This window comes from Leopardus geoffroyi, chromosome B3 (assembly GCF_018350155.1).
Source record: "Leopardus geoffroyi isolate Oge1 chromosome B3, O.geoffroyi_Oge1_pat1.0, whole genome shotgun sequence".
Classification (NCBI taxonomy): domain Eukaryota; kingdom Metazoa; phylum Chordata; class Mammalia; order Carnivora; family Felidae; genus Leopardus; species Leopardus geoffroyi.
Genome location: NC_059337.1, coordinates 33,835,994 through 34,972,954, shown reverse-complemented (window position 1 = coordinate 34,972,954; position 1,136,961 = coordinate 33,835,994). Strand labels below are relative to the sequence as shown.

The following is a 1,136,961-nucleotide window of genomic DNA, read 5'->3' as shown; positions in this document are numbered from 1 at the left end:
TAATGTTTATTCATTTTTTTTGAGAGAGAGAGAGAGAGACAGAGCATGAGCAGGGGAGGGACAGAGAAAGAGGGAGACACAGAATCTGAAGCAGGATCCAGGCTCCGAGCTGTCAGCCCAGGGCTCACCGCGGGGCCAGACTCACGAACCACAAGATCCTGACCTGAGCCGAAGTCAGATGCTCAACTGACTGAGCCACCCAGGCGCACCTCTTTCTAGTCTATGTTAATCTAGAACGATGCCTGCAACTTTTTATATGGTAGTTGTTGCTGCTTCACGGCACTGGCTTTTTGAAGGAAGGGATTGGCTTTTTGAAGTTAACCGAAAGGACTCAGGCTTTTGGAAACAAAACCCAGAGAATCAACTTCATACCTTCTGTGAGGCAAGAAGTGTAACTAACTCTTCCTGATTTGCTTGGGGCTGAGGGTTTTTTCTGACCATGGGACTTTTAGTGCCCAAACGAAGAAAGGCCCACAGAAACAATGTTGAGTTGGTCACATGAGAGGCCAGGAGGCGCAAAATCTGATATTTGCTTGAATGGTTGCAAGGCAACAATTTTACAGGGTAAAACTCTAAAAAATAATAATAATAATAACCCAATATGATGCAGCCACACTTGATCAATAAATGCTTTCATAGTGTTCTGTGCTTACCTTTTCGGAACGCTTGTCATATTTTTGACTCTGTTTCACATCTAAATTTTCCAATAGACAGTAAACTCCATGAAGGCAGGGACACATATGTCTTCCTCATGACTCTAATCCCGCTATATCACTGTAATCCCGCTACATATATATTTTTTAATTTTTTAATGTTTATTTATTTTTGAGACACAGAGAGAGAGAGACACACACAGAGTGCGAGTGGGAGAGGGGCAGAGAGCGAGAGGGAGACACAGAATCCCAAGCAGGCTCCAGGCTCTGAGCTGTTGGCACAGAGCCCGTCGCGGGGCTTGAACCACAAACTGTGAGATCATGACCTGAGCTGAAGACGGACGCTTAACCAACTGAGCCACCTGGGCACCTCCTTTTTTGTTTTTTGTTTTTTTAAATTTTTTAATGCTGGTACATATTAAGTACTTATTAAATATTTATTGAATGAAGGAATAATTGAATGGTGTCAAGGAATTTTAGAACTGAATGTACAAAACAAAATTCAACATGTATTTTCAGAATGCCCAGCTAAGAAATTTTTAAACAGTCAGAATGCGGTGCTGGTCGGTAATCTCCATCCCTTCATTACTGAGTGTTATTAGCTTATGTTGCCTGCATGCTTGTCTTAACTAGCATCCTATGTCACTGTTCTGGCCTTATAGGTGAGACTCTGGAAGTTTCAATAATCTTCAGGATCAAATTCATACTTTGGCTTCCAAGTTCTCAGAGACTTCGTGTGATGAGGGGAGAGAGTATCTGGAAATCTGGAAACATTTAACCCAGTACTAAGCAACCCTGGCCCATGTACCAGGGTCCTAAGGAAATCAATCACACTGTAAGAAATTTCAGTTAAATCAGGTGGAAATTAAAATAATAATTCTCCTCAGTCTTTATCCTGTTTTCTAAGTTTGAACCCCTCAGGGCCATTGCATGCCTGGTCTCTGAGAGGCCAAGAAGGAGGGGCTGGGGTTCAGAAGGCAGTTGAAATATATGTAATTCTGGACATGGCCTGAGCTTTAAGTCATGTCTGCCCTTGGGGAAGTCTGGACTGGGGATTTTGTGATGGACTTGAAGTAGCATTGGGTACCTGTTGGTAAAGAATTCAGTTGGGGGCGCCTGGGTGGCGCAGTCAGTTAAGCGTCCGACTTCAGCCAGGTCATGATCTCGCGGTCCGTGAGTTCGAGCCCCACGTCGGGCTCTGGGCTGATGGCTCAGAGCCTGGAGCCTGTTTCCGATTCTGTGTCTCCCTCTCTCTCTGCCCCTCCCCCGTTCATGCTCTGTCTCTCTCTGTCCCAAAAATAAATAAACGTTGAAAAAAAAATTAAAAAAAAAAAAAAAAAAAAAGAATTCAGTTGGAGGCTGATCAGGGCTGGAATCGTGAAGGCCCAGGGCCCGGGACTGGCAAGGTCCAGGCGGATAACTCCACATCTCGATGTAGGCTTTCTCATTACTTTCTCCCTCCCAACAGGAGGCTCTGGTTGTGACCCTGGCTAATTCATAAAGGGATGCCTTTTTGCAGACTCCTTAGTTCAGAAGCTCACCAGAGAAAAGAGGCGTCGGGGTCACCGTGAACGATCAAAGACTGATAGACAAGAGCGTTTAGAAAAGAAAAGAACTTCCTGACGGTGAAGGGATTTTGAACTTCGTGATGAAATTTCTGTTTCTGAGTTTCAACAGAATATTTTTTATGTGTTCCTCATACTAGGATGGGGACAGAGGTAGTGAAAAGACACCAAGCCCTCTAAGGAGATAAAGGGAATGACCATTTGTGAAACAACGGCTGTGTGCCACGGGCCTGACTCCGTTTAATCTTTGCAGCGGTCTCAATGAGGTCATGTTCAGAAACTGACGTTTAGCAAAATTAAGTGACTTGTGAAAGGTTACGTGCCTGCTATGTGGCAGAGCATGAAAATTACATGTGTGCTGACACCAGATCCACACTTTTCCTGCTCTACACCCTGCATTGTTCTAAGAGGTGCAATGGGGCTAAGGCCTGAACAGCCTCAGAAGTGGGGGCTTTATCAAGTCCAGGTGAAGAAGACGGCTGTTGCTGCCATGCTGTGTGCAGGCTTCTAAAAAGACTGAAAATCCCCAATTTTTTCTATCGTGCCTCCCAGCTGCCTTGAGATCCTGGCACGCGTTACTTTTTTTTTTTTTTAAGTTTATTTATTCATTTAGAGAGAGAAAGAAGGGGAGAGAGAATCCCAAGCAGGGTCTATGCTATCAGCGCAGAGCTCAGTGGGGAGCTCAAACTCGCGAACCATGAGATCATGACCTGAGCAGAAATCAAGAATCTGACGCTTCACCGACTAAGCCACCCAGGTGCCCGGGGATGCATTGCTTTGAGATGAATACTGGGGGTCATGCCTCCCAGGGCCACTCTAAATGAACTAGTTTCATTCAGAGGCAGTGGGGCGAGGTGCTCTGTACTCCTCTGTCACCTCTATTCTGATACATTCCAGATGTTCCAGCAGCTCCATTTCTCAGTATTAGCTGTGAACTTGAGAGCATTGTGTTATCCTTTCTCTTTGGCTTGATTGTCCTTGGCCCTTGGGGGAGGGGGGAGGGGTAACTAAGAGCCTGGAGGGTAGCCAGATTATTCCATTTTGCAATCTCCAGCCACAGCTGCTAAAGAAAACTTATATTGTGCTTTCGTTCAGTGGGGAAAACATGTTTTGTTTTGCGCTCTTGCGTAACCATGAAACATCTGGGGTAACTTAGCTTCAAACTTCCCTCCAGTGCCTCATTTAGGCTAAATGATACAGAAAAATGTTCACCTTGAAATGTAAGCTACAACACTGTAATAAGTCATTATGACGCGCATTTGGATCCATACCCAGGGAGTCACACAGGACTTATAACTCGGGACTCTCTAAACTAAAACTACCGCCTTTATCCTACGTTAAACAGTTTCTTATAAATGGTCAGGGCTCATAAACTAGCACTCAAAATGGGGAAGCACTTGGGAGGGCTTAGAAAGGATTCTCCAATGTTTTCAGCTGGTGGTTCTCAATCTTGAGTGGGCATGAGAGTCACCTATGAGACTCATTCAAACTCAAGTTGGTTCCACCCCCAGAGTTTCTGATTCAATAGGTCTAGGGCAGAGCTCAAGAATTTGCATTTCCATTAAGTTGCAGGTGATGCTGATGCTACTGGCCTGGGCACAATTTTTTTTTAATGTTTATTTATTTTTTAGAGAGAATGACAGATAGAGAGAGAGCAGGGGAAGGGCAGAGAGAGAGGGGGACACAGAATCTGAAGCAGGCTCTGGGCTCTGAGCTGTCAGCGCGGAGCCCGACACGGGGTTCAAACTCACAGACCAGGAGATCATGACCTGAGCTGAAGTCGGAGGCTCAGCCAACTGAGCCACCCAGGTGCCCCTGGGGACCATATTTTGAGAATTTCAGCTTTAAACTTTAGTCAGCCTAAGTGAGAAATTAAATAGAATACATGGCATTGGCAAAAACTGTACACAGTGGCAATGTCCAATTTCGTGCTTTGTTTTACTTTTCTAAATGGGTAAGAGCTGGTCCTAAAATGAGCTGACCACACAGTCATTGCTGGTGGGGGGGACATGTTGACACAAACTTTCCAGAAAATGAATTGGCAGTAAAAAAAAATATATTTAGGTGCATTGATCTAGTAGTCCCACTTCTAGGTATCTCTAAGAAATGATTCGAAATATGCACAAAGGTACAGAAATGTTTATTGCAGCTTTATATTAAATAGTGGAGACTTGAAAATCACATAAATATCTAATAGTTGATATATATATATATATATATATATATATATATATATATACACACACACACTAGTATTCATACAATGGAGTATTATGCAACCATCAAAGTGCTTGGAGAACATTCTTAATGATGAGAGAAAATGGTTATGATATACAACTAAACAGAAACCCCAAGGCACAAAGATGTATGTATAGTATATGAAGCATATTAATACATGTATATTGCTATAGCCAGCATATCATCTAAGGGAACACACTGAAATGTTAACAGGATGGCATTACATTTGTACTATGAATGTCAATCATTTCCTCCCTACCTGATCTTCTAAAATAATATAAATTGTATGTCCTACCCAAAGCCCCACCTTTTGGAATCCAAAAGGGGACTTTTTAGGCTCTCTTCCAGTGATAGGCGATTGGACCCTGCACAGACGCCCAACCCAAGGTGAACCTATCAGGGATTCCCTCACAAAACTGGAGTATTAAACCCAGAGAGTGTTTGATAGCTGTAGAATGGAAACATGTAGATTTAGGGCTGTGGCCATCTTGGGGGGTATGCCAGTAGAGGAGGCTGGCCAGCACAGATCTATAGATCTATTGGTTATTACCGTCTACAATACAGGTTCGGTAGGTAAGTAGCACATGCAGGGGTACACACACACACACACACACACACACACACACACACACACACACACATTCTCCTTAAAAACACAGTGGGGAAACATTGTAGATATTCAACTGGAATACTTTTGTCTCTGTTATGACTCCAATAACATCCCCCCCCCTTTTTTTTGCCTTGAGCTAATTAGAGACGGTTTCTCTTCTTTGCAATGGCATCTTAAATTAACAGGTGACTTTTGTTTGTTTATTCGTTCGTGTTTTTTTTTCTCTTAATCTCCCACACTGTGTTGTTGCGTTTCTTGATGGGAAAATATTAAAATGAAAGCACTGAGCTGCAGCTGAAAAATAATTATTTACTGGAAAGCTGCCTATTTGATTACTAGCCTCCACTGATAAACCTTCCTATTTTTGACACTCTGAACTTGAGAGGTCTTCTTTGGTTTCTTTCAGTTTGGCTCAAAATCCAGGGGACAGTTTATTTGAAGCTTGGAAATGTCCGTGCAAAATCTTTGTCCTCTACTGAGCTAAGCTCTGTCATTTCCCCCCAGCAACTCTGTGAGGAGTTCAACAGCAAAGACATGCCGAAAAGAGTCATGGTTTTCCCCATCGACTTGAAGATTGGAATGGGTGAGTCATCCTCAAATTGAGTTGGGAGGGATTGCTACACAACAGCCCACATTTTGTCACAAAACTTTTGCTGTAATATCATACTAGTTCAAGTGTGGTTTTTCAGTTTTAGAAATATGCGTGAATGCCATATTGGTTGGTTACCACTATTTTGTGACAGGTCAGATTCACGTGAAGTTGCATCAACCAACCCCAAAGGGTGATACAGTACAGGACAGGACTATTTGGAATAAGCCTGTTAGGTCATTGTTATCCTTCTCAGGATCATCACCTCACCACCTCTTCCACTGAGAACCGAATTCTAACTAGTGCATGGCTGGAATTAGTTTTAAGAATTTTTAGATATGCTGTATGATATTTAAGGGAAGGACTGACTCTGCCATGTTTGATGAATGAATGAGAAATCACTCATATTGTGCTAGAGCTGAATGGAAGGGATGAATGCTTAGAAGTAGCATCCCAAGGGGTCCAGTTTGGGGGATCTAGACTGTGGATTAGAAGCCTAGGATGATGTTGGGGATAAAATCATGATACAATGTAGGGGTTCCCAAAGTGCATGTTTTCTAAAAGGATGAGAAAACTGTCAAGAAGGAGAGAGTTATTGGCACTGTAATAACAGAGGAAGTTTGGGGCACCTGGGTGGTTCAGTCGATTGAGCGTCTGACTCTTGATATTGGCTCAAGTGGGGATATCACATGCATAAGATTGAGCCTCACATAGGGCTCTGTGCAGACTATGGAGCCTGCTTGGGATTATCTCTCTCCCTCTTTCCTTGCCTCTCCCTGGCTTGTGCTCACACACACATTCTCTTTCTCGGAATAAATAAATAAACTTAAAAAAGATAATAGTATAGGAAATTCAGGCAGAGAAGTTAAGTTCCATAGGCAGAATCTAAAAAAAGCTGTTACGGGGGCACCTGGGTGGCTCAGTTGGTTAAGCGCCAGACTTTGGCTCAGGTCACAATCTCACAGTTCCTGAGTTTGAGCCCTGCATCAGACTCTGTGCTGACAGCTCAGAGCCTGGAGGCTGATTCAGATTCTATGTCTCCCTCTGTCTCTGCCCCTCCCTCACTTGTGCCCTGTCTCTCTCTCTCTCTCAAAAATAAACATTAAAAAATTTTCATAAAAAGATAAAAATAAAATAAAATAAAAAAGCTGTTGTGTTCATGCATGAGGAGAGTGGTCTGGATCTGAAACCCGTGGAGTGGATCTCTGCCTACAGAGACAGGACCTTATTTTCCAAGACATTCCAATACCTGTGAAAGACACGACTTTTAATGATGCATTGCCAAGCAGAGAGCACCTAAGTCTAAACCTGCAGTTGACCCAATTGATTAACAGCCATACTCTGCTAATCCCTTATTTAGGTAAAATATCATGTATAATCAGAATGACTAATTAAACCTAGGATGACATACGATAGGATGAGGGGAGGGTCAAGATGAGGTGGGAACTAGAGAATACTGATTGCCATTTCTTTAAGAAGTCTTTGCCTATATCTATCTATCTATCTATCTATCTATCTATCTATCTATCTATCTATATTGGAGCATTTCCTATATACTATGCTACCCCACAATGTAATGACTTAAAAAGCAACCATTAATTTATCTCATGATTCGGTGGGTTGGTTGAGAAGGTCTTCTGTCTGAACAGGTATGGCTGATAACCTTGGGCTTGCTCATGTTTCTCCACTCGGCTGGCATGTCAGCGGTGGCTGGATAAATCTAGAATGGCCTCACTCGTATGTTTGGTATTTAGAAGGCTCTAGGAAGGGTCTGGCTGCTTTTCTTCTCTTCCTCTAGTGGGCTGGCTTGGGCTCATTTACGTGGGAGTTCCAGGGTTCCAACCACAGCTAGAGGACAACCCCAGTGCTCTAGCACTTTCAAAGCCCCAGCATGAATCACTTTTGTTAATGTCCCATTGGCCAAAGTGAGTCATATGGCCAAGTCAGATTCAAGGAGTGGACAAAGAGATTGCACCTCTTGACAGGTATGGAAGAATTTATGGCCATTTAGAAAAATCCACCCCAACGAGATACTAGAGTTGGTAAAAATAAATAAATAAATAAACCAGTAAGCCATTAGAACTGTAGAGAAGGGGCTAAAAGGTGACAGTGATTGACTATAGAAATTCTTCATTTCCTGGTAGTGTTAGCAAAACAGAACCTGAATGTCATTTAGTGCAGCCAAGGAATACTCTGTTTAGAGATGGCCCTGGGTTGTGTTATCTCAGGGCCCAACACACTTTTGAGGCTCTAAATAGAACTGTAAATACCATCTTGGAACAATCCTGGAAGTGTCCTAGATGTCTGGGATTCATCTGTTTTGAAACTAACCAGGCAGGGATAATGCCCTTGGAATATCTGAAACCCCCATCCCTCCTGGTCTAGGTAGGGGAAAGGACCCACCTTCTCTTTTCAAGGACAGGGATTAAGAACCAGAAGTGCACATTGTTGGTGGGTGAGGAGCAATGACAAGGTAGTCCTGGAGATGGGAAAAGGAAGGACGTGAATGGTAAACTTGCTCTCAGGGGGAAGCAATCAAAATTAATAATAATCTGGAGAATATGACCTGGAGGAAAGGTTAGGAAGCCTTTAAAGGGCAGGTGGAAGAAATGTGATAGTCTCTTGAAGCAGACTGAATGATTTTTAAGAATGATGAGCTAAGGGAGGTTTCAATCTCAATCCTGCCACTAGCCAGTTAGTTACGTGACCGTGCACAAACCACCTACTTTAGTGTTTTCATTGACAAAACTACCATTGACACAATCACCATTTGACTGGGTGATTTTTTCCGAAGGTCTTTCCAGCTCTAACATCTTCACAGAAACTAGTAAAGAAGAAAAAGAAGAAAAAGATTGATTGGCATTTTTACGTGAAGGGAATGGGGCTGTGTTAGAAGGAATCCCCTTCAGAGAGCATTGGAGCAGGTGTTAGGAAGATTTGCAATCTCTAGAACTTTCACAGGGCTCGAACTCATGAACTATGAGTTCATGACCTGAGCTGAAATCAAGAGCCAGATGCTTAACTGACTGAGCCACCCAGGTGCCCCATAGAACTTTAAAACCATGATAGATCCCCATCATTCATTCGATGAACGTTAACTGAACATTAACCACATGCCAGACAAAGCAGTCAGCTAACGATGGCAGCTTGCTCCTGCTCCTGTGGAACTTACAGGGTCATTTGGGTTTGATCAAATGATTCTAGAAAAAAATTAGGATTTGTAAGCACATCTAGCTTTATTATTCAGTCATTTCTGATGAAGAGTGGGATTGGATTTCTCAGAAATGGGGACACTGGATTGCTGAGACAATTGCAGGCAGGGATTACATCAGATGCCTTCTCTGATTCTTAGTTTCTTCATGTGCAAAATAAAAAGGGCATACTAGAGCATTCCTAAAGTCTCATTCAGCTCCAAAAATTTAATGTGGCCGCCCGGCAGTCCTTAAGTGCTTTAGCTCAGCAACCCCATCTAGTGTCATTGTGTGCACCTTAGTAGAAAACATCCATTAGTCATTCTAGCACTGAGGAAGGAAGGGCAGTGAAGAGACCAGACATAGCCGGAGACCGGCTTGAGACTCAAGATATCAGAGGAAGGGAGCGATGGTTATCATAATGAACACTGACATGATTTTTGCTATGTGTCAGCCAGTGTTCTCGGTGGCTACTACTCATGTAATTCTCATAACAAACCTGCGATAGAGGTGCTCCTAACACCCTTACTTTCCAGATAAGGAAACAGGGCATAAGAACATAACTTGCCTAGTAAGTGGCAGCACCAGAATTCAAGGCCAGGTAGTGAGTGAGCTCCAGAGGCCATTCTCTGCTCCACCATACTTTCCTGCCTCTAGCTAAGAGTCACAGAGCGCTTACCATGTGACAGGCACTGTTCTAAAAGTGCTGCATGGTGGACATCCTCTAATCCTCTCGACAGAAATCAGATGTAGATAATAAAATCCCCGTTTTTCAGATGAGAAGACATAACCCCAGGGAGATGATGTAATTTTTCTAAACTCATATAGTTGGTAAGTGGTGGGGCTTCGGTACCCAACCAGGGTGGAAACCAAAAGATGCATCCAGGCTGCTGCCACCTCCCTAGAATTTTTCTCCCATTTTCTCAAATGTCACGGCTTCATTTTTATTGGTACAAAAGGGGAGAGGCAAGCATCAAATGCCAGGCAGAGCTTGTGTGCCAATTATCTGAAGAGCCCATTCCTGAATATTCAGAAGGTTGTTAATTGCATTAATGGATAATGCAGGCTCACATGCATTTTCTTGGTCCCTCCTACTTATCATTTTGCAGCAAATTTGCCAGGTAAGTAATGAAGACATTAAGTGCCACAGGAGATTTATAAGCTGTCCTTTAGGAATCTTATATCACAGACTCAACAATCACTTTTACGTAAATACCTCCCCAGACTATATCTCCTAAACTCACCACTGTAATCGACTAAAGGACGCACCCACTTTCCAGTTCCATTATCCTCTCAAACTCAACTTTCATTACTTATTTAGCAAATATTTACAAGCACTCACTGTGTGCTAAGCACATACGCAAAACCCTTGGGCTCTCAGAACAATGCTTGGCACATGGGAATACTAATGTAAGTCCTTACTTTCAAGTTTTACAGAGCCTACTGGGGGAGATTGGTCAACAGTCACAATACAAGGAGATAAATGTTGTGATGGCTAAGCATGACACACTTTGGTGTATGCAGTGACATTTCATCCAGTCTTAAGACAGAGGTAAGTGTAGGATCAGGATCGGGGCACCTGGGTGGCTCAGTCAGTTAAGCGTCTGGCTCTTGATTTTGGCTCAGGTCATGATCTCATGGTCATGGGCCCGAGCCCTGTGTAGGGCTCTGTGCTGACAGTGTGGAGCCTGCTTGGGATTCCCTCTTTCTTCCTTTCTCTCCGCCCCTCCCGCACTCTCTCTAAATAAATAAATAAACTTAAAAAAAAAAAAAAAAAAAAAGACTGGAGAGTAGGGTCAGGGAGGGTTTCTCAGACAACTGACTCCCAAAATTGAAATCAGAACCTTTCTCCCCAGACTGACTGCTTCTTATTTCTACTAAGTGTTCTCCCATTTTAGCTGCCCCGGCTTGGAAACTCATTGTTTACTCCGTCCTTGTTCACAAATCCAGAGACTAACCTAATATTTGTGTCTAGGATGTCCAGTCAATTCTTCCTTCTCAGTATCACCTCCCTTCTGTGCCTTTCTCACTCTAGTTCAATCTTGGATCTTCTCAAGCCAGGACTACTGCAAAAGTCTGTTCTCTTAGCCCCAACAACTTCTCTCCTTGCTGATTCTTCCCACACCATACTCCAGATTCAGTCACCTAATGTACTTTTCGGCTCAAAAACCTGAAAATGTCATTCAGCACCCAAAGGATAAAGGCCGATCTCTTTTCTGGCAACATTCTGCCCCCTTTCTCCTCCCTCCATCGGAATCTTCCACAATTCCCTTGTAAAAGCCTCTGCCTTCAGTCTAAGGATGCCACCACCATCCCTTCAAGCCACCCACTCTGCTTCTTTCTGCATTTATGCCTGTGTTGACTTTTTCTTTGCTCAGTTTTTTAAAAAAAAAATTTTAGTGCTTATTTATTTTTGAGAGAGAGAGAGAGAGAGACAGGGGGCAGAGAGAGAGGGAGACACAGAATCCGAAGCAGGCTCCAGGCTCTGAGCTGTCAACACAGAGCCCAACTCAGGGCTTGAACTCAAGAGCCGTGAGATCATGACCTGAGCCAAGGTCAAATGCTTAACCGACTAAGCCATCCAGGCGCCCCTGCTCAGTTTTCTGTTTGTTTGTTTGTTTTTAATGTAGCATATCTATATCCTCTCTCTCCTGAAATGGCAATTCAAATTTTACCTCTTCTGTGAAGTCTACCTTAAAAAAACTACAGAATTGGGGCGCCTGGGTGGCGCAGTCGGTTAAGCGTCCGACTTCAGCCAGGTCACGATCTCGCAGTCCGTGAGTTCGAGCCCCGCGTCGGGCTCTGGGCTGATGGCTCAGAGCCTGGAGCCTGTTTCCGATTCTGTGTCTCCCTCTCTCTCTGCCCCTCCCCCGTTCATGCTCTGTCTCTCTCTGTCCCAAAAATAAATAAAAACGTTGAAAAAAAAATTAAAAAAAAAAAAAACAAAAAAAAACAAAAAAAAAAAAACTACAGAATTTATTGTTTGTACTAGTGATTTGGCAATTAGCGTGTATTGCTGTTTTCTTTAGTCAACTTTATAAAGGTATCATCTACACCACCACAGGGATGTGTACCAATGTAACTATCACATCAGGAAATAAAACACCCACATTAGGCCAAACATTTCCTTCTCTCCTTTGCAGGTCGTTTTCTACCTGCCCCAGTCCTAGGCAACTGCTGATTTTCTTTCTGTTACTACAGATTGATTCTCTCTCTCTCTCTCTAGAATTCTGTGCAAGTGGAAATATCAAGCATGTGCTCTTATTTGAATCTGGATTTTTTTCACTCGGCATAACGTTTTCCAGATTCATCCATGTTGTTACACACATGCTTGTTCTCTTTTATTGTTGGCAGAATTCCATTGTCTGGATATACTATAATTTGCTTATCCATTCACCTGTTCATGAACATTTGGGTTGTTTTCAGTTTTAGGCTCATAAACATCAGTGTAAAAGTCTTTGTGTAGACATGTATTTTAATTTCTCTTGGATAAATACTTAGGAGTTGAATTGCTTGGTTGAATGATACGGGTTGTTACCTTTATAAGGGTTTGCCAAACTGTTTTCTAAAGCGGTTTTAATATTTTACATTCTCATCAACCATGTCTCAGAGTGCCGGATACTTCCTCTCTATCCAACACTTGGGTTATTCTAAACCGTTTGTATTTCTATATTGTAAATTGTATTGATTTTTTAATTTCACTTTCATTGTTCATGGCTAATATGTAACAATACAGTTGGTTTTCATACATTACTAAACTCATTAATTCTATTAGCTTTTTTGTACATCCCATAGGCATTTCTATGTACATGATCTATATTTAAAAAGCTTTATATTTTCCTTTTATTAATTTTTTTTAATTTTCGAGAGAGAAAGCACATGCAAATGGGGGAGAGGAACAGAGGGAGAGAATCTTAAGCAGGCTTCAGGCTCAGTGTGGAGCCCCATGTGGGGCTGGATCCCACGACCCTGGGATCACGACCTAAGCTTAAATCAAGAGTTGGACGCTCAAACAACTGAGCCACTCTGGCACCCCTATATCTTCCTTTTCAACTTCTATGCATTTTATTATTTTTTTTCTTTTTGCCTATATTGCACTAATTAGGATCTTCACTACAATATTGGCTAGAAGTACTGACGAATGGATATCCTTGCCTCGTTCCTGATTCTTATTCCTGATAAAGCTTTCAGCCCTTGAACATTAACTATGGTATTACTGGTATATACATCATGGCTGCCATTTATCAGACTGAGAAAGTTCCCTTCTATTCCTAGTTTGCTGAGAATTTTTATCATAAATGGATCTTGATTTTCGTCAAATACTCTCTCCAAATCTAATGAGGTGTTCATGTGATTTTTCTCCTTTATTCTCTTAATGTGGTGACTGCATTGTTTGATTTTTTAGTGTGAAGCTAATCTTGCAGTGTTGAGCTAAACTATACTTGGACATGATGTATTATTGTTATATTGCAGGATATGTTTGCTAATAGTTTGTTAAGGATATTTGCACCTACATTCACATTGGGATATTGCTTTGTAATTTCTGATGTCTTTGCCCAGTTTTGGTAATAGGATAATGTCAAGCTCATGAGATGGAAAGTGTTCCTTAATCCTTCTCTTGAAAGAGTTTATGTAACATTTACACTTTTTTCTTATGTGTTTGATAGAACTTATAAGTGAAGTCATCTGGGCATAGAATTTTCTTTGCGAAAGGATTATAATTACAAATTCAATTTCTTTAATAGATATAGAGTGATTCAGGTTTTCTGTTTCTTCTTGTGTCAGTTTTGATAGCTTGTCTCTTTTCAGCTCTAGAATTTCCATTTGGTTCTTTTTTATAGTTTCCTTTTCTCTTCTTAGATTCTCTATCTCTTCATTTGGTATTACTGTATTTTTCTGTTTGAACACATTTAAAACAGCTCTTCTAAAGTTCTTCTCTGCTCAGTACAACTTGTGGTTATCATGGAGTTGGTTTCTATTATTTCCTATGTCTTGATTATGGATCACACTTTTCCAATTTCTCCATATGACTAGTAATTTTTAGTATTATGCTGGACATTTTAGACGATAAATTCTGTCATCTTATTCTAAAGCATGAAGGATTTTGCTCTAACAGCTAGTTAACTTGGCTGGACTCAGACTCCAAGCTGTTTCCCCTATGGTATAGCTAAGCTAAGGCTTCCAGCTGTTGCTTTCTACCAGGATCCCTGAGGTCTCCCCATACAACATATGTGTACTTCAGTGATTAGTCAAACATCTGGGTGGTTGATAAGCAGATTTGGTCCTCCTCCCCAGTGGCTTCTACTTTTCTTTGACTCGCCCCACCACTTTTCACCTCAGGCGTCCTTAATTTTCAACTTTGACTCCTCACGCCAGTAAGATGGTAACTTTCTGCTTGAGTTCTAGCTGCCCTTCACAGCATGGAACAGGGAGTGTACTCAGGTGGGAAGGCTCACAAAGGACATCTCGCCCACCGCAGTTCACCTCTTTTAAGGCTGATTTGCTATTTCTACCCACTTTTGATGCTCCCCAGGTCCTTCAAAGTTGTTTTCTATACATGTTATCCATGGGACAGTTAATCTGATACAAGCTTCCTTGCCACTAACAGAATAGGAACTGCCCTATTTGCTTCCATGGGGAAATGTGGGGAGATTTAAAAGAAAATGACACCATCACCACGATCATCTCTTCAGAATTCCCATTGAGAAATATTTTTGACAGAGCAAGCTTTATAGTCACACACTCTTGACGTGTCTCTCTTCTCTTGCCTAAAGTCTAATGACTTTACATGTGAATCCACTTATGTTTTTTAAATATAAGAGATAAATACTGGCAATGTGCCAGCCATAAAATACATTTAAAATAGAATTTAAGCCTAGAATAAACTAAAAATTCTTGACAGTGGCCTCAAATGCCTTATGTGGTCTGGTTCTGTATACCAGTCCAATCTCATCTCTTATCATTCTCTGCCTACTTCATTACCTCCAGCCACCCTAGCCTCCTTGTTGTTCCTCAAATACCAGAGCACCTGCCATTCCTATCATGTGGAATGCTCTGCCCTCCAATCATTAGATGGCTGCTTCTTCTGATCATCCAGGTCTCCGCTCAAATATTTTATCTTCAGAGAGACCTTTCCTGATTACTCTACCTAAAAGACCAAACTCTCTCCCCGACCCCAATTATGTTTTAACATCTTACTCTGCCTTGTTTTCTTTATAGCACTAATCATTATCTAAAATCATTCATTCATTCCCTTGTTTATTGCCTGGCTCGCCTCTAAAAGGTAAGCACCAAGAGGGCAGAATCTTTATCTTGTTCACCAATGTACCTTGGTATCTAGAAGTCATCTGGCACAGAGTATGTTTAATAAATACTTATTAAATAAACAAATGAAAAATGATATGGGACGTTTTGAGGTATATCTCATTATTTCCCATTAAACTCTTCTGGGAACAACAGAAATTTAGATAATTGAAAATGTACAAAAAGTAATCAGTATTATATAAACCAGAAGTTCCTTATATTTAATTTAAAATAAAGCCAGTATTTCATTTTACTTCAGGACAGTGAAACATTGTACATTATAAAATCATGTGAATCAACAAACCAAACATAAATTCTCAATTGGTGAGAGAAGAAAATTCTAACTGAATAGAAAGTGAGAAAGAAAGAAAGAAAGAAAGAGAAAGAACTGTTACAGCTCTCAAAGTTGTTTAACACGTAGAAATGAAGTATACTCATGGCATTGGAATTTGGGGATGAATGGGCATACAATATTCATTATAATTGAATTAAGGAGATTGGCTGTTTAAAAGCTCAAGGGACAATAGGTACTTTCTGATAGTATCAAGCTTCAGAAGATTTATGTGCTTAGTTTAAAACATAAAGGTCTCTTGGGGCTCCTGTGTGGCTCAGTTGGTTAAGTGTTCGACTTCAGCTCAGGTCATGATCTCGCAGTCTGTGAGTTCGGGCCCCGCATCGGGCTCTGTGCTGACAGCTCGGAGCCTGGAGCCTGGAGCCTGCTTTGGATTCTACATCTCCCTCTCTCTCTGCCCCTCCCCCGCTCATGCTCTGTGTCTTTCTCTCTTTCTCTCAAAAATAAACATTAAAAAAAAATTAACAAAACAAAACATAAAGGTCTCTTAAAACATAAAACAGTCATCTCAAAGTCAAGCCAAAGCAGCAATAATAATAATGATAATAATAATAATAATGGTAAATGTTTACACAACGATGTTCAGGCTCACAGCTTCTACTAATATTTTGTTTGATTATTCTTTTTTATTAAAATTACACTGTTCAAATTAAGTCACACATGAAATTGGCTTTGGAAGAAAATCGCTTTGGTATATCGTTTAAATCTTCTAGGATACAAAGCATGCAAGTTCTTCCAGTCATGCACAACAAGACATGTGAGGTATCAAATGGACATTTGTTTTTATTATTCTCACTAGAAGACTAGAGTTCTAATAAGTTTCTCAGAAACCGCTGTAACAAATTTCTTCATGGTACAAAACTGGCATGGACGTTGTCCTGATGGAGCAGCTAAGTTTCACGTGCTTACTTCCCAAATGTGGAATTCAATAGAGTGGTATCAACAGAGGAAAACCTAATTCCTGAAGTGGGGATAATGCTAGAAATGTGCTAATTTTTTTTTTTGCACGATGTTAATAATTTCAGTGTTAAATGAATCAAGCTTTGGTTGCTTGCAATAGGAACCAATGCAGATTTCATCAACAAGATAATCTAAGTATATGAAATTCTGTCTCTGTTTCAATTAATTCCCTTCGAATATTTTCTGCACGAGTCATAGCTTCACCAGAAATGCGCACGGGGACTGATCCCCAGATTGAAGAGTATTACAAATGGACAAACTAATAAATATACAACATAAAAAAATCATAATCAAGGGTAAATCTCCTGACTCTACCCCCAGGTCATTTAATAGTATCAGACTTGGCTGTGCTTACTAGTATCTTCAAATTTAGAATAGTGACATTCCAGCTTATAAATGTCAAATAAGTCCCATATGGGTGTTGCTTCTGCAGTAAGCTTAAATATTCAGTGCTTAATCTTGATCTGGAAATGTTGCTATTGTGGTTCTGTTTTATAATCCGATTTCCACGAAGGATTAAAAAGAAAAAAGAAAAAAAGGTGCAAGTGGGAGGTGGGGAGATTTGTGGACAGTATTATCTTCATTATCTTGGCAGGCGGGCACATTTTTGCCTTAGAGCTAAACAAATTTTGCTGATCCTCAACTATTTCAAAGCGAGAGAGCTATGGGAACAAAGAAGTAATGATGTGAGCAAAGATGTGAGAACCTACAACACGTCAAGTCACCTGATGTCACGTTTTTAACAGGATTCTTCTTTCACCTGCACAGCAACGCAAGACAAACCGCTCTGCTCACTCTCAAGGTCCCAGTCTGCATCTGTCTCTGAGTCACTGGAGTAAATGTCAAAGAGAGAGGCACTTCCAGACCGCAATTCATCTGTCTGAGTAGTGGCATTACACAGTTGTTTTCCAAACACTTTTACCTTGGCCTGAATACCTGAAGGGAACGAACACAATCGCCTATGAATGACACTTGGCTTGTCATGTATCTTTCATATACAAAAGATTAATTCAATTATAAATGAATTGAAGAGTCAAAACGTACCAACACTTCGGTGAGGGGGCCTTTTCAGAGAAATCTGCGTACTTTTATGCACTGGACCTTCTTCACAGTGAGTAGGTACTGAAGTGACACCAGGAGATAGATTATCAGCGCGGACCTGTGTTTGCGTAATTTCATTTTCACATGTAATCTAAAAATATGAATCAGAGGAGAACTATATCAAAGGTAAGCCTAAGTAGTATGGCTTTATCTTTCAAAAGTGAGAAGTAGTAAAAGACTATAAATAATAGTTTTCAAGGTCACATATTAGGAAGACTGGAATTTGAACCCAGGCAAGCTGGCTCCATAGTCCAAGTTCTTAAGAACTCTGCCATACTGTTCCTTACTATTTGTAATCACGAATTGCTAAGCATTCTGGTCAAACCGCAATCTATAAGCTAGTAAGCTATTTGCTTACAACTCATTATTTTTCCCCCTAAATGAGTTGCTGTAAGAGATAATACTACTAGCATTAAATTATTGGATAGTGTAGCAGTAGCATTACTCTAGAAAACCCAATCATCGGTCCTTTATACCTTGCAGAGAAATGCTTTAATCCAATAATATGATTGGCTTTAATGTTTTTATGCTTTCTTGAGAAAAAAAAATACAACATGAAATGGAAATTTTGACTCTTGGGGGAAGTGAGAGGTAGAAAGGAGGAGGATTTGGATACTTAGAAGGCAACATACGACTGAGTACCTAGAAATAATATGGAAGAGGCTAAGAAAGCATATCTGGAATGTGTAAGGGGGCCTGTGAGAAGAAAAAATAAGACGTGATAAAGAAACAAAAACAAAATTTGGAAAGTGGGTGATGGGCACTGAGGAGGGCACCTGTTGGGATGAACACTGGGTATTGTATGGAAACTAATTTGACAATAAATTATATATTAAAAAAAAATTAAAGTACTTTGCAATTTTATCTAGTGGCCTGGTAGTGACAAGTGCATTCAGACCACTGAAAAAATATTTTAGCTGGCATCTATGGTTACTGTAACACAGCAAGACATTAAAGATACTTTTGTGAAGAGTCCTTCTGTAACAGAAATAATTATATCTAATATTACTGAGGACTTAAATCAAAACGTAAGTCTTACCTTTATTTGTGTTTATAATTATGACTAATTTCCACTGGCTATATCTACTTCTAAGCCAAGCCAAAAGTCTACAATAAGTTCATTATTTCTTTACAGAACAGATTTATGCTTGATAAAAATGGCATTTTAGTTATTTACTCAGGCTTTAAAAAATAATTTCTGTTCCCATTAGAAGAATACATTTTATCACTGAGAAAAATTTGCATGCAGAGAATAAACTAAAATAAACTAAAAATTGGCCATAATCTCTTTATCCATAGCTAACAACTTATGGTTTGGAATTTTTTTGGTCTTTTGCTATTTATTTTTTTAAAAATTGGGATAATCTGTTTTATAACCTTTTATATATCCTTTAATACATCATTTTTCCCTATAATATAGCATGTTTCTATATTATTAAATAATCTACATAATTTTTGTGGCTGCATACAATCTATTGTACAGATATACTCTAATTTATTAAAATAATCTGTATTGGAAACCTTTGAACATAAATCTTTTGTGCACATATCTGATTACTTCTTCATATTAAAGGGTTAAGAAGCAGAATTTCCAAATATGTATTGATCAACTGGAACATGTGTCAAAAGAAAATATTTGAAGTGAGGCAGAGAGAGACAAAAGGATGGAAAATATAGAAAAGATCATAAGAGACAGCAGATAAAATGAAAAAGTATTGTATATGATATGAATTGTAGTCCCAGAGAAAAAGGGAAAATGGGACAGAAGCAATATTTGAACAAATAACATCTGAAAATTGACTAAAATGGACAGAAGACATTAAGACACAGTTTTACAAAAGTACTATTTGTATTAATCAAAATAAAAACAAAGGAAGCCACACCTATGCACATTACAGTAAAGCTGGAAAACAAAGAGAAAAACTTAGAAGCAGCTAGAGGAAAAAGATACATTCTCTTCAAAGGGGCAACCATACATAAGTGAGTAAGGATACAGAAAGATTGAAAGTCAAAGGATGTAGTAAGATATACTATGCCAAAACAACCTAAAGAAGGCCGATGTTGCTATATTAGCAGTATGTAACACGAAAACTGTTAGAATTAGAGACCAAATATGTAAATTCAAAATCACAGTGGAAGATTTTTAACATGTCTCTCCCAGTAATCAATGCAATAAATAGACAAAAATTCCAAAAGGACATAGAACATTTAAACATTAATAGACATATATGGAACATTGTACCCAACTGCAAAACGCACATTCATCTCAAGTGAATATGGAATATTTACAAAAGCTGACCTATATTTTGCCTAATACAAGTTTCAATAAATTTCGAAAGATTAAATTCATATGCTATGTGTTCTCTGGCCACACTGTAATTGACGTAGAAATCTGTAACAAAAACAGAACTACAACACGCCTGTGTGCTTGGAAATTTTAAAATATACTTCTAAATAACCCATGAAAAGATAAACTTAAAAGATAAATTTATAGTGAAAATAAAAAGATAGTTTAAACTAAATAATAATACTCTACATCAAAAACTTATGGGATTCAGTTAATGCCATGCTTACAAGGGAGTTTTGGGCCTTAGATGCATAAAAGGGTATAGGAAAATTGATTAGGCTTGGTTAATTTAGACTGGAATTAACATCATGCAAAAAAGTATTCCACAAAAGATTTCTAACATAGCCTCATTTCAGGAGTCAATTTTTCCTCCATTAATACCACTCTAGGGAATTCTACAATAGTGAAATAAGCATATGAAACTTATCCCCCATGTCCATTCAAATGAAAATTCTGAAAATCGATGATCCAATTTAACTTCTTAAGAAGTTAAAGGAAGAAGAGTGAATAAAAATTTAAGAAGTAGAAAAACCAAGAGTGAACTATAATGTAAACTATGGACTTTGGGGGATAATAATGTGTCAATGTTGGTGTATCAGTTCTAACAAATGTACCACTTTGGTGGAGGATGCTGATAACAGGAGAGGCTATGCATGGGTGGGTGCAGTGGGAAAATGGGAAATCTCTCTATATTCCCCTCAAGTTTGCTGTGTACCTAAAATTACTCTAAAAACAATCTTACAAAAATAATTTTTAAAATATTGGAGAAAAGTGTTTTAAAAAATTTAGGCAGCCAGGCAAAATTTGAAGTGTGGTAATTCAGTGTGTTGTCTTCAAATAAGCAAGTTAGCTATTCTTAAGATATTCTTTGTATGAAATATCACATCTGAATATGTAAGGATATCCTAGTGTAAGTGAAGTTTTCCACTTTCTAACAAGTTTATTTAATGGAAAAGCAGATATGAAAAGATCTATGTTAACCATTTAGCTCAGTAATGTACAAATCGAACCCATCAACTAAAAACTCAAAGTTGAAAAAAGTACATGGAAGGAAAAATGATAGAAAATAATGAAAAAGAAAAAAAAAATACCAGAGAAAAGATCAACAAGGCAAAGTTTATTCTTTGAAAAGACTAATAAAATTGATATACACTTGGCGAAGTAGATCAAAAATGAAATGAGAAAGCAAAAATTACATATCATAAAGAATTTCAAAAGATAAAAGATTATCATAAGCAATTTTGTGTCAATATATTTGAAAATTCAAATTAATGAATTTATAGGAAACACAATTTATCAAAAGAAGTATAGACAAAAAACTGAATAACCCTATAACTATTTTTAAAAATTGAACCCATCATTAAAAATCTTCCCACAAAGACAACTCCAGGATAGGTATCTTTATCATTGAACTATACCAAATATTAATACCAAATTTATTAATGGCTATATAATGCCCATTTATAGAAATATTTCCAGAAAATTATATAAGAAGAAATAACTCCAAATTGGTCAGCATAATCTTGACACCAAATCTGAGAAAGGAATTTCAGGAAAGAAAGACTATAGACCAGGTTTGCAAAAATCCTAAATATTAGCAAATCAAATGAAGCCATATGTAAAAAAAGAGTACTACACTTTGGCCAAATTGTGTTTACTTCAGCCATGAAAAGTTTGATTCTGTATTTCAAAACCAGGCAATATAACTCACCACATTAAAAGAATAATAGACAAAATATAGGATCATGAATAGATTCAGAAAATATATAAAGCACTTGATATGATTCCACATCGCTTATGATTAAATCTGTATCAAAAATTAAGAACAGAGAATATTTCTTTTTAGGATAAAGAACAGCTGCAAAAAAAACCTATAGCATAAATCGTATCAAATGGTAAGCCTAAAGGCTTTCCCTCAAAACAAGGATGAGAAAAGGATTCCTCATCACCTCTTTGGTTCCCAACACCATACTAAAGTGTCTAGTTAGTGTAGTAGGAATAGGAAATAGAAGCATGAACATCAAAAAGTATTTACCAACATGTTTTAGACATGAAGAAAATTCAAAAGTATTTACAAATTATTGGAATAAATAAGGTTACATAAGGTTTCTGGATACGAGGTCAACAGAAGTCAATTTATCTACATAAATATATAAAAAAATAAAAATTTAAATACTATTTATAATAGCAAAATCAAATAGGGATAAATCTAATAAAAGATGTGCAGAACTTTTACATAGAATGCCATAAAATATTTTTAAGAGAAATGTAAAAACCCAGATAGAGGGATGCACTATATTCATGGATTGGAAGAATCAGTGTTGCCAATACGTTCTTTCTCCTCACATTCATTTATAGATTCAATGTAGTCCCAATCAAATCCCAGTAGATAATTTGTGGAAGTTGACAAACCAATTCTAAGATATATATGGAACTTATGTCACCTATGGTTGGATAAAAAAACAAGAATGCAAAATTGTTAAGGAAAAACAATAATCTTAGCTCTTGAAGCAAAATATCAGTGCATAGTGCTCCTCAGGGCCCCCTTTCCCCTTGGAGATAGTCCCTAATCTTTTTTCAAACTCTCTACAGATAAGGAACATTCCATTGCATTTACCTGCATGTAGCACCAAACATCCAGAACAGTGTCTACAATAGCTCCTCGGTAAAAGTTGTAGAATGCCTGGAAATTGTCTGTCAGTTGGCCCCGGAATTGGGAAAATAGTGAGTGGTGGAAGGACTCAGAGGTGGCACAAGCAAACCGTCTTAGCAATGTTACTGGGGTTCTCGGTCCAGACCTGGCTACCAATGTATTGCTACCAACTCTAAACTCTTTTTAACATTATATACATTTAAAGTCACTACTATGAAAACACATAGTTTCCTAATAACTCGACAAGTGTATTAATGTAATATGGGTTGTTAGAAATTTTGGCTGGATATACTAATTGGAAAATAGTTTTGGTATCTTTTCTGGATTTCCTCCACATTAGCCTTTGTTATAGTATAAAATCTTTGTTTCACTAGCCTGACTTTTCTTCTCCCAATTTATATAAATATAAATATTTATATTTATCTATTTATAGATGTACCTGTATGTGCTTAGATAAAGGTTGGATAGGTAGTGATAGTGGATAAATAATTGAAGGGGCAGATGTCTTGACTGGTCTATAGCTTGGTGAGAAAGGAAACTGGCAGAGAACTGAACATTCTATTATACTACAAAAAAGTGTTCTTATGGTCACATAATCACTCCACAATTCCATATTTATTGAATTCCTAAAATCTGCAAATTAATGTTCTAGGTACTGCCAGTACAATAATGAACACGTCAGATAGGATCCCTGCTCTCATGGAGCTTACATTCTAATGTGAAGACAAATATTAAGCGAACTACACAATTGTTTTGTGACAGTTGTGATGAGTATTACTGAAGTATATGTGCTATTGAAGCATATGAAATATATGAAGAAAGTATATAATTAGGGGGTCAAAGAGAAGGATGTTTGAACTGATTTTTAAAGTAAAAAGACTTAATTGATGATGATGGGGAGTGGGAGCAGCATAATTGCAGGATATTACATGAAACAGCTGAGTGAGGCTTGTTGGTAGGAAGGAATATAGCATGTTCAAAAATGGAAAAGATCAGCATGACTGGTGTATACTGAACAAGGACAGTGGCCTTGGATAGGACTGGTATGGTAGACAGGGGCAAAAAGCACACAGGGACTTGCAGGCTGTGTTAATAATTTTGTTCTTTATCCTAGAAATGTCAGGATGCCTTAAACGGGTCTTAAGCACCCACTCCAATGTAGGAAGCAGGTTGGTATTGGAGAAAAAAGTTTTGCTCTGACAATTAGACCTAGAACAAATATTACAGGCCCACGAGGAAATTATTAACCTCCAGGACTGGCATCCTTGTGTATACATTGTGAGTTTGGACTAGATGAGCACTTAGTTTCCCTTCAGCTCTAAAATTCTAGGAATGCGTTTGAATATTCAAAGTCAAAACATCAGTTACAGATCAGTTAGTTGACTTGTCTTCCCATCTCTAGAAATTGAACACCTTTTAGATCCAGTTAACAGTCCTGATTTAATCTACCTAAGGGTGATAGGGCTGAAGTCTGATGATCTCAAAGAAGGCTGGGGAGTCTTAAGATGGGAAGAGGGGAAGAAGATCGTGACCAGAGGCAAGGTAAGTATAATCTACGCTTATGAGGATTACTGAAATAGCAGAAGAGGGCAAGGTGGAAAAACTGAGCTCACTTAGATGATTTAACTTAAAGGCAGCTAGTCAAGAAGAAAGAAGCGGGGTTTACCAGCAAGCCCCCTCCTCCTCAGTAGCCCCACATCCCCTCAACCTGCCCCCTCCCCATCATTCTGGCAGTCATAATGGACATCTCCTCCAGCTTATGTAATATGTTACGCAAAGACAGTTTCAAGCACCCCAATTCCTTGAGATCTGCCCCAATGAAACCCCTTCTATTTAAAAAAAAGCCTACGAGAGTGTGTGTTTGGGGGAGGAAGAGGTAGAAGGAACTATAGTTCCAAAGTGTTCATGTTCTATAGGACCTTGAGGTCACCAATACAGCACACTCCTAATTTTACAGATGGGAAAACAGATCCTAATGTTACAGATGGCAAAACAGAACGCGTCGAGGCGAGGTGACCTTCCCCAGGTGACACTAGTGGGAGAGCCGAGCCACAGTCCGGGGGTCCTCCCGCGACCCTCGGGGGACTCCTGGTGTCCCTTTACCTGTGAAGCCGCAGCCCTCTTCCTGGCCGGGAGGAGCGTACAGGAGGCTGGGCCCGGGGCGGCCTCCGCCTGCCTCACCGCCTGGGGCTCTCCTCTCTTTTCAGGGCCGCCCGCTTGCTCTCCCTCTTCTTCCCCCTGGGGTGCTGGGCCGGACAGCCGGTGCAGGGTGGGCACGGCGCCCGCCACGAGCCTCAGGCGCTGCGAGAAGCGCAGATTCTTCTGGATAACTGAAGACACGTCAAAACAGGCCGGAGCGAAGTGGTCCGAGCAGATGACAGAGCGGTCGTTGCCCCCGTACCAGTCGGCGCGGCGGCCCCGCACGAAGCGGTCCCACAGCAGCCGCACGGCCCGGTCCTTGGGGAAGCGGAACAGCGACTTCCCGGACTTGGTGGTGTTGCCGCAGTGGGCGGCCACGCAGCGGGCCGGCATGGTGGAGGCCTCCGCCTCGGCACGCCCGCGCCTTCCTAGCCGGGGCGACGCGGGCCCCCTTCGCCTGCCCGCGCGGCGAAGGGCCACCGGAAGTACCGAGCTCGGGCGCCACAGAAGAGTCCGCGGTGCCTGGAGGTCGGCCTCTGCCGGCTCGCGCCGGTCCTCCCCCGAGAGCAGGTGGCCACGGGCAGAGGGATCCAAATTTCGCGCGGGCCGAGCCGAGGTGGGCCGGAAAGAGGAACGGACCGGAAGTGGTGGTTGCCACGGCTACCGAGGTGGCCGGCCTCCTCCCCGCCTCCTCCTCTCCACACTCCCGCTCTGTTTGTAAGACGCCTGGAAAGTAGGACGAGGAAGTGGGGACGCAGTGGGCCCCCACGAACATCACCAGAGGTTCTACCGACCGGGTTGGCCAGTCGATTTAGGAGAGGACCAGACCGGAAATGGTCGTCTCCATGGTAACCCATGAGCGGGTTGCCTGGGAGATGACCCCTTTCGGTCTCTGAGTCTCCGCTGTAGCGTCGCTTCTAAGGCAGATCTAACAGATCCTGGACTGTCTCCTGCCATGATTCCCGGGAAATACCGCTCTGTTTCTGGCCGGGCTGCGAACAACGTAGGTTGGGTCTCCTACTTTCCCCTTCTTCCCATTCGTATCGTTCTTTCTGACGGGCGTCTTTGTCCTAGGAGATGGGCTGCGTTATTGGGATCAGGACCGCTGAATCTCCTCAAGCTATTGTCTGACCGAGGCTTGAGATTCGTGGACTGGACCAAGGCTCTTGGAGGGTATTTGATATAGAATGATGGGTATTAAAAGTCTTGTCCAGGTTCTTGGTTTCCCAGAAGGTGGAGCTGGTCTGCTGTGAAAGGCTACGATTCATTTTATAACCAGTCAACCCCCAGCCCTTTTTTTAATTAAGAAAGATTATTATTATTAATAGGCACTCCCACCTCCTTTACCTGTCCCACTGAGATATTTACTTAGACCTGACATGGCAAGTGTCAAAAACCTGAAGTGCTAAGGTAGAGGGTTAAATCGCCGCAGACATTTTGGAAAATAAATCGCAGTGAAACCTTTTAATTCTCAGTCCTGATTTTATTGTTTTCAGCAAATCCTCAGAACACGATCATTTAGCACAAACAAAAAACAAGCGTTCTATTTTATCCTAAGTTTTTGTTATGTCTTTATCTGTACTGGTTTGGGGAGGAATATGTGTGTGGGGGGGTATTTAAGTTAAGAGCATATTTGATGCTTTAATTTTTACATTGCAGGTGAACTGTGGGCTTCATCTGGTTATTCAGACATCATCGCTTCCTGAAAAAAGCAAAGTAAGATTTAAGCAGATTTGTACTTAAATTGAAGATGAATTATTTTATAATCTACACAAATAGCATGATTTAAAGAGCAGAACTAAAACTAATTTTTATTTTCTGCCCACATAAAGTCAAAAAGCCTCTTTTAAGAACTGGTTCTTATTTCACCAATTACAAGATGTGAGTTTTCCTTTCTTTTCTTTTAAATGTTTATTTATTTATTTTGAGAGAGAGAGAGAGAGAGAGAAAGAGCATGAACAAGGAGAAGCATAGAGAGAGGGGGAGAGAATCCCAAGCAGGCACCACACTCGGCACAGACCCCTAAGCAGGGCTCGATCTTACGACTGAGAGATCATAACCTGAGTGGAAATTAAGAGTCCATCACCTAACCAAATGAGCCACCCAGGAGCCCTGAGGATTTTTTTTTCTTTTCTTTTTACATTTAAAAATTTCTTTTTTTAAAAAAATTTTTTTTTCAACGTTTATTCATTTTTGGGACAGAGAGAGACAGAGCATGAACGGGGGAGGGGCAGAGAGAGAGGGAGACACAGAATCGGAAGCAGGCTCCAGGCTGTGAGCCATCAGCCCAGAGCCCGACGCGGGGCTCGAACTCACGGACCGCGAGATCGTGACCTGGCTGAAGTCGGACGCTTAACCGACTGCGCCACCCAGGCGCCCCTAAAAATTTCTTAAATTAGGATTCTTCTTAAAATTCATGGCACATCATAGTTTAATTGGGAAAGTTTTTTCTTTCTTAGTAGTGGGTAAAATGATGGTATGTCTTACTACCAAGGGCATCTTATAATGAATAAAATGTGATAATTTAGGGGGATACATCTCCACATACCATTTAAAATCAGGGGAGAAAATAATACATTAGCAGTGGAAATATATTAGGCTTCATGCTATTTAGAAGTTAAGATACGAACCTAAGATTCTTTTTCCCCCTAATTTGTGCACAGTATTTCTGGCGTTTCCATTACGTCTAGCTTTAGATTTGATACACCTGTTTTTCTTTCCCTCCTGTCTCACCTCAGCATTCAAACATATTTACCTACCTCCCACACTGTCTCAAGACATAAAACAATTTTTCCCCGTTTGACCAAGTTGGATACCTCCAACCATCACAATTCAGATTTTTCCTAAAAAATTGTTCAATAGATGTCACTGGGGGAACTGTAAAGTGAAGGACAGTTTACAAATAACAGCATGAGGAGGGTAGAGAGGGTCAATTGGAGGAGAGACAATATTAGTCAAGGAGGCAGTAGTTGATGACATTATTATATGAAAATAAACACTGGGAAAATCGATCATTTGATCATCTTAGATAAATAGCAGTTAGCTAGCTTAATTGAAAATATTCTTTATTATAATTGGACATAATGAATTCCCTCCAAAGTTTTACTAGTTGATTTCACTGGACAAATACTGTTCTATCATTAGAATGTACTTCTAGGAACTGTGTGCCTCATCCAAATTCTCTTCAAACCATTTGCTCCCTCTAGGGTAGACATATGTTCTGAGAAAATACCTTTAACTCATATAATTCATAAAGTTAGAATACAAATGCTATTATAATGTTTATAGTATGTATGAATCAGAAGCATCGTAGTTTTTAAGATATGTATTTAGGGTTTTTTCTGTGACTAATCATGAGAGGTTGTTTTGATTTTGTTTTTCTCAGTTCTGCCAAATAATTTAAAATCAATTTAGAGAAAAACCTTCTTAGAAGGTTTAGATATACAATTTTATTATAATTGAACATAAAAGAATTGTGATGATAAAAACATACTGATTTTTTTGCCAACAGAATTTAGTTTCTGTTGTATGTTTTTTGCTTTTGTTTTCTAGAAAATAATTCTTTTAATCATTGTAGTTTTGGTGAGGGTATGGAGGAATTGCAGGTGGTTTGGAACGTGTTTTCATTTGACCTCATGAAATCGACTCTGTGTGCGTGTGTGTGTGTGTGTGTGTGTGGTAAGAAACACATAACATAAAATTTACCATTGTAGCCATTTTAAGTATTTAATACCATTTTAAGTATTTAATACCATTTACCACTAAATGGTATTAAATACATCCACAAGGTTGTATATCCATCATCATTATGTAGTTCCAGAACTTTTTGTCACCCAGAAGGGAGTCCCCTGTACCCATTAAGCAATCACTCCCCATTCCTTCTTCCCACCCGCTTTGAAAGCCACAAATCTGTTTCCTGTCTCTGCAGATTTTCTTATTATTAGTACTTAATAGATGGAATCATATACGATGTACCATTTTGTGTCTGCCTTCTTTCACTTAACGTGTTTTCAGGGTTCATCTCTGCTGTAACGTGTATCAGTATTGTATGTAATTTTATAATTATCTTCAATCCTTACTGTGAAATTCTTCCCAAAATATGTGTTTTAGGTTGAATTCAAGCTAAATAAAGAAACACCATCATTCCCTGGTCGACTCTTACAACATGACCTTGAAAGAAACTACTCAAGTAGGCAAGGTAGAGATCAGCTATGGTTTATCTTCTTCGGGTAACATTGCTTAATAAGTTTAACTGCTTAAATCCAAATAGACTTGGATGAAAAATGAAATAGTTCATTAACCAATGGTTAATTAATCAAATTGGTTTTGTATTTACTTAGATACGAATGGGTTTTATATACACAGCATACTAGATTATTTCCAATACAGAGAAAGCAGTTATACTGTAGTTTGGGGTGAGCTATGTACAACATGATGGGAAAGAATCTTCCAAATACCGTATTAGAACTAGGAAAAATGGCTAATCAATGGGAGTAAGAGTATGGGAACACAGATTTTAGGAAATAAGGAGAGAGTGGAAAGAGTGACAAATCACGAGTAGAAAAGAAAATCTCTTTCTTTCCCTTACTAGTGCATATAATTATAGATATTTTATATCAAAGGCCTTAAACTTTAGTGTGTATCCCCCAAGATTTTGTTAGAAAGGCAGGTTCCTAATACTCCCCTTCCTTTCTTCCTCTTCCCCATTCTGATTTTGTGGGTCCTGGGTGGGATTTGGAAATGTGCATTTTAATGTCTTGAGTGATTCTGATGGATATGGCTTGTAGACCACGCTTTGAAAAACACTGCCTTATATGATCTGGTCATATTTCTGAAATGTATTTTTCAGTTCAAGGAGAAATTTCCTTTAGTACATTTGAGTTGTTAGTTGGTTGCTGACAACTGCGAGCCATCTGTAATGGGCTAGCTTGAAGCACTACAGAATCCTTGTATACGGAACCACCCCCACCTTCTAGGAGTTTGTATGAGAGTGTTGATCAGTATAGGCACGTCTAGACTGTTCATCTCATTACTATATGAGCATGTGGTCATTTTGAATATTTAATTAGTTTTCATTTTTTGTTTTGTGGCTTCAGGACCTTCTTGGGCCTGTCTCATCTGACATATGACTTTTCTCTTTCCTGTATCCTACAGTCTTGTCTTGGCCATGCTAGACATGGGATCAACCTAACTGCAGTCCCACACTGCAGGAAGCATCTGTCTTTCCCTCTTTTGTTCAGTTCAGTACATGTCCATTGAGTATGTACCATGTGTTCGACAATGTGTTAGGCACAGAGTTACAGACGTGAACCTGAAAATTCTCAAGTAGGATTTTCTATGTTTGCATGGTGAATTTCCTTCATATTTTTGCTAATAATATCTTCAATTTGTTTTCTATGTCAGGAGTCAAACTTACATACTTCTCCCGAGCTACTCTTGAGTTAGAAGAGTAAGTTGATATGCAGATTTCTGGATGACTGGCCAGATTAAATTTATTTAAGTGGTAAGGTGTTACTAGATATTAGTAATGGGAAAATAGTGTGGAACACTGAATTTTGTGAACCTACCAGAAGAATAAAGTTTTATACATAAATGATGACTCATAAGATACAAAATTCTCTAGGGAAAAATAAAACCTTTTTTTTTTTTCATTGAAGGATTTTATTCAAAATCATTCTCTGGAGCAGGCTACTCATTTGTACCCAGTTGTTTCTAAATGTGCCTCCTCCATAGTTCTAGGCAGTTTCATGCAAAGAAGGCTACATGGCGTGTAGCTGTTTTCTCGACTTTTGTACTCCCCATTCTACCTGCAAAGGCATAAAACTTTGGAGAAATTATAAGTAGCACTTTATCAGGAAAGTTTGGGAATCTTTATCGAATAAACTGCATCTTGATACCCAATCATTATAATTACTTTCACTCCATTTCTTATTTTTCTCTATTTTTTCAAAATTAATTAAACGTATATGGTAGCCTGCCAGCATAAATTAATCAATGATACTCTCAGTCTAAAGGAAAGAAGCTCAATTTTTTATTTGAGCCGTTAAGTCTAAAAACTTGGTATATAATTTCTTTTGGGCTTTTTGGAATAGTATTAAGAGTTGATACCTGTATCCTTGAGATTTTGTAAGAGCCATATATTCCGGGGATACAATAAAATCCCAGTTAGCCAGAGTTTAATTTGTTAGATCCCTTAAGTAAGAGTTCTAAAATATGTATAGAGAGAGGAAAAGGCAGTGCTTCAGTCTTAAGATCATAATAAATCAGTGGAAAATCTAGAATCAGAATCTCAAAGATAAGGCTGAGTGGACACACATATCTGACCATGTACTGTATCACTCATCTATGTGTTTTTTTCCATCCATCCACTTACCCATCCATTGATCTGTCTGTCTAGGGTGCAGTGCAGTAAAGATTCTCACTGAATATAGGCCTTTATTGAAAGAATGCTCAGCACTTTTATACCAAAATACAAGATTTTGATTTTCTTTTTTTTTTTTTTAACAGAAATAGTATATACTACCCTTGATCTTCGCCAAAAGGCCGAGAAGCGATCACAGAAATAGTATATACAAGACAGATTTCCAGTTAACTCTTAGTAAATTGGAAAATCAGTTAATTTACAGATTGCTTACCGAATTTAGATGTGGCCAAGAATATAAAGAATGTAAAATGAGGTCTGTGTCCCAAAGAGTTTATAAATTTAATTGGGAAAACAAGGGCTTCATATATGGTAAATTAAATAGTGACATATGAAATAATAACAGGAAATGTTTAATTAAAATGTTGCCACATAGTAATGTGGTTTATATGTAGGGTGAAACATCCCACAAAGATATATGGGTGTTTGATCCACAAATATATGTGCATTTATGTGGGTATTTATATAGCCACATAAATATGTGTTTGTTTCAGTCATAGTTCATTCTGGTTTCCAGTCATTCAGAGGATCTTGTTTGTGGGTTTTAAGGCCTTTCTCCTAATCATTCTCATTCTATGCTGTTTATTGTAAGATATGTATCTTATCTCTATGTATATCACACTGATCATGATAGTAAGCTCATCATGGGGATTAGGATTATGACTTCTGCATATAATAGGAGCTGAAAAGTGTGAGGATAAAACTCCTTTGTTCACTAAGCATGACTGAACTTACCCTTTGATTATTTCCTCTATACCTCAGGTCTTTTGAAGTTTAAATCTGCCTCTTAAACTGGGGATTGGTTTGAAACCTTAACAAAATAATTTTAAAAATCTAACTCTAATGCTAATAAGAAAGCATTTGTCCATTGTTTGGAGTTTTACCTTTGTAATCTTTAGCTGACCAGTTACACCTTAATCAGTTAATTCTGAGACTAATTTTTGTTTGTTTTGGTTTTTTTAACCATCTGAATTTTGATTTCCACATCAGTTTACTGAATCATGGTTGCTTTCCTATTCTGCTAGGAGCCGAATCCTATCCCAAGACCGGTTCATTGGCGAACATGATGTCAGTTCTGAATGCGTATACTCTAGAACCTCATTATTAGCTGTAGTGATGTTTTGTAGAAGTTAGAAAAGTGGAGTATTAGCACTGATTATTTTGTGCAAGAAGCTAGCTGTGTGATACTTCGGTTTATACCTTGTAGACCTATGGAAGCCAGCAGATACCATTGCTTTACAGCTTTTTAATACTATCTATATGGAACTTGACTTTAATTTGCCATCATATTATCTGATGGTCTCCCCAAAAGTATGCTAGCTTTCTAGATTTGGTTTTATGATTTTATCTTCTTGTCCTGTTTGAGCAGAATTCTGTGGTAACCATAGTTTCCTTTTTACTGCTTATTGCTCCCTCCAGCATCAATTGCTGCTTTCAGGAATGTTGTCTTTATAGGAGAAAATACAGTAGATTTCTTCTGGTGTTCAAACTGCCCCCTTTAGCCCATTACTCAAATCCTACCTCATCTCTGGAACTTCCCAGCATCTTTTCCTGACCATTCTACATTATTCTGGGTCTTTAGAATATATCCTAACATCCACCTCCCCCCAAACCCGTTTGTAGCCGTCTTCTTAAGTGAAAAATAATTGTCACATTTATGCGTGATTATATAAGAGATACCGTTTTTATTCTGCATTTTGTGTATAGTTTGTTAACTTCATATGTGTTTGGCCATTAGGTTGAAAGCTACTTGCTGGCAGTCAGGTTAATAGGACCGCAGCCTATTCACCCCATAGGAGTGTCATACCCTGTGGACCCTAACTACGATTGTACAACATTTATCCACATCCATTGGTCTCTGCAGTATTTTCAACTAATAGTAGCTGAACGTACACAGGAAAAGTGACGATGCCAGCTTTACATTTGCTCTCGCAGACTACTTTCTCTGTATTTCCAGTAGCAAAGTCATGTATTGTGTAGCTTTGTGACCAACTTTTTGATATTTTGAAGGAGATGGAAGAGTAATAAGCCCTTCGCCTCGTAATAAATCATCATGCATCTCGTCCACAACAAACGTGACAGATCTATGTGGGCTGGAAATGAAAACTACCATGAGCTCCTTATCAGCATTTGGAGATTCTTCCTTTCAGACACCTTCAAAGTCCAGAACCCGGCAGGGCTGTCATAGTGCTGGCCCAAACGTATCTGGTAATGAGGGACCGCCATGTCAGTTATAAGAGAGTTAAATTTTCGTACGAGGAGTCAGCCTTATAAAGGGGTAAAGATAACACTAGAGTTGTTCTGTACTCTCAGCCAATCTCTAGGGTGAGGGAAAAATGATTTGGTCTATACAGAACGTATATGCAGAATACATAGTTGAGGTTTGAGGAGGAAAGAAACAAACTCAAATGTGATCATTTTAAATGTGGAGAGCTATGGAAACTGTACTTTCCAGAAAAGATATTTGTAGGTGCCAAAGTTCTCCAAATATAAGATAACTTCAGTCTTGAGATTTTAAAGGTTTTTCTTAATCAAGTAATTTGTGTATCGTTTTCAATAGGTGATCATATTAATCTGGCGAGCTCATCAATGCCATCATTTCCCATTCTCCAACGTTCTTCTGAAGAGAAGATTCTTTACTCAGACAGGTTGACCCTAGAAAGGTGAGGACAATTTATTTTATTTTATTTTATTTATTTTTACCAGATAATACATAAGCCTGGTACAAGTTTGGAAAAGTACAAGTCTCTCTCCCTTCTCCTGTTCTCTAGCTCTTCAGTTCTCCCACGTATGTATAAAACTTACCACTTTTTTATTTATCCTTCCAGGGGTGTGGGGAGAGATTTTATAGCTATATAATGTAACAGAGCTTACCTATAACCTGAAAGAGTAGTATGGTAATTCTGGAGTATGACATTGATAAAAATGGATTTTAGGATGGAAACACTTTATCACATGGTCCTCATATGGGCCCTCAGGGCCCTATCCAGTTACCTCACTGGTCTCACCTCCTCCTAATCTCTCCTTCATTCACTCTGCCACATTTACACCTATCTCCTTGCTGCCCCTTGAATACACCAAGCATGCTTATACCTCAGGGCATTTGCACTTGATGTTCCTTCTGCCTGGAATGTGGTTCCCCCCCGTATCAGTAGGCTCACTCCCTCACCTCCTTCAGGTCTTCACTCAAATGTTATCATGCTGGGGACAACCTTCCCCGGCCACCCTGTCTAAAGCTACTATCCCTTCCACCCTGCTACTCCCCAGCCCCCTTCTCTGCTTTATTCTTCTTCTTAGTCCTTATCACTTTCTCACATTAAATATTTTACTTATCAAGTTTATTGTCCATCTCCTCTTACTGGAATATAAGCTCCACAAACACTGGGAGTTTTGTTCAGTTCTGTATCCCCAGCCCCTAGAACAGAGCCTGAGGAAAAATAGACTAAAAAACGTTGGAATGCGTGAATATATTTAGGATTTGATCCCTAGCTTTAAGTCTAGGAAGCCCTCTGCAATAGAATGGTGGATGAAGCACCCGTACCCTACCTTAGTGCTAGGAGCAGCCTAGAGGAGCCATCTCTGCCTCGCATACCTTTAGCTTAGCGGTGCATTTCCAAGAGCAAATTGGTAAGCAGACTTCTGACGCTGGCAGTGCCTGACAGTAAATTGTCATGGACCATTTGTGTGTCTGGTTGGGAGAAAGCTCTCTGGAGGGCTGTTGTATTGTAGGCAGAGCACCACTTGAGGGCACTAATTCTCGTGCCAGGTTGGCAGTATTGCTGGGTTTTGTGATCTAACGCCGTCTAATGTTTGTAACTCTTCCGATACCATTTTAACGTTTTGAGGGATCTTCTGGAAATTTTTATCTCCGTCTTTACAAGCCCAGCCAGGAATAGTACCTCAGCCCTGCAGTTGCGTGGGCCTTGATACTAACGGGAGCCGGTGTTTGTGAGGCCGAGAGATAACAGGTTAGGCACTTGTGTGGTAGCTTGTGGTGGTTCAGGCAGTTGTGAAGATGGTCCTTGTATCATGGGCATCTGGGGGGAAGAAGTCGGCTGGTCAGGTGGAGACTTGCTTACCAAGGAAAGGCAGGACCAAGGAGTTGATTCGGCTTCAAAGGCTGGGTGTGAAATGGCAGGATTGCAAAATGCCGTAAGCTCAAGCATAATTTGATCAGTACCAGGGTGTGACCAAGAAAGTGGGGCTAGCAGCAACAGCCTTAGGGATCATTATTTGAGAGCCAGGGGTAGTGGCCATGGTTTCCAAAGGCAGATCTTCCTCACTGCAGCTTCTGAGCCAGGAGACTGAGGGGTCAAGGGGAGAATGTAGCCCGAGAAGAAATGCTTGCAGAGCTAGGCTCTGGCTGTCCTGGGAGTTAGGGTACGCCAGGAGCACCACGAAGGCAGCCTTCCAGCACCAAGCAGGAAACACAGAGGCAAAAGGACAGTCCAGTAAACACCTGGTATGGGGCAGGAGGTGTAGCAACTGGGCGATTTTGTAGGCAGGATGACCCCCGCGGAGAGCACTGCCTTTTTATGTGTGTGTGTTTGCTTGGTTTGCGGGATGACAGGGACTTAGGGGGTTAAGGGGTGGACGCGTGAGCCTTGGATCTGGGATTTAGTCACTGGATTTGGAATCTGAGAAAGTGACTTTATTTTAAGCTACAATAGTTTATGTAAGAGGGAGGTCCGAGATTATTTATTTTCTTTTCTCAGTAAAGACTGACTCAGAACTTGGATGAACTAGAAGCTGGGGGTATTGGTAAGTTTAATTATGAGAAACAGACGAAGTCTGGAGCAGGAAGAAATGAGACAATATAAGTTTTTTTGCTAAGTGGATAAAGATATACATTTTAAACTAGAATATTTGTAATTTATTAATTTATAACTGATAAAACACGGAGCAAATTAGTATATTTGAATGCATGAAATGAATTCAAAATACTAAGCATACGTGAAAAGAATTCAACTATTATCTTTTATGTTATGTTATGTTATGTTTTCCTTTTCTTCTATTTTAAACTGATTTTTTCAGGGTCTGTATTTTTAAACATCATATCTTTTTTGTTTAATTCTTTTTATGTTTATTTGATTTTTGAGAGAGAGAGAGTGCGCGCGCTCACGCGTGTTGTACGTGTGTGGGGGAGGGGCAGAGACCAAGGGAGACACAGGATCCGAAATAGGCTCCAGGCTCTGAGCTGTCAGCACACAGCACATGCGGGGCTCGAACTCACAAACCGTGAGATCGTGTCCTGAGCCGAAGTCCCATGCTTACCCGACTGAGCCACTTACTTAGGGGCCCCTAAACATCATATCTTTGTTGGCCATTAGCATTCAGTCATTTCCTTGTGCTAATCACTCTGTGTTCTCTAAATGAGGTTGATTCTGATCACTTCCACAGTTTTACTCATGCTTGATTTATTTTCTTTAGAGATTCTATTGACTTGATTTTTACTGAAAGGAAATAGTTCTAATAAGTCTCCCCATTAGAGTTGTTCACATGCTGGTCGATAGAGCCACATTTTCCTTGAACACTGTTGAAAATCTCAGAGTAGAGTCCCTCCTATCTGCCATATGTTGCGCTAGTAGAATTCTTAAAGGGCCCTGCACATATTTACTTCACATGTAATATATGATAGCTTTTTGCATAATAGAGACTGAGTCTTTCAGATACAGCTAAAGGCATATATTAGTAAAGGTTTCATCGTATCCTTTAGCATTCTAAATGTTCTGCAAAGTCTAGAGTTAATGTTGAATGTGTAATCATATTTTTAAAATCTAAGTTGCTGAGGACTACTTTTCCATGCATGGATTTCAGGATGAAACTGTTTCCATCAGGTGAACTGTAGACGGCCGAATTTCTTCCTCTTCCCAAGATGTCATTCAGCTCTAGAGTCAGTGATTCTGTGAGACACCTGTATATATATGTGTTTTGTTTTTGTTTTTGTTTTTTTTCCTGATGACTTAGTTGCCTGGGAGGTCTTTGTATCAGTGGATTCACATCAAGGTCATTTCTCTGGTTATGTGACGTGGCTCTTTGAATCATCTCAACTTTCACCACAGAAGGCAATTACGTTGAGTGTTTTCTGATGTTAAGTCCATTTTATGTGAAATAATCGATATTGGAGATTTTTTTTAATATAATGAGAGCTTAGACTTAATTTTGATAAATGCCTTTGGCAAAGTACATTGTCTTTTAATAGAGATGATTTACAATAGTTCCTGGAGGCAAGAAGTGGTTGTGTTTACCTTTTTCTCCTCACAGCATGGGAGCACAAAGATACTATTAATAACATTCTTAAGAGGAGGCAGATTGTCACATTGAAGCCTTATTTACTTTCAAAAATGTTTTCTAGGCAAAAGCTGACTGTGTGTCCTATCATTGATGGAGAAGAACACCTTCGTTTGTTGAACTTTCAACACAATTTTATAACTCGGATCCAAAATATTTCTAATCTACAGAGGCTAATATTCTTGGATTTATATGATAACCAAATTGAAGAAATCAGTGGGCTTTCTACTCTGAGATCCCTCCGTGTCCTTCTGCTGGGAAAAAACAGGTAATCTTTGTAGAGCATGTTTGTTTATTTACTTAGGGCTAACGTTGAGTCTCCTGGTGTTGAGTCTCCTGGTGTTCAGATAACGTGTCAAAATTGAATAATACTTAAGAAACTAATAGGCTAAAATTTGGAAAGAGTATTTGCGTGGATTAAGATTCAGTCATAATTTGTCTTAGGAGATTCAGTCTAACAGCCAAACCAAATAATATTTATTGAATGCATATTTTATTATTTCCATTGCTTTCCAGTGCCATATCTTACATGGAAGTGAATAGCAAACTTTGGCCTTAACTTTATGTTTTCATGGGCTATATTATGTAAACATGAGTAGTCACTTCAGGCTTTTGTGTTTCACTTGTAATTCTCAGTGCTTGACTGAGGGTAGATATTTGATATTTCGTGCTTGTCAAATTACTGATTGATTCTTTTTTAGATGGTGTTTTCAGTATGTATTTAATATTATATCCTTTATAAACTTCCCCAGTTCCTTTAAACATTATTTTCTTTATTTTTTTGAGAGAGAGAGAGACAGAGCATGAGCTGGGGAGGAGCAGAGAGAGAGGCAGACACAGAATCCAAAGTAGACTCCAGGCTCCAAGCTGTCAGCAAGGAGCCTGACGCAGGGCTCGAACCCACAAACTGCGAGATCATGACCTGAGCCGAAGTCCGAAGCTCAACGACTGAGCCACCCAGGTGCCCCGCCCCAGTTCCTTTTATAAGGCTCTATTGTGTAGTGCAGTTACACAATTTCTGACTAATTTCCTTGAGATTTGTCCATGATTTTCTCTCCATTCTGTTTTACTAGATAGTTTTTGCAATGCCTACAAAGAAGGGCTGTTTAGTAAACCCCCAAATGATTTTTGTATTATCAAATAATGAATTTTAAACACAGCATTATATCCAAGCTTGGTTCCCCTCCCTTCTTCCTCCCCCCCCCCCCCCCCCCCCCCCCCCCACAGCATGGATCTTGAATTACCTCTTTATTCTCACTGGCTGGTGGTAATAGTAAGGTGCTTTTTCCAAGATCATGTCCCAGAATTCTAGGCTCTTGTTTCTTCTCTGTGGTTTCTGTCTCTGTCTCTGTCTCTCTCTTTTTTTAATATATATATATATTTTAAGTTTATTCACTTATTTTGTCAGAGAGAGAGGTGGGAGGGGCAGAGAGAATCCCAAGCAGGCTCTGCACCGTCAGCAGGGCCGGACGCACCACTCAGTCTCATGAACTGTGAGATCATGACCTGAGCCGAAACCCAACGTCAGATGCTTAACTGACTGAGCCACCCAGGTGCCCCTTTTCTCTGTGGTTTCTCGAAGGTGCCCACCAATGTAGTTTATCGCCTATACTTGGTTCAAGCGTCAAACTGAGCATTATGGTAGCTGGACGGAATTTGGGGAAATTATAGAAGCGTGGAGTATTAGAGCTTGAAGTGACCTCAGAGATCAACTTTCTCATTTCACAGATGAAGAAATGGAGATGTAAAGTGATTTTTGCAAGGTTGGATATGTAGAAACTGTACACAGTAAGAGTATGCCAGCGGAGTAGTTTACTGGGTAAAGTAAGAAGTCAACTTTTCACACATTTAAGGCCTTCTCTTCTACATGCTCCCTGTTCGCTCTCCCAGAGATTTCTTAACTACTTTCTGAGCCTTGGAGTTATTGATCTGTTTGTGTAGCTTCTATTTATTCTTTAGTAGCATTGCCTTTGGGCTCTTCCTTCAGTCCCGGGGTAAGGTGCTTCATAGTGACATTTTTAATCTCCTTTTGCTAGTTTTATTTATTTTTATTTTTAAAAAAATTTTTAATGTGCATTTATTTTTGAGAAAGGGAGAGTGTGTGTGAGCAGGGGAGGGGCAGAGAGAGAGGGAGACAATCCGAAGCCTGATGTGGGGCTTGAACCTGTGAACCACGAGATCAGGACCTGAGCCAAAGTCAGACGCTTAACTGAGTGAGCCACCCAAGTGCCCCTCCTTTGCTAGTTTTAAACATAAATTCTAAGAGCAGCTCCTGGGTCCCAATGTTTTAAATCCTCTCTCAATCTACTTTTTTTTTTTTTCCTGCTTCTACTTTGCAGCTTCTCTGGCTTCTCAGAAATAAACTTTTAAGTTTTTAAAAAATAATTTATGCCTTGGAGACACCAGTCCCATCTGGCCTTCTGACCTTTTCAGAGGTCACTTTGCTCTTCTAAGTCTAAGGGACCTAACGCCCTTTTCTAGATCCTTATCTTGGTCAATCAAGTAAAAGCAATCTAATGCACTCTCCTCTTTCTACTCCCATCTTTTTGTTTTGTTTGCGTTTGTTTTTGGTCCTGTTTTACTTTATTTTTCACATAGAGAAAATAGCTGTGAAACAGTTTTAGAGCTGCTAGGGTTCTCAAATAAAAAAGAAAGTCAGAAAGACAGCTTTTCACATTCTCCCAAAATGCATATTTCTGAAGTATCAGAACAACCCAAATCTTTCAGGTGTTCTCTGGCCAGCAGACTTTGTCACAGCAAGGGGCCTGTGAGCCTCGAAGATACAAATCTATCCTAAGGCAGTACAGGAACAAATCTGGCTGAGGGATGCTGGAGTGGGGATGAGCTTACCCTGGCTCCTCAGGTTTGTCTTGGGTGTATTGTTGTCCCCTCCTGGGCGAGAGTCCAGAAAGTTTTCTCCCTCTCACTTTGCAAAGCACTGCACCATGTTTTAGTTCAAGACAGTGGAACCAGGTGTTAAAATCCAGGGCAACCACATTCCTCTAAGTTCAAGCAACTGCGACAAAGATTTCTGCTGAAATGTACTGAGAGTCTGTATGTGAAATTTACATTGCTTCGGAAGAACCCCCTACTGCTCTGCTACTGAAGTTCTTGCCGTCTGACTCCTCTGCTTTCTATATTCCTATTTATCTTTGTGAGATTCTGGTGCCCTCAGATCACAGGCTAATGGGTAGAACTTCTATGCCCTTTTGTCTGATCACCCGGGACTGTAGATCTAAAACTCTCAGCCAGGCCCTGGGATTCCGTATTCCTTTCCTATTGATTCCTTGAAGGTCTCCACTTAAGGATTTGTCTTTGACTCCTAAAAAGCCTAGCCTTCATAGAGATTCTACAGTGTCGTCCTTACGCAGGCATCATAACGTAGCCTGCAGAGATGGGCTGTGATGTACCCCTCGTGGTCTGCAGCTGAGGTGATGGGTGGGGCTTGTCTTTTTCCAGTTTCAGTCCATTTAGTAGGAGAACTTCTTTAAAAAAATCTTTCAGGTCATATTGAGAATTGGCTAGAATTCTGCAAATTTCACGTATCGGTATCTAATCTGACCAGTGATCTCCTGGTCAACTGATGCCTTAATATGCCTCTGAATTCATTATGACTGTTTTTAGGTAATTTCAGGTACTGGGGGTAGGGAAAGAATCTATGACAAAGGCAGTTCTGAAGACAAGACAGCAAGATGTTTGGTTGGTCTTGGGTTTCACTGACAGCGACTTGCCTGCTTTTTTCCCTAATCACTGGGGCAGTCCAAATCGGAAGTGAGAGTCGCAAAGCCACCGTGTGTCAAAGCTTAAAGAAAGCTGGAAGTCACAACATATAGGAACTGCTTTACTCGACAGCTTAACGGTATGTGAGGCCCTGGTGGAATTCTATGGGAAGAATTTACTGTGCACGAAGCTTTCTGAGATTGAAGGACCTTAAAACTGCCCAGGGTTTCTGATAAATACAGAAACAGAACACATGGATCCTCCAAATCAGAGAACTTCAGGCTGAGACAGTCTCCATCCTTGTGTATCATTTTCAAAATGTTAAACATATAATTCCCAGACAAATAGTAGTTACAGGCCAATGTTTTAATTAACTCAATAATGAGGGAACTAGTAGGATGACAAAGCTGGCTCAAAAGGAGGATAAGAGAAACTGATGCATAGTCAATGAGAACTAAAAAGTACCAGAATATGATTAAGTTTTGAAACAGGCCCATGTCCTACAGAGCAGTGAAGTTATCACCCTATGGGTTATTTTTTCTAACAGACAAAATTAAATTACATTCCTACCTGGCAAAAATCATCTCATAGCTTAAATCCGTTTTCTGGGAGTTAGTACATAACTTTGCAGAGTTGGGGCTCTAATCAGTAGTAAATGGGTGATCCTTAGGTATGCTTGTTCCCAGTGCTCTGATATGACATTGAAGGGACATGAGGTCATTCCTTTGCCTTATTTCCACGTTTTGGTAATCTACACTGAGAAGCACTCCTACTCTACCTACCTGATCACAGTTTTATAAAATTGGTTTTTATGCTAGTGTTTTTCACTTGAATATATTTTATTATTTACATCTTTCCAGGTCATTAAACATTCTTTGAAAAAACATTTGTTTTGAAAATATATCTTTAAGAGCTGCATAATGTATAGTTATGTAGACAGATGTGTAATAGTTAATATTTTCCCTGTTAGACACTTATATTGTATCCTTTTTTTTTTTTGCTATGATAATGCTGTGATAAATATCCTTATCCATAAATCTTTGTCTGCCTCTCTGATTATATCCTTAGAATATGCTTTAGTATTTTCTAAGTAGGTGAGTTCATTCTCATGAAACTCATACGAGAGGAGAGTTGAGATTTGATGTGGAAGGTCTGAATTTTAAGATCACATTCTCAAGATGTGATCTCTAGACGAGCAGCATTAGCACCACCCAAGAACATGTCAGAAATGTGAATGTTTGGACCCTATCTCAGAAACTCTGGAGGTGGGGCCCAGCAATCTATATTTTAGCAAGCCTGGCAGATGAATCTGATACAGAAGTTTGAGAACCACTGTTTTAGGGAATATGGGCTTGGGGGTATAAAACCAGTTGAGTAAAAGACTTCTCTGAAGTTGGATTGCTGTTAGAGAGCATTGCCCTGGGGGCGCCTGGGTGGCTTAGTTGGTGAAGCATCCTACTCTTGATTTTGGCTCAGGTCGTGATCTCACAGTTTGGGAGTTCGAGCCGCTCTGTGCCACAGTACGGAGCCTGCTTGGAATTCTTTCGCTCTGCCCCTCCCTTTCTCGCATGTGTGCACACATGCCCTCCCCCCCCCCATATAAATAAATTTTTAAAACTTAAAAAAAAAAGAAAGCATCACTCTGTCCTAATCCATATTATCAGGGTATTGTAGTTTTCTCCAACTATTCTAAATATTTCAAGAGCAAAGCAGACAGAAGATTAATTTTGTTGAAAGTTTTGTCTGTTTTCCTATTTGATAGTGTCAGCATAAGCTTGAGAAACTCTTTTAAAATACTAAAGAAAAATAAGGATAGGAAGACCAAAAGATAAGACGGGGGTGTGGCATGTGTGTGTGATAAGGGAGAGAAGATGAACATAATCGCATTGTGATAGTGCACAGTAGTAGGTGCACTTATCATAGATAAGTTGGATTCAATTGGTTGTGGTGATATAATCCTGGATTTGGCAATGATGTAAGATGACTGAGGTCAAATGGAGATGGAAATTCATGAAGTTTAAATTTGCATTATGTTTACATGGGGACTCATGTGAAAACGTTGGGGTTCTGAGCAGATGGTCCAGAAGGAATTCTTGAGATGTCTTGGGTTCAAAAAGGTGGTTTTATTAAAGCACGGGGACGGGACTCGTGGGCAGAAAGAGCTGCACTGGGATTGTGAGGAGCATTTGATTATATACTTTGAAGTTGGGAGGGGGTTAGAGATAGCATAAGTCTGGAAGGAATTTTGGAAGCAAGATTTCCAGGACCTTGAGGGGACTACCTATTCTTTAGGAAAAGGTCATTTATTACTGTCTAAGAAAACCTGAGTCAGGAGACCCTTCATATGTATGTCAGGGGCCATGTGCTTGGAGGATGATTGCTAACATGTATGTTGGGGGATAGAGATAAGAGAAGTTTCCGAAGGAGTTTTTGTATGTTAAAGGAGACTTACAGGATGCCGGTGTTCGAGATAATGTTAAGCTAAGATTGCCTTTTGCCCTTAGCAAAGTATTAACATCGAGGCAGTTCTGTTCCTAGAGAACAGAATTTTTGCCTTTGTTCCCCACATCAGTGATCAGCATATATGAAATTTCAAGGGATGATCCAGGTTCTGGAAACATTTAGCAATGTAGAAATGGTTCTTTGAGGCAGTAGGTAATGACAACAGAAGTGAATAGTGATAGGCAGACTATGGTCAAGATGGATTGTATGAACTTCATTTCTACCCTTTCTTTGCCGCTGCTCCTTTCCCTCTACTGAATTATGGCAGCATGAGAAATTAGGGTCTGTAGTAGGGAAAAATAAAAGGCAAGTGGTTTTTGTTTTATTTTTTTAGAACTGTCTGTGGTGCGCTTGGGTGGCTTAGTCGGTTAAGCATCCAACTCTTGATTTTGGCTCAGGTCATGATCTTCTGCTTTGTGAGTTCAAGCCCTGCGTCCAGCTCTGCACCAACAGTGTGGAGCCTGCTTGATATTCTCTCTCTTTCTCTTTCTGTCCTCCCCTGTAGTGTGCACTCTCAGTCTCAAAAATAAATTAACATTTAGAAAAAAAAAAAAAAAAAGAACTGTCCTGTTGGAGGCAGTTGGACAGATAAGGTGGCCAGAAAAGATAGGCATGAGGGAGACAGTAGGTGGCCCTAATCATTAAGGAATATAAGAGGGGGCATTTTAGAGATAAAATGCTGCATTTTTTCCTTTATAGCAATGTTTTAGCTTTTCACAGAGGGCAAATCAAAAATTCCAAATATTCACTAACTGAGCAGATCCAAACTTACATGGCGTCTAATTTATCTCTGCAATAAACAATCCTATTATGGATACCCTTGTACATAAACCTCATCCATTTAGTTAGTATATGTTTATTTATTCATTAAACAAATATATATTGGGTTCCTACTCAGTGCCAGCCCCTGTTTGGAGCGTTGGGGATATAGTAGAGAATATGTCAAAGTTTCTGCCCTCTTGAAGCTCACATTTTGGTTTGAGGAAGGAGATCATAAGAAAGTAAACAAATAATATAATTTTAGGCAAGCATAAATGCAATGAAGTCAATTAAAGCAGGGGAAGGAGAGAATAATGGAGACAGGCAGGGGGAGTGAACCGTGCGAAGTTCTGGGGGAAGAACACTGAGGAAGAAGGAGCAGCAAGGGTAAATGCTCCAAGGCGTTTACAGAACGCAGAAATGAACTCGTCAGGTTAGAGAGAGCAAGAAAGCCCCTGTGGCCAGAGCAGAGAGCCTGAGCCATGGTAGGAGATAAGGCTGGAGGAAGCAGCCACAAGGGTTAGGGCCTTGAGGACTGAGGTACGGATTTTAGATCATATTCTGAAGTAAAAAGAGCTGCCTTGAGTAAGTGCATTGTCCTAAAGTTCTTAGAAGTAGAGTTGATTTTTCATAAAGGTACGACTTTTAAGCTGTCTTTGGGACTTTCCTCCAGTGGGACTGCATCTTAACATTATAATTAAATCAATGGGAAATATTTTTTTGTTTTATGTATACAATTACATATACTCTCTTACTATATACAGATTTATATAGATAGGTATATCCATCGCTGTTTCTATATCTGTCTACTTATCTGTAGAAAGAATAAATTTAAAATGAGTTGTGTGGGGCGCCTGGGTGGCTTAGTCTGTTGTCAGTGGACCTGATCTCGTGGTTCTTGAGTTTGAGCCCCGGGTGGGGCTCTGTGCTGACAGCTTGGAGCCTGGAGCCCTGTTTTGGTTTCTGTGTCCCCGACTGTCTGCCCCTCCCCCACTTATGCTTGATTTCTCTCTCTCTCTCTCAAATAAATAAATAAATAAATAAATAAATAAATAAATGTTAAAAAAATTTTTTTAATAAAAATAAGTTATGCTCTAGCATGTTTTGATTTATGATAAATGCATCCCTATTTCTACTCTGCTTATTTTGATTTTCAGAATCAAGAAAATCTCAAATCTGGAGAACCTTACAAGCTTAGATGTCTTGGACCTTCATGGAAATCAGGTATTGTAAAGCCCTTTCGTTTTTTTCTTTTCTGAAAAAAAGTCTAGGAAATTAGGTATTATAAAAATTTTAGCAATGATACTTGTGTTGAATTTTTCAAGACTACTGATTCACTGAAATTTCTAAGGTATTAAGCCTATTTACATAAGTTATGGTAATTCCATGGCAGTAAATGGCAGTTGAAACTTATAAAACATTCAGAATCCTTATATTTATGACAGTTTTTTTTCTCATTTATTTATTTATTTTTAAATTTTATTTTAGAGAGAGAGTAGGGGTAGAGGGGCAGAGGGAGAGAAAGAGAGAATCCAAAACAGACTTCTTGCTCAGTGTGGAGCCCAACATGGGGCCCAATCCCACCACCTTGGGATCATGATCTGAGCTGAAATCAAGAGGCGGATGCTCAACCGACTGAGCCACTCAGGCACCCCAGTCTTTTGTTATTTTTAAAATATATATTATACAACCCTAGCCCAACAACTAGAATATTACTAATGATCTTCTTCTACTTAGGTATTCCTCCTTTATTCTGAGGTCGCCACTCTTCAGGATTTCACATTTATCATTCCCTTGTAGATTTTTAAAGTTGGTTTTATCACGTATATGTGTGTCTAAATATTAACTTGTTTAGTAGTATTGTGTTGTAATTTAGGTATCATACTCTATATTGGCATCTAGTATTTGCTTTTTGCATACAACATTAGCTTACTGAGATTAATCTATTTTGATTTATGAAGCTATAGTTTACTCCTTTTTGCTGTTGTGAGTTCCATGGAATGATTACATGAAAACTATTTTCTCCGGTTTATTATTGGTAGACGTTTAGGTTTTTTCCTTTTGTTTGTTTGTTTGTTTGTTTCCTTTTAGGAATAGCACTTCTATGAACATTCTTGTACGTGTTTCTTCCATGTGCCATATGTAGTCTAGGGTATATATCTAGGAATGAAACTGACAGATCAGAGATTATCTAATGTCTAACTTCAAAAGATAATATCAAATTGTTTCCCAAAGTGGTTGTAGCAGTTTATACTCCCACCAGTAATGCATAATCAATCCTGTCACTTCACATTCTTTTCAACATTTGGAATTGTCATACTTTTTTTATGACTCAAGGATTTATTAAGTCATACATGCAAAACATACTGCTAATTGCATTAGCAAAAGGTCAGTGTGAAAACACCCCACAATTCTGTAACTGTCAATGTAGAAAATTTTGTTCTGGGGTTCGAAAGGTCCAACCTTGTATTCTTGCCAGTGGATAAGTTGTACAGAACTTCATTAGCACGAACACAGGCTTCCAGAACCTCACAGACCTACAGGAACATGGTTAGGCAGAGCAACAGGAAGCATGTGTACAAGGGGGTGAGGCAAAGAGGAGGCTCAACATTAGTCAAGGTACAGTGTTGGCCATTTGGCAAGATAGTGATGTTAAGAAAGTTCATAGTTTAGGATACCTAAAAATATCAAAAACTGTATAGCTGCAACACATGATTTTTACACCTAGTTACTACACAACAAAAGAAAGTGCTTATTGGCTTTGAATAAAGTAATAAGTAGACAGGAATGCACTTTTATTAATCTACAAAAAAAATTTCTAATGCATTATCAGAGAGATTTTATAACACAAGGAGGCTTTATTGCTCCTTAAAGGGTTCTGTAAGAAAAGCACTAAGCTAGCAACAATAGGAATGATGAGTTCAAAGATGAATTAAATGCCTGGTTTCAGGACGGATGGGAGGTCTAAGAGTAAGGAAAAGCTTAAAACACTTAGTAATAATACCAACCTTTCTTCATCATTTACTGCATTTGACAAAGATTAGTCTTTTAAAATTTTACCCGTGACACATTTACTCAGTTTAATTATGATGTGTACTGTGTAATGTAAATTAACCTCCATATTTTGTCAGAATAACTGTCTTCATTCTTTGATTGTGTCACGGGCTGCACACACCCCACACTGATGCGGCCACCACTAGAGCACACACTTCGCATCAGAGGGACACAGGAGTAAGAGGGCTGTTCAAAATCTCAGCTGAAGTGAATACACTAAGGTTTTTTGGGGGGTTTTTTGTTTTTTGTTTTTTGTTTTTTAATCTCACTATAAAATCAAAAAGATTGATCCAGGGCATGTGGGTGGCTCAGTCGGTTAAGCATCTGACTTCGGCTCAGGTCATGATCTCACGGTCTGTGGGTTCGGGGCGTGCTGACAGCTCAGAGCCTGGAACCTGCTTCAGATTCTGTGTCTCCCTCTCTCTCTGCCCCTCCACCACTCACACTCTGACTCTGTCTCTCTCTCAACAATACATAAACATTAAAAAAAAACAAAAACTCTGCCCAGGAAAAAGCTTCGTTAAAAAAAAAAAAAAAAGATTGATCCAAAGAGCTGAGTCATTACACTCATTCTATTAGGACGCACAGTACAGTGTTAGGGAATGGACATGGGCTGATAAATTACAGGTGGTCAGATGGCAACATTTCATGAAGGGGGATGCTGTGCTGCTTTCCTGGGAGAAACTCGTTGGGAAGTGCCTGCATTTCCCAACTTGAGACAAAGGTCTTTAACGGTGCAGTGCTTAGTGTTGTCAGCCCGACAGCATAATTTAGTTCACAAGGTATTTGGGCAACTCTTAATCTGAGCAAGAATAAGGGCTTTTGAAAAATGAGGCTTTAAGAAAGATTGCCATTTTAAGGCTATATTTTAATATCATGTCAAAGTTTGAAGGCTTATACTTTAAATGAATAAAACCTAAAAATTACCGATTGGTTCAAAATGGTTTAATGGAAAAAATCTGTAACAAAAACTTTGCATTGTGTGCAAAGGTTCCACCATTTTTGAGCAAAGTGGACAGTGGTTCCCAGGGGGATGGGGCAGGAGAGGGGTCCAGACATTTACAGCAGCAGGCATTTTCTTTTCCTCTTCTTGATGGGAGAGGGCAGAGAGCTGCTCAAATAACTTCATCAAACACTCTCTTGAGGTCTTGCTGCATGAAAACCAAGCACTCCAGGCATTTTCCAACATCAGTCTCCTTAGCCATGGCCAAACCCTGCTGGTAGGTGATGGGAGTCAGTTTCTTCTCCTTCAGTTTCTCAATGGTGTCTTTGTTGTCTCTGAGATCAAGTTTAGTCCCCACCAAAATGATGGGAGTGTTGGGGCAGTGATGTTGCACTTCAGGGTACCACTTTGCTCCAACATTTTCAGATGATGCAGGACTCACAAGAGAAAAGCAAATTAAGACTACATCTGTTTGTGGATAGGATAAGGGACGTAATCTGTCATAATCTTCTTGTCCAGCTGTATCCCATAAGCCCAGATTCCCCATCTTCCATCTACCATAACATTGGCAGAGTGGTTTTCAAAGACACTGGGGACAATAGTCCAGGAAATGCATTGGCCGTGTAACCCATCAGGAGGCAGGGTTTATGGGCAGCTCCGTCTCCCACCACCACATACTCTATGGCCTGCATCTGGGCTGCTTACTGGATTGGGGTGGCAGCAGGGTGTAGACGCAAGGAGCGGTGGGCTTGGGGCACAGGGAGTGGCAGAGCATGGGGTGTCGGGGCCGCTGTCCACACCACCTCACTCTCTGCTGGTGGGAAGCCAGAGCCCAGCAGCGGCCACCACTCAAAGCTCTGGACTTGTCCTACTTCTTATTTTTTGCCATTTGAGTTTGCATAAAGTGGTATCTCTTTGTGGTTTTGATTTCCATTTCCCTGATTACTCTATAATCTGGACTATTCTCTTCAGTTATTTTGTCTGCCTCTGCGTCTGTCTCCTTGAATTCCTCTATCTGGTTTGTTTTGTCTCCCCACTCCCCTTCTTCTCTCTCAGCGCATCTTGGCTGTTTTTTAGTCTTTTGCTTTTCCATTGAAATTTTTGTCTTTGAAATGTGGGTATTTATTTATAAACAGCTACATGAGCTACATACTCATGCAGAAGGTGAAGCGTCTCTTGAGGTGGTGACTGTACATTCTGGGATGATCCATGAGTCCCTGCCTGTTGATGAACAAGATCTGTCACTGCCACCTGCAGTTGGTCAAGTACAAACTTCAGCATGATCTCTCTAGGCTTTCTGTCAGCTGTTAGTCTCCATCGTTTTGGTGAAAAGCTAATGTAATGAATGAAAACCTTGACAGATCTAGATGGACCACATCTGCTAGGTTCCCAACTAACCCTGCCCCGTCTGTGTGTCTTCTGTGTGCGCACAGAGTGGGAAGAATGTTGGCCCGAGAACTGCCCAGCTCTACGGGCTGGTTAGCATCATTCTAGCGGGGGAGACGTTAGTTACCCAATTAGGTGGTGATGGAATGGGAAGAAGAATGAAGGGGTTTTGTCGGTAAAAGACTATCATATGCAAAGGCACTGAGACTAAAAACTACATGGTAAGTTATTTTTTACTGCTAGAGAGTTTAGCATGTGTTGAAGAATGGTGAGGAATGAGGCGATAGTGGCAGGTAAAGGCTGGACCACGGAGGGCTTTGTATGCTGCACTACAGAATTGCCCTTCCATCTTTCAGCCCCCTGTTTTTAAAACGATTCCTAACTAACTGAAACATTTTGTGGTAGCAATATTTTAAGGTTTATTTAAAAATGTATATGTGAGAATTAAACATATTTTTGTAGTTTTCACATTATAATACACCTTTAAGAATTCATTGGGCATTACCAAAGATCTGTGAGAGGACCTGATAAATGAATAACATATCGCTTGATCATATGTAATGTGTAGGAGTTATTTACCAACCATTATGCTGATGAAACATGCTCATTCCTTGTTAGCTGACCTGTGTGATGTCATATAATTTCAGCATCATGTTTGTAATATTCCATGTATTAAGAGTAAGCATTTGTAACATACAAATTATTTCTCAAAGCTCTATAACTATAAGAAGGAAGGTTTTTTTTTAAGTTTATTTGTTTTGAGAGAGAGAGGCAGAGGGGGCAGGGAGAGAGAGAGAGAGAGAGAGAATTCCCAGCAGGCTCTGCACTGTGCAGAGCCTGATGCAGGGCTTGAACTCACAAACTGTGAGATCATGATCTGAGCTGAAATCAAGAGTCAAACATTTAACCAACTGAACCACCCAAGTGCCCTAAGAAGGAAGTTTTAAATGAGAATCGAGTCTTATTTGAAAATATCCAAATGCAATAAGCAGAAATTTGGAATATTCCAAAGTGAAGACAGCCTTGGTTGACCTTAGGTTTCTAAAAAATCTGGAGATAGAATATTCAATGTGAAATGTCCAATTAAAAAAAAAATAGCATCAGGTAGTTAAAAAGCTAAAAGAAAATTAAGTAAATATTTTTTGTTTTTTGAATTTCCTTTTGTTAGAAATAAAAATAATACTTGGTATGCACTGTGAAATAAAACATAATTGGTTTATGGATGTGAAAATGTTCTGAGTAATGATAACAGTGTTCAAGAAATAGGTTTTGGGGATGGAATGTTTGGAGAAAAGTGAAAGTGGAGACAGAATGGTTGAGAGACCAATCTAATAGTCTTTGTGAAAAGGGATGGCAGTTTGATCTGAAGTAGTAGCAATAGTTATAAGGGGGCAGATTAATAGAAACATCAAGATTTAGCAATTGATTATATGTGAATGGTGAAGAATACAGAGGAATCTGGGAGGTTGACTCTTGATTTCTGACCTGGATTTTTTTTGGTCTTCAGAATTTGTCCTCTTGGTAAATGCTTGCTTTCACATGGACAGTAATATGCTTCAGGAAGAATCTGTTCTTTCAATTGTATCTCTTCCTTTAGGGACAGCTTGCCCTTTCTGTGATTGCTTGCCTGAAAACAGACATTGCCCTTTCAGCATTGCTGAATAGGAAGGTTGTCTTTATCCAGACAGAGCAGTCTGGGCTACTCTTATACACAAAGACGAGATGAGAATCTAGCCTTCCTAGATGTAACAGGAAGCCCTGGAGTCTGTCTGGAGGCCCTCTCTCTGATCAGTATGACCCACGACTGGGCTTTCCAACATTCCCATCATTTCTTCTTCTTGCTGTGAACTTTATTAACTAATCAAGAGGTCTGCTCTCTGCCTACACCATCTTTTGCCTGAAATTTCTGTCTTTACTCAAATGCTTGTGACTTTGTCCACGGCTGCACTGCATAACAGGCTCCATCAGAGATGTTGCACATGATTCTGTTGCACATGGCCTTATCTGATTGCAAACCAAAAAGCTGAACGGTATCCCCACTGATTTTTTTAAATCACAGCCTGATACCTATATTTTAGAATTAATAATGTTCCTTTTTAGAGTTACCAAAGAAAATAAAAGGTAACTCTGCACTGTAAGCATTCTAATTATAAGTCCCACCAGGACCAAGGAGTTAGAGAAAGGTGGTTTTCTAAAAGAAATGCCCCAGGATTATTAGCAAGAGGGGGAAGACATCTTTTGCATATCATATAACAGTTGTGCCCCTTCATTCTCTAGATCTTTCCTGAGCTCAGGAAAGTTTTATTTTATATATTTAAATATCACCTTTCCATTTGTGTTTGTTACTTTTATACTGTTTGTCTTCCATATCCCCATCTTACCTTTTATTCTTCGTATCTCCATTTCCCTTAGTATTTTAGAGAATTTCTCAAGCTTATGGTGACCTTACTGATTTTGTACAGCGTCTATTTTGCTTTTTACTGATTCCATACATTTCATTTTTTAAATTTAAGTTTATTTATTTATTTTGAGAGAGAGAGAATGTGTGAGCATGAGTATGGGAGGAGCAGAGAGAGAGGAAGAGAGAAGATCCCAAGCAGGCTCTGTGCTGACAGCACAGAGCCCAGTGAGGGGCTTGATCCCATGAACCATGAGATCATGACTTGAGCTGAAATCAAGAGTCAGACTCGCTTAACCATCTGAGCACCCAGGTACCCCAGATTACATACATTTCAAATTCTGTCATCTGTTTAGTTTTGAGATGCTTTTGTCCACATTTCATTGTACAGTTCTGTCATCTACAAATACTGATAACCTTGTTTCTTCTTTTACAATTTTCATTTACTTTCGTTTTATATTAGTTAGACCAAAAATCTTAGGACAAATTTTAAAACATACTCAGATGTCCCCTTTGTATATTACTGAATTTATAATAAACATAGTTAGGTTTTTCCCTTTTGAACCTAGATGGAATCTGGATGGTATTTCTTGAATGTAAGGGAAGGTCCAATAACAACATACAAACTGGATTTTAAATCTAAGAAGAAGTTCTTTTAGCCAACCTCTGCTTTGAAGTGTTAAATAAAAAATTGCAAATAATACTGGGAGGACAGTACACATGAGAAAATTAATCTCTAGTGACTGTGAATTTTTTTTTTTAATGTTTGGAAGAAAAGCATTATGCGTATGACTCATTGTTAACTTAAGTACATGACGGTAAAAAGTTTACGAAGTCCCCCTCAAGGACCCCCTCCTCTGTGTCCTACAGAAACATTGTGCCGTGCTTGCTATATTACACTAGTGGGGCTTCAAATCACATTGTGCTCTCACCACTTCATGAGTAAGCTTTCCCTTACCCTACCTTGCTGTGCTCAGAACTCCTCTGCCGCGGGCCAGTGCTCATGAGTATGTGCCTGTTCCACGACTCAAGTCCTCTTGTGCTAAACGCTTCACATCCATCATGGTGCACTCTGGCCAAACATTATCTGTCTCCTCTCTTAAGCACTTCCACCCTCACCCTCCACTGGGGATCCTAGTTCCTTGTATCTTTTCCATTTAGACTCTTGACAGGCTTTCAGGATCCTGCAGAATTGGTGGGAGGCACAAGGGGGGCGTGGTAGCATTCCTTCTCCCTGCCTTTTCTCTCAGAGGGCTGGCTTGCGTGGTCAAAACACTGTGAGCTCCTGCTGTGGGCTCAGAGTAATTTTTTATTTGGCAACTAGTATGTATACTTCACCTTTATCTGGACCCGGCCCAGTATTGGGCAACGAGAGATGCCCCCAAGGATGGACTTGTTGGTTATTTGATAAAACTTACTTTAAATATTTACTATGGCCAAATTATTTTTTTTTTAATTTTTTTTTTTCAACGTTTATTTATTTTTGGGACAGAGAGAGACAGAGCATGAACGGGGGAGGGGCAGAGAGAGAGGGAGACACAGAGTCGGAAACAGGCTCCAGGCTCTGAGCCATCAGCCCAGATCCTGACGCGGGGCTCGAACTCACGGACTGCGAGATCGTGACCTGGCTGAAGTCGGACGCTTAACCGACTGCGCCACCCAGGCGCCCCTACTATGGCCAAATTATAAAATATGTTCCTTTAGTTAAGTTTTGCAAGTTAAAAGACTTCTTATTATCCACAAGAGAGGAAATTGGAAGTAGATTTTTAAATGTCTTCATGTAAATGTGTCCCTGAATCCAGTGACTATATTTTATTTTTAGGGTTTTTATAACATGCATATCCATGATTTATGCCTGCTATTCATCATTTTCTCATTTTTTAACAGATTACCAGAATCGAAAATGTTAGTCATTTGTGTGATTTGAGAGTTTTAAATCTTGCTAGGAACCTTTTAAGTCACGTTGATAATCTTAATGGGCTGGATTCACTAACTGAACTTAACCTGCGACACAATCAGATCACTTTTGTGGTGAGTATTAACATGGAATCAATATATGATTTCTGGCTTTTCTTTTAAGGACTATGCTAAATGTTATGGCATTATGCAAAGTAAGAATCTACAGTAATTTCATTCTTTTCTGAATTTCATTGTGGATATAATTATTAAGCTCTATGTTTTGATTTGGAAGTGTTAAGGTGTTTTTCACTTTAAAAGATAAATGTAAAGATAATAGAAGTATTATCAATAAATGAATTAGCTAATTTAAATGGATACTGAATTCTTTCCTATTCTATCATGGGTATAGAATTAACAAGGAAGGAGGTTATTGGTGACTTAAAGTTGATAAATGGTTGTACCAGGAGGAAAAAGACACAGAGGGGAGAGGCTGTAGGCTGTGAAGATGTGCATAAATATCTCTTTTGCGGTGTTTAAAGAGGCAGCCTGGTGTAGTGGAAAAAGCATTGCGTAGGGCATCAGAGACCTCCTTCTGGTCACAGCATCATCTCTCATTAGTTGTGTGACTTTGGGTAAATCCTTAACTCTATAAGCATCAGTTTACTTTTCTCTAAAAGGAGGGCACTGGTCTAGATTCTTTCCAGGATCCTTTTGAGCTTGTTGAATCTGAAGAAAGACATAAAGGTGGTCAAGAACTGGCATGAGCAGGAGGAAACAAGTTAGCATTGTGGGGCAAAACTGCAGAAAGGCAACTCCAAGGGCACCTGGGTGGCTCAGTCGGTTAGGTGTCTGACTTCAGCTCCGGTCATAATATCATGGTTCATGAGTTCGAGCTCCGTGTCTGGCTCTGTGCTGACAGCTCAGAGCCTGGAGACTGCTTTGGATTCTGTGTCTCCTTCTCTCTCTACCCCTCACCTGCTTGTGCTCTGTCTCTCTCTCTCTCTCTTTCAAAAATAAATAAACGTTTTAAAAAATTAAAAAAAAAAACAAACAGAAAGGCGACTCTGGAGCTCTGCAGGTGAACTTTGTTAGATTTATAGCTTTACTTGAGTTCAGCAACGAAGTAACAGCCTGATGCTCAGGTATTTTGTACTTGTGCAAATGTGAGAAGCACTAGACATAGGGATTTTGGCTGTATGATGTGGCACAGGCCAAGAAGACTTCTAATGACTTATAGAAACATTTGTTTTTTTAGCAAGCTTCCTTTCTTTTACATGCAATAGAAAAATATTAGGTTCTCTCAGGATGTCATTCAAGCACTTTTAAAGGCACAATCTCTTAACTTTTTTGAGACATTGAGTTCCTTACTAAGTAATTAAGTGTAATGTAAATGGTACACTTGGAAAGGTTGGGGGACAGATGATGCCTTATCTCTAGGCCTCCTTGTACAGTACAGATTGGTTTCATTTTGAAGTTTTACCAGAAAATATGAGCTCAGTAATAGTCCAATCTTCTAGGAGATTGGGATAATTTCAAAACCTTTTCCAAGACATGGATTTATTCCAGATCCTCTAAATTCTGTCAGCCCCTCCCCAGATTGAATTTAAATATTGGAAATGGCTTGTTTATTTCAAAAGACATCCAGATTGAGTTAATCTGTTACATTGCTGAGTGTCTAGGAACTGCTCAGGCTGGACTTGATCTGTCCTCAGGACATTGGGTGTGGTAAGAATCCAAAAGGCTTTGGTAGAGTGGGGCACAGACATCTATTGACTTTTGCATATTCCTTTCTATGTTCTGTTTTTCATTTGGAAAGTACATAATGCATATCCAGGAAATGCTTACTGAATTTCCCAGTGAGTATTATGTCTGATCATTACTATTATGGCTTAGGCAGCAATGTCTATGGAAAAGGAAATTGTTTTCATTTATGAAAGTTAAAAAGATTTAATAAGTATTATGCTTATGGCATTATCTTGATAATAAGTAGCATGCATATTAATTTATAGGAAATTGTGAATATACATGTAAGGATAAGTAAGACACTGGGTCTAACTTTTGTTTGTTTCTTTTACAAAGCATCCTTTCCTAAAACAGCCAAGAGACTTTTTAAGTCTGAGGATTTTTTTTTTTTTCCAGTATCTTCGTTTATCTAGGGTCAGTTATCACCCTTATATTTTTGCTTTGTTTCTCTTTCATGGTTTTGATTTTCCTCGGTGGCTGGTAATCTTTAAATGAAGGACGTGTTCAGTAGTAGTAGCTGGGTCTCCTGCGGAGCTGAATAGGTCTTTTTAACTCTAAGATCTCTCCCTAGAATGATCACTGAATTTGTGTAAGTTGTCGAATCCCACACATTGGCAGGCTTCCCTTTAGAGTGAGTGGAAGGGAAAAGGGAGGCTCACTCTGTAATTGCCAAAATAAGAGAACGACTATTTGGGGGTATAGAAGGACTAGGACTTTACTATCTTTTGTGTCAAGTCAAATGCCATTCCTTCCCCCCCGCCCCCCGCCACTGGGTCTAATGTAGCAGTTATTAACCATCTCCCTGGATAAAACACCCACACTGTCCATCCGTCTTTGACAGATACTCTGTTTTGTTTAAAGAACAGACCCTGAGGCTCCAGCTGAGTGTTTCTCCAGCCAGCTGCTCTGTTCATTGCCTGTGTGTGTGTGTGCATGGCAGGGGTGGGCGTGGGCTGAGGGTGGGGTAGGTTTGTTGGTGCTCCCTGATAGATCCTATCTGCTTTCCAGCTTCCTGAAATTCATCAAAAATGTGGATCTCTTAATGAAGACTCTTTTGGCTTTATCATTTCCGTGGAGTTATTCGTTTTGTGTATTTTTGTTGCTTTGCCCATTGACTTTTGTAGGAGAGATGAAGCATGTCATTACCTATTTCACTATCTTGTCAGAAAACTTCTCCAATGTTTTTGATGTAGAAAAGTTTTTGTTTGTTGGTTTATTGTGGCTAAAGTTACTGATCTTTTTCTGGGAGATTTTATAAATTTCAAACCAAATGTCTTTTTTGTTTATATATCTTTGCCTTTTAAAAAATTGTGGGGCACCTGGGTGACTCAGTCGGTTAAGCGGCCGACTTCGGCTCAGGTCATGATCTCATGGTTTGTAGGTTTGAGCCCTGCATCAGGCTCTGTGCTGACAACTCAGAGCCTGGGGCCCGCTTCAGATTCTGTGTCCCCTCTCTTTTTGCCCCTCTCCTGCTCACGCTCTGTCTCTGTCTCTCAAAAAATGAATAAATGTTAAAAAAATTTTTTTTAATTATAAAATGATACAGACGTTCTGAAAAGAATGGGAAATAATATTACCAATATGTGTAGATCGACCAATCAACTTAATGAGTAAAAATCTTTTAAATATAGTTAAGGCCCAATGTGTAAACCTCCCCCATCCTATTTCCTCCCTCCTTTGCAGAGGTAACCACAGTTCTGTGTCTGGTGTTCATGGAACGAATTCTTTTCCACATATGTATGCACTTATCCCTAAATAATATCAAGTTGTTGTTTTGCATGCTTTTAAATGTTGTGTAAATGGCATCATCATACTATGCACATTTTTAAGTTGCTTTTATTTATTTATTTTTATTTAAAAAAATTTTTTTAATGTTTATTTTTGACAGAGAGAGGGAGAGAGTGAGCATGAGTGGGGGAGGGGCAGAGAGAGGGAGACACAGAATCCGAAGCAGGCCCCAGGCTGCGAGCTGTCAGCCCAGAGCCCGACACAGGGCTCGAACTCACGGACCATGAGATCATGACCTGAGCCAAAGTTGGACGCTCAACCGACTGAGCCACCCAGGCACCCCTAAATTGCTTTTATTAACATGCTTTGAGATCTGTGTTGTTCTCTGTAGCTCTAGGTCACTAGTTTTCATTGTTATATAGCATTCCATTGTAGGACTGTGATTAAAAATATTCATTCTTGGGGCACCAGGTGGCTCAGTTGATTAAGCATCTGACTTCCACTCAGGGCATGATATTGCGGTTCGTGAGTTCCAGCCCTGCGTCGGGACTAACAGCTCAGAGCCTGGAACCTGCTTCAGATTCTGTGTCTCCCTCTCTCTGCTCCTCCCCTACTGGTGCTCTCTGTCTTTCTCTCTCAAAGAATAAATAAACATTAAAAAAAATTTAAAAAACATTTATTCTTTTACTTATGGACAGTAGTATTGTTAAAAAGTGTCACAAATAACATTTTTGTACATGTCTTTTGGTGCATATGTGTAACAGTTTCTCTAGGACAGCGGCTTTCAGACCATAATCTAAGGTAATAAATAAAATTTACATTAAAACCCAGGTATTAAAAGCCCAGTTATTAAATATTTATGTGGGTACATCGTAAATAATGAAAGCAAGCATTTCATGAAGCTATACCCACCCTTGCCGTTATCCATTCTGGTATATCCTGTTCTGTTCTAGCCTATCAAAAATGTTGGTCTCAACCTATTGAATTGATTTCTTGACCAATGAAAAATTGGTTGCAACCTGCATTTATCATATGATGCTCAGTGATAGAGCTTGGGAGAGACATTGCTGGGTGCCAGGATCATGCTCACTATTTCATCTTATCAGATATCATCAAGTTTTCTCCAAAACGTGATACAAAAATTTGGGACAACCAAATTACAGTTCCATCAGCATTACCTGGGAGTTCCTTTAACTTCACATCTTTGTTGACACTTGATATTGTCAGGCCTTTTATTTTTGCCAGTCTTTTAACTATGAAATTATATTGTAGTGAGATTTTAATTTGAGTTCCCAGTGAGGTTGAATGCCTTTCATCTTTTTTCTTTTGTGATAATTGAGATCTCTTCTGTAAATGGTCTTATCCTTTGCCCATTGTAATGACAGAGTTATTTTCTCTTTTTCCTCTTGATCAGGAGTGTTTGTTTCTGCTGTATTTTGAGGAACAGAAGTGAAAACTATCAATAGTTTTTTTTTTTTACTGTTTCTGGGTTTTTTTGTTTGAAAAATCTTTCCTTAAAGACTGAGGATATAGGGGTGCCTGGGTGGCCCAGTCAGTTAAGCATCCAACTTCAGCTCAGGTCATGATCTCCTGAGGGGGGGGGGGTTCGAGCCCCGTGTCATGCTCTGTGCTGACAGCTCAGACTGGAGCCGGCTTTGGATTCTGTGTCTCCCTCTCTCTCTGCCTCTTCTCAGCTCGCATTCTGTCTCTCTCTGTCTCTCAAAAATGAATAAACATTAAAAAAAAATTAAAAAAAAGGCTGAGGACATAAAGATATTTTTCTGTATTAACAAAAGTTTTAAAGTTATTCGCATGTTTTATCTATTTGCAATTGATTTTTGCTTGTGGTGTAAAGTTAAAATTCGATTTTGTTTCTTCTTTTCTCATTTGGATTGCTAATTGTCCCAGCACCATTTATTGAAAAGTGGATTCTTTCTGTCCTTTTCTATCACCTTGGCAGTATTTCTTTCTAGCAAATTAAATATCCACATATGCATGGGTCTGTGCTGGCCTCTCTGTTCTGTTCCATAGATCTCTATGTTTCAGTATAACACTATCTTAATAACTGTAATAACCTCTGTTATGTCCTAAGAGCTCGTAGCATGAGGGCCCCAATCTTCCTTTTTCTTCCCTTTCCTTCCTTTCCCAGCTTTCCTTTCTTCCTCTAAAGAAAAATCATCTTCTTTTTTTTTCTGTTTCTATATACATTCTAGAAATAGCATATCAAGTTTCATGAATAACCCTACTGGTATGTTTGATTGGAATGTCTTTGAATTTGAAGACAATTGAGATTTTTTATGATATGGAACCTTTAATACCATAATATGAACATGGCATATTATTATGAAGGCATAATGTGAAAACAGCGTATCTCTCAATTCACATATGTCACATTTAATGATTTTTATTCTCCTCCATAAATAGCTCATTTGTTTTTTGTTAGATTTCTTCCCAGATATGTTATACCTTTTTTGCTATTGTAAATTTTTTTGATCAGAAATAGCTTTCTTACTGTTGTTAGTAGTGTATGGAACCACAGTTGATTTGGGTTCATTGATCATATATTTAGCAAGCTTTCTCTGACACTTAATAATTTTAATAATGTATCTGTAGGTTATCTTAGGTTTTATATTTAGACAATTATAATTTTTTGTGAACAATTATAGTTTTCCCTTAATCATTATGTTTTGTTTCTTCTTGTTTGAGCTAAACTGAACCTCTAGTTTGACTAAACCTCTAGTACAGTTGAATAAAGAAGCAAAAGTGGGCATCCTTGCCTTATTCCTGAGTTTAAGGGAAACATATCACTAGCTGTGTTTGCTAAATGCCATTTATTAATCTGAGAAAATTATCCTCTGTTTTTAGTTTGCTTAAGTTCATGTTATGAGTGTTTGTTGGATTTTATTAGATGATTTTTCTACAGCTCTTAGACTGGTTGTATGGATTCTTCTTTATTAATTTTGCAAATTGTTTTATAAGATTTTGTAATGGTAAGTCACTCTAGCACTTTTGGTCATATTATGTATTTTATAGGCTATATTTCGTATACATTCATGAATTTTGTTTGCCAATATTTTATTCACAATATTTATATCAATGTTAATACATGAGATTTGTCCAGGGGTGCCTGGGTGGCTCAGTCCGTTAAGCATCTGATTTCAGCTCAGGTCATGATCTCACGGTTTGTGAGTTCAAGCCCCGCATAGGGCTCTGTGCTGACAGCGAAGACCCTGCTTGGGATTCTCTCTCTCTCTCTCTCTCTCTCTCTCTCTCTCTCTCCCCCTCTCTCTGCCCCTCCCCTGCTTGCTCACATGTTCTCTCTCAAAAATAAATAAATAAACTTAAAAAAAAATAAGTGAGATTTTTCTGTAACTTATTTTTAATGTTCTTTTCTGATATCAAGGTTACATTAGCCTCATAAAATGAATTGAGGAGTGGTTCCTATTTTAATATTGTGTGATACCCTATTTATTTGGCATAAATCTCACTTTATATGAAATTAAAGATGATCTGCACCTTGAATAATTGGAAGAATTTATCTGTTAAATAGTTTGGGTAGTTTTAAACCATTGATTTAGTAATAATAGTATCAGTTTTGATATGTTGTAGTTTCCTTTCATCTGAATTTACTTTTTTTAGCTGCTCTCTCTGTAGTCATGGCCCCTTTGTCACTTCTCATAATGCTTATTCATACTTTCTTATTTCTTGATTAGTATTGCCTGAGATTTCTTTATGTTACTAGTAGTTTCAAAGAACTGCCTTTTGGCTTTGTTGAGCTTCTCTTACAGCTTTTAAAAAATACTGTTTATTGATTTTTGTTCTTAACTCTCTTATTTTCTTTTTCTTTCTAAAATTTTGTGTTGGATATCTGATACATTAGTTTTCATTCTTTTTTATTTTCTAATATGAGCACTAAAGGCTATAAATTTCCCTCTAAGAACCACTTCAGCTTCTTCCCACAAGTTTTGAAATTTGGTATTTTTATTCTAAATATTTTATAAGTCCCATTATGATTTCTTCCTTGATCCATATAAAATTTTTGATATGTTTGGATTATTCTTTTTTTAGTCATTCTTTTCTAATTTAATGGTATTATGACCAATGAATGTGGATTATATGTAATCGGTTCTGTGAAGTTTGTTGGGGTTTGCTTTATTGCCTACTAGGCAGTCAATATTTACAGTCAGTACGTGCTCTCCATATGTTTCCCTAGTATGTGGTCAGTCTTTGAAGCTGTTTCTAGGTGCACACAAGTTTAAAATTGATGTATCTTGTTGGGATGAGCACTGGATGTTATATGTAAGTGATGAATCACTAAATTCTGCTCCTGAAACTATTATTACACTATATGTTAACCCACTTGGATTTAAATAAAGTAAAAAAAAAAATTGATGTATCTTCCTGATAAATTGTTCCTTTTATCATTGTGTAGCAAGTATCTTTGTTACTAACTCCTTCATTGAGCAAGTGTTTTATGAGCATGGGCCGTATGTCAGGTACTGTTCTAAGTATGTAGTATAGCTAAGGAAGTTAATACTTTTTGCCTTAACATTCATTTAGTCTAATGTTAATGCCAACTTTCTTTTGGTGATTTTTTTCCTGGTGTATCTTTTTTATTCCTTAACCTTTAGAAAACTTTAATATTGGCACAATTTCAGAAAAGGATGCAATAGTAAAGAAGTCCTAGTACCCCAGTACCCAATTACCTAAATGGTTATGTTTAGTACATTTGCTTTGTCTTTTCTTTTGATTATTCTCCTTCTTCCCTTCTCTTTATGTCTACAAGTCTGTCTGTCTGTCTCTCTCTCTCTCTCTCTCTCTCTCTCTCTTTTTCTGAACCGTTTTAGAGTAAGTTGCAGGCATGATGCCCCTTTATATTAGCATACTTCAGTGTATATTTTCTAAAAACAAGAATTCTCTTATATAAACACATTACAATAATCAAAATCGGGAAATTAACATTGATGTGATGCTATTATGTAATCTGTAAATCCCATTCAAGTTTTCTTAATTATCTAATTAGTGCCCCTTTATAGTAAAAAAAAAAAAAAAGAAGCAAATTCCAAGATCATGCATTGCGTTCAGTAATTATGCCTCCCTAGTCTTCTTTAATCTCTTTGTATGTCATGACATTGACATTTTTGAAGAATATTAGCTTCTTATTTTGCAGAATGTCCGTCAATTTGGGTTTGTCTACTGATGTGTCCTCATGATTAGATTCAGTTTATGTACTTTTGGCAGGAATAGCAGCAGAAGTGATGCTAACTTCTTAGTGAGTCATATTACCTATTCTTTTACTTTCAACCGGGGGGTGTTTGTGTACTCATGCACCTTATTGTGGGCTGATGGAGTTTTCTCTGTTCTTTCCTATTCACTTTAATGGTTACTCTTAACATTTTAAAATATACACTTGACTTAAATTATGGAGTTAATATACATCCCTACCCTCTTCTTAAATAAGGACCCCAGAATCATTTAATTCAGGAAGCCTGTCCTGTTTCACATGGCTTTGCTTCCTAAACTTTTTTTTTTTTTATCTTTTTACTTCCAAAATTAGATATGTTAATTGTTGGTGTTTTCAGTCACTGCTTATTTGGATTCACCCACATGCGTGTCTGGGTTTACCACTCTTTCCAAAATATACAATTTAGAAAAATCTTTATGATGACTCTGGTGGTGGTAAGCTCTCTCAGTTTATGTTTGTCTGATAATGTGTTTATTTTGCTTTTATTCATGACAGATGGTTTGACTTGGTTGACAGTTATTTTTTTCCCCTAGATGTTTGAAGCTCGCTGTCTTTGAACTCTATTATTGCCATTAAACTGTCTACTATCTTTTTTTTTGTGTGCATGGTTTTCTTTTTCTTTCTCTGGTTGCTTTTAAGATTATGAGATTTCTTTTTGAAGTTCTTCAGACTCACCAAGATGTATATAGATGTGGAACCACCATTTTTCTTCAATTTTAGATAAACATTTTTTTCCATATTTCACCAACTCTGAAATCTGGATATGTTTTACAATGCATGGCATCTTAAAATCACTATTGGATAGGTTATAGTAATTTCATTGCTTAAATATACATGAACTTGCTTTTAACTTTATACTATGCTCATTTCAATTATTGGTGCTACATGTTTTGACTTTAATCACTGTTCAAAATGTATTTAAAAAGATTACACCCAAATGGCTCAGTGGGTTGGGCGTCCAACTCTTGATTTCGGCTCAGGTCATCATCCCAGGGTCGTGGGACTGAGTCCCACGTCGGGCTCCATGCTGAGTATGGAGCTTGCTTACGACTCTGTCTCCCTCTGCCACTCTTCTTACTTGTGCCTGCTCTCTCTCTCTCTCAAATTAAAAAAAAAAATGCTAAAAAGATTATACCAAGGGGGTGTGTGGGTGTCTCAGGTGGTTAAATGTCCAACTCTTGGTTTCTGCTCAGGTCATGATCTCATGGTTCATGGGTTCAAGCCCCATATTGGGCTCTGTGCTGGCAGAGTGAAGCCTGCTTGGTATTCTCTCTCTCCCTCTCTTTCTCTCTCTCTTCCCCTCCCCAGCTCATGCTTGCTTGCTCTCTCTCTCTCAAAATAAATAAATAAACTTAAAAAAAGATTACACCAAGACTTAGCATGAAATGAAACATTTCTGAATTCAAAAAGGCATGGAAAGCAAAGACACACATTTAATATTAGTGAAACATACTTTTCATTGGAGGAATGACCGTAATTCTACATTTTCTTGCTAATTAACAATCAAATACTTTCAAAGGAAGAAAACCATGTTTGGTAAAGCTGTGTTATATTTTGATACTGAGATAGATTCAGAGAGTTTGCTCATCACATGGCAAGCAATGTACTTGAAGGCAGGAGAAATTGAGCAAGCTCCTTGGAAGAGATGACAGCATTTGAAAGCAACAAGAAGCTGTGTGTATAATTCACACTGGTGTCTTAGACTATTTGGGCTGCTATCACAAAATACCACAGGCTGGGTAACTTATAAACAAGAGAAATTTATTTCTCACAGTTCTGGAGGCTGGGAAGTCCAAGATCAAAGTGCCAGCCTGGTTGCATTCTGGTGAGAGCCTTCTTTTTGGTCTACAGCTGGCGCCTTTTCACTGTGTCCTCACATGGTGGGGGAGGCTAGACCTCTTTTATAAGGCACTAATCCCATTCATAAGGGACCACTCTTATGACTTAAGCACCTCCCAAAGGTCCCACCTCCTAATACTATCACCTTTGTGGTTAGGATTTCAATTTGGGGGAGACACAAACATTCAGACCAGAGTACTGGTGTTCCTTTACCTTAACAATATAAAAATATACAGAATGTATGTCACTAGCTTGGAAGAACATTCTGTAGACAATAATCGAGCACACTTTTAGGATACTCAGCATCACCAATGTTCATGATGGCACAGAAGACAGTATTGTGTGAAAAGCATGGATATTATTGGTTAAATAGTGATTCAGAAGTTGGACTCTAAATGTGAAGACTATTCCTCCATACTTTATTGAGGTGTAATTTGGATACACAAATCTCAACTGTACAGTTCAATGTTTTTTTTTTATATAAATGTACTTTCATTTGACTACCACTCAGATCAAGATAGAAAACATTTCTTTTGCTCCAGAAAGTTCCCTTGTGCCCCTTCCCAGTCAGTCCCAGCTTTTCCCTGCCCTAGAAATTTTCTGACTTCTTTCCCCATAGATTTATTTTGCTTGTTTTTGAACTTTTTATGAAATATATATATATATACACACACACACATACATATATATGTATATATGTGTGTGTGTGTGTGTGTGTATATATATATATATATATATATATACTTTCTGTGTACTAACTTAATGTTTTGATATTCATCCATTTTGTTGTGTGTATCATTAGTTTTTTTTTTAAATTAGCTGAGAGTTGTATTCATTCTCTAATTATAATGCAAATTGTGGTTTCATTCTTCTCTTCATGGCCATCTTGATTATTTCCAATTTTTGGCCCTTACAAATAACACTGATAGGAATATTCTTATAGTCTTTTATTTATACATTTATTTTGGTGGACATGTACCCCATTTCTCTTACGGAGCCATAAGGTAGGTGGATGTCTAAATTTACTAGAAACTGCCAAACCATTTTATAAAGTGATTATACCATTTTACATTCCAACAGCAATAAATAAGAGCTCTAATTACCCCACATCCTATCCAACATTTGATGGTGATGGTCTTTATAAGTTTAGTGATTCTGTGATTATCAGTGGTTTTAATTTGCAGTTCCTTGATGACTAGTGATGTTGAGCATGTTTTCAAGTACTTTTAGGCCATTCTAACATATCTTTTTATGACATATCAGTTTATGTCTTTTGCCTATTAAAAAATTAGGTTGTTTATCCTTTTATCATTGAGGTGTAGTAGATCTATGTTCTAGCTTCAGGTCCTTTGGCATATGCATTGGGTGGCTTTTTTGCATGGTTTGCCTTTTTGCTTATTTAGTAATGTTTTTGATGTGTAGAGGCTTTACATTTTAGTGATGTACAGTTTACCAGTTTGTTTTATTTTATCATTGGTGCCTTTTTTTGCCCTGAACAAGAAGTCTTTGTCTATCCCGGTATCATGGATATGTTCTCCTCTGCCTTCTTCCAGAAAGTTTATTGTTTTACCTTTCACTTGGGGGTCTTGACACTTCTTTAATTACATTTTGTGTATGGTGTGAGGTCAGGGTCATGGTTAATTTTTCCGATATGGGGATATCTATTTGCTCTACACCCTTTACTCATTAATTGGTGTGTCCTTTTTGAAATTGAATTATAATCAAATGAGTCTTTTTGTGGACCTTCTCTTTTGTTCCATTTATTTTTATATTATTATGCCAGAACTACACTGTCTAACTCTATGCTAAATGGAGATATTTTGGAGTTCATTTATTTAATAGATTCATTTTGCTTAATTTTTATGTATGCATAAGAATGATATTTGGCTAAAAATATGGTTAAATAAATCTAAAAGAGCTCTTTCAGCAACAATGAAATAAAAATTCTAAGTGATATTTTGTTATTGGTTAATCATAAGTTTATTTCATCAGGTGTTACATAAAATAAACTTAAGATGATACCTTAGATTTGACCAAATATGGTAATTTTACTAGCATATCTAATATTTGTGTTTCTGAATCTGCAGATGCATATCTTTCATTAATTATGGGAACATACTGAGTCTTTATATTCTCAAATATTGACCCCTTCCATTTTCTCTCTTTCTACTTCTTAAACACCTGCTAGATATAGTGTGGACCTTCATGTTCTATCCTTTGTGTCATAAAATTTCTATCATTCCTGGGGCACCTGGGTGGCTCAGTCGGTTGAGGGTCCGACTTCAGCTCAGGTCATGATCTCGCAGTTCGTGAGTTCAAGCCCCACGTTGGGTTCTGTGCTGACAGCTTGAAGCCTGGAGTCTGCTTTGGATTCTGTGTCTCCCCCTCTCTCTGCTCCCCCGCCGCTCGCACTCTGTCTCCCTCTCTCTCAAAAAAAAACATTTTTTTAAAAATCTAAAAATAAATAAATAAATAAATAAATAAATAAATAAATAAATATTACTATCATTCCTTTTTCTCTCTGCTACATTTCTGCATTCTTTTTACTTTTTTAGTGCTATCTGCCAGTTACATAACTCTCTCCCCAGTCTTATCTAGTCTATTTTCAGCCCATCTACTGACCATAATGACCATAATTTTTTGTTTCTAGGAGTTCTACATGAATTTTTTCATAAATGTCCAGAGTACCTTATTAAACATGTTTTTTCATGTTTTGGTTTCTTTTATTTCTCTAATAATTTTAAACATAGATCTTTCCTAGTCTTTATCCAGTTACTATATTTTCTTAATTTTTGAGCAGTTCTACATTTGCTGCCTGAAGTTTCTGCTGACTCTTGCTCATGCTCATTTTTTTCCCATACGTTATTTGGGATAGAATGCTATAAGCCTGAGTTGAGTTTGTGTCTTTCCAGAGAGTGTTGCCAGGAGTGTTAAGGGCATGAATGCCAGAGATCATTTGTTATGAGGGGTCTTGTTAGATCATGTACGTGATAGAAATTTGAACTACAAATTCAAGTGAGGAAAGGCCTATGATAATGAAATTGAGGTCTTTTCTTTTCCCTCGTTGCTATTAACTCTAGCTCTCCTAGATTATAAATACTGGAAGTCTCCATAGTCAGAGTATCAGTAGCCTGCTTACTAGTCGGGTTTTTAGTCCCCCACCCCACCATCCCACCTCTTTCCCTATGGGAATTAAATCGTGTGCTGAAAAAAATCAGACTGGAAGAATAGCTTGCAGCTAGTTGAGAGAGAGAGAGAGAGAAAGAGAGTGTGTGTGTGTGTACGTCTGTGTATGACCATATAAAGGGTGGTAAAAAATATAAAAGGCAGATATATATATTAATGCCTTTGGGTAATAGAACCAGAAAATAGACTTTTTAAAATAGGCATTTAAATATACGATTGGACTTGCTGATATGATGGCTTACATATAATTTCTCATGGAATATGTGTCTGTGTCAAAAGGGATGGCTGTAGCTAGTAGTTAGTTTGGAATTAATAAATCTTTTTATAAAAGGGAGTACTTTTTGAACTTCTTCATTGCTTTGTTAATAAATCTCTTTTCAGTTCTCAAAATGAAAATAATTACCCCTATATATTTATTTTTATTTTTATTTATGACAGAATAGGTAACAAAATGAGGGTAGCTGTGATTTTTTTAGTCCTCTTTGTCCTACTTGGTGCATGCCAAAGCCTTCATCTCTTCACCTTTCCTCCTTATTCCTCTGCAGGAAACTGCTCTAAAAATAGCTCCAGTAATAGATGTTCTACACACAGTGAGATTGCTGAATCATTTAGTTCTTTCGTGAAGTTTAGGAATATGGAAAATAGTGTCTGAGCTGACTCGGACAAGCATCTTTCTCAAGTGGCAAGTCTCTATTCTTTTGAAAAATAAAAAAATTATAATCCTCTCAATAATCTGTAGTAATTTTGTTTGTCTAACTTTTAAAGGATTATACTTTTAAAATACAGAAAATTGCTTTGAATCTTACTTCAATTTTTTTTAATGTTTATTTATTCTTAGAGAGAGAGAGAGAGAGAGAGGGAGAGCACGAGCAGGGAAGGGGCAGAGAGAGGGAGACACAGAATCAGCAGTAGGCTCCAGGCTCTGAGCTGCCAGCACAGAGCCCAGTGCGGGGCTTGAACTCACTAACCGCAAGATCATGATCTGACCAGATGCTTAACCGACTGAGCCACTCAGACGCCCCAACTTTGAATCTTACTTCAAAAAATGTTTTGAATGTAATCTTAGAATTGTGTTTTGTTAAATATAGTAAATTTGAGACTGTGAGCAGACTAAACTACACATGAAATACAAATATTACCTTATATGTAAATATTTTATTTCATCTTCCTCTTCTCAGGTTGCTTCCTTGCAGTAGTTTCTCTGCCTGTGAAAATTTACCTTCAGAAAAGAACTGTTAGGAGGGTTTAACACTGTACAATTAAATAAATGTGCTGACTTTTCCTTCAAGTTACGAAGATTTGGCTTTCTTATATTAGCTTTAGCCCTCCACTTCTCCTTTCCCCATTATTCCAAAATAATTATATTTTTTTGGATAAGTAGATTGTCAAATGCTGGCCTCCCAAAATGCCATTGGAATAACCTGTTAGTAAAGAGAAGTTGAGGTTGTTACTTACCGGCAAGAAAAGCTCACTACCTTGACATAGTCTTAGTCACGTCTTCAAGGGCAAAGGCAGGATATTTATTTTTGAGATTTCTTGGGGGTCCGGTTTAAAGGTGCATCTGTCAGTGAAGGGGCTTGATTCATATTGATGGATTTATGATGTAATAGGTTGGGATTGTCCGGCAAAGAAAGATGAGATTTGCAAAGTGAACATTGGACCTTGGTTTTAAAGCACGAGATGCCACCCTTGGAGTTCTTTTTGCCTGCCTCCAATGGTGAATCCCCTTCCTGGATCTTAGGTGTTTCCATCTTTGTTTCCTCTCTCATATTAGAGGAGCCATCTTCCAGTAGCCGTCAACAAGTCTTTTTTGTTCGTTAGTCTTCTGTAAATAACTCACACACAGATAATTAATATGATAAATATGTTTTCTTTTTGTCTATGCCTTACAAAGTATATCTAAGAGTTGCTAGCAAAATTAAAAGCTATAATTTTTTTGTAGAAATGAAACCTGGAACAACAAAAATGATTGCGGGTAATCATTTTGCTTTTTAACGTTCTGGAAGGGCTATCAACTAAACTGGTTATAGGGATATGTAGCTAAATTCTGAGTTTTCGTTTTTCAATCTGTTGTGAATATTTTTTTATAGCGCTATCAGGTAATGACGGCTAATGACGGCTAAAATTTGATAAAGACTTCTCCTAAAATTTGGTTTCATAAATGACGATAAATACAAAACATTATAATTTAATCAAGTAAACTTTTAAAAACCTGTCTCATAAATTATAGCCTGATATCATTTGAATTTATGTTTTAATAGCAAAAACTTACATCTCGGAAGGTGTCTGCAGTCTCTGAAGGTGGTAGGCCAGAGCTAAAAGTGACAAGTGTATTTTTTTTTTTTAAGGCGCCTTGATTTAAAGGAGAGCCAGGCTGCTGCTTCTCACTTTCTCCTGGTTAGATGTCAACAAACAATGTTGGTGCCCATAAATATCTCGGGTAGATTTCAGGAAGAATTTGGGAGAAAAGATCCCCTGAGAGTACAGAGAGGGCTTTCAGTTTGGCTATGACTCCCTGCTTGTAGAGACCAGATAGGAAGAAAGCTACCACTTCTTTGGAAAGTAGGGCCCTGGAGTAAAATGAGACCAACCGCTAGTCCATCACTCCTCCACTTACCTTCCAGGCACTTCTGGGATTATCAGGAGAAGAAGCTGGTAGAGATGATTCCAGAAGTTGGCCAACATTTAGAGCTTACAACCCACTGTGGGGAATTTGGATGCCTTCCTGTTTTCTGCAGACTTATCTTTGGCCATGGTTGAAAAACTCTAAAAACCACCATTCACACCTATGGAACAGGCTTTTCAGGGGTGGGCCTGAGAATAGGAATGCCAAGTGAATGGTGCACATAGCCCATGGTCCGATGACTGGCAACTGTATTTGTTTTATACTGCTTAGGATCTGCAGAGTTGACAAAGTGTTGGAGAGGGGTGCACAAGGGAAACCCCATGGGAAAATGTCTTAAGCCAGATTCATTTCTCCTCTACCCTCTCAAAAACCAGGGAGATGTGGCTCTGTCACAATTCCATCACTTTTATATTTTCTTTATATGCAAACTTAAATAAATGAACCATTTTAGGAAAAGCTAGGTTTTGCTGTAATTTTAATTCCCTCGTCTTAATTCTTACTGGGGTCTTGGAAATGGTAGTTTTAAAAGGGAGGAGGGAAAGGAAGGAGGAAGAAAGGTAATGACCTATGGAAACAGTAAAACAAGTTTTGATTTGGGTTTAAATATTCGACACAGTAATATGTACAATGTATATACTTGTATTAGCATTATTCAGACTCCTATAACTAGAATTATTATAAATGATATTGCCCTTAAAAATTAATAGCATTTATTATACACCTGAAACTGATATAATGCTGTATGTTAATTATGCTTCAATAATAAGTCCCAGACACACAAAAAAAGAAGAAAGAAATGTGTCCCAACTTTTCATACTAACATATTAGTATTAACAGCAGATATTTTAGCTAGCTCATCATCCAGCAAATTAAAGTGAGTCTTTAAAAAAAACTTTTTAAATGAAAAAAGAGAGAGAGAGAGAGAGAGAGATACATTTTATAAGAGAAGTGTCAGTGTGTAGAATTTTAACGGAAGTCAAGATAACCAATCTTGTCCTGTCTCAGCCTCTAAGGGCAGTATGTAATCCTGGGTCACCTTTCCATCCCACCCCCACCCTCCCTCTGCAACAACCCCAACTGTTCACTTTTTCTCATGTGCCTAATGAGGTTGTAGCCTAGGTAATTACTAAGCTGCTTCTTAAGATTCTATTTCTTCAGCATATGTCAGATTTTCAAGAAGTTTGTGTCTTTCCATTTGATGAAATTAGATGGCTTTGTACTTATTTTGTGATTTTTAAAAAAATCATTTGAGCCAAAACATTTCACTATTTGGTAAGGATAAAACCACGTTTAAATAGCCATAGTTTGCTCTGGGGTGCTGTACCCAAACAGAACGGGGTAGATTTCCAATCGTAACGTCTGTTGTTTGCTTAGGTTGGAAATTGCCCTTCAGTGACACTCACTGTGATCTGCTTTTAGTTTTATGGGGAGATTGTCAGCATCTTGGTTCATTTGTAACTGGTCTATTTCCAAAGGATTGAGAATAGTGAGGGAAATGGCTTTGAAATTCTCGGTACTGTTGGGAAAGCTAACTGCATAAATTTAAAATTTGAAACATTTGAACAGCTTCCTTTTAAAAGTGATTTTTAACAAATGTTTGATCATACTATATTTGTGCTACAGTTGAAATGCTGAAGTAGCATTTTGGCTTCTTTCCCAAAAGCATGCTTAAAGAGGCTAGCGGCATCTCTCCCTGTTCTCACTGCTTTTTACCTTGCGAGTGGTGCAGCTTGCTCTGCGGATGTAGTGAAACCCTCCCATTTAATCTGCAGTGGGGAAGAATGGAGCTCGGTGTCCAGTGGAAATCAATGGTCTAGCAAGGTTGCAGTAAACAGCAATGACTACATATTTCAACAGCCGAGCCAGAAGACATTGATAATATTTTTTTTTTCTTCCAGCTGATAAATTTTTGCTTTCTGTTTCCTTCTAGAGAGATGTGGATAATTTGCCCAGCCTCCAGCGTCTGTTTCTCAGCTTCAACAATATATCTACGTAAGTGGAAACTCCCGATTTGTCATTTATTAATAACCTGATTGTGTGGGTTCTAGTGCTTTAAATGAGGATAATAAGTGCCTTGGAAAATTTTCTTGTCATGGAAGATTTTACATTTGAAAATGACAGGGCCATATGACAAAGTTCTTGGTGGAAAAACAAAGCTCTGGTGAGGATTAGAGACTCTAATGCTAGGATGATGACATTAGCATAGCCTGGTGCTTTTTATTTAATTATACTTTAGGGTTGCTCTTTCGTAAAATGTGTATGTGGAAATTTCAACATATATTTTGCTGTCCTTTGTTTGACACTTCCTGCACCGGTCAGTTGAATTAGAATTTCTTCCATAAATTGTCATCTACACTCCGTATAGCTACTAAGCAATTTGGATGTAATATTTCAGGCTGTGTCACTGAGCCTCTTGCTAATTAGGCCATAACTTCTAACTTGTTATCCCTACTTAGAACGAATGCTGCTAAGAGACTGTATATTAGAGTATACACATGCATACATTTTGTTTTCCAAAGATTTGAAGCATATCATCCTCACCTTGTGATGCTGTCTCATTCAGTGTCAATGTGGAAGATTTCAGAACTGGCGCTGAGATAGGCAGACTTTTTGATGCAAAAGGAAGGACCTCTACTCCTTCCCTAATCCTTTCCTCCTCCTCCTTCCCCCAGCCAGTCAGTTTGAACTATGCTTTATGACTGCCTCTCTGTTCTCTACTTTTACCTCGGGGCTACGCTTTGAACCATCTTTTATAAGAGGGTAAGAACTAAGTGTAAGAGTTTAGAGCACATCTCTTCCTGAGCTCAAGGTCTATGCTTCTGATTATTAAGAACCAGTGTAGGGACACCTGGCTGGCTCAGTCAGTAGAGCATTGACTTTCGATCTCAGGGTAGTGAATTTGAGCCTCATGTTGGGCATAGAGCTTACTTAAATAAATAAATAAAAATTTTTAAAAAGGACTTCAGTTTTTATGCGGTTTTGTTGGCATCTTTTTCCTCCCCTATCAGACCTAAGGGTTAACCCCATATCTCTGTACCATATCTCTAAAGGTTAGAGATTAAATCCAGATGGTTAACTTTGCACAGAGGCATTATTTCAAATACCCTTCCTCTGTCTCTCTTCTTCTCTTCTGTGGAAAAAATATTGAAGTTTTCTGACTTTTCATATTTTTTCCAGTTTGTGTTGAAAGTGTTCCCGTGGTCTTATTGGGGAGGTAGGGTTTCTTTTCAACAGCAGTGGAAGGGACACTTAATTTTCTTTGGGGAATTTCTACCTAAAGACCATTAGCAACTATTGTGAGAAGATAGTTTCTCATTCTTACCATATTCATTGTTTAAGGTGCTGGAAACCTTTAGATTCCCTCAGCTTATGGTGGAACTTATTACTTTTGCTTCTTGCCTTGATTATGGGGAGTAATTTAAAGAGAGATATAAATCTGGGTATATAGGGGCTCTGACGTTCCCAAGTCCCCAGGATACTTGAACTTCTGAACTCCTGACTATAGAGAGTTGTCTTGAATTACTTCTATTTAGGGAATTTTCTTCCCAATCTGGAAGAGTTTTACCCACTCAGCAAAATAAAGATATGACTAATGAGATTAATATCTTTCTTTTTAAAAATCATTTTTAGTTTTATTTCAGCCATGGTAGGTTTTTCCATGAGCTGGGGAAAACTATGCTACTTGATAATACACCTATTGGGTCAATATACTACTTTGTAAGTTGGACCTCTAATTTTCATATCCCCCAAATCAATTATCTTTTGTGCCTTAAGGAGAAAAATTCCAGAGAAAAATTTTCTCTGTCACATATACAATAAATCCCGCGGTCATTACCACATTGTTTTTAAGGAATATTTGCTTTGTAAGGGCAATTAAAGATAACCAATGCCATATTCTTCACTGTCCTTCTCCCTCTCTGTTAAGTTTCTTTAAAAAGCATGATTTCCCAAGAAATTGAGCTAGAGGTGAGTCAACGATTTCAGTGCTTTCATTTTCTTACTAATTGTTTTCTTACGTTTCCACATAGGCAAAGCCCTTAACCTTCCTTTAGTGCTTCCAGCTCGTCTGCTTTTGAGGCTCAGTACATTTTCTGCTCTGTTCCTGTTGACGCCTGTGGTCCAGGACATGGTATACAGAACAGATTTGATCTGCTGGGGGAAAAATCAGAGAGTGCAAGCCTTGAAATCACTTCTGTTAGCTTTACTCAAGATAAATATCTCAGATACCTGGGCCATCACATGATCTGTACTGATAACTATCGTTTCAGGGCCCCAGTGCCCTGTCGTAGGCCTGGCATAATAGAGTTGCCTGGTTTTAGACTTAGTAGCCCAGGAGTAGCAGAGGTCAGTAAGAGTAGAGACAGCGGTGAAAAGCTGAAAGTCAGTACCTTTTATGACTCCCTCCGGAAAACTCACAGATGATATTCAGTAAATGAAAGTATCCAATTGTATATCCATTTCAGGGAGACAAAAACATATTGATTGTTATGTGGTAGGGCTTCCTAGTTTTTGACCAAATTACTGGATTCATAGAGGTCCATTTGCATAAACTCTTAGGAACCTGGTGGAAATTCAGAAAGTCGCAAAATGTGATGGCATCCTATTGAATTCAGAGAATTCCAACATGGGACGAATAGGTACTTTAATGCTGTGTGTACAGAACCCTTTCTGTTATTTTTCTTCAGCTATTAGAAGTGCATCCAGTGCTACCAGTAGGCATGCAAGATATATTGAGAGGACAACTGACATGTATCCATGTCTCGGTAGCTGAATAATACCAGTGTTTTTGGTTAAAATATCCCTCAGGGCGCCTGGGTGGCTCAGTCAGTTGGGCGTCCGGCCTTGGCTAAGGTCATGATCTCACCATTCCTGAGTTTGAGCCCCATGTTGGGCTCTGTGCTGACAGCTCAGAGCCTGGAGCCTGCTTCAAATTCTGTGTCTCCCTCTCTGTCTCTGCCCCACCCTGGCTTATCCTCTGTCTGTCTCTCTCTCTCTCTCTCTCCCAAAAATAAATAAACATTGGGGCGCCTGGGTGGCGCAGTCGGTTAAGCGTCCGACTTCAGCCAGGTCACGATCTCGCGGTCCGTGAGTTCAAGCCCCGCGTCGGGCTCTGGGCTGATGGCTCAGAGCCTGGAGCCTGTTTTTCTGTGTCTCCCTCTCTCTCTGCCCCTCCCCCGTTCATGCTCTGTCTCTCTCTGTCCCAAAAATAAACGTTGAAAAAAAAAAAATTAAAAAAAAAAAAAAAAATAAACATTAAAATTTTTTTTCAAATATCCCTCAAAACTGAGGAAGACAGAGACCCAAATAGGTTATATAGAAAGTTAAACTTAGCTGTGCTGGGGCGCCTGGTTGGCGCAGTCGGTTAAGCGTCCGACTTCAGCCAGGTCACGATCTCGCGGTCCGTGAGTTCGAGCCCCGCGTCGGGCTCTGGGCTGATGGCTCAGAGCCTGGAGCCTGTTTCCGATTCTGTGTCTCCCTCTCTCTCTGCCCCTCCCCCGTTCATGCTCTGTCTCTCTCTGTCCCAAAAATAAATAAACGTTGAAAAAAAAAAAAAATTAAAAAAAAAAAAAAAAACTTAGCTGTGCTGATCTGTGGGGATATTCGAAAATGTAAAATCAGCCTGAGGATGGGAAGTGAAGAAAGCCTTCCCAGAGGCACGTGGTACCGGGACCCAGGCCTAAGTGAAAATAGGCCTTGGTAAAGTGAAGGGTACTTGGACATTCCAGGCAGAGGACACAAGCCGGGCAAAGTTGATCCAGAAGGCTTAGGGTGGGCGCACTAGGTCTGCCCTCTCTAGACCTGCCGTGTGATCCTTGCCTATTCTTTCTCCCTCCATGCCTGGGCCCTCCTCCAGCCCACGGAACCCTGGCGGGGCCTGCCGAAGTTGTTTATGATGATCACCCTGAGAGTCATATTCTGTGCTTGATCAAGGGGATCCGTTGTACCTAGTTCATTCTTCAGATATGTTCATTCCATCATTCACCTCTTCTTCTGAGGTGCTGTTTGTCTGGTTGATTTGTTTTTCTTGGCTCTCATGGTCTTAATTTCTAAGTACTCTGATTGTATTTTTCCTTTTCTAATGGCTTATTCTTATTTTATGGGTGAGAGAAAGTTTCCCTTGATTTCTAGAATTTACTTTATTCCCCTTGGAGTTAACCCTGTATTTGTTCTCCAAATAAAAATGCTTTCTTTCTTTTGTTTCTTCATTTCTATGCTTTTGTGATGGCAGTTCATGTTAACAAATGAGTCTGTGGACTTGTTTTGTCAGCAGTGGTTAAAAAAAAATGCATGCATGAAAATTATGAGTACGGGATCTCTTCCTGCAGAGGATGTAGGGTAGGGGGGAAGGAGGAGGTCTACCCAGTTGGACTTTCTTTCAGGATGTGCATAAGAAACTTGCCTTCTGGAAATGGGGGCTCCTTTTTCCTCTTGGCCGCCAGACTTTATCCAGAACACTGCCTTTCCTCTCTTGTCATGTTCAACCCGGGGACAGTTCACAAGTCAGCTACTCTTGAGAGTAAGATGCTGGAAAATTATTACCAAAGCCTTCAGTAATTACTGGACACCTGACCCACATCTGCTGCCAACACTTGCTGCCTCTGATCTAGGGAATATTCTGAGGTTCTGCCGGCAACACTTACAATGTAAATGATCCTGTTCATTTCAGGCTCTTTAGCAATTTGGGGTTTTACTGATTCCATCTGCTTTATATCTTCCAGAAATTCCTTAGTGTTCTGGTCTACTGATGGAACGCTTCCTGGTTTTCTAGTACTGCTATGGGTATTTTCATACTTTTATGTTCATTAATTTCAAAGAGATTTTGAGAGGGTGGAGGGAGGTAAGTGCATGTGCTCAGGCAGCCATTCTCCTGTCTTTTCTTTGAGTGATTTTTCCCAAATAGGCTACACATAAAAATATCCTTGGAAGCTTTAAAATGACCTAGTCACTGGTTCACTGCTGGAACCTACTGGGTAATCTTCTCCAGTAGAGTTGGAGTGGAGCCAGGGTTCTGTAAATTTTTAAGGTTCCTCAGAGTACTCTGATGTGCAACTCAATGCTAGATTTGGGAACCACTGAGTCGTGGCACCCCAAAATGAGAATACGTGCTAACTTGGGCATTACGCACAATTTTCCTTCATGAAGAAAAGCTTCATAAGCAAAAATATTTGTCGAGGATAAGTAAATATTTGTGACCCACAGGAAGCAGTTTATGATCTTTAGCCAAAAATTATAGTGTTCCATTAGTTTCATCTCTTCCACTGAGACAGTTACAGGGCTCTGCTCTTCATCACGAGGTCAAGTTGTAATCGATTCTTCTCTCCACTCTCTCTCTCTCCTTTCATTCTCCAATTTAGAAAGTTTTTACAAGCTTTAAAAAAAAAAGGAAGAAGGGTTTATGATTCTAGTGTCTTGATTGCTTAAAAGGGAATGGTTGCCATTGCTTCTAGAACTGAGGGGAATTCGGTATCATTGGGAAAGAAGTCGAACACTAGTGAGGATCAGATATCAGCTTCGGACTCTTGGACTCGTGTATTCTTTTTTTAAATTATGGTAAAATACACATAAATGTACCATCTTAATCGTTTTTAAGTATACGGTGAAGTAGTGTTACATTCACATTGTTGCACAGCCAACCTCCAGAACTCTCTTCATCTCGTAAAACTGAAACCGTGTACCCATTAAACAATAATTCTCCATTCCTCCCTCCTTCAGCCCCTGGCATCCACCATTCTACTTTCTGTCTCTGGGATGTGACTGCCCTAGGTACTTCATACGAGTGGACTCACACAGTATTTGTCTGTTTGTGTCTAGCTCTCCTCAGAGTTCATCCATGTTGTGGCATTTGTCAAAATTTCCTTCCTTTTAATTATTCTTGAGGGATTGTGGAACAGACTAGAAGAGAGAACTTGCAGAATGAACCACGCATGCCTACTTCTCCATGCTCGTTGCCTTCCCAAGTGCCCTAGACTCTTGTTCCTTTGAACTTCCTTAAACACAGCATGCCCCCGCTTGCCCACTTGGTCTTTGTATCTACCGTGGCTTCTGGCACCAACATTTGTCTACCCTCTCAGTGCCTGAATAACTCCTCATCATTGAGATTTGAGATTAAATGATACCAAGGGTTCTCAAACTTTAATATGCCTAAGAATTATCCGGAGAGCCGCTAAATTAATGCAGCTTTCTGGGATCCGTTTTCCATGGATTCTAATTCAATAGTTTTAGGTGGGGTTCAGGAATTTGTACCTTTAGCAAATGATGCAGCTGACTTAAAAATGCCATCAGTCTGTGTTTTTCCATCTTTGGGTCAAAACCCATAGAAGGATCCTAAAATCAATCTTGTGGTCGAGGCTGGGAAAATAAAAATGAAATAGAAAATATCAGAGTTTGCCACACATTTTCAGGACAAATACTGTTTCATGAAAAATGTCCAGGTTTGGAGCGCCTGGGTGGCGCAGTCGGTTAAGCGTCCGACTTCAGCCAGGTCACCATCTCACGGTCCGTGAGTTCGAGCCCCGCGTCGGGCTCTGGGCTGATGGCTCAGAGCCTGGAGCCTGTTTCCGATTCTGTGTCTCCCTCTCTCTCTGCCCCTCCCCCGTTCATGCTCTGTCTCTCTCTGTCCCAAAAATAAATAAACGTTGAAAAAAAAATTTTTTTTAAATAAAAAAAAAAAAAAAAAAATGTCCAGGTTTAATTATATATGGATGTGTCTGTGCATGAGTTTGTGTGTGTATATTATTTTACGAGAGATGTGGGGGGCAGGGTTACAATGTAAATATATTTCTCAGTATGGATTGGGCTTACAGAGTTTGAACAACACTATGGAGTCTTGCCACACGCTTTCATCATAGCTTCCTGTACTTCTATAATTATTGCAGTTCCATAGTTTATTGAATTTTAAATTGTTCTCCCTGCTAGACTATAAACCTGACAAAGGCAGAAGAATATAAAGTGCTCACTACAGTCTCTCCAGCATCTACTATGTGAATAATATTACTAGTGTATCAAAAATTTTTCAAGAAGAATTAATTCAGTCCCTCAAGTAGAGATATTCTTCCCTCTGGTTTAGCAACTTGTTTTGGTGGGTCTGCTTTCACATCATTGCTACGTCATTTGGACTGTTTGTTTACTGCCTGGACATGTGAGGTTTAAAGCTTAAGCAATCAAAATTCTCTTGGCCGTTGTTTCTGGCTTCTAGGTCAATCTATCAATTTGTCGGTAAAGATCTTGCGCAGAACTTCTAGAGAAAAATCTGTAGAAATTAAACCTTCCTGTTAGATGGGTTGTATCAAGGGTTAAGGTCATGGGTGTGGTTGGCCTCAGGATACAGGCAGGAAGGATTTGCAGTACCTCTAGGGCATTTAAAAACAATAATAAAATTGGGACACCTGGGTGCTCAGTTGGTTAAGCGTCCAACTCTTGATTTCAGCTCAGGTCATGATCTCATGGTTCCTGAGATCAAACCCCACGTCAGGCTCTGCACTGACAGCATGGAACCTGCTTGGGATTCTCTCTCTCTCTCTCTCTCTCTCTCTCTCTTTCTCTTTCTCTCTCTCTGCTCCTCCCCCACTTGTGCGCTCGCTCTCTCTCTCTCTCTCTCTCTCAAAATAAGTAAATAAACTTTAATAAATAAATAAAAATACAATAATAAGACTGACTAAAAATAATTTGCTTTTTATTATCACCACACACTGGAAATTCTAAACAATGTCAGGGATTCCCCCCTCCTGCCCGTGTGGGCCTCTCTTACCCACTTCCTTCCTTTCTTTTAGTAAGACAATGCTATTTGGGCTCCGCTTTCTCTTTACGATGTCACTGAACATTTTGAGCTAGGTTTCCATTTTCTTTTTTGAGGAAAGAAGACTATTACAAGTTCTCTAATGATCTCTTTTAGTAATTATAGTATGACCAGAGGTCACCAGACTGCAAGCTTTTGGGTGTGCCTTTTCCCTCATCGTGGTTCTCCAGAGTAGCCCCCAGGCTCTTTTCTAAATTTGTAAAAAATAGTTAATAATTTTACCATTGTCAGGAAATAACTCATTTTGCATTTTTTTTCAAGCTATATTTCAACATGGTAAGACACACCATATGAATTATATATCCAGTCAGAGAAACTCAGACTACCCGGCAGTTGTCTTTTTTCGTACTGGTTGATATTTTAAGGAGGAAATGGTTTTTTTACTGACCTTCAGAATGGATTGGTAGTTACGATGAACAGGTTGTTACATAAGGTGTTCCTACAGTGCAGGCTTCACTCTTGTACTTTCCAGAATTCCAGGTGTTGCTTATGTCATTTTGGCTCGATGGAAATTAAGTTTTCTGAGTTCTAGTATCCAGTGAACTGTTAGAATGGGTTCATTTTTTTTCCTTCATGGCAGATGACCGACGATAGGCAAATCTTACCAACTGAATTAACGCAAATCACCAGAATAAAACAGAAACCAACCACTGACAGATCCTTTCTGACTGCCTTCTAAGAAAAATGTTAAATTTAAGAAATGACTACATTCGTGCCAAGGAAATGCCACGATCAGTACCCGTTTAGCTCTGTCACCCCGCTTGGAGGTGTTTGCCTAATGGCTCCCATGTGATTCACCTTCAGGCAGACATTTAATTGCATTCTTCTAAATGTGATAGGCATGGGCGAAAGAGGGCCTACAAAAACAATTCTAAAACTAGGGGCTTTTTAATTAACGTATTTATTTTTTAATCCATTGCTGTTTTACTCCGCCAAGGTGAGCAGCCCGCCCCCCCCCGCCACCCAGGGTTTGCTGAGGGCCTTGTGCCTTAGCGTCTGATTGTCAAGCTTAGCTGCAGCATTTCAGTCCTTTCAGAAAGAAAACAGGTGAACAGAGTCCACAACTAATGACAGATTTGCAGATTTGTTCCATCACTTCAGAAAAACAGACTTAACGTAAGATAAATTTGTTTCGTCATGTTTAGAGTTGACCTAATTATTGGATCTAAATTCATTTAAAGCATGGAACTTCTACCAAAATTGTATAAAATCTTCTATGTATACCTTATTTCAGTGTTGCTTTATTACTGGTGACTTTTCCATTTAGATATCAAGAGTAGGGATCATTCTAAAATACTGTAGCGTATAAAAGTGTTTAAAATGGACCAACTTTATTTCCTTCATCATCTTTAGGACATTCGGTTTGTTAGATGACCACGCCATTTGTAATACCCTGCATTCTAACATGAAGTCTTGTGTGGGTTTTTCTACCCTAAGTGGAGGGTTGCACAGTTTAGTTCATCGATTTTCTCTGACTATTGTTTTATTTTTCTGTTACAGTCAAAATTACTTTTTCTTTATGTCAGTTTTAAGTATTTGTTGATCTCATGCCAGACAGATTGGTGACTTCAGGTAGATTATTAGCACCATGATACCATGTACTCTTGGCAAGTGGCCGGTGATTTGAACACACTGGAGAGCTTTTTCTCATTTAAGGGAATCAACCTACTGCCCTTCACCCATTGACATTGTAAGCGTATCCCCTCAATATTCTATAGATAAGTGAGCATCAGAAACCAATCTTTTTTTTATATATGCTTTATATACCTATATGGTGTATTTTGTACAGCTATAAATTCTATAATTATTTTGCTTCGAGCAGCATTTTAAAATGAACAGAGTATGTTTGCTTTGTATCTTCCCATTTATTAAATTGCATATAGATTTTACTGCCAAGAGAAAATTATTTCAGTGACCCGAATAGAGATTAAAGACTTCATTTAGATGTGGTGTCAGGGAGCCCCCAAAACCAGCTGGCCCTCCAGCGGGAGCAGGATCAGAGATTGTGCAGGACCCTGGAAAGGCGAATACGGGGGTCTTGCACCCTTACGACAAAGAGCAGTTTTCCACCTTACCCCCTCCAGGGCTTGCGGGTTGTTCCTTCCTTCTTGTGTCTCGCTTGAGGATTCTGTAACTATCGGAACATATTTTCTGAGGACTGTTTTTGCAAGCCTTGTGGTTTCTTGAAGAGCCAGAGTTCATAGGGCAAGGGTGGCAGATAGTAAGGAAGAAAGAAAAGGCGGCAAAGGTACAAGGCAGTAGGGCAACTGGGGACCCTCTTTATGTTTATGTTAATTATTCTTTTTGCATTTACCTTTGAAGGAGGGAAAGGCAGAAAAAAAATCAAGGAGATAGTTCTTTTTTTATTATTATCATACCTCATGTTATTCTGTTTATATCAGCATCTATAGTCACTTGAAACATTAATTCTGCGGTACAAAAATACACACAAATGTTGTCATGGGTTTTATTTATCAATTATGAAGGAACTTCACTGGAACTTTTTCCAGATACTCTTATCGTCATCGAGGTTTGATTTTCACTAGTGTAGAGGTAATATTTGTGTGCATATGTGTGTCAGTTATTCTCAGAGGAAGGATTGTTGAAATCAAATTAAAGTAAGGCCCCGGGAGCAAGCTGTTCATACACCTCAGCTCAGCCTGGGCTCACACATACACAGTTGAAAGGCTGATAGCTGCTTGGGGAAGTGGATTAGCATTTTGATTTTTATTTTTTTAAGATTTCATTTTAAGCAATCTCTACACCCAACGCGGGGCTTGAACTTGCAACCCCGAGATCAAGAGTCACATGCTCTTCCAGCCAGATGCTCCCTTGAATTAACATTTTTAAAAACATTGACCAAAGGCCCTTTGGGGGGGGGGGGCGGTTTGTTAATGTGATGGCTCTAAATGTTACGGGAAAAATTTTGGTGCCTATTACTAAGGGGAATTTTGAGTCTTAAAATTGCTTATGATTAAATATTATATTGGGTGGTGGTTCTAGGTTCAGAAACAAACAAGTCTAGTAAATCGAGACCAATATGTATTTTCTAATTTCCTTTTCCCGAATACAGTGAACATCAACATTTAAAACAAATATCAATGAACAGATATTGGAAAGAGTGAACACATTGGTCAGTTCATTTCAGGAAAAATAAACAAGCTCAAAATTAGTTATGCCAGAAACTCAAATGTATAGTTCTACCCGGAGGAACTTTCTGTTAATCCGTATCATCCAGTCTACTCCCAGACAAGGAGAATTGTTTCCTTTTCCTGATACCTCTCCAGCATCTCTCAGTACACTGTACTATCTGTTTGTATTTATGTCCAGTTAGGCCACATTTCACTTCTCATAGTAGTGGTCACATGATGCACATTGTAGGCACGTAATCATCATTGTTTTAATCAATGTGTAAATAAAACTGAAGTGTAAAGCTGGTGTTTTCCAATATTTCCCAGTATCCTTAGATAATCTTAATAGCCCTATTCAATATGCTATGTAGTGTCCTAGGATTCAGTTTGCAGCAACTTCATCATGGCTGTCCTGGGATATACTATCATTGCCAAAGTGCAAGTTCTTTCTATCAGATTTTCAAAGTATCATGTTATGTATCATCTATTTTTTTTTTCTGCCATCTATCTGTCTGGTACTTAATAAGATATGAATTCCAGGGGCACCTGGGTGGCTCAATAGGTTAAGTGTCCGACTCTTGATCTCAGCTTAGGTCTTGATTTCAGGGTCATGAGTTCAAGCCCTGCACTGGGCTGCGCGATGGGCATGGAAGCCTACTTAACAAACAAACAAAAAGATATGAATTCCCTTTATGTTAACAATACTATGTACCTATAGGTATATAGGAACCAATGATATAATCTAAGCCTGAAGTGGCAGGTGTACAGTTTATCTGAAAAGACTTCCTGGTATTTAAAATGAACAGTTTAGAAATGGGCTAAAAATGGCTTCTTTAGATTCTCTAAACTCCACTCCAGTATCATGTTATTCGTTCAGAAAACTCTATGCTCTGTCTTTATTTCTTTATCTTCCTATAGAAATGGTTTCAGAAACTATGGTTTAACAGATTCTAATCTTTACTGAAGAGACTGAGGAAAGAACTAATTAAACCAGAAACCTGTGACTGGTGAAAGATACGAATGAGCAGGTCAAACTGAAAAGGGAATGCTACAGATGTATGATTAAATTGTTGGGATACTTTTTCATATGCATGCATAATAAATATGTCTACATTTAGCCATTCTTGAGTCCGTGTCTGAGACTGCGAGATCATGTCATTTTCAAAAGAAAAATATTTTCCCTATTTGTGATGGAACAATATATATAATCTAAAAGCAATGATAAATTAGGAATACATTTATAGGGATTGTATATTTGTATGAAAGCTGCTGACTTCCGACGTTTGAAGGACTGATTGAGAATCGTGCTCTTTCTCTTCTGCTAAGTTTTGAATCAATTGAAAGATGTAGGAATCAGACAAATGGAGTACAAAATAGCAGAATATAGTTTAGATACACACCTACAGTCAGGCTTCCTAATACACCTGTCCTGAATTGGATACTTGACCCGCTCCGTCACTGGCAGAGGAATTGGAAAACAGAGAGCTACCTCTCTGGGAGGGCTGGTGCTGAAGAGAACACCCCTATCCTGGAGACTGGGTGGCCTGAAAGAAAAATAAGAGAACCTATGACTATTATGTGTGCATTTTTGGAAGTTTACTTTTTAGGAAGTGTGTGTGTGTGTGTGTGTGTGTGTGTGAATAGGTTATTGAATGGGTTGAATTAGTTGCTTTTTCTTTATTAGTGTTTAGTATTAAAGCTGACTTTTATGAAGGGCTGAAATGTAATTTGGTCAGGAAGGAAAATTATTGCCTGATCCTGAAAGTTAGTGGGTTTCTAATCAAGCCTTGGTTAAAACAGGAGGGTATTTAACTCTTTAAGAAACCTTGTTTAATCCAAAAACAGGAGTTAGGAGTTGGGATTCTCTGTAAATAAGGAGGATACTTCTGGATTCTTGCCTTGAAGGGAAGTGAATCAGTTAAGCTTGTTTGTTCTGGGCGCATAAAAAGATATCACAGTGACTTAAGATTCCTTAAAGGGTAGTTCAAACTGTCAACTAATCTGTGAGAGTTGTTTTTGGTAAAACTCCCTTCTTATGGCTTGAAAAGAAATTGACAATGTCACTTGTAGACCCCAGGTTAGAGACTATAGTTTTGGGGTTAGGTGTCTCCCAGAAAGCACTGAGCAAATCTGTAAGTACGATTAATAGTATTTTTTGCTAGTTCCTTTGATCTTGTCTTTGAGGCTTGCTTTTTTGTACTGAACAGGTATCGCCCTTATAATTCTTCACAGTGACTCACTTGGGGAATGATGAGAGTGATGCTGGTTTTTCATAGCTGCATAGGTTCAGGATCTAGGACTATCTTCAGGATATCCAGAGGATGATAGCTAGAAACTGATCCTTCTTCTGCTTTACCATTTCCTTAAAATATCTTCTCCACTTCTTTCATCTAGGAGTTTAAAATTGTTGCCCAGTGGGTGCTAAAGAACATTGATTATGCATTTCTAAATGTAAAACACCAAATAAGGCGTTTGGGGGAGTGACAGAAGACATGTATATGGCTTCTGTTTTCTGTGAGTGTGTATATGATGTAATGAAAGAATACACAAAGTATTGAATGATGGAAATCTAAAACAAACAAACCCTACATGTCATAGAAAAGCCAACAGGCCCAGAATCAGTTTGTCAGCTTTGCAGCTCTGGTAAAGGTCAATTATTCCCTGATAAGTCTGACAGGAAGTTTCTGAAGGGCCTTAATGTTCATCATTATGACTCTGGACCAGCAGCATCAGCATTACAGGGGAGCTTATTAGAAATCCAGACTCTCAAACCCTATCCTAGGCCTACTGGATCAGAATTGTCGTTTTTAATAGATCCCCAGGGAATTCGAATGTTCATTTCAGCCTAGGAAGCACTATTGCAGAGGATTCCGATGGCGCTTATTTAGGTCAGGTGCCCTGTCGGAACTAGTCATTCTGGCCAGGAGCATATAGGACACACTGAATGCTCAAGCCCGGGACATATGTTCCCTATCCCCTAGGACAATGGGGGTGGGATCAGTATGTGGATTGGGCTTACTACACAACAGAGGTGTTCTGTTGCTAGGGGAAGGGAAGCTGAGCAGGAAGATAATAATAATAGATATCCAATTAACTTATTTCCTCCTTAACGCCTGTGCTCACATAACGTTAGGGCTAGCCCCTTCACGTTGGGCTGTTTCAGCCCATTTTGTGTGTGTGTGCGCGTGCGTGCGCGTGTGTTCCCCTCCCAGCCTCACCTCACAATGCCATCTGTCTGCTTGACCTAGATAGCAGAGATTTTTTATTCTTCCACAGCATGGCTCTTCTGTCCCTTCTCAAATACGTATTAACACTTTAAGGATAAACACGCACATACCTGTGTCTCAGGCTGACTTCACGTCCTTGCACTCTGGGTAAGCATGTGTGCCTCCCTTACTGCCTTTCATTCTACCACTAGGGCATTAATCCTTGGAGTCCTGCCTTTTCAAGCTGTGAACTGTTACAATGCATTTGTATTTACTAGGGGGAGTCATACTTCTAGCCCTAAGGAATTAAACTCCTAAGTGACTACTCTTCAGAAAATTTTTACGTACGGGGGAAGAGAAGATTATAATCATTTACTGTTATTCATTTTGATGCTCAAATTTCCCCCGATTTGTTGAGCTGACTCCTGTTGTCTTTTGATATATCCTCTCATCGTTTTTTGAACTCTTCCTTACTTCTTGGCACAACAAGCCATTCCAGTCTCATCTTTTGCAGTCCTGGCTCTGGAATCAAGCCGGAGTTTTAATTCCTTTTTGTGGCAAATGGTATTTAGAAAGCAAGATTTGAATGCTAAGCATGTTCACGGTTGTTGGCATATCATTGCTTCTAGGCTTTCTCAATGGGCAGTATTAGGATATGTGTGCACATACGTGTGAGTGTATTATACATCTTTATCTGTCTGTCTGTGGATATTAAAAACTGTGGCTTCATACTGACACCCTCCATGAATTCAATCCTGAAACTTGCAATTACAGTCTGCTATCACTGGGCTTATTTTAGCCATCCACGATCACCCCCTTTCCGTTTTTATAATTCCTTTCTCTGACATTTGCTCCCATTATATATTTGAATATATGGAAAGTAGCTTCAGAATCGCTAAGCCATATTTCTGTGGGAGGAAAAAGACTACTAACCGGGGTTCAGTATTTACTGATACTGTTTTGCCTTTAACCTAAAGGTATATAATCAAAGAACTGTGTTCAAAAGTTGCTTGGGTTAGTTTTTCACCAGTTTTCAGGGTGATTATGTTATTCATTTGACCTACGAGAAAAATTTGTTTCTGTTTGTATTCCAGTGTTCTTGTCGTTGTTGTTATTTTCCACCCTCAACTTTGCTATAATTTGATATATTTATTTTTCAGTCCGTGTAACAATAACATGGTTCTGAAACTCAAAACTATGCAAAAAGGTATCACTCAGAGAGCCACTGCTTTTCCTTTCTTTCTACTCCATACCCAACCCTACTCCTTCCATTCTGTTTTCACCCACCCCTACAGAAAGTCAATTTTGTAAGTTTCTGGTTTTGTCTTTCTTGTGTTTCTTTTTGCACAAATCAGCAGATACATGAGTTACTAGAGATTAATTTGCACATTTTTTTTTTTTTTTTTACTATTTGTATGTTTTAATACTTGCATTAGAGCCCTGTTTGGAGCTAATCTAATTGTTTTTCAAATGTCTATTAAGTTGTGCCAGAGCGATTTATTAAAAGGCCCATCTTTGCCCCGGTGATTTTGGATGCTATCTTTACTATCATCAACTTGTCTAACCCCCAGTGAGATGTTGGTATTTTTTATTGGGATTGCATTATGTTTTTAAATTAACTTGAGGAAGTGATCTCTTATGTTAAATCATTCTATCAGGAACAAATGGTGTATTTCCATTTAAGTATACTTATTGTGTCTTTCAGGTGTGTTTGAAAGTTTTCCTCATATAGATTTTGCACATTTCTTGTTACACTTATTCCTAAGTATTTTCTCTTTTCTATTGATATTATATCATTATGCCTTCTAATGGGTCATTATTTGTGTATATGAGGCTATGAACACCGATTTCTGTGTTAATTTTATATCCTGCTACATTACTTAATTCTTTTATTGTTTGGGCTAGTTTTATCATTGATTCCCTAGGGCAGCATTGTGCAATAGAACCTTCTGAAGAGAGTGGAAATATTCTATAACTGCCCTCTTCAGTATTTTGGCCATTAGCCACATGTCACTATTTAAGTCTAAAATAACATTAAGTTAAATAAAAGCTAAATAAAATTAAATAAAGTTAATAAACTTAACTATTTAAATCCTCAGTCACACTGGCCACATTTTAAGTCTTCAGTGGCTACATGTGTCTAGAGGCTACCATATTGGTTCGACCAGCTTAGCTCTGTGGTTTTCCAGGTATACTCTAGGTCATCTGCAAATAAAAATAGTTTTACTCCTTTTCCAATTCTTACACCTCTAACTTATTTCATGTATTTAATCACATTGGCTCTTATCTTCAGTAAAGTATTGACTAGCAGTGGATTAGTGGGCACTTCTGCCTTATTCCTGATTTAGTGGAAATGCCTCAAATGTTTCCACATTAAGTAAAATAACTGGCTGTCACATATGTATTTTTATCTTTTGTTTAAGATCTTTTTATCACATTAAAAAAGTATCCATCAACTTCTATTTTCTTGAGTGTTTGCTTTCAAAAATAGGTGTTGAAATTTTTCACAGGCTTTTTTCAGTATCTATGGAGATATCCAGATGATTGTTTTCCAGAGATCAATTAATATCGTAGGTTTTATTAATAGATGTCCCAATATTGAACAAACTGCATTTCTAGAATAGATAGAATTTGGTCAGATTGTATAATTTTCTTCATGTGGTGTTGAATTTTGTTTCCCAATATCTTATTTAAAACTTTTGTGGGGTGCCTGGGTGGCTCAATCAGTTGAGGAACCAACTCTTGACTTCAACTTAGGTCATGATCTTGTGGTTTGTGGGGTTGAGCCTTGTGTCAGGCTCTGTGCTGGCAGTGTGGAGCCTGCTTGGGATTGTCTCTTTCTCCCTCTTTCCTCCACTCAAGTTCTCCCTCTCTCTCAAAATAAATAGATAAATATTTTTAAAATATAAACAAAACTTTTGCAACAATACCTGCAGGTGGCATTGATCTATTATTTTTTCTTGTTTAAAAGTACTGTTTTTACCAGATTTAAGAGTCAAGGTTATATTTGCTTCATAAAAAGAATCAGTAAGTTTTCCTTAGTTTTCAATGCTCTTGAACACTATGTGAGGCATTTGTGCTCTCTGGTCTTTGAAGTTTTGGTAGAATTTCCCCGTGAACCCACATGTGTGTGTTCATTCAGAGAACGGAGGTTGATATAATGTCTTTGATTCTTTGCAGGCAAAGTCTGTTTCAATACTTACCTCTTCTTTTGTGCTACATAAACAATACAAAATGAATAGGAGGGCGGTGGTGTTCCAATAAAACTTGATTTATGGACCTCTGTCTCTCTCTGTCTCAAAAATAAATAAACATTTTAAAAAATTAAAAAAAAATAAAAGGGACGCCTTGGTGGCTCCGTCGATTAAGCGTCTGACTTCGGCTCAGGTCATGATCTCACAGTTCGTGAGTTTGAGCCCCGCATCGGGCTCTGTGCTGACAGCTTGGAGCCTGGAGCCTGCTTCGGATTCTGTGTCTCCCTCTCTCTCTGCCCCTCCCTCACCCCTGCTCACCCTCTGTCTCTGTGTCTCTCTCAAAAATAAACATTAACAAAACAAAAACAAAAACAAACTTGATTTATGGACACGGAAATTTGGATTTCATATAATTTTTACATGTCATGTTATTTACATGTTATTCATCTTTTGAGGTTTTTACAATTATTTAAAACTATAGACTGTTACTAGTTTATGGGCTGTACAAAAACAGGTGCTAGACCATGTTTGGTCCATGTCCTATACTTTGCTCACCACCAGTCTGTCTTTCTTTCTTTTTCTTTCCTTCCTTCCTTCCTTCCTTCCTTCCTCTCTCTTTCTTTCTTTCTTTTATATATATTTATTTACTTTGAGAGAGGGTGTGTGAGAGAGGGGGGAGGGGCTGAGAGAGAGGGAGAGAAAGAGTCTTTTTTTTAATTTTTTTTTTTTTACGTTTATTTATTTTTGAGACAGAGAGAGACAGAGCATGAACGGGGGAGGGGCAGAGAGAGAGGGAGACACAGAATCGGAAACAGGCTCCAGACTGAGCTGTCAGCACAGAGCCCGACGCGGGGCTCGAACTCACGGACTGCGAGATCATGACCTGAGCCGAAGTCGGACGCCCAACTGACTGAGCCACCCAGGCACCCCGAGAAAGAGAGTCTTAAGCAGGCTCCGCACTGAGAGCAGAGCCCGACATGGGGTTCCATCTGACAACCGCGAGATCCCGACCTGAGCCTATACCAGGAGTCAGAGGCTCAACTGACTAAGCCACCCAGGTGCCCCGACCACTGGTCTTTCTGAAACCCTTTATTGTTGGCATCTCTCTTCTACACAGAAGATATATCTGGGCCTTGTTTTGATGGCCAAATTGAAAATCTTTTTCTTTTAATAAATGAGTGAAGCCCGTTTACATTTCTTCATGTGACTAAAGTCTTTCTGTCATATACTCTTCCATGTGTGTTATGTTTATACTTGTTATGTTCTTTACATGTTGTGTTTACTTTTTCAGATTTCTTTTGGTATTTGGGAAGTTTTATATTTTTGTTTTATTGGTTCCTTTTTGTTTGATATTATTTAATTGCCTTAGTCCCAGTTTTTTTTTCATTGACATATAATTGACATAGAACATCGTGCAAAGTGTTGATGTGACACACTTAGCTACTGCAAAATGATTGCCACCATAGCATTAGCTATAGCCTCTGTCACGTCCCATAATTATCATTTTGTTTTTGTGGTGAGAAGAATTAACATCTGGTCTCTTGGCACTTGTGTTAACTACTTTCACTCTGCTGTGCATTTGATCTCCAGTCGTCCCCTGTTTTCTTGCTTCCTCCTTTACCACCGTGCCATTTTTAATGGTATCCTTCAACTCTTACATATTGTCTACCCGATAATCATTAGCTTATTTTACTTTTCTCTTTCCTTCTCCAACCTTCTGTTTTTTTAGCTGCATTGCTTGTACTTCCCTGCACATAAAGCACACTCTATGTAATACATAGCATGTTGTTGTTCCACCTGGGTTCCTGCCTTTAGTTTAGTCCCAGAACGGCAATTAGTCATTGAGTGCTCGTCCCTAGTCCTTTCACTCGGGCTTCCTCGGTCACCTCTCAAGGGTGAAGGCCAGCCAGTGTAGTCCTCAGCAAGGGCACATGGGTACTGAATGGTCCCATACCTCTTGTGCTTCAGAGTTTTTCTGTACCTTGATATTTGGAAGATAGCTTGTCTGAGCATAGCATTCTTGATTCACTCATCCAGTCTTTGAGTTTTTCAAAAAAAAATACAGCTGCATTATTTCTTTGCATCCAGTGTGTAGGGTATCTGATGCCAGTCTGAACTTCACTTTTGATCTTTGTGCTTAGAGGTCATGAGGCTTTTTTTCTTCTATTTATTTATTATTATTTAACTTTTAAAGTCTAATAATTTGTGAGGATATGTCTTCAGGTGGATCATTCTGGTTCCGTTTTCCCAGCTACCTGTTGGGCCTTTTCAGTATGTACATTTTGGTCTTTTCTTATTTCCAGAAAGCTTTCTTGGGTTATAGTTTTAAGTATTGGTTCTGTTCAGTTGTTTTGTTTTTATATTTAGGATCTCAAATCACACACACTTGGTTTCTTCTTTGGTTTTCTTCTGTTTCAGCTGCTGTTGGCACACTTTATTTCTTTGCTTCATTTCATTCTCTTGGTTGTTTTTCTGTCTTTCTTCAGTGTTCCTTAGTAAACTTTTATTTGTATCTATTTTCCCTGGGGGACATTGTAATTTAATCTTTGTGTGATGATTTTGTCTTTTCCTTCCATTTCTTTCCTAAATTCAATCAACACTCTTGTCATTTCTGTTTATTGTCCAAATCTGCTTTTAATTTTTAATATTCTTATTCGAGGTGGGTTATCCTAGCTCCAAATGCTTACCTGAGGATATTGAATTCAGTGTGCAATGTTGTATTATAGTTTTCTCCATGTTTCTTTTTGGGGGGTGGATTTGATTTCTGTTCTTCAAATACTTTGTATATATTTAGTCTGGTTTTGCCTATTTGTTTTATGGGTTTGGGCAACTTATAAGAATCTTCGGTCAAGGGTGTCTTCTGTTAGTGCAGCAAAGTACAGTTGGGGCGTGTGTGTGTGTGTGTGTGTGTGTGTGTGTAAAAGGGATTGTATATCCTTTTTAATCTTTAATTTTTTGGTGCTCTTTTATCTTGCAAGGCTCTCAATCTCCCCTTTGCCCATTTTTGCTTTCACTATCCAGTCTCCAAAGAGCTCGTCTACTTTCCTTTCTATCTTCTCAAAAGCACTGACTTTTTGAAGACTGCCACCTCGGATCATGTGTTCCTTAAAGTCCCTTCCTTGTAGTACATGCTCAGATCAACTAGCACTCTTACAGTATTGTTGCACCTACTGTGGACCTTCTCTTTCTGCTAGTGATTTTAGATAAGTTTTAGACCCACTATCAGCTCCTCTTTTCTTTCTTCCACACAGTTTTTCATATCGCCATTCCATATTCCCTACTTACAGGTAATTTGATACTTGGGCCTTCTCTGTCTTTTAGTTATGTTATGGGCATTGGTTTTATGTAATTTGTTCTTCTTGGCAGTTCTGTATTGTTTTTGGAAGGTGAGTTGGGACTTTCAGTCCATCTCTTTATTTACCTCATATATATGCATATGTGTGTATCCACGTGTGTGTGTAGTAGGCGTATATACGTATTTCCCCTACCAGAATGCAATTTCCTTAAGAGTAGCAATTGCGTCGTACTCATCTTTCTGTCTTTAGCACTAATGTCAGTGCCGATCATGTAGTGTTCTTTCAACTTTCCTTTATCCTGTTAATGATTAAAACAAAGTTGCAAATAAACTCATCTGTCACTTACGATAGCAGCAGCTTGCATCCTTGACTACTCTTTTTTTTTAAATTTTTTTTTTCAACATTTATTTATTTTTGGGACAGAGAGAGACAGAGCACGAACGGGGGAGGGGCAGAGAGAGAGGGAGACACAGAATCGGAAACAGGCTCCAGGCTCTGAGCCATCAGCCCAGAGCCCGACGCGGGGCTCGAACTCACGGACCGCGAGATGGTGACCTGGCTGAAGTTGGACGCTTAACCGACTGCGCCACCCAGGCGCCCCCATCCTTGACTACTCTTGTTGTCGCTTGCTGCCATCGAAGAGGATGCCAGAGCAGGTGGGATAGGTAGTTTTGAAGATCAATATAACTTACGCCCCCACCGGTGGACACTTATGTTGTTTCCATTTAGTGCTGGTCATGAACATGCCAGAGAGAGAGAGGAAAAATATAGGTACTGTGCCTATAAATTTTAAACTGCATGGGCTCACTATATCCCTTCCCCCACCAGATGATTTTATTCTCTGTTTGCTACACAAATTCCTTCCAAACTCTACTTCAGAGCCTCTTTTGAAATAAGATTTAAACTATTCAGTATTCCTTTATATTTTCTCTCCATTATTATCCCTAATTATCATGCCAAGACCAAGATATAATTATTTATATCTGATAATAATTCTGTTTTTGCCAACAAAACCTTATAGCCCCCCAAATTCATTACCACAAACAGAATCTCTGCCAAGTTTACTTCTCATATATGTATTTGTTATAATTTCTCTCTATTTTAATATGGGAGATTCCTTCCACAGATGAGTAGAATTCAGCAGGTTAAGTAAATTAGGTTATTCCCCAAACATTGAAATATTACACATGTACTAAAATAATAACATAGGAATAATTAGTGACATGGAAAAGTATTGGTTAAATGTAAAGGAAGCAGCATACAAAGCTATTTTATGTAACACGATCTACATTATGTTAAAAAATATATAAACTAGTATATCTTTAGGAGAGATTTCACATGGTTTAATTTTGGTCGTACACTTTTCCAGATTTTCTTAATGATTATGTGTTTTATATTAAGAGAGAAAAAAAGGAAGGCAGAAAGGAACAGCTATGGAGCAGGTGGCTGATGTATTCTCATTCCATATTTAAGATTTTTGTTGCATACTTTGGGATGAGGTGAAGTTTTTTTTTAATTTTCAAATGTTTATTTATTTTTGAGAGAGAGAGAGAGAGCACGAGCCCGGGAGAGGCAGAGATGGAGAGGGAGACACAGAATCCAAAGCAGGCTCCAGGCTCTGAGCTGTCAGCACTGAGCCCGATGCAGGGCTCAAACTCACGAACCCGGAGATCAGGACCTGAGCCGAAGTTGGACACTCAACTGACTGAGCCACCCAGGCGCACCCTTCCCTTCACCTTTTTTTTTTAAAGAAACACTACTATTATTATTTCATTCCATGTTTGTTATAGCAAAGACAAAGAGTGCAGAAATGTGTAAGGCAAAAAGCAAATGTACCATGCTACAACCCCCAGTCTCAACTGCAGAAGTACCACTCTTAAGAGTTTGATGAAAACCCATAAGGAAGGATTCCACTAGATTTTTGTTCCTAGGCCAACACTACTGACACACGAATAATATTTTTACAGTATGGAATCATGCTATATAGATTTTTCCTCGGCTTGCTCTTTTAGGTAGCAATATACTATAGATATTTTTCCATGTTAGTACTTGTAGGCGGGGAGATAATGTAAAAAATTTCACAAGTATAGCATGTATACACTAGCAAGGATAGAATAGTGATTCAGAAATTTTAACCGATGTAGCATGGGCACTGTTGAGTCAGAATAGATGCTAAACTGGGTCTCAAGGCCCCTGCTGTGCCAAGGTTACTCTTTTTGCTGCCAAAACAACAGAGGTTCAGGACACTTCATAGTTGGGTCTGGGACACTTAGGCCTCTTGGGGGCAGTGGCCTTTACCAACTGGCATGGAATTATTTCAGAATTTTAACTAATACAGTTAGTTGTACCATGTAAATATCAGCCTTGTTTGTCTGTCTCATTCTTTTTAATGGCTACATTCAATTTCACTGTATGAATTAATTTTATTTTATGAGGCCCTTTTAGACCATTTGTCATTTGCAATGATGAAGTTGTTCCTTTGATGAAGTTTACATCAGTGGTCTCAAACCCGACTCTGCATTAGGATCACTTCTAGAACTATTAGAATAATATAACCATGACCTTACCCCTAGCAATTCTGATTTAGATATGGATGGGTTCTAGGGCTTTGTGTTTTTTAATGAACTCCACAAATGATTATGATGCCCAGTCAGTATTAGAAGCTACCGAAATATGGGGGCACCTGGGTGTCTCAGTTAAGCGTCCAACTCTTGGTTTGGGCTCACAGGTCATGATCTCACGGTTTGTGAGTTCAGGCCCCGCATTGGGCTCCTCATCGAGCCTGCTTGGGATTTTCCCTCTCCCTCTCTGTCTCTGCCTCTCCCCGCTCACTTGCTCTCTGTCACTGTCAAAATAAATAAACCTGAAAAAAAAAAAAGAAATGTAGAAGCTACCGAAATATGGAAGAATTAATATTTTAAAGTAGGACAAGATTGTACAATTTGTCCGTGTATACAATGTGTACAACATGTCGATATAACAAGTATTGGTGAAGATGTGAAGCTACTAGATAGAGCTCCCGTACCTGCCAGTAAGCGTGTAAATCAATAAATCATTTCGTAAAGCTCTGGAAGTGTCTATTAAGTCGAAAGTAATAGCAACCCTTATGACTCAGCAATGCCACTCCTAGGTATAAACTCCACAGAAATGCTTAACATGTTCACCTGAATGTTCTTAGTTGCACGATTTATAATAACCTCATATACAAACAAGCCAACTGTCCTCCAACAGTAGAATAAAGTGTGTTTAGTGGAATACTACCCAGCAATGAGAGTCATCAAACTACAGCTACAGGCAATATGAGGCATCTCAAAAAATATGTGAAGCATAAGAAGCCAGATTCAACTGAGTGCATATGAGTGAATTTCATTTACATAAAGTTAAAAAATAGGCAAACCTTATCTATAGTTAGAATCAGATGAGTGGTTACTTTAGAGAGGAGTAACGGCTATAAGGGGAAACAGGGGCAGGGGGCATCGGGGTGTGGGTTGTGGGGATGGAAGTCTTGTCTTTCTAGCTTGCTAGTATCTTTGGCTGGTTTAATAATTAAATTGACATAGCACAGATTAACAGGAGGAAAACAAATATAATTACATATGTTCGGGAGCCCCATAAAAATATGAGCCCCGAGGGCAAATCGAGCAGTTGGTCTGCCTCTGCCGTCAGGGCGAAGGAATGGGATAGGGGCGTGGGGCTTCAAAGGCAAGGAGGATTATTCACAGGACACTAAGAAGAACAGATATTTGGTAATTAGATGTCTGCCCTGCCGTATATATAGATCTTTCAGATAAAAAATTATCTCTGATAATAGCTCTCTTTCTGAGCCAGGCCCCCATCTAAGTTCTTTTAGGTAGTTAAAAGTTTTACCTTTTAGAAAGCTAAGAATTTTACCTTTAAGTAAGGTAAAAGTTTTTCTTGAGCCTCCGGGTCTTAATTGCCATCAGCTCAAAATAATCCATAGACCAAAGGGGCGTAGTTTGGAGTCCTGTATTTTTTCCCCATCAGTCCCACTTCTGAAACTTCCCCAAGAAGATTCACAGTCCAGAAGCTGAGTTGGTAGAGTGGTGCATTTCTTTGAGCTAGTCTCTTAGTCCCGAGGGTTGGTCAATTCAGTTAGACAGTTGTGTCTCCTTGTAGGACGTAGTAATTAATGCATGTGGGCTAGGTGTGTGCACTCAGGTATTTAATATGAGGCATTTCTATGGAAACAAAAGAAAAACAATAGTTAATGATTGGAGCAGATTATAATCACAGTTTCTGGGATTCTGAAAGGCAGCTAATCAAGAAGATACGTAGATGGTTGGCTCAAAGCATCTTTAGATAAGAGTAAGGGCAGGTGGTGGCAATCTGATCGGTTCTCCTGATTTGTACTTTAAATGTGCCCAGTGATCTTTCTAATTGGCCATATAGCAACAGGCATGGAGATTGTCCATACGTATACTGTTGGGGTGATTTCTCTAAAGTTTATATCACATGGTTCAGCTTTAGCTTACATGACTTCAGAAAAAGGGCAGTTTTAGTTCTCACTGATTCCATGAAAAGTTGGGAGATGCTAGTTCAGAGAGTTGCAACCAAATACTGGAGGAAACTAAAAATTCGGATTCTAGTCCATTTCACCAGTAGAAAACAAAATCTCAAAGACAATTAATGTATTAGAAACTGATATCCAGAAAGGGCTATTACTGACACATAATTTGTCTCTTTACAGTCATACCCGTTTTAGTCAGAGATAACCACAGTAAGACTAATTTGTTTGCAAATTAAGCCTAGTTTCAATAAACTTTGCCGGATTCTTTACATAAGTGCAGCCAGAATGATGGTTGATCATGTAGAATCTTTTAATCTGCTCTGTTGGAACTTTTCTTTTCTTTTCTTTTTTAATATTTATTTATTTTTGAGAGAGACAGAGAGAGAGAGAGAGAGAGAGAGAGAGAGAATGAGTGGGGAAGGGGCAGAGAGAGCCAGAGACACAGAATACAAAGCAGGCTCCAGGCTCTGAGCTGTCAGCGCAGAGCCTGACATGGGGCTTGGACCCGTGAACCCATGAACCCTGAGATCATGACCTGAGCCGAAGTTGGATGCTCAACCAACTGAGCCACCCAGGTGCCCCGTCTGTTGGAACTTTTCATAAGGAATCTCGGATTAGTCTTTTAAAAACCCTCATGAAGGAAACAAAGATGCCAACCCAAGGTCTCACCATCAGACGTTGCACGCAATACCTGTAGATCTGAATAGGGTTCCTCTCTTATTGAGGTCCCCCAAATATCCTGAGGTTTCTGAGCTTGCCAGGAAGTAGCATTCCTTCCTCACCTAGTGAGACTGCTGGGAACCCTGTAAGCAAGATATCGGGCCAGTTTTTCCAAGGGGTTTTATTGGCTCCATAAAGTCAACCTTAGTTCCTTAAAGCTGTCTGGCATATCTGATTCTATGCACATGCTCAAATACGACATTCCAGCCAAAGCCTTGGCAATATAATCAACGTTTCTGGTTGTGTCCTATTACAATGAGAATAGATTCTTATTGAATTTATGCAAATAGATGTATTGGCATGAAAATGAGAATACTAAATTCCCCAATTCTGGATGGATCAGGTAGGGAGAAAAAGTAATTGTTTCCTCTTTGTTCACAAATTGTTGTACCAGTTGTATACAAATTGTTGAACCATTTGTACCAAATTGTTGATAGCTTAAGAGAAAAGAGAAAAAGGTTTCCTTCAACCTGGTAAAACAAAACATAACAGAACCAACAATGTTCCAATGAAAGAAATCATAAAATTTATAATTGTTCTCATCATTTCATTCAGTCTTATGTTATTCTTTTTCTCCTTGAATCCAGTTTTTTCGTGAGTTCTGTAAATTCTTACCCAGTTCACTTTTATGAACTTAAAGTTATCAAAAGCCTATATATTTCAAAAGTCCTTTCTTTGAACCTCCTTGAAAATGAAGTACTTTTGAAGGAATATTTTTGCAGAGCATCAGAATAAAACAATAACTATCTGTAAATGACAAAAAACTATAAAATGCCCATTGTTAAAGATCTGATGAAATTCATTATAACAGTATTGATAAGGAAATATGTTTATTTTTGTGGCTCACAACATTTTGAGATAATAACTGGAATTATGATAATAACATAATCAATAGTGCTCATACTGAATCTTTACCAGAGTCACTGTATCCAAGGAGGTAGTTCTACTAATCTGCTAATTTAGAAAATTACACTACTTTAGCTTCCATCAGATCCTGTAGGCAGAAATCTGGCACACTGACATGATGATTCTTCCCTTATGCTGGATTTTGTCCAAGGTCCCAACATCTCTCAGCTACATTGCTTGCTGAAGCAAGCAATGTCCAGTCAGTAAAGACCCCTTCGTGGTCACCAACTGTAGGGGAGGAAAAATTTCCCTTCTACCATGCTAGGTTCTTTGGCTGGTTTAATAATTAAATTGACATAAGGCAGATTAACGGGAGAAAAACAAATTTAATTACTTGTGTACAGGAGCCCCATAAAAATGAGGCCTAAGGGCCAGTCAAGCAGTTGCTCTGTCTCTGCTGTCCTGGGCTAAGGAATGGGATAGGGCCGTGGGGCTTCAAAGGTAAGGAGGATGATTCATAGGATGATAAGAAAGCAGATATTTGGTAATTAGATGTTTGCCCTGCCATACTCTTTCAGATAAAAATTACCTCTGGTAAAGCTCTCTTTGTGGGCCAGCCCCCACTCCCACCCCACCCTGCCCCTGCCTATTTAAATTCTTTTAGGTAGTTAAGGAAAAGGTAAAAATTTTTGTTGAGTCTTCTGGGTCTTAATTGCCTTCAGCTCAACGTAATCCACATACCAAAGGTCATGTATTTTGGGGGTCACATGTTCTGCTCTCCATCAGGGTAATGTTTTCTTTCTTAACCTGGGGACTGTTTATATGGGTATGTTCAGGTTGTGCAGAATCATCACACTGTGCATTTATGATTTGTGGACTTTTTTGTATGTATATTAAAAGTGATAGAAAGTTCAAAAACCACTGGAAAATCATCAATAGAAAGAAGTTCCTCCAAATAACGGAATTATTTCATGGTAGAATAATAAACATAGTTCCATTAACTTTAAAAGAGGAATTTGGTCTGCAGTGGTATGCTTGAGCCAGCTTGTGTTGGCTCACTACACCAGTCTATGTGCATCTTTTCAGTTCAGCAACATCATCTTGGTAGTTTGAAATTGGCCATGCTGGGAATATTTACACCATAGGAATTGACAAGTACTTTATCAGTTTGTTGTTGTTTTCCCAGACTGCTGCTTACCTACATGGTGCTGAACTTAGATCTCTTTGCAATATTATTTGGCTTGCTTTATAGCCAGTGTAATTTTTAAACAATTAATATTAATGTCGAAAGTGGCTAAAATGAGCATGCTTTTTAGAATTGTTATCACACTTTGAGACTGCAAAGAATCCTTCTCTTTTTCTTCTGTAAATTTGAGGAGACTTAGGGGTGCCTGGGTGGCTCAGTCGGTTGAGTGTCTGACTTAGGCTGTGGTCATGGTCACACAGTTTGTGAGTTCGAGCCCCACGTTGGGGTCTGTGCTGTCGGTTCAGAGCCTGGAGCCTGCTTCGGGTTCTGTGTCTCCTTCTCTCTGCCCCTCCCCCACTCACGGTCTGTCTCTCTCTCTCAAAAAAATGAATAAACGTTAAAAATTTTTTTAAAAAATTTGAGGAGACTTATTTGTATCCACATGTCAATTCATAAGAGGAAATATATCATCAAGAACTTTGTCACCTTAAATTTGGTTTCAGTGTCATAAATTAGCATTATAAGAATATGACCATGACTTGAGATCTACTTTTGGTAATTAGAGTCATTGTGAATCTCCTGAGACTGAAGCTGTGTTGCTTTTGTCTTTTTACTGCTAGAAAATGAGTAAGCTAATAGAGAAAGCTAATAGAATTGTCACCTAGAATTCTGAGACACTCAGTTCTGTGCTCATGTCTTTTGTCAACCAGGTGCTTAGGGACATGATAGATACTGTCCTTGTTGAATTGTTGTCAGTGCCATTGTTGCAGCAAAAGATGTCTAAAGAGGCAGTTTAACATTTTTCTCTATTTTGTTTAATTCTTCATGTCTCTACCTCCTCCTCTTCACTTTCTTTCTGTTTCTATCATAGCCATAGTCTTCTATTTATTTCTCTCTGGTATCACTTCAGCTTCTCAAATATTAAAATCTTGTAAACACTGTGACGAGTGGGTTAAACTTTTTGAATAGTTTCCCCAAGGGAAATTTGGCGATCTTTTTCATGTATTTGAAAAAATTTTTTGTTTCAGCCATATTTTTGCTTTGTGACAAAAAAGAATGGGCTATTGTTAGAATGCGTCTTTAGAATCTGTAGAACCATCTTGTTTCCAGGAACCCCTACTATTGTTGTGCACTAAAAAGAATTTTAGTGACTAAGTAACTAACATTACTTAACAAGTAGCAACGTACATGATTGTTTGTTAAGGAGGACCAAAAGAAAGGAACAAGAAAGTAAAAGAAATGTAAATGAAGAGAAGAAATGTGTTCTAGTTTTGCTTAAGGTATGTTAAAACTAATTATTGGTTTCAGCTGTTGTTCACCTATTCTTTTTTAAATAAAGTTCCTCATCATCTTTTCAGTGTTTTAACAGTAATTGATGATCATTGTCTGGATCTATTATTTATTTAGTGATTACAAAATGGTGATATTCCATCATTCTTTGTCCTTTTAAGTTCTATTTCTTCTATAAGAAAAAGACTTTCATTAGCATTTTGATTACCCTGAAGAACAGTTTATGCAGGAAAGGGATGTAAATGCTTTATTTCCTTAATTTATATCCACTGCCTTTGACATTTTTAATTTTTAAAATATTTTTCTAGTCTGTAGAAGTTCTGTGTCTTTTCAGATCTTCTTGGAGTTTACTGGTATTTTCAAACCTGTTTTTATTTCTTGAAATATGTTTTTATATCCTATGTTTTGTAATTCAATTATGTGAAAAAGTCTTAGACAGTCAATGTCATCTGTGGTTTCTGCTGGCTGTCAGTCAGAGTGTTTTATTTCCTTTTGAACTGTGAACTATATATTTTGGGGGGGGGTACCTTATCTTTGGGAACTTTTTGAGATCTTGTATGAACGTAGGTTCCTCCATGGAGAAATTTCATTTGTTTCTGTCAGATGCCAATAGGTATAAGCAGCCTTAGACTTCTTCAAAATATCACTTCTCTTGAAATGTTTTAGACCACCCATTTAGTGTGGATTCAGGATGCAAATTGTGGTTTGTGGTTTCAAGTAATCAGGGAAGAATTCTCCTCCCCTATTAGCTCTGTGTTTTGAGATGGGCAATACATCTGGGGTAGTGGGTAGGAAAGCTTATGTCTAAATAACTCTATATTGAAAGTCTAGTTTTTGGGTCTCAGATATAGGACAGATCTCCAGTTAGACTCTCCAACTTGGGTAGCCTCTGGTATTTGTTTTCTGTCCCCCAGCTTTGAAGATCATATGAACCAAAGTTCAAGTTCATTGGGTCCAGTAAGTGCCCTCAGAGCTCTCTGGGTTCTCACCTTCACTTTTTTTTTTTTTTTAACCTGTGTATTTCTCATTTTTTTAGCAGGTCATGGATGCATTTGAGATTTTTAAAATATATTTTATTTAGCATTTTTAGCTGTTTTTGCAAGAGCCTCAGGCTACAAACTTCATTCTGTCCGATATACAAACACCTTCATTATGTGCTGTTTTAACTGTGCTTCATTCTTTAATACTTAATTATATGTTATCATATAGATTTTTCTAGCTATTTTATTTTTATCAGTTGTGTATATGTCAGTCCTTGTGAGAACACTTGATTATTCTAGTGTTCCATTTCATTTCAGCCTGCTAGATACATAGTAACTGTCCAGTAAAATTCTCACTGATCAATGTAAACTAAGTGAGCTTTTTATTAAGATTGTTTTCAGAGAATATGGTGCTTTAATGGTATGAAAGAGTATAAAACCCCCTTTTCTAAAGTACCTAACTTACTTTTGGGAGAAGTTTCTAATTGGAGAAATTTGACTGATACTTGGGGGTTGTTAGTTAAATATCTATGTGCTCTGCTTGTATATATGGGAATTTTATTTTTTCTCTGTATTTTATTAAGTAAGCCTAAAATGGACTGAAATATGTTCTTTTCCTTTTGAGATGTGAGTTTTGGTCGGTAGGATCACACTGTTCCTCCGTAGGTTCTTTAGCAGATAGGAAGCCGATGCGGCATCGGGAGAAGACCACTAGGGGAAGAACAAATACATGAGTAATCTGGAAAAAGATTAAAGTCAAATTATGAGTTAGGTGTCGGCCTTTGGACCCAAGCTTTTCCATCCTGGGGACTCCGAAGAGGCAAGCAACTGAGTGTTCTTAAAAAAAAGACTGTTCTTAAAAGGCAGTAGTACTTTACTATACTTACCCTTCTGTTTCCAGGTGGTTTTGTTTTTGTTTTATAACCTGACCTTGATTTTCTCTGGTTAGGTAGTATGTAACCCTTCATTAGCCTGGATTTGTACTTAATGAGACTTCTTTCATTTGATTAGAGAATGTCTTTAAAATCATATGTACCTTGTCAGTGCATTTCTAGGAATGTCTGGCATGTTTATTGGTCAAATGCCTGGCAGATGGAAATGAAATTTTGTGAGGAATCTTCTGGATCAAATATGGATTTATTTTTACCTTAATGAAACTATTCAAAGCATAAAGACTTTAGTCTGAGTATCAGTGCTAGCAGCTGACCTGGAAAGGGTTGCCAGGATAGTACCTGCTAAGGATTGCAATGATTTTCCCACTCCTGGTGCCTCTTGTTTGTGCTTGAATTACAGACACAGACCAGATGGGCATCAACAGATCTCCTAGATGTCTGAAGTGCTTCATAATGACTACATTCAGTGGACATAATATTTTCTTCTGTAGTCACTAATGTGCTTTGTATTTGAATTCAATGAAGACAGTGTGTAGTTTTGTGTTTAACACCACTAGTTACATTCCCCAAAGGAATACTTGGGCTAGGAACAGTTACAATCATTTTAGTTTGCAATTATACTTGCAATAAGAAATAAATCATAGACTCTACAGTCTAAGTTATAAATAGACATTAAATAACAATAGGGTGCCTGGGTGGCTCAGTTGGTTAAGTGTCTGACTCTTGATTTCAGCTCAGGTCATGATCTCACAGTTCGTAGGATAGAGCCCCATGTCGGGCTCTGCGTTGACAGTTTGGAGCCTGCTTGGGATTCTGTCTCTCTCTCCCTCTCTGTCTCTCTCTCCCTCTCTCTCTCTCTCTGTCTCTCTCTGTCTCTCTGTCTCTCTGTCTCTCTCTCAAAATAAGTAAATAAACAAACATTTAAAAAATAACAATAAAATCAGGATTTACTTGCAATAAAATGTTTTCCAGCTTCCCTCTGCTTCTGGACATATTATTTCCACTTTTCAGTGCATATACCTGGTTAGTGACAGATATCAGATCATAATGATTCCTGATAACATGATATCCTTTAAATAATTCTAAGACTAATGTAACAAAAAATTTTTATTAAGTTTTAGATCAAAGATAAGCCTCTGGAAATCATATCAATTCATCATAGTCTTTCACTCATTCACCAAAATTATTGCACACTCACTAGATGCTGGGGGCTATGTATGATAGGTTTTGGAATAGTGATCACGGTACATTTCTAGCCCTCAAGAACCTTATAGTTTAATTCTGTTTAGATATGCTGGGCCATTGAAGAAAAATACTCTTCAGCACAGAAGAGTTCTCTTGCCTGTACTGGCTCTGCCTCTGCTTTTCACATCACTGCATCTCTTAAAGGCCGAAGTTAGTATCCCATCCTGTGGTAGTTGGAGGAAAACTTAAAGAAAGCCTTTTTGAAATATGTCCTAAGGGCCATGGGTCACCAATATAACATACCGTTCCAGACAAGGGAGACCTGATAGATGAAAAGGTGATTTGTCAAATGACAAAATTTTTTACATTTTAAATGTCTTTGTAAATCAATTTATCGATATATAATTTACATGTAACAAAAAGCACGCATTGTAACTGTCGAGTCAATGAATTTTGACAAAGTGCACAGCCTTGTAACCACCACCCAATCATTATTAACCTAGAGAAAAAGCCGGCTGTTACTCTAGATTCCTCCCTTCCTCGCATCCAAGTAAGTACTAGTTTCTGTACGTGCTACATCCTAACTTCCATAGAACCTATCCTGTCCTCTTTACTCTCTTTTCGCTTCTGCCTTAGTGTTTGATATGTTAGAGGCTGGTTCCTTTCTTACCTCTATTTACTGCAATCTGTAACTAATTTTTTGCTCTTAATTCATTTCTTTCCTTTATACTTTCCATAACGTTACCAATTATGTTGATAGTTACTAGTTATTGTAATCCTGTTAGCACCCGCCTCCCTTGCTTAAACTCCCTTGATAGGTCTTCAGTCAGTTCACATTCTCAGATCTCAATTTCTGAGTAAGAGATTGTTTCTCAGCAACTGCCGTGATGGTGACATTATTTATCAATAGGAAGTATACATAGAGAAGTAAGTTTGTGGATTGAAGACGATGACTTTGTTCACTTAACAATGTAGAGAAACACAAATTTGCCTTGTGTTTCAGTTTTGAACTTATCAGAAGCATCTTTGATTTTAGCTTTATGTAAACAACTATGAGGGAAGGAGAGAAGCATTTTTCAAACATCCGTTAAACATCAGAAACTATTCTGAGATGTTTTATATTGATGGGGAAAAAACAATTTTGTTACTGCTAGGTGGGAAAAATTTGCAATGTTTGTTCAAGTTTATTTATACTAGTAGTGATTATTAAATTTAACGATCTCTCATTTTCATCTGCATATGCTAGCCTTTTAAAAAAAATGTCTTCCCAACTGATAGTGTTTAAATGCCAATACCCCCAAATGCCATACGTAGATTCAGTGCATTCCCTATCGGTATTCCAACCGCATGTTTTGCAGAGGTATAAAAACTGCTCCTAAAATATATAGAGCCACAAAAGACCCTGAAATAGCCATAGGAATACTGAGAAAGAATAACCAAGCATCACATTTCCTGATTTCCAAGCTGCAGTCATCAAAACAGTATGGTACTAGAATAAAAACAGACAAATACACCAATGGAATAGAATCGAGAGCTCAGAAATAAATCCAAGTATATCAGGTCAACCAATATGGACAAGGGAGCCAAGAATACTCAATGGAGAAAGGACAGTCTCTTTAATATTCACAGGTGAAAGAATGAAACTGGACTCCTGTCTTATACCACTCACAAAAAATAACCCAAAATGGATTAATGACTTAAATGTAAGATCAAAACCACGAAAGTCCTAGAAGAATACACAGAAATAAACCTTCAGGACCTGTGTTTTTATTATGATTTTAAAACAATATGATACCTAAAGCACAAGCAACAAAACAAAAAATAAGCAAGTACTGCATCAAAGGAAAATCTTCTGTACAGCCAAAGAAGCTATCAATGAAGTGAACAGACAACCTATGCAATGGGAAAAATATTTGCAAACCACGTCTCTCATAAGGGATTCATATCCCAAATGTATGAAGAACTCATACAACTCGATAGCAAAAAAACAAATAACCCAATTAAAAAATGGGCAAAAGACCTGAATAGACATTTCTTCAAAGGAGATATACAAAAGGCGAACGGGTACATGCAAAGATGTTCAACATCACTAGTTATTAGGGAAATGCAGATTAAAACCGTGGTTTTAATATAATGAGTTATCATTTCACACCTGTTAGAATGACCATCGTCAAAAAGAGAAGAGATAACAGATGCTGGTATGGATGTGGAGAAAAGGGAACCCTCGTGCGCTGTTGGTGGAATTGTAAATTCATACAACCACGATGAAAAACAGTAGGGAGAATTTTCACAAAGTTGAAAACAGAGCTACCATATGATCCAGCAATTCCACTTCCTGGAATAGGTCCAAAGGAAATGAAAACTAACTCGAGAAGGTATCCGCATCCCCCTGTTTATAGCAACATTGCTACAATAACGAAGCCATAGAAACAAGTTAAGTGCCCATCAGTGGATGAGTGGATAAAGAAGTTATGGTGTATATATATGAATGTTGTTCAGCCATAGGAAATGAGGGAATCCTATCATTCGTGACAACATGGATGGACCCTGAAGGCATTATATTTCACCCTAAGTGAAATAAGTCAGACAGAGAAAGATAGTTACTGTGTGATCTCACTGATATGTGGAATCTAAAAGCAAAACCAAAACCAAGCTCACAGAAAGAGATCAGACTTGTGGTTACCAGAGGTGGAGGATAGGGGTAGGGGTTAATTGGAGGAAGACGGTCAAAAGTCCAAACTGCCAATTACAAGATAAATTAGTACTCAGGACTAATATACAATATGATGACCACAGCTAACGCTGCTGTATGACATATAGGAAAGTTATTAAGAAAGTAAAAACTATGAGTTCTCATCACCGGGAGGAAATTTTTTTTTCTCTCTTTTGTTCTTTCTTTTCTTTGTATTGTATCTATATGAAAAAATGGAGTTAGCTGAAGCTATTACAGTCCTCATTTCACAATATGTATAAGTCAAACCACCATGCTGATGTATGTCAATCGTTACTCAATAAAACTGGGGGAAATTGTCTTCCTAAAATTATCTAAATATGTCTCAAAACCCATAGTGAGCATATGAGTTGTGAGATTTACCTATTAGATGGTAAAGATAATCTCTAAGGTAAAAAAATAGGAGAGGATCTTTTTACCTTGAATGGGAGGAAAACAGAAGAAATATTTAAATGTGGCAATAAAAAAAGGGAACTTTAGTCTTACCATATACCTTGCCTTGACCTTAATTGTCAACATATAGGTTATTTTCTATACCATAAATATTCTATATCCCCTAGCTTTTCTTACACAGGAAGAAGGGATATTCAATATAGTGCCTGAATAAAGGAAGTACTCTTAGGCCTAAATGTTTACATTTGTTATTTGAATAGTCATCAAATTTTGATGATTCTAACATAATGATTTTAACTAGTTATGATTCTAACATAAACGATTTTAATGATTTTAACTAGTCTTCTCTGGGGGTATCATTTAGAAAAGCGAGTATTCCCTTCTTTAAAAAATGGAAGTCCTCAAAAAATTAAAAATAGAACTACCATTGAGTAATTCCACTTCTGGGTATTTATCCAAAGAAAATGAAAACACTTACTTGAAAAGATATCTGCATGTTCATTGCAGCATTATTTATAGTAGCCAAGATACGGAAACAATATAAGTGTCCATGGACAAATGAATGGATAAAGAAAATGTGGGATGGATGGATGGATGGATGGGTGGGTGGATGGACGGACGGACAGACAGACAGACAGGGAGAGGTATATAATGGAATATTATTCAGCCATAAGATAGAATGAAATCTTGCCATTGGTGACAACATGGATAGACCTTGGGGTATAATGCTAAGTGAAATAAGTGAGACAAAGAAAGACAAATACCATATGATTTTACTTATATGTGGAATCTAAAGACAAAAACAAAAACCAACAATAAAAAAGCAAAACAGGTTCATAGATACAGAGAGCAGATTGGTGGTTGCCAGAAGCAGGGGGCTGGCAGTGAGCGAAATGGGAGAAAGGAGCCGAAAGGTACAAACTTTCAGTTCTAAAATAAATTAGTCATGGGAATGTAATGTATGGCATATTGGCTCTTACTAATAATACTGTGTTGCATATTTGAAAGTTGATAAGAGAGAAGATCTTAAAAGTTCTTACCACAAGAAAAAAATTCTGTAAAAAAGTTCTGTAACTGCGTGTGGAGATGGGCATTATACTAGATATATTGTGGTGGTCATTTCACAATTTACACAAATATTGAATCATCATGTTATATACCTGAAACTAACATTATGTATATCAATTATACCTCCATTTTTTAAAAGACCCAATCAAAATCCCAGCAAGCTGATATCAATGAATGTGTTCTAAGGTTTAAATGGAAAAGCTAAGACCTTGCATAGCAACACAATACTGAAGAACACAGCTGGAGGACTCATACTACCCTATTTCAAGACTTATATTAAGGTACAATAATCAAGACAGTGTGGTATTGGTGAAAGAGTAGACATATATCTATAAGTAGAAAAGAATAGACGGCCTAGAAATAGATGCACACAAATATAGTCAAGTAATCTTTGACAAACGAGCAAAGGCAATTCATTTGAGAAAGGGTAGTCTTTTCAATAGATGAGACTGGAAAAATAGGATATTTACATTTAAAAAAAGAATCTAGACGTAGACCTTATATGTTTTACAAAGTTTACTCGAAATGGATTGTAGACTTAAATATAATACGCAAAGCTATAGAACTTCTAGAAGAAAATTTAGGCAACCTTGGGTTTGGTGATGAATTTTTAACGTTTATTTATTTATTTATTTATTTATTTTTTTTAATTTTTTTTTTTCCGTTTATTATTTTATTTTTGGGACAGAGAGAGACAGAGCATGAACGGGGGAGGGGCTGAGAGAGAGGGAGACACAGAATCGGAAACAGGCTCCAGGCTCTGAGCCATCAGCCCAGAGCCTGACGCGGGGCTCGAACTCCCGGACCGCGAGATCGTGACCTGGCTGAAGTCGGACGCTCAACCGACTGCGCCACCCAGGCGCCCCAACGTTTATTTATTTTTGAGAGAGAGACAGAGAGACAGAGCTCAAGCAGGAGACAAGCAGAAGGAGAGGGAGACACAGAATCCGAAGCAGGCTCCAGGCTCTCAGCACTGAGTATGTTTCAAGTATGTTAGCAAGCTATCAGCACAGAACCTGATGCGGGGCTCGAACTCATGGACTGTGAGATCACGACCTCAGCCGAAGTGGGTCAGTTAACCGAATGATCCACCCAGGCGCCCTTGGTGATGAATTTTTAAATAGAATACGAAGACCATGACACATGAAAGAGAAAACTGATAAGCTGAACATCATTAAAATTAAGAACTTCTGCCCTGTGAAGACACTTTTAAGAAAAATGAGGGGCACCTCGGTGGCTCAGTCGGTTGAGCGTCCCACTTCATTTCAGGTCATGATCTCACGGTTTGTGGGTTCGAGCCCTGTGATGGGCTCTGTGCTGACAGCTCAGAGCCTGGAGCCTGCTTCGGATTCTGTGTCTCCTCCTCTCTCTGCCCCTCCCCGGCTCACGCTCTGTTTCTCTCTGTCTCTCAAAAACTAATAAATGTAAAAAAAATTTTTTTTAAAAAGAAAAATGAAAAGGCAAGTCACAGACTAGGAGATATATGTGCAAATCATATACCTGATAAGTTATTTGGGTATATTTGTATATATGTATATATTTATATATCCATGATATACAAAAATTCAAAACACAAGAAATAACAGGTGTTTGTGAGGATGTGGAGAAAGGGGAACCCTCCCGTACTGTTGGTGGGAATGCAGCTGGTGCAGCCACTCTGGAAAACAGTATGGAGGTTCCCCAAAGAGTTAAAAATAGAAGTACCTTATGATCCAGCGATCACACTACTTTGTATTTACCCCAAAAATATGAAAGCACTAATTCAAAGGGATACATGCACCCCGATATTTATAGCAGCGTTGTATACAATAGCCAAGATATGGAAGCAGCCCAAGTGTCCATCGACTGATGAATGGATAAAGAAGATGTGGTATACACACACACACACACACACACACACACACACACACACACACACACACAATGGGATATTATTCAGCCATAAAAAAGGAAATCTTGCCATTTGCAATGACATGGATGGAGCTAGAGAGTGCTATGCAAAGCGACATAAGTCAGAGACAAACACCCTATGATTTTACTCATATGTGGAATTTAAGTAACAAAGCAAACAAGCAAAGGGAAAAAAAGATGAGAGAGAGAGGCAAACCAAGAAACATACTCTTAACTATAGAGACCAAATCGATGATTACCAGAAGGGAGGTGAGTGGGGGAATGGGTAAAATAGGTGATGGGGATTAAGGACTGCGCTTGCCGTGATGAGCACAGGGTGATGTATGGAAGTGTTGAATCACTAAATTGTACACCTGAAACTAATATTACGCTGTATATTAACTAAATGGAATTTAAATAAAAACTTAAAAAAAAAGAAGATATAGAGATGGCAAATGCATATGAAAAAATGTCATCCTTTGACATTAGGAAATTGCATATTAAAACAATGAGACCTCTACACACCTATTGGAGTGACTATTATAAAAAAAAAAAAAACCTGACATCCCCTGACATATAGCAAATGCTGATGAGAATGCGGAGCTGGTGGGAATGCAAGATGTTACAGCCACTTTGGAAGACAGTTCGGCAGTTTCTCCTAAAGCTAAACTAGTGTCCCTATATAATGCAGCAATTGCACTCTTAAGTATTTACCCAAATGAGTTGAGAACTCGTGTTCACTCAAAAACCTGCAAATATTTATAGCAGTTTTATTTATAATCACGAAAATCTGGGAGCAACCAAACTGTGGTACATCCAGACAATGACATATTAGTGATAAAGAGAGAGAGAGCATGTGCTGTGAAGACACAAAAAGACACGGAAGAAGCTTTTTTTTTTTTTAATGTTTATTTTTTTGAGGGAGAGCGTGAGTCGGGGAGGGACAGAGAGAGGGGGGACAGAGGATCCAAAGTGGGCTCTGCGCTGACAGCAGGGGGCCCAGTGTGGGGCTTGAACTCACAAACTGTGAGATTATGACCTGAACTGAAGTCGGACGCTCAACTGACTGAGCCATCCGGGTGCCCCAAGACATGCAAGAACCTTAAATGCAAATGGCTTAGTGACAGAAGTCAGTGTGAAAAGGCTATATTCTGTATGGTTCCAACTATATAACATTTGGAAAAGGCAAAAACTGTAAAGACAATAAATAGATCAGTGCCAGAGATTCAGGGAAAGAGGAGGAGGGTTGAAGTAGGGGATTTTTTTTAGGATCATGGAACTATTTTGTATGATACTTATGCATTTGTCAAAACCCACAGAACTTTATAGCACAGAGTGAACCGTAATATATGCAAATGTAAAAATAATATTTAGGATGTTAGAGGATCCAGGGAAGGAAAGAATATAGACTATGACAAGAGAAGCTAACTGTATTTCAAATGTATGAACCAACACCCCTTGAAGGGGTGAGGGGGGGAGGTGTTGACCTAAGTAACTTTGGAATGAGTATGTAAGACTAAATGCTAAAGGAATTACACATCACAGTTATACTTTAGTTAACAAAGTTGTTTCCTGTGGGGGTTCAGGTTGAAAAATGCTGATACCACTATGCATATATTCTGGAATTAAACAATTAAATAAATGGATGAGATGGCGGGAGTCAGATTTCTCCTCGTTGGAGTAGGAATTTACAGATAAGTGAGGGAAAGAGGCTAGAATGATCCTTTTGATAATAGAATTGGGGTACACCAGTGTGAATTCATGTTTAGCTTAATATAGACATAAATGATTAAATATTATAGGTGTTTGTATACACACATGTTAATATTCACACATACATGTCCTTGCTCCGTTGGCAGAGGGCCTGAAAAAAATGACACCCCAGGAGCAAAAAGTATATCCAGCCACCAGATCTTTGGTTCCATAGCCTTCTCCAATAAAAGGAACCATGGCTCCTTCGAGAAATGGCTGATTCTAGGACTGGGGTCGAAAATACATAATACGAGTCTAGAGCATCTTTTAGTGCCAGAAAGCAAGGGATGAATTAATTAATTGTAAATAATTGTGAATTAAAATGTGCTATACTGCTACAAGATGTTAATAACAGAAAAATGGGTGCAGAGTATATGGGAACTCTATGCTATTTTTTCAAGTTTTCTGTAAACCTAAAACTATTCTACAGTAACGTATAGTAAATAAATGAAAGTACTGTTGGAAGGTCTCACAATAATCCAGCGGTTTCTGTCTCTCCCGCAGTTTTGAAAGTGTTTGCTGTCTTGCTGACTCTTCTTCTCTCTCAGACATCACTTTTGATGGCAATCCAATAGCTCAAGAGTCATGGTACAAACACACTATCCTTCAGAATATGATGCAGCTGCGCCAGCTAGATATGAAGAGAGTTACGGTGAGAACTCTTGTGAAGCGCTTGCCAAATTGTCTTCCTTACTGTGGATTGGGAGATTGGGGTGCATGTTCTTTGCTCGAAATGCTTCTTGGTTTTAATATACTATGTTATCATGACAATATAATTCATAATTATAAGTACAAATTTTTTTTTTTACCACCCGTCCCTTATTTCCAATTTCATCGAATAGCGCTGTTAAATGACAGAAATTCACCTGAGTACATTTGAAAGATCTAATTGACTTTATTAATCAATTCATGAATTGGGTAGCATCCTCTTTAGCAAGTAGAGAGGTGCTCCCAGTGATTACAGAAAAAGAAAGGTTTTTAAAGGTAGAGAGGGAGTGGAAAAAGGGAAATTATTAGCAAGTTGTTGTAGGCAAGGTCACCCCTCTGAAGGGAAGGGGAGGGGAGGGGAGGGAAGGGAAGGGAAGGGAAGGGAAGGGAAGGGAAGGGAAGGGAAGGGAAGGGAAGGGAAGGGATCCATCAGTAAACTTCCTAGTGCTGATGAGGAATTTCCCAGGTTGACTGGTTACAGGTTACATTTTGGGAGGGTCAAAACTACACTTAGGTTAGGTAGTAAGTCTTGGTTTACTCGCTTGGGGCCTTAACAAGTGACACTATTTTCAGTCTTCTTTCCCTCTTTCTTCTTCTTCTCCTCCTCCTCCTCCTCCTTCTCCTTCATTCCTAACCTTTTATTTAAATTAATCATCACAACTGGTTTCCATTCTGGCTTAATACCCAACTAATAGTTTAGTTTGGAATGGATGAGTAAAAACATCATTGGTCAGTTACATAATGTAATGTTTTAAGAACGTGAGTGCCAAAGCCAGACCGCTTGAGTCTGGATCCTCGCTTGACCATATTCTAGCCGAATGACCTTTGGAGATTTACTTAACCTTTCTATATCTCATTTTCCTCAAAGTAGAATGGGAGGTCATGATTATGTCATAGAGTTGTTGTCAAGATAAAATAAAGTACTAACCCTTAGAACAGTGTGAGGCTCATAGGAAGCATCACATCGAGCTGTTGTGTGTAATGCCATACCTCTCAGAGTCATTCTCTTTTATTCGTTCTATCTGCATGTTAGGTATTTTCTATACTTAGATGTTTTAATATGGCTCCTGATCTAAGTGAAATGCTATACATGCACCTTCTAGGCATACAGTGCACATTAGCATATCATAGGTTTCAAGAAGCTCTATCACAAACTTGCCTTAATTGGTTTCATTGCAGCCCATATTTATTCAAATATTTTCCTATCTCAGAAAACACCCATTAATGATCTCAGTTCAGTAACCCCAGAGCTAGAAAAATATCCTAAACCTCCACTTGTTTTCTGACTTCTAGACTCTGCTAATTTTAATGTGGATTTTGAGTGGTCAGCTATTCAAGTGCCAATTGACGCATTGTCTAGAATCCATTTTCACAATGTGCACATTTTACATTTCTGTCTCAGCAATATCATGGCCATCTAAGGTAGCCAGCAGATAGTTACAAGTGTTGATGAATTCGTGCATTCCAGGGGTCTTCTAGGGCTCTGCCTGTCTTTGTTCCAGCATGGAGATGAGGTTCTTTGTCCTTAGTTTCTTCAGATCTATCCTGCGAACACTGTTTCATACTTTTACCCTTATCTCCATGTGTTTCTTAATTGAGCATCTTTGGTACTTACAATTGCTCTTCCTGGTGAGATTGAGATGTTTGGGGTATGAAATGATGCTAACTCATTTGTATAAATTAGTACTTAATTATATATTATGTTTCTCATAGTGAATTTCTGTCAGTCTTGCCTACCCAACTAATGTATACAATCCTTAAGGACAGAAGCCATTCTTCTCCTTGCTCGATATATACAGATGGGCTATATACATGTTTATTTCCTTTCCTTCTCTATCTCACACAATGCTGAGAATGTAGTAGTATGCAATAAAGTCCTGACTGAGTGAAATTTATCTACTTTCATGCCTGAAATAAAGGAGAATAATGCTATATATAATCATTGTCTTTGTGCATTCCCGTGGGTTGTGTTTGCCTGGTGAGGAAATGAGAGAAAATCACCTGGGATGGGAGCAGGGCCAACTGTTCTGCTAAATACAGAGCAGCAATCCTTGTACATCTCCTCCTTCATGGTTTAATTTGAGAAATAAAAAAAAATTAATGTCTTACTAAAAGCTTTCTTTGAGGTATAATTGGCATAAAATTAATTGTACATATTAACTATACAGGTTGATAAATTTCAACATGTATATCACCTGTGAAATATCACCACAGCTAAGCTTATTAATAATTCACCACCCAGAAAAGTTTCCCAATGCCCCTTTGTTATCCCTCCTTTCCACCCCTCCCCACCCCACGGGAAAGGACCTGTGCTTTAATAAAATAATCTTTTTGCACCAAAGACATCTCAAGAAATCTTTCTTGGCCTTTGGCTCCAGACCCCACCACCATTCCAAAACCCCATCATAGTGAAGACAGGTTATAATGCAAAATGCCAAGCTAGAAAAGATAGGTTGATAGATATGTATATGTGCGCACACACACACACACACACACACACACACACACACACAGCACAATAATATTGGAGGATAAAGCACCCTTGTGTCTGCCAGAGACCCTTGTGTCTCCTTTCTTCCAAAGGAGAAGATACTTGATGTGGGCTTGGAGAGTGGTCAAGAAGAAGAGGATGTATCTGTGGAGAGTGTGCAGGGAGGGTGGAGGCATGCATAATGCAGAGACATGTGAGGGATTGAAAGCAGTTCAACATGGCTGAGCACTGAGTGTATGTGGAGGAGAGTAGCAGGAGCAAAGGGTGTCTCACAGGCAAGCGGTAGGCTATGAAGGGCATTTTATATCACAAGAAAGAGATTAGCTTCTTTTGTTTCTGGACATAACAGGAAGCTCTTGAAGAATTTAAAGTGGTTAAATTACAATTGCCTATTAAAAAGAGGGTCTGCCTTGGTAGCAGCCCAGGGGATGAATTGGGAAGGATAGGATGGGTGGGATGAGAAACAGGGAGATTAGTTACAGTGAGAGCTTCCGGGGGTCTGACCCAGAAGAATGGCATAAGATAATATGAGGTCAGGAGACATAATGTGAGTTGATGGCCTCAGGTCCTATTTTGCTTTTGTTATCTCTGTCAAGAAGAATGGCTTATAGTCTGTTAAGAGTAGAAATAAATATTAATAGGAAGAAAGTAAAGCCTTGGATAGGTGAATAGATAAGCTTGATCTAGAGCAAGCTATCTGGAAAGGATCTGATAGTAAATATTTCAGGCTTTGGGAGCTATATAGTCTCTGCTGAACACTACGAAACTCATTGTAGTGTGAAAGAAGGCATAGACATTACATAAATGAATGAGCATGCCTCTGTTCCAATAAAACTTTATCTACAAAAATAGGTGACAGGCTGGATTTGGTCTGTGGGCTGGAGTTTGTCAGTCCTTGATCTACAGAACTGAATAAATATAGTGAATAAATAATTACTAGAAAGAATCTTTCTTTCTTTGAAAGAAACAGTGTAGAATAGTAAAGCAGCTGCACGGTAGGATGAACTGATCTGTCTTTTTATCATAAAGGGAAAGAATATAAATTTCACAAATTGTGACAGTAAACTTGATGTTGAATACGAAGGAAATCTAAATTGGATTATTGGAGGAGTTGTCAGTACTAAAGGCATTGATCACTAGGAGGCAGCAGTGATTCGCTAAAAACAATTCATGCCAGACAAATTAATTTTCTATTTCAGATATTGTAAATCGGCTGTCTCCGAGAAGTGTTCCAGTGTTTTGCTATTTCAGCCAAGCTTTTGACAAAGTCTTTTATGGTATTGCTTTGAGTAAGTTGTATGACGACAGCACAGTCAAGTGAATTTGCTATTCCAGCGTCCCTACAACACAGGAAGCAGTGGATTAAGGCCAGCCTATAGAAGAATCTGTACTGGTGTGCCTTGAGGCTTTTTCCTCAGGCCCTTTCGATTCAATATATAAATATTTTTTAAATGTTTATGTATTTTTGAGAGGGAGAGAGAGACAGAATGTGAGCAGGGGAGCGGCGGAAAGAGAGGGAGACACAATTCAAAGCAGGCTCCAGGCTCTGAGCTGTCAGCACAGCGCTCAACACAGAGACTCGAACCCATGAGCCACGAGATCATGACCTGAGCTGAAGTTGGACACCCAACCCACTGAGTCGCCCAGGCACCCCTGATTCAATATTTTTGTTAATGACTAGATGAGAATATTGCTGTTTTTCTGAGAAAGTATATAATTGACAGGAACTAGAGAACTTGGAGATCCTGATATACTGGTCAATCGAATCACAATCCCAAAGTAGCTCAATAATCTAGAACAGGGTTTGGCAAACAACAGCCTGTGGGCCAAATCTATTCTGCAGACTATTTCTGAGCAGGTCTCGGGCTAAGAAATGGTTTATAGATTTTTTTTTAAAGCATTGCATTTTTAAAAAAATAAAAACCATGCACGATAGAGATCTCACGTGGCTCACGAAGCCTGAAATATTTACTATTTGGCTCTTTCCAGAAAAAATTTGCTGACCTCTAGTGTAGAAAAATAAGCATAATTTAGCAAGACAAAAATAGATAAATTGAAAATCCTGGACTTTACTCCATAACAACAAATAATCCCCAGCACAAATGCAGAGTTACGTGAGATGAGACTCAGCAAATTGAGTTGCTTGTGAGATGTGATCATTAGAAGTAAATATGGTTAAAAAAAAAAAAAAAAAAAAAATTAAAAAAAAAAAAAAGAAGTAAATATGGTTTAAAACAATATCATTTATAGAAACAATTCAGAAAAACGGAGACAGTAGTCCCCATTTTTTCTTTAATGATCAGATTTCACCTGAACTATTAGTTTTAGGGGGTGACAACGAACTAGAGTATGTCCAGAAAACCTGGCACAACTCATTGACAGAGGGGAGCCATAAGGAAGATATTACAGTGGTCTTCAAATATTTTCACAACTGTCCATAAAAAAAGAGAATAGACACATTTTGGGGGCCTAGAACAAGGACAATCGTATAGACAATTCTAGGAGGCAGAATTTTCTCCTTTTAATTTCTAAGGCAGTGTTTTTCTAACACAGGCACTATTCTCAGAATTCTGAAACAGACACGACTTCATAATTGCTAAAGTTTTCACTTCAGACCCACGTTTATTGGCTTCATATGACCTTGTTTACAGTTTGCTCTCCAAGAATTGGAACAGCTTTATCTGAGACAGAAGTGAATTTTCTGTTTTGGTAGCCATTACTGACGCTCGCCAATACGTTCTGATTCTCCTCCTCTTTTTGGCAGGTGGAAGCATTCCCCTTCAACTTAGGTGTGGTTGTGCAACTTGCTTTGGCCAATGAAGTGTGAGCAGAAGTAATGTATATAATTTTCAGGCAGAAGCATTTAAAAGCCGATGTATGATTTTCACTGCTTTTCTCCTGTGGTGGTCATTGTGGACGCATGTATTGAGTTGAAGATGCCATCAGATCACAGCACCCAGAAATACTTAGGCAGTACATGGAGGGCAGTTGTAGTGTTCTTTGAACCATCAAGAAGTAAGCTTTTGGGGGCGCCTGGGTGGCGCAGTCGGTTAAGCATCCGACTTCAGCCAGGTCACGATCTCGCGGTCCGTGCGTTCGAGCCCCGCGTCGGGCTCTGGGCTGATGGCTCAGAGCCTGGAGCCTGTTTCCGATTCTGTGTCTCCCTCTCTCTCTGCCCCTCCCCCATTCATGCTCTGTCTCTCTCTGTCCCAAAAATAAATAAACGTTAAAAAAAAAAAAAAAAAAGAAGTAAGCTTTTGTCTGGGCACCTGGGTGACTCAGCCAGTTAAGCTTCTGACTCTTGATTTCAGCTCAGGTCATGATCTCACAGTTTGTGAGCTCGAGCCCTGCGTGGGACTCTGTGCTGGCAGTGCAGAGCCTGCTTGAGATTCTCTCTCTCCCTTTCTCTCTTCCCCTCCCCTGCATGCTCTCTCTGTCTCAAAATAAATAAACTTAAAAAAAAAAAAAGAAGTAAGCTTTTGTCTTAAGCTCCTATAACTTTTGAAGTTGTTACGGCAGCATAACCTAGCCTATTCTGCCTCCCCTCCCCCCTAATATTTAAGAGCTAATATCCTTGGGCCAAGAGAAGTCAAGTGACCTGGCTTGCAGCCTTCACTCTGACATTAACTATGACCTAGAAAAATCAGTTTTCTCTGTTAAGAAAAAGGTTGTTTAAATGAAAAATATCTCTTGTAGACAAAAACTCTGATTTTAAAGTCTGTTTTAATATTTGTTGGAGTCAAGGAAGTGTAATGTCTTTTATAACTAACTATTCTAAAGTATATGGTTAAAAACCCACATTGCCACGTATTTTTCTAAATTCCACATAATAAATTACTGCCTATATTAGGACCACTGTTATTTATTGGAGCAAAACTTCTCATATAAAATATGCATTGTTTAGAGCCTTAATAGTCTGCTAACAGAGTATAATCTAAGTTATCAAACACCTATTAAATCACAGTACTTCTTAATTAATTTGAAGTCATTTCTATATTTTATCTTCATGACAGACTGAAGTAAGGAAAAAAGTATATATTTTTTGGTCCCAGATAGATCCTTTTCCTTTGCTATAGAAAGGATATGGCTTTGATCCCAGACATTGAACTATTATCATGAAGATGCCAGAATTTTACAGTTTTTTCCTTCTTACCAACAGATTTATAGCTTATCTTTACAATTAGAGGTTTATTTTGGTTTCCAAGTTTAGTTACTCTATAATTATTTGGGCTGAAATATAGTCATCAGATGTATAAATTCCTTAAAACACTCAATATTTGAGTTGATTTGGCATGTATCCAGTTTTCTTAGGTTTAGCCTTCCTTTTAAAGTCCTACTGCCTTTAATAGAAGCTCAAATTCTTTTTGAAAATCTGATGAAATCATCTGTTAAGTATGTGTAATACGTGATCCATACAGTTTCCAGTACTGTTTGAAATTGGCTCTTTGAATTACCAATCTGTTTCTAGTTCACATTTTATAGATGAATCAACAATTGAACATCAATATAGTTTGCTCTTTTAAAAAGTTTGTTCTGAAATAGGTTATACTTAATAGGTTCCAAATCAGTATTTACTCAACCAAAGAGTTTAATTGTTAATCCAGCTATTTGGGGAAGCTAGGAATCGAGCTTCTGAATTTCCTATTCACTATATTTCTCCTCATAACCACTATTCAGCCTTCAAACACCAAGAATAACTATTTTCCATATTGTAAAAGACTTCAAATTCACCAAAAGTCACATTCAATTTCCATTCCCTTTAAAACAATTAAACCATATAGCAGATTACTACTGAACTTTAATAGCTTTTATATCTTTCTAAAATCAGTAAAATACATTTAAATGTGTTCTTATTATAAAAAATACTACAAATTCCATTTCTCACAAGACATGGCTTCTGATCCTGATCCTGACTTTGTCACTAGCCATGTGACCTTGTATAAATTACTAACCTTCTCAGAATATTCAGTTCTTCATTTCTAAAATTAGAGTGTTCCAATGGATGCATTTCTGGTTTTCTTTTTAGCTCCGTGATAATTTTTCTTTGTGCATTTTTTATATACTTCTTTAGTCTAGGTCTTTTCTTTCTTTTCAGAAGTATTTATAATGGCTCACCCCCCCAGAATACATTTTCATGGCCTCTTTGACCTTCCTTACTTCTAACACAATATATGTACTGATCAGGATAGGCTAGATTATACTGTAGTAACAACTTCTCTGACCTCAGTGGATTAAAGCAACAAAGTTTATTTCATGCTCATACTGCCTGTATGCCCATAGTATGTGGTCTGGGAACTTTGCTCTGTGTTGTCCTCGTTCCAGCCAGCACCAAGGCCTTCAAAGTACCCACCATGTGGAGCTTTACAGATCCGATAGCAGAGGTGAGAGAGAGAACAGCTATGCCATTCACGATCTTTGAAATCTTCCTCCAGAAGTAAACACATGTTAATTTTGTTCATATGACATTGGTCAAAGGAGGTCACATAACCGCACCTAACTTTCAAGGGACAAGAATTGCTATCATATAGTATGGCCTGGACATGGAGAGACACAGGAATACTTGGTCAACAGCTCTTGTGACTATCTGTCATGTTTTAAATCACACACCGACTTCTGGTAGGGGTGGAAATCAATACTACATTTGTGGAGGGCAGTTTGTCAACATATCAAGAGCCCTAGAAAAAGGTGTCTTCCATTTGATTTAGTGGTCCTGGTTTTAGGAAATTATTGAACAGATCTATGAAGATGTAGATTTAATAATTAATTCTTCAAATATATGTTTATTGGCTATCCTGACTGTGTCAGGAGCTGACATGGTCCATACCTTCAAAGAGCTTTTGGGGTAGGACAGGAGAGAGAGAGTAGCAGAAATAATTAAAATGGAACTGGTTAAGTCCTATTGTGGGGGAAGATACGGTTCTATGAAGGTATATGGGAAAAATTTTTCTGACCTGTTTTCCAGTTGCCGATTCCCTTTAGCTGTGTACAATTTGCTCTTCAACTCCCTTCCACTGGATTTTTTCTATATGTTTTCATTTCTGAAAGAGTTCTTCAAATGTGCTAACTTACTTTTTGTAGTTTTTATCTCTGAAGATATTTTCAAGCTTGTCTTTTCAGAAGGAATTGTTTTCTCAAATTGTGACATCATCTTGAACACCTGCAAATCTTTTGATACTAAAATTTAAAGTTACATGGCTATAATTTGCAAAATGTGATAATCTTTAGGGGGAAAAAAACCATGACCCACATTGTGTATACATATAATATAGTGAATATTATAAGGTGACACAGAAATGACAAGATGTGATTTACCATGTTGGAATTGTGGCCGATTTTTAAAATTTTTTCTAAACCATAATGTTATTTTGTAGTTTTTAGAATTTAAGAAATTAGACTGGCCAAATCAACTTAAAGAAAGTAAAAGTAATGTATTAATGGAGAATAATTTTATTAATATTTAATATGGAGAGTTTTAAAAGGTTTCACACTCGTTTTATTATTTAAAAAGCTCTGATTTACATCCATAGATCAAATAAAAGTTGTGAGAAGTGTAATGCTTGTCATTTTTATCTTCATAGTAGAAAGATTTTAAGTCTTTCTATGTGAAACTGTAGTGCATGGCTCTTGAGAAAAAACTATGTAAACCTGCTCCCCCTTTCTTCTTGCTCTTTTCATTCTGTTTTCTTTCGTGTATTAGCTAGGCTCAACTCACATCAACAATTGGGAGTAGAGTTAAGAACATAGTTTTTTTTACAATTGGGAAGGAAGCAGAAAATGAGACATTTTTCTACGAGCAAGTCGTACGCTTCTCACAAAGAGAACCAGGCTTGCCGAACCCAAGAAATAAAGGTTAAGTACTTCATAACACTTGTCAACACTTTTTCTTTTAGGAAGAAGAAAGGCGTATGGCATCTGTTGTAGCCAAAAAAGAGGAAGAGAAGAAGCGGGAAAGTCATAAACAATCCTTGCTGAAGGTACTTTCTCGAACGAGTGCATGCATGTGTGTGCCCGCACGCTCACCTATGCCGAAACTAGCTAGCTAGTCAGCTGAAAGAGCAGTTTCCACATTTGGTAAAGTTTTCATTCCTATCAGTAGAATGTTTTTAACACTTACCCTGAAAACTTTTAGCAGTTACCTATAAATAAACCTGTGCTTCTGAATTGCAACATAATGTACAGTATAAAACGCATGCAAAAGCTAGACATTTTAAAAGGAAGAGATGGAAAATAGAGCACAAGCTACAGTTGTTTTCCACACCAGTGCATCACCCTGTGTGTCCCTGCCATGTGGGCTTCATTTCAGAAGCCAGTGTAATAGACCACTGTCTTTACTGAGCTATTTTAATGAGCTCTGATACATGGGTTTCTTTTGTGATAATTGCTTCTTACATTTAAAAACTTTCTCTACTAGCCTCTCTTCTGTAGAGGTGGTAAAGATTTTGAGAATTTAGGAATTAAAATTTGTTTTAAACTAGATTTAGATAATTTAGCATATCAGATAAATTTTCCTTAAGTAAAATGCTTCCTCTTAAAATATTTTACATTCGCATCACAGAAGTATGATGAATGAAGACAGCTTACAGTTTGCAGCCTGGATCATGCTCATCCTCTTCTAAAATTAAAGATATCACTCTGGTTATCATTACTCAGTCTTGTCTAATGCGGGTGCTTTTCTTTTTAAAAATGAAAATGCCGTTTAGAATTCAAAAAATGACTAGTAGGGATACAAAGTTGTACAAAATAAACTTAGGAAACAAGGGAACTTATTGGGGCAATGGAAATGTGGGTCTCGATAGGGGTATGGGTTACACAGGTGTATGCATTTGTCAAAAACGATCAAGGGGTATGCTTGAATCAATATGTCTTACTCTATGAAAACTACTCCGAAATTCACAAAAAAGAAAACCAACTTGGTCCCAACCCTCTTGGCTCAAGCCTACTACTTCAAAAGTATTTAGAACTCTTACCCATTGTGCTACAATTTTCTCACTTGCTGTTGTTTCTAACCTCCTGACACCTCCCCAACTTTTATGTTTCCCCTCATCCCATTAATTAGATGTACCTAAGCCCTCTCTTGACATCTCTGTCATACTGATTTTAGCCAATAGGATATTAGTCTTAACTATTTTGGAATATTTCTAAGGGTGGGCCAAAAAGACACTTTGGTTTATAGGAAATATAGTTGTAGGCAATATTTTTTCAATGTGTAGGAGCAAGATTTAGCATTGCCAGATGATACTATGGGTAAACTTTTGGAATAGTTCATTAACAAAAAGTAGCAGAGTTGATTCTTGAACAATATGAGTTTGAACCACACATGTGCACTTATTACATGTATTTTTTTCAATAAATACAATACGGTACTGTAAATGGATTTTCTATTCCTTATGATTTTCTTAATAACATTTTATTTTCTCTAACTTACTTTATTGTATGAATACAGTATATAACACATATAACATACAGAGTATCTGTTAATCAACTGTTTATGTTATCAGGAAGGTTTCCAGCCAATAGTAGGCTATTAGTAGTTACGTTTTTGAGGAGTCCAAAGTTCTATGCAGATTTTCAGCTCTCCTAACCCAACCCCTATGTTGCTCAAGGATCAACTATATTTCCTATTGTACAGCTGCTGCTTTCAGATACATAAGTGAAAGAATTAATAAATGAATAAAAATACATAAGTAAATAAATAAAGCTCTCGGACCAAAAGTACATTTTTGTTTGAGCACTGGAGCATGGCAAGGAAGAAAAACAAAGAAGCTCCATTGGCGATTTAGCTTTTAAAGGCACCATTGTACGTTGAGCCTTACAACTTACAAGTTGAGGCAACAAATTGCACTTGACTCCACCTTTGCACTAAAATGTTTTTCTTATATACCCAATTCAGATGCTTTCCACTGTTGGCATTTTTGGAAATGTGCCATTAAATATTTAGCCAATGTGGTTTTTACACGTTTGGGAAATTTTTATAAAAACTTAAAAAAAAAAAAGAATGCTTCGCTTGAAGTCACTAAATAGGACCCTTTAATTATGAGAGTTATTTAGCTTTAAAATTTTTTAATTAGAGGAAAAGCATGGGAAATCCAGAGATCTGGATTCTAGCCCTAGCTCAGATTTGAGATCACAGTACCAAAGACCCTCAGCATTTGCTGGCTGTTGTTTATGCGACAACCCCTATTGATCGTTAAAAGTGGGTGGGTGGTTATGAAGGGACCAGAAGAGTTCATTGACACGTATCTTCTGCCTCGTTGCTTTTCTATCTTTCTGTTTTCTTTGCAACCTTGGAAATAAATGGGAGTGATGGTTACAGGATATACTGGTGTGGAATTGCTTGGATTATGAAGAATAGACTCAAGTGACAAAAGCTGAAATTTGGAATCTTCTAAAATAATTGCCACCTTAACACGGACTTGGCAATGTATTGCTGTCTAGCTGTAGAGACATGTCTATAACTGATATGCCAAATGCATCCATGATCTTCGAGCAGAAGATTTTCCTTGGGGACCCCCTCTTCTGCCTTGCAGAATCTCTGGCCTTTCTCTTGCTTTTTCTCTTGCACCAGACACCCAGAGCCCTTATGTGGCCCCCTGGCCAGCCAGTGACCTCCACCTGACCCCAGACTGCACTCCTGTTTTAAAATATGTCTTCCTCTTCCTGGCCCCAGTACTCTTAGTCATCCATTCTTTTAGTCAACCTGGTGTTGATCTAATTTCAATAATCCAAATAAGGGAACTTTAACTTTGGGATAGGTATAGGAAAGTGTTTGTATTTTCAGGGTATCTTATAAATTTGTTAACATACTTAGTGGTATAAAGATATTGTGTGTCTCTTTTCTAAACATAGCTATATCTGCCTCATTAAGAATATTTCTTTCCACCAACTACCAGTCAGCCAGGAAACCAAATGCATGGAGCCAGCGTGACAGCCATCTGCCATTATTAACTCACTACCCCTGGCTCTTTCAAAGTAGCTTGATACTGAGTAAAAATGACACTACTTAGATTAAGAATTGGGTTGTATCAGTTATCCATGAATAACTGAAATAGAATTCCTTAGGGTAGGATGCCGTTAATATAGATTTGGAAAAAAAAATTTTTGACAGTAGAATAGCAGATTCCTACTTGCTTTAGACAAGGGGGATACACATAAAATGCCCCAAAGTCTCAGAAGTATACACATATTAAGCATAACCCATTTAACGATATAGACAAACTTGAAATGCCATGCAACAAAGAACCCATGCTAAAAACATTTTTAAACACAGAACTTCTAAAAAGTTTAGTTTTAATTAAGCTTTGTTATCAGTTTTCATTCCTACCCAGTGCCATTTTTCCATGCTAAAATTTTAGATCTCCAAATACAGGCAAAGAGATGGAACCAAAAATGTATTATTCTACATGTACATATTCCCTGAGGAAATGGGCAAAGAATTTTCCTAACAGCCCTCACCGACTCCAGAGGCAGCAGGTGAGAAGTCAGTATCGCACAGCTGACTGGATGAGCGTGCTCTCAGTAAAGAGGAAAGGGGAAGTGTCTACTTTTAGCACTCTGACCATATCGACATGCCATTTAAAAATGTTAACTTTTGATAATGGAGACTTTACCAGCGTAGTGATTATTTTCTTTATCAACTTAATACAAGCTGAGTAGAAACATTGCAACCTGGCACATTTTCCTTCCGGATCAGTAGCCTTAACAACAGCTGGGAGCTTTTAGAAATGCAAATTCTCAAGCCCCACCTCAAACACACTAAATCTGAAAGGCGTGAGAACCCGCAGTTGGTGGGTTAAGAAGTTCTCCAGGTGGTTTGAGGCACGCTAGGTAAAGTATGAAAACCACTCTACTAAGACATCCATTGCAGATACTGAATTACTTCTTTCCTATTCCTCTGGGATGGTACTGGTTACCTAGAAATATTTCAACCTAGTACAATTTCTTTTAGTGGTCTTTATGTACTTCTTCATTTTCAGACATTGTAATTCATGCTGTGAAGCTTGGAACATTGACCAATCCCCCTTCTTCTCCCCACCTCTCAACCAAGATTATTGCATCGTAGTAGTCTGAATTATTAGGTAGGAAAATTAAAATATTATTAGGTTTCTTCTCGCCACGTTGAAACACAGAGGCATATAAATTTCTGTCCAATCAAAATCTCAGATAACAAGTATAAAAACTTCTGTCAAATTAAACTTTCAGGTAGCTAATTTTCGTATCTCCAACGGGAGTAATTATTGTTTGTGAGTAATTTTTTCTCTTTAAGGATGACAGACCACGGTTGAGATGTTTGAATGCACAGGGTAAATAAGGCCGCCGTACTTTTAGGAGCCTATTTGCAGCTACGTATAAGGAGTAAGACTCCTTTAAAAAATGTGATAAGTAGTACAGACAACTTGCTTCAGGGATACTCGCCTGCTGCAAAAATTGCTTTATATAATTCTTGTCACAATAAACTTCTTCATAGGAGAAGAAAAGGTTAACAATTAACAACGTAGCTCGAAAGTGGGACTTGCAACAGCATCGAACACCCAACATTGCTACAAATCAAGATACAAAAGTTTCTGACTCTCCTTCTCAGGACCCCTCTCAGCTCCATGGAAGCGCCGTCGTCTCTGCATTTCCAGAGGAAACAGGGTATGAATGGTATTCTTTCCAGGTACTAGTGTCTTTGGGGAACTGAGTTTGGAGCAGAAATGGGGAACTATTTCACATATAACTATTTAAAAATAGTTATCTTAAGAAAGCCTACTAAGATTAGAAATTTAAATTTATTTATTTTTACATTTATTTATTTTTGAGAGAGAGAGAGAGAGAGACAGAACGTGAGCAGGGGAGGGGCAGAGAGAGAGGGGGACAGAATCCAAGGCAGGCTCCAGGTTCCGAGCTGTCAGCACAGAGCCCAACGCGGGGCTCGAACCCACGAACTGTGAGATCATGACCTGAGCCGAAGTCGGACGCTCAGCTGACTGAGCCACCCAGGCGCCCCTAGAAGCTTAAATTTAAAAGTGAAGGTAGAAATACTGAAAATATAAACTGACCCCTAATTAAAACACACACACACACACACACACACACACACACACACACACACACACACACTCTTCAGTACTTTCCTATTTTTCATGGGAAAGAAACCCCAGATTACTTAATGTAGCCTAGGAGGCCCTTTACCCACCTCACCTATTTCATCCCTCACCAATGGACACTAATTTGACGGTGCGTCAGGGCCTTTCAGATGGTTGCTTCCCATCTCAGAGCCTTGCTGCTACAAACAGCTGTGTTGTCCCCTGCCACTACTTCCCTGCCCTGCTTCCCTCCCCCTGCCCTGGCTAATGCCAGCCTGCCAGTTTTAAAGTTAAACCTCACCCGGAAAGCCTTCCCTAACTACCCCCTGGAGACTAGACTAGATCAGATACGCCTCTTATCTCTCTCAGTACTGTGCACTCCCCCCTTCTCAGCACTTACATAACCATGATTAAATAACTAGTGGGTAATTAGTTCTTTCCTGTCTTCCCTACTAGAGTATAACTTGAAGAGGAAAAGAATCCTGATTCCGATTGCTGATGGTCTTGACCCAGCAGCCAGCACAAGACCTTACTCCTAACTAATAGTATTAAGCAATTTTGGCATAAAATCTGAATAATTACTCCAGTTGTGTTCTATAATATCGATCTATCCCAGTGCCTTACAGCCTCTTTTTTTCTGTGACATAGGTGCCACATAATTACATATCCCCTGGTTTGTGAGCAAATCTGAGTACATTATGTAGATTTTACATATTTCTCTTCCTCTTAAGAAAGCATATTGGAATCAAGTAAATGTGAGGGATATAAAGCGTATTTATTTTTATAGTTTATTTATAATTTTAAAAATATATTATGTGTAACTTAAAAATAAAGCCTAAAAGTCAAAGATAGAATGCGTACCAATTTCATTTCATTTGATGAAGCTCTATTACCTAATGACCTTAACCAAATTACGAAGCACACTTCAAACTGAATGTGATGTAGCTTTTCTTTTGAGTTTTCAGGTCATATTCTATAAACTTTTTCATACACAAAGAATGCCATGAAGAAAATAATTTAAGAGGCATTAGACTAACATTTTGGAAGTTTTCCGGAGTTAAAGAGTGTGACATATATTTAGACAAATATACTTCAAAAATGTTAGTTATAGGATTAATTTATATTGATCCGTGTACTTACTTTAGCTCACGTGGGTATCATATCCACACGCAGAGCCTCTCAGCCCTTTCAGCTAGCAAAATAAAGCAATAAGAATAGCAATTTTAATCAAGTGACAATTTATAAAACAAATATATATCCTTCTTATATTGCCCTAGAGCTTTACGTAATATTCTTTTACTTGGTCAGAACTATAACATTTTATAAAGTTAAAACTTTAGATTTATGACATACACTACACAAGTCAGTTTATTTCTGATGGCTCTTTTTAAAAAAATTTTTCTTTCCTATCTTCCTTAAGATGGTTTCCTAGATCCAAGTTTATCCAAATAATCTTACACATTGTATTCGAAAATTTTAATAAGGTTTTAAAAGTCCTTTCTACATCAACTTTATTTTCATATGTAGTGTTAGGTGAGAGTCTAACCTGATTTTATTTCAGTTGGTTAATTGATCATAGCATTGCTTAATTAAGGTATTCTCTTTTTTAATGAGAATGCCATTTGCCTCTTACATTAAGTTCCTGTAAATATTTGGAAATATTTCTGAACTTCCTATTCCATTTCACTTATCTGTTTATCTGTGTTAATAATCAGAACTATTTTGATGATAGTAGTTTTTTAGTACATTTTAATATCTATGTAGGGGAAATCTTTCACTATTCAGAGTTTTAATTCTCCCATACTTGTTCTTCCATATGAACTTTAAAATCATTTAATCTACGACTAACATTGTATGTTGATTATACTTCAGTGAAAAATTATTCATCTAAACAGAAACGTTAAGAATCATATTCAAATGACATTTAAGGTATTAATTTCAGAGGTATTGACATTCTTTTTTTTTTTTTTTAATTTTTTTTTTCAACGTTTATTTATTTTTGGGACAGAGAGAGACAGAGCATGAATGGGGGAGGGGCAGAGAGAGAGGGAGACACAGAATCGGAAACAGGCTCCAGGCTCTGAGCCATCAGCCCAGAGCCCGACGCGGGGCTCGAACTCACGGACCGCGAGATCGTGACCTGGCTGAAGTCGGACGCCTAACCGACTGCGCCACCCAGGCGCCCCTGGTATTGACATTCTTAAGATAATAAATCATCACTTTAAAAATCACGGTATATCTATCTCCATTTTTCCAGGTCTTGTTTGGTATCCGGAGGGAGCTAATTAGGGAAGTGTTGAAAGATTGAAGGAAAATTCTGAAGAACTAAATGAGCTTAGAGACTATGAAATTGTAGCAACTATAGTCAGAATTGTTGAATGAGTATTCCAGGAGCACAGAGTAGGTAGGTATAACAGTAGAGAAGCTGTGTGTTTGATAAAGAATAAGGAGATAAAGGATCAAAGGTAAATAATAAAAAATTCAAGTATAATGATAAAAGGAAAAATGATGGGTCATATGGTCTGGGCTAGACTTTTAAAGAATTAAAAAATAGAAGGTTGCCTACAGATTAGGAGAAACTTTAGTATTTCTGAGACCAGAAGTCTAAATGAAGTTGAAGATGAGAAGCCTAGGAAGTAAGAGGGTTAATAGTGAGCTCAGATAGTGGGAGTTTATGGTCAGGGTTAAGATGTTGAAGTTGAAGATTTTAAAGGCAGGACATATCTAAGTAATGACAACATTCAGAGCAATTTGGAGGCCACTATCGTGGCCATGGGAGTGGGTCGTTGGAGAAGAGGAGAAGTGAAGGTCACCAGAGGGAGATCAGTTGAAGCTATTATTGAACATATTGCAGTTGATGGTAGAACTAGATATGGAACAAGGGGTCAATGCATTCAGCAGTGATCAGCCTTATCTCCTTCCAGTCTGAGTCATGCATCCTATGCTCTTGTTAAACCATTCACTGTTCACGTTTTATTGGTGTTGGCGTCTACAGCGAGTGCAGAAATGTCTTTGTTTATTAACTTGCTCTTTTACCTGGCAAAACTATCTCTGACAGGTGAATCCCAGACTGCTAATATGATTTTCCCAACGCTTTGAACTTTTTAGGCAGCTTATGGCCAAACGTTCTGTGATCCTCTAAAATCATTTAAAAGTATAGAGTCTTCACTTTTATGGCCTCAAAAACAAGCAATGAGTTCCAAGAGAAAGAGGAAGTATCTGTTAGTGAAAATTGTTATGCCTTATACTTACTGCCAAGAGTTTCAGAATTTTTATTAAAAGTTCCACAAAGTCAGAGAGACCTTTTAAGCAAGAAGTACAAAGGAAGAGTTTGGGAGAGATGGGAAAAGTGATGTATGGGTTCAGTGGAGAGGATGTGGAGAGCAGTAATGAATCATTGGAAAGGGATCCACGATTTCTGGCAAAAGATTTGTATTTTACCGATGTAAGTTCAAAGTGCCACGGAGACACCATTTTCTCGGTCTGATCCTTTTAAGAACTTAAACACTGTGAAGTCAAGGAGACACCGATGATATTTGAAGTCAGAAAAGTAAAACTCTGAACATAGTGAATTATTGGTGAAACTTTAACGTAAAATTACTTGTAACTTATACAATGGTTAATGATAATTTCTTCAATTCAGTTGGCAGTTGTGTGATTCATGTAAAATCTCTTGCATCTGAAAGATAGAAATATTTCTGAAAGCTGATTATACCTTGTATATGTATATACCAGAGGCTTTTTTTTAAGTTTGTTTATTTATTTTGAGAGAGAGACAGAGAAAGCACGCACAAGGTGGTGGGGGGTGGGGGACAGCAGAGAGAGAGGAGAGAGAGAATCCCAGCACACTGTCAGCACAGAGCCCAACATGGGGCTCAATCTCACAAACCCTGAGATCATGGCCTGAGCTGAAATTGAGTTGGACACTTAACCAACTGAGCCACCCAGACACCCCTACACCAGGAGCTCTTAACCAGAGTATCCAGATTAACTGTTTGAAATTGAAGTCTTTGTTTTATACTTGAGCTCTCCACACCATTTGACATAGTTGACACTCTTCATCTTGAAGGGCCCTTTGCATTCACTTTCCTGATAGCACATTCACCTGACTTTCCTTTTACCTATGTGGCTGCTGTTTTTGTTTGTGTTTTGTTTTAAATAATACCTTGCTAACTCCTTTTCTACCAAATCTCTAAATGTATATTATGCTTTCTCGATTTATAAAGTTTAGATAGACTTTTGTGGGGCGCCTGGGTGGCTCAGTTGATTAAGCATCTGGCTTTGGCTTAGGTTATGATCTCACGGTTCATAAGTTTGAGCCCCATATTGGGCTCTCTGCTGACAGCTCAGAGCCTGGAGCCTGCTTCTGATTCTGTTCTTTCCCTCTCTCTCTGCCCCTCCCCTGCTCTCTCTCTCTCTCTCTTTCTTTCAAACATAAACATTAAAAAAAATTTAGATAGACTTTTGGCCATAATAGACAAGGATTCAGCTCACTCACTTGTGGTAACAATTTAGGTTGCATTAATACCAGTATAGTTGCAATAATAGATAAAAATTTTGCTCCTATATGGCTTCACTCTGTGTATGTTCTTATTATCACAAATTTCATCTTTATATACTATGTGCACGTTAACATAGATTTATAATTATTATTTTATGCATTTGTCTATTAAATCATATAGAGGAAAAGAAGAGGTACCAGTTGAAAATACAGTTATACTGGCTTTTATATTTACCTATGTAATTACCTTTCCTGATATTCTTTATTTGGCTTTGAGTAACTACCTAGTGTCCTTTTATTTCAATCTAAGTGGCTACCTTAGCTTTTTTTTGTAGGGCAAGTGTACTAGCAGTAAGCACAGATTTTATCTGAGAATGTCATAATTTCTCTCTTCATTTCAAGTACAGTTTTTCTGGATATAGAATTCTTGGTTGAAAGCTTTTTCTTTCGGCACTTTAAATATGTCATCCCATTGCCTTCTGCCCTCCATGGCTTCTGATGGGAAACTGGCTGTTAATCTTATTGAGGGTCCCTGAGGATCCCTTGAACAGGACCAGTCACTTAGTCATTTCTCTCTTGCTATTTCTAGATTCTTCCTTTGTCTTTTTCTTTTAACAATTGGAGATGATTGTTTAGGGTCTTCTCATTCCCTGAAATGCACAAGAACTTAACCAAGTCCTCATTCCCCCAACTATCTTCTTCCCCAGCCTCTTTTTGTCTTAAGGTTTTGGCTGTATTTTTTTTGTCCCACGGGGCAACACCTAAAACATTTTTGCATTAAATGCTTTTGACAAATGCCACGCACGAAGCCACCTGTGCCCAGGGGAAACTCTGAGGCACGTGAAACAAAGGCAGGCTATTTAGCTGGGACCCACCAGACATGTCAAACGCATGACCACAGCTCTTTGAGAGTAAGCATGTGTTACTTTTTCTAGTACCAGCAACCTGCACAAAGAATATGGGCTGCTGTCTTCAAACCACCACTGAGCTAGGGAGTAGGGGATGTTAACAGTGTAAGTTAAAATGCACAGAACTCTCATACAGAAATTCGGCATGTTTCTTCTTCAGTATGCATTTCCCTGGTTGTTGTAATGTTTTTTTCTTTTAGATTCCAGAGTTCTGAAAGAGTTGATTCTGAAAGTTTTCGCTAGCATATTTGTTACTTTTGTGGAGGAATGCAGTTTTGGAGTTCCCTATTCTACCATTTTCTCTCATTTGGGAACCACAATTTTGCTATATACTATGAGCTGTGCTTTTACATTTTAATATTAAAATTATTTGCGTCTGTTCTATAACCACAACATTGTCAATTGGTAGCTTCTAAAGATTGAACACTAGTAGGGGCACCTGGGTGGCTCAGGTGGTTAAGCATCCAACTTTGACTCAGGTCATGATCTCACAGCTTGTGAGTTCAAACCCTGCATGGGGCTTTGTGCTGACAGCTCAGGTCCTGGAGCCTGCTTTGGATTCTGTCTCTCCCTCTCTCTCTCTGCCCATCCCCCCACTGTCTGTCTGTCTCTCTCTCTCCCCCTCCCTCAAAAATAAATAAACAATTAAAAATTTCAATAAAAAGGATTGAAAACTAGTAAGCAGTGTTTACATTTCTGCGATTATGTAACTATTTTTTACTTGAGCATTAAGTAGTGTACTGTAAATCTCATTTTCTGCTTCCTAAACCATTCAAGGAAAATAATCTTAGCATCAAATGCAAATCGTCCTCCGCTTCATCACACTTAAAAATGTGTTCAAAGCCATGCCGCACTTTAGTTTGCCTCACATTTGAGCCATGCCTTCTTACCTAGTTGTTTTTTTTTTTATTTTTTTTAACGTTTATTTATTTTTGAGACAGAGAGAGACAGAGCATGAACAGGGGAGGGTCAGAGAGAGAGGGAGATACAGAATCTGAAACGGGCTCCAGGCTCCGAGCGGTCAGCACAGAGCCCGACGCAGGGCTCGAAGTCACGGACCACGAGATCATGACCTGAGCCGAAGTCGGACGCTTAACTGACTGAGCCACCCAGGCGCCCCATACATAGTTTGTTTTTATCTGGAGTTTCTGATTTTCTATCTTTTATTTATTTATTTATTTGTTTGTTTATTTATTATTTATTATTTATTTATTCATTTATTTATTATTGTTTACTAAATGAAGAAATTTGTGCTGCCTTTACTACATTCAAATTTCTTTGAATTTCTCACTTATCTGGTGAGTAGAATTTATTCTTCTTGAAGCCTGCTATCTTCCGGACCTAATTCAGTCTTAATATTTCCTTTTGGGCCATTGTTTACAATTTATTATTTTACATCATATTACTAGTAGCCTTTTCTAGCCTTATGTGTCTTTCTAATATCCTCAAGTACTTCTGTCCTCTCAACCTGTAAATGGTAGAGTTACCCAGATTTTGGTCCTGGGCCTTCTTTTCACTCTTTGCTTCCCCCCAAGCAATCTCAGATATGTCTTTGCCTTTAAACAACATTTGTATTTTGGAAGATACCAACTTATGTACCTTTTCTTTTGTGGTTTACCCATTTGGATTGTGTTTAAGGAAAGATATCCTTTACTACACTGAGATTATATAAATATTCTCCCATTTTGTCTTCCTAAAGCTGAAAATTTGGCCCTTCGTATTTTAGTTTTTATTACACTTGGGATTGATTTTTTAAGTTTGAGACAGAGGCCCGATTTGTTTGTTTTTCCCATATGGGAATAGCCAATTGCCCAACTCCTATTTAATGAGAATTCTTTCCTTTTCCCACTCATCTGTGATGCCGCTCAGCCTGACTGTTTTATAGGCAGTGAGAGAAGTAGGTGGTAGGATCCCTTTACAGATCTTCAGTCTTACTTCTACACCCATCTTCTATCATATCTACTGTTCTTTCCTTTCCAGAGCCTTCTGAGCAGTTTGGCCTACATCTTTGTCCTTGTCTCCAGTTTGTATGTATTCGAAGCAATGACTTTTTTTGTTTTTCTTCGTCACTCAACATTCTTTACAGTTTCCAGAAGTTTTCCTGAAACTTCCTACAGCAGATTGTCCCTCCCCCTCCCCCCAACTATTGTACTTGTTGTGGGTTTACACCAGTTCAACTGCTTTAATGGGCTTTTAGAGGGAGATTTCAAACACATGTGTCCAGTCTTTGTGCTGGTTTATCTGAAAGTACACAGTAAAATGTTTTACATTTTAGAAGTTGTGTTACTATATTCTCTGTAAGTCTTTAAAAATATAATTTAATTTCATCTTTCTGGAATGATATAAGCCTGGCTCTTTCTGACGGTAGAAAGCTAGAGGGTCAGAGAGTCCCTTCCTTAGGGTTCCAATTTGTTTTTTAATGCTACATAAGTTTTTCCATTTTTAACAATCCCATTTATAGTCTTTAGTATTTCATAATGCCAGAAAAGTGGCTAATTCTTGTGTTAGAGTTTCTGTGACCTTTGGCTTATGGGTGTGTAACTAAATGCCTGGAAACAAGTATCCATGAAAAAATTACAGGCACATAAAGAGAAGAAATTCCGTAAAACTTTGGTATATCCCATTAATGATTTCACTGTTTCACTGTACTTGGGACAGCTCTATAGTAAAATGACATATTGCAGGTTTCTTTTCCGTGCCAGAAATGGGAAAGTACTTGGTGTAATGTTTTCTTTGCTTACATTGGATGCATACAGTGAAGCTGGTTTATTTTTGGTCATTTCCTGTCTATGAATACTGTGGTACTTTAGCCAACACTACCATAATAAAATATAATGCATAAAATGAATTTCTACACCTATGAATGTTGTAATAGAAATTCATAAAATACATTATTATAGGAATCAGCACCACTTTTTCATTGGGAAAAGAATCTTCCGAAATATTTTAAGTCTTTCTGTTCTAGCCTGTTATAGAAAGCCTAAAGATTTTTTTAAACAAACCAAAAAACTCCATAATCCTCTGAAATATTGCCCTTTTTTGCCCATTCAGGCATTTAAGAGTATATTCTTTATTTAGCCTGGCTTTTAGGGACTCATTGCTTTATTGCATTAAGTTAATTACACTCTCATTTCTTAGAGTCCTATACTAATCAAGAAGGCATACAATATGCCTTTTCTGACTCATAGAAAGATCAAGTTGATTAAATAAGCATTTATACATGTAATTAACCACGTGAGTGTGAAGGTCTTGAAGAGAATTCCTATTTGATGGCAGACTGCCTGCTGTTCTATAAATAATATTTGAAGGGGGAAATACACATGGAAATGTATTGGGCTTCATGGGAAAACAAATTTTAAAACATGGATCCTTCGCAGAAAAATGCCACACTTCTCAGAGTGCTAATTCAGACTAGACAGGGGTAGAACACTAGCCCACTTGATCCAGTCATCTACTCTAAAAATTTGAGTCACATTTACTCATTCTTCTCCTTATTGCCTGTAATCAGTCACTAAGTTCTACTTTTATTTTCTCTTAAACATCTGTTATATCTATGTTCTCTTCTTTTATTAATAATAATCACTATAATGTATTGAACTAAGCATTAGATAGGATTTAGAAGATTTCTAGTCTCTAACAACTTTGAAAAAATATGTATTGTAATCACCATTTACACATTAGGAACTGCAACTACAAAGAAACTATATAACCTGCCCCCCAAATCATCTGTTTGCCAATGGCAGACCTAGGATTTGAACTAAGGTCTGTCTGGCCTTCTTGCCAATTCCATTTCCAGGGCACCATGCCCTCCTTTTTGTTATGCCCTTATATGATCTAGTCAACACTATTGCACTGGTTTTCCTACTATTCTCCCTCCATTCAGCCTCTCTCTGCTACATCTTCCACAAGGTTGACCAACTTACTGGTCTGAGGTAGATCCTTGAGGATCGAGAAATGTCTTGCTCGTCTTTGTGGCACCAGCACCTAGCTCCATACGTGTCACATTGGAGGGGCTCAAAAATATGCATCGAATATGGTCCTATTACCTTTCTGTTTTGCTATTTTATTACTTTTTCTGCTCCTCAACCTCTGTTGATAAAATCTGACTTTTCAGATTCATCTTCAGCTATGACTCCAATATGTTTCAGTGTTGTAGCCTTATCAAAATTTCTTACCTGAATATGTTATATATAATTAGGCTTCTATGCCTTTCTTCATTTAGTTTTTCTTACCTGTGTGTGCTCCCTCCTTCTATTTCTGGTGAAATTCTACTATTCATCTTTCAAGGACCCGTTCAAATGTTACTTCTCCCTACTAGAATAATTCCTTCTTTTGTATTCTCATAGCATATCTTTTAAATACTCATTATATGAAAATAAGTACATTGTATTACAATTAATGTATATATTTGTCTTGTTCTTTACCCACCATTCATACTGGGAGCTCTTTAAAGACTAATAAGTCTTTTTTTTTTTCTTAGTCTTTTTAAAAAATTTATTTCTTTAAACTCAAGTTAGTTAACATACAGTGTAGTATCGGTTTCAGGAGTAGAACCCAGTGATTCATCACTGCCGTATAACACCCAGTGCTCATCCCCACAAGTGCCCTCCTTAATGCCCATCACCCATTGAGCCCATCCCCCACCAACCTCCCCTCCAGAAACACTCAGTTTGTTCTCTGTATTTAAGAGTCTCTTATGGTTTGTCTCCATCTCTGGTTTTTTTTCTAATTTTTTTAACATTTATTTTTTTTTTGAGAGATAGAGACAGAGCATGAGCAGGGGAGGGGCAGAGAGAGAGGGGGACACAGAATCTGAAGCAGACTCAGAGCTTTCAGCACAGAGCCCAATGCAGCCCTTGAGCTCACAAACTGTGAGATCATGACCTAAGCCAAAGTTGGATGCTTAACCGACTGACCCACCCAGGTGCCCCTTTCCCTCTCTGTTTTTATCTTATTTTTCCTTCCCTATGTTTGTTGTGTTTATTAAATTCCACATATTAGTGAAATCATGATTTTTGTCTTCTCTTTTTCTTCTTTCATTTTTTAAAATTTAAATCCAAGTTAGTTAACATATAGTGTAATATTGATTTCAGGAATAGAATTCGGTGATTCATTACTTACATATAACACACCGTGCTCATCCCAACAAGTACACTCCTTAATGTCCATCACCCATTTAACCCAGTACCCCACCCAGCACCCTACCAGCAACGCTCACTTTTTTCTCTGTACTTAAGAGTTTCTTATGGTTTGCTTCCCTGTTTTTATCTTATTTTTCTGTCCCTTCCCCTATGTTCATCTGTATTTCTTAAATTCCACATATGAGTGAAATCATATGATATTTGTCTTTCTCTGACTGACTTATTTTACTTAGCATAATACACTCTAGTTCCATCCATGTTGTTGCAAATGGCAAAATTTCATTCTTTTTGATTGCTGACTAATATTTCATTGTATATATGTATACATCTTCTTTTTCCATTAACCAGTCGATGGACATTTGGCTCTTTCCATGGTTTGCCTATTATTGATAACAATGCTATAAACATTGGGGTGCATTGTACCTTTCAAGTCAGCATTTTTGTATCCTTAGGATAAATACATAGTAGTATAATTGCTGGGTCATAGGGTAATTCTATTTTTAATTTTTTGATGAACCTCCATACTGTTTTCCAGAGTGGCTGCACCAGTTTGCATTTCCACCAACAGTGCAAAAGTGTTCCCCTTTCTCTGCATCCTCACCAACATCTGTTGTTTCCTGAGTTGTTCATTTTAGCCATTCTGACAGGTGTGAGGTGATACCTCACTGTAGTTTTGATTTGTATTTCTCTGATGATGAGTGATGTTGAGCATCGTTTCATGTGTCGGTTGGCCTTCTGGATGCCTTCTTTGGAAAAGTGTCTATTCATGTCTTCTGCTCATTTCTTCACTGGGTTATTTGCTTTTTGGGTGTTGAGTTTGATATGTTCTTCATAGATTTTGAATGCTAACCCTTTATCTGATATGTCTTTTGCAAATACCTTCTCCCGTTCTGTTGGTTGCTTTTTAGTTTTGTTGATTGTTTCCTTTGCTGTGCAGAAGCTTTCTATTTTGATGAGGTCCCAATAGTTCATTTTTTGCTTTTGTTTCTCTTGCCTCTGGAGACATGTCTAGTAAGAAGTTGCTGCAGCTGAGTTTAAAGAGGTTGCTGCCTGTTTTCTCCTGTATGATTTTGATAGTTTCCTGTCTCACATTTAGGTCTGTCATCCGTTTTGAATTTATTTTTATGTCTTGTGGAAGATGTGGTCCAGTTTCATTTTTCTGCATGTTGCTGTCCAGTTTTTCCAGCACCATTTGCTGAAGAGACTGTCTTTTTTTCCATTTGATATTCTTTCCTGCTTTGTCAAAGATTAGTTGGCCATACATTTGTGGGTCCATTTCTGGGTTCTCTGTTCTGTTGCATTGATTTTTGTGTCTGTTTTTGTGCTGGTACCATACTGTCTTGATGCTTACAGCTTTGTAATATAGCTTGAAGTCCGGATTTGTGATGCTTCCTGCTTTGGTTTTCTTTTTCAGCATTACTTTGGCTATTCATAGTCTTTTTCTGGTTCCATACAAGTTTTAGAATTGTTTGTTCTAGCTCTGTGATGAAGAATGCTGGTGTAATTTTGACAGGGGTTGCATTGAATGTGTAGATTGCTTTGGGCTGTATAGACATCTTAATAATATTTGTTCTTCTAATCCATAAGCATGGAATGTTTCTCCATTTGTTTGTGTCATCTTTAATTTCTTTCATAAGCTATCTATAATTTTCAGTGTACAGATCTTTTACCTCTTTGGTTAGGTTTATTCCTAGGTATCTTATGGTTTTTGGTTTAATTGTAAATGGGATCAATTCCTTGATTTCTCTTTCTGCTGCTTATTTATTGGTGTGTAGAAATGCAACTGATTTCTGTACATGGATTTTATATCCTGTGACTTTGCTGAATTCATGTATCAGCTCTAGCAGTTTTTTGGTGGAGTCTTTTGTGTTTTCCATGTAGAGTATCATGTCACTGGGATGAGTGAAAGTTTGCCTTCCTCCTTGCAAGTGTGGATGTCTTTTATTTCTTTTTATTGTCTGATTGCTGAGGCTAGGACTTCTAGTACTACGTTGAACCATGGTGGTGCGGGTGGATATCCCTGTGGTGCTCCTGACCTTAGGGGGAAAGCTCTTAGTTTTTCCCCTTGAGGATGATGTTAGCTGTGGGTCTTTCATATATGGTAAGGGCAAGTACATCTTAATTGATCTTTATATCCCCAGTGCCTATCATAATACCTGACACATAGTAAGCTTGGCAAATAAACCTATTTGTTTAATGAGAAGTTGAGGTTTAGAAATTAGAAATTATATTTCTAATTTTAGAAATTATATTTCATGTGTTTATTAAATTAATTCCAGAGTATGATTAGAGCAGTTCTATTTCTGGGACTAGAGGCCAATGAAAGTGAGGAAAGTTTTGATATATTCGACACATGTCCATGATCTCTATACTGACTGTTTTTATCAATACAGATGAGTTAGTTGCCTATGCCCAAATCCTTAGCACAGTGCCCTATATATAGTGGGCTTTCAGTAAATGTTTGGTGAATAAATGAATGAATGAACAAGTGAAATAATATGTATGTGTGTATGTATGTATGTAAGTATGACTAAAGATGTGGACATGCCTGCCAAGCATACAAGGAAAGCTGGAAGAACAATCCCCAATGTGTAAACATTTTTAGCAAATTTTCCAAGTCATTTTTTATGCACATCATTAAAAAAAAAAAAAAAAAAACCTATTCCCCAAAGAACAGATTCCTCTACTCTACATTGGCCAGAGTTTGAGGCTAAGTTCAAGCCTCATTCAGATAATAACTGAAGTGGGTTAGATATTCTATGACCTGTTTAACAGGTGCTACATTTTCTGTTGACAAGGATGAACCTTTATGTAGCACAGAAAAGTTGCCATTTGTTTTTTTTATAGAATGCCCACGTGAGACCTATATAAGTTGGAAATTACTTCTCCTTTCTTTTGTAACCATATTGCTGTTTTGCTGAGTCTACGCTTATTAGTTATTTCACTTATTTTCCCAACAGTTTGCTTGACAAATCTTTATACAAAATAAATAATTCCTTTCTGATGCAAGACTTATCTTGGAGCTTATGTTCTTTAACTTTTAATCATATGGAAAAGAAAAGAAAGTCAAAACACTTCCAAATATACAACAGAGAATAATACTGCTTTTCAAAGGATTTATTCATGTTTATGGTATATACGTCAGATTCCCCATCATTTTTACATTAAAATGAACTCAGTTTGCTGGGTATCGTGGCATCATGACATTAACTAACTAGTTTGCTGGGTTTTTTTTTTTTCTTGCCTTGCCCTTACTTCTTCAGTATTTGCCTTTGCCTCACCCAAGAAAACCTGCTAACCCTTACTCTGTATCTGCATCACTGATTCTGCCCCTTTGCTCAAATCACACCTTATAGTCAGAACATCCTTCATAAGATTCAATAGATAGTCATTAAAAATTTTTAATTGTCTCACTTCATTAATTCATGCAAGAGATATTTATTGACCACAACATGTGCTAGGAGCTGCGTTAGTTGATAGAGCTACTAATGTGACAAAGTTGGAGCCCTCAAGAATCACGGTGTTTGGTAAGAGAGACAGGCAAGTAAGCAGCTAATTGCCATGCAGTGGGGTAAGTGCTGTAACAGGGGTATGCACTCTTTACAGCAAGCCTTCTGTATTTTAGTGGCAGTGAAATACAACTCCTTTCCTTTCCTTATTCCAGAAATGATTGTATGCTTTACATAGCTCAGCCCAAAGCTATCACACAAAGCCCAACGTAAGGAGCTCTTAACGCCACCTGGTTTTTGTTCTGTTATCATCCCTTACCTTTATCGGATTTATCATCTAAGATTATTCACATACTACTGCTTATTGAATGTCTTACTGCTGTCATATAATAATCATTGTTTCAAGGACCAGAGTGGCAGAAATTAAGCCTCTTTGTATTTTCTTGCTTGTATCTTCACTTAGAATTGACTGATGTTATTACCCAGCTTGTTACTATAGACACAGATGTGTTAGAAGTTAACTGGTGCCTCTGAAAAAGTACACATAAGTCCAGTAAAATATAATAAGCCAACAAGGTTAATGGTTTGTTAGTCTTCCCCTCCCCTGTCAGCATTATCAAATGTGAAGATCTTAAATAATTCATTTATTCAATATACACGGTGCAACACCCACTGCCGGGCCCCAAAGATGAGAAAATTGTCTTTAGCTTCAAAGAGTTCACGGATCAAGAAGGCAAATTGTAAGCATATAATTATGACATAGTGTGAGTAATGATATATTGGAGGAGTATACAGAAGTTAATAGGAGCACAAAGGAAGACAAAGTACTAATATTAGCAGGGGCAAATAAATACTGCCTGAGAACAAAAATAGCAGAATGAAAACACATGGAACAAAAGCCAAGCGTTGTTTGACTTCTGAGATTGGGTAAAATAAATAGTTACGTCTCTATTCACAAATCCAAAAATTCGAATTGGATTGAGCTACTTCTTCTCTGGCTAACACTTGGGTACCTTTTACAGAAAATATGGCTCCTGCTTTGGAAATAGTAACAATTCTCATATTCAGTAGAGTACGTGAAGTGATTTTATGTGTATCATACATATGTGTGTGTATGTGTGTATATATATATATATATATATATATATATATATATATATATACACACACACAGAGATATTAAATAGTGGATTGTTTTTCATCATTTTTAATTTCAAAATGGGGAGGATATTGTCATTAATTTTACTGCTTATAATTTTAGTATACAATTACAAATTTTCAAACAACATTGAGGTATTCAAAAGTAGAAAGTCAAACTTACTCCTTAATCTAACTTCTGAGAGGTAAACTATTGTTAGCAGTAATTATGTGTCTTCCCAGGTGTTTTATAAATATATTTTTATATTATATGGTTCTTAATATAGAAAAAGTGTTCTGTAAAATGTGGGGGTTTTTTCCCAGCCGCACAGTGGGATAGTTTATAGATTAGGAAAACGTATTTGTTCTAACGTGAAAAGATATCCGTGATATACTAAATCAATTGTTTTAAAACTCCATAAGATGTCAGTTATCTTTAACTGATATAAATAATTTGGGTTTAAAGTGTTATTTTTTATTCACTTGTGCCTCTTTTTGAATTAAAATATATAACCAGAAGAATGCAAAACTTCTAGATATTCTTTTGAAAGTCTTTGGTGCCCTGGGTCTAATTATTGAAACAAGGAAAAATGAACATAAAATTTCCAAGTTCACATACCTTTTTCAACAGATTTTCATTGGCTCTTCTTTACTTTGCATGATAAGACTTTCATTTAAAATTGTGTGTTGCTGGGGCGCCTGGGTGGCTCAGTCGGTTAAGCGTCCGACTTCGGCTCAGGTCATGATCTCACGGTCCGTGAGTTCGAGCCCCGCGTCGGGCTCTGTGCTGACAGCTCAGAGCCTGGAGCCTGTTTCAGATTCTGTGTCTCCCTCTCTCTGACCCTCCCCCGTTCATGCTCTGTCTCTCTCTGTCTCAAAAATAAATAAACGTTAAAAAAAAATTAAAAAAAAAATAAAATTGTGTGTTGCACTTTCCAGGTCTCTGGACTCAGGACTTACCAGCGCTTTACAAGGTTTATCTGTCACAGACACACACCTTGTTGAAGTGGACGGGGACACACTTTCCCTCTATGGTTCAGGAGCCCTGGAGTCTCTAGATCGGAATTGGAGTGTTCAAACGGCAGGAATGGTGACAACCGTGTCCTTCACTTTCATAGAATTTGATGAAATCGTCCAAGTGCTTCCAAAATTGAAGATGAAGTTTCCTAATTCTCTGGTAAACATTCTCTTTTAGTAGTATATTTGAATTATCCCCGGTCATGACTTGTGTGTTCAGGCCAAAGGCCTGTCTTAACTTTTATGTATGCAGTTTCTATCTGGTGGGGAGACTAAGCTCTTGATTTTCTGGATCTGGGATTTAAATCAGTATTCATGAATGGCTTTGCAATTTTCTGTTAATATTGGAAATTGTCTGTCTATAAAATTATGCTTTATGGAGTATAAAGGACTAATACAGTTTTATTCAAACCATATATTTCTCCTTTATAAAGCATTCAGCAGGACCTCACCTAATCCTATATTATGTATTCATGTATTGTACCTAGTATCAATGGGACATGTACATTTATATATGATTATTACAGTAGTCCCCTTACAAACATTTAAAATAATTTTAGACTTTAGGCTCATGAGTGTCTTCACCATGGGGCTGCGGGAGGTGTGGAGGCTCATGTCCAGGTTTAATTCACCCAAAAGGGCTAATATCATACTGAAACTTTTGGGAGGACACAGCGAGAAGACCGCCTTTTGTGAACCAGGAAGAGGGACTTCATGAGACTGAATCTGCAGGTGCCTTGATCTTGGACCTCCAGCCTCTAGGGTTAGAATGTCTAGGCACACAGATGCAGTAGGAAAAGTACAATTGGAAAGAAAACGTCGTGCAGGAGCGATAATGCCAAACAGACCAAAGTTCCTAAATGCACTGAATCTTAATATGATATGGCAAATTTATCCACAGCTAAGGAATTGGGAACAAGATCCCAAAACTGTCCTGATCATTATTTCTAATGATTATAATGATTATTCCATTTATTGTAGTGGAAAGGCTTTCTGTGCTAGGGTGATATCAGAGTGATCTCAGAAGGTGGTAAGGCAAACCAGAAGATAGCTCAAGATTTCTTTAGAGAAAAATATATGCTGAACAATCCATTGGTTCTTGCCAGAAACCATATGTTGCACTTATTCGTGGCATCACAGGGGGTGGGGGAGTTGGTCTCTCAGTTCATGGGCAATTCCAAGCGGCTACTGAAAAGTCTCTCTTTGCGATGCCGGAAATAGCAATTTAATAGCGATTAACCAATTGCTGTTTGGACTATTCCCTGACGTGGGTGGAGGTTATTTCTTGCCATGACTTCAAGGAAAACTTGGTTACTTCCTTGCATTAACAGGATTCAGGCTGAAGGGAAGAGATACATACACCGCAGGAATTGCGACGCACTTTGTGGATTCTGAAAAGTTGGCATGTTAGATTTGTTAGCCCTAAAATCTCCTTCAAAAGAAAATATTGCAGATGTCTTAGAGGTTACCATACAAAGTCCAAGACTGATCAAGACAAGTCTTTTATACTTGAGGACCACATGGACAAAATAAACAGTTGGTTCTTGGCCAATAGTGTGGAACAGGTTATTGAAAATATACAGCAAGATAGTCCATCTTTTGCCTTAGAACAGTTGAAGGTAATTAATAAAATGTCTCCAGCATCCCTAAATATCACACTAAGGCAACTCCTGGAGGGGTCTTCAAAGACCTTGCAAGAAGTATTAACTCTGGAATATCAGTTGAGTCAAGCTTGTGCGGGAAGCCATGGCTTTCATGAAGGTGTTAGGGCAGTTTTACTAGATAAAGACCAGAGACCGAAGTGGAAACCAGCTGATCTAAAAGAAGTTACTGATGAAGATTTGAATAATCACTTAATCTCTGGGAAGTAACAATTTGAAATTTTAAGGTAACTAGATTTTTTTTAATGTTTATTTTTTTGAGAGAGAGGGTGAGTAGAGGAGGAGCAGGAAGAGATCAGGACAGAGGATCTGAAGCAGTCTCTGTGCTGACAGCAGAGAGCCCAATATGGGGCTTGAACCCATGAACCCTGAGATCATGACCCAAGCTCAAGTTGGACACTTAACTGACTGAGCCACCCAGGTGCCCCTTAAGGTGACTAGATTTTTAAGGGATTATTCTGGAGCAGGTGTTGGCAAACCTATGGCACATGGGCCACATCAGGCCTGCTGCCTGTTATTTATTTTTCCACAAGCTAAGAATGATTTCTGAATTTTTAAATGGTTGGGGGAAGAAATCAAAGACGAATATTTCATAACATGTGGAAACTACATGAAATTCAAATATTGTCCATAAAGAAAGCTTCATTGGAACATAGCTATACTCATTTCTTTACATATTGTCTATGGCTGCTTTGAGTAGTTGCAACAGAGACTGTAAGGCTTGCAAAGCCTAAAATATCTACTATGTAAGCCTTTTCAGAAAATTGTCAACACCTGCTTTATAAGATGGGAAAATCTGAAGTTCTTTAGAGATTATTGAGTTGAAATATCTAATTGAAATGGGAACCTTATCTTTTGGCTTTGGGTAGTAGTTCATGCATTGATTAAATAAACCTATGTATAGATTATTTTTTAAAAAATAATAATTTTAGTAGCTCATTAAAATTAGTTTGAGAAAGGGAATATGGTGGAGTAGGAAGATTCTAAGTTCACCTTGTCTCATGGATACAAGTAGACAACACCCACATCAGTGTAAATAACCCAGAAAACAACCTGAAGACTGGCAGAACAGATTATCCACAACTAAATGTAAAAAAGAGGCTACACTGAAGAGGGTTGGAAGGGCAGAGACAGGTTGGGAGATGAACAAACCTGTGGGACTGTCCATGGGAGAGGAGAGGAGCAGACCCCCATGCCAGGCACCCAGGCATGGAGGCCCCACACTAGGAGACGAATCCCTATAACATTTGGCTTTGAAAACCAGAAGGGCCTAACTCTGAGTTCTTACAATCAGTGGGCCTTAACACCTATAAATTTAAAAACCAGCAGGCATAGGGTACCTGGGTGGCTCAGTCGGTTAAGCGTCTGACTCCCGATTTTGGCTCAGGTCATGAACTCATTGTTAGTAGGATTGAGCCCCACATGGCGTAGAGCCTGCTTGGGATTTTCTCTCTCTCCCTCTCTCTCTGCCCCTCCCCTGCTTACACTCTCTGTCTCTCAAAATAAATGAACTTTAAAAACCAGTGGTTGTGGCTCTGGAAGAGCCAGAGGGCTAGAGGAAACAGAGTTCCCACCCTTAAAGAGACAGCACAACAAACAGTCCTACTGATATACAACATAGAAGCAGCAGTTCGAAAAATTCCCGGGATATACGGGGAAGATTTGTTTACTAGTGTCAGAACATGTGCTGGAGGGGCAGGGATCTTTTGGAGACCTTTCCAAGACTACAAGAGCAGGCAGGTGCCATTTCCCATCCCCCACCCCACAGCCTAGATACACAGACACCTGCAGGAACTAGTGTAACACCAGCACTCTCCACCTAGCTTGTGAGCAGTATGCCCCATCCCCACGTGCTTCTACAAACATGCCCCCTCCATCCTGGCCTGGGCAGGAGGTATCCTGGGTGGCTGCCTCTCCCCTCCTGTAGTGGATGGATGCAGACCTTGCTGGCACCATATGCCCTCCACCTGCAGTCTCCTATAGACCTGCCCCCTTCCGATACACCCTTGGCCAGAGCCCATCCAAAGTGGTACCTCAAGCCTGGCACTGTGCAAGCGGCCTCGAAAGGGGCCATCACCACTCCAAAGTGACTCCTGCCCTGGGGAGAGGGGAGGATAACCACACAGCAGTCTGACTGTGGCCCCAGCAATAGGCTGGGGTCAGATATCGAGTCTGACTGTAGGCCTTGACCACCAATGAAAGCTTCTCAGGGGACAACACAGAGAAAGTGCCCAGCAGTTCAGTGCTATTGCATCTCTGGCAAACACCTAGTCTGACTCAACTCAAGCCAAGGCGGCCCCCAGACTGGCCCGCTAACAACACAGGGACCAAATCCTGCCCACAACAAAGAGAGCCATTGCAGATGACTGGACTAAAGGCAAACACAGCTCAGCCACAACAGTAGATTGTACGAAGCACACATAGGAGACATCTCTGAAGCACCAGGTTCTGGTGAACAGGGGACATTCTTTTGCAGGGCACTATAGGACCTCTTCTTCGTAAGGCCACTACTTTCAAGAGCAGAAGATGTAACTGACTTTCCCAACACATGGGAAAAAGCACAGAGAGTTAGATAAAATGAAGAGACAGAGGAATACATCCCAAATAAAAGAACAGGACAAAATCACAAAAGAGCTAAATAAAGTCGAGATAAGTAATGCGCCTGATAGAGAATTTTAAGTAAAGATACTCACTGGACTTAAGAGTGGAGGACCTCAGTAAGACCCTCAACAAAGAAAGAAAAAACATTCAAAGAGAACCAATCAGAAGTACATAACTCAATAATTGAAATTAAAAATACACTAGATGGAATAAATAGTAGGCTAGAGGAAGCAGAAGAATGGATCAGTGACCTGGAGGACACAGTAATGGAAACCAAGCAAGAGAACAGGGGAGAGAAAAATAATAATAAAAAATGAAGACAGACTAAACAGACTAAGGGAACTCAGCTACACCATCAAGCATAACTTCCACACAATAGGGACCCCAGAAAAGGAAGAAAGAGAAAAGGGGGCAGAAGGAAACAAATCCAGATCCAGGAGGCACAAAGAGCCCACAATAAAATCAACCCAAGGAGGTCCACAGCAAGGCACATAGTAATTAAGATGGCAAAAAGTAGTGATAAATACACAATTTTAAAAGCAACAGAAAAGGAAACAGTTACACAGAAGGGAAATGAGCTGATTTTTCAGCATAAACTTTGCAGGTTAGAAGGGAGTGGCATTATATATTCAAAGTGCTAAAAGAAAAAAACATGCAACCAAGAATATTCTATCCAGCAAGGCTATCATTCATAATAGAAGGAGAGACAAAGAATTTCCCAGACAAACAAAAGTTAGAAGAATTCATCATCACTACACCAGCCCTACAAGAAATGTTAAAGGGGGTCTCTTTGAGTGGAATGGAAAGACTAAAAGCAGGAGTAAGGAAAGTAGAAAGCACAAAAGCAATAAAATTAAGTATATCTATAAAAATCAGTCAAAGGATTCACAAAAGGATGTAATGTATGACACAGTATTCCTAAAATGTGGAAAGGAGAGGAGTAAAAATTTAGTGTTTTTATAATAGGTTCACACTTAAGCAGCTGTCAACTTAAAAAGACTGCTATATGCATAAAATGTTACATATAAATCTAATGGTAACCGCAAATCAACAACCTGAAATAGATATGAAAAAATAAAGAGAAAGCCAAGTGTATCACTAAAGAAAGTTAGCAAACTGTGAGAGAAAAGAACAAGAGAAGAAAGGAACAGAGAACTACTAAAACAACCATAAAACATGCAACAAAATGGCAACAAGTACATACCTATCAATAATTACTTTGAATGTAAATGGACCACGTTCTAATCAAAAGACATAGGGTGATGGAATGGACAAAAAAGCAAGACCCATCTAAATGCTGCCTACAGGAGAGTCATTTTAGACCTAAAGACACATGCAGATTGAAAGTGAAGGGATGGAAATGCATGTGTCATGCAAATGGAAGTGAAAAGAAAGCTGGAGTAGCAATACTTATATAAAACAAAATAGACTTTAAAACAAAGACTGTAACAAGAGACAAAGAAGGATACTATATAATAATAAAGGGAACAAGAATACATAATAATTGCAAATATTTATGCACCCAACATGAAAGCACCCATATGCATAAAGCAGCTAAAAACAAATATAAAGGAAATAATTGATAGTAATCCAATAACATTAGGGGGCTTTAACACCCCACTTGCATCAGTGGATACATCAACCAAATAGAAAATCAACGAGGAAAAAGTGGCTTTGAAGGACACATTGGACCAGATGCGTCTAACAAATGTATTCAAAACATTCCATCCTAAACAGCAGAGTGCACATGCTTTTCAAGTGCACATGAAACATTCCCTGGAATAGGTCACATATTAGGCCACTTCAGCAAATTCAAAAAGACTGACATCATACCATGCATCTTTTCTTTTTTTTAAATTTTTTTAATGTTTATTTATTTTCAACAGAGAGAGAGAGAGACAGAGCATGAGCAGGGGAGGGACAAAGAGGGAGGGAGACACAGAATCCGAAGCAGGCTCCAGGCTCTGAGCTGTCAGCACAGAGCCTGACGCAGGGCTCGAACTCACAGTCTGCAAGATCATGACCTGAGCTGAAGTCGGACGCTCAACCAACTGAGCCACCCAGGCGCCCCATCCATGCATCTTTTCTATCACAACACTGTGAAACTAGAAATCAACCACAAGAAAAACTTAGGAAAGAACACAAGTACATGGAGATTAAATAACATGCTACTAAACAGTGAATGGGTCAGCCAAGAAATCAGAGCAGAAATGAAAAAATACATGGAAGTAAATGAAAATGAAAGCACCATGGTCCAAAATCCTTAGGATGCAGCAAAATCTATTCTAAGAGGGAAGTTTAGAGCAATAGAGCCTACCTCAAGAAGCAAGAAAAATCTCAAACAACCTAATCTTACACCTAAAGAAGCTAGAAAAAGAACAAACAAAACCCAAAACCAGTAGAAGGAAGGAAATAATAAAGAATAGAGCAGACATACATGAAATAGAAACAAAAAGCAATAGAACGGATCAATGAAACCAGGAGCTGGTTCTTTGAAAAGATCAACAAAATTAATAAACCTTTAACCAGATTCATGAGAGAGAGAGAGAGAGAGAGAGAGAGAGGATTCAAAATCAGAAATGAAAGAGAAGAACTAACTACTGATACCACAGAAATACAAAGGATTATAAGAGACTATTGTGAAAAATTATATGCCAACAAACTGGACAACATAGGAGAAATGTATAAATTCCTAGAAGCATATAAACTACCAAAACTGAATCAAGAAGAAATAGAAAGTTTGAACAGATTGATTACCAGCAATGACATCGAATCAGTAATCAAAACCTTCCAACAAACAAAAGTCCAGGACCAGACAGCTTCACAGGTGAATTCTACCAAACATTTAAAGAAGAGTGAATACCTATTCTTCTCAAACTATTCCAAAAAGTAGAAGAGAAAAGAAGGCTTCCAAGTTCATTCTATGAGGACAGCATTATCCTGATGCCAAAACCAGATAAAATCACTACAAAAAAAGAGTTACAGACCAATATCTCTGCTGAACATAGATGCAAAAACGCTCAACAGAATACTAGTAAATCACATCCAACAATACATTAAAAAAATCATTCACCACAATCAAGTGGGATTCATTCCCAGGATGCAAGAGTGGTTTAATATTTGCAAATCAATCAACATGATACATCACATCAACAAGAGAGAGGATAAAAATCATATGATCATTTCAATAGATGTAGATAAAACATTTGACAGAGTATAATATCCATTTATGATAAAAATCCTCTAACTCTCAGTGAGGTCTCAGGATACAAAATCAATATATAGAAATCCATTACATTTCCATACTCTAATAATGAAGTAGCAGAAAGAAATTAAGAAAACAGCCCTATTTACAGTGGCACCAAGAATAATAGAATACCTAGAAATAACCAAGGAGGTGAAAGACCTGTACTCTGAAAACTCATTCATGAAGGAAATTGAAGATGACACAAAGAAATGGAAAGATATTCTGTGCTAATGGATTGGAAGAACAAATATTGTTTAAATGTTCATACTATCCAAAGCAATCTACAGATTTAATGCGATCCCTATCAAAATACCACGAGCATTTTTCACCGATCTAGAACAGACAATCCTAAAATTTGTATGGAACCACAAAAAAACTCGAATAGCCAAAGCAGTCTTGAAAAAGAAGAACAAAACTAGAGGTATCACAATCCCAGATTTCAAGATATACTACCAAGCTGTAGTAATCAAAGCAGTATGGTACTGGCACAAAAATAGGTACATAGATCAGTGGAACAGAATAGAGAGTCCAGAAATAAGCCCACGATTGTATAGTCCATTAATCTTCAACAAAGAAGGCAAGAATATGCAATGGAAAAAAGACAGTCTTTTCAACAAATGTTGGGAAAACTAGACAGCTACACGCAAAAGAATGAAACTGGACCACTTTCTTACACCACACACAAAAATAAACTCAAAATGGATTAAGTACCTAAATGTGAGACCTGAAACCAAAAAAATCCTAGAACAGAACAAAGGTAGTAACTTCATTAACATCAGCCAAAGGAACGTCTTTCTAGATATGTCTTCTGAGGCAAGGGAAACAAAAGCAAAAAAAAATTATTGAGAATACTTAAAAAATAAAAAGCCTCTGCACAACAAAGGAAACAATCAATAAAACTAAAAGGCAATCTACCAAATGGAGTAGATATTTGCAAAGGACATATTCAATAAAGGGTCAGTATCCCAAATGTATAAAGAACTTCTACAACTCAACACCTAAAATAATCTAATTTAAAAATGGGCAGAAGACATGAACAGACATTTCTCCAAAGAAGACATACTGATGATGGTCAACAGACACATGAAAAGATGCTCAGCATCACTCATCATCAAGGAAATGCAAGTCAAAAACACAATGAGATATCACCTCACAGCTGTCAGAATGGTTAAAATAAAAAACACGAGAAACCGGGGCACCTGGGTGGCTCAGTCGGTTGGGCATCTGATTCTTGATTTTGGTTCAGGTCATGATCTCGGTTCATGAGATTCAGCCCCACATCAGGCTCTGTGCCGATAGCACAGAGCTGCTTGGGATTCTCTCTCTCCTTCTCTTTCTGCCCCTCCCCTGTTCATGTTCTCTACTTTCTCTCAAAATAAATAAATAAACATTGAAAAAAAAAAACACAAGAAACAAGTGTGGAGAGTATATGGAGGAAAAGGCACCCTTGTGCACTGTTGGGGGGCATGCAAACCGGTGTAGCCACTGTGGAAAACAGTATGGAGGTTCCTCCGAAAATTAAAAATATAAGTATGCTACTATCCAGTAATTGCACTACTAGGTATTTACACAAAGATTACAAAAACATGTTGGGACGCCTGGGTGGCTCAGTTGGTTGAGCGTCCGACTTCGGCTCGAGTCATGATCTCATGGCTCGTGAATTCAAGCCCCACATAAGGCTTGCTGCTGTCAGTGCAGAGCCTGATTTGGATCTTTTGTCCTCCTCTCTCTGCCCCTTCCCCACTTATGCTCTCTTTCTCTCAAAAATAAACATTTAAAAGAAAAAGAATACAGAAAAGATTAATCTGAAGAGACACATGCACCCCTATGTTTATTGCAGCATTATTTACAATAACAAAACTATGGAAGCAGCCCAAGTATCCATCCATAGATGAATGGGTAAAGAAGATGTTATGTGTATATCTACTATATATATAAATACATACATACATACGTACAATGGGATATTATTCAGCCATAAGAAGAATGAAATCTTGCCATTTGCAACAATACAAATGGCTCTAGAGGATACAATGAAATAAGTCAGAGAAGGACATACCATATGATTTCACTCATATGTGGAATTTCAGAAACAAAGGAAAAAAGAGACCAAGCCAAAAACAGACTCTTAACTATGGAGAACAAACTTACGGTTGCCAGGGGGGAGGTGGGTGTGGATGGGTAAAATAGGTGATGGGGATTAAGAGTACAATTATCATGATGAGCACTGAGTAATGTATAGAACTGTTGAATCACTGTATTGCACACCTGAAACTAATATAACACTGTATGTTAACTATACTGGAATTAAAATTAAAAATTAGTTTGAGAAATTAGCTTTTTCCAGTTTTTCCAACTAGCTTTTTGTCATACTATTGCATTATTTATTAGTGTCTATTTGCAGAAACTGTGAGTTCTTCCTTGAATTTTTGTTATTGTTATATTTTCCTCTGTTAGCCAAGTGATTTCCCTCACCTCTCCTTTTATAGTGACTTTTTCTTTTGCCACATCATCCTCCCTAAAGAATATAGATAGAAGTGGAGACTATATGTTTAAAAAAAAGCATCCAATTTCACAGAAAGAACATTTACATTAGCATTTCCATTTTAGTGATTTTGTTTTCCCATAGCCAATTGAACTAGCCTGCATAGTGATTAGCAAAATACAGGTAATAATGAATAGCTGGTTCTTTTCAGAAACATTGTGAGCCCTATATTTTTAAAGCTTTGCAAGTTTTATTTCTAATCTTTCCTTTGTAGACTTAATTCAGTGTAAAGCATGTAAAATCTTTGTAATGCCTAAAGGTCTGGATTATTGAATATTTATATAATTTTAAGAATCTTAGCTTGCTAGTATGTAGGGAATGTCCTTTGCAGATAGGAAATCACATAGAATTCAATACTGTGTGGATTAATGGATTCCATCAACAATGCATCAGATGGATTTAAATGATGTAAGTTTAGTAGATTCAGTTGATTGAATGCAATTGAAAACATTAGCTAAGCCCAAAGTTTGCAGATTACTTGGGGGAATGATCAGTGAAGCTTTAATGTTAACATTTTACGGTGGTTAAATTCAATGTTCAGCTTTTCTGTGTGTTTTATCTTTGTAGCACCTTAAATTCAAGGAAACAAATCTTGTAATGCTGCAGCAATTTAATGCACTAGCTCAACTCCGCCGCGTCGACCAGTTGACAATTGATCCTCAAGGAAATCCAGTTGTCAATTTTACACTCTGGAAATACTATGTACTGTTTAGGCTGAGCCATTTTAGTATGCAGAAAATAAACGGGACAGAGGTAAGCTAAACATAAGTCAACTGTAGAATTAATATTCCCTTTTAAGGAAAACAGTCATAAAAATGGGCAGGAATTTCAGTAACCACGATAGAACTTTTGAAAAATATTGTGGGTTTTTTTCCCCAAATCTTGACATTTACAATGTCAGAGAGCTAAAAATCTATCAAAAAAACTTCGAAAACACTAGACAGACTTTAAAAATAGCAACCAAATCATGGCGAATAGCAAATACTTTTACTGTTGTTTGAAAGTACTTGAGAAGTAAAATGTTGGTGGGATAACTTAAAAAAATGCTAAAAGAACACTTATGTCAAAGTGTTTTACAGGCTGCCTGGCATGTAAGAAGGATGGAGAAGTGGGGAAGTAATACCCAAATGTCAGCTGGTAAGGGTCATAGTAGAGGAAGGGAGGAGTAAAGGGATGAAAAGAAGAGAATATACACAGGGAAAGAAGAATGATTTTAAAAAGAAACAATGAGAAGGAGAAATAGGCAAGGAGGAAAGGTAAAAGGAGGGGAAGTAAACATGAGAGAAAAAGGAAATAAACCAAGCGTATGTAAATGTCTGGACTGCTTTTTAATAGTCTGTAACAGCTGCCTGTGGATAACTTGCACTGGATAACTCAGGCCTGGAATATTATTAGTGAAAAGCTATTTTTCAGATTGATTCTGCTAAGCTTGCCACAAGATTAATCTTCCTTTTACCCAAAGACCGTGTTCTCTAACAATTATTTTGGAAGAGAAGAGAGAAACTGGGGTTCTTCCTCTACTGAGGAATTCCTGAACTGAATATAAATAATCCTCCAAAGGAAGAAAGTCTCTCTATGCTGTTAGTATTATTATGATTATCTCTTAAAATTCCGGAGACCTCCTTACTGTTAAATGAGCGGTAATCAGGTTTGCCAGCATGGTGGTAACAGCAACTGTATTTCTCTGTAGCTTATGCACTACAAGTGCCTCTGGCCTAGTACTCCAGAAACCCAACATAGGGTTAAGAGACTGGAGATCTCTGGGCCAGTGCGCTAGAGTCAAGTGAGATTTTTGCATCAACCACAGGAGGCTCGTGACCACGGTATCAGCTATCTGTTGAAGATGTAGGACAAATCTGGAATCTTCAGAGGACTATTAATTTCTCCAGCTAGTTCTCACGAGATCTGGTTCAGTCTTGTGTACTCTTGTGTACTCCCTTGGTACTTGCCCAGAGAGGTCATGAGTCATTGATCAGACTTCATAACTAGTCCCAAAGTTTTCCAAATCTGGAAAACTTTATTTTATTTTAGTTATTTTAGCTATGGATGAGTAATTCTTCATTAATGGCCAAACTGTTGTCCCCATTTACCTAAATAGTGTATTTATCCAGACATAGACCACTACTAGAAGTGTATACTAAATATTATTGAACCTTGAACTAGGAAGGAATAGTACAATATAATTACATTAAAGAGAGAAGAGTTAGAAAGAGCCAGTATAACTTATTCTGATTTAAATTTCCTTAAATGTCAGCTCCAGGGATATTGGACCCTTTCTTAAAAGTCTAAAATAAAGCTACTTATCTCAACCTTGAAAATATGTAATAATATTATATATCTACTTTTCTTTATATATGAGAGAATAATATTACTTGAAGTAGAATTAAATTGAATTGTGAGTGAGCATCAAGAAGAAAAGATGGCGTAGTGGCCTACACTGGCCACTAGGTGACTATGTTAGACCAAACAACTGAGTCGTCCGCTAAAGGAAGGATTTGAGGGAACAGCCGCCTCATGAACTCCAAAGGTCTAGGGAAAGTGTCTGCATGGAGTCCTGGGTATAAGATGCTGGTGAACTATGGGTTTGTTTTTTTGGAAAACGCCTGTGAAGTGTATTACATATAGTATTAGTGAATGTTTTTATGTTCCAAAATTTCACTATACCAGGGTTTCTCAACCTCAACTCTGTTGACATTTGGGACCAGGTAGTCCTTTGTTGTGGGGGCTGTCCTGTGCATTGTAGGACACTTAACAGCATCCCTGGCTTCAACACACTAGATTCTGGTAGCATCCCTCTGACAGTTGTGATAACCAAAAATGTCTCCAGACATTGTCCAGTGTTCTCTAGGGGCCAAAATGGCCCCTGGCTGGGAATCACCAAATTTATATACACAAACTAATCGTATTTAAAATGCAAACAACCCTATTTTATAGTAAAGAAAATATGCCCAGATATTAATCCAAGTCCTAATTTTAGCTTTTAGTACTTCCTTGGTTAAGATAGGAATAAGCCCTCACAGAGAAAACCTGTGACAAATTATTCCTTGTGGAGAGAAAGGTAGACATAATTTTACAATGAACAGGAGTGTCTTTGATTGTCTAATGTTCCATCTCTCAAGAAGGGACAAAATTATTGTTACAGAAGCAAGGTATGAACAACACCTTCGCTTACCTTTGGCATATTATTAAAGTGAATCTATTCTGTTGACACTTGAGAAATTTCCCCCTAAATCACTCTACTCCAAGAAGCTAAAGGATTACTGAAAAAAAAATTCATGAAGAATTTGAGGTGCCTCAAGTCTAATTCTCACGGAACATTGCTTTAAGTCAGAGCTAACTCATCACCTCCATCATCCTCCATCACCATGAGCCGCACCTGTCATCTTCATTCCAGTTAAGCTCAGGGAAGAAAGATATGTCAATGAGAGCTCTCCTCTTACGGCCCCAGAGAAGGTACTTTCCTGGACTAAAAGAAAACACTCAAGTTAGACATCTCTTTGGAAATGTGTTAATTGTATCAAGCTCGATACAGTGTCATTTTGACCCATGTCCATTGTATCTCTTCAGGTGACGCAGAATGATATGATCATGGCTGAAAGGCTCTTTGGAATCCTAGCCCATGTAGCATCTTCCGAGTTACCCCAGTACCGTCTGATTTCAATTCTGGGTGATGCCAGGTGATCTTTAATTTCTATCATTTTAATAGAATTTCTGTTGCTGTAGAAAAAAGGAATAACTCTTAACTGCCACATGTGCATCCCACAAAGATTTATCCTAAATTTGTCTTGTGGCTAGCCCTCTTCAACGTCTTGGGGTACAAAGATGAAGAAGACAAGATTCTTGCTCTTGTGTGGCTTATAAGCTAATAGTTTAAAGATATGTGTAAGCACTTATAATGTAAATGTTTCAGATGTTATAAGAGAGGAGTGAAAGAGTATAGGAAAGACCAACTTTAGTTTAGAAGAACATAAGGGAAGGCTTCACAGAGGAGGTAAGGTTTTATCTAGCTCTTCAGGAATGCGTAGCTTTTCAGGTACAGGATACAGGGGAAAGAGATCTGCAAAGGCACGGGAATTGTAAAGAGTTCAGCATAATTGGAGTATGGGATAATTGTGAATAGTGACAGGAAATGAAGCTAGAAAGACTGTGGTCTGATTTTGAATCCATTCAAAACAAAAGTGAATATTTGTGCTTTGTAATTCAGCACAAGAATCATGTGATTAGATGTTTGTTCTAGAAAGGCTGCCATTTGAGCGGACAGAAATGGAAGGACTGGAGACCGATGAAGAGGCTAGTTATAGTTTAGGAGGGAGATTTTGAAGGCGTGAACTAAGACAATGAGAATGGAGAAGGGGATAATTTGAAAAATTCTTAGAAGAGGTATACCTGGCAGACCACACTGACAAAATGTGCATGAATGGAAGGAGAGAAGTGGGGGACGGTGTGTCCATCATGATTCAGTTATAGATAAGGGAATTTACTCTGGTTAGAATAAGCAGAAAACAATTGATATACAAGGAATTTGCTGTCTACAAAATCATTGGAAGAGGTAGGAGTCTCATGACTCCCAGAACGATACCACAGAACCAACCCACCAAGGAAACTGCCACCTCTGCTCAGGGAGTTAGCTAAGCAGGACACTGGCACCCTGGTTGCAGCCTCCAGAATCATACCACTTCAACTACATTGAGGATCAGGAAGTTCCCCACTCCTGTCCCCAGAACTTGGTTGCAGAGCCATGTTGCCCTTCTGTAATTTGTGCCAAAAAAAAAAAAAAAACGGGTATCTTGTGTGTTACCTCTACTTCCCCACATAGCTCAGTTCTCATTTCAGATCTTATCCAAGTGTGTCTGATTGGTAGAATCTAAATCCCGTAAAACACCTATAGAATCACTTGGGAAAAAAGTACTGAAGGAGGGACTGCCATAAAATGAACAGTGAATGCAAGAAATAGGAAGTATTGGGGGTGCCTGGGTGGCTCAGTCGGTTGTATGTCCGACTCGTGCTTTCGGCTCAGGTCATTATCTCACAGTCATGGGGTCAAGCCCCATGTCGGGCGTAGAGCCTGCTCGGGATTCTCTCTCTCTCTCTTCCTTTACCCCCGTCCCCCCACGCACATTCTCTCTCTCTCAAAAAATAAATTTATTTTTTTTATTTAAAAAAAAATTTTTTTATGTTTATTTCTGAGACAGAGAGAGGCACAGCATGAGTGGAGGAGGGGTAGAGAGAGAGGGAGACACAGAATCATAAGCAGGCTCCAGGCTCTGAGCTGTCAGCACAGAGCCCAACGTGGGGCTCGAACTCACAACCGTGAGATCATGATCTGAGCCGAAGTCAGTCTCTCAACCAACTGAGCCACCCAGGCGCCCCTCAAAAAATAAATTAAAAAAAAAAAATAGGAATCATTGAATTCAAGAAATGATGGTGTGGGAAGAAATAAGTAAAAATTAGAGCTGTCTAAAAATATTAATGTATAAGGAAAAAATTAATAACTGGAAGATAAAAATCCCAGAAATTCATAAAAGAAAGGAACTTAAACTTTGCTAAGGTTTTTTTCCCTTTGGGAGTAATAATAGGTACTAATTAACATCAGAAATTGATGGAAAAGTACATGTTTAACTGTGTGTATTAAAATTTTAAGGACTACTATTAGGAAGAAAGGCTAGGTGTATAGTTTATTAACCACTAAAAATAAAAAGGATTGGTCAACAAAAATGTGGAAGGGAAATAAAAATAAACATATCAGTTATAATAAATATGAATGAATGAAATTCTCCTATGAATAGATATTGGCTATCAAATTGAGTTAAAAATTGAGTTACATGTTGTATTTGAGAAATACCCCTAAAGAAAGCAATATATAAAGTTTGAAAATACAGGAATGAAAATATATAACAGGCAAATGCCAACAACAGTAACAAACAAATCTGGGAATATTAATATTAGTGATAATAAAATTGATGACACCAAAAGCTATAATCTACCAAAAAAGATGATAATTATGAAGCTTAATGTAACTAAGCTACTAAATATATCAACAAATACTAGTATACATTAACAAATTCAGTTATTGTGATAGATATTAATCTATTTGATCAGTAGACAAATAAGCCAAAATAAAAAAGAATATGGGGGATTTGAATAACACAGTTAATACACTTTGTCAACTAAATATATTTATAATTATATTCCCAGAATATTATTCCCAATTCTGAAAAAAATTTTATTCAAACACCTATGAAATGTTTGCAAAAATTGGATACATATTAAACTCAAAGATCTCCGTGTTTCCCAAAAAGCATACTCAAACAGATTACTTTCTGTAATCAGCATAAAATTAGAAAATAGTGAGCCAAAATTTACTCAGATGAAATTAAAAAAACAAAGAAACAGGAAAAGCAGTTACCCAGAAAACAAAATACAAGTTCCTTTAAACTTAAAAAAGATGTTTGACCTCAAAGTTACAGACATGAAAATTTTAAAACAGTGAGATACCTTTGTGGGGAAAGACTAAAAATTTGATCACATACAGCATATTGAAACAGAATTCTTATACACTGTCCATGGTATAAGTTGAGGCAACTCTTTTACATAGCAATTTAACAATACCTAACAAATTTTAAATTTACATGCCCTGTAACTTAGTAATTTCACTTAAAGGAATCTTCTTCAGATGGTGGTTTTTACATGAGCATAAATATATATGTGTAAGGATTTTCACTGCAGTGTAGCAAGAATAGGAAAACTCACTAAATTTCCACTAATAAAGGACTAATGACTTGCAACTCTAAAAATAATTAGAGGTTCTGATATGAAACAGTCTGTAAGATGTCTCAGAAAATAAAAATGCAAGTTATAGAACACTCACATAGTGTACTGCAATTTATGAGAAATGGGGCGTATGTTTCAAAGGTATCCGTATGTTATTTTTAAATGTTTGATTTTTTTAAAAATGACTGTCTCTGGGAGTTGAACTGAGGACACTAAGAGTTGCAAAGGGTGTAGAAGTTTACTTTTCACCGTATGTCTATAGATACTGCTTGAATTACCTTTTTGGGTTTTGTTCTTTTTATTCTTTTTATTATTATTATTATTATTATTATTATTATTATTGTATTCCTTCTTTAAAAAATAATTTTGAAAAGTACTTTCTTTGGGATAGAAGAATAAATTAAAACCAAAGTCATAAATTACATATAAATGAACTTGATAACAAGAGAACTCTGTCACAGCCTGTGGGATGTTGCTAAAACTGTACTGAGAGGAAATGATATATCTTTAATATACTTGTTAGGAAACAAGAAAAATTAGAAATTAATGAATGAGGCTTTCAACTCAAGAAAGCTAGAAAAACACCAAAGTAAAAAAAAAAAAAATGAAGGCAAGAAATTAATAAAGACAAAGCAACTTAAAAAAAAATAAGAAATTGAAAAAAGAATAATTGATTAGTAAAAGCAAAAATTGACTCTTTATAAAGACCATTTTCTAAGGAAAATCCAAGAACTCAACCATTAAATTTTTTATAACTGATCAGATTATATACTAAGGAAACCAGATACTGTATCAACATACAAAAATAATTGGTATTTTTTCATTAAAATAATAAATTATTGAAAATAGTATTATAAAAAGTATCCCATTTATAGAGGCAATAAAAACTATAAAACATCAGGAAATCTACCTGACACAAAATAACTATGAAATAAACAGTGAAATTAGGAATAAAAAAAAGTGTCTAAAAAATGGAGAGGTTTACATTGTTAATGAATTCTGAGGCTTAATAAAGATGTCAATTTATTTTAATGAAATCATATAGTTACTAACTTTCCAATCAACAATCCCAGTGTGATTTTCTCAGTAAACAAGGTGATTTTTGTATCTGTTTTTTTAATGTTTATTTGTTTATTTTGAGAGAGAGAGAGCCCATAAGCAGGGGAGCGGCAGAGAGAGAGAGAGAGAGAGGGAGAGAGAGAATCCCAAGCAGGCTCCACACTGTCAGTGAAAGCCTGACACGGGACTTAAACTCACCAACCATGAGATCATGCATAACCTCAGTGATAAAACACAAATGTACTAATTGTTCTGGTTAAAAGCCAAAGATCATCAGATTGAGTAAAAAATGAAGCTCAGTTATATGTTGTTAACAAGAGACACATCTGAAACATAAGGTTACATAAAGTTTGAAAGTAAAAAAGTAAGGAGTGCCTCCGTAGCTCAGTGGGTTAACCATCCTGCTCTTGATTTCTGCTCAGGTCATGATCTCAAAGTTCCTGAGTTTGAGCCCCACCACATAAGGCTCTTCCCTGACAGTGTGGAGTCTGCTTGGGATTCTCTGTTTCCCTCTCTCTCTGACCCTGCCCTGCTGGTGCATGTGCGTGCATGCGTGCTCCCTCTCTCTCAAAATAAATAAAATACACTTAAAAATAAATAAATTAATTAAGGAAACATTAAAAAAATAAAATAAAAAAGAGAAAAGATAAAAAACATCAATGGTAACCAAAATAAAAACAGAACAGCCATTGAGGACTAAATTGACTCAGGTGAAAAGCAATACTAAAAATAAAGAGAATCATTTCAAAATGATAATGCGTTCAATTCATTGCAAATGTTAAGATAAATTTACTAATTTAATATTTATGCACCTATTAGCATAGCCTTAAAAAACATGCAAACCAAAAATTGACACGACTGCAGCTCCACAATTACAGGGGGAAGTTTCAATATACTTTTGAGTAATTTTACAAGGATATAAAATACTTGAGCACCATGAATAACAAATTTGACTTAATGGACATTCAGAGAGCATTGCCCCAACAACTGTAGAACACATGTTGTTTTCAAGTATACATGGAATATTTGTAAAATTAACCAAATACTATCCGTAAGGAAATTATCAACAGATTCCAAAGGATTTACATAGACAATGTGTTCTGTTCACAATACAATTAAGCTTTAACTCAATTACTCAGTGTTAACCAGGAAATTCCCATATATCTGGAAATTAAGAAGTCCATTGCTAGGGGTCTGGGTGGCTCAGTCAGTTAGGTGTCTGACTTTGACTCAGGTCATGATCTCACCGTTCGTGAGTTCAAGCCCCGCGTCGGGCTCTCTGCTGTCAGTGCAGAGCCTGCTTCGGATCCTCTGTCTCCCTCTCTCTCTCAAAAATCAATAAACAAACAAAAAAAAAACCCACATTTCTAAATAACCCACAGGTGAAAGACAGTTTTATAATGGAAACTACCTTGAGCTGAAATATAACAAAAATACCACATTTCAAAACTTGTAGAATTGTTACAGTGATGCTAAATGAACATTTTAACCTTTGAAATGGCTATAAAAGGAAAGAATAAAGGCTGAAAATGAATGAGCTAAACATTTATCTAAACAAGTTAGGGGAATAAAAACAGTAAAATAATCCTAAAAGTTAAAAGAAATAATGATATTAATAACAGAATTAATGGAAAATTGATTATTTGAAAAGACTAAGTGATATGAAATATATATTTGCATTGATTTTGTAATTAAAAAATCAATAAATAAAATGTAGGTAAAGATATACATGTTACTCGCTTTCTTCTTTATAAAAGTGAGAATATGATACTACCCAAATATCAAAAAAAAGGGCCCGATTAGGTAAATTGATGAACATCACAACTGAATGTTATTCATTCATTAAATAGAAAATGCGTATTATATAGCATTGAGTGAAAACAAGCGCACAAAATTGGATGTTTAATAGGATCTTAACTTTTTATAAAATTTCATAGAAAAAGCCTGCAAAAAAATATATTGAATGTGAACAGTGTTATACATATATATAGATGTACGAGCTATAGATTTATGGGTAATTTTTATCTATTTCTTTATACTTTTCAAAATGTGTACTCCTTAAAATTTCTAAAATTGCTGTGTTACACTTAAAAAAATTTTTTTTACTGGAGACACAGTGTGAGCAAGGGAGTGGAGAGAGAGAGAGAGAGAGAGAGAGAGAGAGAGACGCAGAATCCGAAGCAGGCTCCGGGCTCTGAGCTGTCAGCACGGAGCCTGACACGGGGCTCAAACCCACAGTGCTGCGAGATCATGACCTGAGCCGAAGTCGGACACTTAACCGACTGAACCACCCAGGCGCCCCAACTGTCTTACACTTTTAAATTGGAAAAAGGAAGAAAAAATTTAAAAGATCTATTCCTCTTCTCCTCCCAATCTTTAGTTCAGTTTGCAATAAAGTAGATATATCACTTCAGTTTAGAGACACCTTAAGTCTGGCAGAAACCAGAAATCGCTTTCACCAGAGATGAGTTGCTGTTCTCTATCCAGGCTTATGGGTCTGCCAGTGATGCTATGAGCACTGTGTATGTTCTTCATAATCAAATGAGGTTTCCAGGTTCATTATTTCATATATTTCACTATGCTAACAGTTGGAAGTTTGGGGATTTTGTTTATTTTGTTTTGCCTAAACTTAAACCAATATCCCATGCCATTTTCTAGCTATGAGTAATACTACCAAGCTGCATAATGGAATTAGGAACTATTTGTGTCATTTGTAAGAGATTACTGTATGTTTTATGGAAGATAACGACTTAGAAACTTTAGCCTACTACATCTTCAGTTGCGTTGTTTTGTACTCTGTATTTAAATGTTGTACTGATTTCTTTAAGGTAGAGTTTCTTTAAGGTAGAAATGGTTGAGACATGTTTATGTTGCTGATTGGTAGTTATGAAACAAAAGAATTCGGGTTGAGTCGCTTAATAAGAAGAAAGATTGGGGTATTGAACTAAGTTCAAATAAATAACTCAAACTCATAAAACGAACATTCCTAAGAGCATATGCTTCCCTCTAAAGTCAACAAAAATAGACACATTTTAATAAATGTCACCAGTAACTAAATCTCTTTACTGTCTTTCTACAGAAAGAAGCAATTCCGGTATCTGCTAGAAACCAAAGGGAAAAAACCAGGTCTTGTCAATGAAGAAAATAACGATAGCAAAAGACTTGTAGGAGAAAACACAAACCGTGCTACACTAAATTATACCACAAGAGACTTTTATAACGAACGGCTAGAGGTAAAACTACCGTCAGTCTTTGGAATCTGGTTCCTGGATATGTCCCACATGGCTTGGGACTTGGCAGTTGTACATTTCTCCCTTTAATCAGTTAAGATAACATTTTTTGTTTGTTCTGGAAAGCTATATACAGCTGGAGACAGTAGGCACCAAGGTGTTTGGAGGAAGTAGAGCCCATAGTTCCAGTATCTTTATTTCAGCAGAAAAAAAATGTTCAAAAGAATCTGTATCAAAAACCTAGACCAAAGTGGACCAAAGGTTCTGATCTCTCGGAATTAAGAGAAGGGATAGATAGGCTCGCTGTGAGTACTTAACTAGCCCATGTCGGATTGGCAGAGGGCACGGCAGAACCTCCATTCCTGTTCTCTTTGCTTGCGTCCTTGGTGTTTTAATTCTCTTCTTTCATTCTCCTGCACCATTAACTCCTGTGCCCTTAATCGTGTAATATCATTTTAACCTATCTTGTTCCCACTGTAGCTACTTAGCCAGAAAAACTGGAACTATTTCTTTACTTCTTTGTGTTCGGAGGTTTATTGGAGGAATACCATGTCAGGGTGTTGCGGGAGCTACAAAGAAGACAAGTATTCAGTGCCTGTCTTGATGGAACTCCTAAGAAAGCTGACGGAACAAATCCTTTAAATAACCACAGAATGTGAAGATGCTGCAGGAGATTTTGAGGGGACTAAAGGGCACGAGAGCAAGACAGAGAGCAGGAAGCACTGATCGAGCATCTTTACGTGCAAGGCACATTTTATATATACATTTTATATATACATGGAAGGAAATGGCCTGGCAAGTGGTTTTCAGATGTTTTTTGAGAGCTATGAGACTTTTTATTCAAAACATATTGTAGCTGAAAACCCAGTATGTCAAAACAAAGCAAAAACAGCAGACCAGCTGTTGTTGTCGAGGGAAAGGACACTTCAGAGCTTCAATTGACTGGATCTTCTATTCTTTTCCTTTCCTTTCCCCTCATCTCAGTCCCCTCATGCCCAATCCTGAAGCATCTCTTTGGAACCCATAGGGCTCTAAGGGTTACAGCTTGAAAATACCTTGAAAACTCAATGTGACAATATTTTTATAGCATCCTAAAAGATGTTCGGATTCTGCTTTAAACTCTCCTGACACAAAAAAGATTACGGCTTCATGAGGTGGCTCTTTATCTCTGAGCGACTCCGTTGGTGAAGAAATTCTTACCCATGTGAAGCTGAAAGCTGCCACCTAATAACTTTTACTTCATGATCCTAGTACCACCTTATGTAGAAAAGAGATTGAGTCTCTTTCTCATGAAAACTCTTCAGATACTTGAATACCTTGAAGTCCTCCCTCCCTATAGTCATGCTTTCACTCACTCAAAAATCATGTCACACACTACTTGGGCTGTAGAAGTCACTGTCCTTATCCTCATGGATGTCACATTCTTTCTTTTTTTTATTTTTTAATGTTTATTTATTTTTGAGAGAAAGAGAGACAGAGTATGTTGGGGGGGAGGGGGGCAGAGAGAGGGAGACACAGAATCTGAGCAGGCCCCAGGCTCTGAGCTGTCAGCACAGAGCCTGACACGGGGCTCAAACTCACAAACCATGAGATCATGACCTGAGCCAAAGTCCGACGCTCAACCAACTGAGCCACCCAGGCGCCCCAGGGTGTCACATTCTAATGGAGGAAATAGACATCCACAGGGATGATTATAAATCAGTATATCAAGAGAATGGAGGAGGGTTATCTTATCCAGGTCAAGGGAGGCTTTCTAGAGAAGAAGCTTCCTGATCTCAGTCTTAAATGATAAAAATGTAGCTTTATGCAGAGGGAAAAGGGCAATTCTGAGAAATAGCACACTATGAATAAAAGGCATTAAAAGCGTAAAAAGACAAGGAGAGAGCCAGGAGCTACGAGCGGTTCACTCTTCAGAAGCACAGTGATTGAGGTAGATGGTGTTAAAAGAAGAGACTACAAAGGGTAGTGAGAGGACTGTGTGAAAGGACTGAATTTAATCTTTGCACAAAAGGGGCTTCCTGATGTGCCCAAGAGAGGAGAATGAAAGCCAAACTGGCAGGATTGTGAGTCCTTTTCTTGAAGGCACTTGGTTCCATGAGTCAAAAATTAACACTAATTTCAACAAAAGACATTTAGAAAAATGTTAAAGAGCTGCATGCAAAACAAGAACAATGTCATAGAGAGATCAACCAACTCTATAAAGAATAGACAATTCCAGTGATTTTTAAATTGTTCAAGAGTATTGAAAAAGAAGGAACACTTATGCTGCAGACAGCATAACATTCCATCTAGAACCTGCCAGGATTGCGCAGAAAAAGAAAAGCCACACCAGAAATCTAAAAACATTGATAATACAAAAATCCTTTTAAAAAGGAAGGGGAGTGTGCCTGGGTGGCTCAATCAGTTAAGCATCCAACTTTGGCTCAGGTCATGATCCCACGGCTCGTGAGTTCAAGCCCCTCATTGGGCTCTGTGCTGACAGCTCAGAGCCTGGAGCCTGCTTCGGATCTGTGTCTCCCTCTCTCTCTTCCCCTCCCCCGCTAGCGCTCTCTCTCTGTCTCTCTGTCTCTCTCTCTCTCTCTCAAAAATAAGTAAAAACATTAAAATTTTTTTTAAAAAAAGGAGGAGGAATATCAAGGGGACTACAGCAGAACATTAAATGAGTAACAAAACATACAGCCAAGTGTGGTTTATTCTAGGGATGCAAGGAAGATTAAATATTAGTAGATTGATAGATCTAAGGTGAAAAGTTAAGATTACTTCTGTAGACATTAAAAAGGCATTTCACACAATTGAACATCTATTCTTAATTTTTTTAATCAGCAAATAGGATAAATGGAAATGGATAGCAAACATCCTGCTTGATGGGAAAACTCTAGAAACATTAGCATTAATGGCAGGCAAAATTCTGAGTAAGATGGTCTCCGTGATTCCCATCCCCCTGGTATCCACACTCTGATATCATCCCTTCTCTTTAGTGCAGGTAAACATGTGATTTGCTTCTAACCAATGGAATGTGGCAAGGGTAAAGGGATTTTGCAGATATAATTAAGGTCTCTGATCAGTTGGAAAGGGAGATTATCCTGGGTAAGCCTGACCTAATCAGGCAGGTCCTTTAAAAGAGGACTCAGCCTTTCCATAAGAGATTCTACTGCTGGCCTTGAAGAAGTAAGCCACCATGCAAGAGGGTAACATGGCCAAAACTGCAAGAAGCTTCTAGGAGCTGAGAGCAGCCCCCTGCTGGCAGCCAGCAAGAAAGTGGGGCTTCAGTTCTACAACTGCAAGGCGCTGAATTCTGCCAACAATCACCAAGATTTAGAAGAGGACCCAAGCTTTAGAAAGGAACACAGCCTGGCCAACAGCTTGACTACAGCCTTGTGAAGTCCTGAGCAGAGCAGCCGGCTAAGCTGTGCATGGACTCCTCGTGCACAGAAACTGTGAGATGATAGATATGTGCTATTTTAAGCCACCAAATTTGATGTAATTTGCAATAGAACCCTAATGTACCGTTGAAGTCAGCTTCAAGACAAGGATGGCCAATATCACCATTATTATTTATCAGTACAGACAATGCAGAGGCAAGAGAAAGAAATTAGTGGTAACTTGAAAGGAAGGAAGAACCGAAAACATATAAGAGTAAAAGTGGGGAGAACTTACCTTAACAGATACCAAGTACTGTTGTAAAGCTGCAGTAATTATGGCAGTGTCAGAGTAGACGAATAGACCTGAGAATACAATCGAGATCCAGAAGTATCCCATGTATATGGAATACATATACCCCATGTATATGGGGATATAGATAGGAAGTATTATAGATTAGTACAGCTTAATAAATGCTAGTTAGGAAATTGAGTCTCAAATCAGAACTACATATTGAATCCCTGCTTTACACCATGCAACAAAAATTAACTCTAGATCAAATAAAAACCCAAGTATGAAAAGCAAAACTTTAAAGTTATTATTGAAAAAATAGGTGAAAATCTTTATGACCTTGATCGGGTGGGCTATGATTTTCTAACACCTGCAGGACACAAACAAGAAGAAAAAAAATGTCATAAACTTGGCAATCAAGGTCATTGTTGTAGGTTTCTAACAGGAGTGGTTTCAGTGGAGTCATATAATCAGAGTCTCAAAGTGGTTTAAAGAGTAAATAAACAACCAAGAATTAAAAACACGGAATGTTGACTCCTGTTTTGAGAAATGTCAAAGGGAGAAGAAATCTGAAGCCATATAATATTTTGTACAGAACACTTGGCCACTTGGAGACCTGGATTTGAGCCCCTGATTCTACCACTTACTACCTGAAAGACCTTGCCCTAGTCCCTTAATCACTCTCTTGACTCACAACCTAGCATGCTTTCACTTATAAAACCTTATATACCCTCCTTCTTACCTTTTGAAAAATATTTAAATCACTGCAGTACAGAGTGCTCAGTCTCTCTCTTCCATGGGTCCTGAGTTGTTGAGGGAATGAATTGTAGTGAGTGCCTCACAAGTCAGGGTAAGCAAACCCTTCCATTATACATATGACACGTGTAATTATACAGATGACGCGTCTAATTCTGTTGCCTGGTAGCTGTCCATCCTTTCCCCTAACTTGTTCTAAGAAAGATTTAAGACCAACATAGAATCAGACAGCTGAAAGGAACGGACGATTTCAGTCCTTTTCTTAGACAGATGAGGAAAACTGGAGACTCAGAGGAACTACTCGGGACTGCACGGTGAGTTGCTGCCGGAGCTGCCTCTAGAACTCAGACCTTCTGACTACTGACCTTGGACTCTTTCACAGTAAATCATGCTGCTTTCTGAAATCTTTCTGACCACCCCAGCATAAAGGGCTCTCTCTTCTCTGAACACCGACTATATTTGTTGTCTAAACAATCTCATTCAGCACTCACTTACGGTTTACTGTTTCTCAGTTAGTTTTTCCTATCGTGGGCCTGTCTCTCCAACCAGCCTGCAGGTCCTCCAAGGACTAGATTAGAGTTTTCTCTAAGTAAGTGTTAGTAGATGATACCTAATCCTGAGCAAGCCCCTCAACTTCTGTTGACCTCAGTTTCCCATTTATGGAATGGAGATATAGCTTATATCCTAGTACAAGTACCGTTAGAGCTAAAATGGCTCTACAGCAAATCCCACTCTTTGACCTACTTTGTTTCCAAACCATCTTCCTGACAACAAAATCGTAGTCCAGTGAAATAAACAACATTGTTTAGGGTTCATCTCATCAGGATTGAACTTGTATAATGCTTGCTTTATGAACCCCACAGGGATATTGTGGGAAAGAAAAAAATAAGTATATGAAAGCATTTGAGAATGGAAAAAGCATTATTCAAAGAGCAATAACTCCTTGACGGGTCAGGGCAAGAGAGGTATCTCTAATGTGCTTTTAACAGGATCATTCTGGACAGGCAGAGTGAGCCGCCCTGGCAGACCCCTGATGAGTATAGAGCACACTTCATGGAGATGCGAGTAATTGGCTTGGAGCAGAGAAGAAATGATGAAGTAAAACTGCCTTCAAACAGTTACTAAATTAAGGGTTATTATGGCAGATACAATTCTGTAGCAACATGTCTATAAAGAAGTAATGGAAAGGAGCTATAGCAAGAAATTTTAAAACCAAAAACTGCACTATGCCAATTATGAAAAGTTTAATTTGTATTTTGTATAAATTATTTAACAAAGTATGTCATATAAAAATTCTTTAAATTTTTGTTATCCCTACGTTACCATGGTAACTTTCCAGTCTTACTGCTAGAACTTTTCTTCCTTAAAAGACTCAAAATTGTGTTTTAAGAAACTTAGCAATGTGTAAAAGAGGCATTCACTAAATACGCTGTGGGCCTTCTCCTCGTGTAAATGTATTGCATGTTGTAAAATATTGCTCGTTTCGGCTAGTGATCGATCTCCAGTGATTCACACTTGTCTTTCTCCTTGGTAGTCCCTACGTAGCCCAGATTTACTGAGTGTTAAAAGGGAACAGCTCAATGCTGTTCTCATCAACAAGCTAACTTAGTGCAGGTGACTAAGTCCCAGACCATATTTCAGAGTTAGAGAAAGTTAGGTTCCTCGGAGAAGTAGCCAGCTGGAACCATTTGTTATTTATCGCCCATCACAATCTGTACATATTTTTACGAGAGGTCAACTCGTGACCAGTTGTTTTTAGCATATGAACTAAATCAGGTCAGTATGCTGACCCCCGAATGGTGAGTGATTATTTAGAGAACTCATACATGTCATAAGAACATTTCTAAAATATGTCTTTGTCAGGGAAAGTTGGCGACAATTGTGATTCATCATTAACTTATGTGAATTAATCAAGAATCTAAAACATCTTTGGTTGTTTTAAAAATTGTAAACATTTGGAAAAGGAAGAGAAATAGAACAAGGGAGGAAAAAGCACTTGTCATCTCACAACCCAAAGGCAATGTTAATGATACTGGAGTATATTTTCTTCCAAAAATTTTCCGTATACTTTTTCTGACGTTTTCTTGAAAATTTCGAACATACAGCAACGTTGAAAGCATTTTACAATGAACACCCCTACCCCCAACCTAGATTCTGTCGTTAACATTGTACTACAGTGCACGTGCTTGTCTCACACCTGTACATTTCCCCATCCTCTCTTTACCACCAATACACCTTATAGTGTTTCATTCATTTCAGAGTAAGTGCAGACATTAGCATGCTTCTTCCTAAATATTTCAGCATACATATCATTTAGAGTTCAGTATTTTACCTAGTTTCTTCTTCTGAGGTGAAACTTACACCCGACGATACACAAATCTTAGATGTACGCTTGCCAAGTTTTGACAAATACATACACGTGCATAACGCAACCTCTTAAACGTCAAAATTGAATTTTGTTTTTTCCATTTAACATTGTAATGTATTTTCCTTGTTATTACAAGCCCTTAAAAGTATAATTTTAATGACAATATCTGTTAATATACATTTTTTAATGTTTATTTATTTTTGAGAGAGAGGGAAAGAACAAGCAGGGGAGGGGACAGAGAGAGAAAGAGAGGGGGACACAGAATCGGAAGCAGGCTCCAGACTCTGAGCTGTCAGCATAGAGCCCGACGGGGGGCTCAAACTCACAAACCGCGAAGTCATGACCTGAGCTGAAGACAGACGCTTAACCGGCTGAGCTACCCAGGCACCCCTGTTGATACTTTAAATTTAACTCTTTAATTCATCTTGAAATTATTTTGGTATTTTTATGAGTTGGAGGTTTGAGTAGATTCTTTTCCAAGAAGCTAAGCCCATTGTCTCGTTGACATTTATTATTTCTTTTCTCTTTCACTGATGTGAATTGCTTTCCTATAATTCTGACTGTCTGATCTGTTCCATTAATTTTTCCATATGTATTGTGGCACTTTCCATCATAATGCCTCGATACTCCTCACAAGTATTAATAGCCAAAATAAATGTTGAATTCTTATATTGAAGAAAATGGGTTTGTTTCAGCCTCTGTTGTGAAATTGGGGCCCAGTGCCTGAGTAGCCTCGGGCCCAAAGCTTCTCTATGGTGTTTTGGACCCAGGTTTTTCATTTGCAGGCTTCCAGACCCAGAAGTTGAGTGGGAGCACTGTTTCTCTCAAGGCCAAGTTCTGGGTCCCTGGCTTGTATATATCTCCTCTTCCTGCTTGTACACGTTCTCCCAACTTTGTCCAAGTGGTCTAGGCTAATAAATCAGTGTAGTACCACTACACAATTTCTTAAAATACAGACTAAATTCAGCATATGGGTATTTCAAGTATGTATATGGATATTAACTAACCTCATACCAATTAAGATTGTCGGTATCAGTGCCATGATACATTTAGCACCACAAGCCATGAACCTCTGCATTCATCTGTCTTATGTGAACTAACCTGTCTTAACTGAGAAAGGAGAAAGTCTACCAACAGAGTAATCGTTGTTACCATCTGAGTGATTCCGATCAAAACCCACTTCCAACAGAGCTGTCCACCAGAGGTAGGAGTGGACTGGGAAGTAGAGAACTCCCTACTGCTGGCTTTACTCAAGCAGGGCTTTGTGTCAAGAGTGTCTAGGAAAGCACTCCTGCTCCGAAGGATGAGGCTCAGAACAGATCATTTCAAGTTAGTCTGGTTCAGCCCCTTGTTCCTTGGCTCTTGGGTTATGACTCCATGCACCATTTTTTTTTTTAACAGGAAATAAAGGAAAAAAAGAAATTCTGCAAGATGTATATGGAGGACCTTGTGAAGGAAGCCACGGACATCAACATGAAGAACGAGGCTCTGCAGAAGCTCTGGCCGCAGATGTTCATCGAGCTTGTTAGGGACGCAGTCATAGAAATCCGCAATAAAAACTCCTATATGAAGCTTTGCCTACAGCAGATAACTGACCAAAAATAGAAATGGCTTGTAGTTCCAGTTGATTTTAGCAGCTCTGTGTTTTTGAAGGTTGAAAATAAGTAGGTTAAACATGTTAAAACGACACTGTGCTGCAAACTACAAAGACTAGCATCAAAGCATTATTGCCTACTGTTCTCGTAGCTGAAGGTTAGGAAGGAAGGAAGGAGAGAGAGCGAGAGCGAAAGAGGATTAGCTTCCTGTGTAAGCTGACCAAGCCACCTTTGGGAACTAGGCAGTCTCTAGAGATAGCTGGGCCTTGAGTTGGCACTGCGTCTGCAGTTCTTGCTTCGACCGGTGCCCCTGCTCTAGCCCAGAGCACGCAGCGTGCTCGCTCCTGCTTCGGCATCGGTTGCTTCTACCTACCCGCAGCTGGTAGTTTCCAGTTATTTGCCTTTTTATTTTATGTCATGATTTCAAAGCCAAAAATATGTTCTTTTTTATGAGTGAAGAATAAACTTATTAATAAATTAGTAAAAAAAAAAAAATCATCTGTTTGCGTCCTTCCTCCAGTCAGAATTGTCATATTTATTTTATGTTCCTTTTGAGCTGAGTAGGAGCCCTTCTCTTCACTTATGTAGGAGGAGGCGCCATTTTTCCAGGGATGTGTCCTCAGAGCACCACCGGGACTCGTGGGCTCACTGTGGGCAGAAAATATGAAAATGAGTACAACGGGGGCAGGAAGAAAATGCTCTGTCTGAAGGAATCCCAAGCCAATGTAAAATGCAGTGACAAATCAGTAAGTCTGCTTCTCTGAAAGGTGTTTCTTTCTGTTGCTAGCCACTCTGGGGGCTCTTTTTTTCTGATAGGCCTGTGTACCTGTACCTCAGAAGTACTAGAAATTCATGGGTGAAAGGTTCTAATTTTTCTGATTCCATTTGAAGTTCCAACAGGTAACTAAGACGTAAGCAGGGGTTTGCCCAAGTTCATGCTGGTGAGGAGGGTGTTGTGAGCCCATTACCATAGCTGGAGATCATACAACTTCAGCAAAACAACCTTACCGGTCAATACATTGGAATTCTTCAGTTTGCTCAGATTTTGCCTGGCAGGACCACCAGGATGTGGGAAAACAGCGGAAGTCACAGGATGACAGAGATACAGATGTATTCCAGAGTACATACAGAAATGCTTGGAAGGAAGCTAGGTAAGTTGTTTGTGCAGTTCTGAGAAACACCCACCTCCTTAAGAGCTCACCCAAGAGGCAGTGGTCAAGGTTAGATGGTTAGCATAATGTTTCAGAACGTGACCTTGTGAGTCATGCTGTCCTGGGTTTGTATCTTGGTGCTCAAGCTACCAGTTTACTTGCCTATGATCTATCTGAACCACGCCTGCCTCATAATACTACCCAGCTTATAACAGTGTCGTGAGGAGCAAATGAGATGAAGCATTCAAGGCATGTATCATAATACCTGGCACACAGTGAACACCAGTAAATGAAGCTATTCTTCTAGAAACAGACTGAACCACAGAATTGGTGCTCCTGGACGGGAACAACTATTAGGGTTTCTTGATGCTCGTGCAGTCTCTCGAAATTAAAATCTGAACCATCTCTCATCTTGCTGGTAGGGTGATTTCTCTCGGGGGAGGGGGGGGGGATCTATCTTGTTTGATATGGAAATGAGATCCCACCTAGCGGGTGATGTTGAGAAGAGAAACAAAGATGTCTTGTTCACGGGCTTTTAGTAAATAGGGAAGGCCAGAGGTTGTGACACCTTGGGCGTGTGGGGAGCTTGCTCACTCGAAGTTTTGCAGGTGAATGGCCTGGCTGTTTAATAAGTCATCTGCCTGGCTTCCTGAATGCTGCCTCTTCTCCCCTGGCCCTTCCATCCCTGATGCTAAAGGCATCTGACCCTCATATTCACATGCATTCTTGGCCCTCCCCGGTTATTCTGGGAATTTAAGAACCTTGGGTCAGCACTCAGTGGCTTGGCAGCAAGCCTGCAGGCACAGGGGCTCTACCCAGACCTTCTGCTTCAGGCCTAGTCATAGGGTTTCTGTCTTGTTCCTGAAACCAAATCTTTTTATGGCCCAGCTTTAGTCGCTTGGTCTCTCATCCCGTTGTACCTGAGCTCTCTCTTGTCTGCCCCCACTATCCACACTGATTGATTTCTATTTCTTGAATCCTTATTTCGCCTGGTCCCAAACTCCCAATGGCTGTGTCCTCCCCTGTAATTCTTATCCCCTCCAGCTCAACACCCCCCCAATCCATTTTGCTTACTGGAGTTCCTAGGTATAGATAATCCCCAGATGAAAGGACAGGAGGACCCGAGTCTACTGGGTCTGGAATCCAGAGAGGGTCTTATGTTGTTAGTGGTGATCCCTGGAACGAGTTGTCCTCTCTACGTGGGGTTTTCCAGGGTCTGTAGGAAAGGAGGAAATGCACACCCCACAGTCTGAGGCTATCTAGGCTAGTGTGTGCCGAAGGGTTCCTTTTTTCCAAAAGCATTCTCAAGCGGAAACAACTTTGTGGTTGCCTCAGAAGCAAAAAATGGCTAGTATCCCCCCATTTGGAGAGATACTGTCCCCCATGTTCTGGCTCAGCACTTAAATGGTTAAATGTGCTGCTAGATGTGGGGATGGTTGGTAGGTGTACCGTTGGATCTGAGGCTAGTTAACCGTGCTACCGTCTGAGGATGGTGCTGGTATCAGCCTCCCCCTTCCTGAGCTTCCCTCCACTGAAGGCCTGGCAAGTGAGACCACAAAGCCTTACCCTGATCCTCATCTATTCCTGGCCAGGGCAGGGAATCCACCCACTGGGATTCAGATACTCCACTGACTAACAATAATCATAACAACAACTCAGATCGATTAAGATCTTGTGTTATTCTAAGCTCTTTACCTGCATTATCTCATTTAATCTCCCAACAGTCATATACATGTGATAATTATCCCATGAACATCTGAAAACTGAGGCACAGAGAGGTTGAAAACCTCACCTAAGGGTATTTCAGCCAACCAATAATAGATAGGACCCGCTTTCATAACCACTGGTCATTGTAAGGATCTGGCATCTGAACCAAATAAATGAAAGAATGAAAAGAAAGGAAGGAAAGGAAGAAAAGAAGGGAGGGAAGGAGGATGGGAGCCAGGGAGGACAAAAGAACAAAAATGAAAGGAGAACCTGACTAGTCAGCGAGGCAAAATGCAAAACAATACAGAAAGACTGCTTAGGAAAATATTAAGTTTAAATCTCAAAGAACAAAGGTTAGTTTTTGTAACCTGCTTTTCTGGGTCAGCTATAGATGCTGGGTGCTATTGCCAAGAAGTTCAGAGCCAAGTTTGAAATTCGATCACAGCAACTGTGGCTAACCAGTATGGGTGAAATATTTGTTATCTTTGATCCTGATTTTCTAGTTCTGTTTATGTTTTCCTAGCTCAATGTCTGTGTCTTTTGTTGCAAGCTACCTTAAATCCTTTGTGGAAAGAGAGTAAGGGTATATAAATGAGCTAAAGTATACTCAAAGCTCAAAAGAATACATGACTCCTAAATTCCTTGGGCAATGGGATAGTTTGCACTTTCTCTTCAGGAGACAATGAAACTATGTATCTATCCCTTACCCAGTCTCTGGAAGCTTGAGTTGGAAAGTTGACTTCTTCCCTTTCTTTGTCTTGAAATATTTCAACATATAGCCATGCATGTAGAGTAGTAGTATCTCAAATAAATACCCTGTATCCACCACCAATCGTAACATGTTAATATTTTTCCACACTTGCTTTAGATTTTAAAAATAAAGCTTCACAGGGCGCCTGGGTGGCTCAGTTGGTTAAGCGAACGACTCTGGCTCAGGTCATGATCTCACGGCTTGTGAGTTCCAGCCCCACATCGGGCTCTGTGCTGACAGCTCAGAGCCTGGAGCCTCTTCAGATTCTGTGTCTTTCTCTGTCTCTCTCTGCCCCTCCCTGCTCACACTCTGTCTCTGTCTCTCAAAAATAAATAAACATAAAAAAAATTTTTTTTTTAATAAAAATAAAAATAAAGCTTCACAAGTAAAGATAGAGCCTCTGTGTACTTCATTCCTTCCCCAGAGGTAACCACTATTCTGAATTGTATGCTCATTATTCATTCATGTTTCATAGCATTTGTATTTGTGCATTTATGCATAGGGAGTTTATTGAATTTTTTTTATTTTCAAATTTTATACAAATGATATCACGCAGTGTATATTTTTCTGTGCCTTCTTTTTCCCCCCATTCAGTTTTCTGTTTCTGAGTAACGGTACTCAGAAACATAAATGATGGGAGTAATCCTACTTTATTTTATCCTTTTTTTTTTACTGCTGTTTGCTATTCAGTTGTATGTCCCATATGGGGCTTATATATCCATTTTCCTATTGGTGAGTATTGACTGATTTCTAGTTTATAACTATTACATACAATGCCGTTTTGAATATACTTGAATATATATACTTTGAATATACTTTGAATATATGTGTGAGTTTAGGAAGTACACAGTTACTAGTGGAATTTCTGGGTCATATGCACACAGTCAACTATATTAAATATTGCCAAATTGCTCTCTGAAGTGACTTGTATCAGCTGGCATTCCCATAGCAGAGAATACAACTTCCAGCTCTTCCACATACAACAATGACAATTAGATTTTCATATTTGCAGTCTGATTATATTATGCAAAGGGTGTGTCTGCCCAGAAGAGACTGTTCTAGGGCTTTTTTAAAAGATGAATTTTCTATACAGTGGAATGCACTTAAGTGTATAATTTGATTAATTTTGAAAGTATGTTCAACATCTCGATTAAGATATAAGACATTTTAATTGTTTCAGGAAAATTCTTCCAATCAGTCCTTGCCTCTCCCCATGAACAACTATTTTTCTAATTTCTTTCACCATTGATTAATTTTGTTTGTTCTAGAACTTCTATACATGTAACAATAGAGTATGTACATTTTTTTGTGCCAGCCTGTTTTTACCCAACATAGTGTTTTTGAAAATCACCCATATAGTTTCACATGTTCGTAGTTGATGATTTTTTATAGCATAGTATGAAGATACTATGATGTGTTTATGCATTCTATTGGGTTGTCTCTAACTTAGGGCTGTTACAAAAAAAGACATTGTTACACGAGACTTTTTGTTCAGTGGACCTGAACAGTTTTAAAGTTAACTTTATAAGGAACTGCTATACATTTTTACAAAGTAGTTGTATTTTATACTCCCTCCAGCAATGCATAGAGAGTTCCAACTGGTCCACATGCTTGCTAACATTTGTTATTGTGAAGCTTTTTTGTTTTTTTAATTTTTAGATGTCTAGTGTGGCTTTTTAGCCACCTTTACTTATCTATTTAATTTTATTTTTCCTGATGTCTACTGATGTTGATCACATTTGTATGGGCTTTTTGGTCATTTATACATATTCTTTTGTGGAGTAAATGTTCAGGTCCGGTACCCATCTTTAAAATTTGAATTGTCTTTTTATTATTGAATTCTATGAATTATTTATATGTTCTAGACATACTACGTTTTTTATGAACTATGATAAAGTTCAATTCATCAACTCTTTTATGGCAAGTGCTTTTTAATGTTCTTTCTAAAATGGTTTGCTTGCCCCGAGTTTGCAAAGATATTCTCCTCTGCTTTTTTTCTAGAAGCTTTATAGTTTTAGTTATTCAGAAATGTGATCCTTCTTGAATTAATTTTTGGGAATGCTGTGAAGCAGTGGTCAAACTTCATTTTCTTTGGTGCAAAGATTGCCTTTATTCCATTGAATTGCCTTGACAATTATTTTTGAAAATCAACTGACCTAAATATATATGAGACTCTTCCTAAACTTACTATTCATTTCTATTTTCTATTTTTACATAAATACCACACTGTCATGATTACTGTGGCTCTGTAGTGAGTCTTGAAATCAGGTGATATAACTCCTTAAACTTTGTCCTTTTGCAGATTGTTTTAGGAGCACCTGGGTGGCTCAGTCATTTAAGCATCCAACTTTGGCTCAGGTCATGATCTCACAGTTCATGGCTTCCAGCCCCATGTTGGGCTCTGTGCTGACAGCTCAGAGTCTGGAGCCTGCTTCCGATTCTGTGTCTCCCTTTCTCTCTGCCCCATCCCTGCTCTCTCTCTCTCTCTCTCTCTCTGTCTCTGTCTCTCTCTCTCAAAAATAAGTAAACATTAAAAAAAAAATCTTAAAAAAACAAATTGTTTTAGCTAGTCTTGGTGGTTGCATTTCCATATAAATTTTAGAATTAGCTTGTCAATTTCTCTAAAGAAAGAGACTCGTGGGATTACTATTGGGATTGTATTGAATCAATAAATGAACTGTGGGAGATGGACATCTTCATACTGAATCTTATTCATATACAAGATATTTCTTTATTTATCATTTTTTTCAGCAAAATTGTTTAGGTTTCAGTTTAAATTTATTCTGAAATAAATTTATTCATAAGCGTTTCATTTTAAAAAATATTTTCAAGGTATTTTAAATTTTCATTTCTAATTATTTTGCTAACATATAGTAATACAATTTATTTTTATTTACAGTCGATCCTCATTATTTGTAGATTCTGTATTTGCAAATTTACCTCCTTGCTAAAGTTTATTTGTAACCCCAAAATCAATACTCACAGCATTTTCATGTTCATTCACAGACATGAGCAGAGTGATGAAAAATTTGAGCCATCCAACATGAGCACATGTTTCCAGCTAATGTCAAGGAAGGTAACATTCTCTTTTTGGTTGTCATAATGTAAACAAGTGTCCTTTTCATGGCATAGTTAGTGTCACCTTTGTTGCATTATTATTTTTTTTTGTTGTTGGTAACTTTGTTATTTAAAATGGCCCCACGGATCATGCTGAACTGCTTTCTCATGTTTCTAAGCACAAAAAGGTTGTGATGTACCTTACAGGGAAAATACATGTGTCAGATAAGCTTTGTTCAGGCATAAGTTATAATGCTGTTGGCCATGAGTTCAATGTTAATAAATCAACAATACACATTTTAAAAGATGTCTTCAAACAAGCAAAAAACCCCTAAATAAAATAAGGTTACATATTGATTGACAAAAATTTGCTAAGAGGCTCACAGGAATCTAACCCTCTATTTTCCTTAGGAGAAAATAACTAATTTGCTATTCCCAGCAACTTTGTAGAACATAACCACAGTGAACAATGAGAATATATTATATTGACTTCATATGTATGCTTTATTAATTCTGACAGTTTCTTTTGTGGATTCCTTAGGATTTTCCACATGAAAAAGCACTTAGTCTACAGATATGATGTTACAACTGCCTTTCCAGTCTTTATACCCTTTTTTCTTTTTCTTGCTTTATTGCACAGGCTAGTACTGTCAGTTCAATGTTTAATAGAAATGGTAAGAGTGTTTATCATTGTTCCTAATCTTACAGCAAAAGTGTTCAATATTTCACCATTATAAGGTTAGCTGTGGGTTTATATAGATTGCATTTGTTATACTGAGGAAATTCCCTTTTATTACTAGTTTCCTGAGAGTTTTTATCATGAATAAATATTGACTTCTGTATAATATTGTTCTGCATCAACTGGTTCTTTTCCTTATCATATGGCTCTTTTCCTTCATTCTATTCATGTTATTGATTACATTGATCAATTTCCTAATGTTAAACCTACCTTGCATTACTGGAATAATAGAATTATATCCTTTAACATACTAATAGATTTTATTTGCTAGTATTTGTTTAAAGGTATTTGTGTCTAGGTTTATTAAGGATATTGGTCTGTACTATTTTTTCTGTTGTATCTTTTTTCAGGTTTTGATATCAGGGCTAAGTTGGCCTAATAAAACAAGTGGGAAAGTATTCCCCTCTACTCTGTTTTCTGTGGGGGGAAATATATACCACCATTATAAGGTTAGCTGTGGGGGGGGGGGGCACAGAGAAGAACCATATTCTTTGAAATATATTCTAAAATTCCTTGTGATTTATTCTTTGACCCCAGAGGTTATTTAGAAGTGTGTTGTTTGGTTTCCAAGTATGTGGCCCCATTATGTGAGTAATAAACCTTTTCATGTTTTGTTAGTATGTGTGATATCATCAGTATCAACATTTGAACCAAAGTTTGACTGATAGTTCCATCTTATTTCTGAAAGGTGACTAACTATGCCATCTATACATATCAGCTTAGGTCAAAATTGTTAAGCATATTGTTCAAATCATCTATCTTCTTTTTTTTTTTTTTCCCCTGAGCTTGGTCTATCAATTATTGAAAGGCTCAAAGTCTCCCACTAAGATTGTAGATTTGTCCATTTATCTTTGCATTCTATTATTTTTGCTATATATACTTAAGGGCATGTTATTAGATGCATACAAATTAAAAACTGACACATCTTACTTGAGGTGATGTTTTTGACATTATGAGGTAACTCTCATCTTTAGAAATATTTTTTGCCTTAAAGTCCATTTTGTTCAATGTTAATGTAACTACACTAGCTCTCTTTTTATTAAAATTTGAATGAGATTTTAAAAGCTTTGTTTGTTTGTCTTGGGGGGTGGGGAGGAGCAGAAAGAAAGAGAGACAGAATCCCAAGCAGGCTTCGTGCTGTCACCACAGAGCCCAATGCAGGGCTCAATCGCATGACCACGAGATCATGACCTAAGCTGAAATCAAGAGTCAGACGCTTAATTGACTGGGCCACCAGGGGGCCCTGAATGAGATCTTTTATGCTTTAAATTTCAACCTTCCTATATCCATAAGTGTTAGGCGGTGTGTTTCTTTTAAATAGCCGATAATTTATATTTCTTTCCAATCCAACAATCTAGCCTTTTAAAAGGTAAGTATTGTTCATCTACATTTGCTGTAATTATAAAACTAGCTGAGTTTAAGTTAACCACCTCAATTTGTCCTTTTACTTGTTTCACCTATTCCATATTTTGTGATTTTTTTTTTCCTTTTTACTTGCTTCCTTTTGAATTACTGGGTATTTTTTAGCCATACGTTTTCCTTGTATGGATTTAGAAGTTATACATTCTGTTTCTATTTTTTTTAGTGATTTCCGAAGAACTTTCAACATATATAATATAAATATATTTGTATTTCTATAATGGACAACGAACTGAGAGCTAGGAGTAAAAGCATCACCAGTTCACTAATTATATATAGACTAATGTACACACCTCATATTCACACTTTTATTTTTTATCTATTCACGCCAAATTATTTTACATGATTCTATTTGCCCAGCATATTCATTTTCTTAGCCTGTATTTACACTGAAATCAGCTCCCTATTTAAGTTTATGTTATTTGCATTAATGTAACATGTTCATCATTACTCTTGACCTTCAATAAGCCATTTTTGCGATTTGAGGCTGAACACACCGTAATAGAAATGATAAGTATGCAAATTAAGGAAACTCATTCATTCAACAAGTATTTACTTAGTACTTATGAGTAAATGCCAGGCACTGTGCTGTGGCCAGGGAAGTAAAAGTAAGCAATATTAGATGCGGCCTCATCAAATTTGTGGTCAAGTGGACAAAACAATGTGAACGATGAGAAGCTACATTAGCCCAAAAGAATTATACTCTCATTCTCACCAGAAAACAACTGATTGGAACGTGGATAATCTTTAAGAACATAAAAATGGCAACATGTCTATACTTCTGTGAAAATAATTAATTTTATGTTCCAAATTTGTGGAATATAATATAAAAACAATGTTTAAAGTAGTTTGACCTCTCTGAAACTACCAAACTATCTGTAGGCCGCTCCTTCATACTTCTGGGGTCCACCAGAAGTCTAGAGACAATGGTTGGATATATAAACATATAGTTGTTGTTGTTGTTGTTGTTGTTGTTGTTGTTGTTGTTGTTAATATTCCCCTCTAGCAGTGTAGCAGAATTTTGGCTGGTAGGATTGATTTCACTTCCTTGCCCTGGGCATGTGCCTTGACTGACAAACTGGTTAACATACTTGCATGCTTCTTGCTACAATCGTTGAGTGCTGAATAAGACCTAAGCCAATCAATGTAAAGAATTTCTCTAACACCAGTAACGGGCTTAAGTAGGACCAATCAGAGAGAAGTGCAGTTTTTGTTTTGTTTTGTTTGTTTTGTTTTGAATCGTTGGGCATAAGAGAGCTTTCTCTCTTTAAAAAAATTTTTTTTTAATGTTTATTTATTTTTGAGAGAGACAGAGCTTGAGCAGGGGAGGGGCAGAGAGAGAGGGAGACTCAGATTCTGAAGAGGCTCCAGGCTCTGAGCTGTCAGCACAGAGCCCGACGCGGGGCTCCAACTCACGAACCGCGAGATCATGACCCAAGCCGAAGTTGAACGCTTAACCAACTGAGCCACCATGGTGCCCCAAGAGCTCTCTCTCTTGCTCTGAATACAAGATATGAAATGTGAAGCCTGGCGCTTCTGCAGCAATTTAATACCATGAAATAATCCAGCCACACCCAGAAGAGGAAAGCTGAGAAACTAAAGAGAAGTAGAAAAGGAGTCCTGTTCAAATCATCCTTGAAGGCTTCTCTATTAATGAAGGTTTTCTCTGTTGAATGGCATCTGGGGCCTGAGCGAGGAGGATGCAAAGGCTGGAATCTGGAATAATCTGAAGGCTTATTCATTCGTGTGTTTGGTGGTTGATGCCAGCTACTGACCAGGACATCTTCTGGGTGTTACCCAGACGCCCACATATGTCCTCTGCAAGTGGCTGGCTGGGCTTCCTCATAGCATGGGGGCTGGGTTCCAAGGGCAAGCATCTGAAGCTCTCTCATCTTTTCTGACCTTGCCTTAGCAGCAGCATGGCGTTACTTTCAGATCTGAGATCATATAGATTCAGCTCTGGACCAGTGGAATATCAAAGCCACATTGTCAGAGAAGCACGTAGAATGGGAAATAATGTTGCAGCCATTTTGAAAACTATCATTTGCCACACATACCATGCTATTTCTTGTCTCTAAGGCCTTGGGTGTTTTACAACATTTCTCTCTACCTTTTTCACTTGGCTAAACCATACTCAACCTCTGAGTGAGGTGTCCCTACAAACATGCGCACAGCACCCTGTATTTCTGCAAGAGTTTACTTCTCACTAACCTGCCTATGTCGTCCATCAGTCTGTGAGTTTCCTGACCGTGTCTTCCTTCGTGTCATCCTTGCTGTATCTCCGGTATATTTAACAAAATAGTTAGATGAGTAATAAAGCTTTATCTTGGGCTTTGTGTAGTGAACCAGTTTCATTTAAACTGGATCCTCACTTTAGTGACAGCCCTCCACCTCTGACTTTTAATATCCTTACATCCTGCAGTTTTGAGCACTTGGCTCTGACACCTCTACGCACCTCCCAGATGTAAAGTTTAGACTTTTATAAGCCGAACGGCAAAGAACATTCTGAGCTACCTCATGGTGGCTGTGCTCGGCAGCCAACTGTTCAGTCTTATAAGCATCACCATGTGTGCACAGCAGAGCGAGTGAAAACAGAAAAAAATATGTTAATTCTAATACTAGTGATAAGAAATGAAACCCCACAGCTACTACAACAGAGTCAAAGATGGAAACCATTAAGCATGATGCAAGCGCCATAAAGAACAAGAAAAGGACAACACGTAAAGAACGTATACAAAATGCTGGGAAAGTATATCATCAAAGATGGAATCTGAAAGGCAGGGTGTTACTATGGATTTTATAATTTTTTTAAGCATTCTGGGAATGAAGCCCCTCACACTATATAAATTCCCCTGTTGAATGTTTGCTTTTCTAGCAGACTTATAGGGACATATTCTGTACTAAACGAGTGGAATGCCTATCTTAAGTAAGATGTGAAGCTCGTAATTAGATTATAGCAACTCTGCAGGTTAAGTTTAACAGGTTATCCAGGCTGAGATCTGATGTTGAATATGGCGACAGCAGGATATGTGGCCTGGGGGAAGGCTCGAAGAGCTGATGTATCTGTGCCTAACAAGCAGGCAAGATACCTTCTAAAACATAAGGAAAGACCTACTGACATTACTCTGGGAAAAATTTCTCAGAGAATGGCATGGAGATGCCCATATCAGAATCCCATGTGGGAATCTTACAATTCGGATGCCTGCCCCCATCCCCTTTATTTGGACCAAATCCCTGTAGATGGTTCCCAGCGTTATTAATAGGCTCCCAGATGACTCTTCCTCATACCAGAATTTTGGACTAATGCTTTGGTAGATGCTGACATTGGAGCCACGAGTCCCTTGGCCTATGCCTGCAGTCCGGAAAGGAATCCACTTTAGCCCCTCACCCTGAGAAAGTCACGCTGATCAGACCCCAGGTGATATGAGCCCATATTAACGAGGAGAAATGGCTTACAACAAGAAAATAAGAAGAATCCAAGGAAAGTTTTTGTAATAGACTTTGCAAATGCTAACTTTATGCATTTTCAAATGTCCGAGGTCTCTGCCTTTCTCCCTAAGCTGACATCAGAATAGCAGTACCGGGTAGCCATTCTTCCAACAACATTCTTACTTGCAGCCCTGGTCACGTAGTCCGGCTGAATAGAAAACTGGACGAATGGAAGAGACAGGTGGCCAGGGGCAGAGCCTTGTAATGTAATAAGATTGTAATGCAGAGACTGAAGGCTTTGAGTATTCTTGAGAATAGTTAACACTTTGGCTTCTGCCCTGTCGAATGGACTGCTGGCCACAATGGAAATGGTGACAGGATGGGACTGACAGCCAGGGTGTGGGGCAAGTGAGACTGCTGACTTCCAGCTAATCCTAGCATTTAATGTATGGTTGCAGAGATTTTCGACACCACGGATTGTGGGAAGTTAGATCCAGTAGCTGAACTTACAAAGTTTACCTACTACTCTAAGATGGCCAAAAGATGGGGGCGCCTGGGTGGCTCAGTTGGATAAGTGCCTGACTTCGGCTCAGGTCATGAGTTCGAGCCCTGCATCAGGCTCTGTGCTGAGAGCTCAGAGCCTGGAGCCTGCTACAGATTCTGTGTCTTCCTCTTTCTTTGCCCCTCCCCACTCACTCTCTCTCTCTTTCTCTCTCTCTCTCTCTTTCTCAAAAATAAACATTAAAAATAAGAAATAAAATTAAAAGATGGTCAAAAGGTAGACGTGAAGATGCTGTAATAAACATGATGACTGGAGGACCAGTGCCGAAAAGAATCCAGCAAAACTGAGAATGGAAATGGAAAATGGCACTCATCCCATGGAGCTTAGTTCTTAATTTTGGTTCAACTAAAACCATTCCAATTCTGCTGGGGCTTTTTTTCTGTCAATGAATCTATGGCTTATATCTATGGTCTAAGTAAGCTTTTCTTTCTACCTTTCTGTCTCCTCCTGTCCATTTTCCCCCCTAACCGTCTCTATATCTCTCCCCACTTCTCACATCTTGCTGTAAATCCTTGCTCAAAATCGATTATTTTCTTCAGATCTGTCTTCTTTCCCTCCATTTTTATTCCCATTACTTTTTGTTCCAAATATTTCTGTGAACTCCCTGTTTTTCCCTGCCTCACCTCCTCAGTGTTCTCTCTCTTCCCACACTTCTCCTCACTAAAACACACCTCTTCTTCCCTCTCATTCCATTAATCTCTTTGTGTCTCTGTTTTGTTTGTTTCTGAATATCTCCAGCCACCTTCTTTCTATCTCAGCCTTTCTAGACCTCTGCGGCTATTTTTAAAAATCTCCGGGGGCGCCTGGGTGGCTCAGTTGGTTGAGTGTCTGACTCTTGGTTTTGGCTCAGGTCATGATCTCATGGTTTGTAGGATCAAGCCCTGCATCAGACTCTATGCTGCTTGGGATTCTCTCTCCCCCCATCCCCCTGCCTCTGTTCCTCCCCAGCTTGTGGTCTCTCTCTCTCTCTTTGGCAAAATAAATAAATATAAACTTTAAAAATTAAAAAACAAAATCTCTGTATTGATCTCAATCTCTGTGAAGTTACTCTCAGGAGTAATACGTGCCAAGGGAAAGGGAATATTCTGACAAGTAATGTCTAAAGCCCTATGGCAAAGAGAGTAGAGACAAGTTACATCCAGCTTATCACCTACTAGACTGTGAATTCCTCAAAGTAGGGACAGTGCTTGGACTGGATTAGGAGTACATATATTTAATGAACTGGTTGTTGTTATTGAGGAGAAAGTCTTCATATCAGGAGATACCATTTACTATCTTTAAATTTGAAAATCACTGGAAACCATGGTTTATTTTTAAAGTCACATTTTCCAGGGCCAATGGCTCAACAGCAGTGGTGGAGCTTTTGTTCGCCTTCCATACGCATCCTCCCATGGCCACTATCCTAATCCTATTGTCAAGGAAAAGAAAACAGGGCTTCCCAGAGGACAGATAGCTCCTTCTGTTGGGAAGGGGGAAAAAAATCAGAATGAGCTTGGAATATCCTGTTGTCATCAGAAAGCAAGAATCTTATATTAAAATATGTTTAGGGGCAACATCAAAAGGCCAAAGGACTCAAATTTAAGGGTTTCCATTGACCAAGTTGTAACAATTTAAGCACAAAATAATATTGTTATTATGGCCATTTGGAGCAAGCTGAGTCTATGAAAGACGATGAACTTCATCATTATTCTCAAAAGAGAAAAGTTAACATAATGAGTACAAAAATATTGTAACACAAAAAATGGATAACCAATTATGGATTTGTTTCTTGTTAATGGATTTTAACAGTCATTGTTTATATATGGATATTTTGTTTCTCCCACTAAATTACTGTTTTTTATAAAAATAAATATTTATTGGGAATGCAAGCTAGTGCAGCCACTCTGGAAAACAGTATGGAGGTTCCTCAAAAAACTAAAAATAGAACTACCCTATGACCCAGCAATTGTACTACTAGGCATTTATCCACGGGATACAGGTGTGCTGTTTTGAAGGGACACGTGCACCCCCATGTTTATAGCAGCACTATCAACAATAGCCAAACTATGGAAAGAGCCCAAATGTCCTTCGATGGATGAATGGATAAAGAAGATGTGGTATATATATACAATGGAGTATTACTCAGCAATCAAAAAGAATGAAATCTTGCCATTTGCAACTACGTGGATGGAACTGGAGGGTATTATGCTAAGTGAAATTAGTCAGTCAGAGAAAGACAAAAATCCTATGACTTCACTCATATGAGGACTTTAAGAGACAAAACAGATGAACATAAGGGAAGGGAAACAAAAATAATGTAAAAACAGGGAGGGGGACAAAACAGAAGAGACTCATAAATATGGAGAACAAACTGAGGGTTATTGGAGGGGTTGTGGGAAGGGGGATGGGCTAAATGGGTAAGGGGCATTAAGGAATCTACTTCTGAAATCATTGTTTCACTATATGCTGACTAATTTGGATGTGAATTTTAAAAAATAAAAAATTAAATTTAAATAAATAAATAAATATTTATGCACATAAGTACAAAAATAAGGAAAAAATAAAATTATGGAACTAAATAAACCAATAATCTAGGAAAAAACAGAAACTCTATCAAGAAGAGGGAGAACTGTTTGGTTGGCACTAGGATTAACTTATACTCATTTAGGTGGAAAGAAATTCTACCACTTAATCAGGATCAGTGATCACACGAAATTGCCAAGTAGGAGGAAGTTTCAACAGGGTCTTCCAACAAGATGAATTAGTCCAATGTCCCCAAATGGAGGAATATACTACCCAGACCCAATGCCCAATGCCTTATCTCACAGGAAATGAAACCACTAGATGGCCCTACTCATTTTCACAAAACACAAGTAAGGAATACATGATTTTTTTTTTTTAAAGTTTACGAACCAAGTCAATATATCATACCAGTAAGGCATTGGGTTTTGTAAATCTGGCAAAGTGAGATTTAAAAGTACATCATTTCCTGAAAGACACCATATTGTAAAATGAATGAATGAATGAATGAATGAATGAATAAAACCCAAGTGGAGGTGTGACTTTAAAAGTCATGTGGTGGTAACCCTGGATGCTAATGCAGGCTGATGATGAATCCTGTGCCCAGACCAAAACGGGATCAGCCAGTAACTCAGACCCTGTAGCCTTGGCTGGGCTGAGCAAGTGTACTTTTTCTTTCAGGTCTAGTAATATTACTCCACCCCTGGGAAGAAATAAAAATATATTACTGAAACCCTAGAAAGATATTAAAATAAGTATACTAATATCCCCTAGGAAGGTATAAAACAAGCACATAAATTATCAAAGAAATGAATAAGTCCATTGTTCTGAGGATTTAGAATACATTCAAGTGTAAGTGTAATAATAAGCTTTGTAGTCACTGCATTTGTGAAAGTTTTATGATATTCGAAGTGTTCAAAAAGTCAGCCATAGTAAATACGTAATTGCATTTTAAATGATTTAAGAGAATTTAATCAAATTTCCAGGATAATTTGTTTTTTTAATAGTTGTTTATTAGGTAGATGAGTTCAATAATTTGGACATTAAACAAAATACAAGTTCCAGGTCCTGACAGGAAAATTAAAAAACCTGGGCTGCGAGGTCCCTTCCCCCAAAATCATCCCGGAGGAAATTAGAGACAGTGATTAAAAACATTCGTTACACATTACCCAGGGAGCTTTAAAAACTATTGACAATCAGGGGTCCTCCTTGGACCGATTGATTTCAGAAACAGAATCTGGACACTGGTGTTTTTAAAATACTCTTTAGATCCAATTAATGTGCCCCTAGGGTTGGGAAATTGATAGAGGAGAAGTCAGAGTCTATGGCACTAGCATAAAGACATTGAGAAGGTCTTTAAAAAATAATAATAATAACTTGGAGAAGGTCTTGAGGAGACCAGAGACAGTTGTGAGCTGGCCGCAGAAACTTGTGGCAGTATGGGATGCGGACATAGTAGGGCAGTAGTAGGGAAAATTCTGCTGGCTCTTTTGTGGCTCTATCCCCTCCGTAGAATGGGAATTAGCGAGAGCAGTCCAGATGTCAGGTGTGCATGTGGGGGAAGGGGAAGTGTTGAAGACGTGGTGGGGGGGGGGGTGGAGAATATCAGGGCAGCTTCCCGACCCTGCCAGGTTGAGAATCTGGTGAGAACACATGTATAATGACTAGCTGCATTAAGGCATTTCTTCCTCATTCCCTTTCTCCCCATCCCCTCAATGACAGGGGATTGCAACCTAAGTTAATCTGCTTTTCCCCAAGAATTTAAGGAAGATTCTCTGAATGGAGGCAATGCCTGATGAAGGAACTGGGAATGGTGTTAGGTCTTCACGGTCTGTGATGTGTGGTGCTCTCATTCCCAGAGACCTTTCCAGGCCTCCTCTATGCTCAGGCTATGTTCTCTGATCACGGCACCATTATGTTAGAAACAAATTACAAAAGAATAATTGTTGGATGATGATTCTCCGTGGGTCTCTTATGTTTCTGTATGTCTTCTGAGTAGAGACATTGTCAGCTTTTGTTCTGGACTGTATTTTCAAGGATGTGCATATAAGCAAACAGCCTTGGCAAGGAAAGATTAGTATCTCCCTCTTTGGTACAGGGCAGGTTTGTCTGCTGTCTAGTAAAATGAAGATAATGTCTCATCGGGGGGCACAGATTGGGTGGGTTGACTTACACCCCCTTATAAAAGATGAGAGTTGCCTAATCTCAAGGCCCTTCACTTGTGCAGGTGCAGCATCCTCCTGGACCCACAGATACATCACTCTCGTGGGGCTTAGGAGGGAAGGTGAGCCAATAAGACAATGAAGTAACTAAGTCCTTTGTTTCTGATCTAGGAGGCTCATGTCTGCCAGCATTTTTGAAACTGTGACTAGCTTACAAGTAGGGTAAAACCCAGAAGTCTTCATAGCTCTAGCTAATAACTTTTACAAATCCCTGAAGTCTGCATATGAAATAGTGTACCACTAAACAAGCTTTAGATTAAAAAGGAACTCATGAGGGGCACCTGGGTGGCTCAGTCAGTTAAGTGTCTGACTTGGCCCAGGTCATGATCTCGAGGTCTGTGGGTTCAAGTGCTGCATCGGGCTCTGTGCTGACAGCTCAGAGCCTGGAGCCTGCTTTGGATTGTGTCTCCCCCTCTCTCTGCCCCTCCCCTGCTTGCTTGCTTGATCTCTCTCTGACTCTCTCTCTCTCTCTCTCTCTCTATCTCTCTCTCTCTCTCAAACAAGGGAGACCAGCAAAATTAAAAGCTGATTTAAAAAAGAAAGAAAGAAAGAAAGAAAGAAAGAAAGAAAGAAAGAAAATCAGAATAGTCTTCTGCAAAGACTGGTAAAAAAAAAAGAGAGGGTGAGCCTGGGTGGCTCAGTCAGTTAAGCATCCGACTTCAGCTCAGGTCATGATCTCACAGTTCGTGGGTTCGAGCCCCACGTCGGGCTCTGTGCTGACAGCTCAGAGCCTGGAGCCTGCTTCGGATTCTGTGTCTCCCTCTCTCTCTGCCCCTCCCCTGCTCACACTCTGTCTCTTTCTCTGTCAAAAATAAATAAACATTAAAAAAAATTAAAAAGAGAGATCATATAATGAAACAAAATGCAAAATGATAGAAAGGAAATAACTGCAGATGCATAAGAAATTTTATTTTTTAAAGTTTATTTATTTTGAGAGAGATATAGAGAGTAAGCAGGGAGAGGCAAAGAGAGAGGGAGACAGAATACCAAGTAGGCTCCATGCTGTCAGCGCTCTCTCTCTCAAAAATAAATAGTAAACATTAAAAAAAAAATCGCAATAGGGAAAAGTTCACAAATAACAGATGGAACAAAATAGAAACCAAACAGGGAAGCGGAAGCATGTCACTAATGGCATAAGGTGAGAATGATGGAAATACCAAATTTAAAGGCAGAAACTGTCAAATTGAATAATAAAACAACATCCCACTATTTGCTGCCTATAAGCAACCCACCTTAAATATAAAGACACAATAGATGAAAAAAGATACAAAATGATCCAACGAAGTAACTGATCGAAATAAAGCAAGAGTAGCTATACTAACAGGAGACCAAGTAGGTTTCAGAGCAAATCTTAGCAAGGGGCAAGTGGATTATTTCATAATTATGAAAGAGTCATTTCACCCAAGGACATAACAATTCTCAATGTTTTTGCACCAAGTAACAGGGGATCAAAACACATCAACTAAAAAAACTGATAGGCCTGAAAGGAGAAATTGGCAGTTATAATTACAGTCAGAGTTTTCCACATCCTCTCTTAACAATTGATAGAACATGTAGAACATCCATAAAGACACAGAAGACTTGAAAAACACAATAAACACTGTAAACCAAAGCATTTGTATATTTATAGAACACTCCCCGCAATAACATAATTCTTAACAAGTGCACAGGGAATATTCACAAAGACAATATTCTGAGATGTAAAACAAGCCTCAATAAATTGAAAGTAATTCAGCTCATTCAAAGTATGTTCTCTGCCTACAATGGAATTAAATCAGAAAACAATAAGAGAAAAATATCTGAAAAAAAATCCAAATATTTGGAAACTAACATACTTCTAAATAACCCACGGGTCAAGGAAGACATTAAATGTGAAATTAAAAAGTGTTTTGAATTAGGGGCCCCTGGGTGGCCCAGTTGGTTAAGTGTCCAACCTCAGCTCAGGTCATGATCTCATGGTTCGTGCATTCGGGCCCTGCGTTGAGTTCTGTGCTGACAGCCCAGAGCCTGGAGCCTGCTTTGGATTCTGTGTCTCCCTCTCTCTCTGCCTCTCCCTGCTCATGCTCTGTCTCTGTCTCTCTCAAAAATAAATAAACATTAAAAACAATTTTAAAAAAAGTATTTTGAACTAAATGAAAACACAACATATCAATACTGTAGGATTCTGGGAAAGTAGTACTGAGAGGGAATTTATTAGAAAGCTTTCACATTAATGACCTCAGTTTCCACCTTTAAAAAGTAGAACAAATTAAACCTCAAATCAAAGAGAAAACCGATGGGCCCAAACATTTGGTTTTTAGAAAGTTAATAAAATTGATGAATCTCGAGTCAGATTAAGAAAAAAAGAGAAGATACAATTCATTATTATCAAGAAGAAGGAAGTGACACAATCAGTTTCCACAAATATTAAAAGTACAATAAGGAAATACTACAGACAACTCTACACACATAAATCTGACAACATAAATGAAATGGACCAATTTCTTGAAAGGCACAAACTGCAAAAGCTCATCCAAGAAAAAAATTGATAAGCCATATAGCTCTATATCCATTAAAGAAACTGAATTTTTACTTAAAACCCTTTCCACCAAGAAAACTCTAGGCTCAGACGCCATCACTAGTGAATTCTATTAAATAAGAAAAAAAACCCACTAATTTTAAATAAATTCTTCCAGAAAATTGGAATGGGGAAAACACTTCCCAATTTATTCTTTAACATTACTCTGATACCAAAACCAAAGACATTACAAGAAAGAAAATTACAATCCAAAATCCCTCATGAACATAGATTTTAAAAATTCTTAACGGGGCGCCTGGGTGGCTTGGTCGGTTAGGCGTCTGACTTCAGCTCAGGTCATGATCTCACGGTCCATGAGTTCGAGCCCCGCGTCAGGCTCTGTGCTGACAGCTCAGAGCCTGGAGCCTGTTTCGGATTCTGTGTCTCCCTCTCTCTCTGCCCCTCCCCTGTTCATGCTCTGTCTCTCTCCATCTCAAAAATAAATAAACGTTAAAAAATAAAAATAAAAATAAATAAAAATAAAAATTCTTAACAATATTTTAACAAATCAAATCCAATACTACATAAAGAGATAATATATCATGACCAAGAAGATTTCATCCCAGGAAAGTAAGGTTGCTTCAACACTTGAAAAATTAATCAATGTAATTCACCATATTATGGACTAGAAAGGAAAAATCAGATGATTATCTGAGTAGATGCAGGAAAGTTACTTCGTGCCATCATCGCCTCCCCTGTGGTCCCCAGACAGGGGCAGGGGAACATCAGGGGAGAGGAACCCTAACAGACTCCAGAGTGACCACAAGAGTCATCCCTCCTCACAGATATCCAGATTGCTCCTGGGGTCTTGCTTCTGGGCTGGCTCCAGGGAGTGAACAGAGAGGCCTTCTCTCTGCCTCGTTATCAGCCCCTTCCAGACCTGCTCTGTGTGGTGACCCCACCTGCTTCCTAGTCCATCAGAGTTTTAGTCCCTAGTTTTGGCTAGTGGCTTCATCAACTGACATGACCAAATAAGGTTTCTGGTAGGGTAGGGTTTCTGGTAGCCAGGGTTTCTGGTAGCCAGGTGCTTCTCCCCCAGTCAGTGGAACGGACACCCCCCCTCCCCCCCACCACTGACATACTCCCCTACCCATTTGTTTGATAATGGCTAAGTGGTCATTCTAGGGCTTTACTAAGACAGATGAATACTGTTTACCATTCAACCCACCCCACTCTTTGGTCATCCTGGATGGATTACAAAAGTGGGTTTGTGGTTTAGTTTCTGTGTGCTCCAGGGCCAATACCTGCTTTCTTGCTTTTATGCTCAAATCCCCCGTAATTTTCACATGGGAATCTCCATACTTTACTATTTCCATGGCACGCACTCTCTAACCCAAGTTCATTGACAAGACTGGGGGAAGAGGGCCGCTGCTTTACATTATAAACCTTGGAAGCACTATTTGACTTTTAAAGCTGTATACATGTAACTCTTTTGTAAAATAAAATTAAATCTAAAACGAAAATGAAAAGACACAGTATGCTTGCTCCTCCCCTCACCCCCCCCCCCCATCCTGTGCCTAATGCAGGCATCACGAATCCATAATGGCGCTCCTTTCCACTGACCCCCCAGCCTCCCAACCCCTCAAGATACGGTACTCCAGGCCGGCACTACCAATCAACTAGAGTTGATCTGAAACCAGGTTTTCCATTCCTGATCTTTTTTCCATTGGCTGTGCAAACAGATTTCACTTTTACTTTCCTAGCTCTGATCTCTGTGCCTTTTCCAGAATGACTTCAAGCTCCAGCCCCCTGATGTCATCTGCCACAGCCTAAGGTGTATGCTGTTCCTAAACCAAGCCATGCCTCACTGCCATGGAACGTTCTCTGGCCACATTCTGTGGCCTCCCTGCTCAATAGGGAGGGAGATCGGACAGCTATAGAGTACAGGAGCAGGTTCATTTCAAGAGGTCCAGATAGCCATTACCCCTGAGAGAATTCCCCCTTTGGAAATAGTGAGTGCCGCTTACTGACAGGACACCTTATTGCTTCAAAGTTCTTCAGTCCTTTTTCATAGGTCACAGGGAGTTACCTCTAACCTTTCAATGCTTTCCTCCTGTGGGCATTCCAATGGTGGTTGGCTTACACCAGGTGGAGAGACCTTGCATTATATCCGGTGGATGTGGCCCAGGGAAGGTTACAGCTGGGAAAGCTGTTACCTTACTCTCCCTCCCATCAGGAAGAGCTCTGACATTCCCCCCCCCCCCCATTTCCCCTTGCAAATCTTCAGTCTCAGAAGCAGAGCAATCAATCATGTTGTCAACACAAATAGGCTTCATAAAATTCAAAGTTAAAGTCAGCACTGACAGTTTCTTCACCCATAAAACGAGGGGGTTAGACCAGATAATCTCTAAGGATCTTTCCAGTTCGCACGTCTAGTGACTTTATGGCTTCAGTCAACAATATAAAACAAAGCAAAAAGACTTCCTCTCAAACTTCGCACAGGTTCTGGAGAAAAAGAGAGTTGATCTGAAAGGTAAGAAGGCCAAATGAATTCTGAAATGGAGTGGGACAATGATAAGGTGCTTGTAAAATGTGTCACCGCCCATGTGCCTTCCAATTGGCTTTGGGTAATTTCCAGACAGTGGTATCTGACTGATAAGCATCTTTCTTCGCTAATGTAACCACAGCTTGTTGTGTTTGCCAAAGGTTGGAAGAAAACTGAGCCAACAGCTGGAGGCCAGAAGTTCCCCCATACCTGCCCTACACATCTAGACTCTGGGCTTTTACATTTTCTACTACATTCAAGGCAAGTAACTCTAATTTTTGCTTCTCTGTCCTCGGTGACTATGAAACGCCACATCTCCATGGCAACTTGGGATGCATTTACCTATACCAAACCTGCTAAAAATCCTTCTGGAACACGCTGTAGCAGCAGTGGCCTTTCAACTGGGGAGGATCAGAATGCATCTTGGGCCAGGGTGCTTGTTCCTGGAATGCAAACACTCCTTGAATCCAGAGATGCAAGAGATCTCTCGCGGAGGAAGGGGGCGACGGCTGTAACAACTTAAATGAAAAAGCTGTAGGCAGGGAAAACTTGCCTCAAGTCTGGCACAGAATTTAGGACCATTGCTTTGGGACCCAGTGGCACCGGGAAGAGAACGGCAGCCTCCGGGATGGGTGAGGCAGCTCAGCGAAAACAAGTGCGTGCACGGAGAAGGGGAGAGGACCTGGGGCAGGAGGCTGGCGGGGTGGTGCCATCCTGGGTCTGTTCCTAAGAAGTGTGTGACTCCAGCCTCTTCATGCCTCACACACCTCCAGTTGGGCCGGTAGCGTGTTGCATTTCTTCGGTTATTATTGAGTCGGCCACCGTTTCACTTACTCACTTGCTGATTCATTCAATAAGTGTTTATTCAGCACTTACCGCATGCCACGTGCCGTCTTAAGTACTGAGTTCACACAGATGAATAGGACATGGTTCCTGGCCAGCAGGACTCACAGCCCTGGTTGGGGAGGCAGATGACTCCACAGGCAGATGCCTGTCCACGTGGTCCATGCCGTGGCGAGCAGATGATGTGGTGGGAGCGTAGGAGAAGGGCAGCGAAGCCGCCTTGACAGGGGGCATAACGGGCTTTTCAAAGGAGGGCTGCCTGAAGGGTCCTGAAGGTGTCGTGTTATAGGTGACGGGTGAGGAGGAGGAGGAAAAGAGGTATAAGGCATTCTAGACTGGGGAGAAGGCAGCTTTCACAATGGCTCAGAGACCAGGAAGAGCCAGTGGGGCTTAGAGGTCAGTAAGGGGTCCAGAGGGCTCGGCTGATGAACTGACACCACATTTCGTGGTGGTGGGCTGGACCCCCATCCTCGCTCAAGTGTTTACTGAGAAGCCTTTCGGAAGAAACTGGCTTGCTTAGGCTGGCCTCATGGAATGATTTCACTTCGTTTGCTAGTATTTGAACTCTGTTCAGTTGGGTTTAATGAAATGGTGCCTCTTCAGAAGGGAAGTGTGGATTTTTGAATGAGAGCATAACCTGAGAAAAATAGTGTAGTCATAAACAAAGCGATTGCTCCGTGAAGAGACTGGAGGCAGGGACCCTCAAGAGAGTCCAGCAGCCCTTCGGGGCATTCAGAAGACACAAACACAGGAGAGAAGGGACACGGTGTTAACTGAGCACCTGCTTTGTATCAGGCGCCAGGAGAAGTGCTATTGACCAATCACCTCACTGCCCTCCCAACAACTTAACGGAAGTTGGTGTTTTTACACCCATTTCACAAAGAAGGAAGGAAAGGGTTGGCGTTTGTGAAAGCCATTTGTCTTGTATCACTCTGAGAGGTTTGTCATGGCTTTCTGACTTGAGCAGAGACTGAGTTAAGTCATCATAAATAAGACCCCTGTTGGGCAAAGAGCACAACTGAGTGTCTGTTTAGAGGTGAGCAGGTCGGGACCATGGGATAAGTAGTGGTGTCAGTACTTTAAAGCAGGGAACTCAGGAGTGGTTGTGGATGTTTAGCGTGGAACTTTAGCTCATTCATTCATTCAATTTATTCAGTAAAAGATTCTGCTAGAGGTGCAGCTGCAAAAGCAAACAAAAAGAGAAGATCTGTGCTCGCATGGAGCCTACTCGTAGTGGGGAGGTGCAGATAATAAATAAGATAAAGAATCCACTCTATGGAAGGGTAAAGGGTGATAAGCCCTGTGGAGAGAAGGGAAGAAGCATGGAGACATCCAGGTGGCTGCAGTTTTACGTGGAGTGACCAAGAAAGTGGCATTCGAGTGGAGTCCTGAAGAAATGGAAGGAGAAAACCTGGGGACCTCTGGGGAAAGGCAATTCTGGCAGAAGGGAGAGCAAGGCCAAGGGCGGGAGACAGGACTGCACCTGGTGAGTCAGAGAGCCAGCATGGAGCCCCTGCAGGTAGCTGGGAGGGAAAAGGCAACAGAGAAAGGGCTAGACCTCACAGGGCCTTGAAGGCCATCCCGAGTACATCTTTCCCTCCATGTGAGATCGGAAATCCTTGGAAGGTCCTGAGCGGAGATTGACCTCATCTGACTTCCGTTTCAACAATGTCTGCCTGGTTTCTGTGTCGGGGTCCATGGTCCAAAGGGGCAAGGGCAAAGCGGGGTGAGGAATCGGGCAGCCGGGGCAGTAATCCAGGTGACACCTGATGGTGGCCCGGAGCAGCGTGCAGCCGCGGAGGGGGTGAAAGCGGCCAGACCTCAGCATATTCGCAAAGTTGGGCCAACAGGATTTGCTGGCAGATTGGACATGGCGTGCGAGAGGCAGAGAAGGCGGATCCCGGGATTTGGGCCGGAGCCAGAAGTGACTCTCCCTGAGGGCGGAAAGCAAGGGCCTGGGGTAAGCTTGGGGCAGAGATGAGGAAGACGTGAAGGTAGGACGGCTCCACAGAGGCCGGGGAGAGAAGGACAACGTCGGATCCCACAGAAAGGGCCTGGGAGTGAACTTGGAGAGGAGGTCCTAGGATTTGCAAATGAATGGCCCTGAGATCACGGAAAAGGCGCGCAGCGTGCGGTGTGCATTTCCGCCCAGTCCCACAGGCCCCCTGCTTACGTGTGGGGTTCTTCGGGCCAGTTTCTTTTTTCTTTTTTTCCATTTTCCTTACCAGGTCTTTTCAGACCGGTGCTGGCTGGCCTGCGCCTGTCCACTTCTCCAATACTGGCTTTGAAGCCTATTTAATTTAATGCTCACTCCAGGGATCTCTTGGTAACGGGTGGGAGGGTACCCTGTCCCCCGTATGGTATTTTTATGTTCATTTTTATGGGGCACTTATTTTTCCTGCTAAAAATATCCTGTGCCTTTCTGGAGGTGGGGGGGGAGGTGGGCAGTGGAGTGGAAAAATTATTTCAGCATCTCACTTACCAATCTGCTCAGTGGACCCAGAGTCCTTACCTACTGTGGGTTTGAGCACTGGCTTTCCATGCCGGTTTCTGGATGTCCTCACTAACATGTTCCAGCCCAGGCCCTTCCTGTCTTAATGAAAGGAAAGCAGTGTAGCTCCACCCACTCATCTTAGAAACTCCCTCTGGATGGCCTGGTGAGTTTCCATTCCAGTAGATGGCATGAAACTAAGTTCATGGAGCACAGAGAGCCCGAACATCTGTTCCTGTGGGCCTAAATGATGTCATTTGTCCTGAGCAACCCCTTCCCGCCAGCCTCACACATAGACAGCCCAGATTCTAAATTTGGAAGGAAACAAAAACCAGAAGGGGAATTCCTGCCGGGGTCATGTTCTGTGTAGAGAGAGACACCCAAATCTGGCTTCCATAGTGGACTGATTGAGCCAGTAGACTTTAGAGGGTTAATCTCTTCTCACTGCTTCCCTAAATTCTGTCCTTTGACAAAGAAAAGAAAAATGAACTGGGCAAATGGGTCTGGGGATGAGGATTTCCTTGATCTAAGCACAATTGAGTCATTACCATTGCATACATTCAAGGTTGACTTCAGGGTAGTTGAGTTCATAGATCACAGGATATTTGAGAAACTGTCTAAAGAAAATTGCTCTGTGACCCAGCCTGAGCCAAGGTCGTAGCTTGCTTCAGAAAGGCGAAAATAAGTAAATAATATCACTGTAGAAGGATGTGGGAGTACAGACCGTTGCATAGGGAAAGGAGAAGGATGCGTGAAGGTGCTTTAATGTGACTCGGAAGAAAGGGCTCCTCTCTGAGCTTCACTGTATGCTGTCCCCAGGTGAGTCCCTGAAACAGTTCTCCAGGATGAAGATTGTGACCCCCTCCACGTCTGGGAACCAGGACTTGGGACCACCGTGCTGGGAAATTTTGGTTTGGAGAAGGGTGAGAAATGGATGATTTGTGACAATAGTTAGCACTCTAAAGCAGACGGGCTGCTTGGAAGCTTAACTCAGTAAGGGTTCCCCGCACATGGTAGTGGTAGAAGGAAGGGGTACCTGTCGATTGGGTATGGGGTGTGTTCTGTTTTGCCAGCCTAGAGCACTAGAATCTTGATGGCACGTGGGGTCCTCCCGGCAGAAAAATAAGTCCACATCAATATCTGGAGCAGTGCTTTATCTTAGGACTTTACGAAGACAGCAAAGGGTTCGTTGATGACATCTGAACCCATACTCTTGAATGTGAACTTTATATTGTTACTCTACGGAAGAGTTGAGTAACGTTGGCCCTTGGCTGGTGTGTGGGAACGTGGCCACTAACCAGGTATCTGAACTGACATAAAGCCTTCCCTAAATGTACCTACCTATTTATACAGTGGTGGTTTATGCTGAACACCTGGTTTCCTTCTGGGAGTCTGGAATTTTGGTACAGTTAAGTACCTATATGACCAGTCTCTAATAAAAACCTTAGACACTGAATTTCTAACGAGCTTTCCTGATAGGCAGTGCTTCTTATGCGATGCTAACTCATTGCTGAAGGAATTAAGTTTGTCCTATGTGACTCCACTGAGAGGACTTTTGAAAGCTTATACCTGGTTTCCTCCAGATTTCTCCCCATAACCTTTTCCCGTTGCTGATTTTACTCTGTTAGCCCTTTACTGTAATAAATCCCATGAGTGTGCTGTGAATGAGACCATATGCTGAGTCCTGTGAGTCCTTCCAGCAAATCACTGACCCTGGAGGTAGTCTTGAGGACTCTGACCCAACACTAAACCATACATGCTCCAGCGTCGGGTTCTAAAATCAATGACAAAGATTCCTCTGCACTAAGTAATTTAAAAAGTTCTCTAACCAGGTGGAGTTAAAGGGGGGTGTTGGTTCCAGTCTGGATAGTTTTATTGAGCCTAGTTTGGGTGACCCCAACTGTTCCTGTCCCATGTCCCATCTCATAGAGTAATTGCTTCCCTGTACTAGGACCTTCCCTCCTGTGTGCACATCATTCTCAATCTTTTTGTTTGTTTGTTTAATTTTACTTATTTTGAGAGAGAGAGAGAGAGCAGGAGAGGGGCAGGGAGAGAGGGAAAGAGAGAGAGAGAGAGAAAGAGAGAGAGAGAGAATCCCAAGCAGCTGACAACGTGGAGCCCGATGCGGGGCTCAAACCCACAAACCGTGAGATCTCAGTCTTGATTTTCTTATTCCGTAGCAGAGGCAGATCAGAGATGAGGAAAGAGTATTTGGGTCTGGCAGTGGTTAATTCTGGGAGCTCCATAGCTGTTTTCAGGTCAGCTCCATCAGTGGGAGGGTGACTGTGAGGGAATGGCCACAGGTGATGTTCAAGATGGACTCCCTCCTGGGAGCAAGGCCTGGATGTGCACTTCTCAGTGTACCTTTCTCACTGAGGTTTTTCTAGATTGCAAGCGGACCTACTTCCACTTGATTTCGACACATTCTTTCTTTAGATATGCTAATGTAATAGGTCACTTATTCAGAGTCTTGCTCTGGCCTGTGGGCTTCACCTGTGAAAGATGTCAGTGTCTGTCACTCACCTGATGTGTTGAATTGACTCTTGAAGAGCACCTTGATCCAAGTTTGAGGGCACTTGTCACTCGTGTCCATCCCCCTGGCTCAGCATGTATGCAGAATTGCTTTGATGCCTGGCGCCCTTTTGGGACCATCCCATAGAGAAAAACAAGTTTGCATGTGCTGTTCAGGGTCATAGAAAGCAACTTGCCATGTCCCCAGTTCTGGGCGAATACAGTCCCTCGGATGTGGAGGTTTTCCTGGGGCTACAGGTCTATTTCTCCAGCCTCACCCCCTTCTGCACTCGTAGCATATAGCCATGGAGATATGAGAAGGGGGCTTGGGCAGTACATAGGAGGTCATTCTTGGAAGTCTGGGAGATTTGATTATCTTGTGGACCTTTAATTCTGAGGGCTGGTTTTCTAAATTTCCTCTCTCTTATTAGCTCATCCTTGGGAGAAAATAGTCCATGGGTCTGATAGCCCTCATAGAAGGCCAAAAAGAAACGGAACTTCTGGGTGTGGAGGTAATGGGAATGAGGGAACAGAGTTTATAAGTGGCAACAGGACCCAAGGAAGTGGTGGGAAAAGGAAGGAGAGAGTGTCTATGGATGAGAGAGTTCTCAAGGGACCAGGAAATCCCAGGGCCTTCCCCCCCCGCCCCCCGATTAAAGTCTTATCATCCCAATGGATCAAGGAACCATGCATGATTGTTGACCCAGTGTGGACCTTCATAGGTTGCTATCAGTGAGTTGTTGTTAAGTGGCTTCAGATACAAAGTAAATGATCTGCTTCAGCGTGATGGATAAGCTGAGAGTAAAACTTTGGATTAAAGCATTACTCATCCTCCCAACATAATGAGTTTAGTAGGGAAGTCTCACAATTGCCACTGTGGGAAGTATTACATGGCCAGGGAAATATACCAGAACTCCAGACTTTCCCATATGGAAGCTGTTTCTCATTGTTAACTTCAAAAGTCTATCAGAGTCATTTGGGGTCTAGGCTTGGGGTTTCAGTGATAAGCTTTTAAGGGAATGTGATATGAAGAGGGTCTCCTTTTGTATCCGGGGGATCTGCTCTAAATCTCTAATGACTGTGAGCAGCAGGCCCCATCATGTCCACTAACACACATTGTCTAAGCACCTGGGTAGTTAGGGAAGCCAAAGAGTATTGACTAAGACCTGGCCTCTTTTTTTTCAGGGAGCTTGCAATCTAGCACGTTAGGATTGGTAAGTGGGACTAAAAAGATGCCATATTTTTTAATACAAATATCTTTATTATCATCAAATGTTCCAACCTGTGGTGATTTGATTACCAAAATGTTTTGCTCTGATATTTTAAAGTTTTTTATTTTAATTCCAGTGTAGGTAACATAGAGTGTTTTTTAGTTTCAGGTGTATAATATAGTGATTCAACAATTCTACACATTACTCAGTGCTGATCATGAGAAGTATACTTTTTAATCTCCAACGCTTATTTCACCCATCCCCCATCCACCTCCCCTCTGGTAACCATCAGTTTGTTCTCTACAGTGAAGAGTCTGTTTCTTGGTTTGTCCCTCTCTTTCCCGCCCCCCCACTTTGTTTATTTTGTTTCTTAAATTCCACGTATAAATGAAGTCATATGGTACTTGTCTTTCTCTGATTTATTTCACTTAGCAGTATAGTCTCTAGACCTATCCATGTTGCTGCAAATGGCAAGATTTTATTCTTTTTTAGGGGTGTATAACAGTCCATTGTATCTATATACCACATCTTCTTTACCCATTCATCTATGGTTGGACACTTAGGCTGCTTCCATATCTTGGCTGTTGTAAATACCACTGTCATAAACAGAGGGGTGCATGTATCCTTTCAAATTAATGTTTTTGTATTGTTTGGGTAAATATCCAGTAGCGCAATTGGATGGTATGGACTCTACCCTACTGGATGGTAGGGTAGTTCTATCTTTAACATTTAGAGGAGCCTCCATACTGTTTTCCACAGTGGCTGTACCAGTTTGCATTCCCACCAATACTGCACAAGGGTTTCTATTTCCCCACATCCTCACCAACACTTGATGTTTCTTGTGTTTTTGATTTTGGTCATTCTGACATGTGTCAGGTGATACCTCATTGTAGTTTTGATTTGATGGTGAGTGATATTGAGCATCTTTTCATGTGTCTGGTGGTCATCTGTATGTCTTCTTTGGAGAAATGTCTGTTCATGTCTTCTGCCCATTTTTTAATTGGATTGTCTGCTTTTTGGGTGTTGAGTTGTATAAGTTCTTTATATATTTTGGATACTAGCCAAAAAGATGCCATATATATATATATTTTAACAGAGGCCAAGTCAGTGAACCAATCCCAGTTCTTCACGGTAGAGGGTTCTGTCCTTCCTCATTTTCCATCTGTGGACAGATTTGCTCAGAAGACTGTGGAAGCTATATTAATTCCTCAGAATAATGGCTTTCTGCACCATTCGTAAGTATTTTTTAAGTAGGTCTTCAACAAATGAATTTCAATTTCTCATAATTCAAGTCAATCCAATATTTATTGAAGGCCTACAAGGATGGGAAAAAATGTGTTCTCTGACCTCATGTTCCCTGCTTTCACTGTCTTGGGATTGGCTGTGAACCCCAAATCGTTGCTTGGCAGGCAGCACGAAACCTCCAGCCCCTGCTGAGCCATTTAATAAGCTCTTAAGTTGAATTAGGGGGGATTTTCTAGAAAAAAGAAGCAGTTGCCCTAAGCATCCAGGAATATTTCATGCAGCTGTATTTCTAGCCTCTGCATTTCTTCCTGTTGCAAAGGATGACCTGTCCCTGCCTCTGTTCAGGACAACCTGCCACTTGTGCACAGGGTCTCCAAACGTTTATCCAGCCTAGTCCTTCCCCCTAAGCCAACTACCTTCCTACCATGTCCGCTTGGACACCTACTGGACTGGTCAAAGTTTGCGTGTTCAAAATAGAATTCTGGATTTCCCACAAGAACCCTTCCCCCCTCCCCTTGTACCTGTCTTCTCTAGTTTGACCTTCTTTCAGTCAAGGGTACCATCATTTTCCAGATGCTCAGGCTCCAAGCCTCTATGTTTTAACCGAGTTTTCTCTTTGCACTCCACTCCACATCTCAACCATCAATAAGTGTGGTTGGTTCCATCCGCAAAATACATGCCAGACTCAACCACAGCTCAACATTTTGACATATTCAGATCTTTACTATTGTCACCCATCTGAACCACCCCCATCTCTCTCTGGACCTGCTCCAGTAGCCTCATAGCTCATACCTCTGTGTCGTCTCCTGCTATCCCTCTCCCAGTCTCTTTTCTCCATGGCCAGCCAGGAGATATTTTATTTTTACTATTATTATTTTTTAATGTTTTTATTTATTTTTGAGAGACAGAGTGTGAGCAGGGGAGGGGCAGAGAGGGAGACACAGAATCCAAAGCAGGCTCCAGGCTCTGAGCTGTCAGTATAGAGCCCGACGCGGGGCTCGAACCCACGAACCGTGAGATCATGACCTGAGCCGACATCAAGCGCTTAGCCGACTGAGCCACCCAGGTGCCCCACCAGGAGATATTTTTTAAAAGTGCAAATCAAGTCATGTCAAACCCTGCTCAAAACTTAGAATGAAATCCAAATTCCTTATCACAGCTGCCTCTCCCTCTCACCTTCTCTAAGGCAGTAGAATACACATTTCATGGCAAGAGTTGAGTCTGTTTTGTTCACTGATACACCACTGAAATAGGATCTGACACAGGGGAGAAACTTAATAAATATTTGTTGAATGAGTGAGAAATTATAATGGCTAGAATTTATTGAGTTTTTACTATGTGCCAGATACTGTGATAAGGGCTTTCCATGCCTTATCTCATTTAACTCTCAAGCAACCCTATGAGAGGTTTACTATTATTTTACTCAGTTTCATAGGTGAGTAAACATCAGCGTAAAAAGATGAAGAAATTTGCCTGAGAAATTACATGAGCAGGGGATGAGAGCAGACCTTGCACCCAGCTCCACCTCACCGCAGGAGATTCTACTGCCCCTGATGAGGGCTGCTCTCCTATCAGTTAAAGTCCCAGTGAAACCATTTTGAGATCCCCTGCTTATGAATTCTGCGTGTGGCCGCCATAATGCTCCTGCCAGTCTAATGGGACTGGAAAGAGCCATCGTTGCCTAGGGAAGAGTTGTGAGGATATTCTCAGCCTCCAGTTCTCCTGCCCAGCCCCTGGAAGTGGATTCATATTTCAGTTGTGGGCGGCGGAGGGGAAGAGGAGGAGCACAAGTGGAACGGGACAGAAGCAGTTCACCCTGGAAGCTGAAATGTCTGATCTTCCAAGTGTAGGCTTTGATGAGGGGCAAACACCGCCAGTTTTCCTACTGTCTTCATCCTCCCGCTTTACTTTTCTCTTGCTGCCCTCCCTTCGTCCTCTTCTGGATGGTGGTGGTGCGGGGGTTCTCTTTAGGAGACGATCTTGGTCCTCCAATCACATCCCCTGGGTCTGCCTTAGAGGTCCTTCCCCACCTAAGAATGTTCCTGGATCTCTCCACCTAAGAGCAGTTTCCAGCCCAGGAGTGCACTTCCTCCTGGTGGGCAACAGGCCAGAGGTTCCAGTGAGTTAGCACTACAAGAATGACCCACTGCCCCTGAGGGACGGGAGTTGGTGGATGGAAACCTCTCCCCCACTGCTCTCGGCAGGAGGACTCTGCAGAGTGCTCCAGTTTCCCAGAGGGGCCCCAGCAGGGCTGAACGCCAGTGTCCACAGTGGTAATCTACTCATCAACACACCCTCCATCGGCTTTCCTTTTTTTCCAGTCCCTCCTCCCGACACCCCGTCCGGTGCTTCCCAAGATTATCTCTCAAGTAACATGTCCTGGAATCCTCATCTTGGGGCCTGCCTTTGGGGAAACCTCACCCAAGACAGTGTTTGACCCACCTAAGTTTGCTTTTCTCTTCTTCTATTATTCCAGTAAGTGGTCTTAAAATCATTTTGTCAATGGAGTTCGGTCCATACTTCGTAAAAAAAAAAAAAAAAAATAGATGCACTTCAAACATTTCCTTCTCCTAGGTGAATAGATGCACATAGTTCAGAGGTTCTTCACAGTTCGCCCCTTTCTCCCCACAGATGAGGTTTATGGATGGACCAGCCCGAGCCTTGACTCTGGACAAGCCACCCATCTCCGGGGCTGGAGTGTCAGCCTCTGTTGACCACGGATTCTAACCTATCTCCAAGGTTCTTCTGAAGCTCCCAAAGAGGGAAGGCACCCGGTTCTCTCAAGGGTAAGGTTGGAACAAAAGAGCCAGGAGTGGGATCCCGGGGCCAAGCAGAAATCTGGGCAGGCTCCTGATCCCAGAGTGGAGCACCTCTCCCCATCCAGCAGGTCCTTGCTGTGGGTCTGCAGCCGGGGAAGTCGATCTGTTTCATGCTCACTCTGAAACACGTGTCAGCTACCTGATTGTGGCTTCCTCGGGGTGGAGTGTATGCTCTGTCCGTTCATGTTGAGTTTTCCCCATGACTCCTTTTGCTATTCCACAATAAGGCCGATCTGCCATAGCAACGCCTACAGACAGTGGCACCATGCAGGGTGTTCCTTCTCAGCTGCACAATGTTTCCTTAAAGAAACACACACCTGGAAATGGAATTTCTGGAACGATTCCTGGATGCTTTCCAGAGGAACCCTGGCAACATGCGCAAATACCCTTTTATTTTCCAACATGGGAACACATATTTCCTATCTTTCTTTGGTGTGGAGGCTGCTCTCAGTAACCACTCAGGTGACACATTTCTGGGTGGCAGGGGTGGATGACGGCAGCGAGGCTAACGCAATACCTGTCAGTCTGTGTCATTTCCACCAGTACTAAGTGGGTTATTATTTTAATATCCCAGTGGAGATTATGAACTGGAACTCAAGAAAAAAAAGACGGAGATGAAAATTCTGGAGTTATCTTCAAAGAGACAGAATTTTAAATTACAAGAATGCATGCAATCTCTGTGGAAGAGAAGAGAGAGAAGGCGAGAGGAGACAGACAGGAGGAGACTGGGCCTTAGGCAGCTTGATCATATAATTGTTGCCCCAAATGGAACAAGTTTGAGAGAGAAAGGGGACACTATTAATAATGACATGGGGGGGGGGGGCGCCTGTGTGGCTCAGTCGGTTGGGCAGCCGACTTCGGCTCAGGTCATGATCTCGCGGTCTGTGAGTTCGAGCCCCGCGTCGGGCTCTGTGATGACAGCTCAGAGCCTGGAGCCTGTTTCGGATTCTGTGTCTCCCTCTCTCTGACCCTCCCCGGGTTCATGCTCTGTCTCTCCCTGTCTCAAAAATAAATAAAACGTTAATAAATAAATAAATAAATAAATAATGACATTGGGACCTCAGATGGAAAGCAGGATTGTCTTGGGCACACATATGGTCACCTAACAGTAGGGTCACCTCTGTTGAAGGGGTTGGGTGATGACTGCCGTTGGCACAGCCCTGACACGTGTTATATGACCGCAGGAAGTGGCGAGGAGGCAGTCGCTTGCCATAGCCCAGAACATGTGTCCTTTTGGTAGGGTCTTCAGAGGGGCTGTTGTAACTTTTGTAAATTGTCTTCTCTTGGCTAGCAAAGCCCCCCAGGCTTTTGCTTGTTTTCGCGTCCTTCCTTGGTGATGAGGAAGGTATGGTGAGGAAGGACACAGAGGTGCATGTGCTCTCCAAATGACTCAGGGCAAGTGGGGGAATGACGATTGGAAAATTGATAGAATTATCAAAAGACTACAGTCAGCTACATAAATTACTTAACCAAAGTTACAATTAAATGATAAAAATTAAAATTTTCTTCACATGATATTAAAACTAACCATTACCACATCCATATGATTCTCCTCTTCCCCCAATTTAATTACAATATACGTTTGTCCCTACTTTGTTTCCGACCCAGTCCCTCTATTCTATGCCTTCCTACCTCTGCTGGGGTCTTTTTTTTTTTTTTAATTTTTAACGTTTATTTATTTCTGAGAGAGAGAGAGACACAGAGCATGAACGGGGGAGGGTCAGAGAGAGGGAGACACAGAATCTGAAAACAGGCTCCAGGCTCTGAGCCGTCAGCACAGAGCCCGACGTGGGGCTCGAACTCACGGACTGAGAGATCATGACCTGAGCCGAAGTCGGCCGCTTAACCGACGGAGCCACCCAGGCGCCCCATCTTCTGGGGTCTTGATCCATATTTCCTTAAAAAATCATTTCTTGATCCTGACTCTCCATGTCGACCTGTATCTGGAAGAGTATAGACAGAGCACCTTCCGTTCCCCCCTCTCTGCCTTTTCTCCATAACCTGGATTTCTCCCCAACCTGTGAAATCTGGATTTCTACCATCCTCATTTTCTTTAGGTGTTTCAGGCCACACAGAAGAGTTCTAACTGATTTCATCCGGGGCAGTAGCTTCACAGTAGGCTCAGACTAGCTAAGCCATGTCTGAATGTCAGGTTTTTAAGGGGAAGTAGCTCTCATAGTAGCAAATGGATTCCAAGTTGGTTACAGTCGGGGTTTTTTTGTTTTGTGTTGTTTTTTTTTAAGTTTATTTATTTATTTTGAGAGAGAGGACGAACAGGAGAGAGAGAGAGAATCCCAAGAAGGCACCACGCTCTTAGCGCAGGGTCAAATGCAGGGCTTGAACTCGCAAACTGTGATATCATGACCTGAGCCAAAATCAAGAGTTAGATGCTTAACTGACTGAGACACCCAGCTGCCCCAACATCAGTTTTTAACTGGTTCTACCCATGTCAAAACCAACTTTCCTGGATCAGATTGGATAAGGCCCGTTCAAATGAATAGTTTAAAACGCTCCAACTTCGGACCAATCAAATTAAGAGCAGTTTATGCTGATTGAGACCAGATAAACCTGGTTCCCACTTGTCCTTACTGGGTCAGACCGACACGATCACAACGGTTCAGAAGGAGGAAACTGCATTCAGCCAGGTGACACTGCTTTGTGTTAGGAGAAAATAGTGTAAAAAGCTTCTTGGCAGGACGATGAATGATTCTCAACAAAGAGATTCTAACTAAATCAAACTGGTTTAAAGTCACATTTGTCAGAGTAGCCTAGTTCAAACTAGATCAAATCAGCTTTAATGTCAATAGTTTTGCGTTTGCTGATTAAAACCAGCTTTGGCCGGTTTAAACCTGATCAATCTGGCAGCATTGCCAGATGGCTTCAAAAATATATTAACTATTTATTGAGGGGGAAAAAAAGAGACAGATTATAGATGCCATTACCTATTGTATCTTACATTTTGCTTATATAGATCATTAAAGGGCATATTTTTTAAAAATCTAAAGCAAGCTCTTTACTGATTCAGTACAGTATTTATAATGTTCATTGACCTATAGCTTACCCCCAGCCTTAAAATGATTTCTTACAGGGGCCCCTGGATGGTTCAGTCAGTTAAGCATCTGATTTCGGCTCAGGTCATGATCTCACGGTATCGTGGGTTTGAGCCCCATGTCCAGCTCTGTGCTGACAGCCCAGCAGTTCCTGAGTTCCTGAGTTCGCTGTTGTCAGCACAGAGCCCGCTTCGCATTCTGTGTCTCCCTCTCTCTCTGCTCCTCCCCTGCTCATACTCTGTTTCTCTCTCTCAAAAGTAAATAAACATTTTTAAAAAGTGATTTCTTACACTGTTGAGTGTTCCAGGTTTTAATCACGTTGGGGCAGTTTCTTTGCAAAAACAAAACAGTTTTTTTTTTTCTGATTATATAGAGATGAGAGTCCATCAGTGGGAGTGAACCTATTGCCCCCACCCTGGTTTCGCTTTCCATTACTCCTGGTCACGTGTGGTCCGGAAGCACATGACTTTCCTCTAATGTAGGTCATAAGGTCAGTAGTAGCCTAAGGCTATGTCACAACCCCTACGTCATTCACGTCACTTCATCTCATCGTGGAGGCATTTTATTATCTCACATCATCATCATCATAAGAGTGAGTACAGTACAATAAGGTATTTTGAGAGAGAGAGAGACCACATTCACATAACTTTTATTATACTATATTATTATTACAGTGTTTCTATCTTATTATTAATTGTCATTAATCTCTTACTGTGCCTAATTTATAAGTTAATTATATCATATGCATGTATAGGAAAAAACAATATATTAGGGGTCAGCACTGTCTACCATTTCAAGGCATCCCCTGGGGGGCTTGAAACGTATCCCTTATGGGTAAGGGGAGGCTACTGTACATGACCATGACTGACCTTCTCACAATGTTGTTTTGAGGAAACCTCTTTTTTTCATTGGGACAACACTAAGATTTGAATTACTTTATCAAAAGCCAGAACCATAATAAGACACACTTTCTTTTTTTTTTTTTTTTTAATTTTTTTTTTTTAAACGTTTATTCATTTTTGGGACAGAGAGAGACAGAGCATGAACGGGGGAGGGGCAGAGAGAGAGGGAGACACAGAATCGGAAACAGGCTCCAGGCTCTGAGCCATCAGCCCAGAGCCTGACGCGGGGCTCGAACTCACGGACCGCGAGATCATGACCTGGCTGAAGTCGGACGCCCAACCGACTGCGCCACCCAGGCGCCCATAAGACACACTTTCAAAGAGAAAAGATGTCCCCAGTTCTTTGAGGGCTCTGTCCCAGGTGGTACTGCTTCTATGGAAAATATGTTGACTATATGAACTGCTGACCATCCTTCCAAATTCTGAATATAACTCTCTAATTAAACACCTTTATATATTTTTCCTCAAAGAATTTCTGAATTAAGTCTTATTTGATATAGGGATATTAGACACTTTTGCTTAGTTAACTTCCTGACTGATGGACAGTGTGAACATGAATGAATTCAAAACTATGTTGACCGCCTAGAAGTCACCTGAATTGATACATAAATCATACTTCTTTATCCAAATGGCAAACGAGTACAGAAGCAGAAAGAAAAGATGTGGAGAATGAATGAGAATACAAGTTGGACTGCAATGAACAGTAAAACTGAAGTGGAAAGATAATTTACGTGAACCACATTTGTTTTATTTTTTTAATATAATTTATTGTCAAATTGGCTTACATACAACACCCAGTGCTCATCCCAACAAATGCCCTCCTCAATGCCCATCACCCACTTTCCCCTCTCCCCCACCACCGCCCCCATCTACCCCCAGTTTGTTCTCTGTATTTAAGAGTCTCTTGTGGGGGCGCCTGGGTGGCGCAGTCGGTTAACGTCCGACTTCAGCCAGGTCACGATCTCGCGGTCCATGAGTTTGAGCCCCGCGTCGGGCTCTGGGCTGATGGCTCAGAGCCTGGAGCCTGTTTCCGATTCTGTGTCTCCCTCTCTGTCTTCCCCTCCCCCGTTCATGCTCTGTCTCTCTCTGTCCCAAAAATAAATAAACGTTGGGAAAAAAAAATTTTTTTTAAAAATTAAAAAAAGTCTCTTGTGGTTTGCCTCCCTCCCTCTCTGTTTGTAACTATTTTTTTCCCCTTCCCTTCCCCCATGGTCTTCTGTTAAGTTTCTCAAGATCCACACATGAGTGAAAACATATGATACCTGTCGTATTCGGACTGACTTCTTGCACTCAGCATAATACCTTCCAGTTCCATCCACGTTGTTGCAAATGGCATGATTTCATTCTTTCTCATTGCCAAGTAGTATTCCATTGTATATATAAACCACATCTTCTTTTCTCATTCATCTGTTGATGGACATTTAGGCTCTTTCCATAATTTGGCTATTGTTGAGAGTGCTGCTATAAACATTGGGGTACAAGTGCCCCTATGCATCAGTACTCCTGTATCCCTTGGGTAAATTCCTAGCAGTGCTATTGCTGGGTCGTAGGGTAGATCTATTTTTAATTTTTTGAGGAAACTCCACACTTTTTCCAGAGTGGCTGCACCAGTTTGTCTTCCTACCAACAGTGCAAGAGGGTTCCCATTTCTCCACATCCTCGCTAGCATCTGTAGTTTCCTGATATATTCATTTTAGCCACTCTGACTGGTGTGAGGTGGTATCTCAGTGTGGCTTTTATTTGTATTTGCCTGATGATGGGCCAACGTTCTTATGTCTGTTGGCCATCGAGATATGTTCTTTGGAAAAGTGTCTATTCATGTCTATGTGAACCACATTTAAAACACATACATTTCCAGGGTGCCTTGGTGGCTCAGTCGGCTGAGCGTCCAACTTTGGCTCGGGTTGTGATCTTGCAGTTCATGAGTCTGAGCCCCATATCAGGCTTGCTGCAGTCACCATGGAGCCCGCTTCAGATCCTCTGTCCCCCTCTCTCTCTGCACCTCCCCGACTTGCGTGCACTCTCTCTCTCTTTCTCAAAAAGAAATTAACATGTAAAAAAAAACACCACATACATTTCCCAGACAAAATGTTGGAATTTGGGTTTCAAAACTGGACACCTACAGGCCTGCAAACTAGGTCTGGTCAGATCAAACTTGTTTAAGCAATTCTGTGCAAGTGAAATTTGTTCTCAGTTGTTTAAACTGCTAGATTAAACTGGATTAAAATCAGAATTGCCTTTTCACTTCAGAGTCTGCACTGACCATGGCCCCACGATGTCCCCTAGGGAGCCGGCTGCTAAAGTAAGAGAACGCCTCTCCTTCTGTGCCCTACCACCCACCTCTTCTCTATTTCTCTGGCTTCCTTTGGGATGAATTGTTTGTGCATCAGGAGCTCCAACGTGTTCCGTGCGTACTTGGAAGGAATGTGTGTCCTGCTGTCGGGTGTTCTATAAATAGCAGTTGGTGCGTTGTTCAGTTCTACATTTTTGCTGATTTTCTCACTATCAATTACTGAGAGAGGAGTTTCGAAGTCTTCATTTCTAACTGTGGATTTGTCATTTTTTTATCGTTATGCAACGTCTCCTCTTTATTCCTGGTAATTTTTCATGTTCCAATGCCTATTTTAATATAAAAATAGCCATTATAGGTTTCTTTTGATTAGTGCTTGCATGGTTTATCTTTTTTCCTTACTTTTATTTTGAACACACCTGTATCAACATATCTAATGTGGGTTTCTTTTAGGCAATATATAGTGTGTCTTGTTTTTATTATTATTATTTTAATTCATTCTTTAAATCCTGGTCTTTTAACTGAGAGGCCTGTTGGACATACTCTAAAATGGCCCCAGTGATCCCTGTATCTTGAATTTATGTCTTTGCTTAATCCCCTCTGGTTAAGTGTGGAAAGGTCCTGTGAGTTGCTCCTAACCAATACGATGTGGCAAAGGCAATGGGATGTCACTTTTTTAGTTACATCACCTGAGGTTATAACTTCCATCTTGATGGACTCGTTCCCTTGCTGCCTTTGATGAAGGAAGTTGCCATTTTGGGGAGACTCACATGGCAAAGGACTGATGGCAGCTGCCAGTTAACGTCCAGCTGAAAACTGAGGCCCTCAGTCCAGCAGCCCAAAAGAAACTGAATCATCCTAATGACCATGTAAGTGAGCTTGGAAGTAGATCCCTTCCCAGTCAAACCTTCATATGAGAGGACATTCCTGGCCAACATCTTGGTTGAAGCTTCACGAGAGCCACTAAGGCAGAGGACCCAGCTAAGCCATGCGTGCCTTGACCCCTGACCCACAGAAACTATGAGATAATAAATATTTATTGAAGCTAAGTTTGTGGCAGTTTCACAGCAACAAATAACTGGTGTATGTGTTTGTACCATTTATATTTAATATAAGATAGGTTGGTAATTAGATCACCATTTTATTTGTTTGTTTCTTCTGTTTTTCATTTTCCCTTTCCTACCTTTTCTTGTATTACTTGAATATTTTTGTACTCTGTTTTAATTTTCTATTGAGAATTTTACTATAGCTCTTTGAAAGGAAACCTTTTTAGTAGTTGCTCTAGGAATACATACTTAACTTTTCACACCCTATCTGGAATTCTATTCTACAGTTTCAAGTGAGCTATAGAAACTTTATCACCGTGTAAGTGCCTTTGGCATCCCCTTTCGTGTTGTACACGTCATAGTATTACATCTACATACATTGACAATTCCATCAGACAGAGCTATAAGTTTTGCTTTAAACTGTCATATATATTTTTAAAACTTCAATCCTATTATATTTCCCAGATATCTTCCATTTTGGTTGTTCTGCCTTCATTACTGTTCTTACAAATTTTCCTCTGCTGTAATTTCCTTTTATGAAGAATTTCATTAGCACTTATTAGAGAATAGTTCTGGTGGCAATGAATTCTCTTCCTTTTCCTTTATATGAGAATGTCTTCATCTATCTTTATTCCTAACGGACATTTTCACTGGATACAGAATTCTGGGCTGACAGTTCTTTTCATTTACCACTTAAAAATTTTATTCTACTTCCTTCCTGTTTCCATGGTTTCTGATGAGAAATAAGCAGTCATGTGAACATTTGTTTCCCTGTATGAAATACATCATTTGTCTTTGATTGCTTTCAGGAATTTTTCTTTGTCTTTGTCTTTCATCAGTTTGATTATGACATCTGGGTTTCCTTGTATTTATCCTGTCTGGAGTTCAGTGAGTTTCTTCAAGCTGTATGGTTATGTCTCTTGTGAAATGTGGAAGTTTTTCTGCCATAATTTCTTCAGATATTTGTTCCCATTCAACACTCTTTTTTCTTTCCTTCTGGGAGTCTAATAGCACAAATATTAAATGTCTTGATATTGTTCCAGGGATCCCTCAGGCGCTGTTAGTTGTTGGGTTTTTTTCCCCCAATTTTTTCCTCTGTTATTTGGATTGGATACTTTTTAGTGATTTATCTTAAGTTTATTTCCATTCACAGACTTTATTTAAGTTACTGTACTATTCAGTTCTGAAATTTCCATTTGGTTTATCTTTTTATCTTCTCTTTAGCAGAGACTTTCTATTTTTCCATTTGTTTCAAGAGTGCTTGCTCTTACTTCTTGGAGCATGGCTATAATCACTGCCTTAAAAAATCTTCTCACAGTTGACATCTGTTGCTTGTTTCTTTCCTTGTCAGTTGTGACTTTCATGGGTCTTTATATGCTGAGTGATTTGGGTTTATATCCTGGACCTTTCAAACATTATGCTGTGAGACTCTGAGTCTGGCGTGAGTCATAAAAGGAACATTGATTTTTTTTTTTTAATCAGGCTATGGACCAGGTTATGGCTGTAAGCTCTGACCTGCCTCCATGGGCTATGGTTTCAATGTCAGTTCTATTTTCAAAGTGCATTGCCATTCCGATGAGTCCAGTGTGTGTGCAACCCAGTGGTCAGTCTTGGGCCTGGATCAGGGTCTATCCTATAGTTCAGTCCTCAAAATCTGTATGCTATGCTGTTCAGTGTCAGATCCACACATGTGCAGCTTGGAAGGAAGCCCAGGAGTTCATACATCAATTCGCGAGATTTCCTTCTTAATCCCTCCATTCTCCACATTCTCCCCCATGCTGTCTGGCTCCGTGGAGCCTCCACTCCAAGCCCTCCAGCCAGCAAGCTTGGGCTTTGGTTTCCTTGCTCTGCCACATGCTTCCTGTAACTTTCTGTATCGAAAGCCAAGTGGTGGGAAGAAAGATTGGAAGCACAAAAAGAATACTGCACATTATGATCACCGTTCCTCTGGTCAAATAGAACTATTCCACCCATTAGGTGCCTGCCCATTACCACTGCTGCCACAATATTGTCTGTGGGCACGGCTGGGAAAAAAAGAAATCAGACCCAGAGGATTTCCACACACCCCCCCCCCCCCAACTCTTAGGAGTCTCCTTTCTTGTTTCTTGAAGCAGAAAGAGAGGACTTCTCTTGGAGCTCTTTCTCTCGGCCTCTGGTGCACACCTCTGAGTTTCTGACTGCCTTGGAGTCCAGGTGGGGCAACACTGGAGGGAAAGAAAAATGTCAAGCTCACTGCTGGTTTAGTGGAACTTTGCATTCTGGTCTCTTTCCCTGACCTGCCTGCTACAGTCTATGTGGCAGAGCCCCCAGGTACCTACTCCATCTGTTCTCTCCAGGATTTATAGTTGTATTCAGTGTGTCTTCCCTTATTCTATGTTTTTCTGGAATTAGCATCTCCTTTTGCTTCTGAGATCACTGATCTCTTGCTGTGTGGAAAATGCTATCTTTATACGTGGCATTTATTGCAAAAAAAGAGTTGCATTTAAAAATTTTCGGTAATAGCTCTTTGTTATGGCCTAAAAGAGTTAGGCTGTCCACATTCTATTTTCTGAATCCACAATTAGAGGCATTTTTCCCGAAGACAAATTCTCAAAGGAACACATTCACATGAAGATTGAACCACAACCTCATTAGGCCTGCATAATACTTTCAGTGCTTTTCCTTGTTTGCATCCTCCCTTTTCACATTAATGGGGGAAAAAATGCTCTGAGAAGGCCATAAAAACTCTGAGATTTTGAGCTTGAGTGGCCGGGAGAAGGTGCCCTTCACCCAGACATGGAGTGTAGAGTGGGAAACAGGTTCGGGGGGAGGGGGGGCGGGGTGGGAGGGACGACGATATGTTCTGTGTTCTGTTCATCACACATTGACAGGAAGAACCTGCCAAAATATCTAGGCAACGGGAGCCTGGAGTTGAGGGGCAGAGGTCAGATTTAGGTGGTAGCAAGAATCACTCCCCAAGAAGTTATCATGGAAGATGCGAGGAAGAAAATGATGATGGGAGGGGAGACGATGCAGCGTGGCAAGAGAGGAGAGGCAGGGGCCATGTACAGAGATGTGCTTAAGCCTCCCACGGCCCAGGACTTGCCCCCCTGGTGCTGGCCTCATTTCTGTATCACTGCCCTGCAAAGCTCTCCCACCGCTGTGCCTTCCTACCCTTCCTGGGTTTCACTCCACCCCCCAGATCCTGGCGAATTCCCCCTCAGCGTCCCCCCTTTCAGGGCAGAGACTTGCCCTCTTTCTGGAGCTTATTCAAAGGCAGAGGTGGTATTTTGGTCACCATGGCAGATCCACTGAGGGAGATTTTCAGGATCTCCCTGATTCTGGCTGCTAGTGGAGACAGTCTGGGGTGAACTTGCACCTTTCTGTGGCTTGCCTGACCCGTACAAGAATTTCCCTGGGCCTCCTAATCGGCACACTTCCCTCTGTATGGTGAAGTAACAAGACTTTTCAAACACTTTAGCCTTGCCAAATTGTGTTTGGACACACTGCCATATTTTATTGGAACAACCACTGTATGAATCCCAGTATGCCAGGTTTTGCCGCAGTAATAAACCCAAATCTCAGTGGCTTAACACACCAAAAGATGCTACACGTGCTTACACAACACGGGGTGGTGGGTGCTGTGCTCTTCAGAGACCTCTGAGACCCAGGCTAACCAAGGCCACATCTTCGCCATTGTTTTCACAGTCACAGCGCCAGTGGGAAGGGGACATGATTTGTACACTGAGACTTAGAGCATCTGCTAGCTTTTCTCTTCTCTTTTCTTTCCTCTTCTCTTCTCTTCTCTTTTCTTCTCTTTTCTTTCCTCTTCTCTTTCTTCTCTCTCTCCCTTCCTCCCTCCCGCCTTCTTTCTTTCTTTTCTTTCTTTCTTTCTTTCTTTCTTTCTTTCTTTCTTTCTTTCTTAGAGAAGTCACATTCCATTGGCCACAGCAAGCCACATGGCCACATTTAACTTGAGGACAAGGAGACAGGGAAGTTAAATCCTCTCTTGCCCCTAAGGGCGAAATGGAGAATCTCGGTAATGACTACCCAAACCATACCCTCAAGAGTTGTCATCTCGACTTACAAACTGAAAAACCGACTCCATTAAGTCACCTTTCCAAAGTCACACAGGTAATAAGTCAGCAGAGCAAGGATCCAGGTGTATACTTGTTTAACTGTAAAACCCACGCACCTTCCACAAGTCGGATGTCTCCTCTTCAGGAAACCATTACACAGAAGATGGTTCTTATTAGCTTCAGGGGAATTTCAGATGCTGACAAGTAAAAAGTTTGACCCCCGATTAAAGTTAATCTTGTGAAAATGTGTTTCTTTTCTCTCTCTTCTTCAAACAACCTGTTTAAAAAAAAAAAAAAAGGAAAAAGAAAAAGGAAGAAGGGGGAAAAAAGAAGAAAAGAAAAACTAAAGGAAAAAAGAGGAATAAAAAAAAAATGAGCCCTTTGGGTGGACCTCTGACCCATACCACAATATCTAATTGCATGTCAGGGCGATTTGTTTTTTTTCTCACTGTGTGGTATTTTCCACTCCCGGAACTGGGTCAGAAGAAGTCTGAATCTTAATCTACACACTGATTCTTGCTTCTGTTTGTTCTCTGCTTGATCCTGTCCCCTTCACTCCTCCTGTGGAATGTTCCCATGACAATGGAAGAATGGCCATACAGCTAGCCAGACAGAAGGGACAGACCAAGTACTCAGCCCAACTTTTCTCAGACTTACAATTCTAAGTGGGAAGGTAGAGGGCATGAGAGTACTCGCAACCCATTTGCCCACTTGGGAGAAGTCAGCAGTGAGTGCATAGTCCCACTCTGCAGATGAGGAAACTGAGGCGCAGAGAGGTTAAGTGATTAAACCAGATTAAAACAACAAGCTGTGATTCTTTTTTTCTGAATCGTAGCTTAATTTCCTGTCCACTCCACACTGCAGCCTTGTATTTGCCCTTCAACTCCTGGGAAACGTGCCGGTAAGTATACCAGCTGACTAGGGGGAGCTCTGCCTTGTCTAAAGACTTCTGCCTTCACATGACTTGCTCTCTGGTGGTTACGAGAACAGGTGTGGCTCTTTGCCAGAGACATAAGAGGTGAGGCAGTGACCCCACTGCTCAGGCAGCTGGGCCCTGGAGGTAGGAGGTCCCCCAGTGCTTTAGAAGAAATGCTTCTCAGGTCTCAGAACACTTCCTGAACAAACCCCGAATCCACACAAGAGTTCTAGGAAGAGGCATAGGTAGTCGTAGAAACTTGGGCCTGTTCTGCTGGGCTGAGCCTCTGCACCAGCCCATGAAGGACACTTAGCCGCGTTCTTGTTTTGACTCCAAAGAAGGAAAGAAACACCACTTGATTCAACGTGCTTTGAGTAGGGCCTGAAATCCTCAGCCTCGGTGTGTATGAGATTTGGAACTCAAGATGATGTTCGTGGTTTTGATGGCTGTTTCCGAAAGCACGAGACCCCCAGTGTCTTCCATCCATGGACTTATGAGCGGTGGAAATGAAAGAAACCATTTCAAATGCAGCTTGAAATTTAAAAAAAAAAAAAAAAAAGTCACATACTTTTCTGTGTATGTCATCTTTTCCCAGATGGATCCGAAATGAGCCACATCATTTCCCTGGTGCAGAGTTTCTGAGAGAATCAGAGATCTGAGAGCTGGGAGGGGCTTCAAGTCTCGGGTGAGTCAGTTAGTCTCCTTTTCTTCCAACAGGTATAAATATGTTCTTCCCATTTTATAGACGAGGCCACTGCCATTCTGAGGTTGGTGATTCCTATCATGACATGGCCAGTGGGTGATGCTGGTGTAGAGGTTGGGGGGGGGGTTGGCTGATTGCTTTTACTGCATGGAACTGCTCCTTGTAGGCAGAAGATTCCTTTATCACACAGAGAGCAGCGAGACAGGAAACGTTAAAGGAAAAAAAAAAAAAAAAAAAAGGAAAAAGGAACGTAGGAGCCACGAACATCTTGGCAGCAAAGTCTGGCAAGATGTCACAACTGGCACCTAGCTGGGTCTCTGTATACTGAAGAGAGGCAAGATGAAAATAGGCAAGGTAAAGCAATGAACTTGGAGGCTGACCTTGTGGCCCGTGGTGCCCTGGGTTTATATACAAACCGTATCTGGCCAGCGTTCAGTGGCTATGCAGTATCTCCGAGACTTTATAAAAATGAATTAATTCAACAAGAAAGCCAGTTTGCTAAAGAGGGAAAATTGCCAGTGAGGTCAAGGTGATGGCAGTTTCAGGCACCGTGTAAGGTGATTAGCCTCAAACAGAGAAGCTGTTTCCTACACTGAGACCCCTAACCCCCAGGCCATCTTGGAGGCCTGCAGCACTGGTCACAAGGTCAGCATGGGCAATGGGCAAAGGACAAGACCGTATTAGGAGAGTCTCCCAGGAACAGGGGAAGGGAAACACAGGGCATTCCTTTAGAATGATGGATTTGTTTTATTTTGCATTTATTTTTTCATTACAAAAGAATTGTGGAATGATGTTTTTGCATTACCTTTTTTTTTTTTAATAACAAAGGAGATTTTTTTTCCCTCTCTCTTTGGATAAACACAGATCTGATGGTGTCAGCCGCTGCTTAAACCCCCTCAGAGGCTCATTTGAAAATAACCCAACTTACAAAAATGGTCATAAGCATCACCGACCTTTAACGGATTTGGACAGGACAGCTCTCCCAATCATTTACAAAATGATTTACTTCTATATTGGTATAGAAGTCACCTCCCTTCTTCTGATCTGGAATCCCTAGACCCTCCAATCCAGTATCTAGGACAGGAGGGGGCTCCAGGACCCCACTCCTTGTATGTGTTCTGATGGGACACCCCTGTTTTTGTGGTTGTCAAAAGATTGTTAACTATGCCTGCAGGGCTCGGCGCAGTCAGACCTCAGCCCATCCCCTCCACCTCCCTCTCTCTGTCTTAGGTTCTGCGTCCTGGCCACATTCCCCTTCCTTCTGCTCCGTGTGTGTGTCGCTTCTCTCGGGGGCTTTGCAAAGTGTGTTTCCTTCTGTCTAGAACAGCCTCTCCCACCCTGTCCTCTTTTTCCTTTGGCTAACTTTTCTCATCCTCCCTGTAATCCTTCACTGTGAGCTTCAATCAATATAGGTTGGCTGGATGAAGAAGAAGATGATCAACCAATCGTGTTTGAGAGGAAGCACTTGCAAGTGGACTTTCCCCAGAGATGACGATTGTCTTCATCTAGGTAATCGGCGCCGGAAGGAGAAAGGGAGCCTGTGAACCTGGAGGCCAAGATGCCCACTTTTCTTCTTGCTCGGCATTGCCACTCCCGGAGAGAAGCAGCTTCGATCTGGGTGATGCCTCTGAGCTGTGAGTATTATCACTTGCAAAGAGGGAAAAGAGAAATAATCTGAATACTTGGGATTCCAAAAGTTGTCTTGTACCAGGTAACACGAAGTTTCCTATCTCCTCTGACCAGACGTAGGATAAGAAGAAGAAAGAGCGAAGGGAGAGAGGGAACAAGAATTGGGCAATCTGAAACGGAGCCGGTCACCTCTGATGTTCGATAGGAGACCTTGATATGCCATTAGAAGCCATTTTGCCTCTGTCCTCCAAGCTTGTGGCCTCAGCCCTTCTCTTGCATAATTATAGATTATACATAGGTCAAGTAGGGGGCCAGCCCCAGGCAGGGGCATGGGAACTTGGGACTCAGTTTTCAGGCTGTCATCCCAGATCCCCTGGAGGAGGAAGAGAATGAAGTGAGTTAATGAGGCAAGCAGGGGAGGAAAGGCTCCTTAACACTCACCCAAGGCACTCAGAAACAGCTTAAAACATCGGACAGAGTTTCCGGCTCACAACAGGTTGTGTTGTGTTGTGTTGTGTTTTCATTTTATTGCTCTTACCTTACTTCCTTATTATTCGTTGGGCACAAGCTTGCCTTGACTTTACAGTCTACAAAGGTTTACAACCAAGAAAATAAAAGGAACAATTTTATAAGCATTGTAATGGATCCTGGTACCTCGCTGGAGCCTGAAATTAGGGGTTTGAAAATGTGTCTGTTTCCCTTCACCTCCAAATGTTAACAAAGTAGGGATAATACAGGGGTTTCCTTCCCTGCTGGGACACAACCCCCTGAAATGCCATTAGGGTGAAAACACTAGTGTTTGTCAAGAGCGTAGAGCAGTATTTTTTCAAAGCATAATTTTTGGAATTCTAGCCCCAAGAAATGTTCTGCTGGTAAAAGGATTCGTGGTCGGTGCTTATTAGCGAAGTACGGAAGCCGTGTTACTCATAAGTCTCCCCGACAAAGGTCTGGTTGTCCTGAGTTGCCTTCCTGCAATCTGTTCACACTCTGCTCTTACTCAAGTTCCACATGCTCTGAAATCCCAGGACGTTGCTCTCAGCAATTTGCCATTCTTCCTCAAGCATTTGGGGGTCTTTACCGTGGACCAGGCTCCAGCCTGGGGCCCCTTGGGAGGAATGGCCCACGCGAGATGTGGTTCTAGCAGGGGACAGATTTAGTGAGGTGGGGCAGTGGAGGTCTTCCGTAGGGTGGCCGGATCATTTAGGTCACCACCGGGACTCACAGAGTGAAGGGACACTGTTAACTGATAATTATGCCAGGACAACAGGTATAAAAGAGGACTGTCCTACAATAGGACGTACGGGCAGTAGTTACAGGGGAAAGGTTTCAGTTCAAAATGAAAAGGGGCTTTCTAACAGGGAGCCTCCACTAACAGTCTGAGCTATTTTATGAAGTAGTAGGCACTTTGTCACTGCAGATACGCAAGAGTGTAACTAACAATTCAGGCTCCAAGATGTTGTATATGGGAGACACTGACGCACCAGGAGACACTCAGGATAGGATGACCCCAGCTAATCTGGGGCCCCTGCTCTCCTTTGCCTTCTTTATTGGTGAGATTCAGTAGTTTATCTCATACACGAGGACCAAATCCTGCCAATCCGATTTACACATACATCCACACTTGGATACAAGTGAAATTACAGCAGGACTGAAAGCTGAAAAACTTGCTGTTTTAATGTAATTAATATTCACTGGTGCCTATGCATAATGTAAATACCTTTTTGTTTAAAATGAGATTGGAGGGGCGCCTGGGTGGCGCAGTCGGTTAAGCGTCCGACTTCAGCCAGGTCACGATCTCGCGGTCCGTGAGTTCGAGCCCCGCGTCGGGCTCTGGGCTGATGGCTCAGAGCCTGGAGCCTGTTTCCGATTCTGTGTCTCCCTCTCTCTCTGCCCCTCCCCCATTCATGCTCTGTCTCTCTCTGTCCCAAAAATAAATAAACGTTAAAATGAGATTGGAGGGGCGCCTGGGTGGCTCCGTCCGTTGAGCGTCTGACTTCGGCTCAGGTCATGATCTCACTGTTCGTGGGTTTAAGCCCCAAGTCGGGCTCTGTGCTGACAGCTCGGAGCCTGGAGCCTGTTTCAGATTCTGTGTCTCCCTTTCTGTCTCTGCCCCTCCCCTGCTCATGCTGTCTCTGTCTCTCTCTCTCAAAAATAAATAAACATTAAAATAAAATAAAATAAAATAAAATAAAATAAAATAAAACGAGACTGGATTTCACAGTATGGCATTGACATTCTTTCTTTTTTTTTTTTTAAGTTTATTTATTTATTTTGAGAGAGCACAAATGGGGGAGGAACAGAGAGAGATGAGGAGAGAGAGGATCCCAAGCAGGCTCTGACCTGAGCCAAAATCAAGAGTGGGACGCTTAACTGACTGAACCACCCAAGCACCCCTGGCCTTGACTTTAAATAATGAGAACATTCTGTGACAGGCCAGCAAAACACGGCCACCACGATTTGACCAAGTTTGAAGGGGATCGGAATCAGTTCTGAAGAACCAGCCTAGGTCAGCTGGGTCAAGCCTTCAGGCCTGTTCATACCTGCCTGAGAAACTCCCCTCAGCCTTGAAGACTCAGCTCAGGCAGAACCGGACAGACTACACTTGTGCTCCCCTCCCAGGAGTCTGTAGCTACTTCTGCATATCCCCCAGGTACACCACCTTCTAGAATAATTTCCCAGCTGTGTGATGCCTCTCTCACCTCACTCTGAGCTTCTTTGGGACTGGAACTTTCTTCATTTCACTTCCTGTAGTCCGTACATGTCTTTTAAATGGATCCACCCAGGGGCGCCTGGGTGGCGCAGTCAGTTAAGCATCTGACTTCAGCCAGGTCACGATCTCGTGGTCCGTGAGTTGGAGCCCCGCGTCAGGCTCTGGGCTGATGGCTCAGAGCCTGGAGCCTGTTTCCAATTCTGTGTCTCCCTCTCTCCCTGCCCCTCCCCCGTTCATGCTCTGTCTCTCTCTGTCCCAAAAATAAATAAACGTTGAAAAAAAAAATTAAAAAAAAAAAAAATAAAATAAATGGACCCACCCAATGTGAACAAGTTTTATTCGTTTTGCTTTCTTCTTAAAAGTTGTGGCAAAGGGGCTCTTGGGTGGCGCAGTCGGTTAAGCGTCTGACTCTTGGTTTCGGCTCAGGTCATGATCTCTTGGCTTCGTGGGTTTGAGCCCCACATTGGGCTCTGTGCTGGCAGCTCAGAGCCTGCTTGGGATTCTGTCTCTCTCTCTCTCTCTCTCTCTCTTTCTCTCTCTGTCTCCCCTCTGCCCCTCCCCAACTTATACTGTCTCTCTCAAAATAAATAGATAAACTTTAAAAAATGTGGCAAAATACGCATTACATAAAAATAACCATTCTAACCATTTTTAGGCATAAGTACATTTCAAGATGGTCTAACTTTTCTATCATTTTAAATGATTTAAACTGGTCAGAATTTACTAGAGCTGTTAGAGCTGCTTACTCTGGACCCATGGGACCTGTGACACCCAGAACTAATTTAATCCCACTCCCACCAGGTGCCTCCCATCAAAATCTGTATGATCAAGTGTGGAACTGTTTCCTCCCATTTGAACCCGTGCGGATCAGTCAGGACTGGCTCTGCCCAGGCTCCTGGCACTCAGAGTTGGTTTCCTTTCTTTGGCCTGATCTCTTGGGTTGCCACTTTCTTCTGGTGAATTTTTTTTTCCCCTGGGGCTCCCTGCCCTGTTGCTCTCCTTTCTCCTCCCACACACCGCACCCATCCCAGGGTGCTTGGGGCAGGGAGCTCGCTTCTGCCGTCACCGTCACTGTCCCACTGTTCACCTGCACTTTCAAAACAGCTCTTGCACACAGGCTTTGGAGGCGGGATAAACAAACAGGCCAACTGGTATTGAGGGAGACTACCTATAGCTGGGCAGCCTCTTCAGATGTTTGAGGTCATCCCACCCCCACCGGGGAAGAGGAGAGGAGGCGACATTTTCTCAGTCGCTACCTCATTAGCCATAAACATCTCAGTTTGACGTAAAGAATGTCGCACGGCGTTAGGAACCAAGAAACCGGGCTCTGGTACTTTTCCTGCCGTTCAGTAGCTGTCCTCAGGCCCTTCTTGGGACAATATTGCCCAATTACTAAAAAGAAGGGCTTGGATACACAGACCAAAGCTTGATGACGATGACGATGATGATGGTTTTGCCGCCAGCTTTTTCCTTCCCACACTAGCACCTTGAATGAGACCAGTAACAAGGCTGAATCACCCTGGCTGTCCGGACTGTGTTTCATCTCTCCCCTCAATGAGCACTGGAACTTTGGTTAGAGCCTGAAGGCTCTTGTCCTGTTCCTTTGCCTTCAGGAGCCCAGCGAGTCTTACCTGGCTAGTGAGCAGTGGGTGAGTGTGACTGTGCCCTTTGGAGGAGGGCACTCCTCCTTCCCTATCCTTAGAGTCATGTCTTCTGCTCTGGTTTACAGAGAAATTTTCCGTGCTGGCTCCCTGCTTCAGCCTCAGCCCCCTGCTGCTGCAGCTGGAATGGTTGTTCCAAACACAAGGATGCCCCTGTCCCTCCTGAACCCCAGTCCTTCAATGGTCCCACAAACCCCAGGAGAAGATGGAAGAGGGATTCCACCATTTGGCGCTGCTTTACCTCCTGGTTTCAGCCCTTTTCCTCTCCCTCAGCGGGTCCTGGCCGGCCCGGACCACACTCCATTCCACTCTCGCCACCCTCACGGGACGACGTCTGTTCTCCCCGTGCCCAGGGACCCAGGGCTCAGTCCCGCTCCGGTTTGTAAGGGCCCCCTCCGGGGTCACGGCGGGAGGTTGGTTGGGGGGGGGGGGGGACGTTCCTTCCCGAGGCGGCCGCCAGGGGGCGGCAGTAGCGGCTCCAGATGACAGCGGGAGGCCGCCGGTGGGGGAGGGAGGAGGGACCGAGGGAGCGCGGATCCCGGTTCTCCCGGTCGCAAACTTCGAGCCACAGCTTTCCGCGCGCGCCCGAGCCTCTGGCCGCCCGCGCAGCCCGACGCCGAACCGGGGCGCAGCGGGAGCCCGTGCAGGGCGGGCGCGGGGCGGAGGCGGCGGCCGTCCATGCGGCGGGCTCGGGGCTGCCCGGCGCCGGGAAGCACGCGGGGGCGAGGCGAGGCGGCCGCCGGCCGCTCCGGGACGCGGACCGCCAGGTGAGCAGAGCCGCCCGCGCCCCCTGCGCCCCGCCCGCGCGGCCCCGACCCGGCCCGGCCGCTGTCCTCCTCCCGGGCCCGCTCTGGACCTCGGGGCGACGGCGCGGGCGGCGGGCGCAGTGGGTGTGTCCGGGGAGCGGGGGGCTGCGCCCCCACCGGGCTTGGGGAGCCAGCGCGCGCTTGGTCCCAGCCGACGGCTGCGCCGCCTCTCCCTCCCTTCCCTTCTCTTCCCTTCCCGGGGGATCTGCTGTGTCCCGGCGCCAGCACGCACTCCTCCACTCTCCAACTCTGAAACTCTAGAGACAGCCAACCTGGGCCGTCCTGTAGTCGGGGCCCCGCGCTCCCCGGGTCGGGGCGGAGGGGGGCCGGCGAGTGCACACCCAGCCCGTGCGCCCCGACCCCTGCCTCGCCTTCCTTCTGCCCCGGGCCGGAGAGCTGATCCGGTCTCGGTCGGCGCGCATCGAGCCCCAGCCCGGGGCCTCGGCCACGCCGTTTTCTAGAAAGCCTCAAATCCTGGTGTGTGTCTGAGCTAAGCCGCTGCAGCCCCGCGCCAGCGAGAGCCGGAGTGGATGGGTTGTTTCCGCCAACTCCGGACACTTCCTCAAATGCAGCCCAAGTACCTGCAGCCCCTTGGCGCGTTTATAGGATTGGCTTTTGCAGAAGTAGCTCGTGGAGCTTTAGAGATCTGGAAGTTAGTATTTTTTTTTCTTTCTTCTAAATAACATCAGCCCTAACTTGGGAAGGGGATTTCAGGGCGTTCTCAGGCCCGCTTAGCATCTGGAAATTGCGGGTCTGGTGTTTGCTAAGCAGCCCACACCCAGGCCCCCCCCCCCCGCCCCCCCCGCCCCCTCCCACCGGCCTTCCCTACTGCCTGTTAAATGTGCATGTTTGTGTCTCTTCTGCCTCCTTTGTGACCGACCCCCACCCCATTCCGCTCAGTAAGTGAATCTGAAGCCTCGGACCTGGGTAGCTGAAGCGATTGTGGGATGCCTGTTGGAATTTGGAATAAGAGACATGCAAGTCTAAGGAATCATCTTGTCCAACCGTCCTGCACAGCTGAAGGCACCCAGGCACAGAATTATAATCTAAAGATTTTTCAAAGATCACACAGCTCTTAAAACCTGCATAACCTGCATATGTCTTTACTTCATTGATAAAGGGGTGATGAAGGGCTTTATGGGATCTTACTGGGTCTCGATATACAAAGATGCAAACATTTTCAGAACGTGATTGAAATACAGTACTACTCAATTCCTATAGATTTTTGTTGGCACCATAGTTGAATTCCTTTAGAAAACAAAATCCTAGCCCTGGAATTAATTCGAGGAAGCAGATGGGAGTCCTGGGACTTTCCTATAAAGCTCTGCAGGGTTGGAGCAGGGATTTCCCAGAGGTCCCAGCCTGGGAAATGAGTTTGGGTGATCAGAATCCTGGAGCCTCTACTGAACAAGCCACCTGGCTGGCCGTCTTGTGAGGAGGGCTGGTCAGATGAGCTCCCGTGATCACCTCCACGCCCAGACCGGAGCAGGCAGCAGGTCTTTCTTTCAGTAAGAAATCTAACTGGCTGCTAGGAAAAAATGAATAAAATAAGATACAGTCCAGGGTTTGTGAGTAAGATCAGGGTTGGATATTTTGGCTTGGAGGCTTTTTGGGGTTTTTGTTTGTTTGTTTTGTTGTGTTGCCTGGAAATCTGATTGTGATTGCATCCAATTATCCTAAAGAGTGGCTGGGCACTGCCCCATCCTTCTCGGTCCCCCACATTTCCCTCCATGGCACCACTTCCTCCCAGTTGGCAGGCAGCCTCAGGGTTTGAGAGCCCCATCCTGTCCCCCACGTTTAGAGCACATTCATTACCAAGTTCTGTCCACATTCTTTTGTGATATCACAGGGGTTCATTTTCCTGTCTCCGTTCCCTCTGCCCCCTCCATAAACCCTGTCCACATTACAGTAATCATCTCGCCTCTTGACTCCCAGCCATGAGTTACTTTTTTCATTTTAATCCATCTCCTTTCATGCTGACAGATTAATATTCCTAAAATTCTGATTTCGCCACATCATTCCTCTCAAGAAATCACAACGCGCCCCCCCCCCTTCCCTGCATTCACTTCTGTTTAATTCTTCTCCAGCTGATGTTTTTGGGCATCTGCTGTGTTCGAGGGACTATTACTATGTGCTGAGACTTAAACCAAGCACAGGACAATATCCTTGCCCTGGATTTGTTGACAGGCTAACAGATGATAAATGGCCACCCGGGGAGACAAAAAGATGTTTAAAAAAAAAAGTCACCGCGAAACTAATGCAAAACGTTGGTGATGTGCAACATATCAAGGAGACACAGATGAGGAAGAAGTTTTTTCTGCATGCGAGGAGCTATGAAAATTACAGCTGGGCTTTGAAGCCTGAGGAGGAGTTCAAGGAGATGGGAAAGCCGGAAGGAGAGGGGGCATGCCAGGCAGAGGGAAGAGCTCCAGCAAAGACCTAGCGATGTGAATGTGCTGGAATGGACGTGATAGACCAGCACAAGGCCAGGCTTCGTCTGGACAGTTAGGATTTGTCTTAATTCAAGTCCGCTGATCCAAGAGCAGCCCACCTCCTACCTGCCTGATGTACCCAGTGTCTTTATGGTGGTCTTGTATGCTCTCTAACTGCCGCTCAGAAATTCATACCTCCCGTCTGCTCCTCTAAATTCTGCTAGGTAAGTGTGCCTCAGCCCCTCCTGCACACACCCGGCTCTCTCCTCCCTGAACCCATCTGAAGTGCTCCCCTGCCTCCTTTTTTTTTTTTTTTTTTTAATATTTATTTATTTTTGAGAGAGTGCAAGCGGGGGAAGGGGCGGAGAGAGGGGGGGCAGAGGATCCGAAGCAGGCTCTGTGCTGCCAGGCTGACAGCAGCTAGCCGGATATGGGGCTTGAACTCAGGAGCCGAAGTTGGATGCTCAACCGACTGAGCCACCCAGGTGCCCCGCTCCCCTGCCGCCTTTGCACAGACCGTGTGTTCAGCCTGGACACGATCTAGCAGGCCAGCCGCCTGTCCCAGGCACCCTGAGGCTTCTCTTCCCTCTACCTTTCCGGGCTGCGTAGCACAGTGCCAGCCCGCGACCAGCACCGGGTGACTTGAAAATGCAACTGGGTTGGACGTTCCAGTCCCACTTTGCCTTCTTTGTCCTCTTGTCTCTACTTCTCCCACCTTTTATCTTTTTCTGTGCGTGCAGAACTGTGGTATTTATGTACGTAGGAGTGGATGCAAAGGTTTCTCGTGTCCGTATGGACTCTTCTCTGTGAAAATAACGGATTGGCAGTGTTAGGCCAGGAGCTACCGCCTACCACAGGCTGGCGCTGGGGAGGCAGAACGTCAGTGGGAAGCTCTGGGCGGCCTCTTGCCCTCTTTCGGTACCCCTCTCCCCTCCTCCTGCAGGACCCGTGGACTGACGCTGGGGGCATCATTTCTGGGCCTCTTTGCCCTCTCTTCTCTCTCCGGGGCCCTTCAGAACTGACTTCTCCGGTTTCCGGAGCCTCGCTGGCCCGATGCTCTCATGCTCAGGTCGCGGTTCGTGAGCACTGGGGTGTGCTACGCCTGGTGCCTTAATCCTCCCACCAACCTGCGAGGGAGAGAGCATAATCCGCATTTTACAAGGTAGAAAACTCCAGCTTACTTGCCTTAGGTCAACAACTCGGGTTTTGAACCTAAACCTTAGAACCCAGCACTCTAAGCCAGGTGCTCTTCCCACTATACCCCTGTTTCCTGAAAGGGCTGTGTTTGGAACATCTGAATCAGGATTAGGATCTGCTGGGAGGACGCTCAGATTCCAGAGTGGAGGCAGGGCCTGGAAGTTGGCATTTTTCAGACTGCCTCAGTGATTGCTCTACAGACTGGCTTCGAGGACCCCTGCCCTCGGCTGCCTTAACAATGAGGATCCAGGGACAGGTGGTGAGTTAATAATGTTAGCTGCTTTATCCCAGGTCGCATGGTCCTTTTTAACAGAAGCTCTGACCTTGACTCTAAGGAGGGAGTGCTGGTTTGTCATGGCCCAGGCCAGGCAGAGAGCCCTCTTTTGGTCAAAGGGGCCTTGAGTTCACTCCTGGAAGCGTGCTCCCCACCTCTCCCCGCAAAAGTGTGCAAGCCCAGCCCCCACGAGGCTCACTGTGAATTTATTTCTGGGCCTGAGCCAGTGCTGAGGGAGAAGGGCCAGGTGGGTTGGTTCCAGAGCCCCAAGTTTCCTAGGGTAGGAAGTGGGTTGGGACTCCCCAGATAGGGCTGACCCCGTGTCGTGCCAGCCACTCTCTCCCTCTCTTCTGAGTGGGGTCTGCTCACCAACAGATCCCTTTTCTTCTACAAGCCCTTATTTTGCACGCTTCTTCGGTCTCTGCCACGTGTGACAAAGAGATGGCCAAAGCCTGGGGGGCTGGTGGGGGGACCCGCCCTGGGTGCTCAGTGCCAGGGCACATCCTATTTGTCTTACCTTCTCTGTACCCGGTCAGGGCTTGGCAGGCACTGTGTGCTAGAAAAAAAAAATGTATATAAATAATATATATTACTTTATAATATATACAAATTATATATATATTCTATATACATATATATAAATATACACGTAGTATATATGTGTATATATAAAACTTCAGGCCCCCTCAAGTCCGGGGGTTTGTGTCTGAAGGGCCAAATATTGCAACCTTTTATTCCAATCCAGCGAATGAACCCCTTCCGCTGTGCAGTGATAATAATAATAATAATAATAATAATAATAATAGCAGTGAGTTATCCACTCAACATCCTTTCCCCTCTCCGCTCCCTCCTCGGGTTCCCATTAGAATCCTCAAGGAAGAACCTAAGATACAGACAGGGAGCAAGTGTCCTCCTCAATGGTTAGTTGTCCCAGCAGAGCGGCCTCTGCCTGCTCAACTCTTTTCACCTCATCTTTCCACGGAACGTGCCGCGCACGTCCCTCCAACGAGCCTGGCAGAAGCCGCTCACTCAAGCGGTGCCCCACAGTGCTCTCCCTGGGCCCCTCTCCTCCTGGGCGCGGTCCCGAGGACAGAGAGCGGGCTGACGCTGTGGTGTCTTGTCTAGTGACACCGGGCAGCCTGCGACCTGGGCTGGGCAGCGGGCAGGCCCGCCCCACCCGCCCAGCCAGCTGGCTGGCTGCCTGAGGGCTGGCCAGCAGTGAGGACCCAAGTAATGAGTGATTAATGGGCGCCCCATCTAATCTCCTGCCAGGGGAAATGAAGGGCCAGCCGTGGGCTGGGGCTCGTCGTGACCTGCTCCAGGTGGGCTTGGAATGCACCCAGCTCAGGATGGGGATTAAGGCTTGAAAGACAGAGGAAATGAGATGTTAACCCTTTAGGCCATGGCCCTCTGAGCCCCAGCGGGGAAATCGCTAGGGAATTATCTGCAGGCACCTGATGAAAGGGGAGCACGGCCTTTGATTTATGGCGGGGATGCAGCCGCAAGACTACCAGGGGGGTGGGGGGCGGGGTGACAAGCCACGCCTTTGACTTAACCATTTTTCTTGGAGGCTCAGTCAAGAGAGATTAATTTCTTGCGAACATGGATACGTGGACAGCTGGGAGGCCGCTCTACCTGATTCCTTCTTGGAAACCTTCCGATCGTATCAGCGAGTTACAAATTGGTAGTTGCCAGACAGACCTTTCTTCCTGAAACGCAGTGCCTCGGGTCACATGTCATTTCAGGGCCGAGAGGAGGGGGTGTGGCCCCGGCTGGACCACAGCTCTAGTGGTAGGATCCACCTTTTCCTGGGTCGGGCAGGAGCACAGTGGTGCTAAGGGTGAGCGCCCCCTGGAGCCGGCTCCCTGGGTTCAGGCCTTGGCCCCACTAAGCTGTGGGTTCCTGGATAGCTTCCTTTTGTGCTGTGGTTCTCCCGTCTGCGAAATGAGGGTGAGAATAATACAGACCCTGGGTGAGAGTCACGAGAGTGTGAAGTGAAGTGCTTACAGCAGCCTTAGACCTGTAGAAGTGCCATCGTTTTTTTCTCACTTCTCTGGCTAAACCCCGGAGACCAGACCTTCTCCGGGAAGGGCATAAGCAGCTACTCTGCAGGGTCTCTGAGAGTGTGTGAATTGCTTTGGCTGAATTGATGACGTACCCTCTGATTGATCTCCCTTGTTTGACCCTTGACCCTCACATGCCTTGAATTCTGATCCTCCTTTCCCCTCCCTTTGCTGTTGGCCCTCTGGCCTCCAGCTGCCCTTTGGATTACACTGCCCTGCCCCTTGCCCCCTGCCTCCATGCTCGGTAGCCGGATGTGGTGCGTCAGGGCAGTGACGCCTGCCTGGTCCGGTCATGGCACGGCCACTTCCGCACCAGCTCTGCCCACGGCCAGCCTTGCCATGACCTGACGGCTGAGGACGAAGAGGGCAGCTGCCTTGCGAGCAAAATTAGGAACAGCGGAGACAGTCTGATCTGGATGCCAGTCACAGCGCTGTCCCCTTTTCTGGTTGCTCTCAGCTCCCATTGCCTCATCCTTGATGGAGGCTAATAATAGTAACACTTATCTAATGGTTGAGAGAAGGTCAAACCCGACCGTGGACAGGAGGCCCTTTGGACTGTGGTGGGGAGTTTACTGCTGGTTACAAGGCGGCCTTAAGCCTGACAACTGGGTGTGCCCTGACATCTAGCCCCTCGAGCCCGTTTGTATCTTTGTGAGAACAGACAAGTGCCCAGGGCCTGCTTGACTTCACTGATGTTTTAGCGAAGGCCCAGGTTTCATTCTGCTTGAAGTTCCAGGGATCTTCCGGCCAGCTAAAGAGAAGGAGCTGCCATTTACAGAGCTCTGTATCAGGTCCTGGGATTTGCCTGCGTTGATTTATTTCATTCTCTCAACGATTCGTGTGAGCTAGACATTATTATTCCTATTCTACAGCCTGGAAAACCAAGGCACAGAGAGGTTAAGGAATTTGCACCTGCTCGCACAGCAAGTAGGTGTCAGAGTGATGTTTGAATTTCCAGTCATCTGGCTCCAAAGCGTCATGGGAACTCATGGGCTGGTTAGTGCCTCAATCTAATTGTAACCCACTGGAAAGTCTGATGGTAACCACTTAAAAGTCTAACTGTAACCCACTTAAAACCTTTTAAAAGTTGAGATGTCATTCACATACCATAAAATTCACCATTTTAAAGTATACAATTCAGTGGTTTTAGTGTATTCACGGAGTTGTGCAATCATCACCCATTATATAATTCCAGAATATTTTCATCGCCTGCAAAAACTCCATATCCTTTCGAAGTCACTCCCCGTCCTTCCTCCCCAGCAACCCCTGGAAACCTCTCATCTACTTTCTGTCTCCATGGATCCTGGACATTTCAGATAAATGGAATCCTACAATATGTGGTCTCCCGTGATTCGCTTCTTTCACTAAGATTAATGTTTTCATCCGTCTTGAAGCACAGATCGGTGCTTCGTTCCTTTTTATCACCACGTAACCCACTTTGAAAATAAAATAGAAGGCTCTTCTGCTTAGAAAAGGGGTGGAGCTGCCGTCCCAAAACAGATGCAGCGCAAAGAAAGGGGCCCTCAGTCTTTACTGTGGGCAGACGTGAGAGGATTCTAAAAGTAGGGGCAGGTGGAGTGAGCGCTCCTGCCGGGTGTGGAGGTGGAGGCAGAAGCAGGTGCGGGCCTGGCTGGGTTCCTGCGTCCGGGAGTAGCAGGGGTGCCCAGCCGCGCTCCTCCAGACACCCTGGTGTTCGTGCCAGCGGCGAGGTCTGTCAGGATCCGTCCTGCAGAGGTGGTGTGGGTGCAGTGGGCCGACCCCCCGAGAGACGGGCAGGGGGGTTGGAAGCGCTCTTTGCCATAGTCTGTCCAGTGTGGGTGCCGCATGGACATTGTAGTGGCTGCACAGTCTGCTGCGTCCCTTCTAACTTCAGGGGGACTGTGGTGGCAGGTGCTGCATGCTGGTGACAGCACCGCGGATTTGCTTAAGTTTCTAGATACAAGGCTTTTTTTTTTTCTGATTACAAAGGGAAGATACATTTATTGTAGAAAAGTTAGGAAATGTGGAAAAACACAGAAAAAAATAAAAATTATCCATAATTCCCCAGCCAGTGATGACCATTATTTTTAATGTGTGTCTTTGTAGTCTGTCTTTCTGCACACACACCACGCACACACCACACACACACACACACACACCACACACACACATACACACACACCACACACACACACACCACACACACACCACACACACACCACACACACACCCACACACACACACACACACCACACACACACACACACACACACATACACACACACACATACAGTTTTATAGAATTGGTATCTTGCTGAACATCTTGTTTTGTTTGCGACTTTTTTCTTTTAAATTTTTTTTTTCAACGTTTATTTATTTTTGGGACAGAGAGAGACAGAGCATGAACGGGGGAGGGGCAGAGAGAGAGGGAGACACAGAATCGGAAACAGGCTCCAGGCTCTGAGCCATCAGCCCAGAGCCCGACGCGGGGCTCGAACTCACGGACCGCGAGATCGTGACCTGGCTGAAGTCGGACGCTTAACCGACTGCGCCACCCAGGCGCCCCTGTTTGCGACTTTTTTCACTTAACAATAAACCATAAACATTTCCCCTAGGTACTGAATATTCAATATTCTTCCAAAACATGGTTATCTTAATGGTGGCAGAATATTTTTAAAAACATTAATGTTTGGGGGCGCCTGGGTGGTTCAGCTGGTTAAGCGTCTGACTCTTGATTTCGGCTCGGGTCATGATTTCAAGGTTTGTGAGATCGAGCCCCGTGTCGCGCTCCGGGCTAACAGCAAGGAGCCTGCTTGGGATTCTCTCTCTCCCTCTCTCTCTCTGCCTCTCTCCCCGACGTGTACGTTCATGCTGTCTCTTTTTCTCAAAATAAGTAAATAAATATTAAAAAATAATAGAAAAAATCCTTATTAAAAAACATTAATGTTTGCTTATTTGGGGACATGTTGGTTTCAGTTTTTCAATATTATTTATAAATAAAACTGCTCTTGTGCATTTTTTTTGTACTTTTGTTAAGGCATAGTGCTGTTTTGGGGACAAAAGATATAAATACTCCAGAGGTATTTGATACATATGGTCTGATTGGCCTCCCAGAAAGACTGTATAATTTATAATTCCACAAATGTGTTATCTTTTAACTTGACTTTTACTGTACATGTAACTTTACCAAAACATCCCTTCCCCCCTCCTCTTCCTCCCTCTCCTCTTCCCCTCCCCGCCTCACATCTGCATAGTATACTGTTTACAGCATTCTGTTTTCTGCTTGATATTTGCACATCTGTCTTTTTAACAGAGTATGATTTTGTGTAAACATTCCTCTTGACCTTGTCAGGCTTCCCATTTTTAGGCATAAATGACAGTTTCCATCATTTTAGTTAATGGTCTGGGTTTGTTCCTTGTTTTTCCCTAATCAAAAAATTAGGAGCGCCTGGGTGGCTCAGTCGGATTAAGCAGCAAAGTTTTGATTTTGGCTCAGGTCATGATCTCACAGTCCTGAGATCTAGCCCCATGTCGGGGCCCCATGGAGCCTGCTTGGGATTCTCTCTGTCCCTCTGCCCCTCTACCCTACTCACATTCTCTCTCTCTCTCTCAAAACAAACAAACATTTAAAAAAGATCTAGTACTACCAACATCAATCCCTGTTCAGTTTGCTGTTATTTCCGCCACCGCCCCCCCCCCCCCCCCCCCCCCCCGCTTGTGAAATGGACCAGGAATCACTGTAGATGCCACCGGAGTCAGGGGAGACGGTGTTCGTTCAGCCCTACAATGAAATGAAGGGCCTCCCACGTGCCTTACTGAGTGCAGGAACATCTGTCCATCTTAAAGATAAAGAAGATGGTGTTCCTGCCTTGGGGGGTACTGACAGCCTGGGGAGAGGGGTCGGGCGGAGAGAATGATGGGTGTGATAAGCATTGTGCAGTAGGAAGCCGGGGGCCTGGCCGAGGGGCATCAGACTCCGATTGGTGGGAATTCAGAGACTTGACGGTGCTCACACCTTAACGGGGAAACCGTGTAGACGGAAGGGAAGGAAATAGGAGGCTGTTGGGTTTAATGGCAGGGCTGCATTCTTGAAGACCTCACAGGATTCCCATCTCTCATAACGGACCCTCTTTGCTCCCACAGAACAGAATGTAAAGAGAGTGCCGGTGTGCTTGAGAAATTCTCAGAAAGTGTAGTTTTGCTTTAACGTCGCTTTTCGTGTGGTGGGTCGCGGTTATCTCTAACGTTGTGCTCAGTGGGTTTGCTCGTAAATTGCTCACTGAGTATCTCATGACAGTTTTTTGGCTCCCCCAATAGCCTTGCTGGTGGTGGTGGTGGTTAATCATCATCATCCTCGTGTGTTTTTAAACTGGCACCAACATTTGACACAGTGCCTAGATCAGGGGTCGGCAAACTCTTTTCCCTAAAGGGCCAGAGAGTTCATATTTCAGCCTTGCAGGCTAGATGGTGATTTGTCGCCGCAAATCACCTCTGCCTTTCCAGCATGAGGGCTGCAACAGACAATATATAAACAAGCGGGCAAGTCTGTGTTCTAGTAAAACCTTTTTTTATGGACACTGCAGTTTGAATTTCATATCATTTTTATGTTATAAAATAGAATCCTGGTAACTTTTTTCTTTTTTTTTCTTTTTTTCCTTTTTTTAAACGTTTTATTTATTTTTGACACAGGGAGAGACAGAGCATGAACAGGGGAGGGTCAGAGAGAGGGAGACACAGAATCTGAAACAGGCTCCAGGCTCTGAGCTGTCAGCACAGAGCCCGACGCCGGGCTCGAACTCACGGACCGCGAGATCATGACCTGAGCCGAAGTCGGATGCTAAACCAACTGAGCCACCCAGGCGCCCCTAATTTTTTTCTTTTTTAAAAATTTATTTAAAAATATGACAAAGCAGGCAGTGAGCAGGTTTGGCCTACTGGTCAGTTTGTTGACCCCTGGCCTAGGTGACTATAATATTTGAAAATTGTTTTAAATTATAAAAAGTGAATGTTAAAATATCCCAGTAGTTAACAAAATCACTCCTAGAAGTTTGAGTGTTCATAAGAGTGTAGAGCTTAATTCACAAGTTCTATCAAAAGACTGTGGGTGTTTACCATCTTGGGTGATACCAACGTAGCAATTAACTTCAACACAATTTGTAATTCTTTTTTTTTTTCTAATTTTTTAATGTTTATTTATTTTTGAGAGAGAGACAGAATGTGAGCAGGGGAGGAGCAGAGAAAGGGAGACACAGAATCCAAAGCAGCCTCCAGGCGCTGAGCTGTCAGCACAGAGCCCGATGTGGGGCTTGAACTCATGGACTGAGAGATCATGACCCGAGCCAAAGTCAGACGATTAACTGACTGAGCCACCCAGCCGCCCCTATAATTCTTGAAGTAGTTATTCTGAATTAAAAAATTTTAATCATACTCTTTCAAAATTTAGGCATCAAATGACTTTATTAATATTGTTATATCATTCTGTTTTATGATTCCAGTTGTGGACCATGAAATTGTTTATTATTGTATGGTGTTGTGGAGTCTAGCAATTCTGCCTGACTCTCAACAGCCTGATGACCTGTGGTAGGGGCTTTGGAACTTGATTTTGGCTGGAATTCTTACTGTAGAAGCCAGGGGAAGGCATGGAAGGAGCACCAAGGCGTATGTCTGGCACATGGTGAATGTGGAATAAACTTTTGTTCCCTCGCTTCCTTTTCTTTTCCTCCCCATCCAAACTTTCTGTGTGTTTGGTCAGCTCCAAAACATGCTGAGCCTCTTTGAAATTGTTACTTTGGTTCTTTCCACATGCAGTAAAGTCACTAACTTTTTTCAATGGAAACAAAAACAAAGGCTGTTAGAAAGCAGTTTCCCCTCCCGGGTCACCGGCTTTCCCTTGCAGAAGAATAAGCTGTGCTCTGCTGAGATCGCCGGCCGGGGCCAGACCAGAGGCCCCAGGTCCAAGGAAGGCACCTCCAGCTGGGTGCAGACCCAGCTCTCCAGCCAGGAGGGGGGGCGCCTGGCCTGCTGGCCGCTCCGAGCCGTGCAGCTCCTGGGTGTATCTTGGTTTCAAGGATTCCAGCGGTAGGAAAGCCAGGGTCCTCTCCAGATGGAAGACCACCAGCCCCGAAGGTGACCGTGATGCTGTAGCTCTTGGCTCGCGAGTGTGCTCTTGCTGTGTGTGTTGGACGGAAGGCCTGTCTTGAGTAGACGTGTGTTTGTGTTGTTTAGAGGATAATGGCGCATAACCACGTGTGCTTTCTGGCCTGGGGTCCGGCAGGATGTAAGAGGAGGCAGCCGCTATCCCTTGGCCAGGGAGACTTTTCATTATTACGTTGGCTGGGGGCTGGTGTTCCTCCTGTGCTTTAGGAGCTCTTTGGTTTATGCACAAGTGATCTTGGAGCCAAGGGCACGGGTGTTGAGTCCTGACTTTGCATGAACTTGCCATAGAACCTCCAGCAACACATTCTCCCACACTCTCTGGGGTTACGAATTCTTCGTTCCTAAGTGAATGGTGACAACCTAGACCATTTCTGGGGGCTCTTTTCTCAGTTGAGATATGTGGGGAGCCCGGACTTTCACTCCCACCCAGCATCAATAAGGCATCCTTCCCCCTCCCCGCTGGGGTGGTCAGAGGAGGCCTAGTGGAGAGTCCAGACTCTTACCACCGCCTGGCAGTAATGAGGCCATTCATCCCCTTTCCCTTCCTGCCAGTGGTGCAAATGGAGGCCAGATGAGGCACGGTAGTGAGGCATCCCTAACCTCCCCAGCCAGAGAAGTATCTATGGGACCTGCTGGAGAGCTCAGCAGTTATGATGCTCCCCCTTCCCTTCCAAAGTCAGTGGAGGCCAAGTGGCAAATTTGGGTTTCCCTCTCACCCCTGGCCATCATGAGGTGGGGTCCTCCTTCCCTTGCTGAAGCCATATCAAAGGCAGCCAGCAAAAATGGAAGGTTTAAGTAAGATCCAGAGCCTCATAACACGATGCCTAAAATATCCAGGATGTGATTGGACATTACTCATTGTATCAAGAACCAGGAAGATCTCCAGCTGAATGAAAAAAGACAGTCAGCTGATGCCAACACCGAGATGACGGAGATGTGAGATTTATCTGACAAAGCTTTTAAAACAGCCATCATAAAATGCTTCAGCGAGCAGTGCTGAACGTGCTTGAGACAAATGAGAAGAAAATAGAAAGTTTCAGAAAAGAAATAGAAGACCTAAAGAAGAACCAAATGAAAGTTTTCTTAAAAAAAAAAAAAATGTTTGTTTATTGAGAAGGGGGAAGGGGGCAGAGAGAGAAGGAGAGAGAGAATCTCAAGCAGGCTCTACACTGTCAGCTCAGAGCCTGACATGGGGCTCGAACTCACACACCATGAGATCATGACCTGAGCCCAAACCAAGAGTTGGATGCTTCACTGACAGAGCCGTCCGGGGTCCTCCAAATGAAAAGTCTTCAAATTTAAAAATATAACAATTGAAATAAAATCTCACGAGGATGGGCTGAACCACAGAACAGAGATGACAGAGGACAGAATCCGCAAACTTGAAGACGTAACAATAAAAATTACCTGATCTGAACAACAGAGAGAAAACAGACTGGGGAAGGGAAAAAAACAAGGTGAGATCATCAGGGATCTATAGGACTATAATAATGTCTTTGAAATCTTAAGACGGAAAAAAGAAGGTAGGACTGAAAAATGCTCAAGGAACTAGAACTTCCTGAGGTTAGGCTAAGGTACAAACCCACAGAATCAGGAAGCACTAGTGAATTCCCAACAGGATAAACCCAAAGAAGTCTGTACCACAGTACGTCATAGTCAAACCTCTGAAAATAATCGGCGAAAAGGAAAAATGAAGTAGGAGGAATTGGTCTGCCGGGTTTCGAGACCTCTATAGCTGTAGGAATCCAGTCCGTGTAGCGGGATAGGCACACAGGTCAGTGGCCCAGAATAGAGAACCCAGAAACACGCCCATCCGATTTTTGACAAAGGTACACAGGGACATGGGAGAAACGCCAACCGGAATGATTTCATTGATGAGCGAGGGGAGGCTGGTAGACGATGGAATGGAAAGGAAGTTTATCTGAGGGATAATACAAACGAAAATTTGAAGGTTGGCAAGAGGCCAGGCCTAGGCCACGCGGGAGGGGAAGTCACGGAAGCCCAGGTAAGCTTTGAGCTTTTATTCATGGGAAGGATGGTGGTATCACCACCCAAGTATGGGAAGGCTCGGTGGGAGGGGGACCTGGTGTGGAGCTGGCGGCTGGCTCCTTTTATTATTCATCTTGGGTGGGTCATCGGCAGGCAGAAACTGGAAATAGTCTGAATGAGAGGGGTAGGCCTTGAGATGTGGAGCCTTGGAGACCCGAGCATGAGATAATAATCAAAGAGGTCAGAGGGTAAGAGTCCTTACCCTGCGTGCGCAGCTCATTAGTGGGGCCTGGGTTACTGGTGATATTTTTCTAGTCCTGGTTTGGGTCACAGGGAGCGTCGACAAGGCGGACAGAAGTGACAGGAAGAGAACAGATTTGCCTGGCCATTGACGCTAGAGAAAAAGGGTGTGGTTAACAGTTTTATTCTGCTAAACCCAACTGCCTTGATTGCCCCCTTGACCTCTGGGTGACCTTTGACTCCAACGACTTGCTTCTCTTGGTTGCCTTGAATACATTTCCTAGTTCATGAGATGGCTGTCTGTTTCACATTATCATAATCTTTCAATCACAGCACCTGATTTCAGCTTTACCTAATACCGGCCCATCACAGAATTGTGTAAAGGAAGTCAGGCTAATTGCTAGGCTTCTGCCGCCTTCTGTAAGGATATATGGAGCCTTTTGGCACACGCTGCCCGGCAGCGATTGCTACAGATCATTGACTAGATTTCTATCACGTAAAAAAATAATGGCATAATTCAAATGTCAATGCAGAAGCCGTAAGAGCCAAGCAAAAAAGAGGCAAATCCTTTCCCCTGGTGCTCAGAAGCACCGAGGGCAGAGTGTGTGGCTGGCTGATTTATGGTGACTGAGGCATGCTGGGCCGGGACGTGTTCTGGACAGGCAAACGCATGCGGGGACTGAGGAAATAACCTGGACTCAAGGCCAAAGCCGCCGTGGAGGGAACGGGCGGAGCACAACCTCACGCACAGCAGCTTCCCCGGCTGGGGCCCATGCCGCAGCCTGCATGTTGTGCACCACGTAAATGTGAGTGCGAGCCTCTCTCCTGGAAATGTATGTTTGAGGTAGCGTGCGGGGGACCTGAGAGATGGTTTAACGTAGTGCAAAGACAAGCCATGACTCCAGTGGTCAAGTGGCTCGGGTTCAGATCATGCTGCTTACTTACTAGCTCTGGGACTGCAGACATATTGTTTCAGTGCTTACAGCCTCAATTTCCTTTTCTGTAAAATGGGGATATCAGTATCACTTACCTCCTAGGATTGTCTTAAGAACATATATAAACATGTATAATTTTTTTCTTAATTTGAGAGAGAGAGAGAGAGAGAGAGAGGAGGGGTGCAGGGGGACGGGGCAGGGGGAGGCAGAGAATCCCAAGCAGGCTCCATGCTCAGTGCGGAGTCTGATGCAGACCTTGATCCCACGACCCTGAGGTCATGACCTGAGCCGAAATCAAGAGTTGTACCCTTAACCAATTGAGCCACCCAGGCGCCCCACGTGTTTAATTTTATAGATCACTTTTTTCCTGAAAGAATACCACATTAGCTGTGTTCTTCCCGGTCCTGAAGTCTTACCTAGACCCATTTTGTAGATGAATGTGGTCTTGCCCTCTGTGGATCTTTTAGTGTTAGTGCATCTGGGACACTCTCCTTTGCCGATACACGTGTATGTGTGTGCACGTGTGCACACAGATGTACGCAGGTGCTTGCTGGAGTGGCAAGAGGCCATCCGCAGGTGGCAGGACCTGAGTTTGTATCAGAAGGAAAGGAGGTGGACCAGGAGGTTGGCTCAGCCTGAGCCAAAGCTGCCATTAGCCCCAGGGCCACCTGCTTTGACCAAGGGGGCTGGAGAATGTATTGGTCTTTGAAATGGGCTGGATCATCATCTTGGAGAGGACCTGGGCAGCAAATCTGTGGTTCCCACAGATTTGAGCTCCCTGCAGAGCCCCGCTGTGGGAGTTTGATCTTGTTTCCTTTGATTAATGGCAACCCAGGGATTACAAACTACTCTTGGCAGGGGGTGCTGGGGAGAGATGGAGTGCTCAGGGTGGGGAGGAAGGCTGTATCCGTGTGGTGTCTCGGTGTTTTTGATCCCTTGGTAGGGTGGCCTGCAGCCCATCACAGCTGCTTATTTGCATGTTGGAGGCTTTGGGGTGGGGGTGGGGGCAGAGAATGTCATCAATAGTGTTAATTTCAGAAAGTGTTAACATTTACTGTGGAAGCAAAGTGACTGTTTAAACGCTGGGCTGGGCAACAGTACCTTGGAAACATGGTATGATCATGCTTGGAGAGAGGCCCTCTGAGTGAGACTGAATGTAAATCCTTTCTGTCATCACAGAGCACCTACTGTGCCCCAGGCCCTGTTCTAGGCTTCAGGAACATAAAAAAAAAAGCAAGTCTTTGAGAAGAGTCTTTACTCTTCTGTAGTCTCACCTAAGGGGGCTGAAAGACAAATGCAAATCACATTGATACACTGTGACAATTGCTAGATGGGAGCTCTGCTGGAGACTTAACACAGAAGTAAAGACATTTAACCAGGTTTATCAAGTGCTGTAAATCAAATGACTAAGTAACATTTGGGGAAAGAAAGGGTCTTACTGCAGATGCGTTTCTGCCTTTGATCTGTAGTATGAGGCCATTTGAAGTTGAAAAACCGACTTTATACAGAAGCAGGAATAAATGGCCCATTTATTTCAAATATCTTGCCTTCCTGATATTTCTGACCTTGAACGTTTTCCTTAGTTACCTGGGAAACATTCTTTAGGACTGAAAACAAATATAAACCACATCAATGGTAATGACCATGAAAAATGATGCAATTTGTATCGAGATCCTTAACTAATCTGTGCCGAGTACCAATTTCTCCAGGTAAGAAAGGAGAGGTCGGTGTTTTCCTAATTGAGTAACCAAACCTGCTGTAATGTGTTTGCTTGGAAGTATCCAGGGAGTTTCAATGGCTCTTCAGACATTTTTTTTTCCTAGATCAGATTCTGTGGGTTTTCAGGTCACTCTGGGTAAGCCAGCCAGTTTACAGAATGGAGGTTCAGTGGGAAGAAATGAATATCGTGGCCGAGTTTGACGATGACAGAGGAAAAAGGACACGTTCTGCAAGGGGCTGGGAGACAGGATGGAGCACAGAGGGCTGGGAGGGAGATGCTCCTCTGGCTGGCTTCACCCAGTTGGAAGAGGCTGGAAATGTGACCTGGCCTGGGGCTCCTCAGGGCCCGGCCCTGAATACCCTGCTGCCTGGGGCAGGCAAGTAAGTGATGGTGGCCCCCGGAGGGTTTAGGAGGGTGGGCCTCTCTGCGGAGGCAGCACAGGCCTGCGGTGGGTCAGCGCCTCCATTCTGGTTCAAGGCCAGCCTGTAGCCACTTACTGAACATCAGCAATAGCAGAGAGCAGACATGGGCTCTGTCTTCTGAGAAGTGGAACTCATGTGCCTCTCTTCTGAAGACAGTGTCAAATGACGATTCAGTGCATAAAATCTGGGCTCGGGCTGCCTGGTTTTGAGTCCTGACTCCCCCACCTACTCACCGGGTGGCTTGGAAAAGTGACTTAACCTTTCTGTACCTCCATTTCCCCATGGCAAGTTGTCGTAAGGCTAAAAATGAGTTCATGTGTGTTAAGCATATCGAATGCCATCTGGCACATGGTAGCCACTGAGTAGTTGTTTGCTGGCATCCTTGGCCTCATGACTATTATGATCAGAAATGATAGAGTATGAAAACGGCTCATCCTGGCTGACTTTGCTCTAGGTGATGTTCATGGCACAATGAACAATCACGTCCTGACCTGTTTCACCTCCTAGCACATCCACGAGGCACCTTCAGTCCTTTAGGAAAGCATCCATCCATCCATCCATCCGTCCATTCACGTGTTTATTACTAAATGGCTAGCTAAGCATGATTCTCTGCAAGGTGAGAGGCAGTGAGTCTAACAGTGAAAAGAGGGCCAACTCTGGTGTTGGTGATCTGTGTTTGTCCCTGGCCTACCCTCTACCTGCCGTGTGGCCTCAGTTTTGCTGTGATGATTAACTATCATGTCCCATATCAGGTGCTTAGTGAAAGTCGGTTCCTGACTCTTCTTCTGCTTTACTGTTAATGGAAGACAGATGGGGGTTGGACACCGATGTTGGGAGCCTACAGCCTGGTACTTTTGTCCACAGACAATTTGCATGTCAGGTAGGGGGCGCCACAAAGGGTCAGCCACTGTTCTGGGGGAAGAAAGTTGGCGGAAATGGCGGTGGAGCAGAAGTGTTGGTGATGTTGGGGAAGACGGGATTGGGTGGAGCATAGGCCCAGCGTGGAGTCCCTTGTTCTGTCAGGACGTTCTGGGGGCGGCTTTCGCAAAGGAAGGGCAGCTTCTGTGACTTGCCCCCACCACACGTTCCTGGGTGCTGATTTGGGGTCTGGAACTGCCTCCTGAAATGTCTGGTCCTCATTCTTGTGGTGAGTCCCTTCCACCGCCCCAGGGAGTAGGGCTTTTGTTTGTCTGGCTGACCGCTTTACATCATGGGGGTTCCAGAGGGGGGAGAAGCCTAAGTGTGGGGGGAAGATGGGGAGGTGGAACTGGCTCCTGTCGTGGCGATGTGGCCTCAAGGTGGGCCTTTCTGAACCCACACATGGGAGGCTGAACAGATCCTTTTCTTCTGGGGACCACGGAACTCAGGTGGGTTTTTCCAGGAGTTCTGGTCAGGCCATGAGGAGAAGGGGCAGGAAACATGCTCAGAGGTGGGCCTGTTGGTAAAGGGCAGCAAAATAGTGCCCCTGTCCTCTTTGGGGTTGGGAGCCACCTTCCACCCCGAGTTAAATCTGTCATGGCTCCTCTTTCTGTCTCCGCCATACTGAGCCTTGGAACCCCCTGCCACTTCTTCCTGGTGCGTGGGGACTGTGACTCTAGCCTGACCCAAATCAGGTGACCGTTCAGCCTTCCTGAAGATCTTTGTGGAAAGGAGAGAGAGTCGGGCCCTGGGCTTCCCCCAGGGAGCCTATGTTCTAACAGCAACTACATCGTTGGATTTTTTGGTCGCTGTCAAGAAAAGTTATAAATCCACAGACGCAAACCTCAAAAAGTGGAATCAGCGCCACAGATAGCATGCTTACTCGGCTCCCCAGGCTCGGCACAGTGCCGCCAAATGAATTTTTGGGAAACCTCGCTTTCATCAGGTCTCTGCCTGCTCCCTACGATGGCTCTTTCCCAGCCATCTCATCGAAATTCGGTGCGGCTTCTCAGGGGCTTGGGCAATGTGGCTCTGCCTCGTCGTCATGATTTTACTCCCCCTGACCAGTTAGAACTTCCCCGTGCCTTCTGGTCTTCCGGTGCATTTAAAAAGGGCATTTAAACTGTTCTGTGAGCCACGGCGAGACATGGCTGCCCACACTGTGGGCGACGGATGCCAGAGTGTCTCCTTTCTCCTTCATTTTCTGTTTCACTTAAAAAAGTGCAGGTTATGACCCACAGAATTGTTTCCTGACAGACAGGGGTTGCGGCCCGCGGTTTGAAAAGCAGAACTGACATAACACAGTAGTGATCACGGAAGCACAGGTGAACACCAGGAAATGGCAGAGTCCCTCTGGAACAAGCTCCTCAACCGTATGATCGGATAAAAGTGATGAGTCAAATCTGATTAAGAAGTTGGTCAAAAAACACTCTGGACCAGTGGCCTCCGAAACTTTTTTTTGGATGGCACACTCCGTCGGTAAAAAATGTCTACACGTACAGGTCCCGCATACTGTTTGGTTATCATTTTTTAACTAATGTATGATGTGACCACGTAAGATGTACACCCAAAATATAAATTCTAAGAAGGTGAGGCAAAGAGGAAAAAAGCCCTATTTTAAAATGACAGGTAGGGCGCCTGGTGGCTCAGTCGGTTAAGCGACCGACTTCGGCTCAGGTCATGATCTCACGGTTCGTGAGTTCGAGCCCCGCGTCCTGCTCGCCAATCCCAGCGCAGAACCTGCTTCGGATCCTCTGTCTCCCTCTCTTTCTGCCTCTCCCCGGCTTGTGCTCTCCTTCTCTCTCTGTGTCAAAAAAAATTAAATAAACGTAAAAAAAAAAAAAAAAAAAAAGAGAGGCTAATCATGACGGCTTCGTTCTGTTATCAGCAAATAGCTGAAGGCAAGATATGCCCGGAGGATGGGGTCCATGGTTCTCAGCAGGGGCTGTCAATCTGTTTTCAAATTGTTTGGATATTTAAGATGTTTTTCTGGTTGGCTTCTTGTCAGTTGTGGAAACCACTGCTTTGCAGCAGACCTTCTTTCCTCAACATCGCCCTTCCTTTCCTTTCCTGAAAAAAACAGAAAAGCTCCCTGGTACCTGGTTTTGCTGCTTCCATCCACCAGAAATCCGAAGGGAGTCATGGGTGACTCTTCTCTTTCCCTCGTGCCACAGCCATTCATTTGCCGTATTCAGGGGATTTTTACCTCCCCACAGGGGGGCGGGTCTCCCCATGTTCTCCTCCCATTGCTGCATTGCTCCCACACTGCTTCCTTCTTCCTTCCGGTTCCTCCCACGCCTGTATACACGTGATTCCCATTTCCTGCGACGTCCACGCCTGGCTGTCGCCTGCTTCAAGCCCCAGCATAAAGGTCAGTTCCTCAGAGGGACCTTCTCAGACCACTGCCCGGTATACTTCCTGAGGCACCTCGGACTTTCTTTCATGGTGCTTGTAAGAATTGTATTTTATTTTCATCAATTTTTTTTAACGTTTGTTTATTTTTGAGGGTGGGGGGGACCGAGCATGAGCAGGGGAGGGGCAGAGAGAGAGGGAGACACAGAATCCCAAACAGGCTCCAGGCTCTGAGCTGTCAGCACGGAGCCCCACATGGGGCTTGAACTTGTGAACCGCGAGATCATGACCCTCAACCGACTGAGCCACCCAGGCGCCCCTATAACAATTTTATTTTTATACTTACGTTTCAGTTTGTTTAAAGTGTATAGTCCTCTACACCTAGACTCTAAGTTCCTTGAGGAGCGTGCCTACAGTGCCGTGTGCGTGCACGCATGTGTGTGTCTATCACCCAGTTCATGCCATCTTAATAAATATTTAATACTCCCAGCAACCCTACAGGTAGTTCCAAGCGGTATCCCCCCCCCCCCCCGACAGCCGAGGAAATTGAAAGACAGAAGTGTTAATGCCGAAAGTCACCTGCTTAATAAATGAGGCCCCTGGTCTCAGACCTAGGTCATTGAGGCTACAGCGTGTGCACTTTTTTCCGGCTACTCTAGATTGCTCATTTGTAACCCGTGTAGACTACGGGCTGACTGTAAGTCCCATCTTCCTTGCCGATGTCTGGCCAGCCCTCTACAGCGATTTTTCTCTTGATCTAGCTTGGTTTGTGCCCAGGGTCTCTGTATAACACTATTCACCTGTTGTTCTAGACAACGCTATCCTTTCCTCTGACAGCTCCACGTCCCTGAATCTTATCCACCTAAGCTAGATTGTAAAGGGAGACCACTGACTCATCCTTTTCTTGAGTCTCATGATAAGTAAATAATTATTGATTAGTTGATCATTATTAGGAGCTTGGCAGAGATTTCGTCCTACTCTCTGTCTTCACACAGACCCACTGCCCGGCCAAGAAGACAATGCCTTGGATTCAGAGGAGTTTTAACTGTTCCCATTTATGCTTGTTGGCCTTCTTCCTGGTGGATCTCAGTGTAACTTCTGGCCGAGACCCAAGAATTTCAGGGTCTTCAATGCCATGAGTAATTTCATGAGTTGCTGATGGCTAATTAGGGGTGATTACAGTTAAGAGGCTTTACTTTCTTAATAGCCCCCAGAAAGGGCTGGTGGTAACTTTTAAAATCTTGATTATTTTCCCCTGCAAGTGGAAGGCTCTGATTCACATCACTGTCTTTTCTTAAGTCCTTATAATTTATCTCACCATCCCCTCTTCCACCCCTTTTCTGGTAAGAAAGAAATCTGAAGGGGAAACCGATGATTTTGGAAAACTGGCTTTATTAGAGTGGACCCCTGGGCATGGCTTGAAACCTCGCTTCATCTGTTGCCTTTCCCTGAGAAGGAGGAACAGGAAGAGGGGAGACTGGGCCGTGGTTTTTCTTCCCAAGTTCCATTATATCCCAACCAAACCTCCCATCCCGGGCTTTCTGACGCTGTTTATAGTTTACCTTTGAAACTGTTGGTTCATCTGACAGTGTTAAGACATTCTGTGTAGTAAGGGCTTCCGAGGAGAGGTGTATTTGTAGGTGGGGGGTTCTACCCTCCTCTTTTTCCTGGGACGACACATTGCAGGTGTCGCTTGACCTCTTCCTGCACCAATGCCAGCAGAGCTACTTGGTGATGAGCGTCGCTCGGGTGCCAGGCACGGGCCAAGCCCGGTGCACATGTCCGCCACTTAATCCCCACCACCTGTGTCAATCCCTTAGGCAGTATTTTTTTAAACAGTTTCATTGAGATGTAATTCACATAGCATACACCTCACCGATTTAACATCTCCAATTAAATGATTTTTAATACATTCACGGGTTGGGCAGGCAGCCATCAGCACAGTGTAATTTGAGACCACTTTTGTCACCCCAGGAGGAAATCTTGCACCTCCCCTTATCCCCTCCCAACCTTTCTGACCCTGGCAGCCGCTAACGTATTTTTTGTCTCTATAGATTTGTTTACCCCCAACATTTCCTGTAAATGGAATCGTGCAATATGTAGTCTCCTGTGGCTGGCTTCTTTAACTCAGGGTAATGTTTTCAAGGTTCATGACGATGTAGCATGTATCAATACATCATTTCTTTTTATTATTAAGCAATATGTTTTTTCTTTTTTTTTTTAAAGTGTATTTATTTATTTTGAGAGCGAGAGAGAAAATGAGTAGGGGAGGGGCAGAGAAAGAGGGAAAGAGAGAATCCCCCATGCTGTCAGCACAGAGCCCAATGCGGGGCTCGATTCCACGAACTGTGAGATCACGACCTGAGCCTAAACTAAGAGTTGGACGCTTAACCGACTGAACCACCCAGGTGCCCCAAGATTTTTTTTTTTAATGTTTTAATGTTTATTTATCTTTGAGTGAGAGAGACAGAGTGCGAGTGGGAGAGGGGCAGAGAGAGAGAGAGGGAGACACAGACTCCAAAGCAGGCTCCAGGCTCCAAGCTGTCAGCACAGAGCCTGACACAGGGCTTGAACTCACAGACCTCGCGATCGTGACCTGAGCTCAAGTCGGACGCTTAACCGACTGAACCACCCAGGCGTCCCCTGTTAGGCGGTATTTTTACCCCTAAATGTACAGTTGGCGGAACCAAAACACACAGAGGCGAAGTGACTTTTCTGTGGTCATGTAGCCTTTAATAGATGGAGCTAGATTTCCAACGCAGGGTTGCCTAATGCCGACTCTGATATTAGCCAGTCTGAGATAATCATACTAATAGTAATTTATTGAACATCTTTTATGGATCAATGCCTGTGCTGAACGTCCCATAAATCTGTTACCTCATGTTTGTGTATACTCGGATTTCAATTGGGAAATGTAACCATAACTGGACAGTGGCGTTTTTATTTTAATGGCTTCCATTTGCTTGCTTCCGGTTTCATTGGCCCCCTTAGACTCCAGGATCTTCTTAAGCAAATGATGCTAAAAATAGTAATGTTGTTCCTTCCGTAGGAGTTGAACATCACTCCCATCTGCGGAAAACTGGTAACATCTCAGAGGAGCCCTTGCTTCTTCCGGGACGCCCAGCATCATGGTTTCTTATTTCATGCGGTCTCTCAGGTAAGTGGAGAACCTTTTCAAAAGACAACAGGAAAACAGGAAATTCGATATTTGCATTTCCTCTACAGTCTCTATAGTAACTAGCCTTGAGGGTCTGCACATCAGTGATATTGTTGATATACTATGTGCGTGTGTATAATAAGTCCGCTATTCACAAGAGCCCTCGAGGCCTAGGGAGTAGTGTGCTGTGGGAAGAGGTGCTCGGACTGAGATCCAAGTGACTTGGGTTCAACCCGGTGTTCTGCTAGTTCCTGGGAGACCTCTGGGGTTCAGATTCTTATTTTTAAATAAAGACGTTCCTGGATGCGTGGATATTTAGCCTGGCTGCCCAATGGAATTACCTGAAGAACTTAAGCCAATTTTGTCCTCTGGCTTGGACTTAATTGATCCAGTGTACTTAAAAAGGGACATCTCTGGTTCCTTCTGCTCAAAACATCTGTGACCTTCACCTGTGTGTTTTATTTGATCCCGATAGACCCTTTGAAAACTTCTTCGGTCCAAATGCTCTGTAAAAACACAATATGCAAAATGGTTAACGGTAGTGTTTTATTAAGCTAAATTTGTTTCCTAGGTTTGGATTTGTAATATTTACATATTATGAGATCAATGAGTCTGTGTTGATAAACACCAAAATTTGGAATCGGGATTTATGGATGATGGCTTGTACATCAGCCTTAGCATCTAGCTTATTTTGCTCTTGATTTAGCTGTGTAGCCTTAAGAAAATCTTGGGGCGCCTTGGGGCACCTGGGTGGCTCAGTCGGTTAAGTGTCTGACTTTAGCTCAGGTCATGATCGCGAGGTCTGTGAGTTCAAGCCCTGTGTCAGGCTCTGTGCTGACAGCTCAGACCTGGAGCCTACTTCAGATTCTGTGTCTCCCTCTCTCTCTGCCCCTCCCCTGCTCATGCTCTGTCTCTCTTTCTCTCTCTGAAAACTAAATAAACATTAAAAAAAATTAAGAAAATCTTGATCCACAAGGTAAGTAATTGCAGTTCCTGAAGGAAGTTCATCTTGCAATCTCAAGATGCTCTTTAAATAAGTAGATTCAGAATCTAGAAAGCGGGGAAGGAAGAATTTTTTATTTAAAAGTTGAATCACTAAGGATATCTTGTACTTTTTTTTTCTTTTGTAACTATACATTAGCCCTGAATGCTCAGAACTTACAATAAAAAGCAAAATGGCTTATACTATGTTATTATGGTGGTGCCACATGTGATTGCCCAACCAGGGCTAGAGCATTTGCTGGGCAGATGCTCTTAGGCCAATGCCTGGCATTTAATTGAGTGTAGTGTAGTGTGTGTGTGTGTGTGTGTGTGTGTGTGTGTGCGCGCATGCACGCCCTAGTCTGTAGTTGCTTGTATAATTTTACATGAACAGACATGTGCAGGCCTGAAGTCCAAAGACCCGTGCAGAGCTACAGCCTTCTTCATTAATGTCATTCACAAGTGTGTCACAGTCAGACCGAAGTCAGGAAAAGCTCCATTCTGAGGTCTCCGCAAAATCCAACTGTTAACAGGGCAGCCCAGATCTGCTCAGGGATAGTATTTGATAACTAACCTAAATTAGCAGGTTTGCATTTTTATTTATTTATTTATTTATTTATTTTTATTTTTTTTTTTCAACGTTTATTTATTTTTGAGACAGAGAGAGACACAGCATGAACGGGGGAGGGGCAGAGAGAGAGGGAAACACAGAATCGGAAGCAGGCTCCAGGCTCTGAGCCATCAGCCCAGAGCCCGACGCGGGGCTCGAACTCAAGGACCGCGAGATTGTGACCTGGCTGAAGTCGGACGCTTAACCGACTGCGCCACCCAGGCGCCCAGGTTTGCATTTTTAAACCATAGTTTAACAAATAGATTTAAAAGATATTTCAAGACATGAGCTATGCATTGTGTTTGTGAAAACTCCAAAATAATGCTGTACAACCACAGGGGAGTGAGAAGTGCACTTGGGCCACTGGGTCACTTCAGAACCACAGCATGTTTGAGCACCAGGACCCCAATGGGGGACAGAGAAGTGGAAGCCGCAGTTGCATATTGAACTGGATGGAAAAGGGCAGCAAAGGATGACCAAAGGTGGGTTCGCCATGTGGTACCCAAGTGGGAGCCTGGCCAGCAGCAGAAAGGCCTCTACAAGTCCTGAGGACCCTCAAAAATGTGGCCACCCAGGCTGCCCGAGGAAGGCCATTGCTTGGGAGAACTCCCCAAGTTTTTTCCTTGATGGGATTTTGGAATTTTCATTGATGCCTCTGTGAAAACAGTTGACCTCTCCTAATCTGATTGGTGGTTGGAAGCCATCTCCCTTCGAGGGGAGGCTCACCTCCAGGCTGGGTGTTATTTCAGAGAAATTGCCCATGGTTGGAAATGAGCAGGGTGGGAGTAGTTGAAAGCTAGATGTGGCCTTGCTACCCTTGGGATTGAACTCTGGAAGTCTTGACAGGTCTCCAGCATTAGGGTCCTTCTGAAGGGGTTGTTTATTTTATTTTTATTTTATTTTATTTTATTTTATTTATTTATTTATAAGGTTTTTTTTAATGTTTCTTTTATTCTCTAGAGAGAGAGACAGAGTGTGAGCAGGGTAGGGGCAGAAAGTGAGGGAGACAGAGTCTGAGGCAGGCTCCAGGCTCTGAGCTGTTAGTACAGAGCCCGATGTGGGGCTCCAACTCACGAACCGTGAGATCATGACCTGAGCTGAAGTCGAGAGCTTAACCCACTGAGGCACCCAGGCGCCCCTGAAGCGGCTGTTTAAACAGGCCTACTGAGCAGAACGTTTCTTCAAGAGTTCTGCTGAATGGAGTGGGGGGAGAAAATGTGGGCTCTGAGGATGGGTGATTCTTTGCAAGAGCTCAGCTGCAGATTCCATGAAGTCTCCTTCTTCATAAGCCAGGTTTTGCATTAAAACTCATAAACCGTTTTGCATTCTGTTTCAAGGGCCTTATAAATCTATTTTAATCTGAAAAAAACCTAGAATGACTTTTGTTTTAATGCTTTAGAAAATGTTCTGGGGAAAGGGCTATGTTTACTTTAAGAGCTAGAAGTCTTTGATAACATTAGTAGATCACACACACACACACACACACACACACACACATTTTAAGGTTTTTTAAAAAAAATATTTATAAAGGCAACCAAGTGCATAAAGATCAATTGGAAAAGCTGGAAGATTTCTCTACCTATAGGGCAACAGGTCCAGATTAGAAGTCAGCTGCCAAGAAAATCCCTGAGAGGAAAAAACATTGAAGGGGATTCACAATTCTGATACGCAGAGATTTAGTTTAAAAATCCCTCCCCAGTTTTTGCCAAGCCACACAGAAGCAGAAAGCCAGCTTCCCCCTCATTGAAAAAGACCAAAAAGCCTGGAGTATTAGCATAGCAAGAGTATCTCTGCCTTGCTCAATGTCTGCAGTAATAAAAAGAATCACTGTTAAACCCCACAGCAGAAAAACCACGAAAGTTTTAACTCTTGATGGAGCTGGTTAGCGAGTTGTCTTTGAACGTTGGACAAGCCTGGAGGCCACGCAACATTCAGGGCAAGGGAAAAATCCATTTGGACCAAAGGATTAGTCAAGGCTACATTAGGAAGTCTTTGTCCTGTTACAGGTTAACAGAGGAAAAGACACTAAGTGATACCAAAGTGTATATTTCTTAAAGTCTTGCTCCAAATGGTACACTTTTTTTTTTTTTAAATGACAGTTACAGCCTATGTGTTTGTTCAGTGATTGAGTGGAAGCAAACCTAGTTTTCTGCTAGAATTAGTATAACAGGTGGTGATGGCTACGTATCATGGCCAGCCAACAAAATCTATTTAGAGCCGGTCTGCATGGTCGGGGGCTCATTTTGAACCTCGTACTATGCCTCAGTATAGTTGACAGTGTTTATGTTTGAAAGGAAAACACAATGGTTGAAAATGCCAGACAAGTGGTTAAATTGGCAGAAAATAAAGCTGACTAGGTGATCCTTATTTTTGAAGAGTAGGGTTTGAAGAAATACAGACGTAATTAGATTACAGAGGTAGATGGTGATTTTTATAGGTCTTGTGAAGTGGAGTTCTGGATCATTTTAAGGGGTTTACAGGTTGGTGGCCCTAGGTCAAGTGTCTGGTTTTAGTCTTCTGAAACGTAAGGCTTTTCTTTGCCTTCATACACACTTCAGTACAGTAATATTACTGTAATGCCTGTCAGCTGCTTCACTCAGAAATACAGCCAGAAGGGACTGAGGAAATGAGAAAGAGAGAGGTGGCTGTTCTTGGGGCAACTGAAAAAGATCCCGAATACAGAAAGGAAAAAAGAAGCGTGTTGAGAAGATGTGTCTGTGTGTGTAAGAAAGAGAATGACCAAAATAGTGATATTTGAGATATGATCCATCAGTGAAAACGGAGACTCCCCTCAGGGGTGGAGGACTATGTGGTCATTGGGAAGGATCATGGGCTCAATCAGTGTCCCTGTGCCAGTGACTAAGAAATGCGGTGGAGGAGGAGAAAATAAGGGGAGGAAAAAGGGGGAAAGGTGGGGGAGGGGGAGGAGGAGGGTAGAGGAAGGAGGGAGGACAGAGAGGAGGAGGGGTCAGGTTTGGATTATTAGTATTAAACTTAATTGTGTTTGGGGCACCTGGGTGGCTCAGTTGGTTAAGCGTCCGACTTCGGCTCGGGTCATGATCTCACAGCTCGTGAGTTCGAGCCCAGCGTTGGGCTCTGTGCTGCCAGCTTGGAGCCTGGAGCCTGCTTGCGATTCTGTGTCTCCCTCTCTCTCTGCCCCCTACCCAACTCATGCTCGCTCTCTCTCTCTCAAAAATAAATAAACATTAAAAAATTTAAAAAAAAAACATCATGTTAATAGAGCAGGACAGACTTTGTGTAGCCCACATCTAAACCACTACCCAGTTAATACTTAATGAACATTTGTTGAATATTGAATGAATGAGTTGATAATGATCTTTTGGGTAAAAGAAAGAAAGTAGAAAGTTTTTCTTTCCTGATGAGGATTGTTAGTTAATTACAAAAGCAGGTTAAAGCAGCAAATCATACAAATGATACACACACACCTTTAACAGTTTATTTTTAACTTAAAACACATGTACATTCACTCACTATTTTTTGATACGGGGCCAAGGACTTTTCTTTGAGCATGAACCCCTGATTGTCCTTCTTGCACAAACCACACCCATAAACATTATCTAAGGTTTCCATTTGGGTTTCTTTAACGTGGAGTGAGAATTTAAAGACATTTGCAAAGCAATCTGAGTTCAGATGATTCTAGATTTTATTATTTTTGCCCCTAATCATTTACAGTTGTCTCATCCACACCTAATTTGCCAACAGTCTTTTTTTTTTTCTTGGCTACCTGCCTTTACTGAGTCTTTCCAAAGCATTCAGCTTCATTTTCGTAGAAACAACTAACAACGACTCCTTTTTGCGCTCTATGTCATGGGTTTGTGTACTATTCGGATATTTTCACGTGATTCCAAAGCAACGTGCACACACAGGTTTGGGAACACGGTTGACCCTGTATGAAGACAACTCCTCTGGTGGGAGCAGAACAGTACAAGTATGCCGGGGAAGAGCCTGCTGGAATCTTTTAGGGGAAGCCTGGTAGGAGAGCCATCTGAATGGTAGGCAGCGAGGCTAAGAGGAAATAAAATCGTTTTTTGGAGGACTGCCCTGGCAAACCCCTACCTATAAAATGATGGCAAGCATTCAGACAGTATTGATTTTTCTTTATGCCTGGCACAGCCCTGCACCTGGAGCATGTCCTCATCACTCAGTACTTGACTGTGGGATTTACTAGAACATTCTGTACCCAAAAGCATCCAGTGGAGTCAAGGTGTGATCACTGGGCTGCCAACTACCCATTCCTTATGGACCCAAGTGGATTTATAGGCTTCAGGTTAACATTGACCCCCACCCCTGCCGGGGACTGGAACCCGTAACTGCCAACTTGTGGAAATCTTCCTAATTTAGGATTGTCTTCCTTTTTCCTGTTCTTTTATTTTCCCAACAGAGAATTCTGAGATGCACTTAGAAAACACTTCATTGCTGGAGTGTTATGACAGGAGCTCTTTGCACCTCTTTTGTGAGCCATCATTCTTCCCTCCCTCTGGTTCTTCTCTCTCTCTCACTTCATTCCATCCTCCCAATTCTTTCATTCACTCGCTATTCATTGGTCCCGAGGTGGGACCAGAGCTCTGCTGATTGTCTACTAGCTGCAAAGATGCATCAGCAACCATTTCCTTGAGAAATCTGCCATTGAGGAGGGGAAGTTAGTTACCAAAGGATGATGGGTCTTAAAAAGCTGTGCCGTGACAGACACCTCACTTTGCCAGAGGCCCTGGTCCAGAGAACACAAATGGCCACAAGAGTTGAGAACCTGGAAATCAGCAATAAAAACCAATATGCATAGAATAGGTGTCTCTAAATCCATGCTCTAAATTGGAAACATTCACCCCACGAAAGGTAGGCAGGCCCTTGCGCCGAGCCTGTCGGTCTTACTTTGGGTTCAGCTTGGTTCTGAGGCCGAGGCCTACCTAAAGGAAGCCGAGTTGAGAGGGCACAGGCTTGTCCACGGCACAGCAAGCGATGCCTGATGGCTGGCAGGAGACAGCGAAGGGCAGGCTGGGGGTTCAGAGAATCCCAGGCGTCTGGGCCTTTCAACCTCCTCAGCTCCAAGGCCACCACCTTGTGCTCCACAGATGGCTTGATAATCATGCTGGCGATTCTGAGCCATCTAAAAAAGGTTACTTACGCTCAGTATACTCCGTATAAGAAATCAGGAAAATAAATAGAGTGCATTTTTGTAAGTTTGGGATTGAAATGGTCGGCTTCCATTATTTTAAACCTTAGAATGTTCTCTTGTGAGGCTGGATAAACCAGGTTTTATCACATGTACTTACTTTCTGATTATTTTTGCAAGCATGACAGAAAGTGAAACAGATGTGTGAAGCCACAGCCTCGTAAGAACGGGGAAGAAAATTGATGTGATGAAATGCAAATGCTTGCTTTAAAGGTGTGTTGTGTTAACGAGGCCCCAGAGCACGGTGGTTAAGGGTCCAGGCCAAGGGTCTGACTGCTGGCTTTGAAATCAGCCTTTGCCACTTAGGTGTGTGTGCCCTTCGATAAATGACTTCGCCTCTCTGTGCCTCAATTTCCTCACCTGCAGAGTGAATATAAGGAAAGTGTCTGGCGGGATGGTTGTGGAGATTCAATGAAATAATACTCGTAAGCCGTGAGATCATGGATAGCCATCAAGTCTTCATGGTCGAATGTCATTTGTCACCTGTCTCCCTCTCTTGTTGCCTTTACTCTTAACTGCTGTCAGAGAAAGGCAGAGGGTTGAGCTGGTGAAATGCATGCTTAGCAAAACTTTTTCAGCTCCAGAGAGCAGTAGGTAGAGATTTCACTTCAGTGCTAAGATTTTGGCTCTCTTTTGCTAAGGTCAGTATAATTTTATTCGTTTCCCAACTGCTCCCCAAATATCTCTTGGGTTGTATTAACTGAAGAAGAAAAGAAGTAAGGTGGGTTCCCCCCCGCCCCCTGTTTTCCTTGTTTGGTTACTTGATATGCTCAAGTGGTGTTGAGTTCATTGAGGTAATCCTAGGAACACAGTGGCTGTGACATGATCCATCCTCCCTGGAGTTGAGGATGGTTGATGTGGAGGGTGGGGAGCGGTTGGCCAAGGAAAATCCAGAAGCCCAGAGCAGAGCCCTGGTTCCATGATGTAAATCTTGTACTGCATTTCAATGAGTATTATTTTCTACAGGAGGAAATGAAATGATGGAGTGTTTAAAATCTACAACGACACTGGGTAGATGGCATTTTTTTTTCCCCCTGTGTGCTTTGGTGTGCAAGGTTGGGTTGTTTCTACTGCAAGGTGAATCAGAAAGTCTTGGTAGGAATGTGGCTTCCCCCGCCGCTCGGAGGGGAGTGTATGATTTGTTTGCCAAAGGCCCTGGTAGCCTTCAATCTGTCAAAACGTTGCAAGCGTGGAACAGTCTGCCAAAGCAAACTATCAAAGTGAAATAACACACGAGTTGCACACACACAGACATACACATGCTGTCCCATTCCCCAGACATTAATTTTGAACTGGGTCAGGAGGAACAAGGATTTGGGCTAGATCGTTGGTGTTTTGAAGCGGTGTGGGCACAGCTATGGACTACCAATTAGATAGGTATGTGTGAGCAGGGTGGGGTATCCTAAAACAGAGCCTACTGAGCATGGGTGGGAAACTTCCAGCCTTTGGCAGAGTTTCATCTGGCCTCTGGGGTAATATATTGCTCTGGCTGCTGTTATTACAGCCCAAAGAATAATTTCCCCTCTGGGGGAATTTATTCTATTCCATTCAGAGCAGAGCCCATTTAATAACTAAGATTTTATTCCAGAATGAATTTTATTGGGTACCCCTATGTATTTAACTTCACGAGGACCCAGCTCAATGAAGAAAAGAAGTATTTGAACATCTAAATATAATTTGAGTTGCATTTTTACACCAAGAGGCACTGGCAAACATTTTGCTGCCATACCTCGTGTCGATCCTAGGAGAGTAAATTTGGGGGGCATCATGCGGAAATTCAAAAGCACGGCTGATTTTTATAAAGCCTTCATAGAATAACTTCTAAAACCTTCCAAAGTGACTTTGGGCATTTTTGAATATGTTAATTCACACTATTTCCATCTATCTTGAGATTTCATAGGTTGTCAAGATGATGTGACATCATTCGTCAATTCACTAAATTAAGCTTTTTCTGTATAGAAGACACTCTGCTAGATGCCGGGGAATAAAGGAGTGACAAAATCAACTGCCTGATCTCACGGAGCTTCTGTTCTAGTGGGTGGAGAGGGAGATTTCAAGGAATGAAGATGCAGTCTGTGCGATAGTCAGTGCTGTGGAGAAAAATAAGGTTCTTCTGTACAGGCTGGGAGGGCGTTATGGAGAAGGGACAGCTTTGAGCAGACACCTGAAAGAGGGGAGGGAACGAGCTGTAGAAGTATCTGGGAGTAGAGTTGACCAGGCATCTTGGAATGACCCAGAATCTTCCCTCCTCTAAGTCGGGGAAGGGCAGCCTGGGATGAGTAGTTGTGCAGAAGGGCTCCCGACTGCATCGCAAATATGTGGCTTGGGCTGAGGTGTAACACATTTATGGAGCTGTTGTTTGTTTTTGGTTTTGTTTTTAACAAAACCACGCCCATCTGGTTTTCTTTTTTAAACGAGTAAACAGTGCCAGAACATGTTACTACGATTCAGGGTTGTAGGTGCGAGTTCATGACAGGCAGTGGCTCATTTGAGGTAGACAGGGCAGGTCATATTATTCCCATTTTCCCAATGAGGAAACAGGTATGGGGATGATTTGGCCAAGGTTGTGTAACTAAGGAGCGGGGACTCCCTCGTCGTGATGCGTGTGTTCCTTGGTTTGGAGGACAAACTGGATCCACTAAGGATGTAGCTAGAAAATACCTGTTCTCTTCCTTCCAGCATGTTCACACCCATTTTTTAGATGCCCCTGCCTTGTGGCTGGAGGACCTCTTGGGCAGTTTTCTAGTTGGGTGCAGGTTAATGAGCAGTGTCGTTTTCAAGTATCAAAAAGCCCAGAAAAGTTGTGTGTATGTGTGGGAGGGGATGGCTTCATTGGTCGAATGGCCGTTCTTTTAGAAGCTTTAGCTCTGGTTTTCCTTCAGTAGTTTTTGGTATGAATCTACGACATGAGTAACTTCACCACCTAGACCTGCACCACCAGCGCCCCGCGTGCCTGCTGAACAGCACAGATCCATGTACGTTGGCTAGTGCAGAAATAGAACATTTCCATCATTGTAGAAAATTCCGTTGGACAGCCCTGGCCTAGATCCTCAAGCATGTCGTAAACCAACTCTTTGATTCTCTTCGCGACTGATTTCATACCCTATTTTTCTGGATAGACACCCTGCTTGAAAAGATTTTGTATATAGATATGCTACGTTATAAAGGAAGTCTAGTCAGCTTGAAGAATTTCAGTCTCTCATTGATTGGTAATATCTTTCCTCCCGCAGAGTCTCTCCTCTCCGCGGACTGGGAGGGGCCTCAGACACCTGTAGCAGAAAGAGGGGGCGTGGCTGGTTTCTTCACACCGCACGCCCAGTTCTCTTCCCAGCCCCTCCCCCTGCCATTGTTAGCGGCTCCTGGGTGGAGCCAGGGAGAGGTAGGGGGCAAAGGTTTTCCATGGGCGCGGTGCCCTTGGTGATCTGGTGTTGCTGCCCTCAGGTCGGATCTCAGGGCTGGTCCTTTGGAGGACTTCCTCCTCACTTGGGGGTCGCCTGCTGCACATGCCCTTATGACCCTCCTCCTAGCTCCTGTACTCCACAGGTACCCGCCACACATCATGGCCTAACCCGGCTAGCAGCCTTCGATGAGGTCCTTTCTAGGCAACCTAAGCCCAGCCTTCCACCGTGCCTGTATACAGTTGATGGGAAAAAGCCCGCATCTTCTGGCCCTGCTTGCTGTAGAAATACGGGCTGTTCCCCTTCCAGCCCACTCTGTCCACTCTGCCCTCCTAGACACCCCAGCTAGGTTTTGGGGGAGAATCTGGCACCAGTCCTTATAACCTGAACTTGGGGTCTCAGATAAAGCTCTCTAAACGGTAGTCCTCCTTGTTTGGCTTGGGAGAGAGCCCCAGGTTTTCCTCTCCTACAGGAGGAGAGTAGGGGGCTGTGCTCAGCACTTCTGTGTAAATATTCGAAGAAATCCACGCAGGGCAAACTTGTCTCAGTCTTCAGTTTCTCCCTGTACAGGTGGAGGTGGTGAGGGGCTACAACGTGGAACAGGGGCGGGGCAGAGGGGACACTTCCTTTTCTGGTCCCGAACAGACGATGCAGCCCCTCTTTTTTGAAATGTGTGCGTACATATGTAATAAATGCTCTTGGCCCTCAGCTCTGGGGCCTTGGCTGCAACTCTGAGACAACAATGACAAGGATGTATCTGACACCTCGTTCCGTATCCCTTCGCCCGGCTTCCCGTCCCGTTGCTGTCTCTGGCCGGTCTGTCCACAGGTATTCTGGGTGGTCTGCTAGGGTCTGGCTGATTTCATACAAAGAGGGACTTAGGGTAGAATTGAAGATACTTAGAGACGGTGGGGAGCTTTCTCTTCTCTAACTCCACCAGCCCTAACCTCCACGTCCCGAGAGGTTCTTAATGTCCGCATCAGTGACTCCACACGGTGAGTTTCGCTCGGACCGGGGGCAGTGTTTCACATCTCACAGTTGTGTTGGAAGCCTCAAAAAGGTTGAGAACCACTGGGTCACTTAACTGTCCTCGGGGTTAAATCTTAAAAAAGGATTCAGAAGACAGCTAAGTAGGACAAGGGGCCTTTTTACAGGGATGCTCAAAGCAAGGCCATGGCTGATTTCAAGTCAAGGGACTTTGGGGATTTAAATGAACTGACAGTGCTTGTGTCTCCTGTGATTAACTCGCTGTGTGGGTGCTTTCACCTCTGTCGTCTTCTGTGATCCGTACAGAAGGTGAGAATGTGGGGAGTCAGAGACATCGGCTTGCCCGGAATCCCCCACGTGGGGATGGTGGGGCTGGGATTCCAGCCTCGATGTGTTTGAATCCAAAGCGTCATCTCTCCTAGCACACCATGCTGTCTCAGGGCCAGCTGGCTCCTGTTCATACCTTCCCTTTATTTGATGACAAGTCCTAATCAGGGCTGGTGACAGTCAGGCTTAACGCAGCTAATCCCGCCCATGGAGAACATATGTGACACGAAAGGGCCGAGGACGAGCAGAGGAAAGGCTCCCAGGGAAGCAGGGCGTGTTGGAGAGGGGCTTCCCTGGCCAGGCTCAGAGCCCCAGCCTGACCTTACCAGCTCCAGTGGGACCACGCACGCACTAGCACTTTCTCTGTGTCCGCCGCCCCATCTTCCACGGGAGGAGACTGAGGCTCAGGAGGTTACATATCCTGACCCAGAAACCCTGCTGGTAAGTGGTAGAGGGTTTGATCCCAGATCTGCCCCGTGCCTTGGCCGAGCCCACAGCCCCGTGCTGCCTCCCCTCCCACGAGGCTGCTGGCCCTGTGCACCTTCACTGGGTCACGTCCCCGGGGCCCGGCTTGGACTGTTCTCTCCCTTCCAGCGATGGGGCAGAGCTGCTGCCTTCAGCTGGATGCTGCTTCCTGGAACATACTCACAGCCCTGCCTGTTGCTGTTTTTCCTTCTCAGTGTCCTGGGTTCCCTCCTGCTGCTTGGATTCCAGCTGGTCTGCCCACAGCCCTCCACTGAACACAGAAAGGTAAGCCATGGCGGCTCAGAGGCTTTGCCTCTCTGCACAAGGGGCTGGGGTCACTCCGGTAACTGCCCTGAGTTTGGTTCTGTTTGGAGGTGAGTCACCGCTAAGCTCGAGAGGAAGCACCATTTATAGAATGTTCACCAGTTCTCCTGTCCCTCCTAAGCCTTGGAGCTTACAAATGAAGCTGGTGCCCAGAGTCGGCGTCTGATCTGAGAGCATCGCTGCTGTTGCTGGCTGTGTCCTTGAGAATGGGGCTGCGAGGGAGAGGGCAGGGAGGAGACTACCATCTAGGTGTGGTGGAACACCAGCATGGACCTTTTACCCCTTCGAGGGGCACCTGCAGGGGCGGTGTGCAGAGATGATGAGAGAGAGCTCCAGCTAAAGCTGTCGCTGTAGGTATGCGAGGGGACCCTAATTGGGAGCCGCGATCTTTGGGAGGGGGACACAGCCCCTGCCAGCCAGCAGCCAGGCAGGGAGGGAGCAGAGAAATAAGGATCTGGCCCTCTCTTTTCCTCCCCTTCTCCATTTCCAGCTGGGGACTCCCCTTAACTGAACCGCACAAAAAAGAAAAAAGCCCCTCGGTGCAGTCCTCAGAGGCCAGCCTCCTAGGCAACAGGGCTGGACGGAGAAGGGTGGACGGGGCATCTGGAGGGGGCAGAGAGTATCAAGCATGCTTCCCTTCAGGCTCTGTGTGTTTCACAGCAAATGGATTATTCACTGCTGCCTAAACAGGCCAAATGCTGCTCCTACAACAGATAAATGTTTCCTTAGAAACAGATGCACGACCCTGCGAAGGTGCTTAAAATCCCTTCCTGCTGCCTAGGAACTCCTCATGTCTACACGTCATGAAATGCAGACACTTCTGAGAGGAATGGTGGGTCAGGCATCTGTATCGAAGTGTGACTGACTTGGTTCGAACCTTTCCTGAGAGAGGGGTTTCATAGGGGAAGTCCAGGAGGGTGGGGAGCGGACAAGACGTATGTGCAAGGGTTTGCCTGGATGTGACCCTTCAGGCAGGATTCTTGATGTTCTTGTCTGAATAGTTTAACTTCCTTCAGGTCTGTGCATTATGTTCTGGCTTTGTTTTTCTGGGCCAGATATGATCCTGTATTGTACTGTATCCCCGACTAGGCTGTCGGCTCCATGAGACTTCCATCTTCCCGGCTCCTGGAATATAGCCTGGTGTGTTGTAGGTGCTCAATAAAATACTTGTCGGATGACTGATTGGTTGAATGAATGGTTGAAGGAACGAATAGAAAATCTGGCTGAGCTCTAAGCATCATTTTTTTAGAGTCACTTGGAGATTTAAACCTCCCTCACTCCACTGCATCATCCCCATTCATAATTGCAAGAAATCAGAAAGGACAACTACTATAGTTTAAATGTTCGCGTCCCCTTCAGATTCACATGTTGAAACCTAGTATCCAACATGATGGTATTTGCAGGTGGGGCCTTTGGCAGGTGCTTAGGTATGGGGAGGGAGAGCCCTGACGAATGGGGTTAGTGCCCTCATTAGAGTCAGGAGGGAGCTTGCTGCCTGCCACGTGAGGGTACAATAAGAAGTCTGCCACCCGGAACAAGACACCATGATCTTGGATTTCTAGCCTCCAGAAGTGTGACAAATATATTTCCATTGTTTATCAGCCACCCAGTCTATGGTACCTTCTTGTAGCAGCCTCGAACCGACTGAGACAAAAATGGGCACCGAGTAGCAGGGGTGCTGCTATGACAAATGGCTAAATTTGGTGAGGTGGCTTCGGAACTGGGTTGTGGGCAGAGACTGGAAGATGGGGGTGCATTCTAGAAGAGGCCATGAGTGGACTTTTAAGGGTGTTTCTGGTACGAGCTCAGAAAGGGAAGAGGAGGGCTGTAGGGAAAGCCTCACTCTACTCAGAGAACAATGATCCTGAACAGAAAGATGGTGGAATGTGGTTAGTGAAGGTTGGGGCCTCAGACGGAAGTGAGGAACATGTTACTGGAAACTGCAGGACAGGCTGTGCCGGTTATAAAGTGGCCAAACATAGGGGCGCCTGGGTGGCGCAGTCGGTTAAGCGTCCGACTTCAGCCAGGTCACGATCTCGCGGTCCGTGAGTTCGAGCCCCGCGTCGGGCTCTGGGCTGATGGCTCGGAGCCTGGAGCCTGTTTCCGATTCTGTGTCTCCCTCTCTCTCTCTCTGCCCCTCCCCCGTTCATGCTCTGTCTCTCTCTGTCCCAAAAAAAAATAAATAAAAACGTTGAAAAAAAAATAATAATAAAGTGGCCAAACACTTGAAAGAAATTGTGTTCGGGTTCTAGTGTTTTGTGGAAGGTAGAACTTGCAAGAGATGAAATTAGAGATTTAGCTGAAGCGATTTTGAAGCCAAGTGTTGAAGGAGTGGCCTGGTTTGTCTCTACTGCTTCTAGTAAAATGTGAAAAAAGAGAAACGGCTCAAAGATGGAATTGTTAATCGGAAAGGAAGCAGAGCACAGAACTTAAAGATTTGGAAAATTCTGAGCGTATCCGTATGCGTATTGAAGAGAATGAGAAAGCCCTCAGGAGAGAACACGTAGGGTGTGGCCAAGAGACGACTGATAGGGGGATTAGTCAGCCATCTCAAAGAAGCCAGGAACCATTTTCCAAGACAATGGAAGAATGCAAAGAAGGCTTTGCTTGTGCCTGACTCTCCCTGGACCACCTCACTTGCCAGCACTCTTTCCTTGGCTGCCCCAGGTGCTGTTCCAGCGGCCCGGTAAGGCGTGGGCTGTGCCTGGCAGAGCTTGGGGGCATGGCTGCCTCCATCTTGATTTCAAAAGACAAGGCCTCCCAGCAAAGCCATGGTCCCAGGTGCTAACCTTGGAGAGCCACAGTGAGGACAGGGCAGCCAGGAGCCATGGGGCCTCAACCTAGCCCAGCAAAGCTTGGGCAGGAGCACTGCCCCACTGAGTCTGGAGAGCAGAGTATCAAGGCAAAGAGGATTATTCTTGAGGCTTAAGGTCTAATGGAATTTGCCTCCTTGGGTTTTGGACTTGCTTAGGCCTTGTCCGTCTTTTCTCCTTTCTTCTTTCTCCCATCTGGAATGAGAATGCCTGTCCTGTGCCTGTCTCGCCGTTGTATTTCAGAAGCACATAACATGCTTGACTTCGCAGGTTCACAGTTGGAGAGCAGACTGCCTCAGGACAAATCATACCTGAGCCTCGCTCATATCTGATTTAGGTTGATATTTAGATAGGACTGGACCTAGACTTCAAAGTTGATGCTGGAACCAGTTACGAATTTGAGGGCTATTTGGACGATGCATACAAGATGTCTTGCATACAAGAAAGACATGAATTTTGGAGGACCAGGATGGAATACAATAGACTGAATGTGTCCCCCCTCCTCCCCCCCCAAATTCATACGTTGAAACTGAATCCCCAGTGTGATGGTATTTGGAGGTGGGGCCTTTGGGAGGTGATTCAGTCCTAAGACGATTAGTCCCTTATAAAAGAGATCCCAGAGAGATCTCTTGCCCCTTCTGCTAGGTGGAGACACAGTGAGAAACTTGCTGTCACGAACCAGGAAATGAGCTCTCCTACCTGCTGTCATGAACCAGGAAATGAGCTCTCCTAGACACCAAATCCTCCGGCCCCTTAATCTCAGACATCCTAGCCTCCAGGACTGTGACAACTAAATGTGCATTGTTCATAAGCCACTGAGTCTATGGTATTTTTGTTATAGCAGCTGGAATGGACTAAGACAACTGTCTTTTCATTATTAAGTTATATTATTTATTACTGTTTGGAACTGTCAGGGCTATTAATTCTAATAGTTGAATCAATTTTCTGGTGTTTTGTTGTTGTTGTTGCTAAAACAGACCATCATAACTGAAAATATTTTATGAATGGTCAATTTACTTTGCTGTTTCTCTCAATTTTTCAAGTTAGCCTGATGAGAGAGAGAGCAAGAGAGGGAGCACATGTGCACATTTGCCTGTGCGTACCTGAACAAAAGGTTCACAAATCAGTATTGCCTTCATTTTTCTTAAAGTACATGCTCTGGGAAATGAAAAAAAAAAAAAAGGTTTATGAGTTGCTTTGGAATGTTGCATTTTATTTATTTATTTTTATTTAAAAAATTTTTTTTAACGTTTTTATTTATTTTTGAGACAGAGAGAGACAGAGCATGAACAGGGGAGGGGCAGAGAGAGAGGGAGACACAGAATCAGAAGAAGGCTCCAGGCTCTGAGCCATCAGCCCAGAGCCCGACAACGGGGCTCGAACTCACGGACCGTGAGATCGTGACCTGAGCTGCAGTCGGACGCTTAACCGACTGAGCCACCCAGGCGCCCCTGGAATGTTGCATTTTAAAATTGAGTGAAAAGTATCCCATCTTGGCATATGGTACCGCCTCAAAATATTCTTAAGAACTTTGTAGTAGAAAGATTAAAAAAAAAACTTTTTTAGAATCATTTATAGATTACTTGGAGAACATACATTTTAGGACAGTTCTCAAATATAATTATATGCATTTTGGCTGCCAAGGTCATTGTCATCCACCCTAAAGAAAAGATTCAATGCTTTCTTGGGTGTTGAATTTCTTCTTGGTGTCTTATCAGAGCTTTGTGGGGCTGTGACTGTCATCCTGCCTGCTTATGTCCTAAAAATCCTGGCAGCAGTACTGGCAATGGTAGCGTCCGTTTATTTCTGCAGTGTGAGAAATAAGAAGGTACTTATTAAAACAGGGGTCAGATTTTTTTTTTTTTCCTATAAAGGACCAGTTGTGAATATGTTGGGCTTTCTGGGGTACAAAGTTACCGTCATAACTACTCAACTCTGCTTTTGCGGCACAAAGGCGGCCATAGACCATAGGTAACTGAATGTGCATAACTCTGTTCCAATAAAGCTTTATTTATAAAAACAGGTGGTTAGCTGGATTTGGGCCATGGTTCCCACTTTGCAGACCACCACTCTAAAGTCATGTAGAGAGGAGATAACTACGAGTATACGTGTTTTGGAATTTGAAGTTGGAAGTTGTCTCCTCCTGGAACTCGTAAGGAACACAAAAGATTTGAGAAAAAGTGTATTCTTTCATTAAAACGTAGGAATTATGATTGCTATCGAATTGCTTTCGTTGCTTAGATAAATCATAATTGAAGTCCTGCTGGCCCATTGTTTTGGGGCAAAATCCACTCCCAGTCTGTGGCAGAGAACGGCAGAAAGAATTAGAAAACCATTTATGGTAAACTCTTAAGGGACAGCATTACTAATCTGTGCATGTGGCAGTTTAGTATGTATGTGAAAACTACCCGCTTGAAGACATCTCTCTTCTTCATTACAATAGCAAGTCCAACCTTAGCATATGGAAGCATTTCTGCAGTGTAAGTTATTCTGCGGAAAAGACGTGATTTGTAAATGCTGTCAAGCAAACTATGCTTTTCTAAATGCGGCTCGGGTGACTGGATACATCTCTGTAAAAATTGTCCCACAATAGTGCGGGAAAAGCAGACACCGGGGCAGAGTGTAAGTAACCCTTTTCAGGTACTTTTTTTTTTTTTTTAAATGTTTATTTATTTTTGAGAGAGAGAAAGAGAGACAGAGCACGAGCAGGGGAGGGGCAGAGAGAAGAGGGAGATACAGAATACGAAACAGGCTCCAGGCTCTGAGCTGTCAGCACAGAGCCCAATGCCGGGCTCGAACTCGTGAACCATGAGATCGTGATCTGAGCCGAAGTCAGACGCTTAACTGACTGAGCCACCCAGGTGCCCCCAGGTATTTCTATCCAGCTGTCTTCCTCTTCCTCCTGCAGCAAGGACACTATCACAAAGGATTGCTCAACCTCTATTCTTGGTAATTGTTAATGACCCTTGGCAAATGATTATATTTTTAAAACTTTCTGTGGCTTCATTTGCAGATAAGGTAAGACCAAGAGCAGGGAAAAAAAAAAAAAAAAAAACTTGACCGAGATTTTAATCAAAATCATATGTTATTAATAAGGGAAACTGTGTAGATTGTAGAAAGCTTTTAAGTTAATGAAACTGTTTTACTGTCTTCCCAACAGACACTGACTGAGCAAGTTGCTTTTCTAAGTCGTAATATGTATAGTCAACATCATCTGTTTAGGAAAGAGCTGCGAAACATGTTTTTTCCTACAAACGAAAAAACATACGTATACCTAACTCACAACTGCTCAATGAGTTTTTTTTTTTAAGTTTACTTTTTAAATTAAAAGTATGCACGTGCATTATAAAGAATTTAGAAAACAATGAAAAACTAGAAGGAAATAAAAGCTCACCCCTTGGGCCCCCAGCTCTTCAACCTGTTATTTATAGAAGCTTTCAAACAAAAAGAACAGAGACACTGTAGAAAGAAGTAAGGGTGAAGTAAAATATTTGTTTTGCTAACTGATTAGCAAGTCACAATGTGAACAGCAGGGGACCTTGTGATGGGTTTAGGACCTACTATTAATGTAGTAAGATGTGCAGCCAATGCCTTCGAATTGCCTCTAGACAGTGTCATACGATTGGATGTTGAACAGAAAGCCGATAGAAGGGCAAAAAGAAGATGAGCTGTGTAACATTTCTCATACCGTTGCAGCTGTATTCAAGGAGAAGAAAGGAAAAAATCATAATGTTTTTAGAAGGAAACATGAAAATATCTACATTAGGGGCACCTGGGTGGCTCAGTGGGTTGAGTGTCTGACTTCGGCTCAGGTCATGATCTTGCCGTTCGTGGATTCAAGCCCCACGTCGGGCTCGGTGCTGATGGTGTGGAGTCTGCTTGGGATTCTGTCTCTCCTTATCTCTGACCCAACCCTGCTTGTGTTCTCTCTCTCTCTCTCTCAAAATAAATAAACTTAAAAAAATATATCCGTATGAGTTGCACTGGCAGTTTCTCAAACAAGACACCAAAAGAATTGAGCTACCCTGGAATCGATGACTTTTGTTTATGAAAATACACCATAAAAAAAAAAAAAAAAAAGAGCGAAAAGATATGCCCTAAACAGGTGAGCATATTGACCATAATATATTTGACAAAAGGGTCATGTTAAAAAAATCCTGTAGTGATCATTAAGAAAGTTAAGCAATCGGACTTTAAAATGGACTGAAGACTTGAATACATCATGTAAGAGGATATTGGGCTGGTCAATAAGCATACGAAAAGGTGATCAATCAAAGTCATTAGTCCTTAGGGAAATGCAAATTAAGATGGGATATCACCGGAATAGCTTTAATATGAGAAACGCTGAGAGTACCAAGTGCTCATGAAGAATGGGAGCTACTGGCACTTCCAGGTGATGCCGGTGGGAGTTTAAAACCATGGCCCCCTTTGGAAACTGTTTTGCACAATCTCTTAAAGCTAGCCATATACCTGTTCAAAAACCTGGCTGTTCTACTCCTAAGTATTTACCTAAGGGAAATGAGTGTCTGTATCTACCAAAACGTATGCATAAAAATGTTACAAGCAGTTAGTTTCATTTACAATAGCTCAAAATTTGAAATAATGCAAAAAGCCTTATGCATCCACAGAATGGATAGCTAAATATAGTATCTCCATACAAGGTAACACTAAATAACAATTAAAAAATAAACTTCTGGGGTGCCTGGGTGGCTCAGTCGGTTAAGTGTCCGACTTCAGCTCAGGTCACGATCTCGCGGTCCGTGAGTTCGAGCCCCGCGTCAGGCTCTGGGCTGATGGCTCAGAGCCTGGAGCCTGCTTCCGATTCTGTGTCCCCCCCTCTCTCTGCCCCTCCCCTGTTCATGCTCTGTCTCTCTCTGTCTCAAAAATAAATAAATGTAAAAAAAAAAATTAAAAAAAAAATAAACTTCTGATTCCAGCCAAGATGAAACCATAGGTGTTGGATTTACCCTCCCATCGAGAACGAGAGCAAAATGGCCAAGATAGAGCAATAGGGAAAGGAAAGTTTTCCCCTTTACCTTCTCCCTGAAATAACCAAAACAAAACAGAACCAGACAACATATATGAAGCAGTGGTTTCAGAACTGTGGATATTGGTCAGCATAAGACAATGATTTCTTGGAGATGGGAAACAAATGAGTTGAACCCTAAAATTTCCCCAGCTAACTGCCTCGATAGCATTTCCTACCCTTGGAGTGGAGAAAGGAACGGGGACCCGGACGGAACTTGTTGGACTCCTTGATTTGCGTACCTGGACTTGAGAGCCCAGTGGGGCCACGGTGGCAAGAGTCTGCAGGACAGAGTACCAGAGAGTGGAGCGATGGTGAGGGAAGACACAGAGACCCCAAGGGTTCTCCTCAGGGGTGCAACACAGGACCAATGAGCACACGCATGCGAGCCAATAGCCTGAGTCTGGAAAAGAACCATCTGAAACGATTGAAGGGAACAGTGTCCAGCCCTCATACAGCACCAGAGACAGTGACTCTTTTCAGCAGACAGATTTTATTAAAAAAAATTTTTTTTAACGTTTATTTATTTTTGAGGCAGAGAGAGACAGAGCATGAAAGGGGGAGAGTCAGAGAGAGGGAGACACAGAATCCGAAACAGGCTCCAGGCTCTGAGCTGTCAGCACAGAGCCCGACGCGGGGCTTGAACCCACGGACCGTGAGATCATGACCTGAGCCGAAGTCGGCCGCTTAACCGACTGAGCCACCCAGGCGCCGCCAGCAGCCAGATTTTAAAAACTCCCAGTCCAGGGGATGTTGGAGAGAACACTCAGGAAGCTCTTGCCTCGGTACTGGGGAAATAATTGACCCTAGACTCTGTGTTGCTCTGGACCTACCTGACAAATCGTAAAAGTACTCCTGGAAAGGATCAAACTGTTGCTGAGTAACTTAACTATTCTAGCACAAAGCTCACGAATATAGGAATATAAAAATATCTAGCACCCAAAAAGGCACAATTCGAGATGTCTGACATTTGGTCAAAGATTACCAGGCACACACACAAACAGAAGAACAGCACCGTTCTTCATAAAGAGAACAGTTGAAGCCAACTCAGAACTGATGCAGATTTTTGTGTTTGTAAAGAAGGATATTAAAAGTTATTAAGACAGTATTTCATAGACTCAAAACGTTAAGTAGAACCATGGAAGATATAAAAGCCCTTGTCAAACTTCTCAGGTTGAAAATGACGAAGTCTGAAGTGAAAAATATGCTGGATGCAATTAATGGCAGATTTGGCAGTGCAGAAGAAAAGATAAATGAGGGGCGCCTGGGTGGCGCAGTCGGTTAAGCGTCCGACTTCAGCCAGGTCACGATCTCGCGGTCTGTGAGTTCGAGCCCCGCATCAGGCTCTGGGCTGATGGCTCAGAGCCTGGAGCCTGTTTCCGATTCTGTGTCTCCCTCTCTCTCTGCCCCTCCCCCGTTCATGCTCTGTCTCTCTCTGTCCCAAAAATAAATAAACGTTGAAAAAAAAAAAAAAAAAAGAAAAGATAAATGAACTTGATGATGTAACACTAGAAACTTTCTGAAATAAAACATAGAATGAGAAAAGAATCTTAAAAATGAACAGAGCATTTGTGAGCTCTGGGACAGCTTCAGGTGGGCTTATCTATGTGCAATTAGAATACCAAAAGGAGAAGAGGTGGGAGGGGAGTGACAGAAAAGATATGAAAACTATGAACTCAGGAATATCAGTGAGCTCCAAGAACTAGAAGATGAAGAAAATTGAACCAAGTCACACCATAATCAAGTCGCTCAAAACTAGTAATGAAGAGAAAAAAATGCAGAAGCTCCTAAAATAAAAAGAGAGACAGGTTACACACACATAAACAAAGATCGGGATACAGCAGATTCCTTGTCTCCTGTCACTCATGTAAGGGAAACAACATCTTTATTTTTTTTAATTAAAAACGTTTTTTTAAACATTGTTTATTTTTCAGAGAGAGAGAGACAGTGCAAGCAGGGGAGGGGCAGAGAGAGAGGGAGACACAGAATCCGAAGCAGGCTCCAGGCTCTGAGCTGTCAGCACAGAACCTGACATAGGGCTCGAACCCACAAGCCATGAGATCATGACCTGAGTGGAAGTCGGATGCTTAACCGACTGAGCCACCCAGGCACCCAGGGAAACAACATCTTTAAAGCACTGAAAGAATAAAACTCAATTTAGAATTCTCTACCCAGGAAAAAAAAAATCTTTCAAAAATAAAGGTTAAATAAAGACATTTTGTCAAACATACCGATGCTGTACTAACAAATTGCACCACTAGAATTGTTACAGGAAGTTCTTTAGGCAGAACGAAAATGATATCAGATGGAAATATGGACCTCTACAAAGGAATGCAGTGCACCAGAAATGATAACTACGTGGGTAAATGTATAAGGCTTTAAAACATTTAAATCTCCCTTAAATATAGACTCTTTAAATAAAAAATAACATCTGGGGGATATGTATAAGCAAAATGTATAACAACACTAGTATAAATGCCAGAGGAGGCTAAATGGAAATATTATAAGGTTCTTATAACATATGTAAAATGGTATCATGTTACTTAAAGGTAGACTGATGTGTTAAAGATGTATACTGTAAACCCTAAAACAACCATTAAAGTGACACCAGTCAAAAAAAGGGAAATAATGTAATTTATTATTATTATTATTTTCAAATAATTCAAAAGAATACAGAAAAAGAGGAAAAAGAATCAAATAACAGATGAGACAACTAGAAAAAACAAATAGCAAGATGGTAGACTTAAATATGATTGTATTAATCACAAAAACACCTCAACTAAAAGGCAGAGATTGAAAGATTGGATTAAAAAAACAAGGCACACACCTGTATGCTGTCTACAAGAAATACACTTAAACATAAAGGCACAAATAGATTAAAAGGTGAAGAATGGAGAGAGATCATCTTAAAACCAGTCAAAAGAAAGCTGGAGGGACCCTGTCACCATCAGGTAAAGTAGATTTTGGAGCAAAGAATATTACTAGGGATAAAGAGGGTCATTTCATAACAAGAGGAGTCAATTTATCAAGGGACATAATAATCTTAAATATTTATGTACCTAAGAATAGTGCTTCAAATTACTGAAGCAAAATCTGATGTAACTGCAAGGAGAAACAGACAAATCCACAAGTATAGTCAGAGATTTCAGTGCTTCCTTCCTAATATTTGATAGCACATATGGACAGAAAAATCAGAAAGGGTATAGGAGACTTGGCCATGACTATCAACCAACTTGACCTAGTGGACATTTGTAGAACATTCCCTCAAACAAAATCATATATGCATTCTTTCCAGGGGCATGAAGAACACTTACCAATTGTTCTTGGTCATTTTTTGGGCCATCAAACAAGTTTCAATATAACAAGATTCAAGATGCAGACAGTTTGTTCTCTGATCACAATGGGATTTGATTAGAGATCAATAACAGGAAGGTATCTGGAAAATCCCCCCCAAATCTGGAAATAAAATAACACACTTCAAAGTGATCTTTGGGTCAGAGAATAAATGAAAGGAAAATTAGACAGTACTTTGACTTGAATGAAACTGAAAACACAAAATAACAAATTATGGAATGCTGCTCACACAGCACTTAGAAGGAAACTTGTGTAACTCAATACCTATAAAGATAAATAGACCTCAAATCAATGACCTCTGTTTCCACCATAACAACTAGGAAAAGAGCAATTAAACTCAAACCAAGAAGAAAGGAACTAATAAAGATCAAAGCAGTGAACTAAAAAATAGAAACAGAGAAACTATAGAGAAAACCATTTAAACCAGAAGCTGGTTCATTGAGATGATCAATAAAATGGATAAATCTTGAACCAGGGTGATCAGGGGGGAAAAAAAGAATGAAGACACAAATTACCGTTATCAGGAGACAGAGTGGTGTTATCACTATAGATTCTGTAGATACAGCAACAGGATGATAAGGAAATCTTATGAATACGTTTATTGCTATGAATTCAACAACTTAGATGAAAAAGACAAATTATTAGAAAGATGCAAACTACCATAGCTCACTCGAGACAAAGTTGGTTAACAAGATAGTTCTATATTAATTAAATAAATGGAATTTGTAGTTAAAAGCCTTCCTGCAAAAAACAAAAGCAAAAAGAAAACAAAAACTCCAGGTCCTGATGTCTTCATTGGTAAATTCTTACAAACATTTAAGGAAGAAATAATACTAATTTTATACAAACTCTTCCAGAAAATTGAAGAGGAAGAAAACTTCCTAAGTCATTGTGAGAGCAGCATTACATACCAAAGCCAAATAAAGCTACTCCAAGAAAACTATAGGTGATTATCCATCGTGAACATCAATACAAAAATTCTAAATATTAATTTTAGCAAATTGAAATCAGCATTATAGGAAATGGTACTACATCATGGATAAGGAACTGGGCTTTATTCCAGGAAAATAAGGTTGGTTTAACATTTAAAATGCATCAATGTACGATCAAAACTACTAACTTCTACTGTTCTAGGACACTCTTAAGAGAATGAAACGACAAACCACACACTGAGAGAAAATATTTACAGATCATATAATTGATAAATGGCTTTTCTGCAGTATATATAGGGTACTCCCAAAACTCAATAGTAAGGAAAAAACAACGTTCACCAAGGAAGATGGTTGGCAAGTAAGGTCATGAAAAGATGCTAATCATCTTTAGTCGTCGTTAGGGAAATATACAGAAACCGTAGTGAGATATGACCACACACCCAGTAGAGTGGCTAAAAATTAAAAAGACTGAGCATACCAAGTCCCGATGGGGATGTAGAGGACCGGGTTCCCTCATACACTGCTAGTGGGATATAAAAATGGCAAACTACTTTGGAAAGCCATTTGGCAGTTTCTTAAATAGTTACATGCGTACCTATCGTATGGTCCAATATTTACCCAAGAGGAAAGGAAATTTGCATCCAGAGACTTGTTCATGAATGTTCATAGCAGCTTTATTTGCCATTAATTGGAAACCATGCAAATGTCTATCAACAGGTGAGTGAATAAACAAATCTTAGTTCATCCATACTAAGAAATACTACTGCACAGTAGAAAGATATGCACTCTGGATACATGCCGGAACATGCGTATATCTCAGTATAAGTATGCTGAGTGAAAGAACCTATCCAAAAAAGTGGACATACTGTGTTATTCCATTTATGTAAACTTCGAGAAAATGTCAGCTAATCTGTAATGACAGAAAGTATATCAGTGTTTGTGGGGGATAAAGGGAAGGGGAGGGATGGAAAATAACCCAGGGGTACAAAGAAACTTTTGGGGTGATGGATATGCGCATTATCTTGGCGATGGTGATGGTTTCTTGGGTGAATGTGTACGAGTAATCTCATCAAGCTGTACCCTTCAAATATGTGCAATTAATCGTGTGTAAGTTATACCTCAATAAAGCTGTTAAACTGATACAGTCAACAGCTGAATTAACTTCACATGGGTTCATTCACTGAACTCACTGAATAAATTTTTCTTGTTGATCTGAAGATGCCGGACACAAAAGTACCTACCGTATGATTGCATTTATATTTATTCAAGAACAAAGTGAATTTGTGGTGAAAATTAAATCGGAAGAATGGATACAAACAGAGGCAGGGTGAGACTGACCAGTGAGGGGCACGAGGAATCCTTCTGGGATGTTGGAAATATTCTACATCTTGACCTAGGTGGTGGTTATTTAGGACTTCAAAGTAAAAAAAAAAAAAAGTCATATATTTATAATAAGCATACTTTATGCACTTTATGTGTGTTATACCTCAATACAAAAATAAAAGGAGGGAGAAAGGGAAGGAGACAAGTCAGTGTAGCAAACTGCACTGGTGATGGAAGTCTTTGGAGCAGCGTGGGATTATCCTTTGAGAGCAACCAGGAAACAAAGATGCTCTTCAAAGAACAGCATAGGGCACGCTCTCATTAGCGAGTGTCCTGCACAGAACCCTTCCAGAATTGCAAGCTGACTAAAGCAGGCACTGTGTTGTTTCCAGCTGGTATTCGTCAGGCCTCCTGTTTCCAATGGTCTAAGTATAACTGAGTGCTTCTGCAAAATTAAGAGTATTTCTACTTATGAGAAATGAAGAAATTAAAGTAAAAAGACCTTATTAAGGACTGGGAAGAATGTCAATGTTCACTAATTCATGCTGTGCCAAATCTTGTGGATTCAAGTCCAAGGGCAGAAAAATCAAATTTGCTTCTGTTACACATGGAGCTGCGAGTCTAAGACTTCGTGTTTGGAAAGCCCTTTGCAATGTAGCAGAAAGAGAAACAGCTTCAGGTTTTAGTGGGGGCACAGTGGGGGCCGTGCTGGCCTTTTAGCCTCTTCCTTGTGTAGGGCCAGGATTCCCCTTCAGATCTCTGATTTTTTTTTTTTTTTTTTTTGGAGTATGTTTATTACCTGCGGGTAGGTGGCATGGTGGAACATAGAATAAACAATTCTGCCTGGAACCTGGCTTTCGTATTGGCTAATGCTTGCTGACTTCCTTGACCATGACAGAGCGGCCTGCCTGGCCTTTGGGAACCTCTTTGCCCTTCTCCGTCCTTGGCTGACTTAACGCGAATTGGTTTTTCATCCTTCCAATCTTGGTGCTGGCCATCGTGGTATCACCCGTCCCTGCCTGGTGCCAGGAAGACTGGAAGGAAGTCCTAGCCATCCTCCTCCCCAGCATGGTAGCTCTGCCTTCGACTATTTTTGTGAAACTTTGCGTGCTTCAGATGCCTCCATCTCTAGATTTGAAAGGAATTGTTAGCTTGAGGGAAAATTCCAAATCAAGAAATGAAACACAAAAGACCAAGAAGAACTTGGGTTGCATATTCTGTTTGTAGAAGTTTGTGAAGATGTTGAGGGACCATCAGAGGAAGCAGACACTGGGGATAGATAATATAAGCTGGGGAAACTGAGGCAACCACCCCACATTTTTTTTCCACCCAACATTTAATTTTAATATTTATTTATTTATTTATTTATTTATTTATTTTTATTACGAAAAAAAAATTTTTTAACGTTTATTTATTTTTGAGACAGAGAGAGACAGAGCATGAACAGGGGAGGGGCAGAGAGAGGGAGACACAGAATCTGAAACAGGCTCCGGGCTCGGAGCTGTCAGCACAGAGCCCGACGCGGGGCTCGAACTCACGGACCGCGAGATCATGACCTGAGCCGAAGTTGGACGCTCAACCGACTGAGCCACCCAGGCGCCCCTCCACCCAACATTTTAAATGGCAAAAATGATATCCACTGAGTTTTGAGTGTTCCTTCCCTATGACACACCACCTTTTCTGATTTCTTTAAATAACTCTTTTGGTATTTAATTACCCCTAAGTTCAGGGGCAAAAACCCCTTGTTTTCTATATTGTGGATATTTCTTGTGTTCTAAGTATTTTTTTCTGCTTCATAGAAACACACACAGTCCAAGTTTATAAATTCTTTCCTTTAGAAATTTCTAGTTCCATTTGTACTAGTACTTAAAAACAAATGCCTTATAAATTTGTTATTATTGTCTGAAAAACTAATACCCATATCTCAAATGTGATCTTATCTAAACAAACAGTTATACAGAATAGATTTGTGTGTGTGTGTGTGTGTGTGTGTGTGTGTGTGTGTGTGTGTTTTGACCCTAACAGTGACACTTTGGGACTATAAATGGTTCTAAGAAAAATGAGTATTTTATGTACTTTGATTTTTTTTCCTGAAATTTCCATTCCCTCCTACACTTACACATACAAAATCCAAACCATAAAAAGGTGTTTTTAAAATAACTTCTAAATTCCCCACTATGTTATGTTTCCAGGCCAGATTACAGTTAAAACAAAGTTTTGACAGACAGAATAACTTATCACTTAGGCCACAAATCTTGGTCTTTGGAAAAGAAAACAAATCATAGTACAGATCTTCCTTGACTTACAATGGGGTTACGTTTTAATAAACCCATCCTAAGTCGAAAATGCATTTAATACACTTAACCTACCAAAAGTCGTAGCTTAGCCTAGCCCACCTTAAAGTGCTCAGAACACCGACTTTAGCCTACATTTGGGAGAAACCATCCAACACAAAGCCTATTTTATAAGAAAGTGTTGAATATCTCATGTAATTTATTGAATACTGTTCTGAAAGTGAAAAACAGAATGGTTGTCTGGGTGCAGAACGGTGGTAAAGTGTCTCAGCTGTTTATCCTTGTGATCTCGAGCTACCGCTGCCCCTGTGCACCATCATGAGAGAGAATTGTGCCACGTATCCCTAGCCCAGGAAGAGATCCAAAATCAAAATTCAAAATACAGTTTCTACCGAGTGGGTGTCTCTTTCACACCATCATAAAGTTGCTGAATGCAGATCTCTTTCACACCATCATAAAGTTGAAAAATTGTAGGTCAGGGATTATCTGTAAAGTCTTTAGGCCACTGTCCTCGTGTCTATGTTTAGCCCACCTTCTTCTTGGAATGATGATGATAACTACCTGATTCTTAATGATGGAGGAATTTGACAAGTGGAGCCTTCACATGCCCCCTGGCTTCCTTCCCCACCACAGGATGCTCACCCCTTGGTTCGTTTGGAGTAATTGAGAAGTCAGTATCCTTTTGTTCATAATTCTGTTCTCTTTGTATTGTTTATATATTCGGTCCATGTTTTTACTCATGGCCAAGTTCAGTTTTCCTCCTATTAACTCATCAAACACTTATCAAGTGCCTGCTATGTGAACTTGGACTCTGAAACCAGCCTGCCTAGTCGATATCCCTGCCTAGTTGATATCTGTTGCTTACTTAATCCTGGACCTTGGGCAGATCCAGTGCCTCGGTTTTGTCATCTGTAAAATGAGGATGATAATAGTACCTATCACATAGGTTGTTTCAGAGGATTTTATGACTCGTACATGAAGAGTTTAGGATGTTGTCTGAGCCATAATAAATACTACATGAGTGGTATTATCATTGTTTGCTGTTTTTATGACCAAGGGCTGCCTTGTGCTTCAGGCTGGGTACCTAAACATGCTTCTTCTCAAAGCATTTTCCTTCTAATGTCATGGCCACTATCTCTACCCAAGCCTGATTTATCTAGCGTAGAGTTTCTTAGCCTTGGCACTGTTGGTATTTGGGGTCTGACAATTCTTTGCTGTGGGACTGCCCTATGCACCGTTAGAAGTTGAGCAGCATCCCTGGTGTCTATTCACTAGACGCTGGAAAGATGCTCCTTCAGTTATGACAACCCACGATGTCTCCAGACATTGCCCAGTGTCACCTGGAGGACAAAATTGCCCACTGTTTAGACTGGAAAATTCTCCTGCAGAGGCAGCAATGTGGCTCCGCCCACTTTCTAAGGAAACCCCTGGTTAGCCTTCTCCCTAAGCTTGTTTTTGAAGATCGCTGCTCCCTCTTCCTTGTGCCTCTTAACCACATGTTGGGAACCTTCGGGACAACGTTACTGAGGCCTCCTTAGCAGGAGGGGCTCCTCTTTAAAATATCCTCCTTCTTTTCAGTCTCTTGGGCTTCTTTAGATAGAGAAGGGGGACACAGTCTTCTCAGCACTTCTGTTCAGGGCTGCCCTTGAAAACAAGCTCCCTGGCTCTTTGCAGCCAAAGGAATGTACTGCTTATCACTGTGCAGAACAAGCCGGGGTCGCTAGATCATACCGTGTGAGATGGGACGGCCGGGCCCTCGGACCGTGTTTTCCTATGTCCTTTGCAGAGTGGACACGGATGGTGCTGTGATAGGGTAATTACTGCACACAGGCTTTGCACTAAGCGCTTGATAGTGATTGGCCTGTAATTGTTCACACTGGCTTTCGAAGGCAGATATTTTTATTCCCATTTCTTAGGTGAGGAAATGTCAACTTTGAGGCCTCGTGCCAAGTAGCAGGGGCACAGATTCCACCCCCGGGCGGTGGATTCCAGAGTTCTCCAGCCCAGCAGCAATGCTTGTCCTCATATCAGCTCAGGCTGCACCGTCCCCTGGTCTCTGGAAAGCAGCAGGTCATTCCCGGAATGTCCCCTGTCTGAGCCCTAATTCCTAGATGCCATCCTGGTGACACACAGCTGTCCGTCAGTAGCCTCATGCTGACCTGAGCTGTGACTGGCATAGTGGGGCTTGGTTTTCACGGTGACGATGTCATACCCGAGACCTGCCCCGCCCCCAGCCCTATTTCTTTGCTTTCCCTGTGCTGCAAACCGCACTCTTTTCTTCCCTGTGTGTAGGCTGACTGTGGGTTTCTGCTGTGAGGTCTCTCTGGGCTGTAAACCAACCTTGTTAATTGGATTTGCACTTTTTAAAAAAAAAATGTTTATTTATATATTTTGAGAGAGAGAGAGAGAGAGCGAGCAGGGTTCGCACTTTTGAGTTGAGCCCTTAGGCCACAGAATTTACCTTGCTGGCACCAGGTGTCCCAACATCTAAATTTCCTTAATGCCAGTCTTTTGAAAGTCATTAACTCTAGGGGCGCCTGGGTGGCGCAGTCGGTTAAGCGTCCGACTTCAGCCAGGTCACGATCTCGCGGTCCGGGAGTTCGAGCCCCGCGTCAGGCTCTGGGCTGATGGCTCAGAGCCTGGAGCCTGTTTCCGATTCTGTGTCTCCCTCTCTCTCTGCCCCTACCCCGTTCATGCTCTGTCTCTCTCTGTCCCAAAAATAAATAAACATTGAAAAAAAAATTAAAAAAAAAAAAAAAAAAAAAAAAAAAAAAGAAAGTCATTAACTCTAAAGTGATCGCTTTTAATACATTTTCAGTTCTGTCTCAGACACAGGACTCCATATAAGCCGATGATCGCTTTTAATATATTTTCAGTTCTGTCTCAGACACAGGACTCCATATAAGCCGATGATCGCTTTTAATATATTTTCAGTTCTGTCTCAGACACAGGACTCCATATAAGCCGAAAATAAAGAACTTAACAATTTAAATGGCCGTCACTAGAATCTTACTTTATTGAATACTGTTCACACTGTGTTGGCCATTGGGAGGTATGGTGTCTTCCCCCCCCCCCGCCCATTACATTGATAGTTTATGCTAATAGGTTATGATTTGGGCCAGAAATCCATATATCACCTGATTTCTTTTTGGCCTTCCTTGCTTTCCACGCCCCCCCCCCCCCCCCCCACCGAGGCCACATGGATCTGCTTTAATTTTCCACTTTGTATTTAAACCCTTGGCTTTAAGACCATTGTCCTAACAGTTTTCGTAAAAAACATCAGCCTCTGTAGAAAGCACTCAGAGAAAGTGAAGGTCATAAAATGTCAAAGTACAAATGAGTAATGTAGAATCTTTGCCGGAGAGTATTTCTGAGTAACATAGAGAACATCCCGTTCTCTTTCTTTATTCCCCTCCGGCACCCTTCCCAGGAAAGACACGGCACATAGACGCGCAGATCGACAGGAGGGGGCTTACAAGTTCACTCTGGAATCGTTCACGATTCAGGCAGGTGCAGCAGGCTTACTGAGCGCTTGCCGTGTGCCAGGCACTGTACGAGGCCCTGGGGACGAGGTGGCCACACCCGGGCCCCTCCCTTGAGGAGCTCAGAGCCTAACGGAGGCAACAAGAATAACCGGTTGCAGCCGGGGAGATGCCATGATCAAATCTGCCCTTGAACTTGGGATCACAGAGCAGCATGACGTGCTGGTGGTGACAACTAACAGTTATTGAACACCTTCTACATGCTCGGCACCATGCTTTCCACACATTTATTTTTTAATCCTCGCAACTGTGGGAGATAGAGGTACTGACTAGTACCCCTGTTTTACAGATGAGGAAATTGAGGCTCCGAGAGAAGTTCCCTAAGCTTGAGTTTTACAAGCCAAGTAAGGGGCGCCTGGGTGGCTCAGTCGGTTAAGCGTCCGACTTCAGCTCAGGTCATGATCTCGTGGTCCATGAGTTCGAGCCCCGCGTCGGGCTCTGTGCTGACCGCTCAGAGCCTGGAGCCTGTTTCAGATTCTGTGTCTCCCTCTCTCTCTGACCCTCCCCCGTTCATGCTCTGTCTCTCTCTGTCTCAAAAATAAATAAATGTTAAAAAAAAAATTAAAAAAAAATACGAGCCAAGTAAGAATTATGTAGGAGGAAGAAGAAGAAGGCAGAGATTCTGGAATGGGGGAATAGGAAAGACAAAGACAGACAGATATGAGTGGTGAGATGATCTCTGTGTATCAAGGAGGCATTGGGAGCTGGGGTCACATCATCCGGTCCTGCCCGTGGCTACATGATTTTTAACTGTGTGACTGGTTTTCACTGAAAAGCAACCTGTGCCTCCCGACACCCCCGCTCTGGCTTTCTTCCACCCTCAAGTGAGGGGCCACTTCATATTATAATGAACCTGTGTGGCTGGGATGAACTAGTCAACCTTGAAGTGGCTGTTCATGTGACTTTGAGCTTGGGGAAAAGGACAGCTGGGCCTCTCTGGGAAAGTCACAGGGCTGGCAGGATCCCCAAGGGTACTGAGTTCTCAGTCTTCCAGGCTGGATTCCAAGTGGCCTTGGGCAGCTCACTTAACCTCTGTGACATTTGCTCCATCCCTGGGATACTCAAGTCTGTATCCCTAGAACCTACTGCAGAGACTGGTGTGTTATAATCCTTAAAATGGGGATACCAGTTTTTGAAAGGCATTTCAGGTGATTGATTATAGTTCAAATGGAAGCCTTTAAGCTGCTCAGTGAAAGGTGAGGAATAAATCATCTCACTTCTCAAGATTCCTTAATTAACTAGTCATCACTGATCTAAGTCCTTATATGTAGAGTTGGCAGAGGTTCGAGCTGTGCTAGGAAAGGCATCTTGGCCTCTGCGTCGTGCAATTTTAGCTCACAGCGGGTGGGTACAAATGAGAGCAAAGCAGAGGTGGAACTTTTTTCCATACCTGGGGCATGCCTAGTGGAAAAGCAGCCTTTTCAGCAGGGGAAGGCAGGTTGAGTGTGCAGCCGGACAGAAAAGCCCAGAGTCCCTGATTGTGCCTTGTCTGATGGCTTCTTTGCAGGAGCTGATCCCTGACACTGAGTTGGGGGGAGGGTGATGACCGCATTGAAGTATCTGCTAATAGGCAAGACCCTGCCTTCCTCCACACCCTCTCTCCTCCTCTAAAGACTTTCTGGAAAATAGAGCAAAAACAATGAGGCGACCCCAAGGGTTGATGAGAATTGCATTCCCCATGCAGCCCCGATTACCCCGTGCCTTTGTGCCTGTCGACTCCGTGAAGGGTATGGCTGTCAGGTGTCTCTCCTCCCTGTGCAGGGTAATCTGCACTGATTGACTTGTCCATTGTCCTTCCCCTGGAGCTAAAAACAAAACAGGAAAGGCTGCTTGGTGGGGATAGAGGGGAACTTGGTGGCCAAATGCTGTTGCTTTCCAGGCATTGGACACAGGCTCATTCTCTCTGAGAAACTTACATCCAAAGGCAGTGACTTTGAAAGGACCGTGGCTGGGAATTAGAGACAGATGCTTAGCTGGCCATGAGTAGATATTAAATTGTATTAAACTATGCAAACCGCATTTCTCATGCAAGGCCTGTTTCAACCTTACATCAGCCCTTGGGCTGCATTTGCATTTCTATAGAGAACGAAATAAAAGCAGCATGTCACTTACTCATTTCTATTCATAACTGTGAGCTGTTATTATTCTAGCTCTCGTCTCCCCTGCACAGCGCGGCCAGATTAATCTTCCTAAACCTCCATCAAGAGCTAGTTAGGTTCCCAGCATTTCACTGTATCAACTCATGTTTATAAGGCCCAGGCGCTGAGCAGAATATAAGGAGACATAAGATGGGGCTAATTTGAAGGTCACCAGACATCCTGCCTCGTCTGGGACAGTCCTTGTTTATGCCTCTTATCCTGATAAAATTATTACTAGTACCCCATTTCACTCGCAAATGTGATCCAGTTGTAATGATGAATTACACTCATGCCTGTCAAGTGCTCATAAGGTAGAAGGGATGGAAAGTATGAAGGGAAGTAATTCCAGAACAAGCTGGAGTCTGGAGGCAGAGGAGTGGAGCCGGTGGAGGAAGTAGGTTGCCACCCCAGGGCTGGGACTGACAGCGGAGGCGTATGCGGGTTAGGGTTCTGGGCTCTCGAGGACGAGAATGCCCCAGACAAAGACAGAAGGAGGCCTGGATGAAGGCGCGGAGGGGGGGGAGGGGGCTGGGGGGTGGGGGGGAGCCGCACGAGGAGAGGTGTGTGCACCGGGTTCTCAGGGGGCCACAGAGACACGGAAACGGAGGTTTCTTCCAAGGAGGGTGGGAGGGACAGATCTGGGGGGCTTGAAGGGCGGGCAGGGAATGCGAGCTTTGCCCTGGAGGCTGGAGGGAGACACGGGTACTGGCCTGAAGAGCCCCAGGTGAATAGGAGGATTAAGCTGTCCTGCCCCAGGACTGGTCACCCCACTACAAGTTGCAGGTGCGGGACTTGGGCCGCGGAGGCTGCGCCTCGACCACACTCTCCACCATCATGTCATTCTGCCTGCCTGTCTCCCATGTCCCGCATGATTAACTAGGGAAATTAACATTTCTGCACATGACAGGGTGAGGCAAATGGATGTTCTGGTGTCTTTGTTCCCTCTAAGCGGAAGCCTCCAGCCAAGAGCTGACATGAGCTCGCTGTTTTAACATTAGTTAAATTAGTGTAGCGTGATTTTTGACAGGCAAAAACCCCAAAGCATACATTTACAGGAGCAGGCTGTGCAGTTAGGACGGGTACGATCCTTCAGGGGCCATCAGAGAATGACTCACCGTGGGGTGTTTATCTGTGTTCCATGTGGGTAATCATTGTGCTAGTAATTTGGCTCAACTCTGGTCCGAGGTAGGGCTCCATGTGTGCCACAAAGCTATTCATTTGGTCCCACGTCTGCTTCTCTTTCCTTTCTTCATTCCTTTTTTCTTTCTTTCAACTAAAACCATTTACTGAGTGCCCCAAACATGGCCGGACTCTAAGCTTGCTGTTCTCATTTCTCTGTCACAACAACAACCCAACCCTAGGAGATCAGAGCGTGTCCATTCTACAGATGAAGAAAAGAAGCTTTGGAGGGGGTAAAGAGAGCTGCTCAAGGTGACCAGCCGTGTGTGTTGTTGAACCCACTCCCGGGATGATTATCGCCCAGCAGGTGTCGGTGAATAGTCTGATTATTTCCAGGGGTGCTGTTGAGGAAATTCAACATCAGACAGAAAGCAATGCCCAGTTAGTGGTGCCCAAGCCCAAATGTGATTCAGCGCCATTCAAGGAGCTTAAAAAAAATCTAGGTTCCTGGGCTCTACCCCCCAAAGCTTCTATTTTGGATCGCTGGTGAGCTTAGGGATCTCTCTCTATGTGAGTGTGTGTGTGTGTGTGTGTGTGTGTGTGTGTGTGTGTATGTGTGTCTTAAAAGCTCCCTAGAGTACTGGCTCTCAGACTATAGGCGTTTCAGCATCTCCTGGAGAACTTGTTATAACACAGATGCTGGGCCCCACCCTCAGAGTTTCTGATTCAGGAGATCTGCAGGGGTAGGGGGCCGGGGGGGGGGGGGAGGGTGCTGAAAATTTGCATTTCAGACGGTGCTGGCCCCCTGGTCTGGTCTAGGGGTCGCCCATGCTCATCCAGGCCAGGGGCTGCTGGATTGGGGGGCTCATGGTCTCTGACTGATGCCCAAATTGCCTGAGTCTATTTTGTGGAGGTGGTCCTAGGATTAGAGATACTGGACCCAGGATGCCTATGTAACCAGCCATTCCCTTTCCCCCAACCTGAGAAGGTCACTGTGCTCTGAGAGTTCATTATCCCTCTTGTCTCGGCAGCCTGCCAGTCCCAGCCAAACGGAGTTGCCTCACAAGCTGACCTGTTTTTTGTTTGCTAAAGCTAGACATCCTAAGTGGCATTCCCCAAATCAGTGCCTTAAAAAGTCTGTCTGTTTCTGGAACTTGTGCCCCATGTGTTCATTAGAAGCAACTTCTCGGGGAGTGGTTAGCTTTGGTTACACTTTAGAATCACCTAGGAAGTTAAAAAAAATAAACGAAACTATTGATGCTGGGCCCCCTCGCGGCCCAGTTGGGTCAGTGTGTCTGGAGGCTGGGCCTTGTGAGCATCGCAGGTGATTCTCAGGTGCGGTCAGGAGGCCTTGGCGCTGTGCAGGCACCTCGTTAACCAGATGTCACGTGAACCCCCCACGTCTGCCTGCAGATTCCCCTTGCAGAGCGCCCCATCTCTCCCTACCCCTTCCCGCACACCTCTTCATTTTTCTGCCAAACAAAACGGAAGGGAAAGCGGCCCAAGGCCCCCTGGCACTGCTGTTGTTTTGGAGGCTCCCTGATAAGAGGCCAAAATGGGTGGCGGCCGCTGTCCCAGAGCGGTCAGGGGTGTGTGTTTCTGGAGCAGCATCACAGGAACTGAACCCCAATCTGAGAGCCATTGCTTCTCCTCTGTTACCTTATCTTTTGTGAACTTGGGGATGCGTGGGGTCCCCCAGAGAGGAAGCGTTTCCACGTAAAGAGTCCCCAGCTCTTAGCCCTCTAGTTTTCTCTCTCCAGTCGTGCCAGGCTCCTATTGCCACTTTCACCAAGACACTCTCCCCCTCAGGGCCGCCCTCATCCTGCCCTCTTCTGAAGTCACCAGTGCCCTCCCAAAGCTCATTCTGTTTGTTCTCCCTGAATCACCCGATTCTGTTGGCCACCCTCTCCCCTCCCGGCTTCCTAACTTTTCTTCCTCCTCTTTGTCCCTTCTCTGTTTCCTTTACTAACTTCTTTGCCTTCTCTTGCCCCTTAAATGGGAGTGTGTCCCCAGGGCCGCCATCTTGGTCCCTTAGCACCTCCCTGCCCGCCTTGGGATTCCTTCCCCAGATTCAGGGCACTGGCCTGACATATGCTGAGGCCCATTCTCCCAACAGCATCCGTAAACAGAAATGTGTCCACCAAGCCAGCCCTGTCTCCCCTATTTTTATCCCAGGCAGCACTGTCTCTTCTGACTTCCCGGGCATGGGATCTCAGCTGTGTTGAGCTCCGTTTTCCACTCCGTAACCGCATCTGGTCCACACTGCCTTCCCGGTGCCTCTCGCCATGGCCGTTCTTGCCTTTGCCTCTGCTCCCTTGTGCTGGCTTATTGTGATAGCTTCCAGCCCCTACTTTCCAGCCTCACTCTCCTCCCGTCTGCACACGGCTCTCAGAGTCCTACGTCCAGTACACTCTTACTCCTCTCTCTGGCTGCAAACATCCACGGAGGGTTTGCTGTGTGCCAGGCCTAGTGCTGAGCACCCTACGTCTAGTATCCATTTCAACCTGACTGCAACCTTATGAATCAGTAAATACTTACTATCTGTCTTTTACCTGCGAGGAGACAGATTCAGAGATGCTTAGGAACCAGGCCAAGGTTCCTAACCGCTGACGAGCGTGGAACAGAATGCAAACTCACTCTGGGCCCCTGATCCCTCGCTCTTAACCTCTATACCCCGCTGCCTCTCCTTTTGCCCCCAGCCCTCAGCGGCTGCCCAGTGAGTGTAGACTAAAGACCAAGCTCTTTGGATCGGCCGTTGCCCACCTTTGTAGTCTTACCTTCTTTTTACTCCTGGGTCCCCAGGCCACTCACTCTTTCTCTTCTCTATGGTTTTGTCCAGCTCCTCCGTGACATTCAGTCCCCAGGGCAGCGCCACTCCCCGAGCTTAGCCTCCTTGACCTCTCCAGACCCTCTGAATTTCAGAAGCCTTTTTTGTGTGTGTGTACTTTCGTGTTTTATTTAATGCGAAACTGTTGTGGACCCCTTCTCGGGAATGTCAGTGTTGCTCTCCCGATGGGTTCTAAACCCTTGGGGGCAGGAGCTATGTCTCAGACCCGGTTCAGTCTCTGGCGGCTCCCAGCACGCTTCCTTGTGCGCAGCGCTGGTTCACATCCACGTTGGGTCATTTTGACATCTCTTGTCCCTTACCACGGCCTGTGCCGGGCCACGTGAGCAAGGCCGTGAGATGCCGCCCACCCTCCGGGAGCTGCTCCGCTAAGGTGCCCTGATCCCCCCACTGGCGCTCTGCACAGCCATAATCGCTTGTTAGATTAGTTTTCCATCCTTCGTGGGAATCATTTTTCTTCATACGTTTCTGTTTTTAAAGTTTGAAGAAAATGGAGACTTGGCTGTGCACCAAGGAGGTTTAGGAGAGAAATGAGCAGTGGGGCCTCCCCAGCCAAACCTGGCTGCAAACCGCAGGAATACAAATGGCTTGTAGCGGAACGGGTGGGACTCCTGGGGGACAGGCCGCCATTGCTGCTCTGGATCAGGGCCTGGGCTTGCATGGGGAGTCTGAGCATTAGCGCACCCCTCCGATGGGCTCCCTGCCCCGTATCTGAGGGTGAACTGAGCGTCCACAGTCAGGAAGGGCCACCTTTGCTTCAGACGGCCTCTCGCCGACTGGCACAAGCTGGGGACCCGGTTGGCAGCTTGGGACGTGCCTCGAACAGAGCTCTGTGAATTATGGTAACAAGCACTTAAACGGAATGAGATTAACCGTATTAACGCACAGAGCGTAGAGAGCTGACATCGTGAAGTAAACAAGTAGGCACAATTGGTACAATTCTAACCATCCCTAACTGCTAGCGTCTCTAGATCCTGTACCGCCGGGACTATGGTTCTAGGCCGGTGCCACGGAGTCTCCAGGTACCCGAAGGAAGAACTGCTGGGGTTGGTAAGAATGCTTAGGCACCGTGAAGGACATTTAAAGGACGTACGCAGTCTGTGTCCTGTTTCTCTCTTCCCTTTAGTAGATGATGAAAAGTGATGCCCACATCCCTTTCTCACAAGCTCGGGTTGCTTCTCATGCCACTGGCTAGAAGCTGCCTCCTTTGGCTCAGGCCCAGCCAGCTACTGGCAGTGGCAGCTGAGGGGCACAGCCCGCCCATGGCCTCTGCACTGAGAGCCATGTGGAAGGGAAGGGCCTGGAAATAGTCTGCAGTTTCCACGCTCTCGGCCTAGGGGATGAATCTTCCGCTGTTTCCACGCTCTGGGCTCTGGACACCGGTGGGAGTATAAGGGGACAGTTTCCCTGTGACCCCATCCTGGGTGGCCTATTGCCCTGCTGGGCCTGGTTTCTGTTTCACTTACTTTCTCACCGAAATCAAGGCCCGACCCTGAATGTAGGCCCCGATTGGAGAGGCCCCCACAAACCCATTGAGAACCTATCAGCCCAAGGTTGCACCTACTTTTTCGTACCCTTTAAGTGCCTCAAAAGACACGCATGTCTCTGCCTTCTGGACACCAGCAGTTCCTGGTCTCCCGTGACCTCCATTTCAGGGGGTTCACACTTAACACCGTTGGGTTATAAGACCCGCTGTGGCAGCTTCCCTGCAGAGGCATGGAAGCCACGGATAGCTGTCCCCTTGTGGTCTGTGACACCTGGAACCCCAATGGGAGGAGCTGCTCTGGGGAGAGGTGTAGGCCGCCAGGGGGACGGGAACAGGAACAAAACACAGCCTGGCATGCAGGAGCCCAGGATGGGGCTGGGGCTGTCCCCCCGCCATACCCAAATTGTGGATGTACTTTCCCTGCGCTGACAGGCGCTATTTTCTCCAATTAGTAAATATTTATTGACTACTTGTATGTGCAAAGTGGTTGCATTCATCCACTGTAGAAAGGCAATAATAATGTTCGTGAACGTACCTAACGGTACTCTCAGTCCACCCGCGATGCTAAGAAATGTTAAACTCTGTAGGTATGTATATGAAGACATAATTCTCTACTCCAGAAGATAAAAAGACACTTGAGTGTTTCTGAGTTCAGTGAGGGACAGCCTCCCTGCTGGGGTCCGGAGTGGTTTGTAGGGCAGAATCGGGAAGGTTCAGTAGATGGAGGCAGGTAGGGAGGACATTGATCTTGTTAACTGTGGTGTATGTGGGGTGAATGAGGATGGGGAGAGACTGGGGCAAGGAAGCCGGTGGTGGTTGTGGTGGTGGTGGTGATGATGATGATTTTTTACCAATTATTGAGCAGCCCTTAGGTGCTAGATATGGTACATATATGATTTCTGTCTTACTTGATCACCCTACTGAGTGAGTAACTTTAACCAGCAAAGAAACTCAGGCTTATCTGTGTGGAATGGCCCATCCAGAGTCATAGGGCTTATAAATGGCAGAACCAACATTTGAACTCAGCATAGCCTTCTTTCAAAGCCCAGGTTTGGCCTTTCTGTAGAGACCCAGGGGGGTTTCTATTATGAATTTGGGAATCGAATTAGAGGAGTTATAATCAAAGGCAGGGTCAGATGGGAGAGATGATTGGAAGAATCAATAAGGCTTGAGAACTGACCGGGTTTGCAGGGCAAAGGACACACAGAGGGAAAAGTAATGACTCCATTTTGTACTTGTGGAGGTCGGCAGAAAGGCATTACAAGCCATCAGCCACCAGAAGGAGGTGATCTTGAGGGGCTGAGGTAGAAGGTATTGAGATGAGTTTTGGAAAGGTGGCAATCAGAGAGTGACCGCCATGCCAGGTAGCCATTGTCAGTCATATCCTCTGACTCACATTCTAGACGAGCCATCGGTATGGATGAGCAAAAACAGGAAAAAGAAAGCATCTTCTGTTGAGGGAGATTCTGGAGGAGGTAGAATGCAGCATGGAAGTAGAAGCAGCTGTCAGGGAAGCAGGAAAAGGAAAAAAAATGGTGTCATGGTGTGCACGGCAGAAACCAGCAGGGGAGTTGGTTCCGGGTGAGTTGTTGCGACTTCTACGTGTCAGAGAAGTCAAGATGAATGCCCTTGCGTGAACTTGGGAGGGCTCACTTCAACCCGCTACACATTCACTGGGAAGCTTTCATATGCCCGGCCTTACATTTGGTGCAGGGGATAGAGAAAGGCAAGTCCCTGCTCTTGAAAGTCTCAGGAGACCTTCTCGACATGGACTTGAGGTGAAATGTGTGTTTCCCACCTGGCCCAAGATTGTTATTCTCTGAGCTTCTGTCTCCTTATATGTAGAATGGGCATACAAATCCCTGTCCCCAGGCAGGTATTGTTGCTGGGGGTTGTTCCGGGAATCAGAACTGATGCATGCACAACACTTACCCGGTACTTGGAGCCTAATGGTGCTTGCTCGGTTATGCTAAGAACCCATAATGACAAGAGAATGAAGGGCAGTTTCTGCGGGTCTTCCTGCCAGACTCGGGGAAGCCTGCCTTCCCTGGGAGTGGCATCCTTTCCTGTGTGGTCTGGGCTGTTTAGTCAATCATGCCTGATTTCTGCAGCCTCATGTGGCTTTTCAGTACTAAAAAGAATCTCCTATTTCTAGAACTTCCCGTCCTTTAATGTGTTTTTTTGGCCCGGATGTTCTGACACAGCTCTCTTTCATTTTTCTTCTCCCAGTTCAGACAGAGACCAGAGCCCCCTTCTGTTGGTTGTCACTTGCCACGCCATGGGGAAGACATGGCAGATGACAGGGTCCCTAGACGGCTCCGAATGTTAAGATAGCACAGATGAGCTGGAGGCACCGTGGGCTGTGAGGACCGGCTCCTTATCCTCTGGGGGACTGGGGGCCTCAGGGCTCTGGCTGTATCTGCCTGAAGGCCTTGCTGCATACCTGCTGCCTGTCTGTCCCCTTGCTAGGGACGGGGGGGTGGAGAGGTGGGTAGGGAATATGACCCTTTGGGTGTCAGGCACTCTTGGAGAGTTGATGCCACATGTAGGGCTCCCAGAGAAATCCACGCGTGACTTAGAAGCTGGAGGAAATGGTGGGGTGGGGGGGGGGGAAGACATCAAAGCAGGGACAGGAAAAACCACCAAAGTGTGTCCCGTGAGGCTGGCACAGGCCGTGCTGCCCAGACGCTGCCTCCTTCTCTGGCCCCTCTTGGCGGGCAGCTCTGCCCCACGCACTGGAAACCAGTCTCCCCTGGGTCTCTGTCCAGGACGCTGAGATTCTTACGTCAGGCCGGGAGGGCTTTCTGGGGTCACCTGGCCGTCCCCTGATATGGATGACCCAGTCATGGTAAGGGCCCTGCCTCAACCACCTGATGAGAGAGCGGCATTCCTTTGCATCCCAACTGACCAGCTCCAGTCTGGGTATCTCCCCAGTTTAACCTCAGGAGTGTTGAGTTTAGCCAACTGGCACAAGAAGTTCCCCTGTTAATAGATTCACTGGAAATCCTCTGATGTGTCATTGTATTCATGGCCTTGTTTGAAATTAGCCCGCATCAACATCCACCAGTCTCGCACGAAGAACCACCTGGCCTACACAGGCTCCTTGCCCGGGTGTCATGACCCATTAGAGGCAGGGCCAGGGGTGCGACTTGGGGTCCCCACAAGTGCACCCCCATGGTCCCGTTTGCTTTGGACTGTTTCTTTTTGGACCTTTGCTCCCTCTCGCTATGTGCCTCATCCCCTTCCTCCTCTCAGTTATAATGCGGACGGCTCTGGGGACTGGATCCGTTGGTGCTGCACGTGCCGGAAATGGGCCTCTGCAGAGAAAAAGGTTGGGATGGGAGGTGTCAAGGTGTCCCTGACTTCCTCCAAGTCAGGGTTTCTCAGCCTCAGGACCACTGGCATTTTGGGACAGATGACTGACCGGGGGGGGGGGGGGGGGAAGGGAGGGGGTGACCATGTTGTACCCTGTGGCTTGTTAGCAACACCCCTGGCATGTACCCCCCAGATACCAGTAGCATCCCCCACCCCGCAGTTGTGACACCCAGAAATGTCTCCAAGCATCTCACGTCCCCCGATGGGCAGAATTGCCTCCATTGAGAACTATTGTTCTAGAAGCAGCAGCAGCAGCAGCACATACAGGAGACACAGAGGCCTCTGGAACCTTCCTCAGGTTTCTCCTTCAGTTGGGAGTTTCAGGTGCAATACCTGTTAGGGGTGATGGAAGGCACTTCCTAGCATTCTCACCGCATCCCTGGGCCCAGCCTGCTTCTCTTTCGTTTCCGTGACTGTCCTTTCAGCCAGAAACCCCATCACTTTTCACATCATTCTGATGCTTGCTGAGTCCCTGTTGTCCCAGACAGGCTGGTCTGCAGCTCCCTGACCCTCCATGTCAGGCTGACTCAGGGGAGGGGAGGTGGAGAGAGCAGGAGAAATCCTGGGCTGGTGTCCTGGCTCTCACTGGCGGTGGGACCTAGAGCACCCGATGTATCGTGTCAGCACTCTGTCGTGGTGAGCTTGTCACATCGCCCAATGATGTTGTAGCCAGAGACCCTGAAATGCCTGGATCCTGCCTGTGGCATTCCCAAGGGAGAGAGACCCCGAGAACATAGCAGATGGGAGACAAAATACAATGTGTCTTGTTGTAATCTATCAGTTATGACCCAGCAAGTTCTTGTGCTAAACATCAGTGATCAAAGCCATTGTTCCAAAGGAAGAAAAGGATTAAGTTTCGAGAGTTTTATGCTTACAATAACAAAGTAGTTTCTCTCTGTAAGAATGTAATTAATACAGTGTTTTTAATGGCCACAAGGTCTATTTTGGTAATATTTTCAGGCCATTGTCATCATAATCCATCGCTGTAATCAAGAAAGTCCAAAACTGAAATAAGATGGCAGGGGTGGGGAGCACAAAATCAACCCTCAGCGCAGCTCCATTCATGACCATCACCAACAGAAGAAGAGCGAGGCGCCATGTTGGTGGCAAAGCCCCGAGCAGAGTGGTGCCATATGATGGGAGCTGCGGTCTCTCCGATGCCCCAGGCTGACTTCCCACAGGAATCTCACTTGGCCAATATCTGTGTGATGGTGGTTGTGCTCCCTTTGAATCGTTCCTGTTATACCCAGTTCATGGTATAAAGATTTACATTGTGAGTAAATTGCCAGAAAACCCTTTATCTGGATCAATGCCTAATGACTCCCAACGCAGAGTTCTGATGAAGCTCAAGTGTATGACACAGCTTGGCCTTGAGGCCCACCTGGTGCCTCTGACCTCTTTAAGCCCAGAGCAGTGACCGACATTCTCAAGTGGGTGCGCAGAAGATGGGGGACCCCGTGGGGTGGAGGGAACAGCCAGAAGTGTGGAGGGTTGCAAAGCGGCACCTCTGCTCACCGATAAATGTGGTCCAGTCGGCAGCTGGGATTCTAACCAGTTAGACTAGCAAACTCTCCTGTGGCTATAAAATGAGGACGATGCTGATACCACAGGCTCGGGGTGTGGATGAAATGGCCTCACGCGTGGACCAGGGTAGTGTTCTCACCGTTGCACACACTGGGTCTCAAGCCTCAAGCAGCCCTGAAATCCACACCCGTCTCTAGTTTCCCCAAACCAGTACTGCCCGCACGTGGCAGAATCTGCTTGCCCTCGCGGGGTTTCCAGCAGCGCCTTTGGTCTCCCATGTAATTGACTGTGAGCATTGGAAATAGTTGTGGTTTTTAATACAGTGATATTTCCTCTTCAGAGACTCCAGCCCCTAGTCCAGTTTCAACAACTGCTAGCTTGGTCCCAAGACGTGGTTCTTGTTTCTTCCTTGTCTAATGGAGAGAGTGTTTGCATTTGCACAGGGTTTTAATGGGCTGTAAGCTGTTGGCTCGGAGAGGGATTCTTGGTTCAGAGCCAGGGAGACTTCAAATGTTTGGGGAAGCCTATGAGTGCTGCAGAGAGGGGCTCCTTCTCTGCCGAACACATGACCGGCATCAGCCTGGGCAGGTGGTGTTCCCGTTCACCTGACAGGCAGGAGGAGCTCATTTAGAGGGACGAGCGCTGCTGGAGTGCTGTGTTTCCTGCCTGGGCAAAGGGCTCCAGACCAGGAAACCTTGTCTGTGAGTATCTGGGGCAGCAGTTTCACATCAAGCCAGCTACTGTAAAGAGAGGCCCTTTTTTAAAAATCATTCCAGAAACAGTGGGGGGAGCTCTCCATTCGGCTGCCAACTGGTGGTCTAGACCATAGAGTTCTCGAGATGGAAATCGTTTCCAGAGATTTGCTCTTTCAGGCAAGACCACACCCACGCCATCCCAGAAAGATGAATCTGTTCTATTTTGAACTGCTCTGGGGAGGAGACTTTACAACTGTCCTTGGAAACAGAGTCTATTTTTAATGACGTCTGTGCTTTGCCTTCTAGCTCAAACCTCTTTAGCGGAGGTCTGTTGATCTTTCTCGTTGCAAAGATCATTGTTGAGGGTGTCTCTCCTTCGATGACTTTCCTCTCTGCTTAAATCGTTTCAGCCCCAGCGCTTTTGGGGGGCAGCCAGTATAGTTCAGGCTTTCCACATGTCTCCCCCACAAGTATTCCACCAGCAGAAGAGTGTGAACATGTGCATGCATGCACACACACATAACACGCCCATGTGCACATGCAGCCTTTGGGGTAGCCCAAAGCGGCCTACCACAGTCTCACAATTTCCTTGAGGTCTGCTATTCCTGTAAACATTCATGGAAATACAGCATTCTGTCCCAAAATATAAGTGATTGTTTGATTTTTTATTTATTTATTTTTTTAATGTTTATTTTTGAGAGAGAGAGAGAGAGAGAGAGAGAGAGAATGAATGGGGGAGGGACAAAGAGAGAGGGAGACACAGAATCTGAAGCAAGCTCCAGGGTCTGAGCTGTCAGCACAGAGCCTGACGGGGGGCTCGAACTCCCAGACCGTGAGATCATGACCTGAACCGAAGTCGGATGCTTAAGTGACTGAGCCACCCAGGCGCTCCCTGATTGTTTTATTTTTAAAACAATGCTTTAAATTACTTAACATCAGGATAAAATTCACATATACATACCTCCCTTATAAAAAAAATCCTTGAGGAAATTAATAGCTTGGGAAGATGCCACATATTTTTTCTGGGGTGTCCCAGTGTCCTTGGTGCACTGCTAATAACCCCAGTTAGAGAAGCCTGTGTAGTGGCCATCTGGACTCCTGGAGCAGGTAGATGTGACTTTGAAATCTGCTTATATTACTTCCTAGCAGCTTAACTTTAGGCAGATTCTATCAGCTTCTCAGCTAAAACAGCAGGAAAGTATTTCCTCCCTGGCAGAGGTGCATTTATTCAACGACCACTGAGCATGCGGCTGGGGGTAGATGTGAAAAAAAGATCCACAAGACCCTCCCAGAAAGTGAGGCATTTCTATTCCAGGTGAGAGGAACAGACAATAAGCAAGTAAGCAAATAAGAACAATTCAGACTGTACTAACGGCTACGAGAAAATGCAATAAGGCAATGTGCTGGTGATGTGTATGTAGGTGCGAGCCCATATGAGCTCAACGCTAGATGCGGTGGCCAGGGAGGCCTTGTTAGGGAGGTGACGTTTGGATTAAGATTTGGTTGATAGGAGGAAGCCAGCTTTGCAGATTAGACAAAGTCAGTTAGTAAAGTGCCTGGCACGTGGTAGGGACTTCGTAGACAGTAATTGCCTCTCTTTCAGGAAGTCAAAGAAATACCGTTTAAACATGGGAGGTAGAGCTTATAAGTTGTTAGAAATGACTAACGTGCAGCCAGGGAATTTAAGTGGATTCTGGACAGGATACAGTCCAGGTTTGTTCGCACCCCATCCAGAGACACCTGCTCAGTGGCGCTCCTGCAGAAGCAGAGGGCTTTTCTTGTCGCCTTCATCCCTGGGGCCCTGATTATCAGCATCTTTTTCTTTGGTGGAGAAGCCTAAGTTTTCTTTTTCTTTTCCTTTTTTTTTTTTTTTTTTTCTTAAATGGTCGTTTATTTATTTCGAGTGAGAGAGATTGAGGGAGCACGCACGTGCCTGGGAATGGGAGAGGGGCAGAGAGAATCCTAAGCAGGCTCCTCACTGATGGAGGGCTTGAACTCACAAACCGTGAGATCGTGACCCGAGCCGAAATCCAGAGTCTGATGCTTAACCGGCTGAGCCACCCAGGTGCCCCAAGAAGCCTGTGTTCTGCTCCCCTGTTGCCGTCACCTGCTCCCATGGAGCATGTAAATAAGGTCTTCACCATCTTAATAAAATAGTATCAGGTTTGAGTTGTAACCTATTGAACATAGGTGAAGAACTCGTATAATTATTGTCTCCTTAAAGAGCCGTTATATTGGGCAAGACAGCTGTCTCCTAAAATGTACCAGCTTCTTTTCTGAAGTATTTTTCTTGTACATATATAAATTGTAACAACCAAACCCTAAACCAACAACTGTGTAGGAGTTTACGGTTTACAAGGCCCTTTGGTACCCAGGATTTGGGTCTTAAAATAGCATTCTTGAGAATTAAGCACCATGGGGCAGAGAGAAGAGTCTGAGGTTTGGAATCAGCCCAACGCTTACTGGGGTCAAATCCTGGCTCTGAGCCTCATCAGTTCATTTTCTTTAAAGTGAAAATGTTTTATAAGCTGAGGCCCCATGGCCTCCTGGAGTCTTGGATATGTTAGATTGTTAGTGTTATTATTATTATTATTATTATTTGTTTAGGATATTGATTTTGATGATAACCTAAAAATATTAACTTGTCTATTATAGATAATCTGAATGGCAATTCCTTAACCAAGTACCTCCATTTTGGTGAGAATCCATAAAAAAAATGGGGAAAATGATGGGGTGCCTGGGTGGCTCAGGCGGTTAAATGTCCGACTTCGGCTCAGGTCACGATCTCACGGTTTGTGGGTTCGAGCCCCGCGTCGGGCTCTGTGCTGACAGCTCGGAGCCTGGAGCCTGCTTCGGATCTTGTGTCTCTTTCTCTCTCTCTCTGCTCCCCCCCTGCCCACACTCCGTTTCTCTCCCTCTCAAAAATAAATAAACATTAAAAAAATTTTTTTTATAAATGGGGAAATTGAGATACCATATGGGGTCCCAGTCTTCAAAGACCCCTTCTCCCGTAGAGGTCAGAAAGATGTCCACCTTTTGTTGTCTTGCGTGGGTTCTGTCTCTTGTCACCCAACTCGTAGTAGCTTATTGGCAGCAAATGTGGTGGTACATCATAGTGACCCGTTTTCGTTAAGCAGCGTTTAAAATTGTTCAAAATGAAGTAAAATAAAATAAAATAAAATAAAATTGTTCAGGCTTCTAGCTTGGCACATCAACATCATGGATTGGTGGCTTAAAACAAGCTCACTTTTCAAAAGGAAAAATAACTCAAATTACGGTCCATTGTGCTCAAATTCTCATTAACCATCAATCACATTAAATTAATATTCTTTTTTTTTAATGTTTATTTAGTTTTGAGACACAGAGAGAGAGGGAGACAGCGTGAAGCAGGGAGGGGCAGAAAGAGAGGGGGACACAGAATCTGAAGCGGGCTCTAGGCTCCGAGCTGTCAGCACAGAGCCCTATGCAGGGCTCAAACTCACGGACCATGAGATCATGACCTAGGCTGAAGTCGGATGCATAACTGACTGAGCCAACCAGGCACCCCTTAAATTAATATTCTTGATTTGAATTTTTTTTTTTTGGTTGTAAGTTTTGTGGTTACTCCATTTGTAAATCAGCATACAAAATTTATACCTGGTTTTGTTTCACAACTTGGGGTGTAGGACACATAAAAACAGAAATTATAAGCGTGCCTCAAATGCCGTGGGTACTTACAGGACAGAGGCATTGTCCTTGCCTGGGGAGTTCAGGCAGTCTGCAGAGAGGGCGCAATCTTCAGTAGGCCTTGAAGAAGGAGCAGGAATTTCTCAGGTAAAGTAGGGTTAGGGTGAGGGAGGGCTTTTGAGGCCAGTGACATGGGTTGTAGGAGGCACAGAGTGGTGTAAAGGCTTGGTGTGGTTGAGTGAGAAGTTAAGAATAGGAGTGCCGGCAGGGGAGATTGTGGGGACCAAAAAGTAAAGGGCAGTGTCAGCCGGGCAGGCTGGCTGGATTGAGTCCTGGAAGCAGAAGGGAGTTCAGGGAGGTCAGTGAACATGGGACTTGGATGATGTGATTTTTTAAGAATGTAATTCTGGAAATAGTGTGAGAGGGGGTGTTGCATGGATAGAGACCAGCTAAGAGCAAATGGGAGTGAGGCTTTGGCCCAACTATGGGCTGTGAGGATAGACAAAAAGGGACAGAATCCAGAGATGGTTCTGTGGTAAAAGTGCCTGAATCGTGTGCCTGGTTGGAGGAAGGGAGTACTGGACGGGACCACATCTGGATGAACCGGAAGACGGAGTGGGTATTCAGGTCCCCGTTACATGACATATTGAGTACGGAAAGCCCATGCATCATCCTGGTAGATATGTCCAGTCGGTTACTGGGAATGTAAATCTGGAGCTTGGGAGTATCTTAATAAGGGGGATGTCAACGTGAAGATTATTGCTGATGCTACAGTTTATTTCTCTGTAAGAAGCTTTGGATAAGATTGGAAGGCCTATGATGGAACCTTAACACCTGAGGAGCAGAGAGAAGAGGGGAAGCCAACAGACAGAAGAAGAGCTATCTGGACAGAAGAGGATGAGACCGCTAAAAGTTTAGGAGGAAACCAGGACAGTATGGTGTCCTGGAGTCAAGGAGAGAGAAAGTATCAACAAGCAGGAGATAGGGGGTCAAATACTGAGTGCATGACTTTGAAGAGATGGGAGAACTGTCCTGTGGATTGCCAGCCTCTTGTCATTAAGGCACATGGAACATTTAGGCATCAGAGACCAGCCAAGTGGCTGAACAGCCAGGACGTGGGCTGCGAGACAGAGGAAGTGTTTGACATTTAACAAAGCAAATGGGTAGGAAACCAAGCAGTTGGTACATTTGTCATTCATTCATCCACCCATCTGATCCACCCGTCAGATATTTCCTGAGGGCCTGCCAGGTGACAGACTCTGTATGAGGCACTGTTAGCATAGATGGAACACAAAGAAGACATAATCCCTGCCTTGGGGAGCTCCAAGTGTTGTTGGGGAGATGGTTGTATACACAGATAATTCTAGTGCCAGGTGGTAAGTGCTACGGAGAGATGTGGTGATGGCCCTGGAGCATGAGAGAGAGAGACCATTGGACCTGGATGCTGGTCTTCAAAACTTGGACCTGGTTGGAGTTGAGTAGGAATTCACAGGCAGAGGAGAAGGGGAGAAGGGAGAGAACATTTGAGTCACAGCACAGCAGGATGCAGGCTGGAGGGGAGAAAGGGCACATCCTACGTTATGCATGGTGTGAATGTTGGGGGTCAGAGGGGGAGCAGTGGTAGAATTCAAGCCAGAAAGGACGGGTGAGCATAGGTGGTGAAAGGCTTGGAGTGCCATGGTAAAGAATAAGTTTGCACCTCATCTTTGGGAGAGTGAGAATTCAAGAGACGTCGGTAAGCAACAGAATGACACAGTAGGGCTAGATTTCAAGAAAATAGCCTTGATGGTCAAGGGAAAAACTGAGGCGGGCAATCTGGGTAGCGCCCCATCTCAGTCCATCTGCAGCATCGTTCACCAGCAAAATATTCATAGAACACCTACTGTGTGCTCCGCTCTGTGCTGGGTGCTGACATATCCCAGGAAAATGCTTTTGAATCGCCTGTCTTCGAGGAGCCTGCTGGCTGTCGACCCAGATGCAGATGGCCAAATCACCAGGCAGAATCTTCCGCTGGAAAGTTGCTGATCCCCAAGTCAACCTCGGGGCCCAGAAGCCGCCACTCTTTATCGTGTGCATTACTCATTATTTTGACTGCCCTGGTTGGCTGGGGTTGTAGATAGGCAATCGCTGTTGAGAGCATGAGGCCAAACGGACCAGCCACCAAACAAAACACACACACACGCAGGCACTGTGCACAGACATCTGCTTCTGTTTCCCGGGTAACTGCGCAGCAACACGGGGCAGACTTCGGTACCCGGCACATGCTCTGTGTTATTTTCTAGTTACAACTGAGGACAATTTCCATGTGGCTGGTGATGAAAGAGTCAGGTCAATTTCATAAGGGGGGATTGTTTCCGATTATGCAGATCACATCCAAATATTTACCTCATTCCATCATTTTGGCTGGGCCCTGCCTTTGAATATCGTGGAAATGCATCCAGGCCTCTCGTGCACTGCACTTAGGGAAGATATTCTGCGCTTATAGGCTGCCCTTGGCTGGCCGTGGGGAGCCCTGGGCACAACCTGTGAGATTGCCTCCCTGTGTCGTTGTCCTTGAAGCGAATCAGTACGTGGCAAGGAATGGAAGAACTCCTCCAGGAAAAATCAGAGCCTGTTAGCACTGGAAGGGGCCCCGGCCCTCATCAAGCTCAACGGGCTCATTTTACTGATATAGAAACTGAGGCCTAGAGCCGCAGGTGGACTTGCCCCAAGTCACAGAGTGAATAACAGCAGACTTGGGACCTGAACACAGGGGCCAGTCCTGGGTTTCCCACGAGTCTTCCCTTCCTCTCCTTTCATCTTTCCGTACTTGGCGTTGCTGCTATACTTCTGATGTTAAAAGCACGTTTCAAATGGAGTCTGCTTTGTAACACGTGAATCCTGTATTAGGCGGTTATCGTCTGTGAATATTTTCCTGTCTCATATGATAAAACTCCAGGCTGGCCTCAACCTGAATGGCTGGAGTGAAAGACGTAGGCCAAAGAGCAGGCAGTTTGAGGGTAATAAAGTAATGTGGCCAGAGCATTTTGGGATTAAGGAAGTAGCAGTGAGTGGTGGAGGTCCAATTCCTCGAGGGTGAGCTCAGGTGAGTGCTTCCTTGTTTGAGTCTCACCTAGGGGTGTTCAGTGGCCAGTGATTCTCCAACCAGAGGATGCATTCAAATCACTGGGGAAGTTTGTTTAAAATTCATATTCCTGGGCCCCACCCTAGAGGTCCTTATTCACTAAGTTTGGCATACGAGCCAGGAATCTGCACGTGTCACTAGATGCGAGTGAAGTTGGTTGTGTCGTAGGTACCTTGTGGGTCACACAGGGAGAAACGACACAGGCCAGGAGTCGGAGGGCAAGGGTATGTCCATGTTCTTCAGTGTTTGGGCCAGAATATGTACTCAACGTCACATATGTGGGTGAACATGGAAGAGTTTTGATGTGTCTGAGATTATTTACTTAAGGATTCACCACCTAGAAGGACACAGGATTGAGAGAGAGCCGTAGGACCAGGCAGACAGAGCTGGAATGGGCAGAGCAACCCAGCTCACGCCTGCTTAGCTTTTGGGTGACTGCATGTCAACGGGTCATGCTTTAGCATGGGCTTAGTATTTCTCTTTCCACATATCTCTGTCTCTCCCTTGGCCTCCGCTGACTCCTCCTTTGTTATGGCTTTGTGCAAGTGTAGCCTTTTAACTGTTCTGAAATGCATTTGTAGAACTCATTTAGATATAAATTACCCAGTGGGGGATTCTGATGCAATGGTCAAGGTGAGCCTGTTTTGCTCCGGTCTCCTCTATATGTAAGGTTCTCACTTTGGTCTCATAGCTGCTGGCATGGACGTTATGCTCAGAGGTAAGATGAGAGGACCTTTACAGTGTATTGTGTCAGAGTCAAGATAGGTGTTTGAGATGGAAGGTTGAATTTATGTCTCGGAGAAAACCATGGTGGTGGTCCTTCATTTAGATCTGGTATGAGTTTGGAGTTGTGTGTGTGTGTGTGTGTGTGTGTGTGTGTGTGTGTTTTATCAAAGTGCACCTCCCTCCCCGTGCTCCCACACAGGGTCTCAGGTAACAAATGTCCCAGCTGAGCTGCCAGCTGTATGTTCCTGCTCTCGTTTGCTCTCAGCTCTCCAAAACTTTGCTCTCTGGGCTCAAAATCCAAGGTGTATTTTCGTAATGTTTGCTTTAGGGTGTTGACTTGGTTATGTGGCTAAAAGCAAACCTACTTTTTCCAGTCTCTTCTAGAATGAGACTTTAGAATTTCAGACTTTGCATGTGACTCGTTTTCTATGAAGAACAGATGCTGGGTTTAATTTTGTAGAAAGAAAATTAGAAACCAGTGAAATCTTACATGATTTTACATTAGTACCGAAACCAAATACATTGAAAACATTTAGAGCTGTGTTCCTAGTTACAGATCTGCTGATGGCGATGAGAAATTCTCGGGCTTTCTCTGACAAGGACTACCACCGACTCTTGGTTTACTCCTCTGTGTCTCCCACCCTGCACAATCTGCTCGGAATCTTTCTTCATTGAATCAACTTTCATTTATTTGTTTGTTTGTTTATTTATTTATTTATTTATTTTTATTTTTTTAACATTTATTTATTATTGAGAGACAGAGAGAGACAGAGCATCAGCAGGGGAGGGGTCGAGAGACAGGAAGACACAACCGGAAGCAGGCTCCACGCTCTGAGCTATCAGCACGGAGCCCAACGTGGGCTTGACCTCACAAACCGCAAGATCATGACCTGAGCTGAAGTCGGACGCTTAACCGACGGAACCACCCAGGCTCCCCAATTTATTTGTATTTATTGAGCAAGCAATATTGTAAGCATCACTGAACTCTTTTTAAATTACAAGAAAACTTACCCTGGGTCCAGCTTCAGTAACATGTCATATGTTTTCATTTTTCCACGTCCCCTTCCAGGCTTTGTTTATTATATGCCTACAGAATCTTTACATCATTATAATCATGGTATAGTTGCAAGTTTCTATTTGGTACTTTTCACTTAATATTATATTCCAAGGCTGTTTCCATATCGCTCTGTATTGTTCATGATTATGGTGTTTCACTGAGTCTATCAAGCCCTAGTTTGTTTGGCCATCCTAAGGGGGATGTGTTCATCCCCCTTAAAAAAACTATGATGAAATACGACAGCCACTGCTGCTCGGATTATTGCTTACCCTATTCTTCTCTGAGCTCCCACGCCGTCCCTGTGAACCTCCTATTCCATCAGTGCATCCTGTTTTAGGGAGACTTTGGTTCTCTTGTTATGCAGACTGTGGTCAGCTGTTGTCTCCATGAATCCTGTAGCCCTGGACTCCCCTAACCCCGAGGCTTCTCGTCATCCCAGTTGCTGCTTTCTGGCCTCCAAATCCCGTGCCAAAGGCAGACCCAGTTAACTTCACATTATTTTGGTTACCACACTTTATATGATAATGTTTGTAACCATTTAGATATTATTTAGAGTTCTTCACTGCAAGCAACGGAAGCAGGTGGGCATTGAGGCATGCCAGAGAGCAAAAGAAATGGTCTCAGAGAATAAACAGTGGGGTCAGGAAGAAGGACTCGAAGCCATTTGTGGTCTCTTGGCCCCTTTACTGGCTATTCAGATTTCAGGGAGGGAGCGTCCAATTGGCCCACATTGCTTACCTTGGCTTCAGCTGGCAGGGCCCCTGAATACATTCCCACCACACTTCATTCAGTGTGGAAGGGTGATTTCCTAAAGGACCCAGGGAAAGGGGAATGACTGCCAGGCTGCCCTACACACACGTCTTACTGTTGATACACATTTACCCAAAAATCCCTGCCTAACATTAACTTCCGTACGACGGATCCCAAAATGTTGTTAGTTACAGCATCCAGCTCCAACCCCAGAGTCTTTGGGGGATTTCAATTCTCCCTCTGGTTCGGCAACCACCTCGTCTTTTGCATGGCTCAAGTTGAGTTCAATAGGAATGTAGCTTCCCTGACTCTCTCACTTCTCGGAATGCCTTCCCCTTTCTCTGCTCCCTGGCTCATGCCCCAGTCTGGACTATTTAGAGAGGCACCATAATATCAAATAGTTGCTTTTAAGTGAGAAAGGGGATATTAAAAGGTTTGGGAGATTTTATCCAAAATATACATTTCTCCCTTGACCCCTGCCTCACTCCAGGCAGGACACATCATTGTTTCTGGGGGAAGGGGCATAGCATGGCATGTGTAGTTCAAAAAGCTTCTCTTTTAATTCTGTTATCTTACCCCTACACCCACCCTGGAACCTCCAGTGGAATAGAGCAAGCACCAGTTTGGTTTGGGGATTAGGTATGCTTCTAACACAGTATAAAACTTTTGACTGCTAGGCCGCCTGGGTGGCTCAGTCGGTTGAGCGGCCAACTCTTGATTTCAGCTCACGTCATGATCTCATGGTTTGTGGGATCGAGCCCCGTGTTGGGCTCTATGCTGGCGGCACGGGGCCTGCTTGGGATTCTTTCCTCCTCTCTCGCTGCCTCTCCCTGGCTCTGTCTCTCAAAATAATTAAATAAACATTAAACATTTTCACAAATAAAATACAACTGTGATAGGTATTGCAAAGCTCCCTCCCAAAGAAGTTGCCCCTGTTTAGTGTCCCACCAGAAGTGAACGTTCTTACCCTATCATATCAATCTTGTCATCCTTTGTATTCTTTGCCAATCTAACAGGTACAAATTGGGATTCTCTTGTTTTATTCTGTTGCTGCATTTGTTTGATTGTATGTGATGTTAAACAGTTTTCATATATTGTATTTACTTCCCTGTTGTATTGGTCAGCCCGAGTTGCTGTAACAAAATACCATTGAGTAGGGGGCTTAAACACTAGGCATTTATGTCTCACAGTTCTGGAGGCTGGGAAATCCAAGATCAAGATTTGGTTGCCCATGAAGGCTCTCTGTCAGGCTTACAGACACTGGCTTGTCACTATGTCCTCACATGCTAGAGAGAGACAGAGAGAAAGAGAGATTCCTGGTCTTTCTTGCTCTTCTCATAAGGACATGAGCCCTATCATGGGGTCTCACCCACATGACATCATCTAAACCTCATTGACTCCCAAGGCCTCACCTCCAAATACCACCACGTTGAGGGTTAGGGCTTCAACATTTGAATTTTGAGGGGGACACATTCAGTCCCTGATGACTGTAAACCACACGCTTATGTCCTTTGTCCTTATTTTCGTTGGCTTGTTCATGTTTTCCTTACTGATTGGTTAGCCATCTTTGTAAGTGAGGAAAAGACAGCAGTTTAGGGTGTATTTTAGAAGCGCCTCAGGTTTTCTGCTTCAGTCTTAACATGTCATGTGTATCCTGGGGAAGGAGCAATGTGCTGGCAGATTACAAGCCTTTAAGTTTCGATTCCTTCCTTGTTCTGGTCTCTCATCATGGTTTAGTCTTTGGTTTTGATGCTTGTCCCTGACTAACAGAGGTCCTGTTAGTTAGTCGTGATTTTAGGAATACTGTGTCTCAGGATACTTGAAAGTTTTCCCGTCTTGTGTCACAGAAAACTCCTTGACTATGGGAAAACAAGGAGGGAGCAGGTCACTGGGAGGGTTGGGAAGAGTACATAGAGGATAGGAGTTTGGTGCTCTCAGGGGTGCTGTCACCTCCAAAGCCCCCTTCTCTTTATTTTTTCTTTGTTCTTTCTTCCTTTCTTTCTCTTTCTTTGTTTCCCCCCTCCCTTCCTTCCTTTTGTTTTTCTGCCTCTTTTTTCTTTGTTTCTGGCTGCATAGTATAAAAATCCAATTTTGGAGTATGTGGTCGGATTCCCACCATGGGGACTGAGATGGAATTTAAAGTCACTCACCATAATTCAACTATAAATTAGAGAATTCTTGTGAATAGAACAGGGTGGAATGTGGTTTCGTGTTTTCTTCCCCCAGGGACCCTGCCCAATTTGGCAATGGGAAGCTAAATTCAGGGTGGGATTAGTTCTAGGAAGTGGCTTTTTAGTATAGCTGCATGTCTAATCCCAATGTTAGTGACAGTGCCTTCCTTATCAACGTTAATAAGAACCCAGGAGGCCGTGGATAACTGAAGTCCCGCAATGTGTCAGACACATACTTCTGCCTTTGCTTATGTTTCCCAATTATCCTGCTAGAACTATCAAAGTGGATTTATTTCTACTCATTTTCCCCTTCTATTTTCCACCAAAAGCAGGCAGAAAGGCAACATGCTGCAGGGGTGTGGGGGGGGAAGAACCCTGGAACAGGAGTGAGCAGGCCTCAGTTTCAGTCCTGTCTGTGCCCCTTACCAGCCTGAGACTGGGCAAGCCATGTAGCCTCTAGAGGCCTCACTTGTTCCGTGTAGAGGGGACAAAATGACACCAACCTGTCAGGGTGGCTGAGGGGCCCTGTAAAGTGTAATGTGAAGCTAAGTGGTGCCTAGGCCGTAGAGCCTGTCCCTACCTGAGGGGTTTGCACAATGCCAGACCCAGAAAAGGTGCTCAGAAAATGCCTGTCCACTTTTCTTCCTTGTCCTGAAAGTACTAAACCCTGTATCCGTTTCCTTGGGCAGTTGTAACAAATCACCATAAACTTGATGGCTTGAAACAACAGAAATTTCTTGCTCACCATTCTGGAGGCCAGAAGCTCAAATTCAAGGTGTTTCCAGGGCCCCCACTTCTTCCAGTTACGGGGGGATAAATCCTTCCTGCTTCTTTCAGCTTGTGATGGCTCCCTGCATTTCCTGCTCACGGCTCTATCTCTCCAGTCTGCCTCGGTGGTCATGTGGCCTCCTTCCCTCTGCGTTTTCTCCTCTGTGTCGGGTGAGAACATTTGTCATAGGATTTAGGGCCTGCCTGGAAAATCCAGGATGTTCTCATCTCAATCAGTATTCTAGAATGAGCCTCTTGCCAAATAAGGTCATATTCCCAAGTTTTGCCGGGTTAGGGCACGGACGTGCCACCATTCAACCCGCTACACGCACTTCAGGGATTACGTTATGTATCAAGACTGTGGCCTGATTAAGCACATTTTTTCCCAGCCACCTGAGTGAATCCACGAGCAGTTTGATATTAAGAAATCAGGGCACATAAGAGAGGAGAAAGAACAAAAGCTTGTGTTTTTTCATTTTAGTTTGTATTTATAAACAGGCAAAAAGTCTTCTCTCCTGGGTCCCCAATTTAGCAACGATGAGTTGAATGTATTCACTATTCATGTACCCATTCACCCGCTGCTGCTCACGCACTGGCCGTGTGGAACTGTAGCCCTCCTGCCACAGAACCTTCTGTCTTGCCCTTGCTCTGACTCCGTCTCCCACTGGCTCTACCCCATGTTACCTCCAACCTCCTGCCTTGGCTCTCTGAACATGGCTCCCAAAGGCTGGCTGGGTGACATCCACCTCTGAGGCTTCACCCTCTGATTAGATGCTTATTTGCTCCCTGGGTTCCCTCCGCTCTGTGTCATCCTGCCATCGTTGCTCCCTGAACCTTCAGGAACGCAACTTAAGCTGCAGATGTCATCCACAGACCACTCTGCCCTGGAATGTAGTTGAAGGAAAACGGCCTCAATTAAACGAGCCCCAAGGCTTCCGGGTGACTGATTACCTGGGGACAAGGACTCTAACCAAGGGCTAAGCCCTCACTTTTTACAGTGCCAGCGACAGCAGTGACTAAGGTTTCCTCCTCAAGTCCTCACAGGCCCCCTCTGAGGTCATCTTAGCTCCACCTGTCATTTCCATGTGGTGTGAAGGAGCTCAGTCTTCTTGGATTTGTGCCACACAAAGGGGAGGATGGTCTCTGGACCTTCTCAGTGCTCAGAGGCACTGTGGGGACAGAGGAAGAACACAACCATGAAAAGTGTTTGAGCTTTGGGCCAAAAACTGCTTCCAAAACCAAGATCTAAAACACCACCAACAACACCACCAACACCAACAACAAGAAGCTGAGTTAATCATGGCTTTTTGCACTTGAGATGGAAGCATGAGGTTCCCTGAAAAACGCATGTTCTAAAGAAAGTCATAGTGTTGGTCAGTGTCCCACATTAGGACTGGGACTTGGAAATTGAACAGACTGAACTGCAAACCCTGCGGTGGCAACGTGACCCGGGCAGGTCCCATCTCTGAGCCTCAGTTGGGAAACCACACCTCTGAGAGGCCCGGAGATTACATGTGTTAACCTGGTATCGAGTGGGCACCTGAGTATTACAGCTATTACTGTGATTCCTTCTCTGAGGCCGCCTTTTTTTTTTTTTAATGTTTTATTTTCTTTTATGTTTATTTATTTTTGAGAGAGAGAGAGAGAGATTGAACATGAGCTGGGAGAGGCAGAGAGAGAGAGAGAGAGAGAGAAAGACACACAGAATCTGAAGCAGGCTCCAGGCTCCGAGCTGTCAGCACAGAGTCTGACGGGGCTGGAACCCACAAACCACAAGATCATGGCCTGAGCCGAAGGTGGACGCTTAGCTCACTGAGCCACCCAGGCGCCGTTTCCTAATTTTTTTTTAAATTGATTAATTTTTTTTTTTTTTTTTTGAGATAGAGAGATCGCAAGCTGGGAAGAGGGGCAGCTGGAGACGAGAGGCTCCTAAGCAGGCTCCACGACACAGGGCTGGATCCCGTGACCCTGGGATCATGACCTGAGCCGAACTCAAGAGTCAGATGCTCAACCCAACTGAGCCAATCAGGCACCCCCTCTGAGGCCTTCTGAATCCCTCTCCCCTCCCCACCCCACCCAGCCAGAGAAGCCAGTCCCCCCAGGAGCCTCCCCCAGTCTTGTGCTAGCTGCACAGCGCTCTTCTGCTGGGTCTAGGCCATTTGCGTGGAGCTGGGGTGCTTTCCTCCTGGTTCTCGGGGCCTAGCCCAGCATGGGCATATAGCTGGTGCTCAGAGCATGTCTGCACCATGAAGGAACACTGCGTACCCGCCCCGCCTGCCGCGTCCAGCATCGCTGTTCTCTGTGAAATGATGGGTTAAATGAACAGGAGTGTAGAATCACTCTCTAGGTTAGAACTTTGAAACTTTCCGACATTTCTGACTTCCGATTTACTATGGAAGCAGGAAAATCACCACTTTAGGCTTACCAACAAATATGTATTTAGTGCCAGGCTCCCTGCTACGCACATGGGAAGACCTGACTTAAATCTCCTTACATCCCTGTGAAGTAGAACACAGGCCCCCTTCCTAGTCACACTGCTAGAAGTGGTGGCAGAGATGTGACCCTAGGCGCCTGGCTCTAGGGCAGGGCCTCTAACTTGTGGTGTCCCCAGTGCCGGGACTGCACGGAGACTGGGTCACGCGGCCTCTCCAGCAGCTTAAGGGAAGTCCAGTCCCTCTGGCCTGAATCCCGAGGACCTAAGTTGGAGGTTAAGGGGGATTCTTGAGGGATAAGCCTCAGTAAGAGAGAGGGTGCCACGCTGAGCTCTCCAAGGTCGTGGCACCGGAAGCGAGGACCGAGTTATGTATGTGAGCCTTAGGCGCGTCTACCTTTGTGTGTCCCTTCCAACATTAAAAAAAGAAAAAAAAAAAAAAGTTGGAGTTATATTTTATGAGTGCATTGGTATAAGGCGAATATAACCTAGGCTGGATTATAGTCACCTCGTTCTTCTGATTTGAAAACCAGCCCTGTGCCTACTAGTGCCTAACGGATAAGGCTTTCTGGTTACCCAGAGCCTCTGGGGGGGGTGAAGCAGGAGCGAGTGTTCGGGCCCCCTAACCGGCCTCTTGTCTCCGCAGGTCCCGCAGCGGATGGCGGCGGCCCAGGGCGCCCCCGAAGACGGCGGCGGCGGCGGCGCCCAGGGCGTGTGGGGCGCCTGGGGGCCCTGGTCCGCCTGCTCGCGCAGCTGCAGCGGCGGCGTGATGGAGCAGACGCGGCCCTGCCTGCCCGGCTCGTCCCGCGCGCGCGGGGCCCTGCGGCCCGGGGCGCCCCCGCGCGCCTTCGCGGGCCACGTGGTGTCGGCCGTGCGCACGTCGGTGCCGCTGCACCGCAGCCGCGACCGCGGGGAGCCGCGCGCCCCCGCCGGCCCCGACGCCAGCCGCCAGGGCCCGGGGCCGAGGGGCAGCCGGCACCCGCAGGCGCGGGACCGCGACCCCACGGCGGAAAGAAGGTACGCGCGCGCCCGCCCCTGCCCCCGTTCCCGCCCCTCCCGCAGCCCCCACCCCTGCCCCTACCCCGACGTGCCGCGCGCTGCCCCGCGCCACCCATAGCATCGCGCGGTCAACGCGTCGCTTCTGCCGGCTGAGGAGGAATTCTTGGCTCCGCGTATTTCCTTTCATCTTTTGATTTATTTTGCAGCCTTCTAGAGCGTTGAGGCCACTCCCGCCCCACTCTGTGCTTCAGAATCGTCTTCAAAGGGAAGCTAATTCTGAGCAGGCCCTTAGGCATCAACCTTAGGGAGGCCCTGTGGAGGGGTGAGGCAAGGCGGGCAAGGCGGGGGAGGGGAGACCTCCGGTCCGGTGCAGGGGGGGAAAGGGAGATCCCTGGCCGCAGGCTGTGTGGGTGTGAGCAGAGGACACAAGACGAGGGGACTTCCAACCCGGGAGTCGATGAGGAAATTTCAAGCCCTTGGACAAAGTGAATGTCGGGTGTCATACGTGCTCCCAGACTGTTGACTTCAGGATTGTGTGCACTTTTTCTGGAAAGTTTCTGCACAGAATTTTGGGTGAGCACCCTGCTTTGAGGCTATCTCTGATGGAGGACCGAGACATTTTTTTTAGAGTCTTAATAAAATATGAATTCTAGAAGTTGCATGGCAGCATCGAAATAGTTGTATAGCTCCAAAACACCTCTCATGGTTCTTCATGCCCAGCATGAATATGCCAAATTAGGCGGTGCCCTTGGGCAAGGTAGGAATACAGCAGCTGAGAAGAGCTTGTCAGTGAATTAATCCACTGATACTTACAGATTACTCCGTGGTCATTCGAAAGTATTTGTTCAGTGCTTCTAGGTCCATGATAGATTCTTGGGAGTTTTTAAATACACAATAACAAACAAGCAAACATTTACAGGAGGAACAGGAAGTGTAAGATACGCTGTGTATGCTTCAGAAGTGTCTAAGTTAGTCATCAAGCCAAATTAGTGTCCATCTGGGGAAAGGCATGAGCTATCAGGGGGCGCTGCCCAGCCGCTCTTGTCACTGGGGGTTCAGACATCAGCACTGATAACCACCCTTGCCCACTGCGGCTAGATGCTTCCTGAGCGTCCTTCTCAGCCACATGTAGTAGCCTGTCACTGTCACTGCCGTGCAACCTGGAGGTGTGGAGGAGACGCAGCCCATCCGCCCTCCCCAGCCGCATGCTCTTGACATGGTCGGTAGGAGTTCAGAGAGGACCATTTCACAGGGAAGGTGCTTTAGCCGAATTCTGAAGGATAAACCACATTTGGCTAGATGGAAGGAAGAAGGGACGATCTGTGAGTTCTGAGGGCTGGCACGGCCTGTCAGTGGGAGAGGAAAGAGAGGTCAGCTGGGAGGATGCTTCCTCTCTTTTATCGACCACAACCCCGTCATAAGCGTAGCTCTCTATTCCCTTAACCTGAAATTCCCTAATTCCCTAATCTGGTGGCCAACGCCCTTTAGAATTCAGAACCTCTCAGATTTTCGAAAGGTAATTCAGGGCATATTTCGAAGATTAATGGCGTTCCTTCTGCGGTAGTGGGAGGCATCCCATGATCAACTGCATTATTATTTCTGCACGAAACATTTGAAAGTTCATGTTAAGGAGGATAAAAAAGATCGTAATAGTCCTACGTGCATTAAGGTCAGGTGTGCCGCCCGGTGAACTTTGACACCAACCCAGTTCTGAAACATAAAGAGAAAAGGAAAGACCAAAACTCCTGGTTTGAGAAGTGCAGACGTATAATAGCTAGAGTTCATTGAATGCCTGTTCTATACCGGGCACTGTTCTTGCCACTTTACATGGACAACTCTGTGAAATAGTGCTAATCCCATCCTCATGTCCGAGGTGAGGAAAAGGAGGCCCAGAGAAGCAGAGTAACTTGTCCAAAGCAGTGCAGCCAGTCTATAAAGACTTGGGATTCAAACCCAGGCAGTGGGGGCTCTAAGGACCTGATTAAAGAGCCTTTATACATGAAGAATCTGAGGCTCTAAGAGGTTAAAGGACTACCCAGGGCCCCAGAGCCGTGGAAAAGCTAAGATGTGAAGGTGCTGCTGGGTCCCGGATTCCTGGAGTACTCAGGGACTCCTCTTACAGCCTCTGTGGTTGGGAGCCCAGAAGAGCTGCCCAGGGAACAGGCTCCAGTTGGCCGCAGGCCCGCACTGCAGGCATTCTGGCCCATGCGTTTTGGCAGCAGGAAATTTTTTTCTCCCGACTTATTGACAAGGGGCCAGTTACTGTTTACTATGAAGTTCCTACGAGTTTTTATCATGCTTTTGTAATTTGACAGTTTCAGATGAAACAATCCAAATATTAGCCTGGGAGGCCTGCGCCACCGACAAACGTCACGCTCTTCCCAGCTGACGGAAATCACATTTGCTTATGTTTATCAGTCATTAGGAGCTTGCATGGTACATGTGACCCCAGAAGAAATGTCCGCGTGTTCTCTGGATGGCTGTCTTACCAGACTCTCTGTTTCAGGTTTGAGGTTTGAGGCAAAGGCTCTTAGGGCTTAGATGTTTCAGAAACTGTTAGGTTGTTATGCTAGGCAACTGAAAACTTAATTGGAGCCAGATAACACACAAAACAGAACTATTTGACCTTCCAACAAATATTTAAGTATTTACCATGTTGTGAGGCCCTGGGACAGACACAAAGGTGATTAAAAGCCAGGTTGGGGCTGAAGGCTCATACTGACAGGCTAGAGCAGCTGTTTGCAAAGTTACTTTTTTTTTTTTTTTTCTTTCAGCATAAGAATCCTGTCTGCAAAATCAGTGTTAGGCTGAGGCTCAGTTTGTCACACAGGGCATCCCAATGGGCCAGTGACTTTCAACCTTGGCTGACCGTGAGAATCTTGCAACCACCTTTCCGAAATCTCAACACCCTGATCACATCCCAAACCAACATCTGAATCTCTAGGGGTTGTGAGCACACATCGATATAATTGCTGTCCGGCCGAGGGTGGGAACCATTGGTTTGGAAGTACCTCTGTGGGACCTTAGAGTTCTATGGAAAAGAACTTGGGAATTGACTATCGTCTAGCAGAATTTTGCAGGCGGGTGAGCACATATCAGAACCAAATGCAGTGGGTGGGGAAGCTTGTTCAAAGGGGAGCTGCCCCGTCCTCACGATCTCCCCTCCCTAATGGCAATTCTGTTTCGTAGGTTTGGGGTATGACCCTAAGTAGCTTCAGATTAGGAGATTCTGATGTACCCCAGACTTTGAGAACCACTAATCTAGAAGCTTAGAAAAGACATGGATGTAAATGTCTTCCATACAAGGTACTGTGATAAAATAATACTAGTGAAGATGCTAGCTACCATTTTGGGCCATGGCTTATGTGCAGGCACCATATCGGATGCATTATGACATTTATAGTTTATACAACCCTATGAGGCAGATGGATATATATTCACATTTTACAGATGAGGAAACTGAGGCTCGGAGGAATGGAGTGATTTGCTCAAAATCACCTGCTTCAGAAGCAACAGAGCCAGAATTCTAAGTGGGTCTGTTGGAGTCTGGCACTCAAGTTCTTTTCACAGAAATAGGTATTTGTGAAATAGGTGGGTTTTTTCTCCATTCATATATGTTTTTATATCTTATTATTTTGTTAATGTTTCAAGATTTCGTTTCAATTCTAGTTTGTTAGCATGTAGTGTAATATTGGTTTCGGGAGTAGAATGTAGTGATTCATCAATTACATGTAACACCCAGTTTATTCTCTATGGTTAAGAGTCTCTTATGGTTTGCCTCCCTCTTTTTTTTCTTTCTCCTATGTTCATCTGTTTTGTTTCTTTCTCTCATTTTTTTTTTTTTTTTTTTTTTTGAGAGAGAGAGCGAGAGTGTGTGAGTGATGACATGAGCTGGGGAGGGGTGGAGGGAGAGAGAGAGAAAACCTCTGCACCCTGTGCAGAGCCTGTCTTGGGGCTTGATATCACAACCATGAGATCATGACCTGAGCTGAAATCAAGAGTCAAATGCTTAACTGACTGCCCCACCCAGGCGCCTCATCTCTTTTGTTTGTTAAATTCCACATATGAATGAAATCATATGATATATGTCTTTCTCTGACTGACTTATTTTACTTAGCATAATATACTTTATTTCCATCCACATCATTGCAAATGGTCAGATTTCATGCTTTTTGATGGCTGAGTAGTATTCCACTGTGTATATATGCCACATGTTCTTTATCCATTCATCAGTCGGTGGACATTTGGACTCTTTCCGTAGTTTGGCTATTGTTGATACTGCTGCTATAAACATTGGGGTGCATGTGCCCCTTTGAATCAGTATTTTTGTATCATTTGGGTAAACACCTAGTGGTGTCATTCCTGGGTCGTAGGATAGTTCTGTTTTTAACTTTTTGGGGAACCTCTATACTGTTGTCTAGAGTGGCTACACCAGTTTAAATTCTCACCAACAGTGTAAGAGGATTCCCTTTCTCCACTTCCTTAACCAACATCTGTTGTTTCCTGTGTTGTTCATTTTAGCCCTCTGACAGGTGTGAGTTGATATCTCATTGTAGGTTTGATTTATATTTCCCTGATGATGAGTGATGTTGAGCATCTTTTTATGTGCCTGTTGGCCAGCTGGATGTCTTCTTTGGAAAAGTGTCTATGCATGTCTTCTGTTCATTTCTTAACTGGATTATTTATTTTTTGGGTGTCGAGTTTAATGAGTTCTTTATAGATGCTGGATACTAACCCTTTATCAGACGTGTCATTTGCAGGTATCTTTTCCCATTCCATAGGCTGACTTTTAGTTTTGTTGATTGTTTCCTTTGCTGTGCAAAAGCTTTTAATCTGGGGGCGCCTGGGTGGCGCAGTCGGTTAAGCGTCCGACTTCAGCCAGGTCACGATCTCGCGGTCCGTGAGTTCGAGCCCCGCGTCGGGCTCTGGGCTGATGGCTCAGAGCCTGGAGCCTGTTTCCGATTCTGTGTCTCCCTCTCTCTCTGCCCCTCCCCCGTTCATGCTCTGTCTCTCTCTGTCCCAAAAATAAATAAACGTTGAAAAAAAAAAAAAAAAAAAAAGCTTTTAATCTGGATGAGGTCCCAATAGTTCGTTTTTTGCTTTTGTTTCCCTTGCCTCCAGAGATGTGCCTAGTAAGAAGTTGCAACAGCTGAGGTCAAAAAGGTTGCTGTCTATGTTTTCCTCTAGGATTTTGATGGCTTCAGGTCTCACATTGAGGCCTTTCCTCCATTTTGAATTTATTTTTGTGTATGGTGTAAGAGAGTAGTCCGTTCCCATTCTTCTGCATGTTGCTTATTCAGTTTTCCCAACACCATTTGTTGAAGAGACTGTCTTTTTTCCACTGGATATTCTTTCCTGATTTGTCGAAGATTAGTTGACCATATAGTTATAGTTCAATTTCTGGGTTTTCTATTCTGTTTTATTGATTTTTGTCTGCTTTTGTGCCAGTACCATACTGTCTTGATGACTACAGCTTTGTAATATAACTTGAAGTGTGGAATTGTGATGCCTCCAGCTTTGCTTTTCTTTTTCAAGATTGCTTTGGCTATTCAGGGTCTTTTGTGGTTCCATGCAAATTTTAGGACTGTTTGTTCTAGCTCTGTTAAAAATGCTGATGGTATTCTGATAGGGATTGCATAGAATGTGTAGATTGTTTTGGGTAATGTAGGCATTTTAACAATATTTGTTCTTCCTACCCAGGAGCATGGAATCTTTTTCCATTTTTTTTTTTTTTTTTTTGTGTCTTCTTCAGTTTCTGTCATAAGCTTTCTATAGTTTTCAGTGCATAGATTTTTCACCTCTTTGGGTAGGTTTATTCCTAGATATCTTACAGTTTTTGGTGCCTTTGTAAATGAGACCAATTACTTGATTTCTCTTTCTGCTGCTTCATTATTGGTGTATAGAAATGTAATAGATTTCTGTACGTTGATTTTGTATCCTGTGACTTTGCTGAATTCATGTATCAGCTCTAGCAATTTTTTGCTGGAGTCTTTTGGGTTTTCTACATTGAGTATCGTGTCATCTGCAAATACTGAAAGTTTGACTTCTTCCTCACCAATTCGGATGCCTTTTATTTCTTTTTGTTGTTTTATTGCTGAGGCTAGGGCTTCCAGTACTATGTTAAATAACAGTGGTGAGAGTGGACGACATCCCTGTCTTGTGTCTCACCACGGAGGAAAAGCTCTCCGTTTTTCCCCATTGAAGATGCTGTTAGCTGTGGATTTTTCATATATGGCCTTTATTATGTTGGGATATGTTCTCTCTGACCCTACTTTGTTGAGGAGGGCTTTTGTCATGAATAGATGCTGTGCTTTGTTAAATGCTTTTTCTGCATCTATTGAGAGGATCATATGGTTCTTATCCTTTCTTTTATTAATGCGGCATACCATATTGATTGATCTGCGATTATGGAACCACCCTTGTAGCCCAGGAATAAATGTTACTTGACCTTGGTGAATAATTCTTTCAATGTACTGTTGGATTCAATTTGCTTGTATCTTGGTGAGAATTTTTGGATCCACGTTCCTCAGGGATATTGGCCTGTAATTCTCCTTTTTAGTGCAATATTTGTCTGGTTTTGGAATCGAGGTAGTGCTGGCCTTATAGAATGAATCTGGAGGTTTTTCTTCCGCGAAATGGGTATTTTGAAATCGAAGCTGCTCCCTCTCACGGCAGGTGTGGTCAGAGAAGCTGCCTACAGGTTGGATGGTTTGAGTCATGTCTTGAAAAGTCGATGGGATATGGGAGTCACAGCTTAAAATGAAGTGTGTCTCAACTTTGCAGGGTTCAACTCTCCTCTTGCAATCAGGGGGATCTTCTCTGCAGCTAGTCCTAGGCACCAAGGGGAGTTCAAAACATTAGAAACCACAGCCCTGTCCTTGGGTGCCTGACACCGTGTGGTGGTGGATGGGGGGCAAACCCACAAGACACTACACGTGCTGGAAAGCCGTAGAGATAGGACTAGAGTTCAGAAGATGGGACGCCCTTCCGGGATGGAGCAGTCAGGGTGGACCACACAGAACAGGTAGGGTTTGAACCCGAGCTTGAAAAACAAATAAAAGGTACTTAGCTGAAATATATTTGGGAACCTCTTGAGTCTACTTGCTTGCATATCGCACCTTTGTCTCATTACAGCATACACATACAGACTGCAAATCACGCTCTAAAAAGCCTTGGAAACCACGGCAGTATTTATTGGAGGTTTCCTGAGGATCTGAGCTTAGGAAAGTTACTTAACTTTTCTGAAGCCCCAGGGCTTCATCTTTCAAACGAGAGGCTAATAATCCATAGCACAGGGGATTGTGGAGTGGTTAAATGAAATAATGGGGTCATATTTCCTGGCCTATAGTAGGTGCTCAAGAAAATGTAGTGCTACCTCCCTTTAGGGCTTTAAAGGCTGAGTGTTCATGTGTGAGAGTTCCAGATAGAAGTTTGGTTCTGCAGGAAGGCTCTGATGGTGAACTGGGGCCACACAGGAAAACAGGGACCCAGGCACTGAGGTCTAGTCCAGGAGGGCGGGCCTCTGGGCAGTGCAGCCTGGGTGCAGCCGGGATCCCGGGACCTGGGCACACCTCCTTCTGCCCTGTCTTGGTGCGACCTGTGGAAAAGCCCTCCACAAAGGGTGGCCTTCTCCTGGGATTCAGTCCGAGCACCGGCACCTTGTGGAGGAGGGGAATTGAGTCTGCAGGTCTTGGCCAACAGGTTCCATGATGGTACTCACCAAGTCTCCCCTCTCTCCATGCCCAAGTCTGTGTCCTGGTGATAGCTAAAGGGGGAGGGGTGGGGAGAGGAGGGTGCTAAGTGAGCCCAGCCATCAGTGCCACAGTGCCGCCGCTCGCCTGCGAAATTGAAGGCGCTCCTCAGTAGAAGCCGCCCCCCCCCTTGATTTCTGGAAATGGGCACCCACAGGCTGGAGGGAACTGGAAGGAGCCCTGTTACTGTAGGATTTTCCCTTTTATAACACATAAACCAACTGGTTTTCTTCTTATTCTCGACATGTCTGGTGATGATGAAACCCAGAGAGAGTCCCGCTGCCAGAGTTCAAGTGTATAACCTAGTAGAAACCTGTGGTGAATGTCTATTGGCCCGTTTAACTCAGCTTCCACAAAGACAGAATATGAGAATAGACCCCACTCCTCTTTGACGTCGAGTAACTTTCACTGCTCTGGTGGCCAAAGAGCCTGCTAACAAGGAGGCCTTCCCTCCCGGTGGTCTTCCACATGCTTGCCTACATTAGCCAGTTTTCCTGATCATTGCGCGTGTGGACCAGCTGGAATCTGGGGAATGGGATGTTTGATGGCTTTAATTGAGAGATTTTTCAAGATAGGGAGCGCTCCTCCCCTCCCCCAGTATGTGTTGCCAAGTTGAGAACTTCCAGCTCCTGGAGACAGTTGTGAGAGCCTGGGACGTTGGAAGTCACAACCTTGAAACTCATGGCCGCTGTTTCCATTGGGCATGTGGCACTCTGTGTGTCATAGCCCTTAGGTGTCAGAAAGGTTGGGGAGGGTGGGCTTCCCAGAACTTCTTCGGGGAAGTGGAGCTAGTTTCCCGTCAGCAGGTAGCCTGGCTGGACCGAGAGGCCTTTGCCCGGACTGCGCAGGCCCACATCTCAGGAGCAGCTTGTGGCCAGTACTCAGTTGCTGCTTTTTGTTTTTGTCGCATTGTTTCAGATGTTGGTCTTCAGTCTCAGTAGATATCTGACTGCAGTCTCCTCACCAGTCCTTCAGGTGCCAGGTGGGGGGTGAGGGGTGGGAGCTAGCACATCCGGAGAGGCTGCAGACTGCCTGATAGTGAAGAGATCAGCTCTGGAGTTGTCAGGTCTGGTCTCTGTGCCCAACCCTGCCCCTTCCTAGATGTGTGTCCTGCCACATTGCTTAGCTTTGCCCCCAAGGGGATGATCCCACCCCTGCTCCACTGGGCTGCCGCGAATTGGACGATTCATACAAAGTGCTTAGCATAGTGTGGGGTCACCTGCCAGCAGGCAGGTGACGTGGCAGAGTCACTTCCACATGCCAGGCACGCTGGCAGACATTTTCCATCACACCTTCGTCACAGGCTCGTGTGGTAGACCGGTATCGTTCCCGGTTAGCGATGACAGACTCGAGGGTCAGAGAGAACATGCGTCGATCAAGGTCACACAGGAGGAAAGCGAGAGAGTCAGGGTTTAAACCCATCTGTGCTGCGTCCTGCTCCTGTCACACTCGGACTGTTAGAAAGCCTGCTTCAAAATTAAAGGGCACACTCATTGTTTAAGCTAACGTTTACAAACGAATGTCTCTCTCAGATGAGGGACATTTGTCTCCGATATTCGCTTCAAAGATTTTAGCATAGTACGGGCTCCTGGGTGGCTCAGTCGGTTGAGCATCCGACGTTGGCTCAGGTTGTGATCTCACAGTTTGTGAGTTCGAGCCCCGCGTCAGGCTCTGTGCTGACAGCTCGGAGCCTGGAGCCTGCTTTGGATTCTGTGTCTCCCGCTCTCTCTGCCCCTCCCCTGCTCATGCTCTGTCTCTGTCTCTTTCAAAAATAAATAAATGTTAAAAAAACAGTCTACAAAGTTTTTAGCGTAGTAAATATACACACACACACACATGTATGTACATACACACGCACACACACACACACATATGTATACATGTATGCACACACACACTGTAAGTGTCTCCACCGTGAGCTCCAAAGTCTATGTGGGAAGCCCAGGGGAAACACCAACTGGGGACAGTCAGCAGCTGGCTAGGCAAAACCTTAACATAAAGTTATCTGCTTTTGTTTGTTTATTTATTTATTTATTTATTTATTTATTTAATGTTTTGTTTATTTTTGAGAGCACGAGCGGGAGCAGGGGAGGGACAGAGAGAGAGAGGGGGACAGAAGATCTGAAGCCGGCCCTGTGCTGATAGCAACGAGCCTGACGCAGGGCTCGAACTCCTGAATTGTGAGATCATGACCTGAGCCGAAGTCAGACGCTGAGCCACCCGGGGGGGCCCCAAGGTATTTGCTTTTAAAGGCTGCCTCTGGAAATTGCAGGGCTTCATTAGTAGAGATGACCTAGCAATTACCTTTTCGTGTTTTGCTTTCATTTTAATTGCATCAACGTTCTTTGTGTGTCGGCTGTGAAGCAGGCAGTGTGCTAGACACAAAAAGGACCGACAGGGGAGGACTCCGTGTTTACTGAGGAAGTAGCCCCCCGCTGACCACCATGATGGAGCTGCACCTGTCGGGGAGTAGAGGGTATGGGAGCACAGGGGGGCAGCTCATTCTTGGGGAATCAAGGGAACTTCGTGGGGAGAGGTACTTCCTTAAAGGAGGGGTTTGCATTTCTCGGGTGGGAAAGAGCTAGAGAGTACTTTATGGATGGGCTGTGGCAGGGGTTTGGTGACACAAGAGGAATGAGAAAGTCTCCTTGTTCTCCAGGGGCTCATGCTGGTGGGGGAAGGGAGAAAGACAAGCAAACAGCCATTTACAAGCCCAGGGCTCTCTTAAGGGGGATGCCCAGGGCATGGAGAGAAAGGAAAGGGAAAGAGAGAGAAGGGCCGGAGGGAGGGAGCCAGGGAAGGCTTCACAGAGGAAGTGATGACTGAGCTGAACTAGGAAGAAGGATTTTAACAGAGCTCAAGAACGAGAAGGGCGTTCCTCCAAAAAGCAAACTGTAGGGGCGGAGACCTGGAGGCTTGCGTGAGCTTGTCAGGTTCTGGAAGTCGTCAACAGTCTGATGGGGCTGGAGCACAGGCTGTGGATGAGGGAATGTCCACAGGCTCCTTTCCAGGGAGGGACTATCAATCAAGTAGTCCTAAAGGGATTGCACTAGAATTTCTTTGAGAAAGACAGTTCCTGTTCGTACAGATGACCAACACTTTTCCGTTTGAAAGCATGACGATACTTCCCGCGTATAGTCACTCTGAATCTCTCCTTAATGCCTTTGCCATTTTCAAATGGCCATGCCACCCCCTATCTCATGTACATGAATCCCTAGAAGCCAGGGTTACTGGTCGGGAGCTAAGGCTTGCTTCTCTAGTTTTGCGATAGTTGCATTCGCTTCCTATTGATGCGGTAACACTTAACCATAAAATCAGTGGTTTAAAACAGCACAGATTTATTCTCCAACAGAGTAAATCTTCGGAAGCTAAAAGTCTAATATCAAGGTATCAACAGGGCTGGGTTCCCTCTGAGGGCTTCAAGGGAGGATTTGTTTCCTTTCCTTTCTGGCTTCTAGAGTCTTCCTGCCTTCCTCGGCTGGTGGGCCTTTCTAGCCATCACTGTACCCTTCACCAGCTTCTGTAACTGGCATCCTCCTCTCCTGCTTGGAAAGACCCTTGTGATTACACCGCACACACTCAGGTAATCCAGGATTATCTCCTCATTGTGACATCCTTAATCACATCTGCAAAGTATCTTTGCCACATGAGGTAACATTCACAGGTTCTGGCAGCTAGGACGTGGGCATCTTGGGGGGTGGTGGGAGCATTATCCAGCCTACTGTAATGTACTTGCCTTTTGGGCATCTCAAAAATACCCTAGCGATAGGAGAGTTTCCATGCTAGCAGGACTGCTGGCCACTGCACCACATTGTGTCTGGTAATTTCCATGGGAGATTTAGCTATCCTGTTTCCCAGAAGAAAAAGAAGAGGAAAAACGAGGCTTTCCCCAACCCTCCCTTAAGTGTTTTTCTTTGGACATTCAGTATTAATCAAGGACAGTGACAGCCATAAAGTTGAAGGTAATAGTTGCCCGAGGCAGCTGGTGTTGAATGAAGAGCTCTGTTTTCCAAATCCAGAGTCCAGGGTCCAGTTCCCAATTCTTATGAATGCTTTCATCTTCGGGCCAGTCACCTCCTCAGCCTTACTTTGCGTGTCTGTGCCGTAAAGGGGCCCTATTCCATCCGTTAAGGTCTCTCGTTCAATATTGGCACATTACAGAGGTTCATCTAGGGTGATGGAAAGAGAAGAAGGCGGCTGGAAGACACAGTCCTCAACCATGTTCCCAAACACGCTCAGGAATGTGATGGTTTTTCTTCTCTCTAGATACACCAACATCGTTTCCCCCAATAGCAGGAGTTTTTCGTAAAAGTGCCATCCACATGTCTGACCTCCTCTTGGTGGTCTCCCCCTGGGGGTCGGCCCTTTTCTATTGAAAGCATTCACATTTCTTACCTCAGAGGGAGAAAGCCCCAGGCTGGGAGTCATTATATCCCACTTCCTGTCTGCTCCATCATCTGCTAACTGGATGACCTTCCGGAATCACTTAATCTAATCTATTAAATGTGGATAATTGTATGTCCCTTGTCTACCACCTAGGCCCATTGAGAGGGCCAAAGAGGTAACAGCTGTACAAGTACTTTGAAAAACGTAAGCTGTTTTCTAAAACAACATGGCTTGTTTTATTGTCATTGTCATTTTATTGTCGGGCATCTATTACCTAAAGTTTTATTATCGTCACTGTCCTTGATTAATACCGAATGTCCAAAGAAGAACACTTAAGGGAGGGGTGGGGAAAGCGTGGTTTTTCCTCTTGTGTTTTTCTGGGAAACAGTATAATCTTTGGGTTTTAGAGCCTTCTGTCTCTTTCTGTAATTTCTTGTATGTGTGTGCACATGTATGCATGTGTGTTTGTATGTATGTGTTTGTATGTGTGTGTGTGTGTGTGTGTGTGCGCGCGTGTGTTTGCTTGGAAGGTCCATTCATTTAGAAACAGGACAGACAGGATCAGGCCTAGATCACAGGCTTTACCTACCCTTTCCTGCCTTCCTGGGGAACTACCCCTGACTGTGGGTAGGAATCATTTGTTTTTTCAGCTCCTCCTTTTGTACTCACTTTCTTGGAGGTGATTTGCATTTCATCATTAATAACTCTGGAGCAATATGTTATTTCTGTCCTGAGGGCCCCTGGAGCCGAGCGGACCCCTTTGTGATGCTGGATGGGCAAACTTGCTATTAATTAAACTTCAGGAAGCCACATGCCATTCTCCTGACCCTCCATCGATACCTAGGGAGTCTTGTTACATACAGGGAGGCAGAAACCACAAGGCAGGGAGAAGGGAAATCTTTGGCCTTGTCTGCATTTCTCCTTGGAAAACCTCCCCCGTGATCTTGGGCAGTTAGCAGAGCAAAGCAGGTACATCTGTTTGAAATGCACACTCTGCATTTTTGGCATTTTTTTTTTCCTCCTGCAGGGAAATTTTGTTTCTTTACCTTCCGAAGCAGGATTTCCACTTAGTTCTTGAATTGTTTGACAAGAGGTTACCCGTTGATGCTAACCAGATAAATGGTGTTTTAATACGCTTTGGTTTCTAAATCAGAAACCTTGGCCCTTTTCAGTGAGAGAGCTTTGTAGCAGAGCTGGGCCCACTGGTATGTATGTTTCTGCCTGTAGGTTAGGAAAGATTGGAGCCAGATTTTAAGCTTGAGTTACTCTGATCTCAGACAAGGCTCCAAAGAGCCCTTGTTCATTTCTTGTGGCATTTCATTAAGTGTCAGAAGTATTTCATTAGTTATCAGAACAGAGATCACATTTGCCATAAGAATGCTGCATTGAACTTCCTCCAAGTCATTCATAACTCCAGGTTCCAGAAGAAAGATATGATGGGCTACGGAAAAAATCTGACTACAATATGTGTGTCCCAGAAAGGGGATCTCAACTTTGCATCTGGGACCCCTAGGGCTTCTCCTTGGATGCATGCCTGGTGGCAACTTGAGATGCCTTCGTGTGAGGACCGGATGGGGGACACATTCTGGATGCATGGGTTACTGTCGTCTCCTTCTCGGATCCTCCTTGCACATTGCTGATTCAGCTGTTGTGACGATAACCGTCTTACGGCACCTACTATGTGCCACGTCATTTACATGTGTGATTCGAGCCTCAGCCAGCCCCATTTTACACTTAAGGGTTCCAGGCTGAGGTAGAGAAGTCTCTGGCATCATGCTCCTGAAAGGGGCAGAGTGGGATCTGAATGCAGGCTTGCCTGACCTCCATGTCCCCAGTCTTTTCACTGCCACTCCAAGCCCATAATGTGTACCCAGGTGATTCACGTGTATGTGAGAGGGTCTAGGGCACAAGTACTGTCTGTGGCCTCTCTGTTGGTCCTCGTGGCGAAGCGCTAACAGCTCCTTACGGGCTTTTGGTTCCCCTCTGTTAGCAGTAACAAGAACAGTCACAAGCGATGTTTACTGAAGGTTCCCAGTGTGTCATAGGCTGAATAATGGCCCTCCCAAAGATACCAGGTCCTAATTCCTGGAGCCTGCAAATGCCAACTTCTTTGGAAAAAGGGACTTTGCGGGTGTGATTAAGTTAAGGATCTTGCGATGAGGAGCTCAGGCTGGATTGTACAGGAGGGCCCTAAATGCGACCCAGAGTGTCCTTCTCAGACATTGGCAGGGGGAGATTTGATGCCAGGAGAAGGTGATATGAAGACAGAGAGAGGTTTGAGGATTCTGTTCTGGGAGATTGGAGTGTTGGGGCCACCAGCCAAGGAATGCCCAGCCGCCAGAAGCTGGAAGAGGCGAGGAAACAGATTCCTTCTCCCCTAAAGCCTCCTGAGGGAGCACACAGCCCTGCCGACTTCCTATTGATACTGATTTCGGACTTGTGGCCTTCAGAAGTAGGAGAGACTGAATTTCCGTTGTTTTAAGCCACCAGGGTTGTGGTAGTTTGTTATGGGAGCCCTGGGAAAACATGGTATATAAGGAAGGGCCCTGATGCATAAAGTGTCCGTATGTTCCATTTTTTGAAAAGTTTTACTTATTTTTGAGAGAAAGAGAGACAGAGCACGAGCGGGAGAGAGGCAGACAGAGAGGGAGACACAGAATCTGAAACAGGCTCTAGGCTCTGAGCTGTCAGTACAGAGCCTGACATGGGGCTCGAACTCGTGAACTGCAAGATCATGACCTGAGCCGAAGTCGGAAGCTTAACTGACTGAGCCACCCAAGTGCCCCAACATAGTCCCTTTTTTATATGAGTAGAACTCTGTGCCTAGAGAGACGAAGGACGAGCTGTGGGTCCCAGAGCTAGTAGGCTGCAGAATAGTAGGGACTCCAAGGAGAGTCTGGCTCCTAGCCTGTTCTTCACCATTTTGTTATTCTCCCTTCCTGCCCTCACTCCTTTCTCACTCCAATGCCCCCTAGGTCAGGCCTGGGTCAAGATTAGGACCTTCCTTTTCCTCTTCATGGTTTGACTTTGGGACTTCGGGTGCACGATATTGTCTGTATTCCCTTGTCAGTCTTTTCCATACAGAAACATTTAGTCCCCCGTGGGCCACATGCACCCAGCAGCAGTGAGCTAAGATTTCCCTTTCCCTCAGTGATTGGAACGCAGGTCATTGTGGACTGGTGCTGAAAATGATTCCTTTCTGGATTTGGAGGGAAACAGTAATTTCTTCCCCCTGTTTTCCAGTAAATTCTCATTCCAAACAATCCATCCCTGTAATCCTTTGTGAATGGCGTTCGGTATTTATAAGCTGTGCTATATTGCAGCTGTGTGAACTCCATAAGAGCTTACCATTCATTCATTCAGTAATATTTGTTAATATTACAATAATATCCGTTCACGCAGACTTACAGCTCGGACAGGTTGTTTCATGTGTGGTAGACTCAGTTTCCTTGTGTGTACAATAACATAATGACCCACCGTGCCGTCTGCAGTGGTGGGTAAGTGGGATAACATACGTGAACCATTCGGCAGGTGTTCCGTAAATCATCGAGATCTGAATACTGAATTTATTTAAATACATGATGCTGAATATCTTGGGGGTTGGAGTAAGACTCCAGAGAAAATCCCTCTTTCTTCCAGTTAACTGAGAGTGACAGGCCTACAGCCAAACACTCGCCCTCATGCAAAGAAGAAAGTTACGCATCTTCACACGTGGTTATTGCGCTTGAAATGGTTCATATTTCCTTATCGTAAGAAAGGAAAAAAATGAAGTGGTATAAGGTACGTGGGTACATAGAAAGTGGTTGTTAACAGCACCGGAAAGGCGTCTAGGATAGGAGAGAAATGCCGTTGCTTCCTTCATGGGCCTTTCACGTTAAAGAGGGTCAAGAAATGCAAGTAGCATTATGATCACGATTGCTGTTATATTAATGAATTCAGCAGGACATAGAGCAAATCATTCTTCAGCCTGCTTCAACCTGCCAGGGGTCAGCCCCTGGGGCAGGGGGCACTGTTTGAGAGTCCCCACGGGAGAGGGGTTAGGAGCTCACATTTGCTTAGCACCTGCCAGGGGCCAGGCACCGTGCCCCTCAGGTAATCTCATTTGGTTTCCCCTAAACCCCTGTAGTCCTGGAGGACTGCTCCGGTTCGGATTACATCCCACACCAGCAACTGGTTGGACTCCCAAGAGGACTCCTCTCAGTTACGCTGGAGAAATGAATGCATTTACTGTTCTTTCACGCACAGCCGGCTCCGTACCACTCAGCCCACACTTGGCTCTCTGCCTTTGCAGTGGCCCTCACATGGCAAGGTCGGAGACTCTGTGTCTCTCACCTTCGGGAAGTGCGGCCACCGTGGTAACCACCGTTTTCGGGGTGCCACTGAGGGCCAAGCCCTTTGCTAGTCACTTCACCTTTCTTATTTCATTTAATCCACACGGCAGTCACGTGAGGTAGGCCCTCTTGTCCCCATTTTAGCGCTGGGGATGTGATGTGGAAGGACTTGCCTATGATTACACAGGGGGGCTGATCTGGCTTGTTGACGGGATACCTGGGCTTTCTACCATCCCATCTTACCACTTTTGTCGTAGTCAGTTTCTTACCCTCCTCACTCTTCACGGATGCCCTGCCTTACTGGGCAGGGCCATCATCTTGGCTCCAAGCTCTCTAGTGTTAACTTAGCCTTAGCTGGAAACGCCTTTCTGTTGGACCTCCACTAGTGCATTTTTCACTTTTATGTGAGTCCAAAAAGATTTCCCATCCTCTAGCCAGATTCTTCTCTCCACTGGGAGAACACACTGGCTATCAAGCCCCAGATGTCCTTGTGCGGTGAATACTCTGCTCACCTGTAAGGGGTGTCCTGGGGCCACTGGACACGGTTGCTTTCCGTTGGTCTGATACTGGTTGGCTTGAACACCCACTCAGTTGTCTTTATTCCACCCTCTCTGAGCCCACGCTGACTAAACAGCACCTGCGGATTGGTCCTGGAAACCCAAGATCACTCAGATGCACAGCAGCACCAGTGAGCACAATGATGACTTATTCTTAGGGACACTTGGCTGATTTTCAAACACGATACTCGAAACAAGACGGAGCAGCCTGGGGATGATATCTGAAGCAGAATCTAAGTCCTCTCCCGGGTTTGCTCCAGAAGGACTGGGTCTGTTCTGAAGGCTTCTCCTCGGTTTTATTTTTAGGGGTGTGTGTGGGGCAGCCCTATGGACCTCACCTCCTAGGAGGCCAGCAGATGGGTCACTGGGGACGGGGTCTTCTTGAGACTTGGCTTCCTGGTACAAAAAAGACCTTTCAAACTCAAAGCTGCTCTAAAACCACCTCTCTGCTTCCTTTACTGGGTTGCTTGCTTCTGGGGTCCTCGTAGTGTTCCTGAATCCATTTGGGAAAAGACCTCTTTCCTTTCTCTTGTTAGTGCAAGTGTACCTTCTCCTTCTTCTTCCCTCTGCCATCCCTCCCTCATTTATAAGCCTTCCAGATCCTTCTTCCCGGAAGACTCAGAGCAAAACTGTCCGCAGATTCTCATGCTGGTCTTTAAATGCAGGCCTTAAGGGCTTTCCGAAGAGCAGCAACAGATCCGGCCATACTGGCTAATGTACGTGATGGTGTGTGCCACACAGTAGGCAACCAAGAAAGCTTTTGTTTTCATCATCTTAATTTTTATTTCGTTAAGCGGTCAGAGTTTTGCCTCTTACCTCCTGCAGATCCCAGATAATGCATTGCCTGGAACAGCTCTGGCAGGAGTTTCAGTCTTCTGAACTTCCAAGAAGACATTTGCACTCAACCTAAACCACTTGCTCCCAGCCTCTTTGAACTTAGCACATGCTATCCTTTCTCCCTTTGGCAGGCTGCATTGCTCACAATGGAGCAGGGTGAGTTTCTGGACCCCGGGGCTCTTTTTCTAGTTTTAGGCAGCAGACTCCTTTCTGTCCAGCTTGCCTTGGATCACGTGGCTCCTTGGTGAACACACGGGTCTGCTCTCCAGCTGCTGTTCCCTTACATTTTCCCTCCCCTGGAATTTGGGCTCACGGGGCTTTCTAGGTGGTGGTCAGTGGTAATTGACTTTCAATTTCACCAGCCTCCTTTGCTCCCCACCAGATGTGTGGGGCTGTCTTGCTTTCTTGCTTAGAGGAACTCAGAACCTTTTCATCTCTACTAATTGACCCACAGAGCTAGGCTTTATTGGCCCATTGGTTAGAACGTGGAGCAGTTAAGCTGTGATCTCTCATGTGTGTTATCTCGACAGATGTTCCCAGAGTGCCTGGGGTCGGGGCTGCTGCTGATCTCGGGGATTATGCACACGGGGTCAGAAGGTGACACGCCTTGCCCTGGAGACCCAGAAGACTCGTGAGGGAGCCAGGCCCCTTACCTAAGGATGTTACTAAGATTCAGTGTTCCTGCTACCGCCGATGGGTGTGCGGGCTGCCCCCCCAAGAGGACTAACTGTGTGGGGTAGCTCAGGGGAAGCACACGAGGCACTGATATTCATGTTGAGCTTGGAAAGCTATACCGGTGCAGAAGTAGGAAGCGTAGAATTCCAGGTGGGGCCTTGGAGGCACAAGAGCTCTCGGTGTGTTTGGGAGGCACTAAGTGATCTGTTGTGCCTGGAAAATGGAGGGTTGGGGGCAGGAGGCGGACATGAAGATTGGAGTTGAATCTGGTAAGACTGAGACCAGATGATGAAGAACGCGACATAGGACCTACTGATTTTCCTTAAAACCTTCCAGATTTGAACTTTGTTTTCTAGGCCACGAGGGTTGTTATTTTTTTTTTTTTTTTAAGTTTACTACTTTATTTTGAGGGTGGGGGGAAAGAATGCGAGCAGGGGGAGGGGCAGAGAGAGACTCCCAAGCAGGCCCCGAGCTGTTGGCCCAGATCCCAGTGCAGGGCTCAATGAGGGGCTCAATCCTGAAATCAAGAGTTGGACGTCCAACTGACTGAGCCCCCAGGCACTCTGAGGGTTTTTTTTTTGTTTTGTTTTTTTGTTTTTTTGAAATAGAGGGTAATGGCCAGGGCTGTGTTAAGAAACATAAAAACAGTGGAGAGAGAAGTCAAAGTACATGAGCTTACTGATCCTGACTTGGGTACCTGATGGGTGGAAGTGGTGTTAGGCAGCCTGGGAATATGCACAGGGGTGTTTGTCATCACCGCAAGTACCACACTGGGCATCACTGTCATTGCTACTCCTTACATAGACTGTGTTGCCCAAGCACGTCCAGACTCTAAAGAAGCTCCCTACATGGACATCAGGCTGGCGATGGCCTTCGAGGATCTCAGATCTTCCTGGGAGTGTATGACCTGTCAGTTATTGACAGTGACATTTCAGAAGAACATTTGGTCCCCTGATGATTTCTGCCCCCTCAGTCTTTGAGGCTTAAGGCCTATTTATAAGTGTGTATTTTATATCCCGTCAAAATGTCTACATGTTTAAGTTCCTCACTTCCTTTCTCTTTGTAATGTTGTGTATTTAGCAGACATAGCCTCAGGGAGGGTTGTGAGGGGAGGTTTCTGTATTTGCTCCTAACGATCCTCCCACATCCATACACAGCCACACTTTTAAAAATGCAGTGGAAAAACAGTTTAGTGTCTTTCTTTTTTATATTGCTTTCATATATTGAAAGCCTGTGCAGAAGGCAGAAAAAAACATTTTTTTACCTTTTTATTTTAATGTCAATGTGGGTAGCACATAGTGTTAGTCTCAGGCGTACAACAGAGTGATTCAACACTTTCGCACATCACCCACTGCTCATCACAACAAGCACACGCCTTAATCCCATTCCCCCATTCCCCCACCCACTCACCTCTGGTAACCATCAGTGCTATACAAAGTAAGAGGAGTGTTTCTTGATTTGTACCTGTCTCTCTCTCCTTTTTTCCCTTTTCTTGTTTCTTAAATTCCATATATGAATGAAATCATATAGTATTTGTCTTTCTCTGACTTATTTTGCTTAGCATCGTACTCTGGCTTAATCCATGTTGTTGCAAATGGTAAGATTTCGTTCTTTTTATGGCTGAGTCGTATTCTATTGTGTGTATATATCACGTCTTCTTTACCCATTCATCAGTTGATGGACACTTGGGCTGCTTCCGTATCTTGGCTATTGTCAATAATGCTACAATAAACAAAGGGGTGCATGCATCCCTTTGAATTAGTGTTTGTTTATTCTGTGGGTAAATACCCAGCAGTGTGATTGCTGGACTGTAGGGTAGTTCTACTATGAACTTTTGGAGGAACCCGCATACAGTTTTCTGCAAGTGGCTGCACCAGTTTTCCGTCCCACCAACAGTACGCATGGGTTCTTTTTTCTCCACACCCTTGCCAACACCTGTTATTTTCCTGTGTTGTTGGTTTTAGCCATTCTGACAGGTGTGAGGTGGTATCTCATTGTAGCTTTGATTTGCATTTTCCTGATGGTGAAGGATGATGAACATCTTTTCATGTGTCTGTTGGCCATCTGGATGTCTTCTTTGGAGAAATGTCTGTTCATGCCTTCTGCCCATTTTGTGATTGGATTATTTGTTGTTTCGGGGTGTTGAGCTTTATAAGCTCTCTCTATATTTTGGATACTACAGAAAAAACATTGTTTATGGTAGTACAAAGGATAAGAAATGACAAATGAGTCCGCCTCAGCTCCTCCCCTTTGGGTCTGCCTCTCAGTGGAAATCATTCCCCAGGTTTCGTTTGTACCCTTCAGGAATGTATCCTGCATATACGCATTTTCATATACTTGATACATTTTTTTCTCTCTTCTTTTTCTTCTTATCACACAGACAGGAGCATGGATACCCTCGGTTTAGTGTCTTCTGTGTCTTGTTCTTTTTCACCTAACTGTGTTTTGGAGACCATTCTGTGTCAGTATATATGCATCTGCCTCCTTCTTTTAAACAGCCTCATAGTCCTCCAGTGTCTACGCACACCGTCATTTAGCTCCTCGTTCCCCCGCTTAAGGACGCCTGGGTTGTACTTCAAGCATGTAATTTATAAGTTACAACACAGATATGCAAAATGCCATTTATTTTTCTATAACCAGACGTGGTTCGTGAGCCCCTGTGTCTGCTGCTGTAGGACAGCTGCCAGTTTTCGGAGATTCGGATGCTCAGACACCGCATGTTTAACGTGATCGGTTCAGGGCTTAGGCTTAGTTCAGTCAGGATTCTCCCCATTCTTTGCATTCTACCCTTCTCCTGGGGCGTGGGGGGGATGTGGCTCCCAGATGAGGGGCTCCTGTGCAGTCTTGCTGAGGGGAGCAGGGCATCTGCTCTGTCTCACCAGCTGCCTTCCACCCTTTGCAGTAAGTGCTGCTAACGTCCCACAAAGGCTCCTCCGGGATGACCCCTGGGGTGAGCCCCTCTGCCATGACACCTCCCTCCCACGTCCTGCTCAGGTGCCCCACGAAGCTGGCAGGTCCCTCCCGTCTCAGGTTCCTACATGCATCTGGAGTTTCTATTGTACCCCACCCCAAAGCCGGAGCACTGTGGCCTAGTCTCTCGTTACTGCCTCTCATTTCCTTCCTCCTCTGCCTGCTAATCGAACTCTTAATTTCCTTTGGTTTGAGAAGATAATTCCAAGGTCATAGCACCTTCTTCACATTCTACAGTATAAACTGTAAGCCTGCTCTCCATGCCCCAGTCTTCGGCTCTTGACCAAGCTCAGCTTTTCAGATTCCCCCCTTATGGTGATCTTTGGGTTTTCTCTGGTGCTGTACTAAGCAAGGTCATTCCAGAAGCACTGTGTGGAAAAGAAGGGATTACTAAGAGGGTCTAATGCAATGGCTGGTTCCTGGAAGCATTGTCCTACCAGGGTGGTTTCTGGTGTCCTGCTGGCTCACCAGGGCTGACCGTGGACCCTTGAGCCCCTGGCTCTGTGTACTTCTATAAGCACTGAGGACATAATTCCTGGGCACCTGGGTGACTCAGTTGGTTGAGTGTCCGACTTTGGCTCAGGTCATGATCTCATGGTTTTTGAGTTCAAGCCCCACATCGGGCTCACTGCTCTCAGCACTGAGCCACTTCGGATCCTTTGTCCTGCTGTCTCTCTGCCTCTCCCCTACGCACACTCTCCAAAAATAAACAAAACATTTAAAAAAAAAAAAAGAAAAGATAATTCCTAGGTATGATTCCTACTGCCTAGCATCTTTTAAAATGTTTATAAAAACCTCTGAAAAGATGAATTTGGTCATACCGATGGATTTTAGAAAAACATTTCACTTGATAGTAATTGCAAATGACATTGCCCTCCCCTCTCCCCCAGCTTAAGCTTCCACCAAATGGAAATGCTTTGTCTCCTCAATGAAGGGAGAAAGGGAGGAAGAATGTGCGTATTTGGGGGTTTGGTTTGGAGGCAAACATCAGATGCAGCAGCCGACCCACCCTCCCTCCACCCCCCCCCCCCACCCCCCAATTTGTAACCAGGAGTCTGTGATACTTAGCTTTGTATTTCTTCAGGCCTGTCTTAGGTGTGGAGACAGGCCAGCTAAGTGTGCCCCAAAAACATTGGCTTGGTAAGAGTTTGGTTTTGATATATGATAGCAGCATAAAGTGCAAAGGTGGCATAAAGGAGTCCTTGAAATCATGTGGAGACTATTCGTTAGATATAGTAGGAATCAGTAGGATCTCAGGCTTTCTCAGAAGCATCTGGTGCAGGGACTTCCAACCACCCCTGATTCTGTCCACCATCTCCCGTAGTAAATAACCTCCCATCTCACCAGCCTCCCTCCCATCTTCCCTATGGAGAAATTGATTTCTGCTTACCTGGCCATTCAACTCAGGTACCTAGATGCAAAGAAAGGCCACTTCTCTCAATGCTGTGAAACCCATAGCCTCCAGGATCAAGCAGGGCAAGGAGACCTTCCTCTGGAGCGGGGGCAGTTGGCCTCATTGCGTGCTCCCTTCATGGAGGTCCAGCTTCCCCAGGGCGCACAGGCTCAGACTCCTGGGGTTCCTCACAGGCCAGTCCCAGGGGCTGCTGGTCTGCTGGATAAAGCGGCCCCTGTGTGGTTCATGTTAGCACAGCTGAGAGAGGCTGAGCCCCTCACAGGGACTTGTCTGAGCTCTAAGGCAAAACAAAAGGGGAATAAACATGGAGAGTATAAGAAATACAAACAGCCTGGCTTCTGGAGGGCAGACTCCTCTCTCTCTGCCCATCCCACTCTGTACTGAGCAAAAAAGTGAGAAGCCATCCTGTAGCCACAAGCAGCTGACCCACAGCCTTGCCTGGGTGGCTCTCCAGCTCTGACAGACATGCATGGCACACCCTTGACCCCGTAATTCTTCCCTCCTTCTGTGCATGAAGGCTGAGTCCCAGCCCCTGCTGAGTCCCCCTTGACATTCCGAGAACCTGTTCCTTCTCCAGGTATTTGATACCAGGAATGACCTCTCCCGGTGGATGAGACTTTTATTCTTACGTGGAGGGAAGTGGTCGTAGCCTCAGTGCCACCATAGTTTAACAGTCTTTTAATAAAATATAATATTTCATATAGAAGAAGTTAAACATGCGTTAATGGGAAGGGGGATTTTCCTTCCTTTGGCAATAGTGGTTTGAGTCACTCGTGCATTTGTTATTTCGGTTTTTCAACAGTTACTCAACATCTACCCTGTCATTGTGCCGGGTTCTAGAGATACAAGACACCTAAGAGGTATCCCTGCCCTGTGGGAGCCTACAGCCTGGAAAATTAAGGCAGACTAAACAAGTCAGCCTTGTAAAAGATGATTGTGCTGTGACACTTCCATGGGGTCCAGTGGAAGGACAAAAGAGAAGGACCTCGATTTTATGCAGCAAAGGGATGGGGTGGAATTTGAACCGGGGAAGGCATGACTCAGGAAGTGGTGCTTCAGCTGAGTCCTGAAGGGGGAAGAGGTAGTTAGTCCAGAACATGGTGGTGGGGACGGCGGCCTAGAGAGGAAGTGGCATGAGCGGAGCATGGGGAATCAACTGGGCTGGTCCACTGGGAACCTCCCCGGAGCGCGGTGGGGGTGGTCCATGCGGTGCCAGGGCCATGATGGGAGATGTAGCAGAGGCAGTGTTGTGCAGGCTGGGTGGCAAAGCCAAGGAGTGTGGACTTCAAACAGAGATGTGGGGAGACTGGAAGCGCCAGCCGGCTTCGGGGGATGGTGTGGTACTTGGGCGTGAGACAGAGCAGTGGTTTTCACTTTGTGGTCCTCAGACCACCAGCATCAGCGTTGCCTGGGGACGTGCTAGAAACGCAGATTCTCAGATCCGGCCCCCGATCTCCCCTGCCAGACTCTGCAGATCGGTCTGCCTGTTTCAGCAAGACTTCCTGGTGATTCCGATGCTGCCCAGGTTTGAGAATTGCTGAGCTGGAGACTATAGGAAGAACTAAGAGAACAGTGTTATAGGGCGAAAGATGATGAATTTGGGCTCGAATGTGTTGAGTTTGCAATGTCTTGTGGGAATGAGTAGGTGGAGCGTGATCCCAAGACCCACACCATCGGCATCACCTGGGAGATTGTTAGAAGTGCAGAATCAGAGACCCATCTAGAACTCCTGAATCAGAAGCGGTATTTTGACAAAATCCCCAGGCGATTCGTGTGCATGTCCCAGGTGAGAAGCAGACTCTAGTCTGGAGGTCAGTGGGGTATATATGGCTGATACTCAGGAGAGGGGTCTGGCCAGGCAGTAGAAATATGGGGTGGTGTCTGTGCTCAAATCATCACACTGGCCAGGACTAACGTCACAAAGCTGTACAACATCACACATAATGAGGCCCTGGATGACAGCCAGCCTGTTGTAAGGAAAACATTATTTGCAGCCGTTATCTCAAGAAACAACGGTTTCCCCAGACACCCACAGTAGGTCATTGGAAGAACCAGGACTGGAACCTGGTGTCAGAGCCCTTACGGTCAAGTTCTTGTCATTAAGCTGCCCTGTGTGGGAGGGAGGCTCCGCATTCACTTATGTTGTCAGGGCTTGAAAAGCCAACTAGCAGAGAAAACATTACCCATGATGCTCAGTAGAGGCTCATAGAATCCACTCCACACAGGTTTATCCACAGTTGTTGAAAGAGATGATAGAAAACAAAATGATAAAAACTGCTTTCAGGGGTGCCTGGGTGGCTCAGTTGGTTAAGTGTCTGACTTCAGCTCAGGTCACGATCTCGTCCATGAGTTCGAGCCCTGCATTGGGCTCTGTGCTGACAGCTCAGAGCCTGGAGCCTGTTTCGGATTCTGAGGCTCCCTCTCTCTCTGCCCCTCCCCTGCTCATGCTCTGTCTCTGTCTCTCTCTCTCTCTCAAAAAATGAATAAACGTTAAAAATACTTTTAAAAACCCTGCTTTCAGATTCAAAAAGTGCATTCCTATTGGTAACCTCAATTCGCTCTTTACGACATCACTGTAAGTAGATAAGACAGGAGTTATTCATGGTCTAAGTTTTTATAGTTAACATACCATAAAATTCATCATTTAAAGTGCGTAATTCAGTGGTTTTTATTATATTCACAGGGCTGTGCAACCATCACCACTGTCTAATTACGGAACATTTCCGTCACCCCGCAAGGAAACCCCATACCCTTTAGCTGTCACTCTCTATTGTTCCCTCCCCCAAGCCTCTGGCAACTGCTAATCTACTTTTTCTGTGGACTTGTCTCTTCCGGGCATTGCATATCAATGGAATCATAGAATATGTGCTCTCTTATGTGTGGCCTCTTTCACTTACAGTGTTTTCGAGGCTCATCTATGTTGTAGTATATCTCAGTACTTCATCCCTTTTATGGCTGAATAATAGCCCATTCCTTGGATATACTATGTTTTGCTCATCCATTCATCACTTGATGGACATTTGGGTTGTTTCTGTCTCCTCACTGTTATGAATAAAGCTGTTATGCACATTCATGTACAAGTTTTTGTGCGGACATATGTTTTCATTTCTCCTGGGCATATACCCAAGATTAGAATTGCTGGGTGATATGGTAACACTGCATTTAACTTTTTGGGAACTTCTAGATAGCTTTCCAAAGTGCACCATTTTACAGTCCCTTCGAGAATGTGTGAGGGTTTCAGTTTCTGTACATCCTCTCCAACATTTGTTGTTACTTGTCCTTTTTATTATAGCCCTCCTAGTAGGTGTATTTTATAGGTAAGAAAACGGAGGGTACATTGTTTGCCAGGGTTCTTAGAGCTAGTAAATGGTAAAGCTAGAACTTTTTTTAAAAAAGCAAATACTTACATGATGTATGTTCTGTGCTAGGCATTATTTAAGTCTTTTGCTCTTGCTGTTTATTCTTTATAGCAACCTGTAGGGAAGGTATTGTTATCATCTTTGTTTACAAATGCATACAGGGCAGGACTGGGCCTAGAGTGGGGCCCTTGGGCCCAACATTTAAGGAGATATCACTGTCATATTCCACCAGCACCTGGACGACCCTTAAAGGTTTCATCCTGTGCCTCCCTGGCCTCATTCTAGTTCCGGCCCTGTTTGAAGAGACTGAAGCATCAAAAGATTGAGTAGCTTCCCCAAAGTTGCATTAGTTATTAAATGGCAGAGCTGGGGTTCTAATTCAGGAAACCTGGCTTCAGAGTTCAAGTCATTAACCACCTAGGCCTTCGATGTCCAAGCTGGGCCTTTTCCATTTCTTTCTCAAACGTTGAGTTTCCAAAATTAGCCAGAGCTTTGACGAGTGAGGAATCCAAAGTAAAATCCCGCAGATGGGTTATGGGAAGACCAAACAGAACTAACTGACCTCAGCCTCCCAGGTACCTACCACATATTCTCCCGGAAGAGCTAACTGACCACACGATTTCCCTTGGCCACATCTGTGCTTATTATCCCAACTCTGCATAAATCTGCCTAGTTTTTGCAGGCCACCCTGCCAGTGGCCAGATGGACTCTGTCCTGGTGGGGAAGAGGCCATCCCGAACCATCAGGATGATTAGCTCTGGCCGCTGGAAGGAAAACACATGCTCTCTTAGCCCAGTGGGGGTGAGTCTGCCCCTGATTCCAGGGTCCCGAGTCAAGTATTCAGAAATCACATCTCTCATAATCACACCCTGACTGGCTGTTCATTCTCTTTAGCCCGTGTATCAGAGTTTGCTGGTCATTTTTTTTTTTTTAAACATCATCTTTCCAGTGGTGCTGCTGTTTGTGTGGGTTTGGGATGGCTCTGTGGTTTAGGCTGAGGCTCCCGTAAGGTGATGTGAATACAAAAATGTCCACCGGCACTTGTGTGCCTTACCTCCTCGGGGTGATAGGCGGCCTTTGGAAAGACGCTCACTCAAGTCATCATGTTCTCCCTCTGCAGCCTCTGTTCCCCAAGGTCAGGATCAAGTCGGTCCCTAGCGGGGAACCTGGCCCAGGCCAGCAGACTTTGGCTATATCCCCAAAGCAGAGGTTTTTAAAGAAAATTTATAGTCGTCATCCTCCATCAAAAATGATCACTTTTGTGGTCACGTTCTCACCCTTTTGTTTGGAATTTCAATTCCTGAAAGCTATGGGTCTCTGGACCAGCAGCCCCTGGGCGCTCATTGGAAATGCAGAGTCTCAGGCCTGGCCCCAGACCCGCTGAATCAGAATCTGCCTCCAACAAGATCCCTCGCTGATTCCAGTGCACCTCCACGTTTGAGAAGCACTGCTCCACGTGTCCTCATTTCTCTATTACCCTCAGCTGGGGTCTCCACCCAACGCTGGCTTTGAGGCTGGAATTTTTGGTAGGCTTTCTGATCTTAAAAAGAAAAGATGCACACACGTACAGAAATTCTTTCCCTCACCTTTACATGATGTCATTCATTTTACCTGGCCTGCCGCAAAAAAGAAAATGGCAAATTACATCCAAGCTATATATTTTTAAGACTAACTTCTTAATTGCATCTCTCAAAGCAGCACACTGGAATCCAGCGCCCCCCCCCCCCAATCATTAACAGAGTCCCAAGTGTTGCCAAGACTAATCGAGAAATGCCGAAAGGCAAAATAAACACTGTAGTACGGTTTAATTCAAAACCATATCAGCCAAGAATGAAGGTGCGATTAGTGATAAAGATGTTAATAATTAGTTGTGGTCTGTTAAATTTTATATTCAGTGGTTACATAGAGTGAAGAAAGAATTTCCTCATGAGGACAGAAATTAATGTTTCACTTTGATTGCTATTTTAATGTGCTTATTTTAATGGGGCCATCCTGCAGAAACCCTTGGGCACATTTCCAATTTTACAGAAATGTAGAATTAATTATTATGGAAGCATATAATTTGCGAGCTGGAATGACCTTCGTGGTTATTAGATCCAGCTCAGACATTTTAGAAGTAAGTAAGAGTTGGATGATTTCTTCAAGTCCTTCAATAGCGTATTGGAACCTTGCTCCCGAGCTCAGACCAGTGACAGCGAAACCCTTCTCACATCCCTGCAGACGGGAGCACTTCTCCTGGCCTCAGAATCCCCAAATCATCCTGTGTTGGTGCTCCTGGGGCCTTTACCTCACTTTGCATTATGTCCTGGTTGTTTGCCGTTGTGAGGTTGGGGGCTTGGGAAGCATATCTGATTCACTTCTGTATTCTTGACTGTTCCTGGCTCTGTATTTTGTAAACCATAGGTGCACAATAAATTTACATGCAGTGTGATATGCAGGAGCTACTTTATCCCGTTCACGAGAGCTGACTGGGTCTTCATAATGGCAGCTTGAAATCGGCCACGGTGGAAGTACTTACACCCTGGATGTAGACAGATGGCACAAATAAGGGCTTTTCCTCCCCCGGGAAGCCAGTTATTAAACACTTAGCAGCACACAACTGTTTACATGATTTTTCTCAGGTCTCGCAAGGCAACCGGTCTTGACGATCTAAAGATTATACCAACGTGGAGATGACCGTTTACCCACCGTTCAGCGTGGGTTGCCTCCAGAGTGATGGAGTAGCCAGTTATTCAACCTCTTCTAATTTCTTCAGGGATTAAGTTTGACCCAGTGCAAGTCAGGCCTCAGGACTGCACTGGAGTGTGGTTGCTTAGCTAAGCTCCACTTACCTGGAAAAGCTATTTGGGCATGAATGGTAATGGAAACCGGTCTGAAACATCAGGCACAGTTGAGTGAGAAAAAAATCCACAGATTATTTTCAGAGAAAACAAACGAACAGGAAGTTGCTGTGGCCGAAATTATAATTATACCCTTATACTTCTCAAAAATCCCTCAGTGGCTCCCTACAGCCTACCGACACACCCAAAGTCCCTGCTGTAAGTCACACACTGACCACAGCTTACCGTTCCAACCTCATTTTCAGCCACTCACATTGCCCACCTTTGTTGTACTTTCCAGCCTCTGTAAGAGCCCGTCTACAGAGAGAGCCAGCTTCTGTGACGCTCCCTTCTTCCCAAATGCCCTCCCTCTCCCACCATAGGCTCCATCCCCACCTGGTCCCCTCTATCATGGACCACAGCATCTGGGTTAACATGAAACTTCCTGTGACTCTGTTCCTCTCCTCTTGTGTGTCGTTCTTTAGGAGCAGGACCCGCGGTCCCATCGGCCCTGGCAAGTACGGCTATGGCAAGGCCCCGTACATCTTACCACTGCAGACGGACTCTGAACACTCGCCGCAGAGGCTTCGGAGGCAGAGGCCCTCGGCCCGGCATTCCAGGTCCCAGGGGGCATCTGGTCCTAGCCACGGCTACGGCCCGTCAGCCCACCGGGCTCCCCAGCACGGGCCTCTGTACCAGAGTGACAGTGGCCCTCGCTCTGGACTGCAGACCTCCGAGGCCTCCCTCTACCAGATGCCTTTGACCCACGACGGAGGCTTTCCGGCAGCTTCGAGTCTCTTCCATGGCCCGGAAATAAGCAGCGGCCGCGGCATGGGGGCCCACGGGGCAGCTCAGAGCTTCTCACAGCCTGCCCGGTCCACAGCCATTTCCTGCATTGGGGCCTATCGGCAGTACAAGCTATGCAACACTAACGTGAGTACGCACTGCCTCACACCGGGCCAGGAGACAGCTGCTGGTCCCCCTTCTGCTTGGCCAGCGAAAACACGGAAGACAGCACAGGCAGGGTCTTTTAGGCCATGTTAATGCCCCCCTTTATCTTCTCTCCCTTTTTCTCTCTGTGCATTCTCCATGGATACTTCTCGTTTTCACCAGGTTGTCACTGTAGTAACTTAGGAGTAACTTCTTAAATTGCTCACTGGCAATCACTGTTGCTACATATCAAACAACCTCCAGATTCTCAGTGATTTTACAAACGGGTGGCTAACTCAGGGCCAACGGTGGTGGTGCTGAAGAGTCGGGAGTCCGGGGAGCTTTGCCTCACATCAGTACCAATCCAGGAAGTCTCCTGCCGTCCCTGGTGGGAGCACTCTGGATATTGTATGCGGAGAAAGTCTGATCGTGAATAACTTGCTAAAGATTGCCTAGCTGATCTGTGGCAAAGCAACTTCTAAATGGAAACTCCCCGACAAGACTAAATGTGGTTTTTAAAAAAAATACCAGTTTAAAGACTGTATACAAAAGAGAAAGGGATAAGAGAACGTTTAAAGGTTAAATTTCTGAGCTGCTATATTTTTCATTAATAATTTAATCTACCTTAATATTCTGTTACTGGGTAACAGGACAGCTGTTATATATTAGCTTCAATTCTCTCATTAAAAATATATTTCCTGCTATAGAGTCCATAGAAATGACTTAATTTGTGATTTTAATAATTCCTCTGAATGCCTGGATTGCTTTCTAGCTTTTCTTCCACTGACAGACTTCAGGAATTATTAATTTTTGTAAAGCAGTCGTTTTTCTAAAGCCATTACTAATCAGTCGACCATTAAGTCTTAATTAAGCATCGTTGCTTGTCTTATAACAGCCCGGGTGCCATGGAAGATGAAAGGAAGGTCGTATTATCTATCTCACAGAATTAGGAGGATCAAATGAGGTGATATTGAGAAAGGGCTTTATAAATCGAACAGAAATATTTGTGTCCGTGATCGGACGTGGCCCCTGTTCTTGAATATCTTTGCTTTCCTTTTAAAGTGGAAATGAATTCATTTCTAAAGTAGAACACGTCCCATTGACTTGTATATTTCTTAAATTTGAAGACCACATAAACCAGAAAGAGACGGAAGCAGAGAGAGGACATTTGGCACGTATTTCTGTCACTTCGCCTACACTTTTCAAGCACGCGTGGTCTTGCTAGACCTTTCCTGCCGACGGCAGGGCTGCCTCTCTCCATGTAGACGTTGTGTCCTCTCTGGGTGCTGGGATGACTCCACTACTAAGGACATTGAACTGCGAGGAATCTTAGACAATTCTGGTGAATTTATGACGTGGGCCATCATTCTGGCAGTTGGCAAAGTAACATCTCAAACCCAGGACAGAGAGGTGAATGTCGACAGAGGACCATACAGCTTTAGTTCCCTTCTCTTGGCTGTAGCATGTCCCACAGTGTCCTCCCCAGTGCACCCCATTATCCTGAGACCCATCCCACTTACCCTGATTGAGTGATGTCATTCCTTAGAGGTCCCATTCCTGCCTATCTTCTTCTTTTTTTTAAATTTTTAAATCTTTGTTTTTGAGAGAGGGAGAGAGAGACAGAATGCAAGCAGGGCAGGGACAGAGAGAGAGGGAGACACAGAATCCGAAGCAGGCTCCAGGCTCTGAGCTGTCAGCACAGAGCCCCACGTGGGGCTTAAAACCCACAAACTGTGAGATCATGACCTAAACCAAAGTTGGATACTTAACCGACTGAGCCACTCAGGTGCCCCGTTTGTTTGTTTTTTTTTTTTTAATTTTTAAAAAATATTTATTTATTTTTGAGAGAGAGAGAGCCTGTCTTCTTTTTATAAGCCCATGGCTTCTTGGTACTTGGATCATCCCCCAAACATCATGAACACCTTAAAACTCTCTGTGTTAGGAGCCCCTAAGACCTTTACTAGGTTTGATGATTTGCTGGGAGGATTCACAGTTATGATTTTTTACAACAAAAGGATACGGAGCAAAATCAGCAAAGAGAAAGGCACACGGGGTAAAGTTTAGAGGAAACCAGGCACAGGCTTCCATTAGTCCACTCCCAGTGGAGTCACACAGGATGTGCTTAATTCCCCCAGGAGTGAGTTGTGACAACACACGTGAACTACTGTCTACCAGGGAAGCTCATTAGAGACTCTGTGCCCAAGGTTTTTATTGGGGGCTAGTCACATAGGCACCCTCTGCCTGCCACATATCAAAATTCCAGACTCCCATCAGGAAAGCTGGCGTTCAGCATAAACTATATCGCTTGTCCAAATAGCTTAGGCATAGTGAGTCTCTCTTATCACTTAGGGGGTGATGGAATCCCTTCTGAAATCCAAGCTCCCAGATGCCAGCCACGGACCAGTCTTATAAGCAGGCCTGTCTGAAGAGAACTGTCTCAGTCCTGCTGTGTTGAGTCTTAACCTGCACACTTCCCATGTGGGACCCCAGTGCTCTGGCACCTTCGCATGGATAACCTCACATGGATATTTACATATCTGCCCCAATGGGCAACACGAAAAGATAGCATGAATCTACAAATTGTGCAGATCTTCCTACTCAAAGAGGAAAGAGGTAAAGGGCAGTGTTGTGAAAAATCATACGAGTCTAATAGGGAATACAGGTTATTTTATGTCCTTCAAAGATTTAAAAAGGAATACGTGCATTTAGAGATCTCTCCCAGTTCGTACCTGGGAGAAGAAAGAGAAGGGAAAGTAGGCCAGGGTGGGTTGGAAACATCCCCTGATTTCAGAACATCATCCCATAAACTAAGTGCCCAGTATATCCCACCCAGGTTCTCAATGGAATGTCCTACTTTCTAAGACTACCCTCACAGTGGAGGTCTCAGTTGTGAGGTATATAGTAATGCATCTAAGGGGAGGTGTGAATTAGGGGAAGTGGTTTTGCACGCTTCCAGATCCCAGAACAGTGTCTCATCACTGATCACCATCCCCTCCGCCCTCAACAGCCTTGTGGTCCAGTGGTGAAGAAGCCCAGTGCAGCAGTGTATAAATCATTGCACTTGGTGCTGGAGCACTTCATGAGGGGGAAAAACTTTGGGAGCACAAAGGAGGAGGCCACTGGGTTGGGGAAGACTCCACTGAGGAGGAAAACACTGAGCTAGGCTTCTAAGGATGGCCAAAAAAGAGAAAAGGGCAGTCTGGGGCAAAAGAAACAGTTTGGACAGAGACGGGGAAGCAGGATTATGCCAGAATCTCAGGTGCCATGATGCTTTGCCAGGTTGTAGAGACCCTCCTTCCTTTCCCTCTCACATCCTCCTATCCGCTTCAAATAATCAATCTTTTTTTTTTAATCTTTATTTGTTTTTGAGAGAGAGGGAGAGAAAGAGCACACATGCATGTGAGCTGGGGAGGGGCAGAGAGCGAGGGAGACACAGAATCTGAAGCAGGCTCCAGGCTCCACACTGTCAGCACAGAGCCTGACGCGGGGCTGGAACCCATGAGCAGTGAGATCATGACCTGAGCCGAAGTCGGACGCTCAACTGACTGAGCCACCCAGGCGCCCCTGAATAATCAACAAATAATGGGGAATTTGTTCTTTAACATCTCGAAATACAGAAATTTCACATGGGTGTTGCTTGACTTTCATACACGAGACAGACGCTTGAAAAACTTTTAAAACAGTGCAGAGGGAGAAAGCAATTCTAATCCACTGGTTCAATTGGATGTTAGGCTGCAGGGCGGTCTAGGATAGCGGGCTCAAGGAGCCAGCCGTGCTAGATGTAAGCCTCAGTTTCCTTGGGCAAGGGCCTTTAACTCCCTGGGACCATCTATGAAGTAGGGGTGATAATAACACCAACTCCATAGTGTTGATCATGTACATAGGGAGCTGACACGTTGTTAGGAAATAAAGTGTTCTGACCTGGATGAGTGAACGCACTTGTGTGCCTCTCTGGAGGCTGGGAGTGGAGCACAGTCTCCCCATGTCAGTGTCCAAGTGCTTAGTCATGAAACTGGATGAAATGGTCAGACTTGCTCAGACTCCCCTTTTGTCCTCTGGATTAGCTGGGGTTCAGAGTTCTTTCCCTTCCCCAACAATAAAACACAATTGCTGAGGGCCCCAACAGGGCAACTGTGATGTAGATTCGGTATAATCACCCTAGGGTCAGGTGTGAAGTAATGAAGTAAAGAAGTAATGAAATGAAGTAATGAAGTAAAGAAGATTAAGTTCCTGCCAGTGAATGCTTTATTTACACCCTCGAATGTGTTTAATGTGAAGCCTTACCTTGGGATGTCATCTGGGAATATTAAGCATTCTAGTGTGTCTTTAGGACTGTTTGACTCTTACTAAGATTTCCTCTATGAAATAATGTAAAATCAATAGTCAATGCAGTACTAAGGATCTTGGAATGTAGGCTTTAAAGAAAAGGAAGAGTTTTTTTTCTTTTTTTTCTTGTTTACATTGTATACGAGGAAGTTGCAAGCCCCAGTGTAGATATAGAATCTTATGGTCTTTTATTTTTAATTTTTTAATTTTTTAATTGTATTATTTTTTAGAGAGAGAGAACACACGACAGGGAGAGAGAGAGAGAGAGAGAGAAGAGAGAGAGAGAGAATCTTTTTTTTTTAATTTTTTTTTTTTAACGTTTATTTATTTTTGAGACAGAGAGAGACAGAGCATGAACGGGGGAGGGTCAGAGAGAGGGAGACACGGAATCTGAAACAGGCTCCGGGCTCTGAGCTGTCAGCACAGAGCCCGATGCGGGGCTTGAACTCACAGACCGCGAGATCATGACCTGAGCCGAAGTCGGCCGCTTAACCGACTGAGCCACCCAGGCTCCCCGAGAGAGAGAATCTTAAGCAGGCTCCATGCTCAGCTCAGAGCCCAACACGGGGCTCGATCCCACAACCCTGAGATCATGACCTGAGCTGAAATGAACAGTTGGATGCTCAACTGACTAAACCACCCAGGCGCCCGGAGAATCTTATGGTCTTTTAGAGCAGGCTAGAGATGTCAATTTTAGACATCTACTGGTACGACACGCCAGATCACTCACTATCGTAGGTTCTTGTTGGCATCCAGAAACACAGCATTGATATCGACAGTGGGATCAGGTGTTCGGCTGTGGGTCAGGGACACTGGGATTGAAGTAAGCTCTGGCTCTAAATGGCTAAGAGTCCAGTGGGAGAGAGAGACTCCTAAATAGGTAATGACAAGTATAGAGCATAAACACCACTGCACATGCTGGGTCGACACTCTGAAATCCCTGGACAGTGGAAATGAGCCCGGCCTGGCCTTCTGGAGAAATGTAGGCCATCCAGGTGACGGGAGGATTTTCTGGGAGGAGGGAGTGACAGGGGTTCCCATAGGGGCTCAGGAGCCAGAAGGGCATCTCGGGAGACCTCTTGGTGGAGCCAGAAGCTTTTCCTGCGAGCGGTGGCTTCCCCTGCGAGTTTCTCCTGAGGAGTGAAGGGACAACATGGGGAGGTCTGGTTTATCCACAGCCCTGCGCTTTCTCGGCTATGGCTAAAAATAATGAGTGCTCAAGGAATCGAGTAAATAGGTTTCTTCTTCGTGGAAGTTCTTCGAAGGCCAAGGCTTGGAAGCAAATGACCTGGAGTCTTGGTAAGAGTAAAACAGGGGAAGGAGGGAACCAAGGGGCAGCCCCTCTGGTGCCTGAGGGATGCAGTTAAAATCCTTCCTACTAGCTGTTTTGGGGGTTCGTATTATTATTTGCTGATACATTAACAACCAAGGCACCTATGCCCTTTGTCTGGGAGGCCTGATGTCTCTCTCCCCACCTTCTCTTCAGGGCTCTGAATTCAGCGCTTTCTCCCCAGGGAACAATGACACTCTTGCTCCTTCCGGCGAAGGGAGGCTGTAGTGAGTCAGCTGGTGCAGGGGCAGTTTCGGGGTTATGATTTCAAAGTGCTTCGCTGCCAGAGGAGACGTGATCCTGACTTTAGACAGAGTGCACTTAACGTTATGGGGAAAAACCCCTGGGGCTAAAAGCAGCTTTTAGCAAACACGGATGTGATGAGTTCTGGTATCAGTGACTCCCCAGTAAATTTCCCTAGAGTGGGACTGACTTCAGACAATGGATTTCTCCATGTGGAGTTGTTTCTGTCTCGAAGTGAGTGAAAACAAAGGGAAGATGTTGGACAAATCTCAAACATAGCTAAGCTTTTAGAATGTCTTTAGGCCAATTCTAATTCTGCCCATTTCTAGTCTCCTATTGAAGGAAAGAGGAGTGGAAAAACAACCTCCTGACTGCACTTTTAAGGAGGAACTTAGCAAATGGGCCAGGTCAAGGATTTAGAACAATTCTGTGAGGTGTAAAACTTGCCAGAAACTGTGGGGCCAGTTCCATCTAACTGGGGGCTCAACATAAGTTTCTCTTATGAGTTTGTCACCAGCCTCCTTATCTGGGGGATATATGCTGGTGTCCGTGCTTTCTACATCATTCTCCTTTCCACCTTCTCCGACCACTTGGAATTTCCCATAGAAAGACCTCTTACTGAGGTGCCTGGGTGTCTCAGTCGGTTGAGCGTCCACCTTCGGCTCAGGTCATGATCTTACCGTTCATGAGTTCGAGCCCCGCGTCGGGCTCTGTGCTGACAGCTCAGAGCCTGGAGCCTGCTTCGGATTCTGTGTCTCCCTCTCTCTCTGCCTTGCACTCTCTCTCAAAAATAAATAAACATTAAAAAAAAGTCCTCTTACTGGCCTTTTCTTGATCCATCAGTGGCCTTTCATACATATATATGAAATATGTGAATATTAAATATATTTGTTAAATATGTAAATATTTAATATAAATATTTAAGTATATGTTTCATGTAAATATATTTGAAAGATATGAGTCACACATATATATTGAGTTGTTCACAATTGTCACTTTAATAATTATAGAAAGTAGTGCAGATACTAAGAAATAGCACAGTGGCAGAGAGAGCTATAACCTAGTCCCTCTCCCTAGATGTAATCATAATCAATTTTTTTTTTTTTTAATTTTTTTAACGTTTATTTATTTTTGAGACAGGGAGAGACAGAGCATGAACAGGGGAGGATCAGAGAGAGAGGGAGACACAGAATCTGAAACAGGCTCCAGGCTCTGAGCTGTCAGCACAGAGCCCGATGCGGGGCTCGAACTCACGGACTGTGAGATCATGACCTGAGCCGAAGTCGGACACTTAACTGACTGAGCCACCCAGGCGCCCCAATCATAATCAATTTTATTCCTCCTGCACCCCCCCGACCCTCCTCCCCGCACTGCCCCCCGCCACATACCATGCAGAGCCCAACACGAGGCTTGAACTCACAACCCTAAGATCAAGACCTGAGCTGAGATCAAGAGTCGGATGCTTAACTGACCAAGCCACCCAGGCACCCCTTGGGTTTTTCTTTATACCATGAAATGAGGTGTTTTGTTTTGTTCTGTTTTGCTTTTGTTTTTTTAGGTATTTTATCTTTTTATTTTTAAGTAAAGTCTTTGCCCAATGTGGGCCTTGAACTCACAACCCTGAGATCAAGACCTAAGCTGAGATGGAATTAGATGCTTAGCCGCCTGAGCCACCCAGGTACCCCGCAGTCAGTCATTTTGAATTTTTAGTTACTAGGGTCATTCTCTTCATAAGTCTAATAGTATACTGATACCTCTGCTTGTTGATACATCAACTTCAAATTTCCTTCATCAACTCCTCACTCCAAAAGAAGGAGAAATGACCCTCTTTCCCTCCCACTGTGCTGATACCTGCTATCCACATTTTAATTTTCAATTATATGTATATATATTTTAAATTTTTTTCAAATTTATTTATTTTGAGAGACAGGGAGCAGAGGGACAGAGAGAGACAGAGAAAGAATCTCAAGCAGGCTCCGAGCTATCAGCACAGAGCCCAACGCAGGGCTCAAACTCACGAACTGTGAGATCATGACCTGAGCCGAAACCAAGAGTCAGACACTTAACCAACCGACTGAGCCACCCAGGTGCCCCTCAGTTATATTTAAAAAAAAAAAAAAATTTTTTTTTAACATTTATTTATTTTTGAGAGAAAGAGACAGAACATGAACAGGAGAGGAGCAGAGAGAGAGGGAGACACAGAATCCAAAGCAGGCTCCAGGTTCCGAGCTGTCAGCACAGAGCCCAACGCGGGGCTGGAACCCATGAGCAGTGAAATCATGACCTGAGCCGACGTCGGATGCTTAACCGACTGAGCCACCCAAGTGCCCCGTATATTTTTAATTACATATAGTATATTCACAATTTTTGTTCTCTTGATTTATCAACATTAGGGAGGATCAGTTAACTCCTTGTTTTGCAAGATTAGAAATTTAATGTCCAGTTTGCTGAACTACATGTGTTAACTGATGTAGTTTTCTCTTCTTGGCCTGTGAAATCCCTAATTATGAGGGGTTCTTCTCTGTATCCTGCGAGGTCACAGCAATAATGACACATAGTACTAGGGCCACATTGAATATTTGCCTTTGAAGGAATTTCACCCGCTCTTCTAGCAGATAGCAGAGGGGAAGGAAGCCACTCTTATAAATGTGATCCTGCAAGTAGCAACTAGGGGGAGTAGAAGTTTTAAATGTTTAAAAAAAAAAAGTTTACATTTTGCCATATACTTTCTGATTAGTTAGAAAAAAAAGATGTTCTTGTTTTGATCTTTTTTTAAAAGTTTATTAAAAAATAAAAATGAAATAAAAGGATACTGAATTATTTTGAGAGAGAGAGAGAGCCAGTGCGTGAGCGAGCGAGCAGGGGAGGGTTAGAGAGAGAGGGGGAGAGAGAGAGAATCCCAAGCGGGCTCTGAGCCATCAGCACAGAGCCCGATTCGAGGCTCAGACTCATGAACCATAAGATCATGGCCTGAGCCGAAACCAAGAGTCAGATGCTTAACTGACTGAGCCACCCATGCACCCCTCCTTTAGATCTTCTTACAGGCAGAGAGATATATACATCTAAGGAGGGAGAAATAATAAGTACTACTGGGATAAGTCTAGATTTGTATGAACGTTTATCCAGAGCACTTAAAAATACGTGGTTTTCCTGGGTGAATAAATGGGCTTAGTCATACTAACATCCGTTGGCTCTTTGAAGGAGAGGGAAACACCTTTTTCTAGGAGAACATTATGAACTTGGATGGGGGAGAAAAGGTGTTTGCGAACTAAGAAAACCTCGGGATTTTGGGGGTTTTTTGTTGTTGTGTATTTTGTTTTAAATCCAAACCCTGACCCAACCCTTTTGGATAAACCAATTTACTGACTGTCTAGAGAGTGCTAGAAGTGGTAGCAGGTGGCAAAAGTTTTTGCGAGGTTGAATTTGTTCCAAGTGACTTGAGAAAGCAGATATGAAACACATTTGAAAAATGTGCTGGATAATTTGTAAGAAATTTTGATCCATGGTTGCATGGTTGTATTATTCTGTTATTCTACAGCTGGAAAACAAAGCCCCTTTTTACAGCTGTGGAAAAGAAAGGGGAGTGTTTGCTCAGAACACCTACCTGTCAGGCGCCTGAAGCTTCTGGAACTGTTGGAGTCTTTTTTTTTTTTTTTTTTTTTTTAGCGTTTGTTTATTTTTGAGAGAGAGACAGAGACAGAGACTGAGTGGGGGAGGGGCAGAGAGAGAGGGAGACAGAATCCAAAGCAGGCTTCAGGCTCCGAGCTGTCAGCACAGAGCCCGACACGAGGCTTGAATCCACAAAACGTGAGATCATGACCTGAAATGACTTCAGACACTTAATGGACTGAGCCACCCAGGCGCCTCATTGCTGGAGTCATCTTTGATGTCTACTTAGATTCCAGTTCAGCTAACATTTAGTGGGCATTATTATGAGCTAGAAGTTTTCATGTATTACTAAGTTAATCTTTGCAAAAATCCCTGCGGGGTGGGAGTGGTTCAGGGCTTGTTATTGAAATGCAGTAATTTAGGTTTAGAGAAGCAAAGTGCTTTGCCCAAGTCACATGCCCAAGGTCCCTTTCTCATGGCAGTGTAGGGACGCTTTCCAGATATCTTTCTTTCGATTTCTTCACTGGGGTGATGTTAAATACATCGCATGTTGTATGTTTGTACTGGTCTTTTGATTGAATCCAGAGCAATGCAAAGGATAAAAAAAAAAATGCATGTCTCACCCAGGAAGACTTCAAGGTCATGTCCCTTGGTGCCACCTTCATTGGGGATGATGCCCTTCAGTCCTTCAGTTGACTGAGGAGCTGAAAGTAATTATCAGAAGGTGAGTATGTGGTCACCAAGAGGCCCCTTGGACGGTGAAGTTAGGTGCAGGCAGTAGTCACCTCAGATTAACCAGGGTCACTAGCAACACAGCCCGAGTTTCCATAATCCTCTTTGTAACGCATAGCAACCCTAGGCAGTTGTCGAGATGGAACTTTGGACAGGGTCTGAACTGCTTTATAAGGATTTATTATATTAAAGCACATCTTTTTCCTTTTCCCATAAGAGACCAGTGGAAACATCTCTCCCCCTTTGGGATGGAGGGAAGTCATTTGAAGGGAGGTTATCTCCCGGAGGCATTCCATGGCAATAGAGCTCTGGTCTTTGCTAGCCCCATCCTGTGATCCTGATCTCTATCTACCCGGCTTTTCCCTTGTCCCACTTTTCCGGCCTGAAGATGACAAGAATCTCTGCCCATGGAAAGGATTAGTGGCTGCGGGAAATCTGCCCAAAGCCAACTTGCTGTGTAAAATAGAGACAATTACTGATAAGGTGAGGGTGACTCAGTCTGTGGCATCAGGAAGCAACCCACTTAAAATGTAACAAATGTAAAACGATCTGTAACCGGAAAGTTTTAACTTCAGGGAATCTGTTGAAATGAGAGGAGATCATATACCGATAAAAGTATGACAAGTACCAACAGATGTAACCCACAAGAGATGTGAAACAGAATTTCCCTGACCCTGCTTGGTTTTCATCCTCAATCTGCAACTGCCTGATCCTTACAGCTGAGGCCCCTTCCCCAGGCCTTAGAGGCTGGATCCGACCTTGGGATCCAGGACTTCTCAGGCAAGGAGTTAAGGCCCTCTTGTCTGAGGACCCATCACAAATTAACTTTGCTGCCCACCCAGTCTTGAGGGCCACCATAGCATGGTGGTTAATGGCATGGGTTCTGGATCCAAAGTGTTATTCAGATACTGAATTCACCACTTATCAGCCCTATGGCTTTGGACAGCTCACTTAACTTTTTGCTGCCTTAACTTTCTCATCTATAAAATGGGTATAATAGTTGTGAGGACTAAATGAGCTAATATACATAAACCATGCGGTGGAGTGCTTGATATTTAATAAGTGCTCAGTAAAAGTTAGCTATTCTTTTTTTTTTTTAATGTTTTATTTATTTATTTATTTATTTATTTATTTATTTATTTATTTTGAGAGAGAGGGAGAGAGAGTCCCAAGCAGGCTCCACACTGTCAGCACAGGGCCCGATGTGGGGCTCGAACCTATGAACTGCGAGATCATGACCAGAGCTGAAATCAAAAGGGCCGGACATTCAACCGACTGAGCCACCCAGGTGCCCCAAGGTTAGCTATTCTTAACATCACTGTGACCCCAGACTTCTGTTTTGATCGTCTTTACTATAATTTCATCTCAGTAACCCACATCCACAGCTGGACCCTGTGAGCCTTGGATTTCTCTGACTTGGTCCCTCTCCTACCCTCTAATTGGCAGCTCCCCTAGCATCATGTGAATGAGTCCCTGCTAGGGACACCCAGGGCCATGGCAGGGCACCTGGTCATCTCCTGCTGTATCTTCCCATGCTAGCCACGTGCTGGATACCATAGGCAGTTTGCTGGGCTCAGCTGCCTTTGGGCAACTGGAAGTGGATTTGCTGCTGCAGCACCTGACCCCCCTCCCCCCCCCCCCCCCACTGTGGGTCGGATGCCACATGAAGCCCCTTTGCCTCAGGAAGTAACTGGGCCGTGCTCAGATATAAGGAACTTGTTGGTGACCTGGGACAGGGCATCCTGAATGATCTATCTCCGGTGACTATTGGCTTGGTAGATGCAAATGGACATAGTAAGAGCTTTAGTGGGACATTAAAATCTACCATAAGATTATCAACTATAAGCACGTGCAAAGCTGGCAAAGGGCCAAGTGTTTGGAAGGATTCAGTAATTATACATTTTTATTACATAAACGTTACATATAGCAGAAAAATTAGTGCAATAAGCCAAAAGTTTTCTTTGTGAAAAGAAAAAAATCTATAACCCACCTTCCAGAGATAATGCTTTTAATCTTTCTCTGCACACACTGACACACACACACACAATCACTTAGCACTTTTTTCACTTAATGGGTTGTGGACTACTTTGCATGTCATGAAACACACATTTAGACCATCAAGTATTGAGCGATTCAGAATGATTCCACAGATGCATTGGTTCCTGGTGTAGCCTATTAGCATATTTTGCTGATGGAAGAGAAAGAGGTTAAGCAGACTGGCTAAGAGTTTGTGGTCTGTAGCTTCCAATTCTGGCAACTGCCACCAGGTTGAGTGGGGGAGGCTTCTGGCTAAAGCCTCATTGCAGAACAGCCTGGCTTTACATAGGTGTGGTTATTTGAGGAATGGGACATTGAGGCCACTTGTTCTGGTCTCCAGTGTCCTCATCAGAATTAAAGGGTTGGATTTGATTGTCTCCTGGCCTCAGTGTCCTCATCAGAATTAAAGGGTTGGATTTGATTGTCCCTGCTCTAACAATGTGATTGGGCATTAACTAACATGGAGTAAGATTGAGGCTTGGGTGTGGCTTTTCATTGCCACTGAGTTCTGGTACCGGGGTGGCTGAGCCAGATCTCCAAGCATATATTCCTGGCCCTTTCCCTACCCTCCCAGGAGGGCGAGGCCTGAGAACCTGTATTTTTAACAACCTGCCTAGCGATTCTTTCTTGTTGCAAGGATGTCAGCTTCTCCCAAGTCACCCAACTGATCACATCCCCGTCGAGCTCTAGTTCTGGCCAAAGGGTTGTCAGAAGCATCTTAACCCCAAATCCTTCAGGGAGACAGCTGGTGTTGCTGGACGCCTACCCGCTTCCTGGCTCGGGGGCCACCAGAGGCTTGCCTTCCAGAACCCATGGAGGCAGCCTTCCCCGGCCTGTCGGCTTCTCACTGATTGTCAGAGCTCAGCCCACCCTGTCTGTCCACCGGGCCCTTTTTTTCCCCACCGGTTTCTATCACGTTCTGCTTCACATGGCTTCTCGCTCCATGTGGTTTGGCTCAGGCTGCAGCAGGGTTATGACCACCCCGGGTGTTTGTACCAGCGGCCTCTCTCAACTGTCCTTTTTCAAGCAAGAGATGCTTTCCCTTCTGCCTGGTTTTATTCCTCCCTCTGTTCCCTCCTCCTCCAAAAGATCTGGCATTTCTGATACGTACAGTGGATTTCTTTAGAAATCCTTCAGGAGTTTGAGCTGCCTTATTGGCAATTTATTCCAGAAACTTCTTATATACAGGGCTTTTAATATGTAAGAGTCCAGATTCCTTTCCCTCTGATTATTAAAACATACACACTGACCCCACACACATTTAAATTAAAAAAAAATTTTTTTTAATGTTTATTTATATTTGAGACAATGTGAGAGACAGAGTGCAAGCGGCAGAGGGGCAGACAGAGGGAGACACAGAATCTGAAGTGGGCTCCAGGCTCTGAGCTGTCAGAGGGGCTCGACGCGGGGCTCGAACTCATGAACCGTGAGATCATGACCTGAGCCGAAGTTGGACGCTTAACTGACTGAGCCGCCTAGGCGCCCCCCCCCACCCCCCACACACATTTAAATAAGAATGTACTTAGGTTTTAAAAAAAGCTAGATCACACTTTATCCATGATTTGAATTAGAGACTCTGATCTTATTATTATATTTCACATTTGTTCATTTCATGTCACACTTTGTTCATATTTGTCATTTGTAAATAAGAAAGAAACTAGAGGGAGCTGGATATTTTCTTTGATTAGTATATCAGGATCACCTGATAATTTGATAAAATATAGATCCCTGGATAATTTGATAAAATATCTCACACCAGACTTACTTACCAGCCATCCTTGGGAGAGGGACCTGGGACTTTGCATTTCCCATGAGATCTCTGGGTGATTCTTTTGTGCGCTAAAGGCCGGGAGCTCTGGCATTAGATCGTGGAGCGCATTTAGACCAGAATGTAGACAAGATGGGAAGGACACTGAGATGCATCCGGATGGGCACCAGACCACGTAGCCTGAAATCCAGCCTCTGCCCTCACTGGCTGAGCGGTTCCTTTGTGCCTCAGTTTGCTCATCTGTGAAAAATCTGCAGAACTCTCCTATTGGCCTCATTGGTCACTATGAGGATTAAATGAATTAGTATGTGTAATATGTTTAAAACAGTATCTGCGCATGGTAAGGATTCTGTACATGCTTGTGTGAATATTATCCCACGAGTGGGAATGGCATGAACAAAGTCAAGCAGATGGAAATGAATGGCCTTTTTGGAGTAGGTGAGCAGACCAATTTGTCAGGAGCAGAAGGTTTCGGTTAGTGGTTTTCAAATTATGGTGCCAAAGCTTAACCTGGGGAGCTTGTTAAAATTTTAGTGTCCTTCCAAAGATTCTGATTTAGTAAACTTGGAATGAAGCCTTGAGATCTGCATTTAAAATTTTTAACGCAGGCGATCAGCACATTTTCAGAAACCCTGGTTTTGGTAGAGGACGGCTGGCATTTACAGTTGGAGAGGTCTCCTGGGGTGTGACTGGGGCCGTGAAGAGATACGGACACTAACCGCATGTTTAATATCTGCTTTATTAGGTGTGTCCAGAAAGCGGTAGAAGTATCCGGGAGGTTCAGTGTGCATCCTACAACAACAAGCCATTCATGGGCCGGTTTTATGAGTGGGAACCGTTTGCAGAAGGTAAGAATAGACACAGCCCCGGCCATAGGAATTATGTCTGTCTGTTCTCCAACACTGCTCCCTTCTGCTCAACGCTGGAAGAATTGGCGAGAGCCTCATCAGAGTGGCAGCAGGGGGCAAAGTGTGACCCCAGGACACGGGGGGAGCCCACAGGTAGTGTAGCTCAGGAGACTCGTGGACCATTATCACATGGATAAGAGATTGATAGAAACGAGCAGCATCTGAGTGGGACCGAACGGGGTTTGAAGAACTGGGGGGAGCAAGAGGTTCAAACCAACGTCGGAGGATTGAGCGGGGACAGTTTCCCTTTCCCTCGGCCCTGCTCCAGGGTTCATGTGGTGGCTTCAGAGGACGTGTAGGGTTGTATCAACCAGTTGTTCGGCTTTTATGTGCAGGGAGGGCCTCACGTGCAGTTTCCAAGGATGAAACGCCATAGGCAGGCATTGGCCTTGGTTCCGAGGTTCTTGCCGTTTCAAAATGGCAGAAGATCTGATTCTGATAGAACTTGCCAATACTGCTCTAGATCCCAGGGTCACTTTTCTTAGTTGAAACCGAGGTGATGTGACATGCCCTTAGGACTGAGAAGTATTACATTCTGGGATATTTCTTCTATCGCAGAGAAAGTGGACTCCTCAGAGGTGATGGGTTAAGCAAAACTTGTGAGGTTCGATACTGGCGGTCAAGTTGGCCAGAAGGGAGAGTCCAGCTGTCTTCAGTGTCTATTGCCAGCCCAAGACAGCGGCCGGGGCCCCTGGCGTTGGTCAAAACCCAGAGTACAGAGCACTGCTGCTCTGCCCAGGAGCTACGGAGAAATTGTCTTGAGAGAGGGTTTGATAGCTGTGCTGATTTCATTACAGAATCAGTGCCCGGGGAAGCCAGACTGTGGAAAGTCATGCTACGGTGGGGACCCTTGGGGAAGTGGGAGGGGTTATTGGGTACCGATATCTGCTCTGAAATTGGACGCAAAATTGTTTCTGTCTTTGTAGTTCTTCAGAGGGGAGTCTGTAGCTTCTCAAGGAGAATCTCTTGGATCCTCAAGGAGATTCCATGACCTCAAAATCGTCACGAACTAGCTTGACTAAAATATTGGGGTGGTCAGATCCAAACAGGAAGGAGACACAGATGAAACGTACAGCCAGCTGGATGCAAATGTGAGGGTGGCCAAGAGACTGGAGGGTAAACTAGGGAAGGAAGCCTGAAGTGAGGTTTTGCTGCTGTGAATCAGAGCTTGGCTGTGACCCTTTGCATTCTGAAAAGCATTTTGTTAAATGCAATTTGATATCCGGATTTGGATCCTGGGACAGAAAAAGGACAAGGGCCTTGGCGGAATACCTGGTGAAATATGCATAAAGTGTATAGTTAAGGTAATAGTATCATGCTGGTGGTAATAGTGAAAAAAATTTTTTTAATGTTTACTTTATTAATTTTGAGAGGGAGAGCACGAGTAGGGGAGGGACAGAGATAGAGCGGGGAGAGAGAGAGAGAATCCCAGGCAGGCTCTGCACTGTGGCTCCAACTCACAAACTGTGAGATCATGACCCGAGCTGAAACGAAGAGTTGGACACTTAACCAACTGAGCCACCCAGGAGCCACAGTTTCTTAGTTTTTATAAATGTACCATGGTTTTACAGGATGTTAACATTAGGGGAAGCTGGGTGCAGAGCATACAGGAACTCCCTATATGATCTTTGCAACTATTCTGTAAATCTAAAATGATTTCAAAATAAAAACTTACTTTAAAAGGCATTGTGGTCCCAGTTAGCTAGGTCTTACATGGATTCTGATGAAGATCAAGACTAAGACTTGCTTTATATGGGGGAGGAAGAGTGCGCTGGATTGAAAAGTATCAGAACGTGAGCTTATTTGGAGATAGGGTTACTGCAGATGTAAAGGGTTGAGGTCCTACTGGAGTAGGGTGGGCTCTTAATCGAGTATGACTGATGATCTTGTAAGAGAAGAAGAAAGGACACAGACATACAGGGAGAGTGCTAAGTGACAACGAAGGCAGAGATTGGAGTCACGTGCCCACAAACCCAAGTAACCCCACGGGTTGCCAGCGACCACCAGAAGTTAGACGGGACAATGAAGGATCCTGGGGTAGAGCCTTCAGAGACAGCATGGCCTGCCAACGCCTTGCTTTTGGACTTCAGCCTCCAGAACTGAATTTATGAGAGTTTATTTCTGTTGTTTTAAGCCATCATGTTTGTGGTATTTTATCATGCAGCCCTAGGAAACTACTAGAAAGGAAAGAAGTAGGTTCTGGACTGATTGAGATCTACCCACATGAGTAGATCAGAAAGTGAGGGTGGTCTGACCAGCAGCGGGAGATGCCCAGAGAAGCGAGGCACAGATCTACGGTGAGAGAGCACCTTACAGAGCTAGGTCTACCTGAGACAGTGGTTTTCAGCCTTTGCTGCTCATTAGAATCACTGAGGAGCCTTCCAGAAAGACCAAGGCCTGGGCCCCACTCCCAGAGATTGTGATTTAATTGGTCTAGAGTGCAGCCCGGGCATGGGGATTTTCTAAAGATCCCCAGTTATTCTAGTGGGTGGCTGGGGTCGAGAACCTCTAATCCGACAGGCAGGCATGATCTCAGAAGTGGTGGTGGCTCTTGCCTAAATTGAGGCAGAATCATGACTGTTTTTATACACCGTGAGATATATTCTTGCGTCAGAACATCTGTAGTTGTCCGTGAACATTTAGAGAAGGAGTAACCTGGTCTTTTGTCCGAGCCACACCCTTGCTTTATTGCTGGCTGTGGATACTAGCTGCTTTATTGTGATTAGCTGGGAGGAAAGAGAATTCCTCCAGCAGGGCTCTCTGCACTCCATTGTTTTGCCTGGAGCTGAAGCACGGTGCTGGCCCTTCTCTGAATAGTTTGGGATGGTCATCTGCCAGCACGGTTATCTAAGATCCCCTGACCCTGTCAGGCCCTCGATAGATTCAGGTCTAGTATCAAAAGCCCTGTGTGCTGCAAAGAACTTGAGTGCTAAGGTTTTCGCGTATTACAGGTATTCCCTGTGCGTGTCTGCTATTGTCTGGTTTATGTTTGATTCTATCTTTTCTGTTCTTTGGTTTGTCCCGATTTGTGCTAGACTCAAAGTGTGAGGCCTGTGAGTTTTGTTTTTTTTTTTTTTTTTTAAACACTTGCTTTAACATCTGTAGTCACAGAGAGAATAGTTTGATGGCATAATAATGAGCTTCTTAAACTCATCACTTAACTTCAACAGTTATCAGCTCATGGCCAATCTTTCTTATGTACACCCTACCCTCTCTTCCCCATCCCGAATATGGGGAACTCTTTGAATTCACATTACATAGCATTATTCCTCAGTAGATATATTGATTAGGGCTCTTAGTCGTAAGGGACAGAAACCCAGTGTTTAAACCAGAAAGATATTTTGTTGCTTGTGTTACTGGGAAGTCCGAGAGGTGGACTAGATTTCAGATATAAATGCATTCCAGCAATTCAGTAATACTAGGACCCTGCCTTTTTCTGTCTTTCTCCATTTCTTGGTTCGTTTACTTCTCCGGTGTATGAGCAGGCTTACAAGGCTTGGAGCTTGCAATCACAGTGGTAGAGACTCTCTCTCATCTAGTGTTATGGGGTGAATTGTGTCCCCATCCCCACCCCCGCAAGATATGCTGAAGCCCTATTCCTGGTACCTGTTTTCCTTATTTGGAAATTGGGACTTTGTAGATATAATGAAGCTGCAAGGGAGAGGTCATGCCGGAGTAGGGTGAGTCCTTATTCCAATATGATTGGTACCCTTATAAAAAGAAGAAACCATGTGAAGCCACAGGCACAGACACAGAGAGAAGACAGCCATGTGATGACTGAGGCAGAGATTAAAACAAGCCAAGGAACCAAGAAACATCAGGGATTTCCAGCAACTACCAGAAACCGGGGAGAGGCATGGAAAGATTCTTCCCCAGAGACGCTGGAGGGAGCACGGCCCTGCCTACACCTTGATTCCTGGACTCCAGAACCGTGAGGGAAAGATTAACTTGATGTTTTAAGCCATCCAGTTCGCCGTGATATGTTATGGAGGCCTAGGAAACAGACACACCTAGTGACTGTTTCAGTCTCATGAGTTTGGGGGCTGGGGGTCCTTGGGCTGGCTCAGGTCGTGTGATCAGCTCTCCGTGAGAGGCCCACATCACAGGAGGCACAGGCAGGGGAGTGGGGATCGGGACGCAGAAAAACAGACTCACTAAAAATCGTTACGGGCTTCTTGACTATAAGCTGTGAGATTTTAAATGAACCACTTCGAATCGTGGTGTTTCACAAAGTCAAGGAAAATGCCGAATGGCAGCAGAATTTAAAAAAATCAGCTGTCTTCTACAACGTGTTACCCTATCTAGAGGATTCAATGTTCTTTGAAAATATTTACTGACGTTACTGTGTCTCTGGTGCCCAGAGGAGGAGGAGCCCATGGTCCCCGAAATTGCATTTACTTTGGCTTTGCTTAAATATTTCTTTTTGCTGCTAAGATTGTTTTCTTGGTTTTGTCCTTCTTCCTCTTAAATGACTCCCAGGCTGACCTGTGGGAGGAAGATGCCGTTAATGCTTCTGCAGGGTGTTCAGACTTTGTGGCTGGATTTTGCATTGGGCTCTTGGTTTTGTTTGGATGTCTACTGCTGTTTGCCTGTACCTGCTTAGGGAAACAGCTGTACTCACTCAGTCCAATGCCACATAGCATAGTAAAAGCAGAGTACTCTCTGATAAACACATTAATTTCACCACACGGCTCCTCTTAGCCCTTTAATCACATTTCCTGGATATGGCGATCTGTCCTTAGATAACGCCTCTAGGAATTCTTCGCGTAGCCCTGGACCTAACATCGTAAAGACAATGGAGGCAGAGTTAGGGTGCCCATGTGTCCTTGTGTGCCCAGGACAGGAAGGATTTGTACCCGTCGCCCAGTCCCCTTTCACCCTCAGAACCATTTTGGACAATAAATGATGCTGTCAGCGCAGCTAGTGGGGGACACGTCAATAGGAAGACTCTTGTGTAGATGCTGACATTGGGGAATATGGCACCTGTTTTCATGCCTACGGCGCTGGGACTGGGCAGCACTAGGCTCTAGAGTTTTGCTGGGTCACCGCGGGCTACCCAACAGTAGGTATCAGTCTTAATCCACCAATCAGGGGACAGCTTTGTGTTTGGGTAGCTTAAGTGCACTCTGTGGCCCCGAGGGGTGAACTAAAACAGAGTGGAAATCTAAAGGCTGGAGGCGAGGCTGAGTTAGAAGTTGGAGGTTGCCAGCTGGCCGCATGAATGGGGCCGCTATATCTGTCAGTAGTGACTAGGTTATGTTTCAGTAACAAAGAACTGCCTAGTACTAATGACTTCGCCAACCAAAGTTTGTCTCTTGCTCATGCTCCATGTGTAATGTAGTGTGTGCTCTGTTCATCTGGGGAGCCAGGCTGGTAGAAGCTGCCCGTCTTCTTAGGTTCCCACTGAGGCGGAGAAAGGGAACAAGTGAATCACACACGGATTCTTAAAGCTTCTGCCAGAAGTGATCAGTGTTGTGTCTGCTCACATCTCGTTGGCCAAGGCACGTTGCATGTCACACTTAACTTCAAGGGCAGCAGGGAGATGCCATGCCATGTGTGCTCAAAAGAGGAGAAATGGAGTATCTGTGACCCACCCTGAGGACTAGCACAGGCAGAAAGCTCCGACAAAATTCCCCAGATGCCTTCCTTAGACATTCAGGTGACTTTGATTAGGCTGCTTGCAAGAACAGTAGATTTTGCTCCAGGGAATATTAAAGGTGCCACACAGCCTCTAATAGCCACAGGCCCCCCAGCCATTTAGATCAAGTTCTTTCCCTTGATTAAAGCTCTGAGGCACAGAGCTGGAACACTGATGCCCAGGTGCCCAGGTGTGCGGCTGGTTCCTCCACCAGTCCAGCAGTCTGCCCTGGCATGGACACCATGTTTGGGCATGGGGCAAGGGCTGCCAGATTAAAGCACCCACGGTGTTATCAAAACCCGTGGGACGTGAAGTTGGAAGGCTTGGGACCCGGTGCTTGGGATTGGGATGGATGTTCATGTTTGAACCAACCAGCTTCACTCCTAGGTTTCTGGAACGCTCACCCCTGCTGCCCACCCCTCCTGCACAGACCGTCTGTAGTCATGATCCTTTCTGAGCAGACAGGACGGGCCATGGGGAAACAAGGGGAGCGTTCCAGTAATACCCACACAAGATCCGTTCTCGGGCTGTCTTATACCTCAGAATACCTGGCAAGACTAGGCCCTGTATACTTGGAGTGTGAGCATATCATTGAGGACAGAGAAATCCCAAGGGTAACCTCTTTGTGAAAACAAAACAATGATTTGGGTTTGATACACGTTGACTTTGAGTAAATGGTAGCAAGATGCTGAGCAATTGAAATTTAAGGGAGATACCGTAGGGTTGTCAACCTATAGTTGAAGTCATTGGCCTTGATGTAACAGTTAAAGCCGCCACAATGGATAAGACTCTTCAAGAGAGTGTAGAATCATAAGGACAGAGACATCAAGAAGGCAGCTTTGCACTGCGTTCACATTAAAGAAACAGGGGAAAGAGGCTCAACTGGAAAGAGGCTCAACCATTGTGAAGAGAAGACGTCGTAATGCATGGTGTCATCTCTTGTACTAATGAAGTCTCTTGTGTTTTATAAAGCTCTCTTATTACATACACCACAGTGAGGATCAAATGAGATAGCAGAAATTGCTTGTCTTTATTGAACGCCTACTGCATACCAGGCACAGTTATAAGTGCTAGCTCATTTAACACTCACAACAACCCTGAGGGGTGGCTTCTGTTATCAGCCTCATTCTACAGAAGAAACAGAGGCATCGAGTGGTTAAGTGACCTTCCCGGGGCCACCCAGCTAGTGGGTGATAGAGCCAGGTTCAAACCTCAGAGTGTGACTACGGAATCACTACTGTCAATGTGTATGGAAGCCGAGAGAAGGATTTGTACAGTCGTGAGCATTTAAGACCAGTCCTTGGGTACTTGTTTGCACTCTGAAAATTAACGTAGTAGTTGAAGTTTAGCTTTTCTTAAAAAGCACGGGAGAGCGAGAGAAAGAGAGGGAGCAAGCAAGTGCCGGCCAACTAAGCTGAACACTGCAAGAGGTCCAAGAGAGAATGAGAACTGAGAAAATAACACCCCACAATGGGCTGTTGGCAACAGTACTGGGAATTTTTTTTAAAGTGCCATGAAGAAGGCCTATTGAGAGCGTTTGCTAGATTAAGGGGAGAGGGAAAGGTTGTGTAGAACAGAGAAATGAGGATGTCTGCAGATGGAAAGGAGGAAGTGTATGGAGAGGGAGTCAGGGGTTAAGAGAATGGCATCCATGAAACTACTCTGTCCTAAAAGAAAAATAGGTTTTTTTCTTTTCATCCTGAAGAAAGTATATTATTGCTTCTCTGCAAGGTATTGTAATAAGAAACATCCTTCACCATTTAATAGAAATTCATTTACTCAAGAGAAATGAAAGTAGTCACGTGTCCATAAAAAAGATTTAAGAATGTTCACGGCAGCTGTTTTCATAATAGCCCCAGAGCTGGAAACAGCCCAAATATCCATCAACAAGACACTGAATAAACAAACTATAGTACGTTCGTGCAGTGGAGTATTACTCAGCGGTAAAAAAAAGAACACCTTACTGATCTGTATAAAAACCTGGGTGAATCTCAGAAACATTATGTTGACCAAAATAAGCCAGATGCAAGAGTACATTCTGTCTGATTCCATTTACGTGATGTTCTAGAACAGGAAAAATTAGGCTCTGGTGATAGAAATCAGACCAGTGTTTGGCTGTGGGAATGGGGAAAGGTCAGCTGGAAAGGGACATAATGGAACTTTCTAGAGTGATGGCAATGTTCTGTATGACGTTTCACGTGGTTGTTACACAGGTGTGTACAGTTGTCAAAGCCCAGTGAACTGTACACTCATGGTTTGTGCATTTTATTATATAAAAATAATACTTAACAAAAGCCCATTATTCTCTTTCCCCTTTTCTGTTTCTGTCTGTCCAGTTCCTGAAGGTGACATTTAGAGGCAGTATAAATTTCACCATTGTAGAATTATTTTAAGACTTGCTAGTTCCTCTCTTTCTCATTTTATTTTACTTACTCTTTCTTACTGACCGTGAAGGAACAAAAGAATTTTAGGGAGAATGAACTCCTATGCATAGTGTCACTTTTAGAATCGTCTAGAATCACAGGGCTTTGTTGGGCCTAGAAATCCTCAGGTCCAGAAGCTGGACATCTGTATTAGTTGACATTCATTTTGCGCAAGCAATAGATACTGATTTTGGCTAAGTCACAACAAAAGGGTTTTATTGGAACGTATCCAGTAGGTCAGAGAGTCAACGGGAAGTGTGCAGAAACAGACTTGGTGAAGGACAGAAATTGAGGAAGCTCTGGAGGTCCAGGTGGACAGAACTGACAATCTTCCTTATATTCTACTGCTGTAATGGGTAAGATCCAACAGGCTTCTCTACCCAAGATTCAAAGCCCTGGAAACAAGTAAGAGCTCCATTAGCTCGGTGTAGGCCATACACCTACCCCTTGGCCTGAGGGGTGAGGGGTGGGTCCCCCAATTGACATTCCCACCAGGACTTTACACAGCGCTAGGTGTAGGCCATAAGTCTACCCCTTGGCCTGAGGGGTGAGGGGTGGGTCCCCCAATTGACATTCCCACCGAGACTTTACACAGCAGACAAGAATTAATTCCTAAAAAGGAAATTCAGATGCTGAACCAAAAGAATGGAGAGTGTATCTTGAATGGCCCCAACCAGTGTCCATAACAGAAACTCAAGACAAATCAGGCTGCCCACTTGGCTTGTCATTTCTCTCTCATTCTCGTCTCTCATTTCATCCAGAGGCACACAGCATTTCTTAATACCTTTGAGGGGTTATTGGGATTAGAATATAACATATGGGTATCCCTCTTTCATTCTTGTTGTTTATATTTCTGAAGATTGCTACTGATAGGCTTCCTTATATGTGTATGACCTGTAACTGTGTGGATCCTCTTTGCTTCGAGACATTCTGGTAGCATAATTCAAATTGACCAGGGAGCATTTACACAAGGGCATGGGAGAGAGGCTGGGGTTCTGTGGTGCTCTTTACCACCCCCACTGCATCCTGTGTCAGGGATGATGTCAGGGAGAAGTGAAGGGGAGTAATCACTGTGGTTCCCCTACCCCCAATTTGCATAGTCCAGGTCACTGGGCTAGCTCTCCTGCTCCCCTCTGGGCTTATGTATACGATGTGCCTCTGGAACGTGGCTAGTTCTTGAATCCACGCTGTGTTTCTCTCTGTCTGAAGAGTCAGGAGAATGTAGGAATGGGGCAAATAATAATCACACTTCTCTGTTCGTCTTTTCACTGGGAAATTTAAGATTTCGGAAAGGAAAGATTGTTTGAGGGAGAAAATTGTTCCTGCTTGTAGGATATTCCAGAAAGTGGAAATGATTCCTGTAAAAGCAGTTTCTTTCCTGGCACTTGAACCAATGTCATTTTAAGTAATTAGTAAAGAAAAGCCTCAGGGTAGATTGCAACATCTAGTAAGCAGATTCAAATTCACCTAAATATGAACAACTTTAAGGATTTGAAATGTAGTATACAGCTTAAACCCATTGCAAACTGTTAAATTATGAGACCCAGTCCTGTTATTTCTGTCTTCCAAGAAGCTCAGCTTTCTGCAAAGACTGCCTCCCTCCTCAAGTATGGCTGGTCTGGGTGGGCAAGGTCTAGGGTCACCGTGGTGTTCCTATTCTGCAGATGCAGGAACTGAGACTAAGGGATGGATGGTCTGCCCCAGGGCTCAGAATAAAATAGAAGTATCAGATTAAGCCAGGACTTACATAACCACAGCCTGCTGAGCTGAGAGCAGTCATTTGCCTCAGGGGCTACAGAAGAATTTCGCGCTCCACTCTATGTAACCAAGCTGGGACAGATTCGTTTCCTCTAAAAACAAACAAATGTGTTTTTGCATCAAGACTACCAAGACTTCTCCAGGAAACCCTCGGACTCTGTCTTCATCCCTTGTGCCCTCTGAGCAGAGAGGTCTCTTCTTGTAAATCAGCAGGGACGTGTCGTGAAGGAGCAGCTAGGGCATTTTGTTGCACCTTGCGCGGACATCAAGAAATTAGTCTTGGGCAGACATCAAGAGGTTTTTGGTGTTAGAGGGTTTAGAGCTAGAAGGTAATCCGTGAATATGCAAGTTTATATTTAAATTGCGAATTCAGCCCGTCCTTTACATATTTATAGAAGAAATTCTCTGCCATCTGCATAGCCCATCCCCCACAGCCATCAAACAGCAACCATACGTGTCAGTCTCTATTCCTTACAAATCTCATGGACCAGTGGGACTTGTTTACAAAGGATTAAAGGAAGAACTTGTTGTATATTATCTGTGGTTGCATGGGAAGAAGGTAGAGGGCCTACATCAGCACTTCCTCTTTTCTCTGCCTCCTCACACTTCTCACACTGCCCCAACCTGTTCTTCAAATGCCACTGTTGTTTACCCAGGAATGATATTTATGGCCTGGCTACCCTTTGGAACTCCATTGAATGAAATGTCCAATCTCCTCCTTCAAGATATTTGAAAGGAGCCGTCTTGTCACCTGGGACCTTGTTTTACCAGCCTGCTGAATACCTCCGTTTCCTTCCACCGATCCCCTACGTATTGGGGCATGCTGTTTGCTTCTCAGGGTGGCTGTCCTCTTTAGAACATAGTCCATGGGTCATACTAAGTGGTCTCCTAGCCTGTGCCAGCTCTGGCTGGGTGTAGCTGGAATGTGCTACTCAGGACTGAGGGGTGTCATCGGGATTGATGACTAATGTCTCACATAGGTACGGGGAGGGAGAAAACAGCCCAGCCCCTGTGCTGCCTTTTTGCTGGCTGCACAGTGTTCAGTGTTTCAGTCTGTCAAACTGTGGCTGCATAGGTGCCAATTCACCCTTTTAGTTGCTTGAAAGTTTGGGATGAGTCCCTATTCTTTACTGAACAGAGAGGAGATCCTTAAACGATTCAAAAAGTTTACCGAGCATTGCATAAGTGTTGCTGCAAATGCCTGGGTAAAGCTTCTGTAATCAAGGAAATGATGCAAATATATATGATGGACACACATCATTGTATGTTCTCCCTAAAATGTGTTTGCGTTTAACAAGTAAAAACGAAACAATAGGTAAGTGATTATGATTTTCCAAGGGAAGACTTGGGGATAGCTGAAATAGTGGGGGGCAAGACTGGTTTCCAGACTGATCCTTTAAATTAGGGATTCTTTCAGGGGTGCACTATATCGAGGTGGAGGAATTAAATCAAGAATAATTTCTGGGGACACCTGGGTGGCTCAGTCAGTTAAGCATCCGACTTCGGCTCAGGTCATGATCTCATGGTTTATAGGTTCGAGCCCTGTGTGGGGCTCTGTGCTGACAGCTCGGAGCCTGGAGCCTGCCTCTGATTCTGTGTCTCCGTCTCTCTCTGCTCCTCTCCCGCTGTGCTCTGTCTCTCACTCTCTCAAAAATAAAAATAAACATTAAAAAAAAAGAATAATTTCTAAAAATGGAATTGTCTGATATCGATATATTAAATAGGTTTCATTCTGCTTTTGGAACTGTATTTCCTGCCTGCATCTGAGGCTGTGTCTCCACCAGCAAAACAAAATTGAAATAGAGGCAATTATTTGTATCTGAATTATTCTGCTTCCAAACCCAGCTATCTCCAGCCTGAACCGTGGAAAGTACTTGTCATCACATCCTGAGTTCACGTGTGTCATTATCACACTTTTGTACTGCAAACCCAAGCTGTACTAACACCTAACTATTCGAGGTCCTTTCAACCCAAATGATTAGCAACTGAGTGTATGTCAGGATATATTTTTCTTTACGATTGCTAATGGTGATACACATTACCCTGAAATATAAGGCTTTTATTCGTTCACAACCATTTCCGTTTACGTGGGAGAAATTCTGGATTTTTACTTTGCCCTGCCTTTTCTGTTCTGTGACTGTCAGCTTCTCCACTCTTGCCCCTGGTAGTGTCCCGTGATCTTTGGGCAGCCCGCTGAAGAAGACGTGCCTTTCTGGCCATTTTGTGCTGGGACTAAGACGGTGTGGGTTCTGTAGCTCCCCCAGGACAAAGCAGACGTGGTCATTACTACCTTATTTTATCAGATTCCACCTGTTCAGCTCGCCCTGCCATGAGCAGTGCTTAGTTTTTCATCTGGATTTTTTCATTCTCATTTTGGGTTGTCAGATGGACCTTCCACCACCCACCAACAACCCCTGTGAAGAAGCTGTATATAACTTTGTTGACAAACTTGTATTTGGATATGTTTATTCTTTAAAAAAATTTTTTTTTAATGTTTACTTGGTTTTGAGAGACAGAGAGAGAGAGAGAGAGAGAGACAGAGCATGAGCAGGGGAGGACAGAGAGAGAAGGAGACACAGAATCCAAAGCAGGCTCCAGGCTCTGAGCTGTCAGCACAGAGCCTGACACGGGGCCTGAACCCATGAACTGTAAGATCATGATCTGAGCCGAAGTCGGACGCTTAACCAACTGAGCCACCCAGGCGCCCCAATGTTTACTTGTTTTTGAGAGAGAGAGAGAGAGCGTGAGCGGGGGAGGGACAGAGAGAGAAGGAGACACAGAATCCAAAGCAGGCTCCAGGCTCTGAGCTGTCAGCACAGAGCCTGACACGGGGCCCAAACCCATGAACTGTAAGATCATGATCTGAGCCAAAGTCGGACACTTAACTGACTGAGCCCACCCAGTGTTTGGGTATGTTTAAATGGTTCAGAAGTAGAACAAGGAAAGGCTCCCCAGGAATTCTAGTTTTGAACTAAAGATGGCTAAAAGCAAGTAGCAGTTTCGTAAATGTAAGTGAGTAATAACTGATTAGCGTCTTTGGAGCTGGTCAATGGAATTTCTAATTCAAGATTGCCACTTAGTAATTAATAACAGGAAAAGTTTAGGAAAACAAAGTTCTGCACTATACCGGGCTGATGTGTTTTTCTCTTAAACCTTGCTGCACAGATATGTCACTTGGAGGCAAGGACAGCAGTGAGCAGTCCCTGGTTGGGGAGGAAAGGACAGAGCAGGGCAGGAGAGCCGGCTCTGGCAGGGGTCAGAGACGCCAGCCCTGCCTTGAGTTGAGCAAAGCCAGAAGTCAACAACAGATAAGACAAGAGGCTGGCAGAACAATCATAGATTTCACATGGTTCCCGAATGAACTTTTGCTTTAAAATTTTATGGAGGGAGGCATGATTTATTTATTGGACCGAATCAAGTTTTGTCCAAGGGAGTGATTTGAAGTTTGGGTTAATCCCTGAAACAGGTTTCATCTAAAGTCATGCTCTAACCAAGGATGTTTTGTTTTGTTTTGTTTGAACTGAGCTGCCCATTAAAACTAGGTCAGATTTCAACAAGACATGGGGGCTTTTGGTTTGGGGTTAACTTGCAGTAACTGGGATGAGAGGTGTCTGCTGTGATCATTAGGCCTGCCTGTCCTAGGAGAGGGGAGAAAACGGAGGGGAGGGCTCTAGCATTCCAGTCCATACGTGTTACCTCTTGATGCCGAAAATTAGAAAGGGGAAGCATCTCAGAAGGCTCACAGCCCAGATTCCATTTGTACTTAAGGTTACACAAGTACTCATCGTGTAATAGCTTTGGCCCTTGTCCGGTGAGCATGTAGCTATGGGCGGCTTTGCATGCTTCATAGAGCCCCATCCATCAGTGGTGATGCCTTGTCCCACACACGGTTGCTGTGTTTGTTTAAGCCAGCTCTAGAGGTTGTATAAGGAGCTTTAGCAGCCCACTGTGAAACCCTTGGTGATAAATGTCACCTTTAAAAAGCCCTTCAGCATGTTTTAGGTTGCAGAGGAGTAAGACTCAATCCACTGACATCTATGATGGTTATCACTCTCCTTCCATGGCTGTTCTCCGCGGGGCGGGGGGAGTATGGAGGGGTGTCTGGCGTTTCAGCTCCCACCCTGGCCCCCTGCACCTCTGGGGCCTCTGCCTTTGGAATCAGCTAGTGTAGTGTCCTGCCTCATGGAGCCTGGTGAGGGCTGTGTAGGGGCGACCAAATGAAACTGTGCTGGACTGTGAAACAGGACTGGACGAGTGCATTCGAGTTCACGCAAAACGGTAGGGTGCACTTTTCCCCCTCAGAAAGAATTGCTGCAACATGTTGGCATTGATTTGTGCTGCGTTATACTCAGTTTTTGTTCTGTGTGAAGTTACTTCCTCCAATGGTGAGGATCCGGTGACATGATGTACACATAAAGCAGGTGTTTAAATGTTGCAAGATCAGCTACTGATAACGGAGTGCCTGTTACGTGCCTGGCATCCTCCAGGTGGAGTGTGGGAAAGTGAGTAGTATGAGGCATATGGAGATGTCTGGAAAGGCATTCCAGGCAGAGGGAATAGCATGAGCGAAGGTGCAAAGGCAGAGAATACAGACAGTGTCCAGGGAACGTCAGGGAATATATTTTGGCTGGAGCCAAGAGTGTATAATGGGGAAGAAGTGAAGGATAAGGTTGGGCTAGAAGTTTGGGGCCAGATTATGGAGGCCCTCAAATAGGAGGCTAAGGAAATTGGGCTTCATTTTATAGGCAGTGAGGAGCTATTGGGGTTTTTAAGCAGGGGAGTAACTTGATCAGAGTTGAGCTTCAGGAAAATTAATCTGGCAGCAAAATGCTGGAACGAGAAGGGGTATAAATAAATAAATAATTTGAAAATTTGGCAGTAGTGTTTTCAAATATGTTCTGAAATATATAAGCTATATAGTTTGAAATGATAATGTCTTTTTTTTTTTTTTTTTGCACAGCAGCCAATTTTTTTTCATTCTCTCGCTTTTGTTTCATTTTTGCATTTGTTCCTTCTTTCCCCCTCTCTCTGTCTCTCTCTTTCACTCAGGCTTTCCCTTTCTCCCATCTATGTTTCATGGTTAGTGGTGTTTCGCCGGAGGTGGGGGTGGGGGCGGGGTTCAAAACCAGCCAGAGATTGAGAGTCCCAGGACAGTGCTTCAAGAAGGTCCAGCTGCTAAGGCTCTCCAGTGTGCCAGCTGTGACTGGGCCCCATTCGGAAGGCAGAGAAATCATCCAGCATTGATTTTCACCAACCCCAACCACACAAAGTATAGGTATTTTGAATGAGTAGGCAAATTCCTATAATTCATGTGGCCAAGGTTTCTATAATCACATTTTCTGGACTCATCACCAAAAGGCTCAGCAGAGTTCTGTTAACTCTTGGGTTAGCAAGAACAGTGGAATTCCTATGGATTCTGTAGATACGGCCCCTGCCCCTGCTCATGCAAGCTTCATAAATGTGTGTGGATTACGGGTGTTCATGGATTTAACTTGCAGGTTTGTGGCTCTTTGTGAGTTCCCCTGAGGTTCCATGGCACAAAGCTTGACCGAGATGCAAATCCGAAAAGTCTATCTTGCCAGAGACATGCAGAGAGAAGGGTCATTTTGCTTTGCTGTGCTCTACTTATGTGTGCATTTGTAAGAGTGTTCATTAATCAGTTAGACATTTTTTTTGTTTGTTTCTGTGAAAAATGGCAACAGTGAGAGATGCACCTCAAGTGAAACGTGAAAGTGTGATTAATTCGTAGTGTGTAGCATAAGGCCAGGAACAGGAAATTCATACGACTCTCCATGGAAATGTGATTCGCAAGAAAGCTAGGAACCTCTATAAACATTTTTGTATTTGTGAATCTGGCAATTCGAGAAGGTTCCGGATGTATGCCTCAGGAATGTCAAGAGTCTGCTGTAAATCCAAATTCACAAAACAGATAAATTATTGAATGACTATTCAGATTGCCAAACGATTTTTCATTTTATTAAATACTTATTGTGCATTTACCGTAGAAAAGCCCTTTGGTGAATGTAGTTAGTATTTGATTTACAGAAATTCTGTGCATACGACTGTTTCTGGATACACATGTTATGTTAAGTGGAATCCCGTTTTCCTAGTGTTAGGAAACTTTAAGATAATCGTTTCTCCGCTTGAAAGATTAATTGGTACATACGAAAGGTATTTGTTCAGTAATTACCAATTTGTTTTTTACCACAAGGAATCTGTATTGATGGTTCTAATTTTCAAAGCTGTTTAATGACAAAGGTTCTTCCTTGTTATGCTCAGTCATCACCATATTCACTGTCTTTCGGCTCAGGCCCCTGTAGAATAGCCTTTAAACACTGACTTTGATGATGTTACCTGCTCTGGGACCAAAGGTCTGATTCTCCGTCAAGAAAATGGGGGTGAGAGGGGCGCCTGGGTGGCTCAGTCGGTTGGGCGTCTGACTTTGGCCCAGGTCATGATCTCACGGTTCGTGGGTTCGAGCCCCACATCGGGCTCTGTGCTGACAGCTCAGAGCCTGGAGCCTGCTTTGAATTCTGTGTTTTCCTCTCTCTCTGCCCCTTCCCTACTCACACTCTGTCTCTCTCTGTCTCTCAAAAATAAATAAACATTGAAAAAAAATGGGGATAAGAGTAGTATTCCCGCAAAGCTCTTTGGAGAAGATTAAGTGAAATAATTCATGCAGATTGCACATAGTAGGTAATCCCATGAATGTTAGCTGTCATATTATCGCTATTATTTTCCCAGCCCCAAAGATGAGATCCGTTAACTCAGGCGGAGCAGTTTTTTATTTCCAAACGAGTGTTTTTTATTCAATTTCTGTTCCATAGCTAAACTGTTGTACATTTCCCCAAACGAGGACATTTTTGGCATCTCAAACGACTGGTGTCAAGCAGTATCAGGAGACCCTGCCTTATCTGGTACTTGGATGTAAGTGTTTTAAAGGTTCACTGATTTATGATGTCCCTATGCAACTGTACCAAAGCCTAAGAAGGACGTAAAAGGGGGAAAAAGGAAAAGGAGAAGAAGAAGCGAGGAAGATGTGTTACCTTCATGTAAATGTTAGGTTGATCCTAGTGTTTGTCACTGTCGTATCTCCAGCAACAGCCCCTTGCTTGTGCACTGGTGCCTTGGCTCTGACGTATCAAATCTAGCTCTGCTCCCTGACTTTGAGGGTCCAGATAGTCTAACACCCACAACTAACCCACCCTTGCTTTCCTGCCATTCCTGCTCTAACCAGGTGATCACCACGAATTTGCTCACGTGTTGACTGTGTCTTAGGCTCTCCTTCACTTCACTTCCACTGACCCAAATTCCATCCAGTCTTCAGGACCCACCCACATCCGTGTAGGCTTCCCTGACTGCCTTAGTCCTTACTCAGTTTTTCCAGAGTCAGCTTGTGTTTCTTTTTCAGCCTGGGCCCCGTAACAGAATACTCCATTATAATTACTGGAAATCACAGCAATAATTTCAAAACACCCACATCAAAATCGCTAGCCCGCATTTTCGCTCGCATTTTTGCTTTGGTCTTCCTAATGACGCTATGACCTAATGACGCCATGGGATAGGCAGGTCAGGTGTTTTCAGCCCTACTGTACACGATCACTTGGCCAAGGCTTATACAGCCAGTGAGACATTTGAACTCACCATGTCTACCGGCCCTGTTTCCCAAACATGGTTTTTAAAAAAAAAATTTTTTTTAACGTTTATTTATTTTTGAGACAGAGAGAGACAGAGCATGAACGGGGGAGGGGCAGAGAGAGAGGGAGACACAGAATCGGAAACAGGCTCCAGGCTCTGAGCCATCAGCCCAGAGCCCGACGCGGGGCTCGAACTCACGGACCTCGAGATCGTGACCTGAGCTGAAATCGGACGCTTAACCGACTGCGCCACCCAGGCGCCCCTCCCAAACATGGTTTTACGGCACTTTGTTGTTCCTTGTATGTTAATATCATCTCCTTAACTAGTCTGTAAAACTCTTGATGTCAGGGGAAATGTCTTTTACTGCTGAACCTCTCAGTAGCTTTTGACCCTGTATCCAGCTTGCTAATGACCTGTTGCTTAACAACGGTAATGTTTGGCGAATGCTTACTGTGTGTCAGGCACCGTGTGAGCAGTATCTCACTTAGCTCTCAGAATGTCTCCATAATATAAGTGCCATTTTTAGGTTTAGGTTAATTTTAGGTTCAGAGAGGTTTAGCATCTTGCTAAGATCACACAGGGCCAGTAAATCGCTTTAATTCATCACAAAGATTACTGTGACCCTGGGAGGGTTCTTTAGGTATGTTTTATTTTTTCAAATTCAGACTTCTCTATAGCTTAAAATTCAGTATCAGCATTGACAGCGGGCTAAATTGCTGTGTTGTTGGGGAAGGGGGCAGTGTTAAAGATCTGCTCTGTTGAACATGCAGTACCCAGGAATGGTAAATGGAGACTTTGGGTAAAAGAGACCTTGGTTCCTGTCCTGTTCTGGTGGCTCAGTTGGTTGAGCGTCTGACTCTTGATTTTGGCTTAGGTCATGATCCCAGGGTCGTGGGATCGAGCCCTGCTTTAGGCTCTGTGCTCAGCATGGAGCCTGCTTAAAATGCTCTCTCTCTCTCTCTCTCTCTCTCTCTCCCCCTCCACCTCCCTCTCTCCCTCTCTCTCTCTCCCCTGCTCACAGCATACTCTTCCTCTCTCTCTCTCTCAAAGAAAAAGCAGCTTATTGATACTCAGCAGAATTTCGCATTTTAGTGGGGTTGAATTATGTCAGTGCCATCGTGTTCTACTGAAACTAGAGGTACAGTGCTTTTGATGCCTTTTCTCTCAAGAGTAGTTAATTCCAGAATGGATGAATGAGAGCCCTGGGTGTGTGGCCCCAAATAACACAAAGAAAGGCCAGACATGTATATCCGTTCTTCTAAATGCACGTGGGTTTTTCCATTATACACAATATTACATGCATGCTTGTCTTCATAGAAAATACTTTTCTATTGCTTACCATTGCGGTGAAAGTGAGATACTCTTGATTGGATATTTTAAAATTTATGTTGATAAAAGAGTGCGAATGATGTTTAATAATAAGTTCTGGGTTCCGACAGCTTCTCTCTCTTTCTTAGTGTTCTAATATTTTGAGAACACAAACTCATACCAATAAGAGTTGGAATACAGTCTGTGGGGTGGAGGAGTTGCCCAGAATGTTGCCAAAGAAGTGGTTTCATGTGACATTTTCAGGCTGCAAGTGATAGAAATTTCAGTAAGTGTTTCTTCTTGCTGAGAGACCAGATTGCTTCTATAACATGGTGGACCGAAAGCAGTTTTTAGTTCAGTAATGGAAAAAACTGGTGTTCTTTGTTTTGACCATTAATGTAAATAAACTGTCCCAAAGACACATCGTCTCTGGGATCCGTGCTCTTCATATAAATCAAACTTTTTTTTATTGGAGCAGTCAGCTCTGCCTTGCAGTGGTGATTTGAGAGACTTCGGCCGTAAAAAAAGAATTTTCCTAAATAAGTCAGCTTGTGAATATCCAAATAATGCAGGGCATCCAGGTCTTTAGCCTTTACTTTGAGACCAGTTATTCCTCCATTAAAAAAGCAGTGATTCAGTATTAAGTTTAAGAACACGAGCCCATGATCTGTTCTCCCCTCCCCCAATAGCTGGGATGCAGCTAGGTAGCAGAGCAAGTTTTTGGGTGCACTTTTTATAGCAGTGTGTCTAGAACAGTCATCTAGTCAGCCACTGTCTGCATTCCATCCTTTCCTTGTAAGGGTGAGTTGTTCTTTGTGGAAACCACAGCAGTCTGGGGCACGTCCACCAGCCCCCATCCAGGTTGCCGTTCTCAATGACAGCTATCCTCTCAACATTTTCCGAGATGTGAGCACCATCCTTACTGTGAGTGGGACGGTACAGAATGGAATGGGATGAAATCATCTTATCTTATTAAAAACGACTTCATCAGGGGCGCCTGGGTGGCTCAGTCAGTTAAGCATCTGACTTCGGCTCAGGTCACGATCTCGCGGTCCGTGAGTTCGAGCCCCACGTCAGGCTCTGTGCTGACAGCTCAGAGCCTGGAGCCTGTTTCAGATTCTGTGTCTCCCTCTCTTTCTGACCCTGCCCCGTTCATGCTGTCTCTCCCTGTCTCAAAAATAAATAAATGTTAAAAAAAATTAAAAAAAATAAAAACTACTTCATCAGACGCGCCTGGGTGGCTCAGTCGGTTGAGCGTCTGACTCCTGATTTCAGCTGGGGTTGTGATCCCAGGGTTTCGATCCCAGGGTCATGGGATCAAGCCCTGCATCAGGCTCTGTGCTGAATGTGGAGCCTGCTTAGGATTCTCTCCTCCCCCCACCCCCTGCCCTGCCTTTCTCCCCTGCTCGCACACACTCTCTCTCTCTCTCTCAAATTAAAAAAATAAAAGTAATAAATTTAAAAAGCCTACTTCATCAGATATTTCACCGCTAAGCATTTTGCACATTAACAAGCCTTTACAACGTTATTAACAGAACAAGCGAAGAGGCACAAATCGCTAAATGCACAAATCGTTCATGCCAAACCTCTCAACTGGCTGGAGAGTCCCTTCACTTCTGCTTCACTTGTGTCTGTTGAACAGTTTGAAATGTGTTGTTTGGTAATATGACTGATTTTTAATTTGGCTATCTCTTTTTGATCCAAACAAGAGAAGTTTATGTGTACATATCAGGGCTTCACCCATGGTCTCTTCACGGAGCTTCATTTCTCTTCTAAGGGGTTTCTGAAACTGACCCTGAAGAAAGCGTCAAGCAACTTAGTGCTTCATCTGTTGTGTCTTCCAGTGGATTGTTCCAAATCCCAGCTTCTCCATCAAATTGAAAAAAAATCCTAGTGATTTTTCTTCAAAAACTTGCACGGTTTTTTAAATAAATCATGGCAAGAAATTTTTTTCATGCAGCTGACACTCTAATTTTTTCCTTCCACAATAAAAAAAAGTCAGGTTTAGGCCCATTTGTATCTCTGCCATGGTAATAAACTTGCATTTGACATAGACATTGGATGCGTTTTTAAAATGTGACATATACATGCATCCTTTGCATTGTAGATGGATTGTTACCCGTTTGCCGGAAGTTGGGCTTGGGGTCATCGAAATTGTTAGTGTTGTTGTTGTTGTTGTTTTGCTATTGTTATTTCTTTTTGATTATGTAGTGAGAAAATTTCAAAACTTGTATTGATTTCAGATCATTTTGATCCGAAAACTCCCAGTTTTTAACAAATGATTGCCATTTCTAGGGCTCTGCGGACTCTCATTTGAGAAGCATGGCATTTGAGTTAAAGTCACAGTCACAAATAAATTAATACTAAAAATTGTGACTGCCTGGAAACTATACTGGAGAAAAGGAAATACACAGCCGTGTCAGATATCGTATTCACAAAAGGAAATGGAAGAAAACTCCAAATCTCACAGAATACTGTGTTAATATTTAATATTTAGAAAATAATAATAGCATCCAAGAAAAACGGAAAATAATGTGCTTATTATACCATAGTGTTTTTATATAAGCCTGTAGGTCTAGAATTTTACTCATTGCACTATCTGTAATAAGCATTATGGGATAATATTAATGTTCTTACATTCTTCTTTGATATGCATGAAGATATTTTTAAATTTAGATGTTTTATATCCAAAGCAGTTCCAGACAGTACCCGAAAAAACAATCAAACTTCATGTGGTGAAGAGAAGTAGGAATATGTCCCTGGGAAACAGATAGCTATAGACTATAAAAACAGCTTTGAGAGAGGCAAACATAACGTGTGGAAAATCGTCTTGCACGCTTTTGAAATGAGGACAAGCCTCCAGCCACATAGGAGGCAAGAACCACTGTGGGGTCAAATGCCAAGAGGATGAACTTGCATATTTCAGATGCTTCCTCTTTTGCCTTTGATGTTCTGAGATGCTGGAGTTGGGTCCAGCTCTTAGATTGATAAACTGTGTTAGGAGGTGTTGAGTTCAAGAAGGAATTTTTTTTTTTTTCAACGTTTTTATTTATTTTTGGGACAGAGAGAGACAGAGCATGAACGGGGGAGGGGCAGAGAGAGAGGGAGACACAGAATCGGAAACAGGCTCCAGGTTCTGAGCCATCAGCCCAGAGCCCGACGCGGGGCTCGAACTCACGGACCGCGAGATCGTGACCTGGCTGAAGTCGGACGCTTAACCGACTGCGCCACCCAGGCGCCCCATCAAGAAGGAATTTTTAACCCTTCTGTGTTTCAAGATGAATGACTTCCATGGCCAAGGGCTGATGCACGCCCTCCAATCAACTTGGGGAAACGTTTTGAGAAGAAATTGACTTGCTTTCACATTTGGGCAACTTCGTACAATATATGCAGCATGCCCTGTAAATACAGAGAGGTCGCCTACACAGTGCACGAGGTGATATTTCCTACCGCAGATGCCCTAGCTTTATGCCCAATGAGACATATAAAATGTTTAGGAAAAAACGAATCCTACATCCTGCATAATTGCTTGCTTGGTATTTACTAAATGCAGTGCTAGATTTCGATGATCCAAAGGAATCAGTTCATGGTAAACACCTCATGTGAAAGGAGATAAAGACAAATCGGAAACTTTTTTTTTTTTTTTATCTTGTTTTGATCCATTTTTGAAGAGGCATCCTGATAGCAAGGAGAGAATATCAGTTTGGAATTCATCCCTGTTTGATTTGGCAGATGTGAATAACTATTCTTTCTGAGGATCTACGAAGTAAAAACAGGAACTGAAAAGCACCTCAGAGATGATCTTATTAACCCCTCCATTGTACAGATGGGGAGACTCAAGTCCAGAGGTGTCTAATGACTAGCCAAGGTCAAAGGACAGGTGAGAGGGAAGGCGCAAGTCAAAAGAAATAGTTTCACTTCTCTTACCATCCCATCTCCTGGTGGTCAAGTCCAGCTAGAAGGGTTGCCTCCTGAGACACAAAGCAGGGCAAAGAAAGGCAGAGAATGGGTCTGGGAAGGCAAACAGAATGACCAGCATACCTATTACATCCTTAATGGAAAGAGCGCTTGTGAATGGTGAGTCAGCTCGTTCAGCAAATTTCAGTATCTAATTAATCACAACAATGCCCGCATACTTTTGAAATAGTGCCTTTGCGCCCGTGTGAAATGTGTTATGGACGCCGTCTGCTGACAGTTCCTGAATTCAGGCTCCCCTTACAGTAATACCAGGATCTCCTAGGGGGCTGCAGACGTCTGCATGGGGGATTCCTGCATAAAGGAACGAACATTTCAGTGGGCAAATCCCCAGCTGGCGTAGGCCTCTATTTGTTAGAGCTGCTTTTTGAAAACAAAATCCACTGTCTTTTAGGGAAATAGCTAAATATTACCAGAGTTTTTGAATTAGAATTTTGAGGGTGAGCCAGACACCGTGTGAGGCATCACTTGCGTGTACCTTGGGTCCTCTTGGCTACATCTAACTCTGAAGGTCTTCTGGGCTCAGTCACTGCCATAGCCGGCCTTCTGTGGACACAACCCAGCAGCTCCTAACCTCTCATCTGCCACCCTGGGGTTTCCCTGTCGACTCGGAGGAGGAGGAGGAGGAGACTCCAAGGAGCCCTTAGGCACTCATGCATGTGCCACGGGGGGATGTGGGAAGGTAGTGTACCTCCTGTGAACCTCTCCTGATGGGAGATGGGAATCTTCTTGAGATAGCAGTTCATGCTGCCTCTGGGAGTACGGTCCTGCGTGATCCCAGGGTGAGTTGCACTGGACAGCAAGCAGAGGTCAGCTTGGGAACACACCCCATCTCATTCTCTCACTCTCCTTCCCTGCCTCGTTCCCCATACCCCTTCATTCTGAGTGAAGTAGTCGTTCTGTTTCAGGAAACCTAGGCTAGAATAGACACCAAGGCCATACCTCTGTGGGTTCCCTTTTGAGGTCCAGTCTTCAAAGGAACTAATCAGACAACTGTTGCATGAGTGGGGAGGACACGAAGTGGACCCTTTAGTGACCTAATTACGGCAAGTAACTAGATGCCTACTTGACTCAGAAAACAGGTAAACAATGATCTATGTTAAGAACGAAGAACAGTGGAGTGTAGAGTTCTAAACCGCCTGACATTGCCTTAGCCCAACGGCTTCTCAGCCCTCGTTAGGGGCTCATCTTTGATCACAAGACACGTCTCTTGCTTCCTCCTGATGGGACAGATGACTGGGATTCACTCTGTTTTTCTGGCTGGAGGATCCCTCCCTGCCAGATAATCCAGAATGAGAGAATGGTGCCAGAGCGCTGGGGGAGCATCCACACGCTGAGCACGTCCTCACCCACCTTCACCCAGAGCAGCCTCAGATCCCCCAAAATATTTAATAGTTCTTTCTTTCCAGCCAGGGAGGGAGTAGGGACCAGGGCATTGGAAGAGCACTCTGGGTCAAACTGCCTCAGCCCCTTGTACCTGTCTCATTGGTGGTACTGGTGGTGCCCACTGCGCATGATGGTGTCCGGGCACGTGGTCTTCCGGATTCCCGGGAGCAGGTGCTTGTACACCACGTCCTCTGTTCCCATCTGAGCGGCTTCCGAGCCGGTTCTTCTGGAGGTTCTGTCAACTGCCCAGTACCCTTTAAATACATTTTCCGCTTAAACCAGCTAGGGCAGGCTCTGTGTTCGCAACAGCGCAATAGAATACTGTTAAAATCCAGGAAGGACGCTGCCACTGGAGGTTTTATTCTAAGACCCAGGCTTTCATTTGTATGTCCTTTAGATTTGCCCCCATTTGCCCCATAATGTCTCTTTGAGCCTGCCATGCCTATCAATTTACTGGGCCGCTTTTAAAAATGATCCTGTTTATAGTGACACCCAACACTTGCAAAAGCTCTTTGCTTCCAAGAGCTGAATTCCAAGAAAGCCGAATGCGTGGTAATTAGATTTATTTCGGGCTCTGATTACGAAGACGAGCAGAGATACATCATTCATTAGTGCCTCCTTTCAGGAACATTTACATTCTATAAATATCTATTTTAGTCATAACATACAGATCACTTACCTTTGTATTTTGTTTGTAACCCATAAAACACTTGACTGCATAAAAAAAGCTGTTGGCTGTAAGTAAGTAACCTTGTCATCACGTGTTAGAGGTGGCAGGAAGGTTTTTCTCTACTGCCAACTCCAATCAAGTTATTTTTCACATGTATAATCACATCTTAATTGATCTGTCTTGAAAACATGGTTTCCTTCCCCCCCCTCTTTAACTTTTATTTATGAACACATGCATATAATTTAAAACTCAAATAGTCCTAAAAGGCTTCTAATTAAAACCAGCATTCCCCCCCGCCCCCCCCAAATCCTAGCCACTCCTCAGAGGGCGCGCTCTTCAATTTCTTGAGCTGTTTCTTTTGGCATTTAACTCCATATTTCTAGGCAATGTGCGTTATCCAGTTTGGATATTCCTTCTTGACTTGTTATAAGGTAACTGGATTGAACAGTCTTATACCAGGCCCCCCTAGCTTCCTTTCCTTTCCCTAACCTGCTCCATGTCATTATAAGTGAACTTTTAAGTAGTCATTATTTACGTTACTATGACTATGGAAATGCTACTCACTATAGTTCTTTCTTCTGTTACCATATTACTTCCTAAATATTATATCTGTACTGGTGAGGATTCTCCTGAGAAATAGAACCAATAGGATGTATGTATATATGTGTGTGTGTGTGTGTGTGTGTGTTTATTATGAGGAATTGGCTTACACAGATATGGAGGCTGGCAACTCCCAAGATCTGTGGTTGGCAAACTGAAGACCTAGGAAAGTTGATGGCTCAAGACCCAAGAAGAACTGATAATTCTGTTTGGCTCCAAAGGTAGAAAAAAATTGGTGCCTCAGCTCAGGGCAGTCAGACTGGAGCGGTTCCATTTTACCACAGAAGTTAAAAAAAAAAGGGGGGGGGGGTCAGCCCTTTTGTTCTATTTAGGCCTTCAACTGATTAGATGTGGCCCACCCACAGTAGGGAAGGGAAGGCAGTCTGTTCTATTCAGTGTACTGATTCAAATGTTAATCTCATCCAGAAATACCTTCACAGATGCACCCAGGAATAGTGTTTGACCAAATATTTGGGCACCCCATGGCCCAAATGAGTTGACACGTAAAATTAACTATAGCAGGGTTTTTCTGACATCTATTTTTCCAAGTACTCATTTACATTTTGGTTCCTTTCAGAGCTCTTACCCCCCTTGGTCCTCCACCCTCCTGCTCCAGTATGGACTGGTTATGTTCTAGGCTGGGGGCATTGCTAGCATCATCTGTTGTGATAGCCCCTGTCTACCATGTCCCAAGTCTTCTGCTTTCTTGGTCTATTTTCTTGCCTGGCTGAAACACATCTTTAGCACCTTTCTAAGGAAGGGTGGCAAGGGTGATGTTTTTGGGTTTTGCCTATCTAAAAAAATGTGTTCATTCCACCCCACAGTTGGCTTATGATTAAATTAGTCTTAGAAATCAGTGTTGGAAATCATTTGTCTTGAGAATTCTCAAGGTATTTCATCACGTCTTCCAGCATTCTGCCTGAGGGAAGACCGGTGGCGTGGTGATTCTCCTTGCTTTGTGTTTGATGTGAGGTTTCCCTCCGGAAGCTTTTAGGTGTCTTCTCTTAATCTCTGGTGTTTCCATGCTTCACAACAGAATGCCCTGGAGAGGGCCGTTGTATGACCGTTTTGTCTTACACACGCCTTGTGATGGATCTTTCAACCTAGAAACTCATTCCTGGGTAGTTTCTTTTAAAATGTCTTTGACGCGTTTCTTTTCTTTCCTCTGTTCTTTATTTCTGGAGCTCCTTTTGGATAGTGTCTCAAATTTTCTCTCCTCTCCTGTTTTCCATTGTTGTGATTTTTAGGTCTACTTTCTGACCATCTTTTAGATTCTCGGTTACACTTGTTGATTTGCATGATCATGTGATTTCCAAGAGCTCTTTCCTGTTTTCTGATTATTTCTTTTTTTTTTTTTTTTTTTTTTAATTTTTTTTTTTTTCAACGTTTATTTATTTTTGGGACAGAGAGAGACAGAGCATGAACGGGTGAGGGGCAGAGAGAGAGGGAGACACAGAATCGGAAACAGGCTCCAGGCTCTGAGCCATCAGCCCAGAGCCTGACGCGGGGCACGAACTCACGGACCGCGAGATCGTGACCTGGCTGAAGTCGGACGCTTAACCGACTGCGCCACCCAGGCGCCCCTCTGATTATTTCTTTAACATAGTATACTGTTCTTGTTTCATGGACGCAATAACTTAATGCATTCACTCTCTAAGAAAATAATAGGATTTTTTTTGTTGTTTATTTTTGAGACAGAGAGAGAGAGAGAGAGAGAGAGAGAGTGAGGCAGAGAGAGAGGGAGACACAGAATCTGAAACAGGCTCCAGGCTCTGAGCTGTCAGCACAGAGCCTGAGCCTGACGTGGGGCTTGACTTCACGAACCACGAGAGTATGACCTGAGCCGAAGTCAGATGCTTAACCAACTGAGCCACCTAGGTACCCCAATAATAGGATTTTTAAAAGTTCTTTTTACCTTCCTTGCATTTCCTTCACCTCCAGGTTATTTTTCTGTTTGTTTTGACTGCTCCTTTCATGTCTCTGGCTTTCCTTGAATGTCTGTCCACTGGTAGTGAGTATTTGTATTTGACAGTGAGGTGCTAAAATCCAGGTTGAAATTATGTGCATGGGTAGGTTGGTTGGCTGATGAGCCTTCCTTGGGGAGAACAGATTTTGAGCTGGCCTTTGTTTTTGAAACCTCACACACAGATGTCAGCGTATGGATATCTTTCCTCTGAGGCTGTTCATTTTCTCCAGAGAAGAATCCTTCAGTCTTCTGCCTGGAGAGAGGGACGTGTGACTGTGTTATGGGAGCCCTTTGACCCTCACCGCTGTTCTCCACCGTACCTACTTGCTGTGTCTGTAGCCTCGCCTCAGTTTCTCCAGAGAAGAAGCATCTTGCCTATTTGGAGAGGAGGGTGGGGGCTGCAAAGTGGTCTGGCCACATACAGTATGCTCGATAAGTGTTTTCCTTCACGTACCTGGGCCCCGTCTTTCGTGATACTGTGCCTCCAAGGAGTGAGCTGTTGGGTCATCAGCCAGTTGGTGCTGGCCCCAGCAGTATCCTCCATAGCAGATGCTGAGTTTGCAACTTATCCTCTGTTACCCCTCTCTCACCCACCCCTCTCCAAGTTTGCTGAAACCTTTTCTTGCTGATGTCTCCTTCTGTGGCCTTTATCCTTTTGGTCTAAATTATTTGTAATTGCTTTACTAACATTCGAGTAGAGTTTGGGAAGGGAGAGGAAGTGAAGGCAGATGGGCACTCCTCTATGTTTATTTGGAAGTAAAAACCTAGGCTTTCAGGCCCCAGAAGTTCATGGGGAACACACTTCTCGTGTCTGCCGGTGGGGGCAGGGCTCCTCGGGGCATTCCGAGGCCACCACGAGTCCTGGGCAGGGTCACTTGCAGCTCATTTGCTAAATATTTGCCATTCCTGTTTTTGATGTTTGTCCTCCTATCCTTTGCTTTCCTTCATATTTTCCCTGCCTTCTTTCCCCCTGTTCTCATTTATCCTCTGCTGCTGCTTAAAATTACATTTTCAGCAAGTCTCTAACACCTCTGAGCTAAATGCTCTCAAGTGAAGCTTGCTTTCTGCCAGCCTAAGCCTGCTCTGCCGTCACGGGTGTGCGTGTCTGTGTCCCTTTGTCTTCTGGCCTGTCCCAGATGACCTTTTGCAAAGAATGCCTGTGAGTCACTGTCTAGTTCAGACACCAGGAACTAACTCCGCAATGACACAAACAGGTTCCTCCCAGAAGTCAGTTTTCCCTCAGAACTAATACAGCAAACATAGTGTGGCCTAAGCAAGCGGAGTTGGATGGATCCCTTCATCCCCTCACCTTCTGCCACGTTGACATTCTCGTCTGATCGCGCAGGCTGGGAGCTCAGGATCCACTTAGACAGGTCAGGAGATACCAGCGTTTACATTTTTCCTTCCAACAAAGCATCCTGGCCTAAATGTTCCCCGACCCTGACACAGGCCGCACGTCTCTCTGTGAGCGTCAAAGCTGACGGGCCCATCTTGGTAACTCGATATTCTTGCTCTGTAAAGCCTGTATCCACACCAGGGCCCTATGATTAGCCTATAATGTAAACGCCTGGCCCAAAACTTATGGCCTGAGTTTATCTGAGGCCCAAACAATTACCAAACATTCCTCCTAGATAGAATACAGATTTCTTTCCCTTGGCCAACATTTTCTGCTGAGCTATATTACAGGATGTTTTACATTCTCTTGGTCTTGTAATAACACCACGCCCAATCTAGTATCTGATGCAACGGTGGCCACTCGGAAAGTTGTTATTTTTTAGACACATATTGTTCTCAGTTTGGGGCTGTCGTATCTGTAAAGAAATACAATCCTGTCTCCCCTCTCCAGAGTTTTATGGCACCTGGGATCTTGGATCAAGCCGAGGCTGGGACCAAGATCAGAGAGCAGTGCCTGCGTCAGGGAACGTTGAAAGGGCCTGCGAGTGCCCCAAAGGCTGGAAGGGATGCTCTCATTGTGGCGTTTAGATAAGCAGATTAGGCTGGACATCTGTGGTTTCAGTTAGGCAGGAAGGAAATCATCTGGAATCATCTCTTGCCTGGATTACTCAATATCTTCCTTACCGGTGTCATGGTGATCCTGGGAATGTGGTATTAGCAACTGTTTATAAATGGATGAACAAGATGAGACCCAGGGAGGGGGAATGGCCTGCCCAGGGTCGCCATTAAGTTTGGGGGCAAGGATTGGAACTCAGGCCTCCTGACTCCCAAGCCACTGGTCCTTCCACGGCCTTCCAGCTGCTTCCTGAGCCCCTTTCCTGGATCGTTCAAACAAAACAAGCCGGCTTCCTACTATTCAGGGAGAAAAGGGTTTAGTGGGGACTGACTCACTGAGGTTGGCTGTCCACTTTGGTTCATTTTAGCAGGTCACCCCCCAGCCGTCCCATTTCCTTTCATAGAGACAGTGCTCAGAGGTCTTCTGGCTCTGTGTAAACTCATTTCGTGACCGTGGGTGAATCATTTCCCCTTCTGTGTTTTAGTTTCCTCCTTGTAAGAGAAGTGGAATGGAATTCAGCGGTTCCCAAATCTGCAGGTAATGAAACAGCGCTCTTGAGGCGTATTTTACATATAAAATTTACACGTTAAGGTCATACAGGTCAATGATTTTTTCATGAATTTACAACTCAAGCAGCTATCACCACGGATCAGTTTTAGAACATTTTTATCTCTCCAGTAACATCCCTCGTGCCCACATTAATCCCATTCTTACCCCCCCGCCCCAGCAACTAGTAATCTGTGTGCTTTCTGTCTTTAGAGACTTACCTGTTTTGGACATTTCATGTAAATAGAACCATAAATACACGGTCTCTTGCATCTGGCTTCTTTTACTTAATGTAAAGTCTTTGAGGCTCATTGGTGTTGCAGTGGATATCAACAGTTTGTCCCTTTTAATTGTTCATTTGTATTCCACTGTACGTTACATTTAATGTACCGGTTCACCAGTTCACGGATCCTTGACCCAGTTGAAGAACCTAGCCGACAGCAAACAGCGCTGCTGAGAACGTTCATGTACAAGTGTTTGTGGGAATGCGTGTTTTCATCTCTCTTGAGTTTATACCTAGAAGTGGATTTGCTGGGTCATGTGGTAATACTGTGTTTAACTTTTTAGGAAGCTGCCCACCTGTTTTCCAAAGGGACTGTTCCATTTTATGTTTCCACCACCAATGTAGAAGAGTTCCCTGGGGAGCTTTTAAAAGATTCTCATTTCTGGGCCTTACTCCCCAGAGGTTTGGAGCGGGGCCCAGGAATTTGTGTTTTATAAGCTTCCTAAGTGATTCAGGTGCGCATCTGGTCAGTGGATGGTGTTCAGACCCACTAAGACCAGGTAACCTCCGAAACCTCCCTGAGGCTAGTTGTCTCTATTAGTTTGTGCCTCTGGGGCAAGATGCATATTCCTGCCAAGTCTCTCTGGGTGTTTGTCTTTGGAGCAGGGAAGCAGTTATGCAGAGCAGGGTTGAGGGAGTTGGCCAAACAACACGCATAAATCTGTACAGCACCTGTCCTGCATTATCCTCGACACGGGCCAAGGCTTTGTGTCCATGGCTTTATAGACGTAAAATTTTATCACAGGTTTTTATGTGTTATCACACTGTAAAAGTGCCATAAAATCAAGGGTCCAATTTTCAGTGTGTCTGAAAGCGTCCTATTCCTTTAAGTCATTGATGCTGCCATTTTGGTAACTTGTCGTAAAGCCTTGACCCAACCTTGCCATTTATTAGCTGTGACTAGTTTCTTAATGGCTCGGAGCCTCTGTTTCCTTATCTGCAAAATGGGATTAATGATGTTGACATCGTGGGGTCTTTTGTGAGGTCACTGTGGGGTCTCCCTCTTTCTTCCCCTGTGCCCTTTTCCATCATTAAACATATTTTCATGTGCTTGTGGGCCATTTGTATATCTTCCATTATTTTTAAAATTTTTATTTTTTTTGTAACAAAAGCACATAACATGAGATCGACCCTCTTAAATTTTTCAGTGTGTGATATAGTATTAATTACAGAGACAGTGTGCTTATTCATCTTGCATAATTGAAACTTGATGTTCATCGATTAGCAACCCAGCATTTCTCCCTCTTCCAGGCCCTTGGAAACTTCCGTTCTACTGTCTGATTCTGAGTTGGCTACCTCAGATATCTCATATCAGCACAAGCATGCAGTATTTGTCCTTCTGCGACTGGCTTCTTTCACTTAGCATAATGTCCTCAAGGTTGGCTCATCCATGTTACCACACATTACAGAATTGCCTTCTTTTTCTAAGACTGAGTAATATTCCATTGTATTTATATACCATGTTTTCTTTATCCACTCATCCATCAGTGGGCATTTAGATCGTTTCTACATTTTGGCTATTGGTGAAGAGCGCCGCGAGAACTTGGAGGTGCTAGTATCTCTTCGAGATCCTGATTTCAGTTCTTTTGGATCCATACCCGGAAGCAGTATTGCTGGATCACATGGTAGTTCTATTTTTAATTTTTTAGCAGTCTCCATGTCGTTTTCTCTAGCAGCTATGCCATTTTGCGCTTCCATCAGTAGGGTGCAAGGCGATTTCTCCATACCTTTGCCTATACTTGTCTTTTTTTTTTTTTTTTGGAAAAACAGGTGTGAAGTGATATCTCACTGTGCTTTTGATTTGCATTTCCCTGATGGTTAGTGGTGTGGAGCATCTTCTCATGTACATGCTATTTGTGTGTCTTCTTTGGAAAAAATGTTTATTTGAATCTTCAGCTCCAATTTTTAATTGGGTTACTAGTTTTTTTGCTATTGAGTTGTGGGAGTTCCTTATATATTTTGGAAATTAACCTTATATCTGATATATGATTCACCAGTATTTTCATCCATTCTATATGTTGTCTTGTCACTCTGTTGTTTTCTTTGCTATGTAGAAGCTTTATTTCTGCTTTCATGTTGCCTGTGCTTTTGGGGTCATATGCATGAAGTCATTGCCAAGACCAATGTCATGTAGCTTTTCCCCCTATGTTTTCTTCTAGGGGTTTTATAGTTTCACTTCTTACACTTAAGTCTTTAATTCATTTTGAGTTGATTTTTGTGTATGGTGCAAGATAAGGGTCCAATTTCATTCTTCTGCATGTAAATATCCAGTTTTCCTAATACTGCGTATTGAAGAGGCTGCTCTTTCCCCATTCTGTATTCTTGGCACTCTTGCGGAGGACCAGATGACTTTATATATGTGGTTTAATTTTGGGGCTTTCTATTTTGTTCTATTAGTATATGTTATTGTCTTTATTCCAGTACATTACTGTTTTAATTATAGTAGTTTTGTAATATGTTTTGAAATTGGAAAAGGTGATGCCTCTAGCTTTGTTCTTTCTCAAAATTATTTTGGCTGTTTGGGGTCTCTTGTGGTTCCTTGTGAATTTTAGTACTTTTTTTTCTATTTCTATGAAAATGTAAAAATTTGGGATTTTGATAGTGATTTCATTGAATATGGAGATTTCTTAGAGTAGTGTGAACATCTAAACAATATTAAGTGCTCCGACCCAGAACACAGAATGTCTCTCCATTTGTTTGTGTCTTCCTTAATTTGCCTCGTCAGTATTTTGTAGTTTTCAATGTATGCATCTTTCACCTTTTTAGTTAAGTTTATTTCTAAGTTTTTGGGATGTTTTTTGGAACTCTTGCAAATGGGATTGTTTTCCACTTTCCTTTTCAGATAGTTCATGGAAATGCAACTGATTTTTATATATTAATTTTTTATCCTACAGCTCTACCAAATTTATTTGGTACTTATAATGGTATTTTGTGGAGTCTTTGTAAGATTGTGTTATTTGCAAACGGGGGCAGTTTTACTTCCTCCTTTCCAATTTGGATGCCTTTAATTTCTTTTTCTTGCCCACTTGCTCTGGCTAGGACTTCCAGTACTATTTTGAATAAAAGTAGCAAGTGAGCAGCCTTGCCTTATTCCTGATCTTAGAGAAATAGCTTTCAGTTTTTCAACATTGCATGTGATATTAGCTCTGGGTTTTCCACGTATAGCCTTTATTATGTTGGGGTAATTTCCTTCTATTCCTAGTTTGTTGAGATTTTTTTCCATGAAAGGGTGTTGAATTTTGTCAAACACCTTTTCTGCATTTATCAAGACATCATATGATTTTTTATCCTTCATTCTGCTAATGTGGTGAATCGCATTAACTGACTGTTTTATACTGAACCAGCTTTGTGTTACAAGGATAAATCCCAGTTGGTCATGGTGTATTGTCCTTTAAATATTGCTAGCATTTTGTTAGGGATTTTTACATTTGTATTCATCAGAGATATTGGCCTGTAATTTTCTATTCTTGTAGTATCTTTGTTTGGCTTTGGATATCAGGGTAATGCTGGCCTCATAAAATGAGTTTGGAAGTGTTCTCTGCTCTTTAGTTTTTTGGCAAGGATTTGAGAAGAGTTGGCATTAATTTTTTCTTAAATGTTTGGTAGCATTCACTGGTGACACCAGCTATCTGGTCCTGGACTTTTCTTAGTTGGGAGGTTTTTTATTCTCCTTTAATCTCCTCCTAGTTATAGGTCTGTTCAGACATTTTCTTTCTTCATGATTCAATCTTGATTTTTGTGTTTCTAGGAATTTATCCATTTCTTCTAGGTTATCCACTTTGTTAGCATATAATTGTTCACAAGAATCTTGTGATTCTTTTTATTTCTGTGGTATCAGTTGTCATGTCTCCTGTTTCATTTGATTTTATTTGAGTCTTCTCTTTTTTCCATTACTTTTAAAAATGAGGTGAAATTCACATAACTTGAAGTAAAGCAGTTTCCTCCACATTCTCACCACATATTTCCCCTTTTGAAACAAATTATAGCCATCTTAGTGTGTGTGAAATGGTATATCATTGTGGTTTTGATTCACATTTTCTGAATGACTAATGATATTGAGATTCTTTTCATGTGCTTTTTGGCCTTTTGTGTATCTTATCTTGAAGAAATGTTTCCTCAAGTCCTTTGCCCATTAAAAAAATGTTTTTGTTTTGTTTTTTTTTTTTTATTTTAGAGAGAGAGAGAGAGAGAGAGAGCAGGGGAGAGGGGCAGAGGAAGAGAGAGAATTTCAAGCAGGCTCCACACTCAGTGCAGAGCCAGGGGCTTGATCCGATGACCCTGGGACCATGACCTGAGCCAAAACCAAGACTTGGATGCTCGCTCAACCAACTGAGCCACCCAGGTGCCCCCCTCCCCGCTTTGCCCATTTTTTAATTGGATTTTTTGTCTTTTTGTTGCTGCGTTGTAAGAGTTCTTTCTATATTCTGAATATTAGACCTTTATTGAGTGAATCATTTGCAAATACCTTCTCTTCCCATCTTGAAGGTTGTCTTTCCACTATCTGGATAGTATCCTTTTGGTGCAGAGAAATTTATAATTTTGATGAAGTCCGGTTTATGTATTTTTTTTCTTTGTTGCTCATGATTTGGGGGTCATGTTGAAGAATCCATTGCTAAATCCAAGGACATAAAGATGGACCCTTGTGTTTTCTTTTAAGAATTTCAGTTTTAGCTCTTAAATTTTAGGTTTTTGATCCATTTTGAATAAATTTTTGTATATAGTGTGAGTTAGGGGTTCAGCTTTATTCTTTTGCATGTGGCTCTGCAGTTGTCCCAGCACCATTTGTTGAGACTATTCTCTTGGAATGGTCTCAGGACCCTTGTCCACAGTCAATTGACTGTGTATATACCGGTTCGTTTCTGGACTCTTAATTCTGTTCCGTTGATCTATATGTGCAGCCTTGTGATAATACCACATTGTCTTCCTTACTGTGGTTTCATAGCAAGTTTTAAAATTGGGAAGTTTGAGTCCTCCAGTTTTGTTCTTTTTCAAGATCCTCTTCCATTACGAACTGGCTATTCCAGTCTTCTGCAGTACCTACTTAAAAACACGCCCATTATTTTGCTGCCCAGCCAGGCTATCAGTTACGTGTACTGTCACATCAGCTACCCATGTCTGATCTCACTATTTTCTTTGCACCTGACAAGGCTTCATTTCTTCTCCTCTAGGATCCCCTAGATATTCCCTCCTTCAAAATGACAGACTCCACCTCTCTCCTCAATCTGGAGTTTTACACCTAATTTGTCTTTAAGCCTCTCGTCCAGTGCTGACTTTTTCATTTTGATCCCCTCCATGGTTGGGGAAGCAGAATCTTTGTCGTTGGGTCTCGAGGATGACGTTGGCTTCAGGCCTCAGTTGTCCCCTTGTGACCATCCAGCCTGGTTAGGGACCCTTATCTCAGGATCCCTCTCAGGGTGTCTGAGACCCTGTTCAGCATCTTCTACCTTCCTCACGTGCCCTGATATTGGGGCTCCTCCCACAGTCTGGGTACCTCTGCGTCAGATCTCAGTGAGCCTCTTGGTTTTTATTATAATCAGAATTGTCATTTTACTGTCATTGCTCTTGTACCTTCCCAGTTCACCCACGTACATATTGTCTCCCCAGAGAGATCAGGTGACCTTCCCAGTTAGGAAGAGTTGAAACCCAAGACAGAACACTTACGTCGTGATGTCAAGTCCAGTGACTCTGTCTTCTTTCTAGATGGCCGTGTTTTCTGTCTGTTGAGAAAAGCATGGACACTGAATTCAAACAAATGTAGGTTTGATGCTAGCTAAGGCTCTTGCTAACTGCACAAACTTGGGGATATTTCTTAAGCCCTGTGAGCCTCAGATTCTTCATCTATGAAGTGGGGAGAGCAGGGCTGACTTTGTGGGATTAACACTCAAATCAGATGAAATAAGGAATGAAAACTACCTAGCAGAATCCTCGACACAGCTGCTGGATATCTTTAAAAGCCTCCAACCTCCTCTCCAGTGATGCCCCCTATTGTGTGGACTTTCCGAATTCCCCGAGTACTGCATTCCTTCCCAGATGGCCTTCACCCTGGACACCGCCCACTTTGGTACCAGATGTCTTCATTGTCCCTTCCTTCTGCACCAGCCTGGCACTCTCAGACTCTGCTCTGGCCTTCTGGGAGTCTCTGATCTGAGCTGTCCTTCATCCTGCTGAGCTGGACAGTGGGGGATGAGAAACAAAGCAGAATGATAATGAAAAGAGTGGGAGTGGAGTTGGGTGACTTTTAATGGAACGGTTTTAAATGTTTTACCATAGTTTGAATTTATAAAACTTAGGTCGTATTACAGTTTTTAATTTCAAATGTTCGGTTTCTTGATAGGGGCAGGCTGAGGACTGTAGATGTTTTCATATTCTTCAAATATTTGTTCCATGCTATTTAGAGGAAAAGCTGTCCTGGGTGATGGGGGAGATCAGGAATGTCACTGGGGACAGCAGCTCCTTTGGTGTTCTGTCCATTTCACTTCTGGCCCCAAACTTGCAGGCCACACTGAGCAAAAGAAAAACAATATGCTTAACAGGAACCACCTACCCGAGGAAGCATTTTGGTGACCAGCTCCTGTCACTTAAGTGTACCTCTTACTGTTGTCATGACTACCACACGCGCCCCTCATCTGAAAAGTTTCAACCATTTACAGATCCTCTTTGAAAGAAGTTCTGGCAAATACTATTCTCTTTCTCTCCCTCTCTCCAGTCAGGTTTTCCTTATATTTTGGCATCTTTTCAACTTCCTGGCTAGCCTGCCCCTTAATCTGGCACTGGAAGAGATTCTGACCTTTTTAAAAAGCAAGTTTTAAAACGGGTTGTAGCTGAGGGCCCAGGGTGGGGGTACGGATTCTGTAAGAGAAAATTGCTGAGCGTATGTGCTCTCTCTACCCAGAAAGCCCTAAGCTAATGGATGTTAACTCTCACGCTCTCAGGGCATAAGAAATGGAATCTTCATGTAGGGACCTTTTAAATGAAATTTTTAAATGTTTTTATTTATTTTTGAGAGACACAGAGTGTGAGTGGGGGAGGGGCAGAGAGAGAGGGAGACACAGAATCCGAAACAGGTTCCAGGCTCTGAGCTGTCAGCAAAGAGCCCGACGTGGGGCTCGAACTCGTGAACTGCCAGATCATGACCCGAGCCAAAGTCGAACGCTTAACCGACTGAGCCATCCAGGTGCCCCTGTGTACCTTGTGATAGTTTTTTAAAAATCTCTTTGGAATATATTCTTACATTGGAGCAGTCTGGAACATACTGATAAATTCTCACCCCTAGTATAAATGAGGGTCAAGCTTTCCTATAAAGAAAATTTTTCTCTCTGTAGATGTGTTTCCCTCTAAATACCTAGCAAAATAGACCCTTTCTTAAATATTATTTTTATCTACTCTGTCCTTAAGGATATACCACTCATATGTGTTTTGTTTTTTTTTACCTTCAAAAACTACCCAGGTTAACAGAAGAACAGAAACAGCAACTTAAAAAATATATTTGTTTGTTTTATTTATTTTGATAGTGATAGAGAGAGAGAGAGAGAGAGAGAGAGAGCAGCGGGGGGCAGAGAGGGAGAGAGAGAATCCCAAGCAAGCTCCACACCATCAGTACGGAGCCAGACGTGGGGCTCAATCCTGCAAACTGTTATGACCTGAGCTGAAATCAAGAATTGGGTGCTTAAACAACTGAGCCACCCAGGCGCCCAGAAACAGCACCTTTAATAGGAATCAGAGGAGTATCTCTCCAGGACGAGGACCTTTTGTCTAAAAGAGGCTTTCAGAGCTGCACAGGGATGGCAGGGAGCTCGGGATGGTTTACTAATGCTGATTGTTAGAAATTGGCTGAGTTGTTACTTCTAGGCCAGATGCTATGTTCATACAAGTTTCTCATCACTTCTCCCAGTAAATCATTTAGTGCCTGCTCTAGGCAGCATTTGGCTTTTCATAGCCCTAACACTTGTCAGTCCCCCCAGATTTTCCAGGAAGATACTAGTATAAGACTAAGAAGTAACAGTAAAAATCTAGAGAGTATGATGTGTTCTTTTTTATTGTGTTTTCTGCTTTCAGTTTGTGTAATGTCTGGCAGTAGTGAGAATATATGAGAACTCCATTAAGTTCCAAATTAAGAAATCATAAGCCAGATAATAACATAAATGGATTGTGCTGGCAAGTTCTGAGAAAGCAACAAAGTGCCTTGATAAACATCTTCTTCCCAGAGAACCATCTCCCACCTTCTGAATCACAGCCAGGGGAATCTCTTTCTCTGAAAGTTGACCATGGTCCAAAACAGTATCTGTCTAATTGGATAACCCCTTTTAGGACACGAGTATTTCTAAAGGGAAAGGGAAAATCTGGACAGAGTTTGTTTTATTTAAAGTAAGCTGTGCCTTTGCTTCTCTGCTCCCGAGGTTGTTTTCCCTAAGTACCTAAAACTTTTTTTTCGTTAAGGTTTGGGGAGTTTTGTTGGTGGTGTTAAGTTTTAAAACAGAAACAAGGACTGAAGGTAAAAGAGAAAATATCAGCTCTGATTCCATCACTCAGAAATAACTGCCATTATTATTTGATTGTATGGATTATTTAATTTTTTTAACAAAAGCTGAGATCATATCATTTATAATGTTGCTTAGCCTGTATTGCTAGGCTAACAGAGAGAGACTAAGATCATGATTTTTAGTTGCTTCAAATACTCCATTTAATGATGGATCGTCATGTTTTATTAATCACCTACTGATGACCATCTAGGCTATTTGTGGATTATTGCTATTTTTAAAACAATGCTTCAACAAACATCTTTGAGCATATACTTACATGCATTGAGGATAATAATTTTTTTTTTATCTTCGCTGTTCTAAAAAAAAATGATATGTCTTAGATTCATTTTGTGCACCTTGCCAGGTTTTCTGGTCATTTATATTCTACTTTTATGAATTGTTTGTTAATGTTTTTTGATAATTACAACTCTTCTTTAGATTTCTATAAAATTTTTATTCACCCTCATTTATTGGGGTGGGAGGTGAAGCCAGGCTCTTTTTTTGGACCCCTTTACCTGGCTCTGAACTCTGGAACAGGAGTTTCTAAACATGCCAGAACACTGAAAATCAATTTCCTGGGGACCTTTACAAATTGCTGCAGCCTGGCCCCCACTCCCAGACATTGATTGGTTGGTGGAAGATGGGCCACCACTTAGTAATATCACTCATCATACGTGCTTCCATAGATATATGTTTTTTCCAGTTTGTTCCACTTATATTTTTTCTTGAGTTTACTCAGTGTCTGTCTGTCTTTTGTTCTGCCTTTCTAAAAATTTCATATCACATCCTAAGCCATTTTCCAAATTGCTTCATTATGTAATAGCCATCATTTGAGGCCTACACAATACCATTTGAGTTTATTGGCAATAACTTATTTAAAAAATATACATAAAGATATGTATTTATAAAATATTTTTTCACATTTATATTTTATGAGATATCTTTTTAAGTTAGTGTATCCTACTAATATGACTCCATTATAATTCCTTTGTAATATGTGTTGATGTCTAGAACAACTGATTACTCTTTATTACTCTGCCTTTTTCCAAGATTCTCCTTACTTTCTGGGCTATCCTTTTTCCAGATTAACCTTAGAGTGAGTCTTGTTCTTTCCTTTGAGAAGTAATTTAATATCTGTTTTTTTAAGTTTATTTATTTATTTTGAGAGAGAGAGAGAGAGAGGGAGGGAGAGAATCCCAAGCAGGCTCCCCACCATCAACATGGAGCCCAATGCAGGGCTTGATCTCATGAACTGTGAGATCATGACCCGAGCTGAAATCAAAGAGTTGGATGCTTAACTAACTGAACCACCCAGATGGCCCTAACATCCCCTTTATTAACACTTTTCTCGGGGCTACCTGGAGATCTCCTCCAGTAATTTGAGATTCAGTTTGCAACTCAGGGTTTCCAATTTGAATGTGTGCATCAATGTGGTTGAACTGCGTTCTGCGTGGACGCCTGCAAGCTAACTGTCCACTCCTGTAGCCAGTACACCTTGTCAAGAGGAGAGGAAACACCACTCAGTGTTTACGGTACACGACATTAGAAATATGGGGTGTCCGGGGCACCTGGGTGGCTCAGTCGGTTGAGCGTCCGCCTTTGACTCAGGTCATGATCTCGTGGTCTGTGAGTTCAAGCCCCCTGTTGGGCTCTGTGCTGACAGCTCAGAGCCTGGAGCCTGCTTCGGATTCTGTGTCTCCCTCTCTCTCTGCCCCTCCCCCGCTCAAGCTCTGTCTCTTTCTCCCTGTCAAAAATAAATAAACATTAAAAAAATATTTAAAGAAATATGGGGTGCCTTTTGATCCCTCCTTCAGCGGGGGCTCGTTGGATGTGACCTCTGCCGCCTGATACCCATACTGATCTGCCACAGCAAGGCCAGAATGCTTTGATTTTATGGTCAGGCAAGAACTAGAGGGTCTGTCTATTGGAGCAGCATTAGAACTAATTTATTTGGGGACATACTTCCGAAGACTGAGGTTCAAAGTGGTAGGTTCAAACCCAGAAAATCTTCCTGCGTACAAGACATGAGCTTTCAAGTATCATTGTCCGAGTCTCCCTTCCCTAGTAAGGTTTTCAATCCTTGTTTGATGGAATCCCACGGGCCTGAGGATACACGGACACAGAGGATACATAGACACACTCTACACCCAGTTGGAGAGAACACCAGAAGTGGTGGAAGGTGGAGGTAGGCAAGAACAGAGCTGAGACCCAAAGAGAGAAGTCAAACTCCGATGACCTCAAGAGGGATGGGCAATGAGTCACAAGAACCAAAAGGTCCAGAAACAGGCACTGAAGCCAGAATGCAGCTGGAAAGGCCATAGTCAGCGAGGTGAGAAGAGCAGGGCCAGCAGTCCTATCCAGAGGGGAGGCTCTGGGCTGCTGCTTGGTGCGCACCACCTGCCAAGGGCCTGCTAACATCTAAGATCCAATGGGAGGGCTTGGGGCTGCCCAGGGGAATGTGGTAAGGCAATAGGTAATGAAGATTCAGGGCTGTTGTCTCCAGACACTCTCCTACCTGTGTTGAGCCCAGTGGGCACATCCCTTCTTTGAGCCAGCCAATGTCTCCTTGGCTGAAGGAAAGTGACACTGAATGATGTCAGTCACTTACCTTCATCTGATCAAGATGGTACCCATTTCCCCCTTATTGGAACACCATGGCCCCCGATCTGCTATGCCTTCTGGCTCCTCATTCAGCCCCCCTTCCTCCACCACTCTGCATTGCACAGGGGGCTCAGGAGCCCACCCTTCCCTGCGAGGCCTTGGTTTGGCCCTAGAGATGGCAGTCTGCATTTGAAGAATATTACATGCAGCTCTAGGTCTGCTGACCCCTGACGTAAGGTCTGCATTTATGAGTTGTGTACCTCTTACAACACTTGCTGTTCTGGTTCCTGAACCCCCTCATCCAGGAGGAGACTCTGATCTGCCAGTTCTGGGAGAAACACCAGGATCTGTGTTTGGAAAGCCTCCCCAAGTGATTCTGGCAGTCAGCACATATGGGCGTCACTGGTTCTAGACACCTGTACATCCCCTGTCAGCCGGGACAGTGGCTGAGCTCCTGGCAAGGCCCACGTAGACTCAGATTAGAGAGCTAAAGGGCAGGAGGCAGGCAGTCAGCATGGGCTGTTTTTACAAATCTCTGGCAGACACTCTTGTCTGCTTTGGCTAAAGAGGGAATGGGGAGGCAGATGATAAATCGCCTCTAAAGTTGTCAGGAATAATATGATATGTGCTAGCTCATAACTGTGGTACTCATACAAGCCAGTTCTGTGGGTAAAGCAGTACAGTTTAGATGAGTTTCTACTTTCTTGTTTCTGTTTTTGTAGGAAGAACCAAGGCTGTGGGCCTGATGGGAATTTGTATTGGGTCTTGACTGTGTCGCCTCTTCCAGAACCCTCCCTTTCAGGTTTTTCCATGTCACCATTGATACTCCTTCCCTGGAGTCTTGCATTTAGTGCCATTCATCTGGGTGACACTGCCTCATCACTGGGTGCTGTGCTGGTACCTGGGAACCTCAGGGAGGATATTTTACTGGTGTTCTAGGTTGGTCCTAGCCTAACATTGTGACTCTGGTGTGCTGACTGCAGCGACATTTACCTAGAGAACACCACCAGGCAGATGTGGAAGGTCTTCTGTCACTCACTGGCTGTTAATACCTCTAGATCCCTCTTAGTTGCTTCTCATACTAGAAACTTTGGGCCGCTCCGTTTTGGTTCACAAAGACTGCTTTTCTTGGATCCAGAGCAGCCTCCTTTGGATCCCTTTGCCTGATTGGCTCTAGATGGGCTTTCAGGATCTGACAGTAAAGAGTGGAGAAGGGCATGCCTCTGGAGAAGAGTACTCCAGGGCTGCAGAGCAGAGCTGGCTCCATCTGCCTGTTCCATATTTTCCATCCATGGGTAGGATGCCTCCCACGGTGGCAGCTCATTCCAGAAACCACCCAGGAGAGGAACTTGCTCTAGAAGGCAGTCCAAAAGGACTGTCATGCAAAGGCCAGGACCTCTCATGCTCTGTGAAACATGAAAAATCCCGCCCCATCTGGCTGTGACTGTCTAGGCCACCCCTCCCACGCGAGGCATGAAGGGAGAGAGCCTTGCGCTTCTATGGAGGTTGGGTGGTGCCTTGGCAATTGTTACTCCAGACCCTGCATCCTCCTGGAGTTCAAGGAGAACATCACTATTCTGAAGTTGGCCGTAGTGAGAACGGTGTTTCTTTCCCAGTGTTCTATCTCCAGTGTGGTTATAATGTCTGCATATTTAAAAATGCGTTTGGCAGTAAATTTTTCAGACTTATCACTGAAATTTCAGCTCAAATTCTCTTTCTTCCTTTTTTTGTTTCTTGCTCAATTTGAGGATTATATCCGTATTTCCCCTTGGGAACATGGAAGAACATTACCTAAGAACCTTGAAATTATTTTCCAAGAACTCAGGTGCTATAATTTGGAAGTAACCAAAATGCATACTTGCCCCATCTCGGATAATTAATCTCCCTAACAGACTTGTGGATTTATGCAAAAAGAGCGGTGGAATATAAAAGATCATTAATCATCCTGGCATCATGATCTCATGTTGTTATGAAATAAATATGCCTACTAAATGGATCCAGATGCTATCAGATACATGTGTCCAATGAAGACTATTTTCTCTCCTTGGCTCGGGCAATAAACACACCAGGCTTTTTTGTAACACCTTTCTTCCATCCATCACCAGTGGTCCTACACATATTTTTTGAATCCCCGACCACTCTGTTGCTGGTGAAAGGTGGGTAAGTGTTTTCTGATAAGGATTCTGGGGAAAACCCCAAGGAGGTAGGAGACTTTTCCCCATGACCCAGAGCTGATGGATGATAGGGGAATGAAAATTACATGGCAAATCATCTACTAGCCTGGAACCAAGAAGCTTTTCCTTATTAATCTTCTTTCCCCAAACATCAAAGAATGAATTCCAACCCAAGACATTACCAGTCCTCAGAGGACACACTTGTGTATTTGCGGACCCCCTGCAATCTGCCATGTAAGGACCGAATGATAGAAAGATGAAGACATACGCAATTACCATCCAACACTGCATTCTTGATGTGGGTGAGCTGCCTTCCCAAGACCACCCCCAGGAGGTGGCTGCAGGACTGGATATCAGAGGGGCTCACTGTGAGAGAAGATGGAGCTCATTGTGAGCCAAGAGCAGTGGTTAACTGAGGTTACACCTATAGGTTCCAATCTTGTGACTTTCAAAGGTTTTCTATCTTTCTGACTCCGTTTTCTTTACTCGTGAACTTTGAGTTTCTGGGAGAACTAATGAGGTTGTTACTATAAACTGCCCAGCACCTAGGATGTAGCTACAATGTGGGAGCTCTAAAAGAGTCCCACCCATGCAGAATGAGGTTTTCCAGGAGAAGGATTGGAGGAAAAGCTGTTTAATGGCAGAGGGATGCTTACACGTGCCACTAGCCACAGGGCCTGCTCTGCTGAGAAAGGCCTCCCCTCGTGGCCGGCTCCAAATCTATCTTGGAGTCCCTGGTCCTCTGGGTCCTGGAGTTGGACAGTTTGCCACCACTGCCACAGTGGCCAACGTGCACACCTTCCTGTTAGCACTGGAGGACCTACGACATGGCCTACTTTGCCCCTCGAACAGAACTATAAGAGCTTGAGGGCTTAAAGATAAGGAGGGAGGTGGAGGGAATTATATACTTATTGTTGCCTTCTCTTATGGCCAGCCCCTTGCTAGATAATTCAAATACTTAGTCTCATTTTTATCCTCATAACAACCCTGAGGTGTGTGATGATCAGCACATCTGGGGAAACTGAGATCGCACTCGAGTTTATCTTCCTTAAAAGCCTGCACCCATTCCAATATACCTTCCTGCTTCTCAGGTACTTTTACTAAGACAATAAGGGAAGCAAAGCATCACACATGCAGAAAGGTTCACAGGACAAAGAGGTGTTTTTTTGGTTTTTTTTTTTTTTTGAAACAAACATGCTTGTGTTTTGCTGAGTATGGGTTGCCGTTTCCCTGAATGAACAGTATTTCTCAATGGAGTGCTTGATAGAGTGGATCCCTGAAATCCTGCCTGAAAGGGAACTCTGTGGTCAAATACAGTTGGGAGTGCTGTGTGTGATTTTCCTATCTTAACAATTCAGAGTGCAGATTAGCACATTAAAGCCTCTGAGAATGTCCCGCAGTTCAAAACAACAAAAAAGAGTTGTAATTGTTTAATCCAATGTCTTCCAACCATATTGTAGATCTCTGTATGGTCTGTGAAACACGTATTAATATCCTGTGGTGTCTCCTAATTGGAGATAAGAGTCTTGAAGTCAAGCATAAATTTCTTAGATTTCTAAGTTGGTGCTGTTTTCAAGTCTGGAAAGATATTTAGGCTCCCTGCCATAAATATGGCCTGGCCCCACGCTCTCTCCGGGCCTTGCTCTGTGGCCATCCCTCAGATCCTACTCTTGAGGAAACCATGTTTCTTCCAGGCTTTGGGATAACTTTGCCTCCTTTGTTTCTTGAGGATTCTCTGGAGTTGTGGTCTGGGAAAGTTGCTTTTCTTGACTGAAATCCCTTTTCCACTAGCCGGTCGTTAAGGCCGGCTGAGTAAATGCACTCAGGACCTCCAGTCATCCTAGTGGGGGTGAAGTGGTATCTCATTGTGGTTTCATTTTGCTTTTCCTTACTCACTAATGAGGTTGAATACCTTTCATTTGTATGTCTTTTTTGGAGAAGTATCTATTCAAATACTTGGCCTGTTTAAAAATTGTATTGTCTTTTTATTGTTAAGTTGTAAGAATTCTTAACATAGTCTAGATATCAGTTAAATGCTTTGCAAACATTTCCTCCTATTTTGTGGGTCGTCTTTTAGCTTTCTTTATGGTGTCCTTTGAAGCACAGAAGTTTTTTTTTTTTTTTCATTAAGTCCAATTTATACATTTTTTTTTTTCTTTTGCTATATGTGCATCTTGTGCCATATTTTAAAGTCCACTGCCTCAGGGTGCCTGGGTGACTCAGTCGGTTAAGCATCCAACTTCAACTTGGGTTATGATCTCACAGCTCATGAGTTCAAGCCCTGCATCAGGCTCTATGCTGACAGCTCAGAGCCTGGAGCCTGCTTTGGATTCTGTCTCCCTTTCTCTACCCCTCCCTCACTTGCATTCTCTCTCTCTCTCTCTTTCTCAAAAATAAACATTAAAAATAGAATAGAATAAAATAAAATAAAATAAAATAAAATAAAATAAAATAAAATAAAATCCACTGCCTAATCCATGGTCGTGAAAATTTATACCTATATTTGCCTCTAAGATTTTCTACTTTTAATTTTTATATTTATTATCTCTTTGATACATTTTGAGTTAATATTTGTAAATGGTGTGAGGAAGGGGTCAAACTTGATTCTTTTGCATGTGGATATCCAGTTGTCCCAGAACCATCTGTTGAAAAGACTATTATTCTCCCGTTGAATGATTTTGGCCCCTTTGTTGATAATCCGTTGATCATCGATATGTGGGTTTACTTCACCTTTTTATTTTTTCTCCTTTCTTCTTAACAAAAAGATATGATTGCCCCTGGATATGGATTAATGGATGGTATGCAGGCCCTGCTACACTAACAACATAGGCTACCCAGAACAGCCCCAATGCTGATCTCCTACTTTGCTCTCTGCCACATGTACACTCAAACAGACCTCCCAGCTATTGATGGCTCCCCACCTATGTAGCTTGTCTTCACCCTGAAAATATTTACTATTCATATAACTCTTAAAATACAACTGTTATCAGCTTTGAGGGAGAACTGTAGCTGATAGACCATAGAACGATTATCAGCCCAGTCACTAACTCTAGAATCACTGTCATTTAGGGCAGTGGTTTCCAAATAGTGGTCCTTGGAGCTCTGCGTCTTTTAATCCAAATAGTTCTGCTCTTAAATATTTATCTATCTATCTATCTATCTACCTAGCTTGATTTTATTTTAAGAACCCAACACAGACTTTATGACTCTCTTATGCCGTGGGATTGGGAGAGATTCTTTAGAAACCAGGTATCGCTAAGCTGAAAGGATGCTGGAACATTGTATGGCTGTCCTCCACCACAGCATGCCAACAACTGTCCCTCTCACGTTATGTCAGTTCAAGTTTAGTTCAGCGTTAAGAAGCAGAGACCCAAAGCAAAGTGGTCTAAACAAGATAGAAGTGGATTTCTTTCTTACTTAAAAATCCAGAGGAAGATAATCTGATTCTGGCATGACGGCCCTGCTTCATAAAGTCTCCCAAGATCCAGAACCTTCCACCTCATCACTCTTCCATCCCTAGAATTGGGTCCTAATTTTTAGATTCCAAGAGGCAATTGGAGTTCCAGGCATCACATTTTAAGTTCAGGCAGTAGGATATTGACAAAGAAAGGAGAGTAATGAGCAAAGGGCATAGACCTACCTTTTTTAATGTTGATCTCCAGGAAGTTGTCATATAACATTTCCACTTATACTCCATCGACCAGAAAGGCATCTTGTGGCCACACCTAGCTGCAAGGAAGGCCCAGAAATGTAGTCCTGCGAGGGGGCAACCATAAGCTCTTCTAAAAATTCTGTTATTATGGAAGATCATGGATTTTGGAAGACATCCAACATTCTCTGACACGCCCATAATTTGAATAACTCCTAGAATCCAGCCTCTTCCAAGAAATTGCTTGAACTGATGAGAAAAGTGCTGTGCTCTTACCCTTCTTAGTCGAATCCAGGGATTTCCTGATTTGCTTTCTAACTGGCCACTTGGCCTTGCCTTCCATCTCCACACATCCGCTTTCAAGACTTATAATGATGACCCGAGCATCATGTATTGAAGTCATGTTTCTCTTTTGTGCGTGTGTGTACTGTAATAAAATCTGTTTCCATCTCAGTAAATGGCATCACTGTCTACCCAGTTGCTCAAGCCAAACACTTAGAAGTCAACAGTTAGGAGTCAAGGCCAGCCTTCCTCTCGTTGTTCATGTTCAATCCATCCACAAGTCCTATGTTCTCCACCTCCCACGTACATCCTGCATCTGGCCTCTCCCACCTCTCTGCTTCCACCCTGGTGCACACCACCACCAGTTCTTGTCGGGGCTGCTGCAGACACCCTCCCAAGGGGCCTTCTTGCTTTCACCTTCACCAGCTCCTCCCCACAGTCTGTTCTCCACACAGCGTGGCTGGCAGTTATTGTTTGTGATGCCGCCCTGCCTCAGACCCTCCGTGGCCTTCTGTGAGCTTAGGAGAAAACCCAGAATTTTCTTTGTTTCTGTGACCTCTGTCCTGGGCAGAATTATACCCCCGCCCAGATCCATATATTGAAGCCCTCACCCCCAGTAGCTCAGAATGTTACTGTATTTGGAGACAGGTAGGTAATTAAGAAGAGACCTTTAGGGATGGGCCCTAATCCAGTCTGAGTGGTGTCCTGATAAGAGATTAGGACACACACAGGGAGACACAGGGATGAGTGTGCACAGAGAGGTAGCCATGTAAAGTGGCATCTACAGGGTGGCCATCTGCAAGCCAAGGAGAGAGGCCTCAGACGAAGTCAACCCTGCCGGTACCTTCAGCTTGGACTTCCGGGCTCCAGAACCGTGAAAAATAAATTTGTGTTGCTTAAGGCCCCCAGTCTGTGGCATTTGCTATGGCAGTCCCAGCACGCTAATACAACCTCCTGTGCCACACATGATCGATGCCTCTGGCCTCATACCACCTTCTCCCTCTTTCACTCCACTGCAGCCACACGGGTGTCTTTCTGCATTCTCCTGGCAGGACCTTTGCACTTGCTGGTCGTGCTCCTTGGAATGATCAGACCTCCAGATCTTCTTATGTTTCCCTCCTTGTCATTCAGGCCTCACTTCAAAGTCACCTCCTTTAAGAGGCCTTAGCTATCATACCCCACCACTCTGTCGCGTCACCCTGTTTATTTTCTTCAGAGCACTTGCAACCGTCTGAAATTTATTGAGTAGGCTTTCTTATTTGCAGGAACGAAAGCCCCATGAGAACAGGGTCTTCCTCTACCTTGCTCACTGCCATATCCCCACCAGCTAGAACAACACCTGACACATGAGGGGGCTCCATAAATATTCATTGGGATGAATGAGTAGGTGTATGATCAAATTAGTTTTAATATACAGATAATTTCAGAAGTTTTTAAGTATTGCTTTGAGGGGAGGATTAGTCCATCTTTTGTAATAGTTTCTTAGGAGAATCACGTCATTTTTGACTTTTCAACTTGTCATACTTACCCTTGCCCCCAAGCAGCTCCTGGCTGTGGTATACACACTTCCCTCCATCTCAGCAGATTAGTACTGATCCCAGCTCTCTGAGGCTTTGCTGTCATTACTAGTTTCATTTTTCTATATGACCCTCTTTTTAGCTGAATTCTCTCTACTAGAACAAAGACTCAGGTAGCGAGAACAAATATAGCACAGGTTTCTAACAGAAGCAAATGAAAGCTATCATTTGAATTGGGTCCATTGGGTGCACCTGGGTGGCTCAGTCAGTTAAGCGTCCAACTTTGGCTCAGGTCATGATCTCATGGCTCGTGAGTTCAAACCCTGCATAGGGCCCTGTGCTGACAGCTCAAAGCCTGGAGTCGGCTTCAGAGTCTTTGTCTCTGTCTGCCTCCCCCTCTGCACCCCACCATTGATTCTCTTTCTGTCTTTCTGTGTCTCTCTCAAAAAATAAACATTAACATTTTTTTTAATTTTTTAAAATGTTTATTCATTTATTGATAGCTGGAAACAGAGCATGAATGGGGGAGGGACAGAGAGAGAGAGGCAGACACAGAATCCAAAGCAGGCTCCAGGCTCTGGGCTGTCAGCATAGACCCCAACACAGGGCTTAAACCCACGAACTGTGATGTGAGATCGTGACCTGAGCTGAAGTCGGACCCTTAACTGACTAAGATACTCAGGTACTCTAACATTAAAAAATTTTTAATTAGCCCTAATGGAAATGTTGAATTACTATATTATACACCTGAAGTTAGTGTAACGCTGTATGTTAACAGGAATTAAAATTAAACATTAAAAAAAATAAATTCGCTCTAAGTGTCCTAATACAGATGACTAGGCATATAGAGGCTTTTACTAAGAGGTTCTTCTGTCTGCAGGGGTTTTGAATAAAAACTTGCTGAAAGTCCTATGCTTTTCCCATCTTCTTCAGAGAATATTGACCCTAAGAGTGTTTTCGGATGAGTTAGAAAGGCTCGTCTTAGTCATATGATCATAGCTCTTTTTAAAGGTTTGGTAACAGTCACGGTTTATTGGGAAAGAGATTCAATGTCTCCCTTTAGGTTGGGAGCAGGGGGCCTTGTTTATTGTTTGTTAGCGTGTTTGTTTTGAACAGGTGGATTTCGTTGTAGAGGTACTTGACTGGAAGTATAGTTGGGACATTAAAGAAGAACGATTGAGCAGAAATTGGAGATGTGAGAACCAAAAGTGGGATAGAGGCCAGGAATGGCAACAGGGATAAATTACTGTTAGCAGAATCAGGGGGTGTGTGGCTTCAGTCCTAGCCAAGAGCTTGTCTTGGAACCGGATTCCCATACAGGCTGAAGGTCAGACCTGAGAATTTTAGAAATGTACTGGAAGTATTTACCAATAAATGCCTACCTTTGTTAGTTGTGCTTTGTACCACCAAGGATGATTTCTGCCTCGTATGGAAAACTGTTGGTTTGTCCCCAGAGAGTTTTATCCCCATTTCCAGACCAGTGTCTGCTTAAAAATGGCCTATGAGTCTACATAAAAGGAATAACATGAAATCAACACGAAGGTTATATTTTCCTTGTTTGAATTCTGTTAACACTGCTTTAATCACAAGATCTTGGAAGAGTCCTTCAGTTTTAAAACGTATTTGATGACGTTTGTGAACATGGCTCTAGCTAAAGGAATCCAACCTCTGTACAAATGAGAGATACTGAAATATTGTGGGATCTGTTCAAAAGGACTTTCATTTTGAAATTTCACATCTAAGTTTCATTTCAAAGTTGGATATCTGTGTACTTTGCCAGCACCACATTTCTGTTCTTTGGGAAATTCAGGCCACTGCATCCTTGTGAAAAATGTTTAGAGCAGGAATCATGTGCTCTCCATCCATCATATTGTACACTTTCAAGATGGCGCCATATTTTAGGTGATCACCATATTGTAGCCCTTGTAATCCCTGAGTAAGTTTTCCAAGAAAGGATTGTATTGAACACAGTGATTAAATATTTACATGATTGGCTGATGTTTAGTTACATTAAAACTTACAGGGCATCTTGCAACAAATCTTCAGTTTGTTGTTTCAATGATAACTGTTTGAAGATTCTTTTCGGTAATAACCCCAGAATTTGTATTATGGCTTCTTAATAGGTTTTTAAGAGTAAAGGACCGGATGCATAGGAAGGAGAGATATTTCGAGAGCCTGCTGAAAATTTCTGGGCCGAATTGTCTTTTTTTTTTTTTTTTTTTTTTTTTTTATGATAGCAGGGCAAAGAATAAATAGAATTAAGACCATGAGAAAGCCTTTGTTTAACACACTGGCCAACAGAAATTACCTTTTGACTTCAGCAATAATGGGATCCTATGAAGCTGCTGAAGGAGAAACAAGATGTGCCCATTGATGCTTGTGCCACGTAACTGGCGGCAGCATCTCTTTGGTTTGCCTGGTCAGGCTTCTGCCAGGTGTGCAAACGTAACCTGCAAGTGTCACATGCTCTGCTGGGCTAAGTGACGGGGCTGTGTGATGGCCACACATACTCCCTTGTGAAACCAGCTTTCTCTGTGCGGACCATGTTCTTTTCTCCAGTTGCCTTAATTTCTTAGTAAGTGTGCTGAAATTGGACAATACAGCAAGGTCAGAAAAAAGTAGCGCTGTCAGAACAGGAGGGAGGGAGGCTGGGTAGCCATGCCGGCAGCGCCCCTAGAAAGAGGTTGCTGGTCCCAACCCAGCACTGCAGAGTCTGGTTCTCCTCTACAGAGGCGGACGTCAGACGTCAGTGGCTTGGATTACATGAACTCTAAAGGATTGAGAGTAGTACGTGCAACTACTTGGTGACCCAAAGACTCATGGTAGCTCATACCCACATTCTTCTACCTAGAGGAATGACGTGTAGGGAAAGCCAGTTATTATTCTGCTTGAAGAGCAAGTTGTCCTTGCATATGATGTAATGAACATGTGCTGTTTTGCTGGACAAGGATAACTGAAGTGTGAGTTGGCAACCAAGCCCTACCACTTACAGTGTGTAACTTTGCATAATCTTATTAAATTTGCAGAGTCTCGGTTCTTAAACAAAACAAACAAGCAAAAAAAAAAAAAAAAAACACCCCAAAAACCAAAAAACAGGAGAGCCAGAAACCAAAAAACAAACTCTTAACTATAGGCTACACACAGATGGTTACCAGAGGGGAGACACGTGGGGATGGGTGAAACAGATGAAGGGGATTAAGCGCACACTTATCTTGATGAGCACTGAGTTATGTGTAGAATTGTTCAATCACTATACTGTACCCCTGCAACAAATATAACACTGTGTGTCAACTGGAGTTAAAATAAAAACTTAGTAGAATAGAATAGAATAGAACAGAATAGAATGCAATAGAATGCAATAGAATGCAATAGAATGGAATACAATAGAATAACTTATCCACAGATCTGGACCTTTTCACTCTTACATTCTTATTACTTAAAGTAGAAAATTTTAAATGTAGAGCAAAGTACAGAAAATAATACAACATGATATACTCACCACTGATATGTAATGCATGCTGCCATTTTTTTTTTTTTATTTAATACAAATGTTTAAAGATACAGAAGTCGCCAAAAGCTGCTTCATCATTTCTTCTTCTTCCTTAACCACCTCAACAGAAACTACTGCACCGAAGGCAAGGAATATTTTTCTCTGCATGTTTTTGTGGCTTATGACTTGTGTACGCCCCTAAACAATGTATGTGGTATTTGTTCGATGTATTTTAAAAATATCATGTTGTACGCAACTCGAAGTTGAAATTTGCCTTTGTCAATGCATTCAAACCTCATTCACTCCTACTATATCATATTTGAGTGTGTAAGCACTTCACGGTTTGTTTATCTGTTCCCAGGCTGACGGGCCATATGTGCTATTTTCATTTCTTAGCCTCAGCACACCATGTGTCCTTCTATGTGTGAGTGAATTGAGCACACGCTAACTTTTGGTCAGTTATGTGTGTTGCATATAATTTCTTCTAAACCCCTTTTACATAGGGCCAGATAGTAAATACTTTAGGCATGGCAGCCCACAGAGTCTCCGGTGCAACTCTAACTCTGTCATTGTAGCATGAGAGCAGCCACAGGCAACACATAAGCAGATAAGCATGGCTGTATTCCCGTAAAACTTCATTCACACAAAACAGGCAGAGGGCCAGATTTGGGCCCATGGGATATAGCTGGCTGTCCCTTGTTCTAGATTATTGTTTGTCTTTTTGTTTGTGAAGGCTTTTGTCATGCTGAACTTTTATTTGAATATAATCAGTTTTCTTCCAATCTTTTCCTATTTGGTTGTGCTTTTGTGTCCAGTTCAAGATGTTCTTCCCTAGTGCTTGTATTAAATACTTTGTCCTGTTTATACCTGGAAAAGCTTTAAGGTTTTGCTTTTTACATTTCAGTTTTCAGTTGGCCTGGAATTATTTTTGTGTGATGTGAACTATGAATCCAGTTTGGTTTTTTTTTATGTTTATTCATTTTTGAGAGACAGAGTGCGAGCAGGGGAGGGGCAGAGAGACGGAGACACAGAATCCAGAATCTGAAGCAGGCTCCAGGCTCTGAGCTGTCAGCACAGAGCCCGACGCAGGGCTTGAACTCACGAACCGTGAGATCATGACACGAGCAGAAGTCAGACGCTCAACTGACTGAGCAACCCAGGCACCCCACTATGAATCCAGTTTTAATTTTCTTCTTGTAGGTCAGTTGTCCTAGCCACTTATTGAGTGGTCCATCTTCGTTCACTGATTGGTCACACTGATTCTGCCTATACCCATTTGGTTAGCTGTAACCCTTGTTAAATCCTGCAGAAATGACCCTAAGCTGCTACCTATTGGTTGCTGTTTACGTGAAGAATGAAGCTAAGTTTGAGACCTCTCGGTTGGTCAAAAATGTAAATGCTCCTGCGAGAAATACTTCTTTAGGATCCTTGCCAGAGAAACAAGGTATAATTAGTAACTTAATCTCATGACTGAATATTGGTCAGGGAAGGCTCACTGCTGTAATAAACAACTCCCAGATCTCAGTGGCTTACTCCAATCAGGATGTACTTCTCACTCACATTACAGACCAGTGTGAGTAGGTGGTGGGTAGGTGGAATTGCTGAGTTCCACAAAGTTATTTCCACAAAGTGATTCAAGGACTTTAGCTCCTTCTGCCTTATGGGTCCGCTATCACTTAACGCCTCACTTAACGCCTGTTTTGTGGGCCCTCTGCCATAGGGCTGTATATGATGGAAGAAAGAACGCACATGGGGTTTTGTGGGAGGTTCCATCTGTCATGTCTGGAGGTAGTGTACATGGCTTCTGCCTTGGCCATTCCATTGGCCAGCACTCAGTCAAGTCATGCGTCTGTACCTGACTACAAGAGATCCTGGGAAATGTAGTCCAGCTGTGTGGTTGAGAAGAAATGGGTTAGGTGAACAACAAGTAAATATAGGGTCCCCTTCATTCAGAGACAGATGTGATTCATCATAAGAGCAGGACCATATTTATTGTACTCCCCCATCTCCCTAGCAACTAAAACAGTGCCTGGCATATGGTAAGGGTTTAATGAAAATTAGGAAGGAAGGAAGGAAGGAAGAAGGGAAGGAAGGCAGGAAGGAAGGGAGGAAGGGAGGAAGGGAGGGAGGTAAGAAGGAAGGAAGAGAGGGAGGGAGGCTTGAAGGGGGAGGGAGGTGGGAAAGGAGGGAGGGAGGAAGGAAAGGAAGATTGACAAGAGTGAATGCATGAATAGGGAAGCCCAATGGGTTACTGACGTGATTGTTCCAGACTTTCGTGGAGTCTCTAGGTCAAACACAGGTCTACCTTTATGAGGGTGGGTGATACAGAAATGTGACTCCAGGGACCTGCATGTCATTTGGCTCTTTAAATGCTGTACACCCCAGTCTAAGCCCATTGCAGGTAGGAATGGGGACCCATCCTGCTTCTAGGCTTGGCTCCCAGTGGCCGAAGGACCGAATAGAACAGAACCTTCAGTTCCAGCCACCAGACAGAGTGGGGCTCCCTGGGCCTAGGCCATACTGGGCCCCCAGTGAGCAACAGGAGCTGGCTAGAAGCCTTATGTTCCCCGCCTCCCAGTGGAGTTCTAAGAAGACAGTGTAATGGATGATAGGGCCAAAATCTGAGGACTCTCAGATAAAACCTTTTTTCTGCCTGTTCTGGGAGAGCCCATGTTGGGAAAATACCCAGAGTATTGTATGTTGTAGTTATCAGTGGGACCTAATAAACCATTGCCGATCCTGACATCTATGTTTTCTTGCAACACAAAATGAGCCACGGGAACTGCCTTCCAAGGCCCGACCAAAAGTGTTGGCAGAACCCAAAGTTTTTAAAAGATTGGGTGGGATGTAAATGTTTGGACAGATTAGATTGCCTAAGTGTTTGCTTTGTATAAGAATAGTCTGAATAAACTGCCGAGGGGTAGTTTTCAGAGTTGGGTCTGGGTGTCCAAACTAGCTGCTCTGGGAAGTGACTAGCTCTCCATTCTCTTCCCCCCGAAGTAGATTTGTAACCCAGAGAATTAGGAGGAAGGAAAAAGGGTATTTGTTTTCTGTGAACTCATTTCTGTGTACATAGGATGGAATTTGGGGAGAAGATGGTAAAATGTACCCATTGGGAAATTTACTTTTCCTTAAAAATTCCTTAAAGTTTCCTTAATTTTTTTTTTAAAAATTTGGAAATTTACTTTTCCAGAGGAGAGGTTGCCTGTGGAGTAGTTGAAGACTGGGGATGGCCTGGCTTCAAGTCCTGGATCCACCGCTTAGCACTGACATTTGACAAATTGCTCGTCTTGGAGCTTGATTTTCCTCATCTCTACACATGGGAGAAACCATAGTGCCTATCCTCATGGGGTTATTATGGTATTAAATGAGATTAGGCCGCCCAAAGTGCTTGATTACCAAGATACCTGATATGTCCCAGGAATTTCCAGGGAATACTTCTACATTAATTCCAGAGTAAAACCACCCTTCCTTAAAGCATTTGAGGAAATAGAACATTGTTTCTTACTCAGTATTTTCCTTTGTCCTGGCCAGAGTGCTGGGTTGGTCTTGGTGCTCCATTAGAAATCACTTAGGATGGGGGCAACTGGGTGGTTCGGTCAGTTAAGGGTCCAGCTTCAGCTCAGGTCATGATCTTGTGGTTCATGAGTTCGAGTCCCTCTTCGGGCTCCGTGCTTAGAACTCGGAGCCTGGAGCCTGCTTCAGGTTCCATGTCTTCCCCTCTGTTTGCCCCTCCCCCACTCGTGCTCTGTCTCCTGTCTCTCTCTCTCTCTCTCTCTCTCTCTCTTTCTCAAAAATAAATAAACATTAAACAAAATTAAAAAATAGAAAAAAAGAAATCAGGTAGGATGGCCCCGAATACGAGTTTTGCTAGGCTATTCATGAAAACTTGTTTGCCAACAAATTGCAGACTTGACTGAACAAAGGTGAGTGCGTTTTTTATTACAGGACTTCTCAGAGCTCTTACTGTACCAAAGTGAGCTGTAGATTTTTAAGACAACGGTATAGTAAGTAGACTTTACCAAAAGGGTCACAGAGCCTTTTTTAAATTTAAATTTTTAAACGTTTTCACGGAGGTCTTTTGGCCCTGACATTCTTGAGAAAGTGCTTTGGGAAATGCTGACTCAGGGATTCATGTTTGCTGAGCTCAGATTTTACTGGGTCACCCCTAGATGAACTCTCGGTTTCCTGAAGTTGGCCTTTGAATGAATCGCCTTCCCGCACCAGGGTGAACTGTGTGAGGGTCATCCTGCTGTCGCTCATAATTGCCACATCACAGTCTAAGGGGATAATTCCGTAATGCCTCACGTTTGGTATAAGATTTGAGTTCATAAGACACTTTTGTATATTGGGAATGTACTAGAGACCATCAGGTAACCCAGACGAAAACAACCTCCAAATTACTTGCCGAATGTCTCTGTATTGCAGCCATTCGCCTTCTCCCGAGCTCTTTCCTGGCCTCTTTCCGGGGGGGGGAACCACCTTCCAGCAGAGGGGACTCTCCTCTGCATCCTCGATTACCCCCCCTTCCCAAAGGGCCACCCGACATTACTAAGATTTAAAATAGGTCAGCTCACATTTCTGGCCTTTTAACAGAATGCGTTCCACCTTGGATGGGTGAAGAGACAACACATAAAAGAGAAGACCTGAAGAGCCGGGAAACCTGTTCCTGGAATATTAGTAAACGTTTTGTTCCACCACATACCTTACACCAGCTTTTCAGAAAGTATGAGACTCACTGCTGGTGGTAACTCATCCTTGACTTCAGGTCAGACCAGGAACCTTATTACATGACCCTGAGTCACAGAGTCAGAAAGTTATGCTCTCCAGTTCTCTTTCAACCCCACACTACATCTTTTTTTTAACATCAAGAAACATGCCTCGGTTGAGTACTTAAACAATTCTCAAACTGGGCCAGCCTTCAGAGTACCTAGCTAGAATTTAGTAACCCTGCTGGTTTTCTCTCGTATTTATTTTTACCATGACCTCTTATTGATGGAAAGGGACATAGGCTTTCCACCTACCATGGTAAGATAAGATTTCTCTAGAAAATAAATTAAAAAAATTTTGAACCTCTAGAAGCCCATGCGATGGGAAGAATGGTGAAGATTGGAGCTGCTGTCCGTAACGGTTGCCATGTCACCTTCTGAACTTGGCCCCAAATACAGGATGCCTCATTTCACAGATGAGTAAACAGATTGGAGCTGCGAAGTGACTTTGACTCAGTTAGTTGGCCAGGGTGGCCAGAGCTGGGACCAAGGTATTCTGAACCTCCATGAATCCTCATTAAAACTTCTGTATTGGCCCTTTGTACTAAAACATAAGGTTAAAGTAGTCTCTTACTATGGTGTTTCCTCTCCTCACAGCATTTTGTAATCATATTCCAAGAACAGATTAGAACTCAATAAGGTATTAAAATATTAAAAGCAGATATGAATGTAGAAACACTGAAGTAAATGTAATTGCATTCTTAAAATGCTTTAACATCCAGATGATAATTTCTAAGTGAAAATATTTAACCAAAAAACAGCTGAAACAACTTAAGATCTGTTAAAACAACAAATGGGCTAATGTGAGCAAAGTTGAAAAGAATCTTAAAATATTATAGTCAATTTAATATGGGCAAAAAAAATTACTTTCATAAAACCCTGAAAAGCAGCTAAAACAAATAAAAGCCAGAGTCAACAATTGCAAATGTTAATAACAATCAAAGCCATCAAAGCCCATTAGAACAAAAGAGCAAATATAGAACTGAGTAAAATGATAACATAGATTTCATTTTTGGGTTTTAATATGGGTCAGATTAAGTTGAAATCAAGCGTGGACTTGATTAAAATGCACCCACTAATGGTTTTTAAAAATGGACGCCAGGTCAAACAGTGCTGTGGAATTCTGCCTGGACGGCATGCGTGACTTCTTAGAAACTTTGAGGGTTTGTGCCCCTAGTCTGCCCGATTTGTACCCACTGACTCATTTGTTGGCAGAGATGGTTTCCAGGAGGTCAAGAGACCGGGAGGCTAAGATTGTACGTGGGCTGACTGGACAAACTCAGTGCCTGCTGGAGAATACTTGGTCATCGGAACCATCCAGAAGAAAAGGGACAGGAAAAAGTGAGGAATTTAGTCCAAGGAACAGACCAGAATAACTTATTAGTGTTGATGAATCCTTGTGATTTCCTCTTAAATTTGCAACCCTGTCTGTTTCAGGTGGTATTGAGCAGTAGAATTCTATAATCACAAAGGTATTAGCTGTCTATCGATGCATAACAAATTATCCCAAAATTTAGTGGCTTAAAAACAACCATAAATATTTATTATCTTAAAAAAATTCTTTTTTTTATTTAAATTTTAGTTAGTTAACATACAGTACAATATTGGTTTTATGAGTAGAATTGAGTGTGATTCGTCACTTATAATACCCAGTGCTCATCACAAGTGCCCTCCTTAGTACCCATCACCCATCTAGCCCATCCCCCACCCACCTCCCTCCATCAACCCTTAGTTTGTTCTCTATCATTAAGAGTCTTCTATGGTTTGTTTCCCTGTCTCTCTCTTCCCTATCCCTTCCATATGTCCATCTGTTTTGTTTCTTACATTCCACATATGAGTGAAATCCTATGGTTTTTGTCTTTCTCTGATTGACTTATTTTGCTTAGCATAATATGTTCTAGGTCCATACATGTCATTGCAAATGGCAAGATTTCATTCTTTTTGATGGCTGAGTAGTATTCCATTGCGTATATTTATACACACACACATATATACCATACACACACACACACACACACACACACACACACACACACACCATATCTTCTTTATTCGTTCATCAATTGACGGACATTTGGGCTCTTTCCACAGTTTGGCTATTGTTGATAATGTTTCTATAAATACTGAGGTGCATGTACTCTTCTGAGTCTGTGTTTTTGTATCCTTTGGGCAAATACCTAATAGTGCAATTGCTGGAACGTAGGATAGTTCTATTTTTAGTTTAGTTTTCTGTGTGTGTGTGTGTGTGTGTTTTAAGTTTATTTTAAGAGAGAGAATGAGCAGGTAAGGGGCAGAGAGAGGGAGAGAGAGAATCCCAAGCGGGCTTAGCACTGTCAGCACAGAGCCCAATGCAGGGCTTGGTCTCACAATCCATGAGATCATGACCTGAGCCAAAATCAAGAGGCAGATGCTTAATCTACAGAGCCACCCAGGCGCCCTTATTTTCAGTTTTTTGAGGAACTTCCATACTGTTCTCCAGAGCGGCTGCACCAATTACATTCCCACCAACAGTGCAAGAGGGTTCCCCTTTCTCTGCATCCTCACCAACACCTGTTGTGTCCTGTGTTGTAAATTTTAGCCATTCTGACAGGTGTGAGGTGGTATCTCATCATGGTTTTGATTTGTATATTTACAGAATTTCTGTAGGTCAGGAATTTGTCAGTGGCTGGACTGGCTGGTTCTGGTCAGTGTCACTCACGTGGCGGCAGTCAAAGTTGGCTGGAGCTTCGGTCATCTGAGGCTTGACTGGGGCTGGGGGGTAAATGTCTGAAGTAGCTCACTCGCAGGGCTAGTAGTTAGGTGCTGGCTGTTGGCAGGAGGCCTCAGTTTGCCTTCATGGGGCTGCTGAGTATTTCCCTTATATGGTTGCTGGCTGTCCTTAAAGCAGGCGATCAAAGAGGCAACGTAGAAGGTGCAACCTCCATAGGGACCTAGTTTGGGAAGTCGTAAACTATTACCTTCGTCATTCTCTATTGGTCACACAGATGAGTCCTGATTTGGTGTGTGGAGAGACCGTGCAAGGGTGGAAACAGGAGAAAGCCCTGGTTATTGGGGGCCATTTGGGAGGCTGACCACCACAACAAAGAATTAAAGGTCATGAAGAGAGCAGAGAAAGCCTGTGTCTGCTCTCTCTAGCCCTGCAGTGGAGAGGAGGCCTACAAGATAGACAAATGGTAGCAGCTTAGGAAAGGAGAAAGAATCCGCTAAATCCCAGGGAGGCCAGTTGGAAAGAAGGTGGATCATTCAGACAGCCAACAAGGAACTCAGGGCCGGGGGGGCAGGGGGGGTTACTATAGCAGGAGAGTGGTGGCAAATGGGGCAGTTGGAAACGCCCCTTCTGTTCTCTCAGATCCCCCTGAAAACTGGCTGCAGAGCCTCAGGCTTGTTGGGGTACCAGGAAGGTCATTTCGTGCTGCAAGCTTTGGCCTTTGGAATGCCATAGGTGGTCCTTACAGTTAAGTTGAATGCGTGTCCCCAGGTGGCAAGAGAAAAGCTTGTTGGTAGGAAGAAAGATTAAGAATGAAGCAGCAAATATCAAGGGCCCATATGGCTCTGCCGTTCCCTCCGGTTTTGCACAAGATGAACAATAATCTGATTTCTGGAAAGCACACGGTGCCCCTTTTAGCCTAAGGAATATATTTTCGATGGGAACTTTAGAAAATGCACGTAAGTAAGAAGGTCACAGTAATCTGTAAGCCCAGTACTCAGAGAATGCCACCGAAAATTATAATTTCTGTTTTTCCCAGTGATAGTATGTACCTCCCCATCTGTGTGTGTGTGGATGTTGGCTTTGTATGTATGTGTTTTACCAAAATAGTGTCTTCCCACTTAAAACCGGCTTTTCTCATGTAGCACTCATATTCAGCATGATCCCTGTCACGGCATGATTCTGCTATAGAGGTGTTTCTCAACCTTCTTTTTGTTACCGCTCCCCTAAGGAGTCCTTTTAACACCAGCATGAAATTTTAATATCATAGGCACACTGTATATCTGTTTATATATTGTGGCCCTTTGGAAGGAATAAATAATTAATTGTAACATCTAAGGTGTTTTTTTTTTTTTTTTTTTTTACCTCCAAATAACAAATGTTTGCCTCCTTTGACACTGCATGTATTCTAGCAACATTGTATATAGCTTTATGGTGTTTCATTATCTGAGTGTATAATAATTTCTAGAACATCCCCCCCCCCCCCCACTGAAAATGTTTTACTTGTTATATACAAGATTGCAACAAACTCTTCACACATGTTCAGGTGTGGTTTGCTCTCATGCAGAGGAACCAGATTTTTATCAATAACCTCAGTGTGGTCGCCTCCTTTCCTTTTGATTTCAACATTGAGTTTTCTCTTCACGCTTCAGCGGTACCTGAGTACCTACCTGGTGCTGGCCAGCCCTGAGTCTGGCACTGGTAATAGATGACGGAGAAGTCAATTTTATCTGTCCAGCGCCCATGCCCACCGGAAGGAAGGAGGTAAATGTGAGGATGAAAAGGAGGCAGGGAACTTGGGTACCCAGAGAGGTCCTCAGAAGGGTCTAAGGGGCTCAAACGTGGGATATATCATAGCGCCAGTCCTCCTTGGAACTCAGGTCAGAGCACAAGATCACATGATTCATGAGTGCTGCAAACCTCAATTTCCACACCTGTAAAATGGGCTAGGAATAGTGACTGCACAGGGATTTTTTTTTTAAACCTTCTGCAGTTGGGGCTCAGCTGCTGAAATGCCAAGCCCAAATCAGAGGAAAGTCAGAGAAAATGCTAAATTAGAGCCCATTTGACTTCTGACTGTGGCATTAATTAAGCAAAAAACTCTCCAGAAACTCTGGATGGTTTGTCCAGGGGGACACTGTGGATTTATGATGACATCAAAGCCAGAAATAAATAAAGATTTTCACTGGGAATTCTTTTCCCTCTCACCCCTGAGTAATTCTAATGATATGCATGTAAAATACATTATGGCAAATCCTCTAACAGTTTCCGCCTCGGTAATAAATGTTGCATTCTGGTAGAGCAAGAACATCTGCTTAATAATTTCATGTAACTGCTCTGCAGAGCTGCCAGGGGTAGAATTTAGTCAGTTGGGTATAGCATGAAGCGGATGGCGTGGGAGGAGGAAGGACACAGTTTGAACCCATCTCCAGCCACCAATGTGACCTCGGGCAAGGGAGCTAACATTTCCAAGCCTCAGTTTCCTAATCCACAAAGTGGCGATAATGAGTGATATTCGTGTACCATGCAAGGTTGTTGCGAGAATTCAGTGAGTGAATGCATGTAAAGGGTCTAATGGTAACACCTGCTCCAGAGCCAGTATCTTGTCCAGAGCAAACACGCAAAAAATCGTGGGTGACGATGATAGTGGTTAGCGATGCCGATGGTGGTGGTGGTATTGATGGGGATGATGGAAAAGTAAAAGACTATATTGCTAATATGAATCAGGAGTGCCTCTTGCTATAGCTGAGATGCAGGGTCAGGGGAAGACTACAGCAGTTTCTTTTTGGACAGCACGAAACCCATTCAGCAACGGGAAAGCACAGAAACAGGAGAGGGGTGGGAGGCTGACGGACCGAGAGCAGCCCTCTGCCTCTGCCCTTCACCGGCTCTGCGATGTTCAGTCTCCGCGATCCTCAGTTGTCCCCCATGAAGCGGGAACTGGACCTTCCCCTCAGATTTCAGTGATGGTCAAAGGAGATAGTATGTGTGAAAGCAGCTGGTGGTGGGCAGGCCCCGTAAACGTTAGTTGTGTTCATGAAAGGGATACGCAGTTAACAACTTGAACACTCCTCTAGGCCACTCTTTTTATTCCATGTCCTCCCTCTAATTGTTCATGGTGGCCTTTCAGTCCCCCTGCGAAATGCATGCGTTCCCATGCTTGAGGAGGGGCTCACGGTGTCCTGCCACCCACCATTGTTTCCAGCAGCTCCTGCCCGTCCAGATCTTGGCCTTCTTCCACCAGATTCTGGTCACCTCTCTCAGGAAGCCCTCCCGGACTGACCCTGACCCACCTAGAGCTCACTTTCTTGGAACTTTCTGAATCACATAATTTATAAATCAGTTCACTAATGCTTTACTATGCTAAATATGTATATTTATTTTATACATGAATGTGTTTGTTTTATCTGCCTAATAAGTTAGAACTCTGTGAAGTCAAGAATTCTGTTATATTTATTTTTTGAATCTCCTCTGCTTTCTCTTACCCCAAATCCCAGCATCCCCCCGCCCCCCCCCACTATCCTTTATAGCGTAGTGCTGAACATATAATGGGTGTCAAATAAATAAAGCCATATTTGGATTTCTTTTTTATCAGTCCTCCTTTTTGTCTTGCTGCTTTTTCTTCACCTCCCTCCCCGTATCATGTGCCTTAAGATATACACAAATACAACCTTTCATGTTTATATATTTAGTGACCTGCTTGTGAAAATAAATGTGTTACAGTGTGGGGCCTGGGACACCTGATACCATTTGAGCCTCAGAATATATTCATAAATTCAGTCACGTCTGTGAGAGAATGGCAGTTTCTCAATTTAAACAATTTAAACGCATGTACTAAAGCCAATACAGTCTATAGTTACTCAAATGAAGAAAGGGACAACAAAGTAAAGCTGCGCTCTTAACTGCCTCGCTGACTGGCCATGCATCCTCCTTCCCCAACCCTGGTATGACCTGTCTCTAAAAACACGAAGAACTCCGGCTCCGGTGAGAGGCTCTCCTCCAGGGTCGCATTCGGCTGTGGAATCCACTGCAACCCCAGTGTTACTGGCAGACTGTGCAGTGTATTCTTGTACTCTCCTTGGTTAATTTATCTCTGTCCTATTTCTTTTTTTTTTTTTTTTTAATGTTTATTTTATCTATTGTGAGGCAGAGAGAGAGAGCAGAGGAGGGGCAGAGAGAGGGAGAGAGAGGATCCCAAGCAGGCTCTGGGCTGTCCGCGCGGACCCCGACGTGGGGCTCGAACTCACGAACCGTGAGATCGTGACCTGAGCTGAAATCAAGAGTCAGTCACTTAACCGACTGAGCCACCCAAGCGCCCCTCTTCTTTCGTTTCAGTGCAATCCTCAGTCATGCAGGCTAGCCATCTGTGTGAACGATTTGGGCATTTCAGGCTGCCTTTTATTTCAGCCCATGAAAACCCCCTTGATCTGATTCTCCTACGAGACCTCCCTGGCCGCATACCTTGGTGGGAAGAAGGGAAAAGGTTAATCTCGCTTTATTTTGCCTGTGGCTTTGTTCTCCCCTACCTGTCAATCATCAGTTCCGGCCTAAAGCTTATCTTTGTCATATTTACTCATTTGTTCGTTTATTCAGTTAGCCTGCCATTTAATAAATATTTATCACCTGTCGACTGCATGCCAGGTGCTATTCTGGGCTCTGGAGCTGGAACAGTGAATAAAAGTGATAATGCCCTTCTCCCCAGGAGCCAAATTCTAGCAGGGGAGAGAGAACAACATACCATGCTGGCTTTTTTCAGTTGGAACTTTTTTTAAACTCTGAACCTTGGAAAAAGTCCACTTTCCAGGGGCTTATTAAATATGCTGAACCAGACAGTTACCACTGCTTACTGGAGATCAGGGTTCAACAAGCCCTGAGCTTTTGATGTTCCGATTTATGAAATAAAAAATTATGGCCCTCTGCAGATGTCGCATCTGATTTGCTCACTGTGTTCCCTAGAGGCAATGTGGCGTCGTGGTAAAAAAGCAAGCTTTGGGGTTCCAGTCGCTTCTGCTCTCTGGGCCTCAGCTTCTTCGTCTGTAAAATGAGGGGGTTGGATAATATCTACGGCTCCCGCCAGCTCTGCGGTCTGATGACTCTAGCCCTGCAAGATGAGGATCCTTTTCCTGAAGAGCGGTGTGTCTTATTTTAGCTTGAGGCACAGCCAGGGCATCTGACAAATACCAAGGCTCCGTTATGATGTGTCACCATGAAAACGCTGGCTGCCCTTTGGACGTAACTGCTGCTGCTGTGGCCCAAAGTTAAATTTAGATAAAAATCAGTTAGGAGCTAAAAATAGTCCTAGTTTTCCTGACAGGTTGTATTCATCGTCATGGGAGGAAAAAGAAGGCTGCCTGGCGACAGGGAGTGGGCCAGACTGAGTGTGAGTTCAGGCCTCGGCTCGGCTAGAATCTCACTGACTTGAAAGGCCAGAGCCGCATCCCGGGAGATCTGAGGCTGACTGTGGGAGGCTTTGGCCTGAGAAAAGTTCAAGTTAGAGAGAAAGGTGGCCAGGCCTCTGGATGACCCACACGCCCGTAACGTCTAGAAGGTTCTTTCAGGGACTCCTGTTCAGAATGAAACCCAGAAACTTCCTTTGCTGTCTCCTTAACAACTTGCCTTAAAGGGATTCTTAAGCCAACAGGCCTACTTTAATTAGAGGGGAAAGGTGAAACAGCTGATGTCATCTCCTGTGACACGCCACGTTGGCAGGCAATATGGCGGACCTGAGGTAGAACTCCAGCCCTGCTCAGATTACGGGTGGCCCTGCCTTTCTGAGCCTCAGACTGTGACATTGGGGTAACGCCACTTCGCTGACGAGGGCTGTGGCAGTGATATCATGAGATGACTTGTACAAAGTGCTGAGTTTCGTACTGAGGACATTTTAAATGCCCCGTCGGTATTCAGCATCATTGCCAATAGTATTATGCCCTCTTGGGCCACGTGGGGAGTGACTGCAGCCTCAGGTAGGGGCACCCGCAAGAAGGACTTTCGGTGTACGGAGTCACTTCATCATGGTTTCAAGTGTGCCCCCCACTTACTAACTGTATGGCCTTTACTAAAACCCCTTTTTTCTCAGTCTTAGTTCTCTCGTCTCAGAAATGAGCATGACAGCAGTTTTTGTGAGGTCATTGGGAGAAGTAAAGGAGCTCGTGTAATTAACACATGGAGCGCGCACAGTGGGCGTTCAGTAAACACAGGGAACGGTTCGTTATTATGGTCAATAGACTAAGCACTAAAGTCAGACTGACTTGTTAAAGCCTGGGCCTGACCGGTGGTTAGTTGGGAGGCCTTGAGAGGACTGTTTACCATCGTGAACTTCAACCTGTTCTTCTGTAAAGTGGAAGTCATCATAGCATCGGCCACCTAGAGTCACTGTGAGGGTGAGAGGACATAATGCCTATAAATCGGTCGGCATGGGACCCGGTGCACAGCAAAGCCCCTCTCACTGTCAGCTCTTCCCTTCCTTCCTCCTCTGTTCTTCTGGGACCCAGTTGAAGAGAGCGCTGCTTGCCCTGCGTTCCTTCAGATCTAAAATACCGTTTTATAAACCCACTCTCTTTCTCTCACTTTCTCTCTCTGCCTCTGCTGCAGCTGTCACTGGGCCATGCTCTGTTGGCTGCCAAGAGTGAGAGAGAGGCTAGCTCAGCGAGTAACCTAAAATAAAACAGACATCAGTTGACGCATCAGAGGTCGGAATGGCCCAGTCCCTAACTAGCCTGCTTAGCAGGGGTCACTGTCGTCTGGCCCTGGCGAGTGGGGAGGAAGGCCGTGCTAATTTGCTCTCCCACCTGTGTGTGTCCTGGGGTGTCGTCGGAGACCTGAGCTTGACTCCCTGCACGCCTCTCAGTGGCCCTTGCCTGGCAAAGCTGTTTGTCTCCGTTGCCATCTCTCTGCTACAATCATTTAGACCGTGTTGATTGGTTTTCCTGAGGTGTTTGGGCGTCTCCCCCAGCCACCTAGGTGTTTGGCCTGTGACGGTGTTGGAGGGGCTGCTGCCCTTTGTCAGGCTGCTCCTGGCATTGGGGGAGCAGCCCTGAAATCTCCAGCCGGGGCAGGCCAAAAAAATTTGGATGCGGACACACGCACACTTGGTTTCATCTGAAGACAGTCAGGTCTCTGGCGGCCAGATCACTGGGAAGAAATGTGGCTTTGCATCTGAACTCTGCATTGGGGGAAACTTGGAGTTATCAGTCTCGGCTGGCTCCGACTCAGAGTGGATTAGCTTTTATGAAATGATTGTCTCCAAACACACTTACTAAATGCAAAAACCTGCTGTGGCTCTGCAGGCACCGTGGGGCGGGCTGAACCGCAGAGGCTCGCGCTAGCTGGGATGGCTCCGATGCGGTCTGGCTCCGGAGCACGGCGGGGCAGGAGGAGGAATCCCAGACTTGCATGCTGAAAACTTAGGCTTTGGGCTTGGCCCGCTGCTCTCAGCTGTGGGACCTGGGGAGGGGTGTTAGCTTCACAGATAACACCTTGGAGCCCATCCCCGGGGCTCTCTGTGAAGAGGCAGCCAGCATCTGTCGTTCAAAGTCACGAAGAGCTGATCCTGAATCATTGCTCTTTTCCCAGCCCCTGTGTGACACTGGGCTAATACTTGCCCCCTTGAACTTCAGCCTCCCCATCTGTAATACAGGGATAATAAGATTTTGTTTGTCAGGGTCTTGCAGGAAGCAGACACCAAGACAAGATTAAATGTGTAAGGAATTTATTAGGGGAAACGGGCAGGCGAGGAGAATGGTCAGACAGCAGTGCAGGTCTGTTCTTGATGGAAAGAGGAAAGGAGGGAAGGCAGGGGGGCAGGGTCCTGGGTTTCCAAGGAGTGTTCAGCAAGGCTGTATTGGGTGGGGAGCCCTGGAGTCAGAGTTGGCTGTCAGAGGCACCTGTGCCTCCCGGGAACAGTCTGGTCTCAGTACCCCCTCTGGGCTCAGCCATTGCCCCTGGGAAGCTCAGCAAAGTGCCAGTGCTTGCTTCAGTGATGGATTTCAGAGCCCAGCAGCTGGGGCCTTTAGTCTGTTATGCCTCCTGGAGCTGGAGGTCTGCACAGGACATTTATTCTCACGGGCACCAAGAATGCCTATGCTGCAGGTGGCCGTGAGGGTCCGAGATCAAAGATGTAGAGGACGTTAGGTCTTATTTTCAGGATGATGTATGCGTGTGCGTGGGTATGGAATGGATGGGAACTCTTGGCTGTAGGATGTAGCAGGAGGAACCCCAGGCTTGGAATCTGGAGGCCTGGACCCTGCTTAGGGTCCTTCAAATTACTCCTTAATTTAATCCTCCCTACCAACCCAGGGAAGTTGGGCACCCAAGGTCACACAGTTAGAACGCACCATGCCTGGGATTTGAAACCCAGTTCAAGTCCCGTGACGTTAACATTTTACGAGACCCAGTGGCCATCACAAGGTTAAGGTAGGGATCATTATCCCTGATGGCAGCTGGGCTTTTTGTCTGCCATCTCGTCAATACCTAGACCTTGCCTGGTACACAGGAGACTCCCACTAAATGCGGCAGTGATGAATCCATTGACTAAAGCTGTTAGCTTGGGGTGTAGTCTAGCTCTCCCAGATTCCATTTAATTAACTCCTCCCCCCTCGCCATTCGACCTCCCTAACAGTGGTGGTCCTATGGGGGAGCCTGGGATGCTAGTGTGAGAAGGACATCGTCCCTCTTGGCTGGCTGCAAGGTCATGGTGGAGGGAGCCACTGCGGATCATGCATCCTGCCTGAAGAAGCAGGATGGGATGCAAGCTTTAGCACATCTGCTCAAGAGCTTGAGCCTCCTTCCTCGGGGATCTCCAGGCTTCAAGGGCATCGGGAAGAGTGCACCTTGGCTGAGCTTTCAGGTATGCTTTCTGTGGGATGGGTCCCAGCCAGCCTAAAGTCCCCTTGTTACTGTCCTTGCAAGCTTTAGTGTGTCGTGGGAGTGGGAGATGGCCCACCAAGAATCCAAGCAGCTGCCTGTTTCTGCTTCCCATTACTGAAGTGCAGGCCTCTCAGGCTTGAGTTTCTCACCCTCCACTTGCTCTTATTAGGCTGAGCCTTCGCTTTGTCCTTGGCCACGAGCCTTGTCATTCTGGCATCTATAGTTCTGGACGGGAAAAGTGTGAGTTTGAGTGGCTGGCAACTGGTACCATGCAGAAGGGCAGTGGTATTAGGGGACATTCCCATGGCATCAGTGTGGGCATTTTTACTTTCCCAAGATTCAGCCAGACCCAGGGTGCTAGGTATTGTGGCTATCCTGGAGGACACTTATGACGTCTTTGGTTCAGACATTTCTCAGTGCTGTTTCCCTCTCTACAGAGGTAATGTTTGCATCAAACACCCGATTTTTAAGGCTGTGCCAAACAGACACCACCCGTTCTCTCTCGCAAGGTTTAATCGATGCTTGTTGAAAAAGCGTGGACTTTAGTTGACAAGATACCGCTACAGAACGTTGTGGCTTCTGCCTTCCTTCCCCTCCCACCCTCTGATCCTTTGTCCTCAGCTAACATTCCTCTGTTCTTTTAGGCCAAACGCATGGAACTCAGAGATGACTAAGACACAACCTCTGCCCTCAAGAAGCTCATAACCTCCCAGCCGCTGTTTTCCTTGTGGATTCAGTTGGCAAAGGCATTTACACAAAGACAGTTTTTTAAGATTTAGAATTCACATTATGGAAGACAGTAACATAAGCCATATCCAACAAACAGGAAGCCAGAGGACAATGTCCACAACCGGAATGGTCGTAAAGTAGGAACTCAACTCGCTCTTTTCTGCAAAATAGTCCAGAGCATGTTCACGTGCTCTGATCATTTTTCTTCATGACATATATATATATATATAAAACATGTGACAAACAAGGGGAAAATTCACTCCTTGCAAATGGGGAAACACAGCTAAAGGATGTCGCCAGAACCCTGGTTTTAAAACCAACACATGGTCTCCCTAGAACCCTTTCTCCAAGAGATAATCAACAGCAGCCTTTCTGAATTAACAGTTCAGAGAAGAGTTTGGGAATTAAGCATGAGAGTGTATGTGAAGCATTTTGGCACATTTCCTGGGCACTTACTAAGCACCCAGTAAAATTGGTAACTCTCATTTTTATTATTTTCATCATTCTTGTTATTTTCTCACTCCCCAGCTCTGGGGGCAGCTGGTGCAAGGCTGTTACCCAGGATCCATGGAGAATCCCCGAGGGCTGGGATTGGCATTGGCCAAGTCTATGGCCAAATGCTGGCCCATCGGGGCAAATGATTCAGCAGGCCAGGGTCTGACCCAGGCCTGGGAGAAGAAACACAATAGCTTCCTTCTCTCTCCAGTTCTCTGAAATTAAGCCCTTGGCATCATCTGGATCTGTGGCTAGATAGATTTGTGGTCCTCGGAGCTCTCAGAAACGTCGGCAGATATGGTAGATAGAGAAGGGAAAATGTATATTCTTCTTGGAAGCTGCGCTGTCCATCTGGGGCAAAGACAGAATATGTGACAGAGTCTGCTGCCTTTTGAAGCTGCACATTCAGAAAGAGAATGTGGCTGAGTGACAGACTGGAGCAGATGGGCCAGGGCTTCACTGGATTTCAGAAAGACCCTCCTTCTCGAGCAGAATTAATGGAGCTCAGGTCCTGGGAGGGTGAGAGCACTCTTGGCATGCAGCTGTCCTGTGACCGTTGCTACATTCATTTGTGAAACATGTTGGATCTGAGAAATGAGCCTTGGATCCTGGGTCATGTTAACATCAGAGTCATCTTTTATTAATTAAATGAGACAATACATGTGAGGTGCTTAGAGCGGTGCCTGGCACAGAGCTGACGTCCGGTGAATGCAGTCATCGGCACCAGTCTCTTCTTCTAATTGACGGTTTCTTGCTTAAATCAAGGTTGTTGGGTTCAGGTATGGTACTCCAATGAAACAGCATTTCCTACTCTGTTTAGGACTTGAATGAAGTGTCCCCTTCCTGGGACCCCAGGAGGGTTTTTGTATAATCCTCGTCCTTTAGCACCTAGACTCCCGGGATGGCAAGTAGATTTAATCTGGTGCTGTGGAGCCTGGCTGGACTCCTTTTTGCTAAGAATGCTGGGACTTTGGGCTCCGAGGAAAAGGATAGGCTACAGTAACTGATTAGTGATGTCTGTCACGGATGTGGGAAAGGAGTGGAAGGTGTGTATGCCATGCTTTTACTATCTCTCACTACACAAAGGAACTTGAAGGCCCAGCCTTGGTGAAAACGAACATGAGGCTCATTTCTGAAGATGTTGCCATTCTGGCAAGCAGCTGAGACCTGCACAGCTGTTTATCTTCCCGGTCATGTTTCTGGTTTCTGGCTGTTTGTCTTTTAACAAGAGGTCAGTGATCGAGGGCTTCTCCACATCTGCAGGGAGTTTCCTGCAGAATTAGGATGTGTAAAATAAACCCACGAAATCAAAGCCCTAAGCAGATGCTGGAGATTGTTTCCCACTTGAGGTCATCCTTCTTCTAGAAGGGCATGGGGGGGGGTTGGGTTGTAGACGAATGGTGTGCAAAGCCGAACAAAGTAGCTGGACTGTAACAAAGCGCAATCAATGAGAAGAAAAAAAATTCTCAAACTGGGGTGACATCACCTCGGTGGATGGCCTTTCAACTGTAAACCTTTAGGGCGGAGAAATAAAGCTGTGGCTGCCATATTTCTAACACGTGTGACACATGCATACTCTCCCCCACGAATGCACAAGCTTCTAGAACTTATGTAATCAGTTCAGTGATTTAGGGCAGTTGCCTTTCAACTCTTGATATAAAAATATAATGTACAACCTTAGTAGTGAGAGCCTAATGATACCTGGACAGAAGTGGTTATCTGATAAATGTATTAATACTTTTGTTAAATCTGAAGTTCCGTTTCTATTTGAACATAAAAGACAATTCAAACTAAAGTCACTGAAAAGTTACAATTTCCGATGAGCAATATTTATAGCAATGAATTTTATACTTTGTCCTTTTAACATTTAAGGGGAAAAGTAAAGCGGTCATTTGGGTGTGATTGTTTTTCTTCAAGTTGAAGACCAGGTTTAGGAACAATTGGTGTTACCACTGGCCATTAATTATATTCCACATTTAACCATGTCTCCACTTGTTCTGAGGTACTGCATAGGCAAAGAAACAATAGCTCTCATGGAATTAGACATTTTTAAAAGGCATATTACATTTCTGTAAGACATGCTTTCGAAACCGCAGCCTACAATTCATCTTTTCTGTTCCTGAAAACATCTTTCCAATTCATAACTTATTTCCTCTTGTTTGGTAATTCAGATACAGTTTCTGAAGCAACAGACACATCTGACCCCGATCTAATTTTTCTCTAGGAAGTTAGTGAAATTCCAGGAATGACACACAAGCCCATCAAAATGGGTGAGACTTTCATAATTTCATCAGGGGAAAAAGCTGTCTATTGAAGTCAGCCGAAGGTGGCTTCAGTCAAGTCTAAGCATATGTGCTGAGGAAACAGAGGGGACCCTGTCTGCCAGGGCGTTATTTGCATGGGCTTCATTTGCCTGGGGGGCCCAGCCCTTCCAGACCTAAGGACAGAGTGTGGGGGCCGCACATGTGTCTGTGAGGGCAGGGTGGCAGCCAAGGAGAGGAAGAAGGGCTATAATCACCACCCTGGGCCTGGGCCAGTCAGAGGACGTCTGTGGATATGGATGTGGCTTGACTGCACACTACAATGCTTCTCTAGCTGCATCCCTAAGAACTGCTAAAAGAAAAAAAAAAGTGAAATGGCTGTCCCCAGCCCAAGAGAGAACTGTTGGAGGCCTTGGTGGCTGCAGCAGCTAGGCTAGAGGTAGAATCACCACTGGCCCCAGCAGGGAGGCCCGGAGAACCAGCAGCTACAGCAGAGTCCAGTGAGACCTGCGGAGAGCCAGGCCGCGTGGCCCTTGGTGGACTGGCAGGGAGGAGCGGGCAGAGCCAGGTGCCTGGGAGGAAGCCTGCCCTATTTGTTCAGTGTGTGTTGCCCCAGGAGAAACACCACAAATACTTGCCTTGTGAGCTAAACCCTACAAGAATCAACTGGTTGATATGTAAAAAGTTGTCCTAACCGGGAGCTGGAGGAACTGGTCTGGCCTGATTAATAACTAAAAGGCTTCCCAGCCTGGGTTGGGGTGAGAGAGCCCTCTGACATTCTGCCCTGGCAGGGGCTCCACCCACAAGTCTTTATTCAGCCCAGGGAGGGCCACGGAAGCCTGGGCCCTCTGTGGTCTAGGCGCCAGCCAGGCTGGGAGATAAGGTCCTGCTTGACACGTGGAGGCCTTTGGGTGCCACAGATGAGCCCGTGAGAGGGCGGAGACACCCCAGAGGCATCCCTGGGAGACACGAAGGTTAGTAAAGTGATTCCTGAATGCGATGGCGTGTAGGCAGAATGACCCATTTGAGTCTGGGTCATGACTGAATTCTGATCTGGCCTCTCGTTGCACCGATTAACTGTGGTCAAGTGTCTGAGCCTTTCCCAACCTCCTTCCTCCCTGTGTAAATAAATTGGTGGTACTGATAACCTCCTTGAAGGACTCTGAGGATTAATACAACTATGTGTGTAAAACACCCTGTGGTACTGGCCAAGGCTGGTGCTCATATTTTCCTTGTGCTATCGTTAAACTCCCTCAACCCCCTCAAATCCTGATATCTTATTTCCCTAAGAATGGGGTTCAAGGTATGGTTTTTAATCTTGAAGAATCAGAAGTGTGAGCTTTGACTTCTCGAGTTTCCCTCATGAGCTGAGAGTGACCCGGAGCCAATCCTGCAATCCTGGCAGGCCCCGCGACAGGTGACTCCTTAGGTGATGGCTCAGCCTCCCTGCTCTGAGCCTCCCAGGCTCTCGATGGTAGCACGGGAGAATCTGAAAGCAGAGAGTCTCCTTACGTGTTGCCGTTTTGTTTGGAGCTGAGTCTGAACTGGCCTCAGAGATCAGGCTGCACGCTGTCCCAGTTTATACTCACGTGCCGAATCTAGAATCGGGCTGTGAGGTAATGCGGAGAGTATGTGAACTATTATAAATTAATATGCTGATGTGCTCCACAGCGAGGTTCCTTCGGCTCTGATTTCTCCTTTTATGGTGTCTTTGGAGAAAGGCAGGGAGGTCAGGAGGCAGCTCATGGAGGAGTTACAAAGGCATACGTGTTCAGCAGGGCAGATCCGGGCTTTAGTCTTTTGTTTGGGGGCAAGTTCTATTGTTTGAGTTTGGTTAATCTGTCACTGAAAACTGGGGTTATTAGAAGGCAAGGCTCTCATAAGCAGCCTCTCGAGGTACCAAACACTTGGTGGGAGGTAAGAGAAAGGGGGAAATGAGACAAAACAGAAAAAACCCTCCAGCTCAAGCCACCAGAGCGGGCCTGGCAAAGACCAAGGTCTCCAGTGCCATGAGGCCAGAGCTACAGCCAGAGTCTGGAATCCCAGGTTATCACACTTTACTGGGCTCTCAGTAAAAGGCCATCTGTCCTAGGGGCCTCTTTCCTTTGTTCCTCTAGGGAGAAGCCACAGGAGCCTGCATGGCCAGTGCATGGAGCGTGGGAGCTGAGCTCCTTGCAGGGCAGCCACACTAGGCCTTGCTCCAGCTGCTGTCCCTCTCTGTGTCTCACCTCTTCTCGGGCCATCCTGTCCAGCCCTCGTCCCACGTCTTCTGGTCAGCCTTGTTTCCAGCCCTCAGGTGTCGCGGCCCCTGTGTACCGTGTGGTCCTCCACACAGCACGTTCACATTCTTAGTATTTGGTCTCCATTAAACTTTTTCAATGTTCTGTGCCGTCTCTTTTTCTTTCTTTCTTTCTTTCTTTCTTTCTTTCTTTCTTTCTTTCTTTCTTTCTTTCTTTCTTTCTTTCTTTCTCTTTTTTTCTTTCTTTCTTTCTTTCTCTCTCTTTCTTTCTCTTTCTTTCTTTCTTTCTTTCTTTCTCTTTCTTTCTTTCTCTCGCTTTCTCTTTCTTTCTTTCTTTCTTTCTTTCTTTCTTTCTTCTTTCTTTCTTTCTTTCTCTTCTTTCCTCTGCCTACCCAAACTATCGCTTCTGTCTTGGCCTCCCATTGATGTATTTTTTTTTTTTAACTCAGAAAAACTTCCCTTCATCCTTCAAAACCAAGATTGGGCTTCATCCCTCTCTAGGAAATCTTCCTCGACCCTCTAGGGTATTTGGTTATTAGCCCCCAGTTACCTCTGTACTTTGCACACATGTCTTCTTAAACTGATGACAGCGCATTCTTTTATATATGTTTATATGCTTAGTCCCTATCTAGAAATGTAACCTCACCGAAAATGAAAGCCACATATTATTTGTTAGAGCAAGCATAGGGCATAGTGTTTAGGGGATGGATTGACTCTATTAAAATGCTACCATTTGCCAGCTTTGTGACGCAGGGGAAGTTCTTAACCTCCTGTGCCTCAATTTCCTAATTTGTAAAAGGGGAATAATAAAAGTACCCACCTCTTGGGGCAGTTGTGAGGATTAAATGGTAAAAAGGTGTAAAACACATCATTGCTCAATAGGTCTTAGTTTTTTTTCTTTTTTCAAAAAAAATTTTAATGTTTTTATTTATTTTTGAGAGAGACAGACAGAGCACAAGTGGTGGAGGGGTAGAGAGAGAGGGAGACACAGAATCTGAAGCAGACTCTAGGCTCCCAGCTGTCAACACAGAGCCTATTGCGGGGCTCGAGCTCACGGATAGCGAGATCATGACCTGAGCCGAAGTCGGATGCTTAACCAACTGAGCCACCCAGACGCCCCGATAGGTCTTAATTATTATGATGCCAATCTGAATTTTCAGGCTCCATGACAGCTTTGGAGCTTTGGAGCTTAGCACGGGATCAGTAGATCTGTGCTGATTTGCTTTGCATTGTGGGTCTCTTCCTGGGCTACGTGCTTGCTGAGGAAGGGCTTGGGGCCTGCCTGTGGCCTGTACACTTGGGCTCACCACCTTACAGGAGTGGGTCTTGTGTCCCCATTTCCTAGATGAGGAACTTGAGGCTCAGAGAGGTATGGTGACTTGTTGAAGATCACTTTGAAGTCCAAGATGTGGTCGTCCTGGAACTGAGTGGGGGCTTGAAGTAGAGAGTCTAGAATGCCATCCACTTTGTAGCTAAAGGGTCTGGCCTCTCAAACCAAATCCTCAAGAGAATGAGCTAGAGGAACCATGACATGGGCCCATTCCACAGCACTGGGAGTTTGCCAGGGTACCACCCTTTGGATGGCCCTTGGCCATGGCTGCCAGGCTTTCTTTTGTAGGGGAGGTGGTTGCTGTTTGGGCCTTAATGAGCCTCCATAGACTCTTCCATAAGCTTTCTGTGGGGGCTCACTTGTGAGAATGGGATGGGAGGCCCTAGCCAGGGCCCCAGAGTTCCTAAAGTGGGTGTGCAGATAATGCCTTCACCCAGCTTTCCATCTCTGCTGCTTCCCTCCCTTCCAGTCCCCTCCCCTTCCACTTTCCCTCATCTCCTTTCTCTTCTCCTTCTCCTTTCTTTCTATTTGCACTTACAGCCTTTTTTATATTTCTTTTAGAATAATGACTGTAATGCCTTAATTTTTTTCCTGCAAGTAACACGTGTCCAAAGTAAAGAATTCAAATAATCCAGATGAGAGCCAAGAAGAGAGTAAAAAATTACTCCAAATCCCACCACTGAGCTAATTCTTGTTAAAAGCAGGTGAACATAATTCCAGACATTTCTAATGCATGTGTTTCACGCACACACACACACACACACACACACACACACACACACACACAGAAGGATGGATGAGTGGGTTGATGGTTTGATGTCTAGGGGTAGAAACTGATATGTCAATTGATTGACTGACTGAAGTGATTTGTTTGTTTGTTTTATAAAAATGGGTCAGTAGATGTTCTTTAATAACATCTACTGAATTCCATTTTCTTTGTGAAGTTTCAACATAGCATAGCTGATGAGATTTTAAAGTATGCTCTGGGAAGCTAGAAGAGAGAGGCTGTTGGTGTTGTAGAGGCCATCGTGGAGGTGCAAAAGATCCATGGTGTACACAGAAAAGCAAATAAAAAAGCGGGGCACTGTCTCGTGTGCAAGGGTAAGGCCCTCACCCTACAGACCCTGCAGAGAGCCCCAAGTCTGAGGACACCAGGGAACAAGAAAGAGGAGACCGTGGAAGTGCAGTGTCCGCGCACGGGTCTGTCCTTCCTTTGCCCTCCCATTGACCTGGTATCTGCATCTCTAGATTTCTCACTGACCTGCCCACGTCTGTCTCCCTGTGCCTATGTGCTGGGTGTTCCCACAGGGATAGACCCTGCAGGGCTGCAAAATGGCCCCTGGGCACAGTATGGTCGAAGGGGCTTTGGCTGATTTCTACGTACCTGCCTTTTGTTCTCAAAACAGGAGTGCTATGCCAGGCAGCTGTGTGGTGGGCAGAAGAGCCAAGCCTTGGCCATGAGCAGAGCCCGAAGCAGCCCTGGCCACCCACCCAAAACACCAGCCAGATGTGCCTCTCCCCGTGCTGAATTCCTTTCTGGTGCCTTTGGTGTCAGACCCTCACAGAATGTGTTTGAGGTCCCAGTTTGTTTGAGGGCTCTCTACCTCTTCTCTTATTTTCCAGTTGTGCCTATAAAAAGGTCTGAAGAGAAGTAGTCGGAGCTTTCGTGCCTACTGGTCTGATGTTATGATAACTGGTAGGGAAAACGCTTTCCTCTCCGGACAAAGTCCACCCCTAAATTACCTGCCTTACCCGCCATATTAGTTTCCTAGGGTTGCTTAACAGATGGCCACAAATTTCATGGCTTAAACGTTAAAAGAACTGTAGTGTATTCTCTCACCATTTCAGAGATCTCTGAAATGGTGAGAGAATGTCTGAAATCAAGATGTCAGCAGGGTTGGTTCTGGAGGCTCAGGGAAGAATCATTCCGTGCCTCCCTCCCAGTTTCTGGTGGCTTTCTTTGGCTTGGGGACACATAACTATAATCTCTGTCTCTGTCTTCATATGGTGTTCTCCTCTGTGTATCTGTGTGACTCCGATCTCCATCTGCCTCTCTCTTAAAAGGACACGTGTCATTCGATTTAGGGTCACTCCTTTTTCCAGAAAAGATCACATTCGTAGGTTCCAGGGTTAAGACTTGGACATATTTTTGGAGAAGGGGGCAGCATTCAACCCTCTTTGCCCACCTTGTGGGAAGGGTTGGCAGCCTCCCGGAAACGTGTGAGCTGCCTCACAGGGCACACAGACAGGGTGCTAGCTGGGTATCTCCTTACATCCTTTATCCACTGTGTCCTTCATGACACCTAGCTTTTCTTTGGTTGTTTCTTGGCAGACATGATAGTTTAGGAAAAAATAGTAAATTGAGCGAAAGGTTCTCCGAGCTTAGGGTAGAGGCATTATTTCATAGTCAGAAAAAAGCTGTGGAAATGCCAGCTTGTGGCACGAGTGTTCAAGAGGATTTCCCGTGCTTGCATCCAAAGGGTCTGTTCCTACACATGAGATCTCCCCAACAAATTGACCTCGGCTTACCAGAATCTTCAGCGCTGTGGGAAGGGTTTCGAAGTTAGTGTGGTATCAGCATTGATCTCTCAGGTCCAGCCTTCAAGAGTGGCTGAGGTGAGAGATGCCCTTTTGGGGGTAAGGCAGGAAGTGAGCGAGGATTCTGAGTGTGTACACAGTTGTGAGGTAGAAATATGTGAAGAGGGTGCAGGTTACACACTAGGCGAAATATTCCGAGGAGAGAGCACGAGACTTAAAGTCCAAAAGAAAACCGCTTTCTTCACCTTTATCCTTGACTTTTTTGTAGTCTACACAGGGTCTGCGGCTGGCTATCATTATGTTGGTGATTTCTTGTTCTGGTAAGATACACTTTTGTTCTGTTTTAGTATGTAGTTGTGTGTGTGTGTGTGTGTGTGTGTGTGTGTGTGTAGGGTGAAGGGAGGGACTGATGTCGAATAAGGAGGAGTTGTACCCTAGGAACCTGCCAGTCAGAAGGGCATTTCAAGTGTCAGTCAGCAACTCTAGTCTTGAGCCACTGGAGGTGGGGGATGGGAAGCTGAAATAAAGGAAGGAGCCATTGGCTGGGGGGGACGGCAGCCTACAGTAGGAGAAAGCACTCAATTATTTGACCCCTTTTTAAAAAAATTTTTTTTAATGTTTATTATTGAGAGAGAGAGAGAGAGAGACAGAGCATGAGCAGGGGAGGGGCAGAGAAAGGGGGGACAGAATTTGAAGCAGGTTCCAGGCTCTGAGCTGTCAGCACAGAGCCCAACGCGGGGCTCGAACTCACAAACCGCGAGATCATGACCTGAGCCGAAGTTGGTTGCTCCAACCAACCAAGTGAGCCACTCAGGCACCCCTATTAGATCCCTTTCTGCAAACCGGAGAGCCAGTGCTGCCTAATGGCAGCATTTTCTTTTTAACTTCCAACAGTTTGGATTTGGTAGTAAATCACCCATAACAAGAAATCTGGAGGTAGACGGTTTGTGAGCTTGTTAATTTAGTAGCTCAACAATATCAGCCTCGCTTCTCTGAGTTTTTAGTGGCATTTCCCTGTGTGCGAGACGGTTGCCACAGCTGTGGACATCAGCCTTAGCATACACAGGTCCGTGTCAGGTGGAAGGGAAGAGATTCCCATGTATGGTTCTCTTTTTGCCAGAGAAGAACGTCTTTCTGAGATGTCTCTAAAGATTTCCCCTTATGGTGCAATGGCCCAAAATCGGTACATCCGACATTCAGGTTCTACCAATTGTCCTAAGAATTTTTTTTTATAGTAGAAGTATCTAATTCAGAATCACTTGGTATATTTAGTAGTGAATGTTTTTGGTCTTCTTTAATCCGGAACACTTTCCCAGACTTTTCTTGACTTTCATGACCTTGACATAATTTGAAGTGTGCAGGCCCTTTATTGTGTAGAATGGCCCTCAGTTTGGGTCCATCTGATGTTTCCTCATGATAGATTCAGGTTATGCTTTTTGGGTAGGAAAATCACAGAAGGATTGGTGTGTTCTTATTGTATCCTAACAGGTGGTGCCTGATGTCCATTTGTTCCCTTATTCAGTCCTTTACTTATATCAGTATGGACACATGGATCTCCCTTTTACTCAAGTGGGTTATGACCTGTTACTATCATTCCTTATTTTGGGGCTCAAATTGTCCCAGTTTGCATAGTGGTAGCCCTGTAAGCCTGGCTCCTGTTCTTTTTTGACATGTCTCCATCATTCTAGAAGTACTTCCTCGACTCTCTGGCACAAAAGATACTGTACATTTTGCACAAGCTTATATGGTACTTTTTTTGAGTCCCAACCCTGAAATCAGTCATTTCCCCAAGGAAACCCGGTTCATTTTAGTGGAGAATGGTATTTAGAAGCCAAGGTCTGGAAAATGGGTGTGCTTGTTGCTGTTGGGATGTTGCTGCTTCCAGGCCCTCACAGTAGACAGAACTAGGTAATATACACACATATTTCCATCTATATTCACTTTTGTATACATCTATCAATACTGAAAATTGTGCGTTCACACTCAAACTCAAGTTGCAGTCCAACAAAACAAGGTTCATTTTAAGTTCTTTCCATGTTTGTAACTCTCTTCTTTGATGATAAGAAATCCAGCTCCAGTTATCCTTATATATTTACTTATGGGCTCAGTCACCCTGAGTGTAATCAGTTTCCCATTGCCACCATTACCCAGCTCTGTGTAAATGTCCATTCAGAGCCAGATCACCCTCCCATGTGAATGCCACCTTCCTTCCACTAGGGCTCTGGCGCCTTACTCCAGGCCCCCACCAGATGGACATCTTGCTTGGCCCCCTAAGAGTTTGGCAAAGTATGGCAAAGAGTTTGACTTTATCATGACGTCCATTTTTTATATGTCTAAATCTACTCATTCAAACCTTTCTCATAATGTGACCTGTTCCTTTAGGGTCCTATCAATGACCCTTTCCTAAGTGGGGATCCTGCTGGTTCTCCTTGGGCCTGAGGCAGGCACAAGGGCTGGTTTCTCATCCATGGTGTTTATATATACCTGTGCTATTCAGTCTGGTAGCCAATAGTCACATGTAGCTCTTTCAGCTTGAATTAATGAAAATTAAATAAAATTTAAAATTCGGTTTCTCAGTTGTGCTAGCTACATTTTAAGGGTTCAACAGCCACATGTGACTGGTGGCTACCATGTCAGGCTGTGTAGGTATGCAACATTTCCATCATCACAGTTCTGTTAGTCTGGTATATACCGTGTAAACCCACTCTTTCTCTCTCCTAATTTGACGTTGATCCTTCCCTGATTGCCCCTCATCCTGACTTCAGCCGAAGTCACTCATTCAGATGATCAGCTGGACCATCCAAACACTTGACAGTCCTTTATGCTAACGAGGCTGTCTTCATACCCACATGGCAGTAACTTCACTTCACTAATCTCACCTGTTAGTACTGATTTACAACACCCATCGGTGCATCCTCACTGCCCCCGACCATCTAGGATACCTGGTCCGCAAATGCAACAGAATATCAACACCGAGAATGTCATCGACATTCTTGGACTCATCACTGTAGTAGTTATAAAATGAAGAGTCCTCAAACTCCTGCTTGTCTGAGCTTTTGAAAAGCTTGCTTTTTCAGGCATTCCTGGGCATCTTGATTCCAGGTTGTCTTTCCAGTTCCTCAGTACCTAACCCTTGGCACAGGGCTTTCTTCTCCAGGCTTTGTCAAACCTTAACATGCAGCAGAACTACAGACGTTCTGACTCAGTGGGTCTGGGGTGGGCCCGAGAGTCTGCATTTTGTTGAGCTCCAGCAGGTGCTGCTGTGACTGGTCTGAGGACCACATCCACAGGTCCTGGATGTCTGAGCTGCTGACTCTGAGAATGTCGACACTCTCCTCTCTTTTTCCTTTGCCTTCCCGCAGAACACCTGCGCACCAAATCTTGATGCTTCTGTCTTCCAACAGAGATGCTTTGAGAGTGTATGCTCCAATGACAGCCCTACTCCAGAAAGCAGCTCAGAGCTTAGCTCTTGCTTGTGTTCAGAGCTAGGCGGAACTATAGAAGATACAGTCTCTCTGTTGTGTAGTTACACCTAATCACAATGGCCTTTAAGTAAAATTTACACTTCCCACTATAACCTTTTGCTCCAGATTTGGTTCCAAAGGATGAAAACCTGTTACCACCAAGCCATTTAAAGGAATGTGCCATGTGTTCCAAAACTCCATTTTAACAAAGAGCCATATAAACGTTTTGAGTGGCCACAGCATCTTTGCAATGAGTGAGTGCCCAGTCTCCAGAGGTAAGGCCCTCCACAGGGGAGCAGAGCTCTAGTATGGATAGACAGGTCTTCATGTTTTAGCTATGAAAGTTACTTTCCTTTCCAGTCATATCTTGTATTGCAGTTTCTGTATCTACCCGTTCTGGATTTCAGACATAAATACTCTTTTTCTAGATCATCCTTTTTACCCGTGAGCTCACATCTATCCCGTCCCCCAGAGCTTTCTAGAATGGAGCGGTAGGGAAACCGGGACATGAGAGTCAGGCTGACCTGGGTTCAAATCCCAGGCCAGTGCTTCTTAGCAATAAGATCATAGACAAAATATTCAACTTCTCTGAACTTAGGTGTTCTAATTTAAAATGAGTCTACTCTGACATATGGGGATTAAATGCTCAGGACAGCAAAGCATCCGAAAATGTTTCCCTTTCTTAATTGGCTCTCTCTTTAGTATTAACTCCTCCCTTGCTCAGTTCTTTCCTTCTTCATTCAAATGTGCACATGTCTGCTATCTGGAAAACACTGGAGACTTGAACTTGCTCATTTCTCCAGATGCTGTTCCATCTCCCTGCCTCCCTCTGTTGACAGACTCCTTGAAGACATGGCCACTAACTGCTCTCAACACTTCCCTGCCTGCCAAGCACCTGCAGTGACCCCAAACCCACACCGTCCCCCCCCCCCCTCGCCCCAGCCCAGGTCCTTGGCCTTGTCAGTCCTGTATTTTCTCTGAGCTGCTCATCCCCCGGAGGAGGCATCTTTTCTTCACACAACGGCACTCTCGCAGGTGAAAGTGGGCCACAGCCAGCCCTGGTCAAAAACTGCTGCGAAAGAGAAGGATTGCTGAGAGATGAAGCACAGGATCAGCCTTTCACTTTGTTGTGCTTTCACGTGCTTTCGGAGAAACGGGACGAGGCTGTGTCTGTTTGGAATAGGACAGGGGTCCTTACTCTTAGAGGCGGCAGGGGCTTTGTACTTGAGGGGAGATTCGGTGCCCACCAATTCAGGGAACCTGCTAGGAAGGCAGCTGGTCTCAGGCAGGCATTTAGGTGGGAGAGGAAGACAGGGAGGGTATGGTCCATTTTACCAGGAGCAGAGCTTACAGTCCATTAATTTTAACATAATGCAAATCGGTTTATGGAAATGCTGACATGCTGTTATTTAAAAAGCATGAGCAGTTGGGGCGCCTGGGTGGCGCAGTCGGTTAAGCGTCCGACTTCAGCCAGGTCACGATCTCGCGGTTCGTGAGTTCGAGCCCCGCGTCAGGCTCTGGGCTGGTGGCTCAGAGCCTGGAGCCTGTTTCCAATTCTCTGTCTCCCTCTCTCTCTGCCCCTCCCCCATTCATGCTCTGTCTCTCTCTGTCCCAAAAATAAATAAACGTTGAAAAAAAAATTAAAAAAAAAAAAAAAAAAAAAAAAAAAGCATGAGCAGCATGATAATTAAATCTCTGTCAATATTTTATTCTAGCACATTTATGGTATACCTTGCCCAGCTGGTGTGATAGATTTCCAGTCTTATATAAACTGCAAAATCCCAAAAAGGTGGGGGGGGGGGAGTGAACCGCAATGCCAAAAACAAGGTGGGGCATATTAACTTAAGCTTCATTATTTTAAGCTGAACTTCATTTTGTCCCTGAGTTTGACCACATGCACTCACTAAAAATACCCTGGAGTTACGCTTTCCAGTATATAACAGAGGGGAGTTTGGTGCCTGTTTAATGTTTCCTTTTGGCACCTTTGCTTTGAAGCGTGCATTCTTGGTGGGGAGCCGAGCGTCCTAGAATTCAGACAGTCATTTGCGGCCGAGCAGAGCAGTGGAACAGAAATGCACCCTTTGCTGGGAATCTGGAGCCCTGAGTTCTGCTTTGGGGCTGGCTGACTGGTCAAGTGACCTTCCCTCTGGGTTTCTGTGACATAAGGAGCCAAGGTGCTATAACTTCTAGTATGAATGTTTTGTGACTTGAGTTTTTCTTTTCTTATCCCTTAAAATAAAAATTCCCCCACATAACCCTTTACACAACTCTAAAGTTGAATTTCTTCCGTTCCAAAAAAATTCCACCACTGAGAATGGCCAACAAGCTTGAGGTGTCTGTGGAAGAGGGGGAGGAGGGCAAGGAGGAGAGAAGGGCTGGTCCTGAGGCCTTGAAGGAAGGGCAAGTGTACAAAAGAACAGAGATGGGGACAAGGGTGGGCCACCCCCAGATTTGGGGGGTCTCCCCTTTATTCATTTATTTTTTTACATTTTTTTGTTTACTTATTTTTGAGAGAAAGAGCACAAGCGGAGGAGAGGCAGAGAGAGAGGGAGACACAGAATCTGAAGCAGGCTTTAGGTTCTGAGCTGTTAGCACAGAGCTCAATGTTGGGGCTCAAACTCAGGAACGGTGAGATCATGACCTGAGCCGAAGTTGGACGCTTACCCGACTGAGTTGCCCAGGCGCCCCGAGTCTCTCCTTTATAAGTGCATAGTTGCAGGCAGAGCATGTGGCTATACTTCCATCCTTTCTTTTGTATTAAGCCTGTTGGTAATTCATCTAAGAAATAACCACTGGGAGGATTGGTGGTTTTATTACCTTTAAGCTGATCTGATACGTGAGCCACTCACGTCCCTGTGTTCAAGGAGCATAATCAGACAAGCCTGTCAACAGGCTGCAGTTGGAACAGCTTTGCGTTGAGTACCGGCTGGGGTACCAATTACCTCTGTTTGGGAAGTGCTTCCCAAGGCCATCTGTGGTCCTGGGGTATCAGGTGAGTGGTTGGGGAACTGCTGGGGAGCAGTAGAAGTCTGTGTATACTCCACAGGAAAAGGGCCCCGCGTCACAGTGAAATGTTGCATGGTAAATCAATTGCAGGATGTGAGCCCTGCAAGAGGCTTTAGAGATCATCTAGCCCAAGTCTGTCTTTTGTGGAGGAAAGGCCCAAACTCAGCCAGTGAGGGACAGAGCCAATCCGCTCTTTGGTGCTGAACTGAACTGTCTGCGTTTCCCACTGTAACACACTATATATATGTCACTGTTACCAAAAATAATAATAAGAAGAAGAAGAATAATTAAAATCAAATCAAATCAAATCAAATCAAATCAAATCAAATCCCTTCTTTAGCGAAAGTAGACCTAAGTAAGACAGACATGTACAATCGGCCCTTAAACTACATTGCTTCTCTTGATTGATTTTACTCTCTAAATACTGTTTATTCCCTTAGTTTATGGATTTCATGAGATTTCCAACCTTACTGCTTCTCTCAGCCATCTGCTCTGTAGTTCTACCTCGTGTAAACTCTAAACAACCCTTTTATAATCTCAAAATAATACTTAAACGTTTCTCACACATGCTCTTGCTCTCATGATCTGTGCTGAGGCCGCAAGTTCTCGGCCACAGCTATTTGCAGGGTCTTAGCGGGATTCTCACCAGGGAGCGGAGAGGGCGTTTTCCTCGTTCCTCTCCCGGGCCGGTGATGGTTTTCTCCATGGCCAGACTATACTCAGCACAACATGGAAGCCAGTTTCCTTTCTAGTGTGTGTCCCCGATCCATCCATGCCTTTGCTTCTGTCTCTCTGCTCCCTTCCAGCGGCCCTACCAAGCCAGGAGTCAGCTGCTAAGTCATGGCAACTTGCCGACTCTGGTCTGCATTTGGGAAGCCTGCTACTTTCTGTCACTTGACTTTTCCACCCACGGTGTGCCGTCACTGATTCTTTCTGGAACTTCTTGATACATTTGTGCAGCTAACCAATAAAAGCCCCTGTTGAAGAATCATGACAGCCCTGTACTTCTCATACCTTCCCTCTTTAGCTTCCTGAGGGGGCCTATTAATTAAACAAACAAAGAACGATTACCATGTCCGTTTATTTTTGGTAGGTTGGTGATTTGAACAGAGTTGATACTTTACTGTCCTCTCTTTTTGTAGCATCCTTTCCCAACCAAGAACATGTTGAATGTTCATGTGGAAAGACTGACACTTCCAGGACCATCAGGCCTGGTGTTACTGTTTCTCTTACGTGCAGTCCTTAGCCGGGTTAAGCTTTGATGATGGGTCCACAAGGGAAACTTCTGGCAGAAGACACATGGTCTGAGTTTATCTGAAGCCCTCATGCTTGCCAGCCATTCTTTCTGAGGAGCAGACCTGTCTCTCCCTTGGCAATGACTTTGTATGGATATAAATTACAGGATGGTCCCATAACCGAGTAACAGGCATTACCGTTTCTGCTGGGGGCAGTAATGAACACGATTGAAAGGCATGGATCTTTTTTTTTTTTTTTTTTTTTAATTTTTTTTTTTTTCAACGTTTATTTATTTTTGGGACAGAGAAAGACAGAGCATGAACGGGGGAGGGGCAGAGAGAGAGGGAGACACAGAATCAGAAACAGGCTCCAGGCTCTGAGCCATCAGCCCAGAGCCTGACGCGGGGCTCGAACTCACGGACCGCGAGATCGTGACCTGGCTGAAGTCGGACGCTTAACCGACTGCGCCACCCAGGCGCCCCGAAAGGCATGGATCTTTTAAAATCAGGTAAATTGGAACATACTTGAACTCGACTAAAGCTTCTAGACTCGCTGGGACTTAGAAAAGAGCTTGAGAGGATTTGCTAGTGTGGTGGAGTTCGTGTCACAGAGTGCGTATGGACATCCTCTGTGGTCCTCTGTGGTGGTAGGGATGCAAGTGTTAGAGGCAGGGTCTGTCCTCCGGAGCTGACATACCAGAACAAAGAGATGAATAATTGTAGCACGGTATCATACGTGCTATGATGGAGGTTCAGCCACAGTGCTTTACAGGCTCCAGTGAAAGGAAAACGAATTCCAACCAGAGTTTGGGTATACATGGAGTAGCGGAAAGCTTAACATTTAAGCTGGATCTTGGTGCAATTTTCCATATGGATACTTTGGTGGAAGGGCATTGCAGGAAGAAGGAATGGCATGGGGGAAGGCCCAGAAGTCTGAGAGCTCTGGGAAGTACTCCTTAGTCTGTGTGGCTTGTCTAGAAGTTGAGTCGGTAGGGGGATCAGGACAGGAGGCTACGAAAGTGGGCTGAGGCCAGCTTTCCAGGGACCTTTACGCCATAACTCACATTCCTTCAACACCACCTCAGCCACCAGACACTTGCTAAGCACTCTCTACTTGGTACTTCATTTAGCGATCACGGCACCTCCACCAGATCCTTCTGATATCAACGGACACGCGACACGTGAAGCAGACCCGGTGTTTCTCTATTTTCATCCAGGGATTGTCACACCTAGAAGAGCAGTGGGGCCTGAAGGAAATAAGATCTTCGTGTCACACAGCTCGTTTGATTGGTTTAGGTTCTAGTGACATTTGTTTGTAACAAATCGGCCATGGTGATAAAAATCAGGTGTCCGGTTTTTTATCAGAAAGCACTTAATCTGATCACAAAATAATCCCTGATGTGCTGCAGTTTCCATTCACTTACTGGAGGCAAGTCAGAGCAGATGAGAAAGACAGTTTTATTTAGTGGTGTTTTTAAAAGTACTTCAGAGGTGTTTTCTGTGTCTTTACAAGATTGGTTCTTAAATTTGAGGTCCCCTCTGGGGCGCCTGGGTGGCTCAGTCGGTTAAGCATCAGACTTCGGCTCAGGTCACGATCATGTGGTTTGTGAGTTTAAGCCCCACGTTGGACTCTGTGTTGACAGCTCAGAGCCTGGAGCTTGCTTCGGATTCTGTGTCTCATTCTCTCTCTCTGCCTCTCTCTCTCTCTCTCTCTCTCTCTCAAAAATAATAAACATTAAAAAAATAATAAAAAAAATTGAGGTCCCTTACCCAAAGGGAGTCATCAATGAGCTTCAAGGGGATCCAGGACAGTCTTTAAATTGTATACAAATGTTTTCTGTACTAACACATTAATGTGTCAGCTCTATGGAGAAAGTCCATGCTATTATGCAATTTCAGAAAAGGTCTGTTGGTCCCCAAAATAATAGGAGCCTCTGATTAGTAGGTTATCTATGAAATATAATGTTCCAACTAGTTCTTCAATGCCTGGATGATAAAATCTCAGCTTTTTGGTGCAGGAGCCATGCAGTTGAGAACCAGTCGGGGCTGGATTCAAATCCTGCCTCTGCCATTTGCTTCTCATGTGACCTCGGCCTGTGCGAAATATGGGAGCAGACGATGAGATCCACACACGTGTAATAGAGAAAGCAGGCAAGATTGCCAAATGATTGAGGAGGGAAGATGCTAAGGATGGAACCCTGGGGGAGTATCTGCATCCAAGGGGCCATTGAGGAGAGGGGACTGACAAAGGGGACTGAGGAAAGGCCAGGAACCCGGGAGGGAAACCAGGAGGGAGTCCAGGAGCTCAGAGTGGTTTACACTAACCCAGTTGGATAAGAGATAAGGACTCAGAAAGCACCTTTGACTTTTCATTTCGATCTCAGATCCGACTCCTCCAAATTGTGCTCAGGAAGTAGTTGATGAACTAAAGAATTCAACATAATGGTGAATTCAGCATAAACCTACTGAATGCCCTCTGTTAATTCAACATAAACCTACTGAATGCCACTTGTGTACCTGGCAAAGCCATCAGTGCTACAGAGCTTGGTCCATGAGATCTCACCTTTAGAAACTTGAGGCTCCAGTGTGATTTCCACCCCTGCATTTGCTAATGATCATCGGGTGAACCCACCAGACAATATGTAGGTCCACCGCGTGGCCTTGAGTGGGCCACATGATCTCTCCAGGCCTGAGGCTTGGGAACTAGATTATCTTTAAAGTTTCCCCATCTAAAATAAATCGTACAGCACTGCCCAGTCAAATTGGCGGAGGGGGTACTGGTCAATAAATGCCTTTCACATATAAACCTCTGGTTGTGTTTCCAGCCCATCATCTTGTAGGATGTCCTTCTATAAACTTCACATTCCTCCAGTTCTTCCTTGTGTTTTCTGTGCCTGTTGGGTGCCTGTCCCTGTGCTTGGTGGATGGATAAACGCATGGCATCTAAGAGTTGTTTTCCTCCCAGGGAATCCTCTTGTTTCAACACAAAAGTACTACAGATATTTTGTAAAGCAAAAATAACATTTGCTAAATGCCGGCCACGAGCTGGGCCCTGTGCTAGATTCTCTCATTATACATGACCTTGTTTGGGGTAAGAGTCCTCTTTATGGAGATTTCCATGCACTGCAGGCCAAATCATGTTTCAAATAAAGGTATTCCTGGAACAAAACCACAAGCCATAAAAAACTGATATAACTTGCTTAATGCATAAGGTTGAATGTTAATCCTGGCTACCTCACACCCAACTCACCAAGGAGCTCTTCTTTATTTGAAACTGGCCTCCAAACCTGATGACTTCCCAGGCAAGACATGCTTTCCTCCAGCTAGTTTGAAATTTGCCTCTTTCCTGTGTGTGTGTGTGTGTGTGTGTGTGTGTGTGTGTGTGTATGTGCATACTCAAAATAGAAGCTCTAAATGAATGTCTGTCGGCTTATCGCCCTCTCAGCCCAGAGATATGTTTCTTGTTTTTGTGGCGAGTGCGGACCTATAGCCCCAAGGATCATGGGATTATGTCATGTTCAGTGGTGCCTTGGAAGAGGGAAGGATCACGAGGTGCTGGCTCAGCCCCTGCTCAGCTGGGAATGTGCTCTTGGGCGGCCAGGCCTGGACCTCGGATGCCAGGGCCCAAGAAGGATGCTCTTGCTTGACTGAGTTTCCATCAGCAGGACCCAGGGTCAAGGCATGAAGAAGTATTTTCTTCATGTGCCAAAAATGAAGTCTCAGCATAAGGCTTTCTGGGGAAAGTCTTCTAATTTAGTTTCTTCTGTCTAGTTCTACTTAATGTCCTCTTCCAGTGAGGCTGATGACTCCCCCGCAGATAGTTGCTTCTGGGGCCCAAACACGTTCCAGGAGCACCCAGACCAAAGTGGCCGTGCAGTCACTCCCTGTTTGGTCCCCTGTTCCAGCTGTTTCCTCCACACCTACTACAGTCCAACGTGTGTGTGTGTGTGTGTGTGTGTGTGTGTGTGTGTGTGTGGAGGGACACCATAGGACATTACTTGATGAGAGTGGAGACTCATCAACCTCATTCCCTCCTGTGTTCCCAGAGCCTGGGAAAAATACTTGGTACATAGTAGGTGCTTAATGACCATGTGTTGAGCAGCCAGCTGAGGGGCTGGCTCATTCAGTTAAGCATCTGACTCTTGATTTCAGCTCCGGTTATGATCTCACGGTTCAGGAGATTGAGCCTCACTTCGGGCTCTGCGCTGACAGGTGGAGTCTGCTTAGGATTCCCTCTCTCCCCTCTCTTTCTACTCCACCCCAGTGTGCTTGCTCTCTCTCTCTCTCTCTCTCTCTGTCTCCCTCAGAATAAATAGATAAACATTAAAAAAAAAAAAAGAAAATGTGTTGAATGGATGAACAAGAAAGTGGAGGGAAGGAAAGAAAGGGAAGGAGAGGGAAGGAGGGAGGGAGGAGGTTTCAGCAGGGACAGTAAGTCTTCTTGTATTAAGCAATCTGAAGTAGAGGAGACCCTAGTGGTCCAAGCTCTGGGGTGCCCTGCTTGGGGCCTCTGGGGTGTCCTGGGGTGTCCCAGGACATTAACAGTGCTATACGGTCAAAGACACCAAGGAACCGCATGCAGGAGGGCAATCGGGCCAGCCTAGGGGAGCTCCGGAGGGTTGGGGCTGCCCAGCTCAGCCTGCGCTCTCTCCTCCTCACAAGTAGTATCCTCATGCCTTTGGGGTGAGAAGAGCGTTGCCATGTCAGGACTCCCAGTGCCAAGTCGGGTGCACAGGACGTGGTAGTTGCTCCGTTCGTGTCCTGCCGCATCTGGGCCGAGGACCATTACTTCCCGGCATGCCCCTGCTCATTGTTGCGTAGCAGGTGGAGAGAAACAAAGGAACGTCCCCTCCTCCTGCCTGCCTGCCTCCCACCCCAGCTGGCTCACTGTTCACAGCCCCTCAGTTTGGGGGCTGCTGCCTGTGGGACAGGCAGTGTGCCGCGGGACATCTGTGCCTCGGTGATGAAGGTGTTGCTGACCCTGCTACGGCTCAGCCCGGGAGGCGTTCGTTTCCTTGGCTACAGCTCCCCGCCCCGGGCGGGAACTGACACACGCCTCGGTGTGTGTTTCAGCAAGTCTGTCCGGGGGGGAGGGGGGGGGACGCCCTATAGCCCCACTTCTCCGAGAGGGCGTGGGCTGCACAGCCAAGAGCGGCGGGGGCCGCTGCCAGGTCTTGAGAAAGTATTTGAGGCATCGAGGCCACGCAGGGCCCCACGCCCTTGCTCCCTCTCTCCTCCTGGCTCTTGGGTCCGCAGTTTAATACGGGCGGGGGCCGGATTGACTGCCTTGCAGAATCTAGCCACCGGAGTCCTTTCTGGCAGAGGACGGGGAGTGCACATCAGGATCACATTCCAGATGCAGGGACAGAGATTTGGGAAGGATAAAGCAAAGAGAGTGAGAAAATTAAATGTGGCGAGAAATGGATTTTCCCTTTCTGCCGTCTGAAAACAATTGAGTTCTGTTATTCTGTAAAATAATCTGTTGTGAGGTTTTTCCTGTTCCCCATCACACTACCAATTGCCTTACTGATTTGAAGAGGTGGGGGGAGAAAGGCATTCATTTTGGCCCCGTGCTGTGATTCCTACCAAATACCTCAAACTTGGGCCAGGCTCTAAAGGTGGCTCCGCTGTCTGTCAAGACTGGGAAGGAGAACCTTGAGGCCTCCCCGGAGGAGGGGTGGCTAACTCCTCCCACTCTTCCAGACAAGTGCCTCACAGCATGGCCTCCCCCCCCCCCCCCCCGGGCCTCCCTTCTCTGGGTTTCGAAGGGCTTAGTCACATTTGGCCACAGACCTCAGAGGTGTCGGTCTCGCCTCGCCATGTCTTGTCCATTTCCCTCCCTCTCCCACTCAGCTGTTTCTTGAATTCTGCTCCTGGCCTCTCTTGGCGGTGGTTTAATGGGGAGTTCCCACGACAGGGTTGCCCTTACAGTGAGATCTCTCGATTATCACTCCAGGGAATATCTAGTAACTGTTAAGAACTGTACTTTAATGGTGGAGTGCGGTAAGATGGGGCTTTGGGCAACTGTCCAACAGAAATCCCATCGGATAGGTGTCCGTGTGGAGGCAGCTTCACAGGGCGACAGACACGAACAAGCATAGGGCTTTCAGGAGCTTCAGCTCTGGAACCAGACGGCATAGATATACACCCCGGCTTAGCCACCGATCAGGGGGATGGCCTTGGCAAAAACGCCACTTCCTGTGCCTCACTTTCCCCATCCGCGAAACGGATGGGGAAACAGTATTTACCTCTCTGGCTGCTGTGCGGATTAAATAAAATGATAAACATAGCGTGCTTCGAACACTGCCAGCTGCTGCTCCCTCTGGTATTACATAACATCGTCGGCATGGCCATCGTCATTTTTACTCGCTCTCTGGGGGCTTTGTACAAGTTCTTTTGAGTCTCTGAACCTTACGTGTAAAATGAGTGTGATGCTAATAGGATTGTCAAGAGGATTCAGAGAGAAGGGATGTGAGGACACTTAGCCCAGGGCTTGACACCCAGTGGAAACCTGGTGAAAATGGGTTCCCTTGTCCTGTCCGACCCAGCCTGCCTCGGTACAGGCCGTCAGCTAGCGGGATGGAGGGACCCATTTTGCTCTGCGGTAGCGAGCACAGTCCTTGTTCTGTATTTTAATACAGTGCGAGTTAACATGATCTTCAGTCTGAACGGCCATCTCCTTTTCCCGCCTTTACGTCTGCCCTTTGCTTCTTCTCTTCTGCCGCGAATCAGTCAGGCGGTTAGTCTTGAGAACCTCGTATGCGTCCGAGATACCGCCAGGTGGCCCAGAGCTCATGGGAGATGTGTGAGACTTCCTCCTTGGATGTCAGGCTCAACATGCCTAAAACTCTTTCCCGACCACCTACCCCCCACCTCTGCATCATTCATGCCACCGTTCTCCCAGTCACCCTGAATGAAGGCCGTGGTCACCATGCTGGGTGACTTCACTTTGTCATCTCAGTGGTGTGCACCATAACCCTGGGAGATGGGAACTGTAAGCATCCCATTTTACAGATGAACAAACTGAGGCTTCAGGAGGTTAAGAACCTTGTTGAAGGCCACTCAGTAGTAAGCTAAGCTGGGATTGAAAGCCACGTACGTGAGAGTCTGTCTTCTGCACTTCCCGCTCTGCTGTTTTGTGTCTGCTGGTTTCTTTAGGTTCTGGCTGTTTCTGTATAACAAACCACTCCAAAATTGAGTGACTTAAAATGACGGTGTGTTTATGATTATTATGCTACTACCACTGCTACTGCTCACAGTTCCGGGGGTGACTCCACTCAACTGAGTGATTCTTGCCTGGTCTCTTCTGTACTCACATTCAGATGGTGGCAGACGTTGGAGTCATCCAAAGGTTTCTACACTCGCATAGTTGGCGTCTGACCTAGGAAGAAATGGTGGATCAGGTGTCTTTCTCCCTGCGTGACCCCTGCATGTGGCGAGCTTGGGCTTCCTCCCGTTTCTGAGAGAGCAGCTGACTTTCCCCGGAGGAAGCTCTAAAAGATCCATTGAAAGCTACAAGGCTTCTTAGGGTCCAGCCTTAGGTATCCCAGACCCTTACTGCCAGCACATTTCGTTGGTCGAGCAAGTTACTACGGTCATTCCAGATTCAGTGGAACCAGTTACGAGTCGTGATCTCTCGAGATGGGAAGCAGCATGTGAACACAGTGGAGGAAGTAATCGACGATTGCCATCTTTATCTATCCAGTCGTCGGGACCTATCTATGCTTTGCTTAAAAAGAAAAAAAAACCCTCTTAGCCATTCTGTTCTACCGCCACCACCTTAGTAGGATCCAAGTTTCTCGTGCTTCATCTTTTTGGTTCAGTACAAGCATCTCCTAATTGAGTTCTGACTTTCCTCCCAGCTCCCAATCCCTTGTGTATTTTGCTAGCATACAAAACCTCATCAGATGCCTCTTCCCTCCATTGGTTCACAGATTCATAGATCCAGGAGGGACTTTACAAGTCATCCAATCTTACCCTCTCCTTTTTCAGAGGAGGAAACCAAGACCCCAAGAGGGCATGTTCAAAATTATATGGTTAATTTTTTATGGAGTTTCAAGTCAGTCAGTGTTTGTAAACTGTCTCCCTTCAGCCAGAAGAACAAGGGGAGAGAAGACTCAATTCCTGTCCTTGAAGAGATTACTGGGAGTGATGGATACCTTAGAGATAATTTTAATACAAGTTCGCACATGGTCCCATAGGAGGACAGAAGAGAGGCATATAATATGATTTGCGGTTATCAATTCTTAGAGATTTGAAATCTTCCTTGATTTCTTAGAGAACGTGACCCTTGAACTGAATCTTCAATTCTACTGAAGTTATCTGGGCAAAGAAGTGGAGGGATGTTGGGACGGAGGGAATGGCCTGAGAAGCAAAGGTAAAGAGGCAGGAGCTGGGTAGGGGTGTAGTAGAAGTGTAATTTTGGTACCTTCTCCATGGAAAACAATGTGGCAGTACCTATCAAAATTATAAATGCACATCAAATTATAAATGACCTAGCAATTCTACTTCTCAGCCTACAGATGTTCTTATATTTAGAGGAAGCAACAAATGCACACGATTGTTTATTGTAGTCTTGTTTATAATCGCAAAGGATTGGAAGTAATCTAAATGCTCTGGAAAGAAAGCTAGTCAAATAAATTATATTTCATCCATACAAAGGAATGCTATGAAATCTTGGTAAAAGGGAATGAGAATTTCCATATACTGATCTGTATATGGATCCATCCATGTTTCTAGAACATGAAGGACCCTGGATGTCATACTAAGGGCCATGACTTGATTCTTTAGGTAATAGGGAACCACTGAAGGGTAAGCCTAGTTCATTTATCTGGGAAGGAGTTTAAAAGCTTATTGACTAACTTCCTTCTCTGTCTTCAGACTGTATCATGGCCGTGCCACTTTGGATGGATTTTAAAGGGCCACCCTGCCCCCCTCCATAAAAAAGACCAGTAACCCCAAAATAAATGGACCAAAAGTACTTGAATGTATAGTTCTTAGAGATGCACATGCAAATGACTTAGCTATATGAGAAGATGCTCAGTTTCATTTATACCAAGGAAAAAGCAATTTTTAAAAAAAAATTTTTTTTTAATGTTTTATTTATTTTTGACAGAGAGGGAGAGAGAGACAGAGCATGAATGGGGTGGGTCAGAGAGCGAGGGAGACACAGAATCCGAAGCAGGCTCCAGGCTCTGAGCTGTCAGCCCAGAGCCCAACGTGGGGCTCAAACTCGTGAACCACGAGATCGTGACCTGAGCTGAAGTCGGACGCTCAACCGACTGAGCCACCCAGGCGCCCCGAAAAAGCAATTTTTAAAAAAATCTTTTTAATGTTTATTTTTGAGAGAGAGAAAACACATGTGGGGGAGGGGCAGAGAGAGAGGGAGACAGAGGATCTGAAGCAGGCTCCACACTGACAGCACAGAGCCTGACATGGGACTCGAACTCACTAACTGTGAGATCGTGACCTGAGCTGAAGTCAGATGCTTAACCGACTGAACCACCCAGGTGCCCTGGAAAAAGCAATTTTAAACTATATTAAGATAACTATTTGTCACATCTTAGAGCAGCAAAGATCAGAAAGGCTAATATCACCTGAGATGGTGAAGGTATGAGCTTTCTGATACATTGCTAGTAGAAGTGTAATTTTGATACCTTCTCCATGGAAAACAATGTGGCAGTACCTATCAAAATTATAAATGCACATCAAATTATAAATGACCTAGCAATTCTACTTCTCAGCCTACAGATGTTCTTATATTTAGAGGAAGCAACAAATGCACACGATGTTTATTGTAGTCTTGTTTATAATCGCAAAGGATTGGAAGTAATCTAAATGCTCTGGAAAGAAAACTAGTCAAATAAATTATATTTCATCCATACAAAGGAATGCTATGAAATCTTGGTAAAAGGGAATGAGAATTTCCATATACTGATCTGGATGGATTACCAAATAAAGTATTGGATGAATAGGAAAAAAATGGAAAAAGAAACTGGAAAAATAAATATACATACATATCTGTCCAACTATATATAAAATGTCCCTGGAAGGAAGCATAAGAAATTTATAATATGGTTCATAATGCGTAGCTGGGGTACAGAAGTAGGAGGAAACTATTTCATTGCCTAATCCTTTGTAACTTTAGAATCTTGAACCGTATGAATCTTATTTAAAAAAAAATAAAAATGAGGTAAAACAAAAGCAAGAAATTCAAACAAATAAACCATTATGCCACCAAGAGTTTCTTCAGATTGGGGGGTAGAATAAATATTCCATGGATCCCCTTCATTTTACAGTCAATTAATGAGAGAGGAAACCCAGCCAAACCTTCCTAAATTAAAAAAAGACAGGGAAAATAAAAGCTGAAATAAATGTGACAAAATATTAAACTGAGTTAAGCCCAGTACCTAAGTATTTCGTACTATCTTCTAACATGCTTATTTCATATTTTATAATAAAAAAGAAAAATTGTAGTAAGTAAATAATAATTTATACAGCATGACTTCGGTGTTTATATTAGAATTATTGAAGGCAGTTAATTCCATTTTCATCCATACTCAACACCTCATTCTGTTTTATCACCCCCACCTTCCACCCCTGGGAACCCACTTAACTTATTGCCATCTTTGTATTCTCACCGGTGTATACTCATCACTTCCTTTCCTAAGATTATAAAGTCTGTCAAGGAGAAAGATTGTATCTAACTCAGAAGTCAACAAACTTTTTCTGTAAAGGGTCAGACAGTAAATATTGTAGGTGTTGTGGGCCAATCTGTCTCTTGTGGTAACTACTCAGTTCTGCCACAGTAGCACAAAAGCCCTACGTAATGTGCATCAATGAATGCATGTGGCTGTGTTTCAATAAAACTTTATTTACAAAAAGGAGTGTTGAGCCAGATTTGGCCCAAAGGCTATCACCTAATTCATAGCTGTTTCTATCATTGAATTCATTGTTATATTCCCTTTTGCTCTCTTCCCTTTCCCTGTCTTCCTCTGGGAAAAGGCTGATGTTCCTGGTGTGTGTGCATTCATTTGTGTATGGGTATGTGTACATTTGTGGTCCCTGGGAAAGGGGGAACTGAAGAAGGAAGAGAGACACATTGTGTTGCTACATTAGTGAGGGATCCAGGCCTGACTAGAGAGTGAGTGGCTCAGGCAGAGGAAAAGGTTAGGGAATAACTTTTTAAGAAAAGGTTAAGTCATGACTCTCTTTCAAATATGAAATGAACATGTGTCAAAGACTTTATGTGACTCATTAATTAGCGAAGGAGTCGGTATGTTGTTACAACTGTTTCAAAAGGAGCGAGCAGGCACACATGAAGGCCGTCAGGGGTGCTGAAAGGAATTTGCTATCCATGTAAAACTGGCCTCTTGGGGAGCAAGGAGGGCTTATTATTTGCATTTCCACTGACAAAACCTATTTCCATTACTATCAGTTTTCTGCAGTTTATTGAGTTGTAAAACAGCTCAGCTAAAAACAGTGAAAGGTGCAGACCTATCAAATTAGATGATCTGGAGAAGGTTATTAAACAATGGCTCATTATTTGCTGGAAAAGATACTGAGAAATCTTCTTTTCCCCAAAGTTGTTCACAATGTTGTATGAAAGAACTAGAATTCAGAAAACTCCAGATTATAGAAGACCTTAAAATCTAGGCAGGAGGTTTTCAAACTCGCTTTGATGGGTGGTAGGCAGCCATGGCAGATTCTTGAGCCCGCTGTGGAGGAGGAAGGAGAAAGTGTGGGAGGAGAGAAGTTCCCCAGCACTACTTGAGGAGAGGACTGACCTCTGGCCAGCAGAGGTGGGCTTGCAGTGGACAGTTCTGGAGCCGCATCAGAAGGGGCAGTGTGGTGACGTGGAATCATACAGGACTGGAGTTCGAGACCTGCCTCTGAGCCCCAGCCACGCGACTCACCATTCCTGCGTCGTTGGACAAGACTGGAACAGTTTGCTCACCTGTGGTTAGGGGCTATTATGAACTGCCTCAGAGGCCGCTGTGTTAAATGAGAAAGCACACGTCTTAATACTTAGCATTTTGGCTCTCATAGCAGTTTGTAATACATGTTAAGTTTCCCCCCTTCCACGTGGGACACTCACTGGACGCTGACAGTGTGCCCTTGGGCAAGTTACTTCAGCAAACGGAGCTTTGGTTTCTTTATCTGTTCAAATGCAGGGAGTGGCATCTACCTCATAGAGTTGCTAAGATAATTGGCAGGTGGCCGTTTCCAGGAAATACTAGTTTCCCTTTGGGGGTTCAGGAAGGCCTCACAGAGGAGATGACCACGAAGTCAAGTCTTGATGGATGAGTAAATGTTGAATACATCAGCATTTCCAGATTTCCCAGCACGATCATCAGCATTGATAGAATTCAGTTTCATTTTATTTATTTTGATCACATCATTTGGGACCATTTGTGTTTTCTTCTTAGCCAAGTATCGCATTGAGTTTTAAAGCATGTCCTGGTAAGGGGCATAGTAAGTGGGAAACTGTATGAAATTGTTTAAAGCTTATTTGGCAGTGGGTTATATAAGTGGAACATACATTGCACATATGAATTCATGGTTATTTCAAGCTCTTAAATTGTGGTTTGGGGGACACAGCCCTAGTCACAAAAATTTTGACCCATTGCTTCCACCTAAACAATAAGGCATCCTAGGAATTCTATTATTTTGGCACTTAAATGACATCTCTCAGATTTTGTCTTTCCCCAAAACAGTACAAAAATCATTTATCAGACCATTGGAAACGATGCTCACTTTACAAGTTCATGAAATTGTTTCTGTGTGTGTGTATGTGTGTGCACACATGAGAGAGAGAGAGAGAGAGAGAGAGAGAGGGAGACAGAGAGAAGAGACAGCTCACCAACCATGGCCCACTTTGTGTAACAACTTCAGTAATTTGCATGAGGATTTCTAGGTGAATCAGAGAAAGCTCTAGCTGCTGGCTTTCTTAGATCGCCTGCTGGTGGTCAGTCTTCTGTACCTCAACTACTGTTGCTGAAGTAACAGTAATAAGGCTGCCAAAATGGTGGTCCAGGCAGGACTTCAAAGTAGGAGCCTTAACTCCAGGGTGCTCTCTCCACTCCGTCAAGCTCTCTTTCTGCCTGGGATCCCTACCCTGTTGTCCTTGAGTCATAGTTGCCCTACGTCTCTCCTTCTAGTAAAAAGCCATTTTCCGTCCTTGTAATGTCTTCCAGATCCTTCTTCTACCGTGTGTTTCCCTCTCTCCCAGCAATAGCCTTTAACAGCACAAGCTGCTAATACTCCATACAAATAAAAGGGAGTTGGGAGGGGGACAAGGAAGGGACTTTATAAAATGGAAGGTGGTCTCCTTTGGTTTTTGGATTCCTTTGGAACCCTTGATGTCATAGCATCCCTAAGTGGATTCTAGTTGGAATAGAGATCTAGCTTGGAAGTGCATCCAGCAAGTTGGCCAGGAGACTCACAGGATATAATTACCAGCAACTTTTCTTCTGTCTCACTGTCCTTTTCAAAGCAACTCAGTAGAAATTCTTTCACTGCCCTTGGTTGAAAACACAGGAGGCCCCAGGACTCTTCTGATCACTCTCAGTTAATAGAAATTCCTGGGGCCACTAGAAGTTGACTACATAGTCTCAATTCAGTTATTTAAAGTGTCCAGTCTACATAATCAAAATTTCCAGTTACAAAAGCTTGGCCTTACCACTATTATCACATTCGTTGAACAGTTACCTTATGCTAGACCCTCTTTGTTGTTATCTCGATCCTTGCAACAACCTCCTTTCAGAAAGAAGGAAATTGAGATATTATAAGACTTTTCCAAAAGTGTTCAGATAGAGTTAGGACAGGGACTGGAAACTAATTCTTCTAAATAGTTCATAATTTCAGTTTTGATGGCCTCTTTAATCAAAGAGTTATTTAGGGGCACCTGGGTGGCTCGGTCGGTTAAGCGTCCGACTTCGGCTCAGGTCATGATCTCACGGTCCGTGGGTTCGAGCCCTGCGTTGGGCTCTGTGCTGACCGCTCAGAGCCTGGAGCCTGTTTCCGATTCTGTGTCTCCCTCTCTCTCTGCCCCTCCCCTGTTCATGCTGTGTCTCTCTCTGTCTCAAAAATAAATAAACGTTAAAAAAATTAAAAAAAAAAAAAGAGTTATTTAAAGGAACACAACTTTCAAGTGGATAGATTACGAAATAAGTCTACGGCATTAATTTTCTAGTGTTATTCTTTGCCTTCTTGGTCAGAAACATAGCCCTGAAGGTGTTCCAACCTTTAGAACATAGTGAGGTTTGTATGGTGGCCTAATACATGGACAGTTTTAGTAACTGGTCCATGGATATTTGAAGAGAAATGTGTTTGCTTTTTTCGTTGTTGGGTAAAGAGTTCTGTGGCTTTCTCTTCACTTGGACTTTCCTGGCTCCTATATCAGGGTCTTTTACACACAGAAGATCCCAGTGGCTAAAACAAAAACTTTCAGGAGATGCTTATGACCAAACTAGCAAACAATGGAAAGCATTTACATACCTACAACTCAACTCATTTTTGTTATTTCTTTCCCAGCCAACCAGGGAGTCTTTTCTACATCAATAAGATCTGGTGGTGAGTGTGTGGGGTTTTTTTTTTTCCCCCACCTCTAATACAACTTTGGATGCGAGGCAGGACATGTGAGTTCTTGGCCCATCTCTGCCACTAACTTGCCTCTGGGCAGATTGCCTCCCCATGGAGTGCAAGGGTCAGGGCCGAGGTTCTCATGGTCATGGTCAGTTCTGCTTCTCAAAGTCTGAGACTTTGCACGGTGGGCCTCTGACTTTCCATCCTGTGAGTCATGGGCAGTTTATGAATGAGGATGTTTCCACTGAGAGTGTTTCTCGAAAAAAAGCATAATACACCAGCAGATGCTACACGCTGGTCCCTGAGAATTACAAACTCATTCTTTTTATTTTTATGTTTTTCAATGTTTATTTATTTATTTTTGAGAGAGAGAGATCAAACTTCTCGGAGAAGGGGCAGAGAGAGGAGAGAGAGAATCCCAAGCAGGCTCCATGCTGTCCGTGCAGAGCACAAAGCGGGGCTCGAACTCACGAACCGCAAGATCACGCCCTAGGCTGAAATCAAGAGTCGGACACTTAACTGAGTGAGCCACCCAAGCACCCCCACCTCCAAAATCATTATTTTTAAAATGCTGGAGCTGGCGGTCTGCAATCAGTTATTAAAAAAAAAAACAAAAACAAAAACAAAAAAAACAAAAAACAAACGTAGCCCTTTCCTTGGTAAGTTCTATGAACACTAGACTGAGTTCAAATACAGACTAGGTCAGAGGTTAGGCCTGGAAGAACAGGCACATGTTTCCTTTGTCTGGAGCAGCCGCGCACGGGCTGGGTGACCTGTGTGTACCCCCCCCCCCCCGCAGGTGATGCAAACAATGTTTCCACACTCACTGCTGCACTTTCTCCCCTGATGCCCTTGACTGTGGGGTGAGGGAGGTTCTCAAACAAGAGAAGCAGAGGGAGCATAAGTAACCTCCTGTACAATACCCTGGGTTCATTTTCTTCCATTCGAATGTACCATTGACTCAGTGCCTTAATTATTGCATCATTTCCCATCCGTTGAGCATTCAGTGCGCGTCAGGTTGTGTTGTCTTCTGGGGAGACCAGGGCGGATGTGAGACAAGAAGGGCCGATGGATATTTGTCACTTCTTATCCCACCTAAAGTGAGACATGAGCTAACCGCATTCTAAATATAAATAACGGGGGTGCAGTAAGAGAGGAGACGTGGTAAGAAAATGGCCATCTAAATTTCCAAATCAAAAAATGGTGGTTCTCGGTGGAGAAGGAGTCATGGTCTACCAATTTGGCGGTCAGAAAATGCTGCCTTGACCTCATCAGAGTGCTGGGCCTGCCTCCAGCTTCCTCAGAGGCTGCACTGGAGAATGCGTCTTAAGGCTGAGCAGTGGCCCTGACCCTCAAACTTTGAATTCTAGGAAAGATGTTGCTTACAGGAACGAGCTCAGCCTAATCACTTGAAATGAAGGCAGCGGAGGAAAACGCCCAATCTCTGTTTATGAACGTACAAAACAATTTGCCAAACACGGCTATTACTCAAGCAGGAGACCGTTCACAGATGGTGGCGTGGGCTGGTGGGGGTTGCAGAGGGCCGCGGGCCATTAATCACCGGCCTCAGATATGTTGCTGGGTGCAAGCGAACATACTGGGCCGCAGGCAGGATTTATGGTAGGGGCTGGATGTTGAATCCCCTGAATGGCTGGTATGAGAGAAGTCCTCACAGCCACAGAGATCACCAAAAGCCCACGGCAGGGGGCAGACAGGTAGTTTCAGCCAAACCCACTTGTCCTCATATCCCTCTCTTCTCCTTTCCTAAATACAGAACACTTCCAGCCTGTTGCAAATATATGCGTTCAATCAGTGAATAAAAATGTCCTTGAGGGCTAGAGCCCAAGCACCTGAGGAATGCCTGTGTAGATTAAAGATTATCTCTTTGTCTGGGGAGGTCACTGTCTAGACGGGGAGATACGGCAGTGTGTCTGTGCGTGTGTGTGTGTGTGTGTGTGTGCGTGTGTGTGTGTGTGTATAAAAGGTCAACAACCTAAGGCAGCAAGTGAGTTTCCTCTCCCCCTTCCCAACCTTCTCCTTACCCTTCAGGCCCCAGCTCAGCCTGTGCCTTCCCTCCGAGCAGCCTCCTCTGACCTTCCAGGCCTGGGTGGGTGAGGTCCCCAGGCTATGTGCACCCACAGCTGCTTGTGCTTCCCCAATGCAGCACCCCCCACACTGAACTGTACTTACCTGTTCAATTGTCTGTGGCCTTCCTTCCCCACGCCGTGACTTTTCTGTGCTTGTGGACTTTTCCTGTCTATGTCACTCCCAGCGAAATACGTGGTGATTGACAGTTTATATAAACTGTGTCGATGATATTCTCTGAGATTGGAGTCGGCAGAGAGCCTTTTAAGCCAAGGAGAAAGGATTCCAGCTGGCCCCAAGGGATGAGCCCAGACCTACTAAATCAGACACTCTGGAGGTGGGACCCGGCAATGTGGGTTTCAGTAAACCCTCCAGGTGATCATGGTGCACGTCCAACTCCAAGAACTACTCACCTAATACCTTGCTGCTATGATAACATACTATTTGCATCTGGGGCCATGAGCTCTCACGTACAGATAGAATTTATTTATGTGCTAACTTTCAATGATGGGCAGTGGCTATTTGGAGATGTTTTGTGAGGGATTCTGAGGCTATGACTGTGCCTGGAGTGAAGACCTACCATGATTGATTAGTGATGTCTGCTGTGGGTACAGGAGTAGGGAGTACTCACGTCCCTTATATCTGCCATCTCCGATCTGGAGCCATTCCTGAATTTATGTAGGAGATGATGACAGTGCTGCTTAGGGCTGACAGTTTGGTGACAGGTTCTGTTCTGACCTTCATGCTCTGGTTTTCCAGGACCCAGCCTCAGGGCCCAGTTTGGGCATCCTGACCCTTGACACTAGTGTCTCCATGATTGGGCCTTCAGTACTAGCCACTGGACCCCCCCCCCCCCCCCGATATTGACCAGCACCCCTCTTGGTCTTGATTGGCGGCCTGCCCTGTCACTGTTTGACCAGACCCGTACCCCTCATTCTGAGCTGGGATCTTTTCTAGCTGTCCTCAAGTCTTCCTGTGGCTGGGTCAGACCAGTTCGGTTTTGCCCTTGGACATACGTAATTCTGATGTGCTCTGAAAAAAAAAACAAAAACAAATCGTTCCCCCTTGCCCTCATTTGCAAACTCTTCTCTCAGTCTAGGCCAGCTGATATTTACGAACTCTGAGTCCTAGCTGTCTCTGCATGCTGATCCACATATCCAAGGAAGGGATTCCAAGGCAAACAAGGGCACAGATGTCAGAATGTAAAAGTAGGATCATGTGCCGGGAGGCGACCAGCCTGGCTGGGTTAGAACCCATGCTGAGGCACACTGGATTGAAACACTGGCAGACAAGTGGTAAGACCACATCGTGGAAGGTCTTAACCGCCCAGCTCTGGAGCTTGGCTCTGGACTGGGGAGTCCCTTGAGGGGAATGGCCGACTTCACGCAGGGCGGAAGGGAGAGAGGAGTCAAAGGTTTGACCCTGCTTTGAAGCTATGTGACTGGAATAACAGCGGCCCACACTTACGGGGGCAGTCCCCTGGGGAAGAGCAGAGGTAGGAGGAAGTTGAGAGTTTGAGTCTGAGGTGAAAACACAACACCCCGGTGGGGGTGCTGAGGGTCAGGTGCTGAGCCACAACCGCGGGTAGCGTGCCAGGTGGGGGTTAATAGGAATGTGGGTCGTCCCCATCCCAGGAGCCTGGTGAAAAGGGGGGAATGGAAAAGGAGCTTCGGACTCTGAGGCACAACCCTCCGAGAATGTCTGCCTCCGGCCGGAGGAAGGAGAATTGGGAAGGCACAGCGCAATAGAAGAGCAACCAGGGGACCACAGTGGCAGGGACAGCAGTGGACAGGAGAGCCCTGAGGGAGAAGCGGTAGGCTGTGGAGAGCACAGGGAATGAGCACAGGGATGAGCATGCCTGGGGGGGCAGGGGTGATGGACAGCACCCAGAGTGCAGGGGGGCCATTATATGTCAGCACAGCTATTTAGTACCTAAACTAAGTTTATCTCCAGGGAAGTCCTTTCGCAGACAGGTTTGCAGGTGAGACTTGCTGGGCCTGAGAACTTTGTGAGGGAGAGAAGTCATCCTTTATAATCCTTGTGATTTAACTCGTGACCACCCCTTTGCCCCCTTTCCAACCCTCTAACCACACATACAAACACACTCCTACCTCTTTGTATAATGAACTCTTCTGAAAGCCAATATGAAAGCAGCAGAACGTAAATTGTTCTACCACTTGCAACCAACTCGTAGGCTCGTTTTTTCAAGGCTAGATACACAGATGCCTGAAAGAAATGATCTGCCTTCACAGTTGTTCAGGTTGTGCACTGCACAGGTTACTCTAAGGGAGCGGCATTTTACATTGTAGGTATCTTTATTATTTTTATTTTTTTTCCGTATTTTTATTATGCCGTGTTGACTCAAAAGATGAGTGATTTGCATATTTACTATTACAGGTTTCTGGCAGATGGTAGTAAAGGGACTTTACAATATCAATACATTATGACAGTCTTATCTCAAGGGGAAGTAAAGTGTGTTGAGGAAGGGGCCCTTTTCCTACCACCGTGAGGGAGGCCTGGAGAGCTCCCACCAGATGAATGAGGGGCCCACACTTTGACAAGTAGTCGGCCAGCCATCTTCTCTCCCCTCACGGACCAGTAGCGTGGGCCCTGGCCAGTCCATTTCAATTTGACGCGCACTTATCAAATACCTGTTGTGTGAGAGGACCTCTGTCGGGGCTACAACGATGCAAAACACAGGGTTCCATGACCCCCAGGGAACTGTGCATCTTAGTGGCACACAAGTAGGAGTTCAGGGCCACGCAGAAATCGTGTGCCCGTAGTGCTGGCGGCCTGGGCGCAGTCCTTCGAAACGTGCTGTTTTTCATGGAACAGGCGTAAGTACTGGCCATAATTGATCCATTATTTTAATGGGTCTTATTAGTGGGAGCCCCTGCTTAATCAACCTCCCAGGCAGAAGAAGACAATTAGTTTTATACCACTTTGGGGGATCAAAAGCTTTGTAGGGCTTCTCTGAATTGGCAGCTATGGAGAGAGACACAGACAGAGAGCGACAGGGAGACAGAGGAAGGGGGCCGGTCTGAGGCTTTTCTCACTGTCCCATTCTCAGGGGACATTTTAGCGGAAGGCCTGCCTGTTCATCCCGGCATGTGTAAGTTCTCTTCGGGGAAGAGGGAGGGAGGTTAGGCTCAGGCTTCTCTGACCACTGCTTCTTAGAGTCAGGCATTCTCGTACCCAGCTGGTCCTTCAGCAGCCTTCCATTCTGAAGAGGAGGACAGGACTAGCCTCGCTTTTATTTCCTTGCCAACCTCTGACTCGGTCAAGTCTGTAGCTTTCGAGAGACTACTAAAGCACATGGCTTCTTCCCTTGTCTGCACCTCTCTTTCCTCTGCCGTCATGAATAACATCGGCCTACGAGAGCCTCCCAGTGCCCTCACTGTACAGAGAAAGAGATGGGAGCCCAGAGTCCTGCTCAGGCTCATACTGTGCCTTTAACACCAGCAAGCAGTAATTCACAAACAGACTTGTACCTCGGTTTACCTTAAAGAGAGCAATGGCCAAGTGGCGATGAAGCTCCCAAGGAAGAAGAGGAAAGTGCTGCTGAAGGAGCTAATGAAGAACAAGAAATGACAGGCAAGAAGTCGTGTGTGTGTGTGTGTGTGTGTGTGTGTGTGTGTGTCCAATGTGCACAAGCCTTTCCTGGGGCTGTTCACTGAGTGGATGCCTGGCCAAGGTGGGATGAAGTTCCAGTGTCCTGAAAAGCAAGACCCTTGCAGATGCCAGAAACAAGAGAGTGGCAAACACAGCCCTGTCCTCAGGGCCGAAATGTTTGTGGGTTTATTTATTTTTAAAATCAAAGACAAAACAGGCGGTTCTTTAATAGTTCGCCCAGCCAAATAAAAGAGCTCATGCTGTGAACAGCTAAGATCCTAGTTCAAAGGAATGCCAGCCCAGCCCAAAGGTGACAGGGACTCCTGACCTCCAGGTCAGTGGTATCCACATTCGGAGAAGGGTTTCAGGGCTCACCGAAGGATGGATGTGCGGCTAAAGAAAGATTCACGGACCTGCTCAGACCCTGGGGAGAGGACCAAGTAGGGGCAGGGGAGATACTGCAAATGCCATAGGGATCAAGTCTCCGGGGGTGTTGGAAGTAAGGAAAACAGGCAGATGTTTTAAATAAAATAAAGTAGCACTACAGACAAACAGGAAATGGAAATGGAAATCTGACCTAGATTTATAGGTAAATAAAACACTCATTATCTGCCTTTAATGCAGGCATCTAACTTTCCAGCAGATGGAGATGTTACCATGTGAAAGAGAAGTTGGGACAGGTGGACCCAGCCCCAGACTCCCTGGTTTTGTTTCTTAGCAGTGAGACACAAGACAGAACCCCTAAAATACATAGAGGCTGATCGATCTTTATGTACATAACACTTTTGAAGTGAAAATGTCAGCATTACCTAGGTTCCTAATTCGGGGGTGGGGGTGGGGAGTAAACTTTTTAAGTAATGAAAGCCTTGGCCAGTTGTTTCCCTCTGGATCTGGGAGGATTTGGCAAAAATCATCTGTTTTCTAGGCTTTGTGTTTGGAAACCGGAGGCAGAAAAGGGTTCTGTTTGCCTTTTAATCAACATTCATTTGCATTACAGTACTTGCTACTTTAGAAGTCAAGGTTTCAGGGTTTTGTGTTTTTGTTTATGTTGTCTTTTTTTTTTTTTTTTCCTGGTCCCTAGAGATTCCCTGGCGGCTTTGGGCATAGGGTCAAGTTGTTTTCACAGCTTGCTTGCATTTTGTTTGAGGCTTCTGAGGACTTGGGCAGGATGCTTTTATCTGCATTTGAAGCATTTGAATAGCTGTGCATTGCAAGCTAGCTGCTAGGCATAACTCATTAACATTTAAAAAAAAAAAAACCTGTCTGAGTGGCTACAGAATGGGATCTTTTTGACAGACAATGTTGTCTGGGTGATCTCAGGTATTAGAGAAACATTTTCAGATCTGCGGAGGATGCTGTGGTTGGTGATTGCCTCCAAACCTAGAAAGTGGTACCCATGAATTAGGGCTTATGTAGGGGGTAGCCATAGATAGACTACATGGCTTTAGGGGTAAAGGACATAATGTTTTATTTCCCCAAAGTCTTTTGCCTAATGAGTTGTTGTTGTTGTTGTTGTTGCTTTATTTATTTTTTTATTTTTATTTTTTTATTTTTGTTGTTGTTTTAAAGAACTCAGAATTCATTCAAAGACATCTTCAGGAAAACCGTAATATGTTCTACTCTTCGTTTAGATGTTAGAATAATTTGTGGAGGACGATGAATGGGTCGGTGGGCATGCATTGTGTTGCCTGGTGTCCAAATTCTTTTACTAAAAGCATTGGACCAGTCATACGAAGATGCCACTTTGACCCGAGTTTGCTTTATGTGTTATCCTTGAAAAAAAAAAAAAAGAAAAAGAAAAAAAGAAACATCTTTGTTGTTGTTGTTAATTAGAAGTGTACACAGCAAAGGCTTAGAAGTAAATATTGTGGTCTGGTCGGGGAGTTTCAGGCATGTGGCTCAGAATCCTGGTCAGCACTATTTAGAAGTGTTGTAGAGATTTTCTTCCCCGCCCCGAACCCTTTCCCACATTCCACTAAGTTCAAGCAAAGGTTACCCTCCCTTGGCCAGGGGGAACCTATTGCTGCCTGCTGGCCAGGGATGTCTGGATCTTTTTTTTGATCTTCCTTCCCCCCCCCCCCCAACCCAGAGCTATTTAATCTCTCCTGGGAGAAGCAGAGGCATTTGTGATTTTGCCCATCAACAGTTAACTGCTTTTGTGGTTTACACGCATACACAGAAGACAAATCAAAACTGGACTCAGGATATCACACGTTCTCGGGAAAACCTGAGACTTAAACAAGAACTTACTTTACCTTGTTTCACATAAATCATCTCTTGAATTTGTCCAGAAAGAGGCAATCAATTTGTGTTTTTAACACTCTTGAGGGCTTCTTACATTTCTGCTGTATAGCTGCTCGCTTCACTCCCCTTAGCCTTTCTGTGATTCATTAATTTGCTCACCAAACCCATATGGAGTACCTGCTCTGTGCCAGGCCCTTTATAGTAGGGGGGATATGGGTGGAGTGATGAAAATTTATCCCCAGTATTGGGGAACACAGCAACCTTCAGGCACGCTTTAAAATGGTTTGGGGTCAGTAATGTCCTCTCTGTTTGCAAAGAACCACTGATTTTTCCATCTACCAGGATGCACACCCTTCCAAAAGGTTCTCTGTTATTCAGCTAATGCTATCTGCCCAACCTCACACAAAGAGGGGAAGAATAGAAACCAGCAAGCGAATCTATGTAGGGCAGAGTGGTCTGCTAAGAGATCATCCCAGTTACTGGAATTTGGTCACAACTTTATAGTTTCATTTGAGCGTTAACTTTGATGCAGAAATATTGGGGTTCCGAGCTGACGGCCAAGAAAGAATTCTTGAGACGTCTTGGGTGCAAAAAGCTGGTTTTATTAAAGCACAGGGACAGGACCCCATGGGCAGAAAGTACTGGGATTGTGCAGAGCAATTGATTATATATTTGGGAGCTGGGGGAGGTAAAGACAAGGGGAAGTTTCCAAAAGGACTTTCATATGTTAAAGATTCAGTGGATCCTGGTGGCCTAGCTGTTGTCAGGCTAAGGTCATTTTTTTCCCTCTAGAAAAGCATTAACATTAAAAGAGTTTGGAGTTCCTAGAGGAATGTTACACTCTGCGAGGCCCCCAGTGTGTCATGTGTCATGGGGCTGCAGGTTATAAGGAAATTTAATTTTATCTACAATTCGTTTGCCTTTGTTCTCCACATCCATTTGATTTTTTGGAATACCCCATATGCGAAGGGGCAGACTTTGGAAGGTTTGTGTGAATTCTGGCATGTTGCCTCCATGTTTTTAAAACGGTGGTTGGGGAGCCTGGGTGGCTCCATCGGTTAAGCGTCTGACTTTGGCTCAGGTCATGATCTCAGGGTTCGTGAATTCGAGCCCCACATCCGGCTCTGTGCTGACAGCTCAGAGCCTGGAGCCTGCTTCGGATTCTGTGTCTCCCTCTCTCTCTGCCCCCCTCTCTCTCAAAAATAAATAAACATTAAAAAAAATTACACATAAAAAAAATACACATAACAAAAATTTACCATCTTAACCACTTTTAAGTGTAAAGCTCAGTAGTGTTAAGTACATTCACCCTGTTGTGCAACCCCTCTCCTGACTCTTTGCGTCTTGCAGAACTATTCAACGTTGAACGACAGCTCCCCATTTCCCCACTCCCCAACCCCTGGAAATACTATTCTGTTTTCGGTTGCTGATACTTTTTTGGTTCTTTTGAGTAATGGCCGCTTTGTAAACATAAGTTTACAAAGATCAGTTCAAGACCCTGCTTTCACTTTTTTTTGATATATACTCAGAAGTGGAGTTGCTGAATTATGGGATAATTTTATTTTTAATCTTTTGAGGAACCGCCTTACTGTTTACCATAGTGACTACACTGTTTTACATTCCCATCAATGGTGCACAGGGTTCCAGTTTCTTCTGTTCTCACCAACACTTGCTCTTTTCTTTCTTTCCTTTTTTCTTTTCTTATCTTTTCCTTTCTTTTCTCTTCCCTTTCTTTCTTTCTTTCTTTTCTTTTTTCTTTCTCCCTTCCTTCCTTCCTTCCTTCCTCCCTCCCCCTCCTCCTTCCTTCCTCTTTTTCTTTCTTTCTTTCTTTCTTTCTTTCTTTCTTTCTTTCTTTCTTTCTTTCTTTCTTTCCCTTCCTTCCTAACTTCCTTCCCTCCCTCCTTCCCTCTTTCCTTCCTTCCTCCCTCCCTCCTCCTCCCCCTTCCTTTTTCTTTCTTTCTTTCTTTCTTTCTTTCTTTCTTTCTTTCTTTTTCTTTTTTTCTTTCTTTCTTTCCTTCTTTCTCTTTCTTTCTTTCTTTCTTTCTTTCTTTCTTTCTTTCTTTTCTCTTTCCCTTCCTTCCTTCCTAACTTCCTTCCCTCCCTCCCTCCCTCTTTCCTTCCTTCCTCCCTCCCTCCTCCTCCCCCTTCCTTTTTCTTTCTTTCTTTCTTTCTTTCTTTCTTTCTTTCTTTTTCTTTTTTTCTTTCTTTCTTTCCTTCTTTCTCTTTCTTTCTTTCTTTCTTTTCTCTTTCCCTTCCTTCCTTCCTAACTTCCTAACTTCCTTCCCTCCCTCCCTCCCTCTTTCCTTCCTTACTCCCTCCCTCCTCCTCCCCCTTCCTTTTTCTTTCTTTCTTTCTTTCTTTCTTTCTTTCTTTCTTTCTTCTTTCTTTCTTTCTTTCTTTCTTTTCCCTTCCTCCCCTCTTCTTTCTTTCTCTCTTGATAATAGCCATCCCAATGGGTGTGAGATATTGGGTCTATTTTTAATTATAAAACAGAGTGAACAATGTATTCTTAGCGATCCCTGCATTTTCAGATAAAATGATACAAATCAGGAAATGCTAACATTGCTGCTATACACCCAGTATCAAAAACCACACAGGATGGGCACAGTGGAATCTAAGCCAAAGGTTTAGGAGAGCTTATGTCACATTTCCTCTCTGTTTATGTTATCTCTTTTGATTTTCATGAAACTATCTGTTTTTGGTGAACTCTTTGTATGGCTTTATCCAGACAAGGAAGGCAGGGTGGGGGGAAGTAGAGGGGATGTAGAAATATGGGTAGAACCACTGGAAAATTTCCAGATTGCATAGACAAACTGTGGAAGATCTGACTTTCCTTTACCGTGTAACCTTTACCATGTTGTGTTTTCCTGTGTCTACTCCGTCATATAACCTCCCCCTGGCCTGCAGCACTCTGATTGTCCTTGGTCTACACTTGTGCTTGCCCATTTGCCAGCGTTTTGCCCTGAGGAGTAGTTTACTCTTGGATTATCCAGGAATTTTTCTTGGAGCCTGATCAGAGTAAAGTGAGACAGAGATAGATAATAACTTGGATCACTCAGTCGAAAAGATCACATCCTTTCATTTAAAATATATTGGGCATTTAAGGAGAATTCTCTCTTCTTCTGGTCTCTCCCCCAATCTTGTAGGTAATTATGGATGGCTCTGTCTATCCAAAGGAAACCAGAGTGTCAGGATATAGCTACATGGTCAGAGTAAAGTAGGGCAGTGAGGAGAAGAGCCAATATCACAGAGGTTTCCTATAGTTGGGGCACATTCTTTCCAGGTTTCCAGGTCTGTCCTCACAAATTTTTCATTAAGGCAGAGTTGGCTTGTTGGTGAGAACTTTTACTGAGGACAGAGTTCACCCACCAAGACCTGCGTGTGTCAGTGGCTGATGGTCGAACTACAGGAGAGTACGGCCCTTCAGAGCCCAGCAGACGCTCAGAAGGAAGATTAAAACCATTCTTCTGCGCACATCCAGGAACGAAATGCAACTTGCCGGTGGCTACTTGCAAGAACCGTAAGGAAGAAAACGGGGTAACGAGATCCCGAATGGCAAACCCCAAGGGTTGGCTGCCCAGCAGCTCGAGTCTTGCACCGCCCCCGGAAAGCGTGGGACCTTCCTCCCGGCTCTTCCTCCAGGCATTTTTTTTTTTAATTTTTTTTTTTCAACGTTTATTTATTTTTGGGACAGAGAGAGACAGAGCATGAACGGGGGAGGGGCAGAGAGAGAGGGAGACACAGAATCGGAAACAGGCTCCAGGCTCTGAGCCATCAGCCCAGAGGCCGACGCGGGGCTCGAACTCACGGACCGCGAGATCGTGACCTGGCTGAAGTCGGACGCTTAACCGACTGTGCCACCCAGGCGCCCCCCTCCAGGCATTTTGTAGCTTTGGGCCATCCTTCTATGACAGTTATCAAAGAACGCTGACGGAAGAGGCAGCTCAGAAGGGCTTTGGTTTGGGGACCGCCAAACATCAACGAATGACCTACAAGCAATAACTTTTCATAAAGTCTTGGGACTGCTGGGGACTACCACCGAGCCCATGCCTCCCCTGCCAGGAGTCGCCACGTGAGATAAAGGTAGCTAGTTCTGTGTCTGCGATTCGGGTAAAGCTTCCAGAAGCAGACATTCCACCTCTTCCCTGGGCATCTAGTTTCAGGGGAGAAGAAAGGACGTGAATGTTCATTGAGTGCCTGCGCTTTTACAAGCGTTCTCTTACGTGATTATCAGGCAAGTCTGCGAGGTAAGCATTGGCATACCTGCCTTAAAAGACAAGAAACGCAAGGTTCAGGGACATAATGGGTCCAATGGCCCAAGCTTAGTGTGTGACAGGACTCAGATTCAGACCCAGTGAAGGATATGTAAAATCCCCGCTCTTTTCCTTTATCTCGAAGCCTGTCGGTAGATTCACGAATGCTAGGCAGTTTGTCCACAGGTCTAACCGGCATCTCTTCTGCTGCATTTCTCTGAACACAGCTGCATTTTGAAGGTCCTAATGGGCCCGAAAGGCCTTGGCTGTGGAGCCATGATGCTGGCAGCAGCGAGTTCTGCAAAACGGCTTTGGGTCTCAGTGAGTTTGAGAGGAAGAAGGCCACACCTCATTTAACTCAGTGGCCACCGTCCAAATTGTCCCACAGTCAAGAAGTGGGCTGCTTTGCATGCTGCCTCTGTACACATACTTTGTTTTCCCTCTTTGTCTTTGCCCATCCTTTCCCCCCAAATATCACAAAACACTGTTTCAGCCTGAGGTTTCAATTAGGTTCTGGCATGATGAGCTCATGCCACACTTTGTGTGGCCACAGCAAGAACATCCTTCCCGGTGCTTCCTTTGAGAGGGAGCCGGGGCTGCTGAATTCCCTTTTCATGCTTCCACAAGGGAACCTCCGCTTCTCATTTGTCCAAATCCTTGTTTGTCTTCGAAAAGTGAAATGCTTGCATTTGATTGTGATTGGGATGGATTGACGTCTTTTAAAGTCCCCGGAATGAAAGCCAAGCTTACTCAGGGGGATTATCCCCAGCATTCAGTGGAGTTGAATGTGGAGGGCTGCATTCGTTTGGTAAATAGTGGTGGAGGGACCCGCCCTGCCTTTTTCTCCAGGCGGTTGTGCATATTTGGACAGGACGTGTTCTGCCTGCAGAGAGAGCCTGAAAAAAAAGTCTCTTAGCAAATAACAGGGACCTGAAAGGGACAAATGAGGCTGGCTGGTGAGTCCCTTCAGGGTCACCGTTTTCATCTTAAAAATGATCACTTTTCACACTTGCCACGGAAATCCAATGGGCCACCACGCAGGAGTGAATTCACCAAGCCACCGCGGAGGAGAGCCTTGGTTCTGGGCTCTTGTAGAATCTCCAGGAAAAGGCAGCAATGTAGCTGGTTGAAGCAGCCACTTGCTGGGGTCCTTTGTGTCTGTCCCCGTGTTTGTGCATGTGCAAATGGCCCCTTCTCTGTCTGGCTTGCTGTTTATTTTGTTTGGAAAGCTCCTGGCTGTCTGGGGTTGTGCCTATTCAGCCCCTTCTGTACAGAGGCATGTAAATGAGCTTGTTAATTCAACTGGGCAATTGATGAAGCTGTTTTTGTAATGTGCTCAGGGCTGTCCTAGGCACGGCAGGTAGGCATGAAGGAAGCCTTAGTGGGGTCTCTATCTATGACCTCGAGCAGCTCCGGGTACCTTTCTAAGCCTCCTATTCTTGACTGGAGAGTTAGGAGGTCAGGTTGGCTGGTTTCCAGAAGGACCTTTCCTGCTCTAAGGTTCCCTGATTGAAGTCATCAGAGACAGAAAGACATCGAGCCCGCTAAAAAATAAGACCCATTGTGATGAAGAACACAAATGAGTTATATAGAAAATATGTCCTTTGGTTGTATCCAGAGTAAGGCTGCTGGCAAATAAAAATGAAGAAGGCTCAGTTAAATTTGAATTTCAGACTCATTAAATTATTTAGTACAAGTATATCCCATGCAATATATGTTATATATCTGAAAATGTTTCCTGGGCATTCTGCATTTTATCTAGCAGCCCAATCCAAAGAGGTTATGAGGACTGTGGACTTAAAGGAGAGCCACCTTTGCTGGCTGTCTTACTCTCTGCTGTCCAGCAACACTGACCTTCTTTCCATTCCACCTCCTGCCACAGGGCCTTTGCATAGGTTGGTACCACTGCTTCAGGATGACTTGCTTCCCATCCCCTCCCTAATAAACTAACTCTTCCTTTAGATTCCAGTTCAGAACTCACTTCCCTATCCACATTCTCTCGTGGGCTCTGCCTCCACAGCACTTGCCACAATTTTTATGTGTGTGCATTTCACAAACATATGCTAAAGGTGAGGCTTCTGTAGGCGTATTGGAATGTCAAGGACATTCTGGATAGGTAAACAAAAGGAAGAGAGCCACAAAGGTGAGAGTGCCTGTGGTGTGTTTCCAGAACAGTGAAAATAACCATCAAGTAGTTAGCGATCCAATTGTAGAGAACAATGTCCTTGAAACCCATGTTAGGTGAATGTTCCCAGGACAGTGAAGAACTCAGGAAGGCTGTCATAAGAATGGCAACACGATGAAAGTCACTCTTTGGTTGGTGTTATTAAACCCTAACAGGGAGAGCTGAGCCCAAGAGCCCTCCAGAGAGCTGGGAAGGAGCATGCTATGAGAGAGCATCACTTCAAGAAATACCTGCTGAGCTCCCGCTGCCTCCCAGGCACAAAGCATCTGCTAATGAGCAAGGGCAGTTCACAGGGGCAGTGCCCAGCTCACTGGCTTCTGTCAAACGTTGAGAGATAAGCTGGGGTCCCTTGCGGTCCCCCCCCCCAACCGAATTCTGAGAATTTGTCACACTAATTAATTCTTTCCCTGAAGCCATCAAAACTTTTCTTCCTGCTGAAACCTCTTTCCAATGTTTTACCATGTCTGCTCTGAAGTGTTAAGAAGACAGAGCTTTTGTTAGAACCACTGCTTGGTTTTCAGGCATGGGGATTTTTCTGCATCTGCCCACACATTCATGCAGGAAGTTTTTCCACCTTATGGACCAGCCCATGTTGTGTCCTTATCACTCTTTTTTTTTTTTTTTTTTTAATGTTTACTTAAACATTAGAGGGAGAGAGAAGGAGGGGCTGAGAGAAAGGAGAAGAGCAGATCTGAAGCAGGCTCCCCACTGACAGCAGAGAGCCCAATGCAGGGCTCAAACTCATGGGGCTCGAACTCATGAACCATGAGATTATGACCTGAGCCAAAGACGGACGCTCAATCGACTGAGCCACCGAGGCACCCCGTTTTTATCACTCTTGATTGCTTTGGCCTGGTGCCATGAGACTAGAAGATACATGTGCACACACACACACACACACACACATTCACGAACTGGTACACACATACACAAACATACACATAATATATATATCATGCACCCACATATGTACATTATATACACACATCGACATAACACGCGGTACACATGCATATACACACATGTACACATATGCACACGTGCATATACGCCCATGCATATTTTGCTAAGATGATAATAGCAGGAGATGGGAAGTCAAGCCACCTTCCTTGGGGTATCACTTGCACAGGTGGTATCGTTTCCTCTGCTTCTGGATTTCTCCGTCTTCTGAGACTTCTACTCTCCATGGCATTTGTACCAGAGTTCCCTGCCCTGAGTTCCTTCTCAGAACTCTCAACGTCCTTGGTTCTTGACAAGGAAAAACCCCAGCCACATCATTTTTCTGGAGGGATATGTGTATATTCCGTATATTAATATGTCCGTATCCCCTCCGATAGATGTGTGTTTTCCCAAGCAGTAAGAAACCGGTTATGACCTCCTGCTTCTAGGCAGCTGTCAGGCTGCTTTCCTGACACTCGGCCGGACCGGCCTTCTACTGACAGAACGCCCTTGAAACGTTTATTTTTTATTAAATGTAACATGTTAAGATGTAACACTACGTGTCCCACAGCTTGAAGAGTTTTGAACAGCGTGCCGTTTTTTCCATAGTGGGATTTGTTTTCAGTCACTTTTTCCAGCCGTAGATTTACTGTGACAAGAGAGAAAAAAGGAAACCTTTCAGAAAGAGGTTGGGCAACTCGGACAACGCGGGCCTCTCCGATTCCCAGGAGACTACGTGTCTAGCAACTTTCTCCAAACAGGAAGCTACTGCTGTTCTGTGTTCAGCTCTCTGGAAGCATGCGAGGAACACCAGCCGCGGTGCTTCGTAGACCTCTACACATGTGTGTTCCTTCTTTCTGTGAGAACGATGGTCTCGCGCGGCCTGGCTCTGCCTCCACAGACCCCTCTCGTCACATCTGCCCTCGCTTTCTGCGTCAGCCGTGGAGACGTCTCTCACCCCTCGAGGGGGCCATGCTCCTGCCCCTCGGCTGTGGCCAGACGCGTATACCTCTGCCTTGAAGGTCCTTCTCTCCTCCCCGCCCCTTCACCCACTAAACCGTCCTTCCGGTTACAGTCTCACGGTTGTGTGAATGGCTAGTGAGCGGCTGCCTTCCCTGTGAGACCAGGGAAGGACTTGGTCATGCACTTGCACTAACTAGATCAAGGACTCGGTGTCTTTTTCTTATCATTTCCTTGGCACTTTCGATAGTACCAGAATAAGGTAGACTCGCAGTCAATATTGGCTGAGCGAACGAACTCATAAAATGAATGGATGTGGACTGCCCATGAGGACAAAGACTCTGCCTCGTTATCTTGCTCATACCTAGATCCTGGCCCAGAGCCTGGTACACAGTAGGTGCCTACTAAGTATTTTTTGGGTGAATGCATGAGCATTGCACCATACCTGGTACCATGTGAAGAGCTGTCCCTTACCTCAGAGAAGTGAGCTTCTACTTAGGGAGATAATTTTGTACTCAGATGAAAGAAGGCGGGGTTCGGTAGGCAATGAGTCAGAACTCAGCTTCTGGGTCAAACCTGGGTTGGAACCCTGCTGACTTCACCACTTTCTAGTGGCGCAGGTTTTAGCAAGGTACTTAACCTCTCTGGGCCTCGGTGCCACACCTGTCAAATGGGATGATAATAATAATAATAATAATAATAATAATAATAATAATAATATATCTCTTTTGTGGAGTTGTGAGGATAAGGGGGAATAATGCCCGGGCGGTGTCTCACACAGCACTTGGTACGCTGCGGGTACTACCTAACTAGCCCTGTGAGGCATCATTATTATGAATTGAGAAGTTCCTCTGCATTTTAAGTGTGCTGAGGTCATTGACGAACAGCATGACTCTGGGCAAATGTGTTCCCCTTTCTGAGCTTCCGTTTTCTGCTGTGTAAATTGAGAGAATTAAGTGATAGGTTCTTTCTAGGTGTGAAACTCTATTTAGAGTAGAGATTGCTAGATCAGTGGGGCGAGTATAGTCCGGGGAAGCTTCCAGGAGCAGGTGGACTGAGCCACATCTGGAAGGTCAGGTAGAATTTGTTTAAGCAGAGAATAGAATGTGAGAGACACCAACCAAGATGAAGTGCAAAGCCATGGTGGGAGGAGGGGCATGGGGCATTCGGAGAAAGGGCGTTGGAGTGGGGAGGGTGGTCATTTAGGATTCGTGAGAGAAGAGTGTAGGGCTAGGACAGGTTCTTGAGAGGATCATGCCTCTTTCCTGAAGAAGGAAGTTTTGGGGGGTAATATATTTTAAGATGGATAAATGGGGAGAAGGGAGGCAGGGAGTTGGAATCCGGGAAATCAGTTAGGAGACTGTGAAGCCCTTCTGGCACAGGCTGATGAGGACCTGGGCTGGGGCTTGGCAGGAGAAGTGAAGGGGAAGAGAAGAATCCAGAATGAATGAATGACAGCCTGGTGGCAGAGCAGATATAGGGAGTGAAAGAGGTTTCTCGAGTGCTTGCTGCCCTGGCAGAAATGTGTCCTGTCCCTAAGAAAGTGACTGCGTGCCCTAGAAAGGTGTATCAGTGGTTGTCAACCCAGCCGATGGCCTGGCTTCCACCAGCAGAAGGCTTAGACCCTCACTGGAAGCTGGAAGCCATGGGAAGAAGGCAGGTACAACACAAGATCTGCTTCTACTCACAGCACTTCTGAAACCAAATGTGTGAGTTTTCCACACCAAGCAATTCTCTAATTCTCTGTGGACACCAACCAGATGTCCAACAATTGAATTCAGTTCTGCCACTACTACCCAGAGTCAGTGTAGACCCCACAGGTTAGGGGCTGTCCCGCAAGCCTGCCCCCCACTTCAGACACCATTTACAAGTAGTGGGTCACCACGTTATACCCACTTCTGTCCAACTTGGGTACAAGTAGGAGATTCCCATGACACCCCCCCGGTCAGGTTCGATAATTTGCTAGAATGGCTCACAGAACTCAGGAGAACAGCTTACTGTCACCGGTTTATTAAAGGAGATAGAACCCAGGAACAGCCCGATGGAAGAAATGCACGGGGGGGTGGGTGTGAGGGAAGGAGCTCGAAGAGCTTCTGGGCCCTCGGTGGGCACGCCACCCTCCCGGCACCAGGGCGTGTTCCGCCAACCCAGAAACTTTTGAACCCTGTCGTTTTTACGGAGGATCCCTTACGTAGGCACGAGTGATTAAATCATTGGCTACTGGTGATTAACCCAGTTTCCGGCCCCTTCCCCTCCCCAGAGGTCAGGGTGGAGCTGAAGTTCCAACCCTCTAATCATGCTTTGGTCTTGCTGGTGAGCAGCTCCCACCGTGAAGTTAGAGAGGGCCCACCGAGAGTCACTTATGGTGCTCAGCCTTAGAAACCCGCAACAGAAGCCGAGGCCACTTTATGGAGCCACTGGAGTGAGGCAGGAAACCGGCTTCCTTTAGCTGGCCATCCTGAGAGAGACACAAGGTCCTCAGGTAGCCAAGAAATGCTAGCAGCCACCAGTAGGTGACTCTGGGGCGAGTGGTTCACAGCTGTAACCCATTGGCAGGGCAGCAGTTTGGAACAGGTTTGGGCTGCAGCACAGAGTGGGCGGGTAGTGGTGCAGTTGAACCAGGAAGGAGAACCCAGCCAGCAACCACACCACTGCTCGACACCCTGGGGATGCACCGCCAAAGCTGCCATAAAAAAATGATGCACCTTGGAGTCCCACAGACTTGGGCCCGACTCGGAGCTCTGCCGCCTACCACCTTTGCTTCGGGAGCAAGTCACTGAGCTTGCCTGACCCTCATCCCCCGTAGGTGAGGATTAGCTGAGTTAGGATCAGCGAAGGGCGTGGCACTCAGTAGGTGCTCAATAAACAGTAGGTATATAAAAATTATAAAAGATGGGAATAGGGTTGGCAGCCAGATCCAAATGCAGATGCTAAGGAAAGAGAAGCTCCATTTCTCCCTCTGTCTTCTGCACAGCATGGGCTGTACAGCTCAGAAGGGAACTTCCTTCTTGCAAGGCCTCCTGAAGGTTGCAGTCTTGACGGGCCGGCTTGCCTGGGTAGAACTGTAACCTTTTATTTAGCCAGTCGCGCATCATTTTTTTATGGCAGCTTTGGCGGTGCATCCCCAGGGTGTCGAGCAGTGGTGTGGTTGCTGGCTGGGTTCTCCTTCCTGGTTCAATAGCCTCATTTAGAGCAGTGGTTGTCAAAGTGTGGTTCCAGCGGTGGTATCGCCTGGGAACGTGTTAGAAATGCAGATTCTGGGGCTCCACCCCAGACTTAATCAGAAACTGTAGGCATAGAGTCAGTCCGTCAGTCTGTGCTTTGATGAGACCTCCAGGTGATCCCGAATACGCTGGCATTTGAGAACCACTGCATTCGAGTGTCGCACACTCGAACTGTGTTTAAGTGTGAGCAATGGTGCTAAGAGGAATTTACCGTCTGTGGAACATCGAGCCAATACTTTTTCAGGATTTACAAAAAGACATTTCTGTTCACTGTGAGTCATTTAGATCTCCAAGGCTGTCAGTTAAGTAAGAACATGTGAACTTCTGAAGTTTAAATGATATAGTTACAAGTGCGGGATAGAAGGTTAGGGGTATTAGCAATTGATAAGCTGCATGTTTTTGCATTTAAGTTTTAATGACAGAATGCACCGCAAACAGTTTCCCTTTCAGAACAGGAAAGGCTAAGAATTAGACAGTCTCGTCGCTCTTCTCTTCCGACTTTTTCAGACCAGTTTTCTAATTCCAGAGAAGCGTCTGGGCTCTTAGAGACATGTTCCTCATCTTATTTTCCATAACTTTGTCCTGGAAAATGCAGTCTGGGGGAAAGCAGCTTCAATAGTAATCACCCGCGTCTAGTCCAGAATGCGGAGTTCAAGGGCAGGCAGATCCTTTGTCATAAACAAGAGGAATACTGCATAGATAATGCAGTTGGCAGAGGTCAAGTCTGGCTTGGCTGTGCCCTGGATTATTCACCGCCAGCCAGTGCTGCAAAGCCTGCCCCCAGCTTTGAGCAAACCCCTTTTATTTTATGTCAACCCTGCACGTACACGTAAGACATTGCATCCACGTGTTTCTAATTCGTTTACACTTCACTCATCAGCATGTGTTGGGTAAGTACCCTGCCACGTCCGAGTTTTATGAGCTGCGTTTACGAGGCTGCTTTTCTTGAACAGGGATATCCTATATTCCACCAAAAAACACGGAACTTGAGCCTGGGAAATGAAGGTTTTGGTGCTACACTTGGAGTGAACTTGTGAAGTTTGAATGGACCCGAAACTAAGCACAGATGTTACCCGTTCTCTAAGAATAGCCTCGTGTGTTTAGTCACAGAATCTCTCCTCTTTCCTCACCCGAAAATTTCTCCCTGCATGAGGACAGGAGAATGTGCAGTTCTGGGAAAGGTTTGAACCTTGTTTGCTGCCACTCTTGTTTACTAGCTAATGCAAACCTCCAAAGTAGCAAAGCTAGCTTAAATCCAGGATCTGCTAGCTAAAATCGAGGATCTCCACACTGCAGGGTTTTGCTTTCCTAGAGAGCAACATTTTGTTTTGCTGTCGCACTTAGGCAACGTTCCCGAAAAGACGGCTGGAAGTCTGACAGTTTTGTGTTAATTCTGAACAGAGATGGGAGGAAGCCTACCATCCACGGAAACTGTGCACAAGGACTCCGTTTCTGCGAACTTGAATTGTTGAACCTGAATTTTTTACGCGTTTTTAAAATTAGCTTTTATCATTTATTATTATTTGTAATGTTTCTTTTATTTTTGAGACAGAGGGAGACAGAGCATGAGCGGGGGAGGGGCAGAGAGAGAGGGAGACACAGAATCTGAAACAGGCTCTGGGCTCTGAGCTGTCAGCCCAGAGCCCGACGCGGGGCTTGAACTCACGGACCGCGAGATCGTGACCTGGCTGAAGTCAGACACTTAACCGACTGATCCACCCAGGCGCCCCCTAGCTTTTATCATTTAATCCATGTGTATATTCACAGAAACAAATAGTTCTACAAATGGTGCCCCTCCCCCAGTATTTCTTCCTCCCCAGCTGTTTTAGCTGTTCTTTTTGATTTACCTTCGTATCTATGAATACTGCTTACATTGTTACTTGTGAACTTCTCGGGTTTCAAATATGTTCTGTTGAAGACGAGGATGGAATCCTCTTTCATCATCCTCTCCTACCTCCCCACGTGTGCACACTCCCCATCCCACACCCCCTCGAGGTAATTATGTAATTAGGCTAGAATAGTTACCTTTGAATAGTTACAGCATGACTATGTGCACGCTCCTCACAGCTGAGCCATATGGTGTACTAGCTTAGGTCAGATCTCCAGGATCCAGAGCCTGAGACGGAGATTCGTGCCCAGTGTTTACTGGGGAGTGATCCTGGAACAGCAGCACCTGTGGGGGTGCAAGATGCAGATTGGCGCATCTCTGTGCTGGGCTAGCTTGCGTAGTTACCCAAAACTGAGATAGGGTCGGCCTTTGTACCAGCACATGGACCAGTCTTTGGCTATCCCTGGGGAAGAGGCTTAACCTTTCGTGAGGCAGGTCCCTTAGACTGAGGGCAAGTTCCAGAAAGACACAGCTGTGAGCTACCAGCAGGGGGCACTCCCAGCTGCTGGGGGAATTCTGACTTGGATTGGGTGGTGCTGGTGGGTAATCTGGGCATCACATTGTAGCATCCATTCCCTATGCTGTGATTACTTTTCACCTCCTGAAATCCTTAGTTTCTTTGTTGTTAATAAACACCTTTTTCTCCTTGTCTTCTTTTCTAGGTACTTCACACTAATTTAACCTCCGGCACTTTGAAATTATGTGAATCTTCTTTCAGTAATTTGATTTATCAATATCTTTAAGTTTTTATTAATTTTGAGAGAGAGCACACATGCACACATACATGCACAAGTGGGAAAGGGGCGGAGAGAGAGAATCCCAAACATGTGTCTGTTGTCAGTGTAGAGGTCTACTGTGGGGCTCAGTCCCATGACCCTGGGGATCATGACCTGGGCTGAAATCAAGGGTCAGGCACTCAACCGACTGAGCTACCCAGATGCCCCTAAAATATCAGTATCTTAAAAATTGAGTATTGTCTCCATTTCACCTTCTCCTTGACCCTTCTGATCTGCTCTAGTCCTAGCCTCGTACACACTTGTCTTGTTAAGGTCCCCTTTCATCCCAGTCCTGAGCATTCCCTCTGGATTAGTTCTTCTATTTCCTGGATCCCACACCTTCTACTTTCTTGGTTTGTTCTTTCATTGTGGTAGAACACGTTCTCCAGGAAGTGTCCATGAGAGGAAAATTGTGCAAGAATTGAATTTCTGCAGATGCCTTTATTTTTTCTCAAAGGTTGATAATTTGACTGGATATGGAATTCTGGTGATTGATGTAAAATTCTAGAAATGACTTTCACAAATTACAAGCCATTGCTCGGTTATCTTGTAGCTTTCAAAGTGGTTGTTGAGAAATCCAATACAATACCATTTTAGTTGTTTCCTCTTTGGTAGCCTGTGTTATCTTTTCTTTGTCCCAAGTGTCTTAAAATTCCACAACCATGTGCCTTGGTGTTGTTCACTATCATCCATTCATTGGGAGACACTGCTTAGGTTCCTATAGGTCTTGTGGAGTATGCCAAGAATGCCAGGCCTTGCCCACCCTAAAACCAGGTCATTTCTCAAGATTGTGTTTTCAGTGAGCAACCTTGAAGAATGAACAACATCTCCATCCAGGACAAAAGAGCAGGGCTCCTTATTGCTTCCTGTAGACGCATCGGGTCCTCAAGCACAGTGTTCCTTGCCTACATGTGTAATGTCCCTGTGAGGCGTGGGGGCAAGGGGAACTGACACAAACATGCCAATGCTTGTGATGTTCGCTCTTCCAAAAGCAATAAAGTCCTTTATCTCTGACTCAGGAGTCTTTTTTTTTTGTTTGTTATGTTTATTTATTTATTTTTGAGAGAGAGAGAGCACGTGAACAGGGGAGGGACAGAGAAAGAGGGAGACAGAGGATCCCAAGCAGGCTCTGTGCTGTCAGCATAGAGCCCGCCTCGGGGCTCAATCTCTAGCAAGCCCATGTGAGCGGAATTGTTAAGTCATGACCTGAGCAGAAATCAAGAGTTGGATTCCCAACCGACTAAGTCACCCAGGTGCCCCTCTGACTCAGGAGTCTCGTATCCTCTGTCTATACCCATGAAACATAACAGGCTAACTTATTAATTACAAGTAGGGTAAAATCAAGTCCTACACCTAACACCATTGTCCTGGGCACTTGATGGGCTCCTTCATTCTGGAAACAGAAATTTTTTTTGAGTTATTTATTTGTTGGTTTCCTGGAGATCTACGAAACTGCTGCTGCTGCTGCCTTTTTTTTTTAATAACAGCTTTATTGAGATAAAATTCATATACCATAAAAGCCACCAATTTAAATACTACAATTTAGTGTTTTTAGTATAGTTAGAAAATTGTGCAACCATTACCACTAAATAATTTCAGTATGAACCCCAAGATGAAAGTCCATACCCATTAGCATTTGCTCTGCATTCTGTCCTCTGGCAACTACTAATCTACTTTCTGCCTCTATAGATTTGCCTATTTCGAATATTTCATATAAATGTTATTAGGGGCACCTGGGTGGCTCAGTCAATTGAGTGACAATCGATTTCAGTTTAGGTCACAGTCCCAGGGTTGTGGGATCAAGCCCCATGTCAGTGTAAAGCGTGCTTAGGATTCTGTTTCTCTCTCTCCCTCTGCCCTTTCCCCTGCTTGTGCTCTCTCTCTCTCTCTCAAAAAGTAAATGAATGAATAATGAATAAATAAATAAATAAATAAATAAATAAATAAATAAATAAATGTAATTAGACAATAGGTGACTTTTTGTGACTGACTTCTTTCATTTAGTACACTGTTTTCAAAGTTCATTCTTGTTGTAGCATGTATCAGTACATATTTCCTTTCTGTTGTCCAATAATATCCCACATATGGATAAAACACATTTTATCTATTTATTCATCAGTTGAGGGACATTTATATTGCTTCCACTTTCTAGCTATTGTGAATAATGCTGTTATGCATATTCACGTACACATTTTTTTGGCGTGCGTTTTCATTTCTCATAGTTGTATACCTAGAAGTGGAATTGCTGGGTCATAAGGTAACACTGTGTCAAACATTCTGAGAAACTGCCAAATTTATTCCAAAAAAGCCCTCCCATTTTACAGTCCTTTTAGCATTGTACAAAGGTTCTGATTTCTCTACATCCTTTTCGACTCTTCCTATTGTCTTTTTAATTGTAGCCATCCTAGTGTGTGTGAAATGTTATCTCATCGTGGTTTTGATTTATATTTCTTTAATGATGAATGATATTAAGCATCTTTTCCTGTGCTTGTTAGCCATTTATGTATCTTTGTGGGAGAGGTGTCTATTCAAATTCTTTGTCCATTTTTTTTAATTGAATTGTCTTTTCATTGTTGAGTTATAAAAGTTGTTTACAGATTCTAGATACAAGTCCCTGATACATGATTTGCAAAACTTTTTTCCCATTACTTGTGTTGTCATTTCATTTTCCCAATGGAGTTCTATGATGAAGCCCGACTTAGCTATTTTTTTGTTACTTGTGCTTTTGATATCATATTATCTAAGAAACCATTGATGAATTGACTGTCATGAAGACTTATGCCTAGGTTTCTTGTAAAGATTTTGTAGTTTTAGCTCTTACATTTAGGTTGATGTTCCATTTTAAGTTAATTTTTATATATGATGTGAAGTAGGGGTCCAGCTTCATTCTTTTGCATGTAGATATGCAAAGCTATCCCAACACTATTTATCGCAAAGACTATTTTTCTCTCATTGAATTGTCTTGGCACTTCCGTCAAAAGTCAATTGACCATATATATGAAGGTTTATTTTTGGTCTCTCCATTCTATTCCATCAATTTATATATCAGACTGTCTCCATTGCTGTACTTTCGTAGTATTCAAAATCAAGAAGTATGAGTCTTCCACTTTTTCTTCCTCCAAGGTTATTTTAGCTATTGGTCCCTTGCATTTCCCTATCCATTTCAGGATCAGCCAGTCAATTTCTGCAAAAAAAGACAGCTGGTATATTGACTGAAATTGTGTTGAACCTATACTATAGATCACTTTGGGGAGTATTGCCATCTTAACAATCTTAAGTCTTTTGATTCATGAACATGGAATGTCTTCCCATTTATTTAGATCTTTATTAGTTTCTTTCAAAAATATTTTGTAGTTTTCAGTGTATAAGTCTTAAACTTCCTGTGTTTAATTTATTCCCAAACGTTTCATTCTTTTTGATGCTGTTGTAAATGAAATTGTTTTCTTAATTTCATGTTCAGATTGTTTATTGATAGTGTGTAGAAATACAATTGATTTTTGCATATTGATCTTATATCCTGTAACTTGGATGAACTTTTTATTAATTCAGATACTTTTTTGGTGCATTTAAATTGTCTGTTTTATATACAAGATCAGGTCATCTGTGAATACAGATAGTTTTACTTATTCCTTTTCAATCTGGATGCTTTTTTTTTTTTTTTTTTTTTTTCTAACTGCCCTGGTTAGAAGTCCTTTTTGTTTCTATAAAATCAATAGTAATGTTCCCCCTTCGTTCCTGATTTTAGTGTTTTGAGTCTTTTCTCTTTTATTCTTAGTCGATCTAAAAGTTTGTCAATTTTGTTTTTTACAAAGACCAACTCTGGGTTTCATTAATTTTCTCTGTTGCCTCTCCCTTCTCTATATAATTTATTTCCATTCTAGATTTCTTCCTTCTGTTGACTTTAGGTTTAGTTTGTTCTTCTTTCTCTAGTACTTAATGTGGGAGATTAGGTTATTGATTTGAGATTTTTTAACATGGGTGTTTACAGCTATAAATTTTCCTCCAAGCACTGCTATATCTGCATCCCATAAGTTTTGGTGTGTTGTATTTTTATTTTTATTTACCTCAAAGTATTTTCTTATTTCCCTTGTGTGTTTTTTTTTTTCTTGATCAGTCATTTAGAAATATGTTGTTTAGTTTCCACATATTTTTGAAATCCCCAAACTCCTCTCTGGTTTTGATTCCTAATTTCATTCCATTGTGGCAAGTGAACATATTTTGTATGACTTCAATCCTTTTAAATTTATTAAGGCTTGTTTTATTATTTAACATTTGTTCCCTCCTGGAGACTATTTCATGTACACTTGAGAAGAATGAGTGTTTTGCTGTTGTTGGGTAGGAACTATAGATAGCTCTTAGGTCTAGTTGGTTCAGAGTGCTGTTCAAGTCTTCTGTTTCCTTGCTGATCTTCTGTCTAGTCATTCTATTCATTATTGAAAGTGTGGTATCAACATTTCAAACTATTATTATTGAATGGTCTAGTTCTCCTTTCAGTGCTGTCAGTTTTTGCTTCATGTACTTTGGAGCTCTGTTGTTGTCTTCCTAATGCATTGACTCTTGTTATTATAAAATGCTACTATTTGTCTCTAGTAACAGTTTTTGTCTTAAAGTCTGTTTTGTCTCATAGTAGTATAGCCTGCTCCAGCTGTCTTTTGACAGTGTTCTCATTGCTTTTATGAAGGAGTTAATTTTCAGAGGCTTTTAGCTAACCATTCTGGAAAATGGAATCGCTAACTACTTCTTAATCACCCTTACAGATTTTCCCCCCGTTTTTAGGCCTTCTTTCTGCCCTATTTCCAAAGTTACCTCTTGGAGATGCAACAATACTAGGTAGCTTCGATGCTTCAATTCCTGCTTAGGATCAGTTTTCTTGGGTCTGCTACGTCATTTCCATGAGTCCTTTGCTTCCCATCTTCCAAAATTTTGTAACTATTAATTCCTTTTCTATTTCCTTTGCCCTTTATCACTTGAAAAATGTCTTTACTCTTATATCAGGGGGCTTTCCAAGGGGACACAGTTCAGGGAGTGATTTAAATATTGAACCGTATTTGAGAGTAAATCCTTTAGTTGTTAGCTGTTTTATTCTAAGTAACCTGAATTCTCTTGTGTGATCTCCAGAGTTTAATAAGAAGAGAGATTTTTTTAGCTATCATGGATCCAGATACCTGGCAATTCTAAGTTTAATTACAGATAGTGCTTATATTATCTTTGAAACTTGGGTGTGGAATTTGAACATCTTTGATTCAAAATAAGAATGGTCAGCTGCTTCTAGCTCTTCTCTCACTGTTTGACTTTTCTTAGAGCAGTGGCTGTGAAATGTGTGCACCAGAATCACTCTGAGGGCTTATTTAAAATATAGCTTGCCTGAGTCTCTGATGCAGGACTAGGAGGCGTGGCCTCAGAATCTACATTTTCAACAAGTTCTGGTCCTGGGACACAGAATCACCCTCTCAGTGTGTGGAATATAAAGGTGTTCCCTTTGGGGGTGGGGAGGACAGAGAAGGAGAGCAATAAGAGAATCAGGGGGAGAAGGAGATGCCCGCTTTGCTCTCAGCCCACTTCCCCCCGCTGGTGGCCACTCTTCTGTTTTCCTCCTCTCTCTCTGCTGGTAAAACCAAGCCAAGATCTGCTTAGAGAAGACGCTCTTGGCTCTTGGCTTCTCTTCTATAGAGAAGTATAACTATATTCACAGAAGAAAAAAAGGAATGAAGTGATTATCCATGAGAAAACTTAATCTGAGGCCCTGCAAATATAGTTTTAATGTAGTTTAAAAAGAATTTTTTTTAATGTTTATTTATTTTTGAGAGAAAGAGAAAGAGAGACAGAGCATGAGCGGGGGAGGGGCAGAGAGAGAGGGAGACAGAAACCGAAGCAGGCTCCAGGCTTTGAGCTGTCAGCACAGAGCCAGATGTGGGGCTCGAACCCTCAAACGGCGCGATCGTGACCTGAACCAAAGTCAGACACTTAACTGACTGAGCCAGCCAGGCGCCCCTATTTTTATGTGGAATTTTAAGGTGGCTGGGGAGTAGACACAGGGCCTAAAGAAGTGAGTCCTTGTGTACTTTTATGAGACACACTAGGTTGAGCATTGCCAAGGCAACAGGCCGTCTGATAGTTCTGATGGGCGGTCAGTTGTCCGCAGGGCTCTATTATCTGCTAGGAGCCCCCTCTTTCCTTCTTGCAAGTCTGAGGCAGCAGCAACACTGAACCACATAGGTAGAGGTCAGACCTAGAGGCAGGAGATGTGCAGACTTCAGGCCAGTCCTCCAGGTTACTTTCATGTAGCCTTTTGGAAATTCTGCCATAATTGCCCCACATTCAGCCAGAATGTTCTCCTGTAGTATGTAGAATGTTCTCAGGATGTTGTTCTGTAGTATGGTTCCGAATAGGGAGAAATAAAATTGTGGCTGCAAAAGCTAGTGTCCCAAAGGCTAGAGGTAGTTGGGAGAGAGCCAGGAGAAGTGAGAACTCAAAACTCTGGCCCCTCCTGAGGCTGCCTCTCAGACGCTGTTATTACTTGAAATGCAATGCACCTGGTTAGTTCCTGCTGTCACTTCAGAAAATGAAGAGCTGGGAAGGAAGAAGCAGGGTCCAGGTAGATAGATGACCTGAGGAAGCAAGCTTTGGGGACTACTTTACCTCTAACTTGTCACCTCCTTTCTTAGGCCTTTGTGGTGGTATGTTTTTAATCTAGGAAATGATGACTTGGTTTTAGATAATTCCCGAAGGCACTTCCATCTTTGGTATTCTTGGATTTTTCCAACATCACCTCTTCTATCTTTTGGGCAGCCAGGGTACGAAACCCTGCCTCTTGACTTCTAAGATAGAGCTTAACGTACATAGAAGATTCAGTGTTCCCTAAACCATGTGGTCCCAGAGGCTCCATGTTATTTCCTGTTAGTGGTTTTCAATGGCTTTGGAGTGAAGTTCATTGCTATGACAGTCAGGCAGCTACACTGGGGAAAATATGATGTATTGTGTTGTGTAGGAAAGAGTCAGTGTTATCCAATCCAGTAATCAGATTTTCAGACAAAGGCATGACCCTGGAACATGCTGTCTATGACTGAGCAAAGCGTTAGTCTTGTCTCCAAAAACAGTTAAAAAAAAAAAAAAAAAAAAAAGTCAGTATGTACTTGGCTTGTCTGTTTTGGATATAGAAATACATCTTGCCTGAAAATTTGTCTCATTCTTATTTTGGAGGCAAATAAATTGTTCTGAAGATATTAGTAGCAGCAGTAATTAATTAGCATGTATTGAGCACTGACTGTGTGCCAGGCTCGGTGTGAAATAACAGAAATATAGAGAAAGACTCTGTAAGGGAATATATCTCATTGGGGGAGACGAGAGAAAGGCAAAATATACAATTTTAAAAAGGCCAGTGTTTACTTATTCATCCCTCCTCTTATTCCTCAGGGACTGGTAGAGCATCTGCTATTTGCCCGCCTCTGTACTGGATGCTGGCGGTACAAAAGTGAATACACCAGGCATGTCCCTGTGGTCCCTCAAGACTCTGCTTCAGTGAAGTTTGGTTAACCTTATTGTAGAGGGGGCCAGATCAGATGGCTGGATGTACAGGCAAGGTCGGGATCCACGGAGGGCTTCCTAGAGGAAGTGACCTGGGAACGAAAGCAAAGTAGAAATCGATACTAGCCAAGTAAGGCAAAGGCAGAAGAACAGTTAAGCAATAGCTGGAGAGAGGAAGTGCTTAGTTGGGTACACAGCAAGGATGTAAGGAGAAACAGTAGGAAATGAGACTATAAAGGTAGGCAAGATTCAGTTCTTGACAGATGGTTTATCTCTTGCTGAGGACTTTGGATTTCAACCCAAGGTGATACGGAAACCACTTAAATATCTCATAATGGAGGAGTTATTACAGGAAACTCTAGCCGTTTAAAAGAACATAAAGATGATATAATTGCGTAGATATTCAGTAACAATTTTTTTAAAGCAGAACATAAAAATTGTGTGCTCACTGTGATTGCTGATAAGTAAGATATAATTGTGACTATGTTAAAACTTGGGAGGACTTCTAAAAGTGGAGTCTATTATTTGCATCGTGGGATTCTTGAAGAATCCCTTTATGATATCTGCTCAGCATCGAATGTCTACTATATGTCCATAGATCAAGACACAATCCCTTCCCTCGACCAGCGACTGTGGGGAGATCTAGTAACTTGGATGAAGTTTTTATTTATTTATTTTTTATTTTTTGTAAGTTTATTTATTTATTTTGAGAGAGACAGAGATAGCGTGCGTGGGGGAGGGGCAGAGAGAGAGGGAGGGGGAGAGAGAGAATCCCAGGCAGGCTCTGTGCTGCCAGCATAGAGCCCGATGTGGGGCTTGAACTCATGAAACTGTGAGATCATGACCTGAGCCGAAACCAAGAGTCAGATGCTCAACCAACCGAGCTACCCAGGTGCCCCTGATGCAGTGTTTTTAAAGTGTGTGATTATGAGACGTCTGGAATAGGCAAACCCATAGATAGCAAGTAGATGGGTTGTTGCCAAGGTCTGGAGGGAATGACAGCGAACAGGTCCAGGGCTGTTTTCTGGGGGTGACAGAAATGCTCTGGAATTAGTGGTGATGGTTGTACAACATTGGGAATAGACTCAACACCACTGAATTGTACACTTTGGCTAAAATGTTTATTTTTATGTTATTATGTCGTGTGAATTTTATCTCAGTGCAGAGAATACCAGAAGAAAAAAAAGATGCTTTTTTTTTCTTTCTTTCTTTCTTTTTTTTTTTTTTTTTTTTTTTTTTTGGTAGTAAAGGGCAATCGGAAGTGTGAGTTGAACTGCCAGGCGATGGGCTACCGCTTCTATGTCCGGCAAGCCGAGAAGGTCATTGACGGTACCCCCTGTGACCAGAATGGCACGGCCATCTGCGTGTCTGGGCAGTGCAAGGTAAGTGCCCCGGGCTGGGTGTCTGTAGCACGTTCTCAGGGTGTTTGATCTGAGACTGCCAACTCCATTATGGGTGGCCAAGCTGTGACCCGCTGCTGCCCCACAACCCCCAGGGGCACGGAACCACGAGCTCTGGGAGAAGCAGGCTAAGATAGGGCAGATTGGTCCTCTCTGTGTTTTTGATCCTTGGGAGTCGCCACGGCTCGGTCTGGTATTTCAAGTATTGAGTGATTTATATGTACACCCTGTGCATCCAGAGGGACTCGGTGATCCTTCCTCGCCTCTGAAGTGGAGGTGATGAAAGGCGCTGCCAGATCAGTCAAGAAACGGTGGGCATCATGAGGGTGGCATTTTAAGGGCATGGTGTGTATTCTATCTCTTGCCTCCCACCAGATGGGCAGGCTTCCAAGTGAAAGGTGTTCCCTGCCTTTTGTAGCAGAGCAGTACCTCAAACGGGAATTTTCAGCCCCTTCGGACCCGTGAAGTGTGTTCCAGGAACTCCTTGCCCTGCGTTCTGCAAATACGTGGGGCTTGAGAGAATCCTTGTGGGGTGCTAACCAGTGACGGAAAGCACCATTTGGTCAGAAATAGGCACCTTAGATGAGGTGGCCCAGATTCCATAGCCGCTTTAATTTGGGCCTGGAACTGCCACCCTTCTTGCGTCTATCAATGTATCGACGGATCTAAGCCTCTAGCAGGTACATGACTCTTTGGGGCCCAGACTAAAACTCCATCTTAATGAACACTCAGTAGCTGGCAGGCTTGACTTTCATCAAAGGAAGAGCTCTTTGGTTATCACCTCTGAAAGTTCCTGTTACGCTCTGTATGTAATTGCTCAGTATCAAAGTTACTAAAGGATGGTCGATAAGCACAGCCTTCCCTTTCCAGACTTGTTTTTGAGAGAGGGGGTGGGGGTCGGGGGGGGGGGCTGAGCTGTCAGCAGAGAGCCTGATGCAGGGCTTGAACTCGCCGCGAGATCGTGACCCGAGCCGAAGTCGGACGTTTAACCAACTGAGCCACCCAGGTGCCCCAAGACTTGTTTTTTAATGAGGAGGCTTTAAATAGGTTGCAAAATGACTTATTAAAGCAGTGCAGAGACGCTCAGATGTTGAATGAAAGTTCAGAAGGGAACAGCTGTCACTTCTGTATCTCTTGGGTGTGAAGGGGCTTTGGAAGAGCAAAACCCCAAAAGAAGAAGGACGTGGCACAGAAGGGGTAAGTGAGCGTGGCGGGAAGAACCGTCGGGGCTGAGACCTGTCCGGCCTCCATTTTCCACCCCTTTGGGAGAACCACACATCCTCTCCGCACCTCACTGACTTCAGATAATACCCAAGAGGGTTCTGTTAGAGGTTTTGATCTCCAGCTCAGCTGGTCTCTGCTTCTAAACGTGATTGAGCCTGAAATGGTGGCCCTTACAGCGACATAGCTTTTTCTTTCAGGCCCCAAATCTGCTGTTCATTTCCTGAATACAGGTGCACACCTCCGGGGGGTGGTGTAGGCTAATGGTTAAACACATGCCCTCGGGAAGTCAGACTGCCTGGATTCAAATCCTGCCTCTTCCACTGTGTGATTTACTGTGTTGATCTCGCACAGGCCATATAAGGTCTCTGTGCCTGTGCAACGTGAGGAGGGCGGTACCTATCTCCTGTGTCTTGGTGCACAGTTGTGAACCTATACATGCAGGGCCCTTGTAACAGGTCTGGCACTTAGTAAGCAGCTGACACTGATTAGTATTAATAAATTGTTTATGTCCACAGAGGTCCTACTGGATTTGAGTTTCCTATGCAAAAGCATTTGCTTTGTTTATTTTTTCGTTGGTAGATTATGGATTTATGAGACTCACATTCTGTCAGGGGAACGCTGGCGTGTGTTCCCACACTCTAGAGTGAGCTGCTAGGGGACAGCAGATTCTGATTCGGCAGGGCTGGGGAGGGGCCTGAATGTCTGTTCTTCCAACAGGATGCTAAGGCTTCTGGGCCACAAGTGGCAACCGTTTTAAAGGATACTTTGATGAGAATACGGTTGACAGAGAATCAGAAACATAAATACAGAGTGGCGTCGCGACTTGGAAGGAAGCTTTCCACCAGAGGGGCAGGGGCGTCGTGTTTTTGCAGTGCTGCCTTAAGGGTCTCTGACCTGATGATAGGAAGGAAAAACAAACACTCATAAGGACGCGGGTGTGGATCCTCGCTGATTGTCGAACACCATCCGGGCTGCAGGGCAGCACAGTTTGTAGATGATAATTGCTAAAAGATCAAGACAGACATTCCTTAGCACGCGGGCAGATTAATAGGAATTTGATGTTACAAGGACCGCTTTGATATCTCTACGTATTTGTTCTCTGTGCACTTGCCTGAAACTTCCCTCACTGAAGTTGTTGGAATCACGGACTGTCCTGTCCTCTTTAGAACTTAAATTTAAATAATCAGAAGTACATTTGCTTCCTAAGCTGAAGGTCTGTTTACTTTGCAGCTTTGAAAGGGTACAGTGTCCTTTTCTGAATATTTGATTGGAAGCCCAGAATCCACATTGGTATCTCTGCCTCACTGACTTGTGGCTGAGAGAGCTGTCCCTCACGGACAGGAGCGTCTGCATCTGAAATAGCTCCAGAAGGCCTCTGCTGGCCACAGAAAGTTGAAATGCAAAGCCAGGCCTGCTACGGAAGTTAATGAAAGGCAATGAGCATTCAATAAGAGTACGAGCTAAACCCACAGAAGAGTAGCTGAGAGGGAATGGTGTCGTCCCCCTGGACACCAAGCCAGAGAAAGGCCCCAGGCCCACCCCGTGCAAGCTGGAATGCTGTGTTCCTATGCCGGCAGAGCGCTCCCTGGCCAGCCTGTGTTTACACTGTTGCTGGACCTCCTCTGTGTTTTAGATCCAAGAGTTGGAAGAGGGGCAGGAAGAATGCAGACATCCCAGAACTGACTGGTGAGGGGCAGGAGAGCTGCAGAAAATGGGGGTCCCTTACCAGTCCCTCGGTGCTGGGTGATGCTTTCTTTTCTGGACAGGGACTGAAGGATCCCAAAAGTTGTCTTCAGGTTCAGGACTGCATATGGATAGGCTTTGAGGGGAAAGAACGGTCTTTTCCTCAAGCAAGAGAATGTATCTGAAGCCCACAGAGACCCTATACCTTGCTCAACTTGACCCCTTCCCTGTAGACGTCAAATAGGAATATCCGGCCAATCTTCAAAGAAGTCTCTAAGGCACTTCTGGTCCTGCCCAGTCATTACTGTCATTTATGGGAACGAAATAGCATTTACGTGTAATTAACAGAGCACAGTAATCATTTCTGTTAAGCATCACGTTAACTGTACTGTGATTTTTTTTTTTTTTTTTTGGCTTGGTCACAGCTTTGAACTGTCTAAATAATTCTGAATTTTAATAGTTTGCTGATACATGCATTCTTTTTGCTCACAACTTAATAAAACTAGATGGAAGTTTCTCTTCGGTGGTACAGCAGGCATTTGAAAGAACTAGAAGAGAAAAACACTCTGAGCTCCCTAGAGAGCAGCCTTACAGAAACCTCTGACTTCTGGACTTGAGTGGTCCTGAAAGTGAGAATCACCCCAAGACCCACTCTCCTCCCCCCAACAAAAAGTCTTTGGTGGGGAAGGAACAGGCCTTGAGGATGCCTTGCAATAAATAGGCCGACGCAAAACCTTGGAGGAGGAAGATGTGGGAGAGGATATGGCTAGCTAGGAGCCTTCTCTGAGTGTGTATTGTGTTCCAGACGCTGCGCTGTGTGCTTTACATTCAAGATGATATCTGGGGCGCCGGGGTGACTCAGTGAAGTGTCTGACTTGGGCTCAGGTCACGATCTCATGGTGCGTGAGTTCAAGCCCCGTGTCGGGCTCTGGGCTGACAGCTCAGAGTGTGGTGCCTGCTCCCGATTCTGTGTCTCCCTCTCTCTCTGCCCCTCTTCTGGTAGCCCTTTCTCTCTCCCTCTCCCCCCCTCAAAAATGAATAAACATTAAAAAAAAGTTTTTTAAAGAATCTGTTTCCAAAAAATGATATCATTAATCCACCCGTCTTCACAATAACTCAGTCAGTGTGAATTATCAGTCCCTATTTTACAGAGGACTGTTACAACGCTGAGCTGAGTCAGCCAATAAGGGCTACCTGGCAGTTTGACTACCAGTAATTCGTTTTTTAGGCTGAACTGTTCATCAGAATAGGAAGAGTCGTTTGTATGTGATGGGAAGAAACCCATGTGCTTTATTTAGCTATGTCTCCTCTTCTGAGTTTATTTTCCTCACTGCCTCTTTCCGAAACAGGCTCCTTTTTCGAAACGTGTATCAGGACATGTCTGTCTTTTGCTTAAATTCCATGCGTGGCTCCCCCTCGCCTATAGGAATCAAGTCTAGGTCCTGCATCATCTGTCTCCTGCCTGGCCTCCCCGGGCCTCCAGTGCTGGCTGGGCTGGGACATGTTACCCCCCAGACCGAGCAGGCCGACAGGGCTTCGTGTCCAAGAGAACGTACATGCTGTCCCCTCGGCCTCGTGTCCACTCTTGGTCCTCTTGGTGGATTCTGCCCAGAAGCAGAGTCTGGGCAGAGTACTGGCTGACCCCCTTGAGCCCTGTTTCCATTCTTCTGTCCCCACTGCTTGTAACTGTTTGTTCCTATTGCCCCCACCTACCACCCAGCAAGCTGGGAGCCATGCTAGCCATTTTGCTTTAGCAAAATGCCTACCATTGAAAAGGTGCTTAAAGGGGCGCCTGGGTGGCGCAGTCGGTTGGGCGTCCGACTTCAGCCAGGTCACGATCTCGCGGTCCGTGAGTTCGAGCCCCGCGTCGGGCTCTGGGCTGATGGCTCAGAGCCTGGAGCCTGTTTCCGATTCTGTGTCTCCCTCTCTCTCTGCCCCTCCCCCGTTCATGCTCTGTCTCTCTCTGTCCCAAAAATAAATAAACGTTGAAAAAAAAAAATTTAAAAAAAAAAAAAAAGAAAAGGTGCTTAAAATAAATGTGTAAATGAATTGAGGTCTTGGTGACTCAGTCTGTTGGATTGCAACAAATGAAATTAGTCTTGTAACCAGCACAGAGTTTTCTCTTTTTTGGCTGGGATGGGCAATCGAGTGCAGCTAAAACAAGGACACGAAGCCCCCTTGGCCAGATCCCCAGAACCCAAGGCCTCAAAGGTCGGGGAAAATTCTTGGCCTCTGCCAAGCTCTCCATCCCTCGTCCTGTTTTATTTTGCTCATTCTGAATTTCTTGAGTCCCTTCAGAGCAAAGGCAGGAAGGAACGAAGCCAGTGTGAGTACACACGTTCCCAAGGTGCCTTCTGTGGAGGGAAAAGAACCCCTTCTGCCCTCAGACTTCCACCTCTCGTCCCCGGTGGGTCATCACCTCCCGTGCAGGGCGCTGGTTGAGGCCCACCGTCCGCCCGCACTCAGCGGGGGCCTTCACACCTCCTCTCCCAGCCGGGACACTGCTCGCCTTCAATCTGGACACATCCGCAGACGGTGTCAGATTTATTCAGTAAATTAAAGCAAGGTAACTGTTTCCAAATGTTCAGAGATAAGCTCTGGACCCGCGTGCTGCCCTGACCGGGAAGGATGACAGAATGGGGTTTGTGCACGCTCATATGTGTTCAGGCCATCATTCACAATATTGTGCTTTCCTGAGCCTAATGGGTAGGTACCCCCTGCTCACTTCTCTGCCCTTTTGCCCTAAGTTGCTTCTTTTTTTTTCTTTTGTGGACTTTGCTTATAGTTCTTTTGCTACCTGAATAGAACCAAGAGAATAATTGTGTTGGATAAAATGTTCTCCCCTTTGCCAGACGTCTGCATGATCAGCCTTGAAATAAGGCGGAGACCTTTTACTTTGCTTGAATTCCGAGCTTATGGGACACTTTGTGGGCTCCCACCTGCATTCCCACCCCCAGCAAACGGTGTTCTATTTGTGACTATTAAAGTGCGTATCATATTATGTTACAGTTATTTTGACACACGTCTGAATCCTACAGTAGAGGCAACAAGTGTCTTGTGTATTTGTATCTTCAGTGCTTAATTAACATGCTAAGATTATTCAGTAAATATTCTTAAATCATATGAAAGAATGAATGAAAGCACAAGTTAGAAACTGGCTGTGTAAACCTCTTTTCCTACAAATAATCAAGAATAGGATTAAAGAAGCATCGAAATGTTAGCTCCCAGGCCCTGTCCTCAGGACCTCTTGACATCTGAAACTGACACCTCAAGTAAAACTGACCAAGTGTACTTCTTCCCCATTATCAATGATTTTTCTCACTTTCAGTCATTGGGACCACCACTAGCATAAAAACTCTGGTTACATTTCTTAGTTGATGCATGCTTATTAATTAAGCATTAACAGCCCAAGCACTATGGTATGATTATTAATTAACTCAACAAATAATCTTTTTAAAAAAAATTTTTTTTTAACGTTTATTTCTTTTTGAGACAGAGAGAGACAGAGCATGAACGGGGGAGGGTCAGAGAGAGGGAGACACGGAATCTGAAACAGGCTCCGGGCTCCGAGCCGTCAGCACAGAGCCCGACGCGGGGCTCGAACTCACGGACCGCGAGATCACGACCTGAGCCAAAGTCGGCCGCTCAACCTACTGAGCCACCCAGGTGCCCCGAAAATAATCTTAACTGCTCCCTGATGTACACTGGGCTGGGCCTGGGGGATAAAACAGTAGAAAAGATTAACACGGTTCCTCCCCACATTGAGTTTAAAACCTAATGGAAAAAGTAATAGGAAAGGTTGGTTAACAGGCAAAAGAATTACAAATTTTGACGAGCAGTATGAAATTCATGGGGGAACTGTGATGGAGAACTGGTGAGGAGGCCCACCTTAGATGGACTGTAGGGGAGGGCAAGGGTCGAGGTAACAAATGGAGGTGGTGCTAGTAGGTCCCCAGGGATGGGAGAAGTTGTACACCAAGTCTGCAGCTCAGGACCCAGGACCCACGTAGTACTCCGGAGCTGATAGATATGGAGATGAACCCTTTGTGCCTTCTTCGTGCCCTCTGCCCTTAGGTTAATCTGGCGTCCCCTTTATGGTGCCAAACTTCGGTCTTCCAAAGAGCCCACATGTCTTCCCGAACACATTCTGGCTTTAGCAATAGAAAGGCTTCCATTAAGTGATTCCGTGCCGCCGGAAAGACTCTCCTGGAAACTGGATGATACTAAGAGCAGGTTTTGGGGTCAGCCAGGATCTCCAAGATGAAAGCAAGTAACAGAGGGGCTGCCCAGGTAAAATTGGGTCAGGATATCCAGAGCATCAACCTGCCCTTCCTGGTGGTCTGTCTGTACCAGAGAGAGGAATTTAGGGCACTTCCCCCTAGCTTTCTGAAGGAATGGGCAGCATTCCCCCTAAGGGATCTTAAAGAAGTGTCCTATCTAAATAGGCTGGAATGGTGACTGGCATTTGTAACTGAGACTTCAGAGGAAGCTTCAGCAGAGTCCCTTGGGCCAAATATCTCTCTCTGCCCCTGTGCAACCCATCGCCACCCCTAAACCAGTCACAGACTAGAAGCACCACGTGCATATGATCTGTTACATATAGACACTCCTGAGCTATGCCACACCCATTCCAAAAAGCTCAACTCCACAGGTACTTTTCTACAAGGCCCTGGATAACATATAAAGTATGCAGAAAGCTGTGCTGCGTACGGAAGCACCAGGCAGTCTCTGTTCAGACTCACAAGCCCGAGGGGAACAGCCGCCTACTTTCCCTTTGGTCCCTCCGCACGTCCTCACTGAGTCAGCTCATATTCTTAACTGATGATATTGATGTGGGATCAGACTTCTTCTTTCATGTAGACTGCTTAGCCGGAGGATGACTCTAATGGAGCCTAGAAGTCTGAGTGAAGATATGTAGGGGAAGCCCACCATCCCAACCTCAAGTTTGGGCATCTCGTTTACATTTCTGCTAAAAGTCAGGTCAGACTGAGTAGTGAGGAGCTCTGCTAGTGTGTTAGAAAAGCCTTAGAGAAATATCCACAATTGTGTCATGCATCTAGGTAGAAATAGGTATTGGAGGACAGAAGTGCCAGATGAAAATACTTACATTTTGTATTTCATATTTTTAATAGATAATACATTTATATGACTCAGGCATCAAACGGTATGATCCCCGTCCCTTATCTACCCAGCTCCCCATGCCCCAACAGAAAATAACCATTGTTCGATAGGGGTTTTTTTTTTTATTAAAAAATTTTTTCTTTAATGTTTATTTATTTTTGAGAGAGAGCACAAGCAAGGGAGGGGCAGAGAGAGAGAGGGAGACACAGAATCGGAAGCAGGCTCCAGGCTCCAAGCTGTCAGCACAGAGCCCAAGGTGGGGCTTGACTTCACGAACCACGAGATCATGACCCGAGCCAAAGTCAGATGCTTAACCAACTGAGCCACCCGGGCTCCCCGGTAGTTTCTTTTTAAAGGCAGATATATTTATGCATCTGCAAGCCCACGATATATTATTTTCTCCTTCTTTTCGATGCGTATAGTAGCTTACCACACACATGGTCTTGGACCTTGCTTTTCTTACTTAACATAACTTGGCAAGCTTTCCATTCCTCTATCTGAAGGACCTCCTCCTTCCATTTACTATGGAATGCATAGCAATGCATTGGATGAATTAACCATGGTTTATTTAACCAGGATGCACACTTAGGATAGATCCAGTCTTAACCATTACCAGGAAATCTGAAACAAATACACTGGTGTGGGGGTCGTTTTACATGTTTGCAAGTATCTGCAGGACAGACTCTTAGAAGTGAGTCGAGAGTCCGTGTGTCTTTGTGATTTTAATGCTCAGTGGGTGGCAAATTGCTCTCCAGAGCAGTTGGAACAACTAACATTCCCACCAGCGATATCTGTGGGTGGTGCATTGTCCTACGTTGGATTTTCGCCAATCTGATAAATGAGAAATGGTATTTTGGGTAGTTTCCATTTGCATTTATCTTATTTTGAGTGAGGTTGAGCATCTTTTCATGGGTTGAGGAACTATTTAGGGGCCTGCAGTAGGATGGGTGAGGTGCCTTGGGTACAGAATTTAAGGAGGCATTTAATGAAATTAGATTCTCAGGGCCTCCTTCAATTTTGAGCCTTAGGCACCTCACCTGCCCTGCTTTATTCTCTGCCCCTGATAGTACTGCCCTCCTGACCCAGGAACAATTTATATTCATTCTGTCTGATGTTTTTTTTTTATTGGGTTGTTGATCTTTTCCTTAATTTGTAGGAGCTTTTCGTACATGAAAGAGTTTTTTGTTTTTTTTTTTTTATGATAGAGATTGTAAGGGTTTTTTTTTTTTTTTTTTTTTTTTTTCAAGTAGCCTTTTGACTTATGCCTTTGATCGTGAGGTTTTGGTCATTTTTTTGCCATGGAGATGTTTTAAATTTTTTAAATGGTGAATTTAGCAATTCTCTCTTTTATGATTCTAGATTTTGTGTCATGGAAAGACGTATTACACTCTGAAGCTTTAAAACATTCTTCTGTGTCTTCCTTCACTAATTTATGGCTCTATGCTTTTATATTTTTATATTTGTATAAAAATTTTATTTTTAAATTTTTATTTACATAAAATTTAAATTTTAATTTAAATATTTACATTTAAATTTTAAATTTAATTTAAATTTAAATAAATTTTATTTTATATATTTATATTTTATTTTATATTTTATATTAATCCACTTAGAATTTGCCCTTGCATATTGTGTGAGGTATGGATTTAATTATACTTTTTTTTCAGATGGCTACCCAGTTATGCTTTACCATAATTGAATAAATCTTTCCCTCATTATTTTGAGGCTCCCTCTTTATTACTGTGTATATGTATGCATGTAAGCATATATTTGGGGCTTTATATTCTATTCCATTAGTGTATATGTCTATTGATACATGAATACCAGAACATACATTTTCAGAGAGAAAATATAGCAGCATTTAAACTTACGTTGGGGGGGCGCCTGGGTGGCGCAGTCGGTTAAGCGTCCGACTTCAGCCAGGTCACGATCTCGCGGTCCGTGAGTTCGAGCCCCGCGTCGGACTCTGGGCTGATGGCTCAGAGCCTGGAGCCTGTTTCCGATTCTGTGTCTCCCTCTCTCTCTGCCCCTCCCCCGTTCATGCTCTGTCTCTCTCTGTCCCAAAAATAAATAAACGTTGAAAAAAAAAAATTAAAAAAATAAATAAATAAAAATAAACTTACGTTGGGGAGGAAAATTTTTCTTCTATAATTCAAAGTTCTTCTGCCTGATACAAGAATTAAATTGTCACAAATAACATTAACAGGAGAAAATCAAATTTAATTATGTACATATGGGAAATCCACATAAACACGAGAGATTCCAAAGACAGCCAAAATGAGATATATATGTCATTCTGGACCAGGGAGAAGTGGGTAAGGGTCTAAGGCTTCAAAGAGAAGGAAGGCAATTGACAGGAAGAATGGCAAGAGTAAGTATTTGCTGGGCCATCCAGAAACAATGGGACAGAGAGGGCTTTGCTCAAACAAGCCTTGCTAGGGTCTTCCCAGTACCATACCTACTGTATATTAAACTATAGTGATTTGTGGTGATGGAACAGGTCCTCCATCTAAATCCTTTTAGGCAGTTAGTGGGAAGGCAAAACAAACAAACAAACAAACAAACAAACCCAAAAACCTTCGAGTCTTCCCTTTTTTTAAAAAAAATAAAGGCTTATTTACTTATTTATTTTGAGAGAGAGGGAGAAAAGAGAGAGAGAACATGCACAAGCAGGGAAGGGCAGAGAAAGAGGGAGAGAGAGAATCCCAAACAAGCTCCGCACGGTCAGTGCAGAGCCTGATGTGGAGCTTGAACTCACGAACCATGAGGTGATGACCTGAGCCAAAATCAAGAGTTGGACGCTTAACCGACTGTGCCACCCAGGCACCCCCTGAATCTTTTGTTTCTTAAAAATAGTCAGCCTAAAATAATTCACATGTCAAAGAGACACAGTTTGCAGGGGCAGATTTTGTTGCCCTACATTTATGGATGGTAAGCTTGCTCTTTGCTTGGAACCAGTGCACTCACAACCATTTATTTTATATTTTATTTTACTTTATTTATGTAATTTTATTTTTATTTTTATTTTTATTTATTTATTTGGAGAAAGAGAGAGTGTGAGTGGGGAAGGGGCAGAGAGAGTGGGGGAGGGAGAGAGAATTCCAGGCAGGTTCCCTACTGTCAGCACGGAGCCCAATGTGGGGTTTGAACCTATGAACTGTGAAATCATGACCTGAACAGAAATCAAAAGTCAGATGCTCAACAGACTGAACCATCCAGGCACCCCACAGACTTTGAATGAAAACCTTTATCACTTGGAAAAAACCATCTGTGTTTAGAGGCCTTAGCAAGACTTCAAATTCACAGCACATTTTTACTTAATGGAAAAGTGAATGTTCCATGACTTTTAGGACTGGAATAGCCAAAGTGACAATCATAAAAAGTACTCCCAATGACAAAATCATGGCAGCCCAGGTCAAGATCTCATGGATGGTTGGGGGAAAGAAAAAGAATTAGAAGATTTATTGAAAAACACAGAATAAAAGCTTTAGCAGCTGTTTACTTTTGTAATTAACTGGATATGACAGGAAAAAAAAAATTACTGCTTCTAAGAGCAACCCAGCTCTTGAGGTACTATCTTCTGTCAGGCAGTAAATTGGCAATATCTTCTACAAGTTTTAATTTTTACAGATCTTATCAATTTCTTAAAGCTTATCAACCCATGTCCTGATAGTTTGAAATTCAGTTTATCCTAATTATTTTTCCTATGTCTTATTTTCACAATTATCAGCAACATGCTAATAATTGTAGCATTCAAGGATATTCCGGATCTGGTTTCCTAACCAAACCTAGAGAAGGTGCCGGCAGGAAAGGTTCTTTTTTGCCCTCCCTCTAAACTGGCCCAAATGGACTAAGGAAGGAAGATCAGTAATGGCCAAGGTTGCCAAGGGACTGAATATAATCATGTGCGTAGAAAGATCTTGGACTCAGTCAGACATTTGGTGTTCAAATACTCACCTTTTTTTCTCAAAACTATACTTGACAAAGCTGTAAAGTATGTTCCCCCCGTGAGAAGGCTGATTAGCTTTTCCTGGGTGAAAGATCTTTGTATCCTTTGGGTTTTAAATTAGTTTCTAAAAGCCTCACCTAAATACTTCACAACGCCTAGTGTTCCCGTGGTGCTTGATGTGTTCTCGATATTATTTTTCACTTGGGGAAAAACGGGCGTTTAAAAAATCTATGTATTGGAGTCCCACAGAGTGAGGCTAGAGATCATGCGATATTTTGTACATGGAAATCCGTGTCTTACTGCCGTGTTCCAGTTTTTATAGATTATGTAGCACAGTATCAAGTAAATAAGACTCGAATACTTCTCGGTGAGGACTTTTTCCAATACCTTAAGAAGGATGGTTTTGCAGAACTGGTTGACAGTGACACCTAGTGTTCAGTGTTGAAATTACGTGTCCTTCTTAAAAGCAGCTCCTAAAATAAACTAGCATAAATTACGGTTTAATTCAGAGCTGACAATAGGCTAAACAAGCCAAAATTAAAATAAGTGGAAGTGGAGAAATGGGGGGCAATAACTGGGACAAATGTAAATTAGAAGGGTGATTTCTTCTTGATGACAACACCAAGAAGTCGATGTAATACCAGGGCCATCGTGTATGGACACACAAAGTAAACTGTTTATTTTCAGTCCTAGCTCTGAATCACTTGGTTTAGTTCAATCTCTTTGGCTCTTGCAAAACCAGGCATGGGTGTGAATTCACTAAGCAAATTGCCTTGATCAAGTCATGTAATTTCTCTGAGAGTCCGTTCTCTTAAATATAAATTAGAGATGCTGAGATGACCTCATAAAATTCTGGGAGAATTAAATATTGTTTCATGCGTAAAGACCGATGGCAATGGTGATGGTGTGGTGATGTGTCTGGGGGCTTATTTGCACAGATCTTCACGTCTGGGGGTGGCAAAGACAGACGGGGACCAGGTACAGAAATTGTCTAGGAAATTGGAGCTGGATCTTGGGCGTAGCAAGCAACGGGAGCCATGTCCTGACATGAACAGAAAATGTGGATTGAATGAGGCTCAGATGAAGGGAACCACGAGGACCGAAAAGTCACTGGGTTTGAGAGAGCTGCTGCCCAGCTGACCTGGGGTACGGGGTGTGGGAGAGAAGGATGGAAGGAAATGCCAGGCGCCAGCAGAGCTTTAGGAAGATATACAGAAACAATTACCCACTCAGCCACTCACCAGCTGGGTCTCCTGGGCTAAATTTCTTGGCTTTTCCAAGCCCCATTGGATACCTGGCAGGGCTGCAAGGATTTAATGAGAAGATGCTTGTAAGATCCCCAGCACAAGCCCTGGCATAGCTTATTATTAGCAAGCTCACAATAACTGTGAACTCTTGCTGCTGTCTAAAGGCAGGACACAGAAGCAGAAGAAGAGAAATGGCTCAGCCCTTGGTCACAGGACTCTTTGATTCCTCCTTGCCTTTCTCCCCTGTTCCCTAGAGATCCTTTTCTACCTCTATGCCCCACATAGGTCACCTCTGGGAAGCATTCCCTGACCCTGGGGGGGCACCGTTGATGAGGTTTTGGAGTGATGGCGGGGTTCAGAGCCGACGGCCAAGAAAGAATTCCTGAAGACATCTTTGGTGCAAAAAGGTGATTTTATTAAAGCACAGGGAGAGGACCCGTGGGCAGAAAGAGCTGCACTGGGGTTGTGAAGAATGATTGGTTATATACTGTGGAGTTGGGGGGAGGTAAAGTCAAGAAGTTTCTTACAGGAATTTCCATATGCTAGAGAAGACTCACAGGTTACTGGAGACCTAGCTATTGTCAGGGCAAGGTTATTTTTCTAGCAAAGCATTAACCTTAAGATAGTAGAGAGTTCCTGGACTTTAGGCTATTGATAAGATTGCCCTTTTCTTTTAATATCACTAAGATATTTGTAAACTGATGGAGACTCTATCAGTTTAACCATTTGTTTTCTTTTTTTTTAATCTTGTAACATTTATTTATTTTTGAGAGAGAGAGAGAAGGAGACAGAGCACGAGTCGGGGAGGGGTGGGGGAGAGAGAGAAAGGGTGACACAGAATCTGAAGCAGGCTCCAGGCTCTGAGCTGTCAGCACAGAGCTGGATGCGGGACTCAAACCCACAAAACACGAGATCGTGACCTGAACTGAAGTCGGACACTTAAACAACCGAGCCACCCAGGCACCCCTAACCATTTGTTCTCTGTCCTTTCCTTTGTTCGTGGGCAGCCAGGAGTGCCTGAGGAATGTCACACATCTTCCACCTGGTGGGGGGGAAAGGTTGCTTGTGCTCTGCCCTCAGCTTGCCTTATGCTTCCTCATCACCATCACGGCTTATATTGTGGCCCCAATCCTCATAGTGCCTTGTCCTGAACCCCCTTTCTCTTCTCATTAGATGTAGTGTCATTATTTGCCTACATATGTGAGTAAACACTGGTAAACAGTGAGCCCCCAGAACAGACTGACTGAGCTTAAGTGCTTGAGAAATGTGGATAAAATTGATGAATACCAGGGGGAAGAAGACGAGAGGAGCAAGAATAAAACAGGTATGGCAAAATGTGCACTGAATCTTGGGGATGGGTGTGCAGATGTTTCTTGAACTATTCGTGCAACTATTCCTTTAGGTTTGTCATTCTTCAAAATATAAGCTTGAAGGGCAAAAAGGTGCAAGATTTCGCCTGCTTTCCTTTTTGCATTCAAAGCAGTTCTTTTGGAGGAGAGCGGACTGGCTCTGACATCTGCCATGTGTTTCCACCTTCCTTGCCTGGCCTCCCTGGGTTGCTTGGGCTGCTCATGACTACTCTTTGTGTCCAGAGGGTGAAGCTCTGTTCTCTGCCCGCATGCCTCTACCTGATTTGGCTCTGATCAACTGGCGTTCCATCTGGAATTCAGAGTAAAACTTCTGTAGTTGCTCGGAAGCCGCGATGTATTTTGGAATTTGGGGTGGGGGGCAGGATGTTAAATTTTGCAAAAAGGAAGCATTGAAACAGCCTTTTGAAAGTGCATGTTTAGTTCTGAAGGAAAAAACAAAAACAAAAAAACTAGATGTTGTCACTTGCAGGTCCCCCTGCTGGACACTTGGAGAACTGCAGCATCCCTGCTCACTTGTAAAAAATTCCTTACCCTGTGCTTTTGAAAAGCATGGAAGGTGCATATGTGTTCAAATCTGTCCTATCCCATTCCCTTCTGCAGCAAGCATTGGTTAAACTGTTAAGCTCTGTACTGAATTAAAGCACAATGGGCAGATGTAATTTCAAAATGAAAACTGTATAACAAATGCTCTGCAAAATGCTCTCTTTTTCTTTTTGTTGACCTTTAAAAAATTTTTTTAACGTTTATTTATTTTTGAGACAGAGAGAGACAGAGCATGAACGGGGGACGGGCAGAGAGAGAGGGAGACACAGAATCGGAAGCAGGCTCCAAGCTGTCAGCACAGAGCCCGACACGGGGCTCGAACTCGTGAACCACGAGATCATGACCTGAGCTCTAGTCGGACACTGAGCCACCCAGGCACCCCATACCCTTTTAAAGAAGAAAGTGCCTGAGGCAAATCCTCGAAGTAAAGACTGCCCCATGAAGTAGACTCCCCTTCTGTTACACGGATTGCTTAAAGAACAGATGCTTCTTCTCAGTTGAAAACCTGTTTCTCCTATGATTATCCAAGGCTGAGGTGGCATTTTCTGTTTTCTAATAGGTCTTTTGTCAACATTAAAAAAAAAAAGCTCTTAAGAAACAGAACTTTCTGACACTGGGATGGCCCATTTTGCGTGGTCACGCCTTCCCTATTAAAAGCAGTGTGGATGCCTAGTGAATGTGTGATGACCAGGGCATAGTGGGCATGTAGGCACAAAAAGAGACATACAGGCAAAGTGTGGACAAGGTGATAAGCCGCTGCTGGATGCTTCAGTTGGGTGCAGGTTGGGACAAGACCACTCCTGTATCCCTTTCTGTGTAAGATACTGCAAATGAAACATTCCAGGGAAGTCAGTGGACAGCCTGACGTGCCAAACCAACCTGAGGGGTCCTAGACTGACACCACCTCTTCTGTGGCCACAGGTCCTAACTCCTCTGGTTGTTAATCGGTGTAATTCTTCATCAGAAGACAGAAATTTGCCAAGAGAGTCGATGTGTCTTCTGTAGCCAGACCTCTCTCCTAAGTTCCAGACTCGTACTAACTCACGACTATGCATCTCTATCTGGAGATGCTCAACACGATCAGAGCTAAACTCATTATTATTTCCCCCGACTCAGTTATCCTCTTGTGTGTTTCTGATTTTGGCAAGTGGCACCTCCATTCTACTCATCTCCCAAGCCAGACCGGCTGGATGCCTTCCTCATTCTTGCCTCCCCACATCCAGTGGTGGTCAAGTTCTGTCTTCTGCATCCTTGAAGTCTCCTGTTTCCATTTCTTCCTTGCCTTCTTGAAGCCATTGCTTTATTTCAGATCTTCCCTGCCTACTTCTCTTAAAGCATAAACTCCAACCATATCAAACGAGGTACAACTCTCTGAATAGGCCGGGCCTCTGTTTTATGCCTCTGGGCTTTGCCCTCCTTCTTCTGCCTGGAACATGTTTTCTTCCCTATACAAATGGCAATAGCTGTTCACCAGGCAAGACTCAGAGTTAGGTGTCATTTCCTCTTCACTTTTGATCCCAGGAGAGAGGGGATGCCTCTCCCTGTTGTACCTCCAAGAGACTTCTATCGAGACACCTGTAATTCTTTTATTGCCCTTTTTGATTTACTGGTGTGTCTCCCCATATGCCCAGAAATACCTTGAACTAGTGACCAGCCTTGTCTTACTCATCTTTGACTCTCCATTGACGAGCACAGTGAGTAGGCATATAGTACTTACTCAAAAGATATTTGTTCAAATGAACAAATCAATCTATTATTTAGCGAGCCGGGAGATTGTTCAGCACTGTTCATCTGGAGCTACTGGCCTCCTATGATCTATTCATTCTTCACCACGTCTTACCTGGATATCCCCTGAATGCACAACTACACAGTACAGGTAAGTCCACAGCAGTACCTCCAGAGCCTGTGTTCTGAGCTGCGTTGACTTGATCAGCAGGAGGTTCACTGTTTTCTCAGACGATCCTCCAGTCATTTGCAATGGTGATATCAAGTAGACAGCTAGATATCCGAGTCTGAGGTTCAAGGACTGGTCAGAATCATTATTTTGGCTAACTGGGAAGAAGCAATGATTTAGCCTTATGCCTAAAGCCTCAGAAAGTTCTTTTCAAAAACTATAGGATTCAAATGTTACCCGTGACAATGCACAAGCTCCTTATGATAACGTGTTTTCCTTGTGTATCAAAACATCAAGCATGGGGAAATTTGGCCAAGCTCGTTCATGGAAACCAGCCCATATTTTACCCCCTTTAGCAACTGCATGCGGAGTAGTTCCACCTAGATGTCCAACAGGGGCCTCAAACTTCAGGATCATTAAAATGGAATCTTTTCTTATCATTCCCCCAGCTCCTCCAAAAGAAAATAGCTTTACCATCACAGATACTTTCTCATGTATCTCCATGAACAGCACCCAACTGGTTACCCAGGTCAGAAATATAGATGCCATCTTCAATTCCTCTTTCCTTCCCTGCACCACAGCCGGTGGCGGGGAGGTCCCGAAGAAACCCCCTCTTTGGTAGGTTTCTGTCTTTTGCTCTTCATCCTCCTTACCATCACTTGCTTTTGTCGAGTCTTTATCATTGCTGGGGTGGTAAGTAGAGAAACCACATTAATAAGGTCTTCCTGTCTTTGGCATTGCCCCTCCTTATACCAGATTGCCAGTGTCCTCTTCTAAAATATGAATCTGAAAGTGTCACTCCCCTGCTGGAAACCTCCCACTAGTTCCCCTCTCGGGGAGGAAGACCCCTTAGGTCTCTGCTTAATTTTGCAGTGTCGTCTCATCACACGACTCTCTCACCGTAGATGTAGACCTTTCATGCCTCCTGTTCTTAGAAGAGATCATCTTCTGTTGTAGCTCTTATTCCCTAGGTATATGCTGCTGCTTCTGCCTAGGACGCCTTTGTAGCAGGCTGGTTTTGGCTGAGGCTAACAGAAAATCCAATCCAAAAGACTAAAACCCTAAGAAGACTTACCAACTCACAGAACATAACCCCGAGCCCCTGGTGGTTCTGGGGTTGACTAACGCAGCGATTCAGTGTTGCCATTGAGGGCAGGGTTCCCTTCATCTTCCCATTCTGCTGAACTCTGCGTGGGCTCGTTTCCCTCCCTTTGAGGGTATCAGCTGGCAGCAGATCTCAGGCAAACGTGAGGTTCAGCAGAAGAAAGAAGAGACTGCTTGTTCTTCTGCGTCTTCTTTTTAAGAGGAAACAAAACTTTTCTAGATGTCCTTATAGTGGAATTTTTCCCCTGCCTTATTAGTCAGGACCATGTCTCACGCCCTCCTAAGTCAATCATCGGCAGAGGGATTTAGTGAAGTCACACGAGGGAAGAAGAGAAGGACACTTTCTGGAATGAGAACCAAGGCATTTTCAGCATGGAGGAAGGGAGAAGGATGGGGAAGCCCATCAGGTTGGTGAACAAGTGTCTGCCATAGCCCCCTTTCTACTTTTTTTTTTTTTTAACCAGGTTAGTTCCTAGTAATTTGCCGGGCTGATTCTTGAATAGTCAGCTAAGGAGTCAGTGTAGGGGAGACTTCTCTGACCACCTCCCTTGCCTCTGATGCCTTCTGGTGAGTTAGACTGCAGTAGAACTTATCCCACCAGAGCACAAGTGCCTGAAGGTTAAACCACTTAGTATCTGGCACAGCTACTGGCACATAGTTGAGGGCCGTTTTTGTTGAGCGACAAAATGATGACAAAAACCTGAGCTGTTGTACCAGGCATGGCTTTCTGCGTCTAAGAGAAACCCAACAGTAGTGGTCTCACCGGATGAAGGTGTCTTCTTCCTGTGGAACACCAACTCCAGAGGAAGAGGCCCTCAGCTAATGAAGATGCTCTTGCAGCTTGCCGAGGACCCACGCTCCTTCTGGTGTCTTCTTCTGTTCTCCTTAGCATGTGACTACATGTTCTCATGGGCACAGGTTGACTGCTCTGTTCCTCTGAGCCCATGTTCCAAGCAGGAAGAATGGCCATGCATACTTGTCAGCCACGCCTGTGACTTTTCCTCCAGCAATAGCTCTCTCAACAGCTCCACTGAATTGACTTCTGGTTACATCTCATTAGTGAGACCTGGGTCTGGTCTTATGGGGGCATTGCCAACACAAACGTTGTCAGGGTTCTGTTAGTTAGGAACATGGGGAAGTGGGAGAATGTGCATGCACTTAGGCAGTGCCTGCCCAGTCACCTCCAGAGCATCTCTAGACAATGTATTCTTTATTGGTTGTTCCATCTGCCAGCTTGAAACAAAATAGCAGCCATTAAAAGCTGTCAAGTGGAAGCATCGTTAGATCCTAGAGCTGGGCCTTGTAAGAATGACGTATATCACACTGTCCAGCATCCTCATGGAGAATATTTAGAGGGCAGTGTTGAGAGAACCGAGGCCCCAGGAGATGTCGTTTGCCCAAATTTAAAAAATCTGGTGGCAGACATTGCTTAGGGAATAACCTATCCTTATCTCAGTTTTAACTCTCTGAACGTACTGGGCATTTAGTGATTTCAGTGCCTACGATCTTGAGGTAACAGAAATTAGCTTTATTAACTTCTTCTTCCAGTTGTACATAACAAAGTCTGCGAAAGCAGAAACCACATTTGCATGACTTGCTAGATATAATGCCCAGTTTAGAGTCATGTAATGAGCATCTTAATGCGGTCCTTCCTACTTTCTCTGCAAGGGCTTCTAGAAAGATGTGGGAAAGAACAGCGCAGTTGACATGTTCCCGCTGTGGCCTGAAGTTACCTCCATCCACACCTAGATGGCGCTCATACATTGATCAGAAAATGGTTGACTGGTAATACTAACCGCCTGGTAGAAACTGACAAATTCTTGAATCAAGGTGGTGAAAAGTTAAATATAGGTGGCTTTCAGGCGTGGCTGGGGGAATGGATTGGTTAAAGGAGAGGTGGTGAAAACCAGGGTCTGGCTGTAAACACATTTGATGATTACGTAGAAAGCTGCTTGCCTTCTGTTCATTCTTCCAGTCCCGGTTCCCTGCTGGGCCTACCACAGCAGACGAACCCAGAGGCAGGCTGGCCAGTCTTATCTGGGTGTGTCTGACCAGCGGGCAGCCTCGGAACAAACCCCAGAGGACCCCAGGGAGCCTCTTCCCGTTGGTCACAGATTCCGAGATGGCCATCACAGAAAAGACTCGGTTGCCAAGCCATGTCATCACTTCACATGGAGAAGGCTTATGTGTGGGGTTGAATTGGTAAATAGGGCGATTGCTTTTAAACTACTCTTAAGGACATAAGCACATATGCTGTTATCTTCAACATCACTGGCATCAGACTCTTGTTCTATTGACCAAATTATCTGGAAGTATATTGGACACTGTTTCTATGTGGTATATGGCAGTTCAGTAGAGAGGTGAAGAACAAAGGCTTTGGAGTTAGAGGGACCTGGGTTCTAGTCTAAGTTCTATCACTACTCCGTGGCCTTGGGTAGATCAATGAATATCTCTGTGCCTCAGAGAAATGGTCCTACTTCCCAGAGTCAGTGTGAGGACTGAGTAAGATAATTCTCTCTCAGCCACATAACACAGGACCTGCCTACACCATCAAGGCTCAAAAAACCAAAATAGCTATTACTATTGCCATTAATCCAAACTCATGAAAGTCACAAAGGGCTGTGAGGTTTACCAGTTGTTCCCAATTGATACAGACATTTCATGATCAGTTGAACCTGAGTTGGGAAAAGTGTGGCGAGCAAAAGCAGTAAACTTTGATAGTGAAACCTATTACTAGGTCCAAGTTAAAATGGCATTTTAGAAATAAGTCGATCTAACGAGGGGGGAATTGACTTGCATCAAAAATTGTGACGCCCAACTACTAGAAAATGAAAAGTAGGTCATTTTATCATCATCCGGCATCTGTAAGATTCGTTGGCCAAAGTCAGTGCCTCGTTCTCTGGGTAGCTTTCACCGTAGAGGCATACTGGAATTTGTAGACACTTAGGAAAACCCCATTTTGGTTCAAAAGTAGGACAAAAACTGCTCCCCGTACTAAAGCCACGTGACAAGGCAAAGAGGTGGACATGATGGCCCTAAGGGAGGTGTGAGGTACAAATTTGGATGGAATCGAAAGAAGAGCCAAAGAGAAGAGCATTTTGGTGTTAGATCTATCACCCCAGCGGTGTGTGTTTGCGAACTTGATGGGGCGGCAGGTCTGCTGCTTCTCTCTGAAACGGGGTCAGGTCATGTCACTGTAGTTAACGATGTTGGAAGTTGTGTGTCCACATGGCCTCTCATGTTCCACTAACGGCGGGGGAAGGCGTTGCTGCCTGTAGGAAACTCAGGCCTGGGGGAAAAAGCATACACTCATCCAGTGATTGCGGGCCAGGGCGAAAGTGATGCAGGCAGCTGAGGACCTCTTTTCTTGCCCTGAATTTCCCTCAGGAGAGCTGGGCCCTCTCACAGGGTTGGAAGAGAGTGGAACAGGCAAAAAACCCAGTGCACATTGAACTTGTGCTCCGAAGACCCAAGTTCACACCCAGCCTCCGTCTCTTCCAGGTTGTGTGCCCATAGTTGTTGCTTCCATTCTCTGGGCTTCTGTTTTCTCATCTGCAAGACGGAAATCGTAAATCCCGTAACACCCAACACAGTGTAATAGGTACAAATGAGACAGCCACAAATGGGAGTCTGTGGAGACATGTCTTTGTTCATAACTGAGCTCAAATTGTTCACAAGACCTCCCTTTCACTTAAGGGCAGAGACACCAGGGGCCGGGGGAGGGGGTGGCATTTAATCTTGTCAAAGTTAGTCGTTTCTGGTTTAGAAGTCTCTTCTGGACTCATCCAGTCTCTTTGGGAAAAATCCTCTCTCTCCAGGCTCCTCCTACCTTCTCAAGGACCCCCTTGTCTTCCCCCTTCTCTGTCTGTTCTGCTGGAGAGAGTAGAGGTAAAGGAGGGTTTGGCCCCTGTTGTCCTTCCCTGCTGGCGCCTGCTGACTGACTGTCACACTGCCTGCTGTCTGGGCGTCCCCTCCGCCCTCGCTGTATCTGCTCTGACGGCAACGGATGTAACTGCTGGGCCATTTTCAGAGCCCAGGGCTGGTGGACTCCATTCCTCTCTCCTGCCCCTCCTCCCTAACTCAGCTTCATTTTGGCTGCACGTGCGCCCAGACCCCCGCATGCCCATGAGGCCCCCAGCTCTGGGCTGTCCACCTGAAGCTTCAGCATTTCATGCAGCCCTGTGCTGGCCTCAGGACCACTGTCTTTTCTTTGCTTGGACCTGCCACCCCACTGTCCATCTCTCCTGCAGCTGTTCTGTGTTGCTGAGGACGCTCAGTGACGGGGTCTCCCAGCTCCCACTTTTCCACGTGGAGAGGACAGCACACATCTCCTCTGCCTTGGGTTCCCAGCTCTTTCCGGAGGTTTCTATGCCCTCCTCCAGTGTTCCTGCCCTGGGCTGGGTGGGGGCTGCATGTGGTGAAGGAATGGGTGCCACACTTGCAGCCTGAGCCCCTCCCCTCCCGGTCTCCCCTCGTTCCTCTCCCAGCTCTCAAAGACACTAACGCCTGTTCTAGGCTGCATTTTGCCCCTTTCTCCTAAAATTAACATGAGGAAGACCTCACCCTAATGTGATGGTGTTTGGAGGTGGGGCCTTTGTGATGTATTTAGGTTTAGATGAGGTCACGAGGTTAGGAACCTCATGATGGGATTCGTGCCCTTATAAGAAAAGATACCAGAAAGCTGGCTTGTGGGCTCTCTCCACACAAACACATGGAGGAAAGGCCCTCTGAGGTCACGGCAAGAAGACGCTGTAAGCCAGGAAGAGAGTCCTCACCAGAAACTGACCCTGTGAGACCTTGGTCTTGGATTTCTAACCTCCAGAAACTGTGAGAAAGTGTCTGTTGTTTAAGTCACGCAATCTGTGGTATTTTGTCCCACAGCCCAGGCTGAGACACGCCCCGCCCCCTTGTGGCAAGACCCCCCCTCCCCGCCCCCATGTGAGAGCTTGCCTCTCGCTTCCAGACGAACCCTGTGCTCAGACCCCCAACTTTGGTTGATCTTATGGGCCCAGCCCTTGTGGAATTCAAAACTGAACTCCGATTCTGAAGCGCCTGGTTGCCGCACGTCGGCATGTTCTGCGGTCAGACTCTTGTGTCTGAGATGAACTTCAGGAACTTGTCTGCTGTCACCTTTGTACTTCAGTGACTCAGTGGTTGGAGGGCCGTGGAGCAACATGGTGGCCCCTACCACGGAGGAACAATACATTGGATACTAATTTAGATTTTTTTTAATGTTTATTTTTGAGAAAGAGAGAGTGAGCGGGAGGGGCAGAGAGAGAGGGAGACACAGAATCCGAAGCAGGCTCTGAGCTGTCAGCACAGAGCCCGACGCGGGGCTAGAACTCACAAACTATTAGATTGTGATCTGAGCCAAAGTCGGACGCCCAACCGACTAAGCCACCCAGGCACCCCGATTGGATACTAATTTTAAATTGTACTCCGCGACATGAGCAGATGTGAAATTGTTTAGTATTGTGCCTGGCAAACAGTTGGGACTCTGAATGTTTTCTGAATCTTGACAATTGAGTAACAGATGTAAACTTGAGCGTCCTAAAAACCAAAACTGGACTACACTAGAACAACGGTTGTCTGCTGGTTGGTGGCCCTGTCCCTGGGAGGCATGATATTCGGACCTGAAGGGGTGTGGTGAGTGCAGTTGTGAAGATTCTCTGATGGGAATCTAATGGATAGTACGTTTAAAAAAAAAAAAAAAAAAAAAAGGCCGGTGTGGTGGCCATTGCCTTCTTACCTAGTGACCATCATGGCCACAACCAGGTGGGGAGTGTGGGAGATTTGATTATTTGATGTAAATGAGCCTTGGCCTGCCCACAGTGGGTGAATACCCTTTACAATGGAAGAACCACATGGAATATGACTCAAGATAAATGTACATTTAAAACCACTCTTCCCTCTCCTCTGGAAAGAAATGAAAAAGAAAGAATGAAAGAAAGAAAAAAAGGAAGGAAAGAAAAAGAAAAAAAGGAAGGAAAAAGGAAGAAAGAAAGAAAGAAAGAAAGAAAGAAAGAAAGAAAGAAAGAAAGAGAGAGAGAGAGAGAGAGAAAGAAAGAAAGAAAGAAAGAAAGAAAGAAAGAAAGAAAGAAAGAAAAATAAAACCTGATGTTTAAGTCAAACAAGGCCGTGTCTGTAGATCACTGTAACCCGATAGCTTTGAAAAGGAGGGCGGGATCATCCCTGGCCTGGGTCTTGGAGCCGGGCTGCCAAAGAAAGAGGCAGCCTGGCCCCTCTCCCAGCTGTGGGGCTCCAGGGCTGAGGAGCCCGAGGCCCCGTGTGTGACACCTCACTCTTGAGATACTCTAATTTATAGTTAACGCCTTTTAAGCAAACAAGAGGGAGAAAAAAAAATCTGGTTCATATTATGGCAACTTGCAGTGAAGGGAAGTCTGGGAGTTCAAAGAAAAAACGTCCCAGGAAAAGCACAGCCCGTTAAAATTCATTCTAAATGGTCAGGAAGGTAATTGAAAAGGCTTTCTCAGTGCACCCTTGGCAGCCCAGTCCCCTCCCTCTGCCCCTCTCCCTCCAGTCATCTCTCTCTGATACGCAGGTCATTCCAAAGAGGAACCAAATTAACAAGAATGGATTACTGAGACATGTTATAATGACCGAATAAATAAAAACTCCAGAGCCCAGTTGAAGGGATCAAGGCGGGAAGAATAAGTACACTCTCTTTCCAAAGCCAGAACCTTCTCTGGTTTGATCCGAGGGTCAGGGAGTCTCCCTCTGCCTTCCCGCACTCACCTTTGCCATCCCAAACTAGCTTCCTGCCCTGCCCATCATGCGGGGCTTGGTTTTCTACCATCAGTAAGTTCCTAACTGGTTTCTCTGGGTCAAGGCATCCTCCGTGGCTCTGTGTGCTCCTTGGAGGTCCGCAGAACATGGAGGGTAAGAACCAGAAGAAAGCAGAACTTGGCTCCCCCCTCCCCCCGCCGCCCCGCCTGCCCTGCACTGAAGCCTTGAGCCGGTCCAAGCTCGAAGCTTGCATCCATGCTGCAGGACTGGCAACACAGTGAGTAAATCAGGTTGATGTGGCAGCCTGATTGGAAGGCGGCGTTACTGGGCTCATCTTCCAGCTCTATGTCCTGGGAAGCCTATGGGTTTTGCTTAGACTGTCAGCTGAACTGGAGGTGTGGTGGGTGGGCAGGATTTGAAGTGATGGAGGTAACCTCGGTCATCCCCACCAGCTCTCCTGTTGGGCCTGCGAGTCTGTGGATGGGGGAGACCCATCTCCCAGTAAGCAGCCATCACTCAACCCTCGGGGGCAGCTGGGCCCTTCAGGCGGGTCCATATGCCAGCGGCATGCCCAGCATTAGGCATTCATTCCTTTGACCCAAAGAATTGGCCTGTAATAAAATGCTGTTCTCCCCCCGGCGGCATGACACCCGGGCCTCGTGTGAAAGTGAATTGGTGGACGTAATCCGTTCCAGATGAACCCCAATTTGGTTGGGAGGTAGTGGGGGAGGAGTTAGGAGGACCGAGGAAGGGGGCAGAAATTTGTCACAGTAGATGCTGAAAGGGAGGTGGGAGGTGTCAGAGACAAAATTGCCCTCTTGAACCTCAGGGTGGCCCTGGATTGAAGCAAGAAGGAGCATGACTCTTGGTGCTTTTCCCGACAATTCGCGGAGGTCCTATTGTTTCCCTTGAGCAACAGAGGCTGTTGATGCCTGCCCCATTTTGTGGAGGTCAGTTCTCTCTCTTTCTGAGCCTGCCAGAGAGTCAAGGGTCAAGCTCAGCCCAGTTTGACCCTCTGACTTTTTAGACTGGGCCCCTTTTGTAAACAAGGTCAGGCTTTTCCCCTCCCTTAATTTGAATCCCTTCGTATGAATGGCAGTGTTATTTTGTGGTGTTTGGCTTGGGTATGAGGAAAGAACTTTTCTCTTCCTCTCTTTTCCTCTCGTGGTTTACTTTTGGATTACTTAAATAAATAGATGAAAATGTCCCCAGTTAAGCATCCAGGGAGTGCCAAGGCAGCATGCCATGTTTATTCATGTATTTTCCAGCCTGTGTATTCCCTTTCAGCTCAGATTTTAAGGCAATCTTATGCATTTCTTTTTCCTACATAATTTCTTCCATTTCCAGAGAGAATTTTTGCCAGTAGCAAAAAGGAGCTGCCTTCCAGTGTCAGTGAGATAGGGAAAATGCTGGAATGATCGTACTCGCTAAAACAGAAAGGAGGAGCATTGTTTCGTGCACAGCGGAGATGAGTGAGGTGCTCTACTAAAAAGCGCATTCCTAGGCAGGCTCTGTCATGATCCCGAGTTTATGCACAGGGGACCTGATGCTCACAGCGGTTTGCCCAAGGGAGGACTGGTACCTGGTTGGTGGCTGAGTCAGGGATCAGACCTCACCTGTGGGTCTTCTGGGTCCAAGAGCCCCATCCAGAGTCTGCACTGTTTCCCAGTATTTGCTTCCTTCTCAGCAAGCCTTTTATGAAATCAAAAGGGAGTTGGGGTGTAATGTGGAAGATTCTACAGTAGTAGATGAGGAGAGAGCCTTGGACATCCTTTGGACGAGGATGAAGGCAGGAGGTATGTAGAACCCTATCCCGGCCTCTACAGGAGCTGATGATGTGCTGGTGTTTCCAACCTGTCCATTCAATCTGGGGTTAGGAAGTGGCGATTCATCACCTCCAAGAAAATGCAAACTTCCTACTGTGGACCCCAGGGTAATCTACAGTCTGCCCCCTTCCCCCCGCTTTACCCTCCTTTCCACCGCTCTCAGTCAGCATCAGCCACCACCACGTTCTTGTTCTTGGGTCTTGCCAAGCTGTGCCCACCTCAGGGGCTGGACGTTTGCTGTGACACCTGCCCAGAGCACATGGCCCTGCAATGTCTGCAGGGCTTAGTCCTTCACCTGTTTCACACCTGCTCTCAAAGTGTTCTCTAACCAGCCTACCTCCAGTCTACCTCCCCTGCCATACTGTGCTCCCTCTAACTGCCTTCTTTTCTCCATAAGCACTATTACCCAAGGTGATGTATGTATTTGATTCTATGTTTATGGCCTAGCATCCCTGCCAGAATGTCAGCCCCATGCACGGAGAGTCTTCGTCTTGCTCTCCATTGGATTCTCTGCACCATTACAGTGCCCAGCACATACGCATTGAATGAACAATGAGTTCAGGGATTTTGTGGTATCTGCAATTAGCAGAATCCTTCACCCCAGAGGATTTCTAGTTCTGGGATGAATTATCAAAAGTGACACAATCCTGTGAAAATCTAATCTTGTTATAATAAATCTCTCTTGTATGTGCATTAGGTTAACTTTTTAGTGACCGTAGGTAAATTACTATCATTTTTATCATATTTCTTTTTCACAGATGATAAAACCGAAGCTCAGAGAAATGCAATGAGTTGCCAAAACTCATGTAAGAAGAAATACAAGTTTTCTAATTTTTTAAGCATGCCATTGGCCCCAGATAGCCCCAGGAGTAGATTAAATGATATACTAAAAGGCATATAAGTATCATGCCTTTTCTCCCCAAATTAATGGATCAGACTACATTTCCCATTGGGTTTAATTGTTCAAATCTAATTTGTGTATCTATTGTGTATAGCGGAAAGAGCCTAGGGTTTTGAGCCAAAAGGTTAATTTTTTACATTTGGTCTTAGCTTATATTTTATTATATTTACAACAATAATATCACAGGCAACACACCTGCCTTTCTGAACTTTAGTGTTCTTGTGTGTAAAATGAGGATAGTAAAAAACAAGACTTCATCAGGACTACCTGTGATGTAATATTAAAGGATTTAGTGAAGTATTTACCTGTTAGGCACTCAATAAATACTACCTGACTTATACACACCTATTTCTTCACCTGTGAAGGGTTGCTATTAAGCTCAAAGTAAGGTGCCAAAATACTTCACGAACCATAAAACATAATGCAGATGTTAACTGATTGTGTAACTGTCATGTTTCAAAAAACTAGATGTCCCTGAACTTTCTAAAAGAAAAGTCATGGTGATGAAAATATTCCATTCATTGTTACTCGCTGTTGGAAAACCTGTTAAAGGCATTCACGTTACCGAGAGAGATACATTCTTCTCCTGGGAGGTTTCTGCAACTTCATGTTTTACCTATCCCCAGAATTTTTTTTTTTTTAAGATGCTTCAAACAACTTGACTCTACTGTTTCTTTACAGTGGTACTAAGTGTAGATAAGACCAGTCCCAAGGTCTGTCATTTGCTGGATGCTCACATGAGACTCCCTCTGGTTGAATTCTTAACTCTACTGCCATGAGTGTCTTGTATTGTGTTTGAATATTATATTTGAGGGGTCGACAGGGGACTTCTCATGGATTCCTGACCGTTCCTGTGTCGGCTGTCTCTGGGTCTCTGTCTCTGGTGGACAGCCTTTTTCGTTTTCTCTTGTTCTCTCTGCCTGGTCACCAGACCTCTGAGCTGGGCACTCAGAAAAGTGTCCCAGGACTGTTGCAGGTTGGGTTTTGGTTTGTTCACCTTGCTTGGCTCAAAGAGGACTGAAACATTTCTTCTTTAATTTTTCTTCAGAAAGGTATATCTCTTGTATATAATAGACTATTTGAAGTGAGACTTGTTTATTTAGATTTCTTTCTAATTTGAAGAATTCAGAGAGACATGCATGTACCCTAAAAGTAGAAATCACCCATAATATAAATGTATATAAGAAGTGAATATATATAACCTAGGGACTCATGTAATAAACTAATGCTATGTCAGAATAACATTTAAGTTTTGTGAAAGGATAGCTCGCTGTGAATAATCGTGAACTCGAGAGTGACAAATGGATTGGAGAATTTGGGAGAGGTATTTAGGCCAGTAAGCTTTACATGTTTTTATTTTTGGGGTTATATTCTTAAAGACCGTGTAGTCGGTCTCACACAGCCTGGATCTGTACTTGTCCTCTGCAATACTTAGCCATACCTTTTGTGGCCCCAGAGTGACCAGCACTGACTACCTCTGGGCTGTCTCCAGATTTCTACCTCTGGCCACACTGATGTCTCTCCTATAAGAAGTGCCCTTTTTTTGTGCTTCTCTGGAGCTGTCCTCTCTGTACCCCTTGATCTCTGTGGCCCACAATACTGATGGGAATTTTCTTTCTTGAGCACATTCCCAAAGGATTCCCTAAGGGAATGGCTAAGAGGTTGAAACTCCAGGCCAGTTGTTCTCAGCCGATTCATGCTAATAGAAGAAATAAATCACCCACCAGCATTAAAAAAATATCTATAGGTAGATAAGCAAGGAGGAGAAGAAATATAAGTTTCCTATTTTTTTAAGCATGCCATTGGCCTCAGATAACCCCAAGAATAGATTAAATGATATATTAAAAGGCACTTAAGTATCGTGCCTTTTCTCCCAAAATTAATGGATCAGAGTGCATTCCCCATTGGATTTATTACTCCTGCCAACAGGGCTGGATGGCATGTGGACATATTTGCACATTGTGGAAACAGCTTGGTTTAGGTACCTCGGGTCCTGAGCTCACATCAGAATCTGATAGCAATGCCTGTGACTCTCTGGGAGCTGATTTATCCTGGACCATTTAAAGTCTGCAGGCACTTTACACTCTCTGGGTTCTGGCCTTTCTCTCACCGGACTGGTGGCTGTTTGTTTCGTGAAAATAGAAAAGGCCACCTTATGACAATGATGAATGTTCCCTGTTTGAGCACAGTGCAGCCACCTTTAGTGTTTAAGGCCACAGTCCCTTTTTTCTTGCTGGTATGTGGTAATTGCCACCCAGCTAGATGGGTCTGGAAATGACCAGAGTACAGTTTGCTAGAGATGCTTAGCGAATCATTCACTGTGTGGTGGAGTCAGTCCTGCAACGACCCAATGAAATCAGTGTCTTCTGTGTAGCTTCCTGTGTCCTCATTTTATCCATACCGGTCCCCTTAATGACGTCCCTAGTATTTAAGTGCTACAAAGAATAACTTGAGTTTTATTCATTGCAGCTCTGTGCTAACTTCTCTGTGTTAGTTATCTCTCGCTGTGTAACAAATTACTTCAAAACTCAGTGACTGAAAAACAATAATAAAATTTATTATCCCACAAAGTTTCTGTGGTCCAGGAGCAGCCTAAGCGGGTGCTTCAGACTCAGGGCCTCTCATTAGGTGACAGGATGTTAGCTGGCTCTGCTGTCCTCTAAGGGCTTGACTGGGACTAGAAGATCTGCTTCCAAGATGGCTCACTCACATGACTAGTTAAGTTAGTAATGGCCGTTGGCACGAGGCCTCAGTTCCTCACTGAATGGGCCTCTGTAGGCCCTCTATAGGTCTTTACAGTATGGCAGCTGGCTTTCCCGAATGATCCAAGAAAGCACAAAGTAGAAGCCCTAATGCATTTTACAACCCAGCCTCGGAAGCCACACCTCAACATTTCCACCATCTTATTGGTTACACAGGTTAGCCTTATTCCGTGTGTGAGGGAACTGTAGAAAGGCATGAATACCCGTAGGCCTGGATTATTGCGGGGGCATCTTAGAGGTGGGCTACCACATTCTCTACAGCCTTTCAGAACTTCCAATCCCCTTGAGAGGAAAATTCCTACAGTGCCATTTCAAATAAAGAACGAAAAGGCGCTCTTGGGATCTGTAGGTTCCATCAGTATTAAATACATCTAAGAGTATCAGTATCATATGTAGTCCTGTTAAAAGAGGTATTCACTTCCAAACATCTCATTTGATGTTTGTTAAGAAACAAAAATACGGTCCAGAAAAGTCAAGGTTAGAGTCCACTTTTGATCACAATTTCCAAGCAAGATTTTCTTCCACCATGATGAAGCCATATGGGCACTGTCAATTTCCTTTTCTTCTCTAGTGTTTGCACTGAGGAAAGTTAAACAAACAAATCAAAACTGAACCGCCTTTCATAAAGTTACCATTTCATGGATTGCCATCTTCCAGTGCAGGCCAGGTTCTTTTGTCAGCTGCTGCTTTGAAATCCACAGCCAAGATTGCCTGGCACCAAGCTATGGGTGTTGGCAAGCCAACTCCAATGAGTTGGAAACTCATTTGGAGCTAACGAAACAAGACCAGCAGCATTGGAGGATCAGATCTCCTACATCCTTGTAGTCGGAAGAGATCTGAGAGACCTTCCAGACCTAGCTTGCATCGTGTACAGGTATACATGCTGAAATACTAAGGATGTGACAGATGATTCAGCCTACTTCTGCTTTAATATCAGCAATGAGAGAGAGCTTACTGCCACTACATTTGACGGTCCAAGAGGTCTCATTTTCTACTCGAGCCAAGTTTTATCTCTGTGTATCTTCTAACCATTGACCTTCCATTTCCCCCCCCTCTGGAGCACAACCAAATGTGAAATTCTTTCAGATAGTTGAAAACCGCTCGCATGTGGGTCTCCTTGGTCTCTTCCAGGTTAAACATTTCCCTGTTTGTTCAGCGTTCTCTTCTGAGAACAGTCTCCAGATCCCTTACCATCTTAGTTTCAAGGTCCATTTGAAAATGTGGTATCCATTCATTTGTGTGACAAGTATTTGTTGAATGCTGTCTAGGGGCAAGGCACTGTGCCAGTCCAGATGTCTGAATGGGACAGAGTTGAGTGGGACTGTTTCTTCCAATTAATTTGGATGTTCTGTTTCTATTGATGTAACCAAAGATTATATTAGCTGTTTTTATAGCCATGTCAAACTATTGGATTATTTTTGGCTGTGATCAACTAAGATTATCAGTTTTCATTGAGGGGAACTATTCTCAGTTCAGACCTTCCCACCCCTGTCTTCATGTAATTGATTTTTTGAACTCAAATGAAAGACTTCACATTTATCTCTATCCAATTCCATCTCGTTGGTCCAGCTCATTGTTCCAGTCCATTGGAGTCATTTTGATATTTGCTAGCTCTTAAATCTTGATTTCATTGTATTCGTTCTTTCTCAAAGCTTTGTGTCATCTGCAGCGTTCCCTCTATCTTTGTATCCAAGTCACTCATAGTAATGAGGAGTAGGATAGGACCAGTGACAGAGCTATTTGGCAGGTCACTAGCACCTCCCTGCCCCCTTCCATCAGCACTCTTTGAGAGTAGGTTTTCAGCCAACTATGAGTCGCCCAAATTATACTGTCATCTGGTCTGCATTTCTCCATCTTGTCCACAAGAATTTCCTGAGAGACTTTGCCAAATGCCTTGATTAATCAATACACTCTGGGTCTCCGACATTCACAGTTGTCAGTTATAGTGACCTGCTTCTTGCTCCACAGGAAGAAATGCAATCGGGCAAGACGGGAACCGCTCTGTCCTCAGCTTGCTCTCCCCAATCACCAAACAACTGCATCCGTCTACAGGATTGCCAGGTTCCTGAAGATATATCTACTGACTGACCTCTCGTCCTGACCCTTTAAGACCTGGAGACCAAGTATTACAAACCTGTTCAGAATCCAGTCTTCTTAACTTCAACCGACTTCTCTTCTAGCTATCCTGGGTTCATCACACCCTCCCCTTTTAACCTCATTTGTCTGTTCTCTACAAACAGGCGCTTCGATTCTTAGGTTCATGGATTTTCAAAATTCAGATCACCAAATATTTGAGTACCTAGTGTAAGTTCCTGTACACAAATTTGCCACATCGGTACTTTTTAATGCACCTGCGCAACTACCCAAACTACCCAGACGTGGATCCATAACAAGCCATGCTGGTCAGTTGTGCTCTCTCTGCCTTAGGAATTATTGCAAACTCAGCCAGTTCCCCCATCCGAGTCTTCCAGCCTTATGTACCAGGACCCGTGATCTCTTCATTGTTTTTGGTTTCATGCCCTGACTTGCACATTTTCTTTTTCTAATTTGTGGTTATGAGTCCCAACCATCATTCTTGGTGATCCCTGTGAAAAGGTACTCACTATCAAGGGTCACAGTGCAAGGTAACTACATTACCCCAATGTCTCTTGATTTGCCAGCCCTTTCAGTTATAAACAGCATACTCAATCAACTTGCCCTCATTTCTTTATGGAAAATACAGAGCTTTGGTACTTTTTCCTGGGACACATTCATTGTCTTCTAGGACAGTCTCATAATCTCATCTGAACGTTTTCCGCTCTAAAGCTGAAGCTTAAAACTCTCTAGATCAGAAATTCCTCTGCCATATTTTCCCCACTTGGGGAGACATACACTATTTCTTTTTCTTTTTCTTTTTTTTTTATTTTTTGACTTTTGTTTTGTTTTTCCCAGCTCTATGGAGGTAGACATTGCATTAGTTTAAGGAATGTAACATAATGATTTGATATATGTGTATATTATTAAATGATTATCACCGTAAATTTAGCTAATATCCGTCATCTCATGTAGCTGAAACTTTATTCCTTGTGATAAGATCTGTTCTCTTAGCATCTTTGAGGTATTACATCCCCAGAACTTATTAATCTCGTAACTGGAAGTTTGTAGCTTTGACCACCTTTACCCATTTCTCCCATCCTCCACCCCCTGCCTCTGTTAACTACCAATCTGTTCTCTGTTTCTGTGACTTCAGTGTTTTTGTTTTTTGTTTGTTTGTTTGTTTGTCTGTCTGTTTGTTTGTTTTTAGGTTCCACATACAAGTGAGAGCATGTAGTATTTGTTTTTCTTTGTCTGGCTTATTTCACTTAGCGTAATACCCTCAGATACCATCCATGTTGTCACAGATGGCAAGATTTCCTTCTTTTTTATGACTGAGTAATATTCCTGTGTGTGTGTGTACACATACAAAGTTTTCTTTAGCCACTTATCCATCCATGCACACTTGGGTTGTTTCCACCTCTTAGCTATTGTAAATCATGCTGCCATGGACATGAAATTATAAATACCTCTTTGAGATACTGATTTTGTTTCCTTTGGATACACGCCTAGCAGTGGAATTGCTGGATCTTATGATAGTTCTATTTTTAATTTTTTGAGGAACTTCCATGCTGTTTTCCATAGTGGCTTTGCCAACTTACTAATTCCCACCAACAGTGCATGAGGGTTCCCTTTTCTCCACGTTCTCACCAGCACTTGTTATCGCTTGTCTTTTTGATGACAGCCATTCTGACAGGTGTGATGTGATATCTTATTGTGGTTTTGATTTGCATTTCACCTGATCATGAGCGATGTTGAGTATCGTTTCACATTCTTATTGGCCATTTGTATGTCTTCTTTGGAAAAATGTCTCTGCTCATTTTTTTTTAATGTTTATTTATTTTTGAGAGGGGGTGGGCAGAGAGAGAGGGGGAGACACAGAATCCAAAGCAGGCTCCAGGCTCCAAGCTGTCAGCCCAGAGCCCGATGCAGGGCTAGAACTCAGGAACTAAGAGATCATGACCTGAGCTGAAGTCGGACACTCAACCAACTGAGCCACCCAGGTACCCTAATCTCTGTTCATTTTTTAATCTGATTGTTTATTTGCTATCGAGTTGTATGAGTTCTTTACATATTTTGGCTATTAACCACTTATCAGATGGATGCTTTGCACATGATTTTCTCCCATTCCGTAGGTTGCCTTTTCATTGTGTTGATGGTTCCTTTGCTGGGCAGAAGCTTTTTAGTTTGGTGTGGTCCCAGCTGTTTCATTTTTCTTTTCTTTTCTCTTTTTTTTCTTTCCTTTTACTTCCTTCTTTTCTCTCTTTCTTTCTTTCTTTCTTTCTTTCTTTCTCTTTCCCTTTACTCTTGGTGTCAAATCCAAAAAATCATTACCAAGGCTGATGTCAAGGAGCTTACTCTCTGCGTTCTAGGAGTAAGATATATACTGTTTCTACCCAAGAATTCACGGAATCCTCATTCATAAGCCCCACGTAGGTAGCCACCTACCAGTTTCCTATCAGTTCCATGGCCTTCCAAACCTATAACCTTAAATGGAAGTAAGAGATGAAAACTTGACCTCTTTCCTTAAATCCTTGATTCCCTGTTTAGGCAAGTGAACGTATGCATTTTTGATGTCGGTTCAAGTCCCCTAGTGAAAATGAACATTTAAAACTTTCTGGATCGAGTAAAATTTGTACTTGTGTGTGGCCTTGCCCGAGTTAGGTTTTCCTGGTGGGTGAGTGACTCATCATAGAACTCAAGCCCCCGGCTCTGCCCACTAAACCCTCGGCAATCTGAGCTTTTAGCCACCGCTATCCGTTACTAAATGAGCCTGTTCAGACACAGTTTCAAACGTACTAATCTTTTCTTGCATTTCACTTTGAAGAAAACAAGGCTTTTATTAATTGAAGTGGGATCTCTCACAGGATGTTCGGTGTGACTGCTCATCATTACCTAACAGTTATAAACAAATGAGCCCTCTTTGAACTCCGCGGTTCAGGCTCCTACTGCATTTTGGCTGTGGTTCCATAGTTTGACACTTGTGCTGCAGTTAATTAGGGTGGCTGTGAGGGGTAGACAGGGGCAGAAAAAAGGCAGGATTTAAAAGCAGTTCCTGCTACCTTTTGGGGAGTTTCAAGTCCTTTCTACATTATAAAGCTAAATGATAGATTTATGTTTTATTTTCTCCCTGGCCTCCCTCCTTGGCTTTGGACTTAATGAGCCCAAAGGAAAGGGGGCTCATTATTTCAAATCTGGGTGATGTGCATTTAAGTTGAAGATTTGTATTTGCACAGGCTTTTTATCCCGGCGACCCAAGTTACCTACCTATAAACCAAACTTCATCAGTTACATTGTCAGGCTGCGCCTCCCCTGTTGGGAGAAGCTGAATCTAATGGGTAGTTTCCCAAAATTTGTTTTGTGGCTCGCTTATTTGTGAAGCGTATGGTATCGGCCGGAATGGGAAGGGAACTGGAAAGAATGCTGGTCACTTTACATGAGTTTTACAATAGTGGCAAATAAGAGAATGCCTGTTCACAGTGTCTGTTAGCAGTTCCTTTCAGGGGGTTGTGGGGGGAGGTGCTGAAGCTTCCTGCGACAATAGAGCAAACGGTCCGTCCAGAAAGCAGGGCCCAGGCTGAAATTGATGGCAGGGGAAAAGGATCTGGCCTACCCTGGCCTGAGAAGTCTAAGGATATTTCTTCTTCCTCTTCCTCTTCTTCTTCCCCTCTCCTACTTAGATGTGGGGAATAGAGGCCTGGAAAGGAAAAGCTGGACCAGGGGAAACCGGGTCAGACCCACATGTGCCGTAGACCCTCTCTGCCTAGCAGCCCCCCCCCCCAGCCCTCCAGCTCGAGGCCCTCAGAGGTCAAAAAGGTCATGTCCCGGGGCGCCTGGGTGGCGCAGTCGGTTAAGCGTCCGACTTCAGCCAGGTCACGATCTCGCGGTTCTTGAGTTCGAGCCCTGCGTCAGGCTCTGGGCTGATGGCTCAGAGCCTGGAGCCTGCTTCTGATTCTGTGTCTCCCTCTCTCTGCCCCTCCCCCGTTCATGCTCTGTCTCTCTCTGTCCCAAAAATAAATAAACGTTGAAAAAAAAATTTTTTTTTAAAAAAAAGGTCATGTCCCTTCCCTTTCAGACCTCCCTTCTCTGACCCCGAGGCAGAAACCTCCAGGTCCACTCTCCTTTGAGTTTCCTTGGGCTTCCTCACTCTGTGTTTGTCCCGCTCTCTGGGGCTCTCTCAAATGCTGCTCTTCTTGTCCCCTGGGAGAAGCCAGCACTACCTCTGGCTTAGATTGTCGCAGCGGCTTGGAAACAGACTCCCCTGCTTCATGCTGCCTCGTCCCTGAGCTGCTTTCTGTGCTGCAGCCTGGGCTGTCTTTCTAGAAGGCAGCGCCGATCTCAGACTCCTCAGGCTAAACCTGCGGGGACTCGATCCTCCTTGCCATTAAGATGAAGTATCCTCCTCTTAAGTCTCTGAGACCTGTTGTGACCTGGCCTCTGCGGATCTCTCAGACCTGCCCCCCGGCCCCGCCCAGCTCCCTGTCAGCTACGCCAGACCGGACAAAGAGCTCTAGCCTCTGGCCCTAGAGCCTCGAGGTCCTATGGGCTCAACTAAGACAGCTTTCCTTCTCCAGACCTTTAATCGGGTGTTCCCTCCCAGGTATTGCCCTCACATTCATAATCCAGAGCCCCAAATTACCCACCCCCCACCCAGAAATCTTTTGAAATTCACATGGAAAGGCCTGGAAACACCAAAGCATTTCCCATGATCTCCTGAGACTTCCAGGGTCTTGTTTTTCATGCTTTGGCCTCTTCACTTCCACATCCTCATGTGCTGCCTTGGTTTCTGGGCTCTTTAGTCGAGCCCGCAAATCCAGTTTCCACAGAAATCCACATGGCTTGTGTTTAGGTTTCAGGAATCGACTAACTTTACTGGAGACGAGGATGATCGGGGGAGGTGATTGTAACGGGATTGACCATAGGTCCAGTAGCTGGGCTCAACCTTTATTCCACTCCCTTTTTCCTATTCCCCATTACATTAAATTCAACTCTCCTAGAAAAAAAAATAATGATTGTAGTCATCTGAAGGAGTCTGTTTCTGGGGTGCCTGGGTGGCTTGGTTGGTTAAGCATCCGTAGGTTCGAGCCCCACGTCGGGCTCTGTGCTGACAGCTCAGAGCCTGGAGCCTGCTTCGGATTCTGTGTCTCCCTCTCTCTGCGCCCCCCGCCCCCATTCACATTTTGTGTCTCTCTTAAAATTAAAAAACATAAAATTTTTTTTTTAAATAAATACAAATAAAAATAAAGGAGTCTGTTTCTGGCTCACATTAAAGAAATCTGAGAGTGAAAGGGCAGTTTTATTGTCCTCGATATGAGACTTTGTTTCATCCTGTTCCTTCCTGCTTGGCTTCTATTCCCAAGGTCATCTTAATATATCTCTGGAAGACTGCCCTGTTTGGGGAGGAAGGTAGTAAATTCATAACCTGGTTATCTCCATCCTGGTGACCCTCACTGCCCTGGTCTTGCTCACTGCTGTGTCCTTCCTCAGAGTTTCACGTGGTGCCTGACATACAGCAGGCTTTCCATGCATTCTTGTTAAGGAACAGATGGATGAACACCCTATGCTAAGTGATGGAGACACAAAGATAATTGGAACCCGGTCTTTGTCCTCACAGCTCAAAATCTCATGAGGGAAGCTAACCATAAGCCATTACATCATGGAGAAAAGTATATAGTGTAAATCTACACACAGTGTGGGAGTAGCACGGAGGAGATGCCTGGGCTGCCTTTTGATGTATGATTAGGAGTTTATGAGGCCTGTGGAGGTAGAGATGGACGCCTTACGGGCAGAGAAACCAATTGGCACAAATGTGTAAAGGCACGAAACATCCTCCCATGTTCAGGCAATAAACGTAAGAGGTCCCCAGACTTAAAGACATTGTTGTCTTTAAAGTCGTTTTGGGGCAAAACTAAACTTTTTTTCTTCTAGAAGTGTGTCGTAATTACTGCTAATTTATCAAAACCCAAAGCTTTGATTTAGGATGATTTGCATTTAAAATTCGTGGAATGGGATCTGGTCTTTCGTTAGCGTTCTATCCGCTCCCCAGCCGGAATCAGCAGTAAAACTGAACATGTTGATTTCTTTCCTAGAAGTTGACTGCTTAGAGCCTTGTGAATGCTGCGCTCCAGTAATCTCGATGTAAATATATTTTAAAACTTAGTCAATGATCACAACTAGAAGGCAACAACAATTGCTAATATCCATGTGGCAGAGGGCCAGGTACTAGTCTAAGTGTGTTATATGTGCTGACTCACTTAATTTTCATAATAACCTTATTAGGGAGGGACTAGTATTATGCCCATTTCATAGATGAGGAAACCAAGTCACAGAGATTTAGTCACTTGGTCAAGGTCGCAAAGCTACTAAGTCAGGACTTTTAAACTGTTTATACAGTTCAGAAGTTTGATCGTGTTCTTAAAGTCATCAGGCTGTTTATTTTGTTATTTATTTTGGAGCTTTTTTGGCTAACTGAAGAACACATTATGGGCAAAACCAGAAAGAACTTGCCAGTTTGGGAATAAGCCCTGGGACCTTAACATCCAGAGCAGTCCCTTGCCTTCCTGTGCTATGCGCCCAAGTCTTTGTTGCCCTCCTCCCCTCTCCACCTCTGCGTCCTTCTCTGGCCACTTCCCTATGGCTCATCCTGGCTCCCGCTCCCCATGCCAGCTGCCCCTGAGCATGAGCTTACTGGCTCTCTGAGCGGGGAGGTTCAGAACTAAACACTAGGACAAGCAGGTGAAAGTATCCAAAAATCAGATCCATGGAGGAAGTGGTGGGGGACAGAGTCCCCAGGATGTCCTGACCCCTCTGAGATGGTAAACATGCTTAATCCTTTCTGTTTCACCTCCTGAGAGCAGGGCATACATCCCACTCTTATCTCACGAGTGGCCGCTCCTGCTCACCCGGCCAGCCCCGAAGTAACCTACCCGTCTCAAGTGACACAGTGTGCTCCTCTGAGGCCTTCTAGCCCATCACTTTCCACTCCCCGTTTCGACCTTGCCGTTGCCCTTGGCCCTTGCCCCACCTTTGTCCGACCTCAGTCAGATATTTGTCTTTTGCAACACGAAGGGAGAAGTTTGGTCTCAAGGTCAGGAGACGCGCCTTGGTTTAAACACTGGCTTAGCCACACACCTAAGGATGTCACCTTGGGCAAGTCCCCCAAACCACTTATTTTCTCATTGTCCTCGTCTACAATATGAGGGCAATAAAACCTTCCTTGTAGTGTTGTCATGAAGATTCGAGTCAGATCATCCATAGTGCTCAATAACATTGGCTACAAGAAGCCAGCCATGTGGTAGTTGGGAGCCTGGGCTCTGGAGTCAAACACAGTGGGTTTGAACCCCAGTTTAGCCACCGTCCAACCATGTAACCGGTGACCATGTGGCTTCTCTGTAACATGGAGATAACGGTAGTATCCATGTTACAGGACTGTTGTAAAGATCTCATGCTTTGGACTCAGCACAGTAAAGTGTTTAGCATGCCCTTCATTCAAAACTCCTCTCTCGTTTGCCACTGATTATCACCATCACCGCTGGTGGGAGGTGATCCATTCAAGAGTAATTATCGGGAGGGTCTGTGAAAGATTTGACCCAGATCCTTTCCAGCACAGCTCGGACTGTTCTTGTAAGCCTTAACTTCTGCTCTCGCTCACAGTTCCCAGTTAGAACTTCCCCCACTTGAAGGTTTCTTTGCTTTTCTTAGCAGACAGAGGCTTGGCTACCCTAACAGGCAGAGTTCCACCGCCGACAAACTAGGATGGTCTCCCTGAGGAATTTTCCTTCATTCCAGGATGAGTGTTCCAGAAGCAACCCTCTCTCAGTGCATCGTTGGAAGTCCTGTTTGCTGACCCGCTTGGAAACAGGAATCTTGACTTTAAGAAAGGCTGATTTTGCAGGAGGTTGACTGTATGTTATTCTCATAAAACACATGTCACCCTAACTAAAGCTCTGTGAGTGGTCAACTTCACATTCTAAATTTAGAAAAACAGCACTGGGAGGAAGTGTAACCTCTGAAACAGTGGAGGAGGCAGTGGGAGTTGTTTTATGTAGCTCTGGTGGGGAGAATACCTGGGTTGTGCAGGCCAACTGGTTACAGATGCTGTTCCTGGTGAGGGATGTTTTAAACAGCACATTTTTAGGGAGGTTTCGGTTTTCTAAAGTTTTTCACAATTTTTATTGAGCGTATTCAGCTTTGTGAATCTTAAATCTGTGAATCTCCGTTTTCACTCCATTCAGTATTGTTTTAAGAGTCACAACCTTTTCTCCAGGCCACACCCCAGCTGCGACTCTGGATTACTCAGAGGTGTTCATTGTTTCCGGGTCTTCAGATCCACAAGGTGATTTGCTGGTAAATTACTATTCTCTCTAAATATAGTAACTATTCTCTCTAATTACAGTAACAGCCTCAGTACTCGTGCCTCATCCCACCGTAGCGAAGGTGATCTCCCCACTGTGCCCCCAACCCTTACACAGAGAAGAGAGGTAGGCAGCACCCTCTTCCCATTGCCCTTACTCCTGGGGGGCAGGAGATGGGGTGACAAGGACCCTGCCCTCTGTTTTGGGGGACTACTGAAAGTAAAGGACGGTGAATCCTGGAGTGGCTCGAATGGGGCCAGCAAAGCCTCTGTGGATGCCACCACAACACAGAGAGTCATGCAGGCTGCCACCAAGGGAAGGCTGTCAGCAGAAAGTGACCACTCAGCACAGGGCACAGTCACCTGGGACATTCCTACTTGCCAGCCCAGCCCTACCGCAGGCCAGGTCAATTGGAACGTCTACCGCAGGGCCTGTGCAGTGGTTTTCAAAGCCTCCCTGGTAGTTCGAATGTATATCCAGGCTGAGACCCGCCCCAATGAGGTCCCTCAGTACGGTTCACATGAGGGTGTGCAGTGGTGGCCTGGGGTCCCCTCCCGGGTCCCATTGGTGCCGGACCTTGCTGGATAGTCTCTGGATGCTGACAGCTCCTCCCCACGTGGTTCTCTGGTCAGGCCCACCAACTGGCCCCTCTGACCTCCTCCGTTGTGTTGCCCACTCCCAGAATCCCAGGGCCCCAGAGGCCGAGGCACCCACTGTTCGTAGCCTCTTGTGCCCTGGCAGGGATATTCTGCATTATTCAGACATAAATGGCAGCATCAGAGTGTTCATCGTTCAGCCTTTGCTGCTTTGTTCTTGCTCATGACTGCAGAGCTCTGCGTGACTTCATGCAACCAGTCTGCACTCATGCCAGATATTTTCCTGTTGCCCCTCCAGACCTCTCAGCCACCCTTTCCGTCCTCTGTCTGCATACAGGAGGCCCTATATGGAATGCATAATGCATCATCAGACCTCCTTTCCTTCTGGTATCTTGTTGGCTTCAGCCTTGGGAAGCCCAACATGAGACAGAAAGGAGGGAGGAGAGTGAGGTTGGATATTTATCCCCTCGCCTTGCTCCATACAGGCCATCTTGGGTGCTTTCTCTACATGACCATCTCTTTCTGAGTTCCAGCAGTTTGTCTCTCGCCATGTCCCATTGGGTCTGGAGGCTTCTCCTTCATTCTTACTAGTCCTACGTTACTTCCCTGGGAAAGCGATTCCTAGAGTATGGCTGCTGGACCTGGGAACTTAGAAATGCAGGTTTCTAGGCCCCTCAGACCTACTGATTCAGATACTCTGTGGATGGGGTCCAGCATCTGGACAAGCCCTCCAGGTGCTTCTGATGCACATGTAAGTTTGAGAACCATTGCACTATGCTTTCCTCTTCTGCTTTACACACAGCTTTGCTAATAATCCCTTTATTAAACCCTTCTCAGATTGTCATAATCTGAATATGCCATTTTTTTCCCTCTTGGGAGCCTCCCTGATGCCCCTGTTGATACACATTTAGGTCTGCTATTCTACACAATTGTGATCTTTGTTTCTCTCTGCACATATGTGACAGTTTACAAGTAGAATAAATTCCTTGAAGTAGCATTTCTAGGTCAAAGGGAATGTACATTTTAAATTTTTTTTTAATGTTTTTATTTATTTTTGAGACAGAGAGAGACAGAGCATGAACGGGGGAGGGTCAGAGAGAGAGGGAGACACAGAATCGGAAACAGGCTCCAGGCTCTGAGCGGTCAGCACAGAGCCCGACGCGGGGCTCGAACTCATGGACCACGAGATCATGACCTGAGCTGAAGTCGGACGCTTAACCGACTGCGCCACCCAGGCGCCCCAGGAATGTACATTTTAAATTGCAGTAGATACTGCCTGGGGCGCCTGGGGGGCACAGTCGGTTAAGCATCACAGCTCAGGTCATGATCTCGCGGTTTGTGAGTTCAAGGCCCGCATCGGGCTCTGTGCTGACAGCTCAGAGCCTGGAGCCTGCTTCAGATTCTGTGTCTCCCTCTCTCTGCCCCTCACCTGCTCACATTTTTCCTCTCTCTCAAAAATAAATAATCATTGAATATAAATAAATTTTCAATAGATACTGCCAAATTATTCCCCCAAAGACATTGTCCCAATTTGCTGTTTTCTAAACTGGTCTCTGATTATTCCACATTGTGTTACCATTCCCATGACACTGAACTAACCAGACATTGCAGTGTCTGCAAGGTTAGGGGTCACCCTTCTCAAACTTGGGCACACACAGATCACCTGAAACGTACATTCTGATTTGAGAGGTCTGGCGTGCATTTTTCACAAGCTCCCTGCTGACACTGCTCTGTGCTGGTCCTGAATAACAAGGGGTTAGAGAATAAGCATAAAGAAAGGGCTAAGCAGGGGGTTTGGGATTCAAATCCCCACTCAACCATTTAGTAATTGAGACCTTGGGCAAGTTTCTTCGTCATCTGGATCCTCAGTTTCTTCATCTATAAGATGGAGATTGGAGCATGGTATTTTACGATGACCAAATCAGGTAACACACGCATGTGCAATGCCTAGCACAGGGCTGGACACATCGTGGCCATTCCACAGATGGTAGCTCACACTGCTGTTTGCCCCACCTTCTGTCTGTTCCTCATACTCATCTGCCCTTGGCTCCTCTCAAACGGCTTCCAGTGTCCCTGCCTGGCAGTTGTTCCAGAAGGCCCTGCTTGTCTTCAGGGCAGCCCCCAGTTCAAGACAGTACCCAGGACCCAGCACTACTCTCCTCTGGCACCTCTAGAAGGGAGCTTATAGTATGATATTGCCAAACCCGCTGAGCAGTCGTTCTTGAAAGCACCAACTGCCAGATCCGTCCCCCCAGGCATCGATTTCTTCTTTTCTTTAGGATGGTCTTAGTCCTAATGAAAACCATTAGCAAGTTCTCTGATCCTTCTTTTCTTCAGGATGAGCTTGAGTGAACTCCCAGTGGCATCCTCCCATTTGGGGTAGGGGTAGAGCCCCTCACTTCCAGCAGTATCTAAACTCGGGTTTCTGGGGAACTTGGCCATGCCCACTCTTGTCTGCATATACCCTCTCAGCCCGAGAATATGTATGCAAATTCATCCCCCCGCAACCCCCCCCCCCCCAAGGTGAACACACAACTCATGTGTAGCACAGATCCTGGTTGACAAAGGAACATGGCAAAACCCAGAACCATGACATCACGGCATGGAGAAGCAGCTTCGGACCCGCCGGGAGCCAGCCGGAGCCGGCTGCCTAAGAGGGGGACTCGCCTGGCCCCCGTCAAACGTGACCCATTCTTGTGTGTCACGTGGAGTTGAAGAACATGAGCGGGCAGATGGTAAGGCTGTGAGCATATGTGTGGAAAATGGCGTTTAGACGTTGCCCAGAGGAGCCCAGAGGTGGAGGAAGCGGACGTGCTGTCCTGCAGGCCCCGGGTCTTGAATTCATTTTCCCCACACTGAAGGCAGTGCTTGTACCCAGAGGATAAAAGGACGGGCGGATAGCAAGAGACACTTGAAAGGTGCGGGGGCGCGACTAGGGGTGTGGAGGCCACATTGGGAGCCTCACTCTGCGTGTTATGGAAAGAGGAAGAAAATCTGCTGCTTCCTTTTCTTCTTGAGCAGCTGTCTCATCTGCGGGTCCTCAGCCCCTTCTGTTGTCACTCCCTCAGCCGGGTTGGCTCTTCTCCCATTGTTTCAACCTGCCCTTCCTGCTGGTGGTTCTGGTCTTCATGACCGGCCCAGATCTCCGTCCCAGTCTCCTACCCTGCGTCTCCCGCTGCACATCCCCCTGGCAGCATCCCTAAAGCTGCCCCCATCGTCCGCTGTACCACATCTACTCCTCTTCCTGTGTTTCCCACTCCCAGCTAAGTCTTCATTGGAAGACGGCCTTCTGCAGCTTTTAAAAAAGTTACAGTCATTCTGCTTGCTCCTGGATCCATCCGTCCCCAGATCGGGTGCCGAGATGCAGCAGAACTGTATCAAATTGTTCTGGTCCCTAAGGAGCAGGGCTGATGCTCTGTCTTATTGTTAAGACTCAGCCCCAGGATATTGCAGGCTGCTTTTGTGCAACGTTTTCCTTGAAGATGTGCTCGTTGCATTCCACAGCAGCCCCTTAATGAAGACCCAGGGAGAAGTTTCCCTCAGGTTTAGCTGAGTAGAATTAGCCGTCTTTGTCCTAAGCAAGCGGCTTCCTCCGGTCCTCTGCTCCCCTGGTCCTGTGAACCCCGAGTCACATCACTGCTCACAGCAGAAAGCTCGGTACCTGTAGCAAGTACATGAGAAGGTGCCACAATAGTTGTCGTATGTTAACTCCACTCCTGGCTTTGTTGTGTCTTCATCTATGTATTTTAACTTATATCGTTTTGTATTACTATGTATATTCATTTAAGCCTCCTTTAAGATGGGATACAAAATAGGGGTGCCTGGGTGGCTTAGTCGGTTAGGCGTCCAACTCTTCGTTTCAGCTCAGGTCATGATCTCATGGTTCATGAGTTTGGGGCCCACATCGGGCTCTGCCCTGTGTGTGGAGCCTACGTGGGATTCTGTCTCCCTCTCTCGCTGCCCCTCCCCCCCCCTCAAAAATAAACATTTTTTAAAAAGATGGGATATAAAGTATTAAAAGTTTTACCCACCATTCTCATATTTTTATAAATGAACCCACATGTATAGTATCTGTAGAGATATATTTGTTAAGTAGAAAGATGCAACTTTTAGTAGAGAACATGATTTGATAGATTTTTCACAAAGGATAATATATAACAGTAACAACATCAAAGTAACAGCACTTTCAGAAACCTGTTATAAAATAATGAAGCACTGTGAAGAGAGATTTGGATCGTGAATTTCAGCTAGAGACAATTTGAGTTGTAGGTAGCAACCAAAATTTAAGTCACTTTTATGTGGCTTCAAACACACACACACACTCACCATAATTATGTAACATGTAACAGAAAGCTGTCGGGGACCGTTTTCTGATAATGGGAGGTCCCTGGCAACCACATCAGCGATCACCAGGTATAAGAACCATATGGGCCTTCTTCCAGGCACCGGGCTGTGTGGCACAGTGTTCTGAGGACCTGTTCCTCCCTGTGCTCTCCTAATAGGCCATTAGAGAAAGGGACTACTTGCTGGTTAACAGAGATGAAAGTTTCTGTCATTTTTCTGCAAGCGAACAGGTCTTTAATATTTCCTGAAACCACAGGTCTGCTTCGTGTCTTGTGACTAAAACAACCATAATCCTCAACACCAGAGAGCAGTGGGCCCCCGATAGTGCAATGGCAGTCTAGGGGAACAGAAACACCTGCAGGAAAATTAGGCAGAGCGTTTTTTGCAAGCCACGTCTGGGATCTGTAAATGCTAGCTGACTGGCAGAGTTGGGTGGGTTTTTTTTTTTTTTTTTTTGGTCAAATGTTTTCAGTGACTCCCCCCTACACCTGAATGAGGTATTAGGCAGACATATTTCACAGAGATTCCCAGTAGACTTAAAGACCATCCTCTGTGTCCCATTTGTCCATGTTATCGATCATGTTCATAGCTTCTGTTTCTAATACCAAACTTTAGTCCTTTTAATTGGATAAGCTTTGTCTTTCCCTGACACTAATGAAATTATTTTCATTAGAGTCTGCACTTTCTTAATCGTTGTGTCTGGATTGGGGATTTTATGAGAAAATCAAGGATATATCATCAAGAGTTAAAGGTGGGAGAGAAGGTTAACTTTACCTTTGGGAAACTGTATGAGGGCTAATTTACAAATATGTTACTCAAAGTCTGAAACAAAGACTTTTCATTAGTAGATGCAAGAAACAGACAAGTTTGGGGAACAGGCTAGTCTGTTTTTGGTATGTTGATGGGAATTTGCTTTAAGTTTTGAAGTATACTTCAGCCTTCAGTTGCCAGATTTTTAAAATCTATATCCTTAACTCTTTAGGAGAAGAAAACTCTTTTCCTATTGAAGGCCAATGATACCTGGCAAACTATAACCAGAATTCTGTGTAAGTTTTCATTGCTTTTCTAAATGAAATCAGTTTATTGTTTTCATTTTGACTTAAAATTGCTGTAAGCTTTTTTTTTTTTTTTTTAGTACAAAAAAATACAGGGGCGCCTGTGTGGTTCAGTTGGTTAAGCATCCAACTTGGGCTCAGGTCACGATCTCGTGGTTCCTGAGTTCAATCCCCGCATTGGGCTCTGTGCTGACAGCTCAGAGCCTGGAGCCTGCTCCAGATTCTGTGTCTCCCTGTCTCTCTGCCCCTCCTCCGCTCACACTCTGTCTCTCTCTCTCTGTCTCTCTCTCTCAAAAATAAACAATAAAAAGCTTTAATATAGGGGCACCTGGGTGGCTCAGTCGGTTGAGCTTCCGACTTCGGCTTGGGTCATGATCTCACGGTTCGTGGGTTCAAGCCCCGCGTCGGGCTCTGTGCTGACAGCTCAGAGCCTGGAGCTTGCTTCAGATTCTGTGTCTCTCTCTCCCTCTGACCCTCCCCCACTCATGCTCTGTCTCTCTCTGTCTCTCTCTCAAAAATAAATAAACATTAACAAAAAAACTTTAATATAAAAAATACAGATGTTTATAAAGAAGAAAGTGAAAACATGTATATTCTTGCCACCTAGAGAGAAACACTGAGAAACTTGTTGTATTTCTCTCCAGGCTCTTTCCTGTACATGTAAACACACATATGTACATATATTATAAGAAAGGACTCATACTATACATACATACTTATAACTTGCTTTTTTCTTAATCTATTTTAGATATTTTCCACGTTGATATGTGTATAGATCATTGTCATTAATAGTGACTTTGATACTCCATATGTGTTGCAATTTATCAAACTCCCTATTTTTCGACATTTGTCTCGTGTATAGTCAACTACAGTCATAATAATGCTGCGTAACACACAAGCTCAAAATCTCAGTGCTGTACAGAAATAAGCACTTGCATCTTGCCGGTGAATTTGTAGAATGGAGGGTGTGGCACTGATACATGAAGAGGGGGTTGGGGAGACTCTGCTCCACCAGTCTCTCATCCCCTCCTGGCATGGTGATGACAGCTCCACAAAAGCACCATCCAGGAACACAGAGGGACCCAAAAGGGGAAATACACAGATCGAGTTTGGCCGTCTGCAGTCTCAAGTCCCGTAGACCAGCTCCATGGTATCAGATAGCTCACTTTATAAGTACCTCCTTCTTCAATTTCCCCCATACTTTATGTATGTGAATATATGTAAATTTATGGTCTGCGTCTTATTTGATATGTTGGTATCGTGATGGATGAAATGTTACTGATTACTCATATTAGGCATATTTGGCTTCTGCCTGGACATTTGATTTAGGTGAGAGTAATATTCTCAAACTTGGTCAGGTGGAGGGAGAGGCAGTGTTGTGTCATCAGAAGAGCCTTCCATTGGTTGGCAATTTACTTAGGAAAGTAGCTTCACTTGAACTTGCACAGCCTCAGTGTCTTCTTCTGGGGAAATGGAGTCAACATTCACTCTGCCTACCTGCTAGGGTTGTGAGCAACAAATGAGAAAGTGCGCCATAAACAATAACGGCTCTTCCAGTGTCTGTTAGCAGAGTGTCTGTTTCATATTGGGCCCATCAAACAGCTTTTCTCTGAACCTGGGATTGCCCAGCATTTGAAACTGAGATGGAAGCAAGACCGTATTTCCAGAAGGAAGCTGCAAAATTCCTAAGCTCTGACCACTGGGGGAAATTCTGTCTAGTGATTTTACTGACGCCACTGGCATAGTTTAATCATGAAGAACATCCATGGACAGTGGTTCTACTTTTCTAAATTAGCTTTCAGAAAGCCCCACATGCTATTGTTTCCATGAGTAACATCAGAAAAATACGCTTGCCTTGGGTCTCTTCCCAAATTGTTTTTCCAGTGAGATAGGTACTATCATTATTCCAAATTTAAATTTGAAGGAACCAAGACGCCGAAAGATGATGTGGTTTGCCCTAGATTGTGCAGAACCCAGCTTTTAAACCAGATCCGCCTTGTCCAAAGGCTGAGCTCTTCGCCCCAGCTCCAATCAGGAGTCAAAGGGAACATCATCAACACCAAAGTCCTCCTCTTGCTCCTTCTACTCATCCCTTAAGCATACCCTTTATCAAATATGTAACCCTCTTCTCAACCCTGAGGTTCACTGAACTGTGAGTTTATTAGCCCCAATTTGCAACTGAGGCATAGAGAAGGGAGGTGTCATTTCCTTGGCTCCACAGGGAATTCACGACTGAGGAAGTAAGACGTTTCTCCCTCCATGACATTGAGGAAAATTTTAATTTAAAAGAGGTCATGGGTTACAGACAGAGGGTTGAGCTTCTACTGGTAAAAATGGGCATTCTTGTTGAAATCATTTAAGGCTTCCCCTCTTCACAGACACAGACCTTTGACCAGAGTCCTCTGCTCTCCTCCTGACTATTGCTGACTAGTCCAGAGAGCCCTCAACAAACATTTCAGCCAGTCCGTGTCTTCAGTATGCCATGTTTTCTTCTCTCTTTCTCTTCAGCTGCTCTAGAAGCTAGTGCTTCCAGATTTGGAAGAGAGGGCAGGGCTGAGGAAGGGTGTCTGATGAGTAACCACTACCGCCGCTCCTGCTATCCTCATTAACATTAATGGATTTTTCTAGGCCTCATTAGCTCAACAGCTGTATATGTACTTCTGCCATGATTCGGCTGACCTGACTCTCATCAGCATGGTATGGAGCCCTGGATGAGGACCTGGAAGAAATGGATTCCAGGCCAAGGTCCGCCCTCAGTGGCAATCCTGCTCTCCATCTCTGGACCTCAGATCCTTATCCGTAAGCTTAGGAGGTTGAACGAGAAACCCTCTAAGGAATTTTTCAGTGATTCATTTTCCTCCCTGGGTAGAGTTACAGTTCACCATCATTGACCACTTTTGGCTCGAAATTATTGTGGTTCAGTAGTAGAAGAGGAACTTATTGCAAATTCATCTTTAAAATGTTTTGAGACCATTAAGAGAAAACTGAGCTCACCGTTGCCTCCAGAGCATTTGATGTTACCAGCCTTACTGGGCAGAAGGAGGCCTGAGTAAAGTGGAATTTGGAGTCAGAAGGGCCTGGAGATCCTGGACTCCTCCCGCCTTCTGCGGAAGGGAGACTGCAGCCCAGACAACTTGCCCAAGGTCACCCCTCTTTAGGAACAAAATCGAGCATAAAACTGTTTCCAGCGTTATTTTACAATACCCCTCACAGAGTGGCAAACCTTCATTAATATATATTTTACTGTTACTCCCATAAACTTAGTGACCGTGTGTTATCAGCAACACATACCATTTTTCTCTGTGGTCAAACCCAGTTACTACTATAGTTCAGTGACAAGCTCGTTTTTTGGGCCCGTGGAAATAATTACATCGTCAAATACCACTTCATGATTAAAAACTTTCTAACCAGGAATAGCTCCCACTTCACAGTAATTACTTGTGGCAAATACCCTTTTTTTAGAAAATGCATGTTGAACAAATTGAAGTCAGATCGGTTTTTCCCTCCCCTGCTGGAATAATTGCGTGCATAGGAGAAGATTCCAGTTCGGAGACGTTCTTAGTGTTACACATCGCATGATAACTTAGCCTTCAGTGCCCTTGAACGTCCTCGCTCATCTCGAAATACTTCTCCTTCTCACAGACAGAGTGAAAGGAGTATCCTCCTTCCTTTACAATCAATGTTCTTGAATCCTCTCCTGCCTCCGCGGTGATACTGAGCTCTCAATTTTACATCTTTTTCCCCCTTCAGCAGCTGTAGTTCCTCCGTCTAAAGAGGTAGGAGAACCCCTGAGTTGGGGTTCCAGTTCCTATTGAGTTGTGTGAGCTTGGGTAAGTTAAACACTCTGAGGCCCCGTTCAAAATATATATATATATAAATATAAATTATATATAATATAAATATATATATAGGGATAATTATTTTGCCCCCTAGGGTAGTTGTCGTGGCAGTTCTGTAAGAAAGTTACATTCTAGGATGGTGCCCGGTACATGAACAGCTCGAAAGAAGTGTTCATTCTCCCACTTCCTTATTGTTTTTCCATTTTGGTTTACGGCATGCAGGTATCACTCACATCTTACCGAAACCTTCATTGGAACCAGTTGTCTGCCTCCCCGATGCCAAGTTTCCTTTCTGGTTTTTGTTTTTTACCACTCTTTCCTCTAACTCTATAAACATTTTAGAAATAGTTGTTGGAAGCCTCTCTCAGATCGGCCTCTCATCTGCAGTTCCTGGGTGTGAGCTCCTGTGTGTGCCGTGCGTATTGACGCCCGTTCACGGTGGGGTGTTTCTCCCATGCTTTGCAATTTTGAGTGTGAGCTGATTGAACGGGAGTCCTTTTCTTGGAGAGGCCCACTAGCCCTGGGTTCAAGATTTTGAAGTTACCTTTCGGGGGAGGCTATAGATTCTCCAGCATTTGGTGATGTTTTAATGTTTTGGGTTTTTTTTTTTCAAATTTTTTAATGTTTGTTTATTTTTGAGAGAGAGAGAGAGAGAGTGAGAGAGAGAGAGAGAGAGAGAGAGAGCATGAGCGGGGGAGGGGCAGAGACAGAGAGACACAGAATTCGAAGCAGGCTCCAGGCTCTGAGCTGTCAGCGCAGAGCCCGATGCGGGGCTCGAACTCTTAGACCATGAAATCATGACCTGAGCCGAAGTTGGACGCTTAACCAACTGAGCCATCCAAGCATCCCGGTGAGGTTTTAATGTTAACATCTCAGTTTCAGAAGACACCACCAATTGAGTAGCTCCCCACAGTTCGTAAATCTTCCAACTTTATGCTGAGAAAACCCCTCAAGTCCAGCTCCCTTTCAGCTGGAGAGGGTGTTCACTCTAGTCTCTATAGTGGACTCTATTAAAATCGAGTTCAAATCTCATCCCTGCAGGGTTTATTGGGGTCTGGTAACACTGTAAGAATTCAGCGTTAGGCCAGCACAACATTCTGACTTTATATTTCCTCCTTACTTCTGATGCCTTCTGAATTTGGTTATGTGGGATTGTGTGTGTGTGCGTGTGTGTAGCTGTATTTTATTTTACTTTATTTAAATATGTGTTTGGAGCAGGAAACCCCTGTAACCAGGTGAAAAGTTCCATTGCTTTCCTTTGGCATTGAAATAAGTGGCTTTTGCTAAGGGCTACAAGGCTAGTTTTCAGCCCCACTATTACTTTCCTGAAGCTCTGCAGTAACCTCTTTGTTACTAAGTCCAGTGGCCTTTTCTGAATCTCAACATATATAGATTTGTTTTTAATATTTTGATAGTTGTAATTACAAGAAACTGTCCATGTCCAGCATGATGCAAGAATATGAGGTCCCATGCAACATGTTATGGAACAATTCTTATTTGACTTACATTTGCAGTCTTCCTGAAGCTCGGCACAGTATCTTGTATGTGGATCTTTGCCTAGTTCCAAGGGGTAAAAACTGCTGATACTTACAATAAGATCATGTTAAATACATACAATCCAAGAACATGGTGTGACTCCCCATTTGCTCAGATGGTATTTTGGGTCTTTCAGTGATATTTTTAAGATTTTTATAATCATGTTTCTTAAATTAATTTCTGTGTATTTTGTTTTATTTTCTTTTTTTTAGAGAGAGTGTGCACAAGTGGGAGAAGGGCAGGAGAGAGAGAGACAGAGAGACAGAGAGAGACAGAGAGACAGAGAATCTTAAGCAGGCTCCATGCCCAAAACGGAGCCCAAACCAGGGCTCAATCCCACAACCCTGGGATTATGATGTGAGCTGAAATCAAGAGTCGGACATTCATCCGACTAAGCCACCCAGGCGCCCCTATTTTATCTTTTTTATTGCTGTTGTGAGGGATCTTTTCCCCCACTATATCTTCTATCTGGTTATTGTTTGTAAATACGAAAGTTATTGAACTCTTTTCAATTTTTCTACTTTATTATCTTCCTAAATTCTTTTATGATTTCAGTAGCTTTCAATTATTTTTGTCTTTGGGTGTTCAAGGTATACAACCTTATTATCTGCAAATAGTGATAATTTTACCTCCTCCTAATCGATATTTTTAGCCCTAGTTTCTTTTTCTTGTCTAATTATATAGGCTAGTTCTTCCTGTACAGAGTTAAACGACAGTTAAGTCTTTGTATCTCTGTTTTGTTCCTGACTTAATTTAAGGTACTGTTGGGATTTCTCTCTTCAGCTTGGTGCAAGCTCTTAGGCAGGAATAGATTTATTACCGTGTTAAGGGGGCATTTTTATACCATTGAACATTTTTACCAAGAATAGATGTTGCATTGTGCTTTTTCCACTTAAACTTGTTCATATGATGAATTATATTAATGTGTCTCCTAAAATTAAACTGTCTGTTTTCCTGGCAAAACTCCACCTGGTTAGGATGCTTTGTTCTTTTAATGTCCCGGATTCTGTTTGTGTTATGACTTCATTAAATTAACATTTGTTAAGCGGAGCACAGGGTGTTGGATGGTGAGCCACAGTTCAATAACAGACCACAAGAGAAATCAAAACAGAGATGTTTATTACTCACAGGTCCTGGAGGAAGTGCATAGCTTGCCTTGAGGGGCCACCAGAGGAGGTCAAGGCAGAGTACAGACAGTGAGGGGCATGACTGGGACCCATGCCTTCTTTAGGGGCCATAGATGGAGTGCTTAGGGGTTCCCAAGCTACGGAGAGTTTGGTAAGCCCCACAATGGTCTTATCTAAGAGGCACGTAAGGCGTACGGGCACTGGGAGGCAGGAGAGACTGTTGATGACAAGGGCTATTGGGGAAGTCTTAATGGGAACTTACATTCGTTTGTGTAACTATGACTCTGAGGCTGCTATCCAGGTCACCTGCTTACATGAGGGGCTAGTGTCCGTTTAAAATCCCTGCAGGCCGCTTGGCCAAACAAATGGATACCAAGGCAACAATACCATGAAGCGGTTCAGCTAAACTCTTGACGATCTGGTGTTCTATTGAGGGTTTTTGCCCGAGTAATCATAAGAGATGGTCTGTGACTTTATTTTTGAAATCTTTGTTACATTTTGTTGTTGCACACTTCAGAAAATATGGTGTTCTTCCATTTTTTATGTTCCAGAGTAGTTTAAATTACATTGGGATTTCCTGTTCTTTGAAATATGGTGGAAATTCTATAGGCAACCAGCTGGATCTGGTACTTTTTAGGAGATGAGGCTCTTTGTCAACTTTCCTCATTTTTTTTTTTCCCATGAAAATTGGTCTGTTTAGATTTTCTCTTTTTCTGGTATCAGTTTAGGTAAATTACATTTTCTTCAAAAATTGCCTATCCATCTAGGTTTACAAATGTATTTGTTTCGAATTTAGCAAAGTAGTCTTTTAGGGTCCCTTTAGTTTGCTTAGATTTTGTAGTTATTTCCCTATAATATTTCTTACTTTGTATATTTACTGTTTCTTCTGTTTTGTTTTTCTGATTGAGTTAGCTAGCAGATTAACCGTCTCTCCCACCTTCCAAGAAAAGCGTTTAGTTCTACTATGTTTTATTTTCCAACTAACTAATACTTCTTTTATTTTTATTAATTCCTTTCTTCTGCTTTTCTTTAGTTTCTTTTTCCTTTTCTAACTTATGATACTCAAATTTGTTACAGTTTTAGATGTTAGATAAGCTGTTCAGAGTGCCCCTGGGGTCATTTTGATGTGGTTTCCCCAGTCATCTTTTAGTTGGCTGTTGTTCCTCTTCTAGAGATTTCTTCAGAAAGCTCACAGGAACAAAATTATTGTCCTGTGATGAGGTGATCAAGGACTATGCAGCCACAAAATACAGGGAAAGAATTTTGAGATGGGGTGTCACAGAGGGGGTTATTATAGAGGCGGGTCAAGCAGATAGTTGTAGTTAATTATTAGAAACATTATTTTTCTGGATTTTGGGTGGTGTGTGTGTAGAGTTTATTAGCTTAAATTTACATTTAATACCCTTTCTTTGTGCATTCTAAATAAATACATTTGTACCTAATAAAAGGGACCCACAGATTGTATGCACTTCAGGCCCATGGCACTGGATCTACTCCTAGCTGCTGCCCAGCTCACCCCCATCAGTGAACCCTTCTTGCAGAAGATGGGGTTTGCCTTTGCCCCTCGGGAGTGCCCATCCCCCTTTAGAAGGGCATTGTTTGGGGTCTCTGAAATCTGCTGCCCTAGGCTCTCCCTCCCATTCTCTATACTTCCTCCTGTGTAGCTCCAGAGAAAATCTGTTTGCTTTTTGTGCCTCTTACAAATGTCTTTTGTTTGTCTGGTATTGCTAGAAATGGAAGATGCTAAGTTTTTTCCTTTCATTCTCTTTTTGGGATTATTTTCACGAGCAAGAGGGGGAGAGTGCTGGCTTATGCAACTATATTCACACCAGAAACCCAGTTCTGTCATTTAAAATATTTTTTTTCTATTTTAAAAGTAAAGCACACATACATTATAGAAAATTCAGATCCTGAGAAGTAAAAAAAAAAAAAAAAAATCAAACCATTACTGTTAAAATCCTTATGTATTTCTTCCTAATCCTTTTTCCATGCTTACATATTCTTTCCTTTAAAAAATTGGGATCACTCTAAACCTACAGTGTTGTATCCTGATATTTTTGCAATAAGCATTTTTGTAAGTCACTGAAGAGAAAAAAGTTGTAATAGCTGCATAAAGTAAATTAGTTTATCATGTCTATGTGTTAGATGAGTCTGGTTTTTTAAAATTATCATTATTATTATAAATGCTATTGTATGGGTTGGCAGACTATAGTCCATAGGCCAAATTCAGCCTCTAGCTCCCTATTTTTGTAAATAAAGTCTTATTGGAACACAGCCATGCCCTGTTGATTATAGTCTATGGCTTGTTTTTCCCTACAGTGTCTGAGTTGAGTAGTTGCAACAGAGACTGATTGGCTTGCCAGGCCTATAATATTTATAGAAATAGTTTCCCACCCTGTTGTACTACAGTGAACATCTTTCCATGTTCATTTTTGTATGCATGTATGTTCATTTTCTCAACATTAACCCCTAGAAAGGGAACTACTTTGACCAAAGGAATATGAACATCTTTATGGCACTTACTAAGTCATCCACCAGAAAGGTTGATTCACTATTCCACTACTAACATATTAAAGTGTGCCTTTCCCCCACACCCTTGACATCACTGGGCATAATCATATTTCTTTAATCTACAAATTTTTGTAAGTTGAAGAATGGTATCTTATTTTTGTTTGCCTGTTTTTGATTTTTAGTGAGGTGGAACATTTCTTCATAATTGTGACTTCCATCTCATTTTTGAATTGCCTGTTCATGTCCTTTGCACGTTTTCTTGCTGGAGTGTTTGCTTTTTCTTCATGATCTGTGAGACATATTTAAAGACTACAGATATCATACACTTAATGCTTTGGATACTGACAACTTTGTTTTTTTCTTTAAACAGTGTGCTTTCAGCAGCCACAGCCACGATGGGTGATACACCACTATTCTAAGGGAGTGTGGCAATTCTTACAGTCTTAGGTTGTGTTCTAAAGGGAAGCATATTTGTGTGGGAAAGCAAAGTTGCTAAAGACCTGGCTTCACCTCCCTGAGAGTGAGAGAAAGAAAGTTTCCGGAAAAGAAACAGCCATTTAGGAAGCAAACCCCTCTTTCTTTTATTTTCCCAGGCCCTGAGTTAACCCAGGGTCTTCTTCAAAGTGGAAAAATTCCCCATTGTTCCTAAATAAGCCCCTAAATCAATTCCATACTCATGGAGCCTGGTAGCAGGAATTGATTTGCGTGTGGCAAGCATTCTTCCTGAAGCATGCCATGTTTAAACCCTTTGCCCTCCATGAAACGTCTTTTTTATGTTTTTCAGAAACCGTTAATGAACTGTTGAAAAAGGGTTAATCACTATAATGCGTAAAGTAGCCCCTCTAAAAAACCACACCAGCCATCAGACTTTCCAAATAAAAGTTTGTGAATTCAGGTGGGCGTCCCAGCTGGGAAGAAGATATTTCTGAACCATATGGTTGTTCCGCAGTCTTAAGGTAAACAAACCTGCTTGGGTTACTCAGGGTAAAAATGATCTGGGAAGACTCGGTAGGTTGGCATAAAAGCACCGACACTAAGCCAGCTCTCACTTCCTTGTACTCTGTGTGCTCTGAGGTAATGAGATGATAGCAGGTTTCTTGAGACAGCTAAAGAGGTTGACGTTTAGCTAGGAGACCACCTCTGGTCTCTTCTGAAACTTGGCTGACAGATCAGTGCTCCCTCTACCTCTCATTCTTATATTCTTTTGATTTTTTAAAATAATTTTTAGATCATTTCCTCAGTAGTCCTAACTCAATATTAAGTCAAGCTTAATATTAGCCCGAATTCGTATAGCACCCCCCAGGTACCATGTGCTTCCTTCATGTGATCTTTATCATCTGCAAGGAAAATGGAGCTGATCCTTGTCCCCAGTTTATAGCTGAGTAAACTGAAGCTCCAAGAAGCTTAATGTATCGCACATGAGTCTTGTGGCTAGTCTGCCTTGAAATTAGTATATAAACCTGGGCTTTAGTTTTACTCCAAGAACTCCATACACTTCCGTGTGAACAGAGAACACACTTGAATTGCCCTGAAACTGCTGGCATGAACTCTCCTTGTCTTAAGGACAGCTTCTTTCATCCAGAGGACAAATATTGGTTGAGCTCACACCATATACTGTTTGCTCTGCTAGCTGTGTTACATACGGTGTATCAAGTCAGCCACAACTGCCTTGTGAAGAAAGGGCTATTGCCACCATTATAGCTGGGGGAACGGAGGCCCAGAGTGGTTGCCTTGCCCAGGAGTACAGCATGGCCCATCAGAAGTTGCACTGGGTGTGAACTCAGCCCTGTGTGGCCCCAGTGCTGGTGTTGTGCTGACAGCGTAAGGCTAATGCTGTAAGTGCTAGGAGCAAGGGCATGGCTGTACCTAGCACCCTTGACCCACACCTTTCTAGTTTACAGCATTGCTTTCAGGTGGCATCTCAGTGATGAAACACCCAGATGTAATCCAACTTTTAATTTGATTAAGGACTGAGGGTCAATGTTTTTAAGTTGATTTTTTATTTATTTTGAGAGAGAACAGGAGACGGGCAGAGAGAAAGGGAGAGAGAAAATCCCAAGCAGGCTCCATGCTATCAGTGCAGAGCTCACCACGGGGCTCTATCCCACGAACTGTGAGAACGTGACCTGAGCAGAGATCAAAAGTCTGACACTGAACCATCTGAGCCACCCAGGAGCCCCTGTGAGGGCGTTTTTAAGGAAATCATGCCTAGCAGTATGGAGAGGCTTTGAAGATTACAACTGAACCTTTATAAATGAAAAAAATTGGGGGAAACGATTTTTCAATTTGCACCTACTGTTTTTATTTGCAAACTGAGCTTGTTAGGAGGACATTGTTTATTTTTTTTAATTATAATAAAATAGACGAAGGCCAACATAAAAAAAGAAAGGACTGGACTCATCTCTGTCCCACCTTTTCCTTTCTAACCTCACCTTCCAAGCTGGGAAAACTTGTGACCTAAATGCGTCAGAGGTCCCAAGTTTAAGGTCAGCCCCAGAGTCTCACTGCAAAGGCTAACACAAAGCACAAACAGCTCTCCAATCCAACAGGACACCGATTGTTAATTAACTATTTGAAAAACCTTTCAAGCAACCTCAGTATGTTTTATATAGTTTCCTCTTTATTCTTCCATATTCTGACCCCCTGCACCTCCCCCACCACACCATGGACCCCAAAAGAAATACTGTCTGGATTCTTGCCCATAGCGAATTCAATATTTTTCTTTTAAGTTCTGTTTCAGCTCAGGAAGAAGAGTGGCTTTATAAACCATTACCAAATCAAAGCCCCATCAGAGGAGGACAGAAGCCCCCATACATTGGGATGAATTATTTTCAGTTCTTGATTTTATGCCAGTGCTAGTGAAATTTCACAGCTGGTTATTAAAAAATCCTGGGGTCAGGGTTATGTGCTATTTATGTCAGAAGAAGCAGGAGAAATAAAATACCCTAAAGATATGAAAACATTTTGTAAATCGACATCTTTTTGGCATATGTTTCCCTTTCAGGGCCTAGGAAGCGATTTATGTGCTCTGATGAAGTGCTGGTAGAAAGACCTCCACTCAATCCCCACTTAATGGTCCACGCACCTTCCAAAGTATTGATACAGCTGACCTGGCTGAGGCCCATGACGGGTGAGAGGAGGGAGGCCTGGGACATGTAGACAATTTATTGCTTTTCAGAAAGAGGGAGAAGAAATGGTATGAGTGACCTAAGTCATAGTTCCCTCGAAAGGTAGAAACTGCTAACCATTCAAGTTGACAACTGCCAATGGTAACCCAACTTCGCTTTACTCGCCATATACTTGAATCATTGGGCTATTTTTGAGAATGTTAAAATGGAGCACCCCTCCTCCTACTGCTTGGAGCAGTTCCAGCCCTCCCCTCAAGTATGAAGATCCAATGACAAGGATGGCCCATTAGCCAGCCTCTCCCAGCGCAGATGTCTGCCCCAATAGAGGAATGGATTCCGAACGTCCCATTGTGGTTAGCTGATGGTCCCCAATATCCAGTCCCTCCCAAGTTACAGCCTAAATCTAACTAAAATACTCAAAAGTACAGTGTCTCTTTGTTAGAAATATGATATAGAAGAAAATGAAGCATTTTTCTTTGCCCAGGGGATCTGATACCCAACAAATCAAGTTGGACATGCCCAAGCCGCTGGTGTGGGAAACCTGGAGACTGCAGAGGTTGCAAAGGATTAAAACGAGGGTTAACATGATTGTCATTGCAACTGAAGGGGACTTGGGTTTAGAAACCTCTCATGTGGGCTATAGAGGAGAAAGCCTGACGCCTTATTTTACAAATACATCTCACTGCCCCCAGCGACTCTCCCAAGGACCCAATCCATCTCATTTCTAAGTTTTTTCATGAGCCTTCACTTCAGAAAAAGAATGTGCATCTTGTTTAAGACTGTGGTAGAGTCACTAGAGGGGCTGATTAGAGCTTCGGGCTCTGGAAGGAGGCAGAACAGAGCCTCGTCCTTGTATCCTCAAGAGGGGTGACTGGGATTCACGCTCATCTCTTCCCTGTACTGTAAGCTAGGGGCTTGCCTGACTTGGAGCAGAGGCTTCTCCCTTGGAGGAGGGATGGCTTTGTAGCTAACTACCATCTTTTGGTTTCTTCAGTTACAGATCAGTATAGAACATCACTTGTCCTGGGTGAATCTGAGATTTTTGTTGGTTTTGCTGAACTGAGATAATTTAGGGATGTGTAAGGATTCCTGAACACAAATTTTGCCTCTGGTATAAAAAAAAAATCAGTCTTTTGTATTAAAAATCGACTTGGTGTATGATAGAAAGGTATTGGGATGAAGTATTGTATTAATTAGGATTAGAATCAGCTGTCAGCTGCCTGAACAGAAGACCCAGAAGAACCATGGTGTAGTCCCAAAGATGGTTTTCTTTTTCCTTCACTGCAAGGCAGTCTGGATGTAGGCAGCGAGGAGCCTAAGTTCCTCTGTCTTTTTGTTCTATCACCTTCTGCATGTAGCTTTCTATCTGGGCTGCCTCAGGGTCCAAGGTGGCTGCTGGAGCTCCTGTTGACAGAAATACATGCCAGGCAGCAGGATGAAGGAAGGGGAGAAAGAAAAGAGTATACTAGTGCTTCTCTTAAGGAATACTCCCAGAAACTCACCCTACAAACTCCACTGACATCTCGTTGGACACCCCTAGCAACACCCCTACAGAGGGTAGAAACTGTAGTCATTTAGTTGATGCATAAAAGAAAACTGGGGTTCTGTCCTAAGGCAAAATGAGAGGATAAATATAGGTTCGTGATTCAGAGTGTCTGTCACAAGCAATACTGGAGAAAGGAAAAGACTGTGCTATGGCCCTCAGCCCTTTCCCCCTGGGATGTGGCAGCTACAAATGAGAGAAACCACTTCCTGGAGCATTTGCTGGAAGCTGTGTGCCCTGCTCAGGGTGATGAATTACTTACCAAACAGAGAGAAGGAAATACGTGAACACTGGGCCTACTTCAGCCTTTGCATTACCATTGCCCTCTAACCCCCAAAGAGTATTTTGCAAAAGGAAGCATGTTTTACAGGTTCTGAAGGTGTTGCATCTGAAATGGTATCTTTCTGAAAGGATGCAGTTATACAAGTTTAAGTGTTTTTCAGCATCCTCTTTGTTCATAAGAAGAGAAAGGGAGTATGGCCATGTGTATGAAGGCTTATATGTGCATGAAATTATGTATATAAATATAGATAACATATTAAAATATGTATTTCAATTCATTTTACGAGGCATACTACATTGCTCCTTTGTCCAAGGAGTCCTGTCTCCAGAGATCAAGTTTAATCTCTTTGGATTGAGATTGCCCAGGGAAGAGCATTACGGGTCTCACTGGGTTATAAGGTGTTCAGGCTACTGCAGTCTGTTGCAAGTATTTTCTTTCTGTTTATCAGCATATGTTTTTCAGTCTTTGAATATCTCTGTGGGGCTGTAAAGATTTCTCATTTGTTAAATAGGCATAATGGGTTTTTAATGCCATTATCCAAAAAAAAAAAAAAAAAAGTTTTGACGCGCTAAAGAAGTAGACTATTGCTTCAGGATCATCAACTCATTTTACTTGGTGGATAGAATGTCTGTATCCACCAGTGGAAATTTCAGAGTGAGGAGTTAAACATATTTGGGTTTAAATTATATTTAAAAGAAACGGAGTTCTTTACAAGGGTAGAGTGGGTTTTAGGTTGATTTTATAATGACGTGGGTGCTTATCCTAACTGGGGATAGAATGAAACCAACGTGAGTTGGTGATAGAAATCTAATACTCCCTCAAATTTCATAATTAAGTAGCTTTTAATAGATAGAAATTCTGCTGGTGGATTATATTACTGAAAACAATATTAAGTTTTGTAACACTCTCTAAGCAGAAAGAATCCATGGGAATAATCCACATAGTATTGTAATTTATCATGCTTTAAGAGGAGAACCACACACTCTTCTTGAGAAAGCTGATTATTTCTCACCTAATTAAAAAGCCAGCATTTTAGGGCCCACTGCAAGTTGAGACGCACAGAATTCCTGATGTGAACAGTGCCTTAAATATATTTTAGACTATTTTAATTTTTTTTCACCCCAGTTGTACTTGTAGGTTGATAATATCTTACTGATAGTAGTTGGGGGATCAGTATTTTCTACTTGGGAGCCAGGGAGTCTCTCTCTCTCTCTCTCTCTCTCTCTCTCAATCCCATGGCTGCCTCTCCGAATGCTCTTGTTCCTTAGGATCTCTCTAGAATCCTTTCTTCCTCTCACTCCTATGACCACAGACATCCCCCTCCCCCTTCCATGTGTCATCACTGCTTCCTAGACACGGCAGTGGCCACCATGAGTGCTCCCTCTCCCCTGGCTCCTACTTTCTCCATTGATCTGTACACAGCAGCCAGGTTAATCTCATGACATGACTTTGGCCCTCTCATTACCAAGCTCAAAAACATTCATGAGTATTGAACTGATGGCAGACAAAGTGCTGTAGGTTGGCGTTGACCAAACAGGTCCTACCTTTTCCACCTTGCTTCTCATTATTTGCAAACACAAACCCTTCACCCAGGTCTAATCAATACAGTTCCTGACGCCCAGAGTTGCTGTCTGCTCTTTGCAGTTTGGCCACACACCATCCTCTGTGCTTGGAAGCCCACCTGTGTCTCTACTAGGTTCAGTTCTTCCCTCAAGTCCCAGGAGGAAGCCTTCTTCCTTTGCTCTTTCCATGGAGCAGTGGTCTCTCTGACACTGAGTTTTTGAAGCACGTACTGTCCCTGATGTTTTGTTTTGTTTTGTATTGTTGCTATGTCACATAGGATACCATGTATGATATTTCCCATTTATTTATTTTCTAAGCAACTTGAGGACTAGGTTTCTATGTCTTAGGTGACTAGCACAATTCTTCATATATAATGATAAGATTGTTGGCAGTGATGAAAGGGTATGAAAAAATCACCAAAGCTGTGGGTTATTCCTTCTCTTCTTTTTCTTAACTTTCTTCCCCTTCCTCCTTCCTTCCTTCCTTCCTTGCTTCCTTCCTCTCTTCCTCTCTCTCTCTTTCTCTGAGGAGATAGGCGAGAGAAAGCAAGCAAGGAACACATATATTTGGCACTTTCAGTGTACCAAAAACTTTCTATTTTGATTATTCCATACGACTAATTTTGGTTTCCTTATTTGGCAAAGAAAGAAACTGGGACTCACACTGATTAACTTCCGTTCCTAAAGGCCATGCTGCTAGTACATGACGGAGTCTGGGTTTGCCCAAAGCGGACTTGCCTGGCTTCCAAGCCTGCGTTCTACTATCATCATCCTTCCCCCTCTCTCCTCTTCTCTCTTCCAGGCTGGTATTTTCCAGCTTTGCCAACGTAAGCTGTTGGCTGCCTTCATACCAGGGCCAAGGGAATGCCAAGGTCATTGTTAGCCATCCAAAGATGAGGGTATTTCAACATGGCAAGGGTATTTCATTCATGGCTGAGCTGATGCAACAATCCAGTATCCAGTGGCTTAATTCACTAAATCTCGTGAGTGCTTTGAATAGCTGATTGTTGAAGGCAGATTTGAATTTAAGAGGCAAATGACCCTTCCCATTGTGACCCTTTGTGAACCTCCTGGAGCGTTTTTGTTTTGGTGTCATTGAGTCCTCTTTGTGGCTTGCCTTCCCATCTCTGCCGCAGCCTCTGTTTAGTTCTTGTTACATAATTTCTGCCACCAAAGAAGGAACAAATCATGCAGAGAACACACCTATTTAACTGTGTTTGAGATCTGCCCAGGAATGTGGAACATGTTTAAATATAAAACTGAGAATGAGGCCTTTGACATTGATTGATTTTAGGAATAAAGTAGAACTAATCCACGATACTGATCTCATAGAGAAATATTTTCATAAAATTCCAGAACGTTTGTGGGAACTGGGCCTTAATTAGAGCCCCATTGTACAGGGATAAATAGCGCGATCGTTAGAGTTGATGTAATTACTGAAAGGAACAGTACATAGGGCAAGTCTGTGCATTTAGTACTGTAGATGTTCAGAGGTGCTTGCATATAACACAGGTCAGGTCCAGAAGGCATTTAAAAATACATGTCAACACTTTCTACATGCTATCGAAATTAACTAGGAGTACGGAAGTTCATGAAAATTAGGGTGGGGAAATGAACGAAAATAATAGGATGGGCTTCTTTGTGCATTTCTATGGCGGAAAACAATTTGAGGTCATCACGGATCACGGATGGACAAGAACACACTATCTCATCCAAAAGCAAGTACGGAGGATGACTGAACAATTACAAAGTCTTTTGAAAAATCTTCTTGTTTGAAATTAGCTGTGTACAATAATAATGTATCAAGTTTTATGCTTCACAAGTTTTCTCTCTTCATAGAGAAATGAAGGGAACTTTGAGAGAGGGTAGGAGAGGACAAATATGATTAAAGCATTGGAGAGTAAAACATAAGAGCCGAAACAGTTGACTTGAAAAATAGTAGATTGGCTCAGAATATATGTTCTATACATTTTAATTGTTTTTAATGTTTGTTTATTATGATTATTATTTTTTTTTTTTTGATAGAGAGAGACAGAACGTGAACAGGGGAGGGGCAGAGAGAGGGAGACACAGAATCCAAAGCAGACTTTAGGCTCCGAGCTGTCAGCACAGAGCCCGACACGGGGCTCGAGCTCACAGACCGCGAGATCATGACCTGAGCTGAAGCTGGACGCTCACCCGTCTGAGCCACCAGGCACCCCTGTTATATACATTTTATATTGAATAGTGGCAAGATGTTTTACGGAAGATAATTTCCAGTTACTGTCCATCTTTAGATAGAAAGAGGGTAGGGGGCACCTGGGTGGCTCAGTCGGTTAAGGTCATGATCTCATGGCTCGTGAGTTTGAGCCTCGAACTCAGAAAAGCACAGGGTACCAAAAACTACAAGAGATGTGAACAAAACCCCAGCATGCTGGGGGAGAGTCTTTCAATAAGGGTGCTATTCAAGTGCTGCTAAAAATCAAGCAAAACAAAGCCAAGAATCAGGTTTCTGGTAGGTTCTACTGTTCGGGCATCAGCGAGAGCATGTCAGGTTTGTGGAGGGCCCTGGCTTCTGTCTTCACATGGAGCCCTTTCCTTGGGAAGATATCATAAAGTTGTGGCACAGGCTGAAGTTCTTTTTTTTTTTTTTTTTTTTTTTTCATTTATTTATTTTGAGAGAGAAAGAGAGAGCACAAGCAGGGAAGGGGCAGAGAAAAGAGACAGAATCCCAAGCAGGCCCCGCATGGTCAGCGCAGAGCCCAAAGTGGGTCTCAGACTCACCAACCATGAGACCTTGACCTGAGCTGAGACCACGAGTTGGACGCTTAACAGACATCGCCACCCGGACGCCCCAGACTGAAGAAGGTTCTAACATTTCTCACTTGCGGTGGCATCTATGGGCATCAGGTGACATCGTTTCCCCGCTCCAACCAGGTGATTTCAGGTAGCTTGTGTGGTTACAGCTGAGCCAACCACAGCTAAGGACTGGCTTTCACTACAAAGGAAATAGGGTGCGTTCCTTGTGCCTTTCTTTTTTACCACTATGCAAGTTACTGTGAGCTTTGTCCTCGTACTGGTGTCATGTGATCGCAAGGCAGCTGTCCCTCTATAGGCCTGCATCTGTGTCCCCACTGGGAAGAAGAGAAAGCAAAATGTAGCTGCCAGAAGTGTGTTCTTACGTAGAGATCTTTCCCAGAAGTCCCACTTAGCAATGTTCACTTATATGTCATTGGCTCAAGCTGTAAATGGACACTGCTAGCTGCAAGGGAGGCTGGGAAATGTAGATTTTTGGCTAGACATACTGATCTGCACCAGCAAGACCAGTGTAGTGCACTGTTGGGAAGGAAGAAGACAAGAGAGGTTGTTGTGTAGGCAGATAGCAGCGTCTGCTCAAGACCCATGGCTTGACTTGACCACCATCACCATTGATGTAAAGGTCTGACTCACGTTTATCTTCCTGGTCCCATGTGCTAAATGTAGCATGCTGCCCTCTCTGCTTCCTCAGCGTCAGCTTATGGTGCAGTAGTTAAGTTCCACCTCAGGGCCATATATAGGCGCTCTCTGCGTCTCAGCATCTGAGCCCGGACTCCTGAGCCCGGCTACTTCCGGCATCTCCCCCTGTGGCTCCAATGGCAACGGTCCGGGGAGTGACTAGCTCTGGTCCTAAGGAGTCGTGTGGCTTTATCAGCTGGAGACTTCTTCAGGCCCAGACTTGCCCTAAGTAAAACCTGCAGGCACGGGGGAAGGCCAGCCTTTAAAAGCCTTGTGGAAAACTCACACGCACCGGGGATATCTTCCTCTGCTCTGAGGTTTGCTGCTTTGGGGACCCTGCCCACGTTACATAGATGAAGATGTAGGAGGTCTCCGACTAGGGAAATGTCACTGAGTTCCACTGGTTCATCTCAAACCCAAGTTCAAATGGAGTAAGACAGTACCAGCATTTTCTGTAAGAATTCAGCCTCTGATCCAAGTTAAACTTCATGCAGGCAGCCCACAAGTTATGCCCCAGTACCATCTTCTATGAGAATCCTGTCTCAGCCCTCAGAGTGATCGGTGAAGACACCAGGCAGATGGGTCTGGAAATTGGTAAAGTAGGAAGCCCTGAGCTCATGCAGGCAGGAGAGGTCTACCCCCACCTGATTTCTTCTGCCTGGCTCTTTTAAGCACGCAGCTCAACCTCTGTAGCCACCAGGATGCCCGCCCCCAGAGAGCAAAGGAGAATCTGCAGAGCTAGCCCAGGTCTCATTGGCTTTTAGGGATGCTGACCCCAGACCTCCCTTGTGTGCATGAAACCTACATACCCAGAGGTCCACTGACCAGCTTCGCCTGTATGTCCCACAGCCATTTCAAACTCACACATGATTGGCCCATCTCCCCTAACGCTGTTCCTCCTGTGGAGTTCCCTGGGTGAATGGTACAGTCGTCCCCCTGAGACACCAGCCAGGAAGCCCCGTCTGGTCCTACCATTGTATCCTGTAATTCCATCCATGGGATTCATCCAGTGACTCCCAAAGCCCTGTGGCTTCTGACTTCTTAAGGCCTCCTTCTGCACTCTCTCTTTTCTACTTCACTGCCCTCTGCAGTTGAACGCTGCTTCTCTTCACTTTGGAGGCGTCCCAGTGGCCTCCTGACTGGTTTTCTTATCTCTTGCTCACTCCAGTCTGCGATCCCCATCCTTGCTAGGGAGATCTCAGAACAACCTGCTCTCATGCTCTCCCTCTGCATGACACCCTTCAGTGGCTCATCATGCAGGGTCACATGCAGATTCGGAAGGTCAGCCCACCGGGAGTTTTATGATCTGGCTCCCCCACTGTCCCGCGGGCTGCACAGCCAGTGCCTCAGAATCTGCAAAGCGCCTAGAGGCGTCAGGCTCACGATGTCTCCACATCCCGCTGTCTGCACCCACCTCTCACCTGGTTCACTCTCTGTCCTGACTCAAGCTCAGGTCACACGTCCCCTTCGCTGGGAAGCTTTCCCTGAGCTCCCATTCTGTTCCGTAGTCACCCAGACAATACTTAACAAGTGTCTGCTACATCCCTAGTTTTATGGATTTGTAGATGAACAAGACAGGCAAGATACCTGCTTTTGCTCACCTCCTAGTAGAGAAAAGCAGGTAAAAATCCAGTGAGCAAGTTAGATGGTTGTTCAGATAGAGAAAAATGCCATGAGGCAGAGAAAATAGGGCCATGCTTCCCAAACTGTGTGCTAAGGCACACAGTACCTGGGGTACTGCGGTAATCTCAAAGGGTACCACAGGAAATCTTACATCCTTTAGCAAAACACAGTATCTGTTCAGAGTCTGTGAAAACGGTTGTATTACGTTGTTTGGACCTAACTGCTCCATAAACGAAACTATCAGATATTTCTTTTGGTCTAGGTTCGCCATGAAAAACTTACTGGCCTGTTAAGAATGCCAAAAAGCCAGGACAGTTTGGGAACCACTGAAATAGGTTCACGTGATAGTACCGGAGGGTAATTGTGACTGGTAGGGGAGAAGCCCTCTCCGAGGAGGACATGTGTGAGGTGAGCTTTAACACGAGACCTTGTGAAGGTCTGTTAGGTAGACTGTTCCAGGCAGTGGGAACAGCACATGCAAAGGCAGCAGGAAATATCCCAGCATGTTTGAGGAATCGAAAACAGGTGTTGCTGAAGCATAACAAATCCTGGGAGTGTGGTTGGAGACGAGGCCGGGGTGGGGAGTGTAGACGAGAGTCGGCTCAGGGCTCTCTAGACCACAGCAAGGACCTAAGGGTTTTATTCCTCAGGGAGCATTTCCACCCTGACAACGGTATACACCACTCTTTCCTATTCTCCCCAGGACCCCTTGGCTAAGGCCTCACGACCTGGCCTCTCCGTGGAGCTGTCCTGCCATGGGATTGCGAGCCCACCCGTTAGGAGTTCGGTCCCTACGTGAAAATGAGGCAGACCTCCCATTTAGGCTGGGAAGGCCTTGAGCCAGCAGAACTCCATCAGCCTGCCTGGGCCCCAGCTCAGAGCCACGCTGTCTTCCACACACATGAGGCACTGCTGAATCTCCCTGACTGTGGTGCCTTTTTGCGGGAGGGGCGGGGGGGGGGGGGTGGGAAACTCTCTCTACTGCCCTCTAGCCTTCCCTCCCCCAGGATGCCACCCTCCAGGGTCATGGCCTATTAATTTGCTCTTAGGCCGTGCACTGAGAGTTTTGAGGGACAGATGGTACCGTAAAGCTGAGAGAAGCACAGAATCTAGACCCAGCCCTCCTATCTTTTTCAATAGAGGAAAATCATGCACAAAACAGGAAAATGGAATCATTGTGCCGTGATTTCCTAACGCAAGTGACAGTTCATACTGGCACTCGTCATGCAGACAGCCTATGGAATCCAGTGAGTCAGTAAGTTAAGATTTTAGGGGGCATAAAGCATGGTCTTGGCTTAGGGAGGGAAGAGAGAGGCGGGAAAGAATGGTGGGAAATGGAGTGGAAAGTGAAGGCTTTCGGAACAGCGAACAGCGGAGCAAATCCCGCATTTCAGATTCAGCCAGGCCCCTGGGACATGCCCTTGTTTTACGATGACCAGGTCGTGAAGAACCTCACCTTTTTTTATCTTGATGACTTGAGGGCTGGACTCGAAGTCACCAGCATATCCCGAGGGTCACTCAGGGCCCTACCTAACGTAAGGCTGTCAGTGTGTGTGTGCTAAATGAATGCACGAGGGACTGAATGAATGTAGGCATGCAGGGTTACGGAAGCTGAGACAACTGAAGGTGAGGGCTGTCACTGCCAGTGACTTATGTGGAGGATTTGATGAAAGATGAAAAGACTTCTTAATTAAGTCAGGTGACCTCAGAAGAACCAGTCTTGGCAGCATAAACAGTAACGTCACAACCATCTCACAAAGTACGCAATTAATCATAGAAGATGGAGAAAAGAAAAGATAAAAAATGGAGCCAGTGGTTCAAACCCAAGTGCAAGGAGCTTGAGAAGAGCCTATTGTTTGGATTGCGTTTTTAAATAAAGTTCTTCTTTGGACAAATTGTAGACTTTACAGAAAAATTGTAGTAACAGTACAGAGAGCGCCTGTGTATGGCTGAGGCATTTTGACTTTTGCCTGATGTTAACACCTTGCATGACCCATTGCCAAGGTACATTTGTCAACACTAAGACGCCAATGTTGGTACGTCACTGTTACCTAAACTCTACACTTTATTTGGATCACCAGTTTTTCCATTACTGCCTTTTTTCTGTTCCAGGATCCACTCCAGCATCCCACATCGCACCAGACTCCCAGGCCCCTTAGCCTCCTCTGTCCCATGACATTTTCTCTGTCTTTTCTGGTTTTCATGCCCTTGACAGTTTTGAGGAATATGATTCAGTATGTTGAAGAATGTCCCTCAAAATGGGTTTGTCTGAGATTTTTTTTCATGGTTAAAGTGGGGTTCCAGGTTTTGGGGAAGACTGCCACAAAGGTTAAGTGCCCCTCTCGTCACATTCTATTGGGGGAACACATGACACACAAATAATCTTTGTTTTTAATTTTTTAATATTTATTCATTTTTGAGAGAGAGATGAAGTGCGAGTAGGGTAGGGGCAAAGAGAGAGGGAAACGCAGAATCTGAAGCAGGCTCCAGGCTCTGAGCTGTCAGCGCAGAGCCTGATGCAGGGCTCCAACTCACAAACCGTATGATCACAACCTGAGCCAAAATCAAGAGTCAGATGCTTAACCGACTGAGCCACCCGGGTGCCCTGGAGATATTAATCTTGATTCGTCTTTTGTTTTTTGTTATTGTTTTTGGTTTTTTACCACAGTTCTTGCCTTTACCCCAACACACTCCCATCCTTATGGGCAACCTCCCATCCTTCCAGGCTCACGTTAAGTGGTATGGAAGCTCCTTCCAGACATCCTCAAAACCCTCTTCTGCCATTGAACTGAGATGCCATTTTCGTGATTATTCTCTTTTGCTTTGCTAGCAACAATCTGTCCTTTTCTGGCGGTTTGTTGAGTATCTGTTTAAACATTGTGACAGGGAGCGAATGAAACAGACATACACTTAGAAAAGATATTCTTGGGGTTTGGGGAAGGAAACCGAAGAGCAGAAATGCAAGAGTAGATACAGAAAAAGAGAAAGATGAGAGAAAAATGTCAGCCAGGAGTCGACAGCCAAATCAAACAGGGGCAACGTTTGTGATTAAAATAGCAAATGCAAAAATGGAAAAGTAGTGCTCAAAAGCAAAAGCTTAAAAATCAAAACTTTCCAACTTTAAAATAAAATTTTGCAAAAGCAGAGGAAATTTAAGTGGTTCGAGTTTGTATGGGAACAGAAACATAGATGGAAAAAATATGTTTCAAATAGGTAAGGCAAATTTTAATGAACAGCCAAATAACACAGTTATCTGATCTTACAGAACGAAAGTACTGCAATTTGGAAAGGGCAGGAAGCCTCTGGCAGCCCCAAAGTGATTAATAACGATCAGCTTGGGCTTAATGACGAGGTCCGAGGAGGACCGTCCAGAGGGCTCCAGTGTGGGCCTGTTATTTTCTTTGTATAAACAGAACCGTTTTGTTCTGAGAGACAAACAACCAAGAAATCTGAAATTCATCTTCACAAAAAGTTAAGTTGGTCGAACGGTTTTTGTGTGTTTGTTTTTGAGGGGGGAGAAAGAAAGCATGACTCTGTCTTCTAAATGTGGCTCCTGCCCGCAATGTCCTATTGAATATTTTCTTTCACTCAAAAGAATGTATCGTGTATCTTCTCTGCTCAGTGTCAGGAATTGGTCCCTGCTTCAGGTTTATGGTCTAGTTAGTAGCCATCCATTTTATTCCTTACCTCCCATTTGCACTTTTGCTGGTTTAGATCTTGGGAGTCAAATCTCTTTTTCAAGCAGGATTTGGGCTTGTGTTTTGTTTTGTTTTGTTTTGTTTTGTTTTGTTTTGTTTTGTTTTTCCTGCTGTAGGCCAGATCATTCACCATGTCAGCTTAGGACGGAGTGTTACCCATCGGGATGAGCAACCTGTTCGGCACCTCCCCCTACCCCCTGCCCAGGTTAAGCACTGGTTGTCCCGATTCCCTCTCTCTCATTTCCCCATGTGTTTCCATGAACAAGTGTGTCTTGATGGGATGCCTGTATTCAGTAACTCCCATGCCAAACAAACCCAGATGTGTCTAGACGGTGGTCCCATCCAGCACAAGGGCCACACGCTGGACCTTCTATGCCATGCGAGAGTGTCAAGACGAGGTCACAAAAAAATCTGTGTGATCCACACAAAACAGTGGAATACAGTAAACCCTCAGCCTGCATGTAGGACGTAAGTGTCCCACGGTATCATCCCCATCATTCTTAGTTTTCCCATTTCCATTACTTTCGGTTGCTTGAAGAGCAGGTTGTCTTTCCTGACCAGAAATGGCCCAAGACCTCTGCTGTGGCCAGACCTCTCTGCCAGTTCCCTGGGGGGTTGTGCTCTACACTCAGCAGTCATGTTGTTGTGACCTTGGTCAGTTCACACACGACTCGTAACAGGAGGAATGATGTCAATACACCATGGAAGTTAAATCGATCCATCTATGACTTTTCCAAGGCGGGAGGATGTGGGATAATGGAAGCAGATTTGTAAACTTCCACAGGACCAAAATATATTTAAAACAAAAAACAAAAACCAAAAAACTCAAATCCTTCCGTAGAGTGCTGCATTGGCAGGAGGTTTTTGAGGCCTATTTTTAGCATATTAAAAATGGGTTTAGGACCCCTCCCCAAGAAGTGCACCTTCTGTGCCCTTGAATGGCCGCACTGTGGCTCAGAGCTCTGCTTCCCCATCTTGCCTCAACACCCACAAGCCAGCACTGCCCCTCTCCGGTCTTTGTAGGTTTTTAATATCCCCTGAGGCAGATTCCAGAACTCTGAGCTTCCCACTTGGGGGGTTAAATTACATCCCGGGAACGCTTATGGGTTTTGCTGACTTTTGGTCACAAAGTTGCATAGGTTTTAGTGGTTGGTCCTTAGTTTTTCCATAAGCTACAAGTTTTAGGGGACTCTATGGCGGAAAACAAGGTTCTTCAGGAGTGCGTATCAAAAACCTATACTCAGCTGTGTGCTTTCCTCCAGCCACCCTCAGATCTCCCTCTGAGGTCTTCTCAGCTGGGGACACTCACTGCTCCCTCCTTTGTCCTCAAGTTTGAAAGGTAGGGGATGAGGAGAAGTGGGGAAGAGTCATGCAGTTCCCAGCACTTACCTCAATGAATTGTCATTGCGGACTTCATCTACTTCCCTCTAGACCGCAAAGCCCCTGAAGGCAGACATCACATCTTCGGTCTCCGTATCCCTCATGCCTAGAGAAAAGCCCGGACTCGGTGTTGGAATGTTAACTCGAGTTGTCTGTAACAGGTGTTCAGAAAGCACTCCCCAAATACACTCCCCATGGAAACAGGACCAGAATTACACTGTAAGACTTGAAGAGATAACCCCATTTTGCTCCAGCCAGCCCCCTCTAACTCAGCTGAGCTAGCTGACCAATAGCCCAGTTAGATCTTTTAACAACCTATGTTGGGCTGTTCTCCTAAATAGGAAATGGCAAAGTCATTGCTACCACAAAATAAAATAGAAAGTACAAGGGTACAAAAATGTCATTTGAAAATAATAGTGGGGGGGAAAAAGAGATAAGTACGTGACTGAGAAAGATGTGTTATGTGAGCCGTGAACATTGCTCAGGGAGAAGGAGGGCCACTTAATTACCCAGGGAAATGGGAACTGTCTAGACAAGTAATTCAGATAGCTCAGGCTGAAGCCAACCCTTCAGGGGTTTGTGCCAGAGCTCAACCTCAGTCCTGCCTACTGGAGTCTCAGGGCTTTGTTTTGTCCTGGGTTAAGCCACATCTCACTTGGCTGCCAACATTTTTTTTTTTAACTTTATTTTTGAGAGAGAGACAGAGAGACAGAGTGTGAGCTGGGGAGGAACAGAGAAGAGAGGAAGACAGAATCCGAAGCAGGCTCCAGACTCTGAGCTGTCAGCACAGAGCCCGACGCAGGGTTCGAACCCACGAACCACGAGTTCATGACCTGAGGCAAAGTTGGAGGCTCAACCAATTTGAGCCACCCAGGCGCCCCACTGCCAACTATTAACAACGAGTGGCTTACCATCAGAAGCTCGCGCCTAAAGGGATTCCTCTTCTCCCTCATGTCCACCGTAGTAATGGGTGGATGAACTTGAGTCCAGCTTCCATCAGTCGTTCACTATGCCACAAACTGCTTTGCCCAGGTTTAGAGGGTCATGGTTACCCTGACCAGACCCTGCATACCCAGCCCCAGTGCCCCTTGCAAATCTTCTGAAGCACTGAAAGTCAGAGGGTGTGCGCCCAGTATCAGCTCTGCAAAGGACCTGCCAAAGGTCTGGGGGAGGCCATTTAACCTGTCTGCTTCTCATTTCCTCATCTGTGAGCTGGAGAGGCTGAACTAAAACATTTTGCATTTTTTTTAAAGTAGGCTCCACGCCCGGCGTGGAGCCCAATATGGGGCTTGAGCTCACAACCCTGAGATCAAGACCTGAGCTGAGATCGTGAGTGGCACACTTAACCGACTGAGCCACCCAGGTGCCCCTGCATCTTTTTTTCTGAATAGAGGTGATATAACACCTTTTCATTGTAGAATTTGTAAAATACAGAAAATGTGTCACGCATATGTAAAGTATTTTCGGATATTAAAAAATTTGGGATCCTGCTTTTTCTTCTAACATTATATGAAACACTTCTGTATTCATTAAAAAAAATTGTGTGTGTGTGTGTGTGTGTGTGTGTGTAATTTGTAATAGCTTCCTAAAATTTCACAACCATTTGGTTTCCAAAATGCCTTCCAGCTCAAACATTTTGGAATTCTTTGGTGACAGATTAAAAAAAAAAAAAAAGAGGATGCCTTTCTGAGAGAAAGGGAGGAAAGAAAGAGGTAGCATGTTTGGGTACCATGTTGTAGGCACTGTGGTGCATAGTTTGATCATGTTAATATTAGGAGACAGTCCATGGTTCTCTTCTGCTCTTACACATCTGTGCCAAGAATATATGAGGCCATGACTGCTTTTTACCTGAGCCATTCTTCAGGGTTGTGTTTTCAGTGAGCAGCCCTGAGAAATGAAGTGAGAGCTGCCTCCAGAACAAAGGGCAGGCTTGCTTACTGCTTGCTTTAAAAGCAGTGTATTCCCGGGGTGCCTGGGTGGCTCAGTCAGTTAAGCATCCAGCTCTTGATTTCGCCTCAGGTTATAATCTCATGGTTTCATGAGTTGGGGGCTCTGTGCTGACAGTGCAGAGCCTGCTTGGGATTCTCTGTCTCCCTCTTTCTGTCCCTCCCTGACTTGCATCTCTGTGTCTCTCAAAATGAATTAAAAAACAAAAACAACAACAGTGTGTTCCCCAAGTGCACTGTCCCTCAGTAGCAGTGGAAACCCACTGCAGGTGCACTATCTGTCTGCACCCCTCCACTTTGTCCCCGTGGACTTGGCCATGAGGCTAACTGATGGCAGTGCTCGTGTCCATGCTGCTTGCTGGTCTGCGAGTCATAAAGTCTTTGGTCTCTGACTTGGGAATCCTACATCTTCCACCAGCAGTAGTTTAACTCGTTAGCTTGTAAGTGGGATGAAGTCAACCCCAGACCAAACAATTATTACACGTTAGTTAAATGATGACAGTTGAGCAGCAAGGACACTTAGGCTCTAAGAAGTTAAGCATCTTGCTTAACTTTACAGGGTTGAGCTAGAAATCAAACCTGAATCTGTTGGATTCCAAACCCCATATATTTTATTGGCTGCTTTCACCATATCAGACCCACACCATACCATTTCCTCTAGCCCATAGAAACCACTTGATATGAAATTAACTGAGAACTTTCAAATGGAAGAAAAGTAGTTGGTCCCACTTAGATGTTAGGTCTGAAGTTACTTTCCCCGGAAAGCTTACCATCTGTTACCTATTTGGGGGATTCATCTACCAAGCTGCACAACTGGTTTATTTAGATTAAATGAAAGAGTTTAAATCTGGTTGTTGGGGTGTTTTATTGGCTTTAAAAAGAGTTTTTTCTCCAGCAGGCTACAGTGCACAAATATTATGGGTATTCTTAAAAATGAAATGAACACAGTAGGAATCATTCTCATGCCTACATTGGCAGAAATTATCAGCTTTCCAGGCTGGTGAGAAGAGAAGGTAAGGTAATAACCCCAAGGACATGTGTCGTTGCTATGCTGGGTCAAGAGACTCTTTTTAAAACTTCATTTTTTCAAGCAGATTTAGGTTCACAGCAATATTGAGCGGATGGTACAGAGATTTCTCATATACCCCGCCCCATGACCCACGCGTGTCCTCCCCCAACATCCACACCCCCCACCCAAGTGTACATTTGTTACAACTAATAAACCTGCACTGACACATCATTATCACACAAAGGACACAGTTTACATTACGGCTCCTTGCAGGAGACTTTCTACTGATTAAAAATGGAGTATTGCCCGTTGACAGAAAATCATCGTGTTGATGGAATACCCAGTGAGCTTGCGAAAAGTACTCTCCGCACTCAGTAACTGGTAGAAATTATGATTAGGTCCTTGGTGAATGCTTTCCCAATGAATGACACTTAATTGTTCATCCCACACATTTATTCCCTTAAGTATCGATTGCACGGCTGCTGGAAGGATACTGCTAGGCACCGGGGATATGGCGGAGACCAAGGCAGGAGTTGCTGCCCTCATGTGGCTTATGTTCTAGAGGCAGACAGAGTAGCAATGATGATAACTGCTCTGAAGAAGAGTTGAACAGGAAGAAGCGGCTAGAGGGCGGGGGTGGGGGATGGTCTGTGAAATTACATGGTCAGAGGAAGCCTTTGCGCAGAGATGGTATCTCGGGAAGGTGTGGGTAATCCTGCTTGGATTACAAACAGACATGAGAGCGGTGTGAAAAAGAACCAGGATTCCTTGAAGTCCAGCCTCATGTTCTGTTTTGGACCATGGTCTCTCTCTGGACCCAACTCACCTCTAGCCCCGGGGAGGATCCTCACGCATGGAGACAGCAGGCAGAGCCTTTGCGTTGTGGATGGACCGTTCGAGTCCTCGTCATTTACCACAGGTGGCCATCAAAGAGGCAGAAAGTTTTCTTTCCATTTGAACTGAATAAGTATCTGTCTTCCCCCATGCCAGGCTCTGACACCAGAGGAGGAGTGATTATGCTTGGTGGTGTGTGATTTGAGTCACGTTTTGTTGTAAGAAGTGTTGGGGGGGGGGGGACATAAAACACGGCCTCTGTTCCCAATGGAGCGAGTCAGATGAAGAGAGGGCCAAATCCTGGGAAGCAGGGGGCGGGGGACAAGGAGGAAGGGAAAGAAAGTTGTGCCGGCTGTATATTGTTTATGGAACCGGCCACCAGGCTGGCCACGGTGCGCATCGCCAGGGACGCTTGGTGTTGGGCTGAGGCGGGAGTTGGAAACACCAGCCTGTGTCTCTCAGCGGTTGGCTTAGAGGACTGACGGAAGAGGAGTAGATGTCTCCCCTTCTTAGCAGAAGATGAGAGGATTAGGAGACATTTAAAAGGCCCGGGTCTTCTCACTGGGTTGAACAACACCGATTTTATTGTCATTTTGCCTTCCTCCCGGGGAGGGGGGTGTGCAGGGGAAGATTTACTTTCACTGCAAATATTCAAGCATCCGTTGGGTTCACTTTCACAAAAGAATTAAAACGTGGGAAAACCAAATCCCCTCGCCCCCCCCCCGCCCCCACTGCTTTCATTTTGGCTTTTGCTTAATTTTGTAACATTAATTCTTTGATCCTTCCAACCATAAATCATTTAAGTGACTTTGATTAAATAACCGCTAAACTTCCCAAATTCTTTGTATGATTGTATTTCTTGTCATATTCTATACAAATTATAACGAGGTTTTACAAAGCACGTTCAGATGCCAGCACACCTGGGCTCCTCCCGGCGCGCCGTGATTTAAGGCAAGTTATTTCACCTCTCAGGGCTTAGCCTGACCGTTGATAAGAAAAGCTTGGTATTTAATATACACCCCCCATGGAGATGGTGTCGGGAATTTTATTCACTTAGTGTTTATAAAGGATCTTTATTGGAGACTCCAGGGAGGGCGATACCCGTGAATATTTTATTATGCAATACGAAGTCTGCTGCTTGGACCATCCACCCAATGTTATATGATGATCTGAGTTTGGGCTCCACATTCCCTACTGAGACCTTCTTCTGGCTTCTCTGGAGACTGAATTTTGCTCTTTTCCCAGCGGCTGAGAGACCAGGGGTGTGGCTGGGCAAGCTGAACAAATGGTAGCTTCTAGGCCCAGCACGTTCTTCCTCTGCTGTGGAGATCTGGATTAAGTCCGTGTAGGACTCACAACAATTGCTAATGCCTCTAGTTTTGAGGGTTAATGCAAATCTATGAAATGCAAGACCCCAGCTTCAGCTCACAGGTTTTGTCAAAAACTCTAGTCAATTACTTTTCATTTTACCCACCCTACGGCTTTATTAGTAATGTCAGTTGACTCCCACTGACATTTATGTGTTGCTGTGGTACAAAGGTTGAACCGTTTCAATCAGGCAATGTTTTCCAGCAACCCCTACGTTGACAGTAACTATTCAAGATGACAGTAAAGCGTATGTCATGTCATTGTTCAAATATTCCCCACTGCTTCTGAAATGATTATTTCTCTACAAGAGCAAGAGACCGGTGAAATGTGGGCTTAAGGAGAGGCAGCAACAAAAAAAACGTGGGCTTTTCGGTTTAAGCTAATATTTAATGTAGGATAAGGACTACTGGTAAATATTGATTTATCTTCCCTCCTCTTCCCCGAGGGGCTTAATCTCACAGCTCAGAACATTAAATAGTTGTTTATTATTCCACTGGTACTGTAAAAACAATATTGGAATTCTTTTCCTTCTTTCTTTGCTTGGTTCTGTGCTGTTTTTTTAAGAAATAAAAAGCATCCAGTACCCCAGCAGGACAGAGCAACGGCGTATGCGTTCACTGACACGCCCTTTTGGGAGTAGGCCTGGCTGTGGCTCTGTTCTTTGCAGGGACCTGCTTTTTTGCCTGGCCTGGGCACAGATTCTTACCGGCAGCAATACCTGAAAGAGTTCTTTTAACTCTAGGCTTTAGAGAGAGCCAAAAGGGGGCGCCTGGGTGGCTCAGGTCATGATCTCACGGATCGTGGGTTCGAGCCCCGCGTCAGGCTCTGGGCCGACAGCTCAGCGCCTGGAGCCTGCTTCGGATTCCGTGTCTCCCTCTCTCTCTGCCCCCCCCCCCCCCCCCCCCCGCTCAGGCTCTGTCTCTGTCTCTCTCAAAAATAAATACTTAAAAAAAATTACAGACAAAAAGAATTGGTGGGAAATAATCCACACCCCCCGCCAAGCAGCCACATGAGCCATTGAGAGCAGTGCTGTCTGATAAGAATTAAATGATAGGAATGTTCCATATCTGCACGGTGTGCCTATCAAGAACATGTCGTTGTCGAACGCTTGGAATGTGGCTCATGCCACTGAGGAACTGAATTTTTAATTTTATTTCATTTCTCGTAATTTACATCTAGATAGCCACATGTCCTAGTGGCTACCAGGTTTATAGTTTCCAAAGAGTTAGCTTAATAATACATATACCCCCAAACATGCAGAACAAAGGGAGAACGAAAGTCGAGAGTGGTTTTCATACTACCTTGACCCTCTCTGTCACCAAGACCTGGGACAGTCTGGCCCTCCCTTTATGGTTGAACTTTGTCCCTGCTTCTCTTCTGTATTCCACCTTGCCTACTCTTTTATATATATATATATATATATATATATATATATATATATATATATATAAAACAATTTCATTGAGATATAAGTCACATCACATACAATTCACATACTGAAAGTGTACTATTCAATAGTTTGTACTATATTCACAAGGTTGTGCAACCATCACCGTTATCAATTTGCCACCATTTTCATTACCCCAAAGAGCCCGTACCCGGGGCGCCAGGGTGGTTCAGTCAGTTAAGTATCCAACTTGGGCTCAGGTCGCGATCTCACAGTGTGTGAGTTCGAGCCCCGCATCGGGCTCTGTGCTGACAGCTCAGAGCCCGGAGCCTGCTTCGGATTCTGGGTCTCCCTCTGTCTCTCTCTGCCCCTCCCTCGCTTATGCTCTGTCTCTTTCTCTCAAAAATAAGCATTAAAATATTTTTTTTGAATATTAAAACAAAAAGAAAGCCTGCACCCATTAGCAGTCACCCCCCACTTCTCCCCAAACCCTCACCCCCAACTCCTGGCAACCACTGATCGATTTTCTGTCTCTATACATTTGCCCACTCTAGACATTTCATATAAGTGGGATTATGAAAGATGTGGTCTTTTGTGACTGGCTCCTTTCATTGAAAATAAAGTTTTCAGAGTTTATCCACGTCGTTGCGTGTGTCAGCACAACCTTCATTCTTGTTGCTAAATCCCGTGCCGTTATATGGATGTGCTGCTTTCTTTATCCGTCCACCGGTTGATGGTCATTGGGTTGGGTTCGCTTTGGGGCTATTATGAACACTGCTATGAACACTCATGTGTGAGTTTTCGTGTGAATGTGTGTTTTCGTTTCCCTGAGAGACACACCTAGGAGGGGAATCGCTGAGTCACGTGCTCACTCTACCTTTAAGCTTTCACGGGACTCCAGACTGTTTTCCAGAGCAGGTGCGCCTGTAACATTCCCAACAGCAACTCGTGAGGGTTCCAATCGCCCAGAAGCCTCTGCATCCTTGCCAGCACTTGTTATTATCTGCCTGTTTGATCGTAGCCATCCTAGCAGGTGTGAGGCAGTATCTTATGGGGCTTTGAGCTGCATTTCTTTCTTTCTTTCTTTCTTTCTTTCTTTCTTTCTTTCTTTCTTTCTTCCTTCCTTCCCTCCTTTCTCTCTCTCTCTTTCTTTTCTTTCTTTCTTTCTTTCCTTCCTTCCTTCCTTCCTTCCTTTCTTACTTTCAAGTTTATTTTTTGAGAGAGAGAGAGACAGACAGAGCGTGCGTGCACAAGTAGGGAGGGGCAGAGAGAGACAAAGACAGAGAATTCCAAGCTGGCTCCACACTGTCAGTGCAGAGCCCGATGGGGGGCTTGAACTCATGAGCCATGAGATCATGACCTGAGCCCAAACCAAAAGTAGATGAAGGCTTAACTGACGGAGCCACCCAGGCACCCTTGATCAGCATTTCCTAGAGTCAGTCCCTCTTTGCCCCTGTCCATGCGCATTCTGTGTGGGCTCCTTCCACAGGTAAGATGTGCCCTGGGGATGCAATTTGGCAAGAAAAGTCCAAGTAGCATTTTAGGTGTTTTAGGTGTTTCTTCTAAAATAACAGAAGTTGGGGCACCTGGGTGGCTCAGTTGGTTAAGCCTCTGACTTCAGGTCAGGTCACGATCTCGCGGTCCGTGAATTCGAGGCCCGCATCGGGCTCTATGCTGACAGCTCAGAGCCTGGAGCCTGCTTCGGATTCTGTGTCTCCCTCTCTCCGACCCTCCCCCGTTCATGCTCTGTCTCTGTCTCAAAAATAAATAAAAAAACATTGAAAAAATTAAAATAACAGAAGTTACTTCAGTGGCACAGCTACGAACTGACTCCAGAGGCGACAGCGTTTAACCATTTGGCGTCCGGTTAGATCTTAGATACATTTACCCTTTTTCTGGGTCCCACTTCCTAGGCAGAGCGCCTTCCCCTACAAACAGTGTCTGTAAGTAACAGGGGTTTGAGCAGCTCCGCTGGTAAGGAAACGCTTTTCAAAATCTCCTGTTACAAAAGAGTTTCCCCAAGGGTCCTTTCTCAAGCAGGCCCAGAATATCCTAAGATCACCTTCACACTGAAATGCTTTAAGCGATGCACGGAAGAATCAAAATGTTAACACAGGCCGAAAACAAAGACAAGACTCTGGGTGTAGGCGACCCGGCCACGCAGGGTGTGTGATTTGCCTGCTGGAGCAGCGCCACCCTCAGGCTGCCTGGTGTTCAGGCTTCCTGCCTCCATCCCGTTAGTAAATACTGAGCGCCTGGAGGAGGGGGGACGCAGCGCGGGGGATATTGCAGTGAGCAAAATGGAGATGTTAGATCGGCCAGCGTTAAGAAGGAACAGTACCAGGCACACTGTAGTTGAGACCATGTGTTCCTTGCTAGTGTTGTCTTTCCCCATCTCACCTCAGATAGTACTGCAGGGGGAGATAGACCACCCCAGCATGACTGACCTAGGTATAATCTCTTTTTTTTATCGCTAAATAGGCATTACTTATTTTCTTTATTCCTTCCTCTTTTTCTATTTTTTTTAATAAAAAAAATAAATTTTTTATTTATTTTTGAGAGAGAGAGAGAGAGAGAGCGCAAGCAGGGGTGGGGCAGAGAGGGGGAGAGAATCCCAAGCAGGCTCTGTGCTGTCATCACAGAGCCCCATGTGGGGCTCGAACCCATGAACCGTAAGATCGTGACCTGAGCCAAAACCCAAAGTCGGAGGCTTAAATGGACTGAGCCACCCAGGTGCCCCTCTCTCTATTTTTAAACATTCTTCTTTGGCCAGCTCTCATTTTTGTAACCAGGTTGTTTCTAGCATGGTGGAGATGAAGGGTATGGTGAAATACATTTCTGTTGACACTGTTCCCTATCTTCCTTGTCTGTCTGTGAAATTTCTAATTATCCTTTAATGCACTGCTCAAATATACTTTTTCTGTGAAATATCACCACTGTGGTCAATCCGCACGGCCTCTGGAATAAATATTCCATTTCTCCCCTCAACTCCTATAGCAGCTTGTACTTGCATTAGAACACTTCCCATTTTGTAGAAGGAAGATTCTTTCCCTGTTGGCTTTCCTCACCAGTCAGTGAACACCTCAGAGTAAGGCTTTGTGTCCGACTCTTACTTATATTTTCAGCTCCAATCACAGAAACTCACATCTAGCAAGTGATCAGTAAATACTTAGTGAATGAATGAATGGAGGAGTTAAAAAAAAAAAAAAAAATCCCATGAGCCCAGATTCTTCTAGCTAGGAGTAACTTGTCATCAAAATAACAATGAATTGTCAACTCTTGTGATCCTTGCTTATTATTTTATATTGGTCTTTTTAATTTAATGGGGAAAATAGAAATACATTTTCCTGTTGGAAAATTTATTTTAAAAACAATGAAAACCAGACAGGGAAAGATGATAGGAACTCGGTTATGAAAGACTTTTATTGCCAATGCCAATGTTAATATTTTATCTTGGGAAACAGAATCTACCTCTTACCCCATAGACATTCGGGCAATATTATTTCTAGGGTAAGAAATGAGGAACCAAGTCCAGTAGATCATGGGCAAGCCCAGATATGCAGGGAACAAAGAGTGGGCTGGACCCAGGACAGAACAAGGGCCTGAAGCCACATAAACCGGCCACAAGAACCTTTTGACTTTTGGTATAAAAGCAAGACCGGGTGGACAGGAAGGAAGGTGAGCAAAGGACAGGATTCAGGATAAGAAATAAGTCACACAAGAAAATGACATAAACCGTGGTTGCAGGAAGCTCACAACCCAGTATTTCAGGAACACGGAAAGCAGTCAGAGATCCGAGCAAAAAAAATTGATCCAAAATCTAAACACAGACAAGGGAATGATAATCATGACATAAGTTGATAGAGAAGCAGTGTGTGGGAGGCCACAGACTCGAGAGAACCGGGTGGTAGACCAGAGTGCCGGAGGTTTTCCAAGGTGGTGAGACAAAGCCAGGGGCTTCCTGTCATCTCTGTATGTGGAGGATGTGCCATCTTGCAATGTTTTTAGCCCTCCTTTTACTGTTCCTTACAAATAGAATTGTGATTTCTGTGTTAAGGAAGGCTATCCTTGGGCGTTCATAGGCCATCACAGCATTGTCTACTTTGGTACTGACATTGAATGTTTGAGACACGTAGGAAAGTATCTTTAAAACCATTTTACATAACAATGGACTTATACCCAGAATATATAAAGAACTCATAATATTAATAATGATAAGACTAACAACCTGTTAAAATAAGCAACAGGTTTAAAATTTTTTTAAGTTGGGGCACCTGAGTGGCTCAGTCGGTTTGAGTGTCCAACTTCAGCTCAGGTCATGATCTCGCGGTCTGTGAGTTTGAGCCCCGCATCGGGCTCTGTGCTGACAGCTCAGAGCCTGGAGCTTGGTTCGGATTCTGAGTCTCCCTGTCTCTCTGCCCCTCCCCCACTCATGTTCTGTCTCTCTCTGTCTCAGAAATAAACATTTAAAAAAAAATTTTTTTAATTTTTAAAGTTTATTTATTTGAGAGAGAGAGAGAGCAGGGGTGGGGCAGAGAGAGTGAGAGAGAGAGAGAGAGAGAGAGAATCCCAAGCAGGCTCCGCGCTGTCAGCACAGAGCCTGACGCACAGCCCGAACCCATGAACCGTGAGATCATGACCTGAGCTGAAACCAAGAGTCAGGCGCTTAACCAACTGAGCCACCCAGATGCCCCGAAAATGGGCAAAAGGTTTCAGTTGAAACTTAGCAAAAGAAGATACATAAACGGCCAATAATTACACGAAGATGCTCAACATCGTTAATCATCAGGAACGCACAAATTAAAACCTCCACTTGATGATACAGAGTGTTGGTGAGGAGCAGAGACAGAAACCTTCCTACATTGCCAGTTGGCGTGTAAAATGGCACAACCACTTTGGAGAATGGATCCAGCAATTCCATTCCTGGGTGTTCCCTGAAGAGAAACCAAAACACGGGCACACACCCACAAACACAAACAAGAATATTAACAGCTCTATTCATAATGGCCCAAAACACACAACAAAGCAAATAGCCACCAATAGGTGAGTGGAAACACATCGGGGTGTATTCACCCAGTAGACACGTTCAACAAAAAGGTACATACTACTCGTACAACAACGTGGCTGAAGCTCAGAAACATTAGGTTGATCAAAAGAAGCCAGACACAAAAGAGTTCATCTACAGAATTCAGTTTATATGAAGTTCTAAGACAGGGAAAACTAAGCTGGGGTAACAGAAATCAGAAAGTGGAGGTCTCAGTTTACAGAAATTGACTTGAAAGGGGCAGTAGGGAGCTTTCTCAGGTAATGGAAATGTTCTGTGCTTTGATTTATGGGGTGGATGCATGAGTGTAAATATCGTTAATATTTGTAAATGTTTGTCAAAACTCAGGGAACAGTACGCTTAAGGGTTGTGCATTTTGTTATGTGTAAATTGTATCTTTACAAGGAAGAAACTCAGGTTGGGAGAGATAAAGATGCTTGCTTAAAGTCAGGCAGCAAATAAATGGCAAAGCCAGTACCTGAACTCTAGGCCAACGAGAGCTAGGGCCCTATTGTCAGAGCTAGGCCCCTTTGGCCATATCACCTTCTCTGAGCGAACATGGAAGGTGAAAAATAGCTGAGCATGTCTGCAGGGGAGCAGATAAAAGACTTCTTTGTACCTAGGGAAGGAAGGGCAGTAATCACGGAGGTCACATTTCTATCCTGGGCACGAGGCGGCTAGTAATGACCTGTGATGGAAAGAGCCAGTTCCATCTGGCCACCTGCAGGAGTTATTAGGAGGGCTTGACAGATGTTGGAGAGGAGATAAGCATCACCATCCGCCTTGTGGATCTTGCCCGTAGAGAAGGTATTAAGGTTATTCTTTTGTGGGTATCCACCTCGGGTAGTAAATAATACACTCATTTCATTTTTTTAAATTTTTTTTACATTTATTTATTTTTGAGAGACAGAGAGAGCACAAGTGGAGAGGAACAGAGCGAGAAGGAGACACAGAATCAGAAGCAGGCTCCAGGCTCCAAGCTGTCAGCACAGAGCCCGACGCGGGGCTCGAACTCACAGACGGTGAGATCATGACCTGAGTCGAAGTTGGACACTCAACCAACTGAGCCACTCAGGCGCCCCTACACTCATTTCATTTTTAAGACCTTGCAAAAACAAAAAACAAAAACAAAAACAAAAACCCCAAAACCTATGAATTAATCAAGACATTTCTGTGACAGGAAAACGGAAACTACAAACAAAAGGAGAAGAATTCAAAGCTTCCTAAATCCCCTTTATCCTGCGGTAATCTCAGATAGGATTTATTGTTTGCTAACAAATGAAAAGTTTAACAAAAGTGGAATCGTACTATAGGTGCCGCATTTTGTAATGTGCTTTTTAAAGAGCACATCATGCACATCTCTCTGTCAGAAGATATAAATAGATAACTTTTCTTTTGGGTGTATAACATGCCATGGATGGGTGTGTCCAAATGTATCTAACCAAGCCTTGCTATTACTTACATTGTTTCCAAGTGTTTACTGTCGTTCAGGAGAACCTGTCCTACATGTGTGTTTGCTCACTTTTTTAGTTACTCCCTCGGGGAAAGTTCCTAACACTAGGAATTCTGGGTCAAAACTGAGGTTTGGATATCTTTGGGGCATTTAATGCATCTTGCCATCTTTTGTTTTCAGAATGGTTTTACCAATTTCCATTCTCACCAGCAGTGATTTCATGTGTTATCCTGGGTCACCCTAATGCACACTGTAACTTTAGTCCCTGTGTTAGGGACTACCTCTTTTCATGGAACCATGGTCTGTCAGGGTTAAAAATTAACCTGTGATGCTGTCTGGCTCCCATCTCCTAAGCAATGCCTGAATCCCCTTTTGGATTCTGCTAGTTTGAAAATGAAAACTATTTCTCTTAAAATGTTAATTTGAGGACATGATCAATGTTCAAATGGAGTCGAAAAATTGGATGAGCTGGGGAGAGGAGAGATCATGGGCTCCAAATACCTCAGTTTCAGGGCTGGCTGTATCATCGCCTGTCGCGGTGTGTGATCCTAGGCAGGTGGCTTGCTTGCCCTGCCCAGGCTTCCGTGGCCCCATGTCTAAGATGAGGGACCCAAGAGCGCCCAGTCTCTGTGTTGTCTTCAGTTATGACATTCTCTACATCTTTGGCCTTTTAAAGCATTCCTCAGGAAGGCTGGGCTTGTAAATTGTAAGTGTCAGGCCTTTGAAATGCAGCTTGTGTGGGAAAGGAAAAAACCCAGCAGCTAGTCTGCCGCTGGATCAGAAATCCTATGTTCTTTGTGAAGTAATAAATTGTGTCTTGGCTCCCGGATTATTCCAGGTTGCCTCGGGTTTTGCGGAAGTGGCTTTTTCAGGAATTGTTCCCGTTGCCGGAAAGTGGGTGTTAATTTGTGCCTTGGCTATTTTTCAGGGCACACTCTGGCAAAGCCCTGGCAGGGTTTTGTTTTTTTTTTTTTTTCAGAGGGTCAGCAGATGCAGGGAGCTGGCTGTTGCTCCCCTTGCAAGATGACACATACCCTCAGTTAATAACCCAAATTGGACCCGTAGTCGGAGACCTGCATTTTAGAATGGACCACTGACCCTGGGCCTCTGCAGGGGTTTGGGACAAGTGGAAACACTCTGGTCAACGTATAGGATACAGGGGACCCAAAAGCATAGAAACTGATTAGTATGCCTTAATAAATTATCTGGGACCCACTGAGATGGGGTCCAGGTAGGGTCCCGGAAGAGGAGAGGCAGCTAAGAAAAGTGAGCCGGGAATGAAATGGAGTAACATTGGCACTGGGTTCTCTATAGCCTGTGTTTATCTACCTTCTTTACTCTATGCAATATCTCTGGGATATCATCACCGGCATTTTGTCCCCAGTCCACCCAGCAAGCGGGTGTAAGCGCGGAAGTGGCCCAATCCCATTGACCTGAATTGAATCTCTGCTTTCTTGGCAGATTTTTGCAGTCTCTCACCTCCTTCCTCTTCTGTCTCACTCATCTATGGCAACAGTTGAAAAACATCTCTTCTTTCTTCTGCTGTGAGTCTGTGGTAACAAATTAGTCATTTGTCAATCTGCAGTATAATGTGCTTGGGAAACATGGCCCAGTCTAGCATTTCCCAGACTTCAGTCATTCAGCCTTCAGGATGTATGCCAAGTTCATGTACCACATGTCCTATTATTTATTTCATATTTGTCTTCCAATAAATGGACTAAATCATTTTTTTATTCTAAGCCCTGCAGTATCTGTGAAATCATCCATTTGATGGGCCAGATCATCTTCTGATATATCTTAAAATAATTAGCTGTCATTTTTAAATGTTCATCTAATTTCATAACCATTAAATTTCTCAAGTGTTGATTTGTATGCTAGTACTGTGTCTTGTTTATACCCCCTTTGATATACTTACCATACTCTGAGAAATTAATTAACATTAAATAAAAGTTAAAACTCAGTTCCTTGGTTGAATCAGCCACATTGTAAGTGCTCAGTGGCCGCGGTGGCTGGCCGTTGCCATGTTGGGACAGTGCAGACAGAGAAAATTGTACTGGATGCCTCTGGCTATGCTTTGCCTGGGGCATGTTGACTGCTTTCATTGGCTCAAGCTAAGCTAATATGCGGTAAGGTTACCCAAAGGACTGTGAGTAGTGATTAATTTAGGAATTGCTAGCAAAAATGTCACATAATAGCTTATTCCACTGACCATTCTCCAAGTAGGCAGCAAGGCAGGTGGATGCATTTGAACTCCAGTAACAGATCGGCTTCCACATGCTGTAAACCACCTCTCTCCCGCAGCCCCCTCTGTCCCTAACCCTGTCACCCTCATGTCCCCCACCCCGCCCTCCCAGTCTGCCTCCCTCCTTTCTGGGCACAGCTCTGTGTATTTTCTGCTTTCCTGCTCCTTCTGCCTCTCTCTCTCCATCTCCCTGTGTCCTAGTCTCGCGTTCACTCTTGGCTTCTGTCCTTTCTCTCCCTTTCACCTTCCCAGCCAGAAACCTCCCTCATTCAGAATCCGAGTGGATTTGGATTTCGTTTTGTAAATTATTCTTCAACTACAATAATTTCAGACCAAAGGGCATTCTCAGTTGTAACATGAACAAGGGATACCTCCTAGCGGTATCCGTGGAGATGTGACCAGCCACACACTGGACGCCTCTGCTTGGAAGCCCACCGGCATGTCATTGTCAGGATGCCTAAAACTAAACCGTTTCCCACGCAAACTCCTGACTGCCCCTCACTGATGTAACGACACCCGACTACTTGCTTTGGCCCTACTCCTCATCCAAAGCCACCTTTTTTTTTTTTTTTTCTTTGTAAACTTTTGTGTAAATTCTAGTTGGTTCACATACAGTGCAATGCTGGTTTCAGGAGTAGAATTCAGTGATTCTCACTTACAGACAACACACAGTGCTCATCACAAGGTGCCCTCCTTAATGCCCATCACCCATCTAGACCATCCCCCACTCACCTCCCTCCAGCAACCCTCAGATTGTTCTCTGTCATTAAGAGTCTCTTGTGGTTTGTTTCCTTCTCTCTCTCTTTTTTCCCTTCCCCTATGTTCATCTGTTTTGTTTCTTAAATTCCACTTATGAGTGAAATCATATGATATCTTTCTCTGACTGACTTACTTTGCTTAGCTCCATTCATGTTGTTGCAAATGGCAAGATTTCATTCTTTTTGATGGCTGGGTGATACTCTGTTCTGTGCGTGTGTGTGTGTGTGTGTGTGTGTGTGTGTGTGTGTGTATAGTTATAGTTATATAGATAATATCTGTCCATAGTTTGGCTATTGTTGATGATGCTGATATAAACATTGGGGTGCATGTGCCTCTTCAGATCTGTACCTTTGTATCCTTTGGGTAAATACCTAGTAGTGTAATTGCTGGATCATAGGGTGGTGCTATTTTTTTTTTTTTTTGAAGTTTTTGAGGAAACTCCATACTGTTTTCCAGAGTACCAAAGCCACCTTTAAAAGAACAAGAGAATTTTTAAAACGTAAATAAAATAAAATAATAAAATTAATTAAAATTAGAAAAATTTTAAAAAGCAGGGGGCACCTGGGTGGCTCAGTGGGTTAAGCATCCAGCTTTGGCTCAGGTCATGATCTCGCGATCTGTGAGTTCGAGCCCCGCGACAGCTGAGAGCCTGGATGGAACCTGCTTCAGATTCTGTGTCTCCTTCTCCCTCTGCTCCACCCTGCTCACATTCTGTCTCTCTCTCTCTCTCTCTCTCTCTCAAAAATAAATGTTAAAAAAAAAAACTTAAGAACAAGAGAATTTTTGGTCATGCTTCTCTTCAGCCCATCGAAGAGCAGCCCAAAGCCCCCTCTGTGGCATTGATTACCTCTGTTGAGCAGGCTAAAAGCTGGGAATCACTTAAAAAGCTTGATGCAACTTCTTTTAAAATAAAAAATGACCCTGTTAGAGCTTGGAAAGCTTCAAGAGGATCCCCAAGAGAGGGAGGTGCTGCATAGACATGTGTATGCTTCGTCTGTTGGCCATGAATGTTGAGGAGAACACCAGACACCTTTATCCTTATTGTAATGATCCAGAGACCTCAGAGAGGAGAGGAAAGGAGAAGTTGGACCCAAGAGCTCTCAGAAGTGCAGAATGCACTGGAGAACATATATGCATTGCTTGATTGCACAAAACAGACCCTTCCTTAGGTGGACAAAGTTGCGACTTTCTCTTACTCCTTGCAAGGAAATGTGTTTTCCTTTTTTTTTTTTTTTTCCTGTTTCCTCATTCTAAATGCATTCAATTAGGCTATGGAAAATTTAGTTCCTCTTGCTAATTTATACAAGAAGTTATGATACCTTGGGATCCTTCATCTGTCAGCTTTAAACCCTAAATATGGGATTGATTATCCCCAGGAAGGTGATGTGATGCTCTGTTCTCTTTCTCAGACAAAGGGAGGCATCTGTCCAAAATGCAGAGTCCCTGCCTGGGTGGGAGTCATAGAAGCCTCCTTCTGGCTAGGTTCCGTACTGCTCCACTCTCTGAAAAAGAGAAAAGAATCCAAGTTTAACTAACCTTAATCTTATTAAAGTTTAAAGTCTGTGTTGTCTTCTGGCATATAATAACCCTAACAACTATTCATTGAATGCGTGGAATTCAGCGATGTGTTAGCTGCTGTAGACCCATCGTCTCATTAATTCTTGTCACAGCCCTGATAGTGTGGACCCACTTCCCCCATATTTTAGTTTGAGGAATTTTGAATCTAATAGAGGTAAACAACTTGCCAAAGATCACACAGCCAATAAGTGCCAGAGCTCTGTGGTTTTGGACCCCCTTCTTTTGTATTTTGTCATCACATCGTGTTTTTTGAAGGTTTTACTGTGGGCTGGGCACTATTCTAGGCTCAGGGGCCTCTACAGTGAACAATAAAGAAGAGATTCCTGATCTTATGGAACTTCTATCCTAGAGAAGAAATACAGAAAGAGTAAGTTAAAAAACAATCTAGATCATTTCAGAACAACAGACTCAGTAAAGGGATAATGAATGTGGGGCTGTTTATGCTGGGAGCGCTTGGAAGGATTTTCTGACAAGATGACCTTTGAACTCAGACCTGAATGACATGAAGGATCCAGAATGCAGGTGTCGAGGACAGTGAAAACAGCAAGTGCAAAGGCCCTGGGGTGAGACTGAGTGTCCGTGTTTCAAGACCCACGAAGGCCAACGTTGCCATGTAGCCAGTGGGAGTGAGGGATGGAATATAAGGTCAGACATGTAGACAGGCTTTGGGTTTTGTTCCAAGTATAGTAACACACCACAGAAGGATTCTAAGCGGCAGAAGAAAAGGATCTGAATTAAGTTTTTAAAAGATTATTCTAGTTTCTGTGTGGGGAATAGTGGGTACAGGAGCAAGACAGGAAGTGGAGGAGATATTTAGAAGAATGTGAACTCCAGAGGGACTGGAGGTTTTCAAAGGAAAAGGACAATGCCTTGCAAACAGCAGAGTGATGGTTATAAGACAGTTTTTAACTCTGCCTCCATCCCAGCCCTCAGGTACCCATGGTGTAAAGAGGGAGGCACAGGGGCCAGCCAGGTCCAATCAGTGGGCTGAAGGGCAGGGAACGTTCAGAAAAGATGAAGCTGTAAAGATCTTTCTTCACACAGTGGTGGCAAATCACAGTAATCAGAGCCAGTTTTATTGAGCACGTATTATATGTCTAGCAGTATTTTAAACGCTTTCCTTGGAATAGCTTCTTTAGTCCCCACAGTAATCCTAAAGCGTAGGTACTGTTATTAGCCCCACTTTACACAGGAAGCTGAGACACAGAGGAGTTAAGACACTTGCAGCTACTAGGGCTGCATAGGGCTGGCATGACAGATTCTGGATTTCGGAAGGGAGAGTGGCAAGGTTCAGGGATTGTCAGAGAGTGTTGGAGAGTGAGCTCTCTAAGAGAGGGGTGGACTGGTCTGGAGCCGGGACCCAAATGACAAAGATGATCTGGGAGGTAGGGACGAGGGTAAGCAAGTTTGTTCCCTGATGCCATCTGCCCTGACTAACACTGGAAGAAGCTTCCTGATGCGTACAGACTGGAAGCTTGCAGCCCCTGAGCAACGCTCTCTCCTGTGGATGGAGTGGAGCCACAGGGCGAGCCAGGGCCTCCTCCTCCTCCCTGGGATTGCTTTCTTAGGCAGCTTTTAGGAAGAACAGTGTCATCTAAACAAGACGGTGTCTTGACCTCTTTAATCCTACTGCTCTTGGGTGGGGAGAATGCTCATACTTCCATATTTCTGGGATGTTTTACTGTGAGTCTTCTTTGGAGATAATAATCCCTGGACTATGATTAATTAAGCACTTCCTACCTATAAGGTTATATGATGAGCACGAGATATGTATTATTCCTTCAGTAAACACAGCAGTCTTTTTTTTTTTTTTTAATCTGTATTCATTTTTGAGAGAGAGAGAGAGTGAGAGAGTCAGGGAGGGGCAGAGAGAGAAGGAGACACAGAAATCTGAAGCAGGCTCCGGGCTCTGAGCTCTCAGCACAGAGCCCGACACGGGGCTCGAACTCACGGAGTGCGAGATCATGATCTGAGCCGAAGCTGGATGCCCAACCGACTGAGCCACCCTGGCGCCCCAAACACAGCAGTATTTTTTTTTTTAATTTTTTTTTCAATGTTTATTTATTTTTTGGGACAGAGAGAGACAGAGCATGAATGGGGGAGGGGCAGAGAGAGAGGGAGACCCAGAATCGGAAACAGGCTCCAGGCTCTGAGCCATCAGCCCAGAGCCCGACGCGGGGCTCAAACTCACGGACCGCGAGATCGTGACCTGGCTGAAGTCGGACGCTTAACCGACTGCACCACCCAGGCGCCCCCCAAACACAGCAGTCTTGATAGAGCTGCTATTCTTGCTTCCCCCCTTTTCAGATGGACTATCTGAGCTCTCTTGCCCATAACTTGCCCAAAGTTAACAGTGAATGGTGGGCCCAAGATCTGAACCCTATCTGGTACCAGAAGTCAATTCTTTTTTGTTGTTGTTGTTAAAGATTTTATTTTTAAGCAATCTCTACACCCAATGTGGGGTCTGAACCCACAACCCCAAGCTCAAGAGTCACATGCTCCCCGGACTGAGCCAGCCAGGCGCCCCAGAGGTCAATCCTTAATCATTCTGCCTCAGGTGAGGAACATACGTGTGCTGGATTGGAGCCAGTGTTTCCCAGGAAATCTTTGTAAACCCCCGAAAGAATGAGTGAGTGTAGCAACACCATGGTGGAGGAGAGATCTTAAGGGTGAACAGCTCAGGTCTCCCATGACCACACTGATTTTGAAATGTCCACAGACCAGCTGTCAGGATCAGAGAGCACCTGAAAGTGATAAACTTGGGGGAAACAGGGCTGGGAAGCGGGGAGTTGATGTGACTAGAGAGAAAGAAATCATTACTCTACTTACTTGTCTTCTACTAAGTCTGAAAGTGTCAGAACTCAAAGAACACTTTTCCCCCTTTTTAATTCTACTCAACACCTCAAAAGCTACGTACCTCCCCACTCTCCCCGCCCAAATAAGGAGAGTGGTGGGATTATGGATAATTCTTGGTAAGTTATTTCAGTTTTCCATGATTTTAAAAAGAAAACAAATATGCAGGGTGTTTTTAATTTTTTTTTTCAACGTTTATTTATTTTTGGGACAGAGAGAGACAGAGCATGAATGGGGGAGGGGCAGAGAGAGAGGGTGACACAGAATCGGAAACAGGCTCCAGGCTCCGAGCCATCAGCCCAGAGCCCGACGCGGGGCTCGAACTCACGGACCGCGAGATCGTGACCTGGCTGAAGTCGGACGCTTAACCGACTGCGCCACCCAGGCGCCCCTGCAGGGTGTTTTTAAAAGGAAATTGTTTAGATAAATGAAATAAGATTCTTTAGGCATCATATTTAATGAGTCCATTTTGTAATTTTTCAAAATATGTTTTCTTCGACTTTCAATCTATTCCTATCCAAAAAACGGGTGGATAATCTGATCTCAGTTTTCTTAGGCTCGGTGATCTTGGCACAGACACTTTTAAATCATATGTGTGCTTCTCCAACCTGAAAATACCTAGATTTGCTGGACGGGCAAGCTACTGTGGAAGAGCCATGAATGTCTCTGCCAAGTGGCCATGAGGAAGGAGAAGGTTTCATGGGTTGCTCTGGGTCTTTCATTTGTACTCTAAAAGAATTCATTAGGGGCGCTGGGCGGTTCAGTGGGTTAAGCATCCGACTTTAGCTCAGGTCATGATCTCATGGTTGGTGGGTTCAAGTTCCGTATTGGGCTCTGCACTGGCAGTGTGGAGCCTGCTTGGGATTCTCTCTCTCTCCCTCTGCCTCTCCCGAAAGTGCACTTCCTCTCTCTCTCTCAAAATAAATAAATAAACAAAAAAATTCATTAATCTGTAAATCAATTTGTTTTCTTTTGATTCCCCTGGTGGATCAGATTTTGCTCTCACCAAACATTCCTTTGAGCTCCTTGGAGAGAAAGATCATTAGTAGTAGACATTTATCGGCTTGTTTTTGCAAAAGTTCATTGCTTGCCTATTGTGTTCCAGACTGCAAACCTCCAAAAACAGATAAAATGAGATCCTTGTTCTTCGGGGATCATTGTCCAAAGGAATTATTCCAAAAATTGGTAAAGGGCAGATTAGAGCCACCGGTGTGGACAGCCAGTCTGTATCTCTTTGTATGACAAATTTCTTGAGAGTTGGGGCCTAACGTCTTGAACACGTTCACATAACTTTCAGATCCACATTGCTGGCAGACTGCAAAAATAATGTAACCCTACACTTGCCAAGGAGTTGGGCTTTGCCAGTCATTGAGGCCTACCTACTCTTTAGATGGAGTGATGGAATCCAGAGAGACCACCCAATTAGAAAATGGCAGAGCCATATTTTGGACCTTAAATGCCTACTTGACTGCCCTTTTTCCCATCTAAAATAAAACCCTTTGTGCTAGGTGTACATTTTGTATACGTCTTTATACCTCCCCCAATTTATTAGTATTATTACTTATTTATTATTATTTATTATTGACAGCCAGTATTTATTTAGATTAGCCAACATGCTGTACTGTGAAGTCTTGGTAGAAGTGAACTCAAAGCTGTCCTCTGGGCTGCCTCCCCAGTCCAAGGCATACACAGGCCACCCGTACAAAATAGTTCTCTTCGAAGGTGTGGGGTTAGGAGTCGGGGTCAGAGAGGTCTAGGACATATGCTTTCATAAAAGGAACCTGAAGTTTCAACCTGAGCATTTGGAAAAGCAGAAGATGTCGCTCAGTGACTGAAAGATGTATTCAAAATTTCATGCTTAAACATAACCAGTTCTGGGAATAGTGGGTGTCACTTAGCAAGTGCTCAGTAAACATTGGTTGAATGAATGTGGGGAAGAGAAATACAAGCAAAGACAACAAGAAAACCCAGAATCTTCATTTACTTTCTGTGCACTCCCTGGAATATGTGATTTAATGCCTGCATGTCTTCAAGTGGGACTGAAAGCGTTTAATGGCAGAGTTTATGGGTGTCTACTTTCAAATGCTATTCGATGAGGGAACAGGCATGCTGGGGGCAAACCTGGGAGGCGAGAAAAAGGATCCAGTAAGTTCCAAAGTCAGAGGCTTTAAGAGCCAACAATGTAATCAGACTCCGGTCTGGAACCTGAAGCAAGGGCAGCCAGCCTTCTAGAAGCCTCCCTTGCACTGCAGCACCACACATGGATGTACCGCCATGAAGGCCACACTTTGTTATCCGGCATATGACGGGAACATAGCCGTCCACACTTGAAGGTTAATCAGTACTGGCTCGTGTTGCTTCATTCTGGGAGAGGAGTGAAAAGACGTCATGACGATTTTATTTGTTTCCTGTGGCTGTAACAAATTACCACAGACTCGGTGGCTTAAAACAACAGAAATCTGTTGTTTCCAGTTCTGGAGACCAAACACCCGAAATCAAGGTGTCAGCAGAACTGCACCAAAGGCGTTAGAGGAGAATGAACCCTTGCCCCTTCCAGCTTCTGATGGTCCTGGACGTTCCTCAGGTTGTGGCTGCATCACAGTGCAATCTCTGCGTCGCTCTGCCCCTGGCCCTCCTCTTCTCTCTGTATTTCCCGCTATCTATCCCTTATGAGGACACTTGTAATTGTATTTAGGGCCCACACAGATTACCGAGAATGATCTCCTCTTGAGATTCTTAATTACACCTGTAAAGTCCCTTTATCCAAGTACAGTCACGTTGGGAAGGGGAAAGTATCTTTTCCTTCTACCCTTCTAAATTCTCACGTGTGAGCTCTGACAGCTGAACGAGGCAGATTCATGAGAGGAAAGCATACGTATTTGTTTAGCACAAGTTTTATGTGACACGGAGGCCTTTAAGGAAATGAAGACCCAAAGAAAGAGTTCAACCTGAGTGTCTCTACACCAGGTTTGATGAAGAGTGGAGAGCGGTGGGGAACTGACGCAGGACCGAGGGGTCCAAGAGTGGTACACTGGGGGCAACTTAGCAAGGCCTGTTTGTTCAGATTGCTCTGGGTGTCCCTCCATCTTGGGGATGAAGGTGCCCCTTTCCTCCGGGTAGAGGGAGGGCACCTCTCACAGGAGGGTCCTATGACCTGTTTCAGGAGGAGATCAGAGTCCTTCCTGCATCTGCCATTTCTCAAGTTCCCTGTGCGGAGTTCCATTCAATGTGCTCAAGTGCCCTATTTTGAGGTAGTGTGTGTGTCCTCAACCCCATCACTCACATTCACAGCTTCTGGGGATTAGGATTAGGATGTATCACTGAGGAGACCACCAGTCAGCCCATTACAATGACATGGGTGTATTAGCAAGACAGTTTGACAGGGGGAGTGTGATGGCAAGGGGAGGGAGGGGAGGGGAGGGACATTGGGCTCACTGGCTGCTCAGACCTTAGTGCAGGACTGAGCAAGTGAACAACTACATCAGCGTGGAAGCCACGGGAATAGAGGGGAGGAGGTGGAGTCAGGAGACATTTGATGAAAGAATTTGCCAGGACTTGGCCACTAATGGGTGTGATGAATAAGAGAAAGAGAAATTATAGATTTGACTCGAAAGCGTGTTTCCCCAAAATGTGTGCTGTAGGGCACTGGATCTTGGCATATCAGTCGGTATCACGTTGGGGAAACGGTTCCAGAGACAGATACGTTGGGGACACACTGATCAGACAAGGTCAAACAGGCTTCTCCTCTGCAGGATTTCTCCAAGCCTTCAGCATGTGCATATATATTGTGCCTCAGTAAAGGCAGGTTTCTGGAGGACAGCCTTTCCCAAACCTATCTGACTGTGGACCTGCTTGACCTAGATTATCCTGGAGGACAAGAAATCCAGACACCTCTGGAAACTATTGCTCTTAGACTCTCTGCCCTCTGAGATCAGGATCAGAGAGAAAAGAAAACGTAAGTGAGGGTCAGAAGGATGGAGTGAAGAAGAACTGAGCCCGGAGATTGTTGAGGGCGAGGGTTGTCTTCCCAGACCCCTGCCAACACGAGGGGAGAGCCACGGGGACTGGTAACAGTTGGTAGAAGCCACTCAAAGGCTTACGCGACCCTCTTCGACTTGAATAGTCTGTGGGGCTGTCCTGTGGGGTAGGTTCTTCTCTCAATGGTACCTTCTTCTAGACGGGAGAAGCTTTGGCTACAGAGGAAGTGTGGAGCACAAGTTTCAGCCATTGTGCCAACTCTGACCCAGGAGACGGCAGCTCTCATGTTCCCAGGAGAAAGGATTCTGGGGAAGAGTGGCATAGATGATTAGCAATGTTGACTGTGACCATAGGAGGAGGGTGGGGATTAGCTCTGGGCCCTTCCTTCTTTATATCGGGAACAACTGCCTTTCCCACTTGCCCCGCCCTCCCTCTCCTTGTATGAAAAGGGACCATCCAAGAGCACAGCTGAACCCCCACCGCTGCGGTAATCGTGGACTCCGCGGTCTTCGGCATTCCCTGCCTCGTGTAGAGAATGGCTGGTACCAATGACGGAAATATAGACATCAATTTTGCAATGCAGAGTAAGAAGAGCGAATATCTACTAACCTCTTAGTGTGCATCAGACACCACGTTAAGTGTTTTACATGTAATATCTCATTTAATTCTCATGATAGCCCTAAGGGATAGGTAACATCAATCATCAGATTTTTCTAGACGGGGAATTCGAGGCACGTGGAGCTGGAGTTACCTGCCCAAGGACGCACAGCTAGTGTGTGGTACAACCAGAATTTGACTTCAGGCAGTCTAAAGTTAAAACTGACATTCATAACCACCAGATTATGAATTTAATTATAGATGTTTTGGATTTCTAATGTTGGCAAGACTTGGAAATGGAAACTCGCAGAAGGCAGTGAGGCGGTGAAGGATACACAACTGGACGAGGCCAGGCCTGGGCTCAGAGCCATCGGGGGAGATGGTGGTTGAAAAGTGCCCATGGTTAAGTTTATTCAGACTATGAGGTTGAGAGTCAATTATACAGATTTACAACGCAGAAAGAACGTCATGCAAACATTTTATGTATTCATGGGATGTTTTCCCAAGCCATGAGTTAGAAATAAGTGACTACTATTATCACAGTCCATGGACAGAACATTCCAACTCTGAGGAAATGGAACCCAGACACAGAAATATATGTCCTAAATCATGCTGAAAAGTCAGAAGCAGTTGGGATTTTTGAGAAGCAGAAATCTCTCTGGTCCCATAAGTGCGGGAGAAAACCATGGTCGTCGGTGAGCCCTGGTGAGGAGATCTGACATTTGGTAGCTCTGCCTTAGCATCCCTGACCTCACACTCAGTGCCCTCCCTGTTCCCTCAAGAGACCCTGGAGCAGGGCTCTCACTCCTGAAGGAGCTTCTAACGGATGCCCCACAGATGCCCAGGAAACAGCTGCGTCGATTGAGCTGAGGAAATGGGAACCAATCCTGTTCAGCCCCATTCTGCTCCTGGATACGTTATCAAAGTGTAAAGTGTTTTCACTGACCCATCCCCATTTCATTGCAGATGTCTGAATTTTCCCTCATATACAGGGGACAAAGTCACGATAAATTGCTACCTACTTGCGCCGAGTTTCATTTTGTTCTGATTCATTGCTCACTTGGGGACCTTCTAAAATCACAGTTTATGGACTCTACATCCTGGTGGTTCCCAGAGATAAATGAGCCTGGATTCCAGGGAATGCAAATGTCTTCAAACTTACAGCCAGCTTCCAGGCTCCCTGCAAAGGTCTCTTAAGCCTCTGAGTATTTCCTCTCTTAAATCACACATCACTGGCACAGGCGGAATATTTTCGAGTGACTTCTTTCTCGTTAGGAGACAGTCCCTTGAAGGCCTACCGAGTAGACAGAAATGCTGTCGTTCTTGGCAGTTTTATTGCACCGTTCTTAGGTCTAGTTTAGAGATTCTCTTTTGAAGCTGGGTTTGTTTTTATTTTTCCTGAAAGAAACTGTTTCTTCAGGGCTGTACTTGAAACAGGACACTGAACCTCTCTTGGCATGTTTATGGGCTGGGTGAAGGACTGTGTGTGCGAAAGGGGGCTTAGTATCTCACTTGTGCAAATGTCGCGACTTTTACCCGACGCCTTTCCAATTAGCTGATGTGACTCCCCAGAGCCTGTGTTGGGCTGTCGCACAGCATTGGCACCCCAAGTACTCTGCCAAATGCTCATCTGGATGTGAAAGTCATTTTTGCTTCAAACTCGAATGGGTTCTCTTACAGAGTCCATCAGATGTGTTTAAGTGAGCAGGTTAAGGGGATGTGGCAGAGAATGAGGGGGCAGTTTTCTGTGCCATGAGATAAGAGCCACAGTGTTACATCAAGGTAGCACGTACGGAAAATGGCCCTTTATTGAGATATGCAGACACTTCTTGGGAATGTAAAGAAGCCTGTTGCTCAGGGTGGTAAACAATTGTTCTCAAATGGCGGAGACACAAATAAATCATGTGACAATGTGGGTAGCATTTGGAACTTCTTGAAGCTTGGTTTTTCCTCATCAGTGTTTACCTTCAAAGCCCTTCAAATGTGCAGCCAAAAATTTGGGTATTTGAAAGTGTGCTACAGACACACACAAAAAGGTCACAAACCACTGATCTGTACCCAAGAATATCAGTGAGGCTCTAATACACACACACACACACACACACACACACACACACACACCTGCTTCCGTTCACATTTATGATCCTTCTTTTGGATTTTCTTAAATTGTGCCGCTCCTGTTCATTGAGATTTTTCAGATTTTGTTGATTTCCACCCATGTTTTTGTTTATACTATAATATTTTGCCTGACAGAGCCTACGCGTGAGCCTAGGAAAATTGCTTTCAGTAAGACTGAACAGTAGCCAACCTCTCTTGCTCTCAGGCATATACCCAACTTTCCAAAGCAATTATTCCTGGAAACCGCAAAACATTGAAAGTGGAAGACAGCTAACCTGGAAACACCCCCTTGTCCTTCCCCCTCTGCCGTTATCAAGGTCAGTGATGAGGATTAGAGACAAGTGTCCTGGCCCATATGTTGTGGGTATTTTTGTGGTACGTGGGGCTCCTTAACACTGAGAGTTGTGGCCCCTAGGCGCGTGGGGAGCTGCCGTGGAGGGTGTTGTCAGGAACTTCCCATTTCAGGAGCTCCACAGTGTCACCCACGAGCCCCTGGCTCTGCAGGAGCGGGATTGTGCTGGAAAGTACACACGCTATAAGGCAGCACCCACACTGCTGCACCGCCCCCTTCTTATTACTGCTGCAACCTTGGGAGAGTGAGCCTCAGCCTCCTCCCTTTGTGGAAAATGGAAATAAAATTCCTTCCTCCGCAGTTATTAAAATCAAATAAGATAATGTCTGTCAAGCGCCAGCTACCGCAGCCACTTGGTAAATGTTCATTTCCTTGCGTCTCTTTACCCCATAATATGAGCAATAACTCTCTCATTGGGCTGCAGCTTCTGTTTCTGGAACTGGAATATCTATACATCAACTGGTGGGGATGATGCTGCTTCTTTAGCGTGTCCATCAGGTTTCTTGGCTGGTCTTAGACGAAGCAGGGGCAGGGGGGCAAATCTGAATGTGAAGCAGGTATTAAGGGTGTAAATAGCAGGGTGTAAGCCTGGGCTATCTGGAGTCACCTTCCTATAAACATATATCACAGTTGATATAATACAGGTAACTGCGATGAACTCTCCCCTTCAGCCCATCCTGTCTACGATGGCAGACTGTTTTGTTGTTTACCAAGCCCATGACTCATTTTTCCTGGGCCCTGGACAGCTAGGTCATATTTCCCTACTTTCTTGCAGTTGCACGTGGCCAGTGGAAGGTAGCCAGGTCCGGTGACCCTCTACTTTCTCCCCTCCCCATCTGCCACATGGATGTCAATGTCCAGGGCGACCCTGGAAACCACGTGCTGAAGCGGACAGAGCCCCCGACAGCGTGGGTCCGTAAGTGGCTGTGTGGAACAGAGCACTGCCTGCCTCATCATCTGGACTTCACCCAAACAAGAGAGGAACTCTCTGTGTTTTAAGCCATTAAAACCTCAAGGTTTATCTGTTACAGCAGCTAACATGACCTTAACTAATAATCTTGATGAAACAAGGGGTAAATTTTTAAAACTTTCCTTTCTGCTGGCATTTGACACCCTTCTGAACATGACAGCACCATTTTGTATTTTGCTACTGGGGGAAAACAAATTTCATAATTGCTTCAAAACGAACTACATGGTCTCTGTTCAAAACAGGCGGTGTATATTAATCACGAGGAATACAGAACAAAGTTCTCTGTCAACGAGAGGTCTCTTAGATTTTTTTTTTTTTTTTTTTTGCCTAATAGTTTTAGCTGAAAGCCAGGGTTAGTGATTAACTACATTTATTCTGTTTTAAATTAGATTAAACACTCCTGATGCCAGGTGGTGGGCTAGGAAAGAGGAACTTAATAAAGACAGAAGAAATAAAATAATTCTGCTTTTCTAAATTATTAGAAATTCAGAAATTAGAAAATTAATTTTTTTCTGGGGGCGCCTGGGTGGCGCAGTCGGTTGAGCCTCCAACTTCAGCTCAGGTCACGATCTCGCGGTCTGTGAGTTCGAGGCCCGCGTCGGGCTCTGGGCTGATGGCTCAGAGCCTGGAGCCTGCTTCCGATTCTGTGTTTCCTTCTCTCTCTGCCCCTCCCCCCTTCATGCTCTGTCTCTCTCTGTCTCAAAAATAAATAAACGTTAAAAAAGAAAAATTAAAAAAAAAAGAAAATTAATTTTTTTCTAATGCATCCTATATACATCCGTGTTTTCTTAAGTAAAGTATACTGAAGATAGTTTTACTTTTTCCATTCTTCAGCTTCATCAATCATAAAATGAGGGACTGTTAATCCACAGGATTTGAGGATTAAACGGGGATCATGTCTACCTCCCAGCCTAATGCCTGGCACAATAAATATTAAATAATACACACAATAACTATTGAAACCTTGACCTCTTTCGTAATGATTTGGTTTATTGGATGTTGCTTTGGAATTACACTTAGGAACATAAATTTTCGCCCTCGGAGACTTGTAAAGTATCTTTGGCCGCTTACCCCAACATCACTTGGAGCTAGACGGCAGTGCTTTGAGCTGTGGTATCCACTTGTACAATTTTTACTGACTTCTTCTTGCTGGTTTTTACTGACTACACCTTCAGCTCCTCTTCCAATCTTTTTCTACGGAGAGAAGAAAATCAAACACCCCTGGTAGAAACACTTGATAAAAGGTGGACAAGCTCTGTATGCAAGCTAGGGAATAGTTTGGCGGAACAGATTACTAGCCACCAGAATGGCTGCTTCAGCGGCTTGGGGGCCCATTACAGTCAATGCCAAGATCACGACTGGTTCCAGCAAACTGAGGTTAACAGAAGTCACAACTCCCAGACTAGGTGTGGCCTTGCTGCTCTTCCTGCCAGCTAGCTCAGCACCTTCGCTGGTGGGAGGGAGAGAAGAAAGAGCGGGGGGAGGTAGAGCAAGGCGGGGTGGGGACTGAAGCAGGAGAGGAGGCCCAGGGTAGGAAGTCACTTTGGTGGGTCTTCGCTGAGTGAGGCGGCCAGGTGATTCGTGTGCGCATCAGAGCTTTAGGAGCCCAGCTCTTAGACGCCTGTTCTGCTTTTCATTCTCATCAGCCCTGTGTCACACTACCTGCTTCCCTTGCCAATGATAACTGTCGTTCATGAAAATTATTTCCTAGGGTGTTATGTGAACATGGCATCCAGTTATTTGGTTCTGTAACACTTTGGCTACCACTGATGCTAAATTGTTTTTCCTATTCCTTTTTCATATTGCATCTGTATATCTTCATTTGTGAGCTCACTCTTCACAGTCCTTCCCATTTTTATTGTTAATAAGCATCATTTCTTCCAAGTGAGAATAATTTTGGTTTTGTTACTCTATTTTTCTGCTGCCCATTGTAGAAAATTTTCTACAGCTTCTAAATTTTCTTCAGCATGACTAAAATTTTCAGAACAAGAATGTCATACATCACCGCTTCTGTTTACCCCAAATAGAATTACATTAAAGGGGCCATATTATGGCCTACTTTTGGAAAACAGCTTTATTAAGAAATAATTCGCTTAGGGGCACCTGGGTGGCTCAGTCAGTTAAGTGTCCGACTTCAGCTCAGGTCATGATCTCACAGTTCATGGGTTTGAGCCCTGCATTGGGCTCTGTCCTGACGGCTCAGAGCCTGGAACCTGCTTCAGATTCTGTGTCTCCCTCTCTCTCTGTTCCTCTCTGACTCATGCTCTGTCTCTCTGTCTCTCAAAAATAAATAAACATTAACTTAAAAAAATTTTTTAAGTGGGGTGCCTGGGTGGCTCAGTGAGCTAAGCATCCAACTTCGGCTCAGGTTGTGATCTCACAGTTTTGTGGGTTCGAGCCCCACATCGGGCTCTGTGCTGACAGCTCAGAGCCCGGAGCCTGCTTCGGATTCTGTGTCTCCTTCTCTCCCTGACCCTCCCCTGCTTGTGCTCTCTTTCTCTCTCTCAAAAAGAAATAAACGTTAAAATAAATAAATTTTTTTAAGAAATAATTCACATATACTATGCACCCATGAAAAGTGTACAATGCCATATTTTTAGTATATTCAGAGTTGTGCAACCATTGCCACAATATAATTTTTAGAGATGTTCATCCCCCTAAGAAGAAATCCTGTCCCCCCTCTCCTCCCCACACTTCTCGGGCCTAGGAAACTACCCGTCTACTTCCTGTCTCTATAAATTTGCCTCTCCTGGACATGTCATCTAAATGGGTAATAGGTGGTCTTCACCAAGTGACCTTGGTGACTATCTTCTTTCCCTTGGTGCGGTATTTTCGAGGCCCACCGTGTTGTAGCGCATATCAGCACTTCATTTCTCTTTATGGCCAAATAATATGTCATATATGGACACACCACATTTTATTTATGCATTTGTCGTATGATGGGCACTTGAGTTGTTTCCACTTTTTGGCTATCATGAATATTGCTGCTATGAGCATCCATGTTCAAGTTTTTGCGTTGGCGTGTGTTTTCATTTCTCTTGCATAGATACAGAGGATTGCCGGATCCTGCGATAACTCTGCACTTAACTTCATGGTGCAGCTGCCCGACTGCTGTCCACAGTGGCTGCACCATTGTACGTTACCGCCAGTGGTGCGTGAGGGCTCCAATTTCTGCACATCCTCACCAACATTTTTTACTACCTATATTTTTGGCTAGGAGGTATGAAGTGGTTTTATTGTGGCTTTGATTTTCATTTCCCTAATGACTAATGATGTTGAGCATCTTTTCGTGTGCTTATGGGCCATTTGTGTTTCTTCTTGGGAGAACTGTCTATTCAAGTCCTTTTCCTGTTTTTTAATTAATTAATTAATTGTTTAATTTGCATCCAAGTTAGTTAGCATATAGTGCAACAATGATTTCAGGAGTAGATCCCTTAGTGCCCCTTACCCATTTAGCCTATCCCCCCTCCTACTACCTCTCCAGTAACCCTCTGTTTGTTCTCTGTATTTAAGAGTCTCTTATGTTTTGTCCCCCTCCCAGTTTTTACATTATTTTTGTTTCCCTTCCCTTATGTTCATCTATTTAGTATCTTAAATTCCTCGTATGAGGGAAGTCATATGATATTTGTCTTTCTCTGCATTTCACTTAGCATAATACCCTTCAGTTGCATCCATGTAGTTGCAAATGTCCTTTGTCTACTTTTTTTTTAATGTTTTTATTTTATTTTTGAGAGAGACAGACAGAGTGCGGGCAGGGGAGGGGCATAGAGAGAGAGGGAGACACAGAATCTAAAGCAGGCTCCAGGCTCCGAGCTGTCAGCACAGAGCCCGACATGGGGCTTGAACTCACGAACTGTGAGATCATGACCTGAGCTGAAGTCGGACGTTTAACCGACTGAACCACCCAGGCGCCCCTCCTTTGTCTGTTTTTAATTGGATTATCTTTTTATTATTTATTAAGTTGTAAGAATTTTTTATATATTCTGGACACAAATCCCTTATCAGACATATAATTTGTGACTATTTTCTCCCATTTAGTGGGTTGTCTTTTCATTTTTTTTTTTTTTTTTTTTGTTTAACGTTTACTTATTTTTGAGACAGAGAGAGACAGAGCATGAATGGGGGAGGGTCAGAGAGAGGGAGACACAGAATCGGAAACAGGCTCCAGGCTCTGAGCTGTCAGCACAGAGCCTGACGCGGGGCTCGAACTCACGGACCGCGAGATCGTGACCTGAGCCGAAGTCATTCGCTCAACCGACTGAGCCACCCAGGCGCCCCTCTTTTCATTTCCTTGATGTGATCACTTGCAGCACAAAAGTCTTCAATTTTGATGAAGTCCCATTTGTTTCCTTTGGCACTTGTGCTTTTGATGTCATATCTAGGAAACCAATTATGACCCAAGGTCATGAAGTTACTCTGGTGTTTTCTCCTAAGGGTTTTATAGTTTTAGCTTCCATGTTTGGGTCAGTATCCTAACACAAATTGATTTCCTTACAGCTCTGGAAGTCAGAAGTCTAAAATAGGTCTCACTAGGCTAACATCAAGGTGTCGACAAGGTCGCATTCCATGTGGAAGCTCTAGGGAAGAATCAATCCCTGCCTTCTTGCCTCTTCTGTGTTCTAGAGTTGACCCACCTCTTTTGGCTCATGGCTCCCTTTCATCTTCAAAGCCAGTGACGGCATGCTGCGTTCTCACATCAAATCACTCTGACTTCCTCTTCTGCCTCTGTCTCCCACATTTAAGGACCTGGTTATTACATTGGGCCCACCTGGATATCCCAAGATAATATGCCTATTTTAAAATCATCTGAGGGGCGTCTGGATGGCTCAGTCAGTTAAGGGGCTGACTTCGGCTCAGGTCATGATTATATGGTTCGTGAATTCAAGCCCCGGGTCGGGCTCTGTGCTGACAGCTCAGAGCCTGGAGCCTGCTTTGAATTCTGTGTCTCCCTCTCTCTCTGCCCTTCCCTTGCTTGTGCTCTCTCTCTCTCTCTCTTCCTCTTCCTCTCTCCCTCTCTCTCTCTCAAAAATAAACATTAAAAAGAATCATCTGATTAGCCACCTTAATTCCTTTTGCTATCTTAACTCCCTTTGCCATGCAATGTAACATATTCAATATTCTATCTGCCACAATCTGTGACCTATTTTGAGTTAATTTTTAAATTGTATTTGAGAGAGAGAGGAAGCACACATGGATGCAGAGGGGAGGGGCGGAGGGAGAGACTCAGAATCTTAAGCAGGTTCCATGTTCAGCTGGAGCTCAGATCCCCCCATGCAGGGCTCAATCCCAAGACCCTGGGATCATGACCTGAACTGAAATCAAGAGTCAGACGCTCAACCTACTGAGCCGCCCATTTGCCCCTTGAGGTAATTTTTGTGTGTGGTGTAAGGTAAGGGCCCAACTTCATTCTTCTGCACGTGGATATCCAGTTATCCAGCACCGTTTGCTGAAAAGATTCTCCTTCCATTTATGTGGCCTATTTTTCTCTTAACATCAAAATGTACCCATATCCATCAATATATAACGTGGCCATTTGATTTTTTTTAAGTTTATTTATTTCGAGAGAGAGAGAGAGAGAGAGAGAGAGCAGTTGTGTGCAAGTAGAAGAGGGACAGAGAGAAGAAAGCGAGAGAATTAGGGTCTGCGCTGTCAGCACAGAGCCCGACTCAGGGCTCGATCTCACGAACCGTGAGATCAATACCTGAGCCAAGATCAAGAGGCAGATGCTTAACTGACTGAGCCACCCAGGTGCCGCTGACATGGTCAGTTTAAATGACTGACTAGGATTTCCCTTTTTGAATACACCATGGAGAATTTACATTGTTTCTCCATTGCTTTTACTTTTTTAAAATTGCCTTTATCTGATTTATGGGTCTTTTTAAAAATATAATATGGGCATAAACCCTTTTCCATTATCTATGTTGTACGTTGCCGTTGAAAATGTTCACTTCTTTCCACCATCCTGGTTTAAGCTCTTCTTTTTTCATCTGGGCCACAGCCTTACTCCACCTGGTCTCCCAGCTTCCGATCTTGCCTCTTTCCAGTTTGTTTCTCCATCACAGAGTGGACTTTGAAAATGCAAATCTAGGGGCGCCTGGGTGGCGCAGTCGGTTAAGCGTCCGACTTCAGCCAGGTCACGATCTCGCGGTCCGTGAGTTCGAGCCCCGCGTCGGGCTCTGGGCTGATGGCTCAGAGCCTGGAGCCTGTTTCCGATTCTGTGTCTCCCTCTCTCTCTGCCCCTCCCCCGTTCATGCTCTGTCTCTCTCTGTCCCAAAAATAAATAAACATTGAAAAAAAAAATTTAAAAAAAGAAAATGCAAATCTAGTCATGTAACTGCCACCTCTGTCCTTAAAACAGATCCTCAGTAGGAAAAGGACAAAACTCTTTGTCACGGCCCCCTCTTGGCCTTCGCCTAATCTCATGGGGTGCCTCCACTTGCTCACTCTATCTGTCCACACCTGCTTCCTCTCAGATCCTCTTGAAAACCACCTGCTGCCATCGCAAGGCAGTCTCCCTAATGGGGACAGGCCTCTAGCTCACCACACATCTTCCCTCCTCAGCCCATTCCACCTGCAGGCTTAGGTTTACTTTGTGGATTTCATTAATTTGGCCTCCTGCACCAGCGAGTGAGGTCTATAAAGATAGGAGTGGACTCTGCTTTTGCTGGTATCTACACTCCGGGTTCTAGCGCATGATAGGTACTGATATCTTAGCAAAGAAACAAGATCAATACATTTTCTACTGGGTATTTGACTTTTCACTTAGTTTATGGTATTTTTAATTCACAGAACCCTAAATATTTGCATCAATCTTTTCCTTTATGGTTTCTGCCTTTGTTCGAGCCATGCTTAAAAGTCCTTCGTGGCTTCAAGAATGTAGAAATGTTGACCTATTTTCTTTTATTGATTTTATACTTCTCTTGTTGGCATTGAAATACTGAATCTGCCTGCCATTTGTTTTTAGCATATGCTATAAACTAGGAAGATGACTTTATTTTCTTGCCAAATGGTTAGCAGTATTCTCAACCCTTTCCATCCTTTCCTTTGCTGACTTGAGGTGACTCGTTGACTACACATTCAATTCTTTCCATGCTTAGTTGTGTAAATAGTCTGTCTTTCCCACACTGGCTGTGTTTGCCACTTTTTTAAATTATTGTAACTCTAGGGGCGCCTGGGTGGCTCAGTCGGTTAAGCGGCCGACTTCGGCTCAGGTCATGATCTCACGGTCCGTGGGTTCGAGCCCCGCGTCGGGCTCTGTGCTGAAAGCTCAGAGCCTGGAGCCTATTTCCGATTCTGTGTCTCCCTCTCTCTGACCCTCCCCCATTCATGCTCTGTCTCTCTCTGTCTCAAAAATAAATAAATGTTAAAAAAATAAAATAAAATAAATTATTGTAACTCTAGACTATGTTTTCATATCTGATAGTCACACTTTCTAAGCAAATGCGTTTTTATTAAGTAATATTTTTAAGTTCTACGATTTGAACTAAGGGTTACTAGACAGAGAACTGTCGCTCAGAGCGATTCTCAAACTTGGGCGGGTATCCACAGGGCGTGTGCCAACACAGATCGATGGGCCCCCATCTGTTACCGATTCAGTAAGTGTGTTTGCGTTTCTAACAAGTTGCCTGATGATGTGGATCCAAGGACCACGATTTGAGAACCTCTGCCATGGAGTAAAGATTACGGTCAACCTGAGAGTGGCCCAGATGCCTTCTCTGAATTAATTTCCCAGTGTGCCCTCAGACGTCAGATGAACCTGCCCCGTGTGCTTTTTGTGAGCACCTCCCTGACAGGCTCTGGCCCTGCTCCTGGAACTACTTCAGAGCTGATCCAGGGGAACATAGCCCTCCTTCCAGCGACCCAGAGAGGTGCTCAGCCTAACGGCACAGCTGCCCCGCTGGTGACAGGTGCCTGTGCAGCCATGCTTCGGGCCCTTTAAGGCAGAAATGAGAGAAAGGGAAGAATGCAGTGACTCCCTTTGCTTTATTTAGGCTCTCGCGACTTTCCTTCTGCTCTCCAGCGATGGGATCAGAGAACTCCTCTTTGCTTTCCTCATTTCCTGCTCCCTTGGCTATTTAATGGCTCCTTGGTCCACACAAAGGGAGAGTTAATTACTAACACCTGCTTCTCCTCCCAGACCCATAGGCAACTTCTTGACCGAGACTTTTCCCACCTCGCCCCCACGATGTAAGCATATTTAAGGAAATCGACATAGTTTTAACAATTTAGCCATACAGCATATACCTCCGTGGAGAGGGCTGCATCTCACTTCTTCCTTCATAAAGGCACAGACATATTTTGAGGGAAATAAAATAGCCTTAGAGGTGCTATCTGCCATAGGTTTGCTCTTTCGTTGTTGCTGTTATTAAGACAGAAGGACATGATTATATTGACCGTGAAATGTGTGGCATCAGGAAAATGTTTGTTTCCCGACTTTCCGATTCTCGCATGTGTTTTCCCTATCACTTATATTTTCCCTCTTCTAGGTCACCCAAAAGTTAGGTTGGAAATTATTGGCATTTCCTTGAGGGATGTACCTTCTGAGAATTTCTCCTTTTCGTTTTCCCTTTTGTGGTTTCTAAAACGCACCATCAGAAGACCTGTCACAAGCTGACGAGAGTTTCCCGCTGGACCTTCCCTTGTCTCCTTTCCCTATTCAGCACACACTGTATGAGGCTGTCCATGTGCAGAGTCTTGGGAACACAAAAGGACACGTCGCCAGTCATCAAGACCTTGCTGTCTGGGGCGCCTGGGTGGCGCAGTCGGTTAAGCGTCCGACTTCAGCCAGGTCACGATCTCGCGGTCTGTGAGTTCGAGCCCCGCGTCAGGCTGTGGGCTGATGGCTCAGAGCCTGGAGCCTGTTTCCGATTCTGTGTCTCCCTCTCTCTCTGCCCCTCCCCCGTTCGTGCTCTGTCTCTCTCTGTCGCAAAAATAAATAAACGTTGAAAAAAAAAAATTAAAAAAAAAAAAAAAGACCTTGCTCTCTGTAGATGAAGGCAGATACGTTAGTTAACAATTACAATACAGTAGGACAAACACAGTATTGTAGGTCATCAGGGGATGCCTGAGACCAAGGCCAGGGGCACTGCCCTCAGCTTGGCAGGAAGCCCGGCAAGGCACAACTCCCAGAAAAGGTGACATTTAAGCAGATCATTGGGGGAGGGGATGTGTGCATTTATTTATATCATTAACTGTTATTATTCCTATTTTTTCATTTTTATTTACTTTTGGAATAGCAGTTCATTCACATGTTTGACAATTCAGTAAGTATGAAAAGGTTATAAAAGTGCCCTCCAATAGAAATGTGGCGTGATTGAAATCTTCCTAGTAGCCACATTTAAAAAAATTAAAACAAAACAAGTAAAATTAGTTTTAATACTATATTTTATTTAATCCAGATATATATAGTTATCATTTCAATATCTAATCAGCATAAAAACTATTAATGAGATCCTTTATTTTTTTTGTACCAGGCTTAGAATGGGTACAAAGTGTATTTCACATACAACAACACATCGCAATTTGGAACAGCCATATTGCAAGTGCTCAATAGCCACATGTGACTGACTATATAGTAAGCCGTTTCCCTCCCGTCTCTGCCCTGAAGCTGCTGACTTCCCTTCCCTGGAGGCAGCCATGTTTCCTAGTCTCTAGCATGTTCTTCCACAGATGGTTGATAGGTATACCAGCAATTGTAAACATACATGTGCAAATAATAGAACAGCAATCGCATTGCTGTGCATCCTACCTTTTCTCGCTAAGGAATAGATCTTGGAAATGTTTCATATCACTCCAAAGGAAGCACGTTCATGTTTTTCCTGTTTTGTTTATTTCTTTTCCTGCTGTAGAATATCCCGTCTTATGGATGTCACAAATTACTCATTTAGTCTTCATTGGTGAACATTTAGGTGGCTTCCAATATTTGGTGCTTATAAACAACTCGAGCTGAATTTTCAAAGAGGCAGAGAGTGATGGAGCTAACCCCACAGAGGATGGGGGAATGACATTCTAGAGAAAACAACTAACATGAACGCACAGGGCACAAGGACACATGGCATTTGAGGATAATGTCTTGTGTGTGGAGATGTCTGCAGGGTAGAGTGTGTGTGAACAGATGAGAGGGGGAGGAGGCTAGAAGGGCAAGAGGAGACTAGATTGCAAAGTGTCACAATAAGGAGTTTGGACTTCATACTTGAGCCATCAAAAGATTGTAAGAAGCAGGGAAGAATAAATAAATGATTGGATTAATGCATAAAGGCGAGAGGAGGAACAAATCTTCTATACTGATGGATTCTGATTGATAGATATGTAGAAGGCATGAGGGAAACAGAAAATCAGCGTTTAGAGTCCTACAGTAATAATTCCTGCAGGAAAGAGCTGCTGCTGAATATTTAAATTAGTGGGCAAAACTCTGAGAAACGGGATATTTGCCTAGCCTCAAAGTATCTCCCCTAAAGTATGTGTTAATTATCATGATGGTTTTAACATCTGTCCAAACGTGCTTTGATACCCCCCCCCCCACTCCAGGAAGTGGAGCTTAATTCCTCTGGACTCACTGACTCACTTCTAACGAATAGGGTATAGAAAAGGAAAAATAATAACTTCACAATGAGCAAATCTGGAAGACACCACCTTCACCAAGTAATGAAGGTTAATAACATCACCATAATGTCATGGTCATATAGTTTACCCCTGACGACGTGGTGGGAAGGGTACTTTACCTCTGCAGCATTCTTCCCCCAAACCCGTAACTTCAGTCTCATCGTGAGAAAACGTCAGGTAAAACCAGATTGAGGGACATTCCGCAAAATGCCTGACCAGGACTCTTTGAAAGTGTCTTTGAAAACACTCTTTGAAAACAAAGGGTGAGAAAACTGTCACTGAACAGAGGAGACACGCTGACTAAATGCAGTGTGGGATCCTGGATTGGGTCCTGGAACAGAAAAGGGACTTTCAGAGGAAACTGAGAAAAAATTAACATGAAGTCCTTATTTTAGTTAGTACCAGACCAATGTTAATGTTCTGGTTTGCATGAATGTACCATAGCTGCTTAAGATGTTAACATCAGAAGGAGCTGGGTGAAGATATACCATGACACTCTGTGCTGTCTTGCCACTGCCCCATAAATACAAAATTATTTCAACGTTTATTTATTTTTGGGACAGAGAGAGACAGAGCATGAACGGGGGAGGGGCAGAGAGAGAGGGAGACACAGAATCAGAAACAGGCTCCAGGCTCCAAGCCATCAGCCCAGAGCCCGACGCGGGGCTCGAACTCACGGACCGCGAGATCGTGACCTGGCTGAAGTCGGACGCTTAACCGACTGCGCCACCCAGGCGCCCCAAATACAAAATTATTTCAAAATAAAAAGGGAAAAAAAAAGAATTAGAGGAGTGACATGATTAGATTCATTGGGAAGATGAACCCCAATGGTTGCGGTGGAAAAGCAGGCTGGAAGGGGAAAGACCAGCGTGAGACCTTGCCAGGTTGTGCTACAAAAAGTCAGGAAGAGATGATGGAGGCCCAGATGGGAACAGCGACAGCAGGAGTCCGAGGCCATGGGCAAGCTGGAGAGATCTATCGGAGAAAACTCAGTCAGACCAGGTGATGGTTTAGATAAGCAAGTGAGGGAGCAGCGGGCTCAAGATGACACCCAGTTTTCTGGGAGTTAGATGGGTAATGATGTCATCCACTGACGTCATCAATGGAGAAAACAGGAAGAACAGGTTCCCTGGAGGCAGGGAACCAGTAGTTTGGTTTTAGTACTGCTGGGTTTGGAGTGCATTTGAGGGATCCAAGTATCCACTGGGCAACGGGATCTATGGGCTGGCGGGTCAGGAGGAAGAGCTGGCCGTAGACTGATGTGGAGAGTCACTGGCACGTAAAGAGTGGTTGAGGCCAGTGAAAGAATGACATGACCCAAGGAGAGGGGATAGAGAAGAGAGGGCATGAACACAACCATTGAGGGGGTAGGCCCAGGATGGGGCAAGGGGACTGGAGCGTGTCCAGAGAGGTGGTGACAGCATAGCGTAGGCACTCACGGCTAGGTCCTAGAAGCCCAGAAGACCGGCTCTGCCCACCCACCCATTCTGTGACATGGAGCAAGCTATTTAATCTAATAAGGCTGTTGTCAGGAGCATGTGGCACACTATATGTAAAGTTCCCAGAATAGAGCTGGGACTCTTGGTGTTAGAGGAATGTTGGCTAATTGGAGGCAAAGGAAAACGAGAGTGGTGGTCTGGGAGCTAAGGGAAGAGGGTGGTTCAGAAAGGAGGGCATGTATTTCATACCCCTTACGATAGCTATTAGAACAGTGGAAAATAATGAGCATTGGAAAGGATGCGGAGAAATTGGAACCGTCATGCATTGCTGCGGGGAATAGAACATGATGCAGCCACTGTGGGAAACAGTTTGGTCTTCCTGAAAAAGTCAGACGTGAAATTACCGTATGATACAGCACTTCTCCTCCTTGGTATGTGCCCCAAAGAACTGAGGGCAGGGACTCAAACAGATACTTGTCCACTCATGTTCAGAGCAGCGTTCTTCACAGGAGCCAAAAGGTGGAAACAAGCCACCCACCTGCCAACAAAGGAACGGATAAACAAAATGTGGCATATGCATATAATGGAATATTATTCAGCCTAAAATAAACGAAGTACTGATACACGCGACAGCATGATGAACCTTGAAAAGGTTACGCAAAGGGGAATAAGGCAGACACAAGAGCACAAATATTGTATGATTGCAGTTTGATGAGGAACCTAGAGTAGGCAAATTCAGAGAGATAAGAAGGTCGAATAGAGACTGCCAGGGGTGGGGCACCTGGGTGGCTCAGTCGGGTAGGCATCCGACTCTTGGTTTTGGCTCAGGTCACGGTCTCACAGTTTTGTGGGTTCGAGCCCCACATCGGGCTCCGCACTGTCAGCTTGGATTCTCTGTCTCCCTCTCTCTCTCTGCCTCTACCCCACTAGCGCTGTCTCTGTCTCAAAATAAATACATACACTTTAAAAGAGAGAGAGAGGTGGGGGGGATTACGAGGGGTTGGGGGAAGGAGAATTGGGGAGTTATTGCCTCTGCCTGAGATGATGAAACAGTTCTGGAAATGGGTGGTGGTGATGGTTGCACAACATTGTGAGCGTACTTTAAAAAGAATTTTTTTTAATGTTTATTTTTGAGAGAGACAGAGCGTCAGCAGGGGAGGAGCAGAGCGAGAGGGAGACACAGAATCCAAAGCAGGGTCCAGGCTCTGAGCTGTCAGCACAGAGCCCGATGCGGGGCTTGAACCCACAAACCGTGAGATCATGACCTGAGCCGAAGTCGGACACCCAACCGACTGAGCCACCCAGGAGCCCCATGGGAGCGTACTTTAATGCCACTGAATTGTACTCTAAAAAATGGTTAAAATGGTAAAATTTTATGTTGTGTATATTTTACCATCATATTCAAAAATCGAGGACATGGTTCACGCTGCAGAGACGTCAAATAAGATAAGCCCTATGAAATTAGCCTCTGCATTTTATGACACAGGGGCCATTGGAGACAATTCCAGAGCCCTTGTAGTGGAGCAGAGGTCAAAAGCCAGATTACAGTGGGTTGAAGGACGATTGGGAAGTTGTCTGTACCAGGGGCTGGCAAACTACAGCCAAATCTGGCCTCCTGCCTGTTTCAGTAAAGTGTTTCTGGAACACAGCCCCGCCCTTTAGTGTATATTTTGTATATGGCTGCTTGTGTTCTGGGACCGCAGGGTTGAATAGCTGCCACAGAAATCACATGGTTTGCAAAGCCAAAAATATTTACTATCGAACGCATTACAGAAAGTTTCCCAAACCCTGGACTGGACAAGACCCCCTGGTCTTTCAAGAGCTTTGGCTTCCTTGGACGACGCCTGCATTTCTGATGAGGTTGTTGAGCAGACGACAGCGCCCCTTCGGTCAGCAGCAAAAAAACACACCCGAGGCTGAACAATAATAATAATAATGAATGAGAAGGAGGAAGAAGAGGAGGAGGGAGAAGAGAAGAAACTCCATCCTTCCTTTGTCTAACTGGAGATACTATCTCCAACGTACTCTCTGTTTCTTCTAGCCTTGGAAAAAGGGATTCTAAGTCCCTTCACCCAACCCCCCAAAACACTCCCCACTAGTAATTTGTCACGTGACTAGTGATAGATAATAAACGTTCCGAGGTGATTACAAACTACAGTTGGTTTGAAGTTTCCTAATGAATGCAAGAAAATGTCCACAACCTGAGTTAATTTCCTTTCTGGGACTGAATGTCGATATTTATTTCAGATCAAAGAGAAAGCTGATGTCTTCAGCCCTTACTGTGCATCAGGAGCTGTGCCAAGTTTGGGGCCTAGTTGATCTCATGGATAGTCATCAAAACCATCAGGTGGCCTTTCCCCATTTCACAGGTGGGGCGGCTGGGGCTCACTGGACTCAAATACCCTCCCACAGACCCCCCAGGGAGTTAGTGGTAGACCTGGGGTTTGAACTGACATGTCCCTGGTTCCAGGGCCCAGGCTGTTCCACCACATCAGAATGCGCTCTTGTGACCATGCTAAGCAGAATCTAATACTTGGTGGGTTCTCAACCTATTTTAAACAATGAGCCGTTAGTTCATAATAACAGGCCACTTCGGGTGCGTCGCAAGGAGACCGTAGGCTTTTGCAAGACCCACTGCCCAGACTGTTCCCATGCTCCCTCTGTCCCCAAGCCCCACGTTGACGGTCAAGCTGATGCTTGCTACCCAGAGGTATTTCTCGAAAACCATCACGCTTTTCCGTGCTCTCTGCCAGTGCCGTCTAGCACCTGGGCTTCATTATTCCCACCTTACCATTTATTTTTACACAGTCTGTAAGAATTCCTCAAGCTCTTGGTTGGGCACAGTGCCCCAGGGAGATCGCAAGAGGGGGACAGAGTGGCTTCTTCAGTTCCCATCCGTTCGTGCCCCTATGGTCAGTGCACGAACACACAGCACCCTTATGACGTGTTTCCCCTTCGAGGCTGCCCTCGATAACACAGCCAGCCTTGGACTGCCTGGATTCCTGCAGCCTTCAAATCAGAACCAAAAGGGAATTCCGAGGTCATCTACCCAACCCTTGATCATACCGGGAGGAAAACCAACCGAGGCCCAGAATGGGTTGACAGTGTACCCAGGCAGACAGCTTGTCGGTCGGCAGCGGGCAGCGGACCCCGGACCGGGAAGGCTTCAGGTCTCCCAGCTCACGGCTGTAGAGCTCCCTGCCGCCTGATGAAGCAGGGGTCTTCCCCCTGCGTGCGGAGTGCTTACCTTGGGGCCCTTTTCATGAATGAGACCAGATGCAGAACTCCACATTGATCATTTCTGTCCCTCCCCTTTCTGCTTTCTGTTAAAGGCAGCCCCCCAGCTCCCAGCTGGCTCCTGTCCCCTCCCCCAGCCGGGAGAAGTTATTACATGAAGAGATCAGCTTACCAGTTTTCTTCAGAGCAGAGGCTGAGCTCGGAGCTCCGGGTAGTACAGTGAGGGAGAGCGGAGGGAACCAGCGCAGTGCCTAGCGGAACTCCAGGGCTGGAATCCCGAGACACAAGTGCATCTGCTAGCTGTTAGCACTTGGCAGACGGAGTTCTCCTCTAGGGTGGTTCTAACTTTGGGTAATAATGTTTGTCAGCTACCTGATATTAACACTGCTCCACGTTCAAACAGCAGTGTTAGCAAGACCTGGGGGAGAGGTAAGCCAAATAAAATATCTTGTCAGAAGTTGTATTTTTGTCAGCACGGTATTTCCTTTTCTATCTACCAAGAGGGAAGAGGGGCTGGGTTTTTATGGGGTGCAAAGAGGAATGCTTTATATTGCTTTTTTAGGCTTGCTCTGCCTTTTCTTCCAGAAAGACTTCTTTTCTTCTTGGAGAATCCCATCATTTCTAAAATCTCATTCTGAGGTTGTCTGTACAGTTGCCCCACTGGGGAGTTGGCATGGCCTTGGTGACAGATGCCTGCAGCGTGCACGTTTCTCCTCCTGCCGTTGTAGGAAAAAAAAAAAAAAAAATGTGCGTGTCAGATTCCGATAGGGACTGTTACCTTTTGAGAATTTTCCTCCAGTGTTGCAGAAAGGATACGCATGCTAGAGGAATTGCTTTTCTTGACTGCTTTTGCATCACATTTTCCTCCCTTTCTGCCTGGATGTGCTTGAAAAAAAATCTGTGTTTAACTTTATGTCATAGGTTTGAAGAGGAATAGCGATACATGACAGGGCTAGGACTATGCCCAGATCTACTACGGCAGGAAAGCGTGTTTAAGGCCCAGCAGGATGATTTATTCTCTGGGCTTAGCTCCTATGTGTGCTGAATACATCTTTGAACATCATAGATGCTCTGGGAGCCAGGTCTTGATGCGGGCAAAGAGACTGGAAGGGGACCGTGTAGCCTGGAGAGGGAAGCACTTAGGTGTATCTACCCTCACCTGCAAATAAGCCTGCAACGAATGTGCTCGTCCACTCCTTTTGCTCTTTCCTCTGACGAAAGGTCTCCAAGACCGATCAGTGCCCGAGTAATGAATGAAAAGACAGCCTCTTTCCCGAACTCATCTTCCTCTTTGAAAAGCCAAGTGAAAAGTCCATCTCCTAAAAAGGCCAGGGGCCACATCACAGCTTTGCCTTTTGTTGGCATTGTCAGGACAGAGCGGGCTCTGAAAGCTTCATGTGATTACTTTCCCTTCTCTGCAGTGGAAGCAAGAATGCTCCCAAAGCCAGGCTTCGGGTAGAGCCGTGGCTCTATCAGCAGCAGGCTCGCTGGTCGGTTCAAAACAGACATGTGGCTCAGAGGTGTGCAGCAACGGGTCATTTGTTTCAGGCTTTTAGTCTATTAGTTACCCGTGTCCTCTGCTCTGCAGATATTTTCTGGGCCTGTGCGGGGGTCGGGGTCTTGAATGGGAGCTGGAGGGACTGAATGGGTTTGTGATGCTGGAAAGCTGAGAGCAGACCATTGCCCTCTAGTTGTGGCTGGAGTTTGCGACTTCCCTGTTGGTTTTTTACTGTGTGGAGTAAATGACAAATGGGCCGGCCTAACTCAGCCTGGAGCACTTCAGCATGTGTGAGGAGAGCTCATATGGAAAATATTTCTATCACCACTGCATGCGCATATGGTATGGGGAGCCCCCCCATGCAGAGCGAATCGCAGCGCTCCAGCAGCCCCTCAGTGGCGGACCAATTACTCTTATTAACAGCAAGGCTAAGGGCAGGTTTCAGTTACCTGCACACAGCTGGCTCCTGGGGAAGGCCACTCTGGAATGTGCGTGCCTCAAGCCCGGTGTCACACGCGGGGAGGCGAGCGGCCCTGTTTCTCTTTGCAGTCAGCAAGGCAGATGAAAAATGAAAGGGGATTACACTGGCTCCCCCAAATCTTGATGCCGTTCAGACAACACTCAGCACTCGGGAGAGGAAGGCAGAAGTTCTGTCTTTCGAGTTAAGGTCTATGCGCTTAGTAGCCAGAAAACCCAATCAGAGGTGACGCGGTGCCACTCTCCCGCTCCTTTGTTCTGTTCCGCTTTGCTAAATAAAGACCCTCATGTGCCTCTTCCTCTTCCCCTGTTGTCCCTCTTCTGAGTGTGTGTGCACCTACACCCGTGCACACACCGGTGCAGAGCCTCGGCGACATGACTGCTGTGCTCCTAAGGAAATGGTACAATTAGGATTCCTTTCCCCTCGTTGGAATTGAAATGACGAGGCAGGAACATGAATATGCCAGTACCTCCCCCTCCCTCCCTAAAAAGAATGTAGTTTATACAGAGCTTTGAAGAATGTGGCATTTATTTATAAGAGCCTCCTTTTTTTATAAGCCTGTTGCTTACAAAACTCACCCATAAACATGTGGCGTCGTCCCCAAGTCACCAAGATTTTCTTTTTCGCTGCCAGCTGGTTTCCTTGCAGGTTTTAATTATCTTCCCTGTGGATGTTCATAAAAACGCATGAGGAAAAGGAAAAAAGGGGGAAGAAAGCATTGTGCTCCCAGTGTTGTTTAGCTGGTGTGGCTCAGCGTGGGGCTGGAGGCCAAGCAGCGGACTCTGGGTAGCAGCTCAGGGTCGGTTTCCCAGATAAGCAGGGGCTGGCAGGTGGTGGGAGGAGGGGGCCTTATGCCAAGCAAGCCTTATCTGGGGTCCTGTCGCTGACACTGTCGGCACCGGTAACTGTGAGCCAAGGACAAACAACCTGGTCTGCGGTTGGTGCATGGGTTTGAGAACAAACACAGGGAAGGCCTGTTCCTTCCTTGATTTTCCGGTGGCAGGAGCATTTAGGTTCTTAGGACCTTGTAAAAACATTGAGGTCACTAGAATGCTGTTGGTCTTGTCAGAATTAGGAGAGTGGCCCCGTTCACTGGTAGAGATTGCACGCATTCCCTAAGGAATGTAAAGGGCCATGAAGTCAAGCTGGACTTTTGGGGCTTTTGTCCGTGTGCGAAACATGCCGGGATCCAGTTTCTTTGCAGGACGCAGCAGAATGGTGTGTGGGGGTGGGAGTGTGCCTTGTCTTTCCTGAATTTGGACTTAACCTCCTCAGATAAGACCAGTGAGATACTGTTGTATGTGAGGAGGGGGAAGGAAAGGCAACTTAGAAACTGACACAGTTCTAGAAGTGGGCCAAAAATGTTTTTTGTTTTTTTTTTTAAATTTTGATGAAGCAATTTGGCAAAACCTATCAAAATTAAAAATTAAAATTAAATACAATGGGGACAGGGTTTCTCTTTGTAGCAATGAAAATATTTTGGAATTAAATAGTGGGGAGGGGTGCCCAATCTTGTGGCTGTACTAAAAAAAAAACACTGAATTATACCTTTCAAAAAAGCAAATGTTATGCTTTATGAATAATTTCTGTTGTGGTGTATGTAAGTGTTGAACCACCGTATTGCACACTTATGGTTACACTGCATGTTAACGAACCATAATTTAAATTAAAACTCTAAAGTCGATTTTTTACATTAAAAATAAACGATAAATAGCCCTTTGACCCAGCTTTTCCATTTCTAATACGTCACTATGTAAATCCACTCTAAGTGTGCAGAATGCTCTCTGAACCACTTTTCATTATCCGTCTGTTGCAAAAACCTAAATGTCCCTCAATAAGAGACACAAGGCAGGTGATCAAAGAGAACGATGCAGTTCTTTTTTTTTTTTAATTTTTTTTTTAACGTTTATTTATTTTTGAGACAGAGAGAGACAAAGCATGAACGGGGGAGGGTCAGAGAGAGGGAGACACAGAATCTGAAGCAGGGTCCAGGCTCTGAGCCATCAGCACAGAGCCTGACGCGGGGCTTGAACTCACGAACTGCGAGATCATGACCTGAGCCGAAGTCGGACGCTTAACCGACTGAGCCACCCAGGCGCCCCGAGAATGATGCAGTTCTATATGTACTGATAGGAAATGACCACCAGGATGTCTTTCTTGTCAGGTAAGAGGAGCAAGTTGCAGAGCAACATGTATGAGATGCTACTCTTTGTGTAAAAGGCGTTAACATACTTGTTCATCCCCCCTCTGGAAGGATATACAGCAAAGGAGAGAAAAGGGGGTGGCTGGGGGTGGAGGCAGGTGAGAGACTTCCACTGCCCTGTACACCTGTGTACCTTTTGAACTGTGTATGACAGACCTGTCTTAGCCAGTAAACAATAATAACAAAATATACGCTATAATAAAAAAAAATACTTCGTACTGCATATAACACATGATGTAATAGATAACACCACCGGCGAAGCTCATAGCACACAGTGCATGTGAATTAATAGCCATAGCACTAGAATGCCATGTGGCAAAGTGATTCCTTAAGGGCTAGAATGATATATTCTTTGGGTGGTTCATTCATTCATTTAACTTAGAACCTCTGTGTTGTTTTTTTTTTTTTTTATTTTTACAATGAGAATTATAATAGTAGCTCCTTTAAGGGGTGGTTGGAAGGGCTAAATGTGATAGAATGTGCAGAGCTCCTAGTTACAGTGTTGGGCACATAGTCAACAGCACTGATTGGCTGTCACTACAGTTACTCTCCAGGTGCTGCCAGGATGTGCCCCCTGGATGCCGAGGAAAGAAGGAAAAGATAAGGTCTTTGATGAGCTTACACTTTTAAAAGGGCCCAGAGTGCAAACAGTTAATGATCATGCAATATGAAATTCTGTTTAATTGCAAGAGCAGAGGCAAAGGGGTAAAGAAGCAATGCAACCTGCCTAACAAAGGGAAGAGAAACTCTGCAATGTCGTGTTTGTACTGAGGCTTGGAGGGCTGTGTATTAGGGGGCCTTCAAGACAATCCCCAAGTTCAGTGATTAACGGCGATTCAGCGACTCAGCGTGTGGTTGCACTTACAGCTATGATCCACTCTAGGGCGGGGATAAAGAGCAAACTCCATGGGTAAAGTCTAGAGGAAACCAGGCAACATTCCAAGGGTCCTATCCCAGTGGAGTCGCACAGGACACACTTGATTCCCCTCACAGTGAGTTGTGACAATACATGTGAAATACTGTCAATTAGGTATGCTTATTAGAGACCCAGCACTTAGGGGTTTTGGGGGGACTGGCCACATAAGCACCCTTTGCCTGCCATGTACCAACAGTCCAGATTGCTAGATACGGTGTTCAGCATAAACCCTTATTATTAGTACAGTATATGCACAGTTAGCCACTTTTACCAGCTCTGGGAGTGGTGGGAACCCTCCCCAAATCCATTTCCAAACATCAGTCAGTGACCAACCTCATAAGCAGATCTTTTTAAAGGAGAGCACTCAGGTCTGCTATGTTAACTCTTTTCTGCACAGATGAGTAGCCATTTTTTTTTTTTTTTTTTTTTTTGAGAGATAGAGAGAGACAGAGTGTGAGCTGGGGACAGGCAGAGAGACTGGGAGACACAGAATCCGAAGCAGGATCCAGGCTCTGACCTGTCAGCACAGGGCCAGATGCAGGGCTTGAACCCACGGACACAAGATCATGACCTGAGCCAAAGTCAGATGCTCAACCGACTGAGCCACCCAGGCGCCCCATGAGTAGGCATTTTAAGTGGAAAAAGAGGGAGGGAGGACATTCCAGGAAGAAGGAAAGCATCTACAGAGCCCCAGAAATAAGAAAGAGCATGACATATTCTGGAAACAAAGCTTTGTTCAGATTACAGAAGCATACACTGTGAGGGAATGTGGTGGGAGAAGGTTTATCAGTTACCTGGATCCCTAGGGTTGGAGTTTCCTGTGTGCTTTTGAAAGTTCCAGAAATGACATATCTGCAGTCTTTGTTGTTTTTTTGTTTTTGTTTTTGTTTTGAGAGAGAGAGAGAGAGAGAGAGCAGGAGCGAGAAAGGGGCAGAGAGAAAAGGAGAGAAAGAATCGTAAGCAGGATCTGCACCCAGTGCAGAGCCCTACACAGGACTTGATCTCATGACCATGAGATCATGACCTGAGTGGAAATCAAGGGTCAGACATTTAACCAGCCACCCAGGCACCCCCACGTATCTACAGTCTTAATAAGAATCTTATCTTTAACGACATGTCATTTAGATTACACTGTGGGACATTTTCATGTTCATGGATTATTGAAATTACTTTTTAAGGATTAAAATAATTTAAATAATGAATGTAGAGTTGCTTTGTTTGTTTCAATTTTAGAGAGAGAGAGCATGTGAGTGAGACAGAGGGTCAGAGGAAGAGAGAGGGAGACAATCCCAAGCAGCCTCCATGCTGTCAGCGCAGAGCCCAGCGCAGGGCTCAATCTTACAAAGTGTGAGATCGTGAACTGAGCTGAGACTCAGCATCAGACACTCAACCTACTGAGCCACCCAGGCAGCCCTGTAGAGTTGCTTTGTAAGCAGTGATAGCCTTTATAAAAAGCTAGCCATTATTATTAGTCCCTGGAGGGTTATTTGTGGCAAATAGAAATGAAGTATCAGTGTAATGCCCATAATTACTGATTCTTTGTGCACAGTTCTCAGTGGCTCAACCTTTCTCCAGCTTTCTGATATCTAAAATGAAAAACCAACCGTGTGGAACTAACTTGGCAATGAAACACCTGAGTTTGAGCCTTGGGTCTACCACGTCCAGCCGTATGACTTTCAACATTTTGAATTTTCTTTTAAATTAGGAAAGCTATTGTTATAAAAACAAATTCAAGAAATGCGAAGCATAAGTTAAAGGTTCCTCTTTACCCTCACTCCCTTCCCAATCCTTCCTTCCTCCCCAGATGAAACCATTGTTAACAGTTTGGCATTTGTTCTTCCGGACCCATTCCTACACATTTATAAGCATAAGGGTGTGTATTATGTGTCTCTGTGTGTGTTCGTATATGCCTACATATGTATGTGTGAATGTGCCTACAACTTGCAAATAATGGCAATTCTGCTGCTGCTTTTCTGATACCTGGTACCTCTTATCTCTACTTCTTGTCTTCATTCAATTGCTAGGCCTTCCAGTATACAGTGTTAAATCAGAGCAATGAAAGTGAACATTCTCGTCTTTCACACTTAAATGGGAAAGCTAATATTTCATCACTAAGTGTGAGGCCTGCCAGATGTTGTAGGTGGATCAGTTTTATCCAGTGACAGCTTCCCTTCTACGTTTTTATCAGGAATGTTGTTGAGTTTGGTTAAGCGTTGTTTACCTTCATGAGGTGCTGATGTGGTATTCTCCTTTAATCTACTTAAAAAGTGAACTATATTAATACATTTCTTAATGTTGGATTCTCTTTACATTCTTGGAACTATCTATCTTAATCGTGGTGATTTATTCATTAAATTCACTAGTGGATTTGATTTGTGAATATTTTATTTTGAATTTTTGGGCTTTTTTTTTCAATGAGTGCTCTTGTTCATGGCTCTCTTTTATTGTGCTAGACAAGGATTTTGCTAGTTTTGTGAAATTCAAAAGTGTCTTGTCTTTTAGCATGCTTTGAAACAGTTTGAAAAGCAGAAGAATCATCATCTTCTTGAAGGTTTGTTGAACTCCATCATAAGGCCAGCCCTTGTGGGGAGAGGTGGTCTTTGAGTACCTAGTTTAGTTTCCTTTTTATTTCTAAAAAAAGTGTAATATTTAATGTATATAGGAAACTACATGTAACATACAAGTGAGTTATGAAGCAAAATAATAAAACAAATACCTCTGAGCCTACCACCCAACTAAGGAAATAAAACATTCTCAATGCTAGTGCCCCAGTCCATTCTCTTCTTTTCTCTCAGAGAAAATATGGTTGTCATTTTCTTGCCTTTAATATATATATTGTATATATATTGTGTACATATATATATTTAATTTTATAATATATATGCAATATTTATATACATGTAATTATATCATACACATATGTATCTCTAATGAATATATTGTTTGATTTTGGTTTTGAGTTATATAAACATAGTATCTTGTTTTCCTTTATTCAACACAAGGATTATAGTTCATTCATTTTCACTGCTACGTAGTATTCTCTATGATAAACTATCTTTTCTTCTGTTGATAGATATTTGGGTTCTTTCTTGGTTGGTTTGTTTTCTGTTATCAATGATGCTGCTATGAGCAATTCAAAACATCTGTTCACAACAAACTGAGGGTTGATGGGGGGTGGGAGGGAGGGGAGGGTGGGTGATGGGTATTGAGGAGGGCACCTTTTGGGATGAGCACTGGCTGTTGTATGGAAACCAATTGACAATAAATTTCATGTATTGAAAAAGAAAAAACATCTGTTCACATATATGTGCAAGGATTCCTTTAGGATGTATACCTTGGAGTTGAATTAGTAGGTCAGAGAGCATGTGTTTAATTCCACAAGATAATATCAAATTGATTTATAACGTGGTTGTATCAGGTTTCACTTCTGCTAGCCCTGTTTAAGTGTTCTCAGTTATCTACCTCCTTGTCAATATTTGGCATCATCAGACAGATTAATTTTTGTTGGTACATTAGATATAACATGTTATTAGTGTATGTTGGTTGACATTTCTCTGATGAACAACTATTGCTGCAGTGTGATATTTACATGGATACAAACTATTCATGTTTCTTCTCCTATGAGTTGCCTGTTCATGTCTGTTTCCTGATTTTAATGTCGTTCTTCTCTTTTTCACTACTGATTTAGTTCTTTATATATTTTGATTATGCATCCTTTGCTTATTATTCCATGTAATGTTTTCTAGTTTGTGCCTTGAATTTAAAATGTCGTACTATCTATTGATAAACAGAAGTCCTCAGTTTTAGCATGCTTGAATTTAACAGTTATCATATATTAACACTTTCTGTGTCTTACATAAGAAATTATTGGTTCCAAGGTTATAAGGATATTATTCTATATTCTTTTATAAAATTATTAAAGTTTTGCCTTTATGTCTTTGATACACTTAGAACTGAATTTTTTCCATAGGTATAATGTGTGAATAATGTGAATATTGGGGGTAATTTTATTTCTTCCTCACACTGGTAATCAATTGTTGTAGAGCCCTTTATTGAAATCTCTCTACTTACTCTTTGGGAGTGTGTTAGCTATTTTTAGACGTTTGCTCTTCTTTGTGAAATTTGAACTTACCAATGTCCCTTGAAAAATCCTTTAGAAATTTTTATCAGAAATGTATTGAATCTATAAGTCAATTTGAAATCACTAACATTCCAATGTTGAGCCATTCTATCCATGGGCATACTATAAGCTTTACATTAGTTTAGATTTTCTTTAAAGTTTTTCAATAAAATTTTACAATTTTCTACATAAAGGTCTTGTACATCTTTAATTTTAGATGTATTCCTAGCTATCTTGTTATCATTTGGTATTGTAAGTTTTGTTTATATTTTTAAATTAATTTTTTGTTTTGCTAATGCTTAGAATCGCAATTGATATTATACCCAAGCAACTTGCTAAACTCATTTATTAATATAAATCAGTTGCCTATGGGAACTTTTATAATTTCTAAGCACATAATTATATATCATCTGTGAATAATGACCATTTTGAGTTTTTCTTTTTTCCAATTCTTATACCTTTTTTAATTTTTAAATTTTGTTTTAATATTTATTTATTTTGAGAGAGAGAGAGTACATGTGAGCAGGGAAAGGGCAGAGAGAGAAACAGAGAGAGAAAGAGAATCTCAAACAGGCTCCATGCTGTCAGCACAGAGCCTGATGCAGCGCTCAAACTCACAAACCATGAAATCATGACCTGAGCCAAGATCAAGAGTCAGAAGCTAAACCCACTGAACCACACAGACACCCAATGCCTTTTTTTTTTAATGCTTTTTTTTTTTTTTTCAAAGAGAGACAGAGTGTGAGCAGGGGAGGGGCAGAGGGAGAGGGAGACACAGAATCTGAAGCAGGCTCTAGGCTCTGAGCTGTCAGCATAGAGCCTGACACAGGGCTCAAACCCAGGAATGGTGGGATCATGACCTGCCCCGAAGTCAGATACTTAACCAACTGAGCCACCCAGGCACCCCACCTATGGTCTTTTTTTTTAAATTTCTTATTTCTCTGGTGGGGACCTCCAGTAAAATGTTTAATAGAGGCAATGCTATTTTGTTATTGATTTAAAGGGAATTCTTTTAATACTTTGCCATTAAAAATGAAGCTAGCTAAAAAAAATAAAGTTAGCTGCAAGTGTTTGGATGTGTACTTTATCATGTTGACAAATCCTTTTCTATTCATGGTCTGCCAAGAGATTTATTTCTTAATCATAATTAGGTATTGAGTTTTTTTTAACATTTATTTTTGAGAGACAGACCATGAGAGGGGGAAGGGCAGAGAGAGGGAGACACAGAATCTAAAGCAGGCTCCAGGTTCTGAGCTGTCAGCACAGAGCCTGATGTGGGGCTCGAACCCACAAACCGTGAGATCATGACCTGAGCCAAAGTCGGACACTCAACCAACTGAGCCACCCAGGCACCCCCAGGTATTGAGTTTTACATAATGCATGGTCTCTCTCTGTTGAGAGGAACATACGGCTTTCCTTCTATACTCTGTCAGTATGATAAATTTCACAGATTATATAACGTTAAACCATCCTTGCATTCCAGACATGGATCCAACTTGGTTATGATATATTTCTATTTTTTTAAATGTTTATTTATTTGTTTTTAAGAGAGAGAGAGCATGCAAGCGGGGGAGGGGCAGAGAGAGAAGGAGAGACAGAGAATCCCAAATAGGCTCCATGCTGCCCATGCAGAGCTTGATGTGGGGCTTGAACTCATGAACCGTGAGATCATGACCTGAGCCAAAATAAAAAGTCAGACTCTTAACCAACTGAGCCACCCAGACACCCCAATATATTTCTATTTTTATTAAATGAATTCTACATGTGACTGTTTTGTTTAGAGGACTTTTTAAAAATCAATATTCAAGAGTAGCCTGTCTTATTATTATTTGGCTTTAAGTAGTTTTAAACATTGTCATTATGATATTTTCTCTGGCCCATGCTTTATTTAGTTATATTTTCAGATGTATGGCCCAAGTTCATTTCTAATCTGGTCACATCACAATTAGAGAATATGGTATCTGTGAGATTGACTTTTAGAAATTTGTCCCAACTTATGCTGTTGCCTAGTATATGGACAGTCTTTGTCAACATTCCAAGTGAGCAGAACAGAAAAATGTTCATTCCGGATAACTGGGTACAGGGACTTTTATCTGTTGAATCAAGGTTGTGGATGGAGTTGTTCAAGTCTGTTGTATCTTTACCTGACATTTGCCTGCTTCATCTGTTAGTAGTTGAGACACACATGTTGAATCTCCCACCAGCTGCTCTCTTGGCCTCTGGAGGAGATGGGGTGGGACCCACCTTACTGTTCTGTAGGCAGTCCTGTCCTTGACATTAATGACCATTCTGACTTGATAGCACCTCCTCCTGCTCATTGTACCTGTGGTTTCTGAGTTTAGAATTCTTCTAACTCTGCAGTAGTGTGTTTTGGTGATTTCTTCTGCTGTGGTCTCTTGCCAGCATAAACTTTCTAATATCCAAAAATTCCTCAAAAAATTAACCTGCTGATTGTATGCTTTCTTGTTTTATAGTTGCTGTTACAACACATGAATCTTTTCTGCCATTTGAATGGCATTTTGGAAAGGAAAGAGAAAAACAAATGCCTCTGCTCAGCCTGTCATCTTTACCCTTTGTGAGATACATTTTTATCTTTTCTTCTTTTCTTCCTTTTTTCTCCCAACATATGTCTATTGGGAAAATAATCTTTCTAGACTTCTATATCCTCATCTGTAAAATAGGGATGGCAATAATACTTATCTCGATGGCATATAAGGAATATTAATAAGATCATGTCAATGCGAGTGCTTTGTAGAACTGTAAAGATTTGTACCAATGCAAAGGGTGACCTTAGCACCTTCCTTTAACTTTCCTTTCCTCTTGTGTAGCTAATGTTATTAAGCAGCTCAGCTACATTAGAGAAAAGTGATTAATTGTGGCTGGCATATGATGAGAGGCTCAAACAAAATTTTATTTGATGCTTTTTGAGAAAATTTGCTTGCTAGAAATTATTGCCTTAATAGAAAGTCACAAAATAAATGGAAAAATCTATTTAGACTCAAAACTAATGCTATAGTGGGTGTCTTTTTTTCTTCCCTCTTTTCTTGTACTGTGTTGTTGGCATGCATACTCAATTAGGCATTTCTCCTTTAAAAACATTTTTTTACTTTAAAAAAAAACCCATATTTCCTGATTCAGCATATTCATAAATTTATTTACTTTAGCTTAGAAAGTTCATATGAACTGACAGAAAGAATGCTAAAATTTCAACCCAGGCGTATTTAAGGGACAGAATGAGTAACTGATGTAAGAGACCAAGTGCTTTATATTAGAATGTACTCAAATCTGCCTATCTACAATTGTTATTTTTTTATTTCCACTTTGCACCAAGGCAAAGTAAGTAACTCAGAATTAAATTCGGCAACTGTATACTGAGTGCTGTTTTGTGTATAAGGTTTGTGCTAAGTGCTGTGGTATTCATAAGGAGGCGAGACCCCCCCCCCCTCAAATCTGTCCTCTAAAGGTGGGTACCAACAAGTATGTTAAAGCTGAGGTACAAATTCTTCTAATAAACGTATCATGCCCTATCGTGAGGATTAGGAACAGCCATATTTAAGACAGGATTGAAAAATGTTTAGGAGTTCCCTAGAAAGATAGCGGATGAAGTCATCTCAAGTCTCAGAAACAGTATGAATACAGAAAGGTGTTTCAGTTGGGAAAGATAAGGGCACATTTAGGTCATGGTAAATACTGGTGGTTTTGTTTTTTTGTTTTTTTGGCTAGAACATCAAGTGCGTGTAGCGGAAAATAATGCAGCTTGAGGATATATTGTGCACACTACAGTTTCAGCCGCAGAAAAAGGCTTTCTTTGTAGCCAGTATATCAATTTTTATAAATGTGCCATGGAAGCTTGTAAAGATATACTTACATTTTTATTATAGATGTCTATAATCTGTGTGCATTCTTCCATGTAATTGTTTCATTCCTTCCTTCTGTGTGGGTATGTTCTTATATTTCTTAGGTTCTATTAGGAGTCACTAACACTAAATGATTTATTAAATATGTTTCAACTTTAAAATTCTCTGGATCTAAGAGTGACCATGAAAAGATAAGTGCGTATCGCAAACCCCTGCCTGAACGGGGTTCACGTCTTTGGCAGAGTGTGAGAAGACCCCCCGGGCTTTGAGGCACACAAGCCTGAGCTTGAATCTCCAGTCCTGCCTATTCTCACGTGGGCAGGCTGAGGGACTTACTTCCCTAAGCATCATTGTGTCATCTTTAAAATGGTGAGGACTGGGGCGCCTGGGTGGCGCAGTCGGTTAAGCGTCCGACTTCAGCCAGGTCACGATCTCGCGGTCCGTGAGTTCGAGCCCCGCGTCGGGCTCTGGGCTGATGGCTCAGAGCCTGGAGCCTGTTTCCGATTCTGGGTCTCCCTCTCTCTCTGCCCCTCCCCCGTTCATGCTCTGTCTCTCTCTGTCCCAAAAATAATAAATAAACGTTGAAAAAAAAATAAATTAAAAAAAAAAATAAAATGGTGAGGACTATGTGAACATCATACAGTTTTAGCGAAGATTGAGGAGGTAATTTCCAGAAGGCATTCTGGGCACAGGGGATGCTCAGTGCCCGGCAGCCGTCCTTGTAAAAACATCTGATCTCTAAAGCCTAGTGGAGGAGGGTTCTTCGGTCAGGCCAGAGGAATTGCGGAAAGCCACGAGGAGGTAGTCCTCACAGGCAAGCAGAATATAAAGTGAAAGGGGGAATGAGAGGGATCGAATATGGAGCTGGGGAGAGCGTGAAAACAGACAGAGTAGCAGGAGGTTTAGAGTCAGGGTTCCAAAACGTGGCCCCAATGCTTTAACCAAATCTTAAGGAGTCAGGGGCTCTGAGTGGAAGAGAAAGGAGAAGAAAAGATCTAGGATGCTTTAAAATGGGAAGATGGGGATGGGCGGTGGCAAAAGGAGAGAGAGCAAACGCAGAATACCTAAGGCCGGAACAAGTTGGCCACACCTTCCCAGCTGGTGAAGGAGGGCTAGGAGGTCCCTGTGGTTTTCTCAGCAGAAGGGTGGATCTGGAGCTCAAAAAAAAAAAAAACCCACAAAAAAACACGCTTTTTTCCCGAGAGCCAGAAAGTGGTGTTAAATACCAAATTCCAGTCTCTTGAATCATTATTTGGGAAGGAACCTTAGAGATAATGTAGTCCAACCCACTAATTTCACATAGGAGGAAAACGAATCTTTTAGAGGTTATGCGGCTGGCTCAAGACCACAGTTGCTCAACCCAGAGCTGGAGGGCAAATGGTCTAGAAGCAACATAAGCATGATGGGCCTAGTTGTAGCATCTGAGAGCCTGGGCGAGTGAAAGTTTGGGGGTAACTTGAAAGAGCAGTTGTGGCTTTCAGCAGTTAAACCAGACATGTTAAATGTGTTCAAAGCTATTTGTAAGAGACCTCAGCTGTATACAGTTTGTTCCCCAAGTATGCTGACCCCATAGGGATGGTTGGATTTGTACCTCAACCATCTGAGTCTGTTGGAAGGTTGGTGGGGAGTTAGGGGAAAGGGGAGGATCCCAGGCGTCTACTGCATTCATCGACACTCTATTTACAGAGAGCCTGCCATATAAATATATTATATTTATTATTATATATATATTACATATATATATATGTAAATATAAAATAAAAAAATAAATATAAAATAAAAAACCAGCGTTCTAAGTGGCTGGCATGGATCAGTGAGCGAGCCAATCAGACGAAGATCCTGACCTCACGTTCTAGCATTCTCGCCCCTGGAATTGTAGCAGTGAAGCAGTGACTGGATGTGGTGCTGTGTCCATTTCATCACACCTCCCCCGACCCCATTTCAATCCCACCTCTTCCAGGATGCCCTTGCACACTATCTGGTCCCAGCGCCCCACCTGCTTTGGCACATTCTGTAACATTAAGCCTCGGATCTGGCTTGATCTCAGTTGCTCTCTTCCGAGTTTCCCCCATGAACATCTGGTCTCCCAGTAAGCCGAGGCTGGGAAACCATTCCTGCATCCTGCTTGGTCCTGTGGAGCACAGCACTGAACACCAGGTACACGTGTGTGGCACACATTCATTGAGCCTTCATGTCAGACTGGAGTAGAAAAGCTGTGACTGATGAGGGCACCCTTCAGAGACAGGAGGTGCAGCAGAGTCTTGCCGGGGGCCCCACTAGCAAAACCACTCCAGGAATCTTCCCCCGGAGCCTCAGGTAGTGAAGACCCAGCGAGTACCCTGGAGGCGGCTCCTTTGGAACCATATTTTCTAAAAGCTCTGGAAAACCCATTCAAAGGGAATTGAAATCCCAAATGCCACTGAAAACATCTAAGAACTATGAGTAAGCACTTGGGATTGTTGGATGAAGGGAGCCTTCTAATCATGAAGCATTTTGATGATTAACAGAATTCTAAGCCAAGGCTTAAAGCCGGATACACACCATAATGGTTAAGCCAAATAACGCTTAATTATTTTGGCTTTCATTCCTGAGAAAGAAAGCACACTGAAGTAGAAAGACAGTACATTTTTTTTTAAGTCCACGCATTTTTATTGGGTTAACATAAGTACTTACATGGCCTCTGATTTCCATGTTTTATAGTGTATCTGTCAGTAACCTAGATAGAGATGGCTTTGTCCAGCCTCAAAAAGAGTATCCTTGCTATCCAGCGTTCCTTCTTCCTAGTTAATGCTCCCGTCTCCTTTAAATGTATCCTGTTGGTGCCTAAACTCTTCATCCTATGTGACAAATGTGTACTGAAGCCATGCGCCAGTCCCCGGAGGTGTGGTCTGACTTGCACGTCTAGTCGGCAGGTAAAAATGACAGATGTCCATTATATGTACATCACAGATGTGCCCACATCATATGGCCCAGATCACACAGTCCTAAGAGCAGACCCAGGACTTGGACCCCTTCTGTCTGATTCCAAAGCCCATACGAGACTAGGTTGCTCGCACACGCCAGTGAAAATAATCTACCCCCATGCATCCCACTGCTCAATTATAGGATGCAGACAATTAGAACCTAGCAAAGTATATAATAAGGCGCTAATTACATGGAGTACAGAAAGCCCATCAGTTGAAATGACTTAGAGAAGGAAGAGACATTAACAGGCCAGAACTTCACAAGAACAGAGAGCTGGAGCTGAGCCCTGAAGGATTCGTTGGAAGTGACGGGAGAGACCGTCTGTCTCTGGTGTCTGCTCCAGGGACTCTACTGTAACTTTAATTGCAAACCAACGTTGAATTTGAGGACAGAATAGGCAGATTTTCCTGGGCCTTAAAGGAACCTCTGAGACCACAGGGCATAAATTATAGAGAATGGTAACAAGAAGAAAAACATTACCCTGTAATTTATTGACAAGGGAAGAAAAGCAAAGGAGTCATTAAGGTTTAGATGCTCTAAGCCGGCCTCTGAGGTGCTCAGGACACAAGCGTCATGATGACAGACGGAAGTAACTCTGTGGCCACACAAAGAACTCCGTTCTGTGCTTTCCCAGGGGGTCCTAGAATTAAAACAGACCAAAGACATGAATAGGCTACTCAAGTGCATCTGGCCCAGTGCCCCTCGATGTTGGTTATGGGAAATCTGAGGTCCAGGGAGAGGAATAGCTCGATAAAGCCACAGCTAGTACTTAAAAGTCACAGGGAAACCGTTTCATTTAGTTTTCTGTTAGAATTTTCTTTGCTGAAATTCAATAGTGAGTTTAAGGACCCTTCAGGCATTGTCATTCTATAACAGTGCATGGTTTGAATGTTGTGTGTGTTTTCTCTTTATGGGATTTAGTCAAATAAAAACACACACACTGGTTTTGAAATAGCTCTGAGTAATGATGCCCACTTTCTAAATGTTGAGAGGATTGTCATCAGAGATGTCCGTGTATTTCTTTAATTCAGGATCGGTCAACAGATTGCCACAGCAGTACTTACTGAGCATGTACTTTGTGTTCGGGTGTTAGAGACTCTCAATTTAATCCCAGCAGAGCCCTCTGTGGTAGGAATTATTTTCCCATTTTTGGATGAGACAGCTGGGCTAGACAGGTCAGCAACATGCTGAACATAACTTGTAAAGGCTGCAACGGGGATTTCTCTTTGTTCCCCAGCCACACTGGCTGAGACCATCCTGCCCTGAGTTTCTGTAATACAGACCTGATCTCTCAGACCATTTTGCCACATAATTCCTTCCTACCCTGCAGCCAAAGCTTGTTGGTTATAATAGACTCGCTATGCCTCCAGAAGGCCTCACTGTTTCCTCTTTTGGTTTATAAATTGTCCTCTTTCCTAGAAGGCCCCCCTTCGTCCTTGCTCCCTCTGTCCCCATGCCCTTCCCACCTCTTTGGTCATGACGTGGAGGGATGTGATGGCTGCTCCAGACACTGACTCTTCTCTCCTCCAAGACCCCTCCGCCTTCCAAGCCTGAGGGCTTGAACAAAACAGGCTGGAATTCTCTGAAAAATTCCACTTCAGCAGGGAGCACTGTGATTTGTTTTCTCCCTAAAAACTTAAGCGTATGGGGGCGCCTGGGTGGCTCAGCCGGTTAGGCGGCCGACTTCGGCTCAGGTCATGATCTCACGGTCCGTGAGTTCGAGCCCCGCGTCGGGCTCTGTGCTGACAGCTCAGAGCCTGGAGCCTGTTTCAGATTCTGTGCCTCCCTCTCTCTGACCCTCCCCCGTTCACGCTCTGTCTCTCTCTGTCTCAAAAATAAATAAACGTTAAAAAAAAAATTAAAAAAAAAAAGAAAAGAAACTTAAGCGTATGTAGGTGTGGCATATTTTATGTCAAGGAATCTGAGAACCAGAGGGGATCAATGGACCACCCCTGTCTTGTGAGGGATTAGAAATCTGTGGGCAAATAGTGCCTCAGGCTCACACAGCAGTGCCAAAAGTGGGTTCTATCAAGTGGACCTCCCCCAGAGTAGTAAGTGGGTGGCCGTGGCATTGAGTGTGCAGGACTGCCCTTAGCTATATTAGAGGTCCTTATAAGAGGCAGCACGTGACAATTGTCATTGAGTCTGCTTCATCTCACTAGATCCCATCACGTCCCCATCTTGGTTTGGTTCCCCTAGGTACAGACCCTGAGCCAAGCAAATGCACCCTGAGTGCAAATGATTTGTTTGGCAGATGGCCTCAGGAATCCCCAGTAGTGGGGAGAGGAGGCACCCAGGACAGTTGTGTTATGGCACCAGTGACTACTGTGTGCACCTGGGATTCCATCCTGGGAGGGACCCCTGGGAGTCAGGGTAGCACATAACTCAGAATTATCCAACAGAGGATCAAGGAAGCTGGCTCATTGGCCCTCCTTTTCATCATTAGCTGAGGGCTGCTTCAGCAGCTCTTGCAGATCATTCCAGATCATTCCCAGTGAGAACAAAGCAAGTGGGCATCACCGCACAGCACCTTCAGAGCAGCAAACCGAGTGTAGAAAGAATGAAGAAGGGCACAGGCAGACTCAGCAACAGTCCCCAAGAAGATTCTCCGTCAGCAGTCAGAACCAGGAAAGCCGGGACACAGGGCACACGTGTGTGTGTGTGTGTGTGTGTGTGTGTGTGTGTGTGTGTGTTGGAATTACACACACTGATTTTGATGGCCCATCCTGCTTGCTTCTCAGTCTTGGCAATTTGGAAGCTCAGACCAATTTATAACCTCCCTCCAGCTATTGGACAAGACCTTACAGGAATGCAATCTTTGTACCAACCTTACCTTTTTATTTCCCTTCTCTTATCTATTTTCCTTCTGCCTCAGCTTTTTTTGGTATATTTATTCTTATCCTATTTGTGCATGCCTTTAAGAGCTCCCCTTCCTGGGACGCCTGGGTGGCTCAGTCAGTTGAGCGTCCGACTTCAGCTCAGGTCATGATCTCACGGCTCGTGGGTTCGAGCCCCGTGTCGGGCTCTGTGCTGACAGCTCAGAGCCTGGAGCCTGCCTCTGATTCTGGGTCTCCCTGTCTCTCTCTCTCCGCCCTCTCCCGCTCATGCTGTCTCTCTCTGTCTCTCAAAAAGAAACATTAAAAAAAAAAAGCTCCCCCTCTTTGAATCCCTGTACTGGTATAAGTTGGGTACAAATAAATACAAAAACAGGCTACCCAGTTAAAAAAGACAAACCTGGGACTAGTCCTAAGCACCTGCCAGGCTGTTTTACCTCAATGAGATTTTTTATCAGAGCTTCATGGTCTCCACATGAAGGTCCCGACTGCATGGGAGACCACAGAATTCTTGCCCCTGTGTCAGGTTTGTCGTGAGTCACCAGAGAACTGCAAGCAAAGGAAACTACATGTGTCTTCAAAGTGGCCACAGAAAGAGGATGTTCATCCTGCCCACAATGCTAAAAAATTGGATTCCTGAATCACATGGGTGATGTGATGAGAGGTCCCCAAAGGCCATTGCTGAGTCAGGATATGGGACCCTATTCATACCATGGAAAATAGAAAAATAAATGAAGGCAAATACAGCAGAAGCAGCTTCCAGAACTTTTAATAGCTATTATTTGTACCTCTTTTTTAGGCTAATATTTAAAATATTTCCTCCTATGCATTTCTATTGATTAATATTTTTACTGCTTGTCCATACAGTACATAACAACTTTTCTTTGATGAGCATGTACTTTAAATAGGGAGAAAATAAAAAAACATTTCCTTTCATCTGAATATTCTTTAATCATGACATTTCCCCCAAATGTCTTGTTCTCTAAAAATAGACGTTTTGCTAGAAGCATCCAAGGTAAAGTGTGGCCTGCCACTCAGAAATCTAAGATTTTGGTTGTTTTCTTTGCTGGTCAGAAGCCCTGAAGAAATGAAGATTCTGTCCTCTGATATTCATGGTTGTGAGTGAGACCCACACTAAGTATTTCTTTGCCATTTGGTTTCCTGTTTCAAGGAAAATGTTAAGCCAGATGTCACAGTGAAAACAAAGGAAGGAGGGAGGGAAGGAGGGAAGGAAGGAAGGAAGGAAGGAAGGAAGGAAGGAAGGGAGGGAGGGAGGAAGGAAGGGAGGAGGGAAGGAAGGGAAGGAAGGAAGGAAGAAAGGAAAGAAGGAGGAGGGAGGGAGGGAAGGAAGGAAGGAAGGAAGGAAAGGAAGGGTGAAAGGAAGGAATTCTAGGCTCTTGTGTGTTACAATAATCAGTAGTGTTAACTGAGCATCTCTCAAAGTTATTTATTTATGACTCCTTCATTCTAAAAGAGAATGTAAAATAACCTTTAAATGTTTAGTGGATGTAGTACACAAACAAGATAACAAGTAAGGGAAGAAAATGGAGCAAAGGGAAAACTTGGGATGGGAGAAATAAGAGGGATAAGACTGGCATCTAAAATCCCTGCCATTAAGTCCTACTGAGGGGAGGTCAGAAATTTCACCCTAGTCTTCAAAGCAGCCAAAGCAAAGAAGGAAACACAATCAAATATGTGACTCATAGGTTTAAAAAAGAAAGGTGATTCATTTGGGATGGGATATTGAAGGATGTATTTGCAAAGAATATATACAAAGAGGCTGACAGATATTAGCCCTTGAATTCAGAAAGTCCTTGAACGCCACTATTCATTCAGACAAACAATAATACTCAGGCCAAAAAGGTTAAGGGGATTAAGCACAAACTTTCAGTTGTAAAATAAATAAGTTGTGGGGATAAAGAGTACAGTATAGGAAATACAGTCAACACTGCAATAAGTTTTTAAAAAATTTTTTTAACTTTTAAGTTTATTTATTTATTTTTGAGAGAGACAGAGACAGCATGAGTGGGGAAGGGGGAGAGACAGAACCCCAAGAAGGCTCTGCACGTACAGCACAGAGCCCGACGCAGGGCTCGAACTCACGAACCGTGAGATCCTGACCTGAGCCAAAGTCAGATGCTCAACCGACTGCGCCACCCAAGCACCCCAGGTTACTGTTATTTTTAGTGATAATAATAATAGCTAACCCCAGCTGAGTACCTATATGCCAAGCGCTCCCCTCCCCAATGCAACCATAGCACAAGGACTCCGTGCGTTCGGTACAACTGCTTATATTTGTAGTAGAATCAATGGCTTACAAAAGACCTTCCGATTTGCCTTCTTACTCAACTCCTCATAATAACTCGGTGAGATATTGGTCAGAAAGACATTATTTTTCCTCGAGGACAGCCAGGTCCTATAGCTAATAATCGATGGGCCTGGAATGTAAATTCAGATTTTTCAGATACACCTTTTCTGTTACTCCCTGATCTAGGGGGCAGAGCCAGGGTGATGGAAATATGGATATGTGGCTCTAGGATCTCAGGCTGAATTCACGTGAGGTATATACTCCAAAGCCCACTGTTGACTAGCTGTGTGGTGTTGGGCACGTCTCCTTTTTCTTTTTCTCAGAGCTGCAGTGTCTTCAGCTGGAAAATAAGGAGGTTGATGACTTCTCTGGGAAGATTCATTCCAGCTGCGACAGCCTGTTCATCTCTGGGTTTCCGTGGCTCCGGGCGGTTTCCCAGACTACACTCCAGAGTGTTCCTAGTCATTTTCACATTAGCAGTTGCTCTGCGGTAGCCTGGCTGCACCTCTGTGGGCCATTGAACCTTCGCCATTGTCCCAGCCTGCTTGGGGCCTGGGCTTGCGGGTTGCGCCTTCAGGCTGAAGGAAGACGGAACTCTTTTTGAGCTCCCGGTGTCCTATAGGCTATTTCCACAGTATTAGCAGTGTTTTCATGTTACTGATTGATACTTCATCAGATTCAAAGCGGAAAGTGATCCTGACCTGGCCAAGAACTCAACTTTCCGCACCCCCCTTCCTTCTTAAGCCTCTTCTGAGCCCAAAGATCCCATGTACACGTCTTGGATTGTTCCAAGTTAGCCATGTCTCCGTGGAGGGCTTCCCTGGGGGGTAGAATGTTGTGTGTTAGCTTCCTGTGCCCAAATAAATAAACCCCGTCCTAAGCTTTAGGCTCCAGGTTTGTTTCTGGCATCCCTTTGCCTAAACGTTTCTGTATTGAATAAAACAGAAATGTTTAGCAAATCCCAAGAAATTCCTTATTTAATGGAAAAAAGAGATCCCTGAGCTTATATTTCAAAATGTGATTTCCATGTTCCCATTGCATTAAGGCAAGTGTGCCTCACCAAATCCCCAGATGTCTGGTATGCTCTCTGAAAATGCCTATATTTAGCCCCTAGAATGCATTTGAGTACCTATTGTGGACAGGATTCTCCTCTGAGCCCTGTAGGAGACAGAGTCTCCGAATGAGACTCAAAGCCCACCCTATAATTTAGTTGTGAAGGTTGCATCAGAATCTGTAGGAAGTCTCAGCATATTAGCTTGCGGACAAGCTTTCTGCCCTGCATGAGGATATTTTATACTATGCAATGCAGCACTTCTGTGTAGCCAGCCGTCTTTCCTTCCCTACGATGATGGAAGTTTCAGCTCTGGGATTGGCCACAAACAGCTTATCTCACTAGCTAACTCCACATCGAGGACCTGCCTTGGCAATTTCTCTATGAATTGTGTTTGCTTTCTTCCAGCATCTTCAAAGATTGGGTTTTTTCACTTGCTTCTTGTTTCTGCCAACCCTAAAGTGCCCTCCCTCCTAAAATGTTTGTCTTTTATTATAAAAGTAATTTGTTGTCATTGTTGAGAGAGTAGCAGAGAGATAGCAACAGAAAGAAATTGCAGACGGAAATTTAGCAAAACAATAGAATCCCACCACAACCACTTACTGCTGTTAATATTTTGGATTTACAAAATCATGCTTGCCTGTAAGTTATTTATCCCGAATGCTTGCTAATTATAGGGATCTCCAGTTGGAGGATAGTGACTATGTTACATAGTGAGCAATATTTCTGAATCATCAAATACTCTTCAAAACCTTGATTGTTAACAGCTGTATAATATTCGGTTGTATGGATGAAGTGAAGAGTTATTTTAGACATTTTCCTTGTGGGGCGCCTGGGTGGCTCCGTTGGTTAAGTGACTGACTCTTGATTTCGGCTCAGGTCATGAGATCTCACAGTTCGTGGGTTCAAGCCCCGTATCTGTCAGTGCAGAGCCTGCTTGGGATTCTCTGTCTCCCTCACTCTCTCTGCCCCTCCCCTGTTCATGCTCCTCGCTCTCTCTCTCTCTCTCTTTCTCTCAAAAATAAATAAATAAACATTCAAACACTTTCCTTGTGCTGGACCTGTAGATGGTTTCCACCTTTTTACTTCAAACCCACCTTTAAGGTGGTAGCTATACCATGGTGGCCACTTACAGAGTATCCAGATTATCATGCCTGGCACTGGCCTAGATCTGGGGGTAAAGAAAGAAAAGACGCCAGCTTGCCCCCACCCCCCGCCCCCCCAGGGAAGGGGGTAAGGAGCACTGACGCTGGGCATATGTCACATCTACTGATGTGATACTTACTATTAGGAACCATCCCCTCAGTATAATCTTTATTGTCTTCTAAGTGTGAAAAGTGGTCTCAGGAGGGGGGCGGAGAGAAAGCTCCCCAAGAGAAGCTGACTCTTGAGTTATTTCTTGAAGAACAAAGTGACGCGGGTGAGGGATAGAAGGTTGGGAGAGGAAGGAAGAGGTCGTTCCAGGAGAGGCAAACAGTGCCAAGAAAGGGAGCTTGGCAGGACTGGGTATGTGCCGGGACTGAGCGTGGAATGCCCCTGAGGGTGTGACAGGGGCTGCAGCTGGAAACGCCCACAGGAGACACGTCCAAAGAGGCTCTTGATGTCCCACCAAAGAGGAAACTTCATCCCAAAGACATAGTGAGGCCACCAAGTTTACACAGAGAGGCCTGCACTCAGCAGACATGTACTTCAGGGAAGTTGCGGGATCCCAGGAGGGAATGCAGAGGCTGGCAGCAGTGATAATAGAAAGGAGAGGTCCTACGAGAAAGACATATGGGAAGGGACATGGATGCGATTTACTGATTTGATTTGATTTTTTAAGTTTATTTATTTGTTTTGAGAGAGACAGAGGGAGCACATGTGAATTGCAAAGGGGCAGAGAGAGAGGGGGGGAGAGGAAGAGAACCCCAAGCAGGTTCCACACTGTCAGTGCAGAGCCCAATGCGGGGCTCAAACTCACAAACCCCGAGATCATGACCTGAGCTGAAGTCGGATGCTTAACCGACTGAGCCACCCAGGCGCCCCCAATTTACTGATTTTAAAGCCAAGGACCCCAACAGACCTTCTTTTTTATCCCTGAGCAAAAACTAGAATGTGGTTTTTGAAAAAGTATTTGACTTAAGATCCAGTCAACCAATGAAATGTTTCTAGACCCTTCGGAACTCAGATCTCTGCTTTGTGAATTACATAGTTTTGGTTCTATTCAATGGGTCCCTTTTTCCCCGAAATACCACCTGTGAAATAAGTTAAACACCATACTGTTTTAATGTAAAAATATTTCCTCAAATCCACTGTATAAATTAATTACTCTTTCGGGAACAGGATAATCTAATTTCCCCTATACAATGTACTCCATTCACAGGCTTCACATTGCTGTAAGGGTAGGTGATGAATCAACTGTTTCTGAAGGATTATGAGCTATAATAAATGTCAATATGAGCTCTGATTGATTTCCTGCAACCTCACTCATCGTGACTTCATTGAGTAACTTAATACTAATTGTGTTGCTTCGATTGCCTTTGATTTTCACGGTATCCGTAGCACTAACTAGAGGACCTAGAGCAAGCAAGATGCCTAATAAATGTCTATTGAATAAAGGAGGATTTCCAGTCCTTCAAAAATGCTTCTTGGAGAAGTTTTAGAAAGGTCAGAGTGAACTGTGCAGTTCAGGGGGGCATGAACATATAAGAGGTGACATCACAACTCAGTCCTTGAGAAAGTGACACGGACTTGCTCTAACACACCACTTCCTCCCGGTGCCCTGGCACCTAGTACACACTCCATGGGTGTCTGCTGCCCGACTAGCCTTGCCATCGCAATGTCTGATGGTGAGCCAGCGCTCTTAGCTCAAGCCTGTGCCTTAGACAATAATGCAGCCTTTCACGTACGCAGCCTTTCTGGAGCGTCCACGGTGTACCGGCACAATAGCAAACTTTCATAGTGTTTCTTAGATTCAAAAGAGCTTCCTCCTTTTGAACCTTGCAAACCACCCTGGTGGGTATTACTATGATCCTCTTTTGCAGATGGGCCAAATGAGGCTCGGAAACACGAAGCTACTCATCCGAGGTGGTGTTATCAAAGGGGAGGCTGGCTCTCTTTTCTGCATCCTCATGGCACCAAAACTGGCTTCTGGAACTCCTTTCACTAATTAAGTAAGCCGTGGTGGCTATGAGGCGGGGTGTCGGGATGTCGAAGCCCCACGCTTTTCTGCCCTGTGACCCTCCGCAGTCCCCTCTTGTCTCTGAGCCTCGGACTGCAGTGCCCAGGTGAGGGTGATGAGCTGAGAGGCACCAGAGCAGAGGAAGAGGAGAAGCTCGACGCAAGAATGTTAGGGAGAAAATCACCTGGCCAGGAGAATTGATGCAAGGTGAGGCAGGAAAGAGGGGCTGTAAAAATGACAGCCATTCACTATTGTCCTCGAGTGTAAAGGTCAGCCCGGGGGGCTTCTGCCAACCTGGGTCGCGCATGCTGACCTCGGCTGGGCTCACTCGTGCATGTGTGGTCAGCCGGGAGGGGGCTGAGCTTAGAGAGCCTCACACTCACGTCGTGCAATTGCCTGGCTATCCGCCAACGTGACAAGGGTAAATGGACCCAGGCCGTCATCCTCTATCAGGCTAGCCAGGCTTGTTCGTGTGACGGTGTTAGCATTCCAAGATTGTGAGTGGCAACCTGCAGGACTTCCAAGAGGTAAAGAGATAGACTCCTTCTCTTCGTGGGAGGGGCTACAAAGTCACAATGCCAGGGGCGCAGACACAGGGAAGCATGAATAAATGCAACCACAGTGATTGCCTAACACTGATCTAGTCAGCCCATTTCTCTAGAGACCTTAGAAGATCTTCAGATCGAGCCAGACTGATTCCATACCTGAACCGTAGCGTTGTTGTATTATGTTGTGTTATACTTTTACTAATGGGGCTTTAGTGATGCATCAGCCATAGGCAAGGAAAATTACAAAAACCTGGACTCTATAGCTTGTTTTATTTATATTTATTTAATATGTCTTCCCAGTTTCTAGTTGAAGACATTGTCCATGTTAGGACATGTGGGAGAGATTCCTGTCTTCTCTCCGTACTAGGCACACCTGGGCTTTTCTAGAGCTGAGCTGGTTTTAAATCTTACAGATTTGTGGCTCAGGCAACTAATGAACTTTGCTCTTCAAGTTGTCTGCTACAAAGCTCAAAACTGAATATGTGATCCACTATTAACAAATGCAAAGACCTTGTGACATATATTTTGGTGCTGATTTCACTTCCAAGTTCGTATTACTGTTCCTTTCAACGTACCTCCTCCCTACTTACTTGTAGCATTTTGTTTTATTTGATTGCATCGTGTATTTTTTGCAAGTTGAAAGTTTTGAATATAGTAGATGATAAATAAAATGAAAGAATGAGTGAGCCAGCAGAGCGCCTTCATACACCCAGAAAGGTACTAAAAATCAGGGTGGGTTTTTAAAATCTATTTTTAATAAGTTGTATTGGAAGTCCTACATTGAGTCAAAAAATTCATACCTGGAAATTACATCTTCTAGAAAGATTTTTTTTTTTTTTAGAATGCCTGCAGTTACCCTTCATAACCACTAGATGACGCTCCTTCATTGTCATCTCTAGGGTGGCCCTGCAGAGAACTGAGGGACATTTCTGAATGGACCACTAAGGCATAAAACTTGTCTCTTTTAGGTAGGATTGGATGTGCAGATATTTGGCAACTGAATGAAGAAGGTTGAGGGGATGGTGTCCCTGTGTGTGGGCTGGCTGCTGCCTGCAAGATGCTTCCAGTCTAGGTCAGAGGTTCCTAAAGCCCTCCTAACCTCCATTTTCAGGGTGCCTGAACAATATGTGGAAACGAAGACCGTCATTGAAAGCTTTGCATGAAGCTAAATCTATTCACTGTTACAAGTTCTTTTTGACTAGGATATTCTGTCCTTTCTACTTCGTTGGTGTTAAAAAGTCTGTTGGCAGGGGGGTGGGGGCACGTGGGTGGCCCATTCAGTTGAGCATCCAACTTCAGCTCAGGTCATGATCTCATGGTTCGTGAGTTCAAGCCCTACGTTGAGCTCTGCGCTGACAGCTCGAAGCCTGAAGCCTGCTTCAGATTCTGTGTCTCCTCACTCTGCCCCTCCCCTTCTCGTTCATTCTCTCTCTCTCTCTCAAAAATAAGCAAACATTAAAAAAAAAAAAAGGAATAACAATAAGAGTAGATGACGGGATGCCTGGGTGGCTCAGTTGGCTAAGCATCCAACTTTGGCTCAGGTCATGATCTCATGGTTTGTGAGTTTGAGCCCCACATTGGGACCTGCGCTGACAGTATGGAGCCTGCTTGGGATTCTCTCTCTCCCTGTCTGTCTGCCCCTCCCGCCCTCAGTCTTGCACACACACACGTGCTCTGTCTCTCAAAAGAAATAAACTTTTAAAAAAGGAGTAGATGACAGATTCCCATTTTTTGTAAAAAAAACCACAAAAATTGATCTTAATTGATATTAAAAAGTGAACAGATTATAGAGCTTTCCAAGTTCTTTTTAGGAATTTTTGAATTACATCCTACAAAATCCAAAATTCTGAAACCTGTGGTTGAGTAAGAAAGGAAACCGATACAGAATTATTTAATATCATCCTTTTCACTACATTTGTATGTGTTGAGTCCTTAACAGAAAATCTGATCTCCTATCATTTACAGCCCAGCCGTGTTTTTAAAAGGTTGTATTTAGCAAAATAGTCTAAAAGATAATCTCCTTCCTTCCCTCTCACTGGGAATTCTGAATCCACCCGGTGAGAAAGATCAAAAGACGGAAGCAATCAGTTAAAAAGCCACTCCTGTCTTTGTTTTATTTTAAACCTGATGTTAAGGACACTTCCTCTTATACTGCACAGTAGACCCCAAAGTTCCATGTAAGGACGTTTGAGGACCCTTCCCAATGCCTTGTGGATCTATCTTTTCTCCTTCTTTCGGATAACAAGGTAACATGTTATCTTTTTTGCCTTGGCTGCCAGTCGTCTCAAATTCAGATTTTATACTCAACCAAAGCCACCTAAGATTGATATTTTCAGGTTCCTGGTTTCTTCTTCAATTTTTATCAACCTTACAATGTCTTTTATTATAACCCCTGCCAAAGCCTATATTGAAGTGCTATACAAATACTTTTAAACCTAAATAGAATTTTTTATATAATAAATGGGTTGGTTGTTCGTTTTTTTTTCTTTTTTGGAAAGTACTGGATTTGTCAATATAAACTGCAAATAAATGCCCCAAGAGTATGTTCCAGGACTGTCCTAACAACAAAACAAACAAACAAACAAACAACAGAAACAAACAAAAAAACCCTTTAGTATCCTTTTATTCAAAATTATCACGTTTTTTAAAATTTTTTTTCAATGTTTATTCATTTTTGAGAGAGAGAGAGAGAGAGAGCACGATCTGGGGAGGGGCAGAGAGAGAGGGAGACACAGAATCCAAAGCAGGATCCAAGCTCTGAGCTGTCAGCACAGAGCCCGACACAGGGCTCGAACCCACGAACCGCGAGATCATGACCTGAGCCGAAGTCGGACGCTTAACCGACTGAGCCACCCAGGTGCCCCAAAATTATCACATGTGTAGGCCTTGTTTCCTGGTCTAGAATGTACCCTGTTTGGGCAAGAAACTCTGTTTAATATGTTGTTTTAAATCCCTCAAGACCAGTGCTGGGACATAAGGAATGCTTGATGAATACATGCTGATTGACTCATTCACGGATTTGTGTGTTCTAGAGGAATCAGAAAAGCTTTTCTCGATGAGGTGCAAGGAAGTGGACAGAAGGCAGGATGATCACCTAATCTGTGGCTTCTCAAATGTTAAACATGATGGCTAAGGTCTCTTAACGTTCTGGGACTTTACAGTCTTAGTTAAGGAGGAGTACAAGACGCTGTAGAAGGTGGTGAATGACAGTTGTCAGACACATGGAGATAAAAACAAATGTGGTGGTGTGGAGAAGCTTTCAAGATGGGAGCAATGCTTTGCAAACTGTAAAATGCCGAATCATCATGCCTCTTCAGTTTACAACCATTTGGCTTTACTAAAACTTCTACTTTGGGCCCCCGATTTAGCCCTGAGGGGGGCTGTCTTGGTATTTGTGAAAACCAGTTTGGATTGGTACACCTCGTGAGCAGCTATGACCTCCAGGGGGCCATCTGGGCAGTGGTGCAGGTGGCACCAACATCTGGCTCAGCAAGCCCCTTTCCAGACGGTCCCAATTTACTAGTTACAGCAAGGATGCCGTTCATTACGATGCCGGGTTTGCTCAATGAGCACCATGTCCTTTGCACTGTGTTCATTGATCTCTTTTGACTTACCGTTTCTTAAATTAAATGTTGTATTATTTAAACTTGCAGTGCTTTGGGGCACCTGGGTGGCTCAGTCAGTTGAGCGTCCGACTTCAGCTCAGGTCATGATCTCGCAGTCCGTGAGTTCGAGTCCCGCATCGGGCTCTGTGCTGACAGCTCGGAGCCTGGAGCCTGTTTCCGATTCTGTGTCTCCCTCTCTCTCTGCCCCTCCCCCGCTCATGCTATGTCTCTCTCTCTCTCTCTCTCTCTCTCTCTCTCTGTCAAAAATAAATAAACATTCGGGGCGCCTGGGTGGCGCAGTCGGTTAAGCGTCCGACTTCAGCCAGGTCACGATCTCGCGGTCCGTGAGTTCGAGCCCCGCGTCGGGCTCTGGGCTGATGGCTCAGAGCCTGGAGCCTGTTTCCGATTCTGTGTCTCCCTCTCTCTCTGACCCTCCCCCGTTCATGCTCTCTCTCTGTCCCAAAAATAAATAAACGTTGAAAAAAAAAATTAAAAAAAAAATAATAATAAATAAATAAATAAATAAACATTAAAAAAAATTTTTTATAAAAAAAAAAAACCTTGCAGTGCTTTGTACATGTTTTGTTGTTTTAGTCTAGTCTTAAGTATTCAGGGGGTTATAGCCCAAGAACAGATAAACAGTTGTTTGTTAGACTAACTCATAACAAAAAAAGCACTTGGTTAAGTTCTATTATGACACTAATGTTTTCTAGTACAGTACTTAAGACCATTTTAGTGATAATGTGGTGTTGTCTTTACCTACATTGATTTAATTTCGGGCTCTGGATTGTGTTGACTTTTCTCTTATGAAATTAATGGTAATTATGTTTTCAGTTTAAGCTCATTCGCCCTTACAAATTGGGGATAAACTGAATTTAGGTAAAAGAATATTGCTATGTTATTTCTTTTGGGTGTTCCATAAGATCTGGCTCTTCACACGCACCCAGTACCTACTGTTAACGTGCTTGAGGCCAGCTGGCCTTTGAAAGAGCCGTACCTGGAGCTAGCTGTCCTTCTTTTTTTTTTTTTTTTTTTTAATTTTTTTTTTTTCAACGTTTATTTATTTTTGGGACAGAGAGAGACAGAGCATGAACGGGGGAGGGGCAGAGAGAGAGGGAGACACAGAATTGGAAACAGGCTCCAGGCTCTGAGCCATCAGCCCAGAGCCTGACGCGGGGCTCGAACTCACAGACCGCGAGATCGTGACCTGGCTGAAGTCGGACGCTTAACCGACTGCGCCACCCAGGCGCCCCTAGCTGTCCTTCTGAAAGGGGCCCCAAGTTTTTCCCATGGTGATCTGTCTGTTGAAAGTCTGTGGAGGTCTTGATGACAAAAGGAATTAGAAATACCTTTAGGTAAACAAGTGCCCGGAAGAGAGAAAGCATATGTGTGAAAAATAATAATTCAACCATCTGGTTTCATTTTCCGACCCTGAACGCAGTTCAGAACGTTTGTTATTTTATCCAAGTAATTTCACTCCAAAGAGACTGCTACTATACTCCTGGGTGATGATTCTCCTCTCCTCTGTTGTACCTGCCAACACATGGTGGATGCCCCTCAGATTTGTTCCTTTATCTCTCCCTACCCTCAACCTTGGTTTTTATTTTCCATTCATAGCTTTTATGTATTTTAGAAAAATGTTTTTAATGTTTATTTATTTTTGAGAGAGAGACAGAGACAGAGCATGAGTTGGAGAGGGGCAGAGAGAGAGGGAGACACAGAATTGGAAGCAGGCTCCTGGCTCTGAGCTGTCAGCACAGAGCCCGATGCCGGGCTCGAACTCATAAACGGCGATATCATGACCTGAGATGAAGTCGGACGCTCCACCAGCTGAGCCACCCAGGCGCCCGTCCATTCATAACTTTTAACAGCAAGTGAGAGGCACCCATTTTACAGGCAGAGGAATGGAAAACCTAGCCAGCGGCTAAACCTGCCAGTTCTATGTATATTTCTAGTAGATTTCTATTGCTGTGTAACAAATTAGCACAGACTTAGCAGCCTAAAACAACACAGATGTACTATTTCATAGTTTCCCTATTATATACAGATACATGCATATTACATGAATGGTATGTATTGTGTATTGATTGCATCATCATGTCTGTAGCTCAGAAGTCTGGACACGGCATGCCTAGGTTTTCTGCTCAGGGTGTCACTGGGCTGAAATCAAGGTGTCCCCCATGGCTGCCGTCCTCATACGGAGCCTGGAGTGATCATCCAAGCTCCCTGGTTGTTGGCAGAGTTCATTTCTGAGATCCCCGTTTCCTTGTTGGCTGTCAACTGGGGGCCCTTGGGGCTCCCCCATTCCTTGCCACGAGACCTCTCCATCTTCCAGCCAGAAACAGCATGACAAATCCTTCTTATGCTTCAAATCTGCAACCAGCCAGAGAAAACTCTCTGCTTTTAAAAGGCTCTTGTGACTAGGTCAGGCCACTCAGATAATCTCTATCTTAAAGTCAGCCGTGCCATTTAACATGACCAAATCATGGTAGTAAAATCTATCACATGCTCAGGTAGAATTCTACCTACCACTCTGTTGTGTTTCCCTCATGGAGCTGTGTGCATCTCCTGAGGGAGGCTGCTTGTCACAACTGACAAGCATCGTGTCCACTGCGGAGGTCTTGTGGAGGATGTGAAACGCACACCAGCCCTTCTCTGCCCCTTTACAGTTTGTAAAGCACTTCCACAGCTGAGATATGATTTCCCCTTAAAAAAAAAAAAAGTTCTACCATATTTTCATTTTATATGTTAGGAAACTAGAGCTCAAAGAGGTTAAAAGATCAAGGTAACAACCCAGTGAGTTGGAGCTGGGACTTCGAACTCCAGGGCGAGCTCCTCTGGCTCTCAGACCAGAAGCTTTGCCGTGATGTAGCTCCGCCCTCAAGGATTTTGTCATCTTGGGGGCTCCTGGGTGGTACATTTGGTTAAGCGTCTGACTCTTGGTTTCGGCTCAGGTCGTGATCTCACATTTCCAGCCCCGCAACTGGCTCTGTGCTGACAGGGCAGAGCCTGCTTGGGATTCTCTCTCTCGATCTCCTTCTGCCCCTCCCCGCACTCGTGCATGTTCTCTCTCTCTCTCTCTTTCAAAATAAATAAATAAACTTTAAAAAAAAGAATCTTGTCATTTGGAGACAAAGTGAGACACAGAAAGCAGTTGAAAATTAAAGAGTAAATATCATAATAGTGTTTTTAATACAGCTTAAGTTCTAGGGCAGTGTGGGGTAGGGGTAGCCTAGGATCTTTGGGGGGGAGATGGGCACCGTTATGCAGGGGAGAGGGAGAAGGGGCAGGCAGGTGGAGCTGTGTAACAAAGGCAGGAACAAGCAAAGGATGTAGTGGGGCAAAAGGGAAACCTGCCAAAGAGACTCAGGAATTTGCTGTGGGGTGTTAGACATTAGAGAACTCTTGTGTTTTTTAAGCTGGAGAGTGATTTAAAATATGTTTTAATGGGGAGTTGGAAGTTCACATAGCCCTCCATCCACTTGGCAATTCCACGCCTAGGTAGGTACCTTAGGCCCATTAAAAGTGCATGAAATCAATTTAGTGGGTTTTGACCGACATTTAAAATATCGAATGAAATGTTTTATATTAAAGGATGAAGATGCAGAAAGGATATTATTTCTGGAAAAAGCTCCACGTGTGTGTGTGTGTGTGTGTGTGTGTGTGGATATTTTATGTTTTGTCTAGTATACTGTGATATAAAAGATATTTCTCACTGGGGGCTGTGCTCAAAAGCGTTTGAAAACTATTGCCCAGAGAAACTCTCACATATGTATACTCACAGTCAAGTACAAAAATATTGCTAGCGGCACCATCTATAATTGTGAATAATTGGAAACACTTTCCACGTCCATCCTCGGGAGAATAGATCAGTAAGTTGAGGCTTATGCATGTAATGAAACACAGAGCAACACTTCAAAATGTATCGTCATGAACAACAACAAAAAAAAATCAAAGATAAAGGACAAAGATGGTTTCTGAATTATGTATGTATGATATAAACTTTAAAAATAAATTTTAAAAATATCATGATATAAACTGGGTGGCTCAGTCAGTCGGGCATCTGACTCTTGATTTCGGCTCAGGTCATGATCCCAGAGTCGTGGGATCGAGCCCTACGTCAGGCTCCGTGTTGAGTGTGGAGCCTGCTTAGGATTCTCTCCCTCTGCCTCTCCCCTGCTTGCATGCGTGCTCTCTCTCTCTAACATAAAATTTAAAAAAAACTTTAAAAACATAAAATACAAAAAAAACCATTATCTATGGTTCTATAAATATTAATAGGTGTATAAGCATATGCATGACAATAATAACACGTAATCGAGGAGAGAGGTTGTGGCAGATGAAGGAGAGAAGAGGGTGGGATCAGGAGAAGGACATTGTGCTCTGTCTGGATGGTGGGAACGCAAGAATCTCTTGATTCGTCTGTAGGTGTGAGATAGTCCTCAGTGCATTTGTGTAGAACCGAATCAGAGGCTAATTTGTGAGCCAGCGCTGGGCGGAGACTGACTGGGAGACAGGCAGTGATGTAACCTTGAGGCAGTGTGGCCCTGGACCCGGCGTGGGGGCTGAGGACTGGCGACCCTCGTACAGTAGTGTGTATAGGAGGAGTAAGAACGAGGTCTTGTATCATGGAAGACATCTTCTCATCTTCATAGACATCTTCTCATCTTCTTGTCACAAAGTAAGCAGGACAGTCGTTTATTAACGGAAACCTCAGAAAACTGACATCGAGGCTGGCCTGAGGGGAGGCCGTACGGAGTGTGTGGCAAGGCAGGCACTTGAGTCGGGTCTGCCTGTGGCTTTGTCAGTCTTTCAAGACTGGTACGTTGGCCCACCTTTGACCGAGGCGCAGGTGTCATTCTGTAAGTCTCTGCTTCTCATGTGTGTGTGTCACAAACACATGACCAGGTGCAAAAAGGATTGTTAATGTGGAGACATCTTCAGTTCTCGGTTCTCGTGGAAGCAAGAATACTGCTGCAACCATCCTCTTGGATGACAACCAACCTCCGTTGTCAAGGTGCAGGAGCGGGTCATCACCCAGGCTTCCCCGCTGGGCATGTGGCACGTTTCATGTGTGACAGATGATGCCGAAACAGAGACCCTGAGGGCGAGCACCTGGGGGGGGGGGTACGTGATGGCAGGGCATCAGGGATTGTCAGAGAGCAGGGACTGTCACTGGGGGAGGGAGGCCTGGTGCAACCTTCGGCAGGAATGTTTGCAAGCAGCCCCTTTGTGGGGAGAGAGCTTGAGGCTCCAGCCAGATGTTTTCATTAGTAAAACACACACACACACACACACACACACACACACACACACCCCAAAGCCAGGCATCTTCCATATACCAAGAACTAGCAAAAAAGTAGTTGTAATAAGAAGGCAAGTAAATGTGAATGGTGTTGGTCAGAAGTGGTTTCACTGTATAAATCATGAAAGAAAAGACAAAAACAGGTGTGTGTGGACCTCATGCGTGATAGGCCCCGTGACAGGTTTTCGTGAACCTTATCTCAGATCATTTTCCCAACAGTCCTATGAAACGAGTGTTAATATCCTTCAGTTTAAAGAGAAAGAAAGGAGAGCTAAGGCGTGAGTTTATCTGCCCAAGATTACTGGCTAGCAAGTGATATAGCTGGGATTTGAACTAGGGTTTTGCTTCAGAGCTTGCAGTGTTTCCTCTGGGTCGTGCAGCAGTAAAACCTGAAAGAGCGGAGAACGTGCATTTATAAGCCAGCATGCGGTTACTGTGGGAGGAAGATTTGGGAGGACCAGGAATACTGGAAGAGGAAATCTAGATCTTTCGACAAGGAAGTCATTCAAGACTCCTGAGCAGAGGATTGCCCAGGTGAATGCTCTGTTCTTGCCTGTTCCATCCGGCAGGGAAATGCCCGAGGGGCAAGAGCAGGAGGCTGTGGGGGTCCCGCAGAGCCCTCCCCCTGCCGCCGTAGGAACCATCTGAGCATGTGCACAACCACATGGCCCTGCTTATCCTGGGAGCCGAGCAGTTACATCTTTGTGGAGGAGCAGGGGGAGAAGCCATTTGCCTGGCATCACAAGGTGGAATTCGGAACACGTTTTCCCGCAGAAACCATGTCCTCCTTGAGGTCTGGGCTTTGGTTTGCAGAACATTGACAGAATCTACTGTGGGCCGATTGGCTTTTCTGGGCACGTCTGAGGTCCCCACCACATTAGAATACACAGCTGGGGAGAGTTGAGGTCTGAAGCTCAAGTTCTTTCTGGCAGGAGTCAGATCAGATCTAGATCGAAGGAAACATAAGTGGAGGTTCTCTTCCCGGCCCCAGCCTTGTCCCTTGGCGTCATTGTGATAGAAAGAGCCCATAAGAAAGTTTCATGGGTAGCCTTTTAAAACCACGCTAAGTGGCTCGAGACAAAATAGTAGCACCAGCAGGGTGGGAATACCCCTCACACCTGCTCCTGCCCCTTCCCTGACACGCTATCCGGTCACACGCTCCCTTTCTGTCCTCTGTGGTTAGTTGGAAGTTCTTATACCAAACCAGTGACTGTTAAAGGTCACCGAGGGAGGGGGGCCAGTGGAAGAGAGGGAAGGGGAAGGTGCTGTAGGTGGGAGGGACATGAGAAGGTGGTGAGGTGGGCAGCTGGAAGTGGACTCTGTCGGGTGCTGAGCGCAGCAGTGTGGGGCTTGCCTGTCCCTGCCTGGTACCTCCCTCTGCACCCTCGGCCCCGAAGCCCAGGGACCCACCCGATTGCTGTTACCATTTGCTCCCGTCCATTCCTAACATCCAGTCCGTGGATCTCCTTCTACTTACATTCTGCCCCTCTGTGAACCAGCCTCTGCCCTAGTCCAGGAGGAGCCAACCTGAGCCAGGTGCGACCAGGCGATCCAGTCTTCCCCAACCAAAGAGGTTCCCATGCTGCCTCAGGTGGAGAGATCGTAGGCCTCCTCCTTGGAGTCTCAGTGGCGTCCCCAGCCTGGGCAGCAGACGTGTGAAGCTGATATCGCAGGTCATTAGTACCCTTGCTTTAACCCACTGCTGCGTTGTGTGATGTGCTGGAGTGTGAAGGAAAATAAGATCTAGGCATGGTCTGCAAGAACTCGTAGTGGAAAGAAAGAGAGACGTAAACGGGGATGCACAAAGAGCTTAGGAACAGGTGAGGCAGTGGCTAGGTCTCTTTGGGAGGGAGGGGATTGGGGAAGCCTTCTCTGAAGAGGTGACTTCTGAGCTGGGCATTGGAGGTGGAGGAAGCATTTACCAGCTGTATAGGGACACGGACAGTCCCAATCGTGGGAGTTAAGAGGGAGGGTGTGGTAGGAACGAGAAAAGTCTGTATTGCCAGAGCAGAGAGGACAGGAATCGGCTTGGTTCAGAAAGCTGGGTGATATGATTACCAAACTAAAGGTATGGGCTTCTCTCTTTAATCACATCAGGATCGGAAGCTTGTACCCCAGATTAGTAACTCTGTGTAGATATTGGACAACGCTGGGAGGACACTAGAAGAACGGCCTGGAAGTCAGACAGTGTGAATCTTAAAAAGTTGCTTATATCCTAAGTGGTACAGTTAGAGCTTTGGAAGTTCAAAGTACCTAAAATTACATCTGCGTGTATGCAAGTCCAAGGGAAGCAGATAGCATCCTTTCCTGGTTATTGTATTTCCGAAGAGTCCTGTTAATAATTAACTGCAACTGTACTGCAATGGAGAACATTCCCCCTGAATTATTAGAGCAGAAGAATCCCCTCCCCTCATTGCCCCAAGATCTGCTAGTTCAATACCCTCCTTTTAAAGATGGAAGGTACTCGGGTGCCTGGGCAGCTCAGTTGGTTGAGTGTCCGACTCTTGGTTTCAGCTCAGGTCATGATCTCACAGTGGTTCATGGGTTCGAGCCCCGCATTGAGTCCGGTGTCAAGCCCCACATCGGGCTTTGCATCAAGCCCTGCATCCGGCTCTGCGTAGGGCTCTGCGCTGACAGTGTGGAGCCTGCTTGGGATTCTCAATCTCTCCCTCTCTCTCTGCCCCTCCCCCACTCATGCTTACTCTCTCTCTCTCTCTCTCTCTCTCTCTCTCTCCCCCCAACTCTGTCTCTCTCAATATAAATAAATACACTTAAAAAAAAAACATGGAAGGTAGTTATACCCATTCTGTAGATGAGGAAACCAAGACCGAAAGAGGCTAAGAAACTTGCCCAAGGTCAGTGTAAGTGGCAGAGAAAGGTTTGAGTCTGTGTTTGCATAACTGCACATGTTTTCACTGAGACAGCACAGCTTTTTTGGATGACTGTTTCAGCATCTTCTAACCCTTAAAGTAGGGACATGAGTCCTCTGTCCAACCTCATCGCTACTTTCCTTTCCCAACAAAGGTTCTGTTTAGAATTTTTTGTTTCTTAAATCACAACCAGAATGTCCTTGAGGTATTCCTTGTTTGTGTTTTCGTTTCTTGTAAGTATTCATTCCATCCTTTATTAAAAACATGTCTTTGACAAATCGCTGAGCGATGGGTAAAACGATGAGGTGACTTCTGTTTTGCTGACTGGTTTGAGGGGAGAGTGGCCTTTCACAAATGACACGGTGTGGGCCGCCCCTCTATGGGTAGATACCTAGTCAAAATCACAGCCTCACTGTGGTCTTCTCTCTTTCTAACTCTTTTCTCCAAGTACAAACACAAGATAATTATCCAAAGGTGCTTTTTCTTTAATGGAAAAAAGAACGCATTCTTCCACCACATTCCAGAAGTAGCCATTTGTTTCTCTCACCCAATAAATGCATCAAGTAGTCCACCTTCCAGAAGGTGCTGTGAAAGCTTATTGCTAAGAATTGTGTATTTTATAAACTGTGAATTGCCATTCAGATGGTCCATAGTACCTACCTCAGACTGGCTCTGTGGGAGCCAGCTAAGAAAACCAGTTCTATCTAGTTACTCCAGACTGAGACACTTGTGGGGACTCTGACTTCTAAAGGTTCCTGGGGCTGAAGAGGCCTAGGGGGATTCTTGTTTGGACAGTGCTATTCAGACTCAGTCTGGGCCACCTGTTAACGATGGGACCATTTTCTGCTCGTTTCCTGTGGCGCATGGTGGCATTAGAACCCTGCCGGCTTCCCCCCTGGGGAACCATGCTCTGTCCAGGGAGAGCTGAAGCGGAGGGGGTGGATGAATGGTGGGGGTTCGTTGGGCCCTGGGGTGACCCTGGCCCTCCTGGCTTGGAATGCTGTTGTTTAAGAGCTGCCGCCAGAGAGGGGGGGTGGGGATGAAGGAAAGCGGCCAAGAAACATTGAAGCCACAAGCTTTAGGGAACAGGGCTGGGCGAGGCAAACAGGAACTATTGCTAAACCAAAATATTTGACTACATTTCACTTTTTTCTTTCAGTCCAAATTCTTTGCTTGAAGGTTTAGCTTTGAAGTTGTTTCTTTTCTTAATGTTCCAACAATATTGTTCTTTTAATCTTGTTTTTGGGTGGAACATAGACTATTTAGATTATTTCTGAATTATAGCATCAAATTTCTCAGATTCCTGGCTATGCTCTCCATCATAGGCCTTCTTTGGTGCTACATAGAATCTCCGTTCTCAAATAGGCAAGAATGTGTAAAAACAACCTGGCTAAACACTGACAGTTTGGCTCTTTAGCATCTGGTATGTATTTTGCAAATTTCCAGAGGGTCGCCGAATAGACTATATATATTTAACATAGATGCCACTCTTTCCGACTTCTTTTTTTTTTTTTTCAACGTTTATTTATTTTTGGGACAGAGAGAGACAGAGCATGAACGGGGGAGGGGCAGAGAGGGAGGGAGACACAGAATCAGAAACAGGCTCCAGGCTCTGAGCCATCAGCCCAGAGCCCGACGCGGGGCTCGAACTCACGGACCACGAGATCGTGACCTGGCTGAAGTGGGACGCTTAACCGACTGCGCCACCCAGGCGCCCCTCTTTCCGACTTCTTAATACAGAATATTTATGCTAGTTCTTCCAGTAGACAACACAGACTATAAGAAGCATAATAAGAGAAGTCACTATAAGGATAACAAGATCTATAGAGAGACGAGTTTTCACCAAAAAGCATGTTTACAGAGAATACGTCTTTCATATTTCACTTGGAAGACCAAGATGAACATCTCACTGGTCAAACCACTGAGCTTTGAGGAATTATGCAAGTTTCTCTTGCATACTTTCCCCCCTAAGTCATTGGATGATACTTGTGGGTTTTTCACAAGCTCAGTGCTCCATGTAAGAGCGGCCTCTTCCATCCATGGCCTCCTTGAGTGGGAGAGCGGATCTCACTACCCAAACCCCAGGCAAAGCTTCTGAGCCCCCGGGGCTCTGCAGGGCATCTCACCAGGGAACAGCTCCAATGGGAGTGAGTTCAGGCACCCCCTTGAATTGCTTTTCTTCCCTCAGACATTTAGCGAGTGCCTGCTGCGAGCCAGGTCCTGTCCTGTAACCCAGCGTCCTCCAGATGAATGAATCATGATCTAGGCCTTCAAGGTGAACACTGGCCTAGCTGGGGAGAGACAAATGCTCGTTAGAACAATCGAAGCTGAGCAAAGAGAATGGCAAAAGACACGTAGGAAGGGCTGTTCCAGAGGACGAAGTCACGGGGGTTAGCAAAGGTTCACAGAGCTGGTCGCTGTGGGGATAGTTGAGGAGACAGGTTGTTATTTTGTTGCGTCTGTTTCCCTCCTGCCCTGTGGCACTCACCCCTTCTCCTTTCCCCTGTGCTTTTTGCTCGAGTTTTCCACTCATACCCAGGGAGCCAGGGGTCGTAACGGTAACTCAGATAGTCTTTTGAAGCCAGAACGACCGGGCCCATGAGTTTGCGTTCGAGAGAACCCCACCACGTGCTCTGAGGAGCACCATGCGACTCCTCGAAGGCGTCTCTATAGTCCATGTTGCGGCTAAACGAGTTGCTTATAGTCTTCAAGATGGCAGACGCCTCAGGCCAATGCCAAGAACAATATTTCCATAATTAAGCTCCCGAGCAGGAGAACAAACCTCCTTCATAAATTCTCAATTTAGTGCCAACGCACGATAGATTAGTTCCATTGAATGCTGCTTTTTTTTTTTTTTTTTTTTTTTTTTTTTTTGCGCTTCCTCCCTGCCAGCCAGGGAATTCAGGCAGGATCCAGAAAAGCCACAGTATTCTGAACAGGCTTCTGAAAGGACCATATTTTTAGCATACAGACTGAGGACAGGGCTTAGGCAAATTCCACCCTGCTTGTGCAGCTGTGTGAGGTGCAGGAACAGCCCTGGGTTCCAATGCCCTCTCACCTCTGACAAACCAAACAACCTGGGACAGCAACCATCTCACAGGATTGCTCGGTGCTTAGAGACTATGTAATGAACAGAGTTCTTCCCGTTGCTCTCAGAAGTTATTTTTTAAAGGTTGGTGAAGGTGTGTGGCACCCCTAACGGGGGCAACCTAGCTGAAATTCCGCCTCCCCCTCGTGACGCCTTTTTCAACTCCTCAGACTCGCTCTGACCTTTTTACTTTCCCTGAATCCCACTTGTACTTAGAGTCAATATTTACAGTGGAGACCACTTGAAAACCTTCGCAAAACCCTTATTGATACGGGGTACGAGTGTTTATCTCATGTGGCTTAGTTTTGTCTCCCGAACTGAATTGTCAATCTTTGATGTCAGGGACCACATTTCGTATTTCTTTGCAATCTGGGCCTCTGATTGGAGGCGAGCGTAGTGCACTGCTGGTTGCATAGCATGTACAAGATAAATACTTGATTGATGCATTTGCTGAGGTTTTTTCCAACCGAGTGAAAATATGGATGCTTGTCCCTGGGGAGAGTCCAAGGCCTCCAGGCTGATGTCATATGCAGAGCCTGCTTTCTGTCAATACATTCCTTCACATCGTCGCATGCTCACCAGACATGCACGAAGCCCCTGCTACGCCAGGCCCTTCTCATACGCATCATTATGTGCTCTCGTAGATCCTCAACTTGAGGCTCAGATCTTTGCAAACTGTTTACTGTTCTGATCAGATCTTCTTCACCTGTGTGGTCACAGAAATGCTGTGGAGTCTCTCAAGGCTAAGAAGGACCTAAAACCAGGAACGCTGCCCGAATCCTAATGCAGGGTGATTACACTCCATCGGTCTGGTGGTATGCACCCCCCTGCCCCCGGGCACGGTCCCGCTCCATTGGCTTCGTACAACCTGATGAAGAGCATTTTTTCAAGTAAGAACTGTTACATTCTGCCACTCAGCTGCCCTGGTGGACGCTGGCCGCAGGCCCGGAGGAATGTGTGTGCATTCAAGGGCAAATGTCGTCTCCCTGCATTGTGTGGCGAGGCTCCCTTTGTGCCTGAAGACTGGGAGCCACATAAAGCCCCAATGTCTTCCCCACAATGCACCCCAGTATGAGAAGGTCCTTTTTAGCAACTGAGCCACAAAGCTCACTGATACATACTTTGGCTCTCTGTTTTCCCCAAAGCTCTCCCGTCTCAAATTCTACAACATGCAGGCTTGGTTAGTGTCATCTTTCCGTTATGACTCCGTCTGGTGAAAACCTATTTAATTTCCCTTCTGAAGTGACTGATCTGAGCAGCAAAAGCTTATTTTTTTTTTAAGACTAAAACAGCAATTAAGATTTTATAGCAATGTGGCCTTGGGAAAATACCGCTAATTAGCTACAGTCAGTTCTGTGGATTAGACAGTATTCTGTACAATATTGACACTCACACAGAAAGCTCTGTCTGGATTTCCAAACCTTGCCCTCTTCCTGGAGTGCCTGTCGGCCAGCCTAGGTACTTAATTTCCATAGTACCTAGTACAGTGCCTAACACGAGGTACCTTCTAAATATTTGGGACATTGAAGTAGAAAAGGAATGATTGGGAATTATTTGAATGAATCATACTCCACCATTTTGCTTACTTTGTTTGGTTTTTAGCTTTATTGAAATATTATTGAAATATAACATTGAGGGGCGCCTGGGTGGCTCGGTCGGTTAAGTGTCCGACTTCGGCTCAGGTCATGATCTCACGGTCTGTGAGTTCGGGCCCCACGTCAGGCTCTGTGCTGACAGCTCAGAGCCTGGAGCCTGTTTCACATTCTGTGTCTCCCTCTCTCTCTGCCCCTCCCCTGTTCATGCTCTGTCTCTCTCTGTCTCAAAAATAAATAAAGGTTAAAAAAAATTTTTTTAATAAAAAAAGAAATATAACATTGAATTATTTTCAGGTGTATGACATAATGATTTGATATGTGTATATGCCAGAAAACGATTGCCACAATAAATTTAGTGAACATCCTTCACCTCACATAGTTACAACTGTGTGTGTGTGTACGATGAGAATGCCTAAGATCTACTCTCTTAGCAGCTTCCAGGCATACAACACAGTATTGTTAACTATCGTCACCATTCCGGAACTTTCTTATAACTGGAAGCATGTACCCATACTCAGCCATTTTTAATGACCTCCACACCTGGTTCATGAGTATGTTGTCTGATGAGGAGGAGGAAGAAGAGGATGACACCTAAAATAGTAACAATGGCCATCACTGACTGAATGCTGACTGTATTCTAGACAACATATTATGGCCACCTTAATGATAAGGAAACTTGGTTTTAAAGAGAATAAATACCTTGCCCACAGTCTGAAAGGAGTAAATGATAGAAGCGAGATTTGGACAGAGCCCCATCTGGCTACAGAGTGGGAGCCATTAACTATTGTGTTATGCTAAAGAGAATCATTGAACAATTCCTACTGTGTGGGAGAGCAGGTTCTTTTATTCCCTCAAGGGTGGATGGGGGTGGTGGGTGGGAAGAATTGATGCATTTGTGAAGTCAGCCTAGAGTGAAAGCATTTCACAGCTAGAAAGAGCATTGTGGGTCGTCCACTCTTACCCCAGCCCCGGTGATTACCCCCCTGGCCTCCATGGTGCTTCCAGGACAGGGAATGGAGAACCGGGTGAATATTCCCAGGCTGCTGGACTTCGCGAGGCATTGTCTTAGGGCTGCCAAGGCTCTTTTCATGTTGGCTACTTTATAAATGACTATAATTACACCAGGCTTTGGTGGAAGACTTTGAGCCTAATAAAAATGTCAAACTCATTAAGAAGGTTTCCAAGACCAAATAAACTCTGAAGAGGGTGTAATCTTTGATGGCTCTAAATTGACGAATCCTAGGAATGTGGAAAAATATAGCTGCCACGTACAGGCTACTGAAATGTCACTATTTATTGCTTCAACGTCATCGCGTAACGGAGGTTTGGGTAGAAGATCAGAAATTTCTCCCCAAAATGCCGTAGCAATGTTTTTCTTTATCGTGACAAAGCAGCTGTGTGTATGAGCAGCCCTGTATGTGTCACAAAGCAAAATCTAGAGTAAATACAAGTTCGACTAGCTTGGAGTTGTGGCCAGAATCTCACTATATTGGAGACGTTTCAAGTCAGGCTGAAAAGCCTGAAAAGGTTTTTTCTCCTGTCTCCATAGTAGCTGAGGAAAACCAGGGGATGAAAACAGACGTTACACCAGGGAAGGTTTCGCATTTAGGAGGCAGGATTTCAGCTGGATCTTAAATGTTGGGTGTGCAGAGGCAGGAATCTGGGAGACTGAAAGGAGCCAAGAGGTAAGAACAGAGAGGGCAAGGTGAGGACAGTGATAAAGAAGATAAGTTGGCTGTAGCTAAGGGTTTCATACTGAGGAATCTGAAGGAGCGAGAGAAATAATTACCACACTATTAGTAACCAATTAAAGTCCTCTTAGATGCCAAATACTGAACTAGAAATTTTGCGAAAATTGCCTCCCCCGCCACGGCCATCTTAAAAGGCAAGTGCTATGTTTAGTGTGGAGTTCGTTAAAACTGAGGCTCGTGCAAATCCACAGAGACAGAAAGCAGATTGGTGATTGACCGCATCTGAGAGAGAGGGGAATGGGGAGTGGCTGATAATGGGTATGGAGTTTCTTTTTGGCGTGGGGAAACGTTGTGGAATTAAGTCACGGTGATGGATGTACAACTTTGTGAATAAACTACTGAATTGTATACTTTAAAACGGTAACTGGTATGATTTGTAGGATATGATCATGCCTCAAAAAGAGGAGGCAGAAGCTGTGGCTTGAAGAGAGCAAGTGACATTCTCAAGGTCTGGAACCTGGAGGTCTCAGTCAGCAAACTGGGATCTGAAACCAGACCTTCCTGGTTCCAAAGCTTGTGCCCTATCCCCCTAGATGGTGCTGCCTTCTGTCATTTCAGGACCCTATGAAGGCATAGCCATGAGGTTGGCCACACACTTTTGATTAATGAGTAAAATGCATTTTTATGACAAATTCGATAATACTGACAGATGCAGTGTAGAAGCTGTGGGTCGTGAGACAGATAGTAAAGTTTTGAGAAGGAGGTAACACACAAGATATTGGCTCTGAGGATAGCAAGACCAATTCTGGACCCCGTCTGACATCAGGATGAGGGTCCTGCTATGCTGGCTCCCAGGGCCCGGGGACAGCCTAGGCCTCGTGATGGGGTATTGTTGGAGCCTGCAGCTGGTGGGCTGTGACAGGTAAGGTCTTTGGGAGGGGCCTTACCACAAAAGGTTTGAAATGCCCTCCCCTGTAATGGGGAAATTATAATTTGGTCAGTGAGTAGTGGTGTATTAGAGAGTCAATGGTTACCAGAAACTTCTTCAGGCAATTTATAAGAGTCGGTTAGTGTGTGGGTCACCTGGGTGACTCAGTTGATTGAGCATCTGACTTCAGCTCAGGTCATGATTTCCCATTCATGAGTTCAAGCCCTACATCGGCCTTACTACTATAAGCACAGAGCCTACTTTGGATCCTCTGCCCCCCCCCCCTCTCTGCCCCTCCCCTTGCACTCTCTCTTTCTCTCTCTCTCAAAAAAAAAGTGGGTTCGTGTGAAGGTATCGTGTGTCAGAGAGGCCAGCTGTAGCAATCCGGACATGAGCTGGGAAGATTGTAGTTCAAGGTTTTGGTAGTAGAAATGGAGAAGGGGAGTGAAGCAGGATAATATTTAGAAAACAAATGATAGCCTTTGCCACAGATGAAGGAGAGGGAACAGCCATAGTGGTAGAGAGCTCTACTAACTTTCTCTCCTTTTTACCTCCTGGTGTTATAGCCTAGAAGACTAGAAACTTGAAGGTGCTCAGGATGGGCATGAAATAGGAAGCAAAGATAAGAAAATAATTTGGGGACCTAATGAGTCTGAGGTAGTGACATAGGAACAAGTATCAAGAGGTCCTCAGCCTAGACACTTGCAGCCTTTCTTCTCTTCCTTCCACTTTACAGAGGCGAGATCTGAACGCTGTGCCGGTAAGAAATACAAAAGAGTAGTAACGCTGGCAAACCGGAGCATTTGTGTAATACTTTATAATTACAGATGACATTGATATCTTTTACTTGATTTATTGTGACAGTTTTATCATAATCCCTCCCCCATGGTGAATTTGCCCTGCGTGAACCTGCATAGTTGGATTTACCATGGCATTCCAGTCAGCAGTTGGAGGATTTCAGATCCAATGTACTTAAATCCAAGAGATGACCTCAGCTGAGTGACATGGGGAGTCCAAGCAGAATCAGAAAGGCCCTGGATAGTTGGATTCAAGATGAGACAGTCCCCCTGGTGCCTGGTGAAATGTATATTACCTGCATCAAATCAACAAATGCCTCAGTCACACATATGGGGGTTCCAGAAAAGTTCTAGCAAGCAAAGGCTGGGAAATGTGTATGTATTATTCAGTGTTGATCATTTACTAATTTTATTTTATTTTATTTTATTTTATTTTATTGTATTGTATTTTACTTTATTGTATTTTATTTTATTTTATTTTAAATTCCAATATAGTTCACATACAATATAATACTAGTTTTAGGTGTACAATATAATGATTCAACAATTCTATACATCACCCAGTGCTCATCACGACAAAGTGCACTCCTTTTTTTAAAAAAAAAATTTTTTTTAATGTTTATTTATTTTTGAGAGAGACAGAGACAGAATGCGAGTGGGTTAGAGACAGAGAGGGAGACACAGAATCCGAAGCAGGCTCCAGGCTCTGAGCTGTCAGCACAGAGCCCGACACAGGGCTTGAACTCACGAGCTGTGAGATCATGACCTGAGCCGAAGTCGGACGCTCAACCGACTGAGCCACCCAGGCGCCCCAACAAAGTGCACTCCTTAATCCCATCACCTATTTAACCCATCCTCCCACTCCTCTCCCCTTGGTAACCATCAGTCTGTTCTCTGTGGTTAAAAGTCTGTTTCTTGGTTTCTCTCTCACTATCGCTCTCTCTCTCTCTCTCTCTCTCTCTTTTTTTCCTTTGCTCATTTTTTATTTGTTTGTTTCTTAAATTCCACATACGAATGAAATCACATGATATTTGTCTTTGACTTATTTCAGTCATTTAAGGTGTATAAAATGTCAGTCGTAATATGCAAGGCAGAAGATAGTAGAAGTGTGTCTTTAAGTGCTGAAAAAAATTGTCAACCTTGATTCTACAAAAAATGAAAACTTTTTTTAGAAATGATGGCAGGATAAATATCATGAAGAAAAAAAAATAAAGCAAGAAAGGCTGGTAAGAAATGAATGGGGAATGGGGCCTCCGTTTTAAGCGGAATAGTCAAGGAAGACATTCCTGGGAAGGTGACAATTGTTCAAAGGCGAGAAGGAGGTGAAGGGTGAGCCATGTAAACAAATGGGAAAAGAACATCCCCAGAAAGAGGTTATCACCAGTAGAGAGACCATGAGAAGGGTGCAAGTCTGCCATGTATAAGAAACAGCAAAGAGACCAGTGTGGGTGGAGCCAAAGGATCAAAGAAGAGAAGCAATGGTCTCATGAAGTTGACAGGGGATCAGATCGTGTGAGCTATTGTAGGATGGATAAGTATATATCTTGTTTGCCTGGGACAAATCAAATGTATACATATTGTCTTGATACTATTTTATTCTAACAGATGTCCTGGTGTGGAAGAGAAACTTAATGGTAACCCTAAGTATAGGTCATTAAAGACGTTGCTCTTACACGCTTTGGGATAGGGGCCCTTGGAGGGTTTCAGCCAGAGATCTAGCTCTAACAGGATCATCTGACTCTCTTGTGGAGAATGGATGACACGTGGGCAGAACAGAGGAAGGGACGCCAGTTAGTTAACCAAGTGAGAAGGGAGGGAATCTTGGGTCACAAGGTGGCAGTGGAGGATGAGAAGTGGCTGGATTCTGGAAGTCTTTTGAAGGAAGAATGGCCTACTGGACGTGGGGTGTGGAAAGAAGAGGTGAGTAGATGGTGACATCAAGGTTTTTGGCCTGAACAAATGGAAGGACAGAGTAGCTCACAGCTGAGATGGAGAAGATTCTGGAAGGAACAGACCTGGGAGGGAAGATCAGGGACTAGGGTGTGGATTGTGAAGTTGGCAGTGCCTTTTGGATACTGCAGTGGACATACCAGAGAGTCAGCAGATATGGAAGTCAGAGGTTCAGGGAGCGCTTCAGGCTGGAGATATAAGCGTGGCATGTAATGCCAAGAGACTGGATGCACCTACCATGTGTAGATGGAGGAGAGAAGATGGTTGAAGGACTGAGCCCTGGATGCTATGATGTGTGAGGGCAATGAAATGGCTAGGACAGCAAATAAGACTGAGAAGCCACAACCAGGGAGACAGAAATAAAACCACGAGAGAGGACAGTGCCAGAGACCAACTGAAGAAGGTATTTCGAGGAGGTGGGGGAAGCAGCTGTGTCAGGTGACACAGAATTGTCACCAAGGGAATTGGTGGGAAGACAAGGACTCAGAATTGGCCATTAGATCTAGTCACGTGGCAGTCACTGATGACCGTGACAGTGGACATGTCTGTACACAGTGAGGGCAGAAGCCTGATGGCAGCAAGTTCAAGAGAAAGCACTAGCCCTGTTTTTATGGGGCATTTTTTGGTTTTGTCTTTATTTTTGTTTTTCCTGAACCCTCTCTCACACTCTCCTAGGTCCTTGTGCAAAGCAAAAGACAAGGGAAATTTCTCCAAGAGACCTCTTCTATGTTTTGTACATGGTTTTATGTATATAAAACATATGGTTTTCTGTTGTTGGCACCTGGCTCCTTTTGGGGGTGGGGCATTTTGTGGGGGTGCGATAATTCATTTTATGTTCCTTGTCACTTAAGCTCTTGCGGCAAATGAATGCAATTCAGGGGACACAACCTCCAACGAGGAGACAGGGTAAACTGCACAAAGGAACAAGGCCTCCCAGAAGTAACACGTTTCAAGTGGCGATTGTAAAATTGGGAGGCAAAATCTGAAAACATTCCGGAGTGGGGAGAAAAGGCAGGGCTAGATGAGAGCTTGGCTTTGGGGGATAAATTAGAGCGAAAATCACCCAAGCTTTTGGGGGAGCCAAAGACTGAGCAGTGCCATGGCAGAAATGTATTGGGAAGAAGAGGGGCCAGCTGAGGGCAACATGGTTAAGTTCACTCTGGGACTGTTGCCAGAGATACAAATGGAGATGGTCTGTCACTGAGAACACACTGAGACCAGAGAGCCAGTGTGGCTACATGTGGATCCAGGAGTCCTGACTGGCAAGGGGCAGAGGAAGTCCTGTTTCATAGAAAAGGCAGATATAGGAGCCATCGCAAAGGTGAAGAAAGGCAGCTGTCTTGGGAATAAGTAGTAATGGGGAAGGTCAAAGACAGATGGTCCAGGGGCACCTGGGTGGCTCAGTCGGTTAAGCCTCTGACTTCAGGTCAGGTCATGATCCCACCATCCTTGGGTTTGAGCCCCGCATCGGGATCTGTGCTGACAGCTCTGAGCTTGGAGCCTGCTTCGGATTCTGTGTCTCCCTCTCTCTTGGTTCCTCTCCTGCTCTCACTATCTCTCTCTGTCTCTTTCTCTCTCTCTCTGTCTCTGTCTCTCTGTCTCTCTCTGTCTCTGTCTCTCTCTCTCAGAAATCTTTATTTAAAAAAATTTTTAGGGGCGCCTGGGTGGCTCAGTCGGTTGAGCATCTGACTTCGGCTCAGGTCATGATCTCACGGTTCGTGAGTTCGAGCCCCACGTCAGGCTCTGTGCTGACAGCTCAGAGCCTGGAGCCTGCTTCTGCTTCTGTGCCTCCCTCTCTCTCTGCCCATCCCCTGCTCATGCTCTGTCTCTCTCTGTCTCAAAAATAAATAAACATTAAAAAAAATTTTAATAAAAAATAAACAAAATAAAATTTTTTTAATTTAGATTTTTTTAAGATTAAAATAATTTAAAACAAAACAAAGACAGATGATCCAACTTGCAAGACAGCTCAGAAGTGAGGACAGATGGCATTTCTAAATGATAAGGACCTTGAGAGGAGACCAAAGGGAGATAAGGTGTTGGAATAATAGTATTTCACCCCTGTACTCATTTGACTAACTGCTAAGACCCAAGTATCATGCCCAGCACCGAAGATTCAAAGGTGAGAAAGGTATGGGACCTGTATTTGATGTACTCCCCTCATTGTCATTTTGCTGAAGCAGAAGGGTGTCATCCTTATGGCACAGAGCATGATAAGTGGTGTAACTGGGTAATGAGGGGACAGACCTAACCAAACCCCGAGTCTCAGTGGAGCTTTACAGTTAAAGTCATGCTGAACAGGACTTAACTCAGTGTGGGTAGGAGAGACCTGCAAGGTTTTCCAACAGGTGCGAACTCTAGGGTGTGTGGAGGAGTGTGAAAGGTCAGAGGAGGTGCAGGGAGTTGAGGTATGGAAGCACCTAGAGTCCAGATCACAGCTGGCACTGAGCTTAGCAGCGGCTTAGTAAACATACTAAGGGGGAGGAGAATAGGACTGACATCTATGCGTCTACATCGGTGACATGCCCTCAGTTAAGGGTTTCATATTTTTAAGTTTAGTTGTGATTTTCCAACTTAAAAAAAAAAGTGCTCTTTGTAAAAAAAAAGAAAAAAAAATTGTAAAACACCAAAAGTGGAAGGAACACAATCCTCTATTGTCAGCGTCTTAATGTGCCTCTTCCTGATATGCTATAATTTCTCTTCCATCCATTTATCACTGAACATTTTAAAGGGGATTTTATAAAGATTAAAAATTCTTTATAGACATCACAGTAAGTACTATCTAATACTCCATCACGTAAATATGCAATAACGTATTTAATCATTCCCCCCGGCACCGTGCATCTGAGTCATTTCCAGTTTTATGTCAATATAAATAAAGCTGTGATAAGCACCCTTGTATATAGGTCTTTGACCTTGTTTTAGATTATGCCTTTAGGATTGATTCCCATAATTGGAATGACCGGGTCAAAGGGCACAGCATTTTAGGCCTGCTGATCCCTGTTGCCAAATGGCTTTCCAAAAAATCCTTCCTTTTTTTAAAAATTTTTGTATTTTTGGGGCGCCTGGGTGGCGCAGTCGGTTAAGCGTCCGACTTCAGCCAGGTCACGATCTCGCGGTCCGTGAGTTCGAGCCCCGCGTCGGGCTCTGGGCTGACAGCTCAGAGCCTGGAGCCTGTTTCCGATTCTGTGTCTCCTTCTCTCTCTGCCCCTCCCCCGTTCATACTCTGTCTCTCTCTGTCCCAAAAATAAATAAACGTTGAAAAAAAATTAAAAAAAAAAAAAAAAATTTTTGTATTTTTATTTTTTAGAAGAGAGTGCAAAACAGGGGAGAGTGGTGGAGAGGGGGAGAGAGAGAGAGAGAGAGAGAGAGAGAGAGAATCTTAAGCAGGCTCCATGCTCAGCCCAACGCAGGTCTCAATCCGATGACCCTGGGACCATGACCTGAGCCAAAATCAAGAGTCAGATGCTCAATTGACTGAACCACCCAGGCGCCCCTCCAAAAAGTCCTTCCCATCTCTGTTTCAGCTGGCAGCATTTCACCACATACTCTCCAAAAGTAGATGTTGTCGTCAAAAATTTGCTATCACTTAATCCTGGTCATATTCTCACGAAATGAGCATTCTCCCCAATTTACAGATAAGGGAAATCGAAGCCCACAGGTTTTGCTGCCAGCTCCACATCACATAGCCAATCAGGCACAGAGATAGAACCAGCACTAGGTCTGGCTCATCTGAGACCCGCCTCACTCTCCCCGGGCAGGTAAGGGGCCCGCTGGAGATTTTAAACCCAGAGAGTAGCATGGTGCCCGCATCTTCCTGGCTGCTGTACCCAGTGCTGCCTTATATAGTGGTCACGAGGCTAAAGATTACCTACCAGTGACACGAGAGAACCCTTTCTTAACATGCTGCTTCTTGTTCTTCAGGCATTTAGGAGCTGAAGACTGATTACATGGAGAGAGGGAAAAAAAGGACAGAAAATGTAATGCGGGTTTTTAATGTTAATAAGTAACACATATGTGAGTTCCTACAAGTAAGTTGACGAACAGGACCCGCGACAGTCATTCCTAAACAGTGTTGTATAGTTAATAATGGCAGAGGGGTCATTTCGCCAGGAACAAAGTTGAGCTGTTCTCAGCTCGGCCATATCTCTGATTCCTCCTGAATCTCTTCACCTTTTCAGGCCTTCAGGTTAGAGGTAACGCTCCTCCAGGTTCAGGGTCACCTCAGGATTTAACTCAGGCTGTGGCCAGCTTAGCCACGTGGATTTGAGTCTCTCGAAAGACCCACCTTGGCCAGTAATCTCACTTCATCACACACGGGGAGTATAAGAAAAGTTACAATCAGAACTACCATTTATTGAGCTCTTACTGTATGCCAGGCACTTAGAGAAAATGAACTCCCTCCGGCACACTTGGGGCCCAATAAGCAAACCAAATGAAAGAAACACAGGCTCCCTTGCATGGAGTCCAAGAATGTCACTGGCAATAAAGAGGTGAAAACTGTTTGCAAAGGGGTTGAAATAATCTGTTTCAAGGCACGTGGAGTCACGCACGTTCCTTCCCTAACTTAAAGAAGAGCACACTGCTGTTAAATAGGGGAAAGCATCACACTGACAAGTAATTGGTAATGGTGACCGCGGGCATGTCTCGGAGGTAATGCATGCTGCAGAGAGGCAGAGCCTGGTGGTGGCAGTTTGCCCAGAGGGATGGGTCACCCTCACTGCAGGCCTGTTCTCTTCCTCTTCTGCCCTCTCCCATCCTTCCCCCTTGGTTTTCTTCATTGCTCCTGTCATTAAAACACCACGCTTCCTAAGTGCGTGTGAGCTACAGAGCATTGAGAGACCAGCAGTCCTTCGGAAGGCGCTTAGGAAGGCACAAGGCAATGGTAATTTTTTTCACCATAGAACTCCTGTGGAAACGGGGCTCAAATTGGCAAAGGGACTGCCCTTTGAGAAACAGTCTGTCCTGCGGCCGGAGGGCGATTACTGTGGGAGTGAGGCTCCATTTAGCAGGGTGAGGTGTGCAGGACGCTTCTGGTTCTGGGAATTTACTAACACGTTCTGTGCTCGAGAATATACTCAGGTGATTTACATGCATTTCTATACATATTTCCTGGAATATACTTCTATGTTAATGGACTCTCCTTCTCCATGTTGTATAAAATGCTAGTCTTCTTATAAATGTTAACTGATCTGTTAAATACGGTGTTATATTAGTTTCAGGTTACAGTCTAGTGACTCAACAATTCTGTACATTATTCAGTGCTCATCATAAGTGTACTCTTCATCTCTATCACCCATTTTGCCCATCCCCCCGCTCACCTCCTCTCTGGTTGGTTTTCTACAGTTCCCTGTAGCTAAGAGTCTGTTTTCTGGTTTTTCTCTCTTTTCCTTTGATCATCTGTTTTGTTTCTTAAGTTCCACATATGAGTGAACTCATGTGGTATTTGTCTTTCTCTGACTGACTTACTTCACTTAGCATAACACTCTCTAGATCCATCCATTGTGTCGCGAATGGCAAGATTTCATTCTTTTTTATGGCTGAGTAATATTCCAGCATACATGTATGTGAAGGTGGGGGGGACATATACCACATCTTCTTTATCCATTCATCTATCCATGGATACTTGGGCTGTTGCCATAGTTCTCATAATCCATGACACTTGGCCAGTCTTCCTGCATCTTTGCCTGTGTAAGGCAAGGTAATACGTACCAGTCACTCCCCAAATATAAATTGGAAGGGGGCAGAGAGCATAGAGCAGACAGAACAGTTATGTCATGGGAGTAACGCTAGAGAGGTGCCCTGGGTGGGTTGACGCGTATGTACGTATGCGTCCGCATGTTTATGTATATATGTACATATGCATTTATACGTGTGCATGTGTGTGTGTGTGTACATGTAGAGAGAGTGAAAGAGAAAGGCTGGGGTGTGTGGAGGAGCACACGGATGAACAACACGCGGACCTCTGTGCTGAGCATACAACTACTTACGGAGGCCTTGGCAATTTGAAAAGTGCACTTAGACACCTTGAAAGGAAAAGCGTCAGACGTCCAGCCAGGACTGTTGGGTCCAAGCCTCAGTCGTACTACCTTACCAGTTGTGCAGTCAGTAAATAGGCTAAGTAGGTAGTTCGTTCGAGTGGGTCGATGCCATTGCCCTTCTGTATTCCTTAGCCTTTCCGTCTCTTAGTATTGCTGTGCTGATCTCCTGTTTTCTGCACCAGGTGTTTAGATGGCCCTGGGTTTTTCACTGGAAAAGAAGGAATTGCCATTTTCCTTCTGGAACTAGATTCAGGGTGGTCCAGGCCAGCCTTTTTCCATTTTGCTGCCCCCTACTTCCCAACACTTCCTATGGAAGCTAACTCTCCTTCAGTATCCAGGCTGTGCCCATAGCGGAAAGTTAGCAGTTCTGTTTCTTCAGCGAGCATCCTACAGACACCTGCTTTGTGCTAAGCACTGGGAACTCTCAGGAGCTCACAGCGTGGACGTAGGCGAGGCAGATCACTGACAGCTAACCATTGTATACTGTGACAGGGGCACCATCGATGTCATGTGCAGAGGAGAGAGAAAGAGGAACCCTGCCTGAGAAGGTCAGGGGAGCCTTCAGAGGAAATGACATTACATTTGAAACTTAAGGGATGATTTTTGCTTGCCAGGCCAGTGAGGGCAATTGAGTCAGATCCTACAGCATGTTAGGGTGAAAGGACAGGGAATCGTCTGGAATGCCGGGATCCCTGGGGGCACTGGAGGGGCACGTAAGTTGAGGAGTAGGATAGGGCTATTAATAAAGTTGGAAAATTAGGCAGGGGTCAGGTCTTGAAGGCTTTGAGCTGAGCAGACGTTGAGTGAGCATTCTTGGCCGAGTGTAGCTGCTGTACAGAGGCATTGAGTCCGTGGGTATTGTGTCGCATTTGTGGCGAAGATACATGGGCCCCCAGGAGTGCTGGTCGTTTGAAAGGCAGCCCCTCTTAACTTGTTCTCTGGAAATGCACAGGCTTCAAGAAGGGAAACACTAGCTGTATGGCCAGGGAGGGGCCAGAAGGTCGGAAGACCTTCGGAAAAGGGTCAGGAATGACCAATATCTTTGTGTTTCTGTCAGTGTCATTACTAAAGGAGGCTTAAAGCCTTTTGTAAAAGAGGTAATGAGGCTTTCTTTCCACAAGCCCCCAACCTGGTAAATGTGCTCTTTAATCCCCGTCTCCTACTTGCTACTTCCCCCATCCCCCACCCCCCTCGCTTCTGGTAGCCATGTTTGTTCTCTATAGCTAAGAGTCTGTTTCTCAGTTTGCCTCTCTCTCTCTCTCTGTTTTTCCTTTGCTCATTTGTTTCGTTTCTTAGATTCCACATATGAGTGAGATCACATGGTATCTGTCTTTCTCTGCCTTATTTTGCTCGGCATTATACTCTAGCTCCATCCATGTCGTTACAAAGTCATGAGGCTTTCTGAGGTTGGATGAGCTCACAGTTTCAACTAACCATCCCCCAGTGGGGTTGCTGCCAGAACTTCTTCTGCAGACTTCTCTGTAAGATGGCACCTTGACATGAAGAATTTCTGAAAACGGGTATTCCACAGAGAAAATAGTTGCATGGAGACACAGGATCTGGAATTGAAAGGGCAGCCTGCAGGAAGCCAGAATGATGCCCCAGGCTCTGCAAGGTTGCTTGGATTATTAGCGTGTGAACCTGTGCAAGGTTTTTGCATGGCCGTTTTCTGGGCCAACGCCCGTGAAAAGGGGTGGTTCCGGGGCTGCAGCTGTTGACGGAGAAAAGAGGGATATGCAGCTGCTTCAACTTTTGACACAGTGCTATGGGACGGGGATAGGAGGCCATTCAACTTCCTCTCTCATCACATCTGCTGTGCCTTCTGAATTCTACAATTGAAAAGGTCACCCTTAGAGAGAGGCCCCAGCTGTGAAACTATTTCCCAACAGAGTCAAAAGAGCACTGATATGTTCCAAAGGCCCAATCCAGGCTTGTCCAGTGAGCTTAGAGCCAGGTAGACGAGAGCTGTGGCTTTTCTGAAGTTTCCTTTCTGATTGTTGCTAAATGAATGCTATCGCCATCGGTAGGAAGGAGTTAGCAAACTCATAAATTATGCTTTTAGCAGTAATTCTATCTTGAGGGCTATTGTTTATTTCATGAAGGCCTCCGTTAGTTGGTCGCATGAATAACCAAGGTGAAGCATTTGTGGAGTCTGCTTTCTTAGTGAAAAAGCATGGTGAAATTCACCTTGACTTGTCAGAAAAGCAAATGCACTTTTACTTGCAATAGCCGTAGTCACAGGCATGGTATTTGCATAAGCAGAGCTGCTGAAGAGCAGCCTTTCTTTCCCAAAGCATGTTCCAGTACCTTCAGTCCTGTGAGAGTCCTGAACAAGAAGGATTTTATATGTGAATGAATTCAAGAAATGCTGTGTATAATACACCCTTCTTAGACATTCATAAGGCCCTCTGGCATAGTAAAGACTCTAAGATAACTTACACTAAGGAAACCTGGTTGACTTTTTATAATTTAACATTTCCCAAACTTGTTGTCCATGGAGCCATTATTTTGGGTTTTTTTTTTTTTTTCTTCCATTTTTAACATCTTTTAAAATCCTGCATATTCAGAACAACTTTAGGAAAGGCTGATTTGGAGAACTAAGACATAAGTAGGAATAGGATTTATTGATTTATTAGTTGTCTTTTCTTACTTTCGACAAGGTTGGGCTAGTTCATCTTTAGCCAGAAGATATATATGGAGACACATATATAAATGAGTCATAATCTCTCTCTCCAAACCTCTGCTCCTTATCTAGACCCTCTGGTTTTTATAATTCCCCACATCCACCCAAACAACACTGGCCTGACTGGATCAGTTTTTCCCTCTGCAACCTGTTTATGAACATATGTCCACACTGACTGTTGTGCTCTGAAGGGTTCTTCTACCCACATGTGAGTTTAGGTGGTTTAGATCCCATCTAAACCGCTAAATCTGTGCAGAATCTATGTACTCCAATAAACCAGTCCTGATTAGGTGAAATGTAGTATCACATTTGGGCCAAATTCCCAGCTGACCAATATACCTCCTTTTATGTGGGGTGTAAGTGTAACTCATCTGGGCTTCGAGTGTGTGTAACCGATACCCATCTATGGTCTGACTGGGGGTTTGCTGCACGTAGACCAGACCATAAACTCACTGAATAAATAGACCCTTTTCCCCGTCTTCCCCATACTCCAGGGAATATTTATTAATGCACCTTAGGACCATAGAGGCCAGCTTCAGACATTGAAATTCTATGGTGAGGGCTGGACATCAGAATGGTAAAGTAGAAATGCTTGTTCCCAAAACCCCAGCTACTCTGCTTTGGCTGGATATTTTTCTCTCTCTGCTCCAGATAAAGCACTTCTTCCCAAAAGTGCTGGGGAAGAGCTCTATCCATCTCTTGGCATTTCTTTGCCACCATTTACTTCATTCTCTTACCCATCCCAGGCTGGGACCAGCCACCCTTACTCTCGAGGACACTGGTAACTGCCTGAGATTCGTATCTGATTGCCATTCTCACAGGGTTTTTTTTTTCCCACCTCCTTGGAGAGTTCTTGAGAATTTTATTCTCCTGACTTACAGGACGCTGAGTTCTCCAGGTCCTCGCACATTGTCCTCAAGTCAGCCCGTCCAGTCTCCATCTTCCACATGGAATGTTCCCATTCATTTATCTCATGTATTCCAGCTACCTGCTGGTTGTGATGCCACCTCCGGTCCTTTGGGAATGCTGCAGGGGATAAACAAACAAGTAAACTGAGCCTGTTGCTTCCTCCAATGTTGCCGTTTCTCTAAATGGAATCGTAAATTTCCCAAGACAATGGAACCTAAAACATCAGGGTTAGCTTTGTCTCCCTGTCTCCCTGACCTCCTGTGACGTTTGTGACTGTGTCATAAATTAGGAAGCACGAGGGCAGATCTGTAAAAGATCATTTATTTCTTTTGTACCGTGCTCAAATAAATGGAATTCGTTTAACTCATTTTGGTTTTATGCTGTGAAGCTGCCTTGCTCTCTGATATTCTCATACATTGCTTCAAGATGCTTCCTGGATTTACTGATACGTATCAGTGCAGTTCAGGCCAGACTTCCCCAGAATATGCCACTTTGGCATATTGATGATTTTGAATTAAAGTTACTTAGGAAAGAGCCAACACAAGAAGGACACTCTGACCTCCATGACCCCCTGAAAGCAGGAAATAAATCTCCCATGTGGATGGTTCCCTCCCGGCACCAGGAGAAAGAGAGACATCCTTATCACCAGAGATAGAGAATTAAGGACCTAGAAGGCTGTATAAACAAATCTTGTTACTTCTTCTCCCCTAATTTACTACTCCAAGCCCAGACTTCCCTGTCTTGTCAATTCTTTACAAACTTATTGCTTCTTTGTCTAAAAAGTAAAGGTATAATAGGTGCCTGCGTTGGCACCTATTTGAGTCTTATAGACTTATGAGACTTACAGTCTTACAGTCTTATGAGCTCCTATACATACGAAATTAAATTTGCTTTTCTCCTATTAATCTGCCTTATATCGATTTCATTATTAGATGGGCCAAAGAGCCTAGAATGGAAGAAGGGAAAAGTTTTCCTCCCCTACAGTATGCTTTATCATCTAAAATACATACATGTTTTATCAGAGCCTTCCTTTTACCTACAATTCTGGTAGCCATCTTGTGGTGAGTGGTCACGTCTGTTAAAGATTTTGTAAGCCTAGAACAGAGGTTAACTCACTGCCCGGCTCCTCCTTGTACTGGGTTTTTTAGAAGAAGAGCAGAGTAAGATTTGATCTGACTTCACAAAGCATCATCTCACTGGAAAGAAGAGTCATAAATCTGAAATGTTTAAATAACGGTTTCTGAAAATATTTAATTACATCCAGAAATGCTTAGTTGGAAGACATACTTCAAGTAGAGAAAGGAGGGAGAGAGGTAGGTGCTGGTTAGAGCATTGTGAAAGTTTCCTAAAAGAGATGGGATTTTGAGTGGAGAAGGAGAATATATGTTTGAAGAGAACAGTAACTGGAGACTAGGAAATTCAGGGATTAGTTCTTCCTCCTTCTAAAATGGAAGGGAGGGAGAGATGCCCCTTCAGTGTGGATGACCATGTATTCCCTTAGCAACTTGTTCCTGGGCTGCTGGAACCTTCTATTCGCTCAGAGGACTCATTCTACTGCATAAAGTTTCCTGAGGGGTAAAGACTATGTCTCGTTCACTGCCATTCCCAGCTCTGGGCACAGCACCTGGCTCAGAATAGACATACAATACAAACGTGCCAATTGAATGTGCCAAGATTAGAGACGGACCAATGTCTACATTTTCAGAATGAAGAAGGGTAAAATTTGGGAACTACAAACATATGACCTTGACAGTAGTTACCAAAAAAATAATAATAAATAAATATGTAAATAAATAAATAAAAATCTAGAACAGACTTAAATGGCTGATTTGAAAAAAATCTGCAGTTCATCTAGAAATGAATTTGAACGGACCTTCATTAAAAACCACTAGTGCAATGAAAAGATTTTAAAAATGAGTCTAATTGTATATTGCATTAATAGAAATACAGTGTCGTGAGCAATCATGGTCCTTTTGTGTTTTGCTGGCCAGACCACAGTATGTTCTGTTCTGAGCAGTTCACTTTAAGAAGAGCTCTGATAAGGCCCTTTTCTGGGTCATAAGGCCCTGATAAGGTCCTAAGGACTCAGGACCAGTCATGACTGTCCCTGTCCAGTGAGCAGTTGAGAGAGCTAGAATGGTTTCACCTGGGGAATCATCAGCAGAGGTAGGCAGGAGGAAGCAACAACACCACCTTCAAAGTTCTGGAAAATGGATGTAGATCTCTCCTCTGCTCCTCACAATGGCACAATGGGTGAAAGTCATACAGAGCCCAACTTCAAACACCAGAATTTTGCTGCCTCCAGCTACAGAGAGCTCCCTTCCCTGCAAATGTTCCACAGCAGTGGCCAGCTGACCTGTTCAGGGAAGCTGCTGCCAATGAATTCTGCATTGGGCAAGAGATTTGAACTGGGTGGTCTTCAACTCCAAGGACCCGTGACGGTCCCACTTCATTCATCATGAATAGGATTGACTCTCTTCAAGAAACCTTGCCAAACGAGGGCCACTATGCAGCAAAGCCCCTTGGAGGCTCCATTCATTGTTTTCCAGGTCAACCGCTCAGAGTAACCCATGCCTATCATAGGGATTCCAAAGAGGTTAGCCATTAACTAAGTAACGTACTACCTGTCACCAGGGGGTGACCAATCTCTAATTACTTCTAATTATTAGAAGATAATTTGTAAGTCAGAGAATTGATTTACATTGCATCGTATGATATCATGGCAAATGTCAGCAGAAGTTTATCGCAATAAATCAGCTAACTCTAAACTCCAGTCTGAGATGTCCTGAATTCCTCAAATTCCTTATTTCATATTCCTCTCCTCCGGTTGTTTTTTAGAGCATTGACTTCTTCTACTTTGTAAAATAAAATCAGATACCAGCCAGAAATAAATTAGTGGCAGTACATGAAATTAGACTATAATAAAATTAGACTATAATTTTTCTTAAATTATTTTCGTTTAAAATTTCTCCACCATCATTTAGACTTAATTTCTATTTCTGTCAGTAATTTCTCATTCCAGCCCCTTTTCTTCTTCTCCCTGTCCTTCGTTTCCTTTCATCTCCTTTTCCTCTAAGAATTTAAATTTTTTAAACTTTCCCAGGACTCAATTAACATCACTTAAAAACACTTTTGTGGGACCAGAGAAGTTTCGGAGCTGCTGCATTTAATACTCAGCCGAACTCTGGAAACCAAATCTGTAGCCAAACATTTGGTCCTGGTTTAGAGGCAGCAGTCGAAAAGGGGAATTGATATGCAGGTGTGGCGCAAAGCGGGTCTTAAAAATACAGATGTTATTACCTCTGGGCCCTAGGGACCTGGAACAAAATGCGGCGAGCCACCCCCAGAGGTGAAACAATGGTCATAAAACGGTTTCTCCATCCACGAGTTTTGCTGAGCTGTCTCTTCACCACACTTAGTGACTACTTAATAATACCGATAGCTCTTTCAGCTAAATTGCTAACATTTAGGGAGCAAGGTTATGTAAAACAACACTGAATTATGAGAACAATTTTCCAGTTAGCTCTGACATTTATTTCTGTTTATCTTTTTCCTCAAAGGAGCCATTTACCAGTTCCTACCCGGCTGGCATGAGCCGATGTCCACAGACCCCAAACAATCAGCACACAGCTCTGAACAACAAGGGTCCTTATTTTCCATCTCTGGTCCTAGCCCAAAGCTTGGAAACACATTCAGTCATGGAAAGATCTAAAACCAAGAAGTACCGAAAGTGGTCTTTTGAAGAAAATTATGATGCTCGTTTAACCCCACTTAAATTTTCATGGAACTTCTCTCTTAGCCTAGTGCTGTTGGAGGCAGTTTTATTTAAATGTAGAAACAGCGTGTATTGATAAGCGCAATTTAAAGACAGAGGCGCATTCTAGTAAAACTGAAAATGCACACACCATAAAAGCAAGCAATTCTACTTCTAGGTATATACTTTAGGGCAATTCTCCCACATGTGCACACTTAACAACAGTTAAAATGAATAAACTAGATGCATATGTGTCCACACGGATAGACCTCAAGAACACGGAATGAAGAAAACAAGCTGCTAAAGACACTGTCACTACCATGCAGATTTTTAAATAGAACACAAAACATACAGTGTATGAGCAGGGATACCCCTCAGCTTCAGAGAGGTAGGAGGTGGGAGAGGAGAGGATATGGGGGTAGGGAGGGATATGAAAGCCTCTTCAATATTACCGATAATGTTGTGCTTCCCTAAATATATATATACGTGTATATACATATATACACGTATATATATACACGTATATATATACGTGTATATATATATATGTATATATATACACGTGTATATATATGCATGTATATATATACGTGTATATATATGCATGTATATATACGTGTATATATATGCATATATTAGATATATATGTATATATACATATATGTATAATAAGTAATATATATAATTACATAGCAAATTGAATTTATATATATATGTATATATATCAAATTTTTAAAAAATTTAGTGAGTGCTTGGGTATTGTTTTCTATACTTTTCTACAGCTTTACATGTTCTACAAATTAAAAATAAAGCCCAAACTAGGATTTAAACAAGAAGGATGGACAAGTGCTATCAAGCACTCAAGAGGGTCTCTCTCCAAACCCAGCAGAGCAGGGATAGTTGGCGTCTGGGAAAATAAGCCGAGACCCCAGTCTTTGGAGAGGACAGAGGTAGGAGGAGAGTTATGCTCAAACCAATTTATTCTTATCTGTTTCAGCAGCCTGCTCCCAAGACTCCATAAATGCTTCTTGTTTAATGACTTCACTTCCTGGTCACATTCCACTCACCTGGCACAGATGTTTCATTCCTACTTGGTGATAATATAAGTCAAAATTTCCATTGCTCCTATTTATTCTGTTACTCTGGGGCTCAAGTTACCTCTTCTGTCTGTACGTTATTTTCAAATGTATAGAACCAAACAGGACATATAAGTGAATGGCACAACCGGCTGTCTATATCACATAGAAATTTACTAAGTGGAAAAAGATATCGACACATGGAAGGAGGTCCGTCTGACCCTAACAGTTCATTTTCCCAACTCAGTTGGAAATTCCAGCTCGTTTTTCCAAATTCAGATTGGAAATCCTGACCAAGGGATGAGGTTCTCTAAATGTTACTTAATATTACTTCTGTTTAGCTAGTATCTATTCAGCATCTTCTCTATCAAGAGTGACCAGCCTAGGGGCGCCTGGGTGGCGCAGTTGGTTAAGCGTCCGACTTCAGCCAGGTCACGATCTCGTGGTCCGTGAGTTCGAGCCCCGCGTCGGGCTCTGGGCTGATGGCTCAGAGCCTGGAGCCTGTTTCCGATTCTGTGTCTCCCTCTCTCTCTGCCCCTCCCCCGTTCATGCTCTGTCTCTCTCTGTCCCAAAAATAAATAAACGTTGAAAAAAAAAAAAAAACATTTTAAAAAAAAAGAGTGACCAGCCTATAAGACTAGAACTACACAGAGCTCTTGAGAAATTCATGTGCAATTCCCAGGAGTCACCTTGAAGAAGAACATTGGATGCACTGCACGTTGTATTGGTGCTGAGGTTCAGGACCTTTAAGAGTCCTGAGAGGGAGGCACTGAGGAAACAAACCAGTGTTTGGGGTTGGACAAGTGGGGCTTGAGATCCCAGCTCTGCCACTTTACCACCTGTCAGGCCTTGGCGAAGTGGCCTAACATCTCTGATCTTCTGTTTCCTCATCCAGAAAGTGAGGTTAGCAATTCCTACCTTATGGAGTTGTTAAAGGACATCAGTAATGTAAATTGCTCACTGCGGTGCCTGACGTATTGTTAGTGTTTGAAAGCGTAATTGTAGCCTCCCCTTCCTTGTCCCTGACACAAGACGCAGGTAGAGCTATATGAATGCCACAGTTACCTGTAAAGACATGTGATTTGCATACAATGCTTTAATATAACAAACATGGTGGTCCAGCTTCGGTCTGATTGGCATATCAGATTTTACCAGGGGACTGTAACTAACCCTGTGCCTTTTACGAAACAAAGGTCATCTTCTTGCATGATGATTTGTCATCAGGAGGACATCAGGATTAGCTCAGTGTTCTAGCCAAATAACTCCGCGAAAGCAATCCTAGCGATGATTGTGGTATCAAACGAACACAGATCTATGGATTCTGTGTGTAACCTTGTTGAAGGCTTGAGAAGTGAAACTTTGGGTGGACAAATTCAGACATTTGTATGTGCCATGCCATCCCTCCAGCTGGGACTCTGTGCCCTAGTGACCCCGTTACTGGTGGGGGCACATGGTAGCCCTCAGGTGGAATGAGGGTTGAGAAGGTTAACAAGCAGGGTCCCTAGGTGGCTCAGTCGGTAAGCGTCTGACTTCGGCTCAGGTCATGATCTTGCGGTTTGTGAGTTCGAGCCCCGTCTTGGGCTCTGTACTGACAGCTCAGAGGCTGGAGCCTGCTTCAGATTCTGTGTCTCCCTCTCTCTCTGCCCCTCCCCCACTCACACTCTGTCTCTCTCTCACAAATAAATAAACATTAAAAGAAAAAAAAAAGAAAAGGTTAACAAGCAGTGAGGTCCATGGTCTGGAAGTCCAGCTTGCTTCCGGTCTCCCTATCAGCTACCCACCGTGGTGTCAGCTTGGGCAAATAACCTCCTGGCTCTAAATCTCTTGGTCTTTAAGGATAGAGAATGCAGGATGTTAGACTAGATGATTTCTGGAACACTTTTCCTGCAGTGTCCTGCATGTTTGTGATTTCTTGTTCTTTCCAAGTATGATTAAACACTAAAACGACCATGTGTTATATTCTAAAATGCACATTTTTTTCATATTTTAACATCTAGGATGTCAGGATATGTAATTTAAAATTGATGGTAATTTAGAAGGTGAAAGATTTATGTGATCTGAAGAGAAACCAGAGTATTCAACTGATGGCAGTTTAGATTGCTGTGAAATACTGTACTAAATGTGGGAGAAGTACTCATAATAAGTGCTATTTTGTCAAGAGTTTCCACAGGAAAAACTGAAAATTGTTGTCAAAATATTGACTGAAAATGAGAGTGTACAACCCATGTAACTTCAGTAGAGATTGTCAACAGAAAACAACCCAGGAGCTGCTAGGACAGCTGTCCCACAGGAGGGATTTGTTTGGGTGTCCCTGAAGGTCCCTTTCAGCCCTGAGATTCTCTGGTTCACTAACTTTATTTCAGTTGTTTGGTTGGTTATTTTGAGCACTTGTTACGTAACTATAGAACATATTAGATATAAAATACCTATTAAGTAATTACATGTAAATTTCCATGGTGGTGTTTAAGTTCCTGATATTCTGATCAGCTGAGTGTTATAATCATCACATATTGATTATTTTCAAATACGTTTGGACACCAAAATGATAGTGAAAATAATTCTGTATTTGTTGATGGCTTAAAAACATTTTTACATTCTTACAGAAACTCAAAGGTCATTTGCTATGAGCATCGCGTCATATAACAAAAGATATTTATTCTTTCTACTCTAGATAACTGGAACTTCCATGTTAATTGTTACCCTAGTAATAGAGGAGATCTTACTTGATTATAACTGCTAGTGATTTTTGGTTGCTGTTGAGTTTGTCTGCATAAAAAGAAACCCCATTAGTTACTTATGGAAGACTTGTTGCTTCATTTACCAAGCCTTCATAATGATCACAACACGTGTTGTCTGTAATCAGTCTCTCACTGTGACTCAGCGTGGCTGAGAACTGAAGCGATTTTGAACTCGACTGTCCCAAGAATACGGCCCAGGGGTGTGGTGCAGCCGATCTTGGAGGACCTGCTTAAAAAGTGACTCCCAATGCCAGAATCTGGGATCATTTATCCAAAAGGAGGTATTTGAGGGCTGGGTTTGATTTCTGGCTTTCCCTAATTGACAGTAGAAGTCTCAGTTTATCGCATGTGCCACGAATTTGTTAGTCTGAAGGAATTAATCAAAATGCTGTTTCTATAAACATTTTTATTGATTCATCATTTCTGAAATCATGCAGTTTATGAGTTGGTCCTATTTTGGGTCATAGCAATTACTTACAAAAGCTGCTAGATAGTTTCTGTCAAGCTTAATTAAACCTTCTCTGCTGGGAGACTTTTTAAAGAGTTTGTGAACTGTTGACTGTTGATACCGTGTTCCAGATATTACTCATAAAATGGAATCTCTACCAGTAAAAATAACTCAGAGGCATCAAACTTCCAAATCTGGAAGCCAGTCGACTCCTTGTAGACAAATTCCATATGTCTTATTACCTCATCGCAGTTTAGCATTTGGTCTTGTGTATTCTTTATAGGTGGGACTCTTTTCTAAATCTTGTTTTGTTTTGTTTTGTTGAGATGTCCACTCTATTTTTTACTGTCATCCTTTTGTAAATTTTAATGATGTGAAATGTACCTAAGGACCAACAGAGACCCTCAGAATAGCAGCCTTTGTAGGAGTTCCTGATAAAGAGTTTATCAAGACAGTTTTTGACCCAATTATGAAACCAGAGGAAAACCCCGAACTTTAAGGATGTCTTTAACTACTCAGTATTGGAAGCGTGGAAGAATGTTAGGGTACGTGACGGCTTAGGACAGGAGTAGCTAGGGACTTAAATTGAAAGGCAGTTTGATTGAGGGGGTCCACTCTGAACTACACAGGGTTTGGCTTGATTAAAAAATCATACATGAGAGAAATTGGAATGATGGTTGGATGACCATAGCAGTGCCAGTTGATGAAGGTCTTGGTAATCAGGAGCCACTGAAGAATTTCAAATGGAGAATTGGTATAATGAAAGCAAATAATGAAGAAAATAATTCAGTAGCATTGGATAGAAGTGGAAGGAAGAAGGAAGGATAAGGAAAACTGAGGTGCAGGAAAACCAGTTTCTATTATAATAACAAAAAGCAAGGTGGTGGTTGAACAATGTAACAATGAAGGTCTTCGGACATAACCAGACCTAACACTAGTGTTGTGCCATTAATAACTACAGCTACCATTCATTGAAGGCTTATTTTGTGCCAGGCATTGTTGCTAGGTGATTTATAAAGATTACTTCATTTAATTGTCACAACCACCTTACGAGATGAGAACTATCATTGATCCCATTTTGCAGATGAAGGAACTGAGACTTAGAAAAATTAAATGATTTCCCCTAAGTAATTGGTAGAGTGAGAATCTCGACCTGAATTTCCTGATACCTGAACCCATGCTATAAGAGAAGGACATTAGAACCATTTGGAGGGTAGAAATGAGGACTAGCCAATATTTATTTTGCATTGGTCTTGCTATTACAACATCTTAAGTAGTTAAAACCCAGCATTTTAAGAGTTTAAAATCCAACCAGAGAATCCTACAACATGAATCAGAGAGATATCATAGGTTGGGTCCCCAGGAAATAGGCTTTGGCATTTGGGTGCAGGAGGCTTACTGGAGAGAGTACTTGGGAACAACATCTACCAGAGGTGAGGGATGCAGGAATGGGCAGATAGAACAGAGGCTTCAGCTGATCTTATAGGGGGTTCTAGAGCTAGACTGACCCTTCAGATTGTCCTGATAAGGCAAGGGGGCCAGGCCTCTATGCTTCTTCATCAAGCAGTCAGTAGATGCTGGCTACCCCTGAGAGGGAGGATCACCTTTGAACAAAGCAACTTCCTTCTACGGATGACAGGTCTTGGGTAGGGACCCAGCTGTGAGTCCCCAGCCTCAGTCCTGAAGGGAATCTGGACAATATACCACAGCAGCCACTACAACAAAAGAACATATTATATTTTTTTAATTATCTGCCCTTCAGTATGTAAACACCTTAAGTCACATTTTTAGGGAATACTCCCTTTTAAAGTACTTTTTGGTGGAAAGGAGACACCCAATAAATCTGTCAGTACATTTCTTCGGCATGGAGTGATGTGGCCTTAGTTCTAGCTGAAAATTATCAATATGGGAGGCATTTGGTGCATGTGTGTTTTAATTGAAACACTGTGTTTTGGACCCATTTGGTGTTAATGTGTAAATCCAATATTGCTTTCACACCTGCCCTCTTTTTTATGATGCCTTGTTCATAAAAGAAGTCTAGTCTGGATTTCTTTCTTCAAACTGAGGAAAGGGCATGGTCAACATTGGCCAGGAATCCAACTCATACAGTGTCATGAAGTCATCCTTCAAGTCCATCAGAAAGACCTCACCAGGCTTGCCTGCAGAGAGGAGGTGTGTGGACAATACCATGTGCTAGAGTCACCTAGGAAACACTCCATTATACTGCTGCTGGTCTTGATAAGTATTAGATACATGCACACAAAACACGTGCATACGTGGACTTCACCTCCCTAAAGAATCTGATTCCTGGTGGCTGGAGTGGGATCCAGGCGTACTTACTTTTTAACAGCCTAGGAGATTCACCAGAGTTGGAGAACCCTTTATAGTGTGCCAGTGGAGACCTTTGATAAATCAGTATATTCTATGGGAGTCTTTGGGGATGAGACCATCTGTTGGGTGTGCTGGGGCTCTTCAATAGGCTAAATCTCAGAAAGAAAGATCTTAGAGGAACTGGGGGCTATCATTTGGAAATAAGAAAGAAGGTAAAGAGTCGTTTGAAAACTCTGCAATCAAATAAAAGACAAGGATGAAAGATCACAGAATTAGGAACTAAAGACCTGGATAGGTGTTATGAAAAACCATGAAGATTCGTAGATCTTCCTCTCATTTACATTCATTACCTTACCCATTACCCTTAAATGAAGATGATCCTTGTGTTTACCTTGATGGATAGCAAATAAATGGGAGCACACAAGCAGGGATCTTATTCATTCATGTAGCGGCCTTAATTGAGCAGTTACTATATTCCAAGTAGTATGCAAACGTTAGCAGGGCAGAAACAGGAAGGGAGCTCACAGCCGAAGGGGCTGGAAACTGACACAAGATAGAGCACTAAGGTAGAAAGAGGCGCAGGGGCTTGGATAGTAGATAAGCATCATTTGCAAACAATGGCAGTCTTGTCACATCTTTTCCAATCCTTATATTTCTTATTTCTTTTCTGTGGGTTATTGCAGTGGCCAGGACCCCCATATCTTATTGAAGAGAAGCAATAATTGTCGGCATCTTTGTCTTCTCCCAGACCCTAAACAGAATGTCTCGATTTTCTCTTTTGAGACTGATATTTTCTCTGGGAAGATTTGGTAGATTACCATTTCCAGGTTCAGGAAGCACCTTTCTACGTTTTTCTAGAAATGTTTGATCTTAAATACGAGTTGGATTTTCACAAATGCTTTATTTAAATTGCATCTTTTGAGGGGCTCAGTCAATTAAGCATCCAACTCTTGGTCTCAGCTAAGGTCATGCCCTCATAGTTCATAAGATTGAGCCCCACATCATGCAGAGTCTACTTGGGATTCTGTCTCTCGCTCAAGATAAATAAATAAACTTAATAAATAAATAAATTACATCTTTTGAGGTGCCTGTGTGATTTTTTTTCTTTAGTGCCAATGATGGAATAAATACATTGATAGATTTACCAAATTTTGTGTCATCCTTACATTCTGGGATAAAATCATCTGATTACAATTATTACCATTTTAATTCACTAGTGGATTCCATTAGCTAGTATTTTATTCAAGATTGTGCATATTAAAGTAGGGAACATAGGCTTATTATTTTATCTTCTTTCATTGTTCTTATCCAGCTTTGGAATCAAGGATGTACTAAGGTCATCAAATGAAATGGGAAGCTTTCATTCTTTTTCTACACTCAGGAATGACTTATAAAGTGGAAATTACCTGTTCCTTGAACATTTGGTAGAATTTACCCATAAAATCATCTAGGCCTAGTGCTTTGGGGCGGGGGGGCGGGGGGGGGGGGAAGAGGGAGATTCCTTTATTACTGTATCAGTTTAGTTAGTGGCCACTGGTCTAGATAAGTCTTGTTTCTTGTGTGTTGGTCTTGGGACCCATTTTATTTAGGTGCTCATGGGAGAAAAGGAAGGTGTCCGCCTGGGTGTTACAGGAGGAGGAATTGTGCCCCAAGAGCTTATACAAGAACAAAGAGCCAGAGGACTATTAGAATACACTGCCAGTGTAAAGGGGACTTAAATGCCCCTCCTCTGACCAGTGTGTCCTACTTGTCCTAAGGAGGGGGCCTCAAGAGGCAACATACTTAGCCCGTGTGGGTTTGTGCAGACTGAGAACTCTCTGACATCTTTATCTGTGACTGGGGCTGATAGTCCTTCCTCCTGGCATTGACCTTTTCTGGATCATTGACTTGGGCCTCAGGCAGCAGAGGACCAGCTAAGACTTTCAGGGGGAGTCTGAGTTTGCATGTAAACCCTTCACTAGCTAAGAAATAGTAGCTTGTAGGACATGTATGTATCAAATAGCCAGTATCTGGCCTTCAGAGGAGCTTGGCAAGGGTTGTGAGGGTCCAGAAATCTCATATGAGCACCGTCTGTTGGAGCTGGGCAGGAAAGGATGGTCAGGGGCATGACAGATGTCCTCTGACTTTTGAAGAATCCCCATGGAGTGGACCAGGTAATAGACTGTTTCCAGTGTACTATGTGGTACCAGAAGGTAGGGGGAAACAGATTTGAGTTCAGAGTAAGGAGAGATGTTTCCAGTTGTGCTGTGAGTCCTCCATTGCTGGAAAAGTTTATGTGGAGGTTTCAAGCAGAGCATCTCCTGGGGCAAGGCAGGAATTCAATTTTGAAAATGAAGTTGAAATTCAAGCGAGGGTTGCTAGCAGCCTGTGCCCTCAAAGAGGCGTTTTAGAAAGGGTCACGTGTGGAACATTCCCTGGACTCTTCCATATTCCAGATTCTGCACTGGATAGTTTTATACCCACAGCCTCCTTCATGCTTCCTAACAACCCTGTGCAGTACTTATCCCCATACTAAATATGAAGGCACCAGGGATCCAAAAAACTAAATAGTTTGCTTGAAGTTGCCCAGCACCTAAGGAATAGAACCGGGATTTGAGCCAAGGTCCACCAAGGCTGAGCCCATTTGGACAGAGACCAGGGCTGCTCCCATTTTGGGTGCGCAGACAGGAGTCTCCTGGAAAGCTTATCAAAATGCACATTCTGTTTCAGGGGGTCTCACGTGGGGCGTGAGGTTCTGCATGTAACAAGCAGAACCGGGTAATGCTGATGCTGCTGGTCTATAGGAGGCACTGAGTATTGCGGGTATAGATGATCTTGATAAAGTTGTTCAGGAGTGGGATGACTCGTGGATTTGACGACTCTATTTCCCAGGTACGAAGAGCAAAAGAAAGAGGGAGATGTTCCCTGGTGTCAGTGCATGTCTACCTACGGGGCCAGCAGTGACAGAAATAGGGTCGGTCATCCCATCGTTCAACTAATATTTATTGAGCGCCCACAGTGAGGCGCTTGAAATGCAAAGATAAACAAGGCACTCTTATAACCCAGTGGAATGAGCCCAAACCAAAACGGTTATCATGGGGTTTGGTTACGTGTCTACCTCACAGTTTTCCTGGCCCAAACCCTTGAAATACCCTGACTTTTCTCACTCTGTCAGCCGCTATGTCCAATCTGTCACCAGGTTGGCTCACTATGAATAAACAATGTAGTAGAACTGCCAGAAAACTAATGGAGGCTCTGTCTGCATGAATAGACGTGTCCTGAACCAGCTCTCTCTGCCCGGTCAGCCCACAGCTGGATGACTGGCTTCAGATCTCTGGGACCTATCTCAGCGGGAACGGTGACAAACTGGGCCACATCCAGGGGGCAGCAGCCAGACAGGGGAGGAGACCTGAGCCATGTCATATCGAGCCCTGTTGAAGGAACTGCGTTGATCTTGCCTCCAGATGGAGAGCCCGGGGGACGCTGAGGGCCTTCCCCAGCTGTCCCTTGGCCTCTGAGCCCCTTCCATTGTCCTCCCAGAGATGACTCCTGTCTTGTAGGCCACACTCAGACATCACGCCCCCCTGACTAGCCAAGCTAAAGCAGCCTCCCCAAGTACTCTCACCACTTGTCCGGGTTTTCATTCCTTCTTAGCTCTTGTCACCTGTGTGGTTGTACCTCCTTTTTGTCTTTCTTTGTGACAGCAGTTTGAGAAGCTCAGCTCTAGATGATTTGATACGTAAGAAGATTCTCAGGACCTCCCAGTCATTCCTTCGTGACATTCTTCCTTGGGCTTGCCTTTTCCTCATCCAGCCCCCGCCCCACCTCACGTTCCACACCGAGACTGGGGTGTCAGCCTCTCTGTAAGCTTCTCTTTGTTTGTTTACCTCCCCGGGCCCCAAGCAAATCCATCCTGTCTGCAGCTGCTGGAGGGTTCTTCATGGGCACTTCCCTCACTCGGGGTACGTCGGGTCCATTGTCAGCTCCCAGGAGCCTGCTTCCTTGAGTTGCCCTGCCTGCGTGACAGGTGACAGCTAGGCTCTGGGACCCTTCTTGGCGCCTTGGCGCCCCCAAGCCGACACGGTCATGCTCCCCTGTGTGCCCCGTGAGGGGCCGCCATCTCCCCTGGGCAGCTCCCCTCCTGCCGCTTTACGTTGGAATCTCTCGATAAAAGCGGGAACACCTTCCAAGCACCCAACTTAGGTCTTTGTGCTCTGGCTCTCAGTCACTTTCTTACTTTTCTGAAAAACGTGTTGCTGTCTGACCACATTTTAAAGTCCCGCACCCCCCCCCCAAAAAAAAGAGAACAAACAGACAAAACAAAACAAAACAAAACCCTTTAATCACTGCTCGCCGAACTGGCCCTTCAGACAAGCGCTTCTGAGGCACATGAATATTTCCAGGGAGGAACAGGGGTGCAGAATTGGCACGGCGTTCCGCTCTGGCTGTCACGGCACAGCCTTTGATCTTTAATTAGAGCCATTCTAGGCAAGGCCCAGTACACTCTGAAAACACACTTTGTGATTAAAAAATGTGCAGAACATCAGCCAAAACATTTGTTTATGTTTTACCCCCAATTTCAGGGTTCTTGTTTCTTGTCATGCTTTCCTTGAGAACTTTCCTCACAGAATTAAAGAGGTGTGAGCACTCTAGCATGACTCTGTGCAGTAGAAACACAAAGCGTGGTTCCCTCCCCTGAGGATGGAGTAAGGTTTCTTCCCACCTTTCAGGCACAGAGTCCATAAGGAGATGGCAAAAAATTTAAAAATTTAAAAATTAAAAAAAAAAAAAAAAACACCAACCCCCCCCCCCCTTTCCTGTAGTGTTTCCAGAACAGTAATAACAGCCAAGCTGTCCAGGAAAGAAGGAGCCTCGCAAAGAATGAGTCCTTCCAAACGGGGCCTCCCGCGGCCCTGGGGATCCCCTCCGAGGCGCGAGGGCATTTGAATGTGCTAGTGTGTGTCACCAGTTCTGGTAGAACGGGGTTTCTCAACAGTGGCACTGTTCACATTTTGGACCAATAATTTTGGTGGGGGGAGGGGGGGGCTCTCCTGTGCAATGTAGGACGTTTGGCGGCCTCCCCGGCCTCCACATGCCAGATGTCAATAGTACTCTCCCCCTGCCTCCACCAGTTACAATCAAAAATGTCTCCACACGTTTCCAAATGTCCCCACGGGAGAGCGTTATCAGCCCTGCGAGGTGTTCAACGAGTTGCAGTGGCCAAGCCTGGGCCAGACCAAGCCAGTCAGAGAGTCTCGAGGACAAGGACAGGAATCGGTAGCTTCTAAAGGCCCCCCCAAGTGACTCTAAAATACACCCAGGGTTAAGAGAGAGAGAGCTTTGTAAGGAGGGACTGTTTCATGACCTCCATCGAAGGGGTGAAAGGCACTGTGGCCCTGGGACATCTCCCAATCTCATTGATGTCATTAACGGGGGAGTCAGGCAGAAAAGGCCAAGAACGGACAAACAACCAGCCTGAGTCAGAGATAGCTTGTGTCTTCCTTAGTGGCTGCTGGAGCCTTTAGACGTGCTGGGGAGGGCTGGCACAGCCGGTAAGGCCCCACAGCCGGCTGGGAGAGGAGGGATCATAAAGGATAGAAGGGGTCCTGGAGATTTTACAAAGGAGAAGTAGGCTGAGACTTTGAGGCCTATGGGAAGAGGGAAAGAGAGGCCAGGAGGAGAAGCAGCCCTGGGGCGGACAAGTCAGTCCTTCTTGGCCACTTGGCTCTAGTCCACCAAAGGTCGGGCAATAGCTTCAGCAGCGTTGGCTTAGGGGTCTCGTAATGTCCCTCCGCTTTCCCCTGTGGTACAGGAATCCTCTGCTAAAGGGGTAAGAAAAACAATGGGCTGCTTTAACATCAGACTTTTAACATAGGCTTCGGTTCAGGATGCTATCATCCTACCTAACATCCCAAGCTAGAAAGTCTCCAGTCGTTTTGCATTCTGATTTCTAGTACAACAGGGAGATTAAAGACATGAACTTTTTTTTTTTTTTTTAAATGAAAACAGAGAGGGAGGCAAACCAGAAGAGACTCTTAAATACAGAGAACAAACTGAGGGTTGCTGGAGGACGGACAGGCTAAAAGGATGATGGACATTAAGGAGGGCACTTGTGATGAGCACTGGGTGTTATATGTAAGTGATCAATCACTGGGTTCTACTCCTGAAACCAATACTATCCTATATGTTACCTGACTTGAATTTAAGTAAATAAAATTTTTTAAAAAGGCATGAGCTTTAGGAGCGACTAAGAGTCGTATTCGATTCTTGACCCCGTGTCTTACTAGTTGAGAGACCTTAGAGAAATAACCTGTTTGACCACCCTTGGCCTCAGTTTTCCCATCTGTAAAATGGGGGTAATAATCATGCCTCTCTCATAGAGCTGGCAGAAGAATTAGATTGAAATAATCCATGAAAAGCATTGAGTGCAGGGCTCACTAAATATTAGCTGCTGTCATTATTTATTCTGTGGCCCCCAAATCTAGTGGGTCAAGAAGTCCTGTTACCTAGTCCTTGGAAATATCGTTTGGAAATATGCCCCCCTCCAGTCCATCTCTGTTGGTATAGCCTGAGTCCTGTGCCTCTGGGCACTCCTTCTGGCGGGTCTACCTTCCTCTGCCACCCAGCTAACCTCTCTCAGGAGTCACGAGGCTCATGTGACTCCTGATTAAAATTTCCAGGGGTTCTTTGCCACCAACGGGGTGAGTTCCAAAAGCCATATGGCCAGAACCTACTTCTTTGGCCACCCTGTGGTTTCCCAGTGTTTTGGAATTGTTAGTTTTGGTTCCCACGACCAGAGAGTGTTGACTGACTTCCCTTGCTTGTGTTTTAAATGTCTGCGTGTTTTCAAGTCACTCTAAGTATTAGTTGAATGAACTCCCCTGTCCACAGTTTATATATCTTGGCCTGAAGTGTTGCACATTTTTTTCCTGTTATGTTTTAAATATAAAGTTTTGTTTTCCCAGCAAGTACTGTAAGTGATTTGGAAACATTGCCTGGTCCTGATTAATTTCTTTTTTGCATCTCATGTAGGGTCTTGTTTATTTGTATTAATAAGAAGACTATACAAACAGCTTACATGTGAAATTCTCTCCTGTGGGCGCAGAGGCCGATGACAAAAGCTGGTTCACGAGTGGGAGGGAATTGAAATCTGGGTTCTTTCAGCTCTTGTCCAAGCCTCATGCTGCACCAGGTTTCCCCGTTACTGCAACAGACATTTCACGCCACATCTCCCCGGTTTGGCAGTTACCTGACAGCTTCCTCTTTTCTTTGGGGGTCAAGATAAGACAGGAAAGGAAAGAGGACTTAAGGAAGAAAAGCAACTAAAAGACAAACTTCTTCAAACTCAAACTCTTTGGAACCCCTGGGTGTGTGTGGGCTCTCATCAGGAAAAGACTTCCAGGAATATTTTGCTTCATTGCCCCAAAAGTTGGACTCTTGAGGTTCGTGTTCTGAGGCAGGTGTACAAATGACAAGCCCCACCTGTGAGAATGATTCCCCCTGAGGGTGAAGACAGGTGTGACTGGAGAAACATGGTGACTTGAAATCAAGACCAGTATTTCTCTTGGGGTGCCTGGGTGGCTCAGTCAGTTAAGCATGCGACTCTTGATTTTGGCTCAGGTCATGATCTCACGGTTCGTGAGTTCCAGCCCTGCGTTGGGCTCTGTGCTGACAGTGTGGAGACTGCTTGGGATTCTCTCTCCTCCCTCTCTCTCTCTGCCCCTCCCCTGGTCTCCCTCTCCCTCTCTCATTCTCTGTCTCTCAAAATAAATAAACATTAAAAAAAAAAGAACAGTATTTGTCTTGAAGGGACAAATTTTGATTTCTTGAACATAACAACTCACCCGGTATCGGTATAGAGTTTTAATATATGTCTTCCTATTCGGTTTCCTGCTAGATTATAATGATCAACAATTGTGAACTTATTTGTCTATTTCCCTCCATAGACTGGGAGGCAAATGAAGAGAGAGGAAAGGCAGCACAGCACAATGCTTAAGGATGTGGTACTTAGCACCAGATAAGCCTGATTTCAGTCCTGCCTCTGTGCTCAGCAGCTCCCCAGCAGGGGGGAAAGTTGTCTGATTGCGTTCTCACTCAAAATTCAGTTTTGTCGTCTGTCAGATGAAAGAATAATAGTAGCCACAGTGCTCGGTTGTTCCGGGGACTAAGTGGGATCACATAAGTAATGCATCTAGCAGAGTGCGTGGCCTGCCCAACCCAGCTCAGCCAGCAGGGATGGGGATGGCTTCTAGAAGTTCTTTGAGAGCATGGACTCTTCTGTCTGCATCGCCAGCATCTAGATCAGTATCTAGAAATGAAAGTGTCTGAAATGAATCAATGAACGTCATGACCACATGTTCAGGTCTTTGCTGTCTTCATTATAAGTATTTAGATAAGTATGAGCACGTCTGCGACCCATTGGCACATTGGTACTTTGGCCACAACTGGATAAGTGGCTTTTTTTTTTTCAAATTCTTAAATATTTATTTATTTTTGAGATAGAGAAAGACAGAATGCAAGAGGCAAAGGGCAGAGAGAGAGGGAGACACAGAATCAGAAGAAGGCTCCAGGCTCCGAGCTGTCAGCACAGAGCCCGATGCGGGGCTCGAACTCACAAACTGTGAGATCATGACCTGGGCCGAAGTCAGACGCTTAACCAACCGAGCCTCCCAGGCGCCCCACAAGTGACGTTTTTAAATCCCCATAGGATTCGAAAGAAGCAGTCTCTTTGGGGGAATAATTCACACAGCAAATGTGAGCAGAGAACAGTCACTTGGAGACTGACCAGTCACTTTGAGTCACTGAGACTGAAGGGTTGGGAAGACCAAGTTGGGGAAAGATGGGTCAGAACTGAGGGGAAAAGAAACTAGCCTCAGAGGCGAAGGGCAGAGTTTCTTGAAGGAGGTAATGCTCCCCTGTGGCCACGGTAGCAGCAAGTTCCAGGGGAAGACCACTCCATGCACACTGCACAAACGCCTAGGTGGGCACTCTGTTGTATTACAGTTGTATCACGACATAGTTCATTTTCCTCTGTTTTGATTAGTAGCGATCTAAGAGCCTCTGCACACACCACAAATGAGAACTCCATTCTAATGGCTGGCAGCTGGGCTGTGGTTTGCTCACCATTGTTTGCACACAAAAGCCTGATCCCATTAAGATGGTCAGATATTTCCTGCCGTTGCATGGCCTCGTGCTCACAAACATGTGATGCTATTTAAAGCCTCTTGTCTGCAAATATGCTTTGGTCACATTTGTGCAGGGTCCATTAATTAAGGCCAGATTTGAAGCTCTCACAGCTGTCACTTCTATTAACTGAGTGCAGGGAATGTAGGACTTTATTTTTCCAGGAGATAATTTGGACATCGGAGAAAAACCAAGAGATCCTCGAATCCCTGTGGCACTTACCTTGACTTCCAGGCTTCTAATGAAAAAGCTTCTTAGACAAAAAGGGATACAAAGACCCTTTCACAGAAACCATCAACACTCTCTGCCAAGCAGATTTATAGGGTGGGAACACACACACAAACACGCACGCACACACACACACACGCGCGCTTTATTTGAGGCACCCTGGAAAATGAAAAGCTCTCTGGGAAAAGTAATCATGTGAGAAGATGGTCTGATGATAACAGCTCGGTTTTCTGTGAAAGCAAAAATGGACCCAATTTACAAACGTGACTTTGCTAGAAGGCTGAAAGACTTGTCTATTTTCTCTTATATCTACCTTTTTCTAAAGGAAACACATCATGGATTGATTGGAACACATGATCTTCTGGTTACCAAATGCTTTAGTCAACAGAGAATTGAAAGCATACTATACAGAGATTGCCAGCTATTAGAGAAATAAATTCTTTCCCAGCAGTGTGATTTGGAGCAGGAGCGCGACGGCGGAGGTGATACTGAAAATAATCACAATCGTGATATTAATGAAGTTAATGTTTTTAGGTGCTTTACGTGTGGCATTTTAAATGTATGAATTTTCACGCAGGAACTCATTTGACTCTATAAAATAGGTGCTATTATATGCCCATTTTGCAGATAAGTCACCCAAGGCGTTACCAGCTTAAGGAATTTGCCTAAGGTCACCCTGCTGGGGAAGGGCAGGGTCAGAACTCGGATCTCAGTGAGGTCTGTCTGCCCTGAAGGTCCCACCTTCTGTTATCCTGGTTCAGTGGAAGGGTATGGGCTTTGCACACAGACCAGGGTTTCATCCATGTCTGTTGGGTGAGCTTCGACAAACTGCTTGACTTTTCTGAACCTCAGTTCTTCAACTGAAGCAAAATGGTGAAAAATAATGGCTGCCTCAGGGCAGTATAAAGATTCAGTGAAATTGCGGATGAATAAACTCCAGAGGTACTCAACAAATGTCAGTTCCTCCACCTCCTCCGTTTCGTTTCATTCCAGTTACTTCTTTGTCCCATCACTGGACTGAAGCTCCCACCATCTTCTGCTACATTATCCCTGAATTCTTGGCTTTTTCTTGGCTCTTCGTCACGGAGCCCAACACGAAGAAATTTCTCTTTGCTTAGCTCTTCCTAGCAATCCTACAGCTGTGCCTTCCATCCCCTGACCCCAGCTGGTCCCCCAGGAATCAGGAGCTCCCACCTCTCTGAGAGTCCCATGACATGACTGAACGAAGGAGGGCCTGGGAGGGAGAAACTGCGGGCTTGATTGCTGGCCCAGCTCTCCCTTCTAATCAGGGATTTCTCACCTGTAAGCAGCTTCCTCAGAGGAGAGCTCTGAGCCACAGTGATTTTCTCCCTCAAAACTGCTTTCCAGATTTAGATTTTATTCCTTGAGAAACTTAGGCATTCCTGCCTTAGTATCTTCTCTCTTCTGGAGGATGAGTGAAAAAGACAAGAGACAATAATTAACAGAATGCTTTTCAAATATAACCCCAGGACTTTAGCTGGAAAACACAAACACATAAAGGACTCCTTAAGACAGAGGTCTTTTGAATTAGGGGTTCAGGTGAGAAAGGCAGCCACTGAGTTTACCGATGGCAAAAGAATAAATAGAAAACTCTGAGGGCGAACCGCGCTCTTGTAAGAGCACCTGCTATTAGGACGTAGAAGGGGGTCCGTGGAGTCACTGCTATTTTCAAGTCTGATGAACTCTTTGTAACTGTTGTTTACAGATTTTTAATCTCTCATTTACTCCCAAAACACATTTGAAATTTTAGATGAAAACTTAAACCCCTTTATGAACAAATTCTTTAAAAAAGTTTCACTTTCAGAAAACATCTTGAGCTGCATGCATTGGGAAAGTGCAGTCAAGAACCAAGCCTTTGCAAGCCCACACTTAGGAGACAAGTTAAGGCAAGGAAGGAAGGAGAACATGGAAGGCCAAGGTGGCCACTGTCATGGAACGCAGAGGCAGAGAGTAATTCAAGAGGCGAGGCGTGAGCAATGCCCCTGTGAACAATTAAGAACTGAGCCGACCCCATTTGTTTCAGAGAAAGGAAAGTCATTCGTATTGAGGGAGAAAATCTCCATAACCTGGTAAGGTCACCATCCATGGAGGTCAACCTCCATGGCCAAAGGGTAAGGAGACATGATAGTCCGAAAATCGGTGCTTCTTTGAGATACTTTGTGGTGACACGACATCAAGCTTGGGGCTGTCGTGAAGGTCAAGATCCTCAGTAATCTTGACCCGCCGTTTGTAGGACATACTCTTATGTACCATCATGTTGCACGCATAGTAAGCAGGGTGGACAAAGGAATGCAGAATTCTCCAGGTTGTATTTTCAGAAGATTGAAGTCCGTTTAGATACTTACGGGCCTCTGTTTCACTCTGGCTTTGCGTGATACATAAAAGTTGGGATAGAATGGGCTGTAGATACCCCACAGGGTCTTTTGTGGGACTTTCCAAACTATATCTCGTAACCCAGAAGCACCAAGTTAGAGGTCAGTTCTGAACCCTTGAAGACTAACGTGATACATGAAAATAATGAAGTGTGCATGAGATTGGCAAGTAGCCTTCTGTATCTGTTAGCAGTTTGTCTTTTCTATACAATGAAGAAAAAAATCTTTTAAAACAATTCCAACTACTCAGTTTAAAACTTTATTATTCTCCTAGTCACAACACTTTTCCTTTAAGATATATTGATGCAGCCACAGTACACTTTTCTTCAGGCCTTACGAAGAAGGGGTTCAGAAGATAGTTTGACTACAGCAGATATTAGAAATTCATCTGATCTAGTCTTTGTCACCTAGCATGAAATTCTACATGTTTTGGCTGTAGGTTTAGGAATGTAACCGGAAGTTCTGTATCAGTCGGAATAGTCTGTGTTAGACCAATGACAAAATAGCAGTGGCTTCAAACAGATTCCTTTTTCTTTCTGGTCCTTAAAGGGCCAGGAGGGATTCTACTCATCACAGCCCCTCAAATCCAGGTTGGCATTGGCTCCACCATCTTGGACAGCGGCCATCTCACCCAAAGTCCCCAACACTTGCTGTGGCAGAGGAAGAAAGGGTGAAGAGTTTGAGCACCAGAAATTAAATGCTTCAGCCTGGAAGTGACAGGTGCCACTCCCGTTCACATCCCATTGACCTTGCCTAGGCACATTGTCACACCTAACTCCAGAGGGGAAATGGCAATCCTCCATTTACTTAGAAGTACAAAGAACCAGATACTGAGAAACATTAGTAGTGCTGAACAGAAGTTTGTCCTACCATTCCCTTTGCCTAAGAAGAGAAGATAAGCACTTTGATCAACTTTGTAAGCTATACTTTTGAAGTAATTTCTGGTGGCTTGCCGTGAGGGCTTACCTCAGGAGTGACACTCACTTAAGCTAGGAGAGCATCTCATTGATTTAAACACCACATTTATAATATAGATCCAAAAGGCACTAAACCACAGAATTCCACTCCACCAGGCTCTAATCTCTTCATTCTTCAAATGTGACATTCTCTGAACTGGAATGGAAGCCCAGCCATAGCCACGGAATTCTCCCTAATTCAAGAGTTGTTATCACTTCATATGTGCTAGTTTTAGAAGGAATGTAGTGTTGACTTTTATGTGTTCTTGATCCACACACTTAGATGTAACTTTGATACAAGGCACATGATGTTAGAGTTTACATATCATAAACAATTTGCTATTGAATTGTTAATCAACAAAGAATTATGATCTTTATTTTGTGGCTCTGTGCCACCCTGACCCATTGCCCATATATCCCTGGGGAGTCTATCTGCTAATTCTTGTAGGATGGTCTGAGCCAACTATGAGTAACCTATTTAGCAAAAAGACCAAGCCAGAAAAATTTGAAAATGTGTTCAGGGTCATTTTTTTCTTATTCAAAATAAAATTTACTTTGGCTTCATGAGGAATAATACATTTTACAATGTATATATTTCTGACTTGTTTCAGTGGGAACAGGTCAGGAAAGAAATGATACTATTTTTCAGCCACCAAACAGTAGTATTGTGGGCATGTTTGAAAACCAGTACCAAAGGCACCTTTCCAATCCAGTGTAGTAAAGAGAGGGGCAGACAGTGGCAAAGCCTCGTGGATGAGTTATGACAGGAGGGCCGAGGGTCACCCAGGGGTTGCCCAGGATAAGGCTGATTTCCACGATGTAAGTTGAGGTCACTCAACTAGGTCCCTCCATTAGACATTTAGACATTTTTAAAATTTGATTTCTTCTCATTTCATTTGAATCTAAAAATCCATTCTTTATTTTACAAATAGAATTCTGCCATGAAGCCATTGTAAAGTCGTTAGCCATTGCTGCTGCCCAGTTCGTTCACCAGATTCTCTTTCACCGACCATATGGCCAGTCTCGTTTGTTTTGCTCATGGATGTCGTCCCCCTGGCTAGTGCCGTTTCTGATGTCTCTAAAGGAATGGGTCTGTGCTAGGCACATGCTAGGTGTTCAGTTAATCTTTCATTAATGTCGTAACTCATTTGATGATTTAAATCTTTCCATATCCCTCCATCCTCAGTCAACTCTGTCTGTTAACACTGAACACAGCTGACATTTATTGAGTGCCTGTTATGTTCCCGGCACAGTGCTAAGCCCTTTACACTGATTATAACATTCAACCCTCACAGCATTCTGGTGAGACAAGCATTTGCCAGGATTCCATTTGGGGATCAGTAAATGCAGTAGTTCCTCTGTACAATCCCCCTGCTTGTCCCAAGCCATTCTCTTGGGACCACAGAAAGGACTGTCTTCAGTCTGACAGAGCCACCAATATTTGGGGCCATCGTCATGTCTGTGTTCTTTTCTGCCTGTTAAAAACCGAGACCCTTTTGCTGTTGTTAACAGTCACAAACTTACTGATACTTTGATAAATGTTTTCCTTTTGTGGCTTACGTTACTGTAATTTTTCTTACTTGAGCACCTTTCCTAACGTCACACAGCCAGTGAGTGGCCAATAGAACTGTAGTCCCAGGCGAGCATGATTCCAAAGACAGAGTTTCTAATTATTACTCAGTATCAGTGCTACTTAATGGTGATTTTATCTTTTTTAACAGAATAGAATTCCTTATGTCACCTGTTTAATAAAAGATCAAAAAGGGCAAATACCTTATCATAGAAAGCAGATTCATGAAAGGGGTATTTTCTTTTTTTTATTTTTCTTTAATTTTTTTTTTCAACGTTTATTTATTTTTGGGACAGAGAGAGACAGAGCATGAACGGGGGAGGGGCAGAGAGAGAGGGAGACACAGAATCGGAAACAGGCTCCAGGCTCTGAGCCATCAGCCCAGAGCCTGACGCGGGGCTCGAACTCACGGACCGCGAGATCGTGACCTGGCTGAAGTCGGACACCTAACCGACTGCGCCACCCAGGCGCCCCGAAAGGGGTATTTTCAAGCCACTGTTTTCTCAGGAAAACCAAATGCTAGAAACGTATTTTTTAAATGTGCACAACAGTTAGTTATTCCGGATCATTTAGCTTTAGAGCTGGAAACCCATGGCTTTCCTTGCACCAGGGTCTCATCCAACAGTCCTGACAAAGAGGGATAATGTGGAGGAAAAAACCTGTTTTAGGCAAATACATCAAATCAAATGGAAAATATTAAAAAGGAAGTGACACAGACCAGTGTCCAGAGGTCTCCAGAGATCAGAACAGGGAACAGTAGTGGACAGTACACAGAGAGGTTTCCAGTGGCTGGAAGGGAGGATTCGTTACAAGTTAGAGCCTTTCAGGGATGATTGAGCTTCCCCAGCAGGCGGGGAGCTCCCTGACACTGGGAGAAGCTCAAACAAAGCCAGATAGACAAGGCTCTTGCCAAGAAGGGAAATGTTTTACAAAGTCAGGGTTACCAGGCACCCGTGAAATCATGGGAGATGCAGTGAGCATTAATAGTCCAGGTTCTGGGCTGGGACTGCTCAGGTTCTATCCCTGCTTGACAGCCTGTTCATCATGGACCATTTCCTCAACCTCCCTGTGCCTTGATTTTCTCATCTCTAAAATGAGAATAATACTATCATCTACCTCTTGGGATTCTGGGAAGACTATAGTCTATATTCTTTGCTTTTTAGCAGAAATGTTCTTTTTTCCCAAAGAAAGTGGCATGAGTGGTTCCAATACATAAAACCCAAATTTTGCAAAAAACCCACCGTGTTTTATTAGCATAAATTAATTTTTAATTAAAACATTAACATCTAACTGGCAATTCGTGAGCAGGTAGCTATTTTGTTGAATAGAAAATTTAGCCCAGGGGATATGGAAAATGGTTTAGATACCCGACCATCCAATTTATTTTTGAATTTTGTTTTCGTCTACAACTCTTGAGGAGTCCTTGGTTAAGGCAGACAACAAATTGCAAATTTCAGACACGTAATCTCTTTTACAGTAAGAATGGAAGCAGTTTGTCCCAAGGGCTGCATAAAAATAAGTCCATTCAGTGTTATTAGATGTAAACCACAGTTGAGGATGGTGTTTCTCTAGCTCTTCCTATTTTAAAAATGTGTTTTAAAAATGATTAAAACCTTAAAATAGCTTGAAAACCACTGACCTATCTCATCCAGCAAACACATTTTATAAGTTCAGTTAGTCCTGTGACCTGTCCAGGGTCTACACAGGGAACACCAGTTCCTAGGCTGATGCTGGTGTGGAACGTGACCCCGACAGAACTTCCTGTGACCTTGCTTAGACCACATGACTTCTGTGGTTTCTTCTACTCGAAGATTCTGTGGTTCCAGCATTCTGTACGTGGCAGGAATACTTGCCAATATGCCTGATTGTACTATGATGAGCCTCTTCCCCATCTTACTAGTTGGGCCATTTTATTCTTCTCTCTATGACAGAAATCTGTTATGAAAAATTTCAAAGTTAGATTTTCTGAAAAGGATTGATGACCTTTGTTTCAAATCCAGTTTAGTGATGTTTGAGAAAAGTAGAGAACTGCGGTCTTCTACAGCAAAGAGAGTGAGTGTTTTTTGCTAACACTCATTGGTAACTGTAAGGTCCAAATCTATAAGGAAATTCAAATTTGATTTTCATGGCCAGCTAGATCAATGCCCTATGCACCCCTCCCCCCTTGTGTGTGTTCTGCTCCCTGACATTTTAGCTTCCGTCAAAAAAACCTGGTTCAATTTATTGTTGACTTTGAGCCACAGCAGAGAGGAAGACAAACATCCTCACCTAAGCTAATGACGTGGTTTTCCAGCCATTCTAAGAAGCAAATAAATCATTTTGCTAGTTCCTATTTCAATAGCTTTGTGTTAACCATGTCACTGTCACCATTACCAACTTACTTGAGGCAAGGATTTTCCAGTCTTCAAGTAGACGCTTGCTCAAGCAGTCCAATTCACTCCTTATCTCAGGGTTAATGCCTTGGCTAACTCACAGAACCCAAAGGAGGCATTAACAACTCAAAATCAGTGTTCTGCATGAACACCTATTGAGCTATAGGTTTATAGCCTTCCTCTGCTCAAGATCTCCAGAAGTTTCTTTACCTTAAAGAGCTGTTTCCTATCATTTAAAAACACAACTTGAAAAAATTGAAGTTATACAGTGATTTCTTCACAACCCTCAAACCCATATAGGAGGCAGTCTCAAAAAGGGTGACCTTAGATTTCAAAAGGGATTGAAAATCCCCAGGATCACCAGGATGAATCACATAAACCCAAAGGAAAGGTGGTCTTGGGGAAACCATGACCTATATGCTCATGGCTCCCTTTCTGCTCATCAAAGAACTTTCTGGAGACTGAGACTGAGTGACCCTCATAGGAAACAGAAGCTGAACAAAGGATTTAATGTCCCAGACCCTTGGGTCTGCACTGGATTGAAAGCCTCCATCGTATCCTTTTGTTAGAACAGGAAAAAGTGGTTGGGAGAATTTTTAGTCCCAAGGCTTCTCGCGGCACACGGAGTCAATGGACAAGAGAGGACTCAATGCTTCTGGGGAACTGGAGCTTTCCGTAAGTGTGAAGGGGAAGTCCAAGATGATATTCAGATACTCCTTTCCATGAAATGTCAGGGAAGAGCAAACTCTCCAAAGCCACCTTTCCCTCTAGCACCTGTCAACCCCAGGTTGCTTGTCCTCATTCAGTGGACATTCGCCTTTGTGGTCACCGTGTTCACCCACTTCCAGAGCTGTTCACACCCCCTCCTCCTCCAGCCCCTGCTCCTCGCCTGTCAGCATGTACGGTTCACCACTGTAGTCCTTGTCTCATCACTGTGCTAACCTCACCTGTTTGGCCCCCACCTTATCACCCTGCTTCTGAGTTCTTGAGCTCCATAGATATGGTCTCTATCCTGATGCCTGGCTATGTGACCTTGGGTGAGTCACTTAACCTCCCTCTTTCCTCCTCTGTTAAAATGGTAGTAAATATTTTCACCGTAAGAGAGCCTTAACAAGCACCAGTTTCCTTTCTTTCTATTGCTTTTCTTGGTGCTCATAAGAACCTCTGTAGACCTCTCTGAGTCATGAGAGCACACCTTTCTCATAGCGCCCAGGGAGTCCCATCAACTGTCAAAAGTGAATTTTTTGACTTTTTGACTTTGGCTCCGGCTTTCTTCTAACTAGGGTTTATTTTACTGTGCCAGAGAAATGCTTTTCTTTTTACTTCTATATTTGCTGCCATTCCACATTCTTTAAAGTACATGCAGGCCGTTCTCTCACTAAATAACATTCCAAGGAGGCTATTGTTTAAGCTCGGAATGAGTATCATTTGTTTGTATTTCATTGAATGTGCCCTGTATGTTATCTTTAACTTGACTTTAAATAAAACATAACATATATTGGGTACCTTCCATGTGTCAGATGCTTTTTGCAAACTTTATCTCCCTTTAGCATCACAAAACCAACCCAATAAATTAGAATACGTAATTAATGATTAGTGTTGCTAATTAACATGTACTGTCACTTTAACAAAGTGCTGTTGCTGTTGAAACAGAAGGAGGCTGGATCTTTTTCAAAAGCCCTACTTTCACTCAGTTTTCTGGCACCTGGGGTAGAGTTTTTCTTGGGCTGCTACAGCCCCAGGCTCTCCTTTCCACCTGGAATTGGGGACTCAAATAGAGGCATAATGCCTGGGAGGAAATAATCAGCTTGTTTAAGTGACAGCTGACATCAGGAAGCCTTTTGAGCCTGAAGAATGACATGATGACAGCAGTATCTCGAGAAGATAAATTTCACAGCCACATGCAGGATAGATTACCTGAAACTACAGCTTTAGCCTTTCTTATGCTGACGCATCTGGGGGGCGTGATTTAAAAGCTCATAAATACGATCTGTTTAAGGAAGGGGCTGGTGAAAATGAAGAATTTCAAGGTTCCACAAAAGAGGGTGAAGGATCAGTATTTATCTAACTGGTTTGCATGTCCTAAATATTTACATATACAAGAGCATGTTGTTCACGTGGTCACTTGGAAGCCATGTATCACATCTGCCCCTGCCTTACCTTTTGGTTTAAAGTTGCAAGAGGAGGGAAATTCTCTGCAAGCATAAGAATTATTCATCTGGCTGCCACCTGAATTATTGTTATGGAACACATTGAGTTTGACAGATAACCCTGTTCTTAGCCATCCTTCAAAAGAAGCATGAAGAGCCTTCATGTTTAAATATTTCAGCCAAATTTCTTCCTTCAGAGTATGCATAGAATACAGTGTCTTCATTTCCTAATGAAATGAATATTCATATTGGATGCGTCGATGGTTAGAAGGGAGACTAAGAAGGTATCCTTATTTGATTTCTTGGCCATTCTAGTACCAAGGAACAAACTCTTGGATTGAATAACGTTATCTTCTGTGGAGATAACTTTGTGGATGATGCTTTTCCTTGAGTCATAAATATTTCCCAGCTTGGTAAACCAATAGTTTCCATTCCCAGGACGACACGTGAGAAAAATAGTTACTATCTCAATGAATAATTTTGCACTGAGGAATTTGCTGTAAAAGAAAAGGTAGTGTTATAGATGTTCCCGACTCTGGGTGAATGCACACTGAATGATTGGAAAGAGGCAACATGGGAGAGCAGGAGAAGAAAGAGAAGCTACCGGAGATGTGGAATCAATTGTTAGTCCTTGTGAAAGAGCAGGCAACAGACTACAGGTAGGGCCCCCTTGGAAGGGTCTTAGGGAAAGCCAGAGAGCAGCCCCCAGTGATAGAGGCAATAAGAAGGAATTATCGCTATTTGATTTCTTCGTCATTCTAGCCATTGGTATATGTGACCCAGCGCCACAGGCCCTGTCCTTACAAGAAAGGTTTCCATTGGACTAGGAGACTATGCAACAGCAGAGGAAAGAGAGCCTGGGCGTTAGAGACAGAAAGCCTTTTCATTCGAACCCTCTATCACACCTCTGTGTGACCTTGTCTTCTCTGAGCTTCAATGAAATAGGGATAGTCAAGGTCATTAAACAGGCTACCATGTAGAAGATGCCTCGCGAGTGGTGAGTGCTCTCTTCGTGATCGCTGTCACTTATAACATGGGGCTCCCTACTGCCTGCCTCCCTGCAAACTGCTTGCATCCCTACCTGCATCTGTTTTCCACCCACAATTCCCGTAAGACTGGGCTCCAACATGCCCAAGCTGTAAGCTCCGTCCCTTGCTCTCTTTCTAAAATGAACATAACCCCTTTACGGTTCTTGAGGTTTTTCATAGCTGGTCTTTAACACAAGCCAGGAAAGACTAATAAAAGGAAACACATTAAAAAAAAAAAAAATAGAGGGATAACCAAGTTATAAGAAAATCTCTGAAAATCTTGATCACCGTTGTCCCAGAACGCCATGGAAAGGCAAATGACCGTAGCAGTTAACCTATTACAGCTGTGGCTTCAAACCCCGCCTGAGACTCGTGTGTAAATAGAAGTGAGGTTTCAGTGGACAGTGCAAACAGACCAGGCTTCTCTGTGAGTGTAGAAATGTGTGTGCCTTATGTGAGAGAAAGGATGCCTGCACGTGCCCAGGGACATCCCTGAGTGGGGCACACACGCCCTCAAGAAGGAAAACGTACTGACGTTTTTCCAGCCCCTACTACAAGCCTGTTCTGAACTAGGTGCCTTCATCTGCATGTTCTCAGTGAAACGTCACAAAAGATTTGACGATTATACCTTCATGGCTTTGTTTAAGGCTCAGAAAAATGATGTCACTTGCAGGTGTAGAGCGCATTGGGGATGCTCTTAGGCAAACAAACCTGTATGTGTCTAGAAGAAAAGACTTTTGGAGATGGGGAACATAGAAATTTTCATCCCAGGTTATGGAAATGGAAAGAATGGCAGCTTCAAGGAATCTAAACCAGGAACTCTAAAGGCAGGGAAATAGGCATAAAGCAGGTGTAGAACTTCAATAAATATGTGGGAGGGCCAGGAACGGAGAGAGGCTTAAATGTCCGCAAGTGAGCTCCAGATGCAAGGTCAGTAATCAGTGGTCCTCCTACCCACTCAGGGCTTCTCATCAGCCCTCCACCATCTCCTAGCTTCTCTCCTACTCCTCTTCCTTGTCCGTTTCTTCTCTCTCCAGCCCTGGAAGCAAAACCAGACTCCTCCTATTTAGCTGTATCTCAGTGTAGCCATTGTCTCTTGTTGCCTTGGTTTCTGCTGACCCCAGGCCTCAGGGTCCCACCCCCCACCGCCAAGCAGTTTATCCAAGATTTACACACTGACAGTTTGTTAAAAGGAGTTGCTATTCTGGCTGGTAGATAAAAGCGTCCTCGTGTGGTTATGGGGACATAATAAGCGCAAAGAAAAGAAGATGGACCATTTGAGGTGAGGAGACAGTAAAACCCTGCCTCAGGAGGAGCAGGAGGGCATCTGGAGTGTCATGAAAAGGAGTCCCTATCAGGAAGTCCTCTCTCTGCCATCTTAGGACTTGGGTCTCCTTCGGTGAGGCAAGGAGCTGGCGCCCCCAGAGCCTCTCCCGCCATCCAGCCCTGGGATTCTCAGGAGACCGTGTATGACTATGCACCTTACCTTCACCCTGGCCCCCATTACAAATCTCACAGAGAAAAGCTTTCTCAAGGTATTGTTTCTTTCCAGTTTGTAACCAAAAGGGTAATAGTGTTGCGCTGTCTTTGTTTTGCCTGGACGGGGCGTTGGCTGTCACTCGGGGGTTGGTGTGCACCTCGAGAAAAGTAGAAAGAGCATGAAGTAAACAAAAAGTGATCCAAAAGCCAAATAATCCCAGATTGCACAGGAATCGCCTAAGGATGCTACTCAAACACAGATTCCAATTCAGGTAAGCCTGGGATGGGGGCCATGATTTGTAACAAGTTCTCAGATGATCCTAGGCTGCCGGTACACGGACCACACTTTGAGTGACAAGTAACAACGGTCTAGAAAGGATCAACTAATGTTTATTATTCTTGATTTTTTTTTTTTAATTAAGACAGAGGAGGAAAAAAATAAACTTTGGAAGGATTTCCATCCAGACAGCTCCAATGAAAATGTTTACGGTGCTAGAAGAAAGTTCCAATGAAAGAGAGAGAATTAATATGACTGAATCCAATGAGGAAATCAATGACCACCAAGATGTACACCTCAATCCTTGCTCTAAGATGATTCCTTCAAAGGCCTGCCTCCCCCTCTCCCCCCAAGTAAGGCTTCTGCCCGAAACAGGCAACACTGCTGTTCTCCCAGGACCTAGAAGTCTCCCCTACTCTACCTTTAATGGAGCATCCTTCTTCGGTCCATAGGGCATTACTTCAATGTAGCTTGGTGTGACTTTGCCCTTCATTCTAATTCCCTCTCCCCATCCAGGCCCCCCCTTACCTCTGTGCCCATCCAAATGTAGCTGTCTTTGTGCTTCTCAGCCTCTAGTCTCCCCATGTCTCCCGAATGCCTGTGTCTGCTAAGCATCTCCTGAAAACCGTGTTTCCGTGTGCTGTTCCCTGACTCCACAGTCCTGGGACTCAAGCCCCCTAATGTTCAGTATAGCCAGCCTTTTCCCTCTTCATCTCCCCACCCCAACCAACTAACCAGCCAGTCTTCTCAGCCATCCCTGGACACCCAAAAAGCCCATTAACTCCCAAAGTTTAACACATTTACACAGATTTCTAAGCATTTTCCTTGAACAATGCGAAAGTAAAAGGCCTGATGAGTTCACTCACATTTTTCAATGCTCCACAAAAATGTTTGGGAAAGTGAAAGTCGTATCTTAACAACAGTAAATATGCAATCCGCCTGAGTTGCTGAGCCCACCCTTCTGGTGTTCCCCAACTATCATTCTTTAAATGTTTAACCACGTTTTCCTGTCCCTAAACTAGCTGCTTAGGTGAGTACCCTTTTACGAAGGCCTGTAGGTGCCATCTTGTGGAGAAAAATGCAAACAGGCACGTTTGGAGAGAAGCTGTGTGTCAAGGAAAGGACAAGAATGTGAGCATGAGTCTCCCTTATTGCCTTCTGGTGGGTCACTGGATTCACCCACAGTCCTCTGAGGGCCTTCTGGTTGGACCCACATCTGCAGACTCAGGCTGAGCCCAGGAGGGGCCGTGTAAATGTGGCCAAGGTGCAAACAGCCTCCATCCTGGGGCACATTCGTCAACCCAACTCACGGTTGCCTTTTTGCTAATACTTGATTCCAGAACTTCACCATATAGAATATAGACTGTGTCTTCTCCTTTCTGCAGGAAACTTCCTTGTCCTGACCCCTCGGCTGCTAAAACCACAGCACCTAACAGACCTCTCCCACATGGTATGAGCCCCTCCTGGGGCCCTATAGAGTTTCCAAACAATCCGACCAAGTATTTTAAACAGAATTCTCTTTACATTTTTTTAACTGTATTTATTTTTGAGAGAGAATGTGAGTGAGCATGAGTGGGGTAGGGGCAGAGAAAGAGAAAGAGGGTGAGAGAACTCCAAGCAGTCTCTGCACTGTCAGTGTAGAGCCCAACACAGGGGCTTGATCTTGAGATCAAGAGTCAGATGCTTAACCAACTGAGCCACCCAGAAACAGAATTCTCTTTCAATAGAGAATTCACCAGAGAGCCTTACATTTTAAGAGTAAAATGGAGGTCCAGAGGTTTCTACGATTCTATACAAAATATATATATATACCTAATTTTACAATAAAGCGGTTATCATTGTCATAATTCATTCATGCCCCCTCCCCCCATTTTAAGCCATCAGGGAGGAAAACCATGAAAGTAAAGCATGGGAATTTGAGGGTTTGGAATATCCCCCCTCTCCAGGGAGAGACAACCCTGGTGGCAAGGAGGGTGGTAATTCTCTTACGCCGTGAGAAATGTTTCCCTCTCGCGGCTTCTTTCATCAGATTTGTAAGCATTGTTGCAGTTGACCTTCATCCAATTTTATCCTATAAGAGTGCCAGCATTTTCTTCCAGTTAAGTCGCTTGGTAAGGTGCTATTCTCTAATGAAATAGGATGAGGTACTGAAAAGCGACAACCATAAGCTTGATTAAAACCAGATCGCTAGTTTCACAACTGTCTTCGTTAGGGAAGCCAAAATACCTTTCATCCCGTGGACCATTTCTTCTCTTCAAATGAATGACATTGTCAGTTTGTTTCCCATTGGTTGCTGTTTCCAATTTAATTTTGTCTACGTATAGAAAATTCCTCTGACTTGAGACATGGCAGGATTCCTCACATCAGGGCTGTAACTCCTTTTTTTTTCCCGAAACATTTTAGCACCAGAAGATACCTTAGAGATGATCCAGTTAAGAGAGAAAATTGGTCCTGTTGTTTTGATCTCCTGATGCCTCAGCCAGCTGCTCTTTCATTCAACAAACACTTACTAAGTGCCTACTGTATACTAGACACTGTGTTCTTTCTGGAACATAATCTTGTCCGTACTGAAGTTAGACCAAATGGCAAGCTTAAAGAGCCCTAGCCTACTGGTTAGTTGATGGTGGTGAGGAAATGTTGTTGTTGTTGTTGTTGCTGTTGTTGTTTTAACTGGATAATTAAGTATTCTTTGCTCATTAGCTTCTCTGACATTGACAGAGTGCTGTTTTTGCACTTTCTTGGAGCTGCCGTTGTTCTAATGCTTTCTGGGGGAACTGTCATGTTCGTCCCTGGTATCCCATGAGCTGAAGATTACGCTACAGCAGTGATTCTCAATTGGAGGTCATTTGAGGACATTTGGCAACATCTAGATACATTTTCATTTGTCGTGCTGAGGAGAGGGTGTCACATGTCACCAACCATCCTACAGTGCAGAAGATAGCCCCCACAACCAGGAACCATCTGGCCCAAAATGTCCCTAGAGCCATGGTTGAGAAACCATGGCCGTGAGCAAGAAGGTAAGGAAGTGACGTGTTGAACTTCCAAACCTGGCCTCATTTTATATATTGGAGTTCAGCATTTCTGCATGAGGTTTTGTTTAAAAAGTATGTGTTTTTTTTTTCCCTTAAAAAACTCTTGTTGAAGACTACTGAGGTAGAAGATGACAACTCTTTGCCTTATGTTTTAGGGTTGAAACATATTGGAACAAGTCAAGTGGGCAGCGTATAGAAAGCAGGTGAGGGCAATCAGAGGTTTATCTGGAAGCCTCAGCCTGAGCCTCAGTCTTGCCCTCCCACCAGTATATACTATGTTGAATGACGGGATCACATCTGCCTTCTAGTTTAGTCCAGAGGTTGGCATTTTTTCTGTAAAGCACCAGACCGCAAATATCTTGGGTGCTGTGGACCATACTATCTCTGTCGCAACTACTCAACCCCACTGTTACAGCACAAAAGCAGCCTAGACAGTAGGCAAGCAAATGGGCGTGTTTGTGTTCCAGCAAATCTTTGTTTACGAAAATGGGTCATGGGCCAGATTTGGCCTGCGAACTGTCATTTGCCAACCCTGATGTAGACCGTAAGAACTGTGTGTGTTTTACCTTCATGTCTCCCTGCCTAACACCCTATTGGCACATAGTAGGGGTTGCCTCAGAAAATATTTCCCAAACTATGTTGAGGGTCAATCATGTAGGTGCAAGTACGAGCAGATTTTAATGAGAATAATGGCTGGAAAAAGATCCATCCAGTATTTCCTAGAGAATTTGTGTATGTTGTTTCACTGTTTTCCTGTGTTGGACATGCAGGACTCTTCCGATTGTTTCTTATTAATAATAATGACTGTGATGAGTTCCTTCATACATGAAGTGTTGGCCTCATTTATCATTTCCTTGGCATAAATTCCTAGAAGAAGAAATAGGATCAAACAGTATATATTGCTAAATTGCTTTCCAGGAAGGTGGTATCGATGTGCATTCCTAACGTAATCAGAGGGAGGGATTTATCATTATGCAAAGGATTTCTTTCAACAGAATGTCATGAATAGAAGTTTTGGCATCCATATGTATTTCCACGAATTAGCTTACTGCAAACAAAAGCAAATTGGTGTTAGCTACTAATCATTTTAATAATAACGTTCTCCCACACTGTTGTGACAGCGTGATGATTAAGGCGCGTTGTGCTATCTGTCCGTGTCATCTAGCCAACCAGTGGAGGTTACCCTATCGGGTGTGTTTATTGAGCACACATAGAAACATCTGCTTCCCATTAGGGCATCAGAAGCTCCCCTATCTGCACGCCAGGCACCAGCCTGCCCTGCCGTGATGTACGGAGGCCTCCTCCCTGTGAACTCCACCACCAGATATGTCATCCAGATCGCTCATTTCCCTCAGGAAACTTCATTTAGGTTAATTTCGGCACACAACTGGGGGCAATTCTTGAGCAATTTCTTCTGTGACGGCTTGCAACGCGTAAAATTCTCCTACAACATGTTGCAAAACTCACTAGAAGAATACTAAGGGTATTTGTCCAGTGGTCCAGTTGTCTTTGTCACAGCAAGAAATGTCTCTTCTGAACTGCAGTACATAGTGAGAAAAAAACATGAAATAAAGGTAGATCAAGGAGCAGATGTTCATCCTGTCCGTTTTCACGAGGTGCTGTTGGCGCGGTAAGGGTGAAGGGGCCCAGCAACGTGCCTTACCTTTACGGTGAACGCTGGCCTTTCCTCAGCTCTTTGGATGTCTCTGAATCTCTCCAAATGAAGAAGAGAGTATCTGTGACTGAGAAGTAATAGAGAGCATTGTAGAAATAGGAGTGGGTCTGTGGTTATACGATGGTGGAATTTACTTCAAAGTGGATGGATTCCAGATGAAACCAGTATATACGGACCGTAATTAACAAAACCCATGCTGCCAGGCACCTTCTTGTCTACCTGCTTAGGTCCTCCCAACATTGCCGTTGGGTAGACACCGTACCAACCCCAGCCACAGAAAAAGAACCAGAGGCTCAGGATGGCTAACTGGTGCGTCCAAAGATCAGCGCTCCTAAGAGGCAGAGCCAACACAAAACCCGGGTCCACAGACTCCAGTGCCCTTTTTTTTTTTTTAAGCACCTAGTGATAGCACTTTGGTAGCGCCTCTGAGTTTGGAAACAGAGACCAGTGCATTAAGTCATCCCCATCAGAGACCAGCTGACCAGCTTCCTAAAGTGCGAGCCAGAATTCAGGCCCAATTCACTTGTGGGCATCGTCCCCTGAAAGACCCGGACGGTGGTGGAGATGTTTTCAGTGCTGAGCCCAGAAGGAAGTGACCATGAAGCCCTGAGGAAACAGGGTGTCACCTGTAGTTCTTGGCGTCTCTCTTGTGTGGCTACACGCTTCACCGAAGCCAACCTGTAGGCCATTTGGACGTCTGGCAGGAGAAGAGGTTACAACCTTCCCTCCCATGTCTAGATTCCTGCAGAGTGGCTGTGCTGCATAGGAAATCTGGCATCTGGGGGTGGCATTCATGGGACTGTGGAGAACATCTCAATATGATATCTGTTTCACAAGATAAAATGGCATTTAGTCTGTGTCTGTTGTTGTCTGAAGCCCACTGTGGCTGTGTAATTTGTAATTTTCTTGTTGGTCCTCCCGCTCTAATTGGGCTAGGGGCTAAGGATTCATGTGATGTCTGTCCTCATCTTTGGTGGCTCTCATTCATTCTTGAAATGTCCTCTACACCCCATTTAGAAGAGAGAGACGGGCTAGGCTGCCTGTTCTCCTCACTCTGGGACCCTCTCCACAACACCAAAGTTATCATCTGAGAAACAAATCTGAGCATGGCCCTCCCTTTCTCGACACCCAGGGGTTGCTTGTTGATGCCATCGGATAAAATTCTAATTCTTCATCCTGGCAAACAAGATTCTTAAACCATTCAGCTGAATTCTCCAGCCTGATTTCATGCCTCCCAGCAACCCTACACTTGAGCCCTGTTGTTCTGTGAACATGCTTTCCTACCTCTCTGCCTTTGTATGAAGTGCTCCCTTTACTGGAATCCCCCGTGAGGAGGAGCTCAGTCTGGCACAAACCGGGCCCAGGGACGGCAGAAATGGAAAGGGAGGAGAGTGAGATTTTGCTGGACAGGGCAAGGACTGTGTGCTGACCAACATTTCTATCCATCGTCCCCATCAGTGACAATCAGAGGCATGTCCTTAATTTGGTTGGAATCTTGCTTTGGCAATGTGGCATTTTGCTTGTTTCTTTTTTTTTTTTTTTTTTTTTTTTTTCTTTCTCAAAGCAAAGGAGAACCCAAGGGGTCAAAGATGGAAATCATGCATGGAAAACATTTTCCTTATTTTTCTGCTAAAATGTGCATGGGGCAGGGGCAAGAAATATTTGAGGGAGGAGAAATACACAGCAAACATGGCATTTTGAGAGGTTAATTGGATGTGGATGAACATATTGAGATGATGTTCTGTTATTGTCAGAAATAATGTTTTACAGAGAAGCTATTTGTGAAGAGAGACCAGTTATTATTGATGGACTAATGTGCACTCAGGAATATGGAAGTAATAATGCAGAGGTACAGTGTCTACAGAAAGATGTCAATCAAACGTGATGTTGGAGGGGATCGCCTGAAAACCTTCTGATTTGACTCTGCATATAGGATTTGACCTGTAGGGCCCATATGAACAGACCCAGGGTTATTTCACAAAATCACAAGTGGATTTTGGATGGTTTGCCGACCACTTTGCCCCCCTGGGATGGGGTCTGATGATTGCTCTTTAGAATTCAAAGACCCAACACAAGCCTGTGATTCTGCAAACATGTGTCTCAAGTTTTAGAGTACCATTCTGATTTCAAGTACCGTTCCCTATCCCCATAACCCAGTGAATGAATCCTGTCATCACAGCACTTCATTGTCCAGCTGTCGTCTGCTCACTTCCATCTGCCCGTAGAAATGTGACAGAATTTTTTGCTCCAACCACATCTTAGATGCAGGAAGCATGATCATGAGCCCCGGAAGTAGGAAAAGACTGTATAAAGGTAATGATCTTGCACTTTGTTCCAAGTGCAAAATAAAATGGCCCCAACAGAAACATGAACAGGGAGGGGAAAGATAAAGCAAAAGAAATCTTTGAGTCATGGGAAGATCATCGTCTAGCTCGCTGGTGTCTCTGGCCTTTGCCTCCTTCCCCGCTTTCCCCTAGGAAAAATGCTTCGGGGGAGCCAAGCCAAATCCTGCTGCTCAAGTCTTCAGAGCCACAGTGACCAGCAGAGACCCAGATCTCGACCAATTTGACCTAATGCCCTAAGACGCTAAGCCTGCGAGTACCACTTCTCAGGGTACTTTGCTAAGCATTTATACGGTCTGTCATTTAGAACACAAGACTTGGGGACAAACCCCAATTTTCGGTGCAATACTTACCATGGAGCCAAAGAACTTTGTATAGAAATCCCAGATGATCTCTCCCCTCTGAGTCCCATAGGGGGATGGCTGTGCAGGACAACTTCACTGTCCAGCCAGTATAAATAAGTGACCGGCCCCCACACCCTCCCTGTTCCTTCTCTCTGCGTAATTTTCTCCTTATAATTTGCCACCACCAAGCGTACTGTTTGATTTGCTTGTCTTGTCTACTGTCTGGGGCCTGCACCCCGCCCCTAGAGTGTACATTTCATACATTTCTTGCCCAGAGTCGGTGCTTTGTGACTATCCATCGAGTGCGGGAAGAATGAACTTGCTCACCTGCAGGGGCTGAATGGGGGCAGGAGGGAGGTCAGTTCGAGACCCAGTAATAGATCTTCCATCGCCCCCCCGCCCCGTCTCCCCTCGCACTCCTGTTACATGCTACAAGAGTCTTTTGTTTTCTACCTCTCCACAGAGCATTGGCTGTGACGACTACTTAGGCTCCGACAAAGTTGTGGACAAATGCGGGGTGTGTGGAGGCGATAACACAGGCTGTCAGGTTGTGTCAGGCGTGTTCAAGCATGCCCTCACGAGCCTGGGCTACCACCGAGTTGTCGAGATTCCCCAAGGAGCCACCAAAATCAACATCACCGAGATGTACAAGAGCAACAACTATTTGGGTAAGCTTGGTCTTTTTCCGGAGGAAACCCTCTGTCGCTACCAGATGATTCGTTCCTTCCCAGGATCGTGACACAGCAGTGTCCAGAGGTCCGTAGACACGTAGAAGGTGCCACTGGGGCACGCCAAAGCACCACTTGGCCTCCCCCTTGAAATGAGAAGCGTAGGTGGAGAAAATTTTAAAAGTCCTTGCAAATAAATATTTAATACCTACACATTTAAGCCAGCCTTTGTTCCTTCCAAGAGCAACGTGGTTATGAAACAGGTGATGGACTAAATGGTTTCTCTGAGATGGGGGAGGCTCTATAAAAAGCCAGGGTATGTGCCAGTCTTTGTTCTGTTGGGAGTTCAAGGTGGCCAGGGGCCATTGATGACCCTGTCTGGAGCTTCGTTCCCTACAAGTCTAAAGTAAAACCATTTTTTCTCTTCTTTCTGCTTCATCTGCCTGAGGCAGCAGGATGTGTAAAGCATGTGTGTATCTTCTTAACAGCTGCAGTCATTTTGGTCAATGTCATCACTATCAAGAAGCCGTTTTAACCCATTGTCCTGCTGAAAGTTAGATCTTTGTTGATACTTCCTCCTGGGTTTCTGGCTGATTGCATTTTACACAAAGCCAATCAGGCCATACAAATTAATTTTTACCAATTTTAGGTAAGCATGTGCAGATTAGCCAACAAAATAACACAAGGAAAGCAATTCCTGAAAGTCATTTCACGAAGGCAATATTCATTTTCATTTTTTAATTATGTCTTTCACTTAAATGGCACAGACAGTGTGTGCCAGGCACCATTCTTAGTGTTTTGCCTCTACTAAATTATTGAACCCTCTCAACAACCCTAGGGATAGGAGCAGTTCCTATCCCCATTTTATAGATAAGGAAATGAGCACAGAGAGATTATGTAACTTGCCAACATCACCCAGCAAGGATGAGGTAGAGCTGAGATTCGAACCCAAGCAGTCTATCTCCAAGCAGAGCAGTCTATCAAGATATAATACCCATGAGCAGTTCTCAGAGTTCTTCTGGTACACCATTGGCCATGCAGCAGTCAGTGGTTGCAGCAGTTGAGAGAGGTGTTTAATTTTGCAAATCTCAAGTACCAGGAACACCCCCGAAGATAAATCCAGACCCAACAACTCCAAATGCCACAGCTCTTCTCTCTGCACCCAGGAAAATGCAACTGAAATTAGCTTCACCTGGATTTATTGGCAGGAGGAGGAAGGAATGGCAGGTGAGACCCTGAGACAAATCCAGTTAAAGTGGAGAGCTGACCCATTGGCTCTGGCAAGCCCAGAAGCCACCAAAGTGACAATAAGCCCAGTTTTCCCAATGAGTGGTTTGTGTGTTATTTTTAGTTATGAGAAGATAGTCCTTGTGTGTGTTTACTCCTTTTTTTTTTTTTTTTTTTTTTTGAATATTAGAACATCACATCTCCATAAACATCCCATCTTCTAGAGTGGAAAATGTTCTTCAGGGGATTAGTTGAAGCGTCATTGGGTACAAATGCACCAGAAAACAATGCCACAATGCCACTTTTCATGAGCGTTGTGTTGTTTTTAGTAAATTCTCATTGCTCAAATTAGTCCTGTTCGGGACACAGTTTTTAAGTTGTGCCCTCTGAAGAGAAAACCCTGGGTGAATATCCACTGGATGTCTGAATGGAAACTGCTCTCGGAGCCTCGGTGTTTGCATCTAGAGTATGGGAAGAAGAATCTTGACCTTGTAAGTTTTCAGGACAATTAATGGCGTAACAGATATTCAGAACCCAGCAGAACCCTATCACTTACTAGCCACTGACCAATGTTCGTTCCCTTTCCTTTGTCTCCGAGACCTTTTTAGTACATCAGAGCTTCGTGGAATCAAAATTCCCTCTCCCCCTAAAAAAGGCTCAATGAAAGGGTGATGATTCAGAAAGTCAAATTCAACCTTGTATGCCCAGAGAGCAGTTGGGTGCATGAGAAATCCAGAGTCCTTTGCCAATATTATAGGATGGCATGTGGGCAAAGGAGGGAGAATGGAAACAGAAGAACAGGCCACAGAGAAAGGAGGTTCCAGAGGTGATGAATGGGACCTTCTGTCTGCAGCACTGAAACTACGTGCAATGCTTTTTTTTCCCTCCTTTTTTCTTATGTTTATTGACGTGTAATTCATGTATCGTAAAATTCAACCTTTTAAAATGTACAGTGGTTCGGATGGTATTTTTCTGATCACAAGTATTCTCTTTAGCTATCCCACCTATCCTGCTAAATCTCCTATTCTGTCAGGCCTGTATAGTTTAAAAGTTAAATTGCATGGGATTGCCTGAGATTGTGTAGAAGCCATTAGAACACAGGTGTCTCTCGCTATTTTTGAACTGTTCAACGACTGTGTTTTACATTACACATTTTCAAACACTTAAACGTTTTTTGAAGAGATATGTGGTGGGTTTCTCTACAATTTTCCAGGTAATGGTGAAGGTTTTGGTTTTCTTACTGTGTGATTCCTGGCTAGGAAAACTATTTTGTGTAAAAATGTGACTTGATGCACAAAATTGATTTGGCTGTTCGTGTACAGCTGTTCTGTAGAATTGGCAATAGAGAGGGAAGGAATAGTTCAAATTTGTGTCATTGCTTTCAAACCATGCACAGCTTTTCAAAGTTTTTCAGTTGCCCTGTTTCTCAGAATTACCTTTAGTTATTTGTGATGCAAATCAAACTTTTTCTTGTGAAACACTTGGTGTTTTTTTTTTTTTTTTCCAACGTTTATTTATTTTTTTGGGACAGAGAGAGACAGAGGATGAACGGGGGAGGGGCAGAGAGAGGGAGACACAGAATCGGAAACAGGCTCCAGGCTCTGAGCCATCAGCCCAGAGCCCGACGCGGGGCTCGAACTCACGGACCGCGAGATAGTGACCTGGCTGAAGTCGGACGCTTAACCGACTGCGCCACCCAGGCGCCCCAACACTTGGTGTTTTTTAATGACTAACTCTCCAAACTTGATAGAAATGGAAAATAGCTTTCTATGAAAACAGAAGGACTTATATTATTACTGCTGGAAAAGATGGTCTTATCACCTCATTTTAAAAGGTTTTTAATTTTAAAACCCTTAATACATAAGTGCCTTTTCTAGGCCAGTCGCTTAGTTAATGATAACAGTCGTGCTATATGTATGGTAAGTACCAGAGTCTCCAAGCATTTTGACGTACGTGGCCTTCTGATTTTTAAAATTGGGCATTCTTTACTTTGCTTGCTTCGAGAAAGATCTAGAATTACTGAAGATGCAATGATAGAGTGAGGATGTGAAAATTGAAATTTAAAAATCAAAACTACATATGCAGAAGAAGGAAGCATACATCCCCCAAATCTTGGCTGATATGTAAATAGTAATGGTGCATTCAACCAGTCGCTGAGTTTATGGCTGAATTTGGTGCATTCAACCAGACGCTGAGTTTGGTTTTTTCCATCAAGAACTGGACCCGCTAGGGGCACCCGGGTGGCTCAGTCAGTTGAGCATCCAACTTCGGCTCAGGTCATGATCTCACAGTCCATGAGTTCGAGCCCCGCATCGGGCTCTGCTCTGACAGCCCGGAGCTTGGAACCTGCTTCAGGTTCTGTGTCTCCCTCTCTCTATGTCCTCCCCTGCTCATTCTCTGTCTCTCTGTCTCTCTGTCTCTCTCTCTCTCTCAAAAATAAATAAACATTAAAATAAATTAAAAAAAAAAAAAAAAGAGCTGGTCCTGCTAGGATGCAGACTCCGAAGGCCAGAGCTCTAGCCCTGGTCCTGCCATAACCCACAGGGGACAGACCCACCTGGAGCTGGGGCAACAGGCCAGCTCAGCACTTTGTGACAGCCACTATTTCTCTGGGCAAAGCTGGAGAAACTGTGACCTTTAATGATACACAGATTTCAGGAGATAGACCCTTCGTCTCATTTTAGATTGGAAACCAATGAATTTCTGCAGAACTGAGCTCCACTTTTATTTTTAAGTTTATTTATTTCTTTTTTTTTTTTTTTTTCAACGTTTATTCATCCTTGGGACAGAGAGAGACAGAGCATGAACGGGGGAGGGGCAGAGAGAGAGGGAGACACAGAATCGGAAACAGGCTCCAGGCTCTGAGCCATCAGCCCAGAGCCCGACGCGGGGCTCGAACTCACGGACCGCGAGATCGTGACCTGGCTGAAGTCGGACGTTTAACCGACTGCGCCACCCAGGCGCCCCGATTTCTTTTGAGATTTAGAGAGGAGGGAGGGAGCGGCAGAGAGAGGGGGAGAGAGAATCCCAAGCAAGCGCAAAGCCTGATGTGGGGCTCAGATTCTCAAACTGTGAGATCATGACCTGAGCTGAAACCAAGAGTCGGACACTTAACCAACTGAGCTACCCAGGCGTCCCAAGCTCCATTTTTTAGTGTTTATTTGAATTTGTCCACATGCTCCAAAATATATACTATTTGGTGCATTGTAGATTCCTAGATGATAGATAGATATAGATAATAGATAGATAGATAGATATCTTTTTTTTAATGGAAAAGGCTTTGGAATCCATGGATCTGCTAAAGGCAATCTATTGTGCTTTTGCATGAGAGTTATTCTGAACCCTGCTCTTTGGAAATAAAAAGTTAAACCTAATTTTATTAAAGTGATTGACATTTTATATTACTTACCTCTTCCTTAGTAATAAGATGTTGTAAAACTATTCTACCTGAAATATCAAAGTTTGGCTAGTGCAGCTAGCTCAGCTTACTAATGTCATTATGTAACAGTTCAGAAATCAGACATAAAAGCATACCAAGCAAAATTGATTCTACAGGACATGTTCTACCTGCCAACATGCTACATGTCATAGAGACGGAGACTTGGAAGAAATTTGTTAAAGGTCTGTAAGCTTTAAAAAAATAAATTGGCAATACCTTTACTTTTAAGCATGTTTTCTTAAAAGTTTTAAACAATAATAATAATCACCAGCGTTTAAAACATCAAGTATCATGGATCGTCTGTAGGTTGCAAACCTTTCATTTATTAGCTGAGCTGCTCTCTATATGGGAAACGTTGGAGTATTTAAATAACAGAATGTCTTACATCCGTATGATAGTTAATCCCAAAGATCTGTCACATGCATTGTAAAAATTTTGAACAATACAGATGATATAGAGCAAAAAGATGAGATTCCTTCTTTGTGCCAACCCCATACTGGGTCCGCTGCCTTCAGGTGTTAATTAAGACACATAAATGACCACCCTTACCAGCTCTGTGTGTATCAGTCCTTTGTGGAAGTACAAAAAAAATATATCTTCTAAAAGTGGTGTTATTATGCATACTTTCTGCAATTTGCTTTTTTATTTTAGTATTATATCATGATACCTTTTCATATTACTACATAAAGCTAATTCATTATTTTCTGAGTGCAGAGTATTCCATACAACAGATGTAACGTAATCTAGTTCAGCAGTTCCCTATTGAGGGATGTTTAAATTGTCTCATTTTCTAATATTGCAAATAATACATTTGATTTGTGGTTCAAGATGGCAGACTGAGTTCATGAGGGTTCTTTTGCCGCCTTCCTCCCAAGATTCCATCAAAATGATACGAAAGGAATAAGACAGGATATAACCTACAACCACCAAGAAAAGAAGAGGGGGGGGCATCTGTGAAATGATTTTAACAAATTTCTGGAACACATTTCTGAAAGCAGATGGAAGAATGTTCTCTAATAGAGCAGAGGAAATCATAGCCTTGGTAGCTGAGGGGATAATAATGAGGAGGGGCCAGCCCGTATGCAGAGCCCAGCAGCCTCCGGGTCTGGGGGCAGCAGATAAAATGCAGGGTGGGAGAAGAGAATGGAACTGAAAAATGGAGGAATATATGAACGGGCACCCCACCCCCACACCCCGGCACGCACATTCAGAATGCTGGCCTCAACCTCCTCATCCAAAAGCTGATGGGAACTAGAACGTGGCTGTGAGGATTGGTGCCCCCAAGACCTCAGTAACCATTGTGGAATGGGAGGAAGAAGCAACTGAATGACCGGTGTCCCATTTTTTCACCCACTAAAATTTGGCCTGTTGACAAGCTCTGCCAGTGTATACAGAATTCTCAAGCAGCCTTCCCATTGCTTTCATCTTAAACATCAATAGACAATAACATAAGTGGACAACCAAGGATCAGTAGACATTTTTTTAAGCCTATACCATGAAAGAAAAGCCAAGATATATAACTTAAAAGTTGTTTCTAGAAGAAAAAGAGCAAATTCTTGGAGAAGAAAACTTAAATAAAGGTCTTCTTACAAGTAATGCTTCCATGACTATCCTAATAGGTATATCCTTTCATACTTATGTAAATATTTCTGTAGGATAGATTCCTAGAAATAGAATTTGTAGGTCAAATGGAATGAACACTGAGAGAGAAAGTAAGATTCCTCTACAAAGTGGTTGTACCAATTTGTACCCCCACCAAAAGTGCCTTTCTCCAAACCCGGACCAACCCAAAATATTATGAATGTACTTATTAGCTTTTACTATATCTTTTTATTTGCATTTTCCTGACCACTCATTTTTATTGTGATTTGTACTCCTGTGAATATTCTATTTTTAAATTGTGTTTGTGGTTTTCTTACTGGTTTTAAGAACTCATATAAGTTATGGATAGTAACCATCATCTGCTCATATACATATTAGTCTTTATCTTGTGTTTCAACTGTGCTTATCATATCTATTATTCTGTGGAGAAAAATTTTAATCTTTTTTTTGTCAAACATGTCAATCTTTTTTTTTTTATGGCTTGTGGGGTTTGTTTTACTTGGGAAGACTTGCCCACCTCCCACATTATAAAATTAGTCTCTAGTATTTTCTTCTATTATTTTTATACTCATTTTGTATATTTAAATACTGATTTGTGTAAATTAATTTTTGTGTGTGGTATGAGGTAGGGTTGTCACAATGCTATTTATTAAATTTTCCCCACTAATTTGAAATGCCACCTCTACCATATATTAAATTCAAATATATGTAGGTATTCTTGTGGGTTCTTGATTCAAGTCCACTGATCTATTTGTCTCTTCCTGTTTTGGTACCATATCGTTTTCATTACTGTAGTTTTAGGTTTTATTCTTTTGTAGGTCAACTTTCTTCTCCCTAATTCCCTACCCAAACACTTTGCTCTTTTCCTAAATTTCCTTGGGTATTTTTGTACATTTTTTCTACATGTACTTCAAAATTGTCAAAATCCATAAAACTTCTGCTTCTCAAGTGAGATTGCAATGCATTTATGGATTAATTTGAAGAATAAAAGAAATGGCTTCATAACATTGACTTTTTTTTTAATGTTTGTTTATTTGTGAGAGAGAGAGAGAGAGAGAGAGACAGAGCTTGAGCAGGGGAGGAGCAGAGAGAGAGAGGGAGACTCAGAATCCGAAGCAGGCTCCAGGCTCTGAGCTGTCAGCACAGAGCCCCACGTGGGGCTCAAACCCACGAACTGCGAGATCATGCCCTGAGCCGAAGTCAGATGCTTAACCAACTAAGCCACCCAGGAGCCCCCTACGTTGACTCTTTTGAGTCAGGAGTATAGCATATCTTCCCATTTTGTGTTCTTTCATAAAATTTCTTTATCTAGAGTTTGCATAGGTTTTATTAGGTTTATTCCTAGGTATTTTATAGTTTTTGCTAATATAGTATAAGATCTTTCCACTGTATTTCTAGTTAGTCATGCCAGCATGTATCAAATCATGTATTTATTTTCTACCTGGACATCTTGCTAGACTCCTTTAACAATTCTAATAGTTTTTCACTTATTTAACCTGGATTTTTCTAGGTGGAAAATCTTGACATCTATAGATAATAATAATAATGTTATCTTCTTTTTTTTTTTTAATTTTTTTTTTCAACGTTTATTTTATTTTTGGGACAGAGAGAGACAGAGCATGAACGGGGGAGGGGCAGAGAGAGAGGGAGACACAGAATCGGAAACAGGCTCCAGGCTCTGAGCCATCAGCCCAGAGCCTGACGCGGGGCTCGAACTCCCGGACCGCGAGATCGTGACCTGGCTGAAGTCGGACGCTTAACCGACTGCGCCACCCAGGCACCCCATAATGTTATCTTCTAATGCATATTCTACCTCTTATTCTCTTGTCTTGTGGTACTTAACAGCTTAAACCTCTAAAAAATTTTGGACTAATCCAGAAGTTTGGAATAATAATGTCAGTGGGTTGGTTTTTTTTTTTTTTTGTCTTGTTCCAACATTGGGAATGCTTCTAATAGACGTTTGCAGAGTTCTCTGATATGTAACTTTTATCAGAGTAAGGAGTTTTCTTTCTGTAACCAGCTTTTAACAATTTTTATTAGAACCTGCTCTTGTTTTTTCTTTTCCCCAGTGTCTGATTATTCTTATTTCTCAATTTATATTTATGAAGTTCGTGGATATTTTCTTATTAAGTGCATTTCCTCCAGTTACTGCAGTGGCTCCCCCAAATTCACTTATTGAAATCCTAACCCCCAAGGTGGAGGTTTTAGGAGATGTGGCCTTTGGGTGGTGAGTAGGTCATGAGAGCAAAGCCCTCATGAATGGGATTAGCATCCTTATAAAAGAGGCCCCAGAGAGATCCCTGACCCCTTCTGCCATGAGAGGTTATAGGGAAAAGACAGCCATCTAGGAAGCAGAATCCTTTGTCTTACACTTCCTAGCCTCCAGAGCTGTGAGAAGTAAATGTCTGTTGTTCACAGGCCACCTGGTCTGTGGTATTTTGTTATAGCAGCTCGAGTGGACTAAGTGACTTGAATCTGTCTCTACAACAGGCCGTTCCTTCAAATGGAGCAGAGGCACTCTGGTGTCAGCGTGCTGTCTGACAGGCCTCCTCTGAGTGTGTATCGGCAGGGGGCAGACAAGGAGTAGACAGACAACCAATGTCTCTTGGAGATACGCAAGGATTCAATAGGATAATAAACATGAACCATCTACCTTTAACCTACCTTATACCAAGTCTCAAGTTTTCCTTATAATGGCTCAACAGGAAACAGCCTTCTCTTCCACGCCACTGCTAGAGGCTTCCAGGATTATCCAAGCTCGAGTATAACATTTTGTATCTTTCTTCTTAGACATCCAAAGTCTACCTGATCTCACTTGATTGCTCTAGCTGTGTCCCCATGGCTTCTGTGTCCCTGTTTCTCTGGTTCCTTTTCCCCACAGAGCAAAGAGGGAAACGAATGGATGTGTGTGTTCCGTCTCTCCCCTGTGCTGACCTCATTCTAACCAGAAAATGGCTTCTCTGAGGTCCACATCTGTAACTACGGGCTTACCGCTCCCGCCCCGGACTACATCCTGCGCTCTGAGTGCATTTTTCTGCTCTGCTCCTGTCCGCCTTCCGGTTCTTGGCTTTGTCTTCCATGTGTAGCCCACCACTGCCCACTGAAACTGCCCTTTGCAGAGCCACCATTCCAGCTGGGATGCTCCTGGACAAGTTCCTGAACTTTTCTGAGATTCCCTTTACTCACAGGTTAATTAGGAAAACAATTGTAGTTTCACGGAGCTGTTGACTTTAAGTGAGATGTAGGTAAAATACCTACCATCTTAGAGGTGTTCAAAAACTGTTTGTTCCCTAATCTTATTAAATCAGTAGTTCTCATCCTGGCTGCACACTGGAATCCTAGGAGGTATGCTGTCTGAGGCCTATTTGAAATATGCCAATGGCTGGCTCTTACCTCCCAATTTAATTGGCCTGGGGCACAGCTTGGGCATCAGAATTTTTAAGTTCCCTAGGTGATTCCCATGTCCTTGCAGGCTAAAAGACCTGTTCCGTGTTACACTGGATCTCAACTAGGAGCTATTTTGTTCCCCCAATCCAAAGAGAGGCCAGGGGTGCTGCTGAACATCCTACAATGCACAGGACAGCCCCTACACAAAGAACTGTCCAGCCCCGAATGTCAGTGGTGCTGAGAGGAGAACCCCTGGCCTGTGTGCTCACTCAGATCCCTTTGGGGCTAAAATTTCATGGGTCAGTTATTTAAGAATGATGTCTAAATAATAATAATAAATGTCAAAGGTGCTACTGGGATGACAATTCTACCTACCAGTAAGTTTGCATTGATCAACTCACTATGAATTCTTAGTTTCAATCTAAGCCCCTTCCTTCCATCTCCCTTCAATATTTCACCCAGTCTGTTGGCCATGGGCCCCTGAGTTGCATGCAACCCCAGCAACAGAAATCCCGGCTTAGAGCACCTTCCTGCGGGCTGTCTTTCCGGCATTCAGAACCCTTGCTTGCTTTCTTAATACATGGCAAAAGAATAAAAGACCAAGAAAAGGAACAGCAAAGAGTTAGATTTTTCTTGAAGTCCCGTAAGACCTTGATTGTATCTCCAGTTTGGCACTTGCCATGTTTTACTGTAATTTATGCGTGTGTTCTCCCCAGTTAGGCTGTGTACTCTTTGAAGACATTCCAGCCTTAGACATTCCTTCTCTCAAGTACCCTTTGTGTGCTTACAACCGTGCTGAGTGGTGACATACAGAAATCAAGGTTCTCCTGAGACTACACATGTGCTGTGCAGCCTGTTTCAGGGGCCTGTGCTCAGACACCGTTAGCCTACCTTCATCACGAGACCTCCTTCGTGGCACTTGAGTCCTATGTTTCGCTCCTAGGCTGTTGGAATCCTGGGGCCACCTTCTTTGTGTCACACAGCACTTACACAACTGGAGAAGGGGGGGTGGGGTGTTGTATCAGCACCTGCATTTATAGCTGAGGACGCTGAGCCCAGCGTGGTTGAGGGACCTGCCGAGGTGAACAATTTATGAGTGGCTGAGTCAGGCATTGTCCCTGCTCGTGGCCGTTGGCAAGAAAAATGTGGCCAGGGGATGAGACGTAGGGGAGAAACTGTGCCTTCTCCCTTCTCCCCAGCAGTAGAAGAAAGATATATTCAAACTCCATGCAGCGTTTTTGTCCCCTCCACACTGTTCCGTGCCTCCCCCCACTACTACTTCCTGCTTGATGAAAGTCATCAGGCCTGCCCTCACCAAGAGCCCACGGGCTGGGTTGCCATAGTTATGCCTTAGTCACTAGACTTTCACCATCTGCCTCAGCAGAGCTCTTCTGAAACCAGCATCTAAAAGAACAGCCACCTCTTAAAAAGAGTAGAATATTTTGGAGACATGAAACATCCCGGTTTTCTTTCTTCTTTTTGAATTGTAGTAAAGCATATATAACATACAACTTTTCGCTTTAATGATTTTTAAACATTTAATTGGGCGACGGTGAATACATTCATGCTACTGTGCAACTATCACCACTATCCATTTCCAGAACTGTTTCATCATCCCAAAAGCTGTACCTAAGAAACCATAATGCCCCATTCCCCCCTATCCTAAATCCCTGGTAACCTCTCCTCTCCTTTCTGTCTCATGAATTTGCCTATTCTAGGCACCTCATACAAGTGGCATCATACAATAATTGTCCTTCTGTGTCTGGATTATTTCTCTTAGCATAAGGTTCTCAAGGTCCATCCATGTTGGATGGCGTCAGAAACTTGTACCTTTTATGTATAATATCACATTTGTTTATCCACTCATCTGTTCATGGATGGTTGGGTTATTTCCACCTTTTGGCTATTGTGTACAGGTAACTGAGAGTCCCTGCTCTCAGTTCTTTGGGGGTATATATCCCGGAGCGGAATTGCTGGGTCGTACGATAATTCTGTGTTTAACTTTTGAGGAACTTCCAGACTGCTTTCCACAGTGGCAGCACCATTTTCTGTCCCCACCAGCCATGCACACGGGTTCCAGCTTCTCCACATCCTTGCCAACACATCAAGCGTGTCTTTAAGAGTATTTAAGCAGATGGTAAGACATGCCTCTGTGGTCTGCGTTCGGGCATAAGAACAAGATGCTGAGACGGGCTTGTGACCCTCCTCAGTTACCTTCTGCACGTAATGGCAGCCCCGGGAGACGGTCAGACGGCAAACACCACGTCATGGCTGGATGTTCCTCGTTAGTGACAGCATGAAAAGGCTGTCACCGAGTGTTTGATTTTTGTTATTTGGACTCAGCTCTGACCTTTTCTTCAGCAGCAAGCATTTATGATTCCTGTCCAAAACCAAATCTTTGCAAACAAAGATCCTGTGCAATCTTGCTGTGATTTGGGAAGACGCTGTTGTTGGTTTTAGCCCTCCCGGACTTCATTTTGCATCACACCCTTCCACCTGGCGTCTGACAGCTCGCATCCGTTTGATTTCGAAAGGCTCTGATGTCCTTGTGTCTGTTTACGTGGACTTTCTTTTCACTTCTGTAGTCACTCTGCCTTGAAAAGCTTTCAGATACGGTGGAATAAGATGAAATCAACTGCCCCTTATGCTCATTATTGTTTCTCATCTTCTGCTTTTTAGGTAGCACCTAGTTGCCTGGAAATGTAAGCGTGAGTGTGCCTGTTTGTCCTTAGACTTGCCTTTTGTTTTATGGGGAATAGTTAAGCTGTGATTGGGTTTTTTTTTTTCCTTCTAATTGCATCATCTGTCGCAGACATGTGCGGAGCACCCACACCTGCTTTTCTGTACCTAATGGGATGCTTTCCTCAAATGCAGGAAACAGCTGCTGAGTGGGGGCTGGGTCTTGGATTTTTATGGAAGTGATTTGACAGCCCTGTCCCTGTAGGGAGAATAGGATTCTCTCCCAGCCCACTCTGGGCAGCAACACCTCTGGAGAAGATCGTCTGCAGGGCTGTTAATCGCTCCCAGGTCTCTTCCCTAGATCGGGGCAATAACTCAGAACCCATTGTCTGTGAGTCTGGCGTGGATAATGTCATCCCAAATCTCCCCATTCCCTAACCCACTTGGAAGTGCCGCTAAGCCTTCCCTCTCTGAATCAAAGTCTGGCTTTCCGCCGTGTGTTAGATCGCTGAGCCTCCAAGTTAGGGAATTAATACAAGATAAGGAAGACATATCTAAGGTTTTAAACAACCTTTATTCAATATATGACTCAAAGTGAAGGGATAGCTGAGAAAAACAGTAACCTTGAGGCTTTCTTGCCCAGGAGCTCCAGGCCACCCATCCTGGCCGCTCCAGGTTCATACCATCTTTTGGGATGTCCCTTATCTTCTCTTGAGGGTTAGAGCTTCGGAAATGGGAAATCTGCCTTCCGGGACCGTCCCCTCCTCTCTCCGGGTCTCGCCTTCCCACAGGAGAAGCTGAACATCTTTTTTCCCTTTTGTCACCAAGCAGATCTCCAGTGAGAGCTGCTCTTCCTTTTGCTAACAAATCCCTGAAGGGGTGTGCTTCGAAGGCAAGCCTCTTTCCTCCTTCCCCTCCGGGTTGCCCCTACTACCTCTCCTCCAGCTGTTTCAACCAGGCATCAACAGCTCTTAGAAGAACTTTCCACCTCTCCTAATCCTGCTCTACCCTTTTCCCAAGCCAGACACTTGGATTCAAAGTCATATAAAGGCCAGTATGAAAAAGATCTCCTGCTTCTGTCTGAGTTCTAAGTCCATATTCATGTCCTTCCTCGGAAAAGACACTTGCACATAGGCCCCCCAGCCTCCCACCCCATCCTCTTTTGTGGCCTGGCAGTCACACTTATATTTATTGTGCTTTGGGAGCCTAATTTACTGATCTCCTCAATCAGTAAAACTAGTAGTTGTAGAATCTGATTAGGTCAAACACTGCTCTTTATCTGACTCAATACTCATGCAAAATAGTTAAAACATTTCAGCAAATATCTATAAGCACCTACTGTGCGCAGTGCATCGCAGAGACATAAAGTTGAACGGTGCACGGCCCCTGCCCCACAGGCATTTGTAAGCCATTTGAGAATCCTTTGATGATTTTGGTAAGACACCCAGCAGTATGGGAGTACGAAGGATAGACAAATCACTTCTAACAGTATACTCTGAGGAGCATGAGGAGGTGGTGTTTAAACTGGGCTTTTAGAGCAGGGGTTTGCAACCTGCTTTTAGAAGGAGCCACCTGGTAAATATTCTAGGCTTCACGGGCCATTTGGTCATGACTGCGTCTACTCTGCTGTCCTAGTGAAGAAAGCACCATGGGCAGTATGTGAATGAATGGGTGTGGCTGTGCTCCAGTGAAACTTGATTTACAAAAAAAAGGCAGCCACCAAGTTCGACCCCCATGCCGTAGTTGGCCAACCCCTGTTTTATAGGATGGATAAGATTTTATCAGAAAAAAATAGGAGAAAGAATATTCCAGTCCAAAGAAGCCACATGAGCCACAGAGAAGGAGGAAATGTGAGGCATGTCTGAACATGGCATCTTATAAGAAAGTGAGGGCAGCCTTGACTTTTGAGGCTACAGCTAGCTATAGGATAAGGCTATGGAAGACCTTTCATTCCAAACTCCATCCTTCGGATGGATCTTTGGGCAGTAGTCAGCCACTGAAGATGCTGGACAGGAGGAATGTTGCAACAGGATCATACCTCTGCTCTAAAGACAGCAGTAGGGAAGGAGAGGAATTGCAGAGCGACTGTTCTAGAAAGGCCAGGCCTGTACCAAGAGTCTGATGACAGGAAATGATGGATAAACAAAGATATCAGTATATCAGTGGGTTCGGTGATTCCAAACTGAGCCTTGCTTAAAAACCAGAATTTATGGGGCGCCTGGGTGGCGCAGTCGGTTAAGCGTCCGACTTCAGCCAGGTCACGATCTCGCGGTCCGGGAGTTCGAGCCCCGCGTCAGGCTCTAGGCTGATGGCTCAGAGCCTGGAGGCTGTTTCCGATTCTGTGTCTCCCTCTCTCTCTGCCCCTCCCCACTCACATGCTCTCTCTCAAAAACAAATAAAAACATTAAAAATTAGAAAAAAAAAAAAACAGAATTTAAGTACGTTTCTTTAATCCCGGAGTGTAGGCTAAGCATCTTATATATCTTGTTAAACATACAACACATCAAACTATTGCTGGATCACAGAATGATAAAGTACACTTGGCATTTTGAGCTGCTCTGAAGCAAATGAAAGTGGAGGAGGCAGAGGAGTTACTTTCAGGAGTTGGAAATGTAAGTGACCAATCCGATTTTAAAAGACAAAGGTTGGGGGTGGGTAGATGGTATGCAAATGAGTTGTATTTGAGAGAAGCTAAGTTTCTTCCCTCTTCTCTGATACAGCATTCTGGAAATCTAGCTCAGTCTCATTGTCCTTGTTGGTGAGTTCTGGGGACACCAGAGCTCAGTGGTCATCTCGACCTTCACCTGTGGCAATGACCTAATCCCCGTAGCAATTTCTCATCAGGCAGCAGAGAGCCTACCCCCATCCTTCATCAATGCTTTGTTTAAATTGAATTTTCAATGATCCCCAACACATCCTATGTCTAATGAGCTCCCAGAATTGCTGGGAAGACCAATATCAGCCCTTAAGGTAACTTTTTATTAATATGGTAGAAATTTGTACATCACAGAAAAAGGATCTAATCCATAGACTTAAGTTTTCTTCTAAATAAATACTCCACGTTGCGGTTAGCCTCTTCTTTCCTTACAAAATGTAAGTGGCTAAAACTAACCTGGAATTTTAAGAAAAATCAGTAGTCAGCAGTTTCACTGGCAAAAGTGCCCAGCATACATTCTCAAAATCTCAAACAATTCAACAGAAGCAAGATTGTGTAAGTTGTACAATGTAACTTTCTGGCTCTGTGGCCTCCAGTCAATTACTTGACCTCTCCATATATTATTTTCTTTATCTATAAAATGAACTGACAATAATACTTATAGGGTCATTGAGAGGGTTAAATAAGATACTACTGGTAAAGCACTTAGCACGGTGACTGGCACGAAAAACTTACTCAATGAGTATTATTATTATTATTATTATTATTATACTAATTAGTATACTTATTAGTAATAAGTATTATTATTACTATTTTTATGGTCGTTACCATTACATAGACTAGTCCAGGATTGCATGGTTATAGAGCCACATATTTGTGCTTTGAGGTTTTGTCTGGACAATAAATACCTTTACAAAAGCAAAAGACTTTTTTCTAATCATATCAAGCCAGTAGGAAAATCAAAGTTTTATAGCACATGCTTTTATAACTGATAGTGAACTAGAACTAGAGAAGAGGTGTTTGGGTTGTATCCAGTCACTGGGGTGTCCCCTAACTCGACTCACTGGCTTGAGGTGTTCCCAAGATGTCCGTAGATGCAGTCAGAAGTTGATCAATGCTCGTATAGAAGGTCTGGGCAAAGAACAAGGAATGGGCTTTTAGACAGTCTACTTTTAATGTGAATACTAACATTCTGTTCTGTAATGCATTGGATTCTTTAAAATGTTCAGCTGACAGCACACCTTGATGGCTCAGTCGGTTAAGTGTCTGAGTCTGGCTCAGGTCATGATTTCATGGTTTGTGGGTTCAAGCCCCACAGTGGGCTCTGTGCTGACAGTATGGAGCGTGCTTGGGAGTCTCTCTTTCTCTCAATCTCTCTCTCTCTCTCTCTCTCTCTCCCTCTCTGCCCCTCCTCTACTCTTTATCTCTCAAAATAAATACATAAACTTTAAAAAATATATATGTTAAAGGGGTGCCTGGGTGGCTCAGTCGGTTAAGCATCTGACTCCGGCTCAGGTAATGATCCCACAGTTCATGAGTTCCAGCCCCACGTCAGGCTCTGTATCGACAGCTCGGCGCCTGGAGCCTGCTTCGGATTCTGTGTCTCCTGCTCTCTCTGTCCCTCCCCTGCTCATGCTGTGTGTCTCTCTCTCAAAAATAAAAGTAAACATTAACAATAATTTTTAAGTGTATTAAAAAAATAAAATGTCCAGCTGCATCTCAGAGACCCACAGAACAATTTCTGCTGTGAATGTGTGAGAGCCAAAGACACAGACCCTCAGGGTTGCTCAGCATAGGGACAGACCATGATACAGATGGCTCCTGGACAGGATGGAGACCTTTCAACCCAAGGTCTTTATCGGTCTCCTTAATTGATTACAATGAAATAAGTTTAACTTATCATCATAGAACTTTATCTCCTCTTCTGAAAGCACGAGTGAAAAAGAAATGCTTGTTTAAGTGCAGAAAACCTAATCTCTGACCAGAGCAATCAACTGGCATAACACTTACTCATTTCACTTACTTCGAAAAAATAAGCTTTTTGTTGACGAATGAAGTATAAGACATAGAGAAAAGCCCTCGGTCCAAAATTGTACAGCTTTGCTGAATTTTCACGAAGAGGACGTCCTCCCATAACTAATACCCAGATCAAGAAACAGGACTTTGTTGACATTCCAGGGGCCCCTTAGAGTGTCCACCTCTCAGTCACTAATCTGCCCCACCCCCAAAAGGAACCACTACCCTGGTAACACCATAGATTACTTTTGCCTGTTTCTAAAAAAACCTTATATAAATGGTATATAACACTACGTACACTCTTTTGTATGTGGCTTTATTTAGGGTGGGGGGATTGCTGAACATTGTTATGAGTATAGCATAAAATGAGAATAAAGATTTGCCCCTGATATTGAGCCAATTTTCTAACCTCATTTGTTGAATAGTTTGTTTATTTAACACTGGAAAGTTAGAATGTGCTAGGTCCTCATATTTATCCTAGATCAATTCTGTAACTGTTCTGTTCCATTTATCTGTCATGTAATTTCTGCGCCGCATTTTGACCATTGCAGTCTTAAGATGTGCTTTAATATTTGGCAGGGCAAGTTACCCTTTTTTGCTTCTTTTTAATAATGTTTTAGACAACCTAGCAGGTTTCTATTCCAGGTCAATTTTGGAACCATCTCGTCACATTCAAGGGGAAAACAATCCTATTAGCGTTTTCAGGTGAGATTGTGTTAAATCCACTGGGTAAGCAGGTATTGAGCACTTGCTGTCTGCCGGGCTCTGCTCCAGGCACTGATAACACCACAGAGAACAAAGGCACACTCACCTTTGTTGATTTACATTCTAGTCCGGGAGACTGAAGTCAAGAAAACAAAAAGATAATTTCGGGTGGGGATTTGTGCTGTCAAGAAAATAAAACTGGGACAAAGGCGAACACGAGACCGGCTGGAGAAGCAGGGTGCTACTCGAGTTAGGTGGTCAGAGAAGGTCTCTCGCACTTAAATTGGCACCTACAGAATGCCGGGACATCTGTAAATCTATAAATTTTAGATCTATAAATCAGTTTGGGAGGACTAGTTAAACAATAAAATAGTTAAAATCATTAAAACATCCAGGCCAGGAACATAGCATTTATTTCCACTTATTCAAATACTTTATATCTGCCAATAAAATTTTGATGTTTTTCATGTAGAGTTTCTGTATTAGTTGTGAAGATTGGTCTTAAGTATTTACTTGTATTTTGTTGTGGGATGATGATGATAATGATGATGATGATGATGGAGACTGAAATACGTTTCTAGTTTATTTTCAAAATTATTATCCGTCTCCAGAAAAGTTACAGATTTCTTACATTTAATCACTATCTGGCCACTTCGTTGAACTTTTATTAATTCTGAGTGTTAGCGATTGATTCTCATGATTTTCTAATGATATAATCATATCGTGTGGAAATAATGGTAATGTTGCCTCTTTTCTTCCGATAGTCATGCCTCTGATTTCTTTATCGTGATACATTACCAAAAGTTTACCCACACTTTTAAAACTGTTTTAAATGAGTGATAGCAGACATCTTTAATCTTCCACTGATTTTATTGTGAATACCTCTCATTTTCACTATCAAGAAAGATAGATGTATGTTCAATAAATATTTTGAGTGTCTTTATGATTACATGCTTATTATTGGATTAAGAAAGTCTGTTTCTAATTTGGTAAATGTTTTTACCAGGGTGACTTTTCAATGTCATTTTGGCATCTATTTAAATTATTTTTTCCTAAAAATTTCCGATATTAAATCATCCTTACATTCCTGGAATACAGCCTTCCAAGACAACCTGCTTCGTCTTGCTCAGTGGTTCTTTTAATGTTTTGTTGAATTCAGTGTGCTGGTACCTTACTTAGGATTTTTTAAATCGTTATTCATCACTGAGATTGGCCTGTTGCTTTCTTTTGTACTACATCTCTGAAGCTTAGGTTAGGTTAGCTTTCCAATTTTTACATGCTCTGGAAAAGTTTATATCATTACCTAGTCCTTTAGATTTTGATGGAAACTCACCAATAAAAAACATCTGGCCCTAGAATCTTTTTGGAAGAAATTATTTTTGGTAACTTTAAAAAATTCTTCTGTGGTTACTAGTCTGTCATGTTTTCTTGTTCATCTTAAGTCAGTTTGATAATTTTTTTAATGTATCTTTTTTCATGGAGAGTTTCAAATGTCATAGTATAGAATTACATGTAAAATTCACTTATAATTTAAATGTCCTGATGCTTTGTTTTATTTTAGTTGTAATGTCACCTGTTTCAGTTTTATTGCTTTTTTCAAAGTTGCTTATTAAAAAGGTACAGGGGCATCTGGGTGGCTCAGTCAGTTAAGCATACAGCTTCGGCTGAGGTCATGATCTCATGGTTCATGGGTTCGAGCCCCGCATCGGGCTCCACGCTGGCAGTATAGAGCCTGCTTGGGATTCTCTCTCCCTCTCTCCGTGCCCCTGCCCACCTCACACTTTCTTTCTCAAAATAAATAAAATTTAAAATAAACGAATAAATAAATAGGTACAGACTTCCAATTATAAAATAAGTCATGAGGATGGAATGCACAGAGTGGCAACAATAGTTAACAATACTGTATTTCAGGGGCGCCTGGGTGGCTCAGTCGGTTAAGCGTCCGACTTCAGTTCAGGTCGCGATCTCGCGGTCCGTGAGTTCGAGCCCCGCGTCGGGCTCTGGGCTGATGGTTCAGAGCCTGGAGCCTGCTTCACATTCCGTGTCTCCCTCTCTCTCTGCCCCTCCCCCATTCATGCTCTGTCTCTCTCTGTCTCAAAAAAAATAAATAAAACGTTAAAAAAAATTTTTTTAAATACTGTATTTCATATAGAGAATAAATCTTAAAAGTTCTCATCACAAGAAAAAAATTTTGTAACTGCGCATGGTGACAGATGTGAATTAGTCTTACTGTGGTGATCATTTTGCAATATATACAAATATTTAGTCATTATGTTGTACCTCTGAAACTAACATAATAAAATATTATGTATACTTTGCTTTTAAACATGGGTCCAGTCGTAATCTTCAATGCAAAACAAAAACTGTTGTAAGGAACCAGTTCTCAGTTTCTAATGCAAGTATTTTTTTTCATTCATAAACTAAGATGTCTACCTTGATTGCAATTTTTTAAGAAATACAAGGATTGATAGCTTTGACCACATCTCATAAATTCAGTATGCGCCCATTTTCTTTTTATTTTGTCAGTCAGTAATTCTCAAATGTTTTGGTCTCAGGACCCCTTCACACACTTAAAATTATCAAAGACCCCAAAGAACCTTTGTGTGTATGAGTTGTATGTATGGATACTTCTAGTCTTCGAAACTTAAACTGAACTTCAAAAATTATGTCTTGATTCATTTTAAAAATGAATGTTTTTGAAAAGCATTTCAAATTTGAGAAGAGAGGCATTATTTTACAATTTTGCAAATCTCTTTTACTATCTGGCTTAAGAGAAGACTGCTAGATTCTCATGACAGCTTCTGTGCTCAGTCCATTATGACGTGTTTTGGCTGAAGCACGTGAATGAAATCTGGCTTCATATAGATACATAGTTGGAAACTCTTTTCAGACAATTGTGGATCTTTTTTTTTTTTGATACTATGCCAGACTAAAAAAATAGTAGCTTCTTAAAGATTCATTGCAGTGTTGAATCCGAAACCATATCAATAACCTACTTATGCCCTTGACATTCATGAAAGAGTGAGAGGGGAAAAAAGGGCAAATAACATGTTAGTGGTATTATGTAAGTAGACATGATATCACAGACCCCCTGGGAGGGTCTCAGCGACCACACTTTGAGAAACGCTATTCTAAACAAATGGAGTATATATAATTTTTAAAAGCTTTTTATTGTGAAATAATGTTATATTTACAGACGAATAGCAAAGGTAATACAGCTCCCATATACCCTTTACCTTGCCTCCCTAATGTTAGCTTTTTTTAATGTGGTAAAATATCTATAAAGTAAAATTGTCATTGTAACCATTTTAAGGTACAGTCCAGTGACATTAAGTGTGGTCACGTCATTGTGCAACAGCCACCACCATCCGGGTCTAATACCTCTCTCATCTTCCAAAACTGAAACTCCCTATCCATTAGGTATAATTTTGATTTACTTTTTACTCCAAATTATTTAAGGCGTTTATTTATATGTGTAAGGGTTACATTTGTGCTGTCCATCTCTGATTTTATTGCTTTGGAGAAGGTGATCTGCATAATTTCAGGAGTTGGAGTGAGTAAAAACAGTAGGAAAACTGTTCTCTTTCTCTGTACTGATTGAATCACAGCTGTAGGGTTTGTACCAAACCAAGAAGGTGACAGCCGTCCCTCTACATAAGAGTGCCTTTGTCTTGAGATGGCCAGAGGGCTCTTCCTTCATCACTTCATCAGTACTTGTCTTTCTGTATAAACCGTGAGCCCAGCACACGATGGGGACAGAGAGAATGACGATGGTGGTCTTTTACCCACAAACACCGTGCAACTAAGCTCAGGTTGGAAGGACAGAGAAAGGAAAAATCCCTGGAGCCATGCTTGCTAGAAAGTGAATTGTATTTTTGGCGGTGGTGGTGGTGGTGATGATGGTGATAGTGAGGATGTTGGTGTGGGTGGTAGCGACAGTGATATGAATTCCATTGTTTCACTCTGTGCAGAAAAAAGTGGCAATAGGGTAAGGGGAAGATTCCTAGCACCGCTACACTACATTTTTGTCTGTGAAGGCCAGAGAGTAAATATTTTTAAGCTTTGCACGCTGTATGGTCTCTGCCACAGGTACTCAACTCTGCTGTTGTAGTTTAGAAGCAGTGATAGGTTTCCCATAAAACATCATTTATGAAAACGGACAGCAAGCCAAATTTGGCCCAGTGGGCTATCATTTGCCAACCTGCTCTACACTAATGCCTGGTACAGCTGAAAATTTAGCTGCAAGTTAGGAGTATCTCATTCTTCACCTTCAGTTGATCATCTTAAAGGAAAATTCTGCCAGCACCCAGATGAACCAAGGCAACAGACAATCGCAGACACTGCTTATCAACAAGTACCAAAACTGGGCTCATTCCTCATTCCAGCATTTGGTTGAGAAAATTTCATAGTCAATTCTAAGCATATGGGTAGAAGGACAGCGACCACTAGGGAACAAAAATTAAGCTGCCAACATCTTAGATGTTCGTTTTCTTTAATTGTTTGTCCTTTAGGACTGTTTCTTTTTTAATTTTTTTAAGTTTATTTATTTATTATAATTTTTAAAATTTATATCCAAGTTAGTTAGCATATAGTGCAACAATGATTTCAGGGCTAGATTTCTTAATGCCCCTTACCCATTTGGCCCATCCCCCCTCCCACAACCCCGCCAGTAACCCTCTGTTTGTTCTCCATATTTAAGAGTCTCTTATGTTTTGTCCCCTCCCTATTTTTATATTATTTTTGCTTCCCTTGTGTTCATCTATTCTGTGTCTTAAAGTCTTCATATGAGTGAAGTCATATGATATTTGTCTTTCTCTGACTAATTTCGCTTGGCATAATACCCTCTAGTTCCATCCATGTAGTTGCAAATGGCAAGATTTCATTCTTTTTGATTGCCGAGTCATACTCCATTGTATATATGCACCACATCTTCTTTATCCATTCATCCATCAATGGACACTTGGGCTCTTTCCATACTTTGGCTATTGTTGATAGTGCTGCTATAAACATGGGGGTGCATGTGTCCCTTCGAAACAGCACACCCATATCCCTTGGATAAATGCCTCGTAGTGCAATTGCTGGGTCGTAGGGTAGTTCTATTTTTACTTTTTTGAGGAACCTCCATACTGTTTTCCAGAGTGGCTGCACCAGTTTGCATTCCCACCAGCAGTGCAAAAGAGATCCTCTTTCTCCGCATCCTCACCAACATCTGTTGTTGCCTGAGTTGTTAATGTTAGCCATTCTGACAGGTGTGAGGTCGTATCTCACTGTGGTTTTGATTTGTATTTCCTGGATGATGAGTGATGTTGAGCGTTTTTTCATGTGTCAGTTGGCCATCTGGATGTCTTCTTTGGAGAAGTGTCTATTCCAGTCTTTTGCCCATTTCTTCACTGGATTATTTGTTTTGGGGGGAGTTGAGTTTGATAAATTCTTTATAGATTTTGGATTCTAACCCTTTATCTGATATGTCGTTTGCAAATATCTTCTTCCATTCTGTCGGTTGCCTTTTAGTTTTGCTGATTGTTTCCTTCACTGTGCAGAAGCTTTTTATCTTGATGAGGTCCCAATAGTTCATTGTTGCTTTTGTTTCCCTTGCCTCTGGAGACGTGTTGAGTAAGAAATTGCTGCGGCTCTTTAGGACTATTTAGTTTATCTCTTACTGTCGTTATGTTCTGCTGTTCTATTTTTTTTTTTTTTTTTATTTGAGAGAGAGAGAGAGAGCACATGCGACTTGGGGAGAGGGACAGGGGTAGAAAGAGAAAGAGAGAAAGAGAATCTCAAGCAGGTTCCACGGCCAGCACAGAGCCCAACACAGGGTGCGATCCCATGACCCTGGGATCATGACCTGAGCCCAAATCAAGAGTCAGACCTCAACTGACTGAGCCACCCAGGTGCCCCTATTCTGCTGTTTTAAATAAGAACTTTATTTTATATGAAAAAATTATGATGATCTACCTTAATTTTTCAAAATCGTGGGGTCTTGCCTGTTTGGGCCAGGAGGCCATAACCAGGGCAATATTGCTTCCTGCTTCCTCCTGACAGCACTTTCTATTTTTAGGAAAAGGCCATCAGAGAAAAATGAATCACCACTTAAAGGACAGAGCTCACAAATTAACCTTAATGAACATCTTAGAAATTCATCTGTATCAACCATAAGTCAGTCAAAAATATTTGGGTGCCTGTGTGCAGATTACACTTACACATTCATTCATTCATTAGACATTTATTGAGTCTCTTAGGAGCTAAGTCTGCTTTAGGCGACAGTTATGACTTCAGTTATAGCTTCTTGTAAATGTCTGTTTTGTTCACATGTGTTCATACATATTCTATGTAATAATTTCTTCTACCTTCCCTTTTAATATTAGAAGCTCCTTGAGTGAAAGTCTGCATTTTCCCTTTTCTTCATGAATCTCCAGAGCTGCCAGCTGCTGGGAAGCCTTTAGAATCCAGCCTTCTATCTTAAGCCCCATCCCGAATTCTTCCCCTAATTTCCCCATAGTACCCAAAGGTTGCAAAGACCATTTTCCTTTCTGCCTTTAAGGGTTTGTGTAGAATTACCAGGACCCAGACTTCACCCTAAAGATGCGTGTTATCTACTCACATGCTCAAATGAAGTAATCCTGAGGTAATACCTGAATCGTGTCCTAACTTTTAGAGACTCCATATTGCATTTGATTCATAAAACTGAAAGTAAAATGCTAATGTGTAAAAAAGGTTATTCCAGGTAATAAAATCTGTTCCCAGCCTTTCGTAATCAGTTCCAGCCCCATCGACAAGCTTATTAGCTGAAATAATGGAGGGAAAGGGGGAAATGAAAACCTTTATAATTAAAAAGAATAACGCTTTTCTATTAAGTTACCTGTTTAATACTCTTAGTTGTTTTTTTTTTTTTTCTTTCTGTGAGCTGCCTGTAATTTTTAAAAACCTACCTTCGAGGGCAAAATGTTAACATCTTGGAATAATCACCCCCTGTCCGTTATTTATTTATTTTTAGTCATTCACTCTGACATTTCCATTTCCAGTGGTGACAGATGTTCCAGAACCACATGCATCTGGTGCTTCTGGAGAGCAGGGTCCTTTAACTGCCATCTCCCCATCCCGGCCAGCCCATGAGATAACGCACATGAAAGTCTTTTGTCCATCGGTGGGTGACTGGCCAGGGCCAGGGGCCATACACCCTGAAGCTCTGCCCATAAGGACATGCAGAGACCTTCATTTTAATTCCTCCTCACTGAGATTCTGATAAACAAGTGTCTGAAATGACCAAAAATGTAATAGTAATCCTCCTCCTACAGGAAGTTTCTATAAAGTGCTTTTAACTCTCACAAAGTGTTTATCCCTTTGGGATCCTCAAGTGGATGTGTAGAGTCAGACCATGGAGGGATTTTGGAGCTAGCACGGACTTCCTGCTCTGGAAGCCACCACAGGTTCCTTGGGGTGCTGGGGAGCACTGGGCTTCCAGAAGCAGCATCCATGAAGGGGCAGCGGAGAGAGCCCCAGGAGTGGAGCCTCTGTCGGTCTTGGAATTCTGCATCCATCCCTGGGCGGCTCTGTGATCTCGGGCACGTCACTTGAACTCTGCGACTCTCCTTCTCCTCACATGGGAATGGGAGAAGAGGCGAGAGTTTTAAACGAGATGTTATATAACTCTAGGTGCTGTCATAAAATCAGTGAGCCAGGACAGAGAGCCAAGGGCATCCAGGCTTCACTCCCAGCCAGAGAGGCGTGTGGGGCCTGGGTGCCAGGAGACCGGGCTGCCCACCTAGTGCTGCGTGCCTGAGGACAAGCTAGGTACCTGGGGCAAGTCTCCCTGCCTCACCTCAGTGTGCTCCTCCATAAAGTGGAGCAGGTATTCTAGCACCCACATTGAGGTCATGGGGACTAAGAAGAGGGTGCGGGTGGGAGTGTTCACACCTCATCTGGAGAGGACTCTCCAGGTGCTGCTGCTCTCCACTGGGTTATGAGTCTAGAATCCTGTCTGGAGCTGTTTGGACCCCGCTCCCCCATGCCCACCTTTCGTGAGCACAAACAGAGGCAGAGAGCTGACTTCCTCCTGAGGCTGCCTCTTTAACCATGACCAGCCCTCAGTGTGCAACCAAAACCTGCCTCTTTAACCCTCCCGCTGGTGATCCGTAAAATGGGATAAATGCCCAAGCCGCTCTCCAGTTAAGGTTTTTTTATGCCACTTGAATCAGATTCAGTTAAGCACTGAAGTCAATCTTTAAGGGAAAAATAAAGAGAAAAATAAATCAAAAGGTCAGCCATAGGGAAATTTGCAGAAGGGCTCTCTCCTTACCCTTTGTCTTGGCCCTCGTGATGTAAATGAAGCTTTGTGATGGGTGGATAATACATGCATGTCTCTGAGCCTCCCTTTTTCTGTCCCTTTATTTTTTTTTAATTGAAGTACGGTTGATACACAGTGTTACATTAGTTTCAGGCGTACAAAATAGCGATTCAGTAAGTCTCTCCATTATGCTATGTAACCACCTGTCACCATGCAATGCTACTACAATACCACTGACTTATATTCCCTATGCATAAATTTCATCCCTATGACTTTTTCACCATATAACTGGAGGCCCGTATCTCCCACTCCCCTTCACCCATTTTGCCCAACCCCACAACCATCAGTTTGTTCTCTGTATGTATGGATCTGTTTCCACTTTGGTTTTGTTTTTTAGAGTCCACATGTTTGTGAAATCATATGGTACTTGTCTTTCTTTGTCTGACTTATTTCAGTACCCTGTAGGCCCCTCCATGTTGTTGCAAATGGCAAGATCTTGTTCTCTTTTTTTTTTTTTTTTTGGCTGAGTAATATTCCATAATGTGTGTGTGTGTGTGTGTGTGTGTGTGTGTGTGTGTGTGTGCGCATGCCACATCTTCTTTATCCATTCATCTGTCAGTGGATACTCAGGTTGCTTCCATATCTTGACTATTGTAAATAATGCTGCAGTGAACATAGAGGTATATATATCTTCAAATTAAGTGTTTTCATTTTCTCTGGATAAATACCCAGTAGTGGAATTACTGGATGATTTTGTATTTCTATGTTTAATATTTGAGGAACCTCCATACTGTTTTCCATAGTGGCCACACCAATTTATAGTCCCACCAACAGTGCATGAGGGCTCCTTTTTCTCCATATCCTCACCTTGTTCTTTCTTGTCTTTTTGATTCTAGCTATTCTGACTGGTGTGAACTGGTAACTCATTCCGGTTTTGATTTACATTCCCCTAATGATGAGTGATGATGAGCATCTTTTCACGTGTCTGTTGGCCATCTCTGTCATCTTTGGAAAAATGTCTATTCAGGTCCTGCCTGTTTTTAATGGAATTATTTGGGTTTTTTTGGTGCTTAATTGTATCAGTTGTTTAATATTTTGGATATGAACCCCTTAATGGATATATCATTTACGAATATCTTCTCCCATTCAGTAGGTTGCCTTTTCGTTTTGCTCCTCTTTTCCTTCGCTGTGCAGAAGCTTTTTATTGTGGTGTAGGCCCTAAAGTTTATTTTTGCTTTTGTTTCTCTTGCCTCAGGAGACATATCTAGAAAAATGTTGGTAAGGTCAATGCCAAAGAGATTACCACCTATGTTTTATTCTAGGATTTTAATGGTTTCACGTCTCCCATATAGGTGTTTAATCCATTTTGATTTTATTTTTGTATGTGGTGTAAGAAAGTGGCCCAGTTTCATTCTTTCGTGTGTGGCTGTGTCCAGTTTTCCCAACATCATTTATCGAAGGGACTGTCTTGTGCCCGTTGTATATTCTTGCCTCCTTTGTCATATATTAATTGACTGCATACGTGTGAGTTTATTTCTGGGCTCTCTATTTTGTTCTACTGATCTTTGTGTCTGTTTTTGTGCCAGTGGCCTACTGTTTTGATCACTGTGGCTTTGTAACGTATCGTGAAGTCTGGAATTGTGATACCTCCAGCTTTGTTCTTTCTCAGGATTGCTTTGGCTACTCAGGAGAATGTCCCATTCTTAAGACCACTTGGCAGAACTGTCCTCTTTGGCATTGCTGGCTCCCTCTCTGGGATGTGGTTCAGTAGTTCAGAATATCCTTGCTGAAGATCTGGGTCTTTATGGAGCTATAGTTCATGCTCTTCACCTGCTGGGATGATGCTAGAGTCTATGTTTATAGACTTCCACAAAGTTGCCTAGCAGGATGGAGCCAGGGGTCAGTGAACATGCCAGGGACAGACATGGGGACCTGAGGGCCACCATCACCCAACCTCAAGTAAGATTGTGAGAGTCATATCGATAATCCCCCCAAAGATGCCCCCACCTATTCCCTGGAACCCATGTACCTGGTAGGTTACTTGGCAAATGGGCATTGAAGTTGCAGATGGGATTAAAAATTTTAATAAGATCTGTGACAAGATTATCCAGGTGGGTCGATGTAACCACAAGGTCCTTGTAAGAAGAGGGAGGCAGACAAGTTGGAGTCACAGATTTGAAGGTGTTCACTGCTGGCTTTGATGATGGAAGGGCCCCGAGCCAAGGAGTGCAAGGAATGTGGCTCTAGAAACTGGAAAAGACAAGAAAATAGGTTATCCCCTAGACCTTCCATAAAGAAGCAGCTGCCAACACCTTGATTTTAATCCAATGAGACCCATTTCAGACTTCTGACCCCCCTCCCCCACAGAAGTGCAAGGTAAAAAATGTGTGATGCTTTAAGCCACTGAGTTTATAGTGATTTGTTACAGCAGCAGTAAGAAACTAACACACTGCCCTTCCTTGATTATCATCCGAACCCACTTCCCACTGTGGGAGTGTCATTCTTTACAGTCGCCTGGCTAAAGACTGACACTGCCAAGGTGTTAACTCGTCATTAAGAGGCAGCTTGTCTGGAAAGAAAGGAGCACAGACATTGAATCCGGGCAGGGCTGGATGAGTTCCAGTGTCATCACTCCCTGGCTGCCCAGCCTTATTCCAATTACTTCATCTCTCTGACCTTTATTATCCTCATCTATAAAATGGGTATCACGTAAGAATGAAACTGCATCAGGCACTCATAGTGAAGCACCTGGCACCTCGTGGGCTCTCAACACATGACCTCATCTACTCCTGAGGCCTTCAAGCATGCCTTCTTCTCCTTCCCTCCCCTGGGAAGAGTGTCTATTTTAGGGTGTGGGAAATTGACATTCTCTTCCCTGTCTAGCGCTGGGTAGCCTTGCTCTGGGGGTTCCTAGTGACAGCACCGCAGGTTATTGGACCACCAGTTGGGACTCAGGGCAGCTGGATGGTCCCTTCTCCAAGGGCAGTGAACACATGAAATCTTGGCAGTGCACGTACCCAGGAAGGTCAGAACCAAACAAGGATCGAGATTCCCAAAGAACATGCCGTCCAGGTGAAAGCCTAAGCAAGGGCAGGTGGTGGTGTGCTTGGGCTGGGACCTCTCCACGAGGGGTAACAAAATCGCAACAAAATTCCGGCTGGGACCTGCACCCAAAGTAACACGGTGCGTTCTCTTTTCAAGTGACCAGGGCCTCAGTAAAGTCAGTTTCCCATATAATTAGTTTAAAAGTAACAAAAGACCAGGACATTGATATATACAAATGAGTGTTCCAGAACATCCAGGCACAAACTGATAAATGACACGTGGATCTATGTGCACGTGTAAGGGAACATTTGAGTCTAATTTTTATTTTTCCATTATTCTAAATGGAATGGCTGCTCTGGGGTTTGAGAATTACAGAGATTATGAGGTCATTTTACTGGAAGTATACTCCCAGGCCATCCTTCAGAACACTTCAGAACGTTTTTTTTTTTCCTTTTTTACTTTGCTGGATGCCAAGGAGATTTAGGTAGACAAAAGCTGCACTTGATAACGGGACCCGTATTCTTCCACCGGATTTTTTTTTCACTCAAGGCGTTGTGAGATTTAGCTCTTCAGTATGTGGGGAGCTACTAGCAAGCTGGAGGTCAGGAGCCGGCCATGGTGAGCTCAGCTCGGCAGTCAGAGCCAATCTCTCTAGCTGGCCCCCTCCGCCTCCTCTGTGCCTGGGGGATCGGACCCGGAGATCTGAGTTCATGTGCAGCTCTGACATCTGAGGGTATCTTAGAGAAGCAGCAGGAGAAAGTGCGGGGAGACAAGTAATACTCAGTAGCTGCAGACCAGGTTCATTGGCTCAGCTCCCAGCAGTAAGAAACCCTGCTAAATCCTGGTATCTGGAGGGACTCACTTCTAGTGAAGAAGACACTTTGGAAACGCTAACCCGGGTGACATTTCATATTTAAATCTACCTTTTGGGGCGCCTGGGTGGCTCAGTCGGTTAAGCGTCCAACTTCGGCTCAGGTCATGATCTCGCGGTTCGTGAGTTCGAGCCCCGCGTCGGGCTCTGTGCTGACAGCTCAGAGCCTGGAGCCTGTTGCAGATTCTTTGTCTCCCTCTCTCTGACCCTCCCCCGTTCATGCTCTGTCTCTCTCTGTCTCAAAAATAAACATTAAAAAAATTTTTTTTAATAAAAGAAAAATAAATCTACCTTTTAAGTGGTTGAGTAAACTTTATTTCCAAGTCCATACCCTGAAATTATAATTCCCCAAACCTCCAACTGGGCAAAGAAATGCTTAAGGAAGAGAGGGCACTTTCCTAAACCAATAATGAGAGGGAATTCCAACATTGCTTTTGAAGCGACACAAAAGTGACAGATTTCTTGCTGTGGTTCTAGATGTTTGGTCATAGGTTTGTTTAGAGACTGAATCAACCCTGCTGTTAACCCAAGGTTGATTTCAGGACGGCATGGTGGAGGAAAATACAGCCTATGGGAGAGGAAGAGCAAGAACCCCCCCCCCCTTAGTAGCCAGGCAATTTCTCATCGCTATCGAAGATGTGGAAGGCCAGAAAAATCCCTTAGTGGGAAGCATTGTGGGACGATCCATACGTCCATACCTGCTTTCTGGTGGTGCAGCAGCCAAGGAGGTCCAAGTCCCGTGATCTGTCTCCTTGGGTCTGCTGGCAACAATCTTGAATTGATGGGGGAGGGGGAGGAACACGGCAGGTGTCAAGCTTGGGACTCTGCGCGGAGACGCAGGCAAAGACCTTTCAGATGAAGGCTGACCCTTTGGTGAAGACCATCTGGGAGAGGCTGTCCCTTAGGTGTCCTCATTAGAAAAGCCATCTGCCACTGAATGGATTTTCACTTATGTCCTCGTGACTGTATTCTTCTTGTGCTGTCACGGCAATTCATCCAGTTCCGAATGTCTCCATTTCTCCTCTTGCACTTTTTCTTTACTTTATACTTCCCCCGACGTTACGGATTTCAGTCTGGTCAACTTTTAATCGGTGGCCTCCACATCACGGTTCCTGAGGACTTTCGACAAAGGCCTGGAGCCCTGTAAGCATAACTTTAAGTTATCTTATTTTCTTTCAACGTGGTTAAGCTTTTCCAGAATTATACCTTTTCCTTCGATTTATTCAACAAGTTTCCTCACAACTCTTCCTTTCCTCTATTTAATTGACATTTCTGTTGAAGTAATTGTGGATTCACATTCAGTCGTGAGATATGCTACAAGTGGTATTTCAGTTTTTAACAGACTGAAAACTTTTGCTCCCAAACGAAGTGTCATTAAAACCAGACAAATGGAAAGGTCTAACGATAGCTGCATTATCGTGTCCCGAGGAAACACGCATATGCCCTGGTCTTGCATTTTCAGGACCTGCTGCCATAACTACCTATTGTCAGAACTATGGTTTGTCAGGAGAAGCCCAACTCAGAGCAGCCCCTAGTGTTGAAGACCACCCCAGTAGACCCCCACAGGACCACAACAAAACACGCAGAACACCCCATGGCATCCACATAGAGCGTGCGTGCACCTGGCGGCCAGGATAGCCCAAAAGTGGAGGGTTTGGGGGGCGGGGGGCAGAGAGGTATATTAAGGAGCTGGTGGGTGTGTGTAATTGCCACCCTCATCTCTTAATTTAAACTTTTCCTTCCTGGGGCGCCTGGGTGGCTCAGTCGTTTGAGCATCAGGCTCTTGATTTTGGCTCAGGTCATGATCCCAGGGTCATGAGATCGAGCCCTATGTGGGGTTCCGGGCTGAGTGGAGACTCTTAAGATTCTCTCTCTCTTTCTGCCCCTCTCCCCTGCTCTCTCTCTCTAAAATAAATTAAAAATTTTTTAACAGTTAAACTTTTCCTTCTGTACCTCTTATCTTCATAACTTCCTTCCTGCCCCCCCAAATCCCACAGAACAAGTACAGAACCTAGTGAATTATTGTAAGGTAAAGAACTAAAGTCTGCCAGTGACCAGAAGGCCCTCCACATGTCCTGTCCCAATCTCTGCTCCCTCACTCCCTCTCGTAACTTGTATAGAAGTCACTTCCCTGTATTTATTCACAATTTTATTGCCCAAGTGTGCATCCCTGAACCTTATGGTTTAGTCTTGCCCATTTTTTAAATTTTTTAATGTTTGCTTATTTTTGAGAGAGAGAAAGAGAGAGGGAGAGAGAATGAGTGGGGGAGGGGCAGAGAGAGAGGGAGACACAGAATCCGAAACAGGGTCCACGCTCCAAGCTGTCAGCACAGAGCCTGACGCAGGGCTCAAACTCACGAACTGTGAGATCATGACCTAAACTGAAGTCAGATGCTTAACTGACTGAGCTACCCAGGTTCTCCTAGTCTTGCCCATTTTTATTTAGATCCTGTAAGCATCTCTTCGTGTACAGATTCTCTCTTCTGTATATGTACTGTTGGGGACCCAGGGTGTTTGATTGTCATGATTCCCATAGTGGTGAGTTTTGCTGATTGCCCAGTCACAGTGCTGTTTAAAATGTTCCTCTATACTCTGCATTCTGCCACTTGGCAGCCGGATCGAAGGTTAGGTTAGAGTCAGGTTCAGGGCCCTGAGTGAGATGCTGCTCCTATGTTGGTATCTCTCTAGCTGATCAAGCTCAGCAAAGAGGCTGGCAAACTGTAGCTTCTCCCCTTCATAACTCTCCTCGAGGCCCCCTCCTGTGTCTGTTGCCCATCCTTGCCATTCCAGGAGAGGGACCCACCTGGACATGCCCCAACAGAAGGCAGACCATAGCCCAGTGAAGGCAGAGGACCCTCTCCCAGTGGGAAGGAGGCCCCTCTTCTGCTATCCCGACCGCTGTGCCTGGGCCCTCTCATGAAGGGAGAGGTACTGGGGACCACAACAGAGGCTGGTGAGAGGTGTTCTGACTCCCACCCTGTCTGGAAAGTCACAGTCCCCACGTCTAAGAACTGCACCCACTGGGTCCAGTACATGTGCTGCTTTCTTCTTCCTTCACGAGGAGGGAGAATGGCTTTGGATCCAAGTTCAAATCCCAGCTTCACGCCTTAGTAGCTCTGTGACCTTGAGCAAGTTACTTTGTCTATCTGATATGGTAGTTGGATAATTACATGAGTTAATACACAGAAAGCATTTAGGATATGCCTGGCACATAGTGAGTCCTCAGTAAATGGTAGGTAGCTTTACTGCTATTATATAAGTAGCTGGTCTATTGAAACAGTTCTTTTATGGTAGCTATTATATTTTTTTGTTTATTTCTTTTGACATAGAGAGTGAGGGAGGGGCAGAGAGAGAGAGAGAGAGAATCCCAAGCAGGTTCCACATTGACAGCACAGAGCCTGACTCAGGGCTCAATCTCACAAACCGTGAGATCATGACCTGAGCCAAAATCAAGAGTTGGATGCTTAACCAACTGAGCCACCCAGGTGCCCTGGTAGCTATTATCATTTAAAAAAAAGAACATGGGGACTTCCAGGTAGCTGAATATAATGGAAGCACCTAGGTGCCCACCTCCCAGTATTGCTGAGTGTGGAGCCTGCTTGGGATTCTCTCTCCCTCTGCCCCTTTCCCCCACTCTCATGTGCTCTCTCAAAATAGAATAGAATAAGATAGAATAGAATAGAAAAGAATAGAATAAAATAAAATAGCGATAGACTGAAAGATAGTATTTTCGGTAGATGGCAAAGGGCTCATGACTAATATCCTTAATATTGGTGAAAGCTCCTACAATTCACTACGAAAAGATAAAACAACCCAATGCAAAACCGGTAAATGATATAAACAAGTGATCTCCAGAGGGAAAAACGCCAACGATCAAAAACCGTACGAAAAGATATCTATCCCCATTAGCAGTCAGGAGAATGCAAAGTGCCACAGTACAATTTTTGCAGATTGCAGACATTTTAAACACAGTGTAGTAGACGAGGCCAAACTAGTGGGTAACTCTCGAGTGTGTAACACCACAGCGTGCAAGCCTTTGACTTAGTGGTTCCACTGCTGGCTGCCCTATTAAAATATTCCTTTAAGATTACAAAGAAAGACCTGAGCAAGAATGTCTACTGCAATGAGTTTTATAAGCTGAAAAAATTAAATGCAGTCTAACCACCCAACAGAAGGAAAGTGATTAAATGTTATATTTCCATCCTCTGAGACACTCTGCAGCCATTAAAAATACCGGAGTCACTCTACATTCCATGACATGAAATGAAGATCCTTGAAAGGATGCTGGGCTTAAAAAAAAAAAGAAAAGAAAAGAAAAAGTTATAACGGGGTCCCATTTTTGTATTAAAAAATGTGCTGTATGAAATTATACATAATTTTATATAGGTCTGTGTCTGCACATGCACAGAAAGGTCTGGAAGGTTATGCACCAAGCTGTTACATTTGGTTATCCTCATGGAGTGAAGTGAGATTGGGGCTAATGGGAGGAGTGAGAACATTGGCTTCTTACTTTTAAGATGCTTAATTTTGTTTTAATGAATAATTACTTGTGGGATTTTTTTTTAAATCAAATTATTCTGATGAAAAACACATGGAAAATAAAACTGCCAGAGGTAACACTCATGTACAGCCGATAAATCAAATCTGAAAAGCATCTTCGGACCAGGTGCGCCCCGCCAGGCCTCCTCCCCGTCTGAGGTATTCTGAACTGACAATCTTCTCGAACTCGGCTGGCTGTGACTTTCCTCCCAGGGTCAGGCTTTCCCATGCGACTGCTTCACCCGCTGTTCACGGTGCTTGACTGAGGGAGCTGCCTCACCCATGGCTTTCCAGCACCTCTGTTAACAGCAGCCTGTCACAGGCCCAAGGAAAAGGCAGCAGGAGCCTGCCAGTAAGTCTCTGGAGGGCAACGTCATATTTAAACTCTTAGTTAATGGATCCATTTCATCCTTTCAAATTCATTATTTTAATTAAATTTAATCTTTGAAGGGAAATTTTCACTTAAAGGGACATGGGAGATCTTTTAGTTCAATCCTAACACTTTATGGATGAGGAATCAGAGGTCCAGGGAAGGAGCGTTAGTAAATGGTATTAAGGGACGCCAGGGTGGCTCCGCGGGTTAAGCATCTGATTTCTGCCCAGGTCGTGATCTCATGGTTCGTGAGTTCAAGCCCTGCGTCGGGCTCTCTGCTGTCAACCCAGAGCCTGCTTTGGATCCTCTGTCTCCCTTTCTCTCTGCCCCTTCCCACTCGCTCTCTCTGTCAAAAATAAATGAACATTAAAAAAAATAATAAGCTGTGTTAAATTCAAGACCCTGAATTTGGCGACTCAGCCTTGTAAGTTTCCTGGTTCTTAGGCGAGCCGACTCCTGCCTGTCTGCTACCATCTGAGAACATGACTGCCACCCTCCTGCCTGTCTACCTCCAAAAAGGTAACCATAGTCACCTCTCTTCAGGAGAACAGAAGTCATCAGCCCGACCTCTTGCCATTTCTTCAAACCAAGTTCTTCGGACCAGGGCCCTTTGCACAGACTATTCCCTCCTTCTGGGATGCACTTCCCTGCTTTTCACAAGGCAGGCTCCTCCTGACAGAGGCCTTCCTTGACCACTGCATGTGAACTAGACCTGCCCTCTCAACAACCCTTAACCATCCAGGAAAACAGACTCCGAGTCTCCCTTGTGCCGTCACGGCACAGGGCACATCGTAGGTGCTCAGAAAGAGCCTAAGTGAATGAATGAGCAAGCCTGATACCCATTTGGAAAGGTTTCTGGCTCCTGCTCTTATGGGATTGTCTCCTCATGTAGTCCAGGAAATGTGTATTATAATTTGATTTTTTTTGGAAGTGAAAAGTGATGATACAGCCTTATTATTTTAATTGGAAGGTCTACAAGGGAGATTGAACAAGCTTCGATGAGCTGTGTCCTTTGCTCAGCTGTCCATTGACACCTGACTGTTTGACTCAATCATTCCTGGGTGGTGACCTGAGTCTGCAGGGAGTGCAACTGTGTGTAACCTGAGGCACGTGGCAGAGGGAAGGGATGGATTCCAAGGAGGTCTTAGGTAGCACAAGGGACAGGGTCCCCAGGGCTTGGGCTCTGACAGATGCCTAAAGCCAGCCCTGCCTTTTGACCTCTTGCTGGTCTTTCCACGGAAGACAGCTCAATTGGGCCTGCAGTGTAGACGGATGGCACAAGAGAAGTGTGTCTGAAGTCAGGGCAGGTCCTCAGCCTCAGGTCAAGTGTCTACTGCCTGGGGCGTGAGCAGTTGGAGAAGCTGTAATTCTAGAGACGTTCCTTCATTTCTTCCTTGTCAGTGCTGTCTTCGGCCCTCTCTGGTGAGGGGCAAGGATCTTGGCAAATTTTAGCCAATTTTTTTTTAAAGTAAGCTCCATACCCAACCCGGGATTTGAACTCAGAACCCTGAGATCAAAACCGGAGCTGAGATCAAGTTTTGGATGCCAACTGAGCCACCCAGGCACCCCAAATTTTAGCCAAGACTATTTAATGAAAAATTTAAAAAGTTTTTAACGTAATTTGAAGTGATTTCACCCTTAAAAGCACGGTTCTCGGGGCGCCCTGGGTGGCTCAGTCGGTTAAGCATCAGATTTCGGCTCAGGTCATGATCTCGCAGTCCGTGGGTTCGAGCGCCGCGTTGGGCTCTGTGCTGACAGCTCGGCGCCTGGAGCCTGTTTCAGATTCTGTGTCTCCCTCTCTCTCTGACCCTCCCCCATTCATGCTGTCTCTCCCTGTCTCAAAAATAAATAAACGTTAAAAAAAAAATTAAGGGGCGCCTGTGTGGCTCAGTCGGTTAAGCGGCCGACTTCGGCTCAGGTCATGATCTCTCGGTCCGTGCGTTTGAGCCCCGCGTCGGGCTCTGTGCTGACAGCTCAGAGCCTGAAGCCTGTTTCAGATTCTGTGTCTCCCTCTCTCTCTGACCCTCCCCTGTTCATGCTGTCTCTCCCTGTCTCAAAAATAAATAAACGTTAAAAAATAAAAATAAAAAATAAAAAAAAACCACGGTTCTCTTACCATGAAATTGCCAAGTGACAAGATGAAGGTAGTGCATAAGTTTAAATTAAATGATATCATTGGGAGCTAAGTATTTAGTTATTCTGCACTTATCCAGCAACCACTATGAACCAGGTACTGGACTCTGGAGATCCAAAGGCTGCTCGATACAGCCCCTACCTGCCATGACTTACGTGATGGAACCGGGAGAAGCACGATGTAGTAGTAAATAAAAGTCACAAGAGCACTGGGCCCCAAACCTGGCTTTGAACCCAGACCCCAATGCCTGTTAGTTATTAGCTTCTTACTCCGAGAGAAGCTCGGAGTGAGAAGTGGATAGTGATGCCATCTTCGTGGGCTCTAAGTTAAAGAGCCTGGCCTGGGTATAAGATGTCTACTTTGGGTCTTCAAAGAAGGAAGAAAGCAGCGATCGGTAGAGTAATCGGCAGTTGGGGGGGGGGGAGGGGCGGGCAGGGGGAGACACGGAGGAACATGGGTCAAGCCTTGAAGAAAGGGGAGAATTTGGAAGGGAAAAGCGGAAGCCGAAGAGTGCAGGTAGTCAGTCCTAAAGCCACTGAAGGGCAGTCAGGATGCTGGCAGGACAGGTGAGTGAAGGCTCCGGCTGGGAAGGAGCAGGGCCAGAAGGGTGGGTGCCCAGGACCAGCCAGAGGCCAGGTGTCCCTCATACTGAGCCTTTACTCAATTCTCATTTTGAGGACAGGTAGAGCCCCGCATGAGAAAAGGATGGCCAGTGGGGGCAGTGCCTCAGTTTCCCTATTCTAAACTAAGCAAAACTAAAACCCCAAAGAGACCCAGACCCACTTTCCTTGGAAGACACTTGAGTGGCCTCCGTTGCTAATGAGGTGTTGCACCGTGGTGGAAGAGGGGTCTCCTCTAACCCAAACTGCCTATCTAGAGCGGTCTTCTTGCCACACACAGGAGCCCCTGAGAGGAGTTGACATAACTAAAATTTCCTTCCTCTTTACGTTTCTGGTAAGACGTTGCTGCCCTAGAGATGTCTCCCAGCTCCTTGTACATTAACATCCCGAGCAGCAGCCAGGCCGGCCCAGTCCTCATTCTAGCTCTCAGGGCAGGCCGGCTACTCCAGCCTTATTTCAGGACAGCAGCCAGAAAAAAAAAATTAGAAGCTATTGTGGGTTTTCTTCAAGGGAAAGGATTTTGTACTCATTCATACCTTTACTTAACGACTATTTCATGGTCGCCTACCATACACAAGAAGGATTTAAAGTAGAAAACACTAGACATTCTCCTTTCCCTTCCAAGAGCATGTGGCCAGTTAATCTAATGAGGGAGATAAGAAGTAATCAGTGATAAATTCCCTAAAGGAAATATATAATAAAGTGTTACAGGAATCCAGAGAGGGAGATGTTACTTCTAGTTGAGATGGGGCAGGGAGGGAGTCAGAGAAGGCTTTGGAAGGAGACAGCAGCTGCCATGGATCTTGAAAGAGAAGCAGGTTGTGGACATGTAGACATGATGAGGAATTTCATCCAGAGAATCACAAAGCTTTAAGATTGTCTTTCTAACCCCTTATCTTGCATGTGGGGAATCTGACCCCCAGGCTAGCTTAGTAGGCCCAGGCAGCTTCTGTCCACACAAGGGGCAGGCCTTCCAGACAGAGCAGAGTGTAGCAGGGGCCTGGAGGTGTGAGAGTTCTGGATGCATATGGTGGAATAAGTTTCGCAGTTTGCTCAGAACATAGGATTTCATAATTGATTAGATACCAGGGCTAAAGGAAAAGCTGGGGGGAAATGAAGGGGTCCAGCCCATGACTGGGAGGACACCTGGGCCAGGACAAGGAGGAAGCAGGGCTGGGAGAAAGAATGGTGTGTGTGATTTGAGACGTGTTGAACTGAAGCCTTCGTGAAATATACCAGAGAAAGTTCTAGCAGGCCATGGAAAACCAGGTGCTGGAGTTCAGGAAGGAGATCAGGACCAAAGATAGACATTGGGAGTCATCTCTTCAGAGTGGAGAGTTGGGGTTGCCCAAGGGATGGAATGGAGGGCAAGTAGAAGCTGACCAAAGACTATATAGCAACAGCACCCTTTGGAGAGCAGGAGGCAGAGGAGGACCTGAGGCGTGGTCAGAGGCAGGCAGGGGTCAGGGGATACGAAACCCCAGAGGTGAGGGATGGGAGAGGTTCCACAGGGAGCAGTCTCTGTCCTAGCACAAAGGGTTAACACGCTGCAAACATGACACAGCTGGATCCAGCAACTAGAACATTGCCCCTGACCTTGGCAGGTGCAAGGCAGCCAGAGTCAATGTTATTTAGGAAATTTGACAGTGAAGAGGAGGAGAGAGATTAAGGGGTGCCAGGGCTGAGGCAAGATGTGGTTTTCTTTCCTTTTTTAAGGCTAGGGTAGACTTAAACATGTTTCCTGGAAGATGGAGAGAGCTAGCAGAGAGAGGGAGAGATAAGAGATGGAAGGGAGAAAGAAGGCCTGGTGGAGGGCGGAAGGAGGCAGGAGGGATTAAGGTCAAGAACATGACCTGTTGACATTTGGAATTAAAGTCTCTGAGCTGCGGTGGGAGGGAGAGGCTGGAGAGTCACACAGGGGTGAGCACCGAAGCCCCACCGATCAATTCGGTCGTGCAGAAAGAAAATCAGAGGACTGAGGCCGGAACCTTGGGAAAGGCTCAAAGTTCAAGGTCAAATAGGCACCAAGGAGGGGACAGCTGGAAAACATCGTCGTGGTGTCCAGAGGCACAAACAAGTCAGTCAGTGGTACCCAGCCCTGAAGACAGAGCTGAAGGAGGATGACCAATAAGGATGACGTTTGCTTTTGAGTGAAGTTAGAATGGTTTAAAGCTCAAGTCCATAGCAGTATATGAAACGCATGATTTCTCTGCTTACACTGGACTTCCACTTCCAAATATTATAATTAAACCAATATGTGACTAGTGAAGACATCAAAAGAACAAGGTCATTATTAATTGGAGAACCAAGGCAGCTAATCACTTTATTCCTTTACGTCATTTCTTCATTTATCTCCATCCTCGATAACAAACGTTCCCGTAGCTCGGAGATAACGTTCCTGGATTTAAAACTTCACTTTTGTTTTTTCCTCCCTCAGGGTCTTACTTCTTATCTCTTGGGTCCTTTTGAAATGGGCAGTTATCAGATCAACCTTTAGCTCGCTAGCCTTGGGTTGAATAGGTAATTTCCCCCCTTGAATCATAGGCTTGTAAGAATTCAAGCCAAAATTCCAGGCTGGCTTTAAGCAATAAATACTGTAATTAACTTCTAACCAGGCAAGCTAACATTTTGCTTGGAGAAAGCATCGTTTTCTCAAACAAATGCCTTTCAAATAAAAACAATTCCGTGCCCTCTTTTTCCAGCAGGATACTTCTCAGTGCTTGGAAATAACCAGTGTCATCTAAGACTATGTTCTCAGCGATGTTTAAAACCCCGTTTTCTCTGGTTTTCAACTTCTGCCATAGAAGCTGCCCTATCTTCTAGGGGCATATCATTTCTAACCGAATTAACAGAGTTCCCTTTCAACTAACTGTGCAGGAAGTTCTGGAGTAGCCCCCTAAGCCTGTTCGATGTGACTTCTGTCCTGCCCAACAGACAGGACAGAAATGGAGGCCAGGTTGGGAAGGACATCTAAGGCAGGTTGGGATAGACATCTGTGACTGAATGTTACCAGTGGCACACCAAGGCAGGAAAGGAGGGACAGTGGAAGTCCTCCCACCCGCAGAGGGTAGCATTTCATCGTGGTAATGATAAACAGCATCAACTTCTAGATGCTTTCATTGCCATTTTTAAATCAAATCCTCTACAGACAATGCACATTCTTCTTGCCTGCACCTGGGACAGACCTTGCCCACTGCCCAGCTAACGGATGTCACACTGTCTTTAGTCCAATCAATGAAATAGGTAAAATTAAGACCCAGAGTTGGGTCAGTAGTGTGAGTTTGAAAGGAGAAAGTCCTGGGGCACCTGGGTGGCTCAGTCGGTTAAGCATCCGACTTCAGCCAGGTCACGATCTTGCGGTCCGTGAGCTCGAGCCCTGCGCCAGGCTGTGTGCTGACAGCTCAGAGCCTGGAGCCTGTTTCAGATTCTGTGTCTCCCTCTCTCTCTCTGACCCTCCCCCGTTCATGCTGTCTCTCCCTGTCTCAAAAATAAATAAATGTTAAAAAAAAAAAAATTAAAAAAAAAAAAAAAAAAAGGAGAAAGTCCTGAGAATATTCAAATAGCGACAAGAAAACCAAAGTCCTGAGTAGGAGCTGAGCCCGAAACTAAAAGGGTATATAGTGAAAGTGTCAGTTGCTGGAAGAGATTTGAAGTCCCAGGGCAAAGGTGAGTCAGGAACCAAAAGAATGAAGCATCACACGTATATACAGGAAGTAATGCGTCACGAGATGGATTATGAATTTTTGCCACACAGTTTGCCACTCTCTGGCCTGGTCTGGTTTTTGTTGGGGTGGGCAGGGGGGGAGGCGGGGAGAGGATTTTTTTTATATCCGGTCCTGGTTTTGGTTCAGCCATGCATATGGCTGACTTTCTCCAAGGAGGTTTTTAAGCCACCACATAATTTCTGTCAGCATTTGGAGCGAGGGGTATGTTAATGTTGCCTGAAACCTGGCCTTATTTTCTCAACGCTGTGGCAGGGACCCTTGTCCTGTGGTTACGCTGCTGCACACTCATGGTGCAGAGAGCGTGGGTGGCCCTGGAACGCTGCCACGCCAAGCAGCAGCGATACCGGAGGCGAACATTCCATGAGGTCCTGTTCCTGGCCTGCCGTGGACTGTGAGGTTGCATGGGAGGTAGTGTGGCCTGGTGTACAGGTTGCTGACTGTGGAAGCAGGCGTTTTGCATGACACCCCCCACCCCCACCCCGGCTCTGCGACTTACTAACCTCACGGTTTGGTAGTTTGGGGTCTGTCTCTGTGGGACAACCACCTCACTTACCTGAACAGTAGAACTGGAATAAGGGCAGCTGAGGGGGAGGAGTGATTGAAATGAGGTGTGTGAACTCACTTTGTGAACTGTAAAAGGCTGCGAGATGTATTTCCTCATTTATCTGCAGGCTCTGCTAATTTGGTTTTGGGGCTATCCTCAGGCCATGGTCAGTAACTAATCATTCATGTGGATATGCGAGGTGAGAGAAAGGAGCTTAGCAGCAGCATCTTTGTAAAAAAAAGGCTCTTTATCAAATCACCCAGGTGCTGGAGCTACGTAGGCAACGCAGGAATCCAAGTCGAGTATGGAGGAGGGATACCTGGTTCTACTGTGTGATGATCGAATCCATCCCAGCCTATCGCATTCCAGGGAGGCACCTCACTAAGAGATACGTGGAACAGCCAGATAACATGTTGCAGCAGGAGTCAGGAAGATGGCTCTGGTGACAGGTGTCTTCCAGGAGAGGGTGGGGACACACACACACAGGTACAGGTCTCAGCTCATCTGAGGCAGTGTTTCCTGAACTTGGCTGCAAATTAGAATCACCTAGGAAACGTTTAAATCTCCCATTTCCAAGGCTGCACTCCAAACCAATTAAATCAGAGGCTCTGGGAGTGGGGCCCAGGCATGAGTATTTTCAAAAACTCTTCGGGGGATTGCAGTGGGCAGCCAAGTTCAGCAAGCGGTGATGGACAGAAGGGCTGAGAACATCCGAACCAAGCACAGAAGGGGTGAGCTATTAGAGATGTGGAGATTCCCTGCTCAGACCCAGGCTGGGCGTCACATGGTGGTGATGAGCTCAAGCCTTCCATGGCTGGCTAAAGCAGACAAACCTCAAATTCCCTTCCATCCTGAGAGGTTGCTGGGTCCAGGGTCTGAGGTGAAGGTTTTCAAATTCCTTTTACAGTTCCAAGGAACTATTTGTCCAAATGAAATAAAATATTCAAAACAAACAAAAGGGGAAGGAAGTGGATTCCCCACGACCCCATCCACCTACCCAAGTCCGTTTGACCCCTGAGGAGACTTCATGGAAATCTGGGAACTTAAAGAAAATCTCTAGGACTCCAGGGAACACACAGTTTTTAAAAACCACAAATTTAAGGGAAGGGAAATAGGACTTCCACAGAAATGAAATTTGCATTCAGCCATCTGTAGCTGGAATCCTGATTATTGTGATGGCTAGAAAGCAGATTCCAAAGGGAGGAGAGCCAACGTAAATGACCACGGACCTAAATTAGTTGTTAGCTGGGAACATGAGGGGCATGAGCCAGTGTGTGGTTAATGCAGTGCCTTGGAAGCTAGACCCAGATCTTTCTGCTTATTATCTTGGTGCCACACATAAGATGTAAGAGGCACTTCCTCCAGCCCACCGAGGTGTTTCTAAAAGGAAGAATGCTTAAACAGTATTTGTTGGAAGTTCTCAAGCTTTGCATTGTGCAGACTCTAGTTTCTGTACCAAAGCTAGAACTTACATGTGAACGGCAAAACACAGCCTAGTAGAAGGGAAAGGGATAGGAGATGGGGGTAAAGGGATGGAGTCCTGGTTCTGCTATCATTCAACTGTACGCACGCAGACAAGTCACCTAACTTACCCATTTCCTCCTCTCTAAAATGGAACTCATAATACCTGCTACCTATTGTGGACTGTGACATTAAAAAAAAAAAAAAAAAAAAAAAAAAGCCGGGGCGCCTGGGTGGCGCAGTCGGTTAAGCGTCCGACTTCAGCCAGGTCACGATCTCGCGGTCCGTGCGTTCGAGCCCCACGTCAGGCTCTGGGCTGATGGCTCAGAGCCTGGAGCCTGTTTCCGATTCTGTGTCTCCCTCTCTCTCTGCCCCTCCCCCGTTCATGCTCTGTCTCTCTCTGTCCCAAAAATAAATAAACATTGGAAAAAAAAAAAAAAGCCAAGGTCATATCCTTTTAAGTTATATAAAATATGCACAATTGTTCAAAGCAAAAATTGTAACATTGGAAGGATCTCATTGTATGTAGATGTAATACCTATGGCGCATATAACATAAATAGGAGAGCATAAAAGGACCTATATGCTTTCAAGAACTGTACAATTTATTTTACTTGAAGTTAAGTAAACTGTGACAGATGAGGCTTGCGTATTATAATCCCTAGACAACAACTAAAAAATAGCACAAGAGATGCGACCAGTCAATAGATAAATTATATGGAAATCTAAAAATTATTCAAATCCAAAAGAAGGAAGGAAAAGGGCAGACAGAAGAACAAAAACAAAAACAAAAACAAAAAAACAAAATCCAGAGGAAACAAATAGAACACTAATAAAATGATAGAGCTAAATCCAACCAATAATTATGTTAAATGTAGATAGCCTAAAATACCAAATAACGATAAATATTGTCCAATTGGATTTTTAGCAAAACACCAAATGCTATCTATAGAAACTTACTCTAACTGTAATGATATAAGTAGACTAAAAGTAAAGGTACTTTTAGTCTACTTATATCATTACATACACATATATATATATATATATAATTACATATATATATATATATATATATGCGCCATGGAAATACTAATCAAAAGAAAGTGAAAGCAGAGGCGGCAATACCAACATTACACAAAGTAGACTTAAGTGCGAGGAAAAATGACCAGAGATAAGGTGGGAAAGTACATAATAATGAAAGGGAAAATGGCCAGGAAAACATAACAGTATTAGATGCATATGCACCTAAACAAAAGCCCCCAAACACATAAAGCAAAAACTGATAGCACTGAAAGGAGAAACAGACAATTCCATAATTGTACTCAGAGACTTTAGCATTCCTCTCAAGATAATTAATAGAATAAGTAGATAACTTGGCCTCATTGCATCTATATAATACTTCATCTAACATCAGCAGAAACACACTTTCTTTCCAAGTACACATGGAACAATCACCAAGATAAACCATATTCTGGGCCACGAAACAGACCTTAACAAATTTAGTGCAATTGTCATCATATAAAATGTGCTTTTTTTGACCATTATAGAATTTAACTAGAAATTAGTTACAAAGAGATCTGTACATTTCCCAAATACCTGAAGTAAACAACGCATAGAAATGAAACACCACAAGGCTCATGTGAACCTAGAAAATAATTTGAACTGAATGAAAGTGAAAACACAACGTGTCAAAATTGTCTGTTGCACATAATTTACAATACAATCTGAAAGCAGAATTAATAAGATTAAATATAGAACAAGGATGCTTAAGGTTTGCCCAGGGATTTCCATCTGTTTGCATCACATTGTTTATATCAAGCTTGTGTCCCATTTTTCACGTAGAAATAAATTTTTAGGCTATCTTAAATAAGAATATGCTTACGTGCAAGGTGTGTGTGAGTACACATGCGTGTACTCACACACTCACACAGGTGTTCAGAGAGTGTAGATTGAATGTCATATCCCTGATGCTTACTGCTGTTCATGTCTCAAGTTAGCCCAACCTCTAGAGCAGTGCTCTTCCAACTTGAGGTTACAAGAGAATCACCTGGACACCTTGCTTCCAGAGATTCTAATTCAGGCGGTCTGTGGTGGGCGTGAGCGTTTTCGTTTCTAACAAATTCCCAGCTGATGTTGATGCTGATGCTGCTGGGCCGGGGATCGTGCTTTGGAAACCACGCTCTAGACCTGTGCCACCCAAACTGGACTCTGTCATCGCTTGGTGCTCGATACCCCAAGCACAATGACACTTAACCAAATGGGGTTAATTCCATTCTGAGCTCTCTGCTGCATTCCTTAACCCAATTTGGAAGTGGAATTAAAGCAGAGAAGTAAAAAAATCGGCTGTATTCTTGGAATCTGAACCGAGTGACTACTTCCAGGAAGAAGGAACAAAACTATCGCCCCCCCACCCCCAGGAGAAGTGTTGAAAAGTAAGAAAGGTAAGGAAGCAATTAGAGAGACACAGATGAAGAATGGCTTAAGTTGATCATTCTTGATGTTTGCTGATGGGTACATGAGATTTTATTGTACTGCTTTGTTTATTTTTAATCTGTTTGACATTTCCACTTTTTCAAACAAAGTGCTTTTTTTAAGAGAGTCTCCTGAGAATATAAAGTAGAGGGGCCCAGCAAAAGATGAACGTGTGCGTGCTGGAGGAGAACGTAAACGCTATTTTCAAATTCTCAAGATGGCTGAAGAACAACCCACTTCACCAGGGCCTCTTAGACTTTCTCTTTAAGCCCCTACTAGCCTAGGAAATGCTTTCTAGAGTGTTAGTACTTTCTAGAGACTAGGGAGTGAGCCCAGTGTTGTTTCTTTCAAATTTTGCGTTTTATCTGTCAAATGTGAACATACATCGGAATGTTAGTTTCATCGAGAGATCATGTTTTAAATTATTATCATCATGGGAAAATGTTTCCTTGGGCACCTACTCAACTCATGGATGGACAAGCTGCCATCATTAGATACGTAACCCTTAGAACCCCAGACGCACAAGTGATTCAGTCTTAGAGTAAGTATCACATGAAAGAATCATGCTCAACAGTCACAATAATTAAGCAGGAGTTTCTTTCCCTATGTTTGCTCTCCAAGGACATTAAAACTGATATACAGTCACTGCTCTGAGTTCTCATACTCATACTCAAAAACCATACCAAGGTTTCTTTGTTTCTGTACAAGAAAACCCTTAGACTAAATTAGTATCTAAGTACATCCTGTGTTCTTTAGATTAACTTCTTTTGCCATTACCAGTTCTCTACTTAGGGATGAATTAGTGCCACCATCCTGGAACCCTCGGCAACAATGCCATCAGATCAGCTGTTGGGAATTTCTCTTGCATTCTTGAATCTTTTCATTGGATTCAAGTCATGCTTGAACCTTCCTAATTTTGGTCACCAACTTTTTTATTGAAGTATAGTTAACATACAATGTTATTATATTAGTTTCAGGTGTACAATATAATGATGCAACATTTCTATACATTACTCAGTGCTCCTCATAAGCGTAATCGCCATCTGTCACCATGCAAAGCTATTGTACGCACTATATGTCACCATACAGTATTATTGACTGTATTCCCTATGCTGTACTTTTCATCTCTATGACTTATCTTTATAATGAGAAGTTTATACCTCTTAATCCCCATTATCTATTTCACCCATCCTCCCACCCACCTCTCCTCTGGCAACCACCAGTTTGTTCTCCGTATTTAAGAGTCTGGTTTTTTATTTGTTTCTTTGTTTCTTTGTTCATTTGTTTAATAGATTCTACATGTAAGTGAAATCATATGGTATTTGTCTTTCTCCATCTGACTTATTTCACTTAGTGTACTACTGTCTAGATCCATCTAGCAGTTGCAGATGGCAAGATCTCATTCTTTTTTATGGCTGAGTAATATTCCATTGTATATATGTGTATACACATATACATATATGTGTATATATGTACACATATATGTATATACATATATGTGTATATATGTGTGTGTGTATATATACACACACACATATATATACACCACATATTTATCCATTCATCTATCCCTGGAAACTTGGGCTGCTACTATATCTGGGCTCTTGTAAATAATACTGCAATAAACAGGGGGCGGGGGTACACATATCTTTTAAATTAGTGTTTTTGTTTTCTTTTGCTTTCTACCCAGTAGTGGAGTGACTGGATCATACAGTATTTCTATTTTTAATTCTGTAAAGACCCTATTTCTAAATAAGATCACACTCACAGGTTCTGGGGTGGACATGAGTTTTGGGGAGACGCTGTGCATTGTCTATGTGGCTGTGCAAATGTGAAGCATGTCCACCTGCCCAGTAGTAGTCATTACATTCTTCTCTTTGTTCATAGGGCACTTTTCTGTTTTATAGAGTGTGTGTGTGTGTGTGTGTGTGTGTGTGTGTGTGCACGCACGCGCGTGCACATGCGCTTGTGCTGTCGTTGCATTTCTTTGTTGTGGTTTTAGGGGGGAAGGTTATTTTGCAGTCGAGTGACCAGTGCTGTAAATCCTAGCGGCCTGCTATTAGGCTGGTGCCAGGCCAGCGGGCGGCTAGCATCCTACATACACAGCACCATCCACCTGACTGCCGTGGCCTTCCTCCCTCAGACCAAGCTGGTTCCACCTCTCACTGCACATGCAGATGCTCCTTTGTTGTGTGTTATGATCACCCACGTGGAATCCTAATGTAGGATCCTAATGCAACTCCGTGAGGTCACCGCAGATGTTCCTTAGTGAGAACTTTTGGGGCAAAGCTGACCAGAGGACCAGGAGGCAGGAAAAGCTGGGTTCTAATCTCACCTTTGACGAATTATTTTTCAGACACCTCCAGTGTTCCCCGTCTGTGCCAGGGGGAGGATGCATTCTTGCAAACACGTTGCTGCCTTTTACCAACATATGTGGGCCCTGATAAAATGCTTCTCTTCTTACTATTGATAGGGGTGCTGTCTTTAAAAATAGACCTTCTTGGCTTGGGCATTTGGTCAACAAATACTCATTGAGTTTTCTCTAAGTGCCACCTCTCGGCTGACACTATGGACCATAAAAAGAAATTTAATAACCAGTCCCCACAGGACTTGGAGATCGGCTACGTAAACTGACATAGGTGTATACCACGGAATATTATGCAGCAGTTAGAAAACAATGACAGTCATTACAGAAACAAAGGTAGATTTTAAAAGCAAAGGGTTATTGGAAACACGGTAATGTTTTCATAAATTATGCATACACATATATGTCACGCTAGTGTAGATTCTTGCTGGGGCTGGCAGGGTGACGGCAATGGGAATCCAGCAAGAAGGGAAAAACAAAATAAGGCAAGAGAAGTAGGCCATGTGAAGCAAAAGTGTCATGAGCTGCAGAGTCTGATTAATTCAACCTTCTGCGCCTGAAGTTAAAAAAAATCTTGCAGAGTTTAGAGTCAGCATTTAGAGTAGTAAAACGGGGGTGCCTGGGTGGCTCAGTTGGTTAAGCATCCAACTCTTGGTTTTGGCTCAGGTCATGATGTCACGGTTTGTGAGTTCGAGCCCCGCGTCAGGCTCTGTGCTGACAGCTCGGAGCCTGGAGCCTGCTTCAGATTGTGTGTCTCCCTCTCTCTCTGCCCTTCCCCTGTTCATACTCTGTCTCTCTCTGTCTCAAAAATAAATAAACATTAAAAAAAAATAAAAATAAATAAATAAATAAATAAATAAATAAGACAGCAATGGATTAAGTCTCAGAAAACGGCATAGACACAAAAAGTAGGGTTAAGAGGTTGGAGAGAGGAAATAGCAACACTCGAATGGGAACTTCAGGATGAGCAGGGGGCTGCTAACCATACTCAGCAACATCAGAGGGTCTTTTTGTCAGGTATAAATAAGAAAGGGCACAACTGAATTTTTTTTTATTTTTTTTTATTATTTTTTTTTTATTTTTTTTAACGTTTATTTATTTTTGAGACAGAGAGAGACAGAGCATGAACGGGGGAGGGGCAGAGAGAGAGGGAGACACAGAATCGGAAGCAGGCTCCAGGCTCTGAGCCATCAGCGCAGAGCCCGACGCGGGGCTCGAACTCACGGACTGCGAGATCGTGACCTGAGCTGAAGTTGGATGCTTTACTGACTGAGCCACCCAGGCGCCCCTGAATTTTTTTTTTTTAAAGCAGACATACAAATTACTGGTATTTCCCACATTTGATTGAATGCAGACAAGGGACTCTGTGAAGTGGTTAAAGATAGGGGCATATCATACAAGATCTTGACTGTGAATCGGTGGGGCTGGGCTTTATCCTTTAGGTTGGAAATTTAGAGATGGTGGGGAGACTGGAGGAAAGGGGCTCTACCAAGGCACCTCTAGAGTAGCATGCATGGAGATCCTTGACTCTCTGCTGTGGTCCAGCTATGGGGCAAACAGAGAATGAGACAGGAGGCCACTGAGCAGGAGAGGGAAGGAGGGGCCCAAAGGGGCAGCAAAGGGGATGATACCCCTGATGAGCAATCAGCTAACAGGAAGACAGCTAGGAAAGAGCAGAAGATGGTTGCCAAAACTTGAATCTGAGTAATGGGAGAATAATGTTTTCAACGGAGGGGTTAGGAAGCAGGCTCATTTAGGATGACAAAGATACTGGGTTTATCCGTAGATAAACTGAGCTATGGTGAACATTCCTGGAATTCAGTTCTAAAGGAAGGTCCTAAACATGGTGCTTCCCTGCTCCTGGGAGTAGACAGTGGAGCCGAGAAGGGGAATGTGGCCCTGAGAACCCCTGGGCAGACCCCAGGGGCAGACCTGCTGCCCCCTGGGGGGTGGGAAGAGGCATGATAGGTACTCAGGAAATGTGGTGTGAATGAACTTTGGGACTTCTTATTCAACAGCCAGTGTTATCTCCAGCACCAGATGGCAACTGTCACTACTGATCTAAATCCTTCCATGGCTCCCCAGTGCCCACAACCCAGCCCCACAGTCTGCCCAAAGTCGCCCCTCCCCACCTCATGTCCAAGGGCACTCCTTGCACACCCACTCCACTCCAGCCCCTAGCACCCCAGGATGCCCCTGCTGTAGCACCCCCACACTGTCCCCCACCCCTCCAAGGTCAGACCCCTTCCTGTCCCTGCCTTTGTCCATGCCTTTCTCTGTCCCCAGATGCCCTTCCCCTGTCCTCTGACTGGTGAACTCCTCACCATGCCAATTCCTGCTCATATGTCACCTCCTCTCCTAAATTCTCTACACTCCCAAGGAAATTTTGACAGCCTCTCAGTTCACATGTATCAGCACGTGTCTGAGCTCCCGAAACTGTCAGCTGTCTTAGCTTTATAACCCCCACCCCCAGTGCTTTGCCCAGTTTATTTTCTTACTTAAACCATAGGCGGAATCTATTTCATACATTATTTGAGGCCTAAAAACACATAAAGTTTATTTATAGTTAGTAAGTATCAAAGGAAATCTGGAGTCAAAATAAATCAAATGTTAATATTTTAAAGAACGAGAATTCACCTTACTTACTATAATTTAGCAATGAAAGAAGAACAAAGACTTGGCATTTCCCTTTATTCAACCTGTGATCATAGAGTGCCAAAGAGAGCCAGCCTTCTTTCTCTCAGACTCTGATTTTTTTTTTAATTTTTTTTTTAACGTTTATTTATTTTTGAGACAGAGAGAGGCAGAGCATGAACGGGGGAGGGTCAGAGAGAGAGGGAGACACAGAATCGGAAGCAGGCTCCAGGCTCTGGGCCATCATCAGCCCAGAGCCCGATGCGGGGCTCGAACCCATGGACCGTGAGATCATGACCTGAGCTGAAGTCGGACGCTTAACCGACTGAGCCACCCAGGTGCCCCTCATACTCTGATTTTTCAGTCCAACTGTGTTACATCATGTTCTAGAAAATCACACAGGCTCAATTCCTTCCAAAATGCCAAAGCAAATCTGAACTGAAAAATTACTGGGTGATATGTGCATATAGCTGTTTAACAGAAACTGTAATTTGGATACTATATTAAGCTGGACGTGGATCCTACCTAAAAAGAAATATTTGTGCTTCTTTTTTTTTTTTTTTTTTTTTTACAGCATTTTTATGCATCACTGCGTGTATTTACCATTTTGGTCAGGAGGCAGGGAGGGCATTTTTGAGATTGGAATTCTTAAACAGGAATATTCAGACACAAATAGGACTTTAAGGAGTTTCCAAGAATCTCTTATCTCAACTCCAAGGTTAAAATATGATAGATCAGAAGAATAAAGCTCATAATTTACTTCTATTCAACAAGCATTTATTAAGTGCCAACCAAGCACCAAGTAGTGGGCAAAAATGTATATGTCACAGTATCTGTTTTTAAAGCACTCACCTTCTAGCAAGGGAGGTGGGTACGTAAATATATAACATAAGGCAGGGAAATAAACTTAATAATAGAAACCAGCCATGACATACATGTTTGTCTAGATGCTACTTCCTTCTGTCCCCATCAGATCTGGACTCTCAGCTTTATTCGTATTCAAATCCTAAAACGTATTCGGAACCACCTTCAGCCTTTGGCAGTTTTGTGGGGCATCACAGTGACAGGGTGGCAGGATTTTGTGGGAGCTGTGCACACGGCCTTCCTTTAGCATATTTATACCTGGCAGTAGAAATTCAAAGCGTGTCAAAGAATGCTGGGGCTTTGACCCAATTTCTTGTTTGATTATACACGTTGTTTTCCCTTAATCAAATTTCTAGCTATTATCTCCTAAAAGGTAGCTTCAAGCTTTTGAAAAGTAGATGGGGTCATCAAGATTAAGTAATACCAGTAATGCTTGTTGCTAGTAGCATGTTTCTGCTGCTTCTTTTTTTAATTTGTTCATGTTTATTTATTTATTTTGCAAGAGCATGAGCAGGGAACTGGCAAAGAGAGAGGGAGAGAGAGAATCCGAGGCAGGCTCCACGCAGTCAGCACGGAGCCCAACATGAGGCTCGATCCCACGAACTGTGAGATCGTGACCTGAGCCAAAATCAAAAGATGGACACTTGGGGTGCCTGGGTGGCTCAGTCGGTTAAGCGTCCGACTTCTGCTCCGGTCATGATCTCACGGTCCGTGAGTTCGAGCCCCGCGTCGGGCTCTGTGCTGACAGCTCAGAGCCCGGAGCCTGTTTCAGATTCCGTGTCTCCCTCTCTCTCTGACCCTCCCCCGTTCATGCTCTGTCTCTCTCTGTCTCAAAAATAAATAAACATTAAAAAAAATTAAAAAAAAAAAAAAAAGATGGACACTTAACTGACTGAACCACCAGGTGCCCCGTGTCTCTGCCTCTTAGCCTTCTTGACAGACAGAGCCAGGAGGTATATGCATGTATATGTACAGATGCATACACACACATAAAAATGTGTGCACACACAAGTACATAGAAACACGCACATACATAATTTCAAGATCATGAATTTACACTATCTCAAAGTCAAATCCATCCCACAGTGTTCTGTCTGGCCTTCTCCCGTTCCATATCTGTGTCTTCTTTTCCACAACGAGATCCCTGGCTTCCAACAGCAACTCCGGGGTACTCACTTTGGAAAAATGTTTGGCAGTACAAACTACCATTAAACATACATGGGCCCGTGATCCAGAAACTCCACTTCTGGGGACATCTCCCAACAGAAATGAGGACTTACATCCAGCAAAAGCATACACAAATGTCTATAGCAGCTTTACCTATAAGAGCCAAAAACTAGAAACAACCCCCAGACCAGTCAATAATGGAAAAAGCAAATAAATTGTGGCATATTCATATAATACTAAGTTGCTGTGGAAACGAATGAACTACTGATAAATGCAGCAGTTTGGATGAATCTCATGGACATGAAGTTAAGTAAAAGATGTCCAGCACAAAAGAATAGTATTCCAGGGGCGCCTGGGTGGCGCAGTCGGTTAAGCGTCCGACTTCAGCCAGGTCACGATCTCGCGGTCCGTGGGTTCGAGCCCCGCGTCAGGCTCTGGGCTGATGGCTCGGAGCCTGGAGCCTGTTTCCGATTCTGTGTCTCCCTCTCTCTCTGCCCCTCCCCCGTTCATGCTCTGTCTCTCTCTGTCCCAAAAAAAATAAATAAACATTGAAAAAAAAATTTTTTTTTAAAAAAAGAATAGTATTCCATTTACTCAAAATACAAAAACGAGCAAAATTAATGATGCTAGAGGGCAGAGTAGTGATAACCCTAGAGGCTTGTGGGGACAGAGTAATGACTTTGAGGGAGCAGGAGCGAGCCTTATGGGGGTCTGGAATGGTCTATATCTTTATTTGGGTTGTAGTAACACAGTTGTAATACCAAGATAAGAAGTCATGGGGCTATAAACATAGAATTTAAATACTTTGCTGTATGAATTATATCCTAATTTTTAAAAAAATTGAGGGGCGCCTGGGTGGCGCAGTCGGTTAAGCGTCCGACTTCAGCCAGGTCACGATCTCGCGGTCCGTGAGTTCGAGCCCCGCGTCGGGCTCTGGGCTGATGGCTCAGAGCCTGGAGCCTGTTTCCGATTCTGTGTCTCCCTCTCTCTCTGCCCCTCCCCCGTTCATGCTCTGTCTCTCTCTGTCCCAAAAATAAATAAACGTGGAAAAAAAAAAAAAAATTGATACAGCTACCAGTTGGGTTGCTGGAAATACGCTCAACTGAAATGAATTAATCAAACAAATCTCACATGTGTTCAAGAAATGACGACTACATCAGAGCTTAATCATCTGCCTGGCAGCTACTGCTTTTCTGTTGTAAGACGCATGCCATGTCCATAATGTAAGAATGGGGAGAATTGTGCATCCTAGGATTTAACAACACAGTGTGTGGGCTTATCTGGTGTCTTGAGATAATTTTTGATTGTTGAGCTGAATTGGACTCTGTTTTATACCGTACCCCACCCAGGGCCAGTCATCGCTCAAACCCGTCATGGCGTATGCCTTGTAAATAAAGTCACATGAATCTAGGTGCCCTCTAGGATCAATTAATGATAACGAAATCCCTGGAAAGGTTGGCGCTGGGAATCCTCAATGCCCACAGACGGGGAGGGCAGGTGTCGTGGTGACAGCTTCACTGATAGGGTGGAATACAGCCACAACCTCCAGACTGGCCCTTTGTCCTCCCTGTTCTCAGCGTCTGCCCTGTTGTCCAGGCAAAGCCAGATATGAGACATGAAACCATTCCTGCCTTGATCGAGAAGCTTTCCCTGTTGATCAGGACTCGAAAGTAAGAGATGGTTATAATAAAAATTAAAATATAATAAAGTAAGGGTGGTTTTCCAACTTTCAATATACCACAACCACCTGGAGGGCTTGTGAAACCCATATGCTGGACCCCACCCCAGAGCCTGGGGTTCAGCCAGTCTGAAGCTACACCTCTAACCAGCTTCCAAGGGGGTGCTGGTGCTGCTGGTCCAAGGACCACACTTTGAGAACTACCGGTATAATGGAAAGAATATGAAATCGGAGCATCAAAGCTCAAGTCCTGAACTCCACTAATAGTCTATGACTTTGAGCAAACAACTTAATCTCTCTGAGCCTCTTTCCTCTTCTGTGTAACAAAGGTACTATGTGTCTTGTTTGCCTTACGCAACTGGCTTTGGTATTACGTGAATTCCTTTCTGTTTTGAAAACCATAAATCATTAGACCAGAAGGTCTTCAGTTCTTTGTGCCGTGGACTCCCTTCTCAGATCCCCTCTCAGACCACTGATTTTAAATCCATAAAATAAGATACAGAAGAGTACAGCGGAAATCAATTGCACTGAAATAATAATTATCAAAATATTTTTAGAAAAAGATTTGCTTCTTAGTAATTTTTAGTAGCATGTGCGTCTTTAAGATAGGAGATCTCACAGGGAGTCTAATCATCACTGTCATTGCAGGATAGTGATAGGTTTTTAAGCAATATTTCAGACTACCTGTAACATCTGTAATGTCCTATGAATACATAGGTGATTTCTATTGGTGACAAAGTCCCCAGAGAAACTGCTAATTGCATTAGGATACAGCGCACAAAGTACTGCTGATACTGTTAGGATTGGCGGCTGAATTTATCGTAGAAGGAAAGCTACACTTAGGACGTAACTGACCCCTCCAAGGTGGTAGTGCGAGGTGAGTAGGTGTCTTCCGTTTTCAGGATATCCAGATGAGCGAGCATATTCTGAGACTCACTTGGGTTTGTGCCCACACGTGAGCTTCCGTGGAAGCCCATAGACTGGGGCGACGATGGCAGGGCCGCAGACCTCCAGCTGGCAGCACGAGGCGGCCGGTGATGTCTGACCCTTTCGTCCTTGCTCCTGGTCTGCCACTTCCCAGACAGCTTCTTAGAACTTCCGAAACATCGAGAAGCTTGGAACTTTGTTAGGAGGAACTCCGTTCTCATTTCCCAAAGGGAGAAACACGACAAGCTCGCAGTGATCTGTTGGCTGTCAGGAGGCCACCTTTCTTGTTTGGACGCGGGGCCTGGCAATTCGGCCGGCGGCAGCAGGCGTTAAGATTGTGGGATAAAGTGCCTGAGAAGCAGGGCTTAGTTCTATAAGCGAGTCCTATGTGAATCTTGGAGAAGGGCTTTGTTGGTGCAGATAGTTTAGGCCAGACGTAGATGCCCAGAGTTGGCAGCTAAAACGAACAAAAGGCATATGTCAAACGAGAGTGGAGGTTTCCTCTTATTGACACAGTTGCGACAAGCTTCGCCAAAGCTTGACCTTCCATGAACACACCCGCAAGCGAGAGCCATGAGTCACCTGCACCTTTTTGTGGGGTAGTTCTGGACACCATTACGCAGCCCTGGAACTGCTTACAGGCACGTAAATTGTGGGTGCAGCTGCTTTCAATATGCAAGCCCAGGTGGGACTAGTTCTGGAGCCGTTTCAGAAGCTAACCTGTGGGCATATGGAATCAGGCCCATGTCTGCTAAAAATCTCACATGGCTTTTTTTAATGCTTTGCTATTATATGGTGAAAGATTCACCTAAACCCAGAGAGCAGGGGCAGGGGTAACAGTAGTAGATGGTAAAAAGATTTGGGGTCCCCATGTTTTAGTTCCTGGGAAACCCTCACAGTTCCCTCCTACGCGGTATTTCAGATGGTTTTTTAATGGACTTTTTGGTTTCCAGATAACAACCTCTTCTACGATATTGCCATTAAGAGCAATAAAACCTTAGCCAGAACCTACATCAGTTCTGAGCTTTGGATGCTCTGAATGAGATTTTAAGAAGAACCAGTAAAAAGGGGGAAAATATGTATATCCCTCGGGAGTATTTCTGCTTGTACCATGTCCCTTAAATTAACTGAAAAATGTTGAAGCTTTAAAGAAGGTAATATACACATATGGTAAAACAAATTCTAAATGGCAATAAAAAGATATAAAATGGGAAATAAATGTTTCCCTTCTCATCTCCCATCCCAACCTAAACCCTTGTTCCTGTCCCCAAATGTTAACAGTTTTATGACTTTCTCTGAAAAGCTTTATGCATGGGCATATGTGTTTTATGTATATGCCTTTATGTAAAAGTATATACAAATGAGATCATACCAAACACACTATGTTGCATTTTGTTTCATTTAAACAAAACAGATGGCTCGGTCAGTTAAGCGTTCAACTTCAGCTGAGGTCATGATCTCGTAGTTCATGAGTTCGAGCCCCACTTTGCTGACAGCTCAAAGCCTGGAGGCTGCTTCAGAGTCTGCGTCTCCCTCTCTCTCTGCCCCTCCCCGACTCGTGCTCTGTCTGTCTCTCAAAAATAAAACAAACATTTAAAGAGTTTAAATAAAAATTTATCACGGAGTTCTTCTCGTACCCACACACACAGACCTATCTCGTTTTTACGGTCACCTAGCATCCCACTGCGTGGACATTCAGTATGACAAATTATGTAAATAATCCTCTACTGAGGATTGAGGTATTTAGGTTGTTTGGGGGTTTTCTCTATTTAAAAAAAATCTGTAGAGAATATCCTTGTTACAAACGCTTTTGTGTCCTTATAAAAGTATATCCCTCAAAGTAGTTTCATGCGAGTACAATTCTTGGGCCAAGTGTGTAGGCACTTAAAGTTTTAGCAATGTAACCAAACTGCCCTCCACTATGGTTGAGTTGGCTTACATTCCCACCAACAATGTTATGGATGCCTGCTTACTCTCACACCTGCCAATTCCGGCAATAGTAAAGGTTTTCAAACATTTGGCATTCTGGTGTGTCAAGAATATCCCATCGTGGTTTTGATTTGCATTTCTTAAATTATAAGTAAGGCAGAGCAGCTTTTCATTTGCTTATGAAATATCAGGACTTGGTTTTCTTTAAATTGCCTGTTGATCATTCCTTGCCTACCTTTCTTTTGAGCTGGTGCCTTTCTCTGCTGTCCAGCTTTGCCTTGAGCAAATATGAATTCCTACTAGGTGGTAAGCTTTCTGCTGATCGCTAGACCTGTAACAGTGAGGAAACACCTTTTGGAGCTGGCAGTGTTCCGGGAGACAAACGTTAGTCCAGTAAGACTCTGAACGGATGTATGTACAGAGTTAAGTGCCTTGGATGAGAGGCTTTCGCATCTCGTAGAACATGTGAAAGAAAAGACAGACCTGACTGGGGGTTGGGGAAGAGCTGACATCTAAAGAACAAATTGGATTTGGGGTTCAGAGAAACACTTCTAGAAGAAGGAACAGATTGTGGAGGGAACATGAGGTATTAGATGAGCTGAAAGAAGGCCAGGGAGCAGAGCACAGAGAGAAAAATAAAAGTGGTGCACAATGAGGCTAGACCACATCACCGTGGACCACATCACCCATTAAGGATTAAGGGCTTCTTCCCTGACAGAAATAGAAAGCCGTTGAAGGATGTTGAGCCATAGTTGATGGTCAGATCTGCATTCTGAAGAGATTACTCTGGCTGAGAAGAAGGGAAATTAGGTAGACCAATTAGAAGGTTTTGAGTTAGTCTGGGTGAGATCTGGTGGTAGTCTTGCCCTGGATAATGGCAGTGGACATGGAGAGAAGTAGATGGGTTCAAGAAATATGGAGGAGGTCAAGTAAAATTTGATGATGGTAAATTTAGTAAGTCTGTGAAAGTGAGGGTGCAGAGATCCAGTGACCATCACAGGCCCACTGTGTATATGACACTTACCACGGGGTCTCCTTTCAACCCAATCCACCATTGGCTTCTGAGTTTCATGGTGTCAGATGCCCTAAGGGAGGAAAGTCAGCTCTCACATGCTGTCCTTTGTCCTCTCATAAACACAAGCACCTTGTTCCTTGCCGCTCTTCTCCTCTCTTACCTCCCCTCCTGAGCACAGACACAGTTTTGTCACTTCTCACCTTCGCCAACTTGAACAAGTTCCCTCCCATCCCTGATCAACGCTCTGACGGGGACATGCACCTGCTTAGCTGTGTCATGAGGATTAATTTTAACCGTGTATGTGGGAGGGTCAGCATGGCTCCCAGCCTCAAAAGCCCACAGAAGTCAGGAAGGTCATACAAATGAATGAAGGTGATCAGGTAGGAGAGAATCATGTGACCCTCTTGACCTATCTTTAGTTTTGTCACTTTTAGTAGACACACAAGTAGAAAGAATTATAAGCAAGTTTCTATTTCCGTAAGACAAATAATGCGGGCATGATCATATAAATGGAATAAATAACCCATAGCCATCAATAAATGGACAGTACACTGAGACTCAGCCTCAGTGTGAGGGAGTATTAGGGAGTGGGGGGTTAGGACAAAGCAGAGCACACAAACCCCATCTACCGGGCGGTCCTCCTCAGCTCCAGCTGGTTCCTGCCACGACAGATTGTAGAGCCAATGGTAACATGTCTTCTTGTTTTACAAGAGAAGCTAGAAGCTACAGAACCCAAATTGAATTTGGGTTCAATTATTTCAAAACAAAACAAAACACTCTGACGGCCAAACTAAGCCTATCTGTGGGCCAAAATCAGCTCACGGGCTGCCAATGTGCAACCTCTCACCTAGATAATGGGATATACTACAGTTTCCCTTCCCATCCTTTTCTCTTCTTCCTCTAACTTTCCCCACCCCCCTCTCTATTTCCACATTCTTCTCTCCTGACTACTCTTGCCCCTCTTTTCTATCCTAAGTTCAAGGGGTGGAAGGCATTGAATGGGTTGAAGAAGTGAACCAAGAAGTTGAAGAAACCCAAAGGGATGTGATCTAGATGCCTCACCTCCCTCAGGGCCTAGATCAGTGCCTAGCACGTAGTGGGTCCTAATGGAACACTTGACGTGGGGTCACTTCACTTTCTTGTGCATACCCTGCCCTTACCCGAGGAATCGTCTCGTTTTTCTCGACAGCTTTGCGAAGTCGTTCTGGCCGCTCCATCATCAACGGGAACTGGGCAATTGACCGGCCAGGAAAATACGAAGGCGGAGGGACCATGTTCACCTACAAGCGTCCAAATGAGATTTCGAGCACCGCTGGAGAATCCTTTTTGGCCGAAGGCCCCACTAATGAGATCTTGGATGTCTATGTGAGTTTGGATGTTTCTGGACTGTTTGAATTTTGCATCTTGCTTCTTCTAAGTCCCACCCTGAGCGCAAATAAGCAACAGATCATTGCCTGTGCTCAATAAAACCATTTGAGCTGAGCCTTTGAGGTGCCTAAATGCTTGGCGTTCACCTCCACCATTCACCTTTGAATGTACCTAGCTCATAGAAACCTTAAACTCTGCCAGATGCTTATTACCCTCAGAGTTTATTGACCCCCTAAAACCATTTTTACTTGTTGAACCAAATCAGAGGCAAAACATACCCTTTATTTCATGAGCATTGGCTCCGCTCCCGGCACTTTTTTCCTAATGCTAATTTGGCATGTTTTCTTTTTATGGCAAAAGAAAGCAAATGCCCAAGGCAAGACAAGACCGCTCAAGTTCCCAGCCCTCTTCAAATTCTATGAAAGCAAAGGAAGAAACGAGAACTGCAGAGTACTCCAGACGATGTGCAATAAAGCTTGAAGGAACAATACAGACGTTTACTGCAGGTTCCTTGCCTTACAGAAGACACAATTCGGGATTTATTTTACAAGAAACTAAATTATTAGGTTGCCCAAGAGTATAAAATGGTCCTTATTTTTCAAAGAAACCACTAAAATCCAGTCTTCTTAAAGCGCTCAGGAAATAAAAAAGGTGACAAGACATAAAATTCAAATCAGGTTTTGATAAAGATGAGCTCAGCCACAGACCTGTACTCTCTTCCCATCTCTAAAGCCATGCTAATCTACATGCTATTTGCTGTCTTAGGATTCTATAAATATTCGTTCTCCAGCTGTACAGTTACATGTTCATTCCTGTTGGGCCTAGTGGCTCATAGACTAGAAACTATAAAAGAAGCCTTGTTATAGTTAATTTTGAATATTTTTTTTTAAGACTGTCCGGTTGGTTGTTGGACTCTGGGTAAGTTTCCAATGGCATCAGGGGTAAAAACCCAGGTTGTTAAAGGCCCGGTGTGGGTGGTCTGGGATTCGGTGGCCAACAATAATTTCATAAATGGGACAGGGTTTGCACTGGCAGAATGCTCCTGCAGAAGAGGCATGGGGGAGGCAGGGAGGGTTTCCAGCCTCAGACCCACTGTTAAATTATGTGGAAAGAGAAACGAGAGAATTAGGGGTAGATGGTGGGAAACAGAGGTCACCCCACTTCCCCCCTTGGGGCTCTGTGCTCACTACCATGGTTCCTGGGTGTAGGGAGGTCAGTGGTTCTCATGTCTGCCTTCCCACGGGTGATTGTAGAATGGAGGTCCTTTTCACATGTAGGAAGAAGGTAAGGGGTGATGGCGGGCAGAATGGACACTCTCATGAACAAAACAGGTCCCACCATGCAGGAGTGACTCAGAGACGCTTGTGGCTTAAAGATTCCAGGAGATAGCTGTGATTCTAACCTCTTGCTCCAGATGAAGAAATCAAAAACCGTGAGACCATGGGACTTGCTCTAGGGTATACAACTGGCCAACAGGAGAGCCCCTTTATAAAGCAGTAGGGACACTGTCTCCTTGCCTGGCTTGTATTTACACTGAGGATTCCCATTCTGCTGCTCCATTTAGCCCAGCGCCCTGCCCCTCGCCAGGAAGGCCTTAGGCACAAAGGACTCTGTGTTCCAAAGCCAATAGGGAGGGATTTTTTCTACAAAGGCCTGCTGATTGATTTTGTGGTTTTTGTCCCAGATGGTGTTTAATTCCTGACTTCTGCTGCTTCCTGCTTGATATCCTGCTTTTGTCATTGGTTCCTGAGAGAACAGGAACGAGGGAGACTTACTTGCCTTACACCTGTTTTCCTGACCCCCCGCCCCCCCCAACTCTCTGTGGCTCTGGAGCTTTCCATGGATGAGAGGGGATGAGATCCAGAGCGTGAACGAGGGAGAGGGTGGGGCAGACCTTTCCTGAGCCAGCCTCATGGCCAGATAGGGTTCTTTGAAGGAACCTCAGGGATGCCAGGCTGGCTCTGCCCAAGGCGGCTGGCTCTTCTTTGCATGATTTTCTCTCGCCACCTAGTGTTCAAATGTGTTCCCCTGTAGCGTAGACATGGCTGTCTGGGCTATTTTGAGAGCACTGAGCACAAACTAAGCTATGGTATAAGATGGTTGAGAGCCAACAGAAAGGTTCTGCTGCCACTGGTCCCATCTTCCTATTTGGAATGTATAAAATCTTGACTTTCCCCCTAGTTTTCTTCCAAGTTCTTCATTCTTCAAAAGCAAAGAACAAAAAACAATCCAGGAAGAGCTTTCATTTAATCTGCCACAGGTTCACTAATATGATTAGATCTGAATCAACCCACTCATTAATAGATAGTGCCATTTATACCACGGAAACTTGGCCCACAGGCAAGGTGTGTGTGACAGTGCAGTGACATTGACCTTTGTGTTGTCAGATGATACACCAGCAGCCTAATCCGGGAGTCCACTATGAGTACGTCATCATGGGGACCAATGCCATCAGCCCCCAGGTGCCTCCTCACAGGAGACCAGGTAAAATCTCTTGTGTTTCTGCCAAGCATGCCTGCTATTTCCTTCTAAAGCCCCCCTGTCTCTTCCTGTGCATCTCCCTTGTGTCTCTCAGTCAACATGGAGAAAACCCATGGGCACGCACTTAATATCAGAGGATGCTTTACTATTTGTCTGAGCCTTTGCTGATGAGTGTGTCTCATTCACTTGATTCAAAAATGAGGTGGACAGGGGCGCCTGGGTGGCGCAGTCGGTTAAGCGTCTGACTTCAGCCAGGTCACGATCTCGCGGTCCGTGAGTTCGAGCCCCGCGTCGGGCTCTGGGCTGATGGCTCAGAGCCTGGAGCCTGTTTCCGATTCTGTGTCTCTCTCTCTCTCTGCCCCTCCCCCATTCATGCTCTGTCTCTCTCTGTCCCAAAAAAATAAATAAACGTTGAAAAAAAAAATACTGTACAAAAATGAGGTGGACATTCTGAATCTATCTTTCCAGTTCGGCATTTGGAAGCACCTCGTATTAGGTTCCTACAGCTGCCCTAACAAATTTGCGCAAACTTAGTTACTCAGAACCACATAAATTTGCTATCACACAGTTCAGGAGGTCAGAATCTGTCCAAAACGGGTCTTGCTGGGCGGGAACCAAGGTGTCGGTGGGCCATGCTCCTCTGGGAGGCCCTAGGGGGCTCTGTCGCCCTGCCCTTTCCACGTCAAGAGGCCTCCTGAACTCCTTGCTTCTGGGCCCCTTCCGGCATCTTCAAAGCCAGCTGAGTAGCACCTTCGGATCTTGGGCTCCGACCCCATTTTTCCGTCATCACATCTCTGTCTCTGACTCTCGTCCTCCTGCCTCTTGCTCGTGAGCATGCAGATGATGACATCGGGCCCATCCAGACAATCCAAGACAAGTCTCCATCCCCAAATCTTTAACTTCCTCACATCTGCAAAGTCCCTTTTACCATATAGGGTAACATATTCACAGGTTCCAGGGATTAGGATGCAAACATCTTCAGAGGGCCATTATTCTGTCTACTTCATGCCTTTTCTCTTGGTCCCCTTTGCTTCCGTCAACACTGCTTTGACTTATAAGAAAAGAATAATGAGTTCACGCCTAGCTGTCTACCTCTTTCCCGTGGGCTTTGCTGACAGACACAGCAGGCAGCCCTCTGACTCCACAGATATTTCTTTACCAAATGATAATGGAGCCCACCACCCAAACGGAGACTTTCTTTTCCATCTTTTGAACAGGAAGGTCTGCATAAATATTAATGGTATCACCACCCACACACTGAGTCCTTGCTCTGTGCCAGATACTGCTGAGCCCTTCACACAGATTAACTCATCAAATTATCACAATAGTGCTCAGAGGAAGGTGCTATTATTAGCCTCATTTTAAAAGTAAGGAAATGGAAGCTTAGATTGACTTATTTGCCCAGGTCCCACAGGGACCTCAGGCCAGCCTGTGTGACTGTGTAACTGTTATGCTTCTTTGAGTTACCTGGTCTGACAACTGTCCTGGGAAGTGAGGGCACAGGAGGCCCGGCCCACCATCCTTCTCCAGCCCACCAGATGGATAACCGGGTTATTTGATTGTCACAGGTCAGGCAGAAACCACCTGGCTGCATGGAGACAACAGGGTGTGTGCCCAGCCTATGGGGTGCCCGTGTTGTCCAAACAGCAAATCAGCACAGCAGGAACGACACATAGTCTGAGAAGCCAAGTGCAGATGCAGAGGTTACTGAGGTCTGATGCTGATCGATAAGGCAATTGGACAGACTCCTTGAAATCCTATAAGGTGATGATGACTGATAACAAGCCTGATGAGTCTCAGCTGATCGGCAGCATGGGATTGATGACCTGGGACAGGCAGGCCCAGAAGGAGTCAGTTGTAGAAAGCTGGTGAGGAGGGGCATTCTGGGAGTCGGCTTTACCCTCCATGAACTCAAATTCAGCTCTGCTGGTTTCTGCTGGCTTGCTTCAGACAAGTCAGGAACTCTCTGAGCACATCCCCAGTCTACAAAATGGCGAGGGGAAAAAAACCCTACACTCCCAGGATTTTTTTGGAGGCGACAGGCAGTGGAAAAGGATTGAATATCAGGTATCCATCCCGGCACGGTGCCCAGTGTATGCGAGGTACGCAAATGATTTTAAAATGTTTTTGTCTGGTAGCATTTTAGTCTCACTTATAGCGGGATGACTAGTCTTGATTCTGTTGATTTAAACTGCATATAATTTAAGCCATGAAATATTTTAAGTAGCCAACTAAATAAGAAATACGGGTGAAGGGTGGGAGAGCCCTAAGTTTTAACCGGATTCTACAGTAACTCTGGGATCTGCCTCCTTAGTTTGTATCGAACTTGAACAATATTCGGTCAAAATAGAAATATATAAAGATACAAGTGCTCCGTAACTGGCCAAACTTGGAAGCAACCAAGATATCCTTCGTTAGGTGAATGGATGAATAAGCTGTCTGGTACCTCCAGACAGTGGAATGTTATTCAGCACAAAAAGAAATGAGCTGTCAAGCCATGAAAAGACGTGGAAGAAAGGTCAGTGCGCATTATTAAAGTGAAGGAAGCCGATCTGAAAAGCCTCCACGCTGCATGATTCCAACCATACGACATTCTGAAAAAGGCAAAACTATGAGGACGTTAAACAGGTTCCCAGGGGCAAAGGGGGAGGGAGGGACAAATAGGCAGACAGAAGATTTTGAGGGCAGTGACACTATTCTCAATGCTACCGTAATGGTGGGTACATAGCATTACACATTTGTCGAAACCCATAAATTGTATGTCACCAGACTGAGCCCTGATGTAAACCATGGGCTTTGGGTGATAATGGTGTGTCGATGCAGGTTCGTGGATGGCAACAGCTGTCCTATTCTGGTGCAGGATGTTGATGGGGGAGGCTGTGCGTGTGTGGGGCCAGGGAGGATATGGAACCTTTCCACTTAATTTTGCTGTGACCCTAAAACTGCTCTAAAAAAAAGAATAAGGTCTATGAAAAAAAAGAAAAGGTAATATGCCCCGACCTCATCCCTCCCACCCCATCCCAAGAGGGAATATCTCTTTACAACTTGGTGGGATTCCACACAGCCCTTTCCTGTGCACACAGAAACACGCTTACAGCCACTTGGAACCTTTGCCTGCAATCCAAGTGTACAAAGGACATTGCATGCTGGGCTTTTCCAGAAGTCTAACTGAGATCTCACCTCAACTGCAAACCTATTTGAAACCTGTAGAAAACTCGATCTCAGTCAATATGGGGGCCCCCCACACACCCCTGATAGGAGTGAAGATCACCATGAGTAAGGTCTGCGGTGCTCAGGAAGCCCCAGCCCCCTAACTCCACCCTCTCCTCGCCTTGGAAATACTTCTCCCTCTCCCTGTATCTCTCAAAAAAATGCTCTCCACCTTTCCCTCCTTTCTTTTCCTCCTTTCCCTCGACTGGCTGGGTATCTGGGCCTCCTTATCCTTCCTGAGAACTCAGGCTTTCACTGTAGGAAGGAAGAGCTGTTGACTTTCAGCAGCTTGTACTCTCTCTCCTGCAAAACTCCGAGGCCAGAAAACCTAAGGGCTTGGCCACTTGGACTGGGAGAGGAGGAGGAACAGACGCAAGGGGCAGAAAGCAGATTTAATCTCCGGAGGTGTCCAGCCACACCTCGGCGTGTATGTGTATGCAGGCTAAACTCTGCCGTGCTTTTTCCTCTCGTCAAACAACAGATCGGTCATCTTTCCATATCACAACATATATTTTCTCCGTTTTTTTTGTTGTTGTTGTTGTTCCATTCTAAAAAAAAAAAAAAAAAAAAAGTAACCTAGCATCCATTCATGGTTGTAGCCTGATGGTTTTTAACCAGGACCCTGGTGGACATTTAAATCCACTCCACTGTTGGGCTATTTCAAATAACGCTTTACTAGCCATGGTTGTGCATGCGGCTTTATGCAAAAGAATGGGAACATTTGCACGATGAAGGTCCTAGAAACTGAATCACTAGGTCAGGAGGCACGTGCGTGTAAAACGAGGGTGGATGTGACCAAATTGCCCTCCAAAAATTTGTGGCTATCTACCCTCCCCTTCCCTGGTGTATTTCCTTGTACTTTCCATGAGGGGTTTAGGGATTTTAGGGTCTCCAAAGTTTCTGATACTTACTGTCAGGCTAATAACGTTGTGGTGGTTGTTTTTGTTTTCGCATGTGGTTCTTTAACTATGAGTGAAGTTAAGCGTTGTTGTGTGACTTTTGGCTGTTTGCATTTCTTTTTACGTGACTTGCCTCTTCCTGGCCCTTGTCTGCTTCTCCTCCTGAGACATCTGTCTTTCTCTCATTCGCTTTTAATAACGGTTTGGATATTAGGGAAATGAGCATCTGCATGTTTTAAACACATGTGTTGTGAATTGGAAACGGTGGCATTCTGCATAATTTCTAATGTTGAAGGGATCTCCTCCGTAGGACTCAGTGTCCAGACCGATCTCTCTTCTGTGTGTGCACCTGCCTCTCCTAGGGGAGCCCTTCAACGGCCAGCTGGTAACGGATGGGAGGAGCCAGGAGGAGCGAGAAGAGAAAGAGAGGACCGAGGAGAAGGAAGGAGAGGGTGGGGCGCCTGAAGTATTCACCTCAGGATCAGCGCAGGCCTTCCCAGTCAGGCATCCAGATGGATTTTCTCCCCATCGACCGGACGATTTGGTGCCGGCGGCACCGCAGTCCCCACGGCGAAGCCGGGACCACAACTGGAAGCAGCTCGGGACCACAGAATGCTCAACGAGTTGTGGGAAAGGTGAGCTCGAGTGTGGGCCGGGAGGGTGTCCGCAGATCCCTGCCCCCCGCCCCCGCCACCCAGTGAGGAACGCGTAGCTGGGCTCGAGGCACGCGGCAAACCCTCCCCTCCTTGAGCCTGACTGTGGGATTGGTCACTGGTGTGACGTTGTGTTGAGGCTCCCCAAGATCCCCCCCCAAGCCTGATGATCCCCAAGAAGGACATACAAGACTCAGAGGAGCTGCTATGCTTGCAATTTTTACAGTGAGAAGATACAGATGGGCATCATCAAAGAGAAAACGCGCATGTGGCCAGGTCCAGGAGAAACCAGGGGCCAGCTTCCAGGTGTCCCATCCCAAGACAGTTGCATATGGATGCACTGAATTCTCCCAGCAATGAGGGGTGACCGCAGGAGCCAAGTAATGCCAACCAGAGAAGCCCCTCGAGCTTTGGTGTCCAGGGGGCTTATTGTGGCTCAGTCACGTAGGCACGTAGCCCCCACATTACCGACATTGGCACCCAGAAGTCAAACTGAGAGACAGGACATGGCCCGAGACCTCAGGCACAGAAAAACAGGCATTCATCCGAATCGCATTGTTGGCATAAACTCTCTTGCCACACTGATACAGCGTGGTCCCAAGACATAGAGAAACACCCCTGTCAGCCGGATATTCCACGGGCTCAAGGGGCCGGTCCTGAAGATGGGCCTTTCTTTGGAGTGTGCAGGGTCTGAGCACCCTGAGTGAACCCTCTCCTGCATGCCACACTCATTAATGGCCACAGAATGTGCTCACAAAGTGTAAGGTCACACAAATACCAGACAAAACTCATTCTCACATCTGAGATTCCAGAAAAAAGCATGCTGACTGGGCTTGAGGTGTTAGCTGGCTTTTAGGCTCACCAGCACTCACAGCTCTCTCCTTTCTGTAAAATCCTCATCCTGTATCATCCCATTATCCCGACCCCGTCGGCTGAGACCCCAGGGACAAGCCTGCAGCCCAACGTCGCCAGCTCTGTGGACTCCTTGCAGGAAGGGAGACCGCACACTAGAGGGCACACAGGGCATCTCCCTAAACCAAAGAAAAGAGAAGAGTTACAGGACTGGGGAGAAGAGTGGATGGTGTGCAGGTGAAATTTACGTAAAGCTGGTCGTGATAGGCTCAAAACAAAGCGTGGCTGTGTGCGAGCGGGTCAGTATCAGTCTCGGTCTGAACTGTGAAGGCGATCCAGGGCCCTGTTTCCTGGAAAGCCCCAAAGCTAAGGTAGATGTGGAATGTGGTGTCCAGAAACCCTTTCTCAAACCTGTGGCACCTGGTTGGAAATGGATGCTGTTTCCCAGTTTCAAGGTGGCCTAGATCCCCAGGGCAAGGATTTGCCTGTGACCATCCAGGAACTGTGATGCAGGGATACCAAATGCATAGTAATAGCCTTCTGTTTGTAATGAAGTCCTATTGGTGACCCTGGAAGAGCTGTGCTTTGAGGGGAGGTTACCACAGAAACGGGGAGGCTGTATCTCAGAAAGTTTCTGCGGACAGGAAACTGACACACTGAGAATATTGGTTTGGGGACATTTTTTTTTTTTTTTTTTTTTTTTCTTTTCTTCAAGAGGCTTGTACCTGAAGGCACAAAATCCGGAAACTTTGACAGAATTTGTGCATGGAAAAGCCTTTCGCCACCGCCTCAAAGCCTTTATCTTTTTCCCAAGCACGTTGGCTTAGTGGCTTTTGAGAATGGGATTTGGGTGTTCTTCACGGGAGCTGGAGCCCCTCCCGCCTGGAACCCATGATGACCGACAACCGGAGAACTGATCTATGGAGCTGGTATTGTGCAGGTTTTATTGTGCTTTTACTTAGTTGATGTGCAAAGAACGTGGACTGGAGATTCGCCGGGCTAACCTCTTTTTCAAGCTCTGTGAGGAAAAATGAAATGCCTATAGAATGTGTCTTAACAGAGGCAGAAAGCTAGAGATGATTACACATTAAGGCCAAAACCACTTTAGTGAGGACCCATCCATGAATCTGAAGAGGTGAGCAGTACAAAATGCAGGTGACGTAGGAACTCAGGGTCCAAATGTGTTTTTACCAAATACTCTGTAGTTAGTGGTATGGTACCCACCAGAGGAACTGCTTACATTTGTGCTAGGTAAAAACGAGGGAAAGTTATAAAAATAAAAATTGTTGTCATGTGGTTTTATATCAAGGATGGCATGTATGGGAGATTCTCTTCCCTTTCACTTCCGTAAAGATCGCCTGGCCCAGCCTTTCCAGGAGGGTGAGATGTAGCCTTGTCCAGAGACCTTTCGGTTTTGCCTTGGGGACTTAATAGGATAAGGACATAGCTGTGCCATTTGCCAGCTGCCCCTTCATGCTGCTCACACGGTCCTGTGTTCACTGAATAGATGCCACTTACCCTGGTGGTCATTCAACAGGTCTCTTATCTGCTCTCTACCAGGCATGATGGAGGGACCCCATCTCCAAAGATTCTGGTTATCTTCCCCCCAGCCAACCCCAGTCTGTGTGATCCACACTGAGATAAAAAATCTGCCTCCCTTATTATTCTCTGGTATGGAGCCAGCAAACTGTTTAGACTTGCTGATTTGGCACAGATACATCTCCTCTGGGAAGCCCTTCCCAATTCTGCAAGGTCCCACTTATTCCATGGGACCTCCCGGCAATTCGGGACACATTTTTGTCCCAGCTCCGTGTGGCCTAGCGGTCCCCCCGCATGTACACACACTTTGCGTTGCCTGCACCTGGGATCGTACCAAGCACGCACGGGGGCACCCCTCAGGTGGTTCTTGAATTAACGAATATATTGTCACCACATCTCAAATGGGGTGTAGACAGCTTTTAGTGGCTTTTACGTCTTCATTATATCTTAGATACGCAAGGCTAGTGTTGCCTTACTTGTGTTTTATCCGTAGCTGAAAGAGCATGGATTTATGTATTCGAAACTGAAGAATCTTTTTCTCTAGATTTCCATATTATCTTGTTTAACGTCCTTAATAGAGTCTTTCTCTTTTGCATTGTGGACCCACACACACATATACACACGTCATCTGCCCCTCGGATGCCCGGGATGACGTGTGCATTCTCTTCTTTACCCTGATAAACAGCACGGCTTGTCCAGTCAAAGAGACACGGAAGACGTGCCTCGGAAATCAAACGAGAGCAGAGATGTACTGTCCCCCACCCCCACAACTTGTACTCCCAGCCCCTTTGCTCTCCCTCGTGACAAATGGCAGCAGCCGGGGGTGCCCCTCCCTTGGCTCCCTGGAAGGTTTGCTCCCGGCAGCAGTGGCCACATCTGAAGGACAGACGAGGCAGCGTGGATGCGGCAGTGTTTTGCTCAGCAGTAGTGACAGATGTGCTGGGACCAGGACCTTCTGAGCCTACTGGTGCCGCCCAGCTCTTTTATGCACAACACAAATCCACGCCCCCTGCAACCTCACCACTTGTCCCTACACAGACCTCCTCCAGTCCTGGTGGAGCTCACCAGACCACATGTTTCCATACGTCTCGTGTGAAAACCTCCCTTTTGGGGAAATGCTTTCAGCATCACAATATCACCATCACAGAGAGGGGCCCCGCCCCGAGCATCCCAGATGGCTTGTACTCCATCCAGCATTTTGCCCAGACCTCTGGTCAAAATTTTGGCTTGGCCCCATTGATTCCTAGGGTACCAAGACTAGGGTGATTTAATTTTTTTCTTGCTCCGTATTTTGTCCCTCTCTCCACAGTGCCTCACCGGCCTCTATATACTGTCCCCTGAATTCACTGACTTGCCTCAGTTACTCATTTTGGATTACCTGCGGCACCGTCCCCTCCTCCAGGATAACAGAGTCCTGTTTTGATCAATACACACAACACAAAACCCAACTAAAATGATCCCGGATTTTCCCTGCTGCCTGAAGCCCAGCCAGCACCTGACCTCACCACCCCATTCTTGCTTGCCAGCAATTAGAGGCATAATTGAATGGCACGCTGTACAGTGAAGAGATGGCCAGGTGCCATTTTGAGTGGCAGTCCCCCTCTCTGCGGAGATCAACAAAGAAAGAAACCATTGTGGTCACTGGAGTCACTAGAGCTCTGGTGCCTTCTCACCATCAGAGAGAGAGCCTCTGAACCCATGTCCTCGACTGAACACGGAAGCTGCATGGTGGACAAGCGCTCTGTAAAGGCCGTAAGGGGTTGGGGGAGGCAGGCAGTGGCCATGTGCTAACAGCCCTAAGCAGAACCCATCTCTCCGAGGCACAGAGCATTCCTATGGTTACCTGCATCCTTCTAGCTGAAGATATTAAATTGCCCCCTCATTTGCGTGCCGTATGGTTGGAATAGTTACTTTTGCTTTCCAGTTCACAAACTTGCTAGCAGAAAAGTTAGACCCACATGGTCCGAAGGGATAAATAATAAGATTTTTACTTAATCCCTTAATAGCTGGGTCCCAAATGGATACCCTGCAAGGCATGAATGGAATCTTATTCATCTTTGTGAAGTGAGCACCGATGTGCTTCATGTTCGTTGAATTTAATTAAAAATCTCTTCTTAAAGGAAGCAGGTATGTCACTAGACAAAACTCAATTCCACAAAAATGGTTTGCTTCCTATTAATTAAATTAATTTAAGGGAAAAGTCAGTACTGCTTTTTTACTCAGCTAACAATTATACTTAATTGAGACATGACTTTAAATAATGGTCTCAAGGAATAGCCGCGTTAGAAATTTTTACTAGCAGAGTGGTTTTGAAACACATGACCATTTCAGATTCAGAACTGTCTTACAAACTGTCGAGTTTCTTAGGAGAACTTCCCTCTGGCTCGTCATCACACAAGATCAGCTGAAACAAGCATTGACACACTTTTCACAGCTGATGAAATATTGCCACCTTTATGTTAAAAGTTTTCCCTCCAGGTTCAGTTAAATTGTAGCAAGTTGGAAGTTCAGAAACTCTGAACGCCTGGCCAGTTAGCAACAGAGCTAAGACAGAGCTGTAGAGTAAGTGATAGTGTTCTGCCCAGCAGGAATTGTGTAGTGGCCTCGACTGAGGGTTGGCTGCGGGGACAGGCAATTATTTGTGAAGAAGCATCTTATTTTTCAGACCGTTGCTTGGCCTGATGACATTTCTCTTTGTACACCTTCACTAGTAATACTCCAGGGCTGCCACCAGGGAGCAGCAGAGAGAGGAAGGCAGAATTGAAAGGGCTTTTTTTTGAAAGCGACAGATCTCACTTAACAAATTCTGACTTTCTCTCCAAGACAGATTTATCCACATGAAGCCAGTGAAACTCAGCTGTGTATTTAACACAAAACAACAGGGGCGTCTGGGTGGCTCAGTCGGTTGAGCGTCTGTCTCCTGGTTGCAGCTCGGGTCATGATCTCACAGTTTGTGACTCTGAGCCCCGAGTCTGGCTCCTCAGTGACAGTGCAGATCCCACTTGGAATTCTCTCTCTCTGCCTGTCCCATTCTCTTTCTCTCTCTCAAAATAAATAAAAACTTTTTTTTAAAGTGTTTAAAACAAAACAACAACAAAAACCCCGAGGAAGTTAGTATGATTTTTTGTAGCAAAGTAATAAAAACAAATATTAGATCTCTGATAAGTAGCCATTCAGCATTTTTATTGAGCAGCTGTTATTCTGCTAGGTACTGGGATTACAGGGATGGACAAGAATGAGTTCTGTCTCTGAGAAGCTCACTGTCTCATGGGAAGCAGACATCCACTCAAATACCTAAAAATACCATTGGATCAGTACTTTATTCGGGGAATGTGTGAGATGCTTTACAAAGGGGAAGCCAGCTGCTCCTCTAGCCTGTCTTAAATCTTCCTACTTCTCTGCTTCAGCCTGCCTCTTCATCACACAGGCACACGTTCAGCTGCCTGGACGGCCCCCTCCCTCCAAGACACGTGTGCACACAGCTGCCCAAACCCAACCGTTCTCTAGGATCCAGCTGGGGCTTCTGGGACCCTTTCTCTATGATGTCTCCAGAAAACCTGCAAACGGTTATTGCTAGTGCTCACAATCTCTCTCCTGCCTAGTGCTATCTTGAACTGTTTCGAAAACTATTTTTGCCCGCCTCTAGCAGCCGTGTCCGCAAAGAGATTGTAAGCTCTCCTAGGGCAGTGACTATTCCTACCCTTCTTTGCACCCACAGTGCCTGGCAGCCCGTGTGTGTGTGTATGGATTGTTCCGTTTCTGTGACCTCTCTTCATCAGTACCTGGGTATCTCTGTGCATCTCCACGATTCAAGTGTGCGGGACGGTCCCTCAGAAGTTCTTCTTGTGTTTGCAGGATCGCAGTTCCCGATTTTTCGCTGTGTACACAGAAACACCCACGAAGAGGTTCCCGAGAGCTACTGTGACTCCAGCATGAAGCCGACCCCCGAGGAGGAACCCTGCAACATCTTCCCTTGCCCAGCCTTGTAAGATGGCCTCTTGGTGCAGGTGGCCTTTTGTCGGGTCACTTCTGCTTGCTCGTGCATAGGACCTCAGTCGCAGATACAGTCCGGTTTTTAAATCTGTGTACATCTGATTTAGGAACATGAGACTTGGTCTGTGCATAAGCTGCAGGCTGTTCAACACGTGCACCTGTCTCAGGATGCACACAACTTGCAGCCCTGACCAGCCAGCCTTTGGTAATCAGGAGCAATTACGTTTTAGCCTGGGGAGGAAAGGAGAGAGGGAAGCAGAGAATTACAGTCCAGCGTGGTCAGTGTGGTAGGTGAGCTGTGTACACAGAATAACACGAGTCACAAAGACACCAGCCAGGAGGAGTCGGGTAAAGAGTCTCAGGAGAGGTCCGGGGCTGGCTATTGAATGATAAATAGGACACTTGCAGAAGGAAGGACAGGGGAAGGGCCCTAAGAAGGGTCCAAACGTAATGTTCAAAGTAACAGATACATTCTCATAGGTAATGAGCATGCGCCCATGTCTTATTTTTTTTTTTAATTTTTTTAACATTTATTTACTTTTGAGACAGAGACAGAGCATGAATGGGGAGGGTCAGAGAGAGAGAGGGAGACACAGAATCTGAAACAGGCTTCAGGCTCTGAGCAGTCAGCACAGAGCCGGACGCGGGGCTCGAACTCACGAACCGTGAGATCATGACCTGAGCCGAAGTCGGCTGCTTAACCGACTGAGCCACCCAGGCGTCCCGCCCCTTGTCTTATTTAACTGAACGACAAAGCAGGGGGACAGGAGAGGATTGTGAAACTGACGAGTAATTAGAAAAAAAAAAAAAAAAAGGAATACTGGAAAAAGATTTCTAAGTCCCAAAGTGGGTTACTTTCCTTTACGGAGCCCGATGGCCCTTGGGCCGACCATTAAGAATGCTCTAGGACGAGCCTCACCGGGAAGGATTCTGAGGGTTCCGTGCAGGCTGGCTCGGGCGGGGTCTGGCTGTCTTCCTGCGGACCGACGCTGACCCGTCCCTGTCGCTCTCTGTCATTCCCGAGCTAGCTGGGACATCGGAGAGTGGTCTGAGTGCAGCAAGACCTGCGGCCTGGGCATGCAGCATCGCCAGGTTCTGTGCCGCCAGGTGTATGCCAACCGCAGCCTGACGGTGCAGCCCTACCGCTGCCAGCACCTGGAGAAGCCCGAGACCACCAGCACCTGCCAGCTCAAGATCTGCAGCGAGTGGCAGATCCGGACAGACTGGACCTCGGTACGTGCGGCGGGGCGGGGCGCCGCTCCAGAGCTCCCCCTGCAGCGCTCACTGCCTCCCCACCCCCACCCCACCGCCCCGCCCCCACCCCGAGACCTATCAGGACAGCCCTGAGGTCTCCTGGAGGGAACCGGTCCCGAGTGCTTCCGGAAGGCCTTTTGTGCAACCCACAGAATAGACCGATGGCTTGGGAGAGTGTTCCAGCCACCCACGGCCAACCTGAAGGGTGAACCCACGCGAGTCACGTGCATACGCGTCTCATCGCTCTCGCGTGTCATGAGAAGCCAGGTCCTTCCCGTCTTGCACCCCTGTTTTACAGATGACAGAACTGAGGCCCAGAGCAGCAGAGTAGGCAGGACATCCGAGAAGGTCTTGGGGACAAAACTTGTGAAGTGTTCAGGGCTGGGATCCCCCTCCCCTCGGACAGCACTGCGTGGCGGGGGAGGGGGAAAGAGGAACTCAGCCACACAGTGGGTCCCCTGCTCAGGTGGCAGGGGACCAGGATGAGGGCACCACAGCTAGAGAGGCCCCCGGAGGTAACACCACCCACTCCACTGACGTGATCTTGCTGTGTTTTAGTGCTCAGTGCCCTGTGGGGTGGGACAGAGGACTCGAGACGTGAAGTGTGTGAGCAACATCGGGGACGTGGTTGATGATGAGGAGTGCAACATGAAGCTGCGGCCCAACGACATTGAGAATTGCGACATGGGGCCCTGCGCGAAGAGCTGGTTCCTCACCGAGTGGGGTGAAAGGGTGAGCATGGCGGCCGCACACTGGGTTCTGGAGCCGGGCCCAGGGTCCACGTGTTACCGGGCGCCCCAACACCACCAAGACAAATCGCCCGCGAGAAATTACTAGACTTACCAGAAACCACGAGACTTACTACAAGTTACTAGACTTACTAGAAATTACTAGGGTTACTAAAAGTTACGAGGGTAATTTCTGACTTTGGGGAAAAGGCCCAGAGACGACCTCTCGCAGGCTTTCTATCCTTATACGAAGACGGAGGGGCTCCAAGAGGGAGCAGTGGGTGTGAAAGAATATTAGTTCTCCTTTGCACCCCAATGAATATTAAATCGTGAATTTAATATTGGATTTCTAGCCATCCCAGAACTCATTTGTGTTCAGAGTAAAATGGGCAAATTTAGTGCACAAGCAGATGAATAAAAAGAATGACGCTGGGCTTTCATTTTTCTGTAGGGAAGACTTTAAAATAACGTTGGATGGGGGCGCCTGGGTGGCGCAGTCGGTTGAGCGTCCGACTTCAGCCAGGTCACGATCTCGCGGTCCGTGAGTTCGAGCCCCGCGTCGGGCTCTGGGCTGAGGGCTCAGAGCCTGGAGCCTGTTTCCGGTTCTGTGTCTCCCTCTCTCTCTGCCCCTCCCCCGTTCATGCTCTGTCTCTCTCTGTCCCAAAAATAAATAAACGTTGAAAAAAAAAAAATTAAAAAAAAAAATAGCTTGAAGTCTGGAGCACTTAAACCCTTTGAATCCTTAATCCATTGTATGTAACCTCATGAGGAATATGCAGTGCTCAAGGTAGTAAGTTCTTCTATGAATATCCAATGACTTGTATGTCCAAACAGACTAGAAACTTAGAAATTTTTCTGAAGGTTCACATTCCCTAGAGCAAACAAAAGTTTCAGAATGCTTGTGTAAAGGCTAAAATAGCTGAAATTATTTTCTCAGGAAATGCTTCATCTTGATCAATCATTATTCTAGAATGCAAAGAAAATTATTTACAGAAAACAATGTAATTAATAATAGGCTATATGCAAAGATAGGCAATGCAAGACAACTGAGTTTCTAATGCATTTCAAATATTTAATCTAAAATATTTAATCATCATTCCTTTTTTAGTGTTCATTTATTTGTTTTGAGAGAGAGAGTGAGAGAGAAAGAGAGAGAGCCACCCAGGCGCCCCTTAATCAAAGTTCTTATATGACTACACACTTAATAACTTACCTCCACTTAATAAAATAGTAAAAATGCCATTTTCTGCTTTTTTAATGTGCATTTGCAAACATTTTCTCTCACAGAGTTTTTCACTTAAATTATATGGATTTCCTGGGCATCTGGGTGGCTCAGTCAGCAGAGCATCTGACTCTTGATTTCACCTCAAGCCATGATCTCAAGGTTTGTGGGATTGAGCCCCATGTCAGGCTCTTCACGGACAGTGTGGAGCCTGTTTGGGATTCTCTCTCTCCCTCTCTCTCTGCCCCTCCCCCGCTCACACATGTGGGCTCTCTCTCTCTCAAAAATAAATAAACTTTAAAAAAATAATATGTATTTCCAATTAAAGAGCTAATGTAGTTATGGACAAAAAATAATAACATTCACTTTTTCTGGTCATACAGTAACATATACTATTATAAAAAATATGAAAAAAATCAGAAAAGTATACCAATAATCTCTTCACTAGCAGATAATAATTTAAGATTTGTAAGCTTAAAAAAAAGCTACTGTCAAGCTTTTTCCTACTCATACATACCTTACATACATAGCTTTTTTTTTTTTTCAGAGAGAGAGAGAGAGAAAGAAGATGCAAGCAGGGGAGAGGGGAAAAGAGAGAGAATTTTCTTTTTTGAGAGAGAGAGAGAGAGAGAGAGAGAGAGAATCTTAAGCAGGTTCCACACTCAGCATAGAGCTCGACACAGGGCTCAGTCTCACAGCCGTGAGATCATGACCTGAACTGAAATCAAGAGTCAGAAGCTTAACCAACTGAGCCACCCAGGCGCCCTTTATACATATCTCTTTTGTACTCATTCATATTTGAAGGATACAAATCATAATACTACGGGTGTATAATTTGGTAGCCTTCCTTTTTCACGTATGTATTAATTATAAACATGTTGATGGCATTAGAAACCTTTAAAGCATGACTTTTAATTAGACTCAGCTATTGTTTGTCTACTATACCTGAATCGACCCCTATTCTTTATTTCCCTTCCAAAAAAGACTTGTAAATTTCCCTCTAATGTAAATTTACTTTGCATTTTAACATAAGTATCTGATGGATCTAACTCGTGCCTTAAAATTCTAAATGGAGGAAGGGGTGACCACGTCATTCTTCTGTTAGGAGAACTTTTTTGTTCTTTTTTGGAAAGATGTTTTGAGCCATGTGAGTTGAGTCCTGTGTTGTACGAAATTTGGTTTATCTACCCCTAGAACGTGTCATTATTCCTGAATGTTTGTGCTTGGAGTAGATGAGTGGGAAGGGGGTGCAGGTGGCTTTAGGGAAAGTGCACTGGCTGTGGCATCACTTCCCCCAAGGGCTTCTTTCTCATCATACCTTGAGCAAGCCGCTCTCTGACCCTCAGTTTCCTCATTGGTAACGTGGCTGAATGAGCATTAAGGGGTAACATATTCGAAACCATGACCTAGATGAGACTGGGACCTTGGAGTGGGCTTTTGAGTCACGACTTAGCCTCACAAAAAGGGTCAGACCCCAGGAATGACCAGCTGGTGGCAGTCTTTCACATGTGAGTAGTGGCTTTGTCTCAAAATCAACCCTGTTGGGGCGCCTGGGTGGCACAGTCGGTTAAGCGTCCGACTTCAGCCAGGTCACGATCTCACGGTCCGTGAGTTCGAGCCCCACGTCGGGCTCTGGGCTGATGGCTCAGAGCCTGGAGCCCGTTTCCGATTCTGTGTCTCCCTCTCTCTCTGCCCCTCCCCCGTTCATGCTCTGTCTCTCTCTGTCCCAAAAATAAATAAACGTTGAAAAAAAAAATTAAAAAAAAAAAAATCAACCCTGTTAAGCTGTAGTCTCAACCACGCAATTTTTTTTGCGACTGGAAGACACATGTGTTGAGCACTTAGTAATGCCAGGCATGAATGAGATCCAGCTTCCATCTAATTAGCTCAAGTGGGAGAGATTAGAGAAAGTGTGAGTGAAGTTCACAAACACTTAAAGGATCCAGAACACATCCTATTGCCCGATTGCAAATAAAGTTAATTAATCTCTACCTGATTGAATGGAGGTTGTAAACTCACATCTGAATCTTCTCTTAAACTTCCAGGGATATATAGTTTTTCTGACTCACCGATTCACCTTAAAAATATCCTTGCAGCTCCTTTTAATTGAGGGTGGACCTTATGAGACATCGGCATCATTGACTTTTTAATTCAAAAAGTAAACTTTAGTGACAAGTTTAAACACACGTGCAATATTTAGTCACAACAGAGAAAAAATTGGGGGGAGGCCGCCTGGGTGGCTCAGTCGGTTGAGCCTCCGACTTCAGCTCAGGTCATGACCTCACGGTTCATGAGTTCGAGCCCCGCATCGGGCTCTGTGCTGACAGCTCGGAGCCTGGAGCCTGCTTCGGATTCTGTGTCTCCCTCTCTCTCTCTGCCCCTCCCCTGCTCACGCTCTGTCTCTCTCTGTCTCTCAATAATAAATAAACGTTTAAAAAAAATTTTTTTTAATTTTTTTAAGTCCACCACCCTCATATCTTAAGGATATTTTCCAAGAGAAGAAACAAAACATTGAGCTTTTTGTTAGTTACGGAAGATGATACAGGAACCTGAAGTTCAGGAATAGCCATTATGGCCTCTTAGTCCCTTAAGCCCCAGTTGGGCCAAGTTTAGCATTTCGGCTGTAGCTGGAGAGAGAGGACAGTCCTCACCACAGGGCTGCTTAGGCATTTCATGATGCCTCTCAGTGTTTTATCGGCCCAGAGGTTCAGTTAGGAGTCAGGTCCTTTTCTGACTACCAAGAGGATGTGGCCCTTTTAGGCACATCCTTCAGGGACAGTGAGTGGGTGTGTTTCGGTGCCTCAAGTTGAAGGGTAGTCTGTGCTTCCTGGTAGAGATCCATGGTTCCCCCTGATTCCTGCTGAGAGACTTCCTGAGCCAGGTCTGGGGTGGGTAGCTACTTTCAAGTCGAAATGTGTTGTGCTTTTTGCTGCGGTTGTATGCTAAAGTCAAGCTCCTCTACACGGTTCATCCCTGTAATGTTCTCTCATTGGGTACTTGGCTCGACCCGTAACATTCTTCTTTTAAATTAAGCACATGGGGGTCTGAGGACATTTTCCCAGATGCGTGTATATGACTTGGTTTGGAAAGCAGAAATTAAGTTAGTAGGTCAAATGGAAACTACATGGAAAGAAATATTCTTAGGGTTTGAAACAGGAAGATAACTTAGATTCAATTCACCTTGTATTCTTCAGGAGGACTTAACTATCTTGAGTGTTTGAAGCTAAGAAAGTGACCAGATAATATACAGCTGAAACAAACAAACAAACAAACAAAAATCCCTTTAGCCTAGAATATTCCAATTACTCTAAGAAAAGATTTTCTTTTTTGTAAAAAGGACTGACTCATTAGCTCAAATTCCCAATAACAGTGCAGATAGAGTATAAGTCATGCAAAGCATTTGTGAGCCTGTAGGAGAGGCTCTTTTCCTCTACCCTCTTGAGTTCTGCAATGGAGGCCTGCAAATTAAACTAACAAAAGCCAGATTAACAAGAGAAAGGCCAACAAATTTTATTTAATGTTAATTTTTTTTTACATGGCACAGGGAGCCTAATAAGAAAGAAGTGAAAATCCCAAAGAAGCAGCTAGACTTGAGGGCTTATATACCATTTTAACAAAGAGTGGTAAATTTTGAAGAAGTGACTAGACCAAAGAAAGGCGTTGGGGCTTCCAGGACAGTAAATTGTAGGAAAGTGGCTGAGAAATATATGGGAGAAACTAATGGAAGATAAGAGTTATTTTAGTTAAGTTTGTCTATATATGGGGGAAAATAATGGAGGATTAGAGTTATTTTAGTAGTTTGTCTACATTCCTCTTGGCATTAGCTCCCCAATGGCAATTATAAAAATGTTCTCTTTAGGTCACCTGGGTGGCTCAGTCGATTGGGTGTTGACTTTTGGTTTCGGCTCAGGATCATGAGATCAAACCCCTCGTTGGGCCCCACATTGGGCATAGAGACTGACTAAGACTTTTTCTCTCCCTCTGTCTCTGTACCATCCCTCAAAAAAAAAAATGTTTTCTTCCTGGTACTAGGCAGAAATTTCTCACAGGAAACTTATGCACTGCTTTTAGGCAGGAAGGGGGAAGGCAGAGAGCCCTTCCTGGATCTGATGTTTCTCAATCACCTTCAATTAAAACTAGGTCAAAGCAGCATATTTTGGGGTGGCATATTCTAATCCCCTTCAAGCTACAAAGAGTTTCCTCTCTGAGGAGTCAGGCCCAGCCCAGCAGTGGTCATATAAATGTTTGATTATTCATTCTGGGCTGTGATTTTGCAAGACTAGACAGCAATGTACAAAAAAAGAAAATGAAAATTTTGATAAGGAAACAGGGTTGTATTTTTTTTCTTTCCTCGAATTTTATCTAAATCACATCGCTTTTGCTTATTTTTTAAAAACAGTAACATTAGTGAAACAAATTTCCCTTCTGTTTTTAAGGGAAGACCCAGCAGAAACCGTTAGAACAGGCTTTGGTTGAGCTCTGAAGGGCCACTTTCCGGGTTGGAAGGTGCTGGTTACAGAAGAGAAATGAGCAAGGAAGGACCCAAGTCTGTATTCATTTCTTCAACTGATATTCATGGAGTTGCCCATAAGTTAGGTGCTGACCTGAGAAGGAACTAAAGATGATTCCATAGTCCTTTCCTTCACTGAGCCTACTTCTATAAAGGAAAGAATAAAGCAAAGTAGGACATAAGTAACGGTAGAGAAAGACGGTAGAATGCAGAGTGCCTTGAGAATCCTGAGGCTGGAAAGAGAGTATTGAATCAGGCAATCCAGGGAGTTTTCACTGGCATCTGAGCTGAGCCTTAACAGATTTTGGTGTGTCCTGGGGAAGGGGAAGAGTGCTCTAGGTAGATAGAAGGAACAGCATGGCCAAGGTCCAGTGAGCCCTTCATGCGATGGCGAATGGAGGACCCTGGCTCTGTCCAGCATGAGGTGTGTGGGATAGAATAATGGTGACTTAGCCTAGAAGACTGAGGTTGGCTGAGGTTGACTGAGGTCATCTTCTAGGAAAGCTTTGATGTCAGGTGGGGAAATCCATGTTGGAAGGGGATGGCATCAGGGGGACTTTCAGCATGGCAGTCCCAACACCTGGAAGCCCAACAAATTAGAAAGGGTGATGAGGCTGAGTAACAGGCTGTGACCACAGTCCAGGGGAAGAACATTAGTAGTGCTGGGAGCCGTGGGCAGAAAGGAACACAACAGGAAAAAATGTGGTCAAACCACATCTGTGAGACCTGATGGTTGGCTAGATGTTGGAAGCAAGAACTCAGAAGAACAGTCAACTTTTGAATCCTGGTAGAAATTTGAGCACAACTTGGAAAACCAAGAGTAGCAGTGGGGTTGGTGGTGAAGGCAGGGTTCCATTATTTTACATGCTGGACATGAGGTATCTGGGGAACACTCAGACAAAGAGGTCCAGAAAATGTCTGCATGTACAGGATGAGAAGCAAAATAAGGCAGCATTCCAAAGTATTTCAAGACAGATGGAGAATGCTCTTTGAGCTTTAGGGTATGGCTCAGGAATGTGTTTACTAGGCACTAGATGAGAACAGTGTGATTATAGGAGACAAATCACTGGTGGTTCTGTGGCTGTAAGTGAAGACCTTGCCTCAGTTTCTCTATTTTAGAATGGAGATATAGGACTTGACCCTGTAAAGCCCCTTATACCATTTTTTGGACATCTGCTGTACGCAGAGCACATCATTCGTTACCTGTCCTATGCCAGCTGTCCAGGTGAGTATGCCAAACACGTGAGGGGCTGGGTCACTTGCCCCAGGCCACCCAGCTAGTAGACATATTAACATCGATGTGTCTGGTTCCTGGGCCAAGCTCTCCCTCTATACCAAGCTGTCTCCTAACACTGTCACAGCTGTGGCCTTCAGGGACTTAATAGCAGGTGGCAATGATGAGGTGACAGACTTCACTTCCCCAGTCTCCCCAGACTAGCCCAATGTCGGCTACCAGCAGGTAGACAGAGGCCCAAGTGTTCATGCTCTCATTCTTCTGCTACTGGATATGTTTTCAAAAGCAAAAGCCAAGACAGGCAGTCTGACAAGTGTGTAAGCGTATGAATCGCAATAGTGGGACAGGATATTTGGAAAGAAGACTGTCCCAGAAAATCTAAGATGGGGGGGGCGGGGTTGCCATACTGGTACTCCATCATGGAGTAGGCTATGCAGGAAAAGTGATCAGAGACTCCGAAGGGAAAGAGTTGGTAGGGAAATGAGATGTTCAGTTCTCCTTCACATCATTTGCAAGTGGTTTCCGAGCCTGTAGGGGTGTCCCCTCTAATGGAACTATCTCCTGTCTCTCAGTGCTCAGCGGAGTGTGGGGTTGGAGTGCGGACACGCTCAGTGGTGTGCATGACCAACCACGTCAGCAGCCTGCCCCTGGAGGGCTGTGGGAACAACCGGCCAGCGGAGGCTACCCCGTGTGACAATGGGCCCTGCACGGGCAAGGTGGAGTGGTTTGCGGGGAGCTGGAGCCAGGTGAGTGGCCAGAACTGGCTGTGTTTGTCTGTCTCTGGTAAGAGCATCCATAGGAGAGGGGTCAGGAACCAGGAATGGGAGTAGCCCAGGCATCCTGGGCTTGAATCCCAGCAGTGCTGCCCATGACCCTGGAGAGGCTACTTATGCTCTTGGAGCTGCATTCAGTCAACAGTGTTTCTTGAGCTCCTACTATGTACTCTTCTAAGCACATGAATTACATCAATGAACAGAACAAATATCCCCGCCCTCAGGAGAGTATGATCTAGCATGGTTTCTTTGTCTATAAAATGCTGCTAATGACCGCACTGTATGAGGTTATTTTTAGAAGAAATGAAGAAGGAAATGTATATAAAGAATGCAGCGCATTTGCTTGCCATACAACAAATACACTCTACATCATAGCTGCCGCTGCCATTATTATCGTCAGTAAAGCCAGTTTTGTCTGTATTTCTGTATTTGAGTGTCAGAAGCACAAATAGATAGGGTCCGGAAATACTACCTGTGGGGATATATGCAAAGGAAGCAAAATCAGTGTCTCGAAGAGATACCTGCACCTTTGTGTTCGTAGAAGCATTATACACCACAGCCAACATCTGGAAATAACCTAAGTGTCTGTTGAGACGTGGATGGGTAAAGAAGATGTGATACATATAACTGATGTAGTAGAGATATTATTCAACCATAAAAAAGAAGGAAATCCTGCCCTTTGTTGCAACACAGGTAGACCTGAAGGACATCAAATAGGCCAGACACAGAAAGACACTGCATGGTGTCACTTACATGTGGGATCTGAAAAAAAACCTGGAACTTGGAGAAACAGCAGAACGGTGGCTGCCGGGGTCTGGGGGTGGGGGTGGAGTGGGGAAAATAGAGAAAGGTGGGTAAAACAGACGGACTTTCAATTGTAAGATAAAAAAAGTTCTGAGGATCTAATGTATAACACGATGAGGATCACTGATAATACTGTATCGTCAAAATTTGCTAAGAGGATACAATGTAAGTGTTCTCACACACAAAAGAGAGAAATATGGGAGGCGATGGAGGTTGATTAACTTGACTGTGGGAATCCTTTCACAATGCATATGTACATCAAACCATCATGAGTACATTTTAAATATATTACAATTGTTGTCAATTATGTCTCAATAACAGGAGAAAATAGAAGCTCGTGTAGAAAAAGTTGAGGCTGTTCCTTATAAAGAACAGATAATACCAAATACTTTAAGAAAGCAACTGAGTTGATCAATTGATTTTTCCCCCCTCAGTGTTCCAGAATTGAACACAGACTCCCTAAGAAAATGTGGAAAAAAGATCATTCCTTCTTACTGCCCCATTATGATTAACATTAGTACTTTGAGTTCTTGGGCCCCTAAGCATTTGGCTCTCAGGGCTGGCTGGTTCTCCAAGACGTTTTTGGCTGATGATCATGATTTATACATTATCAGGACCTCTGGCTCCATATAGAATTTTATTTCTTTTAAGTATCCTTAAAAACAGACCCTGAAAAAATGGACTGCCCCGTCCTTGTAAGCTGATACGACCCCCTTGGAAAGCAGTTTGGCCATAAAAGTCAAGAACCATAAAAATGTTCATTTGCCTTAACCAGTCACTCTGCTTCTGGGGATTCTTTTTAAGAAAATAATTACCAGAAGGGGGGCAAAAAAAGGCATTTTTAACAGAGGTGTTCATGACAGCAGGGCACGTAGGGATATTATGGTATATCATAACTCATTAGAATATCATGTAACAACAACAGTGATAATTAGGGAGATGTAGAAAGTACACATGATATAGTGGCAAGTGAAAACCAGAATATGAAAATACGTGAATGTCATCTCAGCCGCTTCAGAGAATGGGGTTTTATATGAACAACAGGGGGAAATGTTTTCTTCTCAAGTTTCCTTTCATGTTTTTATAATACAAACTGTAAAATATAGAAGATTCAGAAAGAAAGAGAATCCAAGTACTTCCAGTGCTACCCGAGTGGGTATCAGAGGCAGATAACACCTGAAAACTGACCCCAGCCCTATTTCTCTGTAGTTCTTCTGACTCGGGGCAGTCAGCTTAACCTCTGTGGGCCTGTCTCCCCATCCAAACATGAGGATAAGAATACCAGCTAATAAATAGTAGTTCCCTTTCCCCATGGTTATGATTTTGTCTGCCGGCTATTTCTGTGTCATTATTGATAGCAAAACACTTAGGGCGTGGGACCTGAATCCCAAAGATAATTCAGAAGGAGCTGTATTACACAACGCACCCACAGAAACCAAGGCAACGGGAAGAGCCCTATGGGAAATTGTAACAGCCCTCACATGGTGAGGATGAGCAGTACAATTCAACTCGAATGTCTACCGATCTCCCAAGACGAGAGGGGAGCAGGACTCAGGGTCCTTTTTCCTGGCAGGCCTCCTGTTGACTCCTGACCTACTCAGAGAACTGAGAGTGATGTGAATCTGGGTGAAGGCAGTGTTTGTTTCTGCCAGGATTAGAAACAGAATTTATTGCCCTGTTGTCCAAAAGGGTCAGGACATGACTGAATGTGACAAGGTTTTTGTTCTGGATTTATGAGGATGTTGGAGTCTGGGGGCACCTCCATACCCTGGGAATCTGATGTTGTCCCCAGAGAAAATGAAGTAGAGCATGCTTATTCATTGAAACTAAAATAAAAATAAGTGTTGCTTCCATCCATGTGGTTTGAACGATAGTTGCATCTGGAACACCCCACTAGCCTGGTCACAGTGAATTGTCCAGGGTGGACGTGTCACCCAAGCCAAGCGAAGCAGAGTTTTTCTCTGGGACTTTTAGTGTAGGCTTAGGGGGAAGAGACTACCTGGGAAGTCGTGAGCACGGGTGCTAGCAGCGGCCTTGTTGAGGCTTGTGGAGAAAGCCAATCCAAGAGAAGGAGACCTGTCAAGCTTAAGGAGTCTCTTTTCTACCTGCGGCCAAAGTAGCCCAACTCCTACTCAGGGTATTCCACCGGTATCTAGATCAGTGCCTAGACGGATCACAGATATTTCTTCCCCGCCAGTTCTGGGTTTACTTCACCTGTACACTGTCTTTGTTCTGGGGGGTCTTTCACAGCCTGTAGCCATTGAGAGCAGCCCTCTTGTCTGCCTGTCTGGATTTCACTGGCATCTTGAGCAGATATCTCCACTCTCATCTGGTCTTGGATCAGTGATCCACCGATGTACAACTGCAGGAATTCTTCAGGTGTACAAACACACATACTCGCTCCCACTGCTCAGTGGAAGTAGTTATCCCTGTTAAATACCACTTGCTCTTCTAGGCTTTTCTCCATGAATTATATTTTACCTGATATTTGCATTACTGTCAATTTCACCTGGTGCATCTCTGTCATCTTCTTATGTACTTTTCCAAGGTATGCGTTTCGTAGGCAAGACTTTATTTTTGCCCAATCTGCAAGTCTCTGTAGTTTTGGTTTGGTGTGGTTTGGGGTTGTTTTTAATGTTTATTTATTTTAAGAAAGAACAAGAGGGAGTGGGGGAGGGGCAGGAAGAGAGAGAATCCCAAGCAGGCTCCATGCGGACAGTGGATCTCACAGTGAGATCACAACCTAAGCTGAAACCAAGTGTCAGACACTTAACCAGCTGAGCCACCTAAGCACCCCAAGCAAGTCTCTGTTTTTTTAAGAGTTAAAGTTTAACCATTCACATTTATTGCAATCAATTATATGTTTGGACTTCCCCCTGCCATCTTAACTTGTGTTTCCTGTTTAGGTTATTGCCATGTTTTCTGGGTCTGTTTCTTCTTAACTCTCTGCACATTTGCATGGATTAGGTTTCTCTAATTCCATTTTTCCCTCTAACATTTTGGAAGTTATAAATTCTATTTTTATTCATTTGGTAATAACATTCAAATATTTAGCAGTTTTAAAGTTTCATGTTTCTATCTGTGTTATCTATAACTACATCTTCCCCCAAAAGAAAACAGAAACCTTAAGTCCTCATTTATTTAGCTCCACTTTCTCAATCCACAATAGCTCCCGAAAGATCTTGAGATCATCTGGATCCAGCTCCATATTAATGGTAACTAATTTTATAGAAAATGCTGAAAATCGAGAAAATTTAGCTTTAAAAATAGCTTTCTCCCACCCAAAGGTTATCTTTTTATTGAAATATAATTCACATACCATAAAATTCACCCTTTAAAAAAATTTGTTTAATATGGATTTATTTTTGAGACAGAGAGACAGAGCATAAGCGGGGGAGGGGCAGAGAGAGAGGGAGACACAGAATCCGAAGCAGGCTCCAGTCTCTGAGCTGTCAGCACAGACCCCGAGGTGGGGCTCGAAATCACCAACTGCAAGATCATGACCTGAGCCGAAGTCTGACGCCCAACTGACCGAGCCACCCAGGCGCCCCAGAATTCACCCTTTTAAAAGTATACAATTCAGTGGTTTTTAGTATATCCACAAAACCGTACAGCCACCACCACTGTCTGATTGCAGAACATCTTCATCATCCCTGGAAACCCCTGTATCCATTATTAACAACAGCTTTTGCCAACTTCTGCTTTATGTCCTTGGTGGTGTGTCTTCTTCCAGGTTCTTTTTTATCTGGTTAGAGACCCCTAGTCAGTAAGTCTTTCAAATAGGATCATGAGTGGTAAGTTTCTGAGCCATTGAAAATCTGAGAATGCCTTCACTTTGCCCTCTGACAGTAGGGGCAGACGTCTTTACTGTCAGGCACCCAGGCACAGTCAGGCCAGCCTAGCTGTTCCTGGTCAGTACCTTAGCGGTCACTCTCTCCCTGCCTTGAGTCCTCTCTCCTGCTTCTCATATTCCTTCTCACCCAAAGCACCTGAACTCTCCTCATTGCCAGGCATCCTCCTGCATGTGCATTTGGAACTATGATGTGCTTCTTCAATTTCGTCTCAGCTGCCTTTCACCGTCCTAGTATCCCCCATAGCTTCCGTTCCACCAAGGATGAGTATTCTTTCCTGTTTTCAAATGCTATTTCGTGCATGCACACGTATATCACCCCCCCCCCCACCCCTGCCATACACACATACATTCACTTGTTCCTAACACAAATATTCTGCCATTTCTGGGCATTGAGGGTAGAAGGCTGAGCTATGTACTCATTCTCCCTTAATTACCTAATCTCTTCAAGGACTTTCCAAACATAGCATCAAATAACTTCAGGTTTTGGTCAAGGTTTGTACTCTGCTATTCTGCCAAGCACTCAGTACAGACACAGACCCTCAGAGCAGTCATGGCGGGGAGGAGTCTTTCTGATTAGGTTTCCAAACCGCCACTTTGCAAGTGAGACAGTAGAGCCATGGGGAAGTGCAATGTCTCGGCTAAAGTCACAGAGCTATTTAGTGACGACGTCTGGACTAGTTTCCATGTCTCCTGTTCCACCCTTGCTTTAACACACACACTCACTCCTCCTGCAGGGGAGGCCAGACCTTTTGCCTGGCAGCCTGGTCACTCCTCCCCTGCCTCCGGTGCTGTCATTGTCTGCAGCATTTGTAAGAAAAGGACAAAACCTGAATATACTCCAAATCAATCATAAACTAACGTGGAAAAAAAATAAGAAAAACAAACTAAGAAGACGTATTCTCTGGATGTCTTATGAGGATGCCCCGCCCACCCAGAAAAGGGCACAAAGGGGAAATTGCTGAGGGTGATGCTTATGATGTCCTGTGTGCTTAATTCATAGTCTATTGGTTTGGGGTTTGTCTTTTTCTTCTGTAGATATGTGTGGGTTTTCCCCCGTTTTTTAATTCGATTATGTTCCTGCATACAGACAGTAAAGGTAATGTTAAGAGTTTCAACTGAGGAAATTATTAGAGGCTGTTCTACAAGTAGTAGATTATTTAAAGTCTCTAGAAGAATATAGATCACAGTTTAAAATTTTTGTAATCAAGAAGTGTTAAGAGTCAACCAAACGTGAACAGAAAACATTTTACAAAGTAACAGATACTTAAATAGAATACTTGGTGAGCAGTTGCATGCATCTTGTTCGTGGAAACTAACAAAATACGCCAACACATGTAATTGTCTGACCACCCTCTTTGTGTGACTACCCCCTTCCCACTTCCCACCAAGCTGGGAAGTGAAAGGCTTGAACTCCAACGTCAAAGCTTCCTGCTGGCCACCTGTTGGGAGGGGAGGGTTGACCACAGGGGGCATTGTCCCCAGTCTTGGATCTTCTCACGTTCGTGCATCCCGAAGAATTTTAATTTAGCCCTTCATCCACAGGTGTGTGGGCTCTAAGAGACTACTTCATTCCCAGTATCCATGCATTGAGACCTGGCAAAGCCATCAGAATGTTGGTTCATTGTTTTACAATGAGCAGTGTCAGAATCTACTGGACAGGGACAACCAAATTGACAGGCTGATGCGTTCCTGCCTGTGTGCCCGGGGAGGGGTTATATAAAAGAGGTGGTCTAAAAGAAACCGTTTCAATCTCACCACAGAGGGCACCACAGTCCTGGCGCTGTGATAACCCAGGGCACCTACTCTCCATTCCAAACACAGAGCTGTTAGGAAAATTGGAATCCACCTGCAACTTTTCGTCCAGTAATATTTTCCAGGTGCCGTTGGGCTCATCCCCACTGAACTGATGATAAAAAGCACTCAAACAGACACCGCTTGATGTTCTCGTCCCCTTTCTGTCATGTGATACCCATCCTTCTCTGATTTTTCTCCAGTGTTCCATCGAGTGTGGGAGCGGGACCCAACAGAGGGAGGTGATTTGTGTTAGGAAGAACGTAGACGCCTTTGAAGTGTTGGACCCATATGAATGTTCCTTCCTGGAAAGACCCCCCAGCCAGCAGTCATGCCACCTCAAGCCTTGTGGGGCCAAATGGTTTAGCACAGAATGGAGCATGGTAAGTCATGGTGCTCTTTATAGACATCACATTAGTACATCACGCTTTTGTTTTCCTCCCATAGACAGCCAGACCACCTACTGTGTGCAGGCACTGGGCTCAGCCCTGGAGTAGATTCCCTACAGTGACCTACTCTAGACAGTGGCTGTTGGGGCCTGCTTGGTGGGAGGAGCCAGAGGCTGGGACCATCTTGATCTCTAAACTGAATAGGCCATAAAGCAGTGACTCTCAGTTTGATTTATTTATTTTTTAATAATTTTTTTATTTTTATTTTTTTTTTAATTTTTTTTTAATGTTTATTTATTTTTGAGAGAGAGACAGAATGCAAGTGGGTTAGGGGCAGAGAGATAGAGAGACACAGAATCCGAAGCAGGCTCCAGGCTGTGAGCTGTCAGCACAGAGCCCAACGCGGGGCTCGAACTCACGAGCTGTGAGATCATGACCTGAGCCGGAGTCGGTCGCTTAACCGATTGAGCCACCCAGGTGCCCCAATAATTTTTTTAATGTTTATTTATTTTTGAAAGAGAAAGAGAATGCGAGTGGGGGAGGGGCAGAGAGAGAGGGAGACACAGAATCTGAAGCAGGCTCCAGGCTCTGAGCTGTCAGCACAGAGCCCAATGTAGGGCTTGAACCCACAAACCAGGAGATCATGACCTGAGCTGAAGTCGGACACTTCACTGACTGAGCCACCCAGGCGCCCCATCGGTTTTAGTGTGTGCCAAAGAATCAACCAGCATTTTGTTTGGAAAGACTGGATTCTGGCTCCACCCTAGCCAAGTATTTTGCATTTTGAACAAGTTCCTTAGGTGAGTTGGATGCAGGTATCCTTGGACATTCTGAGAAGTGCTGTTGTACAGGGGACGTGGTTGGGGTATAGTTGGGACATAATTGGCTGTGAGTTGATGGCTGTTGATGCTGCTGGACGCATGGGAGTTTGTTTTCGTATTTGGTCTCCTTTTGAAGATGTTTCAAATCTTCCAAAATCTGCACCTCCAATGTGCTAGGCTAATGGACTGTCAAAAATCTCTTAACGCTCTCCTCTTGTCGCCATGCAGTGCTCCAAGAGCTGCCAGGGTGGCTTCCGGGTCCGGGAAGTGCGCTGCCTGTCAGATGACATGACCCTAAGCAATCTCTGTGACCCTCAGTTGAAACCAGAAGAGAAAGAATCTTGTAACCCTCAGGACTGTGTCCCTGAAGTTGGTGAGTAGGGATTCCTTTCTAGGAGAAAATATACATCCTTCTTAAACTCCATCAAGTTCTCTGGTATGAAAATGCCAAGCCCATCTAGATCTCTCCATGACCTTGTGCATAGTCATGGAGTTGAGGGGGTCCAAATACTTTCAGTGTGATAAGTTTCACAGTTTAAGATGACTGTTCATAGCATGGATGGTGATCCAAAACACCCTCCAAACTTAAATGTGAACTGATTAAAATGCTAATGGTTTCAGAGATTCGGTTCCATTATCTTTAAGGTCAAAGTAGTGAGAGTTCAACTTTTAACTGTAGGAACAAGTCAGTGTAAGGAAGAAAATTAATAAGAAAGGTCTAAATCTATTTTTTTTATGTTAAATAATAATTAAAAGTAAGAAAACCTTGGTATAGAACATAAAAGGAAATGTGAATGGATAGAGAGGCTAACTGTTCCTGGGTGGGAACTCTCAGTACTATAAAGAGGATAAAATAAGGTTCATGGGGTTCAGCATATAATATGTTCAAATAGATTGCCAGGGCTTCTGGGTGGCTCAGTCAGTTAAGCATCAGACTTCCGCTCAGGTCATGATCTCACAGTTCGTGAGTTCGAGCCCTGTGTCAGATTCTGTGCTGACAGCTCAGAGCCTGGACCCTGCTTTGGATTCTGTGTCTCCCTCTCTCTGCCTCTTCCCCATTTGTGCTTCTCTCTCTCTCTCTCTCTCTCTCTCTCTCTCCCTCCCTTTCTCTTTCAAAAATAAATAAACATTAAAAAAAATTAATATATTGCTTTATCATATACTTGAACATATTATAAAACTACATAAATTAAAACTATATGCTACTGATGCAGGAAGAGACAGGCATATCAATGTTATAATACAGAATTCTGAAACAGATTCCTTTATACCAAGGAAGTGAAGTATGATAGTCTAATATTAAGGAAGTACGGAAAGGAGAGATTTCCACTGTATTCAGATAGTTGAAGATCCATTTGAAAAAACAAAGAAAAACTTGCCTTATGCCACATAGAAACACAAGTGCCTAATGGATTGAAGATCCTTACAAAAAAAAAAAAAAACATACTGTAAAAATACCAGAGAAAATATATCTCAGAGTTGGTTAAGTCTTCATAAACTAGACCCAAAACTCAGAGGCCTCATTGCTGAATGTAAAAACATAATTAATTAAAAATATTTTTCTGTTAAGAACATTGTATTAGGGCTCTCTAGACAACCAGAACGAATAGGAAAGATTGACGGATGGATAAGTGGGTAGGTAGACAAAAGATGACAGATAGATGATAGAGAGAGAGAGAGGGAGATGGATAGATAGATAAATAGACAGATAGGTAGATAGATAGATAGATAGGTAAAGAGAGAAAAGAAGGGAGAAATGAGTAATTGGCTTACATGACTGTAGAAGCTGAGAAGCCCCACAATCTACCCATCACAAGCTGGAGACTCGGGAAAGCTGCTGGTATAATTCAATCTGAGTCTGAAGGCCTGAGAACCAGGGGGAGCTGATGGCGTGAATCCCAGTCCCAGAGCCGAGATGATGACATGAAATGTCCAGCTCAAGCAGTGAGACAGAAAAGGGGCAAAGTCCTCCTTCCTCTGTTTTACGTCCTGTTCAGGCCCTCGGTGGATGAAGCCCATCTGCAATGGGGAGGGCCACCTGCTTTACGGGGCCCGTCAGTTCCAATGCAACCTCATCCAGAAACACACCCGGAAATCACTTTCAATCTGGGCTCCCCATCGCTAGTAAGGTTGACACACAAAATGAACCATCACAGACATCATAACCCAAGTTGAAAGAAGCGAAGAAAGGAAAAGAGAGAGAGAATGAGGAACGATTGTGAGACAATGTGAAATATACCTTACTGCAATGTGACACAATCAATATGAGAGGAAACCATCCAGCCAGGAGCCAGAGCCCAGAGTGACAGAAGTACCATTGCCGATCCATGCACACAAACATGTTCACCTAGATGTCGCCTCCATCAACTTACATTGGCAACACATAATTAAAGCATTCATTTAAATGTGGATCCTAAATTGTTAGGTAAATTGTTTTTTAAAAAAAGTAATGCAACACTGGAAAGAAAAGTTGTGTATACAAACTTGTCTACTTGTCTCGGGCCAGCCCAAGATAATTAAAGACAGCCAAAATTACCAGACCCATAGAATTGATTGTACAGTTTGCAAGCTGGGAGTGATTGGTATAAACAGTTCGTGTGTTCTGAAGGGCTAGCCCTCAGCTGGCAGACATCTCCAGGTTTCTAACTAATTTGACGTGATAGAAATTTTTTACCAGTCTGCTTTGGTCTTTTCCACTTGTCTATGGTGTCTTTGCAAGGACAAGAAAAAAAAACTGTTTAGTTTCCAATTATAGAAAATTCAATTCAGGAAAAGGGAAACTATGAGATTTAACAAAAGAGAAAATGTAAGCAAGACCGTGGTATTCTTTCATATGCCTCAGATTGATCCCGATCGATACCATCAGAGCTAAAGGTACTAAAAATGTCCAGGCTGTGAGCCAGAGTTATGAAGCACAAAGTGTATCCCAGAGAGTTGCACCCAGCAAGAATCTGTATACACTGGGAGAGCAAAGATGGCTCGGGTGCACATTTGGTTATAATGCTCGAGAAGAAAATAGTGTGTGAGTACATGGGCAAATGTATGCTGTTATCAGGTTTTTGAAATCTACATACATTTTTATAATCTTTCACTTAATTCCAGAAAGCTGTTACTAAATCACCTCACAACTGACCGTATCTTAGAATCAAAGAATCAAATAAATGCCACTCAAGCAGAGTCAAATCCTTGATATACATAAAACTCACACAAATTAGTTTAAAAAGAAGAGATAAGAGGGGCGCCTGGGTGGCTCAGTCAAGCATCCGACTTTAGCTCAGGTCATGATCTCACGGTTCATGAGGTCAAACCCCGCATCAGGCTCTGTGCTGACAGCTCAGAGCCTGGAGCCTGCTAAGGATTCTGTGTCTCTCTCTCTCTTTCTGCCCCTCCCCCGCTTGTGCTCTGTCTCTCTCTGTCTCAAAAAGAAAAGAATCCCTATACCTCTGTACCTTTCCTTCAGTTTTGCTGTGTACCTGAAAAGACAAGTGATCCAATTTTATAAAGGATAAAAGATACGAACAAACATAGTTGGAAGAGGCGGAGTTAGTAATCAGCTTCACTAGCACATCAAAAAGGCAAATTTTAAAAATAATGGTAGTCTGTGTTTTTCCCTAAGACTGGAAAACTTTTAAAAATTGGACAGTATTCGCTGTTGGCAAAGTTGTGGGGGGAATATAATCTTCTAGGAGAACTTTGGCACTATCATTCAATACACAAAGTATTCGGTGTCTTTGACTCAGTGACTCTACTTCCGGAAATTTACACTCAAGCTTTGCTCTCAAAAATGTATGGATATGCACATACATGAGGAATAGGGCTCGGAAAATTGTGTAGAATTGATAAGTGACTGAATTGTAGAATTTCTTGTGACTCATAGAAATTGGAAGCAATTACATTTCTACCGGGAGAAGGAAATGGCTAATTATGCTACTGCACATAGGACAGAATTGACGTCTTGAAAAGAATGGGGTAAAGCTGTATGTCATGATGCATAAATGGATTAAATATACTTGTGAGGCATATCAAAAAGCAAGCATCTGAAATTATGTCAGTTATCTTCCTGATTAATCTGTAAGTTCAAGCAACGTTAATCAAAATCTAGACAGGGCTTCTCACAGAAAAATCTAACAGACAGCGTCTAAAGTTTACACAGAAGAGCAAAAGCAAAGAAATAATAATAGGCAAGGTGATTTTGATAATGACCAATGTTGGGGAACATACCCTACGATGTATCAGGAGATACTGGCACAAGGATAGATAACTAAACCAAAGGAACGGAATAGAGTTCCCCAAATACACTCGAGCATAGCGTGGCTTGTGATACATGGGCAAAGTTAACATTACGAATCTGGGGAGGAAACACGAACATTCAGTTAATGGTAATGAAACAATTGTTTACCCACAGAGAAAAAAACCCAAATTGAATTCCTCCTTGTCACTGCACATGCCCACGCATCAATTCTGGGTGAATTAGGGAAATAAACGTGAAGAGAAATTTTTGTAACTTTTATTTTTATTTTTTTTTTTTTTAATTTTTTTTTTCAACGTTTATTTATTTTTGGGACAGAGAGAGACAGAGCATGAACGGGGGAGGGGCAGAGAGAGAGGGAGACACAGAATCTGAAACAGGCTCCAGGCTCTGAGCCATCAGCCCAGAGCCCGACGCGGGACTCGAACTCACGGACCGCGAGATCGTGACCTGGCTGAAGTCGGACGCTTAACCGACTGCGCCACCCAGGCGCCCCAGAAATTTTTGTAACTTTTAAAAGAGAATATGCGGAAATATGTCTATTAGCATAGGGAATCAGTTCTTCGATGAGAAACACAAATCCCAAACCACAAAGTAAAATGTTATAATGCCTATTATATTAAAAATAAAATCTATTTGCCAATCAACACTAGACAAACTGGTAAGAAAGGCCTCAGGCGTGGAGAAGATATTTGCAACACATACAATGAACAAAAAGGATCAGATCCATTATATGCAAAGAATGTCCTTGAATCATTTGTTTTAAGTTAACCAAATTAGCAATTGGTCAAAAGATGGGAAAAGCAATTCACAGAAAAGGAAACTCGAATGGCCAGTATGCGTATGATGACAACACGTTTGACCTCATTTGGGGATAATGTCACATCCGCCAGATCAGCAAAAAGATGCGGCACAAAGGGAATTCGTCTGTACCACTGACAAAAATGTCGGTTGTTGCACCCACTTGGGAGAGCCATTGGATGGGATCCAGTAAATTTGCATCTACCTTGTGACTCAGCAGGACCCAGAGAAGGGGATGTGTAACAGTTGTTGAAAGGAGCAGTGTTTGCGGCCTTAAAAAATGGAAAACAACTGTCAGTGGAAAATGGGTCCGTAAGTTGCGGCACATACAATGAAAATGAACTCCCGCAGAGCATTCATTAAACATGAGCGAATCACACAAAGTCAACGTAGAGCACGTTGCCAAGGAATATATACAATCTGTATCTTTTTTTTTTTTTTTTTTTTTGAAATTTAAATGCCACGTAGTGATTGGGGCACGATCATTTACAGCTCACATATGAAGAAAGGATTGGGGATAATAAATACCAAATGTGGGGTTTGATGACCTCAGGGGCAGGTGAGAAGAAAGGGAAGGTGGCCGCGGAGTGAACTCTGGGAACTGTGTCCCTGCTAGGGAGCAGGGAAGACACCGTCCATTCTGTTACCATGTTTAAAAGAAAAAGATAGGGGCGCCTGGGTGGCTCAGTCGGTTAAGCATCCAACCTCGGCTCAGGCCATGATCTCGCGGTCCGTGAGTTCAAGCCCCGCGTCAGGCTCTGTGCTGACAGCTCAGAGCCTGGAGCCCGCTTTGGATTCTGTGTCTCCCTCTCTCTGACCTTCCCCCATTCATGCTCTGTCTCTCTCTGTCTCAGAAATGAATAAACGTTAAAAAAAAAAAAATTTTTTTTTTAAAAGAAAAGATAAACATAAGCTCCTCGCCCACCCTGCACCTCCCACGGGTACTAAAGCAGGACCAGGATGGAAAGCCAAGTCCACTGTCCTTTCTCTTCCCACGGGTCCGGGCTGGCTCTGTGCTCAGAGAGTCTTTTCTGTTCTCTTCTGCTGCAGATGAAAACTGCAAGGACAGGTACTACAACTGCAACGTGGTGGTCCAGGCGCGACTGTGTGTCTACAACTACTACAAGACGGCCTGCTGTGCCTCCTGCGCGCGTGTGGCCAACAGGCACCCGGGCTTCCTGGGCAGCAGATAACACGCCCGCCCCGCGGCAGTCGGGCGGTCGGGGAGTCTGTAGGCGGTGGGACTGGCTGGCCGCTGCTCCGCCAGAGGCCTCCAGGCCGCCAGCCAGCGTAGTCCCCACCCCACCTTCGGCAAAGCGGACACGTCGTGCCCAGGAGCCAAGCCACGGTTGTCCTTTAGCATCACCATAAACTGATGATCCCTCCTGGGGAAACCTGGCACTGGTAAGGTGCCATCTGAAAACCACGCAGTGGGGGGCGGGGTGCACGTAGCTCTCAGTCAACTCCCGTGCCAGCACTTTCTAAGTCACTGGAGGGGCGCTGCCTCGTCCATGGTGCTATTGCCCTTTTCAATATCGGGGCCCCTTGGAGAGTCAGAAGAGGCAGCTCCCACCCCGGAGCCCCACCAAGCCTTGCTGAGACGCCTGCTTCCCACTGTTACCTCAGCCTGGCTGTGCCTATTTTTATTCTCAAAGACATTAGGCTTTTTCCTGCCTTATGACACAAATATCTCATGTCAATATAGTGCTTTATTGTTTCACAGGTGTATTCACAGGTACTAGATCATTAGCGGCCCATGAAGCCCCAGAATGGAAGCCAGGGAATGAATCATTATCCCCATTTTACTGACAAGGAAACTGAGGCTCAATTTGTGTAATTGACCTGCCAGGTACATTCACCCGTTCGGTGGCAGAGTTGAGTCCGACCCCTGTCATCTGACCATAAAACTCACCCCAAGGCCTGCCCAGAAGCCTTAGGTCTACAGGACATGGCTTCATTTCAGACCAAGTGACTGAGAAATTTCCCCGCTCAGCAAACAAAACCCAGTTTCTGAATTCTTTCCTCTGGCCAAAGGTCAAGACTGTATCCACTGCACTCTGTTGTTTCCAAAGTCCGTTTCTGTTTGTCCCTTCCCTGACAAAGTCACAGATGCTCATTACAGGACCCTGCGCAGGTTTTGTTAAACCCCGTCCTTAACGGAATTGTCCATGAGACAAGAAAGTCAATGGGTTAGCAAGGCGATGCCTGAAATTCTGAGTGCATTCCCCAGTGATATGTGCCCTCCCCCCCCACCCCCAGGGAACTGCACACCAGGGTCCCTTTGGCCACAGAGCCCTTGTTTCATATCTCTGGGCTCTGGGCTTTCCCTCCTTTCGCAGTCACTTCTGGGATGTTCACCACACATCACCCAGTGGAGAGTCTAACCAACGTGTCTCAGCATAAAACCTGTGTTTATATTAGAAAGAGTCTTCCTTTGGTTTTTCCAGTTTGATTTATGGGTTTCTGTTTTGACTTCCCATCCCTCCCTCCCACTGTGACTCACAACCTGTACGCACCATCCCGGACTTGAGCACTAAGATCTGCATTCATACAGCAGCCAGGGAGAGTGTCCTTCAGTGGGCTCCTTCAGTGACGGCCGCAGCGGCAGGATCCTCCCCGATGCCCCTCACCTGACTCTGCAGTTCTAGAGGCCTCGGGCTGCAAGGGGGATGCAGTGCATAGGGAAAGGTAAACCACCTGAAAAGCCAATTAAAAGGAATACATATATATACATATATATGTATGGTTGACCCTTGAACAGTTAGGGGGCTTAGGCTGCCAGCCACCCTCTGTGCAGTCAAAAATCCTTGTGTAGCCTTTGACTCCCCAAAAACTCAACTACTAACAGCCTGTCATTGACTGGAAGCCTTACCCATGACGCAATCAACGCATATTTTTACGTGTATTATGTATTATGTACTATATTCTTACAATAAGGTAAGCTAGAGAAAAGAAAATGTCATTTAGAAGAATCACAAGAGCAGCACCTGGGAGGCTCAGTGGGTTAAGATTCCAACTTCAGCTCAGGTTGTGATCTCACAGCTCATGGGTTCAAGCCCCCCATCGGGCTCTGTGCTGACAGCTCAGAGCCTGCAGCCTGCTTCGGGTTCTGTGTCTCCCTCTCTCTGCCCCTCCCCTACTCGTTCTCTCTCTCTCTCTCTCTCTGTCTCTCTCTCTCTTTCTCTCTCTGTCTCTGTCTCTCTCAAAATTAAACCCTAAAAAATGTTTAAAGAGAGAAAAGAAAAATCACAAGAAAGAAAAAATGCATTTACGATACTGTACGGTATTTATCGGAAAGAAAAATCTCTGTATAAGCGGACCCATGCAATTCAAACCCATGTTGTTCAAGGGTTTTATATTCTTTCACCAATTAAGAAAAACTTCAGGCTTAAACAAACCGTAATCTTATGGAAAATCTGTCTTATTTAGTACCGTGGTCCTGGGCTTATTTCCCTTTCAAAACAAACCTGGATTCTCAGTCACTGAGTTTCTCCCATGAGCCCTTTAACCCAAAAATCTGCTAATTTGACGGTCACTTAAAGCTTTTGGAAACAGTATGGCCAGCCCACTCTGACACACTGTGTTCAGTTGCCACTACCCCTGGGCTTTCAGAAATTCTGTGTGACCTTTCGTTGGGTCTTATTCTCTTCTTGGAGAGCCCAGCCGCCATTTTGCAAAAGCACACCCATCTCTCTTCATCTCCACACAGTGTAACTCGTGCAATGAGCTGCCGGGCAGAGACCCCGGTTCCCCTGCCCACCAAGCAGAGCCAGGACCAGAGAAGCCAAGCATTCGGGTGGTTTCTGTCCAGAGCCCTCTCTCTCCCTGTCACCACCTACTTTTGCATTTTGTCACAAGAGAAGTGTTGCCTTCATGCAGCTGCTCTCAGACCTTGCGGAACAAGCCCCCGATTGGAAGGGTCCCTTGGAGGAAGCTTTCTTTACATGCTGGAGGGTGGAGGGCAAGATCAGTGGGTCAAAGAGCAGAAAGGCTGATTTCACTCAAATTGAGGGGAAACCTTGGAGCCATCCAGGCTGCCCCGCAGAGGTCTGGACCACCCTCCATGGGCGACGTTCCGTCCTAACGGGGATTTCTTCATCAAGCAAGTCACCACCCCAGGGTGGTCCAACTCCAGATTCTCATGACTGGCTGCGTCAATGCTGGCTTTGTTTCTTTGACATCTCTTTGGTGTCCTGGGGCCCCCAAACGTTACGTAACAGCTGTGCTAGAGACGTGATCTTCCTGTGAGAATGACCATCCTGCCTCTGGCGGAATTGAGTAGGAGCAAATGGGTCAGTTCTTTGTCTTCAGGGAGAAAACGTACCTAAACTAAGCATCTTTTTTTCGTTTCCAACAAATAGTTGAGCTGTTCTTAGAATTCATTTATCTCTGGAAAGGTTATAAGTTACTAGAACAGGGGGTTTAGCGGCTTATTTGTCTTTGAAATCCAGTTTTCGCTCATTTCCTGGTTTATCGTATCAACACCTGAACGCCTTTGTCCTTGGCACAACACATATGATAAGGTCCCTCAGTGTTTCCAGCGATAAAGTTCCTGGAGGGGGTCAGAGGAAAGCTCACCTTTTGATGACTGTCCCCGCAGATAGGTCTCTTTCTCCCTTTCCTGGCACTCCCTTATTTCACCCTTCTTCTCCCATTATCTGCCGGCTCCTTCTCCGCCCACTCATGTTCCCTCAACCGGGGACGTGCAGAATTGAAAGTTCCATTTTAATTCTGCTTTTCTTCTTCCTGTGTACTGAATCGCCTGGTTCCCTGCCCTGACTTTTAAAATTAGACGAATCGAAGATGTTCTATGTTTTTCTCACAAAAGCCAGCAATCTCCAAACAGAAGGAGTTTGCTATTTTGCTTCACTCATTAGAAAAGGAAAGTGTTTTCCTTGCAGTCCAGGCAAAGGACATTCAATGCACTCCAGTCTCCCACCTTCACGCTCAGATTCCCCTGCCCCGGAATAGCATGAGAGACACTAAAGAAAGCTTGTCAACCTGGCCACTAGGTGGAGACAGGAGTCAGCTGAGCACTTTACAGGTGCGTCTGGGCCACTGCCCTCAAGCTAGTAAGGAAACCAAGAGGAGTGAGGCTTGTCCCCACCCTCGAGGAGCGACACTGCTGGCAGGAGCTCTCAGAACTGTCCCCATCTGTCCCTTTTCCCCTTGCCTCTCTGCGCAGGGCTCTTGGAATGTTGTGACTGCTTCATTTCCTTGAGTACATGTCATCTGCTTATCCTCAAAGTCTTTAGCATTTGACACTTGCCTTTAAAAAGAATGGCCTTGGGGCACCTGGGTGGTTCAGTTGGTTAAGCGTCCAACTTCTGCTTAGGTCATGATCTAGCGGTTGGTGGGTTCGAGCCCCGCATCCGGCTCTGTGCTGACAGCTCAGAACCTGGAGCCTGCTTCTGATTCTGTGTCTCCCTCTCTCTCTGCCTCTCCCCTGCTCACACTCTGTCCTCTCTTTCGATGTTTAAATAAACATTAAAAAAAAAAAACTTTTTTAAAGAATGGCCTTACCAAGGAGGTGAACAATGGGTGGGAGATACTAAGTTTAGTCTCATCAAGTTGTGTGACAGAGAGAGAAATCCGGATAGGACTAGTACCTTTCTAAACCAGTGGCTCTCCTTTTTTTTTTTTTTTTTTTTTTTTAATACAGCCATTTTAGAATTTGAATATTGGTTTTCTAGTGTAGAAGGTATAAATATAAGCGATAAAAAGACAGATGTCTTTCCTTAAAACAGATTGAATAATCAAACCTGAAGGAACCTGTATCAGTCTGGCAGGTGGAAGCCAACATCTGACCCTTGCCATATCTTTATGTGGCTTTGATGGAAGTTGGACACCTTACTGATGAAATTGGTAGATGACATGAAATTGGTGACAGGGACAGGCTCAGGATCCAAAGAGATCTGGGAGACTAGAACAAAACCCAGATCTTAGGAATTCACGAGGAAGCAGCGTAAGTCAACCTTTGGATTAAAAAAAACAACAACAAAACTAGACTGGGGCGTCTGGGTGGCTCGGTCAGCTCTTGATTTCGGCTCAGGTTCCGGTCTCTTGGTTCCTGAGTTAGATCCCCATGTTAGGCTCGGATTTTCTCTCTCTCTCTCCCTTTCTCTCCCTCTTTCTGAAAATAAATGAGTAAACTTTAAAAAACCCAAAACTAAACAAATACAAGGTGGAGGAGACGTGAGAATTCCAGTTGACTAAGCTCAGTGAGTCAAGAAAGGGGTGGAGGCTCCCCTCCAGCACCCCACCCCCCACCCCCACACACGCACAAACCCGACATGAGACACTCAGGCTACATGAGGAGAAAACATTGGTGACAGTCTGCCACATTGCGTTGTGATTGCTGCAACCACACGTGGAGAGTATTGGTAGTGTGTAACACTCAGATGAGCACGCCCAATCCTGAGGAGGGGTGCACACAGTTAGGACCGGTGGAGAGGACGTCATGAGAACGTGTAGCCTGGAGAAAAGACATGGGGCAGTGTTACAAGGACAGTGACCCTAAGACCAGGAAGTAAAAGCAGACTTGAGCTCCTGGAGAAGAACCAAGGCGAGAGCTCCCTGAAGGTAGAGGGCTCTTCCGTTACTGGGAAATCTCAGTGGAGGTTGAATGGCCATTTGTCAGGGACGCTGGAGAGGGGATTCAGGCGCTCAGCTCGGGCAATATGATGTCTACGGTCCCTTCTGAGTCTAGGCTTTGGTGACTCTGTCAGTAGAGCAGCTTTGAGCGATTCACCTGGTCTGGGATGGCAAGTACATGCACGTGGACTTCCCATTTCTGGGTCCCCCATTTTGAACCCAGTGGTACATCCTCACCTGAGCTGAATGTGGCCTCCTATCTCAGAACCACTAGCAACTTGGCCAAAGCTGCCCTGTCAAGTCCTGCTTTGTAGACGAGTAACCGAACATTCCGATGGCTAGTTCTCTGCCCAGGGAGGGTCACACACCTTGTTGGGGAAGTATCTTGACTAGACTAGGACCCTCCAAATACCTGCTCTCTTTCTCAACTCGCCTCGCTTTACTGCACCTTTACTGGAGCAAAGTAATTCTCTCCACCCCGAACCACCCCACACTCCTGGTTCTGTTCAGTGGGTAACAGTTGGAGAATCGACGTGGCCACGAGAGGGTGGGAACTCGCAGCCAACTTTCTCAGCATCTCCCAGAGGGTGAGCCCCTTGCCTCAGTGAGAGGAAAGCCATTCTGTTACATAAGCGAACTTCCACGTCCTTGACCCCTGGTTCAGTTTGACAGAAGGATATACTTTGTTATAACTTATTATTTTGTTCTTTGTAAATACAAGATGTTTATAGGAAATGTGTATTCTGAACTGTATGGGCAGAATGAGTCACTACACCAAAATAGTTCTATTATTTAGAATATGTTAATTTTAAAGGGACCTAATAGGTATTTATTTACATATGCAATCCACATTTGTGTAAAATCATTTGATCCTACTAACCCAGCTTCCTGCAAAGTTGCTACATGATGCCTTATTCTAAGTTCATAGTTACGATGTAGTATCCTGACTAGCCAAATTCTTTGGGTTTTAAGATCGAATATAAATTACTCTGCTTTTTGACTCGTTCAGGGAGGGACTTTTACCCCTGGCATTGTACCTGACACAAGCCTGTCTGCATCGCCACCTTTCCATCTTAAATATTATGTTTGCTCATATAATCTGCCCTCTCCTCGTCCCAACTGGAGAAGGAATCAGGAGGGTTTTCTTCGTCCCTTCTCTTCGTCTTGCCTCCTTCGTAGGCTCGCCAACACTGACTTGCGCGGGAGGCTTGGTCAGAGCAGTGGGTGAGGCAGGGTCCGCTGGCAGGGGCTGGGAGGGGCTTAAAGAGGTGTGGCTCCTTCACAGCTCTGACCACACCTCCAGGGTGGCCGCTGGGACTGCTGGGGTAGGGGCACTGGGCTGTCCCGCCACCTGCTTAGCCAGGAGCAAGGAACCTACCTACTAAATATAAATACTCCACTGTCATCATGTCGGCCTTACAAGTGTTAAATTATTGTTTAAGGAGGTGAGGGGGAGATGGTGAATTATGTGAGCAAATGCAGTCTGTTTTCGGCAAAAATGACAACTATTTTTGTGTATGACTAATTTATTTTTATTATTGTAAAGATGCAATAAACTGGTTAAAAGATGAGCTTTGTGAACACATTTGTGCTTTCTCGGGCCTGATTCCGTGTCTGCTCACGTTGCTTCAAGCAGCCCCTTTTAAAAAAGAACCAAGCCCTGGAGCGGCCCCGTTGGCTTGTCTTAATGGCTCTGAGCGCTCTGCACAGGCGGGGCCGCTTCGCCACAGGGAACACCTTGGCTACAAAACACCTTAGCTACACCCTGGTCCTCAACCTCCGCTGTATGCTAGAATCGCCTGAGGAGCTTCAGATAAAATATTCAGGCACGTGCACCCCCCAGGATTGCTCGTTTGCGGGTATTTCTTTAAACCTCCCCCCAGGAGACAGGAAAGACTGGAGCCCACTGGGCAGATTCCATCTGGCTCGTCTCTCAACCGAATGAGCCCTCCTCCAGCTCCCCTTGGGCTGACTTCACCTTGGTCTTGGGTTTAGCCAAGTGTTTGACAAAATCTTTCAGGTTCTCTTGGTGCATAGGAAAGTCAAGTATGACTTAGGTCAGAATGCCCGGTGAGAGCCGTCCCGGACTAGAGAGAGTCTCTGGAGGAGTCTGTCCTTGACTCTGTCCTGCACAGTATTGCATCAGTAACTCTCAGAAACGTATTATGTTGCCCGAAATGTGCTTCCCACACCTCCCACCCACCTTTTCAGCCTGGAACATCTCCACGTATATCCTCTCTTCTTTTTGATTATGGTAAAATTCGCTTAACATAAAACCCGCTATGTTGACCGTTCTGAAGTGTACAATTCACCGATCTTTAATACAGTCACAGTGTGTCACAGCCATCACTGGAACATTCTCCTTAACCCCCAAATTCCATTTTTTTCTTCAACACCAAAACCAGAAGTCTACCATGTGCCAGACACTGAGCTGAGGGCTTTTATTAAGTCTTCATAGCAGACCTAGGAAGTTGTAATGTTATCCCCTTCTGGAAACAAGAGCGTTGAGACTCAGAGGGCTTCAGTCTCCAGCTACCCCTCGGTGGCTCTAGGGTTCTACAGTCAGCTCCCCGTCGAGGCGGGCTCTGCCTCTTCCAGCTCCATTTCAGCGGGGCCTGGCATGTTCTATGGTCCCAGCGTATATTAGTTCTGCCCTCTTTTCCCACGTCAACTCCAACCTATGGACCCAACTGCACAAGGACTAGATGGTGTGCTTAGCTGTTGATGAAAAAGTGTAGGATCCCCAGGCTCAATATGACCGACGGGATAATAGGCTACATTTGAAGACGCACAAATGAAACCAAGAGAGAGGCACCAATTCCGCTCTGTTCAAGGGGGTCAGACCCAAGCTGGAAACCTCGGTCTCTAATTTTAGGCACCACACGCCGTACAAGCTCATTGACCACCAGGCAAGAGCCCAGATGATGATGACCAGGATAGCAGTGGGAGGGATCTGGAAGGGAAAATGTCTTCCGCCCTCTCCAGACGTCCCAAAGGCAGCTAGGAGCAGAAAAGAAACTGGATACTTCCAGCAGGTCAGCAAAGAGAAGGCACAGCCAGTCAGGCGTGATTCCATGATAGGGAGGCTTAACGATCGGAAAAGGTTTTTCAACAGACGGTGAGACCCTCAAAAAAGAGCAACCAGGAACATTTGAGCGTAGGGAAAATTCAAATATGGAGTGTATTTAAGATGATGCAGTTGAATCCATGTAAAACTTCTTGGGTGTGATGTTAGTGTTTGGTCAAGCAAGAGTAGGTGCCTGCGGCTGTATCTAGGGATCGAGGTCAGGACGTCTGCAATTCACTGTCAGGTAGGTCGGAACACACGTGTGTGCGCGCACATGGGTGGAGAGCGAGCGAGCACATGCAAATCAAGCAAAATGCACTTTGGTGAGTAGCAGTGAAGGGTATGAGGTATTCGTCATATTATGCTTCTCTGAGGTTTGAAATTTTCTAAAAGAGGCGGGTGCAGGTAAAGAACCTCATCAGCACCGAGGCTGGGAGACACCCCCATTTACTGAGCACCTGCAGTGTGCCACGCGTCCCCTAGGTCCTTCACACCCCATAACTTAATCTCCATGGCAACGCTGCTGAGCAAACGCTTCATTTTGTGGCCACCTTATGGATAAATAAATTGGGATTCAAAGAGAATAAGTAACCCGACCAAAGACATGATTATTGGGTGGCCAGGGGCGGTCTCGGGTTTTCTGTAGACCTCATTGTGTAATGAGAGCAGCTGGAACTTTTGTTTGTTTAAGTGATGCTGGGACCCCCACTCCCAGATATTCCAGTTGGTTGAGGAGAGAACCAGGCATCAGTGGGTTTAAGGCATTCGCAAGAAATTCTAGCTCTGGCCGAGAACCCCCAAGAGTAGCGCATCTCCCTCTTTAACGTGTGTTTGCATCACCTGGGCTCTTGTTACATTTAGGATTCTGAGCCGGCGAAGGCTGGGTGGGACCTGAGATTCTGTATTTCTAACAAGTTCCTGGGGAAAGCTCTTGATTAGAAAATGAGGCAATCAACACTTTAAGAAAGTTGCAGATTTTCTTGTTTTTATTGACAAGCTGAGCACATGACTCCTGACACTCTTTGTAAAAGTCTTCTATAAAATTCAGTTTCTTGGACTTAATCTATCAGTTTACCCCTTCAATCAAGGACATGTAAGGGCTCTGAAACTCTTTGAAGCCTTCGTGCTCATGTGTCATACATGACTCAGTTTTTTCAACCAGACAACCTGTGTATCATTTGAGCATTCTTTGGCCACATGTAAAAGAAAACCTGACTATACTGACTTGGGGAATTGTTCTTGTTTTATAACAAGAAGTTATAAAAAGTTTCAGAGCTCCTTTGCAGTTCTCTTGGCCTCTTGCTCGTGGTTACAAGACAGCTTCTCCTGCTCCAGCAGTCACATCCACCTTCAGCGGAGGAAGGAGGAAGGACAGGTGCAATTGCATTGGCCTCCATCTACCACGAAAGCTAACACTTTCCCAGAAACCCTTCCCATAACCAATAGGCTTCCACTTTGGTCTCATTGGCCAAAACAGGCTCCATGGCCATTCCTAGCCACAAAGGAGGCTGGGAAGATGAAGGGTCGTCATGACTAGTGTGGACCAGTCAGGATCCACCACCGGGGGCTGGACACACCGCTGCTCTGGGCACAATTGGATTCTGTGAGCAGAGATGCAGGAGGGGCCAAACATGGATGAGGCCACCAATGATGTCCGCCCTTAGCGAGTGCCGACTTCCAGACCGTAGCGATAGAAGTTCAAACACACAGCCTCGGCTCATCTCTGGCCCGTTAGAGGGCTGCTCCTTCAAATGGGCTTAGGCTGTCCATCTCGTTTATTCAACAAGTACTTCCTGAGCACACACTGTGCGCCAAGCACTGCTTTGGGCACTGGGGATACATCAGTCCCGTGGACTTTACAAAATACTGTGCAACCTGGAACATTTGCAGATAGGGAGGCGCCCACAGGGTTCCGACGGAGTGGATGCGGCCAGGCTTCTGCAACGAGCTGCAAATAAACGGACATCAGATTTGGCTCTCAGCTTTCTAAGAGCCGTAACGGGTATTACTGTGCGGGCTCTACTTAATAACTAGCAGGGAACTCACGCTTAGCCTTGTAAGGGTTAAGTTGTAGCGTAAGGCTAACGTGCAGCTTGAAAAATAACAGCTTTGTTCTGACACTGAAGGTCAAGAGATAACAGCCTTGCTTTACTCTTGTAAATTATGCTTCATACTCTTGTAAATCAGGCTTCGCCAATGAAGGAAACAAAAGCTCAAAGAGCATCAGAGGCAAGGTCAAGGAGATCCACTGGTTGCAACTTAGCGGCAAAAAGTCTAAAATAATCACCCCATCCAGCAACTGTTTCTAACTCGTCTGGGAACTGTTTGTTCTGTTCTGTTCCCAGGTGATGATAAAATGATGTGATCGGCCATGAAAACTCTGTACCCCGGCTGTTCGGCTGTTCGGGGCCGCACTCTTACCAAGAGTGTTGGTCCCGATCGGTCGGCCTTGCCTCTCGTAGTAAACTTTGTTGTGACTGTCACTGGTGCTGGTAGCATTCTGTTTCAGAAGTCATGTGGATGCAACAGCCTCCTCCGCGGGTCAGTATTTAATACGTGGAGCCATCCTGACAGCTGGGTACTATTCTCTCCATTTTACAGCTGGGGAAGCCAGGTCTCACCAGTTTAGCAAATTTACTCACCATCACACAGCTCCTGGTGGCTGAGGAATTCGAACCCAGGTCCATCTAACCTTCATTGTTTGTGCTTGTTCCTCCGCGTGGCACTGTCCCTCCGCAAGAATTGCATAAACGCATCTGCAAGACGAAAGTCTCTTTAAAACTAAACGTGGGCCAGAACTTACTCCCTGAGCGTGTGGTGTGCGTCACAAAGGTTGTTACTGATGACCGTGGCTTCACAAAGATTCTCCGGCTCCAGGTGGAGAGCCCGGGGACATGCTTCTCTGACAGTTACACACAAAGACACACACACACACACACACACACACCCCATTGCCTCCAAGGAAGCACCTCTACTTCTCTGTCCTGCTTTCCCGAGTGGATTCCAAGCATTTGTTTTTTAAGCCCAGAGTCAATCCTGTTTGGAGACCAGCCAGGGTCGGAGGGGCACAGCAGTGAGACGCAAAAGATCAAATCGACCTGAACTCGACACCCTCAATCAGCCTCTACTCTCACCCAGTCAAGGCAGAATTCTTGGCTCCTCACCTGAGTCCCGGAGGGGCCTGACTTCTGTCATCTATGCCCCGAGGCTCACATGAGCTCGGACTCTGGCGCCCCTCACACCCAATTTACACTCTCAGGTAATGACCCTGTTTGTCTTATCTGTTGCCGTGTAATAGACTATCCCCAAAACTCAGTGGCTTCAAACAGCAACTATTTTCTTATTTCTCACAATTCCGTGGGTCAGGAATTCAGGGCCCACTGAGGACGGCTCCTTCTCCGGGTGATGTCCACAGGGACTTGGGCTTCTCGAACGTGGCAGGTGGAGAAGGAAGAGCCTGCAAGAGAAAGAGAAAGCTGCCAGGTCTCTTAAGGTCTGGACTTGGAAGTCCTAGGCATCGCTCCTGCCTCTTTCTGTTGGTTAAAGCCTGCCACAGGCCCACCCAGATTCAAGGGAAGGGACATAGGCAGACCCCTCAACCTGTTCCTGACCTCAGAACTCAGGCATTCTCCCTTGGAATTCACTTTTTTTTTTTTTATTTGAGAGAGAGAGAGAGAGAGAGAACACATGAGAGGGGGAGAGGAGCAGAGGGAGAAAGGGAGAAAGAATCTTAAGCAGGCTCCACACTCCGTGTGGAACCCAAAGCAAAGCTCAATTCCATGACCCTGGGATCATGACCTGAGCTGAAATCAAGAGCCAGATGCTCAACCAACTGGGCCACCCAGGCGCCCTGAAGTTCACTTTTTTTTTTTTTTTTAATTTTAATTTTATTTTATTCTTTTAATTTACATCCAAGTTAGCATGTAGTGCAACAGTGATTTCAGGGGTAGATTCCTTAGTGCCCCTTATCCATTTAGCCCATCCCCCCTCCCACAACCCCTCCAGTAACCCTCAGTTTGTTCTCCATATTTATGAGTCTCTTCTGTTTTGTCCCCCTCCCTGTTTTTTTTATTATTTTTGTTTCCCTTTCCTTATGTTCATCTGTTTTGTCTCTTAAAGTCCTCATATGAGTGAAGTCATAGGATGTTTGTCTTTCTCTGACTAATTTTGCTTAGCATAATGCCCTCTAGTTCCATCCACTAGTTGCAAATGGCAAGATTTCATTCTTTTTGATTGCCGAGTAATATTCCATTGTGTGTATATATATATATATATATATATATATATATATATATATATATACACACACCACATTTTCTTTCTCCATTCATCCATCGATGGACATTTGGGCTCTTTCCATACTTTGGCTATTGTCAATAGCCATGGAGGTGCATGTGTCCCTTCGAAACAGCACACCCGTCCGTATCCCTTGTATAAATGCCTAGTAGTGTGATTGCTGGGTTGTAGGGTAGTTCTATTTTTAATTTTTTGAGGAACCTCCATACTGTTTTCCAGAGTGGCTGCACCAGGTTGCATTCCCACCAGCAGTGCAAAAGGGATCCTCTTTCTCTGCATCCTTGCCAACATCTGTTGTCGCCTGAGTTGTTGATGTTAGCCATTCTGACAGGTGTGAGGGGATATCTCATGGTGGTTTTGATTTGTATTTCCTGGATAATAAGTGATGTTGAGCATTTTTTCATGTGTTGGTTGGCCATCTGGATATCTTCTTTGGAAAAGAGTCTATTCCAGTCTTTTGCCCATTTCTTCACTGGATTATTTGTTTTTTGGGCTTTGAGTTTGATAAGTTCTTTGTAGATTTTGGATACTAACCCTTTATCTGATATGTCATTTGTAAATATCTTCTCCCATTCCGTCAGTTGCCTTTTAGTTTTGCTGATTGTTTCCTTCGCTGTGCAGAAGATTTTTATTTTGACGAGGTCCCAATAGTTCATTTTTGTGAAATTAACTTCTCTATCACCTGCCTTTATGCCTCCCCAGTCATGACAGTCATTCATTCACTCATTCAACAAATGTTTATTGAGCACCTACTCTTTGCCTGATACTCTGCTAGGGGCTGAATATGTAGCAGTATACCAAGTGGAATAAGACCTCAGAGAGGTTACATGCTCATGGGGGAGGCAGAAAAAAGACGTAAACAGGTAACTGATGTGTGGCATGTCAGTAATATGTCAGCAAAGCTGGGAAGATGGATGGGGAGCGGGAGGGATGGGCGGGACGTACAATTTTAAACGGGATGGTTAGGGGGTGCAGGAGCCAGCCCACCGCGTGGCTACCTGGGTAAGGATGTTCCAGGCAGAGGAACGTGCGAGAGCTCTGCCTCCAGGAGAGCACAAAGCAGGCAGTGGGAGAACTTGGGGAGCAGGAGATGAGGTCAGGTGCCCTGGGGGCCTGGGGAAGACTTTGGTTTCACCCTGGGTGAGAGAAGAAGCCAATCAGGCATTTGTGGGGAGGAGTGACAGGGTTCGAGCGAGGTCCCCAGCCTGACGCGAGCTGTGCATGTGTGTTAACTGTGCCCCAAACGTTTATTTTCCTGGGTTAAACCATCAGCCTCTGAGGCAAGCTGAGAAATACCATTTCACTGAAAATGTTGATTTAAGGAAGTCCACTGACACAATGTAACAAGAGCCACAACGCTGACCACACCCTTTCACTTAATCCCGTGACTGGGAATTCATCCTGGGGAGAGAACTTAATTAAATGGTGGTTGTTTTTTTTCAGGAGTGTTTCCAATAGTAATTTTTTTCATTTTGTGTTTTGATGTTAATAATAATCTTTTAAAAACAGGCACGTACAGGGGCACCTGGGTGGCTCAGTCGGTTGAGCGTCTGACTACAGCTCAGGTCATGATCTCACGGTTCGTGAGTTCGAACCCAGCATCAGGCTCTGTGCTGACAGCTCAGAGCCTGGAGCCTGCTTCACATTCCGTCTCCCTCTCTCTGCCCCTCCCCCCATCCACAGTCTCTCTGTCTCAAAAATAAATAAACATTAAAAAAATTAATAATAAAAAAATAGGCACGTACAAATACCCCGTCTGATTGACTCCCTCCAGTCCAACACTGCCATTGGGTCCAGCACTGGGACCAGGTGCTATTGCTTTAATTGTCACGAGCGGAGCTAATAAGGGGTCATATTTGGTGTGAAAGAGTGGATGTCCACAAAGCAAAGGCCAGAGTGTGTTAAAGACCTGCCATTTGAGGCAAAAGACCCGCAGCAGTGCAGCGAGTTCCTTGGACAAGTCACGCCAAACCCAAAAGAATCTCCATCATACACTTGGTTCCTCTTTCTACGTCCTGAGCGGCCGCTGGGTCCCAGCAAAGCATCATCCGTCCTATCCGTGTTGTTGCTTTTAATTGTGTGTGCTCGCAACAGTGTTTTCACTTAATTAGCAGTTTCATTTTGATTATACAGTTCTTTAAGAGTTCTATCTTCCCACTTAGTTCAATTTTTATAGCATTATAATAAAACATGAGGTTATTTAATGAATCAAATACCTAACACACCTAACACACCTAACACTGGAGGTTAGGGAAACAATGACGTTCCTTTGAAAAGTTGTCTAGGGGCCGCTGGGTGGCTTAGTGGGTGAGGCGTCCCACTCTTGATTTCAGCTCCGGTCGTGATCTCATGGTTTGTGGGATCGAGCCCTGTGTTGGGGCTCTCTCTTGGCAGTCTCTCTCCTGTCTCTTTCTCTCTCTACCCCTCTCCTGCTCACACTCTCTCTCAAAATAAATAAATAAATATTTTTAAAAAAAAATTTTTTTTAATGTTTATTTATTTTTGAGACAGAGAGAGACAGAGCATGAACAGGGGAGGGTCAGAGAGAGGGAGACACAGAATCTGAAACAGGCTCCAGGCTCTGAGCTGTCAGCACAGAGCCCGACGTGGGGCTCGAACTCACGGACCACGAGATCATGACCTGAGCCGAAGTCGGCTGCTTAACCGACTGAGCCACCCAGGCACCCCTAAATAAATAAACATTTTAAAAATAAAATAAAAAGCTGTCTGCACGTTACTTGAGTGCAAGCAGCCTGGAGGTTGGGGTGACTCCAAGCAGCCTTGGTGCTCCTTCTCTGGCAGGGCCCTCGGGAAGGTGGGGGGGTGGGGGGGTGGTGCTCCCCAGCTACAGGAGGCACGTGGGAGAGCCGGCAAGGTAGCAGACGCGCCCAGGTCTCTGCATGAAGGTCACCAAGCCTCCTCCATCCACAAGCAGGCCTGACAGGTGGGTCCGGCCTGGATTCAGGAATGTTCAGCTCATTTATTCTGATGACCACGTTCTGGGGGGAAAAACAGGCAGATCTACAGGCTCACTTCCACTCTTCATTCTCACGCAGACCCTCTCCCAGGGGATGTCAGTCATCGCCTTCTTCCAAACCTGTTCTGAGCACCCTTCCAGCTTCCCTGTCTCCACGGCAGCAAGCAGTCAACACTCTAGTCTCCTGCGCATCATCCCGCCTCCGCCCCAAAGGTCTGCTGAGTGAGACGTGTCCTCTTGGATCAACTGTATTTTTGCCTAATCTGGTGCTTTCACCCTTCCTTTTCCTACCAATACGGCATGACACGACAAAGATTCCTGCCAAAACCTTAATGCAGAAAATGTCCTTCCTGCTCAGTGCCTCCCAGACTCTGGTAATCTGGCCCTTGAGGCGATTGTCTCTAAAACACAGAGGAACCAAATTTAGCTCATTCCTCCATCGCAGAAGCTCCTCTTGGATGCTTTGGTAGAACAAAACTTTGCATTCCACACTGGGTAACCCTGCCAGGATTCATCGCTAAAAGATTTTAAATCCTCTGCCTGAAGTTGAGAGTGCTGATTGTTTTTTCTTCTTTTCTGTAATTTCAAAGAAGAAATTCCCAAATCTCTCGCTCCTGCTAGAATTTGGGAAGTGAAACATTCCAGGGAGCAGGAAGAGCTTTTCTCATGGAGTAACACCTCCATCTTGTGGTCCTTCTGGTTATTGCAAGCAGATCGAGCTGCCTCTTAATATTTTGACTACTGCTACCATCGCAGATCTGGGAGAGGACTTGAAAAGTGTTCTAATTCAGTTTCCTGTCTAATTTCAGTTACCTGCAAACAGGTAAGGCTTATGAACACCACTATTGCTTTATTATAACAGTCCAGAGAAGCTAAGAGGCTTGTCCAAGGCCACACAGCTAACAGAGTATCTTACCTAAGGTTACTTGCAATCCTCTGGTCACTTTTTAGGAAGAAACCTTTCTTCAAACTAATTTCTACCAATTATAAGACACAAATCTGGAGGTGTTCTGGTTGAAGTCACAGAAGGGCTCACCCTTGCCAGCCCCTTTACTCAGCACACTTTGAAAACCATTGTCCTATACCTGAAAGGAACAGCAAACTCTGCCGGAGAGATAGGGGAAGCTTTCACTGATGCATCCGGTCGGCCGTTCAGCAGATAATTATCAGACTCCTTCCATGTATCAAACCCTTAAGCAAGATAGACGAGATTTCTGGTCTCATAAAGCTTACATTCTGGTTGAAGGAGACAGATGCTAATTGAACAAATAGATGACTAGAATAGTTTCTTTTTCTTTCTCTCTCTCTCTTTTTTTAAAATATATTTACTTCAGAGGGAGGGTGGGGAGAATCTTAAGCAGGCCCCATGCTCAGCCCAACATGGGGCTTGACCTCACAACCCTAGGATCGTTGATCCCACGACCATGACCTGAGCTGAAACCAAGAGTCAGACACTCAACCGACAAAGCCACCCAAGCTCTCCTTATTTCTGATTGTGACTGGGATGTGGGGAGAGATGTTAGAGAGTCTGGTCTGAGAAGAGGATTGGAGCTGTGTCTCAAAGCGTGAGGAAGAGTCAGCTAGAGGAAGAGGGAGAGGGTAGATGTTGGTCAATGGGTACAAACCTCCAGTTATAAGACCAGAATAGATCTCAAATGTTCTCATCACAGAAAAGCAGTGGTCCTTATGTGAGTTGATGGAGGCATTAACACTACTGTGGTAACCATTTCACAAGACATAAGTGTATCAAATCAACACGTGGTACACCTTAAACTTATATAATGTTATATGTCAGTTATTCCTTAACGAAGCTGGAAAAAATTTAATAATGAATACATAAATAATCAAACTTGCACCGTAATATTTTTTCTTTTTAATTTTTTATGTTTTTTTTTTTTTTTTTTTTTTTTTTTTGAGAGACAGAGACAGCGAGCAAGGAAGGTACACAGAGATAGAGACAGAATCTGCAGGAGGCTCCAGGCTCCAAGCTCTTAGCACAGAGCCCGATGCAGGGCTCGAACTCACAAGCAGTGAGATCATGACCTGAACCAAAGTTGGACACCCAGCCGACTGAGCCATTCAGGTGCCCCAATATTTTTTTCTTTTTAAAGCCAGGCACTCTGACACAGTGAAAAAGCTCAAGGGTACCGCTGCCTTTTTCTCCTTCCAGGAGGGGGCGCTGATGCGTGTAATAGCCAACCTCATCCAAAGCCAGCACCTGGAATTTTCCTCTATGGCATCACCCCCTTCAACTTAGCTCCTCAAAACTACATAGCGAGATCGAAAGGGTCAGTGAAGACAGATTTGGGGTGGGAGCGGTGGAAGCAAAGGGAGAAAGCAAAAAGATTTAGGCTGGAGGGTATGTCCAAAGCCATCAACCACATTTTTTTTTGTTTCAGTTTTCGTGTTGAAAAATGTGTGTGTATGTTTTTAAATTAACTTTTTATTATATAAAACATCCATCATAGACAAAATTATAGATAATAGTTCAACGAAATACCATGGACCCATCTCCCACCTCATCAACCATGAACTTTAGTTCTGCTTTGACACACTTCTTCCTTCCGTTCACTCGTTTATGAAACAAAATTTTTGTGCTATATTTTTTAAAAAGCAAACCCAACACATTGAATCACTTCACCAGTAAATACTTTGGGGTAGCTTCTAACAGACCAAGGTGCTTTTTCATTAAGCATAAGCACGATACCCCTGTCATAACAAGCTACATTTAAAACAAGTCCTTAACATATGTGTTTTTTAACATTTTATTTTTGAAATAAGTTCAGACTTCCAGAAAAGTTATTTTAAATTTCAGTGTCTTATTCAGAAATCTCACCTTGAAATTGTGTCTGGGAACAAAATGATAGATCACAGCCTTCGTTAGAAATTACCTTTGGGGGTGCCTGGGTAGCTCAGTCACTTCAGTGTCCGACTTCGGCTCAGATCATGATCTCATGGTTCGTGAGTTCGAGCCCTGCATTGGGCTCTGTGCTGACAGCTCAGGGCCTGGAACCTCCTTTGGATTCTGTGTCTCCCTCTCTCTCTGCCCCACCCCACTCACTCTCTCTCTCTCTCAAAAATAAACATTAAAAAAAATGTTTTTAAAGAAATTACCTTTGGAAATAGACAATCAAATAAATAGATAAGCATGCTGAAGAAACAGTATGACAACATAAAAGCTCAGTAAAATAATGCTAATTTCTATTAAATGCTATGTTATATTAAAAATTTAAATGTATTAAATTTAGTAACCAGAATGCCTCTGACTTAGCAGAACTAGCTTAGTTTTGTTCACAAATGCCTTAGTGTTTGTGGCATTTTGTCGCTTGCTATTTCATCATAACATTTTTCCATAGAACCCCTTCCAGTGGCAAAGAGCCATTTTGGAAAAGTGCCATAATTTGTTACATTAAAATATATATATTGAGCTATTTCCAATGCATGATGACTGAAAGCAACATCTTGACATATCACGTTGTAGTGTCTGTGTAAGAAATTCTGCTAAAGGGCAGGTCTTTCAAACCCTTCGGAGATAACTGGGGAGCCAGAACAGCATATGCAAAGACCACGGGCTGTGAGGGAATGTGCTGTGTTCAGGGACCCAGGAGACCTTCGCGGCCCAGCTGACAAGTTGGGCAGTGGCCAGTTACTCAGGGACCCCTCCTGTACCATGACATCGTGGGGAGAATTGCGTGGAGCGTATGCATTTTCTATGATGCCATTAGAAAGAATACCTCCTTCGTCTCTGTGGAGAGACACTGGATATTTATTACCTCAATTTAGCATTTTCACCAAATTAATAAATATAGCTAAGGTCAGAAAATACAGCTTCCGTCCATATCAAAAGTCAAGAAGGAAAATGTGCCAAGTTTACATTTGAACAACTGCTCATCCGAAGAGTTGTTTTGGGGGAAATTTCTAGAAGCTTGTGCGGCTGTCATGACGTTGTCTGGGACCTCAAGAATAAACCACAACAGACACGGGGAGAGAAAGCATCTTTGCGTCCATATAGCAAATCTCAGCCTGCCTTTGTCACAGAAGGGCCGGATTCTATACACACACACACACACACACACACACACACACACACACCTTCACGCATGCGCACTACTAGTCATGTCGTCATACCTGGTGAAGCCCCCCCCCCCGCCCCCAGCCATCGCATTAAAAGCAAACATAGAAAAAAAAGACATTCGCTGTAGAATAATTCTTTCACTTTCCTCTTTGATTTTTATTGTAGTTTGAATCTAAGACTCTGCATCCCATAGAAAAGCTGGGAACAGAGGTGCCAATTCAAAGTGACTTTCCATAGCCCAGCATATCTACTTTATTCTTTCAACTTACCTGGAGACAGAATGTGTCTTGGAGGAGATTTTCTTTATTAAATGTATGAGGGTGGTTTTTGTTTTGGGGTTTGTTTGTTTGGGTTTTTTGTTTTTTTTTTTTTTGGAAATACGATATTCCCGTTTTTTTCCCCCTTACCCTTGGGCAGACACATTCTCCTAAAATAACCACTTTATCTGCCTGGGTTTGAATCCCAGCTCTATCTCCTACTAGCTGTGTGACATTAGATGAGTCGCTAAACCTCTCTGTCATTCTTGTTTTGTAACGAGAGGACAAGAGCAATAACATCGGTCTGATAGTGCTATTGGGAGGATTTAAAAAGTTCACACATAAAAACACTTAGAACTCTGGCTGCTACACAACAATTTCTTAATAAAGAGTTCCCATTTTTGTTATTATTACAGGTCATATTTATTTCAAATTAGCTGGTCTCTTAAAAACACGAAAAGCCTTATCTTGATTACAATTACAATACATGCTCATTATTAAACATTCAAACAACACAGACAAATATAAAGAAGAAAATAAAATAGTAAAATTCTCCTCCAAAGAAACCTCTGTCAACACTTTGAGCGTCCTTCCAGATAGTTCTTGAGTCTGCATACCGAAGACAATGTTACATGCCTGACGGCCTGGGGCTCCTCAAGGACATTTGTCTTGGGCTGTGTGCTTCCTGCCTCTGTAAAAACAGACTTGGCGAACTGTCTCCGGGAAAGCAGGAAATAACATGGCTTAGACCCAGTGATTCTCAACCAAGAACAAGTTTGCCCCTCGGGGGACATTTTTGGCAACGTCTGGAGACATTTTTGATTGTCTCAACTGGGGAGAAGGGGACGCCACTGGCATCTAGTGGGGAGAGGCCAGGGGTGCTGCTAAATGCCCTACAACGCACAGAACAGCCCCCACGACAAAGAATTTTCTGGCTCAAATGTCAATAGGGCCCAAGTTGAAAACCCCTGTGTTAGGTTGTTTCATTTCTCGGAGATGATAAATATTAGAACCAGGAGTCAGTCAGCTAGAATACACCGGTATGGTTTTACCTCTTGTTAAACTTTTAAAATACTTTTGTACTGGTTTTCCAAGAGCTCTCCCCAGCCCAGTTGCCCCTGCCCGGGCAGGGAGCCTCCAGTGCCTCCCCAGCACAGCATGGATGGGGCTAAAGCAGGTGTAGACAGAGAAAGGGCGCCTCCAGGACCAGGCTGCACCCACCTGTAGCTGTCTGATGAGGCAGGGCTCAGGCCCAACCTGCTGTTCAAGATTTTAACCTTCCCCTCCAGTAATGAGGGAGCGAAATCGAGGGCCTGAGAAGCATTTCATTCTTACACATAGAAATGCTGAACAATTTCTTCCTAAATACTTCCTATTATTATTAATTATTGTTAGTGGTAGTATTAGTATTTATTTCAAATTAGCCATTCCTTTTTTTTTTTTTTTAATGAAAAGAGCTTTATCTTGCTTCTAATTGTAATACATGTTCATTATTAAACATTCAAACAAAACAGCCAGACTTCTGTTTTGTGGCGAGAAGTTCTGCTTGTGGCATCTTTATAATAGCTCTGCTAGAGACGGGAGAAGCCCACCTCTCACAGCAGCCGGGGGGAGAAGTTAAACAGGCGTCCTTCGCTACCGGTCATCAGGGACAGAGGAAGGGGTCACCCCTAGCTGGAGCTGCAGATCAGACGCGTCCTGGACAGACCGCCTTTTGTCTGCTCCCCTGGGACGGAAGAGGGAGCCTCTCCACTTCTGCTCGGACCTCTAAAACGATTCTGGGAGAAGTACTTCACAAGCCAAAGGCTGGGAGAACTATCTGATCATTTCTAAATGTTATCTTGAAAAGAAAAGAAAGAGGCTTTGTTGACAAACATTCCTGCTGGTGTCTGCCTCTCCAAGGCCTGAATCTTCCACTCACTGCTCTAGAAAAAGAAACTATTGACGAATTTAGGTCCTAACAACGAGAAAGGAGTCTCATGATCTTTGGCCAGAAATTCCCCCGAGACACATGAAATCAAACTGTGCATGCTGTTTTGTAGCTGGCTTTCAAGTTGAAACACTGGGCATATTTCCATGTAAATGAATATAGAAACGTGACCATCTGCAAAGGCTGCTCAGCATTCCGCTGTCGGGATGGAGCAGACTGTATTCGGTCAGTTGTCTCCAGAGGGGTGTTTTACGACAGTTGCTGCAGGGAGCAGCCCCACAATTAAATCTTTGTGAAATTTTCCAAGGGATAGTTTCCTGGAAGTGGAACTGGAGTCCTGAGTTCCTGAGCCTGTGAACACATCACTAGCTATCCCTTCTCTGAGGTCATGAAGACACATGGGTGGGGGAATAAAGAGAATTTTTGAAAACTCCCAGGAAACGTGGTCCCAGGACCAAATGCCATGAGCGCAGCTTGCCCCAAACCAGAAGCCCGTGGCTCCTGGAACCGTGGTGTTCAGCCCAGCCAACCAGACCTCATCCCAGAAGCCACTCGTCCTCCTGACTACATCCGGGTCATCTCTCAGTGACACAGGGTATGGCAGGCCCTAGGCAGGCTGGGGCAGGGGGCTTTACCTGCCAGAGGAAAGTCAGTTCCGCAGCCTTTTCCATTCACCCCCTCCCCACCTGCCCCAGACCTCCAGGGAGTCAGAAGGAAGTTGCTGACCTGTTCCCTGGGGGAATAATTGTATTAGTGATAAGGTGGCCTCTGGCAGCTTCGTCAGCAGATTCAAGGCTTTGGGCTGGGTAATCCTTTGGCGTCTGCCCCAGCAGCTGGTGGTCACAAATCGGGAGAGAGCCCCTGCCCCCAGCCCCGCTGGGCTGTCATCCTCCCCCCACCCTTCCCCCAGCACAGTCCTGGCTCCGGCTGGGGCCGACCCGCTAAAGAAGAACAGAGAACCCGCTCCGAAGAACGGAGGGCCAGGGTGACGGAGGAGCCAGCCCGAAACCAAAATAATGTGAGGTGTCAACACAGTGTTAAGAACAGGCAAGTCAAACATTGCTAGTATCTTTTATTCTGATGGATTTATTTTTTCCATTCTAAGTAATACATACCCGCTACGGAATACGAGGAAAGCAAAGACAAGTTAAAAATGAGCCAGTGTCCTTTAAGCACCTTGTCATTCACATGCCCGGCTGACCTGAGGCTCCAAACCCCGTCCCTGGAATCTTCCATCGACCGACCGAGGAGAGAAAGATGACCTGCGGTTGGTCATTATTGCTCATCAGTGTTGGTGAGGACAAGATCCGGCCCTGGAGTTTCTCTCTCCCGCCCAAGGTGGTCCGCTCTCCCTCTCCTGGGAAGAGCGCTCGTCGTGAGCGCCAGCTAAAGCCAAAGAGACGTTCAGTCTCCTTGGAGAGCACCATGGTGGAAAGCAGGAGTGTGGGGACCTGACACCGGTTTGAGAGCCCTGTCTCCTTCCCCAGGCTCCTCTACCATTCTGCAGCTGTGTGGCCTGAAGCAGTTTGCTTAACCTCTCTGAGACTCAGTTTCCTCACCTCTGGGTTGAAGGTTGCTGTGAGTGTCGGATAGGATATTGCAAGCATTTGTGCAAGCACTCTTCTTGCTTGCTGTCTCCTTCTCACTAGCGCCGGTGCAAAAACATCACAGGACACTTGGCCTGGTGGATGGATGGCTCCACCCTCGAATCCTCCCCTTCCCTGGCCCCCACGCCCCACGCTGTCCTGATTTTCCCAGGGGCTCTTTCTTGGCCCCGACCTCCAGGGTCAAAGGTCCTCAGCTCAGCCTAGGGTGCTTTCCTCCCTGCGCATGCCTAATCAGGGCAGGCCCTCAATCCAGGGCCTTCGGTGACCATCTCTGTGGACGAGCCGGGTATGAGCCCGTTGGGGCGTGTGGAGTCGGTCTCCACACCTGAACTCTGAGTGGGTCTGTGGGTGGAAGCTCCGGCCCAGATCCAGGCAGGCAGGTGTGAAGGGGTCGTGGAAGCTACACAGGCATGCGAGATCATCACCCAAGGACAGGGTGAAAAGGTCGGCTGGGGCGTGCTTTGGGGCGCCCTGAGTGATGACCATTCAGGGTGCGGAGGGCGATGGTAAAGACTTGCTCCGGAGTGGGAGAGACAAGCTTTCCAAAGGAGAGACCGGTCAATCAAGTTCAAGGGAGATGCCCGTGGCTTTGGAGGTTAGGTGGAGCTGCGGACTGTGCAGTAGAGGTACCTGAGGGCTGCCTGCCAGGAAGGGGTGCAGGTGAGCACAGAGGCAGAGGAGGTCAGGTGTGGGGCCTCGGCCTGGTGGCCTCGATCTTCTGAGGCCTGGGAAAGCGGATTACCCTGCAAAGCCCCTCGAGCTGACTTCCCAAATCCCCAGTAGTGCTTCTCTGTCACAGTGAGGGTTAACCCCACATACATAAGGGCCCCGCCCCCCCCGCCCCCATCCCCTTCACTCCATGATCCTTCCAGAAACTTCTCACTGTCCCCCTTCCCCTTGGGCTCTAAGCCCCAGAGGTGAGCAGGTGTGCTGAGGATGGGTGGTCCCCTCCAGACTAATGCAGGGCTCTCTGCTCTATCCCAGGAAGGAGGCAAGAATGGACGTGGGGACAGGGGACAGGGGACAGGAAAGGCTATTTCCTGGGGATTGCTCTGTGATCTCCTCAGAGAATCATAATAATAATAGCCCCCATCATTTATTATGCTCTTATTGAGTACCAGGCACTGAAACACGTTGGGAATTCTCTTGGTTTCCCCACTACACTGCAAGACAGGTAGTTTTGTCACCTGTTTTCACAGACGAGGAATCTGAAGCTCAGAAAGCCTAGATCACTCGCTCAGGGACGTATGGCTGGCCTGTGCGGGAGCACGGGTTACATCTGGCTCTGTCTGGGCTCTCTCCACGCTCCTTCTGAACCCCAGGCTTGGTTCACAGAGGTGCAGACCCCTCCTTCCATCTCCTCACCTCAGAACCACACTGGGCTCGAGCTGGGAAGCCTGGATCTGGGGACAGCAGGGAGGCCAGCCTGCCTAGGACCGTGAGGCCAAGTCGGAAAGGAGGAGAGGCCACCCGAGACGCCATTGCCAGGCTCAGGAGCTGTGTCCTCACACCTCCCATCCTGCAGGCCCTGCTCCCCGGGAGGGTGAGGAAAATGTTTATGGCTCCTCTTCTGCTCCTCACAGACCTGAAGGAGACTCTCCACCTTGGGCCTCAGGCCTCCCTGCCTCTAGGCCGGCCTCAGACCCCACATTAGAGCCATTCCCATGCGTGACAGGAGCCACCTCTGTGCTGGACGTGTGGAGAGCCCCCTTCTAGGGGGCCCGAGACCCTCAAATTCTGGGCCGTAAGCAGTCCCTTATCGAGGGCTTGGGTGGGAACCATGAGGGTGGAAGGCTGGAGCCACAGTGAGCACCACACGCATGGAGGCACACAGACACACAGACGCACACACACCTCCCAGACACACACTTGCTCCCAGACACATGCCAAGCAGCTCCAAAAGGTTTAAAGTCCTAGGGGACCTGGAGTCCACACCTCCCTTCAAGATTTGGCATTGAACGGCGAGCAGGTTGAGGGCACAGAGGGGAAGGGACCAGGGGACCCTGGGCAGCCTGGGGGCTGGTGTGGGGGCAGCAAGATCGACCGGCTCAGCGGGCACCTTGGTGACGCTGCAGGTGTGGCTGGTTGATCCCCTGTGGAGACAGTAAAGATTAAGAGGATCATAAGCTGCGTCCAGTGCTGCCCTGGGAGAAATCTCCTAGATCCAGAGCCGCTGCTGTGAAGGGAAGTTGGGGCAGCTCCTGAGTTCAGACAGACAGAACAGAGAGGAAAGACTCGGGAGGGAGACAAAGCCAGAGGGAGACCACCAGGGCCAGGGAGACAGAGAAGTCGAAATAGAAGAGATTCAGGGGCACCAAGAGAGGGACAGAGGTGGAAAGAGGGGGAGCACGGCTGCGCCCCCTCAGGAGGCCTCCCTCAGGCAGGAAGCGGGGGACCCGCTAGCACCAGGCCCGCTGCCTGCGGATGAGCGCCAACATGGCTGCAGCTGTGCCAGCCACTGCGGCTGCTTCCCGGAAGGAGTCTCCAGGCACATGGGGCCTGGGAGAGGAGCCGGCAGGTATGGCTTTCCTGGAGGCAGCATCTGGGCCCTTGGGGGAGTGGAGTGTGGAGGACCTGAGATTTGCAGAGACCACAAAAAAGAGCCCCAAGATCTGTGGGCAAGAGTGAGGGGACAGGCCAGCAAACCCAGAATCCTAGAAACGGGGGAGTGGGGGGCGGTCAGCAGAGTCGGGATGGGACAGCTGAACTGATGGGAAAAGAGAGAGAAGCAGCCTTGGGGTGTGGCAGCCGAGCTCCCAGGGATGTGGTCAGGAACGTTTCTGTGGGATGCCAGAGCCTGAAGTCACCTGCAGAGAAGGGATGGGAGCCGGGGTAGCGGAGGCAGAGAGCGTGCTCTTGGAGCCAACTGGCCCCCTGAGGAGGCGGTGGGAGGGCAGAAGCTGGCTGGGGGGGTGGGGGGGTGTGTAGGTAAAGGAGGAGAGAGTGTCAGTGTGTTTAAATGTGGGTGGGGACCGGAAAGGGAAGGAGGCGGGGAGGGCTCCCAGAGAAGGTGGGACGGAGGGGTGTGACGCAGCCCTGCCCCTGCCCCTCAGGCGTGGGCCCCTCGCTCCAGTGTCGCGTGTGTGGTGACAGCAGCAGCGGGAAGCACTATGGCATCTACGCCTGCAACGGCTGCAGTGGCTTCTTCAAGAGGAGCGTGAGGCGGAGGCTCATCTACCGGTGAGGGGGGCGGGGCAGGACCCCCACCGGGGTGAGCCCTGTGGGGGGGGGGCCGGGGAGGGGTGGAGGATGTCCAGGGACTAAGGGACTGGGGGAAACGTGTCCCAAAGCCAAGTCCAGGGCCTGGGTGGGGCACTGACACCCTGGGGCTCGCCTCCTCCTGCAGGTGCCAGGTGGGGGCAGGGATGTGCCCGGTGGACAAGGCCCACCGGAACCAGTGCCAGGCCTGCCGGCTGAAGAAGTGCTTGCAGGAGGGCATGAACCAGGATGGTGAGTCGGGGAGCCGGCCTGGAGAGCTATATGACAGTAGAGACGGGGGCACAGGACTGATGGGGGGTCCTGACCCTTCCTGCCTCCCCAGCTGTGCAGAATGAACGCCAGCCGCGAAGCACAGCCCAGGTCCGGCTGGCCAGCATGGAGTCAGATCCGGAGCGCCGGCTGGAGCCCCTGGGGGCCCCCCTGGCCCCGGCAGGGCCCAGTCCACGGGGCCCTACGCCTGTTTCTGCAGCCAGAGCCCTGGGGCCCGGGGCCCTCACACCTCCAGGTCACCACCACTTCATGGCCAGCCTTATAACGGCCGAAACGTGTGCTAAGCTGGAGCCAGAGGATGGTAAGTGGGGGGACGGCTGGGTGCTGGCTGCTGGGTGCTGCCGCAGCAGGCTTTAGCCTCACCCCTGTGGCCCTGAGCGCCCCCTGCCCCTGCCACAGAGCAGCCTCCTCCTCCAACAGCCGATGAGAATATTGATGTCACCAGCAATGATCCCGAGTTTCCCTCATCCCCATACTCCTCCTCATCCCCGTGTGGCCTGGACAGCATCCATGAGACATCGGCTCGCCTTCTCTTTATGGCCGTCAAGTGGGCCAAGAACCTGCCCGTGTTCTCCAACCTGCCCTTCCGGGATCAGGTACACGTGTCAGGGGATGCACTTGGGTCAGCCGGGTTGGGGGCACATACACCGTCGTGCAGGCGATGGTTGGGGGCAGGGGGGCCTGAAACCTGGGGATGGTGGTGACGGTGTGGGGGCACATGTCTCTGGGTCCGTGTTGGTCAGGGATACGCGTCTCAGGGACGTGACCGTTGGGGCCGCTCACATCTCTGGGCAGAGATGATGGTGGGACGTGCAGCTAGGAGGTGACGCAGAGACCAGGGATTTGAAGGCAATGCCTATGGCCCCCTGGGTCCTCTCTCCCCCTAGACACACCCTCAGGTCCTACAGTCCCTCTGTGTGACAGGGCAGTCTGCCCTCCCGTCAGCGGCGCGAGCGGGTGACTCTGGGCTCCCCGGGAGCACGAGTGCCTCTGACCTCAGAGCTCCAGTTTCCGCCTAACTTCTTCACCTGTAGGACTTCCCTCTGAGCGTCTCAAGGGCAAGCGGAGGCGTCACGATAAACCCAGGAAGGGAGGCACACTGAGGGTCTGAGTCCTTGGCCAGCGGTTTGCAAGGAGCGGCTCAGAAGTCAGGCAGAGCCTGCTGAACACACTCAACTTGGGATGCCCGTGGGGTGTGCCCCCGAGGCGGCCCAACTTCCCTCTGCTTCCCAAATGTTCCAGCTGAGCCTCTGGGTGGAGGCTATAGTGTCTTGGAGCCTATGCAGCTGGGCCAGATCACACCAAATCCTAGAACTCTGGGCCCCTGGCCAGTGTCGGGCAGAGGTCAGGAGAAGGTCTGGGCATCCGGGACCAGCCCTTCCTTTCCTAGGGCCCCAGAGAAGGTGGCGGAGGTTGCAGGCTGAGCCGGACAGGTAGTTTCTCAGTCATCACGCTGCTTCTTGAGCACAGGTGATCCTGCTGGAAGAGGCATGGAGTGAACTCTTCCTCCTCGGAGCCATACAGTGGTCCCTGCCTCTGGACAGCTGCCCGCTGCTGGCCGCACCTGAGGCCTCCGCTGCCGGCAGCTCCCAGGGCCGCTTGGCACTGGCCAGCGCGGAGAGCCGCGTGCTGCAAGAAACCATCTCACGCTTCCGAGCGCTGGCAGTGGACCCCACGGAGTTCGCCTGCATGAAGGCCCTGGTCCTCTTCAAACCAGGTAGCCCAGTCTTTGCCCAGGCCTTAAAGAAAGGCGGTTGGGGTCAAAGAACGACAATGCCAGTGATTTCCTTCTGCCTCTCGCTCTGCTTCCACGGCCCCACATAGCCCCAGGTGGCTTCTTCCCTGGGGGGCAGGAGGAGAGAGGCACGGCCCGGCTCATCCCTCCTAAGGGCCCTCATTGACTGTGGGGGGTGGAGAGGGACCAGAGGGCAGGCTGGGAGAGGAGCTCACTGCCGATGCTTGTTTCTCTCCAGAAACTCGAGGCCTGAAGGATCCTGAGCACGTGGAGGCCTTGCAGGACCAGTCCCAAGTGATGTTGAGCCAGCACAGCAAGGCACACCACCCCAGCCAGCCTGTGAGGTGACCTGAGCGCGTGCCTCCCTGCCCACCTGTCCCTTCTCCTCTTCACCCTCCCCCCACCGCTTTGACATCATCTCTGGGCTGCACTGATCAGATGGCCCAAAGGTCTGAGTTCATCCAGCCCGAATCCAACATCCACTGTGTGCCAGGCCCCAGGAGTAGTGACCAAAATGAGCGTAAGACAAAGTTGCTGCCTTCCAAGGATGCCCACCACCTCCCCCGCCCGCCCCCACCCCCGCCCAGTGAGCACACTGAAGACGAGAAGCACCCTAGTCAGATACTGAAGTTCAGATACCTGTATCTCTATGTATGTATCTATGTAGGTATCTAGGACAGGAGCCCAGTTCGGAAGGTGTACCAGGTTGCTGCCAAGTGAGGAGGTGGGAGATTAGGCCAGAACAGTGCTCTGGGGCCAGCCTGTCCAGGACTTGAATGCCAGCCAAAGGCCATATGTGATTTGGTGGGCAGACGGAGCCACCGTATGTGTTTCAGCAGAAGGGTGTTGTGCACAGAGCCGGAGTGAGTACAGAGAATATGATCGGGGAGGGCGGTGCATGCTGACCTCATCCGGGGGAGTCCCTGGGGTCCTGCTCTCCAGAAGTGGCCATAGGGAGTGGAAGGGAGAGGACAGTGGCAGGAGCCTCTAGGAGTCAGAATGGGTCGGACTTGGAGCCAGAGAAGAGGTGCTATCGGGCAGAAGAGGGAGTCAAGAAATAAAAGGGGAAGTCGGGCAGAGATAGTTTTTAGGGAACATGACCAGGTCTGTTGGAGCTGCAGGGTAACATCTTGTCAGGATGCACTGGGCTAAGCCACGTGCACGGATGATGGCCCGGCCCTGGCTGGGTTTGGGGGCAGGAGCTCCAGGCTGAGAGCTTGGCTGGGGGAGCGTGGGGGCAGCGGCCAGGTTCATCCAACACCAGTAGATGCAGTGGAGCCTCGGCATAGATTGGGCCACTTGACCTCCAGGCATCTACTGGCTATTTTAGACCTTATTATCTGCATTCTTTTGGGGTGCCCAGCGGCTGTCTCTGAAGAAGTTAGGTGAACATGAACATCTTCAAATCACCTCTGATCTGAGAAATGATGTCAGGAGGTAACCTCCCTTTAAAAGGAGTCAAAGTATACAAGGAATATATATGGTGTTGTCCAGAAAGATTTCTGCTGCCTATGAGCATGGGGAGAAACAGCTGTTCCTAAGGTGCGACAGAGTGTCCTAAGCACAGTCATCCCAGACACTCAACACATCCAGTAGCCCTCCCAGACTTTCTACTGGGATCAGCTCCCAGAGATGTCCGGGCATATTGGGTTGGTGTCAGATTTCCAATTCTGATTAAGATTTCCTACGTCACCTCTTAGCAGTTCAATATCAACTACAGACAGAAGTGACAGAGAGGTTTTCGGTTCTCTAAGTCCGTGTATTTCAGTTTTTAGAAACTGCAATAGGCAGGAAGAAATACAGTTCCCATCACAACCCAGTCCACACACAGACACTGAAACAAAGTTCCACCGAAAAGTACCTGCCCTTACTTTGCAGACAGTAATTTACTCCGTTTCTTTCTTTTTTTTTTTTTTTTTTTTAAGGCTTGTGGTGACCCACTGAATTTAATTTCAGACCCCCTAGGGGATGAATTCCTGCAGTTTGAAAAACAGTTTCTCGACTTGACTTTCTAGTTACTTCTTCCTGAAACTCCCCAACTCAGATGAACAAGAAGGGAAGGAGCAAGGGAGAGGGGCAGGACTGCAGGGTGCCACCCACTTGGCGCCCGCAAGAGAAAGGAAGCCCTCGGGTTGGGTGGGCAGAACAAGTCCCACGGATACCTGGCCCATGAGGGAAGGTCTCCCACAGACCTCCATGGTGGGAGTTGAGGGCGGAGCTGCCCCACTGTGGAGCGGCCTCCTTGATGTTGGGCACTGAACCCTGCTGATCCCTCCCGTCTGTCTTGTGGAGCTTCGCCATCCACCTTCCTTCTTTGCACTGGGGACCCTCGCCCTGGCAAATGGTTCTTACTGAAAACTGCAGTTGTTTTGCTTCCGGAGGAGTATCTCACCACAAAAATGATGCTTCAACTTCAGAACACTTTCACTAACGGCTACTCTATCATCCTAAAGGGCTTACACAGGGGAATTTATGTTCTTACTCAAATATCTATAGTATTGACCACAGCTATCATAATAATCATATATGTGATTGATATATTCATACATAGTATTAATGTAAATAACTCCTCACTTTCCAATCTTTACACGTAATAAACAATATTCACGCACCCTTTCTTATGCCACCGCCCCCATGACTCGTGCTCAGAAGCTGCCGATAAAACTGATGTTGTTCTCTCTCCCGTTCAGGTTTGGGAAATTGCTCCTGCTCCTCCCATCCTTGAGGTTTATCACTTCTGAACGGGTTGAGCTCCTCTTTTTCCGCAAGACCATAGGGAATACTCCAATGGAGAAGCTCCTCTGTGATATGTTCAAAAACTGAGAGACGTGGAACTACCATGGGCACCGCTACTTTGGAAAACAATCTACCAAAGCCAAACATTTGCCCTGTGACTCGGCAATTCCACCTGTAGGTACACGCGTACCAGGCAGAAATGTCCACTAAAAGAGATTATAAGAATATTCATAGCAGCTTTATTCCTAATAGCCCCAAACTGTATTTTGGCAATAGGATGGATTAATAAATCGTGATCTATTCATTTAATGGAAAACAGCAATAAAGAAGAGTGAACTACCGACACATGTGACAACATGGATGAATTTCACAGACATAAAAGTGGAACCTTTTAAGAACCCTTCCAGGCACAGGTTCTGCTTATACAAAGTTCAAGAACAGGCAAGACTAACGGATGGTGACAGAAGCTGGAATAGTACTTACCTCAGGGGGAGGGAGGTGGGTGGCTGGGAAAGGACCCAGGGGAGCCTTTTGGCATGCTAGAAATGGTTTTTATTTTGACCCAGGTGGTGGTTTCACAAATCTACTAATTCATAAAAATTAATTGAGCCATGCACTTAAGATTTGTGTACTTTACTGTATTATGTTAAATCTCAATAAAAAAGTGGACAACAACAAAAAAAAGAAAACACATGTGGAAAAGGCTCTCCCTTTGAGGACATGGAAGGAATGAGCACAGACTCGTGTTCCATCTGGTTTCCATGCCAAGTCAGAGTGCAGGTGCAACAAATTCAAGCCTAGCTTCAGAAACTCCCACAGGAGTAAAAAGGCCAGCCTCTCTCCAGATGGGGGCCCACCAGCCCACAGGCTCTCTCAGCCTTTCTCTTCCTGTTCTTCCTCACCCTTCTAGAAACAAAGGTGAGCCCATCTGACTCAAAACCAGGCAGCTACAGGCACTTTTTGGGAAGGGGAATCTCTAACACTTCTTAATTCCTTAGGGAGAAATGCTCAGCCAAGCCTCATCCTTCTCAAAGGCAGACGCAAAAGACCTACAAAATGGTAGTAAAGTTTGCTTTACTTTGTACCAGGCAGTGAACCAAACGCTGAATGCCCATGTTATTTAATCCTCAGATTAGCTCCGGGACAGGGACCTATCATCCCCATTGATAAATGAAAACCCTGAGGCTTGGAGGGAACACAAACCTTAGTGGGACTCAACTCCTCTGAACTCCGGCACTGCCGCCCCACCACACCCCTCCACTCCTGGAATCGCTGAACAACGCTGTTGCATTTCCTGTCCCCACAGAAGAAATACTTGAAGTCAGGAAGGAAAAGGTCATGTGAGAAATATGTGAAATCCTAGGGGTTCCCTGCCCTTTGGCCTGTGTTATGAATTCTAGCTCGCAGAGATATCCTGCCTCGATGGAAGGAGGTGGTTCAGGACACTCTGCTCTGGAAATGACAATAGCTAGGCCAGTGCCCAGAGAGGAAAGAGTATGGCAAATATTGCCCAGCTTAAGCCCTTCCCACTTGAGCACTCAAACTACTCTGGGTCTTCTAAAAGCCTCAGATATGCCTCAGTTATGCAGGCCATTTAATGTCTACAGTGTCATTTTACTATCTAATTGCTTATCAAAAGTTTTAACCATAGGGTTTAAAAGGCCTGTAAACAGAAAGTCCGAGCAAAGGCACTGTAGCAAGACACAAGGGTGAAATAGGACCAGATACGCCCCGGACATGTACCCTGTAGTCATGCTCCTGAGAACACAAAGGAGTGCGGAGGTGGCCTGTTGAAGTTCACAGGCTGGTGTCTGGGATGTGTGAGCACAGCAATTCTATATTGGGAGAGAGTGAGATCGCCAGGAGGAAGTCATGGAGAATTAGAGGAGCTACATAAACTGAATTATCTGCTGGCAACCGGCATCAATACCACCCCCCCTTCTAAGGTCTTGTCTTGGTTGCGGAGACGCCAGGAACTACATTTCCCAGGATCCCTTTGCCTAAGGCTCCCTCAGGAAAGGCAGGCACTCACAGGGGCCTAGGAAGGTAAAGGAGGAAGCCATTATTCTCTGGAGGCAGTTGCAGCCAGCTGTGTGGGAAGACGGAGATTTCAGGCAGTCTTCCTTAGAACTGCAGTAGCTTCGAGGCAAGCTCTTAACTTTGGATCTTTTGGCTGAGATCTGTGTTGGCTTTCTCTACCTTCTGCAGGAGCTTCTCTGATCTTTGTTTTCCCAGTCCTTCCAATGTTTATTGTTAAACTTAACCCTGATTCCTTTTTAAATCCTTCTCACCTGAAATACACTGAGTGGCTCTTGTTTTCCTAATACAATATAGAGCTTAGTTGATCTCAAGGATTTACTCAACATTTTGCTGTAAATTGGCCCCACTGAAATTTGGATGGAAAAGAGCTCTCCTTCATTGCATTTGGGGCTGTTGCTAGGGAAGAGGATACTGTGAAAGCTTTTTTGCCCTCAAATCTAGAAATGTCTTTGGCTATGAAGCACATGGAGGTAGTCTCTGTGGGCCTATCTGGGCCTTTCTTTTCAACTGCAGTTTGCAGATTGGAGGGACACTCATCCTCCTGCACCCTTAAGGGACTTTCATGGTAAGAAAGGCAGAGAAAGACCCAAAGATGCCAAGAAGCACCATTCAAATTAATAAATATAACCTGAATGTGGAATCCAGGTGTTGTGGATGACTAGTCTCCATCTTGTGGACATTGTTTTCCCCCAAAATTCAAGCTCCACAGGGTTAGGGAGCTTTGTTTTGTTTGTACCAATTTACCCCAAATACCTGGGACAGTGTTTATGGGTGCTCAGCAAATATTTGTTGGATGAATGGATAAATGGCCACCCAGAACTGGGAGGAGACATACTCAGATAGGAATCCGAGATGCCCACAGACTCAACAATCAGATATTACATGTGTCTGATTTGCTTTCATGGTTATATCCCTGGCTCTTAGACACTGTACTGCTACCCAATATAGAAGAACAATTAAAAAAACAAAAAAAAACACAAGGCTCTGGTCTCTTTAGAACTTGTCTCCTTACACCTTTCTGCTTTCTTCATAATTGGGAGGTTTGTTGTAGATTCAGCTATCACAGGGAATGTCTTAAAAATGGCATTTCTTGGGGCGCCTGGGTGGCTCAGTTGGTTCAGCGACCGACCTCAGCTCAGGTCATGATCTCACGGTGTGTGAGTTAGAGCCCCACGTTGGACTCTGTGCTGACAGCTCAGAGCCTGGAGCCTGCTTTGGATTCTGTGTCTCCCTCTCTCTCTCCGCCCCTGCCCCCACTCATGTTCTCTCTCAGAAATAAACGTTAAAAAAATTTTTTTTAATGGCATTTCTAGGTTTTATTTGGCCAACTAAAGACATTTTAAGAAACAATTCACCATCCTTATCATTTTGATGTAAACTTATTGCAAAAATGTAAATATAAACAATGCAAAAAGAAATGGGAAGATGATCTCAGAATTCTAAAAGAAATGGGAAGATGATCTCAGAATTCTAACTAAAAACTGAACAATTTTCTATTTCACCTTCGACCTGGTTTGGCATTTGGGAACCCCCAATCTCCTTCACGTTGCTCATCCAATATCTAAGCAAGGGCACTTTTTGTTAGGTGCTGGGGATCTAAGAGTCAGCAAGATAGGCACACTTCTTGCCTTGAGAAGCTTAATCAAACAGATTTTTGATGGCACAAATACTGGGCTCTGTTGAGAATACAAGACATCTAACCCAGTTCAAGGGGGAGGCGTAAATTTCCAGTAAACTTCCCTTTACACGGACACCTGAGAGTCAGCAGGAGTTATACAGAGAAGTAAACCCGAGGAAGGGAACTCATTTACAGATGAGACAACTGACACCCAGAAAGGGCTCTCAACTTTCTCCAAATCACAGCCAGAACAAAAAGCACAACCTAGGCTTGAATTCCTGGGCCCACAGCAGATATTGCTACTTCTTCACAGTCTTTTTGGTGAGGATCTTAAATGTAGACTTGCGGTCTTGGCTGCCCACCTAGCTCTGAGCTGATTAAATGGAAGTCTTAACAGCTGGCAGCTAGCATCCATTACAGAAAACTAACAGCTTGAATCTCACCCTTCACTTGAATTCAGCTGAGTTCCAGTAATTACTGTTTCTGTACTTTGCCAACTGCTCAGTCCTTTCCTTAAACAAAAACCACTGGAGTGGGACTGGAGTGAGTTAGGGTGGGAGCCAGGATGGTCAGAAAACAAACCACACAGATTGCTGCTTCTGGAAGCTTTGTTCTTTAATGAGCCACGGGGTGATTTGTTCATCAAGCTGCTTTTGTGTAGCTATACAGTGCATATTCTGAGTGACACAAACTGCACTTCATACAGATGATGTCTTGCTCCCCAACCTCCAAAAAAAAAAAAAAAAAAAAAAAAAAAAAAAAAACCAACCCAAAAGGAAATTACAAAGTGCCTGTTGATTGCATCAGGAATGTAATCAGTTCCGTGGGTGAGATAAATCATTTTTTATAGAATTATTCTGTTAAACAGTAAAATGATATATTTCACAGGATATGTCCTTTTACAATACATAGTCTTAAAAATTTACACTCAGCATACTTATAAATTACTTTAAATCCATTAAAATAATATAATACTAATCTGTAATCCACACCTTTCCCCTAGTAAATACAATTACTTGGTTCAAAAGGTGCAACTTTTATGACCTAAGAGGGCTGATAAACAGGCATTAAGTATATAGATGGATAGCAAGGTGATAGGCCCCTTAAACAGTTTTAGCCAAGAGACCAACAAGACCAGATAGATCCATCTCCACATTCTTCATCTTGCTGTTTCCTTTAACACCAAATCAAATGTGGGAGTGGTTCCAGAGAAAAGTGGTTAGAAGTATTTTAGGGGCACAGAAGAACAGAGGACTTCCTCAAACACCAGGGACTTTTACCAAGGCTAGCATGGTGTTGTTGGGGGACAGTGCTGGGGAACTGTCACAAAATATGGACAGACATAACACATTTGTCAACACAGAATGACGCATGCCCCATGCCTAGCTCCCACCACAGGGGAGAAGAGAGGAGGATTAGGAAAGCCATCTGGACTGTGTTTCATTTTAAAATAAAAACCCTCTTAGCTTTGAACACATCCTGAGAATACTTTCTTCTCTAGTTCACCAAAGTGCTTATAAAAGGTACACATTCGTTAGTTACAGTTAAAAAATCATGGCCCACGGTCACTGAAGTGGGCCTGCAGAACCTTGCCGGAGCTCCTCTTTTCTTCTAGGCCCCCCGTCCTCGGTCTTTGACAGTGAAAACAACCCTACTGTCACGGAACACAGGAAGTCTCCACTAACCTCCCAGCAGGGTAAGAGCTGCCCCAGGTTTCCAAAGCATGAGAAGGTAGGGGTCTGGTATCCCATCCCTTCTTCAGGTCCCTGTCTGTGCAAGGCCCATACTGGGAACTCTCTATCTCCCTTTGTGTTTCCAGAAGGCCAGAGTGGCAAAGTAAATAAAATGGCCGCAAGTACAGAGTGCGTTAAGCATGCCACCTGCCTGATCCTTGCTGTTGAACAGATTTGCTTCACTTAATGATACACAACATAACCCTAAAATTATACTTCTCTGCTTTTATTACATTTTCCATGATAAAGGATATGTTGGCTTTAATGGAGAGAAGTGAAAATCTGGGCTTTGTTTGGGGTTGGGAATGTGTGATATGAACAGAATTTCTCTGTATTCTGGAGTACGGGCTCCAGATGGGGGACTGCCCCACTGATGCCACGCAGGGATTTTGTTTGTGGCATCTGAGAGCAGAGAAAAGCAAAGGAGAAGCAATAGGAAGCATGACTTTGACACATATTAAGGGTTAACATCTTCATTGTAAGTGACTGTAATACAGCGTCGCTTTGTGGTGACAACTTGAACCATGGAGAGGACCAGTTAAGATCAGATGGAAGAAGATACAGCACTTGGTTCTGACAGCTTTTAAGAATTATGGCTTCAACTCTTTATCAGGCCAACAACACCTGTTATCCTACGAGAAGAAAAGCTTTCTTTCCTTCAAAGGGAGGGTCCCACACTTGCTCTCCATTCTTAACATTTGTGTGGATCTCTCCTCCCCACCATCCTCCATTCTGGCAGTTTGTTAAATAACTAGAAATCCACAAATCTAGCAACTGAAAAACAAGTATTTTTTATTTAATTTTATCCAAATTCAGGTTTCAGGTCCCTGAGAAAAATTATAAAGTCTCTTATCATCCACTGCCTAGTTCCTACAAAGTGACCTACCTATAATGAGTAGTTTCTTTTTTAACTGCCAAAAACTTATTTTGCAAACAAACAAAATCCGCAAAGATTTAGAAGGGAGAACATATGCTGAGATGTGTCCTCCAGGCTGTTCCTCAGGGCCAAAGGACTATCCGACAAGGGTAATATCTTTTTTGTATAGTATTTAACCAATGTTCTGGAGCAAGTGGAGAGTAGCTGTGAATGCCCAGGAGGACACTCCTCTCCCCGGAATCCTGAAGCAGACCTGTGTGGCCCGGCAAGGGGCCCTGAGGCTCCAGCAATCCCACTTGGACAGGACCACGCTGAGGGGCTGGGGTTTCCTCTAGGAGATTCTCCAAAATTCAGATTTTTAAAGGCTTTAAATTTATTACTCCTCGGCACAAACAAGGTGGCAGATGTTTGCAGGATATAAAATCCAACATTTACTCACAGCCATCATCATTCTGGAGATTTAAAAAGATTCCTTTCCCTAGCTCATTTCTGAAACCAAACCAGGGAGAGGTAAGACTCCTGCTACCTTTAGCTGCCACTCAGAATGATGTTCCAAGTCCGACCTCTGGGGCTTGACAATAACCACTGAGGCAGTGACATGAGGTTCAGTGTTGTGTAACAGGAGAGACTCTGCCTTAACAAAAGTCTAAATATTTCCATAACTTCAAATTGAAGAAGTATGAAAAGAAAGAATAACCAAAATTCAGGTTACAGATGGTAAAGGCTCTTTTTCAGAACAGTGCATGTGGTAGTTAGACAAGATGCATTTAGTAACTTTAAAAATAAACATTTTCACATACTTATCTCAAGAAAGAGTATCATGTTTCATTTTCCATATATTATAAATAGCAAAAACAGATTTCTAATCCCACAAATGCTAAGAAGCTTAAAATACTATTATTATAGCTCAGGTGTGTGGAGACACCCAGTGGTGAAAAAGATGGTTTGATTTTTCCCTCAACCCAGGGATAGTGGCTCTCACCCCTATCCAATGGCCCCTAATCTGTGGGAAGAAATTCCATGGGAAGGAGGGAAGCATAAAGTTAAAAAGAAATATGTGTACTATACATACATATTTACAGTAAACTTCAGTAACCAGAATATTAACAAAAATAGCTTCAAGTAGTCCTTGATTTTTCTTTCATCTATTTAATACTGATGGTCTGAGGAAAAGAAGATAATAGTTAGATGGTTATATTAAAAACTTTTTTATTTTTTGGCAGCTTTCTGTTAACACTTATTCATGCAGTGTTGTGTATAAATGTTTTGGGAGAAGTGATTAAATGGTCACATTATTTGTCTGAGTTTATGGTGGAAATCCACCAGCAAATGAACATGTTCGTTTGTTATCTTCAATTTAATCTATACGAAGAGAAAGGCCTGGATGGATTAGGATGAAACCCTCATGTTTAGGGATCACCATGTCTCTGATGAGACTTTTAAAAAAAATCAGAGGAACCTAATCCTAGGACCAGGAAATATGAGAAAAGTAGGCTACTGAAACTTTAGCCCATGCAATATGTTTGGCAAGAACTAACCAGGAGTGAAACCAGCATTGATTATTATGACACTGAACATCATCAAAAAACAAAACATGTACTCTCTTCTTCATTGTGTAACCAGATGTCTGAGGCATGCTCTGATGGCTTCATGGAAACAATTACTTTTTTACTTTCCCCAAAATATAACATGGAGTGTTTCTCAAAAATCTTAAAATAGAGGGCTTAGGCTTTTTGTTTATAAATCCTTGGAAAAAAATTATATTCTGCTCCAGCTCCTAACTATCCCAAAATAAACCCAAAGGCTTTTGCTTTCATGGTTAAGAAAGATTTATATGTTTTCTTTCAATGTCAGAAATCAGCGGGTCCCTCAGGCCCACCATGTCCCCTCCAGTTCAACACCCACATCTGGGAAGGAAAAGAAGACGGAGGAGAGGCAACTACAAAGACCTCACAACTGGCCCAAATCCCCAGGCCCTTGGTGGCTCTGTTTGGTGGAATCTCCAGTCAAATACAGCAGCCAAGGCACAGCTGGCACCATCCCCAGCAGGCTTCAAAGGGGCTTTTCTGCTTCTGCAGGAGGCCCAGGAAATTAGCATACAAGTTCTCAGTTGTATGCTTGGGCAAGAGGCAGGACCACAATTAGGATGGACTATTGTGGACAAGGTGATGAGAAGAGGCCCCGAAGAGGAGGTGTGTTTACCACTCTGTAGCCATGATGGGACATACAGCTGCCAGTTCAGACCATAAACTCGTTATTTCCAAAGAGTGCTAGCTGTTGGGTGGAGCTGCAGTCTGGGTCCACAGTTTTCCTGCGGCCAGACAAGACTGTCCCTTCTGGGGTCTCTTTGGTTTTCTGAGGTGAGTTTTTCACATTCTTTAATTTTTGTTTGCCCTTTTCAGGGTTGAAGGTTCCTCTGCTGATGAATTGAGGCCTGTCTTCCAGGGATCTGCTCTGGCCCAGTGGCCCTTCCATTCCCAGGACCTCCCCAGCTGAGGCAGCTCGGTAGAATGGAGATTTAGAATAAATCTGAAATCGTTTTCTGGTCCCATGAGAAGACGCAGTGCTAGACGAACATAAAGTAGAGACTGAAGAGTCCACTGAATCCAAAGAGTCTTCCTGCTTTTTTAGCTGCTTTCGGAACTTGCTTGAAGATTCAGACTTGCCAGCTGCCTTCAGGGAGCTAAGGGCTAAGCTTCTCTCTAATTCAAAGAAGAGATCAAAGCTATAAATGACAATTTTCTCTAAAGCAAATCATTCCATAATGAATCAGTTTCACCATTCCCATGTGAAATTGGGTGGGCTGAGGTCTGAAGGGTCCAAGCTGACCTACTTTGTGCACAGTCATAACTCGAGAAGCTATCCATTTCTATGTAGGTCATTTCAGAATCAACCCCAAGAAGTCTGGAGTTCGACTATGCCAGTAGGAGAGGCCTATAACTGTCACTATCATTCAAAAAGCTGCCAGGGTATGTAGTAATTCTTCGTCTCCCTGAGACATACCAGGTGGTTAAATACCTCCTTTGGTATAACCCCATCTCTCAGCATGGCACAATGCCTGCTAACCACCTCTGGAACATGGATCATAGGTAAGACGACATGTGTTGTTACTATGGGTTTTTCTCTGTGGTAAATCGAGGAGAAAACATTAAATTGACAAAAAGCTGCATTGCATTAAAGGCTTGGTCTAATGAACAGTATATAATGGAAGTTTCACAAAGATCAGTACGTATTTAACTCCTTAGGACTTTGTCACCTAAGTGACTTTGTCACTAAGTGTCACCTTAGTGACTTTGTCACTTCTCACATAAGGTTAGGCTTTCTTGAAAGCGATTTTGTCTTATTAGCTTGGGAATCCTTACTCCTCCTTCACAAAAAAAATCTGGAGACTTTGGTCTAGTATGTTCATTTACCTGATTTCTCAGAGATGGCACCTTCAGACTCAATATTCAAATTTTCTGAGCTATCGGCAGTCCCAATGGAGGCCTCAGACTCCAGGGTTTCATCATCAGAGGCACGGGGTTCCAATACAAGCATCTCAAATGTTAGCTCCTCCCTGTAAGATATAATCAAGAAATCCACTAGCATTTGATAAGAAGTGGAAAGAAGACAACAGGAAAAAAGACCTATGATGCAAGAAATTTAAGTAGCAAAAACAGTCACATTTCCTACTGTTCTCAACCAAAGTGGTGATGGAGACCTGGAAGCCACAGTAATGATGAAGGTTAAAAACAGCAAAGTCTGGGACCTATAATAGAGCAAAGAGTGAGGTAGGAAAAGATGCTGCAGCTGTAAGATATTTTGGTAAAATGAACTTGGGACTGATAATCAGATCAGGGTTCTAAACTCACTCTAAACTCATACATAATGCAGCAGGAGTGTACTTTCCTCTCTCTGGACCTTAGCTTCCTCATCCACAAAACGAAGAGATTTAATGAGATAAACTCTTAAGATTCCTTCCAGCTCTTAAACTATTTCCCATGAAACAGGCACTAACTACACTATAGATGATATCCTCACCTTAAACACAGAGAGGCCTCTGATGAAGTCAAATGCTGACTGATCTTTTCTGTTCTTTGCAGCTTATGCTGCTCCCACTCACAGCATTCTCTGCTCCTCTTCATCAGTCACCACCTGCCTCTCAGCCCCCTTGTTCTCTCACGTCTTTGGTACATGGCTCCTAATCTTGCTTTCTCACTACTGCTTGATGTCACCCAGATCTGTGTCAATTAACGTCTTCGTAAAAGCTCACTTCAGTCCTCTAAGACAAAAGTTCCTCTATGTCTGCTACTTCTAACCACCTTTCCTCCACATTATGTGGGCAACTTTCTCCAATGGGCAGATCTTACACCTGGAAATACATCAGCCCACAACCTCCTTATCCTTCCAATTCTTATTCCCTTTTACATCAAGTCTCTTCTCCTTCAGGGCCTTCTTAGCTTTGCTTCCACTCTACCAAGCTTGAACTACTCATCCTTCAGTACCTCCAATACCAGCCCCTGGTCAATGTATACTACTTCTGCCTTATCATGTTCTGCATATCTGAGCCCCAGCTGCTTTTTTAGCTTGCCTAAATTCTAGAATCAGTCCTGATAGGCAAAAAGTACTTCAACAGACTCCCATATTCCCTAATGCATCAAACTCTCAGACCTGGGATCGTGAGACTGAGGAGCAAAAATGCCCTTAAAGCTTAAGAGTCTTCGTTTTCAACCAGAACCAGTACACGGTACCTTCAAAAAGAGCCACAGCTTGTCCACATTATCCCCCCAAATATAGTATTATTGTTACCTACCCTTTCTCCAGTGATGGCGGAGGGCACAGAGTTGACTATTTGTCTCTCTCCTAAATTGCAACCAATTTCCCTACATAGTATCCCAGCGCCCACTAGAGCTGCTGCCTTATCCTGACCATCTAATTGTTGGCCCCATGGCTACACTGATCTTCAGATAATAACCTTCCTTTAGGGAGTTCTGGGTAATACCCGTTCTTGAAAGGGCCTCTGCCTTAACCCAGGAATCCTCATCCTCCTTTTAAAGACCAATTTAGTCAGTGAGGCTGGTCTCAGACCTGTGAGGAATCTTGGCTAAGACTGACACACCGTGTTGCAGTGTGTCAGTTCAGCATCTCCAGGTCTCCCTGCTCATGGAGCTTCCTTCAATACAATGACAACTCTCACGCTGTTACACGAGTCCAGGTAACATGTCTTTGTCTTCTCTGCATGCCCTGTATCACCTGATACAGTGCTTCACACATAGGAGATATTTAGTAAGGAAGGAAAAATCAAGAAAGCACAGAATGAAGGAAAGGAAAACAGGTAATAACTGGTCACTCCCTTTCCTCCTGAAAACTCACTTCTCTTTCTGTAGGTTCTCAATCTGCTCAGTCAGTACCCTCTCCTCCTGCTGCATAGCTGCTTGCTGTTGTTCTGTGATGTCAGTCTCCACAGCTGTTTCACTAGTCAAGGTCTCTTCTGGCACATCAGACATAGAGGGCAACCGAACTACAACAGGAGAGGATGGACTTGGATAGTTTCCTCGGCGAAGTCGCCCCTTTCCCTGCAAAGAAAAACATGTGTTAGAAACTAAATTGAGTGACTGCATTGGTTTTATGTGGCCTGTTAGGATAGCAAGTGTACTTCCATCACACCAGGTGAATGGTAGGAATACATGGAAACATTCTGCAAGGCCTAAGATATTTAGAGAGATACTACTGACCATTGAATATATTTAGGTTAAGTATTTCTTGCAAAAGCACCAGAAAATGGACACTTTGGTGGGTGAGACTGTAAGAACACATTTTGCACTGAGAGTAGATTCTTCATTTAATCTAAGCTTTATCCACTCCAAACTAAGTACCCACCCACACATGGCTATTTAAAATTAAATTAGTTAAAATTAAATAAAAGTAAAGTAAAATTGGAGTTTGGTATTCGCACTAGACACATTTCAAGTGCTCAATAGCCACAGGTGGCTAGTAGCTACCATATTGAACAGTGCAAGATGTAGAATATTTCCATCATCACAGAAAAGTTCTGATGGACAACAGTGCTCTATAAATTTAACCGTGGAATACACAATCACTCTAGGAAGACTACAGAAACATGTCTTAAAAAGTCAGTTTCATTAAAGAAAAAGTCATTTATATATCAAAGGATGTCAGTGAGAGAGATTCTCTGAGAACACCTCAAGAAATTTCCTTCCTGAGATCAAAGAGGAAAAAAAAATCTCATTGCTGTTAAATTGGTTAACTTTGTATATGACTTTAGCTTCTGATAATGCCACAGACTAGGTATTTCAGATTAAACCTCCTGCTGACAGCAACTGGGCAAAACATAAAAAACCCAAAATATTCTTGAAGGCATTAGAGAGCTATTTAACACAGCAGACCAAAGAGAGGCTAGATCAGCATTCAGGGCTAACCTAAATTTAAGAAGAGGTGGCTGAGAATCTGAGCAGAGCTTTTGACAGACTATAGCAGGGGTTAACAAACTATGGCCCTGGGCCAAATCTGGCCTTGTGCCTGATTTTGTAAATAAAGCTTTATTGAAATACATTCACGCTCATTAATTCACACGTTGTGGCTCTTCTCAAGAACAATGGCAGCATTGGTTGTTGCATCCAAAGACTGTATAGTCCACAAAGCCTAAATTATTTACTCTCTGGTCCTTTATAGAAAAAGTTTGCCAACCCCTGGGGTAGAGAATAAAAACTGGAGTTCAGACCCATGCAAGAGTATGGACTGCTGCCTGGTAAAACTTCCATGCCTGATGCTGGGATCCCCAATGTTTGCAACCTAAATGAGTTAACTGAAATAACAGTCTGTGTGGACATTGTAGCCTAGCTTCCAGTCATTTGAATGGTCCAGAAAATTGTAATTCCTAAAACTGGATTAAGTAATCCCAGATTGCTAGTACCCTAGAATCTGAGAGAAAAAACCGAAACACCTTGGAAGAAAGTAATGTCACCTCAGGCTTCAAAATATTTTTATAGTTTTTCAAATACTATGTATGACACATAATCAAAGGTAACCAAGCACAAAAGGAGACAAGACAATGTAAGTGAAAATAACAAAACCCAGAAACCCTCAATGACTCCAGATACTGTCGCTATCAGACAGACTTAAAATAACCATGCTGAAGGAGACAGAAAGACATCGCTAAAATACTAGACTGGAAGTTAATTATGTCAGAAGAAAATATATATGTATATATACATAAAGAATACCAGAAGAGGAAAAGGATCCTGTAGAACACTAAAGAGATAATGGCAGAACATTTTCAAAACCAATCATTAAAGATATCAACCTATCAACCTGAAAGAAAGCTTTCAACCTCTAAGAAAGATAAATAAAAATAAGTCCATACATAAACAGAATGGCTAAGAACTAAAGACAAGAGATAATCTTAAAAGAAGTCAGAAAAATATATATACCTGAAATAAGGATACAAAGCTAATATTCAAAAATCAGTTGCATTTCTATATACTAATAATGAAGTAGCAAAAGAGAAATTAAGAAAACAATTCCATCCACAATTGCACCAAAAAGAAAAAAGTGCCTAGGAATAAATTTAACCAAAGAGGTGAAAGACCTGTACTCCAAAAAGTATGCAACACTGATGAAAGAAACCGAAGAGGACACAAACAAATGGGAAAATATACCCCGTGCTCATGAATAGGAAAATTTAATATTTAAATGTCCATACTACCCAAAGCAATCTACAGATTCAAATGTAATCTTTATCAAAATACCAACAGCATTTTTCACAGAACTAAAACAAATACTAACATTTATGTGGAATCATAAAGGATCCCAAAGAGCCAAAGCAATCTTGAGAAAGAAGAACAAAGCTGTAGGTATCACAATTCTAGATTTCAAGATATACTACAAAGCTGTAGTAATCAAGAATATGGTACTGGCACAAAAACAGACACATAAATCAATGGAACAGAACAGAGAGCCCAGAAACAAATCCACATTTATAAGGTCAATTAATACAATAAAGGAGGCAAGAATACACAACAGGGAATCTCTTCAACAAATGGCGCTGGGAAAACTGGACAGTTACATGCAAGTGAAAAAACTGGAACACTTTCTAGCATACCAAAATAAACTCAAAATGGATTAAAGACCTAAATGTGAGAACTGAAACCATAAAACTGCTAGAAGAGAACATACACGGTAATTTCTTTGACAATGACCATAGCAACGTTTTTCTAGTTATATCTCCTCAGGCAAGGGAAACAAAAACAAAACTAAATACTAGGACTACATCAAAATAAAAAAACCTTTCCACAGTGAAGAAAAGCAGCAACAAAACAAAAAGTCAACCTGAATGTGAGAAGATATTTTCAAATAATATATCCAATAAGGGGATAATATCCAAAATATATAAAGAACTTATACAACTCAAAACCAGAAAAATGAAATAATCCAATTTAAAAATGGGCAGAGGACCTGAATGGACATTTTTCCAAAGCGGGCAGAGAGCCTACAGGCATGTGAAAAGATGCTCAACATTATTCATCATCAGGGAAATACAAATCAAAACCATAATGAGATATCATCTTGCATCTTAAAGACAAAAAATAACAAATGATGGTGAGGATATGGAGAAAAAAAGAACCTTTTTACACTGATGGTGAGTGAGAATGTAAATTGGTACAGCCACTTTGGAAAACAGTATGGAGGTTCCTCAAAAATTTTAGGGGCGCCTGGGCGGCGCAGTCGGTTAAGCGTCCGACTTCAGCCAGGTCACGATCTCGCGATCCGTGAGTTCAAGCCCCGCGTTGGGCTCTGGGCTGATGGCTCAGAGTCTGGAGCCTGTTTCCGATTCTGTGTCTCCCTCTCTCTCTGCCCCTCCCCCGTTCATGCTCTGTCTCTCTCTGTCCCAAAAATAAATAAATGTTGAAAAAAAAATTTTAAAGTAGAAATTCCATATGATCCAGTAATTCCACTACTGGGTATTCACCCAAAGAAAATGAAAACACTAATCTGAAAGGATATATACATCCTTGTGTTTACTGCAGCATTAATTTACAATAGCCAAATTATGTAAGCAGTCCAAGTGTCCATCGACTGATAAACGGATAAAGAAGATGTGGTATGTTGTGTGTGTGTGTGTGTGTGTGTGTGTGCGCGCGCGCGCGCATATGTGGACTACTGCTCAGCCATAAAAAAGGATGAGATCTTGCCGTTTGTCACAACATGGATGGCTCTAGCGGGTATCATGCTAAGTGAAAAAGTCAGAGAAAGGCAAAACCATGGTTTCACTTATATGTGGAATCTAAAATACAAAACAAATGAATAAACAAAAAGCAGAATCAGACCTATAAATACAGAGAACAAACTGGTGGTTGATAGAGGGGAAGGGAGTGGGAGGATGGGTACGATGGGTCAGAGGAGCAGGAGATACAGGCTTCCAGCTTTGGAATTGTAAGTCACAGGGATGGAAAGTACAGCATAGGGAATCTGGTCAGTGATATTGTAACAGCACTGCATGATGAGACACGGTGGCTACACTCGTGGTGATCATAGCATAACACAACATATAATTGTTGAATTACTATGTTGTATGCCTGAAACTAACGTAACATTATGTGTCAACTATACTCAAAAAACTTTTAAATTGAATTATGAAATGAAAAATATATACACATATGCAACAAAGAAGAAACTACTGGATTCAAAGGTTACTTTTCAACAGAAATAATGGGAGGCAAACACAATAGATGGTATTTTTAAGTGATGAAAGGAAAAAGACACTGCCAACCTAGAATTCTACAGATAGCAAAACCACCTTCAAGAACAAAGTTGAAATAAACACATTTTCAGACTGACTTAAGACAGAGAATCTGTCCCCAGCACAACTGCACTAAAGGGCATATAAAAAATGAAGAGAAGTCGGGGGATAAATGAAGAGCAAGGAAAATAGTAAAAGAGTAAAAATATGAGCAAGTTAAAATGAATACTGACTGCATAAAACATAAAAATAACGTGTTGGATTTAAAGTATATAGAAAATTAAAAACAACATTAGCAACTATACCATAAAATAGCTGAAGCACATTAAAGTCCTTGCATTATCTGAGAAAAAAAATAAAAGCACAGATTAACAGACTTAATTGATAGTCATGTATTTATGTGGTCATCTTTATGTTAACTACTGAAAAAAAAAGAGTATAAAACTTGAAACTAACAAAATAAAAAAATGGGATAAAAAGTAATAAGAAGAAAAGGGCAAAAAAACACACAAAAAAACAAAAAAAGGCAATAAAGAAAAGGGACATATATCAGGCAGGAAAAATAAAAAGCACAAAATAAAATAAGATTTAAATCCCAATATATCAGTGATTACATTAAGTGTAAGCAGATTAAATGTACTAGTTAAGATCTGAAGACTGTCAGATTGTCTTAGTAAAGAAAACCCAAGTATATGAAGTTTATAAGGCAAACAAATTTAGAAAAGTCTGAAAGTAAAAATATGGGAATAGGGGCGCCTGGGTGGCGCAGTTGGTTAAGCGTCCGACTTCAGCCAGGTCACGATCTCGCGGTCCGTGAGTTCGAGCCCCGCGTTGGGCTCTGGGTTGATGGCTCAGAGCCTGGAGCCTGTTTCTGATTCTGTGTCTCCCTCTCTCTCTGCCCCTCCCCCGTTCATGCTCTGTCTCTCTCTGTCCCAAAAATAAATAAACGTTGAAAAAAAAAATTAAAAAAAAAAAATGGGAATAAAAGACATATTATGTCTAATCAAGAGAAAACTGGTGTAACTATATAAATTTTACACAAAGTAAACTTTAAGGTAAGAAGTGTTACCTGTGATGAAGAGGGGTATTTCACAATGACAAAATTTCAAATTATGAAGACAGAAGATTTCCAAATTTGGAAGTACCTAAGAAATGGCTTCCAAAAACTTAAAATAAAATACTGACAGAAATTCTCAAAGAAACAGACCAAGCTATAATCAGCACAGAAAAAACAAATGTGTACACACAAACCAATAAAGCTAAAGAAAGGAACAACTTGATAAACATAAGTGATATAATAGACATACAAGAATTCAGTATCTAACGACTTCAGAATACTCATTATTTTAAAGTACATATACCGGGGCGCCTGGGTGGCGCAGTCGGTTAAGCGTCCGACTTCAGCCAGGTCACGATCTCGCGGTCCGTGAGTTCGAGCCCCGCGTCGGGCTCTGGGCTGATGGCTCAGAGCCTGGAGCCTGTTTCCGATTCTGTGTCTCCCTCTCTCTCTGCCCCTCCCCCGTTCATGCTCTGTCTCTCTCTGTCCCAAAAATAAATAAACGTTGAAAAAAAAAATTAAAAAAAAAAAAAAAAATAAAGTACATATACCAAGACAATATATTTCCAAGGGGTTATCTTTAAAGTAACTTAAAATAATTTCCTGTAAGTGTCATCACAAAGAGAAAACTAAGAGTCCCTATATATTCAGAAATTAAGAAACTTTAAAGAGACTTCAAAATATCCATGAACAAAGAAGAAATCACAAAGGAAATTAGAAATTATTTTGAACTAAATAACAATATCAAAATACATGAGATACAGTTTAACACTGTCTACTTTAAAGTTATAGCCTTACATGCATACATTAGAAAAGAAGAAAGGCTAAAAATTAATGAGGTAATAAGCATCAATTTCAGGAAGCTAGATAAAGAACAAAAAAATAAACCCAAGGAGAAAAAAAAGGAAATAAAGATAAGAGTAAATGAACATCAGAACAGAGAAAAACAAAGCCCAAATGTAACTTTTTGAAAAATCAGAAACCTGGCAACACTGAGAAAGAAAAATTAAGAATTTACAATAACCAAAGGCAGGAATGAAACAGAGGGCACTACTATAAATATGTAGTAGTGAAAAGGATATGAAAAGGTTAAGAGGCTACTATGAACAACTTTATGTCAGTAAATCTGAAATTTTATAAGGAGTGGAGAAATTTCTACTAAAACCCAAGTAATTAATACCATTAAAGAAAATATTTTAAAATGTGGATAATCTTTTTTTTCATTTTTAAAATATTTATTTATTATTTTTGAGAGAGAGAGAGAGACAGACAGACAGACAGGGTGTGAGTGTGGGAGGGTCAGAAAGACAGTGAGACAAAGAATTTGTCTCTGAGCTGTCAGCACAAAGCTGGATACAGGGCTCCAACTCACGAACTGTGAGATCATGACCTGAGCTGAAGTTGAATGCTTAACCAACTGAACCACCCAAGCACCCCAAAAATGTGGATAATCTTACAAATTCAATCCAAAAATTAAAACCTTTCCAGAGAGAAAACTCTGGGCCCAGATGATTTTACTAGCAAACATGATAGTTTTAACATTAGAAATTCACTGTATGTGTGTATACATGTCAGTAAAATAGAAAAGTCTCATGAACACCAAACTACATATACTAATGGCAATTCATAAAATTCAACATTAAATCATAGTAACAACTCTTAGAAAACCAAGAATAAAAGGGAACGTACTGAATCTCAAAAACAAACTACAAAAGTTCTATTAAAAGCTTTCCCAGTGAGTTGGGGAACATGCCAAGAAGGATCCTTACCACCACTGTACTGGAGGTTCTAGCTGACGTAAGAGAAAGAAATCAAAGGCATAATGACTATAAAAGAACAAATGAAACTATCATGACTCATGAACAACCTGATTGTAGAGGTAGAAAATCTAAAGAAATGCACAGAAAAATTATTAGAATAAGTGAGTTCAGCAAGGCTGCTGGATACAAGGTGAAAAATACCAAAATCAACTGTATGTAATGAGCAAAAAACATAAATATTTTAAACATTAAATTGTATTAAAAATATTAAAATTCTAGTATTAATTCAAACTAAAGATGTGTAGAATCTCTACAAACAAAACTTTATTTTTTCTCCAAATTTTTATTTAAATTCTAGTTAGTTAAATATAGCATAGTATTGGTTTCAGGAATAGAATTCAATGATTCATCACTTACATAACACCCAGTGCTCGTCATAACAAGTGCCCTACTTAACACACATCACCCATCTAGCCTATCCTCCACCCACCTTCCTCCATCAACCCTCAGTTTGTTCTCTACATTAAGAGTCTCTTATGGTTTGCTTATCTTTTTCCCCCTCCCATATGTTCATCTGTTTTGTCTTCTAAATTCCACATATGAGTGAAATCATATGGTAATTGTCTTTCTCTGCCTGACTTATTTTGCTTAGCATAATATACTCTAGCTCCATCCAAGTCATTGCAAATGGCAAGATTTCATTCTTTTTGATGGCTGAGTAGTATTCCAGTGTGTGTGTGTGTGTGTGTGTGTGTGTGTGTGTGTGTGTGTGTACACCACACCTTTATCCATTCATCAATTGATGGACACATGGGCTTTTTCCATAATTAGACTATTATTGATAATGCTGCTATAAACATTGGGGTGCATGTACCCCTTCGAATCTGTATTTTTTGGTATTCTTGGGTAAATACCTTGTAGTGCAATTACTTGAATGTATGGTAGTTCTATTTTTAACTTTTTGAGGAAACTCCATACTGTTTTCCAGAGTGGCTGCAACCGTTTGCATTGTCCAAATGGCCAATTTCTGTATGAAAAGGTGCTTAAGCACATTAGAGTCACAGCACAAAAATACAAATTAGATCACTTTGACACACCCATTAACATGGCTAAAATGAAGGAATCTGGCAATATACATACTGGGGTAGAACAACTGGGAACCCTCATATACTGTTAGTATAGTACAACCATGTTGGAAAAAAGTTTGCTATTATTTACTAACGTTGCAGATACATATATCTATGGCCCAGTAATTGTGCTCCTATATACTCCCAACAAACATGTGCATGTGTCCAGCAAAAATACATGTATCAGAATGTTCATAGCAGTATTCACAATTCCCCCAAATACAAGCCAAATGTCCTTCAACATTAGGACATTTGTGTGTATAAATTGTGGTATACACATGCATTGGAATACTATACAGTTAACAAGATACAACGAAACACAACAATATGGGTAAGTCTTACACATATAACATTGAGTGAAATAAATCAGATATAAAATAATATGTGCTATATGAATCCATTTTTATAAAGCTCTAAAACAGGCAAAACAAAACTATAGTGTTCAGAGATACATACAACAACAAAGAAAACAGAGTAAGTGATTAACATAAAACTCAGGTTATCACTTACCCTGGGACGGAGAGAAAGAATTATGTTTGGAAAGAGAAAGAGGAGAGCTTCTGGGAGTGCTAGAAATCAACTTCTTGAACTATGGGTGGTATTTGGATATTCACTGTATAATTCATTAATAGATGTATGTTTCTGTGCTTTTCCATATGTGTTGTATTTCACAATAAAAAAGATATTTGAAGAGGTCCTTTTCAAAGTTAGCACTTTATGCAAACATATCAATATCTTTTGAATAGCACAGGACAATAAGTGATAGATTTCTGAGTTGATTTGGGGAAGAAAGAAGGAAGATATACTGTCTAAGAAAGAGAAACTACTGATTTAGTCCAGGTATTAAGGTAAAGTGGAGGGCAGCTCTACGGAAATTCATGCTAACTCTTCCAAACTCATGCATTCTAAAACACACAACAGGATGAAAATCAAGAGCATTACAAGATTGCTATTCCACTTTCAGTTCTGAGTTCAAAAAGTAAAGAATATATTAAGAAAAAGGCCCTTAAAACCAGAAGACCAGTCTGTAAATTTAACAAAGGATGACTCGGAAGAAGATGGCACTGTGGAATGGAGGCAGAGAACGGGGTTTAGAGTTAGTATCAACACAGTGCTAAAGTCCACTGACAGTCCATGACCAGTCAGAATCACATTATAAATTCCAGGACATCTTGACTTTGACTATTTTAATGAAGCCAAATGAATGACTAAAACATAATGTGATACAAAAGCCTCAGGAAGCTGAAAACTATGAACTTATTCACGGTACACACCAATATTCAAAAAAGAGTTGCCTTTGTTCAGCGTTCATACCATCACCTAGCTGACTGAGTAGCTCACTATGGTTTAGCTAGGGATTACTTAGAAGAGCTGAAGAAAATCAAACAAACCTTACAGGCCTCATCTCTAATCAGTATTAAATAAAGATGAAGTAGAAATTGAAGCCCCTACAGCTCAGAGTTGTCTTACAAGGTCAAAGCTTAATATTAAAATTACAAATGAGTGTATCCCTAAAAAAAAAATTAAGTTTTCAAGTTGATTACATAGAGCTTTTAGAAACCTGGAAAATGCTAATACTGTGTTAGAAACTGGACATAAATTTGTATACTGTCGGGTTTTTTTTTTTTAATCTAAACATACCACATTATTAACAGTAGCTTGAGTGGAATAATATCCTTTATTCTCTACACTTTTCTGTACTTTCAAACAGTCGGCAGTTAACGCTTTGAGCAGTGGTTGGTAGAATCTTTTGCTCATTTTTCACTAGGTAGCTAGTCTTTCTCCTATTTATAGGAGTTTTTCCTTATTGATTAGGGAAAATTAGACCTTGTGATATGAGTTGTAACTATTTTCTTAGGATGTGTTATTTCCTTTGTGCCTTGCTTATGGTCATTTCTATCATTCAGTAATAATACTTTGTATTTATGCTGATGAACCTATCAACTTTTCTTTTCATGTTTTTTTGTAATAGGAAAACCTTCTCTACTCCAAGGTTACAGTGTATTTTTCTATCACGAAAGGAATTTTATTGGTTTGGATTGATCACATACTTTATGAACAATTTGGACCCATTTGCATTAATTATTATTTAATTAATACCAAGTCATATTGTAGTCCTTTTTGGAGAACTTATTTCAGTGATTTTCCAGCTTAAACTTTAGGGACAAATTATTCCTAAAATTAGGATATCAACTATAATTATCTTCAAGTGTTGATTAAGTGTTAGGTCTGAAATCCGACTAATCCATGTTTTAATATGATATATAATATTCAAAATTTCAAATCCAACTTCCTAGGAAAAGCTGGACTACCACTACCAAAGGTGTCACAGATAACACACAATTCTCATAGATCAGGGAACAGTTTAAGACATTATCATACTTATGGACAGGTAACTGTTTTTAATTTTTTTTTTAAGTATGTATTTTTTTCATTAAAATTTTTTCCAAGTTTTAATTTAAATTCCAATTAGCTAACATACAGTATAATATTAGTTTCAGGTGTAGAATTTGGTGATTCACCACTTCCATACAACACCTGGTGCTCATCACAACAAGTCCTTAACCCCCATCACCTATTTCACCTACTCCCCCCACCCTGCACACCCACGCACCTCCTCTCCAGGAACCATCAATTTGTTCTCTACAATTAAGAGTCTGTCTCTTTATTTGCCTCTTTTTTTCCATATCCATTTGTTTTATTTCTTAATTCCACAAGAGTGAAATCATATGGTATTTGTCTTTCTTTGACCTATTTCGCTTAGTATAATACTCTCTAGTTCTATCCATGTCACTGCAAATGGCAAGATTTCATTCTTTTTTATGGCTGAGAATTATTTCATTGTATACATACACCACATCTTTTGCATTCATCAATCAACGGACACTTGAGCTGCTTCGATATCTTGGCTACTGGTTGATAATGCTACTATAAACATCAGGGTGCGTGTCCCTTTGAATCAATATTTTTGTATCCTTTGGGTACATACCTAGTAGTGCAATTGCTGGATCATAGGGTAGCTGTATATATTTTTTAATGTTCATTTATTTTTGAGAGAGAGACACAGCGTGAGTGGGGGAGGGGCAGAGAGGGAGACACAGAATCTGAAGCAGGCATCAGGCTCCAAGCTGTCAGAGCACAGAGCCTGATGTGGGGTTCAAATCCAAGAACCATAAGATCATAACCTGAGTTAAAGTCAGACGCTTAACTGACTGAGCCACCCAGGCACCCCAGTGTAGACCTATTTTTTACTTTTTGAGGAACCTCCATAGTGTTTTCCAGAGTGCTGCACCAGTCTGCATTCCCATTAACAGTATAAAACACTGATTAAAGAAGTTGAAGATGACACAAAGAAATGAAAAAACATTCCATGTTCATGGACTACAAGAACAAATATTGTTAAAATGTCTATATTACCCAAAGCAATCTACACATTTAATGCAATCCCTATCAAAGTACCACCAGGATTTTTCACAGAGCTAGAACAAACAATCCTAAAATTTGTATGGAACCACAAAAGACCCCAAATAGCCAAAGTCATCTTGGAAAAAAAAAGTGAAGCTGGAGGCGTCACCATTACAGACTTCAAGTTACATTATAAAGCTGTAATGATCAAGACAGTATAGTACTGGCAGAAAACAGACACATAGATCAGCGGAACAGAATAGAAAACCCAGAAAAGAACCCACAACTATATAATCAAATTAATCTTCGACAAAGCAGGAAAGAATATCCAATGGAAAAGAGAGTCTCTTCAACATATAGCGTTGGGAAAACTGGACAACAACATGCAGAAGAATGAAACTGGACCACTTTCTTACACTATATGCAAAAATAAATTCCAAACGGATTAAAGACCTAGAGGGCAGTAACTTCTTTCACGTCAGCAGCTGCAACTTCTTACTAGGTATGTCTTCTGAGGCAAGGGAAACAAAGCAAAAATAAACTATTTGGACTTCATCAAAATAAAAAGCTTCTGCATAGTGAAGGAAACAATTAACAAAACTAAAAAGCAACCTAAAGAACCGGAGAAGATATTTGCAAATGACCTATCTGATAATGGGTTAGTATCCAAAATATATAAAGAACTTACAAAACTCAATATCCCCAAAACAAATAATCCAGTAAAAACATGGGTAGAAGACATGAAAAGCATTTTTCCAAAGGACAGATGGCTAATAGACACATGAAAAGATGCTCAACATCACTCATCATCAGGCAAGTGCAAATCAAAACTACAATGAGATATTGATAACCTCACACCACTTTAGTCAGAATGGCTAAAATTAGCAACACAGGAAACAACAGGTGTTGGCAAGGATGTGGAGAAAATGGAACCCTCTTACACTATATAATTTTTTTTTATTTTTGCAGTATAACTGACATATAATATTAGCTTCAAGTGTACAACATATTGACTTGACAATTCTTTACATTACTTAATGCTCACCATGATTAGTTCATACAAAAAATAAACTAGCATTTGATTTCATGATTTCAAAATGGAAGGAAATGGGATTCTCTTCTTTTCATAAATCAGCTTTGTATATGCTCTTAGTGGTTTTATGTGGATGCATGTTACCACGCCTGTTGGGTAAATGCACTGGGGGCACAGCTGCTATACCATATGGTGACACTATGTTTAGCTTCAAAAGAATCTGGCAAGATTTCTTAAGAGGCTGTACCATTTGTATTCCCATCAGCAATGAATGAGATTTCTTCTTGTCCCACATCCTCACCAGCAAGTGGTATTGTCGGTTTTGGTATTTAGCCATTCTGATAGATGGATAGAGAATCTCACCAGTGTTTTAATTTGCTTTTCCTTAATGGAAAATCCATATCATTTTCTAATAATTCCCCAAGTTGAGCAACATACACATACTGATTTCCCACTTATGTACATTATTTGGTAAGGTGTCTACTCATATTGCCCTATTTATTTTAATTTGGAGAGTTTGTTTTCTTATTGTAGAGTTTCCCAGTTAATTTAATATTTTTCAAGCAAATCTTTTTTCACATATGTGTTTTGAAAATATATTGTCCTAGTCAGGGTCCCGTCTTCTGTGTTTTTAACTGAACTCATGGAAACAGAGTAGATTGACTGGTGGTTGCCAGGGGCTGGGGTGAGGGCGTAGGGGAAATGGACAATACTGGTCAAAGGGTACAAATTTCTAGTTATAAGATGCATAAATTATGGGGATGCAATGTACAACATGCCGACTACAGTTAACAATACTATATTGTATACTGAAAGCTGCTAAGAGAGTAGACCTTTAATGTTGTAACCACACACATACACATAAAAGGTAACTACGTGGGGTGATGAATGTCTAACTAAGTGTATTGTGGTAATCATTTCATGATATATACATAAATCATTGTGCTGTATACCTTAAATTTACACAATGTTATATGTCAATTATAGTTCAATAAAGCTGGGGGGGGGAGGAAAAAAACAAAACACATGTTTTTAGAGTTCTAAAAAACTCACATTTACAAAATGGTGATTAAAAAAATTCTTCTGGATTGGACAAGAAGTGTAATACAGGGATCACTTACCTGATAAATGCTATCAATTTCATTGTACTTAGCCTCAGTTTCTCTGTTTTCTGAAGATGTTTTCAGTTTCTTGGTTAGCCACTTCAGTCTGTTTTCTTTTTGCTCCCCCTTTCCCTTTTGCTTGCATTCCCCCCCCCCCCCCCCACCCAAAGATCGATCCTTTTCTGCCACTTTTAATGGCTTGGTTTCAACTTTTGTAGGAAGAGGTTTTATTTGACCACCTTGCTGATTTCCTCTTGGGCTCTTCTACAACTACCCTTTCAGCTGAACTGAATTTCCTCTTGGATATTTTGGCAGTGTGAAGGTAAAGAGTAGGATGCTTTAATAACTGCAGGATGCAGGGCAGTGAACAGCCCTGAAAAACTAGAATGCCTCAACTATATACTTCTAGTACCTTTAGTTTGTACTTTTTAGTCTTTGATTCACTTGAATCAGTATTTTAATTCTTGTTTTTTCCCCATATGGCTACCCATTTTTCCTTCACTATTTATTGAATAATATATCTTTATTTTTTTTTTTAATTTTTTTTTTCAACGTTTATTTATTTTTGGGACAGAGAGAGACAGAGCATGAACGGGGGAGGGGCAGAGAGAGAGGGAGACACAGAATCGGAAACAGGCTCCAGGCTCTGAGCCATCAGCCCAGAGCCCGACGCGGGGCTCGAACTCACGGACCACGAGATCGTGACCTGGCTGAAGTCGGACGCTTCACCGACTGCGCCACCCAGGCGCCCCAGAATAATATATCTTTAAAATGTCACTCACTTTAATGTTCTTTTTCTTTTTTAAGGATATTTCTTCTTTATTTTCTTATGAATTTTAGTATCAACTTGTTAAAGTCTCCCCAAATATTATTTTGCTATTTTTACTCAGATCACGTCTGTAGGTAAAGGGTTACAAAACTTTCCTTGACCTTGGAGGGAAGATGGTGGAGGAATAAAAGGACCCTAGGCTTGCCTCATCTCACAAATAGAACTAGACAGCTATCAAATCATCCCAAATCCCCAGAAATCGATGTAAAGACTGGCAGAACAAACTCCACAGGAAGAGAAGAGACGACACTGAAGGAGGCAGGAAGTGCAGAAACACAGCTTGGAAGAGAAATGGATTGTGGCTGCTGCAAATGGGGAGGAGCTGTGGCTGTGAAGGGTGAGAGAGAGACTAACACACAGGAGACTGCACCAAGAAAATTATTCCCATAGCAATTGGCTCTCTTTCTAAAGAGAGAGGGTTTGAGTTTTTAAAGTTATTGCAACCAGTGAGGCTTAAAGCCTGGTTTTAAAGGTCAACATTCTTGCCTCTGGGAGAGCTCAGAGGATTTGGGGGCTGCACTTGCAGAAAAGGCAGGACAAACAGCCCATGAAAATATAGCAGGGAGACAGCACTCCGAAAAGCACCAGGACACAGTGGGAGGTTAGTTTCTCATCTCCGAGTGTGTCAAAGAGGGCCAGTGATCATGGAGAGACCCCTCCAGGAACAAAGGAACTGGCAGGTGCCATTTCTCTCCCCCATCCCTCAGCATAAGCACAGGGCACCAAGAACCAGTGCAGCACCAACACTTGCTATCTAAGTTGCTTACATCAAGTCCGCCCATCCCACTCTACACTCCAGAAGAACCACCCTACTCAGTCACATTTGCCTCTGTCTCAGTGCAGATGGCCTCTTCCTCCAGAAGACTGGCCCAAATCCCTGGCAACACTTCATCTCCCAGTGAAGGAGTTTTGCAACCCCTTGGTTCCCATGGCAGTGGCTACAGATCTCATTTCACTAGCAGACTAGAGCATACCTAGTTAAACATGCTACACTCACGTCAGGGAACAAACACTGCCTATAACAGGCAAACAGAACCTCTGCATCTGCAGATGACTGGCCAACACACAACAACAGAGTGCATGCAGCACACATTGGAGAAATTCTTGGAGGCACCAGGCCCTGGGGAACAGGGGACACTATACTACAGGGACTAAAGGACTCTTCTTCATAAAGCTATTACCCTCAAGAACAGATACAGCTGACTTTACTGACACAGAGAAACGGGCACAGGAACTTAGACAAAATGTAAAGACAGAGGAATTTGTCTGAATGAAAGAATAGGACAAGGCCATGGCCAGGGATCTGGGCAAAGCAGATGTAAGTAACATGCTTGATGGAGAATTTAAAGCAATGATCATAAGGATACTCACTGGACTTGAGAAAGGAGTGGAGAACATCAGTGAGACCATTAAATGAGAGGTATACTTGATGGAATGACAGCAGACTGGAAGAAGCAGAGGAACACATTAAAGACCTAGAAAATCGAGTAATCAACCTGAACAAAAGGGGCAGAAAAAAGAATTATGCAAATTGATTAACAGACTTAGGAAAATCAGTGACTCCATCAAATATAATAACTTTTGGAGTCCCAGAAGAAGAAGAGAGAGAAACGGGGCAAGATTATTTGAAGAAATAACAGCTGAAAACTTTGGTAATAGATCCAGATTCAGGAGGCACAGAGACCCCCAACAAAATCAATAAAAGCATATCTGTACCAAGACAAATTGTAATTAAAGTGGCAAAATATAGTGATAAAGAAAAAACCTTTTTAAAAGCAGCAAGACAAAAGAAGACAGTTACATACAAAGGAAATCCCATAAAACTATCAGCAAATTTTTCAGCAGAAAAACCCCAAGCAAGAAAGGAGTGGCATGATATATTCAAAGTGCTAAATGGGAAAAACCTACAGCCAAGAATATTTTATCCAGGAAAACTATCATTCAAAATAGAAGAAGAGATAAAGAGTTTCCCAGACAAACAAAAACTTAAGGAGTTCATGACCACTACTAAACCAGCCCTGCAAGAAATATTAAAGGGTACTCTTGAGTGGAAAGGAAAGACCAAAAAGACAGTATGAAGGCAGGAAACACAAAAACAGTAAAAATGAATATTTCTTTAAAAAAAATCAGTCAACGTTTATTTATTTTTTGGGACAGAGAGAGACAGAGCATGAACGGGTGAGGGGCAGAGAGAGAGAGGGAGACAGACAAGGCATTCACAAAATAAAAGGATGTAAAATATCATACCATATACCAAAACATGGGGAGAAGAGGAGTAAGTTTGAATGGATTCAAACCTAAATGACCACCATTTTATATGCAGAAGAGGTTATATACAAACTAACGATAATAACAAATCAAGAACTAATAAATACACAAAGAATAAAGAGCAAGAAATCCAAATATATCACTAAAGTAAATAAGCAAACCATGAAAGACAGATAAGAAAGGATCAATCAAAATCTTCAGCAACAACCACAAAACAAGTAATAAAATGGCAATAAGTACATATCTATCCATAATTACTTTGTAAATAGACTAAATGCTCCAATCAAAAGACACAGGGTGACTGAATGGATAAAAAAACAAGGTCCATCTATATGCTGCCTATAAGAAACTAATTTTAGACCTGAAGACACCTGCAGATTGAAAATGAGGGGATGGAGAAAAATGTATCATGCAAATGGATATCAAAAGCAAGCCAGAGCAGCAATACTTATATTGGACAAACTAGACTTTAAAATGAAGACTGTGAAGGGAAGACAAAGAAGGATATTATATAATAATAAAGGGGACAATCCAACAAGAAGATAAAACTATTGTAAATATTTATGCACCCAATTTAGAAGAACCCAAATACATAAAGCAGCAAGTAAACATAAAGGAACTAATTGATACTAACACAATAATAGTAAGGGACCTTAACACCCTACTTACATCAATGGACAGATCACCTAAAGAAAAAATCAACAAGAGAACAATGGCTTTGAATGACACACTAGAATAAATGGATTTAACAGATATATTCAGAACATTCCATCCTAACACAGAAGAATACATATTCTTTTCAAGTGCACATGGAACATTCTCCAAAAGAGATATTAGCCCACAAAATAGGCCTCAACAAGTGTACTTGTGATGAGCACCAGTTGTGGAGTGGAAGTGCTGAATCACTATATATCTAAAACAAATATCACATTGTATGTTAACTGGAATTTAATTAAAAACGTAAAAAAAATGCTTAAAAAATTCAAGAAGATTGAAGTCATACCAAGCATCTTTTCTGACCCTATGAAACTGAAGTCAACCAAAAGAAAAAATTTGGAAAAACCAAACATGTGGAGGTTAAATAACATACTACTAAACGATGAATCAGTCAACCAGGAAATAAAAGAAGAAATTAAAAAGAACATGGAAACAAATGAAACTGAAAACACAACAATTCAAAACCTTTGAGATACAGCAAAAGAGAGTCTAACAGGGAAGTCTATACCAATACCGGTCTACCTCAAAAAGCAAGAAAAATCTCAAATAAATAAACTGAACTTACACCTAAATGAGCTAGAAAAAGAACAAGCAAAACCTAAAACAAACAGAAATAAGAAAATAATAAAGATCAGAACAGAAATAAATGATACAGAAACTAAAAAAACAGATGGATGAAACCAGGAGCTGGTTCTTTGGAAAGATCAACAAAACTGATAAACCTCTAGCCAGAATTACCAAGAAAAAAAGAGAAAGGAAAAAAAAGGAGAAAGGACTCAAATAAATAAAATCACAAATGAAAGAGGAGAAATAACAACCAACACCACAGATCTCCAAAGGATTATAAGAGAATACAGTAAAACCTAGGTTTCCAAGCATAACTCATTCCAGAAACATGCTTGTAACCCAAAGCACTTGTATATCAAAGTGAATTTCCCCATAAGAAATAATGGAAACTCATATGATTTGCTCCACAACTCGAAAATATTCATATAAAAATGATTACAATACTGTAATATAATACAAAATAAGAAAGAAAATACAAAATATAAAGAAAAGTAAACAAATTAACCTGCACTTACCTTTGAAAACTTTTGTGGCTAGTGTGAGGGCGACAAGAGAGAGGAGGGTTATTGTGTAGGACAACTTTCACTATCACTAGCAGAATTATTGCTATCTATTGGCTCAATGGAATCTTTTTCTTTTCCTGCAACTTTAACAAGGAACCTATCCAATGATACTTGCTTTGACCTCCTTTTGAGGATTTCATGGAAATGGGGCATTGCATTGTTATTAAACAGATTCATTGCTCACACTGCTACAGCCTTATTCGGGTGGTGCTTTTCCACAAAATCTTGCACTGTTTCCCACATTTTACAAATCTCCCTAATCTCATGTCACATGAAGCATTCCTCCTCCTTTTTCTCCTCTGCAGACGAGATGCAGACGTGGACTTCTTATAAAATCTTGCAATTTCGGCCACTTGCATACCTCATTCATACTTTTCCATGATTTCCTTAACTTCCACCTTAATCATCTCCTTCTTCTTAACTGCCTTTCATTTCAATCTTTTTCTGCATGGGGGGCCATTGTATATGCTCCCATAGATGTTGACTACAGTACAGTATTAATAAACTCTTGTCATAAACTGCATTTAATGTAACTGGCAATAAGGCAGCAGAGGAAACGGTCTATATCTGCAGGCAGCCTGACCTAGAATGAAGCAAAGCATTCGTAAGCTAATCTTGTATGGAAAAGCAAAGGACTGTCTATAAGTGATCTGAAGTGACAAAAAAATACACAAGTGCCAGTTGTGGGCACCTTCCAATGTTCTGAAAAATCACATATTTCTGCCAAACACCGCAGCTTGAGACCGAGCATCCAAGTATGGGAGACGATTACCCACAATCCCGCAGTGGGCGGGGGAGAGAGAGAGAGAAGAACCATTGGCTCAGTTGTGCTCATGAGATGTTTGGCATCACGTACTACTCATATTGCAAGACATAGCTCGTTTATCAAGTGAAAATTTATTAGAAATGATTGCTCGTTTTGCAGAACACTTACAGAACAAGTTACTTACAATCCAAGTTTCACTGTATTATGAAAAATTATATGCCAACAAACTGAGCAACCTGGAAGAAATGGGCAAATTCCTAGAAACATATCACCTACCAAAACCAAAATAGGAAGAAATAGAAAATTTGAACAGACCAATTACCAGCAAAGAAATTGAATCAATAATCAAAAAACTCCCAAAAAACAAAAGTCCAGGACCAGATGGTTTTAAGATGAACTCTACCAAACATTTAAAGAAGAGTTCATACCTTTTCTTCTCAAATTATTTAAAAAAACAGAAAAGGAAAGAAAACTTCCAAATTCATTCTATGAGGCCAGCATTATCCTGATACCAAAATTGGATAAAGACACCACTAAAAAATGAGAACTACAGGCCAATTTCTCTAATGAACATAGGTGCAAAGATTGTCAACAAAATACTAGAAAACCAAATCCAGCAATATATTAAAAAAATTATCCACCACAATCAAGTAGGATTTATTCTTGGGTTGCAAGGGTGGTTCAATATTCACAAATCTATCAGTGTGATGTATCACATCAATAAGAGAAAGGATAACAACCCTATGTTCACTCCAATAGACGGAGAAAAAGCATTTGACAAAGTACAACATCCATTCATAAGAAGAACCCTCAACAAAGTAGATTTAGAGGGTACCTCAAACATAATAAAGGCCATGTATAAAAAACCCACAGCTAACATCATACTCAATGGGGAAAAACTGAAAGCCTTTCCCTTAAGATCAGGAACATGACAAGGATGTCCATTCTAGCCAGTTTTATTCAACACAGTACTGAGGTCCCAGCCATAGCAATCAGACAACAAAAAGATATAAATAGCATCCAAATTGGTAAGGAAGAAAGAAAACATTCAGTATTTGCAGATGGCACGATACTATATATAGAAAATCCTAAGACTCCCCCAAAAAACTGCTAGAACTTATAAATAAATGCATTGAAGTTGTAGCATACAAAATCAATGTACAGAAATCTGTTGCATTTCTATATACCAATAATGAAGCAGAAAGAGAAATTAAGAAAACATTCCTATTTACAGTTACACCAAAATAGTAAGATACCTAAGAATAAACCTAACCAATGACGTGAAAGACCTTGTACTCTGAAAACTGTAGAACACTGATGAAAGAAATGGAAAACAACACAAAGAAATGTAAAGACATTCCATGTTCATGGATTACAAGAACAAATATTATTAAATTGTCTATTATTAACCAAAGCAATCTACACATTTAATGCAATCCCTATCAAAATACCAACAGCATTATTCACAGAACTAGAAAAATCCTAAAACATGTATGGAACCACAAACAACCTCAAATAGCCAAAGCAATCTTGAAAAAGAAAAGTAAGGCTGAAGGCATCACAATTCTGGACTTCAAGTTGTATCACAAAGCTGACTGGCACAAAAATAGATACATAAATCAGTAGAACACCACAGAAAATCCAGAAATAAACCACAATTATAAGGTCAATTAATCTTAAATAAAGCAGGAAATAATGTCTGGTGAGAAAAAGAAAGTCTCTTCAACAAATGGTATTGGGAAAACTAGATAGCAATTTGCAAAAGAATGAAATTGGACCACTTTCTTACGCCATACACAAAAATAAATTCAAAATGGACTGAAGACCTAAATGTGAGACCTGAAATCATAAAAATCCTAGAGAAGAACACAGGCAGTAACCTCTTTGACATCACTGTAGCAACTTCTTTCTAGATATATCTCCTGAGGCAAGGGAAACAAAAGCAAAAATAAACTATTGGGACTTCATAAAAATAAGCTTCTGCACAATGAAACAATCAATAAAACTAAAAGGGGCCTATGGAATGGGAGAAGATATTCATAAATGACATATCTGATAAAGGGTTAGTATACAAAATGTATAAAGAATTTGTACAACTCAACACCCAAAAACCAAATAATCCAATTAAAAAATAGGGAGAAGACATGAACAGACATTTCTCCAAAGAAGACATAAAGATAGTCAACAGATACATGAAAAGATGCTCATCATTACTTATCATCAGGAAAAATGAAAATCAAAACTACAATAAGATATAACCTCACATCTGTCTGTATGGCTAAAATTAAAAACATAAGAAACAACAGGTGTTGGTGAGGATGTGTAGAAAAAGGATCCCTCGTACAGTGTTGGTGAGACTGCAATCTGGTGCAGCCACTGTGGAAAACAGTATGAAAGTTCCTCAAAAAGTTAAAAATTACAACTACCCTATAATCCACCAATCGCACTATGGAGTATTTACCCAAAGAATTAAAAAACACTAATTCAAAGGGATACATACACCTCTATGTTTGTAGCAGCAGTATTTACAATAACTAAGATACCAAAGCAGCCCAACTGTCCATTGATTGATGAATGGATAGAGAAGATGTATTATATAAATACAATGGATTATTACTTAGCCATAAAAAAGAATGAAATCTTGCCATTTGCAACAACTTGGAGCTAGAAGAGTATACTGCTAAGTGAAATAAGTCAGCGACAAATACTATACAGTATTTGGAATTTAAATATATGGAATTTAAGAAATAAAATAAACTAACAAAGGAAAAAAGAGAAACCAAGAAACAGACTCTTTAACTATTGAGAACAAACTGATGGTTACCAGTGGGGATGTGGGTAGAGGATGGTGAAATAGGTGACGGGGATTAAGGAGTACATTTGTCATGATGACCACTGGGTGATTAAAATAAAAACCTAAAGAAGCAACAACAACAACAACAACAACAACAACAACAACAACAAAAACAACCTCTTCCCTTATTTGTGAAAATCTGATCTTTGGTCAATGTTCTAGCTGAGGGATCCCTGGAATCCTGGTAAAGACAGCATGAAAATGAGGTTATTAAGTGACATTGCCTCTGGAAAAAAATTACCCTGATTGGTAAGTTGCATTTAGAGAAGAAGAAATAATAAATTATAAATATCTGGTTGGAAGCCACACATTTGGACTTCCCTGAGTGTAGAGTCTATTGTAATCAGATATATTCCTTGCAGGGACCCTGGAAACTATGTCTATAGAATTTTACAAAAGATATTGATTCCCGTGGAGGAATGAAACTTCTAAGGCAGAATGGGTCTCAGTCACTAGATTCAGATCTTCTCTTTTCAGAGATGTGACTTGGGAGGCTAAAGATAACTAAATCGTTGATAGTTGTATGGCAGCATGGACTGCTACAAGGACTCTGGCAGAAGAAGACGACCTTAAATTGTCTGGTGGCATACTGTGCTTCCCGTCCCACATCCTTCTAAGTGATTCTAATGCCAAGTGTAGCCCATGGTAGCCCTACCAGTCTGAAAGCTGCATCTGATAAGATATCCCTTCTCTGTGCTGTTGGGTATTAGAACAACAATAGAAGGGGAATAGACTAGGAAGAACTGACACCTTTATAAAATTTAGTCTTCTTTTCCAAATGCAACTGTTAAAGCCTTCTTTTGTAATTCTTGGGGTTTTAAGGCTTTCTTTCTGCGACCTTCCCTATTTCTTCTTCCCACATTTCTTCATTAAGTGTACTCCTTGGTATTTTACATTGCTGTTGTGTAGGTGTATGTGTGTATGTGTGTGTGCGTGTGTGTACAAATATGCTAATACAAATGGGGATTTTTCTTTCGTTATATCATCTAACTGGCTGTATACATCAAAGTTATTAACTATTAATTGCACCCTACCACCTTATTAAATTCTCTTAAAACCTATAAATTTTTAGTTTTCTTGAGTTTTGCATATATACAGTCAGAAGACAAATGATAATTTTTTATTTAAAAAAATTTGTTTAATGTTTATTTATTTTTAAGACAGACACAGAGTGTGAGCAGGGGCGGGACAGAGAGAGAGGCAGACACAGAATCCGAAGCACACTCCAGGCTCTGAGCTGTCAGCACAGAACCAGATGCGGGGCTCAAACCCACAAACTGTGAGATCATGACCTGAGCCGAAGTTGGACACCCAACTGACTGAGCCACCCAGGTGCCCCGACAAATGATGATAATCTTAACTCTTCTTTTAAATTTTATACCTGTGATCTCTTTTATTATCTAATTGCATTAGCTAGTACCTCTCTATTCAGTGTCAAATAACAGTGGGGATAATGGACATCCTTGCCTTTTCCTGATTTTAATTAAAATGCTTTCAGTGTTTCTCCACTAAATAATATGCAGGCTTTGGGGTTGAGACAGATATATTTTACCATGCTAAGGAATTAGAGATATATCCTTATTTTAATAAGAATTTAAAAAATACCTACATACTTATATCAAATGCCTTTTTTTATTTATCTATTTATTTTGAGAGAGAGAGTGCATACGAGTAGGGGAAGGGCAGAGAGGGAGAGAGAGAGAATCCCAGGCAGGCGGGACTCAAACTCATGAACCATGGGGTCATGACCTGAGCTGAAGTCAGTTAACCGACTGAGCCACCCAGGTACCCCTCAAATGCTTTTTATTTATTTAAAATTTTTTTTAATTTATTCATTTTTGAGAGAGACAGAGACAGCATGAGTGGGGGAGAGGCAGAGAGAGGAAGAGTGAGAGAGAATCCCAAGCAGTCTCCACACTGTCAGCGCTGAGCCCTAAGCAGGGCTCGAACTCACAAAACCATGAGATCATGACCTGAGGCGAAACCAAGAGTTGGAAGTTTAACTGCTTAACCAACTGAGCCACCCAGGTGCCCCTCAAATGCCTTTTAAATATCTATGAGGATCAATTAACATGGTGAGTTATGTTAATAGCTATCCTAATATAGAATCATCCCTTTATTCCTAGGTTAAGTCTCACTTGGTCAAGGTTTATATTTATGAGCTACTGAATTACTCTTGCTAATATTTTAACTTGCAATTAACTTGTAACAGATGACACAGTTCTACATTTATATATCAAGTATTTTACTGATACATACATACATACATATAAACATACATACTATATATCAATGTATCAAGTGCTGTTCTTATGGCTTTCTGAATAGGAACTCATTTAACTCTGGGAGTTTGGTACTATTAACCCCAATTTATAAAGAAAACTGAGGCATGGGGATTAAATGACTTGCCCATCACATAATAGCTAGTACACTGGTGCTGGGATTTATACACAAAAGTAGTCCAGAGCCCATCCTGTACTCCGCTGCCTTTAATTCTTTTGTGTGCAATTTTTGTTTTTCTTTGGGGGGGGAGGCAGTGGGAGTGAATACCAATGTTACACTCTTTTCGCAAAAAAAAGGCCTTTTCCCTTTTTGCTCTAGAACAGCTTAAATTGTATTGTAACTATGTCTTTAAAAGGGTTAGTAATGGGGCGCCTGGGTGGCTCAGTCGGTTGAGCGGCCGACTTCGGCTCAGGTCACGATCTCGCGGTCCGTGAGTTCGAGCCTCGCGTCGGGCTCTGGGCTGACAGCTCAGAGCCTGGAGCCTGTTTCGGATTCTGTGTCTCCCTCTCTCTGACCCTCCCCCGTTCATGCTCTGTCTCTCTGTCTCAAAAATAAATAAAACGTTAAAAAAAATTAAAAAAAAAAAAAGGGTTAGTAAAATTCCTCTGTGAACTGTTTTTGTCTGGTGTTTTTATATGAGGAAACTCTCAGACAATTTTATCTTTTCTTTGGTAACTGGTCCATTGATAGTCTTTCTTTTAGAGGCACTTTGGCATAGGGCAGCTTCTTAGAAAACCTTGTATTTCAAAGTATTTCAGAGTTGAATAAAATTGCATTAGCTATCCTCCAAGATGGTTCCTGATCATTCTTATCTCTCAGTGTTCATTTCCTTATGTAGTCCCTTCCACACTGAATAGAGTTGATGTGTGTGATTATCGTAGAAATAGCACAGTGTAACTTTTGAGGCTAGAGTACAAAAGACATTGTAGGCTTCTGCCTAGGCTGTCTCTTAGATCATTTGCTCTGGAAAAAGTCAAATCATTCAAGTAGCCCTATGGAGTGATCCATATGGCAAAGAACTAAGAGTTTTTGCCAACAACAAACACCAATAAGCTAACAATATGAGTAAGACATACAGAAAGTAAATCCTACAGCCCCAGTCAAGCCTTCAGATAAATGAAGCCCTGGCATTCTGACACAAGCTCATGAGAGATCTTACCAGAACCACCTAGATAATCTGCTCCTGAATTCTTTTTTTAAATTTTTTAAAATGTTTCTTTATTTTTGAGAGAGAGACACAGTGTAAGTGGGGGAGGAGCAGAGAGAGAGGGACACACGGAATCGGAAGCAGGCTCCTGGCTCTGAGCTGTCAGCACAGAGCCCGATGTGGGGCTTGAACTCATGGACCTTGAGATCATGACCTGAGCCAAAGTCAGGCACTTACTGACTGAGCCACCCAGGTGCCCCCTGAATTCTTAACCCACAAAAATATATGTATGAGATCATAAATGTCTGTTATTGCTTTAAGCCATTAAGCTTTTTGGTAATTTGTTACATAGTAATAGATGACTAAAACAATAGTAGTCTTAATTATGTCTCTTAATTTTCAGTTATCCATGATAATCATTATTTCTTACTTGTAAATTTGTGCCTACTCCCATTTTAATTATATTAGCTAATGATTTGTTTTTCAGAGAATCAAGTTTGTTTCACCATTTTTGTTGTTTCTAATTTATTTCCTGCTTTTACCTTCATTATTTTCTTCTTTCTGCTTTCCTTAAGTTAATTTTGTTATTTACTTTTTCTTTTTGTAAGTTTTTTAAGGCAACACAATTTCATTTGAACATTGCTTTAGGTACATGTCCCAGAGACTCAGATAGTGTTTTTATTGTTATTTTTAAATTACTCAATAATTTCTCTGTGCCTTTGAGATTTTTCTTGTGGCCTGGTTTTTTCTCACAGACTTATTATTTTAATTAATTTCTAACAAGAAATATTTTATACCATGTATGCTTTGTACCTTTCCTTAAGATCTGGCTCACAGGCCTTCCCAGTATGCCCAGGCAGAATTAAATATTTCTTCCTCGGTACTCTCACCACATAATACACAGTATTATCTGATCCCTCCCTCTCTTCTTTTAGAACATTTTTTTTTTTTTTAAATGTAGGCTTCACGCCCAGCACAGAACCAAATGCAAGGCTTGAACTCACGATCCTGAGATCACGACCTGAGCTGAGATCAAGAGTCAGATGCTTAACTGAGCCACCCAGGAGCCCCTTAAAACATTCTAATACCTGCGAATTCAGTCATCTAATCATATACATTTGCCATATTTTATCTGAGAAAGTCTATATGATTCTACTATCTACTTCTTCTAAGAATGATATTCTGAAATAAAAATCCTTAATTATTTGATTTGGATCAGAATTCTGTGAGTCCATAAAAGGTTTCTTTACTCTGTGAGACCAGTCTGTAAAAGGCTTCTTACCATAACAAAAATATTGAGAACCAAATGCCTTAATGTGGAGGATCTAAATAAAGATACTAACATTTCCATTTTCTCCCAAGGCTTGAAGAGATAACAATATGACTAGAAGGTATAGCAAAGTGTTAAAATGAATAAGGCCTATGAAAGAGTTTTGATATCTTCTGAAAATGCTTTAAGGTTCATGATGGCAGAAATATGCAGGAAGGAATGGCAAGGCACAATCGATGAGACACAAAGAAATTCAACGCTGAGTCAAAGTAAGCCCAAATAGTTAAAGACAGATGAAGAAGGACTAGATTGCACTGCCCTTACAAAACCTGAAGACTATGTAAGGAAAGACATGTACTACCCTCACCATGGAGTCATTATACTTTATGAAGATCCAAGGAAAGTATATACCCAAGGGTTGAACATATAAGGAGAAGAAAATATGCATCATCTAGACAGGACTGTATATAACTAGCTAAAACAAAAATTTCAGAATTCTTAGGAAGAAATTTTACCCCAAAATAGCACTTTGGGCCAAGACGAAATATCAATAGTGAGTGATCTTAACAAAAATAGGAAGCAAGGATGTGAATTATCAGACCTCTTCCTGAGGAGTCTGCTTGCCTGATAAGGACAGGTCCTATATTCAAGGCTTTCTGGAATATTGGTTACTTTGAATGGTATTATAATTAGGTTACAGGCCTGATCAAAAATCCCAATGCTTGTAATTATGGCTCATCAGATCATAAGAATTAGTAAGTACTTTAAACACAGCCAGTATATGATTGTATTTGTATCTTGCACATGAAAAGGAATTACCCACGTCAAATATTTCTGTACAATGCAGTGTGTCAGCAGTATTGTATGTAGAGCAGTGGTTTCCCAAAGGCTAGGTAGTAGTCTGTGGATCCCTGGCAGGGGTTATGTGATATCTCTAAGCCCATTTAAAAGGGTCTGCAGTATGAAAATCAAGATACTAGGTTGCTGTTTGCCCTTCTCACTTGTTAACATTTGCACTAATTGCACAAAAAGCAATTGTAGGTAAAACTGCTAACATTTTTGCATGAGTCCAAGGCAGCAGTACCAAACTATATTAGTAATCATGGTATTTTTTGCTACTATGACAGCTTTTTTAAGAAGTCAATTTCATTTCATTAATCAAGTAGTATGAATTGATTTTATTAATTCCTAACCCTTAAGTTCACTATTCTTTTTTATTTTTTGTGTGATAAAATGGGAAGTACATATAAAGGACCTTGCTACATACTGACCAGTTATCTTCAGAAAAATATGAGTGCAATTGTTTCAAATGCAAGCTGAATTACAACTGCTTTATTCATAAAACAGTGCTTATAAAACTCAACAAAGTAGGATTATTCAGACTTAGATATGTGGCAGACATTTACTTTAAAAATGTATGAGGAGAGCCCATCATTTCAAGTGAAATACATGACCATATTTGTTGTCTATAATAAAATATCAAGCTTTCAAACAAATATTGGAATTTTAGAAAACTTGTAACTGCTCTGTGAGTTTGATAGCTACCCAGTACTTAAAAGATTGTCTGAAGAGACTGGTGGTAATACTAACAAATGTGATTTTTGATACTGTATTGGGAAACATTTGAGCACTGAGTAATGTAAATAATTGCTGAATTACAATGTTGTACTCCTGAAACTATACAACACTATAGGTCAACAATACTTCAACAAAAAAAAAATTTTGAAAGATCTGCCTAACTTAGTGATCCAATATTTCCCAAATGACCCACCTATGACATTATAAAGCCACTGAAAGTACAAAATAACCAATGGATTTTAATGTCACAGAATATACTTTTTCTCCCAAATTTTTACTTAAATTTTAGTTAACATATACTGTAATATTGGTTTCAGGAGAATTTAGTGATTCATCACTTATATAGAACACCTAGTGCTCATCACAACAAGTGCCTTCCTTAACACCCACCACCCATTTAGTCCATCCCCACCCCTCTCCCTCCATCAACCTCAGTTTGTTCTCTATCATTAAGAGTCTCTTACAGTTTGCTTCCCTCTTTTTCCCCTTCCCATATAATCATCTGTTTTGTTTCCTAATTCCATATATGAGTGAAATCACATGGTATTTGTCTTTCTGACGGACTTATTTCACTTATTAAATAAGCATAATGCATGCTAGCTCCATCCATATCGTCATTGCAGATGGTAAGATTTCATTCTTTTTCATCACCAAGTAATATTTCATTATATATATATATATATATATATAATAAACACACACACATATATATATATCAATCACATCATCTTTTTTTTTTTTTTAATTTAAAAAAAAAATTTTTTTTTTCAACGTTTATATTTATTTTTGGGACAGAGAGAGACAGAGCATGAACGGGGAAGGGGCAGAGAGAGAGGGAGACACAGAATCGGAAACAGGCTCCAGGCTCTGAGCCCTCAGCCCAGAGCCTGACGCGGGGCTCGAACTCACGAACCGTGAGATCGTGACCTGGCTGAAGTTGGACGCTTAACCGACTGCGCCACCCAGGCGCCCCTCAATCACATCATCTTTATCCATTCCATCAGTTGATGGGACACTCGGGTTCATTCCATAGTTCAGCTATTGTTGATAATGCTGCTATAAACATAGCGGTGTATGTACCCCTTTGAATCCATATTTTTGTATCCTTTGAGTAAATACCTAGCAGTGCAATTGCTGGAATGTAGCGTAGTTCCATTTTTAACTTTTTGAGGAACCTCCATAATGTTTTCCATAGTGGCTGCACCAGTTTGCACTCCCACCAATAGTTCAAGAGATTTTACCTTTCTCTCCATCTTTGCCAACATGTGTTTTTTCTTCTGTTGCTAATTTTAGCCATTCGTGATGTTGAGCATCTTTTCATGTATTTATTAGCCATCTGGGTGTCTTCTTTGGAAAAATGTCTATTCCTGTCTTCTGCCCATTTTTTAACTAGATTATTTGTTTTTTGGGTGTTAAGTTTGATAAGCTCTTTACAGATTTTGGATACTAACCCTTTATCAGATGTCATTTGCAAATATCTTATTCCAGAATATGAAATGTTAGTTGATGTAGCTTCATATTCTATATTGCAACTAACTTGTAAGAAACTAAAAACTCTTGCTTTTGGATGAAGGACCACAGTATCCAAAATCATCTGAGGGATAAGATCAAAAGTATATTGACTATACCAGACGTGAAATCTTCCCTCATTCCAGATACCACAGCCAGTGGTAAGTCATTTTAATAAGAATCAAGATTGCATCTCTTAATGGCATTTTTAAAAGAGCTATAAGCTGATTCTCTTTAGTAAAAGCAGAACTAATGCTCCTTTTTCCATAAGGCCAACGTTCTATGAAGGAGAAGGAAACTCAGCTTTGGATCATGAGCAGATGCTGAGCAGGCACATTAGGTGGAAAAAAGGACTAAGTTGTTTGAGGGGATGTATGAAGGAAAAACTCTGTGCTTTGTAAAGAAAATGTTCCTGAGCTTTCCTCCTGGCCTTGTCAGAAGTATCAAAGATCATGACAGACTAAATTACTGGCTCCAATTCTCCAATCTTCCGAATAGAATTATATCTGCACCCTCCTCATGGCCTCAGGATAGGTGAAGTATATTCTCCCCTTCTTGATTTGGGGTTTGGTCATATGATTTGCTTTGACCAGTTGGACATTTATTAGCAGACATTACGGGAGCAAAAACATGCACAGTTGAGCTTACCAATTCACGTGATGAAGACATCATGAAAAAAAAATATCCCAAAGAGTCCAATAGTACAAGAAGAATCAGAGATGTGTGGAACAGAGCTGGACCTAACCTGCAGTCTACCCTAAATCAGCTAAACCTCAGCTGCCCCACAGATGTGTAAGTGATAAATACATGCTTGCATTAAGCCAATGAGTTGTGGGGTGCTTTTATATAGGATTATTTTGAAAACAGCCAATAACTTAGGCTACTCCATGTATACCTAATAGTCACATTCTAGAAGCTACCCTTGAGTACAGTCATTGTCTTTCCCTAAAAAGGTTTGAAAGTCTTTGGTAATGGGTAAAAGTTTGGTAGTATTATTCCCTGGCTTAAAAACCTTTGACAGACTCTCAAGACCTAAAAAGGACTGAATCCAAACTCCTGATTCTGTAATTTAAGAGCCCAAAATGTTACTAACTCATTATATCTTATTACTCTCCCCTTCCTTCATTCTTAACAAGAAATCTTCCATTCTGGCCACTGATGTTCATTCAACTTTCACAAGCAGTACTAGTCACCAGCTTTCTATGTTGCTATAGCTTTTTGCACAGACGAGATTTAGTAAACTGAACTGCAATTATGTATTTGTTTGCTAGATTGTTATTTTATCTAAGGCAGAGATACTGTCATTTCTATACCTCCAGCACAGTGCCTGAAACATGGCAGAACTGTTCTATTTTTGTTGAAAACATAAGAATAAATGAAATAGAATGAACGAGTGGGATTAGGAGGATAGGTATCATCTGCAGAAGAGAATGGGAAGGGAAAAAGATGTGTCTAAGATGCAGCCTACAAAGAGAAGTATCCTTAAAGAAACGAATTGAAAGTAGTCTCATTTTTATTTAGTAAAATTGTAAAAGTTTACTAAATAGATTCAGAATACTGAATTGAGATTACGTTTTACCTCTATGAAAGTCTTCCTAATGAAAGAAATATAAAACTATGATACTTAGTATTATCATAACTTCATCAAATATACATAAGGAAAAAGTTCGAGGGAAATACAAATATTCTAAAGGATTCTCTTTTTTTTAATGTTTATTTATTTTTGAGAGAGAGAGAGAGAGAGAGAGACAGACACACAGAGCATGAGCGGGGGAGGGGCAGAGAGAGAGGGAGAAACAGAATCCAAAGCAGGCTCCAGGCTCTGAGCTGTTCAGTGCAAATGGGTTTGCAAACCCACAAACCGTGAGATCAAGACTTGAACCAAAGTTGGACAGTTAACCAAGTGAGCCACCCAGGCACTCTGAAATACAAATATGCTAAAATATTAATAGATATCTATGATTTGCTTCCTGCTTTTACACGCTACCCTGTTTAAAATTTTCCACAATGAACATGAAAAAAGTATGTGAATCTCTTTTATATAAAAATATATGATCTTAAATATATCAAATGGCTAATTAAAAAAAAATTTTTTTTTTCAACGTTTATTTTTGGGACAGAGAGAGACAGAGCATGAACGGGGGAGGGGCAGAGAGAGAGGGAGACACAGAATCGGAAACAGGCTCCAGGCTCTGAGCCATCAGCCCAGAGCCCGACGCGGGGCTCGAACTCACGGACCGCGAGATCGCGACCTGGCTGAAGTCGGACGCTTAACCGACTGCGCCACCCAGGCGCCCCTCAAATGGCTAATTTTAAAAGACATTACATACTATAAAAGAATTCCAGGGGTGCCTCTGTGGCTCACTTGCCATCTGACTCTTGATTTCTGCTAAGATCAGATCCCAGGGTTGTAGGATCAAGGTTGGGCTCTGTGGTGAGTTTGAAGCCTGCTTAAGATTCTCTCTCTCCCCCTCTGCCTTGCTTCCCCCACTGGCATACATTCTCTTTCTCTAAAAAAAAAACAAAACAAAACAAAAAAACAAACAAAAAAAAAAACAACCTTTCAGTGATTTGAAAGTGGTAAACACAAAATAGTTTATCTTTCAGCTCCAAGTTCTGTGAGAAAAAAGAAAATAGTTTCTTTAAAAGCACTAAGTACATTACTAAGCACACACAAAACTAGAATGAAGCTTCAAATCTCATTTAAAAAAAAAAGGAGCGGGGTGCCTGAGTGGCTCAGTCGGTTAAGCGTCTGACTTCAGCTCAGGTCATGATCTCACGGTTCATGAGTTTGAGCCCCACATCGGGCTCTGGTCTGACAGCTCAGAGCCTGGAGTCCGCTTCAGATTCTGTGTCTCTCTCTGTCTGCCCCTCTGCTGCTTGCACTTTGTCTCTCGCATTGTCTCAAAAATAAATAAACATTTTTTTTTAAATTAAAAAAAAAAAAAAAAGGAGATACAAGAGTGAACTGAGACTATTTAACAGTCGAGTTTTAGAATATAAATGGTAGGTAATCCCCTTCTAGCAGCAAAAATTACACAGGGAGCCAACAGCATTCATTTTTGTCTAGCATTCTGTACTTTTTATTCTTTAACCACAACCCCCCAGGATCACTCTACTGTTTTGTAAACTTTTCACCTCTCTTTTCTCACATATAACCCCATCATTCCAAACCACAATAATCCTTAATGTTTTCTCACTTCCTATCTTCTGCCTTTTATTCTTCAAACCTAATTGTTAGGCTTCCTGAAAAGGGTTAAGTTTCCTTCCCATATATTACTGTAGTTCTTCCATTTCCATGCAATTCTATGTACAATAATTCCCTACATAATTTTCATTTGTCCCCATCTGAGAGAAGATTCCAAAGCTTTGAAAGAGGTGCTTTTCTCACAAATACACAAAGAGTACAAATGCTGTTCTCCTTTTGCCTACTCTCCCAAGAAGGTCCTGTGTATCCTCCTTGTCACTGGCCTTGCACATTTACTGCATGCAGATCTAAGTCTACTCTTTCTATTTCCCCCAACCCCTTTCCAGAGATCTAAGTAATACCTCATGCATACCATGACGATCTCTGGAAAGGGCTTAGGGAGAAATAGAAAGAATAGGGTCCTTCTGGGTGTGGTGTTATCAAAGACAACACTACAAGTTCTCACCACAAGAAAAAAAATTATAACTGTGTGGTGATGTAACCTAAATTTGTTGTGGTAAATTCTGTAATATATACATATAGCAAATCATCATACAAAAGTCTGCAGTATATACTTTTAGCAAATTGTTATATTATATACCTAAAACTAACATGACATTACATGTCAATTATATCTTTAAAAAAAAAGATAACAATATAAAAATACCTGCTGGTCAGTACCAGAAACAATAAGAATGCTTCTATATTCTGAGAAAATCTTCACTCTCTGAATCCGATTCTTATTATGTCAAGTCACCTGAATGTAAACAGCAGACTTAGATACTATACGTTATTAACATAAGGAAATGACAAAACCCTTCGCTGGAAGGAAAGCAAGTCCACACTTGGAATATTTCTTTCCTTTGGAACCATTCAGAGCTGCCAATTTTCAATTGATTTTTGGCTTTCCAATTATTAATACTTAACTTTTGGAAGGACATTTCTAGCTTCTTTTGGTGTAGTCAACTGCAAAACTTAATGCTGCAGATCTACCTATACGGGTTAACACAGAATCAAAGGTATGTTAACTTCTAAAAGAGACATGCAGGTAAGTTCTTTAATAAGCCTAAAACAGGCAAAATTCACAAGGTCTGCCACTATGAGTACAGCAGTAAAATCTTTGAAAAGACTTAGAGCAATTTATAAATTTCAAACTAAGTAAATAAAGTAGCAACTGATACTATTTTAAAAATTAGAATGTTCATTTTTTTTTTTTTTTAATTTTTTTTTTTCAACGTTTATTTATTTTTGGGACAGAGAGAGACAGAGCATGAACGGGGGAGGGACAGAGAGAGAGGGAGACACAGAATCGGAAACAGGCTCCAGGCTCTGAGCCATCAGCCCAGAGCCTGATGCGGGGCTCGAACTCACGGACCGCGAGATCGTGACCTGGCTGAAGTCGGACGCTTAACCGACTGCGCCACCCAGGCGCCCCATAGAATGTTCATTTTTTTAAAATGCCCTTCTTAGAATGCTTGTTCAGCTAGATACGTTATGAAGAAAAGAATTCCATGGTCAAAGTTTTGGAAGTGTTATCCATTATATCCCCAACTTGTTTGGTTATGGAAACTTTTGTGTGTAACATCTTTCAAGATGATGATTTGTGAAAGTTTTACAGATTAGTAAAATTTATTTCAAATTGTATTCTTCATATTATATTAACATAAATAGTGCTAAGTCAATATTTATGTTTGGAATTATGCCATAAATAAATAAATAAACCGCTTCTTATAGCAAAGGAATAGTTGGATGAGACTAGAAGCATATCATATTCTGAAATCCTAGTCTGGGAGTGTCCTAGCCAAAGATTATGCTCCATAAACCTAATGACCTTCTTTCTGCATGGTAGCAGAAAGAGATTTACCACATCATTTCAAAATGAAATGATCAGCATTCAACCTATTTCAGTGATTTATGAGTCAAGAGCTTTCTGATACATGACTGCTAGTCTTGCCTATCTCTAATCTATTCTTCTTTAGAATGCTACCAGTTGTCTTCTAAAAGACACACTGATGGTGACACTCCCTCATTTAAAAACCTTTCCATAGCTCCCAAATGCTTCAAAGCAGGAAATTCAAAATTCATTTTTTTTTAAGTTTATTTATTTTGAGAGAGGGAGAGAGTGTGGGAGGGGCACAGAGAGGGAGTGAGAATCCTGAGCAGGCTCTGCACTGTCGGCACAGAGCTCTATGTAGGGTTTGAACTCATGAACCATGAGGTCATGACCTGAACCAAAATCAAGCGTCAGATGCTTAACCAACTGAGCCACCCAGGCGCCCCAAGAAATTAAAAAAAAAATTGTTTTTTAATGTTTATTTATTTTTGAGAGAGAGAGACAGAGCACGAGCAGGGGAGTGACAAAGAGAGAGGCAGACAGAATCCAAAGCAGGCTCCAGGCTCTGAGCTGTTGGCACAGAGCCTGATGCGGGCCTCAAACCCACAAACTGTGAGATCATGACCTGAGCCGAGGTTGGACGCTTAGCCAACTGAGCCACCCAGGCACCCCAAAAATTAAAAATTCTTAATGTTGCACATCTGGTTCCAATCTACTTTCCAAATTACTCTGCCACTTCCACACCACCTGCCCCAGCTCTAGCTATACAAGGTAGTTATTATTCACAGATTGTTGTTTCATGCTTCTTTCCTTCTCAAATTCTCTTTTCCCCTCCTTTTCTCCATTTGTTAAATTATTATTCATCTTTCAACACCCAACTCAAAATGACTGTTCACATTGGCAATAATACAACATACGTTTCATAAATATATTTCACTCTTCATTTCAGAAAAGTCACTACTATATTTAATTATGGAATAGTAATTTTTTTCATCTATGAATAATGAACACTATTGAGTTTGATTAGTCTATTTGTAGTGGTTATCCTAAAAACTCACTGCTATCTCCCCTAGATTTAATTCTTAGATTCAATTTCATGGATACTTACTAAATACCAAATATGCCCTAGACACAGTCATACTCTTAAGAACTGGGCCTATATACAGCCTTTACTACAGCTAAATGCAAATGCATTTTTCTTGCATTTTTTCTTCCTGTTCCAAAATTGTGGCTAAGGCCCAAAGCTGAGGATAATGAAGTACTCCACCTACTAGCTTAAGAAGCCAACCATAGTTGGTACCAGACTCTTCTCTAAGGGTTTAACTGAGAGATACCAATTTATTGAGACAGTTCCTACCATCAATATCCTAACACCTTCCCTCAATGTAAATCTAAAAAAGCTGAAAAGAAAAGAGGATTACTAGACTTTAAGGGGAACACAGAGTTTATGAAAATAGGACATTCCTTTCCTCTTTGGAGAAAAAAGAAGTTGTCATATTTAAATCCAGAGGGAAAGAATCATCGTCATCTAAAAGAAAGTCAGACTGGTATTTCATTCCCTATTTGGTTATTTGTACAGGCAAAAGACTTACTGATTTACCCCTCTGTTATATACATAAGGGAAAAGAGAAATAAGGAGAGAGTATGGTGGGGAAGTGAGAGATAGTAAGACAGGAAAGACAATGGCCTGGTTCCTGGAACCTGGTTCCAAGAGGTATGAAAAATGTAACCTTTCCCCTAATGTGCCTGTAGGCCCTAGAACTGGTACTGGGAGGTAGATTTGATTGTAAAGTCCTGAGGCAAAAAAAGACATACAGAGTCCCATGGTGTGAATGCCATTAGTAGGTTTAGTCCAAAGATGTAACCAAATCTTCCAAGGGATTGCCAATGCCTGTAAACACGGGATAGGACTGATCTGTTAGCAGGATAAATGGACGTTCCCACTCACCTACATTTAGGCTATTGACAATGAGCTAGAACAGCAGTGCTGAACAACCAAGAAAGAGGACTGCCACCTCAACAGTGGGATATCATGTAGGATTTTGCCCCCGGTATCACTCCTCCCAGTTTCAACACTAGAGGAAGAAAAACCACAAGAAAAAGGGAGGGCGGACATGTGTAATAAAAGGAACCTACTTACCCACCCCAAAAGTTTTCAGCCCCAGATTAAGGTCTAGTTTGCCTGAGAGAAAATGAAAAGAGTAACTGAATCAAGTCTGTGACTCAAGTTATAATATGGAGAAAACTGATTCTTAAATACTGCCATGAGACAAGAGTGTTTAAAAATTGCAGAATAGTGACAAGACACTGTGAAGGCAGTTGACATCCAATCAGAAAGGGGAGTCAGACATGGTAGAGTTGGCAGGCAGTTACTAGGTAAAAAGCAAAACTGATCGGTGTTTATATCCCAGCAAATTGAGATCCTCAATGAACTAGTTAACCACAGATGGATAGCCTCTAAAGTTAGTTTCCACATATACTGGTGTTCTTAGCTTTCCATCTCTCCTTTCCTTTTTTTGTATAATAAATGAAATCCTGGTATGAGCTCTATTATACTATGATATTTATACTATGAAGTCTAAAACCAGTCTGTCAATTTTTTCACTACCATTTGCTTGCTGCTCTGTCTGAAAAATGCTAAGCAGATGACAGCTATTATTCTATATCTGGGAAGTCACCATTAAAGTCACAGATATGAATGGACAAATAAGCATTACTAATGATGGAGGATGCTAGTAGTAGTAATAGGTGTTTCAAGTAATGAAGTGAAGGGGACCAATGAGAACAAAGCTCTTCAGAAATTAATCTGATACCTCAAAGCCGCTTTCAATGTTACCTTTTAATGATCCAACCAAAGAAGAAATCTACAGAGAGACTTATCTGACAAAGAGCAAAACCAGTATATTATAAATGGACACTGTTCAGCTGCATGATACAAAGGAAGAAAAGGGAAGGTTCTAAAGAAAAAGAGTAAGAGAAAAACAAGTGAAGGCTGGTCAGGAAGTGGGACCTGAACTGGGGCTGTACATGGAAGGTGGACAGGCATGGATGATAGACAGAGCAGAACAACTCTGGATGGATGGTAGACAATAATGTAAAGTGGCTATGACACATTGCAATATTAATACATACCGAGACTGAATTGCGGGTAATGCTCATAAATCTAACTGCAATTAGTACAGGTTTCTGGATTAGGAAGGACATGAAAAGGAAAGCAGAAGGTTAGAATGTACATGTCATTGCCCCATTAAAAGAGAAGGTTTAATCTTTCAATGGACTGAATATATCTGTCTTCTGCAGCATCAGGGGGAAAAAAAAGCACAGCTTGTCTAGCTGCTTTGAAAAGCAGTTTTAGAGTAAAAGGTCTCTCCCCATCCTTCTTAGATGGGCACTGCTAAATTGGGCATCCTAGAACTGAGTTCCTGAAAATTCAGACTACCAGAAAGGGTTTCACTTTTTAATAGTGTTTCTGTTTTCATTTTCTAGGGAAAAGATTTAGATAGTGTCCTACAATTAACTTTCTTTAGTAACTTGACTGCCTGGAAAAGGTCTATGTTTGTACTTATTTTTAGAGAAGACCCTTCACTAATTTAAATCAACAGACATATTTGTTAGGACTTATTCTGTGCCAGGCAGTTTAAGCACTAAAGAAAGAAACAGAGTTATTTTAATGTTAATCTAAGTATAAATCATGAAGATATAGATGAAGTATTGCTGGGCTCCTGGAAAAGCACGGGCATGATGACAGGGAAGCCTGCTTCCCTTTAGAGATTTACTGGGAATCTGACTGGGTCTTCATTGCTACAATTCTGTTTTGCAGCTGAGGGGAATGGTAGCAAATGATAGGACTTTAATGCAGCAGTAGTATCCCAGTTACCCAGATCCTACTGATTACTGGTCAGTGAGAACTGAAGTTGTCTATCTATAGGTCACTGGTTACAAAGGAAGATATTAAACAGAAAAGTAGGCAAATGGAGAAAACAAATTAAATTTTTGCCAGGCTTTTCTCAAAACCTAATAATAAATCCTTAAAGAAATCTTTGAGAATAGTAGACTCATAGATGGAATTCCATTTCCTTATGAATCACATTCTTGCAAATGATTAAGTTCTCTACATCACACAAGTATTAACAGGAACATCAAAGGTGACATGGTTGAGGGTGGGAACAGATGGTGGAACGAAGTAGAGAAAAAAATTAGGATAGGTTAAATTTTCACAGAAAGGACAGGAAAAGAAAACAGGACAGATTATTAAACCACCAGCATTTTACCCAAATACTTGACTTAAAAACTTCTACACATTTAACGATACATATTCTGTACATATTACTAAAGAGGGCTAAAATATCAAACATGAGGCATCTATATTACCCTGAGTTAAAGTGGTTTCTTTTTACTCATTCCATGTGAAAAAGATTTGGAGAATAATCTCTCTTTACACCATAAATGCACACTTAAAGCCCCAGGAAGGCTCCCATTTTCCCCTGTGATTCCACATCTTGTATCTTACCATTGATCTACGAATCAGAGACAGCCTGGTCTTTGCCTTATTCTCAGCAAATTCCAGGCTACTGATGTCTTTGAGACGAGCCTTGTATTTATTCATTTGTTCCACAACAATCAGCTCCACACAGCTGAAACATGAGGAAAAAGAGAAAACTGTTAGGAGCTGAAGTAAGTCAAATAAAGTGTAGTATCCACAGACTGCTTTTCGGCTAAATGTGGCAGATGGTTGGAGAATGAAAGAAAAATCAACATTCCTTATTTTATGAGCTCTATGACAAGGTTTATATAATGGTGGTCCACAACTTTGGCTGTACTTCAGTACCCACCCAAGGAGTGACTATATGTCGCAAAGCCCAGGCCATACCCCAGACCAATTAAATTAGACTCTCTAGGATGGGACAAAAACACCAGGATTTTTTTTAAAGCTCTTTTTGCAGTCAAGGTTAAGAACCATCAATCTAGAAGGAAACCAGAGGCCCACCAAAAAAGGTTAAAGTAAAATGCAGAAATACTGAAGTACTAAGGCCAAAGGGATTCGGAGCCAGTTAGACTAATTATGGGAAGGTACAAAGTATACATAATTTGGTAAAATGAAATTCTAAAATATTTTTAGAGATTACAAGAATTGCTAAAGAAAAGCTAAATTTAAAAAGATCCTTTAAAACAAATGGTGTTCAGTTGAATAGAATCTAAAAAAAAATTTTCATCTTCAGCGTAAGAAAACCCAATGGTGTCTAACAATCTTCTTAAAAACATCTGAACTTATGAAATCATTCACTATGTTTGATATCTGGATAAAGTGGCTACACTGACTCAGAAGTTTCTGGGGTCTTGTGGAGGTGTTAACAACAGGCCTTACGTGGTAGTCTTACTGATGTCCTGCACACTTTGTAGTGGGTCAATGGTATCAGGGCAGCGGAGAATGCAGGGTGCGAACACAATGGCTAAAGCATTAGCAGACATTCGATTAGTTTCTTCCTGTAGAGCAATCCTAAGGAATAAAAAAACCAAGTGAAGTTCAGAAAAAAAGGGTAAATAGTAAGGACACAGGCAGAGGATATGAGAAAAAGATGACATATGACATCAAGCACATAGTACTGGAAGGATATACATATCAGTTGAAAGAAGATACTTGTAGACTTTTCCCAAAGCTATTCCTTTACCTCTGGAAAATACACTTTTTTTTTTTTTTTTTTTTAATGCACTTTCACTCTGTCCCTTACTTGAAGCAATATAGGCTAGCAGATAGCTTATCAAGGGAAATTTCTGACCCACTGCCATACACCTGATAAACGTGTCTGAAGAATGCACAGCAGAGACTTTAAGGCATTTTCAGATAGTCATATTAGATATTCATCTAACATTTATCTAGTATTTACCAGATATTTATCTAATAAAAATAAACATAACTTTCTACCCAACTACTGCAGATATCTATACTCAGAGAAGAGAGACCACTCCTGAAGTCTCTGGTCAGTCAATTCTCAAGCACCATTTGAACCCACCTCCTTTGAATTAGGTTATGTCTACTTCCTAGTTCAGGAATGAGATAACAGGCTAGGTTACATAGTGCCACCATGAGGCTGAAGTTGTTACATGGCTCAAACAGGGCAGAGAAGCACCTGTCATGCAGTCCAACTCAGCTGAGGCTTTCTGCTCCAAGGAACTGTAAGCCCCTGTTTGAGTAGCTGACTTTATAAATAGGAAAAAAAGATCTGTCAGTTTTCCAAATGAAGGAGTTCTTCCCTCATTTAAAAGAATAAAAAAAAAAAAACAAAAAAACCCCAAAACTATCATATCTTTCCTTGCTCCTTGAAATTACCTGACGAGATGAAAGATGAGGCGTTCCAGTGTATTGAGATGAGTTCGAGAGAGCTGGTCAATCACAGAGTATACACCACGGATTGTTTCTTTCCTCTCCTGAAGGCCTAGAAAGAGTAAGGACAGCAAATAAAATTGAATACGCCCTCTTATATGCTGTATCTTCCTCCTGAACAGATAGAAGCAGGGCAGCCTGGCTCTAAATTTTAAAGTTTTAGGAGCGACAGTTGTACCTGTATGACAGAAAACGAGCAACTCACAGTTACTACTAATCTTCCTTTGCTTGAATTCTATATTCACTAAGCAGTCTCCTGGTTTTAATCTATATCCCAGTAATCCTTATTACAGCAAGGGGAAAGAGACGGCCTAGTTTATTAGGCATTTTGTGGCAGGTGGATTCCCCCATTAAAATTAATTAATTGCCATGTAATTTATAAATTGGTCTTATAGGAATTTGAGGAGTAATGCCTCAGGGCCTAAACATATCTAGGCAGGCCTTCAGCAACACCCTACATACCTGTAGTGCTGAAAAACTAAACTCCATCATCTAGTAGGCCTGGCATAAAATAGATAGCAGAGATCTTGCCTAGATTCACAATTTAAATGAATATAAGCTGGCCCTTAAATCTATTTAGTTTTCTAATGTGTTTATAATTTGTAATCTTAGTCTTTCAATCTCTTTGTGAGAAGCAACTAACTGACTTACTCAAAACTTTTGGGATCCTGACATTTTAATGAAGCTCTCAAAAATCAACAAATGAATAGGTGAGAATACAGTGGCAGTTCTGTATTGACTGTCAAAAGTTTACTTTTGGACCTATATGGACTAAACCACTAGAGGATGACTAAATAAATCTATAATGAAGATAGCATTCCTTTCCCAAGTATAGCCCTTCCGTGGAATCCAGGAAGCCTGTGCTTACCCATAGCTCGAAGAAATTCCTCATAGAGCTCAAAGGTCATGAGTGGATTGGGCAAATCACGAAGCCATTGTTTGAATACACTTGCAATGACATGTATGTTATAGTCATCCAGGTTTACATTCTCAGCATCTGTTTATAGACAAGAGTTAGATAACAAAGCCAAAACATGCAAAGAAATTAAAGTAATTCACTTTAGAAACTATCATCACCAAGGAAGCCTTCATGTTCTTAATTGAACTAATACCTTCTACAATCTAATTGTTTGCTCTAGAACAGGACTTCTAACAGTGGTAAAGGAACAGCTTTTTGTTTGTTTTCCAAATCTGTTGTAGACTGCTAAATAAGTAAAATAAAAGATCATATGTTTTCATGTCAAAGCTCTGTTAAATACTGTTATAAGTATTTCTAAATGTTTACACTCAGTTTTTGTACTTATCTTGTAGATTGGTCTGTGAGCCACACTTTCATTAGCAATGCTTTGATGACACATGGGGAAAAGGCCCAGAAGACATTTTCTAAAAATAAGGCTAATGTTAAGTCATTTTTAAAGATGAAAGGACAGCAATAACTGAACTTAGGAAATGTAAAGGACATATCTTTACTCTGTTTCACTTATAAACTCCCAAAGGTTATACAAAGGAAATGACTGGGAGGATATAGGATGAATGATTTTTCATTTGTGCTGACCCAAGGTGCAAGACACAAGTTGGAAACTGCCTTTAAACTGGAGTAGATGGAGTCTCTGGTAGGCAGAAGTTCCTGCTTGAGTTTTACCAAACATTTTCTGTTATTTCCATACTAATTTCTCCCTGATTTGCCCATTAAAACAACAACAACAACAAAACAAAACAACTAGAAAGAAAAAGCATGTAGATAGGTTCCTGGAGACACAGAGACAAGCTTTGTATCTATGTTTGATTCAAAATGATCTATTCCTTCCCAGTAGTGATAAAAAGTAGAAGTTGACAATGAAACCAAAGTCAAACTCCTGATATATTCCGGGGCTGAGGCTACAGTTCTACACAGGTACATGTTTAATCCACTAAATAATTATGTCATCAATATAGGAAGGTGAGAACATGCATCAGAAACAGCACACTTGGGAGTCAAAATAACAGACTAATAGGCGATAGTTTAGATTATGAATTCAGAACATCTGGGGTTAAATCCCAGCTTGATCACTTATTGGTGGTGAGTCTTTGGGCAAGATCCTCTGTAAGCCTCAGTTTCTTTAAGTAGGATAATAATCCCTAGATCATAGGACTGTTGTGAAGATTAGAATAAAAACATTGGCACACTGCTCTACATCATCATCAACAGATCATTATGTAATTTTCTTTAAATTATTTTCTTCTTTGTAAATTACAGATATCATGACCATACCAAATTGTTAAGATTAAATGAGATCTGTCTGAAGTACCTTATAATGCCTTGTATAAATGACACACTCAATATGTGTTTGCTGAACTGACCACATAAAAACAAAGATTCTTTAGAAAGCCACAAAATGAATAAGCGCCACAGAAAAGATTGCATTCTTTTGGCTACGAGAAAAAAAGGCAACATGTAATGAAAACTTTAAGAGTGTAAAATGACCTATTTAAATAAAAGCATGTGGTCTTGATTTGGAGAGCACTATCTTACCTGTATCTAGACCCTGTCGGAGCTCCTTGATTTTATTAGTTGAACCAGACTTTCGGTAAATACCTTCTGTGTACAGTCCATGCATTTCAATGTAGTTTATGAGCTTTTCCACCACTAAAGGAACAGTTCGTTCTTCACTGGTCAAACGGGACAATTCAACCCCAAATTGTCGAGATGACAGCTCTGGATCATACTAAATGGAAGATAATTTTCTGTTTCCAAATACATTCAAACATCTTTAAACATATTTAACCAGTTACTTAAGAGGAACTACTTTTTATTTCCCTGAAGTTTCATGAACACAGTTATAGGAGTTGGAGGGAAAGGGAATTCTGGTTAACACTGACAATATATATCAAGTGAGACGTACTTTTCAATCCTCTACCACTACGAATCCCCTCAAAATATAATGGGGTAGAGAATGAAGACAGTGGCAACAGGCTACTGTTCCCCTTCCTATTAAAAAGTTCTTCACATAAAGTTGGGATGTGGACAAAGGAGAAAGGGAATAGACTTTGTGTGCTAAACATTTACCAAGCACCAATAGAAAGTCTGATTAGATATGAATTAGAGCTGCCAGTAATTTCTGAGGCTTAACAATGCTTCAATGTTTATGTAAACTTCAGGGACGTTTTTTTTTTTTTTAATTCTTTTTTAACGTTTATTTATTTTTGAGAGAGAGAGAGAGCATGAACGGGGGAGGGTCAGAGAGAGAGGGAGACACAGAATCTGAAACAGGCTCCAGGCTCTGAGCGGTCAGCACAGAGCCCGACACGGGGCTCGAACTCACGAATCGCGAGATCATGACCTGAGCCGAAGTCGGACGCTTAACCGACTGAGCCACCCAGGCGCCCCAACTTCAGGGAAGTTTAACTGAACAATATCATAGCCAAAGGCAGAAGCACACACAGACTGACCCATGATTAGTGTTCAAGATCTTTCTTACTTTTATTAGTGTATCTGTGGGCACCTGGGTGGCTCAGTCAGTTAAGCTTCCTACTTCAGCTCAGGTCATGATCTCACGGTCCAGGAGTTTGTGCCCTGTGTCAGCTCAGAACCTGGAGCCTGCTTCAGATTCTCTTTCTCTCTCTCTGCCCCTCCCTCACTCATGCTCTTTCTCCCTCTCTCAAATATAAATAAACATTTAAAAAAAATAGTGTATCTGACATCATAATCCTACTAACTACAGTTTACATGACTGTAAAAGAACAGCTTATCCTGAAGATTATTTGAAGTAATTCACAGAAGATAAAAATGCCAGGTATTATCTCTGAGACTCAGATCTTTTTTTATAAATCTCTTCTCTTTTCCTTCTCTTGCATCATTCTCTTTTTCTAACTTGGTCGTGGGGTGGGTGGGCGGTTCAGTTGGTTAAGCATCCAACTCTTGATTTTGGCTCTCAGGTCATGATCTCATGGTTCATGAGTTCGAGCCCTGCATTGGGCTCTGTGCTGACAGTGTGGAGCCTGCTTAGGATTCTCTCACTCTCTTGCTCTGTCCCTCCCCAACTCACTCTCTCTCAAAATAAATAAACTTTTAAAAAAGATTATTTGTCCTAGTTCTATGAAAAATGCTGCTGGCATTTTAATAGGGATTGCATTAAATCCAGTAGATTGCTTTGGGTAGTACGGACATTTTAACGAAACTTGTTCTTGTAATCCGTGAATATGGAATATCTTTCCATTTGTTTGTGTCATCTTCAATTTCTTTCATCATTGTTTTACAGTTTATAGAGTACAGGACTTTCACTTCTCTGGTTAAGTTTATTCCAAGATATTTTATCATTTTTGGTAGAATTCTAAATGGGAATATTTTCTTAATTTCTCTTTCTGCTACTTAGTGTATAGAAATGCAGTGGATTTCCATAGATTGATTTTGTATTCTGCAATCCTACTGAATTTATTTAGCAGTACCTTTTTGGTGGACTCTTTAGTTTTTTTATATATGGTATCATGTCATCTGCAAATAGTGAAAGTTTTATCTCTTCCTTAGCAATTTCCATACCTTTTATTTCCGTATCTGTCTGACTGCTGTGGTTGAAACTTCCAATACTATGTTGAATAAAAGTGGTGAGAGTAGACATTTTTGTCTTCTTCCTGACCTTAGGGGGAAAGCTCTGTTTTTCCCCATTGACTATGAAGTTAGCTATAGATTTTTCATATATGGCCTTGATTATGTTGAGGTATGTTCCTTCTTTTTTTTTTTTTCAACGTTTATTTATTTTTGGGACAGAGAGAGACAGAGCATGAACGGGGGAGGGGCAGAGAGAGAGGGAGACACAGAATCGGAAACAGGCTCCAGGCTCCGAGCCATCAGCCCAGAGCCCGACGCGGGGCTCGAACTCACGGACCGCGAGATCGTGACCTGGCTGAAGTCGGACGCTTAACCGACTGCGCCACCCAGGCGCCCCGAGGTATGTTCCTTCTAAACCTACTTTGTTGTGGGTCTTTATCATGAATGGATGGTATAACTTCAGTAAACTTTTTCTGCATCTGTTGCAATGGTCACATAGTTTTTATACTTTTTCTTGATGTGATGTATCACATTAATTGATTTACAAAAATTGAACCACTCCTGCATCCCAGGAATAAATCCCACTTAATCACGGAAAATGATTTTTTTAATATACTGCTGAATTTGCTTTGTTAATATTTTGTTGAGATTTTGCATCTATATTTATCAGAGATATTGACCTGTAGTTCTCTTTTCCTGTACTGTCTTTATCTGGTTTTGATTCAGGGTATTGCTGGCCTAATAGAATGAGTTTGAAAGCTTTCCTTTTTCTTGTTTAGAACAGTTTGAGAAGAATAGGTATTAATTATTTTTTAGATGTTAGATTTCACCCATGAAGCTGTCTGGTCCTGGACTTGTTTGTTGGGAGGGTTTTGTTTGTTTTTTGTTGTTGTTGTTTTTTTTAATTACTGACTCAATTTCATTGTTGCTAACTGGTCTGTTCAAATTTTCCATTTCTTCCTGACTCAGTTTGGGGAGGTTATATATTTATCCATTTCTTCTAGATTGCCCAAATTGTTGGCATATAATTTTTCATAATATTTTCTTATAATCCTTTGTATTTCTATGGTGTCAGTGGTTATTCACTTCTGATTTTGTTTGAGTCCTTTCTTCTGGAGTCTTGCTAACAGTTTATCAATTTTTAGATCTTTTCAAAGAACCAGGTCCCAGTTTCATTCATCTGTTCTGCTGTCTTCTTAGTTTCTATTTCATTTTATCTGCTCTAATCTTTACTTCTTTCCTTCTACTAGTTTTGGGTTTTGTTTGTTCTTTTCTAGCTCTCCTAGGTATAAGGTTACATTGTTTATTTGAGATGTTTCTTGTTTCTTGAGGTAGGCCTGTACTGCTCAAAACCTCCCTCTTAGAAAACTTTTGCTGCATCCCAAGGATTTTGGACTGTTGTTTTCATTTTCATTTATATCCATGAGTTTTTCTGATTTCCTCTTTCATTTCTTGGTTGACCCATTCATCATTTAATGGCATGTTATTTGACCTCCATGTATTTGTATTCTTTCCAGATTTTTTGTTGTTGTTGATTCCTAGTTTCATAGCATTGTAATCAGAAAAGATGCATGGTATGACTTCAATCTTTCTGAATCTGTTGAGACTTTTTTTATGGTCTAATATGTAACCTATTCTGCAGAATTCTCCATGTGCACTTGAAAAGAATATGTGTAAAAAAAAAAAAAGAATATGTGTTCTTCTGTTTTAGGATAGAATGTTCTGAACGTATCTTTTAGATCCATCTGGTCTGGTGTGTCATTCAAAGTCACTGTTTCCTTGTTGATTTTCTGTTTGTATGATCTATCCCTTAATATAATGGGTTGTTAAAGTCCCCTATTATTGTATTACTATCAATTACTTCATTTATGGTTGTTATCAGCTACTTTATGTAGAAAGGCGCAGAAATATATACAATCGTTATATCTTCGTTTTTAATTTTTTTAATGTTTATTTATTTTTGACAGAGTAAGACAGAGCACAAGTGGGGGAGGGGCAGAGAGAGAGGAAGACATAGAATCTGAAACAGGCTGCATGTTCTGAGCTGTCAGCAAAGAGCCCAACGCAGAGCTTGAACTCACAAACCATGAGATCATGACCTGAGCCAAAGTCAGATGCTTAACCACTGAGCCACCCAGGCACCCCTATAATTATCATACCCTCTTGTTGGACTATTCCCTTTATGATTATATAGTGTACTTCTTTGTCTCTTGTTAACAGTCTTTGTTTTAAAGTCTATTTTGTCCAATATAACTATTGCTACCCTGGCTCTTCATTTCCATTTGCATGATAAATGCTTTTCTACCTTTCACTTTCAATCTGCAGGTGTTTCTAGGTCTGAAATGAGTCTGTTGTAGCAAACATATAATGGGCCTTGTTTTTTTATCCATTCCATCTCTCTATGTCTTTTGATTGGAACATTTAGTCCATTTGCATTCTAAGTAAATACTGATAGGTAGGTACTTACTGTCATTTTGTTACTTGTTTATGGTTGTTTTGTAGTTCTCTGTTCCTTTTGTCCCTTGCTCTCTTCTCTCACAATTTGCTGGCCTTCTTTAGTGATATACTTGGATTCCTTTCTCTTTTATTTTTTGGATATCTACTACCAGTTTGTGATTTGTAGTTACCATTAGGTTTATATTTAATATCTTACGCATTTAGCAATCTTTAAATTGGTGGTCACTTAAGTTTGACCCCATACTTTATTCCTCACTCCTTCCCACCATGTTTTAGGTATATGGTGTCACATTTTATATCTTTAATTTTGTCAGTTCCTTGACTGATTTTTACAGATATACTTATTTTTATTGCTTTTCCTATTTTTCTTATTCCTACTACTTATGGTCTTTCTTTCCAGACAAAGGAAAGGAAACATTTCTGTCCTTTAACATTTCTTATAGGGCTAGTTTAGCGGTGATGAATTCCTTTAATTTCTGTTTGTCCGGAAAACTCTTTATCTCTCTTTCTATTCTGAATCACAGCCTTGCTGTATAGAGTATTCTTGGTTGCAGGTTTTTGTTTTGTCAGGATTTTCAATATATCATGCCACTCTCTTCTGGCCTGCAAAGTTTCTGCTGAAAAATCAGCTATTAGCCTTAAGTGATTTCCCTTGTATGTATTTTCTTTTCTCTTGCTGCTTTTAAAATTATCTCTATTAACAATATTTTTGGCCATTTTAGTTATTATGTGTCTTCATGTGGACCTCCTTGAGTTGATTTTGTTGGGGGCTCTCTGTGGATCTGGATTTGTTTCCTTCTTCATATTAGGGAAGTTTTCATCTGTTATTTCTTCAAATAAATTTTCTGCCCCCTTTTCTCTCTCTTTTCTTTCTAGGGTCCCTATTGTGGAAATGTTATTGCACTTGATGGTATTGCTTAGTTCCCATAGTCTATTTTCATTTTTTATTACAGTATTTTTCTCTCCCCTGTTCAGTTTGATTGCTTTCCATTACTCTGACCTCTGCTGATCTGTTCTTCTGCTTCTTCTGGTCTATTTATTCCATCTATTTTTAATTTTAGTTATTGGGTCCTTAATCTCTGATTGGTTCTTTTTCATGTTCTCTATCTCTTTGTTGAGGGTCATATTGAGTTCCTCTACTCTTATCTCAAATCCAGTATCATTATGACCATTACTTTAAATTCCCTGTCAGACATATTACTTAATCTCTGTTTTGTTTAGCTCCCTTGCTGTCCTTTCATTTGGGACATATTCCTCTGTCTCCTCATTTTGTCTCTCTGCGTCTGTTCCTATGTGTTAAGAAAGTCTGCTACATCTCCCACTCTTGAAATTGATGACTTTATGAAGAAGAGGTCCTGTAATGGCCTACAGAGCAATGTCCCCTGTTCACCAGAACCTGATGTTTCAGGGGTGTCTCCTATGTATGTTGCACGCACCATGCTGTTGTAGCCAAGCCGTGTTTGCCTTCAGTCCATTCATCTGCAATGGCTCTCACTGCCTGTTGTGAGCAGGGTTTGGCCCATGTATTGTTAGTGGGCCAGTCTAGGGCCACCTTGGCCTTAAGTTGATTCAGACCAGGAGCTGGCCAAACACGCAGTAGCACCAAACTACAGGCTGCTTTCCTTGTATTGTCCCCTGAAAAGTTTTCGTTGGTTGGCAGGGACTACAGTCAGACCTGATGTCTGACCTCAGCCCACTGCTGGGCTGCAGCTGTACTGATGTATGTGGTTATCTTCTACTCTCCTTTAGGCAGGAGTCACTTTGGAGTGGTGCTGGTCCCTGTCAGTGTTGCTTGCACACTGCCAGGCTCAAGGCACCACTTTGGATAGGCTCTGACCTAGGATGTACTAGAGGGGGCATTTCTGCAGGAGAACATGGGGGCAGAATGTGCTGTCAGCAAGCTAAGTGGAGAGTGTTGCTGCAGTGCTGGTTCTCATAGCAGCCTGCATATCTAGGCTGGGGGGCAGAGAGGGAAATGGCACCCACCAGCTCTTCTGCTCTTGGAGAAGTCTGACAAAGATCCCTTCCTCTCCAGCACATGTTCTGAGATTAGTAAATAAATATCCTTCCCATACACCCCATGCATTTTTCAAACTGCTGCTTCTATGCTGTATCTCAGTAGGACTGTTTGTTCTTCTGTCTCTTTAAGGGTGGGGGCTCTACTCTCCCACTTCTTCCAGAGCCAACCCACTGGTTTTTAAATTTACTGGTGTTAAGCCCCATTGATTGTTAGGTTCCTCTGGTTTTCAAAGCCACATGCCATGAAGATTTGTCTTCCCCATGTGAGTACCCTGTGCCTGGGGTGCCTGGCATAGGTCCTTCCCCTCTGTGTGCCCATGGAGTCCCTCTCTCTCACACAGTCTTATGGGTCCATTTAGATCCCACCACCGTTCCTCTCTTCCTACCCTCTTCGATGTGGTCTCTTCTCTACCTTTAGCTGTGGAGAGCACGTTCTGCCAGTCTTTGGGTCATTTTCTGAGTTATTTACACTGATGTGGATGTTATCTAGTTGTACCCATGGGATAAGGTGAGCTTAGAATCTTCCTACTCCACCATCTTCAGAGGAAGTTCACATCACTTGATTTTTGAACGACAAACCAACTTTATATTCATAGAATAAAACCAACTTTATCACAAAGGTTTTTTTTTTTCATTTTTTGCCATTAACACAGATTTAAGTGCTAATAGTTTAAGATTTTTTTATATCTATGCTATGATATAGACTGACCTACAATTTTCCTTTATTGTAATATCCCTTCATGTTTGACTTTAAGGTTTCACTATCTTCGTAAGTCAGTTTGGGGGGAAAAGTTATGAAGTATTCACTGTTTCACCATTCACTGGCAGAATTTATAGAAATTTGGTGTTGTTTCTTTTTTAAATTTTGGAAAGTAGTTAATTAAGCAAAGATCAAACCTAGAATTTCTTTGTGGGAAGATTTTCAATTACTAACTCGATTTTAATTGATACGATTCTTCAGATCTTCTATTTTTCTTAGTTTAAATAAATTGTCAAATTTGTTAGCATCAAGGTATCCATTAATAGCCTTTAACTAAAGGCCTTTTTAATGTATACAGTATCTGCAATGATACATGAATTATTTTATGGTGACAATTTGTTTTTTAGAAGTTCTTTTTATTAATCCCTCTTGTTAAGAGTTTATCCATGGTTTTAGTATTTCCAAAGCGCTAAAATTTGGCTTTGTAGATTTGATTTCATTTATTTCTCTTTATTATCTTCCTTCTACTGCCTTTGGATTAAATTTGCTGAGGTTACTTTTCCCCATCTTCTAGAGATAGAAATTTAGATCATTTCTTTCTTTACATCCTTTCTAACTGTATGCATTTAAAATAGCTATAATTAGTCCTCTACTCACAACTTTTGCTGTACCCACACTTTTGTACCTAGTCATACTTTATCATTTAGTTCAAAGTATTTTTTCATTTTTATTGTAATTTATAAGAGTATTGCTTAATTTCCAAGTACTTGAAGACTATCTAGTTATCTTTATGTTGATTTAGAGCTTAATATCACTTGGGTCAAAAAATGTACTCTCAACATTTTCAGTCCTCTTGAAATTTGTAGGGACTTCCTTTATAACCCAACATATAATCAATTTTTCTCAAATGCCCCATGTGCTCTTGAAAAGACTGCAAGATTCATTATACATCAACTAGGTCAAGTTTTTTCATCTTGTTTTCCTATCATTTGCACCCTTATTAAATTTTTGTCTCTAGGTATTAAAGCAATAATATCAAGTCTCCCCTAATGTTAGAATTTTTGGGGGTGCCTGAGTCAGTTAAGTGTCCGACTTCAGCTCACGTCATGACCTCACAGTTCATGGGTTCAAGCCCTGCATCAGGCTCTGTGCTGACAGCTCAGAGCCTGGAACCTGCTTTAGATTCTCTGTCTCTGTCTCTGTCTCTGTCTCTCTCTGCCCCTCCCCCACTTGTGCACACTCTTTCTCTCAAAAATAAATATTAAAAAAATAAAAAAGGTTAGAATTTTTATATCTCCCTGATGGGATGACCATTTTATCATTACAAAACATCTTCATCTGAAATGTTTTTTGTCCTAAAATACACTTTAGTACTAGTATACGTACACCACCTTTCTATGTGTTAGTCTTTGCATACAAATCTATCCTTTTGCTTTCAGCCTTTCTGTATCTTTATATTTAAGAATGTTGCCTGTAAACAGCATATCATTGATTTTTCAGTTGGTTTTAACCTAGTCTTCTAACTGGAAGTATCTTACCTATTAACATTTAATGTAATCTCCAATATATTTGGACTTATACCTACCAATCTGCTATGTATTTTCTTTTCTGATCTAATTTATGTTTGTTCCTCTCATTTTTGGTCTTCGTTTAGACCAAATATTTTTCGTTTTTCCATTCTCCCATCTTTATTAGCTTTTAAGACATATATTCATTTGCTTTTCTGTTAGTGGTTAAAGACTAAAACAAATATCCATAACATATTTAAGTCTAATGTATTTTGAACAATTTAACCACTTCCCAGATAACCCAGGGACCTTAGTATAGTTTAATTCCATTTACCCAAGTAACTTTTGTGTTGTTATTGTTGTCAGGCAGTTTAATTCTATATAGTTGGCCTTCAAACAATGTAGGAATTAAGGGCACCAATTTCCTATGTAGCCAAAAACCTGCATGTAACTTTTGAGTCCTCTAAAATTTAATTACTAATAGCCTATTGCTGACTGGAAACCTTACTGATAACATAAACAGTCAATCAACACATTTTTATATGTTATATATGTATTATACATTGTGTTCTTACAATGAAGTACACTGCTAGAGAAAAGAAAATGTTATCAAGAAAATCATAAGGAAGGGGTGCCTTGGTGGCTCAGGTGGCCAAGCGTCTAACTCTTGACTTCAGCTCAGGTCATGATCTCATAATCTATGAGATCAAGCCCAGCATTGGGCTCTGTGCTGACAGCATGGAGTCTGCTTGGGATTCTCTGACTCCCTCTCTCTCTGCCCCTCCCCAGCTTGCGCACTCTATCCAAATTAAATAAACACTTAAAAAAAGAAAATCATAAGGAAAATACATTTACATAACTGTGTTTATCAAAAAATCCACAAATAAGTGAACCCATGATGTTCAAACCCCTGTTGTTCAAGGGTCAACTATATATTTGAAGTGTTATAAAAGACATTATTGTATTTTTAGTCATATTCATTTAGATTTATAAATATTATTCACTCTTTGCATTTTTCTTCATTCTTTCCTATGTTTCTGTTTCTATCCAATGTCATTTTCCTTCTGCCTGGAGTACCTCCTTTAGTATTTCTTTTAGTGCAAGGCTGCTGGTGACATATTCTGAGTCTTTGTCTAGAAATAATTTCACATCATTTTCACTTTTTTTTTCAATGTTTATTTCTTTATTTTGAGAGAGAGAGAGTGCTCGTGCACGAGTTGGGGAGCAGGGAGAGAGAGGATAAGAGAGAATCCCAAGCAGGCTCTGCACTGTCAGCAAAGAGCCCAACATGAGGCTCAATCCATGAACCATGAGATCATGACCTGAGCCAAAATCAAGACGCTTAACTGACTGAGCCAACAAGGTGCCCCCATTTTCATTTTTGAAAGCTATTGTCACAAGGTACAAAACCCTGAGTTAGCTTCATTTTATTATAACACTCAAAACATGCCAGGCCACTGTCTTTTGACTTCCATCATTTCTGTTGAGAAGTCAGGTGTCAGTTTTTTTTCACTGCTGCTTTAGCAGTGCTTTTATTTTTTCCTTTCAGACTGCTTTTAAGGAATTTTTTTTCCTTTCATTTGGAGAAGTGTCCATCTGGTGTGGCTTCCTTTGTATTTATCCCGCTTTAGGTTAAAAATGGTTCATGAACCTGTGACTTGATGTCTTGGCCATTATCTCTTAAAATGTTGCTTTTCCCTTATTCTCTTTCCTTTCTTCCTGGACTCCAATTACCCACATTTAAGAACCTTTCATCTTTTCCTAGATGTTTCTCGTGTTTATCTTTGTATTTCCCCCTTCTTTTTTGCTCTCTGCACTTACAGATTTCTACTGACCTATCTTTTAGTTCACCAATCTTCTCTTCTCCTATGACCAATATGCTGTTGAGCCCATCTTTTGAGTTTATAATTCCAATTGCATTTTTTATTTTTAGAACCTCCATTTGCCTCTTTTTTAAATGTATATTTCAGATTTTGATAAAAAATAAATTTTCTTTTTATCTATATTTCAACATATTTGATAAAAAAGGTTTTTAAGTCCAGGTCTGAAAATTCAGTAACTGGGTCATCTATGAGTCTACTGACATTGTCTATGTGTTTTTTTCTCTGTCTCATTTCTTAATATCTGTTATTATATATAGATAAAGTATAAACGTTGGATGATGTTATGTCTCTTTGGAGAGGGTTCACCCTATTCTCTCTGATGGGTAGCCAAATTAAGGAACAGATCATCTTAATCTAATCAAAGAATGCCTTAAAGCTCGTCTTCAGCTTTTATAACGTCCGGCCTATTAATGACTCACTCCCTTTCTGAGAGTACAGCTCTTCAGAGGTCTCAGTGCCAGTGTAGGACATTCAGTAGGGCCCCTCTCTGAAGGTGGATCACAGAACTCCAATTTTTTTTCCTTAACAGTGTGAAATTGCAGAAAACTCTGATCTTTTTTCCAGTTTAGCTTTTTAGCCTTTTACCCCATATAGCTTAAGAATTCAGAGAATGTCTTGAGGGAAAAACCTCTGAGTTCAAGGGTTACACCTGGATCATGATCCTGGCAATCCCAAATTCCTGGTCTTGGCAATCCCAAATTCCAACTTTTGCCTCCATTGCCCTATGAGATTCCTAAAAGTTGTGCTGACTTCTCTGACTCTTAAATGTGGTCCTCTGCCTGAAATTGTGGTTTCTTGTTCTACAGCAAAAATTGACAAATTCCTACTGGGAGAAAAACATCTCACAGACACAGATTCACTACTATGCAATTATCTTCTCTCTAGGATCGACATTCCAACAAAGTCCAACTTTCCTGGGCAGCTAGCTCTCTGATGTGCAGCAACACTTTTTTCAGTTATTCTCGGCATGGGTAATAGTCTGTCACAAGCTATTCCACCTAAGCTCAAAGCAAATGTCCCACCTTCATTGTATTTTAAGCCTTGAATAAAATTTCTCTTTGTACACCTTGCCATGATTTGTCTACTAATTTGGAACAGATGCAGATACTGTACCTGGGTTGTAAACAATACACACACACATTTATATTACAGTTCAGATTTGTATAGTATTGTTACAACTGTCCATATGTGACTAATAAGTAAAAAAAATGTGATTATATAGCAAAAAAAGCCTGAAATCTATCAAAAATCATTGCTTCCTTTAAAATAAAGTGTCAAAGTACATGTTTAATACCTTTTAGATCTCTGTGTATCCAAGCTGAATTATGTAAAAACACCAACTGGGCTGGTGAATCTTGCTGTTAATGTTAAAATCTTTAGCTATAGCCTACCACTTTCAAGACAACTTCTAGTAAGAGTTATGAGCATTTAATGAAGTGGAAAACCTTTAAAAGCAGTGTTTTAATAAACTGTCAGTTGTGAAACCAGTTTAATAGCTCTCCCAAATAGTAAAGGTAAATATAGTTCCAGGAAAATCAATCCAATTATATACCTATCCCTGTATATATATATGTATGCTGGATCATGACATAAAGTGTATTTCTGTGAGTTGTGATCAAAAAGTTTGAAAACCACTGCTCTATAAAACCATTGAAGAGGACTTGCTTTCTTTCATGAGGTAGAAAAGACCAATATATTTGTTATTTACTACTCATAGGTGATAATTTCTTACCTTTTTAGAGCACTTGGCTGTGGTTTTCAGACAGCATTTCTTATGGCAAGCATATTTACATACTGAAAAACAGATTAAGAATGCAGTATTTTTAAAAGCCTGTACATCAATGACAAGAACTTAAAAAGTTTACAACTTTAGGGGGCCTGGGTGGTTCAGTCGGTTGGGCGACCAACTTCGGCTCAGGTCATGATCTCGCAATTTGTGAGTTTGAGCCCCGCATTGGGCTCTGTGCTGACAGCTCAGAGCTTGGAGCCTACTTCGGATTCTGTGTCTCCTCCCTCTCTCTAACCCTCCCCTGCTCACACTCTGTGTCTGTCTCTCAACAATAAATAAACATAAAAAAAATTTTTTTAAAAAGTTTACAACTCTGTTTTAGACATAAATATTTTCTTTAAATTTGAGGCTGCTATAATATCATATATATGTTTCATATGGTATTAGAATGGGGGAGGGGAAGGGGAAAAAAAAAGTTAGAGAGGGAGGAAGCCAAACCGTAAGAGACTCTTAAAAACTGAGAATAAACTGAGGGTTGATAGGGGGTGGGAGGGAGGGGAAAGTGGGTGATGGGCATTGAGGAGGGCAGCTGTTGGGATGAGCACTGGGTGTTGTACGGAAACCAATTTGACAATAAATTTCATATAAAAAAAAACAATAAAAAAGCATTTTAACCCATTCTATTTAGAAAAGTGAAGCTGAAAAACATGCCTAAAATTTCTAACTACTGTCTATGAAAAAGCTTTTAATCTTTCATCACTGTCTACTCCTCCCTGCACCTGCCATATTCCTACAGAATATTTTCTATCTTTCTGACCTGACTCACAAATTAGTCTTTATGCTCTCCTAATATATCTGGCTCTGCAATCTATTAAAGTGCCAAAAATACCTATTAAGAATCATTCCAAGGAGGAAGAAACATATTACCACCAAAGACTCCTGCTGAAATGAAAGTATGTTGGGTAGCACATTAAGATCTAAGAAAGGCTTTATTTATTTACTATCTTAGAAAGTCCAGAATAGAGCTCTGAGGAACCAGAATATAAACAATATCAGTTGTGACTGGGAAAAAAGATAAAGAAAAGTTTCAGAGGAGAAATTATTCCCTGGAGCAGCAGAGAAAAGGGTTGTTAGGCAATTGGTAGTGGGAAGAAGCAGTGAGAGAATACTGAAAACATACCTGACCGGTGTCACTTTGCTACACCAGTTCTACCCCTTGATATCAACACCTAAGTATTTTTTTTGAGCTTCTAAAACATAACTTGTGAGGTTTTCAAGACCGAGATCAAATAGGGGAGGCTATCTCATTGTGCAGGTGAAACCACCAGTATAATCACAAAGTCAGTTAATTCTATTTAGAAATCAAACCAAGCCCACCCAAGTCATAAACAAGCAGATTTTTTTCCATTTTCAGTTTTAAAACACAGAGACATTTATACCAAACCTACTGGACTGAGACTAACATCAAACAGTCAAGTTAATGGCAAACTACTTCCTATTTTGTTCTTACTGTAATTTTTTTAGATTATCAATAATAAAATAAAAAGAAACCATTGTTGATGACAGAACAAATGAACATATCTAATAATGGTGATTCCACAATGGTGACCATGACTTTCATCCTTGTCCTACTGGACACAGCCCTTCCTAATACTTCAGTCATTCAATTCCAGGCCACCAGGAAACAAAACCTCCAAGAATTACTGAAAGCACCACAGTAGACGTATGGCATGACAGGAAAAGAATCTGAAGGTCCTCTGTAAGCCAGAACCCAGAACCAAGGTTACCTATAAAAAGTCTCTATTCACATTCACGGACTTATATATTCTGATGAGATTACAGTAGAGGGGCTCCTGGGCAGCTCAGCCAGTAAAACATCTGACTCTTGATTTCAGCTCAGATCATGATCTCACAGTTCATGAGATCAAGCTTCACACTGGGCTCTGCACTGACAGCATGGATCCTGCTTGGAATTCTCTCTCTCCCTCTGTCTCTGCCCCTCCCCTGCATGCTCATGCTCTCTCTCCCTCTCTCTCAAAATAAACATTTTTTTTTTTTTTTTTTTTTTTAAGAACATTACAGAGGTGCCTGGGTGGGTCAGTTGGTTAAGCATCTGACTCTTGATTTCAGCTCAGGTAGGATCTCACAGTTTGTGAGTTTGAGCCCCGTGCTGGGCTCTCTGCTGACAGTGCAGAGCCTGTTTGGGATTCTCTCTCTCTCTCTCTCTCTCTCTCTCTCCCTCCCTCCCTCCCTCCCTCCCTCCCTCTCTGCAACTTACCCATCAGCTCTCTCTCTCTCAAAATAAATAAACTTTCACACACAAAAAAAGTTTAACAAAGAAGATTACAAGTAGAAAAAAAGTACTTTTTTGGTTATAGCCTAATAATATTTGCATTAATTCATCCATCCATCTATAGGTCCATCTACCTAACAAATATTTATCAAAATTTGTAATACCAGAACTGATCTGGTATTAAGTTTCAAGTGATCTGGTATTAAGAAGCAATTAAGTTTCCTGACCTTATATGTCTTTCTAGTGGGACAGCCTGACAAACAAGAAAACAAATACTTAATATAACCTTGGGTGGTGATAAGTGCTATGAAGACTACTAAGCTGAGGAAGGAGACAGAGGATTAAGGGACAAAAAATTAGGGGACAGAGTGGCATTCAGATAGGACAGTAAGGAAAGAGCTCTCTAAGAGGTAACATTTGAGTGAAGACATAGATTAACTGAAATAGTAAGTCATACTAACGTCTGGGAGAAGAGCATTTCAGATAAAGTAAGCTGCAAGTACAATGACCAAACAACACCAAAATATCTGGTTTGGCAACAGGGAGTAGGTGAAAGAGTACAGTGAAATGAGGTTAAAGAATCAGGAAGTGTGAATTACTCTTTTATGTTAAAAAAAAATGTAAGTAAACTTAGAAAATAGAAATATCAAGGGGTTAAAAAAAATTCTCAAAGATCACTCATATTGGCTAAATAAAAGTACTATAATTTCTGAGGGTAATTGTCTTCCCTCAGAAGAGCTCTTCCTCTTTGAAGAAACTCACAAATTGGTTCCTCAGGCTACTAAATGTAGATAAAAAGTTTCTGGAAGAGTGGCTTTCGATGTGAGTCCTGACAGCAGGGCCCAGACCCTTCTTAGCCACAAGTTTAAAGTGGGACCCCTGAGAACCTAGAGAAGTCAGTTCAGGTCTCTGTACTTTATTTTGCACTTCAAAGAACGGATAGATGTGTTCTGCCACATGTGACAAGATTATATAGCAAAAATGAGGTTCATGGTGAAATGTTTGGAATTACTGTAGTAAAGATAGATGGATTCCTTTAAAAAAAAAAAAAAAAAGATCACTCATACTTACATTTGCAAACAGAGGCTCGGTCCATTATCCATATCAGGGAAGAACAGTACTCACAGTATGTAGGGATGCTATACTGGGTGGCCTTAAAGATGTGACCATTGTGCTCTTCTACCTGAATAAAAAAAAAAAAAAAAAAAAATACATAGCATTTATGTTAAAGCCAACATAACAAATGCTGTCCTAACATAGTCAGCCAATGGGAAATCCTTCAATCCCTTGTTAAGTCTTCAATGGGCATTTACTCCAGGAGTAAATATGATCTTCTGAGAAACTAAATAAAGGCAATATATGTGGTCCCTACTTTCAAAAAGCTAACAATCTAGTAGAGAAACAAGATCAACTTGTATGAAAACAGAAAGGAATGCTACAAACATACAAGAGCTGTTTTGCATGACTCTGAATCAGCATTTTAAATTATAAAAATCAGTTGTCCTAGACAAACAAAAATTAAAGGACTTCATGACCACTAAACCAGCCCTGCAAGAAATTTTACTGGGAACTCCCTGAGGGGAGAAAAAACAAGAGGGGAAAAAAAAAAAAGACCAAAAGCAACGAAGACTAGAAAGGACCAGAGATCACCACCAGAAACTCCAACTCTACAAGAAACATATTGGCAACAAATTTGTATCTCTCAGTACTCTCTCTAAACGTCAGTGGACTAAATGCTCCAATCAAAAGACACAGTGTAACAGATGGATAAGAAAATAAGACCCATCTATATACTGTTTACAAGAGACCCAGTTTAGACCTAAAGACACCTTCAAATTGAAAGTAAGTGGATGGAGAACCATCTATCATACTAATGGTCAACAAAAGAAAGCTGAAGTAGCCATACTTACATCAGACAATCTAGACTTTAAAATAAAGACTTTAACAAGAGATGAAGAAGGGCATTATATCATAATTAAGGAGTCTATCCACCAAGAAGACCTAACAGTTATAAACATTTATGTTCCAAATGTGAAAGCACCTAAATAAAATCAATTAATCACCAACATAAAGAAACTCATTGATAATAATACTATAATAGTAGAGGACTTCAACACCTCACTTACAACAATGGACAGATCATCTAAACAGGAAATAATGGCTTTGAATGACACACTGGAGCAGATGGATTTAACAGATATACTCTAAACATTTCACCCTAAAGCAGCAGAATATACATTCTTCTCCAGTGCACATGGAACGTTCTCCAGAATAGATCACAAATCAGCCCTCAATAAGTACAAAAAGATCGAGACCATACCATGCATATTCTCATACCACAACGCTGTGAAACTCAAAATCAATCACAAAAAAAAAATTTGGAAAGATAACAAATACTTGGAGACTAAAGACATCCTACTAAAGAATGAATGGGCTAACCAAGAAGTTAAAGAAGAAATTAAAAAGTACATGGAAGCCAAGAAAATGATAATACCCAGCCCAAAACCTCTGGGACGCAGCAAAGACAGTCATAAGAGGGAATACAGATAGCAATCCAGGCCTTCCTAAAGAAGGAAGAAAGATCTCAGATACACAACCTAAACTTACACCTTAAAGAGACGGAAAAAGGACAGCAAATAAAAACCCAAACCAGCATTAGACAGGAAATAATAAAGATTAGAGCAGAAATCAATGCTATAGAAACCAAAAAAAAAAAAAAAAAAAAAAAAAGTAGAACAGATCAATGAAACCAGAAGCTGGTTCTTTGAAAGAATTAACAAAATTGATAAACCACTAGCCAGTTGGAGCAAAAAGAAAAAGGGAAGGACCCAAATAAAATCAAGAATGAAAGAGGAGAGATCAATAAAAACAATAATAAGAGAATATTATGAGCAATTATATGCCAATAAAATGGGCAATCTGGAAGAAATGAACAAATCCCTAGAAACCTATAAACTATCAAAACTGAAACAAGAAGTAACAGAAAATTTGAACAGACCCATAACCAGTAAAGAAATCAAATCAGTAATCAAAAATCTCCCAAAAAACAAGAGTCCAGGGCCAGATGGCTTTTCAGGGGAACTCGATCAAACATTTAAGAAAGAGTTAACACCTATTCTCTTGAAGATGTACCAAAAAATAGAAATGGAAGGAAAGCTTCCAAACTCTATGAAGCCAGCATTACCTTGATGCAAAACCAGACAACGACCCCACTAAAAAGGAGAACTATAGACCAATTTCCCTGATGAACATGGATGCAAAAATCCTCAACATTAGCCAACCAACAATACATTAAAAAAATTCTTCACCACAACCAAGTGGGATTTATACCTGGGATGCAGGGCTGGTTCAATATCCACAAAACAATCAACGTGATTCATCACATCGATAAAAGAAAGGACAAGAGGGGCACCTGAGTGGTTCAGTCGGATAAGCGTCCAACTTCAGCTCAGGTCTGATCTCATCGTTCATGAGTTGGAGGCCTGCATAGGGCTCTGTGTTGACAGCTCAGAGCCCGGAGCCCGCATCAGATTCTATGTCTCCCTCTCTCTCTCTGACGCTCTCCCACTCACACACACACACACACACACACTCTCTCTCTCTCTCTCTCTCTCTCTCTCTCAAAAATAAACATAGAAAGAAAGAAAGAAAGAAAGAAAGAAAGAAAGAAAGAAACAAACAAACAGACGGACAAGAACCACATGATCCTCTCAATAGATGCAGAGAAAGCATTTGACAAAATACAGCATCCTTTCTTGATAAAAATCCTCAATAAAGTAGGGACAGAAGGATCATACCTGAAGATCATAAAAGCCATATATGAAAGACTCAACACTAACATCATCCTCAATTGGTAAAAACCGAGAGCTTTCCCCCTAAGGTCAGGAACAAGACAGGGATGTCCACTCTCACCACTGTTACTCAACATAGTATTGGAAGTCCTAGCCTCAGCAATCAGACAACACAAAGAAATAAAAGGCATCCAAATTGGCCAGGAGGAAGTCAAACTTTCACTCTTCACAGATGACATGATACTCTATGTGGAAAACCCAAAAGGTTCCACCAAAAAATTGCGAGAACTGATCCATGAGTTCAGCAAAGTTGCAGGATATAAAATCAATGCACAGAAATCAGTTGCCTTCCTATACACCAATCGATCCCATTTACAATTGGACCAAAAACCATAAAATACCTAAGAATAAATCTATCTAAAGAGGTGAAAAATCTATACACTGAAAACTACAGAAAGCTTATGAAAAAAATTGAAGAAGACATAAAAAAAAAAAAAGGAAAAAGATTCCATGCTCTTGGATAGGAAGAACAAATAGTGTTAAAATGTCAATACCACCCAAAGCAATCTACATATTCAATGCAATACCTATCAAAATAACACCAGCATTCTTCAGAGCTAGAACAAACAAGCCTAACATTTGTTTTTGTTTTTGTTTTTGTTTTTTTAAATTTTTTTTTCAACGTTTATTTATTTTTGGGACAGAGAGAGACAGAGCATGAACGGGGGAGGGGCAGAGAGAGAGGGAGACACAGAATCGGAAACAGGCTCCAGGCTCTGAGCCATTAGCCCAGAGCCCGACGTGGGGCTCGAACTCACGGAGCGCAAGATCGTGACCTGGCTGAAGTCGGACGCCTAACCGACTGCGCCACCCAGGCGCCCCAACAAGCCTAACATTTGTATGGAACCACAAAAGACCCTGAATAGCCAAAGCAATCTTGAAAAAGAAAACGAAAGCAGGAGGCACCGCACCCGGACTTCAAGCTGTATTACAAAGCTGTAATCATCAAGACAGTATGGGACTGGCACAAAAAGACACTCAGATCAATGGAACAGAATAGAGAACCCAGAAATGGACTCACAAATGTATGGCCAACTAATCTTTGACAAAGCAGGAAAGAATATCCAATGGAACCAAGACAGTCTCCCAGCAAGTGGTGCTGGGAAAACTGGAGAGCAACATGCAGAAGAATGAACCTGGACCACTTTCTTACACCATACACAAAAATAAATTCAAATTGGATGAAAGACCTCAATATAAGACAGGAAGCCATCAAAATCCTCGAGGAGAAAGCAGGCAAAAACCTCTTTGACCTTGGCCGCAGCAACTTCTTACTCAACACATCTCCAGAGGCAAGGGAAACAAAAGCAAAAATGAACTACTGAGACCTCATCAAAATAAAGGAGCTTCTGCACAGTGAAGAAAACAATCAGCAAAACTAAAAGGCAACCAATGGAATGGTTGCAGATATTTGCAAACGGCATAGCAGATAAAGGATTTAGTATCCAAAATCTACAGAGAATTTATCAAACTCAGCACCTCAAAAATAAATAATCAAGTGAAGAAATGGGCAAAAGACAGGAATAGACACTTCTCCAAAGAAGACATTCAGATGGCCCACCGACACATGAAAAAATGCTCAACATCACTCATCAGGGAACTACAGATCAAAACCACAATGAGATACCACCTGACACCTGTCAGAATGGCTAACATTAACAACTCAGGCAACAAAAGATGTTGGTGAGGATGCGGAGAAAGAGGATCTCTTTTGCATTGCTGGTGGGAATGCAAACTGGTGCAGCCACTCTGGAAAACAGTATGGAGGTTCCTCAAAAAATTAAAAATAGAACTACCCTATGGCCCAGCAATTGCACTACTAGGTACTTATCCAAGGGATACAGGTATGCTGTTTCTTTTTTTTTTTTTTTTTCTCAACGTTTATTTATTTTTGGGACAGAGAGAGACAGAGCATGAACAGGGGAGGGGCAGAGAGAGAGGGAGACACAGAATCGGAAACAGGCTCCAGGCTCTGAGCCATCAGCCCAGAGCCTGATGCGGGGCTCGAACTCACGGACCGCGAGATCGTGACCTGGCTGAAGTCAGGGGCTTAACCGACTGCGCCACCCAGGCGCCCCTAGGTATGCTGTTTCGAAGAGGCACATGCACTGCAATGTTTATAGCAGCATTATCAACAATAGCCAAAGTATGGAAAGAGCCCAAATGTCCATTGATAGATGAATGGAAAGAGAAGACGTGGTGGCTCAGTCTTTTGAATGTCTGACTTCAGCTCAGGTTATGATATCACGGTTCATGGGTTTGAGCCCCACATTGGATTCTGTGCTGACAGCTCAGAGCCTGGAGCCTGCTTCAGATTCTGTCTCCATCTTCCTCTGCCCCTCCACTGCTCACTCTCTGTCTCTCTCAAAAATAAATAAAACATTAAAAAAATTTTTTTTAAGATGTGGGGTGTGTGTGTAGATACACACACACACACACACACACACACACATATATATGTATATGTATATGTATACACACATATACATACATATAATGGAGTATTACTTGGCAATCAAAAAGAATGAAATCTTGCCATTTGCAACCACGTGGATGGAACTAGAGGGTATTATGCTAAGTGAAATTAGTCAGTCAGAGAAAGACAAACATTGTATGACTTCACTCACATGAGGACTTTAAGACACAGAATAGATGAACACAGGGATGGGAAGGAAAAATAATATAAAAACAGGTAGGGGGACAAAACATAAGAGACTCTTAAATATAGAGAACAAACAGAGGGTTGGTGGAGGGATTGTGGGAGGGGGGATGGGCTAAATTGGTAAGGGCATTAAGGAATCTATTCCTGAAATCATTGTTGCACTATATGCTGACTAACTAGGACGTAAATTAAAAAATAAAATAAAAGCAAATAATAAAATAAATAAATGGGTATCTGTAAATATTAAACAAAAAGAAGGAATGTTCTATAATCATTCAAAATCTAATTGCTAAAATTCAGGGAAGCACAACAAATTGTAGTTTAATTCAGAAAGCTTGTATATTAGTAACTATATTTATTCCATCTCAAGAAATAATATGTTAACCAAAGATGGTTAATCTGCATGAAGTCTATAACAGGGGCACCTGGGTGACTCAGTCGGTTAAGCATCAGACTTCAGCTCAGGTCATGATCTCACGTTTCACAAGTTTGAGCCCCATGCTGGGCTCTGTGCTGACAGCTCAGAGCCTGGAGCCTGCTTTGGATTCTGTGTGTGTCTCTCTCTCTGGCCCCCTGCCCCCCACCCCACACTCTGTCTCTCTCTCAAAAACAAATTTGAAAACTAAAAATAAATAAATAAAAATTTTAAAAAACAAACAAACAAACAAAAAGTTTGGGAAGATGGTGGAGTAGGAAGGCTCTGAGCTCATCCTGTCCCACATTTACATCTACGTTATCACCCACATTCAGGTCAATAAACAGAGAGTGAACTGAAGACAGGCAGAACAAACTCCACAACAAGATACACAGAAGAAACTGCATCTGAAAGGTTAGGAAAGTCAGAAAAGTGAAGGGAGGCTGCCTGCAGTAGGGAAAGAGCTACCCGTGCAGACAGGGCAAAGAAATGGGCCCTCACACCAAGGCAGTTCACATGGTGAAGAATAATCCCCATAACATTTGGTTTTAAAACCCAGGAGGAGTTGAATTCAGTGAGTTTGGAAAACCAGTGGGACTTGCAGCCTGGAGTGTTGTTTTTTTTTTTTTAATGCTTATTTATTATTTTGAGAGAGAGAAAGAGAGAGAGAGACAGACAGACAGAATGTGAGTGGGGGAGGAGCAGAGACAGGGAGACACAGAATCCAAAGCAGGCTTCAGGCTCTGAGCTGTCAGCACAGAGCCTGATGTGGGGCTCGAACCCACGAATCATGAGACCATGACCTAAGGCGAAGTCAGGCACTCAAACGACTGAACCACCCAGGCACCCCATCAGCCTGGATCTTTAAAAGTCACCTGACTCAAATGATGGTGGGAATCCAAAGTGATTGCAGCTACTCTGGAAAACAGTATGGAGGTTCCTCAAAGAATTAAAAATAGGGGCGCCTGGGTGGCTCAGTCGGTTAAGCGTCCGCCTTTGGCTCAGGTCATGATCTCACGGTTTATGTGTTCGACCCCCACGTCACGCTCTGTGCTGACAGCTCAGAGCCTGGAGCTTGCTTCGGATTCTGTGTCTCCCCCTCCTTGTGCCCCTCCCGTGCGCATGGGCTGTCTGCCTCTCAATAATAAATAAACATTGAACAAAAATGTTTTAATTAAAATTAGAACTGGGGTGCCTGGGTGGCTCAGTCAGTTGAGCGTCCAACTTCGGCTAAGGTCATGATCTCGCAGTTTATGAGTTTGAGCCCTGCGTCCGGCTCTGTGCTGACAGCTCGGAGCCTGCAGCCTGCTTCGGATTCTGTGTCTCCCTCTCTCTCTGCCCCACTCTCTCCCACTCATACTCTGCCTCTCTCTGTTTCTCAAAAATAAATAAATGTTAAAAAAAAAAAAAAATAGAAAACCTATGACCCAGCAATTGCACTACTAGGCATTTATCCAAGGGATACAGATGTGCTGTTTCGAAGGGACACATGCACCCCCATGTTTATAGCAGCACTATCAACAATAGCCAATGTATGGAAAGAGCCCAAATGTCCATGGATAGATGAATGGACAAAGAAGATGTTGTGTGTGTGTGTGTGTACACACACACACACAATGGAGTCGGCAATCAAAAAGAATGAAATCTTGCCATTTGCAACTATGTGGATGGTATGCTAAGCAAAATTAGAGAAAGACAAATATCATATGACTTTACTCATATGAGGACTTTTAAGGTACAAAACAGATGAACATAAGGGAAGGGAAGGAAAACTAATATAAAAACAGGGAGAGGGACAAAACAGAAGAGGCTCTTAAATATGGACAACAAACAGAGGGTTAGTGGAGGGGTTGTGGGAGGGGGAATTGGTTAAATGGGGAAGGGGCATTAAGGAATCTACTCCTGAAATCATTGTTGTACTATATGCTAATTAACTTGAATGTAAATTAAAAAAAAAAAAAGTCAGCTGACTCAGCAAGGGGTGAGCTGGGAGGGCAACTGATAGCTGGGATACTATCCCTTAAAGAGATAGTAACCTGCACAGAGAGGACATAAAAATAGCAGTTTACACAATACTGGGGGGCAAATGGGAGCTAGATAAATTAAAGCTGATTTTGGAGTGAGCTGGGGGACTTCTATGAAAACAAGGGAGGTGGCAGTCACCATTTTTCTCCCCTGGCCCCCAGCACAAACACAGAGCCACCTACAGGATGAGGAGCTGTACACCCAGACACTTGCAGCCTTGGCCCAGGGCTCAGGGCACATTTTGTTAAAGCTGCATGCTCCCCACCCACCCACCAGGTGTGCTGCTGCTACCATACACTGCACCCAACAGCAGCATTCAGCCATGCACCCCCAGCCACCATCCAGAATCAGGCCCAACCACACCCAGCCACAGTGCACTGCCACACCAGGCCTCATGTCCCCAGCCATTGCAGCATTTCATGGTTCCATCATAAAACTAGTGGCCCAATGCCAATTTTGCTAACAATGTGTCCTGCATCAATGGACAAATCATCTACACAAAATCAAGAAGGAAACAATGGCTTGGAATGATACACTGGAACAGATGGATTTCACAGATATAGTCAGAATATTTCATCCTAAATCAGCTGAAAAACACACTCTTTTCAAGCACACATGGAAAATTCTCTGGAATAGATCACATATTAGCCCACAAAATCAGCCTGAACAAATCCAAAATATCAAAGTCATACCATGCATCTTTTCTGACCACAACGCTATGAAACTAGAAGTCAACCACAAGAAAAACTCTGGAAAGACCAAATATGTGGAGGTTAAATAACATGCTACTAAACAACAAATCAGTCACCCAGGAAATAAAAGAAGAAATTAATAGAACAGATGAATGAAACCAGGAGCTGGTTCTCCAAAGAAAAATCAAGAAAAGTGATAAGCCTCTAGCCAGACTTATTAAGAAAAAAAAAGAGAGAGAGAGAGAAAGGACTCAAATAAAATCACAAATGAGACAGGAGAAAAAACAACTGACACCACAGATATACACAGAGAATATTATGAAAAATTATATGCCAACAAATTGGACAACCTAGAAAAAAATGGATAAATTCCTAGAAACATATCACCTAACAAAAATGAAATAGGATGAAATAGAAAATTTGAACAGACTGATTACCAGCAAAGAAATTGAATCAGTAATGAAAAAATTCCCAACAAACAAAGTCTAGGACCAGATGGCTTCACAGGTGAACTCTACCAAACATTTAAATAAGAGTTCATACCTATTCTTCCCAAACTATTCCAAAAAATAGAAAAGGAAAGAAAACCTCCCAATTCATTCTATGAGGCCAGCATTCTCTAATAAACATAAATGCAAAAATCCTCAACAAAGTACGAGCAAACCAAATCCAACAATACATGAAAAAAAATCATCCATCACAATCAAGTGGGATTTGTTCCTGGGTTGAAAAGATGGTTCAATATTCACAAATCCATCAACGTGATACATCCCATCAATGAGAGAAAGGAAAAAAACCACATGATCATGTCTATAGATGCAGAAAAAGCATTTGACAAGTACAACATCCACTCATGAGATAAACCCTCAACAAAGTAGATTTAGAGGGTACATACCTCAACATAATAAATAAAGGCCACATATGAAAAACCCATAGCTAGCATCATATTTGGTTTTTTCCCCTAAGATCAGGAACAAGACAAGGATGTCCATTCTAACCACTTTTATTCAACATAGTACTACAAGTCCTAGCCATAGCATTCAGACAACAAAAAGATATAAATGGTATCTAAATTGGTAAGGAAGAAGGAAAACATTCACTGTTCACAGACACATGATATTATATATGGAAAAACCCTAAAGACTCCACCAAAAAACTGCTAGAACTGACAAATAAATTCAATGAAGTTGCAGGACACAAAATCAATGTACAGAAATCTGTTGCATTTCTATACACCAGTAATGGAGCAGCAAAAAGAGAAATTAAGAAAGCAATCCCATTTACAATTGCACCAAAAATAGTAAGACACCTAACTAACAACATGAAAGACCCCATACTCCAAAAACTATAAAACGCCAATGAAAGAAATGGAATAGAAGTTGACACAAAGAAATGGATTACAAGCACAAATATTATTAAAATGTGTCTACTACCCAAAGCAATCTACACATTTAATGCAATCCTTATCAAAATACCAACAGCATTTTTCAGAGGTAGAATATACGATCCTAAATTTGTATGGAACCACAAAAGACCCCAAATAGCCAAAGTAATCTTGAAAAAGAAAAGCAAATCTGGAGGCATCACTCTTTCAGACTTCAAGTTATATTACCAAGCTGTAATAATCAAAAGAGTATGGTACCGGCACAACAAGAGACACACAGATCAATGGAACAGAACAGAAAATTCAGAAATAGACCCACAAATATATGGTAAATTAATTTCTGACAAAGTAGGAAAGAATATCCAATGAAAAAAGGGAAGTCTCTTCAACAAATAATGTTGGGAAAACTGGACAGCTATATGCAAAAGAATGAAACTGGACCACTTTCTTACACCACACATCACTAAAAACAAATTCAAAATGGATCAAAGTCTAAATGTGAAATCTAAAATCATAAAAGTCCTAGAAGAGAACAAGGGCAGTAAGGTCTCTGACATCACCCATAGCAACATTTTTCTAGATGTCTCCTGAAGGGAAACAAAAGCAAAAATAAACTACTGGGATTACATTGAAATACAAAGCTTCTGCACAGTAAACAATCAACAAAACTAAAAGGTAACCTAAGGAATGAGAAGAGATATTTGCAAATAACGTATCTGACAAAAGATTAGTATCCAAAATATATAAAGAACTTACAAAGCTAAACACCCAAAAAACAAATAATTGAGTTAAAAAATTAGAAGAAATAAACACATTTTTCCAGAGGACATACAGATGGCTAACAGACAGACACATGGAAAGATGACCATCACTCATCGTCAGTGAAGTATAAATCAAAACTACAGTGAGGTATCACCTCACACCTGTCAAAATGGCTAAAATTAACAACACCACAGGAAACAACAGGAGTTGGTGAAGGATGTAAAGAAAGGGAATCCTTTTTTACACTGTTGGTGGGAATGAAAAACTGGTGCAGCCACTCTAGAAAACAGTATGGAGCTTCCTCAGAAAGTTAAAAATATAACTGCCCAGGGTGCCTGGGTGGCTTAGTCAGTTGGGAAGCTGGCTCTTGATTTCGGCTTAGGTCATGATCTCACAGCGTGTGAGATCTGCGCTTACAGCATGAGGCCTGCTTTGGATCCATCCTCTGTCTCCCTCTCTCTGCCCCTCCCTCTCCCCTCTTCCCTTACTCTCTCTCTCTCTCAAAAATAAATAAATGTTTAAAAATTAAAAAAAAAAATAGAGCTGCTCTATGATCCAGGAATTACACTACTAGGTATTTACCCAAAGAATACAAAAATACTAATCGAAAGGGATACGTGCACCCCAGTGTCTATAGCAGCATTATCAACCAATAGCCAAATTAGGGAAAGAGCCCAAATATCCATCAATTTATGAATGGATAAACAAGCTGTGGTATGTATATATTCAATGGAGTATTATTTAGCCACAAAAATGAATGAAATATTGCCACTTGCAATGATATGGATGGAGCTAGAGAGTATTATGCCAAGTAAAATAAGTCAGTCAGAGAAAGATGACTACCATATGATTTCATTCATATGTGGAATTTAAAAACAAATGAACACAGAAGAAAAAAAATAGAAAGGCAAACCAAGAAACAGACTCTTAACTATAGAGAACAAACTGATGGTTACTGGATGGGGAAAGGGTGGTAACTGGATTAAATTGGGGATGGGGTTAAGTATACTTGTGATGAGCACTGGCTATTGTATGTAAGTGTTGAATTGCTACATTGTACACCGGAAACTAATGTAACACTGTGTGTTAACGAACTGGAATTAAAATAAAAACTTAGTCAAAGTAAGAGAAAAGCCTTCAAGACTTTAGAGTCTTGTATATCATGTGTATATGGGGGTATACATGTACATATATTTGATAACATAAAAAGTAATTTAAAAAATTTGATATGTGTATAAACAGATCAATGAATAAAAAGAGAAAGTTCAAAATTAAACCCAAATACATTTGGAATGAAGTATATTATAAAAGTGATATTTCAAATCATTGCAAAAGAAATGCATCATTGAATACAGTTCAGAGAATTGACATGCTTTTAAAAATAGATCAGACTTTGATCCCTACCTTATTCAAGACTAAAATAAATCCCAGATGATTAAAAATTTTTATAGGAAACAAATGAAACAATAAATGTATGAGCAAAAGGCAAGGGAAAAGTGAAAAATTATTTGTAATAATTATATAATTATTTGTCTAAGAAAGATAAAAACCTCAAACATAAAATAACTGGTGAGGGGTGCCTGGGTGGCTCGGTCAGTTAAGCTTCTGACTTTGGCTCAGGTCATGAGCTCATGATTCATGAGTTTGAGCTCCACATGGGGCTCTGTGCTGACAGCTCAGAGCCTGGAGCCTGCTTCAGATTCTGTGTCGCCTTCTCTATCTGCCCCTCCCCTGCTCATGCTCTGTCTGTCTCTCTCTCTCTCCAAAATAAATAAAAACATTTAAAACATTTTTTAAAAACTGATGAATTTGTATTTCCATAATAAACAAATCAACTATAAATAAAGTAAAAAGATAATTCCAGTCAGAATATCCTAAAAAAGGAAGGGGAATAATATATACATTTAATTTTTTATGTCTATTAATTGATTGACTGATTTTGAGAGAGACTTCAAGCGGAGGACAGGCAGACAGCAAGGGAGACAGAGAATCCCAGGCAGGCTCTACTCAGCATGGGGCTCAATCCAACAACTGAGAGATCATGACCTGAGCTGCTATCAAGAGTCAGAGGATTAACTGAGCCACCCAGGTGCCCCTAAGGAAAAAGGACCGGGAAAGAAGTTTCCTTTATAATGAATATCATTTTAAATTATGTTACGAATTTCTCAAATATAAAAACTAGTTAAAAATTTTAGAGATTATGCTGGCAAACAGAACTAGACCAAGAGACCAAGAGTATCATTGATGATGACTGGCAACACTGCCTGTTACTAAAATATATGGCAGGGAAGGCTGTACAAACTTTCAGTTATAAAATAATTTATTATTTATTTGAACTTATTTTTTTTTTTTTAATTTTTTTTTTTCAACATTTATTCATTTTTGGGACAGAGAGAGACAGAGCATGAACGGGGGAGGGGCAGAGAGAGAGGGAGACACAGAATCGGAAACAGGCTCCAGGCTCTGAGCCATCAGCCTAGAGCCTGATGCGGGGCTCGAACTCACGGATCGCGAGATCGTGACCTGGCTTTAGTCGGACGCCTAACCGACTGCGCCACCTAGGCGCCCCTATTTATTTGAACTTAAAGTTACAAAATAATTAAATCAGGAGGATGTAATGTACAATATGATGGCTACAGTTAATAAGAGATACATTATACAAATTAAGAACATGAGCAATGGCAAAATATGCTGAAATGACTTTGAGAATGTCTTTTGAATTAGAAGTAGTTATATTTGTAAAACCCTTAAGAGTCCTCAGTTGTTTGTTTTTGTTTTTGCTTTTGTTTTTTTAGAAATGAGGGGAAGTTAAACAGCTCCTATGTCTGAGAAGAGGTATTTGTACCCTTCATGAGTAAACATTTTCACTTTTCTGCCATTTTAGGAAACCACCACCAATAGCAAGTCACAGAATTCAAGACACATTTGCCATTGTAAATTTTTGTAAAGACATAAATTATAACCCCTTAGGCAACTGATAAACATTCCTTATATATATCCACAGAAATACTGTAAAATATACTTCAGACTACTAAAAATTATTTCTTGCTAACATAAGAAACAGATTATAACTTACTAAATCAGTTTCTTTTTTCCTTCTTTTCTTTCTTTCTGTTTTTGGTACCTGATGGGAAAGAAATACAGAAACTGTAATATCAACAAAGACAAACATACTTTCTTGCTTCTGTGCAAATGCTGAGATTTTTGCTCACAGGTAATAGAGCAAGCAGCTCTTTGTTCTTCAAGACAAAGTGTGCAGTGCTAGTAAGCAAATGTGAGAAAACTTTTAAATTTAGTAAAACACAGTGCTCATAAAAACAACAGAATAAAAGGACACTTTAGGGATTCTTGTCTTATTAAACATTAGTTCTGTCCAGAAGCCACTCCATATTAATTTAAATAATTTTATTTTAATCATTAACTGAATGATTATTAACTTTTAAGATTGTACTTTCCATATTTTGTCTCTAAAAAACTCTCCATCTCAGAGTTAAATATAAAAAGGTATCACAAGGGATATGGAAAGCTCTTTAATATATGACATTTCCTGATAATTACAGTATAGAGCAATCTAAACCTAACCTTTAAAATTATAAACAAAGGCAGTATAAGCCTACTAAAAATCTTCTGCATAATATAAAGTTAACCTTGACCTAGAAGAGAAGAACTGTCAAGGTATTACTTATACCTGACTACTTCAAAAATGAGTTAAAATGGCTTATAAATCTACACACATATAAACTAGAATAACTGAAAATAAGGCCCCATCAATAAAAAGGATTAATAATATTCCTGATATCTAATAATTAGAGACCTATTTATTTCAGCTGGGTTACTAAAATGAAACACTGATAACTTTGTCTAAGCTTGCTATCTTTTCTGCAATAGGGATTTCATAATAGTTATTTAATAGGACTGAAACAAGAATTAAATATCAAACTCCTAGTACAATTCCTGGAATTCAATAAATAAATGTTACTATTAACTGTTATATAGATTTCTAGCAACACACATCCTCTCAAAACCTAATTTAAGAAGAAATATAATCTGTGGTTCCTTACATAAAGGCCATCAAATGATACAATGAATCACATCTTTAACCATGACTTTTCAAAAGGAAATTCATGTAGTGAACTCTATCAAAGTAGAAGGTATAATTTTGAGGACACATATTATATCGTAACTAAGCAAAGAATATATTAATTGCAGAAGATTTAGATAAAATGGCTTGATAAACTTACAAGACAGAATTAAGTTTGCTGAATCTAAAGCAGTGCTAAGTTGACATGTTTCCTGTAATGTTCTTCTCAAACACTGTTTCAAACAGACTGTTAAAAATTCTTAACTGAATCCTTTTTAGAAATCAAAACATATTATATTTACCTTTGTGGGTATACAATCCAAAGTCTTGAATTCATTCATATATTCATCTAAAAACACTTTAAAAGTGTTAACCCAAACTCTGACTGGAGATTCCCTCCAATCACGCTGCTCAAGTCTCATGGTCTTTTCCAGAATCTGTTCAAATAGTGCGTAGAGGTCTTTATACCGTATGCTTTTCCCATCATCTACCTAATAAGCAATAAGAGAAGAAATGTTAAGGTTTTATAAAGAAATTCTATAAATATAGAAGTTGACTGAACTTGTATTAGGTAGTGCTTAGAATAAAGATTAGGATCCTTTCTAATGGGCATGCCCATGAACTCATGTGGTATTTGTAAACTCTTCTACTTGGAATGTCTGCCAAATAAAACCTACTAAATTTGAGTCAAATACCTAACAATTTAAACAATATAACAATCTGAAAAAGTCCTGGAAACTCTCCAATAAACTATATGTAGTTATAAAGATTATTTGCATCCCTTTTAATTACCCATTGCTTCAAAGATGAACCTTGTTTGGATAGTTCCACTCTAAAATTGAAAGAATGAATACTTGAATCCTTGTCTAATGATACATTAGGTAACTTTTATTTTATTTTTCCAAAGAGTGATATGCCCTGACTAACATTGTGTTACATGCACAGAAATCTACATGGAATTAACTTTTTTATTTAAATAAGGTCTGGAATCTTTATGAGAAGAAAGGGGCTTTAAATGACCAAAAAGTGTTAAATACATTTAGAATTTGTTTCTCCTTCACTTCCTCAAAATAAGTTGAACACTTTTGATCTAGGGTTAGAAAACCACTATTAAGCTCTGCTTTATAATTTTGGTTCTTCATATGTAATTTAAGTGCACTGGAGCAACAACCCTGAGTCCCTAATCTAGGAAATACAGGTATGAAGCAGAGAAAGACATGAGCATAATAAGCAGTTGAGCAGGATTAGAAAAATACGGCCAATGTTGTCTCCACCCAAACCTAGTCATTTGCCATAGCCTGATTACTACTCTTACTATGGTCTTGAAATTCCTATTCTCTCAGACTGCATGGTTGAGGTTTCTAAAATATCAAAAATTCTTATATTGAGAAAGAAAAAGTAGAGGGTACACAAGAAAGTTCTGGTTTCTCTTTTCATAATAAATTACAGATTGAACAAAGAAAAATGATTAAATACAATTATTTATACAATGTGAGAATTCATAGATTGTAGAGATCAAAGAATTATTATATACTTTAGCATGAAAATAAATTTTCTAAAACATAACCAATATCACATAAAATTATAATGTAAATCTGAAAGTGAAATAAACTGATATATATAAATCAGCAAACATAAATGCTCTAATTCCACTGGGGAAAATATATAATTCCACACATGTGAAAATTAAAAGCTAAAGCTAGAGCTAAAAGGATTATGAGAAGTCAAAATAGTAGAGAGCCACAGAATCACATCTAGAATATTTGAATTCATCATCTTAAGAAGATTCAATATCTTAAGAGGGGAAAAAAAACCTACTTAAGGAAATTGAAGGAAGGTATTAATCTAAGACCCATAGGTATGCTTTTCCCTACCTATTCCTAAAACAAAGACAAAGAATTTGAGAAATCTCTCATTGAACACAGCTTCTGTATGATCTTCTACAGCATTGCCAAATTTTCATATGTTGAACTACTGAGTATCTCCTAACACAGTCCAACTTACCGCCAAGGCAGATGAATAAAAGCTGAAGATATTCTGCCGAAATTCTTTTAGGGCTTTTTTAAATACAACATCCACTAATGTGTCTTTCTTGCTGTCTTCATTATCTAGGTCATTCATCTGGAGGCCACAGAAAGAGTTTTTGCATATAATCAACTAATTAAAAACAGGTGAACACAATAGTGATATTGATTGGTTCTTCAACAATGATGGTCCTGATGGTTCTGAAAGTGCAAGCTCCTGCTATTATGGGTCCCAGGTAAAATCATGACTAGAAAGCAAATGTTTTATTACTACTAGATGATTTCTAAGATCCTTCTAACACTGTATTATTCTATTGTTCTGTCACCTGAGAAAAAACTCCAAGTATGCAATGACATGTCTCACCTTTACAATGGAATATAATGGGACAGTTATAGTAAAATGGAAGTCAATATTAAAGCATAAAACCTTAAATCCTGTCCACCCAGTCTGAGTAATGTATATCCTATTATTTTTACCTTTTGATAAAGAAAAGACCATCTAACTTACTGAAGCATATATAACTTTGATCTATAAGGACCATATCTGATATATACACATATTCCATAGTCAAAACCAATCAGGGGCTTAACTCAGCATGCAGAGTGTACCTTTTTCAGAAGAAATTCATCCATACTTTTTAAATCACTGACACTTGCTATGATCTGGACAGAGTCATTTTGCCAGTGCACAGATTCCAAAGCCACATTGCTGATCTTCACGCTTCGCTTCCGCTTTGCCTTTGGAGAAGGTTCTTTGTTCTCTTTGAACTCCTTCCGGCAACTACCAGGCAAGTCTGGGCTCAAAGGAGGTGTCGAGTGATACTGAACTAATTCTACAATTCAAGATAAGTATCCAAAAAAAATTTTTTAGTGAAAATATTGAAATCTCCATATTCTTCTAAGTTTAACTTCCTTCAGTAAGTCACTGAAGGAAACATATGTAAGTATCTGAAAAGCCAAGTAACATTAATGTCTGAGGTTAGGCAATTAAGCAATAAATCCAGACTGCATATTTGTACAGAAAATGTATTTTAAAATTATCACTTTTCGAAAGGAAATGCCACCATGTCTCCCAAGGGGCTAAGGTCTGATACCAAAAACCTGGATAGAGGGGTCTGGTAGAACCGAAGCCTGGAATCAGATACCACAGTCCCAAAGAAAAAAAAAGACGATGTAATCACCCTGGCACATTACATGCTGTTAACCCAGTCATAGTTTTACTATATTAGTTTGAATGAACATTCAGCTATATATGAGTCCAGCAAACCAGTGAAATTCGTTAATTATTATTTCATTACAAGGGTCTAAAGCCATAAATGTTCCAGTTATATTATCTGGTGTTAGCCTGGCAACCTGTCTAGGGAGCCAGGTAAGTCAACTGGCTCATTTCTCCCTGGTCTCTTTAGTATTTACGACTGTCTTACATATCTCCCAAATAACTAAATTTCTCAGGAATCCTAGGATTCCTAGAATTCTCTGAGAAATCTCCTGGAATGCATTAGATTTGTATATAATATTGGAAGGCCCAACAAATCTTCTTAATAACTATTTACAACAGCGAAATTAGATTCCATGTAAGTCCATCACAATCCGGAACTATACTGGGTTTGCCAAAGCCCCACCTGGGGCTTGATAAGAATGTTGTCCCCTTCTCATTTCACATTTCAGTTTGTTTCCCTGACACATATTCACCTATCCAATAGTATGTCCTCATTCCTTCTAAAAGCTAATTCTGATAATGAAGGAAAAAACTAGCCTCCTACATGCTAAATGCCACTTCAAGCAGAAAGGCAAACCCAATCTAGGATATGGCACTACAATAAAAGTTATAAAGATATAGGATATATGTATGTGCAAATTAGTATCAATTGACTTTAATTCCATTATATAACCTAAACATATAAGTATCTAATTATTTCATTTAGCAAAGTCAATATCTTTCTTAAATAAAATAATGATTACTATAGAAATTATAATACTATTTCAGTATTAAAAACAAGGGCTACCTTAATAAATTGCTACCCAAAGATGAGTAAAAAGCTACAATTTTAATTTTTATATACATATCCTTAAGGAGCAACACACAGTGAAGCCTGCTAATAATATATGCATCAACTAAAGAGCCTTATGCTTCCTTTCTGAGAATTAGCCATTGAGAATAGAGCTGTGAAGAATGAAAAATTTAGAATGATTACTATAAACCAGATAAGATATAGGAAAGAGATCCTCTTAGTAATGTAATGGTAAGAATTTCCCAAATTTCCAAACTGAACTTGTAGTATTCATTTAGGGCTCTAACTACAGCTCTACCATTTTTTCCCCTGATGCACAACTGCCTCTGCTTGGGCTCATCCATTCCTATGTGAAACCTGATGATCTTTTCTCCTTGTCCCTTTATCTTACCCTAGATATGAGAAGTTTTGTCTACTTATTTTAACTGGGTCTGCTCTATCTTTCCTTTAGAGATAATAACTTTCTTCCTAGATCCACTTTCTGTTTTATTCAATCCTGATATTTTGCTTACCCACTGGTATTTCATCCACTCATTACCACACACTCATCTCTGGTATATAGCCCATCATTGCTGAAGATAGCTGGCATTTTTACATAATGATTAAAAACTCTCACACGTGCTTGAGCAAAGGCTTGGGGGGAAATGGCATAATCATCTAATGCTGGAATTACTGGAATCCTTGGAAAGTTAGTAATTCTAGCATTTAGAAAGTCCAGTTTTCTCAACAGATGAACTCACTGTTGGGTACTTCCAAGTGTGTTGTGACTGATGTCCAAAATGTTAAAATAACAGCTACATTTATAAGGTCCGAGACACTGACAGTATAGTACATACTTAACATATAGCACAGGGGTTTAGCCCCTGGAGCTAGGCTACCTAAATTCAAATCTCAGCTCTGCCAACTACAATATGTGTATCAGCAAATAACTTCTCTGTGCCTCAGCTTTCTCATCTATAAATTGGGAATAATAATTATACCAACCTCAAAAAATTGTGAGGATCAACTGAGTTAATACATACAACATCCTTAGTACAGTGCCTTGCATATGGTAAGCACTCAAATATTAGCTGCTATTATCTTAATTTTTACTAAAACACAAATTTGTTAAGTGAATGAATATCAGCTAAATTTTTACACTGTAGAAAACGGAGGCTAACCGAAGATTCACCATCATTCTTGAAGTTGTTACTTCACCGTTTTGTACACTTCCTTGGAACTTCTATTATAGGTACAATGTAATTTTATAAAGTTAAGGAAGGATTTAACAATCCTGGTCCTATCTCATAGAATATCTGACCAACAGGAACAGTGAAGTCTCAGAAAGAGTAGAAAATTAGAAAGACAATCTCCACCCTCTATCTGTTTTTACCATCTGGAAACTGATGAGCTGGAATCATATCTGAGCCAGCAAAGAATGCTGACACCTCTGGTTGGGTGGCAGGTTTCACTCGGGTAGTCTTCTTCTCCCCTTGTCTCCCTTTGGCCCAGAATCTCATCTTAGCTCTCTGAGGTCTATTTTTAAAAATAAAGGTAAAAATGGAAAGAAATTAGTATGTTGCAGTGATAATATCTGTATATCACTTTAACCCATATAAACCTTTCATGTGTATGACTTCATATAACCTTCACACTTAAGTTTAATCATATTTAACCTTCAATTTCACATTTAAACTTCTTCTGGAAGGGAGATAGTTTCCTCATCTTGAATACAGGAAATAATAAAACCCAGAGATGTTAAATAATTCCTGAAAATGAAATGGCTACAAAGCAGTAAAACTAGAAATCTAACTAAAGTTTTCTGATTCCTAAACTGGTATCTTTTCAGTCTTGTCCTCCTTCCAGCTTGGATTTAGCAGATAAACAACAACAAAGAAAATACCTTTTAAAAACTCACTGGTATCCCATCACTCTAAAATGTATCAGTTTACCTTTTTTGTTTTTTGGTGTTTTTTTTGTTAATTCCCTTCAAGTCTTTATCCATAAGAATGCCCATTTATTTTTACACCACTGTAATCATGATGAAGACACAATTTTTTTTTTTTTTTTTTTTTTTTTTTTTTGAGACAGAGAAAGACAGAGCATGGGCAGGGGAGGGGCAAGAGAGAGAGGAAGACAGAATCCAAAGCATGGTCCATCCAGGCTCTGAGCTGTCAGCACAGACTCGGGGCTTGAATCCATGAGCAGTGAGATCATGACCTGAGCTGAAGTCAGACGCTTAACTGACTGAGTCACCCAGGTGCCCCAATGAAGATACAATTTTAAACCTTTCCACTTACCATTATATAAAAAATATTTTAATGTGATTTATATGTAGAAGTTATCAATACTATTATTTAACAAATGCTACCATTTATTTGAGTTGTTATTTTTCTCTAGGCACAAGTGCTTACACTGGCTTACCTTATTTAATTATAAAAACAAGTTTACTTTCAACTACAAAAACCATTTTATAAGTGAAAAACTGGAGGCTTAAACATTAGGTAACTTTCCCAAGACTACACAGCCAGTGAGTAATGAAGTTGAAAATCATAACTATATTGATTGTTATACTACCTTATTCTTATTGCTTATACATAAGCCTCATTATTATTGCTTATATACTTTCTCCTATCATATAAATTAAAAAAAAAAAAAAACCGTAGGATAATAACAGTGCACATTTACTGACCATACATCATGTATCCTAACCCCATACCCCAAGAGCTTATTTGCGCATTCATTTTTTGTTTTTTCTTTTTTTACCTTTTATGTTCATTCAATCAAAATAAATATAAGCATCTACCAGGAGTCAAGCATGATATGCCTTTTTAATATACCTAATTTTCACAACTACTATGACAAATAGCTATTATTATCCTTACTTTTTACCCATGAGCAAACTGAGGCTCAGAGGACTGATGAAGCTGGAAGTTAAAAACAGGTCTATCTGGTTTTGAAACCCACATTCTTTTTTCTTTTGTTCCTTTCTTTAAAGCTTATTACTAAACTTACACATCCATATACTGTAAAGAGAAGTTGTTCTACAAGGCTTATTACAAAGGACAGCATCCTTCTGCTATCTCATTCCTTTTCTGATCCCTGGAGGCAACCCTTTTGAATTGATTTAACTTTTTAATATTTACCATACTTATATTGCTGCCATCCTGGTGACCACAAGTAATGATTAAGCATGTTCCAACACTCCTGTTCTACACTCTCCACAGACAGGTATGCCCCCAACAGAATCAAATGGCAATTTGAGTTAGCTCAATATATAATATTTTCTTGTAGTAACAGCCACTTTTTATTACACAAATAATATTCACAACTAAGGCATGTAATTCCCTGCATAACCTATTTTTTTCTCTAGAGTTAATGTTTTGCTTTACATTTCCTCACTTATCCACATACAATTCACTTCGAAATGCTTTCCTAGTTGTGTACATCTCTTTTCAACATGTTCAAACACAGTAAGTACTCCATTTCTTTAAGAAATCTCTCCCAGAGCCTTCTAATCTGCTCTAATCTGGCATGGTTTCCCTCAGTACTTGTACAAACATCATTTGAAAAGCTACTTTCATCATCATGTAAATTCCTTTTGTCCCTATTGTTTTACAATGACATGTCTTTTAGTAAGGGTCTGTTTTCATCCATTATGTTGGGCAATCATTGGGTGCTATCAATCTAGAAACCCATGTCCTTCAGTTCTATGAAACTTATTTAAATTTCTTTATTAATGATTGGTCCTCTTTTCTTTGTTCAGTCTTTCTGAACTTCCTATTAATGTGGGTCACTGGATCTTCTGAACTGCTCTATGTTCTTATCTTTTCTTTTTTTAATTTAAAGTCCAGTTAACATACAATGCAATATTCATTTCAGGTGTACAATACAGCGATTCAACACTTCCATATAACACCCAGTGTTTATCACAACAAGTGCACTCCTTAATCCCATCACCTATTTCGCCCATTCCTCACCCACCTTCCCTTTGGTAACCACTGGTTTGTTCTCTATAATTAAGAGTCTGTTTCTTAGTCTGTCTCCCTTTTTTTTTCTCCCTGTTGCTCATTTGTTTTGTTTCTTAAATTTCACATATGAATGAAATCATTCAATATTTGTCTTTCTCTGACTTATTTTACTTAGCACAGTACTCTCTAGCTCCATCCATATTGCTGCAAATGACATGATTTCATTCTTTTTGATGGCTGAGTAGTATTCCATTGTGTATATATACCACATCTTCTTTATCTAATCTTCAATGGACACTTAAGCTATTTATCATAATTTGGCTATTGTAGATTATGTTGCTTTAAATATCAGGGGCGCCTGGGTGGCGCAGTCGGTTAAGCGTCCGACTTCAGCCAGGTCACGATCTCGCGGTCCGTGAGTTCGAGCCCCGCGTCAGGCTCTGGGCTGATGGCTCAGAGCCTGGAGCCTGTTTCCGATTCTGTGTCTCCCTCTCTCTCTGCCCCTCCCCCGTTCATGCTCCGTCTCTCTCTGTCCCAAAAATAAATAAACGTTGAAAAAAAAAATTTTTTTTTTAATATCAGGGTGCATGTATCCTTTTGAATCAGTATTTTTGTATCCTTTAGGTAAATACCTAGTACTGCAATTGCTGGATCATAGGGTAGTTCTATTTTTAAGTTTTAGATGAACCTCATACTGTTTTCCAGAGTGCTGCACCAGTTTGCATTCCCACCAACAGTGTAAAAGGGTTCCCCCTTCTCTACATCCTCACCAACACCTGCTATTTCTTATCTTGTTGATTTTAGCCATTCTGGCAGGTGTGAGACGATATCTCCTTATAGCTTTAGTTTGTATTTCCTGATGATCCGTGATGCTGAGCATGTTTTCATGTGTCTGTTAGCCATCTGGATGTCTTCTTTGGAAAAATGTCTATTCATGTCTCCTGTCCATTTTTTAACTGGATTATTCATTTTTTGAGTGTTGAGTTTTATATACGTTCTTTATATATTTTAGATACTAACCCTTTATCACATATGTCATTTGCAAGTACTTTCTTTCATTCCATAGGTTGCCTTTTAGTTTTGTTGATTATTTCCTTCACTATGCACAAGCTTTTATGTTAAGGAGGTCCCAATAGTTCATTTTTGTTTTGTTTCCCTTGCTTCTGGAAACATGTCAAGTAAGAAGTTGCTGCAGCCGAGGTCAAAGAAGTTGTTGCCTGTTTTCTCCTCTAGGGTTTTGATGGCTTCCTGTCTTACGTTTAGGTTTTTCACTAATTTTGAGTTTTCTTGTATGTATGATATGAAAGTGGTCCAGGTTCATTCTTCTCCATGTTGCTGTCCAGCTTTTTCAACACCATTTGCTCAAGAGACTGTCTTTTTTTCCAATGGATATTCTTTCTTGCTTTGTCAAAGATTAGTTGGCCACACATTTGTGGGTCCATTTCTGGGTTCTCTATCTGTTCCACTGACCTATGTGTCTGTTCCTGAGCCAGTACCATATTGTTTTGATGATTACAGTCCAAAGCAATTTTCTTACCTTTTCTTGTGTCTTCCATTACTTTCTCTTTTTCTTCAACCTTCTGAGATATGTCCTTAACTTTCTTTCCAACTATTCTAGTTCTTTCTTTATGTTATCATATTTTTAGTTTTCAAAGGCTCTTTTAATAATGAATGTTTGTCTTTCATGCACTTTGTTTGGTTCCATGTATGCAGTTATATTTATTTATGCAGGTTTGCTGATTAGTTTCACTTGTCTGTCTTGAAGTTCCCTTTCCCCTGCATAGTTTATTTCTTCCAAGTTGTATTATATCCATTAGTTTTAGTTTCTTTAATATAAGATGTTTCTTCAGGGGTGCATGGGAGGCTCAGTCGGTTAAATGTCCTACTTTGGCTCAGGTCATGATTTGGCAGTTTGTGACTTTGAGCCCTGCGTCGGGCTCTGTGCTGACAGCTCAGAGCCTGGAGCCTGTTTAGGATTCTGTGTCTTCTTCTCTCTCTGCCCCTCCCCCACTTGTGCTCTGTTTCTCTCTCTCAAAAATAAATAAATGTAAAAAAAAAAAAATTAAGATGTTTCTTCAAATGCAGTGATAAAATACAGGGTTGAGAAAAAGCACTATTTGGAAGTTCTAGTGTGCATTGGTGGAGCTTCCAAACTGGTCTTCCTTGTATGGTTATCTGGCTAGTCCATTTTGTAGGGCGAGCCTCTGATACCAATACCTCTGGTCTTTCCTAGGAGTTGTACAAATGTCCCAAAGACTTTTTGAACGATTTGCCAAGGGGATATGTGAAATGTGGAAACTGAGTGGAATCTTAATATTCAGTATGTAAACATTCATTAAATCTCCTTATTCCAAATATGTACCCCAGTCCTCAAATGTATCTGAGAACTCCAAGTAAAGAGATCTTCTATTTTATCCTTTCCAGAGAATAAATTTCCAGCTTTCTGCTATGATTGGGGAAGATCAGTCAGCCAGAGGCTTCTTTCTCAGGTCTACCCAGTTGGTTTATGATTCAGCTTTCTTCTATTAAGACATTTAAAATTTGTCTATTTCCTTTTTGGATTCCACAATTTTACTATTGTTGTCTCTCATTGTTTTATTGTTTGTTGTTGTTTGACCTGCACAGGTTTTATCATTTTAACAATTTTGGAGGAGGAAGTAGAAATTAAATTTATATATTTAATCTGCTATCTCCAGCCATATGTTCTTTCTATTATGGTATATCTTTTTCCCAAAATTTGATCTCTAACATAATCTGGTCAGGATTTGCATTATCTTGGATTATGCCTCTATAGACATTAAGGAAGTGGTCTTTAGTAGGACTAAGAACCAGAAAGATTTCAATGTAATCTTCAGGTGTTCAGTGAAGGCCCAATTGCCTTCTATAACACAATAAGAGACAAAGATATTTACTTGTCAAATAAGAACTCCATATATTCTCTTAAAGGGAATAGAATTATTTCCTGACAGTCTTTTCCAGTTCTGTTTGTAAAACACTTTAACTCAGAGAACAGAATCCAAATCCAAAGCTGGAAAATACTGTCACTCTCATCTGGTCTAATCTCCCTTTCTGACAACAAAAAAATCACAAGTTGTATAATGATTTAAAGACTTTGTCCAAATCACACTACTAAACATACAGAAACATAAAGCTCACCATGTAAATCTGAACTATCAGATGCCTGTCACATAGTAAGTACTTAATATTTGTTGAAAAATAAATTTCAAAACTAGCTGCTCTATCAACTATGCTTTTTAAAAGAGGCTAAGTATAAACTATAGTTGATTAGTAAATAAAATGATATCACCCCTATTAACTTGGTGTATATACCTTATATCCGAATCTGAAGCCTTCTGCCTCACTGCCAATTTTGTAATCTCTCCTTGAGACATAGTCTTATGAAGCTTTGTTTCTTCATCAACTGAAGAAAATCGCTGTGATGTCTGTAATAATTACATATATGGAAGACTTTAAAACCAAGTAACTATAACAGCACTGTAATTAAAACTCAAGTTATAGAATTTGAGAATTATATCTATGAAAAATATATAAAAATACATTCATATTATTTAGCAATTCATTGAAATAAAAGAACCTAGTAAAAACTCTATTAACTTCCTAATCTGAAGTAAAAAGAACTTGGGTCAGTGAAATGCTGAATAGGACCTACCAGCTCATGTTTTCTGACAACTTAACAATGAATATCAAATGGAAAGGTATGAAAGAAGTCAAAGCCAACTAAAGATACAGACAAAAGATCCAGGATCTGATAAATCTAGAATACTAAGTACAGTCTTTCATGCCTTTTATTTGTCCCTATAAGTTAATAATTATTATGGCCTAACTTGCTATTATAGATTCTTATTATACTCAGTCAAGGATTTTAAAAATCTAGAAGGAAAAAAAAACAAAAGCAAAAACAAAGACCAAACAATTAAAGATCATTATCACCACTATGGTCTATACAAACAACTTACATAGCTTTATCAAACTGGGGCCTGAATTTCAATCAGCAATTTTTGTTCCATTTGTTTACAATGTGCCCCTTTAAAATTTGGAGGAGAAAATTTCTTGTTACCTATTCAAATCATTTCCTAGTATTTCATTTTTCTATAATTATAGTACTTTTCTTTAGCCTTTTAGTCTGCTTGACTATGGCCTTATCAACATAAATAGAAAATAACATGGGTTGCTAAAATTTAAAGAACAGACTTCTGCTTCTGGCCAAGAAGAATTAACAGGGACCTGTTTTAAAACAGATCTGAAAAAAAATAAAAAATAAAAAAAAATAAAAAATAAAACAGGTCTGAACAACCAAAAACAAAAACAAAACACAAACTCCCACAAAATAGTAAGAACCAGCAGTTATCAAGATGATGTACAGTTATCCCTGAGAGATGGGAAACAAAGGAAGTAAAGTCTTCATTTTCCCCAGCCTAATGCCTTGAGACAGTTTCCAGGCTGTTACACAGGGAGGGGGAATCCAGGTGAACCCTGTCAGACTCTCTGAGTTGGACACATGAAGCTGAAGTCCAGAGAGACCAAGGTTGACTAGGGACCAAAAGGCAGAGTACTAAAGAGGAAAGCGATGCACAAATAAAGAACTCTAGAGATCTTCAGAAACTATTTAGCTGAGTACTAATCAATACTTCTATGTCAGACAACTACCCAAGACCAGGCAAAGGATCACCTGAAAGGTTTAAAGGAAATAGAATCCCACACCTATGAAATCCCAGTAATAGTGCCTGTACCCAAGAGTCAGAATACACAACTTTATGATTTCCAGGGCACTGCGTGAAGTACACAGAGGATCTTGCCTCAATAGTCAATAATGAGCCCTAAGTGAACTATTGCTCTGTTTAAGCCTAACAAATCTTTGTTTTATTTAATAAAAATTGTATATTAAGTATAGAACATAGTTCAATTTACATATAAATATTAAAATTACTACAGTCAGACTAATTAACATATCACCTCCTCACATTGTTTGTTTTTTGGCAGTGAGAGCACCTGAAAGCTACTCTTTTAGAAAATTTCCAATATTCAATACAATGTAACTAACAAATCTTAAAAGGAAGACCTAATTGCTTAGGAACAAATTGCTTCCAGAACCAAGCTCTAGAACATTACTGGAAAGAACAGTCTCAAGAATATTAATTAAATACAAAAGTATTCAGCACCCAGTAAGACAAAACTCACAATGTCAAGCATCCAATAATGCCTATTTCTAGGCATGCAAAGAAATAACAGTATATGACTGACAAGGAGGAAAAAAAAAATCAATCCATCTATAGTGACTCAAAATTGACACAAATATTGAGCACTAGGAGATCAGAGAACTGACTAAAAAGAAAGGACTTAAAACTGCATGGGATTCAAGGTGACTTTTTTTTTTTTAATGTTTATTTTTGCAAGAGAGACAGAGCACGAGTGAGGGAGGGGCAGAGAGAAAGAAAAGAGAGAGAGAGAGAGAGAGAGAGAGAGAGAGAATCCGAAGCAGGTTCCAGGCTCTGAGCTGTCAGCACAGAGCCTGACACAGGGTTCAAACCCACAAACCACGAGATCACGACCTGAGCCAAAGTCGGACGCTTAACGAACTGAGCCACCAGGTGCCACCAAGGTGACATATTTTTAAAATCACTGCTTCTGAGGAAAATGAAGGTAAAAAAGAAGGAAGGGGTGCCTTTTGGAGATTGAGTAGTGAAAAGGAAAAGAAGCAGAAGGGTAAAATTTAGAATCTAGCAAGGCAAAAAAGAAGTAAAAAATGAAAGACACAACAATGCCTTCACCACACACATACACACACACACACACACACACACACACACATGCACTCACACACCTACCAGACCCAAAAGAGGCTGCCTGTAAAATAAATTTTTCTTTGTTACACTGACAGAAGAGGAAGCCCTTGAAATCAAATTACTTATAAACTATCCCAAATGAACATGCAGAAATTAAGACATACAAAATCTACACAAGCTACAATAAGAAAACAAAGAAAATTAAAACCAAAACATTGCAGTTGATTAACCCATCTCCCACTGACCAAAACCAAGCATGAAGTAGAAAACTGTAAATCAAAAATGAATTTAATAACTTCATATATGAAATACCATATTAATCAGAAATTCAAAAATTAAAAACAGAAATGAGCTCCCCCCTTCCTAGAAAAACCAGGAAGAAGTGAAAAGAGTCAAATGAACTCAGGAAAGAAATAAAAAGATAGTAAAGAATAGCTTAGAAGATGCCCAAGGGAGAAAATACACAAATGCAAATTTAAAAGGGACTGAACAAAGGCAGAAAGATAATAAAGAATGTAAAGTGATATAAAGAAATGAGTGAAAAGAGTCAGAAGAGAAGGTAGTTGAGTTGGAAGACAAGAAAAGAAGAAAAAATCATTTGTAATTGGGGTCCCTACACAAGAAAAACAAAACAATGGATGGAACACAATATCTAAAACTGTAATCCAAGAAAGTGTTTCAAAAATAAGGCAAAACCTGAATTTATACACACACATGCGTGCACACACACACACACATACAAGTCCTGCAGGTATATGGGATAACTCACCTGTGATGATGAAGTTGAAGACATATCCTAACTTTTAGATATAAAGAAAAAAAATTCTGGAAGTCTCCAAGTAAAAAGAGCCAATAACTCTTTGAAACAGCAAGAGAGTTAGTCTGGTAACAGACTTCCAAAAATAACAAAGTGAGACAATAAAATAGCATTTTCAAAACCTCAGGTATAAATCAAGTAAAGTATGAATCAAGGATTTTATATGTAGCCAAGATGTCCCTTCAAATATCAAGGGAATTCCAGAGCTATGAGCCTTCCTGAGTAAAGTATTAGGAGCAGAGCTACAACCAATCAAGAGATAAATATGGAAACTTCAGCAAAATATTTGATGTGATCATTTCAGATATTTAATAAATCTAAGACAAAAAACAAAGATGGACACTAGAGTGAAAGAATATGTAAAATTAAATGTTCTGACAAAGTAGAAGTAAAAGCCTAAAAAACAGAGGAAAGGTAGAGACCAGAATAATTTGATAGTTGTGCCAAAACAGGTGAGAATTAAAAAATATTTTTTATAAATGACTAACTGGAGAATAATAGATTAAAATATGGTAAATTAGGGGTGCCTGGGTGGCTCAGTTAGTTGAGCGTCCAACTTCGGCCCAGGTCATGATCTCATGGTTTGTGAGTTCGGGCCCCATGTCAGGCTCTGTGCTAACAGCTCAGAGCCTGGAGCCTGCTTCTGATTCTGTCTCCTCCTCTCTCTGCCCCTCCTGTGCTCATGTACTATCTCTCTCTGTCTCTCAGTAATAAATAAATGTTAAAAAAGTAAATAAAAAAATAAAAATAAAATAAAATATGATAAATTAAGGGCATTTTTTAAAAGTTATATACAAACCCAAAGAAAAGAACACACCACCTCATATCAAAAGAAATTTAAAAAAGTGAAATAAAAAAGTAACAAACAGCAAATTTAGCATAATGCAGAATAACAACATAAAATTATAAGAGTTGAGACCAAAGCTATCAGTTATATCAATAAATATAAATAGATTTAACTCATTGATATGGTAAAAAAAAATTTTTAATTTGGTTCACAAAGTAGGAACCAACTATAATGCATACAAAACACATCTAAAGCAAAAGGGTTCAGAAAGGCTAAAAATAAAGGGATGAGTAAAAGTACTCTAGGCAAATGGAAATAATTAAGAAAACAGAGGCTATAATACTATTATTTAAGTAGAATTCAAGCAAAAAGCACTGAATGTGACAAAGGACACTTTTTGATACCAAAAGCCACAATTCACAATGAATAATAGGAAACTTTAACATAACAGTCTCTGTAAAAGATAGCTGTATAAACAATAGTAAGTATATAGAAGGTAAACAACCTAATCAGTAAGGAAGAAATTATGGTTATATTTTGAAATTTTACATTATGAATACATAATATATACCTTCTTAAAAAATGCACAAGGTGCATTCACAAAAACTAACCACATATTAAGTAACAAAGAATATAACCAATAAATTTGATCAACTAGAAGCATTACAAATACTCTTTAATCACAATACAATAAAACTAGAAATTTAAAAAAAAGCTAAAAAAGAAAAAGGTTCTTCCTCTGAAAACTAAAAGATTTTTATTGAGCAAGTTTTGGGTAAAAAATAACATAAACTGAAATTACAGATTTTCAAAAAGTAATTGAAGACTTAAACACATTAGAATAAACAAGATATATCTAAAGTAGTGATCAGAAGAAAATTCACAGCCTTAAAAACCTGTATCAATAAAAATAACTTCAATAAATTAATTAAATTCCCCACGAAAAATGTAGAAAAATAAGACAGTAAACCAAAAGAAAATATAAGGAAATAAATAATAAAGGTAAAAGCAGAAATCAGTGGAGAACGGGGAAGCGGTGGGGAACTAGGTATCATAAACAAAAATCCTGTTGTTTTGGGAAAAAGTAACAAAGACAAATGATTAGCTAACTTAAAGAAAAAAATGAAAAAACACAACTCTATAAAATATGAAATGACAAAAGGGAAATAACCATTGAAACAAAATTTTTAAAAATCATGAGATTATTTCCAGACCTCTATGCAAATAAATCTGAATCATTAGATGAAATGAATAATTTCATAAGAGAAATTATTTACCAAAATTGACCCCTTTAGATAGAAAGTTTATAAGACTAATTTCTCTAGAAGAAATATAGGAAGTAACGAATTACACCATAAAAATGTACCAATCCAAGATGGTTTCACAGGGAAATTCTACCAAATCTTTAAAGAGCAGAGAGTTGCAATGCTATGAACCATCCCTAACTTCTGTGGGGGGAAATACATATATAAATACTAAGTATATTCAACAGTATGGCTGCTGTGCTGGGACTGCCAATCCAAACCTTTCATGTCATGAACTGTTCAATATCAACCAGATTTCTAATTTGCAAGACCCATCTCAAAATCACCAGCCTAGGTTCTAAAATTCTATAAACATCCTCTCCTGGCTTCCCCTTTCTGAGGCCTAGCCAAGGTAGATTTTCCTTTACTGTAAAATAAGCTAAAAACCTTAGTATTGCTCTATCTACGGGTTTTTCTGGCAATTTTTTGTGGAGAGAGTGGTGGTGAGAAGGAAAATTCAACAAAGACAAGGACTAGTGACTATCTCAGAGAATAACAAACAGAAACAGGAAGTGACAGCAGGTTTGGGGTAAAATGAGAAATTTATCATACTGGAGATAAAGAAGACAAATTTTGGAGAGCTATTTAGGAATCATGCCCACGGAGATGATTATTTTCCATCTAGGGAATGACAGAGGAAACTATAACGTTACCTATACCAATCCTACTAATAAGGAATAGAAATGATGTGACTAACTCACTTACCATCTAGAATATTGAGAAACTAAAAACTATATAAAAATTGGTTTTAAAAATACTACGTGACAGGGGCACCGGGGTGGCTCAGTCAGTTAAGTGTCCGACTTCAGCTCAGGGCATGATCTCACGGTTCACAAGTTTGAGCTGACAGCTCAGAGCCTGGCACCTGCTTCTGATTCTGTGTCTCCCTCGCTCTCTACCCCTACCCCACTTGTGCGCTCTCTCTCTCTCAAAAATAAATAAAAACATTAAATAAACTTTTTTTTAAATATTATGTGACAGAACATATTCTTCTTGGGTAAAAGCCAACACAACGGATAGAAGAACTGAGTGAGAGCAGCATACAGAGAGTAAATAGTTATTCAAATGGCAGAATTAAAGGCAGAAAGTTTAAAAAAAAAAAAAAGGAAACTGCTACTCTTTCCACTCCTCCTAGCAGGTAACAATTAATTAATGCTAATTTAATTAACCACTGATGAATTCAGGAGGTAGTGCTTATCAAATCCTCTTCAGGTAATTCATTTATAACTGTTTTTATCCCATTGGATCAGTTATTTTGCAAGTGGAAAGGTAAGACGGCTTCTTCCAAGATTGAATGACACTCTTTTTAGAGAATGTCGCAAGTGACAGGATCACTTTGTCCAGGAAAAAAAAAAAAATCCAGTTTTTAAAAACCCACGTGTCTAGAAAATCAAGCCTATTTAAAATCCTGGAGATACCTGAATTTTTGAGAATTCCCATTTACAAACAATTAGTCTTCATCTTCATAGTATCAGATAACATTAGAACACGGCATATTTTCAAGATAAACAAACAGAAACCCATTTTAAATTGTCTCTACCCTTTCCACCCCCAACCCCAATACTATCTATCAGCATATTCTAGAAAGCAAAGCTGCTTCATGCAAGTGTCCACCAGAAACAAACACCACCACCTGTTCCTAAAATAGCTAGTGATGAAACAGAAGGACAGTGAGAAAGCTGGAAAGGGGGCTATATACACTGTGCAGGGATACAGAGTGCTCTACAACTACTGGCATGCAGTGACCGTCAAAAGCAGGTGAACAGAATCATAGGCAGAGGCTACCAGCTAGAACCCTTAATGGGGCCAAATGCTCCAAGCAGAAAGCCCAACCTCCAGCTCATCTCAGTAAGAGTTTTCAGTGAGGAAGAATTCTACCACCAAAAGGACTAAGGTTTGTAACAAAGCAAACTCTCAGGAACAAAACAGCAATTACAATGCTAAGTTCTTCCACAAATGAAAAATCTATGTACACTTTAGAGAATAATTTAAGTATGCTCCCTATTTACACTAAAAAAAAAAAAAAAAAAAAGAATACTTTTTAGTAAAATTAGTTGCTCTGTAACATAATTTCATCTTTAACCACTAATCATATGGTAGAGTAAGTTTCATTATTTGTAACTCAAAAACAGGGCACCTCCAAAATGGAGTTACTTTACCTTACACTGAAGAGAGGGCTTTGGCTCTAGTTATATATATTAATAGATACACAGATTGTTGCTAACTTTTATAGCCCTATGGTTTAGCTCAGGGTAAAGACTCATTTGTCTAATTAGAGACCTAGTCATACAGTTTTCTATTTTTATTTTTTCTTCTTAGATTATCAATATTATTTAAAAATAGGGTCTATCTAACGGAAGATAAAGACAAGGAGGGTATTCTAGAAATTAGCAGAAGATTTAATTCTTTGGCACAAACAGCTTACAACAGTTCAAAAATGAAATATTTAATATGTCAAAAGACCAACCTAAAATTTTTCTCCCATAATGAATATATACTAAAGAATAACATTAGAAACCCAACTTAGTTAAGGATATGCATGGAAATAAACCATATATATCACTCCACTTGATAAGTGATAATGTTTTAGTACATATTAGACATAACAGACTCTTTATATAGTATATTTTCCAGGACAATTCCAAAATCAAATACTTTATATCCATAAATACATTCATACTTGTCAAACTATATATACCTAAGTTTGGATGAAATATGATGATAAAGTTATACTCCTGGTCAAATATTTTGACTAAGTGTAGCCTTATTCAAACATAACTCCAATGTTATAATTTGTGATTAATTCAAATTCACATTACATACAGACTTCTGCCTGGCTAGGTTGGTCCAAGAAAACATTTTTGGCACTGTTCATTACATTTTTAAAAAATTAATGTTTAGGGATGCCTGGGTGGCACAGTCAGTTAAGTGTCCAACTCAATTTCGGCTCAGGTTGTGATCTCACGGTTCATGGGTTCAAGCCCTGCATTGGGCTCTGTGCTGATGGTGAGAAGCCTGCTTGGGATTCTGTCTCTCCTTCTCTCTGACCTTCTCCTGCTTGTGTGTGCTCTCTCTCTCTGTCTCAAAATAAACAAACTTAAAAAAAATCATGTTTATTTTCTATTACTAAATAATGGTGGAGGGGAAGCAAGTTTAAAGGCCAAAAACAAAAAAAGGAGAGTACCATTTCAGTTAAAAGCAATTGGATTATTTAACAACATACCCTATTCACTAGACACGAGGATCAATCAGCAACCTACGGCCAGCAAGTCAAATACAGCCCACTGTTTTTGTAAACAGTTTTACTAGAACACAGTCCTATTTGTTTACTTATTATCTATGGCTATTTTCACTTTACAACAGCAGAGCTGACCAACAACATCTAAATATTTACTATCTGGCCCTTTACAGAAAACAATTTGGGGGCCCCTGATCTAGACCTTTTAAGATATAATAGAAAAACTACATTAGTGCTAAATTAAATAACCCTAATTTCCCCTAATTTATGATTTGATATATATGCTGTTAAAGTGCCCTTTATCTGGTCCTATTAAATTAAGGTTTAGTTTTATTGCTGTGTTCACTGAGGTTTCCCTTGTACAAACCACTATACAAGGAAGAAGCTGCGAAGGTTAGCTTTAGATTAGCAAAAACTACTCACTATTCCCATCAGATCTGCTTGTTCCCTGTATTTCTTATATTGCTGTAAAATTACCATTTCGGAGTCACTGTGAGAGGCCTGACCCAGGCTGGGTGCAGGCCCTAGCTCAGAGTGAGACGCTTGATCAAGGGAGAGAAGGGGCTCAATAATGTCATCGTAATCATCTTCCTCTGTATCCCCCTCCCCATCGGCAAAAGTACCTCTAGTCAAGAAATCGGAGCGCGTCCGCGCCATTCGAGCTTTCTTTTTATGGGCCGGTCTGGCAACCTGCTTGACCAAATGATAAAACAAATAACACAACAATGTTTTGTTTTGGTTTTTTTTGGAGACGATGCCAATGAAAGACATCTGAGAGCTCATGAATTTCTTGAAACATCCCTCCACCCCACTGTATCCTCTCTTCTAGAAGTGACAGAGATAACCAAAAGCAATCCATATACATTACTCTGGACAAAACACAAATGGAAGCTAAATCTACACTGTTCTCCATAGCCAAGGAAGACATCTTTCACCGCCATAATATGTCACCAAAGCCACTTGCATAAATTGCCTTCTTTCTTTAAGCAACATCTTTTTTGTAAACATAATCTGGGATTTTAGTCACCATTCCCTCCCTAAAGTACACTTCCCTAAGTATAACAGACTTAACTCATTGCTTCTTTCCCATAAACACTTGGGAGTAAATGCATAAATGAGGTGCTCTACTTATAAGAATAATAATTTCCAAAATAGGTGCATCTATTTTGCATAAGAGAGATAAAATTCAATACTTACCTCTCCTTGGCCCGGCCCAGTTAATTTCACAGGTTTCCAATTTGGTTCATCTTGTTTATGGAGTAGAGGATTTCCACTGTTTAAGGCTTCCTTGTTGACACTTAAGATAAAACAACAGGATTACATTTCAATTCCGAGCAGACATCCCATGGCAACAGTCTTAAAGTACAACATGAAATATAGCCTAACAAGCCAAGTCAAAGAATTCTAGAAAATCACATAAATATTTCCAGATCTTATCCAATTCCTAAAACAACGTATCAATGTTTTTCTGCCTATCCTAATTAACAGCATTATCAAGAATTAACATATGTGACTGAATTAGAAGCCTGTCCCTGATAATCACTGGGTATATTCTACTATGATATATGTTTAAGAATAGTAGCAGCAGAATTAGCTCAAGAAAACAGATGGATTTGATAAGGGAAAATACTACGTCCCCAAATCTTTAAAATTAGTCTTAGAAGGGACCTTTTATTCTAATCATTATAAAATACCTGATAAATAGCTACTAAGTGATGAAGATCCCATTACTTTGTTTTATACTGAGATGGTTCCTCCTGGTTAGCAAATTTCCTTTCTGAAATCCCTCTGTAGCTTTCATCTACTATTTTAGTTTTAAAACTGTTATACAGAACAGTGGGGTGCCTGGGTGGCTCAGTCAGTTAAGCATCCAACTTTGGCTCAGGTCATGACCTCATGGTTCTTAAGTTCAAGCCCCGCATGAGGCTCTGTGCTGTCAGCTCAGAGCCTGGAGCCTACTTTGGATTCTGTGTCTCCCTCACTCTCTCTCCCCCTCTCTCACTCACACTCTGTCTCTCAAAAATAAATAAATGTTAAAAAATTTTTTAACTATTATACAGAACAAAGTCAACACTAGAAGGATAAGAAATTGTTATTAAGTTAAAAGAGGTATGCCATACAGATAGCACAGTGTTAGTTTATGAAAATTTAATTTTGCTTGAATAACCACATGATGTGACTACTGTATCATTAAATTCTGTTACCTACCTTAACTCAGAACCATGAATCTTAAACTTTATCAACATACCATTATCCTCTCCTTAGAACTATAAGCTCACTGAGAATCATACCTTACCTTCCAACATAGTGGTGGGTTTAAAGTACACACTAACTTATGATACAAGTTGGCAGACTAACTGCTCTCATGCAAAATCTTCCATTTAATTTTTATAAGTGAAGACCAAGGGGCCATAAAAGTTATACTGTCCTTTACCCTATGCATAAATCCCTAAACAAACCAAAATAGATGGCAACCTTTCCTAGCTAAAGGCGTCTCAGGTATCTCCCTTTTTGACCAACGCACGATCAAACCTAGCGATCCTAGGCTATCCTAAAAGATTCCCTTTCATCAAAATCTGTCTTGCCACAGTTAAGCCTACTGGCCTTTGATTTATTCTCAAAACAAGGAAACAATGTTTGATAGCATCTGAACACCCTAGCCAACTTTTAAACTCACAGCATTTTCTTTATATTTCTCCATGATTTCTTTTTTGTTCTCTTTCATTAACCAGATGAAGACCACAATGCACTTTATCTATAGAAAGTGCATTTCTTTTCTATAGAAAGAACACTAATCTAAAATTACTTCCTAATCATGAAATCCAATGGTGATTCCTAATCATGAAACTCAAGTTCCATTCCCAGCTATTTCTCTCAGTATGTGATTTTGAACAAGTCATTTCATCTCTATAGGCATAGTGAGCTCATCTATAATAGTGTGGCAACTGGATAAAATAGTTTAGAATTACCAGCATTTGCAATTCTATAAAATGCTAAGGTTTATAGTATTACTTATACAATAAAAGAAGACTTGGGGCGCCTGGGTGGCGCAGTCGGTTAAGCGTCCGACTTCAGCCAGGTCACGATCTCGCGGTCCGTGAGTTCGAGCCCCGCGTCAGGCTCTGGCCTGATGGCTCAGAGCCTGGAGCCTGTTTCCGATTCTGTGTCTCCCTCTCTCTCTGCCCCTCCCCCGTTCATGCTCTGTCTCTCTCTGTCCCCAAAATAAATAAACGTTGAAAAAAAAAAAAAAATTAAAAAAAAAAAAAAAAAAAGAAGACTTAAAGTATGAATTTTATTTAAGCTTTCACAGAAACAACCTAACACATAATCATTTTGAAGATAAATAGATCTTTTATTTATTTATTATTTTTTTTTAACGTTTATTTATTTTTGAGGCAGAGAGAGACAGAGCATGAACGGGGGAGGGGCAGAGAGAGAGGGAGACACAGAATCGGAAGCAGGCTCCAGGCTCTGAGCCATCAGCCCAGAGCCTGACGCGGGGCTCGACCTCACGGACCGCGAGATAGTGACCTGGCTGAAGTCGGACGCTTAACCGACTGTGCCACCCAGGCGCCCCAAGATAAATAGATCTTAATGAGGCAAAGCAAACTAGATCAAGTACCCTTAAGATTGTTTATCTTGGAAAATGACAAAAGTAATTTACAAGGATTCACAAGAATGATTAATGTTTTTGAAATCTATAAGTAAGCCTTTCACCGAACTGATTCATGGATCCAACAACTACACAAACATACAACACACACACCTCCCATCACTAAACTTAATCAGAATGACAGGAAATAATGTTTTTAACACTCTGATGGGCTTATATATGCTTATACAAAGTCTTTGAACTTTTGGGGAATCTCTAGGTTAATGGGCAGGTATAGGACCTCAAGCTGTCATTTAGTCCAACTGCGTTTCATAATACCATACAGAAACCCCTAATGGAAAAAAAAATACCAATGATTTTTTGCTCGTATTTACAAAGAGTTTCTATAAAATCTGTATGTAATTTTAAAGACAAAAATATTTAAAAGCTCAAGCTATGATAAGAGAGAAAAGGTTATTTTCATAGTTAATGTGAAATTCAATTTTTTTTAGCTCTAAGATATATACCCTCCTTTCATTTAAACACTGACATTCTTGTGGCACCGTGGTGGCTCAGTTGGTTGAGCATCTGACTCTTGATTTTGGCTCAGGTCACGATCTCATGGTTGTGATATCAAGCCCCATGTTGGGCTCCACATTTACACAGAGTGTGGAACTTGCTTGAGATTCTCTCTCTCCCTCTCTGCGCCCCCCCCCCACCTTGTCCGCTCGCTCTCTCTCTCTCAAAAAATATTTAAAAACAAAACACTGACATTGTCCCAGGAGAACTGAAAGAATCCACTATTACAACAAAGACTTAATAAAATTTCTTAAATTTTATCATCTTTGTTTTTATGTTCCACTTAAAAAGTGCTTTTCTCATGATGACCACAAGTTAAGAAAACTTAAAAGTATAAAGAACTTCCACTCATATGAGGCATCCACTTAAGTAGTCAAACTCTTAGAAACAAAGTAGAATGGTGGTCACAAGGAGGGACGCCTGGGTGACTTAGCCAGTTGAGTGTCCAACTCTTGGTTTCAGCCCAAGTCATGATCCAAGAGTTGTGGGATTAAGCCACATTGGGCTCAGTGCTGAACAAGGAGACTGCTTGAGATTCTCTCTCTCTCTCTCTCTCTCTCTCTCTCTCTCTCTCTCTCCTCCTGCCCCTCTCCCCTGCTTTCAAGTACACATGCACACTCTCTCAAAATAAAAAAGAAAAGAAAAAGAAAAACAAAAGAAAAGAAAAGAAAAGAAAAAAGAAAAATGGTGGTTACCAGGGGCTTGGAGTAAGGGGAAAGGGCTGGTTGCTGTTTGATAGGTAATAGAGTTTCTTTTGCAAGATGAAAAAGTTCTAGAGATCCACTGTACAACAATGTGCATATAGTTAACACTACTGTCGTATGTAATTAAGAATGGTTAAGATAGTAAATTTTATTCTTTTTGTGTTTTTTACTACACACCAAAAATGTATAAAGTACTCAGTGAAGACCCAATAGGCCAAGAGCTGGGACAAAGTACATTAACTTTAAAGTGTGACAATAAAAACCTGGACTTGTCTCACATGAAAAATCTAAGACAACCAGCATTTGCCGAATGCCTAGCCTACTATGTTTATAGGCACTGTATTGACCTTCACAAATGCTTTCTCACTTAATGAGGAGAAACCAAAAAACTCCATCTATGCTTAGTCAAAGATTCCTATGGTATAATTATATCCAATTTCAGGAACCCTGCTAGAGTCAACATTAAGGGAATTTTTTTACACAGAGAAAATGGCTCATTTTGGCAGCACCCATACAAATAGTTGAGGTAGATTAAAGCAACTTAGCAAAATTCTCCAAAACGTTTCCCATTTACACAGAAAATAAATATCATTTCACTTACAGGGAAATACTTATATTGTCCTTTGGTGTGAAGAAAATGACCCTAGTAGTTCCATCTCTGGAAGGGCCATCAGATTTGTGGATGTAAGACTGAGCTGGCCTATGATGCTCTCTTTTGGAAACACGATTATTAGAAAGTTTACAGGCTACATTCATTTGGGTACACATTCTGTCTGTCTTGGATAATTCCTTGGTAGTAGCAGATTGGTATGGGCCTCCTTTCCTTTCAAAGAATAAGGTGACAGGTCGGTCCTTCTGGGACAGGTGAGCAGAAGCGCTGTCTTTTGGAAGAACTGCATCTTTTACAGTTACTAATGGAGGCCCTAGTACACTGGGTTCTTCCTTATTTGGGGTATTCAGAATGAGGAGAGAGGACGGCCTCTCTACTCTTTGTTTTGATGGATGGAAAGATGGTGCCAGGAACAACTCCCCAGTTCGTGGCTTTTCAATGGTCTTGAAGGCTTTACGCTCCTTCTCTAAAATATCTGTTTGCTGACGAATCTGTTCCATCATCTCTTTTTCATTCTGCTGCTGCAAATGCTTTTGCCTTTCTTCCTTCTCAGTGTTTAGCTTTTCTAACTTCTTCAGCACAGTATTAGAAGAATCTGTATTCAAAGACATGACAACTTGATTTTCTCCGGAGGAGTGGTACTTTCTGGCTTCCCTACTGATATCCAAAGTAAGAGCTGAAAGTGTTTCTTCACTTTCTAATAGCTTGTTTCTCTGGATACCTGTGTCTAGTTGGGAACTTGTTTTCAGTGGATCTTGTTGAGGAATATAAAAAAATGTAGGCAGACTATTTGAAATAAAGGGGTCTCTCAGCTGTGGCTTACAGGTAATAGATTCAGAACTGCAAACCAATTTTTCCTTCACAGTCCCATTCTTCAAATGCACTGAGTCAGAGGGTGTTCCCTTTTCAATCATGGTATAGTTAGTCTCACTTGAGGAACTGAGGGCATTGTCCTGTGAATCAAATTTTGGACTGCTAGATATTTTAGGTGACAGACTCTGCAAGTCTCCTTCATCTAATATTATGGACTCAAGTTTGCTCTTCTGACTTTCCTCACAGCTCAGATGTTCCAAACTTCCTTGAGAGCTTTCACTGTCCGGTGTACCCTGTAGAGACTGAAGACCTTCAGGCATCAGTTCTGTAGACCATCTACGTTCCTCTGAAGGAGACATGCCACCAAGAGAACGAACTTTTAGCAATTCTAAACTGAATATAGCTTGCTCTAGTTCTCTCATTCTCCGACTTTCTCTTTTGGCCCGACCTACTTTTTTCTGGTGGAGATCCTCTAAGGACTTAGGTCTCTCTCTTACAATCACTTCTTCCTGCAAGTCCACACCACTTTGGCTTCTGGCTCTCTCCTGTTGCTTGTTTGGGGACTCTTTCAAGCAGTCCATTGAACTCTCCTGGCTAATTCGATTACTCTCTATCACAGATTTACATTCCTCTATAGCTTTCACTCTGTTGTCAAAGGAACAATCCTCCCATTCTGAAGGGTCTGAGCCCTGAATTTCCAGAGCTCCATATGGCTCAGGATCTGCCAATCCAAATTCTAGTTTTGCTTCTTTCAGTCTTTGTTCTTTTAAAACTTTAAATCTATATAACAACAGGAAAAAAAAAATGGGTTAGAAAGATTTTTTAGTTACTACTGGAGAGAATACACTTTACTGAGAATTTAAGAAATAATTTGAAAGTTTCAAAATTTTCTTCTTTTTTTTTTTTTTTTTTTTTTTTAAATTTTTTTTTCAATGTTTATTTATTTTTGGGACAGAGAGAGACAGAGCATGAACAGGGGAGGGTCAGAGAGAGAGGGAGACACAGAATCGGAAACAGGCTCCAGGCTCTGAGCCATCAACCCAGAGCCTGACGCGGGGCTCGAACTCACAGACCGCGAGATCGTGACCTGGCTGAAGTCGGACGCTTAACCAACTGCGCCACCCAGGCGCCCCCAAAATTTTCTTCTTAAACTAACTTGGATGCACATTTCATGATTCTATTTCTATGAGTGAGATACTTTATTAAGTACATTAATCCTAATAGGGCATCCTAGTCAAAACATAAATTAACTCAGAAGTAAAGCTCTCATTTTAAAAATAACTTTATTTTAAGGTAAACCTTAATAATGAAATTAAAGTTTCTGAAGATAAAAACAACTGAATATTGCCAAATTTTAAAGACTCAACCTAATGTAAAATCAATTCTTAGTGGTTGTAACTGTAGACCATGTAGGTTTTCAATCCAATTTAATTCAATAAGTATCTGTTTAGCTTCTTTTAGAGACCATACAATGTGGGTTAAAACCACTAGGAACATCACAGCCTAGTGGAGAAGACGAAATTGTACATAACCAATTCTAATACAAGTTAGGCAAGTGTTAAGAGCAAAGATATAAACAAAATAGCTGAAAAGGAGTAAGTATCATAACAATACAGATTACCTTTGTCTTGCTCTGAATCCTCTACATATTGATTGCAAAAGGATAATTTTGCTCCTTTGTTCTTGATACCTCTTACTTTCCCTGTAGCCTTTCCATCTTGCCTGAATACAGACAGCAGCCATGTGCCTCTGCCTATAGCATTCCTTCCATCTCTGCTGGATGATGATGGCTGCAGTCCGGAGCTCCAAATACCGCTGCCTCTCCACATGAGCACGCCAGGAAGACTGGAGAAGCGTGGCTGCACTAGCCAAAACTAAAGCATCCTTCTGCACAGCTACATTTTTGGCTTGCTTCTGATTTAGATAATTCCTCCAGAATCGCTGTGAGGAAGACAAAACAACAGAAATGGCTGTCATATCTTATGCCACATTTTCACAGAAAAAAGAAAAAAAATAAATTTATTGTGTTGTAATTAGAGATTAAATGGCTAAATAGCTAAATTGCGCCTGATTAAAGTGAAAAAAAAAAAAAGCTTTCTTTTCCAGATATGCTTGGCTAAAACAATTCTTAGAGAATATAACCTCGATGAAGTTAATTATAGAACTTAAAATAATTTAAAAGTTTTTGATGCTTTAACAAATTACATTATCTTCTTGGGCTATAGTTTTGCCAATATTAATGGGTTTAAGGTCAACATGCACATGTTTCAAAGATAAATATTCTAAAAATTTTCTTGTATTAAAAGAAAAGGGCCTATGGAGGAGAACAGAACGGTCATCATATAAATCAGTGAAGGAAAAAATAAAACAGATAAAATATGAAATAAGATACCTATCATCCAAGAGGAGTACAGAGCAAGAGCAATGTATATATAACTCTCAAATATCACTCAGGAAACAATCAAATAAAAATAACTAAGGCAACAAAAATTAAGGCACATAATTCCTTTGCCCCTAACCATAGTGTACAAGACATTACAGCTATAAATTCAATTTAATTTAACTTCAACTCCATTGATGTTTATCAATGGTCTATTAGTATATGCCAGGTAATCTTTTAGATGCTATGAACATTTCAAAAATGAATAGGACACATTCTCATCAATGAAGAAGTTTATATTCTTATTCAAATGTTTCACAGTAAAATTCTAGTTACTAAAATAAAAGCCAAATAAACTAGCAAATCTCATGCAAGAAATCCTTTACTTCCCACCTGGATAATGATGCATGCCTGTCTCAGGTGGAGGAAATGCTGCCTACACAGCAGGACCCTGAACCATCGCTGCAACAATATGATTCTGCGCAGCACCTCTTGGTGAAGCAGATCTTGTAGGTGCTGACGTTCCTGCTCCTTTAGGAACACCTACCAAAAAGAAGAAAGATGAGGAATACAGCTTATGAAGAAATGAGAAATTTATTTCATGAATCATCTTTTTGTGGTAAGCTTCTTTTTTTTTTTTAATTTTTTTTTTTTTAACGTTTATTTACTTTTGAGACAGAGAGAGACAGAGCATGAACGGGGGAGGGTCAGAGAGAGAGTGGGAGACACAGAATCTGAAACAAGCTCCAGGCTCTGAGCTGTCAGCACAGAGCCCAACGCAGGGCTTGAACTCACGAACCGTGAGATCATGACCTGAGCCGAAGTCGGATGCTTAACCGACTGAGTCACCCAGGCGCCCCTCTGTGGTAAGCTTCTTTAGAGAAGAATACAGTGGAAGAAATGAAAAGCAGTACTGATAAATATTTCTATCAATATATCCAAAGAAGTCATTCTCAAATTAAAAAAAAAAATAGCCATTAGAATATAGAAAGAGACATTAGAACATAGAAGGGGAAATGAAACAGTGAACACGAATACAAAATTCCCAGTTTTAGAGATTCACTGCCATCATGAACCACTTGTACCACTGGTAAAAGGTCATACTGGTCAAGGATGTTAGGGTGGGGGATGATCATAATATGAATAAACCAATAAAAACAGTCTTTTTGAAACCCAGTATGCATCAAAGGCTTCTTGCTACCCAAAGCTATTAATCAATTTATTTACTATTTCATGCCATTAATAAATCTTTAGGGGTTTAGGAGGAAACAAATATAACTTAAACATAGTCGCTCTGAAAACAGAATTTGCACTTCACCCTTAAAAGCAGGTAGATATTAAAACCTACATATATCTTTAAGGTGTACAATGTGACATTTTGATGTATGTATACATTATGAAGTAATTACCATCAACTAATTGATATCCATCACCTCCCCCTTCTGTCAAAAATTTAACACTATTTTAAAAAAGAAGAGATATTAGATACACAAATAGGAAAACAGTAAACTGTAAGGCAAAAGACAGAGGGCTCTACCTAAGCAAAACAAGGAGCAGGAAATAATAACAAATGTACATGTACATGGCAGCATGTACAGGAGACAACTGAATAATCTTCATAAAGAAAATATTAAATGATATGAAGTCACAATATGGAGGTTCTTGAAGAAGAGAAAGATGTTTGAATTTAACGGGAGGTTATCAGGTGATTATTATTGAGCAGAAAGTCAACATAAAAGAAAAGTATATTAAGATGATGGTTTTGATACTATGGGTAGAGTGACTTAAATGGAATGACAAATAGACTGAAATCGGATGAGGAATTACTGTAAGAGAACTATAACTGAGAGCAAAGGAACAGACTAAAATGCCAGCAGTAGGAATGAAGAAAAGGGGCATGACGTGAGAATCATTTGTGAGAAGACACAGAACTTTGTAAAAGGATTAAGGTGAAGGGTCAGGCCAAATAGCATTACAGTTTTTAGCCTAAGAACCTAGAAGAAGGATGAGAGAGAAAAGAATAGATGAAAATTAAGGACAGTAGGGTAATTTGGATAAGGTCACTTTGGGCAAGTTGAGTTGAAGATTACAGTAGAATACCTAGGGAGTCATTGTTTTTAGGCAGATAAAAAACCTTAAGCAGACCTAGAGCACTGGCCAGAAGCTCTTTGGTTAATACTGACTGTATTAAGTAAAAATCTTGGCTTAATCAATTTCCTTATGATAACTGGTACAGTATCTTTTTCAGAAATGTTCTCTGGGGAAAAGATGTTCAGCGTCGCTCCTTATCAGGGAAATACAAATCAAAACCACACTCAGGTATCACCTCACGCCAGTCAGAGTGGCCAAAATGAACAAATCAGGAGACTATAGATGCTGGAGAGGATGTGGAGAAACGGGAACCCTCTTGCACTGTTGGTGGGAATGCAAATTGGTGCAGCCGCTCTGGAAAGCAGTGTGGAGGTTCCTCAGAAAATTAAAAATAGACCTACCCTATGACCCAGCAATAGCACTGCTAGGAATTTATCCAAGGGATACAGGAGTACTGATGCATAGGGGCACTGTACCCCAATGTTCATAGCAGCACTCTCAACAATAGCCAAATTATGGAAAGAGCCTAAATGTCCATCAATTGATGAATGGATAAAGAAATTGTGGTTTATATACACAATGGAATACTACGTGGCAATGAGAAAAAATGAAATATGGCCTTTTGTAGCAACGTGGATGGAACTGGAGAGTGTGATGCTAAGTGAAATAAGCCATACAGAGAAAGACAGATACCATATGGTTTCACTCTTATGTGGATCCTGAGAAACTTAACAGGAACCCATGGGGGAGGGGGAGGAAAAAAGAAAAAAAAAAAAAAAAAAAAAAAAAAAAAAGAGGGTAGAGTGGGAGAGAGCCAAAGCATAAGAGACTGTTAAAAACTGAGAACAAACTGAGGGTTGATGGGGGGTGGGAGGGAGGAGAGGGTGGGTGATGGGTATTGAGGAGGGCACCTTTTGGGATGAGCACTGGGTGTTGTATGGAAACCACTTTGACAATAAATTTCATATAATAAAAAAAAAAAAAAAGAAATGTTCTCTGGGGCAAAGATCGCCATTATTATCTAAATATAAAAATTCACTCAAATTTGACAAGAAGTGTATATATTATATTTACCATGGATTTTCCAACTTGATAGTTATCTGAATTAAGATTTATTTTCCTGAAGAAATCCTGAATGTTAAATTTGGATGGAATAATATTTCGGGGAAGAAGTACATGGAAGTGGCTCACAAAATCCTGAAAAATGAAAAGAAAAATGTTGTAAAATCACAAGAAAATTATAAACATGTCTAAACTATGTGTAAAATGTAAACAAGGGTCTAAATTAGCTAGCTGTCCTTTTATTGATCCTTTTCTCATCTTCTAAACAGACTGAAACCAAGAAAGTATTTAATTAAAAAAACTACAAAACAGTTAATTTGTAAAATGGGGGTGGGGTGGAGAGAAGATAGTGAGTTCTACATATTTTGTTATCAAAAGGGAATGGAAGAAGAAAAAAGCAGAAACTATCCCTTTTGAGAAAATTGTGTTAAAGACCAAAGAAAAAGTTATTTAATAAGAATTGAAATTTTTAGCAAAAAAACATGCAAAGGTGTCAGCTATTACAGGGTATAACTGAGAACAAAGCGTTCCCACCCAGAAACAGCAAAGAATCTGTTCAGCTGTTGAAAAGCTTCAACATAATTTCCATACCCATGGCAGCAGTAGCTGATGAGAATAACTGTGAACCTTGCTGGCAGCTTACTATAAAAGAAAATCTTGCTGAGAAAACTTTACATAAACCTAAATAGAATCTTCTCTTGAACCAGGTAGCTCTGATTGAACTATTTCCATTGCTGGAGTAATCAGCAGGAGGAACTACTATGTGACAAGTAAACTTAGTATTAGTAAACATTCAGATCAAATGAGAATAGCCAGGAAATGGATTCGATTACAACACATAAGATTGCTGCCATTCAATGGAAGTGAGTACTTTCTATCACTCTTCAATTCTGTATACAAAAGATGGAATGGAAAGGAAGAAATAAGAGAAATAAACAAGTGAGCCCCAAATGAAAAACAAGACACAGGAATCACTTAATTATGTGTATATAAATTTAAATATCACTATAAAAGCATAACCTGGAAAGAATATTTGCAGCTGTATCCAGATTGGCGAATTCGAACTGTCTCTAGCATCCCAGTGTACCGAAGCTGTCGAAGTACCAAAGCATCGTTGAACCTTAATGGCAGCTAAATCAAAGCAAATGGAAAAAAAACAGATTAACCCGGAAGAAGAGATCTCCAAATTAATGTTTTCCTCATAAGTATAGTCAACTTTTGAGTATCTAAAAATTGGAGATTGTCAGGTTAAGACACAACAGAGGTGACAGGAAAAACCACCTCCTCAGCTGGTAGCTTCAGAAAAGTTCTAAATGCCTGACCCTAGGGAAAAGGGAGAAACCAAGCTTCCAGCTTCTCTCTAGTTGTAGAGGGAGAGGACCTTCAAAGCTAAAAAGGAATGTAGTTACCCACCGGAGGAGCAGACTAGTCTAGTCCCTATAAAAATCTGTAACAAGATTCATCTACATATATGTAGTCAAGAGTGTCTGTATTTTTGTTTTTAATTAAGATTTCTCTCTATAATTTCAATCAGAAACCACCCACTCCACTCTACCAGTTGCCTTGGTTAATGGAGAGCTGACAGATTCTTCATTTAATGACTAGTACAAGGTTAAGAGCAGTTTTTTCTCTGAACACTTTTTGCTAGTGATACCGGTAGGATACAATGAAAAACAAAAAATTCCTACAGTCCCTGAGAACTGACCTCCTCAATGCACAAGCATTGATAAGGAAGAAGCTAATGGGAGGCAGTCACTCATCACCAGTCACAACACCCTGTCACTTGTAGGTATCTCAGTAGGCATGTTTTCCGATATTCAAAAGATATATTTGGATATTCTGATATTTCTCCCTATTCTCTAAATACTATTTTCAATGATCCGCAAAGGCAATCCCAAACATTTTCCTGCAGGGAAATGGGGCATACCAGCTATCAAAGAAAAAAAAATCAAATATGCAACTTATGTTAATAATAGTCAATGTTTATTTAGTACTTATTCTGTGCCCTGAAATACTTCATTAATTGAACTCTCTGTATAACAAGGTCTTCATTAATAATAAGGACTCAAAGGTTCTATTTAACTGTAAATAAAAAGGTGTCCTTTTTTGTTACTATAAAAGAACAGCTAACATTTACTGAACAATTAGTATGGGCCAGTAACATTTTAAGTACTTCGCAGGTAGTGACTCAGGTGTACTAGTTCCAAAACACTATGAGTCTGGTCCTATAATTATAGTATATTCTTACAAAGATGAAAACTTTTAAAAGTCACAGAAATGGTTAAGTTCACAAAGCTTGTAAACAGCAGTTGAAGACTGCTTCCTAAAAATTAAGAAAGATGGACACGATTCATACTATACATTTATAGTACTATAGAACTACACATTTTTAGCTGTTCAGCCTAGGAACTATATTTTCCTATGATGAACATAAAGGAGTATGACAAATGTTTATATTTATTAGGTATATTCTGCAAAGCTGTAATTAGGAGACCTATTATCGAAAGCAGAAGGAATCAAGAATGTCCACAGTACGTTCCTTATTTTACAGAGGCAAAAAGCTCTAAACAAATTCTTTAAGAATGACAGGTTATATACAAACAAGAAAGATTAATCTCAGGGTAACAAAAGTTGCATAAAACTCTTTTTTATGATGGAATTTCAAAACATATTTGCTTCTCAGATTCTAGGAAACACTGAATCAAGTGCATGTAAACACGGAATAGGCAAGTAAATACAGAAAATAAAAGGATATCCACAGAAAATACAGAACCTGGTTTTCCTTAAAAAGATTATAGATAGCTCTTCCCTACCACTTGCTCTCCTTAAAAAAAAAAAAAAAAAATGTAAAGCCTGATTTGAAGTAAGCTGAGCTAGACGCTCTCATTTACAGGACATTTTTACCTTTTCAGCATTAGAGCGAATGCATTTCACAAAATATGGTTCTGCTTGACCAAGTGTCTCCATCAGTTTGCTTAATGAGGCCTGCAATACAAAGCAATGTAATTAGCATTTTCTCCCATTCCAAACTGGCAGGAAATAATTTATAGGTACAAAAAATAATGTTGGCAAACTATGCAGAAACGATTGGTATACACAGGAATAGCTTTCTTTCTGAAAAGCAAATTTATTTCCATACTGATTAAGGGTAATTTAGTAATTTAAGGATGGTAGTTTAATCTTAAAGCTGATAACTTCGCAATAGTAAATACTGCATATATATTACAGAATAACCTCCTAATTCTAGACTTTTCTTCACATTTCATGAAGCAATTTATTCAAACTCATGCATTCCTAGAACAACTTGGAAAATCATCCAGTAGGGTATCCACTAGCTAATATTCTCCCACTTTCAGTGTTCATGTCAGTGATATCTCCTCTTTCATTCTTAATATGATAATTTGTAGTTTACCTTTTTTCCTGGCTAGTCTAGCTAGAAGTTTATAATTTTTTTATGTTTTCAAAGAACCAGCTTTTTGGTTTCGTTGATTTTTTTCTATTATTTTTCTGTTTTCAATTTCATTGACTTCTTTTATCTTTATCATTTCATTCCATCTGCTTGCTTTGGGTTTAATATATTTTTCTTTGGCTAGGTTCCTGAAGTAGTAGTTTACATTACTGACTTGAGACCTTTCTCATTTCATTAAAAGCATTTAATGTTATCAATGAACCCTGGAGCACTGCTTTAGTTGCACTGCACAAACTTTGATATTTTCATTTCATTTAAAATATTTTTAAAATCTTCCTCCTTCTTTGACTCATGTATTATTTAGATGTCTGCTTTTTATTTTCCAAATACCTGGGGGTTGTTATCTTTCCTTTATTGATTTCTAGTTTCATTCCATCTTATGCTCAGATAACATATTTTGTTTTTTAGTATTCCATCTATTGATTTCTCTGTTATATTTCTTTGTAGTATTTTTCAGTGGCTACTCTAAGGATTACAATATGCAAACCTAACTTGTCATAGTCTACTTAGGGTTAATATTTTATGACTTCAAGTAAAACTTAAAAGCCTTACAACCATATAGACTCCTATTAGTACCATCATATATAAGCAACATACAACTTTTTTACTTTTAAGTGTTCTTTTTACTTGTATATGCTATTGTAGTACAAGATACATAAAATAAAATGCTTAAATCATAAGTATACAGTCTGATGAATTTTCACAAAGGGAATACATTCTTACAACCAAAGCCCAAATCATTAAACAAAACATTACCAGAAATTCAGAAGCCCTTCTATCCCATCCCATTTAATTTAGCAAGGTCACTGTACATAAATTACCTACCTCCACACCTGAACCAAGGGTAACCATTACCCTAATCTCTAAGATGGCAACTTAGTTTTGTCTGCTATATGAGTTCATATAAAAAAAAAAGATATACTAGGTACTAGCTTGTATTTGTTGCATATATTATGTACATTTTCAGTGCTATATAGTAATGATTCATTATATGACTATACCACAATTAAATAATCCATTTAAGGTAGATATTTGTTTGTTTCAGTTTGGGCTGTTATAAATAAAGTTGCTGTGGACATTCTTCAACATATCTTTTAGCTATTTCCAAATACCTGCATCAGTTTATATTTCAATAGAAGTGTATAAAAGTTCTTCTGGTTGCTCCACATCCCCACTAACACTTTGTATAATCAGTCTTTTTTTATTTCAGCCATGCTGGCAAGTGTGTAGTTAATTTGCATTTCTCTGATGAATAATAATGTTGGGCCAGTATTTAATAGGCTCACTGGCCTTCTGGATTACATCTTTTGATTTCAGACAGTTTTGACTGCACAAGGCTTTGTACCATTTGTATTAGGGTCAGTCTTTTTAAAAATTGATTTGTGGTTCTTCGTTTATTCTATATATATAAGGTGCTTTTCAGATATATTGCTAGTATATTTTCACACCTTGTACTTTGCACTTTCATTCTCTTAAGAGTGATGTTTTGTTTTTAACTTTATTGAAATACAAATTAAATACTATAAAAATGTACCCATTATAAGTGTACAGATCAATGATTTTCAGTAAGTTTACACAATTGTGCAAACATCACATTAGATGAGATATAGAAATCTTCCATTACCCTAGAAAGTTCCCTCCTGCCCATATGCAATTAATAACTCTTCCTGCTTACAGTCCCAGAAAACCACCGATCTGATTCCTGCTGCTATAAACAAACCATCTTTGAAAAAAACAGCCAATTTTAAACTTATTTTCCTTTGATTATAAAACCAATGTGAAGGTACTGTAAAAAACTTAAGACACAGATATATGTTCAAAGAATAAAAGTCAGCTTGACAATTATATATAACTGTTATTTAATTTATTGTGATATTTATTCCCAAATGCCCAGTCACAACAAAAAGAAATGGATCTATGTACACAAAGTTAAAATAAAACCAGAAAAACCTACAATCTCATTTAGTTAAATATCGATAGCAGAAGCATGAAGTTTAAAAATACATATAGGAAAAAAAACATACACCTTATGTTAACAGTGACTATATCTGGGCCATAGGGTAAAAGGAAGATTTTGTTTATAATAGCAATTTCCTGCTGCCTGTCTCCTCACATTGAAAGCAATGAATTACTCTTTGGGATATCCACTATCCACAGATACAACAATGAAAAAGAAAGGCAGCTGACTTTTTCCACCACTGTAACTTTTCTCCAAAATGACCATCATAAAATGGCTTTTAAGTCATATGAATCATATTCCATTCAGGTACCTTGCAGATCATTTTGACCTTTCAATGCTCATCTGAATGAAACAGATTCCTGATTTTAAAAACTTTTTTTATAAAAAGATAACAAAAGAAATAACCTGAAACTGGGCACTGATGCTGGGAGGCTTTTTCTTCTTGTGCAAATGAAGAAGAGACTTGGTAATGCGATCCTGTAGTGTCAGTCTTGTCAGGTGCTTTAAAGAATTTACCTCTAGCAAGTGCTGAAAACAAGCAAGAAAAATCAAATTCTTCACATAAATTAAGTAAAGAACAGGGAAACCAAAATTCTAAGCCAGTTTTCATTATCACCCATGTATAATGACTGTGGTGAATATTAGAAATTGATATTCAATATCCATCTCACCCTCCTGCTTTCTCGAAGAAGCTTTCCAGCTAAAAAGAAAACTGCATTTCTCAAACTCTCTTGCATCTGGGTTCCAGATAGGATTTAAGTTTATCATTTAAATTCTAACGCATGAAATTGGGAAGGTATAACTGAGGCAAACTTTGGCTACTAGCTTCTGTTTCTTCTGACAACCATGTATACCCAAGTACTTTAGCTTTCTGTGATCCTAATGTCCAGGCACCACCTTTGTGAGTTGAGAGGCAGAGCACAGGGAATTTGTGTTGTTACTGCAACTCTAGTAAATGCACCTTAACCCTGGAGCCAATAGTTGTGGCAGCTTCCTCCTGATTCCTGGATCACACCACAGGTAGTATACACCTGGAAGCAGCAGCTGGAATGGCAGCTTCCTGCTTTCTTAGCTGATTACAGCTGGGGTCAGTTCTGCACTGCTATTTTAATACTCTGAAACTCTAAAACTTCTAATGATTTTGTAAGTGCCTATTTGAATTAAGTCTTTTTCTACTTAAAAATATCTACACTTATTATTGCTAACTGTAACTGAATCCTGACTCACAGAGACAATAAATTTAATCCCAGGGCTACAGAGGGTATGCCAGAAACATACACAGAAACAAAATAAAACATAAACTGTATTAACCATGATCCTGGCAAATTAATTATTAATCTTAATAATAAGATAAGAGTTACACATAAAGCAAATACAAATAATACAAAATGGGGTGTTAATAAAGTATTTGAGAGCTTTTGCAGCCAATTACAATTAAAAGTAATTTTTTCTAATATTTATTATTTATTTTTGAGAGAGAGAGGCAGAGTGTGAGCAAGGGAGGGGCAGAGAGAGCAGGAGACACAGAATCTGAAGCAGGCTCCAAATCAGCACAGAGCCCAACGCAGGGCCCAAAGCCATGAACCATGAGATCATGACCTGAGCTGAAGTCGGATGCTCAACTGACTGAGCCACCCAGGCGCCCCAACTTTTTAAACCATACCATATTTATGGCAGTGAGCTTGCCCATGGAAAGAATATATATATACATATGTACAACTATATATGTTATTCAAAAAGCTCTAAAAATTTTATTGTATGAGAAGCACAGAACTGAGTTAAAAACAACAAATTTAAAAGTCTTAAAAATATTAATTTTGACAATATAAACACTTAAAAATATAAACCTTCAAGTGGCAACAAGTACAATACATATTTTAACAGATACAATTAAATAAATTTTTTCTAGCAATGACAGACTTATTATCTGTACATAAGAAATGTAAAAATTCCTTTAAAAATTCATCCTGAAATTAAAATGAACAAAAGACATGAAACAGGCAATTCTCAAATAAAGTATAAATGACATATAACATGATGACAATCAATCAACCTGATTTATAATAAAAAAAAAAAAGCACATTTCTTTTAAAGAGATTTTCTGCATATCAGATTGGCAAACATAATAAACACTGACAAAACCCAATATTCATGAGGTTGTGAAGAAAGACATATTTATGCACTGTTCTTAAGAATGCAAATCAGTATAGCCTTCCTGATAAACAATTTCACATCTAGATATTTATTTAAGGAGATTATCAAACAAGATCTGAAAGTTATTTTTGACAATGCTTCAGAAAACAGTGAAAACAACAGAGATATGCAATTATAAGGAATTATTTTCATAAAGTATGCTTTAGTCACACAACTAAATTCTATACAGTTCATAAATATACTGTAACCTGTATTTACTGACACAGAAAAATATTTGCAACCCTGTCCACTCCTATCACTTTTATTCAACATAGTACTGGAAGTCCTAGCCCCAGCAATCAGACAAGAAAAAAAATAAGAAGCATCCATATTGGTAAAGCAGAAGTTAAACTGACACTATTTGCAGATGATATAATACTACATATAGAAAACCCTAAAGACTCCAAACAGAAAACTATTAGAAATAATAAATGAATTCAGTAGTTATAGAATACAAAATTAATATGCAGAAATCAGTTCTTTCTATACACTAATAATGAGTAGCAGAGAGAGAAAATAAATAAACAATTCCATTTGCAATTGCACCAAATAGAATAAAATAACTAGGAATAAACTTAACCAAGAAGGTGAAAGACCTATACTCTGAAACCTAAAAAACCCTGATGAAAGCAACTAAAGGTGGCACAAATGGAAAGATATTCCATGCTCATGGATTGGAAGAACTAATATTGTTAAAATGCCCATTCTATCCAAAGCAATCTACAGATTCAATGCAATCCCTATCAAAATACCAACTGCATTTTTCAAAGAACTAGAACAAATAACCTTAAAATTTGTATGGAGCCACAAAAGATCCTGAGTAGCCAAAGAAATCTTGAAAAATGAAGAACAAAAATGGAGATATCGCAATCCCAGATTTCAAGATATACTACCAAGCTGTACTACCAAAAGAATATGGCACAAAAATAGACACATAAGTCAATGGAACAGAATAGAAAGCCCAGAAATAAACCCACGACTACATGGTCAATCTGTGACAAAGGAAACAAGAATATACAATGGGGAAAAGACCATCTCTTCAATAAATGGTATTGGGAAAACTGGACAGCTACATGCAGAAGAATGAAACTGGACCACGTTCTCACACCATACTCAAAAATAAACTCAAATTGGATTAAAGACCTAAATGTAAGACCTGAATCCATAAAAATCCTTGAAGACAGCACAAGCAGTAATTTCTCTGATATCAGCCATAGTAACATTTTTCTAGATAGGTTTCTTCAAGAAAGGGAAACAAAAGCAAAAATAAACTACTGGGAGATCAAAATAAAAAGCTTTTGCACAAGAAAGGAAGCCATAAACAGAATGAAAAGGCAACAAACTGAATGGGAGAAGATATCTGCAAATGATATATCCAATAAGGGGTTAGTAAAAAGAACTTCTACAACTCAATGCCAAAAAATAAGTGATCCAATTAAAACATGGGCAGAAAACCAAAGAGACATTTTTTCAAAGAGACATTTTTCATACAGACGGTCAACAGACACATTAAAAGATGGCTCAACATCACTCATTATCAGGGAAATACAAATCAAAACCACAATGAGGTTTTGATTTACACCTATAAGAATGGCTAGCATTAGAAAGACAAGAAATAACAAGTGAATATTTAGCAAGGTGGTGGAGAAAAAGGAACCTTTACACACTGTTGGTGGGAATCTAAATTGGTACAGCCACTAAGAAAAATAGTATGGAGGTTCCTCAAAAAATTAAAAACAGATACACCATATGATCCAATAATTCCACCACTGGGTATTTTCACAAAGAAAATGAAAACACTACTTTGAAAAGATGTTTGCATCCCTGTGTTTACTGCAACATTATTTACAACAGCCAAGATATGCAAGCAATCCAAGTGTCTATCAACAGATGAATGAATACAGATGTGGGGTGTGTGTATACAAACACACACATATACACACAATGGGACTACTACTTAGCCATAGAAAAGAATGAGATCTTGTCATTTGTGACAACACAGATAGACCTAGAGGGTATTATGTCAAGTGAAGTAAGAGGAGAAACACAAATACCACATGATTTCACGTATAGGTGGAATCCAGAAAACAAAACAGATGAATGAAAAACAGACTCAAATACAGAAAAAAAAAAAAAAAAAAAAGAAAGAAAGTGATAGTTGCTGGAGGGGAGGGGTAAAATAGATAAAGGGGATTAAGAAATACAAACTTCCAGTTATAAAATAAAAGTCACACAGATGAAAAGTACAGCATAAAGAATATAGTCAGTAATTCTGTAATAACATTGTTGGTGACAGGTTGTGAGCACTGAGTAATGTATAGAATCAATTAATCAATATGTCGTACACCTGAAACTAATATAACACTGTATATACGTCAATAAAAATAAATAAATAAAAATAGAGAAATAGATGGGATTCCCGTCACTGATAATTGAATAGAATTTTTTATTTCAGGTGTAGCCAACATGAATATTTTTAAACCATATGAAGTTTAAAGAGAGGTTATCCATTTGAGGAGAGTATAAAGAATGGTACGAATAGCTAGACTCAGTGCTGGCATTCAAAATACTAAAGTACATACATATACACATACACACACACACAATGTATATATATACATTTATATATAATATATATACTTACATATTTATACACACACTGTACATATATATATGTATGTATATATATAAATCTTGTATATATGTTTATGTGTACACAGACACTGGAATATTACTCAGCCATCAAAAAGAATGAGATCTTGCCATTTGCAATGGCATGGATGGAGCTAGAGTGTATTATGCCAAGTGAAGTCATTCAGTCAGAGAAAAACAAATACCATATGATTGCACTCATACATGTAATTTAAGAAACAAAACAGATGAACATTGGGGAAGGAAGGGAAAAAAAGAGAGGGAGGCAAACCATAAGATTAACTATAGAAAACAAACAGGGTTGCTGGAGTGGAGAGAAGCAGGGGATGGGCTAAATGGGTGATGGGTATTAAGGAGGGCACTTGTTATGATGAGCACTGGGTGTTCTATGTAAGTGATGGATCACTAAATTCTTTTCCTGAAACAACTATTACACTATGTCAATTAACTAGAATTTAAATAAAAACTTGAAACAAAAACAAAATACTAAATGGCTAAAGAGACAATGAAGGAAAAAGGAAACACAAATGAACAGATAAAGATGTTTGATAATGAAAGTGGTAGCCTTTTTCTCTACATAAAATCTTTTCATGATAAGAACAAAGTACAAACCACTTAACATAAATTTTCTTTGTGCTTTAAAACTATTTACCACTACCAGAAACCACAGCAGCATTGCATTACCTTTTCTCTAGAAGCCAAAGAGGCTTAAGTAGAAGGAAATAATAACTTCATTTTTTTGTTTTTTGAACTAGAAAATCTGAGAATAAATAGCTCTTTCTCAGTTCTTTTAAAATTTTGAAATTCACCAAAAAGGTTACAAGTGACAGAACTTCTTTAGGGGGATACAAGAGGAAGAAAGAGTAAGATTTTTCTTTCTTTAGTAAATTAAGTAAATACTTTTGGAATGCCATCTCAGCATAAACTTTGTAGATCAGGGTGGGCAAATTACAGCCATGGGCCAAATCCTGTTCACTGATTTTATATGGTTAAAAGAACATTAAAATAATACTTAAGGGCATGTGTAAAATTATATGAAATTCAAATTTCAGTGTCTAAAAATAAAGTTTTATTGAAATATAGTAATACTTATTCAGTTCCATATTGTCTATAGCTGCATTTGTGCTACCATAGCATAGCTAAGTAGTTACAACATAGACCTGCAGCCTATCTGGGCCTTTATAGAAAAACTTGGCTAACTAATGCTAATGATGATAAGCTAGACAAACACTAATTAGAAACTACTTTTTTTTTTATTTTTTTTTTTAACGTTTATTTATTTTTGAGACAGAGAGAGACAGAGCATGAACGGGGGAGGGTCAGAGAGACAGAGGGAGACACAGAATCTGAAACAGGCTCCAGGCTCCGAGCTGTCAGCACAGAGCCCAATGCGGGGCTTGAACTCACGGACCGCAAGATCATGACCTGAGCTGAAGTCGGACGGTCAACCGACTGAGCCACCCAGGTGCCCCTAATTAGAAACTATTTAAAATCAGGTAAAATTCAAAATTTGACCTTAGCCTGGCTTAAGGATAAATGAAAAGATCTAATGTAAAGATGCAATTACTCAACAAAAAACATTTGTAATTCAAAAGCCTTTCAAACACTGAAATATGAGATATATCACAAATATTTACCTGAACCATTAAGCCTGGCCATTTCCTAACATCCAGTGTTATTTCTACAACAGATTTAACTGAATATACAAAATTAATCCCTACTTTGGGCACAAATAAGGTACTGCTTATCTGGGATTGTTTATAAAGATTGTTTGCATGAATAAAAAAAAATATTACAGAATAGGGCACAAACAGAAAAATTCTTTTTCATAATACTCACCTTTGGAAGTCCAGGCTTGGGTTTGAAGTTTTTGCTTCTCCTATAGGACAGATCATATATTAGAAATAACGACAGTACAGATGAATCCTTTCCAGGTCTCTGGTAAAACAATAGATTATATACCCATTTCCAAGATACTGGTCCTCTATATGAAAACACTGTCTAGTTCAACTAAGCAGGCACCTTTAGGAATAAAAAAATAAGCAGGGAAAAGGAACAAGAGATACTGCTCTACAATATAGGTATAAACAGATTCAAGCCTGATAATCAGTAACATAATGTTGTACATTCAAAACTAAAATTGTTTCCTTTTGGACATTAATAGAATTCTGCTTTCCTATACCTACAGAAACTTTGTTTCTGTCATTTTAAGACTTTAAAGAGATGTCTAATTTCATAGATTTTTAAAAGGTACATATCAAAAAATTCTTATCTTTCCCTTTTGAATTAAAAATTCTCTTCTGCTCTTTTTCTTCTTTATAACCCAATATTATATTCACATCAAGACTTTTTTTAACGGCTAAAGAAATAAAAGGAATAATGCCCAGAGCTCATGAGCATAAGCTGGGGAGTCAGAAAGACCAAAGCTTGAATCTAAAACTCTAGCACTTACTAGTGTAGGAGTTTTAACTTCTCTAAGTCTTGGTTTCACTAATGTGATAATGTAAGATAATGTAGAATGTAATAATGTAAAATGAAGATCATAATACCACCAACCTCTTGGTTGTTGTGAGGATTAAATGAGTTAATTTATAATTCTGAAGCATCGCAAAACTTAAATAAATTGAGCCTATTAGCAGTGTTAAGTGATGACTTAGGGATTAAGGAATCCAATTCAGTCATACCAGCTAGCGGTCAAAAAATATGTTTTGAAATAATGCCTGAAATACATGGATACAGGTAGCTAAGAACTTTTTACTGGTCCACCTTGCATAGTTAAACCTATACCCTCAAAGCAGTCCTATAATTAGGTAATGAAGAATGGCAGGCTGGATAAAGGTTATATATCACTATATATAGTCTCAGTCCCCATTTCATAGGGGATTTTACTGCCCAATTTGTTAGGACTGTCAAAATTAAAGGACAAGTGCAACTCAAGACTGAGAATCATAAAAAGTGTGAACAGTTTTACTCTATTTGTATGTAGGGTCTGTCAAAGACTAATGAAGAATTATCTCCGTAAGTACATCCAACCATGATTCTCCTGGGGAGATGAAAACAAACAAACTGCCAAGCTTCTTAATGCAGGAGATTCACAGCTCTCAATACTATTTTTGATTCACTTGTTTCACTCAAAATCCTCCTCATGAAAATAATGATTCACCATCACCCCTCTTCTTTTTTTAGCCAGAAATTTTAAGCCAGTCATAAAAACCAATCCACATTTCTGATCATACTAACGTGAGAATTCCATGTGCTCTTTCCAAGAGTTTGCTGCTAGCTGAATTAGCAAATATCCCATCTTTATCAAGCAAGGAGGTGCTACTTGACAGTCTGCTCTGGCGAATCCCAGTTCTGCCATTCCAGGCAATATCAAATGTATCACTGTAAAAAGTTAAATACGGTATAATTTGCTTTAGTTAACTGAGACATCTACAATACTCCCCACATCGCTTAAATAAGTAAATTTTAAAACTTTCAACACTGAAGTTAAAATTTACAAAAAGAGCTAACCCAGCAAAAAATGGTTTTAGCACAGAGATTACCAATCAATCTAATCTTTTCCTCATTCAGAACAAAGAATTTCTATGGATTCTGGCACATTCACATACAAATGTGCATGTAGATGAGCACATCATACAGCTAATATCTTTAAATCTAATCCATTAACTATTTACAATCAGTAAGTAATATAAGGTTATTATAGTAATATAATGGTTTTTGTCTTTGTTAGATTTTAGAACTTCCAAATATTATTGAAGGAACTTACAATCCTAATAGGCTGTCCCATTCTATGGAATATTTAATTTCTTCCTGGGAGGTCTTATTCACACATTCACTCACTACACACACATCCACCAAAGTTACTAAGTATCTTCTATGGGCTGAGCAATATTCTAGCCACTGGAGATAGAGGAGTGAACAAAACAGATAAAATTATCAGTGATTACAATATGAGGAGTTAATAGAGGGCTTTCCAGGTAAAGCAGCAAATTGATCACATTTTTTGATTCCTCCAGAAACCCATAAAAACATTAATAAAATAACTTTTAAAGGAATAAACACTTAAGAATAAAGAAAATGTACTAAGAGACAAGAGTAACACAGTTTTGAAATATGGAAGAGGAATACAGAAAGCAATCTTAAACTGGTTACGAGGAAGAATGAGAAGCATCTGTATTTACAGAACTCTCAAAGGCTCCAGAGTTTCTGGAGTTCCATCAAGTACCTGTGGAAGTGGTGGGGAAGGTGGGTTAAAAACAAGAGCACTAGTTGAAAGTCAGTTTAAGAAGCAGTTAGATGAATGGATAAAGAAGATGTGGTTTATATATACAATGGAATACTACTTGGCAATGAGAAAGAATGAAATCTGGCCATTTGTAGCAACGTGGATGGAACTGGAGGGTATTATGCTAAGTGAAATAAGTCAGGAAGAGAAAGACAGATACCATATGTTTTCACTCATATGTGGATCCTGAGAAACTTAACAGAAGACCATGGGGGAGGGGAAGGAGGAAAAAATTACAGACAGGGAGAGAGGCAAACCATAAGAGACTCTTAAATACTGAGAACTGAGGGTTGTTGAGGGTGGGGGAGAGGGGAAATTGGGTGATGGGCATTGAGGAGGGCACCTGCTGGGATGAGCACGGGGTGTTATATGGAAACCAATTTGACAATAAATTATATATATATATGTATACATATGCGTGTGTGTGTGTGTAAAGAAGCATTTAGAACTCCATGAAGTCTGATAGCCATCCCTTACCTAAGCAAGAGGATGAAAGAGGAGTCCATGAACCATGGACTAGGCAGCACCAGGCACAACAGAGGATGAGTATACTATATAGAAGTCAAAGGTAATACTGAAAATAGATTCTCAACCCTCTTACCCCACTGGCTCCAGAATGCTAGCAGCTAGGACTATATCCTCCAGGGAGAAAATCAGAATAAACTTTTGTGTGCAATGTGGCCATCCCAGGAAGAAAGACCCAAAGATACCAATATGTTCTATACATTGCCAACACACCCAATTAATCAGATTGCAATTAGTCTTTCAGTGTTTCAATAATGAATATTAACAGTCAACCAAGGTTCATCAGACATCTGAGTAAAGCCATGAGCATAAAACAGAGACCAAAACAAACTATCATGACATAAACAACTTAAAGGAAAAAAAGATCAGGCAGGCAGAAAAAAAAAAAAAAGTTTTAAGCCCTCAGTAATATTCTTAGAGAAGAGAGAAAATATTGCATCTATAAAATAAGATGCTATGAAAAATTAAAAAATTGAGAAAACAAAGTAACAAAAATGTCCTAAGAATTAAAGATGAAACACCAATAAAAATGCAGAATATATTTATTCATTCAAAAGTATTTATTGAGCACCAAATAGTGTCAATTTTTTCTAGCATCTTCATATTACTTAAATTCAAATGGAAGAAAACAAACACATAAAAAAACACATTGTATGTCAGATAATAGGTGCCAAGGAGAAATTTTAAACATAGAAGAAGAATGCCAGGACACTAGGCTTTTTAATAGGGAAGTCAAGGAGATGCACGATGGAGAAGATTTCATTTAAACAGAGATCTAAGGGAGATAAAAAGCAATTCAAGCAATTATCTGAAAGAAGAGCACTCTACTCAGAGAGAAGAGCAAACACACAGTTTGGGAGGCAGGAATTTTGTTGATGAGTCTGAGATATATTAAATAAATCAGCAAGGCTGGAGTGGAGTAAACAGGGGAAAAATGGTAGATCAAGTCAGTTAGGAAGGAGGAAACCATGTCACATATACCCTCTAGGAAATGTAAGAATTTTGGGGTTTTAATGAGAATGAGAAAGAAAGACAAAGACGGATTTTCAGCAAAACATGAATTAGCTTTTTTATATTAAAATGTATTTTATATTACATATATTTACATATTATATTAAAATGATCTGGTTTCTATATTGAATACTGTTTGAGGGGCCAAGGACAAAAGCAGGGACATTACTTTAGGAAGCTATTATAATAATCTATGCCAGGGCAATAGCAGTGGCAGTAGTAAGAAATGGTGAGATTCAGGATATCATTTTAAGGTACAGCCAATGTAACTTGCTGATGGATTGAATGGGGAGTGTTTGAGACAGAGGGAATTAAGGATGACTTCAAGATTTTAAACCAGTAAGAGAAGATTTAGAGATGAGGAAGTGGGAGAAATCACTTATAAAGCAAAACAACATGAAAAATCATTAACAAAATAGATCAATCAAGTAGACTCAAGACTTAACAAAAGAGTTTCTAGACAGATCATACAAAATTCTGGTACTTAAGTACAGAGGAGAGATGTCACTTGTATTACAAAGGCTCAAGAATCAGGTGCACCTGGATGGCTCAGTTGGTTAAGCGTCCAACTCTTGATTTTGGATCAGGTCATGATCTCACAGTTCGTGGGTTTGAGCCCCACTTCAGGCTCTGTGCTGGTGGGGCAAAGCCTGCTTGGGATTCTCTCTCTCTCTTCCTTTCTCTCTTCCCCTCCTCCACTCGTGTACTTTGTCTCACTCTCAAAATAAATAAATAAACTTGGGGCGCCTAGGTGGCTCAGTCAGTTGGGCATCTGGCTTCGGCTCAGGTCATGATCTTGCAGTCTATGAGTTCGAGCCTCACGTCGGGCTCTGTGCTGACAGCCCGGAACCTGGAGCCCGCTTCAAATTCTGTGTCTCCCTTACTCTCTGCCCTGCCCCTGCTCACAATCTGCCTCTCTCTCTCTCAAAAATAAATTAACATCAAAAGACTTTTAAAAATTAAATAAATTAAATAAATAAGTAAGCTTAAAAAAAAAAGAATCAGAGAAAGGGCATCTATATAAAAAAAACCTACAGTCAACATCATGCTTCATGATTAAAAAAAAAAAAAAACACTGGAAGATTTCTCACTAATATCAGGAATAAGACAAGGATGTGAGCTCTTGCCACACTGATTCAACACTGTACTGAAGTTTCTAGCCAGGGCAGTAAGTAAGAGAAAGAAATAAAAGACATCAAAGTTGAAAAGGAAGAAGTAAAATTATATTTATTCACATATGACATGCATGATCTTACATATAGAGAATTCTAAGGAATCCACTAAAAAACTATGAGAACTTATGAGTTAAGCAAGGTTAAAATATTCAATTATATTTCTATATTACAGCAATGAACAATTGACAATGAAAGCAAAAAATTTTTTCATTTATAAAAGCATGAAAAATAATACTTAGGAGTAAATTTGAGAAAAGAAGTGTAAGGCTTGTACACTAAAAACTAAAAAATATTGTTAAAAGAATTAAAGATCTAAAGAAGTGAAAAGATATTCCATGACAATATTCCTCAAATTAATCTATAGATTCAATATAACCTCTAGCAAAATCCTAGCTGTTTTTTTTTTTTTTTTTTTTTTGCAGAAATGACAAGATAATCCTAAAATTCATATGGAAATGCAAAGAATCCAGAATAGCCAAAACAATGTTGAAAAAAACAAAGCTGGAAGAATTACAGTTCCTGATTTGTAAACCGATTATAAAGCTATAGTAATTAAGACAACATGGTACTGGCATAAGGAAATACATACATATCAACAGAATAAAATTGAGAATCCAGAAATAAACACTTCTATTTATGGTCAAATGAGTTTTGACAAAGGTATCAAGACAATTCAACAGGGAAATAACAGTATTTTCAACCAATGGTACTGAGGCAACTGAATATCCACATGGGAAAGAAGGAAATTGGATCTTTATCTCTTAGCAAATACAAAACAACTCAAAATTACAGATCTAAATTTAAAAGCTAAAACTATAAAATTCTTAAAAGAAAACAGAGAGAGTAAACATTTGTGACTTAGGCTTAATGATTTCTTAAATACAACAAAAGTATAGCAAAAAATAAAAATAGATAAATTAGACTTCTTCAAAATTAAAACCTTCACACTTCCAATAACACATTTGAAATCATGTATCTGATAAGGGACCTAGATCTAGAATATATAAATAACTCTTACAACCTGATAATGAGACAACCCAACTAAAAAACAGATTACTCAAGAAATAAAAAGAAATGAACTACTGATACATTTAATAACCTAATGAATTAAGCACCACGTTTAACATTAAAGAGCTAATCTCAAAGTTATGAAGGGGATTAGGACATGTCACCCCAAATTACACTACATAAGAGAACTAAGAATCAACAGATACAGGAAGAGTCAGTTCTCTCCCGTCCCCTGAACTTCCTAAAAGTAGGGCATAAATTTCCCTTCGTGAAGTGTCCCCCTCTCCCCTATAAGGAAGAGAAGAGCAGCTTTTATCACCTGAAATAAGAGACTAGGAACTGAAAGGAGTTTGCTTAAATAAACCTTACTAAAATAACCCTCATCTTCCATTAGTTTCCCCATCTATTCCCTAGTCACTAGCCCACATTTTATAATCCCTTTTAAAGCCCAAAACATCTTTCCTTTAAAAAAAAGTATATAAGCCCCCAAGTATGACACCACTTCTTTAAGTTTCACTTCTTTTCTGTGAATACTCATGCATGTAAAACATTAATAAAAATTATATACTTTTTCTCCTGTTAATCTGTCTTTCATAATTTAATTCACAGGCCCTAGAGGCCCACAGGTTGCTAGAGGATAGGACAGGGAAGGAGAGGGGTAAATACAAATAGGCAGCATTAGTGAATTCTTTTGTGATTATGAAAAAGGTATGTATCTTGACTGTGGCATTGATTACGTAATTGTATATATGAGATACAATTGCAAAAGTCTATATATGGACATGTGTAGATTGCTAAAAATGGTGAAAATAAAAAAATAAGTTACAAATTGGGGGAATACATTTGAAACATAAGTGAAATGGCACCAGTACATAAAATTTATAAAGAATACTTTTTAAAAAATAAATATGGACAAAGAAATGATATTTCAAAATACATGAATAGCCATAAAATAGATAAAAATTGTTCAACAACATTAATAAGCAGGGAAAAGCAAATCCTAAGATACCATTTTATAACCACCAGATTATCAAAAGTTAAGAAGACAGTCAGCTGAGTTGTGCTGGCAAGGAACGAAGCAAAGGGAACTTTTAGCTGCCACTTTTAGTGTACATTAGTACAACTCCTTTGGGGGAAAAATTGGGGATTATCTTACAAAACTATCATGCACATATCCCACTGAATTAACAGTTCCATTAATAAGTACATATCCTAGCAATGTAATAATAGGTGAACCAGAAGACTGGTATGAGCATGTTTAAAATAACACCATTAGTCAGGGTGCCTACATGGCTCAGTTGGTTAAGCATCTGATTCTTGATTTCGGCTTAGGTCATGATTTCATGGTTCATGAGATCAAGCCTACATTGGGCTTCGTGCTGACAGCGCGGAGCCTGCTTGGCTTCTCTCTCTCTCCCCTTTCTCTTCCCACCACCCCCCAACACACATGTGTACACACCTGCTCTCTCTCTCAAAATAAACATTAAAAAATTAAAAATTATATGGGGTGCCTGAGTGGCTCAGTCAGTTAAGCATCTGAGTTAGGCTCAGGTCATGATCTCACGGTTTGTGAATTTGAGCCCCGCGTCAGGCTCTGTGCTGACAGCTCAGAGCCTGGAGCCTGCTTTGGATTCTGTGTCTCCCCCTCTCTCTGCCCCTGCCCTGCTCGCACTCTGTCTCAGTCTCTCAAAAAGTGAATAAACATTTTTTAAAAAAAATTTTTAATTAAAAATTTTTAATAATAAAGTAGCACCATTTCTTTAATTTTTTTTTTTTTTAACATTTATTATTGACACAGAGAGCAATACAGCATGAGCATGGGAAGGGCAGAGAGAGGAGGAAACACAGAATCCAAAGCAGGCTCCAGGTTCTGAGTGGTCAGCACAGAGCCAGATGCGGGGCTCAAACCTACAAACCATGAGATCATGACCTGAGCCAAAGTCGGATGCCCAACCAACTGAGCCATCCGAGCACCCCTAAAGTAGCACCATTTCTAATAGTAAAAGAATCACTCATATATCCACTGAGAGACAAATCAATTATGGTATATTAGTGTCACAATAATTTTTTTAATGTGATAAAATAATTTTTTTTACTGTGATAAAAAATACACAACACAAAACTTACCATTTTAACTATTACTTTTTTATTGAGAAATAATTGACACATTACATTATATTACAACATACTGACTGAGTACTTATATATACTGCCAAATGATCACCACAATAACTATGGTTAATATCTGTCACCATACGCAGTTACAAATTTTTTTCTGTGATGAGAACTTTTGAGATCTACTCTCTTAGTAACTTCTAAATACACAATACAGTATTATTAACTATGGCAACTATACATACTATCTGTTACTTCCCAGAACTTATTTATTTTGTAATTGGGAGTTTGTACCTTTTGACCACCTTCACCCATTTCACCCACCCCCTACTCAGGCCATGGGCAACCACCAATCTGTTCTCTCTCCATTTTAATATTTTCAGTGTACATTGTATGTGAGTATATTGGCATGAGTACATTCACATTGCTCTACAACCATCACCACTATCCATCTTCAGAATTTTTAGCCAAACTGAAACGTTGCATCCATTAAACTCCCTATCCCCCCCCAATAGCATATAATATTATACAGCAACTAAAAAGAATAAACTGTATGCAACAAGATGGATGAATCTTAGATGAATATTGCTGAAGGGAAAAAATCATAGAAGACAGCATACTATATACTAAAATTTCTGTATAACTTAAAAACAAGCAAAGACAATTTATGGCTTAGAAAAAACATACATTTATGATAAAAATTTTTTGAGAGAGAGTGCAAACGTGTATGAGAGGGGGAGGAGTAGTGGGGAGAGAATTTTAAGCAGGCTCCATGCCCAGCATGGAGCCGAATGCAGGGCTCCATCTCACAACTGTGAGACCATGACCTGCGCTGAAATCAAGAGTCAGACACTCAACCAACTGAGCCACCAAGATGCCCCTGTAAAACTTTTTTTAAGAGTACAGTAATGGTAAACATAAAATTCTACATAGCAGTTACCTGAGGGGTGGGAGGAAGGGAATGATCATATAATATAAAGGTAGCTGTAGCAATATTAATCATCTTCTAGTTCTGAACTTGGGTGGTAGGTTCATTTTGTTTGTGTGCTTCCTAATTATATGAGTGTTTGCATGTTCTCTTATAGCAAAGTCTACATTAATGTATAAAGACTGAATAGGAGCTTCCCATTAAACATGTATATCAAACTTACTATACACCATTTCAAATCCTCTCAGTCTTAACCTCTTACAGCTACTGCTGTTGCAAAGAGTACTATGACTAGTTACACATATTTAGTCCAGTTTCAAACCTTATTATACCATTTATAAAAGCTTCAAGAAAGAAAAACAAACTACACCTTGCTTCATATTTTTAAAGCCACATAAGTAGTAATAAGAATTCTAACTATTTCTTCTATACCTCTTTGAAAACACAAACCAAACATACTTACTGTTGATTTTTTTCATTTAGAGTATTCATGCCCTGGAGATCAGAAAGAGGTGTTCTGGGATTTTTCCGGGTTATACCTAACATATAAAAAGCAGATATTTTCAAATCAATGCTAAAAGGAACTACACATAAAACAATTTTTCTAAGGGCAAATGAAATTAATGTACTTCAATAGTAAATATTTGCTAAACATGTCAGAAATATCAAAATAAGAATGTGAACCAAGGCACATAACTGTTACTTACAAATCTGACTTAATCAACAATGAACCCAATTAGGGAATTAAATAATAAATCTTTTTAATTGTTCTCTCATTTAAACATTATCAGAAAATCAAGGGTAACTGGGCTGAAGGTCTAGAAATGTATATACTCATTTATTTTAATATTTAAAAAATTCCTAATTATTCCTTTGCATCATTTTTCAGCAATAATTATATTGCTGACATGGACCATAGATTTTAGAGATCAATTAATCTTATGTACAGACACTGAGAAACAAAAACAATAAATTACTTCCTTTACCGATATTTTTTAAGTTATAATTTACTTTAAACGTATGATAAACACTGAAGCTCTATACACATAAGGCCACGAATTTTCAACACACATTTAATATAGGTAAAATACAATGGAAAGGAAATAAAAGTATCTATTCAAGATAACAATCTTAAATGTAGAAAATCCTAAGTAACTACAAAAAATTATTAGGACTAATAAAAGTTCAGAACAATTATAAAATATAAGATCAATACTTAAAAGTCAATTTTATTTCTATACAATGGTAATAAACAATCAGAAAATAAAATTAAGAACACAATTCCATTAATAAGACCAAAATAATATTAAACAATTTTAAAAAGTATGAAGTGTCTACACTGAAAACTACAAACATTAAAAGAAAACCTAAATAAATGGAATGCCTTTCAAACTTATTGGTTGGAGGGGCGCCTCGGTGGCGCAGTCGGTTAAGCGTCCGACTTCAGCCAGGTCACGATCTCGCGGTCCGGGAGTTCGAGCCCCGCGTCAGGCTCTGGGCTGATGGCTCAGAGCCTGGAGCCTGTTTCCGATTCTGTGTCTCCCTCTCTCTCTGTCCCTCCCCCGTTCATGCTCTGTCTCTCTCTGTCCCAAAAATAAATAAAAACGTTGAAAAAAAATTAAAAAAAAAAAAAACTTATTGGTTGGAAAATTTAATGCTGTTAAGAAGGCAATGTTCCCTAAATTCACTTGCAGACTGATGCAATCTCTATTAAAATTCCAGCAGCATTTTTTTTGCAGAAATGAATAAACTGACCCTAAAATTAATATGGAAATGCAAAAGACCCAGACTACCAGAACAATGCTGAAAAAGAAGAACATGATTGGAGGACTCACACTTCCTGAATTCAAAACTTACTACAAAGACAGAGTAACTGAGACATTATGGTACTGACATAAACAAAGACAAATAAATCAATGGAAAGGAACTGAGAATACAAATCAGACCTTTACATTTAAGATCTATTGAATTTTGACAACGGTGTCAAGATATTCAGTGGGAAAAGAATAATCTTTTCAATAATGGTGCTGGGAAAACTAGATATCCTTATGCAAAAGAATGAAGTTGGGACCAAAAATCAAAATATAAGTCCTGAAATTATAAAACTCTTGAAAGAAAATACAGAAGTAAATTTTTCTGACACTGAAGTAAACAATAAAATTACTTAGATATGTCACCAAAAGCATAAGCAACAAAAGAAAAAAAATGGATAAAAAGACATCATCAAAATGTAAAACTATTATGCTTCAAAAGACACCATATCAAGAAAGTAGGAAGACAACCCACAGAATGGTAGAAAATGTCTATAAATCAAACATCTGATAAGGAACTTGAATCCAGAAAATAAAAAGAACTCTTACAACTGAACAATAAAAAGACAACCCAATTTAAAAATGAACAAAGTATATGAATAAATATTTTTCCAAAGAAGACATGCAAATGGCTAATAAGTACACAAAATGACGCTCAACATCATTAGTAATCAGAGAAATGAAAATCAAAACTACAATGAGATACCACGTCACACCCACCAGGATGGCTATAATCAAAAAGACAGATAATAAGTGCTCCCAAGGACACGAAAAAATTGGAACCTTTATACACTGTTGAAATGTGAAATGATACAGACACCTTGGAAAACACTCGAGCAGTTCATCAAAAAAATAAACATAAGATTACCATATGACCCAGCAATTCTACTCCTAAGTAAATCCCCAGGAGAATTTCCAATAAACTATTACTGGAAATATATCCTGAGATCAACAAATTCTTAGAACTTTGAATGACTTTATTTTCTTATATATTTGAATTCATTGTTTTTGTTTTATTTAATCAGTTGTTTAGTTATAGGCACCAATTACCCTATGACAAATTCTCCCTTTCTATCCTCCATATTTATTATTTTCTTTCGTGTATTGAAACATAATAATCCCAGAACCTTCTTCAATATCAGTAATTCAATTTTCAGCTATTTCCCCTATTTTTTGAACTCATACAGATTTAGCTTTATGCCTCTGTGTGCTTTAGTAGTTCAATACCTATTTTCAGTATCATTCTGGTATTTTATACTCTCAAATTTGTACTGCTGCTTTACTGGATTCATGTTATTAAATGCTTCTAAACTATAAAGTACTCACAGGAAATCTCTTTCTCTTTCTTGGAGTATCTTCCCTGTAAACACAATAGGGCATATCTTTGAGGGTCGTTCTTTTATGCATATTAACTCACTTTCTTATTTCCCTCTGTATGATGATTTTTCAACATCAATTATTAAATAGTTTAACATTAAAAGGGATAATACACTCAACACTGGCAACTGATCACTCAGAAAATGAAGGCCTGTGCACCTCTCTCCTGATCCCATCACAACAGCTTCAGGTCCCATCACTGCCTACTTGTTAGGATTAGCACAAAAAAACAAAACAAAATACTATAATAGCTATCATAATATTCAATAACTTAACGTTGAAGATTGTCTTATGAGTTAACAGACAGCAAATCTCAAGGAAAAATAGGGAACTGTAAAAAGGAACCAAATGGATATTCTGGAACTAAAAACTAAAATTAAAAATTCATTTTATGGGTTTAAGAGAAGACTTTAAACAGCACAATGAACTTGAAATTGATAAATAAAAATTATCCAACCTGAAGAATGAAAGAAGATAAAAGAAAAATGAACAGAGTATGAGGAACCTGAGAGAATATCAAATATGCTAAAAACATGTAACTGACATCCAGAAAGAAAATAAATTGCAGCAGAAAAAAAAATTTTAAATATTAGCCAAAAATTTCCTAAATTTGATGAAAAACAATTGAAGCACAGGTCCAAAAGGTACAGCAAATCCCGAACAGGATAAATATAAAAATAAATCATATCTAGGAAATCACAATTACTGAAAACCAGAAAACAAAAGAGAAATGTCAAGCAGCCAGAGGAAAAAAGGTCCATTAGGCATGAAAGAATGACAATAGGATGACATCTGAATTGATCATCACAAATAATATATAACAAGGAGAAAATGAAGTATATATTTTTAATGTTTATTTTTTGAAAGAGAGAGAGAGACAGTATGTGTGTGTGTGAACAGGGGAGGGGCAAAGAGAGACACAGACAGAATCCAAAGCAGGCTCCAGGCTCTGAGCTGTTAGCAGAGTCCAACATGGGGTTCAAACACACGAACTGTGAGATCATGACCTGAGCCAAAGTCGGACACTTAACTGACTAGGCCACCTAGGCACCCTCAGAATGAAGTATCTTTAAAGTGCTGAAAGATTGATAGCTCCTAATGACATTAAACATGTCTACTTTATGACACAGTAACAACCCATAAGTTTTACCTGAGGAATGAACATATGTAGCACACAAAATGACTTGAATGTTTATAGCAGGGCTTCTCACAACAGCTCAAAACAGTATTATAACCCTAATATCCATCAAGAAACGAATGATATACAACTGTTTATACCTATATAACTCTGCAACAAATTACTCAAATATGAAACAACATAGATGAATGTTTACCATTATATTGCATAAGAGAATCAGAACGCAAAAGAATACAAACTGAATTATTCCATTTCTGTAAATTTTTAGGAAAGGCAAAACTATAGTAACAAATCTTAACATAAGTTGCCTAAAGGTGGTGGGAAAATGTACAAGAAAGCAAGAGCAAATTTTCTGATACAACTTTATTCTAGTATTTCATTTTGAATCTTTTTGTGTTCATGTTTTAGGTTTTTCTTGTATAAACATCTTATAGTTACATTTTTTTTTCTTTTTAAATGTTTATTTTTGAGAGAGAGAGAGAGAGAGAAAGAGACAGGATCTGAAGCAGGCTCTATGCTGACAGCAGATATAGTGCTTGAACTCATGAACTGTGAGATCACAACCTGAGCCAAAGTCGAACCCAGACGCCCCAAGTTTTCTTTTTCTTAACTGCATAATCTGTTTTTTAACTATTTAGTTTGGCCCAACAGAATATTACTGTTATTTCTATTTTTACTAACTTATTTTATGCCTTCTACGCCCTAATTATTATATGCTTTTATCCAGACTTCTACTGAATTATTTTCTTTATATTCTGATTTCTTTTGTTTTGGAAGCTATATCTACTCTCTTCTTTGATTATCCTTGAATTTTTAACATATCCATGAATTCTAAACTAAATCCTCTCTTCCCTTTTTCTAAAGAGTACAGAAACTTTTTTTTAATATACTTAACTTATTTTTGAGAAAATGCAAGTGGGGGAGGGGCAGAAAGAAGGGGACAGAGGCTTCAAAGTAGGCTGTGCACTGACAGGCTGCTAGCAGGAAGCCACATGTGGGGCTCCAGCTCACAAACATTGAGGTCATAACCTGAGCTGAAGTCTGACACTCAACCAAACTGAGCCACCAGGTTCCCCTAAAAAGAGTATAAGAATTTCTGAAAGGTCCGATTCTAGCTATCCCCTTCCCATCTCAGATGTTGTTACCCTGTACTTATTTTCACCTTGTTTTCTTCCCATGAATCAAGAAATTAAGCTTTACTACTAAGTTTTATAAAGTAAATATTTATTTAGATTTATGCACTTATTTAATATTTCTTTATCAGATCTCAAAACTTGCCAGTGAGGTCAGGTTTTGTCTTTCTCAACTAAACCATTTTATAAGTTCTATCAGTGTAGAGCTGTTCAGATTACTATCTAACTTTATTACAATTGTTCATCTTTGCATGGTCTATCTTTGTCCACCCTTCTATGTTCATCATTTTAAGAATCTTTAATTGAACTTCTTGAAAAATTCATTTTGGGAATTTAAATGATGAGGTTAATCTATTTTTAGCAATTATAAGTAGCAGTACTTGTTTCTTGTATTTTATTTCATATTTTTCATTTATCTCACTCAAACTCATTTTTTTCCTTTTGCTTTCATTTGTTAAAGGTTTCTTAAGCTACTGTAAAAGATAAACTTGTTTCTATTTTTTTATTATTGTAGTTGCCTATAAAGCACACATTCATGTTTATTTACCCATACTGATTTACCAACTTTGATAAATATCTATATTCTACCAATTCAAGAAAAAGATAGCTTCCTGACTTCCCTGCAAGCTTCAACAAAGTAACACTCTAGCACTTCCTGCATGTTTCTATTCATTTTCAAACAGGAATTCTGATCATACACTTTTTTATTTTTTATATTCTTAATTCCATGCAAAATAGTCTTTTCTATACATTTGTGACTTTTGTCAGGCTTCATGATATGTGATTTTTATTGTGGTAAAATTTACATATAGAATCCATGCATTTTTAAGTATATGGTTGTGTAAGATTAGATAAAACCACCACCAAAAGAAGACAGAGAATATCTGCATCATTGCCCAAAAGTTCCCTCATACCCTTTCTTAGACAACCCCTACAACCCCTTTCCTGGATCAAGGAAACCACTTATCTACTATGCATATAGACTGGTTTGCATATTCTAGAATTTGACATAAATGGAATGTAACACAGTATGTCCTCTTTTGTGTAAGGTTTAACTCAGCATACTATTTTAATAATTGATCTATAAAAATATTTCCATGAACACATATTTTCATTTCTCTCAGGTAAATACCAGGGATCGGTATTAATGGAACATATGGGAAGTATATGCGTACCTTTATTCAAAACTGTTTCCCAAAACAATTATACTATTTTACATTGCAGTAGAGTAAATAAGTACCCCCAGTTGCTCCACATCTTCAGCACCAGTTAGTACTGTCAACTTCTTAAAGTTTAGCCATGTCACAGGGTGTTAATATGACCTCATTGTGATTATAATTTGCATTTCCCTAATGATTAATGAAACTGATAATTTAATTAGCCTAAGGATCATTCATAGATCTTCTTTTTTTAAAGCACATGTTCAAATCTTTAGGCTATTTTTAACTGAACTATTGATCCTATTAACCACAGAGGTTTTGAAAATATTGTTTTCAAATCCATTATCAGTTATTAGTATTATAAATTATTACACAAATATTGTTTCCCAGGGTGTGGTATGCTTTTAGCTTTCTTAAGATCTATTTCAAAGTAGGGGCGCCTGGGTGGCGCAGTCGGTTAAGCGTCCGACTTCAGCCAGGTCATGATCTCGCGGTCCTTGAGTTCGAGCCCCGTGTCAGGCTCTGGGCTGATGGCTCAGAGCCTGGAGCCTGTTTCCGATTCTGTGTCTCCCTCTCTCTCTGACCCTCCCCCGTTCATGCTCTATCTCTCTCTGTCCCAAAAATAAAAATAAACGTTGAGAAAAAAAAATTTAAAAAAAAAAAAAAAAGATCTATTTCAAAGTAGAAATTTTCAATTTGGTGAACTCCATCTTTTTTTTTTTTTTTTTTTTTTTTTAACAGTTTATGCTCTTATGTTCAATCTAAGAAATTTTTGCCTGGCAAAAGATTTTGCCTGACTGCAAAGATTTTCCTCAGGTTTTCTTCTACAAATTTAATAGTTCTCCTCTTTATGAAAAGCTGTATGACCCACTTTGAGTTCAGTCTTATGTATAATATAAGGTAAAGGTCAGTCTTCTTGTTACATACAGATACCCAGTTGTTCCAATGTGATTTATTCAAAAGACTATAGTCAACCCCACTGGATTATCTCAACATCTTTGCAGAAAATCAACTGACTTCTATGTGTAGATCTTTTCCTGGATTTTTATTTGGTTCTAGTGATCTCTTGATCTTAAGAATAAGAGAACAATGTCATCATTATTTTAGTCTTGAAATCGTATTGTATAAGTTCTCCAGCTTAACTGCTCTTTTTCAAAATTGTTTTGTCATCCTAGGTATTCTATATTTCTATATAAATCTTAGTTATCAGCTCATGAATTTCTACAAAAAAATCTGCTGTGATATTCATCAGAATTGCATTCAAACTATTGATCCAACTGGGGAAGAACTGACATCTCAACAATAGAAACACATGTATCTCAAAAAAAGAAAGAAAGAAAGAAAGAAAGAAAGAAAGAAAGAAAGAAAGAAAGAAAGAAAGAAAGAAAGAAAGAAAGAAAAAGAAAATGAAGAAGAAAAAGAAAAACATGTATCTCCATTTATTTAAGTATTTTTCAATTCCCCTTGGTTGTATACAGGTCTAACATGTATTTCATTAAAGTTATCCCTATATATTTCATGATTTGGTGTATTATTACCCATTGCATATTAAAGCACTTCAAACCTAGCACTTTAAAATAACAGTTATCATAATCACAGACTTTCTAGAGAGACAGGTTTCAAAAGCTGCTTAGCTTGGAGGTTCTGATAGGGTTTCTCATAAGGTTGTATTCAACCTGTTGGCCAAGGCTATGGTCATCTCAAGACTGGAATGGAACTGGGGAGGAGTTAAGATGGCAGAGAAGTAGGGGAACCCCAGGTATTGCTCATCCCTCAAATACAGCTATGTTGAGGTCAGATTACTTGGAACACCCAGGAAATCGATCTGTAGAGACACAGAAGGGTCTCCAAAGTTGGAGGGAGACAGCTTGGCAGATGTGAAGTGGTTGGATCTTTTGGGGCTAAAACCCTGAGGTTTTGGAAGTATATGACTTTCTGCAAAGCAGAGCCATGGTGCACGCTCCTGGGGAAGACGGACCTGGCCCCGAGAGTCCTTAGTGTGGTGTAGCAATCTCCAGGGCGCACTGGGAGAGAACAGTTCCCTTCCTGGAGTACTTCCGAAGAAGGTTTATTGCCTCCCTAAGTACAAAAGACCCTGCAAGTGCCAGCCAAAGGCCTTTCAGGATCAGGGTGAAGGGGCTCTACTCCGGAGGAAGGGAGAGGCTCTGTGCCAGGCCAGGCCTTTAAGACTTTGGGTTTTGAATCCCAGCTGCGTGCCAAGTGCCAGGTCCTTTAAAACTTTGGGTTTTGAATCCCAGCAGTGCACCAAAGAAAAAATGCAAGAGAGTTTTGGCGCAGAGTGAGCTTCCCTCACTAATCCTTGAGGGCTGCCTGAACAACAGGGGTTGAGATCCCCAGTTGGAGGACGAGGGGTTGGGGTGGCACCATTTTTCCCCAACACCAACAGGAGGGACTTCAGAGACCAACACAGAGCGCCCAGTGGGCAAGACCTGCTGACACCAAACCCTGCCCCTCTGTGCCTGCAAATGCTTATTTACTGGGGCAAGACTCACACTGAGACAACACAGATGGCCTCTCCTCCAGACAAGCACAGCTACCTCCACCCCCAGGCACTAAGACATAAATAATGCTTTTTTTTTTCTTTCATTTTTACCAGTCTTCTTTACTTCTTCTGGAATCAGGCTCATAGTTTCTGATTTATTTTTTGTCATTTCCTTTCATCATCTTTTTTTTAATCAGGCTTTTTTATTCCTTTCTTTTTTCTTCTTTTCCCTTTGCTTCTGCCTTTTTTCCTCTCTCTCTCTTTTTTTCCCCCACTTTGTTTTTCCTTGGAATCAGCAAGATAGTTTTTTGATTCTGTTTGGGGTTTTTTCTGTTCCTGTTCTTTTTTCTCTTTTTCTAGAATCAGGCCTACCACTGATTCTAGATTTATTCCAGGATTACTTCAACAAACAAATCAAAGCGTATGTAGTTAAAGGTCCAAACACTCCACACTGCAAGCAAGGAGGAGCTCTGCAAATGACTGACCAGTGGGAAAAAGCAGCCAAAACACAACAGCAGAGTGGACACAGCATACACCAGAAACACTTCCTGGAGTGTGAGGCCCTGAACGATGTTAATTTTTTTTTTTTTTAATGTTTGTTTATTTTTTGAGAGAGACGGAGTGTAAGCAGGAGAGGGGCAGAAAGAGAGGGAGACACAGAATCCGAAGCAGGCTTCAGGCTCTGAGCTGTCAGCACAGAGCCCAATACAGGGCTCAAACCCACAAACCATGAGATCGTAACCTGAGTTGAAGTCAGATGCTTAACCAACTGAGCCACCCAGGCGTCCCTCAGACTCTGAACAACGTATGACCCCTTTTTAATATAGTAGTACTCTCAAGTGCAGGAAACATAACAAGCTTTTAAAACACGCAACAGACAGAAACTTAGCCAAAATGACAAGATGGAAGAATTCCTCCCAAAAGAAAGTTCAGGAAGAAATCACAGCCAAGGACATGCTCAAAACAGATATAAACAACATATTTAAAATGGAATTTAGAACAACAGTTATAAGACTACTAGCTGGCCTTGAAAAACACAGAGAAGACACCAGAGATCAAAGCAGAGATCTCTGCAGAGATCAAAGACCTAGGAACTAGTCAGGATGAATTTAAAAATGCTATACCTGGGATGCAAAACAAACTAGATACAGTGATAGTGAGGACTGAAAAAGCAGAGAATAGAATAAGTGAAATAGAAGATAAAATTATGGGAAATAAAGAAACTGAAAAAAAGAAAAGGATGTTACTAGATCATGAGGAGAGATTTAGAGTACTGATACTATAAAACAAAACAATATCTGTATCATAGGGGTCCCAGAAGAAGAGGAGTGATAAAAAAGGGCAGTAGATGGATTTGAACAAATTATAGCTGAAAACTCTTATCTAGAGAAGGTAACATGCATCCAAGTCCAAGAGGCACAGAGAACTCCCTTCAAAATCAATAAAAACAAGTCAACACCATGACATATCATGGTGAAACTTGCAAAATACAAGGATAAACACAGAATTCTGAAAGCAGCTAAGAATAAATAGTCCTTAATCTACAAGGGTAGACACATAAGGTTAGTAGCAGACCTGTCCATTGAAACTACGCAGGCTAGAAGGGAAATATTCAATGTGCTGAATAGGAAAAACAAGCAGCCAAGAATCCTTTATCCAGCAAGGCTGACATTCAGAATAGGAGGGAAAAAGGCTTTTCCAGACAAATAAAAACTAGAGGAGTTTGTGACCACAAAAAAAAAGCCCTGCAAGAAATTCTAAGGGGGGCTCTCTGAGTGGAGAAAAAAAAGGAAACAGCAAAGACTATAATGGACCAAAGAACAATAAAACCAAGTCTACAGGTTAACACAATGGCACTAAATTCGTATCTCTCAATAATCACTCTGAATGTAAATGGACTAAATGCTCCAATCAAAACACACAGGGTAGCAGAACAGATTTAAAAAACAAGATCCATCCATATACTGACTACAAGAGACTCATATTACACCTAAGGACACATGCAGATTGAAAGTGAGGGGATGGAGAACCATCTACCATAATAATGGACCTCAAAAGAAAGCTGGAGAAGCCATATTTATATCAAACAAACTAGATTTTAAAACAAAGACTATAATTAGAGACTAAGAAGGGCATTATATCATAATTAAGAGGTCTATCCATCAAGGAGATCTAACAATTGGGATGCCAGGATGGCTCAGTCGGTTAAGTATCCGACTTTGGCTCAGGTCATAATCTCATGATTCATGAGTGTGAGCCCTGCATCGGGCTCTCTGTTATCAACACAGAGCCTGCTTCAGATCCTCTGCCTCCATCTCTCTCTGGCTTCCTCTACTTGTGGTCTGTTTCTCTCAAAATAAATAAACTTAAAAAAAAAACCTAACAATTATAAATATTTATGCCAATGTGGAAGCACCCAAATATAAAAATCAATTAATCACAAGCACAAACTTATTGATAATAATACCATAATAGTAGGAGACATTAATACCTCAATTATAGCAATGGACAGATCATCTAAGCAGAAAATAAACAAGGAAACAATGGCTTTGAATGACACACTGTACCAAAATGGACTTAACAGATATATTCAGAACATTTCATCCTAAAGCAGCAAAATCCACATTCTTCTTGAGTACACATGGAACACTCCCCAGAATAGATCACATATTGGGTGACAAATCAGCCCTCAACAGGTACAAAAAGATCAAGATCATACTATGCATATTTTCAGAATACAACACTATGAAACTTGAAATTAACCACAAGAAAAAATTTGGAAACCCTTCAAATACATGGAGGTTAAATAACATCCTACTAAAGAATGCATGGGTTAACCAGGATATTAAAGAAGAAATTAAAAAAAAAAAATACATAGAAGCCAATGTAAATGAAAACACGACAGTCCAAACCCTTTGGGATACGGCAAAGGCAGTCCAAAGAGGAAAGTATATTGCAATTCAGGCCTATCTCAAGAAGTAAGACAGGTCCCAAATACACAACCTAACCTTATACCTAAAGGAGGTAGAAAAGGAGCAGCAAATAAAGCCCAAAGCCAGCAGAACAAGGGAATAATAAAGATTAGAACAGAAATAAATGATATAGAAACAAAAAATACGGTATAGAACATACCAATGAAACTAAAAGCAGGTTTTTTTTTAAGGAATAAAGAAAACCAATAAACCCTTAGCCAGACTTCTCAAAAAGAGAGAGCTCTAACCCAAATAGATAAAATCATGAATGAAAGAGGAGAGATCACAACCAACACCACAGAAATACAAACCATTATTAGAGAATACTATGAATATTGTATGCCAACAAATTGGACAATCTGGACAAAATGGACAAATTTCTAGGCACGCACACATTACTAAAACTCAAACAGGAAGAAACAGAAAATGCTGGACCATAACCAGCAAAAAAAGTGAATCAGTAATCAAGAATTTCCCAATAGACACATCTGGGTGGCTAGGTGGTCGGTTAAGCATCTGACTTCAGCTCAAGTCATGATGTCATGGTTCATGGGTTCAACCCCACATCAGGCTCTGTGCTGGCAGCTCAGGGCCTGGAGACTGCGTCAGATTCTGTGTCTCCCTCTCTCTCTGCCCTCCCCCACTCATACTCTGTCTCTGTCTCTCAAAAATAAATAAATGTTAAAAAGAATTTTTTTTTCTTTAAGTTTCCCAACAAATAAGAGTCCTGGGGTAGATGGCTTCCCAGGGGAATTCTAACAGACATTTAAAGAAGAGTTTAATACCTATTCTTCTCAAACTGTTCCAAAAATAGAAATGGAAGGGAAGCTTCTAAACTCATTCTATGAAGCCAGCATTACCTTGGCTCGAAAACCACACACACACACACAAAAAGTCTCACTAAAAAGGAGAATTACAGACCAATATCCATGATGAACCTGGATGTAAAATTTCTCAACAAGATACTAGCAAATCTAATTCAATAGTACATTAAAAGAATTATTCACTGGGGCTCCTGGGTGGCTCAGTCAGTTAAGCATCCAACTTCGGCTTAAGTCATGATCTCGTGGTTCATGGGTTCGAGCCCCGTGTTGGGCTCTGTGCTGACGGCTCAGAGCCTGGACCCTGCTCTGTGTCTCCCACCCTCTCTTCCCCTCCCACCCCCTCGTGCTATGTCACTATGTCTCTCTCTCTCTCTCTCTCTCTCTCTCTCTCTCACAAAAATGAATAAACTTAAAAAAATTTTTAAAAATAAGAATTATTCACCATGATCAAGTGGGATTTATTCCTGGGCCAAGGGCTGGTTCAATATTTGCAAATTAATCAGTGTGATACACCACATTAATAAAAGATAAGAAACATGATTCTTTCAGTAGATGCAGAAAAAGGATTTGACAAAAGCATCCTTTCGTGATAAAAACCCTCAAGAAAATAGGGATAGAAGGAACATACCTCAATATCATAAAAGACATATATGAAGGGCCTACAGATAATATCATTCTCAACAGGGAAAAAAATGAGAGCTTTTCCTCTAAGGTCAGGAACATGACAGGGATGTCCACTCTCACCAATGTTGTTCAACATAGTACTGGAAGTCCTAGCCTCAGCAATCAGATAACAAAAAGAAATAAAAGGCATACAAGCTGGCAAAGAAGTCAAACTTTTACTCTTCACAGATGACAGGATACTACGTGGAAAATCCAAAAGACTCCACCAAAAAAACTGCTAGAATGATACAAAAAATCTGCGAAGTTGCAGGATATAAAGTCAACACACAGCAATTGGTTGCATTTATATATATCAATAATGAAAACGCAGAAAGAGAATCAAGGAATTTGACACAGACACTCAGATCAATGGAACAGAATAGAGAACCCAGAAATGGACCCACAAACGTATGGCCAACTAATCCTTGACAAAGCAGGAAAGAATATCCAATGGAATCAAGACAGTCTCTTCAGCAAGTGGTGCTGGGAAAACTGGACAGTGACATGCAGAAGAATGAACTTGGACCACTTTCTTTCACCATACACAAAAATAAATTCAAAATGGATCAGAGACCTAAACACAAGACAGGAAGCCATCAAAATCCTCAAGGAGAAAGCAGGCAAAAACCTCTTTGACCTTGGCCGCAACAACTTCTTACTCAACACGTCTCCTGCGGTAAGGGAAACAAAAGCAAAAATGTACTGGGACTTCAAGATAAAAAGCTGCTGCACAGCGAAGGAAACAACCAACAAAACTAAAAGCAACTGACAGAATGGGAGAAGATATTTGCAAATGACATATCTGATAAAGGGTTAGTTTCCAAAATCTATAAAGAACTTATCAAACTCAACACCCAAAAAACAAATAAGCCAGTTACAAAATGGGCAGAAGACATGAATAAACACTTTTCCAAGACATCCAGATGGCAAACAGACACATGAAAAAATGCTCAACATCACTCATTGTAGAGAAATACAAATCAAAAGCACAATGAGATACCATCTCACACCTGTCATAATAGCTAAAATTAACAACTCAGGCAACAATAGATGTTGGCAAGGATGCAGAGAAAGGGGAACACTTTTGCATTGTTGGTGGGAATGCAAACTGGTGCGGCCACTCTGGAAAACAGTATGGATGTTCCTCAAAAACTTAAAAATATAACTACCCCACAACCCAACAATTACACTACTAGGTATTTATCCAAAAGATATAAAAATGCTGATTCAAAGGGGCACATGCGCCCCAATGTTTATCAATAATGCTATCAATAATGCTATTGTTTTATGATAATAGCCAAATTATGGAAAGAGCCCAAATGTCCATCAACTAATGAATGTATAAAGAAGATGTGGTATAAACATACAATGGAATACTACTCAGGGGCAAGAAGAATCAAATTTTATCATCTGCAACAACATGGATAGAACTAGAGTGTTTATACTAAGCGAAATAAGTCAGAGAAAGACAAATATCATATGATTTCATTCATATGCGGAATTTAAGAAACAAGAGAGAATACAGAGGGAAGGGAAGGAAAAGTAAGAATAAAGGCAGAGAGGAAGGCAAACCATAAGAGCTTCTTACATACACAGAACAAACTGGGGGTTGCTAGAGGAGAGGCAGGTGGGGCAATGGGGCAAATGGTGATGGGCATTAAGGAGGACATCTGCTGGGATGAGCACTTGGTGTTATATGTTAGTGATGAATCACTGGGTTTTACTCCTGAAATCAATACTATACTGTATGTTAACTACCTTGAATTAAAAAAAAAAAAAAAAAAAAAGACTGGAATGGAACTGAAGGATTTGCTTCCAAGTTCACTCATGTAGTTAGTGGCAAAGATCATTTTCTCACTACCTGTTGACCAGTGGCTTCAGTGGGATTCTCAACAGGGCGACTCACAGATGACAGTTTGCTTCTTTCTCCTAGAGGCAGTGATCTGAGATAGAGCTACCAAGTAAGAAATTACCTAAGATGAAAACTGCAGTCTTTCATAACTTAATTTAGGAATTGACATACTATCACTCCTGCCATGTCCTATAAGTCACACAGACCAAGACAGGAAAAATGCAGAAGACTATACAAGGTTGTGAATACCATAATATGGGGATAACAAGAATATCTAGGAGACTGGCTGCCAAAGATGTATACATAAAATTCATAAATTTAATTTTCTATGTCTTCATGGCTAAAATAGTATAACTTTGTAAATTTACCTGGTATCATGAGAGGCTGTTGAATCTACTTCCTAGATCAAAGAGCATATATCAAATTCCTTAACACTTCGTATACAGAGGACCATATGTTGTTTACATCTTCCTTTTCAAGCTATGCACCTTTTACTTCCTTTTCTTGCCTTATAGCACTGTGTATGACTTTCAGTACAATGTTAAATATCAGTGTCAAAAGCAGATATCTTTGCCTTGTCTCAATGTCAGAGAAGTGTTCAATCTTTCATCATTACATATGAAGTCTGCCATAGGATTTTCATGCATGTTCTTTATAAAATTGAGGAAAGCTGCCTTTTATTCCAAGGCTCCTAAAGGTGTTTAAATGAGTGAAAAATTACGAAAAAATCTTTTTCTCCAACTACTGAGGTATCATATGCTTTTTCTTTTTTAGAAGGATAATATAGTGAATTATAATGATTGATTTTCTATTATCAAACCAAACTTTGATTCCTTTCATTCATTCATTCAACCTTAAATTCCACTGGGCTTCATGTATTATCCTTTATTATACTGCTGAATTCAGTTAGCCCTTATGTTGTTAAGCCTTTTTACACCCACCATTGTGAGGTCCATAGTTTTCTTGTAATGTTTTTGTATGCTTTTGGTATTAGAGTAATAATACTGGCCTCATAAGATTTGTACAAGGTTACTTGCTCCTATGTTTTCTGAAATAGTTGAAGAGAACTGGTATTATTCTTTTCTTAAACATCTCTTAAATCAAATTTACTATTGAAGCTATGTAGGCCTACACTTTTTTGTGGGGGGAAGATTTTACTTATGAAGCCAATATCATTTATAGGAGTGATCAAATTTTCTATTTTTTCTTGGGTCAATTTTGATTGACATTCAAGGAATTTGTCCATTTCATCTAAGTTGCTTAATTTATTGACATAATCTGTCCTCAGTCTTTTGAGGTCTCTATCATCTATAACTGTGTCCACTTGCTCATTCCAGATAACAGTATTTGTGTCTTCTTCTCTCTTATTTCTTGATCAGAATGGCTAGAACTGCACTAATACCGCAGTCACTAGCCACATGTGGCTTTCAAGTTTGATTTGACTGAATCAAATTAAAACTTCAGTTTCTCAATTTTAAATAAATTTCAGGTGCTTAACAGCCATATGTGGCTTTTAGATAGCATGGTTAGAGAACATTTTCATCTTTATAGGAAGTTCTAATGGACTGACCCAGAGCTTTAAAAATTTCATTGCTCTTTTTGAAAAAATAGCTTTTGGGGGCACCTGGATGGCTCAGTTGATTAAGCATTCCATTGCTTGATTTTGGCTCAGGTCATGATCCAGGGAATTGGGATAAAGCCCCACATCGGGCTCCACACTAAGTGTAGAGCCTGCTTATGATTCTCTCTCTCCCTATGCATCTCTCCCCTACTCATGCACATGTGTGGTCTCTCTCTCTCCCTCTAAAACTGGAAAAAAAGAAAAATCAGCTTTTGGTTTCCACTGATATTCTCTACTGTTGGTCTGCTTTGTATTCATGGATTGTAGTTCGTCACTTCTCTCTACTTATTTTGGGTCTAATGTGCTCTTCTTGTTGTAGCTTCATAAGGTAAAAGCTTAAATCCTTGACTTTTGACCTTTTTTCCTAACATAAGGACTTAAAGCTATCAATTTTCTTCTAGGTACTTCTTTAGTTGCATTATGCAAGTTATGTTATTTCTATTCTCATTCAGATCGAAGTAGTTTCAAGTTGCCCTTATAAATTTTTCTTTAACTCATGAGTCATTTATACATGTTGTTTATTTTCAAAATATTTGAGGATTTCTTGAGGGGTGCCTGGCTGGCTCAGTCAGAAGAGCATGCGACTTTTGATCTCAGGGTTGTGAGTTCAAGCTCCACACTGGGTGTAGAGATTAGTTAAAAAATATACATGTATTTCTCAGATATCTATTACTTATTTCTATTTTAATTCCATTTTTGTAAGACTTAAATTTCATTTGAAATTCCACAATGGAATTCCATTAATTGTATTTGGCCAGATTAAATTTTCAATCATTTGTGGGACCCCACACATTTGTGGGCCTGAGGTCAGGGACATTAAGGTAAGCACTGTCAGCAAGGTGAGGTGTATCAGAGGGAGGGAGAGAGAGAATCCCAAGCAGGCTCCAGGCTCTAAGCTGTCAGCACAGAGCCCAATGCAGTGCCCAAACCCACGAACCATGAGATCATGATCTGAGCCAAAGTCAGATACTTAACCAACAGAGGCACTCAGGTGCCCCCTACATTTTTAAATGGTTAAGGAAAAAAATATCAATAGAAAAATAATTTTGTGAAATGTGAAAATTACATGAAATTTAAATTTCAGTGCCCATAGTAAAGTTTTATTGGAACATAGCCATGTTCATTTATTTATGTATTATCTATGGCTCCTTTCACAGTAGAACTGAGTTGTTTCAACAGAGACCATAAGACCCACAGAGGCTAAAATATTTACTTTCCAGCCCTTTGCAGAAAGTTTACCAACACTTACTACACATCCACATTACCATCTGGTGCCATTTCTCTTTATTTTACTTTTTTAAGTTGGTTGATTTGTTTTTGAGAGAGAGAGAACAAGCACATATACACTCAAGTGGAACAGGGGCAGAGCGGGAGGCAGAGAGAGAATCCCAAGCAGGCTCTGCACTGTCAGTGCACAGCCCGACGCAGGTCTCAGACTCATGAACCATGAGATCATGACCTGAGTGGAAATCAACAGATGCTTAACCAACTGAGCCACCCAAGCACCCTGGTGCCATTTCCCTTTAGCTTATAGAACTTCCATTATTATTTCTCATAGAATACACAGTATGGTGGCAAATTCTCTCAGATACTTTTTATCTGAAAACATATTTATTTAAGGTTCACTTATTAAGAATATTTTTGCTGATAGCTTAACATTATGGATAATACATTGTGCCAACACTAAATTGTTATGTTCTTCTGAAGACTGTTGATTTTTCTTTCAACAGATAGTTAACTTGTCTGGACCCAAACTAAAAATATAGAAATTTTGCCTGAAAGTTGGGATTTGTTTGGGAGGTAGGAGACAGCTGTGTTCTGATATATTTTGGGCCAGGGCGAGATTTTAATTATGATTTTTCAACATCTTTCCATCTCCATTGCTTTAATAAGTCAGGTGTTAATCATTATTCCCCTGTATGTGATAGGCCATATTTTCTCTTCACTGCTCTCAAGATTTTCTCTTTGTCTTTGACATTTAGCAGTTTGTCTACAATGTGCCTAATTATGGTTTTCTTTTGTATTTATTCTACTTGGAGATCATTAATCTTCTTGGATCTCTAAGCCAGGTTTCTAACAAATATAAAAAGTTTTCAGCCATTATTTCTTCAAATATTCCTCTGCTTCTTTCTTTCCCCCCCTTTACTTATGGGATTCCAACTAAGGCAGGAAGAATTCAGCTTTTCTGCCACAGGAGCTACACACAGATACAAAAAGTGTGTGTCAAAAAAGCAGCAAACTTGCAAATCTCACCTACTACAGTTGCGTGTTTCGAAGTTTGTCTCCTATTTGGTTTGCACTGCTTTGCTGACAGGCTTCCCTGTGTACTCATAGCTGTCAGCCAGGTACGGCTGGCAGAATTCATACTCTAACTTTGGGTTTTAGCCCTCTGGCAGCTTTCTCAGTTTCAGATTTTCCTCCTAAATTCCAAGTTGTTTTGCCAGTCCTCAACTTTGTTCTCTGATACCTCAAGTCAGTATGGTTGTGGTTTTCTGTCTCTGGGGCTATGAGAGTGGGGAAGCACCTTATACAAAAACCCACAGATTCACAATTCTTATCCACTACTTTACTTACTTCAAAGAATAAACTCTCCTCTGGTTTCTGCTTCTTTATGGTATTTTAGTGGGGTTTTTTGGTCTTTTTCCAATGCTTTCAAATCATTTTGTTATTTTAAAAAATTTTCCAGGTAATGCAAATTGGTGCAGCCACTCTGGAAAACAGTGTGGAGGTTTCTCAAAAAATTAAAAATAGACCTACCCTATGACCCAGCAATAGCACTGCTAGGAATTTACCCAAGGGATACAGGAGTACTGATGCATAGGGGCACTTGTACCCCAATGTTTATAGCAGCACTCTCAACAATAGCCAAATAATGGAAAGAGCCTAAATGTCCATCAACTGATGAATGGATAAAGAAATTGTGGTTTACATACACAATGGAGTACTACGTGGCAATGAGAAAGAATGAAATATGGCCCTTTGTAGCAACGTGGATGGAACTGGAGAGTGTTATGCTAAGTGAAATAAGCCATACAGAGAAATACAGATACCATATGTTTTCCCTCTTAGGTGGATCCTGAGAAACTTAACAGGACCATGGTGGGGAGGTAGAAAAAAAAAAAAACACAAGAGGTTAGAGTGGGAGACAGCCAAAGCATAAGAGACTGTTAAAAACTGAGAACAAAGTGAGGGTTGATGGGGGGTGGGAGGGAGGAGAGGGTGGGTGATGGGTATTGAGGAGGGCACCTTTTGGGATGAGCACTGGGTGTTGTATGGAAACCAATTTGACAATAAATTTCATATATTGAAAAAAAATATATAAAATAAAAAAAACAACTGAGAACAAACTGAAGGTTGATGGGGGGTGGGAGGGAGGGGAGGGTGAGTGATGAGTATTGAGGAGGGCACCTTTTGGGATGAGCACTGGGTGTTGTATGGAAACCAATTTGACAATAAATTTCACATACTGAAAAAAAAAAGTTTTACATAGGAAAAAAAATAATAAATAAAATAAAAATTTTTCCAGGTTTTATCATTGTTACCTGTGGAAGGGTTCATTCACCTTGCCAATTATCCATTACCTAAAGCTGGTAGTCCCCTGTTTTTTTAAGAACAATCTCCCAAAATTGAATTTGTAATTTTATAGAGTATAAAATTCTAATTATTGGTGGTACTATAATATAAAATGGAATAAACTTCTTAAAATAATGGAAAAGCTCCAACTTCCATAAATGTAAAAATCAATTTGCATGTAAACACAGAACAAATGTACAATTTCCTCACGCAACCTATACTGTACATGGTGCCTTCCTATTCCGAACCCATATATACTAAACTGGAATACAATCAGGCCTAGGGTTGTCAGAACATGATGAAAATCAACAAAGAAAATAAACCACTTGCAACTATTTAAAAGTTAAAAAGAATTAAACTCCCAAAAAGATTTGTAAACTGGTTTAAATAATGTCCCATGGATTAAAAGATTTAAAAAGGAAGATGGGTAATTGAAATAAAACTTATTGTACACCTTTTAGAAACAATAGCAATTAATTCATTGTAACACTTAAGGATGGTCTTTTTAAAATGAAATACTTACCTTTGTTCTTTCTAAAATGAGAAAACATTTTTAATAGTATTTTTCAAAATGCATTACACATTTCCTTATACCAAGACAGCAAAAGTAAGAACAACTGAAAAAAGAATCCACAACATTTGCTTTTACAAATTCTACTCACATTCTCCTTTCACTGATAATTAGATACTAAAATTTCATGGAATTTCAATCACAAAACTGTAAAATCAACAAAGTAAATCTGTGGTAATTTGTAAAAAGCTCAGAATCTGTAAGTAATTTAGGTCCATTATATGGAAACTGCTAAGTTGGGGTTTGAGTATTTGAGTATTCTGAAGGATCTCTTTATTCTCACTATAGCAGTAGCAAAATAACTATAATCCCACAATAAGCAAAACAATCTATTTTCATTCAGAATGAGTATAACAAATAGAAAGGAGGAAATGGAGACCACGGGCATCTTTTCTCACCAATTTTATAAAAAAGAAAAAGAAAGAAATAGAAGAAAAAGAAAAAAAAAGAAATATCCACTATGATTCTATCATTCTTCCTTAATCCAAAACATTAATATGGTGGTTTTTCTCTAAACCAGACACAGAAAAGTCTGATAAGAGAACTGCAATCAAACTAAGTGGATTAAGCAATGGTATACAAAAGCAACACTGCTGATATTGAAATTCAAGCATAAGCAAGCATAACAATCAGCCAAAAATTGGAAAGAGGCAGAGGAAACTTTTGGTAGTGTTGGATATAGTAATTATCTATATCATGTTAATGATTTCACAAGTGCATATATATGCCAAAATTTACCAAACTCTATGCTTTTGCATGCAATTTTATCTCAACTAGATTCCAATAAAGCATTTTTTAAAAATTAGCAGGAAAAAAATCATTATTCATTTTTACCCATCACTCAGCTACTTTAAAGACAAAAGTGGAAACAAATTCAGAGTCTATAACCAAGTATAATTAACAACTCATGGATCACAGGCAAAGAGTTGTCCAAGTTCAAAGAAGAGGTATATCAACTTTTTCAAAAGAAAGAACTTAAGTCTCAATGGAAGTATCCTGAGACTGGTCAAATGATTATGGAGGTCACATTGCCTATGCAATTTATGTCCCACCCTGGTGCAAAATGCTCCTGGTTTCCATTTCCAAACAGATATGTGATGACACAGAGTTTATCAGGATTTGCAGCCTTACTGTACTTCTCTTCCTTGCACCTCTGCAGAATCTCTAAGCTCCTCTGGTGGACTGGGTGTTGGAGAAAGCTAAAACTATCCATACTTTTCAAAATTGCACATGGCGCTGTATCATCATGTCCTTAGGAAGCAAAAGAAAAACAAAAAATGGAGAAAAGAAAAAGATTACATAAGCCCAAACCAATAGAGATTCAAGGACAATGCTGCCAACTATCTTAAGAATATATATAAGTGTATCAAGTAATAGGAGTTAAATGTGAATAATTTTTCTAAATTGATTTGCGGAAATTACACAAAAATAAAAGGAAAACATAAAGGTATTTTTTAGATATTCAAAGTATCCTTATCAGTATTCAAAGTATTGTGAGATAACATCACACTGAAAATTTCTAATTTAAAATATTAGGGAAATTTCAAAACAATTTGTATGATTTAGCTATTTTTTTAACAGACCCATTTTTATCAGGTCTGAAATATAATTAGCATATAGTTGGCAACAATGCAAGGAACAATGATGGAACACCAAAGAGAAATATACCCAAAACAATTTACCAAAAGTTAAACAATTCTTTCACAAATCTTGCAATAAACCACACTTGTAGGAATTCCAACAAGTGTGTCAATGTTTAAAGAGCAGGAAGAAAAGCAAAACAGAGCAGGAAAACCCAGCAGCACTTTGGTATTTATAAATCTGAAAAGAAAGTTGGAAAATGTACCTCACCACCACTTTTTAGTCAAGTGAGACAGGATCAACTACTGGTGGGAAACGGAAGAGAGCATGTTCACATAAGGACCAAAGCCCCAGATTAGTGCTACTGAAACCATGAGTCACTCTAGCAATGATGAGGATTTGGGGGATGTCAGTACCATTAATATTAGCAACAGATGGATTTAAAAGAGAATAGGCACCGCCAGTTTTGGGAGGTGGTGTTGAGTATCATTTACTCAAAGAACATCTCTAGAGATAAGACGTTATATTCAAATTTGTGTAGGTTTGCCTTTAAAAAACAAAAGGGGGGAGAAAAGGGAATGGTTTAACAACAGAGGCAAAGTAAGCAACACAATGAACTAAAGTTTCATTAGTGCATATTTACTCTATAATTTGGAATGAAATACTATGTAGGAACAGTTCTCAACACAGGATCATTTAAAAAGTTAAACAGAGGCAGAGTAGTTCAAACAAGTTGGCAAAGCATGGTTTAGTCTAACCATAATTCCTTAAACTGGATCCAGAGAAAAGGCATCTACATTTTAGCTAAAGACATGGAATCTTACAATACATTATATAAGAATAAACACATAAATAGCAGGCTTTTAAAAATGAAATAGATGTGAAAATTATTTTCACATCCAATATTAAGAGTAAACGAATAAAACACTATCTCATCCACTGTGGAGAGCCCACAGCTGCAAATGTTCAATGTTTCAAAAAGAGACAAATATTATCAAGTTATCTATCATTTCTAGGTCAAAGAATACCTCAGTAAAAATATTCTACACTCATTACCAATAATTCTCCCCTCCATGTTTGACGGGCTACTTGAAGAAAGAATGCTTAGGTTCAGACTAGCCTGTACTTTACCAAGAATCCTCCCCACCACGTTTGATGGGCTACATGAAGAAAGAATGCTTAGGCAAAGAGACTACCCTGTACTTGGTTAGTTGCTGGTGATAGAAGGTAAGTATCAGCTGAAGGGGACCATTTGAGGGAAGGGGGGGAATAAAAAAGAAACAAACACGTGGTGAGTTCTATTTATACTCCCTCCAAATGTAATTTTAAAAAGTTATCACTAGACTTTTAGGCCTTTCAATAGCTATCTTAATAATCTGCCAGTCAAAAATAGTTTTAAGGAGATTATGGTATTAAAGCATTTTATGTAAAAGTTCAGGTATTAAATATACTAAATTAGTAAGCAGTTTGAAGAAATCACTTGACATTACTACAGCCAGCGCACTCTTTTATCTAATTAAATTGTAGCAATGCCATTAATTTTATAATTGTGACAGGTTTATGTCTCACCATCATACCTACCTTATTTTTTTTTTAAACTTCTTTCATTCTGCTTCCTATGCTTTAACTCTTGTTTTAGACTATAATACTATTTTGAAACCTTAAGCTGACCTTCCTCTTGTTTGCTGTGTGTAACAACTCCCTGTTAAGGTGGTTAGGCTTCCTAGGATAAGTATAGAAATACATTTTCAGTGACTCTTCTTGTCTAAGGAGTCCCATAAACTCTTAAAAGATGTTTATTAATGTTGGTGTACGCTAGTTCCTGGTCTAATTTTGATAATTTCTTAGCTTGAGATCATGCATCAAAAACACAGCATAAATTCAGATCCCACACCTATGCATGGTAAAGACATGGGCACTGATTTTTTTACAGGTAATTTAAGAAAAATCTTATCTAGGGGTGCCTAGGTGGCTCAGTCGGTTAAGCATCCTACTTCAGCTTCAGCTCAGGTCATGATCTCACAGTCTGTGAGTTCGAGCCCCGCATTGGGCTCTGTGTTGACAGCTCAGAGCCTGGGGCCTGCTTCGGATTCTGTGTCTCCCTCTCTCTCTGCTCCTCCCCTGCTCATGCTCTGTCTCTGTCTCAAAAATAATAAAATAAAAACATTAAAAAAAAAAAAAGAAAAAGAAAAATCTTATCTAAAGCCTAACACAGATTGCTAAGGTCCTTCTTGTTTCTATGCTCAAGGCCAATGGACAGAATTTTTCAATTATCTTTTCAGCGACAGAAAAGTCCAAGCTCTTCTAAGATACTACCACATAATGGGAACTCAATCCTAGCTAATCGTTCAAATCTGAAGCCATGTCTCTGATCCTAAAGTAGTTTCTGTAATACCAGCTCCTGGGCCTTATGGCCATAATAAAGGTATATCTCATACACAGTAAAATCCACCAATCTGAAGTTTAAATTTGATAAGCTTAAACAAATATTTACTTCCATATAATCCTCAATCAAGAGGATTTCCAGGGGCGCTTGGGTGGCTCGGTCAGTTAAGTGTCCGACTTTGGCTTAGGTCATGATCTCACAGTTCATGAATTCAAGCCCCACATCAGGCTCTGTGCTGACAACTCAGAGCCTGGAGCCTCTGGATTCTAAGTCTCCCTCTCTCTCTCTCTCTGCCCCTCCCCTGCTTGTACTCTGTCTCTGTCTCTGTCTCTCTCAAAAATAAACATTAAAAAAATTTTTTTAAGGATTTCTATTATCCATATTTCCATTATTTCATCCCCTTCCAATCAACACCACTCTTGTCCTCCCAGAAACAATCAAGTTATGGTTTCTATCACTATGTATTATTTTGCCTGTTCTTAAACTAAACGAAATCATATGCGTTATATCCTGGCTTTTTTTGCTCAGTTTTTGTGACTCATTATGAGTATGAGTAGTTTGTTCTTTTTTACTGAGGAATAATGTTACATGGTAGGAATGTATCACAATATGGGTTATCCTTTCTTCCACTGATGGATATTTGAGTGTTTCCAACTGGGAGCTGTTAAATTAAGAGGCACCCCTCTCCTTTTTTAAGAGATATTTGAAGCTATAAATTTACCTCTAAGCATTGTTTCAGCAGCATCCCAGTAAGTTTTGGTGTATATTTTCTTCCACTCATCTCAAAATATTTTAAGTTTTTACTTATTTTGAGAGACGGAGAGAGTGCAAGCAGGGGCAGGGCAGAGAAAGAGGAAGAACCCCAAGCAGGATCCGTGCTACCAGCGCAGAGTCTGACACAGGACTCAAACCCACAGACTGCAAGATCATGACCCGAGCCAATATCAAGAGTTGGACGCTCAAACAACTGAGTCACGCAGGCACCCCATCAAACTGTTTTCTTTCTTTCTTTTTTCTTAATTTTTTTTAATTTACATCCAAATTTTTTTTTATTACGTTTCTTTATTTTTGAGAGGCAGAGAGAGACAGAGCATGAGCAGAAGAGGGGCAGAGAGAGAAGGAGACACAGAATCCGAAGCAGGCTCCAGCATCTGAGCTGTCAGCACAGAGCCTGACGTGGGGCTCGAACTCACGTGCCGTGAGATCATGACCTGAGTTGACGTCGGATGCTCAACTGAGCCACCCAGGCACCCCTAATTAACATCCAAATTAGTTAGCATATAACCATCAAACTGTTTTCTAATTACCTTTGTGATTTCTTCCTTGACCCACTGGTAATTAAGAAGTGAGATCACAGTTCGTGAGATCGAGCCCCATGTCTGTGCCAACAACACAGAGCCTGCTTGGGATTCCTTCTCTCCCTTCCTCCCCAATCTCCTGCTCACACACTCTCTCTCAAAATAAATATAAAAACAACAACAACAACAACAACAACCACCCTGGGGCACCTGAGTGGTTCAGTCAGTCAAGTGTCAGACTCTCGATTTCAGCTCATGATCGTAAGTTCGTAGATTCGAGTGGCACACTGACACTGCAGAGCCTGGTTGGGATTCTCTCCTTCCTTCTCTTTCTGCCCCGCCCCCCCCAACCCGTCTCAAAATAAAACTTTAAAAAGAAAAAGAAAAAAAGAACTCTTCCTTTGGAGCTCCTGGGTGGCTCAGTCAGTTAAGCGTCTGACTCTTGATTTCAACTCAGATCATGATTTCACAGTTCGTAAGTTTGAGCCCTGTATCCAGCTCTGCAGAACTTGCTTGGGATTCTTCTCTCTCTGTTCCTCTCCCCAACTCATGTGCTCTCTCTCAAAATAAAAATAAACTTTTAGAAGTGTGTTGAGTTTCCATATGTCTTTTTTTTTAATGTTTATTTATTTTTGAGAGAGAGGAAGGCAGAGTGTGAGTTGAGAAGGGCCAGAGAGAGAGGGAGACACAGAATCTGAAGCAGGCTCCAGGCTCGGAGTTGTCAGCACAGAGCCTGATACAGGGCTCAAACTCATGAACCATAAGATCATGACCTGAGCCAAAGTCAAACACTTAACTTACTGAGCCACACAGGTGCCCCTCCAGATATGTCTTACGACATATTATTTGCGCTCCTCTTCTCTCATTACTATCTTCTTTTGTATTAAACAGATGTTTTCTAGTATATTCTTACTTTTTTGTCATTTATTTTACCATCATTTTTTAGTTATTTTCTTAACAAATGCCAAGGGGATATAGAATTAGCATCTTATAACAATCAAGTCTGGATTAAAAACCACTTAATTTCAGTAGTATATAAAAATGTTTCCCAGGGTGCACCAGGGTGGCTCAGTTGGTTAAGCTTCTGACTCTTAGTTTCCACTCAAGTCATGATCTCATGGCTGTGGAATTGAGCGCCATGCTGGGCTCTATGCTGAGTCAGCCTGCTGGGGATTCTGTCTTTCTCTCTCTGAGCCTCCCCTGCTCATGCTCTATCTCTCAAAAATAATTAATTGATTGATTTTTTAAAATGTTTCCCCTATATAGTTCCATTCCCTTCCTCCTCCTTTATGCTGTTATCATACAAATTTACATCTTTAAATGTCATGCCCATCAACAGAGATTTATAATTATTGCTTTGTACCAGTCTTTTAAATCAGATTGGGGCGGGGGGGGGGGAGTTACAAAATGTAAAAAATATACTTTTACTATATTTTTTATTTAACTCTATAGTTGTCTTTAATGTGCTCTTTAGTATTTCATGTTACTGTCTAGTTTCCTTTCATTTCCACCAGAAGAACCCACTGTAGTATCTCCTGTGAGGCAGTCTGATAGTAACAGTAGCTCAGGATTTGTTTATCCAGGAATGTCCTAATTTCACCATCACTTTGAAGGGCAATTTTGCTGAATACAGAATTCTTGACTGACTCTCTTTTATCTTTCAGCACTTTGAATATATCAAGCCACCGCCCTCTAGCTTCAATGTTCCTGATGATGAATCAACTGTCACTCTCACTGAGAATACTTTGTACATGATGAATTACTTCTCTCTTGCTGCTCTCAATATTTTCTCTCAGGACAATTCAATTATGATGTATCTAAGTTTGGATCTCTTTGAATTCACCATTGTAGTTTGAACCTCTTGGATATATAGATTAGTTTCCTCATGAAATTTGAGGAGTTTTTGGCCATTATTATTTCTTGAAATGTTTACTGTCCCTCTCTCTATCTTTCTGGATTACCAGAAATCAGTGTACTTTCTGGTGTCCCATAGCTCTTTTCATTCTTATTCATTCTTTTTTCTTTCTGTTCCTTAGAACAGATCATCTCAACTGATCTGTCTTCAAGTTCACAGATTCTGGCCTCTGCCTGTTCAAATCTGTTGCTGAATCTAGTGAATTTCTCATACATATATAAATTAATATTTTATATTTGGTCAGACATTGTTCTCAAAATTTGCATTAGTCTTCAGACATGGTTGCCTTTGAACATATTTAAAATAGTCATATTTTTTCTTTGCACATCCCATAATTGTGTATAGAACAGCAGATATTTTTTTTGAGAGTGGAACAACATCTTTATTTTTTTAAACAATATTTTTAATTATTTACTTAATAATTCAAGGTCTTCTTTTCACATTTACATGTCACTCAAGGAACAGGAATTATTTTTGTGAGTTTTATTAAAACATTTAATTTGCAACAAATTTATGACAAATTTCATATTTTTAGATCTTCACACTTTTAAGAGTAGGAACACAAATATTTTTAAAAATATAACACGGCAATTCTGGAAATCAGATTCTCCCTTCTTCCCAGGATTTAATGTTTCATGTAACTGTTGCTATCGTCTGGGACTTTCCTGAACCAATTCTGTAAAGTTTGTATTCTTTGTCATATATGACCACAGAGAAATCTCTCATCAGTCTGCTTGGTGCTCAGCTAATTACTGAAGGCAGATATTTCTACATGCCTGGAAGCAATAAACCTCCCCATCTTTGTCAAAATTCACTGTGCATGTGTTTTGGGGCACACCTTCAACACCCTGCTAATCTGCTAGGCAGTTTACAACTGTCTTATATGATCTCACCTTTGCTTCCTGCTTGCACAGAGCCTGAAGGTCATAGAAGTGAGAGAGAAGGATCTTCTTGGGTCTTTCCTGAGCATATGCATAGGACTGGGCATGTACACAGCCCTATGTATGTACACGACTATCTAGATTTCCATGAAGATACAGGAAATTTTCAAAGCCATTACTATGGAGACCTCATTTCCCAGCTTTTCCTTTTAAGTTTTTTAGTTAGTTTTTGCCCCAACTGCTATCTACTACTAGCAGGGAGTTGCACTGCTCAACAAGTACTTCTGATTATTTTTGGACATCACCCCTACATAAAAGGCTATTCACACTGGGCAAGCTCTGAGTCAGGTTAAAGAAGCAAGTGGGTGTCAGGTTTTCCAGGGAACCACCTAATATGCTGAATATAATTCTCTGGAAATGGGGCTTTTGAAGGACCTCCAGCCTCCATCTACTACCTGTAATGGCTGTCAAACTGCTGATATTCAATGTGTTTCTGACCTATTGGTTTTCAAGGCTATCATGGGGAGCTGGGGAGGGAAGAATGCAAACAGTGTAAATTAAAAGGCTACAAAGTGCATTGTCTTTACCAATATTCAGCCTTTTTTCTTGTATAAACACTTTCTAGATTACTACAGGCCTTTGATAAATTTCCTGAGTTCTGACAAAGTTATTCTGACATTTTCTGCAAGTATTTGTGTTGCTTTTATGGAAGAGGTTCCTATTCTACCATTTCACTGACATTCCATCTAAGACACTACTCTTAAACCACCATACTACAGTGCCTGATACAGAAGTGATTTATAAAAAATATTCAGAGTTTATTTTGTTCATAAAAATCCATTTAATTGTCTTAAATTAAGGGTACATTTAAATTTGGGAAAGAACTGTGGACAGAGTACTGCATAGAGATCCTAGACCCTTGGTGATATCAAAATCAGTTTTAGTACCTGGTCATTTCTGGAAATAGATGGTCCATGGAACCCTTACCCTTCTCCCACTTAGAAAGAAATGATAGCACATTAGAGTCATGCAATCCACTGAGTGGGTGGGGAAAAGGAACAGGTTATGTGGGGCAGGTTATGTGGAAACCATTATAGCTCTCTGTGAAAACTATATGAATGACTTCAGCTTCTTTCCTGTAGATGAAGAAAAAACTGACACTTTGAACTCTCTTGTTCTTGCCTCTTTTCCCTATACCACAACTGAACTGCCCATTTCTGTCTAGCTGTTTTAGATTGATTAAAATTCTCCAAAAGAGCTACATAAAACATCACTGCACTCGCTTCTACATACTGCATAATTCATGGTCAAGTTATGATCTCTCCTACTCTCTTCCAGAATCTTTCTTATTCAGGAAGAGGCAAGGTGAATGACACTACGGGAATGTCTGTTCTCTCATACCTCACTGCTGACCAGACAAATCATTACTATTTCTCAGGGCCAACATGTACCTTTACTCAGATGGCCTACTTATATGATTCCATTAAGGACATTTTATGGTTTCCTGATTACCATAATATACATTACACAATTTTAACAAATTTATCCTTGAAAAGAATAGTTAAATTTTAAATTGAATTAGTTTTTATTTAAAAGTATTAAACAAATAGCACTGTGTCCTTTAATTTGGAAGTCTGTATACAATAGTCAAAAAGTAGATTTTAATTTGATATTCTCATTTGTGTTTGGTTTGCTTGATGATGAAAAAGAATGTCAGGGATTTCCATAAGAAAATCCAAAATGTTTTAGTTTACCATCAACTATTGTTGGCAATCAAGTTAAACTGTTGCCAGTTTAGCTAAGAGCCACTACAACTTTTTTATACAGATACTCTCAAAGGAAGTGAAAAATATATTGTACTTCTGCAGTCTACATCTTCTTTCTTCATTAAAGTATTATTATCTTTGACCTCTTATTCAAAATCTGAACTTGATTACCTTCTGCCATCCATATATTCCACTTCTACTTAAATAATCTCTAATTCCTATTTCATTTTCACATGTCTGCACACTATTTATGGTCATTATAAAAGTTCTGAATCTACTACTAATCCATTTTCAGTTATTCCAATAGTTTTCATTTTGCAATGCTACAATGTTCTAATTTAATGGCATACTTTTATCCTAAACCCATCAGAGAACAGTAAGTGATGAGAGATGTGGAAGGAGCAAAAAAGCTAAATACTTGCACTGACACTAATATACTGTAATACAATTATTTCCTGTAACAAGTCTATTCCATCACTGCCTCAAAATACAAATGAACTATGGAATTTCTTTTTCTTGAGAAAAAATGAAATTTAAGAAGTTAATCGAATGCGATTTCTGGGTTGTTGGTAATATTCTACTTCTTAATCTAGGTGGTAGTTCCAGGGGTGTTTTCACTTTGTGATAATTCATTGAGCTATACATTTTGGGGGGCACACTTTTCGGTATGCATGCATGTTATATCCCAAAATAAAAGAGCTTTCAAAAAGTTTATTATATGGAAGCTCTGTGCTGGCCAGAAAGGAAAAATAGATTGAAAAACAAGAAGAATTTAGAAATGATCAAAGTAGAAATAACACAGTATCATTTTGCTGATCATTATAACATTACGTATCTTTGTACAAATTGATAATAATAAACCTACAATCAGCTTTCACAAATAATATTTTAAATGCCAAAGGAACATACAAACAATGTGAATAATGTTTACAGAAAGCAATATTTTCAATAGTAAATACAAGAAAAGTTTCTTCGCTTATTTATACCTTAGCAGGATACTTACCAATTTTTTTAAATTTTCAAAATTAATAAATCCATTGTAATAAATAAGAATATATCTTAACGGAAAAAAATCTTTCCTTAAAGCTTTTTTCAAAGAGAGCCTCTTAGAAATAATTTTGTAAAAGACAAAGCAGGTTTAAGATATTCCTTTTATTTTCCAAAAAACTGTATTTCTCTCTACCTACAAAGGCCAGTTTGCACGTATTATAATTTGAAAAACAGAAGCTAAGCTCAATTAGCATTTTTCTCTCATTTTAGAAATACAATCTCCCAAATATATGTATTCACCTGAAATACATAAAAGCTGAACCTAAAAGTTTTACTGCTAGTACACATACCAAAAAGCCATATATGTAAGTCTGGGGGTCCTGAAAGCACAGATGTGTCCTAGAGAACTTCTACTGAAGCTTCTCTGGGCAGAAAAACTTATTTTAAATCACTACATATATATTAGAAAATCCTCACTATGCAGCAATGGTCTATCTAAGGCTAGAGCTACAGCAAGCAACAGTGTGGTTTCCATTAAGTGGCAAGTGCTTATGAAGATGTCCTCCCACAGAATGTGACATATGGCATTTTATGATTTAAGGGGAAAAGACACAGAAAAAGTATCCTGCTTCATTCATTTCTAAATTTCAAAGTAAAATTCAATGAACTAAAGAGTGGGAAGAAAAGAAATGTAACATTTGTAAACAGATATTTTATATGTATCATTATTATCTGACTTTACCCCACAATTTTGAAGGCAATATTTTGAAGAAAAACTTCTTCAAATAGTCACAAAACCTTCTTCAAGAGAAGAAATGACATTTGACTGATTACTGAAGCCAGGTTATCTCTAACTAGACTACCCTACCTCTATCCCAATTTTTCTATCTCCTGATTTATTCTTCCACATTAAATTATGTTTCATTTGGAGTAAAAACTATGGCCTAAGAAGAAAATAGAAAAAGGTATCAATATTTAATTCTATATAAATAATGGTAAGTATCATTTTGTTTTTTTGTTTAAAAATTTTACCAATGTTTTACTAAATGCCTATTAAATACCAGGTGTCTTACACATATTACTCCTCTCAGGATTTATTAATAAAAATGTACCAACACATATATACACACAAACACCATATATCCACTTAATCATATAAAGTTCACTAGAACTAATAAGATCTGAAAATGATGTTAGGATATGGTAAGAAAACAGAAGAGAACAAAATTATGATATCTCTATTTTAAAAAGGTAAAAAATTAAAAGATGAAATATGGTAGAATACTAATATCAACTGCTTACCAGTTTTTCTCTGAATGTGTCTTTTCCCAGCTTCCCTGAAAGCAACCATGGCTCTGAAAAAAGCTCTGAGAACCGCCCATCGGAAAACCGCTACAGGATCAATTCCAATCATCCCAGAGATAAATGCATTCTTGCTACTTCTTAGAAGAGCTACAATGTCAGGGCGCATATGATCTGTATTTTTTTCCCGGAAATCCTACATGAAAAAATTACCAATGTTATTTCTGAAAAAAATATTAAACCAAGAAGACAATGGGTGACATGTCTGAAAAGTGACTAAATAAGGACTATAGAAGTGATTTCTGTTCTAGGTAGCTAACTGGATCAGATACCTTCTATAAAGTCCCATCCAACCCTAAAACTACTGAATTCTATAATACATTTCATTTAGAGTGAATATTCAATTATTTTATTGCAGCTTGTTAAACATTGAGCCTCTCTGAAGGGGTATTATATAAAATGACCAGAGAGTTGAACAATAAAAAGGAGGCAGACATAAGACAAGGAACAGTGTTCTAAGCAAAGGAAACACCTACTACCCATAGGTGGTGATGAACTGGACAAGTTAGGAGATAAGCAGTAACACCAGGGGCTAGAGCATTATGGGCAAGGGTGAGAGTGGTGGAAGATTTGGCAAACAAATAGGTTACGTAAGCCTGATTTGGGAGTTTGGGTTTTATTCAAGTGTAAAGGAAAGCCAATGGAAGGCTAATGACATAAGCTAAATGTTGTTTTATAAACAACACTGGATGTTGCAGAGGGAATGAATTTGTGCAAAGAATTAAAAAAAGGAGAACAGCTACTACAATATTCCAGGTAAGAGCTAATTGTGACTTTAGACTACATTGGTGGTAATACTGTAAAGAGAAAATAGTTATTGCATTTGGAATATGTTTTGGAAGTAAGGCTGGTAATTTGCTGGTGGATTAGGCCCCAGTGAGAAAATGAGGGAATAAGCGTAACACCTATATTTTGGGTTTAAGTAACTAGGTGGATAGAGGTGCCATATTGATATGGATAAGCACAGAGAAAAGAGAAGGTTTAGGGAAAGGAAATGAGACCAAGAGATTAGTTTTGTACAAGTGAAGTCTGAGATGGTGAGGATAAAGATAGCAGTAAGTAACATTTACTGAATGGTTATTATGTACATGGCACTCCTCTGAGCATTTTACATGTGCTATCTCATTTAAGCTCATTTCATCCACCTAACAACTCCTTAAGATAGAGAATATTACTATTATTCCTATTTTATAGATGAAGAATCTCAGTCACAGAGAGGTTAACTATCTTGGTCCCTATCACACAGTAAGTAGAACAGGGATTCAAAGACAACCACTCATAACCACTGTACTATGTCTGCATACAGACATCAAGTAGGCAGATGAATATATGCATCTACGAATCCTATACAGACTTCAGAAAATACATATGGATATCATTATCCACAGAGTTTTTTAAAGCAGGATAGTATTACCTAAAGAGCATAAACAGGCAGTAAAAACCACCTGCCAATGGAGGTCGGAGGGAATATCAGAAGAAAATGGGTTAAAACACTCCACACAAAGATAAAGAGGACAAAAAGCTTATACTCATGGAAGAAGGTTCTAGACTGATATGTATAGTCCAACACACCCAGATTAAAGGATTAAAACTTGGTGAGTAAATCACCTGGATTTGGTGCAACTTCACAGAACAGCTCTAACTCAGACTTCTATGAGGAGCACGCCTAGTATGATGTTTTCTAGAAGGCAGTTTGGACTCATCCTATTAACTTTTAGGGGTTTCTTTTCCTGTTCTTTGTTCTCTTGAGAATAGAAGAGGGAAAACAAGCCAGAAATCTTGGTCCTTGGCTTTCCCCTAACCATCTTTTGAGCAAAAGTATATATTATAAAAGTTAGTAAAACTGAATTAGAATTTACAAATTCAAATCACCACCACCAGCAGCAGCAGCTAATACCTACAATGGGAGACAAGATGCCAGGCACTAAGTTAAGGACTATACATAACTTATTCAATTCTAACAAGTACTTAATAACACAGAATAATTATAAACCATACTTTACTGATAAGTAAATAGAAAGATAAAGAAGGTCAAACTACAGGAAATGAAACACTAGTCTGTTCTATACCAAAGACCATCCCATCCTATTAATAACTATATGGTACGACATAAAATTCTAGAAATCTTTTCCATGATGACTGTTAAATATTGATGGGAGACCTTCATTTTCCAAATGCAATGGTCTCATAAGTCTTCAGAGTTCCAGATTTCTAAGTACATTTCACAAACTGATCATATCATTCTTGACATTTTCTTCTTGGTTTCTATAACAACACATCTTGTGATTTACTACTTACCTTTTGTGCTGTGCATTCTCAGTCCCTACTGCTGGTTCCATTTTTGAAATTCTTATCTGATGTAAGGTGATTGATCTCAACCATAATAATGACCTTAAACACTACCTATATGATGAGGCCCAAATCTGTATTTCTACCTCAGATCTTTCTTGTTTGAGATCCACTTATACATCTTAAAGGGATCTCAAACTTGAAAGAGAATGAGCAAGACTACTTAAATGTTTGTAAGCATTCACCAGTAAAATCATGTGGGCCTGGAATTTCCTTTGTGGGAAAGATTTAAACTACTGATTTAAATTGTTTAACAGAAGTGGGAATCCCGGGTTTGCCTGTATTTTTAGTGTCAGTTTTGATGATGTGTGTTTTCCACGGAATTTTCCATTTTCATGTTAACAAGTTTATTGGCAAAATATGTTCAGATCTTTTTAATATCTGTTGAGTATGTAGTTAAGTCCTCTTTTTCTTTTCTGATATTTGTAATTTTTAAATATTTTTCTGTTATCAGTTATTTTCTATTACCTTTTACTTAGATTATTTTCTGTTATCTTTTTAAGAAACTAATTTTTGGCTTTGGTAATTTCTCTCTTGTATGTTTGTTCTCTACTGCATTGATTTCTGATCTTCCCTTTATTATTTCCTTCTAATTTGGAGGAGTAGGGTTAATTTCCTGTTCTTTTTTTTAGTTTCTTGAAACAGAACGTTAATTACTTTCAACCATTCTTCCTAATATATGCATTTAAAGTTATAAATCACTGCTTTAAATGCATCCTACCAATTACTATCAAATCTGCAAATTTTGATATGTTGTATTTTCATTCATGCTCAGTTTGAACTTAGTATTATATTGTAATTTCTTTTTTGACTCATGGGTTACATAGAAGGACTGTGCTTAATTTCTGAACACCCAAAGACTTCCTACTTATCCTTATAATATACCAAGCAGGTCAGTTTTTAACAATGCTTTTCAATTTTTCTGTTTTTACTGATTTTGTGTCTGCTTATTCTGTTACTAAGAGATATGTATAAAAATCTACAACCAGATGGATTTTTCTAGTTCTACTTTTGTTCTCACTTTGCTTTTTATGTACTGAATCAAATCATTAGGTACATGCAACTTTTGATGATTGTGTCTTCCTGTCAAACTGACCCCTTTTATTGTTATGAAATGTGCCTCTTTATCTTTAGTAATACTTCTTGCTTTAAGGTCTACTTTGATAATAACATAATTATACATCAGCTTTCTTTTAGTTAGGGTTTGTGTGGTATATATTTTTCCATACTTTTAATTTCAACCTATTTGATAATATGGATGAACAATCCATACGAGTGTATATATAATTCCATTTATCTGAAATTTAATAACAAGTAAAACAAAGGATAAAAAATGAGGATAGTGGTTACCTCTAAGTGGGGGAGAATGAGCTGGGGAGGGGCCTGATAGAAATCTGTACACTTTAGATTTATGTATTTTATGCACCTCACTATATATAGCTCAAGATTTCTGGTTTTTGTTCTAAACTGTATTTTTAAAATCTTTTTTTTACATAAGATAAAACTGACATGTAATGGGGCGCCTGGGTGGCTCAGTCGGTTGAGCAGGCAACTTCGGCTCAGGTCATGATCTTGCACTCCGTGAGTTCGAGCCCCGCGTCGGGCTCTGTGCTAACAGCTCAGAGCCTGGAGCCTGTTTCAGATTCTGTGTCTCCCTCTCTCTCTGACCCTCCCCCGTTCATGCTCTGTCTCTCTCTGTCTCAAAAATAAATAAACGTTAAAAAAAAAAATTAAAAAAAAAAAAACTGACATGTAATGTTTAAGGTATATAATATGTTAATTTGATACATTTATACACTGCAGTATGATTACCACTATAGCATTACTTAACACTTCCATCAGGTCATATAATTTATCATTTCTTTTCTATGGTGAGACCATCTAAAATCTAGTCTCTTAACAACTTTGAAGACAATGCTATTATTACAATGTTAATTATAATTGCAATGCTGTGCATCAGGGCTCCAGAACTTATTCATCTTCTAACTACAAGTCTGTATCCTTTATCCAACATCTCAATTCCTCCATCCCCAGCCCTGGTAGCCACCACTCAATTCTGTTACTCCTTTTTTTTTCAATATTTATTTATTTTTAGAGACAGAGTGTGAGCAGGGGAGGGACAGAGAGAGAGGGAGACACAGAATCCCAAGTAGGTTCCAGGCTCTGAGCTGTCAGCAGAGCCCCACGCAGCACTTGAACTCACGAACTGTGAGATCATAACCTAAGCCGAAGTCAGGTGCTTAACCAACTGAGCCACCCAGGCACCCCTATTCTGTTATTCTTTATGTTTGTTCTAAAATCTGTTCCTTCCTGTCTTTTCCATCTCAGGAAACAGCACCTCAAATTCACCCATCAGTTACAGTCAGAAGTCACTTACTTTCAACCTATCTGATAGGTTAGAATAAATCAATCAGGTTTTACTGATTACACCTCCAAAATTTTTTCCTAATCATCTAGATCTCCTACATCTCTACTGTCACCCTGGTGGTTCAGTTTACCTTAACATTTCACCTCAACTATTTAAAAAAGCTCCTAACTGATCTCCCAGCTTCCTCTCTCATCCTCTGCTATTCCTTCTCCTCAAAGGAATCAAAGCAATCTTTAAAAAACACGAATCACATCCTGTTTAAAATCTTTTTATTGCTCCCCATAATAAGTTCAACAAAAAACAAACACCTTTAACTTGTCCTAAAAGCTATGAATTAACTTGCTGTCCATTCTCTAAATTCATTTCATGCCACTATCTCCCTTGCTTACCATAATCTAGTAACACTAGCCTGTTTTCAATTATTTTAACATACTAATAATTCTTTCCCACCTTATGTCCTAGAATATTCATCATCTCAACTCCTCACCAAGGTAATGCTTGTTTCACGTTAACTCTCAATATTTAAGTTTTCAGAGAGGTATTCATGGCTCTCCAAATTCAAAATCCACTATTTGACTGCTATCTCTCATAGAACTCATTCATTTATTTATAGCAATACCCATTTATCTATATTACACACAAACACACACACACACACACACACACACACACACACACACACACACTGAGCCAAGAACAGGTCTGTCTAGTTTATCACTAAGCCATTCCAAACACCAGGGACAGTGTCTGACACATAGCCTGTATTTAACAAACACTTCCTAAATAAGTGAATCATTGATGAATGAATGAGTGATCTCAGTTGTGACTCCAATCTCAAGACCCAAGAGAAAGCTTATTGCTCCACTTTTCTCCAAAACATCACTGCCTTGCCTGGGAAATTATCTTAAATGGTAGGCTTAAACATCAAGTGGTTGAAGGGTAATGGGCTCCCTAATTACAAACAGGAAATGGACACAATTATGAAGGTTCCCCTCTGCAGGAGTTAAGAGTTTCAATATATGCATTGGGAATGCAAACTCACAAATACCTAATGGTGCATGAAGACAAAATCTTCTGTCAAGCTTCATGGATGTAGGGAAGAGAAAAATTCATCAAACCAGTTAATGAAATAGTGGGTTTAAGAGATATTTATGCTACCTATTCTTTTATATTCAAAAAACTATTTGAAGGGACTGATATCAAGTTTATCTATAGGAAGAAGCCAAGAAAAATATCACATAAGACAGTAATATATTGCAAGGTAGGATACAAGGGTTAGTAGTATTCTTACAAAATGTCTCTAATTGTTACTGATCAAGAGCTTCCATAAACTGCAAAGAAAGCAGTGTGACAGGAATGATAACACAGTAAACACACTTTTACCCTGAAGGCATTTTAATGAGAAATTTACTGACCTTTACCCCATATTTTACTTTCCCGGCATAATGCTTTATAATGAAAGCAGGCTCCATCACAGCTGGAAATTCAATGTAAGAATTCTCTTCATGTTGATGCTTAAATTTATCTAGCAATGTTTGATTTGTAGCCTGTGGAAAGCTGAATTAAAAACAAAAGCAAAAATACTAAAGAAAGATGCAACAGTTAATAATCTTAAAAAAAAAACCTTATAATTACATTGCCATCTAACACATTTAGCAAATTACAAAGAGCAAATTATATTCTCTAATCTGATTCTTATAACAAGCTAAAAAGTGAATGTAACAAGGATTGATGTTTTATAGATGAGGGATCAAAATTCATGATTTGCCCAAACTCACACTTGGCAAGTAGCAGAACTGAGAAATAAACTCAAGTCTTTAAACTTTTAGCTTAGGTTGCATTGTGTGACACTACCATTAAACTCACCAAATAAAACTCAAATGATCCACTGTTTGGGGCCAAGAACTTCCAAAAACAAAATGATCTCCCAGTTTTGATAGATCCTTTAAATCCGTAAGTCATTTTCTGTTTTCCTATTTCTTGATATATAAATTAAGTAGCAATTTTCATACCTATACCAGTTACTATATAATTTTATACTATATCTATTATTATTTCAAATATACATCAATGGGTTTATACTCACTGATGAGCATTTCATATCTAGGGATCATTCAAATGATACCTATTAAAAATAATTACATGATAGGAGCACCTGGGTGGCTCTGTCGGTTAAGCGTCTGACTTTGGCTCCAGTCATGATCTTGCGGTTCATGAGTTCATGAGTTCGTGAGTTCAAGCCCTGCGTCAGGCTCTGTGCTGACAGTTCAGAGCCTGGAGCCTGCTTCAAATTCTGTGTCTCCCTCTCTCTCTGCCTCTCCCTCACTCGTACTCTCTCTCTCTCTTCTTTCAAAAATAAACATTAAATTTAAAAAAAAAAAGAAAAAGAAATAAATACATGATAGCAAATACAAGAATATAAAAGTTCAGAAGAGGAAAAAATCACTAGTGGTTGGAAATAATGGAAAGGTTTAACGAAGATACAGGAGGCAATTATGAGCTAAATGTTAAAGGTGGAGTTTCTTAATAAAGGAAATATCACTGACAAAACGGAAAAAGCAAGTATCTTTCAGAGAATAGTTTCATTTAATAGTAGCTGAAGTAATGAGAAATAATGTGACATGAGGTTGTAAAGATGATGAATACAAAATCTAATGTGTAAAAATGATTCCAAAATTATAACGAAAATAATTATGTAAATGTATTAAAATGAAGAAGGAGAATGGCCTTTGGTGTTAGTCATTGTTTAGATTACCAGTTCTGTCAGTGACCTTCAGTAAGCTTCAAGAACCAGCTAGCTTCCACAAATGAGTACAATGAGGTATCACAGTGTTAGCAGAATCAAATAAAACTAGTAAAAACATCTAACACTAGCTGGCATCCTATAGGAAGGACATAAATGTCACCTCATTTCTTAAGTTGCCAACACTGCCATTTTTCTATCCACCTAGGCCGCTTTTGCATTCAATACCAACCCTTCCTCAAAACATCTCCACCCTCCACCTCTTCCTGTCCATTCTAGAACTCTAAAGCCATTCTAGAATGAACTATAACTCTTACAATTTCAAACAGAGAGTACAGCAACAGCCTCTACAAGTGTCAGTGACTTTAAACTTTGCTTCAAGTCACCAAACCAAAATAACAAATTTTCCTGGAATACTGCTTTAATCATGTGCCTCCCCTACTCAGGAAAATTTATGGATCACCAAGGCAAAGAGACAGAATCCAAGCTCCTAACCCTAGACAAACTCAAACTCTGCAAACTTAATGCTTCACTATCCACAGCACAGGATGCTTTTCTTCAGAAAGGATACTCACACCTCATGGTCTCTGGATAATCCCCTGGGTAATCAAAAAGCTTATGATTTTTTTCCTACTTTTAAATGGAGAAAAAAATTTTTCAAAGGAAAACATACATGAAAACAGTTTTTATTCCAAACAAGGAAAGATAGAAAGGGAAGCTCTCCATATTTCCTGCATTCAATACACACCTATGGATACACACTACAATATCAAGCAAAAGAGCTTGGAACAGAGACAAATATCATACATTATTGTGCATGTCAAAGTTCTTCCATCTAGTGTTCCCCAAAGGCTATCTGCCAGGATAGCCTTAGTGCCTCTCTGTGTCTTTAGCTTGCAAAAATACCAAGACCTAGACCCCATTCCTGTGATTCTACTGAACTGACCCTAGGGTGGTGATGATCAGTACTACTTCCAAGTTCTCCAGGTAATTCTTATGGGCAGGCAAGACTCATGAAATGCTGTCCTAAATGAATGCTCTGATCTTAACTTCATTTTGTTAAAAGAGTCTGGGGTCGAAGTCTCAGATTCTGCATTTCTAACAAGCTTCAAGGTGCTGCAAGTCCTGCCATCAACAGATCACACTTTGAATACTGTAGGAAAGACTGGTAACACTCCTAACATCCTGCTCATACCTAACTTTGCTTATTCTACTCCTTCTTTCTAAACTTCGCACTGCATCCTTTACAATCAAGCTTAAACAACTTGCCCAGGTCAAACAGCCCAGAGATAGCAAGACAAAATTAAACAAGACTTCTGACTTCAAACCCATTCACCTAAAGCAGTAAAATAACACTGAATGAAGGAGAAACACCACTAAGGATAGATTTCAAGTTATACACTCCCTATAGAACAAATAGGGAAGTTCTTAGAAGAAAACTACTTTATAAAGTGGTCCCCAAATAGCTCTTCTTCTAAGTGGTCCCCCAAATAGCTCTCTTCTAAGTGGTCCTACTTAGAAGAAAACTACTTTATAAAGTGGTCCCCAAATAGCTCTTCTTAAATGTGACTGTTTTCAACCCATTTTGGCAGGGAGAAAACATTTCATGCCTTTGCATCTTCTGGGATGTTAACGCATAGAGACAAAGTGGTCCATTTACAAAAGGAGGTTAAGAACAACAGGACTGATAGAGAAATGAAGAAAATTATACTAGGGTTTATAAAAAAATTTTGTGGAGGACTGAATATAGAAGTATAGCTGAAGGGACAATTAAGAGTTTAGTCAGTCCAGTCTCCCAACTACAGATGATGCAAAATAATTATGATTTTGGGAAATTTTATTACTTTATAAAGCAGCTGCTAATCAGCTCTACTGACTAGTAAGTTCTTCCTTACATTGAGCCAAAATCCGTCTCTCTGTAATTTCTGGCCACATGGCTTACACCCAGGAACTTTTGAGTAATGGCAAAGAGTTGACAGTCTCTTATTGGGTAATATTTATATCTATGGGAGGTAGCAACTGACCAGGAAAATACAGTCTTTGTAAAGTAAGATATGAACTCAAAATATTTTGAGTAAAGAATGATAGGCCAGACAACAACCCTTTTCTCCATTCGTGTTTTAATTATACACTATCTCAACTGCTACTTACAACCACCTTAAGATATATAGCACAAAGCATTATCATTTCTCATCATCATCTGCTTTTTACATGAAAAAAAAAAAAAAAACAAGGACCAAGAACATTCAGAGATTTGCCAAAGGCAGTTAATAGAGATGGAATGCAACCTTGAAATTCTGACTCTACAGCCTGAGCATTATGAAGAAATTTTATAGGACAATACTTAAAAGCACAACCTAATTAGCTAGAAATACCTGGAGTATCTGAATCTCAAATCCATCATTTGATACCTGTATAATCTTTTTCTAGAATTGCTTACACTTTGTTCTTTTTGTTATCATAAAATACCTCAAAAAAAGAACTGCATTTTAACATCAACCACAGTAGTTCTCAACACCGAATATCACAATCACCTATGAAGCTTTCCAAAATAAAATATACCAGAGGTAAGGTATGTGAGCACAGCTAAGAACCACTGACCTTACAATTTTATAAAAGATAGTATATGTTTCAGGACATATAGAGCAATACAAAAAACTTTTACGCAACTTTGGATATAAAATATTTTTGTGTTAATTGTATTTTAATTCATTTAAATTAATGGAAACAGACTAGTGATAAAGTAGGAAGATGTAACTGGTAACATTCTCCTTTTCAATTTATTTTGCAATCTGTTGTATTACTTTATATTTTTGGGTATCAATTCTTTTTTTTTTTTTTTTTAATGTTTATCTTGAGAGAGAGAGCACGTAGTTGCAGGAGAGAGGCAGAGAGAGGAGGATAGAGAATCCCTAACAAGTTACACGCTCAGCCTGGAGGCTGACACAGGCTCAATCTAAAGACCATGAGATTGGTAGATAGCAATTCTGAATGTTTATGGCATATTAGTAGCGTGACCTACAACCTACCATACAAACCAGGATATCTGTAAGTAAAAGTAGGCACCTTTAATAACTGAACTGGACAACAGGCATAAACTTCAGATTGTCCTATTCAAGCCTGATGATGTATAGTCATCCCACCTATGATAGTGAATTCCCAATATTTTATATCTTAGTTCAATGGGTATAATGTTAAGCTAGACATCAGGTGACCTAATTACTAAACATTTTACTGAAGAGTGACAGAAAACTTACATACTCCCCATCACTTCAGTTTCTCCAGTTCTAGATTTGCCATCTCATAAGATAATTTTACTTTAGATAATATCTTATAGAGCACTGAAAACACTGTGGAGGATGCTATATGAAGTTTTATTTCTGAAGCTTATATATAAGTTTGGTATACTACACAGTGGTAAAAAGGATGTCAAATACTTGGCCTATATTGCTATTTATACTTGCACAGCTGTGACAGACATCACTAATCTATCATGATATTCTTTGCTGATAAACATGAAAACTACAAACATATCTTATATAAAACCCAATTCAGGAAGAGAAGAACATGGAAAACAACAAAAAATATGCTAACAAATTTAACGTCAAAGAAACTCAGTAGAAGAAATCTGGAAAAACTCAAGTTAAGAATGCATTCAATGCTGAAGTGCATCCAATTTTCCTAGAAACACACACACATTATAAAATGCATACAAGGGAAACTTTGGCTCATTATTTCATTATGTAAGAAGAAAACTTCACAGTTAATAAAAAGACATGAAAATCCCAAATGGCCAACAGCAAAATTGAAAGAATCATACTCACTTGCTTTCTTCATCCAAAAGATGGAGTAGTCCTGTTGGTTTCTTGCTAATAAGATTGATGCAACAGGTATTATCAATATAATCTATATTGTGCCAGCTGATACCTTCAGTTCTATACTCCTCCTAGGAAATAAATTCATAATTTATTCATCTCGCAGAAAATAATTGGTATATAATAAAGACTGGAAAGCTTTTGCCAGGCTTAAAAGAACTTTCTAAACTTTTCTTTTTTAAATTGCTAATCTACACAATAGAAGAATGTTTAATTTCGGTGGTATAAAACCTTCATACGGTCTATGTCTGTTTTCATAAAACATACATGTAACCAAATTTTTTTGTTAGAATGCTATTTGTAATACCACTCGGGTGAAAATTTAGGGCTGAATTTGTTTTAGCCACCTTATCTGTGGACTGCACTAAGGAAAAATGCAAAATGAAGAAGCCTAATTTCTCCCACATTACCCTAAATCATCAAAAAGAACTGAGTATTTGTTGGATTATCAACAATGAATTTAATGAAGCAATGTCTGGGAAAAGAAAAAAACCATCACCTACAGTGATCACTGATATCATATGGAATTCATACACACTGTACTTTGGTAAAATAAAACCCTTGGTGGAGTTGGGGGGGGGGGAGGGAACTCCTACAATACGTTAAAAAAAAAAGTTTCAAATTTCAAGACTTAAAAAAGTCAAAGCGCAGGCCTTGAGCAACTAAAACGATGTCATTAAGCCCCTATGGGTTTTAACTTTTTCTCTATACTGGGAAATATTTGCTTTTAAACTGTTTTTCAAAATGAGGCCCCCCAATAAGTTTCTACACAGCAGTATTTAGGCACCAAGGAAATACACTGATAACATTCACACACTTCTCTGCAAATATGGTGGTTTTGCAAATTGGTGATTTTGTGATTTTTATCATTCTTTGGGTATTATTATTATTATTATTATTATTATTATTAACCTGTAAAGAAGAATGGTAGTGCATAAGTGATAGTTATGTTAATTGGGAAAGGCATATGCTTATGCTCACTTCAGCAGCACATATACTAAAATTCAAATGATACAGAGAAGATTAGCATGGCGCATGTGCAAGGATGACATGCAAATCTGAAAAGATAATTTATTATTTCCTTTTAATTAATAATTTCACAAGTAAGTAATTACTAAATGAAGGTCACCCCCAAGGAGTTGTATGATTCTGTTTCTTCTCTTTTGTAGCATGGTTAACAAGCACGCTACCTAACAGGAACATATGGATTCTTACACACATTAAGAGCAGTCCAAAATCCTTCCCATCTCCTCTTCCCAATTACAATTCAGACGCCCTTGCCAAATTTAACCATTTTCCTAACTTTTCATACCACTGTTAAGATTCATATGTTTACAAATATAAATAGAACCATACAGGGGTGCCTAGATGGCTCAGTCAGTTAAGCATCTGACTTTGGCTCAGGTCATGACCTCATGGTTTGTGGGTTTAAGCCCTGTGTCAGGCTCTGTGCTGACAGCTCAGAGCCTGGAGCCTACTTTGGATTCTGTGTCTCCCTCTGTCTCTGCCCCTCCCCTGCTTGTGCTCTCTCTCTCAGTCTCTCAAAAATAAACATTAAAAAAAATTATTTAATTTCCTGGTTAACCCATTCATTTTTAGTAGGATGTTATCTAACCTCCATATATTGAGGGCTTTCCAAATCTTTTCTTGGGGTTGACTTCAAGTTTCATAGTGTTGTGATCTGAAAATATGCACGGTATAATCTCGATCTTTTTGTACCTGCAGAGGGCTGATTTGTGACCGAGTATGTGATCTTTTCTGGAGAATGTTCCATGTGCACTTGATAAGAATGTGTATTTTGCTGCTTTAGGATGAAATGTTCTCAGTATATCTGTTAAGTCCAACTGGTCCAGTGTGTCATCAAAGCCATTGTTTCCTTGTTTATTTTTGCTTAGATGATCTGTCCATTGTTGTAAGTGGGGTTTTAAAGTCTCCTACTTTAATGGTATTATCAGTAAGTTTGTTTATTTTTGTTACTAATTGATGTAAATACCTGGATGATCCCTAGTTGGGGACATAAATATTTACAACTGTTAGATCTTCCTGATGGAGGCACCCCATAATTATGATATAATGCCCTTCTCCATCTGTTACGGTCTTTGTTTTAAAATCTAGTTTGAGGGGCGCCTGGGTGGCTCAGTCGGTTAAGCGTCCGACTTCAGCTCAGGTCACGATCTCGCGGTCCGGGAGTTCGAGCCCCGCGTCAGGCTCTGGGCTGATGGCTCAGAGCCTGGAGCCTGCTTCCGATTCTGTGTCTCCCTCTCTCTCTGCCCCTCCCCCGTTCATGCTCTGTCTCTCTCTGTCTCAAAAATAAAATAAACGTTAAAAAAAATTTTTTTTAAATAAATAAAATCTAGTTTGATATAAATATGGCTACTCCAGCTTTCTTTTGACATCCATTAACATGTAGCATGATATATGGCTCTCCATCCCCTCACTTTGAATCTGTAGGTGTCTTTAGGTCTAAAGTGAGTCTCTTGTAAGTAGGATATAGATGGACCTTGATTTTTTATCCATTCTGATACCCTGTCTTTTGATTGGCTGTAAAGTATTTACATACAATTTATTCACCCACTGCACTACTGATAGACATTACAGTTATTTCTAGTTTTTAACCATTGTTAACATTTACGCACAAAACTTTTGGTATGTGTATATGCATTTTGAGAGTGAAAACACAGGCTTATAAACTACACATGTATAACCTCAGCAGATACTGCCAAACATCTTGCTAAAGCAGATGTACTAATTTATGTAACCACCACCTGTAAATGGGACTTTCCCCCATGCACAGTATCTCTAATACTTGTATTATCAGTCTGTTTCATTATAGTCATTCTGATGAATGCATAGGGGTATCTGACTGTGGTTTTAATTTTAATTCCCTGATAATAAGTGAAAAATCTTTTCTTATGTTTACAGTCAGTCCATTTGGATGTCCTCACATGCCTACATTCATAATAAAAAACTCTGAGGAAAACTCCTTTAGGAGATGCCTTAGGGGAAAGCATTCAGCCTATTTCCATTAAGTATAATATTAACTATAGGTTTTTGTAAATGCCCTCTACAATTAATTTGCTAAGGACTTATTTTTAACATGAATGGTTATGTAATTTTATCAACTGATTTTTATACTTTTAGTGAGATCACCATAAGTTTTTTTTTGTTGTGTTTATAGATGAATTAAATCAATTGATGATTAGATGTAACACACACCAGGAAAAAACTCCACTTGGTTCTATATTATCCTTTTGTGTATCTTGCTGGATTTCATTTGATAATATTTGTTTAAAATTTTTGAATCTATGTTTATGAGTGAAATTCACTTTAATTTCCACTTCTAATAATATCCTTGACAGATCTGGATCTAGACAGATCTTGGGCCTCTCAAACGCATTGTGAATTGTCTCTTTTTCTACTCCACAGAAGAATTTATGTCAAACTGATACTAATTTTTTCAGTATTGGCAGAATTTAACACTGGAGCCAATGTGGCTTACAATGTTCTTTATGGAAAGGCTTTCAATTACATATTGAAATTTTTTCATAGTTATAAGAATCAGATTTTGCATTTCTTCTGTGTCAGTTTTGAAATTTTTTTTTCATATCATTTGATAAGTCTACTTATGGACATAAAGTTGTTTAGTGTACCCTATTATCTTTTTAATGTGTGTAGGATTCATGGTGATGTCCTCTTTATAAACTGGAATTCTGATTATTTATATCCCTCTCTTTTTCTGTCACTCCCTTGGATGAATTTCTGAGGGTTTTTTTTTTTAAACATTTTTAATGTTTTTATTTATTTTTGAGAGAGACAGAGTGCAAGCGGGGGAGGAGCAGAGAGAGGGAGACACGGAATCTGAAGCAGGCTTCAGGCTCTGAACTGTCAGCACAGAGCCTGATGCAGGGCTCAAACCCATGAACCGTGAGATCATCACCTGAGCTGAAGTAGGACGCTTAACTGACTGAGCCACCCAGGCACCCCTCTGAGGGGTCTTAATTCATCATTTCAATATATTACTTTTGACTTTGTTGATCTTCCTCCATGGCATATTTGTTTTCATTCTTATTTAATTTCCTCTTTTATCTTTATTATTTCTTTATACTTTCCTTTGGTTTATACTTCCTTTATATCTTTTTCCAATTTGTTGGGAGGGGTACTTTTATCATCGCTCTTCAATCTTAAAATCTTCTAACAGCTATAAAATTTTCCTCTAAATACACCTTTGGTTACATCCCACAAGTTTTAGTATGCAACATGCTCACTCAGTTCAATATATTTTCTATTTTCTTCAACTTCTAGTCTATGCAGAAGGACGTTTCTTAATTTTTACCCATAAAAGTATTTTCCAGTTATCTTTTGGTTGTTGGTTTCGGGCATAATTTCTGTATGGTACTAAAATGTGTGTGATTTCAATCCCAACACTTGACCTTTGTTATTATGGTCCAGTACAAGGACAGATTTTATACATTTTGTAAATTTGCAGTTAGTTAACTATACATGTCAAATAAGTATTTGCTTTAAAAATCTTCCATATCCAAAAGTAAAACAAAAATAAAAACAAAAAACCTTCTATATCCTTATTTGATACAGGCCCAAGTAAACTGGCATTCAAACCTAAAGGCAAGAAGGGCTGAGCACCCACAAAAGCATCTGCCACATCCTCTGGGTGCTTTAAATAGTCTATACCCTGACTGTTTTTTTCTTTTGTGTGCTTATTCTGTTAGCTATTCAGGAAGGTCTGTTACATGTTTCTTTTTTACTTTTAATTTTTGTTTTATATACTTTGAATTTATGTTATCAGTAACCTATAAATTTGGAATTGTATACTTCCTGATGAACTCGTCCTTTTGCATTATCAAATATTCTTTTTGATATCTGGCAATGCTTAAAGCATGATATTGATATACTTACCTACTAGCTCTTTTTTGTTCAGGTTTATTAAAGCTTTTTCCATCCTTTTATTTTTAACTTTTTTTTTTTTAATTTTTTTTTTTTTAAACGTTTATTTATTTTGGGGACAGAGAGAGACAGAGCATGAAAGGGGAAGGGGCAGAGAGAGAGAGGGAGACACAGAATCGGAAACAGGCTCCAGGCTCTGAGCCATCAGCCCAGAGCCTGACGCGGGGCTCAAACTCATGAACCGTGAGATGGTGACCTGAGCTGAAGTCAGACGCTTAACTGACTGAGCCACCCAGGCGCCCCTATTTTTCACTTTTTAATATGTTTATATTTAAAGAATCTCTCTTATAGGCAGCAATTTACCTTTGTTTTATATCTAGTATGACACTATTTCACTTCTACTTGGAGTAATAAATCCATGTATATTTAACACAATCACTGATAATTGTGGGATTAAATCAGCCATTTTACCATATGCTATCTGTCCTGCTTCAGTATTACTTTTATTCTTCTTTCTTGCTTTCTTTTGGATTGCTGGAGTTTTTACTTGTTCCCTATATATTAACTTGACAATTTTATATTCATTTACTATTTGGTGGTTATCCTAAAATCATAATACATATCTTTACTTAACAATGTTTAACAGAGGGAGAAAAAATAATCTTCTATCGCTTGGCATTTAATGCCTGGCCCTCAACCCCTGACAGCCTCTCAGATTTTTTCATTGTTTTTGGTTTACTATATAACTGTCTTTATACTTGCCATGCTTTGAATTCTTAGAGTTTTTCAAATGTGCACTTACTGGATTTTTTTTGTTTTTTGTTTTGAGTTTTGGAAAAATTCTCAACCATTATCTTTTCAAATATAGCACCTACCATATTCTCTCTTTCCTCACGTACATCTTTCCAGAATTCCTCTTACACTTATGTTAAACCTTTTCACTGTACCCCATATGTCCCTTTTATTACTTGTATTTTATTTTTTCATTAGACTAGGTATCTTCTTCTGGCCTATCTTCCAAATCACTAACCTTTTCTTAAGCTATATCTAACCGTTAAAAACTATCATTATGTTCTTAATTTCACTCTCCCTTTTAGTTCTAGATTTTCCTAAACTTGGGATCTCTTTGTAGTTCTTCAATAAAAATATTGCTTTTAAAAAAAATTTCTTGAAACCATTATTACTTTAAAGATCATGTCGGATAACATCATTTCCTGGATCTCCTGTGGAATAATCTATTCATTCTCTTGTTTTTTATTCATGTTGGTTTCTCTCCTTGTATGTTTTTTAAAAAAAATAATTCTCAGTTAAAAAAACTGAATTCTTGTTCCTGTATATGAAAAATCATACAGATAATTTTAGCACTAGGATGATCTCTTCCTCCACTGGAGAGTGAATTTGCTCTTTGCACGTGGCTGAGAACATTAGGAATTCTATACTCTTTCAACCAAACTGGAACTAAGAATATCTTAAACTGGGCTTCAGTCCCTATGATGCATGATCTATTTCTGGTTTATCTTTACTTCTAAGACATAATCCTTAAGGTCTCAAGCATAAAGCCTGTAGGAATTACCAGGAGTATCTTCCTTGTTCTTAAATCTGAAGAAACTCTGTTCAGCTTCTCAGATTCTTAAGGCTGGGCAGCCCTCTACCAGAATACAAAAATATCTTTAGAGGCAAAGCTGTCCAAAAATGCTGGTCTCATCTCTCTGGGTTTCCCTCTTGCAGATATAATAAGCCCTGTAGAACTTCACTTATTTAAATGTAACTCAATGCCTTTAAATATATTTTGTTCATTTTTTTTTTAGGTGTTCTACAAAGGCAAATTTCCTAGTTTGATATCCCCAGAAGCGACAGAGATGAGAAAAACTCTCTAGATTATAAATTCCTCAGATAAGATCCCTGTGCTCTAAATTTGCTGTCTTCAGTGGATAGCACAATGCGTGACACACAACTGTTATTCAATTTAGTGATGAGCCAATGACTTCAAGGATAATTCTGAGCAAGTAACGGAAATAAGAGAACAGTATTATAAATGACAACTGTAAATATATTTTCAAATCACAGAAACTTTTTCTGGTCTCCTACTCCATATTATCTTTACATATAACTTGATTCAGAACTCAGAATCACACTCACACTACTTTAACTCAAGGATTACATCCTTCCCTCCATTTCACTTCCACCAGTCTATCTTACACAGTTCAAATCCTCTGCTAAATATACTTCAAATAGCTCCTAATTTTCCAAAAGAAAAATTCCAATCTTCTCTGCATGACATATAAAGCTCACAATTATATGACCCTTTATTTCATAAACTAATCTTCCTCCCTGCCTCTATCCTTATATCCTGTATTTTAGCTTACACTGAACTATTTTCAGTTCCTCTAAAGTGCCATGCTGTTTTATGCCTCACAGTTTTAAAGATATTGTTACCTTTGTTTAAAATATCTTTTCCCCATTGACAATCTGGTAAACTCAATCTTCTATTCAAAACTATATTCCCGAATCACCCCTGGGAAATGTTTGTAGACTTTCATGAAGTTCTAATCAACTTCATTCTTTATATCACTACTTTAACCTTCTATCTGATTTTCACACTTACCATCCTACAGGGCAGTTATTATACCTGTCTCCCATCCTATGTGTCCATACACAATTTTTAGACAAAATTTACTTCAGTACAGATGTTTACTCCCTAAGCATATTTGATAGCTTTTTACTTGTATCCTCATTTTCAACAAATTTTATCTACTTAACTGATGTTGTATTCAATTGAATTTAACAAACAGTCACTGTGTACCCATCTTATTCTAGGTACCAATGATACACGAATCAACAAAACACTCAATATTTAAACTGCCTTAAATCTCTTATGGCCCAGCAAATCCATTTTAAGTGGAAAAACCTAAGAAGGGAGAGAAAGGAAGAATAAAATAGATGAGATGGCAAAGAGGTGTAAGGTCTCCAAACTTTCTATAAATTATAGCAAAAGTATACCCATTACACTAAATTACAGAGGGAATATTAAAAATTGAAAGGAAAAAGCTGTATCTTTGAATCTAAATCTTCTGATCCATAATTCCACCACATTGCCCAAAACTATGATATTCAGAGTAGCAAATACATAAAGATCACCCCCAGCCAAGTAGTCCCAAAAACATTTTCCATGAACTGTGAGGCATGTTTTTATACATGTTTCTAGTCAAAGTATTTCTTGTGGCTCCTCCATGTCTAACCTACACTTCTAGAAAAGGTAAGAATAATTTCAATAATTGTAAGAGAATACCTTTTTTCTTCAAAAGCAATTTACTTACTCTTCTGTTTAATGATCCAGAGAGCAACTGATGCTTTGCTTTGTAAAATACAGCACACAGTCAACAAAACACATTTCTCTACCCCTCCAATACATATATCCATTTAAAAACTAATTTAGCATGATCTAGTTAAAAGAACACTAGACTGAGTCTAGTAGATCAATCCAAGCTCAGCTTTTTAAAAGCAAGAATTATAGAGCCAGAGTGTTAAGGTTTGAATACTAGGCTTAGGTATCATCTGCACAACTAGAATAAAAATAGTACCTGCCTGATAAATAGTAAGTACTACATAAATGTTAGCTAACATTGCAACAAATAATACTGTACTATCTTTTAACAGCTCCATCAGAGAGTCTAGCTAAAAGGTTGAATATGCTAAACATTTTAAGCACCATCAAGATGGCCAGGACTAGTGCTGCTTGTGCAACTGTCCTAACCCTTTAAGAAGGTAAATATGCTTAAAGCTAGGACCCAGTGTAAAAAGCCTCAATGACAGAAAGACTCTTTTTTTCTGTTTTGTAGACGTGTTGTCATCCTCTTGTCCATTTCATTTCTTCAGCATTTCAAAAGTGAACCCTGCTTCTGCTTGTATCTTCCTATACAAACTGAAATTGTTGGCCACAACTCAACTCGTTACTAACTTGAAATCTGGCTTGGAGAAAGAGCCCACGTTTTCTCTGACCCTGTATTTATTCTAAGTATTCTCAGGGAAACTGATGGATCGCACTTTCAATTCTAAATCAATTTGAGTGTTTCACAAGAAATATCTAGTTACCTATTTTGGTCTCTGTAAAGTATCCCATTTCTCTGTATCCATAGTCTAAATTGATTCAAGATTCTATTAATAAGCTCCTCCACCCCACAGATAAAGAAATAAGAGACCAAAGCAAGCAACTGCGTTGAAACTAAGAGACCAAAGCAATCAAACAAGCATATTTAGCATTACACAAATTGACCAAGCACATGGCAACAATTAAAAATCAAGAGAAACCCAAACCAAACCAAACCAAACCCAAGCATCTTTATATTGAAAGGTATACTTAAGCAAGCACATATTATTGAATCTACTTGAGGTTTATAAAAAAAATATAGGAAACCCTGTATCACATGGCTCAAAAACTATGCTCTGAGTATTAATTTGCTGACACTTCTGTGAAGACTGTAATATCTGCATGAAAGTACAAGACTTAAAATGCTTGTAACTATGACTCAAAAATGTTATGTGTATACACGTGAGTGAAGGTTAAGGGGTTAAGACAAGCATACATGCATTTAGGTACTCACTTGCTCCAATTTAAAGATATGCTGATTGAAGTAGTGTTGTAAACGTTCATTAGCAAAATTAATACAGAACTGTTCAAAGCTATTATTTTCATAATCTTCAAACCCAAAAATATCAAGAACACCAATGGACAAAGTCTATAAAACAGGAAAAAAAATATGCTCAAATTTATTTCATGAATAATATCCACAAAATAAGTAACAAAATGCTCAAAGTTCTTCTAGAGCAGTGGAGAGGAAATTCTGGGGGGCCAATGTTCAACCAAAATATTCCACAAAATAAAGGGCATCTTAGTTCTCTTTATCTTCATTTTTTTTCTTTTTATCTCAATTATAAAAATACATACAAAATTTTAACACATGTAATACATTGATTACTTTACAGAAATGCTTGAAGCAGGGTTAGTGACCTGTTACCTCAATCTCAGAAATTCCTAAACTCCAAGAGACAAGGAAATAGAAAGAACCACCAATGGGGAAGTAAAAAATAACCTAAAGCTAGGTTGCTCGTGATTATTCATGTTTATGCAAAGAACACCATGCAAGTTCCACTATTTTGACTTCTAAAGCCTAACAGAATTCTGCTTCACAAACCAAACTAAGAAGTATGTTTAATCAGCCTTGTGCAAACTAAAAATTAAACTGGGTATCAGAATATGTTTTTTTCAAATTTTAGTTTTCATCAAAAAAATTATACAAGGTTCATGATGTTAAAAAGTTCTAAAAGGTTGTAACAAAAAATAGCAATCCCTTCTTCAATGTCAACTTCTACTCCCTAAAATCCACACACTCAAATCTTTTAGCTATTTGGTATAAAATAGTACAGTACAGTATACAAGTGCTCATTCATCTATGTCTTGATATTTTATTTCTACAAATTATATTCTAACTTCTTACTATGGATAATAGGGATTCAGCTCTAATGCCCCCAAACCAACATTTTTCTCACCACCTCACCTCATTCTTAAAATAGAGTTGCAAGACAATTTTGGTTAAATGAAAACAATTTTTCTCCACCGCTGCTAAGAGAGCCACTGGGCAAACTAATGTCATGAGTGGTAAATAGTGAGAGATTTATTTAAGTCTCCATTAAGAATATTTCCTTTGGGGTAACTGAGTGGCTCAGTCAGCTGAGCGTCCGACTCTTGATTTTGGCTCAGGTCATGATCCCAGGGTCATGGGATCGAGCCCTGCACCAGGCTCAGCGCTGAGCATGGAGCCTGCTTAAGATTCTCTGTCTTCCCCTCTGCCCCTCTCCCTTACTCATGCTCTCTCTCTCTCTCTTAAAAAAAAAGTAGTTTCTTTGATTCTAATTCTAAGCTCTTATGAAAAACAGTGAAAGTAATGAACTTTAAAAATATGTCAATTTGGTAAATTAGATTACTATTACAATTAATTTTATGGCTGTGGGCTTACTCAAATCATAAAAAGTTAATATAAAAGCAATTACACATTTAAGACAGGAAAATTAAGTAATAAAGATGATATTTTTAATTACCCTGAGTATGCAGACTATTCCATAAAGTTGCTGAGAAATAAAAATGGATTTAAAATAATTTAAATATCTAAAATCTGCCATATTAAAAAATAAATTCCAAGGGCACCTGGCTGGCTCAGTTGGTGGAGTAGGTGACTCTTAATCTCAGGGTTGAGGTTGAGCCCACATTGGGTGTAGAGATTACTTAAAAATAAAATCTTAAAAAATACATAAATAAATAAATTCCAACCAGATAAATAACCTGAGTATAAAAAATTAAATTCTAAAAGTATGAGAATAAATATTTTTATAATCTTGGGGTGAAAGATGCATTCTTATGGAAGAAAATAAATACAACTCTGGAAAATAAGGGAAAAGAATGACAGAATTAATTGCACAAAAACTTAAAACATATGGGCCAGGGGCACCTAAGTGGTTCAGTCAGTTGTGCATCCGACTCCTGATTTTGGTTCATGTCATGATCTCAGGGTTGTGACACTGAGTCCAGCGTTGAACTCCTACCCTGGGTGTGGAGCCTGCTTAAGATTCTCTCCCTCCCCTTCTCTCCTTCTCCCTCTCCCTACCTCCTGGCCACTCGCTCTCTAAAAAGAAAAAAAAAAAAAAAAAAAAAATACAGGCCCAGATATATAACATAAATAAAACATAAAAGTTAAGAGAAAATATTTGTAATATATATCAAACTATAAGTCTCTGCAATATCCACAATGACTCCAAAAAAGGAGTAACAAAAAGGCAAAATATATAATGAAATAATGAAAAAACATGAGAAGATGCTCAATTTTAATCTATCATTGAAAAAACAGACAATAAAATGGGATACTCCTCCTAATCAGATGCATAGATGAAATGACTGATAATAACCAATATGAGTAAAGGTGTAGGGAAATAGGCAGTTTCATACACTACCAGTGGAGTGTAGTCTTTTTTGAAAAGCAATTTAGCAGTAGCTACCAAAAATTGAAAATGTATATTCTTTAATCCAGCAATTTACTTTAAGGATTTTATCCTAGAGAAATGTGCACAAAGAATATTTGTTACACCATCATTTCTAACAATAAAAAAAATGCAACATTTTTATGGGGAAATTTATGGTATACAGGTATACATACTATATAATATTACAAAGTTATTAAAAATAATAAGGTCCAGATATATTTCAAGACATACCAGGTAAAAAAATACAAGTTAGATACAGTACAGATAGCATAATTCTATTTTTATGTTGAAAAGCAACTCTGTATAGTCTATATCCATAGAAATGTACATAAGAAAAAGGTCTGGAAAGACAACATAACAGTAGTTTCCTTGAACAGGGTTTATATGTCTATAAAAACAGACATAAAGAGGAAAGAGCAGGGAATACATATAAACACAGATTCTTACTTATTACTCTACATAATTCTGTGTTTTTAAATTTCATCTTTTAATTATTTTATTAAAATAGCTTTCCAAGAAAAATATATAATAATGTAGTGTATGTCTACCTTCGTATTTTGCTCCAAATCTTTACTATTCAGAAGTGCATGATTAATCCGAAAAACTATCCAGTCAAACAGGGCACTATATAAAGACTTAGCCATGGAGTTCCTCACTGTCACAGCCTGAAAAAAAAGAAAAAGGGTTGGAGAACAAATGAAAATGGCAATAATCTAAGATACTATAACAAAGTGTGTTTTTCTCTCGATCAATCAAGAAATATCCAAGAATTCTTATCCTGAATAAGAAATTTAATTTTCTGTCAACATAAATAGCCTATAATTGAAGTTTTCCATATACATATACTCATTTACCTAGTCCAACTCAGGTAAAATAGACTAAAAGGTACAAGAAACAAAATATAGGTCAGTTCTAAACATTTTTACTGAAAATCGGGGTATACATTTTATCTAGTAAAGAAGGTATTATAGGAAGTTTACAAACAAATGAACTTTGCCAGCTGAAGTGGGGAAGACTATTCCAAGTAGAGGAATGAATCTGTTGGAAAACAGGCATCAGTTATAGTTATCTGTGGAATCCTAGTCGGAGTCAGACTCTTAAAACATAATCAAAACAATGACATTCCTAGTCGTCTTCAACTTGTCATCCATTTTAACCTTTAGGGTTTCTCCAACACCAGAGTAATGGTTTCATTATGGAGTAATACAATTTATATTTCCCCTCACTTCAAACTTTCCCCCGTTTATGGAAACCCTCTGTACTATCTGCTCAATTTTTCTGTAAGTCCAAAATTGTTGTAAAAAAAATAACATCTATTAGTTAAAAAAAAAAATTCAACATTTAGAAAGCACTACAGGCTAAAAAGGAAGGACACATATCATAGAGAATTGAGTCCTAGTAGTTAGAAGAATATAAGTCCTAATAACATATACTTGCTATCTAGGGACTTATTTTGAAGCTGAATCAGGTACATATTTATATATCTGTCCTAACCTTTAGAGGAAATAGAGAATAATGATTAAAAGCTAGGCTATCATCCAATCCCAGTTTCTCTACTTATTCTAGCTGTGTAACCTTGACCAAGATACTTGAAACTCTTAAGCTACAGCTTATGCATTTGTAAAATGTAGATAATACTACAATCTACCACATGAAATGATGAATTAATTTCTCAGTTTTGGTGAATAAAAAAACAAAAGTTTCAAGTTTCTAGACCAAAAAAATAACTACCTAAACCATTACCTGCAAAGAAAAGAAAAGATGGCTATCAAATTCTCTACCTTTAACACCAGAAACTTGAAAATACTTGGAAAACATTTATAAGTTCTGAAAGAAAAAGGACTGTGACCCTAGAATTCTATACTTAGGCAAGTTATCTTTAAAATTCAAAAAAATCAAATAGAATATAAGGGAGAATAACCATTCAATTTTTCCCAGAGTGCAAAATGAAGACAATCTGATCTAGCTTAGCAAAAGTAAAAATTTTTAGTTTTTTTAATGTTTATTTATTTTTGAGAGAGAGCACAAGTGAAAGAAGGGCGGGGGGGGGGGGGTGGTGCACAGAGGATCCAAAGTGGGCTCTGTTGCTGATAGCAGAGAGCCCAATGTGGGACTGAAACTTACAAACTGCGAGATAACCAACTGAGCCACCCAGGCACCCCAAAAGATTTAAAACTACATACACAAGCATAAATCACAAAAACACAGAATAAGAAAACATATTAGCATAAAATATACAAATGGGTTGAATTTTTTAGTGAGAAGACAGACCTTCATATTAAATTAAAAACTACAACCCATCTACTTATGGTTTACATTAAACAACCACTATTTTTATAAAGTAACAGTCAGACAATCCAGATATACCAAATTATACCAACATAATACTTATTTACCCCATAACTCCCAATATTATACTTTTAGCCCTTTTTCTCTGAAATGTGGTCCTTTCACAGCTTAATCTCAATAAACCCATATGCCAATTAACATTTTCCAACCCAAACAAGATCTCATTGAGTGTTTCCTATTTCAGTGAATGGTACCAATACTCTTACAGTTGTGTGAACGAGAAAATTAGGATTTATCCTTAACATCTCCTTCTTTCTCCTTGCTTCCCATTAAGCAAATCACTACCAGATGCTGTTGATTTTACCATCTAAATTTCTTTCTTTTTAAATATCCATTTCTCCCTATCAATAGATCACCATTTTAGACAAAGCAATAAACCTCTTTCTCCTCAACTCATCTTTCCACATTCACTCTTGTCCTCTGTGTTAGAATTCTAAAATGGTCCTCAAGATTCCCATCCCCTTGTGTACACGTTCTGAATAACCCTCTCCTGTTAGGCATGGGCAGGACTGTAAATATGATGAATTTCACTCCAGTAACTATCTTGTTACACAACAAAGGGATTTAAAAGACATAATTATGGCCCAAAATCAGCTGATTTTTTTAATTAATCAAAGAAAGTATCCAGAGAAATCTCCTAAAAGAGACTGAGCCTTTCCATCTGAGATTCCCTTGCTGGCCTCTGAAGTAGCAAACTGCTATACTGTATACAGGACCACAAGTAGACTCTGATGAGCATGGCTCCTGACAGTCAACAAGAAATTAGGGCTCTCAATCCTATAACTGCAAGGAACTGAATCCTGTCAACAACCTGTGAACTAGGATGCTGAGTCACAGATGAGATCACAGACTTTTCAGACATCCTGACTTCAGCCTGGTGAAACCATGAGCAGAGGACAAAACAAACCTGTGCCCAGACTGCCAATCCATGGAAACTGTCAGAAAATAAATCTGTGTTGCATTAAGTTGCTGAGATTGTTACAAAATTATAGAAAACCAATACACTCTCCTCTAATTCTTTAAACTGTTGTGAGACTGATCCTTTAAGAAAATAATCAAAGACACCTTTTTTGTTGATAACATTTTAAGAACTTTCCATTGCTCTTAAAATACAAAAATTCTTTTTTTTTTTTTAATTTTTTTTAATGTTTATTTATTTTTGAGAGACACAGAAAGCAGAGTGTAAGCAGGGGTGGGGAGGGGCAGAGAGAGAGGGAGACACAGAACTCGAAGCAGGCTCCAGGCTCTGAGCTGTCAGCACAGAGCCCGACGTGGGGCTTGAACTCACAAACCGTGAGATCATGACTTGAGCTGAAGTCGGATGCTCAACTGACTGAGCCACCCAGCTGCCCCTTAAAATACACAAATTCTTAAGAACTGCTCCTTAATTTTACCTTTAATGCCTAATACATTTCTGGACACAAATAAGATTTTCAAATATTTACTAAATAAATACACTAAACAAATGCAAACAAAAATAAGTCAGGAGCTATAAAAATTATCTGAGAAAGTTCAATTTTAAGTTAAAAATGTAAATAAATATAAGGAAATATTTTATATTGAAAAAAGTTGTAAAACAAAATATAAAAGTACTAAACTTTTATGCAAAAAGAAGGGCAAAACCCTGTAAAAGGTCTGGCTTTTGGGGGCACCTGGGTGGCTCAGTCAGTTAAGCATCCAACTTCACCTCAGGTCCGCATCTCACAGTCTGCAAATTCAAGCCCCGTGTCGGGCTCTGTGTTGACAGCTCGGAGCCTGGGGTCTGTTTCAGATTCTGTGTCTCCCTCTCTCTCTGCCCTTCCCCTGCTTTCTCTCTCTCTCTCTCAAAAGTAAATAAACATTAAAAAAATTAAAAAAAAAAAAAAAAGAAAAGAGCTCTAAAAGTTGGGAGACTATGACATAAGATACATGACGTAATGAAGAAATATAGACTTGAAGGTACATTTAGAAGGACCCGAAAAGATGGTATAAATAGATCAATGTCAGCCTAAAAAGCATTCTCTAGATAGAAATAGTTCTATTACTATTTCCCCACCTGTGTCTTCTAATCTCACATTCCTGTCCTATTTTTATAATAACTGTCATAGTTTCATTTCTCATCATTTTCATTAAATTGTACTATAAAATAGTAGGCTTTACAATAATTTTCCCACTCATACACACCTGAATAGTATATTATTATAATTATAATGGCAAAGACAGCAATACTCAGTATACAGATGATACTTAAAGCCATGGGACTAGGTGAGAGAACCTAGATAAGGAATATAGAGAATAAAAGACAAGGACTGTGTAGGGAGCACTACATCTTTTAGAAGTCAGGTGGAAAAGAAACAGCAAACAAAAAGAATTACAAATGAGTGGCCAACAATGAAAAAATGAACCAGAAAAGTACGATGTACTTAGAAGATAAGAAACTGCTTGAAGAAGAAATAATCAACTGGATCAAATACTGTTCATTTGTAACTCTATCTAGTTCACCCTATATTAATAATATAAAACTTAAGAATGGTGAACAAATTAAGATCTCTGGAGAAAAATATAAGCCTACTGCTTAAAATCACATTCAAGTAAGTTTTCAAGTTAAGGGAAAATTCACAACCAAATTTCAAGGGCTCAGAAGATATTTCAATCAATACTCTTTTTTTGTTATTTTCATTCTGTTAAAAGAAAGAACAAACTCAAACTTCTAAAACTGTTCAGAGTACTCTGATCTCAAGAAAATCTATTCAAGGGCACCTGGATGGCTCAGTTGGTTGAGCTTCTAACTCTTGATTTTGGCTCAGATCATAATCCCAGGATCATAAGGACAGCTCTGCCCTGAGCATGGAGCCCACTTAAGATTCCCAGTCTGTCTGTCTGTCTGTCTGTCTGTCTCTCTCTCTCTCCCTCTCCCCCACTCACACTCTCTCTCAAATTAAAAAAAAAGAAAAAAAGGAGAAGAAAATCTTTTCATACCTCTGCCAGCTTGTATGGCAAAATAAGTTTTTCTCCCACTGTCACAGTCTTCCTTGTAACTAATGCTTCAAATAGCATCTCTTCTTTAACCTATACAACAGAAAAGTAAATTCAATGTATAAGATTTATGACAATGTATTTATTGAAAAGCCAAATAAAGAAAAAAAATGCTTAATGAGATTAGCAAATATACAATCGAAAAAACAAAGACAATACATTGGGCAATTTAAATACTGGCCATGGTAAAAGTTAAATTTTCCACTCACCCCACTTCCCAGTGCCCACCTCCAAAAAGAGAAGGGGCGTAAGACAGATGTGGCTTTTTAAAGTTTTCTTTCTGACCATAATGGAAAAACATGTTTCTTTGTGCAGAATATGGAAAATATAGAATAGTGCAAAAAAACATTTTAAGATGGTCAACAATAATGCCACAACTTGCAGGCAAGGACTAAAAAGTGAGAATACTTCTTGAATTCGAAAAGCATTACAGTGAGTACTTATTTATGTTTCAGAGGTTTGATATTTATTTGCACATTTAAACTTTAAAAGAAAGTTAACGCTTCCTTTGTTCTCATTCTCTCTAGAAGCAAATATGATCATGAATTTGACATGTCATCATTTAAGTTCAGTATCATTCAGTTCAGTTGACGTTATATATATTAGATGTATTCGTAAATACATTATACTGCCAAGTTTATTTAACTCTTAAATCTATGGCATCACACTGCCCGTAAGTTTTTGAATCTATGTTAATAATTTACATCAAGCTTATTCATTTTAACTGCTGTACAGATTCCCAGTATATAAATTACTACAGTGTTTAACCCATTATCCTACGTGTAGGAGTTTACACTATCCACCATTTTGCACTATTAGGAAGTAAACTGAAGTGAATATCTTGCATATGAGTTCAAGAGCTTCTCTGAAGTACAAGCCTAAAAGGGGAATTACTAGGTTGTAGCATACACATTTTCATCTTTAAAGGATATTGCCAAACTATTGCATGTGGTTTTCACCAATTTGTTCTCTCATCAGCAATGAGCATTCCTATTTCTTCAAACCTTGACTATACTTGGTATTATCAGACTGCTGATTTTTGCCACACTGAGATCATGAAATGGCAAAACAAGGGCATTTTATAAAAGCATCCATACATAAAAAAGATAAAACACTCACAAAATTTTATGTAGACAATATGATATAAAGTATAAAAAGCAAAAAAGATTTGATTATAAAGAGAAACTGAGTTACAAAACAATAGAGTGAAGCATTACCCTACCACCAGCAATTCATGATAGATCAATCATTTTTTTTTTAATGTGATGATACCATAAAGGAAATATACCTTCTTTTGGAGCATCCACTGCTCAATCTTCAAATTCAAAACAAATTGGAAAAAATTTGAGGACCATTATCTTTACAAAATGCAGAAAAACTACAAATAAATAACCAAAGTTTAAATAAAAGACCTCAAGCTTTGAGCTATATTTAAAATATTTTGAAAAACAAAAACAATGCCAGATTATGCAAATATGACAAAGCTAATAAAACTAAGAAAAAAACGTATGTGATAAAAACCACTGTTGTTTGATGAGGTTAAGCAATTATTACTAAAAGTGAGTATTATTAAATTAATGATCTAGGCAGTAGACTCAAGAAATTTTTTTAAAGGAACAAACAAATGTAAGCTGGCAACAATGTGGAGCAAAAGTCAGTTCCATACACTTGTATAAACTGGTACAACCACTATAGAAATAATCTGTCAGTATCAGTAAGCTATATATGTGAGTATACCGAGTATACCATAACCCAAAAATTATACTCCTTGGACTATACTCTAGAATAATTCCCACATATGTTAACAAGGAGACATGTACAAAAATGTCTATCATAATACTATCTATAAATGAAAAATTACAAATCTCAATCTCCACTAAAAAAGATGTTTTACTCATATAATGAAATTTTATAAAGCAACTAAAAAGAATCATTTAGAATATTTAAATCAGTATGGAAAATTCTCAAAAACAGGGTATAGAATGAGAAAGTCAAGTTTTAGAATGATACATTAAAACATTTATATATATAAAGTACAAAAATATGTAGAACAAAACTATTCTTTTTTTAATTTTTATTATGTTTATTTATTTTTGAGAGACAGAGCGTTAGTGGGGGAGGGGCAGAGAGAGAGAGGGAGACACAGATTCCGAAGCAGCACCGGGCTCTGAGCTAACAGCAGACAGCCTGACGCACGGTTCAAACCCACGAACCGTGAGATTATGACCTGAGCCCAAGTCAGACGCTTAACCGACTGAGCCACCCAGGTGCCCTAAAAACTATATATTCTTTATGTAAACATCCATCTATTCTGAAAATATAAAAACAAAACTGAGAATTATAAACACCAAATTCATAATAGTGTTTACTTATGGTGTGGCAGAGTACAAAGTGAGCTACAATTATATGCAGTATTTTATTACATGGGTACGGTTGTGAGTACACAGGTATTTATTATATTGTATATAGAAAACCATTCATAATTTAACAGAGAAAAATAAAGAAGATATATTAAAACAGAAATTAATACATAATAAGTAAAATGGCAGAAGTAATAAATCTAAAGGCCAATTATTTCAAAATAAGAAATGAAAGACAACTTCTACCAAATCAAAAAAACATTAAGAAATACAGAGGGGTGCCTGGGTGGCTCAGTCAGTTAAGCATCTCACTATTGGTTTCAGCTCAGGTCATGATCTTGCAGTTTCATGAGTTCAAGCCCCACATCAGGCTCTGCACTGGCAGCATGGAACCTGTTTGGAATTATCGTTCTCCCTCTTTCTCTGCCCCTCCCCCACTCATGCTATCTCTGTCTTTCAGTGTTAATAAACTTAAAAAAAAGTTATGAAAAGAAATACAAACAGAAACCTAACAAAATAGAGAAAATGTTTTTAAACATTAACAGAATACTTACAAAGAATGCAAAATAAAATTTTAAACATTTAATCAACATATGATTTCCCAGAAAAACACATCCTAAAAAATTAACGAAAAACAAACAGGAAGGACACAAATATTGTTGATCACAAATATAGGGTTGATATCTCTCAAATTTTTAAAGAACATATTATTCTTGGCTAATTATTCTTCTTTTAAGTGCAGAAAACATTTTGAAAGGATAAAAATCTACACAATTCACTTTAAGGAGCTGGCTTAATACTGGCACTAAAACCTAGTAATAATAATGATCGTACACAGATCTACCATATGCACAATCACACAAAACACACAAATCTTGCTTATGTTTGATAAACATCCTGAAGAAAATGACTGAATTCACGATATTTTAATCAGACATCTCTGTAATTTCCCAAATATCCTTAATTGTACATATGACTTTTAATTTAAAAAATTAGTTTTATTAACACAAAATAACTATGAATAGCTCAATATCTAGTCTACAATGTTTCTCATATTCACATAATTGAGAAACTGATATGTGTGTTAAAAACCCATTCTTGTGGCGCCTGGGTGGCGCAGTCGGTTAAGCGTCCGACTTCAGCCAGGTCACTATCTCGCGGTCCGTGAGTTCGAGCCCCGTGTCGGGCTCTGGGCTGATGGCTCAGAGCCTGGAGCCTGTTTCAGATTCTGTGTCTCCCTCTCTCTCTGCCCCTCCCCCGTTCATGCTCTGTCTCTCTCTGTCCCAAAAATAAATAAACGTTGAAAAAAAAAAAATAAATAACCCATTCTTTATATTGTTTTAACAGATGTTAAAACATATTCAAAACACATAAACCTGCTAAAAACTGAACAGTTTTTGATAATGATGATTGTTCTAATGTGCTCCAAAATATGCACAAAAATATGCTCTACAATTAATCTACTGGAGCTTGTTCACCTTTCAATAATTTCACAAGTATATATCCCAAATAGAATTTAGTAAACAGACGACTGAAAATATTCATTGCTGCCTGAGGTAACTACAAAAAAATAATTTAAAAAATAAAATTAAATCATTATTTCAGAAACATTTCCTCCAAAGAAATAAATATAGGGGTGCCTGGGTGGCGCAGACAGTTAAGCGTACAACTCTTGATTTCAGCACAAGTCATGATCTCATGGTTCATGGGATCAAGCCCCGCCTCAGGTTCCAGCTTGAGTATGGAACCTGCTTAAAAGTCTCTCTCCCTCTTTCTCTGTACCCTCTCCATCTCTCTCTCTCTCTCTCAAAATAAATAAACATTAATAGTTAAAAAAAAAATCTAAAGTTATCATTGAACTGAACCACTGTGAGGAGAAGAATTAAATTAAAATCTTAACTAAAGAGTTTATATTTTAATTAAACCAGTTACTGTTCCTATCTTTGAATTCTATCTCAACAAAAGCCTTAAGGTTGCAATTATTATTACCAATTTTAACCAATTACAGGAAATCATCTTAAAAATAATTTCTAAGAACTAAATACAGGCATGATACTATGGTAGGTCCTGTCAGTACTTCTATAGCTCCTCAAACTTTGAAGATAACTTCTTCCTACTTACTACCAAACCTCCATTCTTAGAACCTGTTCATAAGTGTTTTTATTGACTACATGTTGACTAAAATATCACCTAAAATGCCTGACTGAAATTGTTTATTCATTCACCTATTGTCAACCTCATGACCTTCAAAATTACCACCTTCAGATACCACACTCCACATCCTAGTAAAACTTCTTTCAATGAATGAGTCTAGTTTCAACTCCATGTATCCTCTTCTGGCCCTTCTGCCAGACTAACTAATTTCACTTAAGTTAATAAGCAACACCCAGGCACGTGCAAATTAAGCACTCTAAGGTTAGATAAATAAGAAAGAAGCATCCATTGCCCTCAAAAAGCACTGCCGCCTTATAATGAACACAAACCACTAAATAACTTTCTGCTACAAAACCAAAATTAAATTAGGCTAAGCAGACACAAATGTTCTATCCTGATGGAGTCAGCTTACAGCATTTAATAAGGTTAATCTCTATGAAGAGGCAAATGAACCAAAATTTGAAAGATAAATAATATTTTAACATAAAAAAGCAGGCTATTTATACCTGCAAAAAAATGTAAACAACCAAGATGTCCTTCAATAGGTGAATGAATAAACAAATTATGGTACATGCATACAATGGCATATTACCCAGCAATAAAGAGAAATGAGCTATCAAGTCACAAAAAAGATATGAATGAATCTTAAATGCATACTGCTAAGTGAAGCAAATCAGTCTGAAAAGGCTGCATTCTATATAATTTCAATTATGTTACATTCTGAAAAAGGCAAATCTATAGGCATAGTAAAAAGATCAGTGGTTGCTAGGAGTTTGGGGAGAGGGGTTGAACAGGTGAAATACAAGAGGCTTTTAGGAATGAAACTATTCTATACCAATAGTAACATAATGGAAGAACATGACATTATGCATTTGCCATAACCCATAAAGTACAAAGAACAAATTTTTTAGAAAATTATTTTAGACACTGAGGGATCCTAGGAAAGAATGCAAACCATGACAAGAAAATCTAACTGTATGACAAATATATGAAACAACCTAAATGAAGGGAGTGGGAGAAAAAGGTGCTAACCTAAATTAATTCTGGATGAATGGAGTCAGAAAAACTAAAAGCAGAAGGAACACCATACTCTAGTTGATAGTCATTTCCCATATCAGTGTATGTGTACATACATATATGTACATTCCCATACATGGACAGTTGGCACTTAACGTGGATTTGAACTACATGGGTCTACTTAACATGCGGGTGTTTTTCAATAAATACAATACTGTAAATGTATTTTCTCTTCCTTATGGTTTTAACATTTTCTTTTCCCTTGCTTATTTTATTGTAAGAATACAATATATGATAGATGTAACATACAAAATATGTATTAACCAACTGTTTAATAAGGCTTCTGGTCAACAACAGGCTATTACATTTTGGGGGAGTTAAAAGTTATACACAGATGGGAATGCAAGCTGGTGCAGCCACTCTGGAAAACAGTATGGAGGTTCCTCAAAAAACTGAAAATAGAACTACCCTACAACCCAGCAATTGCACTACTAGGTATTTATCCAAGGGATACAGGTGTGCTATTTCGAAGGGACACATGCACCCCCATGTTTATAGCAGCACTATCGACAATAGCCAAAGTATGGAAAGAGCCCAAATGTCCATCGATGGATGAATGGATAAAGAAGATGTGGTGTGTGTGTGTATATATATATGTGTGTGTGTGTGTGTGTGTATATATATATATATATATATATATATATGCACAATGGAGTATTACTCAGCAATCAAAAATAATGAAATCTTGCCATTTGCAACTACATGGATGGAACTGGAGGGTATTATGCTAAGTGAAATTAGTGAGTCAGAGAAAGACAAAACTGATATGACTTCACTCATATGAGGACTTTAAGAGACAAAACAGATGAACATAAGGGAAGGGAAACAAAAATAATAAAAAAAACAGGGAGGGGGACAAAACAGATGAGACTCATAAATATGGAGAACAAACTGAGGGTTACTAGAGGGGTTGTGGGAGGGGGATGGGCTAAATGGGTAAGGGGCATTAAGGAATCTACTCCTGAAATCATTGTTGCACTATATGCTAATTTGGATGTAAATTTTTAAAAATAAAAAAATTTTTTTAAAAAGTTATACACAGATTTTTTTACTGCCCAGGAGAGCTGGCATCCCTAACCACTGCATTGGTCAAGGGTCAACTGTATACTGAAATTGAATAATTAAATAAATGAATGGCAGATGGTAGGAGATAGCTTCCTTATTGTTAAAGTGGGAGTTTCTATACAAGGGGAGAAGGCTAGGATGATACATGTGATAATGTATTAGTTAGAAACATCAGTATGACCTCAGGTTTACCTTTATATAGATATACATGGATATATAAAAACATTTGTAGTATGTGACTATACATGGATTAGTAAACACACATGTATTTCCTTGCTCTGTCAAACGAGAAGGCCTGTAAAATGATTTTGAGATGAATCTGGCAAGATGAGAAGTGAGCTGGGAAAACATGGGAAATCATCACTCCCGGGAAGAATGAGGCAATAAAGACGTTGATTATAGGAAGAAGCATGGTAGGAAATTAAGATCTTTGGCTCCTATTTAGACATTAATAGAAAAAAGGTAAGTACCCTTCTCTCTTCACTCATCCAGATATTCCATCTTCAAATAAATAATCTAACCAAAATCTTAGTATGAGAAACAAATCTCAAATATAGAGGGAGAAACACTATTAATGGCTTAGAACATGATACAGTCTAGAGCGAAATACTGATCCTATCCAGCAAATTGAGGGATTATGGATATCTGGCCAAAGGGAGACAGGCAAGAAAACCCAAGCCTTTTAGAGATTCTGGTAATAGCAAAAATTCCATCTTTCCAAGAAACACCATAATAAAAAGCATTAACCCATTTACACCTAACCAAATAGTTACACAAAATTAAAAGTGAGCAGTTACCCCAGTATTTGAGAAATGACAACTGAAAATATAATCACTCACTTCTAATAATTCTGAGACAATAGGCAGAACTTCAGGATTACAGATATCTATGGAGTCATCCCGATATGTCTTCTTTTTATAACAGATATTACCCAAATGTAGTATTGCTGAGAGAAGAGAGAAAATCCTGTGAAAATAAAACCATAAATTACAGCTTGCTTATGTGCATTCTCTACACTTACTTCACTGCAAAATTCTAATCAAGCACATTAACCACTACAAATATGAAGTATCTAATCATTATAAAAATAAAAAACATAGGAATACTAATTATAATAATAAAAATTATGTATATTATGTCAGGTACTTCACAAAGTGCTTTACATAACCTTACTTTCAGTACTATATCACTTTCCAAACATAGTTGTTAGAAGAGGACTTGCTATTGCCTGAATCTGCTATAGTGTTTCAAAATCCATACTTTTCTAAATGTTTTTCATCCTGCCTGGAATTGTATCCTTTCCCTACATTGTATAATTCAGACCTACTGCATCAGAAACTTTAAAGGCAAGTCCTTGGAATCTGTATTTTTTTAACTAAGTAGCTTAGGTGATCTTTCATTATTAGTTACATCTTTGAAATGTTTTCCTACATCATACTAAGGTGCCCTTGATAAATGCTTTTAAAACAAACACTATGAGGGCATTAGGGTAAATTACCTGATATCAGGCCCCTCCTATAAAAACAGCATCTACATCTGGGCCCTCCTTTCCATTCTTCCCTCCCATCTAAGAGGAACACACTACCCTTCTCCAGTCAACAACTAAACCTCTACTTGTGCTCTACATCCTGGGAACTCCAGGTGACTCAGGAATTTTATTATACCTATTTCCTATATCTTACCTGAACCTACAAGAACTTTCTACCAAAATAATATCATGTTCACTTTTCTCTTTAAATAACCCATCCTAGATCCTACATCTTTTCCTTCCCTTCACAAACAGGCTTTTTAAACTGTTAACTTACACACTTGTCTTCACTTTGTCATTCCCTGTTTACTATCACATTCTGGCATCTGACTCCATTAAAATATCTCATTGAAGCTACCAATGACCTCCATGAAACCACGAAAAGTATACTGTGTCCTAACTTACCTGACCCCTCAAAGGCACTTAACATAGCTGAACCTTCCATCTAAAAGCCCTTCCTAGAAATCCATACATATATACACATCTTTCTGGCTTGTCCCATTGTTTCCTTGTAATAAACCTGTCCTACCTATAAAATTTTAACTAGTGTGTTTTCCAAAAATTACTAAGTGTTCTAAATAAAATAAAGATACTGCTTTAGGGGGCGCCTGGGTGGCGCAGTCGGTTAAGCGTCCGACTTCAGCCAGGTCACGATCTCGCGGTCCGTGAGTTCGAGCCCCGCGTCGGGCTCTGGGCTGATGGCTCAGAGCCTGGAGCCTGCTTCCGATTCTGTGTCTCCCTCTCTCTCTGACCCTCCCCCGTTCATGCTCTGTCTCTCTCTGTCCCAAAAATAAATAAAAAAAACATAAAAAAAAAAAAAATTAAAAAAAAAAAAAAAAAGATACTGCTTTAGGAATCTAACCTATACATTCAAAATCCCTGAATCAACAAGTAGCTGATCTAATTTTTCAAACAATTTAAAATTTTAAATGTTTGAGGGGCACCTGAGTGGCTCAGATGGTTAAGCATCCGACTCTTGGTTTTGGCTCCGATCATGATCTCGTGGTTTTTGAGTTCGAGCCCTACATCGGGCTCTGTGCTGACAGCATGGAGCCTGCTTGACATTTTCTCTCTCCCTCTCTCTCTGTCCCTCCCCTGCTCACTCTCTCAGTCTGTCACTCAAAAATAAATAAAGTTTAAAATTTTAAATGTTTGAATCATTAATACGACTCAAATAAAACACAGGTCAATTATAAAGGAAAAATTTATAAAAGTACTCTGGGTTAGGGAGGAAATTCAGTATCAACTGAATCATTATACAGACTAATGGAAGCCAAAAAATATAAAAACACAAATTCATGGGCCATTTATTAAAAACTATTTTTAGGGGGTGCCTGGGTGGCTCAGTCGGTTAAGCATCCGACTTCGGCTCAGCTCACGATCTCACAGTCCGTGAGTTCGAGCCCCACATCGGGCTCTGGGCTGATGGCTCAGAGCCTGGAGCCTGCTTCCCATTCTGTGTCTCCTTCTCTCTCTGCCCCTCCCCCATTCATGCTCTGTCTCTCTCTGTCTCAAAAATAAATAAAAACGTTAAAAAAAAAAATAAAAAATAAAAAGTTTGTTTTATTTTAAATATAATTTGCTTCATCTTTATTTCAACCTTTTTACATTTCTATTTTGTTTATAATGAACAAAATATGTTTAGTACAATAGTACAGACATAAATTTACAGAGGAAAAGCAGGGAAATTATGTTTTATTGAGAGGTACACATGCCTTAGGATTAGAGCTCAATGACGCAGAAAATAAGAAACTATAAAAATAGCATTATAAAGCAAGTTTTTAAATAAGGTCCATGGACAGGCTTTAGGAGCACCATGAATTCCCACAATTGCATGCAAATATTTATGGATGCACATTTTACAGGAAGAAGAGCTCCAACTTTTAAGAGATTTTCAAAGAATTTATAATTAAAAAAGCAATTCATAACAGGTCTTTTAAGTAATGCTTAACAAGGAAGAAGGAAGCACTAGCTCAGCAATATCCATTAGAAAATTCTTTCAAAGAACCAAGGAAGTGGAACTTCTTAACCATACATTGTGATTTGTTCTCTACCAATGGTATAGAGTACAATAAATAAACTCACTGTCTTCGTGTCTTGGGAAGAAATCCTACCATTTCCATGGCCAGTTGTAAGCGTTCAAAGTCATGCCTCAAATCTTCCCCCTCTACGGAGAAGCAATCCTGCTTATTAAAGAAAAAAGGGGAAGAAATCAAGATTACCTATTGAAATATAAGGTAGGCCACTCAGAAATAATAGTAACTCCAGGTAAGTATACCTGTGTATAAAAATTAGAGCTGGTGAAATATTTAGACACAGCCAAATTCATTAGAACTCTTATGACAGGTTTGCAAACTAAACACATACCTACCAAAATAACAATTTAAGTTACCTTTTTTTCTTCCTTTCACAAATCACCAAGGCAAGGATCTCAAAGCAACTTAAGATAAAGAGCTAGCAATATAAAATGTTCTGATACCAAGTTTGATTTTGAATGGTGAAGAGTCCTGAAGATCCAAAGCATTTAAGAGAGCTCAATTCCACAAACAAATGTTATTTAATCAACAAATATTTAATAAATGCCTATCCCTATGCAAGATGCTAAACAAGATCCTGAGACACAAAAATAAATTTTAGAAGAGGCAGTAATTTAGTTGAGAAATGAAGCCTAGTTTTATATAAAGATGTTTATATCAGTATTAGATATAAAAATAGTTCCTAATGAAATAATATAAACGTGATTATCAATCAGCAAAAAAAGTATACATGAAAATTAAAAATCTGCAAAGAATACATATTAGTGCATAAAAATAGCTGTGAACTACCAAATAAAAAAATACTACTTTTTTCGGGTAATCCTTGCATTTCAGTTACCAAAAAAGTCAAACATATATATAATCTGTATCTTTAAAATAACAAATAGGTTTTTAGAGCCCTTTACTGTATTTGCTCACATTCCCTTACACCTACATTTTCAAACACCTCCTCACACATATTTACTTTTTTAAGATACTGTAGAAGGTTGCATCAAGTTCTCAATACATGCATTAACTGTTAATCTGTCTTATTCACTGATGATCTCTAGCATCAAGTCAGTGCCAAGAAAAAAGTGGATAATCATTAAGGTAAATATATAGTCAGTGAATTACTGAACAAGTACTGAATTAGATGAAATATTCCTTTTTGAGAAAGTACTCATTTATTATTTTTAGACTATCAAGTATCTAGCATGTACACCCTGCTTTCAACCCTGTAAGAATGAGTTAAACTAGATATAGTTTAAAATATAAACACAAGGAGGCAATTAGGGGTATATACATTCAATTGGGAAGAAAACAGGCTCAGAGATTAAATAATTCACCTAAATGACAGGAGTGGCCAAATGAAAATCTATCCAGTTCTAAATCCTCTGCACTCCCTCATGCAACACCAGTTGCTTGAGCTTATTTATTTAATAGGATACCTCTTAATAGGAATTAAACCAACATAAAATGGGCAACAACTGGTCCCTTGTTAAAAGCAATTTTCTCATCACAGTTCTCCTCAGGATCATTTATACTACTCCATTACATGTATGATAATACAGAACACATTACAAAACAATCCTTAACAATCCTCTCTTCTCGGGACACCTGGGTGGCTCAGTCAGTTGAGCGTCCAACTTCAGCTCAGGTCATGATTTCATGATTCTGCCAGTTGGAGCCCCACATCGGCCTCACTGCTGTCAGCACAGAGCCCCGTCTTGGGTCCTCCGTCTCCCTCCCTCTCTGCCCCTGCCCCACTTGCGCTCTCTCAAAAATAAATAAGACATTTTTTTAAAAAAAACATCTCTCTTCTTATAATGCTAAGTCACATAAGTTCTCATAACTCAGAGGGACACAAAGTTTAGTTTGGCCCCAAATATATTCTGAGGAGGGCTAGGAAGATAAACCAAAAGATTCTCAGATTGACTGCTTGCTTTCATCAATTAACTTGTAAGAAAAAGCAACAGAAATTACTCAAACTATAATAGACTGAAAACATCAGCAAGAGGCTAGTGATGAAAGGTATAAAAGGATAGGGGTGCCTGGGTGGCTCAGTCAGTTAAGCGTCTGACTTCGGCTCAGGTCATGATCTCATGGTCCGTGAGTTCGAGCCCCGCATCAGGCTCTGTGCTGACAGCTCAGAGCCTGGAGCCTGTTTCAGATTCTGTGTCTCCCTCTCTCTCTGACCCTCCCCTGTTCATGCTCTGTCTCTCTCTGTCTCAAAAATAAATAAACGTTAAAAAAAAACTTTAAAGAAAAACAAAAAAGAAAGATATAAAAGGAGTAGAAGAATTTGGGTATAAAATTCTAAAAAGAAAAGATGGAGATAATGATGATCTCAAAGGTGGCAGCAACATTGGGAACATGTACTGTACATTTATGAAGTACTAAGAAGCACTCTATCAAGCTGTTTATTAGATGCACTGTCTAATTTATTTATTTATTTTTTAATTTTTTTTTAATGTTTATTTTTCAGAGGGAGAGAGAGACAGAGTGTGAGTAGGGGAGGGGCAGAGAGAGACAGACAGAATCGGAAGCAGGCTCCAGATTCTGAGCTGTCAGCACAGAGCCCGACGCAGGGCTCGAACTCACAGATCACAAGATCATGACCTGAGCCAAAGTTGGACGCTCAACCAACTGAAACACCCAGGCACTCCTGCACTAATTTAATACTCACAAAAGTTAAAGAACATTGTTATCCCTTTAGACAGACAATGGAAACAAAAGAGTTACGTGACCTGCTCAGGTTCTCAAATCTAGTAAATGGGTAAGCCAGTCATCAAGGCAGGTCTGTCTGCTTCAGAGCCCAAATCCTGAAGCATGACTCAGACTAAATAACAGCAGATCAGTTCATAAAGTCACAATAAGCTCTTTACAGGCAATCAAGTCTTACATTTACTATATGAGTCTACCAGTCTCCTACCTACTTTCCAACAGATCAGTCACTTGATATAATAGGTGAAAGGTGGAAACTTCTCAAGAGTGGCAAAACAGCATAATTTTTTCTACTAAAATTTATCAGAATCTATAAATTTAAATGTCTAAATTTAATTTTCCATAATGTTAAATCTGAAACCATAAATTAATTGATATATAATGAAAAGGTAATACAATTAAACTTTGTATGAAGGAAAAAATTAATGTCCATAATTCCTGATCCTTCTCAACTCTCTGAAACAGTTTTATAATTACTGGAGGTTGTAAACACATGCAGTGAAAATTAAAGTCATGGTTATTTAAAGCGAGGACGAAGATAAGTTATGTTGCCAGAAGGAATAGTTAATAAATTAGTTCATTAGTTAATAGATATAGACGAGTGCAGATTCTCAGCCTTTTATATCTGACCTCATTACAAAGGGAATGGCAGGAAAAAGATTTTTTATGTTCTCTTTATAATTACAAACTTGCCTTTATAAAATGTAACAAATAAAATTAAATTTACCTACTCATTTTATGCCCTTAAATCATACATCATATATGCCCTACATCATATATGCCCCTAAATCACTTAAACATTATTTATTTATAAGAATTTCAATTCTTAATATTTGAAAAATGATAGCCTCTCTTGCTATTAAAAAAAAATTCAGGGCGCCTGGGTGGCGCAGTCGGTTAAGCGTCCGACTTCAGCCAGGTCACGATCTCACGGTCCGTGAGTTGGAGCCCCGCGTCGGGCTCTGGGCTGATGGCTCAGAGCCTGGAGCCTGTTTCCGATTCTGTGTCTCCCTCTCTCTCTGCCCCTCCCCCGTTCATGCTCTGTCTCTCTCTGTCCCAAAAATAAATAAACGTTGAAAAAAAAATTTTTTTTTTTAAAATAAAAAAAAAATAAAATAAAAATTCAAAGAAAAATGTACATGCATCCATCATGTGAAAAGACTGTTAACTGACACATAAAACAGGAAGACTATAACTTTTTAAAATAAACAATACATACTACTCACAACACGTGAGTAATGAAATCACTAAAAAAATACTGAAAAAAATATATCTCAAGGAAAAACACCCTGTAGTTCATAAGAATCCACATCAATGTTGAAATCAGGAATGCAAATCAATTTATTGTCAAAATAAATATAGACTAAACATGAGCAGCAAAAGAATAAAGTTTTAAAAAGTAAATTGACTGGTTTTTAATCCACACACTATACACATACAAATAAATCAATTTAAAGAAATTAAACATTAATTTCTCTTCTTTCCTAGAGTCTTTGTATTTCAGCTGATTTTCTTTCTAAGTCATGAGATAGACGCAAATGAGCAAGGTGAGTGAGGGTCCTTTAACAGGAACACAGAATATTTAGGTACTTGTACTGACCGGCTCAGAGTCATAGCAATAATCATCCCAGCTCTGTCTGAGGGGTTTCTTTGTTATCTGAAAGTAAGGCAGATTAGTTAGGTAGAAGTAATGGTTATTACTCTTCTCTAATTATCTCTTAGAAATAATATTCAGTTAGCACTGCTGCTACCCAAAGAAAGTTATTTTGTGTAGCAGCATAAAACAAGAAACAACCAGGTGAACATTCAGATTCTGGGAGATCATATATCATTACAACGAATCCATACATGCTGTTGTCCAGCAACTCTGAGATTTGTATTAATTGATCAATCTTACATTCTATGAATACTGACCCCTTTAGGACAAGAATATGTGTGGTATGGGCACCGATAAAAAAAAAATCTGGAAGAAGAATTAATAAGCTCTGGGTTTCTATAATACTATCAGCTCATTTATGGGTAATTATTAGTTTTTAAAAAGAAAATATTTAATCACCCAAATATATGCAAATTGTTTAAACAGGGGAAAGAAAAAGGTCAGAAGCTAAATCAGTAACTTTTTAAATCTACTTAATTTTTATACAGTGGAAATGTTTAGTATTTACATCAAGAAGCGAAATTTTAAATCATCTTGAAATTGATATATTTGATAACAAAGTTATATTAGCTTATATAAAATAGGTAGTTTCAAAACTAAGAAATATCATTACACAGCATGCTGTGTATCTTGGGAAAAGTCTAGGATACTTATTTCATAACCTTACTACAAACTATCATCAAATGTCAATTTCTTTACAAAAGCTCCATAAACATTTTTTAAATTACCATAAAGACATTTATTTCCAAGGATATTACATCTTGTCTTGATCCAAAAAAACAAAGAATGTCTTTCTGTTAAGTGATCTACTGTCATACCAATTTCATTGATTTTGGTTCTAGAATTTTTGTTAATATGAGAAGTAATAAAATTGGAGAAACTACTGTAATGAAAAACTGGGAGAAATTACTCCCTAATTAGGGGTGAATTTTTGAGTTTCAGAGAAAGATACAAATTCTGTAAGTCATTCTTTTTGATGAATTTCATACTAAATAGGATCATTCACTAAATTAAAAAAAAATCATAAAGTTAGTATCATAATATCATGCAAAGAGGCATATGTATTAGACTTCAAAACATACAAAAAAGGTTTCAAGTAATCCCATGCGAAGGACAAACATTAATTATTAGTGACATTTAGCATGCTCTTGTCGATAAAAGGTAAATCACTTTGAAAAGACCAACCCATTTTATTAAGGTGTAGGTATGTATATAAACAGTTTATTATTCTCTGAAGGAGTCTCACAAAAAGCAAAGGGCACACATATAACTAACTTCTTACAACTGAAAGTAATAATAATTTTTAAATTTGAGAAGCACATCACATAAACTTTTAGGTGGCATGTATGAAAATGCTAGTTAATGTCTATTACCAGGTTCAGACAACAAAGTATTAGGAAAAAAACTTTTCTCAAGAGCTAAAATTTAATAATGCCCAACATTCAAAATACTTTTCATGAATCCTCACCTGATTTAGATAATGATACTCTTCCGGTTGTTTAAGATGGAATGCTAATCTTTCTTCTTCATTTGCTCCTGCCAGGAGGTAATAAAATACATGATAGTTCCTGTTGGAAACAGAGTATGGCTTTAGAATGGACGTGATCTATAGTCGTCATTTATCAGAAAAAAAGAGCAAATGTTAATAAAATGTTTCAACTTTGCCTCATTTTTTAAAAAATTTTTTTAGTGTTTATTTATTTTTTAGAGAGAGAGAGACAGAATGAAAGCGGGGAAGGAGCAGAGAGAAAGGAGACAATCTGAAGCAGGTTCTAGGTTCCGAGCTGTCAGCACAGAGCCTGATGCAGGGCTCAAACTCACTAACTGTCAGATCATGACCTGAGCTGAAGTCGGCCGCTTAACTGACTGAGCCATCCAGGCGCCCTGGACTTTGCCTCATTTTTTAATGCAAAAGTGGTAAGTTCAATATTTTAAGTATTACAAAATAAATGATGTTTTGGATGCTAAATTCAAAAGAGAGGGGTGAAGGCAGCTATATGGCAAAGGTTAAGACCTGAAAATTCTCTCCTTCATAAAACCAATTAGAAAACTGGCAAATTTGTCAGAATCAACTTTTTCAGAACTCAAGAAAATACCTCAAAGCTTAAAGCAATCCAAGGAGTGTTTACATAAGAAAAACAGCCCAATCTCAGTAAAAAATCCAACCGTTGTAGCCTTTTAACTTGCCCTATTCTATCTCCTGTTCACCAGATCCATGGTAGCCTTCAAAACCACTAGCTTATAATGGTGATGGACACCAATAGCCTGGCAGCTTTCAAAAGAGAGCAGAACAGGGTTAGAGCTCATTGAAAAGCCTCATTCTCTGAGAAATATCATTATTTAAACTATCTGGTGGTTCCCTGGAAGAAGCCAGACAGTTCAAAACTGCCTTTATTGACATTACTCACACTCAGCCCAGTGTGAAAACCTTTTCCCCAGGGGCATTGGTAGAAAATTATAGGCAATTTTTTGAAACATATCAGCTACATTAAACAGTGAATAAATGCTGGGGCAAACAACAGGTTAACAAAAATTTAAAGGGAAATGTGATCTCCACACCAGCTTTTAATTCCAATTAAAATTGGAATTAATTCTATATTCTAATATTCTAATTCTATATTCTAATATTCTAATTCTAATTCTATATTCCTAGGAATCGAGAAGGCCATGCACATACGTAAGGCTGTGCACATGCCCAGGGCTTCATGTCTTCTCGGCAAAGACCAAAGAGGTACTGGACTCTCACCTCTGGCTAACCTTGAAGGGATACACATGCAGGAAGTAACGGCAAAGGCAGAATTATAAAATGCCTGAGGGTACATCATCAGGAAAATACAAATCAAAACCACAATGAGATACCACCTCACACCTGTCAGAATGGCTAACATTAACAACTCAGGTAATAACAGATGTTGGCGAGGATGCGGAGAAAGAGGATCTCTTTTGCACTGCTGGTGGGAATGCAAACTGGTGCAGCCACTCTGGAAAACAGTATGGAGGTTCCTCAAAAATACTAAAAATAGGGGCGCCTGGGTGGCGCAGTCGGTTGAGCGTCCGACTTCAGCCAGGTCACGATCTCGCGGTCCGTGAGTTCGAGCCCCGCGTCGGGCTCTGGGCTGATGGCTCAGAGCCTGGGGCCTGTTTCTGATTCTGTGTCTCCCTCTCTCTCTGCCCCTCCCCCGTTCATGCTCTGTCTCTCTCTGTCTCAAAAATAAATAAACGTAAAAAAAAAAAAAAAAAAAAAAAAAACTAAAAATAGAACTACCCTATGACCCAGCAATTGCACTACTAGGCATTTATCCAAGGGATACAGGTGTACTGTTTCAAAGGGACACATGCCACCCCCATGTTTATAGCAGCACTATCGACAACAGCCAAAGTATGGAAAGAGCCCAAATGTCCATCGATGGATGAATGGATAAAGAAGATGTGGTATATATATACACAATGAAGTATTAGTCGGCAATCAAAAAGAATGAAATCTTGCCATTTGCAACTACGTGGATGGAACTAGAGAGTATTATGCTAAGTGAAATTAGTGAGTCAGAGAAAGACAAAAATCATATGGCTTCACTCATATGAGGACTTTAAGAGACAAAACAGATGAACACAAGGGAAAGGAAACAAAAATAATATAAAAACAGGGAGGGGGACAAAACAGATGAGACTCATAAATATGGAGAACAAACTGAGGGTTACTGGAGGGGTTGTGGGAGGGGGGATGGGCTAAATGGGTAAGGGGCATTAAGGAATCTACTCCTGAAATCATTGTTGCATTATATGCTAATTTGGATGTAAATTTTAAAAAATTAAAAAATTAATTTTAAAAAATATTAAAAAAATAAAATCTACTTTGATATCAAAAAAAAAAAATGCCTATTAAAGGAACGAATCAATACAAACAGAATGCCCTGAGGCAAAGACTAAGAGATTTACAGTTTCCAAGCATTTAATCAAATCTCTGTTCTATCAGTAGCTGACAACTAAGCTAACCAAGCAGATACTTGAATGGCCACACTTAGAACAGAGACTTCATGAAATTAGTTCAAAAAGTCATGATACAAACATAAGCAAAAACAACCACAAACAGTAGGAACAGGAGAATCTCATTTCGAGAGCTGCCACACAATTATTTTAAATGTCCAATTATTATTTGAAATGTCCAATTTTCAAATAAATGTATGAGGCATGTAAAGAAACAAAGTATAGCACATACAAAAGAAAAAACACAATCAATAATAACAGTCCTTGAGGAAGCCTTGGTACACAAGATTTTTAATCAACTATTTTAAATACGTTCAAAGAACCGAAGGAAACCATGTGAAAGAACTAAAGGAAAGTAGAATAGTGTCTCATCAAATAGAGCCTATCAATAAATATATAGAACTTAAAAAAATAATCAAAAAGGAATTGGAATTGAAAAATATAATAACTGAAATGAAAAACTACCTAAAAGCACTCAACAGCAGACCTGAGTGGGCAGAAGGCATCAGTGAACCTGAAGACAGGTCATTTGAAACTAGTCTGAAGAGAAAGAAAAATTAATGAAGAAAACTGAACAGAGCTTCAGATATCTGTGGGACACCATTAAGCAGACACCAACACACGCACAATAGGAGTCCCAAAAAGAGAGGAAAGGAGCAAAAAGAATATCTGATAAACTAATGTTCAAAATCTCTCCAAATGTGATGAAAAAACAACTGCACATCCAAGAAACTCAACAAACTCCAGGGAAAAAAACTTGAAGAGATTGACATTTAGACAAATTAAAACTATTTAAACACAAAGACAAATTTTCAAAGCACCATGAAAAGATATGCTAATCAAGGAATCCTAATAAAAGATTTCTCATCAGGAACCATGGCACCAGAAGGATAACACACTTTTAAGTACTGAGAGTAAAAACACTATCAATCAAAAATTATATGTCCAACAAAACGATCCTACAAAAATAAAGGAGATATTAGGATAGTCCCAGATAAACAAAAATTAAGAGACTTTATAGCTAGCAGATGGGTCCCATAAGAAATGCTACAGGGCCTTTTTCTAGCTGAAATGAAAGGAGACCAGACAATTTTCAATTAAACGTGAAGAAATAAATAGCACTAAAAAGGCAACTATGTAAGTAAATATAAAAGATAGCATGTATTTAAGTTTTTTGTCTGTAATTCTTTTCCCACCTATTAGATCTCAAAGACACCAGCCAAAAAACAATGACCAATCTGTATTGATGGGTCTACCATTATAAAGATGTAATTTATATGACAATAATAGTACAAAGGAGAGGGAAAGGAACAGAGCTACACAGGAGCAAAGTTATTTGTGCATTATCAAAATTAAGTTATTACTCCAAAGAAGATTGATAAAATGTTAACTGTAATTGCCAGGGGAAGCATTAAGAAAATAACTTAAGGGGCGCCTGGGTGGCTCAGTCGGTTGGACATCCGACTTCGGCTCAGGTCATGATCTCACGGTTCATGAGTTCAGACCCCACATCAGGCTCTGTGCTGACAGCTCAGAGCCTGGAGCCTACTTCGGATTCTGTGTCTCCTTCTCTCTCTGCCACTCCCCAACTTGTGCTCTCTCTCTCTCTCTGTCTCTCAAAAATAAATAAATGTAAAAAAAATTTTTTTTAAATAAAATAACTTAAGAAATATGTAATAAGAGATGCCAACGGTACACAGAAAACATCTACTTATCCAAAACACAGCAATACCTGGAGAATAGAAGAACTAAAACATCATAAAAATATATAAAACAAATAGCAAAATAACATTCATAAATCCTATCTTAGCAATTATTTTAAGTATAAATTAATTAAACACTCGAGTCCAAAGATGAGTAAAATCAACTATATGCTATCTACAACCGACAAAAGATACAAAAAGGCTTAAAGTAAAAAGGATGGAAAAAATACCATGCAAAAAAAATAAGTGAAAGAAAGCTGAAATGTCTATATTAACATCTGATACAATAGACCTTAAGACAAAAATTATTACTAGCTGCAAAGGACATTTTATAATGACAAAAGGGTCAATTGGTCAAAAAGATGTAACAATTCTAAATATAAATACATATAAAAACAAGCTTCAAAATACATAAAGCAAAAACTGAAAGAACTGAAAAAAGAGAAAAAAAAACAATTCAACATAGTACTGAGATATTTCAACATCTCACTTTCAATAATAAACAGAACAAGACAAAAGATCAACAAGGAAAAAGAAAACTTGAAAAATACTAACAACCAACCAGACCTAACAGCCATCTATAGAATACTCCATCTAACAACAGCAGGATAAATATCCATGAAACATTCTCCAGGTTAGAAAATGTTAGACTATCTGGGTGCCTGGGTGGTTCAGTCAGTTAAGTGTCCAACTTCGGCTGAGATCATGATCTCACGGTTTGTGAGTTCAAGCTCCAGGTCAGGCTCTGTACTGCCAGATTGGAGCCTGAAGCCTGCTTCAGATTCTGTGTCTCCCGCTTTCTCTGCTCTTCCCTGTTTCTGTGCCCAAGCGTGCTTGTGCACTCACTCTCTCTTTCTACGATAAATAAACTTTAAAAAAAATGTTAGACTATAAAACAAGTCTCAATAAATGTAAGGGGACTGTAGCATCTGGGTGGTTCATTAAGTGTCTGACTCTTGATTCTGGCTCAGGTCATGATCTCACAGTTCATGAGTTTGAGCCCCCCACATCAGGCTCTGCGCTGACAATGCGAAGCCTGTTTAGGATTCTGTCTCTCTCCCTCCCTCCTTCCTTCCCTCCCTCTCTTTCTCTCTCTCAAAATAAATAAATAAAGTTTAAATAGGGGTGCCTGGGTGGCTCAGTCAGTTAAGCGTCCGACTTCAGCTCAGGTCATGATCTTGCACCTTGTATGTTTGAGCCCCACATCATGCTCTGTGCCTGAAGCCTACTTAGGATTCTGTGTCTCCTTCTCGCTCTGTCCCTCCCCCACTCGTGCTGTTTCTGTCTCTTAAAAATAAAAAACCTTAAAAAAAATTTTAATAAAGTTTAAATAAACGTAAGGAAACTGAAATCATACAAACTATATTCTCTAGCGACCTTACAATGAAATAAAAAACCAATAACAAATTTCCAAAATTCAAAAATACAGAAGGAAATTCACAAACACACTCCTACATAACAATGGGTTCAAAGAAGAAATCACATAGGAAATTAGAAAATACACCGAGATGCATGAAAACAAAAATACAACATGCCAAACATGGGAACCACTGAAGCAATGTTCAGTGGGTCTTTATAGCTAGCTGTAAACCCATATTAAAACAGAAGAAAGAACTCAAATCTAACCATTCACCTTAAGAAGCTTAAAAAAAAATTTTTTTTAATTTAAAGAAGAGCAAATGAATCCAAAGCAAGCAGAACAAAGTGATAAGCATGAGAAGGGAAATAAAATAGGCAACAGGAAACAGAAAAATCAACCAAAACTTGGTCCTTTCAAAAAATCAACAAGATTGACAAACTCTTATCTAAACTGACCCAAAAGGTGGGGGAGATTGCTATGGTCTGAATGTGTGCGCCTCAAAGTCCTATCTTGAAATCTTAACCCCAAAAGGTAATGGTATTAGGAAGTGGGGCCTTTGGGGTTGATTAGGTCATGACAGGTAGAGCCCTAATGAATGGGATTAGTAATCTTATAAAAGAGGTCCTACAGAGTTCCCTATCCCATTCCACCACATGAGGACCAAGCAAGAAGGTATGAGTAATGAACCAGGAAGAACTCTAACCAGAATGCAACCATGTTGTCACCTTGATCATTGACTTCTCAGCCTCCAGAACTCTAAGAAATAAATTCCTATTGTTTATAGCCTTCCCACGTTGAGGTATTTTATTATAGCAGCCCAAACAAAGATAGGAGTAAACCTCAAATTCAAGAAGAAAAGGGGAAACATTATTACTAGGTCTTTTAGGAATAAAAAATATTATGAGGGAATACTATAATTTTTTTTTTGTCAACAAATTAGATGAACTAAATGAAACGGACAAATTCCTTGAAAGATAAAAATCTTCAAACCTGGCTAAAACGGAAACAAAAAATCTACAAAGACTTATAATAACTAAAGTGTTTGAATTAATAATCAAAACTTCCCCCAAAACCCCAGAACCAGATGGCTTCGCTAGTAAAGTCTACCAATCATTTAAAACAGTATTAACCCAATCCTTCCCAAACTTTTCCCATCTCATTTTATGAGACAGTATTATCTTGATACCAAAACCAAAGACATCAGGAGAAAAACAAAAAAACTTACAGCAATATCCCTTATGAATACAGACACAGAAAAATCCTCAACAAAATACTAGCAACCCAAATGCAGCAACACATAATAAAGATTATACATCTATCCACAAATAGAATCCAGCAAAATAACAGTGAATTAGTTTATAAACTCTAGATCTTATTTATCTCCCTCCCATTGTTGAAACCATGCTATATCCCTACCATTCCATTAAAATGTGTTAGAAAAAGTTACTAATAATCTTCTCATGGCAGTATCTTTTAGCTCTACAAATCTTTATGAAGCTATTCTCTTCCTAAAACTCCCTTACCCTCATTTCAAAAAACTTCTAATTTAAATTTCCTCATCTGCTAGCCACAGAAAAATTAACAGTCTTGAGTTCTAGTCCTAACCTGGAAGGTATTCATTACAATAATTTTAGCTATTAATTACTGAACTTTAATTATATATAAGGACCACACTAAGCACTTTACTTTTTAAATTTTTTTTAATTATTTTATTTTTTTTTATGTTTCATTTATTTATTTTTGAGAGAGTGGCAGAGGGGCAGAGAGAGGTATACAGAGGATCTGAAGCAGGCTCTGCGTTGACAGCAGTGAGCCAGATGTGGGGCTTGAACTCAGGAACCATGAGATCATGACCTGAGGTGAAGTCGGACGTTCAACTGACTGAGCCAACCCACACGCCCCTATTTTTACTTTAGAGAGACAGCAAGCTCAAGTGAGGGAGAGAGAGAGAAAGAACCCAAGCAGGCTCCATGCTCAGCACGGAGCCTGATGCAGGGCTCAATACCACAACCCTGGGATCATGACCTGAGCCAAAATCAAGAGTCAGACGCTCAACTGACTTGGCCACCAAGCTGCTCCTAAACACTTTATAAATGTTATTTCATTTACTCCTCCAAATAACTCTTGTCTTCTATCTGTATAATGGGAATAAATATCAAAGAAACAGATGCCAAAGGCATAGTCAATATTTGAATGTAGGTCTCTTTTTTTTTATGTTTATTTTTGAAAGAGAAGGGGGACACAGCATGAGTAGAGGAGGAGCAGAGAGAGAGAGAGAGAGAGAGAGAGGGAGAAACAGAATCTGAAGCAGGCTCCAGGCTCTGAACTGTCAGCACAGAGCCCAATGCGGGGCTCTAACTCACGAACTGTGAGATCATGACCTGGGCTGAAGTCAGATGCTTAACCGACTGAGCCACCCAGGTGCCCCTGAATGTAGGCCTCTTTAACTTCAAACTCTGATTCTTAACTTTATTTTGTCTCATTGTAGCATGAAGCAAATCATTTACTGCTCTTACATTTGGGGTCTTTCTTTCCCCTGACATTTGGTTTCTTCATCCGTACAAAGTTACAGATATCATCTCTGAAGTCCCGTATACTTCATATAACAAAATTAAGTGCCTTATTAGAAATTTTCTCAAATTAGAAATAGAACACTAAGACATGGGGAAAAGCCCAAAGGCACAACGCTCACAAAAAGCAATAATCTGAGATACCACTGTTTTCCTGTTTGGACAGTTTGCCTAGAATTTAGAAATGGCAACAGTTCCACGTGCAGGCACACCTTGGAGATAACTGTTTGTGGGTTTCAGTTCCAGACCACTACATACAATAAAGCAAATATCAAAATAACATGAGGCAAATAATTTTTTTTTGTTTCCCAGTGTATATATAACAGTTATGTTTACACTACACTATAGTCTTTTCAGTATGCAATAGCATTATGTCTAAAAAACAATGTACATACCTTAATTTAAAAGCACTGCATTGCTAAAAAAAAAAAAAAAAAATGCTAACCATCATCCAAGCTTTCAGCTAGTTGTAATCATGGGTCACAGATCATGGTAACAAATATAATAATAATGTAACAGTTTGAAATATTCCAAGAATTACCAAAATTTGAGACAGAGAGATACAAAGTGATCAAATGCTATTGGGAAAATGGTGCCAAAAGACTTGCTCAACACAGGGTTGCCACAAATTTGTAAAAATCACAGTATCTATGAAGTGCAATAAAACAAGGTATGCTTGTACCCGTTAAAAAAAAAAACTAGCAGCCTCTGAAAAAGTGCAATGTTCTGCCAGTGATAGTAACAGCAATTATACATAAAGGGATTACACAGTATAAACTGAATTAAAAGTCATAATATACAAACATCCTAAAAGTTGATCTGCATAATACAAATGTTAACTTAATTAAATTATACTAATAAAAATCTGTACCGTTCATTATGCTCTTGATAAACGAGTCTGGACTTCTCCAGTAGATATTTTTCAACATAGGCACTAGAAGAAAAATAAAATTGGTTGATATAAACAATAAAGCTTAAGGTAGATAAATACTGTTTCATAGAAGATGCAAAAGTACAAAGAATACTATCCATATCATTTTAGTACATTTACCATTACAACTGTTTTATAAATGCTGGCAATGTTATCTGCGTTAAATTCATAAACTCGTTAAGTCTTTGGCAGAGGGGAGTCAATAAATCAAAATAAAGTCACAAGTTCAAAACATGGCACAGAAGACCCACCCATGGCATAGACTTTACTTTCTTTCCAGGTTCATATACCACTACACATTCTTTTCAAAATATTTTAAAGTTTATTTATTTTGAGAGAGAGAGAGAGAGCATGAGCAAGGGAGGGGCAGAGAAAGAGAATCTGAAGCAGGCTCCACATTCTCAGCATGGAGTCTGATATGGGGCTCGAACTCACCAACTGTGAGATCATGACCGGAGCCCAAACCAGGAGTCGGGATGCTTAACTGACTGAGCCACCCAGGCAACCCTTTGTGTTTTTTTTTTTAATGTTTATTTTTTGAGAGAGAGAGACAGAGACAGAGACAAAGACAGAGAGATAGAACACGCACTTGAGTGTGAGCAGGGAAGGGGGTAGGCAGAAAGAGAGGAGACCGAGGATCCAAAGCGGGCTCTGTGCTGACAGCAGAGAGCCCAATGCAGAGCTCGAACTCACGAACCGTGAAATCATGACCTGAGCTGACGTCAGACACTTAACTGACTCAGGCACCCAGATACCACACCACTGCACATTCTTCCAGATATTATACTTTCGTCAGATGCCTAAATAAGGCTCAAAGACACATTTCTTAACATACTCATGCTACTACCACATTCTGGAATCTATTCATTTATTATTTACTCAGTAAGTATTCATTAATTGGGCACTGTACTAAGCACTGTTCAAATATGAAAATACTGATGTACTATCTATTCTCAAGAGGCTTACAAACTAGTGGAGGAAATATGTAAACAAGGAGCTATCATACTGAGTTGGTATAGGGTTTATTATAGAGCAATGACCATGATATTATGGATATACCAAGAGAGATAGGTAAGACTCAATCCAAGAAGGAAAAAATTACATAAGGAACAATTCATATAGAGGTGAGTTCCCAGCACATAGTAAACATTCACAAAAACAATTTGATGACTGACTAAATGACTCTAAAATCTGAAAGACTGACCAGAAGAAGGCAAGGAGAACTGCATTGTATAAACGCATAAAAGGAGGGTACTTAACATCAAGGACGATAATTAGTTAACATGGCTAAAGAATGAGACAGACAAGTGGAGTGGATCAAGAAGAACCAATATACCATATGCCAGGAGAATGGATTTTACCCTAAAAGTAATGAGGAATTGAAACATAAACATCTGATACGTTATTCTCTTTATCCAGCCTGTACCCCACCACTTCAAGTCTTCAATACCTATTACCAAACTGAAGCAATTAGTTAAGCTCCCACTGCAAAAGAGGCTCCTATGGTCTGAAATTTAAAAGCTTTAGCCTACTAAATCCAAATTACTTAGCACAAACCTCTGTGGGGTCAAAGTCTGACTTTGGAGCTTTTATTGCCATCAGTTCCCTCCCACTGCATGCTCAGTATTTCAGTCACTCCCACATACAGGTTATTTCCACAAGCACACCATTCACTCCTGACTGCATTGTTCATGCTCTTCTTTCCACTTTTAATTCTACAGTCTATACCCACTCTTTATCCAATAGGTTCCATCCATTGGATGGAAATGAAAATGAAAATGAAGCTCAAATGTGCCTTCTTTGTAAGCCCATTATCACTACCACTACCAGCAATTAAAATGCATCATTTCCTCTGAATAAACATCATCACCTCTAAACTACTGAAACAGGGTCTTATCTGTATAAGATGGGACAAAGGGAACTAACATAAACTAGTATGTTAAATTCTTTTATTTTATTTGACTATGTCAACATTTAGTTGACAATGTTACATTAGTTTCAGGTGTTCAGGTATACAACATAGTGATTCAACAAGTTTATATATTATACTATGCTCACCACAAGTGTGGCTACGGTTCCTCACTACTACAGTATCATTGACTATATTCCCTATGCAATGCCTTTTATTCCCATGACTTACTTATTCAATCATAACTGGCAGCCTTCACTCATTTTGCCCATTCCATCATCCTCCTCCCCTCTGGCAACCATCAATTTGTTCTGTGTGTTTATAGGTATAAATCTGCTTTCTGTTTACTCATTTGTGTTTTAGATTCTACATAGTATATGAAATCCTTACACCCACCCACTCTGCATGGCAAATATTACTGCCTATTTCATAAGTGGAGAAACTGATGCTCAAAGATATTAAGATCATGCAGCTAGTAAACAGCAGAACTATGACTGGATACCAGATCTATTTTAACTAAAAGCCTCTCTCTTTCAGCTATACCAACATACTCCTAGACATCTCTCCTTCCTCCCCTCCAATCCATAAGTTATACTGCTCTGAGAGTTATTTACCTATAAAATAAGATCTACTCATTTTATTCCTCTTTCACTGCTGCTCATACTAAAGTATGTATGGGTAAACTGTTGTTATATCTACCTGGGACTGTTTTTTAAAATACATCGGCAAAGAAAAAGAAAAAAATAGATGAAGTATATATGGCAAAACGGGATAACTGTTTAATCAAATGGCATTCCTTGTACTATTCTCTTTAATTCTATGTTTGACATTTTATATAATAAAATTTTTAAAATCTCCTTCCCAATGTCAAAAGGATAAATTATAAACATTGGAGCTTTATTCAGAATCTGAAACCAATTGACCATTATAGCCTCTGAACTTACTCCTCAAGTACACCAAGCTCTTGTTATGATTCCATTCATTTCCTCAATCAATAATGTGATTTACCACTTTTTCTTCTTAGCAATTTTTCAAGACCCAAGATAAAAATCCTTTTTTGTGAACTCTCCCAGATGCATGCTTTAATCACTGTACTTACCTCACTTACTGTAATCCTCTTATGTAAACATGTCTTCCCAAAAAGACTATGAGAATTTTAATGGCAGAGGACAAGTGTATATATTTTTTTTGTCCTCAACACTTGGCACAGTGCCTGGTACTAGAAATGAATTCCATAAATGTTTGCCCAATGAATGATAAAATGAAAGAAAAATGTTTAACATATATTTGCTAAGAGTTAGAAATTTTTGAAATGAAAAAAAATTTTTTCAATATGTATCTGTTGACTTACTCCTCAAGATAAAGATTTTTGTTCATCACTGTTGTAAGAGAAAAGATTAACCATTTTAGGTAATCACTTAACATGTAAGAGCCAGGATTTCATTCATAAAATGGGAAAATAAACATCTGCCATTCCTACTTCATGAAATTGTCTTAAGAATCAATGAATATATATAATGATATTTTGTAAGTTACAAAGCAATATATACTACTGTACCTATTATCAACCTCTCCTGCATCACAATCATAAATACTAGAAAAGTACAACTTGACAACTTGACTGCATCCCATTTTTATTAGTAAAAGTACCAACTGTACCTTTGGAAACATAGTTTTAATAAGAAAGGAAATAAGTTATGAAACTTATCACTGAAGAAGGATTTATCCTTCTTGTTTTGTTTTTGTTGGCAGGGGGAGAATGTACATAGTTTTGGTCAAAATTTTAAAATTAAAAGAAGTAAAATAGTAAGCATAATTAAAATAGCCTAAAAAAGAAAAAGACCAATCTCACTTATTAATATGGATGCAAAAATCATAAATAAAAACTAGAAAACAGAATAGAACCAATTTATATGTGTCTACAAAAATATGTTTGTGTACATATGTATGTGAGTGTGTGTGTATACGTATCATTTTGTACTGACCAGGTGGGACTGTTTTCCCAGGAACACAAAGTGATTCAATATTAGGAAAATAATGATAACACTGATATATCTCAGAATGAAGATTATGCTAATCTCCACAAATGTGAAAAATGCATTTGATAAAATGCAATATCATTTTGTTACTCAGAAAACCACTCACAGAAAATTTAAATCGATACTAATCCATTAATGTGATAAAATGTCCTAAAACCAGCATTTTACTTAGTGGAAAAAAGTAAAGTCATTCATATAAAGGTCTGAAACAAAATTACTTGGAATCAGACAAGAGAGAAAATTACTAAAGATGTAAGAGCAGAAAAAAAGGTAAAAGTATCTATTTTTGCATATATACCAAGAAAAGGTAAGAGATACGACAGTAAAATGCAAAAAATAAAATAACTAAGATAATAAGATATAAATATAAAAATCAGTAACTTTCATATATATCTTCAAACAACTAGAAGATATAATGCAAGAGAAAAATCACACTTTTTTTTTTTTTTAATTTTTTTTTTTTTTTCAACGTTTATTTATTTTTGGGACAGAGAGAGACAGAGCATGAACGGGGGAGGGGCAGAGAGAGAGGGAGACACAGAATCGGAAACAGGCTCCAGGCTCTGAGCCATCAGCCCAGAGCCCGACGCGGGGCTCGAACTCACGGACCGCGAGATCGTGACCTGGCTGAAGTCGGACGCTTAACCGACTGCGCCACCCAGGCGCCCCGAAAAATCACACTTTTAATAACAACATTAAAATACTTAGGAATAAATAAGAAATACAAAAACTTAAAAGCATTTCTAAATAGCCCAAGATGTCAATTATCTCCAAATTAATACATACATTTAACATTAGCCCAATAAAATCAAGCCATGAAAGGTGTGGAAGAAACTTTAATACAAAGTGCTAAGGCAAAGGGGGTGCCTGGGTGGCTCAGTCAGTTGAGCATCCGACTTCCGCTCAAGTCATGATCTCAAGGTTCATGAGTTTGAGCCCTGCATCAGGCTCTGTGCTGACAGCTCAGAGCCTACACCCTGCTTCGGAATCTGTGTCTTCCTCTCTCTGCTCCTCCCCCTCTCACACTCTGCCCCCCCCCCCAGCTCCGCCCTCTCTGTCTCTCTCTCAAAAATAAACATTAAAAAAAATTTTTTTTTTAAGTACTAAGGCAGAGAATCCAAACTGTAAAGACCATACACTATATGATTCCAACTATATGACATTCTGAAAAAGGCAAAACTTAGGGGTACTATAAAAATATAAGTGGTTGCCAAAGGTTAGTGAGTAAAAAGGGATGAACAGGCAAAACACACAGGATTTTTAGGGCAGTAAAGCTACTCCATATGATACTGTAATGGTGAATACATGTCTTTATACAATTGTCAAAATCCACAGAATATACAACACAAATGGAACACGCCAATGCAAGATGTTCTTAACATGGGAAACTGGGGGATAGAGTAAAGAGGTATATGGGAACTCTGTACTTTTTACTCATTTCTGCTGTGACCCTAAAACTGCTCTAAAAATAAAGCTTATTAGTTATTTTAAAGTTAGGAAGTATATTGCTGACACAACCAGAGGTACTCTGATTACACACTATGTAAGAAATGTTACTGGAGGGGCACCTGGGTGGCTCAGTCAGTTAAGCGTCCAACTTCGGCTCAGGTGATGATCTCACATTTCCTGAGTTCAAGCCCCACATCAGACTCTGTGCTGACAGCTCAGAGACTGGAGCCTACTTCGGATTCTGTGTCTCCCTCTCTCTCTGTCCCTCCTCAGCTTGCACTCTGGCTCTCTCTCTCTCTCTCTCTCTCAAAAATAAACGAACATTACAAAAAAATTTTTTTAATGTTATTGTAACATATTTAATTTCTTAAAAAGTATTATATAGGAAAATGTGGCTGTGATTCCTGTGTGGGGTCAAATTATATGCCCAACTTACTCAAAAACAATTTTAAAAAATGAATGTATGCATAACACACTGAGATAAAACAAATGCAGCAAATTGTTGATAATTAATAAATCTACATTAAGGATATGTAAGTGCTAATGACAAAGAATGAAATCATGCCATTTGCAGCAATGTAGATGGAATTGAAAGGTTATTATGCTGAGTGAAAGAAGTAAGTCAGAGAATGACAGGTATCATATGTTTTCACTCATATGTGGATCTTGAGAAACTTAACAGAAGACCATGGGGGAAGGGAAGGGGAAAAAAATATTACAAACACAGAGGGAGGGAGGCACACCACAAGAGACTCTAAAATACAGAGAACAAACTGAGGGTGGGTGGGGAGGTGGGGGAGAGGGGAAAATGGGTGATGGGCATTGAGAAGGGCACTTGGGATGAGCACTGGGTGCTGTATGTAAGCCAATTTGACAATAAGTTATATATTTTTTTAAAAAAGGTATATAGGGGCGCCTGGGTGGCGCAGTCGGTTAAGTGTCCGACTTCAGCCAGGTCACGATCTCGCGGTCCGTGAGTTCGAGCCCCGCGTCGGGCTCTGGGCTGATGGCTCAGAGCCTGGAGCCTGTTTCCGATTCTGTGTCTCCCTCTCTCTCTGCCCCTCCCCCGTTCATGCTCTGTCTCTCTCTGTCCCCAAAATAAATAAACGTTGAAAAAAAAAAAAATTTTAAAAAAGGTATATAAGCGCTACACTATTCTTTGAACTTTTCTCAGGCTTGAACTTTTCCAAAACAAAAAAAAGTTTAGAAGCAAAAACTTAGTAGACACCAGTTTCACTATGCTCATTAAGAGTAAATGAATAATCTATGGATTATGAAGAGACAATCAATGGTAAAAATACAAACATACTCCAAAGCCTATTACTGCTACTTACCCAAGTACAGTGCCAGTTTCTTGGTAATTTACTTGAATAAACTTGCCAAAACGACTTGAATTGTTATTATGAGCTGTCTTTGCATTTCCAAAGGCCTGTCAAAATAAATAGTTCTTGTTAATTTCATTTTCAAAATGGAAAATCTTACTTAGGTCAGCTCAAAGATACAAAATGCAAGAGACAGTAGAAAAGCAATTTTCTTTAACTTCAGACTCCTATGGTTTAGGTAAAGTAAAAGAGAAAAACTAATAGTTGAAATAAAACCAAGTAAGAAGAGTGGCACCTGGGTGGCTCAGTTGGTTAAGCGTCCAACTGCAGCTCAGGTCATGTCTCACGGTTTACAAGTTTGAGTCCCATGTCAGGCTCTGTGCTGACAGCCTGGAGCCTGCTTCACATTCTGTGTCTCCCTCTCTTTCTGCCCCTCCCCTATTCACGCTCTGTCTCTCAAAAATAAATACATGTTGAAAAAAATTTTTGAAAAAACAAGTATTTTATGCTTTTCAGTAAAATAAATCTTAATTAGGTGTGCCTGGGTGGCTCAGTCGGTTAATTGTCAGACTTTGGCTCAGGTCAAGATCTCACAGTCCAAGAGTTTGAGCCCCACGTCAGCCTCTGTGCTGATAACCTGGAGCCTGCTTCGAATTCTGTCTCCCTCTCTCTCTACCCCTCCCCAGCTCATGCTCTCTCAAAAATAAATATTTTTTTAAAAAGTTTAATAAATAAATTTTAATTATAAAGATTTAACACTCCTTAAAATTAACTTTTACATCCCAGAGCCAGCAAACTTTCTTACTATATTTCAATATATAATTTTTTAGATCTTACTAAATTAAATAACAAGGAGATAGAAGCAGAATAATTACATCAAAATAATTACAACTTTAGGGGTGCCTAGATTGCTCAATCGGTTAAGTGGCCACTCTTGATTTCAGTTCAGATCATCATCTCATGTTTCATGACATAGAGCCCTATGCTGGGCTCTGAGCTCAGAGGCAGCACAAAGCCTGCTAGGGATTCTCTCTCTGCCTCTCTCTCTTTGCCCCTCCCCTGCTCACGTGTGTTCTCTCTCTCAAAAATAAATAAACATTTAAAAAAAAATAATCGCAATTTTGGAATAGTATAAATGAAATAAGGTTTCACTACATAATGTATTGCACTTTATCACATCAACTTAAAGTTATAGTACTATTTATAAAAGAATATATTGTTACCAAAGTATACACAATGCAGTGAATATTACCCAGCAATAAAGATGATACATCAACACTGATGAATATCAAAACATTACGCCACGTAGAAGAAATCAGACTCAAGAGTACATATTGTAATATGAAATTTTAGAAAAGGCAAAACAGTAATGGGAAGAAGATCAGAGTTGTCTGGGAATGAGGGTGTGGTTAGGCAATGTCTACAAAAGGGCACAAGGAGTAATGAAAATATTCTACAGCTTCATTGTGTAATAATGATGGTTACGTTAAGTGTATACACATTTATCAAAAATCACTGAAGTATAAATTTTAAATGGCTACATTTTATTCTAAGTTACATCCCAATAAAATTTATTAAAATGTATATTTAAAAGAAATAATCCCCGGTTGAATTCACATATTCAACAACTTGAATGAATCTTTAAGACATAATGCTGAATGAGAGAAGCTAGTCCCAAAACTGTACTTAGCGTGTGATTCCATTTCTGTGACATTTTCAAAACAACAACAACAGGGGACACGTAGTCTTCACGGATTATGGGACTACTGGAGGGAAGTCAGAGGGTTTGAAGATAAAGAATAGTGTGAGGGAGTTTCAAGAGGTAATGGGTACTCAGATTGTATACAGATGGTTACAAAAATTAACAGGTTTTAAAATTAATACAATTTTACTATAAGGTTATTCTTTTAATTTTAAAGGCCAAAGAAAGACAATTTCTGACATCTACATCTGAAAATACTCATCATAGGCCAAACCACACTAAAAGGAACATTAAAGGAAGTCCTTAATGCAAAAGGAAAATATCATATTCAAATATGGATCAACATATGGAAGGAATGGAGAACAGCAGAAATGGTAACCAGAAAGGTAAATACAGAAAGAATTTTTTATTACTTAAATCTCCTGAAAAGATCATTGAAAGTAAGGTTAGAGAAATGATAAAGATCTCTGAAAATCCTCTTTTTCATATGAGAAATAAAACCAAAAAAATTATACAAATCAACTTTTTGACAATTCTAGAAATTAACCAAAGGCTTGCAATAATCCTTTGAGGGGAAAACAGATGAATCTCAGTAAAAAAAAAAGGCATTGTGGCATTTTAACTTAGCCAATTACCATCTCCCTCTCCCTAGCTCTATGCTGAAGAGAAAAGCAATGCCCTATAATTACAGTCTGTTTCAAAGGCAGCCTAAAAGCCATTGAAGGATCAAAACAGGATTATAGCCAAAGCCCCATCCCACAAGTAACTGTCAGAATTTGAGCTACATGGTATTTCACTGGAAAACCTCACTCAAAGGGTTATCTTTACTTGAAATGACTTGGAAAGCACTCACAAGGAACAGCCTTTTCAACCATGTATATTTGTTAAAATCAATCAGAGGCAATTGATTAGAACACTGCAACTGCCTAAGGTACAAATAGGAGAATGGGGCAAAAAATGAGGTAACCAAACAACTTAAGAACTTCACACACACACACACACACACACACACACACACACACACAAACTGGAAACCTTATTGCTTCAGGACATTTTTTTAAAATCTTTGTCCAATTATTACCTGACCACTAAGCTAAATGAAGAGAGAATGTAAAGCCCTCACAGAAAAAAAGAACAGACCTCACAGACTAATTTCAAAGAAGTCACGGACAACCAAACAGCAATAACAAAACAACCACCACAAATCCTGGGAGGAGGTAAATACCTCATTTCCAAAACTGCCACATTGTATTAATAAAAATGCCCACTTTTCACCAAAACATTATAAGACATGCAAAAAAGAAAGAAAGTAGGGACACAAAAAAATTTTATAAACACAATAACCAGAAATTGTCTCTGAAAAAGCCCAGATGTTGGACCATCAAAGCCAAAACTTTATATCACTATTTTAAATACTTTCAAACAATTATAGGAAAATATGACAAAGATGCCTTAACAGTAGAGAATATTAGTGAAGGCAGAGAAATTATAAAAATTCCAGTACTGAAAAGTAATTAACTAAGATAAAAAATGCACTGAAGAGGCTCAAGTAGAGATATGAACAAGTAGAAGAAATCACGAAACTTGAACACTGATCAACTGAGATGATACCTAAGGAATAGCAGGGGGGAGATAAACAAGAAATGAACAGAGTGAGCTTCCGACACGGGTGGATCACCATCAAACATGCCAATATATGTATATAATGGGAACACCAGAAGGAGAGGATAGAGAGGAAAACACAGAATCAATATTTTAACAATGAATAGCCCAAAACTTCCAAAATTTCATGAAAAACACTAATCTATATATCTAACAACCTTCACAAATTCAAAGTATGAAGAATAAGTACTTAGACAAATAATGATCAAACTGCTGAATGACAAAAAGTGTTTCTTAAAAGCAGTGAGGGAGATGCAACACATACCATATATAAGTTCGTCAATAAGCATAACATCGAATTTCTCCAAATAAAACATCAAGAATAGAAGAGAGTGGAGCTATATATTCAAAGCACTGAGACAAGCCGGTCAACCAAGAATTCTGTGTCCCATAAAACCGTCTTTAAAAATTAAAGGAGAAATTGAGATATTTAAATGAACAAAAACCAAAAGAATCCATTAGGCAGCAAATGGTCCTTACAAAGCAATACTAAATGAAGTAATATAAGCTGAAATGAAAGGACACTTAATAAAGCAAATCTATATGAAGAAAAAAAGAACACATGTTGGTAGTAATCCAAACTGAATTGTTATGTTAATTGGAATGCTGATGAATACTGCTAAAACAAACAAACAAGAGATAACAAAATTAAAATGGTATGCGAGAAAACATCTCCTTAACATAACAGAAGATAATAATGGAAGAATACAAGAACATTAAAAAAATTATTAAAAATCAAATGGCAGACACAAATCCTACATTAGTAATTACATTAACTGTAAATGGCTTAAACATTCCAGTCAAAAAGTAACTGGCAGAAAAGATGTTTTTTTTTTTTAAACGATCCAACTCCATGCTTTCCCCAAGAGACATACTTCAGGTGCAAAGACACAAACAGGTTCAAAGTAGATCTGTATCTACTTTAAAAATCCAAACTTTGTTTAAAACTTTACTGCAGGGTACCTGAATGGTTCAGTAAATTGAATTTCCAATATATCCGAGGATTGTGGGATCAAGACCCGCATGGAGCCCTATGCTGAGTGTGGAGCCTGCTTACGATTCTTTCTCTTGCTCCCTTTGTCCTCCTTCCCTGCTCTCTCTCTCTAAATAGATAATTACATACATACATAAATACATAAAACTTTCCTACAAAGAAAACACCAGGCCTGGATTCCATCATATCAATCCTAACACTGATAGTAGGAGGAAAAAAGAAGTTCTACACAAACTCTTCCAAAAATATAAAACACCCCAACTCATTCCCATATGGCCAGAATTATCCTGATTAAAAAAAAAAAAAAAAAGCATTAAAGAAAACAATATTTCTCATGACCACATATCAGTAATTCTAAACAAAATTTTAGCAAACCAAATCCAGCAATACATTAAAGGATAATGTATCATGACAATTGGTGTTTATCCCCAGAATGCCAAAATGGTTTACCAATCAAAAATCCATCAATATACAGGAAGAACAAATACTGCTAAAATGTCAACACTACCCAAAGCAATCTACATGTTCAATGCAATACCTATCAAAATAACACCAGCATTCTTCACAGAGCTAGAGCAAACAATCCTAAAACTTGTATGGAACCACAAAAGACCCCGAATAGCCAAAGCAATCTTGAAAAAGAAAACCAAAGCAGGAGGCATCACAACCCCAGACTTCAAGCTGTATTACAAAGCTGTAATCATCAAGACAGTGTGTTACTGGCACAAAAACAGACACTCAGATCAGTGGAAGAGAACAGAGAACCCAGAAATGGACCCACAAACATATGGCCAACTAATCTTTGACAAAGCAGGAAAGAATATCCAATGGAATAAAGACAGTCTCTTCAGCAAATGGTGCTGGGAAAACTGGACAGTGACATGCAGAAGAATGAACCTGGACCACTTTCTTACACCGTACACAAAAATAAACTCAAAATGGATCACAGACCTAAACATTAGGCAGGAAGCCATCAAAATCCTCAAGGTGAAAGCAGGCAGAAACCTCTTTGACTGTGGCCGCAACAACTTCTTACTCAACACGTCTCCAGAGGCAAGGGAAACAAAAGCAAAAATGAACTACTGGGACCTTATCAACATAAAAAGCTTCTGCACAGTGAAGGAAACAATCAGCAAAACTAAAAGGCAACCGACAGAATGGGAGAAGATATTTGCAAACGACATATCACATAAAGGGTTAGTAACCAACATCTATAAAGAACTTATCAAACTCAACACCCAAAAAACAAATAATCCAGTGAAGAAATTGGCAAAAGACAGGACTAGACACTTCTCCAAAGAAGACATCCAGATGGCCAACCGACACATGAAAAAATGCTCAACATCACTCATCATCAGGGAAATATAAATCAAAACCACAATGAGATACCACCTCACACCTGTCAGAATGGCTAACATTAACACATCAGGCAACAACAGATGTTGGCGAGGATGCGGAGAAAGAGGATCTCTTTTGCACTGCTGGTGGGAATGCAAACTGGTGCAGCCACTCTGGAAAACAGTATGGAGGTTCCTCAAAAAATTAAAAATAGAACTACCCTATGACCCAGCAATTGCACTACTAGGTATTTATCCAAGGGATACAGGTGTGCTGTTTCAAAGGGACACAGGCACCCCAATGTTTATAGCAGCACTATCGACAATAGCCAAAGTATGGAAAGAGCCCAAGTGCACATTGACTGATGAATGGATAAAGATGTGGTATATATATACAATGGAGTATTACTCAGCAATCAAAAAGAATGAAATCTTGCCATTTGCAACTACGTGGATAGAACTAGAGAGTATTATGCTAAGCAAAATCAGAGAAAGACAAAATCATATGACTTCACTCATATGAGGACTTTAAGATACAAAACAGATGAACATAAGGGAAGGGAAGCAAAAATAATATAAAAACAGGGAGGGGGCCAAACATAAGAGACTCATAAATATGGAGAACAAACTGAGGGTTGCTGGAGGGGTTGTGGGAGGGGGGATGGGCTAAATGGGTAAGGGACATTAAGGAATCTACCCCTGAAATCATTGTTGCACTATATGCTAACTTGGATATAAATTTTAAAAAATAAATTAAATTTTAAAAATCCATCAATATAATTTACCATATTAACAAACTATTCTTTTTTAAACCATATGACTATCTCAAATAGACACAGAAAAAGCATTTGACAAAATCCAACCTTTCCTGATAAAAACTCTAAACAAAGTAAGAATGAAAGGGAATGGACCTCAATCTACTAAAGAACATCTACACAAAACCAACAGCTATCATCACGCTTAATGTTTAAGGCTAAATGCTTTCCCCCAAGACAAGAATGTTACTTTCACCGCATCTCTTCATACTGGAGTAACTAGTGAAATCTGCAGGAAAAAAAATTCCAACTGGAAGAAAGTAAATAAAACTGCCTTTTTGTTCACAAATATTACTTCTTATGTGGATAATCCAATAAAAATTTAAAAAAATTGAAATTAATATTTGTACCTAGCCAGCTTGTACAATACAAGATCAAAGTACCAATTTCAACTGTATCCCTATATACTAGGAAATAACAATTGAAAAATGTTAAATACTGTTTATAAAAGCATCAATAAATACTGACAAATATATCTTACATGTTCAAGCCCTATACATTAAAAACAACAGAATATTGCTCAGAGAAATTAAAGATGATCTTCATAAGTAGAGAAATAAACTTGTTCATTGGTCAGATGACTTAATATTGTTACCATATCACTTCTCTAAAAATTAAACTATAGATTTAACACTATCCCAAAGTCCCAAAAAACTTTTATAGAAAAACTGACAATTTAGTTCTAAAATTCATATGGAAATGCAAAGGCCTCGAATATCCAAAATAAGCAAAAGAAGGATTAATACTACCTAATTTCAAAATTATTATAAAGCTGCATAATGAAAGTAGCATGGCATTGTCATGAAGAAAAATGAATCAACAGGAGACAGAATGCTGAAATAAACCCACATATATATGTACAATTTTTTTGACAAAGACACAAAGGCAAACGAGGTAAAGGAAAAATAGTCTTTCAACAAAAAATAGTTTTGAAACAATTAGATACTCATAGGAAAACACTGGATCTATACACCATATACAAAATAAACTCAAAATTAATCATAGACCTGAATGCAAAACTGAAACTACAAAACTAATGAAAAAACAAAACAAAACATAGAACACTTTTGCAACCATGGTTTAGTCAAAGTTTTCTTAAATATGACACCAAAAACACAATCCATAAGAGAAAAAAAATGGTTAAACTGGATTTCATTAAAATTTAAAATTCTGCTCTTCAAAAGGTACTACTGAGAGATGGTTATATTTGAGAGAAATTTCACCAAGGAGGTTAAAGATCTGTACAATGAAAACCAAAAGGCATTAATGACAAAAACTGATGACACAAATAAATTGAAATACATTATGTGCTCACGGAAGAATTCACATTGTTAAAATGTCCTCACTACCCCAAAGCAATCTACAAATATTTATAAGTGCCTGATGAATACCATTTTTTAAAATTAGGGATACCTAGGTGGCTCAGTTGGTTGAGCATCAGACTCTTGACTTCAGTTTGGGTCATGATACTGGGATCATTGGATAGAGCCCCACATCAGGCTCTGCACTGAGGAACTTGCTTGAAATTCTCTCTCTCCCTATGCCCTTCTCCCTCCCTCACTCTCTCTCTCTCTCTCTCTCTCTCTCTCAAGAATAAACATTAAAAAAAACTTTTTAAATCAATAAAACCAAGAGCTGGTTCTTGAGACAGAGAAAGAGAGAAAGGGAGAGAAATATATAGCAACACAGGCCTAACTCAAGAAAAAAGAAAAAGCTCAAACAATCTACATTAACAACTAAAGGAACCAGAAAAAAAAAAATAACAACAAATAAAGCCCAAGGTAAATAGAAGGAAGGAAATAATGAAGACCAGAGCAGAAATGAATGACATTAAGACTAAAAACAGCAATAGAAAAAAAATCAGGAGGGGCGCCTGAGGGACTCAGTCGGTTAAGCATCACGTCATGATCTCATGGTTTGTGAGTTTGAGCCCCACGTCAGGCTCTGTGCTGACAGCTCAGAGCTTGGAGATTGCTTCAAACTCTGTGTCTCTGTCTCTCTCTGTCCTTCCCCTGCTTGTGCTGTCTGTCTCCCTCTCTCTCAAAAATAAATAAACATTAAAAAAAATTTTTTAATCAATAAAACCAAGAGCTGGTTCTTTGAAAAGGTAAACAAAATTGAAAAACACTTAGCCAGACTCATCAAGAAAAAAAGAGGAAGGACCCAAATAAGTAATAGCAGAAATGAAAGAGAAGTAACAACTATCACAGAAATGTAAAGAATTATAAGAGAATACTACAAAAAATTATATACTAACAAGCCAGACAGCCTAGAAGTCTATAAATTACTAGAAACATATAATCTTCCAAAATTGAACAAAAGAGAAATAGAAAATCTAAGGCCAATTACAAGTAAATCAGTAATCAAAAAACTACCAAAAAATAAAAGTCCAGGACAGATTCACAGACGAATTTTACCAAACATTTAGAAAAGAGTTAATACCTATTCTCATCAAGCTATACCAAAAAATACAAGAGGAAGGAAAGCTTCCAAATAAATTCACAAGGCCAGCATTACTCTGATGATAAAAATCAAAAAACAACACACACACACACACACACACACACACACACCCCTACAGGCCAATATCCTTGATAAACATAGATGCAAAATTCCTCAACAAAATATTAGCAAACCACATACAACAATACATTAAAAAGATCATTCACCACAATCAAGTAAGACTTACTCCATGGATGTAAGAATGGCTCAAGATTTGCAAATCAATGTGATACACAGCATCAACAAAACAAAGGATAAAAATCATATCATCATCTCAACAGGTGCAGAAAACAAAACCCATTTGACAAAATTTAAATTCCATTCATGGTAAAAACTCTCAACAAAGTGGGGTTAGAGAGCACATACATCTATATAAGAAAGACTATATATATGAAAAACCCACAGCTAACATCACACTCAATGGTGAAACAAAGAGCTTTTCCTCTAAGATCAGGAACAAGACAAATATGTCCACTCTTGCCACTTTTATTCAACACAGTACTCAAAGTCCTGTCCACAACAATCAGACAAGAAAAAGAAGAGGCATCACGCTGGTAAAGAAGTTACACTATCGCTATTTGCAGATGACATGATACTACACATAGAAAATCCTAAAGACTCCACCAAAAAGCAATTCGAAATAATAAATGAATTTGGTAAAGATGCATGATACAAAGTTAATATTCAGAAATTGGTAGCATTTCTATACACTAATAACAGAGCAGCACATAGAGAAATTAAGAAAACAAGACCATTTACTAGTGCACCAAAAAGAATAATAAAGTACCTAAGAATAAACTTAACCAAAGAAGTGAAAGACCTATACTCAAAAACTACAAAATAACTGATTGAAGAAACTGAAGATGACACAAACAAATGGAAAGATATTCCAGGCTCATGGATTGGAAGAATTCATATTGTTGAAATGTCTATACTACCCAAAGCAATCTATACACTCAATGCAATCTCTATCAAAATACCAACAGGATTTTTTTTTAAACCTAGAACAAATAATAGTAAAATCTCTTCAGAATCAAAAAAGACCTGGAATAACCAAAGCAATCTTGGCAAAGAAAAACAAAGCTAGAGGTATCACAATTCCACATTCCAAGATATACTACTAAGGTGTAATAATCAAAACAGTACAGTACTGGCACAAAAACAGACACACAGATCAATGGCACAGAATAGAGCACCGAGAAATAAACCATTTATATGGTCAATTAATCTACGACAAAGGAAGCAAGAACATATAATGAGAGACATTCTCTTCAATAAATAGTGCTGGAAAAACTGGACAGCTACATGCAGAAGAATGAAATTGAACCACCTTGTAACACCATACACAAATAGACTCAAATTGAATTAAACCTAAATGTGACACCTGAAACCATAAAAATCCTAAAATAGAACACAAGTAGTAATTTCTCTGGCATCAGCCAAAGTGACATTTTTCTAGATATGTCTCAGAAGGCAAGGAAAACAAAAGCAAAAATAAGCAATTGGGACCACACCAATAAAAAAAAATTTTTTTTTTCAAAGCTTTTGTACAGTGAAGGAAACCAACAACAAACAAAAAGACAACCTACCAAATAATATATCAATAAGGTAATATCTAAAATATATTTAAAAATATATATATATATATAACTCAACACAAAAAAAAAAGCCAAAAATAAAATTAAAATGGGCAGAGGACCCATTTTATTTATCCAAAGAAGACATACAAATGGCCATGAAAAGATGCTCAACATCAGTCATCATCAGGGAAATACAAATCAAATCCAGCTCAACATCAGTCATCATCAGGGAAATACAAATCAAAACCACAATGAGATATTACCTTACACCCATCAGAATGGCTAAAATCAAAAACGCAAGAGGGGTGCCTGGGTGGCTCAGTCAGTTAAGCATCTGACTTTGGCTCAGGTCATGATCTCATGCACTGAGCTCTGTGCCGACAGCTCAGAGCCAGAAGCCTGCTTCGGATTCTGGGTTTCCCTCTCTCTCTGTCCCTCCCCAACTGGCACTCTGTCTCTCTCAAAAATTATAAACATTAAAAAAAAATTTAAGAAAATCCAATAAAAAATTAGGCAATAAAATTTGACAGATACTTCACCAAAGAAGATATATAGAGGGCAAATAAACACATGAAAATGTGCTCACAGCATTAGTCATTATAGAATGCAAATTAAAACCTCAGTAAGATACCACTGTATATATATTTGAATGGCTAAAATTTAAAAGAATGACTATATCAAGGGTTAGCAGGGATATGGAGTAACTGGAACTGTCACACACTGCCTGGTGGGAATATAAAATGTAAGTATAAACACTATAGAAAAAGTTGGCAGTTTCTTAAAAAGTTAAGCATACACCTATCATATAACCCAGTCATTCCACTCCTAGGTATTCACCCAAAGTAAAGTGTATGTCCACACAAAGACTTGTATAAAGCTTTATGTGCAACAGTGAATAACTAGCAATAATCTAAAAGTCCATTACCAGGTAAATGGATAAATGCAAAGCATCATGCACCCATGCAGTGGAATTCTACCTTAGCAAAAGGAATGAATTACTGACACATACAACCTGGATGAATCTTGAAATAATTATACCAAGAGAAATCAAACATAAAAGAGTATATGGTATATGATTCCATTTATACAAAATTATAGAAATCACAAACTATAGTGTAAGTGTGTAAGTGGTTTCTTACACTATACTTATACTTTGTGAATCACAAAGAAACTTTGGGAATAATGGATGTATTCGATATCTTGACTGTGACAGTGGCTTAATTAGTATATATACATGTCAAATTTTATCGAATTGTACATTTCCAATATGTGCAGTTTGCTGTATCTCAGTTATACCTCACAAAATCTCTTTTAAAAAATAGGTAATATTGGGGCACCTGGGTGGCTCAGTTGGTTAGGCAACCAACTTCAGCTCAGGTCATGAACTCACGGTTCATGGGTTCAAGCCTGGCGTCGGGCTCTGTGCTGACAGCCCAGCCTGGACCCTGTGTCAGATTCTGGGTCTCCTTCTCTCTCTGCCCCTCCCCCACTCATGCTCGGTTTCTCTCTGTCTCAAAAATAAACATAAAAAAAATTTTTTTAATAAAAAAAATAGGTAATACTACCTTTTCCTTTCAACTCTAAAACAAAAAGTGTATTCTTTTTCCTTTCTACCTTTGGTACTATTACTTCTAAAACATTATAGAACTAAAACTTTTTTTCCCATATTCTCTACATTTTCAAAACTGAACCCTTAGAATTCAATACTAGGCACACATGTTAAAGTTGCAAAGATACAAATAGATTGATGAGAATATTTTCCCCAACACCTAATTCCACAACCCAATTACAGACAGGAGTCCTGTGCTGGCTATTTCCCTTTACAGGGGGATACATACGACTCCAATCATCTCTTACTTCATCACTATGACCCAAAAACACCTTTGAAAAATATACTGCCACTGTCATACCCTTTAATCTTCCACGCTGCCTTTTTTGCTTTCCCATCTTCCAGTTTTCCTTGGTAACTAAAAATGATATCTATACTTGTGGTTTCATTACATTTTCTCACATTTACAAAAAATTTTTTCAAAGACATGTTTAAGAGTAAGAAAAGTATTTCTACACACTTACCTCAAGTACTGGTCCAGCTCCAAGAATAATTTGTTCCACTCCACTGGCAAATCCTTTCTGACTGAGTGCAGTAAGGTGGTGTATAAGAAAGTTTGTGCTTTGAGTCTTCCCAGAACCACTCTCTCCTGAAATCACAATGCACTGATTCTTTTTGCGCTGAAGCATGGCATGATAAGCTACATCAGCCACAGCATAAATGTGGGGCTCCAGTTTTCCCAATTGGTGGTTATCATACATTTTGACATATTTGGGATTATAAATAGGAAGAAACTTGAATGGGTTAATAACTATTAGAATACTGCCAACATAGGTATAAATTTTTTCATGCTTAAAGCGATTTCGTAGGTTTTCTAAGAGAGTTTTCTCATTCAAATCAGGTAAGCTACATAAATCATCAAAGTCTTTTTGTTGAGGCTGTGGAAGAAAACCCCGCTCCATCATCCTACGACGTTCTTCTGTTACCCGTAGCCATGACTGCAGACTACCATAATGGATTGATCCATCAAGGTTTTTTTCTCTCAGAAGAAAGCGATAGTCCTCTCCACTCAGGCGATTTTCCAGAGCCATTCGGGGCCACAACATCATTCGCTGAACTGGACAGTCTGTTGGATTGAGTATCCATTCTTCTCCACCAAATTCCTTTACTTCTGCAAGAACATAACATTTTGTTTTGTCAAGATGAAGTCTGTTTATAAGAGAGTCAATCACCTCAGCAGCTGTGGAGTTTTTTCTGGCAGGAATTGGACAGTAGATAGTCCCTTCTGAAATTGTCCCAGGATATATATGTAACGTATGTTCATTATCCTCAAAGCGTCGTCTTCCTCCATCATTTATATTCATATTGGATCCTGTCCCATCAGCATGGATAGTATGTGTCCAAGACCCTGCAAACCATTTTCATGGCAAAAGAACTGTAACATAAAAGATGTGAAACATTTAGAAATCATATAAACAATCTTTACCTTCTGATGCTCAAGAAAGAAAGGCTTAAATCATGTTGATTACATCTTTTAGAACATAATATCCTAATTCTTAGTCTAGAAAGTCTTGAAAACAGTCTGAGACCACGTAATATTACATTTTATTGCCCAAATCTGGACACTCTCCAAAAGCAACTTGCCAAAGATTCTTCCATGTTTTATCATACTAATAATGCAAAATCCAGAGTGCAAATAAAAATTATTTTGTACTCTATCTCAAATGTTTCCAAAGTACCTGAGATTAGAGTCAATTTCTTTCTTTATATTTAAAGAGACTTGCCAAAGACTAGATTAAAAAGGGCAGAATAATCATACAGATCACCCTGCACCCAAAAGCTCTTATGGATAAAGCAAAAACACAAAACAATGCCATCAATGAAGCCAAATTTTTGTGAAATTAAAAACAGTAAGAAGATGATATTAACAACACAGGAAATAATAGGTGTTGGAGAGGATGTGGAGAAAGGGGAACCCTCTAACACTGTTGGTGGGAATACAAACTGGTGCAGTCACTCTGGAAAACAGTATGGAAGTTCCTCAAAAAATTAAAAATAGAACTTCGCTATGATCCAGCACTACTATTTACCCAAAGGATAAAAAAATACTAATTCAAAGGGATACATGCACCTCAATGTTTGCAGCAGCATTATCAGCAATAGCCAAATTATGGTAAGAGCCCAAATATCTATCAACTGATGAATGGATAAAGATGTGAGATACACACACACACACACACACACACACACACACACACACACACACACACACACAATGGAATATTACTCGGCCATAAAAAAAGAATGAAATCTTGCCATTTCCAACAATGTGGATGGAACTAGTGTATTATGCTAAGCGAAATAAGTCAGAGAAAGACAAATACCATATGATTTCACTCATAAGTGGAATTTAAGAAACAAAACAAAGGAACATGTAGGGGAGAGAGGAAAACCAAGAAACAGACTCTAAACTATAGAGAATAGACTGATTGTTACCAGAAAACAGATGGGTGGGGAGGACGGATTAAATAGGTGATAGGAATTAAGGAGGACACTTGTGATAAGCACTAGGTATTGAACTGAATCACAAAAAAGCTACACCTGAAATTAATATTATACTGTATGTTAACTAACTGGAATTTAAATAAAAGCTTGAAAAAAACCATTAAGAAGATGAGATTAAATAAAAAAATCAAACTAGATGAAATTATAACTAAGAAAATATGAGAGAAACCTGCTATAGAATAGATATATTTTCAAGGACTTTTGGGTTCTCTCTCTACCTCTCCTAACAACAAAAAGATCCTGCCCCCGGCTTGCTGATGAAATTATATAGCTGATACTATTATAACTTTTATTCAACCTTCCCTTTTCCTTCAAGGTTACCTTTTTATCTAACCTTATTGCATTTCTTACATGTATTCTGCATATCCTTCCAATCTTCTCAAACCCCATGTACATAACACCTCCAGAATGATTTCAACTTTGGCATCCCACTGAGAAAATAGCATTTTCCAACTCAAAATGTATCCCTATTTTCATCTCATCTTAGTTTTTCCATTCTAGTCTACAAAGAAAATATATCCCATGTCCTTTCCAGGGTTAATAAAACCTATTTCTTATCATCTCCATCAAACTTGCCCCATCAGAGAATCATCCTCACATGTTACCACTTTCCTTTTTTATTTCATCCTTTAACATACAAAGATGCTGTTATTTTTTTTTAAATACCTTCAGTTACTTCTCTCTCATAATATTACATATTTGTAAAAGTTCTCAAATGAAGAAACTCTGTTTTGTTTTTTCCTAGATGACCTTTCAAACACAGAGAATATTATGGAACATATAAAAAGCAGTCATATAGCTACCACCGAATTCAACAAGTTTGAAAACTGCTGTAATTACTCCAGATCAGTTTACAAACAACATATTAGAGATAAAGCTCCTTCTTTTGCTCTGCAGAGAGAACCACTGTCCTGTTTCTATATTTTTATTACACATGTGGGTCTCCATGAATTATAGATAGTACTGTTTCACTCTTTTAGGCTTTAAAAAAATGGTGTCATACCATACTTAATAGTCTGCATCTCACGTTAACATTGTCTTTTCTATTTATAAGTGCTGATACATGTAAAAGTTCATTAACTGCCAAATAATATGCCAATTAATGTTTATTAATTGTTACAAATGTACTGGGGTGGGGGAGGGATGTAGATATTGGGGGAGACTATGTATGTATGGGGGGAGGTTGGGGGGGTCTGGATCTTCTGTTCAAATTTGCTGTGAACCTAACCTAAAACTGCTCTTAAAAGCAAGGTCTTTGTTTTTAAATCCCACTGGATGATTTATACCACAATTTATCAATCCACTGTCCTTCTAGTGAACACTTGGAATGTTTCCAATATTACACTATTAAAACAATGCTGCAGATCTCATACATGTCTCTTCATATGTCTTTCCTAGAATTTCTCTGGGCTTTACACCTAGAATTGTTGGGTTTTAAGCACATTCAACTTTACTAGATATTAACAAAACACTCTCCAAAGTAGTTGTACCAACTATTTCACAGCAAGTGTAGGAAGGGCTCAAGTTTCTCTGCCTCCTTACCAATAAAAGTATTGTCAGACTTGAGTTTCTGCCAGTGTAAGTGTAAAAAGGTATCTCATTACTTTAATTTGCATTTCCCTGTTTACTAGAATGAGGATGAGCAACACTTACCATTTGCCATTTGGACTATGTTGCTTATTCATTTCTGTTTTTTGAGTTGTCTTTTCTTTATTGGTTTAAATGAGTTTTTCATATAGCCTGGATACTAATCAATTTTCAGTTAAATGTGTGATAATTATCTCCTACTTATTAGTGCCTTAGCTTTCTATTTTATTCACAATGCCTTTTGTCATAGAGTTTTTAATAGTCAAATTTATCAATCCTTTACAGGTTATGATTTCTTTTTTAGTAAATTACAGTAACAACAATTGTAGTTAACTCTTATTGTGTGTTTATTTATACCAGTCATTTTTCTAAGCATTTCACATTTTATTTCTCACAATTCCTGAGGGCTGTTTTTACCATTATCATCCTCATTTTACAAATGAGAAAACAAGAAAGATTACATAACTTGCCCAAAGTCATAACTAGCATGTGATAAAGTTGATATTTGAAGCAGTTTGTCTGGCTCTAAAACCTACATGGCGTTATCTCCTGGTATAGTTTTTAAAAATCCCTCCTCATCCTGAAGACATAAAGTTATCCATCCTGCATTTTCTTCAAAAAGGCCTAAGGTTTTTCTTTTCTCATTTATGTACTTAATCCATACAGAATTTATTTTCATAGCGCTCTTATTTTCATGCCAAATCAGATTAGCAATTTAATCAGCACCTCAATGAAGAGTCCAATCTCTCCCTTGATTTATAATGCCACCTCTGTCATGTAGCTAATTCCATATAAATATCAAGGTGTTCTGGGCTCTGTATTCTCTTCCAGTAGTCTATCTGTCCATCCCTGAATCTATCTTAATTACTATAGCTCTATAATAAGTTTTGATGGAAGGTATATCATTTCAATTTGTTCTTCCTTAATGTTACTTTGACTCTACCATAAGAATTTTAAGATCAGCATGTCCACTACCACGAAAAAAAAAACCTTGTGACATTTTTTGATGTTTATTTTTTTGAGAGAGAGAGCATGCACATGCACAAGCTGGGGAGAGGCAGAGAGAGGGAGACACAGAATCTGAAGCAGGGGCTCCAGGCTCCGTGCTGACAGCAGAGAGCTCGACATGGGACTGGAACTCATGAACTGTGAGATCACGACCTAAGCTAAAATCAGACACTTAACCGACTGAGACACCCAGGCACCCCCAAAACCTTCTGATATTTTGACTGACACTACACTGGTTTCATAGATTAATACTGGGAAAACAGATATCCTATTGACTTCCCTTTCATGAAAATCACGCTGTTGTTTTACACTAGCTTTCACTTCTAAAGTTTCTGTCATTTTCATATCCACCTGATCTTTTTTCTACCTTAAGTGCCATAACTGGGTTTTTTTGCTTTGTTTGGCTTATTTTAGAAAGAGAAAGAGCGTAAGTGGGGGAGAGGGGTAAAGGAGGAGAGACAGAATTCCAAGCAGACCTCACACTCAGCACAGAGCCCGAATCAGGGCTCGATCCCACAACCCTGGAATCATAACCTGAGCCAAAGTCAAGTCAGATGCTCAACCGAGCCCCCCCCCCCATTGCCCCCATAATTGTTTTAATTTAAGGGATATTACTCACTCATGTTCTTGAAAATACTAAATATAAAATTTTATTTTTTTCAGTGAAGCATTTTAATGTCATCCAAAGTAAACTGCTCTTCAGATTTATTTCCTATCATTCTCGGCACTAGATGGCTAATTTGTTTGAAAATTTAGATGTACAGGTGTACTTTCTGATGGAAATTTCAAAAAAAAAAAAAATAACAACAACAACAACAAAATCTCCCAGTTTCTGGTCTCAACCCCGTGCTCTTCTATCTAAATGACTTTATCTAATCCACTGTAATTTATACCACTACCTGTTATCAATGGATGCTTCTGCACTACAATAACAGTGACCATATGGTCCACAAAGCCAAAAATGTTTACTATATGGCCCTTAAATGAAACAGGTTAGGGGTGCCTGGATGGCTCAGTCGGTTGAGCAACCAACTCTTGGTTTCAGCTCAGGTTGTGATCTCACAGTTCATGAGACTGAGCCCCGCATCAGGCTCCATACTGACAGCATGGAGACTGCTTGGGATTCTCTCTCTCTGCCCCTCCCCCAAGCTCGCTCTCAAAAATATATAAATAAACTTTAAAAAAAAAAAAGTTTGCCAACTTCTATTCTAGGCTAACCCCTAAAAAAATTAGAAAAAAGGTATAACTTCCCAACTAACACTGTGAAAAAAATGGAATGATTAAAAAATAATCAATTCAAAGGAAGGCAAAAAGGAAGGGGGTCCTGGGTGGAGTCAGAACAGATGGAACAAATGGAAAGCAAACTAAATGTATCAATAACTACATTAAATGGAAATGCTCCACTTAAAAGAAAAAGATTACCAAGAGATTTTTAAAATCCAACTATATCGTTTTTAATAAACACGCATTTATGATCTGATCAAGATCTGAAAGTTTAAAAAAATTCCATATACCATCTAAATTCTAGACAAAAAAAAAAGTCAGTACAATCAAAATAACATCAAGCAAAATAAAAAAAGAAAGTTGAGTTAAATATCTCTTAGGTCCCTTTTAGCCCTTACATACTGTAATTCTAGGTTTAGGCCTGAAATGAAGGTCTCTGGATATTACTGGGGCCTCTGAAAAGTAGGAAGTAAGAAGTTAAGGAAGAAGTGGGAGAAGACAGATTGGCAAGTAAATTAGCAGACATTGGTCAAATCTGCTATAAAGAAAAAAGGGAGAAGTATGAGTGAATCATTTGTTAGGGGGCTTGGGAGCACATCTTTATGGTTATAAATAGAATCAAGTAGAGAAGCAGAAACTGAAAACTTAAGAAAATGAAGGTCTATCTGATGAGCCAAGGTTCTTCAATAAGACAAACTAAATGAGAATGAGATTTAGGTCAAAGATGGACAGGTGCATCTCTCAGAAAGTAAAAAACATACTCTTTTCTTTTCCTTAAAGAATTTAAAGAAAAAAAAAAAAAGATTGAGAAAAAGCTTTTTAGGTAAGATGTGACAAATGTGCACGTTAGCTCATCTTCACAACTAGATAGCACATAGGAGCCCAGTTTTACTTATAGTAGGTCAATGCGAAGTAAAAGCCAAATTGAGTGCTGAAAGAAAATACATTTTGTAATATTTCAACTAAAGAAAAGGTGATGGAATAAATTAGTTATCAGATGACACACTATAGATAGGTACATGGACAGCTAACCGGTTTCATCTGTGCAGTAGGTAAGCTGGCCCTTCTAATGAAAGTACAGTACTGCATTTGCCTTTGAAGAACTACTACTCCTCCCTTGCCATTTGACACAGCACACTTTGAATAGACCAACCTCATCCCCTAACTAGGGGAGGAAGGGTGGTATTAGTCGTGACCCAGACCCAGCTAATCAATTATTCCATTCCCCCTGGCAACAGCGGCTGCTCATAGAGATTCCATATTGGAACTTTGCTGCATTTTCTTTTCTGCTGGGCTGGTTATCCAGAAATATGTAAATCTAAAACTGTTTGCAGCCATCTTTCCTGAATGCACAGAAGTCCTTACGCAGTAAAAGAAAATGAACAAATACATACAGCAAAACCTAATCAACATTGTTTGGGCTACTGAAGCTAGCTGTGCCTCAAATAAACTCCACCACTGAACTTCCTTAAGTGTGACAATCAATTCCCTTTTACCCTGAGCTACTTTGAGCTGGGTTTCTGTTCTCTGCAATCAAAGCAACTCACTTTAATAGGTAACACTTCAGTGCAATACCCTTTCACAATTTAGGTATCTCTTGTTATCCAAATTACTGATATCTAAAAATGTCACAGTCTAGGGGCATTTGGGTGGCTCAGTTGGTCAAGCATCCAATTTCGGCTCAAGTCAGGATCTCACAGTTTGTGAGTTTGAGCCCGCATCAGGCTCGGCGTGGATAGTGCAGAGCCTGAAGCACATGTGCAGTTCTGTGTCTCCCTCTCTCTCTGCCTCTCCCCTGCTCACACTCTGTCTCTCTCAAAAGTAAACATTAAAAAAAAAAATTTAAATAGGGGCACCTGGGTGGCTCAGTCCGTTAATTATCTGACTTCAGCTCAGGTCATGACCTCACAGTTCGTGAGTTCAAGTCCCATGTCAGGCTCTTTGCTGACAGCTTGGAGCCTGGAGCTTGCTTCAGATTCTGTGTCCCTCTCTCTCTCTGCCCCTTCCCGGCGTGTGCTCTGTCTCTGTCTCTCTCTCAAAAATAAATAAACATTAAAAAAAATTTTTTTAATTTAAATTTCACAGTCTAAGCTCAGGAACCAAATATATTTGAATAAACTTTTAGGTGCTTACTTCACAATCATGCTATTTGCTATCCAAACTTGGGGAACCAAATAGATTCAAATAGGGCAGCACCCCCTGACATCCAAATTCCCTATCCAAACTAAAGATTGGGTAAAACAGATTTAGATGGTGAATGATACCTGTAATGCCAGTCATGCAGAAGAAATATGGCAAGGGATGTATAATATGATGTCAACTGAAAAAACTTAAAATATAAAACTACATATAAAGGCATATATATATTAAATAAGGACAAATATATTAGACTTTTGAGTAATCTTCAAAATTCCTTTTTATAGTTTTCATCAAAAATAAGTTTGATGTGCATTACCTCATTTGAGTTGAACAGGAAATCTCTGAGACAGGTAACAAGTTAATACCTGTCAAATTAGAAAATTAAGGCTTACAGAGCAAAAAAGTCTATGTAAATTTACCTTATGATAAGGATAGCATTTCAAACCAGCAGATAAAAAGAGTATGGATAAATGACTGATTGAGAGAATAAAATAACTTATATTATGCATATAAAGAATTAAGCACTTTACTGGCACTTATGGAGCAATTACACATAACTGTACCAGTTATAAATAAAATTATTTAATATTTTTTTTCCCTATCCCAAAGTAATATTTCGAAAGTATATGCTAACAGAGGGAAACAATGCGGTCAGACAGTTGCTGTGGTCAGTAGGGTGTGGTTCAGAATAGGCCAGCTTATGCTGTTATTCAGTGGTCTGAGAAGAAACTAATTATAGAGGAAAACTGTGGTGAAGAATGAAAATAGGGAATACAGAGCTTCCTTTAAATTAGAAGTTCATTTAAAAAAAAGAAGTAACTAAAGATTTTTAATGTCATATTTTGCATCTGTGTACTAATAAAATTTAATTTTCAAAAAATTTTTATAGCTGCTTTTACTTCTTTACCAAGTTCTCAAGGTCATTTTCCAAGAAGAAAAAAAAGAAGTATCCTTTCTCTTTATATTTACTTTATCACAGGGATCTACAAATGAATGTTAGTAAGATCATACACTAACATTCAGTAACAAGAGAAAAATAAAATCAGGCAAATTCATATCTAAAAAATAAAAATCTAGCTTTACTACAGAGAAAATAACTCAAAGCAAAAATCTCACCAGTAGATATTAAAAGGAGAACATTCTACTATCAAGGCAGGGTCCATTCAAGAAAACAATACTGATTTGTATACAGTTGTAAATGTCATGGGGAGAAAGCTATTAAATATTTTGAACTTATTTTAGAAAAATAATTTGGAGGAAGTGGTGTTCAAGAGCTAATATTCATGTTTCTTCATATTTTAGTACTTAAAACTGAATTTACAAGTAAATATGTAACTTACTTAAATATGTAAATATTTATATTTTTAAACTTTTCCAACTATGTGTTTTATAATACTCTTTTTTTTTAAAAGTCTCTACTCTTTTTACAAACCCATTTCCTCCTCTTCCTGGGCACACAGCTAGACTGCATTTCCCAACCTTCCTTGCAGTTAATTATATGGGACCATGCAACTGAATCCTTGGCCAATGGTAAGTGGGCAGGGGTGATGTCCTTTCAGGCTGAGCCAATAAGAGCCCCTAAATAAAGGGGGTGGGAGGGCCTGCCTTTCCTTGTCTACTAGAAAATGGAAAGGATCCAGGGGAAAGCTCTAAAGTCCTATGGGATACAGAGCCACTAGATGGAAAAACCCTGGTCCCAAATGACCAAAGAACACCCACCATCACCCCATCCTCACCCATCTACATTGGACTATGATGGAAAAAGAAATAAAATTTTATTGTATAGAATCACTGATACTTGGAGGCTGTTTAGTAATAGCAGTTAGTCTACCCTGACTAACGCATTACTAAAGAAATGTTCTTACTTCCCCCATAAGGAAATTCTTCAATATCCAATCCAACAATAAGTACTATTGGTCTGCCATTAAAATATATCCCGAATCTAATCATTTTTGCCATTCCCATCTATACCACCTAGTTCAAGCCCCTTATCATTCTCTCATCTGAATTAGTGAAAGAGTGTGATATGCCTGTATCCATTGCTCCACTACAGTCTAGTTTACACCTAACAGGGGAGTCAACCCTTCTTAAAGGTAAATCAGATCACGTCACTCTTTTACCAAAACTTTCAATGTCTCTCCATAACACAATTGAATAAAACTGTAACCTCTTACTGTAGCCTAACTTCATCTTTCCCTCACTCTACTCCACCTCTACCCTCACTGGTCTTTTTTTGAATTTAAGCTTATTCCTGCTTTAGGACCTTTACACTTCCTTCCTGCCCCCTCTACCTGGACCTTCTTTCATTCACTGAGGTGTCTGCTCAAATGCCAACTCCTCAGAGAGGATTTTCTTTCCTAACCTATGTAAAATAACCCCCTTTCCCTGCTATATTCTCCTTGTCCTGATCTATTTTTAATCATAGAACTTGATACACTACCTAGAATTATATTACTATTTATTTGTTTTTTTGTCTATTGGAAGACTTCCCCACTAAAACGTTTTTGTCTTTTTCTTCATAGGTATCCACAGCTCAAAAATATATTTGTTAAAGAAATAAATCCACATACGCATTAATTCATGTGTTTTAGAAATCATTTTTACTGCTTAAGGCAGTCATTTTATTAATAGTTTGTTTTCCCTTTTTCCTACCTTCTCATCTATTTTCATCTATATACACCACTTTATTTAACTTCCTGTAAGAGCTGTTCTCAACAATAATTTAACAATATCTGGCCTTAAAAATGAGCAAGTAGGAGCACCTAGCTGGCTCAGTTGGTAGAACAGGAGACTCTTGATCTCGGGGCTGTAAGTTCAAGCCCCACGTTGGGTATAGAGATTACTTAAAAAATAAAATATTTAATAAATAAATAAAATTTAAAAATTTAAATGAGTATCAAATTTCTTTCCTAAGGAGTTAAACAATGTTCTGATAGACTAAGTGTGCCTAGTAATATATGTAGAAGGTGGCTCTTGGGGCACCTGGGTGGCTCAGTCAGTTGACCATCCTACTTTGGCTCAAGTCATGATCTCACAGTTTGTGAGTTCGAGCCCCACATTGGCCTCATTGCTGTCAGAGCAGAGCCCACTACGGATCCTCTGTCCCCCTCTCTCTGCCCCTCCCCCGCTTGTGCTCTTTCAAAAATAAACATTAAAAAAAAGAAGAAGATGGCTCTTAAGAGAATACCTAAATGGCCAATAAAGATATGAAAAAGAATTCAACATCTGCAGTGAATTAGATTATTGTTCAAAAAATTCACTACCTGGGGTGCCTGGGTGACTCAGTCAGTTAAGTGTCCAACTCTTGATCTCAGCTCAGGTCTTGCTCTCAAGGTTGTGAGTTCAAGCCCCACTCTGGGTTCTGTGCTGGGTGTGGAGGCTTCTTTAAAAAAAAAAAAAAATTATTCACTACCTATCCTCAAGTCCAGTCAAGTATACCTCCTCACCCCTTGAACTGAGCTAAGCCACATGACTTAATTTCAAGACTGAGAGGTCAGGAGACGTGATGATCTTAAAATATGCTTGCCCAGTTAGGTATGCCTTCTTGCATTTGTGCCACCACTATGAAAATATGCATTATCTAGCCTACTACTCCCAGTAGGAAGATGAGATACACAAGGAAGAGCTATGCCAGGAGACCCACAAAATCATGACCAACAAATAAATATTATTGTACACCACTGGCAATTTTCAAATTGTCTGTTTAGGATTATCAGTTGACTAATATAACATCATTAGTCATCTGAGAAATGAAAATAAAAACCACAATGGGATATTACCAAACCTCTAGCAAAATTGGCTATGTCCACTAAAAGCTACATACAAGAATGTTCACTGCTACTTCATTCAAAAATAGCCAAAGAAATAAAAACAATCAAAATCTTATCAACAATAAAATTAATTAATGGAATACAATACAGCAATAAAAAAGAACAAACTGCTGATACAAACAACAATTAATCTCACAGACAAAAGACTCCATGCAGAGACCAGACTATGACCAAAACATAAATAACTTAAAATCACTCCCTCTATAAGATAGCTCTCCAGTGTTTGTAAATAGTATTTTTTTCTTGGGGCACCTGAGTGGCTCAGTTGGTTAAGCATCTGACTTTGGATCAGGTAACGATGTCCCGGTTCATGAGTTCAAGCCCGACTCAGGTGATAATCTCACACTTTTTTTTTTTTTTTAAGTTTATTTATTTTTGAGAGAGAGAGAGCATAAGCAAGGGAGAGGCAGAGAGAGAGGGAGACACAGAATCCAAAGCAGGCTCCAGGCTCTGAGCTGTCAGCGCAGAGCCTGATACAGGACTTAAACCCATAAACCATGAGATCATGACCTGAGCCAAAGTCAGTCACTTAACCAACTGACCTACCCAGGTACCCCCTGATCTCATGGTTCTTGAGTTCAAGCTCTGCATTGAGTTCAAGCCCTGCTACTGTCAGCAGAGTCTGCTTCAGATCCTCTGTCTCCCTTTCTAAACTCTGCCCCTTCCCCACTCTCTCTCAAAAATAAATAAATGTAAAAAAGTAATAAATTTATTTAAATTTTAGTTAACATACCATGCAATATTGATTTCAGGAGAATTCAGTGATTCATCACTTACATACAACACCCAGTGCCCATCAGAACAAGTGCCCTCCTTAGTACCCAACACCCATCTAGCCCATCTCCCCCCAATCTCCCTCCATCAACCCATAGTTTGTTCTCTATCATTAAGAGTCTCTTATGATTTGTTTCCCTCTCTTCTCTTCCCCTACCTTCCCATACGCTCATCTGTTTTGTTTCTTAAATTCCACATATAAGTGAAATCATATGGTATTTGTTTTTCTCTGATTGACTTATTTTGCTTAGCATAATATACTCTAGCTAATCCACATCCCTGCAAATGGCAAGGTTCCATTCTTTTTCATTGCTGAGTAATATTCCATTGTATATACATATACACCACATCTTCCTTTGTTTTTGATGTTTATTTTTGACAGAGAAAGAGAAGCAGAGTACAAGCAGGGAAGGGGCAGAGAAAGGGAGACACAGAATCTGAAGCAGGCTCCAGGTTCTGAGCTGTCAGCACAGAGCCCAACATGGGGCTCAAACCCACAAGCCATGAGATCATGACCTGAGGCAAAGTCGAATGCTTGACTAAGCCACCCAGGTGCCCCTATACCACATTTTCTTTATCCATTCATCAGCCAGAGGACACTTGGGCTCTCTCCATAGTGTACCCCTTTGAATCTGTATTTTTGTAGCCTTTGGGTAAATACCTAATAGTGCAATTGCTGGATTATAGGGTAGTTCTATTTTTAGTTTCAGATTTTTTTCTTAATATACCAATATGGATGATATAATTATGATGTTTCTGTGCCTTTATCCACTTAACAAAATTCCAAAAGCTTCAAAATGTTTATTCATTCTAATAAAAATCTTTTAAGGCTACAAAAAAAATTTTATATAGTTTTACACAGCAAAGTTTCTGCTCTGAGAAAACCCAACTAGTTGACTCAAAATTACAATACGATGCACAAAGTTTTACAGAAAAAGAATCTTACAATTCTTTAGAATTCTTAATGAAAATACAAAAAATTATATTTGTGGGTGCCTGGGTGGCTCAGTTAGTTAAGCATCCAACTTGATTTCGGCTCAAATCATGATCTCACAGTCAGGAGATTGAGTCCCGCACAGTGCTCCATGCTGGGTGTGGAGCCTGCTTAAGATTCTCCCCCTGTCTCTCTCTCTCTCTTTCTCTCAGCCCCTCCCCTACTTGCACTCCTCTCTCTTTCTGGAAAAAAAAAAATTCTATTTGTAATTAGAAAAAAAAACTATACATACTTTTTATCGAGATCATTTATTCATAGATTTTATTTTACTAGCTCAATGATATTTGCCTATAAGATTATCAAATTACCCTTCCACAGTCCTCACAGAAAGAAAACTGTACATCAAACAGCTTTCTCTCTAGGCTCCCAATCTCTAAATAATTAATGTTTTAAGTGAACACACACTTAATGACTCTTATGAGCTCAGGAATGTGCTACATCTCAGCAGCACTTCATTTCTTTAAAAGTCTACAACATTTTCATTCACAGCTTTAGGAAGACTAATGCCTCTTTATTGATAATATATAGTTAGACACTATGCTATATGTTTGATATACATTACCCCATTTAATAAGAAATGTGTGCTATTATCCTCATTTAAAGATGAAGAAACCAGCTCAGAAAGGTTATGTGATGTTCCCAAGATGATACAGATGATCTGGGGTTAGAAACCAGGTCCCGACTACAGATGCTGGAGAGGATGTGGAGAAACGGGAACTCTCTTGCACTGTTGGTGGGAATGCAAATTGGTGCAGCCACTCTGGAAAACAGTGTGGAGGTTTCTCAAAAAATTAAAAATAGACCTACCCTATGACCCAGCAATAGCACTGCTAGGAATTTACCCAAGGGATACAGGAGTACTGACGCATAGGGGCACTTGTACCCCAATGTTTATAGCAGCACTCTCAACAATAGCCAAATAATGGAAAGAGCCTAAATGTCCATCAACTGATGAATGGATAAAGAAATTGTGGTTTACATACACAATGGAGTACTACGTGGCAATGAGAAAGAATGAAATATGGCCCTTTGTAGCAACGTGGATGGAACTGGAGAGTGTTATGCTAAGTGAAATAAGCCATACAGAGAAAGACAGACACCATATGTTTTCACTCTTATGTGGATCCTGAGAAACTTAACAGAAACCCATGGGGGAGGGGTAGAAAAAAAAAAAAAAAAGAGGTGAGAGTGGGAGAGAGCCAAAGCATAAGAGACTCTTAAAAACTGAGAACAAAGTGAGGGCTGATGGGGGGTGACAGGGAGGGGAGGGTGGGTGATGGGTATTGAGGAGGGCACCTTTTGGGATGAGCACTGGCTGTTGTATGGAAACCAATTTGACAATAAATTTCATATATTGAAGAAAAAAAAAAAAAAAGAAACCAGGTCCCAATTTCTTAACCAATATGCTACACTTAGCACAAATAAGAAACATGATGATGACAATAATGGCAACACACTCACTCAGCATTTACTCTGTGCTTAAGTCATTTAATCTTCATAACAATCCTAATCAAATGTATATTACTATCCTCATTTTACGAATCAAGAAACTGAAGCACATGAAGATTGACACTTGTCTCAGGTTACAGGCTAGTTACACAGCAGAGCCAAGATTTGGACCTCAGTGGTCTAGCCCTAGACTTGGTGCTCTTAAACACTATGCTACTTTGCCTTTCATAAACTGCTTCATATTATAGTTGAAAAGCTACACATCATATTTCCTCTATGAAATCATAAGCTTTTTATGGAGCAGAGATCAATTCTGACCCCACTGCAGCTCAATATTAGCTTTTCTTTAGCACAGGAACTGGTAATAATAAAGGGAGACTAGGACGCACACTGGGGTCCGAAGGAAGGCTTCTTTGCAATAGTGATGTTTGAGTTTAGCCTTGCCACTGAACTCCCAAATTGTGTTGTCAACTGCTTAGTCCATATTTGGTGGTCTCCCCTACCAGTCTATAGGCTTGCTGAAGCAGAGTATTTGTCTTTATATCTGCTACACAATGTTTGGTACTCAAAAAATGTTTGTTGAATAAATATGTGAAACTATTATAAAGTATTTTACCTCACAATAGCCACTATCAATAGAATCAATAATATAAAACAGATTCAGAAGCAATTTTACAATTTGTGATAAACCACTTATCAGGCTGTTGGAAGTAGAAAAAAAAAGCAGGGAAAGGTAGTGATAGACAATAGAAACATATAAGACAGTAGCAACATATGTTATTTATACCCAGTAGTAAATATGAGAACAAAGCAGAGAGACTTTTTTTTCTTAATTTACACATTCATAAATTTTTATCCCTTCAGTTAAGATAACCTTCTTCTGAGCACTTCTTCCTTTAATTTTCAATAAGAATTAGAGACTTGGGGAGTTGATCCACTTACAAACTCCATAAATGTCCAAATATTTTGAAGGTCTTGTTGACAAGATAGATAAGCTCAATGACTATAAAATACAAAATGCTGCGATTCAGCCTCACTTTCCACATTCTTAAGCTTGAGGAATAAGAATTCAGCATTTATTTATAAGGGTGGGCCTAGGGGTATCTTTCAACCCTACTACTCTGTTTATGAAACACACTTCTATAATATGACATCTTTCAGGTACTGAAGGACTTTTCAGATAACCATACTCTTAATCACTTGAATAGTTTTACAGGCATACTTTAAACTCAGATTTGAATCCTCTGTATGAATGATTCTAAGAGGCTTTCAGAATCATGTGAGCAGGAGACCCTTCTAACAGATCATCTCTTCTTGTCCACTTTGGGAGATGTCCCACAGTCTCTTTAGTCTTTGTCCCTACTACATTTTTTATTTGCCCTGTTTTTCTACTCTTCAATAATACTAATGTTCCTTGTATTAACTATTGCTCAATTCCTCCATTCCAGATAATTTAACCAATGTTCTAAAACTCTTCAACAATTAAGCATCCTGAGGACAAAACAATAAATAAATAAATAAATAAATAAATAACAAAAACAAAGAAACAAATGAACAAACTAATTTTGGATAACCGTATGGTCTTTTTCTATAGAGAGCCAGAGTATAAATATTTTAGGCTTTGTGGATCACATATTTGGAGTTTTTGTTTTGTTTTACTCTTTTAAATGTTTAAAAATGTAAAAACCATATTTAGCTCTCAGACAGAACAAAAACAGGCCACCTGCCGGATCTGGCCTGTGGACAGCAGTTTGTCTATCATTATACTAGAGGACTTACGTATGCTATTTTAGTTATCAGTAGCATGCAGTGAAGCCTCAGGAAGGTGGTAACAAACCTGTATGAAATGAAGAAGCCAACTATGATAACATATGTGAGAAATACTCCAGGCTAAGACAAATACGTAATGCAAAATGTTTAAATCAGAAACAAACTTGGTATGGTTGCGGAACAGAAAGGAGGTTAGGGTAGTATGGCTGGAACAAAGTATTCCACAAGGAAAATGGTGAGAAAGTTGAGATCAGAGATAGAAAGGAGTTGGATCGTACCTCACAGTCTGGGATTTCATTCTAATGTACTAGCCTCTGGGTATTGTTTTATTTTATTGTTTATATACAAGGAATAATATAACCTGATTTATGTTTTTAAAAGGTTACTCCAGTTACTTGAAAGAGAATGGATTAGAGGAGGGAGGGAAGAAGGAGTAGAAGCAGGGAGACCAGTCAAGAGACTATTATAGCAGTCTAGGCAAAAGGTAATGGTTGTTGAATAAAATAGTAGCAGCTGGGGATAGAAAGAAGTGGACAGATTGGGTATGTATTCTGTACTCAATGATGAATTGATTAGATGTGGGAACAAAGACAACACTTAGGTTCATCTGACTGAAAGGGACCAGGTAAATAGTGGTTCTATTTACTAAAATAGAAATAGAAACCTGGGGAAAAAACAGGTTTGTTCATGTTCATTTGTTGTTGGTGTGTTTGTTGCTGTTAGGGGCTGGGGGCTGTGATATGTCTTTGGCCATGTTAAGTCTAGGACTCTAACAGGATATGCAAGTGAAAATATTATGAAAGCAACTAGATAGACAAGTCTGGAAAACAAATGAGGAAAGGGCTAAAGATAAGGCACATCTGCTAACCATCAGCATATAGATGGCACTTTAGGCAATCAGACTAGATGAACTCACGTACAAACACACAGCAGATAGAGAAGAACTATGACTAAGCCCTGTGGGTCATCAGCGGTTAGGGGTCCTGCAGAGAAGAATGAGAGTCAAAAATAGAGCAGCTAATGACTTAAAAACACACAGTAATAACAGCAGTAGTAGTAATAATAATAATAATGGTTAACCCTTAGAATATTTAATATGTGGGGCACCTGGGTGGCTCAGTTGATTAAGTGTCTGACTTCAGCTCAGTTCATGATCTAACGGCTTGTGACTTCTAGCCCCACATCAGGCTCTGTGCTGAGAGTGCACGCAGAGCCTGGAGCCTGCTTCAGGTTCTGTGTCTCCCTCTCTCTCTGTCCCTCCACTACTTGGGCTCTCTCTCAGTCTCTCAGAAATGAACGTTAAAAAAAATTTTTTTTAATTAAAAAAAAACAAAAACAATACTTGATATGTGCCAAACTATTCATTTTAGTCATTCAATCTTAGAACAATTTTGTGGAGCTAAACAGCACTATTATCACAATTTTCAAATGAAGAAACTGAAGAACAGCAGATAAACAACGTGCTTTAGATGGTATATCGAAGCAGAGGAAAACCACCAGAAAAATGAAGGCTCATGAAGGAAAAGTATTTCAAGCAGCAGCAAATGAAGTTGAATAGAGAAATGACCTACGGATTTGAAACCATGGAAATCATCTGTGACCATTCTAGATCTGATTGATGTTTGTGACTAGTTGCATCTGGGCATGTTACCCCAATCTCCTCATGGGGTGAGGTGTGAAAGATAAATAAGTTATTGTTGAGTATTCCATTACCTACCTATAAACAGACAACTCATCTTTCCTATTATAAATCATTCATGGTTAGTAATCTATTTTTATAGGATCATTCTCCAATAATATAAATATTTAAGACGTTATGGAGATAGAGCAAACCATTTGTTCCCAGAAGTTAAAGCTAAGCCACTACTAACCACCCAACAAGAGTGACCTTACATAAATTTGTATTTACCTCTAAAGAGGTACCTATATCAAGATCAACAACTTGCAACATTTACCACAGATAATTAAAAATCAATGATGAATCAATTAGAAAATATACCTACCTCAACCAACTACCACTGCAATAAGGATCCATGGAACATCAAAAAAGCACAGCCAAGTCATGCATTTGGCTACAGTCATTAGATCTAAGCATACCCCCTGCTCTTCTAAATTTATTCCACAGAGCCAACGTATCACTTTTATTCATATCTCAAGGGAATCTAAATTAAAATATCAATGACAGTCTCATAAAAACTGAAAAAAGAAATTTAGATGAGGAAGAGACAAAGAAATCATTTGATTGAAACAAATAAATACATGAACTATAGCTGGGATTAGCTATTTAGCAAGAGTCTAGCATGGCATTGATTTTATAGCAAAAGCTCCCTACGGAGCCAGAAAAACAAACAAAACCCAGCACTGATATAATCTTCCTCTATTTTGGTGACCTTTTACAGATGGAATTGAGGTGCTTTCTAACAGAAAGCAACAAACTGGAAATGCCAACAATGACAAGTAATATGTAAATTTGGTACCACAGTCTGCTGAAATTAAAAGGCTCTCCAAAAAGTTAAGAAAAAGGATAGCCAAAAATAAAGTAGCTGTGTGACCTGTACAAATTATTTAACTCACAATGTTATTCATTGGCATTTAATCATGGTCTGTGCAGAGGTCCACAATTTTTTTCTGTAAAAGGCCAGACAGTATGTTAAACTTTGCAGGTCCTATGGTTTCTTTCCCAACTACCCAACTCTGCCCTTGTAGCCCAAAAACAACTGTAAATAAAAACTTACCCTCATATCACTTGCCCTTTACTCATAAAAGCTGAAATCCAAAATTAACTAATGAAAATTTAGATTTGACTAGACATTCCTGTACAATAAAAAATTAATCATGTTCCATATAGTTTATGTCATCTTCACTAGAAATGAGAATGAAAGCAAAGCTTAAGGCACATAGCCACACCAATAAACTTGTTAATACTATTAATTAATAGAGGGGTGCCTGGGTTGTTCAGTAAGTTAAGAGGAGCGGCCAACTCCCGATTTCTGCTCAGTTCACAGTCTCACGGTTGGTAGGATAGAGCATCTCATGCTTGGGATTCTCGCTCTCCCTCTCTCTGCCCCTTACCCACGTGTGCATGCACTTTCACTAGCTCTCTAAAAATAAATAAACTTTTTTTTAATTAATAGGATACCACCTTTTCAATCTGTACAAATGAAGAAAACAAACATAACTTTAATTTTTTAACTCAAATTTCAAAATGTTTTCTAAACCTTTAGCAATACACAGCCATGGCATAAATTAACATTAGACATACATCTTTATCTGCAAATATTTTCATACCTATAAGAAATTTTAAATTGCTCAACTGTGATTGGGCAAAGAAAACCACTATTTGCTGATTTCTGTTTATCAATAATTTTATCCTTACAATGCTTACGGTATTTCCATTGCACCCTCCTCTTTCACTACTTAGCTGATTCCTAGATACCCCCTCAAAAAAAAAAAAAAAAAAAAACCACAAAGAAACCTAGTATAGAGTCTGACACCCTGGGAGACAATAGTGAATCTATAATACAACATTCAACAGCATCCATTATTTCTGAATATGCAAAAAATTGATATGAGATATGCTATTATGACATGAATAAACTAATATACCAATCCATCAAAACTATCCTATACTTGTCCTTTCTTTCTTATACTCTTTTCCACTATGGCTTTCTCTAGACAAGATTTAGCTTCTATTCTGTTCTGATATTTGGATTTACACTACTATTATGGGCTGAATTGTATCCCCCTAAAATGTATATGCTGAAGCCCTAACCCCCAATGTGGCTATATTTGGAGATAGGATGTTTAAAGAGGTAACTAGGGTTAAATGAGATCATCCAATAGGACTGACATCCTTATTAAAAAAAGAAGAGACACCAAAAAAAAAAAAAAAAAAAAAAAAAAAAAAAAGGCCATGCAAGGACACGGTGAAAAGGTGGACATCTGCAAGCTTAGGAGACCTCGGGAGAAACCAAACCTGTCAACACCTTGATCTTGGACCTTCAGCCTCCAGAACTGTGAGAAAATAAATTTCTGTTATTTAAGCCACCCAGTCTGTGGGATTTTGTAATGGCAGCCCTAGCAAACTAGTACAACTATACAGCAGTTTTTGATATACAATTACCAATACACCTTAAAACTTGACACTGTATTATAATGAACTCTATAGGATACTTACTCTAGTTGTCTGCCATTGCCTAAGAAATACAATGCCATCCCTCTGTGCCTAGTATATGCATGGCTTTCTTTTTCCATCAGAGCTTGAAATATACACAACTTCCTTTCTCTTCCATCCCTTCAACTGTGATAATTTCTGATTTCTACTCTTATTTACCACAGTCAGGCATCTCCTTCCCAACACACTCAAAAATGTAACCTGACATATTTGTCACTTGCCACTCTGACACCTTTTCCCCTCTCTCACCCGGCCCTTTACAATCTGCATCACATACACTTCTCAGCCTTGGCACTACTGACATAAGGCATTCAAAAGCATCACCGACCAATGAGAGCACTTCTGGTCCATGAACAAAACAATAACACGGTGCTTTCTATTATTTATCTTTTTGCCCACACCAGTAGGCTATTTTCTCTGAGTGTTGCAACTGTTCCTTGAGTTGGGAAAATTCAAATGTTTAACTCTATGTAAGCTTATTAAAGTGAAAAACTCTGCTCTTCAAATATTATCTACAAAGAGACTAGCTTTATTGATTTCCATCAACAAAACATGTGCTACAAGTTGATTTTTCTACTTACATTGATAGCTCTGTGCTCATTTATCCATAGTTATCCAGTCTCCCTTCTCTGACCAATGTGGTGCATTTCTACAAAGAAATAGCATTCCAAAAATACAAGTACATTCAGATAAGAGCATCCCTTACCAACTTGCTCAAGAATAAAGCCTAAAATTTTGTCCTCATTAGAACAGTAGTACAGCAAACAACTGAGTTAATACTTCAAAATATGCACTCATCAAATATTGCCTTATTGCCTCAAAAGTCAAACATTACGGAAAAATGTATCATTTTTATTCCTTCAAGATCTTGACTTTTATCAACACAATATTGCCAGATCATTTATAGAAAAGTTTAATCTTGGGGAACTGGGTGGTTCAGTCGGTTAAGCTTCCGACTTCAGCTCAGGTCATAATCTCATGGTCCATGAGTTCAAGCCCTGCGTCGGGCTCTGTGCTGACAGCTCAGAGCCTGGAGCCTGCTTCAGATTCTGTGTCACCCTCTCTCTCTGCCCTTCCCCTGCTCCATTTCCATCTCTCTCTCTCTCTCTCTCTCAAAAATAATAAACATTAAAAAAAAAAGTTTAATCTTAAAAGTTTTCTTAGGTTTTGATCCTATTAAAAGGGTGCCTTCATTTACTATGTGACAAAAACCATATTGTGCCAATGACTTAAGTGGGATTCTTTTTTTTTTTATGCTGTGAGATAACAATTCTAAATTAATAACCTATAATGAATAAGTATTCATGGTAAGTTAACAGTTTTATGTAAAAATAAAAGTTCAAGTTAATCATTATTTTACTGCATGGCAATTAGATATATAGCGAGTCACAAATTATTTACCAGTACATCAGTAAAATCTCAGCTATTCTGAATTTTTAGAGAAGTCATTCTAGAAATCCAACTTTTCCAACACTGGAATTTCAGCTCTTTAATTAAGCACTAGAAGTTGTTTTCAAATACTCTGGATGAAATTATTTCCACAACATATTTTTTTTTAATGTTTATTTTTGAGAGAAAGACAAAGCACGAGCACAGGAGGGACAGAGGGAGAGGGAGTGGGAGACACAGAATCTGAAGCAGGCTCCAGGCTCTAAGTTGTCAGCACAGACCCTGATGCAGTACTCAAACCCACAAACCGTGAGATCACGACCTAAGACAAAGTTGGATGCTCAACCGACCGAGCCACACAGACACCCCTCCACAACATATTTCTAACTTCATATCTTTTAAAGCAGAGTATACTGAATATAATTCACACATTTCTTAAGAATCTGGAATCTTGGGGGCACCTGGGTGGCGCAGTCGGTTAAGCATCCGACTTCAGCCAGGTCACGATCTCGCGGTCCGTGAGTTCGAGCCCCGCGTCAGGCTCTGGGCTGATGGCTCAGAGCCTGGAGCCTGTTTCCGATTCTGTGTCTCCCTCTCTCTCTGCCCCTCCCCCGTTCATGCTCTGTCTCTCTCTGTCCCAAAAATAAATAAACGTTGAAAAAAAAAATTAAAAAAAAAAAAAAAAAAAAGAATCTGGAATCTTGTAGTAAATGTCAATTTTTACATGATAGTGATATTCATAAAAACTACTGACACACATAAGCAAAGTTCTCTGTCCCTATCTCATTATCAACAGATTGGCTTACTTTTAGTTTATAGAAAAGCTTTTCATGCTTTCAGCCTAACAACCTACAAATGCCCCTCTGTTCTCACTGCTGCTTCTAATCCATGCGGCCTTAGAAACCAAATACTTATTTGAATTGTCTAAAATAAGACTAACCTCTAAATGAAAGCCTAAGGGATTGTCACACAAGTACAGAAATGTTAACCATAGATTTCATGAAATCTCCATTAACCATTTAGAGACTTTTTCCAAAATAATTTTATGGGGGAAATATGGGCTTTATAGTCACACAGGGGTTCAGATCCTACTTTTAGCACTTACTAGTTGTAGAGTCCTAGATAAATAATAAGCCATCTTCTCTAAAAGTTTGCATGCAGTTAAAAGAAATCACCATGATCACCTAATTCACAGTTGCTATGAAGTTAAATGTGATACTAGACATAAAAAAAACAATGACTCGGGGTACCTGGGTGGCTCCGTCGGTTAAGCGTCCGACTTCAGCTCAGGTCATGATCTCACAGCTCGTGAGTTCGAGCCCCGCGTCGGGCTCTGTGCTGACAGCTCAGAGCCTGGAGCCTGTTTCAGATTCCGTGTGTCCCTCTCTCTCTCTGACCCTCCCCCGTTCATCCTCTGTCTCTCTCTGTCTCAAACGTAAATAAACGTTAAAAAAAAAAAAAATTCACAAAAAAAACACAATGACTCTTACAAAGTAGGTGCACAATTAAAAGGTGTACTTTCATCTTTGATTTACAGACATTAATGTGGCATATTTGCTGAATTTTTATCACCTTTTGTACAGCCAACAAAATTTTCCGTTTCTTTTTCAACATTTTTAAGTTCTGTGTATCTACATATGGTGTTAGTTTCTCCCAACAAACAGCTTTTGAGTATTTTATGCCTTTCTTGTCCTCTATAACTGAGACTCCTCCTGCATGGCCCAAGCAGCTGAAATCCCTAAGACCGTACTGGGAACATGGAAAAGAATGTACAAACCTAAGTGTTCACACTCTAGATCACAAATAAGCTTTCTAAAGTCAAAGTCTCTGTCTGCCACTTACTAGTAATATAATTTTGAAGCAAGCTAGTCTAGCTCTCTGAGCCTTAATTTCTTCATATTCAAAAAATAATACTGAAGCATCTAGGTGGTTCATTCAGTTAAGCATCTGATTCCTGATTTCGGCTCTGATCATGATCTCACAATTCATGAGTTCAAGCCCTCCATTGGGCTTTGTGCTGACAGTGCAGAGCCTGCTTGAGATTCGGTCACCCTCTCTCTGCCCCTCTCCCATTCGCTATCTCTCTCTCAAAATAAGCCAAAAAATAAACAAAAAATAACATCAATCTCCAATAATATGGCCAGTTATTTGGAACAAAGCAATGAGATTTTCAAAACTAAATAAAACAGAAAACACATATTCTTAAAAGTATCAAAAAGTGACAAGATAGTAGGGAACCATAAGGTCAAAATAAGAAAGGGCAGGAATTCAGAGAAGAAAGCAGAGTGCTGAAGCCAGGTTAGCCGCTAATCAAAACCAAACTTGGACTTTGATTATCACAGTCTCATAAAGATAGTAGCCCAGGGCCCACCCAAGGCAGTAAGTCTGATAGGACACCCTATACCATACAACTGGAACCCATTAAATCAACCAAAGAAAACCTGTTCCATTCTAACCCATCCCCTTAAAACTGCAAAGAAAGTTGCTTTGGCACTGAACTGTAACAGAAAAGGGGAAAGCAGAGTTCCTGTCAAGTTATAACTTCTTCAGTAAAGGACCAGATGTAAGTACTTTAGGCTTTGTAGGCTTTGGAGGCTACAACCACTCAAACTCCTTTGTTGTAGCTTGAAAACAGCCACAAACGGGGGCGCCTGGGTGGCTCAGTCAAGAAAACAGCCACAAACGATACAGAAACAAATGAGCATGTTACATTCCAATAACACTTTATTTATGGGCACTGAAATTTTGAGTTTCATATAATTTTCACATGTCACAAAATATTCTTGTTTTGCCAATCATTTAAAATGTAAAAACCATTCTTAGCTTTCAACCTTACAAAAACCAGGTGGCACAGAGCACAGTCTGCCTTGAGTTGTAACCATAAGACACACCACCATCTAAGGCACCACTAGACTACACACACAGATTTGTGGCCCTAATTCACATCACTTGTATGACCAAAAACAAACAAACAAAAACAAACAAAACAGGTTATAGGCATCTAGAACATGCCTGTGCAAATGTCACAAATAATGTCCCAAGAAAGGGCATTACTTAGACCAAGAACAAAGAAAGCAAAACACCATGAACGACAACAAGCAAAGTTAGAAACAGATCTACAGGGTGGGGGAGAGAGGAATGTGGGTGATGGGCAATGAGGAGAGCACTTGTTGGGATGAGCACTGGGTGTTGTATGGAAACCAATTTGTCAACAAACTGTATTTAAAAAAAACAACAAAGTTAATATTCTCATAAAAAAAAATAGATGTACAAAAGTATCAGATATTGTAAATGATCATATACAAAACATAAAATAACTGCTTACTAATGCTGAAAGCAATAAACATGCCTGAAAATATTTGAAAGGAACAAGAACTATACAAAATGACTTGTAAGATACAGAAAACAGCTTATAAAATTGTAAAACACAGTTGAAACTAACTGGAACAGTGAAGAAGAAATTACCCATAATAAAAGAAAAAAAATATTTTTAAAAAGATCACGTAAGAAAAAAAGTTAATAGACAAGTAAATTGGAGATCCAGAAAAGAAAAGAGTACTGAAATTGTAATATCATGTTCTTTTCAAATAGAAGCCAGTAATAAAAAGATGACTAGGAGTAACAAATGGTATCCTTCACACCAATATACATCCCATCCCACATATCCTTCTACAATGTAATGTTCACACTCTTCCCTATGTTCTTTCCCCATTGAACTTGGATGGACCTTTGTAACTGTCTCCATCAACAAAATGCAACAAAGTAAGGCTGTGTGACTTCTGAGATTAATTCAAAAACAGTAACATGGCTGCTACCTAGCATTTTCTTCCTCAAGAATTCCAGTGGTCATACTATAACAACATTTTAAAAGCTCCATGGAAAAATCCACATGGAAAGGAACTGAGGCAGAACTGCCAAACTGAACTGCTCCTGAATTCCTGACACACAAAAACTGTAAACGGTAATAAGCGACTATGCTCTGGGCTTAACTTGTTATGCCACAACAGATAATTAACATACACAGGAAATCCTCAGAAGAGTTGTACATTTTAAAACACAGTCCTGGGGCACCTGGGTGGATCAGTCGATTGAGCATCTGACTTCGGCTCAGGTCATGACCTCCCAGTTTGTGAGTTCGAGCCCCGCATCCAGCTCTGTGCTGACAGCTCAGAGCCTGGAGCCTGCTGCGGATTCTGTGTCTCCCTCTCTCTCTGCCTCTCTCCCACTCACACTCTGTGTCTCCTTCTCTCTCAAAAATAAATAAACATTAAAAAATGTTTTAATAAAAAAATAAAAAATAAAACACAGTCCTAAATAAACCATGTGACAAATAACTAAATAGAAAATATTTTGAACTAGACTGTAACAAGATACTTATGAGATGCAGCTAAAGCAATATTTGACAGGGAAATTTATAACCCTAAATAGGTATAAAAAAAAAAATAGGGAATTGTCTATTCAAGAAAATAGGAAAAGAATAGCAAAATAAATCTACAACAAGTATGGGAAAATAATAGAAATGAGAAATAAAAGAAAATATATATTGGAAAGGTCCAATAAAGCCAAAAGTTGGGTCTCTGTAAAAACTATAAGTTGCCAATCCTCTGGCAAGAATGCTGAGTAAAAGAAAGGGAAAGGGATCAGAAATGACAACAGGGACAAAAACTACCAATGCTACAAACATTACAACAGTAAGAGGATTTTTTTTTAATACAGATGAAATTGAAAAAATATCCTAGAAATATATTTAACTCAGCAAAACTTACTCAAGAAGACATAGAAAATTTAAATGGTCCCATTAAAAAACAAAGCACAATGACTCTAAAAAAAAAAAAAAAAATTCTTCCCACAAAGAAAACTCCAGAGCTTTACCAGCAAGTTATCCCAAATACTCAAGGAATCTTAAATAAATTCTTCCCAATTCTTTTTATGAAGCTGGCATAACTCTGAAACCAAAAATCCTGGTAAGGACCAGACTAGAAAGAGAAATCTTAAGCCAATCTTACCCCTGAACTGGTATGCAAAAATTACAAACAAATACTGGCAAACAAAAACCAGCATCATAATATGCTGTAATCAAGTTAGGCATATCCCAGGAAAGCAAAGACAAATCCAATATTAATATCAGACAGCCAGTTAATATAATCAACCATGCTTCAAGAAATCCATAAAAATTCAATATTTATTCATGTCTCAAAAGGAGTCTTTGTAAACTACAAATTGAAGAAAACTTCCTTAATTTGATACAAGGTACCTACAAAAACCTTCAGCATACTTAACAGGGAAAGCCTAAACATTTCTCCTCTGATATCAGGAACAAAATAAGGATGGCCATTATCTACTTCTATCAACATTATACTGGTGATCCTAAGCAAAATAGGAAACCAAGAAGAAAATAATAAAAGGCATTACCAACAAGCAATAGAACCAAGAAACAGAGTTTAGAAATACAAAACTGTGGTACAAAAACAGACACGCAGATCAATGGAACAGAATAAAGAACCCAGAAATGGACCGACAAACATATGGCCAACTAATCTTTGACAAAGCAGGAAAGAATATCCAATGGAATAAAGACAGTCTCTTCAGCAAGTGGTGCTGGGAAAACTGGACAGTGACATGCAGAAGAATGAACCTGGACCACTTTCTTACACCGTACACAAAAATAAACTCAAAATGGATCAAAGACCTAAACATTAGGCAGGAAGCCATCAAAATCCTCAAGGTGAAAGCAGGCAGAAACCTCTTTGACCTTGGCCGCAACAACTTCTTACTCAACACGTCTCCAGAGGCAAGGGAAACAAAAGCAAAAATGAACTACTGGGACCTTATCAACATAAAAAGCTTCTGCACAGTGAAGGAAACAATCAGCAAAACTAAAAGGCAACCGACAGAATGGGAGAAGATATTTGCAAATGACATATCACATAAAGGGTTAGTAACCAACATCTATAAAGAACTTATCAAACTCAACACCCAAAAAACAAATAATCCAGTGAAGAAATTGGCAAAAGACAGGACTAGACACTTCTCCAAAGAAGACATCCAGATGGCCAACCGACACATGAAAAAATGCTCAACATCACTCATCATCAGGGAAATACAAATCAAAACCACAATGAGATACCACCTCACACCTGTCAGAATGGCTAACATGAACAACTCAGGCGACAACAGATGTTGGCGAGGATGCAGAGAAAGAGGATCTCTTTTGCACTGTTGGTGGGAATGCAAGCTGGTGCAGCCACTCTGGAAAACAGTATGGAAGTTCCTCAAAAAATTAAAAATAGAACTACCCAACAACTCAGCAATTGCACTACTAGGCATTTATCCAAGGGATACAGGTGTGCTGTTTCTAAGGGGCATGTGCACCCCAATGTTTATAGCAGCACTATCAACAATATCCAAAGTATGGAAAGAGCCCAAATGTCCATCAGTGGATGAATGGAGAAAGAAAACGTGGTATATATATACAATGGAGTATTACTCGGCAATCAAAAAGAATGAAATCTTGCCATTTGCAACTATGTGGATGGAACTAGAGGGTATTATGCTAAGTGAAATTAGGCAGTCAGAGAAAGACAAACATCATATGACTTCACTCATATGAGGACTTTAAGAGACAAAACAGATGAACACAAGGGAAGGAAAACAAAAATAATATAAAAACAGGGAGGGGGACCAAACAAAAGAGACTCATAAATATGGAGAACAAACTGAGGGTTGCTGGAGGGGCTATGGGAGGGGGGTTGGGCTAAATGGGTAAGGGGCATTAAGGAATCTACTCCTGAAAGCATTGCTTCACTATATACTAATTTGGATGTAAATTTTAAAAAATAAAAAATAAAGTTAAATTACAAAAAAAAAAAAAAGAGTATGCTACATGATTGGGAGCCATTTAGTTTTTTGCATAGAAAATTTTGGGTGTGCTAGGAACTTTAAGTTTAATGTAGGAAGTTAAGAAACATTTTAGAGGCTATACTGTAGACTACTTGATAGATTCTTGTTCCAAATAAGTCTTTGTGGACTGTGCCATCAGTGAGGAATCCCAGGGAAAATGTTTACACTTTGCATACACTGAAGAAATTTTCTGTAATTTGCCTAATCTATAAATAGCATTTCTGAGTATTTTCCTTTTTCCGTGTGTATGGTTTTCTTCTATCTTCAATTATTAGTATTCTAATAAAAGCATTTCAATTTGAAAAAAAAAAAAAAAAGAGTATGTTACAAGTACAGGAACAGACCAATAGAACAGAGGAACAAGGCCAGAAACAGACTTACACAAATATGGATACTTGATATAGGTCAGATGTGGCATTGAAATCAGTATAGAAAAGATGAAATGTTCAAAATCAGTGCTAGGACAATCAAGTATCCATTTGGGATGGGAAAGAATGGGAAGTATCCATTTGGGATGGGACCTCCCATTATACATGAAGTCTATCCCAAATAAAGAGCAAATCTGTGAAAGGTTAAAACTTGAAAGCTCTTAGATCATATTCGAGAACATCTTTAACATAGCCTAGAAAAGGGTTTCTTTAAAAAGATTCAATAAGTACTAGCCAAAGTTGATAAATTCAACTATGTTAACACTGAGAAATTCTGTTGATCAACAAGCACCAACAAGCCAAAAACATAACTTGTAACAGGTATAACTGAAGGACCAGTCTCCAAAACACATACAGAATTCCTAAAAATCAGTAAGAAAAGCAGAAAAAAACTGGGCAAACAACTTGAACACGCACATCATATGAAGAAAATTCAAATGGGGATGTTTGGGTGGCCCAGTCAGTTAAGCATCTGGCTCGTGATTTTGGCTCAGGGCATGATCTCACGGTTCGTGGATTTGAGCCCCATGTGGGGCTCCATGCTGACAGCACAGATTCTGCTTGGGATTCTCTCTCCCTCTCTCTCTGTCCCTCCCCACCCTCAAAATAAACTTTAAAAAGAAAAAGAGAAGAGAGAGAAAGAAAACTCAAATCTATGAAAAGATGTTCAACTTAATGAGCCATCATGGAAATGCAAATTAAAATTATGGCATACCATCACACCCTTCACACTGGCAAAAATTAAGAGTCTGACAATACCAAGTGTTAAAAATGTAGAGCAATGGAGGGGCAACTTGCTGGCTTAGTCAGTGGAGCATGCAACTCTTGATCTTGGGGCTATGGGTCAAGCCCCACACTGGGTGTAGAGATTACTTAAAAATAAAATCTTTAAAAAAACAACAACAACAACAGAGCAATGGGAACTTATATACTGTGTTGGAGGAAGTATAAATTAAAATAATTCTGAAAAACACATTGCCATTATCAAAGTTGAACATGTGCATACCTCACAACTTAGCAGTTCCATTCCAATAAATTCTAGAGAAACATTTATACACTTGAAAATATGAAACAGGTAGAAGAGCACTTACTACCAAATTATTTGTATAACAGCAAGAAAATGAAATCAACTCAAATGTCCATCAAAAATAGAATGAATAGGGGCACTTGGGTGGCTCAGTCAGTTAAACGTGCAACTCCTGATCTCAGCTCAGGTCATGATCTCACAGTCTGTGAGTTCCAGCCCTACATCAGGCTCTGTGCTGACAGCTCAGAGTCTGGAGCCTGCTTTGGATTCTGTGTCTCACTCTCTCTCTGCCCCTCCCCTGCTCAACTCTGTCTCTCTCTGTCTCAAAAATAAATAAAACGTTAAAAAAAATTTTTTTTTTTTAAAGGGAAGGGAGCGGCAATCCTGATTTGTTGGCCTGGGAGATGACAACACAAATATTTACTTCAAAATTTTCTTTAAATTGCAAGTTTTATTCACTCTCCTATATATATGAATAAAAGGAAAAGTAAACTGCATACCATTGCTATAGTAATTTAATACAATAAAACAACCTATGGGGCACAGGGTACGTGGGTGGCTCAGTCGGTTAAGCATCTGACTTCAGCTCGGGTCATGATCTCACTCCTCCTGAGTTTCAGCCCCACACAGAGCTCTGTGCTGACAGTTCAGAGCCTTGAGCCTACTTCCAAATCTGTGCCTCCCTCTCTCTCTGCCCCTCCCCCTGCTCACTTTCTATCTCTCTCTCTCTCAAAAATAAACAACACATTTAAAGAATTAAAAAAAACAATAAAGCAACCTATGTAAGTCTGGTACCTAGTGCTCATTCAAAAAAAAAAAAAAAAGGCTACTATAATTATATAATTTTTAGTATTTCCCCGAAGTTGCTTATGGTAGATACTGATTCAGTAAATGAAACAAATTCAGATGATAAACATACTTAGCATGGTGAACACTACCTAATGGGTAACTGCATAGAATTGTGGATCACCTACGCTGTACAGCTGTAACTAATACAACATTGCATATTAACTATACTTCCATTTTAAAAAAAAAAAACAATAAACGAAACATTACTTTCAAGCACTGGAGTAAAAGACAATTTAGATCTGAATGGCTAGGTTCCCTAACTTCCAATTTCTATTTCACAAGTCCCAGAGCTTGAATTCCTTCTATCCTAACAGGTGCCCTTCCCTCTCCCTTTGGTATTCTTGATCTCTTACTTTTTATTTATACTCATAATATACATCTTATTATACATCAGACTATAAGCAACTGTCACAAAATGCTTGGAATCCCAAAATCTGAGAGATTTAAGGCAGAAAAGAAGAAGAAAGGCTAAAGTGAGGGAGGGGGAAGTTGTAGAAAAAAAGTGAAGACAAACTTGAGTTATTCTTACATGAAAACACCCAGGACATCAGGTTTTTAGTTCCAATGCTTTAAAAGAAGCCAAGAAGCAGAGGAAGAAAAAGCAAGTGAATCATCTATTGTCTGACCCTTGTATCATACAACAATAAAAGCAGATTAACATTAACACCAATGACCTAATATACAAGGGGAAAAAAGTATACTATGTCCCAAAACATACCGTGAAATTCTCTTCACAACAACAACAACAACAAAACACAACAAAGCCCACTCAAACTATAGCTCTCTGGAACAAATCAACTCCTTCTCAATTACTTGGGGAAGACACTTTTTTTTTAATTAATTTATTCCATATGTACTACTTACAGTCCAAAAAATTAAACACAAATATCCATCAGATCCAGATTCATTAAAATTATGGTATATCAGCACAGCAGAATATTATGCCTCCATGAGAAAGATCCGAATGTACCAATATGGAGTGCTCTCCAGAATATATTAACTGGAGGAAAAAAAAGCTACAGAACAGTATATATAGATATTGCTCACACACACATGCACGTGCACACACACACACACACACACACACACACACCCCTTTGGCATATGAAGGGAGAATACACACATACATCTTATTTTTCAAAGAGAAAAAATACTGGAATGACTGATCAAAAATTCACAAAAATGTTACCTTTACAGGAGCAAGGAGGAAACAGAATAGAAGAGACAGGGATAAAAATGACATTTCTATATATGCCTTTTCATTTGATTTCTCCTTTGAACTATGTAAGTGTTTCATATATTCAAAGAGTAATATTAAACAAACAAAACAAAACAAAAAAGGGGGGGAGCAAACCCTAAAATGAAAAACAAATGGATCTAACTACATACCTATCAAATTGGTAACAATCACACTGAGAAAATAATGATTTCAAGTGACTTTTATTTATTTTTTTTTTTTTAATTTTTTTTTTTTCAACGTTTATTTATTTTTGGGACAGAGAGAGACAGAGCATGAACGGGGGAGGGGCAGAGAGAGAGGGAGACACAGAATCGGAAACAGGCTCCAGGCTCTGAGCCATCAGCCCAGAGCCCGACGCGGGGCTCTAACTCACGGACCGCGAGATCGTGACCTGGCTGAAGTCGGACGCTTAACCGACTGCGCCACCCAGGCGCCCCTCAAGTGACTTTTAAATATAATACTAACAATAAGTATATCCTTATTGGGATACATTCTAAGGACAAAATGAAATGCAAAAAAATCTTAAGCTTCACTGAGTAGGTTTATTTATCTTGAAACTATTTAAGGTGTACTTTAAATATATACATACACATAAAGGTTAAGAAAAACTAAGGTTTTCAATGTAAAAGAGATTAAACTTAAAAAAAAAAAAAAAGGAAAGAAATACCCACAGCGTTAAATTTGAATTAGAATTATCAATATGACCTCATGCTTTTTTTCCCCTCCAGACAAGGCAAGGCCTAGAAGTAGTGACAGCCCCATAAAAAGGAGCATATTTAGCATCCAGATATTGGTTTCTAAATACCATCCTCCATTAAAAGGAGACAGAGCTCCTAAAGAGAAACTGCTAATTGAAATCTAAAGCAGGAAAAGTCCATGGTGAGCCAAGGTATCTAATACTCAAAAGTAAGGACTCATTCAATGACTAATAATGCATTTATGCAAAAAGAACTGAGGGCTATGCTTGGAGGGGCTCCCAATGCCCTTATTTGAGACCATTTGAGCACCAAAAAGAACAATGTCTGTAACTTATTGTAATTCAACAAAGAAAAATCCAAGAGATCATAACAACATTCATTTGTTACCATTGTAATAACTCATAGACCAACTCCTCACTCTGAAAATTAGATGAGAAAGAATTAAGCATTTATTTACTCTGCCCTTTAGGAAGACCTATAGTTCATTCCCAGTTGCTGGAAGGTTATAAAGCTCTTGTTAACCGAAGAATGATAGCTAGTAAGTGTAAAAAAAATAATAGAATTAGAAAAATCACTAATTTTCAAGTTTCAATTAAATAACTGAATTGCCTAAGGTTCAACAAAGGATGCTAAAATTACGAGGTAAGGCACACTGAATAATGTAATTTTTTATGGTACCAAAGTATCACCCCCACAAATTATTGTATTTGATCACAGTAGGAAAAATACACTTCTACAATGGAGAGTCAGCAAACACCAACTTTAAACTTCATAAAACTTAGATTACTAATAGTGACATTATGTACCTCCCGTAACATGCAACATGAAATATAACATCACCTATGAAGTATTCTTGCCAAAACTTTTTTAATACGCATCTAACTCAAGCCTTTAAAATATAACTTCCAATTTACAAAATACACAGTGAACAAAGGAATAAGTTAAACAAAAGCACAAAGAAACAATCAGGTAACTCTAGAAAACAGGCCATTCTACAAGAATGATCTCGTCTTCTCAAAGAAATGTCAATATCATGAGAGAAACAGGAGTGGAGGAAGGAAATTTTCTAGATTAAAAGAGACTAAAAAGATAATCAAATGCAATACAAATATCTTGACTGAATTCTGGTTTGAAAAAATCATTTTATGGGACAAATGGGAAAATTTTAAATATAGACTGAATATTAAATGCTATTAGGAAATGACTTATTTTTCTAGGTGTTGGTAATGGCACTGTGGTGATGTAGAGAATATCTTTTTTTTTTTTTTAAGTTTTATCTAAATAATCTCTACACCCAACATGGGGCTCTCAAACCAAAGATCAAGAGTCACATGCTCTTCCAACTGAGCCAGCCAGGCACCCCAAGAATATTTATTTTCTTAGGAGATATATGCTGAAGTATTTTGAGATAAACATCATAATAGTCACAGCTTTCAAAAGGCTCAGTGAAAGTATACACATGTCCATACGTATAAAGAACAATAAAGCAAATACGGATGGGCCATTGATAACCTGAATCTAGGTGGCAGACATATCAATGTTCTTTGTCCTAATCATTCAATTTTTTCATTATTCTCTAAGTTTTTTTTTTTTTAATTTTTTTTTTTCAATGTTTATTTATTTTTGGGACAGAGAGAGACAGAGCATGAACAGGGGAGGGTCAGAGAGAGAGGGAGACACAGAACCGGAAACAGGCTCCAGGCTCTGAGCCATCAACCCAGAGCCTGACGCGGGGCTCGAACTCACGGACCGCGAGATCGTGACCTGGCTGAAGTCGGACGCTTAACCGACTGCGCCACCCAGGCGCCCCATATTCTCTAAGTTTTTTTATTATTAAAAAAAAAAGTAGGGGAGAAGCTGGAAGAGAACCAAAAGAAGGTAGAGTTTCAAAAGATAGTAAGGAAAAAATACAATCTAAAAATCATTTATAAACACATATCCACACAGTCATCTGAAGAACTTTCTTCTTCATATTTAAAAAGAAAAAGGGGCACCTGGGTGGCTCAGTCTTGTTAAGCATCTAACTTCGGCTCAGATCGTGATATGAGCTCAAGCCTCCCAAAGGCTCTGTGCTGACAGCTCAGAGCCTGGAGCCTGCTTCAGATTCTGTGTCTCCGTCTCTCTCTGCCCCTTCCCAAGTAGCGTGCATGCGCTCTCTCTCTCGCTCTCTCTCTCTCTCTCGCTCTCTCTCTCCCTCTCTCTCTCTCTCAAAAATAAACATTAAAAAAAAATTTTTTAAAGAAGAAAAATCCAGAGATTACTCAACCCACTATCATCTGATCAATATAAGTAAACAGATTTCAAACAAATACTTACACATTACAAATAGCAATAGTACTACAATCTGTCAATGATTTAAGGAATGTTTGTCATTGGCAAACAGAACATTGTCTTATGATACCTCAATTGAAGTATAATACATTGAATCAAAATACATTCTAACATCCATTAAACTTATATAGTAAGAAATCAAGAAAAGCATTTCTTTGAAACTTCTTGAATTCAAAAATATTATCACAGTTGAAAGACAGCTAGCCGACTTTCTACGATTTACTTCTATTAGCAACAAACTTTGATTAGCCATTTATTCTAAATGCCACACAATGAATTCTTTAAATTCCTGACCTCATATTTAAATATAACAAGAAATAGACATATTTGCAGGAGAAAAGGAAAATTCGTTGAATATCAACTATGTGCCTAGTGCTTTACACAAAGTTTTTTTAACTCTAAATGATAATCTTGTGTCAGGTAAGTATTTCCAATTTGAGAGATGCACATTCTTAAAGCTCAGAAATGTTAAATGACTTGCCTATAAATGACAGCTTATAAATGATGAGGCTGGAAACTGAATTGAGGTTGTTGGAAATCCAGGTTTGAAAGTCCATATTCTTTCTACTTGATTGGCCTTTATGGACTTAAATTAATATTTACAGACAGAAAAGCCCATCTAAGGAAAAAGTATGTTTAAAAGAATACCTTCATATTCAAAGAGCTACATAATGTCAAAGAAAAATCAAAACTGAGAAAAAGAAAAAATACACTCTAAAATGATTGCTGGTTGTAAAAAAAAAAAAAAAAAAAAAAAATCTTAGCAAGCCAGCTGTCTATGACATAGGACAGCTAGTACTTTCCTCACTGTACATGTAAAATTACACTCCGGTTGCCCGCTGGATGACCCCACTGCCAAAATATGCTAGCAACATAATTCACATTAAAACTCAGAGGCCAAACGCCATTTGGAAAGTGCTTTACATGTTTACTATACACATCTTCAGCAAGTTCACCATTCAAAATTAATAGGCTATTTTCAACAAATATTCTTTGATCTATCATATTATTTTCTACCACTCTGAAATATTAAACTTATAAACAAGAAAATCTACTTAAATATAAACATCCCACAACTGAATATTAGAATATTAGTAGAATGTGATTTCAAATTTGTCTGTTGCATGTAAGTATGCAAAAATTACATTTCTGTAATATAACAAATTATATTCGTTCTACAGGATCACAATCCCGATACCTATCTCTCGTATGTCTAAAGATACACACAAAATATGTAGAAAAAAACATTAAAAGAGTTTTCCCATTTAAAATTAAATCCTCTTTGAACTGAATTAGTAACTAGAAAAGGGCATGAGGTAGCTTACGGAGTTGTAGAAATATTCTGCATTTTACCATGGGTGTTGGTTACACTGGTGTGTTTACTTGGTGAAAATTCACTTAGGATGTGTACTTTTTTGTATACTTTAAAATTTATAAAAAAACATTATACACACACACACACACACACACAATATACATATTTTTTTTAAATCCCCAATCTAAGTCTTCCTTCCTATACAGTAGGGATAAAAAAGAAGTTAAATACACAAGTAATTGGGAATTTCATTTGAGAGCTATGATAGACATAAGCACTAAGTAGGAGCACACAGGAGTGGCATCTAACTCAATCTAGAAGAAGTAAAAGAAATCTTCCTGAAGATATACCTGAAACAAATCCTGAAGGTCAGATAGGAATTAGCCAAGCAAAGAATGGGTGAAGGGAAAGACAGGAAAGGAAGAGAGATGCAAAGACAAGAGAAAAAAGCACCTTATCTGGGCGGAAGCCTAAGTTCAATAAGGGTGGATCAAAGAATTTAAGGAAGAGAGCATGGGAGGAAAGCCTAGAAAAGTAATAGGTCATAAAGAATCTCACATACATGCCATGCTACAATTAAGCTTTATCCTGAAAGCAATGAGAAGACACTGAAGATCTTTCAATAGGAAAGGACATGATCAGATTTGTATTTGTACTACAAATGTCAACTATAGTGTCTGCCATGCTTGCAATCCCATTTTGTGAGAAATTGGCCCACACACTGACTGCCCTGTGCTTTTCACCATTATGATCCTGCCCCACACCCACATGCACAAATAAACACATGGCCAACACTAAATGGCCAGGAGTGATCACATGTCCCAAGTACACAGGCTTACTAGTAGCCCATGAGAAAAAGAGCTGAGCCCAAGAGATGGTTTCTTAGAAATTCAAACCAGAAAATCCTACGGAAAAGGAAGAAGTTAACAAACAGCTCAAGTTAACATGCCAGCATCCAGGAGGCAAAATGTTGGCACAGGAGTAACACAGTAGTTATAAGGAGGCATAAATTGGGAATAAAGGGAAGCTGTGAGAGGAAAAACTGGAGTAGGGAGAAAAAAAGAGAAATCGTAAAAGTATCTAAGACACATTAACCACAGAGCACTAGGAGTGAAATATGTATTTTCTGCTTTTAGTTTTATTTATTAAACTCCTGTTCTTCTTGAGACCAAGGTGTTTAACTTTTCCTAGGTTCCCTTCTGCATGTTTCCTTTTAAAAAGCACTCCACTACTTACTGTAACTTGAGTCTCTTTGCAAATGAAAGACTCTAACTAAAAGATCATTTTAGAACACCTAATCTGGCAGCAGTGCAGAGAATGAATTGGAGGGTAAGACAAAACAAGAGGCAGAAAAGAGAAAGCAACAAGACTGCTTAGAACACATTACAGGAGCACCAGAGACATTTCTGGTTAAAATAAAATAGAAACAACAAAAACAATAAATATGAAATTATCATGAGGGAGAATGTGGAGCACTTAGTGACGTTGGTAGTAAGGTACAGAGTGGACAATGATTCACAGGTTCCTGAAGACTTCTCAAGGAGAGTGGTGCCATTCACCAAGATAGGAAATCAAAAACAAAAATTTTTGTTGCAGTTTGTCTCCTTCTCCCCTCTCCTTTTTGGAAGAAAGAGAAGCAGAGAAGAGTTTTTATTTTGCACACATTTGAAGTGCTTGTGAAATGTGAATCCAAGAGGAGATATCCATTAGCAGTGATTCATAAGGAAAAGTTAGAGATCTATACAGCAGCTCTAAACTTAGAAATACATAGAGTCGGGGAGCACCTGGGTGGCTCAGTCGGTTGAGTGTCTGACTTCAGCTCAGGTCATGATCTCACAGTTCATGTGAGATCCCACAGTTCATGGGTTTAGTCCTATGTCGGGCTCTGTGCTGACAGTTCAGAGCCTGGAGCCTGCTTGGCATTCTGTGTCTCCCTTTCTCTCTGCCCCTCTCCCACTCACACTGTCATTGTCTCTCTCAAAAATAAACAAACATTAAAAAAAAAAAAGTCAATGTTAGATTTTAAAACATGAACCACCAGGGGTGCCTGGGTGGCTCAGGTGGTTAAGCATCCGACTTCAGCTCAGGTCATGATCTCACAGTCCAGTTCGAGCCCCGCATCGGGCTCTGTGCTGACAGCTTGGAGCCTGGAGCCTGCTTCAGATTCTTTGTCTCCCTTTCTCTAACCCTCCCCCATTCATGCTCTGTCTCTCTGTCTCAAAAATAAATAAACATTAAAAAAAATTTTTTTAAACATGAACCAAAATTTTTTGACTAATATTTATTTTAAATTAAGTTAATACAACTAAAAAATCATGCAAACTAGGAAAAATTGGTAAAACCATATTTTCAAATATCCTACACTTCTCTACAAACAAAGAAGACTGAACAAACATCTACAATAGTAAAATTCAAATGATTAGAAAGGATGGGTTAATAGTACTAATTTCTACTGAGGTTTTACTTTTTAAAAAAATCTAATTTTACTCCCATTTCCCTCATAAACTAAGGCATTATTGTTAACTAAGGGAAAAAACTATTAAATCACATTAGACCGTGAACCTCACTATTGATACGTAAACCATAATAAGATTTTTTAAAGAACTTAATCACTTGGGGCACCTGGGTGGCTCAAGTCAGTTGAGCATCTGACTTTGGCTCAGGTCACGATCTCACACAGTTCGTGAGTTCAAGCCGGGTCCAGCATCTGGCTCTATGCTAACAGCTCAGAGCCTGGAGCCTGCTTCAGATTCTATGTCACCCTCTCTCTCTCTCTCTGCCACTCCCTTGCTTGTGGGCTCTCTCTCTCAAAATAAACTTAAAAAAAATCACTTACTTTACTAGCTTTAGACATTCAACTTCTATCTGTAATGTAAATGTTGGATTTCTGTCCTATAATTTTTTCTCCTCTCATTTATACCTTTTGCCCCCAAATCTATTACTATCAATCCAGAATTTGATAATGAGCTTAAGACACAAAGCCAGCTGCCTCCTGGCCGTCAGTATCTGACGGAAATATAATCACCCAAATCCAACCTGTCACAAATTCTTTTTTGACAAAAATAAAAATCCCATTCCTCCCTTCTATCAATTCCCACTTCAGTGAAAGGCACAAGCTAGAAACCTAAATCTTCTATGAACCTTCTCCCTAATTCCAAATCCAATGAAATCACCAAGTCCTCTCTACTCCCAATACCCAAATCCAGACTCCCTATCATCATTTGCCTAATATTCCTGCCCTTAGCCTTAGACTACCCTTTAATCCACCCTCCTCACTGCAGCCAGTGACCTTTTAAAAATGCAAATCTGGGGCGCCTGGGTGGCGCAGTCGGTTAAGCGTCCGACTTCAGCCAGGTCACGATCTCGCGTTCTGTGAGTTCGAACACCGCGTCGGGCTCTGGGCTGATGGCTCAGAGCCTGGAGCCTGTTTCCGATTCTGTGTCTCCCTCTCTCTCTGCCCCTCCCCTGTTCATGCTCTGTCTCTCTCTGTCCCAAAAAAATAAATAAACGTTGAAAAAAAATTAAAAAAAAAAATAAAAATGCAAATCTGATCATTTCAGTCCCCGACTTTATGTCCTTCAATAACTTATTTGATAAATATTATAATCACCATCAAAGCTAATGAATCACTCCGTGAAAGCTCGGAGGTTCAATGAGAACTTTAGTTATATCCTTTTTTGTAGGTTCAATACAAAAGAATCATCAGGAAATTTTTTTAAATCCTGATAATTATTTACAACATACATGTAACAGCTGATACACTAAAAGAAAAGCAAATGAGACCGTTTGTAAATGCAAAGACTAAAAATAATGTCAAGATCATAAAATGAGAATACTATACAGCCCATGAATATGGCATGTCCATATGTACTCTAATTGAATGAGCTCTAGGCTCTACTATCAAGTGAGGGGCACTGAGGGGAGGTATAGAGTGTATATAGTATTGCAAGCATTTGTGGTGCATTTTAAGAATATATTTGAGAATATAAATTTTAAAATCACAGGAAGGACCCACATAAAGATGGAAATAGTAGTTGCCTCTAAAAAGTAAAAACAGGTGGTTGGAGGATAAAGGGGGAAGAGAAACTTTTTGCTGCATACTCTTTAGAACCTTTTGACTTGTATACTATGTCTAGTTATTACCTGTAATTTTAATATGATTTTCTCCCGCTTCAGTTTCACACACACAAAAGAAAAAATTTTAAAGTACTAACTACAAAAACCTCACTATACACTTCATCCCTAGATACTGATCACTTAGTGCATCATTACGTTTCCTTCTTGACAACTCAGGAGTTCAACTTCCACAAACAAGATTTTATTCACTATTTCACTACTGCTGAGAAGGCTGTTGGTAATGACATCAGTCAACACTGCATGATAACTGTACTTGCTCCTTGGAAAAGGAGCAGCACCAGGTAGCAGAAATTTATTACTAAATTGACATTAAAATCTTCAGGGATTAAGGAAAGCCACAAGCCTTATTTTTCCGGAAAATTCAAAAAACACGTTAAAAAAAAAAACAAACAATCGCCTTGTGTCACTCAAAAACAAAACAAAAAAATGTGTAAAAATCTTCCAGAAAGGGAAGCAAATGATACTACATGGAGACACAGTCACATCCCTTAATGTAATGTGATTTAACTCTTATAGAGGTCCCTAAATGTCAGACTGGACTACCTCACACGTTCTACAGAAGAGACAAGATGAGAAGCAGGCTGTATGACCTTATATTAGCACACACACCCCTGCCCTGGGCCCGCACTCTTCCCTGTCGCTCCCTCCTTTGGGTATCAGTTAGTCCCCTTAGGTCCCACGGGGGGGGGGGGGGGGGGGATAGGGCGTACACTAGGTTAAGCAAACACCCCTCCAGGATTTAAAGGCAAAACTCTTCCAACCAAAGAAAAGAGAAAGATAACAAGGTCTGCCTGAGAGGACTGGGGGAGAGGCTGCTGTCTGATGGTGTCTACAGAGGGGCTGACACCAGATCCACTGGGAGGAGAGAGCATCAAGAACAGACTATCCGCAAGGCGAGGAGGGTAGGGTTGACGGGAAGCGAGCTGGGAGGGGTCCGCAGGCAGGGGGTGGGCTGCAAGGTCGCTCTGGGTTAGGGGGCGGCCGCGCCTGGATGTCAGAGGAACTGTGACCGGGTCAGCTTACGGGAGGCCGTAACGGAGTCTGGAGGCTCCACGAGGAGTCCTAAGAGAGTCCGAAGGGGGTTCTAACGGGCTGTGCTGGGGATGGGGGGCCGTGACAGAACCGTCCGGGAGCTGGCGGGCCGGAGTGGTGTCTGACCAATGGAAGATACGATGGGTGGGGTCTACCGGGGACCCAGCGCAGCGATCTGGTGTCTGGGAGGCTCCTAGGCAGACCCGCTCACGGGGCGTCTCCGCTGGGGCGGGGCTGCCCCAAAGGAGCCAAAGAGCGAGACCGAGACGTGGGCCGGGCCGGGCGGCAGGGCCTCTGGGCGGCTTGGGCGGGTCTTACCTCGGGCTCCGCCGCGGTGGCCACTGCAGCCCCCTCCTCTTCGGGAAACGCCACCTCCTACCCGCGGCCCCAGGGTCAGGGCGCCGGAGACCGCAGAGACTGAGGCCACCAAGAGTCAAACGGTTCCAGGAGGGTGGGCCCAGCTGCCTCAGGGTCCAGGAGAGCGGCCGCCGCGCATCCCCCGCCCTGTCAGAGAGACTCCGCCCGGCCCGCGAGGGCACATCCCCCGCCGCACCCCGCCCAGAGAGCACGCGTTGGACCGTCGCCTCAGCCGCCGTCGCCGCCTCTGCCGGTGCCGTGGATGCCTCCTCCGCCGCCTCTCACAGTCCTTGCGGTACCCTCAGCAGCCACCGCCAACCGCCGCCGCGTCCCTCGTCAGCTCAGGCCCGCGCGCCCCCGACCCCGCGCACGCGGCCCCGCCCCGAGCGACTCTTCGGCTGCAGACGAGCAGGCGCGCGCGCACTTACCTCCCACGCCCCCTACCGCCTGCCGGAGCCGGCCAGCCTGCCGGCCCTGCCCCCGCACGTGACGCCGCCGGAGAGAACGGCTGGCGCTTGCGCGGGCACGCCCCATTCGTCCGCCCCAGGCGGCCCCGCCCAAACTTTTCTTCCTCACCTTACGGCAGAGCTCGGAACGCTGCCTCAGATTCTCACTCTACTAGAGAGGAATGTCGCAAGGTTGGGGTAGAAAACTCTGAGTTTACGACTGTAGCTCTCGCTTTCCGGCCAATACTGAGGTGCCTGAAGGCTGGTTGGGGTGGTGAGGCCCGAGGCAGGTAAGAAGCCGCCTCCCCACTTTGGTTGGTAAGGCGGTGTGTCCCGTCGGGGAGCTGCTTTGCGGCCCTAGCCGACTTAACGTGTCCTTGCCCCCTCCCCAGTTCTGGCGCAGGATTCTCAGTGCCGCCACTCTTAGCCCCCGCCCCTTCCCACACACACGCCCTCTCCCCTCGCATTTCCCCGCCCCCGACCTCCGTTTCCTAGTCTCGCTTTCCATTCATTCCTCAGACTTTTCACTGAGTGCTTTCTGGTGCTTTAGACTCCAGGAAGTCAGAAGCAAATGAAACCTTTCAGCTTTCTGAAGTGCTGTGTTACATGGGAGACTTTGAGAGAATCTGCAGTAGTAATAAAGTAAAATTATAATAGAAAAAAAAAAAAAGGGCACAGGGTCCTCTTTGAGCATAGAAGAGGGGCCCCTGCTTGTGTGGAACGACTTGGGGAAACCTTTTCCAAGGTGACCTTTTGGCCACTCTTGTGTTAAAAGGCCAGTGAGCAGTAGCTGGTCAGAGAAACATGAGACAAGCAGAGAGAATGACGGGCACAAAAGCCAATCATAGTATTGGCTGTTAAGAGTAAAAAGAGGAATAGAATATAGCTGGCGGAAGCGATAGGTGTAGATTACCCTTTAAAGAAGCATCATAGTAAGATTGTGAGAGAGTTAAGGGGCGAGAATGTGGGCCGCAAGAATGTTTTCTTTAAAGATGGGAGACTTCGGCATAAAAGTGGTCCACCGTGGAACCCGAAGTGGACAATTCATGGATAAGGGTGGCTGGTTGATAGCTTCAGGAGCACTAGTGGAACTCAACCTTGTATGCATGTTAGAATAACCTGAGAAGTTTAAAAAAAAAAAATTGCTGTTGCTCCACCCAAGACCAATTGAATAAACCGGGACTAGGGCCCAGGCCATCAGTATTTAAAAAAAAAAAAAAAAGTTTCTGAGGTGACTAACGCTGACGGTTGAGAACCAATAAAGGATGGGAAAGTAAGGAGGGGCAGGAAGTTGATGGTGTTGGCTCTGTAACATTAAGGTGGGAGTTATTTGATGAAAGAGTTGGGGCTGGAATGAGAAGCTTGAGGAGAGTGATGGAAGTTTTGGGTAACCACTCTGGGAAATGGGAAAAAAGATGTCATTTTTGCCTTTCCCTTCAACACAGTTACATCCCTCAATCTGAGGATGTAAAATGAATTCCACCTCAGTTAGGGCTCTCTTTACTCTCCCTTTCCCTATCATCCAGCATTTATCAGCTGGGGATCCAACCTTAGGGCTGAATCAAGGGTATCTTTATTTATGTCCTCAAAAAAGATCAGCGCTAAGTCAATTTGAGATTCAAAGACTAACTTTACTCCCCTGGAAATTACTGCATTACAGTGCCTTGCCAATTTAGAATCTTTTATTATTCATTTCATCAATCATTTAAGGAATAAGATATAAAGATAGTTAAGATATAGCCCTATTCAGGGGCATCTGGGTGGCTCAGTCGGTTGGGTGTCTGACTTCGGCTCAGGTCATGATCTCACAGTTTGTGAGTTTGACCCCCGCACCGGGCTCTGTGCTGACAGCTCAGAGCCTGGAGCCTGCTTCGGATTCTGTGCCTCCCTCTCTCTCTGCCCCTTCCCCTGCTCAGGTCCTGTCCCTCCCTCTCTCAAAAATAAATAAACATTAAAAATTTTTAAAGATATAGCCCTATTAAGACCTCATAGTATTAGGGAAAACAAACCTTTAAAAAGAATAATTCACTTGGCAAGCAGAGAGGTCTGTATAAGGCAATGCCAAAGCCAGTGAGTGCAAGGCTACTGACTATTAACTAGGGCTAATTCAAAAACCAGTCTATCTGCCTCCAGATAAAAGACAGTTACTGTTGTCTGGTATGACTAGGGCTTAATATGGAGAGTAGGGGTGGGGCAGAGATAAAGGCGATAAAGTGGGTGTGAATAGATTATGAAGAGCCTTGAATTCCATGCTAAAGTGTTTAGATAATCTATAAGCAATTAATAGGTATAAAAAACAAAGATAAAATAACCTTTTTTACACCACAGACTTCTTTGGCAGCCTGGCCTATGAACCCTATCTCAGAATAATATTTTTAAATATATAAAATAAAATGCATAGAAATAAAATCAATTTTATTGGAAGTTTTAAAATATTCAAACAACTGTATGATGTAGTTACATATGTGCTTCTTTATGCATTAAATAATATCTGGCAGCAGGCCTAATTATGTAATTTCAAAATAGTGATTATATTTTGAGATACTCGTAGTAACTTCAATGTGATATTAAAATATCATATTTCTATTGGTGACAAAGACATAGGGACTGCTAATACTGCTGTGGATTGTTGCCTATACTTATTGAAGAAAATGCTAAATTTCAGCTAGAGATTATTAAAAATCCAGAATGCAATTTTTTTCCCAGTCCAAGTTCATGGAACCCTAATTCTAGCTGCATCCTGGCCCATGGACCCTAGATTTATAAAAAAGCTGACTGTAATAGTTTTAAACAAGAGCATGATAGATCACTTCTCTGTTTCAGAAAAATACTAGAGCAGTTTTCACTTCCCAGCCTCTCTGTGGAAGTAGGGAACTGGCTATTTTCTTCTCCTCTTATACGGTAGGGGCAGCAACCAGTACTAATTAATCCACTGTTGCCTAATAATTTGGGCCTGCGAGAGTACTGTACTTGTGCCTATGTATGTAGGAGCAGTACTAGGAAATAAATTGGGAAAGATAGGCTGGGGCTCTTTTTGTGGAAATCATTGAATGTCAAGATGTAATTTGTACTTAATTTGGTAGATAATGGAGAGATGTTAAAATCTTTGGAGTAGAATAATGTAATTATTAGAGTTCTGTTTGAAAAATTAATCTAGAAGTAATGTGTAGGTTGGATTGTCAGAAGATAGGAGTGAAGAGACTAGACCAATAAATAATCTTTAACTAAATTTTACTATAAAGTGATCTCTAAAGGGTCTGTTAAGTTACTTTATTTCCCCAGTGTGACTGACCAGTCTAAAGAAACATAGATTGAACTAAATTACATACCTTTCTACAGAGATGTGCTTACCAGTGTGGAGGTCCATTAGCATTTTACATGTCAAGAGGCCAGCCCATTCTTTTGTATTATAAGTGATAATGTTAGTACTTTTGATAGGCAGTGGCTTTACCACATATATAGGTTCCCAGGTGTTGCTAAGGCCTTTCTTAGTTAAATTCCATCTACACGTGTTAAATCCTACATTTCTGACTTTTTAAGGTCAAGATTTCTCTCTCCTTGTCAATCCTTTTAAACCTCTTGGATGAGTAAAATGCATTAGCAAACAAGAAGGAAGTCCTTGAAGCCCAGATAACCTGTCTCATTAGAAATTGATCAATACCAAACTATGTGAAATTTACTGCCCAAATTCTAGCTAGTTCCCAACTTGTGTGCTTTTTTAAATATATTCAAAAAATTAATTATGGGGTCCAAATATTACTAATCCAAATAAGTAATGTGAAGTTAACTTTCTGAACCAGATTCTCTGAGAGACTACTTTCTTCAGCATGACTAGCTATATTGATCTTGTCCGTCTAACTTTTGGAGAACATTTGGACAGCGATATGGTTTAACAGACTGAAAATCAAGTTTATGTAGAGGCTAAGGTTCATCTGTCTGTCTCCTTTTTAGGGGAACCAGGAAACAGGTCTATCTGAAAGCAGAAAGAATACTGGAAATTTTTGAAGCTTTTTAAGAATTTTTATTACAAAAGATCTTGGAAATTTCCTTTCTCTGGCTTCTGATTAAGTGGCTACTACCCCTTCCACACCTTTATCTGTTATGAAAGCACCAAACACAGTCCTGATACTGAAAAAAATTGTCCCATTTACAATTATTATTTTCGAGCGTCTAGATTACAGGTTAAAAAACTTGAGGACTTCCTTCTTTTATGGCCAGTGAATAAATACTCTCTCATAGTAGAGTGGTAGGTTCAAGTCCTCCATCAAAGCAATAGCTTGGAGATTTCTGACCTTAGTTGGCTCTAATTTTCTCACTACTATTTGTTGTAGCTACTTGGTACTTTACATTAGCAGCTAAAATAAATAGTTGCTGGAAATGTTTAGCCCTACTTAATAGCATATAATTAAAATTTGGTTAGGTAGTTCACAAATATTTTGTATTAATTAACATTTAAAGACAAATTGCTAAGACAGAAAATTCTCTATGTGTTATTGGATCTCTTCAGATCCTGCTTTCCTATCAGCACAATACAGTAAAACATAAATTCATTATTTTTTTCATTCATTCATTATTTATTGAACCCCTGAGTGGCTCAGTCAGTTAACCAAGCTGACTCTTGGTTTCAGCTCAAGTCGTGATCTCTCAGCCTCGTGGGTTCCAGCCCCAAGTCAGGCTCTGCACTAGCAGTTGTGGAGCCTGCTTGGGATTCTTTCTCTCACTCTCTGCCCCTCCCCCACTTGCTCTGTCTCTGAGCAATATATAAAAAAACTTTTAAAAACTGTCATTGAGCCCCTACTATGTGCCAAGCACATTTTTGAAACTCCTTAATTAGGTGTTTGTAATAACAATTTACCTCTTAACTATCTATGAAAAAAAATACTTTACCAGGCTTTGAAATCTACAGGACAAATAAGATTAAAACTTGATGAGTTTTTCATACTCTTTCAAACTGTGTCTGCATATAGCTATTGTGTGCTGAACACAGTGGTTATTTATGAAATCAGGCAGATCGTAACTTCAGCTTGATCACACCTTATTAGCTTTAATTTGTTTATACGTATGATAAAATTCTGTCCACTCCTTCATAAAATGTTATCTTACTCAAACCCCTCATTGAACCTATTGGCCTCCCTACACTCTGTCTTTACAACCCCAGGTATTTCAAATTTTGCATTTGTACAAAGTCATTTCTCGAAAGATTTTAAGCAAAACACAGCTTAAGGAAAGGCTGGTGTTTACATCAAGTTTATAGTAAGGAAAAAAATTGTAGTACAATTAGAAATGGAACCTTTGAGTTAGAAACAGTAGACTGAAAATAAAATTATTTTCATGCTCAATGACATCTTAGCCATTGATAGCCATGCCTAGTAACAGAACAGTAAATAGAGAACCTTGGTGCTAGAAGAAATTCTAGAAAGTCTTCTGGTTTATCTTCCTGGCCCAAGGCAGGACCAAATGGAATTTATACTTAAAATACTTTAAAGTTAAGTATTCTGGTAGGAGAGTTAACAGGCATCATCATCATACCAAGTAGTTTTTCTACTTTGAGAGCTGAATTCCTCTATTTGTAAAATATTGATGTCAAGAGGAATATTGTTCAATTTATAAATAATTTATACAATTGAGAAATCTTCCTGTTTATAACAATTTTGTGTTTTTAGGAGTTTTTCAAAATGTATTTTACTTCTATATTTTATTCAGGAGAAACATTTATTAAATTTTCTCCAGTTTGTCAAGCACTAAAGAAACGGGGATGCATAAAATCTAATAATTTCTGCCCTCAAGAGGGATATATAAATCTTGATGGTAATTTCTACATTCTACTTTATACATATATTTAGGTTTAGGCTAGCATTAAAAGGAAACGTTTAATAGGGGGAAATTGAAACCAAAAAAAAAAAGTTTGAACTTCCTTCCTGAAAATATTTCTGCTTATGCTGCCATGAAAAACACATTTGGTCTTTGGATTTGATTCTTTTTGTGAAATTGCAAATGGAATCATACATTAGAAGTTGGACATAATCTAATTTTAGTAAATAGATTAATTTTACATCTTTGTGTTTGAATATTTATAGAAGAGATATTAGACTTTCTCTGTTTTGTTTTTTCTTTTCTTTCCAGAGGACAGAAGAGACCAGTGAGTTGAAAGAACAGACATATTTTAGGTCAGTGTAAGAGTGGGAGATGGTATATCCTTTTTTTTCCTGAATGGAAATAGCTGTATTTATTGGTTATATAAAAAGAAAGGGGAAAAATATAAAGCAAACAGTATTAAAAGGTAGAAGGAAAAAAGTGTTAAGAAGCATTAATAATTCTCTTTTTAAAACTATATTTAAACTTTGGCTATCATTCTTGATTTTTTTCGTGTATATTTTTCTTGTATAAATTTTTATATAAACTTCCTTTTCGTAGCATATCATAAACATATTTCCATGTCAATACATTGGTATCTACAACTTTATTTTTTAATGACTGAAAATATTTCATTGTATGAAAATCTATTATTTAAATTAATCAGTCGTCTTTTGAACTTTCAGATTGTTTCCGTTTTTCTTTTATAAATATTGCCGTGATGAACATCCTTCATAAATTTTTGCACACATCCTTAATATTTCCCTTAAGATAAATTTCTGAAAGTGTCATACCTTCACATAGACATTTCTTAAGAATTAAAATATAATGGTAAATTACCCTTCAAAAAGCTTGCATATGTTTATATACTCCTGTCAACAATAAGAATGCTTGTTTTTCCCATGGTCTCTCAGCAATGTTAGTTATTACCTGTTTTCCTCATCTTTGCTAATTTGATAGGTAAAAAATTAAATCTTGCTTTAACTTGAATTCCTTTGATTACTAGTAAAGTGTTGAGTATCTTTTCATGCATTTATTGGCCACATAAGTGTATTAAGCTCCATTTTCTTCTAATATTTTTGTTTCTTTTCTTAACATTTAAATGTTATTCCACTTAAAATATGAGTTCATATAAGGTATGAGGCGGAGATCTAACTTCTTTTTTTTTTATCAAATGATTATCATGTTGCCTCACTGCCATTTATTAAGTAACTCAGCAAGCACGTCCCAAACTTCACTGCACAGCCAATAAGGTGTTAATAGATATTCTGTTTAAAAGGGAAAAAAAAGTGTCTCATGGTCAAATGAGTTTGGGGGAAAAAATAAGACCAAGAAAAGTTACATTTCCTTATTACAAAACTTCTAGCCTCTAATATGATTGTGTGCATTATGAACCTCCAATGAGGACTTTTAGGATGAAGCATTTCCCTAACTTATTTAACCATATAATCTTATTTTTTTTCTTTCAAGAAATACCTTTGAAATCTATGGAAGTGTACTGTCCAAAATAGTAGCCAATAGCCACATGTAGATATTTAGATTTAAGTTTAAATTAATTAAAAACTAAATATTCAGTTCCACAGTCTTATAAGCCACATTTCAAGTGCTCAGTAGCCACATGTAGCAAGTGACTACTGTATTGGACATTGCCAATAAGGAACATTTCCATTATCATCAAAAGTACTATTGGACAGCACTCTTTTAGAACACAGTTCATTGAAACTGACTCCCAACCTATTGGTTTTCTACTGAACCAGCAGCTTCTTCCCTTACTTGTATCAGATTGGCTTCCATTGAATTGTAAATTTTCCCTTTAAGGTAGTTTTTATTACCTTTTATGTAATTACCTTGTTGTTTTTTACAACAAATATTCCAGTAATATACATTTTAAGGATTTCAAGATTAAGATGAAAAAGTAGTCTCTTCCTTTTGCTAAAATTAAGCCTTCGTTTAGGAATTGTTCTATACTATGAATTCAATATTAGCTTCATTTAGCTACAGGAGTTGGAAGATGTTATAAACTGTTACTGCAGGGTTTGTGTATACTGACAATACACAATTAACATCATTGCTCCACTCAGGTCGAGAGAACAATTTTCTCTGGAGTTAGCATTCACCCTTCTTCTGCCAAAGGTAAAGCACAGAGCAGAGTCATGCCCTAGCTAAATCTTTGATGACTTTGTGGCCTTATAAAAAAGACAGATGTGCTTTATTTTCAAGAAATCTCTAAGGCCCATTATTACCACCCCAAATATAGGGAGCAGGGAAGACAACTCTTTTTGAGTCCGCTATATATGTCAGATGACATGCTGAGTACTTTCACTCATGTTTTTATTTTGTGTAACAGTCTATGAGGCAGGTGTTATTATTACCTCATTTTACAGATGAGGAAAATGAGGCCCAGAAAGAGAATAAATAACTTGCCCAGATTCACACAGATAGGCAAGTGGCAAAGTAGAGCCTGGACCCAAAGCCTCCTAGCCCCAAAACGTAGAACTAAAATATATTTTGTAGAACTTTACAAATAGAACTATGAGGAGGTTATTGTCTCCCCAGTTCACTCTTCAGTCTTCCTTACCATCCACCAAGGCCAAGTACATAAGTCTTCTTATTTCTGAAGGAGTTTACTATTAAGTGAAGAGGAGAAAAGACAAAACACAAAACCAAAGCAGAAAGGGGGATGTTACAAACAATGCAAACGTCTTAAGAGGACTTATTTCTCTTTTTACCCCTAATCTATATTTTCTGATTCCTTTTTTGAAATGTTTCATTCATCTGGCAAATATTTATTGTACCTCAGATGTGCCAAGCACAGTGCTCCCTGTATAGAAAGGAAATATCCCTAGGAGAGTTCTAGATGGTTCTTGGTTCTTATGCTGGATCCCCTTCTGTCTCCTTTTCCCCCACCCCATTAGTAATGGGATCGTCATCCTTTATGGTCACCCTAACTAAAACCCACAGACAATTTCCTAATGATTCTCTTTTACCCAACTGTTCTCTAATCACTTATTGAGTCTCTGTCTACAATACCTTTCCTCCTTGCCTCCCCATTTCTACCATTTCCCCTGATTTAGGCCATTTCCTCCTACTTTCACTTTCAATAAAAATCTACTTGATCTCTTCCTCCAGTTGCTCTCCCTACCAATTAATCCTATGTACTATGGCTGAATTATTAAACTTCCTAAAGCACCAGCCTTGCCATTAATGGATTCCCATTTCCTCAGTATAAATTCCAAATTCTTTCACCTGGACTTCAGTCTGTTACCATTTAGCTTCTAATAATTTTCCTCTGACCTTCAGCTGTACCCCTATTCCTACTTCATTCCAGCCAGACTGGAATGAGCCTCTAGGGGCACTTCCCTTGCCTCTCTTACCTTCTTAATGCCTTTCTCCATGCATCTAATTCTATATGCCTTTCAAGAGCCAGCTTTTATGCCACTTTTTCCTGGAAGTCTTTCCTGATCTCAAGTCTCCTTCCCTTTCTTAGCCAGAGGTGATTGTTCACTCTTCTGAATTCCCATACATTTTATTTCTGCCCCTTGTGGGTTTCTGATCTTATTGACTATAAGCCATCTTATACATCTTGGTATCTCCCACAACAGCTATTAGGTACTCAGTAGGTGCTTATTGAGTAAAAAGAATTGTATATTCACTATGTATTCATTATAACATAATAGGCTTATGCTCAGTCAGGGTAGGAACTATGACTATTTCATTCCCATTCTGTATTTTCAACCCCTAGCACAAAGGAAACACTCAGTAAACATTTGTTAAATAAAATACATCACAGTTATCTGTTATTGGGATATAAATTTCCTTGAGACACAATAGATGTCTGGAAATACTACTTTATGTTATATTTTTTAAAATATTAGTTACCAATGTTTCTTCATTTTATATTGACAGATACTCCAGGATAAAGGTCATGTGTTAATATTCTCACTTTACAGAAGAGGATACTGAGGCTTAAAGAAATTGAGTAGTTTATTTATGATCATACGGCCAATGAGTAACAGAATTGAGTCTAAAATTCAAGTCTTCAGATGCTAAGTTTAGAGTTTTTCTTCGCTAACAATGCTTTGGCCAAAGGCTCCTTTGGTTCCATTTGCTTTAGAATTGTTGGGGTTAAACTATTGCTAGCATGCTGGGTGGAATAGACCTAGATCCTTGACTGACCCATTGTCTGGATGTTGGATATTTTCAAAATCAAACAGAACACTAAAACCATTTTCTGAGGGTGCCTGGGTGGCTCAGTCGATTAAGCGTCCGACTTCAGCTCAGGTCATGATCTTACAGTTTGTGGGTTCAAGCCCCGTGTTGGGCTCTGTGCTGACACCTCAGAGCCTGGAGCCTGCTTCAGATGCTGTGTCTCCCTCTCTCTCTGCCCCTCCTCCACTTGTGCTGTTTCTGTCTCTCTCAAAAATAAATAATAAACCTTAAAAAAAAAATTTAAGCCCTTAAAAAAAAAGAACTATATATTCTGAAGGAAATCTTGGCCACTTATGTCACTCCTTCCAAGGTGAGATGCCTGTCTTTTCAGGAACTCTTCTCCTTGTAGGCTTCTATCCCTAGTTGGGTTGGCTATTAATATGTGGGTCTGATTTCAGTGTAGAGAGTAGGTCTCCAGGTATTTGCCAGGCAGTAAAATCTGGTACTCACCACTACATAGTATTCATTGAGAGCAGGGGGAAGAGATTGGGGGAGCTTTGCTTGATGCACAAGCAGTCATTCCATTTTCATATTAATTTACTCTTAAGTCACATCAGCAGCAAGCTGAGAACCTAGCCTCCATAGACTTGTTTTTACTAGACTGCTGTTAATTCATTTGCCATCAGACTGGATATGAAGGATCGTTATAAGAAACAACTTCATCTATCATAAGAATATTGAGGGACATTATTCATTATGATACACCTTGTCTTTTATGAAAATTGCTTGAAAAAAAAAACTGCCTAACCTTAATACAAAGAATGTTTTTACCTCTCCTGAGCAATTGCTTTGTTTTTACCTTACGGACATTGTGAATGTTTAACTTTATAGTCTCTGGTTAGCTGCCAAAAATCTTAGAGCCAAATTTGTGGCCCACCCATAGCAAATGTGCTCTATGCCTCGTTAAACTTTGTTCCAGGCTCTAGTTTATGTCTCTCCTGAAGTTATTCTCTTTTCTTAAGAAAATCTTAAGATTTGGGGCACCTGGGTGGCTCAGTCGGTTAAACATCCAACTTCAGCTCAGGGCATGATCTCATGGTTCATGGGTTTGAGCCCTGCATCTGGCTGTGTGTTGACAGCTCAGAGCCTGGTCCCTGCTTTGGATTCTGTGTCTCCTCTCTCTGCCCCTCCCCCACTTGCACTCTGTCTCTCTCTCAAAAATAAACAAACATTTTAAAAAAACTTTTTTTAAAGAAAAGAAAATCTTGATATTTTCATTCGATCTTATGTTGTATATTTATATTAATATGTATGTGTATATACATATATTTCTCATAAACAGCCCTATATTGTTTCTGAAATAGTTCAGATTATTATATACTATATGCACATAAAACCATCTTTGGTGCTTCTTAATTACCTCACTTACTTTAGGGTCTTTTTTCTTGAGGGGTATATTTATTTTTTCTTACAGGTTTTTCAGACTTTTGATTACAGAAAAATGTCTGTGCCACAAAATTTTATTATTTTAGTAGTGTAATCAAATGGTAAAATACCTGGTCTGATGGCCAGAATTGATTACTAATGGCTAGAATTAATTGATTATTCTAGCCCAGTCTTTCACAGAAATGATATTATTATAATATGCTTTGTTTTATACTCTCAATCTGCATGTGACCATTTATTGCTTTGGATTTTTAGTGATGTTGTAATGCTGTCAGGTCAATGCACAGCAGTTAACTCTCTCTGGCTCAAATATTATGTTATCTTGCACATTTATCAGACTTCTTGTCTTTGTTAGCACCTTACCTTTGGTGATCATGAGCATATTAATCTTATCATATACTTTGTGTTGCTGTACTCTAAGTTAGTCATGCTTTTGTTTGGAAAAGATAATATGAAGAGATATTTGCTTCCAAACTTCATTTGCTTTCACTGGTGTGGAGCGCTATGTAGATGTTCTGATCATCTTACTAATACCATTTAATTAATAATATAAATGCTATTGGAACAACATTTTATGTTCTTTTAATAACTTCAAGTAAAATTATTTGGCCTTTCTGCAACTCACTGAGGCATGTAAGCAGATATATGCCCTTTTTACAGACAACAAAGCAAAGACAAAATCATTTAAATTTTGTGATAAAACTAGGGCTAGATCCAGGTCTCCTGATTCCTGTGCCTAACTACCTTTCAATGATAAAAATTTCTAACTTATAAACATTACATAATCTTTATCTTACCCCTTGAAGTTAAAGATGAGAAATGGATGAGGAAAACTAGATCACTTATACTCAAAACTGAGCAGAATCAGGAATGATTTTCATTTGTAAAACTCATGATTTTCTGTTCTTGAAATGTTCTTTCATTTCTTTTTTTCAAGTTTATTTATTTTTGAAAGAGACAGAAAGCACAAGCAGGGAAAGGGCAGACAGAGAGAGGGAGACACAGAACCTGAAGCAGGCTCCAGGCTCTGAGCTCTTAGTGCAGAGTCCGATGCAGGGCTCAAACCCATGAACTATGAGATCATGACCTGAGCCAAAGTTAGACGCTTAACCGACTGAGCCATCCAGGCACCCCTGTAGTTCCTTTTAACTACAGCTCTAATCACTGTCACTTTCCATTATGGAATGAGGAAGCAATATTTTTATCTTATCTCGAAAATAAATGTTGAAATGGAAACTATTTCCCTTGTTAATAAGCAACATTTTTTTCAGACTCTTTGAAAATTCACTTTAATGTAAAAATAACTTGCCATTGTTATCATGCATATTCATTAAAGGACCAAATATAGGGTTAATGCTAGGAAGTTTGATAAATGTCTGTTATAATTTTAACCAATCTCTGCATTTAAAGAGGAAGATAAAAATTCATGCTTGCTGTTTCAGCATGAAAATTTTCCAGTTTTCATTTTAACTAATTGTTAACACACAATCCAGAAGCTAGAGTCTGTTGAATGTTTACTCTCAGGCAGGCATTATTGCTAAAAACTTTACAATTGTATTTAATCTTTAAAAAAACCTGTAAGAGTAGCTACTATTTATGATCCCCATTTTACAGCAAGGTATCATATTCAGCAGTAAATATTATCTTCTGCCTCTCCTTCAGCTACTGGAATTTCTGATCAGCCCTGGTCAGGACAAGATGGACCCTGTAGTTTTGAGTTACATGGACAGTCTACTGCGGCAATCAGATGTCTCGCTGTTGGATCCTCCAAGCTGGCTCAATGACCATATTATTGGATTTGCCTTTGAGTACTTTGCCAACAGTCAGTTTCATGACTGCTCTGACCATGTCTGCTTCATCAGTCCCGAAGTTACCCAGTTCATCAAGTGCACTAGCAACCAAGCAGAGATTGCCATGTTCCTTGAACCCCTAGACCTCCCCAACAAGAGAGTTGTATTTTTAGCCATCAATGATAATTCCAATGAGGCAGCTGGGGGAACCCATTGGAGTTTATTGGTTTATGTCCAAGATAAAAATAGCTTTCTTCATTATGATTCCCATAGCAGAAGCAACTCAGTCCATGCAAAGCAGGTAGCAGAGAAACTGGAGGCTTTCTTAGGCAGAAAAGGAGTCAAACTAGCCTTTGTGGAAGAGAGAGCCCCTGCTCAACAAAACAGCTATGACTGTGGGATGTATGTGATATGTAACACTGAGGCCTTGTGTCAGAACTTCTTTAGACAACAGCCAGAATCACTACTGCAGCTACTCACTCCTACATACATCACAAAGAAAAGGGGGGAATGGAAAGACCTCATTGCCAGACTTGCGAAAAATTAGCTATCAAAGAATATTTGCGGCTGTTGAAGTCTCCTCTTTCTGCCCATCCCCATCTATTGGATGGCTGTAATCTCAGTGCCTGAAGGAAGATGCCTGGTATCTTATTTTTCCCTGGAAGAATGTCATCTTCTGCATTATCCACATGGAAAGTTTCACTTTAACCCTAACTTGAGAGCAATATGCTCTGTGAAAATGTCTTGAAGTTATGCATCAAAACCTTAAAACCACGCTGTCTGAACATTTATTATTTCCCTTTTTGTCTCCCTTATTCCTATTGGCTTATTCAAAGGAAAAGCAGTGATCTTTAAAGAAACCAAGTGTATGTCATATCCAGAAGAATGCAAGAAGAACATTATAGAAGAATCAAAAACTTATTGCACAGCCCTGCATATTTAAAGAGATCAACTGGCTAGAAGCAGGTCAAGATCTAACCTAATTCAAGATCCAAATATTCTAAGAATCAGTTATTCAGTTCTGTGATACCTCTTCCATTCTCCGTGCAGAGGCTTTCCCAGCTATCTTTGTAACCTTTGCAGATATTTGATAAAGATGATGTTAGCCCATCTTCCCCCACTCTATTCCTGGAATGTTTTAAGAAAGGGGGAATCTTTAACTTCATTAAAATAAATGGCTGTTGGACCTTTTAGTTTGCTCAGTGAATGGGTTGACTTGCTACTCTGCATTGATAACAGCTTTTCTTCACCTTGTCTGTTAGCCATGCAACACTCCTTCCTTTTATATCCAAAGTTCTGTGGTTTTAAAACTCATAGCCAATAACTTCCCAAGGTTGCCTGTTATTTCTAATAAATATTGCTGCTTTCTAATAGTCATAGTTTTTCCTTTCCTCTTTATCCATAATCTGGCAGAATTGTTTTCAACCATGGTGATTTCAGGACTATTATCATATCTGAAACTTGCAAACTGAAAGTTGGCTTGTTTTTTACAGTTATAAGGCAGATAAAGTGAGCTTTCTCAACCCTTTCACTTAATTCAAAATGCAAACGATGTAATTTTTTAAATATGGAACCAAGAATAAAAAGAAATGCTATCCCTCCTAAATCATTGATGTGTTTTTTTCTGAGTTGTTTCAAATAATTAACAACCCGATATGTTGGGTACACATATTAATTCTATTCCTAATGAAAACTAGATTGCAGTGCTTACGAGACTTAAAAACCAAAGATTAGTTTCAGCTGTGAAATTTATTTCACCTCCCTCCCCAACCTAACCTTGCCCCCAGCCCTCATAGCCCAAAATAATCTCACCACTCAGTAACCACAAAGGCAGTAACTCCATTCTTTTAGTCAGGGGAGTGGGGGGAAACCACAGTGTAAGTAATACAGGTTACATAGCAGGCCCAAGTGAACATGAGTTGAAACTGAAAGTCTGAGAAAGCTACAGAAAAAGTTTCCATTTCAAGTCAGTATGTTTTGGATAAAAAGGAGACCTAATGAAGATGGGAACAGGCAAAAAAAAAAAAAAAAGATTAGGAACTGGCAATCAGCCATAGAGGTGAAATAGGGAGGGAAGGGGAGTAAGAGAAGTGACATGGAATGCTGAAGCCATGATTGTAGATAAAGATAAGAAGATAATATTATTTTAGTAACTGTTGACTTAGGTATCTAGTCTAGACTATGAAAAAGGCAAATGCTCTCTGGGAAAAGTTGTTTCTATAATGCAAAGTATGTCTGTTTAAATGTCAGATTGTCTCCCTCTTATAAGTTAATACATATGAGAGCAATCTTTCCTGACTCCCTAAAAGTCATACCAGGAATAAATTACATTTTGAACTAAACTAGTAAAGTCTTAAAAAAAAAATCTAAGGTCTCCTTTTCCAAATGAATAACGTGATTGGACTGTGCTACAAATTAGTCTTCTATAAAACTTTTGAATATGGCATTTTTAAGTATTAGCATTATAAGTGACAGGAGACTTTAAGAGTTGACTTGTAACCTTGCCCTAGATACTTTAATGCCATAGGTCATGTACTTGCTTGACCATACACCATTGATGCTATGTGATACAAAATAGGGAAAAGATCTTTTGTGGTATTGTTTCCTTTTCTCAGAGTCAAAAGAATCCAGTCTGCAAAACGCAGCTTCAAAATATTCAAAAGGAAAGCAAGATTTTTAGAACTGGATTGAGCAATTGTTACACTGAACTTCCCTGCTTTCAAATACCCTGATGTATTGCTCCAAAAGTATATTCATACTTGTCCAACCCATGTCTCTTGGAATTTAGAAAAGTTACCACTTATAAACCCAGCTATAGATGGTGGTCAAAAATAAAAAATTATCAATGGGCTTTTTTTTTCTTATTTGAGTATAGCTGACACATAATATTACATTAGTTTTAGGTATACAGTGATAATATATTAATATTAATACAGATAAATATTAATACAGGTAATATATTAATGCAGATATTTAATACCGTTCAAATCATAAATATTTCTCCTCTTTTGTTAGATGGCTGTTAAAGTTCCTAAACACTAGTCCTAACTGGATCAGAATAATGAAAAAACCACAAGTGGATTATATTTCTGATATAATCAGAATACCTTATTATTTTTACTATAAATTTTACTATCTCCATTTTAACCATATGTTTTAATAATACATATTTCATTAAAATGACAAAGTAGAATTTCTTAGTCTTGGTTATCTACTGATACTGAAGTTTTTTTCTTCCATCACTTAAAATAGAAAAGGAGAAAATACAAAAATTTACATGCTGTGCTTATGGGAAAGAACATGAGTGTTTTAATCAAATTCAAGCCCCATCTGTTATAAATGTATAGCCTCAGGCAAGTTTAAGATTGAATAGCCTTGGGGTGCTTGGGTGGCTCAGTCTGGTAAGCAGCCAACTCTTGATTTCAACTCTTGAAATCAAGCCTTAGTGTGGAACCTGCTTGGGATACTCTCTTTCTCCCTCTGCCCCTCTCCCCCACTTGCACTCTTTCTCTCTCTCACTCTCTCTCACAAATAAACTTTAAAAAAAAAAAAAAGGTTAAGTAGCCTCATTTGCAAAAATGAAAGTAGTAGTGTGTTTAAGCAAGTGCTATAAGGATTCAATATTATAGGTAAAGCATACAGTAGACCCTAAAATAAACCTATTGCCATCTATCTCACTACCGAGTTCCATTTTAAGTCTAGCAACAAGTTTAAAAAATTAGTTGTTTTTTTAAGATTTTATTTAAGTAATCTCTACACCCAATGTGGGGCTCAAACTCACAACCCTGAGATTAAAGAGTCACACACTCCCACCAAATGAACCAACCAGGTGCACCTGAAAACTTAGTTATATTGTAACTAAACAGCTGTATAAAAAAATGGCCTGATAGTTAAAAACTTAGTCAAGGATTGTAAATGGCAACAACTAATCTTCCTATCACTTTATAATGTACAAGTTACTTTATGTTACTAGATATTATAATTATATAATCTCACTTAATTGTCATGTTTTGCCAGGTATCATTATTCTAGTCATAGATAAGAAACAAACTCAGGGGCCCCTGGGTGGCGCAGTCGGTTAAGCGTCCGACTTCAGCCAGGTCACGATCTCACGGTCCGTGAGTTGGAGCCCCGCGTCGGGCTCTGGGCTGATGGCTCAGAGCCTGGAGCCTGTTTCCGATTCTGTGTCTCCCTCTCTCTCTGCCCCTCCCCCGTTCATGCTCTGTCTCTCTCTGTCCCAAAAATAAATTTAAAAAACGTTGAAAAAAAAATTAAAAAAAAAAAAAAAAAAACTCAGAGAAGTTCAGTCACATGATTGAGAGTGACCAGAACTCCTTACTTGAACATTTTAAGTAATCTCTCACTTTATACATTTCATAAATTCAGCTGGTATATTACAGACAGCAATATTGAGAAACTGTCATCTCAATTAACTGCTGGGTAGCAGAACCTATATAACTGGCTTTGCTTTATATGTTAGGTCTTGTTTGGATCAGCTCCTGACATTGATCTACCGATCTAATGCATTTTAAAAGCCCTACATTGTACTTCCTTTCACATTCCATGCATATGAAAGATCGGAAGTAGAAAGAGAACAGCAGCCTTGGGT

General features: G+C 41.8%; 6 protein-coding genes, 3 long non-coding RNA genes, 1 other non-coding gene and 2 pseudogenes across 33 annotated transcripts; 6 read left to right on the top strand and 6 right to left on the bottom strand.

Annotated features, from left to right (window-relative positions):
• Positions 1-16,096: 16,096 nt before the first annotated feature.
• THAP10 (THAP domain containing 10) lies at positions 16,097-25,224 on the bottom strand. Its single transcript, XM_045449238.1, has 3 exons — positions 24,666-25,224; positions 17,506-17,653; positions 16,097-17,397 (listed from the first exon to the last, which is right to left on the bottom strand). Exons 1-3 carry the CDS (start codon positions 25,092-25,094, stop codon positions 17,201-17,203), a joined length of 774 nt encoding a protein of 257 aa, XP_045305194.1. The 5' UTR covers positions 25,095-25,224; the 3' UTR covers positions 16,097-17,200.
• A 374-nt stretch (positions 25,225-25,598) lies between these two features.
• Positions 25,599-173,922, top strand: LRRC49 (leucine rich repeat containing 49). 5 transcript variants are annotated; one of them, XM_045449233.1, is made up of 17 exons: positions 25,599-25,704; positions 26,361-26,417; positions 28,812-28,899; positions 33,133-33,330; positions 33,683-33,785; positions 37,478-37,681; positions 45,552-45,618; positions 54,063-54,206; positions 72,372-72,433; positions 113,031-113,178; positions 122,616-122,699; positions 127,190-127,359; positions 143,866-144,103; positions 154,565-154,750; positions 157,565-157,674; positions 164,907-165,060; positions 173,234-173,922. In XM_045449233.1, exons 1-17 carry the CDS (start codon positions 25,657-25,659, stop codon positions 173,435-173,437), a joined length of 2,265 nt encoding a protein of 754 aa, XP_045305189.1. In that variant the 5' UTR covers positions 25,599-25,656; the 3' UTR covers positions 173,438-173,922. The 5 variants fall into 5 exon arrangements, with proteins under 5 accessions (XP_045305189.1, XP_045305190.1, XP_045305191.1 ...); XM_045449234.1 differs by lacking the exon at positions 33,133-33,330; XM_045449235.1 differs by lacking the exons at positions 28,812-28,899; positions 33,133-33,330 and having other exon boundaries at positions 25,683-25,704.
• Positions 47,964-49,504, bottom strand: LOC123582775 (annotated as a pseudogene).
• LOC123582773 lies at positions 144,113-145,892 on the top strand (annotated as a pseudogene).
• A 52,677-nt stretch (positions 173,923-226,599) lies between the features above and the next one.
• Positions 226,600-805,532, top strand: THSD4 (thrombospondin type 1 domain containing 4). 4 transcript variants are annotated; one of them, XM_045449229.1, is made up of 18 exons: positions 226,600-226,857; positions 250,623-250,730; positions 262,905-262,974; positions 310,819-311,189; positions 340,756-341,203; positions 355,991-356,093; positions 487,747-487,883; positions 701,382-701,586; positions 761,133-761,308; positions 763,699-763,795; positions 768,264-768,536; positions 774,801-774,930; positions 775,967-776,171; positions 776,751-776,924; positions 784,459-784,632; positions 791,311-791,490; positions 792,546-792,690; positions 798,418-805,532. In XM_045449229.1, the coding sequence occupies exons 2-18, from the start codon at positions 250,702-250,704 to the stop codon at positions 798,558-798,560; spliced, it is 3,060 nt and encodes a 1,019-aa protein (XP_045305185.1). In that variant the 5' UTR covers positions 226,600-226,857; positions 250,623-250,701; the 3' UTR covers positions 798,561-805,532. The 4 variants fall into 4 exon arrangements, with proteins under 4 accessions (XP_045305185.1, XP_045305187.1, XP_045305186.1 ...); XM_045449230.1 differs by lacking the exons at positions 226,600-226,857; positions 250,623-250,730 and adding an exon at positions 262,490-262,665; XM_045449231.1 differs by lacking the exons at positions 226,600-226,857; positions 310,819-311,189 and having other exon boundaries at positions 250,700-250,730.
• On the bottom strand, positions 229,723-232,531 carry LOC123582767. Its single transcript, XR_006704539.1, has 3 exons — positions 231,767-232,531; positions 231,317-231,355; positions 229,723-230,455 (listed from the first exon to the last, which is right to left on the bottom strand). It is a non-coding gene; the product is annotated as an uncharacterized LOC123582767 (long non-coding RNA).
• On the bottom strand, positions 604,716-612,050 carry LOC123582768. Its single transcript, XR_006704540.1, has 3 exons — positions 606,719-612,050; positions 606,112-606,529; positions 604,716-604,880 (listed from the first exon to the last, which is right to left on the bottom strand). It is a non-coding gene; the product is annotated as an uncharacterized LOC123582768 (long non-coding RNA).
• A 2,460-nt stretch (positions 805,533-807,992) lies between the features above and the next one.
• Positions 807,993-810,738, bottom strand: LOC123582770. Its single transcript, XR_006704541.1, has 4 exons — positions 810,640-810,738; positions 810,296-810,485; positions 809,671-809,784; positions 807,993-808,976 (listed from the first exon to the last, which is right to left on the bottom strand). It is a non-coding gene; the product is annotated as an uncharacterized LOC123582770 (long non-coding RNA).
• A 13,457-nt stretch (positions 810,739-824,195) lies between these two features.
• Positions 824,196-830,812, top strand: NR2E3 (nuclear receptor subfamily 2 group E member 3). 3 transcript variants are annotated; one of them, XM_045449226.1, is made up of 8 exons: positions 824,196-824,688; positions 825,224-825,350; positions 825,517-825,620; positions 825,712-825,960; positions 826,038-826,255; positions 827,130-827,376; positions 827,633-827,738; positions 830,085-830,812. In XM_045449226.1, the coding sequence occupies exons 1-8, from the start codon at positions 824,595-824,597 to the stop codon at positions 830,215-830,217; spliced, it is 1,278 nt and encodes a 425-aa protein (XP_045305182.1). In that variant the 5' UTR covers positions 824,196-824,594; the 3' UTR covers positions 830,218-830,812. The 3 variants fall into 3 exon arrangements, with proteins under 3 accessions (XP_045305182.1, XP_045305183.1, XP_045305184.1); XM_045449227.1 differs by having other exon boundaries at positions 824,198-824,688; positions 826,059-826,255; XM_045449228.1 differs by having other exon boundaries at positions 824,211-824,688; positions 826,080-826,255.
• A 3,570-nt stretch (positions 830,813-834,382) lies between these two features.
• On the bottom strand, positions 834,383-1,119,367 carry MYO9A (myosin IXA). 14 transcript variants are annotated; one of them, XM_045449211.1, is made up of 45 exons: positions 1,118,630-1,118,712; positions 1,087,238-1,087,356; positions 1,075,976-1,076,886; positions 1,063,323-1,063,417; positions 1,056,532-1,056,594; positions 1,047,512-1,047,611; positions 1,045,987-1,046,043; positions 1,041,733-1,041,830; positions 1,038,959-1,039,085; positions 1,031,407-1,031,496; positions 1,026,648-1,026,764; positions 1,023,669-1,023,803; positions 1,014,115-1,014,236; positions 1,008,963-1,009,104; positions 1,002,771-1,002,966; positions 991,783-991,902; positions 969,917-969,992; positions 961,644-961,787; positions 960,243-960,282; positions 953,964-954,086; positions 951,034-951,114; positions 949,150-949,260; positions 948,142-948,264; positions 945,370-945,519; positions 944,218-944,537; positions 941,775-943,376; positions 937,496-937,595; positions 936,776-936,991; positions 927,679-927,791; positions 921,771-921,913; positions 918,996-919,219; positions 918,367-918,483; positions 916,665-916,853; positions 915,358-915,405; positions 901,562-901,673; positions 898,201-898,262; positions 885,889-886,081; positions 884,245-884,373; positions 883,323-883,428; positions 882,360-882,491; positions 881,505-881,628; positions 880,127-880,180; positions 841,751-841,953; positions 839,812-839,954; positions 834,383-839,100 (listed from the first exon to the last, which is right to left on the bottom strand). In XM_045449211.1, the coding sequence occupies exons 3-45, from the start codon at positions 1,076,813-1,076,815 to the stop codon at positions 838,637-838,639; spliced, it is 7,944 nt and encodes a 2,647-aa protein (XP_045305167.1). In that variant the 5' UTR covers positions 1,076,816-1,076,886; positions 1,087,238-1,087,356; positions 1,118,630-1,118,712; the 3' UTR covers positions 834,383-838,636. The 14 variants fall into 14 exon arrangements, with proteins under 14 accessions (XP_045305167.1, XP_045305168.1, XP_045305166.1 ...); XM_045449212.1 differs by lacking the exons at positions 1,087,238-1,087,356; positions 1,118,630-1,118,712 and adding an exon at positions 1,119,245-1,119,367; XM_045449210.1 differs by lacking the exon at positions 1,087,238-1,087,356 and having other exon boundaries at positions 1,118,630-1,118,735.
• Positions 1,015,139-1,015,245, top strand: LOC123584526. The gene has a single exon (XR_006705494.1). It is a non-coding gene; the product is annotated as a U6 spliceosomal RNA (small nuclear RNA).
• On the top strand, positions 1,119,294-1,133,958 carry SENP8 (SUMO peptidase family member, NEDD8 specific). 2 transcript variants are annotated; one of them, XM_045449224.1, is made up of 3 exons: positions 1,119,335-1,119,404; positions 1,125,238-1,125,281; positions 1,132,225-1,133,958. In XM_045449224.1, exon 3 carries the CDS (start codon positions 1,132,261-1,132,263, stop codon positions 1,132,897-1,132,899), a length of 639 nt encoding a protein of 212 aa, XP_045305180.1. In that variant the 5' UTR covers positions 1,119,335-1,119,404; positions 1,125,238-1,125,281; positions 1,132,225-1,132,260; the 3' UTR covers positions 1,132,900-1,133,958. The 2 variants fall into 2 exon arrangements, with proteins under 2 accessions (XP_045305181.1, XP_045305180.1); XM_045449225.1 differs by lacking the exon at positions 1,125,238-1,125,281 and having other exon boundaries at positions 1,119,294-1,119,404.
• Positions 1,133,959-1,136,961: the final 3,003 nt, after the last annotated feature.

Excerpts from the sequence above, each read along its gene's own strand:
- MYO9A (XM_045449212.1), bottom strand. The coding sequence starts at position 1,076,815 with ATGAATATAAATGATGGAGGAAGACGACGCTTTGAGGATAATGAACAT. Across the intron at positions 951,115-953,963 it reads GCATCAGTGCCCAGTTTCAG|GCCTCATTAAGCAAACTGAT; the intron begins GTTATTTCTTTT and ends TTTGTATTGCAG. Across the intron at positions 921,914-927,678 it reads GCTTCAGATTCGGATATAAG|ACCTCAGAGAGCTAAGATGA; the intron begins GTATATACACCA and ends TTTTAAAAATAG.
- THAP10 (XM_045449238.1), bottom strand. The coding sequence starts at position 25,094 with ATGCCGGCCCGCTGCGTGGCCGCCCACTGCGGCAACACCACCAAGTCC. Across the intron at positions 17,654-24,665 it reads AGAGGGCTGCGGCTTCACAG|ATTACATGTGAAAATGAAAT; the intron begins GTAAAGGGACAC and ends TCATATTTTTAG. Across the intron at positions 17,398-17,505 it reads GCCCCCTCACCGAAGTGTTG|GTATTCAGGCCAAGGTAAAA; the intron begins GTACGTTTTGAC and ends CGTTCCCTTCAG.
- LRRC49 (XM_045449233.1), top strand. The coding sequence starts at position 25,657 with ATGATTCCCGGGAAATACCGCTCTGTTTCTGGCCGGGCTGCGAACAAC. Across the intron at positions 25,705-26,360 it reads CTGGCCGGGCTGCGAACAAC|GTGAACTGTGGGCTTCATCT; the intron begins GTAGGTTGGGTC and ends TTTACATTGCAG. Across the intron at positions 127,360-143,865 it reads GCATTTCCAGAGGAAACAGG|GTCTCTGGACTCAGGACTTA; the intron begins GTATGAATGGTA and ends TGCACTTTCCAG.
- NR2E3 (XM_045449226.1), top strand. The coding sequence starts at position 824,595 with ATGAGCGCCAACATGGCTGCAGCTGTGCCAGCCACTGCGGCTGCTTCC. Across the intron at positions 824,689-825,223 it reads CCTGGGAGAGGAGCCGGCAG|GCGTGGGCCCCTCGCTCCAG; the intron begins GTATGGCTTTCC and ends CCTGCCCCTCAG. Across the intron at positions 825,961-826,037 it reads TAAGCTGGAGCCAGAGGATG|CGCCCCCTGCCCCTGCCACA; the intron begins GTAAGTGGGGGG and ends TGTGGCCCTGAG.
- THSD4 (XM_045449229.1), top strand. The coding sequence starts at position 250,702 with ATGGTTTCTTATTTCATGCGGTCTCTCAG. Across the intron at positions 356,094-487,746 it reads GTGGGAACCGTTTGCAGAAG|TAAAGGGCAATCGGAAGTGT; the intron begins GTAAGAATAGAC and ends TTTTTTTGGTAG. Across the intron at positions 774,931-775,966 it reads ATCTTCCCTTGCCCAGCCTT|CTGGGACATCGGAGAGTGGT; the intron begins GTAAGATGGCCT and ends TTCCCGAGCTAG.
- SENP8 (XM_045449225.1), top strand. The coding sequence starts at position 1,132,261 with ATGGACCCTGTAGTTTTGAGTTACATGGACAGTCTACTGCGGCAATCA.